Raw genomic sequence first — 1,153,433 nt, 5'->3', positions numbered from 1 at the left:
AAGGACCATTCTAGTCATTTAGTCCGATCTCCTGTGTAACAAAGATAGCACCTTGCTGCTTCTACATGGTTTCACAAGATTGTAAAATCACTGGCTATATGTATTTGTAACTCATGGTATATTCATTTAACGATGGTACTTTTTGTTTTGTTTTGTTCACTCAAATATAAAAGCCAACTGGATTCATCGCTGCCCTACATGGGAAACGTGTTACATTTGGAAATATAAAATGATGAGGCAGCCCAATAGAGTAGTTCAGTTGTCTGATATCTGGTTTGAAATTCTCCTTAATATGCAACATTAAAAAGTCTTAGCTTTACAACATTAGTGGTTTTAGTTGAATCGCTGGTGAATGTTTGCCACCATGAAGCCACTACATTACTTGGCACAAATGTTAGCTCTTGTTTAAAAGTGGTGGAATGGCAGGGTTATTAAAGGTCAGGATTGGAAGAGCAAAACAGAAAGCTACCACAGTGACTGTCCAGCATTAGTCAAGGCTATCAGCTTCTAACTTCACAAGCACTGAAATTCAATCAAAACTTAAGAAGAGATTGAGAGAATATAAATTATTTTTTTAAAAGACAAACAAACAAAAACCAGAATTGCCAGTTACTATTTTTGTGAAGAATAAACCCCCAATGTGATAGAGTGAAACTCCTCTCTGCTTTGAAATTAAGCACCCACAATGTTAGCTGCAAAGGAAGCACATTTTCCCACTACAAGGGAAAATTCTGCTGTTCAAAACATATGGCATTTAAAGATCAAGAAGGCCTCTGAGGGAATAATTGCTTTACTGTTGGGTGTTCCTACATTTCAGATCACTGGGCACTCTGACATTAAATCGGTCAAAGGTCCTGTTGATCATAGCTAATGCACATTTGAGCTAGTGACCAAAAACGTTGAGAATAATCTAAGATCTTGTGAAAACTTCAAATTAAGAAGAAAACACAGTTGTGGGAGATGGGGAGGAAGTTGCTGTTTTATGTGTTTCCCAATGATTACACAAATCCAAACAAGACAGTTCAGTTACAAGGCAAATCACACTCCAAAGATTTCAGTAGAAATACACTGAGACACTCCACTGGAGAAGCAGCAAAGAGTCCTGTGGCACTTTATAGACTAACAGACGTATTGGAGCATAAACTTCCGTGGGTGAATACCCACTTCGTCAGATGCATGTAGTGGAAATTTCCAGAGGCAGGTATAAATATGCAAACAAGAATCAGGCTAGGGATAACTAGGTTAGCTCAATCAGGGAGGATGAGGCCATCTTCTAGCAGTTGAGGTGTGAACACCAAGGGAGGAGAAACTGCTTTTGTAGTTGGCTAGCCATTCACAGTCTTTGTTTAATCCTGAGCTGATGGTGTCAAATTTGAAATGAACTGAAGCTCAGCAGTTTCTCTTTGAAGTCTGGTCCTAAAGGTTTTTTGCTGCAGGATGGCTACTTTTAAATCTGCTATTGTATGTCCAGGGAGATTGAAGTGTTCTCCTACAGGTTTTTGTATAGCGCCATTCCTAATATCTGATTTGTGTACATTTATCCTTTTACATAGGGACTGTCCAGTTTGGCCAATGTACATAGCAGAGGGGCATTGCTGGCACATGATGGCATATATTACATTGGTGGACGTGCAGGTGAATGAACCGGTGATGGTGTGGCTGATCTGGTTAGGTCCTGTGATGGTGTCGCTGGTGTAGATATGCGGGTAGAGATGGCATTGAGGTTTGTTGCATGGATTGGTTCCTGAGTTAGAGTTACTATGGTGCAGTGTGTTGTTGCTGGTGAGAATATGCTTAAGGTTGGCGGGTTGTATGTGTGTGTTAATGGGCCACTTCACCTTGAATGATCCCTTACTTTAGCATAAGTAGTTTGAACAGATAGAATATATGCTATCTTATATTTTGCTGTGACACTCTTGGTACCTTTCCCAGACCTGAAGAAGAGCTCTATGTAGCTTGAAAGCTTGTCTCCCTCACCATTAGAAGTTGGTCCAGTTAAAGATATTACCTCACTCACCTTGTCTCTGCTAAAGAAACCGCAGTCAAGATAAGCAGAGAAGAGAGAGAAACTGAAGGGAGACAGAGAACTGCAGAGTACTCAAGGATAGTGAAGACAACACAGACTGAGTCAGAAACTTGAATGTGAAGGATGGTTGGAAGGGAAGTTTTAAGTTGCTACAGAATTAAACTGGACAGGTAATACACCAAAAAAAACCCCAACAAAAAAACCCAACCCAAAACTCTAGGTGAGATTCTCCCCTGCCCTGGACTTCATGCAGTCATTTACACCAGCGCGAACAGAACGCAGATGGATAAAAATCATTATTCTAATTTAATAGCATTTTATACACACTCTATATTGGTGCCAATGACTATGCTATAGGTGCAGGGCAACTGAGAATCTACAGGCCTAGACATGTGACTCAAAGTGCCTTTTGTTTTCAGATTGACGTGACTAATAGCTAATGTGGACTTCTTACAAAGAAGGTAGTTTACTTAATGCAGTTCATCCATGAATGAATGAAAGTCAGAGCTGGCAGTAAATGGTATTTAGCAAATAGAATTTTCTGAGAATTCTCTCAATTTCCCTTTTGTAGGAAAATGTTGTTCTTACAGACACCATAACCACCCATAGCAACTCTCATCAAGAACTTCTAATGTGATGGAAAGATTCAACACTTATACAGAGAACTTGATTTGTATTTACAGGGTCCTAGAACCCATGCTCCAGCCTGAGCCCAGAAGTCTACACAGCAATGAAAGACCCCCACAGCTCAAGCCCTGCCAACTCGAGTCAGCTGGCATGGGCCAGCCATGGGTTTTTCTTTACTGTGTAGACATACGCTTACTGGGTGTAATTTGTGTCTTCTTTAAGGCCCCTTTACGCTGCCAGAGTGGTGGTAGTCATGTTAGTGAAATTAGAATCGGGGCTGCTAGAGATTAACAGCCCAGGTACTAAAATGTTGAACTATGACAACAGGCAGAATAATCAAACCTAATGCTCCCTCTGACCACAATAACAGCCCTCCTCCATAACAGTCTGTGTACCACAGTCTGTGTCTGTGTCCCCTCTGTTCCTCCTGCTGAAGTCCGTAAGAAATTCTTCTACCTTCTTAAATTGCTAGATAATCTTCCATATTTGCAGTTTTCCTGTGTTATATTCTTGTCTGCCTTTCCCTATTTTTTTCTTAATTATTTTTATCCCAAATGATCAGCTAGTTGCAGTCTGAGGACAAAGAGCCCTTCCTTGTGCACACAGGCTGGACTCCCCCAGGTTAAAATATATGTAGACAATGTATTATATCGTATATGGAAAGTATATTTGCAATGAATCCATGGATGCCATAGTGTTCATGTTCAGAGGTTATCTGCATCTCTTCAGATCAGGTAGGCCTATTTTTAGTCCCAGCTACACTCAAATGTCAGATTTCAGTATTGTGGCACACAGCACAAACAGGTTCTTGTTCAAAACCCCGTCACTCATCACAGAACAGTTGCTGAAAGTCTGTAGGTGTAACTCAGCAAAGGCCAATTCTCTTGCCACACCATCCAGTCAAAAGCACCAATGTCTTAAAAAAAAACTGTGGGAAACATGTTGGGTGTTTTGTCAGCCTGAAACATGAAGCTGGTTTAATGCCATAATTGATTGTGGAACATGAGTCTTTATTTCCTGTCACTAGCATACATTTTTTTTTATCCCTGTCCTTCTCCACTGTGAACGTGGAAACCAGTTTCTACACAATAAGTTGCAAAATGGGAAATAACATTATACATTTTCTGAACAGGAATGAGGGAACAGTTCTCTGAACCACACAGTGGAAAGGTGGGGGTGAGGAGGATTTTCAAATATGTGGCCCCAATCCACAATAGTTTATAAGTCAAAACCAATGTCTTAAACTCCACCTGGAAACCGATAGGCAGCCAATACAGATCCTGGAGCACTCCCTGTGGGATTCATTGCTCAGTAAGAGGGTTGCTTTCTTCCGTGCCAGCTTTGGTTGCAGGGAAGATGTGAGGGGCCAGACTCTGACCCCTAGTGAGGCCATGAGGCATGTTAGGGGGATTCCCATTGTGGGGTTGAGTGAGAAACATAAGAGATGCAGGTACGAGCAAAAATATCTGAGTGCGTCAGACCATAGCCAAACATTTTTGTTCCCTGATAAAATATTTCCTTCCCGCTTTGAAGCCATTCCTACTTAGGAAAGCCAGTGACTGGTCCGGTCATGTTAGGGCAGGAACCAAATGAAGCCTCTCTGTGTAGAGTGCAATGGATGAAGTGTGGCAGAGTATGTACTGGTACAAAAGAGAAAAGCCACTTAAATTATTTTTATTTGTATTATCATAGTTCCTAGGAGCCCCAGTCATGGACTAGCATTTTCACAGACATTGATTCATCTTTTGTCTTCTTGAATAGTTTCAGATAAGGTCATGGCCTGAATAGCCACTTAGACTACGAACTGCTGGACACCTGAAGACCAGTCTATGTTGTGGGAAATATTGTATTGTTGACACCTTGCAGGGGTTCTGTGTGAATGCCCTCTTCTGAAACTGAATGACACACACAGATAACTTCTGAGGAACAGGCCTGCTTTTTTCATACTGCCCCCTCAGTCCTCCATATACTCGTAGAGGGTTGAAAAAGCTACAACAGTGTCATAGAATTATAAAAATGAAGGGCTGGAAGGGATCTCAAAGTCATCAAGTCCAGCCCCTGTGCTGAGGTAGGTCCATCCCTGACAGTTGTTTGTCCAACCTGTTCTTAAAAACCTCCAGTGACAGGGGATTCCATAACCTCCCTTGGAAGCTTATTCCCAAGCTTAAATACCCTTATAGTTAGAAAAAAATTCTTAATATTTAACCTAAATCTGCCTTCCTGAAAATTAAGCCTATTACTACTTGTCCTACCTTCAGTGGACATGGAGAACAATTGACAGTCTTCTTTATAATAACCCTTAACATATTTGAAGAGTTATTATTGCCCCCCCCCGCCCCGCAATCTTTTCTCAAAACTAAACATATCCAGTCTTTTAACCTGTCCTCCTAAATCCTGCCACAGTTTCTCTATGCAAGAAATGGGTGTGCATATATGTCCTCCAGCTATACAACGCATGTGTAGTAAAGCAGCTCTGCTAAGATGGTTATAGGCATTTTATAGAGATCAAAAGGTCAGACATAAATTGAAAGAGGCTGCTATATCATCAAAAGGCAGGCTTTGGTCTGCTGCCTGAAATGAGCTCCACTTTATTGTCCACAGATGGGTCCATATTCTAGGTAATCTTGGCTATAGACAAGAACTCCAAGGAATCATTGACCGCCAGTAAGAGATAACTGACCTTGACCACTGCATCTACCTTTTAAAGTCCATGCTGAATTGCAATGTCTCTAGCATTTTATGCTCTGTATATTATTGTGTGAGAGGTGGAGTGTGCACTAATCAAACTCTGGCTAGATTGTATTCTTGCCAAGAAGTAAATGAAATATATTGAACAGATTTTTTTTAATCTATTGAAATGCCTGTAGCAAATATCCTTTCAACATTGTTCTTGTGGCTGTAACAAGAGATTCTCTAAATAAGATGCAACACAGGAAGTCAGTTTAAATCAACCAAACAATCACTCAGTCATTTCCAGTCAGTGGAATAATATTCATAACATCACTTTAAAAGTCCTGCCACAGTTTCTTCTGTGTCTTTCAGTTTTCACCTTTGGGTGAAATGACAATCGTGAAGAAGTTGTTTATAAGGTCATCAAGGATACTAGAAAGACTGATTTAGCTATCTGACTCTAAGACAAAGCTAGTGCTGTAGGGTGAGCGGCTGTGCTGGCCTTATTCTGCAACCTTTATTCACTTTGACTGGCAATTAGTTATGTGTGAATAGTCAGTAGGAATCAGGTCCAGCAAAGTCGTAGAATTTGGTTCCACTTACAAAGGCTTCAGAACACTTACTACTTTACTAACACAATTTTAGAAGCAGATAAGTCAAGTTAGCATCATCCAAGAGACTAATACTTCAGTGGGAATATCTGTATGAATGAAAATTACTCATGACTGAGGGTTGCAGATTGGGGTCCATGAACATATGACAGGTTTCTGTGTTTGTTTTCTTTTTTCTAATGCAGGGGTTATCTTTCACTGGATCAGCTTAATATGTATATGTAATAAACTAGCTGCCAAGACAAATGTGTCCTTTTGGGCAAAAATTGAACATTGGAGATAGAGAACACTTCTCTTTCAAATAAAAATTCAGGTTATGAACATTAAATTCACTATAACAGTTACTTGGATATTGACCAAACAGCTATAATAGGTGACTGAATTATACAATACTTATATATATATATATATATATGTGTGTGTGTATGTATGTATGTATGTATGTATGTATATCTTAATTTATATCTTCCTATATATAGATATGCATCAATTAAGGTAGAATAAAAGCACTCATGACTAGATTAGATCCACTTCTGGAGTCTGTTACAGGACTATATGGTAACCTTAGGATAAGGTAATTCACCTTAATTATGTGAAAATTAATAAAAATATATTAAAGCATGTAAAGGTCTTTTGTGTGTGTGTGTGTGTGTGTATATATATATATATATATATATATATATACAAAGGAGAAAGATTTGAATTTGTTCCAATTTTACAATTTGGGCTCAGTCCTGCAGTCCTTACTCATGTATAACTCCATAACAGCAATTGTTTGGTATGGAAGTGACAAGGTAAAATTGAATGTGAAGTCTGTTAGATAGCCAGTATATCTGGTTTATGTCTTTCGCTCTTGGTCTGGAAGAAACACTGGTATTTTTAACAATAGTGTTTAAATATTAGCCAAGTAAGGCCTTTCTAGTGCAGAGAGAAGAGGTAACATATCTTAATTTTTCTAGAATTTCCTATGTTTGCTAATCTCGTATGCCTTTCTCCTTAAATTGCCCCCATCCTTTTTTGAGAGACTCAATACACTAATGAGGACTTCAGTCACTGGCTTATGTTTATAAAAATTAGGTCCTGCAATTAGGGAACAAGAATTTGGCCCTGATCATGTAAATAGCTTAATTAAGATAGACCCCTGCACTCAGATGGACCTCCTTGCAGTACTGGGGCTGGAGCTTAAGGGTGGGAGCTTCCTTCATTGGGAGTAGAGTTAGGCCAACCAACACTGAGCATCTCTGAAAATCCTAACCAAAATATCAAAGGCCTTGTCTACACTACAGAGTTTTGTTGACAAAAGTAATGTCAACACTCAAAAAGCGCTATAATAAAAATTGGTATTGCATGTTCACACTTGCTCCCTCTGTCGGCAGATCATGTCCATAGTTGGGGCACTAACTTTGACAGTGTGAGTAATGGACTGCGGGTACCTATCCCTCAGTCCAGCTCAATACTTCTGCGACTAGATCTTGTGGGAAGGTGGAGGGGATCGTGGTACATCTTGGGACCAGGCTCAATGTCCCATGATGCATTGTTTTCCATCCTAGCATTCCTTAGGCTTCCAGTTTTCTTTTGCACCATTTTTCAACTACCCTTGTTTTCTGTGCACCCTGGCACCTTTGTGTCAAGGGATGGATCCTGCACTGCTCTCCTATACTCTGATAATGGTCAATAAGACGTCACGGATGGCTCAGCAGTTAATCATGAAATTCCTAACAGAAAAAGAGGCCCAGTTGTCTGACAGGGTGCGTGATATGGATAGCAGCAACTTTAGATTTCTTTTGGCATTCACAGAACAGCTGCACACGGTGGACCATCACTTCTGGGCTCGGGAAACAAGCACTGAAAGGTGGGAGTGTATTGTCATATACGTCTGGGATGACAAGCAGTGGCTACAGAAATTTCAGATATGGAAAGCCGCCTTCCTGGAACTGTGTGCGGAGCTCACCCCAGCACTGCAGCGCAAGGACACCAGAATGAGAGCTGTGCTGTCGGTAGAGAAGCACGTGGCAATTGCAGTGTGGAAGCTGACGACTCCAGACTGCTACTGGTCAGTCACAAATCAGTTTGGAGTTGGGAATTTGAACACTGGGGCTGTGTTAATGCAAGTGAGCAGGGAAATTAATTGCATCCTTCTATGAAGGATCGTGACTCTGGGAAATGTGCGTGAAATAGTGGATGGCTTTGCAGAAATGGGTTTCCCTAACTGTGACACCAGACCACCTTGTGATAGAGTACATCAGTTGGAAGGGGTACTTCTCCATGGTGTTGCACGTGCTTGTGGGCATTTCACTGACATCAACGGGAGGTGCTCTGGGAAGGTGCATGATGCACGCATAGAAAGCTGCAAGCAAGATTACCTTCCAGACCAGAAGCGGGGATGTTGAAATGCCCATAGTGATTCTGGGAGACCTGGCGTACCCCTTACAGCCATGATTCAGGAAACCGTACATGGGAAACCTGGACAACAGGCTGAGTAGGTGCCGGATGACAGTGGAATGTGCCTTTGGCAGATTAAAGGCACTCTGGTGATGCTTTTATGGCGGGTTAAACCTCAACGATGATAATATTTCCATGGTCATAGCCGCATATTTTTACTTTGAATACTATTTGCTAAGCTAAGGGTGAAAGGTTTGCTTAGGGGTGGAGTGCTGAGGCAGACAGCCTGGCTGCTGATTTTGAGCAGCCAGATACCAGGGTTATCAGAGGGGGTCACCGGCGGTGGGAGGGGGGACAATTTGAATCAGGGAGGCTTTGAGGCATCATTTTGAAAATGAGAACCAGTAATATATATCTCTGTGATTGGTATTACAATGTTACTAGTTTTCATAGGAAGCAATTGTGAAATTTGGGGCCCTAAATTCCAGTAAGCAAATGATTAAACTGCCTGTATATGTATTGTCTGCTGTCTCAATTTGTAGGACACAAAGATTAGTTATTGTTCAAAAACTTTGCTTTTATTGCACAAAAAACAACACGCCTACATCCAAACACGCTTGGTGGGAAAGCAGGTACCAGGGAAGAGCAGACTTTCAGAGCTGTATGTAGGTCCAGTTATCATTTTGAAAGTTGTCGGAGGGGGTAGAGAATGGGAAACTGAGAACTCCTGGCAAGTGGAAAGGAGTGTGAGGTGGAGTTTGTGGGGGCATGGGAAAGAGTTCTGAATGTACTGCAGGGGAGGGCGGGCACGCGTCTGCTCAGTCTGCAGCATTATTAAGGACTTCAGCATCTGTGTTTGCTTCTCCATGACTTTAATCATCCACTCAGTAATATTCTTATTGAACTCCTGCTTTTCTTTCCTGTCCTGGCTTTTGGCTTCCCTCCATTCCCTGCATTCCTTTTTCTCTACATTGGAGAGCTGCAGTACCTCCTGGAACATGTCTTCTTTGCTCTGTCTTGAGCGTTTTCTTATCTGGTGGAGACTCTCTGCCATTGTGTGTGGGGTGTCCCTCAAGGCCACATCTGCAGAAGCACAAGGAACAATGCACAGAAGCATGATTGTTAAGTTCACACACAGCATTGAAACATTTCAGTAAAATACACCTCTGGTAACATTACAATCACTTTCACACTGACCTGTGGCAAACACACATCTTGGTGAACACCCAAAGCATGGTGAGTGTTGGCTGAGTGGGGGTGGGGGGGCACTCTCTATGAGGAAAAGAGCTTTCTGGAAGGGTTGCAGTGAGCCAACTAGAGAAAACATTTTACATTCTCCTACACTTTTCCACAGGTGGGGGGCATTGTAGCAGATATCTCACTCCTGAGAATAAGCAGGGAAGCAAGGGCGCATCTACTACACACTAGATTCTGCCCTGGTCCCTATGCTACTTGCCTGTATGCCTCTTTGGTCCCTGCACAAGTGATTGCCAAATGGTGCGGAAAAGTTTCCTACAATGGGGGAAGGAATAAAGCAGCTCTGCCAAGGAACCTTCAGCAGAGGATTACTGAGTACCTCCAGGAAAGTTTCCTAGAGATCTCTCCGGAGGATTCCCATGAGATCTTGGCGTTCATCAACACCCTGTTCCACCATATTGATTAGCTGCACAGGGAAATGTCCAGCACATAGAAACAAAGCCATCCTTGTACATTTCTATACCCTGAATCCACCTCTGCACTACACAAATAACAGCCACTTACCAGGCACCTTCTCTTCTGTTTCTTGCTCACTGGAAAGCAACTGCAGAGACTGGCTGGAGTGGTAAACAGTTCCTGGCTGCCTGCCCCACCAGGTGACCCTGCAGTGGGCTCCACATCATCATCTAACTCCACCTCTTCATCAATGACTTTGTTCTCCAGGTTAGGTCCTCTTTCTGCCACCTGCAGGACTGCCAAAGTATACATGGGGCTCTTGGCAGTGGAGGTGGGGGTCGCTGCTAAGGATAGCATCCAGTTCCTTATAGAACTGGCACTTTTAGGTGCAGTACTGGAACAACGGTTTGCCTTCCTTGCCTTATGGTACGCCTGCCTCAGCTCCTTTATCTTCGCTCTGCATTGCAGTGTGTCCCGATCATAGCCCTTTTCACACAAGCCTAGAGAAATCTGCCCGTAGGTATCAAAATTCCTACAGATGAAGCACTTCTGGGACTGCACAGCCTCCTTTCCCCGTATACTGAGCAGATCCAGCAGCTCCACAGTGTTCCAAGTGGGAGAGGGTTTTCTGCACGAAGCTGCCATGGTCATTTTGTAAGATGCGATGAAATCAAGGGTGGTGTCTACACTGGCACTTTGTCGACAAAACTTTTACACAAAAAGCCTTATGTCTCTTGTCGGGGTTGTTTTATTTTGTAGCCAAAACAGGGAATTTTTGCCATTAAAAGTCACATTGTTGTGTGTACACATCCACTGTTTTGTTGACAAAAGCTGCCTTTTGTCGACAAAACTCTGTAGTGTAGACAAGGCCTAATATTTGGAGTACTTGCTATGAAAAGTTCACAGTCAATAGGCCTAAAGGCTCATAACAATATTTATCCAACAATTATAAACAAATTAATTTTTAAAAACTATGATGAATTCATTGGCAGCTTTTAAACAAACAAAGGCCCAATCCAATGAATCAGTGCAGGCATGTATGGCCCTCCCTCACTGTCAGTCTCCAAGGGAGGACACGTCTCTTGGCTGTCACTCCCCTGGAATAATAGTTTTAGACAAGGGGGAAGTTAGCCATTTCAAGGCTCGATCCCTCTGGTGGGGTAGAGTAGTGAGCGGTCCAGGGGCCCAATTCTCAGGCAGGGTAGAGCCAGGTATAATCTGGGAACCAGGCCCTCAGATAGGGTGGGGTACCATGCACAGTCTAGGGCCCCAACCCTCGGGCAGGGCAGACCAGTGAATAATCCGGGGAACCCGGCCCTCAAGCAGCATTGAGCACCCATCAGATTTAGGGAGCTCAGGTAGGGGCTGACCAAACATCAAACAGTCTAAGGTCCTATCTCAGCAGACAGTAGACTCCCACAGGCTTCCTTGTAGACCTTCACAAGGTGGGGTAGCAGGGGGTAGGGAGACACAGGCACATCCGACTGCTCTGCATCCCAGCCCAGGGCCCGAACAGTGTCAGAGTGGTCCACCACTGGGTCAGCGGGGATCTAGCAGCAACACGCTGAACCAGATGCAGGCAGCAACTGAACCAGACCATAGCTGGCTGTCCCTGGGCCACTTTCCACCCTTCCCTCGGTGTGTACCTGGATCTCGGGGTTGTCCTCCATCTCCCCTGGGTACACTGCAAGCAGTAATCCCAGCCGCTTCTCAGCAGCAGGTGTGTCTGGTAGCTCAGGCAATTCAGATGAGTCCTTAGGGCAGCAGAAGTCCTCAGCAGGGTGGAAGCATCTGCCTCCTTCAGTAGCTTCTGCCCAACTGAGCTACAGGGCTTGCCTTTTATAATTCCTGTTCCTGTCCTGTCCCTCTGCTTCCAGCATAGTGGGCATGGCTTTCCTGGTTCTACCTACCAGGAGGCGTATGGCCCACCCTCTCTGTTAATCTCTGAGGGAGGCCATGCCTCTTTGTTACAATCAGTCATTTGCAATAACTAGTCTATTACCACCTCTTCCCTTCCCTTCCCTTCATTTCCTTTTTTTTAAACTAGATCCACTCCCTTCCCTTTGTTTTTGTATATTAAGATGATGCTGTGTTGTGTTTCAATGTACTGTGTCTACTTTTATTCTTGTATAGATTGGCATGGATATTTTGGAAGAGGATGGGGCATTATAAACTTATTAAGATGAGTTCATTAGAACTGGACATACACAACAATTTAGCCTATTTTCATGCTTCCAGGATCTTATTGTTTAGGGTCCCCAGCCTGGAAATGATTCTGCATGACTGCAGAGGTCCAACACACCCAGCAAGTTCGAGGATCGAGACTTATCTATGGACATGATGCAAGGAACACTGTGTCACTGGACTTAAGAACCCTGAGGGGAAAAAGACACTGCTCAACTTACTTGGGGATGGGTCTTTTCCTCATGGTTTATGTTTATGAACCCTGTTTGTGGTGCTTTCCCAAATTAATGCTGAGTTATTTCCCTCCTTTTATTAAAAGTTTCTTTTTTACACTCAGACTCTGTGCTTGCAAGTGGGGAATTATTGCCTCTGAGAGGTGTCCAGGGGTGGTGTGTAATTTTTCCAGGTTACTGGGTGGGGGCTTAAGCTGATTCTGTGTTGTATCGGTGGAAAGGAACCCCTAGATACTGAACCCGGCCCTGATTGCTGCTGGTTTCGCCTGGCAAAAGGATTACAGAAGCAAGCCACATTATCTCTCATATGGCCCAGCCATGAACCAGTCCCCCATTGTGCTAGGTGCTGCACAATTTCACAAATTTACTTTAGCAGAATACTAATGAGAATCTTCCCACATATACTCATGAGAGAGAGCGAAGCAGCTTTCACTACTGCAAGAGATTTCAAACACTTACTTATTGGTAAGCTGTGTAGGAGTCTGAGAGAGGTCAGAGTTGGTTATTCTTTCATTTGTGATGAACACAACTGAATTGAAATGTCACAGCAGTTGCACCTGGTAATTTTAAAGCTTCAGAGTCTTGGTAGCCTGTGGTTTCACCAGCCAAGCAAATAAAAACTGACTCCCTGACTGACTATACACATTTAAATTATTATAGACAACTATATTTTACAGTGTGCTTGAAAACATTCTGAGCACTTGTGGAGCTTAGGTTGTGTTTGGACTTTATTTGAAGTTTAGCAGCTTACACTGTGCAGCTCCAAAACATGGAGCTGGGAGTTTAATAGAAGACCAGTGCAGCCATCAGTGATCCTAATCACTTGTTTTGGGCTGATTGATGTTAACCTTTTTAGAGTCTGTAATGACCTTCTTGGATATTAGAGAACTTCTGCAGAAAGACACAGAAGATGACATAGTGTAATAAAAAGGACATGAAGAAAATTAATTTTAAATGATCAAAAAAAAGGCAGCATCCCTATAAAAAGAGCTCCCCTGAAAAGAGAGAATAGCTTTGTCAAACCCCTTACATTAGTTGTTTCAGCAATTTCCTTGCTGCAAATGAACAATTAGAAAGTATTGGGGGAGGGTTGCTGGCTCCTGAGGGAGGAATCTTTGAGCAGGATTTGTGATGGCCCCTCCCTTCTGCAGGAGTTACAGCTAGAAGATTGGTTAGAAGGTGAGATTGGCAGGGTTCATCTAGCCAATATGGTATTGTGTTGGGTGGCACTTAAAAAAATCAAGAAACTGCTCCCACTTTTTTTGGAAGCACAGGAGAGAACAGGCAACTTGAGCCCCTCCTTTAACAGCAGAACAGAGAGACTGAGATTAGTTTATTCATTATTCAGAGTGATGCCAACTCATAAAAAAAAACCCACATCTACACTGGCTTACACACCCTGCTTGCTACACTTATGTTCCTCTTGAACAGTCCTGAAGATTTTAATAGGGATGAAACCAAATAGGTTTGTCTAGAAATCACTTAAAATCCATAGATCTTAATGAGATCATTTTGCTAGGATTTTTAAAACAGACTTTGTGATCCCATAGCAGGGACATAATTCCCTATTACATTCTATAAGATATTTAAAAAATTCTAAAGGAGTTGTATCACTCCATTAAAATCTATAGGATTTGATCATAAGGACACTTTTGAACGTGGTTGTAGCAAGCATGTTTTGTTTCTCCAGTGTAGACCGGTTTTTGTAAACGAAACAATGTGCTAACCAAATCACACTATTAATTATGCACTCACTGCTAGCCTGGATTCAGCCTTTACAGATATTAGATTAGCTTTTACATACTGCATATCATCTACTAAACAGATTTTTAATGGCAAAAAATGAATCTTCACATTTGCTGTGTAACAATTTGTAACTGTGCTTATTATCCAGCACTTGGTATTAGATACTATTGTGTATGTTCATTGGGACCCTCAGGTACAAAGTGGCCAGATCCTAGACTCCTCACAACAAAATCCCTAAAAGAAGAAACATACATGATGATTGTGTAACCCACACACTCCTGGGTGTGGTGTTCTGTCCCATCTAGTGGCACCGAGATCACTTAGAGAGAATAAAAAGAGTCTGTTCTACAGCCTTAGCTAACAGCCAGTTGGCTTTTAAGTCATGCAACAGAGGCTCATGTGTTGAGGTCCCCAGTTTGATCCTGCCCACTGATGACCGGGGTCTGTCGGCATTACAATTGCAGTCCCTCACATTGTTCACACTGCTTGTGTGTTATATCCCTTCCCTCAACCCATTCTCTGTCTTATCTATTTAGATTCTATACTCTGCGGGGGAAGGAATTATCTCTTACGCTACACTTGTGTAGTGCCTAACAAAATGGTGCCCCGAGTTTGGTTGAGGCCCTTAGGCACTACTGTACTACTAATTCTAATACTATTCTGTTAGTGGATCATTTCTTCAAAAAACAAACAAACAGACTTTAACAAACTCACAGAACTGGTAGATATGGTTCCTAGGGAGGTTTCTAAGGGAAAAGAGAATTCAGGAGAGCTGGCAGTTTCTCAAGGAGACAATATTAAAGGCACAACCATAGCCTATTCTGATAAGAAGGAAAGATAGGAAGAATAGTAAGAGGACAATATGGCTTCATGATGGCTCTTTAATTACCTGAAAATTAAAAAGGAATCCTACAAAAAGTGGAAACATGGACAAATCACCAAGGAGGAGTACAAAATGTATCTGTAAGCTCAGGGGTTGTACCCTATGACTGGAAAATTGCGAATACAGTTCTTATTTTTAAGAAAGGGGGGAAAAGTGACCCAGGAAACTACAGGCCAGTTAGTTCGACCTCAATTGTATGCAAGGTCTTGGAACAACTTTTGAAAGAGAAAGTTGTTAAGAACATAGAGGTGATAAAATACATCATGGTTTTACAAAATGTAGATTGAGCCAGACCAGAGTAATATCCTTCTTTGAGCAGATAACAGATTTTTTTAGATTTAATCTACCTGGATTTCAGTAAGGCATTTGATACAGTTTCACGTAGGAAACTATTAGTTAAATTGGAGGAGATGGGGATTAATATGACAATTGAAAGGTGGATAAGGAACTGGTTCAAGGAGAGACTACAATGGGACATACAGAAAGTTGAACTGTCAGGCTAGAGGGTGGCTACTAGTGGACTTCATTAGGGATCGGTCTTAGGACCGATCTTATTTAACATTTTTATTACTGACCTTGGCACAAAAAGTAATTGTGCGCTAATAAAATTTGCAGATGACAAAGCTGGGAAGTATTGCCAATACGGAGGAGGACTGGAATATCATACAAGATCTGGATGACCTGTTAAACTTGAGTAATAGAAATGGGAATGAAATTTAATAGTGCAAAGCGCAATAGCACGCATTTAGGGACTAACAACAAGAATTTTTGCCATAAACTGGGGATTTAAAGCGACAGAGGAAGAGAAAGACCTGGGTGTATTGGTTGATCACAAAATGACCATAAGCTGTCAATGTAATGCAGCCATGAAAAAGACTAATGCAGTCCTAGGATGCATCAGGTCAGGTATTTCCAGTAGAGACAGAGAAGTGTTAATACCATTATACAAGGCACTTGTGAGACCTCATATGGAATACTCTGAGCAATTCTGGGCTCCAATGTTTAAGAAAGATGAATTCAGGCTGGAACAGATACAGAGAAGCGCTATTAGGATGATCCAAGGAATGAAAAACCTACCTTACGAGAGGAGACTATGAGAGTTTGGCTTGTTTAGCTTAATCAAAAGAAAGTTGAGGGGAGATGTGATTGCTCTCTATAAATACATCAGAGGGATAATTATATACCAGGGAGGGAGAAGGATTATTTAAGTTAAGCGCCAAAGTGGCCACAAGATCAAATGGATATAAACTGGCCATCAACAAGTTTAGGCTTGAGATTAGATGAAGGTTTCTAATTGTCAGAGGAGTGAAATTCTGGAACAGTCTTCCAAAGGGACTACTGGGGGCAAAAAACCTAACTGGCTTCAAGACTGAGCTTGATAAGTTTATGTACGAGATGATATGATGGGACTGTCTGCTTGGCATGAGGCCCACTGGCAACTGCCAGTAGCAAAAGTCTCCAGCGGCTGGAGACAAGATACTAGAAGTGGCGGGGGGGTGAAGGCTCTGATTTATTACAGAGAATTCTTTTCCAGTATCTGCATGGTGGGTCTTGCTCACATGCTCAGGATCTTACTGATTACCACCATATTTGGGGTTGGGAAGGAATTTTCCCCGAGGTCAGATTGGCAGAGACTCTGGGGCGGGGTTTGACTTCCTCTGCAGCATGGGGCATGGGTCACTTGCAGGTTTAAACTAGTGTAAATGGTGAATTCTCTGTAAATTAATGTCTTTAAACCATGATTTGAGGACTTCAGTAACTCAACCAGAGTTTATGGGTCTATTTCAGGAGTGGGTGGGCGAGATTCTGTGGCCTGTGATGTGCAGGAGGTCAAGCCAGATGATCCTGATGGTCCCTTCTGACCTTAAAGTCTATGAGCACACATGGCTAGGGACAAAATCAGAAAGGCCAAGTCATGAAATGAGTTATACCTAGCAAGGGACATAAAAGGCAATAAAAAGAGGTTCCTTAAATACATTTGTAGTAAAAGGAAAATGAAGCAAAGTGCAGGTCCTTAGCTCAGCAGGGAAGAAGGAGATCTAATGACAGACTTATGAAAGAGGCTGAGGTGTTTAATGCCTATTTTGCTTCAGTCTTCACTGAAAAGGTTGATACTGACCAGATATTTAACATAATAACAAGGCGGAAAAGAATGCAAGTCAAAATGGGAGGAAAAGTGCAATATGCACTTCCTACGGTGCAGCCCTCCAAGTGTGCTCTCGTGTACTGACAGGGAAGGATGGAAAGAAAGGGTCTGACCATCCTCACCCACCCCCAATCACACACACTCCTGCTACACATCCCATCTCTGGACCATTCTGTGCTGCTGGGAACAGAATCAAGCCCAAAACGAACTCAGGTTGCTCATGAAGGTACACTATAGTTGATTGCTGCATAGGAGACTTAGCAGAGAAAGAGAGGCTTCCTGTCATCTCTTGCCATTTAGGCACCTGGGCTAGGCCAGCCATAATTTAGCTGTTGAATAATGGGAAGGAATGATTTAAAAACAGGGAAAGAAGAAAAACCCAAGGAAACTGTAAAACCCTTTGTACTGGCCAATAAAGCTTTCAGAGTGAGTCTCAAAGCTAAGTGATACTGCTTAGAACTGATTGACGTACATCTCGGGAGCTGTGCTTATTTAATTTATCTTCAATTTTATTATATGCAAAGTATTGAAGTGAACTGTGCAACTTTCAGTCGAGTAACTTAAAATAACACCAAACAATTGGTGGCACAGAACCTGGATTAAAAAAGTTCCCATTGGAACTGCCTGATGACAAAAAAGCTCCAACGTGTGGACAAATTCTCTGATGATTTAAGTCTTGAACATTAAAAAAACTGTTGGTGTCATTATGCCTTGATGGTGTTATCAAAGGCAATTTCAAACAGCCTATTTTAAAAGAGTCCCCAAGGGTGTCCTGAAAGGAGATTACAATGTGTGATGCTGTGGCCTGACACCAAGGCGTTATCAGCATGAATTTGAGATGGACATGTTACCCAGGAGCGGTGAAGCCATGAGTCAGTTATGTAGGAATTTGCAGGTCATCCTAAGGAGGCTATGTCTACACTAGCACTTTTGTCAGTAAAAACTTTTGTCAGCCAAGGTTGTGAAAAAAACACACACACCGACCGACATAAGTGTCACTGACAGAAGCGCTGATATGGGCAGCGCTGTATCTGCAGGAGTCGCTCTTCCACTGACATAACTACCGCTGCTTGTTGGGGGTGTCTTAATTATGCTGATGGGAGAGCTCTCTCCCACCAGAGTGGCTACACGGGAGACTTTATGGCGACGCAGCTGCAGTGGTATAGCCGTACCACTGTAAGGTCTGTAATATAGATATAGCCTGAGTATATGCAGGATACATTGGATATGTATTCACAGACGTGGAAAACCTGGTGAGGTAGAGATTACCACTGTGTTAGTGTTTTACCACCTCATACTAGAATATCTGCTCAGGACCCCCATTCTACACTCTTTGGTCTGAGATCATAACAGTAACAAATATTTTACATCCCTATTGTGCTAAGCATTGTACAAAACCAAACAAACAGACAGAGCTTGCCCTGAAGTGCTCCTCACCTTGATCACCTTGACTGATAAGTCCTTCAGCCCTCATATAGATTGCGCCAATCACAACATGTCTTACATTCTTCTCTTATCCTGTCCTTCCTTCGCCATGTGCAGCCATGCCTTTTCATGATAAAATTTTCCCATCTTATTTGAGGTCGGCTGAGTGGTCGTTTCAGTTCCTGTGGGTACCACTTGGCAACAGCTGCAGTCCATCAATTGTCAGTGTGCCTAGCTATATACCCAGCCCATCACACATTTCTCTCCCTGCTTTCAACAAAAACATCCTGCACTCCACTCTGCTGTGTGATCACTTAACTGGGGATTCGGTCGAAGATTGAAATCCCAAGAATTATTCTTCCCATTACCCTCTTCATGATAATTGTTGCTCTTCTATCTTTGTCAGTGTCCATGTTTTGCTGCCATACAACACTTCTGGCAGTATTATTGAGTTGAAAAGGTTTGCATGTGTTGCCCTGTTGATTTTTCCTTGGAGGACATCCTTGATAGAATTGAATGTACACCAACGAGCTTTCTTTCTTTGTGAGAGTTTGCCTTCCTGGTCATGGTGCATGTTAATTTCTTGGCCCTAACAGACATATCGCTCAACTTCTTCTATTTGTTCTCTACTTATTGCAGAGGAATATGTTAAAGCACACAGTAGAATAGCCTCAATTTTTGAAAAAAATTCATGTAAAGACAACAATAGGGAAACTTCAAGGGTCTGGATGCTTTATCTGAACCTTTGTAGTTGTCTAGGTTGGCCTGTGAGCCTTTTATTCTTTCACAATCCCACATCAGGCTTTTGGCTAGACCCTCCCTTTGCCATTAGCTTATGTTGTCTTCTTGGGAGTTGGAGGAGGGCAACAGAAGTAGGCCTACTGGCCTATCATTCTTTATCAGATGCCTTTGGCAAAGGGGAGTTCCACTTCTCTCCTGGAATTTTTTGGGGTTGTCCCCCATCTCTGTGGCTCACTTGCCCCCGTATATGCTGGGAAACTGTAGACCCTTCCTGAGTACAGGGGGTAGGCTCAGCAGTTCAGAAAACAAAAAGGAATATTATGTGGCTTCCTACAATAGTTCAACCCAGCTCAGTGCTCAACATGTAAGATACTCTTTGAAGTAGCCTCAAAATTTTCAGAGATATCATACAGTGCAAAAACCTTGGAGCCCAAGTTTTCACTGATGTGAACATTTTCCACCCAAAACGACACAGTCATGAAAAAAACCATTCTTTGGGAAATAAGAAAATTCTGTTTCTTGCTTTTGTGTGTGTGTGTGTGTCTGTGTGCGCGTGCATCAAATAGTTCTCACGATGTTTTCTCAATACAAAGGTCAGAACAGAGGCCACATAGAATTGCCTTCAACTTCCCCTGCAAAGAACAGTAATAAAGAAACTATTGAATGTAATAAAGAAATATTAGAAAGTTTACCTGTACCCTACTGTGTCTGTGTCTTATTTTCTATTAACCATGCAAAAAACATTTCACTGTTCCTTGCTCTGGAGGCCTCTCAGAGATACCCACTCACAGTATGTACTACATCTGGTACAGAGAAAAGAGTAGGTTATTTGCATTTTGCTATATCTCAAGGGAACAACAAAACACAAACTAGAGGTTCAGAAAAGGTGACTAAGAAAAAAGTACAAAGCCAGATAACTGTAGTTGAAAGAGCTGCAGCTGCTTTAATTTTCTCCTGGTTCTCATAAACAGCACACATGGCTGGGAGCACAAATGTGAGTCCTCTTAAAAAAAAGGAAACAGACTAAAGAACTGGTAGAGAAGCTTGAGAAACACCATACCTCCTTATTACCTGACAGCATACAACCAATAAAGGGCTAAAAATCTAACGACATCAAACTAGGGTATAAAACTATAAATTTGAAAAGGTTTATCTGGGATGTATTCTCAAGCGTACAGTATTTGTCATTTTATAATCATGCAGCAGTCTCAGATTTAAATATGGGAAATTAGATGACGCTTGTACAGTGCTTTGAAGATGTAAAACACCATTTAAGTTCTAAAAATTATGATTATTATGGCCAGTCAAATGAAAGAGTGGGTAAGGTTTTGACATAACCATGGAATTCCCTGAAAGTCACGAGTGGGGAAGAACTATAATACATTGTACAGAGGAGAAGCCTGTTTTTCTGTTGGGTGGGATTCCTATTTTGCTAGTGTAGCCATATTAAGTTTTCTTGTGCTCACCATCAGCCACGCCTTAGTTAAATTATATATGTTTTCTAGATAACCACATAAAAAATCCTCTCAGCTTACTCTTTGGTTTGTGACAAGTAGCAGAGGGAAAGTCAGTTGGTGTCCAGGGAGGAGTTGAACTTGGGAGAAGTTTGGAACAATGAAGTGCCAGTATCAGTTACCAAACAGCCTCAGAGTTGGAGCCTCACCAGCTCAGCTATAACAATGCAGCATGGATGTGATTTTTATCCAAAAAGGAAGAGAGGCTGAAATCTAACAAAATAAATCAGGTATGAATGAATCATACCAATATTCTCTGCGCAGCATCGAAGACAACTGAATAGGGATAAGAAGTCAAGCTGTTTCTTTTGTGAGTGACAGTACCTGATGCAATCTTAATTGTTTCAAGAAAAGGAGGACTTGTGGCACCTTAGAGACTAACCAATTTATTTGAGCATGAGCTTTCGTGAGCTACAGCTCACTTCATCGGATGCATCCGACAAAGTGAGCTGTAGCTCACGAAAGCTCATGCTCAAATAAATTGGTTAGTCTCTAAGGTGCCACAAGTCCTCCTTTTCTTTTTGCGAATACAGACTAACACGGCTGCTACTCTGAAACCTTAATTGTTTCAGTTACTGAGTGAATTGCCTAGGCTAGCAGGTGAACAGAGTGCACTTTATATGCTGAGCACATGCCGTGCATTTTACTCATGATGCGTAAGTAGACTTGTGTGTAAATGGGGGAAGCCTCCAGAATTTCCCTAATTCCCCCAATTATGAAGCTGTTTCCCTCTTTCAAAGCCCCACCTGGCTAGGTAAAGAGATGATGTCCCCTACCCTATAAAAGCAGCAGTCACCCATTCCAAGGTGGGACTTTTCTGCCGGGGAGAGTACAAATGCTGCTGTGAACTCTGGGGTTGCATGACAAATTCAAAATCCTCGGCCAAGTCCTGTTACACCAAAGGGAGCTCTTCACATGCTCTTGAAGAGAAAACCTCTGGCTAGTGCATCAGTGGCTAAAAATATTGGCCGGCCAATAAACTGATGGACGGCAAGGAAAAATAAAGACCTTTGACCCCTGGCCTGGGCAGCAGAGCTGTTCCTAAGGCCAGTTCAACTTTTTTCACTAGCTGTCCCCTAATCTTATTTGCTGATGACACTGTAAAAGACTACTGGCCCTCCTGGCACCTATGACTACTCTCCCAGTATTCCACCACAACAGCTAGTTTCATCACCGTTTGAATGCAGAAGACCCAATCTCTAGGTGCACTGCCTTCTTGGGGCAACAAAATGACTGACAGGAGGGCAGTGAGTAAAGTCTGCTGAAGATAGGAAGTTTATCAGCTTCTCAACAGTACAAACAACCATAGTCCATGTTTTGCAAACTTTTACAAGTAGGGGCAGAGGTTCACAGACATAGTGAATATGAAACCAAAGGCTTAATTTGACTCGGTTTGAATATCTTTGCAAATGTTCCTCACAATCTTACCCACTGCCTATTTACTTAGACACGGCCTAAGTGTCTGTGCGGCCTATGAAGTGCCGGTATTCTGTCTAGGCTTCAATGGCTGCGCACTAGTAGTTCAAGAAGGAGCTCGCTGGAAAGTCTGACCAAATGAGCCACATCACTGTGGCATCTGATTTCCAACACTGCTCCAAATCACAAACCATGTGATCTTCATTTCTTTTATTCACAAAGGGCTAAACACAAATGGCTAAAACAATGTAGCCAGTTTTAACCCCACTTTCTGTAACCGTGTTGAAGAGAGTTCTGCCCATCTCTAACAGCTGCATCACAAAGCAGGGCTTCTCCCCAGCTTGCCAAGGACTCACTACCGTGCCCACACTCTCTTTCAGGCAGTTTTACTGTCCAAGCTTAGGTTAAATCAACAAAAATACAGTTCCTCAAACTATGGATTTTGCCCCCGTTAGTTCTCAGTTTCCTTCTGCCCCTCCCATCCACGGGACTCTACCAGTCCTTCTGCTCTTGCTTCCCTGTCTTCCCCTCACAGGGGACTCAGGCATCCTAGTTCTCCAGGGCTCCCTATTCCCAGGAAACAGGCAGTAAGAACCCCAAGTCCACTCTCTCTGCCTCTTTCCTGTCTGACTCGCCCAGGCTCCCCCATGCCAGGTCTCTCTCTAAGCTCAAACCCTCCCCCCTGCATACCCAAGCCCTCTTTTAAAACTCAACTGAGGTCAGCTGACCAGCTACAGGTGGACTGGCCCTGCTCCTTCTTAAAGGGCTGGTGTCAGCCTGTGACAAGCAGTTAAACGATTTTCAATTCCAGTTTAGAGGGACCTATTCCGGATAGCTTCTACTTTACACTAACAATTTCCTGGAACAAATAAGGTCTATGCATCTGAAAACTCTTCACCCTTTACAGAAAAAATTGGATGGGAAGTCTTGTAAGTTTAACTCATCAAATTCATCCCTGACAAAAGGCCCAATGCGTTTTAGGACTCCCTCTTTTTCCCTCCTACCCCTACCCTCTTCTATAAATTATTCTGAACAACAGATTATAGCTTTCAAAAATAGACAAACGGTAACTGTGCAGAAGTTTAGAAACTTCATTTAAAAAAAGAATGGATTTTGAAGTACTTATTATACTAATAACTTAGGTATCCTTGATAAGGACTCAAACAAATAACTCGTAATTAACAGCCTATTCAAATACACATAAGAGCACCTACAAAGTGAAAGAAGGAGAGAGGAAAAATGTGTGTGTACCAATATTAATTAATTAGCTAAGCAATGTTAATTTGGTGACTCAATAATTAAGTCTGGGACACTGAGGTTTCCTTTGCTGTATTTGTTAATATTCGTTTCCTTAAAACCCAGTTCTGCATTAAGTAAATGATTGCAGCTTATTTGACATATGGTTTCCAGAATGTTTGAGTTTTCATTGAAATAGAAATAGATTTTCCTTTAGATGCTTATGTAACCACTGTAGTTAGTAAAATTTTCCTTGCCCTATTGCCACCTTTAAAACTGCTTCGTCAGGGGAGTCTCTGGGAGATAAAGGACTGAGCATATAATTAATTTTACATTTGATATAAAAGAATGAGTCTGATTGCTTTCTGTCCTGAGTATATAATAATGTAAGGTTTTGTCAAGTAGCTTTTGAGACTATGAAAACCTTCTGATGCACACATTAGTAATAATTAAAGGAGGTTGATGATTGTGCCCTAACTGCTATCAGATGCTGGTGCTCATATGGTATTTCTTTTATTAGATAATTGAATAAAGAGATTCAGAAATGTCAACAGGCTGACAGTGTGATTTTTAAATCAGTTTATAGTGTTAAATTGGTATCTTTTACATGTTTGTGTTTTTATCATATTTCTCTTAGTACTTCATCTCTCCTTGTCGCTTTTATTTTTTATTCACTCTTTCTTTAAGCCTACCTCAGACTGTAGGATAGAATGAGTGCATCCAAAGGTGATACCAATATTGCTCTATTGATCTCTCAGTGAACAAGGGAGAGCAAAAAAAGATGCTGAGATTAACATGAGAGAGGGACAGTATCTCTTCTCTCTTCTCATTCTCCCTCTGTTAATGGAGCAAGAATTGCCCCATCTCTTTCTCAGTTGGGCTTTCTTCATGCCATTGTAATTTCCTGGACAGCTGGCAGAAACTATTTTGCTGGCATGCAGATCTACTCTGCTGAGTTTTAATCTAAAATCAACAAGTTTCCACTGTGTACAAAACTGTACTTCAGCATAGTTTTCTCACGGCTGCCCAGGAGCCAGGAAATGTCTTATTACTTCATGATTCAATGATCAAATGATGCTACTTCAGTATTCTTCCCATAAATATTTTCTGCTCTAAGGAATATCCCCTTTCTGGCATTTGATAATGCAGAAATTGCTAATTACGTTTACTATACTTTAGATTGACAAGCTGGCTGAAATTCCTTTGAACGGGCCTGTGATGGTCAACAGGGATCTAATAGTCACTGCCCACTCCTTGTGGCAGACATTGAAGCGGGTTCTGGATAATGATAGTTGAGTTTCAAAAGTTTTGGTTAGATAGGTATCCAAAAGCTTTGTGCTTATCTGAAACTTATTTATGTGACTGAACCACTTTGAACTACAAATGAGGATGGAAAACTCACTGGAAATCCAGCAAGAGAACATGTACTACAGGAATGGATGGGTGAGGTTCTGTGGCCTATAATGTGCAGGAGGTTAGACTAAATGATCATGATGGTCCCTTCTGGCCTTAAAGTCTATGAGTCTATGTTCTTATAATTTCCAATTCAGGCAATTGACCTGTGGTTAAGGTTCTTTTATGGTACTTTCATATTCTGGCTCTAATAAACCAGGCAATGCAGAGGCACACAAACAGGTACTCCAATTAATTTCAATCAAACTTTTTCAAACTTCAGAAAGGTTTAAAATTTGGGTTAATTAATGATTTTTATTTTATCTTAACTGGTTTGTCTGTACCTCATTTTCTTCTTAAAATATTTTACCCATGTGGAGGAGCCATAGATCAGTGGGTCTCAACATTGCCCAACTACTGTATCCCTTTCAGAAGTCTGATTTGTCTTGCATACCCCCAAGTTACATCTCACTTAAAAATTATTTGGTTTCAAAAATCAGACAAAAAAACAAAAGTGTCACAACACGCTGTTACTGAAATTGCATACTTTCTCATTTTTATCATATAATTATAAAATAACTCAAATGGAATATAAATATCGTACTTAAATTTCAGTGTGTAATATATAGAGCAGTCTAAAGAAGTCAAAAATTTCAGTTTGTACTGACTTTGCTAGTGCTTTTAATGTAGCCTGTTGTAAAATCTAGATAAGTTGCCGTACCCTCTAGAAGACGTATGCTTACGCCTGGTTAAGAACCATTGATAGATGGTTAGATAGCATAAAGTATATGAAAAGCATACGATGGTTTTGAAAGTCTTTTCTGAAATGGAAACTGAATGATACTTTCAAACGTCATCAGTGGTAAAGTTAGTTAAGGATCCTCAGAATGGAAAAGATCACCAAGAGCTTCTGAAGAAAAACAGCTTCTCAGCTGGTGCTTAGTTGGTAAAAGACACATCAGCTGAAGATTAATAGATTCTCAGCTGAAGTAAAGTTGAAAGTTAATGAGCTATGCCAACATTTGCCAGCTGACAATCTAGCCCAAGACATCCCCCACTCATTATTTACACACTACTAGATGCACTAGCCATTGAAGTACATAGAGTATTCTATGTTTATACAAGACATGTACTCTGTCAGCTAGGAAGAGAAGAGAAACCTTGAGAATGGATTATTTCTGTCCTGTCATATATAAATAAATGCTTGATTTTTTTCATGAAAAATCTGAATATAACAGTGTGTTTCATGCATTGCAACATTTCTAAGTATAATAATTAATCAGGAAATTACTCTGTTTTAATTACATTAGGAAAATTTCTCCAGTATTTGAAACTTTTTTGCTTGATCTGGATTTCACAGTCAAATATGTATTTCAAAAGTAATTAGAAGTAGCAGTCAAGATTATTGTTACAAAATGTTTGTATTATGGGGACCCAGTCAGGCACTGTGTGAATATATAACAAAAAAGTAGTCTCTGGTGCAAAAAGTTTTATAATGTAAGATAAGAGTAAATTCTTCAATATGGTGCCGCACATACAGTAACTTTGGGTTTTTCTTCCCAGAGTTGGAACTGGCATTCAGAAAGAACAAACTCTGACATATAATAACTAAATGCTACCAACCTGTACTCTTCATAATTTTCCTACCCTGCTGTAGTGAGGCTTTGCAAAGTCTTCAACTGGATGAGAACATGTAGAGCAGGGGTGACCAACCTGTGGCTCCAGAGCCACATGTGGCTCTTCAGAAGTTGATATGTGGTTCCTTGTATAGGCACCGATTCCGGGGCTGGAGCTACAGGTGCCAGCTTTCCAATGGGTCTTTCGTAATGCAATGTAGGAGCACCATGATTAAAAACTGCAGAAGCTAATTGGCAACGGAAATTTGGACATGCTCAGTATGTTAAGCTTTGAGGGATTTGTTTAGTTCCTATGCCCAGAATTATAGTTAGTAAAAAGGAGACAGCTTCAAAACTGAAGGGGCAGAATCATTTGTTGAGCAGTCTAATGCCGAGGGGTGGACAAAAGGGAGCTTCTTTTGTGGATATTGTACGGTTTAGCCTTCAGTTAAAAAAATAGTAAAATTTTAATGATTCCCAGATCACAGGAAGAATAATATCTTTCATAGTGAGTGCAAATATCAGTCCCAAGAGTGACTCAAACATGTTGCTGGATTACGGCAACCACAGTGGAACAGGTACTTCAAAATAGCTGGGGTTGACAAATCCTCCCTTGAGCTCCAAAATTTGAACAATTGTACATTGAGAAGGTTAAGAAAATCTGGTGACTTACCAAAAAACAGTGTTTACCCCCAAGTCTATTGAAGAACAAAAGGTCACAACTCCTGGACCAACTTACATGTTGTATCTGGAGTACAGAGTAGTGGGTATAGTAAGGAGTTTTAAGTTACTGATTTACAATTTTAACATTTAATATTCATGGCTATTTAATGGCAGCTCCTTAATAGTCATTTATAACTGAGCCTATGTTCATCAAACAAGATTAAATCCCTCATTGCCTGTTCTAAGGTGGGTTTCAAAGGTGTTAAAAATGGTCCCACTTTAATAAATAAATATAGTTACCTCCTCAAGTTTTAGTGCAGGGGATCTGGGAAGGCACAGAGTAAAGCCTCAGAATACCAACTAGGAATGTTTCAGGGAGATGTATATAGTTTCATATTCTCAGTGCCCAAGCCCCATGGTAGTCAGAAGGTGCAGCGATGATTTGAATTAATTTGTTCCATTCAATGCCCTCTAAAACAAGGGCAAGGGAGCGAAAAAGGCAAGTGTAGGCTCATTGCTTAGAATGGAAAGAGGATTAATAATGGATGACACCAAGAAGACTGAGGTGTTTAATGCTTAATTTGCTTGTCTTCATGACAAAGTTAATTGTGACCAGATGCGTAACACAATATTAACAACAAGGGGAAGGAACACAAGGCAGAGTAGAGAAAGAACTGGTTAAGGAATATTTAGATATGTCAAATGTATTCAGGTTGGCAGGTGCTAACAAAATTCACCCTAGAGTATTTCAGAAACTAGCTGAAGCAGTCACGGGACTATTAGCTATTATCTTTGAGAACTTGCAGAGGACATGTGAGGTCCCGGAAGACTGAATAAGGGCAAATGTAGTACCTATAGCTAAAAGGGGGAACAATAAGAACCCAGGAAATTATAGACCAGTCATCCTAATTTTGATATCTGGAAAGATACTGGAACAAATTACTAAGCAATCAGTTTGTAAGCACCTAGAGGATAATGAGATTATAAGGAATAGCCAGTATGGATTTGTCAAGAACAAATTATGCAAAACTAACCTAATTTTATTTGACAGGCTTACAGGCCTAGTAGATTAGAGGGAAGTGGTAGATGTGACTGTGAAAAACAGACCCATTTGTTTTTCACTACTGTGTGTCAACCACTCTTGTCAGATCTGACATACTCACTATACCTCACACACTGTTCTCATGATATTTACCCAAAAGGTGACATGTAATATATTACTGGAAAACTAACTCACTGATCATGAATATTCTTGAGTGATGTACATACTGTAAACCCTCAAAGGACTTTATAAATATATGCTGGAAATATGTGACTAAAATGTGTTTAAATCAGGGATGTCAGGGGGAGTTAATAAAGGGTATTTCTCCAGAGAAAGGAAAGAGGCCAACACCTCAAACCAAGTGTGGCCAAATTCAATGGGCTATTCATTTGTATCAGAAGTTGCAGAATGTGATCGTTTGTACTGTAAAAATCACTAGAAGGGGAGAAGCCAGCATGGAGACTACACCACATGACATGGCATCCACACTCAGTAGGGAAAAGGAGCTTCATTTCAGAGGATTCATTTCAGAACCCCATAGTTATCTACTACTGGACAGATAGAAGAGGCCAGGGCCATCTTCCTGGAACTGTATGAAGAACTCATCCCTGCAAGGATACAAAAATTATAGCAGCCTTCAGAGTGGAAAAGCGAGTGGTGATTGCTGTGGGGAAGTTGGCAACTCCAGATTGCTACCAGTCAGTTGTGAATCAGCTTGGAGTTGGGAAGTTCACCATGGGGGTTGTGATGATGCAAATGTGCAGGGCCATTAATCATCGCCTACTATGAGGGACTGTGACTCTTGGCAATGTGCGGGAAATAGTGGATGGCTTTGCTGCAATGGGATTCCCTAACTGCGGCAGGGCGATAGATGTCATGTATATCCCAATTTTGGCCCCAGAGCACCTTGTGATGGAGTACATCAACAGAAATGGCTACTTTTCTATGGTATTACAGGTACTGGTGGATCACCAGAGTCGTTTCACTGACAGCAACTCAGGGTGGTCCGAGAAGGTGCTTGACACACGCATCTTCAGGACAACTTGCCTGTCCAGAAATCTGCAAGCAGAAATTTTCTTTCCAGACCAGAAGATTCCAATAAGGGATGTGAAAATGCCCATAGTGGTCCTGGGAGACCCAGCATGCCCCTTGCTCCCAAGGCTCATGAAGTCTTGCACCTGAAACCTTGACAGCATGAAGGAGCATTTCAACAACAGGCTCAGCAGGTGCAGAATGTCTGTAGAATGTGCGTTTGGCAGATTAAAAGGTTGTTGGTGCTGCCTTTTTGGCAGTTAGATCTCAGTGAGGAAAATATTCCCATAGTCATAGCAGCCTGCTGTGTTCTGCATTACATTTGTGAAGCTAATGGGGAAAAGTTTCCCCGGGGTGGAGCACTGAAGTGGATGGCCTGGCAGCTGATTTTTAGAGCCAGATACCAGGGCTATTAGAGGGGGTCAACAAGGGCTATTCGAATCAGGGAGGCTTTGAAACAGTATTTTGACAACTAATGTGTCTTTCTGTAATTCATTCAGTCAGGCATCGTTTACGTGCTGCATTGAATGACCCTTGTAATGATTACTGCCTGAGTGTTATTCGCAGTCTGAAAATGTGCTGATTGGCACTATGTATGAATTTCTGCAGCAATCACTATGCATAGGTCACAAATAAAGAATCATATTTCTAAGTCTAAATTTTTATTAAACAGAAATATACAGTGTGACAGGATCCCCTGGGTGCAGCCTGGGACTGTGGGACCACTGTTCCCACTTAACTCTCCAGCCTGGGCTGTCTCTCACAATGCTTTGCTAATGACAAGCAGCAAACCCCTCCAGGCCCTGTTATCACTCAGCACAACAGCATGTGGTGCCCCACATACAGCTAGATTGCATGAATGCTCCCAGAGCCAACTCATGAATTCCACAGAGAAAGGGACCAGCCAAATCCCCCCAGCTCCCAGCACTGTACCTCAGGAATATACCATCTTGCACTGCTCAAGATGAGCAGTGCTAATTTATTAATTGGTTCACCACTTCATCAATGGAAAGTGAATATACACTAGCCTTTGCAAACCTGAGCAGATTTACCACACACTTCAGGCAAACTCACTGGTAAAGATAAACAGTAAAACAAATTTATTGACTACAAAAGATAGATGTTAAGTGATTATAAGTTATAGGAAAAAGGTCAGAGGGGTTACCAAAATAAAATAAAATATAAGCATTCAGTCTAAACTCTCAACCCTATTAGACTGGGCAACATCTAGATAAAGCATTTTTTTCACCCCACTGGATATTACAATATACAGGTTTGTTCCTTAAACCTGGGCCAGTCTCCTGTGTTGGAGTCTTCAGTCTTCTGAGTATCTTTGTTGCTTGCAGCATATGTGGGGGCAGGAGAAAGGCCAAGTATGCCCCCCCTCTGTGTTCTACTTTATACCCTCAGTCCCATTTGCTTGGAGAACACAAATCCAGGCATGTCTAGTGGGATTCCTGAATCCCCAGGCAAGGTTGAGCAATTCCCCTGGTGTGGTCTCCTGCAGGTGAGTCATTGAATTGTAGCTCCCTTGCTGCACGATGTATGTTGATGGTTGTTTGACACCCTGCCGGGGTGTTGGTTACTTTCCTTGCTGTTGCCTCTGGGGAGCTAATATCTGGCTGATACCCCAATTTACAGCATGTTTTAGTGACAAGCATTCAACACAATCTCATAACTTCATATGCACTAAAGATATACATATTCAGATAGAACAGTTAGTTTCAGCCGATCATAACCTTTTCCCTGATATCACACATGGAATGCTTTATATGCAATATCACAATTATATACAGATGAGGAATATGGGGATTACAGGACGCTTCCCCAAAGTATACAATGTCACACACAGATTTCAATATCTTACAAGGGACATGAAATGGAGGAGCACTCTCTCAAATGAGGCTCTCACTGTTGTGTGTGTAACTCCAGCTGTCATTATGAAACATGTCCCCAGGCGTGGAGTGCAAGGGGCACTGCGATGGGCCAGGAACATGTGAGGAATGTGTGTGGGAAGTTTGGGAAGGTCATAGAACACAGTTCTGTATGGGCTGCAGGAGGAGTCAAGCCCAGATGTGTTCTGACTACAGCACAGTCAGGGACCTCAGCATCTCTGTTCGGTCCTCCATCAGCTTTATCCCCTCTCTTGGCTATCCAGTCTGAGTTTTTTGTTGATTGTCTCTCTCCACACTCTGTGCTTGCTATCTGCAGCATCAGATGATTGAAGCACTACTCTAAACATGTCCTCCTTACTCCTCCTTGTTTGCCTTCTTATCTAATGGAGGCGTTCCACTGGCGTATAGGACCTGGCCCTCAAGGACACATCTGCAGAAGCAACTGAAACAATGAACAGAGGCGGTATTGAGAGTGCACTCATAGCCTTGAGTCATAAAAGTTACATACACCTCTGTTTCACTTTCCCTTGGCAAGCACAGACAAGAGCCCTAAACATGTTGAGTTCAGACCAGTGGGGAAGGGGGAAGAGGGCACAAAGGGCCTGAGTGGTTTCAAAATAGGATCAATGAAAGTGCTAGGGACACTATTCCAAATACTGGTATCATTTTCCACAGGTGGGAATGATCAAAGCCAATACTCCTGAGGGTAACCAGGCGGATCTCCTGCAGGCATGTGGCTAGAGACTGGGTCCATATGCTGCTCACCTGTGTGCTGCTTTTGTTCCTGCAGAAGTAATTGCCAATTGGTGCAGCAAAGTTTACTAGAGGGGGAGAAGAAACAAAGTAGCTCTGCCAAGGAACCTTCAGCAGAGGATTGCAGAGTACCTCCACGGAAGTTTCCTAGAGATCTCTATGGAAGATTCCTGGGAGATCCCATTTTGCATTAATAAACTTTTCCACGGGTCTCCCATTGTGTAGCTGCACAGGGGAAGGAGAAGCAGATGCAAACAGTACCTAGTGTCGTTAATTTCTATCCCTTCTCCCACTTGTACCATGTAACAAAGTAAAGAAGACCTCCACCTCATGTCACCATGCAGTATCAAAGCAAAATGAGTACTTACTGGAACTCCCCATTCCTGCTTTAGGCATGCCAAAGCTGGAGTACTGGGACTGGCTAGACCCCTCCAGAGTCAAAAAGAGGTCCTGGCTTGCCATGCCACTAGACGACCATGTCGCCTGTCCCCCATTCTCCTCCAACTCCACTTCCTTATTCATTCTTCATCTTTGTGCCAGAAGGGTAGGGGCAGAACAGGAAAAGTTTTGGAGAACACAGGCAAGGCCTCCAGCTCAGTTGAGGGAGAGCCAGGGGAGGAGTCAGGCCCTGCTGCTGGCCCCTGAACCAGGGACCAAGCTGTATCAACCCCTATCTCAGGAGGAGTATCCAGAGGACCTGCTGTCTGGCAAATATTTGGAGGAGCTGCTGCCAGGCAAATACCCAGAAGAGCTGCTGGAACTGTTGGCTGCCGAGTACCTTAGAGAGCCTGAGAGCCCATGAGTAATGAAGCCCTATGAACAGGTAGGGGTAGGAATAGCCAGGGAAACCAGACATTAGTCCAGTTGTGTTTGCTGAAGCCATGGTCAGCATGTTTAGTCAGGATCCTGCTGACCCAGTGGCAGGATTCCCTGCCACTGTTAGGACACTGGCCTGGGACCCAGTGAAATAGGGTGGGCCAGGGTCCTCCTTGCCTCTGCTGCCAACTCCACTTCTGGGGTAGCAATCTACCACTCTTAGGCCGGATGGCCTGCATTTGTTTGCTATCTGCCCCAGCCAGGTAGCTGGGCCATAGACTGTGGTCTGCCCAAGCAGGGAGCTGGGCCACAGACTGTTGGCACTCTGACCAGCCCAGAGGGCTGAGGTTGACTGTGCTAATTCCCTGTTGACTGGTTTTCAGCCACAAGGTGGCATTGTGAGGTGGAGTGGCCTCCCTCTGATGCTGACAGGGGGGAGCCACTCCACGCCACTACAGATTCCACTGGCTACTACCTCCAGTCCTCCCGACTTATCCATGGAGCTCTTGGAAGTGGAGGTGGGGCCACTATCGAAGATGGCGTGCAGCTCCTTGTAGAAGCGGCATGTTAGCATCTCCCAGAGCAGTGGTTTGCCTCCCTTGCCTTCTGGTATGCCTGCCTCAGCTCCTTGACCTTAGCACTGCACTGCTGCATGTCCCTTTCATGCCCCTTCTCCTCCATGCCATGAGCAATCTGCTCGTAAGTATCAAAGTTCCTAGGGCTGGAGAGGAGCTGTGGCTGCACAGCCTCCTTTCCCTACAGACCCAGCAGATCCAACAACTCTGGTGTCCTCCAGTGGGAGCGCGTTTGTTGTGGAAAGCTGGCATGGTCAGCTGGGAAGATGTGATGTGAGCTCTCCGCACCAAGGAAACAGGAAGTGGAATTTCAAAAATTCCTGGGGCTTTAAATGGGGAGGGGTGCATGCCTGTGTCCCTAGCTGCAGGGCAACAGAGTTGAAACTGCTGACCACAGCGGTCATGATGGGCATTGTGGGACACCTCCTGGAGGCCAATTAGCACAACATAAGCAAACGTAGTGTCAACACTGACACCATATTGCTCTAACTTCATCGCAAAAAGCTCTGTGCCTCTTGTGTAGGTGGTTTTATTATGCTGGCATGGGGGGAGAGTTAAACTGGTATGAGGAGCATTGTAATGTGTCAATCTCCGCTATTTTGTCGATGAAAACTGACTTTTGTAGACAAAACTGTGTAGTGTAGACAAACACGAAAAACAGATTTTCTTTACACATCAGTTCAAGTTGGATGTAATACTGCACTTGAGCCACATGATGGAGCCATTAGAAGTAACCTAGATATCCTGCATATTATTTGTTTGTTATGATTATTTTAATAAAATAAGTATTTGTGTTGTGATATCCTGTACTACGTGAATGCCAATTCCATACATTTAGAAATATATCAATACCCTCAAGGAAGAACAAAGCTTCCGTTGCCTTCCCCACCGATTAAGCTTTTTTTTCCACTGGAATGGAATCTGGCAAGTTTACTTTGCATTTATGTTCTTATGAGAACTCTTGCCAACAGAGAGAGAACTTCTAATGTGACGTAAAGCTGACAAGATTGTAGAGATCTCTGGAGATCTGGAATCCTGAAGTCAAGAGCCTTTTATTAAGAATGTGCAATTTCATCAGCTCCAGTGATCCTAGTTATAACTGCTGTATGGGAAATGGAGTGAGAGGCCACTCCAAATAATCTGGCACTATATAGATGTTTCCAGATCATTCTTGCAAACCAAAACTGACACAATTAGGTTTGACCCAAATAAATCCTTTGAGTGACAGGAAGCAATGCTTCTTATGATGGAGTTTATTGATATGTAACTCACCTGACTAGAACAGAGATTTTCTTTACATACCAATAACAAATAACAAGGGGCATGGACACTGCTGAAAGAAAGGGCCATTTAGAATTTGAATTAGTGCGCATGAACTTGTTTATACAACATATCACAGGCTCTCAATGTGATATAATGCTATTGAGTCTTTTAAATTAATGCCTTTTTGAGGTAAATAAAAGGATGTGAATCAAACCAAACCATTTTATACATAAAAAGAGACTTCTTAAATGATTGCACGTGGTAGTATAGGAACAGACCTTTTAACAGAATTGCTTTTGGTACAAAAGGTTTTGATTTAACATTTACAGTGTGTGTATTTATTTATTTATTTATTTATTTGTGTGTGTGTGTGTGTGTGTGTGTGTGTGTGTGTGTGTGTGTGTGTGTGTGTGTGTGGCAGATATCATTGGTGGAATCTAAATATGCTTTTTTCTGGCTCAGGTTTGTTTGTTTTTAAAATATGAATTTATTTGAGCACTCAGGTGCCACAGTGATGAGTGTGGTTTAACAACTTGGGTACATGAGAAGTCAAATTTTTACACTGGCAAGGTACCCAACAGGGAGTCTAGCCATCGGAAAACTACTGTTTCTGTACTGTTACATTAAAGTACTGGGAGTGTCTTTTTTTTTGTTTTGGAAGCACAAATGGAAGCACAAAGAACAAAATGCAGTTTCCTAATTCTGGATCATTCTGTAATAATTCTTTTAGGACTATACTAGATTCTATACTCATCATAAACTCTTAATTGATATCAGCATGTGCATATTCACAATATAATTGCTTCATACTTCATACACCATCACCAGATAATTCATGCTGAAAGCAACTAGCCAGCTATTGTGTGAATCCAGGCAGAAGTAGGGCTTAGCAAGTATAAGCAAAATGTTGTCTGAAATTACTTAACCCTTTCATATTATGAAGATAACTTTTTTTTGAGTGATTTCTTGTGCCCTTACAGCAAATGGAAACAAGATGAAATTGGCACCATATGCAGTTATTAAAGACCACACAAGGCGAGAATATGCATTTGTCTACATTACCTACTGTCTTACAGGGAAAGAAAGACCTTTCTGTAACGTTATACTTTATTTTAATAATGTGGTAGAAGAATAGACCCTTAGATCTGCATTCTGAGCTGTGCATTGCAAGGAAAGCTCAATAGCGTGTGTGTGTGTTTGGAACAGAGAGGGGGATCACACCTTAATTTTTGTACGAAAGCACTTTGTGGAAACACTTTATAAATATATGGATCAAGAATTCTGGAGATGTTCCATGCATTTCCAGTAGGCACTCATATAAACAATCCTGGAGGTGACACTGATACTCTGCCTGTTTATTGTAACTCAAACTGTAATCGGATCGTCAGCAGAGAAAACAGACTTAAAAAATCCAAAACTGTAATGAGATGACATTTAAGAGATGTAGTTGTACTTCTGAGTAATGGAATAACACCAATCTTTTTGAAATTTTGAAAAAAGACATTTTCCTCTGGAAGCAATGCTGAAAGCTGCTGAGTTAGAGCAGGACATTACTTTACTGACTTCAATTATTAGCCAGAAGTAGTGTGCTAAATGTCCCTAGAAATACCCAGGTTTTTTAAAGCTCAAAATAGTAAATAGTAAGGAAATAGCAGGTCTTAATACTGGATGCTGAATACTCTCCACGTACTTTCAAGAACATTTGCATCTAGCACATTGTTTACTGATTTTTCATGTTTGCCTTTTGGTAGAAAATAGTTGTAATTGTGTTATTCCTCTACTACTTATTTGATGTGATTATGCTAGACATGACTTATACAGTAGCTGAAAACTTGCCATTGGGCCGTATCATCTCCTCTTGTGAGAAAACTCACAGGAGGGAACCGTGTAGGAGGAAATCTGAGCAAGGACTATTTTATGGAGACCTTCTCATATCTACCCCGCAGGGGGAAGGTTTGACCTCTCCTGAAGAAAAGGCTCCAGAGCCTGCTTTCTCAACTGATGGACCTCCAGGGATTTCTGTGCATCTTGGAGGATCTACAGGAGAACAGGGCCATTCTCATGGAGGCACTGCGCCTTTGCACCATCTCTTACCTTAGTAGGTACCCTGGCAGCTCAGCTCCATTACAACTTCACTACAAGAGGCTACTCATAGCTGTGGTGGCCACTGGGGTCCCCAAAAAGGGCTCAAAATATTAAAAACATATTTTCAGGCTATATTATTTTGAAGGAACAATGCACAACCTCCTACTACCCCGGCCCATTCAGTCTATCCCCTGCCACCCTGAACTCAGCCCTCTCTGGTCTCAGTGCTTTGTCATGATCCTACAAACATTTACACATTTGCTTAACGTTGAGAATGTGAATAGTCCCAATTATGTGTGTTTACAGGAGCAGGGTTACTGTGTGCATGTTTTATCTCATTCCCAACCCTTCCTCTGGTTTTGTCCTTGGTCACAATTCAAAATCATGCCCACAAGCATGCTTTTCTGGGAGACTAGTGTACAGAAAATCGCTGCCCATTGAGTCTCTTACAGAATGTCTCACCTTAATTTGCATATATGCTTGAGAAGCTTCTTTATGTTCTTAACAGTGAATCTCCTGTGACATCCCACAGCCTAAAGACAGGTGTTTACAGCTATGATTTATACTACATATTAAAATGCATTCAAAGAATTCCCATAAAAGATATTTCATTGCAATTCAGTTTTACTACAGCATTTTGTCTAATTGTTCCATAGCTGTAAAATCAAAATGAAACACTGTAATATTAACCAGTTATAATAATTTAATAAATAACAAAGTAAGAGAGTAATACAGCCGTGGGTAGGAGAATGTATATAAGGAGGAAGGGCAGTGTAGATACCAGTCTAATAGGTTATACTGGCTGTAGAATGACCGTGCCTAATAGGGTACAGAATGTGAGCGAGGCCAAACAGCAAAAATTAAGATATTTGTACACAATTGCGAGGAGCCTAGGTAACAAAATGGAGGAACTAGAGCTACTGGTGCAGGAAGTGAAACCAGATATTATAGGGGAAACAGAAACATGGTGGAATAGTAGTCGTGACTGGACTACAGGTATTGAGGGGTATGAGCTGTTTAGGAAAGACCGAAATAAAGGTAAAGGTGGTGGAGTAGCATTGCATATCAATGATGAGGTAGAATGTAAAGAAATAAGAAGTGATGGAATGGATAAGACAGAGTCCTTCTGGACAAAAATTACATTGGGGAAGAAAAATATTAGAGCCTCCCCTGGGATAGTGTTTGGGGTGTGCTATAGACCACCAGGATCTAATTTAGATATGGATAGAGCCCTTTTTAATGTTTTTAATAAAGTAAATACTAATGGAAAGTGTGTGATCATGGGAGACTTTAACTTCCCAGATATAGACTGGGGGACGAGTGCTAGTAATAATAATAGGGCTCAGATTTTCCTAGATGCGATAGCTGATGGATTCCTACATCAAGCAGTTGCTGAACCGACTAGAGGGGATTCCATTTTAGATTTGGTTTTGGTGAGTAGTGAGGACCTCATAGAAGAAATGGTTGTAGGGGATAATCTTGGCTCAAGTGATCATGAGCTAAGTCAGTTCAAACTGAACGGAAGGATTAACAAAAATAAATCTGCAACTAGGGTTTTTGATTTCAAAAGGGCTGACTTTCAAAAATTAAGGAAATTAGTTAGGGAAGTGGATTAGACTGAAGAATTTATGGATCTAAAGGTAGAGGAGGCCTGTGATTATTTTAAATCAAAGCTACAGAAGCTATCGGAAGCCTGCATCCCAAGAAAGGGGAAAAAATTCATAGGCAGGAGTTGTAGATCAAGCTGGATGAGCAAGCATCTCAGAGAGGTGATTAAGAAAAAGCAGAAAGCATATAGGGAGTGGAAGAAGGGAGGGATCAGCAAGGAAAGCTACCTTATTGAGGTCAGAACATGTAGGGATAAAGTGAGACAGGCTAAAAGTCAAGTAGAGTTGGACCTTGCAAAGAGAATGAAAACCAATAGCAAAAGGTTCTATAGCCATATAAATAAAAAGAAAACAAAGAAAAAAGAAGTGGGACCGCTAAACACTGAGGATGGAGTGGAGGTCAAGGGTAATCTAGGCATGGCCCAATATCTAAACAAATACTTTGCCTCAGTCTTTAATAAGACTAACGAGGATCTTAGGGATAATGGTAGCATGACAAATGAGAATGAGGATATGGAGGTAGATATTACCATATCTGAGGTAGAAGCGAAACTCAAACAGCTTAATGGGACTAAATCAGGGGCCCAGATAATCTTCATCCAAGAATATTAAAGGAATTGGCATATGAAATTGCAAGCCCATTAGCAAGAATTTTTAATGAATCTGTAAACTCAGGGGTTGTACCATATGATTGGAGAATTGCTAACATAGTTCCTATTTTTAAGAAAGGGAAAAAAGGTGATCCGGATAACTATAGGCTGGTTAGTTTGACATCTGTAGTATGCAAGGTCTTGGAAAAATATTTGAAGGAGAAGGTAGGTAAGGACATTGAAGACAATGGTAAATGGGTCAAAATACAACATGGTTTTACAAAAGGTAGATCGTGCCAAACCAACCTGATCTCCTTCTTTGAGAAAGTAACCGATTTTTTAGACAGGAAGGCGTTTGATACCGTGCCACACGGGGAATTATTAGTTAAATTGGATAAGATGGGGATCAATAGCAAAATTGAAAGGTGGATAAGCAATTGGTTAAAGGGGAGACTACAACAGGTCTTACTGAAAGGTGAACTGTCAGGCTGGAGGGAGATTAGCAGTGGAGTTCCTCAAGGATCAGTTTTGGGACCAATCTTATTTAATCTTTTTATTACTGACCTCGGCACAAAAAGTGGGAGTGTGCTAATAAAGTTTGCGGATGATACAAAGCTGGGAGGTATTGCCAATTTAAAGAAGGACTGGGAAATCATACAGGAAGCTTTGGATGACCTTGTGAACTGGAGTAATAGTAATAGGATGAAATTTAATAGTGAGAAGTGTAAGGTCATGCATTTAGGGATTAATAACAAGAATTTTAGTTATAAGCTGGGGACGCATCAATTAGAAGTAACGGAGGAGGAGAAGGACCTTGGAGTATTGGTTAATCATAGGATGACTATGAGCCACCAATGTGATATGGCCGTGAAAAAAGCTAATGCAGTCTTGGGATGCATCAGGAGAGATTTCCAGTGGAGATAAGGAGGTTTTAGTACCGTTATACAAAGCACTGGTGAGACCTCACCTGGAATACTGTGTGCAGTTCTGGTCTCCCATGTTTAAGAAGGATGAGTTCAAACTGGAACAGGTACAGAGAAGGGCTACTAGGATGATTCGAGGAATGGAAAACTTGTCTTATGAAAGGAGACTCAAGGAGCTTGGCTTGTTTAGCCTCACTAAAAGAAGGTTGAGGGGAGAAATGATTGCTCTCTATAAATATATCAGAGGGATAAATACTGGAGAGGGAGAGGAATTATTTAAACTCAGTACCAATGTGGACACAAGAACAAATGGATATAAACTGGTCATTGGGAAGTTTAGACTTGAAATTAGACAAAGGTTTCTAACCATCAAAGGAGTGAAGTTTTGGAATAACCTTTCAAGGGAAGCAGTGGGGGCAAAAGATCTATCTGGCTTTAAGATTAAACTCGATAAGTTTATGGAGGAGAAGGTATGATGGGATAACATGGTTTTGGTAGTTAAATATTCATGGTAAATAGGCCCAATGGCCTGTGATGGGATATTAGATGGGGTGGGATCTGAGTTACCCAGGAAAGAATTTTCTGTAGTATCTGGCTGGTGAATCTTGCCCATTTGCTCAGGGTTTAGCTGATCGCCATATTTGGGGTCAGGAAAGAATTTTCCTCCAGGGCAGATTGGAAGAGGCCCTGGAGGTTTTTCACCTTTCTCTGTAGCATGGGGCAGGGGTCACTTGCTGGAGGATTCTCTGCTCCTTGAAGTCTTTAAATCACAATTTGAGGACTTCAATAGCTCAGACATAGGTGAGAGGTTTTTCGCAGGAGTGGTGGGTGAAATTCTGTGGCCTGCGTTGTGCAGGAGGTCGGACTAGATGATCATAATGGTCCCTTCTGACCTAAATATCTATGAATCTATACTGTGGAAAAGGATCATCCTTATTAGAGCTTAACATTCTAATGTTGTAGTTTAATTTTTTATGAACTGCATAGTAAATTCTCCACTCCAATCCTTGCTCTGCACGATATAGGAAGTAATATGACAATTAGATCACTTTTGACTACTGCTTAAATAACATATCCTGTTGATATGGTATTAGTTTTGTCTTATTTCTGTTTTGAAGGAAACCTGTCAGGAGAATATTTTTTAACTTCCTTTTATTCATAACTCTTCATTGTTTGCCATTCCATTTAAGTGTAAGAAAATATTTACTATTGCCTACCAATTTTCCTTTTTCCATTTGGAAAACATTGACTCTTTCCTATGTATTGATAAAGCTGAAATTAACAGGGAACACTTTTTTTCTTTTTTTCTTTTAAAGTCCTTTAAATACATTCCATGTGGAGAGCAATGTTCCAAGCAATCCTGATACAGCAGATTAACTCCTCAAGGGAGTTGTGAGGGAAACACCTTCATTCTTATATACAATGAAGAAAGAAGAGAGAGGGTGAAAGAGTTTTAATATTCCAAGCACACCCATGAAGCAATTTGGTCTAAATAATCAGATGGAGAAAACTGTTTAGATTATAATCAAAGTTTCATTTGTATTGGATGGCACCCAAGAAGTGGTGTGCTTGTTTGCATGGCAACAGCCAGAAAGCTTTTTCACAGCAGCATTGGTCCCTATCTGGAAGTTGGTTGGAACTACACTACTATGTAGTCACCAGTCTTGTTCAATAAAGATTTATTTGCTTTGGATAGAGATTTACGAATGGTGTTTGACTAACAAAAATATATCATTCTTATGTGTTACCTTATATTTTCAAAGAATGAATAAACCATTCTAAACTCTTGCTTAGCTGCTGATCTCATGTGCCTCTCTCAGTCTCTAATGCATTTGACATCACAAGGTTTTTTCCCCTTCTGTGGACATCTTATAGACAGCAGTTCTGGAACTAAGAAATTATTCCAGTCATAGGGGCCTTAGCGATGAACAGACTTGACTGGTGATATGCAAATGATGTCTTAAGAGATCTGCTCCTCTGCATTCTAAATAGTATGACCTCTAGTTATGTCTGATCACTCTCTTCACTGCTTCATCCCTCAGAAAGCTACTTTGTCGTATTACTTTAACGTGAACTAGTTCTCATTAGACTTTCCACCTTGATTTGCTTTTGATACTACTTTTGCAGACCATTCCCCTAGTTCTCTGTATTGATGCTGCTCTCACTTGTACATCTCCACCTCTGGTAGTGGAATCCCCGTCCATGACATCAGCTCTTCTGACTATTGCAACTACCCCCTCTAAGGCCTACAAGTCCCCACTCGCCATACTCCAGCACACGCAGAATAATATTGCCTACCTTCTCACATGCACAAAGCATAAGCACGTTAGATCCCAGTTCAAACACATCCATTCACTGCCCCTTAATTGCACGGTCCAGTTTTAGACTGCCCTCCTGCGAAGGATCAGCTGTTCTAGCCTTCATGTTGTGTACTCCTTTTCATTTCCTGCTGGCCCCAGTCTGTGTGTGAGGACAATTTCATTAACTCAGATAGGTGCACTCTTTTCTGAGACCAGTTGCTAAATTCTCATTTGGTGTCCCAAGCTGAAGTAGCTGATCACCAAGTAAACAATTAATTCCCTTTTCTGCCGTATTACTTTTTTTCAGAGCAAAGACTGGTTTAAATAAATAAATAAAACACACACACACACACACACACACACACACGCACACACACGTTAACAGCATTTCCTCAAGCAAAACAGTCAGATTCAATCCAGATTATCTCATACAAAAAGCTGCATTTATCTTAAGGAATAGCAGAGTGAGATAAATAGCAAAAGATATTAGAAGTTTAACTTGACTGCCTAGGTTCTATGGAAAGCTTACTGCATGCTAGTGGAATCCTTAAAGACCACTTAGCTACAAAGCTAGTGTCTAAAATGTGACATGTTCCAGTCTGTTTGACTTATGTTAGCCAGCCTCCTGCCAGAACTGCATAGTGGAGTGACATATTCACTCACTCCCCTTGAGGAAATGGAATGCTCATCTTCTCAGAGCCTGGGCCAAATATAGCTCACTTCTGCTTTGTAGGTGTCTGAGAATAAATAAATGGCAATTTCTCAGGTCCTGCTCTAATTAAATATATATATTATATATTTGAAAAGGATTATATATATATATATATAAACCTTTTCAAAACTGACTACACTAAATCTCATAAGAGACAATACAAAGTGAATAGGGTGCTATCTTCTTCATATCCCATCTCATTTCTACCCAAGCTATTAAAAATTCCTTCCCTCCAATTTCCATTGTCTAAATGTCTCTTTACAGGCTGATTGATTTCAACCACTCTTTACCGGTGCCACAAAGCTATTTTCAAATTTGTGTAAAAGGATTTCTCCATAGGCTCTGCTGAGCTCTGTGGATGCTCTAGGTAGAATCCAGCTTGGTAGTTTTGGATGGGTTCTGATACTACATGGTTCAGTGTAACAAACACCTAGATTGGATGCTTAAGCCTCTTTAATGCAGTGGACCTGATTGTTTGCAACCTCGCATCTGGTGCAGTCATTTACACCTGTGGAAGGTGGGTGTAAAATGCTAACATTCCGGCTTTTTAACTGTAACAGGCCTGTCTGTCCCCCTTATGGACCACAGGCATGGGGTTAGCCAGCCATATTCCAAGGCATGGCTCCTTTAAAGTTAGGTGTTCCAGGGAGGATTGACTGAATATTGGGGCCAGGTGATAAAGTCAGGTGGTGATTACTGTTGTGATAATAATTATGATATGTTAATTTCAATTAAATAAATGGACCCAGAAAGTCAAAGGTGTTAACATGACCTTGTCACTGTACAACAGTAAAGAGTTAAACTTGGTTTGGCGTTTGGAGTACAGAGATCTGTAGCCCTCTTAGTCCAATGGCAAACAGACCATTAATTTTTTTAACCTTTTATTAAAGATACAGAAAAAGGAAACACAGTTAAGGCATTTGAAAAGCATTAAGTGAAGCTTTTATTTTAACAACATACTTAGTCCCTCTCCCTTTAGCTGTAGAGAGTTTTTTATAAGAAAACCTCCTTGTCTGACAGTCTTTTAGATGGTGTTAAATATGGTAATATCTTTCCTTTTTGGGGAAGAGAGAAAAGTTAGTTAAGATGATCTGCAGCTGTTGTTAATGTTTGATCCTGCTTCCTTTAAGACAAAACAAGACAAACACACAAACAAGGAGAGAAAAGAATAGCAAAGAGACCATGCAGCTTCTGTCTCTGGTACTGACTTTCATTTGCAACCTTACTGGTGGGGGAGCGTAGGCCCAGCACAGTTTCATCAGCCACTCTGAGATCTGGCAAATTTGTACTAGCCATTGGACTGTTTAAAATGTTTTTTAGCTGTCTCACTGGGCATGGGCTCATAGTAGTGTTGCAAAACAGCCAGCCTTGGCAGGCTAAACCAGACTCAGAAGGCAAAAGGAGAGAAATAGGCAAGACCCAAAATAAGGTGAAAAAAAGGAAAATGACGCGAGGCGGTGACAGCAGGTACTCAAGTCTCACATCCTGGGTGGTGATAGCATTTAGCTGGAGCCACATTAGGTGGGGCTGTCATCAGAGTCCTGGTCTCTGGCCCAGCCTGGTCTGAACATCTTTCAGGATCAGGACACACCTGTGGTGTCAGGATGGATCTTGGGGTCTCAGGAGATGGTGAATGATGCTAAAGCTTACTCCTTCCAGTTCATCCATCTACACCATTTTGATCTCCCACCCCAAGTCTATTTTAAAGGGCCTCATGAACGAATATAAAATTAAAATATTACAAACAATTCAATCAATGTTTTGCCACATTTATCTTGAAAACAAAATGCTCCACAAACTTTCTGGAGCCTACCTGAAAGACCTGTTTCTCTCTACTCTCTTATCACATTTGCTTTTGCTTGTCTAGCCTTAGCCAGTACTGTGCCCCTTCATCATCTCTCTGTTGATACAAGAGCCTCCTTTTCTGCAGCTCAGCTGTACGGAACAACTTTCCTCCATCCATTTGCCTGCCCGACTCCATCGTTTTTTTCAGTGCACAACTGAAACATACCTATTTATTCCTTTTAATCTCTGTCTCTGCTGTTTGCCTTCTGACTGCTACAATTTACCCACAGTATGCTATTTTCAATAAGTGTTATTAGTAGTTTAGGCCACAAACTATCATATATTTTTAAACTGTAAAGCATTTGAAGTGCACTTAGTATATTATCGATGGGCAAGACTGATTTAAAAATAAACCCTGTATTAAGAACAGAAACTATGTGAAGGAATAAGCTAACAAAATTTATTTCTGCTTTCTAGCTGCAGCCTGCAACTGCCCAGTCCTGGTCTCCTTTGTTTTTTTGGTCCCAGCATGCAGCACTTCGCAGGAAAACCAACAGATTGCATAAAGAATGTGCAGGAAGTATGGTATCTCTCTACTTCCTGAAGGACTTATTCCATAGCAGACATATTGGCTGAGATTTTCAAAGGACTCCACCAGAATGCAAAAGAAGTTGCACACCTATCTTCCTCAGGTTCCTTTGGAAAATACCAAATAAAACTGTAACATAGTGTGTGTTATTAGAGAGAAAAAATGAAACCATTACCCTGTAGACCAACGTTCTGACCTTATCACCTACTTTATTCTGCAAAATTAATTAGTTTTTAGTTAATGTTTGCACAGAAAACTGAAGATACAAGTACTATAAAAATGCTAAGTATTGTTGAGTGATTACACATGTGAATAAAATGTTTTTCTAAGTAAAGTGAATGATGCATCTTCAAGATGGTCATTCATATTTCTGAGATGATTACCTAGGGCTAGCAAACAGTATTTTGTTCCTAGCAAATGATATATTTTTTTCTCTTATGCAAAAGATAACTGGAGACACAATACAGAGATGCTTCTTCTCAATACACTGCCCAGATGGTCTTTCATTATTTCATCAAGTGTCAGTTTTTATTGCTACAAAGTTGCTATCACTATTCAGATAAAATGCTGAAGAAGATTATTATTGACAGTAAACTCAACAAGCCATTACACTGGGGACAATAATCTTTATAGTTGTTTTCAATGTTTAGCATAAAAAATGCCCATATTGAATTGGATTCCACCACAGGCTCTGCTCAAAAATTGTCCTGTCCAGATAAATTGTAAAATTAGACACTATTCTTAAAAAATATTTCCAAGAAAAGTGATTTGCCATGAAAACATTATGCTCTTTAATACACTAAACTGATTTGTCCCTTAAGAAATCAATTTGATGTGTTCTGAGTTCTAAGAATCCTCCATCAAATCTGCGGCATATGACAAACTAGTGCTGGCAAAAGATCCATTTAATATGCTCAACATCAGTAATATTATCATCTAGAAAGAGCTGACAATTTTGTACAGATAACTTGGCTATGTACACTTATTAGCACGTCATTTTGTTAGTAGAAGATTATTTAGTCAAACACAAATGGCTAATATTCTTATAATGTCAAGGAAATGGAATGCTGTGCTCTGATACAACCAAACTGTGGTCTTCAGTGTACCTGTTAGTGGTCCACAGAGAGAGCAATATGGTCAGATTCTGTTGCCCCCTCCTTGTTTCCAGTGCAAAAGTGAATTTTTAGCTTATTTTTTTAATGCAGTAAACACTTCCCTATTATTATTTTTCCATGTAACCAGCTGCTAGAAAAGGGAGTTTACAGTATGCCAATGAACTTCACAGATAATACCACAAACTGGGAAGTTCACAAGAACAACTGAAGACAGATATAAGACCTAGACCTTGTCTACACTACAGGTTACTTTGGTATAAGTTATGTCACTCAGGAGTGTGAATAATCCGCACTCCCGCATGGCGTAAGTTATACCGACCTAAGCGCCCATGTAGACAGCACTATGTCTGCGGGAGAGCTTCTTCCGTTGACATAGCTACCACCTCTCACAGAGGCAGGAGTCAGTAAACTGATGGGCGAGCCGGCTTACAGCGTCTCCTCCACAAGTGCTACAGCAGCACAGCTACGCCACTGTAAGTGCTGTAGTGGGGATGTAGCCATAGATATGGTTAGGAAAAATGACATTCATTTTGGAGAGATGCAAGCAATGACATCAGTAAAATAATGGAAAACAGAGATTCAAGGGGGAGGGAGAGAAACCTGTAAAGTTGTGAATTTTTTACCATCCCTAGTAGTCCTAGTTTGGGCACAAGTGCCTGATCAGTTTTTTAAATTGGCATTTTTGATGTATCATTATTCTGTGTCCATCTCCTAGAGTTCGTCAAAAATCTTCTGTTGGAATTATTTTCCAAAAGAAAATTGGGTTTTCAGAGAAACAAATTTTTTCACAAAGTATTTGATTTCTGTAGAATATTTTTTCCAGATTAAAACTATAATATTTTGACCAACCCCCCAAATATTTCCATACTGAATTGTTCCCAGTGGTATTTCTGATGCTCCCATTCTCCTCTGTGGGCTGGGCTCCCCAGCTGGTTTTCATTTTCCATGATATACCACTTCCCTTCACCAAGAAAGGAGACCAGGGTGGATGTAGTTTTCGGAAACCCAGGCTAGGAGAATGGGATCTTGAGGCACTCAAATTAAGCTTCTTGCATGAGGCATGCAGCAGCATATCAGAATCTGAATATTTCCTTTTTTGGTGGAAATATTTTGGTGTTTGATTTTTTTTTCTGAGTAGTCAAACTTTTTTTGCAGAAAAGACCCCTATTTTCCAAGCAGCTCTAGTATCTACCCAGCCGGCTTGAAAAATTTAACTATTATGTGAATTTTAATTTCTTGTGCTTTTTTCCCTGCTACTGTTACTATATTTATGAAAAAAATAAAAGTTTGAAACTCCTGTCAAAGGGAAAACTTTCCTGCAGCCTTCATTATTGAATCACTACTGCTCCACCACAACTTCTTATTGCGAGCAAATAACTCCTTTATTGCTAAGTTTGAGATTTTGGATTAAATTCAGAAGTGCTGTGTACTTTTTTTTGCCAACCCTTGAGTGCTCAGACATTATGTTCCCCAAAATACTGTGTTTTTAATGGTAGTAAATGTTGGATTCTTGTCATTTGCTTTTGGATTTTCCAATCTTTAGGGGTGTGACAAAGTGCAAATTTTCTGTAGTATTTTTATGAATCGTATGTATTCCCCAGCTTCCCAGTATACTTGGCATTGCTACTCCAGTGGGGGAAGATGGATTAAGTATGGTCTCAAGGCAGACTAAGAAACATAGCTAGGTGATACACATACACACTTATCTGAGCAACTGAATGGGTCATTAAAGGGACTAGCCGAAGCTGGCCCATATCAGTAGAAAAGGTGAGAACATAATGGAAAGCCCCAATCATGAGAATATTGACACCTAGGAATCACCCCAGAGGAAGAACCTTTCCCTGCCTCTCAGCAGTGGTTGTGAAAGCATGGCCCTATCTGGAGAACAAAGGACAGGGAGGTGACTATCAGGTAATAAATAGTTATTTTCTGGAAGTGGCTGACTCCTGTCACCTGGTTCTGACTAAGGAAGTCAAAGAGAGACAGAGTCCGAAAATCGAATTCACTACAGCTTGGCCAGTAAATTGCTCTGGCTTGACCAGAATGGACTATGCTTTAACCTTTATTTCTCTATATTAACCTCAGAACTTCCAATGCTGCATTCCAGTTGACTAATAAATCCTTCTGTTTTAAAAACGCTGCTTGGATATCACTCCAAATACTTGCTGAAGTACATCAGTCCCTGAAGAGTATATAAGTCTCTGCTGGGAGTCTCAGAGTGTGAAAAAGGAGTTCTGGAGACCAAAGGCATGAGTCTAGGAGGCAGTGAGGCCATGTGGCCTACTCTGAAGGAAGAGTGGGACTGCCTGGGGTCTGGCACACTGAAAAGATTCCTGTACATGGCTGTTCCAAAGCTGGTGTGCAGCACTGATCCTGTGGATCTGTGACAAGGGGTCACAATTTCAGGCTTCCCTGTAATTATGAGGGACAGAAACTTTTTTTAAAAATAATAAACCTGGGATTTTGATGTATTTTTATGACTCTAGGAGCTGGAACTTTAAGAAAAACAATAAATACCACAAGACACTCAATAGCAATGTGAGAGTTAGCCGCACTGTGTGTAATCAGCTGTAGGTTAAATTCCCATACATTCACTTCCTTATACAGATATACACCCAGTAAAGGAATCCAATTTAGTCTAACTTACACTTTATATGGCTCCTCAGCAGGTAAGTATAAGTTGAGTGAAGTGGATGCTAGTCACTTGACATTAAAGTAGGGCTGGAGGCTTCTGTAAGTTATACCTCTTTCCATCATTTCAGCATATGCGCTACACTAACTTAGATTCTCTTACACATCAGGAAAGTATCATTAAAGAAGGTCTAAAGGTGCTGAAATAGCTATGCCGGCAGATCGCCCTCGTGTAACATATGCCAACTGAAGGAGTTTTTCTGCTGGCAGAATGACACCATCCTCTCTGCCCCAAATGACATTAGGTAGGTCAACAGAAGCACTCTCCAGCAAAAATTTGTAGTGGAGACCTGATGTAAGAATCTAACTTACAGCAACCAATGCACTTCTCAGTCTGGCCGTTTCTTTCCACTGTGAACCTGACTTTGGCTTCTGTTGACCAACTAAACCAGAGTCCCATAATGCTCTATGGCTAGGCCAAAGGTGGAGTGCAAAACCCTGCTGAGAAACCAGAGTGCCAATATAGCAATGGTATTTTCACCATATAAGGAATGGAATGAAAGATTGTGAAACTGGCTCTGACAAACAAATGTATTAATCAAAATATGCAATTTGCTTTACTGCTGTAACTACAACTGTGCCTGAATAAAGTGTGCTGTACAATCAAAATAAGAAAGTAGCTAATAGTAAATAAGGTATGTTATATAAAATCATTTGTAATTATCTTAAGTTTCAATGTTGAAACTCACTAAGTCAAATTGCTGTAACCTCTGTGGAACCTCTGTTCATTGCACATGCATGGTCTGGTGGAATCTGTCAGAGAATAAGATGGATGCCTTATTGAGACTTGCAAAAGCAGTCTACCAGGTACAGATAATTATCTGTACTGGGGTCTGGTTGGTACAAGATGCCTCTGTATTTTGCAAAACATATATGGAGCTAGAGAAAGTCTGTAAGATCTGTAGGTAATACAGTGTTTGTCAGTGTCATACACAATATCAATATCATATATCATCTCACATATGTTTTTGTATAACTATGAATTGTATCCATGTTAAGATTTTCTGAGAATGCTTTTCACTTATGCAAAGTTTTTGAACCAAAGGGAAAGGTGAAGTGGTGTAATTTCAGTGCTAGATGCAGAAACATACCAGTAAGACAGGATAAGATATGATCTTGTTAATGCTTAACCAACATACATGCTTAGCCACTGTGCACAATTTATCAAGGCATGGCTCGTACAGGTGGCTTTAAGTTTTTCTGATCTCTGGAATACTATGTTAAAAACAAGATAAGAAACTGGTAAGAACCAGTGTGTAAAATCTTTGGTGATGTATGGAATTTCCTATTTTATTAGAAACAACTAGGATATAGATATGAGCAGAAATGAGTTCATAACTTTGAAACAGATTTGAGCTGCAGGGCTCTTTCTCAGGGATTGGTATATATTTACGCTCTGTGCTGATCTGTCTTTAACTAATGAACACCAGCTGAACTGCTATCTGATGTCTCATTGATCAATCATCTAAATTGAACACCTAACACTTCACACTTAAACCTCAAGAAAAGTCATTTGCACTTTGAATTTTGCATTTGTGGTCTGTGACCAGCAGAGAATTCCCTCCTGCTGCTGCCCCGCATTCCCAATCTGATGTGGCTTGAACAAGCTGTACTGATATTTAAGATGTAAGATTCAAGGGAAAAATGTAGCCAGTCATGTTTTGAAAACTGAAGATTTTGCTTAATACACCAAAATAGAATATTAGCTACCTAGTACTAAATACACTTTTCGTGTCTTTAAATAAACAAAGAAGATGAAAATAAAAAGGCCAGAAAGGTGAATGTAGAGGGAAGCATATTAAGTAGTTAACAGTACAAAAGAGACATTTGAAAGATCTAAAACAGAAATATTACAAAATGAAATTAAACCACTGTGAAATAAGGGTAAGGAAAGAAAAGGCAGAGAATGACAAGATGATCGCACAAGAGGTTAAGATAAAGATAAGAAATGTTTCAAGTACTCAAGGAACAAAAGGTCAGCAAAAGAGACAACAGGAACTATAACAGACAAGGGTAATTTATTGGCAAAATAGATGAATCCTGTATTGCAGTGTTCACAAAGAAATCCAGGGGTGCAGAAGTTGCCAGAGATAAGAGACATACTTCTACATATCTCCTAGTGGGGAAGAAGAAACACTGACAGAAATCAGGATCTCTTCAGAACAGGTTACCAAGAAATTACAACTGCAACCTCTCTGTCCACGCTCATATCAGCGTTCGTCTGATGGTCTTCATTGTAATGCCTGCCACGTGAAAGAGGTTCAATATATTTCCCTCCTTATTCAGTCCTAACACAATTCAGTCCTGGCAGAAAGCAGGAATTCTACCAGAATAAGGACAAGGTTTGGTCAAATCTCTTCAATTCTCATATGAAACTATTTTCCTCTTTCTTATATCTTAAACTTTTCAACATACAATAGTGATTAATTTACACAACACTCATATCGTAATCTGTAGTTTATACCACACTTGTATAGTGATCACTGTCATGTTTTATTTAACATGGCAGGCAATTTTAATATCATTTATAGGAAAAACACGATATAGAATAAATTATTATGGAATTGTATTTAAAGATTGGCAAGACTCCAAGACTTGATGAGATCTATAATTGGATTTTGAAGGAAGATTTCAGAGTAAAAGATCATTTATGCACATGGAGTCTATGATTCGGTATATAAACCCCACACTGACTAAGAAGAGGTTAACTGGAGCCTGAGAGCTCTATTAGCCCCACCTTGTTACACGTGGAGCGTGTCAGGCTCAGTGTGGAGTTAAAAAAGGAGGAGTTCACAGTAGTTAGGGAGGATGACACCTAGGAGAGAGTTTGCATGGAGTATCTTCTCTGTGGGAAGTTCCTGACAAGAGCCAGGCAGAGAGAAAACTGTGAGAATGCTACAGGAGTGGAGTAAACTCCTGTGGTGGACCTTGGAAAATGAGCAAGACTCCAGGGAGAAGTCCTGGCAGCTGTTACTTTGGAAGAAACAATGAGATTGAAGAGGAGCCCAGGAGAGGCAGAAGACGTATTGATGACCATTATTTGCTTCAGGTTGGGGGGCTGTCTGTAAGCAAGGACTGGCCTGTCTCCCAGGGTCTGTGAGAGTGAGGAATCGTCCTTCAGGATAGGTTGTAGATCCTTGATGATGCGCTGGAGCAGTTTTAGTTGGGGGCTGTAGGTGGTGACTAATGGTGTTCAACAATTGAAAAACCTGGTGGCTGAACTTTGTGACTTTGTCCTCACCCACAACTATTTCAGATTTGGGGACAATTTATACCTTCAAGTCAGTACCCGCATCGCCCCACAGTATGCCAACATTTTTATGGCTGACTTAGAACAGCACTTGCTCAACCTACAGCCCCCAACTAAAACCTCTCCAACGCATCATCAAGGATCGACAACCTATCCTGAAGGACAATCCCTCACTCTCACAGACCTTGGGAGACAGGCCAGTCCTCGCTTACAGACAGCTCCCCAGCCTGAAGCGAATACTCACCAGCAACTACACACCACACAACAAAAACACTAACCCAGGAACCAATCCCTGTAACAAACCCCGTTGCCAACTCTGTCCACATATCTATTCAAGGGACACCATCATAGGACACCATCAGGGGCTCGTTCACCAGCACATCTACCAATGTGATATATGCCATCATGTGCCAGCAGTGCCTCTCTGCCATGTACAGTGGCCAAACCGGACGGTCTCTACGCAAAAGAATAAATGGACACAAATCAGACATCAAGAATTATAACATTCAAAAACCAGTAAGATAACACTTCAATCTCCCTGGACACTCAATAACAGACTTAAAAGTGGCAATTCTTCAACAAAAAACCCTTCAAAACAGACTCCAACAAAAACAGAAGAACTGGAATTAATTTGAAAACTGGACACCAGCAGATTAGGCCTGAATAAAGACTGTGAATGGATGGGTCACTACAAAAAGTAATTTTCCCTGTGCTGATACTCACACCTTCTTGTCAACTGTTGGAAGTGGGCCACCTTGAGTGCATTGGCCTCGTTAGCACTACAAAAGTAATTTTCACTCCTTGGTATTCACCCCTTCTTGTCAACTGTTGAGAATAGGCCACTTCCACCATAATTGAATTGGTTTGTTAGCACTAACCCCCGTCCCCAACTTGGTAAGGCAACTCCCATCTTTTCATGTGCTATAATATATATTCTGCTTACTGTATTTTTCACTCCATGCATCTGATGAAGTGGGTTTTAGTCCATGAAAGCTTATGCCCAAATAAATCTGTTAGTCTCTAAGGGGGCACAAGGACTCCTCATTGTTTTTTTTAATTTAGACAAGAGTTCATGAAAAATTCTATACTTTTTTGTTTCTCCTGTTTTTACTTTTATCCTAATTTCATCAGTTTGAATTTTGGGAATGCCAAAATTTTTAATGTATGCAAACTGCACAGGCTAAATTCTGCTTTCATTGACAGTGGTATAAATCTAGAGGAACTGCATGGAATTTACAGTACATCTACACTAGCAACTAGTCACATGTCCATACATGTGGCTGTGCCATAACTCCCACTATTGTCCGAAAGCATGGCTGAAGGCAAGTAGAGAGAGAGTAAGCTAGAAAGCCTGAGAGGTATGGGGAAGCAGGTGACTCGGGCTGAGTCATGGTGCTTTTAGCCATCTTAATGCAGCTAAATGTAAATGTATCCATTTAGGAACAAAGAATGTAAATCATACTTGCAGATTGAGTGTTCCTGATAATATAATTTAGGAGGCATGTGTTAACGGTAACACAAAAGCATTGCACAATGATCACAATACAACTGGGTCGACATCCTCCACAGCAGAAACCCAACCCCTAAGGAGTTAACACGGTAGAGGAACCCTGCAACAATTATCTGTAATGAGTCATTAGTTACACAGACATAAAATGCTAATGACCATTGGCTACAGGGAAACAAAACCCTCACAAAGGTATGTTGGCAAACAAATATGTGCTAATGTTCCCTCTTGTGCTTTTCTAGCAGTTGCATAGGGTATGAGGGTCTTCCTCAGCACAGATGGATGTTATTCTTTTCCCTCCTGTCTGTTCAAGGATGTGCGCACATATGGCACTCTGGATTTCTCTTGCCTGCCAGGAACGAGGAGCAGTGTGCACGTGGAATCTGGCTGTCTGTACAGAGTTTGCAAATCAGACTTGTCCATGCCCACTCTGTACAGAAGTACTCTCTTTTACCCTCACAAACATGGCCTCCAATAATCTTTCAGCCTCCCAATCGTGCACTCTAGGATCATTCTGCAGCTACACAGTTTGTAACTGAATTCACTGTTTCCAGGGTCACTGATATCTGGGTATGGTTTAACAAACCAAGTTAGGAGTGGGTATGTGTGGTCCCGCAAATTAACTGTTGTTCTGTAGAGAACCATGCCATTGCTGGGGAATAAATTCTCCCCCTTCACCACCCCCAAGTACAATCCCAATCTCCTCAGCATCCTGTCACCATGAACCTTTCCAGTGTTTTCCACATTTTGGTGTCTATGTACCTGCCTCTGGGGACCACTAAATCTTGCAGAACAAGTGAATAGTAACCTTTTCAGTTTACATACTTACTTACTCCTTTTGGTGGGCAAAGTATTGGGATGTGGATGATGCTGATAGCCCTTGCACAGTTTGGAAATCCCATCCTCTCAGAGCCAGCTGTCATTTCTGGTACTTTGTTTATGGCAACCACCCAGGCATAGATGAGAGTGTTAATTGCCTCACAAACCTGTACAACCACAACTCCAACAGTGGATTTTCTACCCCAAAGTGGGTTTGCAGATGACCTGTCACTGTCTGGTGTTGCCAGCTTTCACAAGGCAATCGCATCAGTATAGCTTTCCGAAATCTAATGGCTGGCACAGGAGGTGTGGTGCAAGTGCTTCACACAGCTCCATGAAGGTCTGTTTCCTCATCCAGAAGTTCTGAAGGCACTGCTCATTATCCTAGGTTTCCAAAATCATATGATCCCACCACACCATGCTGGTTCTTCTGGGCCAGAAGTGGCAGTCAACCCATGGGCATAGCATGGCAATACCAGCAGTCACTATGTCTGTTCCATGGGACCAGAGTGGATTGTCATTCATCCTCAAGGTCAGCCATATTTGCCATTTTAGAAAGTTCTGCCCTGATTCCATCCAGTATCTTGACAATTGTGTACTGTCCCGCATAAACATTTGTTCCGCAAGAAGAAGCAAGAGCAGAACCACATCATCATTCGCTTGCTCCATGTCTTCTATCCAGTTTGGCAGGAGGGAGCAGTGGAGCAGGAACTGCTGCTGGCAAATGTTTGAAGGCAGGGGAAAGTATCGACTACATACTACAAGGAGGTTCCCAGAGTGTCTCCTGTAATGCACAGAACCCTGGTATTTGGGTTGCTGGGTGTCCAGTTTTCAACTGGAAAGTTTGGTTGAAAAGGGGATATGGCAGTGTCCAGTCAGCTGTACTGACTGGACACCAAAAGTCTGGTTACTGTTGGTGGGTGGGGAAAACACCAGGTCATCAACCTGCCCTAGCCCCTGCTCAGCCAGGGCCACTTCCTACTTGCATCTCACAGTCAGGCAGGCAGCAGGCTCTGAATCAAGCTGAAGCTCTCATCAAAGCTCTGGAGCACAGGGAGCCCAGATGGGGGGAGAGGGAGGAAGGTGGAGAAGATTGAGCAGTGAACAACTGTGGGGGGGAGAGGAGTGAACTGGGGCAGGGCCTTGAGGAAAGAGTCAGAGCAGGAGGCTCCAGTTTTCAGAAAGTTTGCCATCCTACCTGGGATACCACCCCTGAAATGGTAGCACTAATGTCATGTAATAAAAGAAGAAGTGTGGACAGGAGTATATGCTTGTATATTTTATCTGTCTCCAGAACAACATGCTTCCACTCTACTCCAGGCTGATTAGGCCTGGAGTAAGAGTATTGTGTCCAGTTCTGGGCACCACATTTCAGAAAAGATGTGGACAAATTGGAGAAAGTCCAGAGAAGAGCAACAAAAATGATTAAAGGTCCAGAAAACATGACATGTGAAGGAAGATTGAAAAAACTGGGTTTGTTTAATATGGAAAAGAGAAGACTGAGAGGGGATATGATAACAGTTTTCAAGAACATAAAAGGTTGTTACAAGGAGGAGGGAGAAAAATTGTTTTTCTTAACCTCTGAGAGTAGGACAAGAAGAAATGGACTTAAAGTGCAGCAAGGGAGGTTTAAGTTGGACATTAGGAAAAAAATCCTAACTGTGAGGGTGGTTAAGCATTGGAGATTTTTAAGAGCAGGTTAGACAAACACCTGTCAGGGATGGTCTAGATAAAACGTAGTCCAGCCATGAGTGAAGAGGATTGGACTAGATGACCTCTCAAGGTCCCTTCCAGTCCTATGATTCTATGATATGTAGACATCAGCATGGGTACAGGGTACATGCTTAATCATGTACATGGTCAACTAACAGAGTACATGCTGAATTGTAATGTTATTGAATTAAAGCACTCTCTTTTTTACCTAAGAAACTAACACATGCTGTTACTCCAGTGTCAACCAAGATGACTACACTATGGTTTGATTAATTCAGTATCAGAATGACAAATCTTTAACCAAAAGCCTGAGATTCCAGTACCATGAAGTGAAATAGGCAAATTTCAAATTAAATCAGATTTGGATGAAATTTAATAATTTCAGATTCAGATAAACATTCACTAGCCTGAATACTCACTAATCTGTGACTTGTACTGGTGTGAGAGAATTTATCCCTATGTTTTTAATAATGGCCATACTCATGCAAATTGTAGTTCATTAGAGGGGAAAAAAAAGCAAATTATTCTTCAGCTGATTTGCCATGCTGTAGGTTATGGTAATATTTCAGTATCCCATATCTAAGCTCAGTCCCTCTCTGACAATACTTTTCATAATGCTGATATAGGTGTATGTGATGGGTTTTGAACCCCATTAAGTACTGAATGGCTTAATGTGGGCCTGAGAGACTGTGACAGGGTTCACTCACCATTGCAGCATCTCCTGCTGGCTGTCTTGGGGATTAGCTCTGTCCACCAGTACACCCTACTCTGGTGGTGCCTCATCGCTGTCACTTTCGTTCCAGGACCCAAACCACTCCTAGGGCTGTGGACTCCTCTTCAGTGACACTGCCCTCCAGCTGTGCCACTCTTCGTGTTCCCCCCTTCTGGGAGACCTGCAATCTCCGTCCAGCCACTCCCCTCAGTGGCAACTTCAGTCCATTGTCCCAGGACCGCTTCCCATGAAACTCCAGAACCCTTTTCTGCCCTTACCTCAGGGCCTCAGCCTGCAGGCCCTAGCAGCCACCCAGGAGCTCTCTCTAACTTCCCGGTCCCTGCTTGCAGCACTGTTTTGTCCTGGGTGCTGCCGCTCCTTCCTGCTGCTAGAAGCCTTGTTGTCTCCCCCGACAAGCTCCAGTCAACTACTGAACTCTGCTCTACCCTGCAGCCCTTCTTATATAAGCCTTCCGGGCTGTGACAGGCTGCCCCCCTCAGCCCCTTTCTAATTTGCTGGCTCTGGTGCAGCGAGTGAGGGGCAGCTGCCCCATCATAGAGGCCAATTGATGAAGCTCAGATGGGGAGGGGAATGGCGATGATTATAAAGGCAGGAAGTTGAGAGCAGAAGTAGCCATGGAAAAGACAAATGAGGCAGTCCAAAGACTTTCCAAGTATGGAAATGACCGGTGACTTAAAATCTGACTTGCAGAAACAAAGTGAAATGCTTTTAATCAGGAAGAAAAATAGAGAACAATGGGATTTATTTCTTTATGATGAAAAAATTCAGATAGTTCAAAACTTTATGTTCCTAGGAGTGGTGCTTGATAGTAAGTTAACCTGGAAAAAGTCATATAGATAATATCATACAAAAGTGTAAAAGTAGGATGAACTTATTTAAAAGTGTAGCTGGAAACAAATGGGGTGCAGATAAGAAGGTACTGATGATGATGATGTAGAGAGCATCGATAAGATCAATTTCAGACTTCAGATGCCAAGCTTTTGGTCCAGCCTCTAAAACAACTCTCAGAAAATTGGAATTGCTCCAGATCCAAGCTCTGCAATTGCCATGTGGCGCAATGATAACACCACCAGTGTGTGTGCTGCCAATAGCCACTGGGGAAGCACCTACAAATCTAAGGCTGAAACGATTAGATCTAACCTTCTGGGCAAAGGTAAAGGGAATCATGAAAATAGAAGTACACAACAGATTTATGAGGATTGCTGGGAGCTTAGTAGACAAAATGATCGCCACAGACTTCCTCATACTATCAGGGTCAAAAAATGCGTAAAAGAGATATGTAAAAAAAAAAAAAACTTGAGAGAAGTGAAAATTTTAAGTCATGGGAAATCAAATTACAGCTGGACAGTTATTCCCCTTTGTGGATTTGGAATTGTATGAAAAATCGGAGGGAAATTAAAAACTGCATATAAAGACCGATGACATTTCTGAATTTATTTATGACCAGCTTTGCCAAGTCTACACAGACAGATCAAAAGATGAGAGCGTGGTTAGAGTGGGAGCAGCCTTTTGTGTTCCTTGTTTTGGAATCCAGAAATCTAAAAGGCTATTGAATTATGTGACCATTTTGACAGCTGAAGTAATGGCAATGCTCTTGGTACTAACCTGGATAAAAGATGTGTGACCGGCTGTAGCTGTAATTGTATCTGATTCCTTGTCAGGCATAATGACAATAGAACAGGGACTTCAGAAAGCAGAAATGACAAAAGTGAAACACTGTTCCTAGCTATGGAAATAATGCAAGCAGGTATTTGTGTAGCAATAGCATGGATTCTAGTGTGTATTGGAAGTGAGATGGCTGAGAAAGCAGCAAAACATGCTCTACAAAATTAGGAGATGGATATTATGATACCTTGAAGTAGGCAAGTCTTTAAAAGTGTGGTCTTAAAAGAGCTTGCAAAGGAATGGCAAGAACTATGGACTAAGGAAACCAAAGGATGAAGATTTCATGATGTATTCTCAAAAATTGAAGATCATACTATACTTCACAGTCATGATGGAAAAAGTGAAGTAGTCATTTTTAGAGTGCCAACAGGACATTGTGCCTTAAATGATAAGCGAAACTGATTAAAAAGACATAAAGACAGGCTGTATAATGTGGTCAAAAACAAAAAAACTCGATCATGTTCTATGGCATTATGGGCAGTATTCTACGGAAGGACAGTTTCTATATGGAAAATTGAATCGGCATAGAATCAAATATTTTTCCCTAAAGAGACAAGTGAGAACATCAGGGAAATAGAACAGTGCAAAGAAAGCTTTGCTGTGTTACCTTAAGAACACTAGACAGAGTGCAAAGATATATTAAAAAAAAAATCAAACTTGGCTAACAATGAATGAAGAAAGTGGCAGTCATAGACTGATAGGATGAAACTGCTGCACCAGAAACAAAGACCAGGACAAAGACGGGCTGTAGGGAGAGAGGCTACAGTCATTCTATGGGAAATAGAGAGGTGGTGAGGAGAAAGCTGGGGGAGAATAAGCCCTGGGATTCTAGCCTGAGTTGAGAAGGCTGACAAACAGCTGTGGAGGCATAAAGCAGCCCCTGGGGTGGAGCAGGCTCTGGTGATGCACCCTAAAGAGGGGTAGGATTTGTACTGTCATGGATAGAAAGCCCTGGGAGGTGTTCTGTGGAGGAACAGAGAAAAGAGAACTATAGAGGCTTAAAAGGACACGCCTGAGGAGGGTGGAAGTTGATTAAAGCTTATATTTTTATGCTGGAATTTTGTTTGAGGATTCCAAAGGAGGGCCCTGAAAGAAGGGTCAGCCTAGAGAGGTTGCAGGAAAAAAGCCCTGAGCAAGGATGGGTATGAAGTCTTGGAAAACAGCAGCAAGGAGTGGAATTGTGTAGATCTGGACTCCTGGTTATAAGATCCCTGGGCCGGAATCTGGTGTAGTGGGAGAGACACTAGCAAGATGGCATGTGTCTGGAGGACATTAGAAAGTCCTGAGGCCCAGATGTAAGGACCAAGGGCCCTTAATTGGGGCCATAGACCCTCTTGTGAGGGACTTTTGTTACCCCAGAAGGGTTAGACTACGTATTCTGACCTGGCTGGAGGGCTGAGTTACGGGAAAAGAGATCACCACAGCAATGCAGTGTTAACAGAGAGAGCCGTATGGGGAGAGAGGTGTCACACCTGACCATGAGTGTTCCTTTGGCGAGTGAACACCTTCACAATTTCTAAGTCTATCTGTGTACCGATAAGGTGCTGGTTAGTGTAGTATCTATTTCAGTAAGAATAAAAGCTTACCTAAGTGGGCATTTGACATTTTGTGCCAATTGATGGCTGGCAGCATGACAGGGGAACGAACCACTCTGGCTGCAGTATGATTGTGCTTACACAGATATCCTTGCTCACACATGAGCAAGTTTTCTGATGAGTGGCCATTCCTCAGGTGTTTTGGGTGAACAAAACCCCATGCACATGAATATTCACAAATAGCAAATAATAAACGGGGTGAACATAGTCAAACCAACTGGCTGTTCATAATTTGAACAAATGTGCCTGAACGCTCTTCACAGTATTTGACTAGCATTAGCTGAAACTATGAGCTGCCCATGAGGATCAATTAGGAGGAAGCTGTTTAGTCATTTCCTATTGCACTCTCGAAATTTTGTTTGAAATATGAATGTAGGATGCAGCAACATCCCCAGAGACCTCTTTGTCCATTGTTTCCATCCTCCATATATTTCCAGAGACGTATCAATTTCCGAGTGTTTTTGTGACTTTTCCTTCTTGTGCCCATGTTTGCTGTCAGAGCACTTCAAATGTATTCAACAACTGCTTTCTGAGCACCATGCTTAATCTGGGCTGTTTGGCGGCATGACATGTACAGCACAATTTTTGGTGCATTTCAGTCCCTCAGGGCAAAACATCAGACCTGGTCAGACTTGGTATAGACTTCTATAAATCCTCTCTTGAATAAATCCAGGGGCCAGGATGATGAAGAGACAGGAGGCCTGGCTCTCTCAAATTTCAATAGGCAGATCACCTCAAATGTCAACTTGACTGGGTTTCAGACTTTTGACATTCAGTGTGGTTACAGATGGAATAGGAAGCTTTTCCGAGTATTCCTCTGAGATCGGCCACCTGTACAAACTCCTAGGTGGCCTAATCCTGCACTAAAACTAACATAATGCATTAAAAAAAAGCAATTAGGGGCCAGATTTACAAAGTTATTTAAGCACTTGGAGATACATATAGATGCCTAGTGGGATTTTCAAAAGTGCCTAAGCAAGTCAGGTGCTTAACTCTCATTCAGAGTCAAAGTTAATGCTAAAAAAACTGGAAGCAGAATTCCAAAATACTACAGAGAATGATATCAGGATAAACACCCCCACGCACACACACATACCAACAGGCCAAACCACTTGGTTTGCTGGCTGAACAATAACAACAACAAAATTGTTTGGGGTTGAGCCCAAAGGATTTTTTTTTTTTCAAATTTTTCAGTGAACAGAAAAAGTATTTAAAAAATTGTTTGGGTCAAACAAAACATTTTGTTCAATCCAATATAATATGATTTGTTTTGCGGGTTTTTTTTTCACATTTTTAAAAAATAAAATGGAAGTAAACTTCAAAATGAAAAATCATTTCAAATTGAACAATTAAAATATACTTTTTAATTTCAAAAGGTTTTGATTTTTGTAGACATTTTGAATTTTTTTTAATTGAAACAATTCAGCAAATTAGTGAAATATTTCAGTTGACCTGAATATGTTTTTGGTGAAAAAAGTTTCAGCCAAAACGTTTCCCAGATCTACTCCTATAATTAGATGTGTGGAGTAACCACAACAAAATGATACTTGTTCAAAACACTAATAGCAGCAAGAAAAGGTGCATATTTTGGTTCATGATTGAAAATCCTACCAAGGAGATATGGCAAAGAAAGTATGTGAAATTAAAGCAATGAAACCAATCACAACTCAGTTTTGATGGTCCAAAACTGTTTGAGAGTGCTTGAGCTCTAGTCAGTGATATAGTTCCAAACACACACAAAAACAAAAAAAAAACCTGCTATGTTCCAGAGCTAACACATTGTACTACACCTGGACATCAGCTTAGCATCTATATACTGTACTTGTGCAGAATTTATCTTTTCCCCAATCAACCACACATCTATTTGTGTGTATATATATATATACATAAAACATTATATTATATTATGTATATGCATATATAATGCACATTTAACCAAAGGCATGATTTTCTACCCAGTAAACAATGTTGCACCAATTATCCATATATACTCTGTCATTTAGAACATTCACCGGAATACCTACTCTGGACGCACAAAGGGATCAGCCATGGAAATAACTCTATGCACTTACCTGTTGTCATAAATATAAAGGGAAGGGTAACCACCTTTCTGTATACAGTGCTATAAAATCCCTCCTGGCCAGAGGCAACATCCTGCTACCTGTAAAGGGTTAAGAAGCTCAGCTAACCTGGCTGGCACCTGACCCAAAGGACCAATAAGGGGACAAGATACTTTCAAATCTTGGGCGGGGAGGGGAAGGTTTTTGTTTTTGCTCTTTGTTTATGGGGTTGTTCTCTCTTGGGACTGAGAGAGGCCAGACAGGAATCCATCTTCTCCAACCCATCCTAATCCAAGTCTCCAATATTGCAATCAGTAAAGGTAAGCCAGACAAGGCGGATTAGTTTATCTTTTGTTTTATGTGAATTTTCCCTGTGTTAAGAGGGAGGTTTATTCCTGTTTTCTGTAACTTTAAGGTTTTGCCCAGAGGGGGATCCTCTGTGTTTTGAATCTGAATACTCTGTAAAGTATTTTCCATCCTGATTTTACAGAGGTGATTTTTACCTTTCTTTTTTTTAAATAAAATCCTTCTTTTAAGAACCTGACTGATTTTTCCATTGTTCCAAGATCTAGGGGTTTGGGTCTTTGATTATTTTGGAACCAATTGGTTCGGATATTATTCTCAAGCCTCCCCAGGAACGGGGGGGTGTAGGGCTTGGGGGGATATTTTGGGGGAAGATGTCTCCAAGTGGTCTCTTTCTCTGTTCTTTGTTTAAAACGTTTGGTGGTGGCAGCATACTGTTCAAGGACAAGGCAAAATTTGTACCTTAGGGAAGTTTTAAACCTAAACTGGTAAGAATAAGCTAAGGTGGTCTTTCATGCGGGTCCCCACATCTGTACCCTAGAGTTCAGAGTGGGGAAGGAACCCTGACACCTGTCAATTATTTTTAAAATAATAATAAAAAACCTTTCAATAAAAGAGTGTGACAAAGGAGACAACTGTGATAGAAGTGTTTGAGAAAGCTATAATGTTCTTAATTTTTAATCTACTAGTTGCAGTGTAATGCAGACAGTCTTTGTAACTTTGTGTTACAAGTTTCAGTGAACCTGACTCGTGAGCTCTGACGAAGAGCCACCATAAAAGAAAGCACTGACTAACTTTTTGAAAATAAGTGTTGAAAAATGCAGTTAAGCAGAAGAGATATATTCAAAGATTGAAAATGCACAGGTAATCTGTCTCACGGCCATATGGGGTGGAGGATAGACCGAGAGATAGATAGATAGATAGATAGATGTGTGGATCTGTGGAAAAGCCTAGGGACTATTCATCTCTGACTTTGCTCTGAAAATTAGTTCATTTGGTAGACCACTGCAGTGCAGGAGACCTGGGTTCAATTCCTTGTTCTGCCACTGGCCTGCAGGGTGCTTTGGGCAAGTCACTTCCCTCCCTAAGCCTCAGTTTCCCCATCCGTAAAATAGGGATAATGATACTGACCTTTGTACAGCACTTTGAGGTCTGCTGATGAAAAGTGGTGAATAAGAGGTATGTATTAATTGCTATTATTAATCCTACATATATTATTATATCCATTTTTATTCCGGTTTAAAGTATAGACTATGGTGGAATTAGAAATTGAATATATTTACTCAAGGATACAGACTCATTGTGGGATCCCTACCAAATTTACAGCTTTTCACTTGGGCAACCTGTATGGATAGATCCATTGACAGCCACTGTGTTCTGGAATCAAAAAGTGGCAAACTGTAGGAAAAATAATACTTTCTCTCAGATGTATATCACATCTGGTAAATCTAAAGACTCAGCTTCTAATCTAACTGTACAAATTAAATAACTCATATTTGTCTGATGTGAAAATTCAAGTTATGTTTACAGTATAAACTTAATGACTGAACTTAGTCTGCAGGCTTTTAAGTCGGGGGCTCTATATTTGATCTCTTCCTCAAAAAGATAGGCTATAGAGCTAGGAAGCCTTAACACCAAGCTTTTGCTCTGATAATGCATCCTGCCTACCATGCATATCACTAAAGAGAAGAGTTGAAATTATGTAATTGCATAACAAAACTGAGGTTTCAATGATTATGCCTTAATAGTAATAAACATATTTCGAGAGATACCAGAGACTCTTAGCCTCAAAATCTAACTTGACTCACATGAAAGGACACAAGGTTTTTAAGAATTATGCCCGTACAGTGGAATGAATTAGTGCTTTGTGACAATTTTTCCTCAGACTGAATTTGTACATTTTCTGACTCTTAAATGGAAGCCAAAATAATCATTATCTTAAACAAAGCTATAGTATAATTAAATTATAATAAGACGGTTATTTTGGCAACATGATGTTTAGTCATGGAAGAAAGAAGTCTTGGATCATAGGTGGCATGAACCCAACCAAGGGAACTTGACATCAAAACAATGTTGTTTATGAAAACACAAAACCCAGGGAAGGTGTGATTAATTATTCCTGTTCTTGGAGGATGTCAGAATTGATTACAGATAAATGGCTGAATGATTCATCTCTGACAGGTTAAAATGATTGCACAATGATGAAATTAAAATACTTAATATCGGGGTTGAATCAGCAGTTTTTCCATTCCAGAAGAAATCTTAGCAGAAGATGTCAGCTACCAGCAAACCCATAAACAGTTCCATATTAGCCTTTTCTCTCATGATATATCAGAGTTCAGTGAACACAGTTCTACTTATTGTTCCTATTCATTCAATAAATATAAAAAACTTAAGTTCCAAGAAGAACTAAATGCCTGGTTGCTCCAGGTGATAACTCATTTTACATCACTCTCTGTCTCCTACTGTTTTATCCATCCAGTTTTGCATTAAATAAAGAGTTCTTTTCAATTTGAAAGGAAAATGTGAAAAATAGCTCTTGGTATACAAACAGGTAATGGAATACTTGGGGAAAAGACTTGTACCATGTCAAGGTTCCTTCCCCACTCTGAACTCTAGGGTACAGATGTGGGGACCGCATGAAAACCTCCTAAGCTTACTTTTACCAGCTTAGGTTAAAACTTCCCCAAGGTACAAACTATTTTACCTTTTGCCCTTGGACTTTATCACTGCCACCACCAAACATCTAACCAGTATATTACTGGGAAAGAGTCCGTTTGGAAACGTCTTTCCTCCCAAAATACTCCCAACCCTTACACCCCCTTTCCTGGGGAAGGCTTGATAAAAATCCTCACCAATTTGCACAGGTGAACACAGACCCAAACTCTTGGATCTTAAGAACAATGAAAAAGCAATCAGATTCTTTCCTGAGGAAACTACAATCCATCGGTGATCTTCCTGAAAACACCATCCTGGCCACTATGGATGTAGAAGCCCTCTACACCAACATTCCACACAAAGATGGACTACAAGCCGTCAGGAATAGTATCCCCGATAATGTCATGGCAAACCTGGTGGCTGAACTTTGTGACTTTGTCCTCACCCATAACTATTTTACATTTGGGGACAATCTATACCTTCAAATCAGCGGCACTGCTATGGGTATCCGCATGGCCCCACAGTATGCCAACATTTTTATGGCTGACTTAGAACAACGCTTCCTCAGCTCTCGTCCCCTAATGCCCGTACTCTACTTGCGCTGTATTGATGACATGTTCATCATCTGGACCCATGGAAAAGAAGCCCTTGACGAATTCCACCATGATTTCAACAATTTCCATCCCACCATCAACCTCAGCCTGGACCAGTCCATACAAGAGATCACTTCCTGGACACTATGGTGCTAATAAGCGATGGTCACATAAACACCACCCTATACCGGAAACCTACTGACCGCTATTCCTACCTACATGCCTCCAGCTTTCATCCAGACCACACCACACGATCCATTGTCTACAGCCAAGCTCTATGATACAACTGCATTTGCTCCAACCCCTCAGACGGAGACAAACACCTACAAGATCTCTGTCAAGCATTCTTACAACTACAATACCCACCTGCTGAAGTGAAAAAACAGATTGACAGAGCCAGAAGAGTACCCAGAAGTCACCTATTACAGGACAGGCCCAACAAAGGAAATAACAGAACGCCACTAGCCATCACCTTCAGCCCCCAACTAAAACCTCTCCAACGCATCATCAAGGATCGACAACCTATCCTGAAGGATGACCCATCACTCTCACAGATCTTGGGAGACAGGCCAGTCCTTGCTTACAGACAGATCCCCAACCTGAAACAAATACTCACCAGCAACCACACACCACACAACAGAACCACTAACCCAGGAACCTATCCTTGCAACAAAGCCTGTTGCCAACTGTGTCCACATATCTATTCAGGGGACACCATCATAGGGCCTAATCACATCAGCCACACTATCAGAGGCTCGTTCATCTGCACATCTACCAATATGATATATGTCATCATGTGCCAGCAATGCCCCTCTGCCATGTACATTGGTCAAACTGGACAGTCTCTACGTAAAAGAGTAAATGGACACAAATCAGACGTCAAGAATTATAACATTCAAAAACCAGTCGGAGAACACTTCAGTCTCTCTGTTCACTCGATTTAAGACCTAAAAGTTGCAATTCTTCAACAAAAAAACTTCAAAAACAGACTCCAACGAGATACTGCTGAATTGGAATTAATTTGCAAACGGGATACAATTAACTTAGGCTTCATAGAATCATAGGATATCAGAGTTGGAAGGGACCTCAGGAGGTCAGCTAGTCCAACCCCCTGCTCAAAGCAGGACCAATCCTTAATTAAATCATCCCAGCCAGAGCTTTGTCAAGCCTGACCTTAAAAACCTCAAAGGAAGGAGATTCTACCACCTCCCTAGGTAACGCATTCCAGTGTTTCACCACCCTCCTAGTGAAAAAGTTTTTCCTAATATCCAACCCAAACCTCCCCCACTGCAACTTGAGACCATTACTCCTTGTCCTCTCCTCTTCCACCACTGAGAATAGTCTAGAACCATCCTCTCTGGAACCACCTCTCAGGTAGTTGAAAGCAGCTATCAAATCCCCCCTCATTCTTCTCTTCTGCAGACTAAACAATCCCAGTTCCCTCAGCCTCTCCTCATAAGTCATGTGTTCCAGACCCCTAATCATTTTTGTTGCCCTTTGCTGGACTCTCTCCAATTTATCCACATCCTTCTTGTAGTGTGGGGCCCAAAACTGGACACAGTACTCCAGATGAGGCCTCACCAATGTCGAATAGAGGGGGACGATCACGTTCCTCGATCTGCTCGCTATGCCCCTACTTATACATCCCAAAATGCCATTGGCCTTCTTGGCAACAAGGGAACACTGCTGACTCATATCCAGCTTCTCGTCCACTGTCACCCCTAGGTCCTTTTCCACAGAACTGCTGCCTAGCCATTCGGTCCCTAGTCTGTAGCTGTGCATTGGGTTCTTCCGTCCTAAGTGCAGGACCCTGCACTTATCCTTATTGAACCTCATCAGATTTCTTTTGGCCCAATCCTCCAATTTGTTTAGGTCCCGCTGTATCCTATCCCTGACCTCCAGCGGATCTACCACTCCTCCTAGTTTAGTATCATCCGCAAATTTGCTGCGAGTGCAATCCACACCATCCTCCAGATCATTTATGAAGATATTGAACAAAACTTGCCCCAGGACCGACCCCTGGGGCACTCCACTTGACACCGGCTGCCAACTAGACATAGAGCCATTGATCACTACCCATTGAGCCCGACAATCTAGCCAACTTTCTACCCACCTTATAGTGCATTCATCCAGCCCATACTTCTTTAACTTGCTGACAAGAATACTGTGGGAGACCGTGTCAAAAGCTTTGCTAAAGTCAAGAAACAATACATCCACTTCTTTCCCTTCATCCACAAAACCAGTAATCTCATCATAGAAGGAGATTAGATTAGTCAGGCATGACCTTCCCTTGGTGAATCCATGCTGACTGTTCCTGATCACTTTCCTCTCATGTAAGTGCTTCAGGATTCATTCTTTGAGGACCTGCTCCATGATTTTTCCAGGGACTGAGGTGAGGCTGACTGGCCTGTAGTTCCCAGCATCCTCCTTCTTCCCTTTTTTAAAGATTAGCACTACATTAGCCTTTTTCCAGTCATCTGGGACTTCCCCCATTCGCCATGAGTTTTCAAAGATAATGGCCAATGGATCTGCAATCACAGCCGCCAATTCCTTTAGCACTCTCAGATGCAATTCGTCCGGCCCCATGGACTTGTGCACGTTCAGCTTTTCTAAATAGTCCCTAACCACCTCTTTCTCCACAGAGGGCTGGCCATCTGCTCCCCATGCTGTGATGCCCAGCTCAGCAGTCTGGGAGCTGACCTTGTTAGTGAAGACAGAGGCAAAAAAAGCATTGAGTACATTAGCTTTTTCCACATCCTCTGTCACGAGGTTGCCTCCCTCATTCAGTAAGGGGCCCACACTTTCCTTGGCTTTCTTCTTGTTGCCAACATACCTGAAGAAACTCTTCTTGTTACTCTTGATATCTCTTGCTAGCTACAGCTCCAGGTGCGATTTGGCCCTCCTGATTTCATTCCTACATGCCCGAGCAATATTTTTATACTCTTCCCTGGTCATATGTCCAACCTTCCTCTTCTTGTAAGCTTGTTTTTTATGTTTAAGATCAGCAAGGATTTCACCGTTAAGCCAAGCTGGTCGCCTGCCATATTTACTATTCTTTACACATCGGGATGGTTTGTCCCTGTAACCTCAACAGGGATTCCTTGAAATACAGCCAGCTCTCCTGAACTCCTTTCCCCTTCATGTTAGTCCCCCAGGGGATTCTACCCATCCGTTCCCTGAGGGAGTCGAAGTCTGCTTTCCTGAAGTCCAGGGTCCGTATCCTGCTGCTTACCTTTCTTCCCTGTATCAGGATCCTGAACTCAACCAACCCATGGTCACTGCCTCCCAAATTCCCATCCATTTTTGCTTCCCCCACTAATTCTTCCCGGTTTGTGAGCAGCAGGTCAAGAAAAGCTCCCCCCAGTTGGCTCCTCTAGCACTTGCACCAGGAAATTGTCCCCTACGTTTTCCAAAAACTTCCTGGATTGTCTATGCACCGCTGTATTGCTCTCCCAGCAGATATCAGGAAAATTAAAGTCACCCATGAGAACCAGGGCGTGCAATCTAGTAGCTTCTGTGAGTTGCCGGAAGAAAGCCTCATCCACCTCATCCCCCTGGTCTGGTGGTCTATAGCAGACTCGCACCACTACATCACTCTTGTTGCTCACACTTCTAAACTTAATCCAGAGACACTCAGGTTTTTCTGCAGTTTCGTACCAGAGCTCTGAGCAGTCATACTGCTCCCTTACATACAGTGCTACTCTCCCACCTTTTCTGCCCTGCCTGTCCTTCCTGAACAGTTTATAACCATCCACGACAGTACTCCAGTCATGTGAGTTATCCCACCAAGTCTCTGTTATTCCAATCACTTCATAATTCCTTGACATCACCAGGACCTCCAGTTCTCCCTGCTTGTTTCCAAGGCTTTGTGCATTTGTATATAAGCACTTGAGATAACCTGGTGATCACCCCTCATTCTCAGTATGAGGCAGGAGCTTGAATAGAGACTGGGAGTGGATGTGTCATTACACAAAGTAAAACTATTTCCCCATGTTTATTCCCCACCCACCCACCTCCCACTGTTCCTCAGACATTCTTGTCAACTGCTGGAAATGGCCCACCTTGATTTTCACTACAAAAGTTCCCCCTCCCCCCCCGCTCTCCTGCTGGTAATAGCTCATCTTAAGTGATCACTCTCGTTGTAGTGTATATGGTAACACCCATTGTTTCATGTTCTCTATGTATATAAATCTCCTCACTGTATTTTCCACTGAATGCATCCAATGAAGTGAGCTGTAGCTCACAAAAGCTTATGCTCAAATAAATTTGTTACTCTCTAAGGTGCCACAAGTACTCCTTTTCTTTTTGCGAATACAGACTAACACGGCTGCTACTCTGAAACTTATACAGATCAGTATCTCTGGATGATGTGTATGAAAGGAATTGACAAACACATTTCTTGCACACTGGCAACTTTTGAAATGTTCTGGGTTTGTGGGAAGATGCCAGAGGATTAGAGAAAATCAAACATAGTACCAGCCTTCAAAAAAGGAAAGAAATATTACAGACTGTTTATTTAAGTGTAATAACCATTTACCCGCCCATGGTCTCTTGCATAACATAGGCCAAAGAACCTCACCCAATAACTTCTACCGAGATCTCTGTTGGGGATCTGAAAGTTAAGGGGCTGCTGAAAACCCATGTGGGGAATATTTATGGTTGCAGATGAAGGATGAGTTTGTTTTCCCAATTTTCTTTTTGAGAAGTAAATAAATTGGCTAATTTAATTCACACCATGAGAAAACATCCTTTAAAAACTAGTTTTTTACTTAAAAACATTATTATGGCATGTCATGCAACAAAACCGATCTTCCATATTTTGGTCACGTAGCATATATTCTCAGATTTGATGGCTGAAAGATACAGGCGTCTGAAAGATAAAGGGATGACTCTCCCTTCCCCAGCTGCACCACGCAGGAGTTTGTCAGGAACTGGCATTTATAATATATTTTGTACAGCACCTAGCACAATGGGGCCCAACGTTGTTGCAGCTTTTAGGCACACCTGCAATATAAATGTTAAGTAACTGAGGATCAAACCTGTTATTTTCAATTTTTTCTTTAAAATGGTGGCAGAATTGGCTGTTGAAGTGAAAGCATCTCTCAGGTATCAGAGTAATGGGCAGAATCAGCATTTCCATAGCAGATCACTAGTAGCATTTCAAGGGTCAGGTTTTTTTTTTTTTCCACATGGATGAACTGGGTTTTTTTAAATCTGTTTTTCCAACTTATTTGGAACAGAAAGGCTTTTTGTCTTCTTTGATATCAGCCAGGCAGGTCTTCTCTTCCCACTTTATTTTTTTCCCTTCAACAAACATTTACTGGGGCTATGCTGAAATCCAAGAAGTTGCCGGGAGGGACAAATCACTTGGTCTCACCACAGCTGCTATTGCCAAATTGACAGCCCTGCAGACTGCCCATGCTATAAAGTATTGCACTTCTGTCTCTGTCAATCTGGCACTTTTCACAAGCACTTGCATAATAATAATAATAATAATAATAATAATTAATAATATCAAGTCCTGAAGTAGTCAAAATGAAATAAAGTATTTACACATTCTTTTTCTCACCACATCTGCTGCTGCTGCTGCTATTCAGAGATGCTGCAATATTCACTACAACAATAAAATCACGCTGATTCATGGACATTGCTGTACTGTTGAGTTTCACTCACAGAACATTTTAAATGCCCATGATCATCTTCCTAAGAGTTCTGATTCCTCCTAAATGGTACATTTGCAATGGTCCAGCACAAGCCGGTCCACAGCATAGCACCATGATCACCACAGCCTCAATTTCCTCATCAATGAACTCATATTCCTCTTCCTGGGCACAGTTTAGTGGAATATAACAAAAATGTGTTCCCTTCCTTATCCTTACAGCAGGATAAGGTCCCTTCCAACCCTGAGGTCCTGAGGTCCCTTCCAACCCTGAAATTCTATGATTCTATGATTCTATGAGGGCTTCCCCTGGCCTGTCCCAGTAACCCATGTGCCAGGTCTTCACCAGCTCATTGGGCCCCTTCTGTAGGGTTCCACAGCTACCAGTAATGTCAAAGCTCCAGACACCAGTTCTCTTGGTTCCCAGTCCCAGGGTCACCCACCATTTCTCTTAGCCTCTGTTGAGGTACACTCTAGAATGTCGTTGTGACAGATGTGAGACCTGGGAAGTATAAGGAGTTCAAATAACTATATTGAAATGTGCCAGGCAGGCATAAACTTTTGGGACAAATGTTAAGTAGGTTTCCTGGGGAACAAGATAAAGCAAATTTCAACCTTCTGATGCTATGCCAATGGTGAGCAACCTGTGGTTCGCAGACCACATGTGGCTCATCAGGCCACCAGACAGTTTGTTTACATTTGCACAGCTGCCCGCAGCTCCCAGTGGCTGTGGTTTGCTGTTCTCGTCCAATGGGAGCTGTGGGAAGTGGTGGCCAGCACTTCCCTGCGGCCCACGCCACTTCCCACAGCTCCCATTGGTCGTGAACAGTAAACTGCAGCCACTGGGAGCTGCGGGCAGCCATGGAAATGTAAACAAACTGTCTGGAGGCCTGCCAGTAGATTACCCTTATGGGCCGCATGCAGCCCATGGGCCACAGGTTGCCCACCACTTTGCTATGCCCTGCTGAGAGAACCATTGACTGGTGATTCCCAGTTTCCAGAGACCAAAGGCCCAAGCTGTATAAAGAAACAGCTGAATTTCCCACTTGTTGTCTTGTTCCTGATCTAAAAACTGACATGAACTTGTAACCAAGGGGAAAAACTCCAGTTGGCAGGTCTGAAAGACTGACACCTATTAGGAGTCTATTGTGGAGTTGGGCTGACCCCTTTTAAGCTTTTAGTATGAATGTAGGTTCTTATATTGCTTTTCATATATTTTCTCTGCACTGCTTTTGCTCTAAGAATAAATGCAGTTTGCTTTGTGAAGTCTGTCTGGTATCTGGTATAAGCTGTTATGGACCCTGGAGAAAGAGTTAGCCACAAGTGCTAGACACCGGTCAGACCTGCTGAGAAATCACAGTGGGGTGCAGAAGGACTACCAGCCTAAAACCCAAGTATGAAGGGAGAGAGATGTGGGTCTCGACCCCAAGAGCAGTGACAGCTGGGAAGCCAAAAACCTTAAGTGGATGCCCTCCAGGAAGACCGGAGAGTGGGGAAGGAGTCAAAGGTGCAATTAACCCTGAAACTGAGACAGTCGTCCTCTGAAATGGTATGGAAAAGATGGAAAACCAAAAAGGTTCGTACTGTAGCATTTTTCTAAGGGATAGTATTTCCTAATTCTGAGCTAAGTGCAGAAAGATACTGTTTAAACATGTGATCCTGACCACTGTGATTGCTCAGTGCCTCTGAGGTTCAGGCCTTAAGCATCCACACATAGCTTTGCCAGTCTGACCTACAACACAACTACTAATCAAAGTCTAGGCCACTTCTAAATCACAGCGTCAAGTATAACAAGCAGGTGACAAGCACTGGCAATCTCTTACAATGATTTTGCGATCTGAATAAATGTTCAATAAATTCTACTTAAAGTAGGCAAAATGATAAAATAAGTTATCAGGTTTAGTGAAACCAACTTTCAAGGAGATCTAGATGCTTCTGAACCATGACAACCTGCACAAACCTCTCCTACCAAATCTCCATTTCCAAAAATTTCACTTATTAAAAAGTAAGATTAAGTGCTGGTGAGTTAGCACTGAATAATCATTTTTAGAATTACTACCTTTGGAGATATTGTTGACAGAATAAGCAATTCAGCACGGTCCAGATGCCAATGAGTTAAGTTCCTAAACTGTGTTTTTCTCTAGCAACCTTCCATGACGTACATATACAGTTAAATTACTGTTTATGGAAACCCTAGGACAATGGTATCTAAGGTGACAACGTTGTCTCTTTAAATACCTCTTCCTGGAAGCAGTCCTTTGGGATGAGAAAGCACATAATTCTGTGAGATAATTGCAGGTACCACAAGTTTGGATCCTCTGTAGAGTACAGACCTGTTGGCTGTATTTTTACTTTTTTTTAAATAAAAGTTGAGAAAGAACAATGTTTCCTTGAGAAATTATCTTGAACACACCTTCTTCCCATTGTGTCTCCTTCAGTAAGCACTGCAGAAGAACAGCAAGGCGTAGAGCTCAGGCAAAAGCAGAAATCAAATGCTTGTCTAGCTATTCTGTCCTGATTCTTTTAAAAACAAGTACGGCAGAGAAATACTGCAAATGGAGCGTAACGTCCTAGTCCTTCTTTTCTGTTGTTAGTAGACTACATCTCTACATGAAAATCGTCAGTTTAATAATCAAATGGAATTTTTGTCAGAAATAAAAGAACTCCAGCACAACATCTTGAAACCAACTAGTTTAGCACCCCTAATGGCATCACATGTTTCCAGAACAGGAATGAAAAGAAAACATCTTCCATCTCTCAGATTTTTATGTGAATTTAGTTCTATCCTGTCCATCAAATCTGTGGAGATTGATTCATGTGTATATCAGGAGATTCAAAGGATTTTGGGGCTTAAGACAGCTTTTCCCCCAAAGGGAATGAGCTAGAGGAAACTGCAAGGTGAATTCCACAATGTCCTTCCCTATGCAAGTTTATACCACACAAGAGGATTATCTGGGCCACAGAGCCTGTAAGGTTTCTATATCAATTTCAATGGCATTAGATTGAACCTGAAGAATATCTTTGACTCAATTATAATGGGACCAGTTTCCTTTTTTCCCGCTGGGTTCCATAAGAGTAAGCCTGTGATTTGAAGGGTGCATCAGAAAGGCTGCCTCTAAAAGGGAAGGGTATAGTGATGTAAGCCTCACTCCCCGGGGGCCTGGAGATGGCTGTTGCAAGACCAGTTGACACAGGGGCAGGAGCAGGCCATTCAGAAGATACATTGGTGAAAGTTGTTCCAAGAATCAGGGCTTATCTGGAGCCCCACCTGGAATTTGAAGCTGTTTTACCCTCACGAGGCAGCAGGCTGGGTGTGTGGGGGCAAGAAGTGTACTTGCTGCACCCACAGGCATGACTCAAATCCCCAAACTTATGCTTCACAGTGAAATTGGAAGGAATGGTGATAGCCACCTTTCTGCCATATTTTCTCTCTTCAGTCTGGCTTGTGCATGTGAAGTTAGAAAACCCATATGGGTCTCATGTAATAAAACAATGCAAGAAGACACTGTCCCCTTGCAGGATTATATTATGCTGTCATTGGAGATAACCAATACCTAGCAGCAATAGAAAATGGGCAGATTGATGTGATGGCACATTACAAAGGAAGGAAGCAATTCAGTTTGATCAGTGACTCAATGCTCACTGGCCCAAGCCTCTGATCACTTTAAATCATTGTATTAACTTCGGCCATTTTGAGGCTCCATGATGAAGCTACTTTTGCTAAGTGTGGCAGTTTCTTTAGAAAGGAGAAGGATCAAAAAAGGAATGTGCAATGTGAATACAAGCACTCACTACTAGTGTTAAAATGTCTAACATATAGGTTATAGCACTATAGTGGCAAAATAGCATTCTTCAGAAGCTTTGCTGGAACTGGTTGTGTGAGCTAATCTGACTCACTTTTGGAAATGCTGTTTAACTATTGATCACCACATAACAAAGCTCCTCTATAAATATTCATTTTTAAATTGCTATTTGTGTTTCGATGTCCAAATGCTTTTAGTAAATTTACCTCCATTGTGAATACAATGCTGGATATATTACTTTAAAATAAATCTTCCATGGCACATTGCACCTTTATGGGGAAAAATTATCTGTCAAGCTTGCCACTAATTCATTGTGGGCAGAGGTCTGGTGACACACATTTGACCAAGACAGAGGACTCATCACTACCAGCCACAGCCTAAAAGCTGTCTGGCAACAGTGGGGCCAGAGACCTGTTAGCAGAGTGGGGTGGGGGGATAGCGCCCTTAAATAGATGTACCCCTTTTTCTAAACAATCTGTGTGGGATGGGGATGAAGCAGCCAGGCTGGAGTCATGTTGGTGCTGCTTACAACACATGTTGGAAAGCAAAAACTGCCCAGTTCCAAAGGTTCCAAGACTCTAATGCCTTCAGATGTCAAAGTGTACAGGCTGCAGCATTTGTGTGTTGTCTAGTGAAATGGTCTCACATTGTGGAATTTCCTTTTCTTTCAAAAAGCTTGTAACAGAAAACCTAAATGATAAGAGGACTACAAGCTCAAAAGTCAAGGAATGACAACATTAAGTTTGCACAATCTTAACTCTGCTCCTTTGTCTGTATATATTATGATACAGCCTTTAATTACAGGACCACATACCATTTTTCAAATCCAATTTATCGTACAATATTGTACATGCACATCTTGTAGTACTGTGTACGTGGAGTTCAGAAAGTCATTTATATGAAAAGTAAAGAGTGAACCATTCTTATAAAGCATACTAAAAGAATAAGCATAATAAAACCAATAGTGAAAGTTTACTGACCAACATAGACCACCTAACTGCAAGAAACTGAAATACAGGTGCCAGTAGATACATATTTTAGAGAGAATTTATCCATAAAATGACTAAGTTAATACAGATATACGAGACCATTGTTACAATAAAAATAGAGCATGTATGCTAGAATGAAAACACATTTTATTCAAGGTGCTGTGCATGGTTATCTAATAAGGATTTGGTCCTGAATTTTACCTGTCTGTATGTGTGCCTCACTTTTTCACACATACATGTTCTAAAACTTCAGGTGCACAGATTCAGCCTAGGGCTGATATCAAAAAACTACACTCAATAACTGACAATTTTTAAAGAAGTCAGCAGTCCCCACTGATGTCTCCAATACATGATGACAGGAAGAAACAAAGTGCCAAGTTTTATATGCCATTAACTATGTCTAGTTCACATTACAGAACTAAGTAATCAATGTCAATGAGATCAGCATTAAATATTATTGTGCACTTTCCACATTGCTTTTGCCTTACAAAGAAAATGGATTATTAAAAAATTCAGACTGACAAATCCTATTTTGAATGGGGGAACCAAGCTAAGTGCATACAATATACACTGTTGTAATACTGACTACAGATTTCTCATGCTTGGCAGTCTTGTTTCATACAGCAGTGGTGCAAAACTCTTCGGTTAGTTCATGTGTTTTTTTCAACCCTTACACCTTGTCTATGTACAGAAGTTGCAGGGGGTTGACCTAAATTAATTTTTAAACTGGTTTAGCTAAGCTAGTGTGAACTCTCTCTCTATATATATATATACTCTTATTTCTGTTTGAGTGGCTTATTTTCAGATAGCTTAAATTGATTCCTAATTGACTTTAGATAAACCGTAAAAAGCCTGGTTTAAAGAAGCAAGAAGCACTGGCATAATGAAATTGGCTTAAAATCACATCTCAAGTTAAACCAGTGCAATTTTGCCATGTAGACAAGCCCTTAGAGTATCCATTGCCTTGTATCTTGTGCAATCATTTAACTTTGTGCAAAGTGGGTATGGAACACTAGCATTTTGATTTGTGCTCATTTTAAACAAGCTGTATTGCACGAGGAGAATCAGGCCCTTTGAGTTTTAGGTTTGAACAAAACCTTCAGGGCAAATTTTTCCCTTGGTTACAATCCATGTAACTCCATTGAGATCAGTGGGGCAGCTGGGGGGATGGCAGGAAAAGTAGCAGGGAATGTGGCCACACAACTCAACGTGAGACTCAGCCATAAAACCTAAAACTTTGCCTGTTTATGGGTCAAAACGACATGAAGCCAATTAGTGTTTCTTCTTAACCGATGCCTTGGACAAATTCATTGAAATGTTCATGAATGTTAGCAAATATAGCTTAAGTTTAAAGCTACATCTACACTGGTGATTGGCCATGGGTACTGGGCCACGTGTAGGATTGCCAACCCTCCAGGATTGTCCTGGAGTCTCCAGGAACTAAATATTAATTTTAATTAAAGATTATGTCATACGATGAAACCGTCAGGAATATGTCCAACCAAAATTGGCAACTGTAGCCATGTGTATTCTCATCCATGTGTCCCACACCCATGTGAGTGTCCAATTATGCTCTGCTGGAGACGAGTATACACTCTGTACCCGGGTATACCCTCATCCACATTGCACCGTTTCTGATATGTGAAGTTAGCCCTAGCATTTCGGGGCAGCATCCCAGGGTTCTGTGCAGCACAGGAGACACTCTAGGATATATCTTGTTGTGTTGGTGGTACTGCAGACGACTTCACACATTTGGCTATGGCAGTTCCTGCTCACCCATCTCTTGCCCAACTTGGTGGAAGACCTGGAGCAGGGAACAACAATGTGGTTCTGCTCCTGCCCCTTCCTGGTGTGTGTGTGTGTGTGTGTGTGTGTGTGTGTGTGTTGCAGTATGCAACCAGTGAAAACCTTGGGTAAATGGACTTGGACCTTTCTCTCAAGCCAAAGACGGGTGATATGGACAGTGACTGATCCACTGATGTCCTTTGACACAGTCTCAGGAGACTGCTGGTGTTTCATCTGTATGTCCACTGGTGGACTGCCGCTTCTGACCAGGGAGAACCAGCATGGTGTGGTGGGATTACATCATCTTGGAAACCTGGGATGATGAAACATTGACTGCTGAATTTCTGAACGAGGAAGCAGATGGTTCTGGAGCTCTGTGAGGAGCTGGCCCCAAACCTACAGTAGCAGAACACTCAGTTCCATAGACTCAGCACCGAAGTGGACGGCTCTTGCTCTCTGGAAGCTGGTAAAGCTGGACAGATTCCTGTCAGTCACAAACCATTTTGGGGTGGGGAAGTCCACTGTAGGAGTTGTGGTGGTTCAGGTTTGTGAAGCTATCCACACTCTCATCTACCATGGGTGATTATCATCATTAAAATTCCAAAACTGATAGCTGGGTTCCAGAGAATGGGGTTTCCAATGGCACAGGAACCATTGAGAGCACCCATATCCCCATACTTTGCCCCCCTGAAGTCCTAGTGGACTACAAAGGCACGTTCATTAACACTAATGTCAGATTCACAGAAAAGATTTGTGGCAGGAGGATGCGGATAAGATCGGGACTGTACTTGAAAGGGGAGGAAGAGACTTCATACCCTGAAAATGATATGGTTCTGTACAGCATCTCCACACCCTGGGATGATCCCATGTACCTGCTCCTACCCTGGCTAATGAAACTCTGCCCAGACATCAACAACCTGGCAAAACAGGAATTACATTTTGAAATGTAAATTTGTATATATGCAGAGTTGTGGAGCAGGTTAGAATTTCCACTTATTTAGAAAATACAAGTTTACAAGATGATCCAAAAATTCTGCAGGATAATCCAAGAAATTTACAGGTTATTCTAAGCATGTGGATTTCCATTACTCTTAATAACTTAATAGCTTTTATGTTCATGTTCCTTCTAGTATTAAGGAATGACTAGATTAATTAAATTTGACAACAGATCAGAAAAAAAAACACATTAAAATGGCTTAAATAAGTATGAATGACTTGCTTTGCTCCTCAAAATTGCAAACTCACTATATTTTTCTTTGCTATTACGTTACTATTGCTGGGACTCTACATGTCCAGCTACAGTACATTAGTTAAATTATTTGATACTATACAACTGACTTAACAAGACATGATGCATGATTAAAATCATCAAGTTTGTCCAGGAAATGCATAATGATAGTTTTCAAAAAACGTGGTTTAAATACTTAAGAGATTTAAAACAACTTTACACATTTTAACTCTTAAAGAGCAAAGTTTTTATTTGTTTTTCGAAATGAAAATCTTACAACCTTAATATTCCAAGTTTTTTTATGGCTCACCTTATATTCCTGTGATCCTTGAATGTACTGATTTAATAAAAAATACATGGTATCTTTGAATAAACCAGTATGTCTTGAATAACAGCATTTTTGATGGGCAAATATTAGTAAACTAATTACTTCTCTGTGTGAATGCCTGAAACTACCCAAAACTTCTAACACGGAGGTCTGATAGCAGTTGTTTGCTAATGTTTTGGTATACTGATGTTCTGATCATGAATAAATTATAATTAATTTACTTTTTAACATGCTGGCATTCTTAACAAGGTGTAACAGCAGATATGTGTGGTAAATGATCATTTGCTATTAATGTTCGTTATTAGCATTGGTTAAAAAATACTAAATTTTCAACCAAAAAAGTGACATATTTCTGATGATTATTGTAAAAACTATCCAATTTTAGACCAGTTGTATTCATTTATCTGATTATACTCAAAATATGGGAACATTAATATTTTCTAGCTCCTTAGTAATAGCATTATTGTTGTTGTTGCTAACAGAAACAACAAAGTCCAAACTAGAATCCTTATTGTAAACAGACACTAGGGAATCTTAATTCAGTTGACTTTATGAGGCCCATTCCTGTAATGCTTGGGACTGAGAATTAACCTTACTCGCACAGGGCTATTGTAACATCTTTTACTCCCATTGAATAAAAACAATGAGGAGTCTGGTGGCACCTTAAAGACTAACAGATTTATTTGGACATAAGCTGTCGGGGGTAAAAAACCCACTTCTTCAGATGCATGGAGTGAAAATTACAGATGCAGGCATAAATATACTGACACATGAAGAGAAGGGAATTACCTTACAAGTGGAGAAACAGTAGTGACAAGGCCAATTCAATCAGGATGGACGTGGTCCACTCCCAATAATTGATGAGGAGGTGTCAATATCAAGAGAGGGAAAATTGAATAGTTATTTAGGGTCAGATTTTTAAAGGTATGTAATCAATTAAAGATGCAGATGGGCACTTTGTGGGATTTTCAAAAGCACCTAAACAGGTTAGGTGTCCAACTCCCATGGGAATTTATTTAAGTGTTTATCTGCCTCTTTAGATGCTTAAGTACCTTTGAAAATCTGGCCCTTACCTCCAAAATATTCCCACTGAAATCAATCAGATTCCATGTGAAGTAAAGTGCTACTCACTCTGAGTTAAGGTCCTCACAATCCAATGCACTAGTAGCATTATGGATTTCACTAGGCCTGATAGTAGCAGTATTCACATCGGTGGTCATTGTCTCATTAAAGTTTGAATATTAAGGGCTCGATTTTACTTATGCAGCATCTGTTTAGTTTATTATAGTGGTGATTTATAGGGCTTTCAGCTGAGTCCTTTAATGGATTATATTACCAGTTTCAAACATGGGAGGAATAGGGAATACCCAAGATAGCCTGAACACCAGACTTTCTTTAGACTTCATATGCATGAAGAGTTAATTACCAGAGCATAGAAACAGTGGGGGCGGGGTGGGGGAGGATTTAGTAGTCTCTCAGGTAACTAGACTGGAACACACAAAGAAGAGAGGAAGTCAGCTTTCTGGCTCTGCTGGAAGTGACTAAATAGACAAATAGAGCAAAGGAAGCTGCACTGAATTCTGGGGGTGTTTGTTTTAGTGCTCTATCTTCTGTGGAAAGATGAAATCTAAAAAATCCTTTGTTTTTTTAGACTGTTTGGGATTTCTCATCGCAGGACAGGGAGACCCCACATTTTATGCTCCCATACAGGTTAAGGGATTTGCAGTTTTCCCTCCATTTAATTTTATTAGCCTGTTAAAAGTTTTAATTTCCACCCCAAGGACTGTACCCAGAAACTTTGCTGACTCAGGTACATTCTTAAAGGGACAGGGAGCCCACAGGTATTCACAGAGGCAGTGGTCTTGTGAATGCAGTAGGGGACACTTTGCAGAACAATTCCTGACTGCTGCCTTTCCTCAGGGGTGTTGGAACAATATGTATATGGGGTTGGGGGGTGCTTAGAGCCATTGAACCAAACTGTAAACCCTGTGTATGATGGAAACCACTTCAACCCAGCATCCCTAGTTCCAGCACCTATGCCTTTCCTCTGAGTCCAAGACTAGAGTTGCCAGGTACAAGAGTAACCCACACACCTTCTGGGTGTGGTGCTCTGTCCCATCTAGTGGCACCGAGACCACTTAGAGAGAGAGATAAAATGAGTCTGCTCTACAGTCTTAGCTAACTGCCAGTTGGCTTTTAGCTCATGTGGTAGAGGCTCATGCTCTAAGCTCCAGAGGTTCCTGGTTCAATCCTGCCCGCCAATGACCGGCATTATATAAGATAGGTAGGAACCAGAGCTGGCTTTACCATGAGGCGAACTGAGGCAGCTGCCTCAGGTGCCAGACTTTGTGGGGGCCACCACTAGGACCCAGAGTGTAGAAAATTGTGTCTGCTGCTAGTGCATATGTATTCTCTCTGCTCTAGATGCACAGAGATGGTGGAGTGCTGTGCTGGAGGAAGAAGGGTACAAGAGACATAACAGGCAGGAGAAAAGGTGAGAGGGAATAACAGAAAGAGAGAAAGAGGAGGAGGAGCCTTTTATGAACCTCTCTAGCATCCCCAGGAGCCTGGACTGATTAACACCAGCTTCTCAGGGAGCTTCCTGTTTTCTGCTGCTTCCATGAACTCACTTGAGGAGAACAGGCAGTCAACTGAAGTAGTAGGAGCCAGTTAGGCCCTTTCGACGGTGATATCTTCCCTCATTCAGGCCCTGATACCAGCCTGCTTATTTGTCCCCTTCAACTGAGTGTTGAGAGCCACTATAGCTGGCACAGAGCACCAGTCATGAGTGAAAGAAGAAAACGCCCCTCTGGGGCAGCATTCACAAAAAGAAAGCAAGCAAAGGAAGCTTTTCTATCTAAGCAGGAAGATACATAGACACAAATGTTCATGGTAAGTCTTCCGGCCCCAGTGAAGATGTGAGTGGTGAGGAGATGCCTGATCTTCCAGTTAGTCAGAGTGCAGGTGACCTAGAAACTACTGAAGCATCCATATCTCCATCTCCAATGGATGTAACCATGCACATTCCTGAAGAAAAGTGTAGCTCAGAGAAAAGTATGGTGGAGGCGCAAGAAACAGCTGCTGCTGAGTTTAGTTCCTTAAGTCTAGATGATCCAGGACTGTGGACCCACTTGAGCAGCCTGAGGGACTTCCTTGTACTGCTTGGGCCACAGCAAGTGAAAAACTTCATGTTCCCCAAAGGCAATGAAAATAGAAGTTTCCGTCCAACACATTACTGGCATGAAATCCCCAATGGTGACAAAGTGGAGAGGCCATGGCTTATGTACTCAAAAACCTAGAATGCTGCATACTGTTTTTGTTGAAAACTCTTCCAGTCTAATGTTCCAGCCACACTGGGTTCTACAAGAACAAAGGACTGGAAAAATCTGGCTAGAAATCTGGCATGCTATGAGACGGTGTCAAGGTTCCTTCCCCACTCTGAACTCTAGAGTACAGATGTGGGGACCTGCATGAAAGACCCCCTTAGCTTATTCTTACCAGTTTAGGTTAAAAACTTCCTCAAGGTACAAACTTTGCGTTGTCCTTGAACCCTATGCTGCCACTACCAAGCGTGTTAAACAAAGAACAGGGAAAGAGCCCACTTGGAGATGTATTACCCCTCAAAATATTCCCCCAAGCCCTACACCCCCTTTCCTGGGAAAGGCTTGATAAAAATCCTCACCAATTTGCATAGGTGAACACAGACACAAACCCTTGGATTTTAAGAACAATGAAAAAAAAAAAACAATCGGGTTCTTAAAAGAAGAATTTTAATTAAAGAAAAAGTAAAAGAATCACCTCTGTAAAATCAGGATGGTAAATACCTTACAGGGTAATCAGATTCAAAACACAGAGAATCCCTCTAGGCAAAACCTTAAGTTACCAAAAGACACAAAAACAGGAATATACATTCCATTCAGCACAGCTATTTTACCAGACATTAAGCAAAAGAAAATCTAACGCATTTCTAGCTAGATTGCTTACTAACTTTTTACAGGCATTCTGAAGAGCATTCTTGATCTGTTCCCGGAAAAAGCATCACACTGACATACAGAGCCTTTGTCCCCCCCAGCTTTGAAAGTAACTTGTCTCTTCATTGGTCATTTTGGGTCAGGTGCCAGTGAGGTTATCTTAGTTTCTTAACCCTTTACAGGTGAAAGGATTTTGCCTCTGGCCAGGAGGGATTTTATAGCACTGTATACAGAAAGGTGGTTACCCTTCCCTTTATATTTATGACAGAAGGGAGCAAATCACCAGAGAGCATTCCATAGGTGGACAGAGCTTGAGATGAGACTAAGGTTAAAGGCTACCATAGATGATCAGCATCAAGAGAAGACTGCATCAGAGTCTCTTCACTGGCAAAAATTTTCTGAAGAAGCTCATTGCCATTGTGAGAATGCTTGCTACCCCAAACCTAGTACTGTGTGGCACTTCAGATCAGCTGTATGTGCCAAACAATGGAGACTTCCTTAAAATTGTGGAGCTGATGGCTCAGTTTGATGCTGTACTCCAGAATATCTAAGAAGAGTCACCACCCAAGAAATATACACATACCACTACTGTTGAATTGAAAAACAATTCAAAATGAGATCATAAAGTTACTGGCAACAAAAGTCAAACAGAAGATTTTGGCAGATCTGAAGTCAGCAAGATATTACTCTGTTATTCTTGACTGCACACCTGACATCAGCCATACGGAACAAATGACTTTAATGGTGTGTTTTGTAACAACAACAGAACCCAGTGAAAATGACCCTGCAATGGTGACTGTCAAAGAGCATTTTCTAGAATTTATTGACATTGATGATACTACAGGAGCTGGTATGACAAATGTGCTTCTTAAAAAGCTGGAAGATACGGGAATTGCAATAGCTGACATGAGAGGTCAGGGCTACGATAATGGTGCCAACATAAGAGGAAAGAACAGAGGAGTGCAGACATGGATCTGAGAGTGAAACCCTCAGGCTTTTTTTGTCCCATGCAGTTCTCATTCATTGAACTTGGTGGTCAGTAATTATTAACAAATGATAGTATTTCCCTGAGGTAGCCCAAAGGATAGACTGACTAGAAATTAGTAATAATATTATCAACTCACCTATTATGGACGTCACAGCAGTAGTAAGTGTCTCAAGCTAAGGGTACGGACAGCCTCTGTAGCCAATCATTCCCTGCTTTCATAGCTCACAGATCCTTTTCATTCATCAGTTTACAGATTTTATGCTGTTTACTCTAGATCTCCCTGCTAAGCATTATGTAATCTTTTACTCATTTTGCACTGGACAAGGACATTCATGAAGAGTGCCTCATGCTAAAGTGAATGTACAGTAAAAAATGGCATTTTTTGTTTTAAAAGAAGAGGCAGTACTTCCTCAGCTTCAGCAAATACACTCTTGGGAAGAATGTTTTGCATTTGTCTAAAGGATATGGGATGATGACATGACATCACAGGAAAATTTTGTGTGCGCGTGAATGAGTGAGAAAGGGGAGAGAATGCACCTTACAAGTAGGTTTTTGGAGGTACTTCTAACAGAATTTGACTTCTTAGCTGTTCCTGCCGATTGGTACAGGGCCACTAAGAGAAGCTACGGTAATCTATTTTATAGATTTGAATGACCACTTGTAAATTATATCTGATGGTGTTATTTTTATGCAGATGCAAAGTAACTGTTTAACAGGTTATACTTGCAGCAAAACTGCAGTTCCCAAAAGTACAAATACCCTATTTTATCTGAGAAATTAAATTAAATAACGCACAAATTAGACCTTGAGCTGCATTCAGTAATTTAACTGAAATCAGCTTCTCAATTGCATTTAAAAATTCCAATTGTTAATGAGAATGACAGTAATTATGGTCATATTTTAGAGCACTTTGAATGAGATAAAATTAATTTTATCTGAAATGGCAACGTTCTAATAGCCTGTATCTACCGCCCCCTGCTTGTGGCATGATTTTAGCAGCTGATAACATGAGAAATATTTTAGCTAGAAACCAATTCTTTGACAACTGAGGGTTGGGAAATCTGACTTTTGAAAGGTATACAATACAAGAGAGAATATGTGAAAGAAGACAGCTGAAACCATTAGTTAACTGAGGGTTTGGACAATCAGATTTTGAAGCCCATTCAGATCTGCAGATTTTGCTGTCTGAACTCAGGGCCTGCAGAACCAGCACTCGTCATTATCCAGGAGATGAACAACTTCCCTGAAGTTGACTAGTCAGCAAGGGATGCTGAAGGAGAAGGAAATCTTGGAGTAGTGAGGTGTTCAGTAGCACAAGACCAGCTCTTGTATTTCTCAGGTGACTATCAATGTGACTTTTAGAGGCTCAGATCTTGCAATGTTCTCAGCTCCAGACAGGTCTGGGAGCTAGGGCTCAGGGTCCTTCTCCTGCTCTCACTGATATCAGTGGCAAAATTCCTGAGGAAGCTGGATTAGGACCGAGGACTATGAGCCATACTCTGATCTGCACGTTGGGACCAGCTGATGGGCTACACAAATAATATCATTTTTCAAATGTTCAGAAGTACATATTTGCAAGGATGTGCATCTCACTTGCCAGGATACCTCCCCCAACTGATATGCACATTAATGTAAGCGCAATTCACAGACATGTATATCAAAAGCTGTGTGACTGTAAGCATAGTGTGTACAAAAGTGCATGCCATGCTTGCACTGTCACTGAAAATTTGAGTGAGGGCACGTCTACACTACAGACTTCGGTCAGTGCAAGTTACATTGGTGTGCAACCGCTGAAGTTTGTATATCACTCGGGCGTGTGCATACTTAGCTGCTTGCGTGGGCATTGCACATACTCACCAGGAGAGTTTGTGTTGATGTAAAGTATGGTTTATTACATGTCGGATCCCACTGTGCTCTGTGCCATCACCCGGCACAATGCCTTTTGACGTTTTTGCAGTGTTTTGTGGAATAGTAATGACTTGCCCCGGGTTTTCTGGGAACTAGGGGTCAAGATCCTAGCATGCAACTTTCTCCATGCCATTATGCCATCCATAGCCCATATTTTTTGCCCCTTTTTAAAACCAATATTTCACATACTCAGCCAGCACTTTTCAGCCTCTGTCACCTCTGGCAGAAGCACTGAGCCTGCACAATTCACTCTTCTCATTAATGTTGCAAATACAGGATACACAATTGTCATGGATTTGCAGATCCTCAGGAAGTACTGCACCAACTGGGGAGATGAAGATTTCTTCAAGAGCAGTTTGGTGAGGGATATAGTGAAAACCAATTCAAGGTTGTTCGTGGCATTCACAACCAGCTGCAGATGGAGCACCACTTCTGGGCCCAGAGAAATAAGCACTGGCTGGTGGGATTGCATTGTAATGCAGATTTGGGATGACAAGCAGTGGCTGCTGAATGTTCAGATGCAAAAGGCCACGATCCTGGGTCTGTGTTCCAAGCTTGCGCCAGCCCTCCAGCCCATGGACACCAGAATGGGAGCTGCATTGACAGTGGTGATTGCACTCTGGAAGCTTGCAGTGTTGGATTGCTACTGGTCAGTGGGCAATCATTTTGGAATTGGAAAAAACACAGAAGGGGCCATCGTCATGCAAGCATGTCTCCTGCTACACAGGACTATGACTCTCATCAATGTGCCAGAAATAATGGCTGGATCTGCAGCAATGGGGTTCCCTAACTGCAGTGGGGTGATAAACAGCCCCATCCCTATTTTGGCATCAGCCACCTGGCTACAGAGTACCTCATTAGAAAGGGCTACTTTTCTATGGTTACGCAGGCATTGGTGAATCACCGGATACTCTTCGCTGATATCAGCGTGGGCTGGTCAGGGAAGGTGCATGATGCACACATCTTTAAGAACACAGGACTGTGCAGAAAGCTGCAGGCAGGGACATGGTTTCCCAACTGGCAGGTGATCATTGGTGATATTGATGTGCCAATAGTTGTTATTCTGGGGGACCCAGCCTACCTCTTGCTCCCCAGGCTCATGAAGCCGTACACTGGCCACCTCAACAGCACCAAGGAAAGATTTAGCTACTGGCTCAGCAGGTGCAAAATGGCAATTGAATGTGCTTTCGGTAGCACAGGTGCCGACTTTCCAAAGTGCTGGAGCGTGCTGGTTCCCTGGCTCTGTCCCAGGCCCCATCCCCACTCCACCCCTTCCCCCAAGGCCCTACCCACATCCCTCCTCTTCCCACCCCCGGTCCACCCTGCTCCGCATCTTCCTGCCCCCGCTCCATCTCTGCCCTACCTCTTCCCACCCATTTCCACTCCCTCCCTGGAGCACGCTGCATCCTCGCTCCTCCCCCTCCCTCCCAGCCTTCTGCACCCCACAAATCAGCTGATCGCAGCAGGCAGGAGGAGGGAGGGGGAGGCACTGATCCACGGGGCCTGCCAACAGCTCCAGCTCCAGATCACCCACTGAGTCGGTGCCTATGTTTGGTAAATTAAAGGGACACTGTCAGTGTTTACTCATTAGACTGGATCTCAGTGAGAAAAATATCCCTATGGTTATGGCTGCTTATTGAGTCCTGCATAATATCTGTGTGGCAAAGGACTCTACGAGGGCAGAGGTGGAGTAGCAGTCAGCTGAGTTTGAACAGCAAAACACAAGGGCTGTTACAAGAGCCCAGTGTGGAGCTATGCAGTGGAGGGAGGCTTTGAAAGAGCACTTTAATAGTCAGCCACAGGAGTGTTCTGTGCCAGCATGTTCTCTGGGCCTGGAGATTTGGGTGCTGCTAAGAATTGTGCAGAGCTTCCTGTACATTTAAAAACATGACTGGGTGCTTTCTTGAAGCTATGAATTCTGTGGTGTGTATTCCCTGTTTGCTTTGAGTACAGCCACAGATTCTGCAATATTTGTTGTGAACTAATAAAGATAATTTGAGTCTCCAAAAATAGAACTTAATTGAATGGAAAAACAGTGCAGAAAATGAATGTGCAAAAAACCACAGGCTATGGAATACACATTTTAACATAGCTTAATGGGGTGAGCATTTAAAATTAGAAAGGAAGTAAACATTTAGTCCATTTGAGTAAACAAATGTAGTTTGCTGTGGCTGCACATTCACTAACTAGTGAGAACCACAACTGGTGTACGTGAAGTTATGGTTTTCCTTGCTGTCCCCTGGTGTGGAATGCTAGGGGTAATGATGCATCCTGTGATGTCAAGTGGGATGTGGGTGGGTGGAATCTAGGGAGCACTGAACCTGAGTTCTCCAAGGACTGCAAAGGGTGGAGAGACTCCAGGATTTTTGGACTTGTAATTAAACCAGCATCTGTAGCATTTAGGTTTGCTCCCTGAGAAGACCCATAAAAAGGCATTCAGCAGCCATGGAGAGGACACCCCTAAGCCTGCTGTACCAGAAGCTGCTGATAAATACAGTCTGATATACCACTGAATTTACTGTCACAAGGGAAAAGGAAAGATAAAGGAAGGGAGTTTTGAAACTTATTACCAAACACAGTTTTAATAAGAATTGCTTATTGGCACTTCAGCTTTGGAACACCTCAGCACACCATTGTTCTCCAGCTCCAGCAATGGTTAATATGGCCTGCCGGGGCAAAGAGGGGAAGGCTTTTTTTGTTGCATGAAGCTATAAAATCCCTTATCCAGGAGTACAATTATAGGGCAGTGACCCTGAATATTGGCACTATGTTCTTGAATTCATTACTTTGTAGTCAAGGAGAGTTCCTGTTTGGCATCCTTTAAACAAATCCCTATGATTTAACATTTTTATCAATGACCTGAAGGAAAACATAAAATCATCACTCATAACATTAGAGAGAGAAGGTGGGTGAGGTAATATGTTTTATTGGACCAACTTCTGTTGGTGTCTCTCTCACCAACAGAAGTTGGCCCAATAAAACATATTACCTCACCCACCTTGTCTCTCTAAAATCCTGGACTGACATGTCTACAACTACACTACATACATCTCTGATAATGTTAGCAGATGACTCAAACATTGGAGGAGCAGTAAATAATGAAGAGGACAGGTCACTGATACAGAGTAATTTGGATCACTTGGTAAGTTGAGTGCAAGCAAACAATATGTATTTTAGTATGGCCTGATGTAAAGTTATACATCTAGGAACAAAGAATCCAGGCCACATTTACAAGATGAGGGACTCCATCCACCCTGACCCCCTAGTATTTTTTTGAGAGTCACTGCCCAGAATAATCAGCTAAATATCAGCTCCCAATGCACTGCTGTGGCCAAAGGGGCTAACATGATTCTTGGATGTATGAACAGCAGTAAGGAGGTTATATTTGTTATGCTGGCAGATCAGGTGCCTGCTTATGCCAAGGCCCCTAGGCATCAACTGTACACTGACAAATTCATAGCTGGAAAGCAGTCTGGCTCACTTGTGTGTTAGTGTTGTTAAAATAGATATTAGGTTAATGAAAATGTATTTAGTGTTTAGACTTCATGAAATGCTTATAAGTTGCTGAATGCATTAATCTCACTTATAATATCTCTATCCTATGTTAAAAGGTAATATGTCAGTGTTTACTCTATAATTGTAAAAGCATTCATGCTGAAACCAGAAACCCCCACAGGTAGGAGCGAAGCCTTACCAAGTGTAAAATACTGGTTTACAACAGGAGGTCTTATCTCCTGACCAACAAAAGAAGGCCCATAGACACCAGAAAAACCATTGTGAAACATCCGAGGACAAAAGACTGTTGATTGCCCCCCACCACCCAACCATGAAGAGGAGACGAGCATCAGAACTTGTCCCATCAGCTTGAACTCTGGGGGATGGGAATAAGAATCTCTGACAGGAAGAAACTGCGTCTCTATTCTGCTTGGATTTGGAGAGGGCAAGATTTCTAAGCATAAGCAAGGGATTCCCTGCTGCTTAGCCTGAGTTAGCCCTCGAGGGCATATAGAGCTTACATATTACAGGAGCTTCTATTACCTTTTGAAACCTGAGACTAACTCATTTGTGTGTGTATGTTTACCTGCTTTAACCTTGTAAATAACTTATTTCCTTTTTCTAGTTAATAATTAGTTTATTACAGGATTGGCTACAGGCATTGCCTTTGGTGTAGGATCTAAGGTGCAACTGACCTCAGGTAAGTGACTGGCCCTTTGGAACAGGGAGTAACCTGAATATTATTGTGATTTTTGGCAAGATAAGCTGGGGGCAAGATAGACCAGAGTACCCAAAGGGACCATCTGTGACTCTATGGTTAGGCTGTTATAGTGCTTGAGAAGTTCACCCTCGATACATGGTTGGTGAAATCTAAGTATAGAACTTGCAGTCAATTTGGGGTTTGTGCCCTGGTTTGTAACAGTCTGCCTTGTGGCTGGTACTCAGGGTCTTGAGACACTCCAGACAGCTTGACAATATTATCTCTGAATTTGGCACCAGTGAGACCGTTGCTAGAATACGGCATCCCGTTCTGGTGTTCACAGTTCAAGAAGGGTGTAGATAAATTAGACAAGATTCAGAGCAGAGTGACAACCTAGTGATAGAGGATGTGGAAAAAGCTAATGCTTTTTTTGCCTCTGTCTTCACGAACAAGGTCAGCCCCCAGACTACTGCACTGGGCAGCACAGCATGGGGAAGAGGTGACCAGCCCCCTGTGGAGAAAGAAGTGGTTCGGGACTATTTAGAAAAGCTGGACGAGAACAAGTCCATGGGGCCGGATGCGCTGCATCCGAGAGTGCTAAAGGAGTTGGCGGATGTGATTGCAGAGCCATTGGCCATTATCTTTGAAAACTCATGGTGATCGGGGGAAGTCCCGGATGACTTGAAAAAGGCTAATGTAGTGCCCATCTTTAAAAAGGGGAAGGAGGATGATCCTGGGAACTACAGGCCAGTCAGCCTCACCTCAGTCCCTGGAAAAATCATGGAGCAGGTCCTCAGGGAATCAATTCTGAAGCACCTAAAGCAGAGGAAAGTGATCAGGAACAGTCAGCATGGATTCACTAAGGGCAAGTCATGCCTGACTAATCTAATTGCCTTCTATGATGAGATAACTGGCTCTGTGGATGAGGGGAAAGCAATGGACGTGTTGTTCCTTGACTTTAGCAAAGCTTTTGACACTGTCTCCCACAGTATTCTTGTCAGCCAGTTAAAGAAGTATGGGCTGGATGAATGGACTATAAGGTGGATAGAAAGTTGGCTAGATTGTTGGGCTCAATGGGTAGTGATCAATGGCTCCATGTCTAGTATCAAGTGGAGTGCCCGAAGGGTCGGTCCTCGGGCTGATTTTGTTCAATATCTTCATAAATGATCTGGAGGATGGTGTGGATTGCACCCTCAGCAAGTTTGCAGATGACACTAAACTGGGAGGAGAGGTAGATACACTGGAGGGTAGGGATAGGATACAGAGGGCCCTAGACAAATTAGAGAATTGGGCCAAAAGAAATCTGATGAGGTTCAACAAGGACAAGTGCAGAGTCCTGCGGTTAGGATGGAAGAATCCCATGCACCGCTGCAGACTAGGGATCGAATGGCTAGGCAGCAGTTCTGCAGAAAAGGACCTAGGGGTTACAGTGAACGAGAAGCTGGATATGAGTCAACAGTGTGCCCTTGTAGCCAAGAAGGCCAATGGCATTTTGGGATGTATAAGTAGGGGCATTGCCAGCAGATCGAGGGACGTGATCATTCCCCTCTATTCGACATTGGTGAGGCTTCTTCTGGAGTACTGTGTCCAGTTTTAGGCCCCACACAATAAGAAGGATGTGGAAAAATTGGAAAACATCCAGCGGAGGGCAATAAAAATGATTAGGGGACTGGAACACATGGCTTATGAGGAGAGACTGAGGGAACTGGAATTGTTTAGTCTGCGGAAGAGAAGAATGAGGGGGGATTTGATAGCTGCTTTCAACTACCTGAAAGGGGGTTCCAAATAAGATGGATCTAGACTGTTCTCAGTGATAGCAGATGACAAGAGAAGGAGTAATGGTCTCAAGTTGCAGTGCGGGAGGTTTAGGTTGGATATTAGGAAAAAACGTTTTCACTAGGAGGGTAGTGAAACACTGGAATGCGTTACCTAGGGAGGTGGTGGAATCTCCTTCCTTAGAAGTTTTTAACGTCAGGCTTGACAAAGCCCTGGCTGGGATGATTTAGTTGGGGATTGGTCCTGCTTTGAGCAGGGGGTTGGACTAGATGACCTCCTGAGGTCCCTTCCACCCCTGATATTCTATGATTCTATCATTCTAAGAGCTGCAAGAATGATAAAAAGATTAGAAAACATGACTTGCGTGATAGATTTAACTGATTACAGTCTATAAGTACCTACACTAGGGAACAGAAATTTGATAAAGGGCTCTTCAGTCTAGCAGACAAAGGTATAACAAGGTCCAGTGGCTGGAAGTTGAAGATAGACAAATTCTGACTGGAAATAAGGCATTGATTGTTAACAATGAGGGTAATTAACCACCGGAACAATTTACCAAATGGGGCGGTGGATTGTCTATCACAGGCAATTTTGAAATCAAAATTAGATGTTTTTCTAAAATGAGAATTAGTTCAGGGATGTTCTACTGTCTGTATTATACAGGAGGCACCTAAGCCAGGTCAGCCACTTAGGTAGTCCATGCCCCAGGAGCTGAAGCTGTCTCTGTTTTCTGCTCACGCTTGATACCTGACTCACACTCTGCAGGCATTTCCCGGTGTCCTAGCTATCTTTTGTGCTAATGCTGTCCCTCTGCCTATTGTGTCCTGCCTCTGATCCTTCTGATGTGGGGTCTGGCAGGTCTCCGGTCTCAGTCATGCTCAGAGCATGCCTGCAAGCGCAGGCCCCACCAGCAAGAAAAATGTTTCCCTCACCTACTTTAAAAATCCCACTTGGGTATTCAGCTTGGGCTCTGAGCGGCTCATTAGCTGTGGATGGTAGCAGTTCTGAGGCCACTTTGAAAACACAGACCAGCAGAGTCTAACGTGCCTATGGGGGTTAGGTGGCACCCGAGCAGCGGCTCTGAAAGTGGCAATCACACCTACATGGTGGACATAGGCACCTATCTGCCTGTTTAGGACCTTAATTCCTTTTAAAACCCTGGCCTCACAGTGATGCAAGTAATACTTGTTTGTACATTGATTTGTATCAGGGGGTAGCCGTGTTAGTCTGTATCCACAAAAACAACAAGGAGTCCGGTGGCACCTTAAAGACAGATAGATTTATTTGGGCATAAGCTTTCTGCATCTGAAGAAGTGGGGGTTTTTTACCCACGAAAGCTTATGCCCGAATGAATCTGTTCGTCTTTAAGGTGCCACCGGACTCCTTGTTTTTTTAACTGATTTGAGTGCCTTGGGCAGAAGGCTCTCTAGAATGCTAAAGTAGAGTTATTCAGGCTTTTACCTCGACTCCTTTCCTGAGCCTCATACACTTATTCTTGATGTATATATTTACAAAGATCTTATGAACATCTTATATTTATGAAGTGCTGTGTCTATTCTATTTATATTTGTATTTTGTTATTGTATTATGCACCAGACCCTATTGCTAAGGCACAAAGAATCAATGGTAATTAAGATTTCTGTTGGAGGTAAAATACTTATGGAAAATCTAATGAAATATTATATACTAGTTTTCCCTCTGCATTGATTCAGCCAAAAGTAGACAATCGGCAGATTGTTTCGAAGAAAGAGAAAAGGGCAGCTCTATTTTTTTCTCTCATTTTAAAATAAATACATATCTTGAAGGTGTGAATTTCATGGTGCCTTAGTATTCATGGCAGAGTCAAAACTAGGCTTTAGGAAATGTTGAGTGAAACTGATTTGTCCTACAATAAGGACCACTATAAATGGCTGATGACAATGTGTGAAATAAATACATGGTTATTTCAATACTACTGAAGAAAGTGTTATTAATGGTGAATAGCAAAATTGCTGACCTCACATGGTGTGACAAAATGGGAGTTTTCTGTAATATTTTTGTGAGTCTTATGTGTGCATCCGTTTCTCTCTGTACTGTACATTGCTCATGGAGAAATAAGGGTTAAGTCTGCTCTTGGGGGCAGCTCAGGATTTGAAGTGTGGATGTCACCTTGGTGTCAGGGCTGCAGTAAATGGGTTGGTAAGGAACTGGCTGGAACCTGCTGAAAGAGACTCATATTAATTCCAAATTCAAATGAGACAACGTGACGCCCCAATGACCAGAACATCGACACCTAGGAAACAGTGACCAGAAGAAGGACTTCCCACCTTTCAGCAGGGAAGCTGAGCAGAGAACAAAGGACTGAGATGTGATAGGCAGGAGATAAAGGGTTGGCTTCTGGAAGAGGCTTCTGATCTCACTAGGGTCCAAGGACAAAGGGATAGGGACAGAGACTGAAACAGAATTTGTCACAGCTTGGCTGGCTTTTTGCACTAGTTTTGCCAGGATGGGCTATGCCTCTCTATACTAACCTAAGGACTTCAGATTCTGTATGCCAGGTGACTAATAAATTGTTGCCTTGTGTGGTACTGTGGTCAGGTGGCCAGTGTCAATAAAGTGGCCCTTCCTCCAAGAGCAGCATGGCCCAATGGCTGGAATTAATAAGCGGTCCTTCCGCTCCGGGCGGCATGGCACAATGGTCGGAGTCAATAACATAACCCACCCCCATGGGATTGTGTGGCCGATTGGCCCACTGGGGAAGTGGGGTGCCACTTATGAGTGTGTGGTGCCCAGGGTAGGGGAACTTGGGCCCTCCCTGCTCCTCCAAGTCTCATCCCAGGGTCCTGGAGGTGATGTGGGTGCTCACCACCAAGTTCCTGGGATCCTCCCAAACCACACTGACGGGTTCCCTGGTTCACTCACCGGAGAAGAGTAAGTCCCTTGGGCTGCTTCCTACCCTTTCTCCCTCGGCAATGCTCCATGGTTCCCCTAGGTCTCTGGGGTCCTCGGGTGGCATAGCTCCTGGCAGTGCATTCTCTTCTCCAGGCTCGTCAGGCAGCCTGGAGTCCGTCTGGAACTCTGCGTGCCATGGCTCTGTAATCGGCATCTGTATCAGCTCCCTGGAGAGAGCCTGCATCATCCCCCTCACCCCCTTCAGCAGCCTGCCCAAACTGAGTTGGGCTGCTTCCTTTTATACTCTGTCTCCAAGCTGAGTATGCACACCAGAGTTGGAGGGGTGGGGTTTCCTCAGCCTGCAAAGCACAGTTAACCCTTTCAGAGCTGATGCAGGGTAGGTACAATCTTTACACCTTGTTTGAAAAGGCTGTTTGCTGTTGCTTCAAATTGCACCTTGGAGAAGGGGTTTAGTACAAGCCTCTCACAGGAGTCTGGCTCTGCTGGATTCATTGCAAAGAGCCAGGGATAGACACTGGGATTGCTGGTGCCTGAAGGTCCAGTTCTGAAGTCTTGCAAGTCATGGATCTGCCGCTATGGAGTGATTGGTTACAGTCTGGGGCATAGACCAGACCCTGTGGGTCTTTGACACATGATAGCAGCTATTCACTATAATTAAGCTCCACTGACTGCACTTTGGGATTTCCCCTGACATTTATGGTTCAGAGGATGTCATCGTAAGTTTTAGAAGCTCAGTGTACTCTGGATGCAAGCCTCAGAGTTCATTTTCAGCAGGTTACATCAGTGAACACAGGACTCTTCCTGGTTCCAGATATTTCCCTCTTGGTCTATTCCTGTGGGTCAATTCCCCTCCCATAGACTTGATCAGGGACACTCCCAGAAATCTCTTTACATTTACATGGTACATATAACATACAGTACTGGTTGGGTTCCAGTCCAAAACTTTCTCTCCACCAACCTCCCACCCACCGACATCCATTTCTGGGCCCTATGCAGAACCTCCTCATGCCCACTTCCCTCAAAGGCTCTCTGCTGCCCCTCTGGCTCTGCCACGCAGGCACTCACCTCACCTCCCCGTACTTGAGGCAGGTCCTGAGGACGTTTATGAGTGAGTCCTGTGGGCAGAGCAGAGAGGACATGGGCTGCTGGAAGTGGGGCAAAGCTGAGGAGAACCCCTGTGGCGGTGGGGAAAGCTTTGGTATAGAGGCTGGCCCTGTGGCAGCAGTGAGGAGCAGCAGCACTGGCCACCACAGTGCCCACTCAGGTTTGGTCCAGCGGCCCCTCTGTCGTGGTGAGGGGTAGAGAGGCATGGTACGGCTAAAACTGAGTAAGTGGTATTCCAACCTGGTGCATGGGGGTCGCAGTGCCACACAGGTTTGGCCCTGTGGCCGCTCCATCATGACCTGAAAGGAGCTGTGACCCTTGTCTGCCAGGTCACAATGCCACTCACTCAAGGTTGGCCCCACTGCCCCTCCCCTCTGTCATGACAGAGGGCCAGGAGGCCAAACTGGAGTTAGCAGTGGAGTGGCCACTGCTGCTGCTCCTCACCACTGTTGTGGGGCCAGCTCTGCCTCTGCCAATGGTACACACCGTGCATATAGCTTTAGGTGCCACTGGGCTTGGTGCTATGGTTATTGAAGTCAATGGCAAACCTTCCACTGATTTTGATGCTGCTGGATCAGGAACTTATTCCTCAGCACAAGGAACCTCTTCTCATTTGCTCACTTTTCTCTCACTATCCCTTTGTAGCAAAAAGCCATTCATCTTCTTCAGAATAACACACTGATATATGTGTGTGTGTGTGTTATAAATAAAGAAAAATAAACTTTTTTTCTGACTCCACATAGTGTTTAGTGCAGTTGTCACTAAATATCCTCTGCATATGATTTGTAAAGGACAACATAAAATAAACCAAATTGGATGTCAATGGAAATACTGACATACCCTTGCTCCCTTATTATAATATTGCATTGTAACAGAAGCTCAAAAGCTGCTTGGCTATTTCACTGATATAAGAAGGCTGTTGATAAATTGGAGAGGGTTCAGAGAAGAAACACAAGAATGACTGAAGCATTAGAATACATGCTTTATAGTGACTCAGGTCCTTGAGTCAACCTATTTAGCTTAACAAAGAGAAGGTTAAGGGGTGACTTGATAACAGTCTATAAGTATCTGCATGGGGAACAAATACATAGTAATGGGCTCTTCACTCTAGCAGAGAAAGGTATAACATGATTTTATGGCTGGAAGTTGAAGGTAGACAAATTCAGACTGGAAATAAGGTGTACCTTTTTAACTGTGAGTAATTAGCCACTGGAACAATTTATCACAGGTCATGGTTGATTCTCAATCACTGAATTTTTAAATCAAGATTGGATAATTTTCTAAAAAGAAATGTGCTCTAGCAATTATTTTGTAGAAGTTCTCTGGCCGGTGTTACACATGAGATCAGACTAGATCAGGGATTGTCAACCTTTGGCACATGGCCAACCAGGGTAAGCCCCCTGGCAGGCCGGGCCGGTTTGTTTACCTGCCATGTCTGCAGGTTTGGCCGATCGCAGCTCCCACTGGCCGCGGTTCGCCACTCCAGGCCAATGGGGGCTGCGGGAAGCAGCGACCAGCACATCCCTTGGCCCGCGCAGTTTCCCGCAGCTCCCATTGGCCTGGAGCGGCGAACCGTGGCCAGTGGGAGCTGCAATTGGCTGAACCTGCGGATGCGGCAGGTAAACAAGCCGGCCCAGCCCGCCAGGGGGGCTTACCCTGGCGGGCCACAGGCCAAAGGTTGCCTATCCCTGGACTAGATGATAACAATATTCCCTTTTTGACTGTGGAATCTAGGAATGTATTTTAAAAAGTCTTTTAAAAAGAATGTGTCTGTCCAGTAAATTACCCTGGTATTTAAATACTGTAAACCTTTGTCTATTTCAGATTTACTGTAATGTATTAAAGGGAGGATAAATTTTCAATCTTCAATAAAGAAGTTCTCAGTGTGGTATAATTATTAATATACCTAAAATATTTTGTAAGGGCTTGCTCTTGAAATACTTGCAACTACAGCCAGTCTGAGATTTTTGTAACAAAACCAGAAGATTAATTTTACTGATCTGACAAGCAGGGAGGGCAATTATAGTCTCATCTCAATGTTCATGATGCACAAATCTCCTATTAAACTTTAATATGAGTTGGAAGTGGGAAAAAAACATGCAACAAGATGGGCAATCTACGATAAACTGTTTGGTATGCACTGACATTCCCGGTCAAATAGAAAATATTAGATCTATAAACCTTAATTTTCAAAACCAGTGAGAGCTACAGGTTGGAACAGAGATACAGGCATAGTCATACATTAAGACTAAAATACTGTAAACTATTTTGTTTATCTAATGCTTTGAATGTTTAAAAAAAAATTCCAGATATCTCATTTTTCCAGGGGAAACGTCAAGTTTTTCTGACTCATAACCTTCATTATTCATTTTCTGTAGTGTAAAACTAGGTACATTAAACAGCTGTGAAAGAACACACTAGCACAGCCGTTCTCAAACTTATCTGATCACAGCCCCCACCTTCTTTGTGTCTATAGTAGTTTAAGCCCCCCTCCACCACACAAGTACATATACCGATAAAACAAATCAACAATATTGCCTAAATATTAAAAACAGTAAGGCATTGATTCAGAATTGAAAGAAAATGGATATTTCCACTCCCTTTTTTTTTTAAATAAATGTGGTTGTCGGTGAGAGCATCCTGGGCAGGTGTGAGACAGGAGGTGGAGGAGAGCAGGGGGTAGGGTGAGAAGCAGTGGAGCTCTCAGTTGCGATGGGGAAGCTCTGTGCACAGGGGGCTGGTGTGAAGGCACAGCAGCGAGTGGCAGCTGCTGGCCAGGCACCAGTTCTAAAGGCAGCGCTGCTGCCAGCAGCAGCGCAGAAGTCAGGGTGTCATGGTGTGCCATTGCCATCTTTACTTTTCCTCTGCTGCTGTTGACGGTGCTGGCATCACAGGCTAGGCGGTGGGAAAGTGGCAGCTGCTGGCTGGGTGGCCAGTCTGAAGGCAGCGCTGCTGCCAGCAGCAGTGCAGAAGTTGAAGAAGTGAGGGTGGCATGGACTAGTCACTGATGTAGGTTAAATGTGCGCAGTACGTTTTTTTCCCTAAAGCGTCTCACCCCCTTCCCCTAGAATACATTTTGCACCCCCCAGTTTGGAAAACTCTGCACTAGCTGATCAGATGGCAGCAAGGTGCATTGGGTTTATTACACTGAAACGCCATATTTCCTTTACATTTCCATAGCCTGTTCTGGGGAGGATGGCAAGGGAGTGAAGGCACACTGCCCACAGCTGGTTTTGGAAAGCTGTGAAATAAAGGAGACGGAGAGGCAAGGTGTGTTAGATAACATCTGCTCCTAAACGGAGTCAATAAGATGCAACCTGCTTGCATAAGCTGAAATATGTCAAGTCAAATGGAGCAGCAGCAGGGATAACGGTAGGGTGCTTGGAAGTTGTGAAAATAAACAAGTGGCACATATTAACATTTGTAGACACCAGTCTACTGGGCTGGTGCTTTCTCAATGGCACTTCCATTTATTAAAACCACAGTGGAACCATGGGATTCCACCCTGTCAACATGCGGCAGAGGAGAAATATCATAAATTGGGCAGTGCCGACTTGGGAAATATCCATGCCTGAAATGAACTTCAGAAGCCTTGAGAGAAGGTGGAGGGAATATATAACAAATGCTTTATGTTGGCTCTTGGCCCAGCCAAGTAATTTAGGGTAAATGAGCACCAGTGGAACACTGACAGGAAAAATCAGAAGAGGTTTAATTTACTGCCAGAAACAGAGCTTGAAGTGAAAAGAGAGATGGACGTGGGGGAACAAACAAACAAACAAAAAATGCTGAGTAACAGAGCCTACAACACAGGCTTCTACTGTTTATTTCCAGGGAGAACTGGATCATCTGTTACCCTGATTCTGTAGCCTTCATGAGACCTTTCCATTCTTATGCATGGCTATCTTTTGCCTTCTTGTTCAAGGTTAGCAGGACAGTGCACACATTTTGGATAAAATAGACAAGAAAAGTACATCCAGAGACGCTGCTTCATTTATTTCTCTGTAAAGGAGAACCTGCCCCACTCTAAAGAGCCCAGACTCTGCTTTGACTTCAAAAACCAGGCTGCTATAGTACAAAGCTACAGAGCCCTACCAGGAGAAAGAAATGGAGAGGCATAGCCAAAATAGAAAGTATGTGTTTTGAGATAGGAACTGAAGAGAGCAAATGTGACAATAGAATTCAGAAAGGCTGACATGGGGTTGCAAAAGAGAAGGTGTAATGTGCCTGGCATTGGCCCTAGTTACCTGAGAACTCACTTATCCTTCTACAGTGATGATTTTGTATGACAGCTTTGAGCCAGTGGAAAAATAAAGCTGTTGACAAACGAGGAAAGAAATGAATCTGCAAGGAGACAGACCTTTCACAGGAGCCAGAGCAAGACAATTCAACTTGCTGTCAGAATGGCCGTGCACTTCACCATATTTCGAAGGAAAGGTAAAACCCATCTCTTTGAGTTAGCTTTCCCACAATAACACTCATGAATATGTCAGTGGCTTTATGCCTTGAAAACATGTTTTTAAAAAATCCAAATGATAACTGTAAATGTGTTCCTGCCACCAGGTAGAAATATCTTTGTGTTTGTTTTCAAGTAAAGAGTTCTGGTAATATGATAATGGGTGACTTTATGGAAGTTTAGGTATATAGTTTTTGAACCAGTGGTTGTGAGTACGTAGATCAGGGCAGGGAGTGGAATAGATAGAAAATAAAATTTACTCTTCTCCCAGACTGTCTCCCAGAGCAGACGTTTGTCCCCTGAGGGTTGCGAAGGGAGAATTGGCAGTGGGAAGAAGTACTAGTAACATTGCTTGAGAAGGGCTTGTGCCTAGGGCACATACTATGTTTATGGCCACTAGCTTCATCTTGGTTTTCAAATCATTCTCCTTTTAGGGCTACACACTGAGCAAAGCTCAACTCACTTTATGTCAATGGTGACTTACAGCTTTTAGTGAGTTAACATGAAAAACAGCATGGGAACAAATACATTTACATAACGCCACTGGAAATAACATAAAATACAAAGTCGCTTGTGTCACCAATGCTGTAGTCACTGTGCTGCCAATATCCTGTGTCATTATCCAGTGCTTGTAAACATTTTAAAAATGTAATTACAAAAACAGATTTTTTTGTAAGGTTTCATTTTGTGAAGTCCCCATGGCTGGCAGCATACACTGTATCATCTAGAGTGCCAGATGCCAGCTTGTTTTGTTGCTGTTTGGTTTACAGATATGCATTGGTAAGTGGGTGCGGACCATCAGCTTTGTTCCTTTGTCACTCTTTATTTGTTTGCTTTGTTTATACTTTCATAAGTGGATGGTGTTGTGTAAGTCACGCTTTTGTTAGAGCTGAGTAAAGCAGTGGGCCAGATCTTGAGGTGGAGTGTGCCCATTCTGTGCTGCATCAGAGGCTAAATCTCAGAGGTGGTGCAAATGGCCAAGGGAGGATCACCCTGCCATATGGAGATTGCCTCGTAATGTAGAACCCTCAGAGCAGCTCCTATGTCATTTCTATCTGCAGGGGGCATAGCTGGAGCAAAGCTGGCGTTTCCAAAACTTCTCTGTGCCCTGCTGATCCCTGACTTCCATTATGATCCCAAAGGCCATTAGCAGCCACCGTGACTTGGAACAGTCTTCAGGCTGTTCTCATTGATCCTGGAAGACCACATTGCAGCCTCAGGGAGTGCTAAAATGTAGGTTTTTGCCACTTTGGTACCTGCCCTCTTGACCTGCTCTGTGAACTCTTTGGCAATTGCCGAAAGTTTGGCCCCATATATTTATTTTTTGGAAACATCCTGGCAGCAGAATATTTGTAATAAATGTAAAAGCAGACCTGTAAAATATTTAAGCTGAAGTCATTCTTTAAACAAATCCCTTCTAATAGAAGGGCTACATTCTACTCTGTCTTCAGGGCCCAGCTTGCCAGTTTTTAGATTCCTGATAGGGTGTTTTCTTCCAGCTGTTGGTTTTCCCAGGCAGATTGGATTACATTTCTAAATCCTATAAAGCCCAGATGATACTGCACCTATTTTCAAACTCTATTTTCTGAAAGTAGTATCAGAAAAGATCACACTCTGTAGTGTATAGGAATGGGATGGTATCCCTTTAACTAGTTTGGGAGCCTTCAAGTGGTGCTCACCTTTTCAGTGTATTAGAAGACACCAGATCCCAGCTAGACCAGCAGCATGTAGATACAGGTAGGCCTTGCATGTTGTAGATATTTGGTAAACACTTATTTGGACCCTAGCATGCTCGTGTGCATATTATGTATGCTATGTAAAGAGGGGGAAAGGAAACTTCAAAACCAACACACACACAGTCAATGCAAAACTGTTTCAGTCTGAAAAAAAAGATCATTTGCTTGAAGTCATAGTCCTTGTGCTATAGTGGTGTTGCTGTTTTAAATTTTCTTTTTCCTCTCACAGTTATGTTTCCATCAGGTCTTCTCTCTGCTTCCCTGGAAGAAAGTTTGAAAAGGACAATACACATTTCAGAAGTGGCTTGCCTTAGTGGCCTCTAGAATTGCCGTGACTTGGCCACATAAGTGCTGGTGTTGCTACTGTTGACCTTCTCCCACGTTATTTTAAAAATTTCTACTCTATTGCACTATATTCAAATCAGACCAGAACAGTGGTATTGCCTAGGACCAGTAGAAGTGTTATCTGAGCAAGTCTAAGGGTCAGACTTCCTGCCTGCTGCATAGAAATAACAAGGGAGGCTAGGGGAGGACTGAGTGACAGAAGTCACAACAGCACTGAGCTGCCAGTCCAGGGAAGGGGCTGAGTGGGATTAGAGCAAAGAGATCTGAGTTGCCTCAGGACTAGTGGAGGGGAAGAGAAAGGGCTGGTCAGAGCAATGGAATTGACCTGCCAGTCAATGAGGGGGACTTGAGCTTAGCTGATGTCCGTGACACAAACAATGCCTGGAATCAAGGGTATAGAACATTAGAGAAGGTCACCGCTGCATGTTTCTGAGGCTGAGCAACATGCAAAATGTGTTCCCTTTGCAGAGAGGCATGTAAGGGATGGGCAGGGGAGAGATTGGATTTGGGGTTTTTTAACTACAGTCTGGTCATCAAGGAAGTTGTGTGTGCCCGAAAGGCAAACAATAGTTTAATTTGGTGCCCAAGCCACCAGGGGCTTTGTAGCACAATAAAATGCAGTTACTTGCTAGTGCAAAATACAATTTGATTTTAGGGGGTAGATGGCACTTTCTATTATTTTATAAAAATCAGACAAATGTAACTGCTACTGCTCAGAGCGTATCAATGTAATTAGCCAATCAATCTTTGACTTATACACTAATGTCAAAGCAGATGATGGGGTTCACATAGGAGTCACCTCCTCCGCTGAGGTCACAACCTATAGTGGTTAGGGTTCCCAGAACCGCCCTTTCCTTCAGGGCAGCAAGGGCTGGTGGCAAGTGCCCCAGGCATTAGCACCGTAACATTAATAGTCAACAACTGTAGTGTATAGTACCGTTAGTCCCAGGCTGTAGTGCATAGTACTGGTAGTCACAGGCTGTAGAGTCTAGGCGTAGGTGGTGAACCTGGGCCTATCCTACTCCATCAGGTTCCAACCCAGCACCCTATGAAACCAATCGCCACCTGGAGGAGGGTTGAGGTCTCTATGTCTCCCAATGCCTCTCCTGTGTCACTTCCTACCCTTAAGCCTGCCTCAGGTATCTCCTCAGCTGGCAGCAGCTCAGTGTCCCCTTCGTTCCCCATGGTCAACTGGTTCTCCATGGCGCAATCAGGGTCCCCAGCCTCGGCAGTCTGGAATCTCAGCGGTTCTTCACAGAAGCCTGGAGCACACATCTGCTCTCCTCCTCAGCCAGCCTAGACTGAGCTGAGCTGCTTCCTTTTATATACTCCCTTCACCAGGAGGCTGCCCATCAAGGACAAGGGGGTGTGACCTCTTGGGACCAATGTAGTTGATTAACCCCTGCCTGACCAGTGTGGGGATCACCCCCCTCCCTCACCCCCATTGCAATTAACTATAATAAATACATTTTGTATAAAAATTATGTACATGTTTTTCAACATCAAAATGTCTGGGATTCACCAAACCACCTTCTTGGGTTTTTTTGGTTAAAAAATATATTATCAGCCTTAATCAGTAAAGGTTGATATTGAGGCCCTGGACTATATAAGCATAAAACACATGGCACATAATTTTTTTTTGAATTTCTTACCATACTCTTAACTGTAAAAAGGTTTTCCAGAATTCATTAAAAGATGAGTATTCATGGATTATCTATCAGAAAAAAAAATGTGTATGTGAAGATAAGACCTTTGGAAGTGTTTCCCTACATGCACAAAACTGCTGTGATGCTCATAGGAAATTAATGGAAGAAGGAAATGTGTCACTTTGCCTGCAAAAGGTTCTTAGTAGTTTGCCACCTTGCTTAGCAAGGTTTATGCAGTTGCCAAGTATGTTTTTAATTTTAGAGATTTAAAATACTCTGCAACTTGTAGACAAATTGTCGTTAGCATAGTTCCATCCAAGATTAAGAGCCACATACTAAAAAATTTTAAATAAGCAGTTACAAAGTCTCTTAGGGAATCATCTTGGAAATGAATACAGAACGTTAGCTTTATCATTGTGCTTGCTGATAGGTCAGTAGCTGAGAAAGTTGGTGTACATCATAGTTGTGCAAGATGAGAATCCTTATAACTTTCTCTTTGTTGACATAGAATTTGGGAGAGCCTGGGTTATCCTAAGTGTTCTCTCTTTCAGGGGCTATTAGGAGGAGTTAACATAGGTCCATCTACACCAGCTGTATGTTGCCTAGGGATTCCCACTAGAACTCCTTTGGTGGCTGGTTACGCTGGCTTTCTCATTGCTTTGCATAGTTGGAATGAGGTAAAGGCTCTGTCTCTGAGTGTGTGTATTATGTGGCTCAGGATTGATAACAAGATATGATGGCTTTCAGAGCACAAGTGCTCACCATTTAAAAAGTCAATATTCACCAACAGTTTTCTTCTAGTTAGAACAGAAATTGTGACTGCAGTGTTTTGAGTAGCACTCCTGGATAAATGTTAGTAGATGATGACTTTTTGATGACAAGGACTGTACTCTAGGTCACCAATTCAAACCCAATCCAGATTCTTAGTCAGTAAAAGTCCGTAATCTCTAATGATGTTTGTGCATGTGAAATGAGTAGGCGATCTTCGTCTACTGGGCAGGAGACTACTTCACAAACCATGACCACTGGGTTAGTTTTCCCAATGGAGAGGGAAGCTCAGTTTATGAATTGAACTACCTTATGATCTCTAGAGGTGGTTCATCTAGATCAGGATTGAGGTACATTGACAGAGCAGTGCAAGAAAGCCTGAGCTGTTGGATTCCATGTTGGGCCACTTCTACAAATAAACAAAGGACTTATGTCTTCAGTTCTATGAATCTGGAGCCTTTCAGAAGCATTAAATTCAGAGGTGAAAAACATAGAAGATTGTCTTTGCTATGTCTCCCGTGGTTAGTCTTTTTGCCATTGGTGGAGGACCACATGTTAATTTCAGTTCTTCTTGTCATATGGTGTGTTAAAGATTAGATTCAGAAGGAGGATAAAGCAGTTGTTTCCATACTCATAATAATGCTATGTGACTGTTTCATAAATTGTTCCTGTTTGTGTTAGCAATGTTGGCCATGTCATTGTATATTTAGGGCCAGAACCATAGCCCAGTGAAGTCAAGGGAACTTTATCCACTGGCTTCAATGGTCTTTGAATCAGACCTTATATGTATCTTTCCTGCTGCTCTACATATACCAATCTAATAAACAATACATAAGAAAATAAGAATGGCCATACTGGGTCAGACCAATGGTCCATCTAGCCCAGCATACTGTCTTCTGACAGTGGCCAATACCAGATGTTTCAGCAGGAATGAACAGAACAAGTAATTATCAAGTGATCCATCCCCATCACCCATTCCCATCTTCTGGCAAACAGAGGCTAGTGACACTTCAGTGTCAGTGATGGTCAGTTGACGGTGATAAAGAGGATATCATTCACTGAGTTACCATATTTCAGATAGTTTAATGTTGTTTAGAAATCAGAACTACTACCATGGTTAAGGTGAGACTGGATTTGTCCCAAAAGTTGTATAACATTACAGTTAGAAAGTACTAATTGATGGGCAAAGGGAATCAAGCAAAATAAATTGTAGAACAATATTATAAATTCAAGTACAAAATTTTTTTCTTGTTAGGCTTCACATATATACATTAATAATGAAATATTCCAATATCGCTGTACACTATATCTCTTAAACCAGGCCATTGTAAATTTGATGCCTCACAAGATGAGTGATAGCATACATGTCTTTGAACACTTTGGTTCAAGATCATACGAGGTGCTGAGCACATCTTGTGAGGAAAAATGTGCTAAAGATTGTGAGACATTTTAGTGACCGTGATCATATAAGTATCTTAGATAAGTGCCCTCAGCTCATATGTAAGCAGTGTCAGGATGAGCTCCACCCTGACATCTGGTGGTGAGGTGTGGCAAGTTGTGGAAAAGAACTTCAGGGGCCGATCTCATTTGCATAGGCACACCCACCCCACCTAGAATGAGGCCATAGCTGCCCAAATGGTCACTTTGGCTGCTGTGAGATCCCCAGTGTCTCTGTTATTGGGGCAGGAAGAATAAATTGTTATTACCCTGATTATGGGAACTGTGCTTGGAACTGTACTTGGCCTTTTGTTATGATGGAGGGACTCACCATCAACTAAGTAGCACTCGCTAGGTAAGGGTCATGGGTTTTAAAACTCTGTGACTGGAGAGAGACTGGGGACAAGTATTAATACTTGGTGGCATGGGCTCCTTGGTGAGGGCCTTATATGCTAATGGCACTTCCTCCTCTCTCCACTGTGGAGTATTAGAGCTAATTTTGATTCCATTAGGAGTCTAGTTACAGGCTGCTGAGCTCACTTTGGGCTAATGGTGCACCAGCACTGAGGCTCCCCTACTGCAAGCTGAATTCACCAAAGAGCTGAACTGACGAAGAGCTGAAATCACTGAGTGTTGTGTTAAGTAGTGGGGGAGCCTGAAGATATATTGTGGAGCAGTTTGTGGGACAGCTGGAGTGCCTTGTGGACAGGCCAGTGGAGCAGTTCGTAGGATGGTGGGAGCTGCTTGTGGGCCGCGGAGCAGTTTGTAGACCGGCTGATGGAGCAGTTAATGGGACGGCGGGAGCTGCTTGTGGGCCGCGGAGCGGAGCTGAACGAAGGAGTTCGTGGGGCGGCTGGCGGAGCAGAGCGAAGCGAAGGCCTATGGAGCTGTGGGGTGGTCAGCTTCAGATCATGTAAGGTGCCTCTTACCCCCGTCCCATCTCCACCCAGGTTGGGAGGTAAAGCTCCGCAGATAAACTTTTGAACTCTGGGGCTGCCCTGACAAGGGACAGAGACTTTTGGGTCATTGGACTTTTGGTACTTTGGGTGATTTGGGGTTGCTGGACTCAAGAACCAAAGGGAAAGGGGCATGCCCCAATTTGCTTGGGGTGGGTTTTTTTTCTCATGGGTTGTGTTATGAATCCTGTTGGTGGTGTTTCCCCAACATAATGCCACATTGTTTCTCTCTGTTATTAAAAGGCTTTTTGCTACACTCAGACTATGTGCTTGCGAGAGGGGAAGTATTGCCTCTTGGAGGTGCCCAGCGGGGGTGGTATATATTTGTCCCAGGTCACTGGGTGGGGGCTCGAGCCGGTTTGCATTGTGTTATTGGAATGGATCCCCTAGATATTGAACCCGGCCCTTGTTGCTGCCAACTCTGACGGGCAGAAGGGTTACACATAAAATGATTGCATTGGCTCTGCTGTGACAGCCTACATAATATATAAAGTACTGTGGGGAAGAGAGTGATTTTAAATAAGAGTGGAGCTAAACTGGAAAGGGAATTCAACAGTGAGATCTGATTCTGTGAGGGGCTGAACTCTTCCTGGTTGGTGCTGAGCATACTTTACTCCCATCACAGCCAGGCTCTTCGTGATGTCATACCCCAGTTAAGCACCTCATCATGGAGACACTGACATCCTCATCACTGGCTCATTTAATTTGCATAAAGAGTACCCATACACCCATTATGCAAATGAGAAAGAAAAAAGAAATAAGGGAAACCATCGTAAAAATAGCCTCCAATTTAGCTTCCTCAATCCCTGGTTTTAATGATTTTTCTCAAAGTACTACATTACATTCTACAGGATTTAGAAGGAAAGCAGGCCAAAGTTTGTAGCTTTTTATGCTTCAATACTTCTGATGTGTTTGGTGTTCTACAAAAGTCTCTCTTGTGTCTTAATGCTATAACCAAATACGGCCAGTTTCTGCAAATCCTCCATGTGACATACTTTTGATTTTGAGGGAACTCTGCATGCAGGCTCAAGCTGGTAATCATGATGTTTCGTGGGGGAGGGGAGAATAAAATAAATGTGAATTCCCTTAATCCATTCTATACAGTGCTTAGGCACTGTACTGATGACAGCAAAAGAGAACCTTATTGAGATCAACTGAGAATAGCAGTAAGAATGTAAAAAGTTCTGAAGTAAAATAGACCTCAAAATAGTTGCCTTAAAACCAACATAAATTAAAACAGTAGAGCATGATTCAATGTAGACAAAAGCAAATAGCAGGAGTGCTGTGAACTGTGCGGAGTCTCTCTTGATTATACAGTAAGGTTCTACAATTGAACACTTCAGCTCAGCCGCTGGTCTTCAGTAAGGCTATCCACCATAGTCATAATGGCACAAAGCAGCCTTAAAACGATCTTAACGGGGCAACTGAGAATTCCCTCAAGTGGAGCAATCCCAGATAATGTAGAGTGACCATTACTAACGCTACACTGCTCCCTCTTGTCCCGTCAACATACAAGCATACTGGGTGAAGTAGAAGTGTTCTGTGCTCTGACAATCCTCAATTGGAATAACAGCCCCAAGGGCACTGTACAAGTCAGCATCAATTTGAACAGGTCTGAAGCATCTCCAGTTTATACTTGGGACCAGATTGGTCCCTAGCTGCCCTAAGGAATAGAGGGAGTGCCCCTCGTGGGGTCCTGCACTGACCAGAGCTTTGCCAGACCCAAGATAAGGCTTTCAAAGGTAGATAAGCCTCTTTTTTCGCAAAGATATTGTTTCAGCTTTGAAGTCCTATAAGTCAATTTAGCCTCTAACTAAGCTGTGTGGTGTTGTTTAGCTACTTGCCTTGCAGCAGCGTCTCAAGATTCAGAACTTTATATTTGCTTCTACAGTGATTTTCTGATACCAGCTTTCCAGGTGGTGATGACTAGTCTTGAGTCACATGTTTCCATGCCATCTTTTGAGTCATGATTTCAAACATCCCTAGAATTCTCTCCCAGTATATTCAGAAGGGGTAGAAGGATTCTGAATACATTAAAACCTGGTTCTTGGGCATTAAGGCTGCATTGAGCTAAACAGGCAAAAAACGATGGAACTAGATAATACTTTGCATTTCTATAGCACTTTCTGTAGAAGGATCTCAAAGATTTTCACAAATGTTAATGAAGCAACCCTTACAGAAATCCCATGAATCGTGTAAGCAGTATCAGAGTCCCTATTTTCCAACGGAAGAAGCTGAGGTACTGATGATTAAGTGACTTGTTAAACATCACATAAGACATTTATGATTGTCAGGACCAGATCCCAGATCAGCTGACTCGGTTTTGAGATTCAGACGCAAGACAATTCATCCTCTCACAATTACATTGCAAACTTACAGGTATATGGCTGTTGGATATTTCTAAGTGTGACCTGCAAAGAGACCTCTAGGGAAGCTACTAGAATATGTACAAAATAAGGGAATTCCTTATATTAGACTCCATTTGAGCACCCAATGAATCTGTGACTTGGCTGAGGGGAACTTTTCTTAGCCTGTTCTAATAGTCCAGGCTTAGGTTTCTGTTCCTCTCCCAAAGAATTGAATGTAACCCAGGTAATGAGACATTTTAAAATGGAACCTTAAACAATTCTGTGTGATAAGAGGAGCTTTATGGAGCTCTACTTCCTAGGCTTACATCAAAAATTCTCAACACTAAGGGTGGAGGGGGTGCTTCAGATTTTTAGGGGTGTGTTGTGAGACAAATAATTCAGTAATTAATAATAAATGTGTGGGGAGATTTGGGGGCGGGCGGGGCGGAGCTAAGCATCATCTCATAATGCCACTCACTCAAATTTGGACAGGCAGCTGGGCCAAGTTGAGTGGCACTGTGACCCCATGCACCAGATTTGGCCCTTCCTCTTTTGCAGTTCTTCTGGTTCCCATCCTCTGAGCAAACAACTGCTTTCCAGTACCAAACAAGCCCAAATCACTCAGAGTGACATTGGCAACACTAATAAAGATAAGGGGTATTTTTATAAATGCCTTTGACTTGCCTTTTGAACAGATACGTTAGCAATGTTAGGTGGCGATAGCATTCTTGTTATGGTAAGGGAAGTGGGGAAGGTCCTTGTAAAAACATAAATAAAATAATGCTAATGTAGGACGTGATTCAAAGATAAAAGGTTGAGAAGCCCTGTGTTACACCAGTGCTCTTCCCATTGATTTTAATGGGAATTGGATCAGGCCCTCTACAACAATGCAAGGCTTCATCACATGCAATGAAACTCAGCGATAGAATATAAGGACCACTGAGGAGCAAAATGCACATTAAAAAAAATCAGGGCTCTTAGTAACAGTAGAATCCGGTGCAAGCAGGACAAATCCTAACAATGACAGTGAACTGATAAAATGAACAAGAAAGAAAATCCAACTGCTGGGATGTAGGGACCAAACACACATGAGTAAGGGTCTGCAGCTTCTTTTCTGACAAGGAAATTAATTTAATCCAAGTCACAGAACAGTTTTTAACCTTCCTTTCGGAAACAAATTCTTCAGGTTGGAAATGCCAGTGCAATCTGAACAAATGCATCTCCCCATGTTACTTAATCTCCAGCCCTGTCTAGTCCACCCCCACAACCCCTCTGTCTGGGAGAAATTCTAACAAGCCCCCACCCCCCGCTGCCCTCTTCCTTCCCGTCTTCAAGCAGCAGACCCCCATCAGGTACCTAGCCATCCTGAAAAGAAGTGTTTTTCACAATGGGAATAGTTTCTTTTTCAGTAGAGAAATTCCCTTCTTCTACCACCTCCAGTTTGCTAGAGCTAAGCTTCCCACAGTGCTGAATTTTCTTCTCCCTTGCAGACACCCACAGGTTCTGCAGTGATAAGAGTACAAACAGAAAACACTCACCAAATCCACTCAGCTCTACTGCTTTCCCCCAAACACTCAGTCCCACTCCTTCAGCAAGCCCAGCAGCAGCCGTATGTTACACATTAAAGACAGCCAAAGAAGTTAATACTCTTTTATTTGCTGCCGACATTGATAGAAAAGATTGCCCCAAAAAAAGTGTTCATTTTTCTTAACTTGGAAGCAAATCATCTACATTTCTCTACAGTTAAAATCATGTAAAGTTTCATATTTGAATGTATTAATAGATTGTTCCATGCCTTTTTGTAATTATTACAGTGTGTAACTGTAGGGATGTATTTGGTTTTTCTACAAGATGAATATATCTCCCCTCTGTTTATTAAAATTAACATAAAATAAACCACTGGTTTTGTATGAGCAACCCTTTTTCTGGGATCAGATAATGAGCCCTGAATTTACTGTTTCTAAGCAAAGTGCCAGAGACCTTCCAGCAGAAGTGTGTATCCTGTGGGTTGCATTTGGGAAGCTTTACATTGTTATGATACTGCATAATTCTTGGTTTACAAAACCAACAGCAATCCAAAAGACCGGAATCTGCACTCTTCACCCAAAGAAATTCTCCCCTTATGTTTTCAAAGTTGACTTCAGTGGGAATTTGGCTTTTGCAGGATCTAACCTGCACTAATCAACTTAGTGCGTGGAAAAGGCCCAGCTGGAGGACGCAAAAATGGATTGGGGGAGATTTTCAAAAGTCATCAACATTGGCCTAATTCTGTTCCCACTGAATTGCAGTGAGTTTTACCATTGTCTCCACTAGGAGCAGAGTTAGGCCAATGCTGAGCACTTTTGAAATTCCACCTGCACGTGTGTGTGTCTGTATGTTTAAAAAAATATTTTTAAAATAGTGTGGGAAGGATGTCTTAGCTTCACTATAGGCCATGTCTGCCCACCTCTTTACACTCATCTTTGTTCAATACTGCCCTTTTTATTTAGTAAGGTTTCTTGAACAATAGTCATTTGTGGGGAACAGTTGCTTCTTAGCATATTTTTTCATATTCTTCTTTAAATGAGCCAACCCAGAGGGCTGTCAGTTATGTAAGCATCATCAACAAACCCCTGCACATTGAAAACCCATCTCTTACCTCCAAGCTTTAACATAGGATTGGTCACTCCAGATCAGACTACTGGTCAATCTACTTTAGTATCCTGTCTATGACAGTGACTAGTACCAGATGCCTCAAAGAGCAAGAAACCTCAGAACAGACAATTATGGAAAAATCTGCCTATGGTGAGATTTCTTTTTAACCCCAGGCAGTCAGTGTTTAGCTTATGTCAAACATCCTTAGGGTTTACAGCCTTTTGTTTATCCTACCTAATTTAATGGTGGATGGTCTCATTATTAATATAAATGTTTAATATTACTTTTAATCCTGTTAAGATATTGGATTCAATATCTAGTGGCAGTGAGTTCCACATATTGTACTTTCTTTGAAAGAAAATCCTTTTCATTTTGAAATTTGCTGTTTTTAATTTCATTGGGTGTCCCCTTATTCCTTCTAAAAGTGCTAGAACAAGTACAAGCATAATTCTCTAGACCATTAACTGTTTTACTTCACTTTATCATGTTACCACTTACCTATTTTCCGGCAAAATAATGACCTAACTTCCTCCCGCCCTTCTCTTTCAACCCCATTACAATTGTATATGGTATTCTTCATTTCCTGTAATAAACTCTTGCACAGTGGTACTCTGCTTTTCTAAACAGTTTCATTCATTTAATTGACCGAATTCTATTCTGACTGTCACCCTGAAGAGAATATGGCTTTAGGCTTAAACTTAGATTAGATTTTTAAACCTCCACTGATGTGTCCTCCATTGGCTGCAGTGCCTAAGAAATTAACTCATTTAGAACAAAATTGCATTTGTACAGGACAATGGGGAAATCAAAATAAATCTTTGCATTCCTTAGACCTGGAAGAGGCTTTAAAAGCCAGAAGACTCACAGGTCCTGAATCTCAAAGGATATTTGCAGCTATTACACACCACTCCCTGAATCAGATTAGGGAGACATTACTGACTTTATGGGAAAACAAAAACATTAACAAAGGCCTCGAACCCTGAAGTCAATGGAAAGAGTTGGATGCTGGATAGAGCTCAAAGTCAAAAGGAGAAGAACGTATGACACTAATATTCTTCACATTCTGCTTTCAAATCCTTTGAAAGTGCATCTTGATCTGAAATAGGAGAAACATATCTGGGTTAATGATTTAGGAAAGCCAATTATCCAGATAATATCCTGTGGGTTAATTTCTTCTCCAAGTATGCAGTATTAGAAGTATAGGGCTGAACAGATGATTTGGGGGTGGGCTGCTGCAGACCAGACACTGGTTCCCATCATCAATTTAAAAATAGCTCTTCCCAAGACTTTGCAATCGTTCTATGGTTCCCTCTTGCTGTAATTTAAACTGTTCTGTTATGAAAGGAATTTAATTTAGTAGAAGAAAAATTGATTGTTTGAGCAATTTGTCTCCCACTAGCCTCTAAAATAAGGCCTTCAGGAGGAGTCTTAAACTCCTAATGACCGCACTGGCTACTAGTTATACCACATGGCTGGAACAGTCCCTTGTTTAAAGTACAGAGTAAATTAAATTCCAGGCTATACAAGGTTGGAAGAAATATTACCAATTAGAGGGTAACTGCACTAACTGACTTTGAAGATGCTAATTATTTTTACTCAGTACTGTCAATTTTCAATGGGGGTTTATTATAATTGTAGAGATTTACAATGGGCAAAGATGTTATATGCAGTTGCAGCCGGGTGACAAGAGTTTGTACAAACAAGGAGAGGTTTAGGGGAAAATGGGATTTTGCTTTGCAACTTAACATTTCCTGACTTTATTGGAGTCAAAAGTTTGCAAAAACAACAGGGATTTGCAACCTTTACCATGCCGCCAGTCAGGGAAATCTGCTGGCAGGTTGGTACAGTTTGTTTACGTGGAGCATATGCAGGTTTAGCTGATTGCAGCTCCAACTGGCTGCGGTTCACCATTCCAGGCCAATGGGAGCTGCGGGAAGCGGCAGCCAGCACATCTCTTGGCCCATGCCACTTCCCGCAGCCCCCCATTGGCCTGGGACGGTGAACCATGGCCAGTGGGAGCTGCTATCAGCCGAACCTGCAGATGCAGCAGGTAAACAAACTGTCCTGGCCTGCCAGCAGATTTCCCTGATGGGCCGCATGCCAAAGGTTGCCGATCCCTGTTGTAGAATTTAAGCAAAAGGAGTAATTTGTCCAATAAGATAAGGGAAAACCACTAAAAATTGTTAGAATCATGATTTCCTGTTCATCTCTCTCAAAAAAATACAGTGAGAGTCCTGAATTAGGATTGTAGGTGTAGACAGCTGCAAAGATGCTATTATTTGAGTAATATTTCAATATCACATGAATCCAGTATAATATCATTAAAGTTTCTTTTAAACAGTCAGAAAAACAATGAGCTATAAGTTAGAAACCAACACACCAATATTTTCATTGTGTGGCAGCTTCCAGTGTTGATGGTGGCCTCACACTTGACGGGAAAATATAAAAATCGCTTTTACAAATACAGAATTATTTTTTTTCTGCCCAGCTCTCCTTATAATGGAACGGCGAACCGTGGCCAGTGGGAGCTGTGATCGGCCGAACCTGTGGATGCTGAAGGTAAACAAACCGTCCTGGCCTGCCAGCAGATTTCCCTGACGGGCCACGTGCCAAAGGTTGCCGATCCCTGAAATAGGGTATTGTCCCCACCACTTCTCTTTTCTCCTGAACGAAATCTCAGCAAAATGAATACTGTTTCCCAAAGCCTTTAGACTTTAGTGGAACTGCATCCTCTGGCTTAAAATGGTTCCTCCACAGGTTTTCTGACCACCTCTTGTTATGAAGGAATAATGTTCCTTTTGGAGGATTATGTGGGGCACATTGTGGTATGGGTTTTAAGCTGTGTAATGTGTTATGGGAGATACAGTATGGATAGGGAGCTCTGGGAGGCAGTTTACTGAAACTTAGTAAGAGCTTCTAACTGTTCCCCTTCCAGACCTGCAACAGAGTGACTGACTTACTTATTTGAGGGACCGGGACCAGTGCCAGGTCACACTGATTTTGCGTCTGCAGAAGCCTTGGCTCATTTTAAACGTTGCAAAAGATTATTTTGGTGCCAGAAAGGAGTGGACTTGGCTTTTAATGATTTTTGATCATTAGAAACAAATGAAATAAGAATTCAATGATGTTGCACTGTTTGCTTTTGGTGCAAATATAGGTGGGATTGATAAGCCTGAGCCTTTGATTTTTTAAAGACGGAAACAATCGTTGGACAGCACCTATGGCCTTCCCAGAAGCAAAGTGGTAGGACCCAATTATGGAGCTTTTACTCCTGGTAATGAGCACTTACTCATATGGGAAGTCCCAGTGCAGTGGGCCTGGTCATGTGAATAAATTCTCGCTAATGTGGTTAAAGGTTCCCAATCAGGTGGGAAGCTAGGTTTTTCCCTGTTGATCAATGTACCCTTTGATATTGAACATGCGCTGCATTTGCTTTTTATATTTAATTCCCTTCTGGGTTTTCTTAAAAAATAGTTGATGGGAGGATGGAGAAAGGGAAAATCATAGAAAAACCCAAAACATAACCCTGCTTTACACGGAGCCATCCTTGTTATATTTGGCTAGATGACATAATTAGTAAGGTATTTAAATCAGCCCCAAACTCTCACCATTCCTTATAAACTGAAGCAAAAAATAACTTTTAAAAAGTTCTGTGAAAAGCTCCAATGCAGCAGCTCATCTTCTTCCTTCCTCAGAGAACACCTTGCTGGAAAAATATAAATTCAGCTGATGGTTTGTCTTCTCTATGCAGCTCTCATGCTCCATAGTGCTTCCCTTTGGCACACAATGTGTCATTTAGCCAGGAGAAGTACTATGGAGTATGGGATCTCTGTGTTCTAAGGACCCAGGGGCTCTGATTCAATAAAACTGTTAAGCATATGCCTAAGTCCCATTGACTTCAGTGGAGCTTAAGCACATGCCTGATGTTAAACATCTGCTTTGCTAAATCAGGGTCAGAAGCAGACAATGGAAGCATCTGGTACAAGGATTGTCATTTTTTCTCACAGGTGTAGGGGTCATTGGGGAATGGATAAGAAATCATATATGTGGAATAGAAAATGACAGACCAAAGAATGTTAGACGATATTTGCATGGACCCTATTAGAGTAGTTCTTGAGCATCTTACAGTTCCTAATGTATCCTGTCAACATCCTTGTGAGATAAGTGCTATTATCCCCGTTCTGCAGACAGAGAAAAGCGATACAGATTTTAGGTAACCTGCTTAAGGCCACCCAAGAAGTTTGTGGCAGAGCAGGAAATTGAACCCAGGTTTCCCAAGTCTATAGCTAGTGCTCTAACCACTAAAGCATCTTACCCCAATGAAAGGAAAGGAATGTGTCAAAGGACAAAAACATTTTCGACATGGGTGTACTGAATACAAATATATGAAACTTTAAATTTCTCTGTACATTAGTGCCAAAGAAAGTTTCAATCTAACAGATTTCATTCAGAGACCATCCACTGGTTTTCTGTCAGAGTGCTGTATTATGCTCTGATTGAGAGAATTTTTAATCAGAATTTGGAAAGTGACACTCAGAATTACATCTGGTAGTCATCAGCACTGATATAGCAACAACACTTTCTGCTAGCTTTAGAGGAGATATACGATGTTCAGAAGGACAGGTGGGTGAACAAGTAGGAATGTCACAAAGTTTGATCACTTAGGTTATTCTATCTACATCCTAAAAATGAATGAAAATTGCACAAGAAAATAAGAGAACAGGTATTCCAAAATCAAATACCAACTCATACTATGTTAAATATCCTTGTGAAAGTAAGCCGGTGTCATCAGGAGATGGTAGTGTGACTACACTGGAATAATAGTACTTGTTATGAAAAGACTGCCTTATGATAGGCACCTTGGAAAACCTAAGATAGAACAAAAAAAACTTTGGAAACTACAAAAGCATGCTTCTGGTGTTTGGTATAGTCTAGTTAGACTATGACTATCTTATTGGGAGCTATTCATTTGATGTTGTGACGAATCAGCAACCCAGCTGAGGACTTTAATCAGCTACCTACTAAGGAAAAAATTCCACTTTAAGCAAATTGACTAGCTTCCATTTATTGCTGTGCTATTTCAAGAAACTGTAACTTGCCCAAAAGATAAGTGAATGGACCACAGGACTGGCTGGCAGTATCTCAGTTTGTATAATCTACTTTGGGCCCCCAGTATGTATATGTACCATTGTTCTCGTGTAGGTGGACTATTACACCTGATTGAGTGTATGTAACTGTGTAGTGGCCAGCCTACAGATGTTATAAGCCATAATACTAAGAAAAAATAATAACTAAGCCTTCAGCCCAAGCAGTAGAGGTCTGATATTTAGAGTCAAAAGTATGACAACTTAATGATGCTCCTGATGTTGAAGGCGTAGAATTTAGCTGACAACAAGAACTGGGCTGGAAACAGTATTCCCAGCCTGTGGAACATTTTTGAGATTTCAGAAAGTGTTTCATGCTCTGAGTGGGAACGAAGTCCAAAAAAAAAAAAAAAAAAAAATTTCAGCTCGGGTCAATTGTAGTGTTTCATATTGCTTTTGTCCTTTTAAAATTTGTTTTTACATTTTTATTATAAATTAACAAATTTTGAAACAGTCATTTCAACTCAGAAAACAAAACTTTATTTAAAAACTGTCAACACAGGATGAAAAAGAATCAAAATGGGGAATTAATCAAAACCATCCCTTCCCTCATGAACAATTTTGGTTTAGGTGAAACACCATTTTCTGAGAAAAAAGTTCCCAGCCAGCTCTATTGACAAAGATAGTATCTGCTGTTTTGTAGCCACAGATTTGTTACAGAGTTAGAATGATAAGAGCATATGGTGCTGTAAAAGGTGTTGCTTGAAGTCTGTCTTTTTTTATACTAAAAGCCAATGGACAGAATTACTTCTTGTGTCTTACGTACAACACTCCTGTTAATACATCCCAGAATGACATTTACCTTTTTTACAACAGCATCACATTGTTGATTCACTCAGTTTATAATGCACTACAAGCCTCTGTTGCTTTTCTGCTGTACTTCTACCTAGTCAGATATTCCCACATTCTGTATATATGCAGTTGATTTAAAATTTCCTAAGTGTAGTACTTTGTACTTCTCTTTATTGAATTTCATCTTATTGATCTGAGACCACACTTCAATTTATCAAGGTCATTTTAAAATGTAATCCTGTCCAAAATACTTTCAACCCCTCCCAGCTTGGTGTGACCCACAAATTTTATAAACATACTCTCCACTCCATCATTCAAGTCATTTATGAAAATATTGACTAGTACCGGACCCAGGACAGACTCCACTTGATATGTACTCCTAGTTTGACAGTGAACAACTGATAACTACTCTTAGTTCTGTGGGTCTACTCCAAAGGCCACTGAAGTCAAGTGAAAGATTTGGCTCTGGCCTTTTGTAACGTTCATTACAACATTACATGTTTCCTAAAGTTTGAACTGCTGATTAACAAAAAACTACCAGCACAGCTGAGTTCATAGGCTGATTATAAACAACTACATTTTGAGTAAAAGGTGTTTTTATGTCTTGTACACACAGTTATAAAATGTATTTATCTGTGATCTTCTCAACTGCCATAAAAAGATAGGAAGAAAATTCCTATGTTATATTCTCTAGAGCTGGTTGGAAAATGGAAATCCCTTCACACAAAACACTTTACATCTTTGAATTTCTTTTGTGCCAAATCAGGCTGAAAAGTGAAAATTGCAAACACTTTTGGGGGCAGAAATTTACAGAAAAATTCTATTTTGTGAATGCCAAAATTTTGGCTTGCAGGCTGCTTGCCTGGAAGGCTCTCATCAATTTGAAGTTCTGCCTGATAAGAGCCCTCTAGCTGGCCTGCTGGCAGCTGAACTCCCAGGCTTTTCACCTCTCTGCCTCTTCCTTTCCAGTTGCCAGAGAGGCAGCCAATCTGAGGCGGAATTGGAGAGCCAGGGTTCTCAAGCTGCCAGCCTACCCCAGCTCGGCTGCAGCTCCATGGTTGACTGATTGGAAAAAAGTGAAATTGCCAGCAGCCTGCCAGGTGGGCAGCCACAGAGCCATCATTTTGATTTGCCCAGTGGGGAAAAAAATAACATTTTTTTTCCTGAAAAATTGATATTTTCCATATGAGAATTTTGATTTTGTGAGCAGCACCAAAATTCCTGGACAGCTCTAATAATCTCTGTTTTAATTGTTTTTGGTAATTACATCTTCATGTTTGTGTGTGTGTGTAACTTATCAAAGCATAATGAAATTTTTCTAACATTTTTCAGGCTCCTTACTGTCACCTCAAGGTTTGGGCATGGGGGATATAATGTCTACATAATTAAGACCTGATCATGCAAAGGCTTAAGCACAGGGATAATTTTAAGCATGTGTGTTGTCAAAGCTTTCAGTGGGACTGCTTCTGTGGATAACTCTTTAAGTTTTTCAGGACTGGAACCTTAATCAGAGCAGAGGCTTTGAATTGAAAACAGTGATATTGTTTAAAAAAAATGACACAGATTTTTATCAGCCTTGGGACTTATAATTGTACCCATAAATCAAGCTTGTTCTTCCACTAGAAATCAAAATAGTTATATGTGACCTATCTTTTTTAAAATTAAAAACAAACCATTATAAATAATTAATAAATTACTGTCCATGCATCGTAATTTTTAATTGCTAAGAAGTTTTTGACATGTTCAGCTTACATCTGGCTGTACTGTTTTCCTGCTGATTACACTGACGTCAGATAACTGATTTATTGCCATATTTTAGACCTGGAACTAGGTTTTAATAAAGCCAGATGGGTTTTAGCCTAAGCAATACATGTTAATCTATGTCCTAAATATAACATGAAGGCTTAAAACGTTAGGGGGTGGGACGCAATTAATTGATCAGAAATATTGCTCCTGTGACAGTAATGTGACTTATGAAATCTACTATGTGGTCCTCCAGTAACTAGAAACAACCAGAATTATTAAATAACTTATTTGCAACAAGGTCATAGAAGCAATAGTGTCACTTTTAAATACAAATTTTTTAATGTACTGACTAATGTGTACCACTGCCCTCTACTGAAGAAAACATAGGATCCAAGAGCATATCATAAAGAACCCTAACACCATTATCAGCATCTCATAGCTCAGTGGTTAGGGCACTTTACTAAGCAGGTAGCAATTCTGCAGAAGGGGACTTGAACTGCGTGGGGGTCTCCCTGATGCTGGGTGAGTATCCTAATCACTTGGCTAAAAGTTACAAGAGAGGCAGGTCTTGAGTGAGGTCTGATCTAACAAGTGTGCGTAGAGCATACCTACCAAATGAGGCCCTGTAGGTAAGATAGTCAGAAGAACGTCTGTCTTTCCCCAGTTTATCATGCTGGGGCGTAGGAGGGAGATAGGTGCCTAGAGAGAGTCAGGAATGATCTGAGGCAGAAACGTAGATGCCTAAGGGACTTTGAAAAGTGAAAGTTTAGGCGCCTACAGTGTTGCGGGGGGGAGGTTTCAATCACAGTGGTCCCTAAAAACTGGGTCTTAGAGACCTGAGTCTGGTGTTTAAGCACCTAAGTAACATTGTGGATCTGGCTGTGATTAACTATGAGTTTGTTTGCACAAGTGCAGTATGTCTGAAATTTATTTTAAGTGTTTTAATGTAAACTTTTGCTACCTTTGCTAAGAGCATGCCTAATGTAATTATAATGAAAGAGCTTGTGGTTTATCATAGCAATAGCTGTGTCTGAGCATGCATGCATTCCAAGGAGATCAACATCTCTCAGCTTGCATTATTGAGAAGTTACACTGAAACATTTCACTTTAAGGAGAGTGGCAACAATTAGTCCTAATACCTTAGTGACATTTTTATTAAAGAAGAAAGTTCATTTTTAAAACTGTTTTTTTCCCCAAAAACACTTGTTAGAAATATTTGTCACTGTTTCAGTGTCTGTAGCTGTGAATGTTTCTCAGCAGAAGCTGCCAGTTGGCTGCTATTGCCAGCAGGAGGTCCAGTCTGATGATTTATATTAGGATTTAGGGAAGGCAGAGCCATATGCATGCAGGACAAAAATAAGCAGACTTTGCATGTTGTTATAAGGTGATTTAGACTCTTTGTTAACCCTGAATTCCACAGTCTGGATTCTCCTCTGATTTACACAGGAATAAATCAGGAGTGATTCTAATGAAGACAGTTGTAAGTGAAAGGGGAATCAGGCCACCTGAGCTCTAATTTAAATCAAATAGTCTAGATGGCAATTTCCTACATAATTGGTTGGTATGTTCTATTTTTTGTAAAAGATTTTAAAATATAAACAACAAACTATAGGGAATGTGAAGAAATATGATGCATAGAGGTATACACATTATTTTAATTTAATGGACAAAAGACCTAGGTCCAGATCCTCAAATCGATAGGAGTCAGGTACTGAAATACTATTGAGGATCTGGGACTTAAGGTCCTAATTCTGTCTTCCTGCATATATTTGTCATAGGGAAAAACTAGGTCCCTATTGTTTAGGAACTATTTGAAGACAGGAAAGCAAAATTACTATCCATAAACTTGTTAACTCATTATAAACTGAATACTCCACTGCATTCAATCTGTCACTGATATGACTGCACGTATATAACTGTCTTTTCTATTCCTACCAACATAAATACACACTCTCTCTAATAGGACTTTAAAAAATATTGTAGTGAGATACTCTTCTTGGAAGTTAGATGTAGTGGTTAGTACACTGCCAAAAGTGAAATCCCTGCAAGCTGCATGGAAACTTTTTAAAGACAGCATAATAGAGACTCAGCTTAAATGTATACCCCAAATTAAAAAAACATAGTAAGAGAACCAAAAAACACCCATTTAAAAGAAGCAGTGAGAGGCAAAAAGGCATCCTTTAAAAAGTGGAAGTTAAATCTTATTGAGGAAAATAGAAAGGAGCATAAGCTCTGTCAAGTGAAGTGTAAACATATAATTAGGAAGGCTGAAAAAGAATTTGAAGAACAACTAGGCAAAGACTCAAAAAGTAATAGTAAAATCTTTTTAAAGTACATCAGAAGCAGGAAGCTAAACAACAAGAGGGTCAACTTCATGATCGAGATACTAAAGGAGCACTCAAGGATGATAAGGCCAATGCAGAGAAACTAAATGAATTCTTTGCATTGACCCTCATGGCTGAGGATGTGAGGGAGATTCCCAAACCTGAGTCATTCTTTTTAGGTGATATTAGTGGAGGTTTTGGAACAAACTGACAAATTAAACAGTAATAAGTCACCAGAACAAGAGGGTATACACCCAAGAGTTCAGAAGGAACTCAAATGTGAAATTGCAGAACTACTATCTGTGGTTCGTAACCTATCAATTAAATCAGCTTCTGTACCAAATGACTGGAAGATAGCTAATGTGGCACCAATTTTTTAAAAGGGCTCCAGAGGTGATCCTGGCAAGTACAGGCTGGTAAGCCTAACTTCAGTACCGGGCAAACTGGTTGAAACTATAGTAAAGAGCAGAATTGTCAGCTACATAGATGAACATAATTTGTTGGGGACGAGTCAACATGGTTTTTGTAAAGGGAAATCATGCCTCACCAATCTACTAGAATTATTTGAGGGGGCAACAAGCATGTGGACAAGGGGGATCCAGTGGATATAATGTATTTAAATTTCCAGAAAGCCTTGACAAGGCTCACCAAAGGCTCTTAAACTGTTCCTCACCAAAGGCTCTTAAGCTGTCCTTGGATAAGAGGGAGGGTCCTCTCATGGATTGGTAACTGGTTAAAAGACAGGAAACAAAGGTTAGGAATAAATGATTAGTTTTCAGAATGGAGAGAGGTAAATAGTGGTGTCCCCCAGGGGTCTGTACTGGGACCAGTCCTATTCAACATATTCATAAATGATCTGGAAAAAAGGGTAAACAGTGAGGAGGCAAAATTTGCAGATGATACAAAACTACTCAAGATAGTTAAGTCCAAAGCAGTCTGCAAAGAACTACAAAGGGATCTTACAAAACTGGGTGACAGGGCAATAAAATGCATAGGAAATTCAATGTTGATAAATACAAAGTAATGCACACTGTAAAACATAATCCCTAAATTATGGGGTCTAAATTAGCTGTTACCACTCAAGAAAGTGATCTTGGAGTCATTGTGGATAGTTCTCTGAAATATCCATTCAATGTGCAGTGGCAGCCAAAAAAGATAACAGAATGCTGGGAATCATTAAGAAAGGAATACTGCATGCAGATGTGGTTACCCCATTTCAAAAAAGATATATTGGAATTGGAAAAGGTTCAGAAAAGGGCAACAAAAATGATTAGGGGTATGGAATTCTTCTGTATGAGGAGCGATTAATAAGATTGGGACTGTTCATCTTGGAAAACAGATGACTAAGAGGGAATATGATAGAGGTCTATAAAATCATAACTAGTGTGGAAAAAGTAAATAAGGAAGTATTATTTACGCCTTCTCATAACAAAAGAACTAGGGGTTCACCAAATGAAATGAATGGGCAACAGGTTTAAAACAAACAAAAGGAAGTATTTTTTCACACAATGCATAGTCAACCTGTGGAACTCTTTGCCAGAGGATGTTGTGAAGTCCAAGGCTATAACAGTGTTCAAAAAAGAATTAGATAAATTCATGGAGGATGGGTCCATCAATGGCTATTAGCCAGGATGGGCAGGGATGGTGTCCCTAGCTTTTGTTTGCCAGAAGCTGGGAATGGGCGACGGGGGATGGATTATTTCATGATTACCTGTTCTGTTCATTCCCTCTGGGGCACCTGGCATTGGCTAGATGGATCTTTGGTCTAAATCATTATGTTCTTACATTATGTTCTTCATTCATGGTCTCTACTGCTGTGCCCCTCACTCATTTTTTCCCTCTTCATCAGTTTCTTTGCCAGATGCATACAGAGTTTGTATGGCCACATCCTCTCATCGAGGCATACAGAGGCTGTCAAGGTTCCTCCCCCACTCTGAACAAAAGGGTACAGATGTGGGGACCTGCATGAAAAACCTCCTAAGCTTATCTTTACCAGCTTAGGTCAAAACTTCCCCAAGGTACAAAATATTCCACCCCTCGTCCTTGGATTGGCCGCTACCACCACCAAACTAATACTGGTTACTGGGGAAGAGCTGTTTGGACGCGTCCTTCCCCCCAAAATACTTCCCAAAACCTTGCACCCCACTTCCTGGACAAGGTTTGGTAAAAAGCCTCACCAATTTGCCTAGGTGACTACAGACCCAGACCCTTGGATCTGAAGAACAATGAACAATCCTCCCAACACTTGCACCCCCCCTTTCCTGGGAAATGTTGGATAAAAATCCTCACCAATTTGCATAGGTGACCACAGACCCAAACCCTTGGATCTGAGAACAATGAAAAAGCATTCAGTTTCTTACAAGAAGACTTTTAATAAAAAATAGAAGTAAATAGAAATAAAGAAATCCGCCCTGTAAAATCAGGATGGTAGATATCTTACAGGGTAATTAGATTCAAAAACATAGAGAACCCCTCTAGGCAAAACCTTAAGTTACAAAAAAGATACACAGACAGAAATAGTTATTCTATTCAGCACAATTCTTTTCTCAGCCATTTAAAGAAATCATAATCTAACACATACCCAGCTAGATTACTTACTAAAAGTTCTAAGACTCCATTCCTGGTCTATCCCCGGCAGAAAACCCAGCATATAGACAGATATACAGACCCTTTGTTTCTCTCCCTCCTCCCAGCTTTTGAAAGTATCTTGTCTCCTCATTGGTCATTTTGGTCAGGTGCCAGCGAGGTTACCTTTAGCTTCTTAACCCTTTACAGGTGAGAGGAGCTTTCCCCTGGCCAGGAGGGATTTCAAAGGGGTTTACCCTTCCCTTTATATTTATGACAGAGGCAGTTTCAGGATGCTGGGAAAAACAGATTTGCTTGAAAAAGCAGGTGTGTGCCTATCTTGATTTATTGCGATAAAGAGCAACCATTCAGTAACAGCACCCTCTTCATTGGTAGGTTTGCCAACTCTAGAAACAGAGACAGATGCTTCCTTTGATCAAACTGTGTTATTAGCGGGGAACTCCACAGCTGGATTCATTTGGCAGATTTCCAAAAAAAAAAAGGTCACATTTGTCTTGAGGTTTCCATGCAGAAAAGCAGCATGAAAGGATGGATTCTCCACCTTCTGCTCATGCTCCCGGTTCCTGCTTCCCTCCTTTCCACTTGTGGAAAAATAATGGGCAGGCAGAGAGATACCTGCTGTTCCTCCTCCACTGGCAGCTTGTCTGCACATATACTCTAGTTTACAATGCCTGACAGATTTCTTGATGCTCCCAGGGAAGCCTGGCAAGATGTACAGTGTGAGTGGAGGAGCAGCTCTTTTGTGAAGGACTCTGATTGCTTGTTTGCAGTCGAGGAATCCTTTCCAAATGCAGGATTTCAAAAGACATTAGACTCCTGCTTTCAGGATAGTAAAAAGCAACAAATACAACAGTGTCAGGAAATTTTACTTCTTTGTTCCACGCTGTAGTTAAGACCCTAACCACTGACTATCTGAAGAGAAAATTAGGCAGTAAAATGTCCACCACTATTAAGACTGATGCTTCTCTTTAATATTGGTTTCCCCTGGGGGATCCAGAGACCAGTGAATTTGGCATGCTCGTCACTATTCCTTCTAGTTATTACCCCAAAATATAAATCCTTTGGTGCAGTAGTTCCCAAACTTGTTCCGCCGTTTGTGTAGGGAAAGTCCCTGTCGAGCCGGGCTGGTTTGTTTACCTGCTGCGTCCGCAGGTTTGGCCAATCGCAGCTCCCAGTGGCCATGGTTCGCTGCTCCAAGCCAATGGGAGCTGCTGGAAGCGGCGCGGATTGAGGGACGTACTGGCCACCACGTCCAGCAGCTCCCAATGGCCTGGAGCAGCGAACCGCGGCCACTGGGAGCCGCGATCGGCCAAACCTGCAGACGCGGCAGGTAAACAAACCGGCGCGGCCCGCCAAACCGGTGGAACAAGTCTGGGAACCACTGCTTTGGTGATATCAATGTTTGGCTGAAATATTTAGGTATAATTGGCAGTTTCTTCTACAGCATCCATGACTTATATGCAAAATTAGTACCTCTGCTGTATTAGTATGACTTTATAATGGGCTTGCCTAAAGGAAAATCCAGAAGGTGATGAATTACTGTTTTCTGGAGGACTAAAACTCAGATTTTAATGCTGCCTGCCGTATAATTGTCACATGAACAAGTTCTAGGATTTTCCCCTAGGATTTCTGTTATTAACTATTTGTATTACATAAGTTAGTGCCTCAAAACCCAACAGAGATCGGGGTCCAATATTCTTGGGGACTGTATATACACCAAGTAAAAGACATTCCCTGCCTTGAAGAGTTTATAATCTAGAGACAGGATAAGACAAAAAAGTAGGAGAAAGGCAATGTAGTTATCTCTCATTTAAAGATGAGGAACTGAGGCACAGAAAGGTTAATTTAGGGCCCAATCCTGCAACCACTTAAGTACTTGCCTAAAATCAAGGAATCTCTGGTTCTGAGAGAAACAACTTAGATAGACATCTTGGCTTTATCTTTCTTCTCCATTCTCACCAAGCTCTTGGTTCATGGCTCTTGGCTCTGGGGCCATGCTCTTTTAGGGCTTGTACACAGGGAGGTTAGTGCACAGTAAGCATGATGTGAATTTAAAATGCACTAGCTACTCCACAATAACTTCCCTTGTGGACACTCTTATTGTGCACTGAGAACCCTCAGGCAATTTAGCTTAGTCTACTTCTAAGGTGAACTAAGTTAATGTGCACAAAGGCACTGCTAGTCCTCAGTAAGAGTGTTCACATGGGGGAGCTAGTGCATAGTAGCCAGTGCACACTATTAATATGCAACAGCTACTGTGGGCATTTTCCCAGCGTAGACAAGCCCTTAGCCTTGCTTCTCACCACATTCTCTCCATGCTGGGGCCTCTCTCTCCTTCTCCCAAGCTCCCCGTTTTTGGACCCTCCGCAAGGCAAGATGAATACCCACATGTGGAAAATAGGACAAATCCTTTCCACAGTTAAGCCAATGCGAATCTGGAGAAACTACATTATTGTCAGTGAAGTTACTCCAGATGTAGACTATAGAATGTTTTGGGGGAATCCCACCTGTGTTATACTGGAATTCAGACTAGATCAAAGGTGAGCAAACTATGGCCCACGGGCCACATCTGGCCCGCGGGACCGTCCTGCCCAGCCCCTGAGCTCCTGGCCAGGGAGGCTAGCCCCCAGCCCCTCACCCACTGTCCCCCATCCCCTGCAGTCACGCCACCGCATGGGCAGCATGGCTGGCTCCGTCCGGGCAGCAGGGCTGCGAGTTCCTGCCACTCTGAGAGGCATGGTACGGAGGTGGCGGCGGCATGCACACGGTGGCAGGTAGGGAGCCCCAGGGGACAGGGAGCAGGGGGCAGTTGGATGGGGCAGAGGTTTGGGGGGCAGTCAGGGGTTGGCAAACAGGTGGGATTGGATAAGGGCGTGGGAGTCCGGGGGGCCTATCAGGAGGAGGGGGTGTAGATAGGGGTCGGGGCAGTCTGGGAAAAGGGAGCAGGGGAGGGTTAGATAGGGGTTGGGATCCCAGGGGGCCTGTCAGGGGGTGGGGGTGTGGATAGGTGTCAGGACAGTCAGGGGACAGGGAGCGGGGCGGGTTAGACGGGGGCAGGGTCCTGGGGAGGATGGTTAGGGGGTGGGGGTGCCGGGAGGGGTCAGCAAGGGGACAAGGAGCGGGGGGGGGGTTGGATGGGTTGGAGGTTCTCAGGGGTGCAGTCAGGGGATGGAAAGTGGGTGGGGGAGGATAGGGGGCAGGGGTCAGGCTGCTTAGGGAGCACAGCCTTCCCTACCCAGCCCACCATAAAGTTTCGCACCCCGATGTGGCCCTTGGGCCACAAAGTTTGCTCACCCCTGGATTAGATGATCATGGAATCTGAATCTAGTGCCAAATTTGATTCAGCACATCTTTATTCCCTCTGGTTCAAAAATCAAATGCTTTTTTTGTAGTGCACTGCAATTTTCCTTTAAAATATTAGGATGTTGCATAGTCATGTAGAACCCGACTTAATATAACCCAGACTGGTTCAGTAAAGTTGAAGATTAAGAAAACTAAAATAAAAAGGAAACCATCAGCAATGTAGTTTTACATTACTTATTTCATGGTAAGTAGGTAATGTTCGTGAACATTCAATCTTGCCTACTCTAATTAAATCAAGGGGGTGCTGCTGATGATAATCTTTTATTCAAGCTTTGGCCACTGAAAAGGTAAGATGAATAATAGCTGCATCATGAACGTTACTGTGTGGCATCCATAAAGCCTTGCTAGAGAATGTGATCTGTAATTCAACACCAGACAGGCATAATTTAGCAACTGAACCAGTTGATCTGCCCTCTCAGAGAGCAGACCACCACATCTGTACTGCCTGACACATGCATTTGAAAATAAACAAAATGGGAAGTCAACGAAGCTTTAATGATCATGATGTCTAATTTCAATTAGATACAGTGGGAGCTCACTAATTTTCTCTTGGCTAGTTCGCAAAACCCATGATTCTTAGGAAATCTGTGCACCCCCCAGCAAAGGTTTAAGAGCAGTGAGCTGTTGTGAGGTCTCATATTAATAAGACTTTCCTAGTTTAATAAAATATACAGTGCCTGCATTATGGTATGTTGACAGGTATAGCATAGTTTTGTGATAAATGAAACCCTTATTGCATGAGCCATATTCACTCTATGTAATTACCACAGTTCTGGGCAACCACAACTGGATTCCCCGCGGTAGCTCCCCAGGGGTACCCTCTCTTAGCTTCCATTTCCCTATCTGTTGCCTTTCTTGGGTGGAGACATGTCTCTCTCCCTTGTGACCAGGGTATTCCCAGGCTGTACAGTTATCTGCCTTCACTGAGTCACTCCCCAGCCTAAACAAACCTGCTTGCTTTCTCTTCACAGACATATCAGGAGCAATTACACTGTTATCTAAAACAAAAACAATGAGGCGTACTAGTGGCACCTTAGAGCATCTCTAAGGTGCCACGAGTACTCCTCATTGTTTTTGCTTTTGCTGATACAGAATAACACAGCTACCACTTGGAAAACTGAACAGGAGTACTTGTGGCACCTTAGAGACTAACAAATTTATTAGAACATAAGCTTTCATGGGCTGCAGCCCACTTCATCGGATGCATAGAATGGAACATATAATAAGAAGATATATATATATATATATATATATATATATATATATTCATACAGATAAGTTGGAAGTTGCCATACAAACTGTGAGAGGCTAATTAGTTAAGATGAGCTATTATCAGCAGGAGAAAAAAACTTTTGTAGTGATAATCAAGATGCCCATTTAGACAGTTGACAAGAAGGTGTGAGGATACTTAACTTTAGGGAAATAGATTCAATATGTGTAATGACCCAGCCACTCCCAGTCTCTATTCAAACCCAAGTTAATGGTATCTAGTTTGCATATTAATTCAAGCTCAGCAGTTTCTCACTGGAGTCTGTTTTTGAAGCTTTTCTGTTGCAAAATTGCCACCCTTAAATCTTTTACTGAGTGGCCAGAGAGGTTGAAGTGTTCTCCTACCAGTTTTTGAATGTTATGATTCCTGATGTCCGATTTGTGTCCATTTATTCTTTTGCGTAGAGACTTTCAGTTTGGCCAATGTACATGGCAGAGGGGCATTGCTGGCACATGATGGCATATATCATATTGGTAGATGTGCAGGCGAACGAGCCCCTGATGGCGTGGCTAATGTGATTAGGTCCTATGATGTGTCACTTAAATAAATATGTGGACAAAGTTGGCATCGGGCTTTGTTGCAAGGATAGGTTCCTGGGTTAGTGTTTTTGTTGTGTGGTGTGTAGTTGCTGGAGAGTATTTGCTTCAGGTTGTGGGGCTGTCTGTAAGCGAGGACTGGTCTGTCTGCCAAGATCTGTGAGAGTGAGGGATCATTTTTCAGGATAGGTTGTAAATCTTTGATGATGCGCTGCAGAGGTTTTAGTTGGGGGCTGAAGGTGACAGCTCTTTGTTGGGCCTGTCCTGTAGTAGGTGACTTCTGGGTACTCTTCTGGCTCTGTCAATCTGTTTTTTCACTTCAGCAGGCGGGTATTGTAGTTTGAAGAAAACTTGATAGAGATCTTGTAGGTGCTTGTCTCTATCTGAGGGATTGGAGCAAATGTGGTTGTATCGCAGAGCTTGGCTGTAGACAATGGATTGTGTGGTTTGTCCTTGATGGAACCTGGAGGCATGTAGGTAAGTGTAGCGGTCAGTAGGTTTCTGGTATAGGGTGGTGTTTATGTAACCATCGCTTATTAGCACAGTAGTGTCCAGGAAATGGACTGCTTGTGTGGATTGGTCTAGGCTGAGGTTGATGGTGGGATGGAAATTGTTGAAATCATGGTGGAATTCCTCAAGGGATTCTTTCCATGGGTCCAGATGATGAAGATGTCATCAGTGTAGCGCAAGTAGAGTAGGGCTGTTAGGGGATGAGAGCTAAGGAAGCATTGTTCTAAGTCAACCATAAAAATGTTGGCATACTGTGGGGCCATGTGGGTACCCATAGCAGTGCCGCTGACTTGAAGGTATATATTGTCCCCAAATGTGAAATAGTTGTGGGTGAGGACAAAGTCACAAAGGTTAGCCACCAGGTTTGCCGTGACATTATCGGGGATACTGTCCCTGATAGCTTGTAGTCCATCTTTGTGTGGAATGTTGGTGTAGAGGGCTTCTACATCCATAGTGGCCAGGATGGTGTTTTCTGGAAGATCACCGATGGATTGTAGTTTCCTCAGGAAGTCAGTGGTATCTTGAAGATAGCTGGGAGTGCTGGTCGCCTGTGATGATGGGGTGTCCAGGATTCCCAGGTTTATGGATCTTGGGAAGCAGATAGAATATCCCTGGTTGGGGTTCTAGGCATGTGTCTGCACTGATCTGTTCCTGTGCTTTTTCAGTGAGTTTCTTGAGCAGATGGTGTAGTTTCTTTTGGTAATCCTCAGTGGGATCAGAGGATAATGGCCTGTAGAATGTGAACTTAGAGAGCTGCCCAGCAGACTCTTGTTCATATTCCAAATTATTCATGATGACCACCTCACCTCCTTTGTCAGCCTTTTTGATTATGATGTCAGAGTTGTTCCTGAGGCTGTTGATGGCATTGTGTTCAGCACGGCTGAGGTTATGGGGCAAGTGATGCTGCTTTTCCACAATTTCAGCCCGTGCACGTCGACGGAAGCAATCTATGTAGAAGTCCAGTCTGTTGTTTTGACCTTCAGGAGGAGTCCACACAGAATCCTTCTTTTTGTAGTGTTGGTAGGAAGGATTCTGTGGGTTAGTATGTTGTTCAGAGATGTGTTGGGAATATTCTGTGAGTCGGAGACATCAAAAGTAGGATTCTAGGTCACCACAGAACTGTATCATGTTCGTGGGCCTGGAGGGACAAAAGGAGAGGCCCCAAGATAGGACAGACTCTTCTGTAGGGCTAAGAGTATAGCTGGAAAGATTAATAATATTGTTGGGTGGGTTAAGGGAACTACTGTTGTGGCTCCTTGTGGCATGTAGCAGTTTAGATAGTTTAGTGTTCTTTTTCCTTTGTAGAGAAGCAAAGTTTGTGTTGTAAATGACTTGTCTAGTTTTTGTAAAATCTATCCATGAGGAAGTTTGTGTGGAAGGTTGGTTTTTTATAAGAGTATCCAGTTTTGAGAGCTCATTCTTAATCTTTCCCTGTTTGCTGTATAGGATGTTGATCAGGTGGTTTTGCAGTTTCTTTGAGAGTGTGTGGCACAATCTCACAGCATAGTCTGTGTGATATGTAGATTGTAATGGATTTTTTACCTTTAGTCCTTTTGGTACGACATCCATCTGTTTGCATTTGGAAAGGAAGATGATGTCTGTCTGTATCTGTACAAGTTTTTTCATGAAGTTGATGGATTTCCATTCCATACAGCTAAATTCAGTGCCTTGCATAATGACAGGTTTCAGAGTAGCAGCTGTGTTAGTCTGTATCTGCAAAAAGAACAGGAGTACTTGTGGCACCTTAGAGACTAACGAATTTATTAGAGCATAAGCTTTCGTGGGCTACAGCCCACTTCATCGGACGCATAGAATGGAACATATAGTAAGAAGATCTATCTATCTATATATATATATATACATACATACTGAAAACTGTTATCTAAGTTACCACAGAGTTCTTTCTAAGCAAGCCTACTTTATTCTTAGGATAAAAAGTGTTACAGAGAAAACATATTAAAACGCTAAAAGACACACATGCCAATAAGCCTATGAGGCATCACCTGTCAGGCTTTGGGTTCTAGGCAGGCAGAGCCAGCCAGAGAGTCAGAAGTGAACCCAGGGCAGCGCTGAAACCGGGGCCCGAGGGACAGGCTTTGGGTTAGAACAGAGGTCAGAGTTCACAGAGAAGCCAAATCAGGATTGGAGTCTAGGCGCAGGCTGAAGGTGAAAGCCCAGTTGGAGTCAGTTAATCAGAGCTTCAGATCAGAATAGGTACCCAGTCTTATGAGGCTTTAGTAGACCAAGTCCTTCCAATCCTCTCCTGAGGATTGGGGTCCTCTGTAGACCAGGAATCCTGGTATTTGCTAGATCAGGAAGAAAGTCCTGAGTCAGCCAAAATGCAGACTTTTTATCCAAAAGTCTTTTTAGAATCATAGAATCATAGAATATCAGGGTTGGAAGGGACCTCAGGAGGTCATCTAGTCCAACCCCCTGCTCAAAAGCAGGACCAATCCCCAATTAAATCATCCCAGCCAGGGCTTTGTCAAGCCTGACCTTAAAAACTTCTAAGGAAGGAGATTCCACCACCTCCCTAGGCAATGCAGTCCAGTGTTTCACCACCCTCCTAGTGAAAAAGTTTTTCCTAATATCCAACCTAAACCTCCCCCACTGCAACTTGAGACCATTACTCCTTGTCCTGTCCTCTTCCACCACTGAGAATAGTCTAGAACCATCCTCTCTGGAACCACTTCTCAGGTAGTTGAAAGCAGCTATCAAATCCCCCCTCATTCTTCTCTTCCGCAGACTAAACAATCCCAGTTCCCTCAGCCTCTCCTCATAAGTCATGTGTTCCAGACCCCCTAATCATTTTTGTTGCCCTTTGCTGGACTCTTTCCAATTTATCCACATCCTTCTTGTATTGTGGGGCACAAAACTGGACACAGTACTCCAGATGAGGCCTCACCAATGTCGAATAGAGGGGGATGATCACGTCCCTCGATCTGCTCGCTATGCCCCTACTTATACATCCCAAAATGCCATTGGCCTTCTTGGCAACAAGGGCACACTGCTGACTCATATCCAGCTTCTCGTCCACTGTCACCCCTAGGTCCTTTTCCGCAGAACTGCTGCCTAGCCATTCGGTCCCTAGTCTGTAGCTGTGCATTGGGTTCTTCCGTCCTAAGTGCAGGACCCTGCACTTATCCTTATTGAACCTCATCAGATTTCTTTTGGCCCAATCCTCCAATTTGTATCCTATTCCTGCCCTCCAGCGTATCTACCACTCCTCCCAGTTTAGTATCATCCGCAAATTTGCTGAGAGTGCAATCCACACCATCCTCCAGGTCATTTATGAAGATATTGAACAAAACCGGCCCCAGGACCGACCCCTGGGGCACTCCACTTGACACCGGCTGCCAACTAGACATGGAGCCATTGATCACTACCCGTTGAGCCCGACAATCTAGCCAACTTTCTACCCACCTTATAGTGCATTCATCCAGCCCGTACTTCTTTAACTTGCTGACAAGAATACTGTGGGAGACCGTGTCAAAAGCTTTGGTTAGCTTTACTTTTTCTTTGTCTGAGGGTCTCTGGAGAATCCAGTGTGAACTAGTTATGCATATCTCCCCAGAGGCTGATAGCAGAGGAAGTTCATTAGCATCCCCCTCCCTATTAGAGAAGATGCATGCAATGCCAAAACATGTACACAATTGCATTTTTAATACAATGTACCCCAAAGGTGTTGGCACAAATTTGATAAAGTTTAACTCAGCTCGGTAAAGCTTATTTTAATTCCATAAGGTTTGTTCAGTACATTACAGGATATTGTCAATTGTCACAGTAACTTCACAGAATTCAGCGGTGTTGTACCCACTATGGCTAAATTGGTATACATTTATTCAAATAGAAATTTCATAAACATTTTGTGATGGTTATCCATAGAGAGGTTCCTAAACATTAGTGAGCACTAGGATCTGACAAAACCCATTCATGCCATTTGGGTTGGTCCTACAGACTTTATCGGGAATTGGATCAGGTCCTTAGTATAGCAGTCTCATTGACATCACTGGGACTACACAAAAGTGTAAAGTTAACGTATGAATAAGTGTTTGCAGGACTGGAGTGTATAATGTATGCTTCCTAGAACTTTACTTTTTTGCCTGAGGAGCCAAATTTATCCCTCACGACTGAACTGAAGTCTGAGTTATGGTCCAAAGCATGAATTTGAGTTATGGTCCAAACACTATATATCATTTAATAGGACCAATAATTGTATTATTGCATATTTAGACTCCAAGGCCTATGTATTTCCTTTTGTTTTAAAAAAAAGCTTTACATAGTGCTGAGATTTCATCAAAGATATAAAACTGATTAGATTTGGCTACTCGAGTTCATATAATCAGTTCAAATGAAGAGCTTCCTACAGATATGTCTGAGTGCTGGAGAAATCATAAAGTACAATTCTAAATAGTCCCATTTATATGAGTGGTGCAAGTTAAGGCCCAGTCCTATTCCCATTAAAGTATTCTGAAAAATTCCCAATGAATTCACTGGTTCTAAATCAGTCCTTTATTTAACATGGTCATCTATAGCTATGTGGGAACCAATGTCACGGTCTAATATCACTTCCAACTTGTCTAAACCAGAACACTCTCTCCACTTTCTCAGAAATATTCTGAAAGAACAGATAGTCTTTGAACCAAATTCTGGCTCAGAACATTGGATGAAGCAGGTTTAAAGTAAGTAGCTGATTCACACAAGCTGAGGAGCTAGCTCATAACATTTTATCAAAATGTCTCTCGCTATATAATCCAAAATATAATATATATATTTCAGTTTATATATTCATGTCAAAAAGTGTTTGTCTCAAAATAAAAGCATTAGATCAACAAAATGGGTATAGTTCTTTTAACATCTGTTCTGTTTCCACTGGATGGTATTTTGAAAAATATAGACAGAAATATCTTCCAGTAATTATGAAAAAAGTATTTTTCAGTTAAAAACCTGCCAGGAACAATGACAGAAAGCAAACACAAGATTGGAGATTTACCTAATCATTGATCTTCTTTTGTAAATCAGATCTTCAGCTCTGCATGAATCATTTAGCTTAATAGTCACAAGGAATTTCATTTTGCTGTATGTTCATACAGGATATTGTCTCTATGGAATTAGTTGTCCAATCAGGGTGACTTTCCCTCCTATTTCACCTCTTTTCTTTCGGCACTTTTTAATGTGAATAAGGCTCCCACAAGCAGGAGGTTGGCAGCATAGATACTTTAAACATCAGTTAATCTTTTATTTCTCTTTTCCTCCTTCCCCAGCTTCTGTAGATTCAAATACTTTCACTGGTGATGCAGACATGATCTCTTCTGAATAGACAATGTGACACAGTTTAACATATTCAGTGTTCACAAATAATGTTTCCACATATACTCCAGATATTCACATGCAGGTTTTTCTTTACCCAGCCATTTCCTCCAAGACTCCTGGAATTTCAGATATAGTTTAAGAAATAATCTTCTGTACTTCAGGTAAAATTATAAATTACATGGTAATTATTATTATAATCGCTGTATATTGGCCAAATCCTTATTCACATGGATAGTCCCTACTGAAGGGAGTAATCCCACTGAATTCCATGCATGATCCAACTAAGTGGTGTGGCTGCCTAAGAAAACAATATGCATTTATGGCTAATGTAAAGTCTTTTCAGTCATCTCTTAAATGGTATTAGAGGCTTCATGGATGCTTCATCAGTGGTCACTTTTTTTCTTTTAAATCCCTTTAATCTCCCTTGCAGAGCCAAAAGGGCTAATGTTTTGAGAAAAATGCTGCCATGGGCTGATCTTAACTGTTGCTCAAAACACAAGTATGCTGTATTTACCAATGTTCATTCTCTCTCCCAGAGAGTGAGTGTCACCTCTAATACATCCAGGGGTCTCCACTCATAGACTCATAGATTTTAAGGCCACCAGGAACCATCATGATCATCTAGTCTGACCTCTTGCACATTACAGGCCACAAAACCTCACCCGCCCACTCCTGTAATAGACCCCCTAAACTCTGGCTGAGTTACTGAAGTCCTGAAATTATGATTTAAAGACTGCACATTACAGAGACTCCGCCACTTACATTTGTTTAAACCTGCAAGTGACCCATGCCCCATGCTGCAGAGGAAGGCAAAAACACCCCCAGGTCTCATACCTCAGTCCCTCACATGGAAATGAGATGTAATAATCATTAAGGTATCATGTCACTCTGATGCTGCTGTAGTTTACAAATATTTTAATTATATGTTTTATTTTCTCCTTTTGTGTATTGCAGCGAAGCCAGAGATACATTAGAATTCCGTTTTTCTGTTTTCCCAGTATGTAAATGCTGTACACAGTGCAGTTTCACCAGGGTATAAGATCCCTCTGGTAAGTATTTTCAGCAAATCGTATCTCTTCACTAATTCTTGGCAATGCCCTGATGTTCACTGCATTTCAAATGTGCATTCTGGTGTAACCATCCACTTGAGGTAAGGCAATAGAGGATCTCAGCCAAGTAGACTCAATAATACCCTTTGCGCCTACACCTGCGTTGTTGTTGCTTTTCCGGTAAAAGGTCTTCTTTTACTAATAGACTGATATCTTATGCTGTAAAAGTGTACCGCAAGCTTTGCATTTCTGCTGGGCCTTTACCATTTACTTGTATCACCCCTACCCTGACACCTTTACGTGGCCTTAAAAATTAATGCAATTCCTTTAATAGTCTTCCAGGGTCTGGGGGGTGGGAGGGTGGGTTATGTGCTTGGGTGTCTGAATTTATATAAAGGAACAAACCATGTACCTGAGAGCCAGATGTATCCTTTAGTACTCACATTACATTCATCTTTGAGGAAAAATATTTCCATGATGCCTGGGAAGTTCCACAACCTAATGCAATAACACTAAGACTCCTATTTTATTTTTAATTTAGAGGGCCATATCATAAACTTATGTAAATCCATGTTGCTTTACTGAAGTTAATAAGCTACCTTGATTTACACCAACTGAAAATGTGTTGGCTAGAATTTAAAAAAAAGCCAATAGCAAAGAGCCATTTTATGTTATTTTGTGTATTCATAATGCACATCTCTGGATACATTTGTATATTATGCATATATACTACATATACTCATTGTCTTTGAAATATCTGTCTGATGGGGTGGGTTGAAAGGACTGTGACCAGAGGGGAGGCGGAGGGAACAAGCTACTCAGGAGTCCAACACTACTCAGGAGTCCAACGCTCAGGAGTGTTGGACTCCTGAATAGCTTGTTCCCCCCACCTCCCCTCTGGTCACTGTTCTTTCAACCCACCCCATTAGACAGATAACTACCATGGCTATTTACTCCAGTTTTCAAAATAAATGTCATGTTATTTTTCAGAGATGGTGTGACATACCAGGGTGCAATTTAGACTAATGATCAGCTGTGTCAGCCCTACCCTGCAACCTTGAGTGTCTTACAATGTCTTACTGAAATAGCTCCCACCTGGGCTGCTCACAAACTGCCTTACAGCATGCAAGCTATGCCTTGAGTTACACTCTGGCTCTGACCAATTTGGTTATACTTCAGGGTGACCCCAAGACACCTCCAGTCTTAGATTTCCCCCCAGAAATGTATGTCCTTTACTGCCCAGCCATCTTCTGGACAATACAAGTTATATTAAGCCCATTATTTCTTTAAAAGAATAATATGCGCACAATTTGTCACCGCAAATGGAGTTGTCCAGCCACTTCAATTTAAACACACTGGATGAGATAAAAAAATAAAACAAGTTTATTAACTACCACGAAACAGATTTTAAGTGAGGACAAGTAATGAGGCATAAAAATCAGAAATACAATAAAAATAAAATGCTACTGGTAACTAACTTAACAAACTATGGTAAATTCAAAGCAAAGTTCTCCCACCACATGCTCTCAGCAATCTTAATGACCCCTTCTCCCAGAGTCCAATGAAAGCTTCTGTTGTTGCTTCAGGTGCAATGAATGTGATGGGCAGGGGGGAGGGTGGGTGCCTTGGGGTGTTTGTCCCTCCTTTTCATATTCCTGTCTCCCCATTTGAGAATTTCCAGCTGGAAGCAGTTTGTGTGGAAGGAAACTCTTTGCTAAAATGTAGATTTTTCACCCATGCCCCCTTTCCTGACAAAGAATGGCCAGTTAACAGGTAATGGTCCATCAGTCTTGTTTATACCTGGCTGAGACAGCTTACTCTTTGTCTCAAGAAACTGGTTTGGCCTTTTCCCTGACTTCTCTAGAAAACATACTTTTAGTCATGATCTCAATTTATGTTTAAAACTTCACATATAACTCTACTACATGCATTTTGCCATGGTATTATTGATCAGCAAATTATGAGTTTTTAAATGATACCTCACAAGGCTTGCCTTGTACCAAAACAATGACAATAGTGTGTAGGCTGTGAACACAGACGTATATTCTGTCACAGATGGGCTCAAACCAGAACACAGAATTTGACATCTCACTGCTTTCCCTTCTTGAAATTCTGGACTACAGATACAAACTTTACAATCAAACATTTCTAAAATGGACCAAGCTGGAGCATCAAACCCAAGCACTCTGCACTTCAGGGAACATTGCACTAAAATCTGATTCCAGATCTGAATATAAACTTCTCTACTCTGGCTAATCTTTAGTATTAATTGAGGCCAAAATAAATGTTATTCATGATGAGCTAACTCCTTAGCAGATTTTTTTTCCCAGAAATATTTTATTTAATATGTTTTGAACTGAAACTTCACTGAACCTATTTAGAATTTCCCCATGTTATTAGAACACAATAGTCATAACCAAGTACACCTTTCAGAACTGTTAATTAAAAGGGAATGTTGGGATAAATAAACACATATGCCAGGGGAGAAAACCTGGATTTGTGCTGGAAATGGCCCACCTTGATTATCATACACATTGTAAGGAGAGTGATCACTTTACATAAGCTATTACCAGCAGGAGAGTGGGGTGGGGGGAGAGAAAACCTTTTGTAGTGATAATCATCCATTTTTTCATGGTTTGTGTGTATAAAAACGTCTTCTGTATTTTCCACAGTATGCATCCGATGAAGTGAGCTGTAGCTCACGAAAGCTTATGCTCAAATAAATTGGTTAGTCTCTAAGGTGCCACAAGTATTCCTTTTCTTTTTGCAAATACAGACTAACACGGCTGTTACTCTGAAACCTGTTCTTTTTAGAGGTCAACAGTTGGGATCTCCTGCAGTGCTTATGTTAATTGTTGTCCAAATTTTTACCAGGAACTGTTTTGTCCATATGGCACTCGGTGAACATGTTTGTAAATATAGGGTCTGTAGAGAGAAATGAAAATAAGAAAACTATAGTACATACAGAGAAACCTAATACTTCACCTGCTCTATTATGATATATAATTTGCAATGGTGATTAAATATGTGTGTACACATTATATACATGTATACAAGAGGAAAATAGTTATTTATATAGAGAATGTTTATCAGAATAAAGAGAAATATGTACTGTACATAGAGATGCAGATGGAGGCTCAGATTATTGGGAATAACTAGTTCCCAAGGCTTGAAAAAAGCAAAAGGGAGTCTCAGAAGTGAGTATAATGTCCAAAACTTCACTGCAAGGACATTGTTGCCCACTGGAGGTCACATTTCTCAACCCAAGAGGCATTGTTATTCCCTATAAAACGTATATAGACAGATGTTTTTAGTTAGTTATATTGCTTGAAGATGAATTTCTCCTATAAATGTGTATTGCAAAAAAAGCATACAAAATGGTGTTTGTCCCTTGATTCTCATTTATGATTTCTAAAGATAGTCTTTTGTTTTCAAAAAATAATTTCTTATTTGTTTTTGTTTATTATTATTTACAATTTGTTTTTTACATTTATAAATACAAGGTTCTGACTTCCATTATTTGCTGAAGGACTGTGGCAGGTTCTTTGAAAAAGCTGAATGGTGACATCTTAGCAAATTTAAACTTGAGATAGTGAAATTCAATATTGCCTTTATCACTCCTCTACTTGGAACTAGGAAAGCTGTTAGTCAAGTTTCAACTTCAAGCAGTGATATCATCATCCAGGTCTTTCAAGGATCTTGGGAAAAAGCTCCACCAAAAAGAAGTCAGAACTGATATTTTCTTTTTTATATAAAGAAAAGTGGAAAATGAAACACTTTGAAGAAAACCCCAAACTTTGAAGCTAGATTTCTTTTTTAACTTCATAAAGAAGTAAACAAAACAAAGATTTAGATTACTTTAGATTTCCTGATCAGTATGAGATAGCAGCTGGCCAGAACCAAATCTGTATAGCTGTAAACTCTCAAGGGATGGGGGATGGTTCTGTTTTCACCTCCCTCATGTTAACCAATACATATATATTAGGTGTAGTATACACTGTATTAACAGGTATTATGTGCCTGCTATTAGTATGTGTGTGTGTGTGTGTGTTTTGGGAAGTTATGTTTACTGAATGTATTATGCTCTCCCGACTATTCTGGTCACCCATGTCTAGTATCCCACAACACTCTGCAAAGCTGAAGTCAGTTTTGGCATTAGAAAATAGGAGGCCTGCCAAAGCCAAGATACATGCCTGGTGTGTCCTAGCACAGGCTGGGATGTACTTCTACACTGAACTGGTTTGGCATGAAGTATCCAAAACAGAGATAAGGAAAGTACAGAACCAAACAAGTTAAGGAACTTCCATTAACTAATGGGTTGTAATTTAGTGACATATAGAGAGTTTTGTAACTTCTAAAACCATACTATAAATACAGCTAGTTTAAATGCATATTTCCAAATCACACCTTCTATTTAAGGTGAACACACTTCAATAATTTGCTTCCCAAATACTCACCAGATTGACCATTCATTGCTCCTCTGTCTTTGGTGCACACCTTCCAAGACTGGGTAACACTTACCACCAGAATTCGTGGCTAATGTTGACTCTTGTGACTACCCCTGATCAGATGGCCCTGATTGTAAAGGAAAAAGAGGATAATGTCAGAAACCTCCTCTCATCAGGCAGAAGGAAAATAGTGACATGCTGCAAGGACATTGCAAACAGAGTTAACCATCTGGCTGTCTCCCCTCTCACTGAAGTGACTGTGGCTTCTGTTCAAGAAGAAGGTGAGAAGCCATGAGGCTGCCAGCTGACAATGAGAAGTACTTATGGAACGACTTTTGTTTAGTTAGAAGGGATAGAACTGAAGTAATGCTCTGGAAGGTGTTAGCCTGAGGTGTAGGATACAGGAGGGAAAGCAAGAAGAAGAGGCTACACATTTCAGATTTTTGTCTACTGTGTAAAAATACAGTAAGTATCAAACAATTCCCGATCTCTCATCTTTTGTCATCTGGCTTATTTGAATAGTGGCCAATCCCCCTATCCGTTGGAGAGCTTTGGGCTGAATGGACAACTTCCTCACAGGAGAGAACCTTACTCCTGGCTCAGGCAGAGCTCTCATCTCTGACCACTGCCTGATAAGCTGCCTTTGACCTTATACTAGATCTGGCTGAAAAAAATGATTTTTTTTTAAAGAAAAAGTTGACCATTCTTTGTGTGATATCTTTGCAAAAATGTTTCCCTCTTTTTGACCTGCTCTGGTTTATACAGAGGCACCATTCTCCTCCACTCTCTTTATGCCCTGCAGATCCCTCCTGGGGCCTCCTACATAGTCACAGCGTCCAACCTTTTTTATTCACAGCCTCTCCCTTGGTTCTTTGCTGTTTAGGACAAAAAAAACCCAAGACAAGCCCCCTTGCTCAGCATGCTCCTTTCTTCTTCTTCCTCAGACAGCCACACTTCCCTACCTTCTTCCTTTTCTGAGGTTGGCCAGCTTGGCCTACTCATTTTTTGCTGCCCAAAGGAACATGTCGTTTGGAAAGAAAGAAGTTTTCCTCTGGGTCTTTGGTTCTTCAATCTGGCTGCATGAACTATCACTACAAACTAATAAGGAATGGGCATTGCACCTGAAATGACTCAGCAGCCATTCCATGGTTGAACCACCATCAGCAGTGGGACAGAGAGACCATTGAAATGAACATAAAGTAGTTGTCTTCTTCCCTTACCTCAACTCCTTTGGCTTGTGCCTCTCTTCCATGACACCCAAACTCAAAGGAGATAAAGAGGAAGCCATCAGTATTCACCTCCCCGCCATTATGATCTCCTCCTGGGTAAAAGCAGAAGGGATCAATCACTGGCACATCTTGGAGATTTCCCCTGCCTCAATCCAAAATGCCTCTAATTTCACATTCCACCCAGTGCAGGCAAAGTAAAAAAAAACCCTGAAGGTTAAAAGCACCTAGATTCCTTAAATACGTTCAGGTACATTTGTCAGTGCTTCCCACCACACATGTAGTACCCATATATGTATCTGTAGGTAGTCTGAGTAAATTACCATGATTGAGACTATACTTTCAGGGATCATTTCTATAGTTTGTAACTAGAGAAGTGTAGCCGAAAGTGTCTTGAGCTGGTGCAATTCCTGGCCACCAGGTGAAGGAGGAAGGTGAATGAAAGAGAGAAGGGAGAAAGTCAGACATGATTCAGCTACAGGGAGTAACAGACAGATGGCAGTTTAATTCAAAAAAGGCCTTTTCCTACTTAACTGCTATTTACATGGCGTATTTTTCCGGATTCCAGAATGGCCACCAGGTTTCCTGGAAGTGATCTCATAAGACACATCTCATCTGTTAATATCAGCATTTATCTTCTTGGGCAAACTTTGCAGGGCGCCCATTAACTCTGTTGAAGAGTATCTTCCAAGTGCTAGGCAAGGCATTATAGTTAATGATGGTAGATGCTTGCTGAGAGTATCTGTTTCTGACAGTTCTGTTATCCTGTCATAAACAGATTGCATATTATTGTTGGACCTGTACAGTTGCGTTCAGCTCACCATACTTATGCCTCCCTCCTTCCACCTAACAATAGCCTCATGCAGCACAGAACAAACAAAAATTGAATTTCACTATAAGTTGTATATTTAAAACTGTATTCAAATTGTATGCTACTATTTTACATTTCAGGCTTTTGCTTTTAATGCTCATCCTGCTTGCACAGTTGGGGGGTATGACGTCTTCATCTAGCAGCTGTCAGTCAGCAGACAAATAGCCTAGTTGGACCTCTCTGTTTTAGTGAGAAGCCTGCTTCGTCTCTTTCGGTTTTGGAGTTCTTATGTGTTATCCTTCTGAATTCTGTGAAATAAAGTAGTGCTACATTACAACCTTCCAGCAAGAGTATTTAAATTCTCTGTTTATATGCCATAAAACATAATACTATAGTAGTGTGATGGTCCTTCCCAAACTATAATAATGGAGTTTTTCCTGTAGCTCTGAGTTATTTGGCACAGACTACAAGAAGAAATCCAAAGATTTGCAGGAGAAATTTCACTTTTTAAATCAGCAAATAAAAATGGAGGAGAACTAGCTGCTAGCACACTCCTTTATTTCACTGGCAATATAATGGCTATGACTATGCATTTTTATGGACAAAAAACAACCAACCAAAGCCATGACAATCCCCCACCCCCAATCATGAGAACTGAATATATAGGTTAATTGTCTGAGCTGTGTTTTGACAAAATATTCAGCTGTTTCGGTTGTCTCAGAACCTCAGATCATGTTAATGTGCTTTTTTCTTTTCTTACAAAAAAGTACAATGTCATACTGAAGTCTCTTAATCCGATGTGATTTGATTATAAGATAGGGGATAATAATATTGAAAAGGTGAATGCTAAGAGTTTAATTCTCTTGGGATATTAGCTCACACTGTACAAAGGCTGTAATGTTTTCTGGCCAGATTCTCAGCTGGGACGTGTAGCTCCAGTGACTTCTATGGAGCTATGCTGATTTATGTGAGCTGAGGATTTGGCTTATTCTGTTTGTTTAGTTGAACTGAAGCTTCCCTCCTCAATATCATTCACTTAAAATAATTTAAATAAATAACTTCCCTCAAAGTGTACCTATAAATAAAAAAGCCAGGCGATAGCACCTTGCTTAATTTAGTACATGTGCATGCTCACATGCTAAAGCTGTTTATGATAATAAATGCACTGTCTAAGGCTCAGAAACCTGTTTTCGAAGTTCAGAGCAATGTAGCCTTGGGTTAAGTAGTTGTGTGGGAGTGAATATTACCAGCAGGAGTAACAGTGATGAGTATTCATTACAACTTAACGCATTGCTGATCACTTACATTATTATAGAATATTTATTAGATTTTTTAAAATAATTTCTCCTTCCTTTAGTTTGTTAGAAATGCCCACTTCAGTTGTTTCTTTGAGATGCCACTTTAAATTTCAGGGGGTTTCCTGGCCCTGCTTGCAGGCAATGTGGCTTTGGAGGAAAGCATGCAGTCTGGGCCTCAGAGCAGTCAATTCTGCAGCCAGCCAGCCTGGAATAAGGTGGGATGAGTTGTGTCGCTGTTTCAGGGAGCGGCCTGCTTTGTCTCTGCTGGTTTTGGGGTTCTTGTGTGTGATCATTCTGAATTCTGAAGAATAAAGTAGTGTTACGTTGCCACCTTCCATCTAAAGTATTTATGTTTATGTAATTCCTCTGTGTGTATGCCATGAACATAACACCTATAAAACATGGAGGAAAATCATGTTAGAACTTTATTCTATGTTTTCATGTGAACAGTTGCAACTCACCCTGGCAAACAAAGAAGGTTATTTCAAACATCGTACTTTCATTAAGAATGATAGATTATTTAATGAGTTTTACAGAGAAAAGAAAAGTTTGCAATGAGCTTGTCTGTTTTGATTAGGTTAATGTAGGTCAGACTGACTTCCTTATTCATATAGAAGAAACACTGGTCCCACTGAAGGTAAGGGAGATTTGCAATAGCCTAACTTCTTTAGGACCAGTGAGTTTTGCCACTGAGCCCTCTATGATTTGGGGTGTATATTTTTGTTGTGTTTTAGTCTGCTAATACACATACTTATCACTTGTTTGGGTTTTTTAATACTTCATGATTTTATTTTATGGTTAATTTAAAATGTTAGGGCAAAGTAATGAGTAATATTCCAATATCCCTTTTGTTTAGTGATCTGTATAACACAATACTGAGAGGACCACATTTTCTGCTGATGTAATTGGGTGTAGCTTATTGGGTTGATGTCCCTGATATGTGGTTAATCTGCAAAGCCAGAACCTTTTCTTGTCCTCACACTAGTTGCAACCCAGATTTTTGATCTACTTCCCTCCCCATGCATAGACGTGCTCATAAATACTGTCAGCACAGTTATGTTCAATTGCATGAAGCAGTACACACAGCACGATGCTTTCACCCAAATATGCTCACATAGTCAGATCCATCTTCCTCATACAAAAAGAGTCAGACACTGACATGCACTAACGCACTCCCTATTACAACCCCCAGGGAGACATGCAGTAACACATAGTCAACCCTTCATTCCCCACATTCACAAAAACATACTTTGAAAGTAAATGCCCTCCAATCTCAACATGCTCTAGTATAACATGTACACAAACACGCATGCTTCCTTCTTTCTCCTCCTCCCTTGCTGGGTGATTCCAACTGATGTACAGGTAGCTCTCACTCCCTTTCTCCTTCAATTGCACAGCGTGTTGCTGTGAAAACAAAACCAATTTTAGCGTCTGGGGATATTTTCAAGCTTCCCCGCCCATCCTGGGTTTGAGGCTAGATTCTTCAGTTGCCATGGTGAGCAGGGGTATAGGCAATTCCTCCAGTCAGGGGGGAAAAAAACATGAAGTGAATGTTAATTTGAAGAAAACTGGCAATACCCTGTTTTTTCAGCCAATACTGGTTCGTAAATGAAGGTTATTCCTCCTCAGGCATTAACAGGGCAACAAAGAAAAAGGTTATAAAAATTATGCACACCTTGAAATAAAAATCTTACCTGTTGTATGATTAAGAAAAAACAAACACAGAAATACAAGGAAGAGAGTAGTAGTCTAGTGGTTAGAGGAAGGAACCGGAAATAGAGGCCTGGATTTTGTTTCTGGCTCCACCACTGACTTGCTGGGTGGTTATAAGCAACATCCTTAGGGCTAGATCAAGGATCGGCAATCTTTGGCTTGCGGCCCATCAGGGAAATCCACTGGCGGGCCATGACGGTTTGTTTACTTGCAGCGTCTGCAGGTTCAGCTGATCGCAGCTCCCACGGGCCGCGGTTCGCCATTCCAGGCCAATGGGGGCTGTGGGAAGTGGCGTGGGCCGAGGGATGTCCCAGTCTGCCAGCGGATTTCCCTGATGGGCCCCATGTCAAAGGTTGCCAATCCCTGGGCTAGATTATGGCCATGGTAGGAAGTATTGCCATCACAGGTGGTATGACACTTCAGTGTGCCAGCAAAAACTTTGGGACATGGTGGTCCCTTTGGAGCTCTCAGGAGTTCAATCACTAGGTCACCGTGAGAGAGAAGCTGTCTTCTTTATGGGTAGCCAGCTCTTCTGGCCACTGCAGAGGGAGATGGGACCACTGAGTGACGATGCCTGGAGAAACCCTCACACTGTGGTGTTCTTGCACTCAGGAGGTGTGATTTGCACTTGCGCAGAAACCAGCACAAGGTCTATGCACCATTTTAAGTCCTATTTTGAAGGCTTAAATGGGACTTAAGTGGTACAAATGCCTTATGCTGGGCCTCCACAGAAGTGTGAATCCCTTTTCCTGGTGCAAGGAGTCCCTTTGTTCAGGACACTTACATAAGAGAAACAAGATGGAACAAGGTTTGTGTTCCCCCCACTCTGTTATGCACTTATGCAGGTTTCAAGCACAAGCTGGCCTCTGGCTTCACTGTGCCATACTTTTGTGATCTGTAAACTAGTGATTGTGATGGTTGGCATTTGATGGACGCGTCAGTAGTGGTTAAGGGGTCAGTTCCTTCTTAATGAAGAGAGGGGTTGGTAGGGGACCCAGGCCCTTCCACTCCACTGAACTCTAGCACAGGGCCCCACGGCTGCCCTCCTTGAACCACTTCCTACCCCTCCCCCAATTCTATAGGCCAGACTTTGCAGTTTATAGCAAAAGGTACTGAAGAAAAGGTATCAACTGCTCATTTAGTCTGTGTGGACCTAGCAAGTAGGCTCCTCTTTTCCCAGAGGAACTGCCCCAGAGTCCCCTCTCAGGAGCTCCCAGGGCAGGTCCTTCTCCCTGCCTTGTCAGCCCCTTCTGAGCTGCCTGGCTTCCTTTTAAGCTCCACTTCCATCTTTAACCCCTACATTTCGAGTACAGAGTTTATACACCACGTCACAGTGACAATAATTTGCACTTATTTTATAAAGTGAGTTCCAGCTGAGGATCTCAATGTTTTACAGACCTGAATTAGCTTCACTTTACAGCCTTCCCCACTATTAATTCCAGTTGCCAGGTGGTAGAGATTCTGTGAAAATGTTTGAAAATTTCAAAATAATGTCCTACAGGTTTTAAAATGTAACAATTTTTCATTTATTAAAAATTTTTATAGAAAATTTTGATGTGTTTTGGCTCTGGTTTTTCCTCTTTTCTCTTCCTTTCAGTCCGCTGCCCTTTTTTTCCATTTTGCAACTGGACAAGGCAAAGGAAAAAGAAAGGGATGGAAAAAATGAAAACCAAGAAACTTTGTTTTTCTCTTGAGTTTCATAATAAAGGGATGATTGCGGTGGGTGGGTGGGGGGGAAGAAAATAAAACTTCTCACATAAGATTTGGGTTTTTTTTAGAAAAGGCAATTTGATGAAAAAATGTTTGTTCAAATAACTTTGACCACCTGTACCCGTCAGGTATGTTAGTATTTCATTTCACAGATGACAGAACAAAGACAGAAAGATTAAGGCCAATATTTTCCAAAGTAGGGATTGATTTTTCTGTACTTTAAGTTCTGAATGCTACACTTGACGCTTGGAGTTCCGGATGTACTGAGCACCCACAATTGCAGTTGAATTAAAAGGGAGCAAAGGAAGCTCAGCACCTCAGAAAAATCAGGCTAACGGTGTCTCAAGGTGAGCTCTCAGAAATCGGTGGCTAATTGTGAATGAGTGTGATTTACAACATGTCACAGTTGAGTAGCAAAATTAACATGGGGCTGAATTGTGGCTTTGCCACAAGCCCTGAGTATGGGGCAGTATGTTGTGGTGCTGCCCCCGGAAGAGATGGAGGATCAGATTGGGATTCAGTGAGACACAGACTGCCTCCCGTTTCTCTCCCATCTGGTCAAGGGGGACACATACCCTGGGTCAGCCCTCTACCCAATGCAGTGTACGTCCCCAGCTTCTTCAGCATATTGCATTGTGGGCTGTATAGAGACAAAACTCCACCCCACGCAGTCTCTGATCCCACACAATCTGACCCCACACACCTGTTGAGCTGCACTGGAGGGAGAGTAGAGGCTCTTTGGAGTTTACTTTTCTGCTGCATGGCTACCCGCCTTAAGGGTGATAGGCTCAGGAGAATAAACCCTCTTACTTTCCTGTGTGGGCTCCTCGGGCTGGCCATGATCTGGCCTTTATTGTGTAACTTAAGGATTATTAAAGTCAAGGAAGCTATGCCTGCTTACACTGGTGGTACAGAGCCAGGACTTCTAACTCCCAGGTCTCTGTGGTACAGGTCACAGTGCTTTACGTATCATGGTCCTCATTACAATAGCCAACTTTGCAAACTGTTCCCACACCACATCAATCAAGAAAAGAAGATTCTTTCTGCAATATCTCAGGTACCACAATGTGATAACTGTTGGTAGTGACTGAGTTCTTGTTAGTAAATATTGTTCCCACTTGTCATAGGGTTAAATTCTGAAGCATAATTAGCATCTGTAAAGTGCCTTGAGATCCTCTGCTGTAAGGCTGTATATAAATGTCAAGCTTTGAATTTGTTAGATAATTATGCCAAGAAAATAGTTAGTGCATATCCACTTTATCATAAAAAAGACTTTGTCTAGGATTAACCTCCTTACTGCTGAATGAAGTATTGAGTACACACAGGGATCATGGTCCTCTGGTGCAGCTAGATATATAATATCTGGGAGAGCTCTTCCTAGCAATCTATGGATTTGAACAGAAATTCTTTGGAATTTCCTACAGCTGGGAAGAGGTTAATATTGAAATAGCTGTTTCAAATGTCACTGCTGTATCCTTAACAATAGTGTGCTCCAGTAATGGTTCCTAAATAAAAAGATGACTAATAATGTTTCACATGCTATAGAGCTCAGCAAATGTTTAAGTCAAACTACATGTCTACTAGGCATTTCTACTTATATTGTAAACAATGATTCACTGTATCCAGAAATTGATGGCCTGCCCTGTTGCTTTTGTCTGTAACTGTTCACAACCTACGTGGGCATAAAAAATTAAAAATAATCAAATAAAACAGTGACAAGGGTATTTATATTTCAAATATTCACAGTGTCATAAGGAAGAGTAAGTAGTGGTTGGGGTGTGAGAGAAAACAATGACATGTTACTGCATCTTCCATGACAAATGAGCCTAATGGACCTAGGGTTGTATTTTAGGCACTTAAGCAGTTTAGGCATTTAACAAGCCCATTGATTTCTGTGAGGTTCCAGAGAGTAAACCAGTGCTGAATTTGGCCCTGTATGTATGAAATACGTCAAAGTTTGTACAGCCCATAGAATACGTAAAATCAATCCTGAAAGATGCTGAGTATATTGCCCCCAGTTCAGCAAAGCACTGAGCTAAATTTAAACACATGAGTAATTTCATCCCTATTCATCAAAACACCTAAGCAACTGATTAACTTTAAGCATGTACTTAAGGCCCATTGACTTCAATATTTTGTGGTTATGTTGAGAGAAAATAATGGTCCCTCAAGGATGTCCTCTCACAAGGGTGACCATATTCCCCTATGCTGAATACGGGACACATGGTAAAAATTCTCATTCAAGCAAGTTCAGTGGCAATCAATGAGACCTATACAGTACAAACATTCAAATTAACATCAAGATGACTGAGCCCATTAAAAAGAAATACTGTGAAGCTGGATTATCTTTAAGGCTTTAGGGTTCACACAGAGAGGGGTGACACACACACGGAGAGGTGACACACAGACACTCCCATACCCCTCTCACTAGGGGGGTGACCGACTGACCCAACCCTTCCTGCCCGGCACTCTCCACCCTCCATGCCTTGTTGGGCCCCCGGAACGCTTCCCGAAGCAACACGTGGGGGCAGGGCACACAGGGTCATATGCCCCCGCCTCCCCAGATTGTGGCCAGCAGCAGCCTTTTAGCACTCTGTAGGAGGGAAGGGATGGAAGCTGCTTCCAGTCATAGGGGAGAGAGGGGAGGGATGACCTGCCCCATGTCTTCGCAGAGCTCATCTCTTCCTCCGCCCCTCCCCCCAGTTCCCCCTGTGGCTGGAAGCAGTTTGTCCCTTCCTGCCCGCACACTGTTGACAGGAAAGGCAGCAAGCACCTCCAGGCTGCTGCTGGCCACCAGCATAACCCAGCCACCTCCTGTCTCCCAGCTACAACATGGGCAGGAAGGGGTTAAGCCCTAAGGATGCATTGTGCACCAGCGCCCAGGGAACCTGACTGCAAGGGCTTCAATGAACCCGGCCAGAGAGGTGGCTCAGCAGTAGAGGTTGCCTAGGGTATGGAGCAGCCCCTTGTTCCTTGGGGGCAGGACCCAGGGCAGGGGGTGCAGGTGAAGAGGGTGCTAAGCTGGTGCCCGGGGGCTGCTGTGGACCCTGCAGGGTCGGGGCACGAACAGGCTGAAAATTGCTCCCCCCCATACTCCAGAGCTTAGCTGTGGGGTGCAAAATGATTGTCTGCCATTGCTTTCATGGATGGTGGGAGGGGTGACTGACAACATGTACCCAGAACCACCCGCAACAATGTTTTTGCCCCATCAGGCATTGGGAGCTCAACCCAGAATTCCAATAGGCAGTGGAGACTGCAGGAACTGTGGGATAGTTACCCACAGTGCACCCCTCCAAAAGTAGATGCCAGCCATGGAACTGTGGATGCACTCTGCCAACTTAATGTGCTTAGTGGGGACACCCACTATCAACTGTATAAAATCACTTCCTAAAAATCGACTTCTATCAAATCGATGTAATTTCATAGTGTAGACATACCCTAAATATAGATACTTCGCTTCTTATATCAAAACTATGAAGTATAACAATGTCCTGAAGTTTAGGACCTATTTTGTTGCTCCCTTATTCTTTTTTCTCTTTGGTCCATCGTTCTTGCTATTCCTTCTTAAATTCTCTTTTAAGCAAACTTTTGAATTCCTGTTTACTCAATGTAATCTTTATATCCACTGCCTCATTTTAAAGGCACTTTTCACTGTTCTGGCTAGTCTAAACTGGGCTTCTTCTTTTCAAGTCTCCTTATCCAAGATTGTGTTGCCTCACAGGCACAGCAAGGTGGGGCTGCCTGAGCCCAAACCTGCTCCTCAACTCCTACCATGTCTTGCCTGATGCAGGGTTTGTACACATTGTCACAGGACTCAAAGCATGTTGTCAGACAACTGAAGGTGAAGGTAGCAGTGTTCCACATCTGTCTTTAGCCAAGAACAGAAAGGCTTGCTTCTTCCCTCCCCATCTGAGTGAAGCTATCATCGGTGATGCTTCAGGCCATGTGCCATCTTAGCTCTTTCACCAATGAGTGAAGCTGTTTTGGTTCAGACCTAGCAGCCTAATGGCTAAAACATTAGTCTTTTAATCCACAGTTTGTGATTTTGAGTCCCACCTTGGGGTACTCTTATCTGAGCCTTTCCCTTTTGTTTACTGTGATTCCCTCAAGAAGACAAAACCATTGCTAAGCCCTTGTTCCTGGTATGGCTTGTCAAGCATCAGACATCACCTAGGAAAGTAGTAGCCTGTATCAGGCCCTCAGAGACTCCTGCAGGCAAGGCTGTGTTCTCTCTGCAGGCTCTTCTTTTCTTGGTCTCCGATCCCCATGGGTTGCAGAAAAGGTGGGCTGTGTGGCTCTCTTGAGTCATCAAGGAAGGTAGGACTAGGAGGAGGAAGAAACGTCAGGCCCTATGGAAGGTAGGGCTAGGAGGAAGAAGAAACCACGACCACCACCCTCTTCTACTTCAGGAAGCCCAGCAAGTCACAAGTGCCAGATGGAAAGCAGGCAGCCCTGCAATGAGCTGCAGGAGCAGCAAAGGGCCATTGAGAAGCCCTCTGATGTCTGGAGGCCCGTCCACTACTTTTGGAAAGCTCAAGACCAGCAAAAGGCAAGCTTGAAAAGGGGAAGGCCAATAGCTGGCAGGATTCAAACCTGTGTGGGTATCACCCAACGGATTTTTACTCTGTCACCTTAACTTATCAGAAGCATGCTGTCTGTTATCAGTGTGCTTTCCTTCCCTGAGACTTCATTTCGTACAAGTAATTTGTATTCCAAAGTGATCTTCTAGTGCTAAGTGGAGATGGTGAGGTCTGGGGGGAAATATCAACATTGTTCAGCCTTATGTCTCAGTGAGAATTCAGCAGAGTCCATTGACCTCCGTGGGTGGACCACCCAGATGGGAGCATCGTTAAATCTTTATCTCAGCCTAAGTACTGATCTTATTGCAGCAAAGATACAATTATTATAGCCCTACTTCCAAACCCATACCAAAGATTAGATCCAGAGCCTGCCCATCTGCATGAATTGATCCCATCTACATGTTTGAACACCTCTTATACAAGAGGTAAGGACAGGAGTTCATCTCTCCTTGTGAAGGACCTGAAAGCAGTTTACATACTTAAATTGATAATCAGGCTACAGACTGGATCATTTCGCTTACCACTAAAATACAGTCACCCTTGGGTTAAACATGGCAGTTGTTTTACTGAACACAAAAAATGCTACACAGCATGGTAAAAATGGAAAACAATATTATATCCAATCGAAATTTCAGGAGGAATGTGCAGTTGGTAGGCAGAATATAATCACCTCTGGTGGTATTTTGGTTAGGACATTAGAATTAATAAAACAAATCTTCTGGAAATTCTCATAAGGCTTTACAAATGGTCAGGCCGTCAGTTTTATGTTAGATTTTTAAAATGACACCTCCAGTAATGCATTATCCTCTAGTACCATGCTGGGACATTGATTCAGCACAGAATCAGAAGTTCAGAAAGAGCTGTACATCTTTTCATATGGCTTCTGTTGAAGTTTCTCATTATAGGCTATTTAAGAAAACTGTATAGCCTCAAGGTGAGCAGCCAAGTTGATTAAAATGGGTAAAGTAGGAATCAAATAGTAGAGGTTAATAATGGAGTACCACAAGGATCAGTGCTGAGGGTAACATTTTCAAAAGCCCCTAAATCACTTAGTAGTAGAGTTGAGTTAATAACTGATTTCTTGCTTCAGTGGCTGAACATAAAAGTAAACAAAAAATGCTCATTTCAATGTTAACCAAAATTGATTTTTTTTTCAGTTTTCTAACTAAAATGAAACTGCCTCCCCCACAAACAAAGCTTCCGATGAAAAACCACCTGAAACAAAAAGGGAAAAAATCCAAACCAAAACAATAGTTTTGGATTTTTGCTTTTGTTTTTTCTTGAGGAGGGTGTATTTTGAAGAGTCAGAATGCTTCATTTTGAAATGATCAAAATGAACAATTTCCATTTTTAATTTTTTTTTTTTTTGGCTAAAACAATTAGCCAAATTGAACCCAAATTTGTGAATAGTTTCAGTGCCCCTGAAATGCGTGTTTTGATTAATTTACTGTCAGGCAGAAGGAGAGTCTAAGCACAGGTCGCCCATGTCTTTTGTGAGTGTCCTAACAGGGCTATTGGGTGTATGGGTGTGGTGATGGTGGAGCAGCGGCAGCACCCTCTCCACCTCCTCCTCCTTTAAAAAACAAACAAACAAAAAACTGACTGGCTTGCCTGAGGAAACTTACTGCCAGGAGAGGGTACACAGCTGGGAATCCAGAGTAGAGATAGACACCTAACTCCCTTTGAGGGGTGTGGTGTAGTAAATTCCATTAGGCACCTCTCTTCATCTTTAGACAACGTAGTAACTTTATTAATCTGGCTCTTGACCACTTTTGAAAATTTTACTCTAGCTCATTTATTAATTATCTGGAAATATTGTGCCAAATTATCTGAGCTACACCAATTTACACTGGCAGAGCTTGTCTCATTAGCTGTATGGCATGACAAACAAGTGTTAGAAGAATTTTCGTGAAGTGAATAACACTTTTTTTTAAGTTTCACATAAAAGAAAGATTTCAGAGTAGCAGCCGTGTTAGTCCGTATTCCCAAAAAGAAAAGGAGTACTTGTGGCACCTTAGAGACTAAATTTGTTAGTCTTTAAGGTGCCACAAGTACTCCTTTTCTTTTTATAAAAGAAAGAAGGTGCTTGTTTGATACAAAATTCTATAAAATCTCTCCCCTGAAAAAGGATAACACATGCAAAAGTTCAAGCATAAAGAATCAGGCTCAGAATGGAAAGTTAGCTGCAACCTTAACTCTAAAAAATACTGGTTAAAATTATCTGATCATGATATAGAAGTATTTGATATCACACATTTCTTCAAACTGCATATTTTACCAAGCATGGAAATCCTCTCTGGGAGCTGACTGTGGTTTCCAGCGCATACTTTGCTATCAAACCCCATTGTGGTTGGTCATTGTAAAATTGTAAAAGAAATTGTAAAAGAAAAGAAGTGGTTCTCATCAGATAAAACAAAAATAACTATTGAGTTAATTTAGCCCAGATTCACAAAGGTGCGTGGGCACCTAAACCCCCAAATTAGGCTCCTCTGCCCCAGTTTTGAGTTTCAATGAATTCCACAACCCTTGGCTGATGCCTAACCCTGTAGGTCCACACTAGAAACTGCAACCTGTATAAAATATAAAGCCTACTCACGATACACAAGAACAAATTTCCTTGTGTTGAGTGCTGTTTTTAGGCATGATCACAGAAGCAATTTCACTGAACTGTCCTCAGGAGTAAAGGCTGCAGTACTGGGCCTTTAGCCCAATATGGCAAAGTGCAAAGCAAGACATAACTCTGTGTGCTGTGAAAGGAGATTCTATGTTCTATTCAGAGTGAGGACCTTGGATGTTTAGTTTTTTTTCTTTGAGTAATGTGAAAGCCCCAGGGGAGATGAATCAGCTAAAATTCCTGTAAATAGATATACGAAAGCTTGAGACATCTGACTGCAGAGCTAGTGCTAAATATGATGCCACTTTAGCTAGCAGGCAGTTGAGGAGTGTGTGACCATGGGAAACAGATGTTAGAGAATTAATAAGTGTGTTTTCATTCCATGTGGTGAAATATTTAGAAATTATTGGAATGGCAAGGTTTGACAGCTCATATAAGTTGTTTGTGTTGTATTAAAGCTGCAAGTGACAGAAATAATGTGGCGAAGGCTGTTCTAAAAGGGAACCATAAGTTGTCAGACTTCTGTGTGAGGTCTTGCTGTTAGACTTTTTAACACAGCTACTTGAGGAGTAAGTATGAAGACTACTTGGATTATAACCACTAAAAGGTAAGAAAGCCTCGGTTCCTCAGGGATGGACTTTCCTCACAAAGGGGCAGCAAGCTTATCACAACAGCTGACTAGAAGCTAGTGACTTGTAAGTTCAGGGTGAAAGATTTTCTGGGTGAAGATGAAAATGGAAACCAAAAGCCTGAGCAGAAGAAGTGTCTTGATAAAAATATCAAGCCTAGAAGAATGTAAGAATGAAGGAAATAAGTTCATTTCCATTGGAATTTGAAACTACATTTTGGATTCCCCCTAAGGACCGAAAATAATTCTCTTTTCAAAGCATCTTTACAAATTTTAATAAGAATCAAGGAAGAATTATTTGTATTACCATTAATGTTATTAATTTTATGGTGTAAATTGTTGTTAGTCCGTTATTAATTTTGCTGTACTTATTAAATACCTATGTTATGTCCATCACTGTACATGAAATTGTTACACGAGGAGAGATTTGTCAAAGGTACAAATGAGAGACACATAGCTCTGTGACAGGGTCTGGGACTCACCAACCTAGAGCCTCCCGCTGGTACGTCAGGGAATTAGCTCTGTCCAGTGCTGAGCGCCCTCTGCTGGTGGTGTCCTGTCCGTCTCTTGCCTTTCTGGCATCTGGACTCGCGTTGCTCCCTGCTCGGCTGCGTCCTCTTCAGGACACTGCCATCTGGCAGTGCCCCCCAGTCCACACTCGCCCCCTTCCAGGGCGGATTAACAGCAGTCTTTCCAGTTTGCTCCTGCCGCAGTGGCCAACCACAACCCCCAAAGGTCTCGCCCCTCTGCTCAAGGGCTGGCTGCAGTCTATCATGGCCACTCTTCCATGGCCAGGTACAAGGGGAAAGGGGGGGACCCAGGCCCGCCCACTACTCTGGGTCCTGACCCAGGGACCCTCTGGTGGCAGCCTCTATGCCCTCCTTCAGTTCCCTCATCTGTCCTTCTTCCCTGGGTCACTTCCCCTCTGACCCCTTGCACCCTGTAGGCCAGTAGTTCTCAACTCTGGTCCATCACTTGTTCAGGGAAAGCCCCTGGTGCACCAGGCCAGTTTGTTTACCTGCTGCGCCCTCAGGTTCAGCCGGGAGCCGCGGTTCACCACTCCAGGCCAATGGGGGCTGCAGGAAGGGCGACCAGCACATCCCTCAGCCCACGCTACTTTCTGCAGTCCCCATTGGCCTGGAGTGGTAAACAGCCAGTGGGAGCTGCGATAGCCCAAACCTGTGGACACGGCAGGAAAACAAAACAGCCTGGCCCATCTGGGGCTTTCCCTGAACAAGCAGTGGACCAGAGTTGAGAACCACTGCTCTAGGCCCTTTCCTTAGGGCCTGCAGGTATCAGGCTGGAGCTCTCCTCTGCTCCCCCAAGCCTGCCCAGCGCTGCGCTGTCCGAGGTGCTGGTCTCCTTAGCTCAGGAGACAGACCTTCCCCTCTGAAGGTCTGGGAGAGACACTCCTCTCCTGGGCAGCGTTTTTATAGGGCTGAGCCTGGCCCTGATTGGTTGCTCTCTGCTCAGCACTGATTGGCTCCCCCACAGGTCCTCTCTGATTGGCTGCCATTCCATGCAGCTGCTCTGGCCTGTTGTCGCCCAATCTTGTCTGGGAGTGGGGCACCGCCCCACCACAAGCTCTCATTAACTGTCAGTGAGAATTAGGCACAAATGGCAGTTAGGCACCTTTAAAAACCTCTCTCAGGGCCAAGAACCTCTGCAAATAAAGCTAACAGCCCCTTCTTACAATGAGTAATTCCACTTGACATGAAGACACTGAGAGTTATTCCCTGAATATTTGTGTGAGGGAATGAGAATTTACTGCTGAAGGCAATTGTATGGCAAAGAGGTCACTGAGGACTGAGGTGCTGATCCTATAAAGATATGCTTAACTTCACATACTGAGAGTAGTCCCATTAAAGGATGTACATACATCTTTGCAGGCTCACAAACCTGTGATCCATTATTATTGGTGATGATGTGTATGAAGGAAAGAATCCAGCTTGACATTCTGATCCCAGAATTAGTTCTGCACACTTGGCAGTTAGAAAAGACATAGTTTAATGGTAGGTGGGCCTGATGTTACTCATCTTGAGTATGTACATTACTTCTCACATAGTCTCATTGAAACCAAGCACTTTTGACATGAAAATTATTGAGAGATTATTAAACATGATGCCCCCACAATGCCATTTAGTTTTTGGCTCACTTTTCTGAGTAGAGTAGCAACTCTTTCAAAGCTTTCATTCTTGGGATAGTAAAAATGTTTAGAAAGCCACAATTTTGATGACGTTCTTAACTGAAATTTTGATAAAACAGGGGAAAGTGTAAAAATGTTCAAAAAATTCAGAAGTTTGACCCAAAGAAAAAATAAAAGTGTTAATGCAAATTCTTGAGAAAACTGTATCCCATTTTTGACCATCTCTATCACATTCTCTTTTTTCTGTCTTGGACAACTATGGTTTAAAAACTTCTTACAAGTGGATGATATGTGGAAGGGAAGGATGGGGGCTGTTTAGTGAATATAATAACCTTCTAAAGAATAATAAAGTTAATTTAGTTTGGATGGGGTAGGGCGAAACAGAATCTGTGAAATGGTGTAACGGGAACTCCTAAATTCTAAAGTTCATTTTTGATGAAGAACTTGAAAACCTAATGTCATTGCTAGTCCCAGTTAGAGAGAGGGTATTAGACAAAGTGGAAAATATTTTAAAATGCCTAAGTCCTATTTTCAAATGTGACTTTGGCTGTGTCTACTAGGGGTATGAATTGCAGTGCACACTAGTATGCTGTACTTTAACACCCCTGTGTGCACTGAAGGCATGAACTAAAAGGTACCTAGTGTGAGTTAATATAGAGTTCTTTAAACAGGACTAAACTGAACATGAACTAGGTACCTTTTAGGTCATTCCTGCAGTGTCCACATGCAGGAGTTACAGTACAATACACTAGTGCACACTGCAATTTACACCCCCATGCTCTGAAATACAAGGCTGTGTAGTCTCCTAAGGGCAGGATTCACAAAAAGACTGCCATGTTAGGCACCTAAATCCCACCAGCAGGAACCACTGGGATTCATAAACCCCTGCTCAGCTGACACCTAAACTTGTATGTGCCAAAACTCATTTGGTGCCTACATTTTTGTAGCAAAAGTTCCCTAGCTGCCTATGTTTCTGCCTCTGAGCATGTGCACTGCAGCCCCATGCCAGGCATCTGGACACCTGAGCCCCAGACCATGCCTAACTCACCTGTAGGGCCTAATCTGGTATTCATACTCAGATCCCTCCTACCTGATCAGGGCCCTAAAGGTGAGCTTACACAAAACTGTCAAGCGGCAAGGAGGCTCTCCTGGGTAACTTTTATCCCAGTGGTTGGGGTATACACCTGGGATGTGAGAGACCCGGGTTCAAGTCCCTGTCCACCTGAGGCATAAAAGGGATTTAAAGAAGTATTTGCTACCTTTCATGTGAGCGCCATAACCATCAGGCTATCAGATAGTTTGATATCAGGCTCTCTCAGTCTCTCCTGTTGAAGCTGTTTCACTATGGATAAATAATTTCAAAAGATAGTGGAGAGGGAGATTGGCTCCTGGGTCTTCCACTTTGCAGGTAAGCTCGCTAACCATCAGGATACAGAGAGCACCATGTCTACGTTTCCTTGTGCATTTAACCCCAAGTGACATTTGCAAATGGGACTTAGACTCCTAAGTCACTAAGGTATTTTTGAAAATGTTATCCTTGAATGAACAAGTGGGGTGTGATCCCCTATGACAATTCCCACAATACTGTGAAAAGGTAACCAGTTTGCAGTTTCAGCAGTATATACAATTAAGGTAAAAACAGGTTGGGCCACCAATAGCTTTGATATTTGGGACAGTCCACAATTTAGTACTCACGCATATCTTTGGAGTTCAGTGGATCCTGAGTTAGGCTTGTGTACATCACCCCACATTTCGGTCAACAGGGGTGTGAACTGCAGCACACACCAAAGTGCTGCACTGTAATTGCCCCACATAGAAGTTGTTAACATAAGTGAAAGGTACTCAGTTCGCCTCAACGTAGTCCTGTTTGAAGACACTAGTAGTGTCTACATGTGAGAGTTACAGTGCAGCACTTTGGTACACATGGCACTTCTCACTCCCATAGTGCAGTGTAAACATAGGTTAAGGGCATGTCTACACTACAAACTTTGGTCTACACCAGTCATTTCAGCATCAAGCTTCCGCAGTTAGTATATTGCTTGTGCATGTGCATACTTGGCTCCATGGGTCAGTGCTGTGTGTACTCACCAGGATTGCTTGTTTTGATGCACAGTGTGGTGCACCATGGATAGGTATCCCAGTGCACAACTTGCCACCATCCAGCACACTGTCTTTGGGGAAATTCTGGCAATGTGTGATGTGGCAGAAACGAATCATGCAAGGGTGACTGGGAACAAGGGGTCAAGTTCCCATCATGTGTCTTTCTCCATCCCATAATGACATCTCTATCCCATAATTTTTGGGCCTATTTTGAAAAGCCCATGAACCCATGTGAAACTTGTTGCTGTCCACCATCTCTGACAAAAGTGTGGAGCCTTCACAGATTTGCACTATCGTCATGAGCATTGCAAGCACAGGACACATGATCCTCCAGTATTTGCAGAGCCACAGGAAAAGTCACAGGGAACATGACAGTCTCCTGGAGGACAGATTGCTGTGAGACATAGCAAAAACAATTCAAGATTGTTGGTGGTGTTCACGGTGCGGCTGCAAATGGTGAAGCATCACTTCTGGGCCTGAGAAATGAGCATTGACTGGTTGGGTTGCATCGTAATGCAGGCTTGGGATGATGAACAGTAGCTGCAGAACTTTTGGATGCAAAAGTCCATGTTCTTAGATCTGTGTGCTGAGGTCTCCCAGGCTTCCAGCACAGGGACTCCAGAATGAGAGCTGCACTGACAGTGGATAAGAGAGCGGCGAATGCCCTGTGGAAACTTGCAATACCAGATTGCTACCAGTCAATAGGAAATCATTTTGGAATTGGAAAATCCCCTGTGGGGGCCATTGTCATGCAAGTGTTCAGGGACATTAATTGTCTCCTGCTATGGAGGACTGTGACTCTGCAATGTGTAGGACGTAATGGATGCATTTACAGCAATAGGGTTCCCAAACTGTGGTAGAGCAATAGACAGTAGACATATCATTATTTTGGCACCCAGACCAACTTGCCACACAGTACATCAACAGAAAGGATGACTTATCTATGGTTATGAAAGTGTTGGTGGGTTACCAGGGATGCTTCACCAACACCAGTGTTGGCTGGTGAGGCAAGGAGCATGACACTTGCATCTTCAAGAACATAGGACTGTTCAGAAAGCTGTGTACAGGGACATTCTTTCCTGACTGGTGGATTGCCATTGGGGATGTTGAAATGGCCATAGTGAACCTTGGAGACTCAGCATACTCTTAAGCCCCTAGCTCATGAAGCCATATACTGGCCACTTCGACAGCACCAAGAAGAGATTCAGCTACTGGCTCCGCAGCTGAAGAATGACAGTAGAATGTGGTTTTGGTAGATAGAAGGGACACTGGCCTTGTTTACTCACAAGCCTGGATCAGTGAAAAAATATCCCAATGGTTATAACTGCCTGCTGTGTCCTGCATAATATCTGTGAAGCGAAGGAGGAAAGTTGCCTCTGGGGTGGAGGGCAGAGTTGGAACGACTCTCTGCTGAGTTTTAATAGCCAGGCACAAGGGCTATAAAAAGAGCTCAATGCAGATTTATATGGCTCAGGGAGGCTTTGAAAGAGCACTTTAACAGCCAGCCACAGGAATAGTGCAGTGGTTTACTGTGCGCCAGCTGTCCCTGCAGGGTGGGGGCCTGTTAGGAATTGTGTGGTGGCTGGTGCACATCTATGCATATAACACTGACCCTGCACCTACTAATTTTATGGTGCTTGCTGTACATTTATAATTATTACACTTTTTCACTGGTCCTATGAGTTGTGTCACAGTGTGCAACAAGCAAGTGGGTGCTTTCACTACTGCCAGGCATTCTGCAGCATATGTTGGGAACTAATAAAAATGAATTATTCATCAAACAATAGAGCTTTTTTGGGTAATGAAAACACTTCAAAAATTCTCTGCAAGTAAAAACCAAAAACATTAAAGCCATAATAAATTTATGGAAAAGAGTTTAAAGAAAGGGAAGGAACATTCATGTCCATTTTAACTGCCAATAAGTCAGCCATGACTTTAGCAGGTGTGTGAAGTTGTAGTTGTCCTTAATATCCCCCACGGTGGAGTGGTAGAGATAGGGTTGTGGCCCCGATGTCACACACATTGTTGGGGTGGGGGGTGTAGGAAGATACTATACTAGAGTTCTCTATGGACTACAAAGGGAGGCAAGCCTTGGATTATGGAACCAGTAGGTGCACAAGAGCCTGCATCATAAGTTTGCAGCCAGAGTAGCCCCATTATGTCCTCGTTCTTCTACCTCTCCTTTTCCTGCCGGAACTCTGGGGCTTTGATCCTGTCTGCTCTTTCCTTCTCCAGGCTGTCTGCAATGTTCGCCCGCAAGGCTCTATGCTCATGGACTAATGGTAGCACTGTCTTGCAGGATCTCGCTGAACATGTCCTCCCAAGTCCTCTTCTTTCTCCTGCTTATCCGGGTCAGATGTTCTGCAGGTGTGAAGGAAAAATTTCTTAAGGCCTCCATGTCAGCAGTTGCAGATAAAACACCCAGTATAGTTACAACAGAAAGTGAAAGCTAAGATTCAGACCTCCCCCCCTAAAGCTTTAAACAAGACACGCTTATTGACACTTCTGCTTCAGAGTGTGTATGCACAGCTCCACTCACAGCACCGGCCATGATGAGGATGGCCCACCAGGGGTGAGAGAATTGCTCAGTTGCACAAAACTATGACTATAGGGCAATTGACTGAGTACTGGCACCATTTTCCACAGGTGTTGGTGATTTTAGCTGATATCTCACTCCTGAGTATAACAAAGGCAGAAAGAGCCCAGCTGCTGCTGGTGTCCCAAAAGCTGCCTGGGCCACATGCTACCAGCCTGTGTACTGCAGTGGTGCCTGCAGAAGTTATTGCTGACTGCCATGAGAAAGTGTCCTACCGTGGAAGAAGAAATAAGGCATCCCTCCCTAGAAACCTTTGGGAGAGGACTGCAGAGTACTTCCATGAAAGTTACATTGTGATCTCTCAGGAGGATTCAAGGAACATCTCTGTGTCCATAAAGAACCTGTGGTGCATGCTCCTCCCCCGCACCTCCTGCCTAACGCTACAGGAGAATGAAAAGATAACAGTGCTGCTACCTCTCTCTGTTGTACCACTACCTCTTCTAGTCAGAGTTAATTAAAGAAAAGTTGATAGCTGTGTCCTGCCAAATTGGGGACACCATCACTGTAAAGGGAAATGAATTTACACACTTATCTAAGGATCCTTTTCCTGCATCAGGCTGACCCGTGCTCGACAGCTGGGACTGACTAGACTGCGGTGGAGTCTCAAATAGGTCCTGGCTCACAGCATAGCTGGACTCCCTCCCCCCCCCGTCACATGTCCTTCATCCTCTTCCTTTTCTTCCTCCACCTCCTTCTCATCCTTGCTGTTTGACAGGGGCTGTGACTCGGGCTGCTCAGAGGTATCCACAGTGGTGTGTGGGGTGGAGATAGATTCTCTGCCAACTATGGCATACCAGTCTGTCTAAAAGCGGCAGGTCTGTGGCTTAGCACCAGATCAATTGTTGTCCTCCCTGGCCTTCTAATACGCCTGATGCAGTTCCTTCACTCTCATGCAGCACGGTTGCTGATCCCCGTCATACCCCTTCTCTTGGATCCCCCATGCAATCTGCTCACAGATGTCCACATTTCTATGGCCTGCACAGCCTCTTCTTCCCACAGGCCAAGAAGATCCAATATCTCCTGTCTACTTTACATCGGAGCACATCCGGAGCATGTAGCTGGCATGGTCAACTGGGTACACAACAAAAGAGAGCTGCTAGGTGTGCTCACCAAGAAGGACAATCAGGAAAAGGCATTTTTTAAATGTTCAAGGTTTTAAAGGGCGGCAGGATGCATGGGGGGAGGAGGCTACTGGTATCTGTGACCCCTGGGCAGTGGTGTTCACAACTGTGACCAGAGCACAGTGCTTAATTTGTAATGAAAGAAGTGCCAGGGCTCAAGCAATTAGGTGCCAGGGCTCAAGCAAATTTTTACTTTAATAACAGACGTGGCTAGCCCGAGTGCTGGGGTTATGAACTGCCAAGCCTAGAGGTGCTGGAGCTCAGCCCTGGCAAGCTCTGGCACAAATTAAGCACTGCCAGAGTGGTCAGAGTCAGGCATTGCAGGACAGCTACTGGAGGACTGTTAGGGTTGACATAGGTAATGCAGTGCTGTATCGACCTCAGTACTTTGACCATGGCTTAACCCTGCTTGGGGAGGTGGTGTTACTATATTGGTGTAATGGAGAGAGTACATCAGTGGGAGGCAGATTTAAGCGTACCTGGATGCACAACTAGGTCAACGCAAGACAGCTTACGTCAACCTAACCGTGTAGGTCTTAGTCTACATTAGTCTCATGTAATTCTAGTTAATCAGAATTGATGATCTAAAAAACTACCATTGACTTCAATGGACTTTGGATCAGACTCCTGTATCTTTTAGAAATAACCTCATAGCCTTTCAAGTTTTTAAGAAGGCACTGTTTAAACAGACATATCAGAAATTATATGCACAAACTTCACTAACTTTTTTATTCATTAAAGACACACCAGTGTTTTTTGTTAAAGTTATTCTTGTAATAAACTCCAAGTAAATTGTATTCCTCTTCAGATGCTCACATTTTTAGTTAAGACTTTCATAGTGATATTTAATTCATGTTGATATACTGACTACTTGATGAGTTTATAAAAAAATGCAGCAGGAAAGTAACATAGTTTAATAACATTGCTGTTCATCAGCTTGTCTTGTCCCACATTTACTTTAGATAATACGTTAGCAACCTATTTCTTTACACAAAGGAGTGCTAATTAACCTGTGGATCTTGGGTGATTATTTCCTGGTTACCTCTGGCCACAAGCTTCCCTTAAAACTGCAAACAGAAAAACTAATTGTTTCTTAAGGATGGTGATAGGTGGATGGAGTACATATTTTTTCAACTACTGGTTTGCTAAAAATGAAGCATTCTTCCATCGTCATTCATTATTACCAGAATCTTTATATTGTTATTTCTTCTACTATCCACAAATTCTAAGAGGTAAATTACACAGTCCTTAATTAAACAAAACTTACATTGATTTCAAAAGAAGTTTTGCTCTATTAGGGGTCATAGATAGGGCGCTATCCATATAAGTGTTCTGCTACCATTGAGAACAATGACTAAAAAACCCAATCCAGATGGCATGGATGAGCCCTGGAGTACCACAAAGGACTCCAAGAATCAACCTAATTGGAGTAAGCCTTACAATGGAGCAGGTCTCAGCATCTTACCTCTACCATGTGATTTTGACTCCATCTGATATTATTAGGTACTTACCATGTCACCCTTGCATAGGTTAAGATATGAAAAATAAAAGGAAATAATTATGTACATGTATATTTTTGTAATATATATAATAAAAAGTTAAAAACAAAAACAAAAACCAGACATCCTCATCCAAATATACCATATAGAACATAGTACTTCCACAAAACAAGGAAATTCCCACACAAAAATATTAAGTTGTATATTAGTTAAGGTTGCTTAAAAAAATAACCACCAATCCAAACAATAAAAATCTAGGGAATCATTGAAATTATGTTAAATGAATTAGTTAGCAACCAATTGACATTAGTTTTTGGAAAGCACAGTCTTCATTCAGCCTCATTCAACACATGTGCCTCAACCATCCAATTCATAAAAAAACACCTCACCAGACAACTTCAGCCAACACAAACAAATGTAGCCAAGTTGTTAGTAATATGACACCAGCTCAAGTGTCCCTTTATGGCCTTATGAATTATTTTTAAAATTGCTGGAATCCTTTTCTGGATAAAATAATCAATGGCCTCCGCTAGTTTTAAATCATGCTGTTCACTTATTAAATTAATAAACAGTCTTTTTTCTTGTGTATTTTAAAAATTATGTTTCACTTTTGCCTCACAAAAGCAATACAATAAAAAAGCTATAATAATTCTTTAGCTCTTCAGGTTTTAATCAGATTGAAAACGGTAGCTGCTTTTGTGCTCTGGCATGTGACACAATACCAAACAGTCACGGTTGTCAATTTTCTTTGGTACTCTCTCCCTTTAACAAAAAATCATTCACCTGTTAAAATTGTGGAACTCTTTTACCTATGCAAAAAATTAATTTCATAGAAAGACTCAGTAGAAATAGATCTTGAAAGTGACTGAAGAAACTGTTTGAAGGTATTCCACTTATTAGAGGTATTACAGAAGTTAATGAAACCAAATGCAAGCATAAATTGGCTACTGCTTGACAGGCAGAGAAGCTGTATGTACTCAACAGAATTAGGTGTTCAGAAAAGGAGATAAATCAGTCAAGCTAATGGTCTGGTTAGGGAAAATATAAGAAAGCTAAAAAATGTTTTTGGGAAGTTTATAATATAGAGGGATTGTGTGTTTCAGATAATGATGATGTTAATGGTTCTTTTAAATAATTTCATTCCCAGTGAGATAGCTGACCATGATTGTAACAGATCGATTAAAAAAAGATATGGAACAATTCTTGAGGGCATTATATTTGCCAGGCTTCTCTAATGAGGAAGGGGAAGATTTCAGAGAGAAGTAAGGGCTTGATTCTACATGAAGAGTGGGGTCCTACTCTCAGCTAGGCACTAGTGATGGGAAGAAAGTTTAGACAGCCCCCTTCTCCCTAATCTTTACCCTCTCCCCCTTCACATCTTCCCTTCCTAACCCCCTGAGGTAGCTGCAGGACACGATTTCTCCTATGTGTTCAAGTAAGGATTAGAAGGGCCGTCCAATAGGTGGGCCGAAGGAGGCATGGACTGATGGCCCACTAGCAGCACGTAAGCAGGTGATGCACACTGTTCCTTTTTAGACAATCTTAAGATGGCCATCTAAAATGTGGGCCAAGTACCATGTCTCAAAAAAAAAGAAGCATGGACTGATGGCCAGGACTTAGCAGCACACATTAGCAGGGGTTACACACTGCTCCTTTTTAGAGCAGCAGCAAAGTGAACCCAATCACACACATGCCTGGTCACAATGTGGAATCATGGCTGGACAAACAGAGGACGTGTCCGCCAGTGTTCTGGCTGTTCCTTGCAGCACTGTCGAGGGCAGGGTTTAGCCAAAATGTTTGCAGCTCTCCGAGTTGTGCAATCCATGTTTCATTCCCAGAGTTGGGCAGCATGACAGGACGGTCTCTGGACTGTCTGGATTCTAAAAGGACAGAATAACCGACCAAGAAGATGGAGTTTCCCAGAGTTATTCAGAGTAGCCCCAAAATACTTTTGGGAAACTGGAAAATTACTACATCTCTGCTACCTTTTGAAATTATAGACTGTGACTCACTTGTACATATATTTTACCTGCTCTAACCTCTCAGTAACTTATTCCTTTTTCTGAGCTAATGAACCTTTAGTTAGTTTACTATAGAATTGGCTACGAGCATTGTCTTTGGTGTGAAATCTGGGATGTAAATGGACCTATGTGAGTGTCTGGTTTCTTGGGACTGGGTATAACCTGATTAGTTTGTGATTTTTGGTGTAAGTGACCATTTATTACATAGTCCAGCTTGCCTGGGTGGCAAGATAGACTAGAGTGTCAAAGGGGACTGACTGTGACTCCATTATAAGACTCTTGTAGTCCTTTGGAGTTCACATTTGGTGCTAGGTTGGTGAAATCTAATTATAGAACATACCACCAGTAGGGATATCTGCCTGCTTTTTGACAGTCTGCTGGCACTCATGGTTGTCAGCCACTCTAGACAGTGTGACAATTGACAGCTTGAAGAAGAGCTCTGTGTAAGCTCAAAAACTTATCTTTCTCACCACCAGATGTTGGTCCAATAAAAGGTATTACCTCACCCACCTTGTCTCTCTAATATCCTGGGACCAACACAGCTGCCACAACACTGCAGAGGACAATCTATTGACAGAACACAATGGAAGCCTGAAAAAGAAAAAATATTTGTTCTTTAGCCAAGAGATACACAGCACCTCAGAAGTAGGACTATTCATGTAGGTGACTTCCCTTCCTTCTGTACTTCATAATCACATGTAAGTTCTGTCACCTCCAGTTATATAACTCACAGGAATTATTAAAGTTACACATTAGTAGTAACTCTCCTGCATATCCAGAGGTGGGCGGACAACTGGCTTTGGTGTAAATTTATGGGCTGAGATAATGAAGGTTTTATAAAATATTTCACAAGAGTCAGAGGGATGCCATTTACTGTGGCGTTTTTCATATCCATGAGATGCTTCCTCTATGATTGGAGTCCTTCTGGGACTCTCTCCATATGATTTCTATATATTCTTAACTGCTTAATCTTGCGCAATATTTTGTTCCCAGAACATCCAGGTCCTGTCAGTGGAAACAATTAAAGTCTTTGTGCTGGTTTGGTTGCCTTTGTTGTCAAAACTTTAAAATAAATTGGTACAAGGTTCTGTTCACTAGTATGTGGAGTCATGAGGATGTGTATTCATGGCTATTCTGTAGCTTTATTCCTTCCTCTGTCAGAGGGCTCAAAGGGTGGACATGTCATGTGTACTTGCTTGTTTACTCTAACGTTATCACATGCAGAGTTCCACAGATTTCTATCTTATCATCACTTCTTTTCACGTACACTAAGTGTTTTAACAAGACATATTGGTGTGTGGTTGCTGGTGAGTATTTGCTTCAGGTTGTGGGGCTGTCTGTAAGCAAGGACTGGTCTGTCTCAAAAAATCTGTGAGAGTGATGGGTCATCCTTCAGGATAGGTCGTCCTGAAGGACGACCCATCACTCTCACAGATCTTGAGAGACAGGCCAGTCCTTGCTTACAGACAGCTCCACAACCTGAAATAAATACTCACCAGCAACCACACACCACACAACAAAAACACTAACCCAGGAAGCTATCCTTGCAACAAAGCCCGTTGCCAATTGTGCCCACATATCTATTCAGGGGACACCATCATAGGGCCTAATCACATCAGCCACATTATCAGAGGCTGCTTCACCTGCACATCTACCAATGTGATATATGCCATCATGTGCCAGCAATGCCCCTCTGCCATGTACATTGGCCAAACTGGACAGTCTCTACGTAAAAGAATAAATGGACACAAATCAGAGGTCAAGAATTATAACATTCATAAACCAGTCGGAGAACACTTCAATCTCTCTGGTCACTTGATTACAGACCTAAAAGTCACAATTCTCCAATAAAAAAACTTCAAAAACGAACTCCAATGAGAGACTGCTGAATTGGAATTAATTTGCAAACTGGATACAATTAACTTAGGCTTGAATAGAGACTGGGAGTGGATGTGTCATTACACAAAGTACAACTATTTCCCCACGTTTATTCTCCCCCCCTCCCCCACCACTGTTCCTCAGACGTTATTGTCAACTGCTGGAAATGGCCCACCTTGATTATCACTACAAAAGATTTTTTTTCTCTCCTGCTGGTAATAGCTCACCTTACCTGATCACTCTCATTACAGTGTGTATGGTAACACCCATTGTTTCATGTTCTCTGTGTATATTAAAATCTCCCCACTGTATTTTCCACTGCATGCATCCAATGACGTGAGCTGTAGCTCATGAAAGCTTATGCTCAAATAAATTTGTTAGTCTCTAAGGTGCCACAAGTCCTCCTTTTCTTTTTGCAGATATAGATTAACACAGCTGCTACTCTGAAAAGAATATTATAGTGTCTTTATATAAATTAATGGTACAGTGTCATCTGCAATAATGTGTGCCATTCTAGTCGAAAAGGATATTACAGAAGTAGAGGGAGTTCAGAGAAGAGTGAGAAGAATGATAAAGAGCATGCCAATTTTGTCATATAAAGGCAGATGGAAAAAAATTGGGATTGTTTAACTTAGAAAGCAGATGAATAAAAGAGGGAACATGACAAAAGTACAGACAATAATGAATGGCCTAGAGAAGGTAGATTGGGAACTTCTGTTCTCTCACACAAGAGTAAGGGAAGACTGAATGAAATTAAAGGGTGGGAAATTTAAATGGAATAAAAAGAAATACTATTTCACTCAACGTGTAATTAGACTGTGGAACCCATTGCCACACAAAGTTTTTGAGGTCAAGAATTTAACAAGACTCAAAAGGCACATTTATATTGATATCAAGATTATCCAGAGTTATCACAATTACTTATAACAATAATGTTGTCAAAGGGACATTAAACCTTGTGCTTCAGGGATTAAGCTAGTCTTTAAATGTTAGAGATCAAGATACAACCTAATGTGTACGGAGGGTGGGGGGGGCACATTACCCAGCAGATGCCTACTGTGAGGATCTTGTACCTTCCTATGGAGCATTTGATTCTGATCACTCTCAGAGAGAGGCTATTGGACTTGATGGACCTTGGTCTGGTCCAGCATAGTAATGCCTATGAGACTGTACCAGTTAGGGCTCAATTTTTGTAAAAAGGAAATTATACTGACAGATATAGGGAAGTATCTAAAGGAATGGGTGGAGATTATGAATGCATGTACTGTCAGAGGTGTTTTATGGCTATTGCAAGTACACATCACTGCTGAGAGTCATTTTCAATCCACAGTCCACAATGGTTCCTAAGTCTCAGATAACAGCTATGACACATAGGTGGTAAAAGGTGCTATGATTGACTCAGAGGCTTCAATCATTCTCTCTCTGATGTGGACCTTGCCCTAGTGGTCTATGCCTCTACAGCTTCAAACTAGATTACTGCAGTATGCTGTACCCCAGAGCTAAAGAATACTTAAAAGCTTTAGGTTCAGGAAAGCCACTATGAGCACATAACGCCAGTGCTCTGATATCTAACCAGGGATTCTGTTATATTCTGCTTATATATAACTATTTTTTTACTGATATATATAGTGTTGTTATAGCCGTGTCAATCCCAGGGTATGAGAGAGGCAATGTGGGTGAGGTAACATCTTTTATTGCACCAACTTCTGTGAGTGAGAGGGAAGCTTTCAAGCTTACACAGAGCTCTTCTTCAGGAGCGCTTGAAAACTTGTCTCTCTCACCAACAGAAATTGGTCCAATAAAATATGTTACCTCACTCACACTGTCTCTCTGTTTCTACTGATATAAGGCATAGATTTACCTCAACAATGGGTGTAGATATAAGTTCATAAATAAATAAAATAAACATTCAAAGGACATGTCCCTAATGAAGTGCTAATACTATAATTAGGTCTGTGTGACTAATATAGCACAAACTATTTGATTAATTTTTCTGTTCAGATAATATCTGTGAGCTGATCATGATATCCTTAAACGTATGTGTTATTCAGATTTATGGAACAAATACCTTTAAAATGTGTTGGTTTGTTCATCAATATTCATGTTGCTAAATTGCGATTGTTCAGATAAAACATATGATATTGTTTCTTTTCCTTGACTAAATAAGCCTGAAAGCACTTCCTGAGTCAATATTGTGAGTCACTTGGTAATTTCATTCTCTGTGAATGTTCATGCTAGCAAACGGACTTATTTATGAGTTTTCAGAAAAGGAGTGTGAATATGGCCAAGTTAAAATCATTTGAAAATTAAAATTAGTATTCAAAAACTCTCTTTTATTTTACATTATACGTTGTACAGGATTGGTAGAAAACTGATAAGGGAAGTAAAGGAACACAAGGAGAAATTTATGGCCAGCAGAGTTAAGAACAATAAGAAGGAGTTCTTAAAGTATATTAGGAACAAAATGAATATTAAGATGGTATTGGTTCATTACTATACAGAAATAGTAGAATTATCAATAATAATGTGGAAAAGACAGAAGTGTTCAATAAATATTTCTGTTCTGTATTTGGGGGAAAACAGAAGATGTATCTGGTATCTCAGACGATGTTAAACAGCAGCTACTAATCTTTTAAACCAGTGGGTCCAGATAACTTACATCCAGGAGTTTTAAAAGAGCTGAGTGATGTGCTCAATGGATTGTTAATGCTGATATTTAATAAGTCTTGGAACACTGGGGAATTTCCAGATGACTAGAAGAAAGATAATGTTGAGTCCATATATAAAAGGGGTGAATGGGATGATCTGGGTAATTATAGGCCTATCAGTCTGACATCAATCCTGGATAATGGTGGGGCTGATAATGGTCTTGATTAATGAAGAATTAAAGAAGGGTAATATAATTAATACCAGTCAACATGTGTTTGTGGGACATAGAGCCAGTCAAACTAACTTGACGTCCTTTTTTTTATGAGATTACAAGTTTGGTTTATAAAGATAATAGTGTTGATGTAATATTCGTATATTTCTCTAAGGTGTTTGACTTGGTACTGCATCACATTTTGATTAAAAAACTAAAACGCTACAAAATTAATATGGCACAGATTAAATGGATTAAAAACTGACTAACTAATTTGTCTCAAAATGTAATTGTAAATAGGGAATCATCATCGAGTGGGTGATTTCTAAGGGGGTCCCATAGGAAGTGGCTCTTGGCCCTATGCTATTTAATATTTTTATCAATGGTCTGGAAGAAAATAGTAAATAAACTCTGGTAAAGTTTACAGAGACAGGACATACAAATTGGGGGAGTGATAAATAAGGAAGAGGACAGGTCACTGATACAGAACCTAGATCGCTTGGTAAACTAGACGCAAGAAAACAATATTATTTTTATACATCTAAATGTAAAGGCATACAGTTAAGGACAAAGAATGTCAGTCATACAGGATGAGTCTCTATCCTGGAAAGCAGTGATCCTAAAAAAGATGAAGAGGTCATGATGGGTAATCATCTGAATATGAGTTTCCAATGCAGTGCTATGGCCAAAAGGGCTAATACAGTCCTTGGATCCTAAATGGGGGAATCTCGATTACAAGCAGAGAAGTTAATCTCTGTATTTGTCACTGATGCGACCACTGCTGGAATATTGTGCCCAGTTCTGATGTCAACTATTCAACAAAAATATTGATAAATTGGAGAGGGTTCAGAGAAGAGCCACAAGAATCACTAAAAGAATAGAAAACATTCATTATAGTGAAACACTCAAGGAGCTCAATCCATATAGTTTAACAAAAAGCAGATGAAAGGAGAGGCTTGATCACTATAAGTAGCTACACGGGGAGCAAATATTTGATAATGGGTGCTCCAGTCTAATAGAAAAAGGTATAACATGATCCAATCACTGTCAGCTGAATCTAGACAAATTCAGATTGCAAATGAGGTGTACATTTTTAACAGTGAGAGTAATTAATCATTGGAACAATTTATCAAGGATTAGGGTGGATTCTCTATCATTGTCAATTTTTAAATCAATATTGGATGTTTTTCTAAAATATATACTCTAGGAATTATTTTGGGGAAGTTTTCTGGCCTGTGTAAGTTATACAGGAATTTAGAGTAGATGATCCAAGTATTCCCTTCTGGCCTTGGAATCTTTGAATCTATACATCTAGTTCTAGATATAATGGAATGTTGCATGTTTAATAAAAAAGGGAAGGAGGGGGTGGGATCTGCTAGTAGATTCTGCTGCAGTGAATCAGTCAACTTGTTGCCAGTATAAATCAAAGTAAACAAGTTGCTTCAAACTTTTATGTGGCCCAAATCCTCTGTGCCTCCTCAGTCAGAATTATTTATTTGCGATCAACTTGAGAACAAAGATGCTCTATAGAGGCTACCAAAAGGCCACACAGCCACAGTGGCTTCCTAATTGGTAGAATGAGAAGATCCATATAGTAGCAGATTTTCCAGCCTCATACTCCTTCCTGCCTTCCTCCTATACCTACTCACCTATCATAAAATAGCCTTTGCACATTGCCACACTAGGACCACGGAGAAGCTGGGTATTGCACCATATATAGCATGCCTGTGCAGGTCCTTGGCATCCTTTTCTATTTGAGAGTTGCTCATACACTTACGGTGATGCTGTGTATAAGAAAGGTGACCATTTATATCACTGTTCTTACCACTGTTACACAATTTCCATAAATTTTATACAAAGTGTATCATGTAAGGTGTCAATGGAAAAGTTATGATTTGCTAACTATGATTTTCTGGTTTATATGCAGGTATGATCTTTGTATCTGAAGTTATGAATTTTGGCTATGTGCTTGCATCTTTAATCTGTGTTATATTCCTGGGTGACATCCTCCAGATAGCTGTCTAGCCCTGATGTAGATCTAGGCATTGATAGTCCATCAAGGACACTCCACTCTCACAGTGGGCCATGGAAGAAACTTATCCCACCCAAATAGCTTTTCCTGAGGATGCCTCAGACAGCAAAGAGCCAAAGGCCACGCCCAGTGATTCAGCAAGTCATGTAAGAACATGTGATATGCTCATGTGACCCTGGACTTCATCTTGGGCCAGTAACTTTCCATGCACCTGGCCTGTGGGCTTTGTTTGGGACAGTAAATATCCAGGCACATGGCAGAGGATATAAAAAGACTCCTGAGATATTTCCATTTTGCCTCTTTTCTGCTTTAATTCTCTGGACTGTGGATTTACAACTAAAAAGAGCACCTTGAACTCTGGACTGAAGACCTTCCCATCTTTCGGAAGTTACCAGAGAGACTTTTGCAAACCAGTAGTCTATTCCATCACTGCTACAAACCTGATATAAGGACTTTGCAATCGTTTGTATGTATGTGATCTATTAAACATTTATAAATCTCTTCTTTTCTTTTATTAATAAATCTTTAGTTAGTTTACTCAGGATTGGCCAACAGCATGATATTTGGGTAAGATCAGAGATTCATATTGACCTGGAGTAAGTGTCTGATACTTTGGGATTAGTATGAACCTCACATATGGTGAATTAGGTTTTCAGTAACCTCTTCCTATATTGGACCTATTTATTTGTATGGGAGCCAAGGCCTGAAATGCCTAAAGGGAACTGTGTTTGGCTTCTGGTTAACCAGTATGGTACTGCAGAAGCTCTTTTCTTAATGGGTTGGTGAATCTAATTATAGGATAAACCACCAGTTTTGGGGGATTGTCTGCCCTATTTCTTGCACTTTGCCCTGAGTGTCGCATTCTCTGTGTTGCCCTTCCAGACACCCAGTCACACTTACATCTATATATCCATCTATCTGTTCCATTACCATAGTATCTCAGCAGTTCCTAGGTAAATTAAATCTATATGGCAAGGTCACTAGTTAACCTTATGGAATTGTTTACCCTTCTTCTACTCTTGTTGGCTAAATTAGAATCTGTCTGGGGAACACATTTGTTTTTTGGTGGAAACACTTTGTCAAAGAGATGGGGAGGATCTTCTAATATGTCCTGAATGCAGTAAAATTCTGGATGAATCTAGCTGCCTCTGGAAATCAATAACACGTTACTGTCATTGTTATACTGATGAGAATGATGTCCCACAAAGTCCTTTGTAAATTATTGTTGTGGAGGAGAGCTAGGGTGGTTACCTGAGGGACCCCACCTCCACCTTTTGAGGAAGTGGAACCCATCACTACTAAGTGTTTTGTTGAAGAGAAAAATGTTTTGATCCATTTTAGAACCGCATCTTCTCTTCCCGCTACATCATGTATGTGGGTCAGTAGCATCTTGTGACTGACTGTGTCTAAAACTGCAGAGAAGCAAGTAGCAGGAGCTTTCCGACAGTACCCGAGGCTGCCCATTTTCATGAGGAGGTTGTTTTTCAGTGTTTCCAAGGTATTTTGGACCCCTGCTGGAAGCCTGAATGTGAAACATTCTTTAAGCTTGGTTGTCATTAGCTTACATCTTTCATTCGGGACAATTAGGGATTATTAATAACACTTAATAACAATTAATGATAAATAACTCTTCCCTTTAGATTCCAGATTCCTAAGTGTTGTTCTGGGGAAAAAGTTTTGGCTCACAGAATTGTATATTAAACTTGTAATAAAATTTTAAATCCCAATTTCAAAAATGATGTATGTATTTTGGTTAAGCACCAATGGTCTAGATTTTCAAAATTACTTAAGTACCCAGATTTCAGCGTAGCAGCTGTGTTAGTCTGTATCCGCAAAAAGAAAAGGAGTACTTGTGGCACCTTAGAGACTAACAAATTTATTTGAGCATAAGCTTTCATGAGCTACAGCTCACTTCATCAGATGCATGTAGTGGAAAATACAGTGGGGAGATTTTATATACACAGAGAACATGAAACAATGGACAGTCTCCTCGTAAAAGAATAAATGGACACAAATCAGAAGTCAAGAATTATAACATTCAAAAACCAGTCGGAGAACACTTCAATCTCTCTGGTCACTCGATTACACTCCTAAAAGTGGCAATTCTTCAACAAAAAAACTTCAGAAACAGACTCCAACGAGAGACTGCTGAATTGGAATTAATTTGCAAACTGTATACAATTAACTTAGGCTTGAATAAAGACTGGGAGTGGATGGGTCATTACACAAAGTAAAACTATTTCCCCATGTTTATTCCCCCACCCCCCCCGCCACTGTTCCTCACATGTTCTTGTCAACTGCTGGAAATGACCCACCCTGATTATCACTACAAAAGGTCCCCCCCACCACTCTCCTGCTGGTAATAGCTCACCTTACCTGATCAGTCTCATTACAGTGTGTATGGTAACACCCATTGTTTCATGTTCTCTGTGTATATAAAATCTCCCCACTGTATTTTCCACTCAATGCATCCAATGACGTGAGCTGTAGCTCACAAAAGCTTATGCTCAAATAAATTTGTTAGTCTCTAAGGTGCCACAAGTACTCCTTTTCTTTTTAAGTACCCAGAGATGCATATAGGCACTTAGTGGGATTTATAAAAGCATGCCAGAGGGTTAGGTGCCTAACTCTTATTGATTTAAAAATATTTTTTAAAACCAATTTTAAAAAAAATCACAAAAAATTATCTAATTTTTTGGCCAGCCCTAATGATCACCCTTTAAATCCCCTTGACATCAGTGTGATCTATGGCCAGTTCAGTGACTACTATTTACATATGTAAACATATCTACATTTACTATTACCTGTTTCTGATTTGTCCTGACCCCAGCTTGTCTGTTTATCTACCTATTGCATCTTTTCAAAATCCTACATTATGAGCTTTCTGGAGCCTTCTTCCCCAATAGGTCTCTGCACACTGATTAGCGCTCCTAGGTGCAGCTATAATATAAATAATAAGAAGGAGAAGGTAATTTAGGGAATTAACAGAATTACGTTTTCTTTCTCTTTTATAACAAGAGTATAAAGTTAGAATTGTCTGCATTTTCATTGACATATATATGGTAAATAAAATACATAGTTATCATCTCCATTTATATATCAAAGTAACATTTATTTACCAGAATAATAAAAAAAAAACCTTTCTTCAGGACTGCACCTCTGAGGTAGGGGAAAGCTTATGTACTGCAAAGATCCTGATAGTTATGCTGCCAGGAGTTTGAACTTCCTGTAGAGCTATCCCAGTCAAAGGATACCGCACAATATACATGCAACTGAAAACTGACACTAGCAATCAATGGCCCATGTGCCGTACATTAGAATTCCACATAAATATGAAAATTGTGTACAGGAATATTGAAAATCTTCCATGTGCTCATTACTCACCTAGTAGCTATCTCATTAACCTGAAGCCACAATGTGATGTTTACATTCAGGTTAAACACATCGAATGAGCTGTAGGAGGATACTGGGCAGACCACAAGTACTTGAGTCACCACACAGCTTGAGTCAGACACCATCTGCACAGTAATGCTATAAAAGAGCTTCCTGTTAAAAAAAAATTCTTTCTCCCTCATTGGCACATGGCACTGTAGCAACATGTGTTCAGTCAATGCATTCCATTTCCTTGAACAAAGGTGACCTCTGGGGAAAGTCCCAATTGTTTTCAGTGTACTGCTCATGCTTCTCTGATATTAGGAATATTATCGTGTTATTGGCATATAAGAACAGGGGAGCTATGAAATGTCCAATACATTCGGACATGAAGACTAGTATAGTTTCAGACACCTCACCAGCTACCTTTTTTGAAGAACCTGTAGCCAGAACACAAAGACTTAGCATTATATTTTAAAGGCAGGAGATGAGGTGAGTGTTGAATGGCAAACTGTGGAGACAGCAGTTTGCACAGCCCATTTATGACATCTGTCCAAATAAAATTGTTGGAATCAGTCAGCTTCAGTATTCTGGTTCCATAATGTATATTCTTACCTCTGTCTAGTTCTCTGTTATGTCTACTCATCGGGGGCACACATACAAAAATAGAGTATCGTGGGATGGTTCTGGATGTATTTCCTATAAAGGAGAATGAAAACAGGAGAGCATAGAGGTATTTCAATTAGCCTATGTTCTTGCACACCTGCCTGGTGTGTGTGGGTGGTGGCTACTGCATGCTGTGTAATGGAGGTACATGGAAAAAAAGAAAAGAAAAAGAAATAGATCAATATGAGTGTAAACTCACAAGCCTGGGAGCTGATTCAAAGCTCACTGAAGTCAACGTGAACACCTCCTTTTACTTAAGGTCTTTGGAGTAGGCCCCAGTAAACAACTGCCCCCCACCCCTTTAAAAAAAAACCTGTATTTGTGAGCCTAAGAAAAATATATTTAAAATCAAAGAAGAATGTCTACAAGTGAGGCAGGGAAAGAAACACTTAGATGTTGTAAGCTTGTTCTGGTCTCACAATCACAATCATATTATCCTTGTTATTGACAAGATTCAGAAAATAAAACCTCTGAATCTCTCTACAATTTGTATATTAAAATTCACATGGCCCTGAGAAGTTGAATAAAGTAAAAACAAATTATAGAATACGTTGAATATACTGAAATAAGTAACTGATGAATGTCTGTTGAAGACATAGCAGCAGAAGCGTGATTTATAGATGTTCCCATTAAAATCTATCCAAATCACTACATCTAAAACCAAACAGCATATGTAAGAAAAACTATTAAAGTGCCCAATCTTGCTTTTTTATATAAGGAATGGAGGATCAGACTCTAAAGGAAAAGTAAGGTATTCTTCCTATAAAGTGAATATTTCAAGTTGTAATTGCCACAGTAACAGTGTCAGTAAAGCCAATTAACTCAGCTAACAAAACAAGATTTACTATATTAAAAAATTAACCTGCTGCTGGACTTTACAAAATATGGTACTCAACAAATGTACAGTATACTCTTCTTAGCATAAACCCCAGCTATAAAAACACACACACAACAAAGCCAAGCCAGTAATCACAAAGCTATTTTATATGGTTTATGTTATAAATCTTCTGAAAGACATATGTACTGTCATAGCTTGTAAGTCTGATGGAACAGTTTCTTTTGGTGCTCGCTATATATTGTACACAAATTTCAAAGCAGGAGAAGAAGGTAACATAGACAGTTGTAGATTATTACATGTATATTATAAGATAGAGTTTAAAGATGACTGTTTTTAAACATTTGTTGTCTTTTATACGAGACTAACTTTTACCTACTAAAATTACCTGTAGCCAATTCTTGTTCCTTGTTAAGATTTTCTAAAATATGCGGAATAAGAAAACTCATAGAGAATCACTTAAGAAATTGTTTTCAGATTCTTAAATGTTGTGCATTGGTTATTCCAATAGATTTTGCACTGAGATAAAATAGTAAATAAATTAGTTGTATTGTGGACTTGACTCAAAGAATTAAAAGAACATAAGCTCTTTAATTCCACTGCTAGAATCACTACATGGTAAAGTTAATTTACACTGAACTAAGCACCATTCAAGAGATCAGTCTGGAGAACATCTGTTGACTCTTGCTTACTAGGGAAGCAGACTTGCATGAGTTCTTCATGCTTGCCAAGCTTTGGCAGGCAAGAAGTAATAAGTACTTCCAGTAAGAAGTCAGTACTACATACCACCAGAGTTGTTATTAAAACAAAAGCAAAAGTTCTTAGTAAGAATGCTGAGTGTAAGGACATACTTTTATAATATTTGTGGACAAAAGTAAGCTCTGACTTTTATATCCAAATAACAAATAGTAAACTCATAGTTAAATCAAAATCTAGCTATTCACACTAAAACTATCATAGAAAAAGTATTAATGGAAATCTAAGGGATGATCAATCAGTCACTTTATATATCTGAAGAATTTCCCCCCACATGTAATGAAATTGCTGATTTTCCCATTCTGTAGCATTACTCTCTCCTCCCGCTCCCCCCCCCCCCAGCTCCAAGATCTAACACTAAGGGGCACCAGAGAACTGAACTGTAACAGTTCAGATCCAGCAGGAACCAGCTGCTGCAGACGTCTGCATCAAACCAACATAATAACTTATTTGGTGGCGGGGAGAAATGAGGATTTGGAAGAGATACAGAAGAGGAAACAACACATCAGTTTGATACATACCCTAGTATAGAAAATCAGATCTGAGATGAAAGCAAAGGAATACAAATTGCAAGAATTACTCTGTGATTTCCCCATTATATTTTATTACTAAATGTCAGTTGAGTGATCAAATATTTTCCAAACAAATGTGGAGAATGCCGAATAAAATGTTACATAACACCATATATCTATAATTCCTATCAGAATGATTGTGAACTCAGTTCAAACTCGAGGAAGTGTCAATAGAGAAGTAATTCACACACACACACACACACACACACACACACACACACACACACACACACACACACAGAAGAGCCAGAGCCACTAACATCTTTACTAGTTCACTCTCTTTTTCATGGGGCTCTGAGTAAAATGTTGATCCTGCCAAATCCTGCCACTTTTTGACCCCAGCCCTCCACATTCCACTACCTAAACAGAGAACAAGTTTAGCGACTCCTATTGTATGGGTGAGAGGGAAAAAAACCCAAACCAAAAAAACCAACAAAAAGAACTACCTGACTCCAACATATACCAGAGCAACAGTATCACAAAAACCCAAATCCAGCACCTGCATCCTGGTGGATGCAGCCATTTTGGGGGTCCATCCCATAAATTACACTGCTTAAACAAATTTAGCTGTTCCAACTCCAGGAAAATAGAAATCCAAATGCCAATGCATCCTGGTGGAATAGAACCACAAAATCATGATATCTGGAACCTTTTGGATCCTGCCTGTTTTTTTACACTAACCTGCTCTTTCCCCTGCACAAATAGAGAGCAAGTTTAGCTGCTCTTGTACCAAAATAAAAAAAAGAAATAAAAAATCCAGCCATCAACATATCCCAATGCAAAAATGCAGAGCTGGCACCTGCATCCTGATGGATCCTGCAAGTTTTTTGCCCCAACCCTTGAAATCATTAGAATCAAAGTACCAAACTGCAGTATGTTAAGGGTTAGCAGATTATGTGTTCTGATTGACTAAGAACTGTGATGTGGTCTGCTTGAATGCTGTATAGTTTTTCTTTCAATATTAATGTGCAGTAGTTTTAAATGAACTTCACTCAGATTTTAAGGCCCAATGGGGCCATTATGATTATCTAGTCTGATCCCCTTACCAACACAGACAAAAGAATTTCTCCATGAAACCCATAACTTCTGGTTGTGCTATAGAATATCTTTTAGAAAAATATCCAGTCTTGATTTAAGACTTCAAGTGATAGAAAATCCACCACCTCTCTAGGTAAATTGTCCCCCTGGTTAATTATGGTCACTGTTTAAAATGTGCACTTTATTTCTAGCCTGCATTTGTCTAGTTTCTGCTTCCAACCATTGGATCTTATTAATCTCTTGGATACTGAATTAAAGAGCCACCTACTATCATGAATCTGTTCCCTCTGTGGGTACTTGTAGATTGTGATAATAGAATGATAGAAGGATAGACATACGGCTGAAAGAGACCTCAAAAGGTCCCCTTGTCCCTACCCTCCACTCTGAGCCCAGACCAAGTATATCTAGTATATTATAGTATAGCTCCCATTTGCTAAGGAATAAATACATGACTGACTAAATAGTGGGGAGGATTACATTTTATGAAGTACAATGGGTACACTTAAAAAGATTCATCCTGCATGTAGAGATATTTCAAGTCTCACCAATAGTCTCTATCTTTAAACTGAAATTCATTTTTAAGAGTATCCACTGTAAAAGGAAAGATAAATAACACTACTGATATATGTATCACATGACCAAAACAGGAGATGAATTCTTGTAAATGAAGACTCCATTTAAATTATAGGTTGGCTGTTCAGTGCCAAAACTCTTGCCAGACACACTTTTGTGGCACTGTTGCCCCACAATATGTTAGGATTCTGATTATTCAAGTGGACTATTAGATGCTGCATATGTACTACATCTAAATGGTATTCTGAAGGATATGCAGCCAAAAAAAAAAAAAATAGCCAGATCCAGCAAGATGTAAGTGCCAAATTAGAGTTGTAAAGTTCTTGGACTGGGATGTTTTGGCGTCCAGTGTTTTGTTTTTATATTTTGGATTTGGCGGTTGTTGGTTTTTTTTTTTTTTTGAATAATAGAAGCAAACATTGTTCTCCGTTTTGATGGTACAATTTCAGGGTTTGGGGGCAAAACGTAGCAGGATCCAGATGTGGGATCCAAGTTTTTGTGTTACTGTTACACTGGGGCGTACCAGGGTCAGGATTTTGAAGACACACGAGGCTAAACGGGCTCTGCATTTAGGCAGTGCAATCTGAGGTTCCCGATGGCAGTCGGGGTATTGCAGTGCAATTGCTCTGGGATGCTTTGGAGGTCTAGGAGTTATGTCAAGTGAAATATGGACGGGCAGACTTAGTTTTCATGTGGGCAGTGGAATACTGGGTGACGGGGGGGCCATAAAAACCCTGGCGGGATCCAGCTCCCACCCGGACCCTGACATTGTATCTGACCCGAGCCGTCTGCTGTTTGAGATGACACGGCACACACACAAAGGACACCCACAGAGAGACAGATCCCTCCAGCCAGCGCCCTGCGGGGAGGAGGTGGTGCGGGGGCCACAGAGGGAAGGAAGAAGGAGCCACTGACGGGAGCAAAGGCAAGAGCCGGGGATGCTGGCGCTTAGGACGTGGCGAAGCGAGGCGAGTGGCGCGGGCTGAGGAGTTGCGCCCCGGAAGCCCTCCGGTGGGGCCATGTGGTCCCCGCTGCCTTCCCCCACCTCCGCGGGCAGGCGGAGGAAGAGCGGCGGCCACTGCGCCAGGAGAGAGCGAGCTCGGCGCGGGAGGAGATGACGCAAAAGGCCGCGCTCCCCCCCAAAAAGTGCTTCTCCAGGACGAAGATGGCGGCAACTTAGCCCAGGGACCAAAGATGACCGTGGCCACCGGGAGGCAAAACCCAGGCAAGCCCGCCCCGCGCGCCGGGGGAGAACGCGCCCGGCGGCACCAGCCGCCGCCGCCGCCGCCGCCGCCGCTCACTGTCACCAGCCGCCGCCGCCGCCGCCGCCGCCTCCTCCCCTTCCGCGTCCTCAGCCGCGCTCCGGGAGCCCTGCAGCAGCGCCGCGCCGGCTAGAGCGCGGGTGGGGGTGGGGGGGGGGTGGGGGGGGAGGAGGGAGCGGGGAAGACGGAGACCCGGGTGCAGGCATCTGTGCCAGGGCTCTGGGCTCAGGAGGAGGAGAAGCAGCCCCGGCAGCGTTAGGAAGGAGGGAGGCAAGGCAGGCAGGGGAGCTGCTCTCCTCCAGCCGCCCGCCGGCAGCGGGGGAAGCGGCATGCAGCTGGCAGGGGGCAGCCGGCTTTTCTCAGGAGAGCGATGGAGATCTGCTATCTGACAATGCCTGGGTGAGAGGAGGGGAGGAAAAGAAGCAGCCAGCCAACCCCACCACCAGCCGCCACCACCACCACCACCACCTCCTCCTCCTCCTCCTCCTCTCTCTGCATTGTTGCTCTCATCTGCTCCACCGTACTCTGTATTGGATGGCTCTGTGGTGAGACCCAGCCGGATCCACCTGCAAAACCCAACAACATTTCAATAGGGGGAGGACGAAGAAGAAAAAGAAGAAGAAGAAGAAGAAAGAAGAAGAGGAAGAAAGAGAGAGAGAGAGCGGGAGAGAGAGAGAGAGAGGGAGAGGAAGGAAGGCAAGAAAATCCCCCCCCAATCTTTTAAGTCAATGCATATTGTGGTGACACTGGCAACGGAGCCCTCACGGTGGAGTCGGCCAGGGCTGTGCGTTCCCAAAATATGACCAGGGGTGCTTGGATGTGCAGTCGGCAGTACGATGACGGCCTAAAAATCTGGTTTGCACCCCGGGAGAACGAGAAACCCTTCACTGATTCAGAGAGGGCTCAGAAATGGCGACTGTCCCTGGCATCGCTCTTGTTTTTCACAGTCCTGCTCTCTGATCACTTGTGGTTCTGTGCCGAAGCCAAACTCACCAGGACCAGAGACAAGGCGCAGCAGCAGCCCGAGCATCCGGAGCGGGAGCCACTCTCTAGCATGGGGGAGCCCTCGCTTGCGGCACAGGCGGCCCATAGACTCCTCTCCCCCTCATTACCCACCCTGCCTCCCTCCCCCAGCAGCAGCGGCGGCGGCAGCAGCAGCAAAAATAATAACAATAACAACAACAACAACAAGGCTATTTTTCTAGGGAACTCCACCAAACCTTTTTGGCGCCTGGAGACGTGTTACCCGCAGAGCTCCGCGGCTGGCCAGTGTTTCAGCGTGGAGGATGCGGACTCTGTGTGCCGGGGGAGATGGAGCCGGGAGCAGCAGGTGACCGGGAATCATCCGACTCCGGGCTGGAACTTGACGGATTTTTACCTTTCCTTTTGTAATTCCTACACCCTTTGGGAGTTGTTCGCCGGGTTGTCCAATCCGGACACTTTGAACTGCAGTCTGGATGTGGTGCTGGAGGGGGAAGGCTCCTGCCGCCAGTGCGTCCAGGCTTACCAGCGCTACGACCAGCACGCTCAGGAGAAATACGAAGAGTTTGAGGTTATGCTCCAGAAATATTTACAATCGGATGAATACTCGGTGAAATCGTGTCCTGAGGATTGTAAGGTAGGAGCCCTGCTGTGTTTTATGCTCTCTTGATGGGCCGGCTGGTTGCTTTCCCTTTTATTGTTGGTGGTGTTTTTAATTCGGGTGCTGATGGCTTTTATCAGTAGGGAGGAATTGACTCTTCTAGTGGAAACTGACAAGGAGCCCTTATTTACGCATTGCTTGCAAGGAAAAGAAGAGTGATCCTTGGTCCTCTGGGAGTGCAGAGCTGGATTTCCCCTACTCATGAATATGCGATTGGCTCAAACTCGGCTGCCTGCTTCCACAGGGCTTGGATGCGGCTTAACAGAGAGGCAGGGGTAGGGGCTGCATGCCAATTAGAAGGACCTAGTACGGCAGTGGGGTGTGAATGGGCTGTCCCTGGTTGTTGACGGGCTGGAGTGGACGTGGGAAGTTGGTTGTTCCGCGGGATCAGCGGCGTGGTTGCTTGGCGTTTGTGTAGGCGCTCGGTGGCAAAATGTATCTGTTTCGGTGCGCACCGGGGGAACTTTCTGATTGCTGTGTAAGCGATGGGGCTATGCGACGTGACTCTGTCCTAACTTTCAAGACAAGTTACTGGTTGTCTTGGGCTTTTGGGATGAATCTCAGTGAAGTCAATTGATGACATACGTCCGGTGTCTTGCTGACTTGCAAGTCCGTCTTGTCTTAGAGCTTCCAGAAGCAGGGTGCTCTCCAGAATTGCTGAAGGACAAATGTTTCGGTGATTTGGCACAGCATTATGAATACAGATGTGTTGTTCTCTTTAACATGTGCAATGTGATGGGATTCTGGGGGAATCAAGAATGGGCATTTCCTAACGTACGAATAGAGATTGTGGCAACGCGATCACGTGTAAAAAGGAAGACATTCCAGATGACTATCTATGTATGCGTATGTGTCTGTGTCTGAAGTCTGCTCTACACAATCTGTGGAGTGGGGAAGAGCTCAAGGACTAGAGTGGCTGTAAACAGACATTGCAGTGACCTTTACTAGGGAAGAAATGATGACAGAATTTCAATAAACCTCATCGTTAGTCTTTGTGTATTCCCCATGCTCATTCAGAACGATCCAAAGACAGATTATTTTTCTTCATAAGCAAACAGTGTCCCACGTTGATAGCTGTCTCTCCACTTTGCACAAGACTAGTTGGCCCAGCTCTCGAGGCGGGAAAGCGCAGGGAAAGGGGACGTGCTTGGTACTTAAAATACAGTCTGGTTTTTAAAAAATATTTCCTGAACAACCAAACCATCTACATGGCTTCTGCTCTGAACTGGCTTGCCTGAATTTTCTTGATTATCTACTGCATTGGTACCTTAACAAATCCAAACCAAATCCTGCTTTAGAAATCTGAATCAGCTGAGTACAGCAGCACATACAAGTTATCTATCTGAACAGAAGGCTTTTCTGGTGAGCATATTGAACAAGAAAACCTGATCCCACACCCGTTAGTGTCTTTTAACTTTAACAGGGCCTTCTGGAATCGTTTGATTATTAGGGTATATGCCTTACAGAATCCCATTGTGTTGAATATGGGCAGTACGAATAAAGATAGCTTATGTATACTGCCTCAAAGGACAAACATATGCATGTCCAAAAGTCCAATAACGTTATCTCATTATGTAAATAAAACCTGATGTTATCAGCAAGAAAAATATGTCTGTAGAGTTTTTCTCATTAAGTTCAATAGAAATAAAAGCAACTCACAAAGCAATTTTGGACCTGCATTTCCTGGATCATTTAACCGTATATGTATATGTAAACACACACCACATGCATTTTATACTTAGACTACAGTGTAAATATCTTTTATCTCGAAATTGGCTGATTTGGAGGCAATAGAAAATGTTTAGGTAAGGGCCACAAGTGTGAGGGCATCATTGCCATTTCAGTAACTCCTTCTCCTGGAAATTGATCTCCTGCCTTGTGCTGCCAAACGAGCATTATTTACATTATTAACATGATGTTTTAAATCATAGGCTGGTTTGATTGGACTTTTTCACCACCACATTAATAGTTGCTTTACCATATATCATATCATATGAGAAAGGGAAAATTGCATAGAATACTAATTATACAATACTGTATATTATTTCTTTTTTTTCCCACTGGGGGTTGATGTGAATACATGTTTTGAATGAGTGTTCTGAAGAGAAATAAAAATAAAATTAATCCAGTTACATTTTAAAAAAGAAAATATCCATACTTGTACCTTTCCAGTAAGAAAAGGGGCAAAAAGGAAATACAGAGCAAATTACTAATAGTTCTTGGGTTGGGGTTGCATGCACCAGACCTGCCTGCCAGTGCTATTCTACCATGTATTGAGAATTTGTCCAACCAATCTATGTGACAAAGTGAAGACAAAACAAGAACAAAAAATTCAAGTAGTATTGTGCCTTTTGGAAGATATGACAAAGAAGTGATGTGGTCAACTATATTTTTTATGTGTGATAATTAATGATCAGATGCAAAGCCCTACTCCTGTTACACTGGCTCTTTTCTAAAAGAGTTGCTGTCCAACGTGCTGAAAGACAGAGCACAATGCTTACTGCTCACATAGTCTACATACACTGGAGATATATAACTATGTTACATGTTCTCTCCCTGAATTTATGTTTTTTAGGACGTCTTTTAGGACGTTTTCAATCTTATATATCAATGTGTGAAATCCAATCACTTAGCAGTCTTAAGCAGTCTAGCACTTCACATGATATATAGTAAGGTGATTTAGTGTACTGTATACTCAATTGTATGTACATGCAACTATAAAGTCCTACTTTTTTTTTAAATGCCCTATCTTGGGGAAATGACCTGTTTAAAAACAAAATAAATTGAAAATCCCACTTTACTATCTTGTTTTGTTCTTTATAAATACTTGATTTATTAAAAAAAAGGGAAACAGCTTTGCTAATGTACTCAAATTTGTGATAATTAAATGTCTAGATGATATTTAAGAATTATGTTAAAGGATCAACATCTAACATCTGATGAAGCAACAGAAATTTCACATCTAATCATATATAGTTGTTATACCCCATCTGACTGGTTAATGTGGTGTGCTGCTTTTTACTCTGTATGAAAAGACAATATGAAAAATAAAGAATTCACTCAATAGGCATATATAAAAAGACAGGTCAGAAGTGAAATAGGAAAATCCATTCAAGAAATTTATTTGCATTTAAGAAAGTTTTCGTATTCTGGGAGAGTAGCTACATTCTGGAGGAGAAGAGAGCATTTCATCCAGTTAACAATTTTTAGTGGATTACAAAATCAGGAAAAGTTACTATGAATACCACCCACTGTAACATTTATATTCTGCTGGACCCTCTACTCTTCCTTACCCCAGCAACCTCAAGAAACAATTGATTCATAGGTTAATAAGTGGCACTTATGACATTACTCGTTCTCTCAGGCAAATTATTATACCTTTCAATAATTATAATGTAAATCACAATTAGCAAATATTGCATGTTTTTTTTACTGTATCATTCTGAAATACTGACTTTATACTTTCAGATTTTTACCTAAAAGTAAGATTTTTATGAGTTATTGGACTTTCTTCTCTGAATGTTCTAAGGTTCATTGTATGCCTAGTAGTTTCTGGAGTTTGTTTTAGTCATGTTTTGTATTATGGCAATACCTTTGTAGTCAGAATTTTTTTGGGTTAGTATAAATTCACTTTTAGATATTCTGTTAAGCTGAATTTCATATTTAGGCTCCCAGATCTTCAAAGTAAAAGCATATTAATTAAGTAGAAAGAAATTGCTTCCTCTAACATCAGTAGATCTTGCTTTTACATGTTACACATATCTGTGCATTTAAATTTGAAGCAGATTAGAGTAGTTGCTTTAAATTCTCAAGGTTCAGACACTTATGCTTGAGTATGCCACATAAACTGCATACACAATGTATACTGGTTGGGGTTGAGCTTCTCTGTGGACTTGTTTCTGTTTTACCTTCACGTGTTATTGTTGTTGTCTCACTGTAATTCTATTCTGGTTTCAAAATATATTGATCAACTGTTGCATAAGTCTGGTGTCTTTGAACATTTTTTTGTTTGCTTTGGTAATCACACATACTAGGGATATACAAAACAAGAAGTACAACAAAGAAAAAACATTTATTTTAATGCATTTAAATATTGGGCCGGGTTCTTAGCTGGTGCAAATTAGTGTAGCTCCACTGACTTTAATAGAGTTATGCTGAGTTATAACAGTTGAGAATCTGGACCATTATTTATTTTAAACTTTGATTTTTACAAAAAAATTGCTTTTGTTTTGAAATATTAAGAAACAGATTGAAGTAATGTTTACATCTGGTGAAATTATGGTAATTGTGATTGATAATATCGATATAGTCTTGTTAACCAGGAATAACTGATACTGAATATAAATGGTATTGGGTTGATGTTAGAAGACACAGTTCCTAATAATGAGTTGTCAGCTTTCCGTCAGGGGAAATACTCAATTTCTTATTCTTAAGTCAGAAGCCTATTGCTTTTCTGGAATAGAGGAAGATTCTGGCTGCTTCTGAGTCTGAACTGGGTCAAAGCACTAAGTAGGCCATACAAATGTAAAGGTTTTTTTGAATGCTGGTTTTGGAGACAGAGAATATTTTCTGTATGGAAAGCATTTGAGCTGGAGAATATTCTTTGCAGACACATTTATTAATGCTTGTAGTTGCTGAACAAAACAGTTAGCATCTCAGAGTCAATTATTTCACTGTAAGAAACTAAAGTGTATGAAATAAGATCTTACTGCCCTTTGTCAATACTAGCTTAAATACTGTGATGTGTTATTCATGTATTTTCATGGATTGCCATAATAACATCTAATTATTCTCTTTTAATGCTAGGATACCAGAGTAGAAAAATTAGAAGATATGCCAATATTTTTACTTTCTCTGTTAAAGAAAGTGGGTCAAATCCTGCTGGAAAATCTGTCATAACATCAATGAGATGACTGAGCAAGGTCATCAGGCTTAGGCCCACAGCTCTAAAATTATTTTGTTTATTAAAATCCTTCATTGCCAAGCTCCCCACTGAAATTAGTTCAAGGAAAATGGCATGGTAGATTCAATATATTTCTTCAGTCTGGGCCTTATCCAAAGTCCAAATCAGTGGGAGCACTTCCATTACTATAATGGGCTTTGGATCAGGCCCTAGATATCCTATAGGATGATACATAAAACAAATACACTATAAAGATTAAATAATATGTAATCAGTTCAGATTTGCAATTTTAAGTCCATGCTGCTAGTAAATTTGTAAAAATAGTTGAATTCCAATGCTACTTAGTTAAAATATGGGTTCCTGAATATTATTATTATCACAAGTATTCAGTTGATCAGTGAATATAGCTGGTATGCTTCTACGCCTGGTTTTTATTTGATCACTGTGTTCAACTCTTATTAAGTAAGAGGTTATTCTAGAGCATTTTAAAATAATTAAAATTACAGTATTTCTCATTTCATTGGAAATATCATGGTTTGTATGAACCATAAGTTTACCGTAGTACTTTTTTTTTCTAAACAGAAGATGCACTGTAATTGGATTTTGGTTTAAGCTCTTTGTTAAGTAGGCACAAAAGAACAGATGAGAAATTTGAAACCAAATTTCAGGTGACGAGAACCTTTCTATTGCAAAGGTCAAATAGACCAGTATTTGACACAAAGCTACTTCGGAGTTTCAGTCACACAGCAATATTTAAAATTTAATACATTGGGGAGTGATTCTTAAAATTAATCACTAAGAGTGAAGTCTTATGATTTGGCACTGGTGGACAGTATCTAGTATAAAAGGCAATTGTAAAAATTGAATTATAAAGTTGATATTTTAAAAAAACCTCTGGAAATATAGTGTGTATTTTTAAAACTTCTTTAAAGATGAATAACATATTATTTTGCAGGAAATTATGATCAGTTTGTTTGCTCTGAGGTAAAATTATTTTCATGCTGTACAGTTTAAAATACATCATGTAATTTAGATAACTTCACAAATTGATGTTTGTGCATATTTCTTTGCTGAACTGAATGTAAGAAGTTAAACCAAAAGCGTAATTTTTCCCCCTGGAAATTAGTTTGTGGATTTGACATGTGGCAGAAGTCAATACCTCTATTATAGTTCATTATGGCTTTCTTGTAATTAAGGCCCTGGTCCTGCCTCCGTTTAAGTCAATGGCAACACTCCCATTTGCACCAATGAGTTTTGGACTGATCCCTAATGTCTTGATTCAGAAACTACTTAAGTACATGCCCAATCTTAAGTACATAACTAGTGCCAATCAAGTCAATAAGATTATTCACATGCTTAAACTTACGTATTTACTCAAGTGCTTTGCTGTTCCAGGGACAGAGTGCTCAGTAGCTTGTAGATCAACCCCTTAAAGAACAAATTTCCCATGACCATAATTCTACCCTAAAGACTGGATTAGCGGCAGCTGCCATTACACATGTGGGGATCTTAGAGCCATATAGGGTATGTTTATGCTATGTTTTAAAACGCGTGGCAATAAGTCTCAGAGCCTGGGCCTAAAGACTTGAGCTCGCAGGGGCTCATGTTATGGTACTAAAAACAGCAGTGTAACTGTTTGGGTCCAGACTGGAGCTCAGAATCTGAAACCCTCACTTCTCCCTGGGCTTCAAAGCCTGGGCTCCATCCTGAGCCCAAATGTCTACAGAGCTGTTTTTAGTACCATAGCATGAGCCCAAGTCTGTAGGTCCATGTTCTGAGACTCATTGCCACAGGTTTTAAAACACAATGTAGACATACACATAGTGGAAGGTCTCATTGCTCTGCCTTCAAGCCTCCATTCCACACTGGTTCATTTGGATCTTCCTTGTACAGTTTGCAGGCGATGCAGAAGACTCTTTCCTTCATCCCCATTTCCTATTAGGAAAAAGTCATCAGGAAGTTAAATACAGTTCTATCGTTTATAATTCCTGAAGCTCACCTGGTCTTTACTTAGTCCAACAAACTCACACAGAGATTGGTGCATGTTTTGCTCCATGCTGGTCTGAGTAAGGATTGCCTAAAAGAGCAAAAAACATACACACATTGTATTCTTTAGTATGACTAATACACCTCAGAAAACAAAAAGTGACAGTAGTATTAAAATTAGGTTTGTGGGTGTTGTGTAGAAATGCTAATTCTAATGCAGATTGAGTGGGTTTGGTTATGCATGCTGGTACTTGGTGCTGTTCTGCACCAGCATGGTGATATCACCAGGTTCATGGGACCTGCACACAGTCTCATGGGAGAATTAGAGGTGTGTTTTAGAGATATGAATGGGAGTAAATGCATTAGATTATGTGATTGCATCCGTGTTAAATGGGATGAGGGTGGTCTACCTTTTTTTGTTGTTGTTGTTAAGGACTCTGCAATAGTATTTGTTTCTGACTCTTACAAAAGCAAATCTTGTGAGAGCAGGGTGTAAAAGAATGGTGGTCTGGTTGTTTCCCTCCTTATAAAATATTCTGAGAGTGTGTGTGTGTATGTGTTGGGGAAGGAGGTGGATGGATTCCAACAGCTTTCATCTTCTTCTTCTCTCAGATCATGCAAGAGGGAAACTCCAAACCCAGCTATAATCCCCTACAACCCTCTTCATTCAGTATACAGATCTGCTCCCAGTGTATACTCAGAGGCACAACTGCTTGTTTCAGTGAATAACATATGGTTTTACTACATTTTAGTCTTGTAAAAACTGTAGAGCCATCATAGCCAAGAAAGCAAGTGAGCTTTAGCTTGCTAAATTCCAATTATAGGGTCAGGTTAACTGCTTGAAAGCACGAAAAGGCAATGGAGTTGCACTGCTGTCACTGAGGGCATGTTTTAGCCTGCAAAAAATGTGTTTTTTCATGATGAAGATGTGTGAGATGGAAGGAACTTAGCTTGATGTTTGGAATTCTGGTTGAGTTACTTGTAAGCACAGCATGTGATATATGGAAGTCCTGGATCATTCATGTGGGATCTGCACTTGGAAGGGTCTCCCTAAGGATGTTCCCCAGCTCATGCCCAAATCTGGGGTTCAGCTGATTCTGTGATATCATTGACCCCTCTAGATTCTGCAGAGCTCTCTGTGGGTGTCTGGACTGTGGGAAAGATGAAGATTGGGTGGGCAAGAGAAGATGTGGACAGGCCAGGGGTGAAGCTGGGGGAGAGGGGGCGGAGGGGATGAACATTATCTGCCCTTCCAGTCTCATGGAGATGTTTTGGAAAAGAAAATATATTACTAGTATTATCAATTGTGCTAAGCTCCATCTGCAGAAGTTTCAGGGACAGCTGCAGCTGGGAGGAACCTGGGTCCAATGAAACTACGTTGCCAGGGAGCCAGAGATGGGGGCAGGCAGGTGCCAATGAGACAGTTCAGGAACTTCACATGAATGTCATGGCCTCCTGAAGATCTTTGAGGATGTCTTTTTTCAGGATGCTGCAGGATGGGGGCAAATATCCTCCCGTCCCTGGTAGGATGATGCAGAGAGAGATTCTTAGGGGATTTCTTCCCTGTGGTGGTAAAACTTAGGAGATGAGATGATCTGAACTGAACTTATTAAGAGGCAATATAAATGGGATGAGATTTCCAAAAGTGCTGTGCTTTTTGAAGTCAATGAGAGGTTTTCCATTGTCATTAATGGGATCATATCTAGGGCAAAGTTGAGGGCCACTTTTGCAATGAAGTAGTGAATTTTTCAAATGTATCTAGTGAAAAATTTAAAGAAGCAGCATTTTAAAAAATAGGTTATTTTGGTATTGCTTGAATATAAGAAGTTCTATGGTCTTCAGGCAAATCAGAAGCATTTTCTCGGGGAATGAGTGTAATTCCAGTAGTTATAAAAATATCTTGAATGAGTCCTGAATGTATATTTATTTCTGGATGGTCCTTACTTCTGCACAGTGGATTATAAATTGACTTTATTTGCCTGAGTACAACTTGCAGATGCCACTGACAGCCTGGCTAGAGGGTGGCTGAAGGAATGTCTAGAACAACACAAATGACGTGTTGTGATCGGTGCTCTCTCTGTCGGGGCTGATAGAACTATTGATCAAGGTGACAAGGTGACAACATGCATATGGAATCTATAGCATGTCAAGCTACTTCATCTTTGTGGAGTATTGTCATTGCAATGAATCCTTTCATTACATGTTCAACGTATTAGCAATCAAAACCATAAGGAAATTTCTCATGAAAGAAAAAAAAATAGTCTGTGATAAGTAGCTGATAATGTTTCTCACTTTGTCAGTTATTCTTTTAGGGAAAAAAACAGACGTGTTTTAGAATTTATTGTGCATTTCTGATCATTTTTCTACTTTGGTTAACATGCTTTTAATTTGTCAAGAGTTACACTTATGGGAGATACTAGCCCGTTTCATCACATTTAAATTTGTATCATTATGCATCCACTTAGGAATATAGTTTTGATTTAAGGTTTTATTATATAAAGAAGATTTTGAACAACTCTAATATGTATTAAAGCAAATTAGAAAAGTTAATTATATTATCTCTCAGATTAACATGCTACAGTAATTGAGTTCTGAATACAAAATCATAAACAACCAACATTTCTAAATGTATTATTACAAATTATTTTCATTAGGTGAGAACCCTTCTGAGGCATATCAATATATTTATACAAGTGACAGATTAGAAATTAGCAAGATTTTACTGGGATTTGCATTAAAGTAAAGTTTAGTTTGTAACAACAACAAAAGAAAAAACAAAGTAAATGGAGGATTCTTTTCAAATGTCACATTCCGGCTTTTATTCACATTGTGTATTATTGTAGAATAGATACCGCATGCACATGAATCCTGAAAATTTACTCAGCAAAAAGTGAATGGAAATCTCACTTGAGTACCATTAACGTTTTTATCAGATATGATGTTTTTTTCATAATAGGCTTCTATACAGAAATGTGTTGTGAATAATAAGAACACCTTATTTAGTCACAGTTGCAATAAAAATGCTTCTATATTAAGAGATTTGTAACTGAGCTGTAAAAGGAAATCACTCCAGTCTGAAACTTGGTGTAGAAGCACTCAGACTGGGAGTAGAATTCTTTACAATAGATAAATGAAAATAGCTCTTTCATGTTCAAGATACCAGAGCAGAAAAAGAAACACAGAAATTGTCTGTGCCAATAACTTTTTTGAGCTCCTGCAATTTAAACAGCTTTTTGCATTACAGTTGGAAATGTGCAGAAAACTAGGTTTTGATGTGGACTAAAACCTTTGGTGATTTTCAGAGGAAATTACTTTCTCAATACAGAGTAACTTTGTTTTGTCAAATTATCTGGCTAGAGTCTGTTACGATCTTAGTGTTCAAGGCTATATTCTTTGTGTACCTAAATTGGGTGCAGGTTTGGGTCCCATTTGTGTAAAAAAAAAAAGGGGGGGGGATGTTATAGTCTAAAGTACGCTGAGCTGAAGATTTGCCACGGACTTCCAAGGAAGCAGGACTGAGCCTCTGGCTATGATCAGTCCATAACTCATCCTATAGAGGTTGTGGGTTTGCTCCAGTAGCTTGTCCACATGAAGAGCTTCCAATGAAGTAAAGGAAGCTTCACTGGGTGGAATTGCTGTAGGATTGTTTCTATAAGGAGAGATCCATTATTCTGAGACTACTTAGAGAGGGCCATATTTTCAGCAAGTTCCAACTATATTTAATACTTTTGTCTATTTAAGTGAGATCCTTAACACAATATACTTTAATCTTAGATATAGACATCTAATGTTTTTAGTGTCATATCAGGGATTCTAAATGTTATTTTGTCTACCTTAAACTCATTTTATTTCTAATGATATTCCCTCTAGTACTGCAATTAGCCAACAGACATTGATTAATTTATCCTCACTGTCTAGAATACTGGTTTGAATACTGGTTAGAATACTGGTTTGTTTTAATGTCAAAGACAAAAAGTTAACATTGTCTCCCTGATATTAGAAGTTGGAAAGTAATAAAAAAATCATCTAAATCTCCCTGTGCATTTTGTTATTAAAACAAATGATCAAGTTCATCTAATACATTTTCATAGAATATCCAGGTTGGAAGGGACCTCAGGAGGTCATCTAGTCCAACCCCTTACTCAAAGCAGGACCAATCCCCAATTTTTGCCCCAGATCCCTAAATGGCCCCTTCAAGGTTTGAACTCACAACTCTGGGTTTAGCCGGCCAATGCTCAAACCACTGAGCTATCCGATCCAGAGACAAATATTCAAAATATGGCCACCAGATCATCTCGAGGCTATTGCTGATCAAACATCTGCATAAGAGCAAAAACACCTAATTTTTTTTCTTTGCTTATTTGATGTAGACATGCCAGTGAATGAGGACAAGCACCAGGATGGATTTTTAGCTGCAGGCTGCAATTTTAGTAAAGTTAACACTGGGGAGAGGTGCTACCATCATGCATCCTGCCCATTGTTCATCCTGCCCATCGTCCATACTCTCAACTACCAGGCCTTTTAAGTGGTTCCAGTGTAGGGGCTACACAGGTTCCTACCATAAAACCCATAACACAGAGTAGACTTTTCTCAGTCTATCCCTAGGACTCAGCTCTCTCTTCTGAGTTCTATCATCTCCACCTCTGCACAGGGGAGAGAGGGTACTAAAAGGTGTGTGTGCCGGGGGGGGAGGGGAGAACTCTGGTATGCAAAGGACATAAGGTCTTCCCCTATCCCATGAGCATAATGCCTATCAGTAAAATCCCAGGTCTTTTACCACAGTCTTATGGAGAAGCTTTGTTGTGCATTCAGACAGAACAGAAATGGGCAACCTCTGATCCTAGATGAAAGTTTTCTTGCAGGTGTCACCGCATAGTACCTGCCAGAGTTTGGCGTGGTATTATAAAGATGTAGAAATTTATGAATAAAACACATTTAAAAATATTGGGCCAAACTATTCTCTCAAACCCATTTGTGTGATCGGGTAAGTGTATTGCATACAAATCTATCTGTGACCAATAGGAATTTTAAATGATGCTTTATTTTCACCCAAATAGATACGGTCTGATTCTCCTCTACGGTAAATCAGGAGTGAGTTCATTTAAATCAATGGCATTATTCCAGAATACATGTGATGAGAGAGCAGAATTAGGCCCATGTGGATTAAAACTCCAAAATGTGAAATGCAGAGGATAAATTTTATTCAGATTACTGAATTTGCTAGAAAAGGGGAAGCACAAAATTATGTTTAAAATGCCCAGTTTCCTGTACTTGACTGATTATATTAATTTGCTGTTGATGTTAGACTAGTGCTGTTTCTATTCTTTGTTGCTGTGTTTGGTCTTGATCCTATTCTCCTATTGTATTGATTTTTCATACCATGGCAAAATACGATGCACTTAATTTGTTAAAGCTATGAAAGGAAAAATTACTGAGAGACAGCTCAGCAGAATTAATTTGCCTCTTCCAAACAACAGTATAGGTCATTCACAAGTGTTGTAAGGGCTGATACTAGTTAATACAGAGTAACTCCATCAACGTCTAGATTTACACTGATGCATCTGAGTTCGGAATCTAACAGAGCTGGCTGAAAAACAGAATTTCTGCTCCAATTGAAATTAAAACATTTCACAATTTGTTTTCATGCTGAATGGGAATGAAAAGCAAAAGTTTGAAATTACACATGGAAATTCTGAAAATTTTTGATTCAGAAACATTGAAACATGTGAAGTCAAAACATTATGTTTCAATAATATCAAAAGGTTTTATTCTGATAATGGTTAAACATTATAATGTAATATACATTAAACAAATTATATTATTTTAAATATAATATGTACTATTACAATTGATATAATATAAAAACAAAAATAATCAAAATTATAGTCAAAACATAACATTTTTACCTTCTTGAAATGAAATGTTTCAACATCATCAGAATATGAAATGATTCATTTAGACTTTTTATTATAAAAAAATTCATCATGTTGCTGTAAAATGTATTGATTTGATCAAAACTGCATTTTCAGATGGAAAATGATTCAAAATGTCACCTGCTCTAATAAATAGTATCAGAATATGATTGGCAGATCAGACTCACAGGGTTGTCAATATTTCAGATAATGAATGCTTCGGGAAGTTTTTCTTATTCATGCAAAACAGAATAAGGTGGTTATATGTTAACTGCTCCAAGTGCAATAGATGATGTATCTTAAAGAATTACTTTAATGGATTGACTTATGAACACTTTTAACTAATAAAAGGTCAGACAAGACATTTTTCTGGTACATTTTTATTGTTTTTTTAGGGAGATGGCTCAAGTTATGGCAAGATTTTTTTAAGACTGTCATCAAGGGCTGATTCTGTCTTACAGCTATTTTAAGCAGAGCTTGTATACACAATAGAAAGGCGACATTTTAAACATTAATTCCCAGATAAATAAATGAGTTGTGGTGGAGTTAAAATGGAGCTTATGTCAGTAACCTAAAGGTAAAATTCTTACAAGAAAGTTTCAGTTAGCAAAATCAATGAGGAGAGAGCCAGGAAAAGTCAAAGTTAAGAGCATTCTTACTCAAAACACAAACTTTGCAAGTATAAAAATTTGCAGTTAAGGAATCAAAACAACCTTATCTCTGCCCCCTTGACTATTTCAATTCCCTTCTTTATTCCTTTTATAGCTACTTTCTATGATGTAATTTTATTTGGACCAAGGACTTTTTCTAAAGACGTTAAGAAGTCCCCAGCTATTCTTGCAGGTGGAGTAGTAAAAATATGCACTACAGATTACTGGTTTATAAATGAGGCTTGGATCATTGGTTGGCACATGAAATTATAAGGCCAGATCATATAAAGTGCTGCGTACCTTCAGTACCTAACATGATAGGGCCCATTAATGGGGACTCAGGAACAATTATCCTGAATATGCTATTTACCTAACCAGGAATTTGTAAGTAAGATTTTTTTTCCCCTATGGAGTGTGTAGGATGTAAAGAAGCCTGGAATTGGCACAACAAGTGTAATTAAGAACAAGGCCTTCTAGTTGTTATGGTACCCAAAGAAAGTGACGTTCTTTGTTAGGGATGGATAGGCTGAGTTTTTTAAAATTTTCTCAGGGCGCTTTACATGGGAGGAGTTAAGTTATTTTGGATACCTTAAGTGTGAATTTTCATACTTTCAGATGTTTGGGTTTAAACTGAATTTGGAATTTTCCTGCTTGCTCAGGTTCTTTTTTAATTATTAAAAATTTCTTATAAGAATTTTCAGCCTTAAATTGCTGAATGTATCCTGTGAATCTTAACCTCACATTAATGACTTTTTTGGTCTAAATTTTCTTAGTTTTCCATAGAGTCCTAACATGACACTGAGCAAAGAATGGAGCTTTGGGCTGGGGAGGGGTGGAGAGTGGGAGAGGAAAGATGTGGCATTCTCTCTTTCCTTTAGAATTCTTGAAGTCTGTAGAGGAGAATCATGCCTCTTGAAGTTCCTAGGAGACATCTAGAACTCCCTGTGAACCTATTAACTCACCACGAGGGGCCCCAGTTCCCTTCACCTCACAAACTCAAGAGCCTTTCAGATCCCACCACTCTACATTGCTTGCAAATGTCAGGAGGCTTGTTGGGACCCCCAAACCCCTCCCCCTCACAAGCCTTAATGTAAACTATACAGTTAAAATGTCACAATTTCACTCCACACAAAGTGTAATCCACACACAGAGGTACACATGCCACACAAAACCTGAGTGCATGGGCTTTGTGTGGGGAATTACTCAGGTATTGAAGAGAATGAAATCTATGCCCAACCTTCACGTAATATCCAAATCAGCTCAGCAGTTTCTATAGGGCTGCTACTTCAACCCCTGGACCAGCTCAGTGATCCATCCAGTTCAGTACCCTGTCTCTGGCAGTGGACAGGGGAAGGTGAAAGACTTTGCTGATGGAGAATGTTTCTTCCTAACTCAAACTAAGCAGTGATTGGCATATAAACATTCATGCTTGGGGACATATCTTTTCTCTATATATTATTTTGTCTAGCGTACCTGGGAGTGTGCTCATTATGGAGGAGCTGTGGTAGGGACTCTATTATTAGGGTAACATTTGAAAATGAACTTAAAATGGAATATAAATCCTTGTTTTTCTCTAAAAGCCCATTGTCTTTCAGTGAGAAAATTCACAGAGAGCTGGATTGTAGGCCCTTTGAAGTTTTGGTTTTGTTTCTCTTTGTAATTCTTAACGTGGCTCTGGCTGAAATTGTTCTTTGGTAGCCTTATTATCCATTGTTGATGGATATCTGTAAAAAACCCATTGTATACCTACACAAAATTTGGTAGAGAGGTGTAACCCCTATGGTAATTTAAAAGATGTTGGATTTCGGGTTATTTTTGTCCATTATACACCATAAGCAAAAGTTTATGCACAAGCTGTTAGAGAAAGTTTATGTGCAGCTGTGCATAAACCTTCTTTGCTGTTTGTGTCACTGCACACACACTTGGTGCCACTCATGGACAGCTGTTGCCGCAAACGGATTTGTGTGCAGCTTCTATGCGTAATGGAGAAGAATCTATTTGTGGCTTCTGTGCATATCTGAAAAGGGTCTCATAGGCAGCTGCTGCCACATAAGAGTTTATGGGCAGCTTCAGCTCCTGTCACATAGGGTTCATGTGCAGTAGCTGCTGGTGCATAAAGCCTTCTTTGTTAGTATCTACACTTACCTTATGTTTGCAATGCAATTGAAGGTGTGTTTTGCAGCTTGGGTGGGCTTACCTGCGCTAGATTTAATTTAGCTAGCACACTAAAAATAGAAGGGAAGATGTGGCATCATGGGGCTTCGGCGTGAGCTAGCAATGTGTGTATGTACCCTGGGTCCCTGGCGTGCTTGTACAGCCCAATCTGAAGAGCTGTATCTTCATTGCTACTTTAAGTGTGCTAACTAGATTGAAGCTAGCACATATATGTCTCCCCAAGCTGCCAATCACACCTTTTATTGCAGTGTAGATGTACACTTAGCTGTTGCATGACACCAGCCCCTTTCTTAGGAACGCTAAAACAGTAGGAAATTAATGTACAAAAATCTTTGTTGTGAAGCTGTTAGCATTGCTCCTCACTTGACACAAACCTGCAAAAGCAAGGAAATGGCCAGTTAAATGACTTTGCAGTACACACCCTCTTCTCCTTCACCCATACGCAAAACTACTGCCCATTACTAAAACTACCGTTCACCTTGTTGGATGAGAAAAAGAGATCCACTTCAGTTTAGGCTTGAGCAGTTTCTTTTAGCCTTTATTGTGCACATTTTAAGATAATGCTGTTATTCTTTATGAATTGCATATACATGCAAAAACAAAGCTGAGAAAAGTAAATGATCAAGTTGCTTTCCTAGAGGACAAGGTAACTCTTTTCAAATCTCTGGTCTCTGTTAGGTTTGCCCCTGTGTCTTCTCCACTCTCTCTTATTGTCAATCACCTATCTTTTATCCCCTGTTCCTTAATTTGCACAGACTCAGCTTACCAGGTTACCTCATCTGTGTACTATCTATTCTAAACCCCCAATTAAAACATTCACATGATTAAATCACAATAACTAACCTGAACAAATACATTTTTTACTTATACTGCTAAAGCTCATTTTTATCTGTCTACTTCTGTTATGCCCCCTGACTCCATCCAGTTGTTATCTTACAATAGTTGGTATTCTTCTTACTGGTCCGGTTTTTTGTCCTTGAGTTTTTGCTTGTTAGCTTGTCTTGTTGGAGATGGGGGGCTGCACTTGGAGCTAACAGGTCCCTCTTGACCCTCTGCTTCACCATGCTATTTGCACAGACTAAAAGTTTTACATATAAGATGCACAAACCAGTTTCATGGTTTACACAACCCTGAAGCTGTTTCATCTAAATTCTGAAATGCTGCCTTTGCAGAGACCTACAAAAAGCAAAAGTTACTTTATATTTTCATAAACTACCATACATAATATTCACTTCTCTAACATTTAGTATATATTTATTTGACTAATACTGTTCATTACAGAGTTCTCTAACAACCTCAACCTTCCCTTCTCCCCACCACCCTTTAACCCTCGCCTATCACTATTAGTTATGGATGTCAGGGCAGTAGTGTGTTGTGCTAGGTGAGGATAGATTTATATAAGGGTTGATTGAAGATAATCATCCCTGGGGGGCAGAGATAAGGTTGTGGCATGTGGTCTGTCACTGATCTCTGAACCTCTTGTATTTCTTAAGATAGTTTGCCCACAGCTAAATACTGTATTACAGGTGAGGACATACTATTGATTTATATAATGAGACTGTAATGTCATCAGTATTCTTTTCCATCCCATTCCCACTGCTGCAAAAAAAGCAAACATCATTCTTGGATGTATTAGCAGGAGTGTTGTAAGCAAGACACAAAAAGTAATTCTTCCATTCTATTCCACCTTAATTAGGCCTCAACTCCAGGCTCCACATTTCAGGATAGATGTAGACAAATTGGAGAGAGTCCAGAGAAGAGAAACAAAAATGATTAAAGGTCTAGAAAACATGCCCTATGAGAAAAAATTGCATTTTGTTTAGTTTTCAGAAGAGAAGACTGAGAGGGAAAATGATAATAGTTTCAAAGTTCATAAATGGTTGTTAAAGAGAGGGAGAAAAAATATTTCCCTTAACCTCCGAGGATAGGACAAGAAGCAATGGGCTTAAATTGCAACAACAGAGGTTTAGGAAAAACTTCCTAACTGTCAGGGTAGTTTAGCACTGGAATAAATTGCCTAAGGATGTTGTGGAATCTCCATTATTGGAGATTTTTAAGAGCAGGTTAGACAAACACATGTCAGGGATGGTCTAGATAATACTTAGTCCTGTCATGTGTGCAGGGCACTGGACTAGATGACCTCTTGATGTCCCTTCCAGTTCTATGATTCTATGATATGTTCAAAGAATTCAAATATGTTAGTGAGGGACACAAGCCATGCTGCTTTGTTTCTGTCTTATCATGTTCATCTAGGTGTTTCAGAATTCTATTTTTAATTATTGCTTCAACCAGTTTATCTGGTATTGATATAAAGCTTACTGGTTTGCAAGTCAGGATCCCACTTTCCCGAACACAGCACTAGTTTAAAAGATAAATGCAACAGTTGTTCTCTTTCAGACCTCAGGAAGGTAACTGATTTTAATGAGAAATTAAATGGTTTTGTTTTATTATTGTTCTCAAATTGCTTCAGCACTCTTGAATAAACAGCATCCTGTCTTAGGGATGTGTTGATCTTTAATTTATCAATACGTTCCTCTTCTGACATTTGAATCTTCGAATGTACCTTAAATTTATTACTTTAAAAGAATAGGTATCTCTCCAGGATTCTCTGTGGTGAAGAGCAATGCAAATAAATCATTTAGCTTCTGTGCAATATCCTTATGTTCCTTTTACTCCCTGGTAGCCTAAGGGAGCCACCAATTCTCTTTCAGGTTCATGTTTCTGATATATTTTAAAAGTTTTTTATAGCTTTGACTATTCACTCATCATATTCCTCTTAGCCCTCTTAATCCCCTTTTTATATGTTACCCACCCTAGTTTATCCTTGAGGAGGGCCTTAAGTTACGTAACTGCTCAATGTACATATATTCACCACTTGGCCATGAGGGAAATAAACTGGGCAGCCTTCCACTCTGATGAACCTGCTTTTGGTATTCTACGTTCATACTTAAATTGGACTTTTTACTCTGTGACTGGGTGGCTAGGCTGTACTAGGCTTTATCTTTAAGTTAGAGGCTAAGGGCTTGTTCTTACTACGGGGGTAAGTCGACCTAAGTTATGCTACTCTAGCTACGTGAATAATGTAGCTGGAGTCGGCGTAACTTAGGTCAACTAACCCCGGTGTCTTCACTGCGCTGCGTAGGTGGGAGACGCTCTCCAGTAGACTTCCCTTACTCTGCTCAGAGAGCTGGAGTGTCATAAATGTAAAGGGAAGGGTAAGCCCCTTTAAAATCCCTCCTGGCCAGAGGAAAAATCCTCTCACCTGTAAAGGGTTAAGAAGCTAAAGGTAACCTCGCTGGCACCTGACCAAAATGACCAATGAGGACACAAGATACTTTCAAAAGCTGGGAGGAGGGAGAGAAACAAAGGGTCTGTGTCTGTTGGAATGCTGCTTTGCCAGGGATAGACTAGGAATGGAGTCTTAGAACTTTTAGTAAGTAATCTAGCTAGGTATGCGTTAGATTATGATTTCTTTAAACGGCTGAGAAAAGAATTGTGCTGAATAGAATGACTATTTCTGTCTGTCTGTCTTTTTTGTAACTTAAGGTTTTGCCTAGAGGGATTCTCTATGTTTTGAATCTAATTACCCTGTAAGGTACCTACCATCCTGATTTTACAGGGGTGATTCCTTTACTCCCATTTACTTCTATTTCTATTAAAAGTCTTCTTGTAAGAAAACTGAATGCTTTTTCATTGTTCTCAGATCCAAGGGTTTGGGTCTGTGGTCACCTGTGCAAATTGGTGAGGATTTTTACCAAACCTTTCCCAGGAAGTGGGGTGCAAGGGTTGGGAGGATTTTGGGGGGAAAGACGTGTCCAAACTACGTTTCCCAGTAAACCCAGTTAGAGTTTGGTGGTGGCAGTGGTTATTCCAAGGACAAAGGATAAAATTAATTTGTACCTTGGGGAAGTTTTAACCTAAGCTGGTAAAAGTAAGCTTAGGAGGTTTTCATGCAGGTCCCCACATCTGTACCCTAGAGTTCAGAGTGGGGGAGGAACCTTGACATGGAGTATGGGGGTCACCGGCGAACACTCTGCCATCAATTTAGTGGGTCTTCACTAGATCCACTAAATGAATCCCTGCTGCATCGATTGCAGCGGTGTCGATCTGCCTGTAATGAAGACCAGCCCTAAGATATTTGTTGTTTATTTAATGGGTTTTCTTTACTTTACACTGACATGTAATCAAGCAGCCTACTCATCATCAGTACTGAACACCCACTCAGGCCAAACTCCTTTGTGTTTACTCTATCAGTGATTTATTCTGGGTCTTCTCTCTGGTTGAGATTTTGTGATGTAAAATTACTGTAGCACAAAAATTCTGTCAGGGTGTGTGTGTGTGTGTATAATTCCAGTATTTCAAATTTGTTTTCATCCCAAATTGGGATAAAATATCAAAATACTGACATTTTTCACAGAACAGAAAGACCAAAACCTTTCTATTGGGAAATGCTAAAACATTTTGTTTTGAATTTTTGATTGAAATGGGACATTTCAACATTCTTGAATCAAAATGTTATATGAACTGAAATAATCTGTGTCTCCCTGAGCTACCGGGTTGTCTTTGTAATCTGTGATGCTTCATGAGAGCTGTATTCATGCCCTTGCTTCATTCATTCATGCTTCATGCCCTATTCTCTTTTATGAACCACGAGTACATTTCCCATCATGCTTCATGGCCATGTAACTCCCATGTTGCATTGCATCAGTTCAGCTAGAGGGGATACCAGAATACATCATAAGAGATGCAGTTCAACCAGGGAGTCTAGACCATAAAGGATAATAAGGCATGAGGCACATAAAATACAACTCCCATGAAGCATCACAACAGCACAGATTAGTTTGTCTTTAGTTAATTCTCATTTCAGTGCCTGATCGCAAGGTGTGCACTGTGCAGAATGCTTTAAACCACTAAAGATTAAAAAGTTTGAAACTTATAAACTGTATGTATGTAGACTGCAGCAAGAGATCTATGGAAAATTTTACTTCATTTCGTAATACCGTCTCCTAGGGCTTTCAGTAACGAATGTGCCTGTTGCAGCTATGACACATGTTAGAGGGGCACAATGTACATTCCACTCACTAATAGTGGTGTTGCAGAGGTAGTGGGATTATTGTCTCCTTTCTCTTCCATTCTCAGCCCCCATCCAAGTCATGTGCACCTGCAGGGTTACTGTCATGGAGCAATGCCTGTGCTCCCCGATTTGATTGAACAGAAGTAAGTGGGGAGGAGAATGTAAGAAAGTAAAATGGAAGAGGGGTTTCCAAGCATAGAATCTGCTCTTTGTGTGGCCTCAAAGGGCACAATCAAGCTCTTTCTCTGGAGATCTACCCTCCAGTAATAGCCTTAATCATAAAACTGTCCCCTCCTCTTAAAATATAGTGTCCATATCCTGAGGGAAACAGAATAAAACAAACCACTTTAAATCCAGGTGTTCCCATTCCAACAACATTTCCAGACATGTAAAAGAATAGAGTATGATGGTAGTAAAACTGCCCTTTTCAGTCTAAAAAGTTCTCAGATTGCATAGCAGATGAAATAATAGTTTTCTAACTAAGTCACTGTCCTCAAGTTGACAAATGTTCTAAAGATAATTTTATACAAATAGGGGAAGCTCTTGCCCTGGTGTAAGCAAGTGCAGCTCCATGGATTGCAGAGGAGCTGCGCCTGCTTCATTCAGAGCTTAATTTGGCCCATGCTACTTCCTAAAAGCACATTTCCAACAAAAATATTGAGGGGCAGATCCTCAGCTTGATTTAAACCAGTGTAGCGCTGTGGAAGTCAGAGGTGGTAAGCACCTGCAGCTGCCATTGACATCAATGGATTTATGTCAGCTTATACCAAGCTGAGGATCTGGCCCTAGGGTATAATGTTGATTAAAGCTTAAGGGCCAAATTCTGCTCTTGAGCATATATGAATGGCACATGTTGACTTGAATGAAGCCTCATGTGTCTATCTGAGGGCAGGATTTGGCTGTTGGGAAGAAACTACTTTAAATCTATGTCAATGGCAGAGTTCTTATACTAAGGGAAAAATAACTTTTTTAATGTATTCAAACCCATGTAGTTAATGGGAACTGAATGTGCTCAGCACTTCTGAAAATCAGGCCACATTTATTTGGAAACCTAAATATGGATTAGGTGGCTAACGTTAGGGGAAGAAATTTGAAAGTTTTAAATGACGTTTTTAAAGTTCTTGAATAATACTTTTAGATATTTTTACAAAAGCTACCGACCACCATGCTGAACAGTCCAGAAATCCATACTAATCTCCATATATTTTCAAATACAACATCTTAAATTATAAAGATAGCCTTAGATCATGCCATTGCCCTAATACCAATAGTCTATACTCTGTCGCTGATCTACTATCTCTGTTGAATGCAGCACCCCTGTCAATCTGTGCGAAGAAGCACTCTGGGTTTACACAGTTCTTCCTTTCATTGAGTGACAAGAGGTGCAGCATCCATCTGACACAAATATAGAGACACATGCATACAGACAGCACAACTCCCAGCTACATGTCACAGCAGCCAGTGTGGGTGCTGCTCCAAAAGCACAAGCCCAAGATACTTGAGCTAAATCTACATCAGCTGTCAGTGGTATTAAGGCCTATAAACAAGTCACTAGAAACTGACATCACACACACACACTTTGACATGTCTTACATAATATTCTGTCTAATTGCGGTTGGTAGTACATAGATAGAGACGTTAGCCAGCATGTTACACAGTGAATCTGCTATCTTTTTTAGTAGGATAGGCAGATTGGCAGAAGGGCTGGTAAAAGGTTTGATATGGCTTGAGGGTGACTGACATTATAGGGAGTGCTTGTGCCCATTGCCATGTATAATGAGAGTGGATAACTATTTGGATTAAATGAAACTCATTCTTCTTCCTAAAGTACTACTTTTTGAAGACCAACACAACCACCTAGCAGTAAAATTTCTGTATTTCTGAACTAATTTTACCTTCTCTTCCCACAAAATCAGTTCATGTGTAGAGCCCTGCGCAGATACAACATTTGCATCTGCATCCAATCTGCAATCCCCAAAAATGGTCTGCAGATATAAAGCAGATATCCATGGATTTGCAGGGGTCTATTCATGTGTTTTTCTTCTTTTTCCTCAGTGAGACAGCCTATCACTTACCATCTATCTCTACTGGATATGCTATATTATAAAACCTCAGCAACTACTATTACTAAACAGTTTCCAAACTGCTGTCATATTTGGATGATGCACAGCACTGGGCACCAATGCTTTGATGTTGTATTTTAGCATACAGAAGTCTGTGTTTTAAAATACATCAGCAAAGTAACTTTTACCTCATAATCAACACCATCAAAGCACCATCCATTTCAGGGTCTCAGCATACTCTGTATTAGCCGAGGTTGTACCATTAAAAGAGTGAAAGACAATAGGTACACAAAAAGAAAAGGAGGACTTGTGGCACCTTAGAGACTAACAAATTTATTTGAGCATAAGCTTCTGTGAGCTATAGCTCACTTCATCAGATGCATTCAGTGGAAAATACAGTGGGGAGATTTATATACACAGAGAACATGAAACAATGGGTGTTACCATACACACTGTAATGAGAGTGATCAGGTAAGGTGTGCTATTACCAGCAGGAGAGCGGGGCGGGGAGGGGAACCTTTTGTAGTGATAATCAAGGTGGGCCATTTCCAGCAGTTGACACAAGAGTCACAGTCCACACAAGAGATCCATTTCCTGGACAGTACAGTGCTAATAAGCGATGATCACATAAACATCACCCTATACTGGAAACCTACTGACTGCTACGCCTACCTACATGCCTCCAGCTTTCATCCAGACCACATCACACGATCCATTGTCTACAGCCAAGCTCTACGATACAACTGCATTTGCCCTCAGACAAACACCTACAAGATCTCTATCAAACATTCTTACAACTACAATACCGACCTGCTGAAGTGAAGAAACAGATTGACAGAGCCAGAAGAGTACCCAGAAGTTACTTACTACAGGACAGGCCCAACAAAGGAAATAACAGAACGCCACTAGCCATCACCTTCAGCCCCCAACTAAAACCTCTCCAATGCATCATCAAGGATCTACAACCTATCCTGAAGGACAACCCATCACTCTCACAGATCTTGGGAGACAGGCCTTGCCTACAGACAGCCCCCCAACCTGAAGCAAATACTCACCAGCAGCCACACACCACACAACAGAACCACTAACCCAGGAACCTATCCTTGCAACAAAGCCCATTGCCAACTGTGTCCACATATCTATTCAGGGGACACCATCACAGGGCCTAATAACATCAGCCACACTATCAGAGGCTCATTCACCTGCACATCTACCAATGTGATATATGCCATCATGTGCCAGCAATGCCCCTCTGCCATGTACATTGGCCAAACTGGACAGTCTCTACATAAAAGAATAAATGGACACAAATCAGACGTCAAGAATTATAACCTTCAAAAACCAGTCGGAGAACACTTCAATCTCTCTGGTCACTCGATTACAGACCTAAAAGTCACAATTCTCCAACAAAAAAACTTCAGAAACAGACTCCAGTGAGAGACTGCTGAATTGGAATTAATTTGCAAACTGGACATTAGGCTTGAATAAAGACTGGGAGTAGATGGGTCATTACACAAAGTAAAACTATTTCCCCATGTTTATTCTCCGCCCCTCCCCCCCCCCCCACTGTTCCTTAGATGTTCTTGTCAACTGCTGGAAATGGCCCACCTTGATTACCACTACAAAAGGTTTTTTTTCTCTCCTGCTGGTAATAGCTCACCTTACCTGATCACTCTCATTACAGTGTGTATGGTAACACCAGTTGTTTCATGTTCTCTCTGTATATAAATCTCCCCACTATATTTTCCACTGAATGCATCCGATGAAGTGAGCTGTAGCTCACCAAAAGCTTATGCTCAAATAAATTTGTTAGTCTCTAAGGTGCCACAAGTCCTCCTTTTCTTTTTGCGGATACAGACTAACACGGCTGCTACTCTGAAATAGGTACACAGTAAACTCACCTTCCTTTAATATGTTACCTATATTTATTGTATGAAGAGGGGGTGGTGTTAATTGTTTCATTGTAAACTGGGGCCTTATTGTTATTCTGAGTCTAGATTGACAAATTATTGGGCAGAACTGCTAAATGGGCTTTATGCCACACCACAAGGCAGCCCTAAGACTTATTTAAATGATCACTTGTGGTTTTCCACTGTAGCAGCTGCTATGCAACCCCCTGCTTCCCAGACCCTAGGGTATGGGAAAACATCATGTCTAGGATGTTCCTGCCCTGCAATTAGATCTGGTTGAAAAATTTTAGTTGAAATGGGATTTTTTTGACAAAAATGGCCATTCTCATCAAAAATCAACACATTTTGAAAAAATGTTGATTTTAAATACATTATGTTTAGCAAAAACCCTAAACAAAGCATTTTGCTAATGTTAGAAAGTCCTGTTTTGACAAATTTGGAATGAAACATTTTGATTTTCATTTCAAAAGTTTTGTATGAAAACAAAATTCTGAAATATATTTGTATGTATACGTTTAAAAAGGTCAAAATCAAAACCAAATTTATTTTGAAATTTTATTTTATAAGACATTTTTTAAAAATGGTTTCAAATATTTTTGAAATTGCAGAATTTCCTATAAAATGGCTCCTGCCTAGCTTTACTGGCAATTCCTGGCCACTGAAATGGTCTAGTGGGCCTATAGGCAGACAGAGTAAAATATAGCAGTTCTCACAAAATTCTAAATTTTGCTGGTGTTGCAAGCTCAAGGGCTGCAAAGATAGCATTTTTGAAATTTTGTCCCTGATCTATACTGACCTCAGCTTCTTCATAGTTCATGATCTTTATCTACATATTTTGGGACAGAGGGCCTTATTCAAAATATCTTACTCATGATGGAGCTGGCTTCCATGTTCCCCTCACTTCTTACTCTGTGGAGTGTCTTTCACAAACATAGCTTACGTAGATTTTATGGGAAGATGGGGGAAGAGAGTTAAATCTCACCCAATAAATTATTCAAAACTTTATATACAAAAGCTATTTTTCAAAATTATTTTTCCAGTGTGCGTACACAAATACCATTAAAAATAAGATGAGCTGAATGTGTGCATGAGGGCAAATTAATTGCCTCCCTGAGAATTAGCTCTTTTTGAAAACCTGTCACTTTCAAAACCCACCTGTTTTTACTAGTTTTTTAATCTATTTCCATGTGTTTCTGCTTGAGAAATGGATAAACTGTTTTGCACTGAGAACACTAAAATTGTATGTAGATTGAGAATCTGTATGAAAAGTTAAACCCAATCCACATTAAAATGTAGAGGTTATAAAGCTCTCAAAACATTCTTAAACAGAAAATTTGACAAGCCGTTACAGTAAAAATAGGCCTGCTACATTATAAGGCTTCTTTTGTCTAATACCTGTAATATTCTATCCAAGAAATTGAGCACTTGACATCTCGTAGGGAGCAAATCTACAAACAATCTTAAGTAAAAACCTAGGTAGCTTTAATGAAGCTAAATAAAAACGTATTATGTAGAGGACATATTGCAAACTATAGTTACCTGTTAACTTTGGGAATCAAATATGTCATAGACTGGTAGTAGTGTCACAGCTATTGGGGATCCGATACGTTTATTTCAGTCTCTAAGAGACGTAATATGGATTTATTAAAATGTTAGGTTTTACTTTATCTCTTTGGAATTCGTTTCTTAGACCTGTCATCTCTAAAAGGAAGAAAAGCTTGCTTAGCAAGTACAGCCATCTACTGTGTAAGTACAGCCATTGGCTTGTTTATTTTTTTCAGGGAAGGATTGTTGACAGGCCATTTCCATTTCTAGGGCCAAATCGTACAGCCCATGCTCAGACAAAACACCTTTGAAGTCAGTAGTAGTTTTAGTTGGGTATGGATTACAAAACTGGTCCCTAATATGCATGACTCTATTATGCTGGGCTAGTACTGGGCAACCAGTTAGTTAACAGAACATGATATGACTTTACAGTCTGTCATATTTAAAAGCGTCAGTGCAGCTGAAAACAGGAGAATCTGTATACTGCTTATGTTGAACCTCGTAAACTGGTGTGTACTATTCCTTTGGGAGTGGCAAATATGAGAGTTCTGTGGGTGTTCAGGTGGAACAGGGGCTGGTCACTCCAGAGGGACACTTGGAGGACTCAGTGGCTGATGTGTGCCTATCACGAAGCTTTACAGAGAGAGCAAGGACTATGGAGGCCTAGAAGAAGTGATTGCGTTGCCAGAGGCTGGTGATCCACAGCAGGTACAGGCAAGGTTTCTTCATACTAAGGGCAAGATGCCTCCCAACCCTGGGTACCCCTGGGAAGCATCACAGTGTTCCACAAAATAATTATGCAACTAGGACTTCACCTGAGAGGTACTGAACACTTGCAACTGTCATTGAAGTCACTCGTCTCGCTCAGTGAAAGTGGGTCAAAAAATATTGGGCCCTGTGAGAGAGAAGAGGAAGTGAGGGAGCTGCCTGCAGTCTGGAGCAGGTTTGCTAAATGAGCCAACTGGAGACGCCTGGAGGGAACCGCAAGCAGCTGGTTCCTCATAAGAGAACTGAAGCAGGTTTTTAAGGGGGAGCTGACTCTGGGAAATCTGCAAGAGAATCAGCTTTGAGCAGAGTAGCTGCAAGCTGAACTCAAACTGGAACTGGAAGGGTAACTTCCTTAGAACTGACAAAAGTCTCCGTGAACTCATCCAGACTCTGAGGTAAGAGCCATGCCTGGGGCCAGATTTTGGGACCCTGAGTTTTACTTCTGAGTTTGTTTTGTCTGAATAAACCCAGACTGCAGTAAGTGTGTGTCAAGGTTCCTCCCCCACTCTGAATGCTAGGGTACAGATGTGGGACCTGCATGAAAACCTCCTAAGCTTATCTTTACCAGCTTAGGTCAAAAAGTTCCCCAAGGTACAAAATATTCCACCCTTTGTCCTTGGATTGGCCGCTACCACCACCAAACAAATACTGGTTACTGGGGAAGAGCTGTTTGGAAACGTCTTTCCCCCCAAATACTTCCCTAAACCTCGCACCCCACTTCCTGGACAAGGTTTGGTAAAAAGCCTCACCAATTTGCCTAGGTGACTACAGACCCAGACCCTTGGATCTTAAGAACAATGAACAATCCTCCCAACACTTGCACCCCCCCCCCTTTCCTGGGAAATGTTGGATAAAAAGCCTCACCAATTTGCATAGGTGACCACAGACCCAAACCCTTGGATCTGAGAACAATGAAAAAGCATTCAGCTTTCTTACAAGAAGACTTTTAATAGAAATAGGAGTAAATAGAAGTAAAGAAATCCCCTCTGTAGAATCAGGATAGTAGATACCTTACAGGGTAATTAGATTCAAAACATAGAGAATCCCTCTAGGCAAAACCTTAAGTTACAAAAAAGATACACAGACAGAAATAGTTATTCTATTCAGCACAATTCTTTTCTCAGCCATTTAAAGAAATCATAATCTAACACATACCTAGCTAGATTACTTACTAAAAGTTCTAAGACTCCATTCCTGGTCTATCCCCAGCAAAGACAGCATATAGATAGACAGAGACCCTTTGTTTCTCTCCCTCCTCCCAGCTTTTGAAAATATCTTGTGTCCTCATTGGTCATTTTGGTCAGGTGCCAGCGAGGTTACCTTTAGCTTCTTAACCCTTTACAGGTGAGAGGAGTTTTCCCCTGGCCAGGAGGGATTTCAAAGGGGTTTACCCTTCCCTTCATATTTATGACAGTGTGTGTGACACAGAGGGCCATTTGTGGTTCATCACTGCTATGTATCAGCAGCTTGTGTCAGTCCTGACATATTCACTATACCTAACAAACTATACTCACTACTGTGATGATATATATACCCAGAAGGTAACATGTAAGATATTATTGAAAACTAATAACTCACTGATTAATAATATTCTTGTGTGATGTATATATGGGTTGTGCACAAAAGTTATGGATCTGTGCTAGAATTATGTTTGTTTGGCAAGCAATGTATAAGCACAGTCTGCCCTAGACAAAGGAATGTGTATTTGTGACTCTGGCCAACCTGGTTGTCAGGCAGAGACAATGAACGTACATTTATGTAAAAGATAACCTAAAGTCTTTGTGTTCCCTTATTATTCTCAGAGTCATTGACCCTTTCTCAAGATGCTGGATGACCTGGTACTGTTCTTCCCTTCCTCCCATTCCCCTGCTGATTCACATGTAAATAGAGCTTCTTTCTTTTGATTCCACACCCTCCTGTTTGAGAGAAAACCTTTCTGTTCTCTGTTTGGTCACAGACTTTAAAGCATAATATCATTAAGTAGCTATACTTCCTGATGTACTGTTAATACTCACATTTCAAAATGATGTTAATCACCCTTGTGTCACAGGTTTTCAGACTTTACTTGATATACTTTTACAATATAGTAATAGTGTATACAATCCATTGACTCAATTACTTATCTACTGAAGTGCAGACCACTTCAAGAGGCTATCTGTGACACTCACTAGGTTGATGTCTTTACTTACCTGTTATGTAAATATGCTTTCATTGTCTCTGCCTGATGACCAGGCTGGTCAGACAAACAAAGGAGGTCCTTTGTCTAGGGCACAGTGGGCCTCTGCATTGTTTGCAAAACACATTTTAAGACATAATTTTATCATATGTCCATAAGCGTTCATACACACATCTCATGCAAGAATATTAATAAGTGATTTATCAGTTTTCCAACATGATATACCCCAAAGTTGGCATATACATTGTGACAACAGGTGTCGTAAGGATTTCTGGCCTGGCAAAAGTTTTTGATACAGAGTTGTGAACCACACAGGTCCCTGTGTCACAGGGTGGTGACAGGATGAGCAAGTGGGTGGAGTCTGTTTAAGGGAGAACAAAGAGAAGAGCAGTGCAGAGGCACTGCAGCTATGCAAAGGTGCACAGGGGCAGCCAACGTGTTTACAGGCCCTTAGCATGCAACTGATTTATGTATCCAGCTCTGTAAAGAACTGTTATTCCAACTTGTATAATTTTTTTGCGGGGAGTGGTGAGAGAGAGAAAGTGGCAGCTCTAAACTGAACCTCAGAAACAAATATATGTCAACTGTGTATTGACCCAGAAGCTGAAGTTGAGCAGCCAGATTGCTGGGAGTTGAACCATTTAGGAATTTTGATTAAACATTCAACTAGAAAACATTGTCAAGTTGAAACTGACCCTTTATGCAGGAAAGGGTTGGTTTCTATAAACTTTTTTATGTACTGAATTTTTTTGGAAAAATTTCAAAACTTTAAAAACATTTTGTTTCAATATTTCAAAATGAAAAATTCCGGTTTTCTCATTGAAAATGACTTTCTGTTTAGAAATTTAAGCTAGAGTTTAAAAAGCCTTTTTATTAAATTGCAGAAATTGAAATAGAATGTTTTGAAATTATAGAAACAAAACATTTTCAATTAATTGATCCAAACTGATTTTTATTTTTATTTTCGGTTTACAAAATTTTGAGATTTTTGACTTTTTATCCCTATCAGACATGGCAAAATGTGTTGAAATCTTGCAAAACACTGCTAGACCCCTGCACGAAATCTGAATACATGAGTTTTATTCAGGGATTTTCTGGATTTGAAGAGATTGAAAGCTTCCCTCCCAGGCTCCAGAACGCTAGGAGAGACACTCCTTTACCACAGCGTAGACCTCAGGACAGCAGTAGCAACTGCAGCCTTTCTGTTCTCCATCCATGGGGGACTTTGGTCTGTAGGTCTGCAATGTCACAGGTGCCCTGGCCACCTCCCTGTTGCTTGATTTCCCTAAATCCTTGTGCACTGTGGAGAAAAAAGATGGCCTTTCTGGAAGGATAAACGTGGAGAATGGGAGTTCCTCTGCACAGGTTCTCCGAATGAGAGGCGTTTCGTCAGTAGAACTTCATCAGTTTTGCTTCTCTTGAGGCCTTACACAGCCCTCCTCCATCCTGGCTGGATTGAACTTGAAGGGAGAAGGGGCTGAATTCCTTTTTTTCCCTGATGTAAAAACCAGAAAAAATTACAATGGGGGTGAGGGGTGGGGACACCCCAAGCCACTGGATATATGTGCTGCTCCTCATTAGCAAATGGTAACAAATAGTTTCGTTCCAGTGCATTGTCCATGGATTAACTTGCAGGCTGCACTTAACAAGTTTATCTTTACCAGTGGTCTGTATTTCAGTGGAACTTTGACCATCACTGAGACAATGTAGCCTGGTGTAATTTCAAAATTGTTTCTAAGCAATACAGCATTAAGTACAGTTTTGGCTACAAAATCATCATCATTTTTACTATTCACACAATTCAGAGATAATGGGAGATGTTAAGAGATACTTTTATTGTACTTGGTAGATGAAAAATTAGGCCAAATCTTCACTGGGGATTGCCTGGTGCTGAGGGAGGAAAGGAAGAAGGGAAAGAAAGGAAGCAGAAGCTTCTTTGATCCCCTGTGTCTCAATGGTTCATGAAGGAGGGGGAATCCCACTCATAAACCATCATTACAACAGGGAAACCCAAATGTATATTTTCTGTGGATGAAGGAGCTAATAAAGAAGGGGACCGGGCCGAAACAGTGACTTTGAGGTTTTCTGTCTAGTTATTGTTCATCACAATGGCAACTGAAGAAAGTTGGTTATTCCCATTAGCTTGTCCTGATAGCTTGTCCTGGTATAAACACAGGTTGGGAGTCTGTCCTCTTGCTCCAGCTTTGAGCTTGAGGAATTTTCCTGTCGGTCTACGTTGTGTCATGGATATAGCATTGGAGATACTGGGGTTGTATTTGCTTTCCAAAAATAGGTGGACAAGAACAGAACGGCAGGAGAGATTCCAGAAGACTGGAAAAGGGCAAATATAGTGCCCATCTATAAAAAGGGAAATAAGGACAACCCAGCAAATTACAGACCAGTCAGCTTAATTTCTGTACCTGGAAAGATAATGGAGCAAATAATCAATTTGCAAACATCTAGAAGATAATAAGGTGATAAGTAACGGTCAGCATGGATTTGTCAAGAACAAATAATGTCAAACCAACCTTTCTTTGATAGGGTAACAAGCCTTGTGGATAGGGGGAAAGCAGTAGACATAGTATATCTTGACTTTAGTAAAGCTTTTGATACTGTCTCACATGACCTTCTCATAAACAAACTAGAGAAATGCAACCTAGATGGAGCTACTATAAGGTGGGTGCAAAACTGGTTGGAAACCTGTTCCCAGTTATCAGTGGTTCACAGTCATACTGGAAGGACTTAACAAGTGGGTTCCCTCCGGGATCAGTTCTGGGTCTGGTTCTGTTCAATATCTCCACAATGATTTAGATCAGGTATCTTGTCAGGGTTCCCTCCCCACATTGAACTCTAGGGTACAGATGTGGGGACCCGCATGAAAGACCCCCTAAGCTTATTTCTACCAGCTTAGGTTAAAACTTCCCCAAGGCACAAATTCTTTGCCCTTGGAGGGTATGCTGCCACCACCAAGTGATTTAACAAAGAATCAGGGAAAGGACCACTTGGAGTTTCTATTCCCCCAAAATATCCCCCCAAGCCCTGAGGAGGCTTGAGAATAATATCCTAACCAATTGGTTACAAAGTGATCACAGACCCAAATCTTTGGGTCTTAGGACAATAGAGAAATCACTCAGGTTCTTAAAAGAAGGATTTTATTTTTTTTAAAAAGGTAAAAATCACCTCTGTAAAATCAGGATGGAGAATAACTTTACAGGGTAACAAAAGATTCAATAACACAGCAGAACTTCCTCTAGGCTTAGTTTCAAAGTTACAAAAAACAGGAATGAAGCTCCCTCCAGCAAAGGAAAAATTCACAAGAAGAGCAAAAGATAATCTAATACGCCTTGCCTGGCTTTTACTTACAATTTTTGTAATATGAGAGACTTTTAGGATGGTTTATAGGAGAAGGAGTTTGACAGTATCTTCTTTCCCCATTGGTCCTTTTGGTCAGGTGCCAACCAGGTTATTTGAGCTTCTTAACCCCTTACAGGTAAGGAGGAATTCTAGGCTACCCTTAGCTGTATGTTTATGACAGGTCTCAAACTCAGTTTACCTTAAGGCCAGTGCCAGTCCTCAAATCCTCCCAGTGGATCAATAATGTCACTGAAGATGGTGTTCAGAAAAGAAAATGTTTATATTGCATTTTTTATTTTGAATGTCTTAGAAATAATAAAACTGTCACACAACTTTATACAATTCTTCGCCTGCCAGAGCGTTTTTGGTGTTTGCCAAACACCTGGCAACGCTTCAGTTCTGTCAGTTTGTTGATGTTTGGCCTCAGTGACTGAGCAGTTGAAACCTTCAGGATTGCAGCAAGGTGGGCATCAGATAGTTGTGTTCTGTATTTTGACTTGTTTATATTCATTGTGGAAAAAAGTGAGGCAGCCTCCATGGCTGACTCTGCCCGGTGACTAGTGATGCTGTCTCTGTCCCTCTCCCCCAGCCAAGGGGAGTTGTGTGGGGAGGGGGCCGGGGGGGCAGCGCCTGCAGCTGACATTGCCGGCAGTGTGTCTGCATGCGTCTCTCCTCTGCTGGCTGCAGCAGATGACCCGCGGGCCGGGACTTTAAGACCCCTGATTTAGATAATGGTATAGTAAGTACGCTTATAAAGTTTGTGGACAATACCAAGCTGGGAGGGGTTGCAAGTGGTTTGGAGGACAGGATTAAAATTCAGAATGATCTGCACTAACTGGAGAAATGGTCTGAAGTAAATTGAATTTCATCCTATGAGGACAAATTTAGGAAGGAACAATCAGTTGCACACATACAACATGGGAAATGACTGCCTAGGAAGGAGTACTGAGGACAGGGATCTGGGGGTCATAGTGAGTCAACAGTGTAACGCTGTTGCAAAAAGGCGAACATCATTCTGGGATGTATTAGCGGGAGTGTTGTAAGCAAGACATGAGAAGTAATTCTTCCACTCTACTCTATGCTGATTAGGCCTCAACTGGAGTATTATCAGGGGTGAAAGTGAGCTGGTACGGGCTGGTACGGCGTATTGGTAAGAAGTGGCCTCCGGTACATGCAGCTGACGTTAAAGCGCTGCTGTGGCAGCACTTTAATGTCGCTGCCTCTTTTGCGCCCCCCTCCTTACCCTCCCTCCCCCCCCAGTCTTTGGCCCTGCCGGTAGGAACCCTACCGGCAGGGCCACTGACAGCAGGAGTAAAGGGGGCAGCTGCCCTGGGGCCCAGTGGTTTAAAAGGTCCCGGGGCTCCTGGCCGCTGCTACCATGGCAGTGGCCAGAGCCCCAGGCCCTTTTAAATTGCTGCCGGAGCCCCGGGCGGCTCAGGCCAGACAGCGCAGAAGGGCTGACTGGGGGGCTGGCTGGCTGCCCCTTCCGCCCACGGCCCAGCCCCTTCCGGGAGCCCGGAGCAGGGCCCCCGTACCAGTAAGTCGTCTGTGTTACTTTCACTCCTGAGTATTATGTCCTGTTCTGGCTGCCACATTTCTGGAAGGATGTGGACATATTGGAGAGAGTCCAGAGAAGAGTGAAAGAAAATGATAAAAAAGTGTAAAAAAACATGACCTATGAGGGAAGATTGAACAAATTGGGTTTGTTAGTCTGGAAAAGAGAAGACTGAGAGGGGACATGTTAAAAGTTTTCAAGTACGTAAAAGTTTGTTACAAGGAGGAGGGAGAAATTTGTTTTTCTTAACTTCTGAGGATAGGACAAGAAACAATGGGCTTAAATTGCAGCAAGGGAGGTTTAGGTTGGACATTAGGAAAAACTTCCTAACTTTCAGGGTGGTTAAGCACTGGAATAAATTGCAGAGGGAGGTTGTGGAATCTCCATCGTTGGAGATTTTTTAAGAGCTGGTTAGACAAACACCTGTCAGGGATGGTCTAGATAATACTTAGTCCTGCCATGAGTGCAGGGGACTGGACTAGATGACCCCTCGAGGTCCCTTCTAGTCCTATGATTCTATTGCCAACTCTTGGTGTTCAAAACCCGTGAATTAGGCTCCCCAAAATAATGAGATTTAAAAATAATTCTGTTTTTTTTCCTATTTGCTTTCTGGTTTTTGAGGTTTCAGGCTTCCAATTTTCCAGTATTTCTTAGCAAATACAAGGACTAGAAATGTACTTAAAAAAAAGAGAGAAACTGAGATTTGCTCCTAATAAGAGTGATTCCAGGAGTTGAGGCTTTCAGAAAACCACCAAATATGAGGAGAGTTGAATATATTGGAATGGGGTGGCATTGCACTGAGCTTAGCTGTTTTTGGGTGTCTTTAATGCAAGTTTCATGCATATTTATTTTTCCCTAGTCTTTTTGCTGTGCCACTGCAGGTAGATCTATGCCCTGGACTGTGGCAATGTGTCAGGATCATAAGATTTTCTGTTATTAAAGGGGAAGAATTTTGGGTCAGTCCTCACATCACTAACTGTGATTTGTAAAGACTATGTGGTTCTTTTAGTAAAGTTGTGGCTGGTTTAGGCAGATTTCACAAGAAACTGGAGGAGCATGTGTCTGTAGGAGAGTTAAGAAAACTGAAACATCTTGAAGAAAACAGAATGTTGTAGTTCATTCCTTTTTTAAAAATAAGAGGACTCAAATGTAAAGATAGCTGGAAAATGCAGGTTTATAGTTTAAATCTGTACACCACCACAAGACAGGTATACAAAGGAATATTAATAATAAGTGTTGCCAAAGATGAGTTGATCCCAGGATATTAGAGAGAAACAGTGAAGGAAATAATATCCTTTACCGGGCCAACTTCTGTTGGTTAGAGGCACAAGCTTACCCAGACCTCTTCTTCAGGTCTTGTCTGATACAGATATACTCACAAGAATATGAGTATATTATTCCTGTTCTAAGCAGGGCTGCAACAATGCTGCTTTTGCTACTTGTAAGTCAGGACAATGCATAGAATATAAATATAAAATGTGGTACAGAGTATATTATTAATCTTCAGTAAAACAACCCCCCATTCAAAATTTATTTGAAGCTACTGCAAAAATTGCAGTTTGTCACAGACTTCAGCATCAGAATGCAACAAGAGCTAGGCGGTCTTGCCAAATAATTTAGGTACAGTTTCCATCAAGTACAGCTGTATGCGTGTGTGTGTGCAGATATGTATAGCTATGCACACCTAATATATAAAGAATCCTTTCACAGGTAATTTTCTGACTTCCAAAGACCTTGTGTTTAAATGACTGTGTTTAACTTTATGCATTGTGAGCAGTCCCACTGAAGTCATGTTAAGGAGTTGGATAAGTTTTAGCAGGATTGGGGCCTTAATTTATATGTTGCTGTTGAGCTAGATTATGAATCTTGAAATTTGGTACATTCATTCATTCGTTAGCTAGTGACTATAGAAATAATCCAGATTTGAATATGTACCTTTCCAACAGATGTTGGCAAAATGCCATCAGTCATTTTTATTGGATTTCAGTCTGTTCAAATGCCCTTTAATGTCACTCCTGTTACAATTTACACAGTTTCATGGGTCAGGTGCTCATGATGGGAATGAGACTTCTCTTTTGTAAACGTGATGTTCAGTTGTGGTCACTAGTTCTGTTTATCAGATTTTAGCCAACAAAAGTGCCATAGACAATGACAACTGATAGCACCTTTGGGCAGAAGTGGCTAACTCCCATACCCATCATCCACTCAGACTCTTCCATATTGACACTATATGTAGGGTGACCAGACATCAAATGTGAAAAATTGGGACAGGGAGTGGAGGGTAATAGGAGTCTATATAAGAAAAAGACCCCAAAATCAATACTATCCCTATAAAATTGGGACATCTGGTCACCCTAACTATATGCTTGAGATAACTGACTTTCTTGAGTAGTGAAGTGCTGGTGGGTTTGATACCATTCCATGTGAGTAGTTTAGGAAAACTTGTAAGCATGGAATTTTGTCCATGCAAGCTACTCAGACTTTCATCTGTGTAGCTTTCCCAGTAACAAGCCAGGAGTGGCAGACTGTTATCATTATGCACTAAATAGGACTCGCTATTTTTTTTTTTAAATCAAGCTGATCATTGGAAACTTGGCACGTAGATGCTTCAGCTGGTGCAGCTGTCCATCTGCTTGCTGGAAGTAGCTAAATGAAGCACAATATACAACTTCTTCACCAACCACACTGAATCTGTATTTGAGACCAGGAGCAATTCAAGGTGTTGGCTTTGATCTGGAAAGCTGTATGTGGTTTAGGCCAGGGGTTCTCAGGACAAATGTTTGGTCTCTGAGGCCACCAACTCTTGCTGGTGGCTGCTCTCAAGGTTTTTCCTAAAATACTTAATTAGTTTTAGGAAAAACAAGTAAATATGTGCATATACATGTCCAAATCATTGTAATTTATTTATTGCTAGCTAGTAAGTCTGTTGTGAAAAGTGATATTAACAAACATACAGGTATCACTTTTCACAGCAGACTTACTCAGCTCTGGCAAGCCTGGGGACAAATTAAGCCCTGGATGGAGGGCCAGGGGAGGCAGCAGGGAATGGGAGGGGCCGCTGATTTGCCCTGCTCTTTCCCAGCCCTGGAGGCTGAGGCTGCAAAAAAAGTCCCTGGTGGTCATGTGCGGCCACGGTGGCTGCATTTGAGAAATGTTGGCTTAGGCACTAGCATTTTGGAAGATCATGTCTCTTTCTGGGTACCACAATAGTAGTCAAGTCCAGCTGGAGTGCTTGAGCTAACAGTGGGAATAGTATTAAGCACTGTTCTCAAGGATAGAGTCAATACTCTGGAGATCTGACTGAAGCTGACTGTTGACTTTTACAGAATGACATGATGCCCATCTCTCTTAGAGTACATCTAGGCTGCAGTCTTAGCCTGCTTTTGCCCTACTGCCCCACCATTCATACACAAAACCTTCAAGGACATTTGTTTGTGCTTTGAACCCCCTGCTTCCTTGCATGGCTGTGGAAACAGGTTAAAGCCCAAGCTGTGCTTTAATTCAGACTTTTAACCTGCCCACTTTGCAGTGAGGATGCAGGACTCAAGTAGTGATAGTCCTGCAATGCCCTTCTGTGAACAAGTGTGCTAGCCCTTTAAGGATCAGCCAGGAACTCACAATTAGTACAGCCTGGATGTAATCAAGGAGACTCCCTGTTCTGCCCTAGGACTGACCTATTTAAACAGGAACAGGAAGCTGTGTAGAAGAAAGAGGACTAGATGTTATCTAGCTTGTAAGAGTTGGTGATTGTTCTGAAAGGCACAGAGACTTTGCTTTTGATTTTGGGAGTTCTGAACCTGGGTCCTGAGGTTAGGGCTTTTGATCTGCTCTCTCAATGCTCCTTTGATGGAGCATCATTAGAGGAGGCATACTTATTTTGATTAGTTTGGTTTGGCTTCCCATTGCCCTGATCTATACTAGTTTTTTGATACCCAGTTGGGGGAAAGTAAGGTGGGGCTCACTTGTAGTGCCCCACCTGGCCATGTAGAGTGGCCCTGCTCATATACCTTCTCTTAGTTCCCGCCTGAGGGACAGACAATTTCTGTTAATTGCAGGCGAATTCTCTATAAAAGAATCCTATACCATCTCAGTACAGAAAGTGATGAGATATGCCCCCAGAGATACTAGCAAGTGCAGAAGCAGTGAGGAAAAGAAACACGGGTAGGGCTTTGCTATGATAATACTCATACTTGTGCTAGGCTAACTTGAGTAGTTAGATACAGGTACCAATCAGTTGAGCTAACTGCAGTGTACACACACCGTTAGGCTGTCACTTATGGGGGTGTGATGAGTAAGTGGGTATGTAAAGTTATCTGGGGTGGGGCAGGGATAGAAGTCACTTGGGTTTTTACTTAATTTTGAGCTCCATGTTTTGGGTCCGAGCTAAAGGTTGTTCCAGCCATGCTGGAAAAATGACTGTGGTGAGACAAACTCCTTTTGAACAAAAGATTCTAGTTTAAGTTGAGTTTTAGTCTTAGAAGCATACTTTATGGTTGCTTGTTTGTAATAATTTCTCTCCTTTTTTATATTTGGTATCACTTAAACCTATAAAAGTGGCAAAGAGTCCTGTGGCAGCTTATAGACTAACAGACGTATTGGAGCATACATCCAATGAAGTGGGTATTCACCCACGAAAGCTTATGCTCCAATACGTCTGTTAGTCTATAAGGTGCTACAGGACTCTTTGCTGCTTTTACAGATCCAGAGTAACATGGCTACCCCTCTGATATTTAAACCTATGTCCTTTGTTAATAAACTTGTTTTACTCTTCCCATAAACCGACTTAGTGCTTTGATTAAGGTGGAGGGTTTGTCAGCCCCAGTTCAGTGAATAAGTTGCTGTGTACTTTAAAAGGCCTTGGTAAGGTTTTGTGGGTGCTAAAGTCAGAGGGGCTGAGCACTGGAGAAATATACCTTTGAGGAGATGTCTGAACTGGGAGGGTGTTGGGGTCACCCTGCAAGGCATAACCAGGCTGGTGAAAGCCCGGGTGAGGCTATTGTGCTGCAAGCATGCTGTTGGTGTCAGGACACTGAACCAAATCTTCACAGCAGAGACACGCAGGATTACAGGGCAGGTGGTGACTAACCCCCTGACTAGTCCAGGCTGAACCCCAAAGTGTCATATTAAGGTCAAGTTCTGATCTGTTAAACTGCTGTAAATATCAGCCTACATTTAAAAAGTGAGTGATCTTGGATGCCTCCATTTCTGGGTACCCAAGTGGAGACACTTTAAAGAGGCCTGGTTTTTAAAGTTGGGTGACACCATCCACTAGATTAAAAATGGAGTCTTCTAATCTACACAGAGTCTTGTATCTCCCAAAGTGGACACAATGTCATGCTTTGGTGCAAAATGCTCTGGCTTCTGTGTTGTTGTTCTAGATTTGTACCAGTATAACTGAGATCATAAAAGTGGCTTCCTGACACTATGCACAATATTTTGTTCACAGATTTGTGGAAGCCACTGGAGTCAAAGTGACTGTATGTGTGTAGCAGAAGGGATTTGGCAATTTATGTATACTGTGTAGGAGAAATACTTCAAAATTTTAGTTGTATTTTGTTAACCAGAATGTCATTAAGTAAAGCTTTTCTACAAGGGTCTTACCAACAGCCTCTCAGATCACCCTGAAGAAATTATCTGCCTGTCTTCTTAGACTCTGGAGAATTTGTAACATTCTCTTTATCTTCCAAGCACTCTCAGGAAGTGGAGGTTTAATTTAAGACTCCAGCCTCAAACTATTCAGGTTGTCTCAGCTTTTCCCTATTCACTCTTTCCAACACCCTTGACTCAAAATACCAAACACTCCTTTAGTGTAAAAAGAAAAGGAGTACTTGTGGCACCTTAGAGACTAACCAATTTATTTGAGCGTAAGCTTTCGTGAGCTACAGCTCACTTCATAGGCATCCGATGAAGTGAGCTGTAGCTCACGAAAGCTTACGCTCAAATAAATTGGTTAGTCTCTGAGGTGCCACAAGTACTTCTTTTCTTTTTGCGAATACAGACTAACACGGCTGTTACTCTGAAACCTGTCCTTTAGTGTAATCTTCCAGTGCTAAACTGAAGCGAGGAGCACTTAGTCACATGAATGAAGCATGGATGTGTATCCATGTGTTGTCAAAGAGATGCCATGGAGACACCTCTTCAGGCTCTACAGTACCTGGTTGAGACATTCTTAGCTCTCAGGTACAGGGTTAGCTGAGTAGTAAGGGTCCTCACCTCGTTTGTAGGAAACCTAGGTTCAAGTTTCTGGTCTAAATAAACTTTATATTATTATTAATTTGGGGAAGTTCTATGGCCTGTGTGATACAAGAAGTCAGACTAGATGGTCACGGTGGTCCCTTTTTGCCTTGGACTCTATGAAAGCCTTATCCCACACACATACAGGAGAACCAGCCCACCATAAGACATTTTGGCTTTTTGTCAAGACAGCTTGCAGCATTCCTGTATTGAAACTGGCTTGAAGTTAACTAATAGTGAAGAGAAAAGTTAAACCACTCTTACTATTCATTATAAAGTATATTCATTTCATTGTCAAACTATGAGTAGTTGTTGGATTTCTTTAACTCAAAGCATAATTCATATAATTACTGTATTATGATTAACTTTATTAAAGGACTGAACATATTCTAAAGGTTTGAAAAATGAAAGGGAAACAAAATGTGAAGAAATAGGCAGAACTTCTACATTCATTATTTAAATTAATATACTCATTGTTGGGCATTCTCTCTCTCTCTCTCTCTCTCTCTCTCTCTCTCTCTCTCTCTCTCTCTCTCTCTCTCTCTCTCTCTCTCTCTCTCTCTCAAGATTACTTCTGAATGGGAGGTTACTGTACTCTGACTTCCTTCAGCTCAACTGAAGCACTTTTGTAAGCCTAACCTGTATTACAGACTAATTTTTTGCCTCCTATTTAGAATCTTATGGGTGTACTTTTTAATATATTTTTTTTACAATTCAAATTATTTTAGCTATTAAGAGATCAGTTCTCAGGTCTGGTTTTGGTTTTTGCCTCTCTTTCTGTCCCCTCGCCACACCCCCCCTTGATTTATGGGCTGAAAACATATCTGAGAACTTACACTTTTGTTAATTTTTGGAAACGTGTAGCTGCCATGTGCCTTGTTCAGCTCTACTGAAAAATGAATTAGCAATTGGCCCATGTATTCATGCTAGGCAAGGTAATGTAACACTAAAAATCAATTCCAATAAACTATAGTATAATATATGTATATGAAGGAGGTTCAGGCCTCCAAAAGAAATGGAACAGAACAAAAGTATCTTTTACATTTTTTAAAAGACTGATAGTGAGACTCATGGAATAGAATATCATAGAATATCAGGGTTGGAAGGGACCTCAGGAGGTCATCTAGTCCAACCCCCTGTTCAAAGCAGGACCAATCCCCAACTAAATCATCCCAGCCAGGGCTTTGTCAAGCCTGACCTTAAAAACTTCTAAGGAAGGAGATTCCACCACCTCCCTAGGTAACGCATTCCAGTGCTTCACCACCCGCCTAGTGAAAAAGTTTTTCCTAATATCCAATGTAAACCTCCCCCTCTGCAACTTGAGACCATTACTCCTTGTTCTATTATCTGCTACCACTGAGAACAGTCTAGATCCATCCTCTTTGGAACCCCCTTTCAGGTAGTTGAAAGAATCTATCAAATCTCCCCTCATTCTTCTCTTCCACAGACTAAACAATCCCAGTTCCCAGTTCATCATTAGGTATGCATTACTTTTGTACAGGTAATTCATATTGTGACTAATTGTGCAGAGAAATAAGAGACAGGAATAATGATGCTTAGAAAAACGAATAGAGAATATCATATTTATAAATAGTTTTGAACTCTGCTGCATCTCTAATACCAAATGCAAACATTTCTTAAGAGAAATGGTCAGTGAACCATAATACTAAATGCAGTATTACCAGAAGAATTCAAGTTCTAGCTATATTTCCTCTTTGTCTCATCTTATCTATTTATCTGAGGACCAGAGTCTGCACCCAAGAGTAGCACATTACTCAGCAAGTAGACCAGCTGAAATTTATCAGGATTATTTGCAAAATAATGTATTACCCAGTGGAAGTAAAACTGGCAGGTTCTGTCCCAAAATCTGGGAATGATAATATGCAATTTAAGAACATTATTAAGTGTGAGAGGAACAAATTAGGGGTACAGTCTCTTTATAAACATTTTTATGTGAAGTTGATTTCAACGTGATTGACTTTAAAGCAACTTTTCTCAATCAAGATGGAGTTTTCAAAAGATAAGCAGTTTGCTGTAGCCTTGTTCTAGACTCTAGAGGTAGAAGAAGCAAAAAAGGAACTCATAAGTTTACTTATTTTCAATGTTTCTGATGAATGAATTTTGAGTGACTGGTTGCGTCCCTATGGTTTTTCCAGTTAGCTACTTTTTTAGGATTTTCATGTTTAACTTTCAATACATTGGTGACACAATGTCACCTTAAGACCTTTCACCCAGATAAGACCATGTCAACTTCCGTAAAAACGATCTTATGAATCCAGAGTTTGGGTATTTTGTGGGGGAGGGGCGTCACAGATGTAAGTCTCTGTTACGCAAAATTTTTAAATTGCCTATTTCAGTGAGACTTTTCCAAACTGATGTTTGCTAACAATAACCTACAGTCCACTCCGTCCTCTTAACCAGCCTCTCCCGGTGCCCGGAGGAGGCCCACTAGCAAGAAGCACAGTGCCAGCAGGACATCACTGTCTGGCACCTTGACTGCACTTCCACCTCCTAATACATGAGGATTCAGAAGACTGTGAAAGTAGAAGAGCTTACAACCCTCCTGTTATCTTAAGTATCTTATTTTTCCCTTTGTCAATTTTTTGCTCTTGCTTTTATTAACTGGGAGATGTCAGTCTTTTGATTTTTAGGATGTGGCAGTAATAGAGTGACTGTGTATATCATGTCTCTGTGAACACCCATAAAAGCTATTAAGGGAAGACTCCTGAAAGAAATGTTTCCAATGTTTGAATAGCCCTAAATATTGTCTTATAAAATTACTCATTAAAATCTTCTCTGTGTCCTATGTTCAAAAGGCCTAGGAAGTTTGAGATTGTCATCTGTAACTTCTGACAAATGAAAGTTGTCAAATATCTGTCAAAATCTGTTGGCGAGGGGAGGAAAGGGGAATTAAATACTGAAAAGGAAGCTTTATAATTGCCTCTGACGTTGTGGTCCAGACATTAGATAATTTGGTTCCAATATTAAACTATTTAACAATTCAAATTAGCAGTTTGATTGACTTTGATCAAATTCTTAAATTGGTATGTATAATCATACAGACAACTACTTTCTTAGTATTTGAATTAGAATTGATTATTTTTTATATTTGATTTGAGTAATTTAATGATTTAACTTTAATCCAATATTGGGTCTCACTTGTTTCATTTGATTTTGATTTAATAGATGTAATGCTTTGTTTAGTTTAGTTTAATATTAATAATAGCTTAGATTTGGTGATATGTTTTCTTGGTTCTATTTGGTTTTTAGTGTTTTAATAAAATTGATAAAAAGACATTGTCACATCTCTTTCAATAAGCAGTGTGGGTGCAAAAGCTCCGAGGACCTAGGTGGCTATTAGCTGGACAATCTAAAAGCCAGACCAGCTCCCCCTAATTAGTCTTTGGTTCTCACAGAAATTATGTGGATTAGAGACATGGCACATATGCCAGTTACTCAAAGGAAGCTCCATTTTCTATCATAAATTATGCTGTAGTCATTATGGCAGACCTTAAGACATTCTCTTTCTGTGAAAACAGAAGCAAAATTGCATGCTCTCACTTCTAGTTTTTGTTTCTGAGCATTACAGCAGATTACAATTTATCTAGAAAACAAAAATTGACTTGGCTTCCAAATATTCCTTTCTTCATTCTTACAGGTATGAAGAAAACCTACTGAAGTCAATAGGAGTCTTTCAGCTGACTTCGGTAGGCTTTGGATCAGGCTCCTAAATAGTACTTGTCTTCTAAGGCAGTAGTTTTCAACCAAGGGTACACATATTCCTGGGGGTATGCAGAGGTCTTCCGGTGGTATGTAAATTTATCTATATATTTGCTTAGTTTTGCAACCAGCTACATAAAAAAGCACTAGCAAAGTCAGTACAAACTAAAATTTCATATAGACAATGACTTGTTTATACTGCTTTATATACTGTACACTGAAATTTAAGTACAACATTTATATTCCAATCAATTTATTTTATAATTATATGGTAAAATGAGAAAGTAAGCAATTTTTCAGTAATAGTGTGTTGTGTCATCTTTGTATTTTTGTCAAACACTACCCAAAAACATCTATCAAAATTTCACATTTGTCCACGTGAACACTTGCGGCAAGCTGGGGTGTGACTCTACCCACACTTGCCTGCCGGGGACTAACTAACCCTTTGAAGCCAGTTTACGTGCATTAACAGTTTTTGTTAATCTGCTTTGATCTGGTCCTTTTAAAAACAGGACTAGATAAAAGCATATTGCCTGCTCACCACAAACTAAATGTTCATATAGAAATGTCCAAAATCACCTTTTTTTTGTTGATTGTTCCTTGAAATGGTTGACTTTTTTTGCAATCTCTAGAAATAGCCTACTGTCTAAAGTAGCATTGCTGACTACATTAGCAATGCAAACTTCTTTGGTTACTCTGAATAGAAATGAGAGAAAAGTATGGTTTAAATTATACTTAATCAGAAAGGGCCTGCTCCGATTGAAATCACTGGGAAAACACCTCTTGATTTCAGTGATGCAGGAAAAGGACTAGTTGAGATCACTTGTAAAGAACATGGACTTTGTGAAGGATATGTATTACTAGTTGCTATGAAATGATATAAGCCCCACCAGTGCTAGTGGATCTATGCAGGTGGACCTTGGTGCTGATGTTGGGTTTGCCTGAATGGAACAATTCTCAGATCTGAAGCCAATCTGTATCAAATAAAATGACATCAGTTATAGGAAAGGAGTAAGAGGAGAGAGAAGTTATCCAAGGTTTGTTTGTTGCAGATTGATTTCCATTAGAATTGTGTTTATAAGTGTCTGAAGTGCATGTAATAGTAAATCAGTTTAACAAAAAGAGCACTTTGAAATTTTATCTTTGTAAACATTTTATATGATAGAATGTCATTGATTAGGAAATGAAGGAGAATCAAACACAAACACGGAGATGACTTTAAGTGGCAGGCTACAGCTTTCCCTCTAATATGAGGGAAACCTCGCTCCCCACAAAGTACCAGGCATTAACTTGGGTCCAGAATGATAACCAACATTCAGAGTGGGCCCGCTTCAATCTATCACCAAGAACCGAGCCCAACTCTGACTCCTGTGCCCTCGTCCCACATGGGTGAATAAGGGTATGCACATTGGATATCTCAGTCTGTGAAAACTTAAGGTCTTGCCCTCCTATAGGTCAACAGGTTCCCCCAATGATTTTCTCAGACAAAATGACAAACTCCCCTTATTAAATGTATAACTTTAAAATTCCTGTCCTTACTCCTGGTTAGCCTAAATCTAGGCTGCTAAGCTGCTGTGAGAAAGCAGGGGAACTCTGAACACCTTGTCAACTTTTCCCAGAGGGAAAAAAATTCCTTCATTATCCCTAAAACTGGGGGTCTGATCAGGCTCACAGCATTTTGGAAACTCAGTTTACACTTTTCCTTCCTATAGAGCAGGGAGGGTTGGGCACCGAGACTAATTGCTGGTCACCTAGTAGGGCTTCATGTACAGCAAGAGGCTAGGGGAGGGCATGAGAGGCAGTCAGGTCTCCCTTCCTTCTACAGAATGGCCAACATGGGGAGAGAGAAATCTCTCCTTCTCCTCTGCCCCACTTGCCTGAACAGGGGCTCTTCATGTTGACAGTGCTCCCCACATGCATTCTGGGAATGGTGGAGGAAGGAAAGACTCTTCTGCATTTAGCTGAGCCTGCCTCTTCTTCTCTTCCCTCTGTCCTCACTCTTTCTAGTACCTAGTAGCTGTCTAACACTGCTGGTCTGATCAAACACCCCCTTCTGTTTCACCTCCACCCTCCTGGCCCAAGACAGGAAGGACACTCAAAAACAAAGAAAGTTGACAAGGATCTCTTCTTGATCGTTCTAAGCCTTGACCTAGTGGTTCAATCTGTCAAATCATTTGAACTTTTACCCGTTGAGAGAAATAGTGATGAGGAAATGAGAAAAGGTGCACAGAAAGCAACCAGGTGCCAGTGAAATCTGTCAAATAAAATTAATGTAGTAGTGTGTCCTCTGTATTATATTATCTTTATTTAATAGTGTTCTAGAACTACAAAAGTAAAACCCTCAGAAAGCTGTATTCCTGCTGTCAGCTCTCCTGCTATTTTATAGCACATCTGCTATAATTAATGATCTATCACAGTTTCCATTATAAGTCGTGATTTTTATTAAGGCTTTATAGCAACAAAATTAACAAAGAGAGGGAAGAGCATCTTCGCAGGCAGGCTGGCTAACCTAGTGAGGAGGGCTTTAAACTAGGTTCACTGGGGGAAGGAGACCAAAGCCCTGAGGTAAGTGGGGAAGTGGGATACCGGGAGGAAGCAGGAGTGCGCGAGGGGGCAGGGCTCCTGCCTCATACTGAGAAAGAAGGACGATCAGCGAGTTATCTCAAGTGCCTATACACAAATGCAAGAAGCCTGGGAAACAAGCAGGGAGAACTGGAAGTCCTGGCACAGTCAAGGAATTATGTTGTGACTGGAATAACAGAGACTTGGTGGGATAACTCACATGACTGGAGTACTGTCATGGAGGGATATAAACTGTTCAGGAAGGACAGGCAGGGCAGAAAAGGTGGGGGAGTTGCATTGTATGTAAGGGAGCAGTATGACTGCTCAGAGCTCAAGTATGAAACTGCAGAAAAACCTGAGAGTCTCTGGATTACGTTTAGAAGTGTAAGCAACAAGGGTGATGTCGTGGTGGGAGTCTGCTATAGACCACCAGACCAGGGGGATGAGGTGGACAATGCTTTCTTCCAGCAACTCACGGAAGTTACTAGATCGCAGGCCCTGGTTCTCATAGGAGACTTCAATCACCCTGATATCTGCTGGGAGAGCAATACGCGGTGCACAGACAATCCAGGAAATTTTTGGAAAGTGTAGGGGACAATTTCCTGGTGCAAGTGCTGGAGGAACCAACTAGGGGCAGAGCTCTTCTTGACCTGCTGCTCACAAACCGGGAAGAATTAGTAGGGGAAGCAAAAGTGGATGGGAACCTGGGAGGCAGTGACCATGAGATGATGGAGTTCAGGATCCTGACACAGGGAAGAAAGGAGAGCAGCAGAATACAGACCCTGGACTTCAGAAAAGCAGACTTTGACTCCCTCAGGGAACTGATAGGCAGGATCCCCTGGGAGAATAACAGGAGGGGGAAAGGAGTCCAGGAGAGCTGACTGTATTTTAAAGAATCCTTATTGAGGTTACAGGGACAAACCATCCCGACATGTAGAAAGAATAGTAAATATAGCAGGCGACCAGCTTGGCTTAACAGTGAAATCCTTGCTGATCTTAAACACAAAAAAGAAGCTTACAAGAAGTGGAAGATTGGACAAATGACCAGGGAGGAGTATAAAAATATTGCTCGGGCATGCAGGAGTGAAATCAGGAAGGCCAAATCACACCTGGAGTTGCAGCTAGCAAGAGATGTTAAGAGTAACAAGAAGGGTTTCTTCAGGTATGTTAGCAACAAGAAGAAAGTCAAGGAAAGTGTGGGCCCCTTACTGAATGAGGGAGGCAACCTCGTGACAGAGGATGTGGAAAAAGCTAATGTACTCAATGCTTTTTTTACCTCTGTCTTCACGAACAAGGTCAGCTCCCAGACTACTGCACTGGGCAGCACAGCATGGGGAGGAGGTGACCAGCCCCCTGTGGAGAAAGAAGTGGTTCGGGACTATTAAGAAAAGCTGGACGAGCACAAGTCCATGGGGCCGGATGCGCTGCATCCGAGAGTGCAAAAGGAGTTGGCGGATGTGATTGCAGAGCCATTGGCCATTATCTTTGAAAACTCATGGCGATCAGGGGAAGTCCTGGATGACAGGAAAGAGGCTAATGTAGTGCCCATCTTTAAAAAAGGGAAGAAGGAGGATCCTGGGAACTACAGGCCAGTCTGCCTCACCTCAGTGCCTGGAAAAATCATGGAGCAGGTCCTCAAGGAATCAATTCTGAAGCACTTAGAGGAGAGGAAAGTGATCAGGAATAGTCAGCATGGATTCACCAATGGCAAGGCATGCCTGACTAATCTAATTGCCTTCTATGACGAGATAACTGGCTCTGTGGATGAGGGGAAAGCCGTGGACGTGTTGTTCCTTGACTTTAGCAAAGGTCTCCCACAGTATTCTTGTTAATACTGCAAGTTAAAGAAGTATGGGCTGGATGAATGGACTATAAGGTGGATAGAAAGCTGGCAAGATTGTCGGGCTCAATGGGTAGTGATCAATGGCTCCATGTCTAGTTGGCAGCCGGTATCAAGTGGAGTGCCCCAAGGGTCGGTCCTGGGGCCGGTTTTCTTCAATATCTTCATAAATGATCTGGAGGATGGTGTGGATTGCACCGTCAGCAAGTTTGCAGATGACACTAAACTGGGAGGAGAGGTAGATACGCTGGAGGGTAGGGATAGGTAACAGAGGGCTCTAGACAAATTAGAGAATTGGGCCAAAAGAAATCTGATGAGGTTCAACAAGGACAAGTGCAGAGTCCTGCACTTAGGACGGAAGAATCCCATGCACAGCTACAGACTAGGAACCGAAGGGCTAGGCAGCAGTTCAGCAGAAAAGGACCTAGGGGTTACAGTGAACGAGAAGCTGGATAAGAGTCAACAGTGTGCCGTTGTTGCCAAGAAGGCCAATGGCATTTTGGGATGTATAAGTAGGGGCATTGCCAGCAGATCGAGGGACATGATCATTCCCCTCTATTCGACATTGGTGAGGCCTCATCTGGAGTACTGTGTCCAGTTTTGTGCCCCAAACTACAAGAAAGATGTGGAAAAATTGGAGAGAGTCCAGCGGAGGGAAAGAAAAATGATTAGGGGACTGGAATACATGAGTTATGAGGAGAGGCTGAGGGAACTGGGATTGTTTAGTCTGCGGAAGAGAAGAATGAGGGCGGATTTGATAGCTGCTTTCAACTCCCTGAAAGGGGGTTCCAAAGAGGATGGATCTAGACTGTTCTCAGTCGTAGCAGATGACAGAATGAGGAGTAATGGTCTCAAGTTGCAGTGGGGGAGGTTTAGGTTGGATATTAGGAAAAACTTTTTCACTAGGAGGGTGGTGAAACACTGGAATGCGTTACCTAGGGAGGTGGAGGAATCTCCTTCCTTAGAAGTTTTTAAGGTCAGACTGGACAAAGCCCTGGCTGGGATGATTTAGCTGGGGATTGGTCCTGCTTTGAGCAGGGGGTTGGACTAGATGACCTCCTGAGGTCCCTTCCAACCCTGATATTCTATGATTCTTTGATTCTATGAATTGTTAGAGAGGCTCTCATCTGGGAGACTTTTTGTTTTGTTTTAAAGAAGTTTGATTTAAATGGGTTCAGCCCTGTTTAAATTAGAGGACAAAAAAAAATAATTTGTTCCTATGTTTATATATCATGAGCCAAATTCTGTTTCTGTAAACAGGCACAGTTCCCCTGAAGTAGATTAGCAGTTTTGACACCAGTAGAGACTTTGGCCTATTCTCTGTATGTTGTTTATCTTGGTACCCAAAACAAGGAATTTTGCAGTCTGCAATGTATTAGATATTTCCTCCCCCCACCTTTTCTCTTTCTTCTGTGTATCTTTTCCTTCCCCTCATCCCACCCTCATTGTCCCACTGGCTCTTTATTAGGGATTTAAAATGTGTACATGTACTGCCCCGTCACAGTATAAAAAGCAGATTATATAGCCAAGATATTCAGAAGTGAGATTCTACGGTTATGCTCCTAAATCCCTATGGAGGCCCCTAAACAAGACTTCTGATTTTCAGAAGTGCTGATCACAGGCCACTCCCATCAATAATCTTTGAAAACCTTATAAGCTCCATCCTTTGAAGTTGCCGAGCCCTCTGGACCAGTGTTTGAGCACTTTGCACACACTTTACAGGTGTCATAAATATAAAGGGAAGGGTAAACCCCTTTGAAATCCCCCCTGTAAAATCAGGATGGTAGATATCTTACAGGGTAATTAGATTCAAAAACATAGAGAACCCCTCTAGGCAAAACCTTAAGTTACAAAAAAGATACACAGACAGAAATAGTTATTCTATTCAGCACAATTCTTTTCTCAGCCATTTAAACTGGGACGGGCCCAGTTCATCTCTACCTTGGACTTAACCAAGGGGTACTGGCAGGTACCGCTAGATGAATCTGCCAAGGAAAGGTCAGCCTTCATCACACATCTCGGGCTGTATGAATTTAATGTACTCCCTTTCGGGATGCGAAATGCACCCGCCACCTTCCAAAGACTTGTAGATGGTCTCCTAGCGGGATTAGGAGAATATGCAGTCGCCTACCTTGACGATGTGGCCATATTTTCGGATTCCTGGGCAGACCACCTGGAACATCTACACAAAGTCCTTGAGCGCATAAGGGAGGCAGGACTAACTGTTAAGGCTAAGAAGTGTCAAATAGGCCTAAACAGAGTGACTTACCTTGGACACCAGGTGGGTCAAGGAACTATTAGCCCCCTACAGGCCAAAGTGGATGCTATCCAAAAGTGGCCTGTCCCAAAGTCAAAGAAACAGGTTCAATCCTTCTTAGGCTTGGCCAGTTATTACAGACGATTTGTACCGCACTACAGCCAAATCGCTGCCCCACTGACAGACCTAACCAAAAAGAAACAGCCAAATGCTGTTCAGTGGACCGGAAAGTGTCAGAAGGCCTTTAACAAGCTTAAAGCGACACTCATGTCTGACCCTGTACTAAGGGCCCCAGACTTTGACAAACCGTTCCTAGTAACCACAGATGCGTCCGAGCGTGGTGTGGGAGCAGTTTTAATGCAGAAAGGACCTGATCAAGAATTCCACCCTGTAGTGTTTCTCAGCAAAAAACTGTCTGAGAGGGAAAGCAACTGGTCAGTCACTGAAAAAGAATGTTATGCCATTGTCTACGCTCTGGAAAAGCTACGCCCATATGTTTGGGGACGGCGTTTCCACCTGCAAACCGACCATGCTGCACTAAAGTGGCTTCACACCGTCAAAGAAACTAACAAAAAACTTCTTCGGTGGAGTTTAGCTCTCCAAGATTTTGATTTCGACATCCAACACATCTCAGGAGCTTCTAACAAAGTGGCTGATGCACTCTCCCGTGAAAGTTTCCCAGAATCAACTGGTTAAAATCGTCCTTGAGATGTGGAAAATATTGTTAGTCTTTATGTACTTGGTAGTATATTTAGAGATGCATGTGTCTTATTAACTCTGTTTTCCTAGAGCTCCAGGAAGAAATCCCAGCCAGTGTTTCACCCTAGCTGAGATTTGGGGGGCGTGTCATAAATATAAAGGGAAGGGTAAACCCCTTTGAAATCCCTCCTGGCCAGGGGAAAGCTCCTCTCACCTGTAAAGGGTTAAGAAGCTAAAGGTAACCTCGCTGGCACCTGACCAAAATGACCAATGAGGAGACAAGATACTTTCAAAAGCTGAGAGGAGGGAGAGAAACAAAGGGTCTGTGTCTGTCTGTATGCTGGTTTCTGCCAGGGATAGACCAGGAATGGAGCCTTAGAACTTTTAGTAAGTAATCTAGCTAGGTATGTGTTAGATTATGATTTCTTTAAATGGCTGAGAAAAGAATTGTGCTGAATAGAATAACTATTTCTGTCTGTGTATCTTTTTTGTAACTTAAGGTTTTGCCTAGAGGGGTTCTCTATGTTTTTGACTCTAATTACCCTGTAAGATATCTACCATCCTGATTTTACAGGGGGGATTTCTTTATTTCTATTTACTTCTATTTTTTATTAAAAGTCTTCTTGTAAAAAACTGAATGCTTTTTCATTGTTCTCAGATCCAAGGGTTTGGGTCTGTGGTCACCTATGCAAATTGGTGAGGCTTTTTATCCAACATTTCCCAGGAAAGGGGGGGTGCAAGTGTTGGGAGGATTGTTCATTGTTCTTAAGATCCAAGGGTCTGGGTCTGTAGTCACCTAGGCAAATTGGTGAGGCTTTTTACCAAACCTTGTCCAGGAAGTGGGGTGCAAGGTTTTGGGAAGTATTTTGGGGGGAAGGACGTGTCCAAACAGCTCTTCCCCAGTAACCAGTATTAGTTTGGTGGTGGTAGCGGCCAGTCCAAGGATAACGGGTGTAATATTTTGTACCTTGGGGAAGTTTTGACCTAAGCTGGTAAAGATAAGCTTAGGAGGTTATTTTCATGCAGGTCCCCACATCTGTACCCTAGAGTTCAGAGTGGGGGAGGAACCTTGACAACAGGATCGGCCCCTACATGCAAAAGAGATACCTGTTGAGGCCATTTGGCAACGGAAGCTAGTTGAGAAAGATGCATATCCCACGTGTGCTCTGTGAGATGCACTAAAGCACAATTATTTTAACAATTAAAGTGAATTAAGAGCCAAAATACAAAAACAAATACCACCTGTTCATGAGTGCTACGTGCATACGTGCATCCAAAAAAGGAATTTAGGTCCCAATTCTGCTCTTGCCTATTCATGAGAGGACCCTTACACTGCTAACTTCAGTGAGACTCCTTGGAGGCAGTTGGGTCTGCCCGAATAAGAGTCAGTGGTAGGATCAAGGCCTAAAACTCCTGAGCTGGAGTTAGAGCTTACTTCTGAAGCCAAGCTTCTCTTTGGGCCTGTATTACTACTTGCAATGTCTAAATGCTACCCCAGCTGTGTGGCTGCACACATCCCCAGCTGTTGTTTACCTCATCTTTTTATAGGAGGAGCATTTCCCATCCAAAGATTTAATATTTTCTTCTCTATTTGGAGAAAAAGAAAAACATAGGCCCAAGTGCTGCAATGAGATACCCATCCACATCCATGAAAGTCAGTAAAAATGTGCATGTCTCCCTACGCACATCTCATTGCAAGGTCAAGGCCCAAGTTATCTGACAAGTGCTATAAACAGCCAGGTAACTCAATGTCACCCTTTAAGACTGCATAATAAAACCCCATTTTTTAACTAATCACAAATGCCAATACCCGCAACAGTGTGGCTACCCATTCACCAAACTAAACTTCCCAATACGTCAGTTGCCCAATGTCAAAGTTCACACTACCCTCTATGATATAAGGTGCCTGATTTCTGACCTCTGACCCCCGGCAGCATAGAAAGCTCTGTATTGCAGTGAGGATACCACAGTAGCTTCTTGTTATGCCGTATTGTTGCATAAGCAAATACAGTTTAAGAGCAGCAATCAGCACAATACAGTACCTCTAAATATACATAAATCATTGTTAGACTCCAATTCTCTCTGGGTTACATGATTGTAACCTTAATTCTTAAATAACGTTTTATTTATGTACTTTTCCCCAGAAAGAACATATAATTCCTTCCAAACTCTTTATTTAAAAAAAAAAATCTTATAGACTGACTCTTAAACATCTTTTTTTACTCAGTATACACTTAGTCCTGGGAAAAGACATACACGTGTCAGATTTCTCAAGCATCTCTTCCTCCTCTTCCCCTTCCACCCCCCACCCACCCCGTAAATCTGTTGGCCAGCAAAAAAAAAAAAAAATCCATTAACTAATTTAAGCCAACTCTCTCTCCCACCCCCCTCCCAACCTATCTATTCATTGCCTTTTTGCTAACATGTTCATTTCTACCTCCTTTTCTGGAAGGTTATTAGACACAATACTTAAAGCAAGCCATTAGACCATCAGCAAATGTGATGTAGTTAGCTGGGTGGAGTTTCCCAGACACCATCGTGTTTGATTGCAGCTGAGAAACTGCAGAAAGGCCCAGCAATCAAGGGATTCATTAATACTAACATGCTTTTAGATCTTTTGCTGATGTGCTACAGTGGGTTTGATGATCCACTCTTTCCTTTGGATACATGATTATAAAAGTAATTCAAATGCAACGATGTTTGAACTTAGATATTAGTGCTGTGTCAGTCTGGTCAGTTTAATTTTATTTGGACAAGGAAATCATGTGCTACTGTGAGTGATAGAAGAGCCCTTGCATGTGTCACCCATAGGAGCTGTAAGCATGATGCTGCATTCCTCACTCTCCTCTGACTTCTATTGGTGGGAGTTTGAGTTGCATAAGGAGTGCAGAATTTGGCCAATGTATTTTTGAGGAACAAATAGATTTAACATGCATGTCAAATGTTAAAGAAAAGCTTATCTAATACCTTACATAAATTGTTCATATCTGGGAAGGTATGACCTCTGTACCTTAGCAAGGTGAGTGAGACCTCAGTAATTCCTACATGACTCCTCGTGAAAGAGGTTGACATCCACATCCATTTTATGAGACACTTTAGAAGAGATGAAGGTGGTGGGGTTATTTTTTTTTGGCGGGGGGGTCGAGCGGGGGTTGGATACTTTGTTTGCACCTGTTTAATATCTGTGCTCATGCCTTATATTTAGAAGAGGACAATTTTTTGATTGAAAATGTTTTCTAAGAAAAATGCAGTTTTGCTGACACCAAAACATTTTGTGAATGTGTCATTTTTGCTTAAAAAAAATTAAAAAAAATCAAAACATTTCATTTAGACATTTTTGAAACAATGAGTTTTTTTCCCATTTGAAACAAAGTTGTTTCAAAATTCTTTAATTTTACTTTAAAAATAAAAAAATGAACAAACATTTTGTTTCATTTCATTTTAAATCAAATTAATCTTTTACTTTTTTGATTCACCAACATTTTGGAATAAATTCATTGTTATACAGAACTTTTATACAGAATTGCCAGCAAACGATAATTGTCCATTCTTCTCACAGCTCTGCTTATAAGTTTTCCAAGAATTAAAATATGAAAGAGTCCTGACAACACTCTTGTTTCCTTGCTGTATTCCAAGTATTTTCCAGGAATATTTATTTAAATTTTAAAGTATAAAAACCACTAACAAACACACAAGAAAAATAATATAAATTAAGCCTGCCGTTTCTTATTAATAAATAGAACATCTGTAGACGGCATGATTGATCTTTATGACAAAAATAATAATGTCTACAACCTTATTTATAGTCTAACATTATTGGATTTCTATTTTGTAAAGTTAAGTCTTTTATTTCAAACAATATGTAGTTCTATTGATCACTGAAAACAAAGAAAGAAACCCTTCCAACCTGCTACTTGCAAAAACTCTTTCTGGCAGAATTCTATTGATGCCATCTACTGCATTACACGGTCACTTTCATCTTCTATTTTCTGCTTCTCCTCCTTTTAATGTAGCAATCTGAGAAAAGAGATTACCTGGCTGTGAAACATATTTCTCCAGCAGCAGGATCTGGCTCAGTGGCAAGCTCCATAGACAACTATTTTGGCAGTGATAGATAATTGCACAATAGATGACTCCTGGATCTCTGCCTTGTAGTTAAGTTGTCTAAGTTGTTTTCCCTGCCTCTTTCTATATTCTTTATGACCTGGATTGGTTATGTATAGTATTATGTTTGTGATATAACCAGGTCCTCCTCTCCATTGTGAATGCTACAATAAATAGTGTGTGTGTGTGTGTGTGTGTGTGTCAGACAGAGAATCCCATTCCCCCTTGAAAGAGGGAAAAAATTACATGTCTTTATATGAAGATCTCCATTTTACTTTAGAATCAGAAACAATTACTTAGGGCATTGTTTCTTGGAGGGAAGTAAGCAATTCATTTCCTTCCTCAGCAGGGTTCAAATAAACAGTCCTTGCTCCTTCTTACAGGTGGGCTGATAAACAGAGGGATTCCCTTTTGGCAAGTTCAAAGGAGAAGGGTTTTTTTTTATTTGTTTTTTGTGGCACAGGAAACAAAGTCTCCTTCTCAGCTCAGGTCTTCCTTTATGAAAGGTAAACAGGTTTTGTTTCCAGCAAGAAGGGATAAGTATATACAAAATATCCTGTCTTAGCAAGGTTACAGCAAAAAGTTCATATTCTCCTTGGCAGTACTGGGGTATTTAATGGTATGTCTACACTGCAGCTGGGAGAAAGCCTCGCAGCCCAGATAGACAGACTTGAGCTAGCCCATCTTGAGAAAGCATGCTAAAAATAACAGTGTGGATGTCGTAGCAAGGAGGGCAAGTACTTTGGGCTAGCCGTCCAAGCCCACCTGACCCCTCCTACAATCGAGCTAATGCAACTGTATCTACTTGACCTGGGAGGCTCCCTACTGCAACCCTAAAAGATCACAGGTCCCAGTCCTTAGCTCCAGAGCACTTAAGGCCTTTGATCACTGTGTAGATGGGTTCCTGGAGAAAGGCTATTGGTGTATTTGAGAGTAATTCAATACACCCTAATATCTACCTTATAAAGAGATTCTACTTCTGAGTGAGCTCCGGTTTCTCGGATCATAAATCCCAAAATAGCAGGCTGCTGATAAAACACCTACTATTCCACCTCCCATTTCTTCCTCTATCCATGACTTATGAGGGAATGTGTCCAAGCAGTATAATGAAACCTCACTGTTTTGTGATGTTCAAATTCTTGATATGTGATAACCGGTTTCATAAATGAAGCACATCTTTCAATATACAGTCATTTTATATTTGTGTTTATCTGTTTGGTATACAATTCAGTAATCCATGTGAGAAATACCTGAAGCTGCAAATAACATTTTACATCCCAGTGATTTACAGTGTAATAGTGACACCCAAATGGTGGTAAATAAAAGGAAGTATAAAATCTGTATAAAAGTATAAAAAAGTATAAAAAGTATAGGATCTTGCTTGTGTGGCAGCTTCTGGATTCATGCACCCTAGGCTGTTTAAGATTTTGAGGTAAGTGTTTTGTCAGGTACAGTATTACTTGAGTCTGCCAAGCACCTAAAAAGCATCACAGGAATCCAATATTAATTGGAGTCTAGAAGGGTAGGTTGTGGCTGAAACATGTTGGTTTGAAGCTTGAAATGCGGTTGGCAAGGTGTCTAGTTGCTTAATTCATAGAGATGGTAGGAGACATAATTTGGGTTCATGGATTCCAAGGCCAGAAGGGAACACTGTGATCATCTAGTTTGACCTCCTGTATAGCACAGGACAGAAAATTTTCTCAAAATCTCCAGAGCATATTTTTTAGAAAAACATCTCATTTTGATGTAAAAATTATCAGTGATGGACAAACCACCAGGACCCTTGGTAAATTGTTCCAATGGTTAATTACTCTAACTGTTAAAAATATGCACCTTATTTACAGTCTGAATTTATCTAGCTTCCAGCCATAGGTTTGTGTCCTACCTCTCTTAGCTAAACTGATGAGCCCGTTATTAAATATTTCTTCCCCATGTAGATACTTACAGACTGTAATCAAGTCACCCCATAACTTTCTCTTTGTTACGCTAAATAGATTGAACTCCTTTAGTCTATCACTGAGGCATGTTTTCTAATCCTTTAATAGTTTTCATGGCTTTTCTCTGAACCCTCTGCAGTTTTTCAACATCCTTCTTGAAGGATATGGACTGTTCATTAGTCACTGTTACAAACTGGGCCAGTCACCAGTCCTATGGATGGACCTGATCACTGGGTCCCACATGCTCCTAAGCAAACTGGATCTGGTTAGAGTCTAGTCACTGTTTGTAGACCTGGGTTTCTATGGCCATACTCCCAGACTCAGATTACGTGGCTGACACCACCTCCATCTTGGGTCATGGGACTTGACAGTCTAGCCACCCTAGATCCTAAAACTAGTGTCTTAGACCTCCTAAGCTGCCCCAGTCATATACACATGTTTCCCCAGATTGCCACCAAAGCTGTGAGTGCTCTGGTCTTCTAGTTTAATCCTTTTTAGGGGCAATGTTGTAGGAAAGACATAGCCAACATTTACACTTGCATTAACAAAGTTCATAACAGATAAGAAATGAAAGATCGCATATTTGACACTCTGGACATAATTGACACACGGACAAGTACTGACCTAGTAAATAGTACACAGATTTGACATCTTCTTGGAAGTAGAACCTGCAGTAAAAATTAGGTAAATAATTGTCTCCACCACTGAAACTGGCAAAATATTTCACACCTGATTGGGTTCTCGGTTACAGGTATGGACATGAGTGACACCACTGAAAGTCAATGGAGTTTCAAGAGTGTAAAACAAGCATTGCTGATGCAGAATCAGGCTCTATGAATTTATGGGAAAAGTTACCCTTTTAAGATTTTTATCAGACTTTTGTGTAAAGCAAAAAAACATTTTTGACCTGAAAGAGTTAAAAGACACCTTTTCTTGTTTCCAAAATATTAAGGGCTTTACGGGGGGAAATGGTGAATGTGTGCCTCAGAGAAACTTGCCTAAATAAATGAATGACCATGTTTTTTCCAAAGGGAAATCATTTCACCATTTTTATCCCCATTTTCTAAATTCCATTGCACAAATGATGATTTGATAGATACATTAACAAATCACTAAAGTATAAGGGCAGACAGGATCATTGTGATTGACTAGCCTGACCTAGTTTAATCTATAACACAGGCCATAGGACTTCCCTGAATTAATTCCCCTGTTTGAACTAGAGAATATATGTATTTTAGGGGTAAAAAATCCAATCTTGATTTAAAAATTGCCGGTGATGGAGACTCCACACAGCCTTTGGTAAATTGTTCCAAAGGTTAATTTCCATTACTGTGAAAACATGTGTGCCTTATATCAAATCTGAATTTAATTAGGTCAAATCACAAATACTTATAAAAATACCAGTGAATAATGGAACTCCCACAACTTCCGTTCACATCCTAAACGAGATAAGTTTTACAAAATTTAGCTTGTGTTTTCCTTTGCTTAATTTCCTCCCATCACTCCTATGGTTATGTCTACACTACGAAATTAGGTCGAATTTATAGAAGTTGAATATTTAGAAAGCAGTTTTATACAATTGATTGTGTGTGTCCCCACTTAAAACCATTAAGACCATTAAGTCGGCAGAGTGTGTCCACTGTACAGAGGCTAGCGTTGACTTCCAGAGCTTTGCGTTGTGGGTAGCTATCCTACGGTTCCCGCAGTCTCCGCCGCCCGTTGGAATTCAGGGTTGAGATCCCAATGCCTGATGGGGCAAAAAACACTGTTGCAGGTGGTTCTGGGTATATGTCATCAGGCCCCCATTCCCTCCCTCCCTCCATGAAAGCAACAGCAGACTATCGTTTTGCGCCTTTTTTCATGGGTTACCTGTGCAAACACCATATCACGGCAAGCATGGAGCCTGCTCATCTCACTGTCACCGTATGTCTCCTGGGTGCTGGCAGATGTGGGACTGCATTGCTACACAGCAGCAGCTCATTGCCTTGTGGCAGCAGACAGTGCAGTACAACTGGTAGCCGTCCTCGACATCTCCTGGATGCTCTGACTGGCCTTGGTCAGGTCGGTCAGGGTGACTGAGCAGACATGGGTGCTCCTGGAAGACCTCAGTAAAGTATGTCAGGGGGCCTGCACATAAATGGGAGTGACTTAGGTCATTCTCTTCTTTAAGTTTTGTCTAATGGAGATTCAGTCCTGCCTGGAATATTAGCAGATGGATAACTCTCCCAGCCAGCAGCACCGTCTGCTGCCAGCCTACCCCTCCCTCCCTCCGTGAAAGAAACGGGCGACTTGTTTTGCGCCTTTTTTTGATCGGGGGCCATATTGCTGTCAGACATATTGTTGTCGTCATCCACCAGCCGCTTCCGCTGCCACTCTGCAGTCCTGCTCACACCGTACCACGGTAATCATGGTGCCCGCTCAGATCACCGCGGCAGTTGTGACCGCTCTAAACACCACGTGCATTATCATGTAGTATATGCAGAACCAGAACCTGCAAAAGCAGGTGAGGAGGCGACGGCAGCACGGTTAGGAGAGTGATGAGGACATGGACACAGACTTCTCTCAAAGTACTGGCCCTGGCAATTTGGCCATCCTGGTGGCAATGGGGCAGGCTCATGCTGTGGAATGCCGATTCTGGGCCCGGGAAAAATCACAGACTGGTGGGACTGCATAGTGTTGCAGGTCTGGGACAATTCCCAATGACTGCGAAACTTTCGTATGTGTAAGGGCACTTTCATGGAACTTTGTGACTTGCTTTCCCCTGCCCTGAAGCACAAGAATACCAAGATGAGAGTAGCCCTCACAGTTCACAAGTGAGTGGCCATAGCCCTCTGGAAGCTTGCAATGCCAGACAGCTACCGGTCAGTCGGGAATCAATTTGGAGTGGCCAAATCTACTGTGGGGGCTGCTGTGATGCAAGTAGCCAACACAATCACTGAGCTGCTGCTATCAAGGATAGTGACTCTGGGAAATGTGCAGGTCATAGTGGATGGCTTTGCTGCAATGGGATTCCCTAACTGTGGTGGGGCAATAGACGGAATGCATATCCCTGTCTTGGGACCGGACCACCAAGGCAGCCAGTACATAAACAGAAAGGGGTACTTTTCAATGGTGCTGCAAGCACTGGTGGATCACAAAGGACGTTTCACCAACATCAGCGTGGGATGGCCGGGAAAGGTACATGACGCTCGCATCTTTAGGAACTCTGGTCTGTGGGAATGGCTGCAGCAAGGGACTTACTTTCCAGACCAGAAAATAACCGTTGGGGATGTTGAAATGTCTATAGTTGTCCTTAGTGGCCCAGCCTATCCCTTAATGCCCTGGCTCATGAAGCCATACACAGGCACCCTGGACAGTAGTCAGGAGCTGTTCAACTATAGTGCATTTGTTCAACTATAGTGCATCTGTTCAACTATAGCGCAAATGTGCATTTGGACGTTTAAAAGCACGCTGGCGCAGTTTACTGACTCAGTTAGACCTCAGCGAAACAATATTCCCATTGTTATTACTGTTTGCTTTGTGCTCCACAATCTCTGTGAGAGTAAGGGGGAGACATTTTTGGCGGGGTGGGAGGTTGAGGCAAATCGCCTTGCCACTGATTACGTGCAGCCAGACACCAGGGCAGTTAGAAGAGCACAGCAGGGCGTGCTGCACATCAGAGAAGCTTTGAAAACCAGTTTCATGACTGGCCAGACTACGGTGTGAAAGTTGTTTGTTTCTTGATGAAAACCCGCCCCCTTGGTTTACTCTACTTCTCTGTAAGTCAACCGCCCTCCCCTCCCCACTTTGATCACCGCTTGCAGAGGCAATAAAGTCACTGTTGTTTCAAATTCATGCATTCTTTATTAATTTGTCACACAAATGGGGGGATAACTGCCAAGGTAGCTCGGGAGGGGTGGGGGAGGAGGGGAGCACAGGGTGGGAGGAGGGGAGGACAGAAGGACAAGGCCACACTGCACTTCAAAACTTATTAAATGCCAGTTTTCTGTTGCTTGGGCAGTCCTCTGGGATGGAGTGGTTGTGTGGCCGGAGGCCCCCACACCGTGTTCTTGGGCATCTGGGTAAGGAGGCTATGGAACTTGGGGAGGAGGACGGTTGGTTACGCTGGGTCTGCAGCAGCAATCTGTGCTCCTGCTGCTTTTCCTGCACCTCAACCAGACACCAGAGCATATCAGTTTGATCTTCAGTATTGCATCCTACCTCCTCTCATCACGCTGATGCCACCTCTCCTCTCGCTCATCCCTCCTGTCCTCTCGCTAATTCCTCCTCTCCTCTTGTTTGTGCCTCCTGTCCTCGCGTTCATTTTGTGCTTTCCTGGACTCTGACATTTCTCCCTCAACACATTGTGCTGGGCTCTTTCAGCGTGGGAGGCCTGAATGAGCTCAGAGAACATTTAATCGCGAGTGCATTTTTTTCGGCTTCTAATCTTTGATAGCCTTTGGGACAGAGATGATAGGGGAAGCATTGAAACATTTGCAGCTGCGGGAGGGAAAAAAGGGAGATTAGTCTTTAAAAGAGACATTTTAGAGAACAATGGGTAGACTCTTTCATTGTGAACCAAGCTGTTAACATTACATAGTACATATGCTTTCTTTACAAGGTCACATTTTGCCTCTTATATTGAGGGCCTGCCGATATGGTGTGAGAGATCACACATGCAGGCCTGGCAGGCAACAGAATTTGGCGTGCAGGTAGAAATGGTAAGCCACATTCTTTTGGCTTCTTTAACCTTCCTAACATGTGGGAATGGTTTCAAACAGCAGTGCCCTCATTTCACCCTTTGGGTTGGCCCTTTAAAATGGGTTGGCTATTTAAAAGGAGGGGCTTTGGTTTTCGGGTTAACATGCAGCACAAACCCAACTAACCCTGGAGGATGTCCCTGGAGGATTTCCGCTCCATCCCCATATATGTTAACAGACTTTTCCAGTAGCTGTACTGGCCGCGAATGCATCCCAAATCTTCAGGACAAATTAATCATAAAACACGGTTGCTTTAAAACTGTGTATTATATTTAAAAAGCTACACTCACCAGAGATCCCTTCTCTGCCTTCTAGGTCTGGGGGCCCACCTTCAGTGGGTTGGGAGGGTACTAGATCGAGGGTGAGAAACAGTTCCTGGCTGTTGGGGAAAACGGTTTCCCTGCTTGCTTGCTGTGCTTCAACCTCCTCCTCATCATCATCTTCCTCGTCCCCAAAATCCGCATCCCTGTTGCATGAGAGTCCATTGATGGAGTCCACGCACAGGGCTGGGGTAGTTGTAGGGGCACCCCCTAGAATGGCATGCAGCTCATCATAGAAGCAGCATGTCTGGGGCTCTGACCCAGAGTGGCCGTTTGCCTCTCTGGTTTTTTGGTGGGCTTGCCTGAGCTCCTTAAGTTTCACACGGCACTGCTGCGGGTCCCTGTTATAGCCTCTGTCCTTCATGCCCCGTGAGATTTTTTCAAATATTTTGGCATTTCGTCTTTTGGAACAGAATTCTGATAGCACGGATTCATCTCCCCATACAGTGACCAGATCCAGTACCTCCCGTTCGGTCCATGCTGGAGCTCTTTTGCGATTCTGGGACTGCATGGTCATCTGTACTGAAGAGCTCTGCATGGTCACCTGTGCTGATCAGCTCACCACGCTGGCCAAACAGGAAATGAAATTCAAAAGTTTGCGGGGCTTTTCCTGTCTATCTGGCCAGTGCATCTGAGTTGAGAATGCGGTCCAGAGCGGTCAAAATGGAACACTCTGGGATAGCTCCCGGAGGCCAATACCTTCGAATTGCATCCACACTACCCCAAATTCAACCCAGCAAGGTCGATTTCAGTGCTAATCCACTCGTTGGGGAGGAGTACGGAAATCAGTTTTAAGAGCCCTTGAAGTCAGAAAAATGGCTTCGTAGTGTGGACGGGTGTAGGGCTAAACCCATCTAACACTGCTAAATCCGACCTAAACTTGTAGTGTAGACCAGGGCTATGTTTACCTTAAACAAGTCCTCTGCCTCCATAGTATTTACACACCTTGAATAATACTGTTAGGATATGTTGCTGCACATAAGATCACATTTGCTTATTCCAGTGAGATACTTAAATAAGAAGCAGCCAAATCCTTTAATGTGTGTTTAAAGCTGGATTTTCTACATTCACATTTACAGCACCTTTCTCTTGAAAATTCTCTTCCCTCTCTCCCTGCGTGGCATTTGCTGTCATATAAAACCTGATATTAGTTTGGTGTGCTTGCCTTGTTTCCTTAGAAACCTTTCTCTGTGATTTCCTGTAAAGGAAATTATCATCCCACATTTAGGAAGGTACAGTTACAACTGAATAATGTTTTGACAGAATTATCAAAATTAAATTGCACACTTTACAATAGCATCACATCTGAATTAACCTAATGTATATGTTTGATTCCTAAATGCTTTCTCCTCAATTCTGAGTGGCAGACCAATGTCCATCATCTTTAAAAAGTCATCGAGTGAAAAAAGGTCAAGGCTAACCCAGGGAAAGAAGCATTATATATAGTAATTTCACTTTTGAAAATGTGGTTCTTTTAGAGGCTCTAAATGGGAACCCATGCAGTTCAAGACAATATTTGCATTAGAATCAGGGAATGTTATCATAATTTTGTAACATTTGCTGCAAAGCCTGTTTATTAGTAGTACAATGCACCAGGATTTGTTGTATTTTATCAGAGTTCAACTCCAGTACTAACAGTTGTATTGGGATTTTAAGGTCCGCATCCTGTAATCCATGAGTCCACCCATACAGATCCGATTGCAGGACTGGATTCTAAAATCCTGTGGCTCTTGCCAGGTGCTCAAATATGCAGAAGGAATACATTTGTTTTATCTAGCTTTGGGAGAATCTGTAACAGATTCACTGGTACTGCTCATGGTGATTACTTTTTGTATTTGTATGTACAGAAAAACATATATTCCTCATACAATCGTATTACTGGCACCATGGTGCTACATTGTTGGTAATGTTTTTTTTTATTATTAAAATGTAAATCAAATGGAAAAAGTACTGGGGTGATGCACAAATGGCACTGTTATTAGGGGCTGATTTGATAAAATTAATGCATCTCACTGCAAGTTTGCATGACTGTGAATTATTTACTCAGAGTGATGCAGCCATTGTGAATCTTTTGGAAATAACAGACTCTCCTCCAAGCTGTGGAAGTCAAATGGGACCCTACTGTAGAAATCTTAGATATCAAAAGCAAGAAAGACTTTTATATATATATATATATATATATATATATATATATATTTATATTTATATTTATAGTTTTGTAATACATCTTCTCTTATTTTTACTCTGTATATGGCTACACTTGTGCACATACCGGAGTAGTGGATCATGCAATGCTCATGAATGTTCCCCATAGCAGTGCCTGAGAGTCTACATAAGCTGTGCTGGACACAGGTTTAACACAGTGTACACATGTACACCCGCATCATTAGTGCGACCATTTCTGTGGCAGTATCCCAGGGATCTGTGCATCACCGGGAGACACTCTATATGCTGTATTTTTGGTACTGTCCCCTGCCTGCATCTATTTGCTGATGGCAGTGCCTGATCATGTCACCCCTCACTGTTATCCCCTGCAAAGAGATGGAGTGATTGGATGATGATCTGGTCCTGCAGTGGAGTGGGTGCTTGGTAACATGTTGGGTGGAATTTGGGCAGCATTTTCTGACACTTTGAAGATGTTGGTCCATGCCCATTGATTTAGCTCACATTGTACAGATATGGTGAATCCTGGTATTGTCATGTTGTGCCCTTATGTTGACCATCACTTCTGGTGCAGGAAAACAAGCATGGTGTGGTGGAATCGCATCATTTTGGAAATCTGGGAGGACCAGTGGTGAAGTCAGAACTTCCAAATAAAGAAACTGATCTTCATGGAGCTGTGTGAGGAGCTTGCACCAGCCCTCCAGTGCCAGAACACTTGATTCAGGGAAGCAATACCAATTCAGAAACAGGTTGCTATTGCCTTGTGGAAGCTGGTTGCACCAGGCAGCTGTAGGTCCAATGCAAACCATTTTGGGGTTGGAAAGCCCACACTTGGTTCATCATGGTGCAGGTTTGCAAGGCAATTAACACTGTGATTTATGTACAAGTATAAGAAAAGGTCCAGAAATAATAGCTGGATTCAAAAGATGGTGTCTCTGTGCAAGGTCTATCAATGGCACTCATGTCCCAAAACTTTGCCCACCACAATGGGCAAGTGAGTATGTGAACTGAAGAGGTTTCTTTTCACGTGTTCTTCAAGGCTTAGTGGACCACAGAGGCATATTCCTGAATACAAATGTGGGAAATACTAGAATGGTTCATGGTGTCAGGATGCTGAGGGGATCAGGGTTGTATTTGAATGGGGAAGAAGGGACTTTATTCCCTCAAAATGATATGGTTCTGTATGGCATGTGTAGGCCAACTGTTATTTTGGGGACCCTGCTCCACAAAACCATATGCTGACATCAATGACCCTGGAAAAGGGGAATTCAGTTACAAGCTAAGTAGCTGCAGAATGGTCATGGATTGCATGTTTGGTAAGCTTAAAGCTCATTGGCACTGCCTGTGCCTCCATCTGGATGCCAGTGTGGCAAATGCTGTTTGTATAATTGTTGACTGCTGCATACTACGTAACATTTGTGAAGGTAAAGGAGCATGCTTCCATCCTGAGTGGGATCAGGACAAGTCTGTTCAGGCAGCTGGATCCTACCCACTTGCACACTGATTCTGGTTCCCAGTGGGCAAAGGATATCAGGGACACCTTATGTGCACACATCTTGGCACGGCAGAGGATGACATCTGCTTGTGCTGCGGGACACCTTCCTATCCTATAAAGCTGCTGGAAATGCACCTGAGGTAACAACACTGATACATACTTATGGGGATACGTAGCTTTTGGGGTTTTGTTCCTCTGTGGCTGAAAGTCATTAGCCATTCATTTGTGTAACACTGAGGACTTTCAAGGTTGTGAGGTCATATGGTTAGTCATTACTTTGGGATTTGTTTGAACATAATAAAACTATAACATACTCGGTGTAATTTAGACCTGGTGGGAAATGAAACTTACATGGGTTAAGTCTTTCTTCATTCAGTGATGACTTCATTAGTATTGACACTTAAATTTTGAAGGTAAATCTGTGTTTTAGAAAAACTAAACATGAACATCAGGGGAAGAGTATTTAATCTGCTGGCTGAGAGCTTCTCTAATACTGTTCTTAACTATTTTATATAGATTTAATGTAAAATCTCCAGAGCAGTGGTATACATAAATGAATTACCCATAGGGCTAGTTAGCTGAATTAATGGGCACAGGGCAAGTGAGGTGGTCAAAAGGGACTGATCTATCTTCCTGGGAATTATTTTTACATTCCAAACACCCGAAAAAGCTTGAAACAACCACCACTGTTTGTAAAAGTCAGTGGCAGGTAAATGCTGCCTTTATACTTCTTCTGCAAAACGGAATTTCCATCCAAATTACACCTTTCTGCCCTGAGCCTCACAACAGGTATGATTTAGTCCTGGAGCTGTAATAGCTCTTCTGTATATAACAATGATACTTCTGATATAAGGTAGTTCTGCAGATCTAGAAAAGAGAACTTTTGAGATTCCCAGCTTCCCAGTGGGGCCCAACAATTAATCCTAGCCCTATAGACTTCTGAGGTAGTACATTTTTTAGTGACATTTTTATGAGTATTTAAAAAAACATCATTTTTTAGTGCATTATTAGAGGTGTGTTAAAATTTTTCTCCCTGTTACCCTTGAAAGTTACGTACATTGGTAAGAAAGCCAACCTGCTTTAGAGAGAGATGGATATGAAATATAGTTCCAATAAAAAGTTAAGACTCTAAAATATTTAGATAAATATTATGTAACATTGAATGGCATGTAGATAAAACATTATTGTGGAGTGAGGGTAAAAGGGTTTCACTAGCACTCTGTATGGGCTGACTACATAATTTACTCATGCTTTTGTTACTCCTGAGTAGAGCTGGGCAATTAACTGATTTTCTTTTTTGGTTGGTGGCCAAAATGGAAAAAAAAATGGGTTGACCCAAAACAAATTTTAAAATGGTTTGGTGCAATGAAAAAGTTGAAAACAAATATTTTAGGGTCAAATAAAACATAATTCAAAAGTCCTTTGAAATAAAAAAATTAAAACCTCTCACTTAGAAAATGTCAAAATGTTTCATTTTGACTTCCTTGGATTTTTTTTCTAACTAAAACAGTTTGGTGAATTTGACATAAATTTGTGAAATGTTGTGATTAACCTGTTAAATTGCATTTGAAAAATATTGCCCAGCTCTACTCACGAGTTATGTGGATACCCTAAAAGCAGGCTGCTGAAAGCTATATGTTACATCTCACATCACAACATAGGTGTTTGTGTATATATTGGGAGTGGTGTTGCATTACAGGAGTGTCTAGAGGTTCCAGCTGTAATTGGCACTAGCTCTTCATTGTGTTGAGCAATGTACAGAAACACAGTACCTCAAATTACTTGTACTCTAAATGGTAAATGAGGTTTGCCAGGGATGTATGTATGTACAATACCATTAAACAAACCCTGTTTAATCTTAATGCCGTATTATGAAAAGACCTTTGAATTGGGAAAACGTTTCTTTTGTTTTTTTTGCTGGTGGCCAATGTTGTCATATCCAAGTCAGTAATCCACAATAAATAGACAAGTCTCCCCTCACTGTTAATAATTTCCATAAAATTGTAAAATATTCCAGCTAGTCTCTTTCTGGGATGTTGTTGTATTTTATGTGGTTTAATGAACCTCGACTAATTACCTACTTATCACTACTACTAATCACAAAGTTATTAATGATTCCCCAGAAGTTAACCTTTTGAGTTTTACTCTTTAAATAATACTGTTTTTAGGATGCTTTAGAGCAGTGGCGCTCAAACTTTTTCAGTTGCACACCCTCTTACCAGTAGTAGAATCTGTCCTTACCCCTTTTCCTCCAGTACTGCACAACCAAGGCTTCCTCAGCAGTGGAGCTTGGGCTGAAGGCAGAGCTGTGGATGGGAGAGGAGCTGGGGCTAGAGGCAGAGCTGATCTAGAGATGGAGGGAATGAGGGTGGAGCCAGGTTGGGGGCAGAGTGAAGCTGTGGCTGGGGTTGGAGCTGGTCTGAGGATGGAGAGGGAATGAGGGGAGAGCTGGTCTGGGGCCGAAGCAGGGGGTGGAATGGAGCTGCGTCTGGGGATGGAGCTGGTCTGGGGGTGGAGCAGGGCTGGAATATGGCACTTCCTCTCTGCCCCCACATTGGGGCTGGACCCAGCCTCGCTGACCCCGGCACTGCCACCCCCTCCCCCAAACATTCATCCGCACCCTCCTAGGAGGGTTTGCCCCAAAATTTGGGGACCGCTGCTTTAGAGGCAAGTGTGTGTCTGCTGAAGACACAAAAGAAATGCTTCAGAGTAGCAGCCATGTTAGTCTGTATCCTCAAAAAGAAAAGGAGTACTTGTGGCACCTTAGAGACTAACAAATTTATTTGAGCATAAGCTTTCGTGAGCTACAGCTCACTTCATTAGAAATGCATAGAAATGTATTTATTATTGAAATGACTTGTGAAAGATGCCGGAAAGACAGCTAAAGAGACTGAAGTCTTTGGGTTATCCAAAGAAATCCACAGGGTAAATAATAGCATGATCCTCCCCATTCTGTTTTCTAATGCAGTGGTTCTCAACTTGGTGGGGTACTTGGAGGTCTTCCATGGAGTACATCAATTCATTTAGATATTTGCCTAGTTTTACAACAGGTTACGTAAAAAGCACTAGCGAAGTCAGTACAAACTAAAATTTCATACAGACAAAATGAGAAAGTCAGCAATTTTTCAGTAATAGTGTGCTGTGACACTTGTATTTTTATGTCTGATTTTGTAAGCAAGTACAGTAACTCCTCACTTAAAGTCGTCACGGTTAACGTTGTTTCGTCGTTATGCTGCTGATGAATTAGGGAACATGCTGGTTTAAAGTTGCACAGTGCTTCCTTTTAATGTTGTTTGGCAGCTGCCTGCTTTGTCCACTGCTTGCAGAAAGAGCAGCCGGTTGGAGCTCGCTGGTGGGGACTTGGAACCAGGGTGGGCCAGCAGCCCCCCTATTAGTTCCCCTAAGTTCCCTGTGTGGCAGCTGCCCCAGCAGGCTATCAATTGCCTGGCAGTTCAGCTGTCCCTCTCCCAACTGCCCTGTGCTGGTCCTGCCCTCTGCCTTGGAGCTGTTCCCAGGAGCCTCCTGCTTGGGGGGGAAGAGTGGCGCTATGTCAGGGTGTCCCCCTCCCCTGCTCCTGCCCCCCAGCTCACATCTCCACAGAGCTGGGGGGACACGACAGGGCTCAGGACTGAGGGAGCTTGCTGGCAGCAGCTGCTGTCTCAACTTGCTGATCTACTTAAAAAGGCAGTGTACTTAGAGTGGGGTCAGCATATTTAAAGGGGCAATGCACATCTCCCTCTCACACAGACGGTATGTGTCTCTGTCTCTTTCTGCCATTCTGTCTCCCCTCCCTCCATTCATGCTCTCTTGTAGGCAACATTAACAACAATGTATTAACCTTTGAGGGGTCAGCCAAGTGCTAGTTCATCATTTAGCAATAAGGCATTCCCTGGGAAATATCCCACCCTCTGACTTCACCATCTCAACAATCTCACCTCACAATCATCATTGCTGCCTACAGTATTAAACTGTTTGTTTAAAACTTACACTGTTTGTGTGTGTGTGTGTGTATAGTGTGTATATATAGACTTTTGTCTGGCGAAAAAAATTCCCTGGAACGTAACCCCCCCTATTTACATTAATTCTTATTGGGAAATTGGATTCACTTAACATGGTTTTGCTTAAAGTAGCATTTTTCAGGTACATAACTACAACGTTAAGTGAGGAGTTACGGTAGTTTTTAAAGTGAGGTGAAACTTGGGGGTACACAAGACAAATCAGACTCCTGAAAGGGGTACAGTAGTCTGGAAAGGTTGACAGCCACTGCCCTAGCACAATGTTTTCCATTTGGTTGTGGGAAGGGTCTGGGTGAATTGTGTGTGCCCCACATAGAGGCACTTCCCTACTCTTCCCCTCACCCTCTACACTCTCTCTTCCCCTGGGCAGAAGGGAGCAGGAGCTGGGTAGCAGGAGCAGCACAGAAGAAGTGGCTGGAATCAGCAAGTGGCCAGTCAGTAGCCTGGTAATGATCATGGCCTGGCCACACGGGGAGAGGGGCTGGCTGAGGCTGTAGGAGGGGTAGGGACTGTGAGAATAACATCAAGGGGCCTGGGAGGAGGGGCTGAACAGAAGGCTTGGGTTGAGGATGAGAGGGGAAGGCAGAGCAGGGGTAATGGTACATCCCCAAAAGATACAAATGTACTTAATGGGCCCTGTCAAGGTTCCTTCCCCACTCTGAACCCTAGGGTACCGATGTGGGGACCTGCATGAAAGACCCCCTACGCTTATTCTTACCAGCTTAGGTTAAAAGCTGCCACCACCAAAGTGTTACACAAAGAACAGGGGAAGTGCCCACTTGGAAACGTCTTCCCCCCAAAAATATCCCCCCAAGCTCAACACCCCCTTTCCTGGGGAAGGCTTGATAAAAATCCTCACCAATTTGCATAGGTGAACACAGACCCAAACCCTTGGATCTTAAGAACAATGAAAAAAATCCTCACCAATTTGCATAGGTGAACACAGACCCAAACCCTTGGATCTTAAGAACAATGAAAAAAATCCTCACCAATTTGCATAGGTGAACACAGACCCAAACCCTTGGATCTTAAGAACAATGAAAAGCAATCAGGTTCTTAAAAGAAGAATTTTAATTAAAGAAAAAGTAAAAGAATCACCTCTGTAGAATCAGGATGGTAAATACCTTACAGGGTAATCCGATTCAAAACATAGAGAATCCCTCTAGGCAAAACCTTAAGTTACCAAAAGACACAAAAACAGGAATATACATTCCATTCAGCACCACTTATTTTATCAGCCATTTAAACAAAACAGAATCAAACACATATCTAACTAGATTGCTTACTAACTTTTTACAGGAGTTCTGACCTGCATTCCTGCTCTGGTCCCGGCAAAAGCATCACACAGACAGAAAGAACCCTTTGTTTCCCCCCACCTCCACCTAGCTTTGAAAGTACTTGTCTCCTCATTGGTCATTTTGGTCAGGTGCCAGCGAGGTTATCTTAGCTTCTTAAGCCTTTACAGGTGAAAGGGTTTTTCCTCTGGCCAGGAGCGATTTAAAGGTGTTTACCCTTCCCTTTATATTTATGACAGGCCCCCTTAGTTGAAAGTTTGCAAACTGTTACCTTAACCTTCTTCTGCAAGGATATGAGAGCAGCACACTATTCTTCCTCAGTCTCTCTTGTGAGACTGTTGTTTTGAAAAGTTACAGAGAACCCCTCTGAAGTCCCTCAGTAAATGAATATTTTTTTTGAAGTACAGAAAAGTTCCAGAGTGGAACAATCAAAGGCAACAGTCTAGTCTAGTTTGTCTGCATAGCTCTTAGTATTCCATTGCACAGTTTTGGCTTCAGATTGCAGCTGCTCAGAGCTGAAGACTGGAATATTAGTTGCAACAATCTAGGACGTTTTACTGCTTCCAGTCATTCATAGGAGATCAACAGCTCACATGAACTTCAGTTTAGCTCATCTTCATACTCTTCAGGTACTGAACTAAAAATAAAACTCTGTACAATGGACCTACATAAAGGTAAACAATTATTGTCCTTTTTCAAACTCTTTTTTTTATGAAATGGACATTTGATCTACTAGGCTGGACTTCAATCAGCAGCATGTGGTTGGAGTCTTGCTTTGCCTAGAACAGAACTGGGAAAAGAGATGCTGGGAGGGGAAGAAAGTAAAGGATAGTTCAGAATTGGTTACAGTGTGATTGCTCAATTCCTCATTACTTCTTTCTCTCCATGGGAGTTGCTGTGGATCTAGAAAGCTGTCTCATTGGGCCACTGGATAGCCATCCAGTGGCATCCGCTCCAAGTCACTGGAGATGAAAAGTGATCCATTGCAAATGGTTTCTTCCATTACAGATCCCTGGAGCTAGCCAGTCACCATGTTTCTTTCCTCCAACAGGTGGAAATAAATGCTTATAAAACAAAAGCATGAGAACAGTTTTTTCTGGGCAGAGGAGCAAAAAATATTGGGATGGAGTCTGTAAAAGTTCAGCTCACCTTTCTTGAGATGTGTATGAATTATGGCTGCTAAACTCTTGTCAGCATTTTGTGCTCTGTCTCGTTTGGTTAATCAAATGAAAAGATCTGATTCTGAATATCACTTACTATGCATCTAAAAAAAACCAGGAGTACTTGTGGCACCTTAGAGACTAACAAATTTATTAGAGCATAAGCTTTCGTGGGCTACAGCCCACTTCATCGGATACATAGAATGGAACATATAGTAAGAAGATATATATAGATATACATACAGATAAGTTGGAAGTTGCCATACAAACTGTGAGAGGCTAATTAGTTAAGATGAGCTATTATCAGCAGGAGTAAAAAAAACTTTTGTAGTGATAATCAAGATGGCCCGTTTAGACAGTTGACAAGAAGGTGTGAGGATACTTAACATGGGGAAATAGATTCAATATGTGTAATGACCCAGCCACTCCCAGTCTCTATTCAAACCTAAGTTAATGGTATCTAGTTTGCATATTAATTCAAGCTCAGCAGTTTCTCGATGGAGTCTGTTTTTGACTAACGGATCAGAAACATATCATATAGAGATGACATGTTTGTATTTTGTGGTGTGGTGGACTTATCTACAGTTACAGCTCACTGTTATTAGCAAGGCCTATAAGCTAGTAGCTACAACTTAGAGTACAAATGGTGGAAGAGGAGGACTTTAGTTCTAATTACTTGTAAGGAATCTTTTAAAAAAAATACAGATAAGACTCTGTTTTATTAAAAGTGCTATCTGCTTTTTAAGACTAAGCAGAAAATTGCCATAATGAGAAATAATAGGAAATGGTAATTCAAATGCCCCTTTTGTTTCCTTGGACACTTTAAGATCTTTATCACCTGCTGAGTGCCTGGCACAATGAATAAACATTAGAGTGGCAGACTACATAGCATTAAGTAGATTCTGACTAGGGGACAAAGCACTTCCCATTACTATCTATCTGCTCTTTTGTTCAAATAAAAAACATGCAGGTTTGAAATTTCTAGAAAAAAGTTCATATCTTCAGTTGGTGGTTCTTAGAAGAAATTTAATTGTTTACCTATCTTTCCTGAAAGTGATAGGTTTCTTCACAAGACAAAAATTAAAACAGTTTACACCAACCAATGCTCTGAAGAAAATAATGTAATTTAAGTCTAATCACCTAAAGAGAAAACATGCATGGGTTTACATCTGTGAAAAATAGCACACCTCCTTTTTATGCAGAATTGTCTCTCTAGAGTGAGTTCATTGGAAAAAGTTAGGAATGTACTGGGTTGTGGGGACAAGTATAAGAGTAATAAGAAGGTGATTAATGCATCTTCTTCAGTAGCCATTTGTAATTGGGCCAGCCTGGTATTCTTATGGTGGTGTCATGGCACATTAAGTTTGGGAAATAAGAGTTTAGGAGTTGAAATGAGTTCTTTGATTCTGGCCCAGCTGGGCTTGGGAGCTTTTTATTAAAGCAGTATATTTAGCTTCTGAGTGTAGCATGATGGCTTCCCATCCTTCTAATGTCCTGTCTGAAAAGCATTAATGAGTTTCTGAAAAAGGAACATTCAGACTTTTTCAGGTAGAGGGGCAAGATGATTGCACAGCAGAAGTTCCTTTTAAAAATAACCACAACACTTTTGTCTGACAGTTAGATGCTCATGACTGTTACAAGTAAACAGCTAAAAATACTGTAATTGAAAGACTAGAGAAAAGAGATTACTTTGCACTTCTATATTACCTTTCATTTATTAACAAAAAATAACAAAGCACTTTACAATGAACCACTCCCTGAATTCCACCCAGTGAGGTAGGGAACTATAACTATTTTGCCGATGGGTAAACTGAGGCACAGAGAGAGTAAAGTGCTTGACCAAATTGTCAGAGTGACTTAGTGGCAAGGCCAGGAATAGATCTTATTGTTCGGACTGACCGTCCCAGCCTAATGGCCAAACAGTAAACTTACACAGTGGACTTGAAAAAATGGTGCAAGTTACAAATTACATGGGCACAAGACTGGTCCTGACCACTGCAAGCTGCCTCAGCTGCTCAGATCACGCATGCCCCTGGCAAGACATTGGAACACCTTTAAACTTTTTAAAAGCAGGAAATGGTAGCACCCTCTTTGGTGATCTGTGGAAAGGAGATGAGCATGCTGGAATTTTTTGCTGGCTGTGTGTGTGTTGCCCATTGTTATATTACCGGAGCCAACAGAGAAGGCAATAGATCCAGAGGAAGCTTATGGAAAGACAGCTATCTCCTGTCATGGCTTTATTGTTCTGGCTGGAATACTGAAACTTGTAGGAAAGTGAGGTTTTGCACTGAGGAGGAGGAGAGTACAGAGCCCCAAAACATTTAAATGGCAGGACATCACACAAGCATCCATACTTCCCTTTCAGAACAGAATTGGGATGTGTCACACTAAAGAACAGATATCATATACTATTTCTTCCTCCCCCACCCCTTCTTCTTCTCTATTTACACTCAGTCTCAATGCATTTTCCACCGTGTCACTTGAAGGCCCTGCTCCTATTTTTAATCTTCTTGACCCACTCCGTGGCTTACATTACTGCTTGCTTACTCCTTATCACGTCTTTTATGTGTTCTGCTCTTCTGTGCTTTTGCTTTCTCCCTCTGTTCCTTGCATGACTTCTCCCTCCCGCATAGTGCTGTACATGTGGGAAGGTCCCCACTAGAACAGGCCAGGAAACTGAATTTCAGTCCTGTGAAAAAAACATTTTTGGCGGGGAGGAGATTCATTCTGAAGCTTAACAATTGATTAAAAACTCTTCCCCTGGGAATCCATGGAGCTGGCCAGCCTGGAATCTGGAAATTAAGGCAGTTTAGGGAGCCTCAGAGCCCTGTATCATGGGCAACCTGCCACTTGGGCTGTGGGAGGACTGGGATTCCTAGGTACCCAGGTTGTCCACCAGCTGGGGAGCAAGGCAGCCAGCCAGGCGGGCAGTGGGGGCACTGGAGATGCCAGGGAGGCAGACAGCCTGCCTCTCTGGTTTCCATCCAAACTTTTGCTAGAATCGACACATTTCTGTCATATCAGCATTTTCCTACAGAAAAGTGTTCTATCAGAAGATTTTCAACCAGCTCTAGTCCCTTCCCCAAAATCTCTGCTATCTTTTTTAATCTCTGCTGCCTTTTAGCCGACTGTGAGCATATCACCTTACCAGCTATCTCTTGGCCCTTGACTAGGGCTTATTATTCCCCAGGCCTTTTTATATATTTGCATAGTCATCTGTTCAGTATTTGTGTGTCATGCACTTTCATGCTTTCTTTTTCATTCGAGGACAGTAGTGGCTGCTGAAATGCCTCCCACTACTGTTGATTATTGGGTGCATGATTGTTCCTTGCAGTGGTGGAAGAATTTCTGAGCAGATACTTTTACAGATTTCTACCAACTGCTGATCTCTGTAATAAGGATGAGACACCAAGGAATGATGACAGATCCTGACCCATGCTATCTAAATGGCCCCTAATACCATAGTATCTGAGTATCCCATATTCATCGAGGTGTTATCCTCACAACGTCCTGTGAGGCAGGGAAGTAGTGCTATCTCCAGTTTGCAAAGTGGGAGCTGAGAGTCAGAGATTAAGGTATCAGAGTAGCAGCCCTGTTAGTCTGTATCCGCAAAAAGAAAAGGAATACTTGTGGCACCTTAGAGACTAACCAATTTAGTTGAGCATTAAGATTGAGATTAAGGTGAACTCTCCCCGGGGCTCCCGCTGGCTTCTCCGGGTGGAAGATTATAAAACCTGGAATTGAACCTAGCTCTCCCAAACTCTAGGCAGCTCTAATCACTGGACCATGAAAGATAAAAGTTTGAAGAGGAATTTTTAAACTAAGTGTCCTCTGTCCTGCTCTGGCCATCTGAGAGAATTCTGGGAGAATCCTTAGCTGACATAGCTGGCTGTGCTCCAGGCTCTTAGTGTAAGGGGCATACTAGGGATTGGTGGTAAATAGATTGCCCCTGGGGTGATGATATGAACATAGCTTAGAGAAGCAACGAGGCTGCTCTAAAATTATTCTGGGGATAGGAAATGTGAAGATTAGTGGGAGGATTGGGGAGATGAAAATGTTTCTCATTCCCCCTACACCAGCATTTACCCAGTACAGCATAGGATTCAGCCATGAAACCTCAGTGGTTCTCACAGTCCACTGATTCTAAGGACTGTTGTGATAGGTGCATCTTCTTTTGAGATGTGCACTAGCTGGGTTACGTGCCTATTAGAGTCATGAGTAACTTACAGGCCTCTTTCCAGTGCACTTATTTGCACAACTTAATTCTCTGTCTGCCATTTTGTGCTCATGAAGAAGGCTTATCTCTGTGAATCTTACCACTCTCCTCGCAGTGAGATGACATTAGCTTCCAGTAAACTCACTTAAGGTGTATTGTTCCTAGCATTCTACTGACCTCCTTTTTCATCAGAGGAAATGGTGGTACCTCATTTCATGGTCTTGAGTGGTGTTGAGCTTTTACATTAATAAAGATGAATTCCATTAGCAGTCTTGTCTATCAGTCAAATGTTAATTCGTCTAAAATGTAAACACTTGTACATGGCAAAGGAATGAGTGCCAGAAAATAGCTTTAAATGAATTGACCTGTGTTACTTAGAGTTATTAACCTGTCACAGCAGCAATGGAATAAAATTTCTTTTAAGCATGTCATAGTCTCTCTTCCTATCATTTCCACCCTTCCTCTATTCTTTTGTTGTACACACTCAGGGGATCCAAACAATAGTGGGTTATGTACCAGAAATGGTTGGAATTTTTTTCATTACATCTCTTTTCATAGAATATCCCAATTGGTGAAAAGTGAAACTACCTGCCGAAAAGAGTCATTTTTGGCTAATTTCCCATTTAGAAAAAATGTTGGAAAAATTCAAAATTGTATGTCTCATTTTGACCACTTCTAAAAGGGAAATGTCCTTTTTTAAGGTCAAAATGACTCTTTGTTTTGTAACACATTAATTTATAGTAAAAAACCACATTTTTAAAAACAGGTTGAAATAAAAATGTATCAAAATGTTTTCACCTGATCCATTCCCCTCCTCCCTCCTCCGGATTTTCCATGATTTAAATTTTTTGAGATTGGCTTTTTGTCCTAATTCAAGAAGTGAAAAAAAACCTGAAATTTCAAAAATTCTCTCGGGGTGAGAAAACGATTTCAAAATCTGTCCTATAATTATACCGATATAAATCTTCATGTTTGAAAAGCAGATACATTTCAACACACGGATCTTGTGAGAAGGGCTTCTTTAGAAAACTACAGCAGCCGTAGTATCAAATGAATGGTTTCACTGAATTGTAGCCGCAGAATTGTGATAATTTTTCCTCTGATTTGTTTTTATGGCTAGTGTCTCTGAGATAACTGTGATATGCAGGGGCTGAAATATTGAATAAGCTACAGCTTCTACTGCAGCTTTATTTTTAAAGCATTTTTATGATAAAATATAATGTAAATAAAAGCAGAAACTAAGGAGATGGAAGTTCATGTATTTATATGTACAAAATTGTGCCTCACTGAATCAGCCTGTGCCATAAAAGCTTTTGGCAATTAGAAATGTTTAATAGTTTTATGGAAAGGTGATGTTCAAAATGGTCCTTTCCTGGAAGAAGAGAGCAAGCTATTGAGTCAACTTTCAGATCTCCTGTACAAAAATCAACTTCCAACTAACTGACTACAGCCAATGGATATTATGGAAAGTATTTACTGTGCTGCTCTAACCTACTTGCTGGAATGGAGCAATCAGGCTGTGGGGGAGGGAGGAACTTAAGTATAAGGATTAAAACATAAAGACAGAGAATGTTGCTGCATGTTTTTGAAATTGTGAACATGCTAAATTTTTTAAACCAGGACAGTGAGAGTGTATTGCTTTAAAAGTGCTATCAATACAGCACTCTCATGCTTGACTCTCGTATTCCCAGGGTGAGTCCCCATTCTTTAAGGTTTTTTGATCGCTAGAGTTAGTGGCAATGATATCCCAAAGTGATGAATCGACGGCTCAAATTGAGACACCATGCCACAACCCAGAGCAAATTGAACAATCAAGGGACATCACAATGTCTAGAGATGCCATGGATGGTAGACAAATCTCTAAGGAGATGAACAGCGAGGGACTGAAGTGGAATCAAGCCATGGAAGGACTGTGGAACTGAACAAATGGGCAATCTGGGGGTTTAAAGAACCCGACAGGTCAAGCGAACACCACGGCCCAAAACAAACATATGATGCAGCTAACTGGCAAGACTGGTTATTGGAAAGGATACTTGTAGAAACAGGCTGGGAGACAGCATAATGGCAGCTGCCAGGGCAGCACCTTCATTCACCATCAGCAAAAAAAGAACTGATTGAAAGGTTCTGACTTCTGAGGCAGTGGTTGTTGGGAGTACAGTAAAACCAGTACTGGTGCATGCGGTGGGGTGTGGTTTCAAGTTGTTTGCTTCTACTGCTCTGTTAAAGCCCCAAATCCAAAAAAGGTGGGGAATTGTACAGAGTGAAGGAGATCTAGGACGAACATCAGTAAGATGATGCCTGCAAAGAATCAGATTTACAGGTAAGTAGTTTTTCTCTTCACTTATCAAGTGAAGATAAGTATGATAATACACTAATATTATTTTTATTATTTTGTGTCTCCCCAAACTGTTCCCGGTGCTTCCTAGAGGATAAAGAAAGAAACATTCTCTTTCTAAAAATAAATCTAAAATTCTAAATTTTAGGTGTGACATTCAGTAGACAGGAACCGGCATGTGGAAAGACAAGGGCTAGAATGATAAAATTATACAGTTACACAGGTTAGAAATATGTGCAGTTTGGGTGTTTAGATCAATGCACGTTTATATCTGTGAGTAAAACAGGCAGGAGAAATAAGACAGTGAAAGTTTTATTTTGCTTACACTGGGTAATTACAATTTTTAGCTGTTTGTTTCCATATTATTAGTCTTCCTATGTATTACACAGGATTGAAGACATGAGTCATCTCATCCCTACCTGATTTTCTTCCTAGCTACTGCACTTCTGTTTTCTCTATACACAGAGACAAATACTACTAGTCTTATGTCGGCTTTCTCCAGACTTGATTCCCTATTCAGTGCTCTTCTTCTCATTGTCTGGTCCCTTCCTCCCTTCAGCAGCTACTAGTGTCCTTCTCAATCACCCAAATCCTGGCCCCATTGAAGTCAATGGGAGTTTTCCAATTGACTTCAGTGGGGCCAGGATTTCAACGGAGCTGTGGGTGGAGCCTTGCTCATATTTGGCAGCTCACTATTTTTGCAGGAGCACCAACAAGAGAAACATCTGGGAAAAGACTTCCTTTCTCCCACACACTCCTCTAGCTCTGGGTCACTGTAACAATGTGAGTTGCCTAAGGGTTACTCACCACGCTGTGCATTTTGTAAGCATCCCCACATGGGATGGGCCAAACTGATGAGATAATTAAGCACCAGGTGATGAACCCCGTTATCAAGGTAATTCAGCTCATTGGCTGAGGACAGTCAAAAGAGGAACAGGAAGAGATAGGGAGAGGGGAAGGAAAGGCCAGAAAAGCACAAGATTTCAGGATGGTGAGGTATCTTTCCCTGGGTCTAGGGAGAAGGTAAAATCCTTATGCTGTGGGGAACAAGCATTTGTATAGCACAATCTAAATAAAGCATATGGTGTTGAACTTCCCATGGGACTGTGAAAGGACTGTTTGTAGCAAAGAATCCAGCATGAGGGAATCCTGCCCTGTCACAGTCGCTCACATAGTACGGTAGATGCAGAGATACCATGGAGATGGATGAAGTTTAAAAAAACAAGATGGATAAGTAGACATGTTAATGTCTTTGCCAGAGGAACATTCTGATAATAGAAATTATTATAATAGTCTCAGCTAAGAAATGTAAACAGACATCAGAGACCAAGACTGCTACAGGGAAAGAGACCAGAACCAAGTTAAAAATAAGAATTTAAATGTGACTATTCTGAACTCTTGCAGCCTAAATGAAAGCACCTAGCTTCCTTTTTCCTGTGTAATGTGCCATATTTTGTGTCATCACTCTTGTGTCCGAGGTTGTCAGATCAAGGCTGACAGTAAAGTGATTTTTTTTTTCTTGAGCCATGTAGAATGTTTGTTATTATGTGATTAGAAATGTGTATTTAATTTGTTAATTAAAACATGTTTAATTAATTATTGAGAGGAAGTCTACAAAAAGAATATTACTTTTGGAATATTAACAAATGCAGGACTTTTTCCCATCAGACTACATAGCAAACACTCTGCAGACATTTTGTTGCCAGCTTTTGGATTTTGATTTAAGAAAGGCTTTCTAGGCTTGTACAATATTTTACCAAACCACTGACTTCTTTCCTGCTGTTACTAAACTGTAGGCTAGAAATTGCAATAGACTACAAGCTTCTGATGCTGTGACAGAAATATCTGATGCTAACAAACAATTCTTTTTTACTACATTTTTTTAGATATTTAAAAACTATGGGAACTACCTCTGAGGTGGATTTGAGCAAATTAAATTGTTACAATATTTACTTGGAAAATCTAGGTGTTGTTTATATAATACGCTTCAGAGCTCTGAAGGAATACACACACACACAGATGTATACACACACATATGCAGGCAACTTTGACAAGGAAAAAAGCTTTGGTGTGCTGGATACTGTAAACTATTTTATACATAAAACAGTTGGATTGATGAATTTTCAGTGTTGCCAGGCAGCACCTTCCACACATGAACTTTCTTTTTAACGGAAAGAAGATATTTAAGTCATAAAAGTCAGAGACGGAAGAGCCCTGTCTAGATTATTCACTGGATAATCAGGAGATCAGTCCCAATTCAGTAAAACATTTAATCATGTGTTTAAGTCCATCCCTACCAAGCAAAGAATTTAAATATTTGCATAAATCCATGCCATCCGCATCCAGCAAAGCTATTAAACATGAGAGGGATGGACTTGAATGGGTGCGTAAAGTTAATCACATGATTAAATGCTTTGCTGATTTAGGGCAATAGACCCCAATATCAATGAAGTACTGGATATTAAACTGGTATTCCGCTCTGTATTACACAAGGCACAGGACATAAAAACTTAAAACAATCCATGCTAACTAAGCCCCAGTCTGACAAACATGCACATGCTTAAGTTTAACATCTGAGAATTCCCATTCGCTTCACTGCAATGTGCATCTGCATAAGTGTTTGAAGGAACTGAGTATAATTGATATTAGTACTTGTGCTTTCACAGCCAGAATTGTGTTTTTAAGACAAACTGTGGTAATGTGAAGACTTGATATAAGATGGAGTACCTGGTACACTATCAGCCCAAAGATGATTTGATATTAGCTGCAGAATAACAGAGTTTAGCCAGCTACTTGTATTTAGAAAGCCTTTGGGCCTAATTCTAATCGCATGCCAGCTTTATGATAACTTCACTCCATCGACATCTATGTAATTAGTCCAGATTTAAATTGATGTGAGATCAGATTTAATTTCTAATTTGCAGTTATATTTGGCACTGGGAATATAGTATGTAAGGAGCAGTGAACTCCTCATCAATTCTTTATATGGTACCATTTTGCAGAAGAAGATTGTCAATTGCTGCAGAGGTTATATCTTACAAAAAATATGGTATGTTTTTACAAACTGCAGAAGACTGCTTGCCTGTTTTGGTTTCCATTCAGTCAGTATCCACCAGATAGAAAATGATGGTTCATGAAGTCCTAATGACACTTTGCTGTCCCTTGATTAAATGTCTTTGGTACCTGCCGAGGGACGTACCAGCTGCTGCTTCCCACAGCCCCCATTTACCTGCAGTGGTGAACCGCAGTCACTGGGAGGTAAACAAACCGGCCCGCCCCGCCAGGGGCTTTCCCTGAGCAAGCGAAGTCCCAAGTTTGGGAAACACTGCATTAGAGGATTTCCACAAAGGAGAATGTTCAGTGGAAAAGTTCTGGCACAAGTAATTTATTTGTGTAGCCACATCATGTTTGTTTCCTTTTGCCTTAATTTTTAATGTGTGAGGGCATAGCATTTACACAATGTACTATGACCATTAATTCTAAATATTATTTTAGAAACCACACAAACTATCCTGAAGGATGACCCAACACTCTCACAAATCTTGGGAGACAGGCCAGTCCTTGCCTACAGACAGCCCCCCAACCTGAAGCAAATACTCACCAACAACCACACACCACACAACAGAACCACTAACCCAGGAACCTATCCTTGCAACAAAGCCCGTTGCCAACTGCGCCCACATATCTATTCAGGGGACACCATCACAGGGCCTAATAACATCAGCCACACTATCAGAGGCTCGTTCACCTGCACATCCACCAATGTGATATATGCCATCATGTGCCAGCAATGCTCCTCTGCCATGTACATTGGTCAAACTGGACAATCTCTACGTAAAAGAATAAATGGACACCAATCAGATGTCAAGAATTATAACATTCATAAACCAGTCGGAGAACACTTCAATCTCTCTGGTCACGCAATTACAGACATGAAGGTCGCTATCTTTCAACAAAAAAACTTCAAATCCAGACTCCAGCGAGAAACTGCTGAATTGGAATTCATTTGCAAATTGGATACTATTAATTTAGGCTGAAATAGAGACTGGGAGTGGCTAAGTCATTATGCAAGGTAGCCTATTTCCCCTTGTTTTTTTCTACTCCCCTCCCCCCCCGGACGTTCTGGTTAAACTTGGATTTATGCTGGAAATGGCCCACCTTGATTATCATGCACATTGTAAGGAGAGTGATCAGTTTGGATGAGCTATTGCCAGCAGGAGAGTGAGTTTGTGTGTGTGTGTGGGGGGGTGAGAAAACCTGGATTTGTGCTGGAAATGGCCCACCTTGATTATCATGCACATTATAGGGAGAGTGGTCGCTTTGGATAAGCTATTACCAGCAGGAGAGTGAGTTTGTGTGTGTGGTTTTTGGAGGGGGGTGGAGGGGTGAGAAAACCTGAATTTGTGCTGGAAATGGCCCATCTTGATTATCATACACATTTTAAAGAGAGTGGTCACTTTGGATGGGCTATTACCAGCAGGAGAGTGAGTTTGTGTGTGAGGGGGCGGAGGGTGAGAAAACCTGGATTTGTGCTGGAAATGGCCCAACTTGATGATCACTTTAGATAAGCTATTACCAGCAGGAGAGTGGGGTGGGAGGAGGTATTGTTTCATGGTCTCTGTGTATATAATGTCTTCTGCAGTTTCCACGGTATGCATCCGATGAAGTGAGCTGTAGCTCACGAAAGCTCATGCTCAAATAAATTGGTTAGTCTCTAAGGTGCCACAAGTACTCCTTTTCTTTTTGCGAATACAGACTAACAGGGCTGTTACTCTGAAACAAACTACTCGTGATCTCTCTGCCAACTTTTGCATAGACAGAGGAATAATACCTGAATTGAGATTGCTCATGACAAAAAAAGAAAAGGGTTTGATGCACCCTGCTAAATTTATTATGGACACATTTTGAACTAATTAAACTCATTTAACTAATGAATTAATGTGTAATGCCTCAGAAACAGTAATTAAATCCCCACTTTAAATGGCAAAACTTAATATAGCCCCGAATATGAAACTGTAACCAGCACCTACATAAATTCTTTATTTCATTTATTCTGGAGATACTGCTTTTATGTGATGTCCAGTGAGTAGTTTCATTGGAAGTGTTTGGAAAATTAATCTAATGATATTTGGCTATGTTTATTTTCCTCAGCAGAAACTGTATTTTAAATAGACCCGCACAGTTCATTTAATGAGTCTTTTTTTCCTGGAAGCAAAGTGGAACGTTGAGCTGCAGTCCCCTGGAAGGTACACTCTGTTTAGAATATGACATTGTTTATCTTCCTAATCTCAGGCCACAAAAATATGAAATCCCAAAAAGTAAAATAATTGTTTTATTCCATAGCAAAACTAAACAATAACAGTGAGTGGCCAAATACCAGCAGACTGGTTTTTTCCCCCCTTTTTTTCTTGATCAATAGACCACCAAGTATTTTCCCTCATGTTTTCATTTTGACTGCTGTTCCACTAAAGGTGTGAAGAGGATGAATTAATATAATGAATGGGACAGCCAGGTGTATTCTTCATAAACAAATAACTTTAAAAAAATACCACTTACAGGTGAGGAATTTTTAGCTATTTGTCTGCACTTTAGGCATATCACCTTCTAGCATGCCTTGATCAGTGTATGAATGAAAGTAGATGAGCCTGCCCAAACTTATGGGTTTCTATTGCATCTATGTGAAAGCAGTGACTTCCAACTTGCAATCATTCACATGCAAAAACTCAGATACTCTCATGATTTTCCAAGAGAATGAAATTTTGCAGTGGAAAAATTCCACTAGTTCCAACCCTGAAACCACTTTCCATGGTGAAAGAATTGTTCTCCTCCCTTCCCCCCAAGTATGTTCTGCTCCTATATTTATCACCCCCAAATGACTGCATAAATCTTGGCTTATTATGCCAAGGCCTTTGGAGGAAATTGTGCAAAGCTTGTACTTCTGGTGGGCCATGGTTACCTAGATTTGCTTTGCCATTTCAGAAACTCCCTTGTGGACATAGTGGAATATCTTATAGCAGCGTCTGCCTGATTTTCTTCACAGGATAGGGTTGAGTTATGACTCCCTTGAAGAATTTGATGTATCATGAACAAAATTCAGTGCCCAGCTAGGGGTTTTTTCAGCTTCACCTTGCAAGATCTGAAAAATCCTGTCTGGACATTGCATAGCTTTTTATAAAATGAGGAAGGGGAAGGCTTGCATGGCTATGCAGGAGGTCAATTAGAATCCCAAATCTCTCTGAGATCAAGGTGAGTTTGAGATTCCAATGGGACCATGAAGACCTGCCCCCTGACCTAAGAGCACAACTTATCCCAGTGCTGGCCCTCTTTGCAAATTCTACGTAATATGTTCACACACTCCTCTCCAACTTTCCTGAAGGACACTACATGGCTTAATCTCTCCCGGTCATACTCCCTGCTTGCACTTTATATTCCCAATCATTTCTCACATATTCTAGTTCCCCTCAAGTTCACATCAGAGGACGCAGCAACCCTGCACTCTTCCCATAGCATGTACCTGTCCACCTATTTTTCCTAACATTCCTGTCGCACCCTCCATGGACCAGCTAATCCATCTGAATCTTGAATTCCATCCACCACCCATCGGCGCCATACCTTTTGTAGTCTTCCAAGCATTCACGTGTCCTTCCCCCCCCCACCCCAGCACATTAAATCTACATACTGTCCTTTTTTCACTGCATAGTCTCTAGCCCACCAAAAGAACCTATTCTTGTTCCTTACTGGAAACTTAATCTTTTCTGTAAGGAAGTCCTTTCACACCAAACTTTAGCAGCAACACCATCTCTTTTGGAGACAAATGGGCGAGTAGCAAAGAATTTTGCTGGGGAAACCTATTTATTTAAGCCAAGTTTTTCCTCAGGGGACATGACATTCAGGATACATCAGGATCTGAAGGTAGGCACCACTAGATTCTCCTTACTGCAGGTGGAAGTTTCTGGGAGGAGTTGCCAGTTTAACTCTTTCTGCTGGAGCCTTCTTCTCTGGGGAGCTATCAACGTAAATTCCCTAGATCAAGTTCTCCACGTAAGGGGTAGATGAATAGACAGACAATCTTGACTCTACTATTCTTCTGCTTCCCCACAAAGTGGGAGGAGGAGCTCAATAGGGAGTCTGAAGACTTGCAAGGGGAATGAAGACCAAGGCAGAACTATACTATGCATATTGCTGTACATTTACTTACGTTCTGCTGGGAGCCAGCTCTGCTTTAAACCTGCCACAGTCTGTCACCACCTAGAGCCAGACTTCCTCACTTCTCAGGGGCCAAGCTGATAGCCGATCAGAAAAGGGGGGGAAATAGGCAAAAATTGACTCTTTTTGAAAAAAATTCACTATTCTTTCAAATATGTTTGGTGTTTAGCACTGTGATTTGTGCTGGAACCACCTATTCTACTGCCCTAGTTTTGCCTGTATTTTAGTACTGGTCCTGCCAGATGTTCAGCTGTCCTTTGTCCCAGAGCTGGTGACTCTCCGTACTTACCATTCTTTCAGTGATCAGTAACCTGCCCACATCCTTCGCCCCAATGTTTCCTGGATATCTTTAGGTGGCATTGGATTTGTGTGTCCAAAATAAAATCCCACACTCTCGCATGCAGAGACAAGAAAAGAAGGATTACGAAGGATTGCTAGAAGCTGGGAATGGGTGACAGGGGATGGATCACTTGATGATTCCCTGTTCTGTTCATTCCCTCTTGGGCACCTGACATTGGCCACAGTTGGAAGACAGGATATTGGGCTAGATGGACTTTTGGTCTGACCCAGTACAGCTGTTCTTATGTTCTTATACTCTTTGCCCAAAAATGACACACCAGGTCAGTGACAGAGCTTGGAATAGAATTTAGATTTTCCTGACTAGCTAATATTGCTCTTATTTTTTCTGGTGGCTTTCCATTTCTATGTTTGTATTTGTGACCGGGGTCCCGCTGGGGGCCAGCTGAGGTCACTCAATTAGGGTGAACTGCAAAGAATGGGGCAGATAATGTGCTGGTGGATATTTTCAATACTTAGATTTAGCAAGACATCATAAAACAGCTTCTTTATTAACTCACTGGTTGTCCAGAAACCAACAGCACAGTTCCCTTAAAGTAACCCAGCTGCAGGCCTCCATCCAGATACCCAAGTCAAATATGATGAATATTTTTGAAAATCTTATTTCATCATAGAAAAGAAAAAGGTCTACCAATCCCAAAGGATCAGACACATTACCTCCCAGGTTAATGAATATTCCAGATCTTACACAAATACACACTGCAGCCAATTCTTATTAACTAAACTAAAATTTATTAAGAAAGAAAAGGGAATGAGTATCATTAAAAGACCAATATACATATAGACATGAGTTCAGTTCTTGAGGTTCCGATACGTAGCAGAGATGGTGAGCTTTGTAGTTGCAAAAAATTCCTTTGGAATTTAGTTCATATTCCAATATCCTATTTCAGGGCGGTCCAGTCAGAACTGGGATCTCAGTCCTTGTGGCTTAGGTTTCCCCTACATGAAACCTCAAGCAGATCTGAGATAAACAGGATTGGGACCCAAGGATTTTTTATACAATTTCAGGTCTTCTTTGACAAGTTGGAGTCCCTCGGGGAACAACAGGTAATCAGTGTGTCTTTGAAGTGGGTCCATCACCGGAACTTAGCTATACGAATTAACTTAAAACAATTACCAGTTCCTCCACTATTCACCAATGATTTGCTATACATTTCAAAAAGAGATAAATACAAATGTATCCTATGTTTACAATTCATTTAAATGCTAGGATGTTCTTTTGATCTTTGAATTATCAGAATACAGCATAGACAGGGACTGTTGATTACATTGTTGACCATTACCTATATACACATGTAAATACACAAAAACACAAAGATTATGTTTTTATGTGTTGAATTTGAGTCTTCTTTTTTTGCAGGATGCTTAACCCTTTCTGGCCATGCATCACAGTATTATAGATTAGACAAGTTAACTGTCAGTTAAGAGGGAGAAAAAATACATTCTAGATGGGAAGCAATGTGTCTATGTAGAGAAATAGCTTGACAGTTTTTTCTGAGATTATGAGTGTGACATACTGCAAAGTGCAAACTGGACTTTTGAGCAGCAGTGTCCCCTTAATTCTCCAGTCCAGGGTGTTTCTTAAACTGCTCTCCTAGTGAAAAGCAACCTCTCCAGGCTCTGCTCACAGCCATTAGCATGTAAAGGCACACCCAGCGAAGTTACATGAATGCTTTCCACAACACTGGCACAGGTGTTGCCATTGTATCTGTTCATATCCCTCAGTCCCAGCTTTGCACCTGAGAAATGCACACTTTACACCGTTCAAGTCTTCCTCCCACCCCCTAAGAAGGTAAACTCATTAAAAGTTTGTCATTCAATCAAGGGGTAATGAATATGCAACAGCCTGTGTTAACCTAAGATTCCAACCAACACTTCAACCAAAAGCACACTGGATTAGATAAACGATGAAACAAGTTAATTAACTAAGGATAGATTTTAAGTGTTTGAGGAATAAAAGTCAAAATTTGTTACCAAAAGAAATAAAAGATAAAACTGCAATCTAATTCCTAAACTTTACCAAGCTAAATAAGATTTGAAGTAAACAGCTTTCTCACTCAGAAGCTGCTGCATGCAGTTCAGTTTTTAGTTCCCAGGCTGGGTTTCCTTTCAGTCTGGGACCACTACCCTTAGTCTAGTGTCCATGGATGTTCTGAGCAGGGAGAGGTAATGAGGAAGCCATAGTTTTATACCCTCCTCCTCTCTCTGAGGATTACACCCCTCCTAGGATGAACACAATCAGTCTGTGGCATATATGAGATTCAAAGCATCTTCCAGGTGAATTGTAAATTTCTTATTCACACCTTCTACTTACATGAGGGATGACAAATCTTTTGTTTACGGTCTCCCTGGTGGTGAATGGTTGCTTTGATAGCTAATAGTTTTCTAACACCTATGGTCAGTCCTTTGTTGACATATGGGAGCTAATCTCTGTGTGTTTCCTAGATTTACATGTTTCAGTAACAAATACATAGCAAAATTGTAATTCCAAATATAATGCTGATATACACCTTTTAACAGGGCAATGATTTTCAGTAGATTGTGACTTTCAAATGATACCTCACAAGGCATACTTTCTACAAAATATATCTTGCCCATATAAAAGTGGTGAACGTGGGATACAGGGAAAGGTGGAGAGAATTGACAGTGTCATTCAGGCTGTACGTTCCTCGTGTTCTTAAAACTAACAAAACATACAGATGTCAGGCCATCTGGCAGGAGACAGCTCTTGTTTCACTAATCAAACTAACCTGGTATTTATTGTATTGCCTATGTCTGTCAAGCTTTCTGTGTATATGGAATTGTAAATCTTGCCACAGTGATTTAGCAAGTCAAACCATTAGTTATATTGTTTATGTTCATTATATTTCAGTATTTTCATTGTATGATGAGAGATGGACACTGAACTGGATTGAGGGTGTGCATCCCTACAACCTATAATGTGGAAGACATTCCCACTATTTAAGTTAATATCAGAGAAATTGGACAGATTTTACAGTGTACTAAGTGAGATGGGGAGCTTGAGTTGTTGGCAAAATAGTCAAAGTGAAATCATAGAATATCAGGTTGGTAGGGACCTCAGGAGGTCATCTAGTCCAACCCCCTGCTCAAAGCAGGACCAATCCCCAATCTTTGTCCCAGATCCCTAAATGGCCCCCTCAAGGATTGAACTCACAACCCTGGGTTTAGCAAGCCAATGCTCAAACCACTGAGCTATCCTTCCCCTCAAATCTTTTGGGGGAAGTGGTAAATAGTTGTAGATGTGGATTGATATAGATGAAGAACATCAAAGACGCACAAATATATTTTCTCCAGTAGACAGTGAAACTTGCACTAGACAACCACCACATTTCTAGTACAGAGCAGTTTTCTTAGTCTGAAATATGCTGTAGTTAGTTTCTCATAATAGGTCTTTCTGCCCCAGTGGTTATGAATAGATTCTGGCCTTCCTTCGAGTCCCAAATAACATTGTTTCTCTTCACAAATTTTCCACAAGTATGCTACGTCGATATGTCATCTTTAAGGGAAGGCTTTCTTTAATATGGAATAACTACCCAGCAACCCACATTTTCCACTTACATGTGACATGATCAAATTTAGGCTCAAGACTTTTATCTTTTCCTACCTATTTTTTGTACTATTTAATATTAGTCTGTGATGGGGAGTGGAAGCGGGGGTTGTTCAGTGTGCATTTCCTGGACATGGCCATAAATAAATGAATAAATGTTTAAAATAATATACGAGCTAGAATATACTAAACATATGTATATAATTACAGTGCACGCAAGCTGATGAAAGTAGGACTCACTTTTATCCTAAATTGATAATGTTAGGGGAGGCAACATATTTCATAATCTGATTCATTACAAGGTAAATTATGTACTTTCTACAGGAGTAGGCCAGTGAATATAAATGTAGTATCTTAGCACTTCCAAACATTATTCGTGCTGTTTATTATAAGGTCTTGTGTTTATTGTCCATTACATTTCAATATTATCATTGTATTCAGTATCTGTGTTAATTTTCAACAAATATTCACTGGTGGCAAAGCAGACAAACACCCATTTATATTGATTTTGCTTTTAATTCCAGCAATTGGCTTAAGTGAATGCCTCTGCATTACCTTGGAAACAAATGGAGACTTGACTTTGAGTGGCTATACACCCAAAATTATGGGTGGAGCGCCGCAGTGTGAATGTGCGGTACAGAATAATAACATAACTACTGTAAAGATCATTCCATGTTGTATTTACAAAAAGAAGAAATCCAGATAAAATGATAAAAGCCATATAATGTTGGAGACTTATGAGAGAGAATAAGGAAAATAGAGTAATTCTACTGAGCAAGTTGCTTTTAAATTCATGAGGTTGGTGTTAAAGTAGCACATCTGATATGGAAAAATCCCCGAACATTGGTGAGAGTATTACAAGTGTTGGTATTTATTTATTCCCAAAATATTGAAAATAGCAACATTTCTGTGTGAAAGTGATATAATGTCCTTTCTCTGTATAATAACAATACAACCTTGATTACTTAAATAGCACAGGGACATTGACTGCATAGGATAACTGAAGTTTCAGATGATCCAGGGAAAACTCAGTAGATCCATTTGTAGGCTCCTTTATCAGGCAAGACTCCTGTTGAAGTCAGTGAGAACTTGACCTAAGGACTGACTGGTAAAGAAACTCAGAATTTTACCCAGTCTTGTGAAGCATACTCATGATTTGGATAAAAGGATATTTTGGGTCGATGTTCGGATAATCAAGGTAATGGCATAATAAAATTGCTATTTTGGCTTTCAGAATTTGATTTTTGGTATTTCCTTTTGCTTATACAGTGTGAACATAAATATTGCTTTGTATTCCCATCAACACATAATTTAAGAGTAGAAGTAAAGCTGAAATATTAAGCTACTTCGAGGACATTCTGAAAATATAATGACCTGAAGGTGCCTATGATTTGCAGGTATTACTGAATTAATCCTCATTATTATTATACCCATTTTACAAAAGGGGAGATTTAGGCACAGAGGTTGAGAATTAGCCTAAATTCTCACAGGACGTTTGTGAAAGTACAAGAAATAGTACACCTGGGTTGCCTCATTCTCAGTTGTGGCTCTCTAGACTTTCATTCAGCAAAGCACTTAAACATGTAAGGAGGCCCACTGAAGTCAATGGAATTTAACCATATGCATAAGTGCTTTGCTGAACTGAAACTATAGAATATTACAGGATTGTGCCCCAATCTTGTATTAAGTTGTCTTATGCTTAGTAGAGCTGCCACAGCAATGAAAAGTCATGGTTGGGATAATTTTGCAGATTTTTCTATTCTTCAGGTTCATTTCCAGACTTGCAGATGAACTTTCTGTTAATCATCAGGTATAATTAAAAGTGATTTTAATAAATCCTCTAGGTAATGCCTGTGAGCTGCCATCATTTATTTTTAATTCTGTATAGAAATTGCATTTAGTTGCAAAAATGTATGTCCACAAGAGAAATACCAAATCACAGTAAGCCATATAAAATTAGCAGTTTTCAATGTTAAATGAACACTGTATTCCCAAAAATCTTTGTTTCTAGTAAAACATTAGAATTTACTTTTTATTTTTAAAAAGCTAGTGTTACTTAAAAAACATTGTGTTGCACAGTAGATTGTTCATAATCTATGAGATGAGTCCTGCAAGTCCTTATTCGTGTGCGCAGTTGTGACTTTGACTTTGCAGTATTTGTGTAATGACTACTCAGATATAAGGCTATGTAGGATCAGCCCCTAATTTACTTTTCACTTTTTATACTTGTTTCTCATTTTTTCTAGTTTCACTTAGTTTTGACAATGAAAGCAGCCTTCTGTCACATTCAGTAAATTTGAGCTGTCCTTAGTCAGTGTCACCTTATAGTTTGCATCTATTAGCTCAGAACTAGACTGTTTGAATTGCCAATAGAATTCCTGAAGAATTGATTTCCTTTGTAAAACATCATGAAAATGTTACTATTCATATAAAGCTGTAAATCTTCTCTCCCTCCACACAGGGAAAAACTACAAAAAATGTGGATTTTACTGTCCGAGAGTGCTTTTACTATATTGTTGCCCCCTTTTTGGCTCTGACAGCTAATTAATGTATGGGACTCTGGAAATGTCCCAGCTAGAGTAGAAATAGATGAAAGAGTTTGATTGAATTTTGTTTATTTACAAGAAATAGATGAAGTCCCACTTCTCTGGACTCAAGAGGGACATACCCTTTCCTTCCCCCTACAAAAAGGCAGTTTGTTAGCATAAAGGCCCAGGTTGCATTCATCCAGTATATCAACCCGGACCTCGCTCTAGGCTTCTTCAGGTTTGCACCATGCTCACAAGCTGCTGCTTGGCTTTCTTCCTGATTCTCAGTCTCTCTCGGTTTCTGTATTTTCTGTGTTCCCTAACACCCACCCACATAAACTTACTGAAAACAAAACTCAGCAAAAGCTCCTGGGTGCGTTCACATATTCCTTTTGTTTTAGGTGCCATCTTAAATTAATTGTCATGTGAATTGAAGAGTGGGTTCACACCTGTTAACCGCAGTGAGGTTTTAACTCAACCCATAACAAGGTTTCAACAAGCTCATAATAACACATAGTCACATCTTGATACAATTCACACTAAATTTTCCTGGATCACTTCACAGAACTATTATCAATAAAGAACATTAAAGTTAGGTCAAAAAAGTGACTGACTATTAAAATGCCATTTTAATAATCTATACTGATTCTCCTTTAATCATGAAATGTGTTTACAAATCCAAACAAGATTTTTCAAATGGTAGCAATTAAAATTCAAATTAACACAAAATCAACTTGATAAAGTGTAGTTGTTGATTTTCCAAACTCTACTATTTTCTTTCTGCTTTGTACCTTGTCACTGGCAATAAAAATTCCAGAATCAGAACTTTGTGGCATTGTTGTTGATGGCACATTATACAAAATTAAATGCAGGTTGCCCTTCTGCAGCTGTTTTAACTCTATGGCAGTAAGAACATTTTCAGGTGTTAAGAGATCACTGGAATAATTTCATAAAACTTCCCTAGATACTCTGGTGGTAGTATTAGAAATACAGATATATAAAGGCCCATCTCCCTAAGTGTTTGGAGTGAATAATACAATCAAAACAATTACATGGAGAGGCTTTCCAGTTGTGATGGAATTCCTAAACCATTGTGTATTACTTCCTGTCTGTGAGCAATAGGCCTTATTCTGATCTCACAGCCACTAGCTTTATCTCTACTGGCTTTATTCTCTGTTCCAGCTGAGCTTAGACTGACGCAGGGCCTTTCTAAGTCTGATGCATGGCCATTCTAGTAGTATGAGTATAACCAGAGCTCAGCAGCAGGTGCTGTGAAGCAGGGTGTTGGAAGAGAGGGAGATTTCCAAGCTGTAGCAGCAGCTGACTATATGGTCTTTTTGTAGTTCCAGAGAGAGGCACAAAAGTGCTGTTAAGGTACAGAGAATTGGGATTCTTGACTTCAGTGGAGTTTCCCCTGATTGATAGTGGTGTAATTCAGAGGACAATCAGGCCCAGATTCCTTGGGTGAAATCCTGGTCCCTCTCAAGACAATAGCAAAATTCCAGTTTGTTCCAGTCAGACCAGGATTCTACTCTTTCACTCCATACCACCTGGTTATGTTCTTGGGAGCCGGGGATGATTGTCACTAATAACGTCCATGTCTTCTGATTCCTGTGTGGTTCTGCAACTTGCAACAATATAGCTGTATTAATGACACTGTTGCTTCGGAGCTTTCGGCGCAGATCTGGTTGTTTTTTGTTTTTTCCTCTGAATGCATTTCCTCTGAATGCATCTTGTTGAGTCAGGATCTGTGTCAGGATCTGTGTATCCTTCTGGGCTTTACTTGGCCCAGGAACCAATGAGTGGTGTCAGCCAAAGGCAGCAGATACTTACAATGTCAGGGTGCCATTTTAAGAGTCTACCTCCCCCTTCCCCCGATCCTAACCAATCTTTGACCTTTAAACTGCAACTGACGTACTTATATGGTATATTTTATTGATTTATTTATGACTGAGCTCATTAAACACAGCTGCACTCAATGATCAGGAGAAAATGAGCCAAAAACAACAGAAGGAGTGATCTGACTGAAGGAAAAAAAAAGGAAATGGTTGTTTTATGCCCACTATGTGATGTTTATCTAGTTCCCTAGTGGAGCAGCACTTTTAAAGCAGACAACTTCCAGCAAAGTTCAGGCATCACTAAAAATGGTGGGGAGCAATAATACACAATCTCATCAGCACTGAAGGTGGCATTGTCAACTGTCCAGGAACCTTCAGATGCTACAACCATATGTAAATACATATAATCTTGATATGCAGAGATGCTAGGCAGGAGTCACAGTCTAGGATTTTAATCCTATATAAATGCATATAATCCTGATATCCACAGGCACTAACCTGATATCCACAGGCAGGGTTCATAAGGAAGTAGTTCCAGCAGTTCTACAGAAGGGGGCTAAGATAACTAATATCTGTTAGTGTTCCATTGCGCTAATTGGGACTTTGGGTGTGGTCAGACAATGAGGATGCACACAGCTCTCTTCTTCAAGCAGCAGTAAGAACAGCTGAAGAGTGCTTTGCCCCAGACCTTTCTGGATCAACTTGTTCTGCTCTGGAGTGGGGCCCTCTAGAACCTCTGACCTAGCACAGTTTTAGTAACTTAGGGCATAACTAATCCCCAGTTGGCCAATGTAAATATTTGGAGAAATGATCGAGTGATGTCTTATAGTACAAAAAGTGAAGCATGTATGGCAATGATCAACATGCATAGTCTTATGTGTATAAAACACCAGCAGCCTAGAGGTCAAAATGGTACTTGCGTAAAAAGTCCTGTACTGTACTGACATCTACTCTTCTGTAGCATTGGAATATGATAAATGTTTGTTCAGGGCTATAACCATTGTTTATAGGTAATAAAGGTGAGTAAGGCTTACCCCCACGGTCGTGTCAATGCATTCAAATGTCTACCCATCAACTTTTGATGGTACTTCCTGTGCCTACCAAGGAGACCACGGGTAATGGGAAATCCGGTTTCGATTCCGGAGAGGGGGCCTGAGAAAAGGCTTCCACATCCAAGGAAGGCAACAGGCACACACATTACCCATTCCCGACCATGGGAGGCCCTATAATTGGAATGAGTAAACAGCCCAGGCTGGCTCTCAGTTTAGCAAAGTCCTATATGAACTTAGATGTGTTTCTCATTCATCTCCCTCCTTAGCTGTACCTACCTATCATCCCAGCCACCTTTTGCTTGCCTGAGACAACCCCTCAGACTGGGGTGGCCTCACGAGATGCACACCTTTTGTATATTATCATAATCTATTTTAAAGCATGGAAATGAATTATTTAAATATGAACATATGTATACTGTTGATTACAGTGGTCACCATTCATAGGCTCATATTTGCCCAGTTACCACATTATGGTATGTGAGAGATCACAGTTCTTCCCTTTTACTTAGAATATAAAATAAGTGGGTGGTGTGTCTTGTTTATATTAATGGAGAATATTGTCAATGGTGTATTCAACACAAGAAAAACAAATATGGTTAAAGAGGTAAACAAATCAGAACTCCAAGGATAACAATCAGCTCTCCTTCATGTGTTTCAAATGTAAACTGTGCTTTATATTCTTAGAGTTGCATAAAACATGAAATATCTTCAGTGTCTAAACATGCTCCAGTCAATGAATTACATACCTGTTCAGTGACAACCAGGCATTGTTTGAGTACTCAAATGTTGTATATAATTCATCTCTGGCAGGAGTTAGTCTCTTTGCTCTACTTCTTTGTACCTGCAGGTTAGTACAGAATCTTTCATGGTATGTACACAAAGCAAAGGGCAAAATAATTCATACTGCATGTACATAGCCCTCCACTACAAAAGGTAGTGCATATGAATCAGTTAGACTGTTGTAAAATAAGAGTAAGAAAAGAAATTATGCGAGACATATGTCTGAATGAGTTAATCTCTTTAAAGATGTATTTTGGGTTCACTCATCATTTCATTGGTCAGATAAAGTTATAGTCAGGAACCCGTGAGTACTAATCTGGGCTCTAACACTTACAACTTTTGTAACCTCGGACAAGTCCTCTTCGAGAAAATGCTTCTCACTTTGGATAGGTGCACATGGTCCCAAAAGCAGCAGAACCAACACAGTCTGAGTGTGTGTATGTATGGGTGACAAGGAGGCCTCAGAGTGGGGGATGCCACACTGCACCATCATCATGCAGAGGTGTCCTTAGGCATGGCTTGAGGAAAGGTCAAAGTGTGGCCAATGGTTCCACGTGCTACTTGAATCTACTGGGCAACCCCTCACCTGTAGGGAATTTATTGAGGCTTTCACTGACACTGAAGCACATAAGCCATAATAAAAGATGTGGAGTGTCTGCCTGACTGCTCAATGCACTGTTTGCTGGCTGTGGCAGGAGGAGTGTGACCCCACCAAATCATACAGAAGTCTTCTGCACAAAGTTCATATACTCAGGGTTTGTATAGGCATTTGGGAGGAGATTTTCAAAGACTCATATGGCAGTTAGGCAAACCAACTGCCAGTGAAAGTTAATGGGTGTTAGGCACCTAACTGCCATTTGTTCCTTTGAAAATTTCCCCCCTTGTTTTTAGAATCAAATCCAATAATTATTATTGAGGAAAAATCCTCAGGAAAAATCCTTGCAAGGAAGTTTTTGCCTGAGTAAGAACTGCAAGATTTTGCCTCAGTCTTTTGGCCTTGGTTTTCCCATCTCTAAAATGAGTGTAATACCAGCCTACTTTGCAAAGCTGGTGTTGTGAGATTAATGAATGACGTAATGTTTGCAAAGCACTTTGAAGCTGTAAAGCATTGTTTAAGTGCTCATTATTATAACTTTGTATGTTTGTCTTTAGTGGTCTTTTACCACCTGCAAAGTGATATGTCCGGTTTACAGTTACCATTGGACGCTATATAAGTGAGTGTACTGCTTTTTGCTATGAAAATATAATTCTGATGTGATGGCCTGTTTTCTAGACTGCATTATCTTCTTGTGCGTACATATTTGAAAGATGGGGAGGAAAGACAGAACGTAACTTCTCACTCTGTTATGCTGCTAAAACTGGTGTGACAGAATGGAGATTTGGGCCTGAACAATGGAATGGCATCAAAAAAAGCTCAGCTATGATGCCCTATATTCCAGCCCCCAATCGTAATGGTATCAAATCAGTTGTTCACTTCTACAAAATAAAAAATGGGGCTGTAAATTCTAACATAGAATTGGAAAGAGAAACAAAGATTGTAAACTTTTAGGGACAGGGATGTCTGTTTCTTCTGTGTTCATTCAGTACTTTGTAGAACAGGGTCCTCATCCATGACTGGGGCTCCTACGTAACATCCAATACAAATAAATTAATAATAACACAAGTAAAGAAAACTCCATCGCATTTTAGAAAATTAGCACCTAAGGCTTAATCCTGCAAATAAATCTTAATTATTGAAGGCAACTGCTTGACTTCATGTAATGGCATATATAATAGTGATCCCTTGAAAATTATATTCTGGCTGTAATAGCAGAGCTCTGATACTGTGGTGATGCATAGTGTTTATGAAGATACATTGAGTGAGATTAGAATGTGAGGAGTGACAATATTGTTCAAGAATTGAATAGAAATTCCTGTGCTTTAAAAAAATAAAGAAATCCAAAAAAGTGCTTATCTGCTTCCTTGTACAGTTAAAGATGGAGTGGCCATTTGTTTAGGAACTTTGTAACTTTTCCATCTTGATAAAGCTGTGAAAATTGTAATCTAAAAGTAACTGTAAATCAATGTAATCTTGTTTTTTATTTTTTAAAAAATTGCACAGTCATAGCAGGCAAGGTGGTAGCTTTTTTTCTCTTGTTTTCAGGACATTTATGCTGACGACTTCAATAGAACATTCTTTACTCTCCAGGCATACGGTGAACAAACTGCCTGAGACGTTTGATTCATGATGCTTTATAAAACACACTTTTATAAAGGCTATGAATATTTGATCTGACGGATGTGTTTGATGCAGTCTTTGGTAACTTAAAAACTACATTGATCAGAATGAGACTTTTGACACTATTCCAAGGACTTTTTTTTTATTGTTTTTATTTTTATTATCAAAACACAGATCATATTGTGTCATTGATTTTTGCATGTAATAAGGTTGCACCAGTATAATTGAAAGGCAAATTTGGCCCATTGCTCTTAAAACTTAATTTTCTTCTTCCAAAACTATCTAGGCAGACCAGCTGGCTCCAGGCAGCTCTCCTTTAAGTGTAGCAATAGCATTAAACCAATTTAATGTGACAAATGGCAAAAAGCACTTTGCAGAAATTTCATTCAGAGAAAAGAGTGAGTTGGGAAGTTGGGATGGAGGGGGGAATGTTGCAAATGAATATGTTTATGTTTTCATTGCACATATCTACAGCCAAGGTTAGGAGCCAGAGTAAGCAGACAGAAAATTTGGTAAATCTTTAAGTCAAAACATACAGAAATTACTAAAAAGAAAAGGAGTACTTGTGGCACCTTAGAGACTAACCAATTTATTTGAGCATAAGCTTTCGTGAGCTACAGCTCACTCCTGAGGAGGGAGTCTACATAGCCAGATAATCCTGCTGTCAGGGTGCCAATGCCTGAGATGATGGGGCGCCCAGGATTTCCAGGTTTATGGATCTTGGGTAGTAGATAGAATATCCCAGGTCGGGGTTCCAGGGGTGTGTCTGTGTAGATTTGATCTTGTGCTTTTTCAGGAAGTTTCTTGAGCAAATGTTGTAGTTGCTTTTGGTAACTCTCAGTGGGATCAGAGGGTAATGGCTTGTAGAAACTTGTGTTGGAGAGCTGCCGAGCAGCCTCTTGTTCATATTCCGACCTATTCATGATGACAACAGCACCTCCTTTGTCAGCCTTTTTGATTATGATGTCAGAGTTGTTTCTGAGGCTGTGGATGGCATTGTGTTCCGCATGGCTGAGGTTATGGGGCAAGTGATGCTGCTTTTCCACAATTTCAGCCCGTGCACGTCGGCGGAAGCACTCTATGTAGAAGTCCAGTCTGCTGTTTCGACCTTCAGGAGGAGTCCACCTAGAATCCCTCTTTCTGTAGTGTTGGTACAGAACCACTCTTTCTGTAGTGTTGGTACAGAACCACTAACCCAGGAACTTATCCTTGCAACAAAGCCCGTTGCCAATTGTGCCCACATATCTATTCAGGGGACATCATCACAGGGCCTAATAACATCAGCCACACTATCAGAGGCTCGTTCACCTGCACATCCACCAATGTGATATATGCCATCATGTGCCAGCAATGCCCCTCTGCCATGTACATTGGTCAAACTGGACAGTCTCTACGTAAAAGAATAAATGGACACAAATCAGATGTCAAGAATTATAACATTCATAAACCAGTCGGAGAACACTTCAATCTCTCTGGTCACGCAATCACAGACATGAAGGTCGCTATCTTAAAACAAAAAAACTTCAAATCCAGACTCCAGCGAGAAACTGCTGAATTGGAATTCATTTGCAAATTGGATACTATTAATTTAGGCTGAAATAGAGACTGGGAGTGGCTAAGTCATTATGCAAGGTAGCCTGTTTCCTCTTGTTTTTTCCTACCCCCCCCTCCAAGATGTTCTGGTTTAACTTGGATTTAAACTTGAAGAGTGGTCAGTTTGGATGAGCTATTACCAGCAGGAGAGTGAGTTTGTGTGTGTATGGGGGTGGGGGGGATGTGAGAAAACCTGGATTTGTGCAGGAAATAGCCCAACTTGATTGTCATGCACATTGTGTAAAGAGTTGTCACTTTGGATGGGCTATCACCAGCAGGAGAGTGAATTTGTGTGGGGGGGTGGAGGGTGAGAAAACCTGGATTTGTGCTGGAAATGGCCCACCTGATGATCACTTTTGATAAGCTATTACCAGCAAGACAGTGGGGTGGGAGGAGGTATTGTTTCATATTCTCTGTGTATATATAAAGTCTGCTGCAGTTTCCACGATATGCATCTGATGAAGTGAGCTGTAGCTCACGAAAGCTTATGCTCAAATAAATTGGTTAGTCTCTAAGGTGCCACAAGTACTCCTTTTCTTTTTGCGAATACAGACTAACACGGCTGTTACTCTGAAACAGAAATTACTGTCTTTCAGTGTCACAAAGATCTCAGATTAAGATCCATTCTGACTCAAGTGAGTGTTATGCTGGCAATTTAGGGTACACTTTTAGTTATTCTCTGACAGGATGTTAATTGTCAACCTTTCATCTCTAGGAAAATCTCTTGAAGAATGGACTCTACTGAACTAATGAACTTAATTTCTTAGCGACAGCTGCTAAGGTGCTGCCAAACCCATCTGTTTTATTACCTTTTCATTGCATTTTCTTGTTGTTCCTTACATATAAGAGAAGAACCATATCAAAGCATTCCCTGTGACTCCATTATAATTGCACCCTCTGTTAGTAATTGCTCATCCATTCAAAAAGTTAGCTGCAATATTTTGAAACAAATTGACATCGTTCTACTGCAGTTAATCTACCATTCAGGAAGGCATAGCAGGGTATGTTTTATTGCTGTGCTTTCAATGTATGGGTACTTCAGAAAGAATATTAGCTTTGGAGGCAGTGTTTGAATATTGTAATGAAGTCATTATACCTAACAGACTGTAATTTTTATATTTCAGTTGATACCAAGTAGCCCTGTTTTATAATACTTTTTCTTTAATGTTGGGATTATGAATGTCTTAATATTTCATTACATGTTGCACACTTTTGTCATTACTCTACATTAAAGCTCTGAAAGTCTATTATATGGAAATGATAGAAATACTTAAAGACCTTTAACAGACAGACTGACAGCTTCTATGGAAACACTAATAGTGATACATTGTGCAAATCAATTTCTTTGAAATGTGATGGTAATGTTTGTGTAGGCTAGCTTTCTTTAATGTGTTGCATGTCAGGAAAATGTTGTGTATTGCTAGATTTTAAAGGTAGACGGATACATAATGTCCTCTTCGTAGCAGGGCATTTTTCAAATGATAAGACTCCCACAGAATGTAAAAAAGAGTAGTTTAAAAGTTATGCTACAAGGGATGGCTAGAAATATCAAGAAGTAGTAAAGGTTTGCCTTCATCTTATTATTTAGGAGCATTTGACTTTTTGGGAGGATGTAAAGAGTGGGTAAATATTGACAAATGAATATAAATTATGCTATCTGGCAAAATTATTAATATGTAGCATTTTGACAGTTAAGGAAAAGCATTTGAAAAATATTTTCTACCAAATAATCATTTTAAAGTGAAGGCAGTTTAAACATTAGATCCTTCCTGGTTCTGCTGCAGGCACTCATGGTCTAAGTGTAATAAGAGTCTGTTTGTAGTTTTGACTTAATGTAATAGGATGCTGTCAAGGCTAGCAGAGTAAAAATTACACTCGCCAAATTTGTTTTGGTTTGCAGGCAGGCACAAACACTTTGCACCATTTTTGTGCTACTCCAGCTTTCTTTGTTTTTTTGAGCAGTCAGGGCATGGATGTTCATGAGATTTGTTCTCACAGGGACGAAGCAGGCTGTTTGAGCAGGATGAGGGAGGAAGTATGAGTGTCAAAAGTTGTGATTTTTCCCTAAACCCCAAAACCTACTACTTCTCTCCTCAAAGAACAAAACACGGGAAAACTCAAGCAAACCCACTGTTTTTTATTAAATGAATCAAAAATCACATACTAGTCAAATCACTTGATAAGCATATTTTTTCTCACACATAAAAGGATCACACATAACAAATAAAAATCTTGTTACTCTGTAAGTAGAAGACAGCAATAGTTCCTGGTAATTAGGCCCAGACAGTCTTTTTTGTGTCTGCCCTTAGATACATTGTTACTACCTATTTGCCAGCACTTAACCCATTACGAAGTTTTAACCAGATAAATGCAATTGTGAGGGCAATACACTCAACTGATGCTGCCATAGTTGATCTGGAGTGCAGGACTCTTTAAAATTAACAAACGGAGTTCAACTGTCAGATTAGCACTGTGACTTTGATAGTACCGTTAGCAGCCTGTACTGTGTCTCTCATATTTTACATTTTATTTTTGTTGTTGAAGCAAATGGCAAAGCCTTTCTTGTCATGCTCTTCTCTGCATTCTTGGATGACATCTTCTCAAGTAGGATGCAGTGTTCTGCAGTTTTGCTTTTCAGCTATATAAGTAAGAACATGTCCTGGCCCCAATACTTTTAAATCTATACACCACGGATATACCAGCGATGGAGTCAAGGAAATTCGTGTATGTGGATGATGTTGCCCTAGCTGTTCATCATACAAGCCTCCATACCATCAGCTGCACCCTAACCCAAGAGCTTAACACAATGGCTGATTATTTCCAATGCTGGAAACTTAGACCTAATCCAAAAAAACCCCATGGTAACTGCTTTTCATCTGAACAATAAAAATGGCTAATACTAAACTTGATGTGCAGTTCTGCGGTGAGAGGATCAGTCATGAAGCTAATCCAAAGTATCTTGGCTTTACACGGGACCGGAGTTTGACCTTTCAACAACAGCTTGAGAACACCCATCGTAAGGTCAGGTATCGTGTTGTGCTTACCAGAAAATTGGCTGGAACATCATGGGGCTCCAGTCCACAGACCTTACAAACCATAACAATTGCCTTGGTATATTCTGAAGCTGAATATTGTGCACCAGTGAGGTCTCCTAGCAGTCACACTAAACTCCTTGACACTCAATTCAATAATGCTTTGTGCATGACGTTGGGATGCTCAAATCGACTCCAGGTGACTGGCTCCCGGTTCTATCGCACATCCAGCCTCCACAGATTAGAAGAGCTGCTCAACATCTTGCTTTCTTAATCATGTCAATGCAAATATGAGGATCCCACCGCACCATGACCTGCAGTACCCGCCAAAGATGAGATAAAAATCCTGCAACCCTCTATGGAACCATATCAATATCCTTACACGCAACTTTGATGCTGATGCTCAATGAAGAGTCACATGGAGCACTTCGACCACTCAAAACAAACAGCTTGTTGTGATCCTCTTGAGGAACCACCGGCTTTTGATTTATGTCAGACAGACAGGTGCAGATTGAATTACATCAGGCCATCTCATGGGGAAAATGAAGTAAACATCTGTATGCAACTGTGGTCACCAGGCACAAACAATAAAGCACATCATATCTGAATGTCCCCTTTGTTCTTTTGCCAGGAGCCTGAAGGACATTCACCAGCTCGCTGCTGCAGAAATGTGATGGCTATCAAACTTAGATATAAATGTGTAGTTCAGGGATTGGCAATGTTTGGCACGTGGCCCGCCAGGGTAAGCCCCCTGGCAGGCCGGGACGGTTTGTTTACCTGCCGCGTCTGCAGGTTCGGCCGATTGCAGCTCCCACTGGCCACGGGCTGCAGGAAGCCTCAGCCAGCACATCCCTTGCCCCGCGCCACTTCCCGCAGCCCGCATTGGCATGGAGCTGTGAACCGTGGCCAGTGGGAGCTGTGATCAGCCGAACCTGCGGGCACAACAGGTAAACAAACCGGCCCGGCCTGCCAGGGAACTTACCCTGGCGGGCCGTGTGCCAAACATTGCCGATCCCTGGTGTAGTTGTTGCTACCAAGCCATATGAAAGAAGAAGTAGGAGCAGATTTTTTCCCCCTCCATGGACACTCTTCGCAATTATTGTGTCACTTTTTTCCTGATCAAAAACCATTTTGCATTAATATAAATGTTGATTCTTTTAATTTGATTCCCCTCCCCCTGCCTCTTTCTTCACTAGTCTTTTAATGGATCTCTGAGTCTGAAGGAATATATCCCGGGCAATCATTTCTTTAAACTGTTCATTATGTGAAAGTGCTCATGTTAGTATAAAAGATGGATGCATGTTCAAGTCATTTTATTTCAATTGTTATGGCATAATCATTGGTTGGCTTTTGCTGTTTTTCGGTGTTGAAGATGAGCAGAGATGGCTCCTGAACGCCTCTGATGCTGAAGATTTTCTGGAAGGCGGACTCAAATTGTCATTGTGGCTGTTTTGATGAGTCATCTGAAGTCTTACTTGTAGAATTATCACTGCTCAGTGTACTTCCACTAAATAGTCAAAGTTTCATTCAACTTGATCCTGAAGGATCCGATATTTTTTTTGCATTGTCTGACATGAGCAAAATCTTTTATCATGTTAACTCCTGTTTACATTTAACTTAAAAATGATCCATTATCCTTATTTTAGTTGCCTAAAATTACCTTCAGCTTTAGGCATGCTGAGTCACATAAATTTTTTCAGAGAATGCTGGTGATCACAAAACACTATGTCATTTGTAGTATTAATCAGCAGCTTTCACATTTGATATAGTTTGAATGAGAAACAACTTCCTAGTAAATTCAGGACTGATAAGACTGGAATATAAGATGAACTAGCTAACTTTATATAAAATCATGCTATCAGATGTCCTGCACAGCTTCCAAAAGTGTATAGATTCTAACAAAGTCCTATCAGTTCACAACTCCATTCACACCCTGCTCTGCAACATCCATTTAATGCCAGCTCATACTAATACACTAGCCACACTTGCTCTCCTATCACCATTAATCCATTCCCTTTCCTCTCTTGGTTCCTTGCATTGGCATAACAAGAATCTTGAATAACTGTTCTAAAATGTTAAGAAGGAAGTGATTAGCTCAAGTTTTCTTCGCAGATTCAAATAAGAATCACGAGTTTCTAGTACCAAAAAAATTCAAATATGTGCTATGTTAATGTCAATACTTCAGAGTGAAAAAAGTTTAAAAAAAAAATCCTGGTAAAATCCACTGGCTTGTTTTTGTTTGTTTTGATAGTGGGTTGTTGTTGTTTTTTTCAGAAAAAAGAAAAGTTTTTTATTATTTATTTTTATTATTCATTTTTATTTATTATTTATATCATCTTCTAATGATTAAACAAAAATTTTGGATTTATAAACTTTTGCAAACTTTTTCTTTAAACTTGCTGTCAGCTCAAAGAAAGCAATGTTCTACCAATATGATTCCACTCCATCTTTCATATCAGCCTTAATCTACTAGGTTTAATCCTCTTGTTGTTAGGGTATGAAAAATATGACACCTATCAATAGCTGCTTCACCTCACATAGGCCCTGATTCAGAAAGCATCCCTACTCATGAATGTACTTACTCATGGGACTAAAGTTAAGCTCATGCTTAAGTGAGTTCGTCAGTAGGGATGGACTCAAATTTATGCTTAAATGCTTTCCTGAGTTGGTTCCTTAGAAGGCAAACCTCTGCATTCTGTGTTGTTGTTGTTGTCAGAGGAAGCTTTAGATTGGTCTTCAGTATAGACCTCCTTTAGTAGAACTCATTGTAGTAATGTAGTCTGGATCAGAAATTTCTCACTATTTTTTTGTTTGTTTGTTTTCACACCTTCTTTTGAAACATCTCCTGTTTGTGGTTTGTATTACCGTAGTGCCGAGGAGCCCTAGTCATGGACCAGGATCACATTGTTCTAGGCACTGTACAAAAACAACTGGTCACTGTCAGAGACAGGATATTGGAATAGAAAGTCTACAGGTCTTATCAGATATGCTAAATCCTCTGTTCCTATGTATGAATATCAGGAAAAACATTAAGTGTGAGGTAAGTTAGATTCTACAGTAGTCTTCAAAGGCAGAAGACATATTTATTGACGCAAGCTGCAACTAGACTGAAAGCCCATCATAATAAGCACTGTACAAGGATGAAGTGGCAGGTGGTCATTCCCTGCCCCAGCAAACTTATCTAAATATACAAGACAGATAAGGGTAGAAGAAAATTAGCAGTAATAGTATCCTTGTTTTACAGACGGAGAATTTAAGCACAGCGAAATTAAATGATGTGTAAGATCACAAGGAAAGTCTGTGGTTGAATCAGGAACCCAACCCAGACCTCTTGAGTATGGCTTTGGTGGCCAAACGAACAAAAAAGTTCGCTTATGATCAAACAAAACTTTTAAAATTTCTCAGTGAAATGAAAAAGTTAAAAAAATACTTGGTTGGTCTCCTTTTGGGGGCTTTAAAATGCTTTTTAAAATGTTTCAAAATAAGATATAGGGGAATTCTGAAATAAAACATCTTTCCTAAATGACTAGTTGAAATGCTTCATTTCAGCAATGCCAAAATAAACTAGTGTTTTGACACTTCTGATTTTTTTTGTAACCATAAATTCACAACTAGTTTGTTGCCCTGAAACTGCATTTTTTAAGTGAAAAATCTATTTGCATGAAAACTTTTGCCTAGCTTTTCTCTTGAGTTCTAGCCCATTTCCTTTACCTCAAAGATCATTCTTCCCCTCTCTTCACACTTAAAACAAGACTGAATGAACACATTGGTAAATACACTGTAAAGAACAGTCCCTCCTGGGAAAGAGATATGTTAGATTATCTAAAAGGTCTTTTCCATCTTTAACTCTTATGATTCTACAACCATGTATCCAAAACATCCAGCTCAGTTCTTAAATCCTGGTTTAAGGAGAAACCATTCTAAATTGTCCTTCTCTCTCAACTGCTACAGCAGAATTTTTTCCCCAGTGTCTCAAAATGTGCTCTACCTTTTTAATCTTTAAATCAAACAATCAAATCAATCTAGTTATTGCTTAGGCCATGTCTACATTACAGATACTATAGCAGCATAGCTATTGTTCCATAGCTGTGTTACATAGCCCTGTAGTAAAGACACAGCCTACCGTGACAAAAGGGTTTTTTTCATCCCTGGAACTCAACCTCCCAATGACAGTAGCTAGTTTGATGGAAGCATTCTTCTGTTGACCTAGCTAGATTGACACTGGCATTCAGGAATGTGGATTTTTCATGCCCCTGAGTGCCATAGCTTTTTCATCTTAAATTTTAAATGTAGACCTGGCCCTAGTGATCTGCATTTGCCCAGAAATGCCCATGCTTTTAAATAATTTCCTCTTGTTTTCATGTGAACTTTTTGACCTAGGTCTATATCTCGTCCTCCACCAAATTTTTATGATCTGCAAAACTGCTCCTGCATTTATGCATGTGGAAAATTGCACATGGTTTGAAAGTAATGTGGATGACTAATTCTATGTCAGTGTCTGGATTTCTACTCACACAAACAGTTTTCTACGTTTTGCTCCTTGTGGCCTGCATTTTTTTCTTTTTAAAATTGAGCCCTCTGGATTTAAGTACATGATCCACTTTTGTACACATATGCGATAGGGAAGTGGTATTTTACAGTGGGAGCAGATTCAGAGAGAGAGGCTAAAGGTCATATTTACAAAGGTCTTTAGCCACCTAAAAATTCTGATAGGTGCCTACCGGGGTTTGCAAAAGTATCTGAGCAGGTTAGATTCCTAAACTCCTGTTTACTTAATTGCTTTGTAAATCCCACTTAGGCACCTAAATACCTTTTGTATATCTGGCCCTGTGTGATTTGCCCAGGGTGACACAGGACGTCTGTGGCAGAGCAGGGCGTTGAACTTCGGTCTCTGTTTTTAGTGTAGATAGATGAAATTGAAACAGGATGTATCGACTTCAGATTTTTCTTTTTCTATTCCCTGTAGTTTCTGTGATGATTTTTCTTATGATAGGAGGCCCATTTTGGGCTGGTGACTGTTACATTTTTTTTCTCTGAGCAGGATTGTAAACTAATATGAGGTTTCTTTAAAAGTTGTATTAATTTTAAAGAATTTGCAATGACTGCAAAACCCTTTCAAATGAAACTCTGTAGTTGTGATAAATTAAAAAAAAATACACTCAAAGCTGGCTAATCTGTTTGCTTTATCCAAGTTTGGATACCTGAATTTATAATATACTGTGTAGGAGTGAGTGACTTGATAATCTGAAGTCCCAATAGAAATTGATTGAGATTAACGAAGTCTGACTCACAGATGTATTACTAATTAGAAAAATTTAAAGCTGGGGATGGGGGGAAGAGAAGACAATCCTACATTACAGCATTGAAACTTTAATTGTTGTTGTGAAAGTAGATACAAGAATTAAGAGATAAAAGCAGACTCCTGCATGCGTATTGACTAGCGACAACAAATTTTACTTTAGTGCAGTTGAATAATTAGGATTGATTGAAATGACTCAGGATTCCACTTCTGTGCTAGCAATATTGTAAATAAAAAGGCAAAATGTTTTTATTTGGATTTGTTAGCTCAATCTGAGCAGTATTTGCTAGACCTCAGTGCAGGCTCTTGCTCCTCACCATTTTACCGTGGCAAGTTCCTGTTAGAAACCAATATTTCATTCCACACAGTGGAAAGGGTTGTAGGAAAGGCTTCTTGCCATATTTCAGTGTTAGAAAATATGGACTTATAGTGGCCAAGCATCTTTCATGTAGATGGTCCTGGGCATACCTTAACACTGAGCATTGACTGCTGTTCAGCTTGATGTGAATTGACAAGTGGTCTGCCTATGGAAGAGTATATATTAGTCTTTTCCTTGTTTGTGTGTTCAATCCACCTTACCTTATTTTCAGTAAAATTAAATAAATGAATAAGCCTTTAACTAGAGCCCATCTATTATTGGTAGAGGGTGGGAGGGGGAGAAAGGGTGCTGGCCTGTTAACGAGAGGAGATTGTTATAATTTCCTTCTCAACTCTTTATTGAAAGATTCTCATGACTACGACCTCTGAGTAGCAAATATTTTACAAACCTATCAAGTGCACTCTGTGTAAGGATTAGTGCAAAATGAATATCTTCCTATACAGTCTTGATTTTGGCAATGCCTCTTTGCTGTGCTTCTCTAAAACATTTCAACTATAAGTAGAATTACTATTGTCTTGAAATTAGCTACCCTGGTTAGTTAATAATTTGTAGTGCTGTCAATTAATCACAGCTAACTCAAGCGATTAACTCAAAACAAATTAAATCAATTTTTAAAAATGGCAATTAATTGCAGTTTGAATTAGATTGTTAATAATAGAATACCATTGAAATGTCATATTTTGAATATTTTTCTACATTTTCAAATATATTGATTTCAATTACAACATGGAAAACAAAAACAACAAGGAGTCCGGTGGCACCTTAAAGACTAAAGATTTATTTGAGCATAAGCTTTCGTGGGTAAAAACCTCACTTCTTCAGATGTCTGTGCAAAAAGAAGAGTAACACTCCTATGCAGAAACTACAAAACCTGAACCACCAAAAAAGAAAATAAACCTTTGTTGGTGGCATCCGAGTCAGATGAACATGCATCAGCCCGCACTACTTGGATTGTTATTGAGCAGAAACCATTATCAGAATGGAAGCTTGTCCTCTGGAACAAGGTGAACCACAGATTTAGTCCTGAGGGACCATACACCAATGGAGCATTAGCATCGCAAAGCAGAACTCTACCATATCCCTTCCAATCCAAGTAGGTTGGAGAATGGGATGGATATGTGGCTCAGGAGCTGCTCAGAGGACTTCAGCTTGCCATCTACAGTTAGAGTATGGCCATCTAATCAATACAAAGAAACAGAATTGTAAACCAGAATTTGGCCCAGTTTGTATGAAGAGAGTTGGACTTTTCATAATTTGAGTGGCTGGAATAAAATATTCATGACTAGTTTATCCAAATTCTTTCCGTCAGTTGGCTAATGAACTTCATAAATACAATAGAATTTCAGAGTTATGAACACCTTGGGAATGGAGGTTGTTCGTAACTCTGAAATGTTCATGACTCTGAACAAAATGTTATGGATGTTCTTTAAAAAGTTTACAACTGAACATTGACTTAATACAGCTTTGAAACTTTACTATGCAGAAGAAAAATGCTGCTTTCCCTTTATTTTTTTAAAAATAGATTACATTTAACACAGTACTGTACTGTATTTGGCCGGGGGTGGGGCAGGGAGGATGGATTTTTAATAGTGACCATTGTATGTTATACAAATCAACATTAAAAACAACAACAACCTAAAAACTACAACACAACATCACTACACAGAAAGCTGGACCATTAATGTTTCACCGTGTAGTCTTAATTTCAGGGAATCCTTGTGTGCACAGTGCTCATACTTAAAATCTAACAGACGTATTGGAGTATAAGGTTTTGTGGGTGAATACCCACTTTGTCGGAAGTGGGTATTCGCCCATGAAAGCTTATGCTCATAGAATCATAGAATCATAGAATATCAGGGTTGGGAGGGACCTCAGGAGGTCATCTAGTCCAACCCCCTTGCTCAAAAGCAGTACCCATACCCAATTAAATCATCCAATACGTCTGTTAGTCTATAAGGTGCCACAGGACTCTTTGCTGCTTTTACAGATCCAGACTAACATGGCTACCCCACTGATACTTAAAATGTTTTTTACTGGTTTGAGAGAGATTTCCTATATACACAGGGTTTATCTGCAGAATTGATAATCTCTCAAATTGGTAGAAATGTATTAGGTGAACACTGTAAAGTCTGTATTTACTTTAGTGTAAGAGATTAACTCAGCCCATAGAGAGCTGTAGGGGCGAATTCAGCTCTGATGGAATGCTAGTGAAGTCAGTTTGTTTGCTCCCTCTTACTCTAGGTCTGAATTTGCCTGTAATCTTCAGTTTGGTCACTAAGGAAGAATGTTTTCAACTTTTTTTTTCTTATGGTAGTGGAAGGGAATATATTGTACAAACAAAATAATTGCACTGGAAAACATGGACTATATCTTTGTATGTCATCCTTTCTTTTTAGGAATGGGATGTGAGAATCTGAGAGGATTTAAAAGCTTTTTAGTCGAAATGGAGCCAAATTCTCTCCTGTTACACCGGAGAAACTTCTGGTGATTTCAGTTGGCACATGGTCTAAATATTACTGTTGATAAACTAAGATCCCCAGTTTAATCATAAACAAAAGTAATGGAAGTCAGCTGTTACTAGTGGGTTGGTTCTGTGAAAGACAAATTATGTTTACTTAGTGGGCCTTTTCAGTCACACCATTCAATTTAAACTCGCCACAAAAAATACCTACTCAACTACGGTAGAATATTTTGTTCACTGAAAATAAGGGAGTACTAACTATGCGTCTCCTATGTTAGTAGATCACTTGAAACATTACATTTAGTATATTCTGACAGCTTTTACTTTTGATTAATCTAGTCTTACGTAAGGAAGGAATACTAAAATCTATTAAAACAGTATTAAAATGATGCTAAAAGAATTATCAGAAGTTTTTCTGGTTTATATAATGCAAGGACTTTTATTAGTACAATTTTATATTCAGCTGATAGAGGCAAGGGTCTTGTGGAAAAACATTGTTATCATGTAACTAAAGACTGTATCATGATGCATACACACAAGGAAGGGAGCAATTTAGATTGTACAGGCAACCTTAAATGTAGCATTCCCTAATTTTTGAGTGCTTGTCTGTGTAACCATAATGTTTTTAACATAGTTTTGGGATGAATATGTATTAAAATTGAATATTCACAAGCACTAATACCCTGATAGCTATCCTTTCACAAAGGTTTCTTACAGTAAGAATGTAAAGAATTTGAAAGTGAAGAGGGGCACAGAGGAGAAGAGGGAATACACAGAGAATGGCGGTGAGAAAGGAGGGTGCATTGGGTATGTTGAAAAGAGAGAAGGAAGGTTATAGTATTTTTATAATGGAAATGAGTTTTTAAAAACCTGGAAAGTGGTATTTATAGGAATTATAGAAAGAATTAAGTTCAGCAACACATTGATACTCCAACGCATACATATAGATAGTGGATGCCTCAGGGAAATTGGTGAGGGAGGGTAAAATTCCTAAAAGCGCCTAAGTGACTTAGGTTACTAAATCTCATTTTCAGAAGTGACTTTAGGTCCTTAGGAGCCTACATCTCAATGAAAGTTGCTTTTGAAAGTTTTACCCACAATTAGAGCTGTGCAGAGAAAGATAATTCTATTTCACGGAGGATTTTGATATTTTAAAATTAGTTTCATTCCAATTTGGGGAAAAAAATCTAAAACTTTTGGAATTCTTTGCATAAGGGAATGGAGCCCCATCCCTGAGGCACACCATCTGGTGGGCGGCCCTAGCTGCCAAGGAGCCACTGATCTGAGAGCTTGATGGCTATGGCTTCCAGGCTTCCGGCTCCCCATCATCCCACTTGGCAGGCTGGTGAGGAGCCAGATGGGCAAGCTGGCAGGCAGAGTTCTGTCAGGCCCCTGTTTGTGTTCCATCAAAACCTTTTGTAGTGATAAACACCCATTTTTTCATGGTTTGTGTGTATAAAATCATCTTCTGTATTTTCCACAGTATTCATCCGATGAAGTGAGCTGTAGCTCACGAAAGATTATGCTCAAATAAATTGGTTAGTCTCTAAGGTGCCACAATTACTCCTTTTCTTTTTGCGAATACAGACTAACACGGCTGTTACTCTGAAACCTATCAAAAGTTGAGTGGAACCAAAGTGTCTCTAGAGTATTTTTATGAATTGACATTTTCTGATGGAAAAATGTTCTGTTTTGAGATTTTCTAATCAGCTATACCCACAATTCCTTCTGGCTAGTTAGCGGTCATAACTTCAGAATGAAGTGGTAAACTATGAGTAGTGCCAAGATTGACCCTATTTGGTAAGCCAAATCTCAGATATAGCCATACTATTTGCACAGAGGCCAAAGAGTGAATAGGCAATGGGTCATGGTCTCGCGCCTAAGATGTAGGTCCTCCAGAATAGTTCAGCAGCATGTTGATGTTGTGGTAGCAGGAAGATGGCACTGCTACTGCCCATGCTGTACATGTTCTGTAGAAAAACAGATTTCATTTTTCTGGGCAATCATTTACAGCAGAGATGTAGCCTGATCTGTGAAGAAGGCTTCATGTGTGATAAAGGGATTTGCCAAAATTTGATTGGACTGGGAAATGAATGAACAAATAAAAAACATGCACAGACCAAGTTGGCTGTAACGAAAGCTCAGTGTAACCATGGCAATCTAAAAGTGTTTTCTTTTATGGTTTGCTTAGTTAGGGTTGGATTAGAAAAAGGAGAATATGCGGGAATTCCTCAGTTTTTCCAAGGAATCAGAGCTTTAAGAAAAGCTTTGAAAATATTTGATTGTATTGGCAGTGAGATTTTTAAGTGATAACCTTCATGAATGAAAATGTAAGAACAACTTCAACTTTAAACCTCACTATGCTGAAATTTAGCATAACACACAACTTTGGTTTCTCTACCCCCATTGCATCACATTAGTTAATGTCTTCCATTGACACCTTCCAGCATAAAAAGCTGTGTGTCCATACGTGGCAATATTAATGTGATTTCTTGTTTAGGGATTTGTCCACTTCAGATATGACAAACAGAATCTCACTATAAATTCTACTCTTATTTTGCCTATATCAATACCTGTTAGCAGTACAGCTACATTTTGATTAAGGTTCAATCAGGTTGTATGGATTTGTATTTAATGTATTTAATTTTATTTAGCACATTGATAACATTTTCAGTGTTTTCAGAAATATCATGTCCTGTGTAGGTATATTTAAAAACTGAAGCACCTGTCAGAAACAATGTACAGAAAAATGGGTCATGAGTGTATCATATATTCTTTTAGAACATTAAAAATGCGTAGGCTTTTACAATCTATTTGTAGTCCATTAACTTTATAAGACCTAATCCTGCTCCAATTGCAGTCTATGGTCATAACTCCTCATGGCTATAATACAATTAACAAAATTTAATTTTCAAAATAATGCTCTAAATATTTTGGTTTGTGTTTTCAGCCAGGCACTGTTTCTCAATGTAAAGCCTGTAAACTGAACTACTGTTGTAAATCTGAGCAGTCACACCTTCAACCACATGACATGCCTAACTTGAAATGGTTAAAGGTGCAGCTACTCAAATTTGCACCTATGATTGAATTTCAGGTGCTAATTTTATGGGTGCAAACAGCACTCACAAAAGAGGGACCACCCTTTGGAAAATGTATTGTTCAATATTAACCCACATGTTCATAACAGTTTAACTTAAAACAATTAAACAAGAAAACTACAGTGATTTCAACAAATATTGTAATTTGGACATATACCTTGTAATGTTGTATTTTTCAAGCTCTCATTCAAATTGAAAGCCCTTTTTTTGTTGTTGTTTTACACAGTAATCTGAAGCTTCACTTTGCCTAAATTTTGTGATCTTTGATCCATTAAGATGCAAACTTACTGAAAAGAAATCTGAGGAAAGTGTGGCTCCCAGTGGATTTCTGGTGTCTAAAAAGAAAACAAACAAGCAAAGCTCCTTTAAGAGTTTTAAGGGGAATATTATAGGGTTTTCTGTGAAATTAACAATAATTTTATTTTAAAAAGTATGGTATATTTAAGGACATCTTCATTACTCACATATACAATACAGTCGAGTAAATTTGAAAAAAAAGTGAGCCAGATTCTGCCAACTTTCCTTACACAGGGAGTAACTTACAACTCAAATAGTTCCACTGAAATCTATGTTGCTGCTCATGGGGCAAGGTACTACTAGATATGAGAGGCACAATAAGGCTCAGGGGAGTGGGTTTGTGTATCTGTCTTTAACGCAGTTCTATGGTCCAGATTCAGAAGGGCAATGGAGGAAGCGAAATGAAAAAGAACAGAGGCCTTGCTGCTTCAACCTCTGCTCACGTTGAGCATTACCTTATATTGTGAGTAGTTCTACTGAATTCCATGGGACTACTCACATGAGTAAGTGCTACTAGGTGTGAGTAAGGGACCCAGATTTTGCCTACAGCAAGAAAACAGATTATCAGCAGGTGTAACTAGGCACCTGAATGGATGGATACAATGGAAAACTAGTAACAGATGAAATAATGTTACCTGAAGTCCACACAAAGTATTTCCCTCAAACTTCAAAGGAAAATGATACCTACATTTCTGGGGGAGGGGTACTAGAGATCTAATTTATCATTTTTCTAAAGTGCGTAATTAGTCTATTTGAATTATTCAAGTTGGCAGAGCACCAGGCACAGATGAGTTACAGACCAGAATTTGAAAGGAAGTGTCCTCGGAAATAAGAGAGCTTTAGGTGAAGCTTTTAGATTGCATAGCTTAGACATACCTTATTTGAAAACAAGAGGTCATGGACTGAAGTTGAGGAGGAAGTGATATTCGAGCAACTTTACTGGTATTTCTATATGAAGAACTTGGAGGGTGGGTCATGAATAATGGGAGGAAGGGGGAAATCCTAGTTTGCAGTAGAAGAGAGTGAAGTACATAATTTGAAGATGTAATAGGATGTAGAAGAGGAATACAGAAGTATAGCTACTATGGAGAATATAAATTGATTGGTACTGAACCTTGAAGAAATTGAGCAATTCATTGGATATATGATACAAACTGTTAAGAGTTAATGTATTCCTGAAATTAAGATGAGGTTTTTCTTTATTTATCCTTTGGATAATTGGAAATGCAGAGTTCGGATATTAAGGATAATGTTAATTCTGCAGTTGTGGTATCCTAAATAATGTGATCAAGAAGTGGTAGTGTCCGCTAAAGAGTACTCAGGAACCAGGAACTAGTGAATTTGAGATGTGGTGAGCAAGAGGTCTAGAGGAAAAGAATCCAAAAGAGAGAGAGAGTAGTGAGAAAGACATACACCTATATTCTGACAGCATACAGGGAGAAAATGAGTGATGTTAGCTTCTAGCTTGAGAGCTGGACAGGATCCTTATGTATATATGAGAAAGAGGGTGTCTTAGATATTAAAATATAGAAGGTATGTTAGCCTGTAATAGGAGACCCTAAATAAGCACATACTTATAGATTCAGAAACTGTCCCCAGTTATCTGAATGCAGCACCGACTGCAGTAGGGGTTCTATGCATATATATGAGGACAGAACGTGACCCGCAGCATACTGTATATGAGACATCCTGGGCCCATTAGAATCAATGGAGGTTTTGCCATACCCATTTACATCAGTGGGGCCAGGATTAGGGTGACCATAGTTCCCTATGCTGAATACGGGACATAGTAAAATTACTCATATTCAAGCGAGTTCAATGGCAATTAATCAGAACTGTGCAGTACAAACGTTCAAATTAACATCAAGCAGACTGAGCCCCTGTTAAAAAGAAATACTGCATAGTTGGATTATTTTTATTTACCTTATCTTTAAGGCTTTAGAGTTCACGGAGGGAGGGGTGATTTACACACCCATACCCCCCCCCCCCACATACACATACAGGGAAAGGTGACTCACGCACACACACACACACTCTCTCTCTCCCATACCCCTCTCTAACCCAAGGTGGGTGACCAACCGATCCAACTCTCCCTGCCCGGCACTCTCCACCCTCCATGCCTGGCTGGGCCCCCAGGACACTTCAAAGCAACACGTGTGTGTGTGTGTGTGGGGGCACGCAGGGTCATATGCCTCCCCTCCCAAGATTGTGGCCAGCAGCAGCCTTTTGGCACTCTGTGGGAGGGAAGGGACAGGAGCTGCTTCCAGCCAGGGGGCTTGCGGGAGGAATGACCTGGCCCATGTCATTGCAGAGCTCATCTCTTTCCCCTCTCCCCTGCCCATGCTCCCCTGTGGCTGGAAGCAGCTTATCCGGTCCTGCCCGCACTGTGTCAAATGGCAGCAAACACCTCCAGGCTGCTGCTGGCCACCTACATAACCTCCGATTACAGTGTGGGCAGGAAGGGGTTAAGCCCTAAGGATGCATTGTGCACCAGGGCCCAGGGAACATGACTGCAGGGGCTTCAGCGAACCTGGCCAGAGAGGTGGCTCAGCAGGGGAGGGTGCCTAGGGGACAGAGCAGCCCCGCGCTTCCTGGGGGCAGGACCCAGGGTGCTGGGAGGCAGGTGAAGAGGGTGCTAAGCCCCTGCACCGGGGACTGCTGTGGACCCTGCAGGGTCGGGGCACGAACAGGCTGGAAATTGCTCCCCACCCACTCCAGAGCTTAGCTGAGGGGCGGAGAGGCTTCCCGTTCCAGCGCTGTGCGGGGCTTTGGCACACACAGGGCTCGGATCTTCCTGGCTAGTACTCTGGACCGAAAGGTCTTGGGCTTTCCTGGGGTGCTGGCCCAGCCCGAGGCAGTGGGGGAAGAAAGGAACCTGCCGGATAGGCTGTTGGTGAGCTGAGCTCTCTGACCAGGGGCTGGTTCTCCGCACAACACTCCCGTCGGGGGAGATATGAAAGAGCAGTGGGGCTGGGGTGGCGGGGGGGAGGTGACGGGGCAAAGCAGGGAGAGGATAGCGAGAGAGGGAGCATGTAAAGGGCTGATGGGTGGGCAGGAGAAGCAAGACATAACCGGCCACTGCCTGGCATCTGCCCGCACTTACCAGCCACCGCAGCTTTCAACGTGGAGCCAGTGCTGGCTGGAAATGGGACGGGGGGTGGGGCCCTTCTGGCCAAGAGCTGGCACGCAGCAGGGGCTGCACTGATGGGCCAGGAGGAAAAGCAGCTGGCCCCCTGAGCTGAAGCTTTGCCCCACCCCCAGCCTTGCACACCCTCCCCTATCGTCGGCCACTGGACCCCCACAACTCACCACTGGTGGGAGGGCGTCTGGTGAGCAGGGATCTGGCCAGCAGCAGGACCCACCAGTACTGATTGGGGGGAGACAGAAAATACAGGACAATTTTCCCGTTTTTAAGAAAAAGTCAGGATGCCTGCAGGAGGGCTTAAATATTGGACTTTCCCTTTTAAAATGGGACATCTGGTCACCCTAGCCAGGATTTCACTCCTGGAATCTGATTCTGTGTTGAAAAGATTACTGTGCATATGCCTTTGGCATTGCCATCTGTTTATATTACTCAGCCATTGTGACTAGCAATCTGAACCAAGCAAAACGCACTTAGGCCTGGATGCACAAAAGGAGTTTGGCACTGTGAAGCTGAGTATCAAAATGCCTAACTTTTAGGGGGCTAGAAAATCACTGTGATTCACAAAGCCCGAGTTAGGTGCCTAAATGGGGAAAAGATGGCAATGTTAGACTGCAGTTCACAAAAGCCAGCACTGTGGGACGGGAGCCACCTAAGTTAGCCAGTGGGAGATGCTGATGAGAGGGGTATGTGCTAAACTCCTCCCCTCTCATGGATGTAGGTGCCTAAATACAGGCTGCAGGGAGGTGCCTAAGTCTGCTAGCAATTCTCAGATGTGAACCCTCTCCTGGAATTAGGCACCTACTCTATTTTAGCAAGAAGTTGATTGGAGGGGTTGGAGGAGCTCCCTCATGGCTTGTAGCCCAGTGGTTAGGGTATTCACCTGAGATGTGGGGGATCCCTGGTTCAAGTTCTCCCTCTGCTTGAGGAGGAGAAGGAATTTGAACAGGGATCTGCCACCTCTCAGGTAAGTGCTCTAACCATGTGGCAATGGGTAATTTTCATGTGGGGCTCCCTCAATCTCTCCTGTTGAAACTGTTGCTCTCTGAATAAACATACAAAATGTTACTTGGGAGGGAGGGAGAGGGAGAGACAGAACAAGAATGAGAGACAGAACAAGCATGAGAGCTGGTTGTTAGTACACTCACCTAGTGGGGGTCCACTCCCCCTGCTCTAGTAACTGTCCCCCTGCTTCCTCTGCAGAGTTGTGTGAACTCATCTGAGCAGCCTGATTAGTTAGGCACCTTCTGAGCATGCCAACTGGATGGGGCCCCACATGCACATTAGATGTTTGACCACCTATCTTCCTCTGGTTTGTGAATCACACTGGGGTGTAGGTGGGAGACAGACATCTGGGTGTCTAGAGCGGGGCAGTGTTGTGCATGCTTAGAGGCAGAAACATAGGTGCCTAGGAAACTTCTACTGCAAAAACTTAAGTGTTGAGCTATTTTAGGCACCTACAATGTTCAGTGAGTGCCTTGTGCATCACAATGGTCCCCAAACTGGGACTTAGGTGCCTAAAACAGGGACTAAGGCTCCTAACTCCTTTTATACATCCAGGCCTTAATTCTTTGGCAGAGTTCAGCAACAAGCGTTAGAAGCCAGAAATGAGTTTTGTGTTGTGAGAGATATTTTTTTTTTTGGCTTTGTAAACGTGAAAAATGACCAAATCAAGTTAAATGAAGTGTTAACAATCCTTGGCCTGTGACCTCACATACTAATTATCCAGATTGAGGGCTTTGTCAGACCTATCTCTTCTCAGGTGTGAAAGTGTGGAAAGGGAATAAGAGGGTGCTAGAAATTCTTTGTATGCTCTTGTGCAGAGTCCTGTCTCCTCTCTTCACCAGCCAGAAGAACTAAGCTATTTGTGTGCGTGTGTGTGTGTGGGAGGTGCCTACTACATGCTATTAAAGTGTCTACCACTGTGTGCACTCCCATGGTCTGCTCCTGGAGGCACTGGCCTGCCCTCAGATTCACAGGAGCTCCTCACCATTTTCCAATGTATGCAGTGGCTTCAAGCCAGAGTCCAGACCTGAACACTTATTGCAGTAAATTGAAATAGACAGAAACCTGTAAATCGTGGCTCCCCTTTAATTACACAATCGCTGTACTACTAGAAGGCACTTCTGTAGGAATGGTAAGCATGGAATTTATGGTGGAAAGTCAATCATACATTAAATGGAGGCTTTAAACATTTATCTGCTGTACTTCAGTCAATCTATATAACTAGCTTTTTAAAAAACATGATTAGTTTAATTGTTTTTGAATATGTAACAGGCAAAGCTCCAAAAGCCCTATAGACAAAGACAAGTGATTCATGAGGTCTGCTAAAGGTAAAAGAAAATTGATATTGAAATCAAGAAAACCACAAAGAGGACATAAAAGAATAAATGTCAAAGACAATGAGATTGTGGAAAGGAGAAAGTTAATAAACCACCAAAAGGAACAAAATATTAAGAGAAGAGAATGAAAGTTTAAGTTCAATTAAATATTTCATAATAGTAATCCCAGACAAAGAGAGCAGATATTTGTATATTGAATGTTGTTTAAAATGTGTCTATTGACCAAACCAGGTTATCTTTGTAACTGTGAGCCCTGCAGCGGAGAATATGGGAGGGTGGGGTATAGAAAGGGAACATAAGTTCTCCCTTTGCCTCTCTGCCCAAAGATTTGCCTGGTTCATGAGTTTGGGCATGACCGTGTGGGAAGGCTCTATCTACATGGTCATACTCACACTTCAAGTGTGAGAGTAGAGAGGGATGGGGAATGGACAGAACTTTGACTCTGCCATCAGCATGCAGGCCAGTAGATCTGTGCTAAGGTGGGGAATTACTGCATAGTGTAAAGGGCTGTAGTAAATTACTTCCATGTTGGAGCAAATAGGTAGCTGGGAAGAAAACAAAAGCTCATGCTTCAGGGCTTTATCGGGCCACCTGCAGGGGTCAAGAGGAGATTGCATGCCACCCCCAGTGTATTCTGCGGGTATTTTGGTCTTCTTCCTCTGAAGAAGATGACCATGGCTGGAGACGGGACACTGGACAGGGTTAGCCAATGCTCTGTGGTGGCTCTGAGCATTCTCTCTCTCTCTCACGTTCTTGGCTGGCTGGTTCTTACTCACATGCTCAGGGTCTGACAGATAGCCCTATGTGGGTTCAGGAAGAAATTTTCCCCCTTCCCCCGGTGCAATTGGCAGAGCCCTTGGTGGCGTTTCAGCTTCCTCCGCAGCATGTTTGCCAGGATTCTCTAGGTATCTCTCAATCATTTCTCTGCAATTGCAGGAGTCTTGGGAAGTGGTGCACTTTGGTCTCTCCTTTTCTCTCACAATTGCACACAATATTCTCGACTCTGGTGGGCAGTATTACTTTGGTCTAACTTGGGATTTTGGGTTTAGTATGTGGGTGCTGGGTAGCATTGGTAGCTTGTGATATACAGAAGGTGTTGCCTGATTTTAGGGAATTAATATTATTGTTTATATAACTTAGGTTATAGGCTCACCAACTGATCTGATCAGAGGATAATATGGTTTTTGTCCCAGAATCAGATTACACAGAGTCTTGCAAGGACCCTCGGGATGTATGACAAGGACATTCATGCTAGGAATAAAATACAGCCTTAGAGACTTTGATTGACATAAATGGAAAAGTAATCAAATGGAAAGGCAATCAACCAGAATTAAAAACGGCAATAGTACTGTTCTAGAGGCACATGTGATATCAATTACTATAAAACTTCCTCGATTAACATACTCGCACCTTTCCTTAAGAACCTGGTGGTAAGACACAAAGGACCAGCCTCATCTCTGGCATGCCAAAAGAGTCCAATGGTCCAGGTTCTTCAGTGCCCGAGTGGAAGATGAAGAACTCAGAAGGAGCCAGACAGCGAGAAAGCCAGAAAACAAAGCCAAGGAAAGCTGACCTAAAACTAACTGGCTAAAGATGGTGGTTTGCCCTTCTTATAGAGCCCCAGCAGTATGTGCCCAACCTGCCATGTCCAAACTTAATTCCCTCACCCCCATAATATCAGGCAGTGCTTTCTCCATAGGCTGGCATAGTCATATGTGTTAATGACCATTAGCTCATTCTTACTTCTGTTATTTCTGGCCTGAATAGGTTTGGTGGTTATTTCCATGTTCTTTGTGATGTACCTGTTAAGTGGTCTACCGACTGCCATTTATAAACTTATCTAACATAGGTATGCTAACTTGCTTTAGCTCATCCTACAGGATGTGGCCTATAGGTTTCTTGCATTACTACAGAGCTGTTATCTATTATAATAAAACAAACAACAAACCCTTAGAAAGGATATAATAAATCAAGCAATCAGGCTAGCCCTGTGGGATACACAGGTCAGACTAGATGATCTGGTGGTCCCTCCAAGACTTAAACTCCATGACTCTAAATACGATTGAGTCAGAATTTTTTCCCAGTGCAGCAGTTATTTACAGGCTATACACAAAGCCCAATCTAGCCTTATGTTGTATTTTTTCATGATAAATGTTCCTGGAGCCCAATCTTTCAGTTCCAAGTTAACCAAACAAAGAGAAACACTTTTATTTTTCTGCCTGTTTCTTACATTTAGAAATATCTGGAATATAAAATCTTGTTTATCCTGTTTTCCACTGCCAACACCTGCAGGGCTGTGCTGAACTGTCCAACTAGCACCGTCTACTGGCTGGCCCAGCAGAGCAGCATGAATTCCTTGGGCAATGCCCCTAACAAGCTCCATAAATGCATTCTCTCTGGTGCACTCTAATTAGTACTGCTCAGAAATTTTCTGGGAAAATGTGGTTTCTGCAAAATTGATTTTTTTCCAGAGGAAAATTAGATTTTTTCTGGAAAAACCTCATTTTTCCATTGGAAAAAAAACTAAATAGTTTTGCTTCAGTTGAGTTGATGTTAATCTGTACCCACTTGATCTGCTGCAGTGGCTGGTGGGAGTTGTAGTTCTGGTGCTTCATTTCCCCATTGTCCCCTTTGGGCATGACTCCCTGGCCAGACTATCTATCCCATAATGAACCTGGGTCTCCCTTCTGGCTTAGCTGCCTTAGCACATCATGGGAATCCTGTGACCATGTTGAATCATGGGAGGTGTAGTTTGGCCTGACAGCCTGACCCACAGGGGAGAATGGGGGCATGAGGCACCCAAACTACATTTTCCATGAGCCACTGCAGTGGCTCTGGGAGGTGCAGTTTAATGGTGAACCAACTGGTAATGGAACATTTTGATGCAGGAATGTCACAACAGTTCATTTAGATCAAAAGTGTTAAAGTCAATATTTTTATATTTATTAATCTAAATTTTTGACAGTTTGACACTTTGTCCCAGTTCAGGAAGAAAATAAATGTCAAAATATTGGAATTTCTTGTGGGACGGAAATTCTGATTTTTCAGTCAGTTCTAACTGTAAGGTATCCTAAAGACTGCAACAATAGGAACAGGTTGCCTCCTTGCTAAGGCATATAAGTACACTCTGGATAATGGGGACAGTTAGAGGAGAGCCAGTTTTAATCAAATCTGACAAGTAATCTGAGAGGGAAGAAAGTGGCCACTAGCTTTTGATAGAGGTCACCTACTAGTAACTGCAGAGTGACGGAGGAATACAGTTGCCCAGTTCCTTTTCCTTATAGGCCAACCAAAGCTCATTCTTCACTGGGGCAGCCAATTCTTGCTATTATATTCAGAGGTTCTTTAGGAAATTGCTGACATGAAAATTCCAGCCCCAGTTTGTATTCTCTCCTAGCACTTTACCTTTGGCTTCCTTGCTCCACTATAAACTTCTGTATTTCAGGATTAATAAGAAATCTCATCCTCTAGCTAGCACACTTGGCCTGGCATTTTAGTCATGCCCTTTACAATCAGAGTTGAATTGAACCGAAGGGTCACAGCAGAGGAACCCCCCGAGATGCGTAGATAAAAAAAACTTGCCGTTAACCCAAATTTATCCACAAAGATAGAGTAAAACTGCATTGTCAAAAGTCAGATACAGAGTAGTCACTAAATTTCCTCGAATGCTGCCAAGCTAATACTGTCCCAGGCCAAAATATTTAAAACATGGAAAATAGAAAATCCAAGGAGATCAGCAAAAGTGCTAAGTCATAATTCCTCTCTCTTTCGAAATGTTGAGTAAATTTCCCTTCCTAAACTGTCTTTCTAATGAGTCTGTACTGATCCATTAAAAAGGGAATTTAAGGCACTGGGTTGGCTAGGTGCTACTGCAAATAATTTGTTTATGCCCAATATCCTCCAAGAATACGTGTGCAGGTTTCATTCTAAGCACTTTCCAAATACTCCAGCCTCTTACAAATATCTCTGGTTTCAGATTAGCAGCCGTGTTAGTCTGCATCTAATTAGTCTGTTAGACTGATACATTTGTTAGTCTCTAAGGTGCCACAAGTTCTCCTTTTCTTTTCACAAATATCTCTGTTATTCTCTGTGCTATTTATTAGGCTAATAGGCTTAAACAAACCAAAGCAATATTTCAGAACTTGTCCAGTCTGACTGGGCCTTTTAAGTAATGTAGCCAAGACATTATTTTCTATTTTGTTACCTCTACTACAAAAAAAGGGAAAACATTCCTCCCCATTAACTTACATTAGTAGAACAACTGAGAGTTCAAACTCCTGTTTAATTCTGTTCTCCTTAAAATGTGGCTCCTTTTTAAACACATACAATCAGAAACTAAATTAGCAGAAATGTGTGCAGATTGGCTCATTATGTTCCACTGCTTAGCTGGAATGACAAGCTGATTTTAGAGGTGCACCACATTTGTTCATGCAAGGTGCTTTTGCTGTTGTGTGTTGTTCGGTCCACATTCTCTACATAACTAAAATATGTCAAGCTCATTCCACTTTAAGCTGGTAGTAAGATTCCAAAAATGACTTGCTGTGGGAAAACTACAAACACGTTAAATAAAGTGCCACAGTGATAGATGCATGAAATGTGGCACTGCAGTCACAACTATTAATACAGTAGCTAACAGTTGTGGTATGGTGAACAACTGCAAATTGCAGTGGGGGGCAGCTGAAGGATTTGAGAAAATAACTCTTATTTTAACTTTTCAGTTCGTGAGTTTCTTGTAAAATAATGTTGGTGTGTGTGAAGTGGGGGGTGTTCAACTGATCGTAATAAGGACTTTAGATTATTTTTAGGCAACACTGGTAATATTATCAGCAAAAGTCTAGTATGCCGGAATATTATTCAGTGAAAAAGGACGTGTAAGTAAATACATAACATGAATCTGCTGTTTGGATTTTAGATTAAATATCTTTATAGCAAAGGCTACTCTGGCAGAAATTACAGTTTCTCTACTGAGGCAGACGTTGACGTTCTTCGTGTAACCCTTCTGCCCGTCAGAGTTGGCAGCAACAAGGGCCGGGTTCAATATCTAGGGGATCCATTCCAATAACACAATGCAAACCGGCTCGAGCCCCCACCCAGTGACCTGGGACAAATATATACCACCCCCGCTGGGCGCCTCCAAGAGGCAATACTTCCCCTCTCGCAAGCACATAGTCTGAGTGTAGCAAAAGTCTTTTAATAACAGAGAGAAACAATGTGGCATTATGTTGGGGAAACACCACCAACAGGATTCATAACACAACCCATGAGCAAAAACAACCCCACCCCAGGCAAATTGGGGCATGCCCCTTTCCCTTTGGTTCTTGAGTCCAGCAACCCCAAAAGTCCAATGCCCCAAAAGTCTCTGTCCCTGGTCAGGGCAGCCCCAGAGTTCGAAAGTTTATCGGTGGAGCTTTTACCTCCCAACCTGGGTGGAAATGGGACGGGGGTAAGAGGCACCTTACGTGATCTGAAGCTGACCGCCCCATAGCTCCATAGCGGCGCTCCGCTCCGCTCCGCCAGCCGCCCCACGAACTCCTTCGCTCAGCTGCGCTCCGCTCCGCCAGCCGCCCCACGAACTCCTTCGCTCAGCTCCACGGCCCACAAGCAGCTCCTGCCATCCACACACTGCTCCGTGTTGAACTGCTTCACCAGCCGTCCCGCAAACTGCTCCACAATATATCTTCAGGCTCCCCCACTACTTAACACAACACTCAGTGATTTCAGCGCTTAGGTGAATTCAGCTTATAGTAGGGGAGCCCCAGTGCTGGTGCACTGTCAGCCCAAAGTGAGCTCAGCAGCCTATAACTAGACTTCTAATGAAATCAAAATTAGCTCTGATATTCCACAGTGGAGAGAGGAGGCAGTGCAATCAGCATGTAAGGCCCTCACCAAGGGGCCCATGCCACCAAGTATTAATACTTGTCCCCAGCCTCTCTCCATTCACACAGTTTTGGAACCCATGACCCTTGCCTAGCGAGTGCTACTTAGATGATGGTGAATCCCTCCATCGTAACAAAAGGCCACGTACAGTTCCAAGCACAGTTCCCATAATCAGGGTAATAACAATTTATTCTTCCTGCCCCAATAACAGAGACACTGGGGATCCCACAGCAGCCAAAGTGACCATTTGGGCAGCTATGGTCTCATTCTAGGCGTGGTGGGTGTGCCTATGCAAATGAGATCGGCCCCTGAAGTTCTTTTCCACAACTTGCCACACCTCACCACCAGATGTCAGGGTGGAGCTCATCCTGACACTGCTTACATCCGCAATACTGTATGTTGAAGATGTTCTTTAGGAACTTAGGTGCAGTTTCAGACCCCGTTTTTATTGTGCTTTTTTGACTCTCCTTGCCCATACCCAAGAGCTGTGAAAGTCAGGCAAGGTTAATAAGATGTGAGCCAGAATTTGATGAAATCATGATCTCTTGAGGCCCACACATACTGTAGGAAACTTAAAAAATAAGCCAACCAACAAACATCCCAATCTTCTTTGTTTCTAATTTCATTGACTAATGCCATTTTTGTGCTTCACTTTCTGGGTGCTAACAGAATAATTTTTGCCTACCTGAATGAACACATCAAGAAAAAAATAAGGTTTTATAGAAGAGCACAATGGTACACTCCATTCTGATGATTGGCAGCCTCCAGGGATGAGAGAAGAAGAGCATTTCAAGTGAAAAATTGTTGGTCTTGGCCAAGGTTTTCAAAAATAAGTGGCTAAAAGTTGGGCTCCTTAAACAATATTTAGGCACCTAAATAAGTGGCCTAACTTTCAGAACTGCTGAGCACATACTGCAGCTCCCAGCATGTCTGAAAATCTGTTTGTTTATTTTGGTGTGTAAATTTGGGTTTAGGAGTCTAACATTGAGCAACCATTTTATAAAATATTGGCCCTGGCGTCTGTCTTCTCACACAGTCTTTATAAAATATGCTACCCATTGACTCAAATATAGCTGGCCAGAATAGCTAAGTCAGTTTTGATACACTTTTTACTTAAAGTAGTTGGATTTAGGATCTAATGGCCATTTAAGTCAATGGGAATCTTTTCATTGATCAGGCCTATCAGGTATGGCCAATCGGCAGCTCGCAAGCTGCATGCGGCTCTTTGACAGGTCAGCTGCACCTCGTGGAGCTCGTGGCTTCATTGCCGCAGGAAGGGGCACTGAGGCTCAGGGCTTCCCCTTGCAGTGGGGCAAGCCGGTGCTTGTGTCTCCAGACCCACAGTATGTGGGGGAGAGTGCGGAGGCTCAGGGTTTCACCCTGCAGTGGGGGTGAGCTGGAGCTCATGGCTTCAGTCCTGAAGTGCAGGGGGTGCTGATGGTTGGGGCTTTCTCCCTGCAGGAAGCAGCGAGGGAGTGCTCAGGGCTTCAGCCCTGTAGGTGGCACCCTAGGCTTCGGTTTCAGCTGCACATGCTCATTATAACAGGAAATGGCATCAGTGTAGTGCTGTGAAGACCTTGTGTGCTGTGATCTCCCTGCATGCTGCATGCTACAGGCTGTGTTTACTGTTCATAAATTACATTTGAATAGATTCAGATTAAGTGTTAACCCTCCGTTAATTTTGTGGATGACAATTACATCTTCAAACTGTAAGAAACACAAATATGAAGAAGAAAATGGACGTTCTGAGCCACAATGGAAGGAAGATTTTGAATTCACTAGCAAACATGACAAACTTCTGTGCCCAATCTGCAATGCATTGCTACAAAGCAAGTAACTTGAAATGTCACTACAAAACTACTCGCACAACTTTTCATCTAAGTACCCTCTTGGATCAGAATTAAGGAAAAACAAGCTAACCGCATTAAAATTATGCCTCGACAATCAACAGACACTACTTTCTGCGTTCAGTAAGGAAGCTGACACAATGACTGAAGCTAATTTTCTTATGGCATGTAATATTGCTCATGCTAAACATCCATATTTTGATGGAGAATTTAAGAAGACTATTGCAGAAGTGGGTTTCAATTCTAGATTGAAGTAACACAAAACTTCAATGACTAATACAGCAAATTCCAATTTTGTGCCACACTACACAGAGGCAGATCTCCCAGATCAGTGCTGATGTTGCAAACAACTGGCAAAAGGTATATTTTTGATATTAAAATATTCTCTGGGAGCCCTTTTCAGAAGCCCCCATCAGAATTAACATACTTTCAAAAACAAAAACATTTAACATTGGTTTTTGAGTTGAAATGCTCATGCAGCCGTTGGAGAATTCTCTATCATTCAGCTGTCAATGAATCTACGGATATTCAAGATAAACCACAACTAGCAATATTTTTTGCTATATTTCCGCAGATGTAATTGTGAAAGAAAAAAAGTTAGACTTAATGGTGCTAAAAGAAACAACCCACAGTATTGACATAAAGAACGCATTTGACAAACCATTGACGTACTCCAATGTACCACTGGATAAACTTATCAGTGTTGCAATGGATGGAGCACCTGCAATGGTGGAGAAAAAATGTAGGCCTTATCGAGCTCTTGGAAAGCGATCTCAAATTTCCAAGTTTCTCCCTGTTCATTGCATCATCTATCATGAACATCTCACAGGCAGATACTTCAGGTATGAAAATGTTACGAAAATAGTCTGAGAAATTGTCATTTTCATTCACCTGAATGGGCAGATTCATCAACAGTTCAAAAATTTCATTGAAGAGCTGGACCTTGAAGACAAACCTAACAATGTCTCTTTCTACTGTATTGTGAGGTGGTTATCAACCAGCAATGTCTTAAATAGGCTCCAACAGTTCCACAAACCTATCTGTGCTTTCCTTGAAGAAAAGGAAAAGTCCTATCCATAACTGAAAGATAAGCAATGGATGCAGGATCTGATGTTTTTCATTGATATTATGTAACATCTGCAAACTCTCAACTTGGCACTCTAAATGAAGGATAAGATTATTTCTGAACTTACTCAGATTGTCTCCAGCTTCCAGAACAAGTTAAAGTGTCTTCAAAGAGACACAGTGTCCAGAGACTTCAACGACTTCCCCCATCTCAAGAGTAGGGTAAACACATTCCCTGAAATCAAATACTCAAGGAATACAGAAGTAAATTACAAGGACTGCTTGATGACTTTCAGACCAGGTTTGAAGACATGCAGAAGCTGGGATCCTGCTTCACCTTTCTTGTAAACCCCTTCATGGTTAATGTGGTCAATGACAGCTATCCAGTTCCCAAAACCATGGTTACTGAAACATCTTCTGTAGAAATAGAACTATTGGAACTCCAGGAAGATTGGGCTCTAAAGATAATGCATAAATCACAATTGAGTTCTGGAAGCAAGTTCCAGGAACAAAGTATCCTCAACTCAAGAAGACTAGCATACAACTCCTTTCAATTTTTGGCACAACAAACTGCTGTGAATCGCTGTACTGTGTGATGAAGTTCATAAAATCGGAATATTGTGCGGTCCTTACAAATCAACATCTGACAAATCAGCAGCTGCCCCTCTGTAGAGCCCCTCTGTTGATAATGTATCAACCAGATTTCCAAAGATTTATGACCAGGATGGAGACCCACAAGGCCTCTAGCTCTAGCAGAAATTAGCCATGATACAGTAAGTAGGATGTTAATATTTTTGAAAATGCATTTGTAAAGGTTGTGCATGTCTTGTGGCTCGCGAATGTCTGAAGATTATCGTATGTGGCTCAGAGTGTCAGTAAGTTTGGCTACTCGTGAATAGATAGTAGCATTCTTGCTTCTGGACCAGAAAGTTAAGGGTTTATTTCAGAGTAGCAGCTGTGTTAGTCTGTATCCGCAAAAAGAAAAGGAGGACTTGTAGCACCTTAGAGACTAACAAATTTATTTGAGCATAAGCTTTTGTGAGCTACAGCTCAATTCATCGGATGTATTTATGTCTATCTCTTGGACTTGGTCAGATACACATTCCTGACATTGCTGTGTACAAAATGAGGAGTGTGCACTGTTAGAGCACTGCCCATGAGAAAGGTTCAAAGATCAAGATGTGGAAAAATTGGAGAGAATCCAGCGAAGGGCAACAAAAATGATTAGGGGACTGGAACACATGAGTTATGAGGAGAGGCTGAGGGAACTGGGATTGTTTAGTCTGCGGAAGAGAAGAATGAGGGGGATTTGATAGCTGCTTTTAACTACCTGAAAGGTGGATCCAAAGAGGATGGATCTAGACTATTCTCAGTGATAGCAGATGACAGAATGAGGAGTAATGGTCTCAAGTTGCAGTGGGGGAGATTTAGGTTGGATATTAGGAAAAACTTTTTCACTAGGAGGGTGGTGAAACACTGGAATGCGTTACCTAGGGAGGTGGTGGAATCCCCTTCCTTAGAAGTTTTTAAGGTCAGGCTTGACAAAGCCCTGCCTGGGATGATTTAGTTGGGATTGGTCCTGCTCTGGGCAGGGGGTTGGACTAGATGACCTCCAGAGGTCCCTTCCAACTCTGATATTCTATGATTCTATGATCCTATATCAATTCTTTTCTCTCTAGCAGGTGTTCTAGTAGAAATAAGTCATTTTGAATAAAAGGATGGGCTATCACCAGCAGGAGAGTGAATCTGTGTGGAGGGGTGGAGGGTGAGAAAACCTGGATTTGTGCTGGAAATGGCCCACCTGGTGATCACTTTAGATAAGCTATTACCAGCTGGACAGTGGGGTGGGAGGAGGTATTTTTTCATATTCTCTGTGTATATATAAAGTCTGCTACAGTTTCCACGGCATGCATCCGATGAAGTGAGCTGTAACTCATGAAAGCTCATGCTCAAATAAATTGGTTAGTCTCTAAGGTGCCACAAGTACTCCTTTTCTTTTTGCGAATACAGACTAACACGGCTGTTACTCTGAAACCTGAATAAAAGTTGTATCCGTTTCTGAATACTGTTTGTTTGATTTGTTTATTCTAACAATTTTCATTCAATCACTGAGGAATTCAGACTGGGGTGATCACTTTTCCAGCTGTTGGAAAGCTAAATCAGCTAAGACCTGTTTGAGCTAAAAAATAAACTTATAAACAACATGGTACCACCCAAACTAATAGTTTGTAGTAATATCATAGATTGGCTAGCTTCAGCAAAGCCCATCCCAGAACTATTTCATGCTGGGGAACTCCTTTCCCTGGGCAGATGGAAAGGGTTCTAAGTAGTCCAAAGGACAGCATGGCTGCTCAGATCAGTCTTTTCTCTGAGATGTACATATTTCCCTTCAGCCAGTGGGTATTCTGAGGTAACAGCCTTTGGGACAGCTGTAATTAGTTCCGGCTACAGTGAATCTTTCTCCCTAGTGCCAGCATCAACCCCTTTTTTACTTATCAGGTTGTGTATATACTCCATGACAGTAACAATGACTTCTCACACTCTCTACAAGCTAGCATCTCCTTTTGTCTTTCTAATATATGCTCTTGGGATAATCTTGCCATTACTTTAAACTAACCCAGGGGAAGAGTTAATCCCCAAGGGGAAGATAAGGAGTTTATCTTTGACTTCTCCCTGTCGTTCTTTGCTCACATCCAGGCTCTTGCCAAGTTTTGTCCCTTCTGCGTCTCTAGCAATTTGAAAATTGCCCTCTTCCTCACCATCCTCACAGCCAAAACCCTAGCTCAGGCTATAATAATCTTTGACCTGAGCTGCTTTAATCTTCTCTGGCCTACCTGACTCTTTACTCTCTCCATTTTACTCCCATTAAACTGGCTCTAATTCATTTTCCTCATAAAGTTCAAATTCCTTGGTCTAGCTCTTAAGGAACATTCCTACCCTGGCCTGTCTTCTCTCTCCTTGTTGTCCTGTGGCTCTCTGTCATTTGCCTTGATGGCATTTCTTTACACTCCTCACTATGTCAAGAAAAAATAACCCCCTGAGAGTATGCCAAGCATCATCATCCAGTTTCAGTCTAATTTCTGGCACATTCTGTCGTTCCTTTGCTTGCTACACTCCTCCTGACACAACACAGTCTTTTTTGATAAATATCGGAATTTATCAGATTTGCTTCACATATCATTTACATCATCATTTTCTGTTTCACTCTTTTCCCTTCCACTTCCTTTGTCTCTTAATTTCAGTTTCTATGTTTGACTAATTTAGGTTGTAAACTCTTCAGGACCAGGACTATGTCTTTTTATTCTCTGTAGAGTGCTGTGCTATAGAAATATTTAATTATTATAATTATTACAGCCCATGCTTTATCACCTCACAACTAGCTAATTCATTTCTACTCGATTTTATGATAAATCAGTTGATCTGACATCCATATGCTTCAGTTTCTTAAAAAAGATTCCAACATGACTATGTATGTACTAGAAATGGGTAGTTATTAAAGTACCCATTTGCTTCACTGCACATGGGTGCCAAAATCAGGATTTACTTGAGTAACACCCAAGTTATTACATCAGTAGAAGTGCTACCTATAAATAAAGGGAGTTGGGAGTATTGCTCTCCGAGGTAGCTGTCTATAACAATTAGAGAAGCTAGATATTCAAAATTGCCTAACTTCAGAACTCCTCTGTTTAGAGATGCTTGAATCTAAAGCTGTAGTTCATTCAATTTCTGTTATATATGGGCCTGGATCCACAAATGGATTTAAGGTTCCCAAAACAGGGATTTAGGGGCACAAATCCCAGCGTTGGCACTGCAGCGATCCACAAAACTCCTGCCAAACCCTGTAGGCGCTTACAATCACACAATACTGAATTTTTTGCAGTAAAAGTTCCCTAGGCACCAATGTGGGCATGTGCAGTGCTGCCTGTCTTTAGTCATCTGGTCTCCTATCACCCGCCTAAACCCAGAGCAATTCACAAACTGGGGGCCCTCTGAGAATGCCTACTGGATTGGGCCCCTCAAGCAAGTTCACACAAAACAGATGTGGGAGGGAGAGGAAAGGAAGGCCTTCCCTTTTACCTTAGGGTACTCATCTGAGATGTGGGAGACCCCCCCTCCTCCCCAGTTCAAGTTACCTCTCCACCTAAGAGGGAGAGGACATTTGAACAAGGATCAGCCCCCTCTCAGGGCAGTGCTCTAAACACTGGGTTAGGGGTTACTCTGGTGTAGCGAGTTCCCTTAATATCTCCCATTGAAACTGTTGCACTCTGGATAACTGAAGTGTCATTGGAGCAGGCAGACGGGCTCCTGGATGAGTGCCGTAAGTCCCAGACTACAGAGTCATTCTCATCCTTGTGCTCTCCCTGGTCCATGTGACTTTTGAAGTATTTATTGAGTGTGCAACAGCTTCAATGGGAGAGAATGAGGGGACCCCCCCCCACATATGCACATGAGACTATCCCATAGTCCAATGGTTAGAGCACTCAACTGAGAGAGGGCAGATCCCTGTGTAGATACCAAATTTATATTTGAGGATATAAAGCAGATATCCAAGGAGCTGCAGGGATCTACTGGGAATGGGAGCAGCGAAAGCAGCCGCACGTTGGGCCGCTGCTCGCAGGAGCTGGCTTCCCACATGGGAAGCTCTTCTGGCATGGCTGCACCACCCCCCAGCCCTGCCTTGCAAGCTGCTGGACTAGCATGACCAAGGACAGCTGCCACTGGTGCTTTCGCTGTTGCCATTCCCAGTAGATCCCTGCAGCTCCTCAGATATCCACTTTATATCGGGGATATAAATTTGGCATCTGCACTGGGCCCTACCTCTGGCTTCTAGGGCTCTACTTTAACCACATAGCCATCTGTCCTCACTAGCAAAAGAGGGGAAAAATAAGGAAGATAATTAAGGGAAATTTTAGAAAATAATTAAGGAGAATTATGGACCAGTCAGTCTAACTTCAATACCTGGAAAGATACTGAAACAAATTGTTAAAACAATCAATTGTAAACACCTAGAGCAGTGTTTCCCAAACTTGTTCCGCCGCTTATTCAGGGAAAGCCCCTGGCAGGCCTGGCCGGTTTCTTTACAGGCCGCGTCCGCAGGTTCGGCCGATCGCGGCTCCCACTGGCCACGGTTCACATTGCCCGGCCAATGGGGGATTCAGGAAGCGGCGCAGGCCGAGGGATGTGCTGGCTGCCCTTTTCGCAGCCCCCATTGCCTGGGCACAGCGAACCGCGGCCAGTGGGAGCCGCGATCGGCCGAACCTGTGGACGCGGCAGGTAAACAAACCAGTCTGGCCTGTCGGGGGCTTACCCTGAACAAGCGGCGGAAGAAGTTTGGGAACCACTGGCCCGAGAGGATAATAGGGTTTATGAGGAATAGCCACCCTGGATTTGTCAAGAATAAATCATGCTGCAGCAACCTAATTTCCTTCTTTGGCAGGGTTTCGGGACTAGAGGGTAGGGGGAAGCAGTAGACATTGTGTATCTTGATTTTTAGTAAGTCGTTAGACATTGTCTCACATGACATTCTCATTAACAAACTAGGGCAATGTGGGGTGCACAACCAGTTGAAAGACTGTTAAAAAATAATTAACAAATAATTATCTGATAATTTAAAAAATTATCAGTGGCTTGCTGTCAAACTGGGAGGGTGTATCCCACCACATTGGTTCGTTCTGGGTCTGGTACTACTCAATATTTTCATTAATGACTTGAATAATGAAGTGGAGAGTGTGCTTATAAAATTTTCAGGTGATGCCAACCTGGGAGGAATTGCTAGCGATTTGGAGGACAGGATTAGAATTCAAAATGACTGTAACAAATTGGAGAATGGGTCTGAAATCAACAAGATGAAAGTCAATAAAGATAAGTGCAAAGTACTTCACTTAGGAAGGAAAAATCAACTGCACAAATACAAAATGAGCAGTAACTGGGTATTGCTAAAAAGGATATGGGAGTCATACTGGATCACAAATTGAATGAGTCAACAATGTGATGCAGTTGCTAAAAAATCATTCTGGCGTGCATTAACATATAAGCGTTGCATGTAAGACAAGGGAAGTAATTGTCCCACTCTGCTCAGAACTGGTGAAGTCTATGAGAGAAGGTGAAAAAAGTACACATTTAGTTTTGAGAAAAGAAGACCGAGGCATGACCTAATAAATCTTCACTTACGTTAAGGGTTATTATAAAGAGGACTATGGTCAATTGTTCTACATGTCCATTGAAGATAGGACAAGAAGTAATGGGCTTAATTTGCAGCAAGAGAGATTTAGGTTCCATATTAGGAAAATCTTTCTAGTGAAGGGTTTGAATAGGCTTCCAATGGAGGTTTTAGAATCCCCATCATTTTTTAAGAACAGGTGGACAAATACCTGTCAACAATGGTCTAGGTAGGTATATTTCATCCTGGGGGCTTAACTTGATGACCTCTTGAGGTCCCTTTTAGCCCTACATGTCTATGATTTTATAGAGAGCTGAATGATTCACCTGTCTTTTCTAAAACTCTGTCCACACTGCAAACTTGCATCAGTACAAAGCTCTTCCACAGCTGGAGGTGTGTGCTTACCCTTTGCTCAGACGTGTGCTTCTGGGGTTCAGATGTGGACAATAGGGAGATTATGGCACAGCCATGTGTAGGGACATGTGTACTGTCATACCCATAGTGTAGACATACCCTAATAGTCCTTTGCCTTTGTACCATATTGCTTACACAGTAGTCAAAAATGTGATCTGTGTCTTTTAAGACATGTTTCGGCAGGCCAGTCAATTCCCACTTTCAAATTTAGTTGAGTACATATGTTAATTTCATAACCATTTAAGTATATTCCCACAAGGTTAATTTGTGTCATATTCAATCTAAGTACTTGATGTCTACTGGTAACCACTGAATAAAAGCCCGAACACCAGCATGATATGTCTGGGGAAAGTTCTCTAATTATCGAGAGAAAAGATGATCATTTACACCTTTCTTGAAGTAAACAGAGCTCATTCCTAAAAGGGAAGTAAATAAAAGCAATTCAGGAACATGTCTGTTATGATGTGATTGAAACAGACAAATCTATATAACAATGTAAGTTGTTTGAGACAGCTGGCTGTGTGTATAGATTGTTCCTATCATACTGTAACAGATAAGATAAAAAGTCCAAGATTCAAATTCCCCAGAGCATTTAATTCAATTTGTACAAAGAAGCCTGCAAAAAAAAAGGGGGGGGGCTTTCCCAAACATTCTTGCCCCCTAAATCTAGATCACAGCACTTTGTGAAGTTGTGTGTATCTTTTTGGACTTATATTGAATTGACAGCAGTCTTGGGGGACCTGATTCTGCTCCCATTGGTGGTAATTTTGTCATTGACTTTAATGAGAGTAGCGTCTGGGCTGGTAGTTCCAAAATCCTCTTCAAAGTGTTTGAGTGAATACAGTTCTGTGAACTCTTTAAATCCAACAAAATGATTGTATTCTGAGCTATGTTTTATTTCTTGTGAATTTAACAGTCATGCAGCAATTTAAGCAGGGAAACACAGAAAATAGACTGGAGGTGGCATTTTAGTGGCAAGTATTTTTATACATTGTTTCTGTTGCGAGGTTTTTATTACTAGTATTCTCCATTAGTATTCAGATGGAGCATCTCAAGGTAGTGAGATTTCAGGGTTTGTAGGGAAGTAAGCATCTGTGTGTTGTCTTCAGTGAGTCTGTTATTTAGCTGAACCTGCTATTAATGTTCACATCCAGTGGAGACTTTTTTTCTGCAATCTCTACAGCAATCTGCTTAAATGTTTCTGCTTATAGTACTGATGCTTGGTAGTCACAGATACAACCCAGAAGGAGGAAATGCAAATTGAAGCACTAATTTACAGCCCTTAAACTTCTGACAGAGAGTGGTGAAAGCTTTTGTGAATATATTTTGATAGTTTTTGAGGGGGAGTGGATGAAGTGTGACTTAAAGGAAAAACGTACTCTTATGTTCTTTGGTTTTAGCAACAGTTTTATGCTCTGTCTCAGGTGCTATAGTAGTACCTGCCTTGAGCTGTAAGTATTAAGACCTAGATTTGTAAAAAAATTGTTTTACTGCTCAGCATTGCAAAGCCTAAGTTATTTGGACCAGTGGTTCTCAACTAGGGGTATGTTTACCCCTAGGGGTATGCAGAGGCCTTCCAAGAGGTACATCAACTCATCTAGATATTTGCCTAGTTTTATGACAAGCTACATAAGAAGCACTAGTGAAGTCAGTACAAACTAAAATTTTGTTCAGACTATGACTTGTTTATACTGCTCTATATACTATACACTGCAATATAAGTGCAATATTTATATCCCAAACAATTTATTTTATAATTATATGGTAAAATGAGAAAGGAAGCCGTTTTTCAGTAATAGTGTGCTGTGACACTTTTGTATTTTGGTGTCTGATTTTGTATGTAGTTTTTAAGTGAGATGTAACTTGGGGGTGTGCAAGACAAATCAGACTCCTGAAAGGAGTACTCTTGTCTGGAAAGGTTGAATGTCACTGATTTAGACAGCAAAGTCCTATTTTCAGAAGTGACTTACAGTCCTTAGGTACTTAGGGCTAGATTCACACGGAGGATTTAGGCATTGCAATGCCTAACTTCTTGGTGCCATGATGCCCAGTGGAATTCACTGCCTTGAGTTAGGTGCCCAGGCTCAGCATGCATTGCATGGAGACAGATGCTAAGAAAGGGATTCTTGGAAGCTAGCATACTGAGTGGGGCGCCACCTAAGCTAGTCAGGAGAGAAAAGTAGAGGAAAGGGGCAGGGCTTAGGGTCCAGATCCACTTAGGTAGCTAACTCCTATTGAATTGAGCCCATGATGCTGGACTGACAGGTTGCAGAGGGTAAAAATCTTAGTTATGAGCCCTCTCCTGGAGTTGAGTGCCTAAGCCAACTCTTTCTTAGGAAAGATCAAAGACAGAGAGACATCCCATCTGACCCCATTACAGTCATTAACCCAGTAGTGAAGATGTTCACGTGGGACATGAAAAACCTGTTCTCAGATCCTCACTTTGTCTGCTTTGAACTAGGACCTTGAACTGAGGTCTTCCTCATTGGAGGCAAGTGCCCTAACCACAAAGCTAATGGGGATTTGGGGATGGACAGACTCATATATGCATCCTTCTCTCCTAGTATGAGGCTCCTGGTGGGGGTTAGCCATGAGCAAAGCCTCTGAGAAACACACTGGCTGTGTCAGGTCTTAAGCAGCTTTGTGCATGCCTACTGGTGTACATGGAGAGGCCTCTGGGGATGTAGGCACCTATAGGATTATGTGGCTGCTGAGCAGTGGTTTTATGAATGTCAGTGGTGCATAAATGTTGGGCTTAGGAGCCTAAAGAGACAGTTACGTGCCTAAGGGCTGAATGCTCACAAGGAGTTAGGGTCCAAACTTCCATTTCAATCAAATTTCAAGGAAGTTCAGAACCTAACTCCTTGTGAGCATTCAGCCCTAAATGTCTAAATCACTTCTGGGCTTGCCTGCATGAACCTGCTAGGTGGGGAGGGGGAGTTAGCTGCAGCACACACTGAAGTGTTTTGTTGTAACTGCCCTGTGTAGACCCTGCTAGTGCAAACTTAAGGGTACCTAGTTAACATTGAGACACTTTTTTTAGTTCATGCTAGCAGAGTATACATGGGGCAGATACTGCACAGTGCTTTGTTCATGCTGCAATTCAGACCCCACCCCCCCATTTTCTGCACTGTGGAGCACGAAGAAAAGTCCATAGACATCTAAATCGATTAGAACTTGCAATGGTGAGCACGCCAATACCAAAATACCATTTTTTTCCTTAAAAATGTTGGCCTAAAGCATTTGCCTTTTGAAAACACTTCCAAAGCATGAATAACTTAGTCCTTGGTAGGAGTCTTAGAACCCTCCAGTTGTATTTAGTCATGCAGAATCAGGAAACTGCAAGCCTTACAGTAGTGAATATATGTTTCTCAGGTTTACAAGGAAAGATTGGTTTCAAATTAAAGAGAAGAGGATTCTTTAACAAAAGGAAAAAGATACACATTATGCTGGTTAGGCAGAGAGAAGAGTGTATGGGCAAAAGGAGGCCTAGAAGAAAAGTGATTTTTGAATTCATAATGACTTAATAATGGAATGGGTGACAGACGATGATAATGTCACTTAATGCACTTCTGGAAGAGGCTCAGGCACTATGGTGGTGAGGATGGTATGAACACGTATATAGAATAGACCAGTGTAGAAATGATGCCTAATCATGCAGCCCCCATTTCACATGAGTAGTGGTGTAGACGTCACTGGGGCAACTCTCGTGAGCAATGAATGCAGTACTATGTGCTATAATTCTAAAAATATAATAGAAATCTAAGTAGTATGGAGCAAGATGTAAGCATACAAATTAAATCACAATAGAACCCGATTTATAGATTCATGGAAGATGAAATGAAAAGAAAAAAATGCTCAATTTAAAGCCTGCTATTCCTGTTGTTCTCCAAAGTATAAAGAAACATTGTGTTTGCCTTTCTGTGGCGTGACAGTTGCACCTTTCAGCTGAAGATGCATGTTGCCTAACAAATGATTTTGTTTGAGCATGGTTTGCTGGTTATGAATTATTTGCAAGTGCAGTTGTTTCATTTTGCCATCACAGAAGGAATAGTTACTACCTAGGGGCAATATTGCATCAGTATTTCAGCCATGAGTGTCATTTCCATTGTAAATGATTGGCAGTTTCATATCTGGTGATCTGGTTGAACTAGTCTTCTGGGTAGCCTGATACAAATTAAAATCAATTGTTAGCTGACCTTAGGTTATTCAGTGTCTGAAAGAGGATTTAGTAATGAAACACTTAGAACAAAACAGGAAACCAAACAAGCAAGCTGGTAATTCACATCCGATGAAGTGAGCTGATCAAATAAATTGGTTAGTCTCTAAGGTGCCACAAGTACTCCTTTTCTTTTTGCGAATACAGACTAACACGGCTGTTACTCTGAATTCTGACAATCCATTAGTTCAATGCAATCCATTAGTTCAGGGTTTTATGCGAAGAAAGCTGGATTTGATTCTACTCTTGATCACACCATTGTAAATTAGGAATGGTGACATTAGGAGCAGCAGAAGCATAGATGTCAAGAATTTATGCTGATATAAAACTGCTGTGAAAGCAGAATCATACCTATTGGGTAAAATTCCCAGAAGCACCTAATTGTCCTATGAGCCGAAGTCCCACTGAAAGCCAGTTTAAATCAATGTACAGTATTATTTACATTAACTTGTGACTCTAAACTTAAGTGTAAAGTGGAAATATAAATGATACTATGAATAAGGTTGGAGCTGATTTCTACAAAATTTTGAAATGGAAAATTATCTAAAAATGCAAAACTAACCAAATCTCTGTACCAATGAGCAAATGCTTGTGTTTACGAGCTGAATGTTTTAGAGCTGATTTTATAGAATTTTATGATTTCTTGTGATTCTTTCTTTCATTTTGTATTTTTTAAAAGTGAAGTCATCAGAGATCTGTTTTTCTTGCCTTTTGTCATCATAATGAAGTCATATCGGGGGTGTGTTGCTGACTTAGCTTTTTGTGGAAATAAATAATTTTATTCCACTGATATGCAGGAGAAAACAACGTTTTTTCACATGAGCATATGTCTTAGTTGGGAAATAAACTGATGTCATAGACTGCCACTGGAAAATAGACTTATTTTCTTCCTCTCCGATGATAATGAAATTACAGCATATGTCCCAATTTATGAAGTTCCAAATGAGTTATACTTTTTTCTTGCAAGGTCAAAAAAATGCTCCTTTGCTGGTAATCAAGTACACTTTTCCCAGTTGCATGCCAACAAAAAAAAAATCATCTTTCAGTTTTTGTGAAAAATAGTGCTATATTTGAGGCAAATTTACAATGTTTGACTAGAAAAAAGTGGCTATATATTTGTTATTTTGCTAGTATAGTGTTTCATGTTAATGGAACACCAAGTGACACAATCTTCTGCCCTCCCTTACTGAAACTCTGAAGTCCTGTCACTATACACCGGGCCAAATTTACAACTGGGAATAGTTGTGTTGGTAATTCTGAAGTCCTGGTCAGGAACCTACAGAGGATTTTTCCTAGGCTTTACAGATAGCAGTACCATATTTTTGCTCAGCCCTAGTTTTAATTATTTATATATATATATATATATATAAAAGGATGTAGTTGGTAGATTTTACTATTGCTAAACTGCATACAAATTGCATACAAAATCTTTATTAGTCTGCCATTATGAAAGAGCCCTTCCCTGACAGTATGCCAGTAGATGAGGTGAACTTTAGAGAAAGGACATCTTTCTTTTTCAAGGAAAAATGCTGTGTGCAGTGCTGCTGTAGCATTTCAGTGAAGATGCTACTATGCCAATGGGAGCGCTTCTCCTGTTGGTGTAGTTAATCCACCTCCATGAGAGGCAGGAGCTTTGTTGATGAGAGAAGCCCTCCCGCTGACATAGCGCAGTTTACGCCCGGGGATAGGTCAGCATAACGGCGTCACTCAGGGACGTGTATGTTTCACTGATGTAGTGATACTGATGTAAGTTTGTAGTGTAGATCTGGCTTTAGTCAGGGGTTGACAGTTAATAATAATAGTACTGGCTATCATTGAGCATTGCGGGGGTCTGCAACTTTTTTTCTATAGCCTTTTGTTTTGCATCTCAGGCCAGATCTACACTATAAACGTACACTGGCATAACTACGTCACTAAGGGGTGTGACAAATCCACATCCCTGAGCGACGCGATTTTACTGGCCTAAGCCCTGGTGTAGACAGCACTATGTTGAAGGGAGGGCTTCTGCCCTTGACATAGCTACTGCCTCTTACAGAGGTGGATTAAATACCCCAATAGGAGAAGCTCTCCTGTCAGTGTAGTAGTGTCTTCACTGAAGCACTACAGCAGCGCAACTGCGCTACTGCATGGTTTGGAGTGTAGATCTGCCCTTGGTCATTGTATCTCTTCTATTAGTTTACATTTATTATTTTATTTTATTGTCTACATTGCAGCTGCACCTAGAGGCATTAGTCAGAGATTGTGCTAGCCATTGTACAATGCCTCCTAATGGGACTACTCACATGCCTAAAGTTTTATGCTCAAGCATCAATATCTTCCTGAATCTGGGCTTTATTTAGTACATTTAGAGAGTCCATATGCATATGTGGTGAATTAGGAGTTCCTTTAGAATTATGCATCATAGATTTATTCTCAGCTGTTTGTTTCTTTTGTGCATCAGTTTTCTTTGATTTTTTTCCTTGCATCCACTGAAAGTGATGAGCAAGAAAGAACTGTAGATGCTCTTCTCCAGTGATGCTTAGAAAATAGGAATAAAGGATCTGACAATCGGGACATCCCTGTAAAATTAAGACGGCCAGCAGTAGCATATCTGAGACTATATTGACATAATTTTAGAGATTTGTCTTAAAGGCTCTATGCACTTGCTGCAATCTAATTTAAGATCAATTAAAAACTTGAAACTGAGCATTTAAAATATTGAACAATTAATTTTACAGTGATCCAGAACATATGTTGTCACAAAGAAGTATGCGGGGGGGGAAAGTTGTTTGTCACTAAGGGTTCTTTTTTTCCTTCCTTTGATGACATATGCTCTTCCCTGTACTTCTTTAGGACTGCTGCTGACCTATGACACACTTGTGAAAATTGATAGTCACAGTATACTAGCCACAAGGAATACATTAGAGCAGTGTAAACTCCCCAGAGATGGGGAACACTGTTAAGGCATGTAAAGAGAGGAAAGGACATGTTTAAAACTGTAAAAGGAACCAAAGCCATTCAAGTGAGTATTTACAACTCATGCATATCAGGTAATACACGAATAAGGTTAATCATGACAACTCTCTGTATATTGTGGTACCACTGGTCAGCCGCAAAGATTTATCATAATGTTATTTTTCTTCAAAACATATTGGGCCAAATTGTAATCTTATAATCCACACTGCTTAGGTGTGAGTGTGTTTCTGTGCTGCGCCAGAAGCAGGGCAGTTAGCAGAAGTGAGGAGCATGCAGAACTGAAAGTAGCTCAGCTTAATGTGGCAGGCTAAAAACACTTCTGCACAGGGATCCAAGAAGGGCAGACAAATTCTCCTAAAATACACCAAAACCAAATGTCTAGAGTAGCTTTATATGACAATGAGGTAATAAGAACCATGAGATTTGCCTCCTTCTCTGCCCTCGAAATCCTAGCACTAAACATGTATTGTGTGTGGATGCAGGATATGGCATGCTCGTCTGTTGCTTTTCCACATGGACTCTTGGAGACGCGCTTGGCTAGCTCGTGCCTGCATGCACGTAGTGTAGACACAGCCTAGGAGTGCCAAGAGTTCGGGAACCAAGACTGTAGCTGCCTCTTGTGCAAGAGAAGAACACTCTTCGCAATCTGTATCCTAATTCTATCTGTTTATATGGCCCACATCATCTCAGCAAAAGAATGCCTCACAATGAGTGAGGCATTAATGAGTTTCTCCTCAGAACATTGTTTTGAATTACCATTATCCTCATTCTATAGATAGAAATTAAGTGGAAAGGAATGGTGTGACTTACTCAAGGTCACACAGGAAGCTGTGGCACCGTTGAGAATTTATTCTAGATGGAACACTCTGACTGAAGCAACCTCTTTCCTCTCTTTGTTGTATCTATGTAAAAGTAGACAGCAATGTAGTGGAAGACTCTCTACAAGTGATGGGCAAACATCCAAAAGTTCAGAGCTTTAGTGCCTGAAAAGTCTCGCTCATGACATTGGAAATACAGTAAAAATAGCTTTTCTCTACAGCATTTTGATATTTCCACTTTTGGTCTGGAAGTGAACCAGAGAATGCAGAGTTGAGTGATTTGTTTTTGCATGTGTGTCTGTTAAAATTTGTTAATTCAGTTTGTTTTGTTCAGAGGTTTAGCCTAGCTCTCATTTTATCTGAACTGGTTCCCCATCCTAACTTCAAACTGACTTTAAATGATGTCACCCAAAAGTATAATCATCCCACAATCAACTTACTAACAAACCTTATTGTAGACCTCATTGACCTCTGAATGGTCATGCAATCTCACAACAGAGTTACAGCAGGAAGATTTCACTTTTTGGTGATCACTTCTAGAACTTTTTGTGGAGTAACTAATTATCAACTGTTTTAAAGTGAGGAGAAAGCAGGAGCGTAAAATGCATAATGTCAATACAGGGTGTAATTCACAGAGCAATCTTATTATCAGGAAATAATTGGACTGAAAGCATGAATTCAGATTGATGGAGAGGATTCATTTGTAGTATAATTAAGTGGGAACAGGACTGTGATGTTTTTCAGGTGAAAACTGTTTTTATAGATAACACATTTGATAATATAAGCTGAGTCCTCTGAAATGAGTCTACTAACCATCATGGGGGCTCAGGTTCAGAAGAATTCACCTTCCCTTGCAATTGGAAATCACCAAGGGAAGTGAACTAAGAGCAAGAACTAACAACAATACTTTGTGTGTCAGAGGCCAAGAGAGATGCCACTTTAGTCAAGAAGATCCAGCTGCCTCCTGATCTCGGGGCCAGGGAGAGTCTAATTAGCGTAGTTTAGCTAGGCAGGCAGTCTGATATAATATTGGACTGGCCAGGGCTTTGTGTGGGTCTGGACAGGCTACCATTCCCCACTCGAATCAGTCTTCAGTCTGCTGAGAAGCTGCAAGAGCTGACTGCCTGTGTGCTTCTTTGCTGTGAGTTACTAAGAAATCGGCTTATGATGACACTCAGATCTCCCATCACATCTGACCTGTAGTGGCTGCCCTGTCTCTTTCAATCTACTCTAAAATACTAAGATGACTCCAGAGCACAGCATTTAATGTACAAGCTGCAGCAGTGAGGTTCTTGATCAAAAGTAATAGAAAATGAAAGGATTCAGGGTCAAGTATGTTATACAGGACAAAGACTATAGTAAGGTCAAGGCAACCAGTTGTTAAAAAAAATACAACTACGAAGGTTTAGTGGTTGAAAATACCCTTTAGAAAGCTTATTACCCTTGCCTTTTAGGAACTAATACTCTTAAACACTTGAAATTTTCACAAGGCCATGGGTTTTTCGACCAAACAAACAGCATCTGCATTATAAACTGCCAGCTAGAGCTTCCTCAGGGAATCTTATATAAACAAATAGTGGCAGAGTGATTTTAATGAAAATCAACACATAAAACAGGGGGACTTAGTGGCTCAGGGGACTGGTAATGGGACATAGAGCCTTTGAGCCCCAGGTTGCCAGCCTGATTCCAGTCAGGCTCTAAACCACCATCACAACAGGCAGTCTGGGCAAGGAAAAAGAACTAATATCTCATTACCATAGATGGCTCACAAAGAACTATTCTGACTAACCTATGGTTACTTGCTGCAAAGTGTGCATGTTGCTATATTCTGGCTAAAACTTTTAAATAAGCTCATGATGTTTACTGTCATTTCTATTATGCATCCAATCAGGAACCAGGCAATTTTCCTTCTTAACATTAATGTTTCAACCTTCAATCTCATATTACCAACTTGGGAACCAGATTATTGTTTTAACAAAGCATCACAGTCCTGTTCCCACTTAATTATACTACAAATGAATCCTCTCCATCAATCTGAATTCCACTGAAAATTTTGTTTATTATACATTTTTCACCCATCTGTAGTAATTATATGAAAAGTAAATGTAGAAGTTGGCCGTGAAAATGTTGGACCCTCCTTAGCTGTTCCCATCCTGGAAGAGTTTGTGGCCTCTCTTATTTGAAAGACTCTTACAGTTGCTCCCACTCAACAAAGTTTTATTCTGGGCCTCTGGCATCTCCAGTGCTGATCCTTTTATATGTACTGACCACCACACCTAGGATTTTCACCAGGATTTAGTGCTTCACAAGTATTCACATGTGAAATACTGATATTTACACTACTATCTGTGATTTGGACCCAAGGTGAGATGATCCTGTTTCTGACTGTCATGATAAAAAAATTCCCCTTGAGCAAAGAACACATTTTTGTGAATTAGCCCCAGTGGAAATTTGGAATTGTCCATCAAAAGACATTTTCTAGGACCCATTAGACACAATCAAAAATGCTACCCAAGATTTCATTTTCATTTGAATAACTATTAGACTTGTGGAACAAAACTAACCTTCTACTGTAGTCATGCTGTGCGTCTGCATCATTTTAATATCTTTTGTAGGAGGATATGCAAAATTTACACGGCTTTTGAAGTATGCCAGAAGCATGTTAATAATGATAATAAATAACACACACACACACACACACGTACAACAACTGCAACAAAGAAATCTCAAGAAGTAAGTGCCCAGATGTCATTAGGGTTAAGCCACTCTTAGTAAAGCTGATGAAATTCGTAGCTAGCTAGAAGTTTTATTTCACTTTGCCACTATATGGTGCTTGGAGGGTACTATTATAAAAAGGTAAACTGTTTAAAGATAAGCTGCCTTCTGTCTCCGCAAGGGGTACATGCTCATGGGCTATGTCTACACTGCACACTACCGGTGATGCCATGTAGGGTATGTATAGCTACATGCCACAATGGAAAGCAGTCTGTATCCATATTGCGATGCATAGCTATATGTAGCAGTAAAAGGCTCTGGCGGGGGAAGGCAATGGGGAAAGGCTCCTGCATTGGGGAGCTGCCATAGTCTTTCCCTGCTACCTCCCCCTTGCCAGAGCCTTTCCCTGCAGCAAGGAAAGACTGCAACTGAGGTACCCTACACTGTTAAAAATAGTGTACATATGGGAGGCACTGGTTGGGCATGTAGAGGGCTGTGTAGGGTAAGTACTCATCGGGTTCAAGTGTGTATTTACTCTACTCTCCTCAGCAGTCCCTTACCACATACACTGCTCTTTCAACCTGTGCTTAGTGGGCGTTTAGTGTATGTGCTCACACACCGCTGTAAGGAGTGTGCAGTGCAGACATACCCATAGAAGGAAACATACGGCGACTTCAAAACTTCCGTAAGAATTGACAGAACCATCTACAGTGGTATTTCTCAACCTGTGGGGGTCTTGGGATGGATTTAGTGAGGTTGCACGTGCACGGCCGGCATTAGGGGGATGGCAAGAAAGGCAATTGCCCAGGGTTCCATAACACAGGGCACCCTGTGAAACGAAGTTACATTCTTCAGCCCCAGCCCTGGCCCTGGTCCTGGGTGGCGGGGCTCAGGCTTCAAACCTGCTGCCTGAGGCTGACACATTTAACTTAGCTTTGTGGGGCCCTCTGTGGTGTGGAGCCCTGGGCAATTGCTCTGCTTGCCACCCCCTAAGGCCAGCCCTAAGTATTATTCGTAATTTACTCAATGATATTTAAAGTAGGGGATCTCCATTTTTTTGTGCCTTAGTGGACGGGGGGTGGAGAGGTCACAATTTTTTTTTTTGTTCAGAGTAGGTCACCAGCACAAAAAGGTTGAAAAACACAGATCTACAACACAAAATGTTGGACTTAACCATCAGTTTGTGATCTAGCCCATTGCAAGGAAGAATTGCATTGCCTCTGGAGCCGCGGTGGGGGGAGCCACAATCCTGGTCTTCCAGCTGCTTCAGGGATAGAGTAAACTGCCACAGGTTTTTATCTGTCACAGCATGTGCTCCCTGCCATCATAACTACACTTCCAAGCACACTGGGGAGGTGGAGTCAAGGCTCCACTAACTTCCCATCCTCTCCTGCATATCTGCATGATATGGGTATACAGTGGATCTGCAGAGCCTGCTTTCCTCTGCATATGCAGTTAGTGGTGGTATGGTGCTCCAGTGTGAAAGGAAAGAGTGTGTTACACCTTCTTACTGTCTTGTGCTGGCACATAAGATAGCCCATGATCTGTCCATAATCAGGACCTATATCAGTGAGGTGGGTATTAATACATCTCCTCTGAAGCGGGTGCTTTTATGAAGTACATTTTTCTATAAATAGTTTAGAAGTTTGTATGTAGAAATATATACAGTGGGAGAATGTATTGCTAAACATGACAAGGAAGGGAGATTGACTTCTTCAATTTATAAAAACGTGCATAGGTTATAGAAATACTAATACATTATTTAATATAGTTTTGCACACTGCATGTAGATATCTATATTTGTAGTAACCACTTGAATTAGATTATATATGAATAAGAGGCATCATAAAGCAAAACAGCACTGCCAGGATGTCCCTAAATTGTCATTTCCCTCCCAACAAAGCTCATTACGTCCTTAAATCCAGCAAGCACATTATTTCATGATTTAAAAAAAACAACCCAAACCTCTTGATGACACCAGGCAGTGAATTTTTTGATGATAGAAGATGGCGTTATCCCTTTAAAATGTTTAAGGGCATATTCAGCGGAGCAGAGTGGTTCACATAGATTAATCTATTTCGGATATGTTTTATCACCTAGCCAACTTACTTCCTAAATTAGGCCTGCCACCTCTCAGGCTTTCACCCGGATACTATGTCAGGTTTTTTTAATGCTGTGTCTGGTGTGAGGTTGAAGACTGAATTTGTCAAGTTTTATATTATTTTATTTTTATTAACCGTAAAACAAATCCAGGTTTTGAACATCCTCATACCATACTGCTGCTGCACCATTTTTACATCATACTATTTTTAGGATTTTGTTTTTAGCCTTCTCCTTTTTTTCCTCAGTTCTTTGTTGTTCAAGGAGTTCATTTTCAGTTCTCTCAATATTTTTTAAAGATAATGAAGTTGGTCACATTACTGGAGAAGGCATGGGAAGGTTCAAAATAGAGCAGTGTATTAGCTCTTTAGTGTTCCACTGTAGCGAGACTGATCTGTTGTGAATACTGTTCTACACAGGCTACCAAGTGAACATCTATATATGATTATACATATTTCCCGCAAGGCTGATTGTCGGTGGGAAATTCAGTCCTTCCCTAAATCTTTGGAAGTTTATGGTGAAACTTGCAAAAGCCATTTGCTGAGTTCTTTTACATAGCTTGTAAGTTTGGTTAGAGCTTAAAAATTAAGAACGGCGTGGGGGAAAAAGTTAAAAAGACAAATTTTTCAACTCACCATAAGCTTACCTTTTTGTACCATGACACTGGATCTTTTAGTCTTAGAAGTCTTTTTGTTTGAGAACTTACAGCAAAAGATTCTAAATCGATTTAGATTGTAAGCTGTCTGCAGCAGGGACTGTCTTTTTTGTTCTGTGTTTGTGCAGCACCTAGGACAGCGGGGTCCTGGTCCATGACTGGGGCTCATAGGAGCCACTGCAATACAAATAACTGATAACACCCCCGCTCCCACAAAAACAAAAGAAGAAGCTGTGTGGACATGTTTATACCTGCTATTTGATGTGGGCAGCTGTACATATGAATTAGCTTGGTGTACTATATTGGCATTGTGGGTGAGCATCAACTCTCTATTATGAAGTGTGCACTAACTATGTGTGTGCATGTACCTGGTGTATGCATACACTTATGTAAGCCCCTGCTTGCTTGGAGTGATGCTCTGTCCCCCTCTAAGAAAGGGTGCCTACACTTCCCTGATGTACTCTTGAAAAAATAGAGCCAAACTAATGAGCTTGGTGTGATTAGTACCATGTGATTTAATTTTGGTAATGTTTTAAAGAAGAGGCATATTTACAAGATTAAACAAATGCAAAATAAAATCTCTATTTAGAGATGGCTGTCTAGGGTCTAGATGCAGATTAGCTTTGGGTTAAGGTTCAGGGTTCAGATTTGAGAATGTGAAGTGTCTCAAGCAATATACAGTTAACTATTATGATGGATAAAGTCGTCTGATTTTTCTCAGGGCACTGCAATGGGGACAGAGTTAAGGTGATATGGGTACCTTAATTGTGAAATTCCATTTTCAAAGGTTTTGGTTTCTTGACAGTTTAGTCTGTAGTCTGGGTTTCTAACGTTTTGTTTATAGTTTTAACTTGAATGTTCTTATAGAATCATAGAAATGTAGGACTGGAAGGGACCTGCAGGTCATCTAGTTCAGTCCCCTCCCACCCCATACTGAGGCAGGACCAAGGGTACCTAGACAATCCCTGACAGGTGTTTGTCTAATCTGTTCTTAAAAATCTCCAAAGACAGAAATTCCACAACCTCCCTTGAAATCCTATTCCAGTACTTAAATATCCTGATAGTTAGAAAGTTTTTCCTAATACTTAACTAAATCTCCCTTGCTGCAGATTAAGTCTACCTTCAGTAGACATGGAGAACAATTGATCACCACCTTCTTTATAACAGGCTCTAATGGGATTCACTTGGGGCCAGCAGGCCTAATGGGCAGGCTGTGGCTCAACAGAGTCTTGGGATGGCCTTGCCAAACAATCTGAAGGTCTGGCAATCAAATTAGTCCACCATCCCCTGGTGCTCCCCCAGATTCTCTCAGTTGGGTAGAGGAGGAGGAAGCAGGAGGGAGAAAAGTAGGGGAACGTAGGCCCCTTCTCTCCACTGGGTCCTGGCCCAAGGAGGAAGAGGTGAGGAAAGTCTTAGTCCTCTCTATCTTGTACAACAGACCTGCATCCCCTGTGCCACTTTCTACCCGCCTCTGTTCTCTCTTCAGTTTGTGGCATGATCATGGCACTCTGCTTCCTTCTTAGCAATGGATTGCTCCCCCAATAATAATAATTCAGTCAGTTGCATCTTCCCTGCTTATTTTCCAGTGTCCACTTGCTCCCCCTTGTAAGGAGAAGTGTAGGGAAAACAGAGGGGACAGACCCTTGGGTCTTACTCACATTCCATACTCTTCCCCTGTAGATCTGTCTGTCCCAGATGCCCTCCATATGGAACATGATCTGCAGCTGCTGGGGATGGGGAGATTATTGGCCTGATATTACTCCACAGCTCCCTCAGTGTTAGTGTGGGGTCTGTAAACCACATCACACAGCCCTTAGCACATTTGGGGATTTATCAGGTTCCAACTCAGTCTTCTCTTCTCAAGAATAAACATGCCCAGTTTTTTAACCTTTCCTCATAGGTCAGGTTTTCCAAACCTTTTATCCTCTTTGTTGCTCTCCTCTAGACTCCCTCCAATTTGTCCACATCCTTCCTAAAGTGTGGAGCACCGAAATGGACACACTACCCCAGCTGAGGCTTCACCAGTGCCAAGTAGAGTAGGACAGTTACCTCCTGTGTCTTACATGCAATACTCCTGTTAATACACCCAGAGTGATATTAGCTTTTTTTTTTTTGCAACTGTATCACATTGTTGACTCATGTTCAATTTCTGATTCATTATAACCTCCAAATCCTTTTAATCAGTACTATAGCCTAACCAGTTATTCCCTATGTTGTAGTTGTGCATTTGATTTTTTTCTTCCTAAGTGTAGTACTTTGCACTTATCTTTAGTGAATATCATCTTCTTGATTTCAGGCCAATTCTCCAGTTTGTCAGGGTTCATTTGAATTATGTCCTCCAAAGTGCTAGGAACCCCTCTCAGCTTGTTGTCATCCACAATCTTTATAAGCATATTCTCCACTCCATTACCAAGTCATTAATAAAATTAATGAATAGTACCAGACCCAGGGCAGACCCCTTTGACACCCAAATGAAGATGCCTCCCCCACCCCACCCCAATTTAACAGTAAACCACTGATAACTACTCTTTAAGTAGAAACAACAAGGAGCGGGGTGGCACCTTAAAGACTAACAAATTTATTTGGGCATAAGCTTTCGTAGGTAAAAAAAACACTTCTTCAGATGCATCTTTAAGTAGGTTTTTCAACCAGTTTTCTGCCCAATTTATAGTAATTTCATTTAGACCACATTTTGTCTAGTTTGCGTATGGGAACATCATGTGTGACTGTGTTCAAATCCATGCAAAAATCAAGATATATGACATGTACAGTTTTTCTGCCATTGACTAGGCCAGTATCCCTATCAAAGAGGGAAGTTAAATTGGTGTGGCATGATTTGTTCTTGACAGGTCCACATTGCTATCAATTATAACCCTATTATTCTCTAGGTGATTACAAATTGTTCAATAATTGTTTCCAGTATCTTTCCAGTTACCGAAGTTAGGCTAACAGATCTATAATTCCCCAGATCCTTCCCCACCACCACCCATTTAAAGATACTTACTGTATTTCCGCTTCTCAGTCCTCTAGGACCTTACCCATTCTCCATGACTTCTTGAAGATAATTGCTAACAATTCGAAGATGGTCTCATTAAGTACTTGTGATGCTCTGCTGGGGTGTCTATAACTGTGTGTTACCTTTTCAAACCTCTGACTCAGTGAGAGAGAGATTTTCTGCTGCTAAACTGTGTGTCAGCTCCCTGACACTCCAGTTAGTGAGCCAACCCAATAAACTCCTCAGGACTCTGCCACTCCTTTCCTTGCCTTGCAGGTAACTCTGGGTGCCCCCAGGTCCCAAACCCTCTGGCAGAGCATTCCTCTGCAGATCTAGCCCCTGTCACTGGACACTTACATAAATTACCAACTACACGGTCTCCAAAAGAGACAGTATGCATACCAGTCTGTTGGATCATCAGAGGATGCACACTTCACTTTAACAGAACAGTGCTGAGATGAATTGATAACAAAACAAAAATGAATTTATTCATAAGACCAAAGATTTAAGTTATACTGAGCAGAGATAATAGAAACACAAAATGCTTACAAATAAAAGAATAGAGTAACACACTTCCAAGAGCCTACATGAACCTTCAGTGTCAAGCTTTGTCTAAAGCAGTTTTCTCACCTACAGTTTATTTTTCAGCTCACCAACCCACATAGTTTTTCTCCACTGCTGTTTGTGCTCCAGTGGGGGGCTGCCATACTGTTTCCTCATCCTCCTGATATTTGGTGTTTACCTCAGATTCAAATGAACAGTGCATAGTCTCTGTCATCACCCTGCTCAATTTGCATTATAGACACAAGATAGGTAAGGCAATATCTTTTATTGGACCAACTTCTGTTGGTGAGAGAGACAAGCTTTTGAGCTTACACAGCTCTTCTTCAGGTCTGGGAAAGGTACTCAGAGTGTTATAGCTAAATACAAGGTGAAACAAAGTATTTAGCATAAGGAGATATCACATGTTGCAAGAGACCATTCAAGATGAAGTTAATACCTCTGCAGTCATGAAACCAAGGAGGGTTAGTTGGGTATAGATTGTTGAAATGATGCATAAATGCAGTGTTTCTACTGAGTCCAAGATTTTGAGTACCTAGCAAAGTTATGAATGTAAGCAACCAGACTCCTCTTTTGAAGGTGATGTGCAGGTTTCCTTTGAGGATGAGGACTGAGAAATCATATATGGAATCACTGTTTTGTGAAAAGTGTTTGCCCATGTGTGATTTGATATGTTTGATCATTTTTCTGTTTTGAGTTCTTTCAAGCTCGTAGTGACTGTCTCATGTCACCCACATAGTTGTTATTGGGGCCTTTAGTGAACTGAATTAGGTACAATTCAGGTATAGGTATATTGTAATAGGCATGTGTGGGACCCATGGATCTTGAAAAGTGTGTTGTGGGAGTACTGATCATCATGGCAGTGGAGGTTTTGCATCTGTTTTTATGGGAGGAACTGGTGCTGCAGCCACAGGCAAACAGGCCAAGCGACATTTCTTTGTCTAGGACAAACTTGTTTATTGAGCCTGCCCCCAAAGTGTATTTTAGGAACATTTTCAGCACACATACATACCTCTTTACACGCCTTCTATACATACATCTGTTGGGGGGTTGAAATCCAAATCTGACAGCACTGCCAGGTAGCGGGGGTCTGGGCCATATCGCTTAGTGGCAAGAGCTGGTTGCCAGGGGTAGGGAAAATTGGGGTCTCCCTGCTCCACCAGGTTTCAGCTGACGACCCTGTGAATAACAGCTCAAATATGTGGCCTGGGGCTGGGCACCCTTACGCCTGTTCCCTGGTCTACTTCCAACCCCAGCTTCAGTTCATTCATCAATGTCACCTGTCTGTTTCTGGATTCCCCCCTTGAGTTCTGTCTAACTGCACTCTAGAGGGCCTTCTTCTGTTAGCTACAATCCATCATTCCCAGCCTCCAGGGGGTGAAGGGTCTGTGGTGGCTTGGCAGTGGAGCCTGGTCTCGGTTGAATGGAGCAGCAGCTTCTCTGCAGGAGCTTTCAGTGTATGACTGCTCCCCTTCTCTGTCCACCCAGACTGAGCTGAGCTGCTCCCTTTTGAGTCCCACCTCCCAATGTGAGCATGCCCAGTAGGTGTGGCTGGGCAGGGCAGCCTTCTGGATCCAGAGCTGTTCTTTAACCCTCAGTTCACCAGTGAGGGGGTCATACAAACTATTTTCCCCTCAGACTAGGTGATATATTTTCTCCTGCTCTCCTCTTCCCTTTGAGGGGAAAAAAAAATCAGCATTTGCGTGCGCCTTCCCCGGGCAATGGAGCAACTGGAAATTGTAAGGCTTCAGGGAGCGATACCATCTCGTAATCTGGGCACTGGTGCTCTTCATGGAGTTTGATAGAAGAGGGGATAAAATAGTTGAGTTCATTAAGATCTGGATTCCATTTTTAGTTTTATAAAGGAACAAAATCTTGTGAGAATATAAAAAAGAAAATGCAACTGTCATTGTGCTGAATATAACTTAAAATAGAATATACCCACTACATATGTAATTACATAGGGCAAGGTTTGTCAGAAGGAATTACTTTTAATTTAATTTTTATTTACACAATGTATGCAGTTTTATGAAATGCTGGCTATTACTTGTGTCCATGTAATATTTGTGGAATTGGCGAATGTTATTGTGGTTCATCTAGTTATTGTCAGGTTTTGGAGAGGATTTATATTTTCACATTAGATTTTTAGTTGTTTTACAGTAATTGAGTTTGATCTAAAATCAATACAGAAACCATAATAAGTAATTGTCTGACACATCCAAACTAGTGTTGACCATAAGACATTAGACGTCTTCAATTCCATAGTTTATAAAGATGTTAAATAGGTAGGAAAATATATATTTTAAATTTCACTTTATACAAATGTTACATATATATGTTTAAAAAAGAAAAATGAAGCTTGAATGTTTCTTGTATGGTACCTGTAATACCATCGCAGCTGAGCTACTCAAAACTTGTTTGCATTGTAATACATTTGTGGGTCATTTTATAACAAAATTATAACCCATAGATTTTAACTCATTGACATGCATGTTGAATTAGACCTAAAGAAAATAACAGTGCTTCAAACATCTGAAATGCTTTAGATTAATAGTAGTTTATAATTATGTTGTGTTGTAAATAGCTGCCTCAGAAATGGAATCTTGAAATGACAGCTATTCCACTCACTGTCTGGTTAGCAATTACTCCATCATCTATCAACAACACACTGAAATTTCATTTTTCCATGAGCAGGAACCTTGAGAATAATGTTTCTGAAATGAATGCAAGAAAGGGAAGATCACTGAGAATCTTTGGCTTTCACAGCAGCATGGAGAGGGCCAGGGATTGTGGGCCTCCATATAAAGAGAAATTAAAGAGTAGGGACAAACCTCTTGACAGGTATGTGGCATGTGCATATGAGAAAACACAAAAAAGACAGAATCTGCAACCAATACAGGTTGAGCAAAAAATATGGTGCTGTCTGGATTGTATACATAAGGGAGGCCAACACAGTATCTGTGATGAACATATAGCACATCACCCGAAAAACAGGCAAGCCACTGAAAATGGAAAAGGGAAGAGCCATTGCATAGTCCTCCATTTTCTCCTTCATAACACTTGTTCAGAAGCAACTGGTAGAGTATGGCTGGCAGTGTCATTTTTAAATGAGTGCACCAATGTGAACAGGACCTAAAAGTTGGGACACAAAGGCTGGAAACCGAGTTATGTACAGAACGTAAACACTAATGAGTCAAAGGGGAGAGTGTGAAATAAGGATTGATGACCATTGATCGGCCTATTATCATGATGGCAAAGGCACACCGATCTCCTCCATTTATTCCAGGTGCATAGAGACTGCAGTTTATCGGAAATATGAACAAAAATAAATCCACAGAGGGATAGTGCTGATCAGTGGTTTTTCTAACACTGGATAGGGAAGGGGGATGGCTGCTATGATAAAATAACCAGGGTTATATGCAAGGCTGCCAGAACCTTTGTAGAAGTGCCAAGGCGAAAGTGCCCCCTCCTGCTTCACAGCTATGCTCGCGATGAGCCAGCTGCTCTTTCTTCTGGTGGGCCAAAGGGGTAATTGCAGCGTCTCCCCAGACAAATCTATTATTCTTCAGAGAAAAAAAATCTGTAAGGGATATGAATTCTGTACTTATGTTTTGTTTTTTTTTGTTAAAAAGTGGGAGGCCATAGTCCTCTACTTCCCCCAGTTTCAGTCCTGTTAGTCATATGTCTTCAAGGGAATAGTGCACAAATAACAGTAGGCAAACTGCAGCTGGCCATACATAAGCCATAAAGACACCAGATAACATTGATTACAGGAGAAAGAGAGAGATCAGGAGTGCTCAGAGATCATTGTAAGAACAGATACCATTGTAGATGCATCTAATCCCATCAAACAGTGTGCAGTGAGAGATGAAAGGAGAAACAATATTCATTGTGAGTGTTATGTAAACAAACGTATTAAAATAACACTGCACTCCATAACAATACTGAGGAGATCCACTATGATCTACTACTTTTAAGGCATAAAACATGGAAATATATCAAGTCAGGAAGAATGCTAAAGAAGTTACATTTCGAAGTGAACATAAATCTGTCCAGGGCTGTGTGCCCACTGTTGACCATGTATATCACCTTCTCCTGTGTCTGTCTTTTGCATGTCACCTTATTTTGTGACTTACTTTTTCCTGTTGCTCTCCTGTCTCTGTTCCTACCAGACCTGGTTGCCAGTGTAAACAATTGCCAATGCTAATGAAGTTGACATCATGAGTCATAAGTGCCTATGGCTTTCCAGAATTACCCCACCATCTTTTGTTCTCTGTGCTGGTATGAAATACTCGGTTAGGTACCACCATTATCAGGACAAAGACATTTCACAAGCTAATATCAGGAAGAAATTTTCCAAGGGAAAACAAAGGAATTTCTTTTAGATGGTGTGAAAATACATCTAGCAGCCTCTTCAGAAATGCTCCAGAAGTCAATGTTTTATACATTTTCAAATATATTGATTTCAGTTACAGCACAGAATACAACGTGTACAGTGCTCACTTAATATTTATTTTTGATTACAAGTATTTGCACTGTAAAAAAACCCAAAAGAAATAGTATTTTGCAATTCACCTAATAGAAGTACTGTAATGAAATCTCTTTATCATGAAAGTTGAACTTACAAATGTAGAATTATGTACAAAATAAACTGCATTCAAAAATAAACAATGTAAATTTTAGAACCTGCAAGTTCACTCAGTCCTACTTCTTGTTTAGTCAATCACTCAGACATACAAGTTTGTTTACATTTGCAGGAGATAATGCTGCCCGGTTCTTGTTTACAATGTCACCTGAAAGTGAGAACAGGTGTTCTCATGGCACTGTCGTAGCCAGTGTTGCAAGATATTTACATGCCAGATGTGCTAAAGATTCATGTGTCCTGTCATGCTTCAACCACCATTCCAGGGCACATGCATCTATGCTGATGATGGGTTCCACTCGATAACAATCCAAAGCACTGTGGACTGATGCATGTTCATTTTCATTATCTGAGTTGGATGCCACCAGCAGAAGGTTGATTTTGTTTTTTGGTGGTTCAGGTTCTACAGTTTCCGCATCGGAGTGTTGCTCTTTTAAGATTTCTGAAAGCATGCTCCACACCCTGTCCCGATCAGATTTTGGAAGGAACTTCAGACTCTTAAACTTTGGGTAGAGTTCTGAAGCTACCTTTAGAAATCTCACGTTGGTACTTTCTTTGCGTTTTGTCAAATCTGCAGTGAAAATGTTCTTAAAATGAACAACGTGTGCTGGGTCATCATCTGGGACTGCTATAACATAAAATATATGGCAGAATGTGGGTAAAACAGAGCAGGGGATATAATTCTCCCCCAAGGAGTTCAGTCACAAATTTACTTAACACATTATTTTTTTAACGATCATCATCAGCATGGAAGCATGTCCTCTGGAATGGTGGCTGAAACACAAAGGGGCAAATGCATGTTTAGCATATCTGGCACGTAAATACCTTGCAATGCTGGCTGTAAAAGTAGGAGTGTTGCCAGCAGATCTAGGTAAGTGATTATTCCCCTCTATTTGGCATAGGTCAGGCCACATCTGGAGTACTGCGTCCAATTTTGGGCCCCCACTACAGAAAGGATGTGGACAAACTGGAGAGAATCCAGTGAAGGGCAACGAAAATGATTAGGGGCCTGGGGCACATGACTTATGAGGAGAGGCTGAGGGACCTGAGCTTATTTAAACTGCAGAAGAAAAGAGTGTGTTGGGGGAATTTGATAGCAGCCTTCAACTACCTGAAAAGGGAGGGGGTCCAAAAAGTATGAAGCAAGGTTGTTCTCAGAGATGGCAGATGACAGAACAAGGACCTATGGTCTCAAGTTGCAGTGCGGGAGGTCTAGGTTGGATATTAGGAAAAACTATTTCACTAGGAGCGTGGTGAAGCACTGGAATGGGTTACCTAGGGAGGTGGTGGAATCTCCATCCTTAGAGGTTTTAAAGGGCCGGCTTGACAAAGCCCTGGCTGGGATGATTTACTTGTGGTTGGTCCTGCTTTGAGCAGGAGGTTGGAGTAGATGACCTCCTGAAATCTCTTCCAACCCTAATGTTCTCTGATTCTAAGAAGAGGGCAGCATTATCTCCTATAAATGTAAAGAAACTTGTTTGTCTTAGCGGTTGGGTGAACAAGAAGGAGGACTGAGTGGACTTGTAAGCTCTGAAGTTTTACATTGTTTTCTTTTTGTACACTTTTTGATTTCATTTACAACACAGAATACAATATATATGAAAATGTAGAAAAACATCCAATATTTCATTTCAATTGGTATTCTATTGTTTAACAGTGCAATTAAAACTGTGATTAATTGCGATAATTTTTTTTAATTGCATGAGTTAACTGCGATTAATTGACAGCCCTAATAAGCCCGTTAACTCTCTGCACTGCAGACTATGCATCAAAGTGATACAAGATGATGTTGCAAGAATTCAGATTGTTAATATACGTGTGTTGATAATATTCTTCTATGCTCAAACTACCCTTTATGACAAATTTCATAACAAAGAGAAAATCTTTTGAGTAGATAAACTCCGAAGCATTGACTTAATTGGCCAAATGAAAAATGTTAGAGTTCAAGTGCTATAATATTTGTACTTGTTCAAATATCTTTAAGAGCAGAACAATTTTAGAAAATTAAGATAATTAAGTGTAGAAAATGTTGTGACACATATGACAGATCTTTTAGAAATTGAGATTTTAAAATAAATATTATACCTATCATAGGACTGAACTTAATACCTTTAAGAATACTTTATCATCAAACATGCATAGTCTACTGAGGCTGCTTTTGCCAGCCAGAGTGACCACCATGGTTGATATTGCACCAGGCATTATGTAGCGGAGTTCCCAGATCTAGCTCTATCCTGAGAATCCACAATCTCTGGGGTGGCCCTGCAAGTGGTGCCAGGTAGGGTCAGTGCATGCACCCTTTCATGCATCAATGAAGAGTTTGAGATCATGGTGTGTTGGGGTGTTTTTGCCAATCCTGATTATTTGGCCAAAGAGCATGCAACATTGCTTTTGAATATAATCAATTAAAGGAAGGACAGGTCTCTTCAAAATTGTGACATTTCGCACAAAGTCAAACCACTTTATGCTCAGGATTTGGCACTGACAGAGCATATGGAGTGCCTCCAGCTGCTCCAAGTCTTCCTGTAAGATTGTCCAGGTTTCTGACTCATATAGCAATATATGTAGTAGACAGGTTTGATAGATCCTGAACTTTGTCTCAGTGCAACGGCGTTTTTGTGTCCATAACTGAGCCGTGGATTTCACGTCAAATGTCTGGTTTTCTGTGACTGTTTGAACTCTGCTTGCAGCCGATAAACTCATCAATGCTCTCCATAATAGTCGACACTACCTGCACCAGGAGTTCTGATGGCCCGACTCTGAGGTTCTGGACCTTGATTTTCTGCCATGAGATGTTCAACCCCATAGTGTGAGGATCTAGATTTCATTTTATTTAAAAAGTAAATTTCTAGTCCTCATGGTTACGAAGAAAAGCTTGAAAATAGGACTCCTAAAGCCTCCGACACTCGAAAGCAAATAAAAAGAACCCCAAATATATTACTTTAACATCTTATTTTTAAACCAATCTAACTATATTTGAGGCCCTACTAATGATTTTTGCACACTTGGGGTTGGTAAAACTGAGATAGTAATGGTAATGCTTTTTAAAAGTACATAAAATCATATAGATGTAGGACTATAAGAGACCTCATTAAGTCATCTAGTTCAGGCCCCTGCACTGAGGTTAGGACTAAGTGATACTCAGACTGAGGCTAATGAGCCACAAGTGTCTCTTTTATGTGTCTCCAGCTCTTTGCAGCACATGATATTAAAACGTGGTGTGATTTAATTATTAACTAATCAGGATGCTTTTACTATGTTATTAACCAATTGTGGAACACTTGGTCAGCCATTTTGCTGGGAGAATTATATAATAATCATCACTGGTGATCCCTCAATTCGAGGATGATCTCTACCACAGACCTGCCAGCTGGGAGACAATTATTTCCTTCCTTCTCTCTCTTTTCTGCTTCGAGGGAAAGGTGCTTCTGGTCAAAGCGGGTCACTGTCTGATGGAGGATGTGGCACCATTCAGGTCGGTTGATGACTTGCTCCTCCCAGCTTGTGATATTCACATCAGTTTTCTTGAGATATGCTTAAATATTAAATGAACCAATGAATTCACACTACTGTGGATATTTTGGGTAATGTTGATAGCTAATTTGGCTCCTGAACATCTGAGGTTTGAGTGTCACTGATCTAGACCATCCCTGACAGGTATTTGTGTAACCTGTTCTTACAAACCTCCAATGATGGAGATTCCACAACTCTCCTAGGTAATTTGTTCCAGTGCTTAACTACCTTTACAGTTAGGAAACTTTTCTAATGTCTAACCTAAAACTCCCTTACTGCAATTTAAGCCCATTACTGCTTCTCCTGTCCTCATTGGATAAGGATAACAATTTATCACCCTCCTTTTTGTAATAAGCTTTTACATACTTGAAGACTGTTTTCATCCTCCCGCCACTCTTCTCTTCTCCACATTAGGCAACCTAATTATTTTTCAATCTTTCCTTGTAGGTCATGTTTTCTAGATCTGTAATTATTTTTGTTGCTCTCCTCTGGACTTTCTCCAATTTGTCCACATCTTTACTCAAGTGTGGTGCCCAGAACTGAACAAAATACTCCAGTTGAGGCATTATCAGTGATGAGTAGATTGGATGAATTACATCTCACGTCTTGCTTATAACTCTCTGGCTAATACATCCCAGAAAGATGCTGTTGTTGTGGGGTTTTTTTTGCAACAGTATTATATTGTTGACTCATATTTAGTTTGTGCTCTACTGTAACCCCCAGATCCTGTTCTTCAGTACTTCTTCCTAAACGGTCATTTCTCATTTTGTATTTGTGCAGTTTACTATTCCTTCCTAAGTGTAATATTTTGTATTTCTCCATATTGAATGTCATCCTATGTAATTCAGTCCAGTTTTTGAGTTTGTCCTCTGAAGCACTCGCGAGCCCTACCAGCTGGGTTTTGTCAACAACTTTATAAGTGTACTCTCTATGCCATTATCCAAATTATGTATGAAGAACCAGACCCAGGACAGATTGCATTGGTATCCCATTTGATATGCCCTTCCCGCTTGATTGTGAACCATTGATAACAACTCTTTGAGTAGTTTTCCAACCAGTTTTGCATCCACCTTATAGTAGGTTCATATAGGTATTTTGATCTAGTATTTTAATGAGAATATATGGGAGATAGTGTCAAAAGCCATACTAAAGTTGAGATATGTCACAACTACTGCTTCCCCACATCTACTTGTCAAAGAAAGATATTAGGTTGGTTTGACATGATTAGCTCTTCACAAATCTATGTTGACTGTTACTTTTTACCTTATTTTCTTCTAGGTGCATACAAATTGCTTGTTTGATTATTTGCTTCATTATCTTTCTTGGTATTGAAGTTAACCGAACTTGTCTATAATTCCGAGTTGTCCTTATTCCCCTTTTTTATAGATGTTTGCCCTTTTCCAGTCCTCTGAGATCACTCCTGTCTTCCATGAGTTCTCAAAGATAATCACTAATTACTCAGATTTCCTCAGCCAGTTCCTTAAGTATTCTAGGATGTATTTTATCAGGCCCTGATTATTTGAAGACCTCTAACTTGTCAAAGGGCAAGTCTACACTACAAAATTAAGTCGGCGAAAGATACATTGACACTTCAGTAATTAAATGACTTTTGCGGGTCCACAGTATGCTCCCTATATCAGTGGTGTGTGTCCTCACCAAGAGCACTTGCACCTATTTAACTGTCAGTGTAGGGCACTCTGGGACGGCTTCTGAAAGGCAGCAAGTCAATGTAAGCAACACAAGTCTAGACTCTACACTGACACTGCATCAACCTAACTACATCAACCTAAGTGCCATGCTTCTCGCAGATGTGGAGTTAAGTCAGTATAATGAGCAAGTTACATTGTTACATCAGTGGGAGCTACATGTTAGTGTAGACGCTTACAGAGTTAGGTCAATGTAAGCAGTGTTATGTTGACTTAACTCTGTAGTGTAGAACCGGCCCAGTCGTGAATTATCCCACCAAGTTTTTGCAATGCAATTGTGTTACATTTGTGATTATTCACTAGTATTTCTAGTTCTTCCGGCTTATTGCCCATACTTCTTGCATTAGAATACAGACATCTAAGATGTTCATTAGATTTCCCCTTTATATTCCCTCTTGTCTCTCCTCTGTCCCTGCTATGATTGCCTATGAAGCACCCCCGAGTTTTAGCCTTAACCCCAGTCTCCACATTTTGGCCTTACATGTAGGCTTTTGTCTCCTGCCCCTGTCAAACAAAGTTTAAAGCCTGCCTCACTAGATTAGTCAGTCTGTATCCAAAGATACTTTTTCTTTTCCTTGATAGGTAGGCCCCATCTCTGCTCAGCAGTCCTTCTTGTAACAGCATCCTGTAGTTCGAAGAAGCCTCCTGGCAACACTATGCCATGAATTTTCTTCCAGGATGTGTCTGTCTCTTCTTGGGCTCCTACCCTGGACTGAAAGTATCAGTGAGAATGCCACCTGCTCACCCTATTCCTTCACCCTCACTCTTAGAGCCCTGTAGTCATTTTTGATCTGCTCAGTGATATACCTTGCAATATTATTAGAGTCCTAATGTGTGAGATGCTTGGGGTAATAGTCAGAGGGCCCGATGATCCTCTGCAATCCTTCCATACTGTCTCATATGTGGGTCCCTGGCAGACAGCACACTCCTGGGATGCCATGTCAGGCTGGTAGATAGATTCCTTTATCCCTCTTAGAAGGGACTCACTGACCACCACTGCCCTTTGTGTCTTCTTGGGAGCACTGGCTGTGATACTCCTAGCTTTGGGGGTACATGGCTTCTCCTCTTTCACCTTTTGGCGAGATTCCTCATTTCCAAGGCAGCATACCAATTTTTTTTAAATCTCTGTGGATGGTGGGATGGGAGCATGGGCGGAGCAGTACCTGGTGCTAGAAGTAACCAGCAGGTTCTAGTAACCAGAAGCTCCTGTGAAGAAGCTGTCTCCTCCTCCCCTGTTGGTGCTACTGGATTCCTCTCCATATAGATTGCTTCCTCAACCTTGGAGGTCTCCATATGCGTGTTTTCAATTAATTCCTTGTGTGCATGGATGCTTCTAAGTCTAGGCACCTCCTCCTGTAGCTCTCCCACCTGCTTCCAGAGACACAGCTCTCACACAGGATGGTCTCCTCTGCCTGGCTTTCTGTGATGGGGAAATACAGACCACCATGTCTGTAAATCCATTGCAGGACCTGGCAGAGGCATCCATGGTCAGGTTCTCTGTCTGGACCCAGGCACAGGTGGAGGAGCCAGGAAGTGTATTGGCATTGGAGATGTGGCCTTTCTGAACCATGCTGGTTTTATTCTTTCTCCCTCCTGCAACACACCTTAAATTAATTACCTTAACTCTCAGTACTAGAGAGTGAGACTGAGTAGCTAGCACATGACTAATCACATGACTAATAGGAATTCACATTCCTTGATTCTTTACAGTAAATCCTGTTTTTATGAACACAGCGGGAATCAAACAGCAGAAGACAATTTCTTTGCTCATAGTTCCAGTTCCCTTCCCAGCCAGCACTTAGCCTAAAACGTCTCTCTCTCTCTAGGCTTTTTTTCCCCCTCAGGGCCACATTTCTAGTATTTGTTGTGAGTGTGTCCTTGGCTTTCTGCTGCTTCTCTGGTTTTAATCCTGCTTCTCTCTCTCTCTGTATCTTCCCCCGTCCCCTCACTCTCACTTATATTAACAAAACCCGTCTACTGATATAGCTCCATTTCTGTGATGTTGTGTGTCTTTATTTTGGGCAGTAACATGTATTACATGTTCTCATAAATATAAAGGGAAGGGTAACCACCTTTCTGTATGCAGTACTATAAAATCCCTCCTGGCCAGAGGCAAAACCCTTTCACCTGTAAAGGATAAAGAAGCTAAGATAACCTCACTGGCACCTAACCAAAATGACCAATGAGGAGACAAGTTACTTTCAAAGCTGGAAGGGTGGAGGACAAAGGGTCTGTCTGTCTGTGGGATGCTTTTGCCGGGAACGGATCAGGAATGCTCTTCAGAACGCCTGTAAAAAGTTAGTAAGCAATTTAGCTAGAAATGCGTTAGATTTTCTTTTGTTAAATGGCTGGTAAGATACGCTGTGCTGGATGGAATGTATATTCCTGTTTTTGTGTCTTTTTGTAACTTAAGGTTTTGCCTGGAGGGATTCTCTACGTTTTGAATCTGATTACCCTGTAAGGTATTTACCATCCTGATTTTACAGAGGTGATTCTTTTACCTTTTCTTTCATTAAAATTCTTCTTTTAAGATCCTGATTGCTTTTTCATTGTTCTTAAGATCCAAGGGTTTGGGTCTGTGTTCACCTCTGCATATTGGTGAGGATTTTTATCAAGCCTTCCCCAGGAAAGGGGGTGTAGGGCTTGGGGAGATATTTTGGTGGGAAGATGTCTCCAAGTGGGCTCTTTCCCTGTTCTTTGTTTAACACGCTTGGTGGTGGCAGCATAGGGTTCAAGGACAAGGCAAAGTTTGTACCTTGAGGAAGATTTTAACCTAAGCTGGTAAGAATAAGCTTAGGGGGTCTTTCATGCAGGTCCCCACGTCTGTACCCTAGAGTTCAGAGTGGGGAAGGAATCTTGACATGGTGGCAGAACGGTGGGATCGTTTTGAGATTTTTTGGGGATCATTTTGAGATTTTTTTGGGGATCATTTTGAACCAGCAGCACAGTAAGATTTTAAAAGGGCATTTTTTTTCCTTTGGGCTGCTTGGAAGCAGGCTTTAAGCTGAAAGCAGTTAGAGTTTTTCTGTATCTGCCTGAAGGCCAAAGCAGCAGGCATAACAAAGGGATCTTCCTTTTGTGAGCTAGAGTTTTCTCTACCTAAAGGCAGGTAGTTAACTTCCTGCAGGGAAATTCACAAGTTTTTCACAGACCTAGATGGTTTTTTTGTTTTTTGCCTGGAGACAGAGGTGTTAGCTATTTTCAGCCTACAAAAGAAAAAATAGCTATCACAGAACATAGGTATCAGGTTACAGCACAACAAAAATTTACAAGCTAGTTTTTTGGGTTTTTTTAACTCTCCGGTGTAAAGTTAGTTAAAAACAGAGAGGCTAAGGTGACAGAACCCAATGCAGAAAAAGCCAAAGAGGCTGCCCACAGGAGAGAAATGGAGGTAAAGGAAAAAAGAATGGAAGCATGCTGAGGAGGAAAAAGAGGCTGCCCACAGGAGAGAAATGGAGGCAAAGGAAAAAGAATTGAAGGCAAAGGAAAAAGAATGGAAGCATGCACTGGAGATGGAGAAAGCAAAGGCTCAGCAGAATATACCAGATAACCCTAACAATCCTTACCCAACAATCCACAAATGGGAGCGACTATGTCCACAGTATGATGAATCCAGGGATGTTGCTGAATATTTTCTCACCTTTGAGAGACTGTGCACACTCCATAAAATTCCTGAAGCTCACAGGATGACCACATTGGTTGCAAAATTGACTGAAAGAGCTCTGGACATATTCAATAAGATGCCTATTGATGAGGATTCTAACTATAATAAATTCAAGGATTTGGTTTAAAACAATTTCAAGTTACACCTGAAACTTACAGAGTAAAATTTAGAGCCCTTAAGAGAGGACCTGGACTAAGTAATGTGGCTTATCTAAACCAGATAAAGGATCTGTTAGATAAATGTGTCAAAGGAAGGGATGTAACTAGCTTTGAAGGAATGTGTGATTTGATGGCTCAGGAACAATTCCTGAATATGTCCAAGAAAGAAATAAAACAGTGTTTATGGGATAAGGAAATGGACTCAGCAGAAAGTCTTGCTTCTTATGTTCATCAATACGAGCAGTCCCAGACCGCCAGAGAGGTGGGCAAACCGGTGGAGGGAGGAGAGAGGAACAACCCTGCTCGCAGTTGGAGTGGATGCCAGAAGGGACACTCTCAGACCACACCCTACTACCGGGGGCAGCCCAAGGCCCCAACTACACACCAAGGAACACTCCAGATACCTTATCATCCTGCCACACCGTTCTCCAGCAACCCACCCCACCCCAGTGACCGGTCAGCTGGACGATGTTTTAAATGTAACAAGCCGGGGCATGTAAAGGCCAACTGACCCAAGAACCAGAACAGATTACAGTTCATTGCACAGGAATCACACCAGAGGTCCTCAGGCCCAGATACCCTCAGAGCAGAGGGAAACTGTGAGTGTGCATGGAAAGAAGGTCACCGTGTGGAGGGACACCGGAGCGCAAGTGTCTGCTATCCATGCTTCCTTAGTGGACCCCAATTTAATCAACCTAGAGGTCCAAGTGACGATTCAACCCTTCAAGTCTAACTCTTTCAATTTGCCTACAGCCAAGTTGTCTGTCCAGTACAAGGGCTGGTCAGGAACGTGGACTTTTGCAGTCCACGATTATTATCCCATCCCCATGCTGTTGAGGGAAAACTTGGCGAATCATGTGAAGCTAGCCAAGAGGGTGGGAATGGTCACCCGCAGCCAGGCTAAGCAAGCTGTCACGCCAAGCTCTGTTCTGGAAACTTCTACCAGGACCTGGTCAGAGGTAATGGAACCAGACCCCATGCCAACGTCTGCAACAGCAGTAGTGGATTCAGTCCCAGAGACCCAGACAGAGCCAGTCCCAGAACCGGAACTGGCGGAACAACCAGAACCAGTGCCAGCACTGAATCCAGTGCTTGCAATCCCAACTCCAGCGGGCCCCACCGAACCTGCACCAGCAGCAGCAGATAACCCTACACAAGAGGCTCAGCCGAAGCCTGAACCCCAACATAGTGCACCAGCAGAGAGTGGTTCACAGTCAATGGAAACAGCCCTATCACCTGCATCGCTTCCAGGGGGATCAAGCCTAGGTCCGCAATCCAATGAGGAACTGATGTCTCCAGCATCAAGGAAACAGTTCCAGACCGAACAGGAAGCAGATGAAAGTCTCCAAAGAGCTTGGACGGCAGCACGGAGCAACCCACCGCCTCTCAGCTCTTCTAATCGATCCAGGTTTGTTGTAGAAAGAGGACTTTTATACAAGGAAACTCTTTCTGTTGGACACCAGGAAGACTGGAATCCTCAGAGACAGTTGGTAGTTCCAACTAAGTACCGGGTAAAGCTATTAAGCATAGCCCACAATCATCCTAGTGACCATACTGTGGTGAACAGAATGAAAGACCATTTGGGAAAGTTGTTCCACTGGGAGGGAATGGGCAAGGATGTTTCTACCTATGTCCGGTCATGTGAGGTGTGCCAAAGAGTGGGAAAACCCCAAGACCAGGTCAAAGCCCCTCTCCAGCCACTCCCCATCATTGAAGTTCCATTTCAGCGAGTAGCTGTGGATATTCTGGGTCCTTTTCCGAAAAAGACACCCAGAGGAAAGCAGTACATACTGACTTTCATGGATTTTGCCATCCGATGGCCGGAAGCAGTAGCTCTAAGCAACACCAGGGCTAAAAGTGTGTGCCAGGCACTAGTAGACATTTTTGCCAGGGTAGGTTGGCCCTCCAACAGCCTCACAGATGCAGGAACTAATTTCCTGTCAGGAACTATGGAAAACCTTTGGGAAGCTCATGGGATGAATCACTTGGTTGCCACCCCTTACCATTATCAAACAAATGGCCTGGTGGAGAAGTTTAATGGAACTTTGGGGGTCATGATATGTAAATTCATAAATGAGCACTCCAATGATTGGGACCTAGTGTTGCAGCAGTTGCTCTTTGCCTACAGAGCTGTACCACATCCCAGTTTAGGGTTTTCTTTTGAACTTGTATATGGCCACGACGTTAAGGGGCCATTACAGTTGGTGAAGTAGCAATGGGAGGGGTTTACACCTTGTCCAAGGACTAACACTCTGGACTTTGTAACCAACCTACAAAATACACTCCGAACCTCTTTAGCCCTTGCTAAAAAAAGATGCTCAAAAAGAGCAAAAAACCTGGTATGATAAACATGCCAGACAGCATTCCTTCAAAGTAGGGGACCAGGTCATGGTCTTAAAGGCGCTCCAGGCCCATAAAATGGAAGCATCGTGGGAAGGGCCATTCACGGTCCAAGAGTGCCTGGGAGCTGTTTTAATTATCTCATAGCATTCCTCACCTCCAACTGAAAGCCTAAGGTGTACCATATTAATTTTCTAAAGCCCTTTTATTCCAGAGAATTAAAGGTTTGTCAGTTTACAGCCCAGGGAGGAGATGACGCTGAGTGGCCTGAAGGTGTCTACTACGAAGGGAAAAGTGATGGTGTCGTAGAAGAGGTAAACATCTCCATGACCCTTGGGCGTATGAAGCGACAGCAGACCAAGGAGCTATGCACTAGCTACACCGATGTTCTCAGCCGATGTTCTCAGCCACCCCAGGACTGACTCAATGGGCATACCACTCCATTGAAACAGGTAATGCTCACGCAATTAAAGTCTAACCTTACCGGGTGTCTCCTCAAGCTAAAACTGCTATAGAACAGGAGATCCAGGATATGCTACAGATGGGTGTAATCCGCCCCTCTGGCAGTGCATGGGCATCTCCAGTGGTTCTAGTTCCCAGACCAGATGGGGAGATACATTTTTGTATGGACTACCGTAAGCTCAATGCTGTAACTCGCCCAGACAAATATCCAATGCCACGCACAGATGAACTATTGGAGAAACTGGGATGGGCCCAGTTCATCTCTACCTTGGACTTAACCAAGGGGTACTGGCAGGTACCGCTAGATGAATCCGCCAAGGAAAGGTCAGCCTTCACCACACATGTCGGGTTGTATGAATTTAATGTACTCTCTTTCGGGCTGCAGAATGCACCCGCCACCTTCCAAAGACTTGTAGATGGTCTCCTAGTGGGATTAGGAGAATATGCAGTCGCCTACCTTGACGATGTGGCCATCTTTTCGGATTCCTGGGCAGAACACCTGGAACATCTACTAAAAGTCTTCGCATGCATAAGGGAGGCAGGACTAACTGTTAAGGCTAAGAAGTGTCAAATAGGCCTAAACAGAGTGTCTTACCTTGGACACCAGGTGGGACAAGGAACTATCAACCCCTTACAGGCCAAAGTGGATGCTATCCAAAAGTGGCCTGTCCCAAAGTCCACTCCTTCTTAGGCTTGGCCGGATATTACAGGCGATTTGTACCGCAATACAGCCAAATCGCCGCCCCACTGACAGACCTAACCAAAAAGAAACAGCCAAATGCCGCTCAGTGGACTGAAGAGTGTCAGGAGGCCTTTAACCAGCTTAAAGCGACACTCATGTCTGACCCTGTGCTAAGGCTTCCAGACTTTGACAAACCGTTCGTAGGAACCACAGATGCATCCAAGTGTGGTGTGGGAGCAGTTTTAATGAAGGAAGGACTGGATGAAGAATTCCATCCTGTAGTGTTTCTCAGCAAGAAGCTGTCTGAGAGGGAAAGCAACTGGTCAGTCAGTGAAAAAAAATGTTACGCCATTGTCTACGCTCTGGAAAAGCTATGCCCATACATTTGGGGATGGCGTTTCCACCTGCAAACCGACCATGCAGCACTACAGTGGCTTCATACCGCCACGGGAAATAAGAAAAAACTTATTCGGTGGAGTTTAGCTCTCCAAGATTTTGATTTTTACATCCAACACATCTCAGGAGCTTCTAACAAAGTGGCTGATGCACTCTCCTGTGAAAGTTTCCCAGAATCAACTGGTTAAAATTGTCCTTGAGACGTGGAAAATATTATTAGTCTTTGTCCACTTGGTAGTATATTTAGAGGTGCATGTGTCTTATTAACTCTGTTTTCTCCTAGAGCTCCAGGAAGAAATCACAGCCAGCGTTTACCCTATCTGTGATTTGCGGGCGGTGTCACAAATATAAAGGGAAGGGTAACCACCTTTCTGTATACAGAACTATAAAATCCCTCCTGGCCAGAGGCAAAACCCTTTCACCTGTAAAGGGTTAAGAAGCTAAGATAACCTCACTGGCACCTGACCAAAATGACCAATGAGGAGACAAGTTACTTTCAAAGCTGGAAGGGTGGAGGACAAAGGGTCTGTCTGTCTCTGGGATGCTTTTGCCGGGAACAGATCAGGAATGCTCTTCAGAATGTCTGTAAAAAGTTAGTAAGCAATCTAGCTAGAAATGCGTTAGATTTTCTTTTGTTAAATGGCTGGTAAAATAGGTTGTGCTGAATGGAATGTATATTCCTGTTTTTGTGTCTTTTTGTAACTTAAGGTTTTGCCTGGAGGGATTCTCTACATTTTGAATCTGATGTTCTGGGTAGAGGCTCCTATTCTTTAATTTGGTTTCATCTAGTTCCATAAAAGAGCTTAATAGATTCTTATAAATATCTTAAATGGAAGGCAATGGTTTTGCCCTGCCAGCTTCAATGGGGTTTCACCCATCTCTTAATACTCAGAGTTCTCAACCAAGAAGTCTTAACCATTTTTCTTCCTTTCTCATATTTGTGATGATTTCATTGTTTGTTTGTTTTTCTCTCTCAGGACTACTAGCTTAGTCCAAAGTTACTCCAGCTCAATACCTGTTGGACTGCTTTGCAAGACTTTACTAGCTTAAGAAATATTAGGTTCATGAATAACATGCTGAGCCACTGCCTTTGACTAACTCTCTTCATTCCACATTAATATTCAGAACATGAATAGTATATCATGAGACACAAAATCATTTTAAGAAATGTGCTGCTGATTGTATATAGAAAAACAAATCAGCAATAATTAAATATTTTATGTTAAGCTTCCTTAAAATCTCAGTGGGGAGTCACATACACATTTTAAATCATTTGAAAACAAAAACTGTCTTAGAAGTAAAATATTTGTTTATATTTACAGTAATATTATCAAATAAAGGTAAATATATCAGTTACAAGATCTTTATATCTACTTTTAAGTGCCTTCGAAGTGATTAATGGGGTCTGCTGTATGTGATGGGTGCTAGTTGGATGGGTGTTTAGATGAACCTCTTGTACGTTATGGAAATGGACCTACATTGCAACAACTCCAGTCTTTGGGAAGTTTGTTTTCAGTGTAATTCCAAATCCAGTCTTCACAATTTGGGCTTTTACCAGTACTACCTCATTTCTGTTATTTGTTAGTATGCATCAGTACTATTCAATGGGAAAAGAGCAATTTTAGCTTTTTGTTGTTTTCAAGATGAATGAGTAGAAAACAGCATTAACAGAAAAATATCTATTCTAAGGATTCTAACTATATCTGTGCATGACATGGAGTTAGTGTCAGTGCATGGGGATTGTACTGCCTAAGCTACACTCTCTCCTTTCCTACCACTTCTGAATGCCCTTATGGAGGCTCAATAGGACTCAGGTCCATGCAGAGAGGGCCGTTAGATTACTATGAACTGAGAAATATATTTCTGTAATGAATTATGAACTCTCTTTCACCCCAACAGCTTATCGTTAGAGACAGATACTATTCCCGTAAACTCGCCTACTTCCCAAAATTGAGATGGAGAGAGGCCTTGAAGAAAGGCCCCAATTCAAATTCTGTCAGGTTATATTAGGGAAGCAAGTTCCAAAGTTGAGCGTGCTCCACTGAAAGTGCCTTGCCTGCAGCTTACTCATAGTTAAACCAAAGAGGAAGATGTCACTTGCACATCTCAGCTGATCTTAACTGCAATGGGATACATATCACCGTGCCAAAGAGACATGTTCAGTGGGTTGGAAAACCTAGGGATTTTTCAGGAAAAAAACATGAACAGTGAGGGCTAGAACTTTTTTTTCAGTGCTGGAATTTATATAATACTCAGAATTATCAACACAAACTTAACGTATTTGAAAGGTTTATATGATACGAGAAACATTGGGCTGTAACTTAATTATGAATGAAAGCTTGGACTATTCAAAAAAGATACAATGGAAGTGATGAGATGATCAAGGTTAATGTTACACCTACTCAGAATATTAGGAATCCATTTGAAAGTTATACTGCAGAGTTGTCTCTTTTCTTACACTCTAGATTGTAAACTGCTGTGGGCAGGGACCATCTTTTTGTTCTGTGTTTGTACAACGCTTAGCACAATGGAGTCTTGGCCCATGTCTGGTGCTAATAGATGCTCCCACAATACAAATAATAATAGTGGTAGCAATAATGAGAATGGATGAAATCCCTGGGGAGAGAGGTGTGATTAGTAGGTAGAATTAAATGCTATTGTGAATGAATGTTGAAGACAGGGTGCGAGTAAAGTTGTGAACTGTGGAGAGCTTGGTTTGCTAGAATTTAGAAATGTTTGGAAGCTGGGCAGGGCATCTGTGATACTATAGTTCTGTATAAAGCTGGCTAATTCTTCTTTTGTTTCACTCGCACAGTGTTGAATTCACTATGTAGTTTTTTGTTGTTCTAATGATAGTGCATGTAAAAACCACTGTTCAGTCTTGCAAATGGAGAGTTAGTGTTGTACGATTACCAAACATCAGAGTAGGAATTTCTTATTTAATTCACGATGGTTAGAGTTGAAGGGATTGGTAGGAAATAAGTGACTAAATGGACTAAAGTAATGAAGACACATAGTATGTGTTTTGTGTTTCATTTAATAAAATTTAGATTTTTTTCAGTCAGTTACTTCTTAAAGAGGGCAAAGAAGCTTTTGCTTTTACTTCAGGTAAGGGAAAAAATCACAACCAGAGATGTAATCTTTGGGGTAGATAAGATCAAAATCATTTAGCACTTTATAAATTCAAATCAACACTTTAAACTGCACATGCAAGTGAACTGCAGTTAGTGAAGCTAAGAGAGTATACGGGGAATGTGTTCCCCGAAGGAGACTAGTAAGCAGGATTCTGCATCACTCAAGTTTTCACATCATCTTCAAGTGTGTGTCAATGTAGAGCATAGTACAGGAATCCAGTCTTGAGGTGACCCTACTTTGCAGGCAATCAATTTGGCCAACAGATGTAGTTTTCAGTGCTGAAGGTACAAAGCTGCTGCCCTTGGTCCAGTGAGCCATTTGCACATTCCTGAAGTCTGAGAAATGATGCAGTTGTATGACTTTTGCTTCAGTGGTTGCACAAATTTTACCAAGGAATATTTATAGAGCTTCTATGGGAAAGTATTTAGTATAAATAAGCCATTGCAGTTTATAAGTCTGTTAGTTGGGTCCAATATTTATTGAGCTGATTTCACTACCGTTAACATGGGGAGGTTTTGTTAGAGGAACCAATTTTTAGATCCATCCAGGCAGGGCCGGCTCTACGTTTTTTGCCGCCCCAACCAGCCAAAAAAACCCATTACAACCTGGCCAATACGCCGCCGCCAGAGAGAACAGGAACATCGGAGGCAGTTGCCGCTGAATTACCGCCGATGGCGAGACCCGAGTCAGAAGAGTTGCTTCTGAATTGCCCCCGGGGCTGCTGCCGGAGTGCCACCCCAAGAACAGCTGGAGTGCTGCCCCTTCAGCAGTGCCGCCCCAGGCACCAGCTTGCTTAGCGGGTGCCTGGAGCCGAACCTGCATCCAGGGAACCATACTTTGGAACCCAGCTGCCAGAGGCAGCCTGAGGGATGCACTGGTTTAGTACAGGCCAGACTCCTTCCCTTGTGGGCCCTGCCCATTTCCTCTGCTGAATCAGCCAGCTTCAAGTCACCTGAGGGAGCAGTGAGCTGTGGTGGATTGTATGGTGTACAGAGGGCTGTGTTGCAATTGCAAGCTATCACTTTAAGAGTGGTAGTAGTGGCCATCCAAGTCCTGCTTGCAGGCTAGGGGGCTCTATAGCAGCAAAGCGGTGTGAGCAGTCAGTCTGCATGCAGCCTCAGAGCAAGGTGGGGTGAGTTTGCTTCTTTGTTTTAGAGAGCAACCTGCTTTTCTCTCTCTCTGTTTTTTGTTCTTGTGTCTGATGGTTCTGAAGTCTCAGAAATAAAGCAGTGTTAAGTTACAACCTTCTAGCAAGTGTATTTGTTTTTATCTAATTGATCTGTGCGTATGCTGTGAACATAACAGTTTGCACAACTGATATACCTTCCAGGCAGACTTTCTGCCACCGCAGGCTACAGCTTGTGTTCCATTAGCTTCTGCTAGTGCAACTCAGGTACTGATTCATATTCATTCCATGGGCAAGGCTCCATAATGTACAGTGCGTTCTGAAAACCAGATGGCAAATTTGTTATTTCCTGGCACTGTACCAAAACCCCAATAAGCCTATCCTTTACCACCATTGTCCCAGGGGAATTTTAAGAGTGTACCCCTGGGGATATAAAGAGATGGCCTTTAAGGAGGTACTTCAGTGTTGTCTAGATGGGGAACTACTGGATCTTAGTTTGGGTAAGACCTCATGGTAGTACTGTTGGTGAGATAGGCTCACTTATCCAGGTGCTGAGGAAACATACCTGAGGTATACTTAGGTCTGGAGTTTAAGTTCATTACATGTATGAGTCTGAGATGGCACCTGTCTGGTTTATGTGACAGTACTGCACATACAGGATAGTCTGTCACCTCCAGCTACCGAACAATAAATTAAAACAACAGAGTTATTTGATGTTGAACTACATATATAAATGAATAGTTCAATCAATACAGAATTCCTTCTGTTTGTTAATTTGAAACTAAATATTTGTATGTTATCCCACATACATAAGCTCACGAAAGCTTATGCTCAAATAAATTGGTTAGTCTCTAAGGTGCCACAAGTACTCCTTTTCTTTTTACAACTATAATGCCTAGAAAGTTAATATTTTACATGAAAAAACATAAAAGCATAATTCAGAGATCAAGGGTGGATTCTGTTACAAATTCCACAACCACAAAATCAGAGAGAAGGCAGGACTCTAGTGTTTTTGTTTAGGTGGCTGGAAAAGGTGCTTTGCTATAAAAAAAGTATTGAAAGATCTCAGATCTCGAAGGTCTTCACTGATTATATGTAGAGTCATTCAATCTGAGACCTTTCAATACGTTTTTTTATAGCAAAGCACCTTTTCCAGCCACCTAAACAAAAACACTAGATTTGGGGCCAGATCCTCAGCTGATGTAAAATGGCATAGGTCCATGGAAGGCCATGGAACTAAGTTGATTCACAGGAGCCCAGGGTTTGGCCCATTATACCTGACTGACAGACTCAAAGTAGTGAATTGCAACTGACTAGTGTAGAATTATTTAAAAGATGGTACCACTGTCTGTTAGTGACTCTGTTAGGAAATCAATGCGAATTTGTGTAATATTGAACCGTGCAAATTAATGTGTGTAAAATGAACATAACTGTTTAAAATAACATTTCCCCTCGTTTCTAGGTTCCTGCAAAAGGAAGCATGTATCCAGATTAGTATTATATATCCATGGAATTGCAGATCTAGATCAAGAAAGCATGTTCAAGAAACAATGGGTTGAAAAATTATTGTTTTTATATAATGAATTCTGTTAATCAAACACTTCTTTTACTCACCTATAGCTCTGCAGTTTTATTGAAAACTTTTCTCCCTCCTGTTGTTTATTCTCTAAAACAGCAAATGTGTTAGCAGTATTTTATTTCTTATCTTTAAATAAAAATTGCTTAGTAGGAAGTGAATAGGAAAAGAAAAATGCAGTTCGAAGCTTGTTTACTGCACGTAGAACAGCTAGATTAAATGTGATAATTATTTTGCCACTAAAGAACTCTTATTGCACTCTACTAGAAATGCAGTTGAAATATTTATTCAGTGGTCCCATAATTTATCGACAAACAATAAAAGCACCCTCAAATTTTTATTCTCTTGCTCCTCTGGCAATTCCCAAAGGCTTAATTCCTGTTATTAAGCTACATTTTAAAAATAAAAACTGGACTGTATAGATGACTCTCAAGTTACTGGTAAGCTGACAGTTTAAATAAAGGATTTATATGGCTTCATTTATTTAAAAATTGTATAAACTGTTTTTTGGAGGTGTTCTGTAATTATAGTGGGGACTTGTAGCCAAATTTCCTCCCAGCTCTGGGGGACCTAAGATACAGGGCAAGTCATTTGACCACTCTGTGCCTCTGTTTACTCACCTGTAAAATAGGGAAAATGCAGACCTGCTAGTAAGGTACAGAGATAGCTTTAATACTTCTAAATCACTTCAAACCCCTCACATGAAAGATGATGCATAAAGTGTAAAATATACTACTAATAATCATAGCTTATTAATTATATTATCTTCAGTGGGTTCCCTCCAACAGGGCAAGGGCTACGATATCCAGAATCCTAATTGCCCCATTTCCAATGATTATGAGGCATAGGTATTTTCTTAGAAAAAAACATTGCAATTAATTGTTTATGACAAACTAGCTTGTATTATTTCCATAATGCAATACAAAATAACAAAGGCTGAGAAATTAATTATGAACTTAAAAAAAATAATCCCAGTTAAAAAACCTAGTCAAACCAAGGAGAGGTGAAGAGCAGAGAACACTCTGGACAAATCAAAGGAAATTTTAATTCCTATATTTAGAGCTTGATCCTGCTCCCATGCAAGCCAATGGAAAAACTCTCATTAACTTTAATGGTGCAGGATCAAACCCTTAGTGCTCAGCTCCTGCAGCAATAGGTTCCCTAGAAATAACTTGGATAAGTCATGTTTATGGACAGAAAATAAAAATAGCAAATTAATAGCTAACAGCTAAAAAGATCAAAACATAAATCCAATGCCCTGATTTAATAATGTTTTAAAAATAATTACATGTATAGTCCTTCCCATTCATGATACAGGATGCAGTAGGAGTTCTGAACAGGTACCAAGGGTCAGATTGCAGTGCCATTTTCGAGGTCAGCAGGTTTTATATTCTAGCAACTGATAGGCCAATGCTAGCCTTCATTTTGCCTTTTGTAACAAACAAACTTGTCCAGTGTTTTATCATCTCCATTGTCTAATATACTGAATTAATGGGTCTGATTCTTGCCCTTCACAATGAATAGACAATATTTAATGTAGTACAAAGTGAGTGTTAAACACTATCCAGTCCAAATGTGTACTCATGTGTAAATGATGCACTGATGTAATGATGACTCAAGATGCAGGGCAATGGCGAATCAGGCCTATTTATGGGCAACTGTGATTTAGAACCTTGAAGATATTTTTAATGTATTTGTTTATATTTCACAGTGAAATTAATTACATATCCCTTGCCAACATATTTATGTATCTCTCCACATTTCTTATTCTTATCCAAATGCATTTGCATATCCCTAGGATCTTTGGATGATACAGGCTCAAATCACTCGTGACTCTTACTGGTCAAATTGATTTTCATTGAATAGTTTTTACCACCTCCATTAGAAGAATATATTTATATATATATACACATACATATATTTAAGACCAAGTTAATCAGCTGCAGATCCTGATATGATTTAAATGTTAATATATTACATTAGTTTGGCCTGGCAGAATGGCAACCATTTATGCTACAAGAACTGTATACCTCTTTTCTCAATTGTCAATTTGCCTGAGGCAGATGATCAGGAATATGAAGCCTGTAGTTTGTTCTCTTTTTAAAATAGCTGGGTTTTGTTGTTAAAAAAAATTACCTTTAAAGAAAAAATTCTCTTTCTTAGTTTTACAAGTTTTGGAAGAATTATATTCAATAATACACAGTTTGGATTGTAGTATTCAGTAAAAACTAAGTAACAGAAGAAAAAACTAATCCGATATAACCAAAAGAACATCACTCCCTTTTCCATTATAGTAGCACCTGCTAGCAGTGCAGCAGTTCAGGGACTTTTGGCTGGATATTGAATGGAGTTAGCACCTAAACATGCAGATAGATCCTTAAAAGTAGTTTCAAAATTGGTTAGACATTTTTCAAAATCCTTCTAGGCATCAATCTGCATCTTTCAGTGCCTAAATACATTCAAAGATTTGACCTTTTTATACTCAAAAGTTTCTTCTAACCCTCTGTTATAAATTCATTACCACTTAGTGTTACTATCCCTTGGGCCTGTGAGCCATTCAGTATGAATAATAAGTAGTACTTAATTTTTATATGTTCACAATAACTAACTAATCCTCACAACTCCCTCTGAGGCAGATGGATCCATGGAATGATCTCTATTTAAAGATGGGGAAACTGAAACAATGTCCAACGAGGGATCATTCCTCTTTGTTTTTCCTCATCTATTTTACAAGGGAACCAGAAAAGAATAAAGAAAAGGAATGTGGTTCACGCACTGAATTATGGCCAATGAACCTCAAGCTTAGCCTGTCACATCCCTGTTGTGCCTAGTCTGGGCCTTTCTTGAGCAGCGATTGCCAACAGCATTAAACAGTTTGAAATGGTTTTTAAACCTATATCTCCAGAGTCAAAGGATGAAATCACCTAATGTAGTTTCCTGATTTTCAGTTTAAGATAATGCAGCCCTCACTTGTTGGTATGGCTGGACTGGAAGTGTAAAGTCACACCGGCGTCCTGGCTGATGTGATGAAGAGCAATGAAACCTTACACACAGTGAAGGCTGGACACTTAGTTCCCACCCTCACAGCCTGACCAGCCCAGCCATAAGGGTGCCTCGTAGGTCCAATGCTTTGCCCAACCAGGCTTGTCCTAGATCTAAGCCACTGTTCACACCAATTTCTCATTACCCCAGCACCTTTCCCTGGTTCTGCCCTGCCCCCTCCCCCATTTAATTACCGCAAGTTTTCCTACTTTGCTCAGGGTTTTGCCAGAACCTTTTTAAAGGGGTACGAGGGCTTTTCCCACACACACACTTTTGTTAGATAAAGGAACACTGTCAAGCTGTTTTGCAGCATTATCTACAAGAACTGATGGCAAAACGATTTTTACCGCAACTAACACAAGTCTCACCAACTGTATAGGGTTTCCAAGTCTGAGCACTCCTCAAGCTTACATGGTCTAGGACCTTCATGTTAATGTGACTGACAGATGGTATTTTTGGCGGTTTTTCAAATTCACTTAAATTTCTTTTAAATTGAGAGGTTTTGATTTTTTAAGAGCTATGCTTTGTATAGAGATTATGTTGAAGCAGGGAAGATTTCACTGAATGACTAGATAATAATTCACTGCAAGTGACAAGCTGACATGGGTTCACTTTCTTTACCACCCAAAGAAGATCCAAATAAGTAGTTGGGATCATATCTTCTAACAATCTTGCTTTGTTCCCTGTTTGTAACAGAAATCCTACCAGTGGAGTCTCAAATCCCTTCAGTTTTTCTCCTTAGGTATTGTTTTATCTGGCTGCCTATTTCAGAAGAAAAAGAGCTCTGTAAGCTCAAAAGCTTATTTTTTTCACCAACAGAAGTTGGTCCAATAAAAAATATTACCCCACCCACCTTGTCTCTCTAATACCCTGGGACCAACACAGCTACAACAACACTGCATATTTCAGCAACAGGCATTTGGTCTGTTTCTGTATATTTCTCTTTGAAGTTACTGCTACGTAGCCACTTGAAAGATCACAATTCCATTCACAAATATACATCTTCTACCACCACATGCAAACTCAGACAAGTGACGCCAAAGCATTCAGACAAGTGAGATGAAGGTGGATCAGTATGAATATGCACTAACTCTTCTTGCTGAGCCAAGATCAGGCCATTTCCCTGGAATGTATGCACGCAGGTTAAAAGCAGTCTGGCTGGTGGGAATGTGCCTGGGAGAAATAATAAGAAAAAGGACCTTGATGGGGGCAATCTGGGTGGGAGGGTTAGAGGACATGAGGTCAGAGGGAAGGGATAATGGCTGGAATGCAGGGGGCTTCAGTTAGTGTGTGTTGGGGAGAGGGGGGAGTTAAAATGGGCATCTGTTGCTCTTCTCTAGACTGTCTCCAATTATTCCATATCTTTTTTTAAAGTGTGGCACCCAAAACTGGACAGAGTACTCCAGCTGAGCCCTCACCAGGGCCGAGAAAAATAGAACAATTACCTCCCACATATCTTGTCTGACAGGCCTGATAATACACCGCAGAATAACAGCAGCCTTTTTGGCAGCTGCAGTGCACTGTTGGCTCAAATTCCAGTTGTGATCCACTCTAACTCCCAGAGCCTTTTCAGCAATATGACTCTGCCTAGCCAGTTGTTCCTCATTGTGTAGCTGTGCATGTGCTTTTTCCTTCCTAAGTGTAATACACTGGACTTCTCTTTATTGACTTTCATTCTGTTGATTTCAGAACAATTCTCCAGTTTGTCAGGGTCATTTTGAATTCTAATCCTGTCGTCCAAGTTGGTAGCAACCCCTCCCAGCTTGGTGTCATCCACACATTTTATAAGCATACTCTCCACTACATTATCCTAGTCATTAATAAATATGTTGGATAGTACTGGATCCAGGGCAGAGTACTGTGGGTACCACTAGATACATCCATGTAAAACATTGATAACTATTCTTTCCTTTTCCTTTCCTTTATTCTTTCAATATGGTTTTTCAACCAGTTTTGCACCCATCTTACAGTAATTTCATCTAGACCACATTTTATCTAGTTTGTTTATGGGAATGTCATGTTGACTGTGTCAAAAGCCTTACAGAAATCATGTTATATCACATCATCTGCTTACTGCTTTCCCCTCATCCACTAGGCCAGCCACCCTGTCAGACAAGGAAATTAGGTTGGTTTGGCATGATTTGTTCTTGACAAATCCATGGCTGGCTATTCCTTATAACCATATTATCCTCCAGGTGCTTACAAACTGATTGTTTAACAGTTCACCTCCTTGAGATCTCTTTCTTCTCAACAGCTCCAGCCCTACAGCAGAACCCTTGGATGCCATTAATACTTGGCAACTGTACAGGCACGTGACTCTCCTTAGTTCTGTAACCAGGCTTTTACACTAGATCCGACCAGTCCCACCCCCTCAACTTCCCTGCAGAAACAGAAGGGCAACCTTTTGTTCTCCCTTCCTTCCTAGCTCTGCAGATGCCAGGTTGTAGCCTTTGCGGGGGGGGGGGGGGGATTACAAAGGGATCGCCTGGTGGGTAGCAGCTTCCTCTGTTGGGACCCTCTGATCCTGGGGTTCCCTGCAGCCACAGGTTTGGCAGCCACTCAGAACTGGCCCTCTATATTTGTGTCTTTTGAGATGACAGGAGCTCTGGCAATGTGATATGGAACATCCCAAGCTTGCCTCGGCGGCTTGGCACAAGCTGAAGGGTAGGCTTTACCAAAAGCCAGCCAGCTGTGCAACTGATAAGAGTACAGTGTGAAAGATTTTTTCCAACAAGCTCATGTACCACAGTTTGGGAACTGCTATACAGTCTAAAGGCCATTAACAAGATCAAGTGGTAGTGTACTCCAAACTAATTTTACCCTCATTTGTGGTTCATTAAAAACCAATTTTTTAAAAAAGCTTTCCAGTCATCATGATTACAGAAATACAGAACCAGACAATCCCAGGTTTATTACCCATTACTTACAGATTATATGAAGTATATTTGCAAAAAAGTTACTTTAAGAATTCTGAAGGCTTAACTGAACAGATAGACATCATTATATTCAATGAAATGTTATGATTTCAGAACTACCTGGAAGATCACAAGGATAGCCACAACAAATCAAATCCACCACATAAATACATGCTACCCTAGCAAAATATTAGTTAACAGTGACGTTTCCCCCTCAACTTTCAAAACTATTAGTGGTGGTTTTTTGCCTGGAGATGACTAGCTACCTCAGTAGAACTCTCACAGCTAAAGCCCTGTAAATGGCTTTGAAATCATATGGGCTCAGTCCCATTTCTACTCACATATAGAAAATTAGGCATTTGCCTAAATACCTTGATGAATCACAGCTTAGTCACCAAGATGCCATCAAAGGAAAACCAAAAGTGTCCAAACACAGAAATGAAGTAACAAGACCTTACTTTCAGATGAAACCAACCTGTTACATCTCGGGTTGACTGGTGCTCAGTTCCCAGACAGGAAACACGCAGTGCCAACTCAAAGATCTGCTCATATTCAGGGGAGGAAACCCACTCCTGTGGTCTAGGGTGTAACACCAGGGCTGATCTCTCAGCCCCGCTTTGCTAGAGCAGTTCACACACTCTTGGATCAGAGCTCAACTGGCCCTTTACCATGCACAGACCATTAGCCCTGCCAGGGAGCCAAAAATTATGTCCTTACAGTGGAAGCATCACAGAGAGAGAGAGAGAGAGAGAGAGAGAGTCTAACATACTAAGTACATTCAGGATTCCGTCACTGCTCCTGCATTTTTGTCCATTTGATTGTAGATGCGGGAGCAGGCTCAACAGGCTAATGTCTGGCTTGACCAGAGTTGCTACAACCATGCCCTGGTTTCCCCTGGTTTTCTCCCCACGCTGTGACTGTGAGGCCCTTTGCCAGACAATAACTTATGTGGTGGAAGAGTGCCATTTGGGAGGCAGTTTACAATGCCTAGCCTCCATTGATACAGAGACCATCCACTGGCTACAGAACCTGAACATTAAGCTCTGATGTCTGCGTACGAGAGAGAGAGAGAGAGAGAGAGAGAGAGAGAGAGAGAGAGATCCTGCTTTCTTAGTCCAACTAACTTGTCTGTTCCAGCTGTAGTCAAGGCAGTGAAGACACTGATAGTTCAGCAAACGTTCTGTAATGACTCTTACTATGGGATGTCTGCACTGCAGCCGGGAACATGCTTCCCAGTGCAGGTAGACACACACACTTGAGCTAGTGTGCTAAAAATAGCCACATAGCTGGGGTAGCACAGGCAGGGGCAGTGTGGGCTAGCCACCTGAATATGTACCCGGGGGCCAAACATATGTTTATGCAGGCAGCTAGCCCAAGTTGCAACATATGCTACTTCATGTATGCTGTTCCGTTTAGTGTATTGACTTGAGCAAGAGATGTACGTGTCTATCTACCTGCATTGAGACGCATGCTCCCAGCTGCAGTGCAGACATACAATGGAGCAATGCAATGTTAAGACAAATATGATTATTTAAATACTTACTAAAAAGAAATGGATTGGTCAAATACAAAAGTAATCTTTTATGATACATACAATTGTGATGGACATGGAAGAGCGAGACATGGAGAGAAATCCATAAATATTACAGTTTATAACAAAGCAAGATTAAAAGCCACTGAGGATTAAAAGCCACTGTCTTTTACCAGATCCAGATGCCACAACGAATAAGATTTCATACACAGAGACTGCGTGCAAGTGGAAGCCACAACTTTTATTACTTATTATTTTGTTCGGTAACAGAACCAGAGGGGGAACAGCCAGGCAGCTCATTCCAATATAAACTACCCATCAAGATAAATCCAGTTCAGTTCCCATGCAAACTGTTATAAAAAGGGAATAATCCTCACAAGGAAACTACCACTAACTCCTCCCCATCCCCTTGCAAAATTCACCAAGGGATCGGGAGCCAAAAGGACACAGGAGCAAGTAGGCCACATCTTTTCCTTGAGCAAGCCCTTTCGTCTCCTTTCATAGCAAGTGCCCAGCCAGATGCTACATGGTTAAAGCCCAGGACCGCATTGACTACTATGGCCCCTCTTCTATTTTATTTAGCCTGCACAGGACACCGGCAATATAGTTGTAATAAATAACTTCCTAGATCTAGCAAATCTCCCTTGAGCTCTGAGGAAGGTGGAAAAACCCAAACTGCTACATGCCAAGTCTGATGTGGGATGAATTTATGCTTGTTCCAATTTCATTGTACAAACCTGAAAAGTGATCATCAAAAACATAGCCATCTCATGTCAGCATGGATATCTCTTTGGAAGGTGTTGACGCATCCCTTTGAACTTGGTCCGAAGTACAAGTTTTCCTCACTGATTTTAGTTTTAAATGTGCTGGTTGCTTTGCCAATGAATAATAGCTGTCAAGACTAGCCTATTCAGCTGAGTTGCTCATGTATCTCAATGAAAAGAAAACCAGTTTACTGAGACTGAAAACTATACTTTTAATGTTGATGACAAAACAAGGGCAGTAATAAAGAAACTGCAATGTATAGCATGAGAAACAGAAAATGGAAATTGGCAAGCACTCCCGACCTTGAAAAATTTCCTCATTGAAAATGAATTGCAAGTTCATCCTCACCTCCCTGCTGACATAAAATGTCATAAAATGCCTGAATTTTGTCACTAAGTTTAATAAATACTTTCATGAAATAGAAGACACCCTGCCAGATGGCTTCTTGGCAAAGGAAAACAAAGAGTTGATTGAGTTGTCACGGGGTAGTGGACTCAAGCTTGAATTCAAGAAAGTCGCAGCTCGGTGACTTTCAGATGCGAAGGAGAGAGGAGTTTAGCCTGATATCAGAAAGACCCTTGAAATGTTTGTGCCCTTCAGCACTACCTATCTCTGCAAGATGGTTTCTTCTTCTCTGATTGCCATTAAAAATAAATACAGGATGAACTCCAGGGCAGAACCAGACCTTTGGTTGAAGCTCACTGATATCTCACCTCAGATGAAGCCCAGTACGTTCTGTGAGGCGAGCACCCCTTTCTCCACTTTTTCACTTTCTCCAAGAGCTACTCAAAATGTTTTGTATTTTTCTTTATTTAAATTATGTAAAAAGGGAAGCAAAGTGAACTTTGGCTCATGTTCATCAATAATTCAGATAAAAATTACCAGGGACTTTGATTGAAATTAGACATGTTAAAAGTCCAGCTGTTGATGTAGTACAGCAGCATACCAAAATATACCAAGACCTCATTTATGACATTTAATTGGCATCCTTAGGTATTTATTTTGCTATAGAATCCAGAAGTACTTAAGCCTATTAAGGCCTAAATAAGTGTGCACAAGGAGAAATTTGCAAGTAGTACTTAATTTTTTAAAGATGGTGGTATGTGAAACAATAAAGTTTGGGAACTACTGCTTTAGAGGATTAGGTCAGGGAATTTCTGGAATCTTTGATTTTGCTGAATCAAGGGTGTGATATCATGAACTTTCCAGGAGGAATATCCCAATCAATTCATTTTGTCATGTGTTCACGAATTAAAAGTTGTCTCTAAAACTGAAATAAAGATCTAGTCCCAATATTGAAAGAAATATTGTGATGTAGTTTTTATTAAAGAACTATTAGTTCTTTTGCTTAGTGCCAAAATGTACTGCACTGTGCAAAGGAAACAACCAAGCCTGCAATCCTATAGAGAAATTATGCCGGTGCTTAACTGAATACACTGTGAATTGTCCCATTGACCTCAATGGAATGACTCGCAATGTGTGAAGTTAGACATCTACTTAAATCTCTGTAGGATTGGGCATTGTACTGTAAATCTTAAACTGATTTTCTACTCAGAAGCTATGGATAGTGTGAAAGAAAGAGACCAACCTTGGATCAAATTCTGTTTTTTTAAATTGTTTGTGCCTTTTAAGTAGCATAATTGAATAAGTGCCATGGAAATCAGAATTTTATTCATCCATATTTTGTCTTGATGAGCTCAGAAGGATCGATGTTTTTTTCTTTACATCATAGGTACATTTCCTCAATTGTTATTGTTTTTATTGATTATTATTTGTATTGTATTTGTATGTAGCTCTATACACTAATCAAGGATTAAGGCACCATTGTGTTAGCAGAAAGTTATCCCATAGCAGCCTGCTGCATGGTTTCTTGTACCTTCCTCTAAAGCATCTGATTCTGTCCAACATAAGTGACAGGATAGTAGATTGAAAGGGACATTGTTCTGAACCAGTATCTGCATTCCTAGGTCCTGTACAGACATGTGATAAAAGCCAATTACTGCCCTAAGGAATGAAAATTAGGACTGTTTAACATTTTGTGGGGGAGGGGAGAATAAGATGTATTGAATTGAAAAAAGGTCCTTTTTCAAAATTGAAACTTCTTGTGAAAAATTTTCCTCTGTTTTGAAATTTTCTGGGTTTTTTCCTCCATTCAGAAAAATGGAAAACATAGCCAGTTCTTCATTTTGTGGTTGTTCTTCTCTGTTTCCCTTTCTTCTCCACATTTTCCTTCCAGTCTCCTCCTCTTCCCTTTCCCTTTCTCAGTGGCAACTTGGAAAAAGGAAAACAGAGGAGAAAGGGGAAAAAAGAAAAGAGGTTGGAAAGAGGTGAAAAGAAAAACCAAAAATTGAAAAATTTTGAAACAAACTTTCAGTAGCATTTTTTGGGAAACTTTTTAAATAAACAATATATTCATTTTTTAACCCCTTGGAATGAGAATGGCTTCAAAATGTTTGAAAACTTTTACAAAAAATATCTTTTAGTGTATGACCAGCTCTAGGTAAGTGACTTATAAAATGTGTGTATAATTACCAGTATTGCTTGAGAAGAAAGATCTATAAATTTATTGCTACTAATCTAAATTGATAGGGATTATCCTAATGTTCATGGCATGGACTCTTGAGACATTACTGTTCTCTCACACATTAAAATGCTTTGTAGCCTCTGATTTTCAGAGCACCTTCTTAAGCAGACAGAAAATAATTTCTGACTTATTTTGTTTAAATAAATGCTTGGGTCTGATTTTCTTTCTGTGATTCAAAAGAATGATGGAAATATTGTGATGGACTGTGGTCCATATGTTAAAATGACTTATTTTAAAAAGGTTATATTTTAATTGTGTTACACCAGAGTGACAGAGTTGGTTAATGTGTCTTCATGATGTGTTCTGAGGTCTACGTGATAGCGCAAAAGTCATTGCTTGTACCCTTAATTCATGTCAGTAACAAATATTGAGTGAATTCATTACCGGTTAATAGAGAAACAGTTTTGTAAGCTAGATATTGCAAGAGAAGAAAGACATTTTAAAAAGGTAGATTATCATGACTTTCAACAGCACTGTGTCACTAACAATGTTTGAAACACAGTTGGATCACTAATCATAAATATTCAGATAAACTTCATTTTCAGCGGGAGTGTCCCTGCCTCAGGTGACTGTAGCTGGTCAAAACTTAGAAAGGAAGTGCTGGAAACATGTTGTGCAAGATTTGACCAAGTAAACAGGATTCTGTTCCATAGTCTGGTATTGTCCTCCTCCTCCTCCCACTTCTTCAAATGACAATTACCTGAGCAAAAGAAAGAGCAGGCTGTATTTTGCCAGTTACGAACATTAAACGCTAATGGTTAATGTCATCTTGATTTGTGAGACACTGGCCAGGGTTGCAGGGTTATATAAACTAAATTTTGTTGTTTTTGTGAGGTGATTATTCTGATGGCTGCCAGTTGGGTGTCACATTAATAGACCAGATCAGAATCAGCTCTGTACCATTAGTGACTAAAATCCCCTTAATCAGCACTGCAGGCCTGTCTTAGCTATTGGATAAAACTGGGAGTGTTGCCACAGCACTGAACTTTGCTGCTGATTTAACCTGTTGGAAGGAAGCTTTGTGTAAGGGGATTGTTGCCCCCTTACTAACATTCAGTGGGGGTGTTTTGGTTGGCTAGCTCCCAGTACTAAAAGGGGAAGGGTCTATGGGAAATCAGGACCCTGAGACTGCTAGTGCCCAGGAGGCTAATGCTCCAGGTCAACCTGAATGACAGGCGGGCAGGCTAATCAGAGAGTCAGGAGGCCAGGGAGGTCCCATCCTCCGAGTGAGCTGGATTTGCCTGGGTCAGACAGAGTGGGGCCGAGCTAAGGAGAAAGCAGGGGTCCAAGCTGAGCTGGGGAGCAGAGCTGTGCCAGATCCAGAGAGAGCAGACCCTGTCCTGGGAGCAGAGTTGCAGCCCCAAAGCTAGAGGCACAGCCCAGAGAGAGCAGACTTGCCCTGTGAAGAAAGCTGCAGCAACCAGAGCCAGAGGGGTCAGAGAAGCAGCCCACGAAGCAGGTCAGTGCTGGGAGCAGAGTTACAGAAGCAGCCTGCAGAGCAGACCTGTCCTGGGAGCAGAGCTGTAGCAACCAGAGCCAGAGGGGCCAAAAAAGCAGCCCAGGGAGCTGGAGGCAGAGCAGCAGAGACAGGGTGGTGGAGCTGGGGCTGGGTGCGGGGAGCAGCTGGGCAGACCAAGGGGGACCCTGGGCAGCAGGCCCAGCACAGGGAGATGCCTCAGCCAAGAAGCTCTGCAGGCCAGGCTTGGATTGTAACCCCGGCAGGGCGGGGCCGACACTGAGAAGAAGGGTCCTACCACTTAGCCTGAGAGCGTGTGGCCACCACCAGAGCAAGTGTCCAACCCACAGCATCCCTGCAGCACAGGACCTGAGAAGGAGGCCTGGGACTTACAAGGAACAGACTGTGAACTGCCCTGATATTCCAGAGACGCTGTTTGTGATGTTCCCTGCCACAGAGCGGGTTGATGTGTTTCCTTTAACCTTTCCCATTTTCCCTTATTCTTTTTAAAATTAATTGTTGATTAAATAACTTGCATTTGCTTTAACTTGTATGTAATGGTCAGAGAAGTGCCTACTGCAGAGAGAGTACCCCAGAGTGGGGACACCTTAGCTCCTGTCCTAGGTGACCACAGCAGGGTTGGGGGTTGAGCCCCCCCAGGCATCCTGGGCCCAGCCTTGTTGGAGTTAGGAGGACTCTGCCACACAGGAGAGTGGAAGGGGAGTCCTCAAGGGCAGGGAGGCCACTGGGTAAAGGAAGTGGGAGTGAGGACTCAGATCCTTTCGCTAGCCCACTTCACCCCCTGAGTAGTGCAGAAGCCAGGAAAGTTCCCCACAATAGCAGGACTATTCCCCTGCTTACATTTGCTGTAAAGCAGGTTATTTTTCTGGAGTTCTGGAGATGAGGCTTGTTGCTCTTGGTTCCTGGCCCACTGACATTTTTCACAATAAATCTGTCAGTATTCCTCTATTTCCTACAGATTAAAATGTAACACACTATTAATGTCCTGAATGGTGTCTCTCCTGTAGATCCCATTCATAACTTCTAAATGAGTTAAAATCAGCAGCTAAAACTTACATATGTGTCAATCTCCATTGTGTGTAATTGAATCTAGCAGAAGAAACAGTTCATAAACACACAATTTTAGTGGCTGTTGTAACTCTTAATTTAAATGATGTGTGGATGATTAACTATGAGACTTGCAAAATGATCATACTTCTTGGATTCAAGTTAGTTCACTTATAAATGGGAAAATAAGAAACATTTATTAAAACAATGAGTGGGAAAGCATTTTAGATTGCATTTCTGGTTATCTTCTATGTCAGATGGAAGCATTGAGCAGAGTTATTTGTTAAATTTGTTCTGAAATGCAACATCTCCTTTTTCAAAGCAATTCGTTGACAGCAGCATATTTCCTAACCTGCAAAGGCCCAAATATGGGATGCAATGTATGAGAGACACCTACATTGAGTAACATATTTTATACAAGGAAGTTTAAATGCTCTGGAACTGAGTTCTCTGCTTTAAATAGCTCTTTCTAGAACTACAGTTTCTTGATTCTTTACTCTGATGTAATACATAGAAATATATTCTATATTTCTGATGTAAATAATTTCCCCCAAATTGGACTGTAGGTCACTTATGATTAAATGAATGTTATCCCTTGAAATCATGTATGCTTGAGAGGTCTGAACAGCAACAGTAGGATTGCAATCAACATACATGTAGAAACAGAAGCAAAATAAAAATGAACAAGCTACTCAAATAATAGCATACTATACAACAGACATCTGTGAGAAGAAAATCTTTAAATGACCTTTCCTGTGTCCTTTTATATTTACCAGCATGTTTGCACTCTTTAAACCTGGTTTCCCAGTATGGAATCCTGTTGTTAACTGTCACAGATGTCACATGGGACTGCTTCTATCGCTGCTTGCTTTAGGTCTGGCTTGTAAAACTGAAGATAAGTCTTCACTGAACTATATATTGTATTTTTAATTAATTGCATTTCATTTTATCCTTTATATTACCTGTCATTCCAGAATGGACAGAATTCAGTTCTGATGAGCATAACAGCTTTTCTAGAGATAAAAGTGGTCATGGCTTTAAAGTCTGATACCAAGGGACCTTCCAAATTTAGAAATGAGAACATATTAGCGGAAAAAGGAAATGTCTCGATGTTCCCCTGGACCCATCTTTCTATTATAGTCCTAGAAAGACTTGATATGTTGCACTTTAAAGGTGTGACATGTTTATTTAGTCAAGCTATTTTAGGGGACGTGTTTTTACATGCATTTATTTTGATTTTTCGTTCCTTTTTGATCCCCAAAATGTTGGATCATGGTAAGTGAACCACCTGACTCTACAGGTGGACTGACACAAGAAATAGTCTTACTAAAATTCTTAAAGCTGTCTAAACCATCTTTTTTATCATATGTGGCATGTGACAAAATATATGATGATGTGATGGGGTATAAAATGTAGATACCGTGATGATGAATGATGCAGTCATTAGCAATGACATACTTCACCCCTTTAAATGATCCTAAATTCATGCTGGTAAAACCTTTATACACACCCTCATGTATAGAGTTGGTCAGGAATTTTTCATTAGAATAATTTTCTGGTGGAAAATGCCCTTTTTGTAAATTCAAAATTTTCCATGAAATATGAAAATGATGGCACCCCAGCTAGATGCCTTGAAGGCTTATATACACATACACGTTATAGAAATGCAAAGTGTCATACAGTTGGTAGCAGAAACTAAGAGAGATCTTAAGACAGAAAACACACACACACACTGTTTGTATGTGTACATGTATATGTTTATACCTACATGTACTTGAAAGTCCAGAGTTACATCTGCATATGAACAACTTGCAGCCTTTATATATCCTCCAGCAAAGCCAGTATTGGTGACCTTGATCTTGGAATTAATCGTATATATTGAAAACTACTGGAAAAAAACAATTTAAAGAACTAACAAATCAATGTACTAAGTGTGATTCACATTATACAAAATAAATTAAGCAGGTTACCATGGACCCCCCAAAAAAGCTGTTAAAGCCAGAATTGTGATAAAGACATTTGAATTCCCTTTCGAGCTGATTTTCATCCAGATGCAAAAGAGCTATCAAAAAATCTACCCATTCATTGTCAATTCGTAATGATTTCATAAAGTAAACCATATAAACCTTCAGTGATATCTTCCCAGCAGTTTCCTGCACCTACTTTGCAGGCCACTGAACCCATAATTTCTGAATTTCCTTGTTACAGAGTTGGAGAAACCCTATCTGGGAAACATTTTTTTTCTCTCAATTAAAATTTTGTGAGATCTCTAGCTTACCAAGCAACTTTATTGTAAATAGAGAAATTCAGGATTCAGTCTTCTCTTTAACAGTATGCACTGAAGTAGCAGATGTGTGATAGCCTATCCAGAGCTAGATTATTTGTGAAAGACAAAGTGGGGAATTCAAATATTTTATTCGTATGGTTATAATAGTTCAAAAATAGTAGCTGTCCCAGAGTAGTCTGTTGTAGAAATATGTAGAAGGTTCAGAGAATAAATCAAATATACCAATTTATTTATTTTTTCCTGTTTTTTTTCCTGAGAGGAGGAAAAAATGCACTTTTCACTGCTACATTTTTTTGACTCTTCTTAACACTAGGAACAATAGCAATTTCCATCATAGAGATGTTTAGTAAAAGTTCTACTATTGTAGGAGAAGGAATGAGGGTACAATTAGCTTTTAACTTTATTTTAAAGAATCATTTATTAAATTTAATGAAATTTAACCTCATTTAGTAACTATACTGAATAATGCTGTTTTTGGACTTTGGAATGACTTGAAACAGTGGAAATATTATTAATTACTGTGTTTTTCATAACAGCACCCATTACTATAGTATCTGGAATAATATGACTACATAGTTATGACTACAAAATGAATCAGAATTTTGCTTTTAATAGGATCTTTCAAACTGAACATATTGCATTCTACATTAATGGGTTAGATATTGGTAGTTCAGTGATTGTGTTAACAAATATGGCAACCATTATATAATACCTTACACAGTTTCTAGCAAGTTCCAGTAGGTTACAATTCAAACCACAGTAACTGAGTTGGGTGTGTGTAATTATCTACATTGGAATTTGACCCAGGACACTGAATAAAACCATTGCTTTTGCAAAAGTTTCCATGCAGTGTTTTGAGTGCAGAAGTTGATGACATTTCTTTTAGGATGGTACTTTCAACAGCCTAGCAGAGATGTATTTGTATAATGCCCAACAGAGGAGAGGAGAGGTACTGGAAGAGGTAAATACAGTAGCATATCACAATGTATTTAGCAAAAGGCAAAGTGAACTACAAAAACAGGCAGAGGAGGAGAAAACATGTTTTCTGGAAATAAAGTTATTGAACAGTTAGAGACATGAAATGTGTCATTTAGAGAGGGGAAATTATTTGGGCTTAGTTTGCAAATAACTCACTGGCGCTCAGTGACCCTAATATAATATTTGGGCATTGATTTAGCACAGACTTAGTACTACCTATTGAATCATTAAATACATTCACCTCAGAACCTTGCATTTTCCTTTGAGGGCTCCCATCCAAATACTGACCGAACCTGACCCTGGGCTTATTTCTAATGAGATCATATTGCTCAAGAACCTGTGACTGCTGGCACTGGGCCTGAACCAATGTCAGCTGAAGTTAGTGGAAAGACTCCCATAGACTTCATTGACCTTTAGTTCAGGCCCATGATGTGTAAAGAGAAAATGAGACCAGAAAAAGGCAAAGGAAAGACAGAAAATAAACATTTGAGCTTCAAGATAATATCTACGTGCTCTAATAGTATGCTTTGTGGCTATACTTGAGACAAAAAAATGATTTGTCAGGCTATTTTCCAGGATTTAAAATTGTCAGGCATTTTCAAACAGAATTAGTAGCTCCCCAGCAATGAATCTTTAGCCTGTCAGACATGACTTCTCCACATGTTGTCATTTCTCCTGTTTCACTTTTGACTCATGATCTTTCCTGTATATAATTGTCATGTGGGTAATACTCCCACATACAGTTCCTGAATTTTCTGCTTTCTTTCTAAGTTTTCAAACTGTGTACTATCCCATTTCTATATTTGGGTTTCCTGTGTAAAGTTTACTCATTCTGCAATAACTGGTACTATGGTTCGGGGGGGGGGGGATTTTCATTCATGAATAGACATGTATACACATCTTACTGAATAAATAAAATGATGGCACTAGATAGTACTGCAAGCTTGAATGTAAAATTTGATTCATGGTTATCTTTTAGGCAAGCTAGCCATTACACCATGTATTAGGATGTAACTACACATAAATAACACAATGCAAGTCATTTTAAAGGAACTTCAATAGAAGATGTTTTTGTTTGAGTAATTCTGGGATGACATAAGACATTTCAATCACTGGTACAATATTTTAAACCTGGGTTATTGTTCTGTTGAACCCAGACAATATTATGGTTGATTAAACTCGACTCCTTCTTGAGACAGGTGAACTAATCCTTTTATTCCCAAAGTGATGATGTTTCAAATTTTTTGACAGAACACTGGAAATGAGTAGGTAGGATTTTCTCATCTCTGTGCTCTGTTCACAGAATATCTACTTCCAGGGTGTTCTCCACAGGAACTCCACAGTATTCCAAAGTATTGCACAAGTTCATGGCCAGAAACTATGCGATAAAGCTCAGGAAGTAGATGGTGGTGCAGTGGGCCACCTGGGTAGCTGGTCAGTCCTCAGTAAAACTTAGGGCAGCTTCAGGGTGCTCCAACGTGTGCTGACTGCCAACAGCATCGAGGGTTAATTCTGACAGTTGGGGTTCAGTGAGATGTGAATCTCAGACACACACTTGTTCCTCTGATGACAGGTAGAGGGGTCAAGTAGGAGCGAATATGGAAACCGTGCCATACAAGGTTTTGCCTAAGCTGGGGAAATTGTCCAATGATTAGATCCACCTGCTTTGGGAGAGATTTGTGCAGGCACAATGATGCAAAGTCCCCTAATGTAACAGAGAATGTGGCCTCATAAATCTAAATCTAATCATCTCACCATAGAGCTCATCACCTAAATGCCATTTACCTCTTGCTGAAATAGAGGGCTAAGTAATCCTCTCCCTTCTGATAAAATGAAAGTAGTCACGTGTCAGTCTGTATCAATTAACCCAACTCAGAACCGTAGATGCATACCCTATAAGCATATATAATTTTGCTCATAATTGTATATTTATTATATATTGCATGATATATATGCATAACTAAATATTCTGTAGAGCAGGAATAGTCAATCATTTTTTGCCAAGGTCCAAATTTCTTGGTCAAGGTATCGTGAAGGTTGAGACTCCAGAGAAAATAATAAAAAACCCCAGCAACAATAACAATAGATGATGATAATAATAATAATAATAATTAAAAATATTTGGGGTCCATTCAAAAGCATCTGGTGGTCTGGGTTTGTCCCGTGATCCGCCTATTGACTAACCCTGGTTTAGAGCTTTTGAAAGCATGTATCTCACCTGTTTGTCTCCTTTTATTGATAATTGCCACAACAGAGGACACAATATTCTGAACAGACTCTAAATACTGGTTTCTAAATACTAAATAATCCAGCTGGTTGGTCCTTGGATTGTGTGCCATGGAAGCTTGTGGATTTTTTACATGATGAATAGAGCTCTGATATTATTTCCTCAGTATTCAGCCTTTCATGTATCCATCTGCTGCAATGCTGATTCTTGCCTTGTAGTATATCTGGTATTGGGAAATCTCTAAATAATCACATAATTGAAAGAATCGCACACTTCATGTGAGTGGTGTGTGCAGAGATCACACTTGCAAATGTAGAATCACTGTACAGTACTGCAGTGTCCTCCTACCAGGAAAAAAACCCCAAAACCAGAGATGTTTCAGCACTTCTGCTCACATACAGCCAGTCAGCAGGATTATTGTAATCAGGTATAAAATTCAGTGACAGAACACATTTTAGCAACATGCAGCAGGCATTCAGAGGGATGGATATCTGAATTCTCTAGGAAGAGAAGCATAACATATAGTGGAGAGATGAGACCTGTGAAAAGGGAAATCCCTTCAAAGGGAGATTTGAGATTCTGCCTGCTGAGAGGAATTGCACATAACTCCCCCCACCACCATGCAGCAATTGCTACCTTGTTGAGTGAAAGCAGGCGTTGAATCACATGGTGGTGAGCGATGGTGTTATGCAGATTCCTAAACAAAATGTGTATTCCAAAATATTTACTGCATGTTCTAACCCCAAAGGCTGATATTAGAAATGTAAGGAACACTTGACCCAGGGACAAGAGGAAACCTGTGCATGGAAGCCTAGTAGGGTGAGGCTGATGGTGTGTTTGTTATTACTGATTCATTTGTATTCTGTTCATTAATTCTGATAATATAGGATACATTCAATATTCCTGTTACCTGGCATGTATTACCTGGCATGTATTCTATGCATCTCATCCACAGGAACTGCAGCTAGGTGATGAAAAGGTATTCCCTAATGCAGTGGTTCTCAAGCAGGGGTACGCATCCATACCCCTGGGGGTACACAGAGGTCTGCCTGCGGGTACATGAACTCATCTAGATATTTCCCTAGTTTTACATAAGGCTGTGTTGCCGGCACCCAGTGCCAAGAGGCTAAACAACAGCTGAAGTTGGTTCGTTACCCGGTGTGCTACACCCAATAATCACAATGGGGTGGAGAAGCAGAAAAGTTTATTTGAAGCTTCAAATAGGTACAGGGAGATTTGAATCTCAAATCCTGTACAGAGAGCAGGAAGTTACACAGGCTTTTATACATCCTTTTTCCCAGCATACTTATCCAATAGCAAGCTGCCCCAAGTATCCGTATAGCTAGCCAATCCAGTTCCCAGCTAGTTCCCTGGGTCTCTGTATAATTTATTAAACTATACATAAAGCTGCTTTATTCAGCATTGTTCTTCCATATCTGCCCTGTGTGGCCTTGTTTAGTTTCAGGCAGTCTGACTCTGCAACATATTGTTGCAGATTCTCAGCATAACTGCTGTGTGTGCCTCCAGGCGGGGGGGGCCAAGGACACTTGGGCCTAGTACGCAGAGCTGCTGCGAGTGCCTCCAGGCGGGAGGGAGGGCCAAGGACACCTGGGCCTAGTGCAAGGGGGCTTCATCGACACTCGTGGTCTTCCATCCCCTCGAGTTACCTAGTGGCCATGCCCCAATGTCCCCAACAGCTACATAAAAAGCACGAGCAAAGTCAATATAAATGAAAATTTCATACAGCTAAAATGAGAAAGTACGGTAAGCAGTTTTTCAGTAATAGTGTGTAACATGTGTTTGTATTTTTAGGTCTGATTTTGTAAGCAAGTAGTTTTTAAGTGAGGCGAAGCTTGTGGGTACGCAAGACAAATCAGACTCCTGAAAGGGGTACAGTAGTCTGGAAAGGTTGAGAATCACTGCCCTCATGCCACTGTGCAAGTGGTGTAATGAGTAGAGTGATCAGACCAGTGTGGAGGCAATAACCAATCTGTACTTTATACCTTGAACTAAAAAAATTTGATGTTCAAAAAGGATTTTGTACTTTTAAAAAAATGGAAACCTCATGAGCCTGTTCTGGTGTGATTTTCAGCTCAGCTTCCACACAATGATCACTGGAAAGCCTGGGATTCATTTGGTCTGCAAAGTGCTTCCTGCCTTGCATTTGCAGTGCAATTCTGGAGAAGCACTGGAGAGATCAGCTTCTGAGGTAATGAAGGTTAGGATTTGGGCAGACATTTGCAATGATCTAGTAAATGAGGTGAAAGGGTAACTTGTTACCAGGTAGGTTATAGTAAAGTGTAAAAGATGAAAATGTATTTAAGGATTAAAGGCTAATTAAGCTATCATATAAGTGATTGGGCAGCTCAAAGAGGCTGTCTGATTCATTCAATGCCTTTGGCTTGTGGTACTGAACAGGTAGTTAGGAAATAACAGGACACAGCCTGTCAAGGTTCCCCCCCACCACTCTGAACTCTAGGGTACAGATGTGGGGACCTGCATGAAAAACCTCCTAAGCTTATCTTTACCAGCTTAGGTCAAAACTTCCTCAAGGTACAAAATATTCCACCCGTTGTCCTTGGACTGGCCGTTACCACCACCAAACTAATACTGGTTACTGGGGAAGAGCTGTTTGGACGCGTCTTTCCCCCCAAAATACTTCCCAAAACCTTGCACCCCACTTCCTGGACAAGGTTGGGTAAAAAGCCTCACCAGTTTGCCTAGGTGACTACAGACCCAGACCCTTGGATCTTAAGAACAATGAACAATCCTCCCAACACTTGCACCCCCCCCCTTTCCTGGGAAATGTTGGATAAAAAGCCTCACCAATTTGCATAGGTGACCACAGACCCAAACCCTTGGATCTGAGAACAATGAAAAAGCATTCAGTTTCTTACAAGAAGACTTTTAATAAAAAATAGAAGTAAATAGAAATAAAGAAATCCCCCCTGTAAAATCAGGATGGTAGATATCTTACAGGGTAATTAGATTCAAAAACATAGAGAATCCCTCTAGGCAAAACCTTAAGTTACAAAAAAGATACACAGACAGAAATAGTTATTCTATTCAGCACAATTCTTTTCTCAGCCATTTAAAGAAATCATAATCTAACACATACCTAGCTAGATTACTTACTAAAAGTTCTAAGACTCCATTCCTGGGCTATCCCTGGCAGAAACCAGCATATAGACAGACACACAGACCCTTTGTTTCTCTCCCTCCTCCCAGCTTTTGAAAGTATCTTGTCTCCTCATTGGTCATTTTGGTCAGGTGCCAGCGAGGTTACCTTTAGCTTCTTAACCCTTTACAGGTGAGAGGAGCTTTCCCCTGGCCAGGAGGGATTTCAAAGGGGTTTACCCTTCCCTTTATATTTATGACACAGCCCTAAAGTGCTTCCAACAGAAGAGCTGGATTACGATAGCCTTACTCATACTGAATAGTACCTTACTCCCTGAATACTCCCTTTGAAGTCAATAGGACTACTTGGGAGTAAGATGCTACTAAACCAGAGTAACTGTCAAGCAAGGACAAAACAAGGTGATGGGTGAGAGGAGCTAAACCTAGACTCTGACTTTATAGAACACATTAATGGAACTCTCTCAGTGAATGCCGCTAAATGTATAACAAGGGAATGAGATGGGGATAAGAGCAAACACTTGTTTGCCTTTTGACATTAAACAGGACTTCAGACTAATTATATTTTGGGAACCCTGCATGTGGCCCTCACATACATTTTCAGAGTTTAAATATGAGGGTTTAGATAGCCATATACTTTCTGTTCAAGTCAATGGGGCCAAATCACAATGTCATTTTATTTAACTTTGAATAGTTCACAGATGGGATTATTAACAGCAATGCATAAGGAGTAGTCCAAACACATAGACATAAGCGCTTCCATAAGTGGGGTGAGAGAGAATTGTGAAGTCATGAAAGTTAAAGTGAATATTTATGATTTTAAATAATGTTATATTGGCTAATTGGCACATTTTGGATGAGCTGCTTCTGAATTATGTATCAGACTACCTCAATACCTTATTAGTTTTTCATGACTACTGACCAACTGCATTTATGCAATCTATCTCCATGTGTGCCGATGGATAGCCTATATGTGTCTGAAGGTATTGCACGGAAATATATTAGGGGGGAAAAAAAAAAAGACAGGCTAGGCCAGATAATGCTAATCAGAAAATACAGATGCAGCGGGAGATATATCTTCCTGAAAGCAGCATTTTTAGGCTGCTGGTACATTACAACATTTATCAGGCATGCATCATGCTGCTATTCCAAAGAATCTGGATATAAAAAGTGCACTGAGAAATCTTACAGGTGTTGAAGGAGCAAATGTGGTACAAGAGAAACAATAATGGCAAATCTATCATCAATGTTTCAGGAGAGCTCTTTTGTGAACCACAGGGAGAGGGTTTTTTGCCTGTGAGATTTGATTAAGTGAATGGGGTTCTAAGATTTTTGTATTAAAATTATTGTAAAACATTATTTGAATCTTTGATTTTTCCAAAGAGCTGATCCTTGACATAAATGCTGCTGAGCAACAATACTCTCTCCATAAGGAAAAGGAGGACTTGTGGCACCTTAGAGACTAACACATTTATTTGAGCATAAGCTTTCGTGAGCTACAGCCCACTTCGTCGGATGCAGCTCACGAAAGCTTATGCTCAGATAAATGTGTTAGTCTCTAAGGTGCCACAAGTCCTCCTTTTCTTTTTGCGAATACAGACTAACAGGGCTGCTACTCTGAATACTCTCCATAGTTCGCTCTCAGTTGTTCGAACCTCAGAGGTCTTCCTTACAGGTGTTTAAAGCATTTATCACTTGTAAGAAAGTTGCTTCATGTTTGTTTTATCACAAGCAAAAGAGGCCACTGAGATATAGAGTATGTGATCTCTGTTGTTCGTAGCTTGATAGTCACTTCATCATTCTAATCCAGAAATAAGACTAAATAAGTTAGTTCTTCTTTAAAACGGACAATTTAAAATCTCAGCTTTAGGGGTACAGTTGGGCCCTTTCGGATGAGACTGAATTGAGGAGGTTGCAGTTTTGCTACTGGAAAGCTGGAGCAATTTGTTCTATGCAATTATGTTTGTATTCTTTATTTACACATTCCTCAGTGTGATGGTAGAATCATTCATTTACCCCCATGCTACAAGCTTGAGCAATCGAAGGGTCAGGTTTGGGATTTAAAAGCTACCTCAGAATACTACAATGCATTAGGGAAAATTATATTATTAGTGTTACCTCTTTTAATGCAGCAACCACACTAACATCTGAAAAAGAAATGCCTGGAGGGCAAGAGGGCAGGGTAGACATAGAAAGCTGAAGTACAAAGGCAAAATTGCCTTCAGAGAGCAGAACTTTTTTGTTTCTGGAGAATCTCAGCCTGTTCTAAACGCTGCGGGAGGGAGCAAATCACCCTTGTGCAAAGGCTAATGCATTTTTTAAATCTTGCTCCAGCCATATTTTGGGATATGAGAGCCTAACAAGTCAGGAATCAACTGGCGGCAGGGACAGGCTTCACTGGGTTATTAGGAGAGAATTTTGGTTTGATTGCAGTTCGATACTATGTGTAAGCAGGGGAACAGTCCCGCTCTTGTGGGGAACTTTCCTGGCTTCTGCACTACCCTGGTGAAGTGGGCTAGCAAAAGGATCTGAGTCCTCGTTCCCACTTCCTTTAGCCAGTAGCCTCCCCTTCCACTCTCCTGTCTGGCAGAGTCCTCGTAACCCCAACAAGGCTGGGCCCAGGATTCCTCGGGGGCTCAACCCCCAACCCTGCTGTGGTCACCTAGGACAGGGGCTAGGGTGTCCCCACTCCAGGGTACTCTCTCTGCACTGGGCACTTCTCTGACCCACTGACCATTACATACAAGTTAAAGCAAATGCAAGTTATTTAATCAACAATTAATTTAAAAAGAATAAGGGAAAATGGGAAAGGTTAAAGGAAACACATCAACCCGCTCTGTGGCAGGGAACATCACAAACAGTGTCTCTGAAATGTCAGGGCAGTTCACAGTCTGTTCCTTGGAAGTCCCAGGCCTCCTTCTCAGGTCCTGTGCTGCAGGGATGCTGTGGGTTGGACACTTGCTCTGGTGGTGGCCACACGCTCTCAGGCTCTAAGTGGTAGGACCCTTTTTTCCAGTGTCGGCCCCGCCCTGTTGGGGTTACGATCCAAGCCTGGCCTGCAGAGCCTCTTGGCTGAGGCGTCTCCCTGTGCTGGGCCTGCTGCCCAGGGTCCCCCTCGGTCTGCCCAGCTGCTCACCGCACCCAGCTCCGGACTGCTCCAGCCCCAGCTCCACCACTCTGTCTCTGCTGCTCTGCCTCCAGCTCCCTGGGCTGCTTCTCTGGCCCCTCTGGCTCTGGTTGCTGCAGCTCTGCTCCCAGGACAGGTCTGCTCTGCAGGCTGCTTCTGTGACTCTGCTCCCAGCACTGATCTGCTTCCTGGGCTGCTTTTCTGACCCGTCTGGCTCTGGTTGCTGCAGCTCTGCTCCCAGGGCAAGTCTGCTCTCTCTGGGCTGTGCCTCTGGCTTTGGGGCTGCAGCTCTGCTTCCAGGACAGGGTCTGCTCTCTCTGGGCTGCTTTTCTGGTCCCTCTGGATAAGGGACAGCTCTGCCCCCCAGCTCAGTTTGGACCCCTGCTTTCTCCTTAGCTCGCCCACTCTGTCTGACCTAGGCAAATCCAGCTCACATGGAGGATGGGACCTCCCTGGCCTCCTGACTCTCTGATTAGCCTGCCCGCCTGTCATTCAGGCTGAGCTGGAGCATTGGCCTCTCCCCATTGTTTCTGGGGGCTGTCAGTCTCAGGGTCCTGATTCCCCATCGACCCTTCCCCCTTTTTAGTACTAGGAGCTAGCAACTAAAACACCCCTGCTGAATGTTAGTAAGGGGGCAACAGTCCCCTTACATATGGAAGAGAAGTGATAACAGATCTATTTTCCAGTGTTATTAGGACTATCAGGGTTCAAGAACTGCATGTAGCAGTGCTCATATTTCTTCCATTAAGTGGATTTGAAATAAAAGAAATATTTTATGAAATTTAGGGCAAGTAATTTTTTTTCAAAACACCACAGTTGTGTGTTTTGAAAAGAATGAACGGTCTCTACTGTTTTAAAGCCAAAAGGCTCTTAATGTTCATGAACATTCCGCAGTATTTTCAAGTTTATTTTATTTAGAACTCGAAACAGATTTATTCCAGTTTTAAAGAAAGCAAGTAGTTCAAAAGCAATCAGCCTGTATTTCCAGAGAGATTAAAACTAGAGCTGGTCAGAGGATGACAACTCCATTTTGTGACAGCTTTCGGAATTTGCTTCTGTTCCACTTTGGAATGAAAACAAAACCTTTGGAACATTTTCAAAAATTGTGTTGAAATATTCAATTCTTTTTAACTGAAAAGGTTCAGGTTTTGAAGTTTTTTTTCTCTCTCTGCCCCACTTCTTGGAGTGACTGGAGAGCCTACCTGGGACCTCGGAAAGCTTCCTGTTGAAAACATAGTCAAAATTGATGTCTCTGCAAAATGTTTAAACTTCAGCAAAACTGCATTTTTGAGAGGAAAAAAAACCCCTATATAAATACTGGAAGGGTAGTAAGAAACAAGACTACAAAGGCTTAGAGAATTATCTAGGGTATATGAAAAATTAATTGCTGCAGTCAAATTGCAAGAAGAGAGCAGGTTAGTTGAGTATATTAGAAAGAACTAATTAGTATTTTAAATGAAAAATACTTAGCAGATGTATGACTCTGACAGGTACTAGTTTGACAAGCCTGGAAGGCCTCTGTTTATCCATGGCACAGACCTGGTCATATTGAGCCTGATTCTCTGCTCTGTTACTTTTGTTTTACCCCAGTATAATATTATGGACTTCTGTAGAGTTACATGGTTGTAAAACGTATACACTCAGAGCTGAGAATCAAATCCACTACCGCTTAGGAATGTAAGGAGTTATGTTTCCATTTTCATTTTAGTACATTAGACCTCAGTTTTGCACTTTACTCCTGTCAGTTGTCTCAATGAAGTCAATGTGATTATGCATATTCTTAAATTTAAAAATGTGAATTTTTGCTGGCCTGGGGGCTCATGTATCATGGCAAGAAGTATGTCACATAGTTTAAATTGAAAACATTTTCAAGTTTACAAGCATAAGGAAAGTAAGGCAAACAAATCATATCATTTAACATGTAGCATTTATTCAAACTTAATTATATTCTGTTCTTATAGTTAATAATTAAGTATCTGGATCAATGGAAAATATTCAGCTTTTCTTGTATAACTCAAATTAACATTTTAAAAATTGATCTTTTCTAAAATCTTTCCAGTGAAGTTTCCTGCTTTTAATTTAAAAATATTACAAAAATATTTGTAACAGGATATAATTATTAGCTTGGGAGGACAGCAGGAAAAGCAGGACGGACATGGCTTTTTAACTAGCTTATTATTGACCACCAGCAGGCCTGCAGAGGAGTAACATATGCTGATGTCACCAAAATTGGAACTATGGTTAACATCTCAGTGACACAGGTAATCTTCAAACAGATATGAACATAAGAATATTCATGCTGGGTCATACCAATGATCCATCTAGCCCAGTATCCTGTCTTCTGACAGTGGCTTGTGCCAGATGCTTCAGCGGGAATGAACAGAATAGGGTAATTTATCAAGTGATCCATGCGTGTTGTCCAGTCCCAGCTTCTGGCTGTCAGTGGTTTAGAAACATCCAGAGTATTGGGTTGCATACAGGGTATTCTGGGCTCTTTGAGGCTCCCTGATAGAGGATACCACTCCCCACCCCAGAAAAGGAGCAATAAAGGTGGGTCCTCCAGGCCCGCTTAGAAAGGCTGTAGGGAAGCAGCCAATCAGAGCCCATCAGGCTCAGATAAAAGGAGTTGCAGGGCCTGAGCAGATCGGTTCCTGGTTGGGACCAGATGGGGTAAGACAGAGACTTTCCAGGAAAGGAGGGCTTGGGAAGTCCCTGTGCAAACGGGAGAAGACAAATAGGACCCAAGGACTGTAACCTAAGGTAACAGGTGAAGGTAATGGGATCTAGTGGGAAGCGGCCCAGGGAATAGCAGCATCAACCAAGTAGAGGAAGCAGCATGTGGCTACTATCTATAAAGGGTCCCTGGGTTGGGACCCGAAGTGGTGGGTGGGTCCAGGTCCCCGCACCAGCCACTGGAGAACTGGCCTGAGACCGAAGGAGGGGATAAGACTCTGCAAGAAAGGGGCTAGGAGTTTAAACAGGTCCAGGGATGGAGCTGAAGAGTTCCAACCATTTGTTGAACATTGTTATCCCAGAAGGGGACTGAAGTTAAGGAGTAACATGTCTGGAGAGTTGGGACACTACAGAACCACTCTAGTGGCAAAGAATCTCCAGGGAGAAAGCACTGGCTTATAACACAGCAGGGACAGACTTAAAGCTAGCCCAGAAATGGCTGAGAACTGATCCCAGAGGCAGGGCTGCAAATACCAACAAGGGCATAGTGATAGTCCTTGTTGGCCCTTTGTTACCCTGGAAGGTGTTCATTGATTTTAGACTATGTGTGACTTAGATAGAGGGTTGAGCCAGTGAAGACCTGCCTCACGAGAGCTACAGTCAACAGGAAGCACCACAAGCATAGAGAGAAAGAGTGCAGGTTTGCACCTAGTCAACAGGAGGCACTCATGAGAAGTGAGTGCACCCCATCACACTGATTGTCTTGGCTAAAAGCCATTGATAGACCTATCCTCCATGAACTCAGCTAATTCTTTATGCAACCCAGTTATACTTTTGGCTTTCACAACATCACCTAGCAATGAGTTCCACAGGTTGATTCTGTGTTGTGTGAAGAAGTGCTTCCTTTTGTTTGTTTTAAACCTACTGCCTATTAATTTTATTGGATAACTCCTGGCTCTTGTGTTAGGTGAAGGGATAAATAACACTTATTCACTTTCCCCACACCAGTCAGGGTTTTATAGACCTCTATCTTATTCCTTCCCCCTGAACATCTCTTTTCTAAGCTGCACAATCCCAGTCTTTTTTAAACTCTCCTCCTATGAAAGCTGTTCCATACCTCAAATCATTTTGTTGCCCTTCTCTGTACTTTTTTTAATTGTAATATGTCTTTTTTGGGGATGTAAGCCCATCAGGAGAGTAGTCACTGAAATTGCTGACAGGTTTTAATATGAACAGATAAAATAACACGTTTAATAGCTAAAAATTGTACCTCTTGCTTTTCTGGGTGATGAACTGGAAGATACTGACAGTAAAGGTGATTAAGGCCCTGATTCAGTGAGTTACTTAAAAATGTGCCTTGCTGATTCCGGGTTTTAGTTCCTGATCTTTCAAACACTTATGCAGATGCATAACTCTAATCATGTACTTCTGGAGTCATATAAGTGTCTGTACAGGCCTCAGCAATTACAGGAATCATAAACATTATCATGCATTGTTCATTTGCCACTATAGAAGCCAATAATGTACTAGATTTCATGGGCATTATGAACAAGAGAAGGGAGATTAGAATAACACCTTGATTTCATGAAGGTCCCAGATGACAGTCTGCAAATCTTCTTCAAATCAGGAGACTGTGAAGTAAACTACAAAGAGAATGGTTGTTAGTACAGTATTCTGCATTAATTTTTTCAAAGTGCAATACAGTTTTGAATTAAGTGTGAGTCATTCAAATATTACAAAGAAGAGTGCAAGGCTGTAGGGCTACTGTTGCCCCTTTTGAACTGAGTGGCTAGTCAAAGTTTGGAGCCCTGTTGGTGTTCCAACTAGGAGTAGAAATTGATGAAATAGATATTTCTTTGATGCAGTTTTGCGTATGGACAAAGAATTTACAAAATTCCATGTCTCTGAATGCAGGAAATAGCTTCTTTTGCTCGCAGCACCCAGAGCTCTCTATTCAACCTGCTCTGCTGGCTCCAAAACTTCTCCCCGTGTTTCTGCCAGGGTCAGCCACCATGCTCTCAGTTTTTCCTTCTGCCTGTGTGTCTGACCTGGTCTACACTAGAAAATTAAGTTGGTTTAACTATGTCAGTCAAGCATGTGAAAAATTCTCACCCCGGAGTGATATTGTTAGGTTGGTTTAAGTCCCAGTGAAGACAGCACTAGCTCAAAGGAAGAATTTTTGTCAACCTAGCTACCGCCTCTGAGGGAGGTGGATTGCCTACGCTGATGGAAGAACCCTTCCTGTCAGCAAATGTAGTGTCTACACTGAAGCACCACAGCAGTGCAGTTGCACCACTGCAGTTGTGCCACTGTAGCGTTTTAAGTGTAGACATACCTTCACTGGCCGTCTGTCTTGTCTCTTTTTCAATTCTTCTTTCTGCGTGTGTGTGTTCTGTCTTGCCCCACTCATCCCTACTCAAAACAACTCTCAGCAAAGTCTTCTGGGCCAGTTTACATAGTCCTGTTGTCTTACGTGGGGCTTATGCTTACAGTTATATTTATTGAAGTGTGAGTTCACACTTCTATCAATCTTAATGCAAGAACAAGGTTTCACCCAACTCATAATACTACCAAAACACTATTTAAAATGTAAAATCTAATGTTAACATTTATCAATTCTAGATGACTTAAGGAAGAATTTTCTTAGGTTGAAAGATACAGGCATTTAGAAAATAGTATTTTATAAATTTGGTGTATAAAAATTGGAGGTGTTTAATAGTTATGTTACAGTAGCACCTATTGACCTTAACCGGGATTGAGGCTCCATTGTGCTAGGACCTGTGTAACATGTAGATAAGGTCCCAGACTGAAGAGCTTACAAACTATGGCCTTATTCCTTCATCAGGATCCACTTTAATGACCCATGTGCCCCTTCCAGAGGTCAACTGAATTCAGCCTCCATTTATGGGTAGCTAAAATTATGAAACTCTGACGAATTTAGTAGCTCATCTCTGATCCGTCTCCAGAACTAGTACATGAGGCAAAATTCCCATATTGGGATGTTATACTCCAGAGGAGGCCTTGCCACAACTACCTACAGTGATATACAGAAAAATTACAGGAGCTGTTACAGCTCTGTGTAGCATTAATTGATCTTTTTGTCTATGGGGCATCTAATCCAGATTGGGAGGGGACATGTACAGCGTAGGAAAGCTGGTTCCTGACTCCTGTGATCCATATGTTTTCTTTTTGCAGAGCCTCTCTGTCATGTGGAATTACTATGGTGGAGCTGGCCTGTTGGCAAGTAGGGTACAGAGAAGAGGGATTTCAGAGTAACAGCCGTGTTAGTCTGTGTTCGCAAAAAGAAAAGGAGTACTTGTGGCACCTTAGAGACTAACCAATTTATTTGAGCATAAGCTTTCATGAGCTACAGCTCACTTCATCGGATGCATACTGTGGAAAGTGTAGAAGATCTTTTTATATACATACAAAGCATGAAAAAATACCTCCTCCCACCCCACTCTCCTGCTGGTAATAGCTTATCTAAAGTGATCACTCTCCTTACAATGTGTATGATAATCAAGTTGGGCCATTTCCAGCACAAATCCAGGGTTTAACATGAACATCTGGGGGGGTAGGGGGATAGGAAAAAACAAGGGGAAATAGGTTACCTTGCATAATGACTTAGCCACTCCCAGTCTCTATTCAAGCCTAAGTTAATTGTATCCAATTTGCAAATGAATTCCAGTTCAACAGTTTCTCGTTGGAGTCTGGATTTGAAGGGTTTTTTTTGTAATATAGCAACTTTCATGTCTGTAATCGCGTGACCAGAGAGATTGAAGTTTTCTCCGACTGGTTTATGAATGTTATAATTCTTGACATCTGATTTGTGTCCATTTATTCTTTTACGTAGAGACTGTCCAGTTTGACCAATGTACATGGCAGAGGGGCATTGCTGGCACATGATGGCATATATTACATTGGTGGATGTGCAGGTGAACATTCCATGCAGCTGTGTTTTCCCTCCAGGCATCTCCCCCCAACCACATTTTTCAGCTTGATCAAGGTTTTGTTTCCCCCCAAGCTATACAGCAGAAGGAAGCATATAAGCCTGATTGGGAGGGAAGTTCTCTAAGAGAATATCAGCAGGGACCTTTTGACTAAAAATAAAATAATAAAAAGCTTGTTCTGATCACAGGGGCATATCAGACAGGATGAATTTCCTGCCATTTGTAGGAGGGGCAGTAGAGATTGTTCCTTCCATCCTCCTCTTTGCTTGCTACCAAAGGTCTTTTGCTGTCTCTGATATCATACAAGAGATTGTCTCTTGTATTTAAAGAATCTATTACATTTGTGTGAGGTAGTGTATTGGAAAGCTTTTGTAGGCTGTCAACAGAAAGGTAGCTCATACAAGACTTTCACACTCCATGACATTTTCAATACTTTCTTCACAAGTATAGCAGTTCACCATCTGGCAAGGCAATTTTCCCCACAATCCAGGATACATAACTTAAATTGAAGTGCTTTGCTGTTTTTTTTTTTACTTTACAATTCTACACTTTGTCATAAGCACAGTGCTTTGCTTTACTCTATATTATAGCAATGTGTACCTGTAACATGGAACTTTGTGTATCTTATGGTGCAGATCTTTGATCTCCAATGACAGCTTAATTCAGAAGCAGATTCATCATTTTGTCTTGAACTTTTGGACATTTAAGTGTGAGACTTTTCTTGATCTGTCCTTGCAAGAATAGATGGGATTGAAATAGATACATTTTATTTGAGCTATTTTCCCTAACTGCACAGGATTCAGTTTGGGATGTTATTGATTATAAATGGAGTACTGTACAAGTGAATTAAACTATAGCCCACTTATAGGCAATTGCAAATGACGGATAGACTTTAGGATTCTGTTCCTTTCTGTGTGACTTTAGGCTCAGATTCGCTGGGACCACACAAGTGCTTAAAATTAAGCACCTATTGAAGTGCTTTGCTGAATTAGGGCCTTCATCTTTGTGCCTCAGTTCTCCATCAGTAAATTGGGATGACAGTGTTTCCTTTGTTATCTCTACTTAGATTGTAAGATTGGGGGTGGGGGGGACTGTCTATTGCTATGGGTATGTTGAATATCTGACACTTAATCTTTACTGGTACCTCTTAGTTTTGTTTTTATTAACAATTATAATTAAGGCAGCATGTCTGTCAATGGGGTCGTGGAAGTCACAGATTCCATGACTTTCTGTGACCTCTGTGACTTCCACAGCTGTAGTGGCCAGTGTGGCTGACACCCAGGGGATCGCCCAAGCAGCAGCCAGTGTGGCTGGCCCCAGGGGTGCGGAGCGGCTCACCTCCCCCCCACCCCAACCCCCTGCTTCCCAAGCAGCAGCACACCTGGACAGCTAAGATTTAGTGGTATTTATAGTAAAGGTCATGGCCAGGTCACGGGCCGTGAATTTTTGTTTATTGCCCATATCTGAGTTTTACTAAAAATATCCATGACTAAATCATAGCCTTAATTATAATTACTAAGTGTTGAATTTGTTCTGATTCTGAATCCGCTACAGAACTTTATGCATTATGGGCCACATTGTGTTTTGATGATGATGCAATTCCAAGTAAAGGTCAATGGGGCGTTGCAATGTCCCAGGGTGAGTTCAGGGAAGGATTTTGCTTATGTCCCTCCATGAGAGTCCAAGCCCGGAGGGTGGTAGGTGGGAAGGAGCAGACAGTTCACACTTTGCCCAACCTCTTTTCGCACCTTGTTGGGGTCATTTTGAGCACCTGGACTCTATCTCAGCTGTGGCAGTGCCTAATACAAAACTTCTAAGCAATCTTTAAAAGAACAGTACCTCATCCTAACAAAAAGACTAGAACCACATCTGACGTAATGTGGCATAGCTCCATTGAAGCCAATGGATGACTTCAGCAAAATAATGCCAGATTATACCAATTGACAATATGGCCCTTATATGTATAAATCATTCAAGCATGGTATGCTGAAAATGAAAACTGAAACATGCTTTCCAATAAAAGCTGATGTTTTCCTCCTTTTGTTAAAGAACAGAGATACTGAATCCATCTTAATTAAATCAGAACATCTTGAATATTTATTGTATAGCACTAAAAGCTAATGTTCAGCTTTGCAAATAATTTTCCCAAAGAAGAGAGATGTTTAAAAACAAGTGAGAGAAAAGGATAATGGGTGTTCCCAATCAGCTGAGTTGATGATGCTCAATTCATAAGAATGTGAACTTCCTAACTTGAGTGCTGGATTGTGTTTGCACACTTCATACTGTCTTGTCTATTCCTTAGAAACAGCCAAACATATTGATGATACAGTAAGAAAGGTATTGTGTATGTATTAGAACCTACTGTGATTTCTTTTAGGTCAGTTCTTTGCTGTCAATTTCATGTGTGATAGTTTACATTTAATGACAGGTTTCAGAGTAACAGCCGTGTTAGTCTGTATTCGCAAAAAGCAAAGGAGGACTTGTGGCACTAACCAATTTATTTGAGCATAAGCTTTCGTGAGCTACAGCATCCGATGAAGTGAGCTATAGCTCACAAAAGCTTATGCTCAAATAAATTGGTTAGTCTCTAAGGTGCCACAAGTCCTCCTGTTCTTTTTACATTTAATGTGATTTGTTCTTTAGTAAACAGGTGAAACAGTATGCGAAGGGCATGCTTTGTCAAGAGATCGCTAACGAAGAGTTTCTGGGCCGTCCAGCTTGTATCTTTGCTCAAAGCAAATTAGGCCGAGCAAACCCGTAGGAAAAAAATCTGGCAAGTCTGCTTGTCTTGCTAAGCTGCTGGGTCATACAAGCTGTACTAGGTCTGCCCCAGAAAAAAATGTAAAATGTTAACCTCCCTGAGTTCTCTCAGCCTACGTGGTATATAAAGTAACGTGTGCATTTTTATTGCTGGGGGAAATAGCATTCTGTAGCTTCACATGTTGTATATTTGGTATTTCCATCTCCCCTGCAGCAAGGTGTAAGGAATATAGTCCATGCAATTAGAGCATGGCCAGGTCCACAAAAGCAAGCTCTGAGTGAGTGGTATTTTGTGGGTTTAAAACTGTCTGGGTGTACTGCTAAAAACTGACAGCACAGCTCCATCAGCGTGTTGAGCCACTGCACCACTACACAGGTTTTGTTGTTGTTGTTGCAAAGATCTGCGGTGTGTATCAGCTGGAACTATAACTAGCCAACTCCCCTCCCCACTGCTGCAAATCCACTACGCAAATACAACCTTTTGCTGTGAAGAAAAAAAACATCCTGACAAGTTTTCAGCAACAGTTTTGCATCTGAGGCATCTGTTTGTTTTCTGCATTTGGCCTTTTCATATTCAGGAATATACAATTGTGCGGGTGCTGCTGTTCCCTGCAGAAGTTGACAGTTAATTCTCCCATTTGTCACATTAGAGAACTTGTTCCTAAAGAGATTTTTTTTTGTGCACTCTATTTCTTCACTATCTTCTTTCTGATGCAGTGTTTAAAAAACATACACACAACCTGCCTTTTTCTGCTTAGCTGTGATGATTTTACTTTGACCACTCTTACAAACAGGGGTGATGGAACAATTTTTATAGTGGGGGGTGCCGAAAGTCATTGAAGCAAACTGAAAACCCTGTACATGATGGAAACCACTTCAAGCCAGGGGGTGCGGCAGCACCCATAGTACCCATAGTTCCAGCACCTATGATTACAAACGATCAATCTTCTTCCATTGAGGTGTAGCCCTTTAAATGCAGTCCAGTTTTGTTGGAGACTGAAAAAACAAGCACAGTGTTAACCTGGCCTAATAATAAAGCTGTAGGCAGTAAATTGCATAAAGACCAAATATTTTGGCCTACTGTATGTGAAAAGGAGTATGTTCACAATGCCGGTAAACTGAACCCATGAGCAGTGCTTTAACTAGGTGGCACAACTCAACTTCTGCTATCGGAATACAAATGATTTATAATTATTAAAGCCAATGTGAATTGAACAGTTCAAATTTGTACATACAGTATTTTGAAATGTGTCCTTTTGCATACTGTAGGCATCCTAAGGGGATGCTAAATATAGAAAAGGAATATTTTCCTTTTTAAAAGATGCCTAAAAAATAGGGACGTGTGGTGCTTTTAACGCTTTTGTTGTTGTTTATGTGGTACCACCACAGTTACATGCAACTGCCTTTCATCATGTCTGTATTACAATATATTATGTCCTTGTACAGTCCCCTTTGAATGAAGCTTCCTGAGCCGTGACGTCTCTGAAATTTTAATTTCTGCTAAATTCAAAAGCCAAAAATCTTTCATGCAATTGTGTACACAAGTTCAGAAGTTACATGTTTCCAGAGTTTTTTTTTTAAGAGAAAGGGAACGTGAAAGATAATTATGATGGGGACTTCTGTTGCTGGTCGTTCCAAACTCCTATCCTTTGCCTTGTGGTGGAGAAACCACCAACGGTAGGAGGAGGCAGGATTCACCGAGAAAAGACTCCAGCACCTGTCTCAGTAACAAACAATCAGCATTACTAGCAACAATCACCTAGGTAAAGGGGAGGCGGGGAAGTCCCGGTGCCCCCAGCATCAGCCCCATAGTCATTGATCAGGGGCTTCTTTCCTTTTTGGCTCTGGTTGATTGTCACATGCAGGCTTTTAGAGGGCACATGCTCAGGCTGCCACTGAGCCTATCCTGCAGCTCAGAGCTCAGACTCTTGGCCTGCTGTGTCCCTGTAGTAGCAGCAGCCTCTGCCTGAGCCTGTTCTGGCAGTCCACCAGTTTGCTTCTCCAAATGCAGAAGAGGAGACAGCAGGAAGTAGGGGCTCGATTTCCTACCAGCTCTTTAGCCTGCTAAGGCTCTGTAAGACTGAAGATGCTAGGGTTGCCAGCTCTGGCTAGATGTATTCCGGGAGGTTTCACCGCATGACATAATGGCCTTGAGGACTGAGATACTCCAAAACTCACTATGGAGTGAGCTGCTTGCCTTCAGTGAAAAATAATGTGTGTGTATCAGATTTTTCATGTGCAAACAAAGTTCAAGCATGTAATTAGGGTTGCCAACCCTCCAGGAGTGCCCTGAAGTTTCCAGGAAATTAAAGATTAATCTTTAAAGATTATGTGGTGTGATGAAACCTCCAGGAATATGGCCAACCAAAACTGGCAACTCTAAGCATGTTACATAAATAACAATATTGAAAAATCATCAGTAATGTTTATTTTTAAAGGAGTGATGGGGATTTACTTTTTAGTTTGTATGTTTGTGTCAATTCCATTATTTAAAAATAATGGAAAGAAAATGATATACCATCCCCTAATGACTGATGCAGAAATAACTCATTCAATAGATTCAAAATAAATAAATACATTTGATTACATTTACCTTATAAAAGTTGAGTTTCCTGTAGTTGAGTTTACTTGCTCACTTCTTAACCCTGTACTTTAGTTGGCTTCTTACTGCTTTCAGCAACTCTGGAGACTTTTTGACATGTTCATAAAAGTCTGCACAAGACCTACTGTCATTCATCTGCACCTGTAAATTTGCTTTCACAACACTTTCACCTAATAGATTCCTTTTTTTTCCTCCAAAGTCCAGTCATTAAAATGCAAACCTTTTTGCAATACGCATTTGAGACTGTAATTGAAAGTGTGAAAGATATGAGTTTTAAAATTTGGTTGTTTGAGAACTTCCACTCATCTTTAATGTTTTTTTGTTTTTGTTTTTTGCTCCTTTGAAATTATTTCTCTTCTTATTTCCTATAAAATCAATGATCATAATATTGCCTGTCAAAATCAATCTCAAGGTGAAGAACTTCAGCCAACTTCTCAATATCAAACAATTGCACTTCATTTTCCAGGGAGAGGACTCGTTTGTTTGAAAACAGATATATCTCTTGAAATCAGATACATTCAACTCCTTGAGAAATTATCTTCACAATGCCTTATCAGTTTCCTCCTCAAATTTTCTCCTATTCCATAGAGAGAGATTGCACAAAATAGCTTGCACTGAACATCCATAGAACTTGTCATCTTTCCTTCTCTTTAGATTAGGAAGAAGTCCTTCCATGATGCAGTCTAATTCTGTACAGTTGGAATCATTGCATTCTAGTTTTTTAAGTGGTTCATTAAATAATCCCATCAGATTATGTAGAAAGTAAATATAACAACCAGAACAAGACTTCTGATCATCCTTATATTGAATGTGTCCCACATAATCTTGGCACATTCTTCTGACCCCTCTGAAATGAAATATTCCTTTAGTGCAGGCCACCACTGTAGGACTCATTCTATCAGAGGCAGAAGGGACAGCCACTTTGTTGGCTTGTGGAGCAGAAGTTCTTTGTTCTCAATTTCTACAAAATTGAAAAATGAATTGAGGGATTTTGTCTTTTTAGTGGAGGAAGAGCTCTCACCACACACTTTCAGAAAAAGACATTCAATCTAAAAATTCAAAGATTTCATGTAATTTTTAACAGTTATGATTTATGTGGCATTTGCATCCAACCTGAATCATTCTTTCATGAAGTTGTTTGAGCTTCTGGTGAACTGACCTGTTTCCCAAAATTACCAGAGTCTTTATCAGTTGTGTAGGATGATGGTGTTTATATGAAGGCTGTTTTTGTCTATAATGTTTGAAATCTATGCTGTACTTTTCTTGCTGGTATGGGAAAAAAATAAGTAAGCCAATTTTAATCTTTTTCCATCTTTTTTGGGGAAAAAAACAGTTACAGGGGAAATATTCTTATTTTCCTTATTTGAGGTATCTATTCCAATTGAGGAGGGAAAAAAAGCACTAATTCAAGATTATTAACTAAAAGTTCCTGCAATTTCAGTGTCAAAACATTTTCAGCAATGCTTTTGACCAGACTTTTACTTACAATTTCTGAATATGATAGAAACTTTGGAAATGATTTGTTACCATATTCTTGAGCAGAATAACTTTAATGATGAATCATGCCATGTTTAATTTATCCTATTTTTGCTGCTGTTAGAAGATTTCCCTGAGTCGTCCTTTTTTGTGAATAAGGATGGAATCTAAGGGGTTTTTTTCTGATTTTTTTTTTCACAATGTCTTTGTGTCTTTTATACATAGCTATATCTACACTACAGATCTTTAACGCTGCAGCTGCGCTGCTGCAAGGTCACCCACGTAGCCACTCTATGCCGGCAGGAGAGAGCTCTCCCGTTGGCATAATTAACCCCCCAATGAGTGGTGGTAGCTATGTTGGAGGAAGAGCGTCTTCCCACCATCATAGCACTGTCCACTCTGGTGTTTAGTCAGTAAAATTTATGTCAGTCAGGAACATATTTTTTTTTAACACCTCGACCAACAAAAGTTTTACTGGCAAACATGCTAGTGTAGACATAGCCTCTGTGTGTGTGTGTGTGTGTGTGTGTGTGTGTGTGGTAGGGAGGGGGTGGGAATATCACCACACAATCTACTGCATAGACTTATTTTCAAAAGTAACTTCCAGATTAGCTGTCAGGGTACAACTGCGTTAGCGGCTGATTTTTTGAGGTGGTGAGGTTTGAAATGAAAGGAAAAGGCAAAAGCGGGAATTTCCTCAGCATGGCTGAGTGAGAGAATGTCACTGAACAGCAGTGAGCAATTTGTATTATTTATGGCAAGGAAGCTTTCTGCTGAGTTCTGGCTCTTTACTATCAATGTTACTGAGTCAAGGAGAACAGGCAAACCATACAAATTAAAACTAATTCCAGCTTCTTACCAAAATGCACAATTCATCAGGCTTCTGGTGGGAATACTTCAATTCTAAAGAAGAAGGTACCTTGAGAATGATATCATAATTTGATCTGAGTTTCCTTCTGCCCAGTGTTTCACAGTTACGGAATGAAAATGTAGTTGCTTTCTCAGCAGCAAAAAGATAAACGGTGACTGGATTTGCTGGTTGTGAGAAGTCAGCAAGTTGAATCAGATTGTTGCTTCTCAGTTATTTGTCCACAAAATAAGTTTTAAGTTTCACTTCCATGATTACATTGTCAATGTTTAAGGCAAAACATCAGGGTGAAGTAATGAAATCTGAAGCTGTTGTAATCCCTGTGGAAATTACAGTATCACCGACCCTCACATTCAAAATCATGAATCAGACCCCCACCAAAAACTCATGACAAAACAGTGAGTGAAAAAAACTGTGGGTGGTTTTGATCTATCCCTTATTTCTTTTTCACCCTGAGGGAAAAAAAGCCCAAAATAAATGTGTGCGATCGTTTACTTCAGTTCCGTTATTTCAACTTTACACTGATTGCGATCTGTCCCAATATATGTACTAAAGTTCAGAGCAGTGGACACATAATGGATTAATAAATATAAGTACGTTATAAAAGAGACACTTGAAAATGTCTCTTATTTGTAAAGGTTCTTATAAAGCAAGCATTTAAAAGATTCCAATAAAAAAAAAGTGGTGAATATCTTCAAGCTGAATTTCTATTTCATCAATTTTGTTTAATTGAGGTGGTAGATACAGATCCAGGGTAAACCAACTGGTGACATTTTATTTATATATTTTGTTTCTCAGAAACTATCCCACAATTCCTATAGATAATCAAAGAGTATCTCAGCCTCTTTCTGTAGACCAACCCCCAACTGATTTGTCCCACTTTCTTTTTCCTTTCATGGGGAACTACACAATACAGAATGATATCTGCTTCTGACAGATAAAGTGCCACAAATTAAGAGTATGTTACATATTGGAGTACAAAATGAAGAAACTTCAACACCTTTCAGAATTATTGCTCTATGATGGCTGCTTTTTCCTGAATCAGATCATCACTCTCTGATGTTTTTATGTCTTGAGGTAAATAGATCCTTCTGTACATCTTTTCTTCACTTCTTTCTGATGCAAAGACCTCTCCTCTTGTTCCCTTTCTCTCTTATGCCAGGATGCAAATATTGTTTATAATCATTTTATATATTTAAGCATGTCCCATCTTTTCCACTTAACAATTGTAAAGGGGAAACATTAACAAGGTGCTTTATGGTGGCATAATTGTGAGAGTGAAATGGTTGGATAACGTACTGTATATAAAAAGATCTTAAATCTTATTCAACTTTAACAAGTTTCTCAAATATATCTGCCTTGTGTATTTCAGTGGGAGTTTTTGTGGATATTAGAAAAAGATATCAAATGTTTAGGATGTGATTTTCAATGTTTGGGGTTTTTTTACCTGTTTTATTCCAGTATTCCTCCACTGACTTTGGTGAATTGCATCACAGTGAAATAGGTATAGTAGAGTGGACGCTCAGGTCCTATACTCTCTTGTATACTAATGGGTCTTCTATGGTGTGAGAGTGTCTAAAGCACTGATGACATCTTTGGAGCTATTATATTAAAATGAATGTAACTTGCCATATTTGTTGCCATTGTGATAGTATTCCATAACTTGCTAGATTGCATAGCAGGATCCAAACAGTTTTTCTTTATTTTGTAATTCAAAATTATTTTAGAAATGAAATGCTTTCACACACTCACTTTGCTGTTTTTAGTTTTTACTTTATGTATCTGATAGTTCTGGCAGGGAACATGTCAGTGATATATGTTTTTATTGGCAAAAAACAAAAGAGATTAAAATTCTACACCTTTGAAAACAATCACAATCAATAAAATAAGCAGAATGATGAAGACATCTCTGAAATTGTAGACAGCATTTTTTTTCTCATTGCAAAGCTTGAAATGTGGATTGTGAGAGAACTTTGTAGTTTTCTTGTTGACTTTTTTGACAATCAGCCTCCCAAAAAATAATGTAAACTCTAACTGATAAATCACAAAACATTTTTTTCTCAACATTACAGAAGTTTGTGCATGATTCAAATTGTTTGGGGGTGAATTTTTCCCCTAAATATTGTGTTTAATGGCTTGCAACTTTATCCAACTATAGCTAATGAATGTGTAGGTAGCAAAAAGGAGATTTGGCCAACTAAATCCATCCCCATTATGTTTCTCTGTTCTTCATATTTTCATTGTCATCTTGACTGTATTGTTCAATCTTTTCTTTCTCATAATAAAATAAGAATGGCCATACTGGGTCAGACCAAAGGTCCATCCACCCAAGTATCCTGTCTACTGATGGTGGCCAATGCCAGGTGCCCCAGAGGGAGTGAACCTAACAGGTAATGATCTAGTGATCTCTCTCCTGCCATCCATCTCCACCCTCTGGCAAACAGAGGCTAGGGACACCATTTCTTACCCATCCTGGCTAATAGCCACTGTCCTGAAAATCTTAATCAAAATACTTGTATTGGTGACTGCACTTAAAATATTATTCCATGTGTTTACTCTTTAGAGATTCTTTTTTGAACTTCACCAGCGTGAACAATTTATGTGTTCTACCTTGTCAAAATCCACCCATAATTTTGAATATGTTCTACAGCTTACATCAGTTTCCTTTTTCACAGATAAGAACTCTCCCCCCCCCCCTTATCCTTTTCACAATACAAAAATTATTAAACAAGGGACACAGTAATACTAGGGTACAAAGTATATCGGAGGGACAGAACAGGTCTTGTTGGTGGGGGAGTGGCACTATTTGTGAAAGAAAGCAAATGAAGTAAAAAACTTAAATGAACAAAAACTGTACCATAGAATCTCTATGAATAGTAATTCCATGCTTGAGTAATAAGAATATAGCAGTGGGGTTATATTACGGGCCACCTGAACAGGATGGTGATAGTAACTGTGAAATGCTCAGGGAGATTAGAGAGGCTATTAAAATTAAAAACTCAATAATAATGGGGGATTTCAACTATCCCCATATTAACTGGGTACGTATCACCTCAGGAAGCGATGCAGAGATAAATTTTCTTGACACCTTAAATGGCTGCTTCTTGGAGCAGTTAGTTCCGGAACCCACGAGAGGAAAAGCAATTCTTGATTTAGTCCTAAGTGGAGGTCAGGATCAGGTCCAAGAAGCGAATATAGCTGCATCGCTTGGTAATAGTGACCATAATATAATTACATTTAACATCCTTGTGGTGGGGAAGACACCACAGTGGCACAACACTGTAGCATTTACTTTCAGAAAGGGGAACTACACAAAAATGAGAAGGTTAGTTAAGCAGAAATTAAAAGGTACAGTGCCAAAAGTAAAATCCCTGCAAGCTGCTTAGAAACTATTTAAAGACACCATAATAGAGGCTCAACTTAAATGTATACCCCACATTTAAAAACATAAAGAGAACCAAAAAAGAGCCACCGTGGCTAAATAACAAAGTAAAAGAAGCAGTGAGAGGCAAAAAGGCATCCTTTAAAAAGTGGAAGCTAAATCCTAACGAGGAAAATAAAAAGGAGCATAAACTCTGGCAAATGAGGAAGGCCAAACAAAGAAATTTGAAGAACAGCTAGCCAAAGACTCAAAAATAGCAACAACAAAAAATAAGTACATCAGAAGCAAGAAGCTAAACAACCAGTAGGGCCACTGGACAATTGAGATGATAAAGGAGCACATAAGGATATTGTGGAGAAACTAAATGAATTCTTTGCATTGGTCTTCACAGATGAGGATGTGAGGGAGATTTCCAAACCCAAGCCATTCTTTTTAGGTGACAAGTCTGAGGAAGTGTCCCAGATTGAGGTATCATTAGAGGAGGTTTTGGAACAAATTGATCAATTAAACAGTAATAAGTCACCAGGACCAGATGATATTCACTCAAGAGTTCTGAAGGGACTCAAATGTGAAATTGCAGGACTACTAACTGTCATCTATAATCTATCATTTAAATCAGCTTCTGTACCAAATGACTGGAGGATTGCTAATGTAACACCAATTATTAAAAAGGGTTCCAGAGGAATTACAGGCTGGTAAGCCAGACTTCAGTACCAGGAAAACTGGTTGAAACTATAGTAAAGAACAAAGTTGTCAGACATACAGATGAACATAATTTGTTGGGGAATAGTCAACATGGTTTTTGTAAAGGGAAATCATGCCTCACCAATCTACTAGAACTCTTTGAGGGAGTCAACAAGCATGTGGACAAGGGGGATCCTGTGAACATAGTATATTTAGATTTTCAGAAAGCCTTTGACAAGGTCCCTCACCAAAGGCTCTTAAGCAGAGTAAGCAGTCATGGAATAAGAGGGAAGGTTCTCTCATGGATTGGTAACTGATTAAAAGATAGGAAACAAAGGATTGGAATAAATGGTCAGTTTTCAGAATGGAGAGAGGTAAATAGTGGTATCCCCCAAGGGTCTGTAGGGGGCCCAGTCCTATTTAACATATTCATATATGATCTAGAAAAAAAGGGGTAAACAATGAGCTGGCAAAATTTGCAGATGATACAAAACTACTCAAGATAGTTGTTAAGTCCTGGGCAGACTGCAAAGAGCTACAAAGGGATCTCTCAAAACTTGGTGACTGGGCGACAAAATGGCAGATGAAATTCAATGTTGTTAAATACAAAGTAATGCACATTGGAAAACATAATCCTAACTATAGTTATAAAATGATGGGGTCTAAATCAGCTGTTACCACTCAAGAAAGAGATCTTGGAGTCATTGTGGATAGTTCTCTGAAAATATCCACTCAGTGTGCAGTGGCAGACAAAAAAGCGAACAAATGTTGGGAATCCTTAAGAAAGGGATAGATAATAAGAAAATATCATATTGCCTCTATATAAATCCATGCGTGCAGATGTGGTCACCCCATGTCAAAAAAGATTTATTGAACTTGGAAAAAGTTCAGAAAAGGACAACAAAAATAATTAGGGGTATGGAACAACTTCAGTATGAGGAGAGATAAATAAGACTGGTACTTTTCAGCTTGGAAAAGAGAGGACTAAGGGGGGATATGATAGAGGTCTATAAAATCATGACTGGTGTGGAGAAAGTAAATAAGAAAGTGTTATTTACTCCTTCTCATAACACAAGAACTAGGGGCCACCAAATTAATTAATTAATAGGCAGCTTTAAACACACAAAAGGAAGTATTTTTTCACACAGTGCAGTCAACCTGTGGCACTCCTTGACAGAGGATGTTGTGAAGGCCAAGACTATAACAGGGTTCAAAAAAGAACTAGATAAATTCATGGACGATAGGTCCATCAATGGCTATTAGTCAGGATGGGCAGGGATGTTGCCCCTAGCCTCTGTTTGCCAAAATCTGGGAATGGGGGACAGGGGATGGATTATTTGATGATTACCTGTTCTGTTCATTCCCTCTGAAGCACCTGGCATTGGCCACTGTCAGAAGACAGGATAGTGGGCTAGATGGACCTTTGGTCTGATCCAGTATGGCCGTTCTTATATTCTAATATAATACTAGCTGCCCATCCCCTGCAATAAAATCATTTTACTTAGACCAGTGTTCTACATGTGTTTTTACCAGTGTTTGCACTTGTGCATTGACAATATCATTTATTTTGAGCCATGATTCGGGAAAGCACATAGGCAAGTGCTGAACTTTAAGCATATGAGTAGTTCTACTAAGTCAATGGGAATACTCATCTATCTAAAACTAAGTACATGCTTAGATTCTCAGTTCAGTCTGGACCCTGATTTGCATGCTTTCCCTCAGTTGCTGCAGCTCAGTTTACCCGTTATGTACTGCAGACATAGAGCCAAGTTGTGCTTGTCTGTTGAGCAGGAGTTTGCAAGAATCCCCTGTTCAGAGTGTGGCCATGAGTGCATGTTGCACGTACTCTGCTAGTGGCCCCAGGATGCAAAACTCTCTAAAGAGGGAAGTTGTGGGGCCATCAGGCCTCCCTTCCATAGCACCCAGCAGAATTAGTTGCTCACACACTCATAAGGCAGCTGCCACACACCGTTTGTGTTCCCTTATGCTTTGGGAAATATTGTACCTCCCTCCAAATACAATATCTTTCAGTGTTCCCACTGGGGTGGTGTGTCTCACGAATACTGAGGTTGTGTTGGACTCATAGACTCATTGACTTTGAAGTCAGAAGGGACCGTCATGATCATCTAGTCTGACCTGCACATTGGTCTGATAGATGCTACTGGAAAACAAATGATACTATGGCTTGTGAACAACAGCTTCTGAACCCTGTACTGTGATAGAAATAAACTCTTGTGGAGGTTAATTTCTGACACTCCCAAAAGTAATATTAACTTCATGACTTTATTTGGCTCTCAATGGAGTTAAGAAATCCAGGCTGTTCCAGAAGAGAATCTGGGCTGTGCAACTGCGGTTTTAGAGGCCTGTTTGAGGAGGAAAGCTATGATAATCAGGTCATGCTAGCATGGGTATGTATGTCTAATGGGTTATAAGTTAGAGTTTAATATGTTTCCTCGTGAGTCTGTTTACCATTCTCAGTACGTACTCTGCATATCCTCTTCATCTGATACTGTCTTTTGGAGTCACATTTATTCTTTGTGGGGTTTTTATGTGTTCACATTCACTTGTACTATACCATTATTGTCAATTTTACTCAGCCAATCATTTCAAATCATCTGCATTTTTTGACTCTTAATGAGAGCGAGGCTGAAGCTTCACCTCTTCTCTGAACACAGATATGAACTTTTTCATAGTTCAGATTGGTTTGGATACATTTTTATTCTTCCATACTTATGGACAATGGACCTCCCACAAACCAGTCTCCCTCTCCCCACCCATACTTCTATGCTTCTGAACCAATTCTAGCTATAGAATTTATCTTAGCGCTTTCTATAGCACCTACCCTCTGCATTCCAATCCCTAAACTGGATCTGTTGCTGGGTTCTGGGGTCCTAATCCCTATGCAGAGGTTTTCTGTTTACTGATGCCTAAAACGTCACCTTCATTCTGTGAAAAAACACAGAGCTGGGGGGGCACATGCCTTCCAAAGTAGGGAGAGGGAGAAAAGGGGCATCCTGAGATGGCTCTTGGAATGCAACATGAGGGAGTCTACGAGAAAGTGAGTCAGGTTAGAATAGGATTCATTTGCACACGGGGTGGTGGCTGGGAGTCTCCTGGGGTTGGATGAATATTGCGAAAGTGGATCAAGGACTTGTTCAGGAGTCAGTCTGCTATGTCTGGGGGAATTGGATACTTGTGATGAAAGGGATCTTATCCTAAGTCTGATGCTTAGCTGAGGTTCAGAAAGCATCTTATGTTTTAGATACTTGTGTGTGAACTAAACTGAACCTCCCGTCATCGGAAATAACGTCTTACATGAGAAAAAAAAAGAGGAGTCGTTGTGGCACCTTAGAGACTAACAAATTTATTTGGGCATAATTTTTCGTGGGCTAAAACCCACTTCGGGTTCTAACCCACGAAAGCTTATGCCCAAATAAATTCGTGAGTCTCTAAGGTGCCACAAGGACTCCTCGTTGTTTTTGCTGATACCGACTAACAGGGCTACCACTTTGAAACCTCTTTCCTGAGAACTTTCTACTTCTTAGTCATCATTTTCTTCACTTCCCATCATGTTCTAAGTCTTTTCCTTGGGCAGCTATTTGATTTAGAACCACAGTAATTATAGCTTAAGACAAACTGCAGCACAGGGAACAAGCTCCAGTACTTAGGCAAGACATTGCCCGTCTTATTCCATTCCAGCTATCTCTGATCATATAGCATTATGATTTCTTACCGATTTCTTATGATTCTTTATAGTATTTTCCCAAAAAATGATGTTAATCTGACTGCTTTATAATTGCTTTTTAAATTTCCTGTTATGTTTGACAAGAGACAAAAGGGACAGTAAATATTAAAAAAGAGAAATCACAATAAAGTTACAAAGAACCTTCACTGGTTTGCTTGAAAAAATGAGAATTTTATTGCAGTATTATCCTTCCTACCCTTGAGTTAATGTACTTTGTTTTAAGTATCAGAAGGGTAGCCGTGTTAGTCTGTATCCACAAAAACAATGAGACGTCCGGTGGCACCTTAAAGACTACCAGACTTATTTGGGCATAACCTTTTGTGGGTAAAAAACCCCAGTCCATGCATCTGAAGAAGTGGGTTTTTTTACCCACAAAAGCTTATGCCCAAATAAATCTGTTAGTCTTTAAGGTGCCACTGGACTCCTTGTTGTTTTTACTTTGTTTTATGTTCTCTCATGTGATCAATGATTATTACAGCTGGATTCAGAGATTTTAAGGCCAGAAGGGACCATTAGAATACTCATCTAGTCTGATTTCTTGATTTCTAAAACGGGCCATAGAACCCATTCTCTCTCTCTTTTATTTGAGGGTGTGAGGGGGATGTCACACTTTAACAAAGGTTATCAGCTGCTAAAGTCAGAGTCAATCCGATCCAAGATTCCCAAACGTTTCAGGGTGTCCTGATCTGAGGTTTTGGTCCAGCTCACTATAAAATGAGGGACCTGCTACAAAGTTTGTATTGTGTCTATGCTATAGGGGGCGGGATCCGATATAAAAATAAAATGCATGATGGGACATTGTCTTTCAGTGCTTAATAGAGAAGTTGCAGCTGACTCCTATTGGTGGCCATTTTGAAAAAGCTCTCTCTCACACACACTCACACACACACACATACACACACACACATTGTTTTCAATGGGACTTAAAGTTTCTATCTCCTCAAAGCATGGGGAGCCACCATCTTCCCTTACGGTGACTGTGGCTTCAGTCCCATTGAGACGAATGGGAGCTGGAGGCCAATTTGAAAGAGGATAGTAATTTGTGACAGGTAAAATTTCATTTATCTGAGTTACCACTGAAAATTATTTCCCAGGTATCTTTATGGTGGGACTTGCCCACATGATGAGGGTCTAATTGATTGCCATATTTGGGGTCGGGAAGGAATTTTCCCCTAGATCAGATTGGCTGATACCCTGGGGGGGGGGGGAGAGGGGGTTGCCTTCCCCTGCAGCATGGGACATGGGTAACTTGCAGATTTAAACTAGAGTAAATGGTGGATTCTCTGTAACTTTAAGTCTTTAAACCATGATTTGACAACTTCAGTAACTCAGCCAGAGATGAGGGGTCTATTTTAGGAGTGGGTGGGTGAGGTTCTGCAGCCTGCCATGTGCAGGAGGTCAGACTAGGTGGTCATGATGGTCCCTTCTGGTCTTAAAGTCTGAGTCTATTTATGAAAAATAATGTCAAAATATGATCATTAATCTTAAATTTCTTTTCCAAAGCTATGTGTTGCATCATATCTACAGAACAGGTAGGCCAGGAGGGATGGGGAAGTACGTGTGAAGTGTAACATGGGGAAATGCAATAGACAATGGGAGTCTGGGGTGTTTGTGCTGGGAAATCTAGTGACTGAAAGTTTCTCTTAGAACAGAAAACTTAACTCTATCCTATAGTGATATCATGTAACAGCTACACAATCATGATGGTCATTTTAATGTTTGTGAACCCACAGGAGAGGGTTAACTTGATTTTTAAAGACACACTAGATTATTTTATATGATTTTTTTCCCTTTTGTGTCACCATAAAGCAAAATTATTGTTTGTGCTGAAGGAGAAACATTCAGTTTTAAGAAGTTTAACAGGGAAAATTTTATTTTAAATGTTATTTCTAATTTTATGTATATATAAAATCATAAATGGAGTCGATAGTGCTTCCTATTAAAGCTGCACAAGTCTTCCCATAAGACCCTGGTTTCAGTTGCTTAAAACTTTATTAAACTTTAACTGTTTGGCCTGAAGTTTTCCATGCCAGGTGACTGATTCAAGTTGAATTTGTTTGGAAAAAATCTCAGCCAAAGCACGCGCGTGTGTGTGTGTGTGTGTGTGTGTTGCCTATACCCATGGGATTCCGATGGGTTTTTGACGTGACACCTTTGAAAAGTCTGTGACAGAGCACAGTTAAGGTTGTTTGGGTGCCCTGACCACATTTCCTTACCTTATCATGCCTGGATTTCTTTTATATTTAACCTTAAATCTGAATTTCATGGGATTATAATGCATGATTTTGGGATAATTACAACATGCCTTTAATGTAGTTTAACCTAAATTACTGATACATGCTTTTAATCTTAACTGCATATTGACACAGAATATTTTTGGGGGACTCAACAGAAATCTATAGCTACTTATCTAATCAGTTTTCCATGCTACTTAACAGATGCAGTCATCAGATATTGACACAGAATATTTTTGGGGAACTCAACAGAAATCTATAGCTACTTATCTAATCAGTTTTCCATGCTACTTAACAGATGCAGTCATCAGATATTATCAATTTTGTTGTTCTTCATCAAGTGAATTACTTTCTTATCTGAGACAGTTTCTATTACTTGTTCTATTCCCTGTTGATCATTTTCCATTGTAAAAAAACCAACAACAATGATCTTGTCATCAGTAAAGAATCATCTAAAATATCACTAAAAAGTCATCTAACTAAAGAGATCATGTAGGAGACACACTTCTGGTATAACAGGAGTGTCCATTGTCCATTGCTAGGATGCAATCAGTTAAAACCAAAACCCTGTTATTTGCACAGAACACATTCTTAGGGTCACTGGCTTGGTAACAACATACACCAGATTCCCTGAAACTCAGACTATGTTTGATTATAATCTGTTCATAAATATATAGAGTTAATGTTAAATTAGTATCTCTTGCTGCGTTAAATGCGCATATACATAGTCTGGGTCTGAGTATGTTATTCCCGTCCCTCTTCCCATTGTGGCTTTATGAGCCTTGTGTTTCAGGTGGCTATATATTTTGGAAATGCAGCCTTTATCAAAACTTATACTTCCTCATATCAGAGCCAAGGATGAATGCCCTGGCTATGGTAGCCTAGTACCCATATCTCAAAACTTGGAGAGCTTCGCTGGTTCTGAAATGACAATCAAGTTAGAAGAACAGTAAATTCCATTTTTCTATTAAATTTCATCAAAACATTACCTTATTTTACACTCTGTTTTGTGAACTGTCCAAGTTATCTTCCCCTGTGTAAACCATATTTTATGGCTGGACCAGTTAATGATATAAAAAAGGTTTTTTGAAAATAGACAGAAAAATGTGTTTAGTGTTTCTCATACCAAACCTAAATGCTTCTCTGACTGCAGACAAAAGATTCCATGCAGTTTACCCAGAGTGATAGAGGTTTCTCTACAGTAGGTCTCCTCCTTTCACCCCTTTGACTAATTAATATTGTTTGAGATGGGAATTTGGTGACTAATGTTGTCTCCTGGGCAACAGTGTTTAAAATCTACTTCTCCTAAGAAGGCCTTTGAGATTTGGTTTCCTGTCTGAGCCTGCTGATTTTTGAGCTGAGCCCTTTTTTTTGTCAGCTAATGGTACAAATTAAGGAAACGGACAGCATGTTAGAGCAGTGTGAATAAAGGAAGTTTTGCTAAATGAGGTGGGTGGTGGAACCATCTGGACATTTGAAACTTGCCTATTTCTCAGATAATTATCTAATTACATTATTGTTAGTCTGGGCATGCAAAGATCAAACTGCAGCATTATTGCTTGTGTCTTAAATACGATATTGAAGAGTCTGACTTTATTACAGTCTAAGTCAGTTATTAGTTTTTTTTTTCTCCATTGATGTATTGTTGACTTTTAATATCTTGAATCCATGCTGCTGCAACTGGGGGAACTTTTCTTTACTAAAATCTTAGCTGTATGCAGAGTTCCAACTTTTTCAGTTCATTTTAATGCTGTTTAGGAAACTGCCATGTTGGGTTAAATGTTGCCCATTATTCTGGAAATCTTTTAGAGTTTACACACCTGCATTCGCATAGTATTTAAAACTTCAGGTTGTCTGAAAACAATAGTGTCTTTATTGATGTGTTTATTCAGTTTCCAGACACCACCTTAAAATACAGAACAGATACATGGTGTGCTGATGTCTGGATTCAAATGCATTTTACATTGTCCATCCTAGAATGCAGAATATTTTCCTGGAATGAGCCTAAAAGGAAACTACTTGTCACCAAGACTGTATACGTGTGAAGGGAGATAGCATTTTTCAACCATGTAGTACAGAGGTGCTGGAACCATTTTTATAGTGGGGGTGCTGAGCCATTGAACCAAACTGTAAACCCTGTATATAATGGAAACCACTTCATGCCAGGGGATGCAGCAGCATCCCAGTGCCCTTAATGCCAGCACCTATGACATAGCATGTTTCATGGTTTGGTTGGCTTGTCAATAGTTGTCATTCACCTGAGGATCTTGCTAAGCACTGAAGATATGTCTACATTTTGAGCTAGAGATGTGTTTCCTGGCACAAAGAGACATATTCAAGCTAGTTCTGATTGAGCTAGCATGCTAAAAATAGTGTAGATACAGCAGTGCAAGCAGCAGGAAGGCTTGCCACCCTGAGCACTTACCTGCCCAAGATGCTAGGCACATACTGGGGACCTCTAGCCCTCCAGCCACTCACATTGCCTTGACTACACTCTATTTTTAGTGCTCTGGCTCAAACAGAGCTAGCATGGCTTTGTCTCCTCAAGCTGGAAATTGCACCTGAAATTTGAAATGTAGTCATACCCTGAAACGCAGGAGCTAAATGTTGTCATCAATGCAGATAGGATATAGAGGCACAATACTTCTTTCAGCCTGATAACAGAAGAGTGATACTGTATTATAGTCTGTGATTTTCAGGGTCTTATGCTGTGACTGTAACCAGGATATTTTAGTAGAACTGGTCAAAAGCTTTTCACCTTTTTCTTTCTTTTTTTTTTTTTAAATGAAAAACAGCCTTTTTACCAAAATGAAAAAAAAATGGTAAAGTTTCATTTCCAGTTTTGGTCTTTCCTTTTTTCTTTCTTCTTCCCTTTCCAGTGGAAAATAGGAGAAAAACTGCTTTGAGTCTACCTCCAACTTGCACTGTAGCATGCGTCTTGAACAAGGTTGGTCATTAAGAGGCCCATCAGATCAGTGTTTTGCACTATTGAGAAACAGTAGGTGAATTTATCTAGATTCATAATGAAAACTGTTGAGATAGTACTTAGGGGGGAAAAAAGGTAAGAAACAAGATGACATAATCCAAAAATGAGACATGAGAGATAAAGCCATGTCAGTGAGAAACACTTGAGGAACACAAGAAGCTATGGCACCTGTTTGTGACTCATGTGTTCCACTTTTAATGAATGACAAAAAAAACTAGAGGGATTTGTTTTTCCCTTAGGGATAAACCCAAAGGTGATAAATCCTGCAAAATTGAGCTAGAATTTGTACAGATCTCTGGTGCAGCTTCATTGAAGTCAGAGTAACACTGCGGAAGAATTTGGCTCAATACAATACATCTCACAATCCATTTAATCAGCTAATGGGTTCAAAACCAGAAACATAATACATTACTAAATATTTCCATGACCAGCAGTGGCATACAGCTCTATGGAGATGCCATACGGCACTGTGGCCGATAGGGTAGCCTAGGGAGGCTGTCTTAACTTAGGTTTCAGAGTAGCAGCCATGTTAGTCTGTATCAGCAAAAAGAAAAGGATTGTTTGTGGCACCTTAGAGACGAACAAATTTATTTGAACATAAGCTTTCGTGAGCTACAGCTCACTTATTCAGATGCATGCAGTGGAAAATACAGTGGGAAGATTTTATATATAGAGAGAACATGAAACAATGGGTGTTACCATACACGCTGTAACGAGAGAGATCAGTTAAGGTGAGCTATTGCCAGCAGAAGAGAAAAAAACCTTTTGTAGTTATAATCAAGGTGGGCCATTTCCAGCAGTTGACAAGAATGTGTGAGGAACAGTGGGGGGGGGGGGGAGAATAAACATGGAGAAATAATTTTACTTTGTGTAATAAAACATCCATTCCCAATCTTTATTCAAGCCTAATGTAATGGTGTCGAGTTTGCAAATTAATTCCAATTCAGCAGTCTCTCATTGAAGTTTGTTTCTGAAGTTTTTGTTGTTGAACAATTGTGACTTTTAGGTCTGTAATCGAGTGACCAGAGAGATTGAAGTGTTCTCCAACTGGTTTTTGAAGGTTATAATTCTTGACGTCTGATTTGTGTCCATTTATTCTTTTACATAGAGACTGTCCGGTTTGGCCAATGTACATGGCAGAGGGGCATTGCTGGCACATGATGGCATATAACACATTGGTAGATGTGCAAGTGAACGAGCCTCTGATAGTGTGGCTGATGTTATTAGGCCCTGTGATGGTGTCCCCTGAATAGATATGTGGACACAGTTGGCAATGGGTTTTGTTGCAAGGATAGTGTCCTGGGTTAGTGTTTTTGTTGTGTGGTGTGTTGTTGCTGGTGAGTATTTGCTTCAGGTTGTGGGGCTGTCTGTAAGCAAGGACTGGCCTGTCTCCCAAGATCTGTGAGAGTGATGGGTTGTCCTTCAGGATAGGTTGTAGATCCTTGATGATGTGTTGGAGAGGTTTTAGTTGGGGGCTGAAGGTGACGGCTAGTGGCGTTCTGTTATTTTTTTTGTTGGGCCTGTCGTGTAGTAAGTAACTTCTGGGTACTCTTCTGGCACTGTCAATCTGTTTTTTCACTTAGGCAGGTGGGTATTGTAGTTGTAAGAATGCTTGATAGAGATCTTGTAGGTGTTTGTCTCTGTCTGAGGGGTTGGAGCAAATGCGGTTGTATCGTAGAGCTTGGCTGTAGATGATGGATCGTGTAGTGTGGTCTGGATGAAAGCTGGAGGCATGTAGGTAGGAATAGTGGTCTGTAGGTTTCCGGTATAGGGTGGTGTTTATGTGACCATCGCTTATTAGCACTGTAGTGTCCCGGAAGTGGATCTCTTGTGTGGACTGGTCCAGGCTGAGGTTGATGGTGGGATGCAAATTGTTGAAATCATGGTGGAAATCATGTCTTAACTTAGTCTCTCAGGACTGTCTAAATTATGTCAGGGTCCCTTAAGCAACCCTAGATCAGGAGGGTAAAAAGGTACTTTATAGCTACTTTAGCTTCCCCCTTGTCCCTGGGCTGCAAGTTCTGTGCTATACCTATTATTAGTTGTGCATTGCAGAATCTCATCCAGTATACCTAAACAGAGGAAAATTAACACATACGGTAGACACAGCTACTTTAGGTTTAATTAAATTGTCTTTTAAAAAATTGATGCTACTGCATCTGATAAAACTCTGTTGGGATAATGTACTGAATAGGATAACAAAGATGGCAATGCATATACAAATCCAGCCTTCAGTGCTGTATAGTGGTTCATGTTAGTATCAGCTGTAAGACAGTAAATGCTGAGTACACCAAGATTATAGAAATAAACAAATTGCATATTCTCACATTATGACAAACATATCATATATATAATTCAGAAACCATATTGCACTGAAGACAACCAAAACAATATTAATGATATATATCTATATATAATACTATAATGGATATGGTACTGCTATGTGAAAGTGGAAAATGTTTTACTGAAATTTCATGCAAATTTCATTGTTTTTTTGTTGTTGACCTTTTATGACTCTCACTTTTGTGTGTATGCATGTGTTGCAAAATTTCCACAGAAGTGACCTTTTCACATTATACACATATGCAATTAAAAGTGTAATGTTTTTTTCAGTGAATATCATCTGAAAGATATTTTGACATTTCAAAATGTTGCAAATTTCAGGGTTTTTTCCTCTTGAAAATGCATCTTTTTCACTCAATCACTCTTATTCTCAAGCAAAAAACATGCAACATTTTTCACAGGTCATTCATGAAATTCGACCACTTTTAATAACTAGAAGCAAAATGTGAAAACCTTGGTGAGTTTGAAGTTTTCTGATTTAGTTTCCAAATGTTCACGTCAGCACTGTAACGTTGGTTACACATGAAGAATGACTTTGGTAATTCTATTGTGTGTTACTGCAATCCAGGATCACATATAAGAAAAAGATACAGTTGAATACAAAATTATTTTTCTAATGAAGTTTCAGATGAGCCAGAACGAATCAAGTGCAGGAGGAGGAAGGAGAGCTGGAGAATGATATGAGGCAAATAGCAATCTGTGTAAGAAGCAACAATGGCAGAGATATTGATAGAAGACCCAGTGGACTGTGACAGGTGTAGTTATGCTGTCGCAGTGGGAGATATTCGGATACAGTTGGATGCTCTGAATGAAGAGCAATGAGAAGCAGCTGAAGAGCTAGATTTACAGAATTCTCAAGAAAAAGATTGTTGATTTCATTTGAACCACAATTGCTAGGCAAATGTTAAACATAAGAGGGTCAGATTCAGAGCTATTGCAACAGATCTAACTCCATTGATTACTTACAGTAGGTTTGATAGAAGGCCTATCTTCATAAATGATCTGGAGGATGGTGTGGATTGCACTCTCAGCAAATTTGCGGATGATACTAAACTGGGAGGAGTGGTAGATACGCTGGAGGGGAGGGATAGGATACAGAAGGACCTAGACAAATTGGAGGATTGGGCCAAAAGAAATCTGATGAGGTTCAATAAGGATAAGTGCAGGGTCCTGCACTTAGGACGGAAGAACCCAATGCACAGCTACAGACTAGGGACCAAATGGCTAGGCAGCAGTTCTGCGGAAAAGGACCTAGGGGTGACAGTGGACGAGAAGCTGGATATGAGTCAGCAGTGTGCCCTTGTTGCCAAGAAGGCCAATGGCATTTTGGGATGTATAAGTAGGGGCATAGCGAGCAGATCGAGGGACGTGATCGTTCCCCTCTCTTCGACATTGGTGAGGCCTCATCTGGAGTACTGTGTCCAGTTTTGGGCCCCACACTTCAAGAAGGATGTGGATAAATTGGAGAGAGTCCAGCGAAGGGCAACAAAAATGATTAGGGGACTGGAACACATGAGTTATGAGGAGAGGCTGAGGGAGCTGGGATTGTTTAGCCTGCAGAAGAGAAGAATGAGGGGGGATTTGATAGCTGCTTTCAACTACCTGAAAGGGGGTTCCAAAGAGGATGGCTCTAGACTGTTCTCAATGGTAGCAGATGACAGAACGAGGAGTAATGGTCTCAAGTTGCAGTGGGGGAGGTTTAGATTGGATATTAGGAAAAACTTTTTCACTAAGAGGGTGGTGAAACACTGGAATGCGTTACCTAGGGAGGTGGTAGAATCTCCTTCCTTAGAGGTTTTTAAGGTCAGGCTTGACAAAGCCCTGGCTGGGATGATTTAACTGGGAGTTGGTCCTGCTTCGAGCAGGGGGTTGGACTAGATGACCTTCTGGGGTCCCTTCCAACCCTGATATTCTATGATTCTATGAATTTGGCTTTGAATGTTGGCTCATAGATCACCCTTAACTCTTTCGGGGGCTGGAGGGGAATTTAGACACGAGCACCTAGTTACACCTGGAAAAATTGTAAATGAAAACTTATTTGCATGTAAAAAAGCAGCATTTGCAGATGTGGTTGGATACTTATGCGTGCATTAGCATGTGATGCACGCACAAATGTCTGTTTTCAGGCCAAATGCGGGTTCTGTGAGAAATGGGTATGCAAAATTTTCAGTCTGAGGCTTAGATGTCTGAGACTTAGATGTCCCAAGTCAGAAAATTTGGATCTGGGCATCCTTGTATGTGCATCTGTGTATGTATTAAATAAAATCAAATATAATGATTAGGACTTGGATCATATCTCCCATCTGAGGATCTCGAAGTACTATGTAAACATCAATTTACCTTCTCAACATGCCCTGTGAGATAAGTAACTATTATCCATAGTTTGCAGGTGAGGAAATTGAGCCACAGATCCACAAAGGTACTCAGATGCCTAAGTCCCTGTTTTAGACTCCACAGTGATCCACGAAACTCCCTTCTAATCATGTAGGTGCCTAAGCTTCTGCCTCTGAGCATGTGCATTGCACCCCACTCTAGGTGTCCGGCTGCCTAAGCCCCAGAGTCATCCACAACCAGGGGAAGATAAGCATTCACCTGCTTATTTCATGCGCAGGGCCCAATCTGTTACGTGTGTTCAGAGGCTGCCTATCAGATTGGATACCTTTCAAAGTCTGACAGGAGGAGATGGTGGTGGGGGTGGCAGCACTAGCCCTAATAATAATCCTGTAGTGATTAGAGCACTCATCTGGATTCTATTACTCCCCCTACCCCTTTTGCCCCATGGGGGTGGGAAAGGATTTGAAGAGGGCTCCCACAGCTAACAGGAAAATGCTCTAACTACTGAGCTATAGGATATGCTGATGTGGGGCACCCTCAATCTTTCCTTGTTGATTCTGTTTCTCTGTGTGTAAATATTTAAATAGCCATTGGGCCAAATATGTATATATATAGAGAGAGATATTGAATAGTCCAGTGATTAGGTCACTAGTGGATGTGGGAGACCTCTGTGCCAGTCTCCCTACTCCAGTGACTTGTTTTAAATATTTATCCACAGTGTAACAGCTTCAATAGGAGAAACTGAGGGCTGCTGGTTTTGAATTATTAGCAGAGTTGGGTGCCTCCCTGCAGCCCAGATTCAAGTGCATATCTCTAGGAGAGAGGTAGGACTTTAGACACACTTCCTCATTGGCATCTCCATTGGCTAACATAAGTGGTTCCTGTCTAATGTGTTGGCTTTTGTGCATCACATTTAGGTGTCTATCTCTCCCCATGCATTATATAGGGAGCCTCGGTGCCTAACTCATGCTTTATGGATTGCAGGGTAATTCCAGCGATCTTCTCAGTGCCTAAAAGTTAGGTGTTGCAACACTCAGGATATGTCTACACAGCAACTAGACACCCGTGGCTGGCCTGTGCCAGCTGACTCAGGCTCGTGGGGCTCGGGCTCCAGGGCTGTTTCAGTGCTGTGTAGACGTCCAAGCTCAGGCTGGAGCTTGGGCTCTAGGACCTTGCGGGGTGGGAGGGTCCCAGAGCTCAGGCTCTGGTCCAAGTCCAGACGTCTATACAGCAATGAAACAGCCCTGAAATCCGAGCCCCACGAGCCCAAGTCAGCTGGCACAGGCCAGCTGTGAGATTTTCTTTGCTGTGTAGACATAGCCTCAGCCTCTCAATGCCTGAGTTCCATTGTGGATCTCGGCCTGAGTGACTTGCCCAAGGTAACCCTAGTTGTCTGTTGGGGACTCCTGGCCATATGCCTTTACCTCCAGACCATCTTTCCACAATTATTTTGGCTATTCTACAGCCAATTATAGCAAATAATTACATAATGATATAATAATTTCCTCTTGGCAGCAATAATGGATTACTCTAGCAGTTGATGGTGGGAAAACTTCTGATGAGTGTTTTTTTTTCTTAAATTTACGTTTTATAAAGTAAAAATATAAAATAGTTATTTTTTTCTTATTAATATATGAATATGGCATTAAGTGTCTTTTCATATTAGCAGGTGGTCACATTCTAAGTTTGGGAGGAAAACAAGTAGTTATCTCTGCCTCTCACCAATTTTTGTTTGATTCAACCTGCCCATGTAATGACACTAATAGGAAAAGACGGTTTTGGGTGTACATATTAATATAAAAAAAACCCTGTACTTTCAAAAGTTGGTGGAGTGATGCAATTGTTTTGGTCCAACTAGATCATTTAAATAAAAGTATTCAAACTAATGTCAATTTTAATAATCAATTAAAACAAAACACAGGAAAATGGAAGAATTTATTAAAAGAAATACCTGTATATTCAGGTAATCATAGAATTTAAACTCTCATCTCCACTGACACCCCACTGTAGTCAAGCTTTGTGTTTTAAATCAAAACACATACAGAAGAATTTCAAAAAAGGGATCCCAGAAGCCTCTGTGAAAATATACCTTTGTAGGAATCTTACTAGCTGAAAGCCAGAGTTCCCAGACTCTGGCCCATGATTGTTCATGGATTGTTTGCTGGTATTCTGTCAAAAGATAGTCACATGGTGCTGGCTCCTCTTCCTCTGTTTCCAGCTGGAAATGGAGACAAGTTTGCCTAGATGCTTGCACTAAAGACAGTCGTTACAAAGAGATGAAGGAGAAGAAATGGATGTTCCCCTTGGGGACTTTGAACCGCCAATGGTCCCATAGGACCCAGGAGCTGCCTGTGCAATTGGCCAAAACAAAAAATAATTAACACCTATATACCTTCTCCTACCCCCAGTTCAGTACTGGAAGGTGCTCAGATATTACAGTCAGAGTGGTATAAGAACCTATACAAATAGAATAGAGATGCTAGTGGAAGAAAGGAACAGGCAGCATATGCAACAGAGGGGAAGACTAATCATCCGGGAAGTATGGGCAAGAAGAGAAAGGGGAGGGGGGAGGTTGTAGAAAAGAATATTTGGGGAAACAGGGGGAAGAGAGAGGAACAGTGAGGGAGAGATTAAATGGAGAGCAACGGTTGAGTGCAGTTAATCTTAATAAAAAGCAGAAAACACTTTAAAGACAGTTTTAAAACAACAAAATACTTGTCTAATGATACTCTTCCATCTTAAGCAGTTACTTCATTGTTATAAAAGTGTTGAATGGTCATGACTGTGAGGAGAGATGTTACATAAAATATTATTTAGATGTGATCTGCTGTATGAAATATGTTTGGGAACCACTGGTTTAGACATATGTTACTATCACTTTTAGTTCTATCTCATGAAAAGCTGTTTAGGAATTTGGTAAGATAATATCTATTTTAAGTTTGTTCTGGAAAATTACTGGCATAAGTGGTCCATACCTTTTTCAGTCAGAAATAAGACAATATGGAAACTGTTTGGAAATGCAAGGTGTTTTTAATTTAAAGTGTCCTAATGCCCATTAAGGATTATACATTAATAAAACACACACACGCGCACACACACATATATATAGTTATATATTGATATAGTAAACAAATTAGTTGTTTGTTTACGAGAGAGAGAGAGAGAGTAAACAAATAAAACAGCAAGTTAAAAATAATGAACCATATTCATCATTGGTGTCTTTCCAATGACTTCAGTGGAGTTAAATAAGGGATGAAATTAGCCCAAAGGTTATTGATCCCAACCAGAATTAATTTACCATTGAGATGAGACTAGCAACTAGTAAAATAATGTTTGAATTTACTGAAAGAGATTTCAATGTTAATACTTGTTAAACATTTGACTTAATATCATTATTTTAGCTCATGATGACAGTTGGTCTCCACATAATCTTTTCTAGAAATTCCATTAACAGGCATATTTAAATCATTGAGTAATTGCCAGAATTCAAATGACCAATCAATACAACCAGTTAACAACAATGCAGTTAACAGAGAGACAAGGTGGGCGAGGTAATATCTTTTATTGGGCCAACTTCCGTTGGTGAAAGAGACAAGCTTTTGAGCTACACAGAGCACTTCTTCAGGTCTGGTCAGTCTTGCTTGAAAGCTTGTCTCTTTCTTCAACAGAATTTGGTCCAATAACAGATGTTCCCTCACTCACCTTGTCCCTCTAATATCCTGGGACCAACATAGCTACAACAAAACTGCAAAATATGGTTAACAGCTCAATTAGCTTTTTGATAAATTTTAAAACGGAGTGCTTTTAAATATCTGAGGCCTAAATAAGTGTATTTTTAGACAAAGCTCTTTTTCATTTGTAGAGGTCCTAATGTAGTATAACACTTGGATGCTTAAGTACTTTGTGTTTTATTTTATCACTTATTTTAACCTGCTTGTTTATTCTTCTAGAAATGGGGAATTCCAATTATGATTTATTTTCTGATAGCTTGTAATGGTCAGTTGGCAGATCACATTCCTCCATCTGGTGGTTCTTTTCTTGTCTGGCTACTCACCAGTCTCAAGGTTGTTTAGCTCACGACTGATGCCTCTGGCTTCCTAGATAGCTAACCGGTCATATGTGGGTAGATTTAAGCAGTTGGTATGATAACTGACAAACCTGCTCATAATGTGCCTTCCACAATAGACCTTCAAACTCTGTTTGGAGACTCTAGGCACTGCTGCAATACAAATATTTAATAATAATAATAATAATGAATAATATGGCTCAGATCCTGGAAACCAGACCCTCCAGTACAAATTCTTATGCCCACGCATGTCCCATTAAAATCTATGTGGTATAAAGGTCTACATCACTACATTTTTATTTGCAAGATCAAGGCCTGAATGTGGCTACTGTGTCTAGTCTCTAGGCTATATAACTAGGTCCTAGAGAAAATTATTGCGCAAGATTTGGGGGTTGATATATTTGTTGGTTTGTCCATATGATTGCAAAAAGGTGAAGTGTTCTAGTCAGTGGCATCTCTTGTAAATACTAATGCTAATAATTAATATGTACTCTGTATGTAGCACCTTAGGTGTGCAGACAAATAGGTCCCAGAACCAAAAAGCTTCTCATCTAAATTAGATGTAATATTATAAGGCAGCAAGAAATGACAGAGTCTTGGGAAGTATGGGTAGGATTGTACACCAGCGCTGAAGCCCCTGCTGCTGCTAAGGTATGACTATACATGTTGCAGTCACACCTCTAATTTCAGGGTAAACATACCCTAAACTCTTAGGAGTATAGAGGCGTAGCAGAAGGTGAAAGGACAGATGTAAAGATGGAGGCAGTAGCAGAATTTGGAAATACTGTTGAGGCAATGAGAAGGAGTCTGCATTTGATACAGAAGCAGATCTGAAGTAGAGCTGGGCAAAACGTGAAATTTTGGGGGTGTGACAGGTACCACTGAGCCCTCTGACCACCAGCGTGAATTCCCTCTTGCACTGTACAGCCATGACAAGTTGCAAAGCCCTCCAAGCTTGCACTTTCACCAGCATTCACACAGGTAGGGATACACCCAGCTGCAATTACATGCAGGCTTTCTAACCACCAGCTTCCCAGCCTAGGACCCCAGAGCAGTATCATCCTATCCTGGTCAAATCTGGCCAGTTTATGCATTTAACACCCAGTCCGTCTCTCTCTCTCAATGTGAAGAGGACCATGCACACCTGTAGTAACTGAGCTGAGATTTTCCCCAGACACCTTAGCCAAACACACACTGGTTTGGATTACAACATAAAATTAGTTTATTAACTGCAGAAAGATAGATTTTAAGTGATTATAAGTAATAGTAATCAGATGAAAGCCGATTACATAATAAATAAACAAAAATGCAAACTGAGTTTAACATACTAGATAGGTATGATATGAAATAGAAAATTCCCACCCTGAGTGATAAACAGGCTGGCAGGTTCTTAAGGCACAAGCTGCCTTTGTGTTGCAGCTTGGGTTTCCCAGGCTTTCACACATGGGCTTGAAATCCCTTTAGCCTGGGATCATCACTTCCCCCAGTTCAATCTTTGTTCCTCAAGTGTTTCCAGGTCTGTTGTTGTAGGGAGAGTGAGGTACCATCATGATGTCATTTCCCCCTTTTATATCTTCTTCCCACCTGCTGGAAAGCTCTTTTGCTGTGACCTGAGTCAAACAGTTCCCATTGTGTAGTGCTATCTCAGAGAGGTTTCTACAAAACACAGTTCCTGGGGTAATCCTTGTGCTTGTGTGCATTTTCTCAAAAAGCCATTAACATTGTTTGGCCTTTTTACTGTTGTACCTGAGAGGCTGCTTGTGGGTGTTTTCAACCTCACAACTTGTTTCTGTAACACATACATAGTCAAACTTCATAACTTCACATATGATAACACATATAAACCAACAAGATATTAATGTCTAGTAGACCACCTCAGGGCATACTTTGTGCAAAACATATCCTAATTACTTGACAATGGTAAATAAGGGAATGCTAGGGTGTCACGGGAGCACCCAAACTACAAGCAAATATGAGTGGAATTCAGCAAATAGTTTTGGCTGAAAAACATTCAAAAAGTAGAAACAGTTAGTTAGTTTCAGCAATTTTGAAATGAAACATTTTAGCTTTTCATTTTTAAATGTCATTTTGTTTAGAAAGATTACTTAAAACAACAACAACAAAAAAAAAAGGAAGTTGAAAAACACTTGAAAATGACCCCAAACCAAATGTTAGTGAAAAAGAAAATTGCTCTGGGTTGTATAAAAGATTTCATTTGACCCATAATTATTATTTATCTGTTTATTTGTATTTTATCTTTTGGTGAGAAAAACAAACAAAAAAAATGTCAGTTTGGGTTTAATCAGAACTGATTTTTTTCCCCAGATTTTTCAGTTTGGTCCCTAAGAGGCAGAGTGGGGTTGGACCCAAGGTAATTTTCAAAGTAAAACTACCATAAGAAAACAAATAATTGATAATTGGGAGAAAAAATAATTAGATCAATTTATTAATTAATTGCTTCTGCTATGACTCCTTCTGGCAAACCAAGTCAAAAGATGGCATTATTTATTACGGTTATTAATGATACTGCACCTTGGGGTGGCCACATAAAAATTTCCAAGGATTCTTTTTCCTGTATGCTTATAAACAATGAAATGAGCAAGAATCATGCGAATGATGTACACTAGATTATAAAAAGGTCAAGAAAACATATGATACTATCTAGCAACTCTTAAGACAGCGTCTTAACTGAACATGAAATTGTAAACTATAAAGTAAATAAAACAAGGTTGGTTAACTATATTGAATGAAGTAGTCTGATAAAACTGAGTATAAAATTCAAAAATTGATGAGTGTTAACCACAATGGTGTTCACTTAGGGTACTAATAACACTAATAGATTTAGTCTAAGATTAATTAGTAGCTACCCATTGTTAATATAGTTCAACAACTAAACTTAAATACATAGTATCTGATAACCATGTATAAACTAAATGAATCAGGGGCGATGGAACTGAGATGGGGTGATGATTTGGAGAAAGGGGGGCTAGCACCTCTGAAATGGAGATATGGGTGGGCAGATCAGTTTCTGCCCTCCCAATGTTTTCCACCTTCACTGTTCTTACAGAAGCAAGAGCAGGACCTGTAGGAGGGGGTGGAGTGTACTCTGTGGCTCACAAGATTGGGTCAGCCTCCAGGGAGCAGGTAGGACTCCCTAGCTCAGCCTCACAGGTCCTGTTGGGGACACCCAGATCAGAGGAGGTATAGGAACATGTGCACCACCACTAGGGAGGGTTGGGGGACAGGGCAGGGCACCAGTATCTGGGTAGGGGGCAGAGAGGTATTGGCGGACAGGGCACCAGCCACCAAGGAGGGATGGGGGGAGCGATACGGCACTAGGCATCAGCTGCCCAGGATACATATTTCTGGAATGCCCCTTCCTAGCCTCAAGCCTGCTGCTCCACCCCATCTCAGTAGCTCCCCTCGCTCCCTCACATATCCCTTCCCGCTTGCCCCACAGGGAAGTTACATCCCTCTGTGCAATGAAGTAATTAGATAAGGGGTATTTGGGGTCCCACATGTGGTATAGCAAGAGCTGAGAAAAGGGAGGTCAGAACTCCTATGTCTGGCAGAGGGGGAGCCTACATGCCTTCCTTTTTTATAGCCCCCTTTTACCTCATATGAAGGGACGATGGCGGCAGGGTCCCAGTAATGAGATAGCTGGGATCAAGTTAGGGATTATGGAGGAATGATGAACAGCACTGTACAATTTATTGCTGGGTACTCCCAGATACTTTAAGTGTATAAAGTTGCATTATAATTAAAGCACATTCATTGCCCCCTGTCCTGGCCAGACAATGGTGTTTACTTGATTGCTTAGGATGCTAACAGTTTTAACAGACTGTTTACCCTAACTAAGCTTAACTAGTAGCTAAGTTTTATTAACATAGTTCAACAGGCAAAATTTAAAGAGCGTATCAGATAACCAAGTATAAACTCAGTGAAGTAACAAATTACAACAACATAATTCAACTTGATATGAACAATGGTAAACTAAAAAAAATAGGTTGGATAAGATGCTATAATTGGAAAAAGGTATCAACTTAAACAAAAGCTAGCAAAACCGTTACTACTACTTTTTACTTCTGTCCTAAGAAAATATATTCCACAGCTAAACAAGGCAAATTCATAGTCATAGTCACAGCTTGAAAGTAAGCAGTGTTGAGATACATATACTTAGTTGGAAACAATTTCACAAAAAAAGCTTGAGGTACCAGATCACCCAGTGTGATTATTACATAACAATGCAAAGTAGATTGGATTAGCTCTGATTTGGTGGAATTAGGTTAAAGTTTGGAAATGTTGAAAGAAAGCAATGCAAATGTAAGGGAGATGCTTTCTGTCTTAAGGTTAATTTGCATCAAAGAGACTCAATACAGATGGTCACAGACAAAGCACACTTACATCTAAGGTACAAACATTAGCAAGATTGACATGAAGCAAAGTTATTAAAGGAGCACCATGTTTGTAGTAACTGGAATAAACAAAAGTAAACAATAACAATTTAAGTTACCATGCACAAAAATGAAGTGAGGGTAGGTTGGAGTGTAAGGTATAAACATGTTAGAAACACACAACTCAATTAAAGTTAGCATAAAAGTATTGTAAAGCTAAGCTTATAACACACACCAATAGAAACCGAATAGAGGTCTGATGAAGTGAGCTGTAGCTCACAAAAGCTTATGCTCAAATAAATTGGTTAGTCTCTAAAGTGCCACAAGTACTCCTTTTCTTTTTGCAAATACAGACTAACACGGCTGCTACTCTGAAACCTGAAGTTAGAAGGTGGCTTTTCTCACTTACACACACACACTGACTGTAATGTTACAAGGGAGAGAGATCTACTGATACTTCTTGCATGTAATTTTCACTCACACATACAAAGACATCGCAGCTGCAGGGGTTTGGGTGTGAAAGACACACAGAAGGGCAGAACAGTGACTTAACCAAATTGCTAGTTCCAAGTACTCTTAAATAGGAACGGAGTTGAAACAAAATAACAAAGCAAATTTAACCATCAAGCAATGAATTTCCACAAAGCTATGATAACACAGTAAGTGCAGCTGAGATTTACTTATGTACTGATCAAACCAAAGATTTGCAGGGTAGCTCTTTTGAGGAGTAAGCCAAATAATGTAGTGAGCCAAGTGAGCTTAATACTACACATAAGGTGTGAACAATAATTGGGGAAGTTACAGTGAAAGCACGAAGTTTAAATCAGCACCAAATCAGTTTTAGTTACAATGTTGTCAGATTCAAGTTCTATAACTTAGGTCAGTTTTGCTCTTATGAGAATTTTCCCCAATCTTAGCTACTTAAGACTCTGCCTTTTTCTTAGTTCTAGTGTAATTAATTTCTTTTGTCCTGTTTGAAGTTAGGATATTTTAATAGTTGGATGGAAGTTGTTAGTTTCTAACTTTGGTATTTTCCAGTTAGGGGTTCCTACCAGCCCAAGAGTCCGGTTTTATGGAATAGATCTGAAGTCCAATAGGTTCAGTGTTCTAGGAAAGCAATAATTGTGTTCTGCAAGACTAAATTCTTTCTTCCTTCAAAGCACAGAAATTCCCTGTGGAATTTGAGCAGTAAGCATTGCTTTCCTACATCTTTTTTGCACTTATAAGGAAGTAGAATTTCTCACCCTTGCTCCTTTTGTTCAGTATGCAGTCTTCTTCATGGTGGGACTCTCAGAATTCTTTGTCTTCAGGAAAATATCTTTTTCCCCAAGTGGCTTATAGCTGGGCTTTCTAGCCTTGGGCATCCCAGGATCCAAGATTCTTGTCCACAAAGGACTCTTAGTTAAAGAAAATCCATCTTTCTTAAGGTACGTTTACACTTACAGCTGCTTGTAGAGTACACCCACTGCACACCTAGTTAGCATGGCCATAAATAGCAGAGTAGATGGTGAGGCACAGCTTAGGCAAGTAAGTGCCTTACATGCCTGAACCACAAGGGTATATATCCTACACAGCACTCTACACACCCAAGCAGTGCCTCCCCTTGCAGGTAGTGTCCCGCTGCAGGAGCCTTTCCCCACTGCCTAAACCTTTCACTTTTGTGTGGAGCTGTGCACCTCAGTGACCAGTGTGGATGCAGCCGCCTTTAACTGCAGCATGTAGCTATGCATGTAGTGCCTGTACTCTACATGCCATAAACATAGGCATAAGGAGAGTTAAACAAACACTTCTAACATGGAATGGACCATAAGAATATAAGAATGGCCATTCTGGGTGAGACCAGTTGTCCATGTAGCCCAGTATCCTGTTCTGACAGCAGCCAATCCCAGATACCTCACAGGGAATGAAAAGAACAGGGCAAATATCAATTGATCCATTCCCTGTTATCCAGTCCTAGCATCTAGCAAGGGCAGTCAGAGGTTTAGGAATACCCAGAGCATGGGGTTGCATCCTTGAGCATCTTGGCTAATAGCCCTTGATAGACCTATGCTTGATGAACTTACCTAATTCTTTTTGGAACCCATTTATAGTTTTGGCCTTCGCGACATCCTCTGGCAATGAGTTCCACAGGTTGACTGTGCTGTGTGAAGTGCTTCATTATGTTTGTGTTAAACCTGCTGCCTATTCATTTCATTGGATGACCCCGGCTCTTGTGTTCTGTGAAGGGATAAATAACACTTCTATGTTCACTTTCCCTCCACACCATTCATGATTTTATAGATGTCTATCAGATCCCACATTAGTCATCTCTTTTCCAAGCTGAATAGTGCCAGTCTTTTAATCTCTCCTCATACGGAAGCTGTTCCGTACCCCTAATAATTTTTGTTGCTTTTTTAAGTACTTTTTTTGAATTTTAATGTATCGTTTTTGAAATGGAGTGACCCAGAACTGCATGCTGTATTCAAGGTGTGGGTGTACCATGGCTTTATATAGTGGCATCCTGATATTTTCTCTTATTTTCTATAATATTTCTCAACATTCTGTTACCTTTTCTCACTGCTGCTTCAGATGAGCAGATGTTTTCAGAGAACACAATGACTCCATTTAAATCTCATAATTTTATATGTATAGTTGGGATTATGTTTTCCAATGTACATTACTTTGCATTTATCAACATTGAATTTCATCTGCAATTTTGTTGCCCTGTCACCCAGTTTTGTGAGATCCCTTTGTAACACTTCACAGTTGACTTTGTACTTAACTATCTTGAGGAATTTTGTATCATCTGTAAACTTTGCCACCTCACTGTTTACCCCTTTTTCCAGATGATTTATGAATATGTTGAACATCACTGATCCCAGTACAGATCCTTACGGAACCCACTATTTACCTCTCTCCACTGTGAAAACTGACCATTCATTCCTACCCTTTGTTTCCTATCTTTTAACCAATTACTGATCCATGAGAGGATCTTAGCCCATGACTACTTAGTTTACTTAAGAGCCTTTGGTGAGGGACCTAGTCAGGGGCTTTCTGAAAGTCCAAATGTGTTGTTTCCACTGGATTACCTTTGTCCATATTTTGGTGAACCCCTCAAAGAATTCTCATAGATTGGTGAGGCATGGTTTCCCTTTACAAAAGCCAAGTTGACTCTTCCCCAACAAAAAATGTTTGATAATTCTCTTCTTTACTATCATCTGTGGCTCAGGTGTTGATTTGCTGGATTTAGGTTTTGCTGGACAAAGATTTTGGGTTTGCCAATCCTTTTTATGCACTAACTTCCCATTTGGTTGCTTTGGGAGGCTGATTCTATGTCAACAGTACATATCTGGCAATTTTCCATTGGCTCATTACTATTCCGGGGTGTTATTCCCTTTCACTGCAGGTGGACATTCAATAACTGGACAGGTCAAAATGTCATGGCAAGTGTCTTGCCCATCCAGTAGGTTGCATTCAAGCTAAGTTCCTTTCCAAGGGTTTTCAGCCTCTCCTGGGAATTCTTAGTTTTTCCTTTAACTTAGTTAATTAAAATAAACACAAACAGAATTGTTTAAATAGTTTTTTCGCTCAACTTTCAGTTGCTATTTCTTGAACCATTTAACAAGATAACATTTTCTCATATTGTTGTAACTTGGTAATTATCTTCTGGAAGCTTTTTTCTTCTGACTCAACTTTAATCTCGGGTGTGTTTATCTCATCTTTCTCTTGAGGCAAGGAAAAGTTTTGTTCCATCCCAATTCCAACTGTATAAAGAAATTATCCCTATGTTTATACTAATTTTAAACAACTTACAGGTTCATTAAAAAACCAATATCTTAACTCCAAATGATTAAAATATTATAGCTTATTTTAAGCATTGTCCTAGAGATTTCAAAACATTAGTAACACAACAAGTGCTAATTCTTACTAATAATATCCTCTAATATCCTCTAATATAATTTCACAATTGTTACATTTAATCTTTATATAGCATTCCTAGATTTACTAATATGTGAGGGTAGATGATTTTATACACTGAAATATTTAATTGCGAGTATAAAGGATCTTATCATATGTGTATGAACTTATTAAACTACACTACTGATTTTATTACGAAATTGGTGGGTTTGAACACTTTATGCTTTAACAGAAAGTTCATAAAATATAATTTGGCTTTACGGTTTTATTGTTTACCCAAGTCTAAAACATTGGTTGTTTACATTTCTTCATTTTATGAATTAGAGAATGTTATGAGATTACCTACTAAGTTAATTTATTTCTTTGCACATTGCTAAGAGATGTATTAATGGTAGTGATGGCACCGTGTAGTTTGCTCAAAGCTAAGAAATAAACGTCTTGAAAACAATTCTGGAGATGTTGATTTTTAGGGGAGCTCAGGTTTATGGTCCCACTATTCTGGTACCTCGACTCATTAGCAAGGAGGTATTGCCTGAGTATATACAGAGAAAATTAACTGTAGCATCCCTTTAGCAGGTTTGTGTCATTTATTAGATGAACTGAAATATCTGTTTTGACACTAAGTCTATTTTGAGACCTTTGGAATGTTACATCTCATTTCTGAGTTTATTAGTATTTTTAGTTTGAGGTTTATTCAAAGTTAAACAGAAGGGCTTGTGGGAGGACAGGTCTCTCTCTTTTAGGGTCTGGAGTGCGTGACTCTCTTTATTCCTTCCCTTACAACCTTACAATAGTCTCCTTGATCACAAGCTAACATTCATATAGTTAGAAAATGTCTGTTATTTAAGAATGCAGGGAAAATATAATGAAACCATTTAAAGCACCCCAGAACTCAATTGTAGGTAATGTGGCCTAATGTCAGACCTTGGTTAGGTTTTAATGCAAGGCTACATGATTCAAGTGTGAGGCATTCCATTATATCATTATCTTATAACTTCTAAGTGAAAGAACATTAAAATTGCATAGTCAGGGACCTAAATCAGAGATTTTAGGCACCACAGCCCCCCCAATCAATTATTCACTCACCTCTATCAGAAGCCAGAGCAGGGACTCAAGGAGAAGGGAAAATGGTAAGAACAAGTGAGAAAGATAATAGCACATTCTTGACGGGTGCAATGTGAAAACTAGGGAAGACCCAGAAAAGAGAGGGCTATTATAGACTATAAAGCAGGAGCTGGCTAGGATAGACAAGGTTTTAGAAAGAGGCAGAAGTTAGACACATTATAAAGAAGAAATGGCCGAATTAATGATTGCTAGATTAGCTAATTTATTATATTCTTTAAAAAATGGGTCACAGTTTTTAAAGTGCTCAGTCACCACCTCAATATTACTTTTCGAAGAAAGAACCAAGCCACTTGGATTATTCACTTTTGCTCTGGGTTGCTTATTGTACCAGATTATTTGCCCGATTAACAGGCTCATGAGAGTTACATATTCAATATCCCTGAAAATCAGGCCATTTAGATTGTAAGAATCTTACGTTAGGCACCCCAATTTGAAATTTTTGACCTTCACTGCTTTTCTCTTTGTGTCTCAGCTGCTTCATTTGCAAAACAGGGATGATAATACTTGCCTATTTCTGCTTACTCAAGGCTAGATCCACCGGTTTAGGCACATCAACCGGTTTAGGCACATCCAAAACTAGGCAGCAGGGGACCTAACCATTAGGTATTTCAATGCTGAGTCTAAGTGCCTTTGTGGATCTAGCCCTCAGAGCTTTAGTATGGATTTTTTAAATAAATAAACCTGTTAGACCCAAATAAAATAAACATGTCTCAGGGGGGTTGCAGAGTTTGGCTAATATTTGTACAACACTTTGAAACTACAAAGGGCTATGCAAGTGCTGCATACTGTTTCTTCTTTCTGATTCTTCAGCACTAAGACTGAACATTTGGTTAGGAAGCACATGGATGATACAGGGTTACTGTTCAGAACACTGCACTTTCTAAATCTAATTGCCTGGCTTCTACTACCCTTTGTGTTTCGCTTCAAGTATGAAGATCTGCAAAGGTTGTTAAGGGCTTATGAGAGCAAAGATTGGCAGCTTGCAATGTCAAACAATGGAGGTGACTGCGCACTTGAAAAATTGAGATTGAATAGGAAAAGAACAAAGGTGGAAAAAAAGGTTAAAAATCTAGCTGGAACTTGGGCCAGTGGCAGTTTTAGCTGGTAATAATTCAGAAGAGTGCTTAGATGGTTAGAATTCTGTTAGCCTGATCTAAATATTCTCTCCCTGGCTCAGCTGTATGCTGGGCTATTTGTGCTTCTGATCTGTTTCCACCTAGTCTGTCGTCTTTTGCTATCCAGCTTACTGCATATATGCCTGTTCCCTGCTAAAGATTTTTGCTGGAAAATTATGCTGGAAAAAAGATGTGGCATCTTCCTGCTTCAGCCCTGGTGATAAAGCTATTCTAAATGCGTATTGCATGATATATTCTTAGTATGGAAGGAAAATTAATATTCTAGACTCACATTCTCAAGGAGTTCAGAGGCAGTAGCCAAATAAAAAATAGTTATAAAATATTACTTATTCCAATAACTAAGACCTTTGTTTTAATGCTCTTTGCTTTTTCCCTCCTGTAGCAGGACTATAGAAGGAGTAGTAACTCATAGGGGTATTGTCTCTTACTCTACTAAGCTGAAACAAGCCCCATAGAATGCTAAAATAGATGCCATCTCTGGTTCTTAAGTTAATAAACAGGATAAAGTATATGGAAAAAGTTGGCATGCGCCTTTGCTGCTAAAATAATAAATGAAAATGTTCTATAAGCTCTCTCTTTATGTTATTTCATTAATAAGGATAATGTGCTGAGGAAGGAGGAGATGGATTCATTTCTTTGCAGCTTAGTCTATCGGTGTTGGGGCAGGAACTGTTTTGGTCTGTGTTTGTACAGTTCCTTGTCCATGACTGGAGTTCCTAGGCACTACTACAATACATAATAAAATAATTTTTATACAACAAATATTTTGATAAGTAAAATTAAAGATCAGATTATCTTATCTGACTGAGAGGAAAGTTTGGTCCTAAACCCGAAAGAGAACCAAAATGACAGTGTAAGAAAATTTATGTAATTTCTTTAGCACTTTGCAATCCTATATATCACTGTTTGACTGACACTAACATCGTGTCCATGCCCAGTGAAGCCCTGATCCTGCCAATGTTTACATATGTGTTTAACTTAAAGCATGTGAGTAGTCCCATCGAATAGGCTGTTCACAGGCTTAAAATTAAGCAACAAAAAATGTTGGAAAGGTCAGGGCCCAAATGCACTGAGTTGCCTTTTCCTTATTTATGAATTTCTCTTTCCCAGCAGCAGTAAAACATTCTACACTAAGTATATCTTGTATTTCTAAGGATGGTAAAAGTGTTTGACCTTTCTACATATAATGCCATTCAATAATGAATTAGCCAATTGTCTTATATTGCTTATTGCTACAGGTATCCAAGTGCTGATAGTTAACTTGGCAATTATTTTTCTATATTTTTACCATATGTCTGAACATGACTCCTTCAAAAAGCACACATTTCCTGTAGCAGATTCTATTCCTATTTCCATTCATCTCTAAAATCATGGTTTAAAATCGTTCTTAAAAGGGTTCATGTGATTAATTATGATGCCCTGTGCTGAAGAAGCAAGTGAGTAAAGATAGAAAACACACACACTGGTAATCTCTGAGGGATAAGAAGTCTGAAAAATGACAGGCTGAAGACTATCTGGGGGAATAGTTGAATAGTTTCATACTGTATCTAAACAAATGTAAATGGAGATGAGAACCTCATTTTCTCCTCACGGAATTACTCTAAATTGGAAAAAAGAAAGTGATGTGATCAGAATAGAGAATGTTTAATGAACACTGTCATGCTTCTTAGAGGTACCCAGGGTTGTGAGGCACCTCGCTACCACCTGGCCTTGCAGTGTGGAAGCCTAGTCTACCTGCCAGGGGTCAACTCCCTGACTCTCCCAGCCATACACAACCCAAGCATTCCGCTCTCAGGCCATGTGCGCTTATGCAAGCTAAGTGATAGGCACACTCTAACCCCACCCACCTCAAGCCCTCTGAGCATCCACCGTGAGTGTCCAGCCCATTATCTACTGGACACTCACAGAATTACCCAGCGCTATGTTCCCAAAGCAACAGTACATCCCAGCTAACAAGTTATACCTTAGACCCCAGCTCTGCTTAACACACAGTACTTGTACATGTTTATAATGAAAACAAGAAAAACTTTATTTAACAAAGAACAGAAATTCAAATGATATCAGGTTGGACTAATGGAAAGAAAGAGTTACCCATAAAATAAAATTATAACATGCATTCTAGAGTTTAAACTTAACTAACAAGTTGCCCTCTTATCTAATAAGGCACTGCTTACTCACAGTCCTTCTCACAGTTCTTCAACTAGGATGGCTAGGGGCCTCCTTTCATGAGACCAAGTCCACTGGCAACTTGTGTTCCCCAGAGGAAAGATGACAGGGTATCTTTTTGCACCCCTAAATATATTAGACCAGTCCTTTGTTTTTTACTTGTTAGTAGGATTCCCCCATGCTCTACTCACCATTTCTCTTGAAGTCCCCACAATCTCTTCATCATTAGCATTTGAGACATGTACGCAGATTGACTTCCCTTGTAAGACGACAACAACGGTCAACTAGGGAAATAAGTGTATTCTATCTCCTGTCTGGTGGAACTGGACTTAAGGCATGCTTTCTCTGAGTGCCTTTGAGTGCCTTTAACTTCCTGCCTTTAACTACAAGGCCTTAGGAACATAATTTCATCCCTCCTTTAGGATCATATATAAATATCTCGTGAGGCATTTTCTTAAAACCCTTGTTCCGAAACTTATATAAGGGCAAAATCAGCTTATCAGCAGCTTCACTCACTTGTCAGTTAGACAGTCCATAGCACATTGTCACCAGTAGTTTAGGAACCTAACAAGGAGCCCAATGGTATCTGGGAACATTGCAGTATGTGGACCTGATTTTTCTTCATCCTATTTAACCTGTTAAGAGTTTTTACAATTTCTGATAATGACAGGGGAATTTCCTAAAAGTGAGATCTTTTAGACTGGGGGATATTTTCCCCAGAAAGGATGAAACCCAATTTCTTGAGTTATTTAAAATCTTTAGTCAAAGCATTAGAAAACAGGATGGTGAAGAATCCAGTGCTGTCTGGAGGATAGACTCTATGGTCTTCAATATCTCTACAATAGGACCAAATCCATCCCTGGTATAACAATTTCACTGGAGTCACTGGAGGTTCAATAGGGCTGAATTTGGCATATTTGATAATTCCAGTATTTCTGGGCTCTGATTTAGTATGCAAGGCTTTGATTTATGTTTGAAAAAGAGAAGTATTCTAAATTTGTAGCAGTTACTTTGTTGAAAAGTTGCTAAATGCCAATTTGATTTTCTCACCCTTCAACAACATTTCAGTGACCATAAGAGAATAAAATATGATATTAAATGATCATGTAAGCTACTAGTTCTATAATTGTTTTCTTCCTTACAGCTTCTGGGAATTGTCAAGCTCTAAGTTATTTCGAGAGCGCTCCAGAGGGGTACTGTGTCACTGGTAGTCAATAAATTAGAGAAGCAGTTTAAAGGTTTGGAAAATACAATAAATAAAGTATATAATTTTGATCCTGATGTACAGAAAGACTGAATGAATCTTTTATGAGGATTTATCAGATTTAAGAATCGGTCTAAAAATAAATGGAAAAAATAGTGTTGCAGAATAAATTTACGACTTGACAGTTCTTATATAGTTAAGCATAGTTAACTAAATGCTAACTGGGTCGTGGAACCTATGTTTCTTCTGAGTTCTGAGAGCTGACAGGATGTTGTCTCAAACTGTGAGATGGGAGGTAATTCCATTTTCAGAGCATTTATGTGGTGCTAATTAAATTAATACTTAATATATGACATGTATCTTAAGGTACAGTATGATATGCCCATTGCTTCTATTTATGACTAAGATACTTGTTTACTTATTTTATTGGCTAGCTTCTTCTAAGTATGCAAACACATCATGGGTCCAGTGACCTATATGCAGTAAATAATGAAAAATTCACTGTGCAGTTGTTGGGATGCTGGTATCTGTAAAATACTTTTCGATATCTTACGAGTTTTGTAAAGAATGTCCCTTGATAGTAAACATAAACCATAGAATTGCTTTTCCTTCATAGGAAAATCAAAGCATTCTGCAGATCACGTTGAAAATGTGTGACCAAATATGATATGAATTTATGTGAAAGTATATACTGCAAATAATAGAAAAGAAGGCTTAAATGGGATGTTAAGCTTGACAAACACTTCTGGCAATTAGCTGATTTTCTACTGTATGAAATTTGTATGATTTTGAAATGAATAACAACATACATATATATCACTTTTTTTAAAATTTACCCTTGGACATCATATAATCTTCATTACCCACAACTAATGTGTCTGTTTTGCTTCATGTCCATGTTGACTATATTGAAGGAAAAGTTTTGTGAAAGAGCAGGTGTTTCTGATCAAATAATGTATATAGGTAATCATTTCTTCTGACTTATATCCTAAAGTTTTACTGCATATCCTTTTGTATTTGTCATGTTTCCAGCTGTTTGTTTATGAAACTAATAGGCTTATAGCTGTTTATTCATTCATCCATTCATAGTTTAACCTACAGACACTATTAAGATTCCAGTTAGCAGCCTTTGTTTCTGTGATTGAATTTTCAAAACATTTGTGATAACGTGACTGAATCATTGCTGTAAAATTGAAGGTATTTAAAATGTGCCCCAACAGAGCTCCACTGAAAGCTTAACAGACCATGGGGAAATCCTTCTGGTTGCTTTTGCCTGTGAACTTGGAAGCAACTTAAGACTTGAATGGACTTTTTCATGGCAGACCTACATTTCTCTTTGCTTTCAGATTCTAAATCCACATCACTACATATCACATCACCACTATTTCCAAATAGGGTGAGTGGAAATTTCATTAAACTTCTCAAAAAACCAGTGACAATTCAAATTTTTCAGAGCTCACGACAGTGAAGTAAAATAATTTTAGACCATTTTGAGGCAAGTTCAGCTGAAGTAAACAGTGTATAGATGTCACTGCTGTGCAAACTATTTCTTTATCAAATAGGACTCCAATACTCAAAACTAATAATTGTTTTTTATAATAGCCTATTTGTTGATCTTCCCCTTGTCGCCAAGTGAATATAGGAGACCAGGTATCTTTTGAGCTTCTGTTTCAAGGTGATCTGATCTTCACTCGCTGTTTGACAAATACTGCCTAACTTGTCTTAAGTTGTGCTTGCCCAAGCTTTTTTATGTGTGTTCAGGTTCCTAGTTAGACAGACTAGGTTCCTGCCTAAACTGAATCATAGTTTTTAAAATATGACCTGAAGAGATTTGACTTGGTCCATAATGTGTGGTCCTAATGAGTTAGAAACTAATTTAGTGCAACCATGTTTAAGCTGAATTTATATGCAACTCCTTAGCTCAGTTAGAATCCCAGTAGATGGAGAATTCGTGTTTTTGAATCACATTTAAAGTGAGTCAGAAAGGAGCTATTCTCACTCCAATAACTGATAGTTTCCAAATAAAGGAACTGCATTCTTCATTAGCAGCAGGGATGGACTAAAACTCATTCTGTGGCTTATAATTAGTCTGCAGAGGGGTCTGAGGAATAAAATATTGTAAGAATAAGCAATGAAAAATTAGGGGGTCCCTTGCCGCCCTTCAGCTTTCCAGTGCATCCCTCACCATGCCCTGACCCCAAGAGCAGGCAGGATGCCCCTCTATTGCTTGCAGCCGTCAACTCTCTTCCACCTTCTCTGGCCATGGCTCTCTGGTTCAGGAAGGTCAGCAGTCTAGCCCCCACACTGGCTTCTTAGTCCTCAGCCCTTTTCTGCCTCCCAGGACTGGCTTTATCTTTTGAAAGTCAATGGGTTAGACCCTTTCCTGTCTTCCTGATAATTCTTCTCTGTTTTAGGGAGGACCTGCGGAGAGCTTTCTGTTCTCTGAAGCTTTCCCCAGAGATCTCCAGTCTCTGGCAGTCCTAACTCACCAGGTTTATACCTCACTGGGTCTCTCCCTGAACTTTTATAGACCCAACATGCTGTCTCTCCCTTTTATTTCACCAAACTGGGAGCACCTGTTCTGGCACAAGTTCACTAGACCAGTTTCATGCATAGGTGCCAGCTGCACTGTGAGGGTCCTCTTTCGGAAGCTGACGAGTAAAGTTTATAGGGTCTACTGGGCTTGTCTAAGTGGAGAGTTAGTGTGTGGCTAGCCTGCTGGGCACTAAGTTGCTGTGCAGACCCTACCCAACTCGCAGGTTGCCCACCATTGGGTTAGACAAACACCTGTCAGAGAAGAATGGTGGTCTAGATCAGTGATGTTCAGACCTCAGGAGTTCAGGAGCCAAATTAGCTATCAACATTACCCAAAATAGCCACAGTAGTGTGAATTAATTGTTTCATTTACTGTAGTACCATATATTCATATTTAAACAGTATGACAGGAGAACTATTTAGTTTATACATTAATATATATAATTATTCTCATAGTAATATGACTGACCAAGTATTGTTATTTCATCAACTACAATTGGTTAATAACACAGTAAAAGCATCCTGATCGGTTAATAACTTAGACTGGTTAATAATTAAATCACAATGTTTTAATATCATGTGCTGTGAAGAGCCACAGTAGACACACTGAAGAGCCACTTGTAGCTTGCGATCCTCAGTCTGAGTATCACTGGTATAGATAATACTTAGTCCTGCCTCAGTGTAGGGGCCTGGCTCGGATGATCTATCCGGGTCCCTTCTGGTCCTATATTTCTATGATGCTATGTACTAAGTCTCCATGTAGATGAGTCCTTCTGATCCAGGCAGGCAGTGCCACAATTATTTTTTTTTTCATTCTCTTTCCAGTTAAATGGAAAATAAACATTTTCTGTCAACTACTGGAATTTGCAATTTAAAAAACATTTTTGCAATAGTTGGGGGCCCATGTTGCAGAATGTCTTTGGAAACTGTTTCTCTCTTCCAAGCCATCTGTGAGTCCTCAAACTTGTACACCCACAGTGGAAAATTGGTATAATTTGTTTCTGTAGTTGCTTATGGGATCTGCCAAACTTTCTTTTTCAGTTGCTTCTCTTCTATATCTACATCTGTCTTCATTCTTGTTTTCTCTGTATTTTTGACCAGCAAGAAGAGGGAAGAAGCACCATCTGTTCTTTAAATGTTCAAAGTTTGGCGTCTTCTGCTGTAAATCATCAGCAAATCAATCTAAAGCACAACATTTGGTATCCCTTAATTATAATGTATCTAACAGGCAAATGTGAGCAAGCCCAACTGAATTAATGTTGGGTCTCTAAAATGAGCAGTGTGAGGACTGTAGGATATTTTACTTATTTTTTGCAAATGTATGGTTCAAATCTGCAAGCTTTACACACAGAACTACCGCAGAAGAAAGCTGGCAGGACTAAGCCAATGGATTGTATTCTGTTTAATTAGGCTGTACCTGAATATTGTTGCTCTTATTATGCCAAGTATTTATAAGGCTCTGATCTGTACACATTTTCCCCAAAAGAGGAACATATATTTTATTTTGTAGCTCTTCACAGCAGTAGTAAATTATCATCTAAACAAATGTGGAGGTTTAGGAGGTGGGAGGCTGTTGGTCTTTGTTGCTAATCAGTTTCGAATGAACCTGTGCCAAAATTATAATTTTGCTGTTCTGCATGGTTCCAGCATGAAATCAGATGAAATATGCTGATTCAATCTGAGTTCTGCTTTTGAGGTTTGGGATTCATTCAAAGCCAAAAATTGTAAGCAAAACTTGAGTGGTGAAAATCCACATGAATTGAAATAGAAGAAAATACTCATTTGAGCAGACGCAAAATGAAACAGTTGAGTTTTGTGTAGCTCATCCAGAAATCCTAGCTTCTAATCCTCTACTTTTACTGTTAGAACATATTTTTTTCTATTAGTTATATGAATAATAAGTAAGTAATCATGTAGGTCAAGAAAAGAATTACATCCAGGGTTTCTGATGTTGTGACAAGCTCCAATGCAGCAACATTATTCAGTCTCCTTCAATGAGCAGAATTGTCTCTGCAAAGACTGTAGGAAGAATATAGTCCTAAGTGATCTGCCACTAAAACTTCCAAATAACCTTCTAGTACAATGCTGCATCATAAAAAATTGACAAGTAGACTTACTGTTATGGAAGAAAATGAGGACTTGTGGCACTTTAGAGACGAGCCAATTTATTTGAGCATAAGCTTTCGTGAGCTACAGCTCACTTCATCGGATGCATACTGTGGAAAATACAGAAGATGTTCTTATACATACAAACCATGAAAAAATGGGTGTTTACCACTACAAAAGGTTTTCTCTCCCCCACCCCCGCTTATCTAAAGTGATCACTCTCCTTTTTGCTGTAATGTATACTGTGAAACCAGTTTGTTTGTTGACACTTACTTAGTAAAGCGTGCACTCTGCCTTGGTGTTTCCATCAGTTCTCTGTAGAATGGACAGAAGTTGAAGTTCCTCTGCCCATATACGAATTCTGCAGTTAAGCATATGGTCAGATGCTATCTAAATATCTATGTGGATGTTTTGTTTTGTTTGTTTGTTTGTTTGTTTTCAAATGTCACATATATAGTGTCAACAAAAATGTCCTGTCCTTTTTAAGTACTTGTGAAGAATAAAAAATGAGATTTATTCTTCCTTCTATAGGATGAAATTCACCTATGGCCTGTGTTATACACTAGATAATCTAGTAGATCCTTCTGGCCTTAGAATCTATGAAAGCCTGTGGGCCACTAAGACCTTATTTTGTGGTCACAGGTCTTTGTGTAGGCCCTGTGTAGAGGAGAGAATTTCACCAGCAATTATTTTCTTTCACTCAGTTTGCTTCTGCTGATCATTGTGCATGTTGTTTCTTAGAGCCAAAACATGTCACTAACTAATCAATAACAACAAATAACAGGCTTTGTTATTGTTTTAGTTAGTTTAAAATTAGTCCTGTTTGTCAGTACTATATTTGTTCAATATGTACAAAATGGGACTGGGAAAAAAGGGTTTTCTCTTTGTCTATACTTTATTTGACTTTCAAACCACTTAACTTATGTGTAAGTAAAACATACGCTGGAGACAGGATGTGAACTGGTATCATTCACTAGAGTGATGGATATGCACACGTTTGTTTTATCTATGTAGCTGATATTCTTTGGAAATGTGAAATAAAAAATACTACAAAAAGTGGTGTTTCTTTTCCCCTTTGCCATTCTGTATGTAGAGGCTAGTTTCTGGTATTTTCAAGATCAGAAGAACTGATGCACAATGGATGTAGCCAAGCAAGAACCCATATACTGCCAGTGCTATCAACCGAGGAAGAATTGCTCATTAGTCTCCTCCTCCTATGAAGCGGTTCTTTCATTTTTATTTCACTTATTAGACAAATAAAACGAACCTCATACTCACAATCTCTCCTGAATAAAGCTGGGCACAGAAAGGTAATTCCATTTTGCTGAGGATTTTGATATTTTGAAATTGGGTTGTATTCCAATTAGAAAAGAAAGTGAAAAAAATCAAAATTTTCCATGAAAGAGAAAGCGCTAAGCTCCCCAAATCTGGCACAATACACTTGGCTGCTTGTCCCAAAGCTGTGGACTCAGAAGTCTTGGGATCCCCAATTCCAATGTGGTCTGCCTGGCTGACTCTCCCAGTGCTGTGGACCCTGGGAACGCTGGTACCCCCAGCCCTGGCACAATCCATATAGCAGGCTGCCCAGGACTCTAGATCCTAAAACCTTGGGCTCCCCAGCAGCCCACCAGGCATGAGAAACAAGATAGGCAGGTTTGGAAAGCTTGCCTGGGTTCTCAAGGAACTTTGTCAAAATCAAACTGTCCTCGCAGAACATTTCTATTTTGACAAATTGGTAAATTTAGACAAAAACAAACTTGTGTCATTGGAATTTTTCTGGCTAGCTCTATTAATGGCATTTTTGGTTTTGAAATGGTTCCAGGAGTTTTGAGTAGAGCTTCCTATTTTTAGGGCAAATCATTATATCTTTAGGTTAGTTCAAAATGTGGAGAACATTATTGATTTATATGTGTTTACGTTTCATCTAAGTTTTCCTCAGAAGTCAGGAAAGAGAAATCTAAAAATAGGTGGCTTGAGGACTGTGTATGTATAATAGGGTCCAGAAATAGATACATTATCAGGCTTTAATAGGGATAGACAACATCAGTGCTGTTGACCTTATTTTCTCATTTTGTCTCTTTTCTTGGCTGCTTAATTAATAATTAATTCCTGCCGACACATTCTGCTGCAGCACAGTGCTTGGATGGCTAGGATGCCTGCTGATGTCGGACACTTGTAAGCTAATCTCAAATCACTTTTGAGGCTTGTATGTTGTATCTATAAAGACAGCCAAAACAATAATTATTGTGAATGTAATTATATGCTTACTTCTAAGGAAATATTTACTGTAGTTGAGTAAATGTATATACATTACTGCATTTCTGTCAAGTGCATGTTTAGTACAATGAAGTAGCATAGGCAAGGTTGGTAGAACGGCCTATTATTGAGGTTCCCTGATGTTTCCTGTTATAAGACCCTGTTTTCAGTTGCATATAACTTGCCAAAACTGCAACCATTTGGGCTGATATTTTCCATGCTGGGTCTCTACTTCAGGCTGAATATTTATGAAAAACTACTGTCAAAATAGGTCAGCCATTTCCAGGAATGAGGTTAGGGAAAAATATACGTTGCCCTTGTTAAAAAAGAAAATACTGTTAACCTCTTCTTTGAAAAGCTCTGGCATCCCAATGCTTTTGGATCAAGGACTTGAAATATGGTGCATGTGGGGTGGCCTTTGTATCAGGGATAAGTCTCTTTGCAGTCTTTGTGAAAATCTGTTCAAATTCGATCAAGTTATAAGCCTTTGAAGAATCACAGCTCATATATGCTCAGTAGAATCTTAGATTTTAGCAGCTAAATTCCCTGAAGATTTTGCATACACTAGCATGCTGCAGCTGAGCGCCGAGCAAGACTTTTTTCTGCAGTTGCAACTTTGGGTGGCTGTTAGGTCCAGGTCTGTGCATCTGAACTGATGGCAGAAAGTCAAGGGGTCCAGGAAGCCTAGAGGAGGATACTGCCCAATTTGAATGAGGAGGACAAGAGCTGTGTGGGGGCAGGGTAGATTGGGACGAAGAGCCAGAGACTGGAACTGCATGCTGGCAGGGGTGTGAGAGAGGTGAAACTGGGACTGGAGCTAGGGAGGAAAACAGGAACTGAGGGAAGTAGGAGCCAGTGGGTAAGGGGAGGGGAGACAGAGATGATGAGGAGCAGGGTACCACATGTGTGAGCAAAGAGATTTGTGGAAAAAAAACAGTGGAGAAGGCACTGAGATTGAGAACGGGATGGGGAGTGGAGAATGTGGGATGTGTGTGACTGGAGGCCAGGGTTGGGGAGAGAGACAGATCCATTGAGGAGCCAGGAGAGTGGGAACTGGGTCTGGGAAAGCAGATTAGGGACAAGGAGTGCAGCAGGAAGGGAGGGGCTGGGACTGGCTAGCCATGGAGTCTGAATGTGGGAATGGGGAGAGAGACTGGGATGTGGAAGTGAGATTAGGACTCGATGGACAAGGAGACCAGGAGTGGAATGTGAAGCTTGTACAGATTGGGATGACTGGGGAGGAGAATGGGATTGGGATGAGGAGCCAGAGTGAGGAAGAGAAATCTGAGATAAGGACAGCTGAGAGGAGATGAAGCAGAAGGGGGACACATATGAGGAGAATGGGCAGAAGAATCTGTGCCCACTCAATCACACTGCTCTCCAGAGCCTGAAATGGAACCCAAGATTTCTAAGACTTGCCATTCCTCTGTTGTTAGCAAATATCTGTGAAATCCACTGCCAAAGGGTCCCGTCCCCTCTAATGCTGGCCCACATAGAGAATGACAACCTACTACTGCTATCAGTTACTGCATTAGCTCAAGTAACAGTGGTCCATGTGGTATATCTAAAGATTACAACCATGGTGATGACCAGATGTTTGCTTTTATAGAATTTAGGAAATTACATGCACAAAAACTATGGTCAAAGAACATTATTAAAAGTCAACACTCAAAAATTAGTAAATGCCAAATTAAGGTTGCCTGTGCAAACTTAATTCAGCCACTTGTGCGTATTACTTATGATACAGCTTTAACCTTATACTAGTATGCTTATATTATTTTTTTCTGCGAGGCCACTGTCTTATTCATTGCACAGGATGGCTTTGATTGGAGGTGAAATCAAGGTTATGGAATAAAGGGAACTGTTATCTGTAAGATTGCTGCTTCATTTCTTGTAGCAGTTGGAAGTTGTGTACCTATTGAGGTATTTGGGAATGGACAGTCCTAGACATGCCCAAAACTAAAGGCCCTTCCCCTCAACTGTGGGGAGTAATCACTGAGCGCAGGCCACAAGTAATTACTTGAGAAAACGAAGGAGAATAAAAGAATTCTAGGGAGGTCAAACGTTAAAAATCAGAGGGAAGGGAATATGAAGGGAATATGAAGCAGAGAACCCCTGCCAATGCCCATTACTCCTCAAAAGTATCCAAGGAGTCAGTAGAGACTGCCCAGAGGAGCTCTGCCTGGATACATGACTTGACAGGGGATTGGAAATAGGCCCCACAGTCACAGAGTAATCCCCTGCCCACCCCCCATCAAGCTTCCTCCTCCTGGAGGGATGGACATTTATCTCGGCCAGCCCAGTATCCTGTCTGCCGACAGTGGCCAATGCCAGGTGCCCCAGAGGGAGTGAACCTAACAGGTAACGATCAAGTGATCTCTCTCCTGCCATCCATCTCCACCCTCTGACAAACAGAGGCTAGGGACACCATTCCTTACCCATCCTTGCTAATAGCCATTAATGGACTTAACCTCCATGTATTTATCTAGTTCTCTTTTAAACCCTGTTATAGTCCTAGCCTTCACAACCTCCTCAGGCAAGGAGTGCCACGGGTTGACTGTGCGCTGTGTGTAGAAGAACTTCCTTTTATTTGTTTTAGAGCTGCTGCCCATTAATTTCATTTGGTGGCCCCTAGTTCTTATATTATGGGAACAAGTAAATAACTTTTCCTTATTCACTTTTTCCACACCACTCATGACTTTATATACCTCTATCATATCCCCCCTTAGTCTCCTCTTTTCCAAGTTGAAAAGTCCTAGCCTCTTTAATCTCTCCTCTTATGGGACCCGTTCCAAACCCCTATCATTTTAGTTGCCCCTTTCGGAACTTTTTCTAATCCCAGTATATCTTTTTTGAGATAAGGAGACCACATCTGTACGCAGCATTCAAGATGTGGGCGTACTATGGATTTATATAAGGGCAATAAGATAAGCCCTCTGTCTTATTCTCTATCCCTTTTTTAATGATTCCTAACATCCTGTTCGCTTTTTTGACTGCCGCTGTGCACTACGTCGACATCTTTAGAGAACTATCCACGATGACTCCAAGATCTCTTTCCTGATTAGTTGTAGCTAAATTAGCCCCCACCATATTGTATGTATAGTTGAGGTTATTTTTTCCAATTTGCATTACTTTACATTCATCCACATTACGTTTCATTTGCCATTTTGTTGCCCAATCACTTAGTTCTGTGAGATCTTTTTTAAGTTCTTCACAGTCTGCTTTGGTCTTAACTATCTTGAGCATTTTAGTATCATCTACAAACTTTGCCACCTCACTGTTTACCTCGTTCAGGTTCAGGTTTACCCTTTTCAGTTCAGGTGCTTATAGTATTAGGCGGCAGCCAAGCCGAGGATTTGTGGATTGCAGCAGAGCCTAAAAATGGGATTTAGGCACCTTAATATGGGGTAGGTGCCTAAATTCTCTGTGTCTCAGTTCCCCATCTGAAAATGGTATACCACCCTGTCCCTGCACAGGGGAGTTTATGAAAATAAACTCATTAATGAGTGTGAAGCACTCGGATACTATAGTGATGAGCACCATAGAAAAGCTTATGAGGAAATTAATAATTATGTCTTCAGAGCAGGGTTTCAATAGTGTGCCATGAGGAGAAAACAAAATATTGCATAGTTACTCATTAAGTGAGGATTAGCTATTCTGTGCACTGAATGAGTCAGGGGTCCTGTGGAAAAAAATAGTATGTAATCTTGTAATTAAGGACTGGATCATAGTGCGTACACACAAGGGGGCTGAAATAAGATTGCACAGACTATCTTAATCTGGCATTTCCTAATTTTTGAGAGCTTGACTTTGTAACCTTAATAATGTTCTCTTAACATACTTTTGTGTGTGTGTAATACCGTGTGCATAAGAACATAAGAATGGCCATACTGCGTCAGATCAAAGGTCCATCAAGCCCAGCATCCTGTCCTCTGACAGTGGCCAATGGCAGGTGCCCCAAAGGGAATGAACAGACAAGTTTTCATCAAGTGATCCATGTCGTTACCCAATCCCAGCTTCTGGCAAACAGAGCTAGGGACACCATATCCTGCAGAAACAATCTCTCTCAAATAGATGAACGTGTGGGCAAAAGTGTGTGTGTGTGTAAGTAAAATATATAAAATCCATGCTTCATAAAAGTATCTAGAAATGCCCAAAAGTCATAATTAACCATGATACATTTTTTGGGACGGATATTAAACCTCATGCTTAAAGATTAAGCCAATCTCTTTTAGAGATCAGGCTGAGGCCAAATGTAGAGGGCAGATTATCTCACATCTTCCTACTGTGGAGTTTTTGCACCTTCTCTGACTATTTAGTACTGCCCACTGTTGGAAACATGGTATTGTACTAGATGGATCTCAGTTCCGATCCAGTATGACAATTCCATTGTTCCTATTAAATATATGTTTAGGAAAGCTGGAAATTTCTTTTTTTCTTCAAAAGTTAATTATATACTTAAAATATATCCATTTCCTGGAGATATCATGACACACATTCTTGTGAAACTCTAGATACTTCCTCAAAGATTTTACACTGTTAAGATGTTTGAGCTCGTCGCTAGTGGGAACCATATCCCTTTGCAGGGTACCTTTTCCTACCCTTTAAATATCACAATATCTGTTAATATATGATTTAATCAAGCCATCTAAAGACATTTTGACAGTTCCTAAATATCTTTGCAAATACAGGGGCCAATCCTGGAAATGGCTTAATTCTTCCTGCAAACCGTCTAGTCCCACTGAAGTCAATCATTTCTATAGGACCAGAGGGTAAACTACGCTTCATATCATCAGGCCTGTATTTTGCTGGAGTTTCATCATCAGGTTATGTGGGGCCATGCACATTTTAATCCATTGTTGCTTTTTCCTACATGTGAATGGAACACTGAAAGATTAAGGTTTAAGAAATGAGGAAAACACATGATTCCCGTGGAGCTTTAAAAAATCACAAATTAATTCTGACAAAAAATATTTATAATGAAATAGGTCATATCTCTGCACCAGTCATTTCTGCTAGAAAATACTATTTCAATGAAAAGAACGTTAGCTGAGGCCTCCATATACACAGGGAAGATGAAATCTAAAAAAAAGCTATAATTATCCATTAACATACTGAGGAGAATTTTGAATAACAGACCAGACTTTGCAATCCATTTCCTCATCAATGAACAGGGAATATTTACTTGCAATTCACATTGATGCTTTAGGGTTGCTAGGTATATAAATCTCCTGTGCATCAGAGGGAGAACAGATGCCTTTGTGTTCAATTGTCCGTATAAATTTCAGAGTGTAAAATGTGTATTAAGTATCTGGACCTGTATTGTATTTGACATACTTCCCAGCTACTGTGGTTAGCAGGAATCTGAATTATGTTTGGCTTTGACTGAAAGTGGTGATTGCTGTTGTGATTTGGGAGTAGGTGAGGAATGACCTTATATATTACTTCTAAAACATTTAACATTGTGTCTGGTTTTGGGCCCTGATGACCTGGAGAGGGCTCCTGTGAGCTCCTTTTTAATTAGCATAGCCAGCCTTTGGACGACTTTGGACTCATATAAGATTTCTTTACATATAAGATTCTACCCCATTTCCTTACAACAGCCTTGAATAATAACCCTTGCAATCAGTTTTTAAAAGAAACAAGCAGAGGGGCTTCATTTCTATAGCAGGAGACTCGGGGGAGGGGGGGGGGGAGAAGGAGAGTCCTAAAGCTCCAGCATACGCACATGCACTCTGTATGTCAAATGAGGCATTTGCTTTGAGTATATTTTAAAGACTATTTGTTGACCCTCCCCTCATGAGGCAATCCCATGGAGTAACACATACAGGGTGTTCCTAGTGGACCAAGGGAAGGTCATGCCTGACTAATCTAATCGCCTTCTATGATGAGATTACTGGTTCTGTGGATGAAGGGAAAGCAGTGGATGTATTGTTTCTTGACTTTAGCAAAGCTTTTGACACGGTCTCCCACAGTATTCTTGTCAGCAAGTTAAAGAAGTATGGGCTGGATGAATGCCCTATAAGGTGGGTAGAAAGTTGGCTAGATTGTCAGGCTCAACGGGTAGTGATCAATGGCTCCATGTCTAGTTGGCAGCCGGTGTCAAGTGGAGTGCCCCAGGGGTCGGTCCTGGGGCAAGTTTTGTTCAATATCTTCATAAATGATCTGGAGGATGGTGTGGATTGCACTCTCAGCAAATTTGCGGATGATACTAAACTGGGAGGAGTGGTAGATACGCTGGAGGGCAGGGATAGGATACAGAGGGACCTAGACAAATTGGAGGATTGGGCCAAAAGAAATCTGATGAGGTTCAACAAGAATAAGTGCAGGGTCCTGCACTTAGGGTGGAAGAACCCAATGCACAGCTACAGAGTAGGGACCGAATGGCTAGGCAGCAGTTCTGCGGAAAAGGACCTAGGGGTGACAGTGGACGAGAAGCTGGATATGAGTCAGCAGTGTGCCCTTGTTGCCAAGAAGGCCAATGGCATTTTGGGATGTATAAGTAGGGGCATAGCGAGCAGATCGAGGGACGTGATCGTCCCCCTCTATTCGACATTGGTGAGGCCTCATCTGGAGTACTGTGTCCAGTTTTGGGCCCCACACTACAAGAAGGATGTGGATAAACTGGAGAGAGTCTAGCGAAGGGCAACAAAAATGATTAGGGGTCTGGAACACATGACTTATGAGGAGAGGCTGAGGGAACTGGGATTGTTTAGTCTGCAGAAGAGAAGAATGAGGGGGGATTTGATAGCTGCTTTCAACTACCTGAGAGGTAGTTCCAGAGAGGATGGTTCTAAAGTATCCTCAGTGGTGGAAGAGGACAGGACAAGGAGTAATGGTCTCAAGTTGCAGTGGGGGAGGTTTAGGTTGGATATTAAGAAAAACTTTTTCACTAGGAGGGTGGTGAAACACTGGAATGTGTTGCCTAGGGAGGTGGTGGAATCTCCTTCCTTAGAAGTTTTTAAGGTCAGGCTTGACAAAGCCCTGGCTGGGATGATTTAATTGGGGATTGGTCCTGCTTTTGAGCAGGGGGTTGGACTAGATGACCTCCTGAGGTCCCTTCCAACCCTGATATTCTATGACAGAAATTGTTAATAGGGGTGGTAGATAACTAACAAATGGCTCCACAAGCCTGCCCTCAAACTGCTAAGTCTGACTCCACTTCTTAAAATTTTCATTGCTGAGGCAGAAACTGAATCAGCCGCTCTTCCCGCAGACAGCTGTTGCGCCACGGATGCACCTGCCGTTGTCACAGTAGCAGCTGCAAGGGGAACTCTCTTCCTGCATCTTCCACTGCAAGTGGGAACGTATGGGAGATATGCCATGTAGTCTCCTCAACTTCCTTTCTAGCATCCTGGCCAGCAGAACATAAAGAGAAATGCAAGAGATGCAGCAGTTATGAAGATGCACTGAGCTGGTGACCTACAGACGATGAACACATTTCTCCCCCTTTGCCTGCCTGACCAGCCCAGTCCATTATGTGCAGATCTGGTACTAGGAGGGAGCTGTTTTCTTTCCTGAAACTTCACTACCACCCAAGGGAAATTCACCCTACCCCCTCCCACGTACAGATCCATTGAGACAGATCCATTGAGAAATCAATCTGGGGAAATCCAGCCCTATGAATGACATAACAATAGTATGCAAAACACAGAAGCAACCAGTTCCGTTCCCAAGTTCTGAGTAGCTCCTCAAGTGATGTTTTTGTAGATGTTAGCACAGAGCAAGTCAAAACGCTTACTCACCTTATATCTCATAATAATATAATATATAATTATAATTAATATAATTAATAATATAATATTGCAAACTGGATACAATTAACTTAGGCTTGAATAAAGACTGGGAGTGGATGGGTCATTGCACAAAGTAAAACTATTTCCCCATGTTTATTCTCCCACTCTCCCCCTCCCACACCCCCACTGTTCCTCAGACGTTCTTGTCCACTGCTGGAAATGGCCCACCTTGATTATCACTACAAAAGGTTTTCCCCCCAGCTCTCCTGCTGTTAAGAGCTCACCTTACCTGATCACTCTCCTTACAGTGTGTATGGTCTCGCCCATTGTTTCATGTTCTCTGTGTATATAAATCTCCCTACTGTATTTTCCACTGAATGCATCCGATGAAGTGAGCTGTAGCTCATGAAAGCTGATGCTCAAATAAATTTGTTAGTCTCTAAGGTGCCACAAGTCCTCCTTTTCTTTTTGCATAATAATATAGTAATTCTAATCCTTCCATGCAAGGGTACATTCACCTCCCTGGGAGGTAGGCCAGTACCATTATTCCCATATTATTGATGAGGAAACTGAGGTACAAGGAAGCAATATGATTTTCCCAAGATCACACTGGGTATGTCTACAGCGATATCGGAGGTGTGACTGCAGTGCATGTAGACGTAACTTTGATCTAACTATCTCCGGCACTCTGGGCTAGTCAATGAACTATGTACCCAGGGTCCTGGACAGGCTTTTACAGCCCATGCTGCCACAGCGAGTCCGTGGCAGGGCTGGGAATAGAATCTAGGAGTTCTGACTCCTGGTCCTATGCTTTAGCCACAGAACCATCCTTCCACTGTTTGTCACTGTAGTGTTTCCTTTTCCTTAGCCCAATTTCTCTCCCATATCTTTGTGCTTCACCATTCTTTTTCACTCTCTTTCTTTGTCTCCTTACCCTTATTCCTCCATATCCCTTCTATCACTGGCCCTCTTCCTGCAATGGCCAACTGCTTAGATCTGACAATTGCTTTTGCAAATATGTGGTGTTTTACTTAAACCTCCAGTTCCTGGAGTGATGTGATTAAAAGAACAACAAAAGCTGAGGTTCTCACATAAAGTTTCCAGCCCTTGTGGTGGAGGAGGAAAACTTGGAAGCATGACCCTTGTGTACCCTAAAAGTTCAGAAACTAGAAGACAAAGAAAAGTAACCCAAATGTATCATTTTAAAAAAGGGGGGGAAATCTTGATTTTTACCCTATCTTTTATGATTTTTGAACACTTGGGGATGACAATTGAAAGTCCTTACTCTCCTTGAATTTTTTTTCTAAGACCACTGATGCCATGCTACTGTCCAAGATCAGGAACCAGCAGTGCTGGCTCCATAATCCGCCTGCTTTCTTGTTCCAAAGTGTTGCACCGAAAGGCACGGGGGTGGGGTGAAGAAAAACCAGTAGTGAAAAGGGGAAAGAAAAGAAGCCTTGACTGCCTATTTTGAAGCCCTGGGATTAGCTTCTAGTAGGTGGAGAAAACTATTTGAAGACAGTTTTTTCGCTACATGGAGTCCCACTACTTCATGATTCTGTTGAAAACCACCTTTCCTTGTGAGAGTCTTATTCCAAATCAGTTGGGGCTGACCTTTTATGGGAAGGTTGTTTTCTCTCCCTCCCTCCACCCCTCCAGCTTGTCTTTTGGACTGGAGTTCCCTTTAAATTCCACAGAGGTGAGGCAGTGCAGCCCTTAAGTGGCCATTTTGAAACCAGTTGTTGTTTGCTGCATTCCCCTCTTTCCCAGCTGGTAAGTTTAATAATAAGTTTCCTGTTATATTTATCTTAGTTTTTCTTTTCTTCTTGCTGAGGAGAGGGTGCATTGTTACACCATATATGACTTTTTGCTTATTTATGCAAACCAGTTCGAAGAGCGACTACTTGGACCAAATGAGACCTATCCCTGTAAATTTACACCTCATGTTGACATAAGGAGAGCTGCTTCCCATCTGACCAACCACCCCACTTCTGCCAAATATAGTTTCTAGGTAGAGTAGGTCCCTCAAATGGAGTCTTCATGTGGCATTGGGGTGGAGGAATCATAGTAGGTCAAGATTGGTGAGTGTGTATGGATTGATATATTTAGGATGGGGGATGTAAAGACTGATGGATTTGGCAATGGAAAGATATGGATCTTGGGGGTAGGGGTATTGTAGAAGAGTGAAATCTATTTTATTTTTTGGCAGGACAGCTGTTTTGCCCAAGGAATATCTTATGTGCTGTTGACTGAGGTGGAATTTTTTTGAAAGAGCCCTTGTAATATTTTTGGGATCACATAATTGGTTTTGTCAAAATGTAAATACTTCAAAATAGCAAATTCATCTAGAATATCATCAGAAGAAGGAATAAAGTGTTTTGTTCTGATAATGATGCTTCCCCTATGTACAGGCTTTGAGACAGTTCTAGCTAAGGAGTCATTTCTAAGCATAAAGCAAAACACTCTCTCATGGTTACCCTATAATCATTAATCTCTATGAAAAAGAGAGACAAAGGCATACGGCTTCATGAAATGGTCATTGCTTTCTCAGGATGACCTTGCATTTTTAGTTGTCTCCTTAATTATGACGGATATCACATTAATCACATGCCTCTTTTGTTTGTTTTTTTCTCACTTATTTTTGTTTAGAAATGAGGCTTAGAGGCATCACAAAATTTCATATCCATGACAATAAGACAGAAAGCATGGCTGTGAAATCCTTTATGTGACCCACTTTTAGGTACTGTTTTGTTCCACTAGTAATGACTAAGCAATAGAACATGCCAGGTTATATATGGGTGCTAATGTTTGCCTTTTTGGGTGTGGACAGTCAAACGCACAAAGGTGAGTGCCCCTATTGCCCCATAAAAATACTATTATTAATTTGAGAACTGAAAGGGGGAAATAAGGAATTTAAAATGATTTCTTAAACTTTTAGGGTGGTTTCAATGTCTGTTAGTTGCAGCTTTCCACAGCACTCTTTGCTTGACCTTAACAGCTCACTCTTTAATTAAAACTGTAATTGGGAAATTAAAGCAGTTCGATTTTTTTTAATGTAAATGGAAGCTGAAAGCTAATTGGATCATGGCAGGTGGGAGTTCTGGGAAAGCCATAGTGGAGAGAGAATCAATAGCGTAGGAGAAGGATAGGAGAGGAAGAGATAGAAGGTGAGGGAGAGGATGATTAGGTCTGCCTGAGGGGGAATGAAAAATATGTACATGTCCAAATTCACATTACTCACCATAACTATAGCATACATAATTTAAACATACAGTAAAATCTTGTTTGGCTAAATTTAATCATAGACATGGAATACATTTGAACGCAGTTCAGGTAAGAGTGGCTGCTTCTGTAAGTGCTGCGCATCGAGGAATATAACCTTTAGTGGAATTCTGTTCTGCTGCGCTTACAATATTTAAAATTGTACTATGGCACTGTACATTTAAAATTGGTACTACTATTATAAAAGCTGGAACAATACCCAACTCTGGCTGTTAAGCTGTTGATTTAAACAGATATGGTATAAAGATGGTTATTGCAACCCATTACAAAAAGGTATATAATATTCACACACACCAAAAAAAAAAAAAAAAAAAAGAAAGAAAAGAAAAGAAAAGAAAATGTCATCCCCTTTTTCTTTGTTGAAATTTAAAGAATTTAGTTGAAAATCCAAATTTCTGAATTTTATATGAGTACTGTTTTGTTGCTGCCATATTACCTACAGAAAGAGGTCAGAGCTGGGCAGTTCAAACGCCACTGTGTAGTCAATTACAATTAGGATTTTAAGGTTACTTCATACTTGTAGTGCAGGTATCTGATATTACAGTTCTGAGAAACATACTATTTTGTCCATAGTTTTGAGATACTCTTAGTCTGGATGTTGGTCTTAAAAGCTCAACTTTCTCACATAAGAGAAACTTATGAAAAGACAATAATAAAGGAGTTTCTTGGTCCAGATATGAATAATGTGTGGTTTACTGACTAGAGCTGGTTGGGAATTTTCCATTGTAATTTTTTCAATGGAAAATGCAATTTTTCAAAATCTACATTCTCCATAGGAAAACTGTAATTTTGAAAAATAAATTAATTAAATAATGTAAATACAGTTTGTTTTTCTGTTGGAAAAATTGAAATCACAGTGCCCTAGCTTCTTACATGGAAAGCTCTTGTCAATTTCACTTTCTGGAAAAAGAAGGTAAGAAAATAAGAATGGCCCAACTGTGTCAGATCAATGATCAATCAGATCATCTAGCCCAGTATCCTGTCTTACAAGATTGACCAGTGACAGATACATCCGAGAGAATGAACAGAACAAGAGCTACTGAATGATCCATCCATCCCCTGTTGTCCAGTCTCAGCTTCTGTCAGGCAGAGGGCTAGGGAGACCCAGAGAATGGGTTTGTGTTCCTGACCATCTTGGCTAATAGTTATTGATGGACCTATCTTTTATGAACTTATCTAATTCTATTTTGAACCCAGTTATAATTTTGGTCTTCTGGCAACGAGTTTCATAGGTTGTTGGGAATTATGTGAAAAAGTACTTCCTTTTGTTTGTTTTAAACCTGCTGGCTATTTATTTTATTGAGTGACCCCTGATTCTCGTGTTATGTGAAAGGGTAAATAACACTTCCTTGTTTACTTTCTCCACATCATGATTTTATAGATTTCTATTTGATCCCTCCTTAATTGTCTCTTTTCTAAGCTGCACAGTCCCCAGTCTTTTTAGTCTCTCCTCATATAGAAGCTGTTCCATACCCCTAATTATTATTGTTGTCCTTCTCTGTACCCTTTCCAAGTCTAATATATCTTTTTTTAACCAGAATTGCACACGGAATTCCAGTTGTGCGTGTACCATGGATTTATACTGTGGCATTGTGATATTTTTCTGTCTTATTTTCTGCCCTTTCCTAATGGTTCCTAGCATTCTGTTACCTTTTCTGACTGCTGCTGCAGATTGAACAGATGTTTTCAGAGAACTATCCACAATGCCTCCAAGATCTCTTTCTTGAGTGATAGCAGCTAATTTAGAACCCATCATTTTATATGTATCGTTGGGATTATGTTTTGTAATGTGCATTGCTTTGCATTTATCAACATGTCATCAGCCATTTTGTTGTTCAGTCACCTAGTTTTGTGACAGGTTTCAAAGTAACAGCAGTGTTAGTCTGTATTCGCAAAAAGAAAAGGAGTACTTGTGGCACCTTGGAGACTAACCAATTTATCTGAGCATAAGCTTTCATGAGCTACAGCTGACTTCATTGGATGCATACTGTGGAAAGTCTAGAAGATCTTTTTATACACACAAAGCATGAAAAAATACCTCCCCCACCCCACTCTTCTGCTGGTAATAGCTTATCTAAAGGGATCACTCTCCTTACAATGTGTATGATAATCAAGTTGAGCCACTTCCAGCACAAATCCAGGTTTTCTCACCCCGCCCCCCCACTCAAACCCACTCTCCTGCTGGTAATAGCTTATCTAAAGTGACCACTCTCCTTACAATGTGCATGATAATCAAGGTGGGCCATTTCCAGCACAAATCCAGGGTTTAACAAGAACGTCTGGGGGGGGGGGGCGGGGTAGGAAAAAACAAGGGGAAATAGGTTACCTTACATAATGACTTAGCCACCCCCAGTCTTATTCAAGCCTAAGTTAATTGTATCCAATTTGCAAATGAATTCCAATTCAACAGTTTCTTGCTGGAGTCTGGATTTGAAGTTTTTTTGTTGTAATATTGCAACTGTCATGTCTTTAATCGCGTGACCAGAGAGATTGAAGTTTTCTCCGACTGGTTTATGAATGTTATAATTCTTGACATCTGATTTGTGTCCATTTATTCTTTTACGTAGAGACTGTCCAGTTTGACCAATGTACATGGCAGAGGGGCATTGCTGGCACATGATGGCATATATCACATTGGTGGATGTGCAGGTGAACGAGCCTCTGATAGTGTGGCTGATGTGATTAGGCCCTGTGATGGTGCCCCCTGAATAGACATGTGGGCACAGTTGGCAATGGGCTTTGTTGCAAGGATAGGTTCCTGGGTTAGTGGTTCTGATGTGTGGTATGTGGTTGCTGGTGAGTATTTGCTTCAGGTTGGGGGGCTGTCTGTAGGCAAGGACTGGCCTGTCTCCCAAGATTTGTGAGATGTGTTGGGTCATCCTTCAGGATAGGTTGTAGATCCTTAATAATGCGTTGGAAGGGTTTTAGTTGGGGGCTGAAGGTGACGGCTAGTGGCGTTCTGTTATTTTCTTTGTTAGGCCTGTCCTGTAGTAGGTGACTTCTGGGAACTCTTCTGGCTCTATCAATCTGTTTCTTCACTTCCCCAGGTGGGTATTGTAATTGTAAGAATGCTTGATAGCATTGACACCTACAAGATCTCTATCAAGCATTCTTACAACCACAATACCCACCTGCAGAAGTGAAGAAACAGACTGATAGAGCCAGAAGAGTTCCCAGAAGTCGCCTACTACAGGACAGGCCTAACAAAGAATATAACAGAACGCCACTAGCCGTCACCGTCAGCGCCCAACTAAAACCCCTCCAACGCATTATTAAGGAGAGTGGTCACTTTAGATAAGCTATTACCAGCAAGAGAGTGGGTTTGTGTGTGTATGGGAGTGAGAGAACCTGGATTTGTGCCTGGTTCAGCAGTTTCCATTTAACAACAACAACAATAACACCACCAAAAAGACACCCACCAAAAAGAACAAAGAATAGTTACTTAAACCGCAGTCTTTTTTTATGAAAAAAGTCAAAATTGCAATCAGTATTACAAATTTAAACGATGGTCCTGCAATCTGATTCAAATAGGCACATCTGTGTGGAGCTCAATTTTCTTCAAGGGGGTTGAATATGGGTGCAAAGGTCAACTAGTGGAGATCAGATTGTAGTATTAGAGCTTTGCATTTCAGTTATGATTCCCTCAGTTGGTCCTTTCAAGATCCCAGTGAATTTCACATTTGATTTGTGGCTACACACATAATGTACGCATTTGAAACTCCAAACCTGTTTTCCCTTCACGACCTTCGTGCTCCTCCATCCCCACATGAAAAGTGATATGAATATAGTGCATGCTTGGTAGTTTATTATGTAGTACTAGTCATACCATAGGTTTCGGAGTAGCAGCTGTGTTAGTCTGTATTCGCAAAAAGAAAAGGAGGACTTGTGGCACTTTAGAGATTAACAAATTTATCACTTCATCAGCTGTAGCTCATGAAAGCTTAAGCTCAAATAAGTTTGTTAGTCTCTAAGGTGCCACAAGTACTCCTGTTCTTTTAGTCATACCATAGTTCAGGTAGGAACTAGCATCCCTTATTATCTTCATTTCAACATGTACCCTCTTAATTTTCCCAAAAGAAAGTGACCTTCCTGAATATTTGCATTCAAGCTGGGAATTTTTTGACCAAATATTTGTTTGTTGTTTTTTGTTGGAAAATGGCAGTTCATCAACACCACAAATTTTCACGGGAAAAGGTTGGTTTGCGCAAATTTCCTGTTTCGAAAGATTTGGGGGGAAAAAATTGAAATTGCTGAAATGGTTTGTTTTGATATTTTCAAAATGAAAAGTTCTATTTTTTTCAGTTCAAACTGACTTTTTGTTTTCAAATGTAAGTTAACTTATAGTATATGGGGGGAAATGGGAGGGTGGAATAAAAAAGATTTATTGAAACAAAAGGTTTCAGTTGACCTCATATGACATTTTGTTGAACAAACAAACACAAAAATTGAGACTTCAACTTTTTGTCCTGATTCAGGAAGGGAAAAATTTTGAAATCTCAGAAATTCTCAAGGGACAAGAAAACCATTTTTCTCCCAGCTATAATTTGCAAGTCATACTTCATCCCAGGGAACAGTTTGGTTTTTTTTTCAGGAAAGTCTGATAAAATTCAAACAATCTGATCAACCAATCTTGAAAACGTAGCTGAGTTCATTTTTAAATTATTTTTTCACTCATTTTGGTTCACCATATTTCCAAAATGATTTGGTCTAAATTATCCAAATTGGGGTGGAGGGTTGGTTGGTTGCTTTTTGAATTTTGCAGGCCTTGTTAGGAAGTAATATGTTAGTAATTATGGGAGGTTAAGACCAAATAAGGGGTTTAAAAAGAGATGGAGATTTGCTTTTCAGTGTATAAAGAGCAACATTTATAGTGTTTACATGCAAAAAACTCTTAATGTGCATTAAGGGTTACAGGTGCTCAACTGTGTCTTCTGCTACTTGTGCCTTTCCTGAACAGGAGAGTTGAATTCCCAAAATTCAGACATTTGAAAACCAAGAAATGTGGAGTTACAGTTCTTTCACATTTCTGTACAAGTGTTACCAAAAAAAAAATACACCTAAAAATGTTAGAAAAGTTGGGTAATGCAGAGTTAGCCTGATGCTTCCGGGGCAACACAACCTTCACTTTATGCCCAAAGATATGACCCACGCATCTTCAAAGCAATCTTTTTCTTTTTAAACTTTATTTTATATGTGGATTTTAAAAGAATGAAGAACTCATCTTTAAACTGAAATTTAGTTGCAGCTTTATCTGTGAAGCTATTACAAGCTGCACCAAAATGCATGTTTATAATCAGACCTTTTTCTGATTCCAGATACTAGGTGGAAGACCAGTGAAAGTATGTTGAGGTACCAGTACGGAAAGGAAACAAGGAGAAAGTGAATGTTGGACCAAATTCTGCAGTCTTAACTCAGATGAGACTCCCATTGAAGTCAGTGGACATTTGGCCTGAATCAAGACTGCAGACAGAGCCTTTTAGGTGCAGGCTGTGACTCTATACTGAATGAACATCTTTGTATATATCATTTTCTACTGCTTGGGTCTGGCTCTGAAAGCTCTTACATATGTGAATAGTCTCACTAAAGTCAACAGGACTGTATGCATGAGTGTTTGCAGAATTGGACCAGTATTTGCCACAGTTCCAAGGCGCCATCCCCACCGGAGTGAATTGATGTAGACTGACAATTGTGGTTCAGAATTTGCTGCCTTCTGTTACTTTGTCAGTTTCTTCAACTTTTATACAGTTTTTATGTGTTAAATTTCTTACCTCCCTCCCAACCTGATCATTACCTCTTCTGAAATGCTGATCTCAGACTGCACACTTTTTCCCCCCCATGAAGGAAAGTACATTTTGTATCATCTAAAATGATTATAAATACAGCAAGGGTGACAGCAAAATAGCAGCAGTAAAAATAACAGTAGATTTTAGCTGTTTAATTGGATGCACTATATCAGAAATTCTAAACAGCTTGATGTCAAGCAGGCGCACACATGGCTGTTATATAAGCATTTAGCAGTGTATGCATAGTAAAGTGTTCACTTCAGTACAGTGTACCAGACTTGTTTGAGGGTGGGAAATAAGGATTAAAGATAATGCTATGTTGTAATAGCTTTAAAGTGCTGAAACAACTATAAATAGAATAAGTGAACATTAGGATATCTTCATACATTATTAATACACATAGACTTAGCCCCAGACCTGAAACTGAATCTGTATAGGTGGGGCCTGGGACCTCCATGGAACCCCATTGAACTCAACAGGGCTTCCGGGCAGGTGTATTGTTCTGACTGCAGAATCAGGGACTTAAATTGTTAACAACTGTTTAAGACGATAGTGTGGTTCTGTGTCTAGGGTACTGGACATAAGAGATCTGGGTCCTACTCCTAGCTCTGTCACCAAGTTGCTCTGTAACCCGAGTAGGTGTAATTTCTGTCTTTGTTTAATTTTATAATGAAAAAAGCCCTACAAATATTTGAATACGTTTTCAGTTGGAAGTCACCAGGCAGAATGACGGTGTGTACATGATGAAAGATCTAGATACACTTGGAGACGAGATGTTTGCTTTTCCAACTTGACCAAGAAAAATAATCAGAGTCTGAATAAGGGATTGAAATTCAGTGGCTTTATTTATTTTTTTCTTGAAATGGCTATTTAATAAAATATTTTTAGAACAAAAACACTTCCCATTTTCATTTATATTGCCATAGGATTTAAACTAGTATTTTTATTGGTGGTCTTAAAACAAATACAAAGTATTCTATATTCAGCAGTTTATAGTGACTAGAATCAAGTGACTGTAGAGGCCAGAATCAAGTCACTTCATACATATTCACTCTCTCTTTTTACACAGCACTCCAGTGTAACATCAATAATTTTACAGCAATTAGTTGACAACACATATAACATCCCATTTACCAGGCCATGAACTGCACTTTGCTATGCTGGTATCAAGCTGTTAACTAACAACACATTTAAGAGCTGCTGGTAACAAGTAATGTCTTGGGGTTTTTTTTTTTGTTTAAATAGATCTGGCCATTAGCAGAGTACAGTGATGTTGAAGTAAAAAGATTCTTCTGCATATCGTACCAGAAGAACATCAAATGGATGTTATTTCCCTCCCTTCCCCCACAGTGACCAATGTGCTTTCATCACTCATTTTTTATAAGTTTGTACACAGATATTTCCAGAGTAATATAGCTGTTCCCCTGTGATATGGGAATCTGACAGATGGAACAAAATAATCATCGAAAGAGACTCTAAGAAATAAATATTAGAATTTAGAGATGCCTGCTACGGAGTCTGTATTGCCTTACATGTGAGAGTGGGGTAAAGGATGACATTTACCACAGTACAAGCCAGCTTCCTTCATGGTTCTCTACACTTAGATAGATAGATAGATAGATAGATAGATAGATCTATCTATCTATCTGAGGGGTTTATACTGTCACCCATCACAATAGTATCTGGGGCCTAGCTTCACAAAGGTACTTAGATGTGGTGAAGCTGAATGTCACAGTGCCTACATTTTAGGCACCTAGAAAATCCTAGGAAAAACAATTGTTTTCCACACAGCCTGAATTAGGCACCTGGGATCTCTATACCATGAACAGGGAGATATAGGCACCTTAAACTGCAATTCAAAAAAGCTAGCTCACTAGGTGAGGAGGTGCCTAAGCTAGCCGATGGGAGATGTTCACGAGACGGGTGTGTACTAAGCCCTGCCCCTCTCTCAGAGATAAGTACCTAAATCCAGTCTGCAGATAGGCACTTACCTCTTCTAGTGATTCTCAGCTGTGAACACTCTTTGCATTAGGCACCTCTGGCATTTTTTTCATAATTGGGAAAGACCTTGTAATCACTTGGGATGTGAGAGATCCCTGGTTCAAGTTCCCCATCCACCTGATGACAGGAAGGGATTTGAACATGGATCTGCTACCTCTCCAGTGAGGGCACTAACCGTTGGGTTATTGGATATTATGATGTGGGGCAACCTCAGTTTCTCCCCTTAAAGCTGATGCAATATTAATAAATAATTAGTCACTGGAACATGGGAACTAGGTCCTGGGTCTCCCACATCTTGGATGAGTCCTGAAATCAGAAGGCTATAGAATAATTCTCATGACTGTGCTCTCTCTCTGTCTTAATGACTGTCTGGGGTTTAGGTGCCTAAGTACCTTTGTGAATCTAGACCTGTGCACTTTCCACATAAAGTCAATAGCTATAGTATAACATGACTACTAATTAATAACAATTAAAATAAGCTAGGCTTCTGGGGGCCGGGGAGCGTTGTTTTCACATTTTGATGGATTTTAGGTCATTTTCTTCTTATAAAGTTGACATAGAAATGCTAAGAAAAACAATCAGATATTTGCAACATGGACATAAAACCATCCCGCAGTCTCCAGGCTCTTGGTTTATGTGGGGAAAAAAACACTGATAAAAGGTTGCTCTCCTCTGTTGCTATGGCTCCCACTATGCTTCACCTTTCTCTCCTCATGGCCTATATCCCCATCCCTTTGATGGTTTCTGTTTCCCATCTATATTAGGGGTTGCTTTTCTGCCCCCTTTCTCTATCCCTTACAGCTTCTTTCTTCCTTTCTATCACCTATTCATGGCTACTCTCTCACTTTTCCCCCAATGTCTCTGTCCCCTGTTCAGAAAGTCAGAACTTTCTGCAAAACTCTTTCTTACAACTAAAATTTTCTGTTAATCGTCTCAATCCAAAGGTGGCTTTCTTATCAAGTTTTCCACAGCAGCAAAGTCCATTTACCTATTTTTCAGTTATGTCCACTCTGTGCAGGAGAGGAGGGGACACATATTGGACAGGATATTCAAACAGCAGGGTAGAATTGACTCAGTACTCAGCTGTACAACTGTTTCACAACATAGATGTGTGTTAACTTTTAGTGTTTTCAGTGGTTAAGTATTTGCATACAAATCCACACAAGCCTTATATCTCTCTTCATGAAGGGCTCCCCCAGAAACTAAGTGGGGTTGGTGGCCATCTCTGGCTACAGTTCAACTGCAATGAATCATGGGAACTTTTTCAGACCCAGTAACAAAGCTGACAGCACCATTTGCCAGGGAAGTTTGCATTCCAGTTCCACTCCTCCTTCTGTTCTGTGTGTCACGCTGTCTAGAGTGGCTCACAACTGTGAGTGCCTATCTTAGGGCAGACTGTCAGAAAAAAAGGGCAAACACACCAGACTGATGGTGTGTTCTATTACTAGATTTCACCAAGCCAATAACAAATATGAACTCCTGGATCACTATAACAGTCTTGCCATGGAGTCACAGACAACCCCCTTAACCTCTCCAGCCTATCTTGCCACCCAGACAAATTGAACTTTGTGATAAAAAGTTATATAAATGAAAAGTCACACCACATCTGTTTTCTCTCAATCCCAAAGGATCAGTCACTTACTCCAGGTCAATTGGTACTCCAGATCATACACCAAAGACAAGACTGGCAGGCAATTCTGTAGTAAACTAGCTATAGGTTTATTAGCTAGGAAAAAGAACTGAGAGTTATTGAGAGTTTAAAGCGGATTAAATGTAATAATAGGTGAGTCAGTTTGTAAGTCCAAAATGATAGCAGAGATGTAGTAATCTGTCAGTTTCCTAAAAGTCTTTTCAGGGTTACCCAGAATAATTCTGGAGATCTCTGCTTTTCATCTGGTACACTTCCCTGTAAAAATCCAAGACAGTTCAGAGATAAAGGATCTTCCTTTGAATCAGTACTTATAGCTTCTTCAGACAACAATCTGATAAGACCAATTGCTTTGAATTGAGCACTCTTCTTCATTTGCATTCAGTGAGTGATTTAGTCACAGGGATATACATAATGTAAATGCTACCATTACATTATAATAGGAATAGATAAGCAAAAACAATACAAGTAACATTCCATTAGTTTTCATGAAGTTCTAACACCTGAGTACACATTTATATGAACACACATCTATTGTTATTTAACTAGTGGACATGCATAATGTAATGTAATAGTAAACAGGATATAGATAGGTGAAAAGAATACAATTAACATCTCCTTTGATCTCTATTAACCCACTGAATGAATTGGCCTGAATATATATACTAATACATTTAACTCCTTTGATATTCACACACAAGTGAACTGGCCTATGGCTCTGGCCTGAGCTAGTTTGTCAGCATCAAACTGTGTCTTCTAGACCAGGGATTGGCAACCTTTGGCACATGGCCCATCAGGGAAAGCTACTGGCAGGCCAGGATGGTTTCTTTACCTGCAGTGTCCACAGGTTTGGTCAATCGCAGCTCCCACTGACCCCGGTTCACCGTTCCAGGCCAATGGGGGCTGCGGGAAGCGGCAGCCAGCATATCCCTTGGCCTGCACCTCTTACCGTAGTCCCCATTGGCCTGGGACAGTGAACCGCAGCCAGTGGGAGTTGCGATTGGCCAAACCTGCGGATGCTGCAGGTAAACAAACCATCCTGGCCCACCAGTGGCTTTCCCTGATGGGTCGCATGCCAAAGGTTGCCGATCCCCGGTCTAGAGGTTGGAACAAATCATAGAATCATAGAATCATAGAATATCAGGGTTGGAAGGGACCCCAGAAGGTCATCTAGACCAACCCCCTGCTCAAAGCAGGACCAATTCCCAGTTAAATCATCCCAGCCAGGGCTTTGTCAAGCCTGACCTTAAAAACCTCTAAGGAAGGAGATTCTACCACCTCCCTAGGTAACGCATTCCAGTGTTTCACCACCCTCTTAGTGAAAAAGTTTTTCCTAATATCCAATCTAAACCTCCCCCACTGCAACTTGAGACCATTACTCCTCGTTCTGTCATCTGCTACCATTGAGAACAGTCTAGAGCCATCCTCTTTGGAACCCCCTTTCAGGTAGTTGAAAGCAGCTATCAAATCCCCCCTCATTCTTCTCTTCTGCAGGCTAAACAATCCCAGCTCCCTCAGCCTCTCCTCATAACTCATGTGTTCCAGTCCCCTAATCATTTTTGTTGCCCTTCGCTGGACTCTCTCCAATTTATCCACATCCTTCTTGAAGTGTGGGGCCCAAAACTGGACACAGTACTCCAGATGAGGCCTCACCAATGTCGAATAGAGGGGAACGATCACGTCCCTTGATCTGCTCGCTATGCCCCTACTTATACATCCCAAAATGCCATTGGCCTTCTTGGCAACAAGGGCACACTGCTGACTCATATCCAGCTTCTCGTCCACTGTCACCCCTAGGTCCTTTTCTGCAGAACTGCTGCCTAGCCATTCGGTCCCTAGTCTGTAGCTGTGCATTGGGTTCTTCCGTCCTAAGTGCAGGACCCTGCACTTATCCTTATTGAACCTCATCAGATTCCTTTTGGCCCAATCTTCCAATTGGTCTAGGTCCTTCTGTATCCTATCCCTCCCCTCCAGCGTATCTACCACTCCTCCCAGTTTAGTATCATCCGCAAATTTGCTGAGAGTGCAATCCACACCATCCTCCAGATCATTTATGAAGATATTGAATAAAACCGGCCCCAGGACCGACCCTTGGGGCACTCCACTTGATACCGGCTGCCAACTAGACATGGAGCCATTGATCACTACCCGTTGAGCCCGACAATTTAGCCAGCTTTCTACCCACCTTATAGTGCATTCATCCAGCCCATACTTCCTTAACTTGCTGACAAGAATACTATGGGAGACCGTGTCAAAAGCTTTGCTAAAGTCAAGAAACAATACATCCACTGCTTTCCCTTCATCCACAGAACCAGTAATCTCATCATAAAAGGCGATTAGATTAGTCAGGCATGACCTTCCCTTGGTGAATCCATGCTGGCTGTTCCTGATCACTTTCCTCTCATGCAAGTGCTTCAGGATTGATTCTTTGAGGACCTGCTCCATGATTTTTCCAGGGACTGAGGTGAGGCTGACTGGCCTGTAGTTCCCAGGATCTTCCTTCTTCCCTTTTTTAAAGATTGGCACTACATTAGCCTTTTTCCAGTCATCCGGGACTTCCCCGGTTCGCCACGAGTTTTCAAAGATAATGGCCAGTGGCTCTGCAATCACAGCCGCCAATTCCTTCAGCACTCTCGGATGCAACTCGTCCGGCCCCATGGACTTGTGCACGTCCAGCTTTTCTAAATAGTCCCTAACCGCCTCTATCTCCACAGAGGGCTGGCCATCTCTTCCGCATTTTGTGATGCCCAGCGCAGCAGTCTGGGAGCTGACCTTGTTAGTGAAAACAGAGGCAAAAAAAGCATTGAGTACATTAGCTTTTTCCACATCCTCTGTCACTAGGTTGCCTCCCTCATTCAGTAAGGGGCCCACACATTCCTTGGCTTTCTTCTTGTTGCCAACATACCTGAAGAAACCCTTCTTGTTACTCTTGACATCTCTGGCTAGCTGCAGCTCCAGGTGCGATTTGGCCCTCCTGATAACATTCCTACATGCCCGAGCAATATTTTTATACTCTTCCCTGGTCATATGTCCAACCTTCCACTTCTTGTAAGCTTCTTTTTTATGTTTAAGATCCGCTAGGATTTCACCATTAAGCCAAGTTGGTCGCCTGCCATATTTACTATTCTTTCGACTCATCGGGATGGTTTGTCCCTGTAACCTCAACAGGGATTCCTTGAAATACAGCCAGCTCTCCTGGACTCCTTTCCCCTTCAAGTTAGTCCCCCAGGGGATCCTGGCCATCCGTTCCCTGAGGGAGTCGAAGTCTGCTTTCCTGAAGTCCAGGGTCCGTATCCTGCTGCTTACCTTTGTTCCCTGCGTCAGGATCCTGAACTCAACCAACTCATGGTCACTGCCTCCCAGATTCCCATCCACTTTTGCTTCCCCCACTAATTCTACCCGGTTTGTGAGCAGCAGGTCAAGAAAAGCACCCCCCCTAGTTGGCTCCTCTAGCACTTGCGCCAGGAAATTGTCCCCTACGCTTTCCAAAAACTTCCTGGATTGTCTATGCACCGCTGTATTGCTCTCCCAGCAGATATCAGGAAAATTAAAGTCACCCATGAGAATCAGGGCATGCGATCTAGTAGCTTCCGTGAGCTGCCGGAAGAAAGCCTCATCCACCTCATCCCCCTGGTCCGGTGGTCTATAGCAGACTCCCACCACTACATCACTCTTGTTGCACACACTTCTAAACTTAATCCAGAGACACTCAGGTTTTTCTGCAGTTTCGTACCGGAGCTCTGAGCAGTCATACTGCTCCCTTACATACAGTGCTACTCCCCCACCTTTTCTGCCCTGCCTGTCCTTCCTGAACAGTTTATAACCATCCATGACAGTACTCCAGTCATATGAGTTATCCCACCAAGTCTCTGTTATTCCGATCACGTCATAGTTCCTTGACATCACCAGGACCTCCAGTTCTCCCTGCTTGTTTCCAAGGCTTTGTGCATTTGTATATAAGCACTTGAGATAACCTGTTGATCGCCCCTCATTGCCAGTATGAGGCAGGAGCCCTCCCCTCACAGACATTCCTGCCTGTGCTTCCTCCCGGTATCCCACTTTCCCACTTACCTCAGGGCTTTGGTCTCCTTCCCCCGGTGAACCTAGTTTAAAGCCCTCCTCACTAGGTTAGCCAGCCTGCTGGCAAAGATGCTCTTCCCTCTCTTCGTAAGATGGAGCCCGTCTCTACCCAGCACTCCTCCTTCATGGAACACCATCCCATGGTCAAAGAAACCAAAGCCTTCTCTCCGACACCATCTGCGTAGCCATTCGTTGACTTCCACGATTCGACGCTCCCTACCTAGGCCTTTTCCTTCCACGGGGAGGATGGACGAGAACACCACTTGCGCCTCCAACTCCTTTATTCTTCTTCCTAGAGCCACATAGTCCACATAATGAGGTAAAGTGAGTAGGAAATTGGCAATAGAAGTCATATCACCAAACACAGGCATTAAAAAATCATGACAAATCCCCCACATCATAAGATTTAAAATCAAATAACAAATCACATTTTTGGCACTTTTCTGTTGGGTTTTTGAGCCTTAGGGGAGAGCTGCCAATCCCCAATTTGTGTGTGATCATTTCAGGTTGAAAATATTGCCTTAAATACAGAAACAAAATGTGAGCCTCCTTATTGGTTGCTTAGAGACAGCTCTACTTACCATCTCCTTAACCTCCAGGTTGTGGGAGCTACCATTCTGTCCAGTTTCTGGGAGGGAGGGAGAGGAATGGCATGAAGGGAAGAGGGTAAGAGGTCTCAGAACTGGTGTGAAGGCACCGAGTTCCCACAAACAGTGTGGGTGCCCAAACACCTTGTTTCTCTGGGGAAAGGGAGACAAACCCATGCTTCCTTCCAAGATGTGGGGGAAATAATAGATAACTCCATGTTTTCTTTCTCCATAGAGTCCAGTGGCAGACCCAGGACAGAGCAATCCACCCGCTGGTGCTGTATCCAATGATAAGTGGTGCTATACTAAGAGATAGTATTTTTGTAATTAAGACTTTAATCCAAAAAATAACTAGGCTCCATAACTGATGGTATAACACAGCTAAAACATATTTTGTAGTATACTTCAGCCTACAAATAGCCTCCATTTTAAATATATTGCTTTCTCAAAGGATAATAAGTGGCAAATTGGAGTAGCTGTTTTCCCCATCCTCCCCATCTATTGAATCAAGAGGTAGGAATGCAAGAAAGAGACAATGCATCTCATTTATCAAAGGATGCTTGTGATTTTCTGGCAAACTAAATTTATTAGAAGAAAATATACTTTGGAGGCTTGACAGATGTATCTATACCCCTGATAGTGACCTCTTTACATCTACTTATTTGAAATAATGAAGATTTCTAAATCAAAAAGAGAAAAACTGTATATGTATGTGTATTAAAAATGTATATTTTCTAATTACAAAGCCGGTATTACAGTTACCATTTTAGTTCTTCACACTTTTGAAAGAACAAAGCCATTGTACTCTTAAATATGGAGCACAGTGCCGTTATTAATAAATGCAGTCTCTCTATATTATGGCATTACTGATGTTATAGCTGGAGAAGACCTTTAAATCCATGTGGTATATGTGTTAGTCCTCTATAGCTGCTTCTTTAGGCTACAGGATATTCATTAGAGATGGATGCTTTGACAATATCAGCTTTTTATATAGCTAAAAAAAGTGCAGCTCTCTAGAGTTAAAAATAATACAACTTAAGGATATAATGGCTAGAGATCTGAAAATCCTACATGTAACCCTTCTGCCCATTGGAATTAGCAGTAACAAGGGGCAGGTTCAATATCTTGGGGTTTCTCTTCAACAATGAAACACAAAACCAGCTCGAGCCCCCACCCAGTGAGACAATTACATACCATCCCCTGGGTGCCTCTAAGAGGCAATACTTTCCCTCTCGCAAGCACAGAGTCTGAGTGTAGTAAAGAAACTTTTAATAAAGGGATGGAAATAACCCAGCATTAATTTGGGAAAACACCACAAACAGGGTTCTTAAACATAAACCATGAGCAAAAGACCCACCCCCAAGAAAGTTGGGTAGCGTCCTTTTCCGTCAGGTTCTTAAGTCCAACAACCAAAAGTCCCTTTAATGCGCCCGTCCCATAGATTCATAGATATTAAGGTCAGAAGGGACCATTATGATCATCTAGTCTGACCTCCTGCACAACGCAAGCCACAGACTCTCATCACCATCCCCTGCGAAAAACCTCTCACCTATGCCTGAGCTATTGAAGTCCTCAAATCGTGGTTTAAAGACTTCAAGGAGCAGAGAATCCTCCAGCAAGTGACCTGTGCCCCATGCTACAGAGGAAGGCGAAAAACCTCCAGGGCCTCTTCCAATCTGCCCTGGGGGAAAATTCCTTCGTGACCCCAAATATGGCGATCAGCTAAACCCTGAGCATATGGGCAGGATTCACCAGCCAGATACTCAGGAAAGAATTCTCTGTAGTAACTCATATCCCACCCCATCTAACATCCCATCACAGGCCATTGGGCCTATTTACCATGAATATTTAAAGATCAATTAATTGCCAAAATTGTGTTATCCCATCATACCATCTCCTCCATAAACTTATCGAGTTTAATCTTAAAGCCAGATAGGTCTTTTGCCCCCACTGCTTCCCTTGGAAGGCTATTCCAAAAGTTTACTCCTCTGATGGTTAGAAACCTTTTTCTAATTTCAAGTCTAAACTTCCCAATGACCAGTTTGTATCTATTTGTTCTTGTGTCCACATTGGTACTGAGCTTAAATAATTCCTCTCCCTCTTCGGTATTTATCCCTCTGATATACTTATAGAGAGCAATCATATCTCCCCTCAACCTTCTTTTAGTTAGACTAAACAAGCCAAACTCCTTGCACCCCATCTCTGCACCCCACTCACAGTTGTTGATCTTGGTTAGTGCAGACCCAGAGTCTAGAGGTGCATATCCTTGGGGGGAGGTGAGGGGTAAGAAGGCACTTTACTTGCTCTGCTGCCCAGGCACTTGCTCGCAGCTCTTCTTCGCTGGCTGCCCTGCTGGCTGATCAGTACTCTGATCCTCTTTGCTGGCTGCTCTGCCAGCCAATCGTCATGGCTCCCCGCCAGCTGCCTTGCTGGCTGATCAGTGCGCTTTTCCTCTGGCTGCCCTATTACTGTGCCTCTCCGCTGGTCACTTCACTGCCCAATCGCCACGCCTCTCTGCTTGCTGTCCTGCCAACTGCTTGCCAATCTGCCAGGATGTCTTCAGGTCCCACCACTTAACACAGCTCTCAGTGATTGCAGCTGTTTGTGGGGGAGCCTCACTGCTGGTGCACACTTGGCAGTCTCTTGCATCAGAGACACTGTCCCAAACTTAGACCTAGGTATCAGGTATGCAGAGCATAACAAGACTCTCAATTACTTCTCTTATTACATAGTGGAGAGATGAAGGGTCAAATGGTGTTTGGGGCCTACACCACCAGGACCAACTACTTGTCTCCACCCTCTCTCAACTCACTGGGCTTTGGAACCCATGTCCCCTGCCGAGCAAGTGCCGTTTAGTTGAGGGTGAGTCCCTCAATCAGAGTACATCAAGTTCTGCTGCCCTTAATTCACACAGCAAGGATAACAACCTTTTATTACTTCTGCCCCAATTACAAGAAGACTTGGGATCCAATAACAGCCAAGAGTGACCATTTGGGCAAGCAGTCCCATCAGGCTGAGCACCTAAGATGGATGGGTGTGCCCATGCAAACAATATCAGCTCCTGAAGTCCTCTTCCACAGCTCATCTGTAGATGTCAGGGGAGAACTCATTCAGACTCTGCTTACATCCATATAAAATGTATCTGGCTTTAGTATTTTCCATATTGCCTGTTGTATGACCGGATGAATACATTTTTTAATTTGCTTAATAGATTTTTTTTTCAATCCCAAGATGTGCGGGGCGATGAAGATCAGAGTTTAAATTCAATTTGCTGCCTCATTTGATCTAGATCATGTGTGTCAAACTTGCAACACTTACCGTCAAACAAGGGCACTTTGGAATGTGAGGGAGACATCATGGGAGCTGAAAAGGAACCTGAAAAGAAAGCACAAATAGAAATTTGTTAATAATAGGTAAAATGTGGCCTCCTTGTTCTTGAAGCTTGTGTGCTATACTTCATGTTATATAATGTTGAGCAAAGTGATTACAGCAAATTGGCTGTAAAAACTCAAACCAGTAACATTTTGTTCTTATTTTGTTATGGGAGAAGGTGAGTTGAGGACACTGGGGAGTTGAGGAGGGTGTGGAAATGCAGTGAAAGGGATCTGTGGGAGGGTGTGAGTGGGAGAAACAATGTTTCAGGCATACAAAAATGAACAGACCCTGAAAAAAAGACAAGGGAAGGGGAAAAGGAAAAGAAATGCACAGAGGGAGAAAGCAAGACAGTGCTAAAGCAGTTTAGTTTAGTTTAGTTTAGCAGTTTAGTTTCCTTCAGAGAAGGAAAAGAAAAAGTGACAGATTTTGATCATTATTCAACTCCCACTGGCTTGTTCTCTTCCTACATGTTGATTCCTACCCCATGAAGGGAGTTTCTTCCTATCCATATATGGAAGGAAAAAATTAGTTTGTTTTTGTTATTCGGAGGAGCGAAGGAAGGGTTAGCTGAGAGGGTTATTTTGTTTTTTTGTTTTCTTTTTAGTAGGGCCTCCATAGTCAGGATTAATAACACAAAGCCCTTATATAGTTCTTATTATACTGATATTAACCACTGAAATTAATCTTTAAAACACCCCATAAGATAGACAAATAATTATCATCTCCATTTTGCTGATAGGAAAAAAGAGTGGTACTGTGCCTCAAGTTAGAGAAGAGACTGGACTTGGGTGTAATGAATGTAAAAGGATTTTTAAAATTGAGGTTACTAAATACACAGTCCCTTTAGTTCTCCATGGTGTTCTGGCTCCCAGATGAATGAAATATAGGCTCTGCTGCCTGCTGTTACCACAAATGGTTTCTCAAAGTACTGGTCTGTATCTAGAAGGGACTGTGATAACAGTAGGTAGAAGACCAAGTGGTTGAGTGCCACCCAGCAAGAACTGGGGTGAGAATTCTGGTGGTCTGGACTCCTAATCTCATGCTCAGAACAGGCTACACCTAAAACCACGACATCCAAGTAGTTTATTTTTCTTTTCCTTCTTTTGTTTTTATCGCTATTTATTTCTATTTCTTCTATACAAATTACAGTTTCCTCAGTGGTGCAGTTCCCACCTGTGCTAATTTGTGAACAATGCCTCCTATAAGAGCTCCTACAATTCCACCCACCATCTCTTCCAGGACCCAAAATGAGATGCATTTTTTTTTATTTTCACAACGTATTCATATGCTCTCTGCTGCTCATCACATTGTGCTAACAAAATTGTGAAAAGGAACTGCTAAATTTCTGCATTAAAAATCTATTGATATTTCTACATTTTTTAAAGTTAATTGCTACCGGAGGCAAAATTACAAAACCTCTTGTTTACTAAAGGCAAAAAAGTTTCATGATCATTAACATTTTTAAAATTCAAGCCTTTGTAGCTTAAATCATGTTCTTGTTCTGTGGCCAGGTGCTTCGATGTTAGTCACCTTCCCTGCCTCCACTCTTCCCCCCCCCCCACTGTTGAAGAGAAAAATTAACACAACAAAGTTGTTGTAAAAACTAAAAATATTTAGAAACTCATGTTGGTTAAATAGAGCTGAGGGGGAAATGGGCACATGTTTGTTCCACAATAAGGAAAAATAACCTTTTTAAAAACTTAGGGATTTTTGGAAATTGTCTTGTAAATGCTATAAAATTTGAAATCTAGTGTACAATGTCTTTATGTAAAGTTCTAACTTTGCTGTTAAAACTGAAAAATAAATTCCACTTACTGAGCAGTGTATAGAATTTTGGGAACTTTGAAATGAGTCCACTTCTTACTGGAAATAAAAAGTAAGGCCTGCATATACTCAACATATTTATTCACAGTATATACCATATTGTCCTACTGAGCAGAGATGGAAATGACAGCAAAACTTGAGAGATAATTGCATTTAGAATGCAGCCACAACATTTTTATCACATCAGCTTCTTTATCCAACTGACTTTCTCTGTCCTGCGTATGCCTTCTCTTCCTCATCTCTCAGCAGTCAGCGTGGTTTCAGTTGTGTGGATTGACGGGGTTGGCCCTGTTGCCAGTAACAATTCATCTGGGGATATCTTGCTAGCGAAAGGCCAGATTCTGGCATTCTTGCTCACATTAATCATAGAATCATAGGACTGGAAGAGACCTCGAGAGGTCATCTAGTCCAATCCCCTTCACTCATGGCAGGACTAAATATTAACTAGACCATCCCTGACAGGTGTTTGTTTAATATACTGTTAAAATTCTCCAGTGATGGAGATTCCACAAACTCCCTGGGCAATTTATTCCAGAGTTTAACCACCCTGACAGGATATTTTTTCCGAATGTCCAACCTAAACAACCCTTGCTGCAATTTGAGCCCCTTGCTTCTTGACCTATCCTCAGATGTTAAGGAGAACAATTTTTCTCCCTCCTTCTTTTTAACAAGCTTTTATGTACTTGAAAACTGTTATCCTGTCCCCTCTCAGTTTTCTCTTCTGCAGATTAAATAAAGCAATTTTTTTCAATCTTTCCTCATAGGTCAAGATTTCTAGATCTTTAGTCATTTTTCTTGCCCTTCTCTGGACTTTCTCCAATTTGATCACATCTTGCCTGAAATGTGGCACCTAGAACTAGACCTACTGCTCCAGTTGAGGTCTAAACAGCGCAGAATAGAGTGGAAAAATTACTTCTTGTGTCTTGCCTACAACACCTGCTAATACATCCCAGAATGATGTTTGCTTTTTTTGCAACAGTGTTACACTGTTGACTGTCATTTAGCTTGTTATCCACTATGACACCCAGATCCCTTTCTGCAGTACTCCTTCCTAGGCAGTCATTTCCTATTTTGTATGTGTGCAACTGATTGTTCCTTCCTAAGTGGAGTACTTTGAATTTGTCATTATTGACTGTGATTCTATTACTTCAGACCATTTCTCCAGTTTGTCCAATTCATTTGAATTTTAATCCTATCCACCAAAGCACTAGCAACCCCTCCCAGCTTGGTATCATCTGCAAACTTTATAAGTGTACTCTGTATGCCATTATCTAAGTCATTGATGAAGATATTGAACAGAATAGTGTCCTTCATTCTGCAAGTAGCTCCCATTCCATATGAGGGGAGATTGTCATAGCACTTCACAGTTATGAGTGTTGTAAGGGTTTTACACCTCTCTTTGGCCCAACCAGCATAGGCTACTGTCAAAGAGAGGATATAAAAAAAGAAGAAATATTTGTCTATTCCGATATGCCATTTCCCATTATTGATTCCTTTAGGCAGGTTTGCAAGGATCTCTATTAGTTGTAGAATAAGCAGGCCAAAGTTACCTGACTGAATAAAGTTACCACAATTACATTGTAACCTTGACTTGACTTGAAACAATCTCAGAAGCGTTTCTAAATATGAACAATTCAAGCATATAAGGGAAAATGCATTGGTTATGAGGTTCATTCTGGTTCTTAAATGTCTAACTTATTTAATTTGAGAATGGTTTGCTTTTTCAAGCATGTTTTAGCCAGACTGTGTTTTGGTACTAAAGCATGCAAATTACATGTTTTGTGCCAGTACCCTGGAGAAGAGGAGTGGCTATTTTTAGTGCAAATAGTGCACTATAGTATATATATATATATATATTTAGTGCAAATATATTTACTGCATACCATATATGATCTTAGAATAAGCATCTACTTTTTGCCTTTCTAGGTAAATATGTACAATGCTCACTCATCCCTACTTTGTAGCTAACATTTGTGACACGCATTGTCTATGTGACCCTCAAGGAAAACTATATTCCATGATTTCTCATGAAATTCACATCAGACCATGTTACCACAATCTATCATTCACTTACAAAGTTCACTTGCAAAGCAGAGGTTACATTGTCACATCATTCACTAATAAAACAGCCATTGTGACATGCCTGCTTAAAAAATATAGACCACTTCTGATAAGTAAATCAGAACATGCTCTTGTGCTGTTATCACAAAAGTTTAGTTATGTTAGTCCAGGTGTAAAATGCCTGCTGTTATAGGGATACTCCTGCTTTGATGTTCCCTGCTGTTGGTAGAAGAAATCTAAGGCTAATTCAAAGATACTGTCTATTCTTTTTTTAAATAGACCAAAATAGGTGGCTCAGAACAGGGTGTAGAAATGTATAATGCTCCACAACCACCTGTATGGATCTGGAGCACTTCAGATGTCGGTGTTGTCATAAATATAAAGAGAAGGGTAAACCCCTTTAAAATCCCTCCTGGCCAGAGGAAAAATCCACTCACCTGTAAAGGGTTAAGAAGCTAAAGGTAACCTCGCTGGCACCTGACCAAAATGACCAATGAGGAGACAAGATACTTTCAAAAGCTGGGAGGAGAGAGAGAAACAAAGGGTCTGTGTCTGTCTGTATGCTGCTTTTGCCAGGGATAGACCAGGAATGGAGTCTTAGAACTTTAGTAAGTAATCTAGCTAGGTACATGTTAGTTTATGATTTCTTTAAATGGCTGAGAAAAGAACTGTGCTGAATAGAATGACTATTCCTGTCTATGTGTCCTTTTTGTAACTTAAGGTTTTGCCTAGAGGGATTCTCTATGTTTTGAATCTAATTACCCTGTAAGGTATCTACCATCCTGATTTTACAGAGGGGATTTCTTTACTTCTATTAAAAGTCGTCTTGTAAGAAAACTGAATGCTTTTTCATTGTTCTCAGATCCAAGGATTTGGATCTGTGGTCACCTATGCAAATTGGTGAGGATTTTTACCAAACCTTCCCCAGGAAGTGGGGTGCAAGGGTTGGGAGGATTTTGGGGGGAAAGTCGTGTCCAAACTACGTTTCCCAGTAAACCCAGTTAGAGTTTGGTGGTGGCAGTGGAGATCCAGGGACAAAGGATAAAATTAATTTTTACCTTGGGGAAGTTTTAACCTAAGCTGGTGAAAGTAAGCTTAGGAGGTTTTCATGCAGGTCCCCACATCTGTACCCTAGAGTTCAGAGTGGGGGAAGAATCTTGACAGGTGTGGAACAGGATTTTAACTGGAATCAACTTACTGAACTACTTGGAGAGGCATAGAAAAACTTAAACATCATTAGATGTTCAAGGTTTGTTAAAGAAATGTTTGGGAGGTGGGCGGGGTCATGTAGAAGGCTGCTTCATCCACATTTTCCAAAATAAAAAAAAATAATATTTTACTTCAGTTCTAAGAGGTCTTCTGATTGTGGGAATCACTAATACCTCTCTGAAGCCTAGGCCACTGTGGTAGAGGGACAGAAGGACTTGCAAGAAACAAGTTTGAATGGTAAAAACTGACTTTCTTGCTGTTAAGCACGGTGTTTGATGGACTCACCTGATCTTGACTGATGGGGAAAAAAATTGCAGCTGTGAAAAGGCTAAGTACTTCAGAGCCACCTCTCCTTCCTGCAGTTCCTTAGGTGACAGAACAGGGACACTTGCCACACAACTATACAAGGCAGAAAGGGAGGAGTTAAAAGTCCTACAGAGGTAAGTAGTAGAAGATGTTAAGAAAGAAAAGGAGAAAATCAAATTACATTTTCCACAGTTTCAATGACAGCCCACAAAATGCATTACAAATAATAAGCTTTGATAAAATATGCAGACTTTTAAAATAATCTAGGTATGTTAAATAATGTTGTATTGTGGAATGATAGGATGTTGCTTATAATCTGAGTATGAACATAAAAACCATGATCTCCCATAAACCTCTTGTGGCTTATAACCCGGATCTCCAAAAAGAGACTCTGCATCTACTTAGTCAGCTTGGATGAGGACAGGTGTTAGTCATCAGCTTTACCTCCAGCACCGTCATCAGCATCTACCTTGGAGATGCTTTCCCCCGTCCCTGTCCTTTTCAGTAGCCAAACAGAGTGCACGATCCTGCTCCTCCCTGGTGAAGACTTCTCCAGGCTTCAGAAGTAAGTTCAGACTGTACACTCCAGCAAGTGGCATCTTTATGTAACTCTGTAAAAATAGAAGCTATTGGGTTATATCGGCTAAAAATGTGTATTTGTTTTAATTTACAGGACTTTCTCCATCTGCCAGTTCTGTATCTACCAGCAGAGATTTCCTCCTTGACAACAGAACCACATGCTGTCACTGGAGAGTCCCCGGACATTAAAGATGCTTGAGCAGATTGAAAGAAAGATCCTGAGGCAACAGCTGCTCTCTGTGAAGTTTAGTAAAGCAGAGACAGCAGTGAAGCAGAAACCTCTGTTTGGTCCCAAGTCCTTTTCCCTCTCCACCATCATCTACTTCATCTCAGACTGAGAGGCCTGTTTCTTGCAGCTGTCTGAAATGAGCAGTTATCATACACAGAGGCCCAGAGGATAATTACAAAAGAAAAAGTTCCTTATCTGCCATGATGGATTAACAATGGGGCAGGAGGACATAAACATTCAATTTACAATATGAGACGGAAAGATTTTCAGAAAAACCGGGTCCCAGGGTGTGGCCCATGGATGGTATCACCTTCCTATTTTGGAAGCTCCTTATCAAAACTCATGTCCCAAAGGAAATGCTGAAAGAGAACATTGGCAAGAATACCACAAGATGCAACTCTCGGATGAGCTTCTCAGGTCAGTGAAGGGACAGTCAAATCAAATGAATGATCTTTCAAGTTAACTTCATAATCTTGTCTCTATATATTTTTGGTCAAGTTTATATGTTCTTTGCTAGTTTGAGTATTGAAAACTGAGCCAATTACAACCTGAAAGTGTCTTCCTGGTACAAAAGAGGCAGGGGGAATTATCTTCTCCATTGCCTTGTCACATGAGGACTCCAGCAAGCATGCTTTTATCTGACTCCTTAACAAAAAGAATGTCGTGGGGAATTCGTTAACATTCTTTAATTTTCAAGCATTTTATCCTGATATTTCTTCTGTAATGATTTTTTTTTTAAAAAACATAATAAAACATTTTAACTACAAGTTTTATGTATTTTTATTGAAAAAGGAATAATAAGAGAATATTACATCTTCCCATTCTACTAATTGCTTGATGTCTCCATTAAGATTGAGCTGCTTCTTCCTCTTGTTCCCAACTTTCTCCTGAAGTTCTCCTCATGTGAAAACATCCCTTTTTTAGACTATGCTAGACACCAAATAACAAACATGTAATTGCAATGAGATGAACTATGGTGCATCCACTGTGCAGACACCTAAACCTTATTTTAATATCAACAGTAGTGCACAATTTTCTCGGACTTATAGTATATTTCATTCTGTATTGTGAAGTAGGAAGGAGGTCATTAGATGACATCCAGCATTGTAAGTTTTCACCTGCAACATTAAAACATTTGTATTATAATAATTTTCCTAATCTAGTAGAAGGCATCATGAGCAAAAATGTCACTTCTTGAGCTTTTTTTGCACAAAGTATTAAACAGAAGAAGAGTAACCATCATTTTAATATTTGATTTAATTTCATTTTTATATAAAGTAGGTCATACCCATGACAAAACTTTTAGATAGAGGAGAAGTTAGACCTAACTGGCTGGGCCCTGAACTGTTTTGGTTGGTCTGTTATTTAAAGTTATGCCAGAGAAACTGTGCAATCCGAATTTCATGAAAATGAGAGAGGATGAATTCCTATCAATACTATCTGACTCATGCTAAAATGTACAATCAGACCACCATAAGGCGTAACCACATATGCGGGTGCTGGGCAAAACCTTGGTAAGTTTGCAACATTTACTTCAGATAAGCATCCTAAGTGGTGGGTGCTTAGCCAAATCCTTCTAATCAAAAGACTAGTGATTTTGTGGTCATCAACTTCTCTGATGAGTTTCCTCTACAAGCTCACTCCTCCCCAGTTCAAGGTTGCATTGCACATGGGTGTCCAAAGTATTTTTTTCAACTTCCATTGTAAATTGTTGCTGGGGACAACTGACTTCCTTCTGCAGTTTAGTATAACCTGCTTAGTTTTCCCATAATCTACACACACTAGTGTTTATTATGGGGTTATAAAAGTCTGGAGCTAGTGGTAGACATCTCTTTATGTCAACCACTAACCTGTCAGCAAGGGAAAGAGGTAGGGGGTGAATGTTTTGAATATTACTTTATTGTGCTGCATTTTGGGGCATAATATGAGAGAAAACCACAGTGTACCTTTAAACTTAAAAGCTTGTTTGGTTAGGGAGATTGTATACTTCACTGGGGATGGTTGGGAAGGCTACTGCTGGATAGTGGATGGTAATGATGGTTGACATGGGGTAGGATGATAATTATATCTAAACTCCTAAGATAGATAAATAGGATAGGCCTTGGTTCATGAAGGGTCTCAAGGCTGACAGGTTCTCCGAGAATAGGTGCTTGTTGTGTAGTTGTATAAAGACAGAGCACAGTGTGTGTGCTACAGAGGCTCCAAACACCAGAGAACCAGCAGTGCACAGCTGAGATTCATGATAAGGGTAGAGGGCAATGGACTTGGAACAGCAACAAAATGGGAGAGAAATGCTTGACTCTGTGCTGCTTTAGCTGGGAAGAGGAGGGAGGGAGAGAGAGAAGAAACAAGATGTTTAAAAAATGTATGTGTGGGGGGGTGAGTTGCACTCCATATGCTTTATGAAAACATGCTTATGAATGTGAATATGATGTAACTGGAATATGCTTTATGCAAAAGGTCTCTTGAAAGTTATCATTACAAAGCTTATAATCTACTGAGTATGTTCATCCTATTTGTATACATGTATCATTCTTGTATTTGAAGCTAGAAATATGAAGTATAACTCTGAGGTCCTATTTGTAATTATGTAAAGTGTGGGCCATTAATGGTGGCTTGGACTCTTGATGGCTTGATGGCTCCCACTGACTAGGAAAATTGGTTGTGAATTGGTTTATTTATCTGCAGGCTTTCCTGTGTACATGTGGGCCAGCCCAGGGATAATGAAGAACGAGGTCTCACAGGGACATGCGACCATGTCACCTGGTGCTGTAACTAATAAGATGTCTGCTGTAACTAATAAGCATTGGACCGGGGAAAGGATTGGGCCCAGACTAAGAAGGTATCTAGTCTGTGAAAGAAGCTTATTGGAACATCTCTGAGGGTGAGATTACCTGTAATCAGTTTCTTAATGTATTAGGCCAGGAATCGGCAAGCTTTGGCATGCAGCCGACCAGGGTAAGCCCCCTGGTGGGCTGGGCCAGTTTGTTTACCTGCCGCATCCACAGGTTCGGCCGATCACAGCTCCCACTGGCCATAGTTTGCCGCTCAGGGCCAATGGGAGCTGTGGGAAGTGGTGTGGGCCGAGGGATGTGCTGGCTGCTGCTTCCCACAGCCCCCATTGGCCTGGAGTGGTGAACCGCGGCCAGTGGGAGCTACGATCGGCCAAACCTGCAGACACAGCAAGTAAACAAACCGGCCCGGCCCGCCAGGGGGCTTATTCTAGTGGGCCACATACCAAAGGTTGCCGATCCCTGTATTAGGCTTAGACCTGAGTGTTTTTGGTTTATTTTGCTTGGTGACTTACTTTGTTCTGTCTGTTTGTTTATTACTTGAAACCACTTAAATCCTACTTTTTATACTTAATAAAATCACTTTTGTTTATTAATGAACCTAGAGTAAGTGATTAATACTTGGGGGAGCAAACAACTGTGCATATCTCTATCAGTGTTATAGAGGGCAGACAATTTATGAGTTTACCCTGTATAAGCTTTATACAGAGTAATACAGATTTATTTGGGGCTTGGATACCATTGGGAGCTGGGTGTCTGGTTGCTGGAGGCAGGTAACCTGCTAAGTTGTTTTCAGTTAAGACTGCAGCTTTGGGGGCGTGGACCAGACCTGGGTCTGTGTTGCAGCTGGCTAGTGTGTCTGGCTCAACAGGCAGGTTTCTGGAGTCCCAAGCTGGCAGGGAAAATGGACTCAGAGGTAATCGTAGCACATCAGGTGACAGTCCCAAGGGGATCTCTGTGACCAAACCCATCATGGGGGGCAAGCTGAAAAAATAGGGAGAGAGAGAGGAAAGACTCTTAAAAATGCATAAACACTGAAAGATGCACAAGAGTAGGGAGGGAAAGACAAACCCCAAAACATCAAGGGACCGTGAGGGCAGTGTTTCTCCATTTTTTTACGCTTTTAAATCCTATATGAGGCCCTGAGGGCTGTTCCTTTAAATAAAGTTGCCACGTATTTAATCAAACATGTTCCAATGTTGGAAAAAAAATTGGTTTGAATTAGGTTTGAGTGATGGTGAAGATTTGGGTTAATTCTTAATTTAACCAAACTTATTCTTCGGTCCCTACTACATATGTGACCTTATTCCAGTTTGTGAATTGCTGCTAAGTGAAAATGAAAGAGTATGCTAAATCAACTGCAGCTCTCAGCAAAGCAATACACTTGCAACTCCACGTTCCATTCCATAGATCTTTTCAGATCAGTGACAGTATTTATTGCACTTCACTTGTGTGCAACCAGCTGCAGACAATATGTAATCTAATAAACAAGTATTGTATATTCCCCAATGTATTTTCAAGTTACAGTTCACTGAGCATATTCTCAGCTAAAGGCATTCACTTAAAAAATAAACATTTGGTTCATGTTCTCTTTCCCTAACATAATTTATTAATAATACATTATTGAAAAGCATGCAAATATTGACTATACATCTGAGGGAAATGACCACATTTCTGGGGAAAGAACATGATTTCCATATTCTTTGTGAGGTGGTAAGTAACTATTTCATCTCACTTTTAAAAATACACCACCGCATCGCTCCCTTTACATATGGGTTTTCAGCAGAGCTTTATTGAGTTTGCATCATTTGCCCAAACCCTGCAAAGTAGTGAGCTACATTACCCAGGAACTGTGACCCCAAATTTTGCTTACAGTTTTTGATTTCTTGAAGTTGTGAAATCCAAGAAAAACGTGAGAATCCTGGAGAAACTCATGAGTCTTATGATTTATTTTAGCAATATATCCCTCCCACAAAGCTCAGTGACAATCTCTTCTCATTCACCTAAAACACACTCTCCCAACACATCCAAGGAGCCCCTCCACAACCCACACATTTAGTTGGTTATTAGAGGCAAGGGTAGAAGACATATGTTCAAGTTGCAGTGCGGGAGGTTTAGATTGGATATTAGGAAAAACTTTTTCACTAAGAGGGTGGTGAAACACTGGAATGCGTTACCTAGGGAGGTGGTAGAATCTCCTTCCTTAGAGGTTTTTAAGGTCAGGCTTGACAAAGCCCTGGCTGGGATGATTTAACTGGGAATTGGTCCTGCTTCGAGCAGGGGGTTGGACTAGATGACCTTCTGGGGTCCCTTCCAACCCTGATATTCTATGATTCTATGTTTGACCTGTCTGAAATATTTGCCTGCTGCAAACTAGGCTGCTCGCCACATATGTATAAAGGGACCTGAGAGGCAAACCTCTTTCTCCCCATTGCCACTTCTAGTATATTCAGAGGAAAATATCTTCCATGAGCACATTGCTTACTTTCCCTCTCCACAGAAGCAGCAGGACTAGAAAATGTTTTGTTTGTTTTTTTTCCTGGTGGGCTGTTGCTGCCACTTCATAGGACCTTACCATATTATAGGGCTGATTCATCATGGAATGCTCTGATTAGTAAAAGGGGTTTCTGGGTTCCTTGTTATTATGGTCACTCGATTACTTAGTACTATGTGGTACATTCTGGGGTTCTCCACCCAATAAAGGAGTAGATGATTTTTAATGCAGAAGAAATAGACAAGCATTTCCTATCCCCTCTTCTGTTGCACTGGAAATGAACTCGCCACCTGCTCTTCTGAAGATACATCCTATGGATGTGGTAAAGTGCAGGCTTACAATGCCAGTGCACTAAAGACAAAACATGTGGGGAGCAGGTCAACTGGCTGCCTAGAAGTTCTTTGCAGACCACTGATATACTCTGTCCATCTCATCATCTAAAGAATACAAATTAGTCAATAGGGATCATGGTGGGATGTTGGGAGAGAAAGAGGGTTGTGAAGGTGCCACGGTTCATGGGTCCTACACTGCTCCTGCAGAGCTGACAAAGTTGTGTGATCCCAACAAACAAGTTGGTTCAATTTTTGATTTAAGTTTACTGAATTTCCCTGTGAGTTTAGTATTTCAATGTGGGTTTCGTTTTAGTAGCACATTTATAATATTCACAGCCACATATTTCCAAAGGGCTATTTCACATATTCTGAAGCCAATAACAAAAGAAAAAAAATACTGTTATTAGAGAACTTTCACTATTCTTTTTTAAAAGATAGCTGTTGGGAAATAATAAAATGCTGAATAGAGAATATATAATACTATTTGAATATGAGTAAAGTACTCATTTCTTCATATACCTGCATTTTTTTGTTTGTGCATGGTAGAAATTCATAATGATCATTGTTCCTCTGCAAAAAGAACTAGCTAATCTATGGCCAAATGCTGCTAACTTTACTAAGCCAACTGAAGTCAACCGGACTGTTCTGATGTGAGCAGAAATTGTCCCTAACGGTGCATGGTTGAAGGAGATCACATGGAGACACTGATACTTGTTACATATTGATGAGTCTGACAGGACCATAATCTTCCATGAAATGCATAACATAAAATGAAGATTTGCCCCAATCATGCTTTTTCTTGTCAATAATCTTCCTTTTGGTGTTCTCTTATTTTTTATAATGAAATATCCTACTGTGCTGAATGAGGCTGTTGGCCCTTTTTAAACATTAAAGGTTAAACTGTCAAATCAGCTTTGTTTGCTTATTTGTGACCGTGATCTGGAAGATAACTTAGAGGTGGTAAAATAAAACTCAGAAGGTTGATACTTATATTTGATTCAGATTTTTGTGACAGGATTTATTATATTAATCTATTAGCAAGTTTGGAATTTTTTTAGTGTAAACATGGATTTAGCACATTGCAGATCTGAAAACTCCTTTCGTTGTAGTAATGACTGACTCTTGATAGGAGCTTGAGCCAAATTAGACAGATACACACCATTAATATCTACACAGGGATTATAAATCTGGTATGTTGCCTGTATTCTTGTGATTTAACTCAGACCTAATCAGTAATATCACAAATAAAAAAATATTTTTAAATAATGTTACTAGACTTTGTATTTATGCAGAAATTTAGAGACAAAATGTTGGGATATTCTTTTTATATATTTGTTACCCATGTAGGTACTTATACACTGTAATCAAGTCACCCCTTAACCTTCTTGTGGGCTTTGTTTACACTAGCACTTTTGTTGGTAAAACTTTTGTTAGTCAGGGGTGTGAAAAAATACCCCTAGACCGACATAAGTTTCACTGACAAAAGTGCCGCTGTGGACAGTGCTATATCGGCAGGAGATGCTCTCCCACCAATATAACTACTGCCCCTCATTGGGAGTGGTTTAATTATGCTGGCTGGAGAGTTCTATCCCACCGGTGTAGAGCAGCTACACAGGAGACCTTACAGTGGCGCAGCTGCAGTGGTACAGCTAGGCCGCTATAAAGTCTGTAGTGTAGACATAGACTCAAGGAACTCAGTCTATTTAGTTTAATTTAGGCTAGCACTAGAAGGCAGATTTTCTAATCCTTTAATCATTTTCATGACTCTTCTCTGAACCCTCTCCAATGTATCAACATCTTTGAATCATGGGCACCAGATCTGGAAAAAAGGATTTTACCCTTTGAATACACACATCCTTTACTGTGAATTAGGAGCTCAGTTTGAAATTTTATATTCATTTTTTTAAAAAATATTGTTTGTTGTCATTCTCTGTATCCTCTTATGATAGTAATGAAAAAAAATGGCAGTTTTTAGTGCCCAAAATAAAGACCTTAATATCACTTCATTACAGTTCTTCTTTCCTGAATGAAGATTCTATAGCTCAGTTGGTTAAGCTTCTGCTTTTTATTTTACAGATGTTTTATTTCTATAGACAGAGTCACTGTTGCATTTTTAAAGTAGTAATAATAATAAATAAAACTGCAAACAATTTAACTTTTTAAGAAAAATCCAGAAACAAAAAATGCAATGAGAAACTTTTAAAGTAATATAGTAATAATTCTTGCTGAGGTTAGGCTGCAGAAAAGTAAATATACAAGTCTATTGCTTTATGCTTTTGGCTCCTGTTCTTTCTTTAATTTTAACACAGGCAAGATGCAAATGCTAGCTTCAAATGTAACGTTTTTTAAAAAAAGTTCATTTGCCTTTTTAAAAAAGCCAGTTAAAGAACAGCTTAGCCATAGAAGTAAAGATGTGCTATTATTGAAGAAAGTTAGACTGACGTGGTTAAATGGTCAAGTGAAACACTGGAGCTAACTTGGCTGCCCTCTCCCCAGTTCAGAGTTTCCATGTATACATTTATAATCCATAGAGGGGGAAATAAGTTAAAAAACAACAACAAAGAAACCCAAAGAGAAATAGCGTCACCATTATTTGAACATCTCCTGTCTACCTAGGAGTTAAGGGTGGGATTTTTTTGAAAGCTTTCAGTGTCCCTCATTGACTTCAGTGGGAGCAGAATTAGGCTAACTCTGAGATTTTTGAATTTCTCAACCCAAATGCTTCCACTAATCAAAATCTAACATTTTAAAAAAGAAAGCAGGCTAGTCCCTTATCCTGCAAACACATGTGTATGTACTTAGTTAGCTGCAGTAATCATATTAAATTCAATGGAATGTCTCACATAAAGAAAGGTAAATCACATGTGTTTGCATTATTGGGACCTTATGTTTCTATCTATTGCATATATATACCTGTACTGTTCTTTTCTAACTTGGTGGGTATTATATGTGAAATATTTTGAGTCAGGTTGTGCCTCAGACACATGCTAAGCATGATGATCTACCTTAATCTGATTGTCAGCAAGGACGTGTGGGGAAGTAGCATACATCATAGAAATGACTTTGATGCTTAATAACTTGGCATGACTATGCAATATGAAAATTAGTGCAAACAGCCAAATCAGTGGCTGTTCCATGTTTTAACATTCTCCCAACTCCATTCAGGAACTCAAAAATCTAAAGAGAGGTTCTTATCAAAATTCTGCATCATAGATGATCTGTACCGGTAGTTATTTAGGTAATACTACTTCATTATTCAAGAGTGTTGAGTCTGAAGCAGACTGTGAAGAGTTACAAAGGGATCTCAGAAAACTGGGTGATGGGGCAACAAAATAGCAGATGAAATTCAATGTCGATAAATTCAAAGTAATGCATATCGGGAAATATAATTCCAGCTATACATACAAAATGATGGGGTATAAATTAGCTGTTACCATTCAAGAAAGAGATCTTGGAGTCACTGTGGATAGTTCTCTGAAAACATCTGCTCAATGTGCAGCAGCAGTCAGAAAAGCTAACAGAATGTTAGGAACTGTTGGGAAAGAGATAAGACAGTAAATATGATAATGCCACTATATAAATCCATGGTATGCCCTCACTGTGCAAACAGCATGCAGTTGGCATTGTCCCATCTCAAAAAAAGACACATTAGAATTTGAAAAAGTACAGAGAAGGGTAACAAAACAATTATGGGTATGGAACAGCTTTCCTTTGAGGAGAGATTAAAAAGACTAGGATTGTTAAGAGATTATTAAAGGGGGATATGATAGAGGTCTAAAAAAGGTGAGGAGATTGTGAATAAGGAAGTGTTATTTACCCCTTCACATAACACACAAACCAGGTCACCCAATGAAATGAATAGGCAGCAGGTTTATAACAAGCATGAGGAAGTACTTCTTCACATAATACACAGTCAACCTGTGGAACTCATTGCCAGGGGATATTGTGAAATCCAAAAGTATAACTGGGTTCAAAAAATAATTAGATAAGTTCATGAAGGATAGCTCTATTAATGCCAGTGATGCAACCCCATGCTCTGGGTATTCATAAACCTCTGAATACTAGATCCTGGGACTGGATGACGGGATGGATCACTCAATAAATTTCCCTCTTCTGTTTTCTCCTTATGAAGCATCTGTCATCAACCACTGCTGGAAGTCAGGTTACTGGGCTAGGTGGACCAATGGTCTGACCCAGTGTGGCCATTTTCATGTTCATTGCCAAGGTAACGTCCTTTATATAAAGTTCCTTTTATGCAACTACCAATAAACTCTAATATTTGAAAACTGGTATAATTCATGGTTTTAAAATATATAGTCAGTGAGCTTATCCCAATGTTATAGATTCCAAGGTGGAAGGGACCATTGTGATTATCTAGTCTGACCTCCTGTATAGGCCATAGAATTTCTCCCAAAATAATTCCTCAAGCATATATTATAGAAAAACATGCAATCTTGATTTAAAAATTGCCAGTGATTGAAAATCCACCATGACCCTGGGTAAGTTGTTCATTCCAATGATTAATTACTCTCACTGTTAAAAATGTACACCTTTATTTCTGGTCTGAATTTGTCTATATTCAACTTCCAGCCATTGGATCATGCTATACCTTTCTATAAGTCCTTCATCCAGTTTCTTGGCTTTACATCACAGAAAGAAAGTGCTTTTTACTGAATGATCCTTCTTCAAGCATTCTATAGGGAGATATTCTGCACTCAGATAAGCATTGAACAATATTGTAACATTACTCCTGTTCTGATCCTTTGAGAATAAATTGTGTTAAAGTTCCTTTGACTTTAAGCAAAGTCAAATTGTTATGTGGTTGTAAAATAAATGTATCTAATGGTCCTTTTGTGTGAAGGTGAAAGGACACTTAAAGCTAGATTATGCCTAGGTACAGATTATATTTGTTAGTGCAATTCTGACCCACTGGTAGGATTTCTGAGTTGAGCTGGTTGGAAATTTTCTAATTTTTTCCCTCAGAAAATGCAGGTTCAACTATATAAAATTGTTTTGTGAGAACATACCTATTTTGATCAATGTTCCAACAGAACATTGACAGGTTTCCATCAGCTCCCTGCGTAGTTTTCTACTAGCTCACCTGCCTGGCTCTTCAGCAGCCAACATTCAGACTGCCATGGTCAGGGGTCCCAGGAATTGCAGGCTTCCTGCTATAGAGCCAGAACACTGGAAGTCTTGAGAGCCCTGGATTGAAATCCCAGTTCTGTGGCAGGGGAGCCTGAAGCCCCAGATCCAGCTTGAGCCAGGAGCCTCAGAGCTTGGGCTCCCATGTGGCATTTTGTTTAAAAAAATGAATTAAAACATTTTGATTATTCTGGAAGAAAAAGAGTTTGAAATAATTTTCCTTCCTTGGGAAATTACACAATTTCTACCTTTTTGTTCAGAAATTGAATAATTTCCCCCCCAACTTTTCAGCATTTCCCGCGAAAAGGAAATTCTGACTTGCTGACTTGCTAGCTGTTTCTGAATCCTGGATAACTCACTAACTAGCATGATAAAGTAAACTCAAGGAATCAGGCACCAGGGGGTTAGCAGTGCAACAAAGACAATGTTCCCAGCACATGTTATGAAGCATAGAGCAACTAGTTAGAGTTATAGTTTTGAGGAGAGCTGTTAGAACTTATTCTGTGAGTGGCCCACATAATAGCCTCCACTTTCATTTTCTTCTGAGGTCAGTTCTTCTGCACACTTGGACAAAGTAATACTATAGGTTGGGAGTAAAAATCCTGCCGTAATGAAAATAGACTATTCACATGCACATGTTCACCTTTGAGCCACTGTGCCCCATCTCTGTCCACTGACATGCTCACTTCAATACAACTGTGATCGTTACTTGCGTAGTTGAATGCTGTGCACATTTCACTGGACTGTGTGGAAAACAATATGTGCAGTAGTTGAGCAAACTCTGTATTCTAAGCAAGAGCAAAGTCTCTCCATGGCAGAGTTCAGTAACTTGCAGGAGAGAGTCTTCAGCTAACAAAAAAGCAGACTAAGCAAAAGGCAAAAAGAAACTTTTTTAACAATTGGATGAGCCCAGGAAGTTGGAAATGGGCAAAGGCCCAATGAATTTCTCTAGTCTTCTTGGCATCAAGGTGGAGGGTTCGCATCAAACAGATGTAACAGTGTACAAGAGGAAACATTGCTTCTTCTCAGGTAATTTTTGTATATTTAATTGGTAGATGTGTTTTTAACAATGTATTGAGGAGGCTGGTGGAAATGTAATCTTAACTCAGCTTAGGTCCTCCAGAAAGAGGAGAGGTGAATGGGTCTGAAGAAGTCTGGTGCAAATTCAAAACAAATGGGAGCCATGTATTCCTCTGTCATCCAGGCAAACTGACTGGTGAGGTTCATATCCTGGACTTGAAGGAGTCCTTGATTTCTACCAATGGGTTTTTGTAAGTTATAAGTCTAATCTTATATTTCCCATAACAAGGCTTTCTAACAGTATGAACAAATATACTAGATAGGTTTTAATAATACAATTTACTAAATATGCAGGATCTCCTAACCTTGTAAATCAGGAGTAAGTTACTGAAGTCAATGACATCACACCAGTCTAAAACCAGTGTGAGAGTAGAATCAACCCCTCTAATTTTAGTTTATGCTTACTGTATTTATGATTTATGACTTTACAACAGATATTCAGTGCTCAAATTATTATTTACTGACTGCATGATGTGTATCTTGATGACTTTTTAATCAAGCCAGCATCTTTAGCAGAGAAGAAAGGTTGTCAGCACAGCCCCAGAGTCCAGGGAAATATTTTTTCACTCTACAAGAAACCATAGGTACAACTACAGCGTGAGCTTGAGTGTATATGCAGACCACCTCAAGGATGAGCATTAGAGCTGGTCAGAATGTTGCTGTCAAAATATGATGTCTCACTGAGACATCATGATTTCCACATCACTTTCATCAGGAAGACATGAGGAGAGCGTGAGTGACTCTGAATCTACAGCTGGGATATTGGTCTGGGATATTGGAGACTTAAATTCAGATCCCTAGTCTGCTTGGTTTTTAATGATCTGGGATGAGCAATTCTCCTCTCAGAATGAGACAGAGCAAGGATTTGTACTAATATCTTCCATAGACCAGTGCCCCAACCACAAGGACACAGACATACTCTCTCCTCTCTGACACAATTCTGTTTGTGGAAAAGGTTTAGCTTTGGTTCCAACAAAAATGAATTTCAAAATCTGGTAAAAAGGAAAGGAGTACTTGTGGCACCTTAGAGACTAACAAATTTATTTGAGCATAAGCTTTCGTGAGCTACAGCTCACTTCATCGGATGAATTCAATTTGTTAGTCTCTAAGGTGCCACAAGTACTCCTTTTCTTTTTGAGAATACAGACTAACACAGCCACTACTCTAAAACCTGGTAAGTTTCCGTGAGATGGAATTGTCTTTCTCTGCTCAGTTCTAGTGAGCACTGAATGGACCCAGCATTAAGGCATCTAGGAGAGAAGCTGGAGAGAAGCTACTCATCAATAATACAGTGTCACTGGTTTAAAAAAACCAAAACCTCAACCATGTTAGTTCTTGGAACAGACTTTTTTTCTGTATGCACATTTCAAACACGTTTATCCTAGCAAGGTGGCAGACGCTCCCAACGCCTGCTTGAAGTTGATCGACAGTGTGCTTTTGTAAACATGAATGCCTGCTTATAGGGAGCCTTGCTGGCTGTTTAACCTGCAGATTTCTCAAAGGTCTGAGCAACAGAAAAATCTTTGACTGATGGAGCACTGGGGCTGCAAACACTGGAAAAAGGAGTAGAAAAAATGTGGCAGTGATAAAACCTTGTCTAAACAATCTTGTAAAAGAAATATTTATTTCCAAACAAGCAGTCCAGAGCCAGTAATTTCAGTTAGAAACACCAGTGTCCTACATAATGAATCTGAGAAAATTCTGAAGGGGCTTTGCCTTCCTATGTTAAATAGGAAGGCTTGGGAAAGGAATAATTGTGCGTGTGGTAGATTGGGGAAAAGACAATAATTGTCAACACAAACTACCATCATGGCAGGAACCCAGGGTTTGTTGACATTTACATTGTATGGATCAGTGAAGTTCTTCGAAGTTTCACTGCATATTTCATGGAAAAGAGCCTACATTTTTAAATAATTTATTTTTAAAATTAAAAATACTAAGGAACACATTTCCAGTTTTACATCTGAAAAATATAAAAAGGTTCTCTTTAAAAAAAATTATTGCTTCTACTGAATAGTTTAGTAAAATTTTCAAATTGAGAAAAAGTGATTTCACTAAATGTGGCACCTTGAAGGGATAATCTGGATACTAAATAAAGCTGCCTGAAAATACTTTCTGAGATGCCCTTGCATGAAAGAATTAAAATGCTGTATAAAAATATAGTTGAAAAGTACATACACATTACTCCGAATGACTCCCAAACCATATTACCTTTTGATATGCAAAATACTTTGGCAAATTTATTTTAGCTAATTATCTCTTCAATTTTTCATATTCTTGCAAGCTCATTTTTATCAATACACATTTTAATATTGTGAAACATATTTTATGTAATGTAACAATGGTTAAGCATTTCACACTCTTTTTTTCTTTACTATAAAGGAAGTCAGAGTAAGGGCCACACTGAAAACTATAATAAATCACCAGTGTCTTAAGTTTCTAACTGAGACTAACAAAGCAGCAAGAGGTCAATTAGTGTATCCACTTGACACTGTGCTGGCAAAAAAGAAGGGAAAAAACACACACACATCTACCTAACAGGGTGAGAACAGGAGAAAAAGCCTAGGCAAAACGTAGCTTAGGGAGAAATGGCTTAGTTCTGCCTTAAATCTTGCAAGCTGAGCAGCAGAAGTGCAAATGAAGAAGTTTGAAGTGCCAGGTGATTTATTAATAGTGACCAGTGCATGAAACCTGGAGGGCTTTGTTTTAATGAGATGTCTTGTGTCTGGAAGGTGTCAGGTTTCTAATAAGTGGTTAATAGGTTTTCATAATTTTTATATAAAAAATAGCCATTCTGTGATAGGAGAGAAATTGTAGGTCACAAAATTACTAATTTTACCCTGATTTTCCACTGCATGCATCTGATGAAGTGGGCTTTAGCCCATGAAAGCTTATGCTCAAATAAATGTGTTAGTCTCTAAGGTGCCACAAGTACTCCTTGTTCTTTTTGCTGATGCAGACTAACATGGCAACCACTCTGAAACCTGATTTTACCCTGTGTTTTGAGCAAAAAGCAATGGTCTTTTTTTCAACATCATTGTTTTGCCTCCTTGTTAGAACTAGCTGTAAATACATAACAGAGTTAGTGTGTGGACTGTGTGGCAAGATGTAGCCTTCTGGCTATGTCATTCTCTCCTCTCAAAGGAAGTATTTTTAAATGGGCAGTCACAGTAAGAGTGTCACAAGAGAAGTGTGAGAGGAATCCTATTGATGAGAGCATGTAACCCTATTCATAAGGAAATTTATGTGCACACACATTGTGCTTAACTCACATTGCAGGTACTGACATGCATGGTGGATGGGAGTGGACAGGTTGTTCTTCCTTTTAAGTCTAGCCAAATATGTTTTCTTTCCTTACCCCTTCTTCAGCCATTTTCTTGCTTTGGCGTGTCTAATGGCACTAGATTCATGCAGTTCTAATACATGGGAGTACACAAGACCGATGATCATACCTTCTCTATCTAATCTAAGATTTATCTATAGGCATGGGATCTGATGAGCTAGATTAAGAAGGGGGACTTAGGTTCCTTATCACCAACCAGGTGCCTAAGTCCAAAACTTAGTGTCCATTGACATTCACAAAACTAACCGCTCAGTTGCTGCCTATCCCTACCCACAGTCAGGTCCATGTCTTCTGCCTCCAGACCCTGCAGAGACTCCTTTGTGATGCAGGTAGTCCAGTGTTGAGCATATTGGTGCATGCGTTCCTCTGCCACCTTTGAGGGCTCTGTCTAAGCAGTCTTCTGTGAGACATCTCCAAACTGCTGGTCTTCTACCAGGACCTTCTCCGGACATGGAAGCTGGTTTTGGCGACTATGTCCATGGAAGTCACTGAAGAGGCAGATCTCCTTGCAGAGCCCCTGCAACACAACCCCCAACTTGCTGTGTAAGTGGTGGAATCCCGCTTGGTGCACCAGAGGTTGGTCCTGGCAGGAACCACCAGAACTGGAGACTTCCTGGACTACGACCAGTGCTTGGATGGTGCTTGGGGCTCTCCACCCCCGGCATGTACTCCAGGAAGTGAGGGCCGCCTTACTGCCCACTTCTCGGGCCTTCCTTGAGCAGGTCATGTGAGAAGGTGATCCCCACCTGTCACCTCTGGGCCTCTGAACCTTTTCCTTGGGCCCCTGCCATGCAAGCCTTCCTGGTCGCCCCTCTGCATACCTTAAGCTGGCTGTGTGATGTGCAGCTGGTTAGTTTCTAAACTGTGCCATCTGTTCACGGTCATGCTCTACACATTCCATTTCCTCACCCTCGTGTCCCATCCTGACACCAAGTGGCAGGACCTTCTATCACCTGTTGAGGCTGAGGAACCCTGATGGGCCAGCCTATATTCCACCTTGGTCTCATGGCCGGCCAGGAATATCAGATGGCAGCTCCTCCATTGAGCCATGAGCACAGACGTGTACCTGGCACATTTTACCCCCATCCCCGACACCTGCTCTTTTCTTTGGTGTGAGGGAGAACCTGGCGCACATCTATCTGGAGTGCGCCATGTTGCAGCCCCTTTTTTGGCTCCTCCAGAATCTTCGCCTATAGTTCTGGCTGCACGTTTCCCTACACCTCCTGATCTAAGCACACCCTGTACGTGGCCGCAAGAAGCCACGAGACCGCCTCATCAACCTCCTCCTGATGATAGCCAGAGTGGCCATATATGACACCAGGAGGAAGATGCTGGACAAGGAGGTGTTCTGCGACTGTGGGGCCTATTTCCATTCCTTCCTTCGATCGTAAGAACATAAAAAGGGCCATACGGGGTCAGATCAAACGTCAGTCTAGCCCAGTATCCTGTCTTCCAACAATGGCCAGTGCCAGGTGCCTCAGAGGGAATGAACAGAACAGGTAATCATCAAGTGATCCATCCCCTCTCACCCATTCCCACACACCTTGGTGTTGGAAGTACGGGTGCAGGGGGTGCTGCTGCCCTGTCCCTCTAACTACTGGTTATAGCATTAAGCCGGGATGTAGAAGATACAGGTTCAAATCTCCACTCTGCCTGAAAGAGCACAGGCACTTACATGCAGGTCTCCCGTCTCCCAGGTGACTGCCCCTAACCACTAGGCTGTGGAAATGCTCTCAGGCTCCCTGTGGCCCAATGAATATTTAAGTATTTTATACAAAGTGGAACAGCTTCAAAGGGAGGTTATGAGAGCACTCATCTCAGACTTCCCAATAGCTTGGTGATTAGGTGCTCTAACCACAGGTGTTTGGATATAAGGGGGTGGTCCCACCACCCCCTCCATTTTCCATGAGATAAGGGTTAACCTGACTTAGGCACCTAACTCCAGGTGAGGGTTAACGGCTGTGAATCTTGAGTGGAGATAGGCATCTAACTCTCTTGAAAGGGCAGAGAGCTAAGGGCACCCCTGACTCCCTGACATTTCCCACTGGTTAACTTGGTTGGCTCCCTGCTCATATTACTGGTTTTTGTGAATCCCTTTTTCATTTCCCTATCTCCCTATGCATTATAGGGGGGGTGCCTAATTCAGGGTTGTGAATTCCACTAAGTGACAGGCTGCCTACAAATTAGTTACTGTAATGCCTATGTTCCCCTTGTAAATCGAGTTCTGAGCATCTTTTGCCTCTGAGGATGCTTGAGGGGCGATGACTGTACCCTATCCCACTCACCATGGGCAAGGCACAGTTTGTTCCAGCACTATTATGTGTGCATGTTTGCAGTTTACTATATAAACTATTAGCATAGGGGTTTTTTTAAGGAACCTTTATGCTTTGTTGAAAGCAACTGCTTTAGTGGGTGGGAGCCTCTAGAGAACTAGAGAGAATATTTGCATTTGCTCATAGCTCTGCAAAACCAACACGCATACTTTGTTTTCAAGCTTACCAAGTTAAAGCCAACCATAAACTAAATATATAAAAGCTAACATTAAAAACAGTCTTGATAGTCTGAATAAATATTGGCTTTCTTGTATTGTTTTTGTCAGCCCCTCTTTTAAAAAAATGGGTTCTTTAGCTAAATCCAATGAGTGGGTTTAAAACATAAGATTTCACAACAGAAAAGAAAGTCCATTATCCTGACCACCTGTCAGCTTTCATGGTGGAAATGTAGATCCTTATTGGCCTGCAGATTTCTAACTGACTCAGGCCAAATGTTTTTTTTTTTAACATAAATATTTTTAAACGAATAAATCATTGCACCAAGTCTTAACCTTCATTATAAGCCTTACTAATAAATATCATCATCATAAAAAAAGAATCTGTACCCGGTTTCATTTTAATCAGTCAGTGGCTGACAAATTATTGTAATGGAGTCCAACTGGTATTGTACTTAATCTCTCAAGGTGCTCATTTCCTTTCATATCTTTTCAAACTCATTGGTTAAATCCCATATACCAGAAGAAATAATCATATTCCTCTCTGTAATTAAAACTTTCCAGACACTGTTTGGTTGTATAAAGAATAGGAATAGACTGAGTAAGGAACATGCCTCACATGCTGTTCAGGTCACTTTCTTTTTGGTCCTGAATCAGTTTTGTTGAACTATTACAATGTTTAAGAAAAGCTGCAGCCTGTTTCATTTCAGTGAATGCTTCTCTGAGCAGTCTGAAAGAAAAAAGCTTGTGATACGTTGAAGGATGGCTGCAAGATACTGTCAAAATTCTTGTTATCCGAGTTATTGTGTAATGTCACATTCATGTTATTTACATCTTTATGTTCCTGGAAAAGTCAACACACCTTTTTGATAGCAGTGATTTAAAAAAAAACAAACCCTCAAAATACTAGAGCATTGAGATGTGAAATGGACTGTTATATTAATCAATAAATCTGCACTTGCTGTCTGAAATGTCCTGATGCAAATGATTTCGTCATCACTTCCATGGACATTATCACATATAGGGTAAAAAGATAAGAGCTCCAAGTTTTAACAATACAGCCTTTATAATATTGCAGATGACTGAGGTCAGTACGATCAGGAATGAGTTTCCTGCAACACCCACTGACATTAATGAGAGTTGAGAGCACTCAGTAACTTCCAGGAGATGTTCAGCATCTCAAAGATCAGGCCTTCTTGTTCCATTGAGTCCCCTCATAACCTCTGACAATAATATACTACAGCACATGTGCTCAGCGACTAGAGATACTGTGAGTTTCTCTTCATCCCTTTTTAGTTATATGAACATTTATATCCTAGCTAAAGATAATCAGAGTCCATTTAGTAATTGAGTGAGTACATCAGGTTTGAGTTATGTTATCAGTGATCCACAGGCTGGTCCTATTGAAGTCACTGTGGAAGTCTCTGAGAGTTTTGCCATTTGCTTCAGTGGGACTAGGATTTGCTCCTATGTATGCAGTTATATCTAATGTAGGACGTGCAGGTTAAAATCAAATATTTCTGTGTGTGTGATCACTGTGCCTTCCACACCTTGAAAAGTGTTAGTTGTTTGGCACCAAAATGTGAGAGTTATTCATGGATAGCTCGATGGTTAGTATATGTAGAAAAGACATGGTATGTCTATTGTTAGAAGGCAAATGCACTTATTCTGCTTCACAGTAGTATTCATGGGAATGGAATACGATGGATAGTTGTTCTGGCTTAGGTCTCAAATGTATCAGATAGTCAGTAATTCCCTGTGGGTATAATAGAAGCCAGAGGTATGGATTGTTCTGTAACAGTTTTGGCAAAGGTGACTGGGTAAGGTTAAATGCATTCATTACCCTTTATTAATTATTATTATTTATTTTATTTGTATTATCATAGCACTTAGGAGCCCTGATCATGTAGCACGACCCCATTGTGCTAAGGGCTGTTCAAATACAGAACAAAGACAATCCCAACCCTTACAATCTGAGTAGGACAGACCAAATCCCCCTCAGTATTGTATTGTTTAGGGATTCTGATAAGTATGAGAGAGGGGTAGCCTGAATGTCAGTTGCAAACTAAAGTTGAGTCATAAATTACTTGTGTATTAGGGAACAGATGCTTACATCCTTCAGATGGTGAGCTAAGTGTAATATATTACAGCTGTTCTCAAACTTTAGGAACCCGAGGACCCCATTTTGATTTAAAAAATTTTGCAGACCCCCAAGTTGGCTTCTAATTTTCCCTGGGGGTGCTCAACCCCCACTCATCCTAGGCCCCGCCCCCACTCCAACCCTTCTCCCAAGGCCCCATCCCCCACCCCACTTCTTTCCTCCCCATTCCCCAAGTGTGCCCCGTCCTCGCTCGTCCCCCTCCCTCCCAGTGCCTCCTGCACACCACCAAACAGCTGTTCTGCTGCATTCAGGAGGCACTGGGAAGGAGGAGGAGTTGATCAGTGGGGCCGGCAGCCCCGGACATGGACTCATGGACCCCCTGGAGTACCCTCGTGGATCCCCTGGGGTCCACGGATCTCAGTTTGAGAACCACTGATATATTACATTAGGACAATGCTTGCTCTTTTGATCTTGGGCGCTACTGAAATGTGTAATCTACATGTTTTTTCTTTCTCCAGACTCAAGATTATATGGCCAGAAGGGACCATTGTGAACATGTAGTCTGACTTCATGTATAACACAGGCCATGGAACTTCCTTGAAAAAAATTGTAGAATATGTCTTTTAGGTCTAGAAAGAGATCTTCAAATGTGGACAGTCAGTACTTGTTTTTCAGCGTTAGCAATCAAAACTAAATTGGTATAGTTAAACAAAGTACTATTTGTGTAAGTAAAAAAAGAAAGTTAAAAGCAAAGAGGTGCATTTATATTTCATAGCATTTAGCTGTGGCTAAGACAAGCTGTGCTAGAATAACAGGGATCAGCAACCTTTGGCACCCAGCCCGCCATGGTAAGCCCCCTGGCAGGCCAGGCTGATTTGTTTACCTGCCGCATCTGCAGGTTCGGCCGATCGCAGCTCCCACTGGCTGGAGTTTGCCACTCCAGACTAATGGGGGCGCGGGAAGCGGTGGCCAGCACATCCCTCGGCCCGCGCCGCTTCCCACAGCCCCCATTGGCCTAGAGCAGTGAACCACAGCCAGTGGGAGCTGTGACTGGCCGAACCTGCAGACACAGCAGGTAAACAAAGCAGCCCGGCCCTCCAAGGGGCTTACCCTGGCGGGCCGCATGCCAAAGGTTGCTGAACCTGGACTAGAAACTATATTCATTGACATTGCAGTGTAGTAGCTATAGTCTCTTGCAGGTTAGCAGAGCCAGTATCTCATAAACTCCAGAGGCACATTTCTCCTGTTATATTTTGGAGCAGTTCCTTTGGGGTGCCCAGACTGAACTAGTTAGAAAGTTATCTTGAAAATCAAATTTTGGTGATTTCTTTTTTTTATTCTCACAACCCACACACAACTTTTTTCAGAGTAACAGCCGTGTTAGTCTGTATTCGCAAAAAGAAAAGGAGTACTTGTGGCACCTTAGAGACTAACCAATTTATTTGAGCATAAGCTTTCGTGAGCTACAGCTCACTTCATCGGATGCATGCTGTGGAAACTGCAGAAGACATTATATACACAGAGACCATGAAACAATACCTCCTCCCACCCAACTCTCCTGCTGGTAATAGCTTATCTAAAGTGATCACTCTCCTTACAATGTGTATGATAATCAAGTTGGGCCATTTCCAGCACAAATTCAGGTTTATGCTGGAAATGGCCCACCTTGATTATCATACACATTGTAAGGAGAGTGGTCAGTTTGGATGAGCTATTACCAGCAGGAGAGTGAGTTTGTGTGTGGGGGGGGGCGGTGAGAAAACCTGGATTTGTGCTGGAAATGGCCCACCTTGATTATCATGCACATTGTAGGGAGAGTGGTCACTTTGGATGAACTATTACCAGCAGGAGAGTGAGTTTGTGTGCGTATGGGGGTGGGGGGGTGAAAAAACCTGGATTTGTGCTGGAAATGGCCCACCTTGATTTTCATACACATTGTAAGGAGAGTGGTCACTTTGGATAAGCTATTACCAGCAGGAGAGTGAGTTTGTGTGTGTGGTTTTTGGGAAAAAAAAAGGAGGGGGGGTGAGAAAATCTGGATTTGTGCTGGAAATGGCCCACCTTGATTATCATACACATTGTAAAGAGAGTGGTCACTTTGGATGGGCTATTACCAGCAGGAGAGTGGGGTGGGAGGAGGTATTGTTTCATGGTCTCTGCATATATAATGTCTTCTGCAGTTTCCACAGTATGCATCCGATGAAGTGAGCTGTAGCTCACGAAAGCTTATGCTCAAATAAATTGGTTAGTCTCTAAGGTGCCACAAGTACACAACTTTTTGCCCACCTCTGCTCTCAGGTTCAGTTAGGAAATTAGGGTTTTCAGGTAGCTCCCTCTTTTTTAATCTTGACTTTGGGATGTCAGAGAGATTTAGTCCTAGTTAACATTTTAGGACTATATCAGTGTGCCAGGCACCCAATTTTCCTTTGTTCAAATTCCTCGTCAGAATCCACTTCTCTGAGATCCACAAATGCCAACCACATCAGTAAAACTATTTAAAAAACCCTATCTTAAAAAAAATTGCAGAGTAAGTTAAAATACTCTAGGTTTCACAGCGCATCCCTGCTTGATTTGTCGTCTATGGATTGTAAGCCACTTAGGGTAGGAACCACGTCCTTTTCTGGTCCTTACAACACTGAACACACTGTCTGTGCTTAATACTTTTGTACTTCTACATCTGTAATCTAACTCCCTTCCCCAACACGCATGCAGGTCTGCATATTATCTATGTTCATTTATTATTCTTTGTCTTTTATTGCACAAGCTATTCCCTTTTTTCTTTATATTCAGGGTACATATTAAATATCCCTTTTGATTTTGGGTATGGAGCTTATACTTTGCATGACCTTGTGCTATTTTCTTTACCTTTTAGCACCTCGTTTCTCCTTCTCCTGGCTTCTCTCGGGGAAAAAACCTTTTAAAAGGTGCTCAGATGGTGATGAGCTTGACATAAATGTCTAGCTGGATAAATATATTTTGGATGTAAATCAACATCCTCCCCTGAAACAGTTGCCAGTCTAATCCCAGCTGGTTTGTCTTGAATCATGAGGTCTGTAGTTTTGTAGGGGAAAAGTGCTGTATATTGTGTAAATAGCAGGACATGCAGAAGATTGTAACTAAGATGATAAATTTGTCATTACTATAGAACCCCTTTGTTTGCTAACCTCTGTAGTAGGTTGCTTAATTAAATATAAATAAATTGGAGGTGGCCTCACTCCATAACTCTCGGTAACAAGACCAATGTATGGGACATGCACATTATTTGTGAAGGAAGCTTGAAATGATGTCGAATTAATTTTCCTGGCAAAGTCTGCATTTTCTATAACCTCTGTTTCATTAGTTCGTAGTAATGCTCTGACCTCTCTGTCTGTTTCTTCTCAGGCACCTAATCCAACTGACGTCTGAGACTGTCTTTACAGCAACCAAACATGCTAAAGGACTTTAACCTTGATTGGGTCCCTAATTTACAGCCCTCTGCTGGGGCCAGAGCAGAGGCTCACTGTCCTAATGAGAAGTATGGGAGGCTTGATGGCTGAAACATGGGCAATGTATCTCTCGGTGCAAAGGGAAGCATGGGAGCTGTGTTATCCTGTTATACAGTACAGTGTGTACTTTGCCACCTTGCATTGGGACAGCTTTGCATCAGCCTCATGGAGACTTTGACTTCCTTGCTGGTGCACCTACCATTTTCTCACTCTTGGTTACCTGAACAGCAACCAGACACACCTTAGACCTTTGTACGGAGGCTTCAGCATTATGCTGTTGGTAGAAACGGAGCTGTGTTCCCCTTTTCTATTTGGGATAATATATGTTCACTAATGCTAAACAGCAGCTGTAATCTTCTGTAACACAGATATAGGTAGGTGGGTGGGTGGATGTAAAATTCCCACACAAAATACCTTTAATTTAGAATGAAGGTTTCTTAGGCATGTGAGACCACTACATACAGACACAAAAACAAGGTAGTCTTAAGTAGAGACAACATTCAATTCACAAGCATTATAATACTAGTCTTCGAGCGTAAATCTGCTACCATCACAGCACTTAACCATGGCAATACATTGATAACTTTAACATACCTTTTTCAATTCACATTCAATATTCAAATAAAAAAGCTGAAGATCATACACCAAAGATTAAACCCATTTTAAGTAAAAATGTGAGATTCAATTGTTAAGGGTGTTTTGAATGACGGGACAATATACAGTTATTTTCTGTTTGTCAATACTGGTTTTAGTAAACAGATCCTTAATCCTCAGTATCCTATCTTCTGTATCTCCATATTCGTGTCAGTGCCCTCAGGGAAATTCTCCATATATTGCTGAAAAAGAGAGTTCTTGTTCATGGATGATAGATACCAGTTATTTCACAAATATTAACGATGGTCAAAGGATTCTGGAAGAGGAAAGTCTTGTAGCTAAAGCACAGAACTGGTACTGAGGACTCCTGGGTTTGCTTCTTTGCATTCCTTCAGGTTTCCTATGTGATCTTGAGCAAAAGTAAATTTGAAGACTTAATCCAAAGCCCTTTGAAGTCAATGGGCATCTTTCTATTACCTTCAAGGGGCTTTAGATCAGGCCCTTAAACTCTCGGTGGTTCAGATTCCCATCTGCAATATGTAAAACAAACAAAACCACGTAGTAATGGAATTTAAGATATATATGATGTATGAAGAAGACAGAGGAAACCTATTTTCATAAACTTTGATTATCTAAATGTCATTTTCATAAGAGAAGGTAAGGTTGATAATCAAGGATTTCAAATAAGGGGAGGAGGTGGGTAGGCAATTGACAAGCTTTAAATATCATCATCTTAACCTTATGTGAAGACTAGATATGAATCTACACCCTATATCCTAAGTCCTCTAAAACTTTGTGAAAGTTTTGATCAGATCTGAGCTTTGTGCCTTGGTCATATCTCTTTTCTTCTAGTTTAGTTAAACCATCTTGTTTTTCATGGCATGTATAGTCAGAGCTCCAGGATGGTTGATGTGTCTCTCTCATAAAAAGTCAACTGGAGTATGCATTTGTAAGTATAATAGTTAATTTTCGTAGCAATATGACAATACATACCGATGTATACGAGAGGCAGGTATGATTCTGTTCATTGTGCCTTTAGTGAGTTCTCATATGGTTATCATAAAATACATTGACATTAGCTGGACATTTTATTCTTTTCAGCCACGCAATGAATCCAGTTGTAAGCCCTTGTTAGGACCCATCCAACAGCCTAGAAAATGTAGGTTTATCATAATATCGAAGCTGCTTCGGTAGGAAGAGAAAGCAGTGCAGTAGGTTGTATAAATGTATTACTACAATTGATAGCTAATATGATAAATCAATTGTCTAAATTTATTGTCTGTTGTTCTTGACTCCTGAAAACTATTATCTATGGCTGGATCTCAACTGTTTGGGAGTGTTTATTTCATAACTGGAAGATGGAAGAGTGACCAGTGCAAAATTTATTCCTTTTTTTCTCTTTCTTTTTAAAAAGGGGCATGTTGTCTGCTGGAGGCATAACTTGCTTGTTATCTGAGTTCAGCAGCAGGTCAGTTCTTTTCTCAGTAGGTTTCACTGCAGTGAGTTTCAGCTACTATAGGGTTTTTTTGTTTTTTTCTTTCCCCAGCTAAGTGGAAATAAATCAACCAAAAGAGGCTCTCTGAAGAAATCTAAAATCACAATTACAGTTGAATAAGGATATGGGGATCAGAGGGACAATTCTGTAATATTGCATGACTGACAATCTAAAAAAAAAATCAAGGGAAAATTCTCAAAAGCTTGGAGCTTACTGGGTCCTAGAACACTGTTGTGGGTATGTCTAAACAGTCAGCCTCCCTGCCCAGGCCGACAGACTCTGGCTAATGGGGCTCATGCTAGCGTTCTGAAAATAGCTGTGTGGACAGTGCTTTCAAGTTGCGGCCTAACTCAGGCTCTGAAGTCTGAGGAGAGGTGTGGGCTTCAGAGCCCAAGCTCCAGCTTGAGCCCAACTTCAAAGCATTGTCTGCACAGCTATTTTTAGAGTGCTAGGGTGAGCCATACTAGCCAGAGTCTCTCAACCTGGGCAGGGAGGCTCACTGCTATGGACTGTGTAGACATACCCACAACAGTGCTCTCCCGCCAGCTTGAGTCAGTCGGTATGACTACACTGCAAAAAAAGGCCCGAGGCAGAGAGTCTCTGAGCGGAGTCAACTGACCCAGGCTTGTGGGGCTCAGGGTTAAAAATAGCAGTGTAGATGTTCAGGCTAAGGGTGGAGCCCTGGCTCTGAAACCTGGTGCATGGGATGGGTCTCAGATGCCAGGCTCCAGCCCAAGCCTGAATGTCTGCACTGTTATTTTTAGTCCTGTAGTGTGTGCCCCAAAAGCCCTGTCACTTGACCTGGACTTGAAGACTTGCTGCCTCAGGTCTGTTTTTGCTGTGCAGACATATCTTGAGCGAGCCGTGCTGGGATGCTCGCTGCTGCAGGCTGTGTAGACATCCCCACGGGTTATGTGTATGTTCTGGAGACTTAGGTGGTTATTTTTAATATGAATCTCTTAATTATCGGGTCTTGTAAAACTGTGGTTTGGAAAAAGCATTTAGAAGGTATTCAAATCCAAACTTATTGTGGTGCTCGATAAAACCCATCCTATCCCATCCACTACAACCTTCAACAAGCTTTTGCCTACTTGTCTATCTTTACTATTTTAAAGAGATTGGGGACACATTTCCATTGTATCTAGAGAGTACTTTGGAAGCCTGTTCTCCCCCCAGCCTTGTTGTCTTTACTGGAAGATGGTAAGGAGTTTTTCATTGACTTCAGTGGAGCCAGGATTTCACACTATGCTTCATGGTAGTAACTAGATATTGGATCCAGTCAGCAAAAGTAGAGTATTTCCTGTTGTTTACCAGATCAGCTAGTAGCACTTTGATTTTATTACAGAAATGTATAAACCATGTTTATGGATATATTACTGATGGTGAAATTTAGAGCTTGACTGCACCATAAACAATTCCATTTGTAAGAAGTAAAAATTAATTTTCTGAAACAAATATTCAGTGTACAGATTAAAAAAACTGTAGTCTCTGAAATGTGCATTTCTGACTGCTGTTTCCTGTTGTTAATCTAAAACATTAACACATCAGATTTTGATACTCCCGTGATACAACAAAGCAATTTACTGTTGTTGTCTTTGTTATTTAAGAACATAAGAATGGCCGTTTTGGGTCAGAGCAAAGGTCCATCCACCCCAGTATCCTGTCTACCGACGGTGGCCAATGCCAGGTTCCCCAGAGGGAGTGAACCTAACAGGTAATGATCTAGTGATCTCTCTCCTGCCATCCATCTCCACCCTCTGACAAACAGAGGCTAGGGACACCATTCCTTACTCATCCTGGCTAATAGCCATTCATGGACTTAACCTTAATGAATTTATCCAGTTCTCTTTTAAACCCTGTTATAGTCCTAGCCTTCACAACCTCCTCAGGCAAGGAGTTCCACAGGTTAACTGTGCGCTGAGTGAAGAAGAACTTCCTTTTCTTTGTTTTAAACCTGCTACCCATTAATTTCATTTGGTGGCCCCTAGTTCTTATATTATGGGAACAAGTAATTAACTTTTCCTTATTCACTTTCTCCACACCACTCATGATTTTATAGACCTCTATCATATCCCCCTTAGTCTCCTTTTTTCCAAGTTGAAAAGTCCTAGCCTCTTTAATCTCTCCTCTTATGGGACCCATTCCAACCCCCTAATCATTTTAGTTACCCTTTTCGGAACCTTTTCTAATGCCAATATATCTTTTTTGAGATGAGGGGACCACATCTGTACACAGTATTCAAGATGTTGGCGTACCATAGATTTATATAAGGGCAATAAGATATTCTCCGTCTTATTCTCTATCCCTTTTTTAATGATTCCTAACATCCCATTTGCTTTTTTGACTGCCGCTGCACACTGCGAGGACGTCTTCAGAGAACTATCTACGATGACTCCAAGATCTTTCTCCTGATTAGTTGCAGCTAAATTAGCCCCCATCATATTGTATGTATAGTTGGGGTTATTTTTTCCAATGTGCATTACTTTACATTTATCCACATTAAATTTAATTTGCCATTTTGTTGCCTAATCACTTAGTTCTGTGAGATCTTTTTTTAAGTTCTTCACAGTCTGCTTTGGTCTTAACTATCTTGAGCAGTTTAATATCATCCGCAAACTTTGCCGCCTCACTGTTTACCCCTTTCTCCAGATCCTTTATGAATAAGTTGAATAGGATTGGTCCTAGGACTGACCCTTGGGGAACACCACTTGTTACCCCTCTCCATTCTGAAAATTTACCATTTATTCCTACCCTTTGTTCCCTGTCTTTTAACCAGTTCTCAATCCATGAAAGAATCTTCCCTCTTATCCCATGACAACTTAATTTACGTATGAGCCTTTAGTGAGGGACCTTGTCAAAGGCTTTCTGGAAATTTAAGTACTCTATGTCCACTGGATCCCCGTTGTCCTCATGTTTGTTGACCCCCTCAAAGAACTCTAATAGATTAGGAAGACATGATCTCCCTTTACAGAAACCATATTGACTTTTGCTCAACAATTTATGTTCTTCTATGTGTCTGACAATTTTATTCTTTACTATTGTTTCAACTAATTTGCCCGGTACTGACATTAGACTTACCGGTCCGTAATTGCCAGGATCACCTCTAGAGCCTTCTTAAATATTGGCATTACATTAGCTATCTCCCAGTCATTGGGTACAGTAGCTGATTTAAGGGACAGGTTACAAACCATAGTTAATAGTTCTGCAATTTCACATTTGAGTTCTTTCAGAACTCTTGGGTGAATGCCATCTGGTCCCGGTGACTTGTTACTGTTAAGTTTCTCAATTAATTCCAAAACCTCCTCGAGTGACACTTCAATCTGTGACAATTCCTCACATTTGTCACCTACAAAAGACATCTCAGGTTTGGGAATCTCCCTAACATCCTCAGCAGTGAAGACTGAAGCAAATAATTCATTTAGTTTCTCTGTGATGACTTTATTGTCTTTAAGTGCTCCTTTTGTATCTCAATCGTCCAGGGGCCCCACTGGTTGTTTAGCAGGCATCCTGCCTCTGATGTACTTAAAAAACATTTTGTTATTATCTTTTACCTATAAAGCCAAATGGCACTGTTTAAAACCCAGCATTTCATTTTACATTTTAAATGTCAACATCAGTATTTATGGGGGTCCTTGGAGCCTGACGATGATAGCCACGGAGTTGTCAGTGTTGAAAAAAATTATTCATTCAAATAATCAGTGATTTTTTTTCATTATACTGGGCAAAAAATTGAATGGAATTTATGTTGATAAATTTTATAATCAATTCTTGACCACACTTTAGTTCAGTATGAAATATAGTCAAGAGACCAAATAACCAGTAACAGTCAGGTTTATTACTATAAGCCAATAATAATAATATAGTACAGGAAAAGTGTTCAGTACCATACCAGTCTCTGAGAACCTGTCTTGTACTGTATTATTACATTCACCTAACACAGAAGGTGTGCTTCCAAAATTACACATTTCTGCTAAGATTATTTATAGAATGATGTTAAAAGTTACAAAACTCTTTACACATTACTAAAACCCAACCCATTAGTTATCCTAGTTCCTTAACTTGTTTTCTGTTCCTTTCTTTATCTTTGTTTCGGATCCTGGCACTGTACTACCTGGCCCATGAAGGCACCTCCCTAGCTTGTACTAAGACATAGAACGAATCTGTCTTGCTTTTGACAAATGCTGCTTATGTCAATGCTGAGTTGAACTATTGCTGTGTATTGTGGGAGGTAGCTTAGCATGAGTGAACAGAACTCTGGGAAAAAGTCTGCTCTTATAACTGTCTTACATTCATATAATATGGTATATACTAACCTAACATATATGTGTTGGCTAATACTTATGTCACATATAAAGTTCTACAGTGAAACCTCACAGTGCTTTTATAACTTATTTTTAAAATGCCTAAGTGAATCATGCTTGAGAATCAAGTCCTCTTTCTCTCTCTTGCACATCACAGTCTGCAATACTGCAAGCTTATCCCTCACTGCCCATCCATTGAGCATCAGAGAAAGGCCTTTCTCTAGGGTAAAGAAGAGTTGCCCCCTTACTGCAAGTTCAGTCTCTGGCCTCCTTGCCTAGGATACCAATAGGGCTGCTCAAAATTTTTCTATCATCTGTTTTGCAATGGAAAATTGGGTTTCAGACTAAATTAATCATTCTACAAAAGTGCTGCTTTCCATGGATTTTTTTTTTTTTTACTTTTTCCTCAAAAAAAGGACAACAAATGAGTTTTCAGCTAAACACCAATAATTTTGATTCAGAAATGCTGCCGTGTTTCCTCCTGGGAATTGTAGTTTAGGTGCCTTATGCTCCCATTCCCCTGCATGGTTCCCTGGCCATACAGCATCTCTCCTGATAGACCAGGGTGGCTCAGCAAGAGGGGAGACATCACTCATTTTTTATTTATTTATGTATTTATATATTTGCATTTTTATATGTTACCAGTCTACATGAAACTGGACAAAGGCTACCAAGTCATTTCAAACAGATTACCGAGAAGCTTTAGTAAACACTGTCACTCACTCCTGTTATGGTTAGAGCAAGAGAGCTGCACCATTGACCCATTTCTGATTTGTCTGAGGTATTAAAGTCTCTTGCCTTTACCAGTCCTGAGATGGAATCCTGCGATACTCCTATTCTCAGACCAGGTTCCGAGGCTCAGTACCATGTGTCCTAACCCTGATTACTCAACAGGTACAACTGGGGCCAGTGCCCACAAGTCTTCCCTTCAGGAACTGTGTCTAGTATTCTTTTATCTTAACAGTAGGAACGCAGCAAAACATAACAGGAAATGGTTTTCAACGCAATAAACAGTCTATATGTGTATCTGTCTGACCTATTGTCCTCCTAGATAGGCCTGTCTGACCTCAGACACACCATCCTCTGGAGTCTGGGTTTGCTTTAACTCAAAAACGTCTGTTTCTCCCCTTTAGTTTGTATCTCCTTAAATCCAGTCAAATTGCTTTGTCTCCTGAGGTTGGTTAAACTGGTTCATAGAATCATAGAAGATTAGGGCTGGAAGAGACCTCAGGAGGTCATCTAGTCCAACCCCTGCTCAAAGCAGGACCAACACCAACTAAATCATACAGGGCAGGGCTTTGTCAAGCTGGTCCTTAAAAACCTCTAAGGATTGAGATTCCACCAGCTCCCTAGTAACCCATTCCAGTGTTTCACCACTCTCCTAGTGAAATAGTTTTCCTAATATCCAACCTAGACCTCCCCCACTGGAACCTGAGACCATTGCTCCTTGTTCTGTCATCTGCCACCACAGAGAACAGACTAGCTCCATCCCCTTTGGAACCCCCCCTTCAGGTAGTTGAAGGCTGCTATCAAATCCCCCCTCACTCTTCTCTTCTGCAGACTAAATAAGCCCATTTCCCTCAGCCTCTCCTCATTCAGTCATGTGCCCCAGCCCCCGGATCATTTTCGTGGCCCTCTGATGGACTCTCTCTAATTTGTCCACATCCTTTCTGTAGTGGGGGGCCCAAAACTGGACACAATACTCCAGATGTGGCCTCACCAGTGCCGAATAGAGGGGAATAATCACTTCCCTCGATCTGCTGGCAGTGCTCCTACTAATGCAGCCCAATATGCTATTTGCCTTCTTGGCAAAAAGGGCACACTGTTGACTCATATCCAGCTTCTCATCCACTGTAATCCCCAGGTCCTTTTCTGCAGAACTGCTGCTTAACCAGTCGGTCCTCAGCCTGTAGCAGTGCATGGGATTCTTCCGTCCTAAGTGCAGGACTATGCACTTGTCCTTGTTGAACCTCATCAGATTTCTTTTGGTCCAATCCTCCAACTTGTCTAAGTCACTCTGGGCCCTATCCCTACCCTCCTCATATCTACCTCTCTCCCCAGTTTAGCGTAATCTGTGAACTTGCTAAGGGTGCAATCCATCCCATCGTACTTAATCATTAATGAAGATGTTGAACAAATCCGGCCTCAGGACTGACCCCTGGGGCATTCCACTTGATACCGGCTGCCAACTAGACATTGAGCTGTTGATCACTACCCATTGAGCCCGACGATATACCCAGCTTTCTATTTACCTTATAGTCCATTCATCCAATCCATACTTTTTTAACTTCCAGGAGCCTAGCAGGGTGTCAGAAGTGCAGCTCAAAAAGGCTGGTTCTGTACTGTCTCTTATCCACTGTCATGTTTGCCAGCGGATGTGAATATCGGTATCCACCCTGTATCCTGAAAAACTTAGGGAGTTGTTACGAATTATACCTAATTGGTTACGCACACAAACTGCTGCGAATTATACCTCACAGGTCACGCACACAAACTGCTGCGAATTATACCTGATAGGTCACGCACAGTTCGAGTCTAGGCTGAGGCACACGAACAAAGTCCACAACTGCAGAGTTCCCAAAGATACTAAGTTTATTACGCTCGAGCGTGGTGCCCCCCTGCTAATCAGGAGGGGACCCCGAATGCAGGTTATACAGAGATTATATACCTTTTAGCAAAGCACGTTGCCCTCATGCATCGGAAACCTTAGCCAATAGACAAACCCTTTCCTTATGTACCACCTATCCCTGCTAAGTGCATCCCCCGTGCTGGGTTAACTGGATGTATGCCTACAGTAAACACCACCGTAATACTTGGTCAAGATTCAGCATTCATAAATTATTGCAGCTTAGCTCCACATCTTTAACAGTTACTTCCCTGGGCCATGTCTGAACTGGTGTCCTATAGAGGAATGACTCTGTTCACCACCATTTGCCATCTCATCTCTCATGTGTTTCTTATTTCTGTCATCTAGAGCCTTTGGAAAACAGCAACATTGACTACCAACTGTGAGGGAGGAAAGCCTCTTTTTTTTCCTTCCCCTACCCAATTAAAGGTCACTAGTTCAGAATTTATGGCCAAGCTTCATCTTCTCCTTGCACAGGAACACAGCTGTGGGGTTGGAGACCTGAATAAGGCCAGAAGAAATAGCCATTCCTGCACTCAAGGGAGTACAAGGATTGGTCACTCAGTACTCCTCCAGACCGAGCAGGGGGAGAGCGTCATAAAGAAGAAAAAGAGAAAGTAGTCCACTCAGGGGAGTTTTCTGTACTTCATAAAGGGGAGTATACATTGTGTGCTCCATCTGAGTTCTGGGAGCTCACAGGTATTAAATGTGACCATAATTTTAGTATTCAATCTAATTATGAGGGATGCAATCGATATTGCTTCGGGGTCTTCATTTGTTTGTGCGGGGCTTACCTGAACTATTTCAGCGTAGATATGCTTTTATATTGAGTGATTGTGTCTAGCAACTTGTAACTAGAGATTTTATGAAGTATTTTTTCAAAAATAAAAACCTGGTAATGAATTGGTACATTGGGCACCCATAGTATTTCAGAAGCTTTTTGTTGTTTCATCTTTTTCCCGACATGCTCCTTGGTGACTGTTTATATTTTCATGAGACAAAATTTGGTCCTGATCTACTTTCAAAGGGGTATATCCTGGTCACTTGGAAAGGAGTTTTACTATTGATATAATGGAACCATACTGACTCAAAGCAAATAGAAACTTTGTTTCTATCCCTTGATGCTGCTTGGAGATGGATGCAATGTTGTGCTGAATCAAATATACATCATTTATCGGGAATGATGTCAAGATTCCAAATACATTAAAGTCTGGCTATTTATATGGAAAACTGGCAAATGCAAAAGGCCACTGTCAAAAAGCACCTCTGAAAAAAATAGGAGTGCAATCAAGAATGTAATATATTTTCCCCACTCACTCAGGAACAAAAAAGCCTAACTCCCGAGGTAAAGGTGCTGTATCTCTGCCAGGGAAGTAACAACGCTTTCGTCAAGAATTATTTTAATATGAAGAAATAATACAAAGAGTAATGGCCCCTTCCCTCTAAATCATGATCACAGCACAACCTTAACTTGACCTTATTTTTTTTAATGTTCAAATAACACATTATACACTTCACCAATGCACATATGTCTACAGAGAATACATCATAATGTAGCTGTGGCTGGAATTATTTTTCAGCACTTGAGTGTGACTACAAGGTCTTAGAACATTTTATCAATGTTTTTAACATGATTTTTTTTTTTTGATGGAGTGCCTAAGTATTAGAGCTGTGTGGATAACTGGGTGTTTTGTTTTGTTTTGGTTTTGGTTCACTGAAACAAAAAATAAATAAATAAAACATTAGTTACAGGTCCAGTTAATCATTTCACTCCATATTTCATTTGAGTATAGAGATTTTTAACTTTTTAAAATAAAATTGAATTAAAACCCCAATAGTCATTTTGCATAAAAAAAAAGGAAATGTTTCAAAAATATTAAAATGAAATGTTTTGGGGGTTGGCTAATTTTTGGTGGAGGGTGGGTTGCCTGAAATAACTCGGTAAATTCAAAATGATTTTGTTAAATGCAAAAATCTGAATTTTTCAGCAAAATTAATTGTCCCAAAAATTTTGCCCAATTCTAGTAAACATGTTAAGGCATGTGAGAGCAGGTAAGCTTTACTGATGGTTTTATTATGTTTTTTACTCATTGTATTGATTGGAGTTGCACATTAGCAGCTGTAACTCTTCACAATTTTTTTTTTAACCTGGAGGGGTTTTATATGTGTATCATTGTGCTGTTTCACTCACCTCGGGTTAACTTTCCAGTCTTTTTGTCTCTGAGACACCAGCATGGGAGCTTCAACAGCCTATAAAGAAGGAGGCAAGAGACCGCCCGGTGCTTTCATTTATTAGCAGCCAATAGAAAATGACAGAGTGGCCTGCGGCATAGACCATTTATAATTATAAAATAGTCAGTTAAAGTCAGGGAAATTGTCAATAACTGCAGAACATTCCAACAACATTCTTGCATTTTGAGTTAATTATCTCTGCAAGGTTTTTGTTCAGAACAATACTCAAGCACTTCCATGATGCTGTTGTACCAGGGATTTATTTATAATTGTAGAGAATATTACCTTACTAAAAGTAAAGACATCCAGAAACAGTATTTGCACAATTGTTAAAAAGGATAGAATGTCAATAAATAGAAGCCTGGAATATCAAGTGTTTAACAATCTATTTTATGATGGCAAGTACATCATGAACGTTTATTGAGTTTAAAAAAAATGAACCTGACCATATGAAACTATGCACATTGCACAATTTTTTTATTCAAAACCATAATCAATATAGATGTAACTGAATCTGGGCTCATTTTGTCTGGGGGAGGAGGAATGAAGTTGGTGTTTAACTTAATTTTGGAGGGACTTTGCTGGCACATCCTCATATGATGTAAATCAGTGTAGCACCATGAGAGCTATGCCAGTTTACACCAGCTGAGGACATGGGATATTTATATTTAAAAGTTGTGCAGTGTGGATTTGTCCATACACCCTATGACTCTTTGTTAGGGTACATTGTATATTATTATTTTTCTGTGTAATGACAATGTACACAGCACACAGAAAGTCCCTTCTATATAGTGCTAACAATCTTACAATTATAAATTTTAAAACATGGCTTGAGTTTTGGTTAGAAAATAGTTTTCTTTCCATGTAAAATTCTAATGAACACAAAGAAATAGTTTTGTCAAAAACTGAAAATTTTCAGGTTTTTTTTTTGACAAAAACTCTAAATTTTCCACAGAAAGAACTTTTCATGAAAATCTCTAGTTAGTCAAAATCTCAATTTTTCATCCAATAGTTCAGACAGACATTTTGTAACCAGTCCTAATACTGAATTTGTAACACATTCTGAAACTAGGTGAGTTTTGTGTGGGTTGGAGATTTTTAAAACTGTGTGAAACTCAGGCATTTTGAATCTTAAAGAGCCATGAAAACATTTTCTTCAAGTTTGACCTATGTGGGTTTGCCAGCCCACGTAGTTTTGAATCCTAATAAACTCCACATTTCAGAACAAATTTCAGTAGTACAGTTCTTCTGTCAGCTGTGAAATTAGCATGAAAACGGTTTATATTCCCACATCTAAAATTTAGAGTGAAGGTTTTTAGCCGCACAGCCCACAACTACAAAGTGTAGAAAGCAAAGAAATAACAAATCCATTTGACCCTGATTAATACTCTGACTATTAGTTCCCCTGCTCAACCCCAAACACCTCCCTTCCACTATGACAGCCTATAATTTCTAGCCACTTGAACCAGAGAGAGGTCCAGATTTAAATGCTGTATTCTACTGGCCCCAGTGTGTGGGGGTATATGAAATCAATATTTAGATAAAATGTTGTATCATATACCCTTCTCCAATTTGAATTAATATAGAAGCAGTTTTTATATGAGCTGTTAAAATTTTACAACAAAGTTCAGTTAAAGGGAGTTGTGGGGAGGTGAGGCAGGCTATCTTTGATTGAAATCTTGTGCTCTTCCACTGCATGCCCTGGTATTCTTCTTTATCTATATCTTCTTTAGCTGGAAACTGCCATTTTTTTATTTGTGAAAAACAATTCAAAGTATGTCATTAAATCATGAAATACACCTTCCACAAGGCTCATAGTCATTCTTTATTATTTTATAAGAGAAGGACCGATCCCGCTAACACTTTCCCCTATCTCCCAAGAAAAGCTATGGTAAACGCAGCAAAAATAAATAGAAAGCTGCATTTTTCTCAGTTGCTCGGTAATAGGAACTCTGTATCCTCCAGGAATCAAGGACTGATCTCAGCATGAACAACTGAGGGTTGATACAGGACAAGAAAAAGCTGGGAGGTAAGAGAAGAAAGACATAGTTTGAAAAACTCCAGATGTAGCATAAAGGGTTTGGAGTAGTAGTAAAGCCTAGGACACTGGGTTGGGAGCCAGGAGAACTGGCTTCTCTTCTCAGCTCTGGCACTGCTATATGACCTTGAGCAAATCCCATAACTCTTCTGTTTCCCCTAACCCATTTCTAATGGAACTATATAGATTGTAAACTCTGGGATAGGGACAGTCTCTGACTTCAGCTTGTACATTGGCACAGTGTGACCCCAATCTCAGTTATGACCTGTGTGGGCTACAGTAATGCAAATAATTAATAATTATAGAACCAATGGCCCAATCTTACTCCTATTGAAATCAACTGATATTGTCATTGATTTCAATGGGCACATGATCCATTTACATAGGACATTCCAGCTAAACTAGTTAGCTGCGATTTTAACATTCACACAGAAGATAGATACAAGTGACATAGGGAAATAGATAGTCTGATATATATATATATATATAATATTTGCATACAGTACAGCAAATAGAAATATATTTTATAGTGCATAGAACAAAATGTGATTTCTGTTCAACAGTTGCAGACTCAATCTGTTTCTTCTAACATAATTCCTAAAACTGGTCCTGCTCTCGTTCAATATAAATTTAGTTCCATCACTTGTTCTCTGTGAGAGGGACTCAGCTCCAGTTCTTCTGGTCTTGGGGGGAGAAGGGAGCAAATGGGTTGCGGGGCCTGGGGTAGGGGGCAGCATTGGGCAGGACTCTGGGTGGAACAGGGGCGGGGCCACCGGGGGAGGGGCAAAGCAGGGTGGGGCCTTAGGCAGGGCCCCCGACGGAAAGGGTGGGGAAGGGCCCCCCACTTGCTCTGGCCCAAGGCCCCATGAAATCTTAATCCACCTCCGCTACCAGCTCAAGAATAAAAGCAAATATAATCCATCATTACTGTTCAGTGGTTCAAATCCAACCCAAACCTCTGTATCCAAAATGGAAAGTCTTGTCACTTTTTCATAGGTTTTAATACAAAAAATAAACAGTTCCACTAAAATTCAAGCACAGCATAAATGATCAGTTGTCAATATTCTTGGCAGAAGGTACTAAAGGACACAATTATATATCAGAAAATTTATGAACCTTAGTTTAAGTTAAACAATAACTATCTCTAGCTGTTAAAAGTATTTTAATGTTAACTTCAGTTTTTGCTGGCAGGCTACTCTCACCAGTAGAAATCAAATTATGGAACCTTGTAGGAAAAAAGCTTCAGATAGGCAAGTACTTCAGGTGTTTGTGTGTTTATAGGTAAGAGATGAGAGCCAAAAAAAGGTCAATTTCTAGTCTCTGAATTGTTCAGCTATACCGAAAGAAGGACAGGAGACATTTAATATGAATTTAATCAGGCCATAACTTTATTATTACCCAACAGATAAAAGTGTACAGTGCAGGTAACCCCTGTTTATTCTGTAATTACCCAGGTGGAGGGGGGCTTCCACCAGCTCCTGCTCTTTTCTCTCCAAGTCCCTCCAGCAAATCCATTGCCAGGACCATACCGTCCACCCCACCTTGCAGGAGGGATAAGGTGGGCTATAAGAAAGAGGGGTTGGCTCCCTGCTGTTCAAACCATAGGGGCCCCAAACCCCACACCATTTTGTTCCTTTAACCAGCACCCCCTTTTAAAGTCCTTTACTGGGCCGTTTAACTGGTTACTGGATGCCTTCCCTGTTCAGTATCTGCACTGGACATCCACAATTAGCTTGGCTGCCTCCCCTGCACACCTAGTCAGGGTCCCAGACATCTTCCAATGGCCTTTTGTATAGCAGCGCAAAAACATGTTACCCCCCAAGTTTGATAACTGAACCCCCTTCTCCCAAATGAACTTGGTTGCCCTTTGCACAATGCAAGGATTGTCAAAGACTCCCACAGCTGGGCTGCCAATGCCATGTACCGCAATGCCTGTCCCTTCCTGATGGGCCATATAGGTGACCAGGATCCCGGATCCTCCTATGCCACTGCTACCTAGTACCAGCAGCATCTAGTCACTAGCGCATGAGTTAGTCGCTAGCACCTGGTACAGGCCCTCATGCTCTGTTGAACTGCAAATGAGACAGGGCATCCGCTTTGCCATCATCCAATCACGGGCACGTGATTGGAAGGAAAAGAGATGTTAAGGCTCAGACAGCGTGACACAAATTCCCTCACTAACTATAACCCTGCGTGAGGTGGAAGTTTGGCCTGCCTGCTACGTGGAGAAAGGGGTTTCCAATGCCAGGGCTTGCACCTTTAAAGCCTCCGGAAAGCCTGGATAATGTGCCCCCTGCTTTAGGTGCAAGGCGGTCATGTGTGTACTCTTTTTGGGTACTAAGGTAGTATTCTCTAGTAGATATGGATGTGTGGTTAGTGGAGCTGAACGATGTCCTCTTCTTCTAGAGTTTGTGATAGTGATCAACCTTGTTTTAAGTCTTATCATCTTCCTGCAGGAGTCTTCTCACTTTTCTCCCTCGGAAGAGGATGAGAGTCCAAGCACAGGGCAGAAAGTAGCTATGTTGCTTACTGTATTACTGGAAGGCACTCAGATATTGCATTGATAAGTGCAGTGTAAGAACCTACACAGAAAAGAATACGGTTTGGCATCTTTCGTCAGGAATCTGCAAACAACCTCTTATCCATATTTTGAAGTTTCATTATTTATTATCTCTCAAGTCCAGGGGAAGCTCCTTTTAGTCTTCAAAGCTATTTAATACCCTCTCCTCCCAAATTACAGCACTAGCAGTTCCCAGTCTCAGTGGTCTATGTTGTCAAAAAGAACTTTTCAGTTTCTCACTGCAGTATAGCTCACCATTCATCTCTTACTGCAGTTCATTATATTAAGCCATAATGAAGTCTCAATTTGTTCCAGAATTTACCTCCTCAACTTTTTTGGGGAAAAAGTTATTCTCAAAGCTTTTCCTCTGTCTGGGAGTAGATTAATGGATAATGTTAGAAAAGTTGATAAGAAAGAGCACTCCTTTGTATGCAAACTCCTTTCACAGTAAGAGGGCTTTCAGTTAATTAATACTTATTCATATTTTAATTAATATAAAACAATATAACAGAAAATACTGTCAATAGTGCCTTGTTTGTCATTCTCTGAGATATGATTAGATGCATTTGACTCTTAGTTTCCTGTTAGAAAGATATATTTAAAACATTCAACAAATAACTGGGTATTGGTGAATGTAAGTTCCCTCATTTTTCACACAGAGACATCTCATAAAACATGGTGGGGTTAACAGAAATCAGCACATCTGTCTCATGCATTTCTCTTTTTCTAGATTGCCAAGATATTGGTCTCAATATTTTGAAGAACTCTTTCCATAGCATTGAATGTTACATAGGGTTTTTTTTTTCCATTTTCATTGCTATATCTAGTCTAGTCTTGAGTCTTTCTGATGTTCTTCCCAATACACTCTCGTTAGCATCTATGAAATAACTTTTAGTTTTGCTAAAGGCTGATAAGTGTTATCTCAAAGGATGGCACTGTTATAATGTCTAGGTTTTTATTCAAAAGAGAAGTAAAAGCTATTTTATCAGCTGATATAAATCAGCATGGCTCCATTTATGTAACCTAGGAATCTGGCTTAAAATATTTTATTTAAAAGAGAGGCGGGGAGAAACAAAATACAAAGAAAGTTGGACAAACAATAATTTTTACCACTAACATTCATTCTCATTCTCTCTCTCTCTCTCTCTCTCTCTCTCTCTTTCTCTCTCTCAAAATGTGGTGTTGTCTGTCAGAATCATTTATATATTTTATTTTATCTATTTGTGATTTAATCTGTTATTTGTAGGTAGTCTCCTGATATTTGAAAAAAAATCATTTTATTCAATTCCTTCATAATAATCTCTGATAATATTCTATTAAATTTTCTGTAAGAAAATTTCTTAATTTCTGAAAGTTTGTAATAAATTTGGTTGTCCTATGCTGAAACCTCTCTAAGAAATAATATTCTTCCAGTGAAAATATGGTTCTGTCATTCATAGAATGACTTTGTATCCAGGACTCTATATTTGGAAAAAAGGCTAAATCTTGCAGTTTCTCCACTGATTTTAGTGGAAATACATCAGGAATTAATTTGGCTGTATATACTCTGAAAACAATTTTAAAAAAAAGTTACAGGCATATCCATTTTTATTGTGATCACATTACAGTAGCCTGTTCAAGGCACCATTATAGATGAGGTCTAGCTACTGTTGTTTATATTAATGGTATCTCATTCTGATTAGTGTTTTATCCTTCTGTTGGGGATACTCAGTTTCCTTTCTGCTGTTTACTGTTTACGAACATCACACAAATCAATGTTATATTTTAATTTTTTTTCTGGACTAACCTTTGCAGTCCTTATCTGTCTGAGTGTTCCATGACCATTCTGTTTGAATGTGGTTTTTTTGTTGTACTCAGACATCATCAGGAAATTCTAACATATTGGCCAATGTTGTTAAAGACTGACTAGTGAATTTGGGTGCCTCAGTTTTTGAGACCTACTTGAGACACCTTACTAGGGCCTCATTTTCAAAAAGTGATGAGTTTCTACTCCCTGAAAATCAAGTCCCATTAATGCATCTCATGTAGGGCATTCTTGGAAATCCTGGCCAATATGTTTAATATTCACATCCAAATCATTTACCCAATCTGTAATCGAGGACAGTCCTCAAACTATCCCTTTGGGTAGTTTACTTCTACTAAAACCTTTCCAGCTAGAGAAATTACTACACTTGTATGTTACTTATTTTAAAACACTTTAAACCACAAAAATTTCTTGGTCTTCTTTACTTGTAATCTATACTATTACCCTTTGTTTTAATCTTCACTGTAGAGTCTCTATTTTAGTTGCCTAGGTCCCAGTTTTGGCTCCTCTGCTGTCCACAAAACTCCACCCAAATCTATAGGTGCCTAAAGTCACTCGGCACCTAAGTTTTTCAAAGTAAAAGTTCCCTAGGTGACTATATTTCTGCCTCTGGGCATGTGTACTGCTGCCTGCCTGTAAGCATCCATCTAAGCCACTGGTATTCACAGTCCAGTGACTGTTCCACTGTGGATAAATACTTACATAGTAATTGGGCCAGAGAGAGTGGGAATGACTCTCAGGCACCTGGGAGCTTGGAGCCCCAAGATCCAGTCCTTCTGCTCCAACAACTCTTTCATTACTTATACGCAGTAGACAGCTTCAACAGATGAGACTGAGGTAGAACTGCATCAGAATATCCCATAGCTCTGTGGTTCGAACACTCACATAAGAAGTAGGAGACCCCTCTCTCAATCCTTTCTCCCCCTCTCCCACATCCCACTGGGCTAAAAGTTTTACAAGATGGGCAACAATGCCTCTTTCAGCCATTTTGTGTTGAGCAAGGCAGGTTCCTAGCTCAGTCTCCTCAAGCAATGCTTTAGATGCCTAAGCCTTCGAGGTGATGGGTGCCCATTCATGGATTTTTAAGGAGAGGTAGGTGACTCCCTTTAGTCTGGACTGAGGAACCCATCTCTAGGAGAGGGACGGGGTTTAGCACACACCCCTGTCATTGGCATTTCCTCTTGGCTAGAGTGCTGGCTTTTGTGTCTTTTTTTAGGTGTCTCTCTCTCCCCATTCATTGGACAGGGAGCCTCGGTGCCTAACTTGCTTTTGTGGATCACAGTGTTTTTCTTGGATTTTCTAGGAGCCTAAAAGTTACATGCCATGATCTCAGCATTGCAATGCCTAAGATCCTTAATGGATCCCACCCATAATGTCCACAGAATATATTATCCATGGAAATATTAATTTGAATGAATACCAGCAAATTAGTTGCTTAAGCCCTCATTTCTGTAAATCCACGTTGACAGTCTCTGATCAGATTTATGCTTTTTATTTGAGCTGTTCTTCGGTTCTGTGAAATTTTCTAGCGTGCCCCTAGTGCTCAGATGATTGATATATAACTGTTTGCTATACTGAATTGTTCTATTTGGATACTGGTCATCTGGAATTTAACTTTCAACCAAAAACTTGTTAAATGTATACAACTCTCATAGAAATTGTTAGTGCCACCTATTGGTTAGAATATAGAAGTGGAACAATTACTACTAATTTGCATAAAAACAAAGACAGTTATGAAAGAGAAATAACATGTCATTTTGCTCTCTACATTAATTATGTCAAATTAAAATTCTTATTGTATAATTCTGTGTTAGACTTTTTTAGCTAAATGTGCCTACTTTGAAATCAGTCATCTTAATGTAAAACACTAAAGAAACTGCGTAGGTGTAACATCATTACAAAGTTATTAATATTTTCTACATTTTAAAAAATGTATCCAAACATCCAATTTCCCTTGTTAATTATTGAAGCACATTGAACAAACATCCTATGAGCTGGGATGATTCCACGTTCCTTCTGAACATTTCCTGTTAATTTAGAGCCCATTATTAAACAGTATGTATGAACTTTAAATAACTTTCCCTTACTAGGAGCTCTCTGCTCTCATTTTAATATGATCCCTGTCTTAATCAGTCCCCTAGTTTCATCCTTATATATGTAAAGATAGGAAAAAAATAATTATTTAACATTTCTGCCCTTTCTGTAACTGTTTAACAATTGTTCTCTGTCTAGCTTTCCATTCGGTGGTGGACTAATGTTCTGTATTTACCTTGTTCTACTCGGAATGTATTAGAAGTGCATCTTATGGTGAGACATTCTCCACAGTGTGATGTTACAATATTTTTTTTAACTTTTCTTCTGAATCACTTTGCTTATCCTGAAGCTACTCTTTATACCAGGCATTATTTAGTAATTTTAAAATTTGTCCCAATCCTCTTCAGCTAGTTTTTCATGTCTTACAGAATTTCAGTAATTTTCCCCTTAAAATTAGGTTTCCTAAAGACTAAGCAGTTTTGCTTCCCCCATTTATATGGGACATGACAATAATGCAGGACAAATTTGGGGGGGGGGTGGCCAATGTAAGCCAGATCATCAGGATTCACTGTTTGATACCCAGAGCAACTCTTTGTATGTTTGCTGTGGGATAGCTGGCTGAGGCAGACAGGAGGTGCTATTTAATAATCTAAAAAAAACCCCACTGTTTCAGTTATTAACATTGTATGTAGTCTAATTATTGAGATAGACGGTATAACTTATATTTGAGTAGTGAAATGAATTATATGCCTTTATTGCTGTAAATCAGTGTGTACTGTGGGAATAATAAATAGGAAAGCAACATAATGACCGTAGGTAAGCAAACAAACACTTATGGGGCAATTCCAGGATAATGGCCTTCTTCCAAGCTCCAGCCCAAAGTGACACAGCTGTTTTGGCAACCTTGAGAACTAACTGATCAAAAGGCCACAAACAGTTAAACAATGACTTTATTTCTAAAATGCTGGGTGATGAAAGATGGGTGATCAACTGATTTTAAAGAACATTCTCCCTGAAGCAGGGGGAGTGAACTGGTTTGTGAGTTATGTGGAAAGATCATGCCACCTGGACCCTAGGGTCTTGGGGCGCCTATATGAAGCATAGACCTCTCAGGATCCTCATGTGGAAGATGAATAAACACCTGGTAAGCTAGACATATGTATAGCCACTTTATTATTTTAAGATCTGTTTTCTCTGAAATGGTTTTGTTCTAAATAAATAAAACATCGCTTTAAGAAGGCTATCATAGCTCCTGGAGGGAAATGAACTGCAGGTACAGAATCCCAGGTACCCAGGCCTGCTGAGGTAAGCATGGCAGACTGCAGTCCAGGGACAGTCTGAGAGTGGGAGAAACTGTATGATTCCACACCGAGAGATAGAGAGGTGACAGCTTGAGGCCTCAGAACTGTGGGGGCGTGGAGGTGATCTCAACGAGACCAGGAGGGGTCAGAGGTGTAGTTAGCCACTATCTGTAACACTGGCTATCATTCCAGTACAAAGGAGCAACTCAGAGCACTCTCAGGGCTGCTGCAAACTGAAACAGATCCTAAGATAGCTGAAACACAGATGTGCTCTGACCACACCCCCTTTTCCTTAGACACTCCCCCTACATCAATAGCTGTCAGGGAACAGTGTGGAAATGGCTCTGTGCTAATGGATGAATCCCCTACACAACAGCTTTCCTCAAATGTCCTCTTAAAATAGCTTCCAGAGTGGTACAAAGTAGACTTAAAGGAGCTGAGGTCGTAGCCCTAAGTGTTTCAAATTACATATTTCCTACTGGAATCATCTCCTCGTTTGTCATATTGTTGGGGATTATTTTGATTCAATTGTTTATTTGTAAGAAGTTTCTATGGGATTATATCATTTGGCGGCCCCTGCTATCACAGTCTATAAATTTGGATTAGCTTGATTAATTCTGTGTTAATGAGAGGAATTTATGCGGAATTGTAGTTGACAACTGAAGTCCCGGCAATGATGATAAATGTTTAATTACAGAAACTCTCTTGATATACCAACAGTTCAAAGTCAGTTTTTGTTTTATACATATCTGATACTTCATTAGGTGGATTGTTTACATGTTATATTCTGAACCAAATTAAAGGCCGACACTAGAGACTTACTTGTGCTTCTCTGACATTCTGAGGACCTAAGGGCACAATACAAGTATTATATCCTTCTGGGTTTTTCTGACCTTTTATCCGTTCTGATCATTTTCATTCCAGCTGGAACATTCCAGCCTTCTCAGTTCCCAAACACATGAGAGTGAGGGAGAGAAAGTGTGTGTAAATATTGACTCCCATCTCCATGCCCCATTGATGACTAGAATATTTCATTTATTCAGCCATATTTATTATGATGCTACACCAGAGGCAGTATGGCCCAATTGTTGGGCACAGCCTCATGAAATCTGGGTTCTTCTTCTACATGACATTGGGCAAGTCTCCTGGTGCCTATATTTCCATTCCCACTCTTTTTCTTACTTATTTAGATTGTAAGCTCTTCAGGTCAGGAGATGGGTATATCTAGTGCCTAGCACAATGGTCACTACTCTACTATAAGTAATAATGACACAATATTTTTATGACTGGAATATACGATAGCTGCAAGAGACATAACATAGAATACTGAGCAGAGCTGGGAACCAGAATTGCTGAGTGAAATGTTGTGTAGCCTTGATCTAGTATAAGGAAGGAGATTTTCAGTTGAGTTATGTCATAAACTGGAATCATCAAGAGGAGGAAAGGATTCAATTTGATTGTCAGAGCCCAGGCTGTTTGCAAGCCTGTCAGTTGAAGAAAAATCATATTACTTGTAAACTGAGCACATTTGATACAAGAACTATTGAGAGAAGACAAACATAGAACCCCTTGATGCCATTTTTACAGTGCAAATGTTCCGAGTTCAACAGCACTTAAACCTCCATGTTTCAGCTTCCCCTGGTGTTAAATGGGGCTCAGAATAATTACTTCCCTACCTCACAGGGATGTTGTGAGAATTAATTAGTTAACATTTGTATGAGCTTCCAAGATGCAGAGCACTATACAAGTGCTAATTAGTTTGATTATTATTAGCTGAATGTCACTTGCACTGTTAGGAAACCCATCCTTTAAAAATCCAGTGTATTAGTTGAGTTTTATGTTGTATCTCAGCTGATGTATTAGAAATGCCTCTCATGCAAGAAAGAGTGAAAGAAAGAAATAAAGGTGTATATTATGTAGCTCACGAGAGCAACTGCCCAAGAGTGCCATTTTCATCTTGTAAACATTAACAAAATACTGCTGGAGTGTGTTTTAATTCTCAGAGCAGCCATGCAAACCATTTTATCACATACACATTCTGGACTCTGGATCTTTAATTACAAGGAAAATGTAAAAGTAGATACAAATATGGCCTTTGGGTGGGAGGTAGCATCAGACCAAATAAGGAGGTGCCATATAATCAGGCTCTCAAATATGGATTTAATTAAGCAATAAGCCATAATTGGCAGTGAACCTTTCTATTACTGTGCCTCAAGTGGCATGTGTTTATAAAGCTTGAGGCTAAAGGCAGAATTACTTTACCTACCCAGGAAATACAGTAGTCCCCTAAAAGTGCACTTCCCAGAATAGTTTTTTAGTGTTCCAGGAAATGAAATTTATTGAATACTACTACTAATAAAAACAGATCAATTCTTACAATCTATAAGTATTTGAAAGGTGTAAGCAGGGACGGAGAGGAGTTATCAATGTTACAAAAGGAGTATATCTACGAGTAATGGACAAAATTAAGAAAGGAACATTTATGCTGACTTTCAAGAGGAATTTAAAAAAAAATACCAGGTACACTGCAGAATAGTCTCATACAAAAAAGTTGTGGAACTTGAGAACCTGATTCTGCTTTCCATTGAATTTGATGGGCGTTTTCTATTGAATTTAGTGGCAGCAGGACTAAACTCTAGGACATATAAACAAGACTGGACAAATGTTCTGAAAAACATCCTATTGGGAATATCCCTACATTGGAAGAGAATGGCCAAGATGATTTAACAGATCTCTGCCCTCTCTAATTTCTAGGCTTGTGGGGGTGTGTGGGTGTGTGTGTGTGTGTGTGTGTGTGTGTATATATACATGCACCTGATTCAGCACTTAGTCATCTGAGTAGTCTCTTTCCCTTCAGTGGGAGTATTCAGGCACTTAGGATGTGTTTAGACACATGAGTGATTCATGCCTTACTGACTTTGATGGATGTGGGAATTTCTCTGATAGCTAGCTAAAAAAGCTCCTCTGCGTGCAACCATCTAAACTCGTGATATCATGTTTAGACAGCTACTGTATGAGAAAAGGTAATTTAAGGGTTTTTTACTGAGGATTTTTTACCTTGTGATCAATAAGAATCTATTACTGTACAAATTTAACACCCTGCTCATTCTCTGAAGATTGCTGCTTTGAATTTCCTAAATTGTCCCAGCAGTCCTGGTATCACTGATGACCATTACCCATCCACAGTTCCTGAGCTGCCACTTCAAGGAGGGAAAAACAGGGAAAAAATGGAATCTGTTATTTTTGTGAGTCTTGTCTGCCACTCACACAAAGCTCAGGTGCTTCATAATCTAGAATATGCTATAACAGAGCAAGTGTGGCTGGAAAATATCATCCAGCATCATCACAGTAAGGTGAGCTCTAGTTTCCTCTGTGGAAGATGGTGCAGGTAATATAGCATTTATAGAACAGGAGCTGAGGAGAAAAATGAGTCTGAGACACTTGTGGGGGAGGGAAACTAGAAGGTCAGAGAATAGGGATGATGAGCCCTTTCAGACAGACATGGTCTTGGAGTGGGACTAGGAATGACAGAATGTAAGCACCACCATAGGACTGTGCTGTCTATCATTTTCAGGAGCATCATTCATTTTAGTACCAAAGATACCAAAGGGGATAAATTTCATATCCCCTCACTTTTATTGTTGAAAATTATTTATGCCTCATATAAAGCTGAAGTTATAGAAAGAGGTGTTCATTATAAAGCAATGAATTCTCCATGTTTAAATTTCTTGCATGAATACTGTTATTGGCGTCCATTTGAGTCTTTGTCACATGCCGCATCCCACATTTGGGCTTGGACAGGTTGAAAGATTATGAGCAACACCTGTCTTCCCATTCCCTTCACTTCTTTGTCATGTACCATTCTTCCCCACCATTCATTACCCAGCAGATTGAACCAATGTGTTGTTCTACTGTGAAGCTGGAGTTGGGAAGAAGAGGACAGTGTAGAACAGTCTTGCTAGATGGGAACACATTGGAGTATTGATGGCAGGAGCCCAGAGGCCAGGCCTGCACATAGTGGAAACAGGTCTCTCATTTCTGTTCACTTCTTTGTCAGTACAACCAAGCCTCCTGACCTCTTTTTTAATTCCCTCCTTGTGGCTCTGCTGTTAAGAGAGAACCTATACCGTTTCTCGTTCCTCAAGTCAGGGGTGGGGGTGGGGGGTGAGGAGGGAGGCTTCAAATGCTATGAGAAAAGAGGAGGAATGAAATATGTTCTCTTTTATCATAATTGCTATTAGGGCTGTCCTGTCATGCCCCTTTATGATGCACTTGCTTGGTCTATGGCTTCACAATAAATCTTTTTTCCCTTTACGAGGAAAAGACTATGATGAAGTAGTTTCTTTACAAATATAAATAAAAAGTGACCTCCAGACTGTGCTGTAAATCCATTTAAAATGGAACAAATCTATTTTGCAGGCTCAGTTTCTTGAAAAAAATTAGTACAGTTACACAAAAGTCCATGTGGGGATTATTTGCAGGGAAACTTGTGCTTTAAAATGCAGCTCTTAGTTATCCAACGTTGCAATATTTGATCTAATTGATAATTTTTTTCTGGGGGAGAGCCACAGTTTTTGGAATGGGCATTTTTCATGCTTCAATCCCAAACCAGGCTACTCACAGTAGGAAATAGGCACTTGGCCATATCTTCCATCATGTCAGATGTGACATTGCATGGCTCTTTTTTCATGCAGTTATCAAAAATGCACATGTTATTTCCCCATGAGTTCAATCAGAGGTACAATTGCACACACAAAATGTCCATGATATGCCTTCTTTTTAAAAGTAATCTGCTTCATAATTTATCCCACCAGTGCAATAAGTTTGAAATGACTGCATAATTTATTGGGAGCCCATGTGGGAGAAGTAGGGAACATTGCACTCTGTGAGAAACATGGAGTAGGACCATAGGAATTGGATCTGAGCAGTAGTCTATCTAATTCAGGATCTTACATCGGACAATCGTCAGTAGAAATGCTTCCAAGGAAACGAGTAAAAAACTCTTCTGTGGCAATTGTGGAGTCACCTGACCATAGAAATATCTTCTAAGATTAGTATACTCATGACTTCCCTACCCTAATTTAATCACAAATTTCAGAGGCAAAGTATTTGTGTACAATTTCCAAATGGAATACCAGTAAAATTCATTTGAAATTAATTTTTAGATTTGGCATTCTTTAACATTGCTACATTTTCTTCTTTCCCTATCACTTGACTTAGTTAATAGATGAAGATTCAAGAGGCATTGAAATGTGGCTTTGTGAGACTCTCCCCTCCCCCTCCACATCAGGATTCACCCACTCTACCATTCCTGGTCACTGTTTTGCTTTTTTTATTTCCCTTCCTCTGGTGCGCTCTACATTGTTAGGGAAAGCAGACAATCTGCTCCTTTAAAGGCTGCTGTCTGTGAAGCTGCTGCTGCTGCTTGATCAGACCCAGCTGGAAGTATCAAATTCAACAGAGTTGTTCCTTTGTCCCCAGAAGTGTAGAGTGCCCCTCTAACTTCCAAGAGTAGGAAGCCTGGAGTCTGAAAGTTGCTCAGAAATGGAAGACATCCATGTGACAGTACGATAGTGCTGTTAGCTGAACTGATCTTTGTCCGTAACTGTTGTGATTTAAATATACCGACATTTTTCAAAAGCCATTTTATTGCAAAGTTGCAAACTACAGTTTTGCACTGGTGCATAAAATCCATATGTGCTAACTGATTTTGTGTTAGTGCCTAAGATTCATTACAACTGAACTCTCATCCTAACTGATTTTTATTATTTAAAAGCCATAAGTAGAAGAAAATAGTGTCAGCAGGAAGGATTTAAATTAAAACCAAAGATGAGCTAACACAGTGCTTTCCCCTTTTCTGGGAAATCTGTTAAGGTATTCAGAGAGAATGGTAGTTGACAATCCTCAAACTGCAATTAGGGAATCTGATTCTGCTCTCAGTCACACCAATGAAAATCAAGAGAAATCTCCATTAAGTTAATGTAGTTGTGCAAGTATAAAACTGGAGCAAGTGAAATAAGAATAAGGCCCTGATATTTTGCACCAAAATAACAAAACCAGCCTTTGTGCCACAGGATCAGAGAATCTGGATGTAGTGGACCTAGAATTGTAAATGAGAATCTCAATGTTCATTAAAAAAATTAAAAAGTGGATTTCTAGACCTTTTCCTTTTGAAGGTGGCTTTGAAAATGTAGGTTGATGTGCACTGATGCAAAATAATTTACAGAGTTGAAAAGGTCCCACTTTTGCAACAGGCTGAGGGTGGATCTAAAGAACACACACACACACACACAAATTAGTTAGCTACGTTTTTGGTCTTTCCCAGAAAAAGATCTTTCCAACCCTCCATAAATTATTTAGAATGTTCTTCTGCATAGTGGGACAATAAGGATGGAGAAAAAAAGATGATTGCGTTTGTGTGGTCAGTAGCTAAAACAATTTTTGTGCACGCCTGCCCAAAATGTTAAGGCCTGTTCTGCCAATATTGCTGAACCCACATCAAGCCTAACCTTTCATACTGCAAGGACAAATTCTTTTTTTAGTTCCAAGGACTTCTGACTACGTTTTACAGAGAATGGGGGAAGGTCTAGTGATGACAACAGGGGATTATGAATAACCATTCTCATTCTTGGTGCAGCCAGTGGCTCATTGTACAACCTCAGCAAGTTATTTAAGCTCTCTATGCCAAAACAAGCAGTGTCAACAAATTATGCTGTATATTACACATCAGGTGTGCATTGCCATTTGCACCCATTTTCAGACCAAAGTAGCACAGTTGGCATTTATTTGCTAGTTATTAGGTGAGCAAAATACTGTGTTTGGGGGTCAGCATTCAGTCCTGGCATAAACAGCTGCAACGTGCATTGTAGTCAACAGTTGTAGATGCTTATGCAATGCCGACAGACCCTGGTCATCATTGGCAGGGATCAAACCTGGGACTTTTGGAGCTTAACACGTGAGCCTCTACTGCCTGAGTTAAAAGGCACGTCTCTTAGACAAGGCTGTAGCAGACTCATCATCAATCTCTAGCTGGTCTAGCTGCCACTGGAGGGGGACAGAGTGCCATATTAAGCAGGCATGGATTATATTTACACCAGCCTAGAATTTGGCCCTGGAATTTTGGGGGTGGTGCAATGCTTGTAAATGACAAGGAGGATAGCACCTTCCAGTTAGTTGCTTTTTCTACAACTACATTTTTTGGCCCTCTCCCCATATAAGCATTCATTCTGCACATCTACAGAATGCCAAATCAGTGCTAGCTTCACAGGTTTTCCACTTAGGCCCATTTTCTGACCAGTTTACACCAAGCACTTAATTTACCACCACCTTGATGACAGTGAATTTGGCCCAAGACAGTTACATTCACTTACTGCAGGCTGCAGTTAGCTGAATTCAGAGCTCTTAGTTTACACATCTGTACAATGTGTATACGATTCATGACTGAAAAGGGCTATATAAATCCATTGTATTATTTATTCTCTTCCATTTTTTTCTATAAATCAGTCAGGAGAACTTTCCACTCTCCCACCCCAAAACACCCATTGTGACTTACGTTTAATTTTGGCTGTACATATAGAATTAATAAATAGGGACGGGGAAGGAGGAAGAGGATGAAATGAGAGAGAACAAGATGGAATGAATAAGGTCAGTCAAAGTAAAATATAGGATAAAAATGTTAAAGATAAAACTTGCCTAAATTCACAGTGCTGTGTTACTTCTGAGTCCTGACTCAGTGGGAATTTTGCTTCAATTAAGAAGCAAGTAAGTCATTTTGGATTTGCTCAAGAAAGGGTAAATTGAAAAGACTCATTTTCTAAGAGGTGAATGAAGCCAATTAGAATCCATCAAGCTAAAAGAGAAGGGATTTTCTAATCCCAGCCTTAGTAAAAGGTGGTAATGGTAATTTGGAGGTGTTCTAAAAATATCACACTTTGTTTTATGAATGATCAAGGGTATTTTCTTGACTCTACAGATAATCATTACTTTTTAAATCTCTGATCTTGAATGAACTGTGGTAGAATGTAAAGGAGGCATGTATTGTTTGTTTGTTTTTTCCTTCTACTTTGTGAGATTATCAGTGTTAGTCAAAATGACAGAAGAGTACAACTTCTGTCTGTGGACTTTTTTTTGTCCAAAGATTACACGTTTACACTTCTTAGGAAAAAAAGGACCAGAGACTGTTCCTTTCAAATCTTTCCCACTTACTAGTTTGATTTGTTTATTATAGGAATGATCTCCCAAATATTTATCTAGCCTGTTTTTGCACCAGAGGTCCTGTGTGTTCCTTTCGTAGCTCATTCATAATTTGTACCCCTTGTCTCAGAGACCCGTGTTGCAGCCACCATTTTCCCAGAAGCAGAAGTCTGCTGTTTCTTAGGAGTAACATAACTTAGTTATTAGAGGAAAATGCTGTAAACAACAGCAAGGTTCTTCCTTCCAGCTTTGGTAGCCTGAAGAATGATAAACCAAGACTGTGGATCAAAACTGAGTCTCTGCAGTGCAGAGCACAGCCAGGAGGCCACCAAGACACCCTAAATTATGCCTTAAAATTTTATTGTATTTAAATATATATACATGCATAAATATATAAATGCTATTTGCTTCTATTTGGTACCTTGGGTATTCCATAAAGATTGATAGGTATTTGAATATCCAAATTCACAAAAATCTGCACAAATACTGTTCCAATACACTATGTGGGGCAAGGTAGGATTATGGACTGTTTGTAGACGGGTGTCAGTTTTTACACAGAACTCCCTAGTGAAATCAACAGGAGTTCTGTTTAAAGTTGATGGCATAATATTGCTCCCTCTTTCCATGTCATTCATGGAAAGAATTGCCACTAAGGTTTACATTACAAAAATAATTGTTTTTACACATTATTGTGAAACATGGTTGTGGTCACCCCATTCTATCCAAGTTAAGGGTATGTTTTAATCCTGGTAAATACCTAGGCTAAAATATTATTAATTTAATTATAACTTTTTTTTCTGGCTACATAGACAAGAAGAAGCAAAGTTATCACATGTTTTGGACACAATCATGGTCAGTGCAGATGTGGCCTAAGTCCTATACTTCCTAGGGCGCAAAGTATTGCTCAAACAATAATATCTGTGTAATTACCACTTTTAAGAATGGCAATTTAGGGAGTACTTATTTGAGGAAGAAGTAAGCCACTAGTTCAGAAAAAAAAAGTAGAATGATATGAAAAGAATAATGTATGTTTTGGTGGATACTTTAGAGCACCATTATGGGCCTGAGTCCAGTTTTGAGAGGGTTAATCAGGAGTTATTCCTTTGAAGTAAATGCAGTTATATTGATGTGACACTGTTGTGATAGAAGAATCTGGCCCAGTGTGTTTAGACTTGGAAGGCATCTCAAATTCCAAGGTACCATTTCTGTTCCTCACATTAACCACTGTACATGGAGATATATTTTGCTTATACTGCATATACCTGACAATAATTCAAATAGCTGATCATCTTATTTCTGTTCTCCAAAATTGTGCTCACTGAAGCTAAATACTACATGCCTTGCTTGTGCAACTTTACAGTAAAATTCAGATAGCTAAAATTCCCCAGTTTGGATCTGGAGTTCTGGTTATGACCGATCACTGAAAACCCAGGCATTTGAAGCCTGGTCAGAGCTTTGATCCAAATTTGAAGGGAAAAAAAGGTGTCTTCAATTCCGTTTTTAGTGAGGGAAAATAGTTCAAATCATTTTGGTTCCTGTCACTCTTCTGTTTGATCAGAACTCAGAGTTAATTAAGTTATTCCCGGTATATTGTATCTTTAAAAAAATCTCCCATCATTTTTTGAAGTTCAGTGAAACAATCCTCTTTCTGCAGCTGAGTAAATACTTCTCCCTCAGGAAGCTTGACTGTTGAATTGTTTTCCTCTAGACATACATCACACTTATGCAAATTAACATAGTGGCTTAGATATGCGTCCTCTATCCTTTCCAGACAGCAATCAAAGCCTCTAAACTAACTCAGCCAGTTTTACTGTACACAGGGGGGACCTGATTCTCCACTCTGTTACACTGGTAATACACCTGTGTAATTCCATTGAAGTGAATGGAGCTACACCAGCATAAAACCAGTGTATCAGAATGCAAAATCAAGCCCCACGGCTGGTTGAGGCAAATGTGACACCTGCTGCAAAGCCAGCTGCAACTTCCAAAATTCAGCGTGCAACCTTCCTCTCTTCCATTCCATATGTCCTGTCTTATATCCTGTCACCGGTGGGGTTCAGTCACTCCAGGTGAGAAGCTCAGTTACTATGCTAACGGGTATGGTATAGCTCAGAGATGAATAGGCAGTGCATCTGCATCTGGTGTGTATGTATAAGAGAGTTAGGGGGCATAAAGGGATTTCCTATTAAACTGGAGGATCGGGGGAGCCCTGTGATTTGTCCCAGACAGGACTATGATAGAGAGGGAACATAGTTATTTCCTCATAATTCGTTATGGTGCTCAAGGTATCACTAATGATCTCTGGGACAGCTCATAGCTCCTCAGGCTCCCCCTCATGTGACACTGGGACATGAGCAGTGTACATCAGACTAGTATTGGTGTCCCCTGATGATGAAGGGGCCCTCCGCAGTTGCGGGTTTGGCAGAGTTTGCTTTGGCCCTGCCTCTGTCACCCCTTGTAGTTATTTAAAAGTGCCCTGAAAGATTTAAGAATGCCTAGGAGGAATGGTTACCACCATGTTTTCCATCCAACAAAGGGGATCTGAAGAAAATTAAACACCACATTCTCCTTTAGTGGAGAATCCTTTATTAGAAATTATAAATAATTTCCATAGCATCCCTAGTATTTTCTTTGATATTGTTATAATAATTCATTGTGCCTTCTATTTGATGCCTTTATGCTTGCAGAATGTTTGCTTCTTTTTTTTTACTTTTGGGCAGAAGATGTTAGTTTTGGTCACTGTTTGCTCCATGTTGTCTGTTATACAGACATTGAAAATAGACACTTAACAAGAACAATTTTCTTTTCTTGCATCTGGACCTCTCCTATTCTCCTCTTGCTGGTGGAACACCTCAGTGGTTAATATATGAAAGAAATCTAAATCCTGTTGTCCAAATGAATACTAGTAAGGCCATCTTTGTATGATTGTTTAACCTGCACCAATCCTCCCAGCTTATATTAGGCACAGGGATTTCAAGCATGCCTTGCCAGGTTACATGGGCTATTGTAAATCTGTGGCCCATATGTTCAAGATGAAAAGGGACAAAGATCTTTGGTCTATATCTGGAATGTGGAATCTGACTAATCTTGGGAGAGTGAATTGGGGATGTGACGCTTTCTGGGGGTACTTGGGATTTTGAGGCACCTCGCTACCAGCTGCATCTAGTGTGAGGAAGCCTCATCTGTGATTGCTAGGGGTCAGCTCCCTGAGTAGACCAGCCACTAACAATGCAAACACTCCCCTCTCAGCCTACACAGGCTCCACTATCCCTCTGCAGGTTAGTGATAGGTCCATCCTCCTGGAGTGTCCAGCCCTTGTTCCACTGGATACTTCCAGAATTCACAGATCTGCTACCCCTGAATACAGGAGTTTGCTGGTTTTATCTCCAGCTCAACTCACAACACCTAGATTTGTTTATAGTGAAAACAAGTAAAAGTTTATGTAACAAAGAACAGAAATTTAAGAAAAAAGTAGAATTGATGGAAACAAATGGCTGAATACAAAATAAAATATCATGACATGCTCTCTAGAGTCTAAAATTACAAAAAGAGTCTAACAAGACATTTTCCTGTCTCATAAAGGATAGCTCACCCACAGCCAGACTTGCTGTGATCCTCAGTTCAGAGGAGAAGTCAGCTGTCAGGTTGTCCCCAAGATGAAGGATACCTGGGGGTACCTTTGTGCCCCCAGGTATTGTTTCCACTATACATTGTCTTCACTTGTAAACAGGGTACCCACTGCTGCTTGTTTTTTTCTTGTCGAGAGTCTCCCCTTCACAATCCCTTGACTAGCATTTTGCTCACACTGTAAATAGGCGACCATTGTAAAATATACACTACTCAATTTACATATAGCCAGACAGGTAGATAAGCATCTCCTGCCTGAAAGAAGCTTGTTTATCACCCAACTCACAGACTATAAGATGATAATTTTCAGTGTAGATACATAACTCCTTACATATTATCCGTATATGCATTTAGCAATGATTATGATGACTAGTGTGACACAGACTTTCAATGGAGACCTTACGTGACACTTTTGGATGAACTATTATGTAGAGACCAGACCCAGGGGAACCCTGTAGCACTATAAACCCCTGTGCTCTCTGGCAATTGGCACCAAGAGGATCCTGGGTCTCAGGGGACAGGGGGTATCCAACACATATTAGAATGGTAGACAGGTTCTAGTGTGGTCCTTTATGCAGGGGGGATATAAGCTATTCAGACTCTGATCCTTACCACAATAGGTGGGGAGGGTTTTCCAGTCCCAAATTGACTAAGGGTTGTACTTCATAGAACTCTGTTTATAGGGGCTCTGTTCCCCAGAGGTAAAAGTTAGATGGGGAATGGTGGTAAAGGGGTAGCGTTTAAAGAAGGTATTAAAAATTCTACTGAACATTTCCAAACTTTCTGAAATTCAGGGGTTTTCAACTGTAGTGTTCTAATTTCCTGACTTTAAAGGTGAAATCCTGGACTTGGGAGTTTTGCCATTGAATTCAGTGAAGGCCAGGATTTTACCCTAAATGTCTGGTTCTTTAACTCTGAATTTCCTGACTTTCCATATTGTTAATAGTTTAAAAAGGTACTAATGTTTTAAATCAGTGTTTTGCTTATAACCTTGTCTGAGGATTTCCTTAATACTTTTTAAAGAAATCTAAAATTTCTAATGTCTTGTTTTTAACTCTTCTTGTATGTACAGTGCTACTATTTTTAAAGAATAACTTTCATGAAAAAGGATCTTTCAGAAAAAAATGAAAATTGAATCTGTACATTATAGACATAAGATGAAGAAAAGAACCAGGAGTGTGTCTGTAAAACAAGAGCAACTGGGATACATTTCACATCCTCAGGCTCAGATTGTGCCTTGCATAAGACTAATTTGGGAATGGATGGAATGAAAGGTGCTAGGACCTTTCTCTTCCATTGTGTTGCCCATATACAGGACAGATGTATTGGTAGTACCTGTGCTCAGAGACACAGATACTGCTCCCTCCACAGTGTCCGAAAGGGAGCAGGCAATAAGGAGGGCCAAGCCTTTTCTCCCCCTCTCACAGAGAGAAACCAACACACGAGGGGGAGTATCCTGCACTCCACAGAGAAGTGTAGTGGCAGCCACACTTTCCCTAATGCCAGGGAGCTCTCGGAGGCATTCTGCTATACCTTATAGCTTTGTTTTTATTTAAATTGCCTCCAGGTGTTCCCCTGGGGATGGTATAATTCTTCGCTCCCCACAATATAGGGCTGTGCCTTAGACCTTGTCAGCATTTGAAAAATTAGCACACATACTGCAGCAACTGCTGTCTGTACGAGCTCTAAGCAACAGTAATATTCCTGTAAACAGGGATCACATATCTTTATCATCCTCAGGAAATCTAGTTAAATTCCTGACTCTAGTCTCCAGCCGTGGCTTAGAACTGGCACATCTAAGCTCTTGCTGGCTGCTGCTTTAATATGGGTATTAGTTTTCCTAGTGTAGCTGCACAATTAAGCCTCAAGACAGAATGGAAGCAGGAACAGCAGGCCTCCTCACTCTCTAGCAGACACGGGGATCAGCAGAAGCCATCCAGCTGTGCTCTTCTGCTGGAATATGCTGCTGATACTTGAACTAGAACTTGAGAGTTTTTGCTGTTCAGAGCTCATAAAGTGCACTCTTTAGCCAGGGGCTGCTAATATGGCTCCTAGTGAAATTTTAAGCTCCTTCTATCCAGCTAGTTTCCTAGACCCTGTGACAAAGTTCCTCCTCTACCTTGGTGGGTCCTGCGCTTATTGGCAGATTTTGCTCACCTCAGAGATTCACAGTAGCCCTCAGTTTGGCCACTTTTGTGGCTCAAATCTGCTATTCCCTCAGATAACCTCATCACAGGCCAGCATGGGGAAAAAAAGAGTAAGAACAATCCCCACAGTTTCTGCTGATCCACCATGTGGGTCAGGGACCAGCTCAGAGAACTTCCCCTCTGGTGGAAGCTCCTGTGTTGGGTTAAGAGTTGGGAGGCTTGGGGGGAACCTGGGCCCACCCTCTACCCGGGGTTCCAGCCCCAGGCCCTGTGGACTGCAGCTGTCTGGAGTGCCTCCTGGAACAGCTGTGCAACAGCTACAGCTCCCTGGGCTACTTCCCCTTGGCCTCCTCCCAGTACCTTCTTTGTCCTCACCACAGAACCTTCCTCCTGATGTCTATTAACACTTGTACTCCTCAGTCCTCCAGCAGCATATCCTCTCACTCCCAGCTCCTTACACACACGCCTCACTAACTGGAGTGACAGCCTTTTTAAACCAGGTGTCTTGATTAGCCGTAATTAATTCTAGTAGCTTCCCAATTGGCTACACATGTCCTAATTAGCCTGCCTGCCTTAATTAGTTCTAGAAAGTTCCTGAGTGTTCTGAAATAGTCCCTGTTATCTTACCGAGGGAAAAAGGACCTGCTTAACCTGGAACTAATGTATCTACCTTCGACCACTCTCTTTTAGCTATCTGGCCTGACCCTGTCACAACCCGGAGGTGTTGCAAACTTAGAAACTGTCACAGACGTCTGAGAACTCCATCAGGACATAGCAAAGCTGATAAACTTTCCCAGTGGTCTTTTGGAGTTTTCAGCTTCACTGACCCAGGCAAATTTGCTGGAGATCAAGTGCTCAGATATGCCTTTGGTGAAATTGTAAATCTCTGCCAGACCTTTGGAGTTTAAAAATGGGATGGTTTTGATTATATTATCCAGATTTTTGTTATTATATTATTCACTTTCTCATTTAATTCAATTCAATCCTCTATTTTTCCAGAACTAGAATGAGGCAGAAACCACAAAGTTATATCCAATTTGACATAGTATACTATAATGCCCTGGTCCTCCAAACACATATGCACATGAATAGTCCTATTGAATTTCCTTGATGGTGGAGCACAGGGCTATTCATGTGCATAAAGTTACTCATGCATGGAAGTTTTTGAAGGATTGGTGCCTAAATATGTGTCGCTATCTTTATCTGTATATAATATATAAGCAGGGCTTGAAATGAAGGAAATATCTAGTGGGTTTCTGCCTCCTCCCTCCTTCCCCCATTGTTTTGAGACTTCTGTACAATTCCAAAGATGAATTGTGGCTGCAAGGATTTAGTACCCTCATTTGCCCTCCCAGGAGTCAGTTTTTATGTGATATGAGATTTGTAATGATGCTGCACGTTAAAATGGAGGAGCATGGAGATACCTTGGAATGCAATTCCTTGTATAGCTCATGCCTCTGATTGATTTCAAAGGCTGCTTTAACTGTTACAAATAGGTTTTGGATTTAGCAATATTTGTGTTCTGTACAAAAAAGAAATATAAAAAGCTGGCTTGACTGTACAATGGCAGCTTTGTGGCTTGCCAAATAAGTGACCTGGGCCCAGCAGTGGGCATGTATCTCCACATCAGGCTGTTACAGACATTGTGTAGATAACAATGTGCTTAACAATGTACCAGAAGCTACATCTGTTAAGGCCAGTCCTTAAAGCAATATGGGGTAGGGGATTTGGACTGGTTCCTTTACCAGACGTTCCATTAAGAAGAGAGAATACCGTAAATGATAGCAAAGCGTGACTGAAAACGGGTGGAATTAAGGGTACGATTATGTTGCGCAGAGAACTCCAGTCACTATTCATTCAGATTTCACCACTGGCTTCCAAATGGACATAAACCAGGACATTCCACATAAAATGCTGTGAAAACAGAATGCAGGCATGCTGGCCACAGCTCTATCTGGTTTACTTTGTTGATAATATAAAGGTTCTGAGGGGCATGAAAAATCACACAAACAGCAAATTTCATGTAGTAAAGGGAGGTCCAAAATTTCTTGGCACTGACCACTTTGCCATTTACTGCCACAGGTTTCTTTGCCAGCATTTCAAATAAACTGGACTAGAATCAAATCAGTTTTAGCAAAACCCTGCTCTAACCTTTGGTTAAGCTGATCATTTGCAGCTTGTTGAAATGTTTAATCTATATCAAGACCGCATCACACTGTTACTCTTTGGCAGGTTTGAGTGCCTGGTGAATGGAACCCTACATGGCATCTCTCCCTAGCGCAGTTGCAGAATATTAATACTGTGGATTCTTTATGAGGCACTTGGTGCTGTCAACTATCTAGTGTAAAGATGCAAAATCTTTTTTCCTCCTGTAAAACATGATTGATTAAATTATTACACAGTCAGAATGCCATCTAAATAGTACCAAATGTGCACCATTCAAGAAAAACAGAAGGAAATCTCTTTCTCCACTACAGGCAATCCCTATGATTCTAATATCTTTGCAGCCACATTTAATTTAATTCCAAAACCTGCATACCAGAAATAGTTCAAGAAATGTCTTTCTATGTTACTTTTCCTTGCTCAACACTGTCACAAGTGGCACATTGGTCAATACATGGCTTCACTGTTCTATAGGATAATTGGCGAGGGCCACAAAATATATGGTTCTTGTAATATTTTGCATAGCTCTTCCTGTTTTTTGTAATATGCTGTATTTTCAGCTATGACTTACGGATATACAATATGTATTAAAAAGGGACATAATGTAGTGGTATACTGTCATCACAGTGGGAAAAATGGTACCTAATTCTCAATGTATTGAAATAAGACAGTATGTACCTCAGACTCTCTATAGTGAGAAATATAATAGGCTATATTTTTTTAGCGTTAGACAAACTAAATCAGTTTTCACCCTCAAACGTTTGTCCATAAAGCCAATAGCCCAGTAAACTGTATTACTGGCTGAGTATTACATACCATGAACATGGTGCAAAACATTAAATAAACAACCTTTCCCAGTTGTGCTTTATTTCCTTCTTTTGAAGTACAGTCATGGAGCAATGTATTCTGATTTGCACTAAAACCAGATATTTTACTTGTGAGGAGATCATGTAAATGATTGACTGTTTGTTTTTTTAGCTGATGCATTATGATGGAGGCGGTTGTTGGTTCTGATAGAATGGGAATCAGGACTCTTCGGTTTTATACTTGACCCTGACTTGCTATGTGGCCAAGAGCAAATTAGTTTAGCCATGTGTAAAATGAATGTATAATAGGTGTTGCATGGTTTGATTAGTGTTTATAATATTATGTTAAGTTTCTCACATGAAAGGAGCTATTTAGGTGCAATTATTATATATATATTTATTATTAGGTATCCATTTCCACTACCTCCTTTATGAGGTTTGAGTTGACCCCATAAGAAATGACACTCAGCAGACCTATGTCATAAGGAAGACTGAAGCTAGAGGAGGCAGATTTTACTTCTTTAATTTAGGTAGGCTATAGAAGTGCACAGTTATCAAACTGTGTACGTGTGAGTGTTTTTTTTTTCTTTGTGGAGGCATATTTCTTGGGAGAAGAGATAATAAAATCAGAAAAAATGCTTCACCACAGTCTTGCACTTTCTATAATCTTCCATTATCATTGTCCACTTTCAGATTTTTTGGGAGAAAAAACCTGATATTTTCCCCATATATATTCACATTTCATAGCGAATTATCATCATTACAAAGTTAGGTTTACAAAAATGTTAGCCATATTTTAGTTACCAGAATATGTGTGGGGGGAACGTTATTTTTTATTCAGTTAAGACATATGTCAGTAACTTTTTGCACTCAAATTACTAAAAATAGTTTATTTTTCAAACCTAAAGGTGGCTATAAATAACTTCATGGTATCTGATTTGGAAATTACAAAACTCCTACATGTAGGGTAACTGAGTGCAGAGAATAAACAATATGCTATTTTCTAATAAATGTTTAATAACATACTTTCCCAAGATGGGGAGCAAAATTTCAGGATTCAGTTTCTCATCCACCAAATTCGCCATGTTATCAGGTAAGATACAGAGTTTGTATTGTAAAGTAGTACTGTATGGGGGAGGAGGCAGCTTTAAGTCACACTGGAGTGAGGAGAGTCATATTACAAAAACTGTCTCAATTATAATTCCTTTCGGGTAGGACCGGTCAAAAAAATTCCAACTGAAAATTTGGGTTTTCAACCACACAAAAGGTGTTGCCACAGGTTTCTGCTTTCCATATATAAAATTTGAGTTTTCATCTAAACCTTTTCTGACTGAAAAGGAAAAACTGTCAATTTTTCAACAAAAAGTCAAAATTTTCAGTGGAATGTTTTTGTGGAAAACAGTTTTTAATTTTCATCAAAATTTTCTTGAGGGGATCTCCTCCCCCCAGTTCCCAAATTTCAATCAGCTCTACTTTTGGGGCTGTGGGGGAGCACAGACTGGAACAAGAGCTCAACAACCTTTGTAAGGGTGCAACATATGCTCCCACTCTGCCCTGTTTCCTACCGGTGATGCCCTAGAGCATAATGACACCAGCTCCTCACATTGGTCATGGATAATCCCTGTTTAAAAATAGGGCTTTCTCTGGCTATGTGTATGGAATCTGTCTAAAAATTTTCCACTTGTATTCCACTATATTGTGTTCCCATGACAAAGACTGATATAGTTAAATTTGCAAAGACATTTCTGTTGTAGCCCTATATCCAGTAACCCATATCTTTATTGAAATTTGCCAAGATTGGTTCTGACTAAAAAAGATTTTTCCCCCCTCTAAAATATAAGTCCATTATTAAACATAAGGATAATGGAGAAGTTAGAAACAATATTTCTCATTATAAGTAAAATCCTTGCACTATTTTGTTAATAGATGTAGCACTAAAACCGCTGGGGGTAGAAAGCACAAATTGGGCAAGGAAATGGCCCTCCATGGGAAGTATCTTTTGAGTGTTCAGCTGAAAACCAATTTTGTTTGACTGAGTCATGACTCAAAGAAAATTAAACTCTGCACTTTAGATATACAGCACATTTACACATGCTGTCAAGGTTCCTTCCCCACTCTGAACGCTAGGGTACAGATGTGGGGACCTGCATGAAAATCTCCTACGCTTACTTTTACCAGCTTAGGTTAAAACTTCCCCAAGGTACAAACTATTTTACCTTTTGCCCTTGGACTTTCGCTGCCACCACCAAACATCTAACACTGGTTACTGAGAAAGAGTTCGTTTGGAAACGTCTTTCCCCCCCCCCAGAATCCTCCCAAATCTTACCCCCTTTTTTTCTGGGGAAGGTTCGATAAAAATCCTCACCAATTTGCATAGGTGACCACAAACCCAAACCCTTGGATCTTAAGAACAATGAAAAAGCATTCAGTTTCTTAAAAAAAGAATTTTAATAGAAGAAAAAGTAAAAAGAATCACCTCTGTAAAATCAGGATGGTAAATACCTTACAGGGTAATTAGATTCAAAACATAGAGAATCCCTCTAGGCAAAACCTTAAGTTACAAAAAGACACAAAAACAGGAATATCCATTCCATTCAGCACAGCTTATTTTCTCAGCCATTTAAAGAAATCAGAATCTAACGCATATTTAGCTAGATTACTTACTAAGTTCTAAGACTTCATTCCTGTTCTGTCCCCGGCCAAAGCATCACACAGACAGACCCAGACCCTTTGTTTCTCCCCCCCTCCAGCTTTGAAAGTATCTTGTCTCCTCATTGGTCATTGTGGTCAGGTGCCAGCGAGATTATCCTAGCTTCTTAACCCTTTACAGGTGAAAAGGTTTTTCCTCTGTCCAGGAGAGATTTTAAAGGTGTTTACCCTCCCCTTAATATTTATGACACATGCCTAATTTACCTGCACAGTGAATGAACCAGGGATCTGTATTCAATATGTTCTGCCTGGTCAGATCTGAACATTAGCCCTTATTCTCACAACAAATGCCATACTTGCAAATGGATAAAAACAAGGGACTGGAGGATTGTGAGGAAGAGTGATTAGGAAATCTGGGTGAGAACCAGAGTTTCTGTTTCATGGGAAGTTCCATGATTTTGATTTTTTTTCGTTCCACAAAGGAACAAAGCAAAACCAAACAAACAAAAAAGACATTTCCCATGAAATAAACTAAAACAAAATCAAAAATGTTTTGGGTCAGTTGAAATGTTTTGTTCTGATTCTGACTTTTTAAAAAAATATGTATTAAAAATGTTTGTACAAAAAGTCATTTTGAAAGAAAAAATGCACCATTCCATTCTAAAAATGGAAATCTAACTTTTTTCTTTTTGTCTTTTGACATATTTTTTTTTCAAAATTGAAGCATTGCTGTGAAATATTTCACTTTTTTATGAATCAGCCTTTTCAGATGGAAAAACATTGTGTTGGAAAATTTCTGTCCAGCTCTAAGATTTCAGAGTAACAGCCGTGTTAGTCTGTATTCGCAAAAAGAAAAGGAGTACTTGTGGCACCTTAGAGACTAACCAATTTATTAGAGCATAAGCTTTCGTGAGCATAAGCTTTCGTGAGCTACAGCTCACTTCCTCAGATGCATATCGTGGAAACTGCAGCAGGCTTTATATATACACAGAGAATATGAAACAATACCTATTCCCACCCCACTGTCCTGCTGGTAATAGCTTATCTAAAGTGATCATCAGGTGGGCCATTTCCAGCACAAATCCAGGTTTTCTCACCCTCCACCCCCCCACACAAATTCACTCTCCTGCTGGTGATAGCCCATCCAAAGTGACAACTCTTTACACAATGTGCATGACAATCAAGTTGGGCTATTTCCTGCACAAATCCAGGTTTTCTCACATCCCCCCCATCCCCATACACACACAAACTCACTCTCCTGCTGGTAATAGCTCATCCAAACTGACCACTCTTCAAGTTAAAATCCAAGTTAAACCAGAACATCTGGGGGGGGAGGGGGGAGGAAAAAACAAGAGGAAACAGGCTACCTTGCATAATGACTTAGCCACTCCAAGTCTCTATTTAAGCCTAAATTAATAGTATCCAATTTGCAAATGAATTCCAATTCAGCAGTTTCTCGCTGGAGTCTGGATTTGAAGTTTTTTTGTTTTAAGATAGCGACCTTCATGTCTGTGATCGCGTGACCAGAGAGATTGAAGTGTTCTCCGACTGGTTTATGAATGTTATAATTCTTGACATCTGATTTGTGTCCATTTATTCTTTTACGTAGAGACTGTCCAGTTTGACCAATGTACATGGCAGAGGGGCATTGCTGGCACATGATGGCATATATCACATTGGTGGATGTGCAGGTGAACGAGCCTCTGATAGTGTGGCTGATGTTATTCGGCCCTGTGATGGTGTCCCCTGAATAGATATGTGGGCACAGTTGGCAACGGGCTTTGTTGCAAGGATAAGTTCCTGGGTTAGTGGTTCTGTTGTGTGGTATGTGGTTGTTGGTGAGTATTTGCTTCAGGTTGCGGGGCTGTCTGTAGGCAAGGACTGGCCTGTCTCCCAAGATTTGTGAGAGTGTTGGGTCATCCTTTAGGATAGGTTGTAGATCCTTAATAATGCGTTGGAGGGGTTTTAGTTGGGGGCTGAAGGTGACGGCTAGTGGCGTTCTGTTATTTTCTTTGTTAGGCCTGTCCTGTAGTAGGTAACTTCTGGGAACTCTTCTGGCTCTATCAATCTGTTTCTTTACTTCTGCAGGTGGGTATTGTAGTTGTAAGAAAGCTTGACAGAGATCTTGTAGGTGTTTGTCTCTGTCTGAGGGGTTGGAGCAAATGCGGTTGTATCGCAGAGCTTGGCTGTAGACGATGGATCGTGTGGTGTGGTCAGGGTGAAAGCTGGAGGCATGCAGGTAGGAATAGCGGTCAGTAGGTTTCCGGTATAGGGTGGTGTTTATGTGACCATTGTTTATTAGCACTGTAGTGTCCAGGAAGTGGAAGTGCTAATAAACAATGGTCACATAAACACCACCCTATACCGGAAACCTACTGACCGCTATTCCTACCTGCATGCCTCCAGCTTTCACCCTGACCACACCACACGATCCATCGTCTACAGCCAAGCTCTGCGATACAACCGCATTTGCTCCAACCCCTCAGACAGAGACAAACACCTACAAGATCTCTGTCAAGCTTTCTTACAACTACAATACCCACCTGCAGAAGTAAAGAAACAGATTGATAGAGCCAGAAGAGTTCCCAGAAGTTACCTACTACAGGACAGGCCTAACAAAGAAAATAACAGAACGCCACTAGCCGTCACCTTCAGCCCCCAACTAAAACCCCTCCAACGCATTATTAAGGATCTACAACCTATCCTAAAGGATGACCCAACACTCTCACAAATCTTGGGAGACAGGCCAGTCCTTGCCTACAGACAGCCCCGCAACCTGAAGCAAATACTCACCAACAACCACATACCACACAACAGAACCACTAACCCAGGAACTTATCCTTGCAACAAAGCCCGTTGCCAACTGTGCCCACATATCTATTCAGGGGACACCATCACAGGGCCTAATAACATCAGCCACACTATCAGAGGCTCGTTCATCTGCACATCCACCAATGTGATATATGCCATCATGTGCCAGCAATGCCCCTCTGCCATGTACATTGGTCAAACTGGACAGTCTCTACGTAAAAGAATAAATGGACACAAATCAGATGTCAAGAATTATAACATTCATAAACCAGTCGGAGAACACTTCAATCTCTCTGGTCACGCGATCACAGACATGAAGGTCGCTATCTTAAAACAAAAAAACTTCAAATCCAGACTCCAGCGAGAAACTGCTGAATTGGAATTCATTTGCAAATTGGATACTATTAATTTAGGCTTAAATAGAGACTTGGAGTGGCTAAGTCATTATGCAAGGTAGCCTGTTTCCTCTTGTTTTTTCCTCCCCCCTCCCCCCCCAGATGTTCTGGTTTAACTTGGATTTTAACTTGAAGAGTGGTCAGTTTGGATGAGCTATTACCAGCAGGAGAGTGAGTTTGTGTGTGTATGGGGATGGGGGGGATGTGAGAAAACCTGGATTTGTGCAGGAAATAGCCCAACTTGATTGTCATGCACATTGTGTAAAGAGTTGTCACTTTGGATGGGCTATCACCAGCAGGAGAGTGAATTTGTGTGGGGGGGTGGAGGGTGAGAAAACCTGGATTTGTGCTGGAAATGGCCCACCTGATGATCACTTTAGATAAGCTATTACCAGCAGGACAGTGGGGTGGGAATAGGTATTGTTTCATATTCTCTGTGTATATATAAAGCCTGCTGCAGTTTCCACGATATGCATCTGAGGAAGTGAGCTGTAGCTCACGAAAGCTTATGCTCTAATAAATTGGTTAGTCTCTAAGGTGCCACAAGTACTCCTTTTCTTTTTGTCCAGCTCTAGTGATTAGGTCTGGGGCCGGAGGATTATGGTAATAATATCCAGTGATCTGAGCTCAGTTGTCCAGCAGGGAAATGCAGTTCAATTGCCTTGTATCAAATGTGATTAATTTGTCTCAGTCCTTTAAACTGTTGCCAGCCTCTGTAATGATGGGAGTAGAGTGCATAACTCCATGTTTAAATTTAACCACTTAACCAAGAGTGACCCATTTCAAATGCATCACCACTAGGTTTTAGGGATGAAACTGGTAAATTTTATGAAAGGAAGTTTCAAGTGCGTTTGGAGCTAAATTTTCAATATGTGTGTGCACCAGATGTATGTATAACACCCTATGCGCAACCAATGCCACATAAAATGAAATTTGCTTTTGAACTGGGTGAGTACAGATAATGAGCAGAAATTAAAGTAGAAACTCAGGTCTGCTGTGCATGAGCATTGGGAGAGAATCTATCTAGCTTTCAGTGTTTCTGGTTTTGCCTTCTCATTTACTGGACTTTCTCTCTGCTCTCTTCCCTTGTCTTCCTTTTGCTTTTTCTATCCCTCTTTCCGAGTCTTCCTCTTGCTCTGTCTCCTCATCCTCTCCATGGTTTTCTCCATCCCATTCCATCCTTAAAGCATAACTCCTCCTGCATTTCACACCACATAAATGGACTCCTCCCTATTTCTCCCCAGTATGCACTCACTTCCCTCCCACCCACCAACTATGTCTGCATTATGGACTGCACAAGGACATTTACAACTGCCATCTGATCATCATTGTTGGAACACTTGGTCGTGAACCGGAAGTAGAGTGCTGATCAGAAGACTGTTTACTGCTGGACTTTATATGGGAAGGTTGTACCTAAATTGAGAGTGCCTACACATACATTGGGCTGAGTGGAACAGCACCAACCAGAAGTGTTGCAGTAAGAAACAGGAGCTCTCTCTCTCCAGATCTCCTGCAGAACAGGCTCCCAAAGTGTCGGCCTTAGTGCTTTGCGTTTTCCTTTTTTACTTCAGATGTTCATCTCAGTGTTTATAAATAATCCATATTAAAGAGCAAAGAAACTAAGTCATTGTGGCAATTTCCAAATCACAGATTCTTATTGTTTTGTTTTATTTCAACAAAACAGACAACTTTGGAAAGAAAGGGACTGAATTAATTGTGAACATGAAACAATACTGTGCAACTTCAATCATGCTGGCTAATGGAAATCTGAGGAAATAAGTAGGAGTTTAATAAGAGTGATGCTTTGTTGTTTTGAGGCATTCATTGTCCTCGATGGTTATCCAAGAACAGATGGCAGGGCCTGACACCGAGGTTAATAGGGCCCTGCAAGCAAGGGAGTAAGTGATGATAACTGATTGGTAATTTCCCACAGTGGAATAAATACTGAGCTAAAAATCATTTGCAGAATCTTCTAAGATTCTTTCTTTCTTTCTTTCTTTCTTTCTTTCTTTCTTTCTTTCTTTCTTTCTTTCTTTCTTTCTTTCTTTCTTTCTTTCTTTCTCCAAAGCAAAAAATTGTAACAATCTTGACTTTTGCCTCTGTGATATCTTCTTTTGAGAGACAGTAGCACTTTACTGTCTCACTCTCAAGAAAAAAGTCTCCTTCACTAATTATTTGAGATGAAGTAACAGATACATTTTAGTTAGAGTTATGGTTGGATTCTTTCTTTTCTTTCCAGCAAAGGCTTGAGTGAACAAATGGATCTTCCTTCCCACTTATCTGAGATGGCATGTGCTTGAGTGCTTTGCTATACTTGGTTAAAGGGTTAGCCCGGTATTTTTGAGCTTGTGCCCCATTTTCAATTGAAGAAGACAAGAAAGTCTGAAATATTAATTATAAATCAGGTAGGAAGTCAGAATTATGCTAAATAGATTCCAGCTCATGGGTAAAGAAGGGCTAAATATTCAACTTTTGGCGTACACATCATTTTGTATTAATATATATATAATTGTAAGAATTGATAGGATTTTTTTAAGTATCATGGATTTGTGTTCAGCACCCTCATGGAATATAACAGTTTTCCTGAGTGCACGGAATATGAAAATCAACTTGTGTAGTGTAGGTATAGTTTGATTATTTATTAATTAGATCAGAGTTCCTTGTTGATTTTAACTAAAGTGCTGAGATGGAGTTGTGAATTGATTAGCTCAACCAGATGGATAATATTCATTAATCATTAAGAGCTTAGAGAACCAGAACATACCTGTGACCTTCCAGGTCAGGCAAGCCCTAGGAAAATAGTGTGCATTATGTCTGCAGCTGATTAATCTAGCCTATATTGGCCTGTTGTGCAAAGCCAAAACAAAGCTAAGCAGAGTTAAGAGATGGATGGAAAGAAAGCCCAGCATCAGCTCCCTGTACTTACTTAGACATTGAAGGATCATGGCCCCAGCCTGAATGTGTGTGTCTTCCTCCAGCATGCAATGGCCAGAAAGTCCAGAAGAGTCTGTCCACAGAGAAGATACATGTGAGTCTTGAACCCTGCCAGCAGGGCCGGCTCCATGTGGCAAACGTAAAGGGGCGGCAGGAGGTTGGGCTCTGTGGTGGCAATCCACCTGTTTCGCACTCAGTAGCAATTCGGCAGCAGGGATGCAACTCTTCTTTGGTCGCTGGCAGGAATTCGGCAGCAACACCACCACTCTGCTTCCGTGCTTGGGACGGCAAAAACGCTAGAGTCGGCCCTGCCTGCCAGTTACTCCCAGCTCCACATCTATGAGTAGCAGTTGTCCCTATCTCATTTAAAATAGCGTAAAGACTTCAACAAAAATCACCAAAAATAAACAAAACCAAGCCAATCTCCCTCTATCTCTCTCTTTTTAGTCCTCCTTTTACGCCCTGATGCTTCCCAAGTGTGGGTAGAGTTCTGTCTTTCCCTTGCAATAACATTCTGTCACTGGCACCTAAAACAGAGCTGACGGCAGTTTTTAATGGTGAATGGATAAACCTTCCAAAATCTATATTTAAGGAACTGTCTTTTATTTCAGTGAGTGATATGATCTATTATTTGCAGGGAAAAAGAAAACACAACCCTAAGCCAGGCTTTTGGCAGGTAAATAAATAAATAATGCTTCTGCTCTTTTATGGAACAGCTGGAAATTCAGGTAAGTTTAGTTATCGTCAGTTATAGTTTGTTACTACTGTGATTTTATATTATGTTGTTTTATTTTGATTTTGTACAAATATGGTTCTTTGAATCAGTACCTTTTTTGCAAGGCTGGTTACTTAGTAGCAGAGATTTTTTTCTTTGTATGTGTTTGCTGGGGCATGTTTGCTTAATAATGGTGAGGTGATAATTTTAAAAAGAGTCTACTCACAGTATGTGTTTTCTAGCTTGATTTAATGAGTTGCTATGACATCCTTAGATTGGTCAAATCTGTTATTGCACAACTTCATAATGTACCCTATGGATTGGATACCTTTTAGCAATGTGAATAGATGTTTGCTTAAAGGCAGATTGCCATCTTTTTTTCCCCCTGCAGTGCAGAGGGAGATAAATACTACTGTATATATCATATTTAAGCAATAAGGTCAACATAAGCCCTTTATCGGTTAGATAAGCATAGTCTGGGGGTAGTTACAGTCCCCTAGTACTTTAAACAGTTTTATTTTATATAACAGATAAAGCACTGCTACTGAGCTCATTGTTACTATTTCAAACTTGTGTTTTTAAGGGGGGAAAGGTATAAGCTTTTCTATTTCATTTTTCCATATTTCTGAATTCAGCTTGTAGCTTTTAAAACAACCAATAGGGGTTCAGCGTGACCTAGACAAATTGGAGGATTGGGCCAAAAGAAATCTGATGAGGGTCAACAAGGACAAGTACAGAGTCCTGCACTTAGTACAGAAGAATCCCATGCACTGCTACAGGCTGGGGACTGACTGGCTAAGCGGCAGTTCTGCAGAAAAGGACTTGGGGATTACAGTGGATGAGAAGCTGGATATGAGTCAGCAGTGTGCCCTTGTTGCCAAGAAGGCTAACGGCATATTGGGCTGCATTAATAGGAGCATTGCCTGCAGATCAAGGACGTGATTATTCCCCTCTATTCGTCACTGGTGAGGCGATATCTGGAGTATTACATCCAGTTTTGGGGCTCCCACTACAGAAAGGATGTGGACCAACTGGAGACAGTCCAGTGGAGGGCAATGAAAATGATCAGGGGACTGGGGCGCATGACTTATGAAGAGAGGCTGAGGGAACTGGGCTTGTTTAGTCTGCAGAAGAGAAGAGTGAGGGGGGATTTGATAGCAGCCTTCAACTACCTGAAGGGGGGTTCCAAAGAGGATGGAGCTCAACTGTTCTCAGTGGTGGCAGATGACAGAACAAGCAGCAATGATCTCAAGTTGCAGTGGGGGAGGTCTAGGTTGGATATTAGGAAAACTATTTCACTAGGAGGGTGGTGAAGCACTGGAATGATTACCTAGGGAGGTGGTGGAATCTCCATCCTTAGAGGTTTTTAAGGCCCAGCTTGACAAAGCCCTGGCTGGGATGATTTAGTTGGTGTTGGTCGTGCTTTGAGTAGCGGATTGGACTAGATGACCTCCTGAGGTCTCTTTTCCAACCCTAATCTTCTATGTTACTATGTTATTTATTATTTGTATTATCTTTGTTCAGATTGATTTACTCTATGATGGAAGTAATTGCCCAAACTATCATAAAATCCCTTAACTGCATGGTACAGTTTGGAGATAATATTCTTCCTACTTAGGGTGATATTCTGTGTAAGAGAATAAAGGCTGAATTGTATGTTTAAGATGCTGCCTAAGGCTGGCACAGTGTTTTCAGGTGCACACAGAGTCATGTCATATGTCCTTTACCATCTTGACCTTTTGGGGTTTTCTAATGCCAGTCTTGATACTTGAATCTCCCAATCGTTATACACTGGGAATAGAATGACCAATACAGTGCCTGCCCTTGAGAAAGGAAATAGGGAAAGGCTCTCCTTTATTTTACACCCATGCAGGCTCAGCAATAATTTGGCCCCCAGCAAGGGGAATTGTATATATTTGGCAATGGGTTTAATGGTCTTGAGCCAGTAGCAAATGCTTAATCCTAGAATTTGAATAGATTTGAGATAGACTCTCATGGAGTACAGGGGTATACTTGTGCATGTGCTCCTTTATTTTCCTACTTATTTTTGCTGTGCTTTTTTTTCCACATATTTTGTACAGTCTTCCCTTTTCTTCCTCATTTTTTCTCTTTTCTTAGTTCCACTTTGCCTGGTTTGTTATCTCTATTTATAATCTGTGTTGCCTATATTTTAGAAACTTTATTTTCTTCTTCAGTAATTCTTTTCCTTAGATTTCACTCTTATTTTTTTCCTTGTTCTTTTCCTTGTGATCTCTGATACCCATTTTTCTCTCTTGCCAGTTTCATTTTACTTATACATTTATTTTGCCTGTCTCTCTCACTGTAAAGAATATTCCTTTTGCCTTTCCCTGATTTGTATCTCTGCTCTACCTTTTTTGTCTCTTTTCTTTGCTATTTTCTTCTCTTCTTTCTCTCCTCAATCCACCTGTTTTCCCCTTATTCTCTCCCTGTCCCCGACTTGTTCTTTCTCTCATCTCTGATTGTTTCTGCCTTCTCATTAATTGGTTAATGGGTCATAACCAGCCATTGATCTTCCTACAGAGAATCTCATTGATTTCTAGGGGATTCCAAATGTAGATCAATAGCAGCATATGGCCCAATGTTTGTAGAGTGTTCTGGTGAGAAAAATACTGTATTAGTATCATTTATTATTTGTATTGTGGTACCACATAGGAGACCCTTTCCTTTCTCCTTCTAACCATTCTTTTTGCTTTTTCTGTCTTCTCATCCCTTCGTTGTTTTTTCCACAGCGGCTGCACTATGGTAGCTCTTTCTACATGGTGATTAAAAACAAATGTGTAGGGGGGATAGACAAAATGTATTCAGATGCAATCATAGATAAAACTGAGATTCATGTTTTCATTGTTGTCTCTCACTATGGCACTTAATATGTTCTGTGCATCTAAATCAAGATGAAGCACTGCAGTCAATGGCAGAGATAAGAGCTTTTCTTGAATCTTAATTTTGTGTGTGACTGTCTGATTGAATCTAAGCTCTCATTTTCTTTTTTGGTTCATATAAAACACAGCTGGCTCAGTGGGCAGAATGTGGAGCTGGGCTTGTGTGGATAGCAGATGAGAGGAGTTGAAGGCCAGGGGAGATAAGAGCAGTACCCCTGGCTTCCTGACATTGGCTCTGCAGCATCAGTCACCCTTGGAAGCCCAGATGCAGGGTGACCAGACAGTTGCTACCAGTGTGGAACAAAGCTCCTGGGAGCAAATCGATAAACAGGATAAAAGGAACCTTTATGGCAAAGTTCCAGAGTACTGAACAAAGGGTATTATCTTTTCTGTAGGTTGGTTGGCGTTTTCTAACTATGCTGTAGAATTTAATGGAGAATTACATCCTTTTCAGGAAGATTAAAAGAAGGGACATAATTCTCTATTAAATTCTATCGTTTTTTAAAGTAATCCCTATAGAATCCCCTGGATCCATCATTATTAAATTGTATAGGGTTGGGGTTGTTTTCCCACAAGGGACATACAGGCTGGCAGTAACGAAGAAAGAAGTGACTGTTCATGGGGATTCATCAACTCCTTCCCTCCCCACTTTATTCCAATAAACTGAGAATAACAAGATAGTAACTAGAGAGACAAGGTGGGAGAGGTAATATCTTCTATTGGACCAAGATATCGCCTCACCCACCTTCTCTTTCTAATCTCCTGGGACCAAAATGGCTACAACTACACTGCATACAAGATAGTAAATGTCAAGCAACGCCGACCTACTTTCCTTTTTTCAAGGGAATTGGTAAGCAGTTCCAGCATGCTACCACCATCTTGTTCATGTGATCACAATCAGTGTCAGCATGGGGCCATTTTAAATCCATTTTTACAGGCAGCCATACTTTGCTACAGATATTTTTAGACAGTCCATATTTCTTGATTTTTTTCTTCATAATTTATTTTTAAATGGAAGAGCTGGTAATTGGTAGGTGGCTTGCAATCCATCCTCTTAGCAGGACAATGTGAAGGGTTAATAATAATGTGTTTTTCTTATAATATATAATAGTTTGCTCATTGTTCATCTGCGGTAAGTATAGAGTTGGCTGTTTGGAATAGCCATATTTTATTATAGTTATTCTAGAACAAGGTATCAAATATTAGTAAAAAGCATTTAATTCATTTTATTCTAAAGAGATTATCAGTATGAAATATTTGGTATGGATTAATTTATGCTTTTTATTTAGGCTAGGATGAATAAAATAAATAGAATTAAACTTATACGAGTAAATGCTATTTCAAGCCCTCTAGCAGCAGGAAATAGCTTTATAACAAAATTACGTAACAGCTGTTATTGCCAGTGATCAGCATGATAACATTTTCTCTCTGCTTCTCATGCAGCAATAAGGGTTATTTAACTGAGCTCTCCTCAAGGAGCTCTCCTCAAGTGAGAAGAAAGCAGAGTTAGGGGACATAAGGCTTATGCAACTGCTGCCTATTAGTAAGTAAAGTAATTGGTAACACAGTATGGAAGTGTCCTTTCATTCTGACCTGGAAATGTCATCTGAGTACAATGAGTGTCACTGTAAAAGCCCAGGTAATTTTTGTCTTTAGCCATTAGTGTCATTGATTGTGGCGACAGTAACTGATCACTCTTATAGGGTATGCCTGCCCTGTAGCGCCCCCTGCTGAGTCAGGGTGACACAGCACATCCCTTTCTCAATTCCTCTATTCAGGAGGCAAGTAATTCCACTTCACTCTTGATGCTTGATTCAATAATTCCCTTCTTTAGCACTTCTTTATTTCTAAACTTCCTACAAAAGGGGCCACAATAAAAGGTGCTTCTGGCTTTCAGGTTCTTCTGAAGCCTGCCCTCTAAGCCTAGACCCCTCAGAGTTCTCTCTCAGTCTTTAAATCTTTTCTCATGGCAGGAACACCAGCTCTCTTCTTGGCCTTGGATAATTCAATAAATTATTATTCCTCTCCTTACTAAGAGTTTTCAGCTCTCCTTCTGGAGCTGGGTTGCAACTTATCTCCTTCAGCTGGCCACACTTAGTCCTCAGGCTCAGATGGTTTGGCAGCTTTCCATTGCTAATGGCTGCTCCCTCCTAACTCAGGGCCCTGCAGGAGAAGACATTGTTTATATTGGCCCCTTCTCTCAGCTCAGATGGGTGAGAGGGGAGTCCTGCCCCACTCTCTCTGCAAGGCTCCAGGTCCTGGGCCCTTAAAGATACAGTATCAGGATTCTTTCTAGAGCTACTTCTTCCTGGTACCCCTTTCCTATCTTCCCATATTGCCTCAGGCTTTTTGTGTTAGACCACCCCAAACTCATAAAGGGCAATGTCATGTGATGGGGAGGACTGACCAGTAGGCAGTACTGCCCTTAAGAGGCAGTCTACACCATCACAATCGCTAAAGGCTAAATGTAATAAAATAGATGTCCCACTTAAGTGGCGTGGATGCTCTATGGAAGACCATACAGATTCTGTCCACAGAGTAAAAGACACACATTTTTTTAATGGAACAAGTCATAAGTAATTTAATAAATGTGCACAGTGACATTGATTGCATAACTAGTGCAAAGTAGTGGTGAATCAGACCCTTAATATCACTGAAGGGATGAACAAAATTGGAAAACAGTGAAGATGAAATGTATAGGCCTGTTTTTCAGAGATGTGAAGGATCACCAATTCCCATTGACTTCAGCCACAATTTGTATGTACTCTGCACCTGAAAAATCTACCCGGAGATGTTTCTTTTACAGTATGATTAAGGTTAAAAACTAAATAATAAAACCTATTTAATTAAATTAATATTCCTAAAACCATAAATGTTAAAGGTAAGCATCTACCTTAAGCATGAGATGGAAAAGTCATATTTAAAGATGACATGCAGGTATATTTGGAAACTAAAATCAAGTAGCTGTAGAATGTGCTGATGATTTTTTAACAGTTCTTGGGTGAATTCCTGTCTCCACTGAAGTCAATGCCAAGCCCCCCTTATTTTAGTGATGTGAGATATTTTTAAAAATGAAACTTTTAAAAAAATCAGTGTCATGTTTTAAAAATATGAGGAATAATCTTATACTTATGGGTCCAGTTCCATTTTGCAGGAGATTATAGGGTTGTTTGACATCACCAGAAAGTTGCATCCAGGTATGTAGCTCCAAGCGGGAACTGGAAGACCTTTTGTGAGTCTGGACTTCATATGTTCAGCACATATTTTTAAAACATTTTCATTTATTTTATGGCAAAATTGTATTTCTCTCTTATTTTGTTGTCTGGTTACTGCATTAGAGTAATGAAAATCATTCAATATTCAGAGGTTGGGACATTCCAATTCTCAGCCCTAAACAGCATTTTAAGAATGAATGATAAAACCCTGGAAATAAAGGGAAGATTAATAGAAACGAACACAGATCTTCATGTATAACAGTGCTAGCAGCCACTATTGTGATGCAGAAAAGAGAGAAACCTTATTTCAACAAACTGATATGTAAGAAAATGCTGTAAATTAAAATCCTAGTTAAGTACTATGTGAGATGTTACAGAGTAAGGATAAATACCATTCATTTTAGAAATAGCTAATAGGTAAAATTAGCTGGGTTTAATATAACATTTGGTGTGTGTTTATATATAATACGGTGTTTTACCTCCTCCAAACAGGGGTCAATTTCAGGGTCTTGAAGTAGGTAACTTTTTTGATATTGGAGCAAAATTGATGTCACGGAGTAAGGTCTGGTGCAACTTGTTTATTTCCACTTTGCACATATACTTAGCGCACAGGTCTTGTTGCTCTTAAGCCAAGAGAAGCCTGACTGCACTCAGGCAACTCTGGAAAGCTCAATCAGTCACCCTGAGCCACCACCTGGAATAGCTGCTTCTGTTGTTGTTCCTCTGGCTCTACAACTATCCTCCAAACGGCTACACAAACTTCCCTTTTTTGTTGTCCTATCGGTAGGGCTGAGTGAAAAGTGCAGTTAAAGTGCAGAGTCTGGGCAAATTCAAAGTGTAACTTATTTTACTTACACACATACACATGAAAGACAATCCTTTCCTTCTGGAATTTCTGTCATCCCCAGAGCTCACTTCCCAGGGAGTAACTCTGCCTCAAGAGTTGATTTTAATCAGAGATCCACTCAGAGAGCAAATTCTCTTCCTGCTTTCTCAGCTCCCGACCCCCGCAATTTTGCATAACGAAACTAACAGCAATACAACATGTCTTCCCAAGGCTTGTTTATACACTAAGAAAAACTTGGAAGACATACAACAATGCCATTTGATGATACCTGCAATTACAATATGCTTATATTTAGACTGATATTTTCCTTTTCTTCTTCTTCTTCTTCTTCTTCTTCTTCTAATTATTATTATTTCTTCTCGACCTTCTTTTTGTTTCTTTATTGTAGCTTCTGTACTCCATTCAGAATTTTAACAGAATGCCAGTCTTTTCATTAAGTAATTCCCAGATCACTATTATCTTACTGATTATTCAGAAGAGGCTGTATCAGCTCTAATTTTTTTTTACCAGTGCAGGATTTGAACCATGGTAAACTGAGTTTAAATACATTTGGTAACTACCAATTTGCAGCTGGACTCTCAAACAAGGGCAAGAATAATTAGACACATATTGTTTACAATTATATCAGTCAAGAGTACAGTAAGAGTGTTCTGCCAATTAGATTGCTTGGCTAGTTGACACCTCTTTCTTTGAAAATAGATTCCATCTGGTGCAATGGAATGCTTAACATTCTGATGTAGAAAAGACAAACGAAAGGAGGTGATAAGTTTAGAATGAGGATGGGAGAATTAAATATTTGTTGGTATGTGCTCTTATATTCATAACACTTCCTCTACCTGAAGCTATGTTGTCATTATAAAGTAGTTATATTTGCTATTTAGGAAGAACCAAGTGCCAATCAACTGCAGATGGTACTTGGTATCAGCCAAACCGCTCACAAGGGTACTTTGTCATATTAGGAGAAGACAGACAGGAAAGCCCAGTGTCTGACATTAATAGTTCAGCAAACTATCTATTACACAGCATTTTTTTTATTCCCTAGATGAGGGGCTGTCCATGTGTAATATGTTTGAGTATTTCAGATTGTTTTATGTCCATCACTTCCATGCTCTTTGCATCAATGGGCCTCTTACAAACTCAAGTCATACTCCCTAGAATATCCCTTACTAATTCGACTCATGTCTTACTTAGATATTGCACTTTGCTAGGTCCTGGTGGTTGAGGAAAAAGAAGAGTCCACTAACAGGTTCATCTTCTCTATTTTCACCAGCAAGCCAACAGTCTTTGAGTATTGGAAGTTTCTACTTGTTTGAACAATGACTAGCTTGACTGTGCATCCCCCAACTCCGCAAACGATATTTTTTTCAGATTACTGGATGGTGAAATTTTCGACTTTGTCCCAATTTGGGATGGGAATTTTTTTTGAAACATAGAACAATTTTGTGGAACAGGAAAACTGTTTCCTATCCATCTCTAGAAACAATATTGACCTAAAATTCAAATGTTGTTGGATTTGCTGATCTCATGTAACATCAATATGCATTGCATTTTGTTGGCTTTTAAAATTTCAGCAGAATGACCAGCAATTAAATACCTGATGTCTACATTCATATCTCCCATCTTACATTTATGTCTTCTCCAGCTCTTGCCAGCAAGCTAGTTGCTTTTCATCTCACTTGAATGTTCAATGACTATATTGGCTGCTCACCTTTCATCCCTAGTTCTGCTAAGGAAACTCCACTTTTGATGTCACTATTCTGCTTTGGTTGGACCTGACATTGTTCTGTAACCATGGCAACAGCAACACATTTTGTTAAGAGGGCATTAGCACAAACACTTACTGCAGTGAGTGATTCCAGTACTTTCTAGTCCAATAGACTGAAGAAGGGACAGATGAAAGTTACACAACATTTCGGTTCACTCAGTTCAATTCTCTTCACTCATGCAAAACCAAAACCACACAAAATTAATTCACACGAATGTAGTGTGAAATTTCACTGAAAATTTTTCTCCAGTATCTCTCTTTATTCAATACCACAAAGAGAAAGGGAACAAAGGAAAGCATTCACTCACATTGTGCTCTTCTCATCTTCAATTACTTCTGTAAACCTACTTCCTATAGATGCAACCAACTTGACCTAACGTTCTTGGGCAACTCATATTTTTCCTCCAAGCTTCTCAAAATTCACGTTGCTAAGTTGTAGGCTTAAGGATAAATACTTTCTTTTACTAGCAACAAAACATATTTGTTGTGCTTCCTACCAGATTCTCTGGTGTTTCCACCCCCCTTCCCTTCTCTGAAACTAGATTCATATTCTGAATGATCAGATCTGGCAGCTGCCCAGATACAACAGCCCTGCCAGCTCCAAGATCAACAGCCAAGACATAAATATTCATATTGTGTCCCATCTTTCTCCATTGTGCATTTAACTCTCTTTGATTCAGAGAGATCTGTTGGGAGCAGTGATGTGGGAGCACCGGCGAGTTCACACAGTTGTACCAGGGCCCTACAAAAAAGAAGAGGGAAATACATTTTTTAAAGGCATTGGTTACTCTAAACTGTACGGAAGTTTTGTTAAAGATTGCCTACACACAAGCAAACATAAACTTACCAGGGAGAATGTTCCATGGTTTTCAGTTGCATTTTACCATGTTGGATTTCTCAATTTCATGCCAGGAGAATGTAATACTTCATAGGATTGATAACATTTTTACAAGATGAGAAACTGACACATTCCCCAAGGTCACCAATTTAAGGCATAGTGAGAGACACCACATCCTAAATAGGGAAAGCATGGTGGCAAATGACTCTTCCTCAGTAATCAAAGTTAGAAATAGGTTGCATGCAGATTCCCAGGTAGAGCTGGTTAGGAACTTTTCAATTAAACATTTTTTTGCCAGAACCAATTTGTCGAAATTTAAACTTTTTAAAGAAATCTATCTGTTTGAACTAAACCTTTGTCGGATCCAGGATGGAATATCTGGTCTAAACCAAACAAATAGCTGGCAGTCTGGAAGGTTCAGGTTCAAATCCTGGAACTGCCTGATTAGAAGTAGGGATTTGAATCTGGATCTCTTCTATTCCATGAGTGCCCGAGACACTATAGAGTTGGCCTCTGTCCTAATCTCTCCAGTTAGAGCTGTTCCACTTTATATCAATAATCATAGATTCACTGGGGGGAGGGAGAAAGAGAGAGAGAGAGAGAGAGAGACTGAGACTGACTGACTCTATAGCTCAAGGATTAGGGGATTCACTTGGGCTGGTTTAAGTCCCTGCCCTGTCTGATTAAGAGTAGCAGCTTGACCTGGGTCTTCCACATCCCAGCTGAGTGCCCTAACCACTGGGCTATTGGCTGTTCTGGGATGGAGGCATGGCTCTCTCATGACCATGTAGTTCCTGTCATTAAAAGCAAACAGGGTTGTGATGGGAGTTCATAAGGTTGTAGAGTCATTTTCTGTTGTTCATCACAATATTTTTTGATGTTTGTTCCACAAATGCCCTCACTTGGACATTCATGCCTAGCTAGTTTTTACATCATCAGACTCATCTAGACATGCTTTCTATCTCGAGATGTGAATTGTGTATCCATCTTATGGTGTCAGCTCTTAAATTTGATGGGATTACTGGTTGTTCCCTTTCAAATAAAACTCCATCTTGCACACCAACTCACCTCTCCCTTTAGTAGCAGGGGGAAACCTCCTGTGGCAGTTGCTCCTGGAAAGCTGGCCAACCCTGGCGTAATTTTAATGACAGTAGCATCCCAAACTGTTTAGTGTTTTGTTGGATTGCCTGGAGCCTCCATTGGAGGTATGAAGGTATTGTAGCATGTTGATAGAACCTGTTTTCTGTTCCATTGAGCCACCTATGTTGTACTTTGGAAAGTATATCAATTAGCAGTGTATTTGCCACCAGAAGTGAGTTTCCTGGGCAGTACCGTATCCTCACATCATAGTGCTGGAATTTCAGCAACATGTGTTACAGTCACTTGGGTGCAATCAGCAATGGCTTCTTCATGATGCTTTCTAATGAGTTTTGCATAAACTGCCTGACCACCTAGTGCCCAAGGTGAAGTGATGGAGTCCATTTATTCCAAAGAGCACAGCCAGTAGCTCCTTTTCTCCATGAGCATATTCCCTCTTTGTGTCTGTCAGGTCTCTACTAGCAAATGCTCTGGACTGCTGACTTTTCGTCAGTGATGCACCCTTAATATCCTTAAAACTGAGCATTTCTTTAATGGGTCTCAGTTTCCCAGGATGCAGAGTCCCTCCAAAGTCAATAAATGTCCAAGGTAAGGAACCTCTACTCTCTTCTGCTTCAGCTTGTCTGCATTGCAGCACCTGTTTAGGACTTGTCACAGCTCGCACTCCTGGTCCTGGATTGCTTCTTTTTTTAATCTCTTTCTCTTACCATAAAAATGACATCAGTAACAGTCTTGACGCTTGGGACTCCCCATACTGTCTAACTCCGTTTACACTGGAACACCTTTGGGGCTGGGCTAATGCACATAGGCATTGGCATACAACAGTACCTGCCAAAGGATATGGCAAAAGTTTCCAGGTTCCTGGATGCTTTATCTAGCTCAATATTCCAGAACCCATTCTTGACATCACAAACAGTGAACTCTTTTGCCTTGGATAGGTCAAATAATATGTCCTCAATTGATTATACTAGGTAGTGACTTCTTTTCAAGGATCTATTCAGTGGTTTTGGGCTAATAGAGATCCTCAGTTTAACTGGTGGTTTTCTCACCACTACTAAGCTGCTGATTCATTCTACTACTTTCAACAAGTGCAATGATTCCCCTCCTTTACAGGCTTGCTAGCTTCTTCTGCAGTGTCTTGCCCCAGCTAATGGAAATCCATATTTCAGCAATGTTGTGGGCTGTATGTGGGGGTCTTATTTCTAACTTCAGCTTGCCTTTTAGGGCCCATCTGTTTGAAATATGTCTTTATATTCTGTTAGAATGCTGGGCAGGGCCCATATGACTGTTCTCTCTCCTCTCCCACATTGAGGGTATTCTGGTGTTGCACTGTAATCAAATCCACAGCTTGTACTATCCTGCTGCCCAGCAGTGGGTGGCACTCATGTGTCAACTACTTTAAACTCCAAATGATCATGTCTCTTGTTGTGTGGGTTTCTTACTGACAGCCTACATTTGCCTATTGGTTTTATTGTACATCACCATTACCTGGTCACATTTCTGCAGTCTAATATTGTTGCTCATCAGTGCTCAGCAATTACATTGTAGCTGGCTGTCCACAATCTCTCCCGTAAACTGGAATCAACTGTCCTATAAATGAACTTGTCTTTAGTTATGAAATCTTTAATGTCCCCAAAGTTGCATGTGGATGCCAGAGTTCTGAGCTCTGTAATATTCCCTCTTCTGCTTCTTGGTTTCAAAGTAAAAAAAAAACAAACAAAAAGCCAAAAAAAAAACAAAACCCCACACAACACCAGTATCTCTTTATAGTCTTATTTTGTCTCGGATCACAGTGCTCATCAAACACCTTTATCAGCTGTTCCAGTGTTTTGGACATTATTCCTGGAAACAGTGTCTCATTCACTTCTCATGCTTTTGTCCCAGTGAGATAGTAAGAAAGCTTTACCATTATTTTCCCATCTTTATCCCCCATGGTCAGTTCTGTATACAGACTCATTTCTTGCTTCCATACTTCATGCTTGAGCAAGGCTTTTTTTGTCTTGAAATGCAGCATTGCAGGTGGTCTGAATCCCTCCATGCTCCTTGTTTTCTCTGTTTCTAGGTGCTGCTTTGTTTGCCTGTTAATCACACAGTCTCTTCCTTGTTGTGATTCTCACTGGACTGACTGATGCCAATACGTTTCGTATACCGCGTGCTGAGTAAGAACACGAAAGCACTCTGTGTTTCTAAAACTAAACTGTCTCTTTAGTAAGAGAGCTATTTGCAGAGATTCTGAAACTGCAGCTAGCATTCTAGCCATGTGCACACACAGACCGACTTCCTGATGCCTTCTCCAAGCTTTTCCTTTCTGTAACCTGGGCTGTACCCTTCAAGTGCCATGAAGATTGCTACAGTGCACTAGACTAACCTTTGTACTGAATAGATTGACCCAACACCTAGCAGGCATACATGGCATTCTCGGGCTTATGAATTCCAGAAAGCCATGCATCTTTTCAGCTAAATAAAGCCGTTATTTATTTAGGTAAGGTATAAAGTTAATCATGTAGGATTTTTATTAAAGAAGCAGAGTGGATAAGTAGCTAATAGGAATGAATGTAATTCATTTAAATGCTACAAATGGAAGAGATCTGCCCATTATTCTTTTCACAGATCTGTCTTGTGGTCAGACAACCAAGACTCAAAACCCAGACATGTTCAATTTCTGAAATGTTTTGAAATTGTGATTGGGCAGTTCCATATTATTCACAAATGTGTAACTGTTTTGCATTAAATATCTGAACATAAAGAGCATTAGGACAAGGATTAGAGAGCTGCAAGAACCAGAAATGTGTGATGTTCAAATACTTGAGCTTTTACTCTCACCCAAGAACATATTTCTGTCATATGCTGCCAGATAAGCTTGTGTTTGATCTGAAAGATGTTTTTTAAAAAAACCCATGAATCTATACTGCATACCTTCATATCACACATTGTCCTTGCATGGCATATCTTTAGGGTGTCAAAGGATAGACTACAGACAGGATCATATGTTCAACCTAATGATTTCTAGTGCAAGACACACATATACGAGCACATTTCTAGAGCTTAAGGCCAGAAAGAGGGGGAAGAGGACAAAAGAGAGAGAGAGACAGATGCACACACACATTCATAGAGTTTAAGGCCAGAAGGGACCATTTGATCATCTGCTCTGCACTTCTGTATAATACAGACACTTACTTTCATGCAGTTACCTCTCTACTGAGCCCAATAACTTCAGTTTCACTAAAGCATATCTTCCAGAAAGGCATCCAGTTTTGACTTGAAGACATCAAGAGATGGAGACTCCACCACGTCTGTTGATAGTTTTCCCAATGGTTAATCACCTTCACTGTTAAAAATGTGTGCCTTAATTTGAATTGGTCTGGTTTCAGCTTCCAGCCACTTGTGCTTATTAAGACTTTCTCTGGTAGATTAAACAGCCCTTTAGTTAGTACCCAGTATTTTCTCCTCACACAGTTATTTATACCTTCTGAGTCTTCTTTTTGGTAAGATAGAGAATTGAGCTCTTTAAATATCTCTCTCGAAGGCATTTTCTCCAGCCCTCAAATCAGTTTGTGGCTCTTTTGTGAACTCTTTCCAATGCTGCAGTATCCTTTTTGAAATGGGTACACTAGAGCTGTACATAGTATTTTAGTATCAGCCTCACCAAAGCCATGTTCAGAGGTAAAATCACCTCTTCTATACATACAAGAATCACATTATCCCTTTAGCTATAGAATCATAGAATAGAATCTTAGAATATCAGGGTTGGAAGGGACCTCAGGAGGTCATCTAGTCCAACCCCCTGCTCAAAGCAGGACCAATCTCCAATTAAATCATCCCAGCCAGGGCTTTGTCAAGCCTGACCTTAAAAACTTCTAAGGAAGGGGATTCCACCACCTCCCTAGGTAACGCATTCCAGTGTTTCACCACCCTCCTAGTGAAGAAGTTTTTCCTAATATCCAACCTAAATCTCCCCCACTGCAACTTGAGACCATTACTCCTTGTTCTGTCATCTGCTACCACTGAGAACAGTCTAGAGCCATCCTCTTTGGAACCCCCTTTCAGGGAGTTGAAAGCAGATATCAAATCCCCCCTCATTCTTCTCTTCTGAAGACTAAACATCCCCAGTTCCCTCAGCCTCTCCTCATAAGTCATGTGTTCCAGTCCCCTAATCATTTTTGTTGCCCTCCGCTGGACTCTTTCCAATTTTTCCACATCCTTCTTGTAGTGTGGGGTCCAAAACTGGACACAGTACTCCAGATGAGGCCTCACCAATGTCGAATAGAGGGGAACGATCACATCCCTCGATCTGCTGGCAATGCCCCTACTTATACAGCCCAAAATGCCATTGGCCTTCTTGGCAACAAGGGCACACTGCACTGCACTATAGCATTGCACTTGGAGGACACGTTGAGTTGCTTGCACAGTAAGACCCTGTGAAGGGCTTTACAGAACCCTCATTAGGACCAAAGGAGTGATGGCGCAGTACTGGGCGAAGAAATCCCATGCCTCAGTAGCCTCAGAACATGCTCCAATTGGAGGTCCTGCTTAAAATGGGCCTCTGGCAATCAAATGCGGGGGAGAGAAGGAAAGGGTGTCTGCAGGAAGGAAGCTAGTACCTTCTAGGGCAGAGGAATCCACAGGGAAAGCCCCTGGACTGTGGGTAAGGCCCAACTGAGCAGCCAGGGGCTTACCCCTTTTTCTCTCCCCTTCATTCTAGCAAGGAGGAAATCATTGCACACTGCAAAGCCCTGATTGACTATCTGAATAATTGAAACTGCTCGAACAACCCTCCACATGGAGGGAAGCAGAAGGCTGTGACCACTTCCCAAACCAGAGGGAGTGGTGGTACGAAGTGGCTCAGGGGAGGCTAGTCTGGGGTATCAGTTGGAGAGGATGGAAATGTCGCCTTGGGCCAGGACCCAGTGAAGAGGGAGGATCCAAGAAGGACAGACTGTGATTTGGCTGTGAGGCCCCCAGATTGCCTGACAACCCCCCCAGGATGTTGGAGACTGTTGCACTCTGGCCTGTTGACTAAGCCTGCTGGCCCCTAAGGGAAGTCACTTAAGGGAAGTGACTTTCAGAGTCACTGCTTTCCAGTCCCCTATTCTGTGGGTAAAGCTTGTATTCCTTGTTCCTAGATGGATAACTTTGCATTTGGGTATATTAAAAAGCTTTTTGTTTGAATGGGCCTGGCTTGCCAAGCTATCCAGATTGCTCTGCCCTGTCTTCAGCATTATTTACCATTCTTCAATCTTAGTGTCATTCACAGATTTTATCAGGTTTCAGAGTAACAGCCGTGTTAGTCTGTATTCGCAAAAAGAAAAGGAGTACTTGTGGCACCTTAGAGACTAACCAATTTATTTGAGCATGAGCTTTTGTGAGCTACAGCTCACTTCATCGGATGCATCCGATGAAGTGAGCTGTAGCTCACGAAAGCTCATGCTCAAATAAATTGGTTAGTCTCTAAGATTTTATCAGCAATATTTTTATATTTACTTCCAGATCATTGGTGATAGTGTTGAATAGTGTTGGGCCTAGTAGTGATTCCTGCAGAAACTTACTAAAACCATTGTCCCTTCCCCCACTGCCCCCATTTAATGATGATTCGCCATTGACAACTGTTTTTTGAGATCTTTCAGTTAGCCAGTTAATTTAACACGTGCTTTATTGGTATTGTATTGTGTGGTTTTTATTATATATATTATATAAGCACACACAAATATCAGTATATATGTACTGTATTGTATGTGTACTTGAACTTTCTTAGAACAAGGTTTCCTTTTTTATCACTCTTTAGGTATTTACTATCCATTTCAGACTTTGTTAGGGATTTTTGAGGCTCAGGTATCCATTAAATTCTCTAGAAGGATATATCCTTCTAGATAAAGAGCCAACCCTCCTTTGCCAAGGCTGTTTTGCTCTGAATGGATTGATGTTGCCCTCTTAACTAAACAAAATTTAACAAATGCATTCGCCACCAAGAACTAGTATCATCATCTTACCCTAGCTCTGTGCTAGTGCTTAGAAGGTGTGAATCATTAAATAAGTATGTAATCAGCTAAATGATTGATTGATTTATCTAGTTACTGTTAAATGAGATCATTATAGCATAGCAACAGTCACCTAAAATAAAGTGATTGTTTTTCAGCCCATCCCTAAACTTTGTGTACCTATATTATTAGAAAATCCCTGTTAATTATATTCTGTTGCTGCGTAGTGTCTGCTCAGAACATTTTCTGGATAACCATGCTTATCTGAACATTTTATAATGCATACTACAATGTCTACAGTGTTCCAAGGGGTATACTTGGCATTCCTTCTCTCTTAATACTTTAGTTACTTTCCTATTTAGATATTCCACACAAAGCTCCATGAGTGAATTGAAATTCTGGCTCTTCAGCCAGCCTGATTGTGCATTCTGCAAGAGCAAGGAACTTCACTCCACTTCACGAATGGCAACATTTTTCATTCTGCTCTACCACTGCATGCAGCCAAAAAGAGAGAACCACCTGTAAAATAATGGACAGCAATTATGCCTGTGGAGCAGCCCTCAAAGACTATGAGATATCAAAAGTCCATTTCAAAGTCTAAAATTAAATCTCAAGCAAATAATGTGTATTCTTAGCAGTGGCAATGTTATGGTTTTGTTGATTACCACCAGCCACGGATACATTTTGTGTCTTGTGATATAATGTTGTGATGGAATAAATATAGTAAAGGATAACTTAACTGTTGTAGAATATTTATTCTTTGCCTCATAGACAACACTTACACAGTACCAGTGCTGTTTACGACATGCACATTTTACAAACAAAGTAAAATGTGTGTCTGTTTGCCTTGATACATCACAGACCACCAATAGATACAGTAACTCCTCGCTTAACATTGCAGTTATGTTCCTGAAAAAATGCTACTTTAAGCCAAATGATGTTAAGCTAATCGAATTTCCCCATAAGAATGAATGTAAATGGAGGGGGGGTTAGGTTCCAGGGAAATAAATGTATCTTCACACAGGATAAGTTTTAAACAAACCATTTAATACTGTACACAGTAATGATGATTGTGAAGCTTGGTTGAGGCAGTGGACTCAGAGAGTGGGATATTTCCCAGGGAATGCCTTACTGCTATATGATGAACTAGCACTCAGCTGAGCCCTCAAAGGCTGACACATTGTTGTTAATGTAGCCTCACGCTCTACAAGGCAGCAGGAATGGAGGGAGGAGACACAATAGACACATGGCAGTGGCTGCAATAATTCCAAGCGGAAACTGAATGTGATGATGAACCCAGACTTTCCCACTGGAGTGCTCCACTTTCCAAAGCCCCCGGTGGTTCATGTGTGTGTGAGACAGACACACACTCTGTCATGTGTCCTCCCTGCTCTGTGGAGATGGGGTACTGGAGCGGGGAGGGGAAGCCTCCCTCCTCCGTCCCAAAGGCTATCTCAGATAAGGTGGTGAAAAAAACGCACGTGCGATGGAATGTTCTCTGAGCTCATGCAGTTGTCCAGCACTGACAGAGTTCAGCAGAATGTGTGGAGGGACACAACAGCAGAGGTCAGGAAAGAGGCTGATGAACATGAGGAGAGGTGGCAGCAGGAAGATGGAGGAGGCATGAGGCAATGCTGGGGCTACTGCGGGATCAAACGGACATGCTCTGGCATCTAGTAGAGGTTCATGAATGGTAGCAGGATCACAGACTGCCCCTGCAGCCCTGTTTAACCGCCCTCCCTCCTCCCCAAGTTCCATAGCCTCCTCACCCAGACGCCCAAGAACGCAGGGGGCGGGTGAGAGGCTCCGGGCACCCAACCACTCCACCCCAGTGGACAGCCCAAGCAACAGAAGGTTGTCATTCAAGAAGTTTTAAAGTGGCCTTTTCCTTCCCTCCTACCCTCCTCCTACACCCCACTTGGGCTACCTTGTGAGTTGTCTCCCTATTTTTGTAATCAATTAATAAAGAATACATGTTTTTTAAACGATAATGACTTTATTTCCTTTGCAAGCAAGCTGTGATCAAAGGGCGGAGGGCAGGTGGCTTAGAGGGAATTTAGAGACAACCAAGGGGGCGGGTTTTCATCAAGGAGAAACAAACGGAAGTGTCATACAGTACCTTGGCCAGTCATGAAACCGGTTTTCAAAGCTTTTCTAATTCGCAGCGCTTCCTGCTGTCCTCTTCTAACCATCCTGGTGTCTGGCTGCACAAATTCAGTGGCCAGGTGATTTGCATCAACCTTCCATCCCGCCATAAACATCTCCCCCTTACTCTCACAGAGATTATGGAGCACACAGCAAGCAGCAATAACAATGGGAATATTGGTTTTGCTGAGGTCTGATCGAGTCAGTAAACTGCGCCAGCGACCCTTTAAATGTCCAAAAGCACACTCTACCACCATTCTGCACTTGCTCAGCCTATAGTTAAACAGCTCCTTACTACTATCCAGTGTGCCTGTGTATGGGTTCATGAACCAGGGCATTAAGGGGTAGGCTGGGTCCCCAAGGATAACTATAGGCATTTCAACATCCCCAACAGTTATTTTCTGGTCTGGGAAGTAAATCTCTTTCTGCAGCCATTTAAACAGACCAGAGTTCCTGAAGATGCGAGCATCATGAACCTTTCCCAGCCATCCCACACTGATGTTGGTGAAACATCCCTTGTGTTACACCAGTGCCTGCAGCACCATTGAAAAGTACCCCTTGCGGTTTATGTACTGGCTGCCCTGGTGGTCCGGTTCCAAGATAGGGATATGCATTCCGTCTGTCACCCCACCACAGTTAGGGAATCCCATTGCAGCAAAGCCATCCACTATGACCTGCACATTTCCCAGAGTCACTACCTTTGATAGCAGCAACTCAATGATTGCGTTGGCTACTTGCATCACAGTAACCCCCATAGTAGATTTGCCCACTCCAAATTGATTCCCAACTGACCGGTAGCTGTCTGGTGTTGCAAGCTTCCACAGGTCTATTGCCACTCACTTGTGAACTGTGAGGGCTGCTCTCATCTTGGTATTTTTGTGCTTCAGGGCAGGAGAAAGCAAGTCACAAAGTTCCATAAAAGTGCTCTTACACATGCGAAAGTTTCGGAGCCACTGGAAATCATCCCAAACCTGCAACACTATGCGGTCCCACCACTCTGTGCTTGTTTCCCGGGCCCAGAATTGGTGTTCCATGGCATGAGCCTGACCCAGTAACACCATGATCTCTAAATTGGTTTTAGAGAAACCTGTGTTCATGTCCTCATCACTGCGCTGCCTTCACCTCCTTGCCTGTTTTTTCAGGTGCTGGTTCTGCATAAACTGCACGATAATGTGTGAGGTGTTTACAATGGTCATAACTGCTGCGGTGAGCTGAACGGGTTCCATGCTTGCTGTGCTATGGTGTCTGCTCGGGCAATCCGGGGGAAAGGGCGCGAAACGATTGTCTGCCATTGCTCTGACGGAGGGAGGGGTGACTGACAACATGGCTTACAGGGTTGACTTACAGGGAATTAAAATCAACAAAGGGGGTGGCTTTGCATCAAGGAGAAACAGAATGGCCCCCTCAAGGACAGAACACAAAACCCTGGGTTTAGCAGGCCGTTGATTTCACGAAGGGAGGGAGGAGAAAATGAATACAAAACAAAACTGGTCTATTTCTTGTTTTGATCCACTTCATCTATCTTTATACATCTTGCGGCAGCAGACAGTGCAGTATGACTGCTGGCCATCATCATCTCCTGAGTGCTCGGAAGAAGACGGTGCAGTATGACTGCCGGCAGGACTGAATTGCCATGAGACGAAACTTAAAAGTGAAGTGACCTGGCTGAGTCACTCCCATGTTTGCCCAGGCGCCCCTGACTGACCTCACTGAGGTCGGCTAAAAGAGCACCCTGGAGTACGGCGATGATAGCTACCAGTCATACTGCACTGTCTGCTGTCAAAAGGCAATGAGCTGCTGCTGTGTAGCAATGCATTACGGTGTCTGCCAGCACCTAGGAGACATAAGGTGACTGTGAGCTGAGTGGGCTCCATGCTTGCAGTGGTCTGGCGCCTGCACTGGTAACCCAGGAAAAAAAGCGTGAAATGATTGTCTGCCATTGCTTTCACAGAGGGAGGGAGGGAAGGGGGGGGCCTGACGATATGTACCCAGAACCACCCGCGACAATGTTTTTGCCCCATACGGCATTGGGATTTCTACCCAGAATTCAAATGGATGGCGGAGACTGTGGGAACTGTGTGATAGCTACCCGCAGTGCAACGCTGCAGAAGTCAACGGTTGCCTCGGTACTGTGGATGCACTCCGACGACTAAATGCACTTAGAGCATTTGTGTGGGGACACACACAATCAACTGTATAAAAACGCTTTCTACAAAACCGAATTCTATAAATTCGACCTAATTTCATAGTGTCGACATGGCCTTAGTCACTGTAGAGTGACAGTAGAGAAAAAAGTAGGCATTGTCAAGCATTTTTTATTTAACTCAGGTTTTCTTCTGAAAATGTCAGGTTAAAGTGAAACTTTTCTTTCTGTGTTTTAACAATTGCATCAACCGGATATGGCTTTCTTGTTAGCTGGCTTGTAAGGAAATTGAAAGGGCAAGAAACTTAGACATTTACAGGTAGGGTGATGTGTAAGCTTGTACATACTTCACTTAAAGCAAAGCGTTTGGATCTCAGCTAAGATACAAATTGCATAATGTTCTGGCTTCATAGTCTAAAAGCCAGATGGTTCAAGAACACTTTTCCACTGGGTATGAAGAATCTTCTCTCCGTATACCAATTAGAGAGATATAGATAGGGGAGAGGAAATGGGTAGAGTATAGGAGAAAATCATCCAGCAACTAAAGATAAATTCTTGGGATGGAGAAATGACTTAATCGTTTCAAAAATTACCTTCCTTTCCTGAAGCTCCAGTTAAGTTTTCTCCTGCTAGAATTCCTCCATTGGTTTCTTGTCTCTTTCTTCATCAAAATAGAACATCCACAACCCCCAATCTCTTAAAACTGCATTGTGAAGCACTTTAGGTTGTGCCACACCAAACTTGCCGGACACAAAGGCAAACTTACGCCACCTAACAGGAACTACCATCTGTCCACCTTAAAACACACACGAACATTCCCACAAATACTATAAATGACACACCAGGACTTTAATTCCTCCCCCGCTTCAATCTGCCTTTCTTTCTCTACAAACTACCCCTTCCTATCTCTACTGTTGGTGTAGTAGTATGTTCTCTTCAGAGAGGGTAGTTTGGTGAAGCGATGATGGAAGGCTGTGCTGGTTTATACTCTGTGCTATATGGTAGTTGTGGTAATGGCAAACAATGCACCTGTGGTTGAAGAAGAGGATACACACCAGCTTACCTCTCATTTTCCTTGCTTTGGTGGATTTGGGGAAGGTCTGTGGTTTGTGTTATGACCCTAACTGCTTCACAATGGAGTCCTTACATTAATTTCCTATTTTGTGCAGTTTAAGAGGGAATGGCAGGTTAGGCAAAATTGGTGGGGAACCGCTGCTGCACATGAACACTTTCTTGCTGCCCATTCCATCCAAAACCCTTCTGTATTGTCATACGAAATGTGACAGAAAAGTGTAGATGCCGATGTAGAACACTTTATTTGCACTGCAAAGCGTTCATTTGCATGACGGAAGCTTTTATCCAATAAAATTGCATCCGTCAGCAATCCCTGGCTCCCAAACTTCTAGCTATGAAGAATAATGGTGAAAAGTTATCTAAAATCCCTCTCTTCCAAAAATAATATATAAATGTTGCATCAGATCCACACGGCTTACACTGCTCTACCAGATTCTGTGTAGCTAGATGGTCTTTTCCAAAAGATCTCCGTCAACAATGAAAGGTCAAACTTCCAAGGGCAAATTTCAGTCAGAGCCTAATTTCAGAGAGTTGCACAAACTATTTCACAAAAAAAGAAATCAATGTGCATAAAAACTGACAGTGAAATTTCACTTACTTTTAGAAAGAATCACACATTTATGCCTTATTGTATGTCCATTTTAAGACACAACCATTACATATTGTGTTGCCAGGCACTGTGTGCATGTGCGTGTGTGTATGTGTGTATACTATGACAATATATAAATAGGTATATGCTGACATTTCCAAAAGTGACTATTGAGTCTGGTGCCTCCATTTTGGAGAGCAGTACGGGGCCAGGAAGGCCCCATCCCTCAGGCACTTCTGAGCATGCTACTGGGAGAAAGGAAGTATACTATAAAGGGAGCTTCAGCTGGGGGAGGTAGAAAGAGGCCAATTTTGGAGCAGTGATGCTCTGCAGCAACAGGAGAGGAAACCTCTGCTGTGGGGACCTGGCTGTGAGTCTTTCTTTCCCTCTCATAGACACTTCTCGAAAAGGAGCACCATGGGCAAGGTCCGAAGAAGGCTGCAAGCATTGACCCTTGATGGTAGGGTTTTGAAGTAAAGACTTTACATCCGTTCTGGCCACACCCACAACTGAGAGGCAGTGGTGATAGGAAGTAGTCCAGGGGAAGGTGAGAAAGTAGGTCTGCCAAACATAGGGAGGGTAGGTCCAGGTCCCTCTACTAACTTTCTAGCTGTGACCCCTAGACCAAGGAGCTAGAGACTACCATCACTGAGGCCAGTCCAGCTAAGCTCTCCACCAGCATGCTGGGACATCTTTAAACGATAGAAAGGTGGAAGTTGGAGGCCCAGACCACTAGGCCTGCTGGCCAAATAACCACCTCTCTGTTTATGCGTGTATGCATGCACACACACACACACATGGTTTATTCTTAATGTTATATCTGGAACTAAAGTAAATATGCCAACCCATATACAGCAAATTCACGTTTTCCGTACTTCTTAAGAACATAAGAACGGCCATACTTACTCAGACCAATGGTCCACCTAGCCCAGTATCTTGTCTTTTGACAGTGGCCAGTGTCAGGTGCCCCAGAGGCAATGAATAGAACAGGTGATCATCAAGTGATCCATTCTGTGTCATCCACTCCCAGCTTCTGGCTAACAAAGACAAGGGATGTTCAGAGCATGGTGTTGAATGCCTGACTGTCCTGCTAATAGCCATTGATGGACCTGTCCTCCATGAACTTAGCTAGTTCTCTCTTGCACCCTGTTATAATTTTGGCCTTCACAACATCCCATGGCAACGGGTTCCACAGGTTCACAGTGTGTTCTATGAAGAAGTATTTCCTTTTGTTTGTTTTAAACCTGCTGCCTGTTAATTTCACTGGGTGACTTCTAGTTCTTGTGTTATGTGAAGGAGTAAATAACGTTTCCTCCTTCTCCCCAACTCCTTTGTTCATACATTATTTGAGCAGAATTTAAGTTTTGGGAGGCTTTACTCATCTATAAAGAAGCAGTACTATAATAGAAGCATAGTACTATAAAAATAAATAATAGAAGATTAGTCTGTTTTCCTATACTAATGACATGATTTAAATAATTGTCTAAAAATCTACTCTATTTAGTATTTTTGTGAATAGTGGAATTTGCTGGTATAAAAGCACAAGCACAAAAAAGAAAGGGTGGGCATCGTTTAAGATAAAACGATGAGATAAAATGGTGCATTTAAAAGAGATGAGCATTAGCCTAACAAGTGTTTTTGTTTTCCTTGTTCCTGATATTTCCTTAATTCTGGAGTTCAGCAAAGTATGAATGAAATAAGGCCTGCAATTGTGTTTCTTATTGCACTGTTAAATAATAGTTTAGTTTTTTCTTATTCAAATTGCTGTCTGAATTATAAACTTTATCCTGTGCTGGAGAAATATGGATTCTGCTAATTAACATGTAGTTAGAGATAAGACCGTTTGGAAAACAAAACCTATTTAACAAGATAGGAAGGTAATTAATCTAATGTGAAAATGTTAAGAGCAGAAAAGCAGCAATGAACACCATATGTGCAAAATTCAAGTTCAGGATTGAAATGAGAAAGATGTATTGGAAAAACTGTGAGCAAGGGACTAGCTTTCTATAGGTCATCAAATTCATTGTGAATCTTCTTATTCTGGAAGAGAGGTAGCTTGGAAACTGAAGCAGTGAATAACCCCTATCTGCGTGAATGAGACTTTGCAGGACTGTACCCTAGCAACTACCAGATGATCTAATATCAAGGGTAGTCGGCAACATGGAACAGCTTGCTAGCAACTAAGCTCTAATGATTTGTAATGTGTGGGATATGATTATTAATTTGAAAATAAGAGGCACTGTCACGTCTGTTTGTGACAGTAAAGAACAAATGATAGTATCAGGCACTGCGAAATCTCCTGGTTGTTGCAACAGCACCTCTATCACATAGACCCAAAGAGCCTAATCCTGCAATTACCAATAAGACAAAACTCTCAAGTAAGTTAAACTGCCAGTCAGGTCAATAGGAGTGGGTTATATGTAGTTATATACATCTAGGGAGGTTGCTGTTACTTCTTCTGTTAACTGCACATTTAAATGCATAGAAGTCTCCATAGGTGTTCGCTGTGGGGCTGTGGTGTGTCAAGATTGACACACACTGCTCTCTACAGGACTGATGCTAGATTTTTTTTGCTACCGGCATGTCTACACTTCCCATTTAAAGCGAAAAAAGTCCCTTTTTTGCACAAAAACCAAGGGAGTGTCTACACTTGCCAATGACTTTTTGCAGTGAAACTCAGAGAAGTTTCATCGCAAACAGAAAGAGGAGAGGCATACAGCTCTTACTGGTGATGCTTTTGTGGCGATGTGCAAGTGACGACATGTTCTTCCTGTTTACGGAGCTTTTAGCCTCCTGAGGATATCCCAAAGTGCCGAGGTGACCACTCTGGCCAGCAGCTCTACTGCTTTGTTGCCAGGTAAACAGACATCCACCCCTCCCCATGGGAACTTTGAAACTCCCCTTCCTGTATTCTTGGCAAGTGCTCACTTATCATCTGGCCAGCTGACAGTGGCTGCTCCACAAAGCAAATGATCCCCTGCTTGGAGCAATGCTGAGCTACTGGAGCTGATCAGTGTTTGGGGAGAGGAGGCCGTGCGGGGACCCCGGATGCCCTGTGATCACCCCCTCCCCCTTTCCACAAGACCTATCCTCAAAATGGAGAGAGCTACACTGTGGGATAGCTGCCCTAGAGCGCTGCTCTCATCGGTGATGGAAGTGCTGCAAATGTGAACAGGATCTGACGCCTGAGGAATTGAGTGAATACACAAACCAGCACTTTACTTTCACCGGTTCCCTATCACCGGTGAAACTTACAGAGCAAAGTGTAGACATACCCTTAGGCACACCTCCAATCCACAACAAGCTTCCCTGGCTGGTGGAGGGGGCAGCTGGAGCTCTGGCTGCTTCCACTGATGCAAATATATAATATATATGGGGGGCAGCAGCAAACTTAGTGGCAGACCCCCTGAAAGTTCTCCTGCTCCTGGTAGCAGTGGCAGCTATTGCTGTTTCTGGCTAATGGTAGTGGTAGCAGCTAAGAATTCAGTACCCTACATATCCTCCTAAGTGCACTCTTCCTAAAGCTGGTCCTATCTATCATTCTATTATATTTGTTTTTCTGTTGCTTCTGTTTTCCTGAACTTCAGTTAAAATAATTCTGGAAAGTACATTTTGCTCCATGTTTACAGAAAGCAAGAATTTTGCCTTCATAGGGACATCAGATTTAAGTCCAGGAAAACCTTGTACTACCAATGTGTTGTCTTTATGGGAAGACACTTGTATAATGAAAGGGCAGGGAAATCTCCATTAATCCACACTACTCTGTGCTGAAATGACAGGCTTTAATTCCCTTTGCTTTACTAAACATTTTAAACACATGCATATTACAAAGTCATCAGCAGCGGTTAATATTAGGTGCACTTATTTACAGCCAGTTAATAAGTTCTATCTAGAGTTTTTATAGTAAATAAGAGTTTTGAAGAGATAGAGACCTTCATACTTCAGGACCAACCTTTAACTACTGGGGATTCAGAGAGAAATTAACCTCTGGGTAGTTTCTCTCTTTCTTGCCTACTGCTGGTTTTCGTGCACCTTTTGTGAAGCATCTTCTACTGGCCACTGTTAGCGACAAGATACTGAACTAGACGGAGCGCCATAAGAACATAAGAATGGCAATACGGGGTCAGAGCAAAGGTCCATCTAGCCCAGTATCCTGTCTTCAGACAATGGCCAATGCCAGGTGCCGCAGAGGGAATGAACAGAACAGGTAATCATCAAGTGATCCATCCCCTGTTGCCCATTCCCAGCTTCTGGCAAACAGAGGCTAGGGATACCAGCCCTGCCCATCCTGGCTCATAGCCATTGATGGACCTATCCTCCATTAATTTATCTAATTATTTTTTTTTAACCCTGTGATAGTCTTGGCCTTCACAACATCCTCTGGCAAGGATTTCCACAGATTGTGCGTTGTGTGAAAAAATACTTTCCTTTTTTTGTTTTAAACTTGATGCCTATTAATTTCATTTGGTGACCCCTAGTTCTTGTGTTTTGAAAAGGAGTAAATAGCACTTCCTTATTTACTTTCTGCACACCAGTCATGATTTTATAGACCTCTATCATATCCCCCCTTAGTCGTCTCTTTTCCGAGCTGAAAAGTCCCAGTCTTATTAATATCTCGGAAGCCATTCCATACACCGAATCATTTTTCTTGCCATTTTTCTTGCCCTTTTATGAACCTTTTCCAATTCCAATATATATTTTTTGAGATGGGGGCGATCACATCTACATGCAGTATTCAAGATGTGGGCGTACCATGGATTTATATAGCAGCAAGATGATATTATTATCTATCTCTTTCTTAATGATTCTCAACACTCTGTTCACTTTTTTCACTGCCACTGCACATTGGACATTTTCAGAGAACTATCCACAATGGCTACAAGATCTCTGTCTTGAGTGGTGACAGCTAATTTAGACCCCACCATTTTATATGTATAGTTGGGATTATGTTTTTGTCATAAATATAAAGGGAAGGGTAAACCCCTTTGAAATCCCTCCTGGCCAGGGGAAAGCTCCTCTCACCTGTAAAGGGTTAAGAAGCTAAAGGTAACCTCGCTGGCACCTGACCAAAATGACCAATGAGGAGACAAGATACTTTCAAAAGCTGGGAGGAGGGAGAGAAACAAAGGGTCTGTGTCTGTCTGTAGTCGTCTTGGCCAGGGACAGAACAGGAATGGAGTCTTAGAACTTTTAGTAAGTAATCTAGCTAGGTATGTGTTAGATTATGATTTCTTTAAATGGCTGAGAAAAGAATTGTGCTGAATAGAATAACTATTTCTGTCTGTGTATCTTTTTTGTAACTTAAGGTTTTGCCTAGAGGGGTTCTCTATGTTTTTGACTCTAATTACCCTGTAAGGTATCTACCATCCTGATTTTACAGGGGGGATTTCTTTATTTCTATTTACTTCTATTTTTTATTAAAAGTCTTCTTGTAAAACACTGAATGCTTTTTCATTGTTCTCAGATCCAAGGGTTTGGGTCTGTGGTCACCTATGCAAATTGGTGAGGCTTTTTATCCAACATTTCCCAGGAAAGGGGGGGTGCAAGTGTTGGGAGGATTGTTCATTGTTCTTAAGATCCAAGGGTCTGGGTCTGTAGTCACCTAGGCAAATTGGTGAGGCTTTTTACCAAACCTTGTCCAGGAAGTGGGGTGCAAGGTTTTGGGAAGTATTTTGGGGGGAAGGACGCGTCCAAACAGCTCTTCCCCAGTAACCAGTATTAGTTTGGTGGTGGTAGCGGCCAGTCCAAGGATAACGGGGGTAATATTTTGTACCTTGGGGAAGTTTTGACCTAAGCTGGTAAAGATAAGCTAAGGAGGGTTTTCATGCAGGTCCCCACATCTGTACCCTAGAGTTCAGAGTGGGGGAGGAACCTTGACAGTTTTCCAATGTGCATTACTTTGCATTTATCAGCCTTGAATTTCATCTGCCATTTTGTTGTCCGGTCACCCAGTTTTGTGAGATCCTTTTGTAGCTCTTTGCAGTCTGCTTGGGACTTAACTATCTTGAGTAGTTTATCTCACTGTTTACCTCTTTTTCCAGATCATTTATGAATATGTCCCAGTACAGACCCCTGTGGGACACCACTATTTACTTCTCTCGATTCTGAAAACTGACCATTTATTTTGACCCTTTGTTTCCTATCTTGTAACCAGTTACCAGTCTTTGAGAGGACCTTCTCTTTTATCCCATGACTGCTTACTTTGCTTAATAGCCTTTGGTGAGGGATCTTTTTGAAGGCTTTCTGAAAATCTAAATACATTATATCCACTGGATCCCCCTTGTCCACATGCTTGTTGACCCCCCTCAAAGAATTCTAGTAGATTGGTGAGGCATGATTTTCCTTTACAAAAACCATGTTGACTATTCCCCAACAACTTAAGTTCATCTATGTGTCTGACAATTCTGTTCTTTACTATAGTTTCAACCTATTTGCCTGGTACAGAAGTCAGGCTTACTGGCCTATAATTGCCGAGATCACCTCTGGAGCCCTTTTTAAAAATTGGCGTCACATTAGCTATCTTCCAGTCAGTTGGTACAGAAGCGGATATAATTGATAGGTTACAGACTACAGTTAGTAGGTCTGCAATTTCACATTTGAGTTTCTTCAGAATACTTGGGTGAATACCATCTGGTCCTGGTGACTTATTACTGTTTAGTTTACCAATTTGTTCCAAAACCTGCTCTAATGACACCTCAATCTGGGACAGTTCCTTAGATTTGTCCCCTGAAAAGAATGGCTCAGGTTTGGGAATTTCCTTCACATCCTCATCCGTGAAGATCAGTGCAAAGAATTCATTTAGTTTCTCCACAACGGCCTTATCGTCCTTGTGTGCTCCTTTAGCATCTCAATTGTCCAGTGGCCCCACTGGTTGTTTAGCTTCCTGCTTCTGATGTACTTAAAAAATTGCTATTATTTTCTGAGTCTTTGGCTAACTGTTCTTGAAATTCTTTTTTGGCCTTCCTAATTATATTTTTACACTTTACTTGCCAGAGTTTATGCTCCTTTCTATTTTCCTCACTAGGATTTAACTTCCACTTTTTAAAGCCTTTTTGTTCCTCGCTGCTTCTTTTACTTTGTTGTTAATCATGGTGGCACTTTTTTGGTTCTCTTACTATGTTTTTTAATTTGTGGTCCAGCTATATTCACCTATATATAGACCAGAGCCCATGGTCCACTTAGGACTACATCAAGAATTGCCTCTCCTCTTGTGGGTTCCAGGACTAGCTGCTCCAAGAAGCAACCATGGCAATTCCTATGTTCGAATGATTTGCTTTTTCAGTAGTCAGTGTCCTATCTTAGTAAAAGAAGACCACTTCTGTATCTAGGCACAATTTATTGCAATAGGGCAGATTTTTTTATTTATTATTTATTTAAAATCAGACCTTCCCAAGTTAAAAACATGTCTCAGCTAGAGTTTGGGACAGATGTGTACTGGATAGGATAGTAAAGGATAATTATAAATACAAAGGTGAAGGTGTTGGCTTTTTTAAAAAAAAACTTTTTGAAGACTCAGAGAATTATGTTCTTTGCAAAGTAAAATAACTATTGCTATTATTTCATTTATTATTTGTAATACAGCAGCACCTAGAAGCCCTAGCCAGGGACCGGGACCCCATTGTCTAGGCACTGTTGTCTACATTTTATCACTAATTCATTATGGTACCCAAAAATAATTTGGAAAATTTTAATTATAACTATATCAAAGTGGGAATCAAAGTATGTTTCCTGCGCTAAAAAATCTTTGCAATTTGCAATAATAGAAAATGAGATACATTTTTTTCAAGCTTCTAATCATAGGATGAGTTTTCTGGTAACATTTTACCTTATTTGAAATATGCCTGAGAGTGGTGGTAAGTTCTAATTGATTTTTCACACTTCAGTGCATATAGTTTTTGCAAATATTTTTGGTCACTTTAAATGTGTACCAAATGCAGATTTAATTTCAATATAGTAAGACAGTCACTGTGCATAGAATTCTAATATAATATTTAAAACAGTTTTAAGCTGAATATAAAATAAGACCGACAGTATATTTATTTAATGGTTGTTAAACTTCAGGATATACATTCATGGTGATCACCTGGGGTTTAAATAATCTACTAAACTTGAATTGTCAGGCTCGATTCTGCTATTCTATGCAATAACGTTTTTTTTTCAAGTAGCCTCGCTAAAATCAGTGAGACTACCTGAGGAGTAAGGCCTTGATCCTGCAAACTTTTACTGATGTGTTTTAGTTTAAGAATGGGAGTTCTCACTGGAGTCAGTTGCAGTACTCCCATCCTTAAAGTTAAGCATGTGTATAAGTGTTTGCTGGATTGGGCTTAAGGTACTAAACTGAGTCAGTTGCAAAATCTGGCCCATAGCCCATACTTAGAAGATTATTTAAAATTTTAAAGTATTTTTAAACCTCTGTAGATGTGCTGTGTCTAGGAAGTAGTTTCCTATTTTCAGCCTTATGATATATCTTACCAGCATTTGCAATGGTATGCTTATTAAATATCATGCATAAGCAGATTTCTTTGTAACCTAGATACTATAGCAATTGGCACACTATAAATGTCGAAGGCAGATTATTTTACCAAAGCCTTATGTTGTAACTATGAATTGTAAGAGAATAAATAGCAGATGATGCACTTTATGTATACCTCATTTACTTACTTAGAGACATGTGTTTAAGAAATGAGATCCAGAATTACACATCCTAGCATGTGCTGAAAGGCACAAGTCGATGTGGTCCAGCTGGTAGGATATCCAACTGATACACTGCCACTGCAGGGCTTCTACTTCCTCAGGCCAACAGTATCATCAAGGAGCCTTCAGTCTTTAGGCAGAGGCTAAAGCATACGTCATCCCTGCACTCCTCCCCATTCCATCTTCCTCCAGTGACAAATTCAAGCAGCAGCATTAATCTCAGCGGAGTCTCCTGCATTTAGGGCTGTCAGGCAAGGACTGTAAGTGTGGATTCAAAGCTGAGAAAAAATGTAGAGAAATACTAGAGAGGGTGTGAGGGAGGGTGAGGGTGTCTGGAATGATGGTGTGAGTGTGATGCCTTTGCACATTCATTTAGCCCACACATGGGGTTCAGCAGTCTTATCAGAACTGGATGTGCAACTGGGAACCCACACCTTAGCGTCTGGGAACTCCCTGTTGCAGAAGAAGTTTGATTAAGAAGGTAGCCCCAGGTGTGCTCTATCTTGTGGAAGTCCAGCCTGTATGTGAGTTGATGTCCTGATCCCAAAGCACCCCTGCAAGAACCTCTGCAAAGTGTCCTTAATCTGACAGGTGCCTAAGGAGGTGTGGGAATATGCCATCAGTACATTCTGCCGCTCTGGGAAACCAGGAAGTATCATGATCATCAGGAGCTGCCAGGGGAAGGGAGCAAACAGGAGTTAAAACAGCCGAGGATAGAATATTTGTAATGAAGAATGGTTAATATTAGAATACCCTGGGACTATTTTCAAAATACATTAAAAATTTATAACACTGTGGCATACTTTTAAAGCTCTGTTCAATCAATGAGTTTCTGTTCTGGAAAATATAACCCCTTTATTTACATCTGTGTCACAATCAACACATGACTAATGTTAAAGTTACACTCTTAGTACTCAAAAGCTCAAGGTGCTCATGGTAACCTTATCTTGTCTTCAGGGCACATACTGGGTCAGATCTGTAGCTGATGTAAAATGAAGCTGTGCTATTTTACACCTGTTAAGAATCTGGACCTGGATAATTACCTGAGCTGCATCAGGACAGTTGTCACTGAGGTTATTTAGAATGCGGAAGGAAGTACGTATTTAAAAGAGAGAGATGTAAGGGAAACTACAGACATTTGAGGAATGTCCAGACTAAAATATTATTATTATTATTACTATTATTATTATGTATTATTTGTTTTACCGTAGTCCCCTGGAGTCCTAGTCATGGTCCAGGATCCCATTGTGTGTGAGCTAATTCAAGTTAATTGGCAAGTTAATTGGTTAACTTGAATTAATAAACTCAAATATAGACAAATCCATGGAGATAAGGTTGTGGCAGAGGAGCAGAGAAAGTATGAGGTGCAGCCATCAAATTCTGGGGAAATGAAGCTTCAACCTCATGAGAAGACTACCCCTCTTCATTTTTCTTTGGGTCACCCATCATCCCTGGTGGCATCTATGGCTCTGTGAGGAGAAGTGCCATACTTGCCCACCTGCTCTCAGTGTACTCCCCACTCCTCAGGGAAGAGATGGAAGACAGCAACAGTATTGAAACTCTAAACTTTAAACTTCATACTTCACTTTCAGGAAAACTGGTTATTCAGTTGGTTCTTGCTCGGTTCTTACAGTTTTGAAAGCTGTAGGATACTGGATCTGAACAAGAAGTTAGTTACCTGAAGAATGTTAGCTTGTGAAATTGAGTAATTATTGGTTTATGCACACATAAAGACTCAAGGCCAGCATATTAAAAGAGTTTAACACACTGCTTCCATTCAGTCCCCTAAATAAGAATCCAGATTTCCAAATTTAGCAGCTTGCTTGAGCACTCATTATAATCTGGTCATTTTATTGAGATGCTTAACTGGAAATGAAGCTCTTTTGAAACTTGAGATCTTAGATCTATTTTGCCAACAAAAAGGTATATTTTTTCATTCGTGGTTCATACCAGTAATATAAAAAAAAATTGTGAACAGAGTTTTCTTAATTTAATTTTTAAAAAAATGCCTTTGAGATGAAAACTAGAGGTTGAAAACTTTAGTCCGAAAAGAAGAATTTTTCAGAAAATAATGAGCAAGTAAAAAATGTCTTTGAAAACAAATGAATAAAACAAACCCAAAGTTTCTAGAGCAAGCTGCTTTGTAAAAGATGTTTCAAAAAATGAAACCTAGAAGACTTTTCAAAATATAAAAATCCTCTCATTTTTCAAACTCATTTGACAAGTATGTACTACCAAATTAACCTCATTTTTTTCCAAAATATTCTTCTCTGCCTAGATATCAAATGTCAGCAGATGTCTGCCTAGACAGAAAGAGGTGGTCTTATCTTTGAGGAAGTCATAATTAGCAGGACATCAAAATAGCTATTTTCTAAGCCTAATCAGTGCCTTACCATGTATCTAGAGAGCACAGAATGTTAACTATGGGGCTGTTAGCACAACTCAATGAAACATAAGTGTATGTTTATTTGTTTGTTTAAATTGTTTTAATTCAATGTTGCTTACATGATTTTTGTATTACGTCCAATATATTGCAATAGCTGCAAGATCCTACATTCTTGTACCTGGGAGGAAATCCTACTTCTTGAGAGGAAGCCACAGGAAAGCCAGCTGGCATTTGGACTGAGAGAGACTAGCCAAAACAACAAAAAAAGAAAAACAAATAATTTTGCCTGCAAAGTGAGATATTACATTAATATGGTAGTGTGAGGCTGCTTGAACTTGCAGCTAAAACAGTCTTGACCCAGTGGGATTGCATATAGAAAAAACATATGAGAATGTAAAATAGAGATAAGTGGGCTTTTCTGGATTTTGGCTGCGATTAAAAATAAATCAAAATGGTTGTTTTAGCCACTTCCTCATTACTTATTGTTGTAGACCTCAATTGCGCAGGTGCTCCCTGTTCATAAAAACCCTTGAGCTTAAGTGTCATTGACTTCTGTGGGATGCGAACAACTGCTTAAAGACAGGTTTCAGAGTAGCAGCCGTGTTAGTCTGTGTCCGCAAAAAGAAGAGGAGTACTTGTGGCACCTTAAAGACTAACATTTATTAGAGCATAAGCTTTCATGGGCTACAGCCCACTTCATCGGATGCATAGATGGAACATATAGTAAGAAGATAGATAGATACATACAGATAAGTTGGAAGTTGCCATACAAACTGTGAGAGGCTAATTAATTAAGATGAGTTATTAGCAGCAGGAGAAAAAAACTTTTGTAGTGATAATCAAGATGGCCCATTTAGACAGTTGACAAGAAGGTGTGAGGATACTTAACTTTAGGTAAATAGATTCAATATGTGTAATGACCCAGCCACTCCCAGTCTCTATTCAAACCCAACTTAATGGTATCTAGTTTGTGTATTAATTCAATCTCAGCAGTTTCTCACTGGAGTCTGTTTTTGAAGCTTTTCTGTTGCAAAATTGCCACCCTTAAATCTTTTACTGAGTGACCAGAGAGGCTGAAGTGTTCTCCTACCAGTTTTTGAATGTTATGATTCCTGATGTCAGATTTGTGTCCATTTATTCTTTTACGTAGAAACTGTCCGGTTTGGCCAATGTACATGGCAGAGGGGCATTGCTGGCACATGATGGCACATATCATATTGGTAGATGTGCAGGTGAACGCACCCTTGATGGCGTGGCTAATGTGATTAGTTCCTATGATGGTGTCACTTGAATAAATATGTGGCTAGAGTTGGCAACGGGCTTTGTTGCAAGGATAGGTTCCTGGGTTAGTGTTTTTGTTGTATGGTGTGTGGTTGCTGGTGAGGTTGGTTTGCTTCAGGTTGGGGGGCTGTCTGTAAGCAAGGACTGGCCTGTCTCCCAAGATCTGTGAGAGTGAGGGATCGTCCTTCAGGTTAAGTTGTAGATCCTTGATGATGCGTTGGAGAGGTTTTAGTTGGGGGATGAAGGTGATGGCTAGTGGCGTTCTGTTACTTTCTTTGTTGGGCCTGTCCTGGAGTAGATGACTTCTGGGTATTCTTCTGGCTTTGTCAATCTGTTTCTTCACTTCAGCAGGTGGGTATTGTAGTTTTAAGAATGTTTGATAGAGATCTTGTAGGTGTTTGTCTCTGTCTGAGGGGTTGGAGCAAATGCAGTTGTATCTTAGAGCTTGGCTGTAGACAATGGATCGTGTGATGTGGTCTGGATGAAAGCTGGAGGCAATTAGGTAAGTATAGCGGTCAGTAGGTTTCCGATATAGGGTGGTGTCTATGTGACCATTGCTTATCAGTACTGTAGTGTCCAGGAAGTGGATCTCTTGTATGGACTGGTCCAGGCTGAGGTTGATGGTGGGATCATCCTAGAGCCTAGACCATTTTGAATTTTAATCCTGTCCTCCAAAGCACTTGCAACCCCTCCCAGCTTGGTATTGTAAGGAGATTACAAGTCCATTGTCTATAGCCAAGCTCTAAGATACAGCAGCATTTGCTCCAATCATGCTCAGCTAAATTTATGTAATAGAACTTGTGCTTCTCATACTTTGTATTGACTCCTGTGCCAGACCTAGAGCAAAATCTTCAGAGGGAATTCTGTACAGAGCTGTTGCTAGACTTAAAAATGTGCCTTCTCAGTTCGAGATCACTTGTTCTTGCCGGCCAATACTTGCTCCCCAGTTCCCCCTAATTTGAACATGCAGGACAGTGAATAACTCTTAACTGGAACTAATGCCATCTGAAATACATTTATAGAAGATTATAACTTCCAAAAGACATTGGAGTATCTCACGTAATGTGTTTTGTTTTATTTTTCCAAACCTCCCTATTTCACATAGGACAAAGATAGTGTAAAACCAGTGCTGGACCCTTTGAGTCATAAAAGACTAGGGTCTAAAAGAAAAATGTAGGAACAATGTGATGCATTTGGAGGTATATTCTGTGTATGTCAGTGGAGTGAATTAATGTGACAAATTCAGGATATGTGTGATATGTTAATGAGGCTTTAGATTTCCCTGTAGCTGTGGCATAGCAAAGGGCATATTGCTCTGGATGGCATGTTGTGTTTTTCCCTCACATGTGACAAACAGCAATGATGCATAGATTGCTGATGAGAGGGTTAAAAGTGCAGCTTCTTCTATCTTGTATAAGACATTTGGAACCTCCTCTATCAACTGCCAAATTAACATTGTGGGATCTTAGAAAAAATCTGTCCTCTAGAAAGTATCCGATAATCAATTTGTTGAACTGGAATTTTAGGCCAAACTTTGCTGCATGAAGTAAGATACCTAAAACCAAATATGGACACATCACTAAACATCTCCTGTCTTTCAGAGGAGCTGAGTTATCCGACGTTGCTTTCAGTATTTCTAGTGGGGGGGGGGAAATCTTAAATGTTTTCTATTCAATTTCATCAAGAGCAAAACAATAGAGTGACAAAGTTTACAGTCTTATATTGATTTGATATCACTCAGCAAACATCATAAAATTACAATAAAAATTACAAAATAAACTTGACAAAGCTTTATTGTTAGCATGATAATTTGGTACAATTTTTAAACCTTTCTTTGGTGGGGCTGTTGCATTCTTACAGCTAATCATGTGTGCTGAAGTGCCTTTCTGGATCATGACCACAGAGCTCTGCATGTTACAAGACAGAGCCCTTTAACAGAACAGCATGAGAGAATGTCTGCTCGCTCTTGTGAAAGCACCAGTCTTGCAAGTCACTGGGTGCAGGCCCAAGAAGATTGCATTGATGGGCCGTTAATAGAGAAATGCAGAGAAAAGTAAATCTGTTTCCCAGCGGATTTTGAATTTCAAAATTTGGTTTCATTCCAGTTAGGAATAAACCCCAACTATACTGACATTTCTTGTGAAAGGGAAGACCTCGGGCTTGTGACTACAGGGCACTCCACCTGGCTAGTTCACGGTCCACCAAGGATTGTGAACCCTGGAAGACCTGGAATCCATAACTCAGTCTTCCTGGCTGAATTCCCCAAAACCGTCAATCCTGCCATCCCTGGCTTCTGTAGCTCAGGGGCAGACTGCATGGTAGATTGTTCTAGAGTTGCAGACCCTAGAAGCTCCCCAGCAGCCCACCAGATGGCTACTGAGGAGTGGGAGCAGGTGAGCTGGCAGGAAACCAGACAGGTTTCCACTTGGGTTCTGGAGGAACTTTGTCAAAATTGAACAGTCACTGTGGAATGTTTCAACTTTGGCTTGAGTAAATGCTGATGAAAAACTGTCTTCTTGGAATTTTTCCTACCAACTCTATTCTTTGGTCCCCAAATTCACTAATGCTAGTGCTGAATGATAAAAAACTTATCAAATCATGGTCCTCGCTTTACCATAGAAAATAATGCAGTTAATGGAAAGCTGTAAAGCAGGATGAAAATGCAGCAGGGAAGATTAAAACTATTGCCTCCTTCCACCACTTTTGTAAGCTTTTGCTATCTGGAAAAGAACTAAAAAACAGTTTGGCATCTAATACTCAGTGGAATGACCTTGCTTGGGCAACTGGTAAAAATCTGATGCCATGCTTTTACTGCGTAATTTCTATCAATAATGATGATAATGCTAGATATTTCCAACAATGTACAAAACACATGGAACAAATTGACATAAAAGTTAGAGAGTCATTCACGTTACCTTTCTCTTTGCTTTATATCCCTATCCCTTTGCCTCAAAAAAAGGAGGTAGGGGAAACTTGGAATTCCAGTAGAATTCTGCTCTAAGGCCCTGATTTGAAACAATCTTCTTGAAATAGTTCTGAAGTACAACACGAATGCAACTGCCAAATGCCATAATATTTTTTTATCATATGGAAAAGCTTCTTAATTATCTATTAGATTATGTTCTAAAATTAGATAGATGACTTCAGTTGTGATGTCTTGCCATTTTTCAAAACATGTTTTCTGGCATAATTATTGATGTCAAAATGATCACGACTAACCCTTTGCAAAGAATGATAAGTACTACAGCGGTCACTGTCGAAACATCAGCATTCACCCATGATGGTATCTGAGATATCAGTTTTCCTTTTATTTACAACTGGAAACACTTGGGCTGTCTAAGGCACCAAAGTGGTAACTGTGGATAAATGTTGACTATTAAAGATTGTGTAGAGAAGAGAATCTGCAATCCCCAGTGTGCAGAGCTTTTTCATTAGCACAGTTGTCATTGAGAGGATACAAGTGCCCGTCCTACCCGTGTTTCCATATTATGCCTGCTGATTTATTGACGTCATGTTGTATGCCTATTTATTTTATCAGATGTGTGCATTTCAGCAGCCTCTTCTGCCAAGGGCTTGGTCTGGACACTACACAAATGTGCCTTGACTCAAGGAAGAGGGTTTTGGTTTTGTGTGTGTTTTTTTATAGACGATAGGGAAAACATCCTGTGTATATATAGTGCCACTAACAAGGCTCCAGGAAAATCTTATTTCCATCTCACTAGCATTTTGTCATATTCCATCCTGTTTCCTTCATCTGTATATTGTCCATGTAGGTATTGATAGTGCAAATACATGTGTAACTTTACTGGTGAGAGTGGTCCCACAGAAGTCAATAGGCTTACTCCCATGAGTAAAATTAAGCATTTTTTTTGCAAGATTGATGCTTTAAATTGTAAGTTCTTTGGGAAAAAGACCTCTTCCTCTCATTTGTCTTTATATGTGTCTTCAACACATTTGGAGCTATATTAATAATGATAATGGGACTACTCATTTGCCTGAAAACCAGGATTAGAATATATATATATTCCTGTGTCTGTGTCTGTTTGTGTTTGTTTTATGAGGTGTGTAGAGCCCTCTGCTGGTGCCTGGTTGCATTCAGAATATACACTGTGTTTTTATTTTGTGTCAAACAGTGCCTTGCTAGACTGAAGTTGCCACATGTGTATTTGTTTGACTGCATATTGTACTGCACAGTTTGCTCATTGTTTTCTAGCTATATAAATGTTTTCCATGAAACCGTGGAGCACAGAACTTAAAAACAGTTTCTATAATAGCATTCAGTATAGTCCAGAGCGAGGGGTTTGTAGCTTTACAATTGACAGTACTGGGAAAGTGGTTTATTTGATTTCCATAACCAACAGGGATTCCTGGACTGCCTGACTGTTCTGGAGTCTTTGATTTGATCGAAGCTATTTTGCTTTCCTCCCTAAAAGTGTCCTTAAATGGAAAGAATATTTTATTAGTATTCAGGAATTCCTCCAGAAAAGGGAGAGGAGGGGAGGAGGAAGGAAGGATTAAGGTGCTAGCTTTGATAAGATGCTGAAAATAATAAGTGAATGAGCACTGTTAAATGAGGAGAAAAGAGAAATATGATTATGCAGCATCAGAACTGCAGTCACCTCTGCAGAATAGAGAATAGAAGCAGTACAAGCAGCCAGCATTTCCTCTTTGAAATCACTGAAGGGAGTCTCCCTTATGCAGGCATAAAGATTTTCCCCTGTTTAGTTTTTGACAGGTGAATAGTTAATTACAGTGCATTTGAATAGCTATTGGGGGGACATAAATCTTACATTTCCTTTTCTGTTTGTTAAAAAGAGATGCCAGGTCTGGGTGTGATTCATTTAATATTCTTAATAATAATGTCTAATTAAGAAATCCATTAGAAGTCTGTAATGCTAATTAAACAGGGGGAGATCCTAATGGAGTGCTATTGGAATTGTTTTTCAAAATGAATGCTACAGACTTTTAGGATTTCCTGATGGACATTTCTACTGTCTACAAGAGTTCATTAATTCAAATCATGCTGAAATCCATAGGCTTATTCTTCTCAATTGGCTTATACTGTGCTAAACGTGGAGTGCAAATACAATATGTTTCCATTACCATTACCCGCAAAATGGTGTCAGTGGTTTGAATGTTGTAAGATGCTTATTCTATTAAATCAAAACAATAACTCTTGAGTGTGAAGAGCTTGCTCTAGGTGTTTTCTGCATCAATACTGAGCGTCATAACAAATACAGACTAACATTTCTAAAATAAGTCAGAGTGTTAGCATCGAAGACATATTGTGGGATGTGGTGACAGGTGGAACTTGTTGAAGGGTTTCCCCCATTAATTTACAATATAAGCCTAATTTGTTAGGTTTCCTTACCATCCACTGCAAACTACAAAAATAAAGAAATTTTCCTTTGCTTTAGAAAAGAGTCTACCATACAACCTCATAAGAGACACCAAAGGAAAACACTGCACAGCCAATAATTAGAGGGCTATAGTTTGTTCTGTTTGATTTTGTCTATAGAACTGTAGCCATAATCACAGTTATTTCTTTGAAACAAGTATCTGAACAATAATCCTAAATCCCTTGCTGACTGATAACATTTAAGAATTTTGGACTAGAAAATAATAAACAAATGAGCTGTTAATAATAAGAACATGAAAAGAAAAGGAGTACTAGTGGCACCTTAGAGACTAACAAATTTATTTGAGCATAATACAAATACAGCTGCTACAGCTCACTTCATCGGATGCATTCAGTGATGATGGTGACTGTTAGGCAAAGCTCAGTATAAGCAGTGTTACGGATTTGGCACAACCCTTCAGAGAGCACTGGGAGGCATTCTGGATCATGGAGATGGAATTCCTCTCTAGCCCCAAGGGAAAATGAATGTGTTACCACTATTTGGTGTGGCATATTCCACTTGCAAGCTGATCCCACCTTATAGGCCTGCCTACAAGAGGGTGGCATGACCATAGCCCCCCACAACAATTTGTCATCTCCTTTGGGAACTGTGAAGTCCCCAGGAACAGCAATTCTATGTTGTTTACCTTAGGGAAGCAGAGAGAGGCTCCTAGCTTCTTTTTCCCACACTCCCACTAGTTGTAAAGGGGAGAGAGAGAAGGAACTGCTAAGGGCCATCTGCCCCTCCCAGTTTCCCACACAATGGAGAAGAGAACTGAAGTAACTAAGAATTGCTCAATGCCATATGCTTTCTTTGCCTGGCTCTTTTCTACCCGAGCTGCCTCGTCTATTGGAATAGCGCACAATCTGACGTAGATTTTGCATGAATAGTTTACTGTATCTGCATGTACAGCAGGTAACATTCTAAGACATGTTAGCTAGTTAAAGCATGTGCAAGGGTGGAACTTTAATCAACAGTTCCACATTAAAATGCTCACCCATGGTTTTTATTTGAAATAGCAAACAATCACAAATGTCTGGAGTTGCTTTCCTCAGGGAGGACTATAACTGTGCCAAGTTTATAGATTCAATGAATTCTGAGCCATCCAAAAATAGGTCTCAATATCTTTTTTCTTTCCCCAGGAGATTTGTTTTTTTTTCTTTTTCCAAGCTCACAGAAGCTAAAAATGTCTCTGCCGATTTTGCTGAAACGTTTTAAACGAAGGACCTTTTGGTTGGTGACCAAATGGGGAAATGTCCTGCACTAGTTCCCTTTCCAGGTATAAGAGGAGGAGAGAGAGTTATGGGTGAGTCAACAGAAGAGTTTGGAATGGAACTGTCTTTTCAGTCTTCCATCTGTGAACTCTTTGAGCTAAGTGGTGCCCTAGGAGAGCGTCAAGGGATAGAGTGAATGAGGAACCATCCCTACCTACAGGGAACCAGGGTCAGGCTAAATTAGGATGGCTAGCACTCAGCCTTCCTAAAGGAGCAGGATGAAGTGGAAGTGGAGGCAGTTCTACTACCCCCTTACACACTGCCCATCTGCCATAGCTGACCTGGTGTGGGGTAAGCATGTGCTGCACTTGTTAAAAGGTAGTGCAGAACTCTCATTTAGGCTTATGTTCTCCCTCTTCCTCAGAGGAATTCTGGGTGTCCCCTAGGGAATCCTCATTCCTTTCCAACACAGCCAGTGATTTAAAGCCATAATCTGACCATCTAGTAAAGGGAAATACAAACAGGATATGGACTACAAACTGTTTTTTAATAGATATAACTATCTATTAGCAGAACATATGAAAAATGAATCTATGTTAGGCAAGGACACAAGGAGATCATCTGAAGAGACCTGTAAAAGGTTTTTGTAACGATAGATCGGGGTCCCTAATGCGGTGCCCCCTGGGCCTATGGCACACAGGACACCCCGCCGCCGAAATGCCGCCGAGAAGCATTGCCGTTTCAGTATGCTATTCCCACAAGAAAGGTTGGGGACCACAGCCATAGGTTTTACTCTCTTCCTTATTATCATAATCTAAGCCCCTGTGCTCTCATATAATTCTCCTGGACTGACAAAATATGTATTGGTTAATTGGAACCCTGTGTTGTATTTTGGACTCAATTTTTAAAACCTGAAGGAACTTTTTATATGGATCTGCATTGTAGATTGTCTATGGTTATATTGTAAATGAAACTTCTTTGAAATGATAGCCTGGGAAGCAAGGAGATATCTATTTCAACAGCAGCTCTACTGTGCTCACACATTTTGGATTTGGACCCCCTGCTTCCTTGCTGTCTCTTCCACTGAATTTCATGCTCTCTCTTGCAACCGAGACAGAAAGCTTCCCTTGATTTCACCAACACTTTTAGCATTACTTTCATCAGTTTTAAATTAGAACTTTTAGTAATGTTCCAATGGCTAAAAAGTAGATCTAGGTAAAAATACCACTTCTGGTTTCTAGGGAGCAACTGAGGGTTTTCAAACCCTTCAAACCTTTTTTGGGGGTCATAAAACGTGTTTGAATTTCAAATTTCTTTAATTTAAGAACCATGTGTTTTTTTCATAGAGGAATTAATAGACACAACTAGATTGTTCAAATAATCAAATTTTCAGTTCAGTGGCCAAAACTAAAAATATAATAATTTAAAGTTTTGTGTCAACCCAAAATGAAAATGCTTACGTTTTTTTCCTGCAAAATGAAAATTACACACACACATTTATTTTCATTTTCAAGGGGCTAAGCCTTTTTAAAAAAAATAAAATAAAATTGAAGCACAATGTCAAAACAAAACCTTTTAACTTCTTCAGGTTTTTTTTCCAGCCACATAATTTTTCAGCAAAGAATGTTTTGTCCAAAACATTGCCCAGCTCTAGATATAACCTTACTTTTTCTACCTAAATGAAAAACTTTGAATTGACAAATGAGCCCCACCCCATCACAAAACATACTAAGCTGAATCATAGTTTACCCGTTTTTCCTCTCTGATACATATTCAGTCCTATCTCTGCTTTATTCCTCTCCCGCATCTGATTCTATTTTATTTTTTTCTCAGTCACCACTCCTTATCCCCCAATTCCCCTTTCACAGTTTCCCCTAAGGGGAGTGTAAACTCAACAGTGTTAGTTGAACTTTTGAAACCATCATATTCAAGCTGGTTCAGTATTAGATAAAACCATTTGGGGGGGTCTAATTACTCTTCAATGACACAGTGAAAATAAAATATGAGGCCACCTTGTGCTTGAAGTGTGTGCTGTGTTACGGACTATGCCAAACCATATCAATCAATCAAATCAAAGCTGGACGTGCACAAGTCCATGGGGCCGGACGAGTTGCATCCGAGAGTGCTGAAGGAATTGGCGGCTGTGATTGCAGAGCCATTGGCCATTATCTTTGAAAACTCGTGGCGAACCGGGGAAGTCCCGGATGACTGGAAAAAGGCTAATGTAGTGCCAATCTTTAAAAAAGGGAAGAAGGAGGATCCTGGGAACTACAGGTCAGTCAGCCTCACTTCAGTCCCTGGAAAAATCATGGAGCAGGTCCTCAAAGAATCAATCCTGAAGCACTTGCATGAGAGGAAAGTGATCAGGAACAGCCAGCATGGATTCACCAAGGGAAGGTCATGCCTGACTAATCTAATCGCCTTTTATGATGAGATTACTGGTTCTGTGGATGAAGGGAAAGCAGTGGATGTATTGTTTCTTGACTTTAGCAAAGCTTTTGACACGGTCTCCCACAGTATTCTTGTCAGCAAGTTAAGGAAGTATGGGCTGGATGAATGCACTACAAGGTGGGTAGAAAGCTGGCTAGATTGTCGGGCTCAACGGGTAGTGATCAATGGCTCCATATCTAGTTGGCAGCCGGTATCAAGCGGAGTGCCCCAAGGGTCGGTCCTGGGGCCGGTTTTGTTCAATATCTTCATAAATGATCTGGAGGATGGTGTGGATTGCACTCTCAGCAAATTTGCGGATGATACTAAACTGGGAGGAGTGGTAGATACGCTGGAGGGCAGGGATAGGATACAGAAAGACCTAGACAAATTGGAGGATTGGGCCAAAAGAAATCTGATGAGGTTCAATAAGGATAAGTGCAGGGTCCTGCACTTAGGACGGAAGAACCCAATGCACAGCTACAGAGTAGGGACCGAATGGCTAGGCACCAGTTCTGCGGAAAAGGACCTAGGGGTGACAGTGGACGAGAAGCTGGATATGAGTCAGCAGTGTGCCCTTGTTGCCAAGAAGGCCAATGGCATTTTGGGATGTATAAGTAGGGGCATAGCGAGCAGATCGAGGGACGTGATCGTTCCCCTCTATTCGACATTGGTGAGGCCTCATCTGGAGTACTGTGTCCAGTTTTGGGCCCCACACTTCAAGAAGGATGTGGATAAATTGGAGAGAGTCCAGCGAAGGGCAACAAAAATGATTAGGGGACTGGAACACATGAGCTATGAGGAGAGGCTGAAGGAGCTGGGATTGTTTAGCCTGCAGAAGAGAAGAATGAGGGGGGATTTGATAGCTGCTTTCAACTACCTGAAAGGGGGTTCCAAAGAGGATGGCTCTAGACTGTTCTCAATGGTAGCAGATGACAGAACGAGGAGTAATGGTCTCAAGTTGCAGTGGGGGAGGTTTAGATTGGATATTAGGAAAAACATTTTCACTAAGAGGGTGGTGAAACACTGGAATGCGTTACCTAGGGAGGTGGTAGAATCTTCTTCCTTAGAGGTTTTTAAGGTCAGGCTTGACAAAGCCCTGGCTGGGATGATTTAACTGGGAATTGGTCCTGCTTTGAGCAGGGGGTTGGACTAGATGACCTTCTGGGGTCCCTTCCAACCCTGATATTCTATGATTCTATGATTCTATGATATCCTATGTAGGTAAAAACCACAGCAGGGCCAGTATTTCTTATTTGTCTTAACAGGGGATTGCTATCCTCTCCCGCTATAGAATTAGTAGGATACATGATCTTAAACGCAAAGGTTGCAGGAGTTCAGAACACTCACGGGGCGTCATGTATGTAGACAAACCTGAGTATCAGATGGGGATTGGAGAAAAGAGGGATAATTAAAAGACGAGGATAATTAAAGGATGGCTTCCTTGATCCTCATACATGGAAGCTCACCTGAACCCACTGCATACCAGTATACACTAGACTAGGATTAAATGTTCCAGTGGCCAGCACAAATTTTGGTTTCTGAATATACCCCATTACATATATTTGTGAATTTCAGTATTTTTTTCTCATTTTGGAGTAAATTACGAGAGTTGCTTGGGAATTTTTATATTGTGGTTTTCATCAGAAAATGCTGATTAATTCAAAGCAAAATGTGTAGTGGGAGTGGGCTGGTTTTGACAAGTTTTTTTACTTGAAAAAATTTTGTTAAAAAAAAATTAAAATTCTGGAAATGTCTCATTTTTTAAAAAGGAGAGAACAGAAAAAAATCCAGTTTTCAGCTTTGAAATACCTTTTTGATTAGAAATGCAAGTTTGAAAAAAGAAAAAACCCTGGCAGAATGCTTTGATTTCATTATCAAAACAAAAATGTGATGATTGATCTAAACCATTTTTTTCCCCCACTTCTTGAACAATTTGAAGATTTCAACTTTTTGTCACCATTTGGTGCAGGTGCGGGGTGTGGTCAGGGGCTGGGGGAATTGAAATCTTTAAAATTTTCATTGGATTGGGGAAATCGTTTCCCATTCTGCTCTAAAACATACTCCCAATTACACTGAGGCAAATTAGGAAAACAAGCCACCATAAAGTTTTGTCAAGGCTGAATCCAAAGCCCAATTATGGTATTTGGAGTCTGTGTATTTACTTCAGTGGACTTTGGTTCTGGTCCTTAGTGCAAAGAGTCTGATCCTGCCTTGCTTAATATCTTTATTCATAGGTGCAAGTGATTCTAGGATTGGGCCCCAATTCAAACTATTATATACAGTCAGCAGGAGATCTCTAAGTTTTGCATCCCTATCATGTTAACACTCTCAACTAATGAAATATAAGATAAAAACAAGACATCACTTAAACAGCTCTCAGCCACTACACTACCTAGAAAAATTGTGAGAACTTCTCTTCTTTGTGGGTGTAAGGTAAGATACATATTGACTTTAACCATTTGAAAATAATTAATGCAGAAATGACCATCATCTTCAGATACAAGATACCCTCTCATCTTTAAATGATCCATATTCTCAGTGAAAGTGTATCTTTGTTTTCAGCAGAAATGTAGAAGGCAGGTTGTATTAGTTCTAAGAGTTACATCTTCCACTATGTTTAGGTGGGAAATAAATTTGACATCTTAATCATTTGAGATCATTTAATTCCATGAATAATGATGATAGTCCTGATGTTCTGGTCAAATTCCAGTTTATGTAATTATGTTCTTCTTACCTAAAATTATCTACCTCTCACGGCAGTCTCCATTATGTATGGTATTCTGGTTCATTTTCTTTCCTAAACAATCATGTAGTGTTGCTTTCCACTGTTAAACAGATGCCACATTCCTCTCCAATAATTCCTACATTTCAGTTGTGACTAACTGAAAATCCCCTGCCGTGATAGTATGTTCCTATATACATTCCAAACCCTATGCAGCTATACAAAACAGTAAATACAGGGCCAGCTGCTGTCACCTTTACTCACATTTTGTAGTACCCCATTCCACAAGTAGCTCTTTGGTTTCAATGGGAGTAGCAGCACAGTAAGGTGACTAAGGTGACACAATGTGTGACTAAGGGTGGATGACCCTAGCCCTATTCCTGCCACCCTTACTCACACTTACTACTTTACCCTGGGAGTAATCCCATGTATGTAAATGAGGTTGCACCCTGAGCAAGATATTATTCAATTTGAATAAGAGTGGAAAAATCTGACTCAGGTAAACATAAAAATTTTTATGGCATGTTTCATCTGGAAGAATTCCAGAATACTTCACATAACTTCGTTTTCTTTCTCTCTATCTATCTCTCTCCTCCTGCCCTCATACCCACCTCACCGCATTACAAAGATATATTATCACTGTAAAGCTCTTGAATGACCATATAATAGACCAAAATATTGGTTGCCTAAATGAACTTATCTTACTAAAGTAGGAATAAATCTTTACTAGAGATCTTGCAGATGAAACAACTTGCACTGTGTGTGTGGTTACTACACACACAAACACACACACATACAGGTTCTTTCACAAATTAGAGCATGAGAAAGGGAATGCATGATTGTGTGGTGTGGTATAAAGATATGACCATTATGATTTTGTGATGGTTACATCACTCATGAATTGCATAGCCATGAGTGATGTAGCCATCCCAACTCATGTTTATAAAATCATAATTACACCATACCAATCATGTTCTCTATCTGCCATTTATGTCACAGAACATTCATTTTTAAAATAAATCATAATTACACCATACCAATCGTTCTCTATCTGCCATTTATGTCACAGAACATTCATTTTTAAAATTCTTGTGAATTTAAGAAATGGTGGTTTTGTATCTCTATCTTAATAAAACAAGGTGCCTTAGTTATTATATGCAAAATTGTGAACTCCTTCATTGCACAGGTGAGCAATTGCTTATTTGAGTAGTTCTACTGAAGGCCAGACTATGACCCTTATAGTAAAATTGCTGAGTAACTGCTCAGTAATGTGAATTTAAGGGTCATCGTCTGACTTTAAGTCCAACTATACATGTTCAGAAATGCATGTTCTCTCTCAAATGAGACACATATTGACTATCATTTGTTGTTATATGGAAGCTTTTATTGGCATTTGTGCAGGATGACCAGTTTAGTTCAGTCATGGCTATAACAATTTTGAGCACCCTAACCCTACACACACATTCACCCAATCCAATAGAAATGTATAGTTTGAATGCTTGCTTTTCTTTCTGCTACTGGCATGCTTTATACTGTTTGCGTAGATGTTGTTTGGTTTCTCCATTGTCATATCCTCTCCAGCTGCTAAATAAGAGGAATTATAGAATTTTACAATGTTACAATTTACTATTAATGGTGATTACATGTCTGGAAAATTCTAGTGATATATAATGGTTAGGTGATCATTTATAGAAGATGGTACAAAACAAGAATAAAATAGACTGACTGGCACTCTTTGCTAATGAGATGGATGATGAGAAATTAAAATTCTCTCTTGTGTAAGAGTAGATTATAAATAATGTGCTAGAGATGCTTATAGAGGTTGCTAAAGTTTATCAGACCAATGTAATCATTGGAATGTGGTAGTGTATTATGTTTTTCAAATTTATTAGAGGCTACCAATAATCATGTATCAAAGTGCCATAAATGTTCATGTACAGACTTGTCTAAGTTAATTATATGTCATATAGCTCTGAAATGTTTCTCTGAATAGCACTTTTGCCTGTTTCCACTTATCTTTGCCAAACTTTCCAGTTCTGTAGCAAACACTCAGGTCAAAGACCAATGTCTAAAAATAACTGAAGGGTGTAACCCAAGAAAGAAGATGTATTTTTAGGATGGCCCAAAAAAGGATTGAATGAGCTGAATCCTATTAAAGAAAATCTATACCTAATATCAGGAAATATCTCCAATGTTGCGATCTATTACAATGCAGGATAGATTCTCAAAAGAAGTGGTGGAAGCGCCAATGTTTGAGAGATTTAAACTGTATTAGACAAAAAACTGGAAGATTTCCAGAACAATTGGCAAGACAATGGACTAGCGGACCTAATAGATGTTTCCATCTTTATTTCCTTGATTCAGTGACTGCATTCAGTTCTCTCGTTTGCTTGCCACATAACTCACATTTGGAAAGAAAGTTAATGAGGAACAGACTTACTTTTGTAACCACGAAAGCTTGGCTTCATGAGATTACAGAAGAGTCTGTGGAAAGACAATGAATTGTTAACTGTGTGTTTTCTCCATCCACCGGCTCCCCACTCCCATAATACAAATGATTACAACAGAGCAGTGAATGGGAGTGGATTGTTGTATTCATGGTGCATCCATGGTTGTAGTTGGGGCACTTCTTTTAAGCAGTCCTGGGTAATCTTTTGAGTACTAAGAATATTCAAGATACAGTTCTGGAGTTCACCTGCTACCTGATCGTGTTCCTTTTATGTCTCACTAACATTGTATGTTTTGGATTTCAAAGAATTCGTTGGATTAAACACTTTTCATTGTCCTACCCCTCCGTCTATCCTGAAGTAATCCCTCCCAAACAGTGCAATATGTCTTTGCTTCTTGGGAGTTAGATAAAGTCATGCTGGATACATTTACACACAATGAATAATGGTGATAAGTACAATAGGTAGGTAATGAAATCCCATGGAGGGTGAATGCTAATGCAATGGAGGAAAACAAGGTTCTCCACTTCATAAGAATAGAAATAAACACTTGGGGATGTTTCTGGGAGCCATGCACATACGCTATTGATGATGTACACTATTGCTTGATCTGTTTGAATAATTTACAGGGATGTTTTACTTATCAAACTGTAATTCAGAAACAGTTTCTGGACTTTGGACTCCTACAAGAATTTAGTGAGGGAGAAATGTACATGCAGCTTGTTTTGTCTCATACAGAGACAGAGCTTCATTCTCATCCCAGTTCTTTTACAGAGCCAATAATAGTTCTGCTTGGACTGCAGCACAATGTGTCAGACACTGCCCAGGTGCTCAGCACTGATTGCAATGGGTTTTCTTTGTCCTACTTATTCCTTCTGTATTTGAAGCCTTGTTTATTTAAATTGAGTAGCAATGACAATTCTGTAGCTACAACTCAGGAAGTAATTCACTTCCCGAAGTTAAATAGCATGGAAAAAAAAAACCTTATTGTACTGGGTCATATTATTCAAAGTTATTTTCAGGCTGTTCAGAGAGATACTTTGTCCCGGGGGCACATAGGGCATCCCAGTTCACATATTAAAGAAAACAAGGGTAGGAATTATTCAACCATTCCTAAACATGATCTTTAGAGTAATTCACCAGTTTTCACACTGTATTACATTGATAACCAAAGGGGAAACAGTGGTAAAAAAGTTGCAAAACTTTTGATGTTTTTCTCTGTCTATGTAGTCCTTTGTCCCTCTACCTAATGGACCAAATTTTATAGTTCCTGCTCAGGCACATCTCCTATTAAAGTCACTTTGGAGCCTATCAACAAAGCTACTGATCTGGCCAAAGGGATCACTACAAAATGAAAAAAGAACGAGGAGTACTTGTGGCACCTTAGAGACTAACACATTTATTTGGGCATAAGCTTTTGTGGGCTAAAACCTACTTCATCGGATGCATGCAGTGGAAAATACAGTAGGAAGATATATACACACAGAGAACATGAAAAAATGGGTGTTGCCATACCAACTATAATGAAACTAATCAATTAAGGTGGGCTATTATCAGCAGGAGAAAAAAACTTTTATAATCAGGATGGCCCATTTCAAACAGTTGACAAGAAGGTGTGAGTAACAGTAAGGGAAAAATTAGCATGGGGAAATAGTTTTTACTTTGTGTAATGAACCATCCACTCCCAGTCTTTATTCAAGCCTAAGTTAATGGTATCCAGTTTGCAAATTAATTCCAATTCAGCAGTTTCTCATTGGAGTCTGTTTTTGAAGGTTTTTTTGTTGGGAGTATTGCTACTTTTATGTCTGTAATTGAATGACCAGGAAGGTTGAAGTGTCCTCCGACTGCTTTTTGAATGTTATAATTCTTGACGTCTGATTTGTGTCCATTTATTCTTTTGCATAGAGACTGTCCAGTTTGGCCAATGTACATAGCAGAGGGTCATTGCTGGCACATGATGGCATATATCACATTGGTAGATGTGCAGGTGAACGAGCCTCTGATAGTGTGGCTGATGTGATTAGGTCCTCTGATGGTGTTCCTTGAATAGATATGTGGACAGAGTTGGCAACAGGCTTTGTTGCAAGGATAGGTTCCTGGGTTAGTGTTTTTGTTGTATGGTGTGTGGTTGCTGGTGAGGTTGGTTTGCTTCAGGTTGGGGGGCTGTCTGTAAGCAAGGACTGGCCTGTCTCCCAAGATCTGTGAGAGTGAAGGATCATCCTTCAGGATAGGTTGTAGATCCTTGATGATGTGCTGAAGAGGTTTTAGTTGGGGGCTGAAGGTGACGGCTAGTGGTGTTCTATTACTTTCTTTGTTGGGCCTGTCCTGGAGTAGATGACTTCTGGGTATTCTTCTGGCTCTGTCAATCTGTTTCTTCACTTCAGCAGGTGGGTATTGTAGTTTTAAGAATGCTTGATAGAGATCTTGTAGGTGTTTGTCTCTGTCTGAGGGGTTGGAGCAAATGCAGTTGTATCTTAGAGCTTGGCTGTAGACAATGGATCGTGTGATGTGGTCTGGATGAAAGCTGGAGGCAATTAGGTAAGTATAGCGGTCAGTAGGTTTCCAGTATAGGGTGGTGTCCATGTGACCGTTGCTTATTAGCACTGTAGTATCCAGGAAGTGGATCTCTTGTGTGAACTGGTCCAGGCTGAGGTTGATGATGGGATGGAAATTGTTGAAACCCATGGTGGAATTCCTCAAGGGCTTCTTTTCCATGGGTCCAGATGATGAAGATGTCATCAATGTAGTGCAAGTAGAGTAGGGGCATTAGGGGATGTTGTTCTAAGTTAGCCATAAAAATGTTGGCATACTGTGGGGCCATGCGGGCACCAACACAGCGACCACTCTGAAACCTGTCACCATACAGAATGAAGTGAAGTGCTCCCTCTGTCCAAGGGCTAATTATATTGCTTCTTTTTCTTGTCACCCTTGGAATAAGTGACAGGAACTGAAACTTAAACTTGCCCTCTCCCATGAAGGCAAGAAGAATGGCTAAGGTGCTAGCATGAGACTCAGATGAACCTGTGTTCAGTTCCCTGCTCCACCACAGGCTTCCTGGGTGACCTTTAGTCATTTAGTCGCTCTCTGCCTCAGTTCCCCAGCTAGGGGATAGTATTACTTCCCTACCTTACAGGAGTGGTATGAGGATAAATGCATTTTTTTAAATGAGGTGTTGAGATACTATGGTAATGACGGTGTAATGGGTTCTACAAAGCCCACACTCAGCATAGCCATAAAGGGGAGGAGAGACTCTCATGTCTATAGGCAAGCAGCTTAATCACACCCCTCACACAGCTTCCAGAGCTGCCAATCTTGGGGCAGGAACCCACAGCTGCAACCAATACAAAAAACAAGGGTCCCTATACAGGGGAGAGTACAGAAAAAGAAGGGGAGGCAGAAAGGTCTGGAGTATCAAAGGGGAGACAGCCCTGCACCAGGCTGCCTCCAAGAAAACAGCCAAGAGACTGAAGGAGATTACAAGTCCTGAAACTGAAGAGTAAATAGATTTAATTGGAGGTGAGGGTCTAGGAACTGACTTGACTAATAAGAAACTAAGGAAGGCCAATCAGGAGAAGCAGAGACCTCTTGAAAGACCACATTAAGAGACAGTGACAACATGGTACCATAAGTGGGGTTGCAGTTAACCATCCCCACAGAAAAGGGAAAACAAAAAACAAAAACAACAAAGCAAAATAAACTTCCTGACTTCCCCCCCTATATTTTTCAAGAGACCTATGTAGGCAAATCAGCTTCTCCAATGGCTGGCTGACTCACAAGCACAACAACAACTGTACGAACAGGTGGCAGCCCATCAGCTTCAGCTGTTGTGATGGGTGGCATAACTACTACCGGCTGCTACCCCTCAGAGTTCTGCCCCTAGGGGGAATTCGTCCTATGTAATTCATGGAACACTCCAGTTTTGGTGCTCGCCAAAATGATGACAGATGATGACTTTCAAGAGGGTAATCACAGTTTGCCATTGTCCTCTGCTTAGTGGGCAACCTGGCATACCCCACTTCTCATTGGGGAAGCCCAGGCAGTATACTCAGGATTTGACAACACAGCAGCCCAGGACTATAAGCAAGTGAGGCAGGCAGCCATATTGGACAGGTTAGGCCTAGATGAAGAGGCTCACCACTGGCATTTGCACCAGAAGTCATCCTATCTTCAGTACCTGGAAAGATAATGAAGCAAATAATTAAGCAATAAATTTGCAAACAACTAGAAGATAATAAGATAAGTAACAGTCACCATGGATTTATCAAGAACAAATCATGTCAAACAAACCTAATAGTTTTCTTTGAAAAGGTAACAAGCCTTGTGGATGGGAGAAAGTGGTAGATGTGGTAAATCTTTACTTTAGTAAGGCTTTTGATACTGTCTTGACCTTCTCATAAACAAACTAGGGAAATACAAACTAGATGGAGCTACTATAAGATGGGTGCATAACTGGAAATGGAAAACCATTCCCAGAGAGTAGTTATCAGTGGTTCACAGTCAGGCTGGAAAGGCATATCAAATGGGTTCCACAGGGATCAGTTCTGGGTCTGGTTCTGTTCAATATCTTCATCAGTAATTTAGATAATGGCATAGAGAGTACACTTATAAAGTTTGCGAGCAATACCAAGCTGGGAGAGGCTGCAAGTGCTTTGGAGGATAGGATTAAAATTCAAAATGATCTGGACAAACTTGAGAAATGGTCTGAAGTAAATAGCATGAAATTCAATAAGGACAAATGCAAAGTTCTCCATTGAGGAAGGAACAAATAGTTGCACACATACAAAATGGGAAATGACTGCCTAGGAAGGAGTACTGCAGAGAGGGATCTGGGAGTCATAGTGGACCACAAGCTAAATATGAGTCAACAGTGTAACAGTGTTGCAAAAAAAACTAACACCATTCTGGGTTGTATTAGCACGAGAGTTGTAAGCAAGACACAAGAAGTATTCTTCCACTCTACTGTGCGCTGATTAGGCCTCAACTGGAGTTTAGGCCTCAGTTCTGGGCTCCACATTTCAGGAAGGATGTGATAAATTGGAGAGAGTCTAGAGAAGAGCAACAAAAATGATTAAAGGTCTAGAAAACATGGTCTATGAGGGAAGATTGAAAACACTGGAGAAGAGAAGACTGAGAGGGGACATGATAACAGTTTACAAGTACATTAAAAGCTATTAAAGGAGAAGGGAGAAAAATTGTTCTCCTTAATCTCTAAAGATAGGACAAGAAGCTATGGCCTTATATTGCAGCAAGGGTGGTTTAGATTGAACATTAGGAAAAACTTCCTAACAGTCAGAGTGGTTAAGCACTGGAATGAATTGCTCAGGAAGGTTGTGGAATCTTCATCATTGGAGATTTTTAAAAGCAGGTTCGACTCTTAGCAGGATGGTCTAGACCAGGGTCGCTGATCCACAGGGCTGCCAGTGGCTGTTGTGCACCCACTATTTTTTTTCCATGGGTGCTCCAGCCCCGGAGCGCCCATGGAGTTGGCACCTATATATCCAGTCAATATAGCGTACCTGGATTTTCAAAAAGCCTTTGGCAAGACCCCTCATCAAAGGCTCTTAAGCAAACTAAGTAGGCATGGGATTGGAGGGAGGATCCTCTCATGGTTGAAAGATAGGAAACATAAGGAGAAATAAATGGTCCATTTTTACAATGGAGAGAGGTGAATAGCAGGATCCCCAAAGGACCTATTCTGGGACCTGTGCTGTTCAACATATTCATAAATGATCTGGAAAAGAGTGTGAACACTGAAGTGTCAAAGTTTGCAGATGATACTAAATTATTCAAGATAGTTAAGTCTAAAGCTGAATGCAAGGAGTTACAGAGGAATCTCCCAAAACTGTTTGACTGAGCAACAAAATGGCAGATAAAATTCAACATTTGTAAGTGCAAAGAAATGAACATTGGAAAAAATAATCCCATCTATACATATACAATGATGGGTTCTAAATTAAGCCATTACCACCAAAGAAAGAGATCTTGGAATCACTGTGGATAGTTCTTTGAAAACTTCCACAAAATGCACAGCCACAGTCAATAAAGCTAACAGTATGTTAGGAACTATTAGGAAAGGGATAGAAAATAAGAAAGAAAATATTGTAATGCCACTATATAAATACATGATGTGCCCATGCCTTGAGTACTGTGTCCAGTTCTGGTCACCCTCTTTCAAAAAAGAATATTAGTGGCTATTCAGTTTAGAAAAGAGATGACTGACATGGGGATATGAGAGCGGTCTATAAAAATAATGAATGGTGTGGAAAAAGTGAACAGATAAGTAGTATTTATCATTTACCACAATAAAAAATGGGAATCATGTGATTAAATTAATAGGCAACAGGTGTAATACAAATAAGAGGAAGTACTGTTTCATAGAGCGCACAAGTAACCTGTGAAACTCATTGCCATGGGATGTTGTGATGGCCAGAATTATAAATGGGTTAAAAAATTGATAAGTTCATGGAGGATAGGTCCATCAGTATCTGCTACCTGAGATGGTCAGGGACACAACCCCATTCTCGGGCAACCTTAAATCTCTGACTAACAGAAGTCAGGAGTAGAATACAGGGGTGGAACACTCCAGAATTGCCCTGTTCTGTACATGCCCCCTGAAGTTCTGGTATGGGCCACTGTCAGAGACAGGATACTGAGCAAGAGGGACCATGGTCTGACCCAATATGGCAGTTCTTATGGTCTCTTATGATGTCTATCCATAAGGATAAAAATGTTGTTGCTAATATCTGATTAGAAGGAAATGTCCAGTTCACTGTACTGTACATTCTCTTGTGAATACTTGGTGATGTTAAAAATGTACCTTCTATTAACTTTAAAGTCATAATCCTTCATGTAATTTAGTGCAAAATTTACCCTGACTCTTAGTAAAATAAGTTTAACTAATAGTTCTAAGAGGACAATAAAATACTATGTCACAGAAGTTCAATTTCCAGTTGTAATACAAATCTTTCATTTGTAAAGGAAATAGAAATCATTCCAATTATTTCTTTTCTAAAGCTCAACTCTTCAGTAAGCACATGCTGAACACCTGTGTGAAACTTCATGAAATGTATGCAGCCTTTTTCCACAGTTAAGAAATAAAAGTGAAGTGCTGATTTATCTGGCCCAGAACATTTCACATGCAAAGAAAGCTAAATTAGAATAAGCTATGTAAAGATGTAAAATGAAATGCTGGCTCCACAGAAATCAGTGGCAAAACTCCCAATGGAACCAAAATAGATTAACATAATTTGTTGGGAAATAGTCAACATGGTTTTTGTAAAGGGAAATCATGCCTCACCAATCTATAGGAATTCTTTGAGGGGGTCAACAAGCATGTGGACAAAGGAGATCCAGTGGATATAGCATATTTAGATTTTCAGAAAGCCTTTGACAAGGTCCCTTACCAAAGGCTCTTAAGCAAAATAAGCAGTCATGGGTTAAGAGGAAAGGTTCTCTCATGGGTTGGTAACTGATTAAAAGATTGGAAACAAATGGTAGGAATAAATGGTCAGTTTTCAGAATGGAGAGAGGTAAATAGGATATCCCCCAAGGATCTGTACTGGGCCCAGTCTTATTTAACATATTCATAAATGATCTGGAAAAAGGGGTAAGCAGTGAGTAAAATTTGCAGATGATACAAAACTACTCAAGATAGTTAAGTCCCAGGCAGACTGTGAAGAGCTAGAAAAGGCTCTCACAAAACTCAGTGACCGGGCAACAAAATGGCAGATGAAATTTAATGTTGATAAATGCAAAATAATGCACATTGGAAAACATAATCCTAACTGTACATATACAATGATGGAGTCTAAATTAGCTGTTACCACTCAAGAAAGAGATTTTGGAGTCCTTGGAGTCATTTGGAGTCAGATAGTTCTCTGAAATCATCCACTCAATGTGCAGCGGCAGTCAAAAAAGCGAACAGAATGTTGGGAATCATCAAGAAAGGGATAGATAATACGACAGAAAATATCATATTGTCTCTATATACATTCATGGTATGCCCACACCTTGAATACTGCGTGCAGATGTGGTCACCCCATCTCAAAAAAGATACATTGGAATTGGAAAAGGTTCAGAAAAGGGCAACAAAAATGATTAGGGGTATAGAATGGCTTCCGCATGAGAAGAGATTAATAAAACTGGGACTTTTCAGCTTGGAAAAGAGGCGACTAAGGGGGGATATGATAGAGGTCTATAAAATCATGAGTAGTATAGAGAAAGTAAATAAGGAAGTGTTATTTACTCCTTCTCATAATACAAGAACAAGGGGCCACCAAATGAAATTAATAGGTTGCAGGTTTAAACCAAACACAGGAAAGTATTTTTTTATGCAACACACTGTCAACCTCTGGAACTCCTTGCCAGAGGGTGTTGTGAAGGCCAATGCTATAACAGGGTTCTGAAGGGAGCTAGATAGATTCGTGGAGGATAGGTCCATCAATAGCTATTAGCCAGGATGGGCAGGAATGGTTTCCCTAGCCTGTTTGCTAGAAGCTGGGATTGGGTGACAGGGCATGGATCACTTGATGATAACCTCTCCATTCCCTTTGGGGCACCTACCTTTGGCCACTGTCAGAGGACAGGATATTGGGCCTGATGGACCTTTGGTCTGACCAAATATGGCCATTCTTATTAATATCAGGATTCAAATCATGGCAACTCATTACACAGAATACAAATTACACAGAATTGTTAGTTGTTTACATGTTCTATTTTGTTTTTCACAGTGATGTTCTATTTCATTACAGTGAAGCATGGCTGGATAGAGCCTTAAACTAGCAACAAGTGTTGAAAGGTTGCATAGTAAATGAGACCTCTATTGCCTAGAACTAGGGATAAGGTAAAGACGCTCTTAAAATGTGTCATGTTAATTTGTTTGTTTATCATATTTTAAAAAATCAAATAGGAGCGCTACAGAGTTCAGAATCTTTCCTGCTTTACTCAGCAAGCTCAATCCTCAACCTGCAGAGGACCCAATCCTGCAGTCCTTATTGAAGCAAAGTTCCCATTAACTTGGGGCTTCAATATGCTCTGGCACCATTGTAAATCAGCAATATCTCCACTGGAGAATCACTAGCGTAGAACTGGAGGTAGTATAATCAGAATCAAGCCCAAAGATGAAGAGTAGGACCCACAGGACACTGGGTCCGTAGGGAATCAAATGACTTTGTGTCCTTTGGGATGGATAGCTCAGAAACAAATGTAAGATAATTTTGTACATGGTTAAGGAATAATAGCAATGTCCACCTCTGTGTTAAAATGTGTTAAACTGCAGTACATTTTTATTATAATTATATTCACATTTAAATAAACCTGGTTTACATATTTTACTGATAAACCATTGCACAGATTAATAATGTAGGTAGAGTCACATTGCATAATTTCTTCTAAAATTTCAGAGATTTCCCTTTTTCAATTCTTTATAAACCCAGTTATAAAATAGGATTCGATTTGCCCAAGGTTATTTTGTTTTGAACTTATTAATTAAGCATAAAACTTCATCTCTTAATGTAAAGCTAGTGTTGAGCTGTCGGGGCACAACAAGCATCCGAAGTCGCAGAAATCTGCTCCCGACCTGTGCCTTCCATGCCAAGTTTGAGGCTGACGCAAATTTTCACAGTTGAATTATAATGTTTGAAAAACTGGATTTATAATGGAAATGCTGACATGCCCTTAACTATAGCAGTGATAGTGGGTGCCTATAATTACAAAGTACAAAAAAATGAGACTTCCAGCACTGAGCAGATCTATATGAATGCCAAATCCCTCTTCCAGTTTTGCTTGTTCAGAATTCTTCACCAGTCCAAACTGCATTAAGCTCTTCAGCAACTACCAACCTCCCTCTAAAGGAACACTAATAATAATAGTAATAAAACAAAAATTAAAAAATAATGGTTGCTGTATGGGTTAAAAAGGGAACTTCAGAAGAATATGCAGACAAGTTTTGTGTTGCTTGTACAAATCAGTCTTGTCCTGTTTTGAGACCTGTCTGGGGAACTCAGGTTTGGGATCAGTTCTGGTCTTAAGTAGGTTAGGGACCATTTCTTCTCAGTGTAATTTTATCCTGTCATTTACCAGTCAATAAAGATCTTCCAAGCAGCTTTGTTTATCCATTGGGAGTATTTTTTAAGGTGGATTTTCTTAGATATACTTCCCATTATTTATCCAGAATGTCCTAGGGTTTGCCCTGTTCATAAAATCCATGTACATCCTCAGAATTGTGATATCAATCATGGTGACATCCTGGAGAATGATAGAGTTGCTGACTTCCTTTTAGCCAGGCTTTCCAGTGTCGGCCCTTTGATTTCTGGACAAAGTTCTAGCTCAGCAATAAGTCATCAATATTTTCTAAATTAGACAGTTATACCATTAATAGAGGCTTCGATTCAGCTCATTTAGTATAAAGTGGGAGAGCCTGGCTTGATCTCTGTTATCTCTATTATCTCTGGGGACTCATACTTACAAAAGCTTCCTCATGCTGTGACCGGATGTTTAAAATGACTGCAGCTGTAATACTTCAGTGAGACTGGAACTCATTTGATATCAATAACTTGTAAATACTATGGAGAAGACTTTGTGTGTGTGCGTGTGCACAGTTCAGAAATGTCACTGGGCTTCCTATATGCACACAGACTCATTGGGAACTCACAAGGCCCGATAAGGATGATGTTAACTTTCATATACAAAACCACAGCATTTTGTTAAAAAGACAATGAACACAACAGTATTTGCCTTGTTCATGGGTCTTCTTTGATCAGCAAATAGAAATTGTTTGTTTTGGCTAACCAAAAGGAGCGAGGAGGAGAAGAAGAAAAGAAAGAAAAGTGCAGCTGATCATTTTTATTCTCACTCCATAATTTAATTATAGGAAGATGGTGGATGCAGGTTGTGTTTGGCTCATGGAACACACTGTGGGCATCCATAAATGTACAAGTAATTCCTTTCTTTGAACGTGTTACACTGCTATGCCTTTTGGAAGTACAAATTCTTGGTTTTAAGGTAAAATAGTTTCATTTTAGAACACCAAACATAAAAATAATCCTTAGGGATCTAACCAGCTTTACCATAGTGATATATACATTGTGTGAAAGAATTTTGGTACATTGTAATCTATAACCGTTATGTAAAATCTTCTACATTCCCCATCTCAATTCCCTTACCCCAGCCTTGGCCACTTCACACCTTGGGTACAACCAATTCCTTCTCCCTGGCTTCCTGAAGATTACTTCAACCTTTCCAGCCCATCCAGAACACTGTTCTATCTTCCATGCCTTGGCCATGTTCTCTCCTTCTTCTGTGTTTCCATTCTATCCTACGTCAACTCCACCTTCTTAGCTTTTGCTTTCAAGACCTTCCACAACTCAGCTTGCTCCTGCCTTGCTTCCCTCATCTCCTTTTTTACAGTTCCATGAACCATTTACTCAGCCCAAACTGCTCGTCTGGATGGCCCTTCATGTCCTACTGCACCTACCTCGGTTCCTTCTTTCATTGTGTCCCATCTATGCCTGAAACTTCATTCCTGATCCCATCCATAATGCCTCTTCCCTCACACCAATTACATACTTTCTCAAAATCCATTTTTCTTCAAACTTGATTATGAACTATAGGGCTGGTTCAAATCTCACACTAGTGTAAATTAGTAGCAAATAATACTATTTAAATCAGTAGGAACTGTGGATATCTAAATATGGATTTAGATTTCTAACTTTAGGCATTCATTTTGAAAACATTATCTCTTTCCACCAAAATATGTACATTAGCCTTCCATTAGCTCAGCAATTTTATTGTCACCACTTTTGACCCACCTCTTCCACATCCTTTGCCTGTCTTCTCTCTCCTGTTGTCAGTCCTTACTTAGACCTGGTCTTGCAAACACTCAGAGATGCGCTGTACTTTAAGAATGTGCATGTTTTCAGGATCAAGGCCTTACACTGTAAATTCTTTTGGACAAGGAACCTGTCTTTATCTGCTCTGTGAAGGGCCCTGTGTATCTATGGAATGATATAAATAAATTAATAGATAGTAAATACTTAAATCATTAGTGGTTTTCCTAAACCACTCTTGTAACTTGTGTACAAAGTCTCCTCTGCTGGTCCAGCATTAGAAAATACTGTAGTCATCTAATCCTCTTACATGTATGTATTTTGCTTTTTGAAATCAATGAATGTCCCTCCTTTCAGGATGGTTAGTGGGTCAAGTTAGTGCAACCACTTAAATTAGTGGGATGTTTGCAAAATTGTCTGCTGTAGGAGGAGCAAAAATAAAGACAGTGACTGTAGGAATAAGTTATAGTTCCAAACATCTGCTAACGATATAACAGAAATAGCGGTGTAGTGCAACATTTTAGCGATCAGTGTTCCTAAAGTGGCAATCCCAACCCTCTCCTCAGACTACTTTATATACTCTATATAAATGACCTATAAATAAATCTCCAGACTCTCTGGTTCAGATGTAAACAATGAATAAAAGAAGTTTACCCAGTCACTTACCTATTTTTCTTTATCTCTATTTTCAAGATGTCACTGTAATATAAATATAACATTTCATCCTCCGTGGACCATTTTCACTGATTATTCATTGAAAAAAGCCTGCCATGGCAATGAGAAAAATTCTCTTATTCCACATTTATATATGATTTGGCATGCCCTGGGGTTGATTTAATAAAATGTTATAGCTCCGACACAGACAGCTATTTGTAGTACTCCTCCACCCAAGCCATTGTTTTAATTAATAGTACAGTTCTGGGATGGCAACACTTCCACATGATTGTGTCATCATCCTGAAATATTCCTAGGAAATGAGAGAGGGTGCCAGAATCTGTGGACAAATTGTTTTTAAAGATGTGTGAGGAGGTCTAGTTTTTGGAAAATCCTTTAAAATGAAATGATCAGTGCCATAATCCAGTGGTTTCGCCCTTCAGATAATATGGGTAGTCTGACTAATAGGCTTCTCTATATGTTACATAGAATCCTCTTGAAAATGAATGATGCTTTTTGGGTACCTTATTCTTGGCCTGCAGTTCTGCAAGAGTGGAGTAATTATCTCAATATACAATGACTTGTTTTATTGGTTGGATTCATAAACTGTTAAATGGTTTAAGTGGTCTCTTTTCTCAGGCAACACCACTATAATTTTATAAGGATTTTGACAGACTACAGTGAGTCAGTTGCCTCTAACCAGTGGCTTCATACCATGTCCTGTCCTTGTGCAAAACATCTCCTCGGCAGCAAATGCAGGATATGCAGGTGTTGTATCCTTCCATCATCAGGCTTCCCAGCAAGGTTGGAAGCAAGAGTTGGGTAGATTTTTTTCAGCGTCTAAGGGGCTGTGCTTTATGTTTGTACAGCTCCCCTGCACATTGTTGGTACCACTAGAAACAAATAAGTAATCACAATAATAATTAATCATTAATAATGCTTTCCAGTAACCATCTGTCACAGTGAGCCACCTTCTGGCCTACTTTTCTAATTCTGGTGTAAGACTGTGTTGAAGATACACACAGGTCACCCAGTAAAGTCAATGATCAGTCCTGCCCACTGAACAGTTATGGTGATAGCTCTAACAGTTATTTGCCAGATTTTCATGGGGTCAGCACCAATGGCTCCCATTAAAGACATTGGGTAAAATTTTCAAGAGTGCCTAATTGACATAAGAGCCAAAGTCCCATTAACTTTTGAAAATGGGCGTTTGGCTCATAAGTCAGTTATGCCCTCTTGAAAATTGAACCCATTGTCAGTAGGAGCTGCTTGATTCTGAGCTCTTTTGGAAATCTGACCCGATGGGGTCTCCATGCTAGTACAGGCTGGTAAGGAAAGACAGGTGGGCTCATGTCTGTCTCAAGTGCACATAACATGGTCATGCTTTTAAATGCCAAAAGGCAGAACTAAAAATATGTAGCAGTGGTGTAGGTGCCTTCCTGTATCAGTTGAAAGGAAAGCCTTATAAAGTTTTAAATAATATCTTCACTTACAACCAGCCGCTTTGGGTCATTTTAGCAGAAGACAAATTGAAGACTAATTACATAAACTTTCTGAAGAACTTGGAAGTGTAGAAACTCTACATTAATGTAAGGTGTTATTTTTACAAAGAAAAGGAGACTTGTGGCACCTTAGAGACTAACAAATTTATTTGGGCATAAGCTTTCGTGAGCTACAGCTTTTTGCAGATACAGACTAACATGGCTGCTACTCTGAAACGCTGTTATTTTTAAGACACACTGGTACAGATAGAATATAAAAACTTAGGCAAAGACAATAGGAAGGGGACATTTGAAAAAATGGGGACCTGCTGGTAACCTGAAGTTTACACACAGGCATGTTTGCTTTGCATGGTAATGAGGAAAATGCTAGCACACGGTTGCCCAAAATGGCATTTTATTTTAAATCTCTGAAACATTATAGAATATCCTTAGGAAATAAATTGATTCCACAGTGTACACCCCTTGGGGTTTGCCAGACTTCCTATGGGTTTTTGTAGTGACCTAGTGTTGCATCGATACTGGAAAAAATTAGGCAATAACTCACCACTAGCACATTGCTACTGATGTCAAAATGTCTTCAATTTGTTTACACTGAGTTTCTACCATTGCTTGCACTGGTGGTGAAGTGATTTAGTTGGTGTTGGTCCTGCTTTGAGCAGGGGATTAGAGTAGATGACGTCCTGAAATCTCTTCCAACCCTAATATGCTATGATTCTATGATTCTAAGTGTTTGGTTTTTGCTACGTTAACCTTAGGAGACCGTAAAAGATACATGTTGTCATGAATGCTGGGAGGCACAGTCAAGTCAGTAATTGTGTCTACAGTAAATCTTGAATGGTTTTGCCTTTCCCCTGCTAGGAACCACACACTCTCCTCTAAAATGTTCTCCCTACTGTCTCCTGCCTCCTTCAGTGCCCTCTCACATCGGTTCCTCAGCCAAGGAATCAGCAAGTGGCAGAAGGCACATATCAACATCAGGGGTCAGATGTGGAAAGAAGTTGGCACAGTCCATAGAGGGACTCTGTGCTTAGAGGCTATCAGGTAGTAGATGGAGGAAGTTCTCAGCCTCAGTAATGCAACGTAGAATGCTGATTGTGAGTTATTTGTCTTCAGGATTCTAAGGGTTAATAAAACCAAGCCAGCCATGCAGCTGTGGATCCCCCATATAATTAATTTTTATTGCCTTGGTAAATAGATTGTTCTGTAACAGAAGGTTAACTAACTAGCTAGTAACACAAGTCCCAAGTTATCAATACCTTTGCATATTGAGTCTTTCCTCTGTGTAGCAAATGAGATCACTGGGGTGGACAGTGTGCCACCTGCCTGATACCATATGATCCACATTTTGGAGCTGAGGATACTGTATATGTATATGCTGCTGTGTTCCCAGTCCTTTCGAAGAACATCGTAATGTGAACTATATAATAATCGTTTCACGCAACTCTGGGATGGAACATAGCATCTGTTTCATAGCCAACCATAATCCAGGGCAAACAAAACTGCAGGTGGACTTTTTATATAGTTAACATGTAATTTCCCAAATTAAATTTGTCTGGAACACCAGGGCTAGCATTCTCTGTATGAGTCTCCATTGCCCTATACCTTATGCAGTCATTTAAGCCAGGGCAAAGTGGGAGTAAAATGCTGTTCTCAGTTGCTCCCAAAATGCTATCAAATGATTGCACAGGGTGTAGAGCAATGGAGGTCTCTTATTCTTATAAAAAAAAAAAAGCACGATGGGATTATTGGCTCTGACTTGTCAGGACCTCTGTTTTAGTTGCATCTGAGAGATGGCACTTCCAATAACACATGCTGGAATATTGGCTCAGTTCTGGGTAGAGTGCCCCCTACTGGATCCTGCTATTCTTTGTTGGTTCAGTGGAGGTCTCTCACTTAATAAATGAGAAGGCCTGACCCGCTTAACTTATGAGACCTAAAAATATCTCTGCCAAATGTACTCAGTACAGAATATACACAAACCTTGGAGTAAAATTTTCAAAATCCAAGCAAAATGTAGGTGACATTTGGAGAACTGACATAAAAACCAACCATAAACAGTTGAAAATGGGTAAAAATGTGCCATGAACATTTCCTGAAGTGTCTTGTTTGAGAACAAAAATGGAAATAATTGTATTACATTTTTAGTCTAATTCAAGTAGAAGGTGTTTCTTAACAGCATGCTTTGTAATTGTTTTACTAATTGTATTAGTAGTTACACAAGCAGAACAATTTCCCCTCACAGTGTGTGTTTGCAAAGCAAATAAAAATTTGATCAACAAGTGTTGCTATGACGAGCATTGTTTGGCTAGCAAGGATCTATAAAATTCATCATAAATTCAGAGAAAGCTGCTAAGACAGAAATGACATTCACCCAGCTCTCTGGGCTCAAACCAATGCTCAATAAAGTAACCTGGGAATCTTTTATTTACTTTAGTAGACGTTGGATCAGGGCATCAGAGAATCAGCCTCTGTAACTTCTCATATTTGCAATCTTTCATTCCTGCATTTGTAAACTTTAGGGACACAGAGCCATATTCACTACCAGTCTACATAAAGAGTATTCGTTAATAAGTGTCTTCATCTTTTCATGGTAAAGCACTGCATGCACTCCAGGTTTAGTATATCTGTTTTGTCAGCATACAGTGTTAATCACATATAATATGATGCATAGCACAGCTAACAGAGAGTAAAAGCAAGAATTCAAAGAACAGCAAATATGTATTATTAAATTCAGAGGCTAACTTGAGAGTAAAAACAAGATTGTTTCTCTTACTTCTGTATGGTTTAAGAATGGAACTAAGGTCAGTAGGAAACGGCCATGCACTGTGATGTTAATGTTACTGGTCACTGACAAACCAGTTATTCATTACTAATTCCTAATCATGGTTTTGATTGTTCATTGTTCAGAAGTGGTCGTTTTGAATGCAGCTTTAATCTGAACATAGAGATTTATGCAGAAGCACTTGGGAACAGTCTCATGAAAGAGCTCTTTGATTACATGCAAACGGAGGGCTTGAGGACATACTTCTAAATACATTTCTTTAAAGCATAAATGGTGGAAGAATAAAGTACAACATATTTGGTTAATGTGAAATGAGCATGGAGTGGACTTAGAAGAAGTTTCTCAAACTGTTTGCCTCCAGAAGCTTTTTATTTTTAAGGATTTTAATATGATAAGCCTCGACATTTTCACTGCCATAATTCTTTTCTAACTCTTCAAGGCACCTGTATTTCCTGAACTACTTGTTAGGCAGCAGGTATGGTTAATTGGTCTTATTTTTACAAGTAGTATAATCAGCATTTGTCAAATCTGGCGATATATTGCACAAAAAGGCAGACTACCATTTGTTAAGGTTAAGTTCTCCAAATTCTTTTGCTGCTTGGAAAGTGGTTTGGCTGATAAAAGTTAACATTAGGAAGATCAAATGCCTCAGGAGAATAATTTCATTTATTAAGATACACTATTAGCTAAAATCAGTATGTTGTAATGTATTATATTATTGTGATTATTTGGCATTGACAGATCAGAGTAAGTATTGCACTCTCATTTTATTGTGTAACTTGTTTTCTATCCTTGGAAAATGGGAATAATTTTCACTAAAATTTCCATCAAACAATTTTCCCATTTTTGTCAAAAATGTTAAATTCTATTTTTTTTTCCAGCCAGCACTATAGCTGGTGAATTAAAATAATATTTTTGTGCAACTTTTTTGGGGAACATTAGTCTTTTTTTTCATTGAGAAATCTGAAAATGTTCAAACAACTCTACATTATTGCTCACATTTTGGCCCATTAAGTACTGTTCTTATAACAGCTATAAAGTAAAGTTGGGCTGTAGAATATTCATACTGAACTCAGTGACTGTAGCATTCAGACCAAATTATGTTTGACCTCCTGCATATGAATGAAAGGTGGGGAAAAAGATAAAGAGCTTCCCTTATTTGTGTGCCTTTGCAGGGCCTTATGCAAAAAAGTTTGTTTAGGGCTGGAGGGAAATTTTCCATCAGAAGGGTTTTTCAGAAAATATTGAGTTTTCATGAAAAAAATCATTTTGTCAAGGTGTCTGCTTTCCACATGCAGTTTCAACTTTTTGTCAGAAGCCAAAGTTTTGATTTGGAAAAGTTAGCACACTGCCTCGTGAGAAGCGTAGTTTGGTTGCCTCTTGCTCTCATTCTCCTCTGTAGAGCAGGGTCCCAGGACAGACTACATCTTTCATGTACAGACTACACCACAGCAGCTCAGCCAACAGACAAACTCAGGAGCATCCATGGAGCCCAGACCATCAAGGAGAATCAGGTCATGAGGCATCTGAACTACAACTCCCATGAAGAACCCAAGGACATTTCCAAAGCAATATTTTCAGTTTTCAGTCCCAAGTTTTTGGATTTTGGATGAAACGTTCTGGCTTTCAGTTTTGCACTGAGGAATTGAAACTTTCCATGGAAAATTTTCATGAAAATGATTTCATTTTCATTATTTTTTCTAAATTTTCTTTTAAGAGGAGAAACCCCATATTCTGACCAGCTCTACTAATGTGGAGTGTGAACAATACGGGGCCATGACCCCATCCATCTTTGTATTAGGCAGTTGTGTAGTTCCATGCTGTGACAGCACACAGCTTTGACTTGCTTCAATTTAGGCCTTCAGGACTGACGGCAGTTGCTCCATATGCAAAAGTCAGGCTGATGTCAAGGGGAATTCTACACAATTATTGGCTACAGTAATGTCTCTTTAATTAAATACTTCATAGAATCATAGAATATCAGGGTTGGAAGGGACCCCAGAAGGTCATCGAGTCCAACCCCCTGCTCAAAGCAGGACCAATTCCCAGTTAAATCATCCCAGCCAGGGCTTTGTCAAGCCTGACCTTAAAAACCTCTAAGGAAGGAGATTCTACCACCTCCCTAGGTAACGCATTCCAGTGTTTCACCACCCTCTTAGTGAAAAAGTTTTTCCTAATATCCAATCTAAACCTCCCCCACTGCAACTTGAGACCATTACTCCTCGTTCTGTCATCTGCTACCATTGAGAACAGTCTAGAGCCATCCTCTTTGGAACCCCCTTTCAGGTAGTTGAAAGCAGCTATCAAATCCCCCCTCATTCTTCTCTTCTGCAGGCTAAACAATCCCAGCTCCCTCAGCCTCTCCTCATAACTCATGTGTTCCAGTCCCCTAATCATTTTTGTTGCCCTTCGCTGGACTCTCTCCAATTTATCCACATCCTTCTTGAAGTGTGGGGCCCAAAACTGGACACAGTACTCCAGATGAGGCCTCACCAATGTCGAATAGAGGGGAACGATCACGTCCCTCGATCTGCTCGCTATGCCCCTACTTATACATCCCAAAATGCCATTGGCCTTCTTGGCAACAAGGGCACACTGCTGACTCATATCCAGCTTCTCGTCCACTGTCACCCCTAGGTCCTTTTCCGCAGAACTGGTGCCTAGCCATTCGGTCCCTACTCTGTAGCTGTGCATTGGGTTCTTCCGTCCTAAGTGCAGGACCCTGCACTTATCCTTATTGAACCTCATCAGATTTCTTTTGGCCCAATCCTCCAATTTGTCTAGGTCTTTCTGTATCCTATCCCTGCCCTCCAGCGTATCTACCACTCCTCCCAGTTTAGTATCATCCGCAAGAGTGCAATCCACACCATCCTGAGAGTGCAATCCACACCATCCTCCAGATCATTTATGAAGATATTGAACAAAACCGGCCCCAGGACCGACCCTTGGGGCACTCCACTTGATACCGGCTGCCAACTAGACATGGAGCCATTGATCACTACCCGTTGAGCCCGACAATCTAGCCAGCTTTCTACCCACCTTATAGTGCATTCATCCAGCCCATACTTCTTTAACTTGCTGACAAGAATACTGTGGGAGACCGTGTCAAAAGCTTTGCTAAAGTCAAGAAACAATACATCCACTGCTTTCCCTTCATCCACAGAACCAGTAATCTCATCATAAAAGGCGATTAGATTAGTCAGGCATGACCTTCCCTTGGTGAATCCATGCTGGCTGTTCCTGATCACTTTCCTCTCATGCAAGTGCTTCAGGATTGATTCTTTGAGGACCTGCTCCATGATTTTTCCAGGGACTGAGGTGAGGTTGACTGGCCTGTAGTTCCCAGGATCCTCCTTCTTCCCTTTTTTAAAGATTGGCACTACATTAGCCTTTTTCCAGTCATCCGGGACTTCCCCGGTTTGCCACGAGTTTTCAAAGATAATGGCCAATGGCTCTGCAATCACAGCCGCCAATTCCTTCAGCACTCTCGGATGCAACTCGTCCGGCCCCATGGACTTGTGCACGTCCAGCTTTTCTAAATAGTCCCTAACCACCTCTATCTCCACAGAGGGCTGGCCATCTCTTCCCCATTTTGTGATGCCCAGCGCAGCAGTCTGGGAGCTGACCTTGTTAGTGAAAACAGAGGCAAGAAAAGCATTGAGTACATTAGCTTTTTCCACATCCTCTGTCACTAGGTTGCCTCCCTCATTCAGTAAGGGGCCCACACATTCCTTGGCTTTCTTCTTGTTGCCAACATACCTGAAGAAACCCTTCTTGTTACTCTTAACATCTCTGGCTAGCTGCAGCTCCAGGTGCGATTTGGCCCTCCTGATATCATTCCTACATGCCCGAGCAATATTTTTATACTCTTCCCTGGTCATAAGTCCAACCTTCCACTTCTTGTAAGCTTCTTTTTTATGTTTAAGATCCGCTAGGATTTCACCATTAAGCCAAGCTGGTCGCCTGCCATATTTACTATTCTTTCGACTCATCGGGATGATTTGTCCCTGTAACCTCAACAGGGATTCCTTGAAATACAGCCAGCTCTCCTGGACTCCTTTCCCCTTCAAGTTAGTCCCCCAGGGGATCCTGGCCATCCGTTCCCTGAGGGAGTCGAAGTCTGCTTTCCTGAAGTCCAGGGTCCGTATCCTGCTGCTTACCTTTCTTCCCTGCGTCAGGATCCTGAACTCAACCAACTCATGGTCACTGCCTCCCAGATTCCCATCCACTGTTGCTTCCCCCACTAATTCTACCCGGTTTGTGAGCAGCAGGTCAAGAAAAGCGCCCCCCCTAGTTGGCTCCTCTAGCACTTGCGCCAGGAAATTGTCCCCTACGCTTTCCAAAAACTTCCTGGATTGTCTATGCACCGCTGTATTGCTCTCCCAGCAGATATCAGGAAAATTAAAGTCACCCATGAGAATCAGGGCATGCGATCTAGTAGCTTCCGTGAGCTGCCGGAAGAAAGCCTCATCTACCTCATCCCCCTGGTCCGGTGGTCTATAGCAGACTCCCACCACTACATCACTCTTGTTGCACACACTTCTAAACTTAATCCAGAGACACTCAGGTTTTTCTGCAGTTTTGTACCGGAGCTCTGAGCAGTCATACTGCTCCCTTACATACAGTGCTACTCCCCCACCTTTTCTGCCCTGCCTGTCCTTCCTGAACAGTTTATAACCATCCATGACAGTACTCCAGTCATGTGAGTTATCCCACCAAGTCTCTGTTATTCCGATCACGTCATAGATCCTTGACATCACCAGGACCTCCAGTTCTCCCTGCTTGTTTCCAAGGCTTTGTGCATTTGTATATAAGCACTTGAGATAACCTGTTGATCGCCCCTCATTCCCAGTATGAGGCAGGAGCCCTCCCCTCACAGACATTCCTGCCTGTGCTTCCTCCCGGTATCCCACTTTCCCACTTACCTCAGGGCTTTGGTCTCCTTCCCCCGGTGAACCTAGTTTAAAGCCCTCCTCACTAGGTTAGCCAGCCTGCTGGCAAAGATGCTCTTCCCTCTCTTCGTAAGATGGAGCCCGTCTCTACCCAGCACTCCTCCTTCATGGAACACCATCCCATGGTCAAAGAAACCAAAGCCTTCTCTCCGACACCACCTGCGTAGCCATTCGTTGACTTCCACGATTCGACGGTCCCTACCTAGGCCTTTTCCTTCCACGGGGAGGATGGACGAGAACACCACTTGCGCCTCCAACTCCTTTATCCTTCTTCCTAGAGCCACATAGTCCGCAGTGATCCGCTCAAGGTCATTCTTGGCAGTATCATTGGTGCCCACGTGGAGAAGCAGGAAGGGGTAGCGATCCGAGGGCTTGATGAGTCTCGGCAGTCTCTCCGCCACATCGCGAATCTTAGCCCCTGGCAAGCAGCAGACTTCTCGGTTTTCCCGGTCAGGGCAGCAGATAGATGACTCAGTCCCCCGGAGGAGAGAGTCCCCGACCACCACCACCCGCCTTCCATGATGAGTCCCATGAGACTTCCATGAGAGTCCCCGACCACCATCACTTCCATGATGCTCAAAGGCTCTACTGCACCATTACTCACAGTTGGACTTGCTTGCACTGTCACCGGGGAGATCTCTGGAGCCACTGAATTCAGGAATCAGAATGACTTTTGCATCATGCAGAGTTAAAAGCTTTCTCCTATAGAAATTTGTTACTTAAAATATGCTACAGATATTTACATATAACGTCCCTGTGCACTATAAATGTGTGCAATACAGTTTTGAAATGTACTGTTCATGGAAAATATATTTGGTTTATGGTAAATTCTTAAGAGGACTGTACAATCTGCAGTAATTTTAAGAGTACCGCATGACATAGACCTTCGCATAATTTCCCAGACAATTAGGAGAACCATTTAGCAGCATACAAAGTTACATTGCAGGTTAGATAGTGTGCAGTTGAATGAAAGATGGACCATGGTGAAATACTGAGGATTTATCCTTAAGATGGAGGTTTATCATTTAACTTGGTTAGAATACCCACCACAGACAATCTTCATTACAATACTGGAACATGTAGCAAGAGTTAGGTCCATCTAATTCTACTAATTATCTACCAGGCTATGTAGTATCAAAGCACTGGAACATAAAAGTTTAGCTATTTTTATCTTGGATTAAACTGCAAAATGTAGATCAGGGTAATGACACTCTGTGACAGAGGACCATATGAGCAGTTCACCAGGAGCCTGACAATTGTGTCCACAATTGTGTCCACTTGCACACACATCTCCATAGCTTTTTCTTTATGTGTTTTACTAGTTATGGATCATAATGAATGTCATTCCTGAAGTTTACTTATGTTGGAACCTTACTGTTAATAAACAGTGTCAGATATCTAGAATGTATGAGTAGGCATTATTGTTTTTTAAGCTTGTCTGTGTGTATACATAATTTTTTAACTCCTATAAATGTACACAATCATTTGCTCCTGTGAGCATTTTCCTTGATAGGTGGATAGAAATTGCTTGTTGTTTGATTTCACTACCAATAATAACCTTCAATTTATAAGGGTTGCCATCTCTCTTGTCAGAAGGAGCGATGTATATTTTTGCTGTCACTGGCTATATTTTGCCCTCTTCTTTCGCACCCCTGATCTGAAGAGGTTCAAATGCTGATTTATTTTTTTTTAAATGGGGTCAGGAGATACTTTTCACTAACATCATATGATGGAAACATTGTTTAACTATGTGTCTAAATTGTGAATTTGATATTTGGCTACAATTTCTCATCAAGGTGCAGAATGTGGAAGCAGGGATTGAAGTTGTCTATAGCACACCAAAGCACAGCTTTGCCTCCTGGTAATAATGAGCAGTTTCCCTCCACTTGTTTGGATTGAAGGCATTGTGTTTGTATCCTCCATCACAGTAATGCATTGCAACCGTCATGGTGCCCTAAATAAGATAATTCAATCTTCTTTTTGGCATTACTTTTGCCTCCTCTGTGGAAGTTCAGAAATCTGTGAACTGGAAAAAAAGACCATAGATTAGAACCTAGTTAAGGGAATCTGTGTGACTAGTGATTTTCTGTGAAGAAATCAGCTGAAAGGTTTTGGGAGCTCCTGTAGCCTGTTTGGATAGTTAAAGAAAGGAACTTTTACAAACTGTGTTATATAAAAGAATGAGAGTTCCTCTCAAAAATGAGCAGTTTAAGGATCCCCCTTAACCTTTTGAAACAGGGGAGGGGAATGCTTTTTCTGTAAGCACACTTTAGGAAATAGTCATTAAAAAAAACTTTTGAGAAAAGATGCTTTGTTCAAATAGATTCTACTGTTTTCTATCTGCAAGGGGGAAGGAAGGGATAAAAACTTTCTCTTCATTTGAAATGGAAAATAAACACATATGAAGGCAGCTTGTCCATTCCAGGCAGCCTAAAGGCCTGTTAACTCACCCAGGACCATAAATTAAAGTTGCAGGGCAGTCATATATGCTAGCACATATGCCCCTGGAAGCTCTTCAGTCAAGTTTCTGTGCTCTGGCATTTATCATGTAGGCTCACTTTGCATCTCATGTCTGAATGTACCTATCAGGCTGAAAATAAAGAAATCATGTTAAAACACCCTACGTACATGTGCTTTGTCAACATATAATTCAAATTTCCTTAAGTTTAGGGTATATCAAAGCCTAGAAACACGAGGTACAATTTAGAATACAATCTCTGGCCACGATTCGGTCCTGAAGGTGTTTTTTTAAGGAGAACATGAGGAGGCAGGGAAGGGGTGATCAAACGTCACTATATCAGTGTCTGAGGGAAAGAAGAAGAGAAAAAATTCTCAAAATTAGACCTTTAATAAGTACAATTTTGAACATCAAAGCAATCATGTGCCTAAAATGACAGAGAGGAAAAAAAGGCAATTACCAAGGTTTCTCTTTATGTTATGCCCCCAAAGATACAGGATAGATTTGCCATTCTTTAAAATCTTGGATTTTGGCTTGAGGAAACAAGAATTTTAGCTGTCATTTGAAAAGAAAAATGAATGTAAGAATCCCCTTGTGTGCATCTAGACAGTAAATTGACTAATACCCTATGAAAGTATTAGATTCACAAGTCAGTTGAATGAAGCACCATTATTTATTTAATTATACTGACTCATTTAAAATGAAAACATTCAAAGCTCTAGGCACATTAGGTTTTAAGATAAGCACAGATCAAACCTGCTCCTCTTTTCATTAGTGCTTGTATGGGGCATGGCAATGGTACATTTCTTTAATTTAAAAAATCTGCAAAATATAACAAAACAGATACAGATACAGATTCAAAATCTGGATGGGTAGCCACTCAAAGAATAGGTATTATACTATGGGTATGTGAAAGAGTATGCTAATTAGGTTATTTGTTTGTATTGCAATAGGGCCCTGAGACCCTAATCAGAGATTGGGATCCCATTGTGCTTACATGTGATGGAAAGGCAGTCCCTGCCCCCAAAGAATTTATAATCTAGGTATGTGATGTGAGACAACAAACAGATACAGCAAACATTTAGGGAGATGATTAGGATTGGTGTAATAAGCAGTAGTCACAGAACACCAGATGCCAACTCATTGGCCAGTGTTTTGCAGGCATAATAGTGTCATATTAATATGAGAGTGACTATGCCAGTATCTGAGTTAAAGTTACTCAATCTTTATTCCATCTCAGTGATTTCCAGATATAAGATGTTCAGTTTACAATTCAGAAAATATTTCTCTGTATTTTTTAATTGCAAATTCAACTGGGGACTCTTTCCTTCTCACTTGACAGCAGTAATAATTATTCTACAGCATAGGTACCCAAATTGTAGGGCACTCCTCACTAGGGGGGCACTGAGGAACGTTCAGGGAGCATGGCTGGGGCCTGGGCTAGCCACCACAGGAGACGTGGAGGGAGCACCATCCAGCTTCGCTCCTGGTCCTAGTCCCATGCCTGGGGCCCCGCTGCCAGCCCTGCGCTCAGCCCCAGCACTGCCCACATCTGTGGCCCCAGCCTTGGCACCCTTGCCCCTGACCATGGCCCCCCTCCCTGAGCCACGGCCCTTGTCCCGGCCTCAGCTCCGGGGGGGGGGGGCGGGGGAGTACACAGACGGGATAAGGAGGGGCGTGAGGTTAAAAGTTTGTGGATCCCTATTCTCGAGGCCAAATTCTGCACCGTATTACATCTGTGCAACTTATTTGCACTCATATGATTTATACAAATACAACTAAAACTGAGTCTACAATATCCTTTTTTCCCTAAAATTTCCTGCCATTGCTATCAATGCTGCAATTCCTACAGTAGTAGTAACAGTGGGACAATTAGTGTAGCTATGATGCTGGCACCATGTTATTGAACCTACCTCAGAGCAAGTCCAGACAACATTTCAGTGAAAGTACCAGTGCTTCCTCATTGCTATTATTGGTGGAACAGCATAACAGATAGGAAATTTTTTGGGGGGGAAAATGGGTGTAGACAAATGCCAATTATATTCAGTGGGATTGTTGATTTTGCAAGGTGTAATAAGGAACATACCCCAAATCAATCTCTTAGTGTTCTGGCTTAGCTCCGTTAAGAAAAATAAAAAGAAATAAGGATTTTTTTTATCAATACAATAAACAGATATGACTCTGAGGACATATAAGGAATGGATGTGCTGTGTGAGAAGGTGCCATTTTTATATAGTCATTATGATATTATGTAGATTGTCTAAACTTCAGACTCTAAAGAATGATTGTATTAAAATCAACATTTAAAATAAAACTTCAAAAATCTAGCCATACGTGTATTAGAATATGAAGTGCTGGTTCAATAGAGCTTGACTCTTACACACTAGAAAGGTTGGCAGAGCACCAAATACATTATGAATACAGTCCATCAAGAAACATATGGAAAAGCCACAGTAATTCTTGTTCAAACTTTTGGGGAGTAGAAATGTACGCAATGTTTGTCAGGTGTTTCTGCTTTCTAAAGAAGTCACACAAAGAGGTTGTTGGGAACTGGACTGGTGTCAGTCGGACAAATCCTTTCCCATTTGTCTTCTGAGCCATACACACTGGAAAGCCTTGAGATGAGGTTTTTAAGAAATATAGAGCTACTTCTGCTGTGAAATGAGAGACTGTCTTACATTTGTGTCAAATTCACATTCTCGTGAGTGTCCTCCTCGATTCAAGCATCACACTGCCAACAAGAACAATACAAGCACAGAATTCTGTTCAAAGACACCTTAGCAATCTCTGACTGACAATGAAGAGAAATCAGCCAGAAACACTATGCATCCTCCAGAATCCACCCTCTTATATGCCTGTTGTTTCCCCAGCTAATTCTAGGAAGCTTTCTGTCTAAACTATAGCTGGATGCTACCAGCTATTTCAAGGCTGTTTTCATAAAATCAGAGTGGAAAAGGTTCTCTAATTTAATACTTTAAGAATTTTGTTTCAGAGCAGCCTACTTAAGTGACAGTAAAATACTCCTGCCTGTGCTTACTGGTTTTTCAAATAAAACCTGCCTCTTGACGGTGACACCTGTCAAACAGTTGATGGTAAACTGCAAAGGAAAAATAAACTCAGTTAAGGCTAAAATTCTGAAAAGTGCTGAAAGTCTCTGCTACCCCAATTGTATTGTGTCTTCAGCAGAGAAATACATTTTAGACAAGTTTTCAAAAAATATGTTTTCCCTCTGTAGTATCCTCTTGGTACTTCCTGCTTCACTACAGATGCCCCATTATGTGACATTACAGATAAAAAAGTTTGCAATGAGACTATTAGTGTTTGGGATGTCAGAGTTTTATGCTTTATAGGGTATTGTCAGTGGCCAAGGAAATGCCATGAGCATCATGTTGTAGACATATTTTTTTAAAGGCTAGTTAAAACTTATTCTTGTGCTGAGTGCCCCCCCCCCCGCCATATTAGAGAGAACATTCTGCTGTAAAATCTGTGCTTAACCCAATTTTCATTATTTTATTTTGCAGCTGACCTTTAAGTTGTACGAGTTGCCAATGTTTATTTTCAGTGCAACTTGAGAAGCTCTCTAAGCAATGAACAAGGATACTAGAAATCCATAGAAACAACAGGAAAAAAACTAATTTAATGGGATTTTGCAGAGTTTTCCAGAACCTACTTTTGTTAACCATGACATTCTTTTGGTAACATTCAAAATATAAACCAATAAATTGTTGTGATGAGTGTGATTCCTGACACACTGAACCAAATAATACTATGAAATTTGAACTTTCTCCCTTCATCTGAATAAGGTATTAATTTTGTAGTTTAATATTTGGATTTAGATTGTGCCACTTAGGGTTTATCTATACAACAAAGTTGCACTGATTTAACTGAAGTGTGCGCTTTTTAAAATGTTTTAGTTAAAGTGGAATAGATAGTTGTGTGGACAATCTTCCTTTGGTTTAACTTAAGTCAAGTAGGAGCATGTTTAAGATTAATTCTGAATATCTGTACAAGGGTTTGCATTGGTTTAAAATCACACTTCAAGTTAAATCAGTGCAACTTTCTTATGCAGACAAGGCTTAAGAAGTAAGAAATTATTTGGCCCATAGTAAGAAATTATTTGGAATTGCACTGCTATTTGAGTGGTGCAGTAAACTCCTGCCCTTTAGGCAGCTTCCAAACTGCCTCTATGCCAGGCATTGTTCTGCTTTTCTTCGCTCCCTTTGGGATGCCATATGTCCTGAGCACAGGGGTTGCAAGCCTGAAACATTTTAGATTTAACCACTGCATTATCACTGAAATATTTCACTGTTACTGTAGATAAGAATGCAATATTATTTATGTAGCATCAGTTCTCTGCATCAGTATTTCTTTTGTTTTCATCATCAAATACCAGCAGAGATGATAGGGTAGTACAGATAAAGCTACATGGGTTTCCATGATTTTGGTCATTCATAACCTCCAAAAATGTTCATCTTTGGGCTATTATTTTCTGGGGTTGGTGTCTGAGCAAATATGAATTTTCTTTTAAATCCCCAGAAGGGAAAATTAGACTTTTGAGTTCAAGGACAGTGTGGGGAAATAATCCTATTATAAAAATAATTTTGACAGGAAAATGGGCTCTCGGGGTGGCACAGTATCTTTCTAGAAGCAATAGATTTTGATTAGAGCAAGTTATTAGCTTTGGAATATCACATAATAAGCAAGCACATTTTTTGTTTTTCTTTTCTTTTTCAAAGCTTTGCTGTGCTTGTGTGCATGGCTAACTTAGCTAAGCTGTCAGTTATGAGGCGGCTGAGGAAGGGCTCCTGCAGATATTGAAAATTGAGAAAGGATTGAACAAGGGTTCCTAAGCCCATTGCAAGTTGTGCAGCCGGAAGCCCAGTTCTGATGCACTTTCCACAACTTCAGAGCTCTTAAGTTTCACAGCAGCGGGACTCTCTCTTCTGTGGGCTGCCTGAGGTGCCTTGGATGGAATCCAGCTCCCCAGTACATTAAGAGTTCTGACGCTGGAGATGGTGCCTGGCATCAGCAAAGCTTTGATGTCTTAGAGTGAGGCTCTTCCCTTTTTATTTGTTCGTGTATCTATCTTTTCTCCAACCCTCCGCCCCCCTTCCTATCCCCTGCTCTTAAAAAAAAACAACACTAGAAAATTCTTTAGAGAGAACTGTTTGTGATGCTGGCAGACCAGATGCCAGCTCATGCCAAGGCCCCTAGGCCTCACTGAACACTGACAAATGTATAGCTGGAAACTAGTCTGGATCACTTGTGTGTTAGTGTTGTTAAAATAGATGTTAAATTGAGAACAATGTGTTTAGTGTTTCGACTTGATGAAATGCTTGTAGGATGCTTCATGTGTTGTTCTCATTTATAACATCTGTATCCCACCATATAAAGTTATACTAAGTGCTTGCTTTGTAAACCTCTGCAACTGTGTAATTCACCAAACAGGAAAGAAGTATTAATTAATCCAACATTGTATATACTGTATCTATTATAATACTAAGCAACTATATATACATATTATATAGAAAAAGGGTATCTGATTACATATCTATACATATATCATATGCCCTCCTTTTACCATTTCCTCCCATTTGTGTATGTGTGTTTACCTGCTTTAATCTTGCAAATAACTCTTATTTCTTTTTCTTAGTTAATACATCTTAATTATATTATAGTTCATTATAGGATTGGCTACAAGCATTGTCTTTGGTGTGAGATCTAAGGTGCAATTGACCTCAGGTAAGCAACTGGTCCTTTGGGACTGGGAGTAACCTGAATATTTTTGTGATGATTGGTGTAAGAGACCATCTATCACAAAGGCAAGTTTGCCTGGGTGAGAAGATAGACTGAAGGAAACTGTCTGTGACTTCTTGGTTTGGCTACTATAGTGCTTAAAGAATTCATACTTGTTTCTTGGTTGGTGAAATCTAAGGGTATGTCTACACTGCAATTAGATACCTATGGCTGGCCTGTGCCAGATGACTCAGGCTCCTGGGGCTCATGCTAAGGGGCTGTTAACTGTGGTATAGACATTCGGGTGTGGTCTACAGCCTGAGCTCTGGGACCCTCCCACCTCACAGAGTCCTAGAGCCTGGACTGCAGCCCAAGCCTAAACATCTACCCCACAGTTAAACAGCCCCTTAGTCCGAGCCCCAGGAGCCTGAGTCAACTGTTTGCCCATGTTCAGGAAAGGTTAATATAGCTGGAACAGGTGCAGAAAAGGCCTATTAATTCAATAAGTGTGTTTTACATTATTTAAATGTTAAGTTATACATTTTTAAGTAATACTGGTTCAGTTATTTGATTTTCTCCTTTGAAAAACAAAATTATTAAACATGTCAATAAAGCTAGTACTGTATATTCACATCAATGGACAGTTTTCAGTGAGAAGTATGGCAATGGAAGAAAACCTGAGCTGTATTACTCTTTATGTGAACTTGTACATTGCACCTGGTGCTGTTAAACATTTTAAGAGTGATTCAACACACATAATGTGAAACATCTGACAGGCGTATGGTATATTTGAGATGGATGGAGTGCCTTTTTTCCATTAATTTATGATGGGATTGTTATATTTAAACACTTGCATTTTTTCTCATGGCTGTGTCTATCCTCTAAGTATGTATTCTCTTTTGGCTTTGTTTCCAGAACAGGCTGGTATTTAGAAATACTTACCGCCAAATTATAATGCATGCATTATGAGTTCAGTTGATGGCTTCCTGTGGGAACAGGCAACTTGCATTCTGTTTGGTTTTGGTGCTGTTTTAAGGGACAGTGGTGGATCACAGACAAGCTTTCTGTCATGTTTACATAACCAAAAATACATGCTATACCAGTTTAAGTGTTTCCAAGAACCTGCTTTTGAAAATGGAGATTTTAACTTTGAAATATTTTAATACTTTTAAAAAAATGTACTAATATTTCAACAAATTATACTATTGAGGATGTCCATTGTACTAGTAGCTCACGTCCAGCAGATTGTCCACCATGATGCCCAAGGTCTTTTTCAGAGTCACTGCTTCCCAGGATAGGCTCCCATCCTGTAAGTATGACCTGCATTCTTTGTTTCTTTCATTTTGCTTTGTTAAAACACATTTTGTTTGCGTGTGCCCAACTTACTAAGCCATCCAGGTCACGCTTTGTATTATTTATGTTTGTTAAACTCTCATAATTCTTTCATATGCTAGCCAAAATCCTTTTTAATGTTGTGCATCAATATATTTAGTACCCTATAGCTGTTAAAACTACAAAGTTATTTGTCCTTCAGTTGAACCAAAATGGTTGACAGGAAAATGAACTCAGTAATTGAATGTATGTAATGTGTTACTAGGGTGACCAGATGGCTCAGTCCTGATTTTTTGGACAGTCCTGATTTTTGGGCCTTTTTCTTCTATAGGCTTCTATTACCTCACACCCGCATCCCAATTTTTCACACTTGCTGTCTGGTCACCCTATCTGTTACCCTGCTTTTTACCCGGACTGTACTCATCTGGTCCAGAGATTCAGGGAAAAGGCCCCTTGAATTAATAAAAAGTGTCTACAGAAGTATGTTATAAACAAACTGACGTAATTGATAAGGGATACTTATTATTATACACATGGTGAAATTAATTGTGGGGAAGGATTTTTCCCTCCCTTCCCCCCCAAAAAAGTGTTTTCTTTGTCTCACCCTCTCTAAAAAGAAAGAGGGTTGGAAAATTAGTTTGGGAATGGACATTTTCAGCATTCAGCTAGGTACAGAGGAAGGGACCAGACTACATTCTCTTCACCATCTACAGAGGGCGGTAACATAGGGCTTCTTTCTGTACACTGTATAGTGCTGTATTAACCTTTGATTAACAATCATTGATTACATTTAATTTGATCTTGTTATTTTACGATCTCAAATCATTAAATTCAAACATGCAACATTATTTACTACTCCCCCAGTCTCTAAAAAGAAAAGGAGTACTTGTGGCACCTTAGAGACTAACCAATTTGTTTGAGTCTCTAAGGTGCCACAAGTACTCCTTTTCTTTTTGCGAATACAGACTAACACGGCTGTTACTCTGAATCCCCCAATCTGTGTCATCTGCAAACTTTAATGAATTTATTTTCTTTTAATTCATTGATAAAAATGTCAGGTGGCTTTTAGGGCCAAGAACTGTGCTCTATGGGACCCCACTGGAAACACCCCCACCCCCATTTACAGTTACCTTTTGGGACCTATTTATTAGACCTATTTAATCCATTTAATGTGTTCTGTGTTGGTTTTGTACTATTCTACTTTCTTAATCAAAATGTTGTTAAGTATCAAGTGAGATTCCTTATAGAAGTCTATATTATATCAAAACTATTACCTTTAATTTATAATTTCATCAAAATATCAAGATAGTTTGACAAGATCAGTTTTCCATAAATCCAGGTTTATTGTCATTAATTAGATTACCCTTTTCTAGCAGTGCTGATCCCCTGTAGGCTACTGGTTGAGAAAAGGCTGCCTGTGTTTTTTGCTGCTATAATCCCCTTCCTCTTGGTGGACTTTCCAGTAGAGGGAGCCCTGTGCAGAGGTTTACGCTACTGCAAGCCAACATGATTTAGGAATGAATTTGGCTGAAGAATTAGTATCAGATGGATGATCAATGTGTGTCTAAATTTTATTTTCATAGAACACAAATAGCTTAACCAACTCATTTCTCACCCTTCCCAGCTGTTTTATGTCAGAATTTAAACTGGCATAAAGTAAACATAACTTTCCTTCAGGATATATGTCCATCTGAACAGGAAGCTGGCAACATAAACTAAGACTGGGTGGGTGCTTCTCGAAATAACTCACTCTTTTCTAAACCTCAGCATGATCACAATATTTAATAAAAGCTTAGAGCGCAATGCCAAAAGTCAAGAACAGATGGAGAAGGAAGATTTATTATACCTCGAATAATCATAGGTCAGGAGAAAATGATTTCAGAGAATATTTATGTTCTAAGTATATCCCAACTTTTTTTCATAGCATGTCTGAGATAATAACAGAACTCCAAATTATATTGCAACCAGTCATTCTATTTGAAGCTATTAACTATGTATTAGATATTAAAATGAATCTAATTGACTTTTTCTTAATGGTGAACATGGAGAATTTTGATTTAGAACACGATTCTGCTGCTGCTACTGATACTGATATAGTGTCTGACTCCGTGTGATGTCTCTTCAAGATGGGAGACTACAGACTACAAAGACAAATGAAATTCTCTGAACACAAATCCCAGGGCTCTGTTACAGTACTTAAAAGCCTTGACTTTCCCGACTAGGAGATTATTTTGTCAAAAGCACAGGCACAACATTCATGTAGTGTCAAACTGATGTACAGAGTCAAAGGAAAAATACGAAGTCTGTTTTCTCTTCCTCTTCATTATTATTATAATTCAGCTATTTATTGTTGAGATGTTTCTTTTGCTATGATTATGGCAATAAGGATGTTGGAGAATACCTCTCTGGAGGATGGGAGAATGTTTTTGGTGTTCCTAGCAGTCATATCATGAAGTAATGGGCTGATTTTCAAAATTGCTGAGCACTACCATGGGAGCTACTGAGTGAGCCATACTTTCTAAAGGGCCATAAGAGACCAAGTGTAAGCATTGGGAATTCCAGGGAATTCAAAAAAGGACTGTAGTTAAAGGAGGCATGGCCAATAAGATAAGAAGAGCTCCAAAGTAAACTGCATTTATTAAGAACAATCCACATTTTTGGTTTTTTACATTTTTTGTTACATTGCTTCATTACTCTGATGCTCTGCCTCACGCTTTCAATATGCTTTGCATTTAACTGGCTGGTATCCTGGCCCCACTGTTAGTTTCTGGGAGAAATGCTGCATCCTTCTACTTCTTTGTTCTACTTGCCTATGTTCCCAGGAGTGCTATTTTGCTTGGCAGGGGGCAAACTGTTTGTGTGGTGGGGGTGAGGTGAAGGTCGTGGTATTTTTACAAGCAATACCCATAAAATAAGCTTTTTCCTCTTGAGACGCCAACATGTGATGCCACAATAAATTAAGCAGAAATTTGAAATATGGCCATATATGCTATCTGGGCTCTGCTTGATCTCTTGCACTTGCTTCCCCATCAGCAAGGTTCAAATACATTTTTATGCTCTGCTGGGCTCCTCTGCCTTTTTCTTGCTTTGGTGTGATTTGGTTATGTCACTGGGCTCCTTAGGCTTGATTCTTCCCCTCTGGGGCTCAGAAAACCTGCTGACCTGTTAAGCTTCTTGGGTTTGGTTTCTTCTTGATTGTGGGTAGTGTTGGCGGGAGTCCAGCTCCCTCCTCCTTCTCAGTTCCCAGACACAGTTCGCTGGAAAATAACCATCCAGAGTCCAATCTGCAGGCAATTTGATGGGTTTATTGGGGCTAAACAAGCAAGCATATTCCAAAATCCTTTACACCAACTGGGCTTATTTTTATATGCCAATAGAGTTTTACAGTGTTTTTAAGCCCTTCACACCAGTTGGGCTATCTTTATACACCGATAGAGTTTTCCTCTTCCTCTTCCCCTTCCCCAATTACTGTTCTAGATGATGATAGATCCCCCTTCTTCTCCTAACCCCTAGCTCCGCACATCAACGGAGCTTCCTTGTCCGCCCCCCTCTTCTTGGCAAACTTAATTATACTTGTATTGCCCCCTCCCTGGTACCACCCCTTCCAATATATGGTCATGTTCCGTTTTGGGGGTCTTGAGTCTATGGTGACCAGATGTCCCGATAAAATTGGGACTGTCCCAATTTTTAGTTCTTTGTCCCGCGTCCCAACCAATGCATGATCGGGACACCATTTGTCCCAATATTGTGGCTTTGGCCGCTCCAGCCGCTTCTTTTTTTTTTTTTTTTTTTTTGCTTCCCCCATGTGTCCTGATATTTTGTCCGTTTCATCTTGTCACCCTACTTGAGTCTGGGGTCGATAAGACCACCTCTTTTATACCTGATGGGAGGGAAAAGGAGCAAGGTTCCTTTTGGCCATGGTTCCTTTATTGCAGACTTTATGTCTCCTCCTTACACCCTCCCCTGTCCTCCAGCTGCTTGGTTACCATAGCACCCCCTTGCTCAATTAGCCCATTATCTTCAAGGCTACCAGCTGGGCGGGGAGCAGGGGGCAGCCTTGTGCTTTCACTTACATGCTCTTGCTTGCTTATTTAGCCTTTTAAACTAAAAGCAAGGCCAAAAACAAAATTATTATTGTTTAGTCTCTACCTTATTTATTTCACGTTCTCCTAACAGATAGTATAATTGGTGATACTCAACTATGTGCCAACCACTCATGGTGCCAAACTGAGATATCATTTAGGGTAGATTGCATACATCTTCAAAATGTGATCTTTTCTCTCCTGTCTTGCATGGTTAGATCAGCAATGAAATAGTTAACAATTCTGATGTTTTAATTATCTTCATTGGTCATGTGAGTTAACACCTCACTCAGATGAATGGAGTTGGAATTTTTATATCTAGTTCTTTAGAATAAGGCTATGAGTTGAAATTCACTGAAAGTATCTTAATTTCCCAAAGGCTGATCAGCTTTTTACTAGAGGAAATACATCCCGTATGCTGTGCTCAGCATAACTATATATACCTAGTAGAACAATGTGTTCCTAATATTAAGCAATGGCCATTATTTACAGTAGAGCTAGAAGGAGGATCCACCACAGGTATCCTGTGGTCTTGGCTGCCCAGGGGGACTTCTGAGCTAAACTGTGATGCTCAAATCCCTCTTTTATATTCTATACCTATGAGCCAGCTGCACTGGTTTGTGTCAGGCCATATTTCATTTCTCTAAAACACATCCTCTTGCATTAGTTACAATCCTTCTGGTTATAATAGTTTTAGCTAGCTTAATCTATTTTTGTCGTTTTAACTAACACAAAAACAACCCCTTTAAAAAAATCTTAATTTTACCTAACAGCAAAGCTAATTATCTGCCTAACAACTGTTAACTTATTACTTTTATATCATGTGCCTCTTCTTGTGTTATCTGTATTCCTTCAGTCCTCCCAATGAAGCATTAGTGCTTAAGCATTAAAGCTTCCATATTCTATATACACTAAGCCCCTTTAGCTCTAACCTCTTGGGAGCCTTGTTTATTCTAATAACTCACACATTTCTCTTTTTTCCTTGATGACTTATGCATAGCTTACAATGTGCAATAAAAAATTGAAACAATAAGCACCATTATTACTTTAACCAACAAGAGTATTTTAAATGACAATCTCATCCATGGGTGTGTAGACAGAATATAAGATGCATCTAACCATGAGGTACTTCCAAATGTTTTAATTCCTTGTGCAATTTCAGTATCTTGCACGTGCACAATGTGTTCAGGTGTTCTTTCCATTACTATTTTTAAACTAGACTTAAAGGTAGAATAAGATATCCAAAGTTAGGTAAATACTTAATATCTTCCTCCTGCAGATTGAACTGTGCCTGAGTTTCAGTGACATTATGAAACACAGGAATGGGATAAAATATTTTCCCTGGCACCTCAGGAGTTATACAAAACACTGGCCAATTAAACCCACGGATAACTGCTCCATACTGATATTCAGATCCCCCTGCAACCATGCCATACTTACTGCTGCCTGCACAGGCTGTTTTAACTTTATTTGGTCCCCATTGACTCAGCAGTATTGTTCAACTAGGAAATGTATTTCCAAGGGTAAAGCCACAGGTTGGCATTTCAGACTGCAATAGTCACATCTGCACATATAGGGTTCCCCAAGTTTATGCTGCATCTCACAGAAAGACACCCACAGTCTATTCTGGTTTCTGCTTACGCCAGGATCTGCCCTGTAGCAATCATGTTCACATTCCTTATTCCAGTTTCCCCCTTCTCTGGTATCTAGCCTATTAATCCATCCTCACCCACCCGACTGGTTCCATGAGGTCTATATCGGTTATTCCACTGAGGGCTAAATGAGTTATTCCAGACCAACTTTCCCCTCTACCTGAACCATATTTTCATGTATCACTCCTTTCTGTTTATCCTTTAATTCACCTTAGTTCATATTCTTTTTACTTTTCACCACTATCCAAATAAAATTTTTTATACTTCTTCTCTGTCAATCCCTTACACCACCATCCCATACACAAACTACATTTTTTCCTTAAGTTCCTTAGCAGTCTTATTTGTCTCCTTCCTTCTTTGTGCTAGCAGATTAATGCTACTATTGCTTCCGAGCACCAGGGTCAAAACAAAGGGTCGAATTTGTCCCCACTGAGTTGATTCCATTCTGTGTTCCATCCAGCAACCTTCCCCATATTCCAGGAGTGGTTCAGTTTAACAGTTTTGTCACATCTTACCCAGTAAGGCCATTTAACATCACAGACTGATCTAACTTCTTCAGCCACTTAAATACTTCCTCTGGTCTGTAAAAGGGGACCTATGTCTTTGGCTACATGGGTCAATTCAGTGGGACTCAAGGGAGTATTTGTAGTGCTTGTGGTTTGTTGAAACTGACCTTGATTATTTGGATCAGGTGTCTGTACAGTTTTTGTCACAGTAGGCTCCACAGAAAAGGGTGACTATGAATACTACCAAGCCTCTATACTTGGATCATGGCACAGTTCTACTCTTTGTCTACAGTCGCCCCCGTCCTGTCCCACCCACCCACCCCAAACTGCCTCCAACACATCCACTATGTTTTTGGCACAGTCTAATCCATCTAATTTTGGGGGTGGGGTTTCAAATTTTGCACAAATACACCTTTTATTTCACAACGTTCTCTTTCTAACTCAACACAGCTTTCATACTTGTTACAATACTGCAGTTTCCATTGACTGTTTTCTTCTGAGAGGGTCTTAACTGACTTGGAGGCTAGGATCAACTATCCACATAGTTATTGTAGCTGTTTTCATCTCCTCCTCTTTTATCTCCCGTGCATTATAATGGTACTGCATTTGATTCTTTGCTTTTTTACACTCAGCTTTTAGGAATAACAGCTTGTCCCACAAAGATGTTCCTAATAAATAAAGTCCTTGTATTACAGCTGCCTAGATTTTACCTGTCTTAATTCTTTTCTTGTGTCCACCTCCAGGGCTCAGATTCCCATTGACCAGGGATCTCTTGTCCCACATATTTCTGTAGCCTTCAATTGTTCTCCACAGTGATCCGCTACATACTTCTCTACCCAGGTGCCAAGAATTGTTAGTACCATGGTCCAAGAAAAGGGGTGGTTGGAAGGTATCCAGTTTTGATCTGAATAATCTTCTCAACCAAGATACATTCCTCAGTAGTCTACTCTGCCTTATCTCCTGGCTGGCTCACCAAATCTGTTGGAATTTTTGGATAAGATTCTTCAGAATAAGGCTACAAGCTGACAATTCACCAAAAATACCTTTATTTCCTAAAGGCCTATCAGATTTTTACCAATGGAACTATATCCCGTATGTTCTACTCAATATAACTATAAACTCTGATTAGAATGATGTTTCCTTCATACTATAAGCAATGGTCTGTTACTTATAGTAGAGCTAGAAGGAGGACCCAATACATCATAGAGGAGTCACATGGTCTTAGCTGAAGTTTGATGCTCACATCCCCCTTTTATATTCTATACCTATGTGCAGCTATACTGATTTGTGTCAATCAGTGTTCCACTTGTCTTAGAAATATACTCTTGCAGCAGTTACAAGCCTTCCTCTTTCAGCAATCTTAAATTATTTTTGTGGTTTTGACTAACACAAAAGCAACCCCTGTGAAACAATCTTACTCTACATAACAATAGCAAAGATAATTATCTACCTAACAACTATTGCCTTATAATTTTATATAAAGAGCTATCTTGCATTTATCTATATTTCTTCAAAAGGGACAGTCCACATCTCTTAGAATTATTGTTTCAGGCTTTCTGAACACATAGGTAGCTTTCTCTGCATCAAGTTATACTTACATCAAGCTTTCAAAGGTTTATTTTGCAACAAAGACTCATAAGGTTTTTTTTATTTTTTTTCATTATTTTTTGTTTGTTTGTTTTTAAGTGAAAGCTTGGATTCTGAAGCACATACTGGTGATTTGAAAGAGGTGCTGGCATGTCATAATACTAGTCCCTCCCACAATCTAATTTGAGCTCCACTTCTGGTTTGGCTGTCAGTTTGGTTGTACCTTTTTGTCCTGCTAGCTGAACTGCTCTGCATTGCATGTCAGCTGCAGAAAGAGAATTCTTGTTTTCTTCAGTTTAGGCTGAGGTTTGTACTAAGCATTGCTGGTGAGACACCATAGTACAATCCTCTCAGGTCTTTAAACAAGTGTAGCTTAATCTATTTTGTTTGCTGCCTCTCTGATTGGTCATAAGAAAGGATTTATGATTAAAAGGGAAAGCAAATCAATAAATTTACTTGCTCTTCTCAAACAGTTCATCATAAGTTATGGGGAAATTTCTGTGGAATCCCCTATTAGCAGTGTATCCTATGGGATACTTGTATGAAGGGCAGAGAGTGTGTTACAGGAGCTCTACTGAGAAAGTCACATGAGAAAGCCAGTGGCAGGAATAGTAGAACAGCAATTGCCTGTAAGAGTTTCCCTCAGTTTCCTATAGATTCTGGTAACATTTCAGCTTCTACTTGTACCACATAAAGGGAACTACTCCCAATATGCTTATCTGGCAGTTTCCACTTGAAAACTCCCCATGTAAATCAAATTATTATTAACTGTTGGGTTTCTTCTTTGGATAAGTGTCTTGTTTTCAGGAATCTCTCTATACCCAAACCCTCCCTGTTCGCTCCATGATCTTAAATACTATTTATGTTTGCCTTTTTACATAGCATATTTTTCTCTTTTCTCTGGGCATTTTATCTTCTTCCATCAATAGCAAATCACTGTCAGATGAAGCAGGTGTAACCAATTTATACTGTACAAAAACCTGTTGAAAGACCTGCATGTGTTCTCCTGACTGTGTGCAGCACCTCTTTGCAGTAGCACAGAACTGATGTTTTGTCCATTCAAAACAAACAGAATGATTACTGTCACATTTCAGGGCAACTGTATTTCCCCTCATGATCCACTGTATTTACTGTAGGAGCCTGGCTCTTCAGCAGTCACCTTTCTTGGGCCAAGATCTGCATCTCTCTCCCTGTTGACAAGAGGTTTTTCCAGGCTGCACACTTCCCTGCCGACACTTTGATATTTCCAAAAAGCCAGGCTCCCCAAACAGGCCAACATTTGAACTTTGATTTCTTTTCAAAGGTTATGAACAGCTGTAATTGCTCTCAGTTATATGTTACCACACAGCTTTTTATAAGCAAGCACATATATTCTTAAGGTGAAAACATTTCAGAAAAAATATTAAAAACAATAAAACAACCTACACACATGCTAAAATGCTTAGCAGAAGTCACCCCAACTCCAACCTCTGGCTTTGGTAGGTATCTATCCTTCAAAACCCACCACTGGGTTTTCCCTGTGGTTACCAGTGCACAACTGACTCAATTTAAGAAACAGAACAACTATGAATGTTCAATATTTCCTTTATACACCTTGGGCCTTTGCTCTTGGCCTCATTTAAAGGTGATTAGACAATGCTGGTCCACATCTCAGGGTGTAGTTTTAAAGGGCTGGGTTTTTGCATAACCAAAAATGAGGAATTTTCTTTTGCTTCCCACTAGAGATCTGCAGGAAAACCACTTATTCCTGTTTGTCCCAAAAGTTCATTTTTGTCTGGCACATTGTTCTGTATATTCCATTGAAGTTCATAATACTTCCCAGGGTTGACATCCCATCTTCTTTCTGGAGAGATTACATACAATCCCGGCCCATGATAATATATAAACCATTAATTTAATACAGTGGACCCCAAACATGTTTAAACTTAATTCAAAAAACTGTCCCAAGGATATTACAGGAAATTGGTGTATTAGTCAAAGACACCTCCAAAAATCCATAATCACTAGGAGTCCTGTTTCCAGTTTTGAACCCCTGAGGCCAAAATGTGTGTTAAGTTTTACCTGTGTAAATTCAAAGAAATCCCATACAAATCAATGGTGTTTCTGTGGGATTATGCCAATGAAACTCATGAATTTGCGCATGATCTTCAAATGGGTATTAGGGTTCAGTTTTTATTATTGATTGATGAAATATCAGATAACACATCTCAATCAATTTATTAAACATATAGAAATTAGCACAAACAGAGAGTCTCATACATTACCAATCTGTGGGAAGCCATCTCACAGTCATCACAGCCCACATCATCTGTGTGTGCTCCAAACATAACTTTGACTCACATTTATTGGGGACTTGTTTAGAACAGACAAACAATTAATATACCTTGCTCCCTTCTCCTTATCCAGTTCCATATGAATTTTTCAGGTTACAAGACATCTGGTTTTCAGAAAATATACTCTACCTGTATTTTCTCTCACACTGTTTCATATTATTTTTATGGTACACACTCTCAGATAGCCCATCAAATGTAGTTTTTCAGTAATATATTTGGCAAATTTAGAATCAGATGCATAAATTTTAAGACCAGAAGAGACTGATCCTCATTTAGTCTGACTTTCTGCTTAACAGTGACCACAGAATTTTACCCAATTATTTCTGCAACTAGCGTAATAACTGTGGTTTAACTGAGCATGTATTTTAGATAGACAACCAGTCTTAATTTAAAGATGTCAAGTGATGGAGGATATATCCATGGGTAATTTTGGTCCAATATTTACTTACTCTCATTGTTAAAAAATTGCATTTTATTTCCAGTTTGAATTTTTCTGACTTCAACTTCCAGCCACTTGATTTTGTTAAGCTTGTCTTCTTAATGAAAGAGCACCCTACTATTACCCATCTTCTTCTTTTGCATGAACATAGAGGTGGTTGAAAAATCAAAGATTTTCAAAAGAAAATAAAATAAATTACTCTTCTTTTGTTGAAAAATTTTGAAATTTGAATTGTTTTCACCAGCCAGCCCTACCTAGAAAGTATGATCAAATCAATTCCTAACCTTCTCTTCAGTAAATTGAATAGGATCTCCTTATTGTAAGGCCTGTTTTTTCAGACCAGGAATCATTCTTATAGCTCTTCTTTCATCTTTCTTTGTAAAAGTTTAAAAACAAAAACAAAAAAATGTAAACTTTTTTTACCAGGCTCTTATACCATATGTCTCTAGATGGAAGTTCTTTGCTTATTGTGGGTTGTGGAATAGGGACAAACATGTCATTGCTTAGCACTTAAAACTAAAGCTGACCAGAGAATGATAACTTCTGTTTCATGTAGGATTTTGAAATTGTTTTTATTCTGAATTGAAACAAAACCCCAAAATTTCAAAACCCTCTGTGGAGCCGAAGTCTGGGGAAAAATGTTTCTGATAATTCTGAAGCTAAATTCCACCAGGCAGGCTTCTTGGAGCATGGTACCCTCAATGCTGTGGCTGCCTACCTGAGGAGCTGTGAGGAGCTGCGAGCCTGAGAGCCAGGGCTCCCATGACTCCCCAGTTCCCAGGACAATTGTATCAGGAATCAGGCTGCCAAGGCAGCTTCCTGACCAGGAACCCTCGGAACTGCATCTCCATAGAAGCCCACCGGGTGGGTTGACAGGGAGGCCAGGAGATCTGGCAGAAAACCTGGCAGGTTTCCACTGGAAATTTATCACAATCAACATGCTTCTGTGGAACGTTGTGATTTTGACAAATTAGTAACATCTTCTAATGGAACAACAGTCTTATCCGAAAATTTTCCACCCATGCTACTTAAAATATATGAATGATCCTAAAGATCATCTTCTCTGCTTGTGTAATTCTATATAGCTCCATTTAAATCAATTGAACTATGCTGAGGAACTGGCCCTACAATTTAATAGTGCAATTTCTGAGGTGGAACTCCTCTGCTATTTCTCAGTACTGTGCTACAGTAGAGATAATGTATTGCGTATTTTAAGGGTTCTTAAATGAGGAGTGATTGTAGGTATGCAGTCAAATTAGAGTTAGACTCACAAAAGGACTTAGGTACCTAATTGCCACTTTAGGAACATTAATCCCAGAATCAGGCTCAACTGGGATTCACAAAAACCCCACTCAGCTGTCGCTGAACCCTGTAGGTGACTCAACTCACTCAGCACCCACATTTTTGCAGTAAAGATTCCTTAGGCACCTGTTCCTGCCTCTGAGTATGGGCAGTACAGCCCTGCACCAGGTGTTCAAATGCCTGTGTCCCAGAACAATGCACAGCCTTACTTTGGTAAACTTGCCTATAGGGCCTTATCTGGTAAGCGCACTCACACCTAGCCTACTGGCGTGGGATGCTATAGACAAACTTGCACAAAATAGTGGGGAAAGAAGGAGGAGGAGCTCCCTCAGAACCTTTAGTCCAGGGGCTAGGATACTCACTTGGGATGTGGGAGACCTCCACTACGACTACTTCTCCATCTGAGAGAGAAAAGGCTCTTCCACCTCTAAGGTGAGTTCCCTAACCACTCGGCTATGGATTATTCTATTACTGGGAGGAGAATGGGGGGGGGGGCGGGTTCCCCAGTCTCTCTTCTGTTGAAAAAGTTATATAAGTAGGGACCCTGGATCTCCCATCTTCCTGGTGAGTGTTCTAACCACCAGGCTACAGAATCCTTCTTGTGTTTGCTTGTTATCTCTCTCTCTCTGGCCCAGTGATTCTGTCATTATTTATCCACAGTGGAACAGCTTTAACAGGAGAGACTGAGGGAGTGCCCCCCATCAGAATATCCTATAGCTCAGTGGCTATGGAACTAACTTAAAAGGTGGCAGAGCCCTCTTCAAATCCTTTCCCCACTTCAGTTGGGGGGGTGGAGGGGGCTTGAACTGGGGGCTCTCCCACACGTCCCAGGTGGGGATCCTCACCCACTGGGCTAAAAGTTATGAGGGAGCTCCTCCTTGTCATCCTCCAACAGCATAGGTGGCTAACCCCAAGAGAGGGTTTGCGGTTGAGAACACCAAGCAGCTAAAGGCACCTCCCTATAGCCCAGACTTAGGTGCCTACCTGTGAGAAAAGGGCAGGGCTTAACACATACCTCCTCAGCTTGGTACTTCCTGTTGGCTAGCATGGGCAAGGAGCTACCTAGCATGCTGGCTTTTTGTGAATCCCAGTGATTATCTAGGTGCCTAACAGTTGGTCATGGCAACGCTCAGTGTCACCAAGCCTAAGTTTCTTTGTGAATCTAGCCTTTAGTGTGCTACAGAGATAAACCAGGGATAGACTGCTAAAGCCAATGTAGAGCATGGAAGGGCCAGAGCAGGGCTGAATGTAATGTCAAATGGTTGATGCTGCACATATTTAAACTGTCTGTTTTGCCTCTCCGCTAGAATAGAGTTCTAAATTGACTTTGTGAATATGAATAATCCTGTGTCTGATCTTTATGCTAGTCTGAAGCTGGAGCTCATCTTGGCAAAGACCGCTCTCCCCCCCTCACTTCTCCTGCCTTTTTTTGACTGGCTCATTTTACAAAGCAGTTGCTGTCTCAGCAGCTTAGATCTCAGCAGCTGTCTTCATGAAGGGATGAGATGGAACGCATTAATGATAACAAGACTGCTCAACAAAAGGGGGTAAAGGAAAGGCAGAGAAAAGCATTGACAGGTTTAAAATGTTGTTCCAGAGATTTTTGTTAGAATAAAATATGGGGACAAAACCTGTGCAGCCCCTTACTTTTAGGAAAGCATAGTTTAAGGTGGGGCTGTGATTTTGTTGACTCCTAGTTACATGGTTCCAATGTGATCAACAGCAAACAAACCAGATACCTCAGTCAATCAAGTTTCCTGGGTGGCGATTCTGGAGAACTTTATTTGTGTCTCTTTCTTTGTTTCGGCACTTCCTATGAAAACATTAAAATAACTATGATTCTCAAAGAAGCCTGCTTGTCTTCTGGAACAAAATGATAGAAGGAAAACTGCATCAACATGCCAGCCACAAATAGAACAAAGGAACTGACAAAGTGAGCAAAGTTGTTTTTACTTCCAAAGTTTCTTTATTGGCAGTTGTTTCATAACATAATATAGTTAAAACTTTTTTTTAAAAAAATATGACATTAAAAAAGAGCACAGCAACATTACATTAATTAGTGTTCAAACCACTATGGAACTTAGGAAAAAAATCAAATTTGTATAGTGCAGGGACGTGGAATATAATGTTGAGTGTTTGGCCATTTGTATAATATCCACAGAGGTCTGTCCTCTATTAAGAGTTTGGTAAAGGGGCAGTGTAAAAAAACTGTTATAAATAAGCCCAATGTAATGAAAGGGTTATATAATATATAGTTGCCTAGTTTTTACCACAGCCATGCCACTTTATTACATTATCTTACTTAGGAAATGATTACGAGAGCTGTGTGACCTATTCAGAACAGGGTTTGCTAAGGTCTGTTGGCCTTATGAGCATTTAGTGATATCATGGTGATAAGAATGTTTTAGATAACTAGATGGATGGATGGAGAGACAGAGACAACGAGTCTCTGAACCAGTTTATGGTTATGTACTGAAATTGATTTTTTTTTTGTCTGTGTGTTTGCTTCGCCAAGGCAAGTGAAACTCTGAGGTTTGGCGAGAATTGCACTTTGATATTTCTTTGAATCAAAAATGACATCACTTCCAGGGTATCCCAACCAATGACAATTCTGAGAGATAGCACCAAATTTCACACAGCTCTGAAATATGAATCTTCACTATTTATAACTGAAAATATTCTGGAGTTTTGTGCGTATGCATAACGCAGTAATACAGTATCTGCCAGATATATTCAAAAGCCCACTTTGGCTGGAAAATTGTCAGGGTTGCTTTGATGTGCATTTATAGTTTACAATGTTAAACTGCATGTATGAGGATCTGATCAAGTTGGTGTTCATTATAAAACTCTGCTAAAGAAGAGCCCATTGCATTAGTATTTACAGATATTTAGTTATGCAGCATTGAGCTTTAACATGTTAGACTAGTGGTATAAACCTGCCAGTGACCGATTACTATGTAAATGATGAAGATGCTAGTGTCAAAGTGTGACAGCTTGTGGGGAAACAATGAAATGGTGTGCAGGCAAAGCCTGTCTGCTTTCTTACAGGTATTCCCCAGTAGTAATGATCATGAGAAATGTGAGGTTTTTAAAATGATGTTATGTTCAGGAAGCCCCTTTAATTATGCCCTGAAGTTCTGAGTATTTGCTTAATTGCTTAGTAGCCATTGTATTCTGAAAACATAATTAAATAATGATTGACTATTCATTATAACATTTTCCTCTTATTATTCAGTGTAAGCAGAACATAACTATTTTAGGGCTTGCTGTTGTGCAGGGCTGAGCAACCTCAACTCACATTACAGCAAATGTGAATTGAAAGCATTTAGCTCGTTACGCAGCTGTTTGTACAGTAGTGTTTCCCAGTCTGGGGGCCAGTTTAATCTGGAGGCAGTGGTGAGGGTCAGAGGAGAAGAGCAGTGGAGCGAGAGGTGAAAAAGTTTCATGACCCCAGATATACCTCAATTCTCACTGCAAATGTGCTCTTGCAGCTATGAGGAAAGCAGCAAGTGACTCCAGGCACATATCTGCCTTCCATTCTTGTTCTATCAGTAACTCTGTAATGCCTCTGGCAAGCCAAAGCTAGAGTTGCCAACTTTCTAATTCTAGAAAACCAAACACCCTTGCCCCACCTCTGCCCCTCCCCTTCCCTGAGGCCCTGCCCCTTCCTGAGGCCCCACCCCCTTCTCACTCCATTCCCCCTTCCCTCCATCGCTTGGTCACCCTAGCTTCAGGATACTTCCTATGCCCGCGAGCCCTTCACCCCAGGGGCTGCAGTGTGAAAGTTGGTACCCAGAGCGAAAGGGCCACAGGCTTGCTGCCTAGGGGCTCTGCTCTGCCTGGGCCCCGGGCTGCTGGCTGAGTTTTATTGTCTGGTTTTATTCCCTTTCTATTTTCTCTCTCTGATTGTGATGGTGCCTGGGAGGACTCTACTCTTCCAGGGGCTGCTTAAATCACCCAGCCAGGAAGGGAGAAGGATGGGCTGGAGGGGAAAAGATGCAGGGGCGTGGAGGAGAGAGGATGGGGAGGGAAAGAGGCCAAGGATGACAGCAGGGTGTGCGTGAGAGGGGTCAGTGACAGAGAGAGGAGAGGGGGGCATGTGGGGTGGATGGGGATGCAGGGGGAGGCAGAAGGCTACAATTGCATGAGGATGTGGGGGGCACAGGGATGTATAGGGAAATTATGGCAGTGCAGCAGTGTATGGAGGTGAATGGGGTGCAGGGCTGTGGGGGGTGAGGGACATGGAGGTGGTGGCTCTGGGAGGTGGAGAAGATGGGTGGGAGAGCACTGTAAGGGGTACAGGGCTGGGATGGGTAGGGGTGGGGGCCAGGGCAGGATGGGACAGGGAGGGATGCAGTGAGGGGGATGGGAGTGCAGGGAGGTTGGTACGGGGAGGGATCCAGTGATGGAGTTTCAGGGCTGTGGCGGGAGGGGTTCCCCAGAGTCCAGGGCTGCTAGGGCCAGCATTGGACTCAGGAGGACTATTCCGGGCCTGGGGGGTGGTGCTGCCAGAGCAGAGGTGGTGCTGCTGGGCTGGGCACACCCCTGACTCCCCGACGGGGCTGGGCCGGGCTGGGCACTGGGTTCATCTCGGTCTCCTCCCTTCCCCTGCCCACCCCTCTAGTAGCCACATTCCCAGCACTCGGAAATGGGGATACATACCTCAAACTCCTGGGTGCCGGCGATGGGGCAACAGATGGTGGGGTCACTGCAGGAGCAGTCGCCGGAGCTTCAGCCCAGCCACAGGAGGCACGTGAGGAGGAGAAGAGGGCTGGCAGCAGTGGGAGAGGCGCGTGCCATGACCCCTCAGCAGCTGCCTGCAGAGCACTCACGAGTCGCGTGAGTTCATCCCCTGCCCTGAATCGGCCAATGGGAGCTGCGCTGCGGGCGGGGGACAGGGCAGCATGCAGACCCCCCTGGTTGCCCCAAAGCCTAGGAGCCAGACACGCCGGCTGCTTCCCAGGAGCTGCGCGGCGCGGAAGCTAGCAGGGAGCCTTCCAGCTCCGCTGTGCAGCACCGTCAACCGGACACTCAACAGCCCGGGCAGCAGTGTTGACCGGAGCCGCCAGGATCCCTTTTCGACTGGGTGTTCCAGTCAAAAAACGGACATCTGGTCACCCTAGCCAAAGCAGCCCGTGAAACAGTCTGTAGAGTTGTAGTTAAGCAAACTTTGCTTCTTTGCTCTACTCCTGTAGCAGTCTGCTCAGCTGCAATAGCACTTGTGACCCAGCCCCCAGGGGCCACCAATGGATGTCTCCACCCGCAACAAGATGAGGAACGAGATGGAGAGTCACAATAGAAGATCAAAAAGAATATGTTAGAAAGCAGTATTGATCATCTGTAGGCAGATAACTCTCTCTCTCTCTCTCTCTCTCTCTCTCTCTCTCTCTTTCTCTCTCTCTCTCACACACACACACACACACTCAAAAAGATAAGGAAACAAGGAACAAAGGAGAAAATGGACATGTTGTGAGGGGACATAAAAAGAGGGTGACAATTTGCCAATTGATTGCCAATGGAAAACTGTGTTGTGAAATGTGTGGAGAATACATACAGTAACACGTAACTTATGAACGTATCTATCTATCGCCATATCTATAAAATATGAAACCAAGTGAAATATTGTTTTTCATTTCACTTGAAATGGCACTCTGCATCTTCATTCCTCATGAAAGCAGTCTGCTTAATTCTGAACTTTTCAACAATTCAGGACAATACCTGGACAAGATCCTTAGCTGGTGTAAGTTGATAGAGCTAGACAGATTTACATTAGCTGCAGATGTCATCCCACATGATGCTGTCACGTCATTAAGTGTATTCAGAATGACACTGGAGTACTGGAACTGGTGATCTGTTGGCATTTCTGAAGTCAGGCCTTCCACGAACTTGTTGCAGTGAAGTGAAGACATATTGTGTGGTGAAGGGAAGAACTGTAGAAATAAGCAGCTTATTGCAGGCAGAACTGCTAGCACTGCCTATAGTTAAGGTTGCCTCACACTTCCCATTATGAGACTCTGTTTTGAGTAGAGTTGTTTGGAACTTGGAAATTCTGACATTTATAAAAGTTTTAGTTTTGAACCAGAAGGAGAATGAGACATTTCCTGTGGTGAGGAAATTCTGGAAAAAAAAAATAGGAAAAAATGAAAACATTTATGTTCAACCTTTCTAAAATGAAATGGAGTAGCCATCTGCCCTGACTCAGTGGGGGACTCCTCAGAGCAGGGAATCATAGAATCATAGAATCATAGAATATCAGGGTTGGAAGGGACCCCAGAAGGTCATCTAGTCCAACCCCCTGCTCGAAGCAGGACCAATTCCCAGTTAAATCATCCCAGCCAGGGCTTTGTCAAGCCTGACCTTAAAAACCTCTAAGGAAGGAGATTCTACCACCTCCCTAGGTAACGCATTCCAGTGTTTCACCACCCTCTTAGTGAAAAAGTTTTTCCTAATATCCAATCTAAACCTCCCCCACTGCAACTTGAGACCATTACTCCTCGTTCTGTCATCTGCTACCATTGAGAACAGCCTAGAGCCATCCTCTTTGGAACCCCCTTTCAGGTAGTTGAAAGCAGCTATCAAATCCCCCCTCATTCTTCTCTTCTGCAGGCTAAACAATCCCAGCTCCCTCAGCCTCTCCTCATAAATCTAAAAGATATGCTCTATAAATTATTTCGGGGGAAGTTCCATGAACTGTGTTATACATCGGGTTAGGCTAGATGATCATACTGGTCCTTTCTGGCCTTGGAATCTATGAATCTATCTATGAAAAGCCCTGAGAGACCCAGCTCTAGTGAGAGCTTCCAGGGCTATCAGGCTCCCAGCCACAGAGCAGGGAATCTAGAAGGCTTGGTTTGAGACATCGGGTAGTGGGTAGCCTAGAATCCCTGAGACCCTGGCTTGGCTCCCAGCTGCAGAGTGAGGATCCTAAAAGCCCTGGGCCCCAGGGCAGTCCACATATTGGGGCTTCCCTGGAGGTGCAGAATATGGATGCCTTGGTATACACAGCAGCCCACCAGATGAGCTGGCAGGGAACCATCAAACCTTTGAAAGTGCATCACAACTCGTACATTTCCATGAAACATTTTGGTTTCAATGAATCAGCATTTTCGAATGAAAAATGGAATGATTTTGGGGAAGTTCTGTGGCCTGGGTTATATGGGAAATTAGTGCGCACCTGTGAAATACTTGGTTTAAGTGACTTGCCCAGTAATACATAGAAACTCTGTGGCAGAGGAAGGCATAGGATCTCATACTCCAAGGGGTCTTTCAACTGTCTGAACCATCCCGTCTCTTCCTGAAATCACCTCTCTCATTCACTGCACAGCATCCAGCTTCTACAACAAATGAGGCTGAGGTCCTACAGGCAATTCTTGCATTGCTTAGCTTCTGGGTCCTTGACCTGGTAACCATAATGTTAGTTTAGCATAGGTTTATGTGTGTGTGTGTGTGATATTTGTTTATATGCACTCTAAAATAGTGAAATCTCTCAGTCCTGATGCTGATCACCAATGCTCAATGGGTTTGTGTGAACTGAATTAGGAAGGATCTGAAATGGTTACTCTGGAGCTGGGATACAGTGGAATCCAGTTGCCATGGAAGTCAGAAGTTTTCCTGTGGATTGGTGAACCAAGAGAATTCTTCCAGTGACAGAGAGATTAATTGTAAACATTTTATTTAAGGTGTAAACATTTTATTTAATGGTTTTCAGTTTGGCAGATGTTTTATTAAAATAACTCTCTGAACCTACAGAGAGCCTGATGCAAAGTCAGTCAAAGTAAATTTTTGTGTATTTGGAAATTTCATCTCAGTCCCATGTGTTGGACTGAGTACCTTTGAATGACCCTTTTATTGGTTAGAATTAGCTCGATAGCAAACTACTGTATTATTATGTTCTAATTTATTCTATCAGTCATAATGTTTAGTACATAATGTTCATTACCAAAAGCACTGCACTGGCTGATTTATAATATATGGGGTAAACTTTGTGGAAGGAGTTAGCGAGTAATGAAATATTAAGATTTATTTCATTGTTGTTTGCTGTGTGATTGTAGCTGTGTTGGTCTGAAGAAGAGCTCTGTGTAAGCTCGAAAGCTTGTCTCTTTCACCAATGGAAGTTGGTCCACTAAAAGAGATCACCTCACCCACCATGTCTCTCTAATATTAAAATTTAAGTAGACATTCATAGACAGATACAATTTTAAGTGATTGTTTCCAATATATATATAAAATGTTAATTATATATAATAAGGTAAATGGCATAGAGTCTGTTTTATTTGCTATTTTTGTTCTATATCTTTATATTTTCTTTATAGATGCCACTTGAGGTAAATCATTCACTTTATACCAATGGCACACAGTTTAATTTCCAAGAGTAGCTTCTTTTCAAAGTGAAAATTTCAGGCATCTCCTCTCATTTTAAGTATGGGGGTGCAATTCTCTGGACACCTACTAGTAAATAGGGCTACTTATTTGAGGGCTGGAAGTGGAATTCACCTTTGTGCAGAGGGCCATAACAAGGCCTAAGCAGTATTTACTTTTCCAGGTTGGGCTTAAATGGCGTATGGGCCTTCTCTGGGCTTTTACAGGGCTGAATTTTACCCTGTAAAAAGAGCTATTCCTGGTAGTAAATATTTGCAGAATTAGGCCCTTAATTTGCATATATTTCCAAGTGATATCTGAATTGTAAAATCATTTATAACAAATCTTTGTAAACTTAAGAAAAAAGTTAACTGAAGTTGAAAATAAAGTGAATGTGGGGAAAGTTTCAAAAGCTGGACTATAGACAATCACAAATCTCATCACCTTCTGCTCCAAGTGCAAGATGGACTTATTTGACCTTGGCTTCTTCATCATATATACATAGCAACATGTACAGTTAAAAACAAGTATATTTAAGAAAATCAAAACCCAACATTCCCCACAAAAACTACCAAACAAAGACATGCCACTGCACATGCTTCTCCCACAAAGGAGAGAATGACAGAAAAAACAACACATAACAGATGTGTAGTCACATTGCTTATTGCATTACTGGAAAGTGCTCAGATACTATTGAGATAAGCATGGTATAAGAAACTATATAGAATAGATTGGAAAGCTGGCAAAGGTTCCAATTTCAGCTGGTTGTGTCTGCTAGTATAATTCAGCAGGGAGTCTCTTCTCCACTCTGTGGAATTGTTCTGTAGCAATGGGCTAAGCTAGGAACTGTGTCTTTGCAAGTATTTCCAGATTTAGCATTTCTCTTTGTGTCATACTACCAAATGTGAAATGAACTAATAAGATCCAATTATTAAGCTAGCTGCTGCCCTAATAGGAGTGCTATTAAAGCATCTAATTAATTTTTACTAATTGACAATCACTGAGAGAAGTGCTGAAATGCACTACTTCCATTGCCTCTAGGAAGGCAACAAGGCACAGTTCAAATGATGAAGCTTTAATTTCATAAGGATGGCAATTATTCATGAGACCATACTTAATAAAACTACTAATATCATAGCTGCACATTTGGTTAACTCTTGTAGCAAACATATGTTTACAGTCCCGTGTTGTAGTTGACAATTATTTAAGAAAGTCATAACCCTGGGTAGCCTGTAAACCAAAGAGGAATCTGGAATTCTAAATCAGGAGAGGTTGTGCTAAATATTCATAGTGAAATTGAAAATACTCTGCATTTGCATTTTTTCCTCTCGTGTTCCTGGTGTTTCTGTGAAAATGCAGCATATTTGAGTGGATTGATGTTTTCTGTGGATTTTTAGGTTTGCACTATGTGCACTGCGGAAACTTCAAGATAACTGTCTATGGTGCAATTTCCATTTTTCAGCCAGTTTAATTGGGACTTATCCGGAGGTTTAATTCCCAAGCTGTTGGTTCTGTCTTCCTGACAGAGGAGCTTTCCCCAAGTTGTCAAGAGGCTCAGCAGAATCCATTCTGACTCTGTCTCTTGGGACGAGGCTGTTGTTAAGTTGCTCTCTGCAAGTTAGTCATAAAAACAGTGTCTGGGGCTTGGTTTGCTTCTTTGGTAAATCATAATAACACAATTGTTATGTACGAAATAGGGGGCACTGTATTTTTTTTATATTTATGTGAATACACACACCCAGGGCACAGCTGTTTTTATCCAGAAGTTGTTTTCTGGCAAAAAAATAAAAAAGATTTGCTTATTTTAGTCCCTGTGGCCCCTCCTCCATGCTAGAGGGCAGTCATCCTTAGTTTTTCTGTTCCTGGGGGATGGGGTGGGGATAGAAGTTCTGTTGTTGCCACTGACGATACTGTGATTATACGTGTTCCTGATCACACAAATACAACAAAAATAATTGAAACACCCTGGGAACTGATTATTATTAGTATAACTTGGAACTGATTTGTTTGCTTTTTTGAGTATCTAACCCCCATGGGTTTTAGTATTTAGAGTTTTGCAAGGCAGCCTAACCTCTGAAAAAGATCAGTGTCCTGAATCCTTCAAGGTTATTGCCTTCTTAGCTCTCCTGATTTACTGAGCTGGGGAACTGATTGCATTTTCAACCGTTCAATATTACATTTTATTTATTCACCATTCCACAAGTTACCAATGTTTCGTAAGGGCTGCAGCCCTTTGAGCGTGGTGTGCCTGTGCTATGCTTTCAGATCGAACCTGTTGTCCTGCACTTTGTGAGGTCATTTATGCCAGTGCAAAGTGAGTTCTAAATGGGTGTAAAACTATATGTGTTTTGGTGTAAATGACCATACACCCCTTTGTAAGGCTATGAAATTGTCCATGCCATGGACAGTGTGGCCACTAAAGATTGTTGCTTGAATGAGGTCTCTCTCATCAATAACAACATACATTGAGGTCATTCCTTTTTCTTAATCCCTCTGTTAGATTACTTGATAATATAGCTAGAGACAGAGTGCCTTTCAGAGTTTGACTCAGGCTAGGTCTACACTGTAAGTTTACATTAGTATAACTACATCACTCAGGGGGTATGAAAAATCCACACCTTTGAGCTATGCAGTTATACTGACCTAACTCCTGGTGTAGACCATGCTATGTTGATGGGAGGGTTTCTCCCAGTGACATAGAGACCACCTTTCATGGAGATGGATTGACTGCACCAAGAGGAGGAGCTCTCCTGTGGGCACAGTCATGTCTTCACTGAAGTGCTACAGTGCTGCTGCAGTGTTGTAAGTGTAGACCTCCCTTAAGGCATCCACTTCACCTAAATTTAGGTAACTGCCCTATTAAGCTCCCCCCAGCTACTGAATCAGAGGGAAAAATTACTCTTTATAGTAGCTCTTCAATTGTGTATCGTTGCAGAGCCATGCTCACCCACCCATCTTCTCCACAGAATTATGGTATTTGTTTCCTTAGCTCATTATATGTTACGTTTACACATTTCACTAGAGATAGTTGTCTTATTGTATTTGATATCCATGAACTTCTAAATGATCAATACATGCACGAACTTTAATTTTTTCTTCTGATGGTATTCATAAATTTGGTTTGCACCATGTCACTGTAGATATTTCTCTTTTTCTTTTATAAAGAAAGGCATAGCATTTTCCAAACTGCAGGGGGAAAACCCCAGTAAACATTTGAGATAGTTTAATATAAGACCACTACAAAGTTTAAACATTATTTGATATCATTACCCAAAGTAATTTATTTAATGGGGAAAGGTAATGTGTAGGTTCTTTCTTTCTTTCTTTCTTTCTTTCTTTCTTTCTTTCTTTCTTTCTTTCTTTCTTTCTTTCTTTCTTTCTTTCTTTCTTTCTTTCTTTCTTTCTTTCTTGGAACTTTAAAGAAAGAAGGAAAAACCCTTATATGAATACATCATTTTAGATATCCCAATTCAAAGGGGAATTATTAATAACAAGCCATTTCAAGATAAGATTTTATTTAATAGGAATTTTAGGCATGGACATTTCACAGTCTTACAAAGGGAGTGATGTCATGAAATCTATTCATCTAAATATTGAATGGACATGTTTTTGTTAGTCAGATTGGCCTTTTCTTGATCACAGAGACATTAAAATGCAATTGCAATCTAATTGTGCTTATCAGGCCCTTATCAGGCAATCAGATGATAATGTTTGCCAGATTGCTTTAAAAGTAATTAATAAAGGATACAGTCTTGAGCTTCAAATTGCCAGATGCCGTTTCAAGAAGCCCTTCAGATGGTCATAAGGAAAAGTACATTCTGACCTTGATCTTTGTTGCTTGTGTCAAGGTGTTACTTTGATACAGAAAGATCAAAGACACTCTCTGTCTGACACAGCCGTAGTCTGAAATTCAACACACACACACACAATCAGAATACTGTAATGAGTCAGTGGCTTTATGTGTAAAAACTAACTAGACTTTTAGGGGAAAACTAAGTGTTAAGTGAACATTTTATTTTGAATCCATTTTTTTTTCTTTTTTGTGTACTCTATTAAAATGGATTCCATCTAGGACTGTGTTATGTTTATGAATTTTCCTCCTCACTTTTCCGTTACTGCTTTACAATATTGTCCTTGAGTAATAATAATTCATTCTATAGTACTCTCTGAAGATGTCCAGTTAAGAGGGCTTGTCTACTCTTAAAAGGCTGCAGTAGCGCAGCTGCACCACTTTAGCGCTTCAGTGAAGATGCTACCTGTGCTGCTGGAGGGCTTCTTCCAGACGAAGCCTAAGAGTTATTTCACTCTGATTTAAAGACAATCAAATTAATCAGCAAATCAATTAATACCAATTAACAATGCAGTACTTTAAAAAAGAAGTCATTTTAATTAGTTAGTAATGCATTTATGCAGATCTTGCTTTCAAACAGGTTGAGAATTTTACTCTTCGGAACAATTTGAAATGCAAACTTTAAACTGAAGATTGTCTAAAAGATACTAGAGTAATAGGCAGCTCATTCAGCAAGTGCAGTAAAACAGGGAGACCGAAGTGTGTGTATGAAGTCAGAAGTTGGGGAAAACTTTGTGGAAAATGACTTTGGCCTCGATCCTGCAATGGATTGCTTGTGAGTAGACACTTGTGCTTCTGTAGTGTCGCACTACTTTCAAAGAGGTCTCCCGCTCAGTGTGCATTGCAGTATTCGGAGCTAAGACATTTTCCCAGAGGATCACACAGAAATAATTGTGTACCCTGGACGTTATGGACATGTTAAAACTCCACTGTCAGCATTGGCCAAAAAAGCAATTCTGATTTCACGGATAAATGCAGCAGGAGCACAAAGGACTGCTATATGGGCCAACCTGATCACAGTAAACTTTATAATGAAGCCAAGTATCTGTAAAGTCTCAGCAAGAGCAGCAGAGGGTTTACATAAGAACATAAGAATGGCCATACTGGGTCAGAGCAACGGTCCATCCAGCCCAGTATCCTGTCTACCAATAGTGGTCAATGCCAGGTGCCCCAGAGGGAGTGAACCTAACAAGTAATGATCTCGTGATCTCTCTCCTGCCATCCATTTCCACCCTCTGACAAACAGAGGCTAGGGACACCATTCCTTACCCATCCTGGCTAATAGCCAGTAATGGACTTAACCTCCATGAATTTATCCAGTTCTCTTTTAAACCCTGTTATAATCCTAGACTTCACAACCTCCTCAGGCAAGGAGTTCCACAGGTTGACTGTGCGCCGAGTGAAGAAGAACTTCCTTTTCTTTGTTTTAAACCTGCTACCCATTAATTTCATTTGGTGGCCCCTAGTTCTTATATTATGGGGAGAAGTAAATAACTTCTCCTTATTCACTTTCTCCACACGACTCATGATTGTATAGACCTCTATCATATCCCCCCTTAGTCTCCTCTTTTCCAAGCTGAAAAGTCCTAGCCTCTTCAATCTCTCCTCATATGGGACCCGTTCCAAACCCCAATCATTTTAGTTGCCCTTTTCTGAACCTTTTCTAATGCCAGAATATCTTTTTTGAGATGAGGGGACCACATCTGTACTCAGTATTCAAGATGTGGGCGTACCATGGATTTATAAAGGGGCAAGAAGATATTCTCTGTCTTATTCTCTATCTCTTTTTTCATGGTTCCTAACATCCCGTTTGCTTTTTTGACTGCCACTGCACACTGCGAGGACATCTTCAGAGAACTATCCACGATGACTGCAAGATCTTTCTCCTGATTAGTTGTAGCTAAATTAGCCCCTATCATATAGTATGTTTTGTAAGATCTTTTTGAAGTTCTTCACAGTCTGCTTTGGTCTTAACTCTCTTGAGAAGTTTAGTATCATCTTCAAACTTTGCCACCTCACTGTTTACCCCTTTCTCCAGATCATTTATGAATAAGTTGAATAGGATTGGTCCTAGGACTGACCCTTGGGGAACACCACTAGTTACCCTCTCCATTCTGAAAATTTACCATTTATTTCTACCCTTTGTTCCCTGTCTTTTAACCAGTTCTCAATCCATGAAAGGATCTTCCCTCTTATCCCATGACAACTTAATTTACATAAGAGCCTTTGGTGAGGGACCTTGTCAAAGGTTTCTGACCAGTTTGAAAGGTAAAGGGGAACAACAATCAATTATTATTAAAAAAAAAAAAAAGAAGGGAGGGGGCGTAAATCATGGACGAACCCCTACAGATGGCTTTGCATCCATTTGATATTATCTAAATATAGTGCCACTCTCCCTTATCTTTAGATATGTAATTGAAAACAAAAGGAAAGCATTGTATATATGTCAATTCTTGTAATATTATCAATAAAAAGAGGGGTTTTTTTAAGAGGACATGGTAATTTTATCACAATGTCTTTTCAGTTATTTAAATTACAGGTAATCTAATCAAACTTTGGGTTGTGATCACCAGCAGGGTACATGTGGGAATGAATCCTCAGAAATGGTCTGACCCCACATCTTGGAAATCAAGGGGAGTTTTTCAGTGGAAGCAGAATTGGGGCCATACAGCTTTGCAACATCAGCTAAGTACTTTATTGTGGGTGAGGTGGTCTTCATCTGAACCATGAGGAATGTTGGTGGCTGCTAAACTTTATGTCTCAGTTGTCTGATTTGACATGACAAATCCTGTGCTTTTATATTAAAACAGCAAAAGACAAAATGACCCACCAATCTTAATTTCCACTCTAAATCCAATTTCTTTATTAATATTCTTATTAATATTTGCATTGTGGTAGTGCCTAAAGATCACAACCAGGATGGGCCTCATAGTATTAGGCACTGTAAAAAGATTCAGTAAATGACAGTCCTTACCCCAGAGAGCTTGCAGTCTAAAAGAGTTCTTAATCATTGATTTAATATATTAAGGGCCCATGTGGATGATGCATTCTCAGTTTCCATTGGCATTGAAGGAATTCAGCCCTAGATATGGCTGAAAATTTTCCATCAACTTTTTTTTGACTGAAAATAGCTATTTTGCAAAATCTAAATTAGCACTGGATAGGTCTGTTTATGAAGACATATTTTGGATTTTTGTTGAAAATCCCCAAACCAGATATTTGGCCAAAGCTGAAAATTTTCAAAAAAAAAAAAAATGGTATTCAGCAAGTAAAAAAAATGTGTCCAGTTCAGCAAATAAAAATTTTGAATGAAAAATTTTCAACCTACCGGACAAAATGTTTCATTTTTGGTTGCCAAAACACAAACAACTTTTGGTTTTAGCTTTTTATCTTCTGAAAACATCAAATATAAATGGACGTTAGTTACCAGAGCAACTAACTTATTCCAGAAATATTCAAGAAGATTCTCTCCCTGATTTGTTCAATATTTAAATGACTATACGAAAGAGACTTTAAATTTAAAACTTCAAAATTATTCTTAAATTAATATTAAAGGAGATTGGACTTGATTTACAGTCTCTTACAGATGATTGCTCTACTACAGTCTAATATATAGAGAGGATATCATTTCAGCATGTAACTTCTACATGCCAATTGTAATTCAAATCTTTATTTTTAAATAAATTTCCAAATTTATACATGGGGAGTAGCTATTTTTTCTAGCTGCTGGGCTACTAAAATGGGAAAAGTTTTTCTTTTTAAAATAAAACAAAGCCCTAAGACTCAAATCTTCTGAAGGAACCAGAGAGCAGTGAGGCCTGACAGTACTTGCTAAAATTTAAGGCTATGTGGTATTGTGAGTGTCATAATCTGGAAGGCACATCGTGCTGAAAAACTGCAGTGAGGAGAGTGCCATTTATCTTCATAATCTCATGCTTCAGGGAATAAATGGATCTCTGCATGGGTCAGGAAAAATATTTTCCTCTTTATCCAGCATTACACAATTGGTGCTATATTATGCTTTTCCCCCTTTCTCTTAAATATAAGGTAGAGTCTGTTGAAAATACTCTACTGCTACTTTATAAATCAATGGTATGCCCTCGCCTTGACTTCTGTGTTCAGTGTTGGCCACACTATCCTCAAAATACATAGCAAAATGGAACTGATGTAGAGATGATTAGAGGCATAGAGAGATTTTGATATGAGGAGAGACTGAAAAGATTAGGACAGTTTATTTGGAAAGAAAACTAGTAAGAGGGATCATGATAGACATATATAAAATAACATGTATAGAGACTGGAGCCAGAGCAGGAGGGGTTGAGGGAAGTCATACTTGATTAGACAATAATATCAAATGCAAAGGAGCTAAGTTATTTTTGTCTGCCTAACTGGAGGACTTTTACAGTGGCATCTGTGACATGAATGGATATAAACTTGATGAGTTTCAGTGTTCCTGGTACACCACACTTTCAAAACGACTGTGGAATTGGTGTAGTATCCCTAGCTCCTGGTATTATTTTTGCCCAGCAGATGTTGTCAGCTTCAAGAAACTGTAAGTCAAATTTCAATGGCTGAAAACTTTCTTTAAAAAAAAAACAACTGTGACGTATTTGGAAGACATATTCATTGAACTACATGGGATTATACACCACTCTCCTTGCTAGAGACTAGAACTGGTCTGATCATTTTTGTTCCCAAACATATCACTCTAGACATAATTTTTGTGGGTGAGGATTAGAAGAGGGGGGCAAAAATACATGCTCTTTAAGAGGTGGCAAGGGCACTGGCTTGTGGCATAGAAGCTAGGTTCCAGGCCCTACTCTCCTGATTCAAAATGATCTGGATTGAAGAACTCTCCTCCAATATCTTAACCACCACGCTAAAGAGTAACATGATAGACAGAAACAAAACTTCCTGAATCATAAATCTCAGGTTTCAATCTGCAAATGGGCAGTTCAGCACAATCCCATTTTTGTGAAAATGTTATAAAGGGTTATGGTCAGTGACGAGCTGCCAAAATCTTAACAACCGGTTCCCTCCTCACCCCACAATGGGGTCGTGGCCCGCCCCTGCCCCCCGGGACTCCTGCCCAATCCAACCCCATCCCCTGTCCCCTGACTGCCCCCAGAACCGGGCAGAAGGGTCTCGTGGGCCACCATAGTGGGTGCCCACTGCGCCCCTAAGACCCAGAGGGACCTGCCAGGGGGCGAGGTGGGGAGTCCCGGCGGTGTTTACCTTGGGCAGCTCCCAGGAAGCATCTGGCAGGTTCCACTCGCTCCTAGGGGCGGGGGAGCGTAGCTGGGAGGGAGCAGGGGGAGCGGCTGCTCTCCCCACTGATCACATCAAAAGTGGCGCCTTAGGCACCGACTCCCTGGGTGCTCCGGGGCTGGAGCACCCACAGGGAGAATTTGGTGGGTGCAGAGCACCCACCGGCAGCTCCCCTCCCCACTCCGCGCCCGGCCCCAGCTCACCTCCGCTCTGCCTCCTCCCCTGAACGCGCCGCCCCGCTCTGCTTCTCCGCCCCGGCTTCCTGCGAATCAGCTGTTTGCGTGGGAAGCCTGGGAGGGCTGAGAAGCAGGCGGTGGCTTCACGCTCAGGCCCAGGGAGGCGGAGGTGAGCTGGGATGGGGAGCGGTTCCCCTGCGCCCCCCCCGGATTACCTGCTATGGTTCAGGTGGCCCTCCTTGCACCCCCTCACTCCAACCCAGCTCACCTCCGCCTCTCTGCGCCTGAGCGTGAAGCCGCCACCTGCTTCTCAGCCCTCCCCAGCTTCCCGCGCGAACAGCTGGTTCATGGGAAGCTGGGGCCCGGGGGCGGGGTGGAGAAGCAGAGCGGGGCAGCGCATTCAGGGGAGGAGGTGAAGCGGAGGTGAGGTGAATTGGGGCTGGGCGCGGGGCGGGGCGGGGAGCTGCCGGTGGATGCTCTGCACCCACCAAGTTTTCCCCTTGGGTGCTCCAGCTCCAGAGCACCCACGAAGATGGCACCTAAGGTGCCACTTTTGGCTGGTTGTTAAATTTAGAAGCCCTTTTCGAACCGGTTGTCCCTGGCGGAACAACCGGTTCTAAAAGGGCTTCTAAATTTAACAACCCGTTCCAGCAAACCGGTGCGAACCGGCTCCAACTCACCACTGGTTACTATCAGGGTGCCAGACAATAGAGTCACACTCACACAAACCGCCTTCCTTCCAATGCAGGATGCACACAAATTTTGGAATCTCAAAAGTTGTTCTGAAATGGAATTGCCATCCTCTGGTCAGCTGAACAAGAGATACACCAGGACCCCACATTGGTACAGAAGTACTGCAGCTATTTCTCTAATACTGGAAAAGTGACTTTTGAATGGCAGCCACTGCAGAGCAACATAGTAAGAGAAAAATCATTTTTACCATGGTGATGAAGTTGCTATCTGCTTTTGTTTTCCAAATAGCCCATAAAAGTGCCTTGTCCCCTACTAACTGGCACATGTGCAGGGGACATGCACAATCATGTTACAGGTGCACAAGAATTAGGAGAGATTCTACCATTGACAACAGTGCTAGACTCCCTGAAGGAACTAATGAAAGAGCTGTCATAGCCTTGTATGCAGCACTGCTGTAGCCGTGTTAGTCCCAGGATATTAGAGAGATAAGGTGGCTGAGGTAATATATTTTATTGAACCAACTCCTGTTGGTGAGTGAGACAAGAAAACATGTCTCTCTCACCAGCAGAAGTTGGTCCAATAAAAGATATTAGCTCATCTGCCTTGTCTCTATCATAGCCTTGTCGTTGTCATCAGTCTACACATGCCAATAGATCAAGGCCAGAAAGAAATACACCGTGCACCCTGTTAAAAGATACAGCAAGAGCTGTTGCTCTGTGCACTATTTGAGGATTTCCAGAGGCATTGTGTTTTTCCTGCAGCACAGTGCCCCCAGCAGCTGCACTGGAACTGGTACACCACTACTTATCTCCTACTGGAGGCAGTGTTTTTAAAGCGTGCTCTAACCCAGTAAATGGGGAAAAGGATCCTAAGGGTGTCATTCTTTTCCCTGTGCAGTGCTGGGAATGTATGCCAAAAAGTAACACTAGAGCACTAGAATTTCAGAGCAGCGGTACCTTTATGAATATTTTGAGTTACTGAGTCTGATTGAAGCATGAAGTACCAGTGGTCAGTAGCACCAGGAAACTCAAGCATTTGTATATTATTCCTTATGCATGTTCCTAAAATTTAACTTAAAATTTCTCTGCATATTTATGCATCTCTCTACGTGTCTGTGTGTGCTAGGGTCTGCAAGGAAGAGATTGCGACTTTGTAAGCATTTGTTAGGATTGGGTGGCTGAAAGGCTAAAAGGTGTAAACATGACTATCAAAATGCTTCCCTAGGCTGATAACATCTTTCCCTTATCTAGACAGATGTGCACTCAGAGTTAGCCATGGTTGCATTTACAAAGCTACTTTCCTCACATCAGGAGCTGTTAAAATGAGGAGAAAGGGACATGTAATGGTTTCTGCTTGATGGAAGCATCCAATAATTTTTTCTCATGAAGGAACTCAGTCACAGTTATTAAACAGTTCTCATGCTCAGTGCAGTCCTGTGCAATGAAGCAAAATACCCATTTGGAGAAGTGGTAGAAATGAATAGTAAAAAGAAACTATTACTGCACTCCAAGACCTGTGAAAATAGGCTGGAAGATGCATTAACTATTGCACATTTTCATTCATAGATTCTGGTGGGTATATGGGTTAGGACAGGTGACCTGTGCTAACGGGATAGCTCATTACTTGTCCTTTCTATTCTCAGCAACTCTGTGGGACAACACTGTGTTATAGTAACTAGTTAAGATATAGTAGTCTCTTGATCTCTGAGCACAGCAAAACACTTGCTGGAAATAGTGGCATGACCTGGTGCATTCCAAGATGAAGACAATCAGGGATGGACATTATGTGTGAGTTCTCAAGTGCTGGCAGATTGGTTAGGTGTAAGAAATATGTACAGCTGTGACAAAAACTGTGCGCCTGATTCCTATCTCATCCCCGGTCCCACCTTGAAGCCCTCAAGCTCTCCTCCAACCCAATCCTCTGCTCCAGCAATGAGCCCCCCTCCCACACTTGAACCCCTCGGCCCCATTCCCACCATATGAATTTTGTTATGTGCACCAATATGGAGGTGATGTGTGACACCATATTGGTGCACATAACAAAATTCATTCCGCACACACGTGGGAAAAATTAGAGGGAACACTGGTCTCCAGTTGTTTTACTTACCTCAATCCTCCTGGTGCACTAAAGAGCTTAAAGGTTTCAGAGGGGTAGCCGTGTTAGTCTGTATCAGCAAAAAGAACGAGGAGTACTTGTGGCACCTTAGAGACTAACAAATTTATTTGAGCATAAGCTTTCATGGGCTAAAGCCCACTTCATCAGATGCATGCAGTGGAAAATACAGTAGGAAGATATAGATATATAGATATATAGATAGATAGATATATATACACACACAGAGAACATGAAAAAAATGGGGGTTGCCATACCAACTCTAACGAGAGTAATCGATTAAGGTGGGCTATTATCTGCAGAGAAAAAAAAAACGTTTGTAGCGATAATCAGGATGGCCCATTTCAAACAGTTGAAAAGAAGGTGTGAGTAACAGTAGGGGAGGAAATTAGCATGGGGAAATAGTTTTAGTTTGTGTAATGACTCATCCACTCCTAGTCTTTATTCAAGCCTAATTTAATGGTGTCCAGTTTGCAAATTAATTCCAGTTCTGCAGTTCCAGTTCCATGGCTACAGCGCTGCTGGTACTCCACCTCGGCGAGTGGAGTAACGTTTGCTGCACCTTCCCTGGAGTGCCGCAGCGCCAGTGTGAATGAGGTGTTGAATTACTGCGATCTGATCAGCCTTCGGAAACATCCCATAATCCCCTTGAGTCAAGTGGCCACTCTTGTCATTTTTTTGAATCACTGCAGGACTGCGGATATGCCCTTTGAAAGCTCCGTTTCTGACAGCGGGCTGCTTATCTGCTCCGAGACAAAGCAAGCCATTAAGTGTGGAATGCTGTGTGTGAGAGAGAGAGGCAGGGAGGGGGAGGCGGGTCTGCTGCTGTCACTGCGCTTGAAGCTGTCAGTGTGGACAGACTGCAGTGCTTTCCCTACTGCGCTCTCCGAAGGCTGGTTTAACTCAAAGCGCTCTACATCTGCAAGTGTAGCCATGCCCTAATAAATGGACAAACCAGATTTGCTGGAGGACCAGTATTGCAGCAATCTTCTCAGGGAAGATAAAGCATTACTGGTCCCTCAGCATTACAAAGATCAGATGTCCTTATCTGATTACATTTAATCACCTGCAGGCTCCCCAGTTAAACGAATTAGCATCCCAATTAAGCAGCAGTTCTTCCTGTTAAGTATCATTAAATTTAAATCTATTCCCTGGGAAGTGTACCGATTATAGGTATTTCTCTATTTAGTGGTGTGAAAGGCAATAGTTAAGGAGGAAAAAAAGAGAAGTCACAAGCAGAGCTGAGAAGGAATAGGTTAAAGAAATCGTAGATAACTTGAACATGTTAAAATAAGCTCATGCTCATAAAATTCTTCCTAGTGAGCGCCGAAGGAACTAGCTGAAGTAGTATCAGAACCATTCCAGTTATTTTTGAGAACTCTCAGATGCCAGATGAGAGCCTATAAAAATGTAAAAAAGGACAAACATAGGCCAACTTACTAGAGCAGACTTTTGTACTGGTGACCCCTTTCACATAGCAAGCCTTTGACTGTGACCCCCCTTATAAATTAAAACAACTTTTTAATATATTTAACACCATTATAAATGCTGGAGGCAAAGCAGGGTTTGGGGTGAAGGCTGACAGCTCGCAACCCCCCCCCCCCCCACATAATAACCTTGCAACCCCCTGAGGGGTCCCAACCCCCAGTTTGAGAACCCCTGTCCTAGAGGAAAATAAAGTGGTAACTAGTATAGGTGCAGTATGGTTTTATCAGAAACAAATTATAGCACAGTAAATGAATTTCTCACTTAAGCAGAATAGCAAGTTTAATCAATAGGTGTCATTTGTACTGGACATTTTAATTTTATTAAGTCATCGTCGATCGCATATAACATTTTCTTAGAGAAACCAGAAAAATTCAGATTAGATGGAATTCTAGTAATCTATGGAATTTCTATGTCCAAGTAATTCTTTCAAAACTGAACTCAATGATAAGTGTTAATAGTTGTCCGAGCAAAGCAAAGTCCAACACTCATTTCAATGGCATTTCTCTGTTTGTTTATCACATTACACACAACAGACAAACAGGCACATAATGTTGTAATGTCGCATCCAAATCAATTAAAAATTTTCTGGGAACATTCTGGGCATCAATGGCCAGAACTCTATTGATTTTGGCGAAAATTGAAAAATCAAAAAAGGGGAAATGCCGCACTTGTGGAGCATGACATGTGGCTACCAGACCCAGCAGCTTCAACAACTTCTGTAATTGTTTATAGATCAAAGAACTGGTTGATGGAGGCCATTAACAACTTCCATTACAAGAATACCTCCATCTCAGCTGTGCCCGTCCTCCCAATAGCGTTTAAAATGTTGACACCCTAAAAAACTTCTCTCCCAGACAGAAAGGAAAGAAATTAGAATGAAGGAAGTGAAGTGGGGAATGTGAGTACAGAGACAGCCACACTGGTATGGGAGGGACAAGGGAGAAGAAAATGAGGAAATGCACAGACCCTTGGCATGATGGAGAAAATGGAAGGGGTTGTGGGGAGGCCCTAAAATAGAGAGGGATGGAAGGGTGGCACCCAAGGCGCTTGTGGGGAAAAATGGAAAAATGCAAGGAGCCCTAGTCTGTGCAATGCACTTGGCCTATGGAAGCAGCAAAGCGTGCCAGTCTAGTGTAGTTGCTGGTTGCAGGAAGGAGTTATCATTTGGGGATTTCAGTTTGGCACAGGGAAATCATGTTGGTCATGATACAGGGAGAGGTGAACTGGATTCTTGTCACTCAAAGTTCCTTATTAATTATATTCTCTAATACAGGGATTGGCAACCTTTGGCACACGGCCCATCAGGGAAATCCGCTGGTGAGCCGGGGCGGTTTGTTTACCTGTAGCGTCCACAGGTTCGGCCGATCGCAGCTCCCACTGGCACGTCCTTTGGCCCGCGCCATTTCCCGCAGGCCCCATTGGCCTGGAACAGCGAACTGCAGCCAGCGGACGCTGCAGGTAAACAAACCATCCTGGCCCGCCAGGGGATTTCCCTGACGGGCCGCATGCCAAAGGTTGCTGAACCTTGCTCTAATATATACCGTTTTTACTGCTTTATACATATACTACCTTAGTCCTCCCTGACTTCAGAGCAATTTTTCCTAATTTGGTCAATTAAAAAGTTGCTAGATCTACCTCTCATCTCTCCCTTTGTCATCATAGTTCATCAACTCCAGGAACTGAAGCAGAGTCACACTCCCCGGACTTCCAAAGCATTGACTATTGTAATGACCATATATTTAACAGAATCTTTTATGGAGGATATCAAAAATGAAGTACTTATGTGAAGCAGGGAGAAAAAGACATACATGCTTTCAAAGCCAAATGTTATAAATATGGTATGAAGTGATTTCTGCCTATTCCACTGGTGCAGTTGCTGCTCACTGGTGCTGACTGTTCCACCGCGTAGGAACAGTAGTTTGGGTACACTTAGCACTTTTCATTCAGGGATTTCAAAACATCTTAAAACTTTAATTATTACAAACATCTTGTGAGCTAGGCAATTAGTATTCAACCTTTTCCAGAGGGTTAATGGAGGCACTGGGGTTTAAGACATCCCAAGGCCATGCTGGGCCTGATCCAAAGCCCACTGAAGTCAACAGGAGACTTTCTGCTGACTTTGATAGACATTAGATCAGGCCCATAGGTCTGTGAAAAAAACGCCTCAAAATCCAAATCTCCTTACTTCCAGTTCCCCAGCTCTAGTCATTAGACTGACACCCATATAGCTGCCGTGTTAGTCTGTATTTGCAAAAAGAAAAGGAGGACTTGTGGCACCTTAGAGACTAACCAATTTTGTTAGTCTCTAAGGTGCCACATGTACTCCTTTTATTTTTACCCATATCGCTGTTTTTTTAAAACGTATGTGTTCACCTACCATTAAAGTGAAGGGCAGTTTTGTGTGAAAATCAGGGATAGAATTTGGCTATAAAAAAGAAAAACTGTTTGTGATTGAATTAGACAGTTTGAGGCTCCATATGTGTTCCCTAATTCAATGTACTTTCATGTGTCTTATTTTCAGATTTCCTCCATTTCTGTAAAAATAAATAAATATTTTAAAAACAAAACGTTGCTTTATCTTATAAAATTTAAACTTGAGCATTTAACCAGGACAATTCTATCCATCTTGAAACATAATGGAACAGCGAACCACAGCCACTGGGAGCTGCGGGTGGCCATGCAAATGTAAACAAACTGTCTTGCGGCCCGCCAGCGGAATACCCTGTCTGGCCACGTGCGGTCCATGGGCTGCAGGTTGCCCACCCCTACTTCAGCATGTTTGTAGGTTTGCTCACATAAATAGTCTCATTGATGTTAATGAGACTACTTGTATGGGTAACACTGCTCACCTGCTTAAATGTTTCTGGGACTGGCCCCGAATCAGCAGTTTTAAAATTATTCCTTGAGGTGCTTAGTATTTATAAATGCCCTTTTTCTGCCACTGTTACTCACTTTCAGTTGACTACTGCACAAATAGTCCCAATGAAATCAATTAAAGGTGGGGGTGTGTGAAAGAATTTCATGTGAATTAAAAATGATATCCTGGGTTAATTTACATTCATAGGTAAGTTGCTTGAAAAAAAAATTCAAAAAACATTCTGTGAAAAATGCTTTTTCTCCAAAACAAGTGGTTTTGTGTGTGTGTGAAAATTTTAATTTATTTCCAAAACAAAACAAAAAAAACAAACAAACAAACAAAAAAAACCAAAACAAAACACAAGGGGTTGTCCAATTAGTTAAATTGGGGCTGAGGGTTTCAGAAACAACAAAAACCCTAACACTTTTTCAGTTTTTCATTGAAAATAAGTTTCCAAGAAATTGTTTTTGGTTCTTTTAAATTTCTTATTTTGAACTAGACTTATTATGTTCTGACCAGCCATACTAATAGGTCAAAGGCCTATTTAGCAGCCCAGGATTCGGTTAATATCATCTTAACAAAAAGTACCCTCAAAGTTATGTGGCTGTCTACTAAATGAAAAGAGAAGATGAGGCAGTGTTTTGTAGTAGCAAGTCTGAGTGCAGGAATTTGCACCCTGTGGAGAGTCTTTCCATTGACTTCAGTGGACTTTGGATCAAGTCCACCCACTATGCAGAAAATTAAATGGCGCAGTTAGTGGTCACTCTTCTAAGCAAAAATGCAGCATTCTAAGGTAATAATAATAATAATAAAAAAACACTGCAGTACCATTGCAGACAACTCTAGTCATTTCAACAATTGCTGTACAATATTTTTTTTTCTAAATAAGGGTATTGAAAATGCAATAAATATATATGATGTAGAGCAGTGATACTCAGATCTCAGTAGTTCAGGAGCAAAATTTGAAATCAACATTACGCAAAACACACAAAGTAGTGTGAATTCTTTGTTTCATTTACTATATATATATATATAGCTCCAGAGCAGTGATACTCAGACTGACTTATATGATGTGTATATATATATATATATATATATATATATAATTCTCACAGCAACTTGATTAAGTATTATTATTTTATCAACTACAATTGGTTAATAACATAATATAAGCCTCCTGATTGGTTAATAACTTAGATAGGTTAATAATTAAATCACACAGTGTTTTAATATCTTGTGCTGCAAAGAGCCACAGGAGACACATTAAAGAGCCACTTGCAGCTGGAGAGCTTCAGTCTGAGTATCACCGCTGTAGAGCTATAGTACAGTTGAGTCTCAGTGTATTGCACTCCTATGCTTGATTATTTAAAACTATTCAATTTTAGTATGAAATATAATAAAAAATTGTTTCTGTCAAGTGTCTTGGAAAACCTGGGCCAGATTCATCTCCTTATCCATGGTGGAATTACCAATGGAAAGGAGATTGGGAAAAGAAAATTCTGCAAAGGTCCTTCCGTGGCTTATCACCCTTTGTGGAATGAGCTGTGACTAAACCCAGGGGGTTGTCTGCTTTAGCACATGTGCCCCCATCTCTCCTTGTATAGCCAGGCTGCTAAGGCTTCCTAGTTAGTGCTGTACATTGGACCCCTCTCAATTTTTAAGAAAACAGTTCATATTTGTTTAGGGATCTGGGCATCTCAATGGGTATTTTAAGTTGGATAAAGCCCTGCTTCTGTTCTGATGATTCTGGAATCACTCCAAGACTCCTGTTACATCTTGTTTAGTATGTTTGTTGTGCCATACCGACATCTTTCTAAAGGCATTGTGGAAATGCTATAGAAACTTGGATATATCAGACTTATCACCAGTTCTTCTTTGAAGAGAATTCTCAGACATGTTGAGGTGATGAGGTTTCTTGGTGGTTCTCAGAGTTCACCATAATTGCATTTAATTATTTACACTGCAAAAGACAATGCAGACTACGTAATTTCCAGTTAGTGACTTTAGATGAAGCTAACACCCTCTAAGGCATATGAATATTATGAAATAACACTTTATAAATGCTTTTGCAGTAAATTATCATTGCTAGGTTTTACCTTCCACACTGTCTAAAGTCTTACTGGGAAATTCGATTCCTAAAGAATACACTATGCTGAGCATAATGCCAAATGAATCTGGTGCTAAAATTCCAGAGGAAAAAGATGCACTGCTGTAGTATATCAATACATGTAATAGACTAGACTGCAATATTCTATCTTACATAACAGACGTCAGGGATTATTTAAGCAAGAAAGTACTTGACACTTTCAGAATCACACAGTGAGATACATGAGATATAAGTTCCAATGTGATTGCTGCCAGTTATACAACTGTGAAAGGGATGCCTGAAGAGCTAGATTCTCATTTCCTAGGAAATCTAAGCAATCATAAATGATATTTTGGGTGACCAGATGTCCCGATTTTATAGTGACAGTCCCGATTTTGGGGTCTTTTTCTTATATAGGCTCCTATTACCCCCACCCGTCCCGATTTTTCAGACTTGCTGTCTGGTCACCCTAATGATATTCCAATAGAGAGGGTATGACCAGTGAAAAAAACACATGCTCTGACACATCATCACACGTACCTTTCTGTAATATGTGACACCCAGGAAAGGCCATGACTATTTCCTAACATTCAGGGTTTGTAGCCTCCCGCTATGTCAGTGAAGAGAATGCTAAACTGGAAGTGAGGAGAGAATTGGTTATGTAAGAGTTAACAGCCAAGATAACCCTTGATGCTGTGCCACCAAATGCTAAGTCGCTAAGTGCAGAGCTGTGCTTAAGGGATCTATAGCTGTGCAGTGTGGGATTAGCTGCAGAGTCTGACAATTCCACGTGGCATCCACACTTTAGCCATTTTGCTTGTCATCTTTTGTCACCTTCCCATTCTTTACTAGTTCATCGGTATTAAGATTAGGAATGAAGATAAAAAGTATTTAATTAAGCTATTTTTCACAAAATGCAATATATTTTTCAGAGAAAAAGAAACTTCCTTTCTGAATTTTCAAAATATTTTGAAGCTTCACAGTTTTCCCATGAATTCAATTAACTTTGGATTTGTTTTGTTTAGATTCCCTCACTTCCCACAACAGAAAATGATCTCACCTTACATGCTTAGTAAAAGCTGAATTGGGGCATCTTTTTTTTAATCAGGGCACATTCGCTTAAGCAAGGATGGTCCTGATCACAATTCTTTTCTAAGTGATGGGGACTTTTTTTTTGAATACTGATGTATTTTGTTAGGTAATTTGTTAGTTACAGGATAATCCACCCATGTTTTAAAAAAATGTTAATGGCTTAAATAATGAAACACATTCAGGCAATCTCAAAAGACATATTAAGTAGATAAGTAAGTAGCATAGAAATAAATATTAGAAATTGAAACTAGCATAGAAATCATTAAAGGCTAGGGAGATGTACTGAGAAGGTGCCTAATATTTCAGGTTCAGGCAATTGAGAAACAACTTCAAGGTATGTACACAATAAAAATAAAGTAAATCCTCGTAGAGCTTTCATCTAATGGCCAAATCAGCTTGTGTTCTATAAAGTGTCTCAGTCTAGTTAAGTTCTGGCACTTGGATACCTAGTTTCGGTTGCCACTGGTAAGTACTTATCCTTACCTATGATACTATAGACCAGTGGTGGGCAACCACGCGGCCTGTCAGGGTAATCTGCTTGCAGGCTGCTAGATAGTTTGTTTATATTTGCACGGGCACCCGCAGCTCCCAGTGGCCGCGGTTCGCAGTTCCTGGCCAATGGAAGTTGCGGGAAGCAGCAGCCAGCACTTCCCTGCTGCCCGCACCGCTTCCATCAGCTCCCATTGGCAGAGGATGGTGAACCCCGGTGAAATAAATAAATAAATCAGATGCTATAAACTATAAAAAGACATCTACCTAAGACTCTGGTCTCTCTAACATCATTAATACAAAATAAAATCCAAGCTGCATTAAAGAAGTCATTTCTCAGGAAATCAGCCATGCAGCCAGGCATCATGGGGTTAATTGAATTCCCAAGAGTATTATGGGATAGAGGCATATTCCATCTCTCCATTACTCTCTGTTTTGTTCCTGGGAGTTTTTTCCCCTCCAAACACTGTGATGCAGTAGAATAAAGCAAAAAAGTTGCCACACTGCAGTACTGCGAGTAGAGAGTTTTTTATGTTGCAGAGAGAGGTCCCTTTGCAAAACCTTTTTTCCCTTCTTCCTTGTGGAAACATCCATGCAGCCCTCTCCAAAAACCCTGCCAGATGTCTTTCAGCTAACAGGAACAATTATACCAGTATGAGGACTGTGTATGGACTAGGACAAAGTAGTCAACAGTTTTGCTTTGCTGGCTTTTTTTGTAACTTAAATTTTACACCACAAATATTAGGAAGATGTGTAAAAATATAATATTGATATTCAACGTAACGTGTAGGAAGCCCCAAATGACACAAATAAATTTATGAGAAAAATTCTGCACAATTATTTTAAAAATTACATTCAAAGCTATATTAAAAGAATATTAAGGTTTCCAAGTCAAGCTCTCAAAAGTTAGGCAATGGCAAAATTAAGGTTTCCCAAGCACCAATCCCAGGCTGTAAAATCTTTTTTGTTGATCTATCTACCTGGGGAAAGTCACGACTGAGATGAGTTCCTAGCACTGTGGCTTCATTGACGTTGAGGAATGGAACTACAGCAGGAGAACAGAGTGTCTGCTCGTATCTCCTGGGTGGTGGCTCCTGCTCACATCTGCCTGGTTCAAAGGTGGGTTTTCTACAAGGGGAGAGGCAAACCTTATGGTGGGATGTAGGAGTATTGCCATAAGAAAATACCTTTGCAGATTTCCAAGTGAAAAGTCAATTCCTGTATTTTTTTACCATGGAGGGATGGTTTGGTCTTGAATTGGGGCACACAAGGATTGATTTTAGGACCAGTTCTATTTAACAGTTTTATTTGTTATCTAGGGGAAGCAGTGAAACAGTCACCATTTTAATTGCCAGATCACATTAAGAGGATTTGCAAATGCTGATTCTGGTCCCAGTTCTCACACTGAGTTCTTATGATCACTTCATCTGTCTGTGCTTTTGTTTACCCATCAGTAAATACCTACCTTCTTCCCCTCACAGATGTATTTTGTTTCATGAATTAATATTTGTAATGTGCTTTCAGATTATTGGATAGAAGCTTTTTCCCTTTCACTCTCTGTATTGTTGAAAGTTTATTACATTAGGATACTCACTTGGCACAAGAGAGTGGGCAGAATATAGAATAAATATTTTCCTGCTTTTGTTTTATTTGTTTTTGTGAACCATGAAAAATTAAAACTTTAGAAATAGGCATCATCTCTGTATAGGAATCATTTACTGTAAAGGAATATTGGTAAGCTTTAAAGAACTCAAAAGTTTTAGAAACAGCTGAAATGTTTTGAATTTAAATTAGCTGATGGACTGTGCCCAAAACATACACAGAGTCTATTTTCTCGGAAGCACAATAACTTAGTCTAAAAGATTTGCACCCGTAAAATAAGCAACCTTGGAGAAAAATCAATGCAATCTATGATTTTCCTATTTGTTTGAGTATGAACTTGAAGGTACTGCTTTTTTTAAAGCATGCTCAAATTGTAGGTTCTGTAAATACATGGTTGTACTGCATTATGCTGGATGCCTTTAACCTTCCCATTTCTCACAAAGCAGCATCATTATTCTTCTCTACTGCAAGGCAGCACCTGAGAGAGGAGAATCCTCTCCTGTGATTTCACTAGGAATGCAGAAATTCTCTGTGCTCAGGGTGAAGCCTTCTCATGGTTAATTCTAAAGCCCTGTCATGAATGAAAGTAATAAAAAGGCTTTTCACACCTCAAACAGCAACGAGGTGGTGGTTCACATCCCTGTGTTTTCATTCCTCAGTGTCTCTCGTATACACACATCAAATTGCCTCTCCTTATTTAACATTACTTTCCCCTCTAAATGATTTAGTTCACTTACCTTTTTAATTACAGTATGATTTCAACACTATCAAGTGTGCAGTGATCCTGAACTCCAACTAGACATACACTAATTTTAATTCACATGCTAAAGATTTAGCTCTTTGTCGTCAGTCTCAAATTCTCATTCATCATCATTTTTAAGAAAGAAAGGAGATATCCATTATTCCCTCGCCTCAGCTGTTGATGTCAGCTCAGTAACCTCTACTCAGCTCAGCCACTGATGCTAGCTTGCCAGCCCACTCCTTTGCCCTTTCCCCGACCCATGTGATCAGTTTGACGGTACCTTTTTCCCTGTCACCCCACTAAGTATGGAATGGCCTTCCTGACCTAATAGACCAGGCCACTACTGTCTCCTCATTTAACACAGGAGCGTCTGTTTTATCTGCTTTAGCGTTTTATACATCTTTCCATCGCTGTAGTATCAGAACGCCTACCATATAAAATTGATAATAGTGAAATCCTCAGTGGAATTAATGAAATCGTGATGGCTTCATTTTTGACATGTTGGCTACCAGAAATGAGTCCACAAATAAATTTCTTTAAAAATATATTTTCTACCCCATGCTATTTCATTTTTTGCTGAGTAATCCCATAAACTCATCCTAATCCTTCCTATTGTGTTCTCACACTCATCATTACATCACACCTGAAGTCAGATTGTAAATTCTGCAGAATTGGACTATGTCTTCTTATTTGTACCATGAAATACCTAATATTGTGGGTGATCCAGTAATAACAGCTTGCTATTTATTCATTATTACTATTATATTTATCAGTATGGCACTTTACAGACAAAACAAGAAAAGACAAGCTCATTGTCTTGTTGAATTTATAGTGCAAAACAGTTAACATCAGGGAAGGTAATTGACTGAGAAGGTAGCGGGAAATGAAGGCACATGACAAAAATCAAGAGGAAAAGGAAACTATGTTTGATCTCCTTTTCCTCCTCTCCCATTGTACATGCTTCCCTGTGGATTGCTTCCCTTCCTTGCACTCTTGGACATCGTGCCCCATTGTTTCATTCATACCTGTTCCTCTTCTGCTTATGACTGAGAACTCCAGTCTCACTGATGGCTCTAGTCCCTAAGTGTCTCCAGTTTCTTCTCTTTTAGTTTATTTACTAGCTGCCCCTATTTGCATGTCCTTTACATTCCTGTGCAATAATTATGTGGACCAAATAAAACTGTGTTTGGACATTGTGTGTGATAGAGGAAATTAGATAAACTAGTCCCACAACCAGGATGTATTTCCTGTCATTCAGTGAATGTGTTAGTCCTGTATATTCGTATGGACATAGGACTCAGTATATTCATTGGTCCAGCAAGTGTGGCATTCTGACTCCAGCACAGTCGGATACCTGATGTTTCAGAGGAAGTTTAAGAGGCCACATTATTCACCTGACCAATCATACAATTAAATAGATGTATGTATAGCCTGAAGGGGATATACTTGTTTCTGACACTTGCTAGTAATCAGTGTGTACCTAGAGCTTTTTGTACAGCCCCTTCGTGGTTAGCATTTATATTGCAGCACAAGCACTCTTTCAGTCACGTTGGCAGTAGCAAGACTCTGCTCTTACTGCTTTGCTGTCAGAGAGCCCTACCGCAGCTTTCAGTTGATAGAGAATGCCTGCACACTGGTGCACAGCTGTTTTAATTGCCTTCCTTTGGGGTTTCCTTTCACCTGCAGGCAACTGCTTTGAAAAGGGCCACTTCCTCTGTCTGACAAAAATAATCTAGAATGTCAGTGTTATTTTATGTGGTTGCAGTTACCCACTGACATAGCAAAACCAGGAATTGAAATGTAGTCTTCAGCACACAGGTTTTGAAGTAATATGCTCATTACTAACCATCTAAGTGGTCTCATGATTATTTATGGTATTTAAATATCTATATGCTGCTAATGAAGATGAGGCTGATTAAATGTTAACAGTTTGTGTCACAAAATGAGATGTTACCGTTTATAATTCACACCCATTTGTGTCAATGCAAATGAGCAGCACTTAGAGCATATATGGGGTCTATTGATATCAAACTGTTCCACATTAGATATTGTTTGCAGTGTAGTTGTAGCCATGTTGGTCCCAGGATATGAGAGAGACAAGATGATGGTAGAAGGGTAATATCTTTTACTGAAATTGGTCCAATAAAAATATTACCTCACCTACGTGTCACCTACATTAAACAGTCATAAGTGCAATGCTTTCTGATGTACTCATTCAATGAGCTGCTAATGGTTTACATTGCTCAGACAGGAGCACAACTTTCCCCATTTTCCTTATGCACCTGTTGCAAAGCATACTGAATTCAACAATAAGCCCTGGTCTACACTGGGGGGGGGGATCGATCTAAGTTACGCAACTTCAGCTACGTGAATAACATAGCTGAAGTTGACGTACTTAGGTTGACTTACAGTGGTGTCTCCACCGTGGTGAGCCTCTCACGGCGCTGGAGTACAGGAGTCGACGGGAGAGCGCTCGGGAGTCAATTTATCGCATCTAGAGAAGACACGATAAATCGATCCCCGCTGGATTGATCACTGCCCACCGATCCGACAGGTAGTGTAGACATACCCTGAGAGTCTTTCTATTGATTTCAGTGGGCATTAGCCTTCTTACCCATTCTAATTTGTATCTAAGTTTTCTTGTTTCTCTCTCTTAATCACAGGTTTTGCTTTACATATTGCATGTTGGATTATTTGTGAAATAACTAGTGAATTAGCTTTCAAGTATATACTCTCATTCTGTATTTTTCTAAATCAGAAATCTAATGATATAATATAATGCTCATTGTACAAAAAATAGAATAAAGAAAATCACTCCATTTGTCCAAAGGTACTTCACAGTATTTCTATATGCTTTTATCACTGAATGTGCAATATTTTTTCTGGTGACCTTTATGCCGTACTGTTTCTTTATCAGTCTGTCTTGTCTTATTATACAATACACTTCTACAAGAAATATAAATAATGAGTGGTTCTCTGGTCAGAATAAATGGTGCACAGATTTCTTTTAAGTCAAATTACAAGGTACAGAATACTTGGAGTTACCAAAGCTCTAAAATTAATTTATGCAGTGGTGTGATCACACATAACACTACAGATGTAATATATTAAGTTGTTATAGCAACTGAATGTTTAGATCAAAGTTTATGTAACCAGAACTTGAAGGATAATCCTAAGAGAATAAAATAAACATATTTGCAAACAAATTAAATATTTCTATCCACTTAGTCTATTTCTACCAATCATCATGTATATTTACTGAGAATTATCTAATTTTTTTGGATTTGGACTTTATCATTCATCTGGTGTTGTACAGTTCTAGCGTATCTTTTTCATGTCTAACCGATTGTTCAACTTGCTGGGCAACGTAATGTCATGTGTTGTACAAGAGCAGTTTTTTATTTGTTTCTATCTCATAGTTATATCATTTTATTTTCACTTCTTTGTTGTTTTGATTTTGGAGTTTTGTTTGTTTGTGTTTTGTTTTGTTTTTAAACAGTTTCTTTGTTTCCCTGTAGACTAGACATGCTTATTAAATGTTATCACAACACAGGACCAGATTTTGATATTCTTACTCATGCTGAATAGTACTTGACACCATGAGTAATCTCAGGGAAGTCAATGGAGCTATGACAATTTACACCTGCTGAAGATCTGGCCCAGTGTGATTAAAATGCACAATCTTGCCCTTTTCAAGGAATTAGCAGATGAACACTATTTTCTGGTATGTAGTTCTTCATATTCTTTTCTAATCCAATCCTGCAAGGTGCTGAGTGCTTCCAGCAAGGTGATGCGCACTTCAACCACTGGTTGATGAAGTATAGCTGAACTAGTGTTGAGCGTGCTCATCAATTTCAGGAGTGTCCCCCTACACAGCTATTTTATTTTATTATTTTAATTTTATTCATAAATGAATCCAGACAAAATGCATTTTCCCCCTTCTGGGGTTTACTATATTCATTTTGGATGCTGATACATTTCTTGTTTGATTTCCCATATACTGTACGTATTTTCAAAAATAGTGTATTTCAGGGAAATTAATGTAAAATAAGTTCTCAGCCATTATTGAATCACAAGAAAGTGACAAGTGATTTAACTATTTTCAAACTGAAATAACACAGCCAATTGCTTTGTAATTTAAACTGGTACTTATAATGGTATGTTTACTAAACTACCCTTGATTCAAAAGGAGCAACCTTTGGCCTCTACTGTACATCAGTCTGCGCTACAGAATGCCAACTCTCCTCCTTCCTTTCAACAGCTCATTTTCAGGTTTAAAGGTGTTCCTATTTTCTATTCACCAACTTTTTGCTAGTTTTCAAAACAAAGAGGTAAAAAAGAAGCTTGTAATAGAAATTGCATCCAAGTTTCCATGTATATCAGGAATGTAATGAATACTCTCATTAAATATATTTGCAAATTTTCCTTTAGGGTAAAGTGTAGTTGAGCAGAACACATTTTTAAATCTCTGCATATTGCAGAGTAACAATAATAAAACCTCTGTAAATTCTACTTTTTGGAGCCCTAGCTCTGTTGGGCTGTTTGGCAGATGCATATTTCCAAAACCCACGTCAAAACAAAAGCAAAAAGACAGTATTGAGCCAAAAGCTAGCACTTTATCGGGGGCCAATCAAAATGTTTTTTCCCCTCCCCATTCTGCCCTCAAACCAAATAAAAGGCTTTCTAGTAACAATCTTACTTGAAAAAAAAACATTGATCATCTTTCCAACAAGAAATATTATGTATAGCACATTTATGTTTACAATAAAAGGTTAGACTCGCAAGATACAGTCTAAAATTGCTCCAGGACACATTATTATTGATATTATTTTACATGTTATTTGGCATATTTAAATCACAAATATGGACCAACAGGATATCTGTTCTCACCAGTATAATATTAGCAGTATCGCAATATTGTGTATGTAGGGCTGTAACAGTCCCACACTAACTTTGACATTGCAGTAAATTTATCAGTATTTTCAATATCAATAATGAAGATGCTTTCTTGCACTGAATTATATAATCCAGCAATAAAATATACTGGTACCTGGCTGTTATGCATTATAGTGTGTGGCATGCACATAACATGAGACATTGCACATACCCTTTTGGGGTGTGGTAAATCACTCAGTGCTGCAATCTTTATACATGACCAAATATTGCTTGCCTTACTTTTGAGTAATCACAGTGAACTTATTATATTTACTTTTATCAATGAGGTAATCAGGATTAGACTCTTTTTTACTCAGACAATGGGAGTTTTATCTGTGTAAGGTCTGCAGGATGAGGCAGCTGGGCTACGTGAACAGGCTGTTAATTTAAGGCAAATCATAGTGTAAACAGTCTATAAAAAACTTGTGTGCCATTGCTTCTTATTGCACTCACACAAAGTATTGCAATCTATCTCAATTTTTGGATATATGATTTATACAGGAATTACCATGTTGGATCAAACCAGTGGTCCATATAATTCAGGGTTGTATCCAATAGTGGCTGGTGTACCAGATGCTTCATATGAAACTGTAAAAAAACTCCTGTCATAAATATAAAGGGAAGGGTAAACCCCTTTGAAATCCCTCCTGGCCAGAGGAAAACTCCTCTCACCTGTAAAGGGTTAAGAAGCTAAAAGTAACCTCGCTGGCACCTGACCAAAATGACCAATGAGGAGACAAGATACTTTCAAAAGCTGAGAGGAGGGAGAGAAACAAAGGGTCTCTGTCTGTCTGTCTGTCTGTTGCTTTTGTCGGGGATAAAACAGGAATGGAGTCTTAGAACTTTTAGTAAGTAATCTAGCTAGGTATGTGTTAGATTATGATTTCTTTAAATGGCTGAGAAAAGAATTGTGCTGAATAGAATAACTATTTCTGTCTGTGAATCTTTTTAGTAACTTAAGGTTTTGCCTAGAGGGATTCTCTATGTTTTGAATCTAATTACCCTGTAAGGTATCTACCATCCTGATTTTACAGAGGGGATTTCTTTACTTCTATTTACTCCTATTTCTATTAAAAGTCTTCTTGTAAGAAAACTGAATGCTTTTTCATTGTTCTCAGATCCAAGGGTTTGGGTCTGTGGTCACCTATGCAAATTGGTGAGGCTTTTTACCAAACCTTGTCCAGGAAGTGGGGTGCAAGGTTTTGGGAAGTATTTGGGGGGAAAGATGTTTCCAAACAGCTCTTCCCCAGTAGCCAGTATTTGTTTGGTGGTGGTAGCGGCCAATCCAAGGACAAAGGGTGGAATATTTTGTACCTTGGGGAAGTTTTGACCTGACTGAATGGGCATACCACTCCACTGACACAGGTAATGCTCACCCAATTAGAGTCCAACCTTACTGGGTGTCTCCTCAAGCTAAAACTGCTATAGAACGGGAGATCCAGGATCTGTTACAGATGGGTGTAATCCGCCCCTCTGGAAGTGCATGGGCATCTCCAATGGTTTTAGTTCCCAAACCAGATGGGAAAATACGTTTTTGCGTGGACTACCGTAAGCTAAATGCTGTAACTCGCCCAGACAACTATCCAATGCCACGCACAGATGAACTATTAGAGAAACTGGGACGGGCCCAGTTCATCTCTACCTTGGACTTAACCAAGGGGTACTGGCAGGTACCGCTAGATGAATCTGCCAAGGAAAGGTCAGCCTTCACCACACATCTCGGGCTGTATGAATTTAATGTACTCCCTTTTGGGCTGCGAAATGCACCCGCCACCTTCCAAAGACTTGTAGATGGTCTCCTAGCGGGATTAGGAGAATATGCAGTCGCTTACCTTGATGATGTGGCCATATTTTCGGATTACTGGGAAGACCACCTGGAACATCTACAAAAAGTCCTTGAGCGCATAAGGGAGGCAGGACTAACTGTTAAGGGTAAGAAGTGTCAAATAGGCCTAAACAGAGTGACTTACCTTGGACACCAGGTGGGTCAAGGAACTATCAGCTCCCTACAGGCCAAAGTGGATGCTATCCAAAAGTGGCCTATCCCAAAGTCAAAGAAACAGGTTCAAGCCTTCTTAGGCTTGGCCGGTTATTACAGACGATTTGTACCGCAATACAGCCAAATCGCTGCCCCACTGACAGACCTAACCAAAAAAGAAACAGCCAAATGCTGTTCAGTGGACCGAAAAGTGTCAGAAGGCCTTTAACAAGCTTAAAGCGACACTCATGTCTGACCCTGTACTAAGGGCCCCAGACTTTGACAAACCGTTCCTAGTAACCACAGATGCGTCCGAGCGTGGTGTGGGAGCAGTTTTAATGCAGAAAGGACCTGATCAAGAATTCCACCCTGTAGTGTTTCTCAGCAAAAAACTGTCTGAGAGGGAAAGCAACTGGTCAGTCGGTGAAAAAGAATGTTACGCCATTGTCTACGCTCTGGAAAAGCTATGCCCCTATGTTTGGGGACGGCGTTTCCACCTGCAAACCGACCATGCTGCACTGAAGTGGCTTCACGCCGTCAAAGAAACTAACAAAAAACTTCTTCGGTGGAGTTTAGCTCTCCAAGATTTTGATTTCGACATCCAACACATCTCAGGATCTTCTAACAAAGTGGCTGATGCAGTCTCCCGTGAAAGTTTCCCAGAATCAACTGGTTAAAATCGTCCTTGAGATGTGGAAAATATTGTTAGTCTTTATGTACTTGGTAGTATATTTAGAGATGCATGTGTCTTATTAACTCTGTTTTTCCTAGAGCTCCAGGAAGAAATCCCAGCCAGTGTTTCACCCTAGCTGAGATTTGGGGGGCGTGTCATAAATATAAAGGGATGGGTAAACCCCTTTAAAATCCCTCCTGGCCAGAGGAAAACTCCTCTCACCTGTAAAGGGTTAAGAAGCTAAAGGTAACCTCGCTGGCACCTGACCAAAATGACCAATGAGGAGACAAGATACTTTCAAAAGCTGGGAGGAGGGAGAGAAACAAAGGGTCTCTGTCTGTCTGTCTGTCTGCTGCTTTTGTCGGGGATAGAACAGGAATGGAGTCTAAGAACTTTTAGTAAGTAATCTAGCTAGGTATGCGTTAGATTATGATTTCTTTAAATGGCTGAGAAAAGAATTGTGCTGAATAGAATAACTATTTCTGTCTGTGTATCTTTTTTGTAACTTAAGGTTTTGCCTAGAGGGATTCTCTATGTTTTGAATCTAATTACCCTGTAAGGTATCTACCATCCTGATTTTACAGGGGGATTTCTTTACTTCTATTTACTCCTATTTCTATTAAAAGTCTTCTTGTAAGAAAACTGAATGCTTTTTCATTGTTCTCAGATCCAAGGGTTTGGGTCTGTGGTCACCTATGCAAATTGGTGAGGCTTTTTACCAAACCTTGTCCAGGAAGTGGGGTGCAAGGTTTTGGGAAGTATTTGGGGGGAATACGTTTCCAAAACGTTTCCAAAAACGTTTCCAAACAGCTCTTCCCCAGTAACCAGTATTTGTTTGGTGGTGGTAGTGGCCAATCCAAGGACAAAGGGTGGGAATATTTTGTACCTTGGGGAAGTTTTGACCTAAGCTGGTAAAGATAAGCTTAGGAGGTTTTCATGCAGGTCCCCACATCTGTACCCTAGAGTTCAGAGTGGGGGAGGAACCTTGATACTCCGTAGTAGATAATTATAGAATATTATACATATCAGAGGAAATTCTTCCTAACCCCATCAGTTAGTGAAGAATGATGCCCCAAAGAATGTGGATTTATACCACTTCCAGGAATTTTTTTTAACTGTGTGTGCAATGTGACTCTGGATGGTCTCGTTTGCCACATAAATATTGAATCCATTTTGAATACCATTAAGCTGCTGGCTCTAAACTATATCCTGCAGCAATGACTTTCACTTAGGTTAAGCATTGATATCATCTCAGCAGATCCTCAATTTGGGCCAGAATAGGAATCTCTGAAACTCAGAAAGAAAGTAAAATTTCAGCTGCTTTCCACATCTGATGATCTCATACACACCTAATAACTTTCCTTTGAGCGGTTTCAGAGTAACAGCCTTGTTAGTCTGTCTTTGCAAAAAGAAAAGGAGTACTTGTGGCACCTTAGAGACTAACCAATTTATTTGAGCATGAGCTTTCGTGAGCTACAGCTCACTTCATCGGATGTGGCACCTTAGAGACTAACCAATTTATTTGAGCATGAGCTTTCGTGAGCTACAGCTCACTTCATCGGATGCATCCGATGAAGTGAGCTGTAGCTCACGAAAGCTCATGCTCAAATAAATTGGTTAGTCTCTAAGGTGCCACAAGTACTCCTTTTCTTTTTTCCTTTGAGCATTATTAATTATTTATATAATACCTTAAGTATACGGGGTGTGATTTGTGCCCAACAATTAATAGTTCCTATCCCAAATAAGTCAATCTAAAGGCACGAGAAAGAACAATACAGTACAAAACAATGCAAAACGTGAGACTAATGTCTCAACAATAGTCTTTAGTTTTGTATTCACATCAACCGGTTTGCAGGTGTATTCCAGCAAATCATTATCAAATATCTTCTCATGGAAAAAGTCCCATTAAAAACAATACTAGGCTATAAATAATCACGAACTGCTTTGAGTGGTCAAATCAGCAGCTGTCAAATTTGTACATACAAACAATAATTCATCTTTTGTCTTGAGTGTGTATTCTTCTGACTATTAAAAATCATTTATTCAAAACTTAGTAAGCAGAGAGACACAGAATTGTACCTTTACTAAAACATCCACTTCGTGTAGGCTAATCAGTTTGTTGAATGTAGAATGTTTAGAATTTTGGTTCAGTCTCTATCAACGCAAATAACTAGTTCTGTCCATGGACCTAAACAGCTAGAAAGACTAGTAGCTAGATAAAAGAGTAGCCTGGACCAAAATGAACATGGCATTTATTTTTTGAGAAAACATATAACATGAAAATGAAACAATATTTTAAAACTAATTTGAAAAAGTTGCTTGAATGAGAAAGATTTTGTTAGAAAATCCATAGTTAAATCTATTTTTCAGTAATTTATAATTTAGCCGTTAAAATCTATCCTGGATAAGACAGGTCTATTTAATCTACACGTCTGTCTCAAGTCAAAGCAGTGGATATTAGACTGGGTCTCCTGTGATAATATACAATGTAACCCGCACTCCAATGTGAAAGTTTAGTATGTGACCGTCTCCCCTTTCACTTGTTCTAAACTCTTTGTAATTAGGGTTGCCAACTCTGACTGAAGCTATTCTGGGAGAGTGTTTCTTTCAATGTCATTTTCTTAAAATATCCTATTAAAATCTCCTAGATTGCTTACAGTAGTCACCGGGAGAATGATGCCGATTTCGGGAGACTCCAGGCCAATCCTGGAGGTGTGGCAACCCTATCTGTAATACCCGCTGGGTGAGAAGAAGCAATTGGGAATATGTTCACAGCGGTGGAGGGAGAGAATGTTCCTGGAGATTTTTAGGAGAACAGTGGATGGATTTTTCCTGTTAAATAGAGTTAGGGACAGCCTGTGATATGCTTCCACAGAGGCCAAAGAGCCAGAAGACAAGTTACCACCACAGGGCTCTCTGTCAGCATGAAGCAATTTTAATTCCACATCACATGGCACCAGAGCATGATCAGTTAGCATCACATTGGCATTTCAACTTTTCCCTGATGGCACTGGACTCCCATTAGTCTGGAAAGTCTCTGCAGATTTAACATCATTGTCTGAACTGGTCCTTACCTATCATGCAGTACTCAGCACTGCAACATTTGACTGATGATAACTATCCCCCTAAATTTAAACTTGGAAATGAATGTGTTCTACCAAAATTCTTTGTAGTTCTTTAATACAATGTATTTTTCCCCGTATCAGCTCCATTTTCCAACTTCTGCTTACCACCAGGGACTGTGAGCTGATTGGAATGGTTTTGTGTGTTTGTTTTTTTTACTGGAACCACATAAAACTATGCTGTATTAGGGCCTGATCTAACATCCACTGAAATCAATGGAAAGACTTCCATTCACTTCAATGGGTTTTGACTCAGGCTCTTACTGCTAAATGTTGCTGGTAAATGAAGACATGAAGAGAGAGAATTCAGAAGGATGGAATGGATGCTTGGAGACGAAGAAATTGGATGCCATGGACCTAGCAAACTAGATCCCCAATCCTGAATGAACTGTCCTGGTCTGTCAGCCCAGCCATGGTAGGACTTCTAGAGGCAAGAGGCAAGAAATGGCCATCGACTGAGGTGCGGGGGGCGGGGAAACATGGAACGGGTTAGAATCAGTGCCTGGGTTTCCAGCCAAACACAGACCATAGTATCTGATGTCAATAAGCCCATCTGGAAGTGAGGTGCAATGGGACAAACTTATTCCTTAGGAAGCCTGTAGGTGGCTGTGGTAGCCCACATAACTGAGTGTGACTGGCATGGAAAGAGCAAGGAAAGGGACACCCAAAATATTCTGTTCTACATAGGTTCTTACACTGGTCTTGTCAATGTAGTATCTGAGTGAATGCAAAAACTTTATGCTAATATCCTCTCCCCCAGTGGAGAATTATTTCTGCAGTGTAATGTTTTGTTTTGGCAGGGTTGTTTTTTAAATTTTTTTGTATGCACTGCTATGTGTTTTTGTTTGAGTAAGCAAGGTCAAAGAGTCACCCTTTGAAGTGGAAGGTGGTTAGGTTTGCTATGCTCCTTAGTTCCTGTGAGAGTTTGTTCCACAGTCTAGGAACTAGTCCTGAGAAAGCTCTGGCTATGTCCGTACTGCCCCACAGTTCTACAGGAGTGTGAATTGGAGTGTGCACCAAAGTGCTGTGCTGTAACTCTCCCGTGTGGATGCTGTGGCGTGAACTAAAAGGTTCCTAGTTCACATGAATGTGACCTTGTTTGAAGAGGATTACGTTCATGTGAACTAGGGACCTTTTAGTTTGTGCCCACAGCATCCCTGGGGGGAGCTAAAGAGCAGCACTTTCGGGTGCACTCCTTTTCACACCCCTGTAGTCTGAACTGTGAGGCAGCATAGAGAAGCCTTCTGTTTGCTGCACAGTTGGCTTTTACTCTTGTGAAAGAAAGTTGTGCTTCTGGGGAGTATCCACTAGCAAGGCTTCTGTGGAGCCCCACACGTCTTTAAATCTGCACTCTGCTGGCAGATTTAGGTAATTGTGATAATGCTGCCTGCCTTCCTCACATGGTGAATTCCTGCTCAGGCATGGGCGTAGGGGAGTGCATACACACATACTGTGCATTATCTATCTAGCTAGTGAGTTAGTGGTTTACAAGTTGAATTAACCCATTACTATTAATATTATTTTATTCTGTATTGTGGCAACACCTGGGGACCCCAATCATATGCCTGGGCCCATTTGTGCTAGGTACTATACAAATGTATAATAAAAAGGCAGTCCTTGTCCCAAGGAGCTCACTCTCACTAAGTCCATGAGAGTAAAAAACCACACTGTTCTCTTTTTGATTTTTTAAAATGTCATATTCTTGAAAAACACCTCACTGAGATCACTTAAAATGAAGTCCTCTGTTTCTGCACACAGCTGTGCATCACTGGAAATAGCAGTGTAAGTTTCCCCGCACTGACCTGCCAACATACTTTTTTGCAAGGACTAAATTTAAGGATGATATGTAATTCAGTCTCCACACAGCAAGCCATTCCTTGGCTTCTTTTCTGAGACTGACAACAAGTGTGTCTGTTACAACTAACCGTGGCAATGATTTTTGTGATGAAAATACCTAACAACCAGGAACAATTTTTTGGTCACTGCCGCCTGAGTCAGTTCAAACCAGGGAATTGAACAGAAAGGAACCTATCACATTCCATTACCAGTCTCAATGGTCATGCTTCCTAATATTGTTTAGTACATGAAAGGCCGGATCCTGAAACCCCCTCGTGTAAATTTCTTCTTCTTTTACTTTAAATATATTATAGTTTACTGATCCATATAACAATAAATTGTTATGCTTTCCAAAGATCTAAGAATGCTTTTTGAAATGGAGTAATTATCACTATATGGCATCCTGCAAGGATGCAATCTGGTGGATTGTATCATTAATCTACATTTTTTTAAAAACATAGTATCTACAATCTGGTAAATTACTTTAAAAAAACTTACCTAAATATATTTATGGCCATTGTCATAAATATAAAGAGAAGCATAAACACCTTTAAAAATCCCTCCTGGCCAGAGGAAAAACCCTTTCACCTTTAAGGATTAAGAAGCTAGGATAACCTCACTGTCACCTGACCAAAATGACCAATGAGGAGACAAGATACTTTCAAAAGCTGAGGGGAGGAAGAAACAAAGCCTTTCTCTCTCTCTCTGTCTGTGTGATGTCTTTGCTGGGGACAGAACAGGAATGGAGTCTTGGAACTTAGTAAGTAATCTACCTAAATATGCGTTAGATTCTGATTTCTTTAAATGGCTGAGAAAATAAGCTGTGCTGAATGGAATGTAGATTCCTGTTTTTGTGTCTTTTGGTAACTTAAGGTTTTGCCTACAGGGATTCTCTATGTTTTAAATCTGATTACCCTGTAAGGTATTTACCATCCTGACTTTACAGAGGTGATTCTTTAACTTTTTCTTCTATTAACATTCTTTATAAGAATCTGAATGCTTTTTTCATTGTTCTTAAAATCCAAGGGTTTGTGTCTGTGTTCACTTATGCAAATTGGTGAGGATTTTTATCAAACCTTCCCCAGGAAAAGGGGGGTGTAAGATTTGGGAGGATTTTGGGAGGAAAGATGTTTCTAAACGGGCTCTTTCCCAATTTTATCTCTGTTAGATGTTTGGTGGTGGCAGCGAAAGTCCAAGGGCAAAAGGTAAAATAGTTTGTACCTTCGGTAAATTTTAACCTAAGCTGGTAAAAATAAGCTTAGGAGGTTTTCATGGAAGTCCCCACATCTGTATCCTAGAGTTTAGAGTGGGGAAGGAAACTTGACAGCCATAAAAATCTATTGACAGTAGGCTTTGGTGCCCTGCATAAAGTGTTATAGTTTGTCATATAATGAATGCATAGTATAAACAAGTATATATTTAGATGATTAATCACAACAGCTTTGTAGTTTTGTGAGTCAATAATAAGCAGCTAAATTGCTCAATAATTGTGCATCTATAATCACAATAATTCTTATGAACCATTTTGTAAATATGGGCTAATCCTGGCCCCAGTTTAGCAAGGTGTTTATGCACATGCCTAATTTTATGCATCTGGTTGAAACCACAAAGGATTTTTGTTATGATCAGGCTCTTTGATTTTAAACATTTGTGGAAACACAAATCATATTGTACTAATAAAGATACACCTCCAAGATATGATCTTTGCTTGCTTGATTTGCCTCCCTGATAGGGGCAGTATGTGGTGGAGATTATCTAAAGGATAAGGCTGAGAGAATATTGAGTGCCTATCATGAACATACAGAAAATGTGGAGGTTATGATAAAATCTAAATATAAGATTTTGTTGAGCCTTGCCCCATCTCCCATTAAATCCAAAAGGTGTACTGGCATTGATGTCAAGGAAAACAGGAGCAGGCCTTCAGTTTTTGTAGTATAAAAGCAGTATGGCTCTGTGACAGAATGCTGAGCTCTGACAGGTGGGTCAGCAAGCTGATCACTGCAGCCTCAGGTAGTTTCCCCATTGATGGCTGATTGAGCAACTAGCTAATCTGAAGGAGAGGCTGGGGGAAATAAGGAACTAATTAGCCCTCATCTAGCTAATCTGATAAAAGCCAACAAGAAAAAGGTGGCATGAGCTGAGTGGAGCAAAGCCTAGCTAAGCCTGGCCTGGCTGAGCTCCCAAATCTTTTCCCTCCAGGCCCCTGGTAAATAGGTGCTGAAGATGTAGGAATTAAAAACTGTGATGTTGCACTGTACTGGTGTTGGTGGAACTGTTTGGAATAAAATACAGGCTGACCAGTAAAAGAAAGTGGTTCTGAGCAGTTTCTGGGAGTCAGAACATGGACCTGGAGTATTGCCCACTGATGCATATGGTGGGAGAAGTAGGTCATATACATAGTAAGTCTGAAACAGATACTGTGATGTATTTCACTAATTCAGTGCTATCTATCTCCCTTTTACTTCAGAGGGAGCTTACAGTACTCAGAACTTTGCTAAAAGTCCTCAGCACCTTGCAGGCCTGTGCCCTTAATTATTAATCCACAGATTTATACTCCTGCTTTTCACAAAAAACTGATTGTTATATACCATGTACTACACACCTGGGTGAGGAAAGGATAGAGTTAGAGCTTTAACTCTGATTTTCATTGCTGGTTTTTGTCTTAAATATGCCATTTGATCATGCATTTTGTTTCAGTAGGCCTTTAAACATTTATTTCCTGGTATACCACAGTGTTTTGTGATAAGAAGAAACAAAGTAATAGCATTTCATTGGCAGAACCCAGTGGTGTTTCTTTTTTCCTTTTAAAAAAGAGAGATTGAAAATGATTCAGGGAGATCATCCTTTGGAACACCGCAACATACAACTAGGGACCAGAAAATTGAGGAAAAAACTACTGTTTTAACCACAAGTGCACAATATTAACAGAGAGGTAGAGAGAGTGAGGAAAATTACTTCTCTGACAATCTGATGAGGTAGAAAAACCTCAGCTGACTTGAGACTATTGAACCAAATCTGACTTAATACTAGCTACTTGAAGGACAAAAGGGTTGGATGTATCATAATTTTAAGGTGGTACACATTTTCAGTCAAATATTGGAACACAAAACAAATCAAAGAAAAACTGACTACAAAGAAAGTTTTGAAATAATATGTAACTTACCAAAATATCTTGTAATAGTAGTAGTAATGATAACGATTTGCATTTATATAGCAGTTTTCATCTAGAGATCTAAGAGAGCTGTACCAAGAAAGTGAAGTATCACTTTCTTTGTTAAATAGAAAAAATGATGCACAGGGAAGTTCTTGTGACTGCCCAGAGTTAGTGACTCAGTGGCAAAGCTAGGAAAACTCCCTGTTCTGCACTCATCTGCTATAATGGATATATGGTGACTGTTGTTTAACGGTGGGTGGGTGGGTGAGATGACCTTGTTGTTTATATTTACCTACTCTTTCAATAGTATTTCCTAAACACGTCAAGAGGTCTGAAAGGGTGGTTTCTTTTGTTTCCTTTCTTTCTGTGTTTTGTATGGTGGCTGTTCTCCTTGCTGGGAAAGCACCCACTGTTCAGTTTCACTGTCAGTCTCAGTTATCAATGCATTATTTTTACTTCTGGAGAATATAGTACCACTTTGTATATCATCTCCTACCTCCCTGCCCCCAGTGTGTTTCTCCCCTTCCCCCGCACCAAAAAAGATTGAGGCTGACAGAAAATGTCAGCTCTGTGTTTGAGAAACAAGGACTACATATTTTGTGAACTTTGAGTGCCTGGAAACAAACTATTCAATATATAGAATGGGCTTTGTATTTTTTCTTCGGTGTATTGAAAAGTAAATAGAAAAGGAGTACTTGTGGCACCTTAGAGACTAACCAATTTATTTGAGCATAAGCTTTTGGAAGTGAGCTGAAGCTCACGAAAGCTTATGCTCAAATAAATTGGTTAGTCTCTAAGGTGCCACAGAAGTAGGAATCTATATATATGTTGATTCCTAGTGATTCTATATACTGTGAAACTGTCTTTGAAATAATTATCAAAGTATAATAAATATACAATAAAATTGATGATTGTATTCACATTGGTCACTGATATTTGATATTTTAATTGGTTTGGTAGCTTGTACTTTCCTATTAATGTAATATAAAAATGGGGAATTGGGCAGCCAAGTGGGGAGGAAAAAAGCCAAGGCGCAAGGGAACCCGCTTATTGGCGAACTGGGTACTTGGGAGGCAGGCAGCCGATGGGCCAGCTTGCCTGCTGGCCAGGGCCTTGCTTGCATGGTTTCCATTGAAAGTTTTGATGAAATTGACATGTTTCTACAGACAATTTGATTCTATCAAATCAACAACTTATGGAAAAGTTTTCTGTTGGGGAAAACTTTTGACTATTCTAATACATGCCCAATATAGCTGCATCTTAATATGTTCAGTGTTCCATCACTAGAGTAAGATGATATTGTGTTACTGTGACTGACTCATTACAGCCCCACAGTGCCTCCTTTCTAGGTGTATTGGAGCCAGGAATTACTGTACTGCATTTAGCATTGGCATTCAGTAGCTGAATGAGCTGGTTGTGTTCTGAGGTAGGAAAATATTGCTCACTATAATTAGGCTTGGCAGAACTTTTTATTTTTTGATCATTTTGATGGATAATATCAAGGTTTATTTTAAGTGGTGTTTAAAGATTTGTATCAATTTTCACAGTTGTGAAGTTATGGGTTTTATTTTTAAAAAACTTTCAATAGTGGGAAACTATAGGGGGTGTTAAGCAGTAACTATTTAATGACCGTAGACACTGAGATTCAAAACTTGTTAAAACACAAATGGTCAATATCTAAGTAAATAACCCTAAATTAAACTTTCAATTTTTAAGCAGCATTTTTCTTAATTTACAGATAAGTAAACTTTGATTATTATCAATGGAAATATTTGTCAGTTTGTATATACTGTGAAATTGACATTCACTGACATTTACCAATAAAAATCTATTCCTTCCAAGCCTACCTATACAGCACTGCTTCCTGAAACATGTATTGATTTATAACTGGTTAGTTACAGGATCACCTTGAATTAATAACATTCTGGGTTATTACTCTGCCATGATTTATCTCAACTATCAGATGTTTCTTTTCAATGTAGGCTTTATATCTCTAAATATTTTTTATTTCAGATGAAGAGTTATCACAGTTACTTTTTGCAATAGTCCTTTTACATTAGTACTATTTTATTTGCTGCATTTGAGAACATTCTACCAAATGCAAGTTATCTGAGTTAAATATAACACTATCTTTCCCTTGCAACATTAGACAGAAGTGCCATACCATATTTTATTGATATCAGTGTAAAATTAAGGATTGGAGACAAGAACTTGTATAGTAGGCTAAAGTCAGAAAAATAGTAGGATTTTTTTTTTAACCAAAGCATATGTTTCCTACTACCTTGGCTTTAACTGTGGGCCAGAATTTTATAGAAGTAGGGTTCAAAGCATGAACAAAATTCACAAACCTTAAGCTGTGGGTTTTCACATTTTATTTTGATATTGCATAAAAAGTCAAACTTCAGAAAAATCCTTCTGGAATATTGTAGGATTTTGCTTGAAAGTAGGACTTTAAAAAACAACACACATTTTAGGGTTTTATCTTTTAATGGGCCAGTTCTTGAAATTTCATTTGAACCTAGATCAGTTTGTATATCAGAATTAATGAAAATTTGACATTTCTGTAGAAACTAATTAGTGTGATCACAGGGTTCCAGAGCAGGTCTATTGGCTGGAGAATAAGAAGAAAGATTCTCCCATTCAAATATCATCCTTTTCCTAACACAGCTTTTGGGCAGCAGGCCTGGAGATAACAGGAAGTAGAGGTTCAAAGATAACTTCTTGTTACAATGAAATCAATATTATAAATTCAGAATCAACACTGGGAATGGCAGAGATGTACAATATACCAATTACTGTAATTAAGAGTATGAGTTCATAATAGAAAAGTAAATCTGATATACAAAGGATCACGTTTATCTGTGCACAAAACACAACTCAGATTATTGGCAAAACTTTGAAGCAAGATACTGTAAAGTTTAGCATAATCCATAAATCCTTTCCCTGACCACAAAAAATTTTCAAGCACTGCTGTCTTTAGTCACAGGGTGTGTCCTCATTGAAACCACCTGACCAGGACAGTGATAGTGATGATGAAATGCTAAGGGAGATTAGAGAGGCTATCAAAATAAAAAACTCAATAATAGTGGGGGATTTCAATTATCCCCATGTTGACTGGGTACATGTCACCTCAAGACAAAATGCAGAGACAAAATTTCTCAATACTTTAAATGACTGCTTCTTAGAGCAGCTGGTACAGGAGCCCACAAGGGGAGAGGCAACTCTCACTCTAGTCCTGAGTGGAGCGCAGGCTCTGGTCCAAGAGGTAACTATAACAGGACCACTTGGAAATAGTGACCATAGTATAACTACGTTTAACATTACTGTGGTGGGAAGAACACCAACAGCCCAACACTGGCATTTAATTTCAGAAAGGGAAACTATGCAAAAATGAGGTTAAAAAAATTAAAAGGTACAGTGACTAGAGTGAAATCCCTGCAAGCTGCATGGACGCTTTTCAAAGACACCATAATAAAGGCTCAACTTAAATGTATACCCCAAATTAAAAAACACAGTAAAAGAGCCACCGTGACTTAACCATACAAAAGAAGCAGTAAGAGATAGTCATCTTTTAAATATTGTTGGAAATCTAATTCAGACATTTTAAAGTGCGCTGAATTTTTGTATTCTTTAGTCTGGCTGGTTCTGCATTTCAAACTTAATGTAGCGGAGCCTGATTCTCCAGACTGGACTGTATTAAAGTGATTTGAGACAGTTGCTATGTGACCTTGGGCAAGTCACTTAAACTCTCTGTAAAATATAAATCTTTTATCAGTAAAATGGAGGATAATCCTTCCTTTCTCCTACCCTGTGACTTGTCTACTCTAAATTGTAAGCTCTGTGGAGCACAGGCTGTCTTACTCTGGGCTTGGGTGGTGCCTAGCACAATGTGGTCACTATCATAATATAAATAAATGTATTGCTTAAATTGTAGCTGGGCCATGAGATCTGTGAGTAAGAAGTCCATGTTACACCTCACCAGAAGCAACCTGGGAAGCAGATTGGATCCCTGCCCACTCAATGTGGATATACTCTGTACCAATCCTATGCCAGCACACTTGGGATAGAGTATATAGTCAAGGCTCCACCTATTTACACCTACCAGTGCAGGAGGGGAAATAGTTGTTTTGTGGAAGTTCCCCCCCCACCCCTGCTTCTACCTTTGGTGCAGATAGCTGGTGCAGGACAGTAAGAGGCATATAATTTTTCCCCTGCACAGGCAAGCATAGCGGGCCATGATCTGACCCAAGAGTAATGACATTTCATCCATTTTGTGTACATGTAAATGATTACACCCTGTGTCAAGTAATCTACACCTACAGTGTGCAACATTGACTTGAGTTATGATCACAGATGGTGGAAGGAAGCATGTGACCTACCTGCCATTTCAAACCAGGTCATGGAAATCAGTGACTTCTGATTAACATTAGCCAGGATAATTCAGGCTAATTTACAATAATGTTCTCATACTGTCTTGGAAAACTGGAAAAAAATAACTCTAGTCTTCACTTTAGAAGATGACTGGACTCCATTGTTGCTAAGTAGGTAAGGATGGAGTACATTTTACAGTACTGCATGTGGAGGGAAAAAAATAAATATTCAGAAGATAAATATTTAGCCATTTCACCAGTCCATGCACAGGGAGTGGTGTAGGTAGCGTCAGGTTAATGCTCTAGTCTGTCACTTCTTAAGACGTGAATTCAAATAGTTCAGACTAGAAAATGATTCTGGTAGAGTCCCCAAAGCTCCAGTTCATACACATCCCATAATCACCACTGAAATGTCCATTATTGGTAGCCTCAGCTCAAGAGAGGTTCAGGACTTGGAAAAGCAGGGATCATGTGTGCGCCAAGCTAAGATACGTGGCATGAGAGATCTTGCATTGTTCATGCCTGCACTCCAGCTGTTGTAAGCCAGCAATACTACTTCTGCTTTCATCCATAGATGAATAAATTAAATAAAACAAATGCAGAGAAAGTTGGTGAGAACAACTTACAAAAGAATTATAATTTGTGATCCTTATTAATAATGTTTAGATTCCAAGGCAAGAAGGGACCATTGTGATCCTTTATGTAATCCTTTATGTAAGTCCCGCTCTTGTGGGGAACTTTCCTGGCTTCTGCACTACCGCGGTGAAGTGGGCTAGCGAAAGGATCTGAGTCCTCGCTCCCACTTCCTTTGCCCAGTGGCCTCCATGCCCTTGAGGACTCCCCTTCCATTCTCCTGTCTGGCAGAGTCCTCGTAACCCCAACAAGGCTGGGCCCAGGATTCCTGGGGGGCTTGACCCTCCCGACCCTGCTGTGGTCACCTAGGACAGGGGCTAGGGTGTCCCCACTCTCGGGGGTACTCTCTGCACTAGGCACTTCTCTGACCATTACATACAAGTTAAAGCAAATGCAAGTTGTTTAATCAACAATTAATTTAAAAAGAATAAGGGAAAATGGGAAAGGTGAAAGGAAACACATCACCCCACTCTGTGGCAGGGAACATCACAAACAGCGTCTCTGGAATGTCAGGGCAGTTCAGTCTGCTCTGAAACTAAAAACCAAGCTTCCTTATTTGCCATGCATGTATGAGTGAGTGGTGCCTTCTAGTGTCTGCCCCAATGAAAGCTTAGAAATGTTAGTCTGTCCCGGATGCCAGCCAAGCTCCCACCATCCCGCAACTATAAATTGCACTAGTTTTCAACTAAGGGAGAAGAACAAAAGAGCTACTCATTACTTTCACTTTATTACTCCCAGTCCCTATGACCACGAGGAAGACAGACTTAATGCAGGTGTAGGCAGCAGTAGTTTCCTTGTGCAGTCATGGGTGGGAGATTTAAAAGTCTTTGGGATATTTTCTAGTTAAGATTTGGATTTTTTTCCTTAAATCTGCAAAGTGCTACACTGAAGCCATTCCATCTCCATGAGCTGCTCTGTCACCTCTTCTCCCCTCTTGATCACTTATTTTATTTTCCTTTTAATCTTCAGGAACCAAGCCCCCTTTTCTGCCCTCTCTTGCTGACAACAGGAGTGTCAACCAGCAAAAATCCATCAATGCCTTTGATTCATATCCCCCTTTAAATCTTTTATAGCTGCCTGATGCTCATTAAGAGGCAAAAACGAAATATGTGTTAGGATGTTCTAGGATTCCCACAAGATTCGCCTCACTTGCATTTCCCTGAGCATCCCTTGACATTGCCTTGCGTAACAATATATGGCAGCATGTCAATTAATGACATCCCTTCCTGTAAAGATGTGCAGAGCCATCTCCAGAAAGAATCTGCTGTTAAGCAACAACTTCAAGGCTTCCCCAAGGTTTCTAGAACAATTTTACTTGACCTTTAGTTAAAGACCCAACTCTTCCAGGGTGGCTGCTGAAGAAAGCTTTCACTTGGTTTTATATTTACAATCCTTGACATAAGGCTGTAAAATACAAGGCTGTAAAGGCTTATAATTTATTTGGAGACATCAAGTACTTATGTATTATATTTGTATTTACTTTAAATACCATGAATCAAGATAAAGAGCAGCTTATTTTAAGGGGCGTGTGTAAGGAAAATTACACTGGAAACAATAAACTTCTTATTAAGAAGACAACTCTCAAAATACTTAAGTTCAGTGCTTATTTCCTAAGGAATTATCCAGAATCTCTTCCATCCAGGATGTGCATGAACAGATGTAAATCTAGACTCGCAGATCATACATTAGAATATACAGTCAAATGAAGCCCTGGGCAGCTGTATGGGGAAGGTGACCTTTCCAAGTGTGTACTGCTGCTATGTGTGAAAACACCTGACATGTTTTTTTCCCCAAGTCATGTGGAAGAAAACAAATATGGGTAAAGGCAACTAACAAATTTTACAGGTCTCTTAAAAATATGATAGTTGTTACATCAGAACCAATGGCATTAGGCCAATATTTTCAAACCTGGGTGGCTAGTATAGGCTCCTATTTCCATATTCAGGCACATAAGTAACAGTTGTCTGATTTACAGAATTACCCATTGAAGGTAGTGGAGCTAGAGGTGTTCAATGGGGCGGGGGGAGAGTGGGGGAAACCAGGCCACGTTTACCTACATGCCTTTAATCTGGAGATAGGAGCCTAATTGTCAAGCCTAACTATGGCCTTAGCTTTTATGGCTTATGCCATTTGTAGCTGTAGAGTCTAAACTGAGACTTGTATTGTAGCCTGATCTATAGATCATGAATAAATATTCCCAGTTATCACTTTGAGGGATGACCAGTTCTTGTCCCAAGATCAGGCCCAGTATTAAAATTATTATATAATTGGGAATCCCGATGGGCACAGGTGCAACAGTCACACTATAGGAACTTTTCTATATTTACAAATTTGTTAATTCATTTAGCAAAGTCACACACACTCTAACTCGGTAAGGGAGATAGAGATAATTCAGAAAGTACATCTGAACATCCATTCTGAACATCCATACCATCCCTTGCAGAAGAACTTGAAGTGTTAGCCATTATCTTCCTCATAACCGTCACCTTCCTCATCTTCTCCAGTGGCCATCATTCTGCCCCACCCCGGCCCAAAGGCTACATCTCTCTCTCTCTCCCCTACTGCCCCAGGTTGGGATGCCACTTTTATAATGTTACGCTGATGTTACCATGTCTAATGCATATTCAATAGTTTTTCCCCTCTTCCTTATATGTATTTCTTTCCCTTACCAATGTTAAGGTGTCCTTCTATAGGTTAGTGTATTTATGAATTCATCCCATTATCACAAATGTCAATTCATTACCATGGCACTCTTGCGGTCGGATGTTCCGTCCAAAACCTTTCAGAAGCCAGTGTCAGTTCCTGTTGTCATGTAGAAAATCCCCCCCTCCCCGCGATCGCTCTACTTCCAGTTCCCCAAAACTTATGAGTTACCTAAATTTATCTATGCCAAAGTTCGTAGGCCCCAACCCTCATGCTAACTGCTGAAGCCAATGACTTACAGGATACAAGCCTGTGGGTTCTTTGCATTACTGCCACGAGTTAGGCAGATACGTTGCTGCTGAGGCTAATCTGTTGAACGTGACCGCTGTTATGGGTATAGTTGGCACGTAGTCACACTGACAGTTGTTTTCAAACAGCTTCACTTCATCATTCCCAGCTAGTTCATTTGGAAGCTGCAGTTTCCCAGTGCCCTCTGCCAATATTACAGAGCTGTACATTTTAAAACAACTTTTCCCTTGCCAGCCTGGTGCCCATCTGCAGACTCACAATGTCAGTTTGTGAAGTACACACTGTTTAAGTTTATCCACTAGTGCACTTATATACGGTCACAACTTCTCTTGAAAATAGTTGATAAAACTAGAAAAGAATTGTATATGCACCACCTACCACAGTGCTTTTATTTTGGGGATATATAGATGTCTGCTAGAGTGCAGTGAATTTTTATCTCGACTGGTAGGGGTTGCCCTAGATTATAGCTCTCCTATGAACATTTAAAACCCTATTAAATCTATAACTGTCTCCCAAGAACATGTCTTCATTTTGTGGAATAAGAGAAGAACTACTTCAGAAAACCCCAGGTACGCTTGATGATTGACTTTCTTGTTGTTTTTTACAGTCTGGAACACAATAAATACAACAGGTGCAATCCATAGACACACAGTGAGGCTGTACTGAATGCAGATCAACCTATCCACCTAACTCCAGCTCCTGGTCGTCGTCGTCCTCCCAATACAATGGATATGATATACTTCCTAATATTGGCAAGGGGTGTGATTTGGAGAGCTTCATCTGAATGCTGTGCAACACAGAACCATGGAGATTCCATGACTTGCAGCATGCATTTTTTGGTGTGTATATGTGTGGGGCAGGGAGAGGAGAGTTGGATGGAATAGGACTGTTGGGGCCTGTAATAGTAGCGAGATCGGAATAATGCATCCATCACCATAAACATCCTGGAAATGGGAGTGCACCACCTGCAGAGGCTACTGTTGTACTGATGCAATACAGGCCTCTTTCCAAAGCCCACTGAAGTTAATGGGCCTTTGACCAGGCCCCTAGACCTCACATTGTGTAAGTTTTCCTCTCCCTTGTTCCTGCAGCTCTTTCAGATGCATTAGAGATGTACACTAAAGGTAGGATTGGCCCCTTTAAGATATCTTTGCTGCAGATTTGGTCTTGTTTAAGGCACCTTTAATTTATAAAAATGTCAGGCAAGAATTAAAGGAAGAACCAATGTCTCCATTGATATTGCCAATGTAAATCAATACCCTTACAATGAAAGGAGGCTTATTCAAAGGATGTATTGATTATCTCTTCTCAACTGCACAAAAGATCATTATGAAACAAATGAAGGACCTTGACTTCTTAGGCTTTAATAGTTGAAGGGAGAATTTGCCCTACCCTCCATGGCCATTAAACCTGAAACATTTGCTTCATTAAAAGAACTTTTACTCCACTGTTCAAAGCAATAGTAAAACCTTTTCACTGACTTGATTGTATTTCAATTACTCAAATTTCTTAAGAACTACCACACTGATAACATGTGTGAAAATTCTCATTAGAAGTATTCATATTTGTATAGAAATACTGCAGCATATTCAAGTACATATGTGGATGCAGGTATATCATCCGTAAATATGAACCTATCTGAACAAAATAGGGAAGGCAATACATAAATTGCACTGGGCTCATTTTCAAGCAGTAGACATTTCCATTAAGTGCAACAAAAAACTGCGTATTTCAAAGTCTGTGAAAACTATGCGTCTGTGAAAACAAGTTAGTCATGACCTCATTTTTCCTTCATAGTGAAGTTGTTCTGCATCTTTAAGTGCTCCAGCGTTAAGCATTAGATTTGGCTGTTGCTGCATTGAAGATTATATACACACTAGTAAGACAAACTATTTTTATATCCTTGAATGCTATAATACATGTAGAAAAAATTAATGCTCATCATTGGTTATGAAAAAACTCCTGATCTCTTTTTTTTTTTTAATTGGAATGGAAAAAATAAATAACTTTTTTTCTCCTGACAGATGATCTTGCAACAGATACCATCAATTTCTCATTATTTTTTTAGTATAGATTTGAATTGTATCCAGGCAAATTATTGCATTCTGCATGTCTCTGTTTATAGACAGTGGACTTCATTTAAACTAGATTGGATGTCTAGATTGGGTTTGCTGTTTCACACCTTGTGTTAGTGCTTACTAGACAGAGCAAATAACATCACCTAAGATCTTGCATTCAACGGGCAAACACATCCTTTTGGAAGGGGTATCTACTGGCATTCCCTTGCTACTTTGTCTTCTAGAAAACCAACTCCTACTCATTAATTTCAGATGACTCTCATGACATTCTAATATATGTATGTGCTAAATAGTATTTGGACATGCGGAGGAGACGGGCAAACTGTGTGCTTTGCCCTCTCTGCTGCCATCCTTCCCACACAACGCCTTAATTAGCTTTAGCTTCCTCCCCACCACCCTGATGTGTTGGAAGGAGTTCTAGGAGGCTTTCAAGATCCCATTGTTAAAATCGTGCATTAAACTGGGTTGGGATGATTTCCCTTCCACTGATGTAGCTAACCATTTTTCTGAGGAAACTGCTAAAACCTCTCCTTGGGCTTAGAGAAGTATTTGCATTAGGAATGAACCTCATTGCACCCAATGGCAGTTATTTTCACAACGTTTCTTAAGGAAGAACCCCCACCCCTTGAGTCCCTACTGGGCTTTCACACCAGTTCATTCACCCTGCCTTCCACATACACCTAGTCAGTACATCAATATCAGTATCATTATACACAGAGTTTACAGGAACAAAATGTAAATATGGCCAGCAAAATATATCTTAAAATGTTTGTAATGCCTGATGGTTCTGCCTATCTCTTTGCTTATATATTCAGAAGCATTTTCTGTTGAAAAGGGAAAACACACAGCTTCTCATGCCCTGCTGTCTTGCATCATACACATCCCTTGGGCATTGGATTTATCAAAGGCTAAGAAGGAACATTTTTAGGGAAGCCCCTCGATTATAATACAGTATAGCACATCGTTCCCATACCAGAAAAAGTCTGTAGATCTTTCCCCTCAGCTAATGACTCTTTACCCTCTCCCTGTATAGCTTCTCTTCATGGACCAAGAATTTGATGAGCTCTCTCTCACCCTCCACTTATGACTATTTCAGAACTAACTTCCCATCTAGTTCCCACATCTTCTGCAGCCATTTGTCATGAACAGATTGTCTGTCTGAAGTGCTACTAAAATCTTGCCACTATTTGTGGGACCGTAGCTATTGTACAGAGGACAGAGCCTATTTGACTTCTCCTTAGAGGGCACATCTGAACGAACAAACTACCTTGGTGAATTGTGGATGTAACTTTGACATTATTTGATGCTTATTATGAGACCAAATTCTATCACAACTTAATCATCAAAAAGGGTCTCAAGCTACAAAGGAGAAGGATCCCAGGAGGGAGGGAAGATGACAAGAGACATCTAAGAGTAGAGATCACATTTCTGACATTTTGCTTACACACAGGCTCAGGGAGACAGTGATATGCTGAAGAGACAGTGTATAATCTCTAGAAATGAGAGAGATTGCTTTATTTCTGTAACTGGCACCTATACAGTTAGGGTGACCAGATAGCAAGTGTGAAAAACTGGATGGGGTGAGGGGTAATAGCTGCCTCTATAAGACACAGTCCCAAATATTGGCACTGACCCTATACTAAACCCACCTTAGGTGCAGCTTAAGCCTAAACATGCTATTTTATTTTTGTTCTCATCTGATAAAAACAAAAGTTTTACTACATCCTCTGTGTTTTTTACAATTGTTTGGTAACTTCATGTATGCTGTAACCCTCCTTTCAACCTTCGAAATGAGGTGGTGAAGAAAGGGTGTCTACAGTCTATCCAGGTTGGGGTGCTCAGTCAAAAAGGAAAGAGGACCAAGGAATCGCTCTCCACCAAGTGTGCTGCAGTTAGTCCCTTCACGTGCACGGGATATGGCTAATGACCATGGAGAAGGACTGGACTTAGGTTCCAAGGATGACACAGGCTCCCATTCCTCGAGAGTAAGTGACACTTTGACATCTGTTTTGTAATAAATAAAATGGAAAAATATAATTAGTCTTTATTGATTACTGTCCCTTTTAATCTGCTTAACCCCACTTTGAAACAGGTTCTATTGACCTGGTCCAACTCAAATAGTATAAAATAACTTCCTCATATTAGCCTGTTCACTGGCACCCTCCCAAATACCAGGCTCAGCTCAGAAGTGACGGGTGAAGGAATGCTCATGCAAGCTAAAGGACAACTCTAAGTGTGACTCCCTTATTCATTTACACTCTGTCACCTCACATTTCTTCATTTCCCTTCTCTTCTCATTCTTCCTGTTCCAGGCCTGGCATCCCTAGTGTTTTTAGGAGTGGGGATTGTTCCTCCAGCTCCCCATCCAGCCTTTACCTCCTTCAGTAGCACAGCCAACAGAGCAGCCAGCTGAGTAAAGAGAAGTGAGGCTCCTTTGAGTGAGCTACTATATTATTTATATATTTGGGAGCAGTGTGGGTTTGAAGGATATGCATAGGGATGATTCTGGAACATGCACGATACTGGACATGCTGCAGACCCACCCCATTCCTTTGAGTCACAAGGTAATGGTCAAATGGGCAGTCAGTCCCCTCTCCTGCTTTCTCCCTTCTGCATTGCATGCTGCTCTCACCACGTGCTTCACTGAAGCCCTGTCTGCATAGGCAGTGGCCAAGCCTAGGGAACAGTCCACTGGGCAAATACTCAGTGGCTCAGTCTGAACCTGTCATGAGCGGTTTCAGATTTGTGATTCTATATACTACATATAATATGCATACTATAACAAAGTCAGACAATCATTGCTTTTGCTGAATATGGCAACCTTTATCAATCCAGGTTCTCAGTCTAATGACTAGTGAAGTTTGTGATTAGTATGCAAGCCTTAGCCTGAGTTACTGACACTAGGTTCTGAAAGCTGTAACTTGCATGTAGCTTGACTACAAACCAGCTCAATTTACTCTCCGAGGATAATTCATCAGCATAAAAACCAAAAACTAAAATATTGTAAACATTCCAGAGGCAAAATGCCTCTAGACAAACCTTTAAAAATACTTTATTTCTCCCTAAGCTTATTCTGTGTGGCCCATGCTACTGACTGGTTTTGGCAACTTGTGTACAAAGATGATACATAATGACATGGGCTGTGCTGTCTGCTTTAATCTACCCACTCCTGAGCCATGAAGTCATCCTTACCATGTGAAAATAAGTTCTATAGAACCACACGCCCACTGTACAATTTATGGAGACCGATCCAAAAATTTCCCTATTAAGAATAGTGTAAACGCATTTTTAACATTAATCACATGCTTAAGTGCTAATGACTTTAATGGAATATAAACACATGTATAACTTGGGCATATGCATAAGTGTTTTTCTGACCTGGGACCAGAGTGAATACACAAGAACTGGTAGATATTTGAAGATATGGATAATATCCTAGTGCCTGAATGGGAAAACCCCTACTGTGTTTTTCACACATCATCCCAAAGCAAATGAAAAATGCTGTATCTAAACTATGCAACTCTAAACAGGTACTAGATAACTTAACAGATCTTTCCCATTACTACCTGCTCTGATTTTACTAAATAGATCATGGTTTTACAAATAATATAAGAATAGCTAAAGCTTTTCTAGATCACAAATGATAATCTTGCTTTTTAATCATCTAGTTAGCAACAGCAAAAGATTGACACGGATGCAGTGACTTAGAGTGGGACAATACAAAGGAGTACCTCTAAATTAGAAAAACAATGTCCTGACTGTTTGGAAATACTGTCTTTTTTTAGTTTTTATTCACCCACTCTTCCCATGGAACACCATGGCAGGGAAACTCCATGAAGGAAACACTGGTGATTTCCTCCTCCTCAGACCCCTCCAACAGGCTTTACTCTGGGAGGAGGGGATCTGGCACTGAACCTTTGTGAACATCAGTGATCAAGTAGGCGGTCATCTTATGGGAACCACACATTATTATTATTTGTATTACTGTAGTGCCGAGCATCCCCCAATCATGGAGCAGGGCCCCATTGTGGTAGGAAACACAGAACAAAAAGATGGTCCTTTTCCTGAAGAATTTACAATCTAAACAGACCAGACAGACACAAGATGGGGGAAGGTAAAGAATGCAGAAGCAGAGTGAACCAGGAGATGGCAACAAGAGACATGTTAGTGCCATGATTTTATTTATTTATTTTGGTGGGTTTAGTTAGGAAGGGATCTGCTAAAGGGAAGGGAGAAAGCAGTAAAGCATGTCCAGGTTAGAATACGTTGGTGTTGTGCATCTTTGGCAATGTAAACACAACATACAAATCACTGAATAAAATCCTACAAAGTGTATGTAGCATTTAGGGGTGGAACTTAAAATGTATGGCCATCAGCTCGCAGTTCTACTAAGGCCAATCTGCCATTGACTAAAGTCTGACTATTTTGCCTGAGTAAGAAATGCACAATTGAGCAATATATACTTGCATATCTTAAGATAATTGATACGATATGCAAGTATAAATAAGATGCCAGGATCCAGATATCTTAACTACCATATCTTAAGAGGTACCTGCACACATATTATGCACAAACACTTGCATATGCTAGTGTTTCTGTACAAATATGGATATTTCTCATGAGAATTTTTTCACATAGCTTCTCAGTATAGTAGCTCTTAAGATTCGCAAGTAATTGATGTACAGTGAAATCAGTGGTATAGTGCTGCATTCAGGTGGTGATAAATTCTGAGCCTCAAATGATGTTTGCATTTACAGTAGGACCTGATGCTACGGTGTGCTGAGCACTTACTGTGAGATGCTTTCATGCCCTTGACTCCTGTTGAACTTAATGGGACTTCAGCATCTCTCAGGATCAGTTCTATTTTTACACAGTGGTTTGTAATGTAAAGCAAAAAAGAATCAGTAATGTCTTAGCAGTCATTAGACTGGTGCCTGATGTTGTTAACTTCTAGTTCTAAAGAAACGTCTGATTTGTTAAGTCAGCAATAGTGTTGCAATGAGAGTAGAGTTTTGAAAAAGGGAATATACCACTTTCCATTTACATTGTTGAAACATTACTTATTTCACCTGTGGGGATTATAAATTTCAGAGAAGAAAAGCTTCTGCTGTGTATGTTGCAGTTGAAACTTCAATATACCAGAGCATACAGCAAATCTTCTACAAGTGTAAACAAACTTGTTTGAGCGATTGGCTGAACAAGAAGTAGGACTGATTGGACTTGTAGGAACTAAAGTTTTACATTGTTTTCTTTTTGAATTCAGGATTTTTTGTACATAATTCTACATTTGTAAATTCAACTTTCATGATAAAGAGATTGCACTACAGTACTTGTATTAGGTGAACTGAAAATACTATTTTGTTTTTTACAGTGCAAATATTTGTAATCGGAAATAAATATAAGTGAGCACTGTACACTTTATATTCTGTGTTGTAATTTGAAATTAATATATTTTAAAATGTAGAAAACATACAAAATATTTAAATAAATGGTATTCTATTAACGGTGATTAATTGCGATTCCTTTTTTTAATCGCTTGACAGCCCTAGAAAAAATCACTTTGAAACAGCTCAATATATTTTCCCTAGGTTGCAATTAAACAAACAATAAATATTTGGACAGTTGTGCTGACCCAGTCCTTGAAAAGATCCATGCTCTTGCTTGGATCACCATTCAAGTTTATTTGTCCACTGACTGGCAACACGGTTTCCAAGGTAATAACTTGGAAGCTTTAACCATATGCCTAGTCTGAGGTCCAGAACTGAAGAACCAACAATGTTGCCTTTACATTAGTAAATTGGCGCCCAATCCTGGAAACACTTACATTTGGGAGTAGTTTTATTTGGCCTTGCTCATCTATAAAATTCAATGGAATTAATCATGTGAGAAAATCTATTGCGGTACATGTTTGCGGGCTTGGGAAGGTACTCAAAGTCACTCGCTTGAGTCCTGGTTTAAGTAGGTTGCTTAAGCGTTGTGGAAACTGTGGGGAGGAGCTCCAGCCATGCACTCTGAAGAAGAGAGGGCTGAGATGGCAGGGGACAGGTGAATCCTATGTTCCCCCATTTTTCCATGCTGTCAGGATACTTCATCTTTCAGGAGCCAACTACATGTAGATTATTCTCTTTGCATTTGTTTGGTAAATACAGTTGCAGCCACTTGGCCAAAATTTTCAACAGCTGTCTTTCCATCCTCATTAGCCTCCTGCCACTTGCAATTTATCACAGACATGTTCAGTGGAGAAAGGCAGCTAGGAAAGATTCTGAATTCCAGGTATACTGCATACAACCAGAAAGAAAATTGCTTTTTAATTGATTGCAAATGTATTGACTGTGTTCTCTATAAGGTTGTTTTACTTTAGTTTAAAACACCATTGGTTCTGTGGGTTTGCCTCCATTGTGAGCCAGCATATCACTTTTAGCACCTGGTTCCCATGTGACATTAACTCACTGGAGTGTCCTCACCTTTTCTCTACCCTTAATTTTGCTGCTAGTATGAAGTGGTTTTGAACATTCATGCTGCTGTCTTCTGCCTAGGGTTCTGTTTTCCTTTTCCCTCTGATTTTTCAGTCTATTACAGCAAGTGTTGACAATAGATTATTGTGCCAATTCTTTTTCAGCTCTTCTAGCTATGTATCTGTAAAGGATGTCAATGGGGGGGGTTTCTTCCTTTACTTGCCTGGATAGACTATGAACAGTGATGGTTTATGTACTAAAAATGACTTTAAAAATATATAATTCTCATAAAAGATTATTTGGATCTCTCCAAAGCTGTTCAGGTACCTTTAAATTTAATGGACTATATGCAACTTCATAAGTAGGGAAGATATTTTTATATCTGTCCCTTTAAGGGCCTGATCCCAAAAAGCACTGAGCACGGATGACATCTGTGAGAGTTGAAGATGCTCACCATATTATTTGATCAGGTTCATAGCTACCTGTATGAGCACTAAGTAATGTGTTCTAATCCCCAAACACTGGTTTGCAGGATAGTTATTGTGACATTTTTCCCAAAATGTTGCCTCCCAGGAGAGGTTTTATTTAGGAAGGATTTCACACTTAGAGCTTTGCAAAACATTCATACCTGAATCAAAAAACAGGCAACAACACTCACTTTTGAACTTTGTTACTAAAGCAAATTTTGGACTAGGTCAGTTATTTAAGGTTCACCAAGTTTTGCTAACTTAGACCATAAGAAAAGCCATACACGGTCAGACCAATTATCCATCTAGCTTAGTATTCTGTCTTCTGACAGTGGCCATTGCCAGATGCTTCAGAGGGAATAAACAGAACAGGGCAATTTGGAATGATCCATACCCTGTTGTCCAGTCCCAGCTTCTGGCAGTTGGATTTTTAGAGATACCCAGAGCATGGGGTTGCTTCCCTGAGCATCTTGGCTAATAGCCATTGATTGATCTATCCTCCATGAATGTCGTTGGGATGAAATTCAAACCAACCAGTACCACTTTATAGTTTCAGGTGGAAATCATGAGACATCTGGTGACTTTGCATAGATTTAACCTCAAACTGAGCAAAACATGGTGATTATTTCTCTTCTGGCTAGAGGTTTTAGGATCATCTACAAATTAAAGAATAACTCATGGTGAGCGAACCCATATACATTATGAAAACAGCCTTATTCTCAAGTGCTTAGTACTTCTAATTATAGCTGTGCAAACAGGTTTTTCAATTTGCTGGCTGAACCAAAAAAATGGGAATAAAAACCAGACAATTCATTTTGGGTCAAACCAAAACACAAAATTAAAAACCAAAATCATTTGTGGCTGAGTGAAATGTTTTGTTACATTGGGGGTTTTAAAGAATCAATTTACAGAATCAATTTAAAAATTCCTATAAAATGGCATTTTGAATCAAAAAAATCTAAACCGTTTGTTTCCAAAATGTCAAAATGAAACATCTTGACTTATTTTTGCCAAAACAATTAAGAGAATTCAACGTGAAAAATGTTTCAGTCAACCTGAATCTGCATTTTTCATAAAAAAAAAAAATAGTTTAGTCTGAAAAATTTTACTTGCCTTTCATTCTGCTTAAAATCCACACTAACATCAGAAAATCATGAGGGCTACCTTTTATTTAAAAACAAACAAAAAACCCACACATTTTAAAATCGCAGAACAAGTTTGGCTTTTAGATAGAACTTTAGGGTGTTACTTTTATCTAAATTTGTTTTCCCATCTTTATCAGTATGCTAAATATCCTATAATGTTGTTTGTTCTCAACACATCATAAGAATTAATAAATGTCTCCCCTCTGAGAATGCTGTAAAAACGGTAAAGGTAAAATAGAATTTACTGGCTGTTTAGCTCTGAATTTTTAGTTAAAAATAGAATTATTGACCACTTGGATGATAAAATGGTGTTTAAAAATATAAACTAATAACTTAAATAGTTTGACCTTTATAGAATGAAGTAATACTACCTGTCATGCAAATTATTGTGGAGCCCTCCATGGAATATCCTAGCAGGAGTGGCTCTTTAAAAAATCCCCAGCATCTTTCATTTAGGAGACACTGTGAGCAGCATCCTGGGGCAGAAGGTCATGGAGATTTTCACCACAGAGCCAAGGCTCTGGGAGCAAATGCAAATATCCCTGTTCCAGCAGCAGTGGGGCCTGGATGATGCCTTTACAACCACACTGCTGTAAAAATATGCCTAAATTTTTAAATAGTTAAAACAGTTATGCAGATTTGATATTTTCATTTTCTCTTGCAAAATGTGTTAAAACATAAAACCCTCCTCTTTAAACCAAATCAAGAAAATGGACAGAAATCAGGGCCGGTTTCTTAGCTGTTTCCGGAGTGGTAAAAATTAGCTGCATTTACCCTTTGAGACCTAATCCTTTTTTGTTCAGAAAATGATCATATATAGTGTATGCTGAAATATCATTGACCAAGATGTGGCAGCACTAATTATGTTTTCACTACAATGGATGATGATGATGATGATATCTGTAAAATACCTACACTGGAAATTACTGCAGCAATAAAAGCTGGCTGGTGAGAATCTGCTGCTGGCTGATATATTATGTAGGTCTTATTTACTGATTTAAAACAGTGGCTCACTTTCCTTCAATTGAGGTCATGACAATTATGTATATGGTCTTTAGCCTCTCTGTGGCTCCATGTGGAGCAATTGAATTCTCTCAGATTTTGTGCCAAGAAGAGGTTTTAAATAAAACCAGTTCTTGGAACCTCCTGCATAAAGATTTGATCAATTTTTAATTATGGGCCTTAATCCATAGAATCTGTTTTTCACTTGAAAATATTGGTATAGACCAGATTGCAGTCCCAGTTACACCCATGAAAATGTGAAATATTTCCATTTATGTCACTTCTCTGGGGTTACTTCTGATTTATCCCAACGTAACTGTGATTGGCATTTTCCCCATTCTCTTCTGATTTCTGCTCAGGAATCGTATCTTAGGTGCTAAGTTGATCTTGTTCCCCGTATTTGTGTACAAAGATAAACAGCCAATCATTTTTTTCTAGTGTTCCATGTAAATTTCCATCCGCATTTTGGAGTCAGAGTGTCAAATCCTTATCCAGTGTAAATTAGCATAGCTTCATTGAAAACTTGGATAGTGGCTTAGGGTCTGACCCTTTTTTGTTTTTTAAATGTAATGACCCTAGATACATAGAAAAATGTAAAACCATCTATGGGTTTTGGAGTAACTCTATTCAATTTCTATAGAGCCTGTTGCCGGCACCCAGTGCCAGAGGCAAGAAACAGCATGGGTTCGTTGCCCGGTATGCGTCACCCAATAAACACAACGGGGTGGAGAAGAAGAGAGATTTATTTGGAGCTCCAAATAGGGTGCAGGGAGACTGAGCTGTCTCAAATCCTGCCCCAGTGCAGCAGATTCCAGTATACATTTTATACTTTTTTTATTTTACTACACAGGCTTATGCAACCAATTACCTGTTGCCCCGTACAATACCGTAGCCAATCAGCTAAAGCAGCCAGTTGTGTTTTTCCTCAGTAGCATTGCCCGAGCCTTGCCTTATTTGGTTCTGTTTGTTACTAGCTTTTGCTAAACATTTCTGCCTTATCTATCTGTTTCCCAGGCCGAAGCTGGCCTTGGCTGGCGAGCCGTGTGCAAACCTGTCTGTCTGTGTGCTAGCTTCCTCAGAGTTATGCAGGATCACAGAGGGTTCAAGAAGCAAAGGGACCTTGGTTTATCTGGACCTAGAGCAGGAGGGCTTCCTCAACACTCGTGGTCTTCCACCCTCCCAAGTTACCTAGTGTAGTGCCCAGTGTCCCCAACAACTCCCTCCTTTGAGAATACTCAACAAGCTTGCAACTGAGTCTTCTCATATTCCCTGGACAATAAGTGATTCAGCACTGAGGAGTTGGAATCCTCAACAAGAGAATATAATGGGGTTTCTATGAAGCGGAAGGCACATATCTTGTATATGAGTGCTTTACAACAGGCAAGCAAGAGGAGACTGATAATACACAACACGGCACCTGTAACCAGGAGATGAACAATGCCTCCACCCAGGTCGGGCAGCCATCCCCAGCGTGAGGCAAAGATAGTGGGCTTTCTTTCCTGGGCTTTTTACTGGTTAAGGGCCTGTTCGGCTGACAGGATGTGCTTGTTAATATTCTGTGAGTTTTCTGGGACATATGTACAGCATTCATCCCCAATCAGGGCACACACCCCGCCCTTTGCAGCCAAAAGGTAATCTAGGGCTTGGCGGTTTTGCAGGGACAACAACCGGAGTTGATACAGTTCCGTGTTGAGGCTCTTCTCTATGGCCAAGGTATCATTGACGAACTTGGTGAGGAATACAGAGAGCTGGCGATAGAGCTTGGCCAATCTTCCCACCCCATATGCTGGGAGGAGGATCATACCGAATCTATCTTCCTTGCTAATGGGTTCAGGGGTGGCATACAGGGACCGCTGGTGCCAGGGCCGGCCCGATGGGAGGTGGGCCGTGTTTGCAACCGAGTGGCGTTTGCATTTATTCACTCGTTACAGAGGTCTGACCAGTTGTGGGGGGTTGCCCTCCAAGGGAAGCTGGCTGCATGGTAGGGGATCTGGGAACATATCCAGTAGTGGGACAGATTAAATTCCCGGGCAAAGGCGATTTTGAGGGCCTCATAGGTATTTACATTCAAATTAACGGTCCCCATCCATCCCTTCTTCAGAGAAAGAGAGACGGGGAATACCAGGCAAATGGCACCCACTATGAGGGACCTCATGGTGTATATGCCCTTGTAGCCCTGTCCCCCTCTGCTTTTGTCTTTTTAAACAATAATTTGAGTCCAAAATCATCAGAGGGTGATGTGGTGATGGGCTGGACGGTCCACTGTTCCGCTGGTGGAGGAGTAGGCACCACCTTCAGGCGAGAGTAATGGATCCAGTTTTTGTGTCCCTTGACCTTTGCCACCGTGTGGGAAACCAGCAGGACGGTGTGGGGTTCCTTCCACTTCTCTTGGAGAGGCTCGTCCTTACAGGTACGAACTAGTACGGAGTCACCTGGCTGCAAGGAATGGACAGGGGTATCCAAGGGAAGAGGCTGGAAGTCCTGTGGAGAAAAGAGAGAACAGCAGACAGAGAGCACATGTACCGAGACAAAAAAACACACCCCATTTCCCACTCCCCTGCCAGAACCGGTGTCCCATTCATAGGCCATGCCCTTTCAAACATAATTTCAAAGGGACTAAGCCCTAATCTACCCTTAGGGAGAGTGCGGATGCGGAGCAGGACGAGGGGCAAAGCATCAGGGCATTGCAGTGAGGCTTTTTGGCACACTTTTGAGAGATGCCGTTTAAGGGTCTGATTGGTCCGCTCCACTACCCCACTGGCTTGTGGTCTCCAGGGCGTATGGAGTTTCCAGGGGATCTGTAAGGCATGTGAGATGCTTTAGATGATTTTTGACGTGAAGTGTGTCCCGTTGTCAGATTCCATCCACTGGGGGAGTCCAAAGCGGGGAATGATTTCCCTAACAAACTTGAGGGCTACTATTCTGGCAATACAATTACGGCAGGGGAAAGCTTCTGGCCATCCGCTGAATTGATTCACTATGACAAGGAGATATTTGAGCCCTTGGGTCTGGGGAAACTCAGTAAAGTCTATTTGCCACACCCGTCCGGGGCCTGGAGTGGGTTCCAGGGCAGCTGGTGGCACTGGATGTCCTGGTCGGGGATTATTCTTTTGGCAGACTAAACAGTCAGCTTGTACCCGGGTAGCCAGGGGTCGCAGTCCAGAAGTTAGAAAATATTTTCCCATCAGTTGGATAAGTGCTTCCCTGCCAGCGTGAGTGGTCTGGTACAGTTTCTGCAATACTGGCTGGATCAGGCCCTTTGGCAGAAGGACCTTCCCTTCCGGGCAATGGAGCCATCCCTTCTGTTCCTGAAGACCGAGTTTGTCAGCTAATTTTTTTTCTTCACTAGAGTACTGAGGAGTCAGAAGCTCCCCCACTGATGGGATAAGGGCATGCATATGGGCATTCTCAGTCTGGGGGGACGTCAGGGTGGCAGCACGCTTCGCCTCTCTATCTGCCCTAGCATTACCCCTGGCCACATCTTGATCCTTCCTCTGATGGGCTTTACAGTGTACCACCGCTACTTCTGAGGGGAGTTGCACTGCTTCTAGAAGCCGGAGAACTTGGGGCCCGTACTTTACTGGAGAGCCTTGAGCTGTCAGCATTCCCCTCTGCTTCCACAGGCCAGCATGAGCATGCAGCACACCAAAAACATATTTTGAATCAGTAAAAATATTGACTTGCTTTCCTTTTGACAGTTCAAGTGCACGGGTCAAGGGTTACTAGTTCGGCAAGCTGGCAGAAGTCCCAGCAGGCAACCTCTCGGCCTCCACAGTATCATGGAGGGTCACGACAGCATAACCTGCTCTCCTTTGCCCCTCCATGACAATGCTGCTACCATCAGTGTACCACTCATAATCTGTATTTGGGAGGGGTACATCCTTTAAGTCTGGGCGGCTGGAGTATTGGGCATCTATGATTTCTAAACAGTCGTGTTCCTGTTCCTCTGTTTCTGGCAAGAGGGTGGCTGGGTTAACGGAGAGGGCAAGACTGCAGGGTGACCTCAGGGTTCTCTAACAGCTTAGCCTGATACCGAGCAATCCGAGCCTGGGTGAGCCAGAGCCCACCCTTAGTGTCTAGCAAGGCTCGGACCATATGGGGAGTACAGATTTGCATAACCCCTCCCAATGTTAGCTTCTCGGCTTTCTCAAGCACTAGGGCAGTAGCTGCGACTGCAGTAAACGTGCCGGCCAACCCTTTGCAACCTGATCCAGTTGCTTAGAAAAATAAGCCACAGGACGTTTCCAGGTCCCCAGCAATTCGGTTAGCACTCCCAGGGCCACCGCTTTTCATCAGAGATCCGGCAGACCCAGGATCCATCAGCTTCCTTTTTAGGATTTTAAATGCCCTGTCGGCTTCTGGGGACCAGTGAAAGGGGTCGTGATCCATTCCCTTGACATGGTCATATAACGGTTTAGCCCATAGTCCAAACTCTGAGATCCAGATCCTGCAAAAGCCTGCCATACCCAGAAAAGCTCTGAGCGTTTACGAGTGCTTGGGGTAGGGACTTGACAGATAGCTTCCTTTCTTTCGCTTGAAAGCTGACACTCCCCTTGCCTTAGCTGTAACCTGATTCTGCTCCACCTCAGACAACAGGGTTCTCAGGAGGATATTACAGTCATCCCAATCCAGCTTGTGACTACTGAGGCACCCCTCAAAGATTGAAATAAACCAGCTCGGGTTCGTGGAGAATTCCCCAGCCTGTGTTTTAAAAGCTGCTAGGTCTATTGGATTGAATGGCACATGGGTGTAAACTTGCATAGTGGTAGCCTGACGTCAGTCTGCCCCTGGGCGAGCCACAACAGTCTCAGTAATCAAAGGATAGAGTCCCACCAAGGGGGCAATCTCTGTAACCCAAGGCATCCTACCCTTTTAATGTGGGGGTGTGGGGGCCGAAGGGGACACCGAATCTGCCATTACAACAGTGGGGGGGGGTTCTGGGGGCTAACATTAGCTACTACTGGTCCTGTTGGAGTCAAATTACAGCTCTGCAGAATGTCTGTTCTATCTCTTAAAGCCATAAACGCTTGTGCATACAGATATTTATTCCATTTACCCATTCACTGACAAAACATAACTAATTGGAGGATTGTATTATAATTGATTGACCCTCCCGGTGGCCATTGTTCCGGGTCCTCTAGCCGATATTGAGGCCAGTCTACTGTAAAAAACCTTTTCAATTTGCTTTTTGTCATTGGATCTGATCCAAACACTTTCCAGTTTGCTAGAATGCATTCTAGGGGCGTACACTGTGCCCTGCCTCCTGAGCTCTGACCCTGTCCCATACCTACAGGGCAACTCTGGGCATCCCCAGGTTCCAACAGAGCATACAATCCGGATTTCAAAAGGTTCCTACCTTATCCAAAGGACCGGTTCTCCACCGTCGCCTACAGCTGCTCCTCCCCTATGTCCAAGGGACCGGTTCCTCACTGTCGCCCACAGCTGCTTCTCCACTATATGAGTGTGTTGCACCGTTGTGCCCTGCGGGGTCAACCAAATCGCGTCTCCTCCGAGGCCCGCGATGAACTCACCGGTGCGCGCTGGGCGTCGGTTCTCGCCCCAATCCTCGACCTCCAGGAGGGATCCAGGCAAGGCTAAATAGCAGCCTCGTCGCCCACCCAGGGACACCAAAAGCTGTTGCTGGCACCCAGTGCCAGAGGCAAGCAACAGCAGGGGTTCGTTGCCCGGTGTGCGTCACCCAATAAACACAACGGGGTGGAGAAGCAGAGAGATTTATTTGGAGCTCCAAATAGGGTGCAGGGAGACTGAGCTGTCTCAAATCCTGCCCCAGTGCAGCAGATTCCAGTATACATTTTATACTTTTTTATATTTTACTACACAAGCTTATGCAACCAATTACCTGTTGCCCCGTACAATACCGTAGCCAATCAGCTAAAGCAGCCAGTTGTGTTTTTCCTCAGTAGCATTGCCCGAGCCTTGCCTTATTTGGTCCTATTTGTTACTAATTTTTGCTAAACATTTCTGCCTTATCTATCTGTTTCCCAGGCCGAAGCTGGCCTTGGCTGGCGAGCCGTGTGCAAACCTGTCTGTCTGTGTGCTAGCTTCCTCAGAGTTATGCAGGATCACAGAGGGTTCAAGAAGCAAAGGGACCTTGGTTTATCTGGACCTAGAGCAGGAGGGCTTCCTCAACACTCGTGGTCTTCCACCCTCCCAAGTTACCTAGTGTAGTGCCCAGTGTCCCCAACAACTCCCTCCTTTGAGAATACTCAACAAGCTTGCAACTGAGTCTTCTCATATTCCCTGGACAATAAGTGATTCAGCACTGAGGAGTTGGAATCCTCAACAAGAGAATATAATGGGGTTTCTATGAAGCGGAAGGCACATATCTTGTATATGAGTGCTTTACAACAGGCAAGCAAGAGGAGACTGATAATACACAACACGGCACCTGTAACCAGGAGATGAACAATGCCTCCACCCAGGTCGGGCAGCCATCCCCAGCGTGAGGCAAAGATAGTGGGCTTTCTTTCCTGGGCTTTTTACTGGTTAAGGGCCTGTTCGGCTGACAGGATGTGCTTGTTAATATTCTGTGAGTTTTCTGGGACATATGTACAGCATTCATCCCCAATCAGGGCACACACCCCGCCCTTTGCAGCCAAAAGGTAATCTAGGGCTTGGCGGTTTTGCAGGGACAACAACCGGAGTTGATACAGTTCCGTGTTGAGGCTCTTCTCTATGGCCAAGGTATCATTGACGAACTTGGTGAGGAATACAGAGAGCTGGCGATAGAGCTTGGCCAATCTTCCCACCCCATATGCTGGGAGGAGGATCATACCGAATCTATCTTCCTTGCTAATGGGTTCAGGGGTGGCATACAGGGACCGCTGGTGCCAGGGCCGGCCCGATGGGAGGTGGGCCGTGTTTGCAACCGAGTGGCGTTTGCATTTATTCACTCGTTACAGAGGTCTGACCAGTTGTGGGGGGTTGCCCTCCAAGGGAAGCTGGCTGCATGGTAGGGGATCTGGGAACATATCCAGTAGTGGGACAGATTAAATTCCCGGGCAAAGGCGATTTTGAGGGCCTCATAGGTATTTACATTCAAATTAACGGTCCCCATCCATCCCTTCTTCAGAGAAAGAGAGACGGGGAATACCAGGCAAATGGCACCCACTATGAGGGACCTCATGGTGTATATGCCCTTGTAGCCCTGTCCCCCTCTGCTTTTGTCTTTTTAAACAATAATTTGAGTCCAAAATCATCAGAGGGTGATGTGGTGATGGGCTGGACGGTCCACTGTTCCGCTGGTGGAGGAGTAGGCACCACCTTCAGGCGAGAGTAATGGATCCAGTTTTTGTGTCCCTTGACCTTTGCCACCGTGTGGGAAACCAGCAGGACGGTGTGGGGTTCCTTCCACTTCTCTTGGAGAGGCTCGTCCTTACAGGTACGAACTAGTACGGAGTCACCTGGCTGCAAGGAATGGACAGGGGTATCCAAGGGAAGAGGCTGGAAGTCCTGTGGAGAAAAGAGAGAACAGCAGACAGAGAGCACATGTACCGAGACAAAAAAACACACCCCATTTCCCACTCCCCTGCCAGAACCGGTGTCCCATTCATAGGCCATGCCCTTTCAAACATAATTTCAAAGGGACTAAGCCCTAATCTACCCTTAGGGAGAGTGCGGATGCGGAGCAGGACGAGGGGCAAAGCATCAGGGCATTGCAGTGAGGCTTTTTGGCACACTTTTGAGAGATGCCGTTTAAGGGTCTGATTGGTCCGCTCCACTACCCCACTGGCTTGTGGTCTCCAGGGCGTATGGAGTTTCCAGGGGATCTGTAAGGCATGTGAGATGCTTTAGATGATTTTTGACGTGAAGTGTGTCCCGTTGTCAGATTCCATCCACTGGGGGAGTCCAAAGCGGGGAATGATTTCCCTAACAAACTTGAGGGCTACTATTCTGGCAATACAATTACGGCAGGGGAAAGCTTCTGGCCATCCGCTGAATTGATTCACTATGACAAGGAGATATTTGAGCCCTTGGGTCTGGGGAAACTCAGTAAAGTCTATTTGCCACACCCGTCCGGGGCCTGGAGTGGGTTCCAGGGCAGCTGGTGGCACTGGATGTCCTGGTCGGGGATTATTCTTTTGGCAGACTAAACAGTCAGCTTGTACCCGGGTAGCCAGGGGTCGCAGTCCAGAAGTTAGAAAATATTTTCCCATCAGTTGGATAAGTGCTTCCCTGCCAGCGTGAGTGGTCTGGTACAGTTTCTGCAATACTGGCTGGATCAGGCCCTTTGGCAGAAGGACCTTCCCTTCCGGGCAATGGAGCCATCCCTTCTGTTCCTGAAGACCGAGTTTGTCAGCTAATTTTTTTTCTTCACTAGAGTACTGAGGAGTCAGAAGCTCCCCCACTGATGGGATAAGGGCATGCATATGGGCATTCTCAGTCTGGGGGGACGTCAGGGTGGCAGCACGCTTCGCCTCTCTATCTGCCCTAGCATTACCCCTGGCCACATCTTGATCCTTCCTCTGATGGGCTTTACAGTGTACCACCGCTACTTCTGAGGGGAGTTGCACTGCTTCTAGAAGCCGGAGAACTTGGGGCCCGTACTTTACTGGAGAGCCTTGAGCTGTCAGCATTCCCCTCTGCTTCCACAGGCCAGCATGAGCATGCAGCACACCAAAAACATATTTTGAATCAGTAAAAATATTGACTTGCTTTCCTTTTGACAGTTCAAGTGCACGGGTCAAGGGTTACTAGTTCGGCAAGCTGGCAGAAGTCCCAGCAGGCAACCTCTCGGCCTCCACAGTATCATGGAGGGTCACGACAGCATAACCTGCTCTCCTTTGCCCCTCCATGACAATGCTGCTACCATCAGTGTACCACTCATAATCTGTATTTGGGAGGGGTACATCCTTTAAGTCTGGGCGGCTGGAGTATTGGGCATCTATGATTTCTAAACAGTCGTGTTCCTGTTCCTCTGTTTCTGGCAAGAGGGTGGCTGGGTTAACGGAGAGGGCAAGACTGCAGGGTGACCTCAGGGTTCTCTAACAGCTTAGCCTGATACCGAGCAATCCGAGCCTGGGTGAGCCAGAGCCCACCCTTAGTGTCTAGCAAGGCTCGGACCATATGGGGAGTACAGATTTGCATAACCCCTCCCAATGTTAGCTTCTCGGCTTTCTCAAGCACTAGGGCAGTAGCTGCGACTGCAGTAAACGTGCCGGCCAACCCTTTGCAACCTGATCCAGTTGCTTAGAAAAATAAGCCACAGGACGTTTCCAGGTCCCCAGCAATTCGGTTAGCACTCCCAGGGCCACCGCTTTTCATCAGAGATCCGGCAGACCCAGGATCCATCAGCTTCCTTTTTAGGATTTTAAATGCCCTGTCGGCTTCTGGGGACCAGTGAAAGGGGTCGTGATCCATTCCCTTGACATGGTCATATAACGGTTTAGCCCATAGTCCAAACTCTGAGATCCAGATCCTGCAAAAGCCTGCCATACCCAGAAAAGCTCTGAGCGTTTACGAGTGCTTGGGGTAGGGACTTGACAGATAGCTTCCTTTCTTTCGCTTGAAAGCTGACACTCCCCTTGCCTTAGCTGTAACCTGATTCTGCTCCACCTCAGACAACAGGGTTCTCAGGAGGATATTACAGTCATCCCAATCCAGCTTGTGACTACTGAGGCACCCCTCAAAGATTGAAATAAACCAGCTCGGGTTCGTGGAGAATTCCCCAGCCTGTGTTTTAAAAGCTGCTAGGTCTATTGGATTGAATGGCACATGGGTGTAAACTTGCATAGTGGTAGCCTGACGTCAGTCTGCCCCTGGGCGAGCCACAACAGTCTCAGTAATCAAAGGATAGAGTCCCACCAAGGGGGCAATCTCTGTAACCCAAGGCATCCTACCCTTTTAATGTGGGGGTGTGGGGGCCGAAGGGGACACCGAATCTGCCATTACAACAGTGGGGGGGGGTTCTGGGGGCTAACATTAGCTACTACTGGTCCTGTTGGAGTCAAATTACAGCTCTGCAGAATGTCTGTTCTATCTCTTAAAGCCATAAACGCTTGTGCATACAGATATTTATTCCATTTACCCATTCACTGACAAAACATAACTAATTGGAGGATTGTATTATAATTGATTGACCCTCCCGGTGGCCATTGTTCCGGGTCCTCTAGCCGATATTGAGGCCAGTCTACTGTAAAAAACCTTTTCAATTTGCTTTTTGTCATTGGATCTGATCCAAACACTTTCCAGTTTGCTAGAATGCATTCTAGGGGCGTACACTGTGCCCTGCCTCCTGAGCTCTGACCCTGTCCCATACCTACAGGGCAACTCTGGGCATCCCCAGGTTCCAACAGAGCATACAATCCGGATTTCAAAAGGTTCCTACCTTATCCAAAGGACCGGTTCTCCACCGTCGCCTACAGCTGCTCCTCCCCTATGTCCAAGGGACCGGTTCCTCACTGTCGCCCACAGCTGCTTCTCCACTATATGAGTGTGTTGCACCGTTGTGCCCTGCGGGGTCAACCAAATCGCGTCTCCTCCGAGGCCCGCGATGAACTCACCGGTGCGCGCTGGGCGTCGGTTCTCGCCCCAATCCTCGACCTCCAGGAGGGATCCAGGCAAGGCTAAATAGCAGCCTCGTCGCCCACCCAGGGACACCAAAAGCTGTTGCTGGCACCCAGTGCCAGAGGCAAGCAACAGCAGGGGTTCGTTGCCCGGTGTGCGTCACCCAATAAACACAACGGGGTGGAGAAGCAGAGAGATTTATTTGGAGCTCCAAATAGGGTGCAGGGAGACTGAGCTGTCTCAAATCCTGCCCCAGTGCAGCAGATTCCAGTATACATTTTATACTTTTTTATATTTTACTACACAAGCTTATGCAACCAATTACCTGTTGCCCCGTACAATACCGTAGCCAATCAGCTAAAGCAGCCAGTTGTGTTTTTCCTCAGTAGCATTGCCCGAGCCTTGCCTTATTTGGTCCTATTTGTTACTAATTTTTGCTAAACATTTCTGCCTTATCTATCTGTTTCCCAGGCCGAAGCTGGCCTTGGCTGGCGAGCCGTGTGCAAACCTGTCTGTCTGTGTGCTAGCTTCCTCAGAGTTATGCAGGATCACAGAGGGTTCAAGAAGCAAAGGGACCTTGGTTTATCCGGGCCTAGAGCAGGAGGGCTTCCTCAACACTCGTGGTCTTCCACCCTCCCAAGTTACCTAGTGTAGTGCCCAGTGTCCCCAACAAGCCCTTCTTTTTACAGCCATTAAATCATAACAGATGTTTTTATTTTATTTTAGGAGAAGGGGATTTCCTACACATAAGATGTAAAGATTGAATGGCCTTTCCCATCTTGATCTCTCCTTTGTATATTGCCTTTGATAACATGACAAATGTAGAGTATACTATCAATCATATGGGGTATAGTTAAGCCAAAATTTGCACCTTCCTCTGTTTGATCATGGTGTTTCTGTAAAAAGAAATTAGAAAACATGTTGCATCCCATTGTCCTCTGAGAGAGCTGCACATGCCAACAACCTGTCCCTATAAAATCTCTAACAGAAGGCACCCTATTGACCCAAGCAAATCTCCATCCAATATATGCTTTAATTAATGGCTTTTTGGCACAGAGTCATTCCTGACTTTGCAAAAAGCTGATAAAGGAGGGCTCTGTATATATCATTTAACAGCTTATCATGCTGATGGCTCACACTGTTAACCACAAATCCCTTTTATTCACCTCGCCATTGTAATTTTTCCCCTAATATTTCTAATTAGCAACAGCAAAATTACTGTTTCTAATTACTATTTTTACAGAAACCAGTTGCACATTACTGTACAAAAGAATAGCACAGTGTGTCATCTGATTCTTTATCAAATAGAATTGCTGTCTTTAAAAATAGAAGTAATATATTTTGACTTTTTTCAAATTTTTGGCATTATTATTTGAAGTTAAGGAAGTAGAAAAACTAAACAGCCAAGAACTGGCTGGTAATTACTTAATGAAATATGATAAGACCATTTTTACATTGTCCCATAATGTAAGAAGGATGCAATCAATGAAATTAATAGCATACAATTTTAAAATCAATAAAAACAAACGTGTATTCACAAAGTATCTAGGCAAAGCTTAGAATTTACTACCATTCCAGGAGGAAAATTTACTACTACTGTGTAGTTAAATACAGTAGCTGAATTGTTTAAAAAGGGTTGAATAGTTTAGGACCAATAACTTTCACTTTTGGAGGTTGTTAGCTCTTTTATAGACAGGAGACTGTTCATACAGGGACCCTACCTGTCTCTCTGCTAGGACAGCACCTAGCAGAGCAAGATTCTAGTCTAGATCAGGGCCTCTGCATGCTGCCAGGAATACAAATATTAAATAATAAAGCTCTGCAAGCTAAAGATAACAATTCAGTTTTCATGTCATAAAATAATCACCCCAGGGATTCTCCTTTCATTACTCGTCATCTCCGTTTTGGCGGGTTGGCACAAGCCGACAGATTCCCCAGAATGATCACACTGGTATGAACTCGTTAAACAATGGAACAAGTATTTGTTATTGGAAGGTAGCACAGAGGCAGCTCCCCTCCTGGTGCTGGTGCTCCAGGAGTCCAACATTTTTTTCACCTCCTTCCCCAGGCAGGAAACATACTCAACCCTCAACTTCCTCTGAAGGGTACTTCATGAAATGGCGTCCTTCCCATCTAGAAGGAGCCACACCCATGAGAAGCTTAACAGGGTGGCTTGCCTGTGGGCTGGAGATCCTGGAGCTAAGCCAGCCCTGGTTACAAGCCCTGGTGCCCACCTGAGAGGAATCAGGTGATTCCAGTATAAAAGGCACCAAGAAGCTCCAGGGAGGTGGGAGAGGTCTGGGGAATGGATAAGAAACCAGAGTATTGCTATACAGAGCACTAGTAGACCAATTCTTGAGTCTGGATCCAGGCCTTTGGGTCAGCAACAACAAAAATCTGAGAAAACTAGACTATATTCAAGCACAGGCATTACGTATCACATGTGATGCCTTCAGTGCAGCACCTTTGTGTGTATTACAAATAGCAACTGGTGAAATGCCTATCGCTCTTAAGATGAAGATCTTTGACTGACCTAGTACTTTGCCCTGAAAGGGTAATATCGAAGGCCGGAAAACAAAGTTAGTATATAATGATTGTTGGGAAATAAGTGGAGGCTGGATGGGTCAAAAAATCCAAATTCCCCATGTAAATAGGGTACAGAAGTGGAGAAAGGATCTTAATGAAAATAAATGATTGAAGGAGACCAAAATCTGTAGCTATGGGAAAATACTCCACCACTGAAAACCATGAAAAACATGGAATTATATAATGAAATAAATAAAAGGAGCAGATTGATAAATATACAAGATACAGCAAACCAATATACTTGTGATAAGTAGGCACTCTATTGTCAAACATATACAGACAGCTCCAAAGAGGTAGGAACTGGAAGAGTGAGAATAGCTTTCTACGTGCCCTCATTTGGACTCAAGAAAGCCATAAGGCTAACTAACTTTGTATCTGTCATTATGGTTGAGCTAACAGGGATTATGCTAAATGGAGCTTAGTTGTGTGGTCGGCTGCCGTAGCCATCCCATCTCACTCCTTATCAGGGCTGCAGGCAATTTACAGTGGTATGTCTGACAGCAGAAATGATATTCTTAATAAAATATTACTGCTAACAACTGAACTGGTGCAATTTGATATAACTATAGTAATAGCATGGATGGCAGCATAGCGGCAGTCAAATAGGCAAAAAGTGTTATCCATCATGAACAAGTTGACCTAGGAATCCCCTTAAGCAAAATGGAATGTAAACACCTAATCAAAAATGAGCTAAGGAAGGAATGGCAAGAACTGTGGGTAAATGAATCAAAGGGGAAAAATGTCCAAGATGTATGCCCAATAGTTAAAAATGTTGACCTAATCTAAGCCCCTGAGAGGAAGAGTGAAGTGGCTTTATTTAGAATTCTAACAGGGTATTGTGGATTAAATTTATTTCCAATTAACATGCATAAAGATGGATTATATGTAACATAAGGTCCATGAAATGATAGATAATACCCTTTGGGATTGTAAAGACTGCCTCAATGAATGGAGGTGTTTATATAGAGAACTCAGAAGCTTTAAAGTAACACAGTTTTCCTTGCAATATCTATCAAAAAAACAAGGAAACTGGAGCGCAATAAAAAAATTTCTTCTGTGATTCTTTAAGCATACCAGGTATGAGATGTTAAATCATGAAATAGTTACAAAGTACAGTCTACGATCGTCATGGACTCAAGAAGCAAGTCTGCTGTGCCACAAAACTGAAGAAGATGAAGAGGGGAGGGCTGTGGTAAAGAGACACTGCCAGAGGCAGGAAGTCCTGCAGAAGCTCCGGAAACAGGAGACTGTGGGGACTGCGGCTGATGGAAGAAGCAGCGACAGGGAGCAAGTTAAAGCCTGGGAGGTAAAGCAAGATAAAGCCTGGGAGTGGCAGTTAAAGAAGGGAAGATGAACTGAAAAGCTGTGTTCTGCTTCTTGACAAACTCTGTTGCCTGCCTGAGGAGAACAGGTGAAGAGGGAATTAAAAGATTTGAGCTTAGAAGGTCACTGGAGACTGAGTGAATTCTTAAAGGGGAAATAGAGGCAGGATTGCCAGAGAGGAAGGCCTCGCCATGAGAGGTCACTCAGGAGACAGTAAGTGGCACTAGTGCTACAAGGGGTCTCTGATGTGGCCCCCACCCACAGTAACTCTGTTACCATACAGTTGGAACGGTGCATTCAGCATTTACTACACTTTTGGCACTATAAAAACAATTACATACTAAAACCAAGATTAATAGAATGTTATAGTTACAAAAGTCAAGCATTCAAAACAGAGGATGCCAGAATTAAGGTTGCCTGGATGAGCTTAATTCAGCCCCCTGGTGTGTAGACATAATTTTACAGTTTTTAATTATGAGGTCACATACTATTTTTTCCAGAGAACCCTTGCTAACTTATTGAGTGTTCATCTCTTCCGCAGAGAGGAGATTGGGTTTGATGGATAAACAGTGAGATCTGGTATGGCAAATCCTGTGTTCCTGGTAAAAGCCTGAGGCTTAAAACGCTGCAGTGGCACAGCTGGGCCACTGTAGTGCTTCACTGCAGCCACTGCTTACACTGATGGGGGGATTGTCCTGTCGGCGTAGATAATTCACCTCCCTTAGAGGTGGTAGCTAGGTCAACGGAATAATTCTTCTGTCAATGTAGTGCTGTCTACACCAGGGGCTAGGTCGGTATAGCTACGTCTTTCAAGAGGTATGGATTTTTCACTCCTCTGAGAGATGCAGCTATACCGATGTAAATTCCCAGTGTAGACCAGGACTGAATAACTGTAACCTCAAAACAGTGAACAATCAAAACCACTCCCACCCCAAAGCCACAATTAAATTAGATGAAGTTCTAAGAAGAGAAGAGAAATCCAGTGAGAAGGTTTCCTGCTTTATATCAAGGATTAAAAAAAAATCTTTTTAATCCAACAACCTCCCAAATCAGCAATGATACTATCATGCACTGGCTTTTCAGGGAATATGCACACTGCCCACATGGAGATTTTTTAAAAGATGTCTGATGCCTTCCAAGAATTCAATTGCATGAGTCTGATTGATGCCAACTCCATTCTAGAGCCAGTATTTTCAGGCCCATTTAATTAGTTGGCAGGCTGCTAATACTAACAAAAGAGAGAGCCAGACCTATGGTAGATGAAACTCGAAGTGTGAATTCCTGGTCGTGGAAGTAAATGAGAGTTTTGCCATTGACTTTAGTGAAGTCAGAATTTAATCCACAGTCTAGAGAGGAGGCAAAGATGTTCACATCTCCCTGTCTGTTGTCTGGACTGTGCAAACTGCCACAACTGGTATCATCCTTTACCGATGTGTGTTTCTTGTTGTGCTGCAGGTTTCCAGGGCCTTCTTATGTCAAAGCACAGAGGTACAACACTCAAGTCCATAGCTATGAACTTAATTGATTACAACTAAATGCTCAGTCTATTGCAGCATGCACTAGGTTCCGGCCTTGTCTACATGCGAAAGATTTACCAGTTATATCATGATCCCACTGTAACCTCCCCCTCACTCCCCATTGCAGTCATACTTATAGTAGACCAAAACTGCTGTGCACATGGGGTGGGGTTTATACCAGTATAACAATATCCATTTTTAAATTCACACTTTAGATCATAATGGGAAAAACTCTAGAGCAGGGACCCAAACTGTGTTCTCCCTCTCCCTATATGAGTACTCTAACCATAGGGCTATTGAGTATAAGGGGTACTCTAACCATAGGGATATTGAGTATATCACTACCATCTGCTCCTCTGATTTTGTAAATGGTGCTTAAATCCCCTGGTGACTCTATCTTGAGAAATCAAAATATTAATTTTGATAATATCCAAGGGGTTCATTTTGACAGTTCCAAAACATTTTCTGTTTTCATTTCGCCAACAGAAACAATTCTCTGACTTCGACATGAATTTGCAAAATGTTTTGGTTGACCCAAATGTGCATTTTTTTTTGTCCATAAAAAGTTCTGTCCAAAAAATGTTGCCCAGCTCTACTCAGTACTGCATTCAGAATTTTATGTAACATTTTACACAATGCAGGACGGGATCTTCAAGCAAATCATTTTTTTTTTGTTTGGTCTGTCTTTTTTTGACAGTATATCATCAGTCGTCACAGTGCTTCTTCTAACACAATTTGATTAAAGTAGCTATTTTTAACTGAATATAAGGGAAGATTCTTTCAGGAAAAGGGAGTTAATTATCTCTTTAATCAGTGTGCCACAAAATATGTGGACGTGACATCTAGCAGTTAAAATTGTGGAATTGGAACAATGAAAATAGTGGTGGTCATAATAATAATTAGTGTTCATCGTAAGTCACAATGCATAATTCATCTGACAAATGTAGCCACTTTTTCTACTCATGGAATATCTACATACAGAATAACATTTCCTTGGATTTATTCCTTATTTCACTTAATTAACTAATTATTTTATTTATGTAGGGAAACTTGAAGGTACATCTACCCAGCGAAAGCTGTGCATGGATGACCCTACCTGATTTAGCTAGAGTGGGTAACAATAGCTGTACAGACAGCTCAATATGCACTTGTCTCGCTAGCCCACACTGAAGCCTGCACTGCACTGCCTTCACTGCTATTATTACCCAGGGTAGCTGGATTTATGGTGACTCAGGTAAGATAGCACCTGTTCAGCTTTTGCTGGGTAAATTCACTGAGTGTGTTGAGTTAGATAATGGGGATGTTTAGCAATAGTCAAATAAGCTGGATGGTATTGTTTTGTGTATACTCTTCTGGGTGAGCGTTCAAGCAAAAAACCACAACATTAGTAAATGTAAATTTGGTTGCCATGAATACTCGTGTGTGCAACTTTGAAATTTAAATTCCACAAGAATGCATGCCATGATCATCAATGGAAAGGAAACACAAAAGAAACGTGACTATGGATGGAACAAAATTCAAGTGAATATTTGTGGATTTTTAATTATTTATTGCAATATTCGGTTTATTCTCATAATAATTGAATTGTCTACCATTTCTGCTGGATTTTTTCATTCTTACCTCTTTATAAAGGTGGGTAAATGTCACTATCCACATTTTACTCACAGGGGGTGTAACAGGCAGAGACCGATTAAGATTACTTTTCCACCACCAAACAGGAAGTCAGTAGTGGAGTAGGAAACAGACCCCCTGCTTTGTGCTGAATCTAATAGGCCACAGCTGTCCTTTATCACAGACAAACATTCGTTCATATTTCAACATTAAAATATATTGTCTTGTTTGTGGCTATTTATATTTTATCTTCAAGCACAAAAAAATTTTGTGAGTCATGTAGAGTTAGTTCTGTTCCTTTCATGAAGTGGTCCTTATGTTGGCTTGGTGAGTAGGCATAGTAAACACACAGCTATATTATTGGAGCAAGAAGGTGAGGGAGGTAATATCTTTTATTGGACCAACTTCTGTTGGTGAGAGAGACAAGCTTGTGCACTCACACAGAACTCTTCTTCATGTCTGGGAAATGGATTAAGAGGGTATGGCTACACTGCTATAATTAATGAGAAGAGCTCTGTGTAAGCTATAAAGCTTCTCTCTCTCACCAACAGAAGTTGGTCCAATAAAAGCTAATGCCTCATCCACCTTGTCTCTCTAATATCCTGGGACCAACATGGCCAAAATTACACTTCATAATCCCAGAGTGGTAGTTTATAGGCAACAGCCAAGGCAGGGGTGTATTACAGAGGTGGGGCCAGATGATTGGTAAACTCAAAGACAATGGCTGTTATTGGGAGGGCTATCATTCTTTCCTAGTATTTCTGTGAAGTCATGAGATTAGGCAGCTTGCAAACAGCAACACCCAATAAAGGCAGCAGCAAATGTAAAATTCTCATTTCAATGTGCATCCCATAGCTTGCTGATGCTTGTGACCACAATCAACCCACGCTGCTAGTGAGTAGACCTTGCTCTGCCTCACATCCCCTCATTAACCAGTGTAACAAGTGCAGAACAACACTAACAGCTACCTCTCTCCACCTCCTTTCTAGTACCATTTATTATTTATTTGTGTTGCCCATCCGTGCTACATTGCTTCAGTGGCACAGCACAGAGTTTTCCAGTTCCAGGATAAATGCAAGATGAGATACATAATCTTTTGAACCATATGAATCGTGACTGCACATTATGCTGTTCTGCATCATCATCATCATCATCATCATCATACTGAACTCTTACTGTTTTACTTTCTATTATTGAATCCCCCACTGCATGTCAGTAAAGGGAGTGCAACAGTCTGACTGCCTAATCCCTTTCTGATGAACATGAGGCTATTCTAGCCAGGCTGCTGGAAATTTAGCTTTTTGTTTTTCTCCAGCGGCTTTCTGTAGTCTTCACCATTGTCACATACCAGCGATGGTAGTTGTGCATATATGTTACTGAACCTATTAACCAAGCCAAAAGCAGTGCTAGTCCTTCCTATTTTGACTCTGTATGAGGGGAAGATCTGAGATGATGCGGAGGGCCGATTGTTATAATATGGACACATGCATGTCCCCGAGATATTACTTCTCGCAATACTAGTTGTTCTTTTATTTACTGAGTAACCAATTGTTTTTTGTGTCTTCCACTGTTGCTTTTGAATTGGCTGCTGAGAGTTACTAATGAGTAAGGCAATCATTCTTTTGCTTAGTGCTTAAGCCAGCTCAAGTTACATTCAGGAATAACCAGGCTATAGTTCAGAAAAAATTGCAGATCAAACACTGGATTTAATGGAAATGTGAACAATCCTGTTGATGTTTTCATTTTGCTTCTAAAGTACACCACATGTGTGAATCTTTTTTCTCTTTGAAAAAATAAATATGGTGCCATCTGCAAATAAAAAGTGTAATGTCACGAAGTATATAGTGTAGTTGACAGCCCATACATATTGATGTCCATGATCTTGCACTGTGACAGCAGAAGTAAATTCTGCCCTCTCCAGAGGTCTGTTTTAGTTATATCTAGAGGAGGCATTATATTGGCTGATCTGACTTTTTTTTTTTAATAATGAGGATAAGCTGGAGCCCTAAATAATTGAAACCTGATAAGGCTAACAGAAAAGAATAGCTGTGTGGGATATTTCTCAAATATGTAATCAACTGGTATGATCAACTTTGAGAAACTGATTTTGTATCCTGAGAAAAGGGGGAAATTGCTCATCATATGTTTGACACTTGGAAACGATACTTCTACATCTATATCATAGTGGCAACATGCCATTTTGATGTATTTTTTCACACCTTCCTTCCAAGAGCTTAACAGAATTCAAAAAAGGAGTGGACATTTTTATTGATAACAGGAATACCCAGCAGCATAACAATAAGGATTTTTTTTAAAGTAAACACCCCTCTCAAACAAACAATCCATCCCACGGCTGTTTCTGAAAAAATATAAAGCCACAGAGTGAAATCCTGGCCCTATTAAAGTCAATGGAAGTTATGCCATTCACTTCAATGGGCCAGGATTCACTTCTTGTCTTCAGGCCATAAAACACCCTCTAAATAAAAGGTGTTTAAGACACTTTCCCTGTGGGTCCGTTATTCCATAACTGCCACCACTGGATTTTTTTGCACCGTACTCTATATACCTTGCCACTGTCAGAGGCAGGATGCTAGATAAAATGGAACATTGACCTAATCCACTAGACTATTCCTATGTTTCAGCTAGAGCTATTTGTAACCAAAAGTTCTCACAGAAAATTGCCTGTTTCACAAATATCAGCAAAATGGAAACACTTGTACTGAAAGTTCCTAATTTTTCCAATAGCTTGCTCTTTGAACAATTTTCGCTATTTGGATGAACTGAAGACATTGATAATTTTTCCCTTTCTTTTCAGTTTCAAGGTAATTTAGTTGCGCTTGGTCACCAAAATCACATAGTACTAGTTCTGGCTTTCAGACTTCTGGAGCCTACTCTACATAGTCTCAAAGTTTAGCAAAAGGTGTCTGTACTCCTAATCTTGGGGGAGTAGCTGTAGACTTTTGTATTCTCTCAGATCCAGTCAGAAAAAAATGGCAGCATCACCATGGATCAGTGCCTTTTTTCTTCAGCAGTGTTCGGGGCAGGACCACAGATTGTCCTCTTCCCACACAAACCAAAGACTACCAGAGATTTTAAGGGGCAAGTGGGGCTACCTGTCAGATCTCCAAAACACATCTTGAGGAAGATACATTCCCCAAATAGTCTGGGGAAGATGGCGTTAGGTGGGTGTGAGTCCCTCCCACAAGAAGGCAAACCAGGTGCAGTTCCTATGTGAGGGCAGAATGTGGCCTGGCCTAGTGGTGTTCTCTGTAAGTCTGGATAGTTCAGGTCTAAATCTTTTGACGTTCCTCAGTTGCTAGATTATTGTGGTTTGGCTATGGCAAAGCCATTTTTACAGCATGCTTCTCTATGAGACTTGGCTACAATAAGGCTTGTTTATTGCTATTTCACTTGGAGTTTGGTAACAGTGAGAGAGGCTGGGTATGCTTTTACACAGTGTTTGGCTATGGTAATGCTGAGATTTGCACACTTACTAAAAATCTGTTCCCTGCATTTCCCATGTAGTCATAATGTGCAGGTAATATAAAAACGAGTACGGAGTCCTGGTGGGAAACAGGTTTATTCATTGGCTGCCTGATCGTAACAATACCAGTAACAAAACCTATTATGCCTTCAGACTCATGTTGCTCTCTCCAGGGGATCAAAATGCTGATAGCTCCCACGTGTCTGATTTTAATCTGTAGTACTGGTATATACGTCTAGTTTAACTTTGTGAAGTTACTGCAGAAATGGCATTAATGTGAATGAACTAATATGGAGCACACAGCTCCTACTCAGAAAATGGGTGTGTGCAAGATCCATGTGCCATTTCTGCAGGTGGAATCAGAGCTCATGTGTCCTTGCAACATCTGTCCAGTTGGGCCCATCTGTCTCTGTTGACATATCTACACATATAAAATATTAGAAATGTTTGCTGTAACTTTATAAGATACTCTATCTCTTCTTGTCTTTTCCAAAGTCAAAGTTCCTAGAGAATGGATGCTGTGGTTTCTTGTGGAAGTGACTAACTTCCAGCATGGATTATTACAGCAATATGGTGGTATATCATTACTGATGTTGTGGTAATTTTTCATGAAGTATTGAATGGATGATATTTTGAGTCAGATTTTTGCAAGGTGGGGTGTAAAATATTTTGAGATATTTGTGAGCTTAAAAATGGGAACACTAAAAAGATTTGGCAGGGGGAAGAGAAATTTATTGATTTTTAACCTATTGTGATAATCCGTAATTGTGACTCCTCTAAACATAATTGTTCTTAAGTTTGATCAGCAAAGATTCCAGTGTAAGTGCAAAATGAAGGGACAATAGAAGTGTCCTTTGTCTTCATTTTCTAGTCAATCTAAAATATGAAGCATGTTCCCCTTTGAGACTGAATCTAGACTGGAGAATTATGAAGAAACCATTCCAGGTCATGAAGGTTCTCTGGGATCATTAGCTTGAGAAAAATCCCATATAGACATACTAAACCTATTCATAAACATTTTCAGCACTGAATTATATTCAAACATCTGGGAGTGAGCCTAAAGTGGAACAAGTGAGAGTCACCTAAAATTAGATGTCCAGCAACCAAGGAAGTTAACCATCTTGATGTGATGACACTGTGAACATTTTGTTTCCATTTTCATGCAGTATTAGTTTTAATAGGGGATTTTGTTTTGTGTTGCTGTAAAGATCATAGGTTGAGACTTTGAAATCTGTGCAGGGAATTTAGCCATACCTCTTCCATTAACTCAAACATCTCAATCATAGTAATTTTGGTTTAAAAGCCAATCAGCCACTACTTCAGAGATGGTTTTATTTTATTTTATTTTATCCATTTAGATCTCTCTGTCCTGGGTCTTTTTGGTCAGATAGAAATTTTGTGTCCATTTGTATTTCTTTCCTTTTCCTGGGTCTTAAGGAAACTGCATTTGGCCTTCTGACAGGTTATGTACAAAGAGATTCCTCTAGCATAGCAGATCTAATATCTGAGACTTCAGTTCTGTAAATATTTGTAGAACAAAGCAAAATGAAGAGAACATTCATGAGTCTTAATATACTGGTGTTTGGCTACTATGGTACTGAGCAAGGTACAAGAACCTATATAGAATAGACCAGAATCAGTTGTAAAGTCCCCTGCCATCTCTAACAAAAAGACTTCATGTCCTTTCAGTGGTCATCATGAGCTGTCTAGCCAGAAGTTATCTTGGCTTATTGCAGAAAAAAGACTGATCATGATGACCACCATACTGGCATCAAGTCTATTTATTAGAGATGTCAGGGGACTTTACAACTGATTCTGGTCTATTTTATATAGGCGCTTATGTCATGCTTATTTCTATACTATCTGAACATCCACATAAAATTTGACCTAAATAAAATATTTTCTTTTATATTTTGATAGGGGTTTTTTTTACATTTTTAATTTTTAAAAAATAAAATGGAAACAAATTATAAATGAGCAGTCATTTTGAATCATAAAATTGAAACATTACATTCGGGAAATGAAGTTTTTAGTTTTGTTTTGTTTTAAACAATTATGTGAAACCAACACAAATTTGAGAAACATTTCAGTGTTGCTAAATCTCTTTTTCACCACAAATAAAAAGTTTCAATTGAAAAATGTCACCTATCTCTACATATATAGTCTGCCTTCCCATCCTTGCATATCACCAAGGATGGAAATTGCAGACATACAAGTATGTCTCCAGGAATTGGACTTGAAATGTCAATAACTCTGGGGAACCTACAAGAAATGTGGGGAACTTCCAGGAATCTCCCTGTGTCCTTGGTCTAATTCTCCGATTAGTAAAACCAGAGCATGCTCAGACACTCTAGCTGTCCTTAATGATGCTAGAGTGGAGAATTGCAGGAGTTTATTATTAATACATGTGTAGCCTGGTATAGTTTCATGTTTGAGAAGAACAAGGTATATATCAACTCAGTGGGATTTTCAGTATCACACCATAGAGCATAACATAATTCCCATTTCACTATCAGCTGTGGGAGAGTTTTGGAGCAAATCAATTTTTCTTTGTCACAAATATATTTTCAATCTTTAACAGTATCTGTTGTTGTGAAGTCCCCTATTAGCTGCATTAATGGTCCAGCTAGAGCTTTTTCTTTGTCTAGCACTTAAAGCTATGAGGAATTTTCACTGTTTATCAGTGGTTACCATTAAAAAACTTACCATTTGTCATCAGTTACCACACAGTGGTATCTGTGATACCAAAGTATTCATCTATATTTAGAATATGAAATAACTGTCATACCCCAGATACAGTCGTGTGGTCATTATTGTGGTTAACATTTTATTAGTGATCACTGTGTGCTGTATTTTATTTATATCTCAAATGAGTCTTATACCCAATCCACCCATCTCTGCATCATCATTTGAGGTTCAATCTTATTCTTTAAGAAGACCACACACCATTGTAATTTTTCTGCAATGACAGTTTTTCAATAGTAAGGTTAACTCCTTCACCAGCCAACAACTAAATCTAATTTCTGCCATTAAGTACAACAATGATGTATTAAACAAATAGGTGGCTGCTAAATTCTGAATAGCCCTGATGCATGTTGCATAAATGCAAAGCTACACTAATCTCTGGCACTGTTATTTTCCCCCAAAATATACAATCACGTATGGCAACATAATCAGTAAACAGACATAAATTAATACTTGGAGCCTGTTCATATTCAAGGCCATGGCTATGATGAGGAAGAAAATGTGCACAAATTTGAAAACATTCTCTTGGCAAAACTATACTTTGAAGACAACTTTCCTTAGCCAGCATAAACTGTGTGTTGAGAAAAGATTACACTGGATGCTGAGACCAACTCTTAGGACAAGGACTCTGCCAGCAGCATATCAAACAAAATAAAAAGATGTTCATGTCCTGATGGTGGCTTATCCTGCATTGTTTTCTGCTTCTTTCTCTTGTAGATGCCTCTCGGCGGCCTCCATGATAGTGATGGTGAGTATGCTGTTCAATTCCAAAGACCTTGATAAATCACCGAGTGCATCAGAGCAAATCTCACTTCTTGATCACATACCTCTTTATAAATCTCACCATATTGTTTTCATTTAGACACCAGTCCTATCATACAATGCAATAAGAAGGGAGTATTGTGATTTTTTTGTTGTTTTGTTCAATCATTCTCTCTTTTTTTGATGGGTGGCCCATAATAATCTTTGTTTGATCTGGTCATGTTGAAATCTGATTATGATAGGGACTTCAGCTGTTCTCAAACTCAGTAGTGATGGGCCATGTCAATAAGGGTTTCCAAGATTAACGTCTCTGTGAGCCATTCTCTCAAAGTACACTGCACATCTGAGAACCCAAGACACTGATGGGTCTTGTGTTGTTTCTCCTTTCACACTTTGCAAGCTCCTTAGGTGTTTCTTTTCCTTGTATCATGGATCTGCCACAGTGCCAGGGGATAAAGAGTTAACAATATCATCCATTGCCATGAACATGTCATCAATTTCCTTCATCCTAATTCATGTTTGCTTACACGTTTTGCTTAATCATTCATGATCTTGGAGATCTATAATTTGGGGGGGGATTGATTGTGCTGATCATCTTGCCGGTGATATTTTACTCCTGGTATTATGGCAAAAGAGGGTTGATCATCTTTCAGCCTTATCTACCACTTCAAGGCAACATTTTATTGAGCTCTGTAAATTTCTAATGGTTGGTTAAAACAAAGTTCAATGAAAAATTCAGCACATAAATTACATCTTCCCTACATAGATAACTGAGTACTAACCAGTGTAGTATTTTTTTAAAATTTTATTTGAAAAATATCTTAATTGATTTCAGAAAAAACACTTAGTTTTAATCAGGAATACCATAATTCTATATGAGCATTAGTCTCTATGGTAAAGTGTGTTTTGCTCAGTGTAGGGTATGGAAAAGGCTTCAGAGACTATGCTTTCCTATTTACAGTCCCTCCTTAGACTCCACTTCCTCTGTCAAGTCTACAAGAAAATAGCCAACTATCACTTCTACTTTATTTCTAAGAGATGACAAAATTAAAAAAAAGTCCTTCCTGCATCATGCCATATACTTATCTCACTAAACAGTTGTATACTCTTATTGATAGCCCCTGTCCTTCCTTCCCTATCTCGTCATAATGTCTTGTTACTCCTCATGTTGTGTCATGTCACTCATTAATTTATAGGGCTCTTGGGGAACGGATCTTCCCGTTTCCCTACATTGGGAGGCATCTAGTTCTACAATGTAAGTAAATGACTCCACATTTTTAGCTACATCAAAGAAAAATGTCTTGCTGTAGTTATATATTTTTTCCTTTTGGAAATCCTCCTGCCGGACCTGAGCTGTGATATTCTTTTCTCCTTATATACAAGGCATTTGATTCATATACTGACTAGAGATCAAAGCAGGAATGGGAAAAACAGAATTTCAAAATCTAGATCTATGAGCAGTTGATACATCTAGGGAGATAAAAACATCCACTGAGATCAGAGAGGAGAATTTATCCTTTATTGTTTGATCTATCATACTTTCTTCTTTCCAAGCCCTAATGATTAGCACAAAACCAAGTACTATTGGAACTTTGGCATGTCTACACTTGAAATGCTACAGCAGCTCAGCTGCAGTGTAGACCCTACTTATACCAACGGGAGGAGTTCTTCCATAAGCGTAGGTAATCCACCAGGCAGTCACTAGGTTGATGGAAGAATTCTTCCATCAACCTGGCGCTGTCTACACTGGGGGTTAGGTCAGTACAGCTTAATCTCTCAGGGGTGTGTGTGGTTTTTTTTCATACCCCTGAGAGGCAGCTATACCAATGTAAATTCCTGGTGTAGACTAGGCCTTCATGTTGTAATAAAATTGAAACTAGGGATTAACCCCTAGCTAAATATTATGACATATATTGAATCTGCTTCTTAGCCAAAGCAAATTAAGGTCTAGATTGTTTCTTTACACACAAGGGGTTATATGAAAACTTCATCAACCTGGGAATAATCCCAAGAGGCACTGTGCCTCAAAGAGACACATCTGAATCACAGTTCCTTATCTGTTTCCTCCTTGTTCCCTATACCAGCAATAAATTACAACATTCCATATCTCAGTCTTTCTAGCCAGCAATTAGAGATGTGGAACCCCCCTATCCCTGAGCACTTGCTTGGGGAGAGGGTAAATTAGTGATACTTTCCCGAAACCCAACATCTGAGTAGGGTTATAATGTGGTTTCTTACTCAGTCTTACTTCATGCATGGTCATGTTGTCCCAGTTACAATCTAGCATTAAAAAAACTATTGGGCTTCTTACTTTATACTGAACATCAGTAATGCTGGAACTAGGAGTGCTGGAGTGCTGCCGCACCCCCTGGCTTGAAGTAGCAATAACACCAAATACATGGTTTTCATGGTTTCTGTTATCAACACCCCCCCCAATAAAAATGTTCCAGCACCCCTACCATATATAAAGTTGTGTGTCTCTTTGTACCTGGTTCAGAACTTTAGCAGCATTTTTTAAATGTTTCACTGTGCTTTAGTTTATGTAATGAATGGCTAACATTGTGGAGAGGAGTGAAAGGTACTGTATAAAGAGTCATGTAGTCTTAGAATTACAGTTTTATGGTGATGGTTTTTAGTACATTGGGTATCTGTTAAGCGACAGAATGGATGTTCATAGAACTGTAAAAATGATTGAGATAGCATGCTGACCAGTGCAACAACCTTAGCTTGCTTGCTTTTCTTTAGTTAAAGGCATCTGTGCATGTGTTTCAGGGCTAAACCTTAAAATTTTTCAGGAGAGACGCAAGAATAAATACTATACATTTAAAAGTGAAAATGCTGCCTCAGATTCAAAGGTATCAAAACAAAAGTGAAGAATTGTAGAGACGTTTTTGATTGCCACAAATGAAAAGACTGTAAAACTGAAGATGAATGGAGCTTTCAGACTATATGTATTTGTAGGGCTGGTAACCAGAGGACAGGTCACTGATTCAAAGTGATCTGGATTGCTTGGTAAACTGGGTGCAAGCAAACAATATATGTTGTAATATGGCTAAATATAAATGTTTATATCTAGGATCAAAGAATGTAGGCCATGATTACAGGATGAGGACTTTATCCTGGGAAGCAGTGACTGAAAAAGATTTGGCAGGGGGTGGGGCATAGCACCTTAACATGAGCTCCCAGTGTGACTCTGTGGTCAAAGGCGCTAATGTGATCTTGGGATGTGTAAGCAGGGGAATCTTGAACAGGAGTAGAGAGGTTATTTTACCTCTGTATTTGGCATTGATGCAGCTGCTGCTGAAATATTGTGTATACTTCTGGTACGCACAATTCAAGAAGGATGTTGGTAAATTGTAAAGGTTCAGAGAAGACCCACAAGAATGATTAAAGGGTTAGAAAAAAATGCCTTGTAATGATAGACTTAGGGAGCCCAATCTATTTAGCTGAACAAAGAGAAGGGTAAGGCGACATGATTACAGTTTAGACATACCTACAGGGCGAACAAATATTTAATAATGGGTTCTTCTTTCTAGCAGAGAATGGTATAATAAGATTCAGTGGTTGGAAGTTGAAGCTAAATAAAGTCAGACTGGAAATAAGACGCAAATTCTTAATGATGAAAGTAATTAACCATTGGAACAATTTACCAATTATTGGGTCATGTTATACCTTTCTCTGCTAGATTGAAGAATGCATTATTAAATATTTGCTCCCCATGTCGGTACTTATAGACTGTAATCAAGTTACCCGTTAACCTTCTCTTGAACTGTGGGCACCAGAAGTGGACCCAGTATCCCAGCAGCAGCTGCACCAATGCCAAATACAGAGGTAGAGAAGTGTGGAAATGGAAAGGCTCTCAGGGTATGTTTACATGGGGATAAGAGTCCCACAGCATGGCCGAAGTGGACCCAGTCAGCTGACTCAGGCTTATGTGGCTTGGGCTGCAGGGCTAAAAATTGCTGTGTAGATGTTTAGGCTTGGGCTAGAACCTGAGCTCTGTGACTCTCCACCTTTGAAGGGTCTCAAAGTTTGGGCTTGAGCCCAAATCTAAACATCTACACAACAATTTTTCAGCCCCGAAGCCCAAGCTCTGAGAGCCTGAGTCAGCTGACCTGAGCTAGCCAGTGTTTTTGTTATACCTGTGTAGACATACCCCATTTGTTGGTAAGAATGTTTCAACAGGCTTTCAGAAGTGAGAGGAAAACAAGAAGCAGGGAGCAGAATCTGAAGTATGGAGAAGCAGAGAGTGCAGCTCTCCCCACTGTGTGATGTGAAATAAAGCAACTCCGTGTAGTTGTCCCTGGTTGTTTCCTCTTCCTTTTTTCAGCCTTTGCTATGGGCACCTCAGCCTCAACTAGCAAAGAAAAGCAATTTGTTTTCTTCCCACAAAATAATGAAAACTAGAAATTTTGCACAGGGTATACTTCAATATCTTTTTTTTTTTGTCTGATTGCTTTTTAATGTGTAAATAAAGCAATCAATCTGTATTTTGCAGGACTTTACTTTCCTTCACTTATTAGTTTCCTGTGTTCTGAGTCCAAGGTACAATGTCATACTTTCATAGGGAGATATTTTGTTTTCATTACCTTCAGTAAGCACTAACTGTACAAATCCCTGGTAAACAAATATAAAACAAGCAGATCTGGCAGCATAAAGACGCTTTAAATCTATTTATTGTAGAGAAAAAGTTTTGGAACTGGCACCAGGTAAGCATCTCAAAAGGAATGAAAAGCAGATGTCTATTCTGAAGTATCTGATCTTCCCATGACCGTTGTGCATATTAAAGTAAAGTGTTGGGGACCCAAGATTTTTCTTAAAATGAAGAGAATATATTTTACATTACAAAATTCTCTCCTTCTCAAGTGCACTTATCATACTGAAAAGATATACTTGGGAACTGGGCTTCAAGAGCATGCTTAAAAATCTTCAGCATGGAAATGAAGCTTGATATTTTTATCCATTGCAGTACAAATGGCCCCCCTTTTTAATTTTACAAACCAAAACCAAACCTGAATTGGTGAGCACAGAGGTGGGAGTCGGAAACTGGATGGGAAAGCAGGAACTGAGGTCATATACCCTCATAGAAGAGGCATGGAGAGGTTGTGGTACAATTTCAGTCCATAGGAACATAAAAATTACCATACCTCATTGTGATATTGCACCCCATAATGCTTTATAGAAATCGGCTTAGGAGTGTAAATATGACATAACTGGAATATGTGTTATGCTAGATATGCCATGTAACACATCTTTGCAAAGGTCATGATCTACTGAATATATTCATCCTATTTGTATGCATGTATCATTTTTATATCTGAAGTTATGAGCATTGGCTCTATGCTTGTATTTAAAGTGTTTGCTGTAGGAAGCACATAAGACAGATTTGGTCAACATAGTGTGAAGTGGTTATTCAAGTAATTGGGAGTACTTAACTAACAATGGACTTTGGAAGACGCCAATCCACATCTGAGCTTTCTTGGGAACATTCAAACTAACATGTAAACAATGGCATCGGCCTGCAAAAAGCTGAATCATTCATAGACCTGTGACTTTCCCAGGTGGCAAGAGACCCCGTCTTGTGGCTGTGATGCTGCACAAGAGAGAATATAAAAGGCCCTGAAAGCCCTTCCATTTTGTCTTCAGCTGGCTAAAGAGATAGCCTCTCCACCCCAAAGAAATGGCTGAAAGAAACTGGAACAAAGTACAGTAACTATGTGGGTGTGAGTAATTGCTGGACCCAGACTAGAAAGGAGTCTAGTCTGTCAGAGAAGGTTATTGGAACACCTCGGAGGGTGAGATTTACCTGCATTTAGTTTCCTACAGTATTAAGCTTAGACTTGTGTGTTTTTGTTTTATTTTGCTTGGTAATTAACTTTGTTCTGTCTGTTATTACTTGGAACCACTTAAAACCTACTTTTTATATTTAATAAAATCACTTTTTACTTATTAATTAACCCAGAGCAAGTAATTAATTCCTGGTTTCAGAGTAACAGCCGTGTTAATCTGTATTCGCAAAAAGAAAAGGAGTACTTGTGGCACCTTAGAGACTAATCAATTTATTTGAGCATAAGCTTTCGTGAGGAAGTGAGCTGTAGCTCACAAAAGCTTATGCTCAAATAAATTGGTTAGTCTCTAAGGTGCCACAAGTACTCTAATTAATTCCTGGGGGAGCAAACAGCTGTGCATATCTCTCTATCAATGTTATAGAGGGTGAACAGTTTATGAGTTTACCATAGATACCTTTATACAGAGTAAAACAGATGTATTTGGGGTTTGGACCCCATTGGGAACAGGGTACCTGGGTGTTGGAGACAGGAGCACTTCTCAAACTGTTTTCAGTTAAGCCTGCAGCTTGTGGGGGTGTGGTTGAGACCTGGGTCTGTGTTTGCAGCAGGCTAGCATATCTGGCTCAACAAGACGGGGTACTGAAGTCCCAAGCTAACAGGGAAAAAGGGCTTAGAGGTAGTCTCAGCACATCAGGTGGCAGTCCCAAGGGGGTTTCTGTGACCCAACCCATCACAATCATAAGACCAGTGGTTCATCTAATTCAGTATCTTGTTTCTGATGATTGCCAGTACCAAATACTTCAGAAGAAGGTGTAAGATACTCCATAATGGATAATAATGGAATTACATTATAGGTGCAATTTACTTGTAGAGGAAATTTCTTTCTAACCTCAGATAATTCATAGGTGACGTATGCCATGAAATTTGATTGTTTGTGTACCTTATACATGCTTTGTGTTATCTAGTAACTGTGGATGGCTTCATTGTCCACGTAAACGTCAGTTCCTTCTTTGAATCCTACTAATTGGCCTCAACAATAGTGTATGATATAGAGTTCCACAGAGTTATTATCTGTTGTGTAAGAAAATATTTACTTTTATCAGTTTACATTTATTATTTTTTAACTTTATTGGATCTCTCCTTGTTCATTATGAGTGTGTAAATAGGAGCACCAATCTATTTCTGTGGCCCATTCATCCTCTTATTTGTCTCCTCTGTAAATTAAACATAGGCAAATTCAAGGGATCTCTGAGATAGGAGAGTGGTAAACCATATAGATTCCATACTCCATCATTTTGTCTCAGTTATACTTTTCACTTTACCCATTGTCCTAGTTCCACAGGATCCATGCCAATCCTCACTTGGATTTCTTGGGTTTATGTCAAACTAAAATTCCAAGGAAACTGGAGCTGTAGTGAACCATGTAAACAAAACCACTCGTTAAGTTCTGTGAAACCCATACAAAGGCAAACCACCAGGTTTTGATCAGGTCTCCTATGCAGCCTGTAAATCCAACCCCTCCTTTTTTGGCTACTTCTTTTTGAATATTTTTTCCTCCAAAGAGTACTGTATGATTTTGTCCTTTTGGCTTGAGAAAAAGTTGTAAGGAAGGAACTAAGTAAAAAAAATGGAACTGCCGGTTGCCTGCCAGACAAAGAATTCCTTTGCTGACCATGGTCACAAGGGAACTGAAATGAAATATTATGAAGGGCTCTGAGGCACTGGCAGCTAGCCAGTCTATGGGGAATGATGGCTACATATGTGCATACACGGGCCTTGGTTATTAGTAGGCAACAAACCCAGAACCTTCAAATACAAAAGCCCAAACCCTTACCCCTTCAGCTGATGGAGTATGAGGCCAGTCAACAGGTAACTGTAGATAGAATCATAGAATCATAGAATCATAGAATATCAGGGTTGGAAGGGACCCCAGAAGGTCATCTAGTCCAACCCCCTGCTCAAAGCAGGACCAATTCCCAGTTAAATCATCCCAGCCAGGGCTTTGTCAAGCCTGACCTTAAAAACCTCTAAGGAAGGAGATTCTACCACCTCCCTAGGTAACGCATTCCAGTGTTTCACCACCCTCTTAGTGAAAAAGTTTTTCCTAATATCCAATCTAAACCTCCCCCACTGCAACTTGAGACCATTACTCCTCGTTCTGTCATCTGCTACCATTGAGAACAGTCTAGAGCCATCCTCTTTGGAACCCCCTTTCAGGTAGTTGAAAGCAGCTATCAAATCCCCCCTCATTCTTCTCTTCTGCAGGCTAAACAATCCCAGCTCCCTCAGCCTCTCCTCATAACTCATGTGTTCCAGTCCCCTAATCATTTTTGTTTAGATAGGCTAGGCTATAAGGATTCTGACATAATCCTTAAAAACAAAAGTATAATGAATGGCAAAGAAAATAATAGTAACACACATTTGAAAATAATATGGATATTTCACTTATAAACTGTATTTGAAAAAAAATATGATCGGTGAAGAAAAGTCTTTTTGAAGTTTTGATACTCAGGAAATGGAGATGAAGAAGAATTATACTGTACTTCATCACACTGAGATGACCTGAACATCCCTGAATAGAAAGAATGTAGAATGAAGATTTCTCTAGCTATTTTTCTAAAAACTGTAGAGCATAAATGATTAAAAATAGTGCTTGATTGGATTTTGTTTAACTGGAGATAGAACATTGTTCATCACTGTTTCCTTTTTAGTCTCTAATTCCAACCCTCCAGCTGTTTTTCTTATTTTTACCCTTTAAATCTTTTCTTGCTCCCTAAGCAAATCTGACTTTTCACATACATTTTCTTGTTTAATCATACAAGGAACCCTATGTGGCCTCCAGAGTTACCATCCACTTCTTGGAATGAAAGTTAAGAAGGAGGACACGTTGTGTGTGTTTTAATCTTTGGTTTGCTTGCTGAACTTTGAATGGGAACTTACAATCGGGTGACTGTATAGTTTTCTACTTAGAATTTCAAGGTCTTATGCAGTCTCTTACACCAGTGCAAAGTGAATATAACATGCTGCTTTTCTGATCTGGTAGTGGTTTAAATTTTCTTTGCACAGGTGTAAATGATGATGCACATGCACGGCAGTGGAGAAACAGGATTTTGATTTCCAATTCTAGTGGTCAATATAATTTGTGAACAAAACATGAAGAATATATCAATCAGTGAATTTTTGTACCCACAGGCCAGATGAAAGAGCTTGTCTTTTTTCCTATAAATGAAGTAAGCTCTTAAAGCTTATCTTATTTCTAGGCACTTAACCCAACTTGTTTGTACCTAGTCCTAAATTCAGTGCTGTGCCTTGCTTATGATACATCCTTTTTATGGATTATCAGTTGATCTGATAATAGTCTATCTTCTCCTTTATTTATGATTACACACAAAAGAGAAAAAGAAACTGGCCTGTCATTATTTTCTTAGCTTGCTGAACTTGTGAAAAGAGAGCTTTTTAATGAGTTCAGAAAACGAACTATATCTGTTTTTCCCTTTCTCTGTCTTTGAGTAAAGGCAACCTCACTGAGAAGACCTTGTTAATGCTTTTGTTCCATTCTGACGCCCTCTTGTTCTCAATATACTTGCAGTGGGAGACCATTGGGAATGTTAGTAAGATGACATGGGCTGCATTATCTCTTTGGTAAGATAATGATATGTAGCTTTGGTAAGATAATGATATGCATCACTATCGCATGTGATTCACAGTGGAATGAACAACCTAATATCTCCAGCAGATTGGGGGCTGTTTGAAGGTTAAATGGACTGAGGTTAAATCCAGGGAAGCCTGAGATGATACTGGTAGGATGGGGAAAAGTGAGGCTCAGAGGCTTGATACAAAGCTCATTTAATTCAGTGAGAGTTTGGATCCAGCTAGAGGTTAAAGTAGACCAGGGATCTACTACCTTTGGTACGCAGCCCATCAGGAAAAGCCGCTGGCGGGCTGGGACGTTTGTTTACTTGCAGCATCTGCAGGTTCGGCCAATCACAGCTTCCACTGGCCACAGTTCGCCACTCCAGGCCAATGGGGGCTGCGGGAAGTGGCGGCCAGCACATCCCTTGGCCCATGCTGCTTCCTGCAGCCCCCATTGGCCTGGGACAGTGAACAGCAGCCAGTGGGAGCTGCGATCAGCCGAACCTGCGGATGCTGCAGGTAAACAAACTGCCAGCGGATTTCCCTGACAGGCCGTGTGCCAAAGGTTACTGATCCTTGATGTAGACTGAAACAGCTGTAGTAGCCAAGCAGGAGGTGAAGTTGTGCAGGAACATTGCTTACCTAAACTAGAGAGAGGCGTGCTCCAGGCCTCCTTATTCTAATCCTTGAATTACACTTCATATCATCACCCGTGATATAGAGAGGATGCTTGTGACTTAGATTCACAATGAAGGAATCTTTTTAAACCTGAGGCTACTGCTGGATGCTCAGGTAGTTGCTGTGGCCAAAAGCATTTCCCCCTTTCGGTTCCTAGCAAGATGACTGACCATTTCTTTCAGGTACAAACCTTGCTACAATTATCTATGTCTTTGTCACCTCTCCTTTTAGGCTGGAATGTGGTTTTGTTGTTCATTTTTTTTACACAGGACTTACATCTTTAGACTCTGACATGTCCCTCTCTCCCGCTATGCCCCAAAACAAAAATAACCCTCTTTGTAGGTTTTACTCAGATGGATCCACTGGTTATAATGACTCTGTATATGATAATTTGTGTACACTGTTCATTGAAGAGTGGGGGAGAGACATCTACTGTCAATGGAAATATTATCCTTTCTCAGAATTTGGTTGGAAATGGGATTGGCTGGTTAGTTTTCCCTGCTTCGCTACCATAGTTCTTACATTAACACAGCCTTTAGGAATTCAAAATTGTATCTAATCAGCACCATTATAGTTTTAAATTCTTTCTTCCTGTTCCCCTAATAAAACAGGACATATTTTGGGTCTCCCTGTGGCAGGCTTTCATGGCTGCTCAAGTGGCCGGGGCATTGTCAGGTTGGAGTGAGAGAGAAGATTTCACCCTTTATGCCCCACAGTCTGATTGCAGAATGCAGGCACTGCTCTCAACTCATGCTGATGCTAATTACTGGAAAAGGGGTGAGAAGAGGTGGAATGGCGGGGGGTGGGGGACATGTCCAGAATGTAGCCTTCCTTAAGCACCAGGCGGCAAAGCTAGCCATGAACAGGATAAGCACATGCAGCAGCTGTTGCTTCTGCTGCAGTATGCAATCTCCTGGAGCCTCTATATTCTTCCTGGGGCTTCCACTGCTGTGTCTCCCCACTCATCCCACGCCTCTGGCTAGTGCTACAGTATTCCTGTGACGGTAAAATTCAGAATCTAGCCCTTTGTATTCAGGCAATGTTTTTAATATGAGATTTTTCATTTAAGATGAACAAAGAAAAAGATAACTGAACATATGTTTTCATGGTTTGCATGCTAACTTTTCAAAATGCCTTAAAGTATGCTATAATTCCTCAATATACCATCCCGATAAATATCTCAGGCTCATCTATGGAAATGAATTAGAGCACATATAAATTGAGATCTTGTTGATAAGCTTCTTTTAGGAATGATTTAGAAAATTGTCTCATGTATTTGTAACAGAAAAGCAGACTTGCTTACCAATACAAGCATTTTTTTCTTTACACACAGAGATACAAATGTAGTTTCATAAAGAAAATCAGAATTGACTACTTCAGAGAAAATGATTTATTAGATAAAATGACAGTTCACCTATGGGACCAATTAACCCTAGTTCTCAAGAGCAAAGAGGTTTTTTTATGGCATCAAATCATTCTCAGTTGGATATTAGTGCAAATTACAAATTCACACAACACATGTTCTCAAAGTTTCACTATTTGTCTCTGTCCTCCAGTTCTCTTCCCACTCCTCCTTTTCTCACCTCTGCTCCCCAAAGGCAGAAGAAAAGACTGAATTCCCCACAAAAAAGTAACCAAGTAGGACAAGAGTGAGAACTTTTATTTCATTTGGTTTAATCAGAAGTGAATATCATTAGACATTAATGTAATGAAGATAAATTGCTGTTGGATGCTAGACGGTAGTGTCTCATGAAGATGGTGTTTTAGGAATATGGCAGCAAATTGCCAAGCAGGGCATATCCATCCATCTTCACCAGATATAATAGATCTGACTAGTGCAGAAATAGATCTCTGATTTTTTTAAAAAAATACCTGTGGGTTCTTCCCTTAAAACATAGAAATGAAAAGAAATCTTAATCTGCTGGATGTACCAAGGCACATTTTCAAAGGTATGCATAGTCGATTAGAGGTATAGCTCCTATTAACAATGGGTTTTGTGCAGCTAATCCACCACGTGGGACACTGACATTTGAACCCAAATTCTCCTGCCTGTCCATCACTGATTTTGTTGATTTGTGTCCAGCTGAGTCACTCATTAATGCAAGTGAATAAAGAAAATATTTTCCCTTTGAACCACTTTCCTAATTAGTGTGTATTAATATTATATAATCAGTGAAATAAGAACCAGTCATGGGAGAGAACTACTCCCTAACTTTGAAGGACAACTGGAACAAATATGCATTAAATCATGCTTTTTTTAATGGGTGGGAAATATAATTTAGTCATAGCTCTGAAAAACGTTGGGAAGCTTTTCAGTGGAACATATTGGACATCAGCAAGCCTAAGAGAGTTATGTATATGTGGAGGCAGGGAAGAACTGTCCTGAAAATCCTTTATGCAGGCCTTTGAGGTGATGGTGCTTGGCTAGGGAGGTTGTGACATTTAATACTCTGTCGGACGCTTCAACTGGAGTAACTGCAAATAATGTGGGCTAGGATAATTTATGACTTCTATCTCCTTGTACATTTTATTCTTTTCTAAAAACAAAATTACCCTTCTTGAGTCTAATCATATTCTTGAATATTTGTAACCCATCATGATACTTCCATATTCTCACTACATATATGTCTGATATCTAAATACCACTAATTATTGGATGGATCACTTGATGATTACCTGTTCTGTTCATTTCCTCTGGGGCACCTGGCATTGGCCACTGTCAGAAAACAGGATACTGGGCTAGATGGACCTTTGGTCTGATCCAGTATGGCCATTCTTATGTTCTTGTGATATATAATTGCAAAGAGCTCCTTAGAGAATTCCATTATCCTCAAATGGCCTTTGGTGTAATATCTTATTGTAGTCCATATACCATTATTTGATTAAAAGGGATAAATACATTTTAGGTGGGTTTTTTTCTGCTGTTTCTTAGCACCCATCATTTTTGCCTTGAGTACTCTAGTATCTAATTGTGCTGGAAGTACACAAAGGCTGTTGTTTCTAGTCCCAGGGCTGAGTTGTTTCATTTGGGTGCCATCAGTCACTAGCAGTGATGCAGAATCCCACCACCCTAGGGTTCACTTGGGGAAGACTTCTTGTGGGTTCAGAATTCTTCAAAATTGCTGGGGACCACACAGCTGCTGGTTATACCTCTTCTGGTGTGTGTATCATAGCTCCCTCTGTGTGCCAGGTCAGCTTGCCGGCAAGGCACCTCCTCCCCTGGAATTGTGCCTGGCATCTGCACAGGGGTGCAAGCTGTGTAGGGAGGTTCCCTGTGCCTTCTCACCTCACACCCACAGAGAAGTCTAACTCTCCAAACCCCCCTCCCCACTGTCTAACCCCCCCAGACCCCACTGCAATCTGAGGGAATGCTTACATGGGAGTTTTTAACTCAAGTTAATTGATTCCCAACTGATATGAGTTAGCCAACACATCTGTATGTGCTAGTCTGGACACTCCATAAATGTTTGTGGCTTATTTAATGACACAAGGACCTTGCAGCCCTGTGTAGCAGCTGAGCTCTAGAAGAAATCATTCCACAAACGTTTGTGTCCTGGAACAAGTGTACACAGAGTGTGCAGACCAGCATGTACAAATGTATTGACTAACTTAAGTTAATTGGCAATTAATTAACTTCAATTAAAAACTCTAGTATAGCCAAAGCTTGAGTAACATTTCTTCTCCCCCATTCAGATTTATGAGGTAGTTCTCTTTGAAACTGAATAAAGTATAAACTTTAAAATGTTCTTAAAGCAGTCCCATTATCTGTGATTGTGAACTAAAGCCTAATAGCAGTGTAGTGAGGACTAAGAGGGACCATGTTTGTCAGCTGAGCTCCTGCCACTTCCACTGGATGCCATGACAATGGCAAGATAATTAAATTGCTGACTAGATAATACGGAAATATGAAGCAACCCCATCGTTGTTGTTGTTTTTTAAATTAAAGCAGCCAGTGGCCAAGGACATGGTTTATTAATTATTGTATTTGTTATTATTTGCTATTATATAGTCTCTGCATAACTTGCAGAAGAGACAAACCTGAAGCACTGGGATTTTTCCAATAAAATTCATGTAAAGCAAAAGTAGGCAGTACTACCTAACACTACTAAATCATTTTCAGTCTCAACTGCACAGTACATACTGCTGAAAGCAAGCACATTATTCCCTGGTTTACAATGTAACATAGATTTGGCTAGTTTCTGTTCACTGGAAACTTTTTCTTCCTTAAGAGACAGGAAATGGGCATGGGCCAACTTTGCTGAATTTAGCACCCACTCAATGATTGTGGATTCTCAGGTTAGAAAGTTATTTAAATGATTCGAGGTCTGAATTTTGTTTGGGACTAGCAAAGAATGATTTATTTTTTATCTCACAGCAGCTCTAGAAGCAGGATAAGAATTATTTTTAAGCAACAATCATTATTGTGTCCATCTATAAAGCACTCTGCATAGTTAGAACTACTGAAGTTAATTTCTCTAGGACTGAGAAAAGCATCTGAAATTAATGGAGAAATATTTAACGAAATTCAAGTTTTAGAAAACAGAAAATAAAATCATAAAATTCTAGAAGTTCTGTAAAATCAAATACACCGTTGAGTTCTCCCATCCTTAATAAGTACTTTACAAACTAGTAAATGTGAGGAGGTGGGTAAATTATTGGTTATGTTAGATGATAGCATGAGCCTCCTGAGATTTATACTACAACATTAAAAGTTTGCTACTGAAAAAAAAAGTTTCATCATGTAGTCTAATGTTACATTAATGTAACCCACACTTGGAATTTGCCAGCTCCTGGAACTGTCTGCACTGAGCCTCTAGGCTTCCCATGCTATGGACTACAACAGTAATGGCTATCTGAGCCCTCTGTGATGCCATTTCCCATGTCTGGAGTCGGGGTGGGAGTAGAATGGACTAGAAACTCTTGCTGAGGCCAATAGGAGGCGTCAAGCAATTGACTGGACCACTGATGAACCAGTGTCAGGGGCTGGGATTTAGGCAGATGCGTCTAGTGGGTAGCACAGGGCAGGGGGCCCAGTCTCCATGCCAGGCAGGGTTGAGAACCAGGAGCTGACGTCAGGAGCCAATAGTCAGATACCAGGAAACAGGAGCAGATAACAGTGGGTGAGCGATCCAAAGCAGAGCAGGAGCCCAGTTACAGGGACAACTTCCTTTTCCACCTTCTTGTTTTAAGTAGGGGAAGCTGGCCAATCAGGAGCTCCAGTATTCTACCAGTCGGGGCACAGGGATGGAGCCTTCTGTCTTAACTGGGCTTCAAAGACTCCCAATTCTAGCTGATGCCAGTAAGCGTGATGATCCCACCCCTTCCTCCCAGGAACCCTGTGGACATTGTTTTGAGATCTGTGTCATGAAATCTAGGGCTGCTCAGGCTGGTGGGAAAGAACAACCTGAGAAAGAGACTAGTTTCAGCTTTGAGTTGGTCTGAGGGAGAAGCAGCACTTCTCAGGGAGTCTCTGATTAACTCTTCTCCCCATAAACGGAGTGTGTGAACTGCTCAGGGATTTAGTGCCTGGGTCAGGCAGTTCCACCCTGCAGAGATCCAACCTGGCATCAGTTGCCAAGAACCCCATGCAGCTCCGGTGTCACTAAAAAGAAATCCAGGACCCAATCCATGTGAGAAGCCACTCCAAGCAGTAAGCACCAGGGAGGAGGCTAGAGCCATTGGGCTATGCTAACAAGACTGAGGACTTGTCTACACTTGAAATGCTCAGTGGCACAGCTGCAGCCATGCCACTATAGCGCTTCAGTATAGACACTACCTATGCCAGAGGTGAGCAAACTTTTTGGCCCGAGGGCTACATCGGGGTTGCAAAACTGTTTGGAGGGCCGGATAGGGAAGGCTATGCCTCTCCAAACAGCCTGGCCTCCGCCCCCATCCGCCCCCTCCCACTTCCCACCCCCTGACTGCCCCCTTCAGAACTCCCGACCCATCCAACCCACCCTGCTCCTTGTCCCCTGACTGCCCCCTCCCGGGACACCACCCCTTATCCAACCCTTCCTGTCCCCTGACTGTCGCGACCCCTATCCACACCCCCAGCCGTGACAGGCCCCCCGGGGACTTCCAAGCCTATCCAACCGCTCCCTGTCCCCTGACCGCCCCCCTCCCCCAAACCTCCACCCCATCCAACCTCTCCCTGTCCCTTGACTGACCCTGGGATCCCCTGGCCCTTATCCCACCCCCACATTCTCCGCCCCCTTACCATGCCGCTCAGAGCGGCAGCAGCTTGCAGCCCAGCCACAGCCTGCCATGCTGCCGCGCTGCCTGGCAAGAGCAGCCAGCCAGAGTGCTGGCAGCGCAGTGAGGTGAGGCTGCAGGGGGTTAGCCTCCCCGGCCGGGAGCTCAAGGGCTAGGCAGGACCATCCTGCGGGCCGGATGTGTCCCGCAGGCCATAGTTTGCCCACATCTGACCTACGCCGACAGGAAAGGTTCTCCTGTTGGCGTGGATAATTCTCTTCCCTGAGAAGAATTATTCTGTTGATCTAGTACTGTCTACACAGGGGGTAGATTGGCTTAACTACATTGTGCTCAGGGTGACATAGCTGGGCAGATTTTAACTTTTTAGCACAGACCAGGCTTTTTATTAAAGAAACTTATTATTTATTAGTCAACACTTTTCCTTCTGGGTACACAGTGCAGTCATAGTTTTATTATATCTTTCTAGACACTTTGTGTAAAGACTGACTGGCAACAAATTGCAGAAAATACAACTTTTGTATAGGCTATGGCCCAGATTCTACAAGCACTTGTGCACACAGGTAACTTAATAGACACATGAGCAGTCCCACTGACTCCACATTGTTTATACCAATGCATGTCTATACTTGCACTATGTTTTTCGTTTCCAAATCTTGGGTGAGGAAAGTGTTGAAATCACTAGAAATAGACACAACAGACATAAGACCTCACATTAATAATCTGCTTTTTCAAATATAGCACATAGAGCAGGTTCAGGCACAATAAAAGATTGTGTTGGACTCTTGATTGACTTCAATGGGACAACTAACATAATTAAAGCTACTCACATGTATAAGTGTTTGAAGGATTAGGACCTTACAGTGATTCAGCTGACTATTTGTTTAAACTTTCAAAGTTGCATTTATATTAATACAAATAGAGGGAACATGGCCCTTCTGAAGAGTTCAAAGTAGAGTGAACAGTGTTGTGGGAAAACAGAAGGTCAAAGTTATGCCACATCCCAAAAGTGTTTTTTCTTTGCTGTCATCATCATGATTTACCCTTTTCCCCATCCATTATTTTCCCATATAGCAATACATGGGTGGGAAGGAGGTTTAATGATTCATACACATCAGACTCATGAGTGCCATGGCATACATGAATTATGAGATTCCACCAGCAGTTTCTCTCCAAGGAGCCATTCTGACAGCAAAGAATGGTCTGTCAGGTCACTCTAGTGATGAAAGAAAATTCACTTCCATAGTGGTTAGAGTATAGTGGCTGTCAAGCTATAGCTCAACTCATACATACAGAATTTCATACATTAGAGTTTAGGATATCAACAGCAGGAAAGAACAGGAACAGCAGGGAAGGAGTTGCCTGTGCATGGAATTGACCACTGATCATTTGTCTGCCTAGCCAAATGAAGGGAACAGTGCTTTATGCGGGGGGAGAGAGGGGACAAACAGCTTCAAAAGGGGACAAGTGGTGACTCTGACTCATCCCCTGGAATCCAGATGGCAGAAGAGTTTATGGGGGCAGCCCATGTGGTGAAGCCCCCTTTCACAAGTAGCATGCTGAGGCAGCACCAACCCTCCCTCCCTTTAGGTGGTGAAATAGTGGGGGTGGATGGTAAGGTCCCAGCCATGGATTGGCTGTGGGACTTGGATGGAAAAAAGAGGGGGAGATGATGGAAGCCCCACAGGAAGTTATTGAATGAACATGGGTTTATCTGCACTGTACGCTGCTGGGAAGTCCCAGACATCTAATAATAAAATTGTGACCTGATTAAAACCATATCAAATGTCTCCTGTGCTTCTTTCAGTATAGCCGGACAAACAGATGGCACTATTGCCTCTTGCCCCCTTTGAGGGTTGAACCCCTACAGCAGTCGCAAGGCAGTACAGAATCAGGCCAAGGATTGATGTGAAAAACTAATGCTCCATGGGTTGACATAGCGACTGACACTGGAATAGCAAAACCACAGGGAAACTTTGCTGACTTAAACACCACAGCTGCTCGCACAAAAACTCAGGGGACACTGGTCAGTGAGGGTAAGGGCATGTGGGGGGAATAGTTTCACACCATTTGTCTGGCTATGCCAAAAGAAGGATAGGAGACATTTGATATGGGTTTAATCAGGCCACAATTTTATAACTAGATGTCTGGGACTACCCGGCAGATAAGTGTACAGTGCAGGTTTATTCTCTAATTAGCTGGGGTCTTTTACCAGATCCCCCTCTTTTTCCATCCATGTCCCTCCAGCAAATCCATTGCTGGGACCTTACCATACCCGGGGTGGGGGACTTCCACCAGCTCCCCCTGTTTTCCCCCCAGGTCCCTCCAACAAATCCATTGCTGGGACCTTACCATCGACCCCTCCCCCTTGTAGGAGGGTTAATGTGGGCTATAGGCATAGGGGGTTGGCTCCCTGTCATACCTATCATAGGAGTCCCCAACCGCCCCCTGTTCGTTCCTTTAATGAACACCTCTTTTTTTAAGTCCTTTTCCAAGCCATTTATCCAGTCACTGTATAACTTTCCTATGGAGTACCCACACCGGACATGTGCCAGCAGATAACAGTGTACAGTGCAGGTAACCCCATGTTTATTCTGTAATTAGCCTAGGTCTTTTACCAGCTCCCCCTCTTTTTCCATCCAGGTCCCTCTGGCAAATCCCTTGCCGGGACCTGTGTGAGTAAGGGGTGGGGGTGGGGCAGTTTCACACCATTTAGTATTAAAGCAAAATGGGAATGGGAATATAGAGAAGTTGCTATGGTGCTAATTCAGTAAGGTATGCATGCACATGTCTAACTGCAAGCATAGGAATAGTCTATTGACTTCAGTGCACTCCCATTTTTACTGTTTGGCACAGTTAAGTACCTTGCTGAATCAGGGCCATAGCAGCAACAATAAAAGAATGAAAAAAAGGAAAGTCAGTGTGCTGCTAACAGAATAAGTAAAACAGAATTGTTTTCTCTATTATGTTAACGGTGTAATACATAGTATATGCTGTGGATTATGGACCTGATTCTCCACTCTATAATATCCATGTAGTTACCCAAGTGAAAAACTTGTATAATAGCAAGAAGACTCAAGCCTTATATATTTTACTTAGAAGAAACAATATTAATTTCAGTTTCAGTGTAATAGCCCACATAATGAGTCACTTTATAAAGCTATAGACGAAGAGGCTTCAACTGCAACAATCAACTCCAGTCAAATGTATTTAAAAATATAGATGTAGTATATTATTTCACTAACTGTGATAACTGTTGTCTAAATGCCAGTTTTTACAGGTTTACAAATGTTTTCCTTTCTTATGGATTATTTTTTGTATTTCATTTCATTTTATTACTTGGGCTACTTTCAATAGCTAGAAAGAACGAGGAGTACTTGTGGCACCTTAGAGACTAACCAATTTATTTGAGCATAAGCTTTCGTGGGCTAAAGCCCACTTCATTGGATGCATGCAGTGGAAGCTTTTCCCAGGAGGCCCACAACCTGCCTGCATTGGCTGCAAGGGACCGTGCAGATCCCCAGCCTGCAAAGCAAACAGCAAAGGGACCCTCCCTCTGAGAGCAACAACTGCCGCAAGCTCCAAGGCACCCAGCCTGCTGGAGGAGCCCCAGCTCAGGGCCTGGGCCAGCTCACCCTGGGCCCCGCTTTTACCATTAGCTCTGTACGACCAAGAGCCCCGAGATGTTCGCCTGCACCAGGCACAGCCTCTCCTCCCCTGACCCAGGGAGAGCTGCTGACACTTAACAGGCCATTCGGCTTCTCTGGGGACCTTTGGCTGCATCCATGATCTGCTGCAGCCATGGGGAGGATTCTTTCCTTTCCACACCCCTCATCTGCCTACCTGGAGGCTCTGCTGCGACAGACCAGGTGGGGGAATCCACTGCCCCCTCCAACCCATAACCTCTTGGCATTGGTGTGAGTGAAGCAGACAAAGAATGCTCCCGGAGCCTCCCTATGGGGGAGCCTTGGATGGGGTCCCGGAGGACGGGGAAAGAGGCTGGTTTTGTTTTTAAATAGAGGGGATAGGCAGTAATTGGGGGTGTCCCCAGAGCATCGACAGAGCTGAAAGTCATGGCCGGCCAGATGCTATTGGCTACCTTTCAGTGTGGCCTGTCCTGGAGGAGGCCCAAGGTACAGCCTAGAAAGTAGATCTCTCGGGCCAAGGGGCAGCTCCAGTCCTGGAGGGAGGGCAGAGCCCGATAGCTCCGTCACTCCCGTCACACCTTCTTGGTTTTCTTCGTCTCTGATTTCGTGGCACCATCATGAGCTTTCCTCTTCTCAGTGAGTCTGGTCACCTCTCGGACTTTGCGCTTCTTCCCAAACATGATTTTCTGATAGAGGTACTTCTCCTTCTTCTTCATCATCATGAAAGCAAGATGCTTCTTTTTGCTCTGCTTCTCCTGGGCTGCTCGCTGCTTGTCCTCCAGCCGCACCGTGCCCGCCGACACCTTCACTGGCAGCTTCTTTCCCTGGGATCGCAGCTCTTCCAGCTTTTTCAGTTTCCCTTCATCTTCCTTTTCAGAGTGTTCTTCTCCTTCTGAGCCTTCATAATCATCATCATCTTCCTCATCACTGTCATCCTCATCCTCCTCTCTGCTCTCTTCTGCTGGGTTCTCGCCCCTCTGCAGGGCCAGCAGCTTCAGCTTCTCAGTGGGATGTAGTCCCCATCCTTCTCCGAACGAAGGGTGAGAGGTGTGGGGGCAGCAGCATGCCGGGGAAATAATCAGCCACCAGGAGGCACATCTTGGCATTGACCAAGTAGAATACCCACTGCAGCTGGAGGTACTACCTGCCTATCACCCGCTTTCCCAGGCTGGGCCAGTCTACAGTCTAGTGGGTGATGGTTGGGTCCCTCACATCATAGGTGGCACTGATGCACACGAACTTGTCCCAAAACACTTTGCTTCCAAAACACCTGATGATGAAGGCTATGGGCTCCCGAGGCACCTCTCTGTTCAGGAAGAACTGCAACCCCTCAAACAGCTTCTTCTGCTTCTGTCATAAATATAAAGGGAAGGGTAATCACCTTTAAAATCCCTCCTGGCCAGAGGAAAAATTCTCCCAACCCTTGCACCCCACTTTCTGGGAAAGGTTTGGTAAAAATCCTCACCAATTTGTATAGGTGACCACAGACCCAAACCCTTGGATCTTAGAACAATGAAAAAAAACATTCAGTTCTTGAAAAGAAACATTTTAATAGAAGAAACAGTAAAAATAATCACCTCTGTAAAATCAGGATGGTAAATACCTTACAGGGTAATCAGATTCAAAACATAGAGAATCCCTCTAGGCAAAAGCTTAAGTTACAAAAAAGACACACAGACAGGAATATTCATTCTATTCAGCACAGCTATTTTCTCAGCCATTTAAAGAAATCATAATCTAACACATACCTAGCTAGATTAGTTTCAGAGTAACGGCCGTGTTAGTCTGTATTCGCAAAAAGAAAAGGAGTACTTGTGGCACCTTAGCGACTAACCAATTTATTTGAGCATGAGCTTTCGTGAGCTACAGCTCACTTCATCGAAGTGAGCTGTAGCTCACGAAAGCTCATGCTCAAATAAATTGGTTAGTCGCTAAGGTGCCACAAGTACTCCTTTTCTTCTAGCTAGATTACTTACTAAAAGTTCTAAGACTCCATTCCTGTTCTGTCCCTGGCAAAAGCATCACACAGACAGACCCAGACCCTTTGTTTCTCTCCCTCCTCCCAGCTTTTGAAAGCATCTTGTCTCCTCATTGGTCATTTTGGTCAGGTGCCAGCGAGGTTACCTTTAGCTTCTTAACCCTTTACAGGTGAAAGGATTTGTCCTCTGGCCAGGAGGGATTTTAAAGGTAATTACCCTTCCCTTTATATTTATGACAGCTTCTCTACTGCCTCCTGCTCCTTCCTCCTCGCTGCCTCCTGCTCTGCGCACCCCCCGTCCGCAGGCAACTCATCCACCCACACTTCGTCCTCCGGTTTCGGCACTACCACTTGGGCTAGTCTGGCTCTCAGAGCCGACAGCTTCTCCATGTAGCACTCTGAGTCCATGGTATACGCCTCCCTCTCCTCCGGCTTCTGCTGTGCCTCAGCCTGGCCTTCAATCTTGTGGAGGTAGTGCAGGTTGAAGGACTGGTAGAGGCAGAAGTTCACAAAGCCCAGCAGCATGGTGTAGAACTCCGTGAAGGTCGCCATGACTCTGTAGTAGGAACTCCACGGTGAGGCGGAGGCACAGCTGGACTGTCTGCACGTGGCACTTGCCAGTGCGCGGAAGGAGGCAAAGAGGAAGCACATGGAAAGTGTGTCGTCCAGGTCTCGCAGGCTATCGATGAAGATTGGGTACCTCTCCTTGGTGATGTGATATATCTGATGAAGTGGGCTTTAGCCCGTGAAAGCTTATACTCAAATAAATTTGTTAGTCTCTAAGGTGGCACAAGTCCTCCTCGTTCTTTCTGCTGATACAGACTAACAGAGCTACCACTCTGAAACCTTTCAATTGCTAATTACACATTTGTTGAGAGTACAAAACATTTCCTTAGAGAAGCAGTGTAAAACGGGACAGTCAAGGGAACACAGAAGTCAGGCTTGCATAGATAATGAGTTATGACAGGTATACATAATTATTATAAGTTACATCATTGATTCTTTTTAACCAGTTCTTTCAATTGATTCTATCTTCCTGAAAATAGCTCAGCTGCTAATTAATGAAAGCAGTAAATCTGTTTCATTTCTTTGGTTTTTTTGTTTGTTTTTTTTGTCAGCCACGTTGGAGCAAGCAGTTCATGGAACAGCAAGAGACAGCTCTATAGTTTAGTCATGCTCATTTTCAAAGGAATGTTTACTGGTTGTTAGTTTATAGCAGTTTTTACTAGGTCCAGGAAGAGCATCAGTGCTTTATAATTGTTTCAATAACTGTTCCTGTTGAGATTACAGCACCACTTGTTTGAGGTCACTACTTTACACTTTACTGCTGATCCTCAAAGGAGAACATCTGCTTTCTTTAAAATATATTCATAAAAATGTGTGCCTTCTCTCAAAAAACCTTAAAATGCCTTACACATGATTAGTTAAACCTCACAAAACCCTGTGAAGTACTATCTCAATTTTACAGGTGGGGAAACTATGGCAGAGATAAATTAAAGGCATATTTCCAAAGTTGCCTCTAAGTTTGTATACTAACTTTAGATATCTCGGCCTCAGAGCTGCAGGTCCGCACACTGATTTCATTTAGACTACACCCGTGTCTAGAGGTCCATACAGCAGATTCAGAAGACAGCTCCCATGAACTTCAGCTGAATGGTTTGATAACCAAAAATTTCAACAGCTCTATGTGGCATGTTTCCTTCCTTCTCCATTCCTATTTAGTATTTTCAGTTCTTTATCACACTGATATGCTCCCTGACTGCGTACTCAGCTTGGATGACAAATGTATCCAGACAACAAAACATTCCAACTTGTTTTCAGTAGAATATACACATTTGCCGATTCAGCTGCCTAGCTTCAGAGAATCATAGAATATCAGGGTTGGAAGGGACCTCAAGAGGTCAACTAATGCAACCCCCTGCTCAAAGCAGGACCAATCCCCAACTAAATCATCCCCGCGAGTGCTTTGTCAAGCCTGACCTTAAAAAATTCTAAGGAAGGAGATTCCACCACCTCCCTAGGTAACACATTCCAGTGTTTCACCACCCTCCTAGTGAAAAAGTTTTTCCTAATTTCCAACCTAAACCTCCCCCACTGCAACTTGAGACCATTACTCCTCGTTCTGTCATCTGCTACCACTGAGAACAGTCTAGATCCATCCTCTTTGGAACCATGTTTAATGTTCCATGCTTAGCACCAGTAGAATATAGAGCAGCTTATTGAAAAGCCTGAAAATTTTCAGAGAAAGTGTTTGTGAAACTTTGAGATTTTTTTTTCTGCCAAATCAAATAGTTAACAATGAGAAAACATTAAAAAAATTTAAACCCAGGAAATTTCAACCAGTTCTATTTTGGAATTTTTATCAGTTTCCTCAGTGATGGGATTTTTTATTTTATTTTTGCCCCGCTTTAGTTACAATATAAACTGAGATCTTTTCCTCAGACAAAGTCCCAAGATTTGAAAGAAGAAAAATTGTGGGGTATGGCTTTGATTGTAAGAATTAAAAATGGAAAAGACCGATGAAATTATCCAGGCCCATCACCCAATTAGTGCAGAATTTTCTCAACGGTATATATGCAAGTGTTTAGTTCAGCCTTGTTTTAAATAATTAAAGTTATGGGTCTTTCATGGCTATTTGTGAGAGAGTATGAACATCCCTCTCCAAATTTTAACACTGAAGCTGTTTGCAAACTGAATGTCCTTTTCTCTGTTTACATATTGTGTTGAGAATCGCTAAGCTTTAGTTGTGCAAAATATTTATTACTTGTATGAATCTGACACTCTATGATTTGCAGAAGTTCATACAACAAACCCGTTTTGACATGTTGTTTACCCCTCAGATGAGATCTTCCTTCACCAATAGACCCTTCCTTGAAAAACTCTGGATACCCCCTTTATTTTTGGTTGTCATGTAGAAATAAACCCAATGGTTTTCTGCCAAGCAGTCTCATGACAGGGAGGTTGGACTCTTCTGATGATCCACCTTGCATAAAACTGCTGAAGTTCTGCTGACTTATTTGGCAGATGTGGCTTGCTAAACCATCTTGCATATAAGGGAGATCAGAATCTTTCTCTAGAAAGAGAGAACTAGGACAGATGAAGTCCTCAAGGAAAGCCCTTGGGACAGTGTGACAGCGTGAAGCCCTGCACTCCTATCTTCTTGTACAAATGGCTCTAATACCTGTGGTTTGTAAACACTGACATGTAGTTTGTGTATTATCTCAACCACCACCACTTGATAGGCCCATGCAACAACTTTGTGTACACTGACATACAAACATCATTCCCTTTTACATGAGGGAAGAGATCTGTCCATGCAAAGATCTTCCTTTACTTAACCCTACTTCCCTCTTTCTCTCATTCTCCCTTTGCTCTTCTTTCTTATGTGCCTTTCTACTCTTCCAGTTAATGGATTAACTAGCTCCTTAGATCCCCCAGATCAGACTGATCTAGTAATTAATCCCAGCTTCTAGCAATCAGGTTCTTCTCCAGGGAAACTAAATTGGACTTACAGTGACCAGAGTGCTGGTTCAGCTGTTGGTTCTCAGCACTCTGCCACAGACAGGGAGCCATGCTCAGTGGGGAAGCTTAGGCTGAGGTTTATGATGTGGAGTTGATATTTTTGAGTTATCAAGTAAAGACAAGCCCCAGGCAGGAAAAGGTAAGTCTAGACACTTGTTCTTTTTTCGGGTAGAGAATCAGACTTAAGTTGGGAAGTGGCTAGGCTTTAGGGAAGTGCATGATGGCCTCTCCTGTATCTTGAAGCTGATAGGATCCCAAGGCTGAAATGGGATAAGAGTGAGCTTAACTGATGAAAGATAATAATACACTGTTGTAATACCTAGCTGGCTCTTTCTATAGATTTTATGCTGCTGTTTTTTTTTTATTTTCCTGTGGGAGCCCAGGGCTATAACAACATATAACAACATATATGACCCTGATTTGATTTCCATAACTCTGTATTTCATTTTTTAAAAGATTTGTTAATTTACATGAATAGGGAAAGTGGAAAGTGTTCTAGATGAACTGAGGAAATAGATTTAACTTTTGGATGCAGCAGGCTAATTTTGAGTGTGATAGGAGATTGTTACATATACCTAAGGGATTTAGGAGCAAAAATTTCCATTTAAAAGAAAATCTTCTCCTGTCATCCATAACAATGACTCTTTAAATGTGTAGAAGTGAAGTGGGTAACAAGTAATTAGGGCTAGATTGTGCCCAGCAGGTTCACAAGATGATAGCAAATGTAAGGATCTCAGGGGTATGCAAAGGGATTAGTGCTCAAGGCAGTATTAAGCTCTTCAAAGGGAAGTGCAAAAGATGCAGTCTCTGCATCAGCCAGAAGAACTGATCCCCATATGGGAAAGGACATACCTTGCAAAAGGGGTGGGTAGAGCAGTTATGCTGCTGTATTCCATGAGGCTCCAGGGGCATCCACGAAAAGGCTATGTGAGTCAGAAGCACGAAACTGAAGTCTCTGCGGGCCCAGGGATTGCCACAGGTGAAATTTGTTAGCTAATGAATTAGTCTTAATGATTAGGTAGACTTAGAACTACTGTTTGTCTGATTCTGCACTTGTACAGGTTTCCTTTTTGCCACTCATAATGCCTAGTGTGCATTGCGGGTAATTTTTTTTCCAGGAGGCAAAATTTTAGTTTCAAAATTAAATATGTGATATGAAAACAGGGAGAGTCACATCTACTCCACCCAGGTCAGCCAAAGGAAATTATGTTATGAATTCTGTATCTACACAAATAAACTCTAGCAACCTCTAAAAAACAGCATTCTTCTGATTTGTTACAGCATTATAATGAAATATGAGCATTTAAAGTAGATTTTGAGGGTCAGATTCAGTTGAATTGAGGGATTTAGCTGCAATTACATTTACAGCTTCTGAGTCCCATCCAGCATTTGTTATGCACCCAAAACTCCTCTCAAAATCAATGGTAGTTTTGGTTCATGGGGAATGCAGGATTGGGTTCACCATAAACAAACATAGCTCAAATTCATGCCCATGATGTTAAGGCAAGATTTCTACTCCCACCCCATGTCACCTGTGTTAAAGAAGCACAGGAGAGAAGAAAATCAAATATTATGAAAGCACTGGAAAAATAATATCTATTTGTAACCATCATGTAATATAGTCTTATCCTTAATCTGTTAAAGTATTGTTATTTTTATACAGAAACACACTTTTCTTTTCAAGATATCAAAAAGCCAGTTATTAGTGACCTGTTAGCTTGACACCAATAATCCCCAAACCATTCCTTTTTTATAAAATTGGATTTAGATTGAAGAAACTGAAAACATCTTTCAGCCTGATGAGAACTATGTGAAGGTGAAATCCTCACTTATTTGTGTCTTATAGGAAGAATGGTAAATAAACCTCCACATCCTTGAGTCTTTTATTGCAGCCCGAGTTGGTATGATAGAAATACAGCTGATATTAGAGAGCCAAAGACCAGATAGTTTGTGCTGATGAACTCTTCCTGACTACTGTACAATATTTCAGAAAAGGAATCAGGCAGCCACTTGACTTAGTGTAAACTGCAACAATTTTATGGTAATTTTTCTTATGGCATAATGACATGCCACATAGAAAAGAAGGGGGTTAAAAATGGTGGAAGTCCAACCAATGTGTAAATGTAGCAATAAAGGTAACATTTCTAACAATTTACATATAAAGGTTTAAGTTTTCAGCATGAAATATGCCATAGAATTACTTTTTCCTCCTAATAAAACTATTAATGGTATCCACTGATAGAATGAGGATGGAGTCTGAATTTTGTGATTATACTTCCATATATGAAAGAACTGGAATTACAGAAATACGGACAACTGTATGAAAACTGTAACTTATCCACATGTCTGCTCTCCGGATCTAGAAATTCCAAATTGATTGTGAATTAAAAAACAGTCCAGGAGGAGAAAGGTCAATGGTTGGGAGTGCGCTCTGTGACTGTTGGGCCTGTTTCCATTCCCTCATCCTCTCACATCTCTGGGCATCTTTCCTCTGGGCGGTGTCCACCGGCTCCTTGGATGCCTTTGAAGAGCAGTGGGCAGTCTCCAGTGTTCTCTGCTTGGTGTTCCTCTCTGGATCCCTCGGTTTGGCCTGTGACTTTACTCCCATCCCTGTTTTTTTCATTCTTTGTTCTCCATAATTATTTGCCATTTGGGCTCTGTGGTTCCAACCACTCAGTTGAGGGGGTTGCCCTTTAGTTTTGGGAGGGCCTATGCCATCCCATCCCAGTGTCTGCAACAGGCTTATAACTTCCACCTTCTGCAACAAATGAAGCATGACTCCCACAGACAACGGCCTCCTTCATTGCACAACTCTGATCCCTTCCTCGAGCACAATCCTCATCCCTTTGCATTCAAATCTTCCTCCTCCTCATTGACTAGGTGCCAGAAAAAGTGGGGACTGACTGCACTGAAAGGACTGTCTCTCTGTTCTCAATTCTAGAGCCCAGTGCCACAGTGGATACCATCAAGGAGCAACTGCAGGGAAAGTCCTGTTCATCCCTGGCAAGAAGCATGCTCAGTCACTCTGGGGGGATATCACATGTGCAGTCTGATTGGCATGTGGAAGCTGTGAGATGATGGAGCACGCTCATTGTGGGCAGCATTTTCAGAGAATTGAGCTGCCAAACTCGTTCAAGGCTCTACTTGTGTGAACTGAAAATTTTCAGAGCCTTAAAACCTGACCAAATCTGGGGATATTTTCCTAGGCATGGCAAATGACACATCCCTGGCACAAAGGCCAACTCCCTGCCAAATTTCAAACCCCTGCTCCAAAGCATCAAGACATTAGAGCTTCTCAATGAAATGGTTGTAAGTGTCTTTATTAAACGTGGGCAAAATGACATCATTTTCCCTAATCTCATTCTGAGATAGGGCTGCACCATTTTAGCTGAAACTGTCAAAAAAAAAAAAAAAACAGTCTGAGACACCCCAGCATGGAAAATTTCACCCCAAACGGCTTAAGTGTGACTTAGTTACAAGCAACTGAAAACAGGGTCTTATAACAGAAAGTGGTAGGCTACCTTAACTTTAGGCTACCAGTGCCACCTATATAATAACACTTAGCAGGATTAGCAACATAAATGCTCATAAATACTTCGGACTTGCCATTTTTTGTTAAATACTTCAGACCTGTCATGTTTGTTTGTTTGTTATTTGTAAGTATTGTTTTTTCAAAAAGTATTCCTGGCCTCTGTTGCAAATAAGTTATAATATCATAGATTATTAAAGTCAAAATCAAATTTAAATTTCAAAATTTGTTTTCTTTGTTTACACTGCATTTCTCTCAGCTAAGGCAATAGAAATAGAGAGGTCATCTCTCTTTTATTTACAATCAGTTTCTAGTGAATTTCAATTTTTCATTCCTTTTTCAGAGTGTTTCAGATTTTGGCCTGTAAACACTGAGGGAAATATTTATTTGTTATTGTTTGTAGTAATAGTAATAATAATAATAATAATAACAATGATGGAAAGGTGTTTATTGTTCATAGACCCCTCCCCATCAGGTGACACTCTCCTGAGTAATCCCACCAAAGTACAATAATTATTTGCACTAGTAAGGGTGTTAGGATCAGTCTCTTAATTTTCGTACAGGCTTAATTTTACAGAATTTAAATCTTAATCCTATTCCCATTGAAATCAGTTGCAAAACTCCTATTGATTTTGATTAAAACAGGCCAATGTGTTTTGCCTAAATCTGAATTTACAATGCCCCTTTAAATGTGGTAAAGTTTCTTTTCTGTCCTTAGCGTGACAATGAGATATAACCATTAAAAGTAAAAGAGGCTCCTTCTGGTCACAGGATGATAAAATTATTATTTCTTCTTTTGAGAGAGAGCTGTGGACAGGGTGTGTGGGGCGGCGCAGGGGGGGGAAGGGGTAGTCCATGATTTGAAAATGCTTTTATTCAATTTCAGCAGTCATCTTGAGATACGTCACTGGAAAATACTTGCCATTTCCTCTTGCTTAATTCATTCATTTAAACAGCTTTTACAGATGACAGATTTGCCAGAACTGCTACGTGCACCAGCCTCCTCCTCCTCTCTCTGTGCCAGTATCCCCCTTTGCTTTCTAGTTCTGGTTCTTTTTTCTTGCCTGAGGCTGGCTGATAACTCAGAGAAATCTGTGTACCACATATGTTAGCTTTTAATAGCTAGTATGTTGGGCAGCTTGAATAACAAGGAAAATGCAAAAGATTTTCAGATTTTGAAGGAAAAAGTATTTTATTTGTTTAGTATAAACTGAATCATGATATTGCATCTCCTCTCTTTGCAAGAAATTAGGAGCCTCTATTTGAGGACAGAATTATTTGTTTGACCTCATTATTTACTGTCTTTTCTTATTATTCACTTGCTTCGGTGTAAGCAGAGCCATATATTAGTACATGTGTATTTCCATATACTAGTTAAGATAGATATTAAAAGATATTGATTCACTCCTAAAATTTGTTCTGGATATTGCTTTTTCAATTACAGAATAACAGAGCACAGGGAACCGTTTGCAATGGGAATTTCCACTGTTTTCATGATAGTCACCCATTGAGTTATTAAGTTACTATTTTGGTTTTTGCAATGAATAAAAATGACAGTTTGTTACATGAAGTAATAAAATTATAGTAGTTACCAATGCAAAAGATCTGCTAGGTCATCTAGTCCATCTTCCAGCCAAGATTGGCTGTTCCCTACGATATATTTTCTATTACTTTGTCCAGATTTGTCTTACCTAAAGTTAAATTACTTTCTTATTTTTATTTTAGATTGTAAAACTAATTTCTGGTTGAAAAATTTTGCATCCGATTACATTTATTGATGGAAAAGGGTTTAATAAGACCTCTAATACTACTTTCAAATCCTGGCAAACACATAACCACAATATCCAAACCCCTTAAAATGTCAGTGCGCAGTTCTGATTCAATACCCCATATTTTACCCTTGTAATTTTCATTTTGGTTTGTATCCTGACCTGGAAGAGGCCTGTTTCCTGTTTCTCCATTTGACTGTATCCATAATCTGTGCAAACAGTTATATTAATGAGATTTCCATTTAAGATGTGAGAATCTGTTCAAGCCACTGTTCTTGTGAAAATTCTACAATTCAAGAAGGCAGACAGCTCTTGAGATTTTAACCATTTGGGCTACAATATTAGGATCTAAATTCCACTTTTTCATTGAACCTGAACCTCAAAGTTCAGCCTAAACCTAATCCAGAAGGTGGATTTGAGCATTGCCTTGCCAGCCCATCTCAGCTCCACATAGCAAATAGGATTCTTCCTCATTTAAATTCACTGTACTCATTTAATTTACCATAATATACTTTAATTTATTATAAATGCTATGAAGAAACAATTTGCAGTCAATTTTGGCAACTGCTTATTTTACCACCTAAATTGAACTAATACATTACACTTTCATCTATGGAATACACCTACTGTAGCTTTGCATGTTCATCTCATATGTTCACAGAATCACTGACTTCTCATGTTGTCACCATGCCTCAGTGGGTCACAGCTGAGAATACCAGAATCAGGACAAACTGCTGAGAAATAGGGCACACTCACTCCAAATGGGATATACCAAGCTGGTAACAAAAGTAAACTTCTGTCTCACCACACTGATTAACAAAAAGTCAAAAATGCAGTCTCCTGAGGCATTCCAGACCTTATTTCATCACCCAGACACTAGACTTTATGATGAGTGGTCGTTGAAAACCAACGTAATCAAATAAAGGGTTCTGCTGATCTCAATAGATCAGACACACAGCTAGGTCAATATATAACTCAGATCTTATCCAATAATTATGCTGCTGCCAATCCTTTAGTAACTAAAGGTTTATTTATAAGATTAAAAGAATACGAGTTAAAGTGGTTAATAGATCATATACATACAATAATGGCAATGTTCTTATATTAGATTTGTAGCAGGGATGGTGCAGACTGCTGGCTTGTAAAGTCTCTGGTCACTTCCAAAAGATTGGAAGGCCCTCAGTCCATAGTTCAAATAGGCTACTTTTAGTTGTAAATCCACAGTCCAGAGAATCAGAGCAGGAAAGAGGCAACATGGAGATGTTTCAAGAGTCTTTTATACCCTTGGCCATGTGTTTGGAATTTTACTCTCCCAAACAAAGTCCACAGCACAGTTTGTGGAAAAGAACTGGCAAAAGATGGAGTCCAGGTTCACATGAACAAGTCACATGCCCATACCTGGCTTGCTGCCTTACAGGAGAAGTCATTGGCTAAGCTGTCTGCAGGAAGAGCCATCTGGATGGAATGAGTTTCTTCTGCAGCCCATTGTGAGAGTTAATTGCTTTTGATGGGCCATCAACACAAAGCTGTCTGGCTTCAATGTAGATTTTACTTGGTGGGTGTTACCCCATGAACAAACACATTTGGGATACAGATCTATAGCTCATATTCATAACCTCAGATACAGTGATGATACATGGATTTAAACAGGATAATCATGTCTAGCAAATCATAAATGGTCATATTTTGATCATACAGCAGCACACAGGTAGAATCCAAAATACTTAATAATTAGAGACCTTCTAAACTCACCTTGTGTCTTCCTATCCTTACTATATCCCCGCATCAATCATCACTGTACTTTCACACACTTTTTTTCTTGTCACACTCAAAACTGATGGTATAGCTTTCCTTCCCCCACCCCCCGCAAAAAAACCCTTAATTGACACTCCCTTATGCATTCCCCTTTGCCAGACTTGGAGCCTTCTATGTAGAACAACATATGAACCTCAACAGGTTGTGTTCTGTTTATGATCTCACTGTGCCCATAACTTTATGTCCATAAAATTCAGCATTCTCAAAGCCTAGACTCACAGATCCACATATTTTAGGTCTGAATCATCTAATCCAACTCTCCACACAAGTCTAGGGGTATGTCTACACTGGCAGAGTTACAGCACCAGCAGTTACAGCGCCACTCAGAGAGCACTGAAGGGAAAACACTGTTGTGTGTGTTCACACTGTCAGCTGCCCGTGCAATAGCGTGTTCACACTTGCAGCACTTGGCAGCAGTATTTGGAGTGGTGCACTCTGGTCAGCTATCCCACAGAGCATCTCTTTCTCTTTTGCCGCTAAGACTTGTGAGAAGGCGGAGGGGGTTGCGGGGAATCCTGGGTCCTGTCCCAATGCCCCATGATGCATTGCTTTGCATCCCAGCAATCCCTGTGCTTCTGTCTGCATTTGGCACCATCTTTCAATGTTTTGTGTACTGTTTGCTCTGCCTCTTCGGTCTGCAGGAATGGATCCTGCACTGTTGACCAATAAACTAACATGTCACAAGCAGCAGTGGAGTTATTCCTTAAACTACAAAGGCAAGAGGAGTGTGACATTGATCTCGCCACGTGTAGTAGCTATGACAGGAGATTGCTTGTGGCATTCACGGAGTGCTGACCACAGTGGAATGCCATTTTTAGGCTCTGGAAACAAGCACTGAGTGGTGGGATCACACCTTCATACACGTCTGGGATGATGAGAGTGGCTGCAGAACTTTTGGATGAGGAAAGCCACATTCATGGGGCTGTTTGATGAGCTTGGCCCAGCCCTGCGGCACAAAGACATGAGAATGAAAGCTGCCCTGTTGTTGGAGAAGCACGTGGCGATTGCACTGTGGAAGCCGGCTACTCCAGACTGCTACCAATCGGTCGCTAGCCAATTCGGAGTGGGAAAGTCGACTGTTGGATTCGTGTTGATGGAAGTGTGCAGAGCCATTAAATCCAGGACCTCTATGGTGGCATTCTCAGAAATGCTTCCAGTTCCACACGCAGGGCCAGGTAGGCAGGCAGAGCTTCAGAGTCTCAATGTGTGGCTGAGACAATGGTGTAGAGAGGAGGGGTTTAGATTTATTAGGAACTGGGCAAACTTTTGTGATAGGGGGAGCCTATACAGTAAGGATGGGCTCCACCTAAACCAAAGTGGATCCAGACTGCTGGCACTTAACATTAAAAAAGTTGCAGAGCAGTTTTTAAACTAAGAGATGGGGGAAAGATGATTGCTGCAGAGGCGCACATGGATCAGACAGAGACTTCTCTTAGAGAAGTCTATTGACAGAGATTCTCTAGGTTTTAGTCAGGAGGAGAGGATGGAACAGATGAGTAACATTCACATAAAGAATCTGACACATCAGAAAAGGGCAGACAAATAAACAGTGACAAGTTTTTAAAGTACTTGTACACAAATACTAGAAGTTTAAATAATAAGATGGGTGAACTAGAGTGCCCCATGTTAAAGGAGGATATTGATATAATAGGCATCATTCAAACTGGTCAGAAACCTTTGACAAGGTCCCTCACCAAAGGCTCATAAGTAAATTAAATTGTTATGGGATAAGAGGGAAGATCCTTTCATGGATTGAGAACTGGTTAAAAGACAGGGAACAAAGGTTAGGAATAAATGGTAAATTTTCAGAATGGAGAGGGGTAACTTATGATGTTCCCCAAGGGTCAGTCCTAGGACCAATCTTATTCAACTTATTCATAAATGATCTGGAGAAAGGGGTAAACAGTGAGGTGGCAAAGTTTGCAGATGATACTAAACTGCTCAAGATAGTTAAGACCAAAGCAGACTGTGAAGAACTTCAAAAAGATCTCACAAAACTAAGTGATTGGGCAACAAAATGGCAAATTAAATTTAATGTGGATAAATGTGAAGTAATGCACATTGGAAAAAATAACCCCAACTCTACATACAATATGATGGGGGCTAATTTAGCTACAACTAATCAGGAGAGAGATCTTGGAGTCATCGTGGATAGTTCTCTGAAGACGTCCATGCAATGTGCAGCGGCAGTTAAAAAGCAAACAGGATGTTAGGAATCATTAAAAAGGGATAGAGAATAAGACGGAGAATATCTTATTGCCCTTATATAAATCTATGGTATGCCAACATCTTGAATACTGTGTACAGATGTGGTCCCCTCATCTCAAAAAAATATATACTGGCATTAGAAAAGGTTCAGAAAAGGGCAACTAAAATGATTGGGGTTTGGAACGGGTCCCATATGAGGAGAGATTAAAGAGGCTAGGACTTTTCAACTTGGAAAAGAGGAGACTAAGGGGGGATATGATAGAGGTATATAAAATCATGAGTGGTGTGGAAAATGTGAATAAGGAAAAGTTATTTACTTGTTCCCATAATACAAGAACTAGGGGCCACCAAATGAAATTAATGGGGCAGGTTTAAAACAAAGAAAAGGAAGTTCTTCTTCACTCAGCGCACAGTCAACCTGTGGAACTCATTGCCTGAGGAGGTTGTGAAGGCTAGGACTATAACAGGGTTTAAAAGAGAACTGGATAAATCCATAGAGGTTAAGTCCATTAATAGCTATTAGCCAGGATGGGTAAGGAATGGTCTCCCTAGCCTCTGTTTGTCAGAGGGTGGAGATGGATGGCAGGAGAGAGATCACTAGATCATTACCTGTTAGGTTCACTCCCCCTGGGGCACCTGGCATTGGCCACTGTCGGTAGACAGGATACTGGGCTAGATGGACCTTTGGTCTGACCCAGTATGGCCATTCTTATGTTCTTATGCATCCTGCTCCAAAAGACTGTGACTCTGGGCAACGTGCATGACATTGTGGATGGCTTTGCACAAATGGGCTTCCCTAACTGTGGAGGGGTGATAGATGGCACACATATTCCAGTTCTGGCACCAGACCACCTAGCCACAGAGTACATTAATCGGAAGAGGTATTTTTCAATAGTTCTCCAGGTGTCTGTGGATCACCATGGGCATTTCACGGACATTAACGCAGGCTAGTCGGGAAAGGTGCATGACACATGCATCTTTTGGAACACTGGGCTGTTCAGGAAGCTGCAAGCAGGGACTTTCTTCCTGGAGCAGAAGATCACCATAGGGGAAGTCAAAATGCCTGATCCTGGGAAACACCATGTACCCCTTAATGCCGTGGCTTATGAAGCCAAGTCAGGGGAATCCTGACAGCAGCAAGGAATGGTTCAACAACAGGCTGAGCAAGTGTAGAATGACTGTTGAGTGTGCTTTTGGCCATTTAAAGGCCCGTCGGCGCTGCCTATATGGGAGGCTGGACCTGGCTGATGACAATATTCCTATGCTAAAAGCCGTGTGCTGTACACTCCATAATATTTGTGAAGATAAGGGTGAAAGTGTCACTCAGGGCTGCACCGCTCAGGCTCAGTGCCTGGAGGCTTATTTGAACAGCCAGAGACCAGGGCTATTAGAGGGGCACAGTGCAGGGCCATAAGGATCAAGGGTGCCTTGAGGCAGCAATTTGAAGCTGAAAGCCACTAATGTTTGTTGCTATGCTCAGGAGTGCAGTGCTTGTAATGCTAGGAGGTGATTGTGATTGGTGCAGGCGATGCACTATGAAGGTGTAAGAAAATTGCCTGTTGATTTGCAGGGCTGTGTTTGCATTCAATTAATGGAATAAAGATTGCTTCAAACCAAAACAATTCTTTTATTAAAAAACAACAACCGGAGAAGAGAGACAAAACAAACAAACAAAAACCCACATCAGCACTGGGGGAAGGGATGATCCCAGGAGGAGGTGGGACAGTTAAAGATTTGTGTATGTCCAGATATCATATCCAACCTTCTCCTTTGGAGTACAATGCAGTGGGTACCGTACTTCATCAGGGCTAAACTATAGAGGGATGGGTGTTGAGTGCACTGGGTACTGGGAGTCCGCAAGGCTGGAGTGTGATGAGGCAGGAGTGGAAAGTTGCAGGTACACACTGAAGCCAGGAGGTTGATAGGAGTGTGTTGGTGGTGTCTGGGGGGCACATGGGAAAGAGTTTTGCGACAGTGGCTGCAGGGGAGGGCAGAGTTGCTTGGTTTGCAGTGCTAGTAGCACCTGGAGAGTGTTTGCTTGATGCTCAATAACGTTTATGAGCTGCTCCATGGCTTCATTCTGGTGCGCCACATTCTCCTTTCAGTTCCTATTCGCACTGTCCCGCCACTCCTTCAATTCTTGTTTTTCAGCCGCGGAGTGCTTCATGACCTCACGCAGAAAGTCCTCTTTAGTTCTTCATGGCTGCTTTCTAATTCTGCGCAGCTGTTCAGCGGGCGATAACAAAGAGGGAGGCTTGGCTCCCAAGGCCATATCTGTGAAGCCAAAATGCAATATTTTACAGAAGCAGTATTGTTTGCAACACAGAGACCACTGATTCAGTGATTTTAAACACAGCCACTATTCACATACCTATCACTAACTGGCTGACCTCAGGCAAGCACATATGAGCCACAAGACCCCCAAAATGGTGAGTAACTGCAGGAGTAGGGGAAATCAGTGTTCCAGGACCGTACTGTCCACTGGAGGCGTGGCTCTTGGGGAGAGCCAGCACTGTAGAGAGGGGCCTGATCATCATTATTGTCCCCACATTTTCCACAGGCTATGTTCATTATGGAAGATATCTCACGGCTGAGGGTGAGCAGGGAATCAAGGGAGGGGTCTTCTCCAAGACTGCGGCTTCCGCTCTGGCCCTTATGCAGCTTACCTGTGTTCAGCAATGCCTCCCCCCTCTCCCCAGTGCCAGCAAAGTGGCAAGGGAAAGTTACCCTTAGTGGAGCAAGAAACAAAGCAGCTCTGCAAAAGAACCTGTGGCATCAGATTGCCCAGTATCTCCATGAGAGTTTCATGGAGATCTCTGAGGCAGATTCCCGTGAAGTGAGAGAGTGAATCAACAGCCTGTTCCGCCGCTCAGAGTAGACATGTGGTGGTACATGCATCATACAGATAGAAGCCTGATTTCTGCAACCCTCCTGCCCCCAACAACTCACTTCAAAGTGATTCCCAAAATCAAAGCCACTTATCAGGGGTCTCCTCTCCTGTTTGCGCTTCGCCAAGCTCCAATCGCTGTGACTGGCTAGGCTTCTCCAGGGTAGAGAAGAGCTCCGGGCTGCATGCATCTCTGACCTCTAAATTGTCCTCTGCCTCTGGGTCCCCCTCCCGCTCCACATCCTCATCCAGACTTCCTCCTCCTGGCTCGGTTCACTCTCGACTGGCATGTGAGCCACCAAAGTATCCACAGTGGAGGTGGGGTCACCACCGAATATCACGTCCAGCTCTTTGTAGAACCAGCAGTTTGTGGGTGCAACACCGGAGCGGCGCTTTGCCTCCCATGCCTTGTGATAGGTGTTCCACAGCTCTTACACTTTGACCCTGCACTGCAGTGTGTTCCGGTCATGGCCCTTTTAGAATCATAGAATATCAGGGTTGGAAAGAACCTCAGGAGGTCATCTAGTCCAACCCCCTGCTCAAAGCAGGGCTAATTGCCAACTAAATCATCCCAGCCTGGGCTTTGTCAAGCCTGACCTTCAAAACCTCTAAAGAAGAAGAAGAAGATTCCACCACCTCTCTAGTATTAGAGGGGTAGCTGTGTTAGTCTGGATCTGTAAAAGTGGCAAAGTGGCACCTTATAGACTAACAGACATATTGGAACATAAGCTTTTGTGGGTGAATACCCACTTCATTGGATGCACCTCCCTAGGTAACCCATTCCAGTGCTTTACCACCCTCCTTGTGAAAAAGTTTTTCCTAATATCCAACCTAAACCTCACTGCAACTTGAGACCATTACTCCTTGCTCTGTCAACTGCTACCATTGAGAACAGTCTAGATCCATCCTCTTTGGAACTCCCTTTCAGGTAGTTGAAAGCAGTTATCAAATCCCCCCTCATTCTTCTCTTCCGCAGACTAAATAATCCCAGTTCCCTCAGCCTCTCCTCATAAATCATGTTCTCCAGCCCCCTAATCATTTTTGTTGCCCTCCGCTGGACTCTTTCCAATTTTTCCTCATCCTTCTTGAAGTGTGGGGCTCAAAACTGGACACAGTACTCCAGATGAGGCATCACCAATGCCAAATAGAGGGGAATGATCACTTCCCTCGATCTGCTGGCAATGCTCCTACTTATACAGCCCAAAATGCCTTTAGCCTTCTTGGCAACAAGGGCACACTGTTGACTCATATCCAGCTTCTCATCCACTGTAACCCCTAGGTCCTTTTCTCCAGAACTGCTGCCTGGCCACTCGGTCCCTAGTCTGTAGTGGTGTATGGGATTTCCCCGTCCTAAGTGCAGAACTCTGCACTTGTCCTCGTTGAACCTCATGAGATTTTTTTTGGAAATTTCTTTCTGTCATGCATCATGAATTCATCATCATGTATCATAATTCCTAAGGCTGGAGCGCAGCTGGGACTGAACAACTGCCTCTTCCCAAATGCTGATAAGGTCCAGCAGCTCAGCATTGCTCCAAGCGGGGGATCGCCTGGCGAGTGGAGCAGCCATGGTCACATCGATAGATGTGCTGAGTCCACTGCATGCATCACTGAGCAAACAGGAAGGGGACTTTCAAAATTCCCAAGGAAATTAAGGAGTGGGGGGATGATTGGTCACCTGAGGGCAGGGCAGTAGAGTTCAAACCGATGACCAGAGAGGCGAGAACAGGCATTGTGGGACACCTCCCAGAGGCCAATCGCAGCGCTGTAATTGCCCAGGGTGTCTACACTGGCACCGCGGCGCTGTACCCCCAGTGCAGAAAGCTCGATGCCTCTCATCAGGATGTTTTTTTTACAGCCCTGCAACTGCCCAGTTTCTGCGCACTAAGTGGCTTGGCAGTGTGTGCACCTCGGGAGTTACAACGCAGAAAGCTGCTTTACTGCGCAGAAATTTGCCAGTGAAGACAAGGCCTAGAGTTCTCTTCTCGAACAACTCTAAGTGTTAAATCCAATTTTCATTTCAATATATCTGGTGATGATGACTTCTAAGGACATGTTACCTCCCCTGACTCCAGTGACAGGAGTCCTCTCCTAATAACTTTTCTTTTAAACACCTTTACTGCTTGTATTGACCCCACTGACCATGCACAATTATTCCTCCCCTTCTTTGTCTTTTTAAATTTCCTTAGTTTATAGGCCATCATTTCCTATTCTGTTCTACCTTTTTCCTAAAATGAACAATTCACTTCCTTTTGTTATGAGTGTAATTTTCAGCCTTTCACTAACTGCCATGAATAATGGTATTAAAAATAGGATATAAAATATTTCACTGCTTTATTTTCACTTTGGAGTGATTTTTAAAATTATTTTTCATGCTAGTGAAATGAGTTTGTCTGACTACCCGAAAGTTCTCTGTTTATTTACAAGAGTGGGAGAGGCCAGCCAGTGGCAGAGTAGATGTATTCACATTGCCCTGTCAATATGCCTTAACCTTGCCAATGTAACTTTGTTGTTCAGGATGAACCAGCTGTAATGATGAGAGGGTAGCTCAGGGCTGATCTTCACTATGGGGAGATTGATGTGGCTGCAATGGATGCAGCAGGGGTTGATCTAGTGGGTCTAATGAAGTTTAGTGGGTCTAGCTAAGTCAACCAAAGAGAACTCTCCGGTTGACCCTGGTATTCCAGCTCCCCGAGAAGAGTAAGGGAAGTTGACCGGAAAGTGTCTCCCATTGACGCAGCACAGTGAAGACACCGGGGTAAGTCGACCTAAGCTATGTCAACTCCAGCTACGTTATTCACATAGCTGGAGTAGTGTAACTTAGGTCGACTTACCCAGGTAGTAAAGACAAGCCCTTAGTCTCCTGTTCTGTTACTCCTTGGGATTTCCCCTGAGATTGTCAGCAGAGGTTCCAGTTGTGATTATGAGATGTGGGTACCAGGCCACTAGCAATTGAAATAAAACTCTGAAATAATTTCTCATATACCATCAAACTGCCAAATAGAACATAATGACTGCAACATGCCTATTCTTTACAAAATTAAATGAATTTTCTTGGACTGTGATCACACCTTTCCAGTGTATACTTTCCATAAATATTCTAGCAAATTAAAGGAGTACTTGTGGCACCTTAGAGACTAACCAATTTATTTGAGCATGAGCTTTCGTGAGCTACAGCTCACTTCATCGGATGCATACCGTGGAAACTGCAGCAGACTTTATATATACACAGAGAATATGAAACAATACCTCCTCCCACCCCACTGTCCTGCTGGTAATAGCTTATCTAAAGTGATCATCAGGTGGGCCATTTCCAGCACAAATCCAGGTTTTCTCACCCTCCACCCCGCCACACAAATTTACTCTCCTGCTGGTGATAGCCCATCCAAAGTGACAACTCTTTACACAATGTGCATGATAATCAAGTCTGGCTATTTCCTGCACAAATCCAGGTTTTCTCACATCCCCCCGACCCCCATACACACACAAACTCACTCTCCTGCTGGTAATAGCTCATCCAAACTGACCACTCTCCAAGTTTAAATCCAAGTTAAACCAGAACATCTGGCGGGGGGGGGGGTAGGAAAAAACAAGAGGAAACAGGCTACCTTGCATAATGACTTAGCCACTCCCAGTCTCTATTTAAGCCTAAATTAATAGTATGCAATTTGCAAATGAATTCCAATTCAGCAGTTTCTCGCTGGAGTCTGGATTTGAAGTTTTTTTGTTTTAAGATAGCGACCTTCATGTCTGTGATTGCGTGACCAGAGAGATTGAAGTGTTCTCCGACTGGTTTATGAATGTTATAATCCTTGACATCTGATTTGTGTCCTACTACAGGACAGGCCTAACAAAGAAAATAACAGAACGCCACTAGCCGTCACCTTCAGCCCCCAACTAAAACCCCTCCAACGCATTATTAACGATCTACAACCTATCCTAAAGGATGACCCAACACTCTCACAAGTCTTGGGAGACAGGCCAGTCCTTGCCTACAGACAGCCCCGCAACCTGAAGCAAATACTCACCAACAACCACATACCACACAACAGAACCACTAACCCAGGAACTTATCCTTGCAACAAAGCCCGTTGCCAATTGTGCCCACATATCTATTCAGGGGACACCATCACAGGGCCTAATAACATCAGCCACACTATCAGAGGCTCATTCACCTGCACATCCACCAATGTGATATATGCCATCATGTGCCAGCAATGTCCCTCTGCCATGTACATTGGTCAAACTGGACAGTCTCTACGTAAAAGAATAAATGGACACAAATCAGATGTCAAGAATTATAACATTCATAAACCAGTCGGAGAACACTTCAATCTCTCTGGTCACGCAATCACAGACATGAAGGCCGCTATCTTAAAACAAAAAAACTTCAAATCCAGACTCCAGCGAGAAACTGCTGAATTGGAATTCATTTGCAAATTGCATACTATTAATTTAGGCTTAAATAGAGACTGGGAGTGGCTAAGTCATTATGCAAGGTAGCCTGTTTCCTCTTGTTTTTTCCTACCCCCCCCCCCCGCCAGATGTTCTGATTTAACTTGGATTTAAACTTGGAGAGTAGTCAGTTTGGATGAGCTATTACCAGCAGGAGAGTGAGTTTGTGTGTGTATGGGGGTGGGGGGGATGTGAGAAAACCTGGATTTGTGCAGGAAATAGCCAGACTTGATTATCATGCACATTGTGTAAAGAGTTGTCACTTTGGATGGGCTATCACCAGCAGGAGAGTGAATTTGTGTGGCGGGGTGGAGGGTGAGAAAACCTGGATTTGTGCTGGAAATGGCCCACCTGATGATCACTTTAGATAAGCTATTACCAGCAGGACAGTGGGGTGGGAGGAGGTATTGTTTCATATTCTCTGTGTATATATAAAGTCTGCTGCAGTTTCCACGGTATGCATCCGATGAAGTGAGCTGTAGCTCACGAAAGCTCATGCTCAAATAAATTGGTTAATCTCTAAGGTGCCACAAGTACTCCTTTTCTTTTTGCGAATACAGACTAACACGGCTGTTACTCTGAAATCTAGCAAATTAGTTTACTGACAAGAATATTTATGGGAAAGTGAACTAATTACATATAGACAATATTATTGGAGAGCAAATTTTGAATTTGCAATCATGAATATTTTTGTTCAGGTTTTGTCTACGCTAGATATCTTACAGATGTACCAATGCAACTGTGCCACTGTAAGATCTCCCATGTAGCCACTCTATGCTGATGGGAGAGATCTCTCCCATCAACATAATTAACCACTCCCAAGAGGTGGTGGTAGCTGTGTTGGCGGGAGAAGCTCTCCCACCGACATAACACCATGCACACTACCAGCTATGCTGGCAAAACTTATGTAGCTCAGGGAGAGGTGTTTTTTTCACACCCCTGAGTGACATAAGTTTTGCTGACATTTGTGGTAGTGTAGACATGGCCTTACTCTGTGAACTTTGTGTAATTCATCTCACATTTCTATTTCTTCTTGTGTGTTATTCTATAAGTTCTTCTTTATAAATTATCTGCAGATTGAGAACTAGTCACAAAAATTATTCTGGGCATAAATTCTGATAAATACAGTTGAGAAAACTAAGTTGTTTGCAAAAAAATTATGCAAAGTCAGACTTCCCATTTTATCATGAGTGAAATAAATATTAATGGATATATTATTTTCAAAAAAATGGTGAAAGAGGGTTTGTTGTTTACCTACAAACCTTATAATAAAACATTCACTATTTCCTACTGCGTAGAATGAGTACAAAAAAAAACTTATTTCACAGTTTGTATCATTTCTGTGAAACCCATTAAACTTTAAGTTAAGATTCAAATATTCAAGGTTAAGGCAAACAATTATCAACAAAACAGAGAAAATTCTGGGCCACAGTCATGAAATCATATAACAGTGTTAGACTTTAATGGGTGCATTTTAAAAAGTTCACAAATTGCATTTCCAAAATACACTTGGAGGTGATTGTGTGCACAAATATGTGATTGTGTGAGTAATGGAAGAAATTGTATTTGCAAACATGAGATTGGACATAGAATTGTTTATGTGCACAACAGCATCTAATTATGTGGTTATATGGCATATCTCGTGGGTATCTAAGTTTCTATTTTAAAAATTTGGCCCTCAGTGCTTGTGCTGTGAGAAACTTCATCTTGAATTGAAAGTGACGCTTGCAAAACTATCATTTTCTGGGGGCTTGCAGGCTCGATTAAACTGCACAGATCCTATTTGCTGTCCCAGAGAACAGCCTTTAATCTTGAAACATTTTTCAATTGAACAAGACCGCAGTAGACAGAGGAGAAGTGAAACCCAATCAGCTGGGGTTGACATTGGCCTATAAAAGGTGTTAAAGATAAGTCATATCCTGCTCTGAGGACTTCAGCTCTGTTGAATAAAAAAAGGAGTTGGAGCTCAGCTTTGCAGGATGGATGTATAAGCAAGTTCAGACACAGATATCAAAAACAAAACCTGTCAACCCCTCAGCATCCTTGCTTTAGAAAACAGAAGTGCCAGTTCTCAAACTGCTATTTATATAAGTTTGTAAAAAGCAAAACTGAAATGCTAACATTCTACCTCCTTTACTGTAAATTCACATTTTTCACAATTTCTATTGACAGCATAGCATTTCTGCAACAGCTTTCTATTGATAAAAATATGTGTATGCAACTATGTCATGCAGTATATTCTCTACTGTGTTTAATATTGTGTGTATGAAGTGGATGCAGGTGGAAGCTCTCAGTTCTTTGCAGGATGAAGTCTCTTAACTATTTGCCCAGATATGTTTCTAGTGCACAATTACTAACTCTTGGTGACAGATATAATACGGCATGGTACACATTCCACTATTATCAATACAAAGACTTCTGTCCCCTAAAGACTTTGACTTTTGAAATAGGCCTTCAGCAGACATTTTATTTTTTTGACAGTAAGAAAAGAACAATGCTGACACTCTACTTTCCAAACAGAATAGCAACCTTGAGTCTGATCTGATTCTCACATAATGATATATAAAAGCAAATGTAATGTTGAAGACCAGTATGCAAAATTTTGGTTCTCAGAACTAATTAACAATTCTGTTGATGGACAAGTCAAAATAGAATCTCGCTCACTGTAACATACTTCTGAGTACTATCTGGTATCCCTTTCCCAAGCAGTGCTAAGAGGAGTAAAAAGTATCAAAGATGTATTTATAGCATTTATTTTAGTCATAGTAAGATAAAACTCTAAATACATATGGGAGTGGTTCTGTTGAATAAGATCCTATTTTTACAGTCACTTTTCTGTGTTTAACAACACCTAGAAACATGCATAACTTATTGTAGCGTGAAAATTGGCCAATTTCATTAATTAAATTAATGTCAAATATTTTTAGGGAGTTTTACCACTGACTTTAGCAGGTATGGAGTTAGGCCAGAACTGATGCTTTTGAAAATCTCTGGGTGTATATGTATATAGAATCATAGAAACATTGGAGTGGAAGGGACTTGAGAGGTCAATTCCAACCCACAGCACTGAGGTAGGACCAAGATAATCCTTGACAGGTGTTTGAAGGTTTTTAGGAATAGGTTGGACAAGGATGGGGATTCCACAACCTCCCCTTGGAAGCTTATTCTGGAACTTAATCCCCTTATAGTTAGAAAGATTTTTCCTAATATCTAGCCTAAATATTTTTGGTGCAGTTTAAGCACATTACTACTTGTCCTAACTTCAATTGACATGAAGAACAATTAATCACAGTTTTCTTTATAACAGCGCTTAACAGAGTTGAAGACTAACAGGTTCACTTCAGTCATCCACTTCAGTCATCTTTTCCCAAGACTAAACATCTCAGTTTATTTAACTTTTTCTCCAGAGGATAGTTTTTTCCAAATCTTTTATCGGTCCTGTTGTTCTCCTCTGGAATCTCTCCAATTTATCCACATCTTTTTTTAAAAGTGTGGCACCCAGAACTGGATGTGGTACACCAACTGAGGACTCACCAGTGCTGAGTAGAGCAAGACAGCTACCTGTCTTGCTCTACTCAGCACTGGTGAGTCCTCAGTTGGTGTACCACATCCATATGACACTTACATATGACACTCCTGTTAATAGATCCCAGAATGATATTAGCCTTTTTTGCAACTGCTTCACATATTGACTCATATTTAATTTGTAATCCACTATTACAACCACATTCTTTTCAGCTGTACTGCTATCTAGCCAGTTATTCCCCATTTTGTAGTTGTACATCTGATTTTCTGTATTAAGCACAGTACTTTGTACTTGTCTATTTAATTTTATCTTGTTTATTTCAGATCAGTTCTTTAATTTGTCAATTTATTTTGAATTCTAATCCTGTCCTCCAAAATGCTTGCAAACCCTCCCAGTTTTGAGCCCAGGACTAACCTCTGTGGGTTCCCACTATGTTCACTCTCCCCATCTGACTATTTGTATCTATATGTATGTATTACAAGGTATTGTTTATTCTTGGTGTTTCTTTGGTGAATATCTATATTAAAGCTTTAACATATATCTGTAGAACATTTATTCATATCTGAACTGGATAGCTCAGTGGTTTGAGCATTAGCCTGCTAAACCCAGGGTTGTGAGTTCAGTCCTCAAGGGGGCCATTTAGGGATCTGGGGCAAACATTGGGGACTGGTCCTGCTTTGAGCAGGGGGCTGGACTAGATGATCTCCTGAGGTCCCTTCCAACCTTGATATTCTATGTTTCATTTCTCAACTACTGCAGTCCCCTTAAATATTTTAGGAAATGTTCTGCTCTTATAGATTGATGTTAATCTGGAGTAACTTCACTTCACTTCACTGACTTCAATAGATTTCCACTAGACCTGTTAATTAATCGCAATTAATGTCTGTTAATTTTTTAATGCGTTAATCGCATACCTGTGGGCGGGGTTGGGAACCATCAATGGTGGAGGGGCCTCAGCCCGCAGCTACATGGGCAGCGGGGAGTGGGGCTGAAGAAGCCCCAGCTTGCAGCTCCAGAGGCAGTGGAGGCATGGAAGCAACCCCCAGGCTGCAGCTTCCCGGGCAGCGGCATGGGTAGAGGAGGCTGGATCCTTGCATCCCGAACTCCAAGGGGGGGGCTGAATCCCGGAGCCCCAAGGGGCTGAATCACCAAACAGGGTTGAAGCCCAGAGCTCTCAGCCCTGACCCTATATTTGAACATATAGAAAACCCCAACAATATTTAAATAAATGGCATTCTAATGTTGTCTAATAGTGTGATTAAAACTGTGATTAATCACAATTAATTTTTTAATCACTTGACAGCCCTAATTTACACCAAAGTTGCTAAGAGCAACTAATTTCCAAATTGCATGGTTCCACAATACTATGGGCATATTATTCTCTTGCTCTAGGTATCGCTATTCTGTTACCTTCACTGGCTTCCTGCATGTTTCTGAATTTAATTCCAAGTTACCCTAATAGATGTCAAACCTCCAAGTGGACTTCTACCCATTACTACTCTGACCTTTCATCTACTTATTTCCTAACCTGATTGTTCTGCTTCTCCAATCTGGTATCCTATGCTTCCTCCCTGAATGTCATTTCACTTGTGATGCTCTGACTCATATTCTACATAGCTTTCCCAAGCACAAATACCACTGACTTCAATGGGAGTTTTGCATGAGACTGTGCCTTTTCATTTAAAATTTTTGCTGGACTGTGCCTTTTCATTTGAAACTTTCTCTCTCCCTTTTATTATTGTCTCCATCCTCACTTCAAATATTACCTTATAAGCAATTCAGTCTGTACTTGACTGTAAACCTGTATTTGGAATTTTTACTTTCTATCTGTACTCAACTTCGCAAAGCAGAGATGGGCCCCAACCAAAACTTTGTCCCTGAACACCCACAAACTCTGTTGGGGCAAGAATAATTTAAATCTGGAGTAAATTAATCTCTACTGTACTGTTTCGATGAATATGTCTACACTGCAGTAAGGAGCTGTGATGTGTGTAGACATACCTGAGCTAACTTTGTTCTAGATAGATCAAAGTTAGCTCAAGTAACTACAGTAGGGTGGGCAGCCGCCACTCAAATATGTATCCAGAATCCTGTGTGGATAGGACTAGCCATGTAACCGCCCATGCTGTTGCTTCACTGCTACTGTTACTTGAGCTACCTTTGAACTAACTAGAACAGAGCTAGTTTGGGTATGTCTGTGTCCTGCAATCACACCTCCCAATTGCAGTGTAGACAAACCCACAGAGGACTGAGGCAGGATTAAGGCTAAATTATCTATTTAACAACAAGAAATAATTTACAAAGCAAACACTGTACTGATGCTGTTGTAAACTTGCGTGGGCTGTATTTTCGGTCTCAGTCTCTGCAGCTTTTTTCCTGTCACTATGTGTGGAAGTGTGACACTGCATGCTATCCTAGGCGATATGTGGCAGCTGTAAACTTCCTCATTAGAGGTGCTTAATTCGAGATTAAGTTTACTGTGACTTGTTCTCTCTGCTTCACCATTTATAATCATTTTGAGATATTTGGGGCCAAATTTTTAAAACGACAGCAACAAGTGTTTAATTTAGCACCCACACTTTTGTGCCTTCACTCAATTGCAAATTCAAGTTTGCAGGCATGAACAACTATTTCTGCAAATTATGGCATCTAGCTACCTAAGTACAGTCAAAGAATGACAAATACAGCTGAAAAAAATCAAGAGCAGATTGTGAATGACGGATCTGACAACCAAACGAATGGTCAAAGCATTCATAACACATAATTCTAACAGCTGTCGTTGTACTTTTATAAGGTATTCCATAAAAATTATCTCTCACTTTAGAAATCAGTTTAATTTTCTTTCTTTTTTTTTTTTGTATTCTTGTCCTTTGCTGAAGAATAATTTTTTCCTTTGGAGGAAATGGAGCAGCAGCAAAGTGAAGACAGCAATAAAAAAAAAAAGTACAAATCTTTAGAAAAGAGTAAACAAAAAATAGTGCTGCTTGGATGGCATCCCGGGAAAGCACAAGAAACCCTTTTTCTTGCACCACGAAAGCAGTTTCACCCACACCCACCCACGCACAACATTGCATCCAATATTATTTTACATAGCCTACACGGAGCTAATGGCGTAAATCTATGATAATTATAAGCGTTTTGTGTGTATAAAATACAGAGCTGGTTTGTTATCCAGAAGACTTAACATTAAAGTTTTATAACTTTTATTCCAGAATATTGAATTCATATATTAAAACCTTGTAGAAGTGAACATATAAACTGTGCTTAAAACACACAGGGTAAAAACAAAGAGGCTAATGAAGTTTCAACTAAAGGGTTAATATTTAATTTCTTGTTGTTGAAGAATAAATAGTGAAGATCGTGGAGGAAATTGATCAGTGTTAAGAGGTTAAGGCGGAATATCCAATCCAAGTTGGCCATGCCTTTTCCAAAGAGAGGATTTCAGGGCTTTCTGACAGTTGTGTCTCAGTAGTGATTACTCAGGTTTCCAGAGCTGGGCAGTGGCTCTCTTTGCCTCTGGAAATTGTAACTTGTTTAACAAATAGATACCATAAAACACTGGAACTGCTCCGATAGCCATTATTTGTGTTTTAGAAACGCGATCTGTTTCAGAAGCAAAGTATTAGAATCAACAGGTCATTGTGACTTCCACACCTCTGGCCAAAAAAAAAAAAAAAAATCTATTTAGAGAATGTTGGTATTAGCTGATTTTTTTTTAAATAGCCTTTTTATTACAGTTTCATTTTCAGCATAAAAAAACATTGGGAATAGTTATTTGTGCTTGGTTTACAAGTCTACCCATTTAGAAGTCCAATTTCTGGACCGTACCCAGAAATCAAGTAATTGGGGTTCTAAATGGGGATAACTGCAGACTCTGTTATGTGCAACGCTGGGGGGGGGGGAGGGGCAGGTTTAACCCTCTTTAAAAATCAGGTCTTATCTGTTTTTTTTTATTCTATAGGAATTTTCCGTATGGGATACCATGTTCATTCGCCTCTTGTTCAGTAGTCAGTAAAGCAAGGAGGTTTAGGTGACCTATCATTACAAGGTGTAGCTACAGCCATGCACTCTTTCTGCATGTTTGGAGCACCAGGAATAACTGTGCTTCTTTGAAGCATAATTTAATCCGGAGTTCCCACTGGGGTCCCACCGCTGTGGCATCTCTAAGGCAAAACGGTGCCCAACAGGCTCAGCTGAATCATGACAAACCATGTCATACAAAGTAATCTGAAAATAAATACATATCCTGTAAAATGTTTTTATGTGGCAACCATTGCCAAAACTGCTGTTAATGTGTAAAGATTTTGTACTTTTTCAATATCTGGGGAGTAAAAATAACAGCACCAGATCCTGAGTTGGTATAAATTAATACTTCTCCATTGAAGTTGTCTATATATTGCCCCCCCCCACCCATAAGAATAGATTAAACGTGTACACTAGAAGTAGTGCTATGAAAGGTATTTACTGTAAACATACATGATATATTTGTAACCCAGGCTGGTTAGGCAAACCATTGTGTGGGGCTGGATAACTTACATTCAAGTTTTATAGAACTGGCAGAGGAGCTATCTGAATCACTGAAATACTGGAACCCTGGGGAAGCTCAAGAGGACTGGTAAACAGCTATTGTTGTCCCAAAATTAAAAAAAGAGTAAAGGGGATGACCTTGGAAACTATAGGCCAGTCATGAACAGTCCCAGGCAAAATCCTGGAAAGTCTGATATGGGATGAAATTGGTAAATAATTAAAGGATGGTAAAATAATTAATGTCAAAAAGCTTCATGTCGTTTTTTTTTAATGAGATTACAAGTTTGACAAATAACTGTGCTGACAATTTATTTAGACTTCTTTAAGGCCTTTGCCTTAGTGCTACACAACATTATGATTTAAAAAAATAGTGCTATACAATATCAATATAGTATATTACATTGATTAAATCTGGCTGATGGATCTCAAAGTAATTGAAAGTGAAGGCTTGTCATCGAATGGTGACATTTCTAGTGGGTTCCTGTGGGGATCTGTTCTTGACCCAATGCTATTTATTTCAGAACCAAGAATGTAAGTCCCTCAAAGGCTGGGGGACTGAATTTTGGAAAGTAGTGACTCAGAAAAGGACTTTGGGTCATGCTGGATAGCCGAATGAACATGAGCTTCCAGTTCAATGTGGTGGCTGTGAGAGCAAATGTGATCCTTGTATGAATACACAGGGGAATATCAAGTAGAACCTGGGAGGTATTATTTCACTGTATGCAACATTTGTGAGTCCACCACTAGAATCCTGTGTCCAGTTCTAGTGTCCACACTTTGAAAAGAACATTGATAGATTGGAAAAATGTTCAGAAGAGAGTTGCACGAATGATTCCAGGCCTGGAAAACCTTCTTTAAAGTGAGAACTAAAGAAGCTTAATCTAATTAATTTATCTCTGAGACAGTTAAGAGGTTGACCACAGTCTAAAAGTACCTATGTGGGAATAACTCTTCTGATAGTAGAGAGGTCTTTAATCTAGCGGACAAATAACATAACAAGTTCCAGTAGGTGTGTCAAGGTTCCTTCCCCACTCTGAACTCTAGGATACAGATGTGGGGACCTGCATGAAAGACCCCCTAAGCTTATTCTTACCGGCTTAGGTTAAAAACTTCCCCAAGGTACAAACTTTGCCTTGTCCTTGAACCGTATGCTGCCATCACCAAGCGTCTTACACAAAGACCAGGGGAAGAGACCACTTGGAGACGTCTTCCTCCAAAATATCCCCCCAAGCTCTACACCCCCTTTCCTGGGGAAGGCTTGATAAGAATCCTCACCAATTTGTACAGGTGAACACAGACTCAAACCCTTGGATCTTAAGAACAATGAAAAATCAATCAGGTTCTTAAAAGAAGAATTTTAATTAAAGAAAAGGTAAAAGAATCACCTCTGTAAAATCAGGATGGTAAATACCTTACAGGGTAATCAGATGCAAAACATAGAGAATCCCTCTAGGCAAAACCTTAAGTTACAAAAAGACACAAAAGCAGGAATATACATTCCATTCAGCACAGCTTATTTTACCAGCCATTAAACAAAAGGAAATCTAACACATTTCTAGCTAGATTACTTACTAACTAACAGGGGTTGTGAGGCTGCATTCCTGATCTGTTCCTGGCAAAAGCATCACACAGACAGACAGACCCTTTGTTCCCCCCACCCCCTTCCAGATTTGAAAGTATCTTGTCCTCTCATTGGTCATTTTGGGTCAGGTGCCAGCTAGGTTACCTTATCTGCTTAACCCTTTACAGGTGAAAGGGTTTTGCCTATGGCCAGGGGGATTTTATAGCACTGTATACAGAAAGGTGGTTACCCTTCCCTTTATTTTTATGACAAGGTGGAAGCTGAAACTAGATAAATTCAGACTAGCTATAAGGTGGACTTTTTTTAACAGTGATGATTAGCCAGTGGAACAACTTATCAAGTGATGTACTGGATTCTCCATCACTTGAAGTCTTTAAATCAATATTGGATGTCTTTCTCAAAAGTTATGCTCTAGTTTTCCCAGAAGTTGTGTGTTTGATTCAGAAATAACTTGGTGAAACACAATGGCCTCCGTTAAGCAAGAGATCAGTCTAAATTATCATAATGGTCCCTTCTGTCCTTAAAATCTGTTTGTTTGTTTGTTTTGTTTTAAATCATTGGACTGAGTTATAACATCTGAAATATTTTATTATGGAAAGCAACTGACTACAGAATACAACTAACTACTGAACTGCTGAAAACAACTGTGTTCTAATCAGAGATATAATGGCTCATGACTTCTATAGGCAGTGCCGGTGCTAGGCCTAAGCAGACAGAGCAAATGCTTAGGGCCCTGACCAGCTCAAGGGCACGGAGGGGTTATTCGCTCTTTTAGTATGTGTCCTGGGGGTTGGGGGAAGTATATTCCTGGTTAGGGCCCCCAGTGGACTGGCTCTGCCCCATAGGATTTAAGCATGTCCTTAACATTAAGCACATCTGAAATGCTTACTTGAATAGAAATGCTTTTCTAGATCAGGGCCCAAGTGCTGGTGGGGTAATATGCCATAGACAGATTATAATGTTAGTGCCTGATTCTCCTCACAGGTGCAAAGCTGTAAAGTTCTGAAGTAATACCAATGTAAACAGGTATAAGTGAGAGGAAAATCACATGGATTTGTCTTTAACCAGCTTGTGGAGAATACATTCCTTACCCTTACCTTTGAATAATTTTTTTCCAGATTTTATAAGTGCATTTTTGCCTTTTCTTTTGAAACATATTGTTGTGCAAACAAAGAGTCTATTCTGTAATTAAAAAAAAAAAAGAGAGAGAGAGAACACTTTGTACCATATCAGATAGTCAGTGCTGAACTGTGGTGAGAAAGGCATATATTATTACGATTATCTATGGATTTCCTGAAATACGCTTATGTAACTATGCTTATTCAAGTATTGACCAGTTTGTGATTTATATACAGAAAGATAACCAAATATTAGTGATATTGAACATACTTTTCTTTGGATAATATGTTTTATGAGCAGTACTAGAGTTTAAAGCATTAGAAAAAAAATCTGGTGTATTTGCTTTCTCTGAAATCAGAGTTAAATCATCAGGATATTTAGCCCTCTCATAGATGTTCCAAATCCATATATGACTACTGAAAGAAATAATGCCATGAAATTATGCAAAAGGACCATCTAAGGAAGGTAAATAATCTGTATAAAACTGAACAAGTTTAAATACCTATCAGAGAAAGTATCTGCCAAATGAAAGAAGTAGCAAGACTGACATAAGGAAAGAGGTTCACAAATGGCAGGGCAATATTGAGCCAGTGATATTTCCCCGGTATGGGGAGAGAGCACTACTGGAATGTTGTGTCCAGTTTAGGAGTCTACACTATAAAAGGCTGATGAAAAATTGGGGAAGATTCAGAGAAGACGTATGAAAAACATGCCTTTCAATGACAGACTAAAGAAACTTGATCTATTTTGCTTATTGAAAATAAGGTTAAGAGGTGACTTTACCACACTCTGTTATTTACACAAGGAGAAGATATCTGATACTAGAGGGTTCTTTAATTTTATAGATCAAGGCACAGCAAGATCCAATGGCTGGAAGTTTAAATCAGCAAAGTACAAATAAGGTGTAAATGTTTAATGGTCAAGGTTATTAACATTTGAAATAGATTCGCAATGGATGTAGTAAATTCTTATAGTTTGGCCTATTTAAATCAAGACTTGATGTCTTCCTGAAAGATTTGCCCCAGTTCAACCACAAGATTTTTGCTGACTGTAGGGATTACTGGGTAAAATTGTATGGTCTGTATCATGCTGGAGATTAGACTAGACAATCTTAATGATCTCTTCTGGTCTTAACATTTAGAAATCTATAGATATCTCAACATTTAGAGATATTGTATAAGTAATTAGCCAGTGCTGATTTTGCTGGGCAGTTATTTTGAAAATGAGCCAACTTTGATGCTTTCAAATTGTTTTATCACAACCTATAAAAATGCCACAGATGCAGTCTTGAACATTCAGATACATCCAAATATGCAGTTACCCATTCTCTCTGTGAGTAGAGAAATATCTGAGTGGGTGGCAGACTGTTTACTTGTGAGAGTGATTCTATACTTTTTGATATGTTTAATTGTCCCTTCTGAAAGCAATGCCTCTGAAACCTGTCTTTAGAAGAGGTGCTTTGAAGAAATTACTTTGTAGTAGCATCAATCATTATTTTGGCACCGAAGGAGCCATTAGGATATATTATGTCAAATATTTAGGTATTACCTTTTACATGATTTGATAGATATGACACATTATATTTCTTATCTTTTTGCAAACTGATGCTTCAATACTTTGAGGGTGTCACTGTCAGGGTGATCCAAGTCTAAGGAAACTTTGAAGCACTTCAAAGCAATGTGGCAAGACCTGTGACACAAGTGCCTGCAAGCAAACATAAAATACAGTAGTGAAGCACTTTTTCTATAATGCTGAAAGAATAATGCTGGGTGTAAATTTTTTGTTCTGATCAAAGTGAAAGACTAATAGAACTTGCTTCAGGCAGGTATAATGTTGGCAGACATAGTGCAAGCATCCCTAAATACCTTTGCCAATGCATCTCCTTTGTAACTTGCAAAAAACAAAACAAAAAAGGACTCCCAAACAGTATCCCTGTTATATTTGCCCTCCCTCTAAACATGCCCTTTTTATGGTGATTTTTGTGACATGGCAAAAGAGGATTACAATCAATACATTTTCACTTCCATCTCCTTCACTTCCATCTCCTTCCACAGGCATGGAATAGGATCTATCCCAGTTTGCCCAACCAACCCATACTCCGCATTCAGATCCTCTCTAAAAACTCACCACTTTTGTGATGTTCTCAAGAAAGGGGTAATTAGTAGTAATAAAGAAGGGAGAAAATAAAAATGAAATCATGCCAAATTATTCCTTTCTCTAGGCTTTCCCATGCATCTTGCATTCTGTGGGCCAGTGGTTCTCAAAGCTGGTCCACCGCTTGTGCAGGGAAAGCTCCTGGCGCACCGGACCGGTTTGTTTACCTGCCGCATCAGCAGGTTCAGCCAATTGTGGATCCCACTGGCCGTGGTTCACCGCTCCAGGCCAATGGGGGCTGCAGGAAGCGGTGCGGGCCAAGCGATATGCTGGCCACCCTTCCCGCAGCCCCCATTGGCCTGGAGTGGCGAACCGTGGCCAGTGGGGAGCCACGATCTGCTGAACCTGCGGAAATGGCAGGTAAACAAACCGGTCCGGCACACCAGGGGCTTTCCCTGCACAAGCAGCAGACTGGCTTTGAGAACCACTGCTGTGGGCCATATTCTCTCTTTTGAAAATGAGTGAAATGTTGTTAAAGCCAAATGTGCGGTGCCTGTTTACATTAGCAGATAGGGCCAAATTATCTGTGTCTATTTAAAAATCCTTGGAAAAGAGATGTGTCTTTATTATTGTGTTTTGTACAGCTCCCAGCACATTGTCAGTGATAATCAAATACATTAATGATGCTTACGATATTTTCTAATAATACAGTGCAAGTTCAAAATATAAAATTTATGTTTTTTTCTTTCTGGAGTTCTTTCTGTTTTAGTATTTCAAAGTGCTATTTGTAACATTGATAGAGCACTTTCTTAAAAAACAATGAAACACTTGGCCCCAGAAAAAGCAGAATCTGTCTGGTTCTCACCACACAGGGAGAGGGGGGAAAATTAGGTAGCCCATTCAGAAGTGCTCCAAGCAGCATGTCTTTGTTTAGTTGGGACTGAAGGATAGGTCAGAGGCTAGGCTGGCAGCTGTTATTAATCCATCAGCAATCAGTCGCTAAGCCTTTTGGGAGCACAGGAGCAACAGGGCCTAGTCCTAGGCCACCAGGATCTACTGAAGAGCAGACTGGGTAGGATGATTCCTTCTCATCCCTACTGGTTTAGCAGAAATACCCTGCACATGTTTAATTACTTGGGTTAGCTTCGGGGGATGAGATTTGGGGCTAAGAGTTTTTTGTTCTTGATACTCATAAGAGAATAGTTCTCTTTGTGGCATGATGATCAGTTGCTCTAAAAATATTGGTGAAGTGGCAAACAAATCTGACTTCCTGTGAACAAACAGCAGCAAGCACAGATCCTCTATTCATGCTAATATCCTTAAGAACAAGGATGAAACAGTTCTATTCTGGAGTGTTGTTGGTGTTTAGTGGTAAAATGTGACGAGCAGGACAGGGAGAGAGGTGGGGAACCTGACCTTGTGTTAAAGAGAGTTATCATTGTTACTCCTGTCTCTTTGTAAGGTTGAGGAAAAAGAGCGAAGCAAATAGTTAAGCACTTCATTGAGGATACCATTTGAGCCAATATTTCCTTGTACACACACGCATTCTTCACCCCAACCTTCTTCTTTTTACTGTGAACATTTGTGGGTAGAGGAGCGGGAGTGCAGGATGCCTGAGATTTACAACTTCTCAGTGTGGAGGACTATGCCTATTTCTTAACCTTGCTCCTACATTTAGCCTCCAGTCACATTTGCACATTATTGGAGCACAACAGACTTGCATGCTCTGCTGTGCACAGAGTTTTGCAGGATCAAAGAACTAGACCTAACTGCTTTGAAAGACAACAGACTTCATTTGTCACCCTGAGTCATCAATGGCTCCTGAATGTACTTTCTTTCCTGTATCTTTTTAAATGTCTGTTTACTCAGTTTGGATTAATTGGTGAGAATGTGTTTATTTGAAAATGGATTTTAGACTGTGTTTACAAAAGAAACAATTACACTATTGAGAGAGCAGTTATAATGTGGATTGTAATTATTAGAGTTTCTTGGGTTGTTCCTATTTTTCACATGGAAGAGAATAGATTTAAAAAAAAAAAGCAAAGGGAATGTTACACATTGACTTTAACTCCATTGTGTTTCTTGTAAGCAATGTGAATAAACAGTGCATTTTTAAAGAACAAACTTTTTCTCTTCAGCATGTCACTCATGTCATGTGCCTGCTATACAACAAATGGATAGACAGGTTACCTAGCGCTTATATCCTCCATCACCTTGTCAATCAGAAGGCACAAAGACTGGCACTGAGGAAAATGGGGAGTTAGGCTGAAATCAACTCAGTCACATGCGCAGAGTTTAATCAAGTTCCACTTATTCAACTTAATGTGCTTCCAACTTCAGTCTTTGCTAATAACATCTCTGCTTATTTTTCCTCTTAATTGTGGGTTTCCTCAAAACACTGTAGATAGTACTTTCTTTTTTTTTAGTTCTTAACTCTTCCTCCCTTTTTTTCACTGATTCTTTCTCGGGATGGTTTCCTCAGCTGGCGTTTGTGAAGAATGTGTGTTCATTGTGCTTCAATTCTCATACCTGTAATTTTTGGACCCTATTTAACAAAGCACTTAAACATGTACACAACTTTAAACATGGGAGTTTTGCTAAAACATGGCTTTTAAGAACAAACATCAGAATCCAGTTCCCCAAATATAAACTGCTGCAGAGTCTGAACTGGATTCCCAAAGTTCAGTATCCTGTATTGCACTGATGAAGATTAAAATTAACACTGGTTTCAGAGTAGCAGCCATGTTAGTCTGTATTCGCAAAAATAAAAGGAGTACTAGTGGCACCTTAGAGACTAATCAATTTATTTGAGCATAAGCTTTCGTGAGCTACAGCTCACTTCACCGATGAAGTGAGCTGTAGCTCACGAAAGCTTATGCTCAAATAAATTGGTTAGTCTCTAAGGTGCCACTAGTACTCCTTTTCTTTTTGCAAAGTTAACACTGGCTCCGATAAATCTACTACAGCCAGATCTTTGTTAGTGGTGAGGGAAGAGGTACAAGTGCCTTAACATTAGTGACCAGAGTCAGGATATGCCAGTGTACGTAGGAGAAGCATATTGTTCTGCACTAGTGCAGCATACTCACTCTCAGCCCATGACATACCCCAGGCTCCCCACATTGCTGGGCAGACTGCTGTCACTGTGGGTGACTAGAAGGAAGAGTGGAATCATGGCCATCCCATAACATTGCACAGACTGTAGAATTGCTAGAACCATCCCTGTAGTTTTGATGAGCAGCATTATAACTCCATGCTTGTGTGGAAGCCCGGGGTATGAGCTCCAGGTTCCCTTTCACTTCCAGTTCACTATAGTGAAACAGCCATAATTGACCATTATGTATATGCATTAATTACTGTATATGAACTGGTAACTAATTCATTCGTGTGAATAGCTTAGCGTTCAGCTGTGAGCGCCGAAACTGGGTTCCTAGATGTGGGTATTGAAATAACTCACTTACCTATAGAAAATCAGGTACCTGGGACTGAAACAGACCCACAGTGCTCTTGTAATTTCTTCTTTTCTTTTTTCTCTTCCGTTTTTCAGCCTCTGCCATACAGTAAACAAATACTGTAAAAAGCTTACAAAAAGCAACAATCTTTCCTGGCTGGGACAGGAATAATTTTCAGTTCTCAAAGACCTGTAAACCTATACATTAAAACTCCCAGGGCAATTTTTTCCTGGTTGCCATTCCATTGACCTCAGTGTTCTGCTCTTATATACAGTACTGTTGTAGCCATTTTGTTCCCAGGATTTGAGAGAGACAAGATAGATGAGGTAATAGCTTTTATTGAACCAACTTCTGGTGGTAGTGGGGAGAAGCTTTTGAGATTCACAGTGCTCTTCTTCTGGTCTGGGGATAGTTAACCAGAGTGTCCAGCTATATGCAAGGTAGGACATATTGTTAAGTATAAGGGGTTCACATATGCTGGAGACCACTTAAAATCAAGTGAATAATTAACATGAAGTGGACAATTAATACCTCTGATTTCACAGGATGATGGAGGATTACTAGACAGTAGGGTGTATTATAAATTATTGCAATAAGCCATAAAACCAGTGTCTCTCTTAAGTGCATGGTTTTTAGTGTCCAACGAAGTTATGAATTTAAGTTCCTTGGCTCATCTTTTGGAGGTGTTGTGGAGGTTTTCTTTTAAGGATGAGGACTGAGAGGTGCTGCAGTAATTGCTTTTGTGAAAACTGTTCACCCAAGAGTGAGGCATTTTTTGTTGTTTATCATTTTTCTGTGTGAGTTAATTTCAGAACATAGAGATTCGTTTCACCCACATATTTGTTCCTGGGGCACTTGATACACTGGATGAAGTACACTACATGCGGTGTAAGGCTTGTACAGGACCCATAGATCCTGAAAGATGTGTTGTGGGTAGCAGTAGAGATATGTCTGCAGGTTTTGCACCTGTTATTCTGGCAGGGTCTGGTGCCACTTTGAATTGGCGTATCCTGGTCTGTGTGGAGCTACCTTCTGATGAAAATCTGCGTGAGGTGTGTGTGTGGGGGGGGGAGGGGGGGAGTTGTTTAAAAGCCAGGAGAGGTGGTTCAGAAAAGAATACTTTCAGGATGTGATCCCCATGTGTGAGTTGTAATTATCTGATACCTGTATGGGTTCTAGTAGGGGTTGTCTGTGACAACTATAGGCACACTGTCTGTTTTTAATCTTCAGTGAAGCAGGTCCTCCCAGGACATTTGGGTGGCTCGTTCCATGATGTGATCTACTTCTCTGGTGAAGAATCCTTGTTTGCTCTGACCCATAAGGAGTGCAATCACTTAGCCTTCCTTGGCTGAAAGGCCACAATATCTGGCAAGCACAATACATTCCGTTGTAGTGTTTGTGCGTCAGCTAGTAGCGTTATTATTTAATACTGCTATATTACAGTAGCTCCCTCAAACAAGATTAGGGTCCCATTGTGTCACATGCTGTGAAGACACATAGTAAGAGACACTCTCCGCCCTAAAGAGTTTAAAATTTAAATAGGCAATATTTCCTTTATACCACCCTTTGTTTGTCTTATTATGCCAATTTATACAGCTGGAGAGATTAAGGAATTTGGCCAAGGTCACAGAGACAGACTGTGGCAGAGTCAGGGATTGAAGTCTGATCTCTTGATTCTCAGTGCAGTGCCTCAAGCACAAGATCTTCCTTCCTCTCACTCTTTGAGAGGAAGGAAGATCTTGTGCTTGAGGCACTGCACTAGAAGCTCACACTCCCCATGATCTATTTTCCCCTCTGCCCATTTGACCCAGATCTGAGGGAAACTGAACAACCACCTACAACACTACTGGAGTAGAAGAAGATCTTGTATCACTCCCATCTCTTAACTTAGAATCACACAGGGTCTGTAGGTCCCATGGCAGAATAGGAACTTCACATCATAGCATCCATGAGGCTTTTTCAACCTTCAAGGTCCTTATATAAACAGTTGTAATTATTGGGGTTACTTCGTATCCAAAACCCATAGGGTGCAAGCAGCATGCTCGATATACCACATCTCAGAGGCAAGCACTGTAGCTGCTTCAGCAACTAGGCCTTGTAGGCAGTAGCCCTGGTAGGTCCCAATAACTACTCAGACACATGGCTAAAGGAACGGTTTTTACTAGGGTGGCCAGGAAAGAGGTACCGAGGCTTAAACAGTCACAGTTCAAAGTGAACTATAGTGGATCCTGGGTCCCTGGGCCAGTCCAATTGAGTCAAGACTCTCCAGGCTTAGTGCCTGGAGCATCCTCTCCAGTCTCTATTCAAGCAAATAAGCATTTGTAGGTTTCCAGGCCAAGGTCAGTGTGTCTCATTGGGGCCCTTTGCTCTGGATCTCTGTCCAGACACTGCTGCTCCCCCATAAGACCCACGGAGACCTGCACCCACGTGAGATGTCCTGCAGTCACAGCCTGTTCCAGATGCAGCTCTGTCCAGTTCCTGGGGCTTCTCTCCAGTTCCCTGCTGCCATGTAGCTCCCCCACTCACAAACAGAGCCTGGCCACTTTACAGTTCAGCACCTTACTCCTGACCTGGTACAGGGAAGGGGAAGTGCAATGGGGATGGGGCTGATGGGAAACATAGGCCTGTTTAGCCAGGAGGAAGGGATATACAAATGGGAGGGGGCTAGTCCCCTTCTTTGAAGATCACACAATGTTTATTTAAACTTATTCTTTATGGAGTTTATGAATGCTACAGTACAGATCAAGCTCCCAGGAAAGTTGAGTGTCCCCTCGATAGGTTTTTCGGCTTTAAAAACATATTTGCTATGATCCCCCAGTTTCAGGCCATATTCCCTTTTCCTGTCCTATATTAATCAGCCTAAAAGCACCATTCTCTCTCTCAGTGCAGGGAGGCTATAACAGAGAACAGCAAAATGGCTAATGAGGTAGAAAGCCAGGGTGTGCGAACTTCTTAAGACGCACTATAATCATATTCCATAGAGTGCAGGGAGAAAGAGACTAATAATGTGTAGAATAAAGTATTTTTGCTCCATTTGTGCTTTTTGGTTGTAATTTACCTAAGTAATTTTGAGACAATAATATAAAATTATTATGGAATAACAAAATACATTCCTGATTTGATACTAGGGCATTTTTAAGCCATTGTTAGTTGTTTAAATTCTGTTTCCTTGGTCATAACAGATGCTATCATTAAGTAAGATCCTACTGTCATGGTTATCTCTGGGTTTTCAGTCACTAGATTATTTTTTTTTTGAAAGCCCGTTATCAAGACAGAAACTGTTTTTATCATAGGAGGTGATCTGTTTGGGTACACATATTTATAGCTTGAAAGACCTTACTTCACCCTTAAACACACAATTTTAAAAATGTTATTAAAATTGATAAATTACAGAATGGATTGGGTTACCAACTATGAGTCTGATCTTCTAAACATCGACTGCCAGGAACAGTGCTTATCATCGCATGTGGGCCCCACTGATTTCTGTGAGACTGCTCAAATGCATAAAGTTATGCATACGTGAAAGTGTTTCTAGGATTGACACCTACATTACAAGAGTAACTTAAAATATTCACAACTTGTCAATAATGTCTCTATATCAAACAATCATCTGTTTGAGTTATAGACTTGCGTCTAGTGGTGCTCTTAAGAGAAACAACAAATATGTATATAGATACTGTATGTTCTATAGCTAAATACTGTATTTTCTACCCTTTTTGATTTGTCAGTGCTGGTAATCTTTTTAAATATAGATATAATAGAGCTTTGTTATTGACAGCCTGTCCACACATTTATATAATCAGACTAATCACACATTTTGAAGACACATTCCGTTCCTGTTATTCTTGCACTTCTATCTTATCTTTTGTCATAAAACCACTGTATAGAGTTGCCAGAAATAACTTTAAAAAGAAAAAAATAACAGAATATAAAATATAGAATGGACAATAAGAAACTACATGACAAATATCAAATACATTCCATATCTGCTCTGTATTTTATTTGTATATTTACTTGTTCAAATTAGAAATACCACAAGCATATTTCTTCACAGATACAAATTTTCAAGTCTGAGGAATGGGAACAATGATTTTTCTCTTTCAAGGAAATCGACATCAAAGCCATAGTCTGGAGTTCATAGTTTTTGCTAATTTAGGGTGCTATCCATTATAAAAATAATGTGGTTGTACCAGGTTTGTCTAGGAAGCCCAGCTATGGGGTTATGTGTTGAGACTCCCTATCTAATTTAATAGGGATTTCACCAAGTGCCTTATATCAGATAGTTTTCAGGTTGGGGAAATTACTTGCCCCTGATATCCATCGTAATCTATCTGTTGTGACTAGAAAACACCGTTTGGAAACTTTTTCTAAGGTATGTATATTGGGTAAAAGCTACTATATAAATGTTACTCTGAAACCTATATAAATGCAAAGTTTTAAAGATGTGTGAAACAAGTATAATGTTATTGGTTTTGATTTTTTGAATGATGTAAAAGTTTGAAACATTGTAGAATAAGAGAGACAGAAGAACAAGAAAAAATATTGGTAAGTAACCTGGTTAACTTGGCAGTCTCCTATGTCAATTGTAATGAGGTCCACATAGTACAATGGAAAGAAAAGAAAATATTTAATATTTCAATTGCTATCTACCATCACATAGCTGAATATTTATAAAATATATTACTGAGAGATCTTTCCACCAAGATAGAGAAATTCCATTGTAGTAGAATATACTATTTTGTCTGAAGACTGCTTTATATTATGAGACACTTGCAATTAAATATTGAAGCTGTCACCACAAACTTTCTATATATGCAGATAAAGTCACAATTAAATTAATTCTAATTCATAATAATTTGGATACATCCTACACTGAAAGGTTCTCTGTTTTGTGGGATAAAATGAGTAAACGTGTTGAGGAGAGGCTGAGGGAACTGGGATTGTTTAGTGTGCGGAAGAGAAGAATGAGGGGGGATTTGATAGCAGCTTTCAACTACCTGAAAGGGGGGTTCCAAAGAGGATGGCTCTAGACTGTTCTCAGTGGTAGCAGATGACAGAACAAGGAGTAATGGTCTCAAGTTGCAGAGGGGGAGGTTTAGGTTGGATATTAGGAAAAACTTTTCACTAGGAGGGTGGTGAAGTGCTGGAATGCGTTACCTAGGGAGGTGGTAGAATCTCCTTCCTTTGAAGTTTTTACGGTCAGGCTTGATAAAGCTCTGGCTGGGATGATTTAGTTGGGGTCGGTCCTGCTTTGAGCAGGGGGTTGGACTAGATGACCACCTGAGGTCCCTTCCAACCCTGATATTCTATGATTCTATGATACAAATGCTGCACGAAATGTTTTCTAAATGTTGAGTGGATATTTTTGTGGTAAAAAAACACCTGTAACTCATGAGCTAAAGTAGAACATCTCATTGGGGTATTATAACTGAAGAATTGATTATTGCTCCTCTTAATTTCCTTTTCTACTGCTGAATTTACGAGAAGACTGGAATGGAGAAGTATTGTGTGATTATATTTTTTTAAACTTCGGTATAGTTAATACCTTCCACAAAGTTGTCCTAACCTTTGAAATATATTAGTAATTGTTAGTTAATTACAACATACACACACACACACACACACACACACACACACACACACGACAATTTTCAACATAGGCTATTTCAGGGAAATCTTATTTATGGTTTTAATTTATCTTTACAGAGGAAGTATTGCTTACATGACAAAGGTATAGAGGCATTGCAAGATTTTATTCCAGATCCTTTTCTTTTGTGGTGTATCTACTTCAAGGGTTCCTTTCTATTTATTTATTGGTCCAAAGTGAATCCCCCTTTCATTGCAGAAATCAATAAAGAATGTATGAGCAGCAATATGGGGCTGGAAGGGGCATAAGAAGAGAGACCATCTGGATTAGCAGGCATGTGCTATAATAGCAAGTCAGTCTTACGGGGTCAAATTCTGCTCTCTGACACACATGCACATATCTGTTGAACTGAGCTTAACATGTCTGTGGGCATAATTTGGCCCTTAGATCGTTTGTATTGGTATTATACGTAACATATGTTATTAAGGAGTTCTTAGGTGGAGTAATTGGCTTCAGTGGGGCCAGAATTTCACTACTTGTGTATAGGTGAAAATAATAATTTTCTTCCACCCATATCTGATGCTTACACTTACATACTACATGGTCAGCAAACTCAGTTATTTGGTTCTTGTGTTCTATAGCAGTTCATTTCTTACTGATGTTAAATTTATGGCCACTTCCTTTTGTATAAAACACCTACAGAGGAAAAAAAGACATCAACATCTTTTCTTTTCTTTTCTTTTCTTTTCTTTTCTTTTCTTTTCTTTTCTTTTCTTTTCTTTTCTTTTCTAAAGGCTTCAGTTTTTAACTTGTGTATAAGATAAATTAAAACACACTTCAATTTGCTAACCTGCTTTGAAATGAATAGACAAATATCTTTTACTTTAAAATTGTATATGTTTTTATTTTAATTCAGTAATATTTATTGCAAGCAAAACTGGAATAAATAGAAGGTAACATATATTAGTAGCATTCCTATGGAATATTATATCTCCATAACTGAATGCTTAGTTATGAAAATAGGAAATCTCATTTGCTTTTAAATTCTTTAATATCATAAGAAGATGGCAAGTAGCCAAATTATTACAGGAAGTTGGGTAAGTCTGTCCATTGATGCTCCACAGGGTTCTGTGTTTTGCCTATATATTTTCAGAATTATGAATATAAAAAATATATAAATGATTGGGGCAGACTCATCCTTCCGAGTTTAAATTCATTGGTGAGATCATTTCCCCTAGATTTACAGTCAGCTCTTACATATACGATGCATGACCCAAATGACCAGAATTCTTCAAACTTCTCTAATTTAATTTATTTAGCAGCAATCTGGAGAAAGAGAAAATACTGATTCAATATACAGACTACAAAAAATTGGAGGAAAATATTTAGGGCATCAAAGGACAGATATATAAGTCTTTAAATCTATTTAAATTGGAGGCATGAGAAGAGAGGAATACATGCAATTTACCAAGGATAAGCGTGAAAGATTGTTCACACTGGGAAGTGGGAGGGAACACACATACAGGTGTAAAATAGGAAACTAGTGGCTAAATAGTAGCAATTCAGAAAAAGGCACAAAAGAAAAGTGAGTAATTCCACAATTGATTAGAAACCAGAGGGGTCTTTAGTACAATACGGTACCCTGATTAAAAAGAAGACCCCGTGGGGAGTGTTCATAGGAGCTGGCATTAGGAAAGTTTCAGGACTCCAACCTCTGAAGGCTAATGTGGGGAAGGCTGGGGTTGGTCATGTGACTGAAGATGGAGGATGAAAGCTCAGGACAATTGAGAGGAAACTAAGTCTATGTAAAGTGCATTAAAATTATATCATAGTATCAAGTTTTGCAGAGTATTCTACATAAAGGATATAAAGAAACTGGAGAAAATGTAGAGGGTAATAGTTAGGAAACTAAAGGATTTGAAATTAATAGAAAGATTAAGGTAATCCGAACGAGTAAGGGAATCGTCAGGCTCAGTCTCTGCCTGAGCTCCCCAGGGTGCAGGACGCACCATCCCACGAAATTCAGAGCCTGCTCCTCTATCTACTAATTGTCTATCAGTAGGGGTGAGATCATGGGATACCATGGATTTTGGAGTTAGCTGTCAACCTTTTCTAAATATTTCCTGTATACATTCTCGCAGGGTTGGCATACTTTCATATGAAACACTTTCAGATAGCACACAGTTATGCTGAACTGTAAAGAAAGCACAATTAAGACGTGCCCATCAAAGCTACACAGTTTGTTCCAGGACACCTGTAGTTAGTAGTACTGCATATTGTGGGTCAAGGGGATGGTCCACGCAGACCATCCCCTTGACCCACCTGGCTCCCGCAACTTCATGGTTCCCACATACTGTCTCTGCTCCTCCCCAACTTTCCCCACCCCATCCTGGTCCCCACTGTGCTCTGTTACTCCCTTCCCATGCTTAACTTTTATCATTAGTTTATAGTCATTGATGCTTTTAGACCTATCAGTGTTAACTGTATCAAGTGTTGATACTTATAATATGTATAAACATTGAGATTGTATTGGAGTTGAAATGCTAAGTGATATAGGGAAGTAAGGGAGCATTTTAAGAAGAAGAGAAGTGGGGATAAGCCCATGCTTTCCAAATGAAAGAATATACTTCATATGCTTCTAGAATAGGCAAAACATATATGTTCCAGTTTTCAGCGGTATAGATAATCATATCCTCCCATCGCCTTACTACTAGTCTCGCTTACTTACTGAGATAACCCATATTGGGATATTGTTAAGGAAGCCCTAACAACTAAAGAGGGAACAATTTCTGACACTGCCTTCTTAGACTGTCGCAAATTAGCTTCTAGTCTTAGACTGTGAGTGAACAAGACTGACTGAATGTTTACTGCTTTAGCTTTCAAGAGTATGCTGGCAGATACTCAAACCAGTCTAATTCAGCCAGGCACCACAATCCCTCTTCGTCAGGCCCATAAGAAGTATTCTTTTCAACAACGGAACCAAAAATAGAGAGTAAAGGGTCCTTTCAACATTGGACACCATTATCTGGAAATGAATGGGGATGTGCCTGCCAGTGGTTAATCAATGTAACAAAGAAAAATAAGAAACTAAGTCCTTGTCTGCAGTACCACAGTAAGTCGATCCAATAACGTAGCTGAAGTCAGTGTAGCTTAGGTCAACTTACAGTGGCGTCTACACCGTGCTGCCTGAATCTTCTCATTCCACTGGAGTACCAGAGCGCACTCTGCCTTTCATAGAATCATAGAATCATAGAATATCAGGGTTGGAAGGGACCCCAGAAGGTCATCTAGTCCAACCCCCTGCTCGAAGCAGGACCAATTCCCAGTTAAATCATCCCAGTCAGGGCTTTGTCAAGCCTGACCTTAAAAACCTCTAAGGAAGGAGATTCTACCACCTCCCTAGGTAACGCATTCCAGTGTTTCACCACCCTCTTAGTGAAAAAGTTTTTCCTAATATCCAATCTAAACCTCCCCCACTGCAACTTGAGACCATTACTCCTCGTTCTGTCATCTGCTACCATTGAGAACAGTCTAGAGCCATCCTCTTTGGAACCCCCTTTCAGGTAGTTGAAAGCAGCTATCAAATCCCCCCTCATTCTTCTCTTCTGCAGGCTAAACAATCCCAGCTCCCTCAGCCTCTCCTCATAAGTCATGTGTTCTAGACCCCTAATCATTTTTGTTGCCCTTCGCTGGACTCTCTCCAATTTATCCACGTCCTTCTTGTAGTGTGGGGCCCAAAACTGAACACAGTACTCCAGATGAGGCCTCACCAATGTCGAATAGAGGGGAACGATCACGTCCCTTGATCTGCTCGCTATGCCCCTACTTATACATCCCAAAATGCCATTGGCCTTCTTGGCAACAAGGGCACACTGCTGACTCATATCCAGCTTCTCGTCCACTGTCACCCCTAGGTCCTTTTCCGCAGAACTGCTGCCTAGCCATTCGGTCCCTAGTCTGTAGCGGTGCATTGGATTCTTCCATCCTAAGTGCAGGACCCTGCACTTATCCTTATTGAACCTCATCAGATTTCTTTTGGCCCAATCCTCCAATTTGTCTAGGTCCTTCTGTATCCTATTCCTCCCCTCCAGTGTATCTACCACTCCTCCCAGTTTAGTATCATCCGCAAATTTGCTGAGAGTGCAATCCACACCATCCTCCAGATCATTTATGAAGATATTGAACAAAACCGGCCCCAGGACTGACCCTTGGGGCACTCCACTTGATACCGGCTGCCAACTAGACATGGAGCCATTGATCACTACCCGTTGAGCCCGACAATCGAGCCAGCTTTCTACCCACCTTATAGTGCATTCATCTAGCCCATACTTCCTTAACTTGCTGACAAGAATACTGTGGGAGACCGTGTCAAAAGCTTTGCTAAAGTCAAGAAACAATACATCCACTGCTTTCCCTTCATCCACAGAACCAGTAATCTCATCATAAAAGGCGATTAGATTAGTCAGGCATGACCTTCCCTTGGTGAATCCATGCTGGCTGTTCCTGATCACTTTCCTCTCATGCAAGTGCTTCAGGATTGATTCTTTGAGGACCTGCTCCATGATTTTTCCAGGGACTGAGGTGAGGCTGACTGGCCTGTAGTTCCCAGGATCCTCCTTCTTCCCTTTTTTAAAGATTGGCACTACATTAGCCTTTTTCCAGTCATCCGGGACTTCCCCGGTTCGCCACGAGTTTTCAAAGATAATGGCCAATGGCTCTGCAATCACAGCCGCCAATTCCTTCAGCACTCTCGGATGCAACTCGTCCGGCCCCATGGACTTGTGCACGTCCAGCTTTTCTAAATAGTCCCTAACCACCTCTATCTTCACAGAGGGCTGGCCATCTCTTCCCCATTTTGTGATGCCCAGCGCAGCAGTCTGGGAGCTGACCTTGTTAGTGAAGACAGAGGCAAAAAAAGCATTGAGTACATTAGCTTTTTCCACATCCTCTGTCACTAGGTTGCCTCCCTCATTCAGTAAGGGGCCCACACTTTCCTTGGCTTTCTTCTTGTTGCCAACATACCTGAAGAAACCCTTCTTGTTACTCTTGACATCTCTTGCTAGCTGCAGCTCCAGGTGCAATTTGGCCCTCCTGATATCATTCCTACATGCCCGAGCAATACTTTTATACTCTTCCCTGGTCATATGTCCAACCTTACACTTCTTGTAAGCTTCTTTTTTATGTTTAAGATCCGCTAGGATTTCACCATTAAGCCAAGCTGGTCGCCTGCCATGTTTACTATTCTTTCGACTCATCGGGATGGTTTGTCCCTGTAACCTCAACAGGGATTCCTTGAAATACAGCCAGCTCTCCTGGACTCCTTTCCCCTTCAAGTTAGTCCCCCAGGGGATCCTGGCCATCCGTTCCCTGAGGGAATCGAAGTCTGCTTTCCTGAAGTCCAGGGTCCGTATCCTGCTGCTTACCTTTCTTCCCTGCGTCAGGATCCTGAACTCAACCAACTCATGGTCACTGCCTCCCAGATTCCCATCCACTTTTGCTTCCCCCACTAATTCTACCCGGTTTGTGAGCAGCAGGTCAAGAAAAGCGCCCCCCCTAGTTGGCTCCTCTAGCACTTGCGCCAGGAAATTGTCCCCTATGCTTTCCAAAAACTTCCTGGATTGTCTATGCACCGCTGTATTGCTCTCCCAGCAGATATCAGGAAAATTAAAGTCACCCATGAGAATCAGGGCATGCGATCTAGTAGCTTCCATGAGCTGCCGGAAGAAAGCCTCATCTACCTCATCCCCCTGGTCTGGTGGTCTATAGCAGACTCCCACCACTACATCACTCTTGTTGCACACACTTCTAAACTTAATCCAGAGACACTCAGGTTTTTCTGCAGTTTTGTACCGGAGCTCTGAGCAGTCATACTGCTCCCTTACATACAGTGCTACTCCCCCACCTTTTCTGCCCTGTCTGTCCTTCCTGAACAGTTTATAACCATCCATGACAGTACTCCAGTCATGTGAGTTATCCCACCAAGTCTCTGTTATTCCAATCACGTCATAGTTCCTTGACATCACCAGGACCTCCAGTTCTCCCTGCTTGTTTCCAAGGCTTTGTGCATTTGTATATAAGCACTTGAGATAACCTGTTGATCGCCCCTCATTCCCAGTATGAGGCAGGAGCCCTCCCCTCACAGACATTCCTGCCTGTGCTTCCTCCCGGTATCTCGCTTTCCCACTTACCTCAGGGCTTTGGTCTCCTTCCCCCGGTGAACCTAGTTTAAAGCCCTCCTCACTAGGTTAGCCAGCCTGCTGGCAAAGATGCTCTTCCCTCTCTTCGTAAGATGGAGCCCGTCTCTGCCCAGCACTCCTCCTTCATGGAACACCATCCCGTGGTCAAAGAATCCAAAGAACTCCGACACCACCTGCGTAGCCATTCGTTGACTTCCACGATTCTACGGTCCCTACCTAGGCCTTTTCCTTCCACGGGGAGGATGGACGAGAACACCACTTGCACCTCCAACTCCTTTATCCTTCTTCCCAGAGCCACGTAGTCCGCAGTGATCCGCTCAAGGTCATTCTTGGCAGTATCATTGGTGCCCACGTGGAGAAGCAGGAAGGGGTAGCGATCCGAGGGCTTGATGAGTCTCGGCAGTCTCTCCGTCACATCGCGAATCTTAGCCCCTGGCAAGCAGCAGACTTCTCAGTTTTCCCGGTCAGGGCGGCAGATAGATGACTCAGTCCCCTGGAGGAGAGAGTCCCCGACCACCACCACCCGCCTTCTCCTCTTGGGAGTGGTGGTCGTGGAACCCCCAACCTCAGAACATCGCATCTCATGCCTTCCAACCAGCGGAGTCTCCTTCTGCTTTCTCGCCCCAGACATATCATCTGATCCACTCTCCGCAACGGTACCTGTGGAGAGAACATGAAAGCGGTTAGTTACCTGTGTCTGTGTTACTGGAACCCGGACATTCCGCTTACCTCTTCTGGAGGTCACATGTTGCCACGCTTCTTCACTGGCCTCTTGGCTCCTCTGTGCAACCTGCTCTATATCTTTAGAGCTTTGTGCCCCTAGAAGCCTATCCTGAGTTTTGTCCAGAAAATCCTCAGTTTCTCGTATGCAACGCAGGGTTGTTATCTGTTGCTCCAGACCTTCAATCTTCTCTTCCAATATGGAGACCAGCTTGCACTTTGATTTAGCAGGTCTTCACTAGACCTGCTAAATTGACCCCCACTGCATCGATCACAGCAGCATCGATCTCCAGTAAGTTTAGACATGTCCTAAAATGGAAGACTTCAGATCTTAGCAAAATGTACAATGACATTCTCAAACGTGGTCCAATGACCATAACATTGTTTCTAATCTTATTTTCAAGTATGCACTTCCACTAATACATTCTATAGTCATATTCATCATAAATGTGAAAGCTGCACTTGACATTTCCACTCTACTAAGCCAATGCAGACAAATTGAAAACCTTTATTATATCCCTCTCCTCTCAAGAGGGCCACTGTGGAAACAGTTGCTATGATCTGATTCACAAAATTGCAAGTAATTGTGAAAACAACATTTATCATAAAGAAAGTTAAGCAGGGGACAAAAAATTGCCATCATGTGAATAGCTTCTAAATCTTTGCCATTTTCTGTCTGTGTTGCAGTGCATCTGATGCTATATTCACTCCTACTGTGTATTCGTTTACAGGCAAATCCTTCCTGAGCAGCTAATATTGGGTGTTGGGTCTTTCCACTGGGGAGAAGAGATGTCATCCCCAGATGATGGATCAGAAGGGAATCTATTCTGTGGCCACTATTTCTGAACTGATAATGAAGTAACTAACAATTAGCCTTAATACCCTCTTATGCAATGTCTTTCAGAAATTAAACATTCATTGGGCTAGAGCACAAATAAGTTTGTCTCTATAGCTCCCACAGTCCTGGGCAGAGAATTAGGTTCAAGTCCCATGCTTCAATTAATATTTCAGTATTTTATGCAAAGTGGAACAGCTTCTACAGGAAACATTGAGAGAGACTCATCTCAGAATACCCCATAGTTAGGGCACTCACCTGGAAAGTAGGGGTAGGAGACTGGGGTTCAAGTTCCTCTTTTGAATCAGGTATTGGGGACCAGATCTGAATCTGGGTCTCCAACATCTTGGGTGAGTGCTCTAACCATTAGGCTATTACATAAAAGGGGGCACCGCTTCCTTCTCCTCACTTTTGTGAGAAAAGGATGTCCTGGGTCAGTTGCCTGCCTTCAGGAGAGGGTTCGTGACTGTGAATCCCACATGGAGATAGCTGTCTCCCTCGATCCCAGAGATAGGTGCCTAAGTCCCTTTGAGCAGTGGGGCTTAACCCTCACCCCTCTCTTTGGCATTTCTTATTGACTATCTTCAGTATCTGCCCACTCATGTTGTTGGTTTTTGTGGATCCCAGGCTTAAGTACTAACTTTCTCCCCATACAGTGCATGGGGAGCCCAGGCACCTAACTCAAGGCAAAGGATTCCACTCAGTAACAGGGTTCTGCAGGTAAGCCTTGGGACACTGAGCCTATGTCCTCTTTGTGGATATAGCCCTCAGAAACTATGGTGAGATTGGGATATAATTACTTAAATAGGTATACTGGATTAGATGGATAGGAATTGAAGACTGATGAATACAAAACTCCTACTGTGAAGGTGGGGTAAAAAGAGGTTGACTAGAACCAGACATTCTCCTCTCTCTTCCCAGTCCAACTTTTGTTCATCACTAGCTCAGAAGATGTGACTGGAGCAAGCTGTTTTTAGGGGGCACTGAAAAAGCCATTGTGTTATGGAGGTCAAATGACCAGCTCATTTGATGCATTTATGTAGCCCAAACAACATATTAGATTTTGTAGAAAAGTTTCAGTATCTCCTGGTTGTGAAAATAACTTTCAAAATGTGAACCTCATGGAACCAATGTAGCATAGTTCTTACTGAGTTTTCAGACCACTTAAATTATGGGAGTTGTGAGCTCCTCCACCCACCATTAATCTCAGTGTGGTGTTACCACTAAAGACCAGAGATGACATTTCAGTGGAAGCATTAATTGTCTAATTTCTAATCACTTTAAAATATCCCCCATGGAATGGGGAAGGGGTCACAGTGAAGCCCTCAAGGGGGAGTGGGAATTAGGAGTTGCAGTAGAGAAAGAAAAGCAGAAGGAAGAACAGAATGGATGGAGAGGTATCAAGGGAAGTCTCCTGGAAGTCCCTCAGTGCTGAGAAGAACACCAACCCATCGTGCATTTTGGTAGCCCAGAGCCAAGACAGGAATCTAGGTTGGGTTCCCCAAACTTCTTTCCATTTCCAGGCTCCTTCCTCTCCCCAAACACTTATGTTCACTTTTCCATAAAGGGGTTCCCTGAGTAAATCACAGAGAACATGTTATGCCCCTTTATCACATAGCTTAACTTAACTAAGAAAATAAAGTCCTAGAAGTGCAGGACTGGACGGGACCTCAATAGGTCATCTAGTCCAATCCCCTGGATGCAAGGCAGGATTACATAATAACTAGACCATTCTTATTCAAATAAATGATACATTCAATATTTTACTTGTAGATAGTGACTGTCACAAACTCTAAAACAAGGCCCAAGTATTTGACAGAAATAAGGAAGTGCCACACAACGGGTTGAATCACAATGCAATCTTCTTGGGCTTTTGAGATGTTTCTTTGCAGTCCATTGGGTTGGAATGGGACTTTTGCCCTATAGTCCCTAGGTGTGAAAGAGGATAACAAATTCTGTATTCTAAAGAGAAATCAACAGTTCTGTACCCCCGTATATCCTCTTTCTTCTGGCTGCAGAAAAGAAACAAGTAAAAGCAAAGGAAGAAAATGTTCTTAATTATTTTAAACTAAGAAATATTGAGCTCTAGAAGATCTTGTTTTTCTCAAGTTTGGGGATTAACTCAAAAGTTTTTAGGCTAGCTTCAGTAGTTTTCAACTGAAAAACAACAACAACAGACATTTTCTATAAAGAGGGAAAGTGAGAGAGGACTGGTGTGATTTTTGTATTTCTTATGAAGGAACTGAATACTGGGACCTAAAGGCTTTCCAAGGTTACAGAGTTTGAGTGGACACATAGTGACAAAATGTTGGCCTTTTCTTTCTGGGCTAGCAATTAGTAAAGCAGCCAAAATAAATTATGGGAGAAATGAAATCATTTTGTAACTTGCATTTATCAATAGTGCACAAATGTACAGGAAGTAGCCTACATTTCACTTTTTTCCTATCCATCCCAGCTGTCACAGCAATTACTGCTATTGCCACACAAATAATAGTGCCTTGTCTTTTGCATGTTGCTACAAGCCATTTGTAAATTCCCGGACTATGCAATACAGAACAAATATTTGTGGTCGTCAACTTACAATCATTTTTCCCCTGGTGGCCATACTGAAGCTGATTACAGGTTATATAAATGCAAGTTTTATCATGACAGCAGAACAGAACTGATGCAGCATACTAATTTATTCATTAAAGTGTAAATGAGCAAATTATAATCTAAGGTGGTTGCATGGTTTGTTCCAGCTACTTTTGCTATAAAACACATATGTCCATTCAAAACATAGTCTCTACTAAAAAGACAGCCTTGCAAATCTTTAAATGCAGTCTGGTCCGCCTTCATTATAATAGCAATTACAGTGTCTCACTGAAGAGGCATCAGCATATTTCATGTTTGATTCCCAGTCATCTAAGGATCAGATGTCACTAAGAGGTTGCTGGGGAAAAAAAATCCCTGTTAAAGAAAAAGCTGTCATGCCAGGTCTTGTTAATTTACTTTTGCTGAAATTCTTGTGGGAATGAATATAGCTGAAATGAATAAATAAAGTACAGAACTCACTGGAAATCTGCTTAAAGCACCATAATTTAAACAAAACTTTATTTTATTAACAAACAGAGGAAGAGCTTAAATATTGCACCAAATGCTATAGCTGAACATAATCATAAAAGTAAAATTTTTAATATACTAAGCAGTTTATTTTCTATTGTTATGTTTTTATATCAATAAACATAAATGTATATTTTTTCCTACGGATCATCAGTAGCCACTTCACAATTAAAGTTCCAAATTAGTTTCCATTGTGTTTTGTTTCCTCAATACATCCTTCTAAAATCTACCTCAGAGTTCATATTGGCCTCAAGATTGGTAGGTTCAGATGTGATTGAGCAGAGTAAGTGAAAATAGAAGAAGTTACTGTCAGATGAAGCATCTTTAGTCAGTGATGGCTTCCAAGCACCAGAAGTCTCAGACAATAGCCTCATGTGAGTGATGCTATCAGGAGGGAGGGGCCTTGGCCAGTGGAAGTCACAGTGGAACAGCTTTGCTTCTTTAGACCTGTAATGCACTTACCATGGCACACACTAAGCTGGGAGGGCCTGAATACATTGTATTGGGAGACGTCTCTCCTGCTCAGCCAGCAGCCTCACAGAAACCCCAGTAGAGGCATCGTGTCCTGAAAACGTGGTTATATTCACCTTTGTGTCATGTTCAATCTCCTCTAATCACTTAGTGTGTGTTCCAATCTGTCCTGAGTAAGAAGTTAAGGATTTAGCAGCTATCTTTTTCTCAATCTCTTTCATCACATAGATGGCATTGTGCTATGGACTGGCATGGTATTTTGGAAGATACCAGATCAAATATCCATGTGGTAATACCAGTTCCTTGACTGACTGACTGTACAAGCAAACCTGCATTTAAAAAAGATTTCTTAAGAATCAAGATTGACACAAAAAGGACAATGAGAAAAAAATGTACAAAAAAGAATGTATAATCCACCCCTCCAGTAACGATAATCTTCATTTCTATTTACCAAGCAGCTATTCTTAGAAGAATATGCTGACAGACTTCATGTAAGCCTAACTGAATGGTCCTCATCAGCTTTTATTTTCTCAGAGCTAAAAGGGGTCAAGTTGAGTTGTAGTAGACTTGTGGTTTTGATGTAGAAGGTCCCCTTGAAGGTGCTATGTTGTAAGAGGCCATGGATGTTTTCACAGAAACCTATCATGGACAATTTGTGACTTTCAGCACTGAAAGAAAAGAGCTTCTACTCTTCAAGGCAAAAAAGAACTCTTTTAGCTCTGTGAAAGTCAAATGTATAGGATTATACATGCTAGGTCAGTGTATTATAAAAGCCTTTTATCACTGGGTTTTTTATGTCAAGGAGAACCTCTGGATATGTTTGTCTGAAGGTCAGTCATTCAGCGATGGTTTTCACTTTTTAATATCAAAAGAGACCCTGAATAAAAATTAAAGATCAGATAATCCTTTATAATATATAGGAGTCAAAAACTAATTTCTTAAGGTATTTGTAAGAGATATAATTAAAAGCACTGTTCATATTCTTTTAAGAAAGGGCATTATTAGCACAGGAGAAATGTCCAACCTCTACTTAACATTTAATGTACCAACCTTAAAAAAATCGTAATTATCAGAGATTTTCATTGGCAAATATTAGAACCTGATGTGTCAAAGACTATGATATTAAACATAAAGGCTGCATCTTCTGGAGTGTATGTTTGAAAGGGAATTTCAGCTGATATTTGATGCTTTCTTTGGAGCAATGTGCTGTTGGAAATGTTTTTTCTTTACTTTTCTTTTCTTTTTTTATGTGGTGCATTACAAACAAGGACAGAGTCAGATTTTGTAACATTTTCCTTTCCTGGTTTGGAGAGTGTATGAGCAATACCATCTGCGTCATAACAACAAAGGCTTCCTAGAGCTTGGAACATTTCCTAGAGCTTGGAACATTTCATGGACAACTGGCAATTAAGTTTCATCAGCATAACAGCTTCAGTGGCCAGTGTTTAAATGTGTTTTTACATTTGTGTTTTTAATGTAACTACAATATTTGTAGCCACTTATCGAAAAATGAGCAGCACCTAAACACTTTAAGGTGTTTTACTTGGCTGCTTTGGACAATTCTTTAGTGAAAACCATAAAACTACATTTATATTCTTAAGACCCAGATCCTGAAAATTGTTCCATGTGGGCATATCCCTTCACCATATTGAAATCAATACGGCTTAGTGTGTGTTCAGTGGTCTGCATGTATGGAATAGATTGTAGGATTGGAGCCTAATGCTGGAATCCTACTTAACACTCCTCATTCTGCTGAAAACTTGGAGGGAGGATGCAGGCAGAGCACCCATGCAGGAAATCCATTAGATATAGGCCAGGAATAGGACTATGGGCTGTCCACTTATACAGTCGAAACATATCAAAACGCCTGTACAGGGGGCATGAATGACAGCAGGTGCTACTCCTGTACATATAGTGAAACAGTGGCCATGTTGCAGCTCTGCTCACAGGTTATAAGTGGGTTAGGGTGATCATATTTCCTAAAGGGAAAACAGGCAGCTGCAGGGATGGCTGGCCTGAGCCCCCTCCCCTCCCCTCCCTGAGCGGGGCTGGCCCAAGCTGCTTGCCTGAGCCCTGTCTCCCCTCCCCACATTGGGCTAGTGTCACTGCTCACCCGAGAGCTGCCTCCCCCCCACCCGAGCCCTGCCTCCCCCCCATCCCCTTTCGTGTGGGGCTGGCATTGTTGCTCCCCGCCCCCCCATGTTCCTCTGAACCCCACTTTTTTGACAAATGCCCACTTTTACCAAAAAAGTCAGGACGGCTGGGACAGGGCTTAAAAAAGGGACTGTCCAGGACAAAATGGGACGTATGGTGGTCACTCTAAGGCAGGTGGAAGGAAATTCCATCCTGTCTCAGTGACCTCTTAGTCTCCGACACAAAGCTCAATTTCTCATGCTTTGCATGAGGAGGGGTTAATTTTATTTTAAATGAAAGCAGTAAACTGAGAGCAATAGTGATGGCATGGGCACCTACTTTTTCCTTCTTTCATATTTGAATCGAGAACTTATTTTAGCTATGAATGGAAACTAACTCTAAAAATGAGGGTGCAAAATCAATCAATTCAAACATAGCGCATATCAGGAATGGGCTTCAGGCCTAGTTTTTTGTTTGTTTGTTTTTTGTTTCTGGATCAGTTGTAACATAATTTTAAGCAGTTTCTAGGCTGAGAAAAAAGCAATTGCTTTTTTGTAAAAAGCAATTGCTGGTATGGTACTGAATTTAGTACTCATCAATGCCTCAGGTGTACTGCATAATTTATGCTGCAAAAACATAATACAGAAATGTCAGGCTTAAAGATTTAGAGACTCTTAAGGCCAGGTACAGGGATTTGGCTCTGAGACTCCCATTAAAGTAGAAAATCCAACCAAAAATAGATATGACTGTCCTGGGATAGGCAAGCTGTAAATGAAATATGGAATGAACAGGAACATGACCTCTGGGTATGTCTAGACCAGTGGTTCCCAATCTTGTTCTGCCGCTTGTGCAGGGAAAGCCCCTGGCGGGCCGGGCTGGTTTGTTTACCTGCCGTGACCACAGGTTTGGCCAATAGCGGCTCCCACTGGCTGCGGTTCCCCACTCCAGGCCAATGGGGGCTGCTGGAAGCGGCACAGGCCGAGGGACGTACTGGCTGCCACTTACCGCAGCCCGCATTGGCCTGGAGCGGGGAACCCTGGCCACTGGGAGCCACGATCAGCCGAACCTGCGGATGCGGCAGGTAAACAAACCGGCCTCCTGCACAAGTGGTGAAACAAGTTTGGGAACCACTGGTCTAAACTACAATCATGGGGTGCAGTTGCAGCTCAGGTACACATACCCAAGCTAGCTTTAATCTAGCTAGCTCGGGTTCTGAAACGGTGAAGCCATGGCAGTGTGAGGTTCTGGGTGGGCTTGTATAGCTTACACAGGAGCTCATGTTGCTGCATCTTCACTGCTCTGGGAACTGAGCTCGTGAAATGATGGCTAGCTCAGGTAAGTTGGCTCAAACTGGAATCACACCCAGTGATTGCCGCCTATCTGTCTGGTGAGGTCACAGATTGCTAAGGGGAGGATGTCCCAAGAAAAGTAAATATCCTGGTGCTCCTAACAGAGAACTATCTGTCTCCCAGATGTCCTAAAAGGGCTACAGAGCCTGGGGACTTGTTATAGCCTCACCAAAGGAGTAATCCAGACCAGCAAGCTCCTTCTTTAGTGGTGGGGGTAAGCTCTTCTGAGCCAGATGAATGTGGGAATGGATGGGTTGGCTTCTTCCTCAGATCACTAGCCCAGATAGTGCAGTAGGGCTCAACCTCCCATTTTTGGGAGCCCTTCTCTCTCCCTGTTTTGGGAGAGTTGTGGCATCTCTTATCCTGGACTGAGTTTCATCTCTGAGTTGTGAGCCAGAGAGAAGTAATTTGGACCACAGAGCCGTGTAAATTACATTCCCATCACTAAATAAAAAGGCAGGGAAGAACCCACTCACTGCATTGGGATGTTTTGCCATTACTGGTCGGTGTCAGTGACTTTTCCCCTTGGAGAGGGGAGGCTTAGATAGACATTTAAAGGTGAAATTAGCATTACACAACCTCTTTCAAAAGGAAAATGCCACCTTTCAATAGAATGGCCTCTCCAATTGAGTAGCCTGGGAGACTCATAAACTCTCTGCACACCATCCGTTACAGAGATGAGATTGGGGTAGTAATCTGTGTAGCACAGAGGTGGGCAAACTATGTCCCGTGGGCCACATCCAGCCTTCCAGCCTGGCCCCTGAGCTCCCGACCGGGGAGGCTACCCCCCACCCCCGCAGCCTCAGCTCAAGGCACGGCTGGCTCCAGCTAGGTGGCACAGCTGCCAGTCCTGCCTCTCTGAGCGGCATGGTAAAGGTGTGGGGAGCTGGAAAGGGGGGTTGGATAAGGGGCAGGGACTCCCAGGGGGCAGTCAGGAGACAGGGAACAGGGTGGTTGGATAGGTGTGGGAGTCCTGGGGGGCATGTCAGGGGGTGGGGGTGTGGATAGGGGTCGGGGCAGTCAGAGGACAGGGAGCAGGGGAGGGTTGGATGGGGGTGGGGGTCCTGAAGGGGCAGTCAAGGGACAAGAAGCAGTGGGGGTTGGATGGGTTGGGGGTTCTGAGGGGGGCAGTCAGAGGGTGGGAAGTGGGAGAGGGTGGGGGCCAGGCCATTTGAAGAGGCACAGCCTTCCCTACCCAGCCCCCCATATAGTTTTGCAATCCTGATGTGGCCTTCGGGCCAAAAAGTTTGCCCACCCCGGTGTAGCAGAAGTTTCCACTTGTAACATCTTTCTAGGATCCTCCTCCCAAACTCTGTGTGAAAATGTGGGACTAGGTCCTATCAAGTGCATGTGATGTGACTGCTCAGTGCAGCCTCCAGAGAGTCTTCTCTTCTACTGCTCTGCATTGATACAGCACCAATTTTGCTGCATCTGCCACATGGGGTGGGGGGGGCAGGGTTTTTGTTCTCTATATTTAAAGATCCTGATGACTTTTGCTACAGCCTTTTCTAATGCTGGCCATAGCTTCATTGCAATCAGTTCCCATGTAGAGTGTATGCACTGCAATTGAATCTACCAAATATTGCTCATTCCTTCTGGGCATCTTGCCAGAATACACCAGTGATATTCTGATAGAGAAGCAGTCAGCAGCATACTTTGATCAAGATTTTTTAATGAATTTTCTCATTCCCTTCCATCCCGCGTATTTTTTAAAAGGCAGTTCAAGATACATATCTTGATCAAAGTGCAATGCTGTCTGCTTCCAACATATACCATGCAAGCATTCAAACTAGCACGCCTCTTAACTAATGTGATTACAACAGGATGTTACAGGTAGTTCTAACTCAATTTTGGATGCAATGAGGTCTGCAATATTTGGGTAGGACACCGTGATTTAAGGACAGAGGACCACATCCCTCTACTGTCCTTCCTTAAAAGGGGTAGTATTCATTTGACACACATGTTTACCTCTGTCCCACAAATTCCTGGTAGCACTATATTTACCATGCATTATAATGATCTGAAGTGGAGAATCATGAAACTGAATTTACAGGGTCTGTTATTTATACTGAATGAAAATCACATTACTTTAAGCTTCTTTTCCCCATATGCCTCTTATTTTAGTCCTTAGCATTAGAGCCATGTCAGCATGATCAATATAGCCAGAACCTTAGCTTTGAATTATCACAGCCTTAATGTCACTTAATGCATATAAAAATCAGATGATAGGACCTTAGTAATTTGTAGAAATATGCTGTTAATCAAGACAAGAAGGAACAAAATCAGTATAAATTTCTGGCCATGAGTAAATGCTTCAATTTTTTAATGTATTCACTCAAATGTACAATATTTTAACCAAATGACTGAAATTACTTTACTTATTTTTTTCCTGGAGTGAATATGATAATGGGAGATAAAGGATCATTGCCTGAAAATAACCTTCTCTTTTTCTGTGATCCAAATATTCTTCAGGCAACTGCAATGCAGTTCAACTTCCCTGCCATTGATCTTGACCTTGATCTAGAGGGACCATGCTTTCTGGGTCTCAAAAATCATTTGAGTATCTGGTTTGCTTTCCCTAGAGCATTTCCTCAGGGAAGGCTCTAATCCACGGGTGAGGAAACTTTATGTCCCGAGGGCCACATCGGGGTTGCGAAACTGTATGGAGGGCCGGCGAACTGAAGCTGCTTTAGGGGGAGGACAGCAGGGGAGGGGCTGGGACAGCAGGGGAGGGGCCGGGGTAGCCTCCCCGGCCGGGAGCTCAAGGGCCAGGCAGAACCGTCCCACAGGCTGGATGTGGCTCGCAGGCCATAGTTTGCCCACCTCTGTTCTAGTCTATCAATAGGATCTTGCAGCTTTCTGCAGTGTGAAAGCCACTGAAGTCTGTACAACGTAGGTCTACATCCTGCTGGCTGGGAATTCATAGAAACTTTTTTTTAAAAAAATGGCTGTGGAAAAGCCAGACACAGATATATGAGCATAGGGCTGAATTCTGAGGGGGCCTGAGGTCAATAAAGTCCTCAAAAATGAAAGGAGAAGGGTCATGCTCCCAGACCTGTGCACAAAGATTTTCCTTCTGTATATAAGGAAGTACTTATGAGCCTTTGAAGCACCCCCAGGTCCCACAAAGGTCTCTCTGTTGGAGTCTGTGCGAAGTGAAGATGAGGGTGGGAGGAAGGGTAGATTCTCCCCTTCCCACGGCACCAACTGAAGTTTACAAGAAAATGATTATGCAGCCTGATGCTGGAGTGTAATTTATGCAGAGTTCTTGTGACCATGAGAATCCTTCACCCAGGTCAGCTATGGCCAGGGAGATTTCCTGGATAGTGTGACTGTAATGGATGTATACTGCCTGGGGTGAGAGGTATGGGTCCATTCACAGATTCCACTGAGAACAATGGGGTTTGTCCCATGGCCTATTTTGTGGGTGGGTGAGCATACTCCCAACTTCCTCAACCTAAATGGAATGACATGAGGGATCCTCATGAGGGGATCCTGTACCCTATAGGACTAGCCTGCTTGCTTGCATATAGATATAGATATAGATATCTTTTGTTACAGTTTAAGTATTTGGTGTATTGTAATAGGTTTATAGATTCATATTAAAGTAACTTTGTCTCTAATGCAAGAGACCTACAGGCCATATCCTGTATGTTAAGCTAAGGCAAAGTTAGCATATCTATATTAAGACCTTTTACTCAGAAAGCAAAGTTGACCTATATCTTGTTACCTAAATAGATAAGTACACACGCCTATGCCTATGACCTTTTATCTAGACCAATAGACAATGGGGAATGGCATAGGGGGTTTTTCAGTGTTGTACCCACAGACTTAACAGGTATACCATAAGGGAACATATGTGCGTAGGTCCACGTCATCAATACGCACATACATACTAGCCTATGGGGTAAGCATACCCTAACATTTTGTAGGCAAGGAATGAAATTTGGTCAAAGGAGGAAGGATTTCTGGCACTTTGCCCTATAAAAGAGGTGCCCCACCTCGATAGAGTATTCCATTCTCACTTACTTCCTCCACTCTCTCTATCTCACTCTTTTTATTCTATCTACTATGACTACTACTATTAGTAGGTTATACTTGTTCTTAAATTTTAAGTTTCAAGGGAACTAGGCTAAGCTTGGTTTCCCTAAGTTTTTATTTCTTAGTTTGTTTATTAGGTTTTGATTTCAAGTTTAAGTTAGTCAAGTAAATCCTAAGTTAGTTTTGATAGCTCTTAGCATTAGCTTTTTCTAAGCACTGTATCCCTCACTCAAGAATCGAGAAACCTGAACTGCGAGGCTGGTACTGTGTCTCTTACCACCAGGTTATCAAGGAAGGGTGTGACCAAAGCTTTGTTGCATATAATACTATATTAGCATATGCATCTTTTGAATAGCAGTAATGCAATTGTAATTTTGTAACTCTGAATATTTTACCATTTACTTACTATTATTGATTTTAATAAAAAGTCTTTAAGGCTATATCTGTCTCAGTGTGAGCTTCTGGTCATACCCCTGAGGGTCCTTTGTAAATTCTGTGGAGCCTGATTCAGATCAAGAACTTTTATCTTCTGATCAAACAGATTGGCGTGCTTAAAACCCATACTATGAATAGTAATAAGTAATTGTTATTAATATTATTAACTAATTAAATTAAAATAAAATAAGAATAAATAAATATTATTAGTGCACCCTAAATCAGGCTACAATCCTCACAGAGATTTCCTTCTTCCCTTATTATGCCCTTGTTATGAGAGCAGGCAAAATGGTGATGTTAGGTTGAACTCACATGATTGAATTGCTCCTTGGGTGGGCAGGCGATGCAGCATCCCAACCTTCTATCCCACCTGTACTTTGGGACCCACAGGTAAAGGAATCCCAGCCCAGGCAAAAGCCAGCCCCTCTGCACTGCTCTTCTTGCTGCCCCACTGCTGGCATCTAATACAAGCAATAGAAGTTCTATGAATTCCAGTGGAGGTGGGGTGATCCATTGTCTGATATTCTGACTGATCTTCAGCTTATTTCCTTTCTCTTGCTGAATTCCAATCCAGGCTTTAATGAGAAACCTTTTATGTGCATTTGTAAAAGAAAATAAATGGTAACTAGCGTGCCAACATTTGTTTTGTCTGAGGTCAGGGAGCTGATGCTGCCTGCCTCACTCAATGACAAACTAAAATAGTGTCAGCAAGCTCTGCCAAGTTTATGGGATAGAGCAAATAAAATAAGGGAAACCTTTTGAATAGGAAATTAGGCATTATGTAAAAGTTTCAAAATGGAAGTTAAGCACCGAGTTGCTTTTGAAAATCCCACTGGGGGCCTAGCTACATCTTCGGGCGCCTAAATACCTTTAAAAATTTGGCTCTTAGGAATGTAACTCAGTGACTTTCACTAAGACCTAGGCTCCTAAGTACTCAGGTAATTTAGAAAGTGGGGATCAGGCTCCTAAGATACCCAGTGCCACATATCAAGCAGAACTTTGACCCAGCTAGTGTTCAGATTCTGCCACTATTAGTGAATAATACTGGATATTTCAGAGGAAGGTGAAAACCCCCTTTGGGGGATGTGTAAGAAACAACTGTTCCTCACTCATACAAAGGTCACTTTAATCCCTGAATCTAAACTCTTCCTGGGCAAACCTAGCCTCACCTTTTAGTGGGGGGGTTAGCAGTTTAAAGTATAGTAAATGTTTATTATACACTTGGGGAGGTGAATATACCTAGAATACATGCACATTTGAAGATCATCTCAAAGGACTACTACATGCTCTGCTTTCTAGTAAAAAAAGTATGTGGAAAAAAGGCCATGCCTCTCAAACATATACTACAAAACTTAGCTGTGTGTGTTAATACATACCATGCCACTCAATAATCAAAGAACAATACATGGCCTTTTACCAAGAAGGATTTATTGTTTTCCCCCCAGAGTAGCATGCATATTGTTCCAACACACAGGCTCTGGGGAAAAGACCACAGAGATTTAATGCAACATCACACTTCAGTGTTGCCCACATCCACTAGAAGGGTAGGGGCTGACACTGACAGTTTTTAAGGGCAAATTCTGTTCTCTAACACAAAGCAATGGTAAAACTATCTGGGGATTCACAGGCACAGATTCCTCTTTCAGCCAAGCAGTATGATGTGTGAGCTGCTAGTCTGAGGCAACTACTATGCTGCACTGTTTCTGTCGTACCTACCCCATACATGGTGTTTGTATAAGGCCTAACTAGCCATGTTCCTACCATTCTTCTATCCTACATTGTATTTACCCTCTGCAGGCTGCTCAGGAGCATGACAGGCAGGAGGTCTGCACCATGGCACATAGGTAATTGCTCCAGTGCAGTCTTTTTGTGGCTTGAGCAGTAGAAGCATAAAAGTTCTGCCTCTTTTTGGGTTTTGTAAATCCCTGTAGTTGGGACCCAAAGAGCTACCAACTATTTTCCCTGCTGTGTGTTATTGACAAGCTAACGGAGACACTAACCCCAATGCAGATTAATGAGGTAGGATCCTCAGCTGCCTCACGTTCAAGCCGATTTTAGAAGATCAGAGACAGTGTCTGACTGGAGACATAGAAAATTCACTGGAGTAAGGAAAGAAAGTTGGAACAGTCCTTATTGCTTTGACAGCAGCCTTCACCATTGTACGATGTGTTCGGCTGACTGCCAGGCTGCTGCAAGTTTTTCCTTGCCAGCCAATGGTGCAGTTCATCCAAGACATAATTAGCACCTGAAACTTCATCCTGCAAGTTGGGGGTGGGGGGATTTGTTGCCTTCAATGTCTCTGTAATGGCCTTCCACAAAGGTCAGTTTTGGCTCCCTTTTTGTTGAATATATATACACATACAACCTTCCCGAAACGCAAGCTAAGAAGTATGTATATGCTGCTGACACTGGAAACGACATTCATAGGAATTGCAGCCAAGACAGGGATACTTTGACCACATACTTCCAACAATAGAGACTAATTCTCAACGAAATTAAGACAATAGCAGCTACTTTCCATTTAAAAATCATCTTGCTGATCAATCCATCCCGATCCCTGTCCAAGGATGGCTACTGCCCTTCTTTTTAGATGTCATATACTTGGAAATAAAACCAAATGACAGTTTGACATAACGGCCTCACTTGGAATATCTGACAATTAAGATTTCCTTCCCATATCGCCTTGATATGATAACTATCAGGAACCTCTGTAATTGCCCTCGTGTTTGCTCCAGAGAAATGCTGCTCTGCAGTCTGGGCGCACAGCCATCACACTCAACTTGTTGACATGGAGCTGAATTTAACCACTTGTATTATTATTGGCTGCTTGAATTATTCACCAACCTTAAGACTGTATGTGCTAGAACACCTATCTCTACCAGGCCTTTGTTGAGAGGCTATTACTGTTCAGTCTATCCGAAGAGCTGACACAGATGAAGCCAGCCCATTACATCTCTCCAGTTGACTGATGCTCTATTCCCAGATAGAAACAACACACAATGCCAATTCAAAGGGCTGCTCATATTCTGTGGAGGAATCCCCCTTCCATCTGTGGAGTGGGGTGTGATACTATGGTTGATCTCTTCACACCCCTTTGCTATGGCTGTCCATGCTGTTACCTCAATTTCCCTAGATACCAACCCAGGGTTACACTTATATTGGTTTTATTAAATGCTGCTATTGGATCAAACAGAAAAGGGATGGAGCTTATTCATGCACACACACATTCATTGCATTCATACCCTCATGCAGGCAGAAAGTTACCGGAGACAGCAGAGGAAGCCAAGAAGCCGAAGCATAGTAGATCTGGTGTGTCTGCCTGTGGTCACGGATCCGGGCCGGCAAGCAGGTTAAGAAGCAGGGGGCTTGTGTGCGTGCCTTCTTCCTTTTACTGGAACGGGGTGGCTCCCGTCACGTACACTGAGTTTTTCCTTCTGTGTCTGTCACCAAGAAGCATTCCCAGACCTTGTTCTTTTTATGCATACCAGGTTCTTCTTTTCTTTACAGCACCCGTGATTACCTTCTCAGGGCAGATTACATCAGACACACCTGACTCCTGTCTCTGGGCTCTTTTCTCCTTGCAGTACCTCTCCGTCCAGTCCCACGTAACTCCCTTGTTCACACTCCCTTATCTCCCACACACACTCCCTTGTTCACACTCTCCCTGACCACGTGATGGAATATTGCAAAGCTTGGCGGTTATACAAGTGGTAACTGAAAAGGTTACAAAGCTTGTAAAAGTTACACTATTTAAAAGGCTATGCTAACATTGACCAAAAGTTAAAAAGTTTGCAAAAGATTACAGAATTTAATGATCATACTAGCAATGACTGAAAAGTTACAAATCTTACGATTGCCGTCTACTGGATTGAGCAGAGGCTTTACACAGCACATGCATTCTTCAACAAGAGCTCTACTGGTCCTTTACTATGCATGGATAATCAGCACTGCCACAGAGCTGAAAACTGAGCCCTTACAGAGTGGAAGGATTGGTGGGAAAGAGAATCTAACATGCTTATTTCTGTAGTCCAGTGCTGAACCTGACTCATTGCCCACTTGTCATAGATCCTGGACCAAGCTGAACAAGCTCTCTCTGGCTTGGCAAGACTTTCTGCAACCATGCACTGCCTTGGTCTGATTTCCTCCTTACACTGTGACCGTGGGACAGCATTACAGACAGTAACTGAAGTGGTGGAAGAGTGCCCAGCCCTTCATACAGAGGCTATCCTCTGGTTATGGCACCTTGACATCTAACTCTGATGCTGCATATGAGAAAAGTTTTTGTTACCCTATTATAAAAGGAAACAAAATAAATTAAATGTTCCCTCACTCCTCTGAGTCAAGTATTATAGATGATATATCATGTTTGATGAGTGGTGAAGATCTGGAGACGAAAATGATGTGGAAAAGAAAGCTAAAACAAATGAAAACTAAAAAAGAGAGAGAGAAATGAAGGTGAGATGGAAGGGAAAAAACTGGAAAAGGTAAACTCAAGAAAGAAAAGTAGATCAAAAAAGAAAGAGAAAATTTTCTAAAAACAAAGGGAAGGAAAGAAAGCAAAGTACAGAAATAAGAACATAAAATAACTGGTGAAGGAAGAATATAGATGGACACCAGTGAACAAGAAAGGTCACAAAAAGGAAAAAGAAAAAGCAGCAGAGCAAGAAAAAAAGACTGATGAACAAAGGTCTAAATGAAGACCTGTTGCTGCTAAAACAGGTCTGTCTATAATTGCTTTCTGTTAGAAATGGCCTCTATGCTATGTATGCTGTGTACTGCATTTTGATTATAGCTGTGCTCAAGAATCAAGCACAAGTACTGATTGCAGGAAACAGGGGCTGGGGTTAGAGGAATTGTTTTGGAAGAACATACTTATTATTATAAAGCAGATAATTATTACTGGAGCTGTGGGGGCAGGATATTGTAAATCATTTTCAGTTAATAGTCGTTCAAATTTTTAAACCGATGAGCTTCAACAGTCTTTTTGTTCCTTTTGTGTTCCCTTTCTGTCATTTTTCTAGAGAATGAGTTTACTGATAGAAGTGTTCACAGAAACAGCACTGGTGAGTCAATAGCAGAGAATATTAATGAATAGTAAATTTTGAACTGGTTCGTTCTAGTACTTGTTACAGAAACCTGCTCCAAGAGTTATGTTCATCCACTGAACATAAAACTATGATGTAATACCTGTGAGAGAGGGACATTTTTTATGTCTGTTTTATGGATGGGAACTGAGGCACAAAGAAACAACATGACTTCCCCCAAGGTTACACATGGAGTATGTGGCAGAGCCAGGAATTGGACCCACATCTGCTGAATCCCAGTTCATTTGACCACAAGCACATACTCGCTCACAGGGATCTGCACTAGTGGATACTGATGAAGTGTTAGGGCTTTAAATTGTAAGCTTTTGAGTGAAAAGAGATCTCTGTGTAATAGGAAGCATCTAGCTCACTTCAGGGCAATGTTATTTTTGGGATAGTTCATTATTAGAATTGTAGCAAAACAGCAACATATGTGTTACTGTTTGAAAGCAATCTAGCTATGATTTTAGTTATCCGGTACCATTCATTCATGTTAGTGATTTACATTTTGGACAGATATAGTGAGTCCCCAAACTGTTCGACTTACAGAAATCACAGAATAAAAGATCATTCAATTCTTCATATTCCATTTCACACTTTTCCTTTATATCAATGCTTAATATTTTAAATTGCTTGCTTATCAGTCACATTATTTTTGTTTGCATCTCTGACGGCGCAGACTTCTAGATTAAGAGTGACTCTCATTACTTCCAGTTATAACCAAGATTTAAATTGCAGCAATACATGGAGAAAGATTTTTGTTTCCTTTGAAGACTGTATTTGACTAATTGTAAACAATCACTCTGATTGCATGGGAATCATCAATAGAAAAAATAACTAATTTTACAAAGCAGTGGGTTTTGTTTTATCATATGATTCTGTTCCCATTCTAAATAAAATGTTTCCATATGGTAATGTCTGCTTTACCATTTATTTACCATATGTTTAATAAGATATAGTCAGGTTGGGTAGGTATTTTTTCTTGTGCTTTTGCTGTTGTAAAATAGAATCATCAGAATAAAAATTCTGTAGATAAATATGTTCAGTGAAGTTCACTTTCATATCTAGATTGGCCACCTATTCAGTAGCTTCTGATTTGGATAAAACAGACCAAAAGTGGCATCCGTTCAGCACTCATTCTGAATGGTGATGTTTAGGAACAAAACAGACATTCTCATTCTGTGCAGGTCTTTTTTTTTTTCATCAAGAACTTCTGAGATTTAAGTCTCCCCACTTCAACTGAGAGAGGAGAAGTACAGTTAAATGAAAAGAGTCTGTAATCCATAGCCTGGAACATATTGCACTATTTTTTACTTGTTAAGGTCAATTTTGATCATAAAATTGTAGGGGCAGATCCTAATTTGGGTTAAAGTATCATATCTCTGTCAAATTTCATGACTTCAGTGGAACTATGACAATTCTCCCCACCTGAGGATCTGCCCCTTTGTGTGACTGTTGATTATTTTTACACTGACTCTTTCTGTGGAGACCTAATCTCGAACTATGTAATTCTCCGAAGGACTCAACAATTTTGAAAACTACGTACAGACATAATCCAACGCTCCGTCCTGTGCACAGAGGTGATATTGATAACTGAAGATTTCTCAGAGTTCAAACAGACACTGTATAGTGTATGTTGTGGTCACATATGGGTAGCTGGTGCAGGGAGGTATGGGGGCATATGTACTTAGTCCGCAGCACAAAATGGCCTAGTGTGTTGAGGCTGGTATTTCAGACTAAGCCAAATGGACTTGTTGGGGTGTGTGTGTGTGTGTATGTTTGTGAAAAGACTAGGAAGGATAAGTAAGAAGGGCCAAAGTCAAGTAGACTGCTTAAAGCAAGACCAAGAATCTTAAACTTGATCCATGGGAGGAGGGAGAATGAGTAAAGGGGTTCATAGACAGGGGTTACATGGTCAGATTGGTGGGCCAAGAAAATGATTTTAGGGAGTACAACTTTGTACAGGCTAAAAAGAGCAGTGTGGGGGATGGGATTGTTGAGGAGGAAGTTGCAGTAATGAGGATGGGAGATGATGAGGGTATGAATAAGGCTTTAGCTGTAGGGAAAGATATATGCACATTACACCATCTGTGCCTAGAATTATGAGACATGTTAAAATATTCTGGATGGAAGAAAAGGACAGGGGAGGGAAGATGAAGCAGAAATTAGTTGTGTTTCTCAATGTTCCTGGCTTCTTTGTTACTTTAAGTATCTTATAATAAACAAGGCCTCTGGATGAGTTAAAAGAGTCTGTTATGGTGTGACAGAAAGGTATAACAAGGAGTAATTTTATTGGGGGTGCAAGTGGAATAGGTTATTGCCCTGCAGGTTATTGGGTACGACTAATACTCATTTGTCATGTTAGGACTTTCCTGTTGCTTGCTGACTGGCTGAATTGTTTATGGTAGTTTATAGCTCCAAAACTACTTCATCCAACTTCTGTTGAATTTATGTATTTATGTTGGGGGAATCAAAGGTGCTGGCATTTTTTGCTAGACCTCTTGTAGCAATTGTCATGCCGCCATACTTATAATAAATCCCAGGCGACTAGAGTCCCAGACCTCGTCTATAGACTTAGACTCTGATTTATGGATAGTAAATTATCAACTGTATCTTTGGGCAATATTTGACATTCACAGTAAAGCACCTGGATGACATGAGATTAACAGAAAAAGGTACCTCCTAAGCTCAAAAAAACCTCTACTGAGGCTTTTAAAGCAAATTGAACTTTTTTTTTCTGTCCAAATAAAACTCAGATTTCCTGATTAGAGCATAAAACACTGAGTCTTAAGAATTCCTTTAATAAATAACTGGTTTCCATTCTAACTACATAAATTATAATAATGGCTGAGTGTGTTTAATAAAGTCTCTGTGCTTTGTTTTGTTCTGTTTTCTTCTGATATTCCTGTAGCTGTAGGTTCATGTTGTGTTCTGCACCCCTAGCCTCACAACTGCGTATGCTGTCATACAGAACAGAAATATTACAAAGCAAGCTCCAAATGTTGTGTTAAATGAGATAATTATGTTGTCATGAGCAAGGCAAACATGAAAGTTAAAATAACCAAAGTGAAGTCTTAGGGCCAAATTCAAATCCTCCTTTTTTGTCATCACCTTCTCCTCCACCAAGTCCCCTTCCTTTCTCCTTCCCACGTCACCCTCCTGAAAATTGTGCAAAATAAAACATCAAGGGCAGCAATAATGTGTATCCATACTCTGCGGGCTCGGGAGTGACCACATTCCCCTGCACTAGCTACTCTTGTATTCAGGGAAAGAGCACAATCAATCTCAGCAAAGGGAATGAATACAGGTTCTTGCTGTATCCACTAACATATAGATTGTGAGCACTCAGCACAACCTGAATAATAATGCCTAATTCTAATATAGTACTTTTAATGTATTTATCTTTACATTACCCCTGTGAGGTAGAGAAATACTATTATTCCCATTTTACAGATAAGGAGCTGAGGTACAAAGATGCTAATTGACTTGCCCAAGATCACACAGGAAGTCCATAGGAGAGCAGGGAATTGAGCCCTGGTCTCCCAGAGCCTAAGCCATGTCCTAATCACTGGACCATCCTTCTCCTCTATGTGCCCTTTCAGGGGAGCTGCATGATGGTAACACTATCTTGTTTTTGGAACAAGAAACAGGATCCAGTGTTGCACCATCCAGTTCCCCCTCCTGACCTTGGTAACAACGCACAGCCTAAGCGTGCATTTGGGTCAGAATTGCAAATCCGTGAAAAAGAGCTGGATCTCTAGTGCCATTATTTGCAAAGGATGAGTAATGAGAGATTTGTAGTTTTCCCTCCTTCCATATGACTTTCTCTTGCATAACAAATCAAAACGATCTATTGTTTTAGTGTCAGCTTTCACCATCAACCTGATACAAATTACAGCCACTTCATTCAGAAAGTACTTTTCAGAAAGTACCTTTTTAGACAAAGAACCTCAGTGAGGGGGAGGGCTTCCTTTATTGCCTAAAATATATAGTTACTAAAATGTTAAGTCAAGCTTCAGCACTTAATTGTGCTCCATACATTAATAGCCCTGGTGAAAGTGAACCTTCTCTTGCACCAAAGCAGATTGTTCTTTGCCCTAAATACTAACTAAATGCTACCTACTATCCAGTTAGGCAGTCTTTCCATTGATTTCACTGAAAGTTAGCTTTAGACCCACTTAAAACAAACTGTGAAATCCAATTCGCAGACTTTAAATTCTATAATTTCATCACAAACTTTAGGACTCACAAGCTGGACCATGGGAAATTAGGGCTTTGCAAGACTCAAACCAGTTCTCCCTAGTAAATAGTACCTAGGGTCTTTACATGTAATTTAGCCAATTTTTTTAAAAAAAGTTGTTTTCTAAACCTCCCTGCAAGAGAACTTTTACACTGTGATAAAAGACTTTTGGCACAGCAGTGACTGGCCCTGTTCATCTGACTTGCACTTGGGCTGCAGGGCTATAAAGTTGCAGTGTAGACATTCAGGCTTGGACTGGTTCCTGGGCTCAGACCCCAGGAGGGACATGAATGTTTAGCCCTGTGAGCTGACCCGGGCCCTGAGACTCTGTGCTGCAGGTTATTTTTTACCACAGTGTAGACATGCCCTAAGGGCTTGTCTTCACTGTAGTGTTAACTCAAGCTATAACTCTAGTTTTGCTTCTAACCTGACTTCCATCCACACACACAAATCTAGTCCATGGGGATGGTGGTTGGAGCATGAGGGGTGCTGAAGGTCCAGCTAGTAATGGAAAGGGGATACAGCAACTCGACTTACAACAACTCATCAACTGCTAATCCAGTCCCAATGTGCAGCTCATGATTGGGTTGTTTCAGAGTGTGGTCACTCTCTAGCTAAGCGAGCTCACGTGGAGTAACTAGAGTGTACTAACTCAAGATAACTGCTTCAGTGAAGACAAGCAAGTCAGTTGTGACTTGTAACATTAAAAGTAGATTGACAACCCCTTATGGATCAGGCGATCTCATCCTTTTATTGTTATTCTCCATTGTACTGAAAGATTTCCAGCTAGCTGTGTTATTTTCTTATTTTACATCAATTCAAAATAAATTAGGCCATTTAAGTTCCATTCATTTGTGAGAATGATAATAAATACTAATAAATTATAAAACTGTTATGCTCTTAAGTATCAGGGTGTAGCCGTGTTAGTCTGTATCCACAAAAACAACAAGGAGTCCGGTGGCACCTTAAAGGCTAACAGATTTATTTGAGCATAAGCTTTTGTGAGTAAAACGCCCACTTGTTCAGGTGCATCTGAAGAAATGGGGTTTTTACCCAAGAAAGTTTATGATCAAATAAATCTGTTAGTCTTTAAGGTGCCACTGGAGTCCTTGTTATGCTCTTGAAACTCAGTAATGAGATAGATTGCAAAATTGGAATTAATTTGCACACTGGATACAATTAACTTAGGTTTGAATAAAAACTGGGAGTGGATGTGTCATTACACAAAGTAAAACTATTTCCCCTTGTTTATTTCCCCTCCTACTGTTCTTGTAAAGTGCTGGAAATGGCCCACCATGATTACAAAAGGTTACCCCCCGACCCTGCTGGTAATAGCTCACCTTTCCTGATCACTCTTGTTACAGTGTGTATGGTAACACCCATTGTTTCATGTTCTCTGTGTATATAAAATCTCCCCACTATATCTTCCACTGTATGCATCCGATGAAGTGAGCTGTAGCTCACGAAAGCTTATGCTATGATAAATTTGTTAGTCTCTAAGGTGCCACAAGTACTCCTTTTCTTTTTAAAATTAAGCTGGGTACTCATTCCCACTGTTCCATTCTAAGTTTAACTGAAGCACACTACCATTAGGTAACATCCTAGGAAACTGAGGGAAAGCTTCCTAACTTAGAAGTTGACCTACTGTTCTTTTGCAATTAGATAACTTGTGTGACTTTCAAGCTTCATTCAGTTCAACTGGACCACTGGATTGTAATGAATAGATTGGCACAAAAAGTATGCTTGTCCCTTAAAATAAAGTGAAGGAACATAAAGCCTTATTGTCCTTTCTGCTATATGGTGCAATAGGGAACAAAATGGAAGTGAAAACCAACATATCTTTGAAAGTGGCGTGGTGTCCCTCTGTACCATGCTCCCCTTGCCTCCAGTCACTACAGATGCCAATCCGCATGGTTAGGAGTTTGTGTGTCTGCAGGGTACATTCTGGAGCCAAGAGGGAGCATAAAATTCTCACCAGAAATCTGATGTCCTGGTGGCACTCCTTTCCATGTTAGCAACCCTTCTCAAAGGGGGCAAGCACTGGGGCCAGAGCCAATCCAGCACAACTTAAGAAGTAGCCTGTGGGCAGGTGGGTGACCAGAGACCTTTGCAAAGACATCAGCTGGATTCCACACAGTTCTGTGTTCATTTCCCAGCAGATCCACTGAATCCACTGCCTGTGTCACCTTCCACTTGGTACTGGCTCAAACTCTTAGAATCATAGAATATCAGGGTTGGAAGGGACCTCAGAAGGTCATCTAGTCCAACCCCCTGCTCAAAGCAGGACAAATCCCCAATTTTTGCCCCAGATCCCAAACAGCCCCCTCAAGGATTGAACTCACAACCCTGGGTTTAGCAGGCCAATGCTCAAACCACTGAGCTATCCCTCCCCCCACTCTTCCCTATGTTGGAAGGATGTGACTTGAGTTAAATGGGCAAATGTTTTATCTTCCTCTATATTAATCAGCAGGAAGCTATTCCATGGCTCTCAAATGGTGTATCTATTCTTTCAACCTCTGTCTCGCATATCCAAAAGGCAGGAAAAGACACTTAACCCAAGAAGGGAAGAGAAAAGAGAAATATATCATTTCATAATCTCACATTGATCCAAAATAAGCTGATATAATAAATTAGATGTGGCCAAACTTACTGACTGTCCTAGCCACATATGACAATCTTCAGAAGTTGGAGAGCCAGGGCATGTCTGCTGGAGTTCGTGGCTTCAGCCCCACTCCCGCTGAAGCCCCGAGCCCCGGCAGGTGCACCCCACGGGCCTGAAGCCCCAAGACCCCACTGCTCCACTGGTCAGAAGCCAACGCATGGGGTGCCCACCCACCCCCAATTTTTGCCAGGGTTTGCTGGCCCCAATCAGTCACATGGTGCTGCCGGGCTCTCTCCCTGCACAGCAGCTGCTGGAGCTAGCAACCCGAGAGCTGCGGCCATGTGGAGAGGCAGCAGCAAACAGCTGGGATCCTCAGAGAGAGCTGCTGCTTTTGCTGCTGCCTCTCCCCATGGAGCTAAAGCAGCGGCCCCACCCTGCAGCTCCCAGCTGTTTGTCACTGCCTCTCCATACGGATCTAACACCTGGGAATTGCAGGAAGGGGGCTGCTGAGGGTAAGAGGGGGTTTGTGCCTGGGAAGGCATGACTTAAGCTGTTGGATGGGAAGAACCTTTAAATTATGCCCCCCCCCCCCCCCGCACACACACACACACTCAGCAGGCACCAGTCATCTCTGGCAAAAGCTCCTAGCCCTACCACCCTGCCACAGGGCAGAAGCCTCAAGCTCCCCCGCACCAGCCAGTAGGCGGAGAAGAGGGGGGCTCCGCAAGCTGCACTTAACTGTAAAAGTCACACATGGCTCACAAGTCACAGTTTGGTCACCCCTGTAATGAACCAAATGTAATTTGCATTGTTATAAAAGTTTTTGGTGATTATTATGATTATTATGGCCAAAATCAGGTAAGCCTTTATGGCCATGCTTAACCATAAGCATATGAGTCCTCCCACTGAAGCCAATAAACTACTCAATGTGCTTAATGCTAAATATCAGCTTAAGTGTTTTGCTCAGTAGGTTTGGAATCATTCACATGCTCAAGTCCTTTGTTGAATCAGGACCTAAATCCATTTAAGATTTGTACCATGTATTTATTTATTTAAAAATAATAACTTGGCAGATAGGAAATGGTTAAAAAGGGCAGCTCTGTTGTGTTTCTACCAATCTGGGGACTGCTGTGAACGCTATTTATGACATAGAAAGTATTGTTCTTCTTCACGGCATTAGCAACACCAAGATTTCCTGTAATCGCCCTTTCAGTACTCTTATACACACGAACACTAACCACTCTTCAAGGACATTTGGAAAACAATCCCTAAGACTGCCTGGTGCCAGCAGGGAAGGAAGAGAGAAATATAATTGCTGTTGTTGTACTCTCGGGAGGTGCTCAGATGCTATGGTATATGGTGCTCATGTAAGAACCTAAATAGATAGAACTCAATAGTGAAGAAGCATAGCCAGCAGAAACAGAAGGACTTCATGAGGAGTCATATTGAAGGAGGTTTATGTTAGCTGAGTATGGTGGTGATTACTACATATCGGCCCCAGTTCAGTAAAAGAGAGACAGCAAAACCTATGAAGATATTTGATTGTCCCTAACACTTGTTCTGTTGCTATTGTTTTAAGCCCAATTGTACATTAGCACGTTTCTCTGTGAGATATCGGTCATTGTGACACTCAACCTTTTAAAGGCATCTGAACGGTAACAAAAGAGCAAATTTGAGTCTAGTGAAGAAAAGTAAAACAAATTCCTTGTCTTGATATTTTTAACTTCAGTTCTAGCAGCAGGCTGTCTGGAAACATTATTGTTTACCCTTTAGTTCTGTCACCAGTGTGATTACTATGAATGGCAGCATTAATATTTGTATTCTAGTGAGATAGGCCAATGCCCTCCAGCAATGGAGTGGGCCTTTCTTCATAATTCCATAGCTCTGAGGAATGCCATCTGCCACAGCAGGTAAAAGAGATGCCCTTGGGTCATGTTTTATTTTCCTGCTGCTCCGCTCTAGAACTTGTCTCTGAACAATTTTGACTTCTTTCTCTTCAGCGTTTGTATTCCCCAAACACATTTTTTGTCTGCAGAACTCATCACCTCTTTGTGAGCAAAGAGTGAATAGGAGTTGAGGGCACTCAGCACTTTCCTTCTTGGGCACTTAAATTTCATAGCTTTAACCATAATTATGACTCTATCTTACAGTACTCCTTCAAACAAAATTATCATTGAGCTCAATGCAAGTTTTGCCCACTTGAGGATTCTGATCATCAGGCCCTAAATTTGTCCATGAAACTAGCATTCCTATGTCTTCATTAGCATAATGGTATTGCTGTTTGTGTGAACTTTTGTGTGTACTGTCTTGTACTGGTCATGTATCATTTGTATTGATTATGGACATGATTCTGCAAGGAGAGCTATGCAAGTGGACCCCTGTGGCTGTCTGGAAGTTCAGTGAAGTCAGAGGGGCTTTGTATGGGATCAGGAGTGCACTGTTTTCTTGGCAAGATTGGGTCTGATGCTTGCACATTAGAAATTGCTGTAGGTGTAGATGTAATAGGAGGTGTGGGATGAGTTTATGTAGAGCTGTGCAGTTGTATGAAACTGTATTTTCTGTCTTACACATTATTATAGACTTAATAATCAAGGGACCTAAACACTCACCATACCTGGCCTACTCCAGTGTGCTTCAGGGGTTTTCTACCCTTTCAGCCACCATAAGGTGACCACTGAAATTGCTGCTTCTGAGCACCTGTATAAGGAACTCAGGACAAACAATGCAGGTAATCTTCAGCCACAATAACCACTCCGACCTCCACCTAACAGCTAACCCAGCAATACCACAAACACACCTCCCCATAGCCACACAAAAAAGGAGTTTGCCCAACTCAAACCCTGCCTATCATGCTCTGAAGGATCCACACTCCGGCTCTCAGCTCTGCAATTAACTTGGTGTATGACTTGGGTGAGTCACCTAACCTCTCTGTACCTCAATTTCCCACTCTGTAATATGTGGGAAATATTTCATACTAATTACTTAATAATTAATGCTTTCAGGTCTGTAGAAGAAAGGCATTACAGTAAGTCCTAATTATTAGAAAAGTGGTCTTTTTAATTTATTTGGACAAGTGGTTTTAGTTTTATTATTTATAATGCTAGTAAACACACTGCGGTGTATTCTGTAAGAGTCTTCACAGCACTTCACTATTTAATCTTTGCTGTAAAGAGATGTGATACTATCAGAGTTTTATTAGTCTAGGAAGTATAGTCTTTATAGATTAGCAACGGGTGGTATATAGGCTCTGATCTTGCAGTGAAATCTACATGGGTGGACCCCATTGCAAGATTGGGGCCTCACAGAGCTTCTGGTTTATCGTGTGTGTGTGTGTATGTATGTATATATAACATGTATGTACACAGGTACTTTTGTATGTATGTATGTAGTGATGTATCTGTGGGAAGAACTCTAAAAACTATTTCATTAAATCATAATTTACTGTAATTTAAAATAAAACAAATAAACAAAAACCCCGGTACTTTCATACCACTGCCCAGCAAAGGTTATAAAATGAATCATTATGGGAAGACCACTTATGACTAAAAACCTTATTACTTTTCTACGGTAATGATCGGCATAATTTGAAAAGCAGACTTGCAAGTGGGTTGTTTTTTATTAGTTTGTTGCCCAATTTTATCACTCTGCACCCCTTTGAAATCAATAGCAAAACTCCCATTAACTTCATATGAAATATGCAACACTGGACATTATCAGTGCTCAATAAATAGTAAATCATGGTATTCTGAATACATTCTTCCATGTTTTAAGCATTGTCTTTTTAAATTATTGATATGCTTATACGTATTTAGGATTTTTCTCCTCATAAACTATGCACAGCATAACCCTTTGTTGTTTATGGAATCAGTGTCCTTATTTCAATTAAAAAGAGGATTTCAATTGCAGCCTCATTCTATGAAGAAGCAGAACAAAGAACAGATGGCATAAAGGAGTAAGCTCTGGATAGAAGTCTCTTTGTGTATTTGGGAAAATTATGTCAGCATAAATCTTTACTTTTCCCTCTTGTTTTAGCATTATATCATGCTTCTTGTCACAGGATTCAAATTCTGAATTCCATGTTCAAATTGAAAGATGCAGTTCAGCAGTTTGTATACAAATATCCAGCAATTATTCTGAAATGAAATACATTCCAGAATGTCAGTGTTACCGTACAGTAGTTACAAATAATCCCAACTTTAAGTGGAACTATAAAGAATCACACAGCCAAAAGACAGCATTGCCATTGTGGATTTATGACTATCCCATAGTTTGTTAAATATTTTTGAGACTATGTGCAAGTTATATTCAGTTTCAATAGCAACAGGTATCATGTATTTTATACTTAGTAATTGGATTGAGTCCCCATCTTCAGATTTCTGATGACTTCCTCATTATCCAGATATTCCTTGCCTTCTCAAGACTTTGCATTTTTAGCACAGCTCAAATGTAAACTCCCTTCCAATACACACCTTGTTTTTATTTGTATTTTTTTAACTTCAGTTGCCAGTGCCAAATTTTCAAAGGCCCACGTGACTGCAGGGTAATGCAGAATATGTACAACACCTGTTACACCTGCAAACTCCCATATTTGCTTGTGGGGTTCTGTAAATAGATCCATATGCAAGGATCTCTACTTTTGTGCTAAGTCCTATTGCAGTAAATGGAACATGTTGTGGACACATCTGTTTGTACAATGGGCATTAAATATAAACTGGATAACTTAATTCATTGCTATATGATTCCACTAGAGCTGGTAAGGAATTTTCCATCAGACAAACAATTGTCCAACTGAAAACCTAGTTTCCACAAAATCAAATTTTTGATTCTTGACAATTTTGATTCAAAAAAAGTCTTGATTTTTCTGTTGGGATTTCAGGTCAGTTTGACCCAAATCAAAAAATAACCCCAAAAGATTTCATTTCAAATCAGTTCAATAAAATATAGGAATTGTTGTTCTTCACACAATGCACAGTCAACTTGTGGAACTCTTTGCCAGAGGATGTTGTGAAGGCCAAGACTATAACAGGGTTCAAAAAAGAACTAGATAAATTCATGGAGGACATTAGCTATTAGCCAGGATGGACAGGGATTGTGTCCCTGGCCTCTGTTTGCAAGAAGGTGGGGATTGGGCAACGGGATGGATCAGTTGATGATTACCTGTTCTGTTCATTTCCTCTGGGGCACCTGGCAATTGGCCACTGTCGGAAGACAGGATACCGGGCTAGATGGACCTTGGGTCTGATCCAGTATGGCTGTTTTTATGTTCTTTTGTAGTTTGGGTCTATGGGTTGGGCTCCCTGGAGGACTACATCTGCTATAACACAATGCAGGTTTCCCTTTGACCAAGGTTTGTGTGGCTTCATGAGAGTCACATGACTGAGTGCATTATGGGAGATTTAGTCCATTCAGGTAACCAGATCTATAGAGGAGAATGGAGGCATCGGGCTCCTGAACCATAATTGCCATGAGACACTGCCCCACTTTGGAACATGCAGTTTAATAATGAACTGACTCGAAACAAACCTTTTAGGGTCACTACAATAAACAGAAACAAACATTTCAATTTTGGGAATGTTGAAATGTTCTATTTAAACTGAAAACTTCAAAACTGAAATATTTTAATATTTCTTGGAACTTCTGTTCTGCAAAATAGTTTGCAATTTCTACTTTTTCATCCCAATTTGGGACAAAAACAAATATCGAAAAGCTGGAATTTCCTATGGACAATTCAGAAATTCCATAGTTTGTTTTAGTTTCCAATATGCAAATGCAGGTGCTCCAGATAAGTGATTTTTACCTTCCACTTTTTCACACAAGTGGCAAAAAATCAAAATGTCCTATTTTCAATGCAAAAACCTTTGGCATCTCTTTAAATTATCTGTTTCTGAAGAGAAGTCTTGCAAGAAGCCAGGAAACATCATCATTTGGTACTCAAATTTCAGTTTCTGTCTCTATGAGCTATGTTCTTGGCAGTGCAGGAATTTGATTCATAGATTCATAGATACAAAGGTCAGAAGGGACCAATTTTATCATCTAGTCTGAACTGCACAATGCAGGCCACAGAACCTCACCCACCCACTCCTGCAAAAAACCTCTCAACTATGTCTGAGCTATTGAAGTCCTCAAATTGTGGTTTAAAGACTTCAAGGAGCAGAGAATCCTCCAGCAAGTGACCCGTGCCCCATGCTACAGAGGAAGGCGAAAAACCTCCAGGGCCTCTTCCAATCTGCCCTGGAGGAAAATTTCTTCCCAACCCCAAATATGGCGATCAGCTAAACCCTGAGCATATGGGCAAGATTCACCAGCCAGATACTACAGAAAATTCCACGGATACTATAGGTTTTCAGTTCACTACAATATTAGTATTGTATTTTGTCATATTTGTCTGCTATTACTGAAGAAAGTACTCAGTGAAACAATTTCAGACCTGAAAAAAAATGAAGAAAACATTTTTTTTCTGAAGTAACCTCAGCAATATGCTCTTTGTCTGCTGAGCATATTTCAACAGCTAAGTATATCATGGTGAAAAAATTCAGAAATCCTGCTCACCTTAAATAGCACTCTAATTGAAGCCAATGGCTCAAATCCATAAGTCTTTATTCTGTTTTCATTCACACTTTATTTCGATAACTTTACAAGGACTTCAGAGGGGGGTATGCTTGAGCAAAAGCTGCATATAAACTGAGTAAAACCGCAGGATTTGGTTCAGTGGACCCACTCACATGAGTATTAATGAGTATAATAAAACAATAGAAATAAAATTTTCAAAAGTTCCTGTGTGACTTTGGAGAAAAAGAGCCAGTGAGATTCAATGGCACTTTTTCTCCTAAGTTATTTATAGGCTTTTGAAAATTCCACCACAGATGTTCTTACTAGGCTATTCTCAAAACCATAATAACAGTCATCCAAGGAACTGGGCCACATTGTGCCCTTATGCCGTAAAAGTTGAAGAAGCAGGTTTGGGAAGAAAAGTCTGTGAGGTTTTCCTCACTGATTTTCCTATATATTCTTTCATCTGGTGGATGTGGTTTGTTCCCTTACTGATGCAACAAAAGGATCTAGCCCCAAACTCTAGGGATCTCTTGGCAGCCCACAGCCATCCACCTCTTGAGTCCCCTGCAATTCTCCCCTGATTCCCTTAAAGATCTACCAGGAAGCATTTGGGCTATATCACTTTTTTGGCGGAGTGCAGCTTAATATACATAGAAAAGCATAAAATAAGCATGTAAAAGAGCAATGCCTAAGGCAGTGGTTCCCAAACTTGTTCCGCTGCTTGTGCAGGGAAAGCACCTGGCGGGCTGGCCGGTTTGTTTACCTGCTGCATCTGCAGGTTCGGCCGATCGCGGCTCCCAGTGGCCGCGGTTTGCTGCTCCAGGTCAATGGGAGCGGCTGGAAGTGATGCGGGCTGAGGGACGTACTGGCCGCTGCTTCCAGCAGCCCCCATTGGTGTGGAGCAGCAAACCAGGGCCACTGGGAGCGGCGATCAGCTGAACCTGTGGCCGTGGCAGGTAAACAAACCGGCCGGCCCGCCAGGGGCTTTCCCTGCACAAGCGGCGGAACAAGTTTGGGAACCACTGGCCTAAGGCAAATATCACAAACAAAGGGCTAGATTCACAAAGCATTGCCATACCTCCCTTTTGTCACCTAGAAAATCATTGTGACTCACAAAGTTTGGGTTAGGGGCCTCTTCTCCTCACACAATGAATGGGGAAAGATAGGAGACAGGGATTCACAAAAGTGAGCGTGCTAGGTGGCTCCTTGCCAAAACTAGCCAATGGGAGATGCCAAGCCAAGGGGTGTGAACTAACCTCTACCCCTCTCAGGGAGTTTTGCAGCTTTGGCTCCCTCTGCTTGAGATTCTCAGCTGCAAACCCTCTCTTGGTGGTAAGCGTCTACACAGCTTTTGCAACTTGCTTGTCCTTTGCTTCGACAGCGAGCACGTACTTACTGTCTGACTGAGGGAGTCCCTTGTCAAAATCTCCCATAGCCCAGTGGTTAGGGCACTCAGCTAGGAAGTAGCAGATCCCTGTTCACATCCCTTCTACCCCTCAGTTGGGGGACAGACTTGAGCTGGGGGTCTCCTACCTCCCAGCTCAGTACAGTCATGGGAGAGTTCCTCCCTGTCCCCCCACAGCTGTTTTGTGTAAACGGTGCCAATATAGCAGGTGCATGCTTCCTGGATCAGGCCCTGCAGGGGAGTTAGGAGGAGAAATGCCTGTCTTCCCCTTGTTCATGGATCTCTGTGGTGCTTAGGCATCTGTACATGCACAGAGGCAGAAATATAGGCACCTAAGGAAATTTTACAGAAAAAAAGTGTGTGCTAAGCAAGATTAGGTGTCTTCAGTGTTCAGCGACAACTGAGCAGGGATTTTATGAATCCCAGTGGGGCCTGATTCTGGGCTTTAGGCACCTAAAGATGCAGTTAGGCCTCTAAGTTATTTTGGCCATCTAAGGCCTTAGCCCAAAATGTCATGAATATTCGCTCTGCTATGGTTTGGCTGTGTGTGCTACCCTTTTGTGTTGGCTTTCTGTGAACATTTGTATGATGGCGTTTTATTGCCACAAATGTTCATAGAACATGATTTTCAAAGTTTTGTGCATAAGTAGTAGTGCTGGAAGTCATCACAAGCATCCAATCAGGGAACAAAAACAATACCATCTGACTTGTCCAGCCAATCACTGCTGATTAACACAACTCAAATGGTGAGTATTTAACAGTCACAATAAACTGTGCGTGATCAGTCCACAGAATTTAATAGAAAAAAATTTTAAATGTTTTAAAAATGTTTAACTAATGAATTTGATGAAATAATAATCTATAAGTAGAAAAAAGAGGCTAAGTTTGTTGAGTAAATTATTCATTGCAAAATGTTTGCTAAGGCCCCAGTCCTGCTCACTCTGAAATCTATGGAAGAAAGATTGAGTCCAATTTGCTGGATGCTATCCAGTGCACAGTAAAGGCCACTTGCAACTCTCAGTGAAGAACATGGGGTGCTTTGAAGCCAGAGATCTGTAATGGAAAATAAACCAAGGGAAAGAGGAACTCCAAAGGGCTTTGTTTACTAACAAGTTGCAGCTTGATGTTGATTTGATGTAACACAATTGTGTCATAACACTATTTACCATTCATAAATATTTCTTTAGGGTTTGGATATTTTTTTCCAAAGCAAGGGTCAAATGAAAGTTAATAGGAAAATTATTTTATTTCCTATTCTCTGGTTGGGTTTTGAGACACGAGGTTTACTCAGCATGAAATGTTAGTTAACTCCTTAACCACTCTGTGCACTTGGCTTATGATTGTAGAATAATAATAATAGTAGTTGCCTACATTAGAGCATGTACGAATGACATTAGGACATAACGCTTGAAGCATCTCTACATTTTGCAATATTTCCCCCCACCTAATGTCAACAAATATATAACCTGTTTTTGAATAGCTACTCTGCTGGCACGTTTATCACTTTGCTTGGTAATCTGTTACATTTCCCCTTTATTTCTACTGTGTGAGAGTATGTCTGCACTACCAAAAAAGGTGTGTGTTTTAACTCGGGTTAGCTAATCCAAAATAAGACAACTTCGGTTAATATAGCAGTGCAGACAGAGCAACTTGGCTTTTAACTCAAGTTGCCAGCTCAAGTTAAAGCCTATAGAAGTATGTCTGCCTGACAGCTGGGAGTAAGCCTCCCATCCCAGGTAGACAGACTCAGGCTAGTTTGGGTCGACTAGCATACTAAAAATAGCAGTATGGATATTGCAGCATCAGCTTGGGCTGGCCACCTGGGCTCAGACCCAGGGGGTCAGGTGGATCCAAGCGCAGATGACTAGCCTGAACTGCCACTGATGTCACGATATCCACATTGCTACTTTCAGTGTGCTAGCTTGAACTGAACGAATGTGTGTCTGCCCAGGCTGGGGGGCTCTCTCCCAGCTGCAGTGTAGGAGCCTAAGTTGAATTCAAGCTGCTAACCTGAGTTAAAAACCAGGTTATCATATCTTTGCTGCTATTTTAACCTGAGTTAGCTAACCTGGATTCGAGTTAAGAACTCAACATTTTTTTCAGAGTAGATGTACACTGAAAGTCACCTCTGTACATAGGATTAGAAGGCCTATGCCCCTCTTAAACCCCACCAAAGCCCTCAAAAATAGAGTGTATGGTGGTCCCACTATGAGTAGGCTTTGTGCTGGCCCTCTCTGAAAAGTATGAATGTAACCCATTGTGAAGCACTTTTTCCTGCTACCTGGGCTAACGCTTCATTTCTTAGCTTCAGGCTCTTGCTACTTGTCCTACCAGAACTCTTTACCCACATTTACATTATTACCTTGAAGGTATTTATAGCCTCTGATCATGTTTCTTCTTTCCTAGATGAGTTATATTTAGCTCTCCCTGTTTGTCCTATTATGATTTATCTTCTAATTCTTGTATCAATTTTTCACCCTTCTTTATATTTTCTCAAGTTGTTTTCAAATATTTTTCCCTAAACTGTGGAGACAGAAGAATGGCCATACTGGATCAGGACATCTAGCCCAGTATCCTGTCTTCTGACAGTGGCCAGTACCAGAGCACTAAGATGAGAACTGTATAAAATATTGCTATTCCAGTCACATCAGGGCTAAGCCTTGCTAGTTTTACATGCGGTCCTTCTTTGCTCACCATTAACTTTTTAAAAGAAACAGCATTGCACTGAAAGCTCATGGTTAGTTTTCCTGTGTATCCCCTCAGTCCCAGAAACACTTAAGCATATGAGTAACTTTATTGATGTGAATAGACCCATTTGAAATCCATGGAAGGAAAGTTACTCGTGTGCTTAAGTGTTTTCAGGCCTGGGACTAAGCCCCTAACCTTAGATTATTCTCTGAGTCACTGTTTGGTGGATGGGAAAATGACCAGTGTTGTGTGTGGATAAATTAAACATGTACTTGCACTTTGAGACACTGCTGCACTTTAGAAATCTTAAAATTAACTTTTGAAATGCATGTGAAAAGATCTGGCACTGTTTCTGCACATTTGCCGATCTCAGGCATTTGAGGGAGGTTGGGTATTATGACTGAGATTTCTGAAACAAAGAGAAGAGAGAGTTAAACCATCTAATAGTAAATCTAACCAGTAAATAGCAATTTCCTAGCCACACATGGCCATTCCTAGTAATGTGCCCTCAGCCATGAATTAGAATTGTCCAGATATCTCAGTGATGGATGCAAGCAGTGTTTCTACAAACTTATTGGTAGGAAAGCTAATCAGGTTCAAATTCTGTTTTCTGTGTCTGAAATATCCTCTGAGCCAAGGAAGGAAATGGAGGGGAATGAATGGGAAGCCATGCAATATTATGACTGATGTTCTGTATTTTCTCCCTGTCAGGGATATAACATTGGTAGCAATTACCTTGCTGCAGGGAGGGCAGTTGAAGGGTCACCATGACTATGAAATAGGACTGCTCAAAAAAGTGATTCCTTCTTAGATTAGACTTTCACTCTTTTTTCCAACAAAATAAGCCACACTGTCTTCCCTCTGCGTCATATCCCTTTTGTCTAGTCGCACTGCCATGAAAATTGCTCATTAGGACTAGGTCTGTGCTGCAGCTGGCAGGGCACCTCCCAGCCCAGCTAGACAGACACACACTAGCTCTGCTGGAGCCGGAGTGCAAATAACAGCCGTGCAGCATAGGCGGCAGCGCGGGCTAACCGCCGGAATACAACACCCTGGATCGGTACTCGGATGGGTTGCCCGTGCCGCTGCCTGAGCTGCAACATCCACACTGCTCTTTTCAGTAGGCCAGCTCAAGCAGAGCTAGTGCATGTCTGTGTACCCCGCCTGGTAGGCTCACTCCCCACTGCTGTGTACACATACCGAGCTGGTGACGTTTCCATTTTTTTTAAGTTCAGCAAGATTCTCAGTGTTTTCAGTGATGAAAGATGAGGTCTAGAGCTCTGGGACAGGGTGCCCTGATTCAAGATAGTTTACGACCAGCAACATTTTTGAGGGAAAGTGAGTCCGCCAACTCAGAAAGCTTAATTGTGTTTAGTTCTACAAGTGCACAAGTGACAACATTGCATTAGTCAATGACTCTTTTTGGCATACACAAGTTATGATATGTACCATACTGACATTCTGCAAAATCTAAAAAAAAGCAGAGTCAACTTATTTGGACATAGAATACAACTTGAAGGCTAAGACTATAACAGGGTTCAAAAAGAACTAGATATGTTCGCAGAGAATAGGTCCATCAATGGCTATTAGCCAGGATGGACAGGGTTGCAAAACCATGCTCTGAAGTTTCTCTATCCTCTGTTTGCCCGAAGGTGGGAATGGGGAACAGAGGATGGATCACTTGATTATTTCCTGTTCTGTTCATGTCCTCTAAAGCACCTGGCAGTGGCCATTATTGGAAGACAGGATATTGGGCTAGATGAACCAGTGGTCCTTATATAGAGAGAGGTCTTAGGAGCCAGTCAACCTGAGTAGTAACTGTTATTAACACAACTCTCTAGGGAGTTCACAAATGTGCTTATTTTCCCATGGTAATTGTATTGCCAGAGTTATATGAAACATTTTTAAAGTGAATGAGTTTTACTACTTTGAATGATTAAAGTAGGATTATCCTAAAATCCCTATACACAGATGTCACTGCCTCTCTCAGCTATGTGGGGTTTGGTTCAAACTACAATATATATTTGGCTCACAGTGCTTCTGTAGAGGTTAAAGTGTGCCTGTGTAGCACTGTTCCTGATATTTAGGGTGGGGTGGAGGTTTAAATTAGGACTTAATGTTGAGCTATTCTGAGCAAGTAGAGATGAGGGGAGAAAAGGGGGCTCAAAAACACAATTCTACACTCTGATCCTCGTCTTGACAAGGAGCCAAAAATGTCTGGAGCAGCATGGAGTACTCCTAGGGCCAGATCCAAAGCCCATTGAAGTCAATGGACTTTGGATCAGGCCCTTACTGTTGGATCTAGGCCCAAGTTTCCTTGATCCTGCTTAGAGCAGTAGGATTTTCACAAGCCTATAGGGCTCTACATTTATTACATTTTTTTGTTAGTGAATGTATATCTACTGCTTGGGGGCACAAAAAGAAATACCTGTTCGGCACTAAAGGAACCTGTGCTGCAAGGAGTGCCAGTTTTCAGTTGAGATGTAACACAGAGTCCCTGAATATTAAAGGTTCTGTTAGTTTTCACAAGGAGATAGAATTTTAGCTCCAGTTGTCTGACCAAATTCCAGTATGTGTAAATTCATTCTGCCTCCTATAGTTTCCACTGTTTAGCTGAATAAGTTAGTTTTCAAATAACATCTCTTAAAAATTGTCTGTAGTGCTGTGGACCAAAAAAATAACACATTTCCATAATTGCACACGTAGACAAAGAGCCTTTCATCAAATGATCTTACCCAAGATGTGGTTGCACTTCATTGCCAAGAGAAATGACCCAGGTATATACAGTATAATCTTGGAAGTACATTTGGGTAAAAGGAGATGCAACAAAGTGAAAGACATTAGTGTGTCCCACATATTAGGCAAATGATTATGTATTTAGTGCATAACATCCTAGCCTGAATGCTGTAAAATTTCAGCTGCACAAAGTCTGAGTTGATGAACCCTAGCATAAAGGAGGGTGAGCTTGCTTTGATGGCATTTCCAGATTTTTTGGTCTATTCATATTAGTGAAATTAAAGTGTCTGTCAAACTTTTGTTGTCTTTAATAGGAAAGTTTAGGACAAACTGGGGATTTCAATAATAAGTGAAAACAACAGGTTTTCATGTTTGCTGTAGTTTTCTAAAAGCATGATAAACCAGCTTCATTTTTTAGAAAGGTTCAGAGCTTTATGAGCTACTGCATTCCAGACTTTAATGAAAACGTACCACTTTCCACGAAATTTTTAAAAAGGTTGCTTTGTATGCAACATACTAAATGTTGCTGTGCATAATTCATTGCTTTCAAGGGCTATAATTATCATTTCAATTCCTGAATTAGGCATTGCAAACTGTTAAGAAAACTATCGTATAACGGTGTTTTTATAGGTAACTCTGAAGAAAAGGAATTTCCACCTTAGGATATTTGTTGTGACAGACCCAGACCAGTGGGGTAGAGGAGTCTGGTAGAAGGCAAATATACTGGCCACTGGATGAATTGTTTTCTGTCCCCTGAGTGACCAGAACAGGGGCTGCCCTAGAGCAATCAGGAACCTGCCAGAACCAATTAAGACGGGCAAGCTAATCAAGACACCTGGAGCCAATTAAGAACTTTCTAGATTCAATTATGGCAGGCAGGTTAATCAGGACAGCTGCTTTAAAAAGGACCTCTCATCAGTTGGGGGGGCGCTCAAAGAGCAAGGAGTGAGAAGGCGTGCTGCTGGAGGACTGAAGAGTACAAGTGTGATCAGGCTTCAGGAGGAAGATCCTGCAGTGAGGATAAAGAAGGTTCTGGGGGGAAGGCCATGGGAAAGTAGCCCAGGGAGTTTTAGCTGTCACGCAGCTGATACAGGGGAAAGTTGCTATCCACAGGGCCCAGGGCTGGAACTCAGTGTAGAGCGTGGGCCCGGATTCCCCCCCATACCCCCAACTCCTGATCGGACACAGGAGGAGTTGACCTGGTCTGTGAGAAACACCAGAAGGGAAGGTCTAATTTGGAAAGGGATCTGACCTGTCCCTGACCCACTATGTGGGACACAGAGACTGTGGGGATTGTTCTCCGTTTCTCCCATGCTGGCCAGTGATGAGGTTAGCTGAGTGAACAGCTGGTTTGAGCCTCTAGCAGAAGCGGTCAAACTGAGGGCTGCCGTGAACCTCTGAGACAAGCAAATCCACCAAAAAGTGCAAGACCCACCAAGGTAGAGGAGGAACTTTGTCACATTGTGTAAAATATAATACATACTTCAGCAGATCAAGCCTCTGGTGCAAATGCCTTATTTTTAGAGTTAGAGGTGAAAGAAAACTAGATCCTTACCATCAACCAAATTCAAAACAGTGATTCTTCCTTCTCCACATGCCTCCCTTGTAGATTTCACTCTTGAGTAATGCAACTATCCCAAATTTGTACAGATAAAACCTTAGTGTGCATACATGTGTTGTGGTACAAACTCCTCCCTCCTCCCCTTGAATAAGGTATGTCATTGTGATTCAGAGACAAACCTCTCTGGCACAATCCCTTCCTTGCTTTCCCTTTTTTGAGTGACATAGGAATTTGCTGTGGAGCAGTTTACAACACCGTTTACCTGTCAGCTATGCTGGTCAGCACCATGGCAACAGTGGGGAGAAACAAAGGTTCACCCCATTCGCAGTCCCTTGCCGACCTGTTTGAGATAGCCCCTGTAAGCGTAATTGGGGTTCTTACCTCCCCCTCACTCCCATGTCCAGGTGTAGAATACAAGTCACAAGCTGGCCACAGTGGTCTTTTATTATTTGTCAATAGAATTCAACAGCACACCAACATGTTAGACACAGAGAGTTGTGAACTACGATTCTAAGCAGGCAGATGCCATGGGCATAGAAATACCTGCACTGGCAACATGAAGAACTGTGTCTGTCCAACAAATATTCAGTAAAGAAAGGGCAAGGAAGAAGAGGGAGAGAGAGAGGAATAGGGAAGTAGCAGAAGAGAAAAGGCTGAGACAAAATCAGAGAAAGGGTTCATTGCCCCACCTCCTAAAAAATATTTCTGAAGAAGGAGGGTGAGAGACGAGCCGGGATCTATCCCCCCCAATTCAAGCTGTCGACCGGAGTGCCACCCTACAATCCAGTCGACAGAGAGAGAACCAGAGGCCTATCCCTGAAGACTTTGCTCTTGTGGTGGGACCAGAAAGCCCTGAAATCATTCCAGTATCCGATGGGACACCTATCGGAAAATAAAATTGGTATTCATAAAACAAATATTAACTTAGTCTAAATAAATTGTCTGAGGGGAAAAGATCATTTCCATTTGCCTTTGGGTGATATTCAGAAATTTCAGGAACTGTTCTCCTCCTTCATACAAAATTTTACTGTTGTTAAACTCAGAGTTAGTCCAGAAATCTTTACTTGCTTTATTTATTTATTTATTTTTAAGAAAATTATATTTTTTTCAAGTAAAAAACTGAAACCTCATTTGTGTGTTTCCAATTCCTGAATCACACACTGGGGCAATGGAATTCATTACAGTGTCAGCACTACTTCAGGAAAGTGGACCATGTAATTATTGTTAGATTAGTAAAATGGGCATAACTTTTATTGAATTCTTTAGCAAGTGTAAAACAGTGGTTCTCTAGTATCCAGGCAAATCTTTGAAATCCATGCAAAACTGTTTAAACAGATATTGATTTGTACTAACCCAATGGCTTAGAAGCAATATGACATGTTGCAGCAATGAAAATCCTAGTTCAAGTAAACCCATCTTTCTGGGAGCATGATCCATTTCCCTTTGTAGTCAGTGGACAGGCTCTGATTTATTGGGAAACTGATTGGGCTCAAGGTTGGAGATTGCAAATGTAACATATTTGGGGTTGGAGAGAGGCCATTATAATAAAGCTGTCCTAGTGTGAAATTTACCCCTTTGCAGAGAATCAGCATCTTGGTTAGGGGGGGTTGCCCTTTTGGGAGGGTCTGAGGCCTCTGTGTCATTGGAGCCAGGATCTGTGGAAGACCTGCCCCTTTGGGTAGGGAGATGAGAGTGGGCATAACCACCTCCTCTAAGCACTCCGGGTGGGGAGAACATCGACTGTGTTGAATGGAGCAGTTCACAGGCTCAAAGCTATTGCTCTGGGTTATATTAATCTCCCTGAAGTGTTCTGATTCAGCTGAGAACATCACATTGAGCTCAATGGGCCACTTCACAATTTTCAGAGCTTTCTATGCTGCAGATGGATGTGTAAAGGAGCCCTTTCCCTCCCTCGTGCCTCTATCCTTTCTGTTTAAAGATGATGATCCTAAGTGCTGTGAAATCTAAATACTTGCATGGATTTTCCTGAAGTCTGCTGTGCTTCATGGAAATGCAGATTAGGATGAATGACCCAAATTTGGGGTCATTTGAGCAAGGGATTCCAGAGATATAAGCCCTGAAAATAGTAGGAACTTTTCAAAATGTTCTAGGTTTGTTTGTGCAGAGCTAGAGATTAGACTATTGATGTGATTGGGTCAGAATAGTCTCAATCTGTCCATTTTTACCCAAGGTAGTGTATGACACCCCCGAAGGCTTTGGGGAATCCAATGTATGCATCATATTTCAAAACATGTTCACTTCTTTGCTTGTGTGGATATGGAGCTGGAAGAATTCCAGTGTGCCTAAACCAATCAAGAAAAAGCTGTGAGAAGGTTTTTATGCAAACACTTTATTCTTGCCTGGGTAGTTCAAGGGAATGTGCCGCACCATTATCATAGAAGATTAGGGTTGGAAGAGACCTCAGGAGGTCATCTAGTCCAACCCCCTGCTCAAAGCAGGACCAATCCCCAACTAAATCATCCTAGCCAAGGGTTTGTCAAGCTGGGCCTTAAAATCCTCCAAGGATGGAGATTCCACCACCTCCCTAAGTAACCCATTCCAGTGCTTCACCATCCCTCCTAGTGAAATAGTTTTTTCCTAATATCCAACCTAGACCTCCCATTGCTCCTTGTTCTGTCATCTGCCACCACTTTGAACAGCCTAGCTCCATTCTCTTTGGAACTCCCCTTCAGGTAGTTGAAGGCTGTCATCAAATCCCCCCACACTCTTCTCTTCTGCAGACTAAATAAGCCCAGTTCCCTCAGCCTCTCCTCATTAGTCATGTGTCCTAGCCCCCTAATAATTTTCATTGCCCTCCGCTGGACTCTCTCCAATTTGTCCACATCCTTTCTGTAGTAGGGGGCCCAAAACTGGGCGCAATACTCCAGATGTGGCCTCACCAGTGCCAAATAGAGGGGAATAATCACTTCCCTCGATCTGCTGGCAGTGCTCCTACTAATGCAGCCCAATATGACATTAACCTTCTTGACAACAAGGGCACACTGTTGACTGTCATCCATCTTCTCATCCACTATAATCCCCAAGTCCCTTTTTGCAGAACTGTTGCTTAGCTAGTCGGTCCCCAGCCTGTACCAGTGCATGGGATTCTTCCATCCTAAGTGCAGGATTCTGTACTTGTCCTTGTTGAACCTCATCAGATTTCTTTTGGCCCAATCCTCCAACTTGTCTAGGTCCCTCTGGACCCTATCCCTACCCTCCAGCATTCCCGCCCCGCTAGCCCCGCCTCAGTTTAGTGTTAGCCGCAAACTTGATGAGGGTGCAATCCATCCCATCATACAGATCATTAACGAAGATGTTGAACAAAACTGACCCCAGGATTGACCCCTGGGGCACTCTGCTTGATACCTGCTGCCAACTAGACATCATGCCGTTGATCACTACCCAGTGAGCCCAACGATCTAGCTAGCTTTCTATCCACCTTATAGTCCATTGTCTCTGGAGAACACCCTACCACTGATGTTTCTAGTCTGAACCTTTGTATATGTTTGCAATAATGATTTAGTAACTCATGTTGCTTGCTGGAAATTATAATAGAACATGTTTATATTTTATTGTCAGGTTTATGGTTAACACCGCATAATATTCAGCAGCTGGTCTAACCCAAATTGTAGTTATATCGGGTGGGGAAGAGCTAGAGACAAAGGACTTTGTGTGGTGGGGGTTTAGGGTAGGAGCGGAGATGGGGGGACAGATGGCTGGATCTATGGGAGGGGTTAGGAAATGATGACAGGTGATAGGCAAGCCTTGGATTGGTTGTTTGGGAAATCTCTGTATTTTATTAGGTGCTGGAAGAACAAGTGGCTACTCCCTGATCTCAGAGCAGATTAATGTGGTGTTTCCAAAGACACATAGCATAGATTTTTGGAACTGACAGTGCAGGTACCTTGACCACTGAGGGGGGTGGGGGAATATGCATGCTGCCATGGTTGCCAACATGTGGATTCTTTGTATTTTCTGGATCACATGATTGAAAAAGTTTGTGGGAGAGCAAGGAGTACATGCTGACCTGGGGATTGATGGCTATAGGATAATTTGGGTGGAGAGAGGTGACCTGCACGGGCATCATGTTTTACCCATTCTGCAGCATCTAAACAATGACTTAAGAGGTTGTGATATACCATACATTGTGGTGATTCAGCAAAAATGATCTGGGCCTTATTCCTAGTTTGTACCTCATAAAATGTGTGAGAGAAGATTCGGACCACAGGAGAGATTTGTTTCCAGGAGCTAAGAGTTTTCTCTGATTTGGCTGCATGTCTGCATAATTGTGACATTGACAATATGAAAGCTATTGATAGTGTTGGAAGAACATTAATTGGGAAATTGGAAGGTTCATGGCTGACCAGAAAATGTGTACTGCATGGCACAGGAACATTACAAGCTGCCATGTCTCATTGTTTCTTGGAGCTGGGGTACATCTATCAGACAGGGGCCATCTATCAGACAGGGATCTTTCTCTCAACATAAAACTGTCAGTATATTGGAACACATACTCTGTCTGTGATTTCTTTCACTGGTCCTGCCACAAACTCGATCCCCCAACCATTCTGAAAAATGACCAAAAACACCATTTGAGTGTACCATATTTGTCCTTCACTCCAGGCACTGAATGTGAGTCAGGTTATAAGAGTGGGGGAAGTAGCAGCAATAGAAATGGTTGTATACCAGGAAGAAAGGACTTCAGGGAGATGTTTTCCCAGCTTGTGTGTGGGGTGTGTGTGTGTGTTTGAGTATAGTAAATGGGGAAGGGACCAAGTTGGAGGGGGAAACTCAGTATCTGGGTCAGGGGCATGGCTGAGAAGCTGTGCCAGAGCAGGGCTGGTGGGGTCCTGTTAATGTGTATGGGGGAGGGGGCCTGACTTGGTATGCAAATTGTGGGACATGATTTGTATGACTATTAACTCCTACAACAACATATCTTTTCCTGTTCAAAGAGTTAGAAAATTTAATGGCAAAATACTATGATAACACAGAGTTAAGATTGCCTAGTGATATGTTGTCCCCTTGCAGAATGCTGAGTTGAGCAATATTCAAACTTATGAAAACCTATGCAACCTTAACTCAGCCGTCTTTCAGCAATGCTGCATTATGCCCCATTAACATACATACCTTTACTCTGCTAACCCCACAGTTGCTGAAATGTACAATCTTTTCACCTCCTTCTACAACCCACTCAGTCTCATCTACAAGATTCCATCTAACACTACTGAAGGACAAAAAGGAAAACGAAAAAGATTGCCACTTTCCTTCTCCACTCTTTGAGCAGTACCTCAGTATGCACATGGCACATACGCACAGTGGGCCTTGACACTGTAAGATTCAGGAGTTTCTAGGTCCTGGTGTACATTCCTAGACATAGCCAACTTCCCAGACAGAATACCACAGGTGTACAGGTTAAGAACCACTTCACAGCCTTTTACTGCTCCCTTACACTTACTCACAGGATACCACCTCAGCCTACACTTTCACTTAACCATCATTAGAGCATTAGCATGCCATGAATATGTATTCTACCTACTTTTAAATTCTTCAGTCCCTGTAAGCAGGCCAGATCTGCAATTGATAAGCTTTCACATTGCCTTCCCTCAGAAAATAATTGGCAATACCAAAGAGTTTGAATATTCACACCTACTAATGCTCAAGAAATGTCATGGTGCAATGCAATTGTTCCCAGTCAGCATGATGTGGTTCATGATTTAGTGAGTTCAGGAATAACCAAAGCCATATTTCCACAGGAAAGGGGGATGATCAACAGCCTAATAGCCTACAAGATAGAGTAAAGAATTTCTCCACTGCAGAGATAAAAAATATTTTTCAGACATCCCATTTAGATTATTTAAAGAAAATAAGCAACAGAACCAAGCCAATGCTTTTACATTTACTGCAGGAGAGTCCTTAATAAATAATATCTCCATCAACTTACAAATTAAAAAGTCTCTTATGGTGATCTGAATAAATCTGATATTTTTCTTCACAAGTGGTCAATTACAGAAAGAAGAAATTGAAACACAGAGAGGTTAAGTGACTGGCCCAAGTCTACAAAGCAAATTATCCTAAGATCTGGAATTAGAAAACATGCTTCTGAATCCCTGCCATATGTCCCAATCTACTCCTTCCATACAGTTTAGTAAAAGACCAATAGTATTATGTGAATAAAGAAGAAGTTGGGGATTTTGTGAATGTGAATAAGAGAAGCAACACTTTTCATTGAGATTTTCAGAGGTAATACGTGTCTCTTTTTTGCCTCTGTCCAATCTATATGGTTAGTTTAAAGAACACAACTCTTATAATTACTATTGTATCTGTGGAATCAGTTTCCTAATGACTACATAAAACAATTCAACAGCAATCAAATAGTATGAGTGATTTCTTTTTTCCAAATAGCACTAGAAATGTTTGAAAACTGACTATTGAGTAGCCACTCTTGTATGGGATAAAACCCTTTTGCCTTACTGATGAACAACTACAACTGATATGGGAACTGTGTAAGAGTAAGGCAAACTAAATGTACCCGTGTGTAAGATTTTTCTAGAAGGTAGTAATAACAACAAAGCTATTTATTTGAGCTATTTATTGTTAAAATGTGAATCTACACAGTTTCATGCTTCAGTATATCTGTTGTTATTGTGCTAAGTAACAGAAATAAAGAAAACATGTTAATTGGGCACCAGGTGCAGTAAGTAATTGTTTAGAAATGCTCACTCTAGCAGCCGGTGAAAAACAGAGCAAAGTGAGATAAAGGGAAAAACCATGAAGAGAGCAGAGTGCCACCCTAAACTCATTGCACCTAAAGTCCAATAACCAGCAATGATATCCCTTGTTAATTATAGTCTATAGAATGCAAGGGTTTCTAGGGGTTCTTTGTGAGAGCCTTTCCTTACCCGTCTGGGGTCATGGCATGATGGGAAGGTGTCGCCTGAGCCTGTTGTGAATATTTTTGACTAATGCTTATAACTGTGTTGTTGCTCGGGTATAGAACATTAGGGTGTACATGTGTGTATTGATGTTTTGGATATAGTCGTCACCAAGGGTACATCTACACAGCAACTAAACATCCATGGTTGGCCTGGTTCAGCTGGCTTGGACTGCAGGGCTGTTCAGTTGCTGAGTGGATGTTCGGATTTGGGCTAGAGTCTGAGCTCTGGGACCCTGTGCTGGGGAGCGTCCCACAAGCCAGGCTCCAGCCTGAGACGGAATGTCTACACAGAAATTTTTAATCCCCCTACCCATGTCCCTCAAGCCTGAGCCAGCTGGCTTTGCCCAGCTATGGCTATGCCACAGGTCTTTTATTCCAGTGTAGATGGACCCCAAGTGGCCTATGGTACTAATAAAAGAATGCTTGTATGGTAACTGAGTCGTACTAAATATTAATAAACTTATTAGGGAAATTATTTCCAGCAATATTCCTGCCTTATAATTCACTTTAGCCTCTGAGGTGCTCCATCACAGCATACTAAATCTTCCTTATTTTTGTTTATGTACTTTGACTCTACTAAATGAAGTATGTGACCTACATTGTGCATAGTGTAAAATCACTTCTACAATTGGAAGTTACTTATTTACAACAAAGATCTGAGTTCCAGTATTTTATTCCAGTAAATTGGGTAACTTCTTTTCTAAAATTGTTTTTTCTGTATCTGAATTACAAAAGGTAGCACAAGTATATATGTCATTTTATCATAAATGCTAGTACATCAGTAGCTCTAGGGAAGGGCAAGTTAGCTCATAAATTATATGGTGTCATCTCAACCTGTTCTCTCACTTCAGAGTGATAGATTTACAAAGAGAGCTTTATTCTCTCAATGATAGTTAGAAATAAGTTTGATGCAATATTCATTGAGTGGTGGCATTCAAAGATGGCTAAATGTTTTGTATGCATTTTGAACAATTGCAGGGAGGGGGAATCTTTCAAGTTGTTTATTTCTTTTCAAAAGTGTTTAATTGAGCTCAGTGGTATTTCAGAGAGATGTGGGCAGAGGAAAGGAGAAGCCTCTCTCCCCCATAGCTGTGGTTGGATAGAGATCTGGCAGGAAATCCTATTTTTGGCTTCATGCTGCCAGATCTTCTCCTATTGGAATATTGCTCTGGAGAAGTTGCTCAGCCTTGGTCAAGTGGGGACAGGTGATTGTTTACAGGACATCTGTTTTGTTCTGGGCCCATCAACTGACAGGAAGGTGACTGGGCAGCTTGGGCTGCAGGCAAGGGCATATGCTGCAGGAGGGGAACCAGGCCCCAAAAGAAACCTGAGCTCAGGGCTAGGAGATTGGTTTAGGTATGAGTCCAGGTGCATAGCCAGAGCCATCCTGGCACAGAGATACAACCCCAGCAGAGGATCACATTGCTCTGCCGATGTATAATTGCTGTGGTGAACGAATGACACGTGTGTTATTTACCATTCCTTTTAATGACACTAAGGCTATGTCAACGCTTAAAACCCTACAGCAGTGCAGCTGTTGTAGTGCTTTAGTGTAGACACTCACTACAGCAATGGGAGGGGTTCTCCCATCACTGTTGTTAATCCACCTCCCTGAGAAGTGGTAGGTAGGTCAACTGAAGAATTCTTCCACTGGCCTACCACTGTCTACACTGGGGATTAGGGCAGCTTACCTTCATCTCTCATTTGTGTGGTTTTTTCATATCCTAGAGCAGTGTTTCCCAAACTTGGGATGCTGCTTGTGCAGGGAAAGCCCCTGACAGGCCCGGACGGTTTGTTTACCTGCCGCGTCCGCAGATTCGGCCGATCGCAGCTCCCACTGGCTGCGGTTTCCTGTGCCCCACCAATGAGGGCTGCAGGAAGCGGCGGCCAGGACATCCCTCAGCATGCGCCACTTTCTGCAGCCCCCATTAGCCAGGCACAGCGAACCAGGGCCAGTGGGAGCCGCAATCGGCCGAACCTGCGGACGCAGCTGGTAAACAAACTGGCCGGGCCCACCAGGGGCTTTCCCTGAAGAAGCGGCGGAACAAGTTTGGGAACCGCTGTCCTAGAGATATAAGTATGCCGATGGAACTTTCCAGTGTAGACCAGCCCTAAGATTCTCTCCATAGTATAGAAATGGCTGATAAAAGGGTTAGAATATAGTGCTGTTGAAATGGTTCTGGGGTAAATTCATGTCTCCCCAAATGATAAAAAGTTTCTCCATCCAAAGAAAGTGGATGGGCAATTTGGAACTGTCTCGCTTTAAGAAAGAAGACCCCACCATACCTCTCTCTTGTGGATATTGCTTCATTTTTTTAAAAAGTATCCCCATACCAAAGAACAGAAGGTAACAGAATGTAATGTGACTGCCTTCAAAGTACACTATTACTACGATCATAGAGACCCAGAGAGGTAGCCCTTGAAAATTTAAACACTTAAAATAAGGGTAATTTGGGTGCAGTAAACATCTAATTTATTTTACCCACTATTGAAAAGAACTGGCTGCAGCTCAGGCTCAACATGTTCATTCCTGGGCCCCATGGGACAGTGCACGTGTATCACAGTGCCCTGGCATTTACACTAGTATGATATCATCAGTTTGGGCTGCATTGTTATGTAACCCCCTCTGGAGCTGGTTGTTCCTGATACACTACACTAAACTCTAGGGGACTTGCCTCTGGACTTACAGCAGCAAGGGCAGTAGAGGCTCAAGACTCTGTTTCCCGGGTTCTGTCCAGTGTAGGGCAGAGGTAGAACAAGCTGGAACCCTCTACAAGAACCAGTTATCAGCCTGAACTCAAAGACAAAGGATTTGGTTTTACTTTTGGTTTGGGCTGTTGGAGGGGAGCAGAAGGAGAAGCATCACAGCAGCCTGAGGTCCCCATTAAACTCCCATTTTTATCCAAAGGGAAACTTTGAACTCTGCTGGTATTTATTGGGTCATTGAAAAGTGTCCGCTCAGCAGAGGCCAGGAACGTGGAGGCTGAGGAGCAACCTACTCATATTCAACCTATCTTTCCATTGGACTCCAAACCAGGGCAGACGATCCTTACCTTTCAGAGTTGAAGGCCTTATGAGAAATCTCATGTTTCTTTATTTTTCTGATCAGTTTTAAATTGACCAGTGATTACAGCCCTGCATCACGCCTCAAAGAACCGATTCTCTACTCACATTTTGCCCAGGCAGGTGCTGGAAGGAAGCTGGGGCTGTTTGGACCATTGTAAATGTTGAGGTGATTTAAAGATATTGTTGGGGGTTTTATTATTTTAGTTACTCCCATTCTTTCAGTGTCCCCTGTACTTTGTTCCTTGAGTCTAATAAAGCTTCCCCTGGTGTTGTATTGCTGCGTTGGGGGTTGTGGTAATTATTGTATTCCTTGCATATTGAACTAGGTTTCTAATATATTATTTGGTAATAAACATTTTCCCAAGGGGCTGCACCTTTTATGTTCCATGCAAGGAAGGGTGCCCCTTGGGAAGGCACCAGGCACAAGATAAAGAACCCAGGGCTCTGAGGTCAGAGAAACAAAGCCGTTCCAGGCAGTAGGCAACAAGGAGAAGGTTGAGCCACACCTTTGGGGAAGGGCTACAGTCACATTGTGCATTAGCACCACATCACACCAGTGCAACCAATTACAAATTTGTGTTAGCCCAGAGGTGAAATTGTGATCCTTATAATATGCCATAAAAATAACTCTCTTATTCAGGATGTGGGGTGGCCCTTCTACAAGGATTAAAAATCAGCACTTCAATGACAAGGCTAGGAGAAAAAGCCTGCTAAAAGGATCCTTAAATTGTGGCAAGAGCCAAATGCCCAGTGCATAAGGTGACATAAAGAAGAATTGACCTAACTGAATATAACATTTCTACACAAATCTTCATTTGTTTCCTCATCCTTAAAAGTCCAGGAAGCAGGCCTTGGTAGTAGCTGATGTAGTTCTGCAAAATGATTCCATTCTTTGAAAGGGAAACTAAATGGAAAGTGGTCTCGGTTCCTAGATTGTTAGGACTATTTGGAAATTTGGGGACTGCATAGCTTTCTGAGAGCTCATACTTGTCATGTTTTCCATTTCTCACCCCCCTTTATACAAAACAATTTCCACTGTGTTCCCCCAAATCGTAAAACAGGTCTGCAACTAGCAATCAGAAGATTAATGCCCACTGGAGGGTAACAAGGAGCAAGTGTTAGGGGAATCATGGATGGAGACTTCCTGCTAAACAGGAAGAGAGAGTAACCTGCATCATGCCTCAGGCAGGACTAATAAAATGAAGAGAAGCATCCTGGTTCCCCAACAGACTTTATCAATCTATTTTAGGATTTTGGATTATGCTCCTCACTCTGGTTTCTTACTGGGGAGACTAGATGTGTGTGGTGAGGTCCCTAGTGGGTTTCATGCTCTTTCTGTTTTTCTCCTTTCTAGTGTTATAGGAGGCTTTGCTTGTGTATAGTCTAGTGTAGTCTCTATCATTTTTATGCTGCACTAATCACGATAGGATCTGAGTGCTTTCCAGTAGGGCATTAGCAAAATGGCTTCAAATCAGTCCGGTGGTGTTCTCTCATTAGGTCCCCAGAGGGAGAAGTGTGCAGTGAAGTGTCTAGTTTGGGGAATGTCTTTTTATGTAATAAATAATAATAATAATTAATAACACATATACATAGTAACACATCTCCTCAGAGCTATCAGTCAGCCTAGAGTAACTTGCCACGCTAGATCCTGAGTAGTAAATTTCAGCCAGGCTCTGAAAGAAGTGATCACTGTGTCTGCACGTTTGAAAGCATTTTCTAAAGTGGCTCTGTAGAGGAGAGAATTGTGGGCACAAAAAAACCGGTTCCCCCAATTTTAGGGTCTCTTTAATTTTAACTACATGCTACAATACTCTGCAAATTTGACATGCACATACATATTTCTGAAGATAGTCAACCATACAGGAAGATATGATACTGCACTGCTAATCAAGCCTCTTTGAAAAGAAAGTCCTCAACCACACAACAACAGCAGTTAGGGTAGGAAATCACTTCTTATATACATTTACCTCAATAGCATGTATATTTCAGAATGAAACAGGGACAATTTAATTGGTAACATTGTTAAGCAATTTCTTCATTTTCTCTTTTTAAACAAATTAAATACAGAAATTGATATCAGTCCAATGTTAAAGTGGCATAGTTCAAACCACCAGTTTAGAAAGACAAATTTATAAAATTACATTAAAAACGAAAAATATATTAGACCATCCAGCCAACCTTTCTAGACTAATCACATAATAAGAATATTAATATAGTTTTATTGCTCAATGACATCTACTCATACTATATGTAATATAAAAAGAGAATGTATGTAGTATCTATTTTCTTGACTACTATAATTCTCAGAATTGTTTTTCATTAACAATACAGTTGTTCCATATTATATGATGAGAGAGACTGTACTGTTATCCAGTGCATATTTACTGGGTTCTTTCTCTAGTTCCTAAACCTGTCTTTTGCACTACCAGGAGGTCATATGCTTTTGTTCATTTCATTCATTTTTTAAAAATACAGTTAAATGTAAATATTTCAAATATTTTGCTAGCAATTTTGAGTACTGAATCTGGCAATGTTTTGTAGATTGACACTGTGGTATGTTTCTCCCAGTTTATCTTGTCCACAGTTAATCTTATTGTACTGAGTTTATAACTAAACCAACATTTAGAATTGTTAATTTCTATTTGATTCCTTCTTGCCTTACATGTTCAGCTCTCTACTTCTAAACAAGAAATCATTGTATTTTTTCCTCCATAATAGCCATGTTAATTAGAAATCTGAAAAGATCTAACATTGTACTCTTTAAAACTCTGACAGTTAAGTTAAAGCAATAATGTCAATCCATTTAATTTTAGGTCAGCTCTTTTAAAATCGACACAATGATTTCAATTGAAATCTAATCTTGGATGATAAGCTTATGCTTATCTTAAAAGAAAAAATTTAGAAGGATACTTAGATTATCGGTCTTTCAGTGGTGTCTCTCTCATGCCCTCCTTTCTTGTGTAGGCTAGAAATATGCAAGAGGCAGGGATTTTAGATGTAGATAGCTACAGAGCAGTCTCTGTTCTTGGAAAAGTTGGACCTTCCTCTCTCTGTAATACTATATTTGTGGCTGAAAATTTGAGGATTTTTAAACTCTGATTCATTTGGTGGCCGTCTCTTTTGATTGACTGAGATTGGAGTGGCTATGGACACTGAGCTAGGCCCTCATCAGTGGAATGTGTATCATAAGATCAAAGATGGCAGGAATTTGGCAGGCAGGAATTGAAAGACAAAGGAAATTTCCCTGAATAAGGAATGAGTGTGAAAACAAGTAATGGTCTCAGAATATGGTGCATTGTTGTTATTTTCATTGTTCCAACCCCATGCTTTGTATCTATGCTGGGTTTTTTTTGTGGTTGTTGTTGTTTTGTTTTTCCTCTTCTTGGGAGTAGGAATTTATATGTTAGTAACAAATTTCTCCTGGTTTCCTGTGGTACCCACTGCTCTGATATTCCAATTTGGAATTATCTTTCTGTGTACTACATCTCCGTCCAGTTCTGAGGTCAGTCCATGGTTTTGGTCATTGCCACATTCACACCAAAGAAATATCCCACAAAGGAAGAAAAGAAGCAGCCATTGAGGATACAGAGGAGTGCCTGTTTTGAGGGGAGGAGGAGTGGGGATGTTGTTTTGGGGTTTTGTTCTGTTTTGGTTGATTTTTTTTTAAGTTCAGTTGCATCCCACACCCAGAAAGAATGCTCAAACATTGAAAGCGTCCTAAACTATGTGCTACAAGTAACAAAATGTGTCACTGCCAGTATACTGACAGATCATTCACTATTAGGTCAGAAACAACTCTGTGAACAACCTCAGCATGTTCTATGGATCATACTTTGAGAACCATTGAAAGAGAGAACTTTATTCTCCAAGATTTTGTCTCGCATCTTTCACCAGCACTGGATTTATATTAATGGGGTGGGGGGAGATACCACATTTTATGGAAATACATTGATCTACATTTTCTGAGGCAATATAATCCCACATAATAGCAGGACATATCTCAATTTTTTTAAAAATCTCTTCTGCAGTAAGTACAAGTGGAATCCTAGGATCTCTATGACAGACACTCACCCAGTGCTGCTGATAACGGTACTTTTTTGTGGATAAAAAAGGATTTCAGTCTCCATGGCTATTAATGTAGTGCATTTCACAAGTGTTAAATAAAATAAGAATTAATAAACTTGACATAGCTTTTATGTCAAAGGTGACTTTGTTTGCCATATTTTTAAGGGAATTGATCAAATGCATTCCTGGTGTAAGCTTCCTAGGGTGGGGCATATAAATCTCTAGACAGGTAGAGAAAAGGAAACAGAAGAGTCTAATGCAATGGATGACTATTATTATTTGTATTTATTTATTCAGGACATTATATGCATTTCTGATTGGCCCATCACCATAGGTATCTAGATGGGTTTGTTTGTTTTTTGGTGGGTTTTTTTTTTGCACCTAAGGATCTCAAAACAGTGTACAAATATCAATGAATTAAACTTCACAACACTTCTGTGTTATAGATCATTCATTACTTGTGAGATAGGTAACTATTATTACAAATTACCTGCATTTTATAGAAAAGGCAACAGAAAAAGCCTGTAGTAAGCTATAAATAACATCCTGATTGAAAGGATTTCATGAACCTACTGTACTGAAACTATTGAGTTTGCCACTGCTCAGTTTATAACAGGTATAGCCTTTATTTCATAAGTGTTTCCTTTAGGATATACATAAGCCAACAAACTTTGAGAGTTACTGGGTGGCAGAAGACAGCCATTTAAATGCATATGAGCTTTGTATGTGTAAAAATATTTGTGAATATTTTTAGGAGATTCAGAATTAAAAATGGATTGAAATATAAGTTTGCTTTTTTCCCTTTGGTTTAAAAAAAACCCCACAAAACACAAGAAAACTAACATGAGACACGTGAAACAAAGGACTATGGTACTGATTCAGGAAAGCATTTAAGCACTTATTTAATTCCACCCTTTATCAGGACAGCACTTAAACATGTGCTTAACTTAAGTGCTTTCCTGTGTAGGGATGCTTTCCTGAATAAGAGCCTATATTAGTAACTCGGGGAGGATTTGTGTGCCCTCCTTAATAATGTCTGATCTTTAGGCCCTGATCCAATTGGCATTGAAAGTCATCTCAGGCCTTTAGTCAGCACTCTCATCAGCATCTGAACCAAGATCAGTGAGAAAATATAACTCACATTTCTGGCAGGATAATAAGATTTATCAAAGAAATCTAGGAAATATTCTGGCAATATGCATTATACTAGTCTCTACAATGGAACCTGTGTCTATATGTAAATATGTACTGATGTTAATGATACGAGATTATAGATCTTCCAGGAACTATGGATTAATATATTTTGTGGGTTTAGGAGGCATATTCCTATGCACCAGGTTGAAAGGCATAGTTTATAATAAGAAACAAATTCCACAAGTATCAAGGCAAATTCTGCCTTTGGACATGAATATGTAAATGCTATAGATTTCAGGGTGCATGCATCTGAGAAAAGAATTTGGTTCACTTTGACATTTGCGTCAATGTACAATACCAGAGGTGTTCATTTAAACCTCAGTCTGTGTAATGCTCTGTACTTCGGAGGAACACCCTGCACCCCCACCTTCATCCTTATAATATGATTGTGTGGTATCTAATGCAAAGTTTGTCATGTCGGGTGTCTTTGGAAGGCTCATGATGCACTGAGCGTTATTGTTATAGGTTGTAATTTCATGTGTATAGTTATGAGGCTGAAAATGTGTCCTTATGGCTTAAAACAAGCCCAGGCAAAACTCTCCAGGAGCAGAGGGGCAGTTCACACCACATCAGGGCATGTATGGGACAAACCCAGCCCAGCCTCACAGGAAAAAAGGACACTGGCCTAGGCAGCAACAAAGGACCTGTTAGACTCTCCAGTGTGTCACCCCTGTTCCCTTCGTCAGTTTGGGACTACGATGAGGTAATGCTCACCTGACTCTGAAGGCGGGGTTGGAGGCAAAGTCAAGAGGGAAGAAAGAACATGATAAAGGGAGAGACGTTTGCCATGCTCTCTCTCTTTTCCACCTCCATCTACAGATACCACCACCAAGCAACTGAAGCACTGATCAAAGGGGAGAACCTGCCTGAAGAGCAATCAGCCAGCCTGTGGTGAGAAGCATCTAAGTTTTTAAGGGCACTGAAAGTGTTAAGATCAGCTTAGATTTTGCATTTTGCTTTTATTTCATTTGACTAAATCTGACTTCTTGTGCTCTGACTTATAATCACTTAAAATCTATCTTTTGTAGTTAATACATTTGTTTGTTTGTTCTACCTGAAGCACTGCATTTGGTTTGAAGTGTGTCAGAGATTCCCCTTGGGATAACAAGTCTGGTGCATATCAATTTCTTTGTTAAATTGACTAACTCATATAAGCTTGCAGTGTCCAGCGGGCATATCTGGACACTGCAAGACAGAGGTTCCTAGGGTTGTGTCTGGGACCAGAGATATTGGCTAGTGTCATTCGGGTGCACAATCCAAGTAGTGGCTGGCCAAAAGTGCTCACTCACGTAGCTGGGAGTGCTTACATGCTAGAGGCTGTGCATGAACAGCCTGGGAGTGGGGGTTCTCACAGCAGAGCCGGGTAAGGCTGGCTCCCAGAGTTGAGGATTGGAGTGACCTAGCAGATCACTGGTCCAGATAACACCAGGGGAATATCACAGTCTGTTGTTTGAGTTACCAGAGTTTTATACTATGTGGCTAACCTTCCTGGTCCAGTTCTAAAACTCTTTTTTCCCCCACTAATTGTTCTGTCCGGAGTAGGGGGGAAAAAACTGAGTAATTTTCATTTTTAATTTATAGAGGTTTGACTTTATCTCTACTTAAAATGGAGTCTGGTTATTGATATGCAATGGGTTACCTGGCCTGGTAACAGAAAGGAAAATGAGAAAGATTAATCTTGGCTCCCAGATTTCCATAAGTATTTTGTTTAATTTTCTTAACTCTTTGTTCTAACATGAGCTGCAAAGAAATGAAAATTAGTCATTGTGACTTAGGGCATGTCTACACTACAAAGTTAAGTCGTCATAAGGCATTTTACGTTGACCTAACTATGTAAGCGTACACACTACAGTGTTCCTCCCAATAATGTAAATCACCCACTACGACGACCTAGTAAATCCACCTCGACGAGAGGCAAAAGGCTTAGGTCGGCATAGTTCGGGCGACACAGTGTCTGTTCAGTGCTGTCAATTGCACTGTTGGTAGAGTCCCTGAAATCAGGAGAGAGGATGTGTGTGTTCCTACTGTGAGCCCCAGCAATGGTGATGGCTGGAGCCACACTGCTCAGCACTGAGAGCCTGAGCTGTGGGCTCCCTGCAGAGCTCCCAGCTGCAGCTAGGCTGCCACCCGGGCTCTCAACTCCCTGCTCCCCACAGAGCTTCCAGCTACAGCCCGGGTACCACCCGAGCCCTCGGCTCTCTGCTGTGCATGGACTCCCTCCCACATTCCGTTTTGGAATCAGCCGAACCAAGAAAGTACTGGTAGCATTACTTATCAATGGAACTGGCGTCATTTGGGGGTTTGGACACCCCTGAATGCACCACAATATAAGTAATGGCCAAGGAGGTTCCCCACTACATGACCTATTCTAGAGCCTCTCTGCCCCAGGATGAAATAAACATGTGGATAAACATTAGCAGTGGGATTACATAAGCATTTCCCGGTGCCAGTGTTACAGACAGGAGAAGCACAAATAGAACCCACCCTAAAAGCTGCAATGTGGATTTAAGAGGATTGGCTCTACCAACCTGAGCACCAATCCCTTTCAGAAAAAATTAAGAGGGAGGAGCATGCCAACCTTTCCCTTAGAAAACACCAGAAAGGTAGGGGGGAGTTCCTACCCACGGGGAGACAAGCAGGGGAAACACACTAGTTTTACTCGTTTCATTTGGAAATTCAGTATTCAAGTGATTTTGAAACTTGGGAATTGTAATTATCTGCTGGGATTGGTTCATTGCAATTGGTGGGTTTTGCTCTGTCCTAGTTATTGCTTCTTCTTTTTGATTACAATTATAATACATTCTTCTATCCATATCAGTCTGCCTCTTCAGACTGTTACACTGTTCAGACCATTTCTCAGTCACAGCAGTGTTATTTCAATCTATCACATGCTGGGGGGGGGTGGGGTGATGGTGAATACTGATTGCTCATATCAGAATGTTTTAAGGATTTATACACATTAAATATTTGGGTGATTATTTCTTGGAATAATTTTTTGCACATATATTAAGGAACACCGAGTTCCTTCATTTGCTCAAGTGTGAACTGGCTTTCCAAAGCGCAGAATGATAAACCATGCAGTGTGCTTTCTAAGACCTATTTCTCTCCTGTATGTCATTTACCGATCAGGCTAAACGTTTTCCGTCAAAAACTCCATCAGTTTGCTTCCAGAGATAGTGGTGCATCTTAAAATAAGATGAGTTGTACTTTACCTTATCTTCCATATTAGGAAATAAGATTAGACTTTTCTGCTAGTCTCTCTCACTATATTACAGTAAGGCCACAGACTTCATTCGGGTTCATTTAGATTACAAAAAGTAAAGAATTATATTATGTATAGCCACAATTCATGTAATCCTTTTCATTGGAGCAACTGCAGAAAATTGACAGAGAGGCTTATGACAGACAGAGAAATCCCTTTTCCAGTTAGTAATAACTGAAAGTCCACAATAGAGCTGCAAATACATAGCCATGGATTGGAAACCTAGCACATCACCCATGCGATTGCATTCATTCAATTATACTGATGAGCAGAACCAGATATAGAGGTACACTCGTAACAGTAAGTAGCAAAACTGCAAGACAGCAATTATGGATCCCAGTAATATCTAACGTAAGCCACAGAGAGCCATGATTTGAGGAAAAAGAGCAGTCCCATCAGGTTTTTTTAGAAAATATGAATTACCTGCTTACACAGAACATGATTCTGCCACTGTTATTCACATTAACTATTACGGTGTTAATCCACAGAAGTCAATGGATAAAGCAGTAGGTGTGGTACTCAGTGTGAGTAAGGGTGGCAGAATGGGCCCACAGATCGATTAGAGCATGAGGACTGATTACATTAGCCACAGGGCCTCGCTATGAAAAAAGCAAGCTTGCAGACATATAGAATTACAGATTGGATTAAAAACTAGATTGGGCAAAACACTAGCAGTATTGGTAACTCAAGAGATCAAAAACCATGAGTCAGACCCCCAAAATCACAAGATTTTTTTAAAAAACATCAAATGTTTTTTATCACCCTCTGCCAATGTGCGGGTGATAATTTCAGGTGGAAAAGCAAGCTTTAGTGCACACAGAAATGCACACCTCTCCCTGGCTGCTCAGATGGAGACTCCACTTTTACCATCTCCTTACCTCTGAGACTGGGGAAATGCCATCCATTTCCTATTACTGTCTTGACTCTTTCTCCTCCTAATTTATTTTCTTTGATAAAAGAAGGGCTGGATGGTAAATAGTTTGAGAGCCAGTGACCTAATTAATGCATCATCATCTACACACACACACACACACACTGTATTACTTTTGAGGGCTGATGAGTTACAGGTATACATATTAAAGAATCATTCATATAAGCGAGAATGTCACAGTAAAAACAATAGGAGATTGGTTTAGCCTTTTGCAAGAAGCAGCACTTCCATCCCTCTTCTGCCTCCTGCTGCTTCAGGCCTCACCCCTCCACACCTTTCCCCTGCCCTGCCCCCACCCCCATATCCCACTGCAACCTCCAGATCTCCCTCCTGCTTCTCCTTATTCTCCCCATGCATCTTTCACAGGCTACATCTACGCTGCACACCACCAGCAGTGGTGTGTAGGGTATATGTATCTACACACTGCAGTGAAAAGCCCGCTGTGCCCACACTGTGGTGTGTAGCTACATGCATTGGAGAAAGGCTTTGGCAGTAGATAGACAGCAGGAAAAAGCTTGGCAGTGGAGAGATTCCAGAGCCTTTCCCTGCTGCCTCCCTATTGCTGGAGCCTTTGATGGAGTGGCACGACGCTACCCTGCTATAAAAAGCAATGTAGCTAGGGCTGGCACTGCTTGGGCAAGTAGAGGGCTATGGAGGGTACATACTCACAGGGTTCAGGTGTGTCTTTACTCACCTCACCTAAGCAGAGCCTCACTGTCTACACTGCTATTTATGCTCATGCTAGAAGGGTGTGTAGTGTATGTACTCTGCATGCAACCAAAAGGAACGTGCAGTGTAGACATACCTATTGTCTGTGTTGCTCCTCAAAGTTCCTGTGCCCTGTCTAGCCCCTGGACCATGGAACGGCAGACATTTTGCCCCTAGGCTAGGTATCAGTCTTGCGGAAAACACTGGGAGGTAGCAACCAACTTTATTAAGAACAGACTCACTTTCACATGCAGCTGGACAGTAGGGAAATGATTGCCCTCCTGCTGGCTTCAGCCCCATTGACAGTCATAGGAGAAGATGGCCATTTTGAGTAAAGGGAAAACTTGTGAGCTGGCATTTCATCATGTTTTCATGAGACAGGTAAAAAAATTCTCCACATTTGCTGGTGTCATGATAAAATCACCAGGGAATTACATTAGTGTGCAATATTAAGTGTGTGTATAGTGTAGAGAACAATCTTAGCACTGGTGCCCTCTGCTTCACCACTAATTTCTGTGAGATCTTGTCAAACACAGTTTTTGTACTGATTTCACTATACTAGTCTGAAACTGAAACTGGTCTAGTTAAAGTATGATAACTGCTGAGGGTGGATACAATTATGTTTTTACTGAGAGAGCTAACTCCAGTTAATTTAGGGGTATGTTCATGCTAGTATAAGTGTGTCTATATGAGGAGTTGTATCAATTTAACTATTTTGGTAAGAAATCACATTTCTAACTGAAATAATTAAACAAATACAAAAAATGTGTAGACCAACAATAAACCTTTCAAAAGCACAGAAGTGATTTAGGTGCCCAAATCCCATTGACTTTCACTTTTGAAAATGAGATTTACGTTCCAGAGTCACTTGGGCCAGATTTTCAAAGGTATTTAGGCGACTAATGGTACAGATAGATGCCTAATGGACTTTTCAAAAGTTCCCAGGCAAATTAGGCACATGGAAAATAATAGGAGTTAAATATCTAACTTGCTTAGGTTCTTTTGAAAATCCCACTAGGCACCCAGCTGCATCTTTAGGCACCTAAATGTCTTTTAAAATATGGCTCTTAGGCACTTCTGACATTTTTAACCAAGGCCTAATTTCCATAAAAACTGGCTAATGTCCCCAACTACACAACTGGATTAAAAGACAAGAACAGTTGTAATTCACATATTCATAATGTCTATTTGCAAGATGATTTCCATTTGAAATTGTACAGTAAAACCAAAAGGATGAAGTAACCTATTCTAAAAGTATGGATGCTATTGCTAGATATCACTGAATTAATACAGAACTAGGCACACACAAGTATTTTAGGACGGAAGAACCCAATGCACAGCTACAGACTAGGGACCGAATAGCTAGGCAGCAGTTCTGCGGAAAAGGACCTAGGGGTGACAGTGGACGAGAAGCTGGATATGAGCCAGCAGTGTGCCCTTGTTGCCAAGAAGGCCAATGGCATTTTGGGATGTATAAATAGGGGCATAGCGAGCAGATCGAGGGACGTGATCGTCCCCCTCTATTCGACATTGGTGAGGCCTCGTCTGGAGTACTGTGTCCAGTTTTGGGCCCCACACTACAAGAAGGATGTGGATAAATTGGAGAGAGTCCAGCGAAGGGCAACAAAAATGTTTAGGGGTCTGGAACACATGAGTTATGAGGAGAGGCTGAGGGAACTGGGATTGTTTAGTCTGCAGAAGAGAAGAATGAGGGGGGATTTGATAGCTGCTTTCAACTACCTGAGAAGTAGTTCCAGAGAGGATGGTTCTAGACTATTCTCAGTGGTGGAAGAGGACAGGACAAGGAGTAATGGTCTCAAGTTGCAGTGGGGGAGGTTCAGGTTGGATATTAGGAAAAACTTTTTCACTAGGAGGGTGGTGAAACACTGGAATGCGTTGCCTAGGGAGGTGGTGGAATCTCCTTCCTTAGAAGTTTTTAAGGTCAGGCTTGACAAAGCCCTGGCTGGGATGATTTAATTGGGTATGGGTCCTGCTTTTGAGCAGGGGGTTGGACTAGATGACCTCCTGAGGTCCCTTCCAACCCTGATATTCTATGATTCTATGATTCTATGATTTTAGGTTAATTGGTTCTGGAGCTCAAACACCAGCATTCCTCTGAAATATGTTAGAGCTGAGATTCCTCCTGGCTACTGATATGGCACTGAGTACATTTTGCCTTCTTAATTCTGCCACAATGCACAGTGTTTGTTGTTGGAGTGGGACCTTTCTGGTCATTGATGTATGACTTGTGTGGTTATAGTTCATCTGCATGGCGCAGTGTGATAGAAAGTGTTCTTTCTGTTCATTTATATGCATTTGTTAGTATGGGGGTTGTTTGTATGGCTGAATACCCTTAATTATGTGTTCCAGGCAAAGTTGATATATATATTGTTTTGCTCCAGATGTAGAACCAGGGTCTCTTAGTATTTAAGAAAGTTGACTTTCAGACTACATAAATATTGTTATAAGAAGAAAATGTGAAATAGAGCCTGGTGAAATTCAGGATTTGCTGTCTGAGGATTTCAGAGAACATCTTGTTTGCTTTTGATCCACCGGCACTCATCAATTTTAATTTTTGGTTTCAAGTCTGAAAGAACTCAAGATCTCAGAGTGACACTCAGTCCAAACCATTTATCCTTTGAGGCTGAAGAAAGTTGGAACATGAAATGGGGAATGGCAGAGTTCAAAATATCCAGATAAATTTGGATAAATAGCAATCTTGTGATTTGTAAGAGATTAGTCTCTGTATAATTTGTATATTGTTAACTCTTGTCTGTTAGACAAGGAATATAAATCCAACAATACATGTTATTTCCTCAAATGTTCTTCTTTATTTGTTTTGCTCTGGATGTTTATTCTTTAACTTTATGAGATCTGAAGAGTTTAGATTTTTGACTTGTTGAGATGAACATTGCAAGAACAAATAATCAGATTTTCTGTTAATGAGAATACACAATTTGACTAATGCATTTCAGAGATGCCTGTTGTACAGACTGAATGTAAGTCATCAAGCATATGAGCACTGCATCAAGATACCAACTGTAATGATAGCAATTTTTCTGTGTGACACAGTGGCACTGAAACAGCATTAGTTGTAGAATCTTGGAAACATGATGCATCTGCAAGGAAGAGCAATAAAAAAATAAAAATAAATGTTTTAAAATAATTTAATATTTCTTATTGAACTGCTAGCATTTACTGTCTTATGTAGATTATTTTATCCTGCAGGGATACAAGGAGAAAATCTTTGTAGCATTCATTACCGGTAATTTCTGTAAGAAGATTAGAAAACAATACAGAAATGAATGTAAACTACTCAGGTATCCCAGCAATAATTTTAAATGAAGAAGATAAACTCAGTGTTGTTTCTGATTCATTCTGAAGATTATCTTCAGTCATCAGGGATAAAAACTTCTTATTTTTAAATGAAACTTTAAATTCTGCAGAAATTGATAAATTCTCACTTTCTCCGACTTTCTGGTGATGAGTGAATGAGTACATTTGTCAAGGCCTGTGCATAAGGGGAGATATGCAACTCTGTACAGAGGGCATAGACAAAAATCTTGCTTAAAACCTATCCTAAAGACTTAAATAAGAAATGAGTGACACATGGGCCCTGTGAGGGTCTTCTGAACAGGATGAAATTCATCCAAGGACTGCAGGAACAGGGTGTGTGTTTGTGCGTGTGTGTGTGTGTAAATCTTACATCCATAAGTCACAAATCCATAAAGACTTACTCACATGTTTAATGTTACGCACCGTGAATAACTAAAGTCAATCAGTGACTCAACTGAAGCACATGCCTAAGTCTTCTTGGGATCAGAACCACAGTCTGCGAGAGAAATTTTAGCTGGCTGAGACACTATCTGATTAAAAATGGTTTTGAAGTATCTTTGTATTAAATAGTCAATAGATAGCTGTACTATTGGACTGTTTGCAATTGGCTGATGTTGGCAAGTAACTTGCAAACAATAGGCCACTCAAAGGATTACTCAATGTAAAATGTCAACATTTCTTTTGATGTCCAGAGCATTAATAGCACACCATTTTAAAATCATACAAGCATAAAATATCCTCTCACTATGGAAAAATAATACTGTAATATAATAATAATAATAATAATAATAATAATCACAGTTTTTATATTTTTCAAACTAGCTGATATGAGAAACTATTGCCTGTTGGATTGAAAAGTGTTCTTTAGAGGAATAATGATGTTATTTTTGTTTACTAGAGTTATTTATTATTACTACTGTAGTACCAGAATATCATTCTAGGAGTTTCTATGAAAAGAAGATATACCAAGTAATACATAAGAGAAAACAGACTAAGACATCTAAGATTACTATGGGTTTTAGACAAGGATGCCTTATGTCACTATGATCTTTTTACTAGCAGTGGCTTAAGTAATGAGAGAGACGACAGAACAACCATGGGGCATATAATGGACTTTCACACAGAAGTTAGACCTTGACTTTGCAGATGACATCAGCTTGCTATCCCAGACCCAAAGAGACATGCAAGCCAAAACAAATAATTTCCAGGCCTGTGCACAATTTCTAGGGCTGAAAATAAACCACAAGAAAACTAAATACAGGAGAATCAACACACACTACGAAAAAAACACAACTTTTTGAGGCGAAGCCTGATATTTCACATATCTTGACAGCATTGAAAGCACAACAGATGAAGCAGATGAAGACAATAAAGCCAGAATAGTGAAAGCTTTGTAACTCTAAAGCTGATATGGAAAAACAGCAATCTTGCCCTCAGAACAAAACTTCTAACACAGAACACCATTGTAAAGTCAGTCATTCTATATGGTGCTGCAACTTGGAGACTTAAGACCTAACTGTCGAAACTCCAGGTTTTCATAAAGAGCTGCCTTGGACGAATCTTCAGTATCAGATGGCCAGAAAGAAAATCACAAACAAAGAATTCTGGAGGAAGACAAAACAGAAACTGATAGAACAGGAAATTATAGAATGAAAATGGAGATGGCTGGGACATATATGAAGAAAAGACCCAAATAACATAAGAAGACAGGTGTTGGACTGGCACCCCTAAGGCAAGAGGTGACAAGGTAGACCAAGGATAACATGCAAATGCACAACAGAAACAGAATTGAAAGCTGTCAGAATGACATGGGAAGAAACTAAGCCTCACCAGAAGGCCAGGAAAGATGGAAGCCAATGGTGAAGGCTCTATGTTCTGCATGGAATAGAGTGCCATAAGGAAGACAGAGTGCCTAGGAGCCCTAGTCATGGACCAGAGCTCCATTGTGCTAGGCACTGTACAAACATAGAAGAAAAAGATGGACCCTCTCCCCAAAAGATTACAATCTAAGTAATATACAAAATTACAAACTGATATGGGGTGCTAATAGTGACATAGATATTGAAAGAGACAGAGCAATTCTTTAGCTTTTCATTGCCTGGGTATTTGATATATATGGTAAACCTGTAAAAGTTATAGCATCTGTAAAATGGGGATAGTAATACATACCTACCTTACCGCCTTGGTGTGAGGCTAAATTAATTAATATTTTGGACATAAATATAATCAGATTGAAGGTGCTGCAGAAGTGCAAAATATTATGATTGTTTATAAAAACTGCAATTTTTCTAAGTGATCCAATAATACTCAAAGTTACAAATCAATTTTGAGGATTAACAGACTTTTTAAACCATCAAAGAATAGAGCTATATTTCCATTAGAGAGGTGTAAATGAAGGGTGTGCAAGGAAGAAAATGTGAGAGAAACAATAAACATGACCTATTACTATTATCCCTCTGTGTTACATAAAGGGGGTATATATATTTAAACAAATAGCCTTCACAATGTACAAGATCTTTAAGCTTAAAAGGGGGAAATGAGTCACCAATAAATCGACCATGTTAAACTATCTGCAGAATTCCTGCATTTTAGGTGCTAAAATGCCTCATTCTTCTTTGACTTTCCTTGCCATTCTCACAGGGCCTAAGAGCACTGTCTTCTGGATGTCACGGATTGTGATGTTTTGCGCTCCTAATGTGTTCTTAAGCTGCTGATCAATACTCTTAGGGATCGCTCCAAGTGCTTCAATAATCACTGGGATCATTGTTGTTCTAGTTTTCTATAATCAATACACTTTGTGGCAGAGTTCTTCATATTTTGCTATCTTCTCTTCTTGTTTCTTTTGTACGTTTCTCTCTGCTGGTATGGTAATAGCAGTCAACATGGTTTTATCTGTCGTGTTTTTTACAACAACTTTGCCTGCACTGTTTGGTCTCTGGCAATTGCCAGATCCCTTCAAATCTTATCTTCTTCATTCTCTAGAGCGCTTTCAGTTCAGTGGTCATAATACTGCACAGTGCATTTACATCCATACTTGCCACGGAAGCTCCAATGCAGACACTTGGCAACCTCATTGTGTCTGTTCATATATTCTCTCCCATCCAGGCTCCTGCAGGTTCTCAACATATGCTCCACTGTCTCCTCCTTTCTGGAATAAATTCTGCTGTTTGAGGAGCAGTTCGGTCAGTCAATTTTGTTTCAAACCTAATTAAGCCTTAAGGACTGCTCTTGTGCACTCATAATGAGGCTGTCTGTCTCTCTTTTGAGGTATCTTTCTACAAGCCATGAGTTTGTTAATCTTCGATCACTAATGGGTTTAATCTCTCCACAACTGTCTCTGCATTGATTTCTGTGTAAATCTTTTTATTCTTTCTTTGATGATTTGCTTTCTCCTTTTTTTTATGCTTTCTTGGCCTGGGATGCACATTCAGCCATCACGTGTTATCAAGGCCAGATGATCTTTTACTCTAGCTAACTCCTCATATGTTTTGATGTTATATTCTTCCTTGTCCGTTGCTTCCTCCACAAAGAGTAGACTTTTTCCTCCATCACGTCATCAAATGTACATTCTTTCCACATCTTGATTTGATATTCATTATTTTTCTGCAGCGTCAGGAGCTTTTTCTGTTTCAATTTTTTCTTCTCCTTTTGATTCCACTTGATTGCTTTGGCAGTGTACCATTTTACTGATATTGCCACATATTAATGGTTTGGATCAAATTCTTTGATTTTTCTCTGTAGAGTAGTTCTTATTTCTCTGTAATATTCCTTCTTCACGTCTTCTTTGACTTCCTTACATTGTAACTCCAACAGTTCTCTGATTCCAAGGTACTGATAGGGGACATGCTGGGAGATATCTTGGATAGTACTGTCATTAACTTGTATGCTATCTAAGTGTACCAGTTAGCCCCTTGTTACAAATGCTGACACACACTTAGTCAAGCCAATCTATAGCTTTATAGCTTCACCAATTTTTGCTTCACATGTCATCAATCTCTGCAACTCCTTTTGTCACCTTCATACAATTTCTGATCATCCATGTATAACATATGGTTAACTGGCTGCTGCTCTTTGTTGCTATGATAAATTGAGGTTACTTCATGGAGAATCCCTATCAACAGCTGCATTGCTACCACTAACAGCAATGGTGGGAGAGTCCCCTTGATAAATTCCTCTTTTAATTTGGACTTCATATGAGAGCCCCTTCTAGGTAGAGTTGAGTGTTCCAGTTAACCATGGATTTCTGCAGAAAGGAAATGATCTTTGGATGAAACTTGTGCATTTTCAGTGTCTCGGTGATCCATGAATGTGGGGTGCTTGTCATATGATTTTTGCTTTATTATATTTATTATGAACTCGTATTAGAGTTGCACCAATCAGATTGCTAGGTCTTATGCAAACAGGTAGTAAGAGACGTCTCCCTGAAGAGTTTACAATGTGAATTAAGATAAAACACAGCAACTAGATGTATCAAACAGAGGAATGGGGGAAGATTGATTATGAGCACAACTTTCAGGTTTCCGGTTTGGTTTTTGTTTTTCCTTGTTTGCTTTGTTTTTTCAGAATATAAACAAACACAAGATATTGTTGATTTTGGCAATCATTGCTGGTCACCAGCCCAGCCATTATGAGTTGGATGGTTACCACAAAATTGGAGCTTGAAGGGGAGTTTTGAAGGTATCATGCAGAAGTGTTGGTAGAAGACTGTTTTTTATTTCAATCATATGGCATGGGTTTGGATTACAAAAAGCAGCGGTCAGATGCATCCACTGACTCCAGTGGCTAATTATAGACAGGTTAGTAGCTTTATATACTAATTGAAGAAAGGTGTTCTATAGTACTTAAATATATTGATAACTATTATTTAAAGGCATCAGAACACAAAAAGCCATTGACATTGATACGCACTATCTGTAATCTAATATTGTTAGTGTGATGGCTGGGTCTGTGTGTGTGGCACATCTGCATTCAGCTCCTAAAGAGTTGAGCTTCTCCCACATGGGAAAGACCTATTTCAGGAAGTAACTCAGAAAGGAAGTTTGGGAGGTAGGGCAAGGTGGCTCTGCCTTGGAGAGAAAGCAAAATTATTTTTGGTCAGTAGCACCAGAGGGGAGCTGCCTTGTACCCTCTTTTTGTAATAAATTCGTGTTCTGTTTACTGAGCTCATGCCTGTTGTCATCATTCCAGGGACTCTGCCTGCTTGTGCTAACCCAACCAATAAGGAGGCAAGGAGATCACGTAATACTAATCAGACCTACAGAAATACATTTCTGGAAACTAGCTGGCAAGCTGTATGTAGGAAATACTGTAGTAACTCAGATGCTGTAGCGTGGTAGCTTGGTAAACATGGACTCCGTAGTATTGGCTAATGTACATAATAAGTTATTAAAATGGTGAGCTTTAAGTTAGATTGCTTCAAAACAACTTCATTTATTCTGCAGAGAGTAAATTAGAATATAAAACACTTCATTAAAGATGTTGGTACATCTGTCCCGCACATACCATCTAAGTTAATGAGAACAGTTTGGGTATGAATGCATGTCAAGTGCCTGAAGAAGGCTTTCAGCTGAAACCACACACTCACTGAGTAATATGTAAAATTAAACACTTCAAATGGACTTGCCCCCTGCTGAGCTGGCTGCTGTTGTTTTCTGAGTTGTGTTTTGCCGCTGCTTCTGCCAATATAGATGTAAAAAGAGATTTCTTAAGAGGTGAATAAATGGAGCAGAGATCCATTAATGGGGGGAGTAATGAATCCTGCTCCTTTGTGCATGTGCTTGTATTACTAAGCACTAAAGATGGGATTTTTAACTGACTGTGGCTACGTCTACTCGGTGAGCGGGGGTTATGATTGCCCAGCTTGCAGACGCGTACATGCAGAGCTCAATAAGAGCTAGCACGAGAATAAACAGTTTCATAGCCAGGGTAGCACAAACACTGGCAACAGCCACATGGCTTATCCATGCCGAGTGCCGACCCACCGGTTTGTACTCGGCACAACTGAGCCGGACCCCACGGCCTCTGCTGCGGCAGCTGCACTTCTGTTTATGCTGCCACTGGTTCTCCCTGAGCTGCTGCAGAGCTGTGTGCGTGAGCTAGGGAATCACCCCCTTACCTTGCAGTGTAGCCTTTCACTCTGACTGGGAGTTTGGTTCTTCACTCGCATAGCTGCTTTTGAAAATGTCACCTAAAAGCCTCATCCAAAGCCCACTGAAGTCAATACAAAGACTCCCAGTGACCAACAAACAAAATGTGGATCTCACAACCCAAAACATTTCTGATCATCAGATTCTAGTCAATCCATTTTATTAAATTAGGGGATGATCCAAAGCCCACTGAAGTCAATCTGTATAATCGGGTGCAAAATAATGGCAGGCAGCTAAACCCAATCCCCATATCACTTATAATATTACAGAGTCACATCAGCAACAGCATCAGTAAGATTGAGAAGGCACTTCCATACTGCAGGCAAGATTGTGATTGGTCCTGCAAGGGTACATGGGAGCCAACTGCAACATGAAAAGCAAAACTGCTGGCAACTTCAACTGTGCTCACTTCTCAAAAGAGAGTGGGAAGTGGAGGGGAAAGCCTTAGCTCTGTCTCCCTTTCTAACAGGGTTCAATACAGAACTAGATGAGTTCATAGAGGATGGGTCCATCAATGGCAATTAAATTAATGGGCAGCAGGTTTAAAACAAATAAAAGGAAGTTCTTCTTCATTCAGCGCACAGTCCACCTGTGGAACTCCTTGCCTGAGGAGGTTGTGAAGGCTAGGACTATAGCAGGGTTTAAAAGAGAACTGGATAAATTCATGGAGGTTAAGTCCATTAATGGCTATTAGCCAGGATGGGTAAGGAATGGTGTCCCTAGCCTCTGTTTGTCAGAGGGTGGAGATGGATGGCAGGAGAGAGATCACTTGATCATTACCTATTAGGTTCACTCCCTCTGGGGCACCTGGCATTGGCCATTGTCAGTAGACAGGATACTGGGCTGGATGGACCTTTGATCTCACCCAGTATGGCCGTTCTTATATTCTTATGTTATGTTCTTAATGGCTCTTAGCCAGGATGGGCAGGGATGGTGTCTCTAGCCTCTGTTTGCCAGAAGCTGGGAATGAGCTACAGGGGGTGGATCACTTGATGATTACCTGTTCTGTTCATTCCCTCTGGGGCACCTGGCATTGGCCACTGTGGGAAGACAGGATGCTGGGCTAGATGGACCTTTGGTCTGACCCAGTTTGGATGTTCTTATGTTCACCAGCCAGAAGACTTGTCTGAGTTCAGGAGAATCCACACTTTGCATCTGTTTCCAGTGGTGGCAGAGCTGCTGGATTCCATTAGAAATACAGGAAGAATTGTGACTGAGTCAGTAGCACACTAAGTACATGCTTAAGTCTGTCTGTACTCAGGAAAGCACTTAATGCTTTTCTGAATAGGAACTCTTTCCTGAATAGAGCCAAAGTCACCCCACCCTTACCCACTCTAGGGCTGTTCTTTAAACCATGAACTCCTTTGCTTAATTTGATTCTATTTTCATCTTTTTTTATTAAAATTTGTTAACATTTTGTCTGCTTAGTCTGATCCCAGAAATGAGCCTTTTCAGAAACTTTCATCAAAATAAATGTATCCATTTGGAGGATATCCCCAGGAAGGTAAAAAATGAAAATCTCACTACTTAAGAATTTTTTCTGAAGCATTTGTGTTCTCAGTTATCGTAATTCCAATATAGTTTAACTGAAACTTCATAACTGGTATTACTGCACGAAGACTGCTGTCCTACAAATGAAAGAATTTGATTTTGAAATGACAAAGTTATTGATATTTTCATCCAAATTTACAGTAAAGGAGATTTGGGGTTTACGGGGGGGAATATTGTCAACAATGGCACATCTGTGGTCCTGCAACTAGATCTATGCCAACAGACCCCTGCACCAATGCAGAATCCCATTGCCTCCAATGGAGCAGCACACAGTTTCAGGGATCCTCTGTTGCCAAACCAGTTGCAGGATCAGGGCCTATATTTGTATGTGCAGATACACCATTGCACACTTGAAGCACTAGTTACTGTCATAGCACCCACTACCATTTTCATTCACACCTGTGGTTATTGTCTGTACAGCTGCAGATTGCTTTTGCTTATGATTTTTTTTCCTGTGTGAACCTTGGGCTTGCCCTTTAAAAAATGGCTTATTAAAATGGTTCATCTAAATTGACTATAGAAGTGGGCAGTAGGTTGTAATGTTCTGAATAATCATATGTACGTTTGTTTTATATTCACTATTGCTTTTATTCTGCTAAGGGAGAGAGGTAAGTGAGGCTTCATGCAGTACAGAAATTGGCACTGTAGCAATAAATTGAACATTTATAAATCCACTCTCTAAATTGTTTGGATCTTTTATTCATTTCCCAACAATAGCCTTTTCCTACAACAAAAATCTCTGAATACCTACCTACCTATGTCACCTGCACAATAGCTTAACATTTTAAAGTTAATAGCATATAATAAACGCAATTACTATTACAGATTTATAAGTGCATCCTGGGAATAATTAATCAGGGGAGTCATGGTAAATTTAAAATGAAGGGACAGACAACAGATGGCCTTTTAGCTTTGAACAGATCTCATCTTATCTGATTATAACAGCTAAGCAGGTGTTGGACCAGTTACCACCAGAGAATATCTGGTGTTCCACGTCTGTTACTTCTTTGTGATGTCAATTGCAGTTTTTAATGTATTTTATTTTGGAATTCTCTTATTTATTTATATATTTGATGTCGTGCCTAGTGGCACAGTGCATTAGTGTTATGCAGGAGACCTGGATTTGATTTCTGATCTTGTTAACTAATTTCCTGAAATGTCTATAAATTCATACCCCAATAGGCACACTTCCATGGATTGTGTTCTCGAGAGATTTCCTAAGCTGAGCAATTTCAGTATTGCCCATCCTGGGCATTGCCTTAGGCAGGGGTCTTATGGAAAAAGTAATGCATTATCATGTGATTAAAGACTGACCATGCAATCTTAATTCTGGCATTTCCTAATTTTTGAGTCCTTCATTTTGTAACCATAATAATGTTCTTTTAATGTCAGGGGTTTTTTTCATATGTAATTTCATATCTGTTTTATTCATTTATTTATTTAAAAAAATGAAAACTGAAAAAGTCATTCCATTTTGTGCAATCACACTGATACCCACTAGTGTCATCAGCAGGGCCTTTAACCTCACATCCACAGGACAAACCTCTCCCAGTTGAGCCAGTAGACTTAGCCTGCATGTGGACCAGCTGATGGAGGAAAACAAAGTAGGTTTGCCAGTGAGTTACACCAGTGGCTCTTAACCTTTCCAGACTACTATACCCCTTTCAGCAGTCTGATTTGTCTGGTGTACCCTCAAGTTTCACCTCATTTAATAACTACTTGCTTAAAAAATCAGACATAAAAATTCCTAAGTGTCATAGCACACTATTACCTAAAAAATGCTTGCTTCAATTGGAAGCAAATCAATTGGAATATAAATACTGTACTTACATTTAAGTGTGTAGTATATAGCGCAGTATAAACAGGTCATTGTCTGTACGAAATTTTAGTTTGTACTGACTTGACTAGTGCTTTTTAGGTAGCCTGTTGTAAAACTAGTCAAATTTCTAGATGAGTTGATGTACCCCCTGGAAGACCATTGCATACCCCCAGGAGTATACATACCCCTCATTGAGAACCATTGGGTTACTCAACTATTTGCCAGTTGGTTACACAATTATTTGCAGGATAGTAGGTTAGAGTAGGCCGAAGGGTATCTTTGTTGAGAGCAAGCAAGTGGATTGACTGGTACATTAGGTTTGGCAGCATGTGTGGTACAGCTGGAATATTCCAATAATTAAGAAACAAGCCCATAATTAATTTTACTGCATGTGTGCAGAAGAAGATTTTCTGTAGTTTACAAATCAGACAAATCTGGACAGATTTTTACGGGGAAAACAGAAGGCACCTCTTTGACCTCAGGATTATATTCTCTACCTAATTCTAAATTCTTGTTCCAAACACAGAGAAGGTTGAACAGTTCAAAAAATGGTCAAAAATCATTTTGCATTGATAACATTGCCTATTCATTAATTTCATTATCAGAAATATTGATCCCTTTGTGTCCAAATGTCCAGAAAAATTTTGGGGGGAGAGATTAAGCATGGAAAAGTTCAGCCTGAGGTGTTGAAGTTTGGGAAAGTTATAGAGTCATCACTGGTGACTCCACATTAAAAAAGGAAGGGGAAAGAGAATTCAGCAGGGGACATAAGGACAACAGGAAAGTGTGCTGTCTCCCTGGAGCAAAAGTAAGAGAGAAAACCATAAGAGTATACAGGATTCTGAAGTCATCTGGCAAATCTCCACTGGTAATGGTACACACCGGAACTGATGACTTGGCATCAGCTGGAACTACACAGATTATAAAGACTTCAGGGATGCCAGAAGGGAACTGAAGAAGAGGAAAGTCCAAGTGATATTCTCAGTGATCATTCCATTCCCGTAAACAAGAGAAGGGTATTGAACCACTGGCTGTGTGACAGGTGTGAAGCCGAGAGTTTTGGTTTTGTGGAGCATTGGGCCACATGCCAGTGGGAGACAAGACTGTATGAATGGAATGGCCTGTATTTCACAGGTAGGAAGGAGTAATGATCATTGTTGTAGACTAGCTGGCACATCCAGGAAGCCATTAAACTAACAAGGCAAGGGGAGGGTGCTAAGATAGTGATTGTAGTACAAACTCAAACTCCGCATCTTGTGAAAAAATTGAATAAATCTGAAACAGAATGTGAAAAGAAGAATATTTTCAGCTGCTTATATTGCAATGCTGAGTTTAGGTAATATGTGAGAGAACTGAAAATTCTTATTGATTAGCAGAAATGTTATATAATTTGGCATGACTGAAATTTGGTAGGATGATTTGCATGATTAAAATATTAAAATCACTGGTTATGACTTGTTCAAGAAGAATAGAATTTGAAAAGAGGTGGATGGACACTTTACAGTAAAGAAAAACTCCATTACCTATTTTAGAGTTTTGATAACTCAGAAGAGTAGATTCTGGAATGCATAGGGGTTAATGTGGAAGAAGCTCAGGAGAAGGTACTGGTAGAGGTCTACTACAGACAACGAAATCAAAACTAGAGAACAGAGTGAGTTACTCCTTAAGCACCTCTCTGTAATGTGTGGAAAGAAAAACTGTGTTATGGGGGCCCTTCAGTTTGGGAGACACAGGATAGCGGTCTCAAGCAGTCTGTAGTAAAACATCATTAGAGTTTCTCAAAATTATAGATGATGAATTTCTGGCATGAAAAGTATTTCACCTAATACAAGATAACTCTGTTTTGGACCTCATTATGACAGATAAAGATGAATTAATTAGTGGAGTGGAAGTTGGTAGTTTCTTAGGGATCAGTTATGATATGACTACATATGTGTTATTACATTCAATATAGGCAAAAAGAGGAGAGTACCAAACATAAATATATATGCTTGGTGCTTCACGAGTGTTACTTTTCCTAATATAAGGAAAATTATGAGTGAAATTGATTGGGAGGAAAAAATTAGAATGAATGAAAATTGGGAGCTCTTTCCAAACGAGTATATTAGATGGCCAAAAAGCTAAGACTCCAGAATCAAGAAAGAGAACAACTTTAGCTAAAACTTTCCATCCTGGTGCAGTGGAAAAGTAAATGAAGCCATTAGAAATAATATAAAAACAATATATAACAAATGGACAAAGGGGCAAATAGATATCAATTTTCTGCACTTCATAATTTCTAATTTATATTGATTGTTTAGGAAAGCTGGCAGATTTAATAACAAGAAGGTGTTTTGTCAGTACATTAAGAACAAAAGAAATCCTAGAAATGGCTTAGGCCTATTACTAGCTGAAGATGGTAAAATTGGTAATACTGATACAGAAAAGGCAGAAGTGTTCAATAAATATTTCTGTTTCATATTTAGAAATAAGCAGGATTGTATCACATAAAGATGATGAAGTACTTTCCCGTCCATTAGTAACTTAGGAGGATGTTCCACAACATCTACAAGGGATAATCATTTGTAAATCAGCAGGCTGTATATCTTGCACCCAAAAGTCCTAAACGCGTTGGCTGAGGAGATCTTGGGACCACTGATATTAAAATTTTTAATACATTTTGGAATGCCCAGGAAATTCCAGAAGACAAAGAGGCTAATGTGCTATTATTCAAAAAGAGCAACTGGGATGATCCAGATAATGAAAGGCCAGTTAGTCTGACATCCATTATTACAAAATAATGCAAAAGCTGATATGAGATTTAATTGATAAAGAATTAAAGGACAGGCATATAATTAATTCCAGTCAATATGATTTTATGGAAAATAAGTTCTTGTCAAATAAACCTGATTTCATTCTTTGATGAATTTGCCAGTTTGATAAAAATAGCTGTGTAGATGTAATATTCTTAGATTTTTGTAAGTACTTAGTACTACATGACATTCTAATTAAAAAACTGGCATTATACAATATCAGTAGAGCACATGTTAAATAGATTAAGAACTGGCTGGCAGCTCTCAAAAAGTAACTATCTATGAGGAGTCACTGAATGGGATGTTTCTGGTGGGATTTTAGGTGCTATGCCCAATGCTATTCAACATTTTTTTCCTATTCTATTCTACATCGGTTTTTATACTGAGCTCATCAACATAGTCTCTGAGCTCCTTCCAATAGTATATTAAGCAGTGTGACTACACATCTGTCATGTGTTTCTTCTACCTCTGGGGAGAGAGCGAAGTGTGTGGCGTGGAGTGTCTTCTTTTAGTAGTAGTTACAGTGTTTTGGTTTTCTTGTTGTTGTTGTTTTTGTCTGGTTAAATATACCCACTTCCATGTGCGAATATTAGAGAAGGCAAGGTCAAAGAAGTGCACTTTGCACTTGGAGTGGAAGGTGGTGAGGTTTGTGATAGTCCTTAATTCCTGGGGAAGTTCATTTCACAATCTTGGACCACCCAGGTACAGATGAGCTTTCTTCTTACTGTGGAGAGTTCCATTGTACCAGAGGAGCCTTGTTGTTGACCACAATCTTTGTCCTGGAATTTTAAACTGTTTTTAAGTATTCAGGGCCTGGGCCATGGAACACTTGAAGATAAGCAGACCTTGAAATTGATTTAAGTCCTACACCCATGTAGAGAGCGGAGGACAGGTGTGATGTGATCACAGTAGCCTGTATGGCTGAGAAGATGTGATTCAGCATTTTGTATTAGTTGGAGTTTCCTAAATGCTGAAGGTTTCATGCCCGGGTATTCTGTATTGTTGTAATCCAGCTGAGAAGTCATGAAGGCATGAATAGCACAGGCCAGGTCTTCATAGTCAAGGAACATAATGTAGTAAAATCTAATTCCATGGGCAAGTTAGTGATAGAAGGGCCAGGGAGGTGTCATTTGAGTAATAAAAATCTACAGAATCATAATTTCAATGGCATCACCCTCTGTGGTGTGACAATGGAGACTAACTGACCCCTCCGTCCCCAGACCCCAACTCCATGCTCTCCAGTTCGTGGAAATTTTGATAATACCATGTTGTCAGAAATAGGTCAAGTTGGGTATCAGTCAAAAGCCCTTTTCCCATGAACACACTGTTACCAAATATAAGAAAACTAGAAGAATTTTGTCAATATATATTCAATAAAATATTTAAAAATGAACGTTAGTTTTATTATACTATAGCATGGGGATGCATTGGCTACATAAAAAAAGATGTTGATCTTTGGTAATCCTAGAGATGTTAGCTTTGACATGTAGAACTGAAAACATTTATTCGTAAAAGTCATCATCTGTGTCATCTCCACCTAGGGCACCACCACTAGACATGTCACACTGATCCTTGTCTGCGCCATACTCACACGTCTCCATACCTGGCAGGCTGCTGGCCAAACATTTGCAGTGTGGTGAGCATCTGGTCTTTGCACACAAGCTTTGATTAGCTGAAGGATTGATTCAGGAGCTCATTGTATTTCAGGTATAAGTGGTATGATCAGTCCATCCTCCAAGACCCATCCATGCCAACAGGAGGGTAGTTTTGGATGCACTTGATAATCCCAGAGCCATTCTTTTGCTTGATGATTTACCCTCTTGATGGCAGGTATAAATTCATCTCTTGTTGGTGGCAATTTTTCCTCTGCTAGGCTACTTCTTGGAAAACATCCACTAATGCAGCTCTGCGAGTGTTGTAATGTTAGTCTTCACATGGTAAACTTGGCATATGAACAACTCCAGTACATTTATGACCTCATCAATGACTGTCTCAGCCATTCTGAGACCTTCAGAGGGAGGATAGAGTCTTCAGAGGCTGAATCAAATGCCTGCCAATAAAATAATTTGGTCTTTCCAGCCAGCATTCCAGTTGTATTGCATTCTGCAAAGACGTGGAAGTGCAGTGACTTTTACTGGTCTGAGTGATAACTGAGGGATATACAACAATTCTGTTCCCCAGCAGCAGCCACAAAACCAGAATCTTTTAGAAGCCTTGTCTAGTGTCTCACAGAAAGCACTAGAACATCTATGTCTTTGTGAAAAAATCCAGCACTTAGTAGCACTTATCTCTGTGGAATTGATGACTTACAACATAATTTTAGTTTCATATCCTTATGGGAACTACAAGGAAACTTCACTGACAATGTGAAGCAGCAGCTTCATTACACCATGAAACGATGACATTCTTTGAGCAATTCTTCAAATGCTGGAGCATTTTCCTGCAAGGTACATAGTTAACTCATCCTTCATGCAAATATCAGACAGAGGCTTCTCCATTATGACATTGGAGATGTTCATGGAGTCAATGATTTTGTATTGGACAGGTGCAATACATGGAGTCTCTGCTTTCTGGATATTTTTAATCGATTCCTCTACATACATGTCAAACACTCAAGGTGGACTTTGTCATAGGTCAAGTATTTTCTCTATAGCCTCATACTGAAGTATTCAGCGAGATCTTTGCAGGTGTTAAGTTTCTGGTTTGTGAAGAACTTGTATCTCAGACATACTATCTATGACTGATATGTCGAAAGGACTCTGCTGGCATATCGTACCAGTCATGTTGTCCGTAGGTGCTGACTTAGGAAGACCGTGCAAGGTGTGCTTGCTTTTTGCCTGGCACATATACACTTTTTCATTGTTTTCAAACATCCGTCACAATACCCTGGAGAACTTGCACTTTACCATGCTCTCATATCAACATCATGCTGAGATCTGGACATGACCAGGAGATGAGCAGACAATGACTTGTCTCTGGTTAGGACCATAATAGTCCCTGCCACCTTCACTCTGCCTTTCTTTTTTGCATTTGAGCACAACTTTAGCCTGTTTTTTCTTGGTTGGAACCTATAGATTGACGTAGCATCGAATAATTCCTTGGGGTTTGAAGTCAAGTCAAGACCCAAAGTATCCATTCAATTGACATCTTTAACTATCTCAGCACTGAAGACTGCTTTTGTCATGATATTAATGATCTTCGGTCCACCATACACAAATGGGTTGTCAACACATTACATGAATTCTTGGTATACACTTGATGCAATGCTCAAAATCACATGCATGGTCCTCTTTTTTCCCAATGCATCTACTTAACTTTACTTTCCAGGCAATGTTCTTGCTAAGAGTGACTCTTACCAACTCACCCAGGATTCTCCCAGGGTCTTAAACTTTGGTGGTGGTGTGGACTGGCTACACAGAATCTAAGTCTTCTTTCAAACCTTTGTTTAATAGCAAAGGGCAATCAAACAGTCATTTCCTATTACAGTTAGTGCAAGTCTTACCTTACAGTGCCTGGGGAGCTCAGTGGTCTGAGATGGATTCACTGTCTGGACCTTCCTTCAGGCTGATCCTTCTTCCTCCATCTTATTCAGCTCCACACTTAACTATTTATAACCATCCTATGACAGTTGCAGTGAGAGATTTCCTGCCAAAGCCAAGCTGTAGTGTTGCATTCAAACTAGCAACAGTCAGCTAAAGCAATTGATAAAATATCTGTTAACACTTATCTAACCACTTGAGAGAGAAAAAGAAAAGAAAGCCTAATTAAGAACATTCAGTTCTACAGTTAATGTGGCAGAGCAGGTAAAAACACACATCACTCAATTCAGCAATCAGCGTGGCAGAGGAAGTCACATGCACTCAGAGTTAACACTCAGCTCTGAAAGGAGCAAGCAGTAACACTCAGGCCTGATATACACGACAATGTTAGCTTGACATAAGTCCCCTTGTGTCAACCTAGTTATATATGTGTCTACACTTAAATTTGTTTCCCACCAATGAATGTAACCTGTTACAGAGATACAATAACACTACCTCCCCAAGTGGCATCGTGCCATGGCCGATGTACTGAAGTCAACACATCACAAGTGTAGACACTGCATTACTTATGTTATGGTCCTCCAGCAGCTATGCCTGACACTGACCATTTCAATCATAATTGTGACCTCAAGAGTCCGGAGAGGTACCACCAACGATGCCTGTGGAAGATCATCCACATCAAGTGGGAAGACTGTCGCACTAACGCCAGCATCTCACTGAAGCCAGTGTCACCAGCATTGAAGCAATGGTCCTTATGCACCAACATTGTGTGTGGATGCCAGATTCTTGCCTCCCAAAACAAGCCCTCTACTCTCAGCTCACCTATGGTCAGAGATCCTATGGTGGTCAGAGGAAATTCTACAAGGACACACTGCAAGCGTATATTAAGAATGTGGACGTCACAAGCTGGTAGGAGCAAGCCACCAACTGACCTCAATGGCCCCACATCCTCCATCAGGCAATGGCCAGCTTTGAGGAGAAGCTCCTTGCCCTGGAAGTTGAAAAGAGAGAGAGAAGGAAGGGAAAAAGAAAGAATGTTCTCTCAGCAGGCAGTTGACCTGCCAGGAAATGTCTGTACCTACTTCGGGCAGATCTGTGGTTCCAGAATCGGACTCCTGAGTCATCTCAGGATCTATATGTAAATCTGTGGTAGAGATCATCCTCGAATCAAGGGATCGCTGCCGACATAATTGTGAACTCCACTTCCCAGGTGTCATGGAGACTGAAAGGACCCCCTCCTCTTTAAATCCCTAAGACTGTTCAAAATGCTTTCTCCTGATTGTCCAGCTTGGGAAGCACACTTAGAAGCTATCCATTGTTGTGGGCAGTTGCCTAGTTGACCATGTTGGCTACATGCTCCAGATGTACTCGGGCTTGGAGTAGACAGGGGATATTGGACCTCCTCTGCTGTGGGGAGGAGAGACTGTGCAAGCACAGCTACGGACCAACTGTAGAAACATGGACATCTATGAGCAGATTGCACAGGGGATGCAGGAGAAGGAGTACAATGCTTTTACAAAGAGCTGTATGCCAGACCTGGCAGAAACCCCACTGTCACCCCATAGACCACTGTGGATATCTCCAACAGGCCCAAGTCACAGTCCCCTAGGATGAACAGCAAGGTTAAGGAGGACAAAGAGAAGGACGGGGGATATGTAACCAGGGAGTCCAGCTATGCTGTGAGCAAAGACTTCTTTGAGACTCCACCACAGTCCAGTCAGTCCTGGCAGTCAAACACAGGTGAGCCTGATGCAGGGGAAGAAACCTCGGGTAAGAGTGTACCATTACAGTGATGGCGCCCCCAACTTACCAGGACACAACTATCAACTTTTCATTAATTTACTTGTACTAGAAGAGATAGTGGTACAACAGAGAGGTAGCGCTGTTACCCACTTTTCATTCCCCTGGAGAATTAGACAAGGGGGTGGGGGATGCAGAGCAGTTTATGTACACAGGGATCTCCCTTGCATCATCCCGAGAAAACTTGATGAAAATTTCACGGAGATACTCCGCATTCCTCTCCCAAAGTTTTCTAGGGAATAGCAGCCTTTTTTCTTCCTCTGCAGTAGGACACTATCCTATCTACACCAGTCAGCGAAAACTTTAGCAGGCATCATTGCAGTAAACAGGCTAGCAGCAAAAGGGCCCTAGTAACTTCAGGATGCCAGCAGCAGCTGTGCTTTCTATACCTTTGATATGCTCAGGAGAGAGATATCAGCTAAAATCACCAACACCTGTGGAAAATGGTGCCAGCATTCAGTCCATTGCCCTATACTCATAGTTTCATGCAACCGAGCAATTTCCTCCTGATTTCCCTCACCCCTGGTGGGCCATCCTCACCATGGCTGGTGCTGTGGGTGGCACCGTGCACAAGTACTTTGAAGTAGAAATGTCAATAAGCATGTCTTGGTTAAAACTTTAGGGGGGCAAGGGAAGGGAGTTCTGAATCTTAACTTTCGCTTTCCGTTGTGACAATACTGACAATGGTACCTATGTGTGTTTTATCTGCAGCTGCTCCCGTTGCAGCCTTGAGGAGTTCCCTTTCCACACCTGCAGAATGTCTGAGCCAGATGAGAAGGAGAAAGAAGAGGACTCAGGATTACATGTTCAATGAGATTCTGCAAGCCAATGCTACATCACTCTGTGAGCACAGGGCCTGTAGAGTGAACATTGCAGATAGCCTGGACAAGGAAAGAGCAGGCAGGAGAAAGGCCCACGAGTGCCAGCAGGAAAACGAGAGGGAGATGCACCAGGACACGATTGGGCTTCTCTGGCAGCAAACACAGATGCTGCAGACTCTTGTGGACCTACTGGTTCAACAGTCACGGGCTTGTCTCCCTTTGCAGTCCATGGAGAACTCCATTACAGCACCTCTCTACCCCATCCCTCAACATTCCATGTGGCATCAGAGGCCGCATCCCCACCCCTATCACTCCACCCTGGAGGATATTAAAGACAACCACAACTTCACACACACTGACCTGTGAGAGACATGGTTGCTGTATGTGTAGCTAAAATGGACATGAATGTTCTTTACCCTGGTTAGGTTCTGTTCCACTAATATATTATGTTTTTTATGTATTTGCTCTTAAATTGCACAGATTTTTTTTTGCACTGGTTTTGTTACTGAATAAAATTGTATTACTTGGAAAATAATTCATCTTTAGTAGTTCACAACATATGCTGCAGAGTGCCTAACAGTTCAGAAAGCACCCACTTGTTACTGCACAGTGTGATGCAAATCATGGGGTCTGTGACACCATGTAATAATCATAAATGTACAGCAAGCACTGCAAAATTAATAGGAGCATTGACAATGTTAAATTCCTAGGTGTGTTTCAAGCACCACACAATGCCTAACAGGCCTCCAAACCGCAGGGCCAGGTAAAACATGGTAAACTACTACATATTCCTGTGGTTCACTGTGAAAGTGCTCTTTCAAAGCCTCCCTGAGCCAGGTTGAGCTCTTCTAGTAGCCCTTGTGTCTGGTTGTTCAATCTCAGCAGACAGTCATTTCACCTCCACCTCCGTGGCAACTTTCCCCTTTGCTTTTCAGATATTATACAGGACACAGCAGAAAGCTATAACCATTGGGATTTTTTTTCACTGACATCCAATCTTGTCAGTAAACAACACCAGCATCCCTTCATGCTACCAAAAGCACACTCAGCAGTCATTCTGCACTCACTGAGCCAGTAGTTGAATCTTTCCTTGACGCTGTCAAGGTGGCCAGTGAACGGCTTCATGAGCTGTAGACTGGGTCCCACAAGATCACTACTGGCATTTCAGCATCGCCAATGCTAATCTGCTAAGAAGAAAAGAAAGTCTTTGCTTTTAGCTTTCTGAACAGTCCTGTGTTCTTAAAGGTGCAAGTGTCAGGCACCTTCCATACCCAGCCAACATTGATGTCGGTGAATGTCCCCCGTGATCCACCAATGCTTGCATAACCATAGAAAAGCAATCCTTTCTTTTGATTATAGTCTTTGGCAAGTGGGTCTGGTGCCATAATAGGGATATGTGTTCCATCTCATACTCCACTGCAGTTTGAGCACTCAGTTACTGCAAATCCATCCACTACGTCCTGCAGATTGCCAAGAGTCACAATCTTGTGTAGCAGGAGATGATTAATGTCCCTGCCAACTTGTATGATTATGGCCCCCACAGTAGATTTTCCATCTCCAAAATGATTTCCCAATGACTGGTAACAATCGTGCATTGCAAATTTCCACAAAGGGATTGCCATTTGATTCTCCACTTTCAATGCAGATCTCATTCTGGTATCTCTGAATTGCTGGGGTGAGTTTGGTACACAGATCCACAAATGTGACCCTGCACATCCGAAAACTCTGCAGTCATTGCTCATCATCCCAACCCTGCATTACAGTGTGACCCCACCAGTCAGTGTTTGTTTATCAAGCCCAGAAGCAGTGCTCCACCATCTGCAGCTGCTCCATGAACACCAACAACAACCTTGGATTGGGTTTCAGTAGTCCCGCAGCAATCTTCCCTCCAGGAAATTGTCATGTTGCCTGCTGATTCACTTTTTACGGCTCTGCAAATACCGGAGGATCGTGTGTCCTGCGCTTGCAACACTCATGACAATAGGGCAGAGTTGTCCAGGTTCCAGGCTTGTGTCAAAGATAGTGGACAGTGAGGAGTGCCACGTGGATTTGTAGAATTTTTTTAAAAGGAGCAGAAAAAATGGGATTATATATGACATTATGGGATGGAAAAAGTTACATGCTTGGAAGTTGACACCTTGCTTTCAGTCACCCCTGCATGGCTCATTTCGGCCCCACTAAGCATTACCCTAACTTCCCAAAAGATAGTGTGCTGGCCGGTAGTGGGTTGCACACTGGGATAACTATCTGTGGTGCACTCCTGGTGAGTAGGTGCAGCACTTACACAAGTATCCAAGTATGCCTGTGCACAGCAATATACTAACTGCGACGGCTTGATGCCAAAATAACTTGTGTCAACCAAAATGTGATGTGTACATATGACCTCAGCTCTGCAAGAAGCAACACTCAGCTCTGCAGGAAGCAAGGTCAGTTATACTCAAAGTGTTCTAGAGGAGGGGGTATAAAAGAATTCTCTCCGATCCTGCTACAGACTGCTTCATACAGTTTCTCACTTGTGTCACAGTTTGAAACTGCGCTTAGTGGATGCCTTTGGGCTTCTGATTTACCACAGAAGAAATAGGTTTTCATCTCAAAATGGCACCAAATATAAACTAAGTCTTGCCCACAGCTGTCACTTGTCCTGGCAACTTTTTTCAGATCCTCAATGTACTTCCTCTCCAATCTAGCCAAATTCAGTTTATTGATGCACTTTTTAGTGCATATAGGGTGCCATCAAGCATTGCATTTTACCAGGTCCTCTGTGATGGTATTCTCCAAAGATTCAGCTACTAGTTGGTACTTTTTGTCTCCCCATTGATGCCTAAAAATGACCAAAGTAAAAGCAAGGATTTTGTAATAAATTACTTTGGGACTGTAATTAATTAGATTATATTATGTATGTTATCTATCTATGTGCATACCATTTGTGAGTGGATTCCAGTAATTTTTGGCTGGATGCTGACATCGTAACAAGTGCCTCATTACAACTTTCTTGGCATGATTAACAAAGCTGATAATCAATACCACTTTTTTGCCAATGATGGCAAATCAACTTGAAACACTCCTTTTATTTACAGTAATCTGGAAAGTGAAAAAATTAATCAGGTATCAAGTTCTGATCATTAACTGATAAAACAGTAATGCTAGTTGAGGGCCACAGTTTAAGTTTGTGAGGGCTGCATGGATGACCTGCCTGTGTTAAAGTATAATTTAAAGTTGTTTTTTAAATATTTTCTTTACTATATGTTTATATAATTGTTTTAAACATGTTTGTCATGTTTGGTACCATTTTGTTTGTGGGTGAAAGGGTTTTCAAATGATACCCAACTCAACCCATTTCCAACAGAATTCTATTATCAAAATTTCCACCAATCAGAGAACCTCGAGCTGGGGTGGGGGGGCGGTGGAGGTGGAGTGAGTCCCCCTCCCGCCATTCTGCAGGGGGTTACACCATTGATATTAAGATTCTGTAGAATTTACAAACCAAATGACACCTCCCTTGCCTTTTTATCATTAACTTGCCCATGGAATTACATATGCGCCCAGACTGTCATCCGCAAGGATGGGACAGTCACCTGGACAACCAAAGATGGTAGAAAGCATTACTCACAGCTATTTCAATGTGAGAGCTTAGCAGCAATGAAGAATCCAAGAGTATTCCTACACTATTAACTGAACTGACCCATTGTGGATATGAGCCTTCAGTCGAAGGAGAACCGCACTGAGGTTGCAAACTCCCCAAAATACTTTCCTCTGCCCACCAACATCACCTTTGTTTTTCTCAGGTTAGCTTCATCCATCTGTTCTTCATCCATGCACTGGGCCATCTTGGTGTTAGTGGTGTGGCCAAATGTGGTAAAGGATAGGTGTGTCATCTGCATATTGCTGGCACTTGAGTCCATGTTGACTGACTGGTTCACCTAGTGATTGCATGTAGATGTTGAAAAGAACTGGAGGGAGAACTGAACCTTGAGAAACCCCACCAGTGAGGGGTCTAGTGGTGGACATGCAGTTTCGTATCACTACTCTCTGGGCACGTCCCTCCAGGAAGACCTCAAACCATTTTAGTGCATTATCTGGACTTTTGCCACCTCTCAGGCAAAACAGCAGTATCTCATGATGAATAGTGTCAAATGCTACAGAGAGGTCTAGGAGGATAAGAATGGATGTCTGTCCTCTATCTACTAACAGAAGGAGATCATGCAGATTGTTCTGGGTCTAGAATGCCGGCTTCAGTTAGATGAACTTGTGGGTGGCCTTTGGCTAGCTTCTCTATGAGCTTCCCCAGGAATGACAAGTTTGATGCTGGGTAATAGTTGGCTAGGACCGACGAATCCTGGGTGGGTTTCTTCAGTGTTGTCCTGATTATTGCATGTTTGAGGGAGGAAGGGGAAGTTTCCTTCTCTGAAAGAAGCATTGGCTATTTTGTTCAGGAGTGGTATCAGCTGTTTGTTTCTCTTTCACAAGTCAGGAAGGACATGTGTTGGATTAATTTGTCTTGGGTTGGGATTCTTTTAGGGTGTCCAGAACTTCTTGATGAGTGAATGTACTGAACTCTGGGAATGCAGGTGGAAAATGCAGGTGGGCTGTTGGTTGGTGCACTTGAGAATGCTTCCTGAATGTGCTGTTCTTTTCTCAGTTAAGTAGGATCACAGTGCTTGGCTCTGATGCAGGCTGTAAGTTCATCAATGGAACTGGAAGTAAATATAAAATCACTGCTGATAAAATCTACAGATGATACAAAGATTGGTGGAGTGGTAAATAATGAGGAAGACAGTGCAGTCATACAAAGTGATCTGGATTGATTGGTAAGATAGGCCCATTGAAACAACTAAATGTTTTAATACAATCAAATTCAAAATTATACATCTAGGAACAATGCAGCCCATATCTACACAAAAGGGGACTGTATCCTGGAAAGCAGTGTATCTGAAAGGGATGTGGGTGTCATAGTGGACAAGCAACTGCATATGAACTCCCAGTAATGCCATGGCAAAAAATTCTAATGTGATTTTTGCATATAAAAACTGGACAGTAGGATTATGGAGGTAATTTTACTTCTATATATGTCTTTGGTGAGAGCAAAACAGGAATACTGCATCCAGTTCTGGTGGCCACATTTTAAAAAGGACGTTGAAAAATTGGAGAGGACGCATAACACAGACATCAAATGGTTCAAGTTTCTGGAGAAAATAACTGACAATGAGAGACTTAAACTAAAAAGAGTAAGCTCTTTATCAAAAAGAAGATTGAGAGATGACATGACTACAGTGTATAAGAAGTACCTTCACAAGGAGTAAATACTGGTTACTAATGAGCTCTTTAATCTAGTGGAAAAAGGCATAAGAATCACCAATGGTTGGATGCTGAAGCCAGACAAATTTCAATGAGAAATTAGGCACCACTTTGTAACAGTGAGGCTGATTGAACCACTTGAACAAGCTTTCAAGGGAAGTGGTGGATTTACCATCTCTTGATGTCTTCACATCAAGACTGGATGCCTTTCTGGAAGATATGCTTTAGCCAAACACAAGTTATTGGACTTAACAGAGGGGTAACTGTGTGAAATTTAATGGCCTGTGATATACAGGAGGTCAGACTAGATGATCTGTTAGTCCCTTCTGGCTGTATACTATGAATCTATGAACGCAAGTGAAATAAGGTGATTACAATGGGAAATGTTAGGCAACCTTAATTATAGATATTGCTTAGTGCTCTTCCTACAATACTTGTACATAGGGTAGCACATTTAAGGTGTCTCTGGAAGCCTAAGCGCTGAATAGCTCTGTGGTTTGGAATCTTAACATTAACGTTGCTTTTTGGTATATAGACCCACATTTTCAGAAGACTGTGTGTGCAAAAATGTGGGTGCAATTTTACACTTCCTACATAATCTGGGACCAACTGAAATATGGAAAATTCACTAGTGCCTGTAATGGGAGCAAAATCAAACTCCTCATTTGTGTGGATGGTCAAATGACTACATGCACAGATGAGGTAACTGCATTCACAAATGACCAATTATATGTCTAATTGTTCATTTGCACATGCGATTAGCAGAGTAGTATACTCCGTTACAGTAATGGTGGACTCAGATTAGACACATTTGAAAAAAGACATTAAACACGCTTTCTGAAAATGTAGGCTATACTGTCTCTTGATTCCTGGGGAAAATGCTGTGCAGTTGATGAGACATAATTTTTCAAGAAAAATTAGAGGAGGAGGTCACTTTCCACAATGATTGCTGCTGTATGCTTATTATGTCTAAAAGCAAAAAAATCCACTAATCAGAGCATAATCTGACAAATTCTTGATTATGACAATACGACTAATGGGAAAATAAGAGTCATTCTGGGAAAAGGTAAAAATTTAGGACGGTGACTTTGCATATTTGACTGTGTTTAGTAACTAGTTCAATACATAATCAAAATACAAAATCTGGAAAGCTCGATAATGTGCATGAAAAGTGGAGGTATGTTGTGGTTAACTGTGAATATTTATTAGCCAACACTGAATAATTACAAGTTTTTTTGTCTTCTGAAATTTGTATTAGAATCTCAAGTGCTGTGTAGAGGACTTCATGAGACATTGTACCACAGATTAATAGTTGTTTTCCAACAATGTAATCTTCACAACTTCGTTGAAATGACATTTTAAAACAATCCTTTCCAAATGCACGCAAATCATAAAGATTAAAAAATCATATATGCTCTAAGTGTTCCTAGTTTTGCTCAGAGACATAGTAGAATTAGTGATTCACTCTACACTAATCAAATAGGGGAAATGTCCTGGACTGTGCATCATTGTTATAATACACAGAAAGTCTTTCAATACGGTAGGAAAGCAGAATCTTTAATCATTATCTGGTTCAGTATGTTAGCTAAATCTCCCAGGCATTTTAAATGTGTGTTGGTATTGAACTAAATGAGTTGTACAGTTGAGGAAAGTGTACTTTGGGGTACCCTTAGTTAATAAAGAGGCTTCTTTGGACCACCCATAAACTGGGTATTTTAACTGTCTTACCTATAAGTGAAGCATTGCTACCACCTTGAATTGGCATTTTCAAAAATAAATCCTAGAGAGAAGAAATTCCAGAGTTCAACTCACGGGTGAACAGCATGCTTCAAGTTTTCTTTGTAGTGCAGTAACAGAATAGTCCTGAGAAAAGAAAGGTGAGCATTACACCAGGGGTGAAAAAGCAAATATCCTGTTCCCTTTCATCACTGACCGTGCTTCCACAAAAGAGGTAGCTTTCAACATTTTCACACATCTGAACAGGATTAATACTGTTTATTTCTAGTCATAGAGAATGGTGTGTCCATCAGATTAACCTAGGCTTCAATTGCTATAGAATTGATCTTGGCAATTTATACAAAAGGGGACGTTTCATTTTCAAGTGTTTGTCATCATTTGGGCCAGCTATAGATTAAAGTTTCTCCTTCTGGTAAATTTTGCAAAGAAGTTACTTATATAAACTATAAAGATGCTTAAGGGACATCATCAAGTCAAAGAGACTCAAATTTGAGGATTTGGAGTTTGTTATTTTTTAAAATACTCTCAATACTAATCAAAATAATCTCAATACTATTTGGAAGGTTCAGCTTCTTTCTTTTGTAAGAATTTTTAAAAAGTAACTCCTTTTAATCAGGCTTTGGGAACTGTAAATTCCAGCCAAGGAACTCTGTCCTTAGTGTAGCTAACCTAAAAGATAACTGACCTGCTCTTACTTTAGCATCACCAGTATGTATCACTGTGGCTTTGGGAAAACACTTTCTGTGCTAGAGATTAAGTGAAATTATTCAGTCAGGCATACATGCACATATAAATGAAAGATGCTGAGATTATTGTGGTGTTTATGTACAGAACTTGTTGTGGTACCCTGTTGACAACTGACACATCATTAAGTCCATCTGCTTGTGTCAGCTGTCTATTTCTTTGGCTGCCTGCTGTTATGAGATGTACGTCATTTCTTTTGCCACTGAATATGTTTAGAGTTTTCTTAGACAACCAATTCAGCCATCCAGCAATGTTGTCAGTTTATTTTTCCACAGAACACTTTCAGAGGAATAATGTATTAAGTGCCTGTGTAAATTGCAGTGGCAGTGCTCTTATATTTGTTATAAGCTAAGTTTATTTCATAACTGCGAAGCATTTATTATCCTTCTGTGTGACATTATTCCCTATGTGTCAGGTTTTCCTTTAAGTGCTTTCATGTCACATTTTTGTGTCTGTTTTCTATGAGTAGTTCATCCATGAAATTTGAATCCATTTACTGAGCATGTGTCTTTTTTTTTTTAATCGTCTCAAAACAAAGAGCCTGGAGTACACAATTGCACACATACATTTGCTTATGCCTGCTTGAACTGCGTAAATACCTGAAGTGAACATGCAAATTAGCTACGTTCATGTGGCCAGTTAGTGTGAAAATACCCAATATGCTCATTCAAATTGATGATGCAAACATATAAATTAGGCATCCATAAATATTTGGAGTCAACTGTTTGTGTCTAACTTTGAAAATCAGATCCAACACACCATTTTCTCCCACATTAGAGCTGTAACATTAAACAGCACCCAAAAGGAGCTTGAGTGTAGGAAATGGAATTGCCAGGGAAGTGAGGAAATAATATAGATCAGGTAGGGAAACAGAAAAAGAAACAGGGAATTTATCTTTCTCATTCCAAAAATGAGAAACCACAATGACAGAATCCTGAGAATTGGCACACAAGCAGAGTAGAAGTCTGTTCTCTATTGCTCATCTTGAGGGACTCTGGAGAAGAAACCCTTCACCCTAGGCTGCAGAGAGGCTGATATGCCACCTTGCATCAAGTACTGCAGGCATCCCTGAGGCTGCAGTAGCCCTGAACTCCCTGCATCCTACAGCCCTATACATTTGCATGGTGGTATTTCTGGCTTTTCCTTTCCCCAGCCCTGCTCCCACCATGTACCCCACTACCTGTCCATGCAGAGGTACAGTGTGTCTGAGTGGGGCTGCTGTCCACTCTGCACTGAGGTGAACAACACTTGCAGGTCCCGCTCCAAATCTGGCTTCCCCACCCACCCTGTGCTGCAGAATCACACAAATGTTGCTGCACATGGAGCCCTCTGCACCATGAAGAAAGAGCAACATTATAATTATTATAACTGTATTGGTGCTAACTTTGCCAGCCTGTTTTATCAGTAGGAGTCTGACTCCATACAGCCATTACCAATGTAATGCTAATGAGAACTTGACAGTAGAACTCCAGACATAGATTCTGATAGTACCGCTTCCAAATCTGCAGCTCCCTACAGTCAGCAGATCCTGTGCCTTAGCACCACGCAGGCAGTTCATTTAGGTATATTGGTTTCAATAGCAATTGCACAGGGCAATTTCAAAGTTGTATTCATCTGCCATCCCAAAGGAAAGAAACAAGGAGTGGAAGGGAGTGATCCCGCCAAGTAACCTACATATTTGCCTTAATTTTCCAGGTGCCTTAACATGCTACCAGATAATGAACATGCTGATATCAATGCGCTCTTACACGGTGCTACTAGGCTGCAATACATATAATACTTTATTTGATTTTCACATTTTGATGATATTAGAAGCAAATTAACCTAGTCTAGATTAATTGGAAACTCGTAGAGTTTCACAGGCAAAGCTGTCAGACAGGTGGTGTAGATGAGGCTGTTAAAGGGTTTTCTTCCTGTAAAATGGAAAAAAAAAACACTGATAATTTTAGTAAGTTACATAACATGAAATAAGAAAAAATGAGCTGGCTTCATCTCAGTCTTGTTATATTTTAATTCACAGTTCAAATGAGCCCAGGCTGGCTCATTTACACCAATCAACCACCTCCTACATCTAAACCAACCACAGAGTTTTGGAGCAAAAGGAGATTTACAAAGGTGCAGATGAAATGATCTACAATTAAGATGCTTCCATTATGCACCCTCCACAATGTCCCTCTGTGCCCCTCTCCATACTGTGTAGGTAGAAGATTATCATGGTGATTATCTGCTCTGAATGAGACCGCAAACAAGCCATTGACTCTCCGTGTGGAGAGGTAATAGTCTTTTATCCATTTCTTGGGGATCTTTCATGAGTTTTTTTAATGCTACAGAAAGGTGGTGAGGTTTGTGCATCCTGAGAAGAAAGGATCACGCAGGAAATGTTTTGATGATAGCAGTGGGAGATTATGGGACATTACAGTTGGAGCTGGAGTTCATTTCGTTTAATATTGTCTGTGTAATGAGGTGGAGTGGCCTCTCTCAGAGCCCAATGGGTAGGGCCAACTCCACTCCCCCTGGTGGGCAGAGTCAGACCAGCCCCGCTCACCACACCAGAAGCAGAATGGAAGGACTGGAAGGATAAAAAGTGGGGCCCCCCAGCTCAGTTGGGCCAGAGCCAGGGAAGGAGACAGACATGTCTAGCCCTCTGTGTAAGGGGACTGTTGCCCCCTTACTAATATTCAGTGGGGGTGTTTTGGTTGGCTAGCTCCCAGTACTAAAAGAGGAAGGGTTTCTGGGAAACCAGGACCCTGAGACTGATAGTCCCCAGGAACTATGGGGAGAGGCCAATGCTCCAGGTCAGCCTGAATGGCAGGGTGGGCAGGCTAATCAGAGAGTCAGGAGGCCAGGGAGGTCCCGTCCTCCGGGTGAGCTGGGTTTGCCTGGGTCAGACAGAGTGGGGCCGAGCTAAGGAGAAAGCAGGGGCCCAAGCTAAGCTGGGGAGCAGAGCTGTGCCTGATCCAGAGGGACCAGAAAAGCAGCCCAGAGAGAGCAGACCCTGTCCTGGGAGCAGAGCTGCAGCCCCGAAGCTAGAGGCACAGCCCAGAGAGAGCAGACTTGCCCTGGGAGCAGAGCTGCAGCAACCAGAGCCACAGGGACCAGAGAAGCAGCCCAGGAAGCTGAAGGCAAAGCAGCAGAGACAGAGTGGTGGAGCTGGGGCTGGAGCAGTCTGGAGCTGGGTGCAGTAAGCAGCTGAGGAAACCAGGGGGGACCCTGGGCAGCAGGCCCAGCACAGGGGAATGCCTCAGCCAAGAGGCTCTGCAGGCCAGGCTTGGATCATAACTCCAACAGGGCGGGGGCAACACTGGGCAGAAGGGTCCTACCACTTAGAGCCTGAGAGCGTGTGGCCACCACCAGAGCAAGTGTCCAACCCACAGCATCCCTGCAGCACAGCCAGGGCCTGAGAAGGAGGCCTGGGACTTCCAAGGAACAGACTGTGAACTGCCCTGACATTCCAGAGACGCTGTTTGTGATGTTCCCTGCCACAGAGCGGGTTGATGTGTTTCCTTTAACCTTTCCCATTTTTCCTTATTCTTTTTAAAATTAATTGTTGATTAAATAACTTGCATTTGCTTTAACTTGTATGTAATGGTCAGTGGGTCAGAGAAGTGCTCAGTGCAGAGAGAGTACCCCGGAGTGGGGACACCCTAGTCCCTGTCCTAGGTGACCACAGCAGGTTTGGGGGTTGAGCCCCCCCAGGAATCCTGGGCCCAGCCTTGTTGGGGTTACGAGGACTCTGCCGGACAGGAGAGTGGAAGGGGAGTCCTCAAGGGCAGGGAGGCCACTGGGTAAAGGAAGTGGGAGGGAGGACTCAGATCCTTTCGCTAGCCCACTTCACCAGGGTAGTGCAGAAGCCAGGAAAGTTCCCCACAAAAGCGGGACAATTCCCACGCTTACATCTGCAAGACTCTACCAGATCCCAAGCCATGCACTGCCCTGACTCCAGAGGAGACTGACCACAGGGAAAAGTTGCTGGGAATGCTGTCTGGGGACCAGCTGTGGAGGGGTGGTTCCAGGACTGCCGGGTGCTGCATACACCAAAGAGACTGAAGACCCACAGACTGTGGAGCTGCACCAGAAAAGAGCAGTAGGAAGTTACTCAGGGGAAATCAGACTTTAGTCCAGTGGTGTTTCCAGAAGATATGTCAATATGTTTCAGGGGATCCCAGCTGACCCAGTGGCGAGATCATTCACCACTGTTAGGACCCTGGGTGGCACCTGGTGAAGTAGGGTGGGCCCAGGTCCCCCTATCCCCTGCCACCAACAACAACCCTGGGGTGGTGGCCTGCTCACCTTATGCCAGATGGCCTGTGTTTAGTTGTTACTGGCTCCAGCCTGAAGGCTGCCGCTAAAGACTGCTCCTTGCTCTTCCCTGCACAGAAGTCCAGAGCACTCGATTGCATTTGCTGTCTTCCCTAGCCAGGCAGCTTGGCTAAAAACAGCCTGTTGCTTGGGTCCGCTCAAAGAGCCAGGGCTCTAGACTGGTGAGTGTAGCTAGGAGCTGCTAATTCCCCTGATAATTGACTTCTGATTGCTGTACCGCAGTGAAGCAGAGTGGCCTCCCTCTGAGCCTGATGGGGAGGGTTGACTGCCAACGCACTACAGTCTGTGTTTTATACATGTGCTCGGAGCCTGTAGTATGGGCATCTTATCTACACTGAACAATAAATAAAAAATGACTGAAACTAAAGACAGAATAGTGAAAATGCAAAATTAGAGGTAGCTGAAAAATTAGGCTCTGAATGAAAAGTTTGAGAATATTTTAATATGGTATTTGCAAAACCATTTCTATTGAAATTTGTTATTTTTAGCTTCCAAAAGGGTACATTTTTCTCTGAGAATCACACTGAAAATTGTGTACTAAGACTGCTCCAAAATTATTTTTAAAGAAATAAAAAAATCCTAAATTGGAGCTTGGTCTGCACATTTGAAACAGCAGTAGGTGGGCGCAGACTACGAACTTTTAGTGTGCAGTCACGGAGTCCACAACAGCAGGCTAGAGCACGGTAGATTTGCAACAAGGCTTTTCTGCGCAGTAACTCACCAAGTAGGCCAAGCCCTTAGAAAATGTAAACTGGAAACAGTCTCAGAACTTTTACTTTCAAGAACTGAAATAAAGAACAAAAATGGGACAGTAAGACATGGATTTCATTTATACACCCTGGGTTTGAATTTGTCACAAAATGATTAAATAACATCAAACTGCAAAAATTCAGAGTTAAATTTCAAACCCAGTTAGGATTGCATCAAATACAGCACACATTTAATATTAGCTTTATGGTGCACATTGCTTTGTAATTCAGATAATTGCTACTAAAAAATTCCATATATATGTGCATTGTACAAAGAGTCAGTAGTGGATGTCCATAGCTATAAATTTTGCCTTCAAAAATCTATCTGAGATTAAAATCTGGCCTGCACTATGAAAGGTCACTCACTACTTGAAGATTCTGGCATATCTACAGCTAGTACCATACACCAATTAGAGCCTAAACTCTTTGCCTGTTTCTGGGAGGAATTGAAAAAAGTTTAACATCACTTTAGAATAGTTTCATCTCTTCCTTGATTTATATAGTAGTGTTGTGTGAGTGGAGAGAAATCAAATTCCTGGGGTGAGATCCTCAATGTCACTCTTCCCCCTAGAGTAAAAGGATCAGAGCACCATGAAAAGGTGGTCCCATAAATGTCCCATATCCAGCAGTGGGAGGGTTCCCCCAGTGTAGGCACTGTGGAAGACAGCTTAAAGCTGCCTCTTAGGGGCCTCCTTAGAAATCCTAGTACCAGAGGAATGCCAGAGGCAGGACTGGGGATAGGAGGGGCCTGCTGGGTATATGGCCACAGCAGAGATGCCAGGATATGCTGTTTCCCTAAGACAGCTGGGAGCCCACGACCAGCCCAGGATCAGGAGGGCACAAAGGTGATTTAAAGCTACCATAACATGTACACACGCACACACACACACACACACAGAGACACACCCCCCCAACTCCTCACAGAATCACACCCCAACTGTTTAAGCACAAAAGTAGAGATTGCCCTCCAACCCTAGTATATCCCATGATGCATTGTGGTCACATGATTCCAATGATGAATTACATTTATTCAACCAGAAGAGAGACTGGTGAACTATGGGAGATGTAGTCCAGCGAGGGAGCCTAGACCACATAGGATAATCAAGGCATGAGGCACTATGGCTGCTTAGACACAGATTAATGTCAAACATTTTGACTCAGTTCCACATGCCAAAATATTTCTATTTAGATCAACCCAAGCTAAAATTCAGTTTTGTTTTTCCCAACAGAAAATCAATAAACTTGGGCAAAATTGAAATTTTCCTAACTTAAAATACTGTAAAGGGGCCTGATTTTCGGAAGACTGTACAAAAGATTTCAGGCATTCACTATGGGGTTTTGATGTAATGCCATTTATGTATGTGCAGAAAAAAAACACTATCACTTCTGTTTCAAATCATATTCCCAGTGATGTTCTATCCTGGAGACAATATGTGCTTCAACGAAAGCAGAAAATAATTTGAGTATGTATTACAATGCCACTAAGACCTCTGTCAGACAAGATAGAGAATAGCCAGGAAGCAGCCAAGCTTAATTTCATTTACATCAAATTTATTGATCATATTTCTGTTTAAACCATTTTAATATATCTAATCTGATACCGTCTCTAGTCACAGAGAGAAGATATTCAAGCAAGGCTCCTCAAAGCTCCAAACGTTTACAGCCATTAGTGGCAATATCTTTCCATAATTACCTAATAGCAGTCACAAGAGAGAGCACTTCAGTATGAAGCTCTAAGTTCCTCATTTAATTACGTATCAGGTGAAAAAAAGAAAAAAGAACTGCAAAAGACTATGCAGAATCAAGAAGCAATAAATGCTGAATTTTAATCTGCACAAGATTTTAAAATAATTCTGCAATAAATTGATCCAGGTAACTATTCTCTTTTCAAAAGAGACATCTGATAACATTCTTTCTTTCTAACCATAATTCATGTTCTGTTCAACCATAATTCGGCAAGCTGTCATCCACATATATTGTCTCTTGCCCTTAGATGAAGGGGACTGTCAAAGGAAAACAAAATAGTGATGGAAAATCCCTCAAAACACCTCTCTAAAGAGTGTCCATAAAGGTATTCAAAACACGAGTGGCTGGTGAATATGCAGTAGAACCGGTGGCCACCACTGTAAACTCTATGGGCTTCTCTACATGCAGAGCTGCACCGGGTTAACTCAAGGCGTGATATTAAACCATTTTTAAACAAACACTTTTTTGGTTCAAAAGTTGTTTATTTCAGCTTTTTTTAAGTAATTTAGCAATAGGCTTGAGATAAACAGAAATGAGCCCCTCTTAAGCCAAAGCAAGATTGTCCACACAATGGAGCTGTTCAAAAAGGAGGAGGTAGGCTGGTGTCATTAATCTCTTATTGCTGGAAGCCTGGGTTCAAATCCTGATATGTGGTGAAAGTAAAACTTAAATCTTCATTCCTGAACCCTAGGAACTAAAAATGGAGCAGCAGTTTTGTCTAAGGGATTGTAACAAATTATACCGAGTCAGGGCCAGTTTCCAAGTTAAGTTCCCTTAGCTGATGTTCTAAAGTAGTAGTCCTAAAGAGCTAGATAAGTTCATGGAGGATAGGTCCACCAATTGTTATTAACCAAGATGGTCAGGGATGCAACCCCATGCTCTGAGTATCCCTAGCCTTTGATTGCCATAAGCTGGGAATGGATGACACGGGATGGATCACTTGATGATTGCCTGTTCTCTTCACTCTCCTCAAAGCACTTGGCATTGGCCACTTTCAGAAGACAGGATACTGGGTTAGATGGACCATTGGTCTGACCCAGTATGGCCGTTCTACTGTATTTTGCAGTTCTGTGTAAAAGAAATAATTTGGTCTGCACTATTCTTCCAATGTAAGTCCATTATCTATTAATCACCACCTCATTTATATTGCACTCAGTTACTGAAACTGCATGAAGTTTACTAAGGGTGAAATTCATCCCTGGGTAGAGGGCCCACACTCTAAGCCTTGCAGTGGATCAGTGAAGGAAAGACAGGTTTATCTGAATTGCCAGTGCTGGAAAAATTAGGCTATTGTGCTATTATGCACTGGGGTTGAATTAAAATTTAATTGTATCTATTCACATTCATACCAATGTAATAGCTTGTGGTGGGTAAATGTGTGGTCCTAATCATGAAAGGAATAGCCGGATCTTTGTTTAGATTATTTAATTTTCTGTGTTCCAGTGTATGGTCTGTATAGCCCTAGCTGTGAAGGGTGTGGTCACATTCTTTTGTCTGCTTCATTTAACTGTGTGAGTACAAGGTCACTGACCTGGTGTTTGAGGAACACTGCTACTCCCCATCTTGCTGTGTTAAACACTGTTCAGCAATGTGTCGATTATACCAAGTGTGTTTATTGAATTTACTTATCTCCAGGTGTGACATAAGCGTTATGTGTTCAGTCCTAGTTGAGGCTCTGGCTGGATCCCTCTAACAGCCTCTGTGTCTTGGCTCTGGCCATGTGCTGGGGAACATTTCAATAGGTCTGTCCATCTGGAGTATTAATTAACCTTTGTTTTATGTTTTCAACTGGTCATTATCATCAGCCCATGGAAGAAATAAAAATATGCCAGCAGTGAAGAGATGAAGGAGACTGCCAAAAAACACATTTAGGGCCCATGCAGATATGAGAGGACATTGTGAACATAAATGAGGCCAGCATAGCTTTATCACCACAACTTCTCACTTCTGCTGGTATCAGACCACAGTGAACTGCTGCAAAGAAATAGCAACAAACTGACTATGAAAAGCATTTCTACTACCATCTGAAATTAAATTTTGTTTCATTGCAAAACTAATTTTGGCAAAGGACTTAAAATTCATTGATGTGTTCGTGAAAAGTAAATATGAAAAGGGCAAACCTGGTGAAGCAAAATTCAATTTCTAATTTAACAAATTGTTTGCCAATAATGTTCCTTACATTTTCCCCAGATCTAGTCTGAAATTAGATGCATCCAGTTGGAGGATGGTGTCTAATGATGTACCACAGGGCAGTTGGTATTAGGTTTGATCTCATGTAACACCTTACTTAATTACCAGAATGTGAAAATAACTAGCACATTAGTGGTAGTCACACATAATACTAAATTAGGAAGTTTCACAAATATCTGTGGGGATGCAATATAACACAAGGGAATCTAGAGAAGTTAAATATCATGCAGGGATTTGAGATTCATCTGAGAAAAATGTAAACTAATACTGGATGGAAAGAGTCATTCAAAACTAGAGTTGCTTGAAACCTTTTTTCATCAAAATATTCTCTTATATTGATACTGAAATGTTTCGCAAAGCATATAGATTTTGACAAAGGTTTTAATGAGATGGTTTGTCAGGGCCAGGGTGAACTGTAGAGAGAGTTTTAACTCTTCAGTTCAAAAATAGATGTATCGACACAATTCGGTTTCACAAAAACCATCAAAAGCTTTTTTGTTTTCATTCCAGTGCAGAATGAAAAAAACAAATTTTGAAACCTCTAAACTTGTCATAAAATGGAATTGTTGTCTTCTGGCCAGCTCTATTCAAACACAAAAATTAAATGGGAGGGATAAATAGGAAAATACTGTAGTACCCATAAAAATATTAGGTGAAAGGGAGCAGCAAATAACATACAAGTCTGCAATGTGATATGGAAGTATCACCTCTCGACCATCCCATTGTTGCTATGGCTGGCTCTGCAGCTCCTTGCCTCAGTTTCCCTTTTTGGACGCCTCAGACACTCACAAGAGATGTTAAGAAGTCCACAAACAACGGCCCTTCTGGTTTATTAACATGGAGTCCAAAATAAACACACTTCCTTCTAACCTTAAACTGGGCACAGTATTGACCTGGGTGTCAGAAAATCTGGGTTCTGGTTCCAGCTATTTCCCACCTGCTGAGTGACTTCTGCTAAGACATTTCACATGTGTCAGTTTTCCCAGATTGATGGATAAGAAGTGATATGCAAGAGCTAAGTGTTGTTATTGTAATTAAATCAAGCCTTGTCAGTGGCTAAACTGGTAAGAGATAGACACTAGAACAGATGGGGACAGGTGGAATTATGCGTCCAGTGTATGATTGTTTTAGATTTTTGCAATACAGTGAAAAAGATGACTACATCTTATTTGTCTTTAGCCCAAGCTATTTAAAGATGGATACGTAAAATTACACTATTAAATCCATATTTAAGCTCCTAAATAAGTGGCCTGCTTTTCAAAATACGAAGTACCTTTGCAATAGCGTGTTCACACTTGTGGCACTTGCAGCGGTATTCGGAGCAGTGCACTCTGGGCAGCCATCCCACAGAGCACCTCTACCTCTTCTGCCACTAAAAGTTGTGGGAAGCCAGAGGGGGTCACGGGGGTCCTGTCCCAATGCCCCATGATGCATTGCATTGCAATCCCTGTGCTTCCATCTGCATTTGGCGCCATCTTTTGATGGTTTGTGTACTGCATGTTCTGCCTCTTCAGTTTGCAGGAATGGATCCCGCACTGTTGACCTATATGCTGCTCACTCTCACTAACACATCACGAGTGGCAGTGGAGTTATTCCTTAAACTACAAAGGCAAGAGGAATGAGACATTGATCTCACCACGCGTAGTAGCTACAACACAAGATTGCTTGTGGCATTCACTGAGGTGCTGACCACAGTGGAATGCTGCTTTGGGGCTCGGGAAACAAGCACTGCGTAGTGGGATCACATCGTCATGCACATCTGGGATGACAAACAGTGGCTGCAGAACTTTTGGATGAGGAAAACCACATTCATGGGACTGTGTGATGAGCTCACCCCAGCCCTGTGGAGCAAGGACACGAGAATCAGAGTTGCCCTGTCTTTGGAGAAGCTTGTGGTGATTGCACTGTGGAAGCTGGCAACTCCAGACTGATACCAATCGGTCGCTAACCATTTCGGAGTGGGAAAGTCAACTGTTGGACTCGTGTTGATGGAAGTGTGCAGGGCCATTAATCGCATCCTGCTCCGAAAGACTGTGGCTCTGGGCAACGTGCATGACATTGTGGATGGCTTTGGACAAATGGGCTTCCCTAACTGCAGAGGGGCAATAGATGGCACACATATTCCAATTCTGGCACCAGACCACCTAACCGCCAAATACATTAATCGCAAGGGGTATTTCTCAATGGTTCTCCAGGCGCTTGTGGATCATTGTGGGCATTTCACTGACATTAACGCAGGCTGGTCCGGAAAGGTGCATGACGCGCATCTTTTAGAATGCTGGCCTGTTCAGGAAGCTGCAAGCAGGGACTTTCTTCCCAGACCAGAAGATCACCATAGGGGAAGTCAAAATATCCCCACCTACCCTTTAATGCCATGGCTTATGAAGCCATACACGAGGAACCTTGACAGCAGCAAGGAGAGGTTCAAAAACAGGCTGAGCAAGTGCAGAATGACTGTTGAGTGTGCTTTTGGCCATTTTAAAGGCCCACTGGCGCTGCCTATATGGGAGGCTGGACCTTGATGATTACAATATTCCATGCTTATAGCCGCATGCTGTACACTCCATAATATTTGTGAAGGGAAGGGTGAAAGCTTCACTCAGGTCTGATTTGAGGCTGAGGCTCAGTGCCTGGAGGCTAATTTGAACAGCCAGAGACCAGGACCATTACAGGGGAACAGTGCGGGGCCATAAGGATCAGGGATGCCTTGAGGCAGCAATTTGAAGCTGAAAGCCACTAATGTTTGTTGCTATGCTCGGGAGTGCAGTGCTTGTAATACGAGGGGGTGATTGTGATTGGTGAAGACGATGCACTGTGAAGGTGTAAGAAAATTGCCTGTTGCTTTGCAGGGCTGTGTTTGCATTCAATTAATGGAATAAAGATTGCTTTAAAACCAAAACAATTCTTTTATTAAAAAACAACAACCAAAGGAGAGAGACAAACAAAAAAATCATATCAGTAGTGTGGGGGATGGGGGAAGAGAGGGTCCCAGGAGGAGGTGGGTTGGTTAAAGAGCTGGGAGGGGTTGCAAGTGCTTTGGAGGATAGGATGAAAATTCAAAATGATCTGGACAAACTGGAGAAATGATCTGAAGTAAATAGGATGAAATTCAGTAACGACAAATGCAAAGTACTCCACTTAGGAAGGAACAATCAGTTGCACAAATACAAAATGGGAAATGACTGCCTAGGAAGGAGTACTGCAGAAAGGGATCTGGGTGTCATAGTGGATCACAAGCTAAATATGAGTCAACAGTGTAACGCTGTTGCAAAAAAAGCAAACATCATTCTGGGATGTATTAGCAGAAGTGTAAGCAAGACACAAGAAGTCATTCTTTCACTCTACCCTGCTGATTAGGCCTAAGCTGGAGTATTGTGTACAGTTCTGGGTGTCACATTTCAGGAAAGATGTGGACAAATTGGAGAAAGTCCAGAGAAGAGCAGCAAAAATGATTAAAGATCTAGAAAACATGACCTATGAGGGAAGATTGAAAAAATTGGTTTTGTTTAGTCTGGAGAAGAGAAGACTGAGAGGGGACAGGATCACAGTTTTCAAATTCATAAAAGATTGTTACAAGGAGGAGGGAGAAAAATCGTTCTTCTTAACCTCTGAGGATAGGACAAGAAGCAATGGGCTTCAACTGAAGCAAAGGAAGTTTAGGTTGTACATTAGGAAATACTTCCTAACTGTCAGGGTGGTTAAGCACTGGAAAAAATTGCCTAGGGAGGTTGTGGAATCTCCATCATGGGGGATTTTTAAGAGCAGGCTGGACAAACACCTCTCAAGGATTGTCTAGATAATACTTAGTCCTGCCTTGAGTGCAAGGGACTGGACTTGATGACCTCTCGAGGTCCCTTCCAGTTCTATGATTCTATGAGTGTAAGATTTGTGTATATCCAGGTATCATATGCAACCTTGTCCTTTGGAGTACAGTGGAGCGGGTACTCTTCTTAAGCAGGGCGAAACTGCAGAGGGAAGGGTGTTGAGTGCAGTGGGTACTGGGAGTCCACAGCTTCTGGAGCGTGTCTGCTTGGCACTCCATAGCGTTTAAGAGCCACTCCGTGGCTTCGTTCTGGTGTGCTGAGTTCTCCTTTCAGTCCCTCTTCTCACTGTCCCACCACTCCTTCAATTCTTGTTTTTTGGCCACGGAGTGCATCATGACATCACACAGAAAGTCCTCTTTAGTTTTCGTGGCCGCTTTCTAATTCTACACAGCCATTCAGCCAGCGATAACAAAGAGGGTAGCTGGGCTCCCAAGGTTATATCTGTGAAGACAAAATGCAACATGTTACAGAAGCAGTATTATTTACAACACACACACCACTGAACACAACCAGTACTCACTCACCTCTCATTAACTGGCTGACCCCAGGCAAGCACACATGAGCCACAAGACCCCCAAAATGGTGAGTAACCGCAGAAGCAGGGGAAATCAGGGTTCCAGGACCGTACTGTACACTTGGAGAGAGCCAGCACTGTGAGGAGGGGCGGGGGGGCCTTATAATCATTCTTGTCCCCACATTTTCCACAGGCTGTATTCATTATGTAAGATATCTCACTGCTGAGGGTGAGCAGGGAATCAAGGGAGGGTCTTCTCCAAGACTGCACCTTCCGCCCTGGCCCTTATGCAGCTGGTCTGTGTTCAGCAATGCCTCTCCCCTCTCCCCAGTGCCAGCAAAGTGGCAAGGGAAAGTTACCCTTAATGGGGCAAGAAACAAAGCAGCTCTGCAAAAGAACCTGTGGTTTCAGATTGCCCAGTATCTCCATGAGAGTTTTGTGGAGATCTCTGAGGCAGATTCCCGTGAAGAGAGGGAGTCAATCAACTAGGCAAGTGGTGGTACACGCATCATACAGAGACAAGCCTGCTTTCTGTAACCCGCCTGCCCCCAACAACTCGCTTCGGCGATTCCCAAAATCAAACCCACTTACCAGGGTCCTCCTCTCCTGTTTGCTCTTTGCCAAGCTCTGACTGGCGTGACTGGCTAGCCTCCTCCAGGGTAGAGAAGAGTTCCTGGCTGCATTCATCTCTGACATTCGAGTCGTCCTCTGCCTCTGGGTCCTCCTCCCGCTCCCCCTCCTCATCCAAGATTTCCTCCTTCTGTGTCGGTCCACTCTCGACTGGCACGCCAGCCACCAAAGCATCCACAGTGGCCTTTGCAGTAAAGGTGGGGTTGCCACCGAGTAGCATGTCCAGCTCTTTGTAGAACCGACAGCTCGTGCGCACAGCACCGGAGTGGCGTTTTACCTCCCAGGCCTTGTGGCAGGTGTTCCGCAGCTCCTACACTTTGACCCTGCACTGCAGTGTGTCCCGGCCCCTCTATGTCATGCATTGTGAAATCTGTCTGTAGATATCATAATTCCTACAGTTGGAGCGCAGCTGGGATTGGGCAGCCTCCTCTCCCCAAATGCTGATGAGGTCCAGCAGCTCGGCATTGCTCCAAGCGGGGATCGCCTGGTGCCTGGAGCAGGCATTGTCACCTGGAAAGATGTGCTGAGACCACTACACGCGTCACCAAGCAAACAGGAAGGGGACTTTCAAAATTCCCAAGGAATTTAAGGGGCTGACGGTTGGTCACCTGAGGGCAGGGCAGTAGAGTTCAACTGATGACCAGAGAGGCGAGAACGGGCATTGTGGGACGCCTCCCAGAGGCCAGTCGCAGCGCTGTAATCGACCAGGGTGTCTACACTGGCACCACAGCGCTGTAGCCCCGGCGCAGAAAGCTCGACGCCTCTTGTCGGGGTGGGTTTTTTACAGCCCTGCAACTGCCCAGTTTCTGCGCACTAAGTGGCTTGGCAGTGTGTGCACCTTGGGAGTTACACTGCAGGAAGCTGCTTTACTGCGCAGAAACTTGCCAGTGTAGACAAGGCCTGCGTGTATGAGCAATTAACCCAACCCACTGAAAGGCAGGAGCAGCCCTGTTCAACTGCTGTCCCAAGTCTTCTACCGGGGCCCCCAGTTGGATGGTAGGAAATGCTACTGATTGATTTAAAAGAGTCAGCATACAAACCTGGACTGAAATCCTAGCTCTACTGAAATCAATAGCAAAACTGCCATTAACTTCCAGGATTTCTCCCCTGACCTATGTCCACTACTAGGAAGAGATTGTTTCTTGTGGCAACAGGGGAGTTACCATACTATACTCAAGCCACAAATATGATTGAATTAGGTAAAATGAGGACTCCAGGTGATATAAGAATAGTTTTGCCCAAAAGGCCAGGATAAAATCAAGTGAGAATATAAATGTCAAGTGTTGGTTTCTATGCCAATGGACCCCTGGCCCCACATTGGATTTTGGTAGCTATACAGGGAAGAGGTCAAGTTTACAGGTAGCAGCTTGAAGCATCCTTAGCACATGAAGGGCATTTATAAATGAAACTTGGTTGTGACAGCCAGACACATGGTGTTTTCCCCTTCTAGATACAGAATTGTCCCATGGAAGAAGCTGTTTCAGTCCACATCCACTTGACCTCATATTCAAAAGAAAAAAAACTTAGAAAAGTCCTTATCTCAACACCTATTCATTTGTTTCCAGGAAATTGCAACCCAGATTTACCAACTTTCCTCTGTTTGGGAGACAAACTACTTTATCAGGTTCAAAGACAGCAATTGATCCGAACATCTCAGTAGACCAGTAGTGGAATGATTCACCTGTTGCACAATATCCTTCTTTATAGATGTCTGGAACTGATTCAGATCCACCAATCCCCAGGGTCAGACCAACAAAATAGGCATAAAGGAGCAAAGGTGAACACCCGTCCATACAGAAAACTTCCAGCTGACAATGGTTAGGCAGGTTGTGAGCTGTGATTACTGCTGCTGATTGGCTCAGATTTGTGCCAAAACATTGTATCACCTTTGTTACACTGTTTGCCCCATCCACTTCAGATGTATTGTTTTTTTGAACAGCATGCTCTTTGGGACAGGAATTATCACTTACTGTATATAGCGCTTACCACAATGGGGCACTGAGTGCTTAAGTCCTCTGGGTGCCTCTTTGTTTGCTGGCGTTTCTCAAAGCTCGCAGATATATACAGAAACGGATACATCACCTTACATAAGATTTTACCATAATATCAATGATTAAAAATAACCATAACATCAAACAAAAGATGTGTGCTACCAGCATGCTTGAATTGCAGGACAAATACATCCACAGTGACTGAGTATTTGTGGAACTGTATTAAAAGAACACAGTAGAACTGGAAAATATTGGTTACTGTACCCAGATTAATAGAAATGCAAAATAAATAGTGCATGAAAAGTTAATTATTCTGCACCAGACTATCCCAAATTTGTGTGTGCCTTTATAGGGGGTAGGGTGCCATGCCTTTGCACTTATTTTGTACCCACTCAAGAGCTAGGAATGAGTACCGGAAAGTGCAGGGATAGGTAACCTTATGGGAAACAGGCTGTGCACACTCAGTCCTGGGCCTAGCACCAGGGAGTTTGGGGTGGTATTGTGCTTTTCTATGCAGCCTGTGGAGCTGGGTCGGCTTTGTCGCTTCTTGCTACTCAGAACAGTGCTTAAATGCACTATCAAGGTCTTTGCATATGTAAATGACAATGTGAAAAGCTGAAGTCAATGTCCTATTTTCATGATCACTGTTTGATTTGTAAAGAAAGTCCCTACTGTAAAGTCTACAATAGATTCTTCATTTCTCTTAAAAAGAACAGGAGGACTTGTGGCACCTTAGAGACTAACAAATTTATTTGAGCATAAGCTTTCGTGAGCTACAGCTCACTTCATCGGATGCATTCAGTAGAAAAAACCTTAGTAGATTGTAATGGTAGAGAAAAACATAACAAAGGTGATAGTTGTAGCAGCATGTCATGAACAGAACAGCAGCATGAGCAATATTTTCAGAGCTGCATACAAAGAATAGTAGAATGAGCAGTATTTTACTGTGTATCATAGGAACAAGATAGTTTGTTATATGGTTACCTTATCCTCCCCCATGCAAGTAATTAAGCTGACATATAACATATGTCCTGTTTTAGTAAATTAATTTGCAATAAATCTGGCCCCTGGGAAATCTTTCCTGAAAATCCTTCATAGGTGAAGTATAAACAGATTGATGGAGTGACAGAAAGTTTGAGTCAGAAAGGAAATGAAGTTTACTGATGAGAATCCTTTCCTGTCTCCTCCTAGACTATATGAAGGTTGCTGAATCATATAGAATAGAGGTGGACAAGCACAATAAAAGACTCAGAAAATTGCAGCCAAGCCATCCATATCATTATCTTCTTCTTTTACCAGAGATTTTCAGTTACTCTCACCTGAGAGGTCAAGAAACTAATTAACTCCATATTAAATGTTTTTTGTTTCTTCGAGTTCATATCAGTCATTGAGAGAGAAAGGAAATAACTTACTTTTGAATGGATGTCTGCCTAGTTTATTTAAGGCTTTAGCTTATTGTAAATCATACATATTTTACTTGAAAGTAATTCTATCAAATTAAACTATTTGGCATTGTTAAAGTGAAGTGTTCCAGGTTCATGGCAAAACATGAGTGATATGTTTCCCTAATATATTATTATTAGACATTGCTAGCAATTTATATAGTCCCTACAAGATATTATATATATGGCCTGATCAAAAGCCTGTGGTAAGCAATCTATCCATTAAATTCACTGGGCTTTGGATATGGCCCTGACTTAAGTATCTTGATAAATATGGACCTAACTTAAAAGCATGACTAATTCCATTGAGGTCAGTGGGGCTACCCACATGCTTAAAGTTAGGTATCTGCTTAAATATATTGCTGAATGAATATCTACTGCATGTTACTGATATGAGGAGCCAGAGATTTGTTCTGTTAGTTCCAGTTTCGGGAAATCTGTGGCCAAGAATCTAATCCAGGGATCGGCAAACTTTGGCACGCAGCACGTCAGGGAAATCCGCTGGCGGGCCAGGATGGTTTGTTCACCTGCAGCATCCGCAGGTTCGACTGATCGCAGCTCCCACTATCTGCAGTTCACCTCTCCAGGCCAATGGGGGCTGCGGGAAGTTGCGGCCAGTACATCCCTCAGCCCACGCCGCTTCCCACAGCGCACATCGGCCTGCAACGGGGCCAGTGGGAGCTGCAATAGGCTGAACCTGTGGAAGCTGCAGATAAACAAACCGTTCCAGCCTGCCAGCAGATTTCCCTGATGGGCCGCGTGCCAAAGGTAGCTGATCCCTGATCTATCCCATAAACCTATTAATGCTGTATTCTAGGAATTTCAGATACAGGGCCAAATCAAACCCAGGAGAGGTAAGGTGCAACTCCATTTACTTTATTGGACCCACAGCATCTAGGAACAGCGGGAGAAGTGTGCTGCATGCTAGACTTCAGTGGAGTTGAGAGCCAGACTGCAATGTACCTATATCAAGAACCCAGAAGCAGAAAGCTTTAAAAAGTAACTTGCTACTATCATCTACTATTCTAACACTTGATTTATAAGCCATTATACTACTGTTATGGCATTGACTTGATTCTGAAATCACAAATTGTAGCTGAACATGGTACATCCCAATAGAAGTACTGAATTTTCTAATATTTTCTTGTACCGACTAGAAGCATTTTTTTGTTAGAATAAAAGAGTACTCCTTTTATGTACTGAATTGATTTCAGTATTGAAGAGACTTAAATAACAAATCTATGTATAACTAGCTGAGTTTACTTTCCAGGGACAATACCATACTGCTTTTTGTTCAGTGCAGAACCAGTTTAACTTTGCAATAATCCCTAAATAAGAAATGCTTTGGATACTAACTAATGAAAAATATTGATTCTTTTATAAAAACAGTCAAAAAGATAGGCATTAACAGCTAAAAATGGCTGTATGGTCCCCATCTTACAAGAATAAGTCCCATGTTAATTTTGCCATAAATTTCATTAAATATCAAATGTATCATGTATCCTAAAGAACTGGAATTAATTACAAAGAAATGTGTAAGCAGTTTTTCTATATACTCTCCATCTGTCTCTGATTTTCCTTCTCAACATCAATAAATTAGAGGGTAAAAAAAGCCTTTGGGTTTACCTCATGAAGAGTAACTGTGTAAAAGTTTAATAAAATTTAATCTACATGGGAAAATATGAGGGGGGCTTTGCTTCATTATTATTATTACAATATTTAATATAATATTGTAAATTGATAGAAGCCAGGCATGGGGTGGGAAGTAGTATTTTAGGTTGTTGAGCACCAAGTAATTTTATCCCAAAACTTACTAAAATTATTTAGTCTAGAAAACAAGAAATGATAGGCCAGCTCTTACTAATCATTTCTCTTACTGTCCAATGCAGAGATGTGACTCCCACTATTTCAGTCATAGCAGTTCTTTTGCATACCTTAGTGGAAACCACGAGTAAAAAACAAGCAAAATACAGTAATCAGAATTATTGACTTTGTCTGTCCTATTGTTAAAGAAAGGAAACAAATAATTAAACAAACCAACATAAATGACAGAACACAACTGATGACCCGTGGTTACTTCGGTTCCAATCTCTTCTGTGTGTCTCTGTGTAGAGCTTTTTAACAGCGACTACACCCTTGAGAGTGAACTGCCTCGCAGGCTCTGCTCTTTAGGTAAGCTAAGACCAATGTATTATTTCCCAATGTTGTTGTGAGCCAAGTCATAATATAGCATTGATAAGTAAAATTGATTATAAATGGGCAAAATAATTTAAGGGCAGAAGAGCCCTGTTAGTTATCAGGAATGGCATTCAATTTATAGATGGGCAAGATAAGCAATCTTAACTAAATCTTACGAAATCAAAGAAAATATTTAAATCAGATACTTAGAAGGAGTAATTTAAAGAACCAATTAGCAAATATTAGGACTCTTAAATCCAATTAAATCCCACTATTTCTCTATTTACCAATCTTTAGCGCCTGTTTCCTCTCCAGAAATATAAGGTCCTAACCATTTGGTGATTAACAGGAAAAACTGTTACTATCTTAAGTTATAATAACATGCCAGTGTAACCGTGCCTTTGTGGGTCACAACTGAGAACAGCAAATTGAGGACAAACTGCTGAGAAATAGGGCAGACACACCCCAAACTGATGGTTATTCTTCCATAAGATATACAAAACCAGCAACAAAAGTAAACATCTGTCTCACCACACAAGAAATCAGGAAAGCGATTTCCTTAGGTATTGCAGTCCTTGTATCACCACCAAAACCACTAAACTTAAAGAGTGTTTCTTTAAAACTAATTTAATCAGATAAAGGGTTCTTCTGATCCCAAGGGACCAGCCACACACCCATGTCAATATATAACTCAGATCTTACCCCAAAATCACACTGTTGCCAATCCTTTAGTATCTAAAATCTAAAGGTTTATTTATAAAAAGAAAGAAAGAAGGGTGAAAGCTAAAGTTGGTTAAAGGAATCAAATATGTACAATAATTGCAAAGTTCTTGGTTCAGGCTTGTAGAAGTGATGGAATAAACTGCTGGCTTAAATCAAGTCTCTGGTTGCTTCCAAATCATTGGAAGGTCCTCAGTCCATTGGTTACAATGCTCCCATTAGTATAAATTCATAGTCCAGGGGCTTGAGCAGGAAAGAGGCAAAATGGAGATATTTCCAGCGCCTTTTATAGCTTCTGCCATGTAGAGGGAAATCCATTGTTTCAAACAAATCCCTCAGCATAGCTAGTGGAAAATTACAAGTAAAAGACGGAGTTTGGAGCCACATGTCCATGCATGACTTCACTTAGTCATAGCAGGAAAGTCCATTAAGAGCGGATAGGCATCTTCCATTGTAAGTTAAGTGTCCTTTAATGGGCCATTCTACTTGAATAGTTCCTTCACAACGTGCTGGCTAAACACCATGTGGGTGCTACCCAGAAACAAACACCTTAGAATACGGGTACATAGTTAATATTCCTAACTTCAGCTACAAAATTGATACACGCATACAAATAGCATAATCATATTCAGCAAATCATAACCTTTCCATAGACATCTTACATGCCACATTTGTACAAGATTTGTTGCAATTATATAACAGTGGTAGCAATATGGTACACCCACATCTTGAATACTGCATACAGATGTGGTCTCCTCATCTCAAAAAAGATATACTGGTATTAGAAAAGGTTCAGAGAAGGGCAACTAAAATGATTAGGGGGTTGGAATGGGTCTCATATGAGGCGAGATTAAAGAGGCTAGGACTTTTCAGCTTGGAAAAGAGGAGACGGGAGGGGGTGTAGTTGGGCAGCTGCCCCACTCCTGCAAAGCAGGGGTAAAAAGCAGCCCTGGAGAGGGCTGCAGCTGGGAAAAAGCAGTGAGAGCAGCGGATTGAGTAGCTGACTACAGGTGTGGCCAGCTCAATCAATGCCCAGCTGGCCCTTATAAGAGAGCTGCAGGGCCAGGCTACAGGAGTCTCACTCTAGCCCTGGAGTGGGAAGGGCTAGCTGCCTGGGAGCAAGGTACCTGAGGTGGAGCAGTGCTGGGGAAGGGCAAAGGGAGCCGGGGAGCTCTAGCCTGGTAAACCCCCAGGCTGCAGGCCTTGATAAAGGTACTGGGGCTGCAGAGGGGCAGCCTGGGAATAGGCAGAGGCACTGGTCCTAACCCCTTGCCAATGATGAGTAGCCATTACAGACTGCAGTCTGCCCCAGTGAATGGGGGCTAGATGCTGACTGGCAGTAGCCACTGAGGCAAGGTGGGTTTAGAGGGTTGGGGGTTCCTCTGGGAGGGCAGACCCAGAGTATAGGGGTACTGCTGGGGCAGAACCCTGAGGTAAAGGGCACCAGGGTCTGGGAGGGACATGGGAGCCAGCATCAGGTGAGACACTGACCTGCAGCGAGCACTCTGAAGGCTGGGAAAAGCTAATTCCTGAGATGACCAGCAGGCAGTGCTGCACCAGTGAGCCTCACTTGGCTACAGGGGGATATGATAGAGGTATATTCAAATAATAAGTGGTGTGGAGAAAGTGAATAAGGAGAAGTTATTTACTTGTTCCCATAATATAAGAACTAAGGGCCACCAAATGAAATTAATGGGCAGCATGTTTAAAACAAATTAAAAGGAAGTTCTTCTTCACACAGTCAACCCGTGGAACTCCTTGCCTGAGGAGGCTGTGAAGGCTAGGACTATAACAGGGTTTAAAAGAGAACTGGATAAATTCATGGAGGTTAAGTCCATGAATGGCTATTAGCCAGGATGGGTAAGGAATGGTGTCCCGAGCCTCTGTTTGTCAGAGGGTGGAGATGGATGGCAGGAGAGATCACTTGATCATTACCTGTTAGGTTCATTCCCTTTGGGGCACCTGGCATTGGCCACTTTGGTAGACAGGATACTGGGCTGGATGGACCTTTGGTCTAACGCCGTATGGCAGTTCTTATGTTCTTATCTTCATAGTCTAATTAGATAATGTCACAACCTATATTCTAACAATATCATTCCAAGAGTTTTTTAATCTAATCCCTTGGTAGTAGTTGTGACTACTTCCATCTCACCATGATTTTTGTCATCTAAGTAGAAAGGTTGCCTTTCTTTGCTGTTGCTGTATGGTTGTTCTCTTCTTTTTCTTAGTTGTCTTTGCCAGCTTACTTGTAGAGATGGATGGGATGAACTGAAGAGTGCTTGAGCTGGGAAAATGATGGGTGCTCGTTTCAGAATATGAATACTCATCTCCTTGCTATTTTCATGAAATTATGGGAAAATTCATCTCTTTTTCAGGCTTGTTTAGATTTTAAGTTTGCTGCTGTCATCCTTTCACTGGCTCTATGCCTCTGGGTTTCGTGACACCTTCAGCTCCTAAATATGTAGCTTACCAAATAAACACCATAGTTCTAATTGTCTTTGTTTTCTTGCATGAGGAAAGCTGCAGATAACTTTTAAAGTTAATTTTAACTTTCTTTTTAGTCTATTTTCTGAGGTATTTTTTTAAATTTCATCTGAGTTAACAGGATTCGGAACTTTGATTTTAAAAAGTCCAAACTTTTGTGTTTCTTGTGTAAATCTGTGTTTAGATCTTTTCTTTTTTAACTAGTTTTTCAAAGAGTCTTTATCTTAAAATAGTCATTAAAGAAGGTGTTAACATTTTTTGGAGAGATGAATCTTGTCTTCCTGAGCTGGGTGAGAGAGTTGCTTATACGATGTTAAATGGTTAATTACTTTTCCAGTAATACAAATATTCTGTGCATAAATGACTATTACTATAAATATCAGTAATTAGTTTGGCAAGGTCATTAGATTTCGTGTTGATGCATAAAGCATTTTACCATGTATATAGTAATGACATTGGGAAATTACATTAGAAGTTTTGCATTTAGCTCACATATTTAAAAGTATACAGATGTTCATATGTTTACAAATTAATTCTGTGAAAACTGACTTCCACTATTGAGTTCTGTGCAAGATAATTTCTCTTTGAATTGCTGCTGTCTCCAAATTCTCATATGGATGTTAAATGCAATATGACCCAAATCCAAGTGGTGGAGATTGTATGTAATGGAAAAAAAATAGTTTTTATTACTGGAGGTTGTAATAGTAATGAGGGCTCTAGGAAATTTTTGGTCTAGGAAAGATTGCAGTAATTATACCATTTTTTCTGAAAGAGGAAATCATATATCTGATTACTTTCAGGGGCAGCTTTTTTCCTTCTTGATTCAGAGAACAAGCTTTTGAAATCTGAGCCTGAAAATTCCATATAATTTTGTCTAAGTAAACCTTAGTGTTAATCATCAGATCTGAATCTACTTATCTTCCATGTTTACAGAAACAACTACACACTGCTGGTCCCTTTCTGTACCTCCTTCTGGGAACTATTCCCTGTGATGTTTCAATATAATATAAAGCAAAGTTTAGCTCAGTAAGGCAATATATTTATGTGAGGAAAGTAATTCCAGCATTTGTTACAGCTAAACTATGTGGAAATTGTTTCTAGCAACAGTTAACCTGGTGTTACCTGGACCAGTGATCTGCTAGTCACTCCAATCCTTGACTCTGGGAGCCAGCCTTACCCTGCTCTGCTGTGAGAACCCCCACTCCTGGACTGTTCATGCACAGCCTCTAGCATGTAAGCTGCTCCCAGCTACATGAGTGAGCACTTTGGGCCAGCTGCTACTTGGATTGTGCAACCGAATGACACTAATCAGTATCTCCGGTCCCAGACACAACCCTAGGAACCTCTGTCTTGCAGTGTCTGGTTATGCCTGCTGGCCACTGCAAGCTTATATGAGTTAGTCAATTTAACAAAGACCTTGATATGTACCAGGCTTGTTATCCCAAGGGGAGTCTCTAACGCCAAATGCACTGCGTCAGGTAGAATAAACAAATGTATTAAGTACAAAAGATTTTTAAGTGATTATAAGTCTCATTTGACTAAATCTGATTTGTTGTGCTTAGAAAAAGCAAAATGCATTCTAAGCTGATCTTAACACTTTCAGTGCCCTTACAAACTTAGATACTTCTCACCACAGGCTGGCTGGTTGCTCTTCAGCCAGGCTCTCCCCCTTTGATCAGTGCTTCAGTCGTTTGGTGGTGTCTGTAGATAAAGGTAGAAGAGAGAGTGAGCATGACAAACATCTCTCCCTTGTATCATGTCTTTTTTTCCCTCTTTGCTTTGCCCACCCGCCCCCCTTCAGAGTCAGGTGAGCATTACCTCATCGTAGTCCCAAACTGACCAAGGGAAGGGGGGTGACTCACTCTAGAGTCCAACAGATCCTTTGTTGCTGCCTAGGCCAGTGTCCTTTGTTCCCATGAGGCTGGGCTGGGTTTATCCCATACATGCCCTGATGTGGTGTGAACTGCCCCTCTGCTTCTGGAGAGTTTTTGCCTGGGCTTGTTTTAAGCCATGAGGACACATTTTCAGCTTCATAATATATACATGAAATTACAGCCTATAACATTACTATAACACTCCTCAGTGCATCAGAAGACAGCCGACATGACAAACTTTGTATTGGATACCACACAATCATATTATAAGGATGAAATTGAGGGTGCAGGGTGCTCCCCTGAGATACAGAATGTCACAATACTGCCTTACTGATATAAACTATTCTCTTATATTTGTGAGGAAAGTAATTCCAGCATTAGTTATAGCTAAACTATGTGGAAATAGTTTCTAGGAACAGTTAACCTTCATGCCACTGTGCCCACACAGTATGTGATCTGTCTGATTATATTAAAAAAAATCCATTTTAGGGGAAAACTGATTGCTTTCTTTCTGCTCCTCACTTAGCCTCAGCCCAACACATGCATTGAGATGAATACAAAAGCTGTGTTCTTTTTATTACTTACTATTATTAAAATTTGTTTATTATTAAAGCAGGGCTTGGGTTTGTTTACAATCTTTGCCATGCCCAAGACTACAGATGAGGAGGATATTTTATCATAATGGCTTTTTTGGCATGATTTCAATCAGCCTGGCCATACATTACACTCTTTTTTTTTATTAATTAACCCCAGTGCTCTCTTCACAAAACCTATAATTTTCTGCTGTTGAATCATCATTTAAGATTTTTCTTTGTTTAGTTTGGGCATATTTTGGAAAAAACAAACATTCTGAAATTCTTATTGCTCTCTTGTTAATTCAAGGAACACTGTCAAGTTTTCTAGGCCCTAAAATTTAACTTCTATAAAGGATGGAAATTCCTACGAAGCATCTTTGAAAGATACATATGTTTTCAGTTTCCTACAGCCTGAGCTTACCAAATGTAGTCTAGCTGACTGAGGTCTTCTGGGCCACCCCATGGTTAAGACAATCCAGGAAACACCAGCTGAAGTTGCCACATTATTTAGGGAAAAAACTGCAAGTATTGGAAACACATATAGTTACTGCATAATTTGGTACATATTGCCTTTCTCCTCTTCTCAGGGAAGCAAATAGTGTGCATCAGGGTTGGATGGGGGAGAGGAGGTGTTGGAGATGAAGCAAAATTGGAGTGAAAAATAGAAGTCTCTCTTATACTGTTCTGGCAGTTTAAAAATATCTATAAATAAGACTCTGGCCCACAGAATTTTAAAACCATGTTAGGGATTAGGCTGTAACAGAATGGGAATCAGGCCCTCAACCTCTGATAACACAATTCTAATATATAATGGTTTTATTCTCTATCTTTTTGCCACTAGTATGCTCCTAATGTCCTCTTAAAAATACAAAACAAAACATAGTATCAGATTCTCTCCTGCATCAAAACTGGATGCAGAAGAGAATATACCCAGAAGAGAGGCACGTGAAGGTCCCTAGCCTCTGCCCTCTGCCCAAATGTGAACTCAAACAACCTATGGACTGCTTAGATTAAGACCCTTAAAGGACTATATGTTAATTGTTAAAGCAGAGTTGGGACTTGTTTACTGTCTTTTCCATATGCTCAGGACTACAAATGTTGGTTTTTTTTCAAAATGGCTGCTTTAATATGCCAATGCAATTAGAATCTGTATTTTTAGATACATTTCACTTTACTCACATGGAAAAGTGTTTATTACCTTATGAATTATCAGATGACAATTGGAGATCTGTTGGACAGGGAAATAATTTTCCAAGAGAAGTGGTGGTAGCACCCTTTTAAACTTAAGGTATAAAACTAGATTTGTTTTTTTTTTGGTTTGGTTGGGGTTTTTTGGTAGTGAACAATCTTGCAGTCACATAAATAACACAGCCTGCAATTGGTATGACATCTAGAATCTAGATGCCTTCCATTTGTGACTCCTATTTGTCTGTGAATCTCCCCAGTTGTGCTGTTACATTTCATGATTCACCTTAGCCCAGGCCAATAGAATCATTCAGTGTATGGGATTGCTCCTACTCAGGGTTAGTGTATCTGTAGGCGGGTGGCAGTGAAGCTGCACAACCCCAGGAGTAGCCCTAGGAGGCCTCTCCAAGGCACAGTTCTCTCCATACTCCCCACACACACTGCGCTGGGATGGCAATTTGCTGCTTGCGTACACCAGCATTACATTATGACAGTTCCTGTGCCGTCTCAGCTGTATGTTGGGGAGCTGGAGCCAACCCTCCTCTTGCTCCATCCGTCTGCTCCAGAGAGGAGAAAGCAGTTAATGGCTTATTCAGTATCTTGCCTATAGTATCCCACTGGAAAAGAATATACTCCAAGTTGCAGTCCAATCCTGTTTGTATGATACGTGTCTTGAGCATATTGTGCTTGTCTGCAAATTAAAACAAAATGAATGACATGAACGTTTAAAAAATCATGTTCCCTCCCAATTCCACTAAAAATCTGTTGAAAATAGTGTTCTTGGTATACATGGAAGATTATTGATTTTTCTTAGAAGTTGTCAAAGGGAATTACCCCATGTAAATATGTCAGAATTGATAAAGACAGAGATTTTGTCTTTTTCCCCCTCCTCACAGAAAGAATTAAAAAGCCAGCTCATAGAAAATAAAATGTCAGGCCAACATCCCTGTCACATCTGCTTGCTGAAAGTTATTACTGCTTGAACTGACATTAAAGAATATATATGAGAAATTTCAAGAATATTCATAAAATGTACTCCACTTTAAAAGGCCATTTTGAGAATTCACATTAAAAGTCATGTCTGTCATAAACAAAAGGATACTATTGACTTTGTTGAGAATTGTTGAACACAGTAATTTCCAATCTGTCTTCCCCTCTCAGCTTGTGCATTCATGGTAATATATAGCCTTGTGGCTTTCAGATGTATACCCAAGCTGACTGAACAGCTAACCTTGTGTGGGAAAAAGAACATTAAAAACATCTTAACAATAATACAAGTCAACATCCTCTACATGGAATTTTTATTCCACTGTACTGCAAAATGCATTTCTGCAATGGCAAAATGGTACAGTAACAACAAATTAATATCCAGCTCCAAATAAATATCTTGGTCTCCCAACTAAACAATAGGGGGGAAATCTAATTTAAACCAAAAACATGTGTTTGCAGGAGGGATCTGGAAAGAAATTGAAAATATGAAAGCTGAAGGAAGACAAGATGTGGTGTTTAAATAACAGGAGAAAAGTACTGTAAATATTCAATTCATTTTAATTGATTTACATTTGGGTTTTGGCTGTACTGAACGATATTTGTTGCAATTTATATATGTATAAAATTTTATAAGAGAAAGGGATCTAATTTATCTATGGTGTTACTAATTTATACTGACTTCACTGGAGTATTACCAGGAATGAATCTGCACCAGAATATTCTAGAAGCCGTGAGCTTCCTGTACTGATGGTTGCCACCAGCTTCCATTATTTTAACCTCTCTAACTTTTTGGTTTTGAAAATTGGTTTGTCCTTAAATTTGTCATAGTCTGTATATAGACATAGAATATTTCTGCAGTTTGAAAGGTATTTATCTTTAATAACAGGTCTTCAAAGATTACAGTGATTTGAAATGTCTGGTCTCACATTTCCTTGTCTCCCTCTTCTTCAAAAGTAGTTTCTCTGTCCCTTCAAAATTTCCAGAAAGTTAAATCTCTCAAAGTAGCTGTATCTGGAGAAAATACATATATTTATAAATAAGGTTATATTTAAACAAAGTTATCAGTATTTTTTCTTCTTTATAGTTCAGGGCTTCATCCTGCTTCCACTGATTTCAATGGCAGTTAAAAGAACCAGACCTGCTCTCATTAATATAGGTTGTTTTGCAGTTGCCTTTGGTGGGAGCAGGAGCAGTCATTAGACATTTGTGTGAGCATGGTGTCCTCTGTTGACTGGTTGAAACTTAGGAAAACGCCACCTGAGGTGGAGCATGGATTTAAGCCAAGTCTTCCATTTCCTAGGTGAGTGCCCTACCCCCTGGACTATTAGGTATTCTGGGGTCAGTGGAGTTCTCTCTCTTTCCTGTGGAAGACGCTCCACTGAATATATAATTAAATATTAATTGGCTCAGAGAGCATGAGAGTGACTCTATGGCCTGGTGGTTAGGGTACTCATGTGGGGGGAGGGGTGCATTACCTGAAAAGGATTAACTTGGTTTAGGCACTTAAATCCGCCACCTCTTCTTCCTCGTTATTTCATGATAAAGCACTAACCTGGTTTAAATTCAGGTGTGGGGTCACGGCTGTGAATCCTAAGCAGAGATAGGCATCTCCCTCTGCAAAGGACTTAAGCACCTAGCTTTCTTTGAGAGGAGGGACCTACACCCCAACCCTTTCCTCCTCATTTCCTATTCCTAGCTTAGATAGCTACCCACTCAGTGCTGGCTTCTGTGAATGCTGTTCTTAGGTTCCTAATTCTCCTGCTGCTTTGTATGGAAGTCTGGGTGCCTAACTTAGAGTTCTGAATTCCACCAGGTAGCATGGCATCTAAAAGTTAGGCATGGCAATGCTGAAGTCCTCCTTGTGAATCTAGCCCTAAAAAGGCTTTTTGGGATAGCTCAGTGGTTTGAGCTTTGGCCTGCTAAACCCAGGATTGTGAGTTCAATCCTTGAGGGGGCCATTTGGGATTGGTCCTGCTTTGAGCAGAGGGTTGGACTAGATAACCTCCTGAGGTCCCTTCCAACCCTGGTATTCTATGATTCTATGTTTTACAGAACATAATGTTTGGATTCCTTTATGGGTTCCTTAGTGAAATCACATTACTATGAAATTTGAAACCTAGGTGGATTTTGACACTGGCTTATGCAAGAAACAGTTTTATATGGCAAAATATCTGCACAATATATGTGGGGGTTTGTTTGAACATAATTTATGTGCAGAAAATGTGTGGGTGCAGTATTACAGGCTACTTAAAATAATGGCTTTTATGGAAATATTAACTACTTTTTATTAGTAGACACATCAACAAACCCAGTTATATTGACCCTACTTTTTTTCAAAAAGCTGTGAAATAATTCCAGTAAAGACTGTATAGGGTGCCATACCTTTTTATGTACTGGTGGATTTTCTGGGGGGGTGGGGTGGGGGAGTACAGGAGGACGGGTTAGCTATTTGGATGAAGTCTGTAAAATGAAGCAGAAGCATTTGAGCTTGCCCAAACTGCGAACACTATGTCCTAGCATATAAAAAGTTGCTCTTGAGGCAGCATATAAATTCATTATGAAGCATAAAATGGAATAGTTTTACTGAATTTAGAATTAATACAGAACGTCTGTTTTCTCCTTAGCCAAACTCCTTAGTCATCTCCAGGAGTGTTCAGCCAGCCAGCCTGTAAGTCACCTGTGTCCGAAATACTGAGGTTGTAAGTGGGGGCATTCAAGTTATCTGATTGGCTGAACATTACTAAGTGCTTTATTATGTCATTTCCATGAATTTACATACTCCATTACAGTAACTTAAGTTCTGCTTGAAGAAACTGTAATTTTACATTTGACCTTAAGAAACCTAAAACCTAATAGGAAAGAAACATAAAATTACATAATTCATAAGTGTAACAGCACTGGAGACACTGAGTGATCTGTGTATATTTCACTTTACATGAGTATACTATTTAACTCCAAAGCAGTTATGGCACTTTGTTCTAAGTTGTCCAACTTCTCTGACTATCCATAATTTAGCCACAGTTAAAAATTAGAGCCAACATTTCTCCTTCAGGCATCATACCTCCCCTTCCTGCCCTCCTCTATGCAGGACACCCTAGGAAAAAGGGTATTGGAATAATTTACAATTACTATAAGTGGGTGATTTAAAATAAGGTTGATGTACTTTGTACTTCTATGCCTCTTACTCTTTACACTAAACTAATTATTGAGCTGTAGCTCTCTATGATCCTATCTCCCAAAAGTATGGTACTACTAAGAAGTGAAATAGAGAGGATGAAGATGGTCAGAAGGGAAGGTCACAGCCACTCCTGTACAAAAATTTGCTGAAGTGGTGCATCATCCTAGGCAAGTTATTTCTCCCCCTTCTCTCCCCTCCCCTACCCCTGCCAAATTGGTTGCATTTCAGGTTGCAAGGCAGCCCACCAGCTCCTGAAGAAGAAACAGGGGATTCTACCCAGAGGACATGTGGGTCCAAGAAAATCCATTAGGTTATGCCTACACTATGAGCTAGGAGTGAGATTGCCCCTGCTCATGCACACACATTCATTCTTGATCGTATCACACTAGCACAAATATAAATAGCAGCATAGCCCACAGTAGCATTCGAAGCAGCCACGGAGGCACAGCTTAGCTGTGCCAAGTACAAACCCATCTGAAATAGGTCCAGCACCATCTATGCATAAACCCTTTACCTCTCCAATGGCTCCAGGGCATGCTCCCCACTATCTCCAGATTTTGAAAGCACTGTTCTATTCAAGCCAACCCCCTTCTCCATTCACAGCTGCCCCCTCAGGTTGAGTTAGCTGATTGGAGGATTCCTTGAAGGCGTTTTGGACAGAGGATTCTGCATTTCTTTCTCAGACCTGCCACACCCTTAGTCTTCCCCACAAGTTCTTCCATTGACCGACAGAGAGCTTCTTATGTTGTCTAGAGTGGGGCAGAGGGTTATGGAGACAGCTGACCCTCCACATACAAATACACAGGAAGGGAGATTCATGTGCACAAATCCTTCTGCACACAGACCTTGGGCTAACCCACCAATAACCCTATCCTTCCCCTGTCTCAAACATGGAACTGCCTTCTACCCTCAGCAACATTTCCAGCCTCCAAAACACCTATGATGCAGGATTTTGGGAGCAGGGGAAAGGAGGAAGTTGTTAAACTTCACAGCCAGGTGCACAGCCAAATGTTTCTTCAGTGGATCCGAACTTGTTTGATCCAGCCCAAAACTTTTCAGATTCTTCTAGAAGCCTGGGAGTGTTTGAAGGCTTAGCTGGCCTCATTCACAAAATACTGATGACTTTGGGACCTATACATCTTTCAGTGCTCTCCCCTCTGCCCCTCGCCTCCTTCCCCATCATAATTTCACCTCATTGATTTTACTTAAGTATGCTATACACATTTCCAGCTTAAATCTTTAAGAAAAATAACTTGTTCGCCAGATCATGTACTGTAGGTTATCTCAAGCCATTCATCATAAGAGATTTTAGACTATGTTTCTGTGAAAGGGACTCTATTCAGAACAGAAAATTACACAAATAAATTCCTGTGACAATCAGTGCTTTGTACTAAAATAGTCAGTTTTATTTATTAAAACCACCAAAAGAATGTTACATGAGCAACTTTCAATGTTACATTTGTTTGTAATTTATTACATTGAAAACCATTCAGATATTTTGGACATTAGGATTGCACCTGGCAGGCTCAAGCGGGAAATCTCTGTTGGAGTTCACTCTCGCTGTTTCTCTGTACACTAATTGTTGCATTTTTTTTTCATTTAATATGAATGTAATTGGTTTGTCTAAGTCTTACAATTTTGATCAATACCAATTTACTGAAATTTCCTGGTTAAATCCAATTTGTGTCATCTTAGTTTTGGTGTAGCATCAGATCAGTGTCTATTTTTTAAGAGCATAAATTATTTACTCTGTTTTTCTTCCGATATGTTATATGCTGATCGGAGCTTTTGTTACAGTTGACAAGTTTCAAAGCACATCAAGTCTTGATTTGTTTTCATTTAAGAACTTGTCTCTTATTGCTGATTTAATTAGTTTAAAACTTACAAAGCATATAGAAACCTTTATACTTTAGATCATACCCTAAAGCAGTGGTTCCCAAACTTGTTCGCTGCTTGTGCAGGGAAAGCCTCTGGTGGGTCAGGCCAGTTTGTTTACTTGCCGCGTCCGCAGGTTTGGCCGATTGCCGCTCCTAGTGGCCGCGGTTCGCTGCCCCAGGCCAATGGGAGCCGCTGGAAGCAGCGGCCAATACGTCCCTCGGCCCATGCCGCTTCCAACAGCTCCCATGGGCCTGGAGCAGCGAACCACAGCTACTGGGAGCTGCAATCAACCAAACCTGCGGACGCGGCAAGTAAACAAACTGGCCTGGCCCACCAGAGGCTTTCCCCGCACAAGCGGCGAACAAGTTTGGGAACCACTGCCTTAGAAAATCCTATCCTATATCTATATTTAACATAGGGCATAGATGAAGCTTCAGAGCTGAAGTCAGAAAGCCTTCACAGACTGGGATCACCAATTATAGCCACATGCATGGCATTTGTTAGACATAAATGGTGTGGCACAGTTTAGTATATCAAAAATCTAAATGGCTCTTTGCACACAGGAAAAGAACATTTAAAACACTGACCCTAGGCACGCCTGTATTCATACCCCACACACTATTGCAGAGAGGGGGAGTGAACCCCTAAGTTATCCCTCGCCCCACAAGACCAGGAAAACCAGCTCTTCGGACTCTGGTGATTCTGACTAATATCTTGCCAGCCATGCTGGAAGAAAGACTATGGTGAGTAAACATCTTTGAACAACAAACAGTTTAAGTTTTATTTTAGTCTTAGAAGCATATTTTTACTTTTGTTTGTAGTTCTTTCTAGCTTTAATCCTCCTTCATACCGCTTAAACCTATGACTCTCTTGTTTTAATAAACTTATTTTACTTGTATTCAGTGCTATGCTTGAAGAAAGGTGTATTTACCCCAGTTAAATTAATACACTGATATATTGTCTCTTTAACAGAGAAAGAAACATAATGTCTTCTGTGAATGCACGGTGATAAAGGCTATGCATTGCAGAGAAACATCTCTGAGGAACACAAGGGCTGGAGTTCACTCATTGTTACCTGCTAGGTGAGGTTTGTGTTGGGAGAGCCTTGAGGAGTTTGCTGGTGAGGAAGACAGACTGGTGTGGCAGGGAGCTGATGCACAGTCCAATCTCCAGCAAAACTGACTTTTGCTGAGGCAGAGAGGTAGCGGGGTGGTGCATAGCTCTGGGTATTCCCAGCAGAGTGTTAAAGCTACAAAGCAGGTAGCATGTTGTGTATTTAGAGTTTCTTTCAATATGAGACATCCCTGTTTGTGTATTTCTTGACAAACTGTTCATTTCAAATTTTGCTCTGAGTAAATCAGCAGATTACTGTAAAGAAGCAAGAATCTGAAGAACAAGAACATTTGGAGACTGGATTTGAGGAACATTTCTCCTTTTCATGAGAACCTTCATTTTCATAATACCTTTCTGTCTCCATATAGGACACGAGCATTATTGTCCCTTTTAAGTAGAGGGCTGAGACACATTGACACAGGCTTCATTTGTGAGACCTTGATAGATGATAGTTGATCTAGTTATTATCAAAAAGGATGGAGTAGACTTTATAGTAGAGGTTTTGTTCAGCTCAGCTATAGTTAAAAAACACACTTCAGTGAGAAGGGGATGTAGGGCCAGATTTTCAAAATTGGATCATTTTGTTCCGTGAAAGACCTGTAAGGCATGGAAAAGAGGAGGCAAAGATGGAAGAATACCCTTCTTGGGAGGACTTGAGAATCGAAGAGGGGTTCAAAAAGCTCTCAGTCAATATGAAAGCCATTGGAAACTCACATCTGATTCCACAAGCTCCCTGTATATAAAACTCACATTGACTTGAATGAGATTTCTATTGGGCTTTCAGGTTTGGGAGAGGAAAACTCTGAAGAAGGTAAACAAACCAGTATAGCCCACCAGGGGCTTTCCCCGCACAAGCGGCAGAACAAGTTTGGGAACCACTATTCTAAAACAATGAATCTCAATGAGACTTATACTCCTAACCTCACTTCTAAAATTTCTACTCATACGGTGGGAGCCTCAGCTGGTGTAACTCATTAACTTCAGCTGCAGATCTGGTCCATACTTTGATGTCCCACAGTAGTGCTTCTTAAAAATAAATAAATGTTGGAAGTCCCCAAAACTATAGCCCCTAAAATCATCTTAGGCCATTAGAACTCCATTACTTTTCCCTGAATTATTCAACAGCTTTTTCTCATTGAAAGAGTGCTGATTGGGTTAGTAATTCTATTTGTTACAAAACTTTTAAAAATAGTTTCAATTTGCAATTGGTTTGGCTGGCATAACTATCACAATGCAAAAAAGCATTTGTCCTTCTCCCTCTCTATGTTCCCCTCTGTATACCATTTCCACAGAGGATGCATGGGCTGTGAGTACCTCTGGAGGCATTGTCATGCCTGCCTTTGGCCTCCCCCAGAGACTCTCCTCATGCTCATGGGGTGCTTCTGCCACCAGCACCACAACTGAGGAACTCAAAGCCAGTTACTCAGCTTCTGACTCCAACATTATTCCCCATTTTGTTAATGGGGAATCTCTATCAAGCCAATAGAATCTTCCAGAATGAAATAAATGTTTAAAGTACAACCACTGTATCTCACTGAATTAAGAGACCTCAAAAATCAATGAGCACAGTTGAGGCAATGCTATATCTATGTCAGGAAATCACATTAGCTGAAGACTCACAGCCAGAACAATATACTCCATTGCCGTTGTTTTTGTCTTCATGGCGCCGGGGGATTTATTTTTAGTTTATGAACTCACATGGGTCTGCTTATGCATTGTATAAAAAACAGTAATGTGATAGTCTCTTGTGCAAATCCTTTGACGTGATAATTGGGCTTTGATTGGATCCGTGACATAAGCAAGTGGTGGTCTCTGAAATGTCCCTGAATTTATATCAACAGTTTTCTTCTCCTCGCTGTAGTATTATTCTTTTAAGGACTTGATTTGTTAAAGTCGTTATGTATAAATGGGCGGGGGGGGGGGGAAGAAAGGTTAAAAGAAAGCATAAGATTTAAGTGTTCTGCTATTTGGATTTGTTGCAGCCGTTGAACTGAACTCCTGCAGAGTTCGTACCAACAAATGGTGCGTTTCTGTCTCCTTGCTTTCGCTCATCATCCTCTGTGGTCTTTCATTATTCTAGTAGGTGCAGCAACAGCCCAGGACTAATATGTACTCATGAACATGTACTTTGTGCCTGGAGCCTGAATTCAGAGTGTAACTGACTAACACGTCAGCCAGCTCCATGAGTAAGATTTCTGTGTATGAACATTAGAGTGCTAATGTTGGTCATGCCATAGAAAGCTACCCCAGATTGGCTCCTGTGCTATGAATGGTGGCTAAGAATGAAAACTATAAGTCCACAATTACTTTCTTTTGGGTTGATTTCTAGTTAAAGGAAGATCTGTTTAGACGTTCTTTTCTGGCAAAAGATAGAGTTGCCAATCTGCAAAACTCAGTGGGGATGTTAATACAGTCAATTTGAAGATTCCAACATCTTTCTCTTTACAAGCATATGTTAAGCCCTGATTCAGCAAAGCACTTAAAGTTAAGCACATGCTTTAGTCCCATTCAAGTCAATATTTAAGATTAATCACATGCTTAAATGTTTTGTTCAATTTTGGGCCTGTATCCACATCTTAAGTCTCCTTTTCTACAGTGTTTCTACAGTAGCATTAGAAGATATTCAAACTGTATTTTTTAAAAAAATCATTCACAATGAGTACTGGACAATTCTAAATGCTCATTCAGTTTTCACATCCAACACTTAAAAAAATTTTGAACCCACTATATTATAGGGCTGAATTTTCCCACTCTTCTGCCCAGATTTCACTTCAGATGTATTTGTTTGAATACATTTTAGGGATGCTGGGGCCTTATATATAAAATATGTTCCTTCATGCCATGCATATCTCTCATGCTGTATAAGTAAATTATTCATTATCATTATTATAACAGGCATGATCATCTCTGATGTAACTCCAATAAAGAAACTAGGGATTAATTTGGTATTATAACTTTAATGGCAGGACCCATTAGTATCAGAATAGAAAGGACAATACTGTGATTTAACACCGTTTTGACAGTCTTAATCTGTTGGAGAAAGAGGGAAACTATTCCCCCTGGTATATTTTTGCTGTGGAAGAAGTAAGGACATTTATTGTGGTTCATGGAGGTTATTGCTCTAGGAAGTTATGACAGAACATGTCAGCAGAGAAAACAAAGATACTTATAGGCGCAACAGTGAAATTAGATAATCTTTTAATCTATTTATCAAAGGGCTTGCAATTCCATTTAAAGGAAGGTGAAACAATTAACCCATAAAATGAATCTATATCCACAGCACTGTACTTCCTAAAAAGGAGGTGGAAATCAGAGCAAACCTGGTAGCACCTTCCAATTCTTATTAAGCGGTTAGAGTGCTTTTAAAAATAAAGACGCAGAGTCGCTCAATATTTTCTTTTAAGTTTCTCCTGGCTGAGTTCTCATGTGTAGTGCTGTGCACTACAGTGAAATAGATCATATTTCAAATCCCTAGAACTGGAAAAGCATTGTAAGTTATAAATAACAAAGCAACTTCTCCTCTGGTATTATGATTTTTTTTTCTTTTCTTTAAAAAAGAATCTCAGTGCTGTTCCTGAAGTGTTGCTGTTCTAAAGCCAAGGAAGGCTCAGCATAGCCTAGGAACATATCTTTGCACCTTTTAGGACATATGAAAATGAACTTACTAGGCATATGGCTGCCTGACCCAGGAACCTCGTGGTGCTAACTGGCACAGGGTTTCATAAAGTTTTACAAGGATCCCTTGGGTCAGATATATGCATAATAATTCACTAAAGGGAGGCATGTGAAGTCTGTACCAAGAGCCCACTGGCTAGTGGTCGTCATCATTGTAAAATGTATGTATAGATAATATTTAAAGAATTACGTGTCTATGCTGAAAATTGTGCCCTAAGGGAGGTAACCAGGAGGGGATGTAAGTTTTGGGGTAAGTTCCTCTCAAGTAGGAGGTACCAGATGCTTATCTCACTGTCTGGTCTCATGGTATGTCTCTCAATGCATGCTGGTTTGCATACTGAACCAAAGGCTAATCAAGAGATTGTGAAATCTTCAAGAGAGGAAATTTACAGGAAGAAATAAACAGCAAGAAGGAATTATGTTTACACATAAAGACAATGGATTGTTGTGGCATACCTAGGGGTGCTGAAGTACCCCCTGGATCCTTCACCAAGGAAGTAGATAAATAGCATGTTTTATGTACAGAGGGGTCTTAGCCAAGCTGAGAAAATGCTGGAAGGACATGGGGTGGACACTGCTCTAAGGTGTAAAACTAGATTCCAGAATGCATGTTATGATTTTTATTTGCTACAGAACCATTTGTTTCCACTTGTTCTGCTTGCTATCAATTCAATCTCTATACTGTTAAATAAACTTGTAGTTTTCACTATAAATGTAACTATGTGTTAAGCAGAGCAGTTACATGAGGTATAACTGGTAAGCTGGGGTGTATTGCTCCTTTTGGAAGCAGTGGATCTGTGAATATTGTGAGAGTGTTCATTGGAACAGGGGCTGGACCCTCCTGTATTTCTGTAAAGAGAGCATGGCCTGTGCAGCCCTAGAGTGGAGCGCTTGTTTTGACCATGGTCAGTCAAGTAGGGCAGCTAATCCATGACAAGCATGGACAAGGCTTCCTTATGCTAAGAGCAGGTAGTGAGGTGCCTCACAACCCTGGGTAGTCCCACGAAGTACCACAGTGGCACAGTCAGCAGGATCTCATACCCCATTTACTGGTTAACTAAGGTTCAAGTTCCAGGCACTTGTTTACCAATTAAAATAGATATGGAGAGATTCAAAAGTGAGAAGGTGGAAGCAGGTAAAGAAAAAGGTGTGGTTTATTTTCTTGTTGTTTTTTTTGGCTAAGGGGAATAAAAGAAAAGACAGGATAAGTAAGCCAGAGACAGGTGCTAAACATACCAGATCCCAGCTGGAAAAATTGCACAGGCCATGGCTTGATTACCACAGGCAAAATTATGGAAGGCATGAAATCTCCACTCATAGAATTTAAGGCCATGGGGTGGGTGGGTGGGTGTGACCAGCCTGGCCTAATTCCCAGTGAGACAGTGCGACAGTTAGAGCTGGCCAAAATAGAGCTCCAAAAGCTGGAAATAGCAGACGACCAGAAAACTGGAAATAGTAGGGAAAACCAAAGAGCAAGAAGCAGAGGAGAAGCTGGCAGAGCAGGAGGAAGACAAGTGAAAGCAGGTAGCAGCAGCCCAAGAAAGGAAGACGTAAAAGGCAGTATGAACTTAAAAAGCTGGAAATTCAAGGCTAGAACCCTTAGCTCATAGATACCCCTCCCCAGGGATCACATAGCTGGCCCAGCCTTTGCCCAAGTTACAGGAACACAAATTGCATTGAAGTATATTTAACCACTTTGAAAGGATATGAGGGCACACAAAATCCCTGATAACCAGAGAATGATTGTCTTACACTTGAAATTGTCTGGTAAAGCTATACAGATGTTTAATGGTACGGCTGTTAATGATGTTATGTTGCAAAATCTGTTTAAGGGGTCTCTTTAAAAGGTTTCAAATTATTCCAGAGGCAAATCACCCAAAGTTTAGAAACCTCCTAAACTTAATAAATTACAGGGAATACATTCATAAAATGGGGGATTAATTAAGAAAATTGATAAAGAGTAAAGGGGCAGAAACTTATAAATTGGTAGATGTATTTGCTTTGGAGCAGTTCTTTGATGTCTACTCTAATGAGGCAAGGGTCGAAGTGTGTGTGTGTGGGGGGGGGATCCCCAAGAACTGTGGAAGAGGCAGCTGATTTATACATACAAGTGAGACCATGCATAGAGTGCAGGTCCTAAAGGGAAAGGCAAAAGCCTGGTGTAAATGGGTTCCCATCTGTTCCAAGGAAAAAGGATGAAGGGGAAGGGATTAAGTGCACATCACTCTAGTACAGGTTCCTTTCTAGTAACCCTAATTATAAGACCCCAGCTTAAGGGGACATTTCAAGCAAGTGCTTCTTGTGTGGTTCCTTGAACATTTAAAGAAACAATGTCCTACACCATGGCCAAAATACCATTGCTAATCTAGCTACTCTTGAGTCAGAGACTTCAGTAGTGGCAGAGAGACTACTAATTCATTTCATCAAGTCTAACCTCCTGGAGGTAAACGGAGTTTATTAAAGAAGCTGAGGTAAATGGTAAAGTGTGCCAGGATGGAGAGACGCTAGTGTCCAGTTCTCTGTAGCCCGGAGGGATGTGATTAAGGAGGTTGACATGCTCCTAGGGGAGGAGGTAAAAACTCCTTGCCTTGGAGCAATTTAGAACCATGGTGCCTTTAGCTCACATTGAATTACAGTGGGCAGGTTTAAGGGGTATTCTGTAGAGGTCTTAAGAATTTACCAGATGTATTGGTGGGAAATGACACTCTATCACTCCTCAAAGCTGTTAACATTGTGACCTCTAATAAGAGGGAATATGCCCATAATTCCCCAGGGGTAAGCTCTGAGGAAGAAGAGGTGGCTGAGAGGGGAGAGGTGCGCTCTGCAGTCTTATCAGAAACAGAAGCAAGGTACCTCCACGGGAGGAAGGAGTTGACCCTTACCTGAGACAGCTCTGAGGGCAAGCCAAAGCCAAATGGAATTTGCTGCAGAACAAAATACAGACACCTCCCTGGAGAGCACAAGGAAGGCCAGCCTCAAGAATGCCTCAAAAAGAACAAAGAGAGAAAAAGGAAGAATGTCTAGGAAAGCCCTGGCTGGGGAAAAATAGAAGTCTTAGGAGCCCTAATGATTGTGCCTGAAAAGCATCATATGGAGTTAATGCTACTAGCCCACAAATTGTCCTTTTGCTGGACGTATGAAAGACTGAAGAATTCTTTGGCCCAATATTCAAAATGAGGTAAAGGAATACTGCAAGGCTTGTGATTTACGTCAAAACAGGGAAAAACCTGTAGGTTTCCACAAGGCTCCTTGGCCAGTAATCACAAGAGCATTTTTCAGGGGTGCCAAGGATATCATAGGGCCCTTAGCCAGACTGACCCAGCCAGGAAAAAAGATTTATATTAGTAATAGTAGTGGATTTCACCACCATGTATCTAGAAGCAGTTCTGTCAAATGTGGAAGCTGAAACAGTTGCTAAGGCACTCTTCTCAGTATTCATCAGGGTAGGTTTGAGACCTTATCATAGCGGGGGGGGTCCAATTTCATATCCCAGCTATTTGATGAGTTGTGGAGGATGTATGGGGTAAAGCAATCGAAATCTGCCCCATATAACCCAGAGACAAATAGTTTAGGGGAGAGGTTCAACAGGAGCCTAATATCTATGCTGAAAAATGTATGTAAATAAGAGAGCAAGTCACTGGGATATGTTATCCCATCTGTTGTTTTCTTATTAGGACGTACACAAAGAATCTATGGGGCTCACTCTGTTTGATCTCCTGTATGGGAGAAAGCTCAGAGTCCCCCTGCCTCTCATTAGAGACTTCTGGAAAGGTGGCATTGAAGCAGAAGGGGAACAAGTGGGCTGAACTGTGCCAAAGTTTAGGAAGGATTTAAAGTCTTGACAGGACTGCTGCAGAAAAACCTCACAAAAAGCCTGGCAGTTCAGAAATCACATATGCTCACAATACCTTTACTCAATCACTTCATGTGGGGGTTTTAATACTGGTGCTACTCCCTGCAAAAACAAGTATAAAATGAAGAACTCAGGGGAGGGACCTTTTGACGTGGTAGAAAGGGTTAACGGTGTTACCTACAATGTACAAAGGCCTCACAGCACCGCCCTTCAAACTGTGCATTTAGACAGGTTAAAAGTGTATCACAACCATGAAGTCATTATGAACGTGATATAGATAGAGGAGGACTCTAAGACATTCCCTCTGATTGATTTGATGACTGAATGTTGTAGTGACACCCCATTAGAGAGCACTGACCTTTATAAAGGGTTAACCCTGACTGAAAAGATAGATTATGGCTGTACTGCAAAGTCACCAGCAGGTATTTTCCAGGAGGCCTGACTTGACTCATAGAATGGCCCATACAATTAACCCTGAAGGACCACAGCCTGCACCTGGCAGAGCATACTTGAATACTGCCAAAATGCAGAAGTACATTTGTAAAGAGATAGCAAACATCCTGGAAATGGGAATAATTCGAGTATGAATCCCTGGGCTTCTCCAGTTGCTATGGTTCCCAAAGAGGATGAGACCATAACGTTGTGTTGATTATAGAAAGCTTAATGCTGACACAGTTCCTAATGCATACCCTATGCCCAGAATTGATGACATGTTAGACACCTAAGGGAAGGCAAAGTTCCTAAACTCTCTGGATTTAACAAAAGGGGTATTGGCAGATGCACTTGCATACTGAAGTGCAGAAAAAAAATCCACCTGACAGAACCTGGGGTCGCAGGGCACTTTCCTCCCCTGAAAGGGAAATGTATAAATATAGAACAATATCTGTTCATGCTCCTCACTCCTCCACGTGCCTTTCCCAAGTGCCCTACTCTCCTCTTCTCTCCAATAGAGACGTTTCTGTGTACCCATTGTGTTTATCTTTATTTTTTATTAGAAAGCATACAGTTTCAACTGTAAGCACAGGGGAGTGAGATAAAAGACTATGAGGGAGGGAACCCCAGTTGAATGGCTCAGCAGGTATCTTGGATGTGCTTTAATCAACCCTGAACAGAGACCACTAGAGTTGATTGGAAAGTTTCATCAAAAAAATCTCCAAAGAAAAAAAACGGGTGATGTGTGGGTGTATGTGTTGGAGTGTTTTTATCAACTCTAGAGATCAAACATCAGTGTGAACAGAGGGGGACTCCATTGAGATCAGTGTAGAAACTAGAGCTCAAATTGATTTGGGGTGGGATGGGATACAGCATACTTTTGTCTCCCTGAACATTGCAGGCTCTTTGATTTGAAGCTGTGCTGTAGCACTTCATCTCTTTGTCCTGCAGAGGGCAAGGAGACTGAATCACCTACCTTACCATTGGCTCATTTTAACCCCAAGAGCCAAAGTCCAGGCCCTCTCTCAAAGAGAAAGGGAACATATTCTGCAGCAGAGAAAAGAGGGGGTAGGGGACAAAAGGAGAAACATTTAGGGACTGAACCATTTGCATTATAGGGGGAAATGAAGCTTTCAGGATGTAGAGGCATCTCAATAACAGAGAAGGCTCTGAAAGTCCATGCTTTGCTGGTATTCCCTACCTGAACTACCACCTAATGGGGCAGGAGAGAGCCTCAGAAAAACAATGTGAGGGGACATCTTTAAAGAGAGCAAGCACATGCTGGGAGGGAAAGAAGGAGTGACACTGGTGGGATTCAAAGGGAGAGAGAAAATTGCTATGAGAGAAAATAGAAAAGGAGACACTGTATGGGGAAGGAGTGGGCAGCGGGCCTGTGAGGAAAGGTAGGAGAACATGAAGAGAGAGAAAGGAGAAGGAAAAAAGTGATTGACAGGGGATTCCAGTGGGGGAGAGTGACAGATAGAGTTAGCTAAGAAAAGAGGGACAGAAATTATTAGGTCCTCTAAAGGCATCAACATTTAAAGTACAACTTTCCCTAACCAACAATGGAAATGGCACAGATCCACCTTTTTAGAATATATCGGTAGGAGATACAGGGTTCTTGGTAAATATTGACTAGAATCCTCTCCTTAGCAAGGAATCATGGAGTTGGGAGTAGGTGCAGAATACATAAGGACTATGTAAAGCAATAACTTTTGAAATAAACAAATCCCCCAGGTTATCCAAACACATCCAGAGTTCCCTCTGAACATGAAAATAGTATTGATTAAGCTTTGTAAAAATCTCTAGGCCTGAATCTTATTTACACTAGGGCTCCTTTACACATCTCTGACAGTGTAAAGGACCTAGAAGTGAGGTTGAATATAATATATAATAAGCATTTATATACACTGCCTGAGAGGTGTAAAGGATCCACAGAGTAAATGAGAATCAGGCCCTCTGTGTCTGCCTAACAACAGGGTATTGGTCATCTGCTTGTCCTTGATCTGCAGTAAGATTCCACACATGGTCTGAGGCCAGCAATCTGTATGATCCTGAAAGTGAAACAATACAATGCTATTTATGCCTTGGCAAGTCTTATTCCTTTTTTAAAGCATACCATGTTTTGCCACAACAGTAAATTGCAAATAAGCATTAATTCAACATAAGTTATTGATCTAAACTGCAGTGAATTTATCTAAATTTGCTTTGAATCACCTTGTGCTCATTTAATTAATTACATTCTTCTGACCTCAGTACTCTTCTCACTAATTAGAATACAAGCAGAAGAGACTGTTCTTTAAAAGTTTGCTTTGTGTTCATTAACTTCATTTATGACAACAGTTGTCATGAGCAACTGTTGTGCAAGTCTGGGAGAATTAAAACTTGTGACTTGTCACATTTCATGGGGCTAAGTAGTTGGGATTCAGAGCTTGAAGCAAGGAATGGGACTCAAAGTCTAAGGTTCCATTCCTTATTGTCTATCTATGTGAACTCGGGTAAGTTACTTAGGCCTGAATGCACGAAAGGGGTTAGGTGTAATTCACAAAGCTGGAGTTAGGCGTCTAAGCCCCTATGCAATGAATGGGGAGAGAAAGGCACCATAGACTGTGATTCACAAAAGCCACCAAAGATTCCCATAATAGACAGGGAGCTACCTAAACTAGCCTATGAGAGATGCCAATGAGAGAGGAGTGTGCTAAGGCCTGCCCCTGTCTGGGAGATAGGCACCTACATGTGGGCTGCAGCGACATGCCTCCCTCTGCTTCTCAGCTGCAAACTCTCTCTCGGTGGTAGGCATATACAGTGTTAGCAAGAAGCTGAGGTAAAAGGCCATCCCTCATAATTTTTAGCCCAGTCGCTAAATTTCACCTGGGATGTGGGAGACACCTGGTTCAGGCCCCCCCTCCATCTGAAGGAGAGAAAGGATTTAAATGAACTCTGTCATCTCTCAGGGGAGTGCCCTAACCAGGGGGTTATGGGATATTCTGAAGTGGGACTTCCTCAAACTCCTCTGTTGAGGTTGCTGCTCTCTGGGTAAATAATCAGAGTCACTGGAGCAGGAGGACTGGATGCTGGGTCTCCCACCTCAGTGCTCTAACCACCAGGCCATAGAGTCATTCTCCTGTTTGTGCATTCTCGCTCTCTCTTTCATCCAAATGAGTGAAAGAGTGAGCACAAGCACAACTCTGTAGCCTGGTGAAGATCCATGATCCAGTCTCCCTGTTCCAATGACTTAACCATTTATCAATAGTTCAGTAGCTTCAACAGGGAAGACTGAGGGAGCCCCCACATCAGAGTATCCCCTAGCCAAATGGTTAAAGTACTCAGCTGAGCAGTGGCAGAGCCCTAGTCAAATCCCATCTCTTCCTAAGGGGTTCTTGAAGGAGTTCGTGAATAGGGATCTCCCGCATCTCAGGTGTGTACCCTACACACTTGGGTAAAAGTTATGAGGGAAGTTGTCTTTTTCTCCCCGCCTCCAGCTGTTTTATGTGAATATGCCTGAGGGGCCCAATCCAGTAGGCACGCTCTGAACATACCTACAGGATCACGCTCCACGTGTGAAGTAGGCTGCAGAGGAACGCCTGCCTTCCCCAGGTTTGTGAATTGTGCCAGGAAATTTTGCTGCAAAAACTTAGGTGATACGTGAGTTTAAACACCTACAGGGTTTGGCAAGAGTTTTGTGCATCAGAGTGACACCAAAACTGAGACTTAGGCATAGGTGCTGGAACTAAAGGTGCTGGGGGTGCTGCTCATCCCCTTGTTTGAAGTAGTTATAACAACCCAAATACATGGTTTCTGCCTTCAGCACTCCCACTATAAAAATTGTGCCTGCACCACTGGAGTTAGGTGCCTATCTCCTTTTGAATATTCAGTCCTTAGGCTAATATTTTTTAACTTGGGGCCAAAAGTTAAGCACATAAATCCATATTTAAACATTGTAATAGCTTGGTTTGCGGTGCTGAGCAACCACAATTTCCAACTGAAGTCAATAGGAGCTGTGGAAAAACAGCCTCTCAAAAATCAGGCCATTTATTTAGGTGCCTAAGTATCATTTTGATGCCTAATTTTAGACATCTACGTTTGTAGTTTTTGACTTTTATACCCTCTCTGACTATTTACTTATTTGCCAAATATTTTCCTTACCTCACAATGATGTTGTGAGGCTTAAGCAGAGTCTGTAAACTGCTTTGAGATCCATGGATTGAAGAGGTTACACAAATGTAAAGTATATGTAATGAGACATATTGTGCCCTCAATTTTTGAACAGAGCTCCCCATTAATGTCAGTGGGGGAGGTCTATTTTAAAAAACAGCACAATAGCTCTCATTACTGTTAGTTCCTTCCTCTACCCTCTTTGGATTGTTGCTGCTACTTTCTCTCTCTAACTTGATAAGATTGATACACCTCTCTTTCTCTCTTCCCCGCCCGCCCCCAGTTAATTGGACAGAAACTACTTCTGGGAAGGTTTATGTGGGTCAAACAGACCCTAACAAAAGCACTGCTTGAAATGACACATATGTCAGTCCCAGTCTTGCCAATTCCTGCAGTCATTTATCCAGTCATTAAATATTTTGTAAATATTAGTGTAATATTTAAAAAAAAACATAATGGAGATGAGCAACAAGTGAAAATTAAAATCAATAAATCAGAGGGTCTCAAAATATGCCAAAGTCATTGTCTTAGCTTTTCTTCTTCTTTTTTTAGAAGAACAAACTCTGTATTGGCCTAGGCAATTTGTATTATGTAATTAGCTCCCATCTCCTACTGCTTTGCTTATGGACCATACCCATTGCACTGTGAATGGGAATTGGAAGTTTAAGATGAATGAATGAGTCTCCCAGTAGAAAGAAAAGACCTATTCATCATGTGCAATTGAAATTCTTGCTTGCCTTTGCCCGTTCTTCAAGGGGGGAGATGAATCAACTCTCTTTATTATGAACTTTGTCAGCATGATAGAGCTAATATTTTAATTTGAAAATAAATAGCAAGGTTGACATTTCTATACAACACTTGAATGTGACAGCATACTGTATGCTGTGATGTGTGTCATTGGCTGATACAGTCTGAGCACATTACACCAGGCCTTCTTTCTACGCATAAATCAATTAATCTTTCATTTTAAAAAACTACCACTTTGGTCTAGCTCAGGCATTTCATTGCACAGAATCAATATGGACAGTGGAATTATTTTTGCAGCACACAGAGAGGGTTTCCTGGTGGGGGAAATTATATGGCAACATTTTGACAAGAAATTACTTTGCACAGCTTGTTGATAAGTCCTTGGCCTGTCTTTTAACAGGGCTTGGATCAATTTCAAAGGAGATTATAGTGCGCAAATAGTTGATCCATATTTTTCTGGTGACAGCAATTTTTGCCAATAGCATTGTCCTGGTATTGTGCTGACCAGTTTGACAGGTTTTATTTTTGTTTTGAATAATCCAGAGCAATTTTGCCTATTGTGTAATTTATGTATAAAAGGATCTAAATTTAGATCCACCATATATATCTCAACAGAAGGAACTGTATGTTTATATAGATGCCTATTGCTAATCAGAATATTGACATTTTTGGTAAAACCAAACTCTTTTTGTGTTATTTTTCCTATTGTAGATCTGGTTGGAGAGCTCTGTTTTAGCCATATAAAGAATAAATGCCTTATTTCCTAAGCACAGATATTTGGGTGATTTCATCAATAATTTTTAGTATAAAGATGACTACTTGAACAGTTTGCAGTATCTTTTCATACATACAGTGTTCTTGTTAGATGACAGAATGTGATAGATTATCATGTTTGTACTATTATAGGAGTGGACTGTTTCCTTTATGCTTATTTCTTTATCTTCTCATTCTTCATTTTATTTATTTGTATGCTTTATGTTTATGTCAGTACAGTTAATGCTTATCTGTTCTTTCATTCTGTGTTCTGTGGAAATAAGACAAGGTTTCATAGCTAAAACAATGTTATCAACCTCCTTTTAATTGCTCTGTGTGTCACCAAACAGAAGGGAGGGATAGCTCAGCGGTTTGAGCATAGGCCTGCTAAACCCAGGGTTGTGAGTTCAATCCTTGTAGGGGGCCATTTATGGATCTGGGGCAAAAATTGGGGATTGGTCCTGCTGTGAGCACGGGGTTGGACTAGATGATCTCTCAAGGTCCCATCCAATCCTGATATTTTATGATTCTCACCTGTCTCATAGGATTTGTATTTAATAAATATATCGTAAGTTTCCCTAAATGATGCTGCAGTATCAAAGCCTCATCCTTACAATGTTCATCCTTATCTCACGTCCTGGAAGTATTAAGAACGTCCTGAGCTATGCCACAGTGGTGCAGCTTTGTTTTGACTTAAAATGAGAGTATTCCTTAGGAGTAGAAAGCATGCAGTTCCCCTCTCAGGCTGTCCCACGTAGTCTGAAGACTAGCAGATCTGACTCTGATGAGTGGTTTTTGGTAACAGTCCTTCAAGAGCTATGTCAGGAGTGAATGCCCTTTAAACAAAGGGGAGTCAAAGAGTATTATACATAGGGAGTCAATTTCTGTCCTCGGTTATGAGGATGCAACACTTGTAGTCAAGGGGTTGTCCAGTAGTTTTGTTTATTTAGAGAGGCCACAATGCCATAGGCAAAACATGAAAATAAAAGTGATTGAAAACAAATGAATGAAAGGTAATGTGTTGGTAACAGAGGTAGAAAACTTAGTTACAAAGGATAGGTACAGATATACTGATTAAAGTCAATTTTCTCTGACATTTCATGTAGACACTGGTGCTGCAAGAGAGCATGACATGTCTTTTAACCTGCCAAAGCCAAAATGTATGACAAAAAGTGTGTCTTCATAGCATTGTTAGCTTGATGTAAAACTCAAGTGTTACCCTTAAAGAAACTCCTGTGCACGCACAGAAATCTCTAGTTTGAGGTAACTGGAGCTTTAAATTCTATTTAGCTGTCCTGGCAATGGAGGGGGAGAGAAAGGTTGAGTGCCTCTGAAGCTTAAAATACTAATGCAGTGGGGACTCAGCTACAGATCCAAAATGTAGGCCAGCAAAAGTATTCATGCAGGAAACCTAAATTGGGGGGGTCACTTCTTTAATCTAAATAACATTTCTTATAAACCCAACTCCCTGTTTCTTTATTTCTGACCTAAGTAGTTTTCAACAAAAGAAATGAGGGGACACAAAACTGAGTGGAATATAGGTAACACTGGGACTAAGATGAGTGACCCTGAAAATGAGGTAAAAGGGAGAATATGGAAATTGGCATCTGAGGGAGAAAGAGAGAGCCTATTATATATTCTACCTTATTTCTACACTCAAGATCCCCTCATCCTCCCTCCTTTCTCTGGGAAGTTTCAACCCAAATCAGTTGACCTTCTGTCAGGCACTGCCAACTGATCATGTAAACAAACCTAGAGGGGCTGCTTCACTCTATCCCCTGTTACCTAAATGTTAGGATTCAGTTCACAGACCCTGTCACAAACCAACTCCTGCAGGACTTGCAAAGTCCTAGTTATTATTCACTCTGCAATAAATCACACATAGTCATGGCATTAGAGACTGTGTTATTGACAGAGAAAATATTGGTCAGAACACTGGGGTTAACTATTCTTTTTGAAGTGCATCGTGGGACTTTAACTTACCCCTGAGCTATTGTTCCAGAGATAAATTTTAGAGATTTTGATTTAATGTGAAGGAAAGCACTCCTAGCCACTTAGGATCTGCTCTGGGTGTCAGCCCAAGTCTATATCGGTAACCTGAACCATGTCCATCATCTTCTGGCCAAGTCCCCAGCCCCACCCTTCCCCAACTATTCCAGTACTTCTATGCTGATGCCTGCCGCATCTTGATCCAGAACTTTCTCCTGCCCTATCTCCATCCTGCTACTCCAGCCCTGTGCTCCCCCTATATACATAGTATCAACTCCTCAGTCTCAACCCCCAGCTCCCTTCTATTCTAGCCCTGTGCTTTCCACACACAAGGTTGCAATTAGTGAGGAGTGGATTAAGGCATACACTGCCTCTCTGGGGAGGGATCCTCCCCTGCCACTGACACTTCATGTACGGACAAGTTCATGGTGTGGGATGGGGCTGCAGACATGGAGCCATGCATAGATTCCTTTAATCCAGTCCTAGCAATGGGGCCAACAAGGATACCCAGCAAGCTACACTGTCCTTGCTGCGGTAGTCTACAAAAGAAAAATCTTCTAAGAACAGATCCTACTGCCCGCCACAAAAACATGCATGAAATTTAGTCATCAATGCCCATTTCAATTCCATACAGTACCCCAAATAACTTTAATAATGGACATTATGTGGCTAAAGCTCATGCGATTGTTTGATTGTTTACAGGATAACTGTTGTAAAAGCAAATGTGAAGACAATTTCCATTTAGTATTACATTGACTACGTATTTACAACATCCAAGAAAAAAATACCAAAAAACATTCAGGATTTATTAGAAATCCTGTATATTGGTTTAGTTTTAATTTACTTATGAAGTGAATTGTATTGTTCATAAAAGTAATCAGATTGATAGCAGTGAACATTAAAGCTAGATTCACATGGGGCATTTAAAATGAGTATTGCAGCTTTCAGCATCTAGGCGCCCTGCAGACAAGTGGAAATCATAGCACTGAGGTTAGGTGCCCAAGCCCCCTGTACCCTGGACGAGAGCATTAGTGCCTAAAAAGTGGGATTTACAAAAGCTGACTGGGGAGCTACCTGAGGAAGCCAACAGGAAATTCCAATGAGAGGGGTTTGCTCCTCAAAGGGAATTAGGCCAGAAGGAGACACCTCCCTCCACTTGGGATTCATAGCAATGAACCCTCCCTTGGAATTTGGTGCCTAAACCAGGTCAGTTCTGTCTCAAAAAATGGAGGAGGTGCTGCTTCCCCTCTTTTTACCCAATAGTCCAGTGGTTAGAGCACTCACCCAGGATGTGGGAGGTCCAGATTTAAGCCTGCAGAATGTGGAGCAAAGAGTTGGATCCAGGTCTCCCAACTCCCAGGTGATTCAATCTTTCTCTGGGCCAAAGATTATTTAAGTAATTGTACACAGTAGAACGGGCATGAGTTAAATGCTGAGCTTCGCACTAGTGGCAGAATCTAGGCAGCTATGTGCATGTCCAGCAGCAGAAATGTAGATGGGGTAGGAGTTGTTGTCTCCAGGAGTGACTGTAATGCAAAATAAAAATTATAATAACGAGGAAGTTAAAAAATAAAGCAAAATAGGAAAGTAAAAAAAAAAAGGAACATGGGGTTTGAAACTGAAGCAGCACCAGTGGGGAATTGATTTAATATAAATAAGAGGTAAAAATTAGGAAGGAGGGAGCTGCTGAATTTCTTAGCCGCTCTTTAGCATTCATGAGAGCTGATTATAAGGAATTATCATGTCACAGTTAGCTTGCAGCCTAGACGAAGGGATTCTGTATGTCAGTCAGCGTAACTGTAATCACCCAAAATAGAGATGTTCCAGACTTGTTTCCAAGATTAACCAAGTTCGAAGGAATTTAGAACTTTAAAGGCAAAGGAGCACAGGGGCTTAATGTATTATTTTCCTGCTTTGCTTATATCTAGAGAGAGGAGTTTCTTAAGAAGACACACCAGCTTGCCATTGTAAAGATTGTTATTAGTAAGGGTGAGACTCTGACACTTGAAGGAGAACAGCTGATCTTAGAAAAAAGGAACTTGGCTCTCTGCTCTGTTTGTTCTTTCCCCTCGCAGAGCACAATATGCTGCTCTTCACAGAGCAGGTTGGCAGACTATTGCTGAGTTGAAGCTCTCTTTCCATGCTGGCTTTGATGTTCATGAAGATGGTATCCTCATAAAAAAAAAAAAAAAAGCCCACAAAAATATGTGCCAACACAAGAAGTACTTTGTAAAAAGATAATTAACTAGGTCACAGATTGGCAAAAATGATCTGTGGTTATCATATTTTCTTGTACAGCATTTAGAAAGACGGCTGCATTTTAATGCAACCAAAAGAAGCAGAGCTCCCTTAGCAAACGAAGATGGTCACAAAAGTACAGTGGAAACACAGAAGTAGCAGCTTACTCAAAACTTTAACAGCACGGAAGTCTAAATAGCACAGACTAGAGGTCAAAATTAATCTCTGTCCTACTTTTAACTAAATAAAACTACTCTTAAAGGAGCTGCTAATACCTCAGATAAAGCATTTTAATATTAAACAATGTTGATTTCATTTCATATGTTTTTCTGCATTTCTGTTTCCTTGTTCTTTGTTACTAAGAATTTGCACAGAAAACACAATCTTTATTTCTAAAGAGATGTACCCACTCCTGCTGCTCATGGTCCATCTGAAATTTTAGCATACTACAAAAAAAACAACCCACAGCAGCGAGTCTCAGAGCCCATGTCAACTGATTCAGGCTTGGGGGCTTGTGCTACAGGGCTAAAAATAGCAGTGTAGACATTCCCTGAAGCCCAGGCTTTGAGACCATCCCCCCTTGCTTCGGCTGCAGTCTAGACATATCCTCAGAATCAGATTTATTATGGGTTAGACTAGACTATCACAGCCCTTATTCAGTCATACAGGCAAGTAAAGGGGACTAGTGCCTGTCTTAGGCCTGCTGTACACTAAAACTTGGGTTGACTTAGGGCTTGTCTCCACTTACCGGTGGATCGATGCTGCAGTGATCGATCCACCAGGGGTCACTTTAGCAAGTCTAATGAAGACCCGCTAAATTGACTGCAGATCGCTCTCCCGTTGACTCCAGTACTCCACCGGAATGAGAAGAGGAAGGGGAGTTGATGGGAGAGCATCTCCCGTCGACATAGAGTAATGTAAACCACGCTGTAAGTAGATCTAAGCTACATCGACTTGAGTTACGCTACTAATGTAACTCAAATTGCATAGCTTAGCTCGACTTTCCCCCGCAGTGTAGACATGCCCTTAGCTACATCACTCCGGGCTGTGAAAAATTTCACGCCCTGTGTGCCATAGTTAGATCAACATATCCTCCACTGTAGATGCAGCTAGGCCAACCAAAGGATTCTTCTATAGACCTAGCTGTCACCCCTGAGAGGTAGCTTTACTACAGCAATGGAAACCCCCTTTCTATCAACGCGGGAAATGTCTACACTAGAGCGGCACAGCTGCAGCGCCATAGCTGCACGTCTGTATCCCCTTAGTGTAGACATACTCTTACTCCCGTGCTTAGCTTGTGACTTCGGCTTCAGGGATTATTCTTCTGTTACTAACACCATTGAGAAAATGGGGGGGGGGAGTGGGAGGAAGAGCCCAGGTTGGATGCCCAAGGGGAAGAAAACGTCTTCATGAAAAAGGGTTAAGGAACCATGGGTGCATTTTTAAATAGAATTTTGCAACTATTATTATATAGAGGATAAATCATATTTTAAAATAAATTAGCAACCGCAGTCTCCCCTTAGCTAATACATTTTAAAACATGACCTGTTTTCCTCATCTAGAGCTACGCTTAAGGTTTGTCTATGCTGGGAAAATGAGTAGCATTAAAAAAAAAAAGTGTCAATGAACACATTTTAATTAACACATTTTCAAACATCACTTAGCACCTAGTGTAGACAAAGACAATCATGTTTAAAACTATGTGAGCTGGTTGTGGTTTACCCTATGGGGCAATAGGCCACAGTTCAGCACATCACTTAACTTTAAGCACAAGAATAATCCCATTTCTGTCCTTCTGAAGTCAACAGGATCTATAAGTGTGTGCTTAAAATTAAGCATGTATTTACATGCTTTATGGAATTGGGGCCTTACATAGCAAGATTATAAAGGTGATTACTGAACACTACAAAAAAGGTCCCAGACGTTGTTGAGGAAAGGGGGAGCTGGGGAGGTTGAACTTTTCTGCAGGAAGGGATTAGCTAAAGAGGGTCACTCTACTAGAGTATTCCCCTGGGAGGTTTGACTAATTGAACTCAAATCTCCAAGCAAACAGGCCAGGGTTGCTTCACTTCCAAACTATATAAACAAAATTGCAGAATTTAGTTTATCCCTTCACAAAACAAGACCTGCAAGACTTGCATAGATTTAGTTCTGGCGCATAATTCCTGTACAACTAATAGAAATAAACCACCAACGTACACCTGACTTCAGTGCCCATTTGCCTACCAGCTGAGGACCTGGCCCTCTGTTTTGTAGTACAAGACAGAGCATCTGGCATTACATTAGCTGATTTATTTTTCTTTAATACAGAATTGCTAACTCGTGTACATATCTATTATTTTCTTCTCGTTTCATTTAATAGTTTAGCTTTCCACATATCTTACCCCATTTGGATTGCTATGGAAGAATAATATATAGCCAGGCTGCCTGTAGCAAATCAAGTTCTCTCTCTCTCTCTCTCTCTCTCTCTCTCTCTCTCTCTCCTGTTCTGTTTATCCTTCTCCTGACCTCTGTATACTTGCTTATCATTAGATACTTGAGTTTCTCGGAGCAGATGCTGTCCTCCTTAAGTGATTGGGAAGGACCTAGTATACAGCTGATGCCACCACAAATAAAAAGTAATAATAATTATTTCCATCTTCTTTACCTGTTATGTGGACAGTACAGTATGGTGATAAGTTTATTTCCGGTCTTAGCTCCTTTTAACGGGAAAGGAAATTAAAAGAAAAAGGAGTGAGCTGATGATGCTAGCAGCACATATTTTCTGCACTTTTAGAGAAATGAAATGCTGCTGTATTTAGTGGAAGTTATTACTTACTGTAAACATTGCATTGGACATGTGAATTCATGTGAGGAACATTACTAAATGGGTTTGTTCATCCCTGCATTATGAAACAGTTTATCAATTTTCCTACCACACTATCTATAAAAATATGATTTTTTCTTCCCTTGTTTATACACCAATTTAGATTTCACTTTTACTTTTAGTTCAGCAACAGTTCAGTAGAAAACCAAACTTCTTGTCTTACCTTCAGTGGACATGGAGACCAATTGACATGTGGGACTGGGTCAAAAGCTTTACCAAAATCAAGATATATCTTGTCTACTGCTTCCCCGCCCCCTCTACACAGTAGGTCAGTAACCTAATCAAAGAATGAAGTTAGGTTGGTATGGCATGATTTGTTCTTGACAAATCCACGCTGGCTATTCCTTATTACTCTATTATCCTGTTTAATAATTTGTTCCAGTATCTTTCAGGTACTGAAGTTAGACTGACCGGTTCCTCATCTCCATATGTTGGGCCACTTCTCTGAGCAGTATACTGCCATACAAGATTTCTCCTCACATGCTCTAATTTCACCCAGAAAGAAAGCAGCTTGCTTGTTCACAAGCAGATTGGCCACTGTATAAGGATCATGGGGGGGGGGAGGAAATTCTATGGCTGAGTAATAAAAGAAGGAAAATGACAAGACAGGTGTAGCTTTAGAAAAATTACTGCACACAGTTTCACGGTGTCAGTTTTAATTACAGTTAGAGCAGGTCAAAAATTTTCCACATGAAAAATGTCCTTTTGTTGAAAATCAGAACTTTTCACATGTTATGTCTTGTCTCTGTCTTAGTGATGTCTGTTCTCCCAGTTTTTGTTTGCTTTTGTTGTGTGCATTCTTTTGGGTTTTTTAAATATCTAATAATATTAAGCTTCTTTCATATCAGTCCCACACTTTATGTACTGTAACTGCCATAGCTCACTATAGCCTCCATCCTGCAAGCTGAATCACACAAAATCAGCCCCATTCAAGTCAGTCAGGCTCCATATGGGCACGGATGGCGGGGCCACGACTGGTCACACTCTTCTCCCTTGCTGAATTGGGACCTAGATTGCATATTCCTTATAGTTATATATTTGAAAGCAATAAATAGTCTACTAAAGGTTTCCCCATCAGATTATGAGCCATGAATACAATCTTAAATGCTATAGATTAGTCCATTTGGCTGGCAATCTTAACATTGATGTGTTTAGAACTATTCCTGGACTCATGTTGAAATACTGAAAGAATAGAGAATTCAGAGCCAATATCTTTTCTGTCTGGAGAGAAAATCCTAGACACACTGAAGTCAATGGGAGTTCATCCTCCTTCTTTATGTATGTCACAATATAAAGCATCTTTCTATGCTAGATGTTTTTGGTCCTGATCCTACTTTAGTGGGATCAGGACTGGACTATTGGCTTCCTGAGTTGTTCAATAATCAGAGCCCTTTGATGTGCCTTAAATCAAACATCCAAACTCTCTCGCTAAGTTCCATACCCCAGATTTGCAAAAGCAACTATAGGCACACATTTAAACAATATTGACCCATGTTTCTAATGGAAATCTAATGAAGGATTTGTTTTAAAATGCTAATAAAATTGTAAGAGACTTGTAAGTGACATCAGATTGCAGATGGTTTTAGTGCTTACAATTCTTAAATCCTCCTCTCCCCCTCCAAGATTTGAACATCCTTTTTTAGAAGACTGCTTGCAGCAGATAGCAGGTAGTACTGTAATTGGATGACTGTAGTGTGGTGTAGGAAATTGCTCATGGTGGCTTTGTTTTCATTGGGGCTGGGTTTTAGGGCAAGGAGATCAAGTATAATGTACCAACGATGTTTCTTTCACTTCAGTTATATAAACGAGTTATATATATACTCCTTGGTATTCTGTTTTCAGACTGTGCAAACTAAGTTTAAACATCATCTTGTTTGTTCCTAGATACAATTGTTCTTTCCCTGAGAAAACAAATGTATATTTTAAAATGTGCTCATTGTTTAAATGTAGCATTATCAGGAGTCTAATTATTCAGCATTACACTGAAGTTCTGTATCCAGCCATTTTTAAGTCAAAAGGTCGGTTATGCATCTATGCCTGGGTAGTTTTTATTACCTCTTAAAAAAAAAAAGTCCTGGTTGCTGACAGTGGGTGAGCCTCAAAGCTTTGAAGTTTCTGTTTGGTAAACATATAAATCTAAAAGTCTGAGTTTGACCAAGAAATCTGAACCTAACAATCTGAGGTCTGCAAAATAAGTGTGTGCTCTGATTCTCTTCCAAATCAGTGGGATTTAGATCGGGTCCATAGGTTGAAAATCTTGTGAGGTTATTTGCAGGTTATTTCATGCAGTTTTTTACTTCTTGACTCCAGACAACTTTACAAAAGGCTTTTATGATGTTTCTATTCTTCCACATCCTTTCTCAATCAGAACCAGAAAGTGGAGGAGGGAAGAGGAACATAAAGAGGATTACTTTTTTAAGTTGTCCAAATTTTTGGAAGTTCCAAAAATGTCCAGATTGAATTTTTGGTGAAAGTTTGGGTCACTTGGATGAGGTTGTGGTTTTTTTACATGAACCAGTATACATATCCTTATTGGAAATGAATGACTTCCTAGCCGACCTTGGTTCCATTAGGATACTGGTTTGGAATTGGTGCAAGAGAGTTGGAGTCAAGTTTAACGCTAGAAAAATCACTTGGTATTAAAGGATGAGGAAACCTCTGGAAGTTAGTGCAGCAGCTGGAAGAAACGTCTAAAACCTCTCACCTAGTCCACAAACCATCGCTAACACACATGTTTAACTTTAAGCATATGAAATGAGTAGTCCCAAATGAATTCATTGTGCTTAAGTTTTTTGCTAGATCACGGCCAAAGACTTTTCTGTTCATATAAAATCTTAATGAAGCCTCGTATTTGGGCAATGCCTAGTGGATCAACTTATTGGAGGTACACAAGCCACATCCATCTTTTTCTAAACTTACCCCATACTACACATGGAAAGGTGTAGAGAGACTTTATGCAGCAGAGCTTCACAGCATGCAGGAGTTGTGCGTCATTGTTCAATCTGGGCACATCAGCCCCACCCACTCCAGAACCTTAGCAGTTCTACTGCCCATTAAGCCTTCCATAGCTGTGAAGTGGTGGCAAAATTTGCCACTCACAAAATGTATGTACAAAATCCCATATTATAAAATGATTAAAAGCCAAGCTTCTCTTGCTCCCTAATTACAATCTTTTATATTTTGTATGGAAACATAGCTGGAGGCAGTCAGCTGCACCTAACAAATTATTCAATATACTCACAATTACCTTAGTCCTTCAGGACAAAATCATGTAAGGAAATGAATTTTTGCTAATGTTGCCATGCTTCTATAACAATAGCATGATGTTATTAATAGGGCATTCATTACTCCTTCCCAGCACTTGGCAAGATTGATTTCTAAGTATGTGTGTGTGTGCACACGCGCGTGTTTAGTTTTGCTAATGTAGTGCTAAAACGATTTACAAGGGGATGGAATATCCCGCCTGACAAGCAAACTGTCCACAGAGAGACCATAATTCAAATTAATTGAGAAACCTCCCTCTACAAAACCCAATCAAGTGCTGAAATGTTCTATCTTTGGTTCTGTGTCGGGAGACAGTCAGATATTAGCCTCACTTTCATAGTATAAATATTGAAAGCTTTCAGTTTTGTTTTGTTTTTTTACTCCAGCTCTGAGCTTGTAAAAGTTTTAAACAGGCTCCTGTCTATAAGGTGCTTGGCAAGCTACTGGAGCAATATAAATCATAATAATGACTTAAGAAATGTTTGAAACTCTTGTAGCTGGCTCATTGCTAGACTTGACAGTTAGCCATTGTGATAGACCCAGGCCAGTTGAGTACAGTAGAGTAGTAGAAGGCAGATATACTGATCACTGGATAAGCAGTTTTCTGTTCCCTGACTGACCAGAGCAGAGGCTGCTCCAGGCTAGGATGGACACATGACTCCAGTTAGCCTGCAAAGAGTCAGTTGAAGCCGTTAAGCTAATATGAACACCTGACTCTAATTAAGGCCCCTCTGATACTATAAAAAGGCTCACTCCGGAGTCAGGCTGAAGAAAGCCAGGGAGCCAGAGGAGAGGAAGTGCAGCTGAAGGGCTGGGTAATCAAGACACTCTCAAGCCACTAGAAAGGGAGCCCTAAGGTAAGGGTGAAGAAGGCATTAAGAGAGAGAAGTGGGAGAGTTGTGGGGGAAGTAGCCCAGGGAAATGTAGCAACTCTGGCAGTGAAAGGTCGGCTGCCAACAGCTGCTGCTATTAGGGTCCCTGGGCCGGAACCCAAAGTAGAGGGCGGGCATGGGTTCCCCCCAACTCACCACTACAGAAACACATCCTGGGAAGGGAAGACAGGTCCCTGTCAGGACAGAAGGCTAACCTGTTCTGGAATAAGCCCGTAGGGACAACAGAGACTGTGGGAGTTCTTTCCCCAACCTCCTTGCTGGCTTATGATGAAAATGGCCTCAGAAGGCTGTGACCCTTGCCTCTAGAGGGAAAAGGGTGATGTAGAGGGTCACAGTGAGCCTCTGAGGCTAGCGTAATCCGCCAGAAAGCACGGGACCCCCTGAGACAAGATCGGAGCTCTGCCACACCATGTAAAAGTTAACTACAGCAAAAAATATATTTGCTAAAATATAACTACAACTATATTTTAAGAACCACATTATAATCACCATTCTCACACATAAGGCAAAGGCGTACTTGTGGCACCTTAGAGACTAACAGATTTATCTGAGCATAAGCTTTCGTGAGCTACAGCTCACTTCATCAGATGCATGTAGTGGAAAATACAGTGGGGAGATTTTATGTACACAGAGAACATGAAACAATGGGTGTTACCATACAGACTGTAACAAGAGCGATCAGGTAAGGTGAGCTATTACCAGCAGGGGGGCGGGGGGGGGAATCTTTTGTAGTGATAATCAAGGTGGGCCATTTCCAGCAGTTGACAAGAATGTGTAAGGAACAGTAAGGGTGGGGCAGGAAATAAACATGGGAAATAGTTTTACTTTCTGTAATGACACATCCACTCCCAGTCTTTATTTAAGCCTAAGTTAATTGTACCAGTTTGCAAATTAATTCCAATTCAGCAGTCTCTCGTTGGAGTCTGTTTTTGAAGTCGGAGAACACTTCAATCTCTTTGGTCACTTGATTACAGACCTAAAAGTGGCAACAAAAAAAACATTCTTCAACAAAAAAAACTTCAAAAACAGACTCCAACGAGAGACTGCTGAATTGGAATTAATTTACAAACTGGATACAATTAACTTGATTATCACTACAAAAGATTTCTCCCCCCCCCCCCATCCCACCTCCCCTGCTTGGTAATAGCTCACCTGATCACTCTTGTTACAGTCTGTATGGTAACGCTCATTGTTTCATGTTCTCTATGTATATAAATCTCCCCACTGTATTTTCCACTGCATGCATCCGATGAAGTGAGCTGTAGCTCACGAAAGCTTATGCTCAAATAAATTGGTTAGTCTCTAAGGTGCCACAAGTCCTCCTTTTCTTTTTGCGGATACAGACTAACACGGCTGCTCCTCTGAAACCATTCTCACACATAGAATCACAGAAATGTAGAGCCTGAGAAGTCAGCAAGTTCAGCCCCGTGCGCTGTGACAGAAACAAGTAAACCTAGACTATCCCTGACAGGTGTTTGTCCAATTTGTTTTTAAAAGTTTCCAATGATGTAACTCCCCTTACAGTTAGAAAGTTTTTCCTAATGTCTAATCTAGATCAGCCTTGCTGCAGATTAAGCATATAACTTCTTGTCCTATCTTCAGTGGACCTGTAGAAGAACTGATTATTGTCCTCTCTCTCTAGCAACCATTAACACATTGGAAGACTATTATCGGGTCCCCCCAAAGTCGTCTTTTCTCAAGACTAAACAGGTCTATTTTTTAACCTTTCCTCATATTTCAGGTTTCTAAACCTTTTTTTTTGCTCTCCTCCACACTTTCCAATTTGTCCACATCTTTCCTAAATTATGATGCCCAGAATTAGACACAGTACTCCAACTGGGACCTCACTAATGCAGAGTAGAATGGGACAGTTATCTCTTTTGTCTTACATACAAAACACTCCTGTCCGTACACCCCAGAATATTAGCCTTTATTGCAGCTGCATCACACTGATGACTCATTCAGTTTCTGTCGCTATAAATCCCAGATCCTTTTCAGTAGTACAATCACCTAGATCAGGGATTGGCAACTTTTGGCATGCGGCCTGTCAGGGAAATCCGCTGGTGGGCCAGGACAGTTTGTTTACCTGCAGCCTCCGCAGGTTCAGCCAATCGCAGCTCCCACTGACTGCAGTTCGCCGTTTCAGGCCAATGGGGTCTGCAGCAGCTAGCACATCCCTCGGCCCACGCCTCTTCCCACAGCCCCCATGGGCCTGGCTCTGCAAACTGCAGCCGGTGGGAGCTGAAATCGGCTGAACCTGAGGATGCTGCAGGTAAACAAACCGCTCTAAGCCACCAGCGGATTACCCTGATGGGCCACTTGTCAAAGGTTGCCAATCCCTGACCTGGATAGTTATTCTCCATTTCGTAATTGTGCATTTGTGCATGTAGCATACTAATTTGAGTAGGGTTATTCATGGGAGTAAGGTGATCATAGCTTGGCCCTAATTATATAATGTGTGCTCTAGTGGGTAAGGCATTGGGCAAAGCCTCATTAGACCTGAGTTCTATTTCTTATTCCGTCACTGACTTGCTGTATGACCGTGGCCAAGTCACTGTACCTTTGTTTCTCCTCCCACCCCTTATCTATTTAGGCTGTGAACTCATCAGGGAATCGACTACCTCTTACAATGTGTTTGCACAGTGCTTAGTACAATGAGGCCCTGATCGCAGTTGGGAAGTATAGGTATTACCATAATACAAATCATTAACAGTAATGTGCATTTTAGTGAAGCTCTGGTTTAACATATGAAAAACATTGTTAGTAATGTTATTTACAATTAGTAACCACTTTTAAAATGTGGATTGTTTGTTTTTATTACAACCTGTCCTAACTTTGGACTAGATTGATTGTATATGGGCTAACCTGATACTGTGGAGGGGAGGGAGTAAGGAGACTCCCATCACTATATATGGCTCTTGGGTAAGAATTGCAGAACAATAGAAGTTGCCTCTCTGTTCTCTGAATTGGGCTGAGGAACCGGCACAGCCATGGACCCCTCCTAGCTACACTCCAGCCAATGTAGAATTATGATTGAACCCTGCTCCTGGACAATCAGGGAGCTGTGGGAGGCATTAGGGCCACGCGTCTCCTAAAGCTATCCCTAGGGTGGCATGGCTGTGCTCTGCTTCTTATTATGGAATGTGCCTAAATACCATATTTTAGCCCGAAAAAAGTGACCCCAGTGTCTGCTGCTTTCACATGTGTATATGGAAGTATAGCGAATACTGCAGATAATGAGGAAAAGTTATACAATTAGATAAAACAAAACAAGAAGGGTTTTAGTGGCAAGCACTGTACATTATGGCCCTGAGCTTCAAAGGTATTTAGACTCCTTATTGCCATTGAAGTTAGTGGGAGTTAGGTGCCTAAATACCTTTGAGGATCCTGTTCTACATTATGTCGCCTTATTCTCTAGTTAGTCCATTTCCCAAAAAGCAGATATTATAGCTAACAGTGTAAACCATAGAGCAACATATTATTATTCGTATTTTAATATAGGTGATGTAACTATCAAAAGGAAAAACAAGGGCTACTTCTGTCTTTTAGACTTATGTCAATTACAGACTTACTACAGGAGTAGACCCAGGGCAACCAATGAGGCTGCTCACACAGAAATGCAAGACTAAGCATAGAACAGAATAAAAGAGAATATCTTAATAGAAGAAAATGGTGCCTTTCATCACCTGCCTCGTATTGTTTTTAGTATCCACCGCAACTAGCCTCCAGAGGATCATGAAAATCAGCAGAGGTTTTGCTGAAGTGAGGAGTGCCGGATTGGCCCCAATATTTTTTAAGCACTTTGAAGATGAAAAGTCTCAAACGCAATGTATTGAAAGGAGTTATTTCATTCGCAAAGTGTGTTCAGTAACTCCGAAAATAGGCATGTCTTCAAATGGAGTCTCTGTCAGATGCTCAGCTCCTGTATGACTGCTCCAATAGACCTACAGTAATGATGAAAATGGTCAAAGGCTTGTTGACTTATTTTTCCCCCTTCTCCATATTACTGTGCATCCAGACATGCAAACATCTTAGACGACTGCAAAGACCAACACAAAACAGAAAAGGACAAAACAAACACCCATGTATGTAAAAGAGAAGCTTTTATATGGCATATCAGAGCTACACTACCAAAGTAATTAATTTCAAAGAGACCCTGAAAGTTAATGTTTTCAATTGTTTGTTGATTTGCACAGCACACTACCTTGGCTCTGATCCTCCCCTTCCGAGCTTGCAGATCGACTGCTTCACCAGTGCAGAAACCAATTCAAATTCATCTGCACTCTCTCAGATGCAGAACTGGGTCCTGGTGCCAATCTTGTCATCTAAAATCTTCCTGGGTTTGGTTCTCTTCTACCCAGCACTCTGTGTAATCATTGACTTGTGTGCAAAAAGAGTCTGAAGTTGGTGTGAATGCTGCCAAATCAGAACAGTAGAATTTCCTGCACACTTTGCATTATGATAAAGGAATACACAAGGGGCAGGGAAATGGAGAAGCAGGCTCCCTGTATTTAACTGCTTAGTAGCTATTTTCTTAACTGCACACTTATGTAGCTGTAATAAAATCAAGGACCAAATTCTTCCTGGGAGGAACTCCCCAGACTTCAGTGGAATTACACCAGGATTGAATTTGGCCCACTGAAAACATAGGGTGGGAATAAATTAGAGGCCACTCCTGCAAAAACAGCCTTCAGTATACTGCATCTGAAGTAAATGTAGATGTACGCTTCCAATTACAAAAAGATAAAAATGGAATCTACCTGAACTAGTCTGACTTCACGTCCGAGTTCTCTCTTAATTATTCAAAGTCTGCTTGTTTACGCGGACATCTTAATGGGATATTCTCAGTTTAAGAATCCCATTTTAAAAATATTTAGTTATGGTTACACCTTCAAGAAATGATCTTGAGTCTACCGGTCTTATTCCTTGGGTGAAATTATGGCCCCATTTAAATCAATGGGATTTTTGCCTTTATCTTCATATGCTCATTACTCCCATAGAAGGAGATTAGTGGTATAAAGATCAGAAGGAGTTTCAGATGCATGGGGGTACACGATCAGACCTTAGGTAGCTAAAACTTAGAAGTGTAGCTATCTCATTTAATTTGTCTCTATTTATGCTGTTTGTTTGCACTTCCCTCAACTTGAAGATGGAAATTAGATGGATCTGATTATGGACTATTGCACTTCCTGGTTCTTAAGAACTGGCACTATGTTTGGGTTGCAAACACTACTAAGGGAATGCTTAAATAAAAACATGTTTTTAACTGGAAATTTAAAAATACTCCCAAAACTGGAACATTTCTATAGGTTTTGCAAAACTTAAAATAAACCCTAAATTTGGGGCATCAACTACAAGACCTGACAATATTCCCTACTCCAGACACGGCCTTTTTTGGTTTGAGAATCTACTTGATAAAGACTGTATTCTATATTCACATTAATTCTCTTTCTGAGTGTATGGTATAGTTCTTGCTAGTTGATTGAATAATATGATAGGATTTTGAATTTCATGGTTAAAATTATATTATTACCCTTACACAGGAGCAAAATACAATGTGAAAATGATAAAACACAAATACATCTTAAATTCTCCCTGAGGAAAACCAAGGATTGGGGGAGGTAACATAGGAAAGAAAAAGTTCAAAGATAGCGTAAGAACTAAGAGCTTACTGCTGAGGTATAAGCTTCACAGGCAGAATGTTTTTCATAAGCCTGGTTATATTGAATACATTAGCTTTCATGGGATTTCTCAAAGGATATTGGGGTGAGATTAATAAAAGGAAACAGAACACTAAAAAACCCAACATGGACTTTCTAAAGTGTCTGGGAGGATGATGTTTTGTGAATACTGCACTGTACATCATGGGCTCAGATGGATCTCTTTTGAATAATGAGCAGAGTTTCAAACATATAGTCTCTCTCCCTGGACCATACTGCAGTCACTTCACACTGCTTCTCTGGTCAAAACAGCCCTAAACTTCGCAGCTCAAGCTTCTAAGGGATACTAATGCAGCAATTTCTACACAAGTAGCTACCAGCTTAAGATATGGATGCAGGAAAGGGGCATAGCTAGGGCTCCCCTGTGGGTTGGTAGTCATCCCCAGCTGCTGTTACAGCTCCTTCAGGATGTTCTATCTTGTCTCAGAGAAATTGGCCCAGCATAGAACAGCCACAGGATGAATGGAGCTCAGGGGGCACCTTTGTATGCTTCCTTCTCAGCTGTGCTCAGAGCCCTTTGACCTGAGGTGATGATCTGGCACATAGGATCTGACTTTATGGTGCTCTGCCTGAAATAATGTAAGCTAGTGATCCCAGAAGAACTGCACTAGACATTTTGCAAAAGTGATCAGAATTAAAGTATTGTTTTTAATTGCGTCTATGAAAAAAATATATGGTGAATAATGGTTTAGAATCAAATATTACCCTTGATGGTGCATACATATCTCCCATTGGAGTTGGGGTAGCTACGTGTGTATGTGCAGGCCTGGAAAAGGGTTCCACTCCAGGGAATTAGCTCTTGCACCATTGGTTACCCTCTTCCACCAGTTGCTCATGCTATGGCCTCTCTCTCTGTGACTCAGGGTGCTCCCTCTTCTTGACTCAGCCCCCGGCCATGTCACTATATAGTCATAGAATATCAGGGTTGGAAGAGACCTCAGGAGGTCATCTAGTCCAACCCCCTGCTCAAAGCAGGGCCAATCCCCAATTTTTGCTCCAGATCCCTAAATGGCCCCCTCAAAGATTGAACTTACAACCCCGGGTTTAGCAGGCCAATGCTCAAACCACTGAGCTATCCCTCCCCCATGCTGCCCCCCATCCCAACTTCTGGGATAACAAAGTGCTACTGGACAAGCTGTTCAAATGTTGTCTCAGGCAGTCTTCTGTTCTAATTCTAGGTCCAGTTCCACTTTCCCAGAAGCTGGTAGGGGAACCCAGGCCTGCCTGCTACTCCAGGTTCCAGCCCAGAAACTCTGTGATGAGCAATGTAGGTCTGCTCAGTCTCCAGACCCATTACAGTTTCCCTGGGCTTCTTTCTACCCCACCTCTCTATCTCCTTAGATTCTTCTGCTCTCCATGGCCACTTCACCCTTCTTGGCCTCTTGTCAGACTTCCCAGTTCAGGGCAAGAGCCCAGGACTTACTCTCCTCCTTATCCCTAGCCAACTCCCTTTCCCTCTGGGGAACAACTGCAGAATTCCTCTCCACAGCCCCTTCCTGCTCTCACCTCTTGGCTTTATAATGCTAGCCCAGCTCCTCCCCCAGCTGGGCTTCATCTGCCATTAGGCCTTATCAATGCCTGGTTCCCTTCCAGGTGCAGCATCTAAGATTAATTGGCCCCTCCTGGCCTACATTAATCAAGTCCCTTATGAAGAACGTGTTTCAAAATAAAAAATAGTATAACTCCAGGAGACATGTTGGCTGGTAGTGTAGTTTAGTGCAGTGACCCTTCAAGCCTTGTTCACTGGGCTCAGGTTTGAGTGAGGATAAAAAAGTGAGGTTTGTCTAATAGTTCTCAGGACAGTTTGCAGTACAACTGACAAATTCTGGTTAGAACACATTTGTGACCGTGGCTAAAATAAAAGCATTTTAAATCAGTCAGGTAACACAACTGGCAGCTTGCATAGTATGTAAACTATCCCAGACTCTTGCCATTATTGTGAGTCTTTCCTTGTCTGAGTAATTTTCATGTTGTGAAGGGTTTGACTTGTCTTCAATACCATATATTTCCTCCAGAGTGCTTCAACTCTTTATCTTGAATTTCCGTCAGCTTATTTAATGAATTTTCATCATTAGCTTGGATTTAAACAGAGAATTCTCAAGTCTGAGTGAGCAAGCTGAAAATTCCGTACAAGTTGAAAAGCTCTTCTGATAAGGAGTGACAGTTCCAAAAGAAACAAGAACCTCAAAGCACTATAAACCAGACGCCATCCTTAATATATACATGTATATAGCCCTTGACAACACCACTTACCTACTTTCCGTTTTAAATCATAGACGGCTCTGGCAAAGCAGTTCTTATGCACACCACGAAAGCTCTGCCTCGAGGGTGTGGAGCCTCTCTCCTGGGGAACTTAGGAGCTCTTAAGAAACTTAATTTAATTGGGCAGTTAGGATTCCATGCAATGAACACTTCAGATTTTTCTGTGATTGTTTTTAATGTTACTTAAAGATTGCTAAAGTAACAGGAAGACACTGATGCAATCTCTACTGTGGTAATTTGCTTATCTTCAAAGAAATATATTTGTAAGAGTAACTGTCACTTCTACATTTTGTAGGTGTCTTTCTCAGACCAACAACAAAGAGATGAGCATGGCAGCTTTTTATTCTTTGTATTTGTGTCTTGTTAAGAGAAGGCTAATTATGTAACACCCGAGTTGAAACTAAAGTAGAGAATATATTATAAAACAAATCTCAGCCTTCTCTTAATATTTAATCTATTTTCAAATCAAATTGAAATAAAATGTTATGCATATTTTAAAAGAAAAACTCACACACCATGCCTCCCATATGATCATAGTCTTTTGGGCCTTTATTAGATGCTAAACAAAGAGGACGCTTGAGCTACTGCAGCTTTGCCTTGAAATCAATAATTATATTAAGATCCAGTCACATGCGGTCAGAGATTTTTCTTTCAACTGTGTATCCTCATGATGCCAACATTGGGCCCAGTCCTGAAATCAATGGGTGTTTTTCATGAACAAGGACTTCAGGTTTGGGCTTTAGGATTTATCTGGCAAATAAATGCTTAAAAAGCTCTCACAAAAAGTAATTTGCTGGCGTTCATCAAGGCTGAGTCAATCATTGGCATATTCAGCAACATCTTACGTTGGAGAACTACAATCTCAAATACCAGTTAGGAGACTGGTAACTCAGTCCAAATGTTTGGAATGATTATAACTGACGCAGACTGCTAAAAATTAGGGAAAGGAAATTCAGCCAAAGTAGATATTTAGAAAATGGTTTAAATATAAGTTTGGGTCAATACTCCAGCAAATACTATTAACTGAGGCACACATGCCTGAACAAATGCCTGTTAGCTAGATCGTCTAATAAAACACTTACAAACTAACAAAAAATATCTATATTTTGGACATTTCAGATGATAAATGCAACTCACATTCTATTGCCCTTCATGAATGTTTTTGTATTTGCTGTACTAAAAACAAATATCAAGATAGCAGAAGTTCGTACAGTATAAAATGAGCATTAGAATCCGTTTAGAATGGACAGGTTTTGTTAATATTTAAGTATGTCTACTCTCATGGTGCATTTTCCTCTATTAATGTACCAGAATAATGCATGTAGCCCCCCCCCCCCCCCATTCAGGAAAGGCCAGCCAGCAAATTAGCAAGGTACTTAATTAATTATGTGCCTAATTTTAAGTACATTAATGAACCCATTGAACACTACTGAGATATCTTGCTGCATCGGGGCCATAATAAAGAGGTAGCTCAGTGCATACATATTTGCACTGTGATACTATCAGTTTGCAATAAAAAGGAATTTTTAAAAGTATTTTTGGTGTCCTGTGTTTTCTATGGGTCTAATTCTGCCACCCATACTCAATTTGAGCAGTAACTTGTTCCACCAGTAGTCTCAGTGAAACCATTGGGACTAGTCACAAATTAAGGTATTGCTCAATGTTAACTAAGGTGGCAGAATCAAGCCCTAAATAATTGCCATCTTTGTTATTGGTGACCCTGGAATCATAACACACTGTTCCCCACTTATCTCAGTTAGTAGGATATACTTATCTGAAATGGTGTATAATGTCCATGGACACGGCATCTGTAAAGCCAACACAGGTCTCTCACCACTCTATCAGTTGATGAAAATACATTATAATGTGCTTTGTCTGAGTGTTAGACTCCATTCTGAGGAATCGGCGTGCGGGAAGTTCAGTGGGCAGGAGTGTGTCAACTCTGAAAGTTTGCTGACATGAGTGATCGTTTACAGGGAGGTTTTTTTCACAGCTGCAGTATAAACCCTTTAGAAGGCTTCAGGAACTGAGTTTTGATTGTTATTTTGATAATCCAGCTGCTAACATCAGAATATTGATAATGAAGAAAGGCAAAATATTTGAGCACTTAATCACTTTCTTTTGAAATATTCCACAGAATCTCTAGTGTTGTGGTGTGAGCAACGGTGGAGGGGGAAGTAGGAAGAAAAGATTCATATCTTGAAAACGATGATGAAGAATTGACAGCAGTAGAGAATAAAACTGATTAGACACTCTAGGGCTTTTCCATTCTACTCTGCTGATGCATTTCAGTGTGATTCAGATGATTCAGTCTACATGCTAAATCTGTTTTGACAGAAGGCAGATTATTTAGAGTGTGTGTGAAAGAGAGAGAGAGAGATATGGTGGGTATATATGAATGTATAATTTAACCATTTGCCACTTATAATTTTGACAATCTGATTGGTTGAATATTGGTCACATGGCGCAAAATTAGTTTTATGCCACTATCCTACTAGTCATACTATACCATATGCTGTTGGGCAATGGACAACATCACTGACATTTAATGTGGACACCTTCCAGAAGACAGCCAATGTGAAGAGCAACTCTATGACCATCCAACATGGTGACCTCCTCTGCCTGATGACTTTCAAAAGTCACCTGGTTCCTTTGCACCCACTGTGGATAGGAATTAGTAAGCTTCCAGGTGTGTTGCTTTGGGTAGATAATCCAGCCAGCATCCCCGATGTCTCTTAGATGCACATATGGTAAGGTCAGAGGGAACCATTATGAGCACCTCCTGCACAACACACGTCATAGAATTGCCTAAGAGGAGTCAGTCAGCTGGCCAGACCCTCCCCCAGGAGAAGGAGATGAGTGCCCACCCAGTTCTACAGCTTGGAAGAGGAGCTGCCTGTGAGCTCTCTGCCTCTCATTTAGTGGGGCTGGTTTTATATCCTGAATATAGCTGTTTGAATTATTCCTTGTCAATAATATGAGTTGAGAAGTTAGGCTCCTTTTGCTGTTCACAGATTGTTCACAAACAGGCTTTTTTTTTTTTTCCAAATCCACTTGCTATTTGTAATGATTTGACAAGCAAACAAATAGCAGCCTCTGGTTTGTCAATTAATAATTTCTTTAATCATTATCATTAGCTACTTGTGACATGTGATTAGTCACCAACGTCGCAAAGTATTTTTTCCACTTCCTGACCTCTGACTGAACCTTTTTTAACAGGAATATAATGAATACCAAATGATAAACAGCTTTATCATCTGCCTAACAGATAATATATTTATACCATACAAATATTTGTTATTTGCAAGGAGCACTAGTAAAGATTATTATGATCACTTTTCAATAAGGAATGTAATTACCTAAATTGGAACATGTAGGTTAACATTTTTAGTAAAGTCAATCTGACAAATGCACTGATTCTGTTCCATACGGGTGTATAGCACATATTTTCATTTGTGCCTGTATATCTTGGTATATTTTCTGTGTCTCTGTGGTGTGTGTGTGTGTATATATAATATATACGACTCACATGTGTACACACACACAACAAAGTTACAAAACTCGCAACCCAAACAAACAAAAAAACATAGTTCACAGCAATGGCATAATAGCAAAAATGTCCAAAAGGCTATATTTAATTACTGTGCTTAACTCATAAAATACACACAGACTACATATTATAAACACTGTGTTTTTATCTCATGAGGTTTTGGTTTAATGTACAAATCAGTAAGTTTTGCATGCCTGGTTTTACTAGAGTGTCTTCATAGTTAACGTGTTCTTATAACATTCAGTATAGTTTATAGATCCTTTCCTTGTTTAAAGGTCCACTTCATTTAAAAAAGAAATGTCAGGCTTCTGTACTATGAAAGCCATAAAAATGGATTTTCTACAGCTTCCACAGCCTTACCTTGGTTTCCATGAAACATAAGTTTTATTGAATTGAACCCTTAGAGAGTATGTCAGATTTTGCAGAGCCAACAATTTTTCACTAGAGACCTATACTCAATGTGAAATCTTGAGGATTCTCTCTGGCTCTGACACTTTGACATACAAACCCTTTTCTTACATTGGCATTTCAGAAGAGAAGCAGCTAAGAGATCAGGGACTGTAATGAAGAATGGGAAAGCTAGAATGTGTCAGTATGTTTAGAATCTGAGTGAATGTACATTTGCCCTTGCATTGTGCAGTATGGTAATAGGTAAGGCCCTACTTAACTTGCGATATTGTGGAAATAGCAAATTCCTCAATATTAGGCTTCCATTGAAATTTTGACAGCAGGAGACCCCTTCTTCCCCGTGTGTGCGGTTGACAGCGGGAGCCCCAGTCACCCAGGAGCTGAGAGTGGGAGCCCCCACTGTCAGCCCTTGGAGGCCACTATCAGCCCCAGACCCGTGTTCCCACTGTCAGCCCCGGGTCCCTACTCTCAGTCCTGGGATGCCAACCATGGGAGCCCACACTTTCAGCTCTGGGAGACCGACAGCGGAAAATCTCAGAAGAGTAATAATGGACTTTGTTACCACAAATAATTTGGTCCGTTATTACTTTTCTGCAATTTTCCATGGCTTGTCCACAACTCAGTTGCAGTTTTTTGACAATCATCCCGCAATTCAAGTAGGGCCTTAGTAATGGGCTAGCTCACTAGTAAATCAGAAATCACTTGTATGTATTGGAGCCTGTCCAAAAACAGCAGTGTCATTCTGTTTAAACAAAGAAAAGAAGAGGAATGGTGGAGGAGAGAAAAGGAAAATATGCCAGAGAAGAATGAAGAGATTCCGAAAGAAGTGTTTTTCACAGAATTGAACTTTTTCACTGGCTCTTATATTCTGACAGCTATGTATATGTGTAGAGTTCCAGATACCAGCTGTCATTCATAATGCTAAATTATTTATCCCAAGTTGAGTTCAGAGGAATGCAGACATCTACACACACACACACACACACACATATATGTATATGTATATAATGTATATGTATAAGCATAATTGAACAGTAGTCCCACTTGTTAAGTGAGTGCTTAAAGGTGGGCTGTACAAACATGTCAATTGGAGCGATGCATCTAATTCCTTTAGGTGCTTTTGAAAAACCCACCTGAACTGCTTTGCTGGTTTGGGTCCCTAGTGTTTGCCCAGTATCATACAGAGAGACAGTGGAAGATATGGGACAGCTTGTATAAAGAGCCATCATTTTAGATGCTGTTTTCTTTTGACTTTGTTTTGCTTTGGAGCAAAAATATCTACTTGGGAAGAAATAGCAGTGTCCTTTTTTTGACAGTGACTGAGCCAGCATATGCCGAGAAAGAGCTTTCTGTCTTATCTGATGTCCATGAACAAGAACTCCCATGCCCTTTGTCAATGACGTGATAATTTGATGAAGGCACTGTAAGGGCTCACCCTCCCCAAGATTCCAGTTAAGCTCCTCTTTTATCTTACAAGTGGGGTTGCTTAGTTGTTTTAACATGTCTATTGAGTGTGTGTGTGCGTGTGTGTATGCAGGCATGTTTGTGCACATGTGTGTTTGTTGGATACTTGAGTTATTCATATTCTGTATTTTTTCCCTTGGTTGTAAGTAAATTAACAAAGTATCGACTTGAAAAACAATGGAGAGAATATAGAAATAGAAGTATTTTTTTAGAAAAAGGCAATATGCTTTTTTTCCCAGGAAAATATGGAATCCCCCCTTTTACTTTCTCACAGACAGCTGAAGACCAATTCACCATAGCAAGTAATACCAGGCAGTTTGAATAGATGTTAAATTGGAAGATGGGAAAAAACAGGGTAATGTAAAGGTGGAAGCAATGCCCACTTGAGTGTTGGGGGGCAGGGAGTGAGGCAGAGAGAAAGAGTGAGAGAGAATGAAAAAGAAAATCCTCCCCAAAATGATGGTCATGAATAATTTATCTTTGTGCTATGAATGAACAAAACTGGTGTTTCATTTACTATACATGAAAATGTAGGAGCCTGGTGCATTTTCTACAGCAAGCTTATACTTGTTTAACACAATTACAGCCCCACACATACAGTATTCATCCCATATCTCATGAAAATTCTGTGGAAAAATGTTAGTAATAACATTTATAATTTTAAATACCTTTTATTGTATGCAATAAAACTAAGGGGAACATCTACTGTGACTATAAATCTTTGGCTTAGCCACTGAAGTGCTAAAAAAAAGACTAATAGTTGCAACATGTATGTTGACTTACATGCTGGGTATGCATTATCATTGATGGGTTTACATGTAACTTCTTATATAACAACAGAAACCTATGGGAACAATCTGTGAACTCCAAGGATTTGGGGCATCTCAGCAGATAGGACAGGATTCCTAACCATCTGAAAGCCAGACAGAATGTGGACTTCTTGGAGGCACGCTGACAGGGATGTGGAACTGTACTGGCTGAGGGCAAGTTCTAACAAACCTGTGTGTTGCATAAATACCACACATACCTCAGCTCCAAAAACACAGGTTCTTTTTTGAGTAGTGTCTGTAGGGGTGCTTCACTTCAGGTGCACATGAACCCCATGCACCTTTGATTGGAGATTTTTGGAAGCACTATCCATTTGGCCTGCACATGTGCCCCAAACTTCCTAGTCCAGGGATTGGCAACCTTTGGCGCACGGCCTGTCAGGGAAATCTGCTGACGGGCTGGGAGGATTTGTTTACCTGCAGCGTCTGCAGGTTCAGCCTATCGCAGCTCCCACTGGCCGCGGTTCGCCATTCCAGGCCAATGGGGGCTGCGGGAAGCAGTGTGGGCCAAGAGATGTGCTGGGTGCCACTTCCTGCAGCCCCCTTTGGCCTGGAATGACTTCTATTTGTAGCCTGTTTTACAGACTATAATCAGCTGGGAAAGTCACCTCTGATGATTCTTTATGAAAGCTGTTATGCAAAATAAATTATATTACATAGCAAGTTTTGATTATGCAAGTAGAGGATACTTCTTGTGAGCATTCACAAGTTTGCTAATGTCCATAAATTTTAAGGTAAAAGTTGTTGGATTCAGATAACATGATTAGTGAACATGTGCAGGCTCATGCAGGTTGTCTATAGAACCTGGTTCTACAGAACCAAAGGCAGATAGTCCAGTTTGGTAAGTATCTAAACTGGTATTATGTGATATCAGTGTGACAACAATTGGCTCTGTTTACATATACCAAGCACCTACTAATAGAGTTTACACAGTATAAAAATATAGTATTTCAAATAAATCCCACATCTCAGTTGAGTGCCGTAAACACTGAGCTACAGAGGCACTGTCTGTCAATCTCTCCTGTTAGAGCTGTTCCACTTTGTACATATAATTAAATGTTCCTTGAGAAAGACAAGGAGAGACTGACTCCAAAGCCAAGTGGTTAAACCACTCACCTGGGATATAGGAGACTCAGGTTCATGTTTTTGCTCTATCTAATTCAGAGTAGCGAATTGAACTTGGGTGTTCCACACCCTAGGGAGTAACCTAGACCCACTAGTCTACTGGCTATTCTGATTAGTTGGTTTTCATGAGAAATTCCATCTTGGATGTCAGAAACCTTCCCGATTAAATTTTCATTGAAACCAAATTTCACTTTCGATGAATCAACATTTTTCCAATGGAAAAAACATTTCATCAAAATGTTCCCAACCAATCCTACTCCTGAATAATGTTCACATCCTGTCCCACTCAAATGTATACACCCATTTATCTGTTTTTTTCTATACTCTATAATTGACATTCATAAACCAATATCGATTTTTGTAGATAATTCACATAGCATCTTTCATTTTTGGATTGTTTGCACTTTATAAATAGTAAGTGTCAGACTCTGTGAAATACAGCGTACATTACAGATAGGTAAACTGTGGCACAGGGAGGTGCTTGACTGGTCAAAATTATTGGACCAACTTCTGTTGGTGACAGAGACACGTTTCAAGTTTACACAGAGCTGCTCTTCAGGACTGAACAGCTCTGTATAAACTCGAAAGCTTGTCTCTCTCACCAACAGAATTTGGTCTAGTATAAGATATTACCTCACCCACCTTGTTCTCTAATATCCTGGGACCAACATGGCTACAACAACACTGCATACAGAATCAGTTGTAATTTCAAATTTTATTTGAGAACAAAGAATACATATATCATCTGGACTGCTGGCATGATAATCATTTATTGTGAATATACTCCATGTAAGCAGTTACAAGTGAATTTGTAATGAAAATAGTTTTTCTTGACAATATAATAGCTAAAAGCTACTACAAAGGGGTTAACATAAACCACAGATTAGTGACGCTATTTTCAGTTGTCACGTAAAAACCTTGCCATATCTGCTGCCATTGCAAATATTCTAAAATAATAGCTTTGTGGTCCCGGAACTACCACCTTGGAAATAATTATAGAACTTAAAATTTTACTGACACTAATAAAAACTATAACTGATAAGATGAAACATGCCTACATTGAACCAAACCCTCTAGCAAATTAGTCCTTTGAAGGATCAGCTATTGAATTTTCAGTGTTTAAACTTTATAATCTCAGTTTTCCTTTTTTTATTAAAAACAGGTATAGAAAGAGGAGAAATAATCAGTTAAACTATATTGCTTTTCAGCCTCTGATAGAAGAAATGTAGTTACTAAATCTTTCAGATATTTTTGAGTGAAGACAGAATGGAAATTTTCATTATCCAGCAAACTAGATAATAATCTTAGCCAGTAAATAATGTGTTTAAAATAAACATAAATTATGTATTGGGAAACCAGGAAATTGTTTTAGGACTCAGTCCGTAGGTGTTTCCCTACAATGGCTACTTGATAGTCAGCAAATGCAACTCTTGCATTTCCTGAACGGTCACATGTATGAAGCAGTTGTATAGCTAATAGGCTCAAGTTACCATTATGAATGATAGTGTGTCTTAAGAAAATACCTTTCACAAGACTAAACCAAACAAAATCAATTTGCTTTAAAATAAATTATTCGGCTGGGTTGCTTTACTGCTTCAGGTGATGGACCCTTTAATGGGTTGGATCTGGATCACATGTAAATGTTCTCCCTGACTTTATCCCCTAGTCTGTGGCTGTTGATGTTCAGGCACTCTAATGTGCTCCTTAATCCTGCAGACTGCATTGGAGTTTAATTGAGGGGAAACAGCACCATCTACTGTGACCTTTTCTCTATTCGGTAAAATTACGAAGAGCAAATAGGCCAGAGTGTATTAAATAAATCTCTTTGAAATTCCTTCTGGTGTTTAGTTCCTGTGCCTTTTTTCAAATTATTTCTAAATTTTTTAGAACCACAGTTTATCTGTAAAGTACAGGACATGTGTATAATTTAAAGGTGCATCAGAGACTGGTACATCTCTACACAAATATGATTACAGAATAATATTAATCCAATCATGATTGAGTAATGTTTTATGTTTTTAAATCAGTCATTTTAGATGGCTTGGTTGGGGATTTCTTTACAGAAGTGGGAAGGTAGTGATATGTTATGGGTTTGTTTTACTCAGGTGATATTCTCTTAAAATTTGCTTTAAGAACCAGCATCAGCGTAGGTGTGCAGTACACTATGTGCTTCTGATAATGACAGTGCTATTGTCAGCCATCTATACTTCTGATTCTTCTCTTTTTCCAGACTGTCTACAAAGCCTGGCTCTGTTCCCAGTATTTTGAAGTCACACAGTTTCACTGCAGCAACAGAATTCCTTGCAAGCAATACTGTTTGGAGGTTCAGACAAGGTGTCCATTTATATTACCAGACAATGATGATGTCATCTATGGAGGACTATCAAGTTTCATCTGTACAGGTACAGTGCAGATCAGCATGTCTCACTAGTTTTCATTCCAAACTTAACTTTGAAGAGTGTGGCTAACCATGTTTTGTTTCCTAATAGTTTTAAGTATGAGAGCCTGAAGGAATTCTTCATCAAAGAGTTTCTGAAAGGTTTTAGAGTAACAGCCATGTTAGTCTGTATTCACAAAAAGAAAAGGAGTACTTGTGGCACCTTAGAGACTAACCAATTTATTAGAGCATAAGCTTTCGTGAGCTACAGCTCACTTCCTCAGATGCATATCGTGGAAACTGCAGCAGGCTTTATATATACACAGAGGATATGAAACAATACCTCCTCCCACCCCACTGTCCTGCTGGTAATAGCTTATCTAAAGTGATCATCAGGTGGGCCATTTCCAGCACCAATCCAGGGGTGGAGGGTGAGAAAACCTGGATTGGTGCTGGAAATGGCCCACCTGATGATCACTTTAGATAAGCTATTACCAGCAGGACAGTGGGGTGGGAGGAGGTATTGTTTCATATCCTCTGTGTATATATAAAGCCTGCTGCAGTTTCCACGATATGCATCTGAGGAAGTGAGCTGTAGCTCACGAAAGCTTATGCTCTAATAAATTGGTTAGTCTCTAAGGTGCCACAAGTACTCCTTTTCTTTTTGAAAGGTTTTAGGCATTGAATCAATACTTTCTATGCCACATTTTCTATAGTTTACCTGTGACCAAAGTAATTAACTTTACAAAAGCACATTTCCAACAGAAAACTATTCTAATCATTTGTATGCTTAATAATTTAAGTGAGAAGAGGTAACTTCTGTGTTATGTAATTCTAAGACATTGCAGACAGAATAGTGACTTGAGCTGTGAGGCTAATGTCTGCCACACCTGCCTTTCCCAGCACTCTCACATCTTATGTCTACCACACATTTACAGTAATATGATTAAGCTAATTTGCTAGTCATGTCCTCCTCCTAACTTTTAAAGGGACACTGTCAAGATAAAATCAAGGGTAATTTCATATACTCCTGTTGGCCATGGGACAGAGAGCCCGGAAAACTCTACACAGTGGAGGAATGTGGAGGATTCAGAAGAGGATATGAGACCTAAATTTGCAGAAGTTTAGGATTCATAGCTGAACTCTTCTCCCGACTCCATGGATCCAGGATTATCCGCAATGATCTATGGGTCTTCTTCCCCAGTGTTGGCTGAACTGCCTCTGGCAGATGTATTGCCTCCCCAGGCAGATGTTTCGGGCATCCGGTGAGTGAGGTAGCTGTGGGAACTAATGTTGTTCAGAATACCGCTAACTGTCTCTGAGTATGTTCAGGAAGTCTGGAGAGGAGCACTCCACAGAGTACAGATGCTCCTGCTCTGGCTGTACCCTGGTCTCACCTTCAGAACCCCAACACTCATGGATTTGGAATAAAGGGGCTTCAGTGGGCACTGGTGGAGAGCGTGTCATAGAGCTGCTACTCCCTATGCAGATCTCCCCAGTCTGGCTCTCCTAGGCTTCTGTTACTTTAGCAAGTACTGTTCCCCCAATATTTTTAATGATAAAATATTACCCATGGCACTATTTCTTTAGGAACGCACCTTGAGGGTTAAAATAGTGTACTTCTTGTTCTTCACTCATTTTTCACAATGAAACTCAATTACTGACACAGAATGTCCCAAACCTTCAGATAATCAGTGAGTTGAAACCTCAAAGGAAGCTAGGTTCTTCAGGCCCGGAGTGCAGACCTCCAAGTTGCTCCCCTGCATTCTTGATTGTTAGCCAGGATGGTGCCCCGTCAGCTGCCACTCAAAGACTGTACTCTGGGTTCTCCAAGTTTGGATCATAGTTTAAAATATTCCATCAGACAGCTTTCTCCATGCCAGACAGCTCTATGGAAATAGTATGTGCTCTGGATCCTCCGAGCTTAGCACTCTGAATATCTGTTGTTGTGCCCTGGGGAAGCCAATTGATGCAACATCACTGGCTTTGTCCCAGCTTTTGGGAACCTGGATTGCAATGAAAATGTGCCATTTGGCCTTGGGGAAGACATACCCAATCCTTGGGTTACATTAAACAATGTTTGATTAACCAGATGTTTTGGACAACTGGGATTCAGTTACTTAAAACAGTTCTGTTCGCTGTAGACTTAATTTCATACTGTAATGTGGTAGGACAGTGGCAAAATACTGTTGTATTTGGATTTCCATCATGGGAGATGAATTTTAAAAATATAATGGCTCAAGCCACTTCTCAAAAGCCACTTCTCTTTTGGGTACCTCACTTCATTGGCTGCTAACTTTAGAAGCCCACAGCCTGATTTCCGAAGGCACTGAGCACCCAAATTGTAATTTAAAGTCAGTGGAAGATGCAGGTGCTCATGACCTATAAATATCAGGTTCTAGGTGTTTAACATTGGGCCCTCAAATTTTGACGCACCCTAAATTAGAAGCTGCCCTTGAGAATTTAGTCCTATATGACTGGCCTTGGGCCACATGATGACTCAGTGGTATAGTTGAGAATAGAATCTGAGAGTCCTGACTCCTAGAATGTTACTAGGACACACTGCTTTTCCACCATTGAGTTGATTTGTAAAATCAGAGAGGCAGATCATAGTGTTCATGAGGACTCCCCTGGTATATCTTATTATTTTGTGGATGTTGATACTAAGTCGTTTGCTAACCTCTGGCAAAATGACTAGTTTTACCCCACAGAATCCAGAAATTCCTATCCCACATGGGAAAGATGACAGAATGGAATGTAAGTTGAACTGCAGATTCGTAGCCATCAATGAAGGAGGATAATAATACTCTCTTACCTTCAACGCAGTTTACAAATAGGAACACTTCCAATGTGTGTATGAGGTAGTTAAATAAGAATTATTTTCTCGAGATGGGGGAAGCTAGGGGCTGCAGAAAGAGACTTTATTTACACTATTTATTCATATTTTAAAAGTGTTTATGCATAACATGGAACTCTCCTTACAAAAAGTTCAGATATGCACAAAGATAAAACTCCGGTATACAAAGACGTGCCGCATCCTGCCAATCCACCCCACAAAATCACTTTAGAGACAAATTTCCATCTCCTCATTTGTCCATCACATCCCTTGGTCTGACCCCTTCCCAAGCCAGCCCAAAATACATGGCCACCACAAAGCTTTCTTAAGATCCAGGCAAATGGGCTCTGACACACTAAAGTAAGGAAGGGAGCAAGTTTCATAATCAAGAATTTCTTAAGGACAGTGCTCTGCAACAAGCCTTCACTCTCTCAAACCAAGGCACCGTTAGCTTGAGTAACTCTGCTGTGCCTAACTATGACAATATCCTGCAGGGAGAGAGTCGGCAGGTTCTTTTGCAAGATTTTGACTTTTACTTTTATCGAGATCCAGCTGAAACTGAATCTAATTTTGCTAATGGGAGATTTTTGGAGATTTGCTTGCCCTCGGGTGGGGCAGGACTTTGACTGGCTATGGAGCTGATTGAATTACACCAAAGCTTGTCTGGAGAAGAAAGGAATCCCTGTGTTTATGGGGTGACCTTCTCTATGAGAAATGACAGCCCTCCAGAGCCCCTGTTTTTCTTTAATGAGGTTTCAGGAGCAATAGTTTCACAATCAAGGTTTCTCTTCTTCCTTTCCATGGTAACAGGTTGTTTTCTCCAGGTTCCATTAGAGATTTAGGGCAAATGGAAAGATGGACTGATTGACTCCTGCAGAAAGATGTTTCATTGTATTATTGCAGAAGCCAACAAAGCTGAAAAGGTGTATTGGTGGTTACTGTTTTTATCTGATATTGAATGCAGCACATAGCCCGAGATAAAAATATTAATGTTACATGCTGCTTTGTAACTGTGCCTAGATAAGAGGATACAGAGGGCTTTTTTTACTCAAAATACTGTGAACTGTGATTGCTATACAAGGTTTTAACCATTAGTATCCTCCTCAACTGCTAGAAGAGGGCCTCATCCTCCCTGATTGAACTAACCTCATTATCCCTAGCCTGATTCTTGCTTGCATATTTATACCTGCCTCTGGAAATTTCCACTACATCCATCCGACGAAGTGGGTATTCACCCATGAAAGCTTATGCTCCAATACGTCTGTTAGTCTATAAGGTGCCACAGGACTCTGCCGCTTTTACAGATCCAGACTAACACGGCTACCCCTCTGACACTATCCATAAACTGTGACTTTTGATAGAGTAGGGGAGACACCTAGTGGAGAAAAGGAGACATCTCCACACTGTAAGACAAGCCCGGTGGTTTACTGGTTTTAAACAGGAAGGAATAAATATTATGTATCTAAACCTGCCTGAAAAGCAACTTTGTGCGTTATCTATAATATAGGGATTCCCCTTGCTTTTCCAGAGTATAATGTTCCAGTGAGCAAAGCACTGCAGGGAATTAAGGACAGGTATTTCCTTGGAAGGGTCAGATGGGAAGAAAAGAGGCACTAGCAACTCTTACCCGTAACACTTTCCGAATCATTCTATTGCTAGAATATCTGGCTGTACGTATTTAAACTGCTTCTCCGTGTTCTTAAAAAAGTGGTCGCATTTTGAGTTCTAAAATCTAATGGGTTAGATCTTCACTTGTGACTGAGAATCATACAGAAAAGTTCAGCGGTGGAGGTGCAAGGCGCCCTTTGTACTCTTTCGGCCCTACCCTGGCTGAATATTGTGCTAGTCCTCCAGCATCATTTAGAGCAATTTAAAGCTTTCTTTAAATTACATGGACTGCCAATGACACATACTTCTGTGTCCCCCAAAGCATTGGTTCTCAACCAGGGGTACATGTACCTCTGGGGGTAAACAGAGGTCTTGCAGGGGGTACATCAACTCATCTAGATATTTGCCTAATTTTACAACAGATACATAAAAAGCACTAGCGAATTTAGTACAAATTAAAATTTCATACAGACAAAATGAGAAAGTCAGCAATTTGTCAGTAACAGTGTGGCTGTGACACTTTTATATTTCTATGTCTGATTTTTGTAAGCAAGTAGTTTTTAAGGGAGGTGAAACTTCGGGTACACAAGACAAATCACACTCCAGAAAGTGGTCCAGTAGTCTGGCTCCCCGGGCAGTAAGGCCTACCACTAGCAACACCCTGACTCCCAGGGCAATGGGGCCTAGTAGCCAAAGTCAATAACAATACCTGGGTGCCCAGGGCAGTGATGCCTAATGGCCAGATCCAATACCAACACTCTGCCTCACAGGGTAGTAAGGCCTAGCTTCCAGAGTCAATAGTAACACTCTGCCACACAGGGCAGTCAGGCCTAGTGGCCAGAATTAATAGGTTTGCTCTTGTCTGCAGGGCAGTTAGGCTTAGGGGCTGGAGTCAATCGGGTTGGGCCGCCTCCCAGAGGGGGGCAGCCATGGTAGGGAGACTTGGCCCCTCCTTGTTCCACCAGTTCTCAGCTCAGGACCCTGATAGTGGCGACCTCCGAGTGGCCTCCTCAGGTTCCTGGGTACCTGCTTGAGTCTTAGTGTCTCCAGCTCCTGAGCTGGAGCCTGCACCATGCATCCTTCCTCTCCAGCAACTAGCCCCAACTGAGCTGGCTGCTCCCACTTATACTGGTGCTACATCTCGAGAATGCCCAGAAGGGACATGGGGGCCTGGTGTCCTCAGCCCACAGTGAGGAGTTAACCCTTCCCCATCCTGAGTGCACCCCATCACAAGCAGCCTCATCCAATTGCTCTAAAGTCTGCTGATATCTGATCTATGTATCAAGTCTTTGGCCTCCCCTCTGGTTGTCTTCCATCCATAGTAATTGCAAGAGCCATCCTACCAGTATAGCTCTCCAGTCTCCAATAGCTAGGTCTATACCCATGTAGCCTAGCCTAGCCTCTCTCAACTTGTCTTCAACTGAAGCAACCCAAATTAGGCCCCTTACAACCTCATGTTGTTTCCCATCATGGCGTGTCCAACCATTTGACTATCTCAACAACTTCATTGCCACTGATTTCCTTTCTTGTGGCTGGTCAAGTTTCTGTTCTATACAGTAAGATGGGTCAAATTACAGCTTTATACATACATTCTACCTTTTACCTTTACTGGCATCTTTTTGTCAGAGAGAACTGGGGGCAGCTCGCACCATTTGCACCAAACAGCTTTAGTATGATGCCAGGAGGGCAGCATCATCAGCAACCATTAATCCTAGGTATTTAAATTCTTTCACTCTTTTAAGTTCTCTGCCTGTGATATCCTTTAGGGTGAGTCCTCCTCCCTCAGTTATCATAGCCTCAGACTTACCAATGTTCACTCTAAGTCCAGCCCACTCAAAACTGTGTTACCGTTGTTCAAAACTGGCTTGCAGGGTCTCAAAATCTTCTATGCATATTACTAAGTCATCAGCAAACAGCATGTTCCTAGGCAGCTCCCTTCATATATTTTCACTTATCGCACCCAAAACAACTGCAAATTAAAAGGGGCTGAATTCTGACCCCCTAATCAGGCCAACATGTACTGAAAATTCTGTAGTGTAGCCCCATTTAGTTTTGACTAAAGTAGTCACTCCATCATATATATCCTGGATAAGATGGATACAGCCTTCTGGCACATCTCTCAGTCACAAACTCCATCAAACTTGTTCTCTTGGTACATGATCGTACACTTTCTCAAGGTCCTCAAAGACCATGCCCAGTTGCCATCTCCTTTCTCTGAACTTATCCATGAGCATTCATAATGCAAACATGTCATCGTTCATGCTTCGTCTTGTCCTGAATCCATACTGACACTTCCAAATTTCAACCGTTCAACACAGATACTTTTCAGTAATCTTCTCCCATACTTTCATAGCATGTGATGTCAGCTTCACTGGACAATAATTAGCACAGGGAGTAATGTTTCCTTTATGTTACAAAATAGGTATCATAAAGCTTTTACACCATCCATCTGGCATTTTCCCTTTCTTAAGAATATCATTTCTGGTTGTAAACTCACTTTTCTCGAATCATAGTAAGTTAGGATGTGGGCTTCTGTGATGTCCAGAAACTGCACAGCAATATTACAGTATGTAAGTTGTTTTTTCAAATGTGTATCACATTTACCCTTTCTACAATACACTCCCCAATGCTAAATACCTTTTACCAATGATTGTGTTCTAGCCTGATTTGGGTTAGAAGCAGGCTATGTATTCCTCCTCCTCTTTTCTCAGCACAAGGCGCACCAAAAAGGAAAGTAAAAATTAGTTTATGACATAGCTTTTGGGGACAGACCTTTAGCTGTTATGAATCACTGAAGCTCCATGACTGTAGTGCCACACTGATTTACCCCATCAAAGAATCTGGCCTGATATGTTTTTTTATAAAAATGGTGTAAGTATTGCATAGAATAACAGTGTGTTCATTCCCTTCTCCCAGCACACACACACAAAGGAAAAATGTCCCAGGGACAACTGCCTGAAACAGCCTGCCAGACTCCTCGATCCATTGGCAAATTAAAAAACAAACAAACAAAACTTCATCAAGCTTGTAGTTTGAATGGAATCTTGAAAGGCAAATTAGTTCTTAAAACAGGAAAACAACTTCTTCATTGGTTTAAAAATAATCTGTCTGAAGGAAGACTAACTTTGTTTTAAAAAAAGATTTGGTTTACATTTCATTTTATTACATTTTGTATAGTTCAGATTATAAAATGTATATCCAGACAGAAGCATTAGTGTATCGCAGACACAGCAATCGGGAAATGTAGAAGACCATCTGGATAAGATCAAAGAAAGCTGACTTCCAGACCGAATTTAAGCAAGCGCTTAAAATCTTTTCCATTCTCTCTCATTCCATTTTAAGAAAATGCTAGTATAGCCATCACCAGGCTAAAAAGATAGAGGCGTACATTCTAGATATCTAATTCTACCCATTGTGACGGGTTATCTGAGCCACAGATTGCAGATTATTCTTTTCTGTCCATTTGGGCCAGTGGACATGCTTGATAGTACAAATACTATCCACAGAAATTTAATTTAAATACCAGTTCATGTATCATCCTGCAGTGACACTGTATGGTGGAAGTTTATTTAGGTGCAGTGTGACAGGGGACTCTTAAAGTCCAAACTGTTGCTGTAGTTTATTAGATGCTGTTTTTTAATGTTTTCCTGAATCCTTTCCATATATTCTTGAATCTGTTACTTTTTCACTAAGAACTCAGATTGTGCAACCCTTTCTCACAGCAGTGAGCATTTCTGTGAGTAGTCCTCCTGCGGTCAGAATACTTGCGTGAGTGGATGTTCACTGGCATAAATGTAGAAGAATCAGGCCTTATATGTGCTTAACAAAGCTGCAGGCAATAAACATCTCATTTTCTGAGAATAATTAGTTTGTTTGCTTAAGACATGGAATTAGGGCCGAAGGTCACAAAGTTTAGATCAAAAGTTTTGGTGTTTTAGTTCAGACCTTTCTCTATAAAGATGTCCAAGTGCATTGTAAAGAAAGAGGTATGTCTAGTTCTCTACTTTACCTACCTATATTTACCAGAATTAATTGCTCTGAAAGGGGAAATGTTACTCTGAGTGCTGGCATTGTCTGATGCAGTGATGTCACCTTTGGATGTTTCACTCCTGGAGCCATTATTTGCCCTGTGCTTCACAGCAAAATTGCTCAGGCTACATTCCTGACTTACTCCACCTGGTCCTGCAGTTACCTCTTATTTTTGGGCGTACCTTCTTTAGGCAGAGCAGGTTTTGTCTGTCCCTCAGATTGGGATTAGAAGTTCTGAAGAAAACACAGTTTGTGGTTAGACAGAAAAAACTTTATTGAAAAAAAATCTGATTTTCAAAACCTTTGGCTTTCAAAAATATATACAAGTAAAATTGTGAGGACCAAATCATGAGAGATGATCTGCACCCACAACTCCTACTGAAAGGAATTGAGGGAACATTGTCCCAAATGACTTCAAATTCTGTATGTGAACGCATTTTATACCTCTTGTTTGTCTCCCCGTAGCTCTTTCTTTGTAAAGTGTAGTAGCTTATAATTCCTTTTTAACTTGACTCAGTTAAAACTGAACACATTTAATTTAATCACACTAAAATCTCCATTAACCTAATCACATTAAAATATCCATCCTTAATGCTGACCTCAGCTATAGTTAGTTATATTCCCTACAGATATATGTGCAATGCTGAAGTCTATCATGTGCCATTTGTTTGTGGAAAATGATGTGGTTATAGCTAAGAGTTTGCTTTCAGATGTACCTTTTCAGGAATTGCAGGTGCGGAGAGGCCGGTATTATGTTGAAAATTAGTGAACCGTAGCAGTTTCCTCAGACTAAAACTCCTGCTGGTGAACTTTGGGAGGCCCCTGAAAGTGGGAATGGGGGCAAAACTCCAAAGGCAGATAGAGCGAGGGATGGGGTAAGGAACTATGTATGTAAGTGACAAAGGCAGAGAGGAAGCTGTGCACCCAGGGAGGTTGTGTCAAAAAATGGAAGCACATATTGGATTCCATAAGGCTTCTCTTGGTACAGATATAAAATGCAGTGATGAATAAGGGAAATATCTTTTTTCTGTTCAGTTTTACAGTTTCAAATGCGGCCAGTCTGACAGGTGTCATGGTGATTCAAATGTGTATAAACTTTAGAATTTGTAGAGAGTATGGCTATGGTAATTTAGCTACACGAAACCAAAAGTGATACTTAGGGTCAAAAAATCTGTAGTGATCTTTCATTGTTTTCGCTGGGAAAGTTGGTGGCTAGATTATCTAAATAGTATAGAAAATTTAATTGTTATTCAATTTAGATGTAATTCTGGAATTAATAAATTATTAAATATGTCACTGTACATGCAGAGACTAAGTTAAATTGCTGAATTGAGGAAGAGAAGAATTTTAATTGTTAGGGAAAAAAAACCAATGCCACTTATGGAGTTGCTTCTACCAATGTACTTGTAGTGTTCATGAAGTATTTAAATATCTTTTTGATGGCTAACTTGTATAAATGGCCTTTGGTTTCAAAGGAAGTCTGTGTTTTCCAAAAACAAGAAAGTCAGGAAATATAGTTGGAACAGTAAACAAGCAGCAGTGGGATCAAAGCATGAACAATATTCTGTGTCTCTTCAATTACAGCTAATAGTTTGAGCTACTGCAGGTACAGAGCTGTTTTCATAATTTCCTCCATTTTAAGGTATTTTCTTTATAGAAGTACAGTTACCAAAGATTTTTTATCAATGTTAACTTATGTATGCCATAGAATGATCACAGAATACCTAAAGTTAAAAATGAGACTGTTTCTTAGTATAGACAAGAAAAAATACTGACGTGTTTCCACAGCAGAGTATCTTAAGAAAACATTAAACATGAGTGGTGCTGATAAAGGTAAGAATGCAAAATTTTCAAATCCGGGTAACCATAGGTAAACACCTGACTCCACATTTTAGGCAACTAGAGAAGTGGACTGCTGAACACTTACGGAGCAAATCCTGAGTGGGAGCACTACAGGAAAGCCAAGAGCCTATTCTAGTTTCCAAAGAGTTCAAAGAAGCTTTAAAAACACAGATAAATGCAGACCCGCTTTTTAACATAACACACTATCGCACTGTTTACTTGGATGTGAATATAAAATATGCCACCTCAGATTTAATTTATATTTACCAGTGCATTGAGTAAACTCTTCTGTTTAGTAGCATATCTATACCATAGAAATATTGGCTGAAAGGGCTAGGTTTTATCTTATGTTATGCTGTGCTAATTTCTTCTGTACAAGGAGTTAATGAAATGCCAACAGTATAAAGTTTGGGCCTGAGCACATTAAGATACGCCTACACGTCTATCTGCTAGTTTCCGAGGGACGCTGTGTAATTGGCAGTATTTTTTAGATAAAACAAACATTTTTCTAGAAGATAGTTTAATCTATAAACAATAACAGTTGTTTAGCCCTTCAGAAGGGCCTGATCCTAATACTTCATTACTGGTAAGTTAATTTCTAGCAATACCTCAAGCTGTCATGTGTGTGAATTGCTGATATAATGCTGAACGAAATGTTTTATTACAACATGATTTTAAATCAAGAAAAGATCTCTGATCATTCATTAGACATTCTTGGACTTGTAATGCCAACTCTGAACTGTGTTCTCTTGACTCTTCGGTAAAGCAGATTTGTGGGAAGTAAATAGCACACTATGACATTTCTGATCTAATCTATAATAATGTTAGAAATAATTATTCCAAAATACACAAATTATGTCAAATTGATTAGTCCAGACCAGTTCAAAGTGAAGGCCTAGTTATCTAGCAAGAAATTTCAGGAGATCCAGTGACTATGTTCTTTTTTTGTTTCCCTTTCGGCAGTGTTAAGAAAAGAAGAACCGAATCAGAGGATCTTGTTGGGGTAGGATCTGAAAGTGGATGGGGAACAATTGAAAGCTGATGGGTTTAGAAAGTTTTGTGGTGAAGTGTTACTCACCAGTTTACACCAGCTGAAGATTTGGCCTTTAATGTCTACCTTCCCACTCACCGTGATATTATTAGGACACGTTCATTGTTCAATAAGAACTTTCAAAATGGTTTATAGAATTAATGTTTTGTGGAAAGGGGGTCCAAAGTTTGAGAACTCCCTCATTAACACAAACCCATCCTTAGGAATAGATTTATCAGTACCCCAAGGAAGGGACTTTAAATGTTAGGTTATTCTGACTGGTATACTTGAGTTATTGCTTTTTCACTGTAACCCACATTTTTCCAGAATGACACTCAATTCCATACTTTTATGAAAATATTGTTTGGCTGCTAGTTCTTTGATTCTCCCCTTTGATAGACTAAAAGTATTACCTCAACAACTCTAATGACCCAGGAAGGCAAGAACTACATGAGCCCAGAACTTACGCTCAGACCTGGGACGGCTTCATCTAGAGAAGTTCATTTCTGAGAACTACCAACTTCTGCCATTCAGTCTGTTTTAATGAAATTAATTTTCTGTTGTATTTATCCTACAGGGCTCTATGAAAATTATCCAACCAATGCAGAACCAGAATGCTGTGATGTCAGATGGGGACTATTACCAGATAATCAATCCAAAGGGACTATAAAAACAAGTGACTCATCGATGTGTCACAGGACATCGCTCACAGTTTCATCAGCATCAAGACTGTGTAACAGCAGACTTAAACTGTGTGTTCTTGTATTAATTCTCTTGCATACAGTACTTACAGTCTCAGCAGCACAGAACTCAACAGGACTGGGCTTTGGAGGCATAACAACTTTGGAAGATAATTCAACTAACGAGGAATAAAAGAAAGGATACATGTCAAACGATAGACACACAACAGGCCCATGTGTACTACAGTCAAATATAACAGAGACTGGGTGCTTTTACCCTCAATTCACTTCTTGAAAGGCCTTCTGGGTAAAATTAAAAGGATGGGCAACAATCCAAACAAGGACACATGAACACAAGCTTTTTATTGACTAAAAGGCTATATGGTGACTTAAATTTCTCACACCATTTTATACACTGTGTTTTAATGTTTGGAGTTTCTTTTTTTGTTTGTTTTTTGCACTTGTTAATACAGGATTTTATTTTTGGGACGGTTTCTCAAAGCTAAACTTAAGTCTTTTCACTGTCGATATATTTCTATTCATTGTGTATGTTCATCTGATAGTTCTGTCTTTTATGTCCTGTCAGTTTCTACTAGAGGAATGACTGCTGTGATTCCATGGCATAACAAAAAAAAAAAAAAAAACCAACAAAAACAAATTAAAAAAAACAACAACAAAAAACACACAAAAAATTACAAAAAAAACCACACACATACCCCCACCACCAACCTAACTGTCCTTTCCACCATGGAAAACATTCTTCCTTCCCCCTCTCCCATCTCCCTTAAGCAGACAACATCCACTTGCTTCTGTCTGTGTAATCACAATGAATGGGGTACACATTATTCTGGTGTCCCTCTGCCACTGTTGCACAAACCAGCTGACTGAGCAAGCCCACCCGGAGCATGAGGGGGGTTCCTTTTAGCTGAACAAACAAGTGCTCTCCTTACAAGGCGGGATCGGACGGGTAACAAATGTTTAGGTATGGGAATCCATAACAAACTGTTGCTCCACTTCCCGTTTGAAAGAAGAAGTCCAGTCCTTTGCTCGCTGGTCAGTTGAACAGGAGCAGCCTTTCTAGATAGCGTATGGGAGACCAGTTAAGCTCAGCGAGTTGAATAGTTGGGAGGCCTTCCTCCTACTGGAGGTAAAGGATCGGCATTCGTTGTGAATTACGTTTTCAGTTCCACGGCAGTCACATACCCAGCAAAGGTTCAGAGTGTCCAGGAGCGAAGGGATTCAGGAAAAAAAGAAGCCTTTTTGTTCTGACACAGCTCCAGTAGGAGCATTTGAGCACCAACAGTACCTGCCGTGTGTTCAGTCTTGAATCCATTGCTTTTCTAACAAGCTGCGTGTTGCTGAAAGGTATTAGAGTTATTAAGGATGCCACGTGATGTGTTAGCACAGCTGAAGAACATGGGTTTTTTAATAAATAGGTCAACCATTTTCATAAGTATGCGATGAAACAGCAAAGAACACACCAGGCTATCAGTAATCAAGGGAAAGAAGAGTAATCTGATTGCCTTTTCCATTGCTTTTTTTTTTGTGTGTGTGTGTGTGTGGGAACATTTTACCCGCTGAGTGTATGAGTATTTGCTTTATAAAAAGGCTTTTTAGAGTTTACAATAGAATCAATGGAAGGAAAAGTTAATAAGGGCTGTTTTTAAACATTTTACATTCCTTCCTATTCTCTAACTACACTTGGGAAGTGCACTTTAGAGATGTTTGCTGTGTAGCTGGGAAATGAAGGAAAACTATAGGAAATGTTCTCTTAGCAAATAAAGTTTAGTTACCTACTTTCTAGCTTTGAAATATCCCTTGATAATTTTTTCCATTATAAGAGCATTTAATCACTGCTACTTAAGTATGGAATATTTTTTAATTCACATTTTATGGTTTGTGAAATTCTGCGGGGGAGGGGGGCGAAGGAAACCCTACTGCTTAAGCAGCTTAAAATGCATTTGTTAAGATGTAAAAGCTCAAATATTTTGCAAGAGTATTTCGTTTGATAGTGTTTTACTATTACTGGGACTGAGGATCCTAAAATGATCTGTGCAAATACAAAAAAGCACCAAAAAATGCAAAATTCTTCAGCTCATTTGTGTTTCCATAACCTGTTCCGTTCCCCCTACACAATATATTCCATTCAGTAAAACATGGTGCTTTTTTTTGCTAGGGGCACATGTGTTAATTGCATTGAACAGATGCAAACTGTGGAAAAAAGTGTAGAAATGAAAATGAAAAAGCCTTAACTAATGGTAGAATGTAGATTACGAAGAGGATGGGAATATTCCTGAAAAGTAGTGGAGCAATAACTGGACAGTGCTGTGGTACTGTATGATAGCTTATGAGTCACATTACTGAGAAGGCACTTACTAGGTGAGCTCTTGTTCAACCGACCTCTTAATTATATTAAGTGTACATGGTCAGTAAACAGTTTGTTATAACCTTTATCTACCTCTGCTGTGCAAAGGCCATTCAACATCTATTTCTGTGATGTTCTTCATATTTTTGTTCACACCATAGTTCACTTTCATCTATTTTTACACTGCACCAGTACAGTAGCAAGTCCTGTTCATCCCCAGTAAACTGGCATATAAAGAAGAGTTACCATTTCTACTCACTGAACCCTATTTTTCCTCATGGTAACCTAATGTGACAAATTATCTCTAAGAAATATTATTTCCTCCCTCTCTGTCTCTCTCTCCCCTTTAGTTTTTCTTTAAAGGTGTTTTCAACTGGTGTCAGTGAGAAAGATGACTCCTCCACTGCTTGGCTACACTCAGTAACATATGTCATACAATATGGGGAGAAAGACAGCTGAGAAAAAACAGTGGTGACATCATCATATGCATAAAACAGCCAAATTAAAGTTGGGTAAAACAGAGCAGGAAGCAATTACAGAGTCTTAATCATTAAGTATAAAATGTAATAAAATACTCCCCTTATCCCCACCCTGAGTTAGTGCCTGCAGTTAAATGGTCTGTGAATTCTCTCTGTCTTTTTTCTTCTTTTCTATTTCTTTTGTTTAAAAAAAAATCATCATGTTCTTGGGGTGACTACTGCTGTGATATTTGTTACCATTCCAACAAGGTATTTCCACTCCAGCAGTGTGGTCTGAAGCTTCTCTTGGTGACAACTAGGAAATCACAAGTAGACAAAGACTCTTTTATGAAGTTAAGCAACACGTAATCATGTATGATGCAAAATTTCATTTCGTCCACTCCTCCTTCGTAATAGTTTTCCTGGCACAAGCTTAAGCATGCTTGATATTGTGCACATCTTACTTTTTTTGCCAGAATAAATTTGCATCTTGCCACTGCTGTAACTGCCATCTTGTTCCATTTCTCCTTGTACTGTATGCCTATTACATACATGATAAAGAACTGGCTTAAAAAAGAAAAGATAACACTAAAATAATTCTTCAAGCAAGTGACAAAAAAAAGAAGAAAGAAAGACTGGAATAATATTTATTTTGCAGTCATATGGAACAGATTTTCCCCATGTCTTTTATTGTCTTATTTTCTGCAATAGGGAAAATCCACAGTTTGTGCAATATGTTAATACTGCTCAACCAAATGTCATATAACATAACCAGAGCTATATGTTATTCCTTATTGCATTTACATTTGGTAATATGTTATACTGACTTTTTCTTTCATTAAAGAGCCAGCATCCATTTTTTGCAAATATAGCAGGTGAAGGCTGTCCTTCTGCACGCCATAACTTAACGACAAAAACAAATGTAGAATAAAGGATTGGCTCCATAATTGATGAAACAGAGCCATTGACTGCCAATGAATTTGTGGAACAATAAAGATACACCAAAAATGGGTTTTCAAGAAATTCCATCATGAGTGGTCAAACAGTAGTTTTCATCTAATAAAACAGGGGAACAAAGAGCTGTATACCAAATAGTAGAGATGGCAGGTTTCATTGGGTATCTGGTGTTGGTCTCAACACCTAATCAATATAATTATATTTGTTATTACAAAGTGGAGGGATAAGGACTTTGTCTTCCTGCTTTCTATGTATCTATATATTGTGAATGGCCTTGCCCTAAGTATTGCATTGAAGCAGAAAGAACATCTGCTTATCATTGTAACTGAAGACACCACACACGCGTGCATGTACACAGTGAAACCTGTCTTAAGTGACTACCCAAAGCGCAAGCAAAAATAATTTGCCTAGCAGAGGTAGTTAATTAAAAGGTCAAACAAAATTATACTAGAAACCTTAGAGAGAAATTGAAATGGCTGGGGAGGGTCTCACTGGAGGTGTTCCTCACTGCAGGTTTCACTGTATATCTTAAAAATGCCCAGCCCTTCAGTGAACTCTTTGTAGATGGAACTCTGGCTCTTCTTGGAGCCCCATTGACTTCACTGGAAATCCATGAGGGCACAGGGTCTATCCACTGAGAGCTCATTGCAGAGTCTGGGTCTAAATTTCTGATCATGTAGTCTTTACTCCAGCAATGTGCCTAAATAAAGACTGCAGGATTGGTCCCTAATGGACTAACACTTAATTATATATCGATAAATGGTATACTGTGAATGGTTCCATTTTCTTTATTAGTTTGGTAGCAAGATCATTTCAAAACTAAATCCACTGCATGGAGCACAGACTAACAGAAATCTCTCTGTTACTGAGAGGAAATTAAACAGCAGTTCTGAGGTAGCAAGAGATTTTGGAAGTTTGGAAAGTGAATGTGAGTGGGATGTATCAGTTGGATATTTGGTAATGGTGATATGGTGGTTAATATTAGTAGCCTTGGGATAAAGCCTAAATAAATACAATTTGTGGTTTTTACTTGCAAGAATTTTCAAAAAACAACAACAAAACCCTGAGCAAAGGCTTGAATTAGACACTTCTGAATTTTCCAGCATCGTTGTTAATTATTAAGACTGGTCTGTATATGTGAAAAAACCTATAGTGTATGATGGTATAAAAAACAAATACAGAGCAGGGACAACCTGGGGAAACCCATCTGGCAAGCAAACTAGGTTTCTTTAAAAATATACAGTACGTCAATAGGCGGATAGATGCATATATTGATATGGATCTGTATATGAATATAAATATCTATATATAGATATAAATATAAGGTTTCCAAGAGTGTTCAGCATACAGGCATACTGTATGTTAAAAAAAAGCCAGGGGGTAAAAAGGTAACATATAGGGTGACATTCTTCTCTCTGATTCATAGTCACACTATGGAATGTGTATTGAAAAGGAGAATTTTGGGGACATATAACTATTTTATAATTTGAAAATAAAATGTGAGTTTGCAGGGTTTTCTTAATGAACACTTTGATGCTCATTCCATGGCTCCTCTCTCATCTTAGCTTCTTTCAAATTTTTTCGAGTCTTTCACTTTAAACCTTGACTTTTGCTGAACATTGGCCTAATATTCCATTCAGTTTATGAGAATGTCAGCAGCCCAGAGAGTGTTAATGAAGAACCAGAAGTGAGAGGATTCAAAGTGCTGTTTTGTGCATCAGTCTGAGTTCCCAGTCTCTCTCACTCTCCCAAAACTAACCCCCTCTCTATGACTCACACAGGGTGAACTTCCTCCTTGTGCAGAGGACCAGTACTAGGCCTCTGCGCATCTTAAGTCTCGTTTAAGGCCCCACTTAAGATATCATTGGGATTCTCATGCTTAAAGTTAGACATATTTTAAGTATTTTGCTGATTTGGGACCTAAGACCGCACTATAAGTCTTAAATGGGATTTAGGTGGCACGTAGGCCTTGTACAGGTCCTCAGCATGTGGGTGGGAATGTCACTAACAGTTCCTATCTTAAGAGTCTTCTGCTTTCCTCAAACACCAAACTCTTCCAACAGGGAGTTCGCCGCATGTAATATGGTCACATGTTCCATAATTAGATAGCATTATCTCAATATTACAGTATTCTCTATATATTATATTGGGAATACTGCAAATAGGGCTCAGTCCTGTGTGGTGCTGACTACTTTTAACTATCATTACTTAATTGAGTGTTGAGAGTACATAGCACCCCACAGGGGCAAGCCCATACTGAAATAATGATACTTTGGAGAAGAAGGTGGTTAAAAATAATTAAACTAGACTGTTTTTTTCCTTTCTCCTGTCTTCTTTTCTTTTCTTTTTCTGTCTCTGACAGAGTCAGCTGCCTGGTCTGGAACATGCTTTAGCCTTAATAGCCCTCTGAAAAATAAAGTAATTTTAAAAAAAGTAATGTTCTTCTACTTTATATTTCAGCAACCATCATGGCTGCTGTGCTTGCAAAAAATATTTTGAACTTTTTGAAGTTTAAAAATTTTATGATTTTGTCTTTTCATTTTTTCCTCTCCCTCTGTAATCCAAGTCCCATTGAAGTCAATGGGACTCTTGCGTTTGACTTCAATAGGGCCAGGATTAATGGCATGGTCCAAAGCCCACTGAATTCAATGTAAATTTTCCCATTGATTTCAAGGACCTCTGGATCAGGCCCAAACACCTTCTGAGCACTTGCATGATAAGAAGATAAGTAAGCAGGTGCACAACAGAAAGAATACAATATTTCAAAGGTTTGTCCAAGTGGTGGGTCTAATAATTAGCTGCAGCTCTATGCAAAAGTTACATTGAGCCAAAGCTTTGAGCTTGATTTGATACACCTTTTTTTTCTGAAATCTAACAAGCTTCATTCAGGGTTTGAATATGCAAAAACTTACACAGGATTATAAATACAAAAGAAAAAATATTGAAAAGATTCTAAAATATTTTCACTGGTACAAGTGAAAATAAAAATTTAGGATTTTTTTTTTAATTGCAATTTTTTTAACCTGTTAAAGACACCCTTTATGTAGTTTTGCAGAGCTGCTTTTTTGTTTTTAGGGATTTTTTTTTAACCCAGCTTTTTAGTCTTTTCAAGAGTCATATTGAACTATGCAGCTACAAATTACATGCTAATGTTAAAAGATTTGCAATTAAAATTATTCTACTCTTCTGTTATTCCCAAGTTGTGTGAAACTGAAAGCTCATATTAAAAGCAGTGTGTTTATTCTTGTTTCCTTTTTTCTTTTCTTTCTTTTTCTTTTTTTGTCAAAGTTAAGGACTGGGTTTTGTTTGAAATGGGCTAAAATGGCGACAGTGGTTTTAACTATATGGAATGTCTTATGATTCTTAGCATTAAAAGAGGGCTACGTGTTCCAGTCAGAAAAAAAATATTTAAAAGATGTAAATTGTAATAATATATTAAATATTGTATTATTATAGCAAGTTTAGTTAAGCAACTAATACTATCTTTAATTTTTTACAGAGAACTTTGATGAAATAATTTATTACAATGGCTCACAAAAAATCATGTTTTCAAAATGACAGGGGAAATTGTTGAAGATTGTGAAAAAATACTAAAGCGATGCTCTATCAAGAATAAATGTAAAGATGCAAACAGTGAGTCTGACTTTTTGGAGGCTAGGGATTCGGGAATGTCATTAACTCCTTTTTAAACAGATGGGGATAATTATTTTTAAAAATATTCATAAAAAAGAAAACCTAAACAACTCCCCTCTTTTCTCCCATAAATAAATATGAAATCTCTTACCTTTTCTACCTGGACTGCAGATCAACAACTACCTATTTAGTAAAATGCTTACAATACAAGTATGAGGACTAAGGTTATTTCCTCCTGTTTTTCTAGCTTCCCAGATTACATTGTGCAGACATAGCAGGAGCTCTGTTGTGGCTGACCACTTGAAAATGTTTAGAAAAGAAAGAAAACTAGAACAAATGCAGAAAAAAAAATCTTATATTTTTAGGTTATGTATCTGTAAAATTTAAGTTGTATGAAATCTCCAACAACAAAAATACAGTGATTTTTCTACATACTGGTCATTCAATATTTCATAACAAAGAGTGAATTTATAAGTGGCATTTGATTCTTTGTCTGTCTGGTGGTCTCCTGGTTTTCTTAATCTTTGTATTACTCAAAAGGGGTTGACAAGAAAATAGCTACTCCCAGAGGTAGGTACATAAATGCTTATAACTTAGAACATGTTGATAAATTGGAGAGGGTTCAGAATAGAGCCACAAGAATGATTAACGGATTGGAAAACATGCCTTATAGTGATAGACTCAACGAGCTCAATCTATTTATTTTAACAAAGAGAAGGTTAAGTGGCTCAGGTTACGGGGATTACAGTTTGTAAATACCTACATGGGGAACAAATATTTAATAATGGGTACTTCAATCTAGCAGAGAAAGGTATAACATGATCCAGTGACTGGAAGTTGAAGCTAGACAAATTCAGACTGGAAATAAAGTGTAAATTTTTAACGATAAGAGTAATTAACCACTGGAACAATTTACCAAGATCATGATAGATTCTCCATCACTTACAACTTTTAAATCAAGAGAGGATGTTCTTCTAAAAGATACACTCTAGGAATTATTTAGGGGATGATCCATGACCTGTGTTATAAAGGAGGTCAGATGAGATGATAACAATGGTCCATTCTGGCCTTGGAATCTGTGAACATATTAGGAACTCTATGCAGGGTAATATTAAAATCCTGATCCTGCGTCCACTGAAGTCAATGACAAAACTCCAAGTGAGAGCAGCCAAAGGTCCAAAATGAGTTTTATAAAAGGGAAATCTGTCAGTTGCAATTGTAGGTCAGCATCAGATGTTCCTGCAGACAACAGATGAAAGTCTACAGTCTTTTATAATAATGAGATATATGGAGAAATGTGTGTTCTGCAAGGTAACCTGGAACCTGATAGCCTTGATGGTTTGATTATGTTGAAGAGCGGGCAGGAAAATGAAGTTTAACTGCTACTGCTAGGACAGCAAGACCATATGGAAAAAAATCTGGGGTGAAGAAAGAAGAAAATCCTCATGTTTAATCCACGGTTCGTTGTTATCTATACTTTTGTCTGTGCTATCTCTGATAATTAAGATTATAGTTATCTTGAACCCACATTTCATTTGCAGTGCCCATCCATAGTTTCAAAATCTTTAAGCTTCCTCATCTTAAACATATAAATGCAAGTTATAATCACATTATTTAAAAATGAAACACAATATGAGTGGTTTATTTCAAAAACAGTTTTATTACCTGTCTCATTTTGTAATTTAGTATAGTATGAATCTATTTTTTGCATGCCATGTATAGGTAAGGCAAGGAATCTCACTGATACTCATAAATCAGGAGTAATTCCATTGAAGTCAGTGGACTTACACAAATGTAAAGTGATGTAAGATCATGATCAGGCCCCTGTTTTTAAACTGTAGGGGGGAAATCCTGGCAGCATTGAAGCCAAAGGCAAAATTCTCATTGATCTCTATGGAGCCAGGATTTCACCTTAAATATTCAAACTGCAATAGATATTGTAGTGAATGCCAATTATATAGTTCATGTTCTTAAATAGAAAAGCAATCAGAACACGGAATAGAATGTTTTTGTGATTGGATTTTTATTCATGTGTGGTAAACAATATGCATAAGGCAAAATAAAACTCATTAAGCACCTCATTTAGCAAGGCACTTAAGCATGTGCTTAACTTTATGCATGTTCCTAAAGGTCTGATCCAAAGCCCATATAAGCCAGTAGGAGGCTTTCCATTAATTTCAGTGAACTTTGGATCAAGCCCACTATGAAAAAAAAATTCCCTTTACATAATGTTAGAAAAACACGACCTTTCTGTTTTTCTACATAAGCATATTTCACATCTTTCTTAATTTAACGTTCAGTAGTTCCTCATTTCTCACTAATATATAATAGGCTGAAAGTGATGGACTACATTCAACATAAGTAACATAAACACTTATCATCGCATATGCAGACCTGGTGTGTTTGTCACCTTCTGTGAAAGAAACAAACATTCTTTAAAATATGTATCCACGTCAGCATAGCTCAGGGATCTGCAACCTTTGGCACATGGCCTGTCAGGAAAAGCCGCTGACGGGCCGGGACAGTTTGTTTACCTGCACTGTACACTGGTTTGGTCGATCGCAGCTCCCACTGGTCGCAGGTCGCCGTCTCAGGCCAATAGGGGCTATGGGAAGCGGCGGCCGGCACATCCCTCAGCCCGCACCGCTTCTCGCAGCCCCCATTGGCCTGGGACGGCGAACCGCGGGAACTGCGATCTGCTGAACCTGTGGATGTTGCAGGTAAACAAACCATCCCGTCCCGTCAGCATCTTTCCCTGCTGGGCTGTGTGCCAAAGGTTGCCAATCCCTGGCTGGTCCTCCTCATTCTCTTAGTGTTTTTAATTTAATACTTCCTGAGCACTTACTCTCTGAAATACATCAAATATTTAAACATGAAGCAGTTATTTTTCTTCGAAATACATCAGACTAACAGTAACAACTTGTATATGAAGCATCCAGTTAATAGCACAAGAAGAGGCAACAAGTGGTTGAGTATAGATGTGGAAAATACTTTTCATGTTTGATTATCGCCTATAAAAAAAGTCTGAAATGTCCTTCAGCGTGCTCTATTTGATACCAAAATAGTCTAGAGATGAAAGATTTTTGTTTGTTTGTTTGTTTGATTGATTGTGTTCCTTCACTGTTGTAATTAGCTGCAATTCAGGTGTGTGCAAACATTCTATGTATATGGACAGCTCTGCTCAATGAAAACATATGTTCAATTTGCAGCAGTGGGCAAAGCAGCAATCAAGATATTAGATTTTGTTAAGGAAAGGACAAGGGAAATGTGGGGGCAGGGACCATCCTTTTGTTCTGTTTGTACAGTGACTGGCACACTGGGGTCATAGTCTATGACTAGAGCTCTCCTGCCAGCATATAACCATCCCCAACAAGAGGCAATAGCTATGTCAGCAGGAGATGCTCTCCCCCCATCATAGCATTGTCCACACCAATGTTTTTGTCAGTGAAACTTTTGTTGGCCAGGAGTTTGTTTTTTCACACCCCTGACCGACAAAAGTGCTAGTGTAGACATAGCCTAACAGGATGAATCCATCAATTTTGAAATGACCAGATGCAACCCAAGAAGGGGAAAAGGGGATCTGAATTAAAGAGGGGTCTGAGCTGCAAAATTTGATCTAAATTTTGAAGACCCATAGCTCAGAGTAGATGGTGTATTCAGAGCTAGGGTTGTTCAGAATGCCAAGCCACGTGATTTTAGCTCAGTAAAATCTTGATCTTAATATGGCTTGGCATTACGAAGCTGGAGCTGAACTTGACAGCTGGCCCTTATTGCTACATCTACACTGCAATGAAAGACCTGCAGCATGGCCACAGCTGGCCTGGGTCAGTTGACTGGGGCTCAGGCTGGGGAGCTAAACAAATTGCAGTGTAGACGTCCAGCCCAAGCCCAAGTGTTGACATAGCATTTTTTAGCCCTGCAGCCCGAGCCCCGTGAGCCCAAGTCAGCTGACCCAGGCCTGTTATGGATGTTTAACTGCTTTGTAGATATACTTTATGTCAGTTATGGGCTAAGTCAAAACCCTAGATCTGAACACACCATCTCCTCTTATCTTTGGGGGTTCAAAATTCAAATCCAAATGTTGCGTCTCAGGCCCATCATGAATTCAAATCCCTTTTTCCCTCTTGTAGGTTGCGTCTGGTAATTTAAAAATGTAATAAATCAAAATGAACTGTAGAACAGCCACAGCTGTAGCAGAGAGGGTGTTGATCGACTATTGGCGCCAAATTTGGGTGCCTGGAATCTTCAGACAGCTGCTCCAATGCCCTGGACTTGGCTTATGGCTGCGAGAGCAAGTCTTCTTATTTTTCTATTTCATTAGAGCTGGGGTTATGCAATGTATCCTTCTGGACTGAAAAATTGTTTTACCAGTATCGCTGCCATCTTGTCTGTTAAGCCTCAGCCAGCTCGCTCTCAACTTAACCACTGTCTCAATCAGATACTTAGAAATCAAGGATACTATATTATGGGTCAGATATAAAAAATGGTACTTTGCACCATATAGCATCGTTCATCTCGGGATATCCTAGTCCTTTACAAATATTAATTAATTAAGCCTCCCAACATCACAGGGAAGTGTGAAATTATTATTTATCCCTACTTTACAGAAAGGAAAACAGGCACAGAGATGTGACTTCCCCACCGACACAAAGCTAGATAGTGTGAGCCAGAAATATGACCCAGGAGGCCTGATTCCTTGTCCAGTCCTTTAAGAGACAACAGGCTATTTATAACTTACCATAATAGCTATGGGACACTGAGGGCTTTGCTAGATGGCAATTTAGTGTGCAGCAAGTTGTAGCATAAATCTACAGTGCACTAACCTGCCATGCACTAACTGGTCATGTCGGCACCCCACCACACGCAAATAATTCCCTCGTGCATGCTGACCAAACAGGAGTAGCTCAAAGTGCATTAAGGAACTTTTAGTGCACCATAGCAGGAACCATGCATCTCAGCTAGTATAGGGCATGTTAGTGCACTGTCAGTTTGCACCCCGGCTTGCTGCACACTAATGTCCCATCATGACAAGCTCTGAGTGGTTCTTGCTTAGGACCTAGTGAACATTTTTCAATATTTTCTAATACATTTAGAGTTGGTATGCAATTATTAAATATTGAGTTTTATTCTCCTTTTATTTCATGCCACCAGCTCCTAATGAGGTTCACAGAAGTTAGATATTTGCAATGAGAGGAAAACTGCCTGCTTAAGTAGAACTCATTTTTGCACGTACATTATGATGTTTTGAGCTAATAATGCATTAGTTCAATCTGCCTGGTCTTACACCATCTCTGGAATCTTACTCCTCACACCCATAGCCTTTTTGAAACATAGGGAGCTGTACCTTAAAGTATATAGTATATAGTGCTTCCCCAGTGCTATTAAAGAGGTCTTCATTTAGGCTCATTGACTGTCAAATACTCATTTACCACTGAAAAAAGGACCAAAATAAGGCATTTTAGCTAATTTAAGTATATATTTTATTCATTCAGTAAAATTTAGGCGGAGGGGAGGGAGTTCTATAAGTACATTCTATTTTTTTTTCATTTTAAGTTACAGTCCTTTATATATTTTTATTCAATAAAGATCATGCCAGTGTGCTGCTCACTCCTTGACTCTGTTCTTTCACTAGGTCAAATTCAAGACTACAGTCCTCATGTTCTAAGCTTTCCATTGGGTCTGGTCTGTTATCTGAGAGGCCACCACATCCTGCATGACCCTAACCTCTCATGACAACTGTATTCCACTGGTTCCACTTTCATTCCTGAGGTTGTGTGTGGGAGAGACAGAGCTTTCTTCGTGACTGGCTCACAAGTGTGGAACCCTCTTAGAAGAGATCAAAGATGCAACAAGCCTCATCAACTTCAGGGCAAACTGTAATGCACTCATAGTTGAGCCTTTCCGCAGTAATCCCTGCCCCCATCAGAATCCCATTTCTTTGTTAAAATAGCCACATAACTCACTCTTGAAAGGGGAAAGGTTTTTACTTTAATAAGCATGTGGTGATTGCAGTCACAAGCAGAGAACAAAGTCTCATTGAGAGTTAATGTCCTCGTGTGTTAGGTGTTGTACAAACACATAAAAGACCACTCTTCCTCAAAGATCTAATGAAAATTTTCTGATGAAACTGTTTTTCAGTGGGAAATTGGGTTTTCAACTAAAATAGTTTCTGTTTTCCATGGAAATTTTTGATATTTTGTTGAAAAAATGAACACCCAATAACTGACATATTTTGCTCAAAATCCTAAATATTTTGATTTGGAAATGTTGCCACAGTGCCTCATTGGAAGTGTAGTTTGTTTTCCTCAAGTCCCCATTCCCCTCTATGGGCTCAGCTCCCTGCCCAGACTACATCTCACCATGGCCAGTGACTCCAAGATGCAATGCTTCCTCTCTCCATCAGGGGAGATGGTGGTGAATGATGAGAGATGTACCCCAACCAATGAGCTCAACTTGTAGAGGAGAATGTGAACATGAAGCAGCTCAATTACAACTCCCATGATGAAGCATTTATTAATTAAAATATTTTAATTTTCAGCCAAAAATATTCCGTATTCAAATTTTCACCAAAAAAAATCAAAATTTTCTATGGAATAAAACCACATTTTCTGACCAGCTCTAGCTTAAAATGTAAAATAGCACAGTGATTTCACATTCAGGAATTTAATCTTCTGATAGCTCATGCTCCATCATCCCTATCATTTGAAACAATTAGGCATTTGCTGGTGGCTTAATAATGAAATTTCATTTCACTTTCAATTATAGTAAGTTTAACAGGCAGATGGTATTGAATTTATCGTATGTGGGAAAGGGATTTATTTCCCCCCTATAGTTTGACTTCCTGATGAATTCTTGCTCATTGAGTCTCTGTTTTTTATATCACTAATAGAAGTTTCCCTAGTATCTAAGAGTACATACTGGATTAACAGCAGGAAATAAAATTTGAAACTGTTTTTTTTCTGTATATTACCTGCATTTACCAGTAATCTTCACTTCATATGCCACAAACTGAAGAAATTTGAATTGTAAAATTATATCCAATCTGTCCACTGAGACAAACCATTATCAAATGAAGGGGCTCTTTCACTTCATAAATAAGTTTCTTTTAACTCTCTCAATAGTTTCATCCATAGGTACCGGCGTTAACAAATAAGAAAATTAAAGCCTAGCTTGTAAAAACATAATCAAGAGAAGAATGCATATAAAAATAAACAACACAAGACAATGAAAAGATAAACTGATGATGTCTAAATGTAGCAAAATAATTTTAGAAACAAAACATTCTTATCAAAATACAATAACTGAAATGCAAATTATTGCTCGCTACTTTCATTGTTACAGTATTTCCCACATGAAAATGATGATTATAGGACATCTAGTGGCGCAATGCATATGCTACCTTGTTCTGTGTAAATTGTTAGGTGATAGTTACATATGAAACATACTACAGACTTCATACGTTACTACTGACTAGAGTTGGACCGGGATTGAAATACCTGATCCATTTGGAACCTGGGGAACTACAGATCAGTCAACCTCACTTCAGTCCCCACAAAAATCATGGAGCAGGTCCTCAAAGAATCCATTTTGAAGCACTTGGAGGAGAGGAAGGTGATCAGGAACACTCAACATGGATTCACCAAGGGCAAGTCATGCCTGATCAATCTCATTCCTTCTATGATGAGCTAACTGGCTTTGTGGATATGGGGAAAGCGGTCAACGTGATATACCTTGCCTTTAGAAAAGATTTTGATACAGTCTCCCACAGTATTCTTGCCAGCAAGTTAAATAAGTATGGATTGGATGAATGGATTATAAAGTGGCTAGAAAGCTGGCTAGATCATCGGGCTCAATGGGTAGTGATCAACGACTTAATGTCTAGTTGGCAGCCGGTATCAAGCAGACTGCCTCAGGGGTTGGTTCTTGGACAGGTTTTGTTCAACATCTTCATTAATGATCTGGATGATGGGATGGATTGCACCCTTATCAAGTTCACAGATGACACTAAGCTGTGGGGAAAGGTAGATACGCTGGAGGGTAGGGATAGGGTCCAGAGTGACCTAGAGAAATGGAGGATTGGGCCAAAAGGAATCTGATGAGGTTCAGCAAGGACAAATGCAGAGTCCTGCACTTAGGACAGAAGATCCCAGGCACTGCTACAGGTTGGGAATTGACTGGCTAAGCAGCAGTTCTGGACCTGGGGATTACAGAGGACGAGAAGCTGGATATGAGACAACAATGTGCCCTTGTTGCCAAGAAGGCTAATGGCATACTGGCCTGCATTAGTAGGAGCATTGCCAGCAGATCGAGGGAAGTGATTATTCCCCTCTATTCGGCCCTGGTGAAGCTACATCTGGAGTACTGTGTCCAGTTTTGGGTCCCCCACTACAGAAAGCATGTGGACAAATTGGAGAGAGTCCAGCGGAGAACAACAAAAATGATTAGGGGGCTGGGGCACATGACTTATGAGGAGAGGCTGAGGGAACTGGGCTTATTTAGTCTGCAGAAGAGAAGATTGAGGGGGGAATTTAATAGCAGCCTTCAACTACCTGAAGGGGGTTCCAAAGAGGATGGAGCTAGGCTGTTCTCAATGGTAGCAGATGACAGAACAAGGAGCAATGGTCTCAAGTTGCAGTTGGGGAGGTCTAGGTTGAATATTAGGAAAAAGTATGTCACTAGGAGGGTGGTGAAGCATTGGAATGGGTTACCTAGGGAGGTGGTGGAATCTCCATCCTTAAAGGTTTTAAGGCCCAGCTTCACAAAGCCCTGGCTGGGATGATTTAGCTGGGGTTGGCCCTTGCTTTGAGCAGGGGACATGGACTAGATGACCTCCTGAGGTCTCTTCCAACTCTAATCTTCTATGATTCTATGATTTGGCTACTCCCTGGTGTTTCCCAGAACAGTATTTAACCTACTAGTATACAAAACTGTGGTTTTAGAGGGATAGGGAACTGCCATTGTTCTGTATTTCTTCTGGAAGTGCAGACTTTACAATGTATTATTTCCAAGCGTGACCTGTTTCAAGCTATGGTAGTGAAGTCATCTGGTTCAGAGGGCGATTGATGGGAAATTGCATAGCTGCTCTTTAGGGCTTTAAGGGTGGCTGTATAACTCTCATGAGGTCCAAGGCTCTAGAATCTCAGTTTTTATTTAAAAAAAAATTATAGTCCTTATGGTTGCAAGGATCACGTCAAACCTGTGACCTGGGAATAAACAACCAGTCTGCAATACAGCTGGTCAAAATATTTCAAATTGCAAATATTTTCCACACAAAAAATTAACTTTTTTTGACAGCTCTAGACTACAAAGAGCCTGAAACAAAAGTTCTGAGAATTGTGAATTGCCCCAGTCATCTCAGTCAGAGTCCCATGATTCTGCAGCTGTGGAATTTGGCATTTTCCTAAGATACCATGGAATTCCACATTTTTGCTTCAGAAGTCATTACTTTCCTGCAGCCATGTGCCCAGAGTATTGGAAAATGCAGATTCACTGAAATTGAAACATTCCACAGGAATGGAACGACTTTTATTAAACTTTTGTGGAAACCAGGCAGAAATCTGCCTGTCTCCCTGGCAGCCCACCTGGAGGCAGCTGAGAGCCTGGCACTCCTGGAGGTCTTCTAGGCTTCCCATCCATGGCAGAGAACATGGCATCCCTAGAGTAGGAACCCCAGTATGAACTGGGAATCTCAGGAATTCTAGGCTCTCTGCTTAGTGACAGGGGACTCCTCAGGCTGCCCCCCACTCTGGGAGACACCCCATCGTGTCCTTGACTCCTCAGAAGCAACCCATGGAGTTTGGGCAGCGTGAAGCCTCCTGGGGAGCTGGGCAACCAGTGGTTCCATTTCATCTTGAAAAAAATCAGCTAGACACCTTTTGGAATTTCCTTTTCTATTTCTACTTTTGGTTCTGAATTGGAACAAAACCTTATTTTGAAATGCTGAGATTTCCCCTGGAATTTTTCTGTTTTTGACCAGCTGTAATCTCATCCACTGGTGGTGGTTTTGTGATGTGAATACCAGAAAAGGGATTGAAACGATCATCTCATTGCAACTGAAACCCCCCATCATACAATACCTTTAGTAACTACCAACTTGTGTCACGTCTGAGTCATAAATCTTCAGGCGTTGCTGAAACTCAGCATGGACAGCAGTGATTAGTGGCAAAGTAAGGTAGCTAGATCAGTGTTTTCAAAAAATTTTAAAGCTGAGCCCTACTTCAGAAAAATAAAGTCAATCCTGTCCACCTTTATCCCACAATGTGTTGTTAAAGGCCTACCCAAATTAAGCAGTCACTCAAGCCTTGTCTTCAGTCAAAAAAAAAGTGTGTTTTTAACTTGAGTTAGGTAACTATAAAAACCTAGTGAAGACAAGGCTGCTTGTAGCACAGGGGAGATTAGGGTTTAACTCAACCTGCTAACTCGTGTGAAAACTACAACTAAGGTTTTACCTCAAGTTAGGTAGGTTCTCTCCAGAGTTAACTTGGGTGACTGGCACTTGGGCATAAGCATCCATGTTGGCCTAGCTTGGGTATAAATGGCCACACTGCAAAAACATGCCTGAGTGTGTCCACTTGACTTCATCCACACTGGTGTTGTACTAACCTGTGTGTTTTGCTAGAACTTCTGGGGGTCCATCTAGGGTGACCAGATAGCAAGTGTGAAAAATTGGGCCATTCTATTTTGGGCATGGAGGGATAATAGCTGTCTATATAAGACAAAGCCCCTAATATTGGGATGGTCCCGAAAATATGGGATGTCTGGTCACCCTAGGCCTATCTCATGGTTCTTTGTGCTGTAGTAAGCTTGGCTGTCCAATTATTCTTGCCCATTGAATTGTGGGAGAACTAGTCTTCCCTTCTAGGAACAAGGGAGAATTGTGGGAAGGCACTGAAGGAGTATCAGCACTTAAATGGTTTAGCCTACATCCATACTCCAAAGTTGATGAACTAAAAGCCCAAGCATAAGTAGCACATGGGCTTTAACCTACACCCCAGGTCAGGTTAGCTAGCTTGGATGTAAAGCACCACCTCACTTGAGTGAAGTGTTTCTGTGTGTGGACAGGAACTGGATTGGGACAACACCTGTGTAGGATCCTGAGTTAACTGCAATGAAGGCAAGCCTCCAGAAAAACATTACTGATGATCTCAGGTCACATTTGCAAGGTTTTCTTTACAACCATAACAGTTAAAGCCTTACTTTAGGGGGGAAGGGGAGGAAAGCTGAGACTCTGAGAACAAGTGAGGGTCTGTCCACACTCCTTTGGTTAAGCCTACATGCCCTTTGCCACAGATCCAAACAGGTACTCTCTTCCAGCCACCCACTGGATTGCTGTGAGCAGAATCCAAGCCTTTGTATCCTTAGATCCCCTAGCTGTTTAAATCTTACAGCTTTAAACAATCTTCCACTCAAGACAACACTTCAGTGTATCGCGCTTCCACATTACTCTAATTTGGCCCAGCTGCCCCTCTGTTATGATGGAGCAGGGATTCCCAGACTTGGTTCACAGCTTGTTCAGGGTAAGCCCCTGGCAGGCCGCAAGACGCTTTGTTTACCTGAGCGTTCACAGGTACGGCCGCTTGCAGTTTCCAACAGCCGCGGTTCACTGTTCCCGGCCAAAGGGAGCTGCAGGAAGCAACACGGGCTAGGCCACTGTTCAATGTTCCCTCTAATTTTTGACAGGCCATGTACACAAAACATTTCTTCTGTGCAAATTTTTGAAGCAGAGTTCAAATTTGTGCACCATAAGGCAAATGCACCCAAGCAAGTAAAATGCTTATACATTTAAAAAGTTTTAATTTGCAATTTGTGTCAATTTATATGGGTTTTCAGGTAGAGACATCATAAGTAAAAAAAGAAAAACAAAAGTTTGTGTTTTAAATTTAAAATTGTGCTAAAAAATTATCAATAAATGATTATCAGCCAAGAATAAGATATGTAATTACAAATGCATTTTAATTTCCTTATTGGTCGAAATGTCAAAGACTGCTAAACTAATCTTACTGTTTTTCCCTGCGATCTTTTTCATTTGCCCATTCAATATAAACTCTGTCCAGATCTGTTAGTCCTCCATCCAGCTGGTAACTCTTAATACACATCAGCATGTCCAAATGATCTACTTGTAAACGATTCCGTAGTTTGTTTTTTAGAGTGTTCATTAAGTTAAAGCCATGCTCACAGTCTGCACTTGATGCTAGGAATGTTCCTCCAATATCCATCAACTTTGCAAGATCCTGGAACTGTTCGTTCTGGTCAGCAAATGTCACCATATCCTGAAACTTAAAACCAATTGGCTTTTGAATCTTTCGGCTACTGCAAACTTGAAGTCATTGTACCAAGTGACTATAACAATCTCTTCAGCAAAAAAGTCTTTGTATTTTGAACATAGGGATTTGACTTGATGAATTCCAAAATTGAAGTCACACTTAACTATTACTACACAATCAAAAGTGGACCACTCCTGGACTTCATTCTCTGGAAACCTGTCTGCCAAATGTGCACACAAGATGTTTATGAAAGTTATTATGGAACTGGTATCAATTTCATTATTTTCTTGAAAACTCATATCTAAGACAGCCTTAATTTTGTCACTCCATAAGACTGAATCTCCAAGGTACTGTCTTCTTGTGATCTTGATCTTGATCTGTGATCTTGTTCAGTTTACCTCAGGCAAGGTGAAATGCTTCAAGAGGTGTAAGGCCCCATTTCTGGAGCAGCGTGGATAGTGAAGCCAGCTCCGACAAAACATCATTCAAAACTTCTAATGTTATTCGGTATTCCATGGTATTCAGCTTTTGTGGCAGTATTTAGAAACTGGATCAGTATCTTTGTCTTGCTCAAAATATTCCAGAAGAGGATTATAGTTGCGAATAATTGCTCGAAGTGCAAAGTGCCTAGATAACCAGCACACTTCATTGAGGGGCTTGAAAGTCACTGACTCGCATTCAGAAGCATCCACTATTTCCTGAAATTTGCATTTTCTCCTGGATGACTGACAGAACACCATGTAGACAGTTTTCATTAAGATTTCGATGTCTCTTATCAGCTTGACCTCTTTCCATGCATCGGAAATCCCCAAGTCTTCTCAGTGTGCAACTCAGTGTTGCTGGACTAAGTGTGAAATATCACGTTTCAGCTGAGCCGCCACGCCATTGAGTTTGCCCAACATCACAGAGGCACCATAAGATGTGAACATCACCATTTTCATTAGCTCAAGTTGATGTTTTTTTATAAAACTCTTTGATTGCAAACACTATTGAAACAGCATCACATTCTTGCAATTGTAATAGTCCACCAAAGTTTTATAGTCTGCAGAATTTATGGATCTATATTTAAAGTAGAGTATCGAGTATCTGTTAATGCATATATCGGTGCTTTCATCAACAGCTAGAGTATGAAACATTGCCGATGCTATTTCATGCATGAGGTCATTTTGGACAATGCAGTTGATAATTTCAAGAAATTCAAAAGCATAATTTTTACTTCTTCAGCTCGCTGGTATGTGCACATTCTTTTCCATATGGTGTTTACTATCCTGAACAGAAAGCATTGAGCTGTTCATTTTAATAGCCAACAACGCATTGTCAATAAGTACCTTGATTTCTTCGGGGTTTGAGCACTTGCGTTCAAGGTTAATTTGCCTCCTCTGCTTTTCAGCTGGACTTTCAAGAATCATGCTAAGCAATCCGCTCCATAAGGAAGGGGTTTTGTTTCTAGGTCTTGTTACACTGTCTATATGAGACTTATTTGACAGATGGCACTTTAAGAAATCCAACTTCCATACATCGTTCCACATTCTTCCTGTTGAAAATTCTCCCGGAGCTCTGGCATCTCGACAATATACACAAACCACTCCATTGTCCTCATCATATGTGAATATTTCATGAAGTTTAACAGGCATTACACTAGAATACTTAGGTGTAACCGTCTCTATAGTCTCATCCAGCCATCCAGATTTAAATGAAGTCACTGTTTTTTTACTCTTTAGACCTCTAGACAGTGACATTTTGGGATTGATTTTTTAGCAGATTGGTTTATTTAAAATTAATACTTTTATTTTATGGCTACTATTTGAATGCACTAAACAGCATGACTCGACAAAAGGGCAAACAGGAGATCATTCAGATCAGGATACCTGAAATTTATGCATAGCTCCGATTACATCCATGTATCTGCGGCAAAAAACATGCGGGAAAATGGTAAAACATCACGAGTAAATGTATGAAGTCTAATGCCTTTGAAAGATTTCAATCATGATGTCAAGGTTCCTCCCCCACTCTGAACGCTAGGGTACAGATGTGGGGACCTGCATGAAAACCTCCTAAGGTTACTTTTACCAGCTTAGGTTAAAACTTCCCCAAGGTACAAATTAATTTTATCCTTTGTCCTTGGAATATCCACTGCCACCACCAAACTCTAACTGGGTTTACTGGGAAATGTAGTTTGGAGACGTCTTTCCCCCCAAAATCCTCCCAACCCTTGCACCCCACTTCCTGGGAAAGGTTTGGTAAAAATCCTCACCAATTTGCATAGGTGACCACAGACCCAAACCCTTGGATCTGAGAACAATGAAAAAGCATTCAGTTTTCTTACAAGAAGACTTTTAATAGAAATAGAAGTAAATAGAAGTAAAGGAATCACCTCTGTAAAATCAGGATGGTAGATACCTTACAGGGTAATTAGATTCAAAACATAAAGAATCCCTCTAGGCAAAACCTTAAGTTACAAAAAGGACACACAGACAGAAATAGTCATTCTATTCAGCACAATTCTTTTCTCAGCCATTTAAAGAAATCATAATCTAATGCATACCTAGCTAGATTACTTACTAAAAGTTCTAAGACTCCATTCCTGTTCTATCCCCGGCAAAAGTACCACACAGACAGACACAAACCCTTTGTTTTTCTCCCTCCTCCCAGTTTTAGAAAGTATCTCGTCTCCTCATTGGTCATTTTGGTCAGGTGCCAGCGAGGTTACCTTTAGCTTCTTAACCCTTTACAGGTGAGAGGATTTTTCCTCTGGCCAGGAGGGATTTTAAAGGGGTTTACCCTTCCCTTTACATTTATGACACATGAAAACAACACTTACCACCTACTTGTTCATTTCTGGGAAATCTTTGCAGTTCCTTAGCAACTACGGCCAGGCATTTTGACTTATTCGCACATACTTGAGTTTGTACACAGACAAATGAACAGACTACAAGGAGATATGTGGGTCCCCCCCTCCCGACCATCCTGACATGATCAATTTCCATGTTTGAAATGCTGGCGGGGAGGGGTACAATTCACTGCCCTTCTTTCTCTTTCCCCCCCTTGCCAGCTAGTAGAATCTGGCTGTGTTGATAGATGGCGGGCGAACAATGTCAAAAGTCACCCGTAAATAGGGTGACCACATCGCAAGAGTGAAATATCAGGACACACTGGGTGAGCAGGGTGTGGGGGGGAGAAGAGAGACACACAGCTCTCCTGGCCTGCACCCCCTGAACCCACTATGCCCAGAGCCCCCCCACAACCTCCCACATTTGACACAATGACACTGAGAGGTCTCTGGCTCCTAGGGTAAGAGCGGCGGGGGGGGGGGGTCTCCACTCTTCATGTGCTGTGCCCGCCACAAGTGTGAGCTCCGTGGCTCCCATTGGCTGGGAAAAGCGCCAATGGGAGCTGCTGGAGCCACGGAGCAGGGCTTGCAGGCGCCGGCAGCACGCAGAGACCCTAAGAGCCAGCAGGTCCCTCTGGCTCTTAGGGTCGGATCTGATCGGATCGGGTTGGGTTGGGTCGGGGGGGGCACCTGCAAGCCCCACCACCACAGCTCTGATTGGGTAGGAGGGAGCCACCCGCACTGCAGGCTCCTGCCGGCGGGTGGGCGCGCCACCATCAAGATTCCAAACCACTATTAATGGCCCACACTTTGCATAACTACAATAGGACCTCGGAATTATATTTCATATTCCTAATTTCAGATACAAGAATGATACATTCATACAAATAGGATGGAACACACTCAGTAGATCATATGCTATGTAATGATACCTTACAAGAGACCTTTTGCATAAAGCATATTCCAGTTACATACTATTTACACTTATAAACATATTTCCATAAACATATGGAGTGCAACGTCACAGAAGGAATGAGGAAGTGTTGTATGAGTATCAGATGTGTTTATACCTCAAATTCTTAGGGTTTCAGCTGTATCCAGGCCAACTGGAGAACAAAGAACAGAAATTTCATCTACAGAATTCATGAAGTCGATGATTATTGTCATGATTTGTATTTATTCACTGGGCACCATCTGTGCACTCAGCACTATTCAGAATATGCCAATGTAGTCCCTGTGCCAATGTATATGTGTAACCCTAGATAAGATGGCTCAGATATTTAAGTCTGAAGTGTATAGTTATTAAGCACACATCAATATCTATGAGTGGAGGTGCTGATGGCAATACAAGTTTTACTTGATTAAGGACTAGATGATTTGACCCTCCACCTTTCTTTCAAAGAGGAAAAAATACTCAGAGCTCCTGTGCCTATTTATTTTCCTTTCCTGCCTGCAGTGGCCCTGAGATACCTTAGAAGTTTCAACTTTTTTCTGAACTTTAAAATCTGGAATTTTCTTGGTGTTTGGTTTTAAATATTCTCCTATGAGAACTGCCACTCAGTCACTGTAGTGTTGTGTTTAAGAGACTTCTGGAAAGTAAGTAGCCTTTAAACAGAAGTGAAAGCAGTGTTGCCAAGTCTCATGATGTTGTCGTGAGTCTCATGATAATTATTGTTTTCCTTAAAGCCTCCAGCTCCTGGAGTCACGTGGATATGTGATTATTTCAGCCTGCATTGTTAAAAAATGAAGTTTCTAGCCCTCATGGCTGTGGAGAAAGCTTCAAAATTAAACCACAGTGCACCCTAAAGGCTCAAAAAGTCAAAGGCAAATGAAAAGAACACCACATCTATTGTTGTTACATAATCTCATGATTTTATAGCCAATCTCATCATTTTTTAACTTTTGGGGTTGGCAATATTGTGAAAGTGACTTGACCCATCACTCTCACAGATCTTGGGAGACAGGCCAGTCCTTGCTTACAGACAGCCCCCCAGCCTGAAGCAAATACTCACCAGCAACCACACACCACACAACAAAAACACTCACCCAGGAACCTATCCTTGAAACAAAGCCCGTTGCCAATTGTGTCTACATATCTCTTCAGGGGACACCATCATAGGGCCTAATAACATCAGCCACACTATCAGAGGCTCGTTCACCTGCACATCTGCCAATGTGATATATGCCATCATGTGCCAGCAATGCCCCTCTGCCATGTACATTGGCCAAACTGGACAGTCTCTACGTAAAAGAATAAATGGACACAAATCAGATGTCAAGAATTATAACATTCAAAAAACAGTCGGAGAACACTTCAATCTCTTTGGTCACTCAGTTACAATCCTAAAAGTTGCAATTCTTCAACAAAAAAACTTCAAAAACAGACTCCAATGAGAGACTGCTGAATTGGAATTAATTTGCAAACTGGGTACAATTAACTTAGGCTGGAATAGAGACTGGGAGTGGATGGGTCATTACACAAAGTAAAACTATTTCCCCATATTTATTCCCCCTACCACCATTCCTCAGACATTCTTGTTAACTGCTGGAAATGGCCCACCTTGATTATCACTACAAAAGGTTCCCCCCCACCCCCGCTCTCCTGCTGGTAATATCTCACCTTAAGTGATCACTCTCGTTACAGTGTGTATGGTAACACCTATTGTTTAATGTTCTCTATGTGTATAAATCTTCCCACTGTATTTTCCACTGAATGCATCTGATGAAGTGAGTGGTAGCTCATGAAAGCTTATGCTCAAATAAATTGGTTAGTCTCTAAGGTGCCACAAGTCCTCCTTTTCTTTTTGCGAATACAGACTAATACGGATGCTACTCTGAAACTTGAAATTGTCAGTTTCACTCCTATTTAAAGTCAGTTTCTAGTCTATTATTTGTAGTGAGGTAACACCCCTACAGCCCCAGGCAGATGCAGTATAAACTTATTGGGCCTTGCCCTAGTAGGATGTTTCCAAATGATAAATGATCTATTCCAAGCCTGGTGAACTGCAAAAAAGTGATAGCAAGTAATCTAGATTTTTCCACAGTTGTTTTAATTGTTGTATTCAAGAGTTAGTAAAAAAGTCAGAATATACATTAACATTTTAAACCTAACCAGTGTCCCTTAAGTGACTTGATGCAAGATGTGAGAACACGTTACTATTAGATCTGAGTGGGTCTAATATTTATTTAATTCTCTTTTTTTATATAGGAATTAGGTACAGTGCTCCTGTCCTCTAATTTCTCAGTTATTATCTGCAAAAAAACTAGATTTTTCAGGTGCCTAAGTAGCCCTTGTAACCTGGAATCATGGTTACAGTTGCCTCCCCTTCCAAAATGGTGCCCCTGGCTTGAACCGCTCCACCGGTGTGAATGGAGAGACCCTCAAGGCAACATCTGTAGAGGCAAAAGAAACAATGGACAAAGTTATTATTGTGAGTGCATTCACTCCCCTTAATCCACACAAGTTAAAAGCACTACCTTTTCACTTCTTCTTGGGATTCACAGAGCACAGCAGCTTTCCCAGTCATGGTGAATATGGCCCGCGAGTGGCAGGGGGCCTAGCTGAGGCAATAAGTGGGGGAAGGGTAACAGGCAGGCATGAGTATATGAAGATAGGGGAATTGAACTAAATACTGGTACTGTTTTCCACAGGCAGAGATGACTTTGGCTCAGAGAATCTCAACCAGGGGTACGAATACCCTGGGGGTACACAGAGATCTTCCAGGGGTTTTCCATCAACTCATCTAGATATCTGTCTAGCTTTACAACAGGCTATATAAAAATTACTGGCAAAATCAGTCCAAACTAAAATTTCATATAGACAATGACTTGTTTATACTGCTCTATATACTATACACTGAAATGTAAGGGCAATATTTATATTCCAATTGATTTATTTTATAATTATATTGTAAAAATGAGAAACTAAGCACTTTTTCAGTTATAGTGTGGCTGTGATACATTTGTATTTTTATGTCTGATTTTGTAAGCAAGTACTTTTTAAGTGAAGTGAAATTTGGAGGTTCACAAGACAAATCAGACTCCTGAAAGGGGTAAAGTAGTCTGGAAAGAATGAGAGTCATTGCTTTAGCTGATATGTTACTCTTGAGGGTAACAGATGCTGAAAGAGAACAGCTTTTGTACACATCTGGCTGCAGACTGGGTCCATATGCTGCTATCCTATGTGCTGTAATGACACCTGATGAAGTCATTGCTGAGTGCCGTGAAAAAGTGTCCTACCACAGCAGAAAAAATAAGGTATCTTCCTCGAGATCTCTTATGGAAGATTCACAGGCCAGCCCGGTGCACATAAACAAACTGTTCTTGAGAGCCCCCTCTGCCTAACTATTGAGAAGCAGATAGCAATTCTACCTCTATTGATTATTTCATTACCTCTTGGAGAATGATTAAAGAAGAGCAAATGAACATATGTGTCCCTGAAACATCAAAGCAATCTGCCTACTTATGAGATGTTCCTTCCCCTGCATCAGGCTCACCCAGGCTGGACTGCTGGGAGTGCCTCAACTGCTCAGGAGTCAAAAAGAGCTCCTGGCTTGCAGTGCTGCTGGATCCCCCAGTCACCTTTCCCCAATTCTGCTCCTCCTCCTCCTCCTCATACAACACCTCGTCCTCAGGGTTCACTATGGTGGCTTGTGACTAGAGCTCCCCTGAAGTATCCACAGCGTCCTTAGGGGTGGGCGTGGGGCTGTCGCTGAAGATGGCATGCAGCTCCTTGTAGAAGTGGCATGTCTGTAGCGCTGCACCAGAGCAACATTTTACCTCTCTAGCCTTCTGCTATGTCTGTCACAGCTCCTTGATTTTCACATGGCACTGCTTCATGTCTCTGCCGTAGCCCTTCTCCCCCATACCATAAGAGATCTGCTCGTGCTTGTAGTTGTTTGCAGCATGAAGCCACCATGGTCAGGTGGGCAGTTGCTATCTGATCTCTCCACACTGAGCAAAGAGGAAATGGAATTTAAGATTTGCAGGGCTTTAAAGGGGAGGAGTATGTTCCTGTGTACCTAGCTACTGGGCAGCAGAGTTCAAAACAGTAACCAGAGCAGTCATGGGGGGCATTGTGGGATACCTCCTGGAGGCCACTAAAGTCAACGTAAGTAACACAGTGTCTACACTGACACTGCCTCCACCTAACTAGATTGAACTAAGCGCTGTACCACTCGTGGAGGTGAAGTTATTAAGTCAGCATAGCAGGTGAATTATATTGGTGGGAGCAACATTGTAGATAGACATTAACATGGTTAGGTCAACATAAGCTGCCTTGCATCAATCTAACTGTAGTGTAGACCAAGCCTTTGTCAGATGACATCCTTGCCAGCTTCCTCACATGACCACTAACCCCTACTAAGTTATATCATTGCCAAGGCAATCTGTCCCCTGACAAACCAGTTCTCCTGGTTTCTACTGTGTTGTCTAAAGCAATTACATTTTAGTGGAAGAGCACCTAATTTCCATGACTCTCTTTTGTTATTTTTGGGGGCCCACCAAGAAGGCAAACAGATCACAGAGAAGGCAAAAGGCTGCACATTCAGAATGCCGTCTGCAGCCTGACACAGATACACAGCGTTCATAATTTCGCACAGAATTCCTAAATGGTACAGCCATATTCCCAAATTGTAACAACCTTTCCCCCGAGTGCCACCTACACACTTTATGAAATTCTGGTCCTTGAAGCATGTTCACCACTCCAGACCACACAGTACGACGCTTTCCAACAGCTAATTCGAATTTCCTGAGTAGCCACTAGATGGCGATCATAAACCTTGTCTGCACACCAAACTATGACAATGAGATTTAGGCTCCTAAGTGCCGAGGTTGAAAATGAGACTTTGCAATGCTGAGCAAATCAATGCCTAAATACCTTTAAAAAGCTGGGCTTTTGTGGCTGTATTTTGTGTTTGTATGTAAAATGCCTCTGACTCTAAATGGAGTTGCTGGGTACCAGAGTTGGACAAATATTAAATAGCAGTAAATATTCTGGGCTGCTGTTAAAGGAATGTTTGTTGCTGAAACCTTAAAGTAAAATTTCTGGGGTACAAATGCAGGCCTGTCCATTCTCATGAATGTATTATATGTCTCAGCATTTTGCAGTATTTTAAAGTGCTGGGCTAATGTGAAGATGTTCTCAATTGAGGATTTTTGCTGAGCCATGAGAAGTTTCTGTTGAGAGCATGGGTTGATAGCCTTTGAGGTCCAGTTCGCCTTTGTCATCAACCAATGCTGCTGATCCAGGTGTGTTCAGCATCACTGCTCTATGCTCAGCAATTCTGAACATTTGTTGTGTCAGGAAGCAGCCACCAGGCCAGGCAGGTAGGACAGTGGGAGCCAGGGAAAAGGCATCAGGCAACTACTGCTTCAACCTTTTCGCCCCAGCAAGGAGACCAGGTAACAGTTACAGAAAATGTGCCAAGAAAATGTGCCAAGAAAATACAGAAAATGTGTTTGTGCTGCTCCCACCTCTCATTGCTGTCGTCTCATTGAAACACATTTTAAAGATTGGATTTTAGGGAATCTAGTGGGGAACAGGATGGGTTATAAATCTTTCTCAGAGTATGTCTATAGTATGAAATTATTTTGAAATTATGCTATCCAAATTTTCTGAAGCTATTTTATACATTCGGTCTTCTGTGTCCCCACTAAAGCATGTGAATTCGGTGGAGTGCGTCCACAGTACCAAGGCTAGCATCGAATGTCGGAGTGGTGCACTGTGGGTAGCTATCCCACAGTTCCTGCAGTCCCCACTGCCCATTGGAATTCTGGGTTAAGCTCCCAGTGCATGATGGGGCAAAAACATTCTCATGGGTGTTTCTGGGTGTGTGTAGTCAGTCGCTCCTCCGTTCGTGAAAGCTACGGCAGACTATCGTTTCGCGCCTTTTTGGCATGCAGACGCCATACTACTTTCAGCAGACAGTGCACCGCTGCTCTCCTACTACTATGAATCCACCTCTCATTTCCTCTCATCTTCCTATGTAATCTCTACTATCTAATCCTTCTCTTCCTCATCGAACGCTTCCTCATCGAACTCTGCTTGGCCATCATGAACCAAGCAGCACAGCTTCTGCCGCCAACTCTGCTCTCCCACTATTCCCACGCTTCCGAGCTTCTCCATGTTGTCTGTCCTGGGCTCCCACCTCCATGAAAGCTCCAGAAGACAACCATTTACCGCCTTTTTTCGGCTACCGTGAACCAAACAGCACCTCTTCTGCTGCCACTCTTCTACGTTTTGCACCCTTTTTCCAGGATTACCCATGCAGGTGCCATAGCCATGGAGTCCGATCAGATCGCTGCAGTTTTGACCATTTTAAATACCTCGCACATTATCCAGCAGTATGTGCAGTACCTGCAAAACCAGGCAAGGAAGCAATGACAACGCGATTATGATAGGATGAGGACCTGGATACAGACGTTCCTAGAAGCACGGCATGTGGCGATTGGGAGATCATGGTGGTGTTGGGCCAGGTTCATGCCGTGGAATGCCAATTCTGGGCCCGGCAAACAAGCACAGACTGGTGAGACTGCATAGTGTTGCAGGTATGGGATGATTCCCAGTGGCTGAGAAACTTTCGTATGTGTAGGGCCACTTTCATGGAACTTTGTGACTTGCTGTCACCTGCCCTGAAGCGGAAAGACACCAAAATGAGAACAGCCCTCACAGTTAAGAAGTGAGTGGCCATAGTCCTGTGGAAGCTTGCAATGCCCGACAGCTACCAGTCAGTTGGGAATCAGTTTGGAGTGAGGAAATCTACTGTGGGGGCTGCTGTGCAAGTAGCCAATGCAATCATTGACCAGCTGCTATCAAGGGTAGTGACTTTGGGAAATGTGCAGACCATTGTGGATGGCTTTAATGTGCTGGGGTTCCCTAACTGCGGCAGGGCGATAGACGGAATGCATATCCCTATCTTGGCCCTGTAACACTGGGGCGGCCAGGACATAAACTGCAAGGGGTACTTTTTCATGGTGCTGCAAGCACTGGTGGATCACAAGGAACATTTCTCTGACATCAACATGGGATGGCCGGGAAAGGTCTATGATGCTCACATCTTCAGGAACTCTGGTCTGTTTGAACAGCTGCAGGAAGGAACTTACTTCCCAGACCAGAAAATTACTGTTGGGGATGTTGAAATGCCTATAGTTATCCTCGGGGACCCAGCCTACCTCTTAATGCCATGGCTCATGAAGCCGTACACAGGCACCCTGGACAGTAGTAAGGAGCAGTTCAACTATAGGCTGAGCAAGTGCAGAATGGTGGTAGAATGTGCCTTTGGATGTTTGTAAGTGCGCTGGCGCAGTTTACTGACTTGGTTAGATCTCAGCACAACCAATATTCCAATTGTAATTGCTGCTTGTTGTGTGCGCCACAATATCTGTGAGAGTAAGGGGGAGACATTTATGGCAGGGTGGGAGGTTGAGGCAACTCATCTGGTGACCAGTTTCACACAGCCAGACAACAGGGCGATTAGAAGAGTGCAGCAGGGTGCGCTGCACATCAGAGAAGCTTTGAAAGCCAGTTTCATGACTAGCCAGGGTACGGTGTGACAGTTATGTTTGTTTCTCTTAAAGTTACCTGCCCCCTATATATATGAAAGGAAATAAAGTCACAATTGTTTAAAAAACATTCTTTATTATTTGTTGCACAAAACATTGAGAGAAATCAGAAGCTAGACGGGGGTGGAGGGGTATTGGGTTGGGGGGTGGAGGAGGAGGGAAGGACAAGTCCAGAAACCAAATCAAAATTTTGGATATGCCAGCTTTCTGTAACTTGTGCAATCCTCGGGGGTTGATTGTGTGAGTCCCCATAGCCTCCCTCCCACCACGTTTTCTTGGGCCTCTGGGTGAGGAGGCTATGGAACTTGGGGAGGAGGGAGGGTGGTTATTAAGGGGCTACAGCAGCAGTCTGTGGTCTTGCTGCCTTTCCTGCATTAGATCCATCATACAGCAGAGCATGTCAGTTTGCTCCCCCATGAGCGTGACCATAGCATCCTGCCTGCTCTTATCGCGCATGTCCCTCCTCTCTTTGTATTCATATAACGCTTTATATGACTCCGCAATTGTTTGCCTCCACGCATTCAACTGGGCCCTATCAGTGTGGGAGGACTGCATGAGCTCGGCAAACATGTCGTCCCGAGTTTGTTTTTTCTGCCTTCTAATCTGGACCAGCCTCTGGAATGAGTAGACAGGGGCCGTATTGAAACATTTGCACCTGCTGCAGGAGGAGAAAAAGGGAGGGTAGTATTTTAAAAGATACATTTTAGAGAACAAAGGGGACGCTGTTTCTCAGTGAAATAGGCAATTCACAGTACACAGCACATGTTCTTTCTGTACAAGGTCTCATTTTGCCTCTTATACTGAAGTGCCTGCCACTTTGGTGTGAGTAAGCCATCACATGAAGCCAGGCAACAGAATTCAGCTTGCAGGCAGCCATGGTAAGCCGTAGGGGCATGCGGGGTTCTGCTTCTTCCACATTCATTTCAATGCTTTCAAACTGACGGGCCCCCTTTCCCATAGCAAGCAATGCCTGGTGGGTTTGCCATATAAAAGGAGGGCCTGCGGGCTCCCTGGGATGATTGCTTCACACAACACCCTCCCCCCACACACACACACACACCGCATGGCTCCGATGAGGCTCTGAGCAGGGATGTGCCCTTTAAACTAAACGCAAACAGTCCAGTGTGGCTCCAATCAAGCTTTCACTCACCAGAAGTGCCTTCTCCAGGGTCATGGTCCAGGAGCATGCCTTGGAAGTGGGGGGAGGCTATTGGCTCCTCTGTTAAGAATAGTTCCTGGTTAGAGGGGAAAACAGATTCCTCACTTGCTGCCTGTGCACTGTCCTCCTCCTCCTCATCCTCCTCCTCTTCATCCTCCAAAAACTCATCCTCCTCGCTCCGTGCTAGTCACTCCTTGCAGGTGTCCAAGGACAGTGGTGGGGTAGTGGTGGCGTCACCCTCCCATAATTGCATGCAGCTCACTGTAGAAGCAGCATGTATGGGACTGTGACCCAGAGTGCCCGTTCGCCTCCCTGGCTTTTTGGTATGCTTGCCTGAGCTCCTTGATTTTTGTACGACACTGCTCTGTGTCCCTGGAGTAGTCTCTTTCCATCTCGGCCCTGGAGACTTTAGTGTACGTATTTGCATTTCTTTTTTTGGAATGTAGTTCTGCCATAACAGATTCATCTCCCCAACATGCAATGAGATCCAGTACCTCCCGTTCGGACCATGCTGGAGCTCGTCTGCGAATCTGGAACTGTGTGGTCTCTTGTGATGGTGGACTCTGCATGGTTGCCTGTGATGGTGGACTGTGCTGATGGTCACCTGTGTTGATGGTCACCAAACAGGAAATTCAAAAGTTCCTGGGGCTTTTACTGCCTACCTGGCTAGTGCATCGGAGTTGAGAGTGTTGTCCAGAGCAATCACAAGGGAGCATTCTGGGATAGCTCCCGGAGGTCAATATCGTCAAATTGCGTCCACAGTACCTGTAACCCGGAACTGCGATCTCAATTTTAGCGCTACTCCACTTGCCAAGGTGGAATACAGAAATCAGATTAAAGAGCCCTTTAAATTGGAAAAACTGGTTTGGTCGTGTGGACGGAATCCGTTTTATTTCGAAGTAACTCAGCTAATTCCGAAATAACCGCGTACTGTAGACCAGGCCTCAGTTTGTGCTGCTGCTTTCAAGATTGTCTCTTTCCTCTGTCATGGACATTTTATCTAGGGCAATTCACTCTTTTCTGGTCTCTTGGGGGATGAACTGTCGGGGGTGAGCGAGAGGGGGACAACAACAGTGCATTGAACTTACCTGTCCAGTGTATTGAAGAAATGATATACATGTGGTCAGTGCTGTGGCTACATGTTTCATAGAGAGGAGATGGGATCTCTAGCTTCAAACAGTACCTCCCAGAAATCTTTGGCAGATCATAGAATCATAGAATCATAGAATATCAGGGTTGGAAGGGACCCCAGAAGGTCATCTAGTCCAACCCCCTGCTCAAAGCAGGACCAATTCCCAGTTAAATCATCCCAGCCAGGGCTTTGTCAAGCCTGACCTTAAAAACCTCTAAGGAAGGAGATTCTACCACCTCCCTAGGTAACGCATTCCAGTGTTTCACCACCCTCTTAGTGAAAAAGTTTTTCCTAATATCCAATCTAAACCTCCCCCACTGCAACTTGAGACCATTACTCCTCGTTCTGTCATCTGCTACCATTGAGAACAGTCTAGAGCCATCCTCTTTGGAACCCCCTTTCAGGTAGTTGAAAGCAGCTATCAAATCCCCCCTCATTCTTCTCTTCTGCAGGCTAAACAATCCCAGCTCCCTCAGCCTCTCCTCATAACTCATGTGTTCCAGTCCCCTAATCATTTTTGTTGCCCTTCGCTGGACTCTCTCCAATTTATCCACATCCTTCTTGAAGTGTGGGGCCCAAAACTGGACACAGTACTCCAGATGAGGCCTCACCAATGTCGAATAGAGGGGAACGATCACGTCCCTCGATCTGCTCGCTATGCCCCTACTTATACATCCCAAAATGCCATTGGCCTTCTTGGCAACAAGGGCACACTGCTGACTCATATCCAGCTTCTCGTCCACTGTCACCCCTAGGTCCTTTTCTGCAGAACTGCTGCCTAGCCATTCGGTCCCTAGTCTGTAGCTGTGCATTGGGTTCTTCCGTCCTAAGTGCAGGACCCTGCACTTATCCTTATTGAACCTCATCAGATTCCTTTTGGCCCAATCTTCCAATTGGTCTAGGTCCTTCTGTATCCTATCCCTCCCCTCCAGCGTATCTACCACTCCTCCCAGTTTAGTATCATCCGCAAATTTGCTGAGAGTGCAATCCACACCATCCTCCAGATCATTTATGAAGATATTGAATAAAACCGGCCCCAGGACCGACCCTTGGGGCACTCCACTTGATACCGGCTGCCAACTAGACATGGAGCCATTGATCACTACCCGTTGAGCCCGACAATTTAGCCAGCTTTCTACCCACCTTATAGTGCATTCATCCAGCCCATACTTCCTTAACTTGCTGACAAGAATACTATGGGAGACCGTGTCAAAAGCTTTGCTAAAGTCAAGAAACAATACATCCACTGCTTTCCCTTCATCCACAGAACCAGTAATCTCATCATAAAAGGCGATTAGATTAGTCAGGCATGACCTTCCCTTGGTGAATCCATGCTGGCTGTTCCTGATCACTTTCCTCTCATGCAAGTGCTTCAGGATTGATTCTTTGAGGACCTGCTCCATGATTTTTCCAGGGACTGAGGTGAGGCTGACTGGCCTGTAGTTCCCAGGATCTTCCTTCTTCCCTTTTTTAAAGATTGGCACTACATTAGCCTTTTTCCAGTCATCCGGGACTTCCCCGGTTCGCCACGAGTTTTCAAAGATAATGGCCAGTGGCTCTGCAATCACAGCCGCCAATTCCTTCAGCACTCTCGGATGCAACTCGTCCGGCCCCATGGACTTGTGCACGTCCAGCTTTTCTAAATAGTCCCTAACCGCCTCTATCTCCACAGAGGGCTGGCCATCTCTTCCGCATTTTGTGATGCCCAGCGCAGCAGTCTGGGAGCTGACCTTGTTAGTGAAAACAGAGGCAAAAAAAGCATTGAGTACATTAGCTTTTTCCACATCCTCTGTCACTAGGTTGCCTCCCTCATTCAGTAAGGGGCCCACACATTCCTTGGCTTTCTTCTTGTTGCCAACATACCTGAAGAAACCCTTCTTGTTACTCTTGACATCTCTGGCTAGCTGCAGCTCCAGGTGCGATTTGGCCCTCCTGATAACATTCCTACATGCCCGAGCAATATTTTTATACTCTTCCCTGGTCATATGTCCAACCTTCCACTTCTTGTAAGCTTCTTTTTTATGTTTAAGATCCGCTAGGATTTCACCATTAAGCCAAGTTGGTCGCCTGCCATATTTACTATTCTTTCGACTCATCGGGATGGTGATAGATGAGCTATCCAAATACTGATGCTTTTCCCACAGCTCTCAGCTGTACTGGCCTTTACCTCATTCTTGTCCACAGAGCCTTTGGTGCTGACTCCGTGGGTGCTCCAGGGTTCAAGCACCCATGGGAAAAAAAATAGTGAGTGCTCAGCACTCACCGGCCACAGCTGTTTGGCAGCAGCGCCAATCAACTGTTTGGCGGCTGGCAGGAGGCGGTTGGAGGAGGGCAAAAAGCAGTGAGCAGTGGGCAGGGGCCTCGGGGGAGGGGCAGAGTGGGGGTGGGAAGAGGTGGTGCAATGGCGGGACCTCTGGGGAAGGGGTGGAATGGAGGAGGAGCCTCAGGGCGGAGCAGGGGTGGAACAATCCCGGGGAAAATTAAAAGTCAGCACTTCTGCACAGAGCTTCCTTTTGTTCTTTCTCCACTTCTGCCCCCCTCCCCCAGTTTATTTTTCTGGCTGCAGTTAATTCACACTCTAGATCCTACATGCTTTCTTGTATTCCTGTATGTAGTGCCGTGTAGACTTTGAAGTCAAATGCACTTCCTCATAGTTTCTCCCTTAAAAGATTTGGCATATTTCACTGCTTCCAATCACATTCAAAAGAAAATTGAAGTGGTTTGGGATTTCTCCTTGCAAAACCAAAGCAGACAGTTGAGGGGTTTTTGATGAAAACAAAACATGGCCCATCTCCGCTCAACTTGTGCATCATAAAAAAGAAAGGGAGTCAGGCCCACATCCTCAAAAATATTTGGGCACCTAAAACCCATTGTTTTCAATGGGAGTTAAGCACCTACATACCTTTGAAGATCTGGGCTTCCATGAATACAAATGTCTTTTTCATGACTATAAGACATTGTTCTTTACCTGATTTGCTGTTGAAATAACACACTGTATTTTCTGACAGCATGTGATTCTGCGGAGGAACAGGTAGATGGCAGTGCTGTTTCATTGTTCAAAGCTACTATCCTTTACTTTCTGGATTTGTCAAAAAATCATCGTTTCAATTCAACACTAGAAAGTCAAAGCATAATTACCAGCTAATGCTTCCCTTCTCCTGAGCAATGCCATCATCCTCAAATTATATTAGACACCCATATTGTATCTTTCAGCAGTGCTGGTGTTGTCTTGGTTTCTTGTGCGTCATTATATAAGAGATAATAAAGTAATAGAACAAAAAGCACAGTGATAAAACTCCTTTGTAGTATAAACACTGGGCACCAATCAATCTGTGAATTACGGCCCAATAATCTGAATACTCTTCAAATTCAATTACTATGTTTTAGTATTCCACACATGTCTCATAAAGGAGAAAAGAAAAATAGGAGAAAGCAGTAAATGAAATCCCATTTTAATTCATGTGTTTTCATTAATCTATAAAGAAGTATTACTTTACATTCAATTTGCTTTCAGATATATTTCTTCATTTCCAACTCAGGCTCAAGTGATAAATTTAAGGCAAGCAATTATAAAATATATGTAATACATAATGCCTGTTCCTTAGTCCATAATGCTGATTAGTCTACACATAAAGTTGTGCTACCTTAACTATATCCGGAGAGTTAAAGCAGGTACAACCACCCGTGTGTGGACACAGTTATACTGGTATAAATGTGATTATACCGGTGTAGCTTATTCCTGTACAGGAAGGGAAATATGTTATATCAGAAATTTGGTAATATTGGTATACCAGTTTCAAGGCACCTTTCTACTAGAATAACTGTGTCCACACTAAGGCTTGTACTGGTATAACTATATCGGTGAAACAATCACACCCCTAATTGACAGATGGAATTTTCAAGTGTAGTCAGAATTGTAAGGTCAGAACTGGTTTCACAGGCAGGAGGATGTAAGTAAGTAGTACAGTAAAGCAAGCCCCTTACCTTCACCACATACATCTGACATCATCCTGTTACTCTGCCTTCTGTCTCCCATTTCCACTTGCTGCTACATATAGAAGCTACAGAAACAGACATTTACACCTAGTAACTGACATGAGCTTTTCCCTACAATTTACAACACTTCTAAATTCGGCCTAACAAATGAAAGCTGATTTATTTTCAACTCTGTACATTTACACTCATCCTCTCTTGTAGTTCTTAATTGTATCAGACAACAAAGAGGGTTTTGGTTTCCTTTGTAGGAAAAGGAGTCAGCTCGGGAACCTGAAAAGAAGAAATGGGGGAGCAGGGACAAACAAACAAAAAAAACTCAACAACCATCAGCCCCAGATATTCACCAATATCTTACCTTAGCTCAGTCCCCTGAAGAGTTGGCATATCTTGTTTCTGTCTCGTTATGTGGCATATAACTAGATCACCATCTCTGCCAATTAGATCAACCTTCACATGCATCCTGCCCATTGCTCTCCCAAAACCCCCCTCATAACAGGGAGAAATAAGCAAAGAAAATACCCTCCATTGCTCACAAAGAAGGTCCCCAAATAACTACCATTTCCTATGGTACAGTCAGTAAAAAGCTCTCTCACACAGGTGCCAAACAGACAAAAAACTACCTCAACCTTCTGCTGATCAGTACAAGATCTGTGGGCAATAAGACTTTTCACTATCCATGCTCTTATTGCTGATCTGCTGCCCAACCTCATCTGCATCAGGAAATCTGGCTGACTGATACAGTAGGAGAAATGATAGTGTGATGCTGGCAGACCAGGGGCCAGCTCATGCCAAGGTTCCCATAGGTCAACTGAACATTGAGAAATATATAGGTGAAATCAGTCTGGCTTACCTGTGTGTTAATATTGTTAAAATTAGTATTAGAATTATAAGGCAGTGTTTAGTGTTTACACTTTATTGAATGCTTGTGAATTGCTCCATTAATCTCACCAGTCCCAGGTTTACAATGGCGCCTGTGGCCCCATGGTGTTGGGGCCATGCTCAGAAGGGGCCCAGCCTGCATCACTTGTGCTGTGCTCTGACTCCGCTGCCCATACCCTTAGGCAGGTGGGGCATCCTCCTCGCTGCACATGCACAGAGTGAGACAGGACAAGTTGGGGTTTAGTCGGGGATTGGTCCTGCTTTGATCAGGGAGTTGGACTAGATAACCTCCTGAGGTCTCTTCCAACCCTAATCTTCTATGCTTCTATGATTCTATGACAACCAATCAGCAGTGTGGGTGGGCAATTTAAAAGAAAAGGAAAGCAGAAAAACCCCTGCCTGACTGTTGGTTTCTCTCCACCTCCCTAACCCATAGCCCCTGCCCACTCCTCGGTCCTCTCGACCACCTGCTGGGGCCGGCTGAGGGCTCCTCTCTACCCCCTGGCCAGACCCCAGTGCAGCTCCAGCTCTGAGCAGTCTGTGCTACCCGCCACCTGTGGGGCCCCGCCTGCCTCCCCAGAGCCGAGCCACCTGGGACCGGTGCAGAAGCCGGGCCAGTCTCAGCCAATGGATGGAAAAGATAGGGAGGGAAGCTTAGCTGGGCCCCTCCAGGCAAGTGGGTCCTGAGGGAGCCTGGCCCAGGCAGGCCCTGCTCCTCCTCTGGCCTGATTGATTGTGCTACACCCAAGGGAACAGACTGGGACGATTCCCTACCAGCTCAGCATGGCAGACAGTAACCTCCCAGCAAGGCCGATGAGTGTGGCCGGGGGGCCGAGTGTGGGGGAGTGGGGGCCCGGGAGGTGGGGGGTGCTGGGCAGTGGGAGAGGTTTGTGTGTTTTGGGGTGCTAGCCAGTTGGGGGTTTGTTGAGGGACACTGGGCAGTGGGGGAGTCTGTGTGGGGCACTATGTAGTTGTGATTGTGGGGCTGTGGGCAGTTGAAGCTGGGCAGGGGTGGTGGTATGCAGGGGATTGTGTATTTGTGGTGGAGGGTCTCAGGGGGTCTCTGGGCATGGAGGCTCTGGGCATAGCAAGTCCAGGGGGCACTGGGCTTCAGGATGTGTGAGGGGTCACTGGGTGGAGGAGAGCTGGGCATAGGGGTCTGTACAATGTCTCTGGGCAGGGGGCATTGGGCATAGGGAGTTGGGGGCTGTTTGGCGGGCGGGGGCTGTGCGGCGTGGCACAGACCTGCCCCTGAGGGGAAAGGGCACACTGGCAGCACAAAGCCAGGTGGGCCAGTGTGAGTCTGGCAGCTGTCAGTTTGTAAACAATGCCCCTCGCACGGGGTTGGGCGAAGCAGGGCCACCCCTACCATACCACTCTGGGTACCGACCTCCCCACAACATGCTCCATTGCCCCAATGGGGGCCTACAAATACATTTTGTGCTGGGCCCACAAAAGGTTAATCCAGCCCTGAATCTTACATATAACATCTGTATCTCATACTGCAAGGTAATATTTGAGCCATTGTATTGTGAAGCTCTGCGACTGTGTAAAACACTAGACAGGAGAGAGACGTTAATTAATGTGAAGGGCTCATCTTCAACAGAAGGAGTTACACCCTTCCCAAAAGGAAAAGTTCATCGATACCAGACAGACTATTGTAGGACATTGCAACTGGTATTTCCCTATGTACCATCAACAAAAGGGCAAAAGACTTTTGTTGTCCTGCTCTTCTCCCCACGAATATGAGTCAAGCAAGTGGCCTCTTCCTGTCAGTTGAGTTTGCAGCTCAGAGCACATAGCAGGAGGGGGATAAAAACCCACAAAAAACGGAACTTGGTATTTCTATGCTGCTTGGACTCTGGAGGCAGGGTGTTTCTAGGCATAAAAAAAGAGATCCCCAGCTGCTTAGCCTGGGTGAGCCCTAAAGGTCATATAGAACTTGTTGATTATAGCAGCTTCTATTACTTTTTGATACTTAAGATTGTAACTCACTTGTGTCTCCATGTTTACCTGCTTTAACCTTGTAAATAACTCTCTGGTTTCCCTTTTCTAGTTAATAAATCTTTATACAATTTATTATAGTATTGGCTACACACATTGTCTTTTGGTCTGAGATCTAAGATGCAACTGACCTGGGGTAAGTGATTGGTTCTTTGGGACGGAAGTAACCTGACTATTGCTATCATTCTTGGCATAAGGAACAAACTATCACAGAGGTATGCTTACCTGGTGGCAAGACAGACCAGAGTACCCCAGGGGACTGTCTGTGACTCCATGATAAACCTATTGGTTGGTGGAATATAAGTATGGACCTCACAGCCAACTTGGGGTTTGTGCCCTGGTTCCTCACAGTCTGCCCTGAGGTTGGTACTCACACTCTTGAGTCACAGTAGGCAGCATTACAGATAGATCATTTCATCTCCCAGGACACTCTCTCTGTTCATCATAAACTCAGACCAAGGGAGAACAAGTCTGAAGGCCAAGTAACCATTCTATTCCCATCTTGGCTTTAATACCTCAAAAGCTCATTTGAAACAAAATCACTTATTTTCAGTCCGGAGGCAAGACAAACTTCGGCATCCTGCTAATCGATACACTTCCAGATATGTAAGATTTTCCAGAAGAGCTGATCGAGATGCCATCTACCGTGGTGTTGGGAGACATGTTCTTGGGAGATTTCTGCAACCATGCACATGATAGCCCCAAATCTCCAATATTTCTTCAGTTCTCCACCTTCCGTTTCTCCTAATCAGTTACTGGACCAATGCACACACTGCCAGTCATATTTTGGATTGGATACATGGGATCTCCCCTGTGGAGACCTGGAGGCTCAGACCTCTTCCCTATATTGTTTAGTCCTCTTCCCCATACATGAAGCTGTTAGGAAAACAGGAGGCATAACATAGGCTGAAGTGCCAGCAGTGTGCTGATGATAACTATCACAAGCTTCCCTTTTTCTAAAACATAGACAGCTCCACCTCCCAGCTTTTTCAATGCTTAGCACAGATGAAGAGCAGTTGGCTGTCACTGAACCCAGGCAAGGCTGAGATATTGCTGGCAGGAACAACTTACCTCCTCTATAACAACCTGTGACACAGGTTGCCATGAATACATCATTCCAGTAATCTTGTCTTCCCTTAGAAACAGGCTTCAGTTCAAACTCTCTGTCCTGATATTCAAAGCCCTCCATGGTAGTGGCTCGAGTTACCTGAGATATCGACCACAGCTACACTTTACTGAAACTGTCAGCCAGTAAGAGTAGGTTTGTGAACATGAAAAAAAGCTTTCATCCCAGCACAGGGCAAGAGTAAGCACAAAACTAACCAGTTAAAAATGCAAAACTCATTCCTTCAATGTCATTTTCTCTTGATAAGATTACACATCCAAAAACAGAGTCACAAAATGCCCCTTCACCCCCACACATAAACAAATTTAAAACAACCATAAACTGATCAAGTTATTTCTTACATAAAATGGATAGAGAGAGTGAGATTGTTATTGTTATTTCTATTGTTAAACACTTGCTTAGACCATAGATGGATAGATTAATGAAAAAAGCAGGGGAAAATATGAACCAGGAATGTGACAGGCACAGTTGCCAACTTTCACATGATAAATAAGCACCCCAACTTTCACGGTAAGCCTAAAATCAAGTTAATCCCATTTCAAAACAAGGCCAAAACGAGATGAGACGGAGACCAGGAGGGGAGCGTAGGCTCGGAAGGAGCTAGGAGCTGCTGACGTCTGTGCTAGGCCAAGCCTGTATATAATCTGTACATAGTCGGAGCTTGATATTGGGGACCGGACACAGGAATAAAGAGCATGGGTGTTGCACCATCTTGGAGTGGTCCTGACTCACAGGGGAGCGGGACCAGGAGGCTGAACCCAGCGTGATGTGGTGAGCACCCTATTACAAGGAAGAACTTTTAACATGGGAAAGAGTTGATTTTTACTAATTTCTCAACTCAAAAGTTTCAAAATTCTTAAAATGAAAAATTCCTCTTTTCTAGTTCAAAACAACTTTTTGTTTTGAAATTTGAGCTAATTAAAGTAAAACAAATTTTAAAATGGTGGAAATGGAAACAAAACATTTTGATTGACATAGCCTGAAACTTTTTTCAGATTTTTCTGCTTGCAAACATTTTCAAGATTTTTGACTTTTTGCGGATAGCAAATATGTTCAAAATCTTGACAATTTTCACTGAATGGGAAAACCATTTATTATGATAAGTACATGTCTGAGATTAATAGAGAGAAAGAGAAGCTTTCTTAAAACCAGGAAGAAAGCAGAGTAGAAATGACCGTATGATAGAGATGTCCAATCCCTTAATTGTGATGGGCCAAGCAGTCACATAATTGTGGTTAATAAGCATAATCCCACTGCTGTTCAGAATTTCTTTTGCACTAGCTGACATTATCATAATCATGAAAAAAAATATAGATCACTATGCAAAACAAATGTGAATAAATATGGAGTTCCTTCTTGCCTCAGGGTTTCCTTTTTCCTATAAATCTGTATATCCCTTCCTCTTTCTGCCATTTCCATCCACCATCTGCTACAGATGCTGAGGAACAACTCAACCTCTCTTGTCCAGGTCGCTTCTCTTCCTGCAGTGGAAACTCTCAAGAAACCCTCTTCTCCACCACCCAGGTATTCAGTGTATTTATATTAAACGATATAATTAAGTGCTGCTGTGCTCCCATATGTTTATTTCAATATATAATCAGAATAACATACTAAATGGGGGCAGCTCACTTCAATACTGTTACATTTTAAACAGGCAGGGTTTTCATCTTCTTTCAATCACTGCCCTGAATTTCCACAGTCCTCCTCTTCTCATCTGATCAACTGGTTAATTTAATTTAGTACTGAAAAAATCCAATTGGGTGCTGCTTTGTGCTCCTGATTGTATTTTTCATCGCAAAATGAAACTAACCCACTGAAGAGGCTGTGGGAAGAGACCGAAGAGCCAACAGAATGCAAAAGTTTAAAAGCTGTTTTTTTCCCCCTTCCACTTCAAGCACTAAGCAGCTCCTGGCTGTATTTGTCAAGACAAAATGAAACTGACAGGATGGTAGGGTGGGAGGAATAAGATGCAGGAGGCACAGAGTCATTAGAGGCAGAATTGGTAAAATGGGGGGAAAAAACAAGAAAAAAATTGATCTAAAATCAAAAATATTATATAAAAATACAGGGGGGGAAAGGTTTTGTTTTTCTTTTTTTGGTTTGTTTCTAGACATAGTTTGTACAAAACTCCCTAGAATTCATGGTGTAAGATTATTTTTAAATGATCACCATTTCTGTTATTAATTTATGTCAATATTTAGGCCCCATCGTGTTAGGACCTGTACAATGAAGAGGACACAATGTAGGCTCAGACACTAACACATTACACGGTGGCATTGATTACTGCATAGAAGCATGGGGCAGAAAGGGGTGCACACTAATCAGCACTAACACATGATCCATTGTGTCTTAAGGGGAAATACAGAGCTCAGTGTTCAGCCCAGTTACTTGGATGTGCAGGGGATCCAGGGAGAAGGAATCTTCCCCACACAAGACACAGAGTGCTCAATGGCCACTGGTGGGAGAGAGAGATGTTCTTCTTCAATCTGCTCAGGATCCCATCTTATTGCCATCAAAGACATTCCATTGTCTTTGAACTCTGTACAGCAGCAAGGGTTGAATTTGCAGCATATGCCAAAGCCAAACTCTTAAGCACCGATGCAACTTTCAGCATCCGGACAGTCCCATTAATTTCATACATATGGGACTACTCATGGGCGTAATGTTACACACATGTGTAAGTGTTTTGCTGGATCAGGACCCAGATAAGCTTTCACAAAAAGAAAAGGAGGACTTGTGGCACCTTAGAGACTGACCAATTTATTTGAGCATAAGCTTTCGTGAGCTACAGCTCACTTCATCACTATGCCTTCATCACGAAAGCTTATGCTCAAATAAATTGGTTAGTCTCTAAGGTGCCACAAGTACTCCTTTTCTTTTTGTGAATACGGACTAACACGGCTGTTACTCTGAAACCTGTCAGATAAGCTTTGCATTTTCTTGAAATGCTGCATGTAAGTCCAAACCATTCCTAGTGTAAATCCATAGTGGAGTTATGCTAAGGATGTCTACATGGCTCTTTGTATTTTACAATGTCTGTGTCAAAAGACCTCCTTAAATAGCCCTTTTCTTGCCTTCTCTTCTGTTTTGGAAGGTGTCAGTGTCCAGAAAATTTGTAATTATCTCCAAAGGTGAATACCTGCTGACCTACAAGTAGGATAGGTATATGGTGCATGTCACTTTTGCTTGTCTGAAGAGAAAAATATTTTATAGCTCTGCTGTCATTCCCAGGGAATTGTACTTCCAGGACAAATATTACAGCATCAGAAATTTCAATGTTCTGGTGCTATAATTTTGCAGAATTGGAACTTCCAAAAGGACATGTGCAGGCAGGCAAGTACAGAGAGAATGGGCAACATACCAAAACAGACTGTTTAAATTAAATGTATCGGGGCACACTAGAAATAGAAATATTTCTTGTTTGGCTATGGACAGATATGGGTACAAGTAACATATACCACTGGTTATTGCCTTGATTGATGTGCAGTATGGAATTGATTCTTGTTTGTATAGGTGCAAACAAATACCACAAAACTCACGGTTAGCTCAATCAGGGTATGAAAATTTAACACTTGTAAGTAAGTACAGTGCATCCCACTTCTCATTTCTTAACTTCTTATAATACCCACTCAGATTTTAGCTTAAGAAGTCACCATTAATCATGAAAAGTCATAGGCTCATATATTCATTAATTCTAGATAGGCTCATGTTTTTTCTAGAAAGTGAATAAACACAATTTTCAGTTAGTTTCTCGTCTTTCTTTAAACAGATAGGAAGGAGCTGGTTCCATTACATTCCCTCTCAGTTTAATCCCTTGCTGTTACGAGAAGTGGAAAATGCAATTAAATGCACTTCGGAAAGCTTTCCCTAGAGTGCTGTTTACAATATTGCCTGCATTAAGCAGCCTGCATAAGGTGATGCATCCACTTTTCTATGTGTCTGCTACCTTTGAGAAACTTCAGCAAACTATTTTCAGAGGCAAAGAATTCAGGCAGCTGCACTTTACAGAATTAAGTTCCCACTCCTTATAAAAATGTTGTTAAAGACGTGTGATAATATGATACGTGTAGTAGTTTCGGGGGTGACAGGTTTGGTAGTGGGGCCCTGGCGTGAGAGAGTGGGTCATCTCTTCCACACTTTATTATTGTGCCAAGAGTGCTGTCATCTTTTTGAGGATGCTAACCCACTCCAAATGGTTTTGACCACTCCTCCCTGGGCACACGTATACATTTATGTTGAAAAAAGACAAACAGCTATATCATATACACAACCCAGATATATGTTTTTCTTATGCAAGCTGATAACTACATATGTAACATCAGAGCTTGCAACACTTTCTCATATAAGTAGTTATACTGAATTCAATGGGGCTACTCGTCTGAGTAAGTTTTCAGGACTGAGTCCATAGCCCCCGAAGCCAAGATTTTCGAAGGTGACCACTGCCTCAATTGGCTGGGTGTCCAAAATAATACATCTTAAAGGGGCCTGATTTTCGACTAACAAGTGCTCACTATTCTTTGGAAATCTTGTTTCTTTAAGTTGTCTCAAGTTGGACACTCAACCATCAAAGCATCCCAAATCATTAGAGATGTTTGAAAATCTCAGCCTCTGAACAGACAAGTGTCTTTAAGTATGAAGTTTGAGCTCAACATCCATTGTTCATATAACCCACATGACACTGTATCAAATGGGACAGAGCAATATGAACTACAATAAATAGTTACACATAATCAATGAAGAAAAAACACAACAGAAAAGCAAAAACCACCCCAAAATAACTGAACCATTCCTCTCATCAAGGGAAAACTTCTGCCTCATTTACTGGTTGGCTGAATAGGGGAAAGTCCACTCAGGTTAGCACCCACAGATAAAACAGCTTGTCATAATTCAGACTACAAACTTGGGTGAATTTTATATATCTGTTTTTTCATGTGGCAAAAATGGAGAAAGTGTCTCAAAAAATAATTGTTTATTTACTCTGAAATGTTAAGGTTAACTTTTCTAATTCAGCTACACCAGATTTATTTCTGCCACTCTGTGATTCTTTGGTGGAATATATTCCTCAGACTATGGCATGTTTCCTAGACAGTAGTTGTATCCAGAGCAAGTTTGGAGATTGAGAGTCAATTGTGTTAGGTACTCCATGTCGTTAGTCCTGGTGTGAACATGACCTGAATGTTTGATTTCTTCTTTTCATAGTGACTGATTACTTCTCAGAAGATTTAATTATAGAGCACAACTATTGGATGCGGATCAGTGTCCCTGCCATATTGCGTTCCCTCCAGCACTTGCCTGAATTAAATCATATATTTTTAAAAAATTAAATAAGGTCAAGTTGTAATCATCCAGGATTTTATATTGGGTTCCACGAAGGTTGGTAGTGGTCACTCATTTTTCTGATAATATTGAAATATGTCTGCCCAGTCTCCCACCCACATGTTATCTGTTCCTGTTTAGTCAGGAATCTTGTCTGCACTATTTGTTAGGTTGCCAAGCAACTTGTATAGTCTACCTGATAGACCTGTTCATTGATTCAGACTTACAAAGGATATTTAACTCCTTACTGTTACAAGAAGTGGAAAATGCTTTTAAAATCCACTTCTGAAATCTGTCCTCTCCTCAGTTTTGAAGGGAGGTGTGGAGTTCTTTGAAACATGGTCATACAGAACTAAGTTCCTGATCTAGTAATAGATAGATATTGGATAATGGAAACCAAACTATGTAAATTTTCCCCTGAGGGCACCAATGAGTATATCATCTCTGGGATTAATTGGGTATAGCGTAATAATCCCCCCTCCTTTATCTGGTCTACGATATCCTCAAATCTATGACAGGTTTCAGAGTAACAGCCGTGTTAGTCTGTATTAGCAAAAAGACAAGGAGTACTTGTGGCACCTTAGAGACTAACCAATTTATTTGAGCATAAGCTTTCATGAACTACAGCTCACTTCATTGGACACTTTCCACAGGATGCATCCGATGAAGTGAGCAGTAGCTCACGAAAGCCTATGCTCAGATAAATTGGTTAGTCTCTAAGGTACCACAAGTACTCCTCAAATCTATGTGATATAATAGGGAGTTAGGAGTGCCAATAAGGAGGAAAGCACCTTGTGTGAATCCTCACGGTTGTTTTTTCTTTATATTATCCCAGACTGAAAACTCTTCCTATACAACTGGGTAGGTTGATATTCCTATGTTGATTTAGGAAGCCAGAGTAAAAGTCAATCAGAAGGGACTATGTCAGCCTGTTAAAGGTTTAGATTTTGTCTTTTCTTCTGTTTTAGACATCCTTCCCCCATTACAAAGTTTCCTCTAATATGTTAAGAGAAGCTGGGGAACAAGCTTTGATAATAGAAAAAGAAATACTATACCATAAATCAGAAAAATTTTGAGATTAAAATAGCCCATAAATATTAGGGGGAAAGAGATGTACTATTTTAAATGCCTGTGTATTTAAGGTTGTGGGTGGTTTTCAGGAAAAAGAACATTTGGAGGATAGAAAATGAAAGCATAACGGGGTGATCACTTTCTTGGTCTCAGAGAGAATCTCTGCAATATACAGAAGTTCAATTCCCCTCCAGTTGTTTAGCCATGTATATCATTAACCCTGCAGCCAAAGTAAACAACCCACCAGGGCTACCATTCAGTGTCACTATGTCTCCACAATTATCTTCACCACTAAAGATTCTGAAGAGAGTTTCTTCCAAGCCAGGGTTGCTAGGACAAGGGGGAAGTAGGACTTTCAGTTTATAACTTGTTTGATTGTAGCTGCTCCAGTGCAAATTGCCTTGTGCAGACACATTCTAAGGGTGTAAACTGGATGGTATAATACTTACCTTACTCCACAGTGTGTTTTGAGGCTTAACCCTGTTGGTAGACAGCTTTAAGATGATTGGATAAATTGGTTAAATACTATTAATGCAAAATAATTTATAAAACAAAAATAAATTTGCTCAAATTTTCATAGGAACTTAGTATTTTCAGGCCAACCAGAAGCAGAATGTATCAGAATCTTGAAAGGATGCATTTTCTTATGAGTTTTTTAGGTCAATTTTACAGGTCTTAAAGATTCAAAACAGTCCACATAACCATAGACAGCCAAACTTTGCATACTTATCTGAACTGAATTTCTGAACTTTAAGAGGTCCACCAGTCACAAGGTATAAAGTTTCCTTAAAAGTGATCACCTCCCCTTGGGAAATGGGAGAAAGGATTATTGTATGCTTTTGTTCCACCGTTCCATATTCTACCTTTCCCATTCTTCCTCCCCCATGTCCTCTTCTCATTTGCCATCTCCATTTTCACTTTTCATTTCTCTTTCTTCTTCCTCCTCATTTTAAAAAATCCTTAGCCTCCATTTTCCAGCTTCTCTTTCTTCCCTGTGAACCCTTCCTTTTTTTTCTTTTTTCTTTTTCTTGTCTGTGCCTCCTCATATCTTCCTTATTCTAGCGTGCTTGCAAGCTGCTGCCCATTCTCCACAGAGGCTTCTAAATTGACAATATTATTGCCAGGTGACAGAAAATTATGGATTGATCTGAAATTCATGAAATCTTCCATTTTATCCCGCCCAGGATTTTTAGTGACCCTTAGCTATAGCTCCTGCTAGTAAAAATGCAGCAATTACCCTTATAGATGTCTTTATGAAAGTAGAATTTCTGGCTCTCTATAGTATTTTCTCAGCTGGCCCATCATATAGCTTCCTAAAGTGAAATAGTATCTTATATAGTGTTGGGTTAATATCGGTAACATGGGTATATTAGTTTAAGATGAGCAGTCAATTTGTATTACTGTACTGAATCATCTCCAGAGGGACACCAAACATTCAGAAGCTACTTCCCATCTCATATACTCTCTCAATAACTTGTTGGCACTACCAGCAGCCATTTCAGGTTTTTGTTCTTGATAATGAACAAGGAAGCAACTAATCTATTAAATAAGTTAGAAGAAAAAACAAAAAGTTGAAAAAAGTTTCAAAATATGTATGAATTAGGGTAAAAATACTATAAATATAATTTGGGGAGGTGCGGGGGTGTTGTGTGTAGGAAGTGTATACAGAAAAGCTTCACTTTCCAAAGGCTTAAGAAAGTGAGTGAGAAAGAGACCTAAAAAAGAAAACTGACAAATTAAAAAATGGTTTAATTTAGATTAAGTTTGGGTATTTCTGAACTTCATACTTCTTGGCTTGCTGGAGATTTATGGCTACATTGGAAGCTAAAATCAAATTTATGGATTGAATTCTTCCCCCTGAGGTATGCATCAGTCCCATTGTTTGCAATGAGACTTGTGCATGTATTTCCAAGGTCAGAATGTGCCTACATAGCAAATAGCAAGGCAATGCTCACAAAGATCACAGTGCTTTCGGCAGGAAGATCTTTATTGGAAAGGATGGACTTATTTACTCAGAGTTCATCCCAAAGTCACACAATTGTCATCAGTGCTCCTCCTCCAGCCCAGGAAAGGTGGAACTAGTTCCACTTTAGAACAAAACATCCTATAAAACATGGTCACTACAGGCCACCATACATGGGGTTGAAAGTGTTATGTTTCACAGCATATACACCGAGAAGTTAGATAAAAACATAACATACCTTTTCTGGTAGGTTGCTACATAACACCACTTTATTTCATAGAATTCAAATAACACACAAAATCAAAAAAAGAGAAAGAGAAGGCAGGCTGCTCCTAAAAGAGGGGCACAACCCACCCCATCTTATTCTAAACTGGCTGTCTGCAGACTCTGACTCTGATCTTCTTATGCTTCACTATAGAAACTTCTAGCGAGCAAGCAGGTCCGAACACTCTGATTATATACACTCTTAAAGTGATACATTTTAATTTCAACTTGTGGGGGGAGAGAGAGCTCAGTGATTTGAGCATTGGCCTGCTAAACCCAGGGTTGTGAGTTCAATCCTTGAGGGGGCCATTTAGGGGTCTGGAGCAAAAATTGGGCATTGGTCCTGCCTTGAGCAGGGGGTTGGACTAGATGACCTCCTGAGGTCCCTTCCAACCCTGATATTCTATGATTAATACAGGACAGAAAGCATCACTTCCAGAAACAACATTCTCTGTTGTTTGTTTTCATGTCCTGGTCATTCTCTTCTGTCTCAAGCAGGTGATTCAGCTATTTGAATCTCTACATTTTAAATACTTGAGACGCATGGGAACAGCACATATACAAGATTAGAAAGATAGATACTGGAATGAGACCCAGTGGGTAATATGCGTCTTTTGTCATCTTCCTAGACTGGGCGTAGAGCTATCCAGTTATATGCATTTCCCCTTTGACAGTGGAAGAAGATTTACATCATCAAAACAAATATATCTGTAGTGTGTTGGGGACTGAAGTGGGCAGATCTAGCAAAGATTATTGTTCTTTACCTGAGATGCTCACCTCCAGCATTCTCAGAACTTCAGACTCCATGGTTAGCATTAATGTTGTAGGCAATGTTATAGTCAGAAGTCTACCAAGTGCAGCTAATGTTGCATATCTCCACTTTAAAAGCCTAAATCTTAGAAACCCTAGATTACACAGAATTGTTTATTAATGTACTTTTATGTATATATTGCTATGTTTTCAAACTAAGCATTGTGTAAACTCTTCGTCTGACCCTGATGTCACAGTGCATGTTGAAGTATGGTCTATGAGAGACCAACATAATTAAAATGCTGGAGTGATAATCTGTACAACAGTTTGTTATGTTTGTAAATTTGTGGGGATGCAAGGAAGCTACATACAGTCCTTTAAATCCCACCTGTTTTGCAAGGGATTTCTTGCCTGGTGTAGTAAGTTACATTCAGAGGAGTTCCCAGCATGAAAAAAAATCCCCATTCTGTGAAATAGAGGGATGTCTAAGGGTATGGTTACATGGGGATAAAAAAACAGTGGCTGGCCCAGGATCGGCTGACTCGGGCTCCAGGGCTGAAAAATTGCAGTGTAGACATTTTGGCATGGGCTGGATTCCTCAAAGGGTTCCAGAGCTCAGGCTCTAATGTGAGCCTGAATGTCTACACAGCAAATTTTAGGCCTGCACCCCAAGCCTCGCAAGCCCAGCTCAGATGATCCAGGACAGCCATGGCCATGCTGCAGGGCTTTTATGTCCATGTAGTGGACCCTAAGGCTCCAGGATTGTATTGTAATGTAGTTGTTAATTACTATTATTATTTATCTTCATTTCTCCTTCCCTCACTCCCAAAATCTGCCTGCTAGATGGCTGGCAAACACAAGCTACAACACATCTTCTGTAAGAACTGCAATACAGTCCTCAGTGTGGAATCCTCTGCAATGTATACCACAGGTACAATTTATCAGTTTGACTATTGGTTGACAGAGGATAAAATAAAGAGGTAAAGTTTATGGTAGTTATTGTTCCTTTCTGCCTCCAACTGCTCTCTCTTGTTTCCATCATATATTATTATTTCTATAAGAACAGCACCTAAAGACCCCAGTTAGACCCTCTTGTGCTAGGGACTCTCCAAACAAAAACACAGAGTGTCTGCCCCAGAGAAATCCCAATGTAGAAGGAATTTTGCTGTTACTACAATTGCCTTCAATATACACGGGTATGTGCGTGTGACCCTGCCTTGGGAGGAGTACTGAATACTGATAACATAATGGGCCAAATTTTCTGCTGATGTAAATAGTTTCATAGAATTTAAGGGGGGGGGGGGGGGAAAGAGCATCTAGCTGACCTCCTACATATTACTTTTCACTAAGATACTCCTCTATTAAGCCCAAAGATTTTAGCTAAACTAAAGTATTTCAGTCCTCAGGAGACTGTGTGCCACAGGGAGAGAAGAGATACCAAGACAAATTCCTGAGGGCATGGCATGGAATTTATGAGTTGAGAATGGGTGAAACCCACTCATATCAATGCAGTTGCACACATTTACGTGAGCAGACAATTTGGCCAAATATTTTGTAAAACCTTACGAAGTCCTTTTTACCTCTTAAACAGCTTAGGGACAAATTTGGCCCAACAAGGTTGCCAACAAGTGTGCCAATTAGTGTTGATTCTTTTGATAATATGGTTTTGTCATGCAGAAACTCTTCAGTAGAAAATGTATTGAGTCCACTAGCTCATTTCACACAGGCTGTTTATGGGGAAACAGCTTTGAGTCATTCCTAACTTGGGTCAGATTCAAATAGAGTTACTGGAAGAGAACCATATCCATCTCAGGATCCCTCCCTCAGGTTGAGTATTTCAATACTACCCATCTATAACCTTATCTTTTCCTCACAGAACATGCTGTAAGGTCTATAATTTATTACAGTTTTATTTTCTCGACACAGTAAGTTATATTAGTGATTTTATTCACCTGTGAAAGATCATTCAGAAGGTGAAAGACCTTAAAGAGATGGTAAATGTTATTCTAACAAATAGTTCTGAAGAGCACAGCATAAATCATGTTTTGGGGCTGGATGAAATGTTCATTGGTGAATCTAAACATCATATATCATGGGAAGAATTTTGTCAAACACCTTAGTTCATTATATGAACAAAATGTTTTCAATCAGACCCTTGACATGAATTCTCATAACTGCCTAATCAGTTCCTTAACCAAAATCATGTCATTTTTGTCAACCAAATAAGCACATTTAAATTGACTGAATCTTTCCGCTTATATGTGTACAGTCTGGTCTGCATTGCATGACTACTTTACCTTTTTTAGTGGATGTGTCCACAGAAGGAGAGAGGGTAAAATTCTATCAGTGTGACAAACCGAGAGAGAATTTAATTCTGTTGACAAAATGATAATGTAGCCATTTGGGGGCAGAGCCTCAGCTACTGTAAACTGCCATAAATCCCCTGACTACAGTGGAACTATGATAATTTAATCCAGCTGCAGATATGCCCCTGAAAGTATAAGAATACTGTTCATTCTTGGACAGCATCTTAATAACTGGCACACCTTGATTCTAGCCACTGGAAATAGCATAAAAGGTTAAAGGTCCATTCCTGCACTCCTTGCTCTGGTACAATGTCCAGTGGAGACATAATAAAAAGTGTAAGATCTAGTCTTAGTTAATAATAATAAGATTTCAAAATAAAGACATTCCTAATAATAGGTATATTTCACAAAAATATAAACAGGAGCTTCTGTTTGAAAAGAGGATGGAGCAGGACCAAATCTGCTCTGGTGTAAGTGAACACAGACTCATGTGATGTAGTCCAGTTTGGAAACCCAGCCTATAGAAGAGAAGTGACACATGAAGCACTTGAACTACAAGTCCATGAGGTAGCAGTTCAGCCATGGCAGCATTTCCAAATCATGATTTTCCGTTTTCGGCAGAAAATGTTAGGGCTTTGTCCTAAATATTTTGGTCTTCTGCTGAAGAGTAAAAACTAGATCTATATATATTTCCATTCATTATAACTAAGACCCTGCTGTGATGTCATTTTCTTCCTTTGAAAGCCTGTAGCTCTAATAACATTTGGAACACACAAAACTGCTTTCAAAATCTAACAGTGTTTGTAGTTCACTCTCTTCCAGTGATGATGAAAGATCAAAAGCCTCTATGAGCCATATTACTCGGCCTGCTGATGAACTTGTCAACTATTTTATTTGTAAAGTCTGATCATGTAATTTTCTTCTTATCTTGCTTGTGTGGCTTACAGAGAACATGACATCATTTTGAAAAACCCTAGTAATAATACCTTATTAAAATAAAATGTTTCCCTAGGGGGATTTACTCATACAGGTTATTACACTGTCATTTGATCACATTACTGTTTCATTTCATTAGAAAGTCCTGTAATGGAGAAACATAAACTACATTTTGCATGTTTGTAGATTTTTAAGGTTCATACTGTCAAATCCTGTAGGCCTACTTCATGATCTGTGATATATAAACTACTAATTAACTTGATTCATCTGTTTTCAAAGCAAGCCTCCCACAGTTGGGAGAGATTTTACTCTCCAAGTTTCTAACACTAGAGTACATTTCCTCACAGTTCTGTTGTGTTTCAAGCACCCTAAACTCTACTTCCACACAGAATCCTCTTTCAGTGAATGCCTTGTATTTGAATGAGCTGACTCTTTTGTTCATCTTCTTCTTTTTTTTTAAATCATTCACACACAGGCACGGAGGGGTCTCTCTCACTGAAGTAGTTTCTTCAGTGCTGAGGTTTTAGTTGAGATAACCTAACCATTCAAGGCTGTGCCCTTTGGAGAAGTCCTTCAGACTGTTTAATGAAGCAAAGAACTGGGAAAGGACTTTGTTCTTTCAGCTTCCTATCCATCCTTCAGAGCCACAGTGTTTAACAACACACTAATGAATCTGGTTTATTGGATGGAAATACAGTATTCTTCACTACAGACATTTTAATAAATGCAATCAATTAACAGAATATTTCAGCAACTCAGAAGAGATCAAATGATTCCCAATTATGAAATTGCATTGGTGTAACTATTTATTGTATGTTTAGAAACCCTTTAAAGGGAAATTCTACACTGAAACATTACTGTGTTAAAAATGGCAGATTTTTATTTGACAGATATCCTCCCCCATGTCGAGGCACAAACAGTATAGCACAAATTAATACAATTTGAATTTCAGATCCTAGGTTGACTTTTCTGAGGCTAGAAGGTAGAAATAACATCTTTTTACTAGTAAGTTTAGGAGCTTTCATCTGGAAGTCCCTGAGTGAAACTATATTTTGGAGTCCACACAATGTCATTTTTACAGTCACTCTTCAGAGTACAACTGCACTTTAACACTCCAATAATAAGAATCCACAACATATTTAATTTAATGGTTTAGCTGTCAGCGATTGCTGGCTTTAAAATGATGTAGTACAAATATCTCAAAAAAATCTCCCAGAAAAAATGAGACTAGCCTGATATAGTCTGAGGACTTTTTCCTCACAACCACTGTCATTTAAAATATTGTCCCTTCTTCAAAAAATATTTCAAAATTAAAAATGGCACAAATAAAAAGACCCAAGTTTAGAAAAAGAACTTATGAATTTAGATACTTTTAAAATGGGCTGAGGTGAAGCGTTTGTGGAGGTGACCTTCTCTTAAGTGGGGTCAAAAAATCAGTTCCATCTCTCTTTTACACTTTTGGTACATCAGAATGACAGGATGAGTGAAAACTGTATGTCCCCCAGGATCAGCCTCCTTTATATAAAACACTTTAAAAACGTTTACAAAAGGCTGTGAAAAGAAAGTGACAGACAAGGAAGAAGGGGTGGAATAATAGATTCCACTCTGTAAGCATCAGTATTTAAACATGCAGTATTTGTGGATGGTTTCATTTTATAAAGAGGAATTTTATTGATAAAGTTGGTGTGTTTTTAACTGAATGTGAATAAATATTTCAAATTTCTATCATTTTATCACAATGGAAATTACATTTCTTTCCCATATTGAAAAAATGCTACCAGGGATGCCACAATGAAAATCTAATATATGAGTCCTTGAAGGGATTTTTAACACTAGTCTCAAGGGTAGGGCTGGATCCTGCTCAGCAGTATAACACAGTCATACATCTCAATAGTATAACTATGTCTGAACTCGCCGATCCACTCTTCACTCCTCACAGATTAATGCTATTATATTCATATAAGCAGATTTCCAGTTCAGTTCTTCATAATGCCTCCTTTTATTAAACACACACACACACAGACACACACACAAATCGTGCTAATCAATTTGTCTATAAAGTTGGAAGCAACCTTTTCACTATCTACTGTGGGTGGTCTATCAGTAGCTGCTTGACTAATGTTCCACTCACACTTCACCTCCCCACCCCCACCCCCCACCCCACCTTCTGTTCTCTCTTTCATTCTCTTTCTTATCTACTACCAGATATACATGAAGATGGCTTTCAGGTGTTAATCAATAACTGTGCCCTGATCAGACATATTTCCTTCCCTTATGTTATGTTAGTGCTGCTGCTCTTGTTGGTGGTGTTTGGTTTTTGTTGTTGGTGGTGGTTTTTTTAGTTGAAAGCAACATACTTCATTGTCATAAAGCAGGGATCGGCAACCTTTGGCACACGGCACACCAGGGTAAGCCCCCGGCAGGCCAGGAAGGTTTGTTTACCTGCAGCGTCCACAGGTTCGGCCAATCGCAGCTCCCACTGGCCGCAGTTCACTGTTCCAGGCCAATGGGGGCTGTGGGAAGCGGCAGCCTGTACATCCCTCTGCCTATGCCACTTCCCGCAGCCCCCATTGACCTGGAACAGTGACTGCGGCCAGTGGGAGCTGCGATCGGCCGAACCTGTGCATGCTGCAGATAAACAAACCTTCCCGGCCTGCCGGCAGATTTCCCTGATGGGCCACATGCCAAAGGTTGCCCATCCCTGTCATAAAAGAAGGGAACATAAGAACTCCCATACCAGGTCACACCAGTGGTCCATCAACAACAGTATTTTGTGATTGATAAACAGTGCCACAAGCTTCAGCGGAAGGCACAAAAAAGCCTGTAATGTAACATTATAGCTATAGGTGAAATTTCTTCTTCATCCTGTCAGTTAGTGATTGGTTTATCCCCTAAAGATAGAGGATATATATATCATGTGTAGAATTATTTTCTCCGATCCAAAGTAAATATGGATATTCTCATTATCCATATAAATATCTAATCATTTTTAAAGCTACCAAGTGTTGGCTCAATTATATCATGTGGCAGTGAGTTCCACAGGTTAATGTTTTGAGGTTTAAGTGGTTTTTCAAAAATGTGTTTTGAAAATATATTTCAATAAAATGCTTCTAAGATAAAATAAAATTAGACAATCTATAAACCTGTTCATAAAACAATGTCAATTTTTCAAAATGTTTCAAATATATTTTGGTTGAAATTCTACTTGTCAATGAAAAATTTTGTTTAAAAATGTATTTTTTTTTAAATGAGCTACTCTAATTACTTGTGCCTTGTTGGAAAAAAATCCTTTTAATTATTTTTAAATGTATTATTCTTGTGGTCGTACCTCGTTATCCCAGTCATGGACCAGGTGTTGGTCCATGTGCTAGATGCTGTACAGTCACAAAACAAAAAGATGGTCCCTGTCCCAAAAAGCTTATAACCTAAGTACAAGACAAGAAACAACAGGTGTATCTAGACGGACAAACAGAAGACCACAAGGAAACAATGAGAATATTGGTCAGCATGATAGGCAGTGTTTTCAATTTTGCTTCTTGTATGAGGAGAAAAGGTAAATCGCAGCATCCAATTTGCCTTGTCTTTACCCTTCCTTCATTTGTATACCACTGTAGTATGCCTTCTTATTTGTCTCCTCTCTAAGCAAAATAACCCCTGTCTTTTCAATCTCTCTTCATACATTTTTTTTTCTGTTTCTAATAATTTATGACTGAATCATTTATTTCAGACTCATAGCTTGCTAATCTCTTTCTGCTGTATCTTTTTTTAGAAAGATTGACCAGAACGGAACACAGTGTTCTGGATGAGGGCGTAACATCAATTTTAGAACAGCCTTTTAATATTTTTAGCATTATTTTCTCTATCGTTCTTTATATATACTAATATTTTGACCATCTGACATTGTTCTGACACTGAACAGAAGTTTCCATTGAGCTTTACAAAATGATTCCTGGATTCTTTTTCCTAAATTAATTTAAGTTAATTTTGAATCAGCAATGGGTGTGAGCAGTTCAAATTATTTCTTCCAGTGTGAATTTCCTTGCACTGTCAGCTGTGAATTTAATCTGCCATTCATACCTTTGGCTCAGATCTTCCCCTTCCATGGTAGAGCCCACAGGATGGGATTGCAGGGGTGGAGTCTCCATGATTTTCCACTGATGTTGATCTCCCCACATGATCCCATTAAGACATGAAGGAGCAGCAGTTTGTCCTCTGGTTCCTCATCCCCAGCCCCACCCCAGCCAACTCCTGCACTCCAAACCCCTTAGTCCCAGCCCTCACTCCCTCCTTCACGCCAACTGCACCCTAGATGGGTTATTTTTGCATAGGGAATGATATGGGTCCTTGAACTTTCTGAAGTCAGATCTTGGAATGTTTGACTTCATTTCTGAAACTGAAGTAAAACAAAATCTAAAGTACTTATTATCTGTGATGGAAAATTAATTATTCATATATGCAATCTACTATATGCATTATATACAGAAAGGGACATAAATAATGAAAACCTCATTTCTACAAGGGACAGATATTCTGTTGTCACATGTTCTGCAATACATTAGTTATTACTGCTTGTTTTCTGCCCTAAATCCTTTTAAAGCTAGTATTAACAAATGCCACCTCAATGAAACTGAGTCTCAAATGTGCATTTGTTCCTCCTCCTCAGAGGAAAACTGGACATATATTTACCAATTAATATTCTGTTTGCTTTACCCAGAAAAGTGAGACTGATACTGCAGACTAAAAACAAATAATTTAGTCTAAAAGTAAGAAAGTCATATAGATGCCTACATTAAAAAAAAAATTAGAAGTAAAACAGTTCATCTAGGTCTGATTAATCATTTAAACTAAGATATAATTTTACTTATACAACATTGTTACTATGTAGTGGCCAAGCAACATATACATGCGTAAGTGCTTGCAGGATTGAAGTCTTAAATAGAAAGCAATTAGGGGCAGTGACTGCAGTGAAAATCTTCAGACCGGGAGTTAATGGGCGTTTTGCCACTGATATCAATGGAGTCAGGATTTTACCCCACTTCTTCTAATGATTTTATACTGCACCTAGTGCTCTGGGATACTGATGCTATATTACTATTTCAGAAGTAGACTATGATTATGTAAAGTACATACACAAGGCCAGTGGAGTTAAGATGTCATATACATGACCTTGGGTCCCAAACACTTAGTGAGTTTGGGTAGGTACAGAAGTTCACCCAAGTGAATCTCGCGGCTGGATTGGGACCTTATTTTTTTCATCTCCTGATTTTTGTATGCTTTAACTTGCATCCTTAATTTTCTCTTAAAATAGTTTCCTTCATAACATTTCTTAGGAGTTTGAAGTTTTAGGGCAGCTTTTTGGAGGAATGAGTTTTATAACTTCTAGAAGCATCAAGAAACATCCTGGTAGAAATTTGGTGTTACCTGTCTGACTGAGTTAGAGGACAGCCCACTTCAAAAGTCAACAATGATGTAGTCAATTCACAGGGACATCATTACTTTTTAGTAATACTGGGTATAACTTTGAGGTAATATCTAACTAAAATCAGTGTCAAGAGTGGCATTTTGTGAGCAGCACCTAACCCATTCAGAGAGCTCTGAAACACCTCTTTCCAGAGAATATGCTGAGAAGTCATTATCAATGTGATCATTTAGACAGCTATTTTTATTCAAAGGTTTTCTTGCCCGATGCTTATTTTTTGCAGTTTGGCTGCATTGTGCTGAACTGACAGACTATTTAATTTATTACTGTCATATTTTAGCCCATCTTCCAGATGATTGTGTACAATACATTCATATTGAATTAAACTGTATTGGATATTTGTAATATTTCAAATATTACACAATAAATATGTGATTTGATAGTTAACGTTTAAAAAATTAATATTGTTCTTGAGCTATACGGGAGATGAGCTTTTTAATTCTAGTGATATTTTTAGCACTACCATTTTAGTTCCATTTCACAAATTATTTTTTTTACTAAATCCCACTTTCCTAATTTTTTCCTGGACAGAAAATAAATATTTAATGAAGCAAACTAGAGCTAAGTTTGTCTGGGGCACCTGCAAACATAAATTTTAAGCAACCAGCCAACAGTATAGTATTGGAAAATGTAATGCTGCTTTATCATTTAGGGGGGGGAAATCGTGTTTTCAGTTTTTTATGACATTTCACAATACTTGTGTGAACGAATTGCATCTAAAATATGTGTTTTGACTAAAGTAATTAAAGTGTGGACATTTTGAGTTATTCTGATATTTGAAACTAAAGAGTGACTGCTTTATTATTTCTCATCTAGCAATTCTTTTTTCCCTCCACTTGCAGTGACCTTAAAGCTACTCTAGCATAGTCACCTTGAAGGTGAATTCTAAGACTCTGATTAGGAGCCAGTGCTTTATTTCCTAGCTACTCTTTTGGCAAATACAATAGCATGATGATATGACTCATTTAGGAGGATAGGTTGGAGAGTCTGGTAGAGATTTGGTTCTTTAATTAAAGGTAATATCCTTCAGTCAGAAGCATAATGTAAACAGACCAGAAAAGCAGATTCAGGATTGCTTTAGTAAATACCAGGTCCCAGCTCTATTTTTAGGTAGAAGGGATGCATGGACAGAAAGCCCATCTAAACGCTACATCTAACTGTTTCCAATTGAATGTACGCTCAATTTCATCTCTTTCTCGCTATCATATTCCTGATGTTCCCATAACTTTAATATCCAGGTGGCATTAGGTATATTCAAGAGGACCCTACTGTGACGCTGTATGGCATCTGGGGGATACTATAGCATATTATGAACATCAATATTGTAAAATTGCGATGAGATATGCCATGTAAGATGTCTGCAAAAATGTTACAATTTGCCAGATATGATAATCTCATTTAGGTGTTTGTATCACCTTTGTATTTAGGGTTATAGATATGTCAGTATTACAAAACTTGGGTTATGCTTCTGGGTGACATCTCAGACAGTTTGGGATCAGCACTGCCCAGCCTGCTTGATGGCCCATTAAGGACCATTAGCTATACAACTGACCCATTGAGAGAAGGCAAGGGATACACCTTATGACTCAGCAAGGCATGCATGGGCATGCCTATGGACAGAAAAGGCTTCCAAGCCATGTGCTGGGCAGCTTGTGCTGGAAACAAAGGAAGCATAGGCCACATGGCAAAAGACTATAAAAGGCAACTGCATCTTCATTTTGTTTTCATTCCTGCTTCTTACCTCTGGAGTAACCCTTCTACAAACAAAGGACTGAATGACCCATCCAAGCTGTGGACATGTTCCAGAGGGACTTTCAAGACAGCAAACTCACCAATACTGCTAGGAACCTGATATATGGACTTTGAAGCCTTTGTATGTATGTGACTATTTTACCATTTAGAATCTCTCTTCTTATTCGTTCTTTTTTCTTTTTAATAAACCTTTAGTTTACATGCTAAAGGACTGGCTGGCAGCATGGTATTTTGGATAAGATCCAAACCTTTACTGACCTGGTAACGTGGCTGACCCTTTGGGGTCAGAAGAACATTTTGCATATGTGAGTAGAGTTTTTTAAATAACTTCTCACTATCCTGGACCTAAGTGTTGATTGGGAGCCAAAGAACTGGAATGCAATAAAGGGGGCTGTGTGATTTCTTTTTTGCTTCTTGATAACCAGTGTGGGGGATCAGAGGCACAGTTTGTGACTGGTTGGGGAGTTTAACTTCAGTGTTACGCACCAGCTTTGGGAGTATCTGCTCTCCCTTTTGCAGCCTGCCCTGACCTTGGCATTTCCAGTGAGGGCTACCCTAGGCCACTGGGTCACACCTACTCCTTACGCTTCCTAAGCTTAGGTGCTCTCACTTTTTGGTAATATGTATATTATCTTGTTTCCTATTATTTTTCTGCTTCATATGCCCCTTTTCTTTGTTCTAAAGGTTTTGTTGTTTTACTGGAAAAAGTACATTTTGAATTGTGTTCAGAAAACAGCCATGTATCTGATCGCCTGTGAAAAGGAGTTCCACAGTTGGGACCTCATTGTAGAGAACTTCCTGGCTCATGATCTTGAACATTTGAACCTACTTTCTCTCCACTTTCGATTCCTAAGGAGCAAGTTGTTGTGGAGGGTCACAGATGAAGCCTGGTTCTAATCCATTAAAAGTTTTGAAGATAAGAACCCTCAACGGGATCTTGAATTGTATTTGGTAATCAATAGAAAGGCAATGGAGTGTGCACAGCAACTGTGTCATGTGCTCTTAGCATGTTCCCTATTCAACAATCGGCACAGGCGATGGGGATTGCAGTAGTGAAGCCTGAATGATCTGCAGGAGGTGCAGGCCACCTGTTCTGAGGTCTGGTGCTTTCTCACGGGCTCTGATACTCCCCACACCTTCAACTCCTTGGCTGCACGGATCCATTGCAACTACACTGCCAGGGACTAACCCCTGGCTATTGATGCCTGCAGAATCCTCACAAGTTACTGCTTGGAACAAATAGCATCGCCTTCATCTGTATTATCTTTTCTGACCAAACTAAACAGAACCTTGAACCTGGCCCACTGACTCCTCCTCCTGACCAACCAGTCTACTCCCCTCAGAGCTGTCCCTTGGGTAGGGCGAATCAGAGTGAACGCTCTGGGCCCTGCACTTTGGGGGGCCCCGTGGGCTGGTGCGACTGGCTGGCGTGGTTGGTCCTGGAAGACATAGGTGTGGGAACTAGGGGTGGAGGGGGTGCTGCAGCACGCCTGGGCTCCTGGATGACAGCACCGCACCCAGGCTCCCAGCTGCCAGTCATAGAATCATAGAAGGTTAGGGTTGAAAGGGACCTCAGGAAGTCATCTAGTCCAACCCCCTGCTTGAAGCAGGACCAATCCCCAATTTTTGCCGCAGACCCCTAAATGGCCCCCTCAAGGATTGAACTCACAACCACACACCCAGGGTTCTGCTGCCGCCCCACGCACCTGGAGTCCTGGCTACTGCAATTGCCAGCAGCAGCAAGTGACCCAGCATCAGGCAGGATCTGTCCTGCTGGCCCAGCCGCCAATGCAGAGCAGGGCCCCAAGCCAGTGGGGGCTGATTTGTCCCAGGCCCCGCACTCCCCTAGGGATAGACCCTGGCTCCCCTTCTCTCAGTGCAGATACCAGACCTTCACAGAGTGCTCCACATGGTTTGGAGGAGGAGAAGGTAAATAAGACCACTTCTGAGTATGGATAGAAATCTGTGCACTGGGGGATGTGATTTAGGCCATCAATTTAAATGGGACTGTTCACAGAGTATGGTGTTACTCAACATGAGCCAAGGCTATACAATCGATCCAACGGAGTTGTGCAAATAGTTTCAATGAAATCAGAGTGTGTCTTCTGCTTTTCATTGTGTTTGTGAAATCTTTGTGAAAATTTTTAGATAAATTATAAAGCTAAACGTGAATCATTTCAGACAAAATAGATTCCTTTTTGAGAGAAATTGTTTTCATTATGCAAACAATTAAATATAATGATTTTCACATGATTTTGCAGCCAAATTACTACTTTTGTGAAAATTTCATGAAAATACTAAATTCAGGGAAAATGTAAATGTGAATTTTTTTCAAACACATTTTCTATTGTTTTGTACTCTCCAGTTTGTAGTGGAGTCATGTATAAGAAACAGGATTCTTTTCTGGGTGGCTGATGCATTAGTTTGTGGCTTGCCAGTTGGTACTTTACTGTTTTAATTGTTTCAGATCATGTGCCATCGCAATTTGACTGACGTATACTTCAGTGACATATTACAGTGCTGCAAACGAGTCTCTACACAGTTTCCTCAAGACCCTACCTAGACAATAGATTTATGAGAACAATCGAGAATATACATTGAAGAAAACCCTCCTACATCTAATGATTGTGTCTGAATTTCTTGACATTGACAATCTGTGACCTTCACAGGTACTTGTCTTAGCTTCCATCATGCTATTTCTGTTTGAGGAGTCCTCCTCTAAAATGATAGGTCCTTTATGAATGAGAAGTAATGGCAAATGCTTCACATTTGCAACAGGGAGTTGGTATTTTGTCATTTAGGCATGTCACATTGTTAAGATGCATAATGCAATGTGTCAAAATGATTCAATGCTGTCCTCACAACAAACATTTATTATGATATACACACACACTAGAGATGTGCAGCTATTTAAAAATAAAATCTTCAACCAATAACTACGCTGCTTGCTAATGATTATATACTCACATATACATCTCAACACATATTCTTCACATCTATTGGCTTTGCACTATAAAACCCTAAATCGTTTGGGATCTGCCTACTTAAGAGGCAGCTTTTCTCTCCATGCCATATGCCATAGTTGCAACAAGTACTCAAGTACTCAAGCTGAAGTACCTACGTAGGGGGATCTGCTGGCAGAGCATTCTCATTGCGGGGCCCTTGACACTGCAATTCAGTTGCCCGACATGGTTCAGTCATTTTTAGAAACAGTTAAACAACATTTTCCATGTTGGTGAGATTAATGGGCACTTCCATGCTGTATGGCAGTATGCCAATTTCTTAGCTACATCCAGCCAACATCTAAGACATATCTAAAAACATTTCTCAATCCCTCTGGTATGATATTGTGACATTGTTTAAAGTTTGTACATTTCATTTTAACAGTTTCAGAAAATACCATAGTACTTTCTCAGATACCCTTCCTGGCTAAAGCTTTATATAAATGTTTGCCTTTCAAGCATCAAGGAGAAAGAATTTGTACAAACAACCATAAATCTGGTATTTCCTAACTTTTGAATGCCTGACTTTGCAACTGAAATAATATTCTTTTAGCTTAGTTTGTGACACACATACACACACAAAATTCAAGGGAAACAATTTAAAGAAAAAAAATAGAAGTTATTTTTGCTCTTAAACAATGAGCTGTAATTTCCCTAAATTTAACTCTGAAAATTAGGAAAACAAATGAAACAAAACCAACCCAAAACAAACAAAATAAAACACATCACAAGCTGATTGTTTACTTAATCTGAGGAGTATATAGTGTATAGGGTTGAGTGAATAATTGATATTTTGGTTTGGGGGAGGCACATTGAGAATTAAAAAATAATAATTAAATAATAATTGGTTAAGACTCAACTGAAACTGACATTTTTGTGTGTTTCTCACCAAAATAAGACCCTTCCCCCCCAAAAAAAAATTGTTTCAGAAACATGAAATATGACTGGTATGTACTGAATGAAACTGACATGCAATAGCAGTTGTGAAACTGTGAAGAATGTCAATTTCAGTGAGAATTTGAAGGGGCTCCCAGGATCTGAGGCTCTGAAGCAGCCCCAGGGCAGTCCACATGGACCCTGGAAGCCTATTCCAGGAACTCCAGTTGGGGCTCTCAGGGTATCCAGTCTCCCTCGTGCAGAGCCAGGAGCCAAGTCCCAGTTAGCATTGGGGCTTCCAGGACTACCAGGCTCCCGGCTCCACAGCTGGGAGTGGAATCTGAGAACATAAGAACGTAAGAATGGCCATACAGAATCAGACCAAAGGTCCATCTAGCCCAGTATCCTGTCTTCCGACAGTGGCCAATGGCAGGTGCTTCTGAGGGAATGAATAGAACAGGTAAACATCAAGTGATCCATCCCCTGCCACACATTCCCAGCTTCTGGCAAACAGAGGCTACAGTCTCCATCCCTGCCTATCCTGGCTAATAGCCATTGATGGAGCTATCCTCCATGAATTTATCTAGTTCTTTTTTGAACCCTATTATAGTCTTGGCCTTCACAACATCCTCTGGCAAGGAATTCCACAGGTTGACTGTGTGCTGTATGAAGAAATACTACCTTATTTACTTTCTCCACACCAGTCATGACTTTATAGACCTCTATCATATCCTGCCTTTGTCGTCTCTTTTCCAAGCTGAAAAGTCCCAGTCTTATTAATCACTCCTCATATGGAAGCTGTTTCATACCCCTAATAATTTTTGTTGCCCTTTTCTGAACCTTTTCCAATTCCAATGTATATATTTTTGAGATGGGACCTCATCTACATGCAGTATTCAAGATGTGGGTGTGCCATGGATTTATATAGAGGCAATATGATATTCTCTGTTTTATTATCTATTGTGATGATTCCCAACATTCTGTTAGCATTTTTGACTGCCGCTGAACATTGAGTGGATGTTTTCAAAGAACTATCCATAATGATTCCAAGATCTCTTTCTTGTGTAGTAACAGCTAATTTAGACTCCATCATTGTATACGTATAGTTGGGATTATGTTTTCTAACGTCCATTATTTGAATTTATCAGCATTGAATTTCATCTGCCATTTTGCTGCCCAGTAACCCAAGGCTTTCAATTCTCAGCTGCATGGCAGTTGAGCCTGAAACCCATGAGAAACTTGTCTCCAGTCTGGGTCCTAGAATCTCCATGGTCCCCAGTCCTGGGACAGATTGCATGGTGGATCTGCTACAGACCCTGGAAGCTCCAGCTGGGACTCAGGGTGCTGGCCAACTCCCTGCTGTCTGTCCGTTGACCTTGAAAGACAAGCAGGTTTCCATTGGATTTTGGTGGAAGTTTTTCACATCTGCAATAGCTTTGGCATAACATTTTGGTCCAGCAAATTAGCATTTTTCAAGGAAACTAAGGTTTGTTGAAGCCACCTTTGTACTCTTTCAATCCCAGATTGGCTAACTACCTAGTGTAAACTAGAACTGCCTGGGGGTTGCTCTGTAGTTCATCAGCTGTCAATGGCCCAAAAAAGGCTATTTGGCAGTTGGGGATTTCTATGGGGCAGGTGAGCCTTGACAGCACCACCTTTCACCTTGTCATACCCCTGATTCTGCACAGAAGTGTGGGGTTGGCATAGCAGCTGCTATAGTGGCTGTATGTAGGATTTTGCCGACAATGGAATGATGCTCCCAAGGCCAGTTATGCTAGCTTAAGAACCACACATGTCAATGTTTTGTTTTGTTTGGCATTTTTTAAGCTTTTTAAACTTGTTCATTAGACTATCTGTGGGGTTCTATATTATTTCAGTATATGGAGAGCAGGATCAGGCCATGTGCTTAACTCTATGATCGATGAATAACTTATTAGAGCTGCTAATGAAGCTGGAACATATATCAAAATTAAAAATAATGTGAACAAGGCTCAACATATTTGTAAAATACATTTGAATCATCTTAAAAACAGTTCAGTCAGGGAAACTATAAAGACTCCAGCAAGCAAAAAAAACCTCAATGCATGCATCTAAGAAATGCTATAGTCGTTTATTCGGCCTTCTTTTTGGAGTATGCTGTTTGAATGGTTAAAACATTGTATGGCTTTTATCTCCAAAGTCTGTGATCCTACTAATTGCACTGGTATTTTTTTAATATTATATTAATAACAATAGATCAGAGCTTTTCTTCTCTTAGAAGTTTGTAATATCAGATAAATTATTCCTTTCCATTAGCGTTTCACAAGCAAATGTAATTGTGCAATTCGCATAAAAGAGACAACATAGGACAGATGGTACTGCACTTTGCTCATTTATGGCCTGATCTACAGCCTGTTGAAGTAGATGAGAGTCTTTCCAAGATTTACAGGGAGAAAGCTGAAGCTAGAAAAATTGAAACTAGAAGTAAAGAGCAAATTGTAACAGTGAGGGTCATTAACCACTGGGACAGCTTAGCAAGCAATGTGATAGATTCTCCATTACTTGATGTCTTTAAATGAAAACTAATCTCTTTCTGAAAGATATGTTCTATGTCTACCTCACATTATTGAGTTTGATGCAGAAGTAACACAGCATCCCTGGATAGGCTGTTGGCAACAGGAATAGAAACCTGGGACCTCTGTATCTAAATGTATGAGCCTCTAACACCTGGGGTGAAACCTACCTCTGCTACCAAATGTCTGTAGCAGATTCATAAATCTCTATACGTCATCCAGATAGTAGAGCGGGACAGAGAACCACACTGAGCAAACATGGGCTATACAGGAATCACTGGGTGAAACTCTATGGCCACTGTTATACAAGCTGATCAGAATGGTACTGTCCTGTCTTAAAAACTATTAACTTCAATAAGCTTTGGATGGCATGTTCATTAAATCCCTATTTGCTATTTTCAGCTGGGAAGTTGGTCTGCTCTGTGTAAGTTTTTGTTGTTGTATTTTGTGATATGAAGAGACAGGTGAGCTTATAGAATCATCTAAATGTAGGGCTGGAAGAGACCTTGAGAGTTCATCAAGTCCAGCCCCCTGCACAGGCAGGACCAAGTAAACCTAGACCATCCCCGAGAGGTGTTCGCCCAATCGGTTCTTAAAAACCTCCAGGGACAGAATTCCAGTACCTCCCTTAGAAACCTATTGCAGAGCTTAACTACCTTATCATTAGAAAGTTATGCCTAATATCTAACCTAAATCTCCCTTGCTGCAGATTAAGCCCATTACTTCTTGTCCTACAAGGCTCACAAGAACACCCCCATCCATATTTCCTTGCATACACACCCAGCTATTCCTCTTTCGCCTTTTCTGCCTCCGGACTGTAGCTTGGCTTCACTCCCATTGGGGAAAATGGGAGGCGGTGACCATTTTGCAAAGGGCAGCCTGAACTTCATCTTGCAGAGGTCATAGGGAAACAGTGACCATCTTAAGTAGGCTGCCTGTGTCCTTAATCATAAAGAGACTAATGGGTGATGGTCGACATAATGAAATAATGACATTTTGAGTGAGTTATTTTGGAGATTATTTTTCAGCTTCTGGTGAAAGAAGAATGTTCAGTTAGAAAGAATGATGGAAACAAATTACCCTATTTCTTTTCTTTTAAAGAAAAATATTGACAATAAGATATTAGAAAGCCAGAATACTTTCAGCCAAAGACCAATTTCAAATACTTTCTGTTAAATGATATGTGAAGCCAATCAAAAATGGCATGTAAAATTCAAAAGGCATATGTTAAGTTTCACACTGAAAGACCATCTTTTACAACTCTGGAGAAGCTTCCTTTTGTGGACACTTACCAGGCTGCTGTTCTGGACCCAAACTTTTGTTTTCCACTTGCTCTTGGCTTGATGGGACTGACAGAGTTTTCAGGTGCAGACTCGTTGTGTGACACCTCTTTTCTCAGTGTGTACCGTATAGTCAAATTACCTAAGCCTGGTGCCATCTCCCCACTAGCTACAGCACGCTCTCAGATTTCCACCTAAGCTGTGGACACTCTAGCTTACTGCTTCCTTCTTTGGGGATTACATGACAGTGTAGGCAAGTAACACACAGAGTCGGCAAAGGAATTTCTAAACACATATGCAATTTGCTCTGAGACAGCACATGAGATATACCAATCTATAGAAAAACAAAACCTGCATGCAAATCCTGGCTTGTTTTCTCACCACTCCATGAGACTTTTAGCATTCCGTAAGTGTCTTTTTCAGGGGTCCAGAATTCCTTATCTCCTCCTACTACACCTTATCTGCTTCTGGTCATGGCCTGAAGCCGTTGGTCTCTTGCTGAAGCCAGTGTTTTTAATAAAGTTGCAGTCATCTTTGCCTAGGGTGACCAGATGGGATAGGTAATGGGGGGTAATAGATGCCTATATAAGAAAAAGCCCCCAAAATTGGGACTGTCCCTATAAAATCGGGATATCTGGTCATAGGCACCAACTTTTCCCGGTGCCGGTGGGTGCTCGACACCTGCCCAGGCCCCGCCACCGGCCCTACCCTGCCCCCCCCCCACCGCATCCCACCCCCATTTCAACCCCTGCCCCAAAGTCCACTTTTTGCCATGGGCCGGGCCCCCTGCCCCATCCCTGCCCCCTGAGACCTCACCCCCAGGCCAGGCCAGGCGCTGGAGCCAGGCAGGGGTAAGAGCCATGTGGGCAGCTGTGGGAAGCCACCGACCCTCCACCTGCCCTGAGTGAGGGGCCCAGGGGGGCAGGGATATGGGCTGGGGACTGCTCTCAGTCCCCCCACCCCAGGCAGGTGGAGTGACCTGATCCCAGCCCAGTTCCGGCTTCTGGTGCGGCTGGTGGGGGACACAGAGGGGGCAGGGCCTCATCTCCCCCTCCCCTTTTTTAGGAATAATCCATCACCCCAGTATAGAGTGTTCATAAAATCAAACTGGAATTCATAAGTTCACGTGGACAGGTTCCCAAACTGTCCCACCATTAATACATAAGGAAAAGCAAGCATTTATTCCATTTTAAGCCAGTTTCAGAACCCTCTCTAAGCTATGCTGTCACAGCCAGCACTTCCATAATGAAATATGGAGGTTTGAATTGATGGGACTTTGGGGAACCAGTGGAAATTGTGTAGTTCTGATCTTTCCTTTTATGCACCTAACATACAAATAACAGGTTCTATTTGTTTGCTGACCCGTAATTGCTATCTGAACAACTCCATCAAATGACTTTTCAATTCTAAAATAACTGTTTGACATGTAAGTCAAGATTCCAGATTTCCAGTTATGTGTTTTCTTTTTAGCTTTGGAGGTGCATTAGTCACCACACCTAAAATCACATTCTTCAAATTATAGTCTATCGTGCCTAATGCATCTTGTACTAGCAGAACAGCCTTCCTGACCTGAGACCCAGACAGTCTAGCCTGCTAAAATCCTTATTACTAATATTTCTGGGAAATTATCTTGGCTCATATTAATTTTTTGAATTAAAAAAAGCCCTGCTGTAGGTCTGTGCAGGCTATTTTGGAAAAACTCTGACTGAGGGTTTGATAATTTGAGGATAACAAAGGAGATTTCATGTTGGAATAGATATTAACATTACTATTTCAAAATAATCTTTTCCAAAATAATCTTATACATTCAATACAGCCCAGTAATAGGGAGACAATTTACAGATTGTAAATAGTTAGATTCCTGGCTCTCTTCTAAAATAATTCTAGCATTCTAAATCTATCAATTCTGTGAAATACACAGATGGGCAAGCATCTTCAAAGCTTCAATGGCAAGAATTTGCAAATGTTATTGCTAAAGTGAGGCACCTATGTCCATATCAGGCACCTGCATCAAAGTGGCCTGACTTTCAAAAGTGCTAAGCACTTCCATTTAGGTACTGATACTTTAAAATGTTTGTCTGTATGTTTTATTTAGAAAATTGAATTAAATGCTCAGGTACGGTTAAATAAAATCCATTTGTAGTAGTTGGTATTGTAAAGCTGGTTTCCTTATATTTCCTTTCCTATATTAAATATATATATATGTAACAAACTTGTATGAATTGGTCCTTTCTGAAGAGTCTTAAATAAAAACTTAATAAAGCAATAATCTGAAACGAAGAATAAAAACATTGGGAGAGTAGGTGTTCCTGGGCAGGTGGCTAGTGATAATTCAAACTTCACAAGTCTCCAAGTGACTACACTGTATCTCTATTAGGGCCAGTCTACACTAGCTACACTGTACCGATATAGCTGCGCCACTGAAGCGCAGCTACTGCAGGCGCTCTATGCCGACGGGAGAGAGCTCTTCCCGTCAGTATAATTACTCCACCTCCTCAAGCAGCCGTAGCTATGTCAGCAGAAGAGTTTCTGACATAGCACTGTCCACGCTGGCACTTAGCTTGGTGTCATTTATGTTGCTCAGGGGGGTGGGTTTTCCATACCTCTGAGCGACTTACGTTATATCGAAGTAAGCACTAGTGTGCACAAGCCCTTAATGTCATCTTTGACGTGACTCTCTTTAGTTCCACACATATAGCATCTCAGTCTTGCCACTCCTTCCTGCCAAACCTCTGCCTTTCCTTTCTGTCCACACCACCAAAGCTCTTGTCGGGCTCTCATCATTCCATGTCTTGACTCCTGCAACCTCCTCACCAGTCTCAACTACTCACATCCATCCAAAATGCTGCCAAAGACACTTCTCCGGCTCATTGTGCTGGCCATATCAAGCCTCTCCCCCGGCTTTACCCCCCACCCTCTCCCCCATCAAATCAAACACAAATTTTACCATTATTAAGACCTTTACCTTTAAGGTCCTTCACAACTCAGCCCTGCACAGCCTAGCTGCTCTAGTAATGTATAGCCACATCGATCTCCACTGTCACTGAGCCAGTTACTCTTAGCCTTTGCAGTCAGTTTCTCCCTTAAAAAACCTTCACGCCTTCTATACCCTCCACAATGTGTCACCCCCCACCTACAGTCCTCCCCACCTATCAGCCTCACTACAGATCCCCTCTCCTCTCCCACCACACTGCTACCCATCCACTGACCACCCCCGCATCCAGACCCTCTGCTCTACACCCCCATCAATCTACCCACCCAAACTCCCACCCTTCCAATGATTCCCCCACCAGGGCACTGCACCTATCTACACTCCCCACCTATTGATGTTCCACCCTGCCATTCCACTGCAGCACCCTACACCCTGACCCCCACCCCCTACACTGTCACAGCATGGCAGAGAGAGCATGCAAGAGACAGGATGAAACCCACCTCCATATTCTCCTGCACCCTCACATGTAACTCCTCCCCTTCCCCAGGTCCTAGTTCACCACAGCACAGCTGAGAGGGGGCACAAGTGACAGGGTAAGACACTCCTGGAGTCCCCATAATAGGAGGCTTTCATGTAGGGTTGACATGTTTCAGGTTCCCAAAAAGAAGACACTGCTGGAGGAGGGGAGGGGGGAGCTGGAAGGGGGATACAGTTGGGGGGGGAATGGAGGGGTGTGTGTGTGTACTGGGGGGTTAACTGGTGGGTGCTGGAGGGGGTATCTGGGGACTCAGTGTTGCTCCCCATTACAGTGGCTGGCACAGACCCATGACACAGACAGACAGCGCCTCCCTGCAGGCCCCATTCTCTAGGGCTGGGAGCTAGGGCCTAGGTGGGCAGGATCCAGGAGCTGAGGGACCAATCAGATGTGGATGCAGGGGAGAGGCCAGTTGGGAAGCAGACCAATGAGGGCTCTTTCTGATCTGCAATGTCTGTTCCACAAAAAACCTGGACATTGCCTCTTATTTGAAAAACCCTGGTGGACAGAGAGCAGAGGATCAAAAAAGAGGCAATGTCTGGGGAAACCCGGATGAATGGTAACCCTGCTTTCATGAACACTTGGATTCTGGTTCTTGTGAAACCAGCCAGCTCTGCAAGAGACTGAACATTGCTACTTCATTACATAGAAGAGGTAACTAGAAAGGTACCTAGACCCAGGTTCATATTTTAGCATTTTGTTTTATGTTGTAACTATTTGTTTCCCTCACTTTCTCTCACTTCCAGTTAAATGTTTATTCTTCCTCAAATAAACCCACTTCTGTTTTATTATAAGTACCCACAAGTGCTGTGTGGTTTACAGGAGAGGTGGTTTAAAGTAAAACTGGTAAATTGGGGTACACTGCTTCTTTGACAGCAAAGGATCAGGAGTGTTTGTGAGTATCTAGTGTTAGGGGCTGGATATCACAGGGGGATGAGTCAAAGAGGTTCAGGGATTGGGGTTCACCTTTTGTTAACCTGCAAGATGAAGTTATGGCTGGTATAGCCCAGAGGAGCATGCTTGGGTGGCTGAAAGACTGGTTAGCTAAAATGCAGCTCCCACAAGGAGGATTCCCTCTCACAGAAGCAGATGGTAACAAGGTGACTCACAGTGCTGGGTCCCCGAAGAGCCATCACAACATCTACAAGGAAGTCAATTGTAGGCATCATCATCTTTGAGATGAAAACTGTTGTATTACTTGCTACACTTATCTGGTTACCTGTGCAGTGAAGTAGCAGAGCAGCATCCCCAGAAATAAAGTAGCACGTTGCTAGCACAGAAGAGAGATACTGAATGATCCACTCCACTTCTTCTCTGCACTCAGCCACCTCTGCCTTCCTCCTGAGACAGAACCTGTCACAGCCTTCTCCCCCTTTCATAGAAATGGTTGTATTTACAGAATGGAAAAAAATAAATAGAAAAATGACCCATGTATAACAAAATAATACAGCTAAGGAATAAGCATAAAACTAGAGGGGGATTTCTTTTGTTTCCAAGATTCACAGAACATCCACTTGGATTTCCTGAACACATTGTTTCAGTTTTGTTATACAGAAAAGGGGTATTTCCAAGGAGTTTGAAGATCACAAATAGCACTCCAGTCAACTTCTGCTACCAGATAACCTTGTCTAGCAGCTCTGTCTTGTTCTCTCTTTAGTAACTAAAACTAGATTCCGGAGGCAAATCTCAAGCAGTCACACCCAGATTTAACTAACCCGGATTTTAGATTCTGAAAGTGCACGTTATAATAGCTAACACAACCTATCACCTTTAGCAGCTCCCAGGTTCTTCAAGGCCACACAGACATGAAAAAACGCTCAATTGGTGTAAACTGATGTAGCTCCACTGATTTCAGCAGAGCTATGCCCAGTTCCATCAGTTGAGGATATGGCCAACAGATTCAACATTAGGCCCCATGCATACATCCCGAGGACTAATCCTAAATTTGCAGGATGAAAGTATTGTGCAAAGTACAGACACAATCAACAGACACAATCAACCCTTCCCCTTGGTATCTCATGGGAACCAAAACAAAAGCAAGAAGAATGAAACAACTGAGCTATCATTGCTGGGTCAAATACCAGTTTACAATTTTGCACGTAGAAAGTGTTTAATTGCAGCGAGATATTCACTGTGAGCAGCCACTCTAAATTCCTGTTTGAGTAGCATTTTATTTAATAAATACATGCTTGGTCGTGGGGCTGAAGATGAAGGGGAGTTACTGAACAGCCCTTTGGTACTTCCACTGTACTTAAAGGCTAATGAAACAGATTGCTGTATGGACATTGATCTTGAAGAGAGTCTGTTTGGGGGCCAAAATATTATTAACCTTCCCTGTATGAATTTTTGTAAGTGCACATTACTCTGTGAAGCTTTTGGGAAACTGAGATGAAGTGAATTTATTTTGCAAAAAAAATGAGTGCATTTGGTGAACTACCATTCTCATACTGCAAAAAAAAAAAAAATTAACGCCCATTGCCTTCAGAAACTCAGGTCATATGGTCAGTACCTGAATTAATTATTTGATTATGACTGATTGGGGTTAGACCAAATATTTGCTCATTAGCATTCAGCACCACTGGCATACTATATTTTGCATGTCACAGCATGGCCTGCCCTTTTTCATTTAACTCTGACTCCTTTTTGGGTTACACCACATTGTTCTGCATGACTGGGAAATGAAATTGGACATGGGGAAAGGAAGGTTCAGAGAATAGTAGCAGACATGACTTTATACAAAAATGCACGTTTCACAAATTTTCCTACCAATTGGCACAATCCTGTAAGGAGCCCGCACACAGCTTTGAAGTCAATGGGAGGTTTTTGTATAGAAATATTTACAGGATCAGGTCCTAAGTTTGCAAAAATCCTTCAGAGTCATTGTTCTTTGTGTAAGCAATCATGTAAAATTGCAAAATAATACCACTGCTCTCTCTCTTTTTTTTTTTTTCTACCACTTCTGTAACATTTTTCATCCAAGGCACTTAAAGGGCTTTGCAAATACTACACTAAATTAAGCTTTATGAGACCACAGTTAAGTAGGTATTATCATTACAGCCCTGTATCCCACATGGTAGGGACACTGGATTTATGTGGTATTGTCCCAAAACAATGCTGAGTATCTTCTGAAATTGAGGCTACTTACTGTGATGGCTACATATGGATGAAGATGGCTAACTTTAGGTACTCAAGTTTTAACACTTTGGCCTAAGTCACTTACAGAAAGCATAATTCAAAATAAATCCCCTTAAAAAGTACAGTAAGAAAATGATTATTTTCCTAACTATCTTGGTAATAGTTTGTTGCATGATATAAGCTATCACACATGCCTAGAGATCAGTATCTCATTCCTTGTATATACTCTGGCTGTGAAATATGATCTATTTTCATACAAGTTTCACATGAACTTTGTGAAGGACTACATTTATAACTATGTGTTTTCAAAGGTTAAACAGAAATTAGTCTGGACTGTGTGACAAAGTTCCTCCTCTGCCTTGGTGAGTCCTGCATTTTCTGCTGGATTTGCTTGCCTCAGAGCTTCACGGCAGCCCTCAGTTTGGCCACTTTTGCTAGAGGCTCACACCTGCCGTTCACTCAGCTAACCTTATCATTGGCCAACTTGGGGGAGATGGAGAACAAGCTCCGCAGTCTCTATTATCCCACCTAGTGGGTTGGCGACAGGCCAGATCCCTTTCCAAATTAGACCTTCCCCTCTGGTGTGCCTCACAGACCAGGTCAACTCCTCCTGTGTCAGATACGGAGTTTGGGGATGGAGGGAATCCAGGCCCACCCTCTACGTCAGGTACCAGCCCAGGGCCCTGTGGATAGCAGTTGTCTACAATGTCTCCTGTATCAGCTGTGTGACAGCTACAAGTCCCTGAGCTACTTCTCCATGGCCTCCCCTTCTGTATCCTCACTGCAGGACCTTCCTCCTGAAACCTGATAACACGTATACTCCTCAGTCCTCCAGCAGCATGCTTTCTCACTCCCTGCTCCTTGTACGCCACCCACTAACTGATGGGAGGTCCTTTTTAAACCAGGTTTACTGATTAGCCTGCCTGCCATAATTGATTCTAGTAAGTTCTTAATTGTCTCCAGGTGTCTTAATTGGTTCTAGCAGGTTCCTGATTGCTCTAGGGCAGCCCCTGCTCTGGTCACTCAGGGTACAGAAAACTATTCATCCAGTGGCCAGTATATTTGCCTTCTACCAGACTCCTGCACCCAACTGGTCTGGGTCTGTCACAACTGTTAAATTCTTAAAAGCACTGGCTGTGACATACTCCATATTTTAACTGCAACTTTTCAAAGCAGAATTAAAATGTTTGTAGAGTGCCACATCGACTTGTGTACAGTATGCAATAGAAAGAATGTAGTCTCTCTTTTTTTAACCTTTTGTACTCTAGTTATTTAGTGTGGATTTTCTCGTCTGATATAATTTTAATGAATCACATGAACTTCAGCACAAAACAGCATGCCCTGACAGAAATAGCACACTTTCCTGTGTCCATGGCAAGTACAGACTCTGTAGCAAATGACATGCTAATTGGTAGACAGGTTTACTTGTATCTATTAAAATTCCCAAAGACAAAAGTCAACTAACTAACATAGAGTTAAGATTGCTCAAATATCCGCACATAGCACCACAAATACAACCCAGAACCCTCATCCAAACAAAACAAACCCCAATAAAATAACAATTTGAGGCACACCCAGCACAACACCATTCTCCAGCCATTAATTCATTACCATACTCAAACAAGCACCCCAATGCTAATTGTTACTCTAGCATACGCATTTCCAATTCAACAAAGTCATCATGCTCAGTGCATAAAAAGAACTAAAAATCACATGGCACATCCTTACTTCTCCCTTCCACCATTACATTATTTAATGACAACAAATATAACCTTAAAATAACAATCTTAATATTTGTATAACAGGGTACACTGTCTTTTTCAGTCTGATGAGGCAAGCTTCTGCAGCCAGCATTAGCCTTTCCAAGATTTTATTCAGGGGACATGCACATTGGACAGAGGATGCAGTTGCTGAGGAAGAATAGGCATATGGTATAGACTCATTACTAGATGGAGATGGTATAATTGTTAATCGTGGTGCAGAAAAGGCAGAAGTGTTCAATACATATTTCTGTTCTGTATTTACAAAGAAGAAGGATGATGTACTCCTCACACAAGAAGATGATGAAGTACTTTCCAGTCCATTAGTAGCCAAGGAGGATGTTAAACAACATCTTCTATGGATAAAAATATTGAAATCAGCAGGCTGGAGAACTTTGCACCCAAGAGTCCTAAAAGAGTTGGATGAGGAGGGCGAGAGAAGGTTCCATATTTCAGAACACAAGCTCCAGATTGGGAAGCCAGGAGAGGACCTTGCCTCACCCAGGGGTGAAGACACAGTCAGGGGACCCTTTGTGTAAGCTGGCCAGCTTCACAGCGCTAGAGCATTCCTCTCTGGACTTATCCCAGAATGTCCACTGCCTGGGAAGATGCCAGGGATGTTGGATCATATTAAAGAAGTTCTGTATTAAAATTACAAATGAGTTTGATTCCCCATAGTTTAAATTCCAGGGTATCACTAATTAAGGGTCTCTTGGTTTTTGGTACTGTTTCTCTCCCTCTCTGGGTGAAACTTGCAAGCTGCCAATTGTGTTAGTACATCCTAAGACAGAGTCTGTTCTCAAAGCAATACTTTGTAATAACAACTACTCACAGAGAGAGAGAGACTCAAAGCAATGCTTTGTAACAACAGAAACAGCACACAAAGACTCCCCACCCTTTTGTTGTATTTATCTCACTTTGTTAACAATTGTGATTATAATAGGATGTATGTGGATGGATGCTTGGTGTGATAATAAATGAATGATCAGGGAGGTGCCAGCCTAAGAATCCAGTGTCCGCTGAAGAAGGTGTCAAGTGAAAACAACCAGAGGACCCCTGGAGGGCAGACTGGAATCCACCCAACAGCCTCAAGGATGGGAGAACCGAAGAACAAGATAACATCTGGCAGCACTGGAGCCGTCAGGAATGTGCCATCTGCTGATTGATTCAGCAACAGCATGATGAAACAATTCCCATAGAATGGACTCTAGAAACTGAGAACTTTGGGGTCTGATTCTGCAAACCAACTTCCAAGAGCATCAGATGAGCATCTGACAAGGCCCTGCTCCCTCCTCATGTCCAGGCCACCTGGCCAGTGGCTTGGCATGAGCAACTCTAAGGCTGGTAACTATGATAACAACCCTGCAGAACCTGTGTGTGTGTGTGTGTGAATAAATATGAAATTGAATGGAATGTTATAGCTATAACTAACTGCTTATTATGATTCTTTCTGTATTCACAATAAATGTGGCATTTTGTCTTTTCCCCTTTAATAAGATCCTGCTGGTTTTTATTTTATTGGTATAACAGGGAGGGAGCTGGGGGTTGGGAAGAGTTGTGAGGGTTGGAGGTGGGGAATCTGTTGATGTTTTAGTATTTATTAATTAACCTTAAACCCTTCCTTTCACAGGTCCTATTTTCCAGCTCCCAGTAAAGTCCCCCTTTGTTATATTGTTATTTTGGGGGTTTGTCATTCTTTTGGTGGAGTTTGTATTGATGTACTTTATTGTTACTTGCTGTCAAGGTTCCTTCCCCACTCTGAACTCTAGGGTACAGATGTGGGGACCTGCATGAAAACCTCCTAAGCTTACTTTTACCAGCTTAGGTTAAAACTTCCCCAAGGTACAAACTATTTTACCCTTTGCCCTTTCAACTTCCACTGCCACCACCAAACTTTATCTGGGTTCCTGAGAAACCGTTGGAAACATCTTTCTCCCCCCAAGATCCTCCCAACCCTTGCACCCCACTTCCTGGGGAAAATCCTCACCAATTTGCATAGGTGACCACAGACCCAAACCCTTGGATCTTAGAACAATGAAAAAACATTCAGTTTCCTTACAAGAAACTTTTAACAGAAGTAAAAAAGAATCACCTCTGTAAAATCAGGATGGTGAATACCTTACAGGGTAATTAGATTCAAAACATAGAGAATCCCTCTAGGCAAAACCTTAAGTTACAAAAAAGACACACAGACAGGAATATTCATTCTATTCAGCACAGCTATTTTCTCAGCCATTTAAAGAAATCATAATCTAACACATACCTAGCTAGATTACTTACTAAGTTCTAAGACTCCATTCCTGTTCTATCCCCGGCAAAAGCACCACACAGACAGACACAAACCCTTTGTTTTTCTCCCTCCTCCCAGTTTTAGAAAGTATCTTGTCTCCTCATTGGTCATTTTGGTCAGGTGCCAGCGAGGTTACCTTTAGCTTCTTAACCCTTTACAGATGAGAGGATTTTTCCTCTGGCCAGGAGGGATTTTAAAGGGGTTTACCCTTCCCTTTATATTTATGACACTTGCATACTGGGTTTTATTCTTCTTGCCCATTAATAGTGTTGTTTATTTCCCCAAGGAATAGCATACCTTTTGTCTCAGGTATAGAGAGGAGTCACATGGGGTGCAGGCACCATGTATCAGAAAAAGAACCCAGGACCCAACCCATGTGGAGAGAGGAGAGAAGCCACTCCAAGTAGCAAGCACCAGGCTGGCAGCTTGTGACACACCTCAAAGTAGGTGCTATAGATATAGAGATAAAATATTCATTATCCAGCAATTTCATAATAACAACTTCATAACATTAGTCAGATTCCACAGTCACATAGTCTAATGTCAATCCCTGGCAAAGTATTCCCTGGCAAAGTATTGGAAAAGCTGATATGGGATTCAGGTAATAAAGAATTAAATGATAGAAGTGTAATTTATGCAATCCATACCTACAGAAGAGGGGACTGTATCCTGAAAAGCAGTCACTCTGAAAAGGACTTAAGGGTCATAGTGAACAAGCAACTGACCCTGAGCTCTTAATGTGATGCTGTTGGCAAAAAGGGGTAATGTATTCCTTGGATGTATAAATAGGGGAGTAGTGAGTGGGAATGGAGCAGTGACTTTACTTTGTACATGGTATTGGTGAGACTAGTACTGGAATAGTGCATCCAGTTGTGGTGTCAATATTTTAAGAAGGATGTTGAAAAACTGGAGATGATGCCAAAAACAGCCATAAAGTTATTGTCTTACAGTGAGAGACTTCAAGAACTCAGCCTGTTTAGATGATTAAAAAGAAGATTGAGAAGTGACTTGATTACAGTGTAAAAGTTTGTGTACCAGGTTTTAAAGGACTCTTTAATCTACTGGAGAAAGGCATATCAAGAACCAGAGGTTGGATGCTGAAGCCAGACAAATTCAAAGTAGAAATAAGGCACATTTTGTAAAACTCCACAAAGGGAAGTGGTAGCTATTCCATCACTTGATATCTTCAGATCAACACTGGATGTCTTTTTAGACGGTATGATTTTAGCCAAACACAAATTATTGGCCTCAATACATCCATGACTGGATGAAATTTAATGGCTGGTGATATACAGGATGTCAAACTAGATGATCTAGTAGTTCCTTCTGGCCTTAAACGATGAATCTATGAAAGGGGAAGAAATCTCTGAATGGCAGCATCAGGCTGCTAATGGTGTTCACAACCCGGGATCAGATTTCCAAAAGCACAGTGGGATGGAACACTCCGCCAACTTTATCAGTGATGATTTAATGTTTTCTTCCAGGTCATTAATAAAAATGTTAAATTGCATAAGACCAAGAACTGATGCTCGTGGAACTGCACTGGAAACACACCTGCTCAATGACGATTCCTCATTTACAATTACATTTTGAGACCTATCAGTTAGCCAGTTTTTAATTCATTTAATGTAAGCCAGGTTAATTTTATATCATTCTGGTTTTTTAAATATAATGTCATATGGTACCAGTCAAACATCTTACAGAAGTCTAAGTGTATTATATTAACACTATTATATGTATCAACCAAACTTGTAATCTTATATAAAAAGATATCAAGTTATTTTGACAGGCTCTATTTTCCATAAACCCGTATTCATTTGCATTCATTACATAACCTCCTTTAATTCTTTATTAAAAGATTCCTGTATCATCTGCTCAATTATCTTGCCAGGGATCAGTGTCAGATTGACAAACCTATAATAATCCAGGTCATCCCATTTACCCTTTTTAATCTGATTGGTTCACCTGGTTCCCAGTTTCCCTAGTTATGCTTCGTAGCCCACTACCCTTCTGCAACACACAGCAAAAATATTCATCCATTCTCAATCCTAGGCAGGCACCTCCTGCTTCACCTCCCATCCATTGTCCCCCATACAGTTTTCATCTTGTAAACTATGGCTCTGATTCAGCAAAGCACTACGGTATATACTTAATGTGAAGCACATGAGTAGTCCCATTAAACCCAATTCTAGTCCCAATGAAGGGCTAAAAGAAGCCTGAAATCACAAGAGACTTCTCAGATGCTTAAAGCTAACTGCATGGTTAAAAAGGGCTTTGCTAGATTGGGACCTATCTGTATACATTTTTATATTCATTCCATTTTATAAAATTTATGGCTAATCATGTTATTTCCCAACAATTTGTTACAACTTTGCTGTTAACTGCATATCTCTTTTCCCTTGACATCTCTCTTGGGAAAGGACTATAAAGTTAAACTTGAGATAACAATAAAAGCCTACCTTTCAGAATCTTTCTATTACAGTCATTTCCAAAGCAAGCATATTAAGTCAGAGATATTAAGAGAAGTGTCATACAAAAGGTGCCACAGGACTATTGGCCGCTTTTACAGCTCCAGACTAACATGGTTACCCTTCTGATACTATATACCTTGTAAGTGAATTTGGGTCTTATCTCAAATATCAAGAGAGATAATTTGGGACTAAATAAAATGAAGTAAATCAGTTATTGAGCCCTAAGGCACCCTCAGATAGTAACAGTAATAAATCAGATCGATAACCTAAAACAGTCACTGATTCTTCCTCCTAATTAAATAAGATCAGAATTAAGCCATCATTCCAGCAGAAAAGCAAAATGTAATTAGCTTATCTAGCAGTGTCAGTTAGTGAATCAAAAGCTTTTGAAAGGTCAATGAAACTTCCCCTTATCAGCTCATTATCTTGCATTGCTAACAAGATATCGTTAAGCAACCTCACAAGAGCAATGTAGCAACACTGTCACAGTTAAAGGGAAATGTCTAGATATTTTTAAAATTCAGGTTTTGTTTATATTTCCACTGACAGAAATGCCTCAAAGCTTTTCAAAGAATGATTTTCAGAACAGATTTTGCTCTTTCATGTCAAGTTATTTCCATATTTGTTTCTACTACTGTAAAGGCTAAGGGTATGTCTACACTGGCAGAATTACAGTGCCAACAGTTACAGAGCCACTCAAGGAGCACTAAAGGGAAACCGCTGTTGCGTATTCACACTGTCAGCTGCCTGTGCAATAGCCTGTTCACACTTGCAGCAGTGTTCGAAGCGGTGCACTCTGGGCAGCTATCCCTCAGAGCATCTCTTCCTCTTCTACCGCTAAGAGTTGTGGGAAGGACGAAGAGGTGGTAGCTATGGTGACAGGAGAAGTTCTCCCGCCAACTTAGTGCTTTCCACAAGGGGGTTATGTCGGTATAACTGCGTTGCTCAGGGGTGTGGATTTTTCATACCCCTGTGCAACATACATATGTCCATATAGCTCTGTAGTATAGGCATTGCCATGGCAACCAAAAGGGCTTTATTAACTTTTTAATTTTTTTTAATGAAAGCTGAGATTCAGACATTATTGCATAATTCTGGCAGCTCGGGCCCTGGGCACAGATCTATTGCACCCATGACATAATCTGGTCCTGGCCAAGACTGTATCCAAACCCTATCAACCAGGGACCAAACATGGGGCAAAAATTGGGGATTGGTCCTGCTTTGAGCAGGGGGTTGGACTAGATGACCTCCTGAGGTCCCTTCCAACCCTGATATTCTATGATTCTATGAGGAAATAATGGTCCTAGCCTGGGATTGTGTTCAATTCCCAACTCTGTCACAAACTTCCTGTGTGACTTTGGGCAAGTCACTTAGAGCCAGATTCTTAAAGGTATTTAGGCACCTCAAAAATCTGGCCCTTTGTGTATCTGTCTCAGTTCCCCATCTCCAAAATGAGAATAATAGGTCTTCCCTCTCACAGCTGTATTATGAGGGACAATATTTTTAAAGATTCTGAAGTAATTGTGGCCACGTAAGTATCTTAGATAGACGAGCACAGGAGGCTGTGTACGATCATTTTTTGAATATTGATACCATCTACAGAGTGGCATCACATTTTCGCAACTCAAGTGGGCAGAATACAGCATACGGACAAAGCTTGGGAGAAATGAACACCACTATTTTCCATTTTGAGTCCTGGCTCTGAGAGACAGGGAAGCAGAACTTCAAGGATTTGTCTGCATAGTTTCTTAAAACAATGCTCTTCAATCCTCATAGTTGAGCTCTGCTGTGAGTGGGGAGAAGAAAAGGAGGGAGAAGCCCTAGTTCCACTGGCCTTTTGAACCTTAGAAACCCTAGTTTCCTCTTCCAGCCCCAGCCACTTACCAGTCTGACAGACCACACCAGCCTTAGACAAGATTGTAGGATACGATGGTTCAGGAATGATTTTTCAATAATTTTTGTGGGTCCTGTCCCAATAGTGGTTGAGAAGCATTGGACTAGCATATAGGCATTTGTTACAGCTAAAAATTAAAATGGTAATTTGGGGGCTACAAATCCATGATTGGACACCTGTAGGAATTTTAATAGAGGAAATTAGGGTAGCTAACGTAAATTTTTTAAAAATCACTGCTCATATGGATAAAATGAATGCCATGTTTTTTTCATACACATTTTTCCTATTCTTACTACAAAAATATAATAACAGGTGATTAATACAGTGAGTGACTTTGGGGCCCAAATTTTCAAAACATTTTTGCATGTGTGATTTTGTGTATATAATCACTTGCACTCCCATGTTATAGAAATAACAGGTGAAAGCCCATTCTACCAGGAGGAACTGAACATAAGATGGGATTTGCACATAAAAATTTGACCATTTGCATGTGCAACTGGTAATGCATCTAAAGAGATAAATGAAAATGTAAGTTATTTCAGTTGGAAAAATAAAAAAGCGACTGGATTGAGAACCCTTTAACAATTGGCCCTTTAAATGTGCATCCTCCCATTGACAAAATAGACCATAAAAGCTTGTATCAATAATCTACTGATTAAAGCTCACTGTATATACTCTAACGTGATAGACCATAGCAGCCCCAAAGGAAGCATAATGATCAATTGCGGCAATAATCCACAAATTAAAGGTCCTTAATGGTATGCACTGACTTGATAGACTGCAAGGGCTTTGAAAGTGCCTTGCATTCTATCATGTCAATGATCCATGGATTGAGGGCTCACATTTATATAGTACACTGTAATGGGTTTGAGGGAGACATTAGGGTCTATCATGTCACTGATCCATGAATAATGGGAGTTGTTTGAGGAGTATCATTTGTCCACGCTGCAGTGCTTTAAGGCTGCAGCAAAATCGGCTAAAGCTTAGTAAATGTTTATGTACCTCAGGCAGTACCTTATGCACTTTTATTTACATGTGGAGAAAATATAATATTGAAATCATACTAAGGCCAAAGGAACAAATATAGCTTTAAGGAGCAAATAATGCTTTCTTCCCCCTCCTCGCCTGGCACCAGATTCTGACATTCTTCCTCATGTTGAATAGTAACTAAATCCCTGAGCGATTCCTCTGCAGTTAATAGGGCCACTCATGGAGTAACGTGCTAAGCAGCATGAGTAACATTACAAGAACCATGTGCCTTCCTGAGCATAGTGGGGGCAGTGGTAGGAACAGTGGTGGGAACCTATGCAGGGCATCTTCATCAAGCTGAGCTATCTTGACTTATAGGGGATTCACTTCATCCCAATGTACAAGAAAGTTTAGGGGCAGATCAAGAGATGTGTAGGATCAGGGTCTATATGACTTAGCTGATCCACCACTATAGCCCTTCAGGAGCTTTATGGTCCTAATTTTAAAAACATCAGAATTGATGGAAGGCTGTCCATTGTCTGCAGTGGATTTTGGCTCAAGCTGAAGGTTGTAATGGTAGCTGCAGAGCAACTCACCATTGCTCCACAGTCAGGAGTGAAGGTAAAAGGAGGATCATGTATCCATTCCCAGCTGTGGTGGACTCCTTAGCAGATAATCCATCCATATTTGGCTGTTCCCTGGCTTTAGCATTTGGCCCAATAACTGTGCCTCATATAAGATCATGAAATTATTGTCCTTCCCCCTCCCCCACCCATTTAAAAATAAACAATGTTTTTTTAAAAAAAAAAATTACATCATCATAAAATATCATTCAAATTGTGACTTAATATGCAAAAGCTAAGAAATTCAGAATTAATTAAGGAATGTCTTAGAGGTAAAAGGTTTCCAATAGAGCATATTTAAAAAGGTATTCTCTTCACCTTTGGTATGTCCTTAGCAGTTCTCTCCATCAAAGCTATTTGTGTTGGAATAATTTTCCTTCATTGCCCATCCTATTTGCCAAAGTGATCCTGAAGTAAAATCACAACATTAAACATGTAATATTATAGTTGTTTCCATGGCAAAAGCTATGAAGTCATAAATACAGAATTGTGAATTCACTGCACAATCAGTCTGAAATGCTGGGTAATGAGGGAGAACAGACCTATTAAGACACATATCTTCAGCAGTATCAAACACAATGAAGAATACTTTTACAAGCAAGGAAACTTACTTTTTGTCCAGATAGTCTCTTTTCAGGGAAACCTAATTGATATCGAAAACATCAGAACAGCTGAAAGTTCAACTACTCTGGGAAAATATATTGATTGTAAAGGTTACTACTACTAAGATGAAGTTTCCTTCAACATTCAGGAATTGTGCCTGCACACACTTGAGCGAGATACATTCCAAGTGCAAGTTAAAAAGTGATAAACAGGACAGAGAGCTCAAGGTAACTAGATCCTGCATTGACAAGAACAGCTGGGTAGCCACCAAGTTACTTCTGCTGTTTAGCAAAAGTCTCAGATGAAAACGAGTAGCTAAGTGTCTCCTCAGTATGATTAGTAGAATACTTATCCCAGTGTCTCCTCAGAACTATTTAACCTACATCTCTGCTCCATTTTCACCCTCTGTATTAATATCTCTACTGTGCTACTGCCTAGATGCCAAAAGGCTTGGGCCCCTATTGTATGAGATGGGGTATTGTACAGACATGTAATCCTTCTGCCGTTAGTTGATGGAAGCAGAAGATGCCAGGTTAAATTTTCCAGGGGTTTGCTTAAACAGCGAACACCAGTTTAAGGCCCCACCCAGAAACCTGGGAAATTATATATGCCACCCTGGGTGCCCTTACATAAGAGCATGAGAACAGCCATACTGAGTCAGACCAAAGGTCTGTCTAGCCCAGTATGCTGTCTTCTGACAGTGGCCAATGCCAGCTGCTTCAGAGGGAATAAACAAAACAGGTAATCATCAAGTGATCCATCCCCTTTCACCCATTCTCAGCTTCTGGCAAACAGAGGCTAGGGACACTATCCCTGCCCATCCTGGATAATAGCCATTGATGGACCTATCCTCCATTAATGTATCTAGTTCTTTATTGAGCCCTGTTATAGTCTTGGCCTTCAAAACATCCTCTGGCAAAGATTCCACAGCTTGACTGTGCGTTGTGTGGAGAAATACTTCCTTTTGTTTGTTTTATACTTGCTGCCTATTAATTTCATTTCTTGACCCCCTAGTTCATGTGTTATGAGAAGGAGTAAATAACACTTATTCATTTACTTTCTCAACACCAGTCATGATTTTACAGACCTCTATCATATCCCCCCTTAGTCATCTCTTTTCTAAGATGAAAAGTCCCAATCTTATTAATGACAGGTTTCAGAGTAACAGCTGTGTTAGTCTGTATTCGCAAAAAGAAAAGGAGTACTTGTGGCACCTTAGAGACTAACCAATTTATTTGAACATAAGCTTTTGTGAGCTACAGCTCACTTCATCGGATGCATACTGTGGAAAGTGTATGCATCCGATGAAGTGAGCTGTAGCTCACGAAAGTTTATGCTCAAATAAATTGGTTAATCTTATTAATCTCTCCTCATATGGAAGCTATTCCATACCCCTAATAATTTTTGTTGCCCTTTTCTATACCTTTTCCAATTCCAGTATACCTTTTTTGAGATGAGATGACCACATCTGCACACAGTATTCAAGATGTGGGCATACCATGGGTTTATATAGAGGCAATATGATATTTTCTCTCTTATTATCTATCCCTTTCTTAATGATTCCCAACATTCTGTTCGCTTTTTTGACTGCCGCTGCACATTGAGTGGATGTTTTCAGAGAAATATCCACAATGACTTCAAGACCTCTTTCTTGAATGGTAACAATTAGACCCCATCATTTCATATGTATAGTTGGAATTATGTTTTCCAATGTGCATTACTTTGCATTTATCAACATTAAATTTCATCTGTCATTTTGTTGCCCAGTCACACAGTTTTGTGAGATCCCTTTGTAGCTCTTCGTAGTCTGCTTTGGACTTAACTGTCTTGAGTAGTTTTCTATTATCTGCAAATTGCCCTTGATGAGCAATAGTTCCCCACTTGCAGTCACTGCATCTAGAGGTTAAAACACAAACTTCGTTAGGTGATAATGGGGGTGGGAAGGTGAGAAGTAGAGCAGAATGAATTTGCGAAATTAATTAAATTCCATCAGGTAAGATTCTCACTCCACAAGGTACCTTAACCATAGTCCCATCCTGAGTCCTCTAGGCAATTGTGAATGGCTGGTGCATTCTAAATAGTTCTCCCTCCTCCCTAGCTCCCCACGCACAGTTAGCTGTCCTGGGTTGGGGAAGTCCAAGCATGCTAGCAGGCCAGTGGTACCTGGGCTGCTATCAGCACTCTACCACCTGATCAAGCTAAAATTTCAACGTTAATTACTGGTTAGTGATGCCCACACCAAAATACTTTCGCTAGGCTGTCACCCTCTGTGTGGCTTCAGCCCAAGCTGCCTCAGCTCTACTCTGGTGTCCACTGCTCTGCCCCATCCATTGATTCCTAGCCGCTGCCACTGCCCTGTGCTCCATTGCCTGAAAGCTGCCACCACCTCTCTGCACTGTCTGTTGCCTCAAAGCTTCTCTCAACTTTCTACAAGGAGAGTTCTACAAGGGTGCAGCTTGTTGGGTCTCAGTGAGGTGTGGGAGGCTCAGTGGGATGGTCTGGGTGCAGGGGGGAGGCAGGTTTAGTGGGGTGGGGATTCAAGTGCAGGGGGCTCAGGAGGGATGGTGGTTGTCCAGATACAGGGGGTCAGGCTCATGGGGGGGGCAGGTTCTGATGTATGCAGTTAGGCAGACACTTTACATGGGAAGCTCCCTGTACAGTGACCCCTACCAACAGCTGATAAGTGATGGAGGCAGGAAGTGGGGGTTGGGGGTGCAGAGCTTCCTGCAGCTGGGGGAGATTCACAGAGGTGGATCTTACCAACCCTTGCCCCAAGAGCAGCCCATGCAGGGGAAGAGGAAGTCCCCTTCCCCGTTTCCCTCCTGCCAGCTCATCCAGGACTTGCAGCTTGGACCTTGCACACAGTAGGAGCCATGGGCTGGGATGTCCCCAGCCCTGCCCTTGCCCGGCTCTGGGCACACCATGATTGTAAGCATGGGGGACAGAGAGGCCTAGCCATGTCCCCCAAGGTGGTGATTTACATTTCCCCCAGCTGCTCCTGGCACTCAAGCGAGATGCACCCCCTTGCTGCCATCTGCTGCCCCAGAAGGACGTGTGAATACATTTTTCTGTGGGGAAAGAGTGAAATCTGCGGGGGACATTAGTTCTGTGCTTGTGCAGTGGCAAAGAATTCCCCCTATAGTAACCTAGGAGTTCACATTTGTTACTGCTTGGTGAAATCTAATTATAGAACACACCACTACTTTGGGGTATATTCCCTGTTTTTGACAGTTGTCTTGAGGTAGACACTCATAGTCATGAGCCACTCTAGAGAGCATGACAAGATAGTATAGACAAACATATCCAGCCTGTACAAACGGGTCACAGTTTTCAAATGCTGCTCATCTGAGTAACATCTAGGTGTTGCCATAGTTCATTTTGTCAATGACTAATATATCAATTATAGTACACTTATGACAACAAACATCTGTTAGAATCGTTTCTGATAAGCTAAAAGCATCTTGATATATTATTTTATTAATCACCGAAAACACCTGGCTTCATCAATTACAAGTGATCCCATTCTGGCCACCTGACACATTTCCCTGAGCATCAAGAGTTATTTTTTAAAAGGGCTCACAATCCATTACTCAATAACATGCTACAGTCCAGCTAAAATTCAGCTTATTGATAACACATTAAGGTCAGCTAAAGTTCAGGGAGAAACAGAGTAGATAATTAAGTATAGGCTTATTATGATTACGGACTTTCATTAGCCCAAAGCAAAACACTCTAACAAAGTTTAGACAGCACTTATAGCTAACACAGAAAGGATTCTGGGATGTTTGGCTGGGAAATCATGAAAGTGTAATTAATATAGAAAAGAGTCATAAAAATCAATATTTACTAACATAGCGGATGCTCAAATCCTCTCCCTTCTGCCCCTATTGTTGCTAGGGTCACCAGGTTCCCTACATCATCATCACTCCTGCCCGTTACCACCACCAATGATAACAAGGAGTTCAGAGTGAAAAATCCTCCTCCCTTTTGCTTCTGTTGCTGTTAGGGAAATGAAGCCCTTCCATTAAGCCCTTTCATCTCCCTCCTGCCACTTTAAGTGACTTCTAAGAGCAGGGTGAAATTTTTACTCCCTCCAGTTTCTGTCGCAATCTTTTAGACTCTTACAGATATGGGGATTTTGGGGGGAGGGGTTAATAGGGTGCAGAGAAAGATTTTTCTGCAGTTTTTTCATCCTTTTCCTTCACTTATGTGTAAACTGGAAAAACAGAGGTTTTAGAAGTTGCCTAATTGACCATATATTTCCTTTAGCTGATGCACCCAAAGCCGGCAGTCCATCTTGGTGTTATGTTTTCTTTTTTATTTAATAAGTTCAATTGTTGCTGTTCATGGCTGAAGGAGACAATATCTCTGTCCCTGGTGTATTATTGTATGTGTGTGTGTGTTGTTACAATACCATCAAAGCTCAAATGGAAAAACAGGGATGGAGATTCCTTAGAAAAATTAGAGCACAAGAATAGTACTGAATTAGAGGGAGTTAGGCTTGGACATAGAAAATCTGTTTGCTCTGAACCTGTTACCACATCTACTGCTTCCAGTGAATCAGTGTTTACAGCTATCTGTGCTATTGAGGGGCAACTTGAGTCCTATGGTTCTAAATTGGATACTGTGACTAATAAAATTGTCCAGATTAATAATCACATGGAAATAATGATCCTTAAGGTTATCAAGGAAAGATTTTTGGCTCTGAAAACAAAATGGTGGAAGTATTAAAATATTCATGTGTGCCCTGGCATCCTAATTAAGTCTACTATCTTTTTGTACCAAAAAATGGGAAATCTAGAAATCTTTACTAAAATATCTTTTAAAAGTATCAAAGATATTATAGAAAAAATAAACTAAGTGAGTGAGGGGGCAAAGATACCTAAAATATGGTAGAAAGACGAGTAAAAACAAAAGGAGACATAGAAAGTCAATGTTCCCTATTATTATTAAAGGATGAAAAATTGTTACAACAATTTGATTTCAAATAAGTTTATACGCAGTGGTCTCTATTTAAAAAGTATCTATCTTAATGAAAGGTTTCAGAGTAGCAGCCATGTTAGTCTGTATCTGCAAAAAGAGCAGGAGGACTTGTGGCACCTGAGAGATGAACCAATTTATCTGAGCATAAGCTTTCGTGAGCTACAGCTCACTTCATCGGATGCATTCAGTGGAAGTTAAATTAACCTAACTACAGCTAGACTCTAGGGCCCAATTCCTGAAGAGTGAGAGTATACATACTTTGTCCTATGGCCTTACTTCAATGGGATTTTGTTTGTCTACACAGGCAGCGGTACAGCTGCACCACTATAGCACTTAGTGAAGACTCTGCCTGTGCCAACAGGAGTGCGTCTCTGATTGGCATAAGTACTTCACCTCCCCGAGAGGCAGTAGCTATGTTGTTGGAAGATTTTCTACACCCCTGAGTGACGTAGTTATAGTGACATACGTGTGTAGTGTAAACCAGTGCTGAGTCTCTGTCTGCACACATGCCTTGAGCAGGAGCAGGATCATTACTTCACCAAGTGAAAAAGAAACCACTATATATACACCAATGCTAGAGTGATCAAAATTTGGGGTGGGATGAGGAATCGTGATTTTTGTAAAGCCCCCCAAAAAGTCAAAATGTGAAATATCAAATATTTAAAATGTGATAACGTTCAACCACATAACCACCCTATCACTGATAAATTCCTGGGGTGAACTCCTGGTTTGTGGCTTGTGCTATGTTTACATTGTAATGTGTCTTTCCTGTGTAACAATTGCCAATTGGTATTCATCAACATATATTTAGCAGCTCCAGATAAGGGCTTCATCTATGCACAGACAGGAGGACAGAAGTTGAAAAGGGGAAGGAAGAAGGTGAAACCTATTGAAAAAGACGCAAATATCTTTTACTTTAAAGGATGGCAATGGGCCAATATGTGCCAATGTCTGATTTAGTTCAGTTTTTGATCACCTGCAAATGCCAGTGCCACAGAACTAGAGTTTGGGCTTTAAAAAAACATTCTGCACAAGTAGTTCTGCCTGTTTGGAAATAAGGCTGATTTTCCCCATATTTGTAAGTGAAGATCCATGAATAAATTTGTAGCATGATGCACAAGAAACTATACTCCCAACCAATTACTGTTATTGGTAATTGCCTTTTCCATTCACTGCACAGAAAATCTACCTATTGAGTATAACCTTTCTCCCTTCTCTTAAGTGTATGGAGAAGAGGCATCAGCAGAGATTGTGAAAGGAGAGCTCTGAGGGTATCAGAAGAGATAGCAAGAAAGAGTGGGATGAGGTAGCACTCCCTTGCTGTGAACTGAACCCTGTTCTCATTTACTACTTGTTGACACAGGTAGCTCCTTTGTTTCACAGTAAAGTGGAAAATGCAATCACTTTTAAGACTCTCGCTGTCATATTATAGGGTTAAAAAAACCGGGGATTTTTCTGGCTATCATCAGAATTCATGCTCTTTTATGATAAGTAAAGTTTTTAGGCAGTGGCTAGGAGCTGATAAGTATTTTTATTAATGAATACCTCGCAGTTCTATGTTTGCAGATGCCATATGATCTCCTATCAAAATTCCTTTTAATTCACCATCAGTTAATGTTCCATAAAAAATTAAAGGTTACTTCACAACAAAAGAATTATGGTTCACTGCATAGAAAAAATGAGTTGGGAGTACAGTTTCTTGATGAGTTAATAATAGCAAAACATTAACTTCCCCAAGGTCTCTGGCAGCTCTGAAAGCAGCCCCCACTGGATGATGTCAGTTTATAAAAATACATTTTGAATATGTACTTTGTATGTTCTCTTTTTCAAAGTTTGGATTTCCTGCTAAAACAAAGAAGCCCAAAGTTCAGGTGTACTGACACAATGCAGCGTTTCCTTATCTACAGTTCACCAGCCTCCAGTCAGATGTAGGTCCCAATCTGGCAGCCTTTACTCCTATATGTAAACCTTATTCCTATGAGTAAGAACAGGGAAATAGGGCATGATAGGGCATGTAATCCTCACCATTTTCATCTGCAAAATAGTACAAGAAGTAGATGGCTTTTATAAAATGAGTGAGTATACTTATTGCATTACAATCTGGACTGTTGAACAGCTGTGTGTCCTCAATTCTCCAGCCTGGAGTGTCTTTTACACTGCTTTGCTGTGAGAAAAATCACTCCTGGCCTACTCTTACACAGCTTCTAGCATGTAAATTACTCCTAGCTGAGTTATCGGAGTGCTCTTAGCCGGCCACTCCTGAATTATATTGCAGAGTCATACCTGTAAATTCCTAGTCCCAGACTTGTCCTCGGAAATGTGTGTCTTGTACTGCCCAGCTCTTTCCTTCTGGACAATACAAGCTCATAGAAAGGCCGTCATTTTCTTAACAGAAAATTATATGCACAAATCCTGTTATCTTAACGGAAGTTCCCAAACATACTGGCTTTGGAAAAACAAGAAAACAAGTTTATTAACTACAGAAAGATAGATTTTAAGTAAATACAAGTACTGAGGCATAAAAGTCAGAATTAGTTACAAAAGAAAGGAAAATAATACACAATAATAAAATGCAAACTAATACACAACTTAACAAGCTAAGTGAATTCAAAGCAAAATGTCTTTCTCACCATATGTTTTTTCAGTGTTACTGGCTGGATACATTTCAGGCATGACTCCATCTCCCAGTTCAAAGCTGTCTTTTTTATTCAGGTGTTGCTGATACCATGAGCAGAAAGAAAGGAAGGAAGACATGATTTGGGGGCCTCTGTTCCCCTTTTCTTATAGTCCTCCTTTTCTTTTGAAAATCATCTGCAGCTGGGATTCAGGCGACAGGATGTCTGTGGGGATGGGAACTTCCAACTGTTCCTTTGCCAAGATGTAAATTTCTCACTCACACTCTTTCCTGCCAAAGAATGGTTGCTTAACCAGGTGATAGTCCATTTGGTGTTGTTGATACCTGGCTGAGGTGTTGGCTAGCCTTTTGTCTCTGGGGAACTAGTTTGAAGCTGTTTTCCCAGACTTGGAATATGTCTTGTACTGTACAGTAGAATTTTATAACTTTACATACAATGTTGCCACACATTCTACCCGGACAATAATGTTCAGTGGAATATGAGTTTTCAAATGATACCTCACAAGGCATAATTTGTACAAAATGTATCATTGTCTTGTAAAAAGGGTGAACATAGGGATACAGGTTTCAGAGTAGCAGCCGTGTTAGTCTGTATCTGCAAGAAGAACAGGAGTACTTGTGGCACCTTAGAGACTAGCACATTTATTAGAGCATAAGTTTTGTGGGCTACAGATTTGTGTCCATTTATTCTTTTGCATAGAGACTGTCCGGTTTGGCCAATGTACATGGCAGAGGGGCATTGCTGGCAAATGATGGCATATATCACATTGGTAGATGTGCAGGTGAATGAGCCCCTGATGGCACGGCTCATGTGATTAGGTCCTATGATGTGTCACTTGAATAAATATGTGCACAAAGTTGGCATTGGGCTTTGTTGCAAGGATAGGTTCCTGGGTTAGTGTCTTTGTTATGTGGTATGTGGTTGCTGGTGAGTATTTCCTTCAGGTTGGGGGGCAGTCTGCAAGTGAGGACTGGTCTGTCTCCCAAGATCTGTGAGAGAGAGGGATCATTTTTCATGATAGGTTGTAAATCTTTGATGATGCGTTGGAGAGGTTTTAGTTGGGGGCTGAAGGTGATGGCTAGTGGCGTTCTGTTATTTTCTTTGTTGGGCCTGTCCTGTAGTAGGTGACTTCTGGGTACTCTTCTGGCTTTGTCAATCTGTTTTTTCACTTCAGCAGGTGGGTATTGTAGTTTTAAGAATGCTTGATAGAGTGGACAGTCTCTATGCAAAAGAATAAATGGACACAAATCGGACATCAGGAATCATAACATTCAAAAACTGGTAGGAGAACACTTCAACCTCTCTGGCCACTCAGTAAAAGATTTAAGGATGGGAATTTTGCAATAGAAAAGCTTCAAAAACAGACTCCAACAAGAAACTGCTGAGCTTGAATTAATATGCAAACTAGATACCATTAACTTGGGTTTGAATAGAGACTGGGAGTGGCTGGGTCATTACACATATTGAATCTATTGCCCCATGTTAAGTATCCTCACACCTTCTTGTCAACTGTCTAAATGGGCCATCTTGATTATCACTACAAGAGTTTTTTTCTCCTGCTGATAATAGCTCATCTTAACTAATTAACCTCTCACAGTTTGTATAGTAACTTCCAACTTATCTGAATGTATATATGTATATATATCTTATTATTATATGTTCCATTCTATGCATCTGATGAAGTGGGCTGTAGCCCACGAAAGCTTATGCTCTAATAAATGTGTTAGTCTCTAAGGTGCCACAAGTACTCCTGTTCTTTTTATAGGGATACAGACTGTCATAATATCATAACAGAAACTGTGTGAATTTGGAATTGCTTGGGGTAGTTTTTGATTTTTAAAACGATGAACATACCTGTAAGCAAAAGACCATCTTGTAATAAATAAACCTTCTTTTTTCTTCAGTTCATGGTGATTTTCAAGAGTTTGTAACAGATAGTAACTAGCTTAAAAATAAATGTGTAGATAAATATAAATGAAACCCTAAACATTTTTGCTTTCTGTTGCACATGCTGACATCAAAGGAGCTATGACAGTTTGCACCAGCTAAGGATCTGGCTTGGAGCATCTACCGACTGATGTTCTTGTGTGTTACCTCCTTATATATACATTTTAATAAAACATCCAAGCATATATGGTGTATAAAAGGATGAATAATCAGGTTTGCCATTGCAGTTTGCATTTGTTACCTATTGTCAATAAAGAGCCAGATTTTGCCTACCTTTTGCACAGATGCCAGGGGAGGTGAGTGTGACTACAAGAAATCTCATTGCCTCTTTTTCCCCACCATGCAATGGCTAGGCACAGACAGTATGCCAACTATAAGAATAACTCCCTTCTAATTCCCCTGATCACTAGCAAAAGGAAAATGGGGGAAACAAACAGCAAATCCATATAAATTATAAGTTATGAAATGCAGAAAATTGATAGAGAAGCTAAAGACATCAGGAAAAATCCATGGCTGCAAGGGCTAAGGACAATAAAAAGGCATTTAAAGTATATTAGCAAACGTGTAGACCCATTATTAAAAAGAGATGGTAAAATTCTGAAAGACACAGAAAAGCTAGAAGTGTTCAATAAATATTTCTGTTCTATATTCAGGAAGAAGCATAGTCATGTGCATTTATCATGTGAAGGTCCATTAGTAAGTGAGAAGGATGAAAGACAACATCCTCTAGGAATAAACATTTTTCAATCCAAAGGCCTGGATAACTTGCATCCAAGAGTTAAATGAAGAGATTGCAGATGTTAATTTTAAATAAACTTTGAAATACCAAGGAAATTCTAGGAGACTGGAAGAGGATTAATGTTGTGCTAATAATCAAAAAGAGCTAGCAGGATGACCTGGCTAACTATATGCCAATGAGCATGAATTTTATCACAGGCAAAATGATGGAAAACCCGATATTGGATTCAACTGATAAAAAAACTGAAGGATAGGAATATACTTAATGCCAGTCAACATGGTCTTATCAGAAATAGGTCTTGTTAGGCAAACCTGATTTCAACCATTGAGGCGATTACATGTTTGATTGATAAAGGTAACTGCACAGATGTAATATACTCAGACTTTTCTAAGGCTTTTCACTTAGTATTGCATTATATTCTTATTTAAAAAATAGCACTACAGAATATCAATAGCTGTGTTTGTCAGCAGCACTGTGAGTAGGAACCTGAAGTTAAACCCAAAAAAACACTGATGAAGGGAAAAAATAGTTTAATAAAAGAAAGTGGTTAGAGAAAGAGAACTTGAGCACCAAGAAAAAAGGAAAGCAAAGCAGATAAGGAAAATATATTGAGCCAGTGCTATATTTTCTAATATAAGTAAGTTGTATGCTCTTATATTCACACAGTTGTTGTTTACCATATGTATGATACAATCTTTCCTGCAATTTATTGGCTTCCTGGCCAACCCCATTGTCAAGGTTCCTTCCCCACTCTGAACTCTGGGGTACAGATGTGGGGACCCACATGAAAGACCCCCTAAACTTATTTTTACCAGCTCAGGTTAAAAACTTTCCCAATCCACAAACTTTGCCTTGTCCTTGAACAGTATGCTACCACCACCAAGTGATTTAGACAAAGAACAGGGAAAGGAGCACTTGGAGTTCCTATTTCCCCAAAATATCCCCCCAAGCCCTTACACCCCCTTTCCTGGGGAGGCTTGAGAATAAACAAGATGAGCACAAACCAGCCTTGGATTTTTAAGACCCAAAAAACCCAATCAGATTCTTAAAAATCAGAACTTTATTAGAAGAATAAAACAAAGATAAAAGAAACACTGTAAGATTAGAATGGAAGATAATCTCACAGGCAGTCAGATTCAAAACATAGAGAATCCCTCTAGGCAAAACCTTAAGTTACAAAAAGACACAAAAACATTCCCTCCAGCACAGCGAATTTACAAGACAAAACAAAGAAAACCTAATGCATTTTCTAGCTAGATTACTTACTAACTTTACAGGAGTTGGAGGACTTGTATCCTTGATCTGTTCCCGGCAAAGGTATCACACAGACAAACAAAAGCCTTTTTTCCCCACTTCAGATTTGAAAGTATCTTGTCTCTTCATTGGTCATTTTGGGTCAGGTGCCAGCGAGGTTACCGTAACTTCTTAACCCTTTACAGGTGAAAGGGTTTTGCCTCTGGCTGGGAGGGATTTTATAGCACTGTATACAGAAAGGTGGTTACCCTTCCCTTAATATTTATGACACTCATCAATGTGATAGTCAGGAGATTTGTTGAAGAGGTTTTCGGTTGGCATTGAGCTGAAAAGAGATGATATAGATTGATGGTCACAAATGCAGCACCAATTTCTATACACTTAGCATAACAGCGTCCCACTGTAAAGAAACAGTCGGAATGCAGCGGGCATTTTTTAAAGGACATGTAATCACAAGTAGATCACTTTACTGCAGTATTCTGCAAACCTCGGTTAGGTTATGAGATATTACCCATATTGTGGTAAATTTAACTACTGCAGGTAATAAGTGTCCAGTTTTTAGAGCAGCCCAGTTTTAATTCAATTGAGTTCCTTAAGGGCCTGCCCATGCAGAGACACTTGCAAGATGGGGAGTCTAACTTTAGGCATGCACTGTGTTGGTACAATACCTAGCACAATGGGGTTCTGGTTCATGTCTCCAGCTCCTACATGAGCTCTTTAGAGAGGATCCATTGTAGTTTTGAAAATCTCAGTTTTAAAACAAACTAGCATAAGAACACAACGTTATATAGTATGTAGCATAGGCAGTGCGTAGGGGAGCCATGAGGGGCAAGTGCCCTCTTCCCCCCTCCCCCCCCCATTTCTGCTTGGCCTGCCAGGAGGAGAGGGAGAGGAGCTCTGTCCTTCTCCTGCTGTGCCTGCCCCCCCATCATGCTCAGCCCCTGTCCCTGGCAGCCTGGCCAAGGCGGGGAGCAGAAGGGGCAGGACCAGCCACTTCTCATGCTGGCTGCTCTGGGTCACTCGTCTGTGAAGTGCAACGGCTAACAGAGAGAGCCTGGCTGGGAAGGTGGTGGCGTGCTGTCCCCGCCCAGGTCCAGCTGCCAGGAATAAGGGCCGAGTGAGCTGGAGTCCCCTCTTCCCTACTGGTACATTTCCAGCTCGCTCTGCCCTATCCCCAGCAGCCGGGCCTGGGGAGTGGGGGGATGGATGATGTTCTGCCACTTCCCCAGCCAGGCTCTCTCATGTAGCTGCTGCACTGCACAGTCAGTGACTCAGAGTGGCCAGCTTTACCTGTATGAAAAGCAGTACCATCCTGCACCCCACCCAGGCCCAGCTGCCAGGGAAAGCATCCGAATATGCTGGGGGTGGGGAAGCACACTGGGAGAAGGACAGAGTCCCACCACCCCTCCCCTCCACAGGTAACTCTGGTGGGGCGGGGAGAGTGTGGTAGCCCCAGGCTGGGGGGGGTCACTGGGCAGAAGAGATACATGGCGGTGGTTATGTGTCCTCCCCTTCAGCTTGTGCTCCTCCCATATCAGGAGGCACGACTTGTCTATGGTATGTAGCTTGGATAGCAATGAGCATGCTGTGACTGAAATGTCTGTCTTTAACTGTTAAAATAAAGGTTTCAGTCATTTTAAAATGACTGAAGAATTGTATGGTAAAGTTTTGCTGCAAGAATGTTGCTTTAGGTATAATTTAATTTTGGTTAGTTACGGATAGTAATGCATGAGCAACAAGCAAGTGCATTAATTTCTTCTTACACCAGTTCAGAAAAAAGAGCACAGCAGACCTATAAATATAAAGCCCAGAGGTGAGAAAGCAACATTTCAACCATGAAATTGTGTTAATTCAATAATTAAAGTGAGTCCCGATTCAAATGTAGAGTCTGGTTATGTAGCAGAATTGGGACAAAACAATTGGAAATGGAACCAGCGCATTACACACATATTAATAGTCGAGAGAGAACAGATCCTGTAAATAGAATGTTTTATTACCTGTACAGTACATTTAGACACCAACCTGCCATCATCTCATTAATCAAAGTAGATAAAGGGGAAGTGAAACTTTCACCATTGTTCAATTCTGAGAAAGAGATCCTGAAAGGAAAAGGTGACTTTTATGAGGTCCCAGCTGCAACAGCAGAGGCAGGTGTTTCTAGTACTCTTCCTAGTTCCCAGCAAGGAAATTAAGACAGTGCTTTAAGGGGGTATTAGTTATTAGCAGGGGCCTTCCAGCTGGAAATCCATGGAGCTACAAAATTTACACATTTCAAGGATTTAGAAGGGTCCTGCTGATTATATTGTTTTTATTTATTTATTTATTTCCCCCTGTGCTTGAAAAAGATTTGAAGGTTCCATTTAAAAGACAGTTTCCAGTCCTCCTGGTTGAAAGCCTTCAGAATATAAATTGTAGCAAGATTAATGTATAGTGCTTTATTGCACAAGTACTAAGGGAGCATATGCCCATGCTGATTCCTCTTTGTCTCTCAGCAAGTTTTGCTACAGTTGGTTGCAAAGTTCCTTTGCCCAACTGTTGACATCTAACTGAAAATGCAGTTGTGCCCTGTCAGCATTTGAAAGCAGCTCAGTTGCATGCTCAAATGAATAGATTTTCAAAATTACAAATGTCAGAGAAAATTTGTGTGCTCAAAGTTGCACACAACTCAAAAGCCTTTTGCCCTATCACATGCACACCATCAACGATTATAGCATTGATGCTTACAGTTTACAGCACAGCTGAAAGTGCTTTGCAAATATTATCTAATTCACGCTCACACTAGTAGGTAAGTATTATCCTTGTTTTGCAGATGCAGAAACTGAGGCAAAGAGATGAAGTGATTTGCCCAAGATCATAGATTAAATTAAATGTCAGAGACAAGATTACAGCTTCTGTGCTTCAGCCACCAGAACATGTTCATTTGCTTTCCTACACATGTTCATATACATCTATGCTAATGTAGACTAGCTAAAGATCTTCTTACCCTGTAAAACAAACTGCCTCTGAAACCAAGATTAAAATTAGTAGATGGATAAAACCCTTTTTTTTTACACTGATTGTAAACCAGGCATTTCAATTACTTGTTAACCTAGCTAGTTAATTATTGAAAATAGCTTGATTACCAAACTTGTATCTCTAAAATACTTCTTCCACTGAAATGATTTTGCCAGTTCTACTTGCACAACATAAACACTTTTCTCATTCTCCCCCCCCCCCGTGCATATGATGAAAGTATTTTCACACTTTTCAAAATCAAATCTGTCCCTTAGTGATTTGATACGTAGGAACTGGAGAAGAAAGTATCACCAATGGTGTGATTTAAAATAATCACCATCAAGCATGCAAGTGGATCAGCTAAATTTGGACAAGCAATTAAATTAGTAATTATGTCAGAGATGCAATTGTCTGCCTAAGTAGCTAACCATTCCCTGCAGTCTACAGAGGTAGCTCTAGTCTATCATTTAGGTGCATAGTGGTTTCCTCGCAATTTCTTGGTCAGATTTTATTTCATGAAGATTGACAGAAGATGGAAATGCAACTATGTACTCATTTAAATGTGAGGTTCCATTCTTTATGGACCCAGTAGAAACATGTATTTTTGAAAATTCTGCCTGGCAGTGAACTGTAACATTCTTGTTTCTTGACACTGGAAATCTTCACAAGACCTAACATCAATTTCTTGTTTGGTGTTGTTCAATCAAAGTTACACAAAGCCACGCATTTTTCTTCCTCCTAAAATCTATTTAGTCCATGGATTCCCATCTGTGGGGAGACTGACTTGTCACATGGTGTTGGCTCTCTTTCTCGTTTCCATTTGAGAAAAACAGAATTGAGGGGCATAAGGAGGAGGAGAAATAAAATGAAGAGCTCCACTGGCTCTCCATTGTCTACTACATCAAACAAAAGTTGTCTTCACTTTCAAGGCCCTTCACAGCCTATTATGTCTTATTTGCTATCCAGCTGTGAATATTCACCTCCGATCATACTGCCCACTTTTAAAGTATTCAGACAAGCACCTTCATGCTTTCTCCCAAATTGCAGCTCATACATGGGATGTAAACATCTGCAAAGCTATTTCATTTTCCACCTGTGATACTGCATGATTGAAGATGACCATTCGTATAATTCTTCCTACCGCTGTCATACAATTGCAACAAATGTTATACAAAGTATGTTATGTAAGGTGTCAATGGAAAAGTTACAATATGTCATGTTTAATTATCCTGTTTATGTGCATATATCATCTTTGTATCTGAAGTTATGAATATTAGCAATGTACTTGTATCTCAAACATGTTGTATTCCTGGGTGACACCCCAGACAGATTTATATCAGGAATAGACACTCCACTCTGACAATGGGCCATTGAGAAACTCATTTCGCCCAGTAGGCTTTTCCTATGGATGCCTCAGACACCCAGGAGTCAATGGCCATCTCTGTGATTCAACAAAATATTTAAGGGCATGTGATGGGGACATGTGACCTTGGACTCCATCTTTGTCAGTAACTTTCCATACACAGGGGCTGTGGGCTTTGTTCAGGACAGTAAATTTCCATGCACATGGCAGAGAATATAACAGACATCTGAGCAGACATCTCCATTTTTGAGACTAACCAATTTATTTGAGCATAAGCTTTTGTGAGCTTATGCTCAAATAAATTGGTTAGTCTCTAAGGTGCCACAAGTACTCCTTTTCTTTTTGCGAATACAGACTAACACGGCTTTTACTCTGAAATCTCCATTTTTGCCTCTTTCCCGCTCAAATTCTCTGAACTGTGGATTTACAAATAAAAGGAGTATTTTGAACTATGGACTGAAGACCTTCCAATCTTTTGGAAGACATCAGAGAGACTTTTGCAAGACAGCAGTCTATTCTGTCACTGCTACAAACCTGATATAAGGACTTTACAATCATTTGTGTGTATGTGTGTGTGTATATATACATAGAATATTTGGGTAAGATCTGAGATGGATATAGACCTGGGGGTCAGTCTCTGATCCTTTGGGGGTCAGTCTCTGATCCTTCACATTAGGTGAATTGGGTTTTCAGTAATTTCTGACTGTATTAGACCTGTTTGTGTGGTGGGAGCCATGGGCTAGAATGCCTGAAGAGGACTGTTTAGTTTTTGGTTAACCAATGTGCTGTTGCACAATCTCTTTTGTTACTGATCTGGTGAATCTAACTATAGAATAAACCACCAGTTTTGGGGGATTGTCTGCCCTGAGTCTGCTTTGTGCAGTCTACTCTGAGTGTGGCATGCTCAGTGTGGTCCATCCCAGTCACACCACAACTCCAAACTCTTCTTTGTCATGATTTATGTTCTGGGTTATGTTCAACCAGTAAAGAGTTTTGTCACCTCTTATCCTATAACCATTAAGTGCCTGAAAGCTTTGCTACTGAAACTCTCTGCCTGGGATGTCCATGGTCAGTAGCAAGCATGCACTTTAGGTCTATGTATTGGGCAGCCCAGGTCCAATGCCTGCCTGCAATACCACAGACTTCCAGTGGGCTACATCAGCCTTGGTTAACAACTGGTAAGGTAATCCGCAGTCTCGCTAGGACCAAATGTCCCCAAAAACTTGTGTTCTGAAATGTCCAGCTCTGCCCTGGAACAATCAGAGGGATCTTAAGGCTCATTTCTCCTTTAAAGATTTAATATGCAACAGTTTATTACTTTAACTGCACTTACCAAACAGTTTCATTCAAACACAGCACTGGATTAGTTTAGAGTAAAAATAAAACAAGTTGATTGAATTCCACAGAGAGAGATTTTAAGTGAGTACAGGTATAAGGATTAAAGTCAGAAATGGCTATAAGAGAAATAAAAATAAAACACTTTCTAGTAAGTAAAACTTAACAAGCTAGACTTAGTTCAAGGTAAAATCCTCATCACATATTTCCATCAAGATGGCTGCCCGAACTCCTGAACCGGGGTTGGTACCTTTTGTCTTCTTAGGTGAAAGACAGATAACTGGGGTTTCTTTGCCCTTTTATAGTCCAATGAACCTTTGAAATGGATTCTTCTGAGGGTTACTCCTAGATAAAGTTCATTCAAACTTTGAGGAAAGCAACACGGAGTCTCCTGTTGAAGGAAGTTTCCTGCTGGTGTTGTCTGCTAAATACAAATTATTTCATTCCTGCCCTCTCCCCTTTAATTGCATGAACATTAAACATCTGATTGTCAATCTCCTCTCCCACCATAATAATCTGAGATTTGCCTCCACCTCTTTAGTTTGACGGGTCTGTTTATATGCTATGTAAATACATTCTCATTGTCTTTCAAAGTACTTTGGTAGTAACTCCCAGGTGGAAAAACTACATGCCTTTGTCTAGTATGGAGTATCTCCTGCTTGGCTGCCAAACACATTTTAAGAATTATAATTCCAGTTTATGCCCATAACTTTGCATTGGTTGCTTACACCTACATTATGAGATTATATTAGTAACCAGTGAGTCATGAGCTTTCAATGACACCTTGCATGACACTTATCAGATACATTTCATGACATTAAAGCATTGGGATATACTTGAACTGGTTAAGCCAACTGCAGTTAATTACCAGATATGTGGGTAACCCTGGACCTCTGCCCTGGGGCTGGTCTTAATGTCACAATGATGCCAACCAAAAACTTGACAATGGTTAGGGCTCCTGGTGTGTGGTGACCAATGCCAGTCACCAAGATTGTCTCATTGTTTCCTTGTTCAACTGCATCTGTCTGAATCCATCTGTTGTCTCTTTTCTTATACATAAATTATTACCTTTTTCAGGCAGGGACTGTCTTTTTGTTCTGAGTTTACATAGCATAGATCAGTGGCTCCCAAAGTTGTTCCACTGCTTGTGCAGGGAACGCCCCTGGCGGGCAGGGCCAGGCCGGTTTGTTTACCTGCTGCGCCCGCAGGTTCAGCCAATCACAGCTCCCAATGGCCACAGTTCCCCGCTCCAGGCCAATGGGAGCTGCTGGAAGTGGTGCAGTCCAAGGGACGTACTGGCCACCGCTTCTGCCGAACCTGCGGACACAGCAGGTAAACAAACTGGCCTGGCCCACCAGGGGCTTTCCCTGCACAAGCGGCGGAACAAGTTTGGGAACCACTGGCATAGATTATGGTCCATGACTAGGGCTCTTATGTGTTACAGCAATACAAATTAATAAATAGTGTGATTAAACTTTAAAATAAATATTACTGGTGCTGATCAAGACACTTGCTTTTTCCCCATGACATTTTTAATAAAAACAGATTTGTTTGTGTGTGATGTGTGAAAATTTCTGTTTTATCAAAAAGCCCTGTTTCACTTAAAATGTTTTGACAAAAAAATTCCAACCAGCTTCACTGATAGAGACAGCTCAAAAATACACAAGTGCTTTCCTAACATTAGATTTCTATATAGTTGTTACACATATACCATGTTTCACATGGGATATATAACAGTATTGTTATAAGATCTCTATCAGCAAGGTCATCTATTCATATTCTACCACCTTCTTTTGTCAACGATGAGAAATAGCAAAACTAGAAGAAGTTTAGTATTTTAGAGCTTTTCCAGGAGAACCCCCATCATATGTATCTCAGTCAAAATAATAAGCAGTCTCCACAGTCCACAGCCTGAATCAGACAACATGGCTGCAGCAAAATGAAATGATCTTGATCAAATAAGAAAGTAACATTGATCTGAGTATTCTCATCACAATGATGAGACTTTTGACAGATCTTCAAGTGATTTCACTTACACGTAGAACAGCAACATAGCAGTAAGTTGAACTCTTTTTAGGAAGGCCCTTCCCAGGACTCTGTTTTGGAGGCCCTTCTTTATCAATGAGTAGTTATACACAAGCCAGGCCCCAAGCAACATTTCCCTGAGCCCAAGACAAACTCATAACATGGGCCCCCATCCCATCCCACACACACACTGTAACTAATGAAAGAAAAAAATATATATATTATATATATATATTTCTGAAATGGCGTAGATAGGCCTTATCGCTTTACAACTTTCTTTTCTGGCCTTTTTCATTGCAAAATCATGAATGACCTCACGAAAGTCCATTTTTATCATGAGTTCACACTCAACAGACCACTACAGCAAGATGACTTAAGCATTCCTGTGCCACAGCAGACTGTCTGCAGTTTTTAATGAGCGTCAGCTGGCTGGAATTTCTTTCAGCTTCTGCCACTGCCAGTGGCAATGTGCAAAAAATTCATAGGGCTGTGCACGCTTCACCGTAAATTAGTTGAAGGTTTTTGTTGTAAATGTTATTAAGTAAGATTAGTTATGGCAGTTTAAGTTCTTTCCCAAAAGTAGACTTGAAGATTTTTTTCAGCTGCAATATTTCACATGGAAATTTCTCCAAAAGAGCCATTGAAAATAGTTGAGACCTTGACATTTGGATGTTTTCTTCCAGTTTGTTAGGATCCAATGTGACATATTTTAGGATTGAATGGAATGTACAACATATGTCATTGGTTGCTTTGATTCGCCACTACAACTCTCAGACAACATTGCCTAAAGTTGAATAGAACACGTTCCTTCTGAATAAAGACTTTGTTTTATCTTCAAAGGTTATAGAACATGATTCATTGGGTGTCTCATCATGAAATCTTTTTCCATTTGCTACTTCTCTTTTGCAGTATTTGTGGAAAAATTCCTATTCCTTCTGCCACAAGGCAAACTTCAAATAGAATTTTTGGGCAACCGATCTTCAATTATATCAGCAATGAGAGTTGACTTTGAATCAAAACAGATTCCTTTGGCTTCAAAAATCTTGTTTTTCTCCTCAGTACTTGAAAGAAATTTATACCAGCCAACAAAGTGCATGAAAATGAGCTGAAGTGCTGTTCCACGGCTTCCACTTCTGCCTGAGCTTTGGGTGCCAAATTTAACTGAAGAGCACATTCCAATGCTTCTAGAATACCTGGGAGATGCTTTGTCATTGGATGAACATCATCAGCATGTGCACTCCAACTGAGTATGGAATGAACGGTGTATTCCACCTCACAGGACTGACACTGAAAAACATGAAAAATCACCACATACAACCAAAAATTATTTCTATTTGAGTATATGAAGCTGCAGCATTAACTTCTATGAGGTTAAGTGAATAGGATGCACAAAGAGAATACATGGCAAATTTATTTGGACATAATACAGGCCTGAACGCCTTTTAGCTTTCCTGACATAGTAGATCCATTATCAAATCCTTGACCTCTACAGTCATCAAGTGGAATGTTGTTCTCCATGTTTTTTGTCTAAATTGATGAACACAAGAAATCTTTCTTCAATATTAAATGTACCTTCTTTTACCACATAATTCAATAAACTTGTTCTGACTTTCCCATCAGAAGTAATGTGCTTGTCCTTGCACTGTTCTACTCTCTATCTGCTTTTGTGAGACGTTAGCCAAATCGTCACCAGTTATGTTATAATGAGCTAATAACTTAAGAATTCAAAGGAAGTTGCCATTGTGTGATTCACCAGTCAGATTAGCTCCTTGGAATGCTAAACCTCGAAGCAAGACATAAGGTAACATCCAACATTGTTTGCAGTATTGCTCTCCATTTTGCAGTTTCTGTTAATATTTGGTTTTGATTCTCACTGTCTATTCCCTCTCCACCTGAAAGCGACTGCTCTAACTCCTTCCACTGGCAGTTGCAGGTTCTATGCACTTTTCACGTTCAGGAAATGTACTATAGTTTCTGCCATTTTTCACAATTGGCAAATACCCTTCCCTTTTTGGCAGTATACTGCATTGTTCACAGTTGTTTCCCCTTTTGGAAAGTAACCAACATGGAAAGAAGTACAGTGCTTGGTTTGTAGCACTCCAAACAAGCCAGTCTCTTGGAATCCATTCTTTATTATTGGAAATCTTACATTTGAGGAGAAATTCAGGAAAATTACGGCCACCAAAATCTTTTGGCATTGACTTCAATAGCTTCCACATTTCTTCAAAATTTGGTACATCAGGTAGAACAAAATTTTGATTAACAGACTCTAATGTGGTTAGGCCACAAACCTGAATCTTTTAAAAAACATGAATCAGTAAGTAGTGCACCACTACTCTCTCCTGCTTCTTGCAAACCTTCTTCTGAGTCTGGTGGTGGTATTACTCAACTATCTTTGGAAGTGATTAGACTGGAATCACATAATATATCTGGCTGCTTTTCTTCATCAATTGCCATGGTGTCTATATTGAAATCACCTTCACCTTGCTGTTTTCATTCATCCACTTCCCCTGTTTGTGCATTGCTTGAACCAGACAGTTGAGAGGTATCATCTGTCAGGAAAAAATGGAAGGATTGACTGGTGTCTTCTTTTCTTTCAGCTTCTGCCAGTTCTGGCTGCCCAATTTGTATTTTTAGCTAGACATGGCAATATGGCTGTGATACACAAGTGACAAATTCCCTCTAGATACCCCAGAGGTAGTGTTCCCTCTCCTTGGGATTTTGTCTCAGCCCTTCTATGCATCCTGGAGGATTAGTACATTGTTCAGAATGAGGAGTACTTGTGGCACCTTAGAAACTAACACATTTATTTGGGCACAAGCTTTCATGGGCTAAAACCCACTTCATTGGTTTTAGCCCACGAAAGCTTATGCCCAAATAAATTTGTTAGTCTCTAAGGTGCCACAAGTACTCCTCGTTCTTTTTGCTGATACAGACTAACATGGCTACCACTCTGAAAATTGTTCAGAATGTTGCTTCTATTCTGACACTGCTTCTGATTGGCTCAGGTAAGTCTTGCGAGATCTTGGATGCCGCATCGATACATAGGTACAAACATATTCACTGAGATTATATAAATAACATTTAGTTAATCTCAAATGTCCGCAATTTAGCCTAAATCTTTTTCTCGTGGTGATGAGCTTGTGACCCTCTGGCCTGCCCTTTGAATTGGACTCTAGTAAAGTGTACCAATTCCCTGTTTCCCCCCCATCTACTCCCCCCACCACCCTTGACTTGGGGCCAGCCAAAACCATTGACTGGAGCTTGCTGGAAAGGAATGAAACAAACTACTCAAGAAGAGTCCTATTTTCCCCACCAAATCCATACATCCAGGTCAGTGTTATCTCCTGGTCATTAGCGGTAAAAGCAGTTGGTAGATCTAACTTTATCAGTATGGGTTGGCAAGTACTCTCAGAAATCCATCATTTGAGAAGATCATCCTTCACACAATTTTAGGCAAGAGTTTGGTGTTTCAGCTCCGATTAAGTCTAGATTCTAGAAACACCAATACTCTTTGGTTTTGGTCAAGATGAAAACACATGAAAACAGACTCTCCTGCTATTTCTGTTTACAGCTGAAACCAAAAGAACTGCAGAGACTAATGGAAATTTTAAAGAAAGGGCTTCTTCCTAAACTTCTTCAAACTTCCAGTAATATCTGGGCATCGTTCTGTTCAAATTTGGTTGACGGTTTGGAGTGGGTTCTAATTTTATCCTAAAAGATCCATTGAACTCTAATCTAAAGCATCTGCTGTCTATGCTGCTAATCCCTAAATATGTATGTGTTTTCCCTAACTTCTACAAGAGCTGCTCCTCAAGTTAAATAGTGTATAAATATTGTTATTGAGGATTTGAGATGTATAGTTAGGGTTTCTGGTTTTAAGTTTAAACCAGTACTAACTAGTGACTATACTGTTAAAAAAAGATCAGGATGATGAATGAAGTCCTCTGAGTTTTCAATTTGAGTTTGTGTGAGTATGAGAGAGAGACTTTTGAGAGTCAGTTTTTCATGGATTCCAAATAGAAAATATCCTAGAAATGCTGTAGAATAGCATGGGACTGACTGTAAGGGATGCAAAGCAGAATATCATCGGGGATTTCTTACTTCAAATTTCTTTTCAAAAATATTTCCATATTTTTTAACAAACTAATGCTGAAAAACCTCTTTCAGAATTAATTTAATTAAACTTTAATGCTGTAGCTTTTAAAAATACCATGGATGGTGAACTACCTTGATAAAGTAACTATCTTACCAGAGTGAAAACTAGATCTTTGGGGTACATGTGTTCCCTTCTGCTGCACATTGTGGAGGGGATCACATAGGGGAAGAAAGGAAATGTAAGACTACCTTAGATAAGAAACACACAAGATTGAAGCTTCATGGGCCTAGAAAATGTAGTCCAGCAGATGAGCCAGCAAACAGCTGCTGTATGCAGCATGCTTCTTTGTGCAGCATAGCTTGACCACTTGGGAGTGACAGTTGATGCAACTGTCAGCCACATGTGTACTTCCCCTGAGGCACAGTTATGGCACAGGCATGGGGACAAAGCTATTGGTTCCAAAGGGCGGCTAGCCTAGAAAAAGTGCAGTTCTATACAGATTCAGCATTATATCCAGTGGATGTGCCTTTAACACTGTATGTATTAACTTGTGAAGTTTGAGGCACATGGCTTACCCTCTCAGTGATTTGTTCACAGGAGAATAGCTTTTGGAGATATGAGTACTTCTATTTTCACTGTTTTCACATTTGTTATCAAATGAAAGAACTGAAAACCAAGGTTCTCATTTTAAAGACATGACACATGAGATGATCTATGAGGTGGAGTGCAGGCAGCTGCAGTTTGCAATTCATTTTTCTCACCAAATCTTGTCTGGGAACAATCCCCATAGGAGGAGTAGAAAGGAATCGAGTTCTAAGCATTTGCTGTCTTAAGTCTCTCATGAGCAGAGGCTGCCTGTAAATTCTGAGACACTTTTTTTAGGTGATAAACACATGTCCTTTGAATCAGATTGAACATTAAGCTGATATGAACTATTGCAGTGGTCGGCAACCTTCAGCACGCGGCCCATCAGGGTAATCCACTGGCGGGCCGCGAGATATTTTCTTTATGTTGATCGCTGCTTCCAGCAGCTGCTTCTCATTGGCTGGAAACGGCGAACTGTGGCAACTGGGAGCTGCGGGTGGGCCGTGCCTGCGGACAATCAACATAAACAAAATGTCTCGCGGCCTGCCAGCAGATTACCCTGACGGGCCGCGTGCCGAAGATTGTTGACCCCTGGACTATTGGCTTGTATAACTGCTATGTCCATTGCACTGAACCAGAGCCATGAACCATGTAGCCTACTCAAAAGTACTTACTACATTGAAACACCAATATCTTTGCTTCAGAGGAAGAAAAAGGTTACACATTCAGTCAATCATGTGATGTTTACTGTGTGTTTGAAATTCCTCAGTGTGTACATTCCTTACTTACTTAATCAATACACTGTTTCTGTGAAACCCAGATTCAACCTGGATTCTTTTATGGATCATTTATTTACAAAACATTACCCTCATAGGTTGATCATTATTACTTAACAATCTCTGTGATTATTATCTGATACCCATATCTGGTTTCCTTCTTGTTTGGGTTATTTTTGCTGATCTTTATCTAGCCCTGAGAATGCTTTCAAGACTATGACCTCTCTGCTTGTGGGCACTGAAAAAATATTTACTTTAGATTAGGTACTGCTGGGGACCCTTCACATCCTCTTTCACACATCATGTGTTATACTGTAAGTAGAACTACCCAAAAAAATTGCATATAAAGTGATATTAGGCCCTAATCCCAGCAAAGCTCTTAACAGACATGGTGGTTTGGTGGATATTTTCCATGCAAAAGATTATTTTTTTTAAATCATGGGAAATTTTTAAACTAAAAGAAAATCTTTATTTAGTTTTGATTTGAAATTTCCCATTTAAAAAAATTCCAACCATCTTGTGGAAAATGACATTTTCTAAAAAAAAAAATGTTTTTGACAAAACGCTGTTTTTCAGACGGAAAATTATTTGGTTGAAATATTTCAACTAATTCTTAGTTTTAAGCATGTGAATTGTCCAGCTGAAGTCTACAGGACTCCTTATGTGCTTAAAGTAAAGCACATATTGAAATGTTTTGCTGAATTGGGATCTTAATTTACTGTCCAATTATGTCAATCCCCACAAAAGGCAAACAATTAAATCACTTTTATTATGTTTCATAATAAAGTTTCATAAGTTTCACAGTTTCATAAGGCTTGCCATAAACGAATCGCATTTTTTGCTAGAAAAGTTGTAATACATTCCTGGGAAGTTTTGCGTTTGCGTTTGCATAAAAATTGCAAATTCACAAAATTTGTCAAAGTTAGTGACTTTTTACTGTAAATTTTAAAATGTATTCTGTTTTGTCATCATATTTTGCAAAGCAAAACTCATATTTCACCCAGTTTTAAATGTGGTGTATATTAATGGTGACCTCTCTTTCTAGGTGAGAATGTAGTAGTTTAGATTTAAGTTTGAAAGAAATTAGTAAATTTAATTATCTTAATACGTAACCTGATAAATAGCCGGAGAAAAATGTAACACTACAACAATACATTTTCGGTTCAGGAAGCAGAATAATTCTCACTATAGCAGCAAAATATATTTCAGAATGTCTTCCTTTGAGGAGATGCAAATTATATATATATTTTCTAGCTTAAATCAGGGCAAATATGGATGGGCTGACCTGTCCCTGATCTGTATGTACCAATTTCTGTTTGAGAGGCTTCAACTCTGCAGCTCCTGCCATCTGAAACAGACTTCTTGTATTTCTTTGCTTTATTGACTCACAATCTCTTTTTAGATCTCATCTGAAAACACGTCTGTGTTCCCAGTGCCTTTTAATTTCTCTGTTCCTCTGCTTTTTATTGTGGAAAGCTGTTATCATTTAGTTCAATCATTTTCCTAAAGCATTTGAACCTACACTTTGCGTGGGAGACTATACATAATAAGTGTGCATTTTTAATGGAAATTTGTGCCGTTATGTTAAAACAAATTAATCAAATGGAAAATCAATGCAATAAAAAGATCCACATTGACAATTATGTATTAATGGATAGAACAAGTTATAAAAAGTTAAGGAAAAGGAAAAAGCATTAAACAAACTGTATAAGTGCAAAAACATTTTAATGTTGTTTTATTGTACAATGACAGTTCCTAATCTTTGGTTCCACAGGCCAATTGTAGGCATGGTATAAAAAAAAAGCAATGCCACTGAAGACCATAGGCCAAATTCTGGTCCTACTGTACATATCATATAACTGTATTAAAGCTCCATTGCTTGGGAACAGGGAATGGGAGGGTAGGACTGGTGAGTCTCTTGGGATATGCGTCCTCTACAGACAGAAGGAAACTCCTTTATGGGACCCTTCCACATTTCCCCTTCTTTCCAGAATCCCCTCTCAGAAATATTTACATAGAAGTGGACAGTGAGGACCATATAATTACCAGAAAAGAAAATTATTTTCCTTCTTATTGACCTGAAGAGAACATAAACGAAAATGTTTCTATACAAGGGGAATCTCATATGCTGTGTGGAAGTGGTCTGGAGGAGAGCAAATATCAATTGTCCTTCCTCAAACAAATCTTCAGACAAAACATAAATGCAGACCTTACACTAGGTAAACATTTAAAAATTAAAATTAGAAGAGGAGTATCATGTACAAAGCTATTATGATTTTTGCCTCTGTCCTGCATCTTCACATTGCTAAGGAGTCTGTGGATATGTCTATACTGCAATTAAAACCTGCGGCTGGCTCATGTCAGCTGACTTGGGCTGAAGTCTGGGCTCTAGGACCCTGCAAGATGGGCGAGGCCCAGAGCTCAGGCTCTAGCCTGAGCCCAAACATCTACACAACAATTAAACAGCCCCTTATCCTGAGCCCAGTGAGCCCAAGTCAGCTGGCATGGGCCAGCCACAGGTATCTAATTGCTGGGTAGATATTGCCTCACAAAATGACAGCTGCTCATTTAGGACAAGTTGATACAATATGCTACAGAAGAGACACTCATTGGGTCTTTCACATGGACAGCATGGACTAGATCCACTGGAACTACACTTATCTACACTTGCTGTGATCTGTTCCTATGTTATAATTACTTATTTGAACTTCAGTAGCATCCAAAGGCCACAATGAGGATCAGGGCCCCATCTTTTTAAAGTGCTGTATAAAGTCATACACGAGTCAGTCCTTGCCCCAAAGAGGTTACAATTTACCATCTGTTTTTTTTAGTTTCCCCTAATCTGAAAAGTTATTCAGACTGAATACATGAGTTTGGTCTTTGTGCATGAAAAAACACAATCACTCTTCCCCCACTTCTAAATAAATTCTAGAGAAGGCAAAAGCATACAAAAGGAGATTCAGTTTGTATGAGATCCAGAGTGTACGCACTTTCACCAAACGGCTGGTCCCAAGACCCAAGAAAAAGAAGAATTCTTCCTTCTGTGCCTGCCATGACAGTCAGAGACTGACAGAACTAACTTGAACGAGACAGCTCAGGCAAGTGCAGTACAATCTTCCACACAGTACACCTCAATTCTGATTTTCAGCACCCTTGCTGTCCTAGTCTTGGGACCCTCTCGAACATAGACTGTGATTTATGCCAAAGGGTACCAATGTATGTTATTTAAGCAAATAATATATAAACTACTCTCTAAAACCTACTAAATCAAATACTTTTAGTACAGTACCGCAGACACTGTTTCTCCAGTGACCCTTTATGCTAAAAAGCTGTACTGATGTTGCAGTTCACATTCCTCGATATTTTTATGTTGCTGCACTATCCTGAGATAATAATATATAAAATATAATATACACTCTGTAAATCTTAAAATTTCTGATAAATAAGTGGTAAGAATGAAACCATGTAATGAAATATCCTAGGTTTTCCCTCCCGGATTATACCACCATTTCACTTCACAGAAGGTAAATTCCATCAATCAGCTTGTCCTTTGCTGCCAAGAAAAGAGCTTCAAGTTTATTTCTATAAAGAAGGTAATGATCAAATGGGCAAACAGTCAAAGTAAATAAATTAAATTAACAGCCAAAGGGAGGAAATATATCAGCTGTGGATTTTTCTCATCTAAAAATCTGAGAAGTCAACCTGATTGTGTTGTAAGGTTAATTTTAAAGAAGAAATTATATAGACAATGAAAACTTAGAAATGGGTAGGATTAAAATAAACCCAGTTTATTAATGTATGTCCATTGTATACCAGCAGCACTGTGCCATTAGGCCTGATCCTGCATCAGTTCTAAGCCTCTCATACCTCAACTTCCTTAATAGTAGCTGAGGGGGCTCAACATCTCAGGCCCATAAGCGGGCAATGTTTAAGAAGATCATAGATCAGGCAAAGCATTTCCCCATAAATTCCATTCCTGCAAATTCAACCCAAATTGGTGGTTTCAGCTGGGTTTCAATTTGATTTTCGGGGAGTCATTCAAACCAGAAACTCAAAGTGAAAATCAGTTACCCAGATTATGATCTCAGTTTCACCTGAGTAAACGTCAATTAACTTGGATTGGAATCTGGCCCAGAATAAGCAAACCAGTGTGAACAAAAAATAGAATAAAGACTTGCACATATACCTCCCCCTCAAAAAAGAAAGTGCTAAATCTCTCAAAGCTCTAGTCTCACTGTGGATGAGCTAAGAAATGTGCTGTTATTGAGCACTGACATTTTTCCTCTGTAATTGGAATATCTGACCTATACCAATGGACATCCCTTTGCAGTCAGTGGGAGTTTGTGTGTGAAAGGACTGGAGAGATGTTGTACTAAATAATTTCCTAAAAACACTATATGACAGCTGAAGAGGACAGCTGAGAAGAGGATTGTCACAGTATCTAATCTAAGGCTCCATCCAGATCAAATTGAGATTCAGTAGAAATATTTCACCCACTTCTTAGTCTCTGCAATATCAGGTTGTGCTGCTTCGAAAACGGGTGCAGATTTCTTTCTAATGTAGCACTATGGATTGGAGAATATGTAATCATTAAATGATGGATCAATATTTATACCTTACACTACATCTAAATATTTTACTACATAAAACCAAATGACTGGCCAAATTAACCCCTGGACTAAGCAAGCACATCAGCATTAGCTTCAAAATAGTTATGCCCGTTTATGCCAGCGGTGACTTTGGACTGTAATTGCCATAAGACACTCCTGAGCACACACTCTGATGGATCTAGTCTCTTTTCAGGTGGGAGGATGCAGTTAGTTCACTTCACCTTGTGCACCTGAGGCACGCTGATCCATCACTACACATGGTGTGTCACGTCTTGTGGCTTAAGTAAAGCTGTGCTGAAATGTTGTCAGCAATATATTTATTGACCAGCTAAAAGAGAATTTATCTTCCTTAAACATGTGTTATCTTTGTTACCTAACTCATCATCATTTAAACAGCTTAAGTTCACACACATGAAGGACACATCGGCCAATACTGCCATGTGTACTTTGAAATCATCCATGAAGGAGGCTATATTGCCTCTGCTTAATACTCAGATACTAGAAATGATTTACCTTCTGACACTTTTTTACATCACTTGAAAGCTGACTGTTTAAAATAATGTATTTATTTCCCTAAGGAGGCTCAGTTTAGATGTAGTATCTACTTTGCAGTTTTGCAGCTGGCTAGATTGAGGTCAAGTGATTCACCTGAGGTCACACAATGAATGAATGGCCAACAGAATGATTTTGAACCCAGGGCAGGACCTTTCAATCTCCCTGCTGTAACCACTGGAGCACAATGTCTCCCTTGAATAAGTCTGAGTATTGGTGCCCAGTGAAGGTATAGATTTCATAGTCCCCTGTGAAATGAAAGTTTGCACTTACATTGTTTTAAAATTAGAGTAAGGCAGGAACAAATAGTTCAGTGTAGAGATGGCATTGCTTCCAATCAGCTTGAAGTACACTATGAAATTCTGAAGAAATGGGACTAACTACAAGCTCAGATCCAAACACTTCCAACTTCAGCCAAAAACTAACTTTGTGGTTTCAGAGCATCTCTAGTTTTGATCCACTCCACACTGGTTAAAAGTCTCACTTTAGCTTTCAGGGAGCGCCCAGCAAAATGGAAAATTCTGACAGAGTTAAATTTTCTTGCAGGGGGGGCATGATGTTTTGACCATGACTATCTCACATGTCAAGCCTTAACTTATGACTCATAACAAGATCAGGCCCTTGCTATGAAAGTTCTTCAGGCCAGGGATACTAACTCTGCTTTCACTTCTGCTGGTTTTACAGATTTCAGTGGAATTATATCCGATTTACAACAGTGTAAGTGAGACCAGAATCAGGCCCATTATTTTTTGTCTGCAAAGCGCCAGGCATATTTATAGCATTGTGTAAGTAATGGATGATAATGCTATTAAAGATGAATACTTCCTCTTTCACAAAACCTTAAGACAAACAAAACAAAACAAAATCAGCAGAGAATACTAAATTGACACAAAGAAAATGGCAGGATCTATAAAGGAATAAGTGCCATCTGAGTACCTGCTCTGGTACCGAGTCATCTCATCTAATGTCTACGAGCCTAATTTTCTTTTTCCCCTCTTGACTCATAAGACGACACTACATGGGATGCATCAATGTTATGTTTTTAATTTAGAGCAGACCCTGGAGTAAAATACCTCTTTACAAATCTTTTAAATAAGCACTCACATAATTTGGTTGCGTATGTGTGGCAAGGAGGGAGAGCAGGATAAGCATGATTAAAATTTAATTTGGATCATTAATAGCTGTTCATTTCAAAAACTCAGCTCTTCTCAGGCTGGTATCTAAAGTTTTCTTTCTTGTATTGTCAATTGCTTTGGAGTCACAGCTGGAATTGAAAGTTGTTCCTAAAATGCCTTCCCTCATATCCATTTGTGTGCAGCCATTGTCAATTCACATTCCATTATCTATATTAAGGGTATGTCTACACTACGGAATAAGGTCGAATTTATAGAAGTCGTTTTTTTAGAAATCAGTTTTATATATTCGAGTGTGTGTGTCCCCACAGAAAATGCTCTAAGTGCATTAACTCGGCGGAGTGCTTCCACAGTACCGAGGCTAGAGTCGACTTCCGGAGCATTGCACTGTGGGTAGCTATCCCACAGTTTCCGCAGTCTCCGCTGCCCATTGGAATTCTGGGTTGAGATCCCAATGCCTGATGGGGCTAAAACATTGTCGCGGGTGGTTCTGGGTACATATCGTCAGGCCCCCCTTCCCTCCCTCCCTCTGTGAAAGCAAGGGCAGAAAATCGTTTCGCGCCTTTTTTCCTGAGTTACCTGTGCAGACGCCATACCACGGCAAGCATGGAGCCCACTCAGATAACCGTCACCGTATGTCTCCTGGGTGCTGGCAGACACGGTACGGCATTGCTACACAGTAGCAGCAACCCATTGCTTTCTGGCAGCAGACGGTGCAGTACGACTGGTAGCCGTCCTCGTTGTGTCCGAGGTGCTCCTGGCCACGTCGGCTGGGAGCGCCTGGGCAGACATGGGCGCAGGGACTAAATTTGGAGTGACTTGACCAGGTCATTCTCTTTAGTCCTGCAGTCAGTCCTATTGAACCGTCTTATGGTGAGCAGGCAGGTGATACGGATTGCTAGCAGTCCTATTGCATCATCTTCTGCCGGGCAGGCAAGAGATGAAGATGGCTAGCAGTCCTACTGCACCATCTTCTGCTGAGCAGCCATGAGATGTGGATGGCATGCAGTCCTTCTGCACCGTCTGCTGCCAGCCAAAGATGTAAAAGATAGATGGAGTGGATCAAAACAAGAAATAGACCAGATTTGTTTTGTACTCATTTGCCTCCTCCCCCGTCTAGGGGACTCATTCCTGTAGGTCACACTGCAGTCACTCACAGAGAAGGTGCAGCGAGGCAAATCTAGACATGTATCAATCAGAGGCCAGACCAACCTCCTTGTTCCAATAAGAACAATAACTTAGGTGCACCATTTCTTATTGGAACCCTCCGTGAAGTCCTGCCTGAAATACTCCTTGATGTAAAGCCACCCCCTTTGTTGATTTTAGCTCCCTGAAGCCAACCCTGTAAGCCGTGTCGTCAGTCACCCCTCCCTCCATCAGAGCAATGGCAGACAATCGTTCCGTGCCTTTTTTCTGTGCGGACGCCATACCAAGGCAAGCATGGAGGCCGCTCAGCTCACTTTGGCAATTAGGAGCACATTAAACACCACACGCATTATCCAGCCGTATATGCAGCACCAGAACCTGGCAAAGCGATACCGGGAGAGGAGGCGACGTCAGCGCGGTCACGTGAGTGATCAGGACATGGACACAGATTTCTCTGAAACCATGGGCCCTGCCAATGCATGCATCATGGTGCTAATGGGGCAGGTTCATGCTGTGGAACGCCGATTCTGGGCTCGGGAAACAAGCACAGACTGGTGGGACTGCATAGTGTTGCAGGTCTGGGACGATTCCCAGTGGCTGCGAAACTTTCACATGGGTAAGGGCACTTTCATGGAACTTTGTGACTTGCTTTCCCCTGCCCTGAGGCGCATGAATACCAAGATGAGAGCAGCCCTCACAGTTGAGAAGCGAGTTGCGATAGCCCTGTGGAAGCTTGCAACGCAGACAGCTACCGGTCAGTTGGGAATCAATTTGGAGTGGGCAAATCTACTGTTGGGGCTGCTGTGATGCAAGTAGCCCATGCAATCAAAGATCTGCTGATATCAAGGGTAGTGACCATGGGAAATGTGCAGGTCATAATGGATGGCTTTGCTGCAATGGGATTCCCTAACTGTGGTGGGGCCATAGACGGAACCCATAACCCTATCTTGGCACGGGAGCACCAAGCCGCCGAGTACATAAACCGCCAGGGGTATTTTTCAATAGTGCTGCAAGCACTGGTGGATCACAAGGGACATTTCACCAACATCAACGTGGGATGGCCGGGAAAGGTACATGACGCTCGCATCTTCAGGAACTCTGGTCTGTTTCAAAAGATGCAGGAAGGAAATTTATTCCCAGACCAGAAAATAACTGTTGGGGATGTTGAAATGCCTATAATTATCCTTGGGGACCCAGCCTACCCCTTAATGTCATGGCTCATGAAGCTGTACACAGGCAGCCTGGACAGTAGTCAGGAGCTGTTCAACTACAGGCTGAGCAAGTGCAGAATGGTGGTAGAATGTGCATTTGGACGTTTAAAGGCGCGCTGGCGCAGTTTACTGACTCGCTTACACCTCAGTGAAACCAATATTCCCACTGTTATTACTGCTTGCTGTGTGCTCCACAATATCTGTGAGAGTAAGGGGGAGACATTTATGGCAGGGTGGGAGGTTGAGGCAAATCGCCTGGCTGCTGGTTACGCGCAGCCAGACACCAGGGCATTTAGAAGAGCACAGGAGGGCGTGGTACGCATCAGAGAAGCTTTGAAAACCAGTTTCATGACTGGCCAGGCTACGGTGTGAAAGTTCTGTTTGTTTCTCCTTGATGAAACCCCCCGCCCCTTGGTTCACTCTACTTCCCTGTAAGCTAACCACCCTCCCCTCCTCCCTTCGATCACCGCTTGCATAGGCAATAAAGTCATTGTTGCTTCACATTCATGCATTCTTTATTCATTCATCACACAAATAGGGGGATGACTACCAAGGTAGCCCAGGAGGGGTGGTGGAGGAGGGAAGGAAAATGCCACACAGCACTTTAAAAGTTTACAACTTTAAAATTTATTGAATGCCAGCCTTCTTTTTTTGGGGCAATCCTCTGTGGCGGAGTGGCTGGTTGGCCGGTGGCCCCCCCACTGCGTTCTTGGGCGTCTGGGTGTGGAGGCTATGGAACTTGGGGAGGAGGGCGGTTGGTTACACAGGGGCTGTAGTGGCAGTCTGTGCTCCAGCTGCCTTTGCTGCAGCTCAACCATACACTGGAGCATACTGGTTTGGTCCTCCAGCAGCCTCAGCATTAAATCCTGCCTCCTCTCATCACGCTGCCGCCACATTTGAGCTTCAGCCCTGTCTTCAGCCCACCACTTACTCTCTTCAGCCCGCCACCTCTCCTCCCGGTCATTTTGTGCTTTCCTGCACTCTGACATTATTTGCCTCCACGCATTCGTCTGTGCTTTGTCAGTGTGGGAGGACAACATGAGCTCGGAGAACATTTCATCTCGAGTGCGTTTTTTTTTCTTTCTAAGCTTCACTAGCCTCTGGGAAGGAGAAGATCCTGTGATCATTGAAACACATGCAGCTGGTGGAGAAAAAAAAGGGACAGCGGTATTTAAAAAGACACATTTTATAAAACAGTGGCTACACTCTTCCAGGGTAAACCTTGCTGTTAACATTACATACATAGCACATGTGCTTTCGTTACAAGGTCGCATTTTGCCTCCCCCCACCGCATGGCTACCCCCTCAACCCTCACCCCTCTCTGTGGCTAACAGCGGGAAACATTTCTGTTTAGCCACAGGCAAACAGCCCAGCAGGAATGGGCTCCTCTGAGTGTCCCCTGAAGAAAAGCACTCTATTTCAACCAGGTGACCATGAATTATATCTCACTCTCCTGAGGATAACACAGAGAGATAAAGAACGGATGTTGTTTGAACGCCAGCAAACATACACTGCAATGCTTTGTTGTACAATGATTCCCGAGTACGTGTTACTGGCCTGGAGTAGTAAAGTGTCCTACCATGAAGGACGCAATAAGGCTGCCCTCCCCAGAAACCTTTTGCAAAGGCTTTGGGAGTACATCCAGGAGAGCCGCAAATGCCAGGGCAAAGTAATCCTTTCACATGCTTGCTTTTAAACCATGTATATTATTTTAAAAGGTACACTCACCGGAGGTCCCTTCTCCGCCTGCTGGGTCCAGGAGGCAGCCTTGGGTGGGTTCGGGGGGTACTGGCTCCAGGTCCAGGGTGAGAAACAGTTCCTGGCTGTCGGGAAAACCGGTTTCTCCGCTTGCTTGCTGTGAGCTATCTACAACCTCATCAACATCATCATCATCTTCTTCGTCCCCAAAACCTGCTTCCGTATTGCCTCCATCTCCGTTGAAGGAGTCAAACAACATGGCTGGGGTAGTGGTGGCTGAACCCCCTAAAATGGCATGCAGCTCATCATAGAAGCGGCATGTTTGGGGCTCTGACCCGGAGTGGCTGTTCACCTCTCTGGTTTTCTGGTAGGCTTGCCTCAGCTCCTTCAGTTTCATGCGGCACTGCTTCGGGTCCCTGTTATGGCCTCTGTCCTTCATGCCCTGGGAGATTTTGACAAAGGTTTTGGCATTTCGAAAACTGGAACGGAGTTCTGATAGCATGGATTCCTCTCCCCATACAGCGATCAGATCCCGTACCTCCCGTTCTGTCCATGCTGGAGCTCTTTTGCAATTCTGGGACTCCATCATGGTCACCTCTGCTGATGAGCTCTGCATGGTCACCTCTGCTGATGAGCTCTGGATGGTCACCTGCAGCTTGCCACGCTGGCCAAACAGGAAATGAGATTCAAAAGTTCACGGTTCTTTTCCTGTCTACCTGGCCAGTGCATCTGAGTTGAGAGTGCTGTCCAGAGCGGTCACAATGGAGCACTCTGGGATAGCTCCCGGAGGCCAATACCATCGAATTGTGTCCACAGTACCCCAAATTCGACCCGGCAAGGCCGATTTCAGCGCTAATCCACTTGTCAGGGGTGGAGTAAGGAAATCGATTTTAAGAGCCCTTTAAGTCGAAATAAAGGGCTTCATCGTGTGGATGGGTGCAGGTTTACATCGATTTAATGCTGCTAAATTCGACCTAAAGTCTTAGTGGAGACCAGGGCACAGAGCAAGGCCAACAGTAAAAGTAGAACACAGCAAGAAACATCTAGAGAAGTGTAGGTGATGTAGGTCGTACCTAAATACACATACTATACTCCTCTAGGTTTATGTTCAGGCTGGGGCAGGTTACTTTCCCCAGTCTCATCTCAGTATGTCCCTTTATTTATTTATTAGTTTTTAACAAGACCCTATTGATTTTTGACTCAGTAAACTTTCTTGTTATGATGCTATATGAATCTATTTTGTCGTGGTATAGCAAAAATTCTTCCTGGCATTTGCTCTGAATTTGTTTTTCTTTACTTATGTGTGTCTCTTTTTCCTATCATCTGGGTTGAACTGAAAATAGCAATTTGGAATACGGAGTAGTAATAATAACAACAACAAACAACAACAACTATCTACATCTCCAGAGACCTCAGCAAGGATCACTTTATGTACTAACGACATGCAGCTACCTCAGATTGGAATACCACAGCCATTTTATACTACACAACAGTTTACAGAAGAGGAAATGAAACACACATTTATACACAGTTGAAATTACAGGGAAATTCTAGGGGTGCAGAATACAATTAACTTGGTAATTGGCCAGAACGTTGGGACTGATAGCTGTACACTTGCAAAAAAAAAAGTGACTTGGGATCTTTAATAAGCATGAGTGGCCAAGTCTTCAGCTTTGTGTCTCATTTGAAAGACAGAGTATATCTAGCGGCAGGTTGGTGGGGCAATGGTTCAGTATTGACTCAAAGGAGAGCATTAAGAAGACCTGATCCAACTCCCATTAAAGTCAATGGGAATCTTTCCATTGCTTTAAATAGGAGTTAGATCATAGCAAATCACCAACCCCACTGTCTATTACACCCTTTGTTTTTCCTTCACATTTTCCCAGTGATCAAACCCACCTCTTTTTAGTTTATGAGATCTGACAGGATCACAGCCTGAGGTGGTATGGCTTTTATCTCACATGCTGTAATTTAATCTACTCTGAAACCCTCTATTTACTGAGTTGTTTATCTTGTTCATTTAGCTTTCAGCAAAGAAAAGCTGGCTCAGTTACGCTACGCACTGTTTAAAATGTGTTTTTCATTTTCCCATGGGGATTTATTCTAAAAAAAATGCAGGCCTTGCTGAGAAATACAGTAGTTAATTCCATTGGTTTCATATGGCCTCAGGCTCTCTGCTGCTATATGCAAAAACATACCCTTCAATTTTCAAAGCAGTAACAAATAGAATTAGATGTGCGATTCTTCAGTCATACTTTGAGAATTTAAAAATTTATTGTCCACAATACTTAGGGTCCGATCCTTCTCCCACTGAAATTAGTGGGAGTTTTCGCATTGACGTCAATAGAAGTAGCATTGGACTATTTTCAGGATAGATTTCAAAACGAAGGCATGAAATTGGCAGAAACAATAACTATGCCATAAATCAATCGAACAAATTTCCACATGGTAGCTTTTCAGTGAGATATGCAAACAAATTGGTTTGATCAATACAAATATTTGAAAGAAATGGGGGAGGGGCAGAGGGAGAAATTCTCCAGAAGTGTTACTGGATGGTCAAATTTGATTCTCTTGACTCAGGAAAAGTCTTTTGTGTTTCACAAATTTACCTTATTTGTAACCAGATATGAGTGATCTCAGTCTGCATTACAACTTCAACTTAATTTCTAGAATTATAAATTATAAAATTATAGAACTGCCCATTGCACCATTGTTTACATTGGCACTGCTGGACCAGTGAAGGAAAATAGCCAGAAAAAGCATGGGGTAAACACATTACTACCACCAGGCATTGGTTTTGGAAAGTAACTTTGATTCTGTTTAGAGAGTTGACCTGTACTAGTAGTGAATAATTAAAATTGGATTTCTCTGAATTAAAAAATCTTATTATTATTTTTTTTCTACATAAACAAATAAAGGGATATATAGGCCTAAGTGACAGAGAGACTACTAAGAAAAACAACTGTATGCAGTCACAAATCCTCTTCTCAGCTGTCATATAGCTGCTTTTCAAAATAAATAAAATAAATAAATGAAAAGGGAAACATTTAGTACAACCTCTGTCCTGCAGTCCTTTTGTCCACAAACTCCTGCTGACTGTGATGAGAGCTGTGCATGTGGAATGACAGACGAATCATTGTTTAGGCCCAGTTCCTCAAAGGTATTTCACCACCTACCTCCCATGGATTTCAATGGGAGTTAAATGCTGAAATACCTTTGAGGATTTGGGCCTCAGCCAATAATATACCCCACATTCCAATCAGATATGTGACCAGCCCAATCAGGCAAAGTATATTTTCTATTTTCATATTTGTCTTCTGAGTACCACTGCACGTTCCCGTGCCTGCTGGCATTTTGCCATCTCTATTTTAAGCTGTACACAGGCACTGGGGACTGGGGAAATATCTGCCTCTTCTTTTTAAGGGGAAAAAAAAATCAGAGTGACTATTTAAACTATTTAGACTGTAAAATGTATATATACTTAAAAGGCTATACTGATTTTAATCAAACAAATTGTACTGCATCTTTGAGCTGGTTAAATTAACCTGGTGTTCCATATATTCAACTCTTATGGCCTGCACTGACCTCTTAGGCAAGGCAAATCAAATCAGCTGTGAACTGCTTGAACAAACTTGTCTGAACTGGCTGAGCAGTAAATTCTACATCTGCAATATTTACTAGTGCGAGAAGCTGTACTTTAAACACTTCCTATACTTCCTTCAAAATTACCTATGGATCATCTAACCAAACTAGGCAAGGGCAAGCATTTGAACTAATTACCTGCAAATGATTCTTTGGATTGACCAAGTATTTTACCCCATCAACTCTCTGGATCCCTGCTATAGCATGGAACAAGGGGTAAAAGTGTGATGTAAGAAGAGAGGAGATCAAACAAGTGCTGTAGGACACCACAAATAAAAACTTTTAAAGTCTGCTGGAGAAGTTTCATTTAAAATGGTTCCCCCTCTCAACATACTTTAGAGACTGGCATATGGCATATGCTACAGATGGCTAGGCAATGATACACATACAGCTGTATGTCTCTTGTACACTTGGTCCAGCTTTATGTTGCCAGCTGGCCAGAAGCAGCCAGGTTTGCAGGATGATTTGATTCCCCACAGCTGTCGTACAAAGCAAGAGGTCAGCGGGAGGAGGAGCGGGGGATATAATCAACTAATCCTCACCTATAACAGATAGAGATTGATCCCAACACAGGGAACAACAGCTTCCCAGACAGCAACGTTCTTAGTGTACAAACCCTTCATTTAAATGATGTGTTAATGTGAAGGTTAGGTTTGGATAAGGTTAGGTGACTGTGGAATCACTCACTGCATCGAGTTGTGAAAAATATATGAAATGAGTGATCCAAGCCTGGTGCACAGGGAGTATGTGATACAGCTTTTTGTAATGCTCCTCCCCAGACCCCTTTTATTGAGCCCACAGAGAGAAACAGCCAGGAAAACTCATTCAGACCAGCATATGCTGATGTCTCAACAAGCAAGCCGACTTCTGAAAGCCATTTTTACTCTCAAGAGATTTTTAAATTAGTAGTATAGTAAAGGCCTCTGTATTTGGAACCAAAGTTAACCTAAGTTAAGGGCCTCTGCACACCTCTAAGAGACTTCATTTTATAAATGTGTTTTGGCTGTAAAAACCCAGTGATTCATTGTGACTAGGACTGCTAATCGTGAGTTTGTCTCGGTAACTTCCAGGAAAAGATGCTGGTTGGTCATGGTGCAAAGGCTAAAAATTACATACAGACTTTTCCAGAACCACATAGTAAAGTATTGTGTATTGGTGATCTATTTTAATAGCATGGATAACCAGAAATGGACAAATGTAATAGCAAATTATTTGAAAACAAACTTTTTAATAATGAATTACTTAGTTATGTGAAATTGAAAATTTTCAACTGTTTTTTGTTATTTCTGCTTTGTGAAGAGAGGTTGGTCACCTAAGTCACCTGGTATTGTTTCTGCTCCCTGACTGGATGACAAACTTTTACTCAGAGGAGGAGGGAAATGCTAACTTTCAAATGTCAGCTACTCTTCATTTTATTAGCCTGCAGGAGAGATATTTTCAAATTGTGCCACCTGTTAAACATTTTTCATGTTCTCTGTAGAGTTGGGAGATTATTCTTAAAACCAGCATGCTATCCTAATATTTTGCCTAAAAACTTCATATAGGATAGAGGTAAAAGGGGTAAAATTTTCTTGGGCACATAAGAGCCCAAGTCCAATTTTCAAAAGTGACTTATGCAATTTGAAGCTTAAGTCTCATTGACAGTCAATGGGATTTAGGCTATTAAGTGCCTATGTAATTTTTTGATAATGGGACTTAAGCACTTTTGAAAGGTACTTACCAATACAAACCAATGCAAACAACAACAGTATGGTGAACAGTGACTCACACCCAGTGATGTGGAAGGACAGACGGGGAGGAAGAAAATCTCTAATTTCAAGCAGGTCTCCCTCCTTCACATTCAGTCTGGGAGAAGAGGATGACCCCTCTGGAAAGCTGCTGCTCCTTCAGTGTTGTCTCCAAGCAGGACTCTATAAATACTCATGCCCATATGTTTCTTCAGCTTTTTTCAAACTGGGACTCCTGAGGCATTTGAGTTCCTGCAGTGGCCTGGAGGACTCTTCTTCAAGCACAAGTAATAACCGACGAACAACTAGTCACCGTCAAGGTCACAGTCGGTGCAGGACATCCCACCCTACCTCTTCCCTCAGATCTCGATCAAACCATCTAAAGAAATTGGGTCATTTGACCTTCTACCCCCCAGTATGGGAACTCTGAGTCCGTCACATGATTTCCCCTACACACGCAGAGGAGAATACTGACACACCTACATGTGCATTCTCAGACTCCCACACCTGTGCCAGGCACCTACATCACACGAAAGGAGAGAATGGGCAACACTTTAGGATGGACAAGAGTAAAGAAGATAGGAGCTGATCTCCTCTAGTCACCCATCTGGATGCAGCCTCCTTCTGTGGAGTATACACTACACCCTTCCCTGGATAATAACTTCCCCATTCTGTGAGCTGCTAACTCCTTCAGACCCTACCACCCATAGCTAGTCAAGAACTTTTCCATAGGAACCCATCCCCACCAAATACAGGAAGGACTTATCTCCAGTCAGGATTGCTAGACTCAAAGCTCTAACTGGACACTTACCTCAGGGATGCTGGCAGCTGCTCTGTTCCCAGTTGGGCCACTGTTGCTTGCAGCGGTCTATGCTAAACAGGGTAAACTTGCCTGTCTCCATGTCTCAGGTCTGGGCTCGGATCCTCTTATAGCAGAAAACAAACCATGAGAAGACAGAGAGGTTCTTTGTTTGTAGGACACAACGTTCTTTATATACATTGTTTCTGACAATTTTATGTATATATGTAAGGGGACTGTTGCCCCCTTACTAACATTCAGTGAGGGTGTTTTGGTTGGCTACCTCCCAATACTAAAAAGGGGGAAGGGTCGATGGGGAATCAGGACCCTGAGACTGACAGCCCCCAGGAACAATGGGGAGAGGCCAATGCTCCAGGTCAGCCTGAATGACAGGGCGGGCAGGCTAATCAGGGAGTCAGGAGGCCAGGGAGGTCCCGACCTCCGGGTGAGCTGGATTTGCCTGGATCAGACAGAGCGGGGCCAAGCTAAGGAGAAAGCAGGGGCCCGAGCTGAGCTGGGGAACAGAGCCATGTCAGATCCAGAGAGAGCAGACCCTGTCCTGGGAGCAGAGCTGCAACCCGAAAGCCAGAGGCACAGCCCAGAGAGAGCAGACTTGCCCTGGGAGCAGAGCTGCAGCAACCAGAGCCAGAGGGGCCAGAAAAGTAGCCCACGAAGCAGGTCAGTGTGGGAGCAGAGTCACAGAAGCAGCCTGCAGAGCAGACCTGTCCTGGGAGCAGAGCTGTAGCAACCAGAGCCAGAGGGGCCAGAAAAGCAGCCCAGGGAGCTGGAGGCAGAGCAGCAGAGACAGAGTGGTGGAGCTGGGACTGGAGCAGTCCAGAGCTGGGTGCGGTGAGCAGCTGGGGACAGCAAGGGGGACCCTGGGCAACAGGCCCAGCACAGGGAGAGGCCTCAGCCAAGAGGCTCTGCAGGCCAGGCTTGGATCGTAACCCCGACAGGGCGGGGGCGATACTGGGCAGAAGGGTCCTACCACTTAGAGCCTGAGAGCGTGTGGCCACCACCAGAGCAAGTGTCCAACCCACAGCATCCCTACAGCACAGCCAGGGCCTGAGAAGAAGGCCTGGGACTTACAAGGAACAGACTGTGAACTGCCCTGACATTCCAGAAACACTATTTGTGATGTTCCCTGCCACAGAGTGGGGTGATGTGTTTCCTTTAACTTTTCCCATTATTCCTTATTCTTTTTAAAATTAATTGTTGATTAAATAACTTGCATTTGCTTTAACTTGTATGTAATGGTCAGTGGGTCAGAGAAATGCTCAGTGCAGAGAGAGTACCCCAGAGTGGGGACACCCTAGCCCCTGTCCTAGGTGACCACAGCAGGGTTGGGGGTCAAGCCCCCCAGGAATCCTGGGCCCAGCCTTATTGGGGTTACAAGGACTCTACCAGACAGGAGAGTGGAAGGGGAGTCCTCAAGGGCAGGGAGGCCACTGGGTAAAGGAAGTGGGAGCAAGGACTCAGATCCTTTCGCTAACCCACTTCACTTGGGTAGTGCAGAAGCCAGGAAAGTTCCCCACAAGAGCGGTACTATTCCCCCACTTACATAATTGGCATCACAAACAGGATCCTATCCATAGGGTCCACCCCATTGGTTTACTAGTTGAGTTCTAGTAGCACTGTCCGAGCCTGGTCGAGCACCCTACCATGGCTGGAATTAAAGAACTACAAACCCAGTTTGCTGAACTTCAGCACAGATTATCAGACCAAGCAGAGGCATTACAACAAGCTAGGACAGAACAGAGAGAAGCCTTATTACTGGCTAAAGCAGTAATAGACCAACAGGCAGCAGAAGCTAAGAAACCCCCTACTATTTCGGGAGCGGAAGGTCACTGAGTTTGGTGGCTTCTCGACTAGACCAGGAGACATTACGGTAGAGGAGTGGGTCAAGTCTGTGAAGGCGGCTCTGCATGTGATAAGAGTACCTGAAGAAGATCATGTGAATTTCATAGAGGAGCACCTCAAGGGCCAGGCCAAGGCCACAGTAAAGTTCATGGCAGTGGCAGACAAGAAAGATGTGGAAAAGGTGTTTGAACTCCTTCTGGAAGTGTACGGAGATAAGGTACCTATTGGAACCCGACTAAAGGAGTTCTTTGAGCAAAAGCAGGAGCCTGGTGAAACTATCCAGGCATATGCGTATGACCTCCAGGAGAGAATGAGCAAAGTGGAGCGGCGAGACCCTCAATGAGTTCCAGACCCAGATATGGTTCTGAAAGAGCAGTTAGTGCTGGGGCTCCAGGATGATTCCCTCTGCCGCAAAATGAAAAGGAAGAGCCCAGTAAGAAGTTCCATGAACTCATGCATGCTGCCATTTGTGGTCGGAAGAAGAGGAAGTTCCTGTGATAGAGACAGCCAAGTCTAACCCCCGTACACAAAGTGGGGGCCTAGTGAATGCAGCTGCTGGGGAAAAGGCCCTGCCCCAAACACAGTTAACACTGGAAAGTTTAAGTGAGGCTGTCCAAAAACTGGCGGTCCAACAGGAGGAGATGACAAAAGTGATGACTGAGTTAATGAAAGAAAAAAATCCCATTAGTATGTCAAAGTATCCAAGGGCACTGGGATCCCAAAGAGCCCCACTAAAGGATGAGCTGGGAAGGTACATCTGTTACACTTGTGAAAAGCCAGGCTATACTAGCCAGGAATGCCCACTGAGAAGGAGAATAGAGTCCCAGACACTGAAAACAAATGGGGCACCAGGAGCGAGTAGCCCACCATCAGGGGAAGGTCAAGTGGGGACAGAAGGGTTTCTACGGCTGTCCCTAAGAAAAGGGCCTCATGTCTGCAGTGAGGAAGAGGGCCCTGATGATATTAGTGTATTTGATGACTTCTGCGGCCGAGCTTTTGGGGATTGCTTGACAGTAGAAATAACCATAGCAGGGGTGAGAACCCGCTGTTTGATAGACACTGGCTCAGAAGTCACCACTATTTCTGAATCATATTTCCGAAACTACTTAAAAGAGAGAGATCTGACCATGCATAATACCTGATTTGTACAGCTAATAGCAGCTAATGGACTTGCTATCCCTGTTGTGGGGTGCCTTGAAGCCGATGTAGGGTACATGGGTCGAACGATCCCCGGGAAATGCATCTTTATCCTAGAGGACACAGCTTCAGAAAAATCTTTAATGGAGAACACAGTACTGGGAATTCTTGGGATGAATATTTTAAGAGAACTGAAAGAATTACTGTTGGCGGTGATTGTAATAAAAAAAGATGGTGGGGTGTGATTTTGCTGTGACTACAGGAAACTGAAAGAGGTAACGCACAAGGATGCTTACCCACTACCCCGGGTGGAAGAGTCACCGGATGCAGTAGGAAGTGCAAGAGTGTTTTCAACTCTCAATTTAACTTCTGGTTATCTCCAGTTGCAGTGGAAGAACAAGACCAGGAAAAGACAGCAGTGACGACTCCGCTTGGGCTGTTTGAATGGACACATATGCCATTTGCCTTGTGTAATGCACCTGCTACATTCCAGAGACTAATGGAGCGGGTGTTGGGAGACTATATCCTAGACGCTTTGCTGATATACCTGGACGATGTTATTGTGTTTTCCAAGGATTTCGAGAGTCATATGGAAAAACTCGACTTGTTTTTCACATGATTGAAGGAACACGGATTGAAACTGAAGCCAAGCAAGTGCTGCCTCCTATGTGAAAAAGTCAAATTCTTGGGCCATGTAATTTCAAAGGATGGAATCCAGGTAGATGAAGAGAAGACCAGAGCACTGGAAAATTGGCCCATCCCCAGGAATACCAAGCAAGTGCGGCAGGCTCTAGGTTTCATGAGCTATTATAGACAATTTGTTCCAAAGTTTGCACACATTGCTGCACCCCTATATGGACTAGTGGGCCAACCGGCCCAAAAGAAGGAAAAGGACCAATGCTTTGTGTGGGATGATACCTGTCAGACAGCTTTTGACGAATTAAGACATCGGCTGATGTCACCACCTGTCCTTGTATATCCCGACTTTAGTCTGCCATTTATAGTGACAGCTGATGGAAGCCTGCATGGCCTAGGTGCAGTGCTTAGCCAGAGGCAAGAGAGGGCCGAGCGTGTGATCGCATATGTGAGCCGAGGGCTGAGGAGGTCAGAAAGAAATGATAAGAACTACAGTGCTTTTAAATTAGAACAGCTGGCCTTGAAGTGGGCTATCACTGAAAAATTTAAGGATTACTTAGTGCACTCTAAATTCACGGTAATCTCAGACCACAATCCACTCCGATACCTGGCAACAGCTAATTTAGGCGCAACTGAACACCGGTGGGTGACCCAACTCGCTGAGTTCACTTTTGAAGTACAGTATGAACCTGGAAGGTAGAACATCAATGCTGACACCCTGTCTACATTGCCTCTGGAGGAGGAATCAGAAGAGGGCGAGGATCTGGAGAAAGACTTCCTAGTCATTCCTGCAGATGTTGTGCGGACGTGTTTGTGGCTAAAGAATCCAACGCCCGAGGACAAAGTGATGGTAGAGGATGCAGTACAAAACCTGGTAAAAGGGGAGAGTGCAATGATCTCAGGATACTCATGGGAGGAGATTCAGACTCTGCAACGAGAAGGTGATGTTGGACCTGTCTTAGTGTCAGTCACGAGCCGAAGGAGGCCAGACCAGAGATTTGGGGCCAGATACCCCCAGTCTAAGAAGCTAGCCAGACAGTGGGAATGACTTACATTACACCGTGGAGTGCTGTTCCAGGTAACACATCATCCCCGAGATGGCGAAGAAGTGTGGCAGTTAGTGGTGCCTGTGTCACTACGCCATCAAGTTTATGAAGCCAGGCATGATCATGGGGGGCATTTTGGAGACAGGAGCACTCTTGAGGTGATGAGGAGAAACTATTACTTGCCCACAATGGGTAGTGACGTGCAAGCATGGGTCCATCAGTGCAAACGGTGTGCCCTAGCCAAGGATGTGTTTCCTCCCAACCGTGCCCCTTTGACCTGTACTAACGTAGAACTGCCCCAATGGAGGTCCTAGCGAAGGGCTACACATGGTTAGAGAGATCTTCAGAGGGGTATAAGAATGTACTGGTTCTCACGGACATGTTCACCCGATTCACTGTCACAATTCCAACTAGAAACCAGATGGCGCGGACAACGGCTGAAGCCCTCATAAAACACTGGTTTGTGTACTATGGTTGTCCAGCACAGTTACACTCGGATCAGGGGAGGAATTTCGAATCGGAGGTGATATCTGAATTGTGTTAGCTGTATGGCATAGCCAAAAGCCGAACAACACCCTATCACCCACAGGGAAACGCTCAGTGTGAAAGGTTTAACCGGACAATGCATGACATGCTAAGAACACTCCCACCTGAAAAGAAGCAAGCCTGGCAGGAACTTCTCCCTGAGCTGGTGTTGGCCTATAACAGCCATATCCATTCGTCGACAGGTTACGCTCCTTTTTATCTCATGTTTGGGAGGGATCCCAGGTTGCCATTGGATATTCTGGACAGAGAGGGCCCTGAGGAGGATGAGGTGACCAATTTGGATGACTGGGTCAAAGGTCACCATGACAGGCTGAAAACAGCCTGTGAAATTGCTCTCAATACAACTATAGACACAGCCCAAAATTGGAAAAGGACTTACGATCGCAAGTCCAGTGGGGCTCTCTGGTGACCGTGTGCTAGTTCGTAACCATAGACACCGGGGGCGTAATAAAATACAGAATAAGTGGGAGTCAAACTCCCACATTGTAGTCGCTCACAACAATCCCGAGCTACCAGTTTACACCATCCGACCTGAACAAGGAGATCCTGAGAGAGTAGTACATAGGGACCAGCTAAAACAATGCACTCTTAGTCCAGTCAGGGACCATAGGAGGCATAGATCAGCACGCCCTGAGGAGACAGAAACCAATTGGGGGATGGTTCTAGTCCCACAAACCGAATACAGAGAGGAACAGAGTGGGGCAAACGCAAACCCTAATGAAAATGGCCAAATCCCTCAAGCTGACCCAGTATTACCTGAGAACAGGAAGTAGAAAATAAGAGTAACGAACCACCAGTTTTAAGAAGATCCCAAAGGGCTAATAAGGGTGTACTTCCTGTTAGACTTAGAGATAATTATGTTATTTTGGTTCTTTGTAGTGTTTTAATTAATATTGTTATGCATAGTATAAAGAAGTAGATGTGAAATGTTCAACATGTTAAATGTTCTTTTAATAATTGTTAATGGGTTTTTGATACGATATGATGTGGGTATATGTTGTTACTATGGGGCCCGGATGTACTGGTATGAATATTGTGGCTGTGGCAGAATTTTAGCAAGGGGAAATGTAAGGGGACTGTTGCCCCCTTACTAACATTCAGTGGGGGTGTTTTAGTTGCTAGCTCCCAGTACTAAAAAGGGGGAAGGGTCGATCGGGAATCAGGACCCTGAGACTGACAGCCCCCAGGAACAATGGGGAGAGGCCAGTGCTCCAGGTCAGCCTGAATGACAGGGTGGGCAGGCTAATCAGGGAGTCAGGAGGCCAGGGAGGTCCCGTCCTCCGAGTGAGCTGGATTTGCCTGGGTCGGACAGAGTGGGGCCGAGCTAAAGAGAAAGCAGGGGCCCAAGCTAAGCTGGGGAGCAGAGTTGTGTCTGATCCAGAGGGACCAGAAAAGCAGCTCAGAGAGAGCAGGCCCTGCCTGTCCTGGGAGCAGAGCTGCAGCCCCAAAGCTAGAGGCACAGCCCAGGGAGAGCAGACTTGCCCTGGGAGCAGAGCTGCAGCAACCAGAGCCAGAGGGGCCAGAAAAGCATCCCAGGGAGCTGGAGGCAGAGCAGCAGAGATAGAGTGGTGGAGCTGGGGCTGGAGCAGTCCGGAGCTGGGTGCGGTGAGCAGCTGGGGAGACCGAGGGGGACCCTGGGCAGCAGGCCCAGCACAGGGAGACACCTCAGCCAAGAGGCTCTGCAGGCCAGGCTTGGATCGTAACCCCAACAGGGCGGGGGCGACACTGGGAAGAAGGGTCCTACCACTTAGAGCCTGAGAGCATGTGGCCACCACCAGAGCAAGTATCCAACCCACAGCATCCCTGCAGCACAGCCAGGGCCTGAGAAAGAGGCCTGGGATTTACAAGGAACAGACTGTGAACTGCCCTGACATTCCAGAAACACTGTTTGTGATGTTCCCTGCCACAGAGCGGGGTGATGTGTTTCCTTTAACCTTTCCCATCATTCCTTATTCTTTTTAAAATTAATTGTTGATTAAATAACTTGCATTTGCTTTAACTTGTATGTAATGGTCAGTGGACCAGAGAAGTGCCCAGTGCAGAGAGAGTATCCCGGAGTGGGGACACCCTAGCCCCTGTCCTAGGTGACCACAGCAGGGTTGGGGGTTGAGCCCCCCAGGAATCCTGGGCCCAGCCTTGTTGGGGTTACGAAGACTCTGCCAGACAGGAGAATGGAAGGGGAGTCCTCAAGGGCAGGGAGGCCACTGGGTAAAGGAAGTGGGAGTGAGGACTCAGATCCTTTCGCTAGCCCACTTCACCGGGGTAGGTTAGAAGCCAGGAAAGTTCCCCATAAGAGCGGGACTATTCCCCTGCTTACATATAACTAGACTGCGCAATATATTAGCAATAGAGGTTGGGTTCTTGAGCCTGATTCCTTAATTTCCAGGCTAGAAGGGTCTGCAGCACTGTGGGATAGGCACTTTGGCCGCAGTTCACAAAGTCTGTGTTTAAGCACCTAAATCTCAGTTTTAGGCTTTACTGCAATTCTCAAACTCCTGCCAAATCCTGTAGGCACTTAAACTCACTCACTGCTTACATTTTTTTGGTATAATTTCCCTAAGCACTTAAGTTTCTGCCTTTGGGCACATGCACAGTTGCCTCCCTTTAGGCGTCTGGATGCCTATCTCCTGCTTAAGCCCCACATTGATTCATGAATCAGGGAAAATACGTGTTCATCTGCCTAACTTGCATAGCAGGCCTGATCCAGGAGGTGTGCTCAGACTGCAGCGATCAGATTGGGTCCCATTTAAAGTCTGGCCACCAGAGGAGAAGGAGGTGGTAGTGGTGCCCACCTTGTACATTTTAGCCCAGTGGTTGTTAGAGCACTCACCTAAGAGATGAAAGGCCCCTGTTCAAATCCTTTCCCCCCCATCATGGGCAGCTGGTGAACCAGCCACTGGGGGAAGGTTAGTCCCTGGCCCCTCCCCTTCTGCCTCCCATCCCCCACAGGAGCCCAGCTCAGAGTACACACACTCCGTGGTCCCTGGTCCCCCTGCCCCAGAGTTCCAGGCAGGCGCCCCCTGCCCCAGAGCTCTGGGTGAGCCCCCAACCCCAGCACCCCAAGCACTGGGTGGGTGGCGCAGCCCCAGAGCCAGCCATTCTGAGTCCTGGCAGCATACCGGCCCACCCCTACCCCAGCCAGCCTGGGCTAGGGAAGAGTGGGAAGTACAACACACACACAGCCTCTCCTGACCTATAATATTCACTGCCCATGCTCCCCATCAAGAAGTAGGTGGAATTGAACCTGGATTTCCCATATCCCAGATGAGTGCTCTAACCACTGGGCTAAAAATTATAAGGTGGACACCATCTTCTCTTCCTCAGCCTGTCACGTGTGGAGCTAGGCACCTGCCTAAGTAATTTTCACATGCACCAACTTAGGCCCCTGATTCCTGAAGAGGGGTCTCATTTATGAATCATTAGCAGAGATAGCACCTCCCTGAAGCTCAGACTTGGGTGTCTATCTCCCTGAGGGGGTGGTGCTTAGGACACACACCTCTCATTGGCATCTCCCATTGGGTAGCTTAGGTGGCTCCCTGCAAAGAGTTCTGGCATTTGTGAATTGGATTCTAAGGTACCTGTCTCTCCCCATTCATTGTAGACGAGCCTATGCACCTAACTCGGGCTTTGTGAATCACAGTGTGTTCCTGTGATGTTCTAGACACCTAAAAGTTAGGCATTGCAATGCTCTGCATCACCACACCTAAGTATCTTTGTGAATTGAGGCCTTTTCCCTGAAGTAAAGTATTACTCTATTTCATTCTCTAACAATGATATCTATGGTAGCTGATTAAGGGCAGAATTGTGGCTATGCAGAGCTGTGCCATCCTAGAGAATAGCCTGGAATCTATTGTGCCCCTCCGAAGGTGATTAATGATCCAAGACTGACCTGGCACACAGAGGAAGTGCAGGTCCCCTTGTAGCTTGGCTGGAGCAGAAGGATTCAGGGTCATGGCCAACCTTTTGGAGTGCCTAAGGCTGATAATGGTTCTAGCTTTGTTAAGTCTCTGCACTTATCCAGCTGTAACTGCACTTTTACCTTACGCCTGATCAAGGTCATAGGAGAAATATGCTTGCACCCTCTTCGTTCTCCTGAGTAAAAATAGGGAACCATCAGTCTCTCTGAAAATAGCATCAGGAGATCCAGAAGTTGCTGCACGTAGACCTCATGGGTGGCTGGGATGTGTCTCTTTTGAAATGTAAGAGAGGTGCTCAGGGATCAGAGTTTATCCTTTGCCTTTGGCGAGGAAAAGAAAGATGATCAGTGTGTGCTATTAACTGCTGTAGAAATTTGGCTGCCTTTCAAATACAAAAAACATTGAAAAGGCTCACAGATCCTATTGGCTGCATGCAGAATCTGCTCCAGACTTCTTGTCAGATACTATTTTTCTGAGAGCTATGAAGGGTTTTCTCTGAGAGTTTTACATCCCAGAATGAAACCCGGATGGTCTGTGCCATCAGAGCAAAAACTTTTGATGATGCATTAACACGACACTGACCCAGCTGGTTGGTACACACTGTCACTCTGAAATTCCATTAATAGGAAGCCTGCGGACATGAACTCAGTTTGACTTTAAAGCTTCATGTGTTTCAATTAAAAGTGCATTTATTTAATTAATGCACATTTTAGAGAGAACATATCTTTTAAAAAGAAGCAGTGGATTTGACAGACTAACTTTGTCTACCTCTCTCCAAGTCAGCTGGGAAATACTGCTTTATTTATACGCAGTATATGCAAGGGGGAAATGGAAACCTTATAAGTGCCTACAGCAGGGCCACCGAGGAAAAATCCGCCCTGCTGAACCCAAACTGTAAGGTTTCAAGGTTGGCAGATTTGATTTTGTTTGCAACTATTCAGCCAGCACTAATCTAATTTGAAGGTGCAAGCAGGAAGAATATTCTTTGCCACAATGAAATGTATGTCAGCTGGCATCATTTCAATATAGGGACAATATTTTATGTAGTTTGGTAAATGGGACAAATTCTACCTTCAATTGAAACCTCATTGAAAGAAGCATGTGAGTAAATGAGGAAAGTATTTAGTCAATAGAGGTACATCAGAGATGAATTTGCCTTACTACGTCTAAACACAATGAGCCTGATTTTCATTTACAGCAAGAGGTCCCTTAACACTGAGAGGTTTAACCCACTTTAAAAGTCACTTACCCAGCTCAGTTTCTGGAGAATATTATGCTAGGAAAAACAATGCAGTGAATTTTGGAAGACACCACTTATGCTGCTTTTATATATTGAAGTTTCTGGTACACAAATTGTAAAGTGAATTTTAAATAATTAGCTGCCATGGAGACTGCAGTTACAAATGCATACATCCTTCCTGAGACACTCTGGATGGTATCCACTCTTATCATCCTAGCGTAAACAGAGATTTAGTAACTGACAGACACACCACATAGATCTTATCTATCCTAGCAATAGCAAATTAGCATTTCACTGACTCATTCTTAGGTAGCTATCAACTTGGCTGGCAGCTGTGATTTTTCATATCCAGTACTTCTATTCAATACCATATGCCAGAGCTAGATCTTGGGATTCTGGCACCTTGGTTTTGTTGGACAAGTTCTTTGACATGTTTTTCTCCTTCATGTGAGGTGAAACAATTCAATTGCATTTGCACCTCGTATTGTCAGGATTATTTATTTACTTTGGATAGATGTACAAATGGGACAATTCTGCAAAGTGATACAAAGAAGAGGGCTTTGACACATCACAGGATAGTGATTAAGACTGCCCTGATGAATATGTAAAGTAGACCCAGAAGTATTACTTTTGGAACTGCTGTCATAAAGCTTTCTGTTCCCTAATGGAATGAGAGATAATGTTCTTTGACAGGTTTCAGAGTAACAGCCGTGTTAGTCTGTATTCGCAAAAAGAAAAGGAGTACTTGTGGCACCTTAGAGACTAACCAATTTATTTGAGCATAAGCTTTCGTGAGCTACAGCTCACTTCATTGGATGCAAACTGTGGAAACTGCAGAAGACAATATATACACAGAGACCATGAAACAATACCTCCTCCCACCCCACTCTCCTGCTGGTAATAGCTTATCTAAAGTGATCACTCTCTTTACAATGTGTATGATAATCAAGTTGGGCCATTTCCAGCACAAATCCAGGTTTTCTCACCCTCCGCCCCCCCTCCCACACAAAATCACTCTCCTGCTGGTAATAGCCCATCCAAAGTGAATACTCTCTTTACAATGTGTATGAAAATCAAGGTGGGCCATTTCCAGCACAAATCCAGGTTTTCTCACACACACCCTCTTTTTTCCAAAAACCACACACACAAACTCACTCTCCTGCTGGTAATAGCTCATCCAAACTGACCACTCTCCTTACAATGTGTATGATAATCAACCTGCGGAAGTGAAGAAACAGATTGATAGAGCCAGAAGAGTTCCCAGAAGTCACCTACTACAGGACAGGCCTAACAAAGAAAATAACAGAACACCACTAGCTGTCACCTTCAGCCCCCAACTAAAACCCCTCCAACGTATTATTAAGGATCTACAACCTATCCTGAAGGATGGCCCAACACTCTCACAAATCTTGGGAGACAGGCCAGTCCTTGCCTACAGACAGCCCCCCAACCTGAAGCAAATACTCACCAACAACCACATACCACACAACAGAACCACTAACCCAGGAACCTATCCTTGCAACAAAGCCCGTTGCCAACTGTGTCCACATATCTATTCAGGGGACACCATCACAGGACCTAATAACATCAGCCACACTGTCAGAGGCTCGTTCACCTGCACATCCACCAATGTGATATATACCATCCTGTGCCAGCAATGCCCCTCTGCCATGTACATTGGTCAAACTGGACAGTCGCTACATAAAAGAATAAATGGACACAAATCAGATGTCAAGAATTATAACATTCATAAACCAGTCGGAGAACACTTCAATCTCTCTGGTCACGCAATTACAGACATGAAGGTTGCTATCTTAAAACAAAAAAAACTTCAAATCCAGACTCCAGCGAGAAACTGCTGAATTGGAATTCATTTGCAAATTGGATACTATTAATTTAGGCTTAAATAGAGACTGGGAGTGGCTAAGTCATTATGCAAGGTAGCCTATTTCCCCTTGTTTTTTCTTACCCCCCCCCCCCCGACATTCTGGTTAAACTTGGATTTATGCTGGAAACGGCCCACCTTGATTATCATACACATTGTAAGGAGAGTGGTCAGTTTGGATGAGCTATTACCAGCAGGAGAGTGAGTCTGTGGGGGGGTGTGTGTGAGAAAACCTGGATTTGTGCTGGAAATGGCCCACCTTGATTATCATGCACATTGTAGGGAGAGTGGTCACTTTGGATAAGCTATTACCAGCAGGAGAGTGAGTTTGTGTGTGCGGGGGGCGGAGGGTGAGAAAACCTGGATTTGTGCTGGAAATGGCCCAACTTGATTATCATACACATTGTAAGGAGAGTGGTCACTTTAGATAAGCTATTACCAGCAGGAGAGTGGGGTGGGAGGAGGTATTGTTTCATGGTCTCTGTGTATATACAAAAAAACTTCAAATCCAGACTCCAGCGAGAAACTGCTGAATTGGAATTCATTTGCAAATTGGATACTATTAATTTAGGCTTAAATAGAGACTGGGAGTGGCTAAGTCATTATGCAAGGTAGCCTGTTTCCTCTTGTTTTTTCCTACCCCCCCCCCCCAGATGTTCTGGTTTAACTTGGATTTAAACCTGGAGAATGGTCAGTTTAGATGAGCTATTACCAGCAGGAGAGTGAGTTTGTGTGTGTATGGGGGTGGGGGGGATGTGAGAAAACCTTGATCTATGCAGGAAATAGCCCGACTTGATTATGTAAAGAGTTGTCACTTTGGATGGGCTAGCACCAGCAGGAGAGTGAATTTGTGTGGGGGGGTGGAGGGTGAGAAAACCTGGATTTGTGCTGGAAATGGCCCACCTGTTGATCACTTTAGATAAGCTATTACCAGCAGGACAGTGGGGTGGGAGGAGGTATTGTTTCATGATTTCTGTGTGTATATAAAGTCTGCTGCAGTTTCCACGGTAAACATCTGATGAAGTGAGCTGTAGCTCACGAAAGCTCATGCTCAAATAAATTGGTTAGTCTCTAAGGTGCCACAAGTACTCCTTTTCTTTTTGCGAATACAGACTAACACGGCTGTTCCTCTGAAACCTGTGTATATAATGTCTTCTGCAGTTTCCACAGTATGCATCCGATGAAGTGAGCTGTAGCTCACGAAAGCTTATGCTCAAATAAATTGGTTAGTCTCTAAGGTGCCACAAGTACTCCTTTTCTGTTTGCGAATGTTCTTTGAATTAGAGGTTATGACCCGGTGATGAAGATATGAAACCTTCAAGAAGAGAGTAGGAGAAAAATAAAACACAGTAAACTCCTTAAGAGACCATAATATAATACCAAATTGAATCATATTACTTCTTCATGTTTTGACTATGATCTAATGGAGAAACAGTTTAATATCTGATCTGCCCTCTGCTGTGGTACTTACCTTGTGAGTGCAGGATAAAAGAAATAATCTGTAGTAATTTCCATCAGCAGAAGTCATCTCATGTTCTGAATACACCTACAACCCAGCAGCTATAATGGTATAATAGTATATAAGATGTTTTTTGATTAGGGAACTCCATCACCTCATTAAAATAGGAAGAAGCAGTAAAATGTGTCACATTTACAGAAACAAAAAAATCTGTAGCTAAATTAATTCAAAATTAAGTTGTTTTAAATTATTTGAGCAAACTTCTCTTCCTGGTAGTCTAAAAGGTCTTTCTACAATGATGAGAAGTGAGTTCCAATGGTGTATAGGTCTCCAAATAAATGGCTATCTAAGCCCAGGTAATAGCTGGGTGAAGGTTATCATAAAAAACAACAAAATCACAAACATTCTTTTGAATTTAACTAATTTGCTTCAGTTTTGTTCACACATTTTTTTTGTGTCTGCTTTTGGTGAATACTATAGCAGATGAGTTTACCAACAGGAATGTTTACTGAGGTAAGAATTTGTAGCAAATATTATAGAGGATTCACAAAAAAATAATTTTGGAAGTGTAGCTGCATATTTTCACACTGGAAATTTTATTCTAAGTTAGGCTTTCACAGTCAGGGAACAGAAACATCATATGACCTGTCTATACAATCAGAAAAGCTTGAATTTCAATATTCACAATGAGAAAAGGAGTACTATAAGGTGCCACTAGTACTCCTTTTCTTTTTGTGAATACAGACTAACACGGCTGCTACTCTGAAATATTCACAATGAATTGCTTTCAAGCAACCTAGAGATCAAGTATAGGTGCCGACTCCATGGGTTGGAGTTCCGGGGCTGGAGCACCCGCAGAAAAAAAATAGAGGGTGCTCAGCGCCCACCAGAAGCCCAGCAGATCATCTCCGCCCCCTCCCCCCTAGCGCCTCCCATCCCCAGCGGCCCTGCCGATCAGTTCCTTCCCCTCCTTCCTAGCCCCTCCTGCCCACTGCAATCAGCTGCTCTGAGACTTGCAGGAGGTGCTCTGTGGGAGGGGGCAGAACAGGGCGGGAAGAGGCAGAGCAGGGATCAAGCACCACCGGAGAAATGAGGAAGCTGGTGCCTATGAGACCAAGCATTATTCATAGAAATTAGTGTGTAAATAGTGCTGAATAATGAATACATTTGAGAAAATTGTGGTTTGTTGGTGGAGAATTCAACACAAAAATGTGTTAAATTAGTTATTAAATTGCTTTTATTTTTATTTATTTACAAATGATTGGTTCACCTCTACCGCCCATAGAAATCCAGGAAATATTTATGTGGGTCTAATCTCAAAGGTGTGTTCTAATAAAAGCTGCTAGAAGTATTAATTAATGGAAGAACATATGGTCAGAATCAGTGGTCCCTTCTGCATGTTCCTGAGTCCCTTCCCTAGAGACTATGTACCTTGGGAAACTCGCAAGTGAAAGCTTGCAGAGATTCTGCATAACTTTTCCTCTCCTACAGGTTTTTCTGTTGGGGAGAATGATATGGCACACGGTTTTTACCTTTTTAAATTACATCTCTCTTTATTTATAAAGACTTCAGTTTGAAAGCTGTTAAAAGTAATAATCCACATCTTTTTGAGGAATACAGCTCCATAATTTAATCATGCCCACAGGCAGCAAAGACACAGCAAATAATTGTCTTTGTGTCGTTCAAGCATGAAATGCCCAGCATTGTTTGAAACCTAATTCTAACTAACCTCTACTGTTCTGTCTCAGAAATCCCCTGATCACGGACAACTATAATCTCATTTCTCAGTCCCCTAAAAACACAGTTTGATGAAGTATCCCAGAAGGCAGAAGTTTTGTTTGCCTCTGCAAAGTAATTTTTTTCATGTCTGCAAGATTTCATATTTTCCATCTGTGTACCAAATCACAAATCCATTAATATTATAGCAGTTCAACAAGACATTCATTCATGTAATTACTTACATCTTAAAATGCCTGCTTTAATTCTGTGCAAACCACAACTGCATAAAGCAGATCAAAATGTCCAGAACTACTGTGGTTAAACACACATAATAAAACCCTGCAATGATAATGGAAGTGTTTTGGCATAAGGTACCTTTCTCGGACTAATGCCAATGCTTCTGCAGAGCGATAAGCTCTGAGCCTCTTACTGTACTCTTCCCAGCTACCATCAAAAGCTTTGCCAGTTCACTCATTTATCACAAAAATCACTAGGTACAGACACTTTGAAATCAATTAGCTGGGTAACGTTACCATTCTGTCACATAATTAAGAGTGTTCCTGTAAGAAGAGTAGGCACATACTAAAATGGTATTGTTAAAGGGCCAAATACTTCACTCTGAATCTGCAAGCAGGGGAGCAAAGAATAGCAGAGTCAGGTGGAAGGTTGTGTTCATATGTATCATGTGGTTTCAAATCCTCTGTAGTGTATGTGTTCTATGCTATACAGCGGAAGTGGGCAAACTTTTTGGCCTGAGGGCCACATCGGGGTTGCATAACTGTATGAAGGGCGAGATAGGGAAGACTGTGCCTCCCCAAACAGCCTGGCCCTGGCCCTCTATCTGCCCCCTCCCACTTCCCATCCCCTGACTGCCCCCCTCAGAACCCCCGACCCATCCAACCCCCCCTGCTCCTTGTCCCCTGACTGCCCCCTCCCAGGACCCCCCACCCCAACTGCCCCCCCAGGACCCACCCCCTATCCAACGCCCCCCCCCAGCTCCCTGACTGCCCTGACTCCTATCCACACCCCCGACAGGTCCCTCAGGACTCCCACGCTTATCTAACCGCCCCCTGCTCCCTGTCCTCTGACTGCCCCCGGGACCCGCTACCCCATATCCAACCCCCCCCCATCCCTTGACCGCCTCTCAGCCCCCAAACTTCCACCCCATCCAACCGCCCCCTTCTCCCCGTCTCCTAACTGCTCCCGGGACCCTCTGCCCGTTATCCAACCGTGCTCCCCAGCCCCCTTACCATACCGCTCAGAGCAGCAGGAGCTCACAGCCCCGCTGCCCAGCCGGAGCCAGCCACACTGCCACGCTGCCCGGCATGAGCGACGGGCCAGAGCACTGGTGGCACGGTGAGCTGAGGCTGCGGGGGGAGAGGGACGGGGAGGGGGTTAGCCTCCCCTGCCGGGAGCTCAAGGGCTGGGCAGGACAGTCCCACGGGCCGGCTATGGCCCATGGGCTGTCGTTTGCCCACCTCTGCTATACGGATTGATACAAAGTCATATCCAAAGCTGACGAGCTCAGTTTTGCTCTCAGCTTTACAGGCACAATTTCTTGGATTTGGGCCTCAAACTTCCAGGAGCTTAACCCTCATCTAATATTAGAACTGCAGACAAGGAGGGGAAATCAGCATCCTGAGGGAATGGGGGGAAGAATTTGGATATTTTAAAAAAGGAAATGTAGGATTCTGCTACACTGTGATAAAATTAAGTGTTTTCTTCAAAAAACTATGCCTATTTGAATAGAACCTTCCTTTTCAAACATCATTTAACATAAATAAAAAAGGAGAAACTTATGCTCCTTGTCTTTAACACAGAATATGCAATAACTTTTATACTTAGGAAGTATCACTGTAAACTCAAATAGCATCGGACAGTTGATATTACTTTAAAAAAAAATGGTGCCACCGTATAGTTTGAAAAACAAATTCATTTACCTAAGTACTGTAGTTTCACTAATGTTTTCTCCACATGCGGGGGGTGGAGGGAATGACCATGGGCACAGTTTGGGGGAGGGGGGTTGCGCCCCCAAACAGAGGTCAGGAATGGGGTTACTGCCGTTGCCTCCCCCTCATTTCTGCAAGCACAGAGCTGCCCAGCTGAAGGCGGCTGCATCTCGCCTCCACTGATTCTGCCTCTGAACACCGCCTCCTGGGTCCTACTGTCAGTTCCGCTCACGATGTGTGTGCTGGGAGCCTTCCTGTGTTCTGTGCAACAGGGAGTGCCCGTGGTGGGTCTGGGTAAGGGGCGGTGGGGGAAAATGAGGGATGGGCGTGTGGGTGTGGAGGGAAGAGGCAGTGAGGAATGATGGGGGAGTGGAATAGGGTAGGGGGAGAGGAATGTGGAAGTGGGGGGGCAGAGATGGGGAAGAAAAGGGGAGAGAGGAATCGCAGGGGGAAGTGGGAGCCCAGCATGGGGCATCCCCTCAGCAGCAGCTGGGACTCCCCCGTTAAGCACCCATACCCCCCACTGAGCCCATCTCCCCACACCCAGACTCCCCCTGTGAGCCCCAACCACTTTCACCTGGATCCCCTGCAGTGCCCCCTTGTCCCTTCACCGGGAACCCCCCAATGAGCCCCTGTGCATCCAGATCTCCCACTGAGCTGCCCACACCCAGATTGTGCCACACAGAAACCTCTCACCCCACACATGGATCCCCCCACACTAAGCCCTTCCACACTTGGATCCTGCTGAGCTGAGCCTGCCCACCCACACCTGGTGCACCTGGCACAGAGGGGCAGGGCCGAGGAGTGTTTCTGGGACAGGCCCGGCCCTTGCACTGTGTCAGGGTCAGGTGCAGCCTCACTACCGAGTCCCTGTACTGAGGGGAGGTGGGGGCTTCAGGCTGATCTCCCACCTCAATGAAGCCAGTGGCCTGTGCTCCCCACTGCCATGCTGCAGCCACATTTATATATTGACAAATAAAATTTGCAGAATTTTGAATTTTGTGTTCATAATTTTTTTTTGGTACAGAATTCCGTCACGAGTAACATACAGTAGCACCCTATATAATTTATGTCATATGATATCTTACAGAAAACTATTTAATATTAAAAACAGTTAAAAAGCTGCAGACTTTGGTTTGGGATATAAGCTATACTCTGTATTTTTATGGAACTCCCAATCCAGTCAATGGAAGATGCACACTCTGAACAAGGGTAGAATAAAGATTTAGGGCCCAATCCTTCACATTATAATGTGCACCCAGTGAAGCCATTGGGGCTCTGCACAGGGAAGTAACTTGAAGAACGGCGCCTAAGATGGGGTGGGAGGAGGAGTAAATTTAAAACAATTTCTAACCTCCCTCAGAAAGGGAACCCACAGTACCTCAAGCAAAAAAACAGATCACTGTAAGCAAAGAACTTCATACTGAAGAACATCAAGAAAACTATTTTACTCTGTGCCGTAGGTAGATAAGAATCGTGCTGTTGCAATCAATGGAAAATAATGTAAACCAAGGATTTTAACATGAGGTGGAGGGTGGGGAGAAAGGGTAAATTTCATGTGAGTGCCTAAAAGAAAAGTTCCTGAAAGTCATTGTAAAACATTCTAAGTATGGTGTATGAACACATGGGGCTTGATCTTTGAATATGTGGAGCACTTCTTGCAAAATGCTCAATGCCTTTAACTCCTATTCAATGCAACAGTAGCTGAGTGCACTGAACAGCTTGTAGGATCAAACCCAGGGTGCACTTATTTATAAATCAAACACAGCAAAAAGTGTACCAGCACTATTGAAAATTAGCTTATTATGTTCAGGAGTATTATTTTCAGACATGAATAGTGAAAATCAACCTACCAACCATTAACAAATATATACTGGTTCAAAGCCAAATTCTAAGTCATTATCAATATACTATATATTCCAATTTACTTTTCTGAATTCACTTCAGAAATGGTTACAGAAGAGACAAGCTTTGGCATACCACACACTTGAAGAAAAGCTCTGTCAAGCTTAACAGCTTCTCTCTCTCACCGACAGAAAGTGAAAGATATTACCTCACTCACCTTGTGTCCCTCATGCCCTGAGACCAACATGGCTACAACAACACTTCAAAAATGGTGTAATTTTTTACTTTACAAAAAGTCATTTCATGAGTGCCTTTGATTTTCTGTGTATATGCCCCTCATTAGTTCTTATGGTTATCCTATATTTTTAGCAGATAAATATACGTACGGCAAAACTATATATACATTTTTGGGAAAAGTATACCAGCATATACAAAGAAAACAATCTTCCACTACTAAGGAACTTTAGAAGATAAGAGAATAGATTCCACCACCAATCCACCATCCTCTTGGTATCCTATTGGCTTTGCTGAATTCACAGTGATACTATAACAAAAGAACTCACTAAGCAGATTTTAAATTAACTGGCAATTTGAACTTTAAAAGATCACTGATTTGTGACTGTTTGGGGAACATGATTGCTCGATTTAAAGATGGATAAAGAAAAAAAAACTATTCTACTCTGACAAACCATTCTTCTGAGCAAATTGAATCTTTTTCCTCCCCCAGCGGAGAAATGATACTTAATCCACTGTAATGTAAAATCTTTATAAAAAGGACTCCTTACAGGAGCACTTAGGTCACCAGGTTAAAGAAAGTGAATAGTATTCTTAATGGAAGATAAATGGCTGCCCTGTAGGGTTTTATCTGTCATACAAATCTCAAAAAGTATCTCATATAAAACTAGAGTTGAAAAGATTGTTGAAGGCAAGCTCCACCAGTCAACTCAACCAATACCTGTGGCTTACCTCCTGTGCCCTAAACATGTGAAATGTTTAAAATGTTTGGCAGGAAGCTTTTTCCCACATTTGGCTCGGCTTACTCAGTGAACCCAATGTGAGATAATCCAAAACAATTCTGGTTCAACAAAGGTTGGGAAAATATTATAGCGGACATAAAGCTTTGATGGAAAGCTTCTTTGATCTTAAGATTATAAAATACACAATTTCTAATCTGACAAATTTTTAGCTGCAAAGCATAATATCTAAACATTCCTCTTTGTCATAACAGTTTAATCCTTTAAGAATGTGATTAAAACCATTAGGGAGCAAAGGTTACCACAAGATTTGTATGAAAGAGGAAACCTGCCTCAGACACCTATATAGAAAAATGTGAAGGCCATTAAATTATATAACTAAATACTGTCTACAGATTGGCACTGCCAGGTCACACTCAGTTCAAGTTGTGTCAGATATTCAGTTCTCAGAGTTTTGCTGTAGATGAATACAGAATTAGTTATGTTTCTTTTTAACTTTTAGCTGGAGTTTAAAATCACGCAGATGGCAGTACATGAAAAATAGTGTCAATAATTATAACATTAATTGTATCTAAAGACTCTTAAATTAAAATACACTTATTACCTGTTAGATGCATTAACTCTACCAAGGAAATTGCAAAAAATGCAAAGATATGTTGGCAATTATACAAACAATATTTTTTAGTACTACAAGTTTTACTCTTCCATCTATGTGCCAGTGAGTATGGTTGTCGGTCCTGATAAACTAATAGGCTTTTATTTGAGTGCTCATTTAAGGGCCTAATCTTATAAATTGCTAATGGCTGCAACTGAATTGGACCCTTAACAATTTTCTACAGTTAGGCATCTAAATCTTTTTGTTCAGCACCTAACACAATGGGGTCCTGGTCTATGACTACGGGCTCTAGAAGCTATAGTAGTACAAATAATAATTAATAGTAGGGTAAGCAAAATTTTTCATCTGAAACTTTTTTCGCCAAAAAAAGCAGAGTCAGGTTAACAAAAATTTTCATGAATTCATGTCAAATTTGCTACATTATTTCAGTTAAAAAGAAAAACCTGAATGAAATCAGAAAAAAAAAATTCATTTCAACATTTTCTAAATGAAACACTTTGATTTCTGATTTGAAACAACTTTTCATTTCGAAATTTACTTCAATTTTATTTAAAAGCAAAAAAAGTTTTAAAAGCTCAAAAATTAAATGACCCAAACAAGTTTTTTGTTTTGCTTTTTACTTATTGGTACAGCCAGTGAACCAACAAATATTATTATATGCAGAGCTCTATCCCTTATGTGGAGACTCCTTACATCTTCACACACGAGTACAGGCCCTCAATGAATGTTTTCCCCAAAGAGTTCTCTGAGTCCTGGGTGAATACAGTTTGGAAACTTAAAATTCATAGACAGATAAATCCAACATATTGCTTTAGCAGATATCATTCATTTTGGACAGCAGTACAGTTAACCATTGAAGTACAATTAACCTCCCTTACCATTCTCCATTTTTCTGAAATGGTATCATATAATTCAAGATAACTAGGGTGACCATATTTCCCAAAGGGAAAACAGGACACGTCACAGGGCTGGACCATCAAGCCCAGCCTGCTCCCTGCATGGGTCTGGTGTCACTGCTGATGCTGAGCTCTGCCTGCCCCCCCCTCCCAACCCCGATGCGGCTGAGTGTTGCTGCTCATCGGAGCCCATCTCTCCCCCCCCGCGCCACAGGGCTGGTCTTGCCGTTTCCCCCCCTCATAGATTCATAGAAGATTCATAGAATATCAGAGTTGGAAGGGACCTCAGGAGGTCATCTAGTCCAACCCCCTGCTCAAAGGGGGACCAATCCCCAATTTTTGCTCCATTTCCCTAAATGGCCCCCTTAAGGATTGAACTCACAACCCTGGGTTTAGCAGGCCAATGCTCAAACCACTGAGCTATTCCTCCCCCCGTTCCTCTGTGCCCTGCTAGGGGTACAGGCCCCACATTTTTGGAAAAAGTGGGCATTTGTCCTGTTCGTTCTTGGCAACTGATCATCAGTTGGCAAGAGCAAATGAGACAAATGCCCACTTTTGCCAAAAATGTCAGGATAGCTAGGACAAGGCTTAAAAAAGGGACTGTCCTGGCCAAAACTGGACATATGGTCACCCTAAAGACAATACAGAGCTCTTCGGTAGAATAATTTCTGAACCATATTGGTGTGCTCATATAACACAGAAAAGAATACATAAAATAATAATAAAAAAGAAATGTTTCTTCTGGTGCATTTCTTAGGCAAAGCCTCCCCAAAATTTAGCTACAAGTGAATTAAATCGACAAAGGGAATGTCTACCTCAAAAATCAGAATCCATTTTTACATGAAACACACGTAGGATTAAGGTAGACTGTATTTTAACCACAAAAATGGCTTGCAAAATGTTCTCATGAAGTATTCATGTGGAAGTTTCATTAAATATATTAAGTTGTTATATCCATCAGAATCAAAGAATAGTCAAGGGGGAAAAAACTGTAGGAGATGAATACGGAGTTGAGAGAATGTTTAAACTGAAATAAGCTATACATACACCCATGTGACTGACCCAGAAGCATCTCTGATTTTGCCAGCACAGCTGTCTTTGGAGTCAGCCAAACAGCCACATTTCTCTGCCAAATAAAAATAAAAATATTCATAGCTTGGCATCTCAGTACTGCAATTAGTCAGTCACCATTCTGGATCTGTTATTTCAAGTTTTAAAACTATTCTTTCTGAAATTAATTTTTTGTTTCTAACTTCAGTTCTATACTGTATCTTGAATATTAATTATTGCCCAAAACAAAAGCACCTCCTCACTGAATGTTTGGCTGTTGCCTTTGGCCACATCCCTCTCCACTGGAGGTTTCACTGTCAAAATCTAATCTCCTCTCTTGAGAAAAACCCTCATTTGCAGCTACTGTCCCATCTGCATTCTCCCATTCCTCAGCAAGTTCCCTCAACCCCCAACTATCTCCCTGCCTTTTCTTGATGCTGTTAGATGATGGCTTCAGCCAAACTGGATACTAAATATTTCAAGATTTGAAATCTTCCTTCTGGGTAAAGTGCCTCTCTAAATCCCAGACTATCACTCCTCTCATCTGTGGTTTTGCTATGGCCCCAAATCTGGGAGTCATCTTTGATCACAGATTCTTCCTTCCACCCCAAATTGTCCTTGTCTGCAGGTCTGCCGTTTAGTACAACCTGTAAACCCTTCCAATGATTTGTCTTTACTGTAATTCTGGTACTCTTGAGATCTCTATTCAGGTCTTAGCTACCACCCACTTTATCTACTGACATTCCCTTGTTCATAGTCTTCCCAATTCAATACTCTCCATCTTGTATGGGGCTGCAGAATGCTGAACCCAGATTATCTCACTCCAGGAAGTGAAACCATATTTCTATCCACCTCTGTAACATTCCTTGCCTTCCTCTCCAACTCCGACACAGTTCAAATTGTCCTCTTAACTTTTAAGTTTCCCCGTGGAGAGACTACACCTTTCTTTTACTGTCTCTTTAACACTTACCTCCTCACCCACTCAGTCCATTTCTCCACCTCACTGTCTTTTCCTTGTGACTAACAGAACCTCTGGGTATTTATTTTTTCTCTGTGCTGCCCTTTGTCCCTGAAACTCTCTTCCCCATTTTATTGAACCATTGCAGTCCTTTCTTTTTACATTTCACCTTAAAACCTTGCTCTTCACTTTAGCTCAAGACTGGCCTTTAAAAACTTTATTGAGGCTGCCTTGTGATAAATGGAAGAGTTTCAAAGAAACAAGGGGAAGGGTTGAGACCCAGTATAATAGTAGCAATCATACCTCATATCCCCAAGGATTTCCTTGCCTGAGGCTTTCACTCAAATAGAAAATAACTAACTCTGGCAATTCAGAGAGCTGAGCAAAAGATAATATATTAGAATCCTCTCCAAAATGATCACTGAAGGGAAGACATTTGATGTGGCTAAATGAAGCACAAGTATATTCACATACCCCAATTTACACTATTTTAGGTTGACATGATACTCTGAAGAGTCAGCGTTGACTTTTTTTAAAAGTTAAGATGTTAAATGAGGTCAACAACATCAGACCAAGGTCAAGAAAGCCTGAATTGCAATTTTATGAGGATGGCATTCAATCTTCTGAAAGACCAATATTGCGGACCTTTGGCTGCTCTAACACAGGAAGAGATTTAACCTGGTTCATTTGGCTCACGAATGTTGCCCACTGAGCACCCTCATCTCCCATTGTCTTCAAATGGGAGTTGGGGATACTCAGCATCACCCAGGAGGGTCTAAGCACTATGCAGGATCAGGCCATCCTTTAGCAGAGAAGGGGAAAGTTATAAGGACAGCACGCTGAAGGCCCTGTGAATCAGAATGGCTGTGGGAAAGAATGCTAGAAAATACATATCTCCCACTACCGTTGAGGACTATGGAGGCCAGGACTTTCAGGAACTCTCTAAACCTGAGTTTCCTTCTGTATTTCTTTAATGGTTTCCTAAGTAGGGGACACCAGATTCCTGGGATTTGGGAACCATGATTTCTAGTCCACTTACCACAGATACTTCAGATTCTCTCTGGCTGTTTACTAATAGCTAGCAATTTAATAAAGGAGCAAACCTCCTTTCTGGGTTATAAGGTAGCTAACTGCCCTTTTTTCAGGCTGTTAATCAGTTAGCGACAGTTGGTCTCATTCAGAAGAAAAAAAATAACATTTCCAGTAGGACATGGAGATGGGCCCAACATTTTCTGAATTAGCTTTAAATTAAGGACTAAATGCTCCACTGGTCCAGAAGAGAACCCCATTTGGACAGGAGGTGGAGAGTTGTCTCTGTAGGCTGCCTCCCACTTGGACGATTTTGGCAATGCCAGGGAACAAGGTTCAACACACACCTGTAAGAGAACTGCACTTGATGGTACAAGTAGGATGGGAAAAGCTGAATTGGCTGGGAATTGGAGCGGGGGCAAGTAGGTACAGAAGCATGGAGTGAGGAATGGGAACAAGGGAAACTGGTAAGTAGGGGCGTAGTTTGGGAATGGGGAGAAAAAAAGTAATGGGGTTGGTGAGGAACAGGTATGGAGTAAGAGGGGAATACTGGGAGCCAGTGAGAGCAGACTGAGGGACTGCAGGGTGTATTTCTAGAGCTGTGATGGGAATAATCAGGAGGGGAGAGGAGACTGAGAAGCAGCAGGTGAAAAAAGCCCAGTAAGCACTGCTGATGAAGAAACGGATCAAGGCTGCTGCCAGAGAGTTTTGCAAGGGAAGAACTACAGCAATTTACTCAGCAATACTACAGTCAGAACTACAGTTGATACTGTGGTGGCCGGTTCCCTTTTAGATTGCAAGCTCTTTGGGGCAGGGAATATAAGCTTTTTGGCCCAGAACACCTTCCCTAGTTGTCCCCTTTTGCAGTAGACTGAAGCTAGACATATATGTATTAAATATTAGTTCTTTTCCCCAGAAGGCAAAAGAGTCTCTTCTTATAGCAAAATAACAAGGTTAAGTTATCATTCTTCGAAGGTGAAAGGGGCATTCCAATGAGCTTCCCAGCAAGCACATAGGTGGAAGGTAGGTTGGAGAGAAGGCACAACGTTTTTCTTGAAACTTCTACTTCACACTGGACGTGTTCAGAGGCTTAACATGGTTATTAGTACAGTCACTCCCATATTCACATTGTGACAGCTTACTGGCACGCACACTCCCATCCCAGTGACTTGATATATATTCTTTTGTTGAGCTATTGGTCAAGAGATGTTGATTTACTTTTTTAAAGTCACTTAATTGGTCAGTTATATTTTATTTCAGTCTTATGAGTATCCAGCTGGTTTCCTCAGGATACAGGCACTAAACATGACTCACTCCAAGATGATTATGTTTCAGCTTCAGCCAGGTGCAACTTGGACTTGGCAGCATTCATGATGCGGGTGTCTGTGCTAATTCTGCAGTTAGTGACCTTCGCGATGTGGGAGTTTGCAACAATTCTCCTGGCACTAACACAAATTCTGTCATACCACCATCTGCTCCTCATGGAGCTGAGTTTTCAACAGGTAGCTGGTATGTTTCAAATATTTCACATCAATCTTGATGAATTATCTGGTACATCTCATGCATCTTTCAGCCAGAACTACAACGATGGCTGTGCTGTGTGCATGGAACTGTAGTCCCTGGAGGTTAAGCCTCCCCCACTGCCACTAACCAGGTGTCCATGGCTACACAGCTGTTTATACTCATGCTAGCTCAGTGAGAGCTAGCTTATGTTTACCCGAGCAGAGGAATCACACCCCTAGCACTCAGTGTAGGCGTAGCCTATGTTTTTATTGAGGAAACAATTAGCAGTAAACAGATTTCAGAGTTATTCATCCTAACCTTTCCCATGGTCTCTCTCAAATGTACACATATTGATGAAGACATAACAGGATTTATTTTTTTAAGCATTTTACACACATACACACGCACACACAGAGGCAATATTTTCTTACACACTTCAGTAACTTTAGATAGTTACCTCATCTCTATTTAAATCTTATTTCAGTGCTTATACCCATGTGTTTGATATAACACTACACTGCCATGCAACTGTAGGGCTCAGTCCTGTGAGCTGGTGACCACCTCCAACTCCCACTGTCTTCAGGTTTCTGCAGGTACACACCCAATACACAATTACCACCTTGAAGAATCAGGCCATTATAGCTGGTGCAGTATAGAATTTCTGTGTCCCTCTACTTCATTGACTCAAATTTCCTTCTCCATACCTCAAAAAAAAAAAAAAAAGGTCTCTCTTGCCTTTGAGTATCTATTTATTTCTCCATCCTGCATGTGTTTCTTGTTTTATCTTTGTAAATACATTAAATTCTTTAATGTTTTTGGGGATAGTTTGTATACGGGTTCTATGCAAAATAAGGGCCCCAGTCTGGGAGGTGCTGAGCAAAGGGAAGTCAAAGGGAACTGAGGGTATTCAGAACCGGCCGGGGTGTCAGCAAGTCATGGGGTTGGGCCCTACAGAAGTACTGCAGTATATTAGTGTGACATCAAGCAGATGGGTATAGCACTGCAGAGATAATTAAGCTAAGATGGTTTATAAATAAAGACCATCTTTATTTCTTTATTAATATTTTTCATATTCCAGAAAGTAATTATTTAGGTTAAGCATTTGAAACACCTGCTTAAACTATTTTAATTCTTAAAAGAATCTCCTCCAGAAAATGATTGGGTCTAGAGGCTCAGTAGCTCTTCATAGATTCACATATAACAAAACACCTAATTCAAAAGACAAGGAGCTTGGTGTAATATGCATATTTGTACAGTCAGCTTTAATCACACTACCTCCACAAATACAATTAGGCACAGACTGCTATAGTGAAACTGTTCTCACTTATATGTTCAGATTAGGAACAGGTGAGCTAGTTTGGTAAGACAAGAACCAACCTGAGTCTTCACTTCAAAACTTCAGCCAAACTTTTCAGATACTCAGATTAATATGATTATCTTTTCCCCCATTATTCTTCTTTCTTGCTGATATATTTCCAGGTTCCATCCAGCATCTGAATCAGAAGGACCCAAAAGCCTTTCCTCATGGAACCTATGTCTGGGTCATCAGGTGGATCATGGAATGGGAAAACTTAAGTAGCTGAACATTATTTAATATGCAAAAAGGTTACCTTATATTTCCAATGGAAATACACTGAACATGCATCCCTCAAACTGCTTTGAATAATATTAAATTCATGGAAAAACTTTAAGACCATATCCAAAGCCCACTGAAATCAATTACTTTCTTTCCAATGATTCTTCATGGGTTTTTGCTCAGACCCATAATGCAATCAGCACTTCGTTTCAATGGGGATTGTCACAAAGGGATGTTCCAACTGTGTCTCTCTGCCTCAGTTTGTCCTGCACCATTTAAGTGTGTGTGTGTGTGTGTGTGTGTATAGTTTACTATGTCACTGCATTCCCAGAGCAACAGAGTTAACGGGGTGTCACCAAAATTCTATAAGTGCTGGAGTTTTACATATATATCAATAAATATGCAATGCTGCCCTACCCTGGCCAAGGGAGCTGGTTGATGATTTATATTTATTCCAAATGAAAGCTTGTGACATTTCTTTTAAACCTCAGTCTAAGCTATTCCTGACCCAGCCCTCTTAGGAAATGTTGTGTCTAGATGCTTTAAATTTAGTTTATTGATTTGAAAGCCTGTCTGTGATTTTTAATGCAAACCTCATTTATTTGCTCTGCCTTTTTGTTTAAAGCTTTATTTTAGGAAGTTTTCCTGAGAGAACAAGATTAAACAGAGCACACAACAAGTATAGTAGGGACAACAGTGGAGAGAGCTAACCTGCATAACCCCTGATCATCGCACTTGGAGGTAGAGAAGGGAGAGTCCCAGACCCTATGGCTCTCTGGGACTCCTGTTCAACACACTTCCAAGTCACTGGACCTTCAGTCCTAGGGAGCCTAGAACCATAGGATCAGACGGGACCACAAGGGTCACCTAGGCTAACCCCCTACCAAGATGCAGGATGTGTTAGGTCTAAACCATCCAAGACAGATGGCTATCCAACCTCCTTTTGAAAACCTCCAGTGAAAGAGCTTCCATGACCTCCCTAGACAGCCTGTTCCTACTGTTCTTACAGTTAGGAAGTTTTTTCTTGAATTTTAATCTAAACCTGCTATGCTGTAGTTTGAACCTACAGCCTCTTGTCCTGTCCTCTATGGCAGCGGTTCTCAACCAGGGGTCCGAGGCTCACTGAGGGGCCGTGAGCAGATTTCAGGGGATCCACCAAGCAGGGCGAGCATTAGAGTCACTGGGGTCCAGGGCAGAAAGCCAAAGCCCCACCACCCCAAGCCTCACCACCTGGGGCTGAAGCTAAAGCCTGAACAACTTAGTTTCACTGGGCCCTGTGTGGCGAGGAGCCGCAGGCAATTGCCCCACTTGCTATCCCCGATGCTGGCCCTGGCTTTTATATGCAGAAAAACAGTTGTTGTAGCACAGGTGGGTCATGGAGATTTTACAGTATATTGGGAGGGTGGGGGGGCTCAAAGAGAAAAAGGTTGAAAACTCCTGGCAAGAGAGAACAACTTTTCTTCATTTTTTTTTTACGGCAGCCTTTCAAATATTTGAAGACCGTTGTCATGTCCCCCTTTAATCTCCTCTTTTCCAAACTAAATATACCCAGTTTCTTCAGCCTTTGCTCATATAGCTTGCATTCCCTCCCTTTGATCATCATCTTTGTCACTTGCCTCTGGATCCTTTCCAGTTTCTCCACATCCTTTCCATATATTGGTGACCAAAATTGGACTCAGTACTCCAGCTGAGGCCTAAACAGTTCTGAGTAGAGTGGTACTATCACCTCCCATGACTTGCACGCTGTGCCTCTGCTAATGCAACCTAAAATTACATTTGCTTTTTTTGCAACAGCATCGCATTGCTGACTTATGGTGAGGTGGTGATCCACCACAATTCCCAGATCCTTTTCAGCAGTGCTGCTGCCAAGCCAGTTTTCCCCCATTCTGTATTTGTGCATTTGGTTTTTCTTCCCAGTTCTCAATTTATCAAGATCCCTCTGAATTTTAGCTTTATCCTCCAAAGTATTGGCAACCCCCCCTAGCTTAGTGTATTCTCCAAAATTGATCAATATGCTTTATATTCTTACATCCAGGTCATTAATAAAGATGTTAAACACCAGACGCAGAACAGGTCCCTGTGGAACCCAACTTGAAACCTCCCTCCAATCTGACATCATTCCTTAATTGTTACTCTTTGTTTGCGGTTGTTTAGTCAATTATGTATCCGCTTAATGGTAGTTCCTGCAAGCCTGCATTTCTCCAGCTTGCTTATCAGAATGTCATGTGGAACTGTGTCAAAAGCCTTGTTAAAGTTCAGGCATATTATGTACACCTCATTCCCCCTTTCCACCAAACCAGTTACCGTCTCAAAGAAGGAAATCAAGCTGGTTTGGCATGATTTGTTCTTAGTAAATCCATGCTGGCTGCTAGTGATCACCCCTTCATCCTCTGGGTATTCGCAAATTGAATGTTTTATATATTTATCTCATAGGTTCACAGGTATTTCAGTCAGGCTGACTGGTCTATAGTTCCCCAGCTCCTCCTTTTTCCCCTTTTTAAAGATGGATACTATGTTAGCCCTTCTCCAGTCTTCAGGGACCTCTGCTGTCATTCATGAGTGTTGACAGCGTTATTGCCAGTGATGCCAAGATTTCTTCAGCTAACTCCTTCAGTACCCTTGGGGAATAGCATCAGGCCCCCCTGATTTGAATTGATTCAAATTGGTCAGAAGATCTATGACATGTTCTTTACTTATCCCCATCTGCATCCCTTCCCCTTTATTGTCTATGGTAACTCCACTAGTCGTCTGGTCACATCATATTATTTTTGTGAGGAGAGTGAAGCAAAGTAGGCATTGAGCAACTTTGACTTCCTATCATCTTCCAATACCAACTCACCTTCTCCACTGAACAGTAGACCCACTCCATTCTTGATCTTTCTTTTTTGTCTGACATATTTGAAAAACCCCTTCTTGTTGTCTCTAACATTCCTTGCCAACTGTAATCATTCTTTGCCTTGGCTTTTCTGATTTTGTCCCTACATGCTCGCACTATTCCCATGTATACTTTCTTGGTGACATGCCCCTCCTTCCATTTCCTGTATGTGTCCCTTTTGGTTTTTAGATGGCTAAAAAAATCTCCTTGTGCAGCCACGTCAGCCTCCTGTGGCTCTTCTTATCTTTCCTCTGCATCAACATAGCTTGATGTTGAATTTCTAGTATTACGTCTCTTAGGAATTGCCAGCCCCGTTCAACTCCTTTTACTTCCTAACTGGTCTTTCCATTGGATGACCTTGCCTATTATTTCTCGGAGGTAGTTGAAATCTGCATTTCTGAAGTCCCATGTCCTTGTTTTGCTGTTCTTATGCCCTCCTTTCCAGAAGATCTTGAATTCTATCAGATCTACTCACACTGGTGTCCCAGAGCTCCCAGTTTAGTTTACCCTCAACCATGACCCACTGCTGTTTCTCTAGCAGCAGAAATCTTTTCCTCCTGTCTCCCCTCTATTATTTCCTCTCAGGATGCTTGAGGGGTAGGACTAACCAAAGGATAGTGTAAAGTAACACAAGGCAAAGCAGTGCCGTGGGGGGAGGGGGAAAAGTGGGTTGGGTATCTTCATAGCTGAGGCCCAAAGGTCAGCAGATCCAGTATTCTGAACACTATTCAACTTTCTTTTGCTGCATTGGAAGGGGGATCTGGTAGATGGGAGGCATAGGAAAATAAGCTGGGAAGGAGGCAGGGCTTACTGTTTTAAAAGGCAGGATAGGATGTAGTGAGAAGAATGGGGTGCAGCGAAAATGGAGGGGGGAAAGAGTAAGCTGCAAAAAAAAAAATAAAAAATGATTGTCAGTAGGGCCAAAACAGTGAGTAATGACAGATAGAGAAGAGATGATGATGAATAAAATACAAAGTAAAAGGTTAAGAATTTTAAAGGGAGGGGGCTGTAAAAAAAAAAAGTCACTTCCTTTATCTTCTCCTTTGTATATTGTCAGATTTTACACCTTTCTACAGTGAAGATTTTGGCCATCAGTGGCTAGCCACTAGTGCAAATTCCTCTTGTAGACAGGAACAGCCTCCATTTGCACTGATGGTGGAGCTTCCCTCTTCTTGAAACTGTCTACATTACAGGGCTGCCCTCGTGCAGCTACATCAGTGCTGTAACCAGTACAAATCCCCAGTGCAGTCAAAGTTGAAGATTGTATATTCTTCAGGGCAGGCAGCTAGAAGAAATTAAAACAGGTACAACAACAAGAGAAGATTGAAAGCAGACACCATACTCTGAATATATTGGATAAAATAATGAACTCAGCAAAAAGACTGCCATGTACAAAAGCAAGAGATTACTGGCATTAACTCAATAACTGAGTGAAAGGTGAAATTTAATGGCCTGTGGTATACAAGAGGTCAGACTAGATGATCTAATGGTCTCTTTTGGCCTTAAACTATGTGAATCTAAACTCTATAAAATGAATTAATAGAAAAAAATTTGGATGAAACACTGAAATCTAGGAGTACGTTACTGTTGTTGTTGGACTAAGTATTATTATTAGCTGTATTACAGCAGCGCATAAAGACCCCAGTTCAGATCATTGTCCAACTGTGGTAGGCACTGTCCACATAGTCACAGACAGTAACTACGCCAAGAAGCTTATAATCTATGTCTAAGCTTGGAGTTGGAGGTGTCACTCCGCACTCAAGGAGAGACACATGTACTAGCTCTGACCGAGCTAGCACGCTAAAAATAGAGTGTAGTACCAGCAGCATGAGCAGCGGAAGGTTCTAGCCATTCTGAGTACATGCCTCACATTTCGGAGGGGCATTTACGTGGGACAGCTAACCCCACCCACCATTTGCACTGACACAGCTACACTCTATTTATAGTACACTAGCTTGATCAGAACCAGGGCAGGTATTTCTTCTCAAACTGCAATTTACAACTCCAGTTCAAAGTACAGACATACCCTAAATATATAAGGAAGGTAAAAGGTGGGGGAGAAAACAGAAGCAAAGAGATAGTCACTATAGCAGGTCAGTGGCTGAGCCAGGAATAGAACACAGGTCTCCTGACTCCCAGTCCAGTGCCCCATCCACTCAACTGTTGGGTATCAAAAGGTACAAGGAGTGAGCACAAAAAAGAAAAGAAAAAGGTGACAAAGAAAGAGGAGCAGAGGAAGACATAAAAAGAGGACAGAAAAGAGGAAGTGTCTTTATTTTCAAAGGTACTTAGCAGCACCTCTGAAAATCAGGCTAAGCAGAGCAATTTGGATGGAGAGAGAGAGATAGATGGAGAGATGATGGAGTTACATGTTGGTAGGTGTATTTATAAACTTGCACAAATGCCCCAGAGGAAAGAAACTCCTCCAGGTTATTGTTTGTTGGGTGGTCTTCTCCATGATAAGTGTTTTCGCTGAGGCTCCCAACAGAGGCAGAAATACATCCATCCTAAGGACTGGCAGAAAAGTAATGAATGATTCAGGTTTGATTTTTTAAAAGCTCTGGTAAAAAAAATTGCCTGCCAACCAGTTTTCTTTCTCCGATATGTTTTGTTAATTAATTACAGTAAATTAATTCTGGCATTATGTAGCTCACTGGCAAGTTTGAAGCCAGATGGCATTTCTCTGTGCTTTCAAGTGAGGCTCAGTAGCATAGACTCAACATGGGCTAACAAAAGCCACAACCTCGTGTTGAGGAAGCCCGAAGTATCATGGCGTTTTTGTCATGAAAGTCATAGCTATGGCAAAAGACGACCCAATTCCTAAGGAAACACAAATAAGATGGAGATTTATGTGTGTACTTCTTCACAGCTTGGGTTCTGTTATCACAATTCGAGAATCTAGATAATACTAGTTTAGAAAGAATTTATATTGAACAACTATAAGCTTCGAAGTTAATGGTCCCCATCTGATCTCTTCTAGCCATTTCAATTAACTCTTTCAGTACCTGTGTCAGACACTTTAGTGCTGTAGGTCTCAAAACATTCACGTTTGCTGGATGCTTTAAAAAGGGGTCACCTTGTTTTCCTTTGGCGATTTCTTGATTCAAATGGAATAAATGTTTGTTATTTTATAATTATCACTTCAGACCCATCATTGAGATCCCAAGGACCCATTCTTCTATGGATGAGAAGACATTTCAGCAGTGCTAAAGCATGGGTTCTCATTCAGCTTGGGTATCACAATGGCTAGGTGGGTTGTGACCACCTGCCTTGACAATATTGCTTATGAGGAAGGGGACCCCAGATAGATCCTGGCAAGATGAGAGAAGGGTCCTAAGGGGGCCAATATGGAAAAGGGGGCTTGTGATAGTGAGGGCTGGTTCTGAGAGGGCTGAATTAAGCCATGTGGGCTCAATCAGCCAATTAAGCAGCAAATGAGGGAGATATAAGCTGTGTGTGGAGGGAGCTAATTGGGAGGTAGCTCACCTGTGAAGGAACAGGAGGGGCCTGTATAAAGTCTGGGAGCTGAGAGCAACTGGGAGCTGCAGGGAGGTAGTCTTCAGTCATTTCCTGGGAGGAGAGTTTGGGGACTACAGAGCTGAGGTAGCCTACAATCACTCGCTGCGAGGAGAGAGTTTGGGCTGGCTGACCCAGAAGAAGGTAGGAGAGAGCTCGGGGAAAGACAGCAGCGTTCAGGGGGGACAGAACTGCACAGCTGATTAGAGGGTCCCAAGCTGGAACCCAGAGTAGAATGCAGGGTCCAGATTCCCCTACCAGCCACTGAGAGGTGGGATATAGGGCACCCTGGGGCAGTGAAAGGGAAGACTGCCTGAGATCACTGCTGAGAGGGACTTTGATTCACACCTGTGTAGTGACCTGACTGGAGGGCCAAGTAACGAAGAAGAGGCTTCAGTTCCGGGAACGAGAGAGGGGCCACAGGAGAAGAAAGAAATGGCACGCAAGTGCAGGAAGGGGCACTGGCCGCACAGAGCTAATCCCCAAAACAGCCAGGAGGAGGTGCCATCCTGGAGTGAGTAGAGCACCCTGTCACAGAGTAGTAGTTTGGCAGAGTTCAAGACACACTGTGCTAATATATACAAAGTCTTTCTGGATGTTAAAAAGGCCCTATCCTGTTCCAATTAAAGTGATAAAACTTCCCATTGACTTCAATGAATGCATGATTAAGTCTGAACAATGAAATATTCAAAAGCACCTCTGTGATTTAGGAGACTAAGTCTTATTGAAAATCACTCTTGAAAATTGTACCTGAAATGAATAAGGCAGTGAAGTCCAGCCTTTTCAGCCTTCTGGCTGAAGGTGTTTCAGAAAAGATGGACAGGCCACAATCATTACTTTGGAAAGTTTTTCCTGTTCTGTTCCATTCCCTGTGTGTCATTCAGGCAACATGAAAGTAGAAGAAACATCCCACAAGTCTCCTTCTGCAGATTCCCACAGTGTCAGCTGCGAGTCCCCAGAAAGCATAGAACAAGCTCAGCCAGCTCCATCCTTTGCCTCCCAATCTGCAACCCCTCCTGGCACAGAGGGTATATGAAGGATGCAGCGAGAGAGCGGATAGAGCAGAGGTGGGCAAACTATGGCCCACAGGCCACATCCAGCCTGTGGGACTGTCCTGCTCTGCCCATGAGCTCCCAGCCGGGGAAGCTAGTCCCTGGCCCCGCCCCTGCTGTCTCTCCTCCCCCACAGCTTGAGCCTGCCCACCTCCCAGGCTTTCCAATAAGCCTGTCCTGCTGCTGGCATGGTAAGGGGGTGGGGGTGGGGGTTGGATAAGGGGCAGGAGGTCCTGGGGGGCAGTCAGGGGACAGGGGGAGGTTGGATGGGGCAGAGGTTCGGGGGGGGCTGACAGGGAGCAGGGGGCTGTTGGATGGGGGGTGGGGTCCAGAGGGGGTTAGGGAGTCCTGGGGGGGGTACAGGGAGCAGGGGGGACTGGATAGGGGGTGGGGTCCCAGGAGTGGGCGGGCAGGGAACAAGGAGTGAGGGGGGGTTGGATGGGTCGGAGGTTCCGGGGGGCCTGTCAGGGGGCGGGGGTGTCAATAGGGGTTGGGGCGGTCAGGGAACAAGGTGCAGGGGGGGGTTGGATGGGTCAGGGGTTCTGAGGGGGGCAGTCAGGGGGCAGGAAGTGGGAGGGGGCGGATAGGGGGCAGGCTATTTGCAGAGGCACAGCCTTCCCTACCCGGCCCTCCATACTGTTTTGCAACCCTGATGTGGCCCTTGGGCCAAAAAGTTTTCCCATTCCTGGGATAGAGTGCACTGCACTCTGGCTATCCCCAGGTAGCAGGTGCAGGGTTTCTTGGAGACCATAGGGAGCGAATCAGAGCAGCCCCCAGGCTGGCACAGAGAATCAGAGTCATAGTGGTTGTTTCCCGGCTACTGTCCCCTTTCACTGGTTATGTGGAACTTTTTGCTAGCAGCTCTTCTACTCTCAGGCAGAGCTATTCAAGTTCCTGTGTTGCTCTCCCTGCAGCACCCATAGAGATGCAGGTAATGGAGGACTTGAGCTACATTTCTCCCTCCCCAGCAATGCAGCAGGGAAACAATTGCTCAGAGTGCTCCTGGCTCACACAGACCGGCCCCCTGGGCTGCTAGGAAAGGTGTGGAGGGCAGCAGAGGAAGCAGTGCCCCCTCCTCACTACAATGACATGTCTGATTTACACACTTCAGTTTAAGAATCACAGGACATGGCTCAGGGAGCACACATTCATTTCATAATCAGATACACATTTTCTCCTTAACACAGCCACCCTCGAAAGCCACAGCTTGAACACCACTGAAGTGTTCATCCTGCCGGATCAGCAAAAAGCCAATTGATGTTTCAATCCGAGCTAGAACTAGGACCATAGAAGTTAGAGATGGAACATACCTGTTCTATTAGTACCTATATGCCACAATGATTGGTGCACTAGAAATAAAGACACCCAGACAGGGGAATGGTACAGGTGTGACCTATCAGTCAAGATTATTTATCCTGTAATGTAGTGCTGTGCACTTCCCATTGCTTTCTCCAGTTTAGTTTTAAATCTGTCAGTGCGGTTGCTGAAATAGCTTCAGTTATCCTGCAAGGTGTTAATAAGATCACTTAGTACTTCAGGAACATTTCAAGTCATTTAATCATTTCCCCCTCTCGCAGTGTCCCCCAAAATTGTGAGGAAACATTGAAAAGAATGAAACACCCTAACTGCACAATTGCTGAATTTTTGTTCTGTGGTTACTAATAGCTGCCATTGGGGAAGTACTTCCTCAGCAGAGACAGGAGTAAATACAGTAAATGAATGCAAAGAGAGTGACACATCTCCAAACACTGATAAGGTAAGATTTTCCCAGGGGTTACGTGGGAGAGTGTGGAGTGGGAGCAGACGTGATTTGGGTACTGTCTGTGTCGCAGTAGGTGCTAGGAAGGAAGTCTCCAAATGGTCGATTTACCATGACTCTCATGCAGTCACATCACAAAGCACACAGGAGTGGGTTGAACCCTCCCGGCCCCTGTGAGAATCAATCTAAGGAAGCCTGATGCCATAGAGCTGTTTCCTGTATATTGTGTGGGAAATCTGAGCAAGTGCAAACTGCAAGCAACAATGAGACAATAAATTATGATAAACAGGAAAAATTGCATGGGCTCCTGAAATCAATGGCTGGAGCTCATGAAGCATTCACAGCATTGATAAATGAATAAATAAAACAAAAAACCATTTGGCTTTTAAAAGAATAGGTTATTTTATCTACACTGAAAGGCTCCTTTTCAGTCTGAAATTAATGCTCCTGTTAACTAAATGTGTGCAAAATAGAAACATCAGATCCACTAAATGGCTAAGATTGAGATTTTCAAAGCTGAATAGGTGATTTTAAAGGACACAATTCCCATGTCTATACTAGTGAAGTTACAGCCACACAGGTGTGCCAAGGCAGCTGCACCACTGTAAGAGGGCTCGTGTAGCAGCTCTATGCCAACGGGAGAGACCCCTCCTCTCAACATAATAAAACCACCTAAATGAGCAGCAGTAGCTATGTCAGCAGGAGAAGCTCTCCTGCCGACATAGCGCTGTGCACACAAGCGCTTATTCCAGAAAAACTTGTCACTCGGGTGCGTTTGACATATGACAAAAATTAAATGGCAGTGCAGACAAGGCCTAAATCTCTTACTTGGCTTTGTAAATCTCAACCTATATTGCTTGCACTATGTTCAGATTTCACTATCTGTGAACACTCACCTTCAGCAATCCATTGCATTGTGCATCCATGATTGCTATTCAGTGGATAAGAACTGGTCATATCTTGAACAGGAGTGGAGGCTCTCAAACTAGTCTGTTTTGCTGTTTTGGTTTTGGTTACAGAAACCTGCTAGCAGCAATCACTTGCTCTTCCAAGATGCAATTAAATACTCTAATGGTCAAATAGCACTCACTTTATGCACAGGCGCAGTGTCATCAAATTCAAAGGCACAAACACTGTGATGAAATCAGTGAGAGTTTGAGAGCACTCAGCTTCACAGAAGATGGTTAGCACCTTGCAGCATGGAGGGATTTGAAAGCACTAAGCCTGCCTCAGTAACTTTGCTATCTAGCTCAACCCAACAAAGCATATAAGAACATGCTTAACTCTGAGCTGGGTGAGTAGTCCTTCTGAAGCACAGTTTAAGTGCTTCCTGGATCACAGCCAGAATGCAGCACCTTGTAGGATTGAGCTCTCAAACCTGGGAATACCTATATGAGTTAGATAAGCAAGATTTGGCCCATGATGGAGAAGTTTTCTCTTCAGCAGTGAAGGGCCCATGGGAGTTTTGCTACTGGTTTGAATAGGCTCAGAAGCAGACCCTGTATATTATATATATATAATACTGAAATATTATAATCAATTATTGATTTTAATGCAATTGTGCCAAAAAACAATGCAGTGGAATCTCTCCAAAATCCTGAACTAATTTAATATACATTCAATTTTAGATGCATAAAGAGCTTTTTATATAGTAGAAACTCAGAGTTATGAGGATGTTATGGTTGTTCTTTCAAAAGTTTACAACTGAACATTGGCTTAATGCAGCTTTGAAACTTTACAATGCAGAAGAAAAAAGCTGCTTTTAACCATCTTAATTTAAATGAAACAAGTACAGAAACAGTTTCTTTACTTTCTCAAAACTTTCTTTTAAATTTTCCTTTTTTTTAGTAGTTTACATTTAACACATTACTGTACTGTATTTGCTTCTTCTTTTTTCTTTTTTTGTTTTCTTTTCTTTTTGTCTCTGCTGCTGCCTGATTGAATACTTCTGGTTCCAAATGAGGTGTTCATAAAGCTGGTGTTCATAACTCTGGAGTTCTACTTTATACATAATTGTTAAACTTTACATTTTGGAAAACTGTGTAAAAAAAAAAGTCCAAACTGGTTTTGCTGCATTTTTAATAGTAAAATATTACAATACATTACTTTTTATTCAAGCTTCAGCAGATCCTTATCTTTGCAGTTTAATTTCACTCAACCTTCAATTTGTGATCAACACTCCTATGCGACTGGTTTTCTTTGCTAGTCGTTTGGGTTAGTGACATTAGACATGTTTCACTGTTCATGAATATCCACAAGCTATATCTTCATGAACTTTATATGCATATATACATACACACACACACATCACAGAAGAAAGATAGCACCATTTATAGAACATACCATTTGTGTGCATCTTAATCTCAATAAATCTAATCTATAAAAATAATTTATTAAACATGTGGTTTGTAGAGAATGCATAATGTTGTGTGCCACAAAGGCTCTATTGGCATTCATTTCTGAGAAGCAGCATAATTTATTTCCCACTTCAATTTCTTCTAAAAACACCATAACATGGGCTGGGTTCAATAACTCCTCAAAGGTCCCACCCTCCTGCTGCCTGACATTCCTCCAATGAGGCCCATACTTGGGTTCCATGGGCATGGAGAGGCATCTGCAGACTCGGAGGGAGGGGAACCAGCATCACAATGGCTCTCATTCAAAACTGGATTTTTCTCTCTACTCAAATGGAATGAGGGCCGGACACACTATTCTAAAGCCTGAAGGATGGAGTCTAAGATTTTTATCCTAGAGGATAGTGGAATCGTGAGCCATATGCAACATATATTTATAAAGAATATTTGTTGCCAGTCAAAATGGACTGCTTTCCTGCTGGAAATTCAGAATTAGAGGTTAAAGCGAATGCAGCAGATGTGATATATTTGGATTTGAATACTGTATTTGATGCTGTGATTTAAGTCGTACATAAAAAATTAATTCAAATTGGCTTGGCAAGGAACACAGTCATGTGGACTGGAAACTGGCTAAAGAACTGTAAACAACAAGTAATGATAAATGGCACTGTGCTGAGCTGTGGGGAAGTGTTTGGTGGGCTACTCCTAGCATCAATGTTACATCCATCTTCACTGATGATTTGGAAGAGGGAGTAACATGTTGAAATTCAGAAGAGATTAAATTACAGACACTGACATAGGCAGCATGTACAGGTAAACCTCCCAAAACCTCGTGCTGCTGGGGAGGTGGGGGAGCAGCGGCAGATTTGGGATCCCTGAAAAATCTCCCCCCACCACAGCTCCAGGGCTGAAGGAGCTCTTGCTCCCCACCATGGTTCCATGACTGCGATGGGGACATGGAGCTTTTCAGATCTCAGGACGGCAGGGGGAGGAGGAGCCTCAGGGGGAAGAGGTGGAGTGGAGCTGGAACAGGGGCAGGACCAAGGGCAGAAAGGGCAGAAGGGGAGAGGGGCGCTGAGCCAGGGCCAAATGCTCTCAGCTCCACTCTGTGGCCCTGATCAAGCTCTCAGCCTGCCCGTCCCAGCCAGAGCCATGGGCAGGAGAAGCCGAGCTTTGAGCCCCTCCCCTCAGTGAGGACCACAGAGGGTTGAGAGCAGAGGGTAGAGGCCAGGCCTCAGATGGAAGAGGTGAGTAGAGGGCTAGAAGCTTCACCTGCCACTCCTGGACACTGAAATCATACAAAGGGACCCAGGGATATTAGTACCATGGTAGAAAACAATGGGAAAAGGCTCAGCTTGGAAAACAGAGGCTGATGCATGGTAGAGAAAATAATCAGACATACTGTTATCAATTAAGTGAAACCTGTTAGGCTGAAAGAGATTTAGGATGATCTCAGAGAGCAAATCAGATGTCAGGCTGCAATAAATATGACAGCAAAAAAGGACAAAGAAATGTTAGCCTGAATACACAGAGGCTTCATGCAATGGAAAAGGAAAATAACAGCACTCTCTTTGTGACTTTGCTACCTCACTTTAAATGTTGTGTTCAGCTCCAGGCATCTCATTGCCAGAAATATACTGACAAACTGCAGGGAGTTCCAAATAAGCGATACTAACGGTTAAGAAGCTGCAGGGACTGACTTACAAAAATAGGATAAGGGGATTTAAATATGTATAAGGTTGGATAAGCAACAACAGAGGGTGGGTAACATGATAAAAGCCTCTAAATATTTGAATACCAAAGAAGGAGAGAACTTACTTAACACAACAAAAAGGGAGTAAAGAGAAAATTCCTGCAAACTTTCTCACGGCAAGATCCATGAACTGATGGAATAGTTTCCTAAGGGAAGGGATAGAATCCCAGTCATTTGGCACATTTAGAATTAGACTAGACAAAACACTAGTAAAGTATTTTAGGGAGTTGTTCTCCACTACCAGGAGGATGGACTGGATGACTTGATCCATACTTTCTAACTTCCTCAAGTGCAATTGCATTTTAAATTAAACCAAATTCTTTTGTAGTTTTTTCTTATTTGGAAAGGCAGTAACTTTATGTGTTTTAATTGGTTTGCACAGTTCTGAGAAATGTTTCCATTTAGCCTAATCAACTCCTGTCCTTGAATATCTATAAACATACCTTTGTGATAGAAGAAATATGTTTCTAGTTCTGTGGTCGCTCTTTTGCCATACTATCTCAGTGTTCACAGTATTCCTATATATCCCTAAATATTTCCTATATTAAGTACAGGAATCACCATACCAACACCATGTACTGTAATGCAAAAGCAAAACTGGAAAGGTTTTTAAGGCTACCACTGCAGCTGTAAAATTGATCAGAAGAGGGCAGCGTATACCAGCACAAGCTCTGGAACAACTTTTTCCAGAAAATAACGTGCAAGAGTTTAGGGGGTCTTCAAGTTAAAGTGCATGTAGATTTGTTACCTGTGATGCACCACAATATATGAAACCACAGGAAGTTGTCACCTGCCCTTCCTCAAAGAGAATCCCTAATCTCTCTAATGGCTACCCGACCCCAGGTTCTTTCACAAGGTGACCTCACCTGGTTTCACAACTTATATTTGCGCTGGAAACTGGTGCACATCCTATGCCCTCACTTCCTCCTTCCATCCCATCTCCTAGGCTCCATGTGTCAATATCTGAACTTGGATTTACTGGGGCAGAAAAGCAGATGAACGGGGATTGAATGAAAATCTCGTTTCCCAGGTGAAGGGGATGTGTTGCTATTTCATCCTCTCTGCTTTGCTTCTTCTATTTCTTCAAATCTGTTCAGAGACTAAAGATATTAGAGTGGAAAGCTTCTCCTTGAGCTGGACTAGGATCCTACCTGCTGTGGTTGCCTCCTCTTGCTGTCTCCTCTTCTGTTTTAGCCTTTCCCTAGCCAGGTCTGATTCTCTCCCTTCTTTTGTTTTAAGATAGCGTAGAGTTCATATTCTCACTAGTGCTGAGATTTCAAATCTATTGTCCCATGGCCTTCAACCTGTCTCATCGCACTCCGTCTGTCTAGCAGTTTAGGTCTCTTACTGTTCCATCTTTACAAAATTTTTCTTTTCCTTTTTTTTCTTTCTTCATAAAATCACCAAGATGTTAGGCGTGGACTTTCCTGGGGGGGGAACACACACACAAAAAAAAAGCCTCTGCAGTCCTTTGAAGGGGGTGCAAAGCATGGCATAAATGCTAAGTGATCTTTTTGTTACATTACATGCATGTGCAATCACATAGTCCCCACAAAGTCCCCTTTCACAGGCCAGGCACATTTTTCTTAGGGCTACATGAGGAAAGGAGAAGGCTCCAGTCTCAGCCTGTTTGCTTCTGTGAATTTGGCTGTTTAAATACCATTGGAATGAGCAGACAGAGTAATATTATTTGAGACTCCAACCAAGAGGAGATCATGGTACAAGCCCATAATAAAACACAATCCCTGCCCTGAACAGCTTGCAATCTAACGTCCAGTCTACACTAGAAAATTAGGTTCGTTTAACCACATCAGTCAGGGGTACGAAAAATCCACACCCCTGAGTGGCATCGTTAAACCAATCTAAGTCTCTGTGTAGACAGTACTAGGATGAAGGAACAATTCTTCCATCAATCTAGCTACCACCTCTCCAGGAGGTGGATTACCTAGGAGACTAGCTCCTGTTGGCATAAGTAGTGTCTACACTGAAATGCTACAGAGTTGCAGCTGTGTTTTAAGGATAGTGTTTTAATCCTTTGCTGTAGTGTTTTAAGGATAGGCAGTCCTAAATAGACAAAGACTGGAAGAGAAACCAGACATGTCCACCGATTAGTCCAGTCAAACAGCAGGTTAGTAACAGGCTCCATGATTAGAAACCAGCTCTCTTCTCCTCCTATCCTCTAGACCACACTGCTTCCCTGTAAGGAAAATGATGATAATAAGAATTTCAATGTGCTGTAGAGATGACTGAAAGAAGAGAGTTATAGAAGGAACTATTGCTGGCTCTGGTACATAAGAATACTGACTTTATTCTGTTTAGGTTTCTCTCTTTCCTCCATCATCATTGTATCTGGATATATCGAAAATAAATGAAAAGGATGAACACCAAATTTTACTACAGAAATGCATTTACCAAGTGGCACAGCTAGGAATCTATATGGTAGTACTGTACCAAATAGTTATGGTATCAATCAATTACACTTAAGTAGAGCCTAGTTATCCTGCACTGACTGAGCAGACCTTTGCATATTTATGAACTTAATTAGCAGCCACATATAAAATATTCAGAACTGTAACTTTTAATAGTTTCAACTCAATGGCTCATAGCCACCATCTTGAATTTTTCTTTCTTCTGAGGACTGAGGCTCCAGGCACATTGAAACTTCAAATTTCCCTGGCAAAAACATATATGAGTATTTCCCCATTTCAAAAGCAGCTGCAGATACTTGCTCCTTGAAGAGGGAATTCAAGATGTGGACACAAGAGAGTGCCTATAGCCAAATTTAAAACAAGGATGTGCCATATATTATCCATTGATAAATACTGGGGAAAAAAGCCCATTTGAAAACAGAATGTTACTAGATGTCTGCTACACAAAACAGAAGCAAACCCAGCCTTCTTCTTCTTGGTGGCACAGAGCCCTGCCTCCAACAGAAGCAGGGATCTTCTGCTGCATGTGTGTGAAAACTCACAAGATGCCTTCATGGGTGTGCACACCCCCTTGCTTTAGAGCTGAAGTCTGTGGAAGGTCTGGCACACCTCCACGCAGAAGGAATTTGGGACTCCGGTAGGGACATGCCAGGGGAAGGTCAGGGTGACCATGTGGAACCACCACTATACGGAGAGCGGCACAGGCGACACAGAGGCACCTCATATCCTGACACTGAGCTAACTACTATGGACCAGCTCCATTTCCCATCATGGATGGGCTGGATTCCTTGCTCCTCAATCCCTGAGAAACTCTCCAGAGCACAGTACAGCTGCTCAGGCAGACTGTGAAATGGGGAAGAATTTTGGCTTACATGCTTTAAAAGCAAGTACTGGGTCCCAATTAAAAAGAGAAGGTGACCTGCCAGTAATGACAAAGCTAGTCCATTCATCTGTCACCACATGAGTGACATAGTCGGGGCTCCATAATCCGGGGAGGTTCCTAAGAAGATAGTATGAAAGGTTCACAGTGTAGTTAATATGTGTCAAAACAAAGGGACAGACCCTTGTGTGTAGTCAAGCTACACTTGACACTGAACCCAAAGGAAGGGTGCAAATGTGGCGTTACGTAATCTTTCTGCCTCCTTACTCCCCAAATCTAGGGTTGCTCTGAGTTTCGTTGCATGGTAACCCTCCAGGTGCTATTCCCCTGGCTCTGTAGCCCCAGAACATTGTTGATGTGCCCCCACAATGGAAAGGCGTTTGGTGTACAGGAGTGAATGGTGCAGCATTGGCTAAGACAGTTTTACACTACTACTGGGTCCCCTAAAAAGAGGAATTTCCCAGATGGCTATTAAGCAAGCTCTTCACCTCCCTTGTGCTGCTAGAACAGTGCAAGACAGTCAGAGCAGGGCTGAGAATCTGACCCAAAGCTGAGTGTGTCTCATGAATACAAGATTACAAAAGTCTGAAAACAGAAAAAAATCTTGAAACCAGAGTGGGTGGAAGAGACTAAGAGACCTCATTCCTGACTGAGACTGTTCCAATAGCACACCACCCTTTCAGCATTGTATGTAAGAAAATTAGCATAATCTAAACCTTGATAATGGAAAGAAACATGCAGCGCAGTAGAAGCCATTGCAAGGTCTACATGGAGTGATAAATATAGCCCGGTGCCATTTGTCTGACAGTTTAGATGATGAACACAAGTAATTCTAACATACCTACATCTAACCGAGAAACAGTATAGGCCTCAGAATATGTCCCTGAGGGACACCAGATGACATGGGAGACACAAAAACTCAAAGCAATAAATTGTATAAAATAAGAAAAGAGTGCAATTACAGCGTATGGTCAAAAGAGTCAAATGCCACATACAGGTTCAACAGTAACAGGTAAATACAGCAATAACCCTGCTGCATGTAGTCAGCACAGACAACATATGGATAGTCTTGGTAGAGAGAGAAAGAAAAGAAACCCAAACAAACATCCACAGTAAATGTCTACAGATCTATGGTGTTCCCTGCATCCACCTTTTCAACAACCTTTCACATAAATGATTAGAGAGAGTCCCAATTTTTTCAAAAATTAGCATCACATTTCCAATTGCAATTTCCAATTACGGCATCTGTCGTGAGGGAAAGAACACTTCTTATATTCACTGAAAGAGAGAAAGACATCAAAACCAAATAGTCAATTAAGGGAAAAAGAAAACAACCAGCAACAAAAGTCATGGAACAGACAAAATGTTTTGTGTGTTCAGACTACTTTATTCTGCTGGCTACTCTTCCCCTGTCCTTAATCTGTACATTGGCAATTTAGGCTAAAAAAAATTTAGAGAAGGAAACACGTTTTCATACTCATTAATAAAGGTATTCACAGCACAGTCTCTGGATTTCATGTACAAGTGAACCCCAATTTTATGAAGGTCTTGGGGGGGTATTCAAAACTTTTGGACTTTTCTACCATCAGGAGAAAAACACAAAGACATCTAAGATAAATAAGAGTTTTGAAGTTCTGTATAATAAACAATAACAATGGTTTACCAAACAGTCTAAACATTTTCTGAGGAAAACACATGGTTGCAGTAGCTCTAAAAAAAACTTTAAAATTAGGGTTGTCTGGAAATCAAGAATTCTATATCATGAAAAATGTCAAGATATCAGCATTTTGTTCCATTTTGTTTTGTTCATCAGAATGAAACTGAAACCTTTTTAAATTTTGCATGACAAAACATGAGACACCTGCCCCAGAATAGCCAATATCCCAATAGTCACTCACCTTGGACCCAGATTCTGGGCTCTGTTCTGAATCAAGCAGAGCAGGGTCTTGAACCTGGGTCTCTCAGTACCTAGTTATTGGGCTACTGGCTATACTCAGATTGCTAACCAGAAAATCAAAATTCCATCCTGGACCTGAGTCAAAACTGATAAATTTATGT

At 41.1% G+C, this 1,153,433-nt stretch overlaps 1 protein-coding gene, 1 long non-coding RNA gene and 2 pseudogenes across 2 annotated transcripts; 2 read left to right on the top strand and 2 right to left on the bottom strand.

The window, feature by feature from the left end:
• Positions 1-138,822: 138,822 nt before the first annotated feature.
• Positions 138,823-143,228, bottom strand: LOC140904931 (uncharacterized). The gene is made up of 3 exons (XR_012156682.2): positions 143,084-143,228; positions 141,873-141,990; positions 138,823-140,340 (listed from the first exon to the last, which is right to left on the bottom strand). It is a non-coding gene; the product is annotated as an uncharacterized LOC140904931 (long non-coding RNA).
• A 191-nt stretch (positions 143,229-143,419) lies between these two features.
• On the top strand, positions 143,420-143,522 carry LOC140905675 (small nucleolar RNA U3; annotated as a pseudogene).
• A 40,437-nt stretch (positions 143,523-183,959) lies between these two features.
• On the top strand, positions 183,960-982,867 carry NALF1 (NALCN channel auxiliary factor 1). Its single transcript, XM_073349409.2, has 3 exons — positions 183,960-185,388; positions 967,368-967,539; positions 979,437-982,867. Exons 1-3 carry the CDS (start codon positions 184,570-184,572, stop codon positions 979,730-979,732), a joined length of 1,287 nt encoding a protein of 428 aa, XP_073205510.1. The 5' UTR covers positions 183,960-184,569; the 3' UTR covers positions 979,733-982,867.
• Positions 751,970-803,538, bottom strand: LOC140907197 (pescadillo homolog pseudogene; annotated as a pseudogene).
• Positions 982,868-1,153,433: the final 170,566 nt, after the last annotated feature.

The sequence above is a fragment of the Lepidochelys kempii genome, chromosome 1 (assembly GCF_965140285.1).
Source record: "Lepidochelys kempii isolate rLepKem1 chromosome 1, rLepKem1.hap1, whole genome shotgun sequence".
Classification (NCBI taxonomy): Eukaryota; Metazoa; Chordata; order Testudines; family Cheloniidae; genus Lepidochelys; species Lepidochelys kempii.
The sequence above is the reverse complement of the archived record's forward strand: the minus strand, read 5'-3'. Positions and strand labels throughout refer to the sequence as shown.

What these genes read in the sequence shown, in the direction of transcription:
- NALF1 (XM_073349409.2), top strand. Translation starts at nt 184,570, where the DNA reads ATGACCAGGGGTGCTTGGATGTGCAGTCGGCAGTACGATGACGGCCTA. An exon ending in CGTGTCCTGAGGATTGTAAG is followed by an intron (nt 185,389 to 967,367) that starts GTAGGAGCCCTG and finishes CTCTTTTTCCAG; the next exon opens with ACTGTCTACAAAGCCTGGCT. An exon ending in ATCAAGTTTCATCTGTACAG is followed by an intron (nt 967,540 to 979,436) that starts GTACAGTGCAGA and finishes TTTATCCTACAG; the next exon opens with GGCTCTATGAAAATTATCCA.